The sequence below is a fragment of the Ambystoma mexicanum genome, chromosome 2p (assembly GCF_040938575.1).
Source record: "Ambystoma mexicanum isolate Mex_15411 chromosome 2p, UKY_AmexF1_1, whole genome shotgun sequence".
NCBI lineage: Eukaryota > Metazoa > Chordata > Amphibia > Caudata > Ambystomatidae > Ambystoma > Ambystoma mexicanum.
In genome coordinates, this window is record NC_090923.1 from 1,060,087,694 (window position 1) to 1,061,241,126 (window position 1,153,433).

A 1,153,433-nucleotide genomic window follows, 5' to 3' on the forward strand; every position below is an offset into this window, starting at 1 on the left:
AGTTTGCATACATGGTTTTCCTTCCATATTAGTCTCGGATCGTGGAAGTCAATTTATCTCCCATTTTTGGAAGAAATGTTGCCAACTAGCACAAATAGATGTGCGGTTATCCACCAGCCACCACCCCCAGACCGACGGACAAACCGAGAGAACCAATCAGACTCTCGAGCAATATCTTCGGTGCATGTTACACCAATCCGCGTTAAATTGGAAAGACATCCTTTGGATCGCAGAATATGCATACAACAATTCAGTGCATTCTGGAACCGGACAAACTCCTTTTTATACTTTGTATGGTCACCATCCTCGGACCTCTGACCTAGATCCACCTCTGACCCTGGAAATGCCTGCAGAAAATCATCTGCATTCCACAATAACCCGAGCCTTCAAAGAAGCTGCAACTCATTTACAGCAAGCCAAGAAAAAGTATAAAGAAAATGCTGATTTGCACCGAAGTGAAACTCCTCCTTACCAAGTAGGAGACCAGGTATGGCTAGCAACGAAACATTTACCCCTCAAGGGCCCGCGAACCTTCAATCCCAGATTCATAGGACCTTATCCCATCAAGGCTATAATCAATCCTGTGGCCTTTAAACTGGATTTACCGTCTAACATGCGTATTCATCCAGTTTTTCATGCATCACTTTTGAAGCCAGTACAACCAGGGACCCGACTGTCCAAGCCTCCAGACCCAGTTCAAATAGAAGGGGAATTAGAATTCGAAGTTAAAGACATTTTAGACTCCAAGGTGTTAAAGTCAAAACTCTTCTATCTTGTTGACTGGAAGGGATATGGACATCAGGAGAGATCGTGGGAGCCTAATAACCATGTTCACGCACCTCGATTAATACAAAGGTTCCACCGGAGATTTCCGAACAAGCCAAAACCCCCGGAGGGAACAACCTTGGGAGGGGCCTTGAGGGGGGGTACTGTCATGATGCTTACCTCCAAGGAGCCAGATCCGACCCAGCAACCCCAGAGGCAGGCATCATTCCCCCCAGGGAAGTGCCAGCGGGCCCAAGCTGGGGCCCTTTGGACACAGTCCTGGCGCCTTAGGCGCCAGGCTCATGTTGGACCCCTGTCCTGGCGCCTTAGGCGCCAGGCTCATAAAGCTAGACATGTGTTCAAGTGTTTTAATGTGCACTTACCTGATGCAGACCATGCTGCTACATCCAGGCCCTCTTGAGACCTGAATGGAACTACTTTACCTGTGGGACTACTTTCCACCTGGGTGTGGTCGGGGAAGGATACATACCTGATCGGTGGAAGGATACATGCCTGGAACTTCTTCCAAAGCTATTTAAACCACGCCCGATCAGCAACTCACGCTTCGCGTTGTTCTACTCCTCGCAGCTGGACGCTCACCGTGTCAGCTCCTGCATCTGGACTTCAGCCACGCCTGTCAGCATCATGGGTCGCCTGCAAAGGGAGATAAGAGAGAATTGGTGAGAAAGAAGACCTTACCTGCTAAAGCTGCATCACGGGGACATCACACCGACGATCCTGAAAGGGAAGACATCATTTTAAAAGCATTTCGCTTCGATCGCTGCAGCGCTGCATTTCACTAACCTTTCCTGGGCGCCTCCATCTTCAGCAGCGATCATCCGGATCCGCACCCACTTCCCAGAGCCTAGAGAGAAAAGACAAGAAAACAAGGTGAGAGAAGGAAGGGAAATAGGAAAAGCTCAGTTTCCTTCTAAGACTTACCTGTTGGGTCATTCCCATTTCATTTCGGGTCCTGCCGCTTCCTGGCATTCCGGACCCCGGCCCCAATGGGGAAAAAAGACAAAGACATTGAATGAGCGAATGCAAAGACATTACCTGAACGCTCATCCAGAAATTACACTTTGGGTCGGCGCCATATCTCCGGCATTCCGAACCCCGGCCCCTAAGGGGAAAAAGACATAAGCATTAGCGCTTGCTGCAATAAGACAATGAACATTATTATTAAGCTTGAACTTTTCAACTTGCACCAGAACTCTTACAGCGCCTCACCTGAATAGTCAAGCTTATTTTGAACTCCCATCAAACCTCAATCCAGTGAAGTAACTGGGTTTCAATGCGCCCCTGCATCAGAAGCAGGATGGAGAACTCATCCTTCCAGACCCTAAGGTGAGACTTCACGGGGAATTGTGGAAGGGTATCGAGGAGGGTTGGAAGGGAGTGGGAGGCTTGAGCATTATTCCGTAAGTAGGTAATACTCCCTTTTCACGCACAGGGGAATATTCCTGCGAGCCAGAAAAGCCAGAGTAGAGGGGCTCTTCCTGTCCATCATCAGAGTCCTGCGCTTCACCATTGAATCAGGTGAGCGTGACAGTTGAGCGTAAGCATCCTAAACCAGCCCCTCTGGCTGTTGGACATCATCTTTGTGGTGCCTACACCCCACACCATTGGAAAATTAACTCAAGAGGATAGTGATCACTCTGTCCAATCAGAAATGCAAACTTTAATAACATTCCTGGAAAATAAACAGTCCATAATACAGCAATCAATGACTGAGGAAACAGTAATACTGGTCTTGTATGCTTAGGAATGCACCATTTGCCACTAAAGATCCAGAAAATCCCTGGGCAGAATCCCAAAGTACACCCAAAGAGTTGAGGATTTCTGAAGAAGTGTGTAAGGTGAGCTATTACTTGGTGAGTGGCACGAGAATCACCCAAAGCCTCAGAGGCAGATTAAGGGTTTTACTGATGTTTGTGTGGCCATTGGGGCCATTCCTATTGCCCCTGTCTTATATTGCACCTCCACCCCATGGGTCTCTGGCCCCAACTTATTTGGTACAGAGGATTGACCCCCTACTATCTGAGTCTGTCTTTAGCGAGTTGTGAGGACCTCAGGGAAGTATGCCTTATCTCTCTAAACACCCTGAGGGACTTCCTAACTTTCCCTACCATAGCAGTTGTTAATGTTCTACTGGGATTTGTGAATTGTGCCTTATAAATATCCTACAGGATTTAATCCTCAGTATAGCATGGTCACCTCTCCCTTTCCTACTCTTTCCTCTTATCCCCTTCAGCTCACTCCTCCCACCAATCTTCTATGCTTCTGATGTGTCTCACTCCTTCTAGGTCAAATTATTCCACGACTCTACTACTTCCTACTCCACCCTACTACTCTCTGCTCTATTCCACTCCATTACTCTAACTACTCAAACACCTCCCTGTCACTCAGTAACACTCACTTTTTATTCACTCCTTATGCTACCTATCCTACAAACGTTTGCCACACAAACACTCACGTAACATTTTCACTCACTAACCAATACCTCACCTTCAAAAATTGCTTGCACACTCTGCCGCAACTTCCTTCCTCCATCCTGGTGGTCTCTTGATTGTTCACCTCCTCCACCTCTGACCCTCGTGTGATAGTATTCAGCGTTATTGTCAGTTGCAGTATTTTCTGCTCATTACGCACATGATTTGCTGCTGTAAAAGAATACTATTCCATATATGGTAGCAGACACAGAAAGTATTGGAATATTTATGCCATGTAAGCAACTAAGACACATTTTGACTAGCTCACCATATGCCCCCTGGAGAGAGGTTGGCTTTGTCACATACTTGCAGCTGGTCTTTGCAACCCACCAATCTCAATGTTCACCAGCCAGTAGTGGAGAGAGAGGCACAACTTCACATCAGTGTGGATGACAAGGGCAATCAATGGTGGTAGTAAAGTGAATACTGACACAGATAATGGTAATTTCCAAACTGCGATAATGCAGCAAAAACCTTTAATGCTAACCAAGAAATTGTCTTGGCAATGCGAACTTTTAATAATGGGGAGGATGAGGGAGGGTGTCGGTGTAGATCCTTACATGGCGGCTATGACCAACTTGTCTGACTGGAATTATGAACCTGAAAAGTCAGAATTGTAATAAGTAATCGTCAATAATCCTAGCGCACAGATAAGCACCGTTGGCAACCACTGAATTCTTCTGATAGGATGACAGATTGAGCAGAGCGCTTTGGTATTTGTAAAGGACCCCTCTCCGTCTTCACCCAGGAGCGTCATATTATTGGCAGCACCCTGGAATATTTTAGCAGAACCCTATAACAGTAATCGCATGGGGGTGTGGCTAAAGAGCCATGTAGGTGGACGTGTCCTCGCAGAGGTTCCTGCTGATCCAGACACTATCCTGGCACGAACCGTGTGTAAACTGACACATTTGTACCACAAACATAGGATCGTGCAGCTGAAGCCCTGGGGCACAACTGACGGCAGTTCGGCAAAATCCGAATAGACCGCTACACTAGTAACTTGGAGGAGTTCGGGGTTCCGACCACTGGGAATAAGGAAGATGGCCGCCATCCAACAACAAAGGGAAGAGCCGTGTTACAGCGAATCGGGTGCCACGCAGCAGACTGGACTTCAACTTGCGGCTTGGTGCGGAGTGTGCCCCGCAGGCGGGAGCCTTGCCCGGGGATAAGCACTGCAGCGGATTGACCGCGGGGACGGCGACATCAGCGCCCCAAACAACAAGGGCAGGCCGAAGCAGTGAGCATAGAGCGAGGAGCGGAGGTAGGACGCGCACACAGGGACCGGGCGACACAGCCCCACATGATCCAAGCCAGCGCCAACTTCGCAGCAGGCGGGCAGGTCATCAGCGCCCAGGGAGAGGTTTGTGTCCCATGTGCTAAAGCGGGCGCAAGATAACACATTTAAATTCAATAAACAAAGGAATTGTGTCCCGCAGCTGGGAGTTGCCCAAACACGGAGAACTGGCATCCTGCGGGTGATGGGCCAGAGAGACGTATCACGGACCATCAAATACGGATGATGCGTCCCAACCAAGGAACTGATCTACGGACCCCAACAGACAACACTCAGCCAGAGAAAGTGAGACCCCCCATGCAGACGAGAACGGTTGCGTGGGGCCAGGCACCAGGTCAGAGTGGGGGCATACCTTACATGTTGGAACAATGGGCGCTGAGCTGCTCCCACTGCACCTGGATACTAACGCCAACAGGAGCAGGGCACACCTGGGGGGACTGGTGTGTGGGCTTCACTGGGCGGACCAGGGTCCGCAATTGAATGGAGACACAGTACAGACAGAGCCCACTGAAAGACCCTCTAGGTGACAAGCGCTGGGCAACCCGCTGAAACACTGAGCACACATCCTGATGATTGAAAGAGCCACGGCGTGATCCGCCCCCCCCCCTCTGGGGAAGGCCCCAAAGGCAGGAGGAAATGGCCTAATGCACAACAAGCACCTCGAACGATTGGCCAAATGCACCTGTGGAGCGAAAGGCCAGGTCAAAAACTGTAACGCTCACCCGGTATCCACAGGGACGTCACTCAGCCTGTTCTGACCTCTTATGACCTCAAACCCTTCCCTGGAGGCTATTTGATTGGAGACTGGGCCTGAAACACAGGATTGGTAGAGTTTAACTCCCTATTGTCTCTGTGTGCTTGAACCCCTTCTTCCCCGGGATCCAACCATTCTCTTTGATCCACAGCTCACCTTGTTTTCTTGGATAGTGTGCTCTCCGTCCTGCTTTCAGCGCAGGGGCGCGTTGATTGATGCGGGCTCGTTGCTGCTTAATTACTTCACTGGCAAGAGTCTGACAGGTAAGTATAATGAGTCTTTTGAACAGTTCTCTACCTTCGTTCCTTTCCTTCCTTAGATGATGCCGGGGATGGCAGCATGCTGCTGAGATGAGTAGCGCTGAAGGTGAGTGAGAGCGTGATGCGCGATGCACCCTTTTCATATTTGTATTGAACTGAGTTCTTTTTCTGTGTCTTTTAGGTGCTGCGACGTTTTCAGCGTGGATGCCGGTTATGAAGAACAAATGCGGTAAGTAAGCGCGGTATGCGGCGCCTCTAGATATTTCCACGCTAACCTGGAGTGTCTTTTCCCTCTTGCAGATGGATGAGAAGTTCCGGAGACAGAGTTCCCCCAGAGCGGCTGGGATTCAGGTAAGCGTTTGAAGCTTGTACAGTATTTAAAAATAAGCAAAGATTTGCAGAATGCTTACTAATGCCTTTTTTCTGTTCTTTTCCCTTTTCCTTAGGAAGCGTTGTGCCGGGATGGGAATGACACCGCCGAAGATGCCCGCAGAACAGAAGGAGCGATGAATGAGGGGCAGAAGCGCTGCAAGGTAAGGCTGTTCCTAACAGTGTTCTTGTTCTTGCAGGATCTGAGCGCAGAAGAAAGATGCAGGCCCACTGGAGACCGATCCGAACATGGTGAGTGTCACGCTGCAGGTGCAGAAAACGCAAAGCATGTTTCTCAGCCTGGGCGTGGCTTAAATAGTCTCTGGGTATCCCAGATGTCTCTGGGCTGAACCACACCCAAAAGACTAGACTGCACATGCAGTTCTGGGAACCGAAATATGTGGGGTCATTCATCTTGTCCCCATCAATGCACTACAAGTCCAATCCCCAATGTTATCCTATAGGAGTGAGTGAGTCTTGTGCCACAAGCGCCAAGTCTGACTCCGAGTGGGTCTTTGGAGGGATGGAGAGGCCCTTGAGGGCCATGTAGGTGATCGTGGGCCGGCTCAAGCCTGACATCTTGGAGGGCTGGGGACATGAGGGGCAGGAATCATGACAAAAACTTACAAAAAGTAATTAAGGGGTGCAGGAGGCCATACTATAACAGGGGAAGAGCTAATCAGGGCAAGATTGAAGGGGGAGCCCATTAACAGGCCTCCCCAGAAGTTATGACTAACCCCGAGCAAACATAACCTAATTGGCAGAAAGGAAGAGCCAGCATCCTGCTGAGGTGCAGAGGACCGCCTCACTATGCCGAAGGGGCTCTTTCCGGACAGAGATTCGGTACTGTACTAGTGCAGCCTCCAGGCCTGTGGCACTAAGCCGTCAGGCACCGAGCCGAGGTAGCACGCAAATAAGACATCCAGCCACACCAGACCGGAGGAGAACACGTCTGCAGTTACAAAATGGCGTCCAAACTTCCCAAAACGAAAGGGAAGCAACCCACCATGGACGAATACACCAGGTCGTCCCAGTCAGCGGAGGGCACCAGCAATAAAGAGAGGAGCCCACAGACTGACACCGGGCCGTCGAGGAGTGAAAGGCAGATCCTAGAGGCAATAGCGAACTTAAAGATCACTTAGGAAACGAAACTGGAAGCTGCTATGGCTAATCTCAAAACCTCACTCGAATTCAAGATTGACGTAGCGCAGGTGGACCTCAACCTATTGCGAAAAGACGTCAGAGCTATAGCTGAACGTACAAGTGTGCTGGAGAAAGAAGTCCAGTCCAACACCACCACCTCCAAGGTGAAGGCCTCAGAGATCCACATGCTGCGCCAGCAAATGGGGAACCTGGAAAGTAGGGCAGAGGAGGCCGAGGGAACAATGTACGTATCATAGGGCTCCCGGAAGGCGAAGAAGGCTCTAACCCCACAGACTACGTAGAGACCATGTTGCTGCAAGAAATCGAAGGTGGGGTGCTCTCCCAAGGGTTCACGGTAGAAAGAGCCCACCTGGCACTGTCAAGAAGACAGGCCCCGGGTGCACCACTGAGGCCGATAATCGCCAAAATATTGAATTACAGTGACAGGGAACGAATCCTGGAATATTTCCGCAAAGGGGGCACCATAAGAAGGGCTTCTGCGGTAATATTAGCATACCCAGACTACACCCTCCAAGTACAAAGATGCCGACTAAATTTCGGAGCAGCCAAGAGGAGGCTGCGAGATGCAGGCCTCAGATACATGCTAATGTACCCGGCGAAACTGAAAGTCTTTCACAAAAACAAGGCGCTGTTCTTCGGGAGCCCAGAGGAAGCTATGTACTGGCTGGATGCACAGAATGGCCCACAGAAGGCGGAGGAACAACGCGAGAACCGAGATGAGAAGTGAAGAATCAGCCTGGAACACTGAGGTGCTGTATACACTAGGACAATGGGACTTGAATATAGCTTTGTACACATTTGGGGGAAACAGGTAGATGTATACACGGCGTGCAGGCATACTGAAGCTATTTGCAGGGGGCACAGAGGACCCACCTTATACCCCACTAGACAGACTAGTTAGGTTGCCAGTAGTACAGCAACCTCCTGCTGGGTTCCTGGCACCGATACACAGGGCAGGACCGGATGCGGGCAGGCCTGAGATCCAGGGATGGAGCTGGGCTACAGTTGGGGAATGGGAGGGAGGCGGGAGGGAGAATGTTGGGGGGTTTGTAGTGTGTATGGTTTTAGTGGAAGGGGTAGTTGTTAGGAAACGAGCTTGCACCCAAGGGCCCCCGCGCATGGTATACCCCAAGTACAACTGGAGTAAAGGTCGAGGGAGGAGGGATGGGACTTGGAAGATGATGGGAGACCTTATAATAGTAACCTGGAACGTCAGAGGTCTTAACAGCTACCTGAAGAGAAATAAAGTCATGATGTACCTTAGAAAGCAAAGGATAGATATAGCCCTTCTTCAAGAAACCCACCTCACTAAAGAGAAGCAGGAGGCGGTGAAGAAAAAGTGGAGAGGGACCACACTGGGAGCAGCGTACTCAGCATACGCCAGGGGAGTAATCATATGGGTGGCGCCACATGTGCCCTTCCAGATGCTACAGGTCACTGCAGAGTCGGATGGGAGGATGATAGCGATCCGGGGACTGCTAGAGAATAGAGAATTGTGGATTATAAACACATATGCACCCAACCAGGATACAGTGGCCTACTTCAAGGCACTATATAATAAGATCAGCCCCACGTGGGAGGATCGGTCATATGGGGGGGATTGCAATTGTACGCTAAACCCCAAAATGGACAGATCAGACACAAAACTAGATAAGCCATCCCCCCCGCAGCGAAGACGCTACAAACCCTGTTGGGAGACCTCGGGCTTGAAGACATATGGAGGCAGCAGCACCTGATGGACAGGCAGTACTCGCATTATTCCACCCCACACAATTTGTACACAAGGCTGGATTACATGTTCACGGCTCTGGAACTGGTGGGGGAAATGACAAGCTCGGAATATAAGGCGAGAATACTATCGGATAATTCCCCCCTGGTTCTGATGTGGCAGCATCAACCCCTCAGAGCTAGGATCCCCACTTGGAGGCTTAGAGCCAAAGCACTGAAAGATACCACTTTCCGGGAGGATTTGAGGGAGGAGATACTTGGCTATTTGGAAAATAACACGGGGAGCATGGACTCTGAGGGTACCCTGTGGGAGGCCTTTAAGGTGGTGGTGAGGGGGGGCGGCCATATCCAAATCCAGAGGGCTTTATGGGGGATAGAGCGAGAGTTACAGGAAACAGAAAAGACACTATAAGCCTTTCAGAAAAAAGCAGGTACCTCACAGGAGGACGCCAAGTGGGTGGGCCAGCTACAACAGGCATGCGCTGGGCTTTGGGAGAGACTATGCAACCTAAGCTATAAAAAATACGTTGAGAGAAAACATGCGGGGGGAGACAAACAGGGAGGTTGCTGGCATGGCTATACAAGAACGAAACACCAAGGACAGCAATTGGGGAGATAACGGGAGGAGAGGGCCAGGTCTGGAACACCCAGGAAGGCGTAAACAAGGGATTCCTTAGATTCTATGAACACCTATAAGAAGATACAGGGGAGAAGGCAGAACAGGAAACTTGGGAGACGCTAGAAGATATTGGACTTCCCCAATTGAATGAGGTGGATAGGGAGAACCCTGATGCCCCTATTACAATAGAGAAATTAGAAACAGTAGTAACACAACTGCCCACAAGCAAAGACCCTGGCGCGGACGGACTCCCCAGTGAATTCTACAAAACATATAGACAGGAAGTGCTCCCCCCACTACTTGCAATGTTAAACAAGGCCATTTGACAATGGGAAACTTCCGGAATCTTTGAGGGAAGCAGTAATCGTGCCTCTCCTAAAGCCCAACAAGCCAAGCACGGACTGCGGTTCGTACAGAGCACTGTCCATGTTAAATCAGGACAGCAAAATCCTTACGTCAGTGTTGGCGAATAGACTTAAACGGGTAATAAATAAACTCATACACCCTGACCAGACCGGATATGTCACAGGTAAGAGCATATCGGATAACCACAGAAGGCTCCACCATATTATAGAACAGGTAGAGGGAGATACAAGTGAAATAGCGGTAGTTTTGCTAGACGCAGTGAAAGCCTTCGATTCTGTAAAATGGCCTTGGATGATGGTGGCCCTGAAAGAGTACGGGATGGGACCAGGGTACCTGAGGTGCGTGAAAATGGTGTATAGCGCCCCAATAGCCAGAGTCAAAACCGGAGCGATAATATCAGACAAATGGAAAATCAGCAGAGGCACGAGACATGGATGCCCATGGTCTCCAATGCTGTATATCCTCGCCTTAGAACCACTAGCGATATGCTTGAGACAGGAGCACGAAGAAATAGGGGTCCACGCTAAGAGGGGACTGCATTTGATATCATTCTATGCAGATGATATGCTGTTGTACCTGCGTTACCCAGAGGAAAATTTACAATACGTCTTGGTGGTGATGAAGCGCTACGTGACCCTCTCAGGCATAGCGGTAAACCCCAAAAAATCATGCATGTTCCCCCTGGGGAGGTATAGAGGAGTCCCGCAAGAAAAACTACCTGTCTTGCAGATAGCCTGGCATACCCGAATATTTACATACTTGGGGATCAACATATACCATACAATACAAGACGAGTACAAATATACAAATATAAAACAGAAAGAGCAGTGGAAGGTATCGAGAACAGTATGCGATTCTGGGCCAAGCTCCCCCTGGCCATGGTAGGAAGGGCCGCCCTGCTCAAGATGGTGGTCCTGCCTAGGTAACTACACTTTTTTGTGAATATCCCATACATGCCGCCCAGGCGATTCTTTATGAAACTCCAGAGCTTGTGTAGAGGCTTCCTGTGGCACAATTCCAGAAATAGGGTGGCCCTATGGAAACTACAAAACTCGTCTGACAGAGGTGGTATAAACCTGCCGAATTTTGAAGTATACCATATGGCGGCGCAGCTGCAATATATCATCAGGTGGCTATCCGAAGATGAGACGTCAGATTCCAGATTGCCGAGGGGTGAAAGTGAACCTTATTCCTAAAAGAACTGATATAGCTACCCAAACAAGAGATGCAAGAGCGATCGAGATTGTTGCAAATGGGATGGAAGACGTGGCAAAAGATGTGTCGAGTAATAGGAAATCCGACCCCATACTCCCAGCAGGCGCCACTTGTGGCTCTCCACGGGGTGGAAGAGCAATTTAGGAAAGGGATCTGTAAATACTGGGAGCCGGTAGGTCGAGCGATTTTGGGCGACATATGGTGGGATGGGGAGGCACTGGACTTCCAAACGCTAGTTGATGAAACCGGAATACACAGTGGGCAATACATTACATATACCAGAATAATTAGACGGATGAAGGAAACGTGGCCTGGAATAGCATTAGCAGAGGAACCAGATGTAGCCATAGAAACCATGTATGATATTTCGGAGGGAGGGCCTGAGACATCCCGGATCTACGAACTGGTAATGCGTAGAGTGGGCAGGGAGCTGCTCCAATTGAGACAGAAATGGGAGGAGGAAGTGGGAGAACCCATGCACGACAGACAGTGGGAAAGAGCACAAAGATACCACAAAAAGGTGTCCAGAAACGAGAGGTTACAGCAGATACAGTTATATGTCACCCATAGGGCATACATGACCCCCCGAAAGATTGCCGGATTTGTAACCGCAGATGTACAAAAATGTCCCAAGTGCAGGGAGATGGATGCCGGAATGCTCCATATGTTCTGGGCATGCCCGCAGGTGGGAAAAGTTTGGCACGAGATCAAGGTGCGTACGACTCTCTGAGAAGGGGATCAACTTAGATGTGGAGTTTGTGTGGGCTTGACCACGCAATTTGAAACATGTATGGAAACTTAAAGATCTGGCTTAAATCCTGGCCAAAAGAAGAATAGCTATGAGCTGGAAAGCAGCTGGCAGACTCAGATTAGAGGCATGGTGGAATGATCTCCTGAAATGGGCAGACGCCGAGACAGTGGCATGGTACGAGGCAGCTAACGGGGGAGGATAGCGAAGTTGGACCTCTGATAGCATGGAGACAAATGGTAGCCACGTTGTCAGGTGTACCAGACCAATTCTAGCGATTGTGACATGGCCGATAGCAGCGAAGGGGAATAACCCCGTGGGAGGGGAAGCCCGGGATTGAAGTGGAAGTTCAAGTTAAAAGGGGGGGGGAATGGATGGCAGCAGAAACGGGTGCATGGGAAAACACGCAAAGAGAACAGAGACTGGACATAGGTGAGGACCTACAACAATGGGTGGTGCTTACGGTGTCGCTATTTCATCCAACAGAACCTGCTTCTGCCTCTGACGGTCCCGGCAGCCCTTAGGGCCTCCCGGAACGGGATAACTTGTTTAGGAACTGTGGTCTTGAGAAAGTTGGGAGGAGTGAGAGGGGGCTGGGGGGGACGCATAGATCCTTAAATGATGCAATAATGATAACTGTTGTGTTGTTACAAAAGCAATAAAAACGTTTACAAAAAAAAGGGGGGAGACAGCATTAAATAACATGCAACACGCCAAAAACTTGTAACTGAAGATGTCGGGTGTAATGTGTTTATGTTTTGTTTGGTTGAAACTAATAAAAATTGTTTTTTAAAAAAAACAGTAATCACATTGTAAATGCACTTGCATAGCCCTGCCATGAGCCATGTATATAACGAGAGCTTGCGTTTTATGACCCCCTTCCCTGCCTTCTACTAAAACGCTTTTGCACAGTATGTTTCAATAAATGACTAATAAATCATTGCCTCCTCATTACTCTTGCCTAATGTAGAAGCTAGAGACAGAAACATGTCCTGTTCAAACAAATTCAAGAACAGGTACCTCACTTCTACAAGATTTGATGTTTTTAATTTCGTTTAAAATTTAGCGCTAATACCAGACCGGAATTGTTACTGTGGACTTGCTGAAAGTATTCCTTGAGAAAGTCCACAACACATTTTGTCAGCATGGTTCTTTTAAATAGGAGTCCCCCTTGCAATGTGCATATATATGGGATACATTACTCACCGTACTCGTATTTCTGATGCTTGTATCTGCTTAGATTCACATGCTGGTCATAGGCCGACATCTAGTGGAAGCTGCAGAGTATTACAGTTTGTTTTTCGAAACTCGAAAATGGCCGTCGACATAGGGCGTGCCAGTAATACTATCCCTAGTATGACGTCCACTGTACCCATGGACCATACAGGCCTCATGTTTTCTTTAAGCAATAGTAGAAATGTGTTTTACAATGACAATGCTGCCATGTATTAGAACTAGCCTCATTACATTCTTCATACACAACCAGCATGAAAGAGGGACAGCACCTATAATCTGATATGGACAAAACCTTTGTCAAAGCGAGGCAGTGGTGGCATACATTGTTGAGAAAGACCTTGTATTTTTCTGTGAGGGTAGCCAGCATCAAAACGTGTTGCAAAATGCTTCTATGTACGTGAACTGGCAAGTATTGCAGTGTTTCATGACCAATGCAGATCACAGTGCAATTTCTATGGACTGCTACCCAATTTTTCAGAAATGTGTGCTGTAAAATGCATCATTTTGTATCCACTATTTAAAATAATTGCTAAAACCTTGCTAAATTAGTTAAGGCATGCACACTCGGTCCGTTTCAGAGAAAACCCTAACACCACTCCACAAATTCTCCAACTGCCACCGTTGCATACTGTAGTGGTAGTGTCGGAATAGGACATGGAAGCACAAGAAGATGGTTGATTAGGTCTTGCTAAAAAAAAGTAGCAAAAGTGTGAGGCGCACAAGCGAGTTCTTTGAAAAATGTGACAATATCAAATCATAGGTACCCACTGTTTTGATTATTACAGATATTTCAGGTGCAGCAGTGTATATAATTCCCTGGCCAAGGAGAACACAGGATGGACAAACAAAGAATTGCCTGCTGTTGCCAAATGCACTCCTATGGGAAGGACTCCCTTCAATTTAGTAACTCCTTTGAAAAAAAACCCTTCCATTTATATATCAATAAAACTTCAGATAGCCAGCTTTCAACACTAAGTGTTTATTATTTCACTTTCAAAAAGATTTTATAAAAAACAAAAAAGAATCTTGTTTAAATTGTCTAAAAAAACATTTTACAATTATCAGGACTCCGTTTTCACAGCCACACCAGCGGTGTTTGGCCTGCACTTTCCTCAAGCATATAACAACTCAACAGTAAGAGTTAATAATTTGATTTATAGCTCATAAGCTCTTAATAATGCAGACGCATTTTGGATTATATATCCATCCTTAGTGCTTGTTAGCTGCTTTTCTAATATGTATTCTAATTTCAATTGTTCCAAGAACCTACTATATATATATATATATATATATATATATATATATATATATATATATATATATAGGATTATATTATAATCTTAAATTATCATTGTTATCCATATATAATGACATGTTAACATCTTACACTAACCTCTTGTGAATTCTTATAGCAGCGTGTGCCTAAAATCAAAACAAAATACTGTCATCAGTCTGATATCTGCCCCAAGTGTATACACAGAAGACTCGTCTCAGTGACAAGACATTTCAGAACCCTACAAGTAGTAAAAAATATAGTAAATAAAATGGATGGATTGTACAGTCACCTGAGAGGCTAGGGCACAATGTTATCTTATCTCCAGTCTGTCAGGAATCCCTCTGTAGCAATGCAATAATGCATAGTGTTGGTGTCATGGTTAACTAGGCTCAGAGTCCCCTCCCTCCATGGCAATACTTATAACAGCAGAGACTTCACTCCTACAGACACAGCAGTAATGATTGGTTAAAATCGGTCATGTGCTCTATGTCTGGCTAATAAAGCTTTGTCTGAATTCCAGCGTGCCATTTGTCTGGGTGCCGAAGCGTGCCACCAGTCTCTGGACTGGCTGATGTAAACTTTACTGTTTAAATTACTTCAAAAACATTAAACAAATGAGTAAATAGCCTCACAATCATTGTGAGATGTTATAAATCAAATTCTTTAAAAAAGATATTAAATCCCGGACACCTCCCTAGAACTCACAACCTCTTGCACTGTAGTCGGGAGTTCTACCATTGCACTAATACTTTGTGGTAAAATCAGTGGAGCTAGTTATTATGACCTTTTCAGACAGCAAGGTCTGCAAGTCCCTTTTCAATGTCAATGGGCCTCATTACGAGTCTGGCGGTAAAACCGCCTGGTTACCGCCAGACTCGTATTACCATTCCGCCTCCGTGATTCCCGGAATTACCGGGGCATTACAACCCCGGTTTTCCGGGAATCACGGAGGCGGAATGGTGTAATCCCCATTCCCATTGAGTCCTATGGGACTCAATGGGAATCGGGATCATGGAAACACCGGCAGCATCTTGTAATGCTGCCAGTGTTTCCTCGTCCGCCTGCATGCGGGAGGTGTTAAACCCGCCAAGTCAGACCTGGCGGGAACATCACCTCCCGCCTGCAGGGGTCGGGATCAGGCGGTCCGGAAACAACGGTGGCGGCGGGTTTACCGCCACCGTTATTTCCGGACCGCCAGGGTCGTAATGAGGCCCAATGTATTCCAAATGTGGCATGCCACCTAGATATTTCATCATATCTCCTTCAAATCAGTCTTTTCCTTGGTTCAAAAGTACTGCAGGCATCTCTCCTCTTAGCCTCTTGTCTTATATTAAACAACTTTCAGCAATTGAATGGTTGAAAGCGCTTGGAACTCCAGCATGTCACCAATCTCGGGACTAGCTGATGTAAAATGCACTGTTTAAATGACTTCAAAGACGTTAAACAAGTGAATAAATAGCCTCACAACCATTGTGACATGTTATAAATCAAATTTAATAATAAAATAATTCTGTCAACACAACTCAAAGAAAACCACAATTTTCTGTGACAATGTAGTCTTTGCAGTTTGAAACTATTGCCCTCATGCATGACACGTCTCCTAGTCCGCCAATGATGATGTTACGGTCCGATCCCCTCAGGTGTCCTCCTCCCCACCTCTCCTTTATTTTCTGCTGGAGTAGCACATAAGTACTATTTTGATTGTCTTGTGTGTGACTGATTGACTGGCTTACAGTGTTACCTTAGAGCGCAGGGTACACATAGTTAGGATTGCGGTGTACCTTTTCTTGTTCTTGGTTAGTGGTTTGTTTACAGGAGGCAGCACATAAATGTGGAACAACGACTAATGGGGAAGTTAAAGGGTTATGCGTTCGGAACTCTTGACAGTTCCGGATGTCGCAGTTTTGTCTTCTTGCGTTCAGTAAGGCAGCCGGTTGATTGCTATGTACAGCGGACCATCTGCGTTAAAGGTATCCAGCAACGGCCCCAATGGAAGGGAACTCCGCAGCCCTGTGACAATGCCACCTACTGGCAGCAAAAACATACCGCACTGGCAGTGCCGATTGTGCTGAGGTGACTGATAGGCAGTTCCAAGTTTGCTTACAGTGCTCCACACAGTAAGCGCTGCATTCGCACTGCCCCTAGCGAACAATGAGAGAGCACGTCACTAAGTGGAATGTGGCAGACTCAAGAATTCCTCAACACAGGCCTATAATATATTATACATAGCTCTCCACGTTTTATGGCCTCAGGGTGGGTGAAAACGCCCGACTTTGTTTTTGGTGTGTGAAAACCATTGACTTTTAAGAGCAGGTAAGGAGCTTTGCGGGTGAGAGAGCTGCCTGCAGGCCGGGTGTAGATTATATTAATACAGGTGGAAGCCCAAGGCTAACTTTGCATGGGTAGAGGCCCCAATTAAGCCTGTGTGTCACCTTGCGGCAGCTATTTGTCTGTCTCCTGTGCATTACACAATATGGCCTGGGTGGGAGGAGAATCCTCTGACAGCGAGTAAAGCAGAGAAGGGCCTTCAAACATTCTGCAGGACCCCTCTCTGGGACAGCTGATGGAGAAAGCAGCATGGGCAGGCCTAGGGTCGTTATCCCATAAGCTGGACTTTCTCCTGGCCTGGATCGCCTTTTCGCAAAGGCCGCGAACTGTGAGGCCCAGAGCCTGCAAGAAACAATGGCAGGAGGAAAATAAGTACCAGAAAAAAAAAGGAAAAAAAAGGGGGGGGGGGGAACACAGACTACCTCCTACTCCTGCATCTTTTAGGGAATAATTGCCATAACCAAACTTTCACCCAGAAGTTTGCAAGGAACCTCTTAAAAGACGAGACCTTATTCAAACAATAATTTTGGACCAAACAGAATGAAGTATTTTATTCCCTGTTCATCTTTAGTTCCTGTTTTTCTCACTATTTTTTCATACAAACGTTATTCTCTGTATAAAAAATATATACACATATCTTCATAAAAGACAGATATAACATACAGCACAATTGCGTTGAACACTTTTCTAAATATATACATTTGCATCGTATCACAGCAGTAGTTGGTGTAGAACACAGTGCCACATCATTCAGTTTCCACAATTGCATCAGATTATTTTTGACACATTTTCACATTCAAAGCCTTAACATAAGGCTCCTCCCCCGCCTTATCCACTTCCCTCTGCCTTCTGCACCAGCTCCTTCGGCAGACCTAGGTCCCATGCCAGCTGTGCCCACCTTGACTCCCTTGCTGCCTCCTAACCACCTTTCAACCCTCGCCATGGCTTTCTTGCCACCACCCGACACATTGACAACCCCGCCTCCCTTCTCCTCTTGAGTGAACCAGTCTCCCACTAACACCATATCTGTGGCTCCCTAGCCCTCTGTGGCCCCTCCCTTACCGGCCTTGGCTCCTCTGCCCCTTTCTACCTCTGTCCCCAGGCATCTCGTCACTTAGGGGGGCCCACTGTCCCCTGCCTCCCCGTAAGTCTTTCACTGATTGCAATCTGCTCCACATTGCCATGCTAAATACTCGCTCAGCTGTCAAACACTCCCCTGACATCTGCAATCTCCTTGAACTCCTGGATTGTGATGTTTTTGCCATGACTGAAACCTGGTTCAAGGATAGCTCTATCACAAGTTTTGACACACTTCTCCCAGAAGGCTACACAATACTCTCTCTTCCTAGAGCAAACAGACCAGGTGGGGGAGTAGCATTGATCTTCCCTGAGTGTATCTCTGTGTCTGTCATTCCCACTCAGGCCTACTCATCCTTTGAGTGCCTGATCTGCAGGCTGTCCCTCTCGCGTAGCTCTTCACTGCTGCTGTCCACCTTCTATAGGCCACCTGGTCAGACCTGCCTCTTCCTTTCAGAATGGTCTGCCCTGGCATCCTCTCTCCTTTCCTCCTCTTCTCATCTCCTCCTACTGGGTGATTCCCAACATCCATCTTGACTCACCTGATTCCTTAAGAACTTTACGCAACCTTTGCAACTCTCCCTTTCTTTCCATCTTATCGTCTGACCCAATGCACAGTGCTGGCCACACCTTGGATGCTCTTTTCTCAACTGACATTCCGCTATCTATCCCCTCACTACTTCTCTCTCCTGAACTGATCATTTTCTCTTCTCTTCTCAATTGAAGCTCTCTTTTCCTCTTGCATGGGTAAACCCGGCACTGCCTCCCATCTACAAGGTCATCCGACCCATGAAAAGAGTCTCAGTAGCTGCCTATTATGCTCCTTCCACTCCTGCGGCTGACTCCCACCCTGACACAGCCCTCTCAAACTTTAACCTGTCTGTTTCCAACACTCTTTATATTCTTGCCCCTGTCATGAGGGTATGACTGAAGCCTACCAAAAAGTGCAACTCTTGGTATGACTCCAAATTGGCTTCCCTTAAACGCAAGTGCAGGGCAGCCAAATAGAAATGGGATTCCTTGGGCTCACCCTCTGACAACCTGGCCTGCCGCCTCCTGCATCTGCTCCCAGAGAAGTCTTTTTACAAGCCCGCATCTCTGCGGCATCCAATAACACGGACACACTTTTCAAAGTATGCAAGGAATTAGCCAACCCAACCGCAGCCTCCTCCAAAATTGCACCCAGCCAGGCAATTTGCTCGGCCCTGGCTGCGCACTTCACCTCAAAAACACTGGATATCCTATCCTCCCTCTCTTCCTCACCACCTCATGTAACTCTTGTACCACCCTTGGCCACCTCCATCTCTCCCCTCCCCTGTCACACCTGAGGAGGTTACTAGAGAAGTTGGTCTATGAAAGCCTCCTCCAAACAGGTGGACCCGATATGGTGAACCACAACACACTGATCGCACGTCCCCGTGATACCCTAGGCATCACTGATCAGGCCCTGGCAAGGCTAACCTCCTTTTTCTCTGACAGCTCATCCGAGGTGGAACTGGGGTCTTTCCCCTATCACTCCCTCTACTTGCATTGTCCCCCAGGGATCTGCCCTACCCACCTGGATTTTCAATGGCTACATGACCCCCCTGACCCATATGATAGCCACCTTCACCTCCAACTTTCAGTGTTACACGGATGACACACAGGCTACCCTCGGCCTCTTCCTCTTCCTCATTAATACCCGACTGTCTGGCCACAATTCAGTCGTGGTGTTCTCCAAATGACCTCTTCCTCAATGGCAGTAAGACAGAGATTGTCCTCATCGGGACCCCCGCTCCCACCTTACTTCTTTCTCTATGGCCAGCCTCCCTTGGCCCTGCTCCTCCACCTACCAATGAGGCAAAAACCCTGGGGGCCATCTTCACTCCGCTCTCACCTTCTCATCTCACATCACGGACATCTCTAAAAAATCCCACTACCAACTGCACCTTCTCAGAGGTATTCTACCTTTTCTCAGCTTCTTTCTCAACCTGCCCTCTTCTACCCTCCATCCTCTTCAACTCATCCAGAACAGAACTGCAAGACTTATTCTTGGCCTCAAGCTCAGGGACCACATCTCTCCGGCGCTGAATTCCCTTCACCTGCTCCCCATGGCTGCACGGATTAAGTTCAATACTCTTTGCATTGTCCACAAAGCTTTCAGGGGCCTGGGCCCACTCCATTTGCAACACTCTCTTCCTAAATACTCACCTTCCCGAGCCCTCCGCATGTCTTCCTCCAACTCTCTGCGGGTGAGCCACTTCTCCAAGCAGAGACTTGGGGGGAGATCTTTATGCTCTGCAGGTGCCTCCCTCTGGAACAGCCTCCCTGCCTATCACCGTCTTGAGCTGTACCTCCTTAAATTCTGGAAACTCCTCAAGACTTTCATCTTCACCTCCTCCTTCTCTCTCCCCCTCCCCTGCTAACCAACCCTCTCTGCTCTCTCGCTCTCTCTCCTCTACTTCTGCTCTGTTTCACTGAGTTGCTGCCTGGTGTACCTTCAGAGCCTCACAGGTCCCAAGCTTTCCTCGCCATTCTCCTGCACTTGCCCTAAGACTTTGCACTTGCCTGCACGTCGGTTACGACCCATGAGATTGGTATCTCCTTGCACTTAACCCATGTTCTGACCGGACTGGGCACACTTGTCCCAATTGCCCCTCCCCCACGCACTTCCTTTTCTGTTCACCTGCATAATCCGAATGTACCATGCCTAGTAAGATCATTTATCTTGTCTTCCCCTCCCATGGATGGTTGCGCTGTGAAACACTTTGTATAATGCATAATAAATAAACAATCAATCGATCAATCATCTTTGCAAGACATTGCAGAAGCCACCCTTCAGCATCGAGGCATGCAGATGGTCGTAGAACAGTTTAGGGGTTAGTGAAAACGCGTATTGGCGGATATTACTCATGATATAGAAGATACACAGGTAATCATGCAGGGCCTATTGAAGGTCCGTACTGAATAGTGTATGGACATTGAGGGTGTCCCACTTAGGGGTATCCAAATTGTATTTCCTCCCATCACTAATCCAAACAATAACCAGCATTGCACTCACAGGGCACCAAGGGGCTGGAACACAAAGTCTGTTTCCCTGAGAAGTATGTCCTGCTGGCCAGCTGCCAGGAGACTGGTGAAATTCAGAGCCCCCCATTTGAATTGTCCGTGCAGCCATCTGAGCCCTTGTAAGCCATAAGAATGGACTTCAGAACTATACAGCAGAACACACAGTTGGGGTAGATGAGTTCTCCTGATAGCCTGTTGGTGTTAGAGGACATTTTTGTATATCAAAGGCTCCCACAGATGGTGAGAACACATGATAGACCCCCACTTCAAGGTGCAGAGAGATCCATCTAGTTACACATCTACCACACATGGAATTGCCAATGGCTGTAAATTAAGAATACCACCCCCTGACTACATGAAACCAATCCATGTATGTATAAAATGAAGTCCCTGTATTATTATCCCACAATAAAATTACATTTGGTTTTAGGACATGTTGGGCCTCATTACGACCCAGGCGGTAAGTTACCGCCTGGGTCGTACCCTTACCACCATGGTGTAAACTATGTTTACACCATGGTGGATGGCGGATTTACCGCCCCATTCCAAGGTGAGTGGGGCGGTAAATCCCCATTTCCCATCTTACCCTTCCCCATTCCCATTTTTGCCCCATAGGGCATAATGGGAGTGGGGAAGGGGCTAATTACACCACCGTAAATTACGGTGGCGTAATTAGCACCATGGTCCCTTAGCGCCATGGATTTTAACGCCTGCAAAAAGCAGGTGTTAAACTCCCCATGGCGCAAAGGGACCTCGGAATCAGGCGTTAAGGGTCGGCGCCGTTTACGGCGCCGTTAGCCCCTTAATGCCTGATTCGTAATGAGGCCTGTTGTATCTGTCTCTTTTAATCTTATAGTCCGTTGTCCTTCCAGTGTGCTTATTGCTGCAGTGTCTTGGATGACTGCCATCACTGCCCTCATTCTCGTCAGCTGTTCTGCCTACTGTGGCTTTTTAAGCCAGGAGATGTCAGCATCTTTGCTCTTGCCCATCATCTTATACAAGCAACGTTGGTCTGACTCAGAAAACAGGTACATATCCTATCGCCCCTTGCATAGGGTGAGATGGACATCAAAATGATCTGACAACCATTGTCTGATTGAAACTATTTTTCAAATGTCCTGCACAACAAAACCACAACCCTGGCAACATTCCCCAAACTCCTTTGAAAAGGATACACTCCCTTTAACGACCAAGTATCGATGCAGTTTTCTTCAACTACATAGTTCATTCTTTTTCAATATTTAAAAATGTTTCTTTTAATTAACCCTTTAAGTGCCATGGGTCCCCACTCCCACCCAGTCCCAAGGCCTTTTTTGTTGATTTCGGTATGTCGCCATTCAATGCCTTGTAACTTTTTTGTTACATGAGATATCTTGGCCAAATTTGGCCCCTTTCTTCCCCACGTGTAGGCGGTCGTAACGCCTTCCGGGAATCGAAGGTTGCTGTAGGGGGTGAGCAAAAATAACGAAAAATGGCGAACATTTTTATTTTTTCAAGAAGTGCCAATAAAATGATGTGCAAACAAGCCTGTGTTTTTTTCTTTGTAAGAGTCAGGAACAAATGGGTTGCTGTGCTGAATTCCCCAATTTCCTGGCTTTCAAGAACAGGTTGAGAGGAAACGAAAAAAAAAAAAATTTGATGTGGTAATGAACCGTTTTGTGAGAGGTAGGCAATTTTGGCAATTTTTGCCAATTGGACATGCATAGACGGAATGGAAGAAAAGGGTAGGAAGGCCGAATTGGAGGACAGAAAGGCATACATTTCTGAAAAGTAGACAAAATTCCAAGTTTAAAATTCCATAGTTTGGGGAAAAAGCAGGAAACTGCCTGCAAAAAAAGGTATTTGGTGGACATGGTTGGCTGGTACGGCAATGGCTTCTATGAATTTTGAGAAAAACAATGCTCCGCTACATTCCCCTGACTCTTGCCGTTAGGAAATCACACATTTTTTGTAGTGTTTCACAAAACAAACAATACCACAAGCCAAACACTGAGCCATGGTACACAGGAGTTTTATGCTTACGGCCTGAACAGATGTACTTAGCATGTGTAAATCAGGAAAACCAATGTGGTGAGGAACGGCAAGCATACATTTCTTGAAAGAGCACAGGCAGACCTTTTCGAGGGTAGGTGGCTTGTGCAGGTTACAAAAGTGTATGGTGCCTAAAGCAGCGACTAAATGTAGGGCACATTTGGGAAATGAAAGGGTTGTGTGAGAAAGGGCACCAGTAAATGGGTCACAACGTTATGAAAACCACGTAACACAACAAATGTCATACCTTCCCACGTTCCCCAATGGGTCGCGATGAAAACGGTACCTCACATGTGTGGGTGCAGCTACCTGGGTGCCAAAGGGAAGATGAAAACGCAGCCAACCCAAGTCTTTTCGGACAGCACAATTTGTGGAATTCTGTTCAAGCGCACACCATACAGATATGGGCCTAGGGTGTCCAGGTCACCAAGGAAAACAGGGAACCCCATGCATTTACGAAAGGAGGACACCTGTGGGAATCCACAGAGGTATGAATTCCGCAAATCAGCCCAAATGTATTACCCAGAAACCCAGGCAAAGTCCAAAATATTTGGCTTTATTATTTGTTAAGCTTGTTAACGCACCACTGTATTTTTAACTTATTCTATGCTTCTTCTTGGTGAACGGTTGTGATTGTGTCGATGTTATTTCCACCCATGTGTCACAATGCACTTTTGTCCTGCTTATGTTTTCCTCCCTGTGGTCCCACAGCCATTTGGTCCTATGGCTCCCCAATCAATTAGTGCTCTGCTGTCTTTTATGTCTTCAGTGCTCAATTTAATTATTTTGCCACTGGCTCCTGCATATTCCAAATTCACCTTGTAGTAAGCTGAGTTGGTCCTATGGACGCCACCAGGAATATCCCCCCCCCGGCTGACTCTCACCCTGACACAGCCCTCTCCATGCTCCACTCTTCTATATCTGATACTCTCGATATCCTTGCCCCTGTCATGAGATCCGCCTGAAGCCCAAAGCCAAGTGTAACTCCTGGTATGACTCAGACCTCGTCACCCTAAAACGCAAGTGTAGGGTTGCCGAGAGGAAATGGCGTGCTTCAAGTTCATCCTCTGACAAACTGGCCTGCCGCCTGCTGCAAAGGCAATACCGGCTCTCTGTCCTCACCAAGAAGAGAGCTCATATCCAAGCCTGTGTCTCTGTTGCTTCTAACTGAAAGGGGCCCCTAGGGGTCCCTCGTGCTATGGAAACAAGACAATAACCATACACAAAAAGATGCGCCAGACACGAAGTTCAAATTCCCAATGCTAGGGTTCATTGCAAGCAAAAATAGTATCAATTGGCCAATTCTGATCTCACGCCCTACCACGTGAGTTTCCTAGACCTCAAGGGACGCAAGAGAGCGAATTGCGTACATCAGTTACATATATACAAAATGCATATCATACAATCAGCATTGTCATGTTCAACACCCCTCTTTATTAAGTTCCTTTGAACTCCGGATGCCGATGGACATATCCAACGAGTATGACGATTATGACACTTTCAATGTCTATTCTATTAACAATGTGCAATTAGAAAGAGCGGAGGCATCTTTTAGTTGTTTAACAGAACACGGTGGTTCTGTTCTTGGAAGCAAGCTGCACACAGGGGAAGAGCCACATTCCAAGCTTTGCTATCTCTGAGGTACTATTCGTGTCCTGGGAGCCGACACGTTCTAAAGGGTTTTGCGAAGGGGGGCCGTAGGAAGAGCATAATTCAAGCCTTTAGCTGTTTTATTCTAACATATTCTACCATCGTACGAGACTGGCTGGCAGCTGTGAAGTGATTAAATGCCCTGCAGCTCTCTCCCAAGGCTACAGAGAGGGAGCGTGGGCATTCCTCTCTGGGCTACTCATGAGGAGTTTCAACGAACTCTTCAGTCCCGCGACCTTGTCCTTTCATATTCAGACAACAATGTTAACAGTTGAGCAGAGTAAGCAGAATCCGCAAGATTGTAAGCTGCAAAGCAGTTTTAGACAGAAAGCAATGAGCAATGGTTAACAAGCAAAATGGCGATTCTTGCTACATTTAAAATGGCCGCTTGTTGGTCAAGCATAGCAGTTTATATTTCTATAATTCGGTGCATAAGACGGTTGGCCTACGGCCATCAAGTTACGTCTGTCACTCAAATGAAGGGTATTCATTTTTCCAGATTGACAAACTCTCCTTTTGGCCGTATGCCAAACGTCTTATTCATTCATTGTATCCTCCTCCAATGAGGATAAGTCTGGGGTATCTATGTCTGAACCATCTTCATCATTAATGTCTATAGTCATGAATTGTTTTACTATTTTTGTTTCCTCAGTGTCTCTGTTATTTCGGCCATGCGTTTGTTTTCCTCTCGACACCATGTGCATACATCCCTTAGTACATCCATCAGTTATTTCAGTGCAAACTATTGGTAAGCATTGTATGCAACAGCAGCATGTTAATAATATCCCAAGTACCATCATTAGTATCGAAATTAACTTCCATCCCCAAGACCGCAATAATCCCCAAAACCAGGATCCTGTCCCCCAACCCCGTTCTTCAGTAGAGAGTGTGGAATTTATGACATGTAATTTCCGGATCGCTTTAAATATCGTAGGGGAGTAGTCATCTATATACACACAGCATGCAGTTTTTACGAGTTTGCAAACTCCCCCACAATCAACTAATATTATATCGAGAGCCATCCTGTTTTGAAGTGCCATTAGTCTTATTCCTTTTTCTTCTAACGTCATATTCAATAAAATATCCATTGTGGAATCTATTGTTTTTTTCTAATATTCCAGACAGTTTTCTTATATTGTAAGAATTTTTTATTTGGGACAAGAATGGTATAAATGATTTGGCTATATCCATTGCTATCATTCCATCCTCGCTACTCCTTTGAGTTCTACCTTTTGTTCGCCTGGCTACTTCTGCTGTCTCCAAGAGGAACACTCCTGGAAACAGTAGACCTAGGTAGCATGTACCTCCCCAGTTCCTAGGTAACCATGGATATGCTTTTTCTCCACATATAAAGTAAACAGGGTCTCCTACGTACACAGGTTTTATTTCGTGTTTTAAAACCACTGTGTTCAGGCAGTTGCTAAACGTTCCTACTTTATAGGAACCCTTTTTCTGTAGACATAGGGGAGCAGTTTTGGGGCTGTGATCCACTGTATAGGCAGGGGGCACAGCATCTTTATTCCATTCATCCCTCATTCGAAATGTCATTACTGATATTTTTTCTGCTGGTGGGGTTGGTCTATTTTGCCTATGTAATCTATCTAGTCTTGTTATCTTTCGTGTGTTCTTTCTCATGGGTTCTAGTCCAAACACGCGAGCTTTTTGGAATATGGAACAACCCACAGGTCTCATGATCACTTTCTCAAATTCATTCATATTGGTTTCATCTAGCTGACCGGTATTACTCTTGTTCCATTTCCCAAAGAACATTGCACTTAATGTTACCTCACATGAATAAATCAATGGCAACGGTTGTACATACCAGCCTATCCCTTTCCCATCGTGCTGTGGTAATGGGCGCAAACCCAGCAATCTTTTTTCTTTAAAACCGCATGGGTCATGTTCATGATGAGCAACAATGTATTGTTGCCGTATCCTTCTCTATGTCTCTCTTCCATTGGGGGAAAAGTACCAGTGATAACATGAACCGGGCTTTCAGTAGCTGCTTTTGGCAAAAGGGTTTCTAATGGGTGCACGTACTCCAGGAACCATAGTGTAATAGCTGTTATTGTTGGTACTACCATACTTAAGAAACACAGGACCAATGTCCAAATCAGTACCTTATTCCTTTTACCATGCTTTTTCCCTAAATTTACAGTCTCTAAATCTATTATCTTTTCAGCAGGGGTGCAGGAGGAGGCTGAAACCGGTCTTGACATGTTCTTCATCGTCCTTCTTCTTGCTGGCAAAGTTTGTCACAAATGTCTCTCGTTCTTGATGCCAGAAAAGTTCAACGAAAAATGTCACAGTTCAATTCTGCCAGCCTTTTCACAGCCTGGATCACTTATCCACTCCGAGCAAGATTAGTTGTTCTTTCTCCCACTGCTCAGACGATTTCTGAACAGTTCTTTATTGATAGAGTACTATGTGCATCCAGCTTGTCCCGCTCTGGCTTAGGACACATGTACTCTATCAGCCTTAGTACTTATGTGCGTCCAGCTTGTCCTGCTCTGGCTCCTGACACATACTTTTATAAGCACACCGAGGAGCCGTGAGTCTTGAATTTTCCGACTTGCACAATTCTCACACTTCTCTCCTCTACGCCCCTGGCTCCTACTCCGTCCGTGAGTGGAACCAAAGGCAAAAGAAAAGCACCAAAGATCTGTGGATCACTTTGCCTGTCAAGGCCACAAATTATACCGATTCACTCCTGGTATTGTATGATCCGTGAAGAGTGCCGTTGCATTTTCAGTACCAGGCTCAGTGTCAGCCTGTGGCACAATGATGGGTAGCGATGAGTGCCGTGGCAATGATGTAGTTTCTTTCTTTGGTTTTGGTGCATTTGCAGAATCTGGTGGGCGCCAAAGTGGTACACGCGTTGTTTCTGCTCGTGTTTGCAATGCAGGGTTTGTGTCGCTCGGCAGTGATGTTGTTTCTGTTGAGCAACTTTGGGGCACTTTTCGCCCTCTCCCCTTACTGGTAGCATTCTCAGGCTCTGTTTCGAGTTTCACTTCTCGCTTGCGCTTTGTTTCAACTTTCACTTCTCGCTCAAGCTGATGCTGTGGCAATGGACTGGCAACAGTTTCTTTCATTTCCGAGACCGTTTCCTTTCTCTGGTCGTCGGAAGTTGTCAGCAGTCCTGGGAATCTTTTTGCATGTGTTGCATGGATCCATGCCTTCCGTCCGTCTACTCGGATGGCTGTTTGCGTCGCCAAAAGTACTTGGTAGGGGCCGCGCAACGGGTGCTAATGCTGTCTTCCGTTCAAAGTTTTTTATTAAGACCCAGCTTCCAGGCTCCAGCGAGTGTCCCGGTCCGGTATATCGCACTGGTAACCCTCCTGCACCTGCTGATGAATCAAACGCAACTTCTGTATTAAAAGTCCAAGGTACGTGCTTAACATAGGATGCTCAACCTCACATAATCTTTTGGGCTGCGGTGCGCACCATACATTTGCTGGTCTCCCCATTATAATCTCATAGGGGGAGAGCCCAGTCTTAGCCTGCACAGACGTGCGCATACACAACAGCGCTTGGGGTAATGCATCCACCCAACTCAACTTGCTCCCAGCGCAGATTTTTGCTATCTTTGACTTCAAGATTCCGTTACTCTCTCCACAAGCCCGGCAGAACTGGGATGCCTGGAACTGTGGAATCTCTTCTCTATCTGCAGACCTGCACAGATCTGTAGCACTACTGCGCCCACAAAGTGGGGGCCGTTGTCTGACCACAGGACACGGGGCAACCCAAACCGGGAGAAATACTCCTTTAACATTACTTTTGCTGTTGACATGGCAGTACAGTCTTTTAAAGGATATGCCTCCACCCACTTGCTGAATGCACAAATCACCACTAACACATATTTGTAGTTCTGGCACCTTTCCATTTCTATGAAATCAAAATGGAACACCTCAAATGGCATAGAGGGCGGGCCGAAACCACCTGCTGGAGTCACGGTTCCCTTCCCTACATTGTGTTGCAGGCACGTAATACAATTCTGCACTAGCCTTTCTGCATTCTTTTTTATGTGCTCGTTTTTCCATACTGTGGATAAATGCTGTACCATCTTCTTTGCGTAAATGTGGGTAGGGCTATGCGCCATTGTAACCATTGCAGTCACGTAACAATTTGGCAACATCCAGTTCTTTGTTTCCTTGTCCACCCAACATCCTTCCAAATCTAACTCAGCAGAGCCCTCAGCCCACCCCTGAATCTCTTCGGTCGTGGCCTCAGCCTGCATTTCTTTGACTGTGGCAACTCCATTCTCTAACATACAAGGTACTTCGTCAGTCTGTACTGTCATCATTTTATTTCCCAAATCTGTGGCTGTTTGCTTCGCAATCCTGTCTGCAAATGCGTTTCCCTCTCCCACTCTACATGTTACTTTCTTATGCGCCTCGCAATTCACTATAGCTAGGCGCTTTGGAAACGTGAGTGCAGACAACAATCGCACAATCAAAGGGCCATGCTGAATCCTGGCCCCATATGATGTCAAGAAACCCCTCTCAGCCCAAAGTCGGCCAAAGTTATGAACCACGCCAAAGGCGTACTGGCTGTCAGTATAAATATTCACGTTCAATTTCTCAGAGAGTTCACAGGCTCGGGTCAGTGCTATTATTTCTGAGGCTTGCGCCGAATTGTAGGGGATTCTTCTGCTTTCTACAACACTCTCTAGGGTAGTAATTGCATATGCTGCTGTTGATGTGCCATCAGGTAATTTAAAACAAGAGCCATCACAAAATAACTCCCCATCTGGCTCTTTCTGTGGGATATCGCTCAAGTCAATTCTTCCCTTTGTTTCTTCTTCAGTGACCATTAAACAATCATGGGGTGGTGATTCGTTGTCACCAATTTCTGCTATGGGCAGTGACATTAATTATGCAGGATTCAATGCGCTACACCTCATAATTTGGATGTGGGGTGCAAACAAGATGAGCTCATATCTTGTCAGTCTAGCTGAGGTGAGGTGTTGCGTCTGTGTCCTATTTAATAGAATGTCTATAGCATGTGGCACCATCAGAATTAAAGTGCGCCCCAATACCATTCCTTCCGTTTGTTTCACTGACGCAGCAGCCGCTGCGACAGATCGCAAACATCGTGGTAGTGCGAGCGCTACAGGGTCCAACGCGCAAGAAAAATAGCCGCACGGCCTATTTCTTCCACCTTGTTCCTGTGTCAAAACCGCCAATGCACATCCTTCACTCTCACTCACAAATAGTCTAAAGATCTTTTTATAGTTAGTGCCTAAAACTGGCGCAGCACACAGTGCAGCTTTCAATTGCTCAAACGCTTTCTGACATTCCTCATCCCACTGTAAAGGCATCTCTGCATCCTTTTTAGTCGACTTTATCATCGGCTTCACAATCAACGCAAAATTACTGATCCACTGCCGACAATAAGAGGCCATTCCTATTACAGCTCTCACTCCTTTTTGAGTTTTTGGAATAGGCATACTAGAAATACTTTCTATGCGTTCTGGTGTTAATCTTCTCCCTTCTTTCGAAAGTAGGTAACCCAAATAAGACACTTCCTTCTGATTATACTGGAATTTCTTCAAACTTGCCTTATGACCATGGGTCGCTAAGTGTGTCAATAGTAATATAGTACTTTCTTTACAGATCTCTTTCGTGTCAGCAGCTAATAACAAGTCATCTATGTACTGCAAGAGTACGCAACCTTCGGGTAATTCTAGCATGTCTACCTGCTCTTTTAGCGCTCTGCTGTAAATGCTCGGGCTTTCTGTGTATCCTTGCGGAATGCGTGTGAATGTGAATGATCGACCTCCTAGAGTGAACGCGAACAGATATCTACTGCTTTTATCCACTGGTATGCTAAAGAACGCGTTCTTAAAATCAACTACACTAAAGTATTCTGCAGTAGCCGGTATCATTGTCAGTATTGTTGTGACATCTGGGACCAAAGCGAATTGTGAGTCTAACACTTTGTTTAATGCGCGCAGATCAATTATGAAATGATAGGGTACCTCATTGCCTCCTTTCTTGTAAACTGGAAGAATCGGGCTGTTGCACATGCTACCTGCAATTTCCTCAACCACCCCCAATCTCACCAGGTCAGTAACAATGCTTTTCAATCCCTTCTCACCTTCAACAGAAATCTTATACTGGGGAATTCGTGGTAGTGTGACACCTTCTTTCAAAGTTATTTTTGCTGGCTCTATTTTCAAGCATCCTACATCGTTATCATGCATTGCCCACAGACAGGTTGGTACTCTACTTAGCTCTTCTGGCAACTCTTTGACATAAATTCCGTCACCGGTGCATCGTGAGGCCACATTGTGAGGAACACCCCATCTGCCGTACAATGTATGACTGCCTCCAATTTTCTCACCAAATTTAATCCTAGCAAGTTCTCTCCACAATTTTCTGTCAAAAGAAATGGACACTGTTCCGTAAATGGTCCTATTGTAATTGGGACAACTTCGGACATGGGGTTAATTACTGGTGTACCTGCGAACCCTACAGAAACATTCTTCTGCCCCGACAGTGGTATCTCCGGAACCAAGTGGTGGTCTATCGAGCACTTCTGTGCCCCTGTATCTACAAGGAAACGGTGCTCCTTATTCCTGACTCTCATTTCTACATGGGGTCCTCTCTGATTCACGGGAATAGACACTGGTTCCGACCCCTGCCATGGGCTGTCCTATCGCGAAAATAACACATTGTCCGATGTGTAGTCACCGCTACTGCTATAATACGTGTTTGGTTGTGTATCAAAAATATTCCCATTTCCCCCTCGATGTCCTCCACTCTGATCATTTCTCTGTTGGCCCTGCCGCCCTGATTTTGGTTCGAAACACTTTGGTTCAATGCCTGGTTCTGTTGTGCTTGGTTTTGACCATAGGATTGGGTTTGAGTACCTCCATTGGTATATCCCTGCTGCTGCTGCATGCTATTTCTGCTTGGGCTGTTTGACTCCTGATGTCCTCTATGAGGCCTTCTCTGACCAAACCCACCTCTATTCTGTAGGTGCGGGCATTGCGCTCGCCAGTGTCCTTCCTCCTTACAATACGCACATTGATTTAATCCCAATGACACCCCATGCATATTATTCAAATTTCCTCTGCCTTGTGCATTTCCTCTACCTCTATTGTATCCAATGACCTGCTGCCGTAACATCCCTACTATCGTTCGCATCGCTTCTTTTCTCATCTCCAATGGGTACCCATTACATATCTCACTTACTTCCTTTACTGACGTTCTTTTGTTCGACATCCATCGCATTGTTTCCCCTACCCATACCTGCAATCTTTGTTTATCACCTATTTGTCCCGGTACCGGCAAATGCTTTGTACCACCTGGAAAAACTCTTGGCCATGATTTTTGCATATACAACCTTGACGCCTCCTTCCTACCTTTCTTAATATACTCACTACCATATTCAGGTGTAGCAAACATCTCAGCATATCTGTCTTCCATTTCATTTTTTACTTCAATGAGTTTGTGCACATGTTTTCTTACATCCTCATCTCTTTGCTCACTGCGTGCTAACTTATTCAAATCTAACAATCGCTGTGGCGGTAAATTCCCGAGTATCTTTTTCCATTCTTCCACCAAAATTTCTCCCATGCATTCCAACACTATCTGTCTCTCGTCGCTTCTTTGGTACCCATACAATGAGGCCAATGCTGCCGTCCCATCATTTCCTTCTATGTACATTTCTGCCTCTTGCCGTAATTCAATCTTTCTTTCTTTGCTGATCGCGCTTCGAGTTACCCGTCCAAATCCTGTTCCTTCAACCCCGCCTCTAGCCTCCCCGGTCTCAATTTCGACTTCGGGAGGGGCGGATGGTGCTGAATCTGTCTCTGGAGCGGGAGGTGCGGATGGGATAAGTGACACAGGTGGCATCTGTGAAGGGCCTTCCTGGATGCTGGGAAATTGTGTGTCCGCGGTCTGCACTTGTGGGAGTGCTCGCGCTGTGGGTGGGGCTTGGGTTAATGCTTGCGTGAGGGGAAGTGCTTGGGCTACGGGAGGGGGTATGAGAGCTACTGGTTGGGCCTGCGTAGTCACTGCTGGCGTGTTTGGTTTCGATTCTGGTTTTGGGCCTCGACCCGCGTTAGTTAACAAATGTTCCATTAATTTGTCCGCTATGTGTAGTTCCCGCTGTGGGTATATTCTTTCTATGTTCATCTGGTCATGCCTCCCTTCCCGTCTTAGACTTGCCGTCCACTCCTCTTCTTCCTTTTCTTCTGCTCCCTCAAGCTTGTTTTGTGCCTATGCGCATGCTTCTCTCTACTCCTAAGTCGGAGCATTGCTTCCCTCCTCCAATCTTTGACAGTCTCAAAAGCTGCAGGTCGCGCTTTCTTTCTAATTAGCACCCTATCTAGGTTATTTATCCTCCCAATCTCAAAACTACCATTAATCGGCCACTGATGGTCGGGTTGCTTTCTAGTTTGCCTATGCCAAATTTCACAAAATATTATCGCACCCACACCATATTTTGCATATATATCATAAGCCGGCGTTCCCCCAGGCGGTGCACTTTGGCCATATTCCAAGGACTGTCTACCGCAGCTGAAAAGCCCCGCTAAAGTGGACAGTACTCCAGGCATGTTTCTTTAACCTTCCCCTTTGGTTAGCTAACTTTTACCTGGACGTTTGAATTTGCAAAATCAACACTGTACCAAAAATCAGGTTTTTCTTTGAATCGGGGAATGACTCACCTGATAAAACAAGTCGCCTGTCCTAACGCAACCTCAACGTTGTGTCTGCGCTTCTCTGGCTTCTGCCTCGTCTCGGGACCCTCGCCTCCTTTGCCCTCTGGCCCGGTATGTCGATCAGGGATCAGATGTGTGCAGATCTGCGGAAGGAATCTCTCCTCACTTCTACAGGGCGCCCTGTACACTTCTTGATCCCGGCTCGACCGTCCCGTCCTCGCCGTTCTTCCGCCTTTACTCCATTACAACGTATACGATGGGGCACGTGGGGGAGGGTCCCTATTCAGGCGCCATCTTGAAAGGGGCCCCTAGGGGTCCCTCGTGCTATGGAAACAAGGCAATCACCATACACGAAAAGATGCGCCAGACACGAGGTTCACATTCCCAATGCTAGGGTTTATTGCAAGCAAAAATAGTATCAATTGGCCAATTCTGATCTCACGCCCTGCGAAGTGAGTTTCCTAGACTTCGAGGGACGCAAGAGAGCGAATTACATACATCAGTTACATATATACAAAATGCATATCATACAATCAGCAATGTCATGTTTAACACCCCTCTTTATTAAGTTCCTTTGAACTCGGGATGACGATGGACATATCCGACGAGTATGACGATTATGACACTTTCGATGTCTATTCTAGTAACAATGTGCAATTAGAAAGTGCGGAGGCATCTTTTAGTTGTTGAACAGAACACAGTGGTTCTGTTCTTGGAAGCAAGCTGCACACGGGGGAAGAGCCACATTCCAAGCTTTGCTATCTATGAGGTACCATTCGTGTCCTGGGAGCCGACGAGTTCTAAAGGGTTTTGAGAAGGGGGGGGCGTAGGAAGAGCATAATTCAAGCCTTTAGCTGTTTTATTCTAACATATTCTACCATCGTACGAGACTGGGTGGCAGCTGTGAAGTGATTAAATGCCCTGCAGCTCTCTCCCAAGGCTACAGAGAGGGAGCGTGGCCATTCCTCTCTGGGCTACTCATGAGGAGTTTCAACAAACTCTTCAGTCCCGCGACCTTGTCCTTTCATATTCAGACAACAATGTTAACAGTTGAGCAGAGTAAGCAGAATCTGCAAGAATTGCAAGCTGCAAAGCAGTTTTAGACAGAAAGCAAATGAGCAATGGTTAACAAGCAAAATGGCGATTCTTGCTACATTTAAAATGGCCGCTTGTTGATCAAGCATAGCAGTTTATATTTCTATAATTCGGTGCATAAGACGGTTGGCCTACGGCCATCAAGTTACGTCTGTCACTCAAATGAAGGGTATTCATTTTTCCAGATTGACATAACAACTCGGCCAAACTCTTTACAATCTGCAAGGAACTGGCCAATCCCGCCGCAGTCTCTACCTCTCCTGTCCCTTCCCAGGCCCTCTGGACGGCACAGGCTTCTCACTTAATTTTAAAAACTCAGGACATCCTGTCCTCACTCTCTTCCTCTCACCCCCCTCCAGCTACTCTCTGCCCTTCCTCTGGCCCTTCTGCAGCCACCCCTCCTCCCTCCTTCTCGGCCTTTCCCCTTTTCTCTCCAGACGAGGTTTCCAGACAAGTCCGATCTATGAAAGTCTCGTCGAAACAGGTACACCCCTGTTCCTCCAAAACTATCAAGGATCACATCGACTGCCTGGCTCCTGCCCTGGCGGATTTCTGCAATCACTCCTTCGTCACTGGAGTCTTCCCCTCCCCCCTGAAGCACTTCCTTGTGCACCCTCTTCTTAAGAAACCCTCTGCCGACTCCTCCTGCCCGGCTAACTATCGCCCAATCTCCATCACTCCCTTCCTGGGCAAGCACCTGGAGAAACTGGCCATCTCCCAGCTCAATCTCCCCACTGAATCTCGTGGTTGTCTTCATGACCATCAGTCTGGATTCAGAGCTGCCAGAAGCACGGAAACTGCTCTCCTGAACATCTGTGAAGACCTGCTTACTAACCTCGACTCTAACACCCCCTGCGTTCTTATCTTGCTTGATCTCTCTTCTGCCTTTGACACTGTCAACCATGCCATCCTGCTCAACAGTCTCCGTGATAACCTGGGTATCACTGGTCAGGCTCTGGCATGGCTGACTTCTTTCCTCTCCAACCGTCCCTCCCAGGTCCAACTTGGGTCCTTCCTCTCCGACATCTTTTTCTCTACCTGTGGTGTCCCTAAGGGATCTAACCTCTCTCCCTGGCTGTTCAACCAATACCTGGCACTCCTTGCCCACCGCATTGCCGCTCTCTTTCCCAACTTTTAGTGCTATGCATATGATACCCAGCTCATTTTCAGGCTACCCTCAGCCTCCTCCTCTCCTTCCCTCATCTCTGACTGCCTGTCTGCCATCCAGGAATGGTGTGCCACCAACGACCTCTGCCTTAATGCCAGTAAAACTGAGATTATACTCATCGGCACACCCACTCCCGCCTTCCCTGCAGCACTCTGGCCGGCCTCTCTTGGCCCTCCTCCCACTCCCACCTGCAAGGCAAAAAACATTGGGGTCATCTTCGACTCTGCACTCTTCTTCTCCCCTCACATCTCTGACGTCTCTAAGAAGTCACACTACCAGCTGCACCTCCTTAGAGGTATCATTCCTTTCCTCTCCTTCCCCCCAGAAGCTCACTGTCTACAAGCAGGACTACTGTAACAGCCTATATCTAAACCTGCCTGCCTCCACTCTCCGTCCTCTGCAACTCATCCAGAAAAGGATTGCGAGACTTGTCCTTGGCCTCAAGCCCAGGGATCGTATCTCTCCAGGACTGAAATCTCTGCATTGGCTCCCAGTGGCTGCGAGGATTAAGTTCAAAACCCTCTGCATTGTACACAAGGCCTTCTGGGATCTGGGGCCGCAATACCTTCAACTCTCTCTTCCTAAATACCTTCCTTCTCGAGCTCTTCGCTCATCTGCCTCCAACTCCCTTAGGGTCAGTCGCTTCTCCAAGCAACGAGTTGGTGGCAGATCACTCTCTTCGGCAGGGGCCTCTCTCTGGAACAGCCTTCCTGCCTCCCTGAAACTCGAGGAGAACCATCTCTGGTTCCGGAAACACCTCAAAACCTTCCTCTTTGCTTCTGCTTTCTCCCCTTCCCTCTCTTGCTGAACTCCTGACTGCAATTGCACTGGTTACCTGACCACCCTTCTGATCTCTGGTCCAGCCCCCGTCAATTACCCGCCTGCACTGCCTCCCTGGCAACCCCTGCACTTGGGGACTGTTTTCTGTATCCCTTCAGTCCCCCTACCAGCACTTACGTCTGCACTTCCTTTGCATTTACCACTAGCTGGCTGTTTTATGTGTCTTATATATTCCACTTCCCATGTACTGTACTTTCCCCTCTCCCCTCCTTCCGCGCACTTTCCTTTCCCCCCCTTCCCATGCACTTGCGCAATCTGAATGACACCTGGGCTAGTAGGATTGTTGTCTGTCCTCCCTTTTGTACCCCCCTTTCCTCGTCGCGCCTTGAAACATCTGTGTGTAAGCACGTTATAAATGCCATATCATATCATATCATATCAATAATTTGTTTCCTACAGTAATGTACTTTGGGCAGAGTCACATAAAATGCAACTCTATCTCTCTGATATTTGTGCATTAAGGATATGCATCTGTCATTTTCAATCCCCAGCGGTGAGTACTCAAAGCCAGTGGTACATTTCCACCTATTAATCTAACCAAGAGGGCCCTTGCTAACTCAGGACCATGTCAGTCCAGATACTGTTCATAACCATTGGACAATTTGAGTGCCAGTACAAATGTAGTGAGTGGAATCCCTTTCCCATGGCAATAACATCCTCCTGTGTCTTCTGGTGGATTTCATGTGTCATTGTTCGTCTATCCCTCCCGAATGATGTTATGTGGGTTTGACCAAAGCTGCTGGCAGCCTAGTTCAATTAAGCAGCTTTTCAACTGCTTGCAGCAAGGGAAACACTTTTTCCCTCTGGCCCCAGTATATCCTTCAGGGTATCTCTGCATTTTCCCCAGGGAGGGGAACTTCAGATTCCAATCCAGTGGAGCAGAGGTCAGGAGGCCAACATCTGTGTAATATGTCTAATGCATGTCTCTTTGATGGTGTACCCTCAGGGAGTTTAGGACATTTGTTTAAAATAATTCTCAGAAATGTGTCATGTTTTAGCTCTTGCAAGTCCTTATTTCTAAGTTTCATAATTTACAGGTTGGGACACTTGGAGCTTATAGATATCAATTACAGGCCTAAGGGCTGCAACCCAAAACCCTTTCTATGGTTTAGCAGTATCTGCCTAAAAATAGCTTTATCAGTCTGACCGAACTAATTTCCAGTGTGTGAGCCTCAGGCAGAAACATTTAAAGGATGTGACCTGGTTGATTGTATTTCTCTCGATCTGAATGGTTTGCTTCACGTATTTGCTTCTTGGTGGTCTAAACACCATGCACTTTGTTTTTGAACGATTCAGCATCAGTCCATGGCCATCAAATGCAAATGGAAATGTTCTCGTAGTACTGATGGAGTCAAGGAGATGAGCATTACATTTCTGGCATACATCATTACAGGGAACTTATCTTTGCCAAAGGATTGTGCATCAGTCTTGGCAGGTACCAGTAACTCAATAGTTGAAATAGGCTCTCCTAGGCACCTGAATGGAATTGGGCGAGGCAACTCCTCCCTCGGCTGGGATAAAACAATACAGCAGGCAACTGCACACACGCGGCTCCGCCCCAATCATTCTAGGCATTTTTTAAGAAAGCTTTGACAGTTTTGTTAATACAAAGCTGTGGTTAATTATGTTATATTCATGTATCATTTTACCTCAGGTATTAACACATCGATCATGAGTGATGTATTTTTACTGAACAATGAACATTTCAGAGCGTTTTTAATTGCTTCGTTCAAACTTCTTGTCTATAATAAAATATAGTACCTGTAATTAATTCTCAGTTAGGTTTTATTATAACAATTACAAGACAAAGGGTGTTTGAAAACAATAACCTTTTTACTCGCATCACTTTCGCTGAATATAGTAATCCTCATTTTCAGTTCCTGTTTTAATTTTGGCATATATGTTGGATTTGAGAAGAGAAACATTTGGTTTGATTTCTTTTTACCTTTGATAATATTGGATGCATGTTCCTGTTTAAGATAAAAGAACATACATTTTTTTTTAGGTTTCACATTTGTTACCAGTTATCATTCACACTCTACACCCCCATCATTTGTCATCACATTAAGAGGTGGTCTACCTCAGTTTGCAATTTAAATATACCTCTCTTCTTCATAAACAGTCATTAACAAAACAGACTGTGGTTTTCACAACCAGCAATTTTCCGATACAAATGATACTACAGTGTATTAGAAAATCATATTTTGTCCATGTGTAATACTATGTAGTTTACATTTCAGAACACTTATCATTGCGAAAATCTATAATTAAAATAGAAGACACTTTAGGGGGCGTGGTCAAGCGCCGAAGCAGATGGCCACTTAAATCTGAGTTCCGACTTGGCTTTCATTTCTTAACATTCTGTGCGCTTAATTTCTCATTATATCAAATAAAGAAACGTCTTTGCCGCTTACTTGGTGTACCCAGCAGCTGGTTATGAGGTGAAGTACGCGTCATTTGGAGGTCCGCTCGAGTGCCTGAAGGCAGCGTTATGAGAAGGGCGCGGCCTGCCAAGCAGCGTTATTGCGCGAAGCGAGAGCCGAAGAGACACGTCAGCTGACCGCTGTGGAAAGCAAAGAGACTCTGCTACTATAGGGAAGCATGTTTGATGTACAACACGTGCAGCAGGCTCCCCATACAAACAACTTAAGCCCATAATAAGCTTTAAACCATAAAACTACGTATAGGAAGTAATATATATCTGAAGTTTCCAGCTACACACATTATGGGCATCTGGATATAATTAACAAGGAAAATAAGGAATAGATATATTTAATAAGAATGGACACTTGTGAAGGGTAACTGAGCATGAAATGGCATATTGTTCTGACTTGATGGTCGTGTAGATAAATAATACCTCTGTCCCCAAGTACCACACGAGTATGAGCAAAAGCACTACTCGAGCAATCTTTGAGGCCAGGTGTATAGTGTCGTCAGCCTGAAACCGGGAACGCCGGAAGAACCCCCTGACCACTGTAAGGCAATGAAGGGTTATGTTAAGCAGTGATAATTGACAACAATGGTAAGGACAGTAGTGACAATGTAACAGCAGCTTACCTATAGTGGGCAGGTAGGAGGTAGTAGGCGTAGGCAGGTGGTATGCTGACAGCAGCGGCAGGCTGAGGTGTTCTGATGGCACTCTGGTAGACACCTGAGTTAGGTATGGAACAAGAATGTAATCCGTGATCAATCCAAAACACAATCCGAAGTCAGGTGCCAAAAGACAAAACTGGAGACAGGGAAATCCAAGTACCAAGTCCAGTAATCAAGCCAGTGGTCAAAAGTCCAGATGATCAGAGAGCATGCCAAAATCCAGGTAGGGAAAATCCAAAAGACAGTCCAAACAAACGTTCCGTGATCAAGGTAGTACGTGAATAACAAGAGTAATCCAAACGCCAAGCAGTTCTCCGTGAAGAAGCTGTGAAGCAATGTTTCTGCGTTTGCTCACCCTTTTTCAATACGAGCACGGTCATGTGACGCGGTCACGTGACCGCAGCTGCATGTCACGTTGAAACGCAACGCAGATAGGGATTGGTGTTGCGGGCGTCTTCTGGGCATGTGACGCGTGGGTTTCCCCACGCCCTTGTTTCGCCGTGGAGCGTGAAGGAGTCGCCATGGCAACCGCCAGCGTGGAAAGGGGCAAAAAGACACTGGTCCACCAGCCGGGAAACCCCTGTAGCTGTGCCGCTGCTGATGTCGCTGCCGTTGGGAGTGCATGTGGGAACTGGGAACAGTAGCAGGTGAGCGATTGGACATGACAGAGGACATGACACAAATTCCGGAATATAGTGAGCTCAGCTAACTTGAATAAGCACTGCAGAGTGTGATAGTAATACTGCTACCTGTGGTGGAGTTTAAGTACATGGAATTATTTTGTAGGAGCATAATATGCAATGTCTGGATTGTCTGAATTAAGCAAAGTCACACACATATTACAAATAAAGTATTGAACAAGTCATAACCACCTTGCAATAACATACAAAGTAAGAAGTTAATGTGACTGCTATGCTTTCTAGTTCAACTCATATTGCTTATCCTGTGAACTAAAGCTACGCATTAAATAGAACTCGATCAAGAACCAGGTGAAGGAAGATTAGGACTGTGGTAATTAAGAACTCTCCTGGGCTAATTGGCTTAATCGGATATAAATAACCTCCCCAATAACCCACAGAAAAAGCTGCTGCTTTAAGTAATACATGTAGTGGTGCAACATGGCCTCAAAAAAAGGGGCAACTTAAGGAAAATGCATTGTTGCCCAACAGTAAATCCCCCAAAAGACAGAAGAGTGATTCTTCTACACCAAAGGAAGACTTACAGGATCCAGTTATTGAAGCCATTCTAATGGAGGTTAAATCTCTCAAACCCTTCATGGAAGCCACTACGGCCAAATTACAAATGCTAGATGATAAATGGTCTACTTTTTAAACCAAGATCAATGAAGTGGAAAGAAGGGTGAGCAATACCGAAGATGTTGCAGGAAGAGTGCAGTCCCTAGAAAAAACAGTACTAACCCTGCAGAAGCAAACAGAGAACCTAGAATACAGGAACAGAAGGAACAACATACAGATAGTAGGTCTTCCAGAAAATATCGAAAATGATAATTCGACCCAGTTCCTTTACCATATACTTCCTATCCTTCTGGACCTTCCCACACCTCCTCAGTTCAATATCCAGAGAGTGCATCGTATTAGTCCAAGAAGCTCATCTCGAAATACTCCAAGAACTATGATTTTCGCTGTACTCGACTATAACCATGTCATGCTTATTCTGGAGAAAGCCAAAAAGAAGAAATCTTTGGCATGGGAAAGTAACAAGATTTTTATAACTCAAGATGTCTCTAATATTACAGCAGCAAGACAAAAAGATCTTTTGACGTCCAGACCAGCGCTATGACAGCTTAACGCCAGATATGGGATGATACACCCAGCATCCCTAAAAGTTACACTGAATGGCCATTCGTATACCTTTCAAAATTCAGTAGACATACGTAATTTTATTCAAGGTCATAGAAGAGAAGAGATGGATACTACCAGACCGCACACATAAGATGATAGTGTACACAGAATGTTTTGTTCTATAAAATGTGTAATCTGCCGGAACAGGGCATGGAGTGGCCCATATGCACCTGGCTCCCCTCCCCCCACCTTTAATAGACTTCATAGGAACATGGTTTGGAGTAACTGTATCCAGTTAGCCACTACGTTTACATATTTAGTAAGACATTATGCAAATTGAAAAACTCTGTGTTCCTTGTGTTTGTCAACCTCTCACCCTTCTGTTTCACTCCCCTATCTGCGCTTTTTCATATACCCATTATCATAAATACAATATTATTGATATATTGCTTTATAACTCATTGCACTTAATATCATAACATGGAATGTTAAAGAATTACATTATCCTGTTAAGAGGCAAAAAATATTATCACACCTCAATAGATCCAAACCGTCTATTGCAGGCCTAGAGGAATCTCACCTCTCACAGAATGTGGCGGCAAAATTGAAATGATTGTGGGTGGGTCACGTTTTATCTAGTGCAGCTGACGGGGAAAAAGAATGGGGTTATCATCCTTATTAGTAAGCATCTCAAATGTAAAATATTATCTACAGAAACAGATGATATTGGCAGATGGGTTTTGGTGAAACTGTTGATTGACACCATTGAATATTCCATTCTAAATGTATATGGCCCCACTAATGTAGATTCAAAAATAAGGGTACCTGTATCACCGGCTGTCAAGGAGTTCCCCCCTTCTCACCTGGATCTGTTCCTTGTTGGGGTCCCTGGTCGCTGTCTTCTTGCGGACGGATCTGGCTTTTACTAAGGCTGCTTGAGTCTCTTCCAACTCCAGGTTGCATTCAGTTCCGGGATCGTGGAATCCAGGAATCCAGGAGTCTTGAATGGGACCGACTTGCACAGGAAGAAAGGGAAAGGGCTAGGAAACAAAGCCGCGAACTAGGTACACACGTCTGGTAGCCACTTGCGATAGCATTGAGAAGCGCGGAGCCACGGAAGGCGTGGTCTATAAATAGAATAGGCTACGTCCAGCGCGTGGAGCGGAAAGAGGTGTTTACACTGGACGGCCATGTTGGGAGAACTAGGGAGTGCAAGCCCCGTTGAGACAGGGGCCAGGAAGTCCAAAAGGGGCACGCTCTGCGGTTCATGACAGCACCGGTCCTCCAGGTAAGTAACATGAGACAATAATACAATGGATCTCGGCAGATGAGTTTGGAGATGTTCTTACACAAAACAACTTCAACGTGACTTATATCACAAAATATATTTATTTATACAAATATCACAAAACTTCAAAATTTTTGTTCATACAACACACCTCTTTCTTTATAGTCATTAAACATCCACTCATCTATTCCACCATTCATACCACTATTGTTAAAGCTCCCCGATACCTTAGAGGAAGAGTATAGAATTCATTCAGTGTTTCGTCAACAGTAAGACAAATTCGGTTCCTACCTTGTCTTCTTCGGAAAAGAAGTGAATGAGAAATCACCTGTCTCACCCTCCCCTCACCTCCAACCCGGCGATTAGTCGGTGCGACAGGGAAACCCTCGTGCGGGAGAAAAACCCTGAGCAGGCTGGAAGAGAAGCGGCAACCCGGAAACAGATTGGACTCCGGTCGTCTTCCGATGTAGGATTTCCTGAATGACCGGCAGCGAGCACCTTCGCGGGTCAGGAATGGAGCGGAGCGTTATCAGCAACTAGCTGGACCTTGGGGAGGAGACGAAAGGTAAGTAAATTTCTAAAATGAAAGGTAGAGATATGGAAAGAAATGAGAGAGAGGTAAATGGTCTAGCAACCTGTTATCGACGCGGATTGGAAAGAAGGGGAGTTTTCTTGAATTGAATTCTGGGAATGGTAGTTCGGAAGTCTGATGGTCCCTAGATAGAGGCAAATAGTACAGTGAGAGAAAAGTACTGTAGGGATTAGAAGAATGTGTGATAGACGAAGTGCGACCTACAAGACCGGGGTACTCAAGTGGTCGAATCAGCTGTAAGAAATATCGTCTGCTCGGAGGAGCGTTCTTCTTTGCAGGGAAAGCGTCTAGGGAAAAGAGGCAATGTAGAAAAGGGAAAGTGTTAGGGGAAAGATGCCTTTGATGAGGAGTTCGCAGACAGCTAAAGATGAGTTTCCTAAGCGGGAACTTACGGAGCGTAACCACCATAAGCAGTAGCAACGCGCTGTGTTCTCTCTTCCGGTTCCTTATATAATGTCACCTGGTCCGAGGGAGGAGATTCCTCAGGAGACCGTGCGCACACTAGAACGGCAGTTTGTGCGCACCGCACCATCTTGGGAGAAATGGAGTGAATAGAAGGCTTAAAGCGGCAGCGGCGCAGCACGGACCATCTTTGTGCGGTGTTCGTAACAGTATGCCCCCTCCCAAGGCAGGTGCAACCCGGTTTACGCGGGTGGCGAGGGTAAAAGGCTCGAATAAGTCTAGGGGCATGAACCGCAGATGCCGGTTCCCACGACCTGTCGGCCGGGGAATAACCCTTCCAATCGATCAAAAATTGGAGCACCCCTCTATGAAAGCGTGCATCACAGATGCCAGAAACCTCATATTCCGGCCCTTCTCCCCTAGGGATAGGGGTAAGTGCCTTAGTAGTGCTCCGATGAAAATGGTTCCAAACATCAGGTTTTAGCTGGGAAACGTGGAAAGTGGGATGGATGCGATTCCACGATCGTGGGAGTTCCAATTTAAAGGCTGCACTGCACCTTGGTTCCAACACCTTGAAAGGACCAAAGTACTTGGGTGACAGTTTAGACGGAATAAGCCGTCTGGGGAGGAATTTACTAGCTAACCATACATCATCCCCAACCTGTATGAGAGGGGCTGTAGATCAGTGTTTATCTGCCTGAATTTTACTTCTTTCTTGTGCCATCTTCAAAGCTTCCAGCGCCTTCCCATGGCCTTGTTGGATAGAGCCTATCAAGGTCTCGAGACTAGGGAAGATCGAAGAAGGAGGTATAGATGACGGACACACCGAAGGGTGGAATCCATAAGAGCAGTAAAATGGACTAACCCGGGTGGCGGAATGGGTGGCGTTGTTATACGCGAACTCCGCCAGCGGTAGTAGGTCCTTCCAATTGTCTTGGGCAGCAGAAATATAGCACCTGAGATACCCTTCCATGGTCTGATTGAGGTGCTCCGTTTGTCCGTTTGATTGCGGATGAAAGACCGAACTCAAGGCCCGAGAAATACCCAGTGTCTTGCATAAATGTGACCAAAACCGGGATGTAAATTGAGGCCCACGGTCTGATATGATCGTATCTGAAAGACCGTGCAATGGAAAGATACGATCCAAAAAAACTCGGATCATCTGCATAGCTGACGGAACCGCGGGAAGAGGGATGAAATGTGCCAGTTTGGTAAGCGAGTCGATAGTGACCATTATGGTGGTGCACTGGTCTGAAGGGGGAAGGTCCACAATAAAATCGGTGGAAATGATCTGCCAGGGTTTATTCGGTAAAGGCATTTGTACAATTTTCCTAGAGGAGGTCTTCGGGGCATCTTCGTTTGAAGGCATACAGCACAGGAGGCGATATAGTCATGTACGTCCTTCTTCAATGTGGACCACCAAAAGTGTCGGAGGATCAAATCTACTCTGTTGGCGACTCCCCGATGTCCGGCAGCAACAGAGTCATGACACATTCTCATTACTTCTCTGCGTAGGGCTGCAGTTGGTATGAATAGGCTATCTCCCTTAAGGAGTAGTCCTCCACTATAAAGCAAGTCTTGGTGAACCGGGAGATTAGGAGTGAGGGCCAATAATTCCTTTACTTGATTTTCTATCTTAGATAGGAAATGATGGATGACCGGTACGAATATCGCCTTTAGGAACATGGGTTCAGGGTGAAAGGTATTAGGGTCTCGACCTTCTCTGCGAGACAGAGCATCGGCCTTCAGATTCACTCTTCCCGGGATGAATGTAAAGACAATTCGAAAAGGTGAAAAAAAATGGGCCCATCTTGCTTGCTGACTGTTGCACGTTTGTGCATACTGCAGGGTTTGTAGGTTTTGATGATCAGTCCTGATTTCTATGTGGTGTTGGGCTTCCAGTAGCAGGTGGCACCATTCTTCAAAGGCCTGTTTTATGGCAAGAAGTTCTTTTTCCAATACCGTGTAGTTGACCTCAGCAGGTGTTAACGTTTTGGACATGTAGGCCACCGGTCTCTCAGTGCCATGCGCGTCTGCTTGCAAAAGGATGGCGCCGATAGCAAACTGAGAGGCATCGGATTCCACGATGAAAGGCATATTTTGATCTGGAACAGCTAGAATCGGGGCCTTAATTGATACAGCTTTCAAAGTCTCAAAGGAATCTTGTGTTATGGTGTTCCATAAAAAAGGGACTCCTTTCTTAAGAAGATGAGTGAGAGGTTGTGTCAAAAAAGAAAAACGTGGGATGAAACGTCTGTAAAAATTGGCGAATCCCAGAAATCGTTGAATATCCTTGATGGATTTGGGAGATGGCCAGTCACAGATAGCGGAAATCTTCGTTGGATCCATTGAAATACCGTGGGAAGATAGGGCGTAACTAAATAAGTGACTGAGGTTTTATGGAATTTGCATTTTTCAAGCTTGCATAGCAGATGATTTTCTTGGAGGCGAGTAAGGACATTGCGGACATGCTGGATGTGAGTGGATAAATTGGGAGAAAAAACCAAAATGTCATCTAAGTAAATGACCACATAATGTAAAGAAATGTCTGCGAATAAATGGTCCATGAACCTCTGAAAAACTGCAGGAGCGTTGGAGAGCCCAAAGGGCATAACCTGGTATTGATAGTGGCCGAACGGAGTGCGGAATGCCGTTTTCCATTCGTCTCCCGATCTTATGCGAATCAGGTGGTAGGCCCCCCGGAGGTCAAGCTTAGTGTATACCTGAGCTCCTCTGACGGCCTCCAAGATGTTTGGTATCAGGGGCATGGAGTATCTGTCGGGAACAGTAATCTTGTTTAGGCCCCTGTAATCGATACATGGGTGCAATTCCGTCGTGTTCTTCTTGGGAATAAAAAACAAAGAGGCCGCTGCAGGGGAGTTGGATTCTGTGATTAACCCATTTTGCAGATGAGAATGGAGGTATTCCTTTAGAGCTTCTTTTTCCTTAGCTGACAGTATATACATTCTACCAAACGGTAGAGGACTGTCAGGTATCAGTTCGATAGCGCAATCATCTCTGCGATGAGGAGGCAGGGCTGAGTATTCGGTCTGTGAAAAGACATTCTAGAATTGATGGTATACTGGGGGAAGGCTAGATACCTGGTGAAGCCCTTGGCAGATGGGAGCACTGTTCAAAAGAGAAGCACTAGTTCCTAAACATTGTTGCACACAATGTTCAGAGCCTAGAAATAAGGTGCCGGCGGCCCAGTTGATGAAAGGATTATGTTTCCTTAGCCATGGCAATCCTAAGATAATAGGGTAATGTGCAGTTTTGATGATATCTAGCACTAGGGGTTCTTGGTGAGACAAAATGGTCATCGTTAAGGGGCAGGTGTGATCCTTGATAGGACCGGACGTTAAGGAACTACCATCGACGCTTTCGACAGGTATAGCGATGGTCTTTGCCTTTCTGGGGATTTGGTGATGACGAGCCCATGTATCATCGATAAAGTTTCCTGCCGCTCCACTGTCGATTAATGCTGACACCCTTTGTAGTTGGATGTTATCCCAGGCTAAGGATACCTCTAGCACTATCATAGTACCTTCGGTCGTCTTGGATGAGTCAGAGTTAACTGTAAGTAGGGAACCTGTAACCTTCTTCGAGCCCTGAACCGCTGCTCCCTTTACGGCCGGGCGTTGGCGTTTCCCGACTTCTTGAGGGGAAGAAGGGACACTCCTGGACCGTATGTAAACTGGCTCCACAATACATGCATAATCCTAAAGATTTGCGTCTGGATCTTTCTTCAGAAGATAAGGGACCTCTTGTGGAACCTAATTGCATAGTATGTCTTTTGGGGACGACCCTTTTTACGTTCTCTGTGTCTTTCTTGTAGACGATAGTCTAACTGCATTATCAAGGCTATGAATTCTGACACGTTTTGTGGGCGAGGGACTCGAGAGACCTCGTCTTTCAATTCTTCCGACAGACCCCGTCGGAGTATTGTTACAAGAGCATCGTCAGCCCATGATGTGTCAGCTGACATCTGTTTGAACTTGGTAATATAGGTTAAAATATCCTGACTGCCTTGTTTAAGGTCCAACAGTTGCAAAGCCTGATAAGAATTTAATATCGGATTGTCACCAGTCACCAATGGTGTAGCCCAAGCTAATGCGGCTCCCTTCATTTGGGAGATCATGTGACCGACTTTGTCGCGATCAGTAGGGAAAAAGGCTGCCTGGAAGGCAAACTGAACTGTGCATGCCTCTAAAAATTCTTTTACGGTATGTGGGTTACCATCAAATCTACCAAAGGGTAAGGGACCAGGGGGTACCTCGGAGCTATGAGCCGAGCGACCGACCTGTTGACGACCTGACCTGTTGACGTAACATGGCATTTTCCAGTTTCAGTTGTCGGACTTCCCCAGAGAGGGCTTGCATAGAGGTAACTAACTGTTGGATCATTTGCTCCATGTGTATCTCCTTTTTGTGTTGCTGTTGAACAGGAAACACTGAGTGATGCTTATATAAGCTAAAATGGGCGTTGCTATCTGTTAAAGCTCCCAGATACCTTAGAGGAAGAGTATAGAATTCACTCATTGTTTCGTCAACAGTAAGACAAATTCGGTTCCTACCTTGTCTTCTTCGGAAAAGAAGTGAATGAGAAGTCACCTGTCTCACCCTCTCCTCACCTCCAACCCAGCGATTAGTGGGTGCGAAAGGGAAAACCTTGTGCGGGAGAAAAACCCTGAGCAGGCTGGAAGAGAAGCGGCAACCCGGAAGCAGATTGGACTCCGGTCGTCTTCCGATGTATGATTTCCTGAATGACCGGCAGCGAGCACCTTCGCGGGCCGGGAATGCAGCAGAGCGTTATCAGCAACTAGCTGGACCTTGGGGAGGAGACGAAAGGTAAGTAAATTTCTAAAATGAAAGGTAGAGATATGGAAAAAAATGAGAGAGAGGTAAATGGTCTAGCAACCTGTTATCGACGCGGATTGGAAAGAAGGGGAGTTTTCTTGAATTGAATTCTGGGAATGGTAGTTCGAAAGTCTGATGGTCCCTAGATAGAGGCAAATAGTAGAGTGAGAGAAAAGTACTGTAGGGATTAGTAGAATGTGTGTGATAGACGAAGTGCGACCTACAAGACCGGGGTACTCAAGTGGTCAAATCAGCTATAAGAAACATTGTCCGTTCGGAGGAGCGTTCTTCTTTGCAGGGAAAGCATCTAGGGAAAAGACGCAATGTAGAAAAGGGAAAGTGTTAGGGGAAAGATGCCTTTGATGAGGAGTTCGCAGACAGCTAAAGATGAGTTTCCTAAGCGGGAACTTACGGATCGTAACCACCATAAGCAGTTGCAACACGCTGTGTTCTCTCTTCCGGTTCCTTATATACTGTCACCTCGACCAAGGGAGGAGATTCCTCAGGAGACCGTGCGCACACTAGAACGGCAGTTTGTGCGCACCGCGCCATCTTGGGAGAAATGGAGTGAATAGAAGGCTTAAATGCCAGCGGCGCAGCACGGACTATCTTTGTGCGGTGTTCGTAACAACTATTCAATCGTACACTCATCAGTACACAGCTGTACAAAATGTGGATTATTTGAGAACCCTGCAGCACTCATTCAATAAACCATTTCCTCACACCTATATCCACTCTAAATGGGTGCTCAAAACAAATCAAATAGGAATCTGCTTATTTAATGGCATCAACATATGTTTCGGTCATCTAGTGGCCACTGCTTGGGTCAAAGGTTTGGGCGACCTTCTTCAGGATGAGGGTAGGTTATAGATAAGACCTAACCCCAACGTGTCATCTGGCGGGGGATGTCATCCAGCACACATCACCAATTGGAAATAGTGGAGGTAGTGTTATCACTGGAATGTATCCTCAATGCTCCTGGGGATAATTTTCAGAAGCCTGATCACAAGGTCATATGGAGCCCTGGAGATCACAAATTGCCGTAAAAGGCTTCCGGCTCGAAGTCCGAAGAACATGGGCTGTTGCCTACAGGCACTTTTCCACTTTCATGTCTTGTCTGAAAAAAATCATGACATTCATGCATTTGTATCTGATCCTGCGTATCTAGGTTTCAACAAATCCACTCATAACGGGCAAAACAGACTCATTCCCCTCCTCCCATACTTAATTAAGAACGATCAGGTAGGGTATGTTAAAGGCAGAATGTCCTCACCGAACACTAGATTACTTACAAATATCATCAATGTTATTCATAACTCCCCTAATCCCTATGCAGCTGTAGCACTTGACACTGAGAAACCGTTTGACATTGTGGAATGGGAATGTATGTTTCAAACTCTGGTGTGGCATGGAATACCTGATATGTTTATCTCAATGGCCAGGGTATTATACTCCAACCCCTCAACATCAATCTTTATCAATAACCTGATGTCCCCACTATTTCCTCTTCATAGAGGAACTCGTTAGGGATGCCACTTATCCCCTCTTTTATTCATACTAGCAATAGAACCCGTTTTTAGAAGCAATTAGACAAAATAATGACATAAAAGGTATTCAGTTTAAAGACATTAAGATCAAAACAATTGCCTATGCAGATGATGTACTACTCTTACTGAAAATAACGGATACCTGCCTACAACATCTAAAACATATTATAATACAGTTTTCTAAAGGTTCAGGGTACAAACTCAACACAAATTAGTAATTCGAGTAATAAAGTTCCAATTTATCTATGCTGCTGCTAAAATGGCGATCACGTCTTTATAAGTAATGTGAGCAAAATGTTTTCAACAGATATACAGGACCAGAGAGAGAAAAACCTATACAAGACGCGCACAACTTATAACACAGACAGCACACGAAGGTATTTACACTGTGTCTTTTTGGATTTAAATGGCTATTTTTCTTCACAACTCAAGAAGAAATTTATATCTATCAACTCAAAGAAACAAAATATATACGCAGCATAAACTATTGCTAAAATTAACAACGTAATATTCTCGAATTAAATTACAAGTAACGTATAATACAATGATGATATGTTTGTTCACACAAACAAAATAACAGGAAATAACCATTTGGTTTTTTACTGAAAGACAAGAAAAACTAATTAAAGAATATTAACAAAGTACACTTCCTAATTAAAGAAAAACCATTCAGAAGCAATCGCAGTTACTCAGTGTAAACGGAAGCCTTGCAAACTACACAAGGGTTTACTCTCTCTCAGAACCTACAGAAAAATAATGGAAATGACCCCTAACAGCTAAATTAAAACCACATAAGAACCTCCTGAAGAACCGTCCTATATCAAGAAGGGGAAACACGTGTCGAGGATTCTTTAAGAAAGAGGAACTTCATAGAAGGAGCAAAAATAGTATCTAAAAAGGATTCTTTAAGTATGACCTAAACTGAATGAAAACGCTAAGTCAGTGCATGTGTTGTATCAATTTAAGAGGAATACAGTTAAAAAATATACTCAGCAAACCAACTGAATGAAAATGACAATTCAGTGAATATGTTGTATCTATCTAAAAGGTACGTAAACCTATGGACATAAATTGAAGCACAAAGAGTAAAACAAGGAATTTGGAGAATAACTACAAGTACATAAGGCAAAGCAATTGGATGAAAATGTTAATTCAATGACTATGCTTATTTTTTGAAATTTGGACAATACAAATAACGCATGCCATCAATCAACCAAAAATAGTTTTTTCCTTTTCCATTTTTCACAATAAAGGCACAATTCAAAATATTACAGCAGTTTTTTCTTCTTTTTTCAAACTCAACACAGACAAGTCTGAGGTTTTACCGCTAAATATACACTGTACAAGTCATCATTGCTTGAAACTTGGTATGAAATGGTACCCAAATAACATGAAATATCTAGGAGTCCAAATCTCATCTTCAATAAAATAAAAGTGAAGGAACTACCAAACACATGGACACCCCTCTATCTTTCATGGTGGGAAAGATTAGAGACTATTAAAATGATGATTCCATCTATTATTTATACTATATTTTCTTTACATGTTCCCCATTCCTCTCCCAGCATCTTTTTTCAATTCTGTATGGGAGGAAAGGTCTTTCAGGCCCCCTCCCCTCCATTCCTACCCGCTTGCACATTATGTTCGTCTGACGGCTACCCATGCGCCTGTGGTCAGAGATGCCGGATAGTCATGGGCCGACCCATATGGATGCCAACCCCCGCTAGGAGGCTGATTTTCGACTCCATTTTGTACCAAACTCCGACTCCATTTTGTACATGTTAAAGTAGGACTCATAAGCAAAAGCAGCCTGCAGGGCTGCAGCTCTCCCATCGAGATCGCACACAGTGAGCCATTTATTTCCCTCACCCTCCTCCCCTCTGTGTCCCTGCAGCAGTTCTGTTCTCACGGGAGACTAGGCGCAAACAAGCTACAAGACAGACACTGGGCCTCATCATGACTTGGGCGGTATCCCTTAAAATCGGCGGTAACGCTCTTAGCGCCGATTCTAAGGGTCCGTCGGATCACGATTCCAAATACCGCCGGCGCAATAACAGCCGGGGCAAGGACAGCGGGCTGTACAAGCGTCGGCCATAACAGCGCCAGTTACCATTCGCGCTAAAACATCATCAATCACGAATCCGGCGTAAGCGCTATTAGCGCCAGAAAAGCGGCGGATAATCCGCCGAAAAAATACCTCCAGCAAAAAGCTGGAGGTAACAGAACACAGGCCACAGCAATAAGGGCCCAGGTGGAAGCAATGCAAATCAGAGGCCTACAAAGGACCCACCCATGCACAACACACCCTCCCCAACCCCATTACACCAGCAGGAGCAGGGAGGAGACAGCAATGAGGGCCCAGGTGGAAGCAATGCAAATCAGAGGCCTACAAAGGACCCACCCATGCACAACACACCCTCCCCAACTCCATTACACCAGCAGGAGCAGGGAGGAGAAAGCAATGAGGGTCCAGGTGGAAGCAATGCAAATCAGAGGCCTACAAAGGACCCACCCATGCAAAACACACCCTCCCCAACCCCATTACACCAGCAGGAGCAGGGAGGAGACAGCAATGAGGGCCCAGGTGGAAACAATGCAAATCAGAGGCCTACAAAGGACCCACCCATGCACAACACACCCTCCCCAACACCATGCTGCCATTTGGAGCAGGGAGCCTTGATGTCGACTTCTACCAGCTGCATCTGGAGCTACAGAGGCCAGTCAACCAGGCCAGGTCCCTGGGAGTGCAGGGGGCAGTGGGGATGAGGAGAAGGAGGAGGAGAGCAGCACCAGTAAGGAGGCCAGCCATCCCCAGGGTCAGGCCAACACCCTGGGCCCTAACTGATGGTCAGTTGGTGACAGAATATCGGCTGGACAGGGCAACCATCACCCAGTTGCTGGACACAATCCAGGGTGACATATGCAGCCACATAGCCACCAGCACGGCAGTACCTCCCCTAGTGAAGCTCGTGTATGTGCTTCAATTACTTGGGACTGGCAGCTACCAACATACCGTTGCCATGATGCATGGAATGGCCCAGTCCACATTCAGTGCCATGCTGGGACAGGTGCCTGATGCACTGTTGAATCATGTGAACGAACACATTGCATTGCCAGCCACACAGTCACAGGTGCACCAGCTTAAGGGTCAATTCTATGCCATTGCCTAAGTCCCGAATGTAATAGCAGCCCTGGACTGCACACATGTGGCACTTGTACCACCCCAGGCACATGAGGCTGCCTACAGAAACCGTAAACAGTACCATTCCCTCAAAGTGCAGATGACATGTGGCCCTGACCTCACCTTCAGCCACTGCTGTGCCCGCTACCCAGGATCCACCCACGACTCCATGGTCCTACGCAACAGTACCCTGCCAGCGTACATGGAAAGGCACCGAGGCCAAAACACATGGCCACTGGGTGAGTACAAATGTATCCCACAAAGCATGTCAATCCACAACTGATGGTGCCTGTCACAGAATCCATCATTCCCAATAGTCAGCAGCATCACAGCAGCAAACACATTGAAGCACCTTGCACGATGAACCTTGGACATGTCCTACACAGCAGAACACACCCATGCAGGATGTAAGACATGTGGCGGCACAGTGACATATGGAATCCCCACTACAACAAAGCCTCCTGTGTGAGTAGCACCATGGCTCACAACACTGACACAGTCCAGATATCCCACCCTGGCCATCCGACAGTAATGTAATTCCAAACCATGAGCTGGCACATCCACGAATGCTCCACACATAAGTAGGCCGAGTAATGACAATGCACATCCCACAGACACTGTCCCCAAAATGGCCATGGAAATGCATGGAGAACAATACAGAATAGTGAAGAGCAGCAAATGCAACTGCAATGACACATGAGGCAGCCACTTCTGTCAAGCAGAAGTAGATGGAAGGGCCCCCTCATCCTGCGACAAGTGAATGAGTACTGTTACATACAGAAACATAGGCGTACCAAGTGGAGAGTACCCCATTGATTCAATCGTGCCCGTAGGACAGCACACTCCACAATGTTATAGGCTACATGCCAAATATGGCAAAATCACACTGATGACAGGGCTCTGTACACCCATTGGACTTACCTTGTCCCCATACCGGCTTCCTCTCCCCTGCAGGTGATTCTGGATATCCCCAGTACACGTGGCTCATGACCCCTGTGTCTCACCCACACACGGCGGCGGTGTGGGCATACAACCTTGGCCATGCCCGTACACGGATCTGCGTGGAGAGGGCATTTGGACTGCTGAAGGCATGCTTCCGGTGACTCGACCGCACGGGAGGGGCAATGATGTATGCACCAGAAAAAGCTGGAAAAATTGTACTGACAGCAGGAGTTGTCGCAGAAATGTGCCACTGCCCCCTGATGCACATGTGCAGCCACCTGATGATGGTAGTGAGGGCGATGAAGTGCCAGAAGGTGTTGCACATGCACAAAGGGTTGGGCAGAGGGAAGGGAGGTCGGCCAGACAGGGATTGATTGATGGATTCCATTAGAAATGGGTAATAGGTAAAATGTGAACATGTCACTTCAACATCAAATTGCATTTGTTACAATCACTACTGTCCATGTATTGTGTTTTTTGTAATTTGATTTATTTTCCCTCCAACAATTCCCCCTCCCCCAGTGAACACCCAACAATCCCCCCTGCCCCCAGTGAACACCCAAAAATCCCCCCTCCCCCCAGTGTACAACCCCCAACTGTGCAGTTGCCTCATCAGGCCAACAACAATGTTGCCATGCACCACTAGGATGGGCACGGGCGCTTCCCTCTCCCAGGACCCTCCGGTGTGCTTGCCCTCAGGTGGCGCATGGACCGGCGACTCGGAGATGGGTCTAGTGAACCCTCTGTGGGTGTTGTGGAAGTGGAGGGTATGGAAGCGCTGGGCATCATGTGCTGGCGCATGAGGTTATTGGCCTCTTGTTGCTGTTCTGCCAGTGCTGACACTGCCTCCGTGAATTCGCTGACTCGTTGCCCAAAGCCTGTCAGGGCAGCGTGCATTGTTGCACAACTTGCCGTGTGCGCGCATTGTCCCGCGCAATGTACCTGCACCCATGCCGGATGGATTTACTCACGGCCTTTATGTGCCGGCTCTGGACCCTTGCCATTCCTTCCACCCGGGCCTGTTTTGCCTCAATGATATCCAGTCGGCCCATGACTGCTGCCCCAGTGACAAAGGGCTCTCCTGGTGTGTCAGATGGTGGACCGCAAATTGGGCGCTGTAGGGGGGGCTGCATGGCGACATGCCACCAGACTGGACTGGGCTGCCTGGCTCAGATCGCTGGCCCTCTGGACTCCCATAGGACGGAGTGTCCACATCGGGCTGCGGTGTGCTGCAGCGACGCACAGGCACATGGCGACTCCCTGCCTGGTGTCTGCGTGGGCTTGGGCTTCCATGGGGCGTTGACACCCCTTCTCCATCACTACTGCTTTGCGAGTGTTGTGCAGCGGCATGATGCCCACTTGGAGGTGTTGCTCCCACGTCGGGCTCCACTTCAGGTCTCTCTCCCTCGGCATCGGGGCTGTGGATGGTGGCTTCTGGTGAGCTGCGGGTTGCCTCCCTGCAGCCATGTGGCTGCCGCTGCTGTCTGGCGGGGCTGCGTTGGGGTGAGGTGGGTGTTCCCCTGTGTTGTCTCCCATGGGTGCGGCGTCTTTGGGGGGTGCTGGAATGGTGTTGTGGGCGCATTGTCGGTGTGACCTCATTGCCATCATCACCAGGCTGTTGGGATCGATGTGTGCCTGTGGGTTACATAGGGGGTGGTTTGAGTACAATGCTGCATACATTTGTGTGATGCAGGACATGCAAACAAGTGTGAATGAAGACAGAGACAATGACGCAGTCAACTTGCATTCCGTTCAGTCACCATGTGGTGCTTGTTGTGGATGTGCATGGAGGTACACTGCATGGGAACGCGTGGTTGGGGTGGACTGCGCTCAGGCTTTTGTGGTTGTTGTGATGCACAGTACCACTCTACGTAGCTGTCCTATGGGTTTTGGAGTCTATCCCCTGCCCCTGTCATTCATGCACTGCACGTACAGGGTCGTCTAGGCAGCACTACCGTTCTAGGGATGTGGCCCTCACTTACGGTTTATGCAGTGCCTCAGACACATGTCTTCACTCTCATTCAGATGCATGTATTTGGGGATGGGACTCACCTGCCGTTGGATTTATGCCAGTCCCTGCCTCCGCTTCACCAATGCCCTCAATGGTTCCGAGGTCGATGAGGCCCGTCAATTTCTCCTCCCATGGTTTGAGGTCGGGTGGGGGGGTGGCCCTCCTCCTGTGCCCCTGCTTGCACTCCTGTGCTGGGACAGGATGCCTCGCACTCGTAGGTCATTCAGCTGCTTGCGGCAGTCCTCCCCATCCCGGGGCACGCGCCCGACTGCACTGACCCTTTGTGCGACGGATCTCCATATTTGGCCTCTGCGCTGGGCGCTGGTTTTACGCGGCTGCAGCTCATTGTGGTACATCAGTGCCTCCTCCACAAGTACCTCAAGCTCCTGGTCACTGAACTTGGGTTTTCTGACCCTGTCCAGTGCAGACTTGCCCCTAGTGCGCTCCTGACTCATTTTCAGGGTTCAGATCGCGTGGATGGCTTCCAGTTGCTGTGATATCCGACGGATTGTGATTTCCAAGATGGCCGCCGCTTTATTTCCCGTTCCGGCGGTGACACGTTTCGCGCGTGCTATAAGCGCGAGGTGGCGGTAGCGCACGATGCGCCGGATTTAAGGGTTCGCGCTAATCGTGCTAACGCCTTGGACCAGGGCGCGTGCACGATGACTCGTGATCTGGCGGATGGGAAAAAAAAATCCATCTCCACAAACATGTCCCATCACTTGCAGACCCCACACTTAAGATATATGCTGTGGATAACCCTCCAACCTCACTCCTCTTTTGAAGTAACAGATGCATACCCCATGCCTGTGTGCCACCCGGTCTCACCCCCCATGTTAATCCCCTCTGTAAAGTCTGTAAATCCCCATTCTGCGGTTATGTGCTAAAGGGCTGAATCTATGAGATGTAACAGAACGATCCTTTATTATCATGTTTGAATTAATTGCACTAAGCACAAAGTTATGATCCGTATGCCTGGGTCTCATATTGTTGGTTACTCATATTTCCTCACCAAAGACCTACGTTAATGTGTGAAATGCCAAGTAGCTCGCTCGATATGATGCAAAAATATATAATCCACATGCTCACTGGATTTTAATACTATGTATATTTGCACAATGTGTTCAGATGGTATAAGATTTTCATGTGCACAGTATAAACGACAAAGTCACGAGGCCAATGTAAGTAGAGTAATTTTGCTGCACGATGATCATGGTAAATGCGAAGAGATAGCTTAAAATGTAATCAGAACTTGTTTATTATTTGTCGTACATGCAGTGACAATATCTTGGCTTTACCTCATTCCAATAATTCACATGTACTCCAACAAATCAAACGAGACCAAGTTTAATAGGCCTCAAGGCCTTCTCTCCCCTCTCTTGCAGCGCCGCACATTCAACTCCCATCATTCCCCCCTCATGATGGGCTGATGGCTTAAGGCCCTTGTTTTATAGATCTTTGAATACAACAAATGTAACCTCTCACCCTTCCACTGAGCCCGCACCGAGTATCAACCCCCCTGCCCCCTGACACACAATATCTCCATGAACCTGCCTTACACCCACAGACTCTGGTTAAAGACATGTAGATTACAAGCCCCTTCACCCCAAAGCCTTTAAATGTAACAGTTGCATGCCCCTTATTTGTGTGTTACCTAGCTCACCTCAAACTACTAATCCCATTTGTGACAATATGTTCTCTTCACACTAACAAACAATAAACCATCCTCTTGTGGGATCTAAGAGAATGTTTGATAAATATGTCAATGAAATATTGTGAATAGTTTAGGCACCTCGACCCATGTAGTCTTACGTTTATCGTCTAGGTCAAATGACTAGTATTATAATTCTTACATGTCAAAAAGTATAAATAATGTTCAGGGTATGTGTGGCCATAAGAGCAAAATGTCAGAGAGTTTATATCTTCATGATTTAGACATCACCTGACCCTGCACCTCACCCAGATGAGCCCAGGTGAGCCATGTGCTCAACAAAATAACCAGTTCCATGCCAGCCAATCCGGCAGCACCACCCCTACAGCATGGATACTGTCCTGTCCCCTTTGTCCAATGACCACACTTTTATGTATCCCCTATAGAACATGTCATAGACAGCGTGATTTTGTAATATAATTTGCATTTTCTGATGTTTTGGCAGAGCGCTCTCGCAGTTTGCAGAGCACAGGCCGCCTCAGACAACGGGGACACTGTTTCCCCCGCGCTGGAGACAGAACACTAGGACCGTTCAAATAGGACGAGGAGCAGTAGCGTGCAGGCGGGCAGGCTCAAAAAGTCATGATAAGAGTCAAGGGGAAGCGGTGCGTGAAACTGCCTACCTCCTCGCTGGTGTCGGCTGACGGCCTCCGCCTCCCTCTTCGCGACCTGCAGCGGACTGCTGCAGACTGGACTCTGCTCACGGACTCTGCGCGCTGCGCTTTCCAAGGGTTTTTAAGGAAAATTGTGCTTATTTCCTTACAGGCACACTGAACAAGAAGCAAAGTTTGTGGGTCGTAGCTGCAGGTCCTCACTCCTTCTCTCACTGCTGCAGACTGGACTCTGCTCACGGACTCCGCGCGCGCTCCGCGCTTTCCAAGGGTTTTTAAGGAAAATTGTGCTTATTTCCTTAAAGGCACACTGAACAAGAAGCAAAGTTCGTGGGTCGTAGCTGCAGCTCCTCACTCCTTCTCTCACTGCTGCAGACTGGACTCTGCTCACAGACTGCCTACTATTTACTTTTCCAACATTGCTGTTCAGGTTGCTAGACATACAAACAACGGAACACAGCAAGACTTCTTCCAGCCTAATGATGGAAGACTTTGTGAACCAACTGAGACAAATATTAAGAAAGCTGCAGAAAAGACTCTCAATATTGAAATCCTGTGGCTAAAGGATCTAAAATCTAACAATCCTATGCCATGCAGGCAGAGTTCTAAAAGGAAACAGTGCTAGAAACATCATCCTATATCTGGCACAAATGAAAGATTATCTTTATATGATCGTTTTCATGAAACGAAACAGACAAGACCATGGAAAAAGTTACGTAGCATCATGTTAATTTCTGACTTGTTGGGATTTGTAAATACTGCAGAAGCTGAACAAATGAATAGAGTGCTTGCATCCAACCGATACTTTGTCTGTGACATGAAAGACTTACATTTTGTGTTTTCAATTCGCCTTTGATTTCATTTCCACAATGAAAAAATAAATTGCACGTTTGAAAACCGAATGAAAAAAATTACATCAGCTAATTTTACTTTGCTTCTCAATGGAAGGATTGCACTTCAGAGAACAGGTCAATGGAAATATATATTACATTATTATCCAGTTTTAAATTCTGATTGCCTTTCCTGTCTTCATGTTTTGTTCTTAGCCATTTGCAAAGTATTATTTTATGAAATAGCATATGTAGAGCCTCCATGTGTGTGTGTAAATTCAGTCCTATATGTAACTTGATATGATTTATATAGAGCTATGGTTATTTATTCAATGATTAAAGATGCCATTTTTCTTGTTAGATGAAAAAATTATTCAAAAAGCATTTTAAAAAGATCACGCTGAAACTGAAATGGAAGCTTTTTTGGCTGATATATTTCCAATAAATTCAAAAAATGAGGTGAGCAGAAAAATAAATGTACTCTTATTATGTACAAACGAAACATCTATTAATACAGAATAGTAACACTGTTTGAGTAATCGACGATAAATGTAATAACCAATAGGGCCAATTCATAAAGATCAGTGGGGACAGATATGTGATTACAACTTGCATCATTCTGTGATACAGATGCCTCCACTGAGGACCTCAGTCCAAGAAGAGAACGTATGACGCAAAGAAGGATCTCACAGTTGGTACATGGCACCTTCAGCCAGATGATCTAGGCAAATCCACTTTGAAGATTCCTGTTTATTTATGCTTCACTTGTTAGATGTGAGTGGTATCATAGGGTTAGCAGTAAAGGACCTATCAATAGAAATGCATTTTTAACATTTCCCCTGGCATCAGGGAGCTGAAAAGGTTAGGGAGTGGACACAAAAAATGCAAATGTTCATACAGCACATGAGTGCTTGTATTTTCAACAGATAATTGCTGTCAGGTGTCTTTTCAGATTATTGTTAGCTGGGCACTTACACCCCAACATGCCAAGGAAATTCTACTAGACATGAAATTAATTGAACATGAGCACTAGGTAGAATTATTGCACAGGTGCAGAGTGCATGCTTGGATATGAATGTGTGACCCTGATGAACATGGACATTGAATCAACAAATGCAAACCATAATAAAAGCAATGTTGAAAAAACGTAACATAATTATTTTAAAAGAACATAGCCAGAAAAGCAAATGTTTCAATAGTTTCAATAAGAATCTTGCATATTGAAGATAGCCCTGTAAGGCACAGTGATGAACATGCATTGCTGATCATTTTTATTGAACGTGTCTTCTATTTTTTTTTCATCTTTTTTTTTTAAACTTATATTTATTAGTTTTACATAAATATTACATGAAGAAGTTAACATTGAATCTTATAACATTCCCTCCCCCCCCCCCTCCCTCCCCACGGGACGGATGGAGTCATTTTGTCCAGGGATCCTGTTATGCGTTGAATATGTCTGAGATTTTTATGTTATGGGGGCACCATTGCTCCATAAAGTCTGACTGGAGGTATTGCAGGGTCCCTTCCCATTCCTTTACAAATTTGTCTCCTGTTCCTTGGAGTTTGTGGGTAATTTTCTCCATTGTTATATGGACCCAAACTTTCTGTAGCCAGGTGTAGGTCAGTGGGGTATTTTTATTTTTCCAGTTCTGTGCAATGGTGGTCCACGCTGCAATGAGTAGTCCCATGAATGATCTCCATTGCGTTTTGCTGTATTGCCTTGCTGTGTCGTCTTTGATTCCACAGAGCCACACCTCCTCCCCCATCAGCCCCACATCCGGGAATATTTTGCCCATCTCGTTTTTCACTTCTTCCCAAAAGGGTTTTATGCCTTTACAGTCATGCCATATGTGTCTCCAAGTTCCCACTTTGTCACATCCTCTCCAGCAGTGGCTGGACGTGTTGGGGTACATTGTGTGGAGCCTCTCTGGAGTGTAGTGCCACTGTGTCATTATTTTGACCCACATCTCCCTAGTTTGTGCCGAGCGGGTCATTCTGGGGATCTGTTTCCATAGGTCCTCCCATTGTTTATCCGTTGGTTCCTCCCCCAATGTTCTGCCCCATTTTATTCTGTATGACCATTTAATGCTTTCCCCTTGTGAGTTTATGTATTTGTATAACGTTGATACCCACTTTCTCTCCCCCGTGTTGGTTATGATGTATGTTTCGAACCCTGTAAGGTCCCTGGTTGCTGCCTCAGTGATTATTGGAGAGTTGAGCCAGTGTTTTAGCTGTTCATATCTGTATCTATCGCTTTTAGGGATTCTCGTGGTTGCCACGCACGACTCCAGGGGGATGATTTCCTTGTCCATAAACATCTCTCTTATTTTAGTAATGCCCGCATTCTCCCAGGTGTCATATGCCCCTTGTTCCATCCCCGGTGGAAATAGTGGGTTTCTACAGATGGGTGTAAAGGGTCCTTTATTAGATGGGTGCTTTATTAGCACAAGCATTAAGATTGCCATTAGGTACTTGCGCTCATACCTATTCCCATCTCATAGAGGCAGCTCAAAGTTTATCTCAAAGTATATTTGGATAAACCCCCTAATTAAAATTAATGGGAGAACAATTTGTTGGAGACCATGGCTATCTCTCGGCATTAAGTATATAGAATAGTTGTTTTTACAAGGTATTCCATTAACCTTCAGAAATATATGAATTTTATTAGTGCAATTATGGAAAACTATGCAGTATTAGTATCTAACTCTAATTACTATCATACTCAAAGACTATGGGCCTCATTACGAGTTTGGAGGTAGCCTCCAAACTCGTGTCCGGGTTCCTTGAATGAGGAATTACCGGGCCATAACAACCTTGGAGGACCCGGTAATTCCTCATTCAAAATACCCATCCCCATTCCCATTCGAGCTCCCATAGGGCTCAATGGACTGGGGAGGGAGCTAATAACGGGCCCGTTATTAGCTCTCTGGTCCTTTAGCGGCTCCCACTAAGGGACCTCATAATGCGGCGGTACGGGGTTAACAGCACCGTGGTTCGTACCAGCGACGTTAACCCCTTACCACTGACATCATAATGAGGCCCTATGTCACTTATCCAATTCTAATGTAACAGCAACCATATTTTACAAAGTCTTTTCCGATTCCTCATCAGATGAAGTTATGCTCAAATGCCAAGAAGAATGGAACCGAGATTGCTCCCCTACCATTATACAACTCAGATGGCCTCGTTTATGGACAAATATTTCTAAAGTAATTGTCTCTGCCAGTCTACTTCAAACTTTATATTTTTTCCACCACAGGCCTTTCATTACCACTCTCATGCTTTTTAAAATTGGAAAATCTCAAGATGACAGATGTTGGAGTTGCCTAAACCATCAAGGATCTCTTAAGCATATGACTTTTGAGTGTCATTATCTTAAAGATTATTGGGAAAAGATTAAGGAAATACTAGGAGGTATCTTCCAAATGCAAGTAATTACTACCGTTGATGTTCTATTTCAAGGCAGCAAAAGGATCCACCCCGCTATTGATAAAAAATGATGGTTATTTGTTTGATTTACTTCTTGCTATAGCCATTAAGACCATTACATCAAACTGGAAAAATCTTAAAGATGTACATTTTAAAGTGTCGTGGAATTCAGTTTATAAAATTCACAGGATGGAAAAATGTAATGCTGTCTCTCCACTCTTATTACAAAGATACATGTCAAAATGGCATTCTTTCCAAAACTAAACAATGGATTACCTAGTTAAGAATAGAAGAATATGATTAGCTTCATTAGTTTCGACTCTTATATGATATTACTCCCTCTCACCCTCCCTCATGTGTATTTTAGTCTGGTAAGTCTTGTATTGTCCATATGTTTAGTATTATCAATTTCTTATATAACTATTAGATTATTTAAACCTCATTTCATGCATTAGAATAGAATACTATACTAAATATATAACATTTCTACTATTACTCTATGACATGTTAAATATCATTTCATATATTAGCCATGTGTGGCATTACAATATTACATGTTATTTAAATTGTTATATAAATCTTATATATCTAATGAATTCAATAAAATATGTTTTAAAAAAAATAGAAGACACTTTCAATAAAAATGATCAGCAATGCATGTTCATCACTGTGCCTTACAGGGCTATCTTCAATATACAAGATTCTTATTGAAACTATTGAAACATTTGCTTTTCTGGCTATGTTCTTTTAAAATAATTATGTTACGTTTTTCCAACATTGCTTTTAATATGGTTTGCATTTGTTGATTCAATGTCCATGTTCATCAGGGTCACACATTCATATCCAAGAATGCACTCTGCACATGTGCAATAATTCTACTTAGTGCTCATGTTCAATTAATTTCATGTCTAGTAGAATTTCCTTGGCATTTTGGGGTGTAAGTGCCCAGCTAACAATAATCTGAAAAGACACCTGACAGCAATTATCTGTTGAAAATACAAGCACTCATGTGCTGTATGAACATTTGCATTTTTTGTGTCCACTCCCTAACCTTTTCAGCTCCCTGATGCCAGGGGAAATGTTAAAAATGCATTTTTATTGATAGGTCCTTCACTGCTAACCCTATGATACTACTCACATCTAACAAGTGAAGCATAAATAAACAGGAATCTTCAAAGTGGATTTGCCTAGATCATCTGGCTGAAGGTGCCATGTACCAACTGTGAGATCCTTCTTTGCGTCATACGTTCTCTTCTTGGACTGAGGTCCTCAGTGGAGGCATCTGTATCACAGAATGATGCAACTTGTAATCACATATCTGTCCCCACTGATCTTTATGAGTTGGCCCTATTGGTTATTACATTTATCGTCTATTACTCAAACAGTGTTACTATTCTGTATTAATAGATGTTTCGTTTGTACATAATAAGAGTACATTTATTTTTCTGCTCACCTCATTTTTTGAATTTATTGGAAATATATCAGCCAAAAAAGCTTCCATTTCAGTTTCAGCGTGATCTTTTTCAAATGCTTTTTGAATAATTTTTTCATCTAACAAAAAAAATGGCATCTTTAATCATTGAATAACTAACCATAGCTCTATATAAATCATATCAAGTTACATATAGGACTGAATTTACACACACACATGGAGGCTCTACATATGCTATTTCATAAAATAATACTTTGCAAATGGCTAAGAACAAAACATGAAGACAGGAAAGGCAATCAGAATTTAAAACTGGATAATAATGTAATATATATTTCCATTGACCTGTTCTCTGAAGTGCAATCCTTCCATTGAGAAGCAAAGTAAAATTAGCTGATGTAATTTTTTTCATTCGGTTTTCAAACGTGCAATTTATCTTTTCATTGTGTAAATGAAATCAAAGGTGAATTGAAAACACAAAATGTAAGTCTTTCATGACACACAGACAAAGTATCGGTTGGATGCAAGCACTCTATTCATTTGTTCAGCTTCTGCAGTATTTACAAATCCCAACAAGTCAGAAATTAACATGATGCTACGTAACTTTTTCCCTGGTCTTGTCTGTTTCGTTTCATGAAAACGATCATATAAAGATAATCTTTCATTTGTGCCAGATATAGGATGATGTTTCTAGCACTGTTTCCTTTTAGAACTCTGCCTGCATGGCATAGGATTGTTAGATTTTAGATCCTTTAGCCACAGGATTTCAATATTGAGAGTCTTTTCTGCAGCTTTCTTAATATTTGTCTCAGTTGGTTCACAAAGTCTTCCATCATTAGGCTGGAAGAAGTCTTGCTGTGTTCCGTTGTTTGTATGTCTAGCAACCTGAACAGCAATGTTGGAAAAGTAAATAGTAGGCAGTCCGTGAGCAGAGTCCAGTCTGCAGCAGTGAGAGAAGGAGTGGGGAGCTGCAGCTACGACCCACAAACTTTGCTTCTTGTTCAGTGTGCCTTTAAGGAAATAAGCACAATTTTCCTTAAAAACCCTTGGAAAGCGCAGAGCGCGCGCAGAGTCCGTGAGCAGAGTCCAGTCTGCAGCAGTCCGCTGCAGGTCGCGAAGAGGGAGGCGGAGGCCGTCAGCCGACACCAGCGAGGAGGTAGGCAGTTTCACGCACCGCTTCCCCTTGACTCTTAGCATGACTTTTTGAGCCTGCCCGCCTGCACGCCACTGCTCCTCGTCCTATTTGAACGGTCCTTGTGTTCTGTCACCAGCGCGGGGGAAACAGTGTCCCCCTTGTCTGAGGCGGCCCGTGCTCATCTGCTCCCTCCCCTTCCTTCCCCTCCCTTCCCCGTTCTCCCGCCTCCGTTCACCTTCACTCATCGCCGCTTCCTGCAGCACTCTTCCTTCCCTCGACCCTCTCCCCCCCCCACTTCCCTCGCCCATCCTTACCTTTCGTTTCTCTTTGGCGCCCTCCGGAGAAGGAAGAAGACCCGGAAAAGCGCCTTCTCCGAAGTGATGCAAAAGAAAATCGAATCCTAACGCAGGCTGGTCCATCCACGTTTCCTACTACAGATATGCCGGTGGCCGTTTTGACTACTTCACTGTCTAACCCAGGCCAAGAGATAAACAGCTCGATCATTAACCCGCTCAAGGGGCAAATCGGCCTCAGTGGAACAAATGCGGCTAACTTGATGATGCTTTCCGGAGGAGTTTCCTCTACATTAAATTCTACAGCATCCAAATGTGTCTTCGATGGGCCTTTGTCACAGGCCACTGCTACAGGCCCCAGAGACCATTTAATCTGCTCCGCTGTCAACCGTGGTCAACACATTTTGCCGTTAGCCAGGGCCACATGCCTCGACACCACCTCGGCGAGTGGTCTAACCTCCGTGAGGGTCGGAGGACCCCTGGAGGAAGACCTGAGGGAAGTGGCCCTGGCAGGCGGCTCTGTAGGACCAATACCTCAGTCGGCTTCGACCTGTGCCAAGCCGGATGCGCTAAACCCTCCGGAATTGCATCCCCAGATGCAGCTGCAGTTACAGGTTGGAACCTCCCCTGGGAGGTGCGCCCAACCAACAGCATGTTTAGAAGTTCCACCCACACAAACCATCACAGCCATGATCCACGTTTCTGTGGAGGCCTCGTCCATAGAAGACAATGACTTAAGGAAAACTCTACCTCGGCTGTCCTCTGCAGTTCCGGCAACTTTGCCCTCGCCTTTTGAGGAACTAACACATCTGCCTACGGTGGATACACCCATGGTCTCGCCTTCTTCTAGGATCAACGAGCAGGACAGGGTGGTCCACCCGTTCCCTCAAATGATGAGAGGCTCTGCAGAAGCCTCCTCTGATTCAGACTCTATCTCGGACCTCTCTGCTTCATCCAGGGGGAGTCCTAAGTTGCCCCTACAGTCTAACATAAAGAGACCTCTATACAAAAAAAAGGGAAGGCAATCCAGAGAAATGTCCTGTCTCAAGGCCTTATTAGCAAAAGCTTCCCGGCCAGCAAACCACAACAAAATCAGGCGGTTCCTAAAAGAAAGAACGCTAAACAGATGAAGCAAATGGGTTCTCCTATAGCCCAGAAAAAAAATCCCTCGGGAAAAGTTTCCTCTCTACCCCTATGTTGTCAAACGCCCTTTTGAACTTCTTCAAGACACAGGGGAAAAGAAAAGTATTTATCGACTCTGAACCATCGGATGCTGAGATTCTCGAAGCCTTGGTGCAAACCCCTCCAGCCCCTAAGTGCAGGAAAACAGCAGGGGCGACAGCACCGAGCTCATTGATAGCTGAGCCAGAGGCTGCCCAGGCGCCGGACACTCTGCTTCCTACAATAGCGGTCCAACTGACGGCCACACCGCTGCCACAAACCTCAACGACCTCCACTTCAGTTCAATCCACATCTCTGCAACCGGGTTTAGTGGCTCCCAACTTTACCATCCCGCCGTCTATAGGGCCGCACTCCCCTTCACCGGAAGATAGACCTCTTTGGAATGGAGTTTCAGAGATCTTGGATCTTCTACAGCCCAAAGTCTACCCATCTCAAAGAGGGATGTCTGCACAAGCGTGGGCCTCAGCCCATTTGAACACACCAAAATCAGCCTCTTCCTCACAGGAACCTACTTTGAGACGCAGACACTCAATCGCCAACTCAACATCGACAGAACTGAAATCCACACCAGTCAGAAACGGAAGACCTTCTGAAGTCGAATCCACGAGCCACAAAGAATCACCCACCGTGAGGAAGGACATGACAACCATCATGTCTGCCATTACAATAGCATTGGCACCGTTCTGCAAACTCTATGAGGCCCTTGGGGACACATTAAAAGACAACACTGCCGCCCTAGCTATTATTCAATCCAAGCTGACCTTCCTGGAGGGCTTCATCACCGCCATTGATTTAAAATATGATATTCAATATCAAAAAAGGGGCCACGGACACCCGGGCCTTGTTCCTCGTGGGACGCGGTGGGCCACAAATCTACACAGACCTCTGTATTTACAGACAGGAAGGACCTTGCACCTCTGTTCCGTAGCAAATCCTCAACTACAACCCTGTCAAACAGAGCCATGGCGAAAGAAGCAAAAGAGCTGAAAAAAGTATTGACGGGGGGATCAGGTTTGGGTCAGAGGCTCCCTCTGCCTGAGGGGAAAAAAACATTAGAAAAAAAAACACTAAAAATAAACAGGAAAGAAGAGACAATACGGTCGAATGCTCAGCCCCTTTCCAAACAACCAGAGACAAACGGGACAGCCTCTCAGGCTCTTCCAGAAGGAAGCACACCGTCTGCCAGGGGTAATTTGGCTCTCGCCATTACTGACCTAACTCAGTCGCCTAAATCAGCAGAAGACTTCTTGGACTCAAGCTTTTTAGTAAACATCGATGTTGATCCTGACGAATCTCCAGCAGCCCCAGACTTCAAGTCTATAGAAGCTCAGAAACGGCCTAGCGTCTTAACTACCCCGCCACGGAAAGCTCACTCTAGAAGTATTTTAACATCCGAGAGAGCGTCCTCACAGGAAATCGTGTCTCATTCACCGGTCCCAAGGGACACCTCAGCAAAGACAAATCGTCAAAACAGATCTCCGGAAGTTCATCAGAACATCCCACACAACCATGTGCAATCTCGAGAGGCAGACGTGAACAGGAAACTTCAGATCCGCATGTTCAAAATCGAACAAATTTCGAGTAAAGACAATTACATGATCCTACATAGAAGAACAATTTTGAAAATTACATCTTCGACAGACTGTTTAAAGAAATTGAAATCCGCTGACTTCAAATGGATTCAGCCTTACCATTCCGACAACAAGGCCAAGGCCTATCTGTTCATACACGCTGCACCATTACAGGACCTTTCCAAAAAGGCAGGAGACGAATTAATATTCATGGGGTTTTTGCTAACAGAAATAATAGAGCCGGAAAACACCACTGCCAAGACAGAAGACAGGGTCGCTACTAGCAGTCACAAACCCCGAACTCCGGCCCATAACCTTTCGGCACGGAGAGAAGTCCTAAAGCGCGCATTTCTTCGACTCAGCGGTCAAAACCAAACCATCTAGGGGCCAAAATCAACATACACGCCGTTCACCGGAAGTAACTCGCTGGACAGATAAGTATGCCTGCTCTCCGGAACCATCTCGACAAACAGATCATCATGCTCGAACATATGCGGCAGTAGCATCGGACTTCTCCAATAGAAGAGACCATTATGAGAAGAACAGGAATACCCTGCCCGAACGACGTATGGACAAATTGCGACCATACGGCTCGAGACACTCCACCAGAGCCTATTCACCGGCTACAAGAAACGACACCCAAAGAAAACATTGGCAAGTCTCACCAACCAGGCACAGCAAAGATACATCTGAGATCCTGGAAAAACCATCGCTATCAGGGGGTCCTTGGAATTGGATCAAGGGCGCCCTGAGTGTTAAACGTCCAAGATAGCAACCATCTTCCGAGACCAGCGATTTGTGTGTCCAAAAGACTTTGACGTTGGCATCTTGGAATACGAGAGGACACTCCCATTTAGTGGAACCCAGTTCTGTAGTTCTATCATCATTTGACATTTTCTGTCTTCAAGAGACCTGGCTCCAAGAAAAACCATCAATGGACGGCTACGAAATCAAGATCTCGCCAGCTATTAAGGGCATGCTGGGCCGCCCGTCCGCCGGTCTTTTAATTGCGGTCCGTTCAGGGCAGAACCTGAGAATCATCAAGACCATGAAAAAGTCGTATGGGGTTCTGGCAGTCCTTATAGAGTGGAACTATGAAGGTGATACTACACGTCAAAACAGTAAAAGCCGTACCAACCACCCTTTAGCCTTAATAACTACCTACTGGAATCCGCAAAGAACAACAGTAACAGACTTCTGCCAAACCATGGCAGAAACCATGGATGAAATCATGCTGGAATGGAACTCCCCCTTTGCAATAATTTGTGGAGACCTTCATGCGAACTGCATCCACCCTAACCAACAAGCTCTTGCGGATGCTCCCACGACCCAAGCAGAACACAGAGGCAAAGCATGGATGAACCTTACGGCTGCCAGAGGGCTCCACAATGCGGCTTGGATTCTGGGCAAAGACATTCATATCCCAACTTGGGAAAGAGGCCAGTCGATGGCCACTGTAGACTACATCTTTGTCTCGCAGGCCTTAATCGCTGAAACTCGCCAATACCAGGTGGTGAAAACCGAGGCAAGTGATCATAATATGCTCACTATGGAATGGTCAGCAGACATCAAGATGTGTAACCAGTATTCCCCATCAATCGAGACAAATTTTCAACAGACCAGGCTTCGCCTCACCGCGGCTAATGTGCAGTCTTTTACGCAGCACTATGCGGAGACAGTAAATATTTCTAACACTTCCGCAAAGGTACAGAGGCCGAATTACCTTCCTCTTCTGATTGAACATAGAACCAAGTCGGTGCCCGGGAAGACCATCGCTCCAGCCTTCACTCATAACTATGATAAATTCGTAGCAGCGAAAAAGAAGGAGTTAAGAAAACAAAAACGCAGAGCAACTTCTGAAAATACACGGGCAGCGTGGGACGTCTGGAATCACCACAAGGAAATCTATAAAGCTTGGATAAGATCAAGGAGAGCAGCCATTTATCAAAACGACGCAGAAAAAATGCTAAGAGTTATCATTTAAAAAAAAACTGCTGACTTTTGGAATTTGATAAATCACTCGCAGAGCAACACAGATAACAACATGATTAATGCAGTGGCGGAAACAGCCTGGGTTCAATTCTTTACAGCACTGTTTGCGTCCCCTCACTCTACAAGAAACCTGCGAGTAGAGCCGACGCAGTCACCTTGGGCCGATCTATCCGACAAAGCAGACATATCCAGGGCCATTCAGAAGTTGAAATCCTCTAGAGCCCTGGGCCCCCATGGCCTTTCAAACTTGGATCTTAAAACTCATATCAAGGAATGGGTTCCCTTCGTTAGCCTTCTGTTCAAACACTGTGCTGACAGCAAGAAAATCCCGCTATCCTGGACCAAAGCCATAGTAATACCTATCTACAAAAAAGGAAGCCGAGAAGTTGCTGGATATTCTGGGAAAACTCTTTGCCTCCCTACTGCTGGACCGTTTCCGTCGCTGGGCGCTTTCGGCTCCCTGCAGAGATCCCTTTCAATTCAGTTTCAAGAAGAACGGAAGCACGACGGTTAACATCTTTATACTAAACATCATGAAGGCAAAAATTAAACAAGGGGCTCCGATGGTATACGCAGCTTTCATCGACCTATCGCAGGCTTTCGATAAAGTAGATAGAAAGCTTCTGTGGAATAAGCTGAAACATTGGAATTGCCCTGAGGCCATCCTGAATCCAATAATGGCGCTGCATTCGAACACCACGCTTATGGTTCGTCTGAACAAACAAGGGTCGCTGTCAAAGGAAATCGCAGCCAAAAGAGGAGTCAAGCAGGGCTGTCCCTTGGCCCCGGCCCCGGCTCTGTTTTTAGCCTTTTTAGGCGATTTCAAAGAATCAGAACCTATGGTGCGTTCCTTTCCCCCGAATTTTGGTGGCTCCAAGCTATCCCGCATTTTATATGCGGATGACATGATTCTGCTTGATCAGACGCCCATTGGCCTCCAACGCCAGCTGGAAAACTTAGCCCAATATATGGAATCCAACAACTTGTCCATAAACAAGCTAAAAACTAAAATCATGATCTTCTCAAAAAACCGCCCGTCGACGAAAATCATCAGGCCCTGGTCGGTCCACCAAACAAAAATTGAAGTGGTTTCCCAATTCAAATATCTGGGAGTAATTTTTGATGGCAGCACTCATGACGCCAAAATGCAGGACCATCTGAGGGCAAAAGCAAAATCTTTAACTTCGCAATTAAGAATGGTGGACCGCAAGTATGGCAAATTCTCTTTGATTCCGGCCATTAATTTCTACAAAGGAAAAACGGCATTGACTTACGGTATGGATGCCACACTTTCCATACCTACTTCTTTTTGGCAGAAACTGGAAGGTTTCATCTGGAAATCTGTTCTCGGCCTTCCTAACCCTGTTCCTATAGCGGCCGTAAGAAGAGAGCTGGGCCTTCTATCACTAAGTGCCACGGTGAATGCTTTGTCTTTAGCTCTATTTAGAAAGTCTCTTATAACAGCCGGTCTCCCCATCTTCAACATCATCGCCCAAGAGATGGCTACCTCAGAGTGCAAGACTCTTGTGAACTGGGCTGAACGCCAAAAAAATAAACTGCAGGAGATCATGTGCTCTGTGGACGATCTGATCACCAACCCAGTTAGAGTCGCCAAGAAACTGAAGGATCTGGATTGGATAACAACCAACGACCAAGTACAAGCATGTAAGCTGCTGACAGATCTTCCTCCTACGTTCAATAGACTGCACACTCCGCTAGCCTATTGTTTGAAATTTCCAGACAGAAAACTAAGATCTACCTTTTTAAGAGCACGTTTGAATTTACTCCACAATAAGACAACAAACAGCCACAAAAAGCTGTAGGCTATGCAAAGTCTCAGACTCTATTGAGACAGTTTGTCACCTTTTTTTGCATTGTCCCTCCTTAACGAAGGAGCGCACCGCTTTCCTATCACCTTGCTGGCTCGACCCCCGTCTGATAGAAGAAAATACTTGGTGGTGTCGTCTCATTTCAGGGGAGAAAACCCGCTGGGTGATAGCCTCAGCCAAACTGTTGGAAGCAGCGTTTATTAAAACCAACGCCGTGGGATGTAGCGAAATTTAACAAGTTGCTTCACGCTACCTGATTCCGCACGATGTAAGGTGCCTCAAGGAAATTTTCTTTGTTACACACAGGTCAAGCGTAGTCTACCTGTTATCTGACTTGAATTCTGCATTCTGCTAACTTGACTAGTTCGCTTGATATTGCTGTTTGATGTTCAGCCTTGTAAAAATCATATATTTTGATTATACACAAGTAAATGAATAAATAAATAGTAGGCAGGTATAAAAAACTCAATTGCCCATCAGAATGATCTCTTGCTGATTCTTGCCACCATAACAGGGAACTATAATATATCACTGAATGAATGCAACCCGTGTGAAGAACGCCTCCTGCAACAACATAAAATGCACACATGATTGGATGTCATGCCGCCGACTCGTAGAGGCCACTGGCGGCTTTGGAAGGCTTGACACTGGCGGCGCATTAGGTTGATCCATCTTGGTTTTTCATTTCCTGGGTTTGCGGTCTAGTCTTTTAGTTCTGTCTCTTTCGTTTCCGTATTTAGCTCCGCCTCTTTTCCGGCTCAGCGCATTGCAACTTTGTTTACCGCTCCGTTGCTGTGCTCTTCCCGCTCGTACACCTTGCCCTTTTTCAAGTGTACCGCTGTTTCCCTCTTCCTGCCTGCCTTTTCCTGTGGATTTTGAGTATCTCGCTACTCGTCCTTTCCAGCCCTGTCTTTCCCCTTTCCCTTCCTTCTTACTTTTCCCCTTTGCTTGTTTTCCTTTTTTCAGCCCCGCTGCCTTTTGCTTTCGCTCTCTCTCTTTCGGTGTTTATTCCTTTTCTTGCGCAACCCCTTTTCCTCGAGTTGCTGCTTCCAGTCCTCCGGAGATTCTCCTTTTGCTACGAAGCATCTGCTACGTTCCACTTACCTGTATCCTCTCTTCTGCCACGTTACATCTTCGACGTGCAACTTACCTGAGAACTGCCCTCCCCTACAACGCCACTGTGTGCTTACCATTCAGGACTTCTGTTCCAACACGGAATCCGAGGCATCTTCCATCCGGTCCTGGACTATTCGAGTCAAATCATCAATCCGCTGCAACAACTTACACGGAGAGGTTTTTTTTAAGCGGCTGCTTTTTTTTTCTCTCCAATTGGTCTCTGCGGAAGGGGGGTCCCCTGCTTCCCTTTTTAGCACGGAATCGGGGTGGCTTCTTACCACGGAAGACCGTTTCTCTTCTCTAAAAAGAAACAGTCTAAGAAGAAGCTCCACAGGCACGAGATCTCATCGGAAGAAACAGGTGAGGAGGAAGGGGAGGTGGACACAGATATTGCTGATACACAACCTTTCACTGCAGATCGTGACATTGGAGAACATGATCTCATAATTTTATTCAGCTGATTATGTATGCCCCTTTTTTGTAAAGTATCCTGTCGAAACTTCAAATAGGATAGAACTTTAAATATTGTAAACTAAAAGGTAAACATTGAAGACATGTCAAAAATATCACCATTTATAATTATTATATTTAATTTGAACATGCCATAAAAAGTGCCATACACAATACTAAAGATATGTAGGGAGGCATAATTTGTGAGACTAAAACAGATTTCTTATATAATGTTACCACATATTTGACATACTTTTTTGCCTTTCGATATGTCTAAAATGTTTATAAAATCTAAATAGTAAAGCATTTTATTTCATTTTAAGTCACACCTCTGGTTTTCTGAAGTTTAGAAAACATTTTGGGGTAAATTTCTTTGTAGAGAACAAGCTCTTGAAGTCGATTTATAACTTCTGTTCTGGATCACATCCCCGATACACCCAAGGTTTGGCAAGCACTTACCAATTCCTCTTTTGATGCCTGAGAACATTTTTTATTGAAGCATATTATACCATATTTAGTGTAATGAGAGCTTGCATTTAATATAAAACCATTTTAAAAACAATTATATTAATACATAAAACACATGAATGATGGGAGATTTTAAATAACTGGATTTAAATATACATGTGCTGTTTAAAAAATAGGAACAGATTATTGTTAAAAAAGCAGAGCGTGTTTCACAACCTAATCCCCGGGATCCCGTACTCAGGTGGCCTGGGAAAGGCCATAGATTTTGGATCCTGACGCTGGGGTTGGACATGCGAGGGAGGATCACCTGGGGAGGGTGTGCTCGGGAGTGGGGGAGAAGCACCCAATGGTGAGACATGGTATGCTCCTTTTTCCACAACCCATCTAACCCCTATCCCTGCTTATTGTATCGGTAAGCTAGAGCTCCCATAATTTCTCCCCACTTTACATTGACAACATTACTGAGCCAAGGAAGATGAGTAATGAAGTCAGAAAGATTACCTCCACTGACTTGCATTGGCTCTGTCCCTGCAATGGGGCCAGACAGAGTCAGGCACATAGTACTACCAATACACACCTGCCACTTGTTAACACTCCCTGTGAGAATAAAAGGTGGCGCGCACCGGCACACTCTGAGCGAGGCTGGGTACGAGAAGGAACAGCTATTTTGGTGTGGATGTGAACCAGGCTGTGAAATTTGGAAGGCCAACGGGCTGATCGGCAGTTGCATGGATTAAGAGAGAGCCAGGCGAGAAATCCACACTTTCAGGAAGCCATCAGCTTTCCAAGACTGAAACCGAGTGAGTGGAAGTAAGAAACCTTCAAGTTGCCTGAACGCAGCCCGCAACCTTCCCAGGTGAACACCAGGGTTGTGGAGGAGCAGAGGAGGCATTGGTAACGTTCTTGACGGCTGCCTGAATAAGATGAAAGGAGACCAATTAACATGACTTGTGAGTTATTGAAGGCAACACCAGCCTGGTTTGTGTTAAAAGCAAAAGTGACTGTAATCCAAAAGTTGAAGGTTGCGTGTGTGCCCATAAAACGCAAATAGAAAGGACAATTGCTGAATTGTAAAAAAGGAAAGGATACAGAGTAACAGAGTGGTCCTATCACGGACCTGGGAGATTGGCAGGTATGGAGGAAATGGAAGCTCAATCGCAATTAGAGTGTGCCGTCACGCTTGTCTGCAACGTTCCGCAGCGGTCTAGTCCTTTTCAACATGGCCACCGCCGAGTTCTATTTCCTGTGCAGTACTCGGCGGCTCGACGCGTTGCAATTTACTGGATTTCTCCTTATTGCCTACGCTCCTAATAACTTCCCTTGGCAGTGATCCGCCCACTCTATTGCTGACAGTTCGTATTCCTCTCTGTTATCCTTTCAGGATCTCTGCATCGCTGTTTGCCTGTTGCCCTTCTCCCTCTTGGTTACCTTCCTCTTTTTCTGTTTCCCCTGTTCTGTCTGTATTTGACTATTCGTGTGCTTCCCTCCTGTCGGTAGATCCTCTTGTTCTGTTTTCTTACCATTTCGTTTTTGGCTGTTTGTTTATTCCGGATTCCTCTCGATCTCCTGCAGGGAGATTTCCTTCCCGACCACCATTTGTCCTGGATTCTACGTTCATTTGGTACATACCATCTTGACCGGCTGCGGTACTTTACTCGTGAAGATCTTTTTTTTTTTTTTACGCCTGTGGCTTTTTCCCTCCACCGCTCCGGCTGTTGCAGAGAGGAGTCACCGGAGATTCACAGGACTGGAATCAGGGTGGCTTCCTTCCGAGGCAGACCATATCTGCACAAAAAAAAGAAGGCTGAACGCTGACGACCTCGAAGGAAGAAATTGGACTATTCTTCTACCACATCAGGTAAGGAGGAAGGGGGAGAGGGAGAACTCCATTTTCTGAGTGAAAAGAAAGATATTACCGATTTACCAGATAACATTACCACCAAACCTGCGAGGTAAATTCACACATTCCAAAGTCTCTGTGAAATGTTATGAGCGTTGAAAGATATTATAGCGGGAACCAAAGTAAAGAAAGTAATCGCGATAAAGATGTAAAGTTGGATAAGAGGAAAGCGAAGTATGTGAACTCTGAATATGCCAAGAGGGCAAAGGATATGTACTTTAAACAAGGCCAAGAGGGCATTGGTGAAAAAGAAATACCAGGAAGTATTGGTGTTGTAAGAAGAAGGGAACATGAAATTACTAATAACAAGAAGCATTGGTCTTGATGAAGTTTGAAAAAGGCCAAGAAGACAAACTAAGAAGGCAAACTAAGAAGAATAAGAACTGCAAATATCAAGAGGCACTGGTGTTGCAAGATGAAAGTACAAAGAAGCATTGCTATTGCAAAATGAGGAAAAATGTCAATTGTAGAATTGTTGAAATAGAGGTCGAAGTGGTCATGCAGAGGTCTATGTAAAATTCTTGCAGTTTCGAAAGTCTTCAACAGTGAACCGATACCTAAGATAAAGCACGGGTAAGCAAACCCCCACGAAGAAAAGACAGGCTAAAGCCCGGCAGAGGGAAGCCTGTCCAGAACTGTGAGAAATTAAGAAAGTGAACGTGAACAGAGTATTGATGACAAGGCGCACGAAGCCTAACGAAGTGATTGAACTACCAGAAGTTTGAGGCCCACGACTGAACTGTTGAATCGTGCCATAAGCCAAAGTGTGCAAGACTGATAGAACTGTGCCATCCACGTACCCTATTTAATAAACTCTCTAGACCCAGTGGGGGTGAAAGTGGTGAAGGGAGTTGTTACTTAAGCCATTCTGACATTTATTTTGAGACACTATTTTACTTTTGTATTCCCTTAACACATTTGTCATTTTGCAAAGGAGGGAAATGTATGTTTTATTAGTATAGGCCTTTTTATTTTGACTAGACTGACTTGGACTTCTTTATTATTTGTTTAATGGTAGGGACTACTCCCATTTTAGAGTTAGGGCCAGTTATAAATTCTACCAACCCAACCAAAATACTAAATAAAGATTTTCAAAACTTGTATCCATTGTGTCTGTGTATACTGCGCGATACCATGCTTTCCTAACATTATGAAAAGTGCCATCATTTAAGTATTTTTTAAAGTATTTGTTGAAAACCAACACTTTAAAATATTGCATTCAAAGTTAAAAATGTAACTGGGCCTCATTATGAGTCCAGTGTAAAGATACCATATTTAATTACCACAATTTCAAAATTATCTCCTAAGTTATTGTTCTTTGCATGCAATATTTGTAGCTTTGGGGTATAGAGAAAGTACTGCATTGAGTTAATGGCCCATATTTACACCATGCAGTAATGTCTATATACACAGTGCTGTAAAAAGCCCACGCAATAACACATCCTAATTTCGTGGTATTTAAAATAATGTGTATTTTTGACATTAACACCATACTCCCAGTGAGTGCTTTAGTTGGGTACATTTGGACACATATACCCACTTGGTACTTCAAATATTAAAAAAAAAATAAAAACGTGTTTGTAATATGAAATGTGTGAAGAAAGGTGGGGGTGGGTGTTGATAGTGAAATAGATTCATGAAATGATTATATGGTCATTCTTTAACAAAACTGATGAACGGTTCTTAGACTAACCTTACAAAGGCAATTGAAATAATTACAATTATTCAATATAATTTTTAATGGGACTTGTTCAAGATTCTTTGTTGCACTTTATTTTGTCGGAATTCAAATATTCTTAATTCATTCACTTTTTATATGCCTGTTGGCACACCCCGGGGTCCCCAATGGCTCTGGGTAGACTCACAGGTGATTTGCATCGTCCAGGGGTCAAGTCCTAAAAATTAAAGTGGGGGGACTCATCAACAAACGCAATGGGTTATGAAATTAGCATATCAAGGTAAAATATGCGCATTTCATTAAACTGGCTTTGCATAACCACCCAAATTGAACAGGGCGAATGGCATTTGCCTTTCATAAAATCATCACACACACAAAACCAAGACAGGATATTTTCTTCTAATAGTGTTTTTAAAAACGTTTACATTTGTGCATGCTTGAAACTACAAGAACCAATACAAATGTTTTTTCCTGGGACTTGCAGTTCTGAATTCACCTTTAGTTGTTTTTGTTCAGGTTATATAGTGCAGCGGTGAAGTGTCTAACCTACAAACCTCACGACTGTGGTTTGATCCCATAGGTCTGCTTTAATTCATAAATTCAAAGAGGACATCCAATGTGTCTCTTTTAGCTGGGGGGGCCTGAGTCCACCCTCTGAATAAAGTGGGGGGACTCTGTCCCCACGTGTGTACCCTCGACTTGAGCCCTGGCATCGTTCCTGACCTGTGGCGTGTCTCTGCAATGAAGCTTACTCTGTGGGACAGCCTCATTCACGCTGTAGACCTTCTTCCAGTGTGTCTTTCAGCTCCACGCTCACCCCCGGCTTCTCTTGCTGGCCTGGACCGGAGAATGCTGCATTCCAGGATGGCTGTATCTCTGGGGGCCCTGTTGCTGCTCCCTGTGCTCCGATGGTCCTCCAAAGGTCCCTTCTCCATCTCTTCGTCCCTAGCACCAAGCCGGTATGTGACTCTTGCGTTTGCAAGCTGCCGCATGGACGTGCCTGTTCACTCGATTTACGCTGGCAGGGTCCTCTGCCGTCTGTCTGCATTTTGAGTGCAGATGCCATTTTTAAAGGTCCGGCACACTCGTGATTCAATCAAACAACTAGACTGCATATTCAGTTTTGTGTTTCTTTCAATCCGCATGAACTCCTTCCTCCTCTTCCTAGTCTCAGTACTTGAGGTTTTAATGGAGTTGAAGTCCATAGAGATCATGGGATTTCTAAACTGATGTTGTTTAGAATGTCTTATTTAGAAGAACATTGGAAATAGGAGATATTGTAGTTGTGTTATGTATGTTTGAGGCATCAATGGAACTATGTCTAGAGTGACTTAAAGGAATGGGATTTCTGGGTTCTACAATGAGGATTTGTGAGGTGGCAACAAGCCATCAGAAACTTGGGCATTATAAGATCTTCTTCAGTGGGAGGTGGAGATTACCGTCTCTCATCCAATGGAGTCACCACCTTCCCCCGATAGCCGCCCCCCGTGATCCTCCCTCATATTACCATACCCAGAGTCAGGATCAGGTAGCGACTGCCGTCCCTTGGTCACATGGGAAGAGATCATCACCGGGGAATCTCTGATGACTCCAAAGGATTCATCACAGTTCTTAACCCCTTAAGTGCCAAGGATGAGCTATCTAGTCCTTGACATTACCTCCGTAGTGCCAAGGACGAGATAGCTTGTCCTTTTTGGCACCCTGTTTTGAGCGATCCCTGCAAAGCAGGGATCGCTCAAAACTGTAATCCAACCTCCGGGCTATGTGAGAGGGAGGTGGGGCTGGATTACCTTCAGTTTCATGTCGGCGTGCGTAAAGCACGTCGGCGTGAAAATGAAAGTAAATTCACTGCAGCAGCCATTTTTGGCTGCTGCGGTGAAGAGAGAAGGTGAGTGCCCTTCTTCGTCTGCCTCAGTCTCCGGCTCTATTTCAAGCCGGAGATCGAGGCAGATATCGTAAGGGGAGATTCTCCCCTTTCCAGCGATACCCTATGTGTGGTATTGCTGCTCACGGATCGGGCGCAGGGCGCGCGATCCGTGAGCAGCTGTGTCACTGGATCAACAAGGATCAGTTTGTGACGCAGAGGGAGAGGGGGCTGTTTACTAGGTAAGCCGCCCTCTTCCCCCGTGGCCCCAAAGCATGGGGCCACTTTTATGGAGACCCCTGGGGGCGGATGGGTGAACATTCGCCCCCGGGGGCGGGGGGAGAAATAAAATGTAAAAAAGAAAAAAAAAATGTTTAGAAAGGGGCTAGGGGGTTGGGGACCACTAGGTCACCAGGGATTTTTTTGGTAGAGGTGTCATTGGGAAGGGGAGATTCTCCCCTTTCCAGCGACACCCTGTTTGTAAGCATTGCTGCTCCTCGATTGGGTGCAGGGCACTCGATCCAGGGCCAGCAATGGCCCCTAAACACCAGAGATGTGTTACAGAGGAGGTGTGGGGGGGCAGCTTACTGGGTAAGCGCCCCCCTACTCCCTGTGGCTCCATAGCATGGGGCCACATGTATCAAGACCCCTGGGGGCGGATGGGTAACCGACCTGCCCCCATGGGTGGGAAATAAACAATTAGCATGGCTGGTGTGGGGCCACAATTTATTACCCAGAATCCCAGACAAAGTGAAAATTGTGTTTTTTCCACACCAAACATCACACTTAGTCGGGATTGTGGCTAATAAATTCTGGGCTGCTTCATGCAAGTCAGACCTCAGTGAATTCCCACGGGTGTCCTCTTTTCAGAAATGCATGGTGTTCCGAGTTTTCCTTGGTGGCTTGGACACCCTAGGCCCAAATCTGTATGGTGTGCACATTAGTGAAAATCCTGCAATCCTGCTGTGCGAAAAGAGTTGGGGTTACCAGTGTTTTAGGCTTTCCCCTTGGCGCCCAGGTAGGTGCACCCACACATGTGAGGTACTGTTTTCATCGGGACACCTGTGGGAATGTAGGACGGTAGGCCATGTGTTGTTTGCGGCGTGTTTCGGTGGGTGAGCCGAGTGAAATGTGCGGAAAATGCATATTTTCCCCACATCTCTGACTTTGCAGGGGTGTCTGGGTAATAACTTCTGGGCTGATTTGCGCAAATCAGACCTCTGCGGATTTCCACGGGTGTCCTCTTTTCGGAAATGCATGGGGTTCCCTGTTTTCCTTGGTGGCTTGGACACCCGAGGCCCATATCTGTATTGTGTGCCCGTCTGGACAAAGTGTAAAATTCAGCTGTCAGAACAGACTTTGGGTTACCTGTGTTTTAGGCTTTTCCCTTGGTGCCCAGGTAGGTGCACCCACACATGTGAGGTACCGTTTTCATTGGGACACCTGTGGGAACATGGGACTGTAGGCCATGTGTTGTTGGCGGTGTGTTTCGTTGGGTGAACCGAGTGAAATGTGCGGAAAATGCGTTTTTTTGCCCACATTTCGGACTTTGCGGGGGTGTCTGGGTAATAACTTCTGCTGAGCCGATTTGCGCACGTCAAACCTCTGCGGATTCCCACGGGTGTCCTCTTTTCAGAAATCCATGGGGTTCCCTGTTTTCCTTGGTGGCTTGGACACCTGAGGCCCATATCTGTATGGTGTGCCCATCTGGAAAAAGTGTGAAATTCAGCTGTCATAACAGACTTGGGTTTACCTGTGTTTTAGGTTTTCCCCATGGCGCCCAGGTAGGTGCACCCACACATGTGAGGTACCGTTTTCATCGGGACACCTGTGGGAACGTGGGACGGTAGGCCATGTGTTGTTGGCAGCGTGTTTTGATGGGTGAGCCGAGTCAAATGTGCGGAAAATGTGTTTTTTTCCCACATTTCGGACTTGCGGGGGTGTCTGGGTAATAAATTCTGGGCCGATTTGCGTAAATCATACTTCTGCGGATTCCCACGGGTGTCTTCTTTTCGGAAATGCATGGGGTTCCCTGTTTTCCTTGGTGGCTTGGACACCTGAGGCCCATATCTGTATGGTGCGTCTGTCTGGAAAAATTGTGAAATCCAGATGTCTGAAAAGACTTGGGGTTAGGGGTGTGTTCAGCTTTCCCCTTTGCGCCCAGGTAGGTGCACACACACATGTGAGGTACCGTTTTCATCGGGACACGTGTGGGAACGTGGGAAGGTATAACATCTATTGTGTTTGTGTGTTTTTCGTAACGTTTTGACCCATTTGCTGGTGCCCTTTGCACACAACCCTTTAATTTCCCAAATGTACCCTACATTTAGTCGCTGCTTCAGGCACCATACACTTTTGTAACCTGCACAAGTCACCTACCCTTGAAAAGATCTGCCTGTGCATGGGGTTCCTTGTTTTCCTTGGTGGCCTGGACACCCGAGGCCCATATCTGTATGGGGTGCCCATGTGGAAAAAGTGTGAAATTCAGCTGTCATAACAGACTTGGGTTTACCTGTGTTTTAGGCTTTCCCCTTGGCGCCCAGGTAGGTGCACCCACACATGTGAGGTACCATTTCCATCGGGACACCTGTGGGAATGCGGGACGGTAGGCCATGTGTTGTTGGGGGCGTGTTTCGATGGGTGAGCCGAGGGAAATGTGCAGAAAATGCGTTTTTTCCCCCCACATTTCGGACTTTCCAGGGGTGTCAGGGTAATAAATTCTGGGCCGATTTGCGCAAATAAATACCTCTGCAAATTCCCACGGGTGTCCTCTTTTTAGAAATCCATGGGGTTCCCTGTTTTCCTTGGTGGCTTGGACCCTTGAGGCCCATATCTGTATGGTGTGCCCGTCTGGACAAACTGTGAAATGCAGCTGTCATAACAGACTTGGGGTTAACTGTGTTTTGGGCTTTCCCCTTGGCGCCCAGGTAGGTGCATCCACACATGTGAGGTACTGTTTTCAGCGGGACACTTGTGGGAATGCGGGACGGTAGGCCATGTGTTGTTGGCAGCGTGTTTGGATAGGTGAGCCAAGTGAAATTTGGGAAAATGCGTTTTTTTCCCACATTTCGGACTTTGCGGGGGTGTCTGGGTAATAAATTCTGGGCCGATTTGAGTAAATCATACCTCTGCAGATTTCCACGGGTGTCCTCGTTTCAGAAATGCTTGGTGGCTTGGACACCCGAGGCCCATATCTGTATGGTGCACCTGTCTGGAAAAATCGCGAAATTCAGATGTCTGAAAAGACTTGGGGTTAGGTGAGGTACCGTTTCCATCGGGACACGTGTGGGAACGTGGGAAGGTATAACATTTATTGTGTTTGTGTGGTTTTCGTAAAGTTTTGACCCATTTGCTGGTGCCCTTTGTCACACAACCCTTTAATTTCCCAAATGTGCCCTACATTTAGTAACTGCTTTAGGCACCACACACTTTTGTAACCTGCACAAGTCACCTACCCTTGAAAAGGTCTGCCTGTGCTCTTTCAAAGAATGTATGCTTGCCGTTCCTCACCACATTGGTTTTCCTGATTTACACATGCTAAGTATGTCTGTTCAGGCCGTAAGCATAAAACTCCTGTGTACCATGGCTCAGTGTTTGGCTTGTGATATTGCTTTTTTTGTGAAACACTACAAAAATGTGTGCTTTCTTAACGGCAAGAGTCGGGGGGAATCTAGCGGAGCATTGTTTTTCTCCAAATTCATAGAAACCATTGCCATACCAAGCCAACCATGTCCACCACATACCTTTTTTTCGGTCATTTTCCTGCTTTTCTCCCATCTATGGCATTTCCCCCTACCTAGTTGTTGCCCGACCTACGCAAATCACCGCTTCCTAAACTTGGAATTTTGTCTACTTTTCAGAAATATATGTCCTCCAATTCGGCTTTCATACCCTTTTCTTCCATTCCGTCCATGCATGTCCAATTGGCAAAAATGGCCAAAATCGCCTGCCTCTCACAAAACGGTTGATAATGTCATGCCTGCTAGGCCCTCTCACGTCCGAGTTCAGCACCCTACATCTACAGCCCAGAGATCAGCCAGACCATTTTATACTCGGTGGCGACTCTGGGGAAAGATTCCTGGTAAACGCCTTCATTTCCGCTAAAACATGGCGAACTTCTTTGTCAAACACGCTGCACACATTATCAGTCCATTCGATAAGTATGCGTGAGTATCACATGACTGGACGTCAACGCACTACTCACGCATTTTACGTCAGCTGACTCTTATTTAAACGGAAGTCTCCCGCTATTCGGCGCTTCTGATCGTTGTTTCTTGGATCTCCGTTCCGGAGCCTGGTTCTACTTTGCTTCTAGCAGCTTCCAACCTGCCTACCCTTTGCTAGCCGGATCTGCGCTGCTATTTCTGGTGGTTCCTAAACTGCCTCTCCTTTCTGCTAGCTGGATCCGCGCTGTTGTTCCTCTGGTCTCCAGTTTCATTCCGAAGGTCCCAGCCAGTCTCAGTCAATTGTGGACATTCATGTTCTAGGATTACCTCTCTTCCAATTAATCTACTTTCAAGAACTGTGCACTGAACTTTATGGACGCTATCCGGTGTGCACCGACCCGTCCCTAGTGCGGCCCTCGTTCCGTTCGGGTTAGTCTCCTTACTAACCTCCCCTTTTCCTTCGTTGGTTTTTATTTTTGATATTCTTCCTGGAACTCAAATTCATCCTCCAGTCCACATAACTACAGGTTAGTGCATATCCTCAATCTGACACATACATTGAATTAGGTTAAAATTGAATAGTGAATTAAAACATATTATTCTCATCCTACAGACTGGTGAATCCATCCAATATCTGGACCTTTCCACTAATTACTCTTTCAGGCTGCGTTTGTTAATTATAGTCTGAGAGTGGCATTGGTTGGAAGGTTTCAATCATCAAATTTTCTCCTTAGAAGACACTCAGAATAGTAAATCGGGAGAAGCTCTACAGGAACTCAATTTGTATCCTTTATATCAGAGTATCCTTTTTTGGTGTCGTTCTAATTATATTCAGTAACCACAATATATTCTGTATCTGAATCTTAACAGATAACCACATCAAAATAATGTTTTTCGTTTCCACTCAACCTGTCCTTGAAAGTCAGGAAATTAGGGAATTCAACGCAGCAAACCATTTGTTCCTAGCTCTTACAAGGAAAAACCCACAGGCTTCTTTGTACATCATTTTATTTAAATTCTTTGAAAAAACACAAAATGTTCGCCCTTTTTGGTTATTGTCTCTCACCCCCCTACAGCAACCTAGGATTCCTGGGTGGCGTTACGACAGCCTACATGTGGGAAAGAAAGGGGCCACATTTGGCTCAGATATCTTATGTAACAAATATGATACAAGCCATTGAATGGCCACATACTGAAATCACTAAAAAAGGCCTTGGCACAGGGGGGAATTACCCATGGCACTTAAAGGGTTAAAGCCATCTGTGACAGGCTTCAAACTGAAATGTGATGGGATTACATCTAGTTCAAGCAGAATTGGTTGCTAAACTTTGAAGAAGCAATATGATTTGAATAGCCAAATAAATAATGAATAGCACTGAACAGTGTTGGGCATGTGGATGATGAAATGTAATAGTTACATTTTAAGCAATATTTAATCGAGTTTATTGTAAAGTTTCTGATTGCTGGGGAGAAACAAAACCATTGACATAGGATTTGTAATCCTTAATTAAGATATGCATGTGTGTTACATTTAAATATGTGGCGTCAACAAACAATGTATAGCATGTATCTGATAAATACCATTCGGTCAGAATTCGTCTGCTGCAAAGATCAATTTGAAGGTGCATTGCTGTTCACAAGAAGTCATATAGGCAAACAAACAAAAATGTGGGTGTGTCACAAGTTATATCCCCAAACCATTGCTTAAATAAAATGTAAGTCAATGCACAGGCACATTTCAGAGTAATGAAAACACGGTTGTGGTGATTTTAAATTAAATGGTAATTGTACTGAGTGGGATGGCAAGATTACCACTTAAACAGTGTTGGGTACCCTGCATGCAAACCTTTACTTTTTCAAGGCACAGTCCAAAAGTTTTGAAGGATATGTAAATGCTGCCTGCAGTTACACTTTGCAGGCACCATTTACAATGCATTGGGGGTCATTACGACCCAGGCGCTAAGTACGCCAACTTGACCACCATGGTGTAAACTATGTTTACACCATGGTGGATGGCGGATTTACCACCCCATTCCAAGGTGAGTGGGGCGGTAAATCCCCATTTCCCATTTTCCCTTCCCCATTCCCATTTTTGCCCCATAGGGCATAATGGGAGTGGGGAAGGCGCTAATTACGCCACCGTAAATTACAGTGGCGTAATTAGCATCATGGCGGGTTAGCGCCATGGATTATAACGGCTGCTAAAAGCAGCCGTTAAAATCAGAATCAGGCATTAAGGGTTAACGACGGCGTTAACCCTTAACGCCTGGGTCGTAATGAGGCCCATTCTTATGAAATCCACCTTCTACGGGCAGGTGCTAAATGGAAGAGGATTCCATAGAAATCCATTGGTTAATCACATGCATGAAATTGTGTTATGCAGGAAAACAAAAGTGTACTTTCGAGACGTGAGAGAAAGCACAGAGGTGATATTGATTGTGCTCAATGCTTTTTCTCCACACTGGGGCCAAGGCAGTAAATGAAAGCATAAAAACATTAAGAATTGCTTTCATGCCTTGATTTAAAAAACACATATAAAAATGGCAACCAGTATGTAATAAAAAGAATCCAGAATTCAAATAGCTAATTAGTCCGTGAAAGTGGTGTAAAACATAACCCCTTCAAGAAAAATGATTTAAAAAAAAGAAATATTGATGAAGCACAATTGTATCTGTTAAAGGTTTGACTTGTATTAGCTACCTGAACAAGTTTGGCATTGTTTGGGTGAATAAAGTTGCACCTTTGCCAAACACAAACAGATGCTCAGATTTTGCACATGCAAAATGGGGAATTCCCATTTTTCTGCATTCTTTTAGCCTCTATTTTGGAATTATGAAAAAGGGCGAATAGCATTGCAGGAGCATGGAAATTTGACCGAATTACCCCGTCCTATGCAAACTACATTGGCTTACAATTCAAGCCAGCATACTGTTGAAGACTAAGTGTATCATCTACAAAGCAGTCATTAGCCGCACACCAGTGTGACTGGCATTTAAGCTCCACATATCTGGTGGCACACGCTTCTCACGCAGCAAATCAACCAACCGGCTTGAATCACAACTCGTCCACAAACAGAGGACCTGCAAACAATCCTTCTCACAATCCCACACTCTGGAACTTAATCCAGGTGTCAGCTCTGAATGACCACACAATTCTACAATTTCACAAATCTATCAAAACATGGTTCTTTCAACAACACCTGACCAAGGACTAATTCCAATGGACGCACATACCGACACAGAGACCTCACAGTAATGAGCTACTGTTACAAACTGGCAGCCCAAAGGCCAGCTACCCACACTCTGTACAGCGCAGCCCTGCTCTCAGGGTAAGTTAGCGCTTTAAACAATAACATTAAAAAAATAGAACCTTTCGGTGAATCAGTAGCAAATTGAGCAAGGTGAATTTTGTTCCTTTCAAGAAAGGGACATATATTTGGGGATGCAAAAACTGCTTTCTCACTTGTCATCGATGGCTTTCAGAAATGCAGATGCGGTATAGTATGGAACTTATTGCAATCTGAGATAACATATTGATAATGTTAGCAGAAAAAAAACATGTAATAAAGTGAGTGTTACGCTTGAACAATAACAGTTGATTACATTTGTTGAATCCATTTGATAGAATCTCATGTAATAAATGAAGCAGTATTTTTTATTATTCCATTCTGCTTAGTATATCTAAAAAAAGTACCATGTTTTGTTTGCAAATGGTTTCTAAAGTTGAATGAACAGGTTTTTAGGATAAAGCTAATGGGACAGTGCCAATGGTTTCGATTTTTTTGTCTGTAGCTATAATTGTGGACAATTGCAAGCAATTATGTATCCATCTGTAGAATTTAAAATAATACATGTTGAATTACGAAAACAACAGAAACCCAGGAAGACATAGTTCAATTAAGTTGATGAAACTGAAAAATTGCTTTTCAATTATGTGATTTGAAAAAAAAGATGAATAGGTATAATGGTTCAGTGCTTGTTGATACTCATCCATGCCATAGTCCTTCTGTAACTCCCGAAAAAATAGAAGGAGGATTTAGTCTTTTAATACACAATACTGGATGTGGTTGTGTATGATAAATATAGCGCAGCTGTTAATGCGGTGCCACCATGACACGAGAAAGGATACACTTACACAAGCAGTGGACAAATATGAAGCTTAAAAGAGGCTGGCGGATTTAAAAGGACCAAGAGCTACTGAACACCGCCAAACGGGTAACAGCCACCACCTGGACAGCAGAGGAGGAAAAAGTGCAGCCAATTATTGAAATGGAGCGGTTGACTGGCTTAGAGAGGGGTTGTGATACTTGTAGTGCGACAAATGCAGTTGACAAGCCCATGACAAAAAAGGCAGCATATATGTCACACAGCCAAAAGTGTCTACTAAATGCAGGCACAAAATGTGAGTACATACAGAAAGGAGTCATTCATCAATGACTATGGAAACAGGAACAATCAGGTAGGCATACACCAGATGTGTACCACTGTGACTGTACACACCATGTACAACATGTAAACACACACACAACAAAAGCAAAGAGAGCACCTGCTGTGACGAATGTGAACTATTCGTCCATTCTCTCCAGAGGGGAGCCACCACCTTTAAGGCTAATGATGTAAGCAGAATAAGCAAGACCCACTTTAGGAGTTCAGGGAAAGTGGGCCCACACTGAGAGTGACTCCCCTTTTGGGGACAAGCAATCCCATTCATGTAAGTAATTCCCTGTACAGAGTACAATGTCTGCCTACATGTGAATTGGAAATACTGTTGTTACTTCTGTTTTGTACTCTACAAATAGTTACCTTTCTTCAATCGCTTTGGCTTCGGGTAATGCTGCATTACACAAGTCTAAGAGCAGCAACAATCCCCTTTTAATTGTCATGATGTACTGTGAGAAACCTGACGGTCTTCTCCCAGAAAGACCCAGGGAATCCCTTATTCAGGTGGCCAGGACATGGCCATCGTTGTTGGATCCAGTTCCTGGGGATGGACCAGTGGGGGAGGATCATCTAGGTAGGGGAGCCCAGGGTTGTACTCTGGGAAATGCCCCAGGTGAGATGTGGTATTATACCGGAGAAAGGGATGAGGAGGACAAGGTCCCCAAGGCTTTTATGGGCTGTAGTAAATTGACCTCCCTTTCACCCGATAAACTTCCCTTTTGAGAATCCACCATCCCCTCCACCTCTGCTGAATATATTACACACCCCGTTGTATTCAGAAACAATCTTTCTCAGAATCCTTGCTTTCCTGTTCCATATTCAAATGCTCCCCATCATTTACCTTCACATCCCTCTAATTATTCTTTCCCGAAACCCCAGTCTAATGCATTGACAAAACACTACGATTCCCACAATCCCCTTTGTCCATTTCCCAATCCCAGCCAATCCCGTCCTTCTGATTATTGTTTCCCAAAAATCCCAATCTACTGGGACAGAGTACTATCATTTCCCCAATTTCCTATGTGCTGTTCTACATCCCGGTCATTTTCATCCAATTTGCAAACCTTCTCCGTCATACCCCGTGGAACACCCAGCAACTCTACCACCTTCCTTTTCCACTCTAAACCTTTCATCCCAGTGTGACAGACAACTGACTTGTAATGTTAAACCTGTGTACCTGGCAGGTCCCAATCAAAGGGTCAGGTAAAGTCAGGCAATTAACTTGAACCACACACACCTGACGGCCCTTCCTTTTCCCCACAGGGATGAAAAGTGGAGCAGAAGAGTGCAGTACGAGCAAGGCGAAACAGGCAAGCGTAGAAGACATGACAACGAGACAGCTAACAGGCGGCAGTTCAAATGAAGGAGAAAGGTGGCAGAAAGCGAGAGTGTGTTGAGGCCGAAAGTAAACTTGCCCTTTTTGTCCCAGACCCGCGGAATCTTCATTGACAAGAGCCTAAAACTGCGAACAATAGCGCCACTGTCCTGCAACAGATGTGAACGGTACACAGGGCAAGCTTATGCCAAAAAGCAGGAGTGAGGGAAGCTCCCGCGCCCGTGGTACCGGCCTTGACTCAAGGAAAGGCGAAAGCCAAGCGGTGCAACACAGCCGGTGAGTCAAGGGGAGAATCGATAAGCACTGGACTGTGTTAAGTGAAAAGCGCCAAATGGCAAGTTTAAGCATATTACATTGAATTGTGATTGAACTGTAAAAGGTGGTTAAGGGGAGATCAGCTGAAGAGGGAAACATGGTGAACATGGAGGAGGGGTGCCGGAGGAGAGGGAAAAAGTATAAAAGTCCGAGAAACAGAGTGTTAAAGTGAACCCAAAAAAGGGAGGTCCACTGAACTGTTTGACAAAGATTAAGAAACTAAGAAGAGTCTGAGCCCGGACGAGGGAGATCCGTGGTGAAGCTAAACTCAACAATGGAAGTCGAGAGACTGTGTTAAGTGAAAAGCGCCAAATGGCAAGTTTAAGCATATTACATTGAATTGTGATTGAACTGTAAAAGGTGGTTAAGGGGAGATCAGCTGAAGAGGGAAACGAGCACCACGTGGATGCTAACTCGAGAAGTGCTGTTTACTCCCTGCTAGAATAGAGCTACAGAAACCAGAAGGCCATAGGAAGGCAACCAATAGAAAGTGGTCATATGTGAGGGTTGAGCAAAAGCCCTGTACAATCGAAAGACTTTGATTCTGAAATTAGCTAAAAGCAAGGGAAGTGAGTACCGAATTGTGAATAAAGGAAAGGGACGTGAATGCCGCAAATATTTGAAACCAGTAGAAAGTTTTGAAAAGGCAATAGTGACCATGGAGGAGGGGTGCCGGAGGAGAGGGAAAAAGTATAAAAGTCCGAGAAACAGAGTGTTAAAGTGAACCCAAAAAAGGGAGGTCCACTGAACTGTTTGACAAAGATTAAGAAACTAAGAAGAGTCTGAGCCCGGACGAGGGAGATCCGTGGTGAAGCTAAACTCAACAATGGAAGTCGAGAGAGGTCCGAGTCCGAACTAGCCAGATCCAAAGAGTGAACCTATCAACCAAAGTTCAATGAGAAAAGAATAAGAGATACAAAGAAATACAATTGAGAAAGGGTCAGCCCAGAAGAGGGGTACCCAGGGGTGAAGTCGCCACCCTATCTGAACCTTGGATTACAACTGAGAAGGGTCAGCACACAAGTGGGAGACCAAGGGGTGAGCCCACCACCCAGCGAATATAGGGAACAAACTTTTATTTGTTAAACAAACTTTCATTTGTTAAAGCAACTTTTGTTTTTGTTGTTTGAATACATCAGGCCCTGAAGGCAGGAGACTTTCAGAGGAAATGAGACTTAACTGTACTGTGTTCCAAGCTCCCCTCTTATCCTGTGTCTAAAATGTGGGAAAGGAAGACCCAAGCCACTGCATCCTGACTTATCATTTTGAGAACACTTGGTTCTTTTCATGAGAAGTATCCCACACCCCCCTTTGGTATTAGTTGTGAGGTTTGGCAATAGGTTTCTTAGTATAGGCCCCTTTGATTTGACACAACACCACTAGGACTGTCTTATTTTTCATTTGATGGTCGACGCTTGTCCCCATCTTAGATTTGGGTTTAGATTAGGCATTCTTCCAACCCGCACACCACTTTTATTGTTCAATAAACACCCTTGAACTGTGATCACTTGTGTCTGTCTTACTTGTTGTCACCATAAGTTCTTCACAGTGCATAACACAAATAGGAACTTGGAAAGAGAGAAAGAGAGAGAGAGAGAGAGAGAGAGAGAGAGAGAGAGAGAGAGAGAGAGAGAGAGAGAGAGAGAAAAAGAGAGAGAGAGAGGGAGAGAGAGAGAGAGAGAGAGAGAGAGAGAGCGAGAGAATCCTATGCAGAGGTGATCCTCCGACGAGAGGATGTGATGGAGGGGCAGAGCCAAACTAGAGGCGGTGCCGGCTTTAGCGTGGCACGTGAGATGATCACTAGCAAGATACCAGAAGACTGATGTCCAGAATGGAAATTAGGCCAAAGTAGAGAGAGTGAGACAGAGATGGTAAAGCAGCTGTCTTGCTGTGTGCGGCAACCACACAGAAGCAGTGGTGGCCCTGGGGCCCGTTACAGAAACGGAGTCCAGACCGCAGCAGAGATCGGTTCCCCTATCGGCGCATGAAAGGCGCATCAGTTGACGAGCAGGGTAGAAAAAGAAGAGAAGATTCTCCAGAAGAGCTAATGCCGCTGAGAGGGCCGAACAGATGTATTCAAGTCTGTGAGAACCTAAAAAGGTATGGGAAGACATGAAAAAATTGAGCGGACAGACATCCACCAGAGACCACGATAAAGCAGGCCTTTTGGAGAAAAAAAAGGGCTTTGGGGAAAACCGGGAAAGAAAGACATTGGGCCTCATTACGACCCTGGCCTCATTACGACATAGGACTCAATGGGTATGGGGATTTACACCATTCCGCCTCCGTGATTCCCGGAAAACCGGGGTTGTAATGCCCCGGTAATTCCGGGAATCACGGAGGCAGAATAGTAATACAAGTCCAGCGGTAACCAGGTGGTTTTACCGCCGCGGTTACCGCCGGACTCATAATGAGGCCCACAGTTTAGTACTATCGGGCATAGATGTATGATTGTCCCAAAAAACTGTCTTTGGGAGATGGGTGGCCTATTATGCATGTATGGTATGACTATTTTGGACAGTTGTATCACAAAGGTGCTGAGAAAGTTGCTGTCATACCAATAAGGCAGAATCTATTAAGGGTGCAGGGTAGTGGTGGGTTAGGGCATTAAATACACCACACAACTCTTCCATGCTAAGTATCCATAGCGGGAGTGGTCACTTGGCACCTGTGGCCACCTCACAATATCCCCCTAGACTTACCAGTGGACTTCATGACATAGTGAAGAGCATATTTTGATATAAAACTACACAAACAGCAATAATGAAGAAAACACCTTGATGTGCTATGCTATTTATAGAGTTTTGTTACTTATGTGATAAATATGGTAAGGGCTGCTTCGGGAATGGCGTAATGCGACTAAGTGTGGAATCTACAGTTTCCCCCGGGAAACGCCTGCCCTAATCTCTCTGTAGATATGTATATTGCTGCATGCCTTGAATACTATGTACTGTTATGTTTTCAATATATTTAATTGTATGCCTATGTAACTATGGCCCTCATTACGACCCTGGCGGATTTTTACCGCCATCGACGGACTTTCCGGCCATGGCGTAAAGTCCGTTTACGCCATGGCGGATGGTGGACTTACCGCCCCATTCCGAGGTCGGCGGGGCGGTAAGTCCCCATTGACCCATTTACCCTTCCCCATTCCCATTTCGGCCCCATAGGGTATAATGGGAGTGGGGAAGGAGTTAATTACGCCACCGTAAATTACGGTGGCGTAATTAACACCAAGGTCCCATAGCGCCATGGATATTTACGCCCGCAAAAAGCGGGCGGAAAAATGACCATGGCGCTATGGGAACTCGTAGTTGGCGGTAAGGGGTCGGCGCAGCTAACGCTGGCGCAAACCCCTTACCGCCAGGGTCCTAATGAGGCCCTATGTCTGAATTGCGCCCTGATGTCTCCGGGTCTGATGGTGCGCGTTACAAATAAAAGAAATACAAAAAAAATAAAAATACAGACCGTAGTCTCCAAGGGGGTGGAAAAGTAGAAGGAGCAGAGGAGGGTTAAAGGTGGACCTGTTTTATAAAAACAAATGACAGAGAGAGTGAATACATTTTGATGTCATAACAGACCCACAATACACGTTATGAAAATGTAATCTGTTGCAACACTATACCTTCTGAACCATTGGTAAAGAGGACTGCTAATTTCCAATGTTGAGTAATAAGATGTTGCTTAGTACATTGTACTTTCTTCTTGCAAAATGTGCAGATGTCGCTTTTGCTGCAGATGAAGATGAAATGATGTTGGTCTGAAAATCCAAACTTCATGTTTCTTTTTATATCTGTTGATCTGTGAATGACATGCAATATTTCAAATATAATTAAATAACAAACAAACAAAAAAACACCATGAATTAAAATCTAGATAAAATTAAAACTATAATTCATGTGGATTGCCGATGCAGCATTTCCTTTAACTTTGGAAAAGCACATGTATAGGGCCTAAAAGGAACACACTAGAACCATTTCCTTATTAACAACAATCAGCCTTCTGCCTGGTAGAGGCATTGATGGTGTTTTAGACCTCTGGCATGCAAAGAAAGAAAAAAGGTAGTAAATATAGCATGACATATTTAGTGGCATCTATCCTCCCATGAGAGTCCTTCTTTAATAATTACTTTTGGACAAATAATTAAGCCTGGTATCCAATTCTCAGCTTAGCCTTGAAAAACTATGTGGCTCTTCCTCTATAATCTTAACAACACATTTGTAATGAGTTATGTAAAGTTATCCTTTCTTTCAGATGCACTACAGAAATACTCTAGTCACATATGTTGCGTATAACAAATAGATGATTTAGGAAAAAATGAGCAAGGCATGCGTAATAATGGAACCTGTAGTTCTCTGTATCCACAACACCTGCTTGGATGGGATTAGCATTTTCTAAGAAAGAGGGAGAGTACCTTTTTCCTTTTGGTAGTGTTTCTTTGTCACGCGGTTGCACCACTACGTTGCATCCGCACAGAGACCGGACAATGGGTTGAATCTTGAATACAAATGGATTGTGTCATAAAAACTGTTTTTGTAATTTAATAATTGTTGTACTATGTGCCCAAAAAAAGTGTACCATATTGGTACTTGCCTACGTTTCTAGCCATTTAGCCTTGTGGACAAATGCTAGTTAAAATTAGGAGTAAATACTACAAAGAACACTTCAGCCAGAGCAAAATATATTTGTAGCCCTAGAAACCATTTTGTTAAAATATGATAATGTTTCAAATCATACAGAATGCAATGTGTGCCATCTAGTACAGCAGTGTATTATATTTTAGAACTAAAAGACTGTTTTGTTTTCATCCGTGAAGACCTGCTCTCCAACCTTGATTCCAACACCCCCTGTGTCCTCATCTTACTTGATCTCTCTTCTGCCTTTGACACGGTCAACCATGCCATCCTGCTCAATCGTCTCCATGATAACCTGGGTATCACCGGTCAGGCCCTGGCTTGGCTGACTTCTTTCCTCTCTGATCGACCCTCCCAGGTCCAACTTGGGTCCTTCCTCTCCTCTATCTCTACCTGTGGTGTCCCCCAGGGGTCTAACCTCTCTCCCTGGCTGTTCAACCAACACCTGGCACTTCTTGCCTACCGCATTGCCGCTCTCTGCCCCAACATTCGGTGCTATGCATATGACACTGTGAAGGGTGGAATTATAGTCGGAGACAGACTAGTGCTGAAATAATATTTATTTTGGCTTAAGGTAGCATATGCTGAAAGAAAAGCTGTTAAGTCCTCCCGGTTATCTTCACCGGTATCTTGTCCTCCTGTAATACAACGGCGTTGGGCCTGGCTTGGTCCTATCTCGAGCTGCTGTCCGGATAGGCCCACCACTCTGGTTCGCTCTCCTCTCTCCTCCCTGTGTCCTGTGTAATGAGAACCACCCATTAGTCATCCTGGTCGCTCTTTTATCACAGCCGGAGGTATCAAGCCCCCACCAATCCCTGAGGGTTTGAGTTAGCCCCCTTTTTATTGGTTCCTGGGACATAGACCCACCTCTCTTAAGGGTTGCCATCCCAGTGTGTTGCTCTTCCCGATCCCCTGGTGGTGGAGGGCGGTGGTGTAGGCCTCGTTCCCCTACTGGTGGAGGGCGGTGGTGTTGGCCATGCGGTTGTGGCCGCGACGCGTAGGGACGCGTCCTGAGGCTGGGCCCTCCCCCCCTGCAACGTGCAGCTCCAGCAGCGTCATGAGCAGCACGGGTCCAGCGAGCCGGGCGCTGCTCCCCCGTGTCCCGGCGCCGGCGCCGTGGTGAACACTGCTCCCCACCCCCCGGACTGGGGCGAACAGGTGAGTGACGAGCGGCCCCGCCGCGGCTGCACATAGCGGCTTCCACCGCGGCCCCGCCGGGTCCACCCGTAGCGGTTTTAGCCGCGCGGCTAGCCTCTGCGGGTTTTCCTTTCCCCTCACTGGCCGCGGACTCGGCAGCGCCTCCTGACTCGTGTGGGCCGGCTTCACGCCGCGGCTGCCGCGGCACCCTCCGAGGTGCTGCTGCTTCACACATCCCCACCCCAATCCCAGGCCGATCGGGCCAGGGTGAACACCTAGACAGATAGTCAGCCACCAGCTGAAACCTGGCAGGTCTGTGCAATGTGACGAAATCAAATGGCTGAAGGGAGAGAAACCAGCGGAGGACCCTCTGGTTCGTGTCCTTATGTTGGGCCAGCCACTGGAGGGGTGCATGGTCGGTGTATAGAGTGAACCGGCGACCCAACAGATAGTACCGGAGCGAGTCAACAGCCCACTTGATGGCCAAACACTCCTTCTCAATGGTTGAGTAAGCCGCTTCATGGGGTAACAATTTCCGACTGATGAAGCACACCGGTTGCAGGCCCTCCCCATTCTTCTGCGATAACACAGCTCCCAGACCCTGGTTTGAGGCGTCCGTTTGTAAAAAGAAATGTTTCTGGAAGTCCGGGCAACAGAGGACCGGGTTGGACGTGATCCTTTGTTTTAGGTGTGTTATGGCGTTCAAGGCCTTCGGGTCGTTGGTCAGGTTGGGATTCCCCTTGAGTCTCAATGCGTCCGTTAAGGGAGCGGCTATCGAGGAGAAGTCAGGGATAAATCTTCTGTAATACCCGATCAATCCCAGGAAAGCTCGTATTTGTTTCCTGTTGGTGGGAGTCGGTATATCTTGGATAGCCTGTGTTTTGGACAACTGCGGTTTCAGCACTCCCCCACCCACTATGTGGCCCAGATATTTGGTTTTGTTAGTTCCCATCGTGGTCTTCCTGGGGTTGATATGTAGGCCTGCCTTTTGTAAATCAGCCACTACTTGTTCCAGATGGTCCAGATGCGATTCCCAGGATTGGCTGTATACCACAATATCGTCCAGGTAGGCAGCGGCGTATCCAGCATGTGGTCTCAGTATGATGTCCATCAATCTCTGGAATGTGGCGGGAGCCCCGTGGAGACCAAAGGGTAGGACTTTATACTGATATAAGCCTCGAGGGGTGGAAAAGGCTGTTTTCTCCCTGTCCTGGGAGCGAAGGGGTATTTGCCAATAGCCCTTGGTTAAATCGAGAGTGCTTAAGAAACTGGCTGCTCCAAGGCCCTCCAGGAGTTCGTCCATCCGAGGCATCGGATAGGCTTCGTATCGGGACACCGCGTTCAGTTGTCTGTAGTCCATACAGAAACGAACCGAGCCATCCGGCTTAGGGACAAGCACTATGGGTGATGACCAAACGCTGACCGAAGGCTCGATGATGTCCATCCTTAGCATCTCGTCCACTTCGGAGTTGATGATGGTTCGCCTGGCTTCGGGTATCCGGTAGGGTCTGAGCCTCACAGGCGGTCCGGGATCTGTTTTGATGACATGCTCGAGCACATCTGTTCTTCCAGGTAATGTGGAAAAGGCGTCAGCAAAAGGGGACAACCGTTTCCTGATGTCCGTCTTCATTTCGAGGGTAAGGGCGTCTCCCCAATTGACTGAATCTAGGGTATCAGGAACGGTGTTCGGGATCTCGTCCGGTTTGGCTTCCTCTATGCATACAAAGGCGCCCAGAAGAGGCTCATTCCATTTTTTTAGAAGGTTGATATGATAGACCTTTTCAGGGGTGTTACGATCAGGCTGGTGTACTCGGTAGGTTACTGGGCTTAGTACTTCCGTGACCTTGTACGGCCCTCTCCATCTAGCCAACAGTTTATTGGTGCTGGTGGGTAGGAGTACCAATACCTGGTCCCCTGGGTTAAATGTTCTCATACGGCTCCCCTTGTTATAGTTTCTTTCTTGTGTTGTCTGTGCACGTCCAAGGTTATCTTGGGCCAGGGTACGAAGTGCGGTTAGGTGTTCCTTTAATTCCTCTGTATACTCGGTTAAAGACACTTCTTCTGTGGTTTCCCATTCCTCTTTAACCAGGTCTAGTATTGTTCGAGGTTGTCTCCCAAACAAGAGCTCGAAGGGAGAAAAACCGGTGGACGACTGGGGGGTGTCTCTTAACACCATTAACACTAGGGGAATCACCCGATCCCAGTTTTTTCCGTCTGGTCCCGTCACCCTTCTTAACATCTTCTTGATTGTTTGATTATAACGTTCTACCAGCCCATCAGTCTGGGGATGATATACTGAGGTTCTCAACTGGTTGATCTGGAACTGTCCACATACCTGTTTTAATAGGGTCGACATAAAATTGGTCCCCTGGTCGGTGATTATCTCGGAGGGAATCCCTACTCGGGCAAAGAATGGAATCAGCTGGTCGCATAACAACCGGGCCGATGTTCCCTTTAGGGGAAAGGCCTCGGGGTATCGAGTGGCGTAGTCGACTACGACCAGTAAGTATCTATAACCACGGCTGGCTGGTTCCAGGGGCCCCACTATGTCCATGCCGATCCTCTGGAATGGGACTGAAATGAGGGGCATTTTCTGTAGGGGTGCCCTTGCGGGTAGAACCCCGCTAGTCAATTGGCAGGTGGGGCAGTTCTTGCAGTGTTGGGCGACCTCCCCATATATGCCGGGCCAGTAAAACCTCTTTAGTAGGTTTTGTTGGGTTTTAAGAGAGGCCATGTGACCTCCACAGGGATGGTTGTGAGCCAATTGTATCACTATAAGTCGATGGCTCTTTGGTAGCACCAGTTGTTCCTTCATGGCGTCGTCGTCACCCTTATACCTTCGGTATAGGAGACCTTGTCGCAGTAGAAACCCTGGGCCTCTGGCGATGTCGGGTTCCCCTTCCCGGGCGGCCCTTTCTCTGGCCACTCGTAGGGTGGGGTCAGTTAGGGTCTCCCCCCTTATGGTGTCCTCGTTGTCTTCTAGCTTCCAGTCGATAGGCCGGGTCATATAACTGGCCTGACACCATGCCATCCGGGTTCTCCTCTTTCGCCCGGGTGGGGGTTCCTGTGAGACGGGGTCGGTTCCTGTAATATCGGATTTGGACGGGGACCGCCCCTCCCTGGCATCCCTTAATGTCTGACCGAAACCGGGGAGGTCGGTCCCAATTACCACCGGGGTTGGGAGACAAGGTAGGACGGCAACCCTCAAGGGAGAGGAGGTTTCATTCAAGTCAATTACTACATCCTTCATCGGATAACATTTGGTGTCCCCATGAATGCATCGGATAGGTACGGTTACATTAGGTAAGCAGGGAGCGTTACTCACAGTTGGTGATATGGCGGTCTGCCTGCTGCCGCTGTCCAGAAGGGCACGTGATGGTCGGCCGTCGACTCGAACGTCCACCACATATGGTCCCGGGACACCATTCTCGTCTATCGGGGTCAGATAGCCGATGTCCATGGGTTCGGCTGTTCTTCTCCTGGGACAAAACCGGGCTATGTGACCCCACTCATTGCACTCATAGCACTGTGGTTGCTTGTAACCAGAGGTCGGTGCTGGGGCCTTCTCCTCGTTTCCTGGTCTCTTGTCTTCGGGTCGCCTGTTGTTCTCTTCGGGTGGTCTCCATCTTATGGGTAAGGCTCGGTTACCCCTAATCATATGGGGGTCGGATATCGGGATGGCGGTGCGGGCCGATACCCCTGTAGCTGGTAGTCGGAAGAGGCCTGCCTTCTGGTATGCCGATGCAATATCCACGGCTTCGGTCAGGGTGGGTTGATGGTGTTGCCTAACCCATTTCTGCATCTGGCCGGGCAGGGCTTCGATGAATTGTTCCAGAATAATTTTATCGAGTAGGGGTTGGTTAGCGGGGTTTGGAGCCGACAACCACTTCTCTGCTAGGTCCTTTATCCTATAGTACAGCTGGCGTGGATTCTCCCCGGTCCTGAGCCTGGTTTCCCTCAGTCGGATCCGGTAGGCCTCGTCGTCCAGGCCCAAGCGGTCTAGCACGGCAGCCTTGATCTCCCCGTACGGCGTGTTGCCGTTGGGGTTTACCGCCTGATAGGCGCCCTGCATCACCCCGGACAGTAGGGGGGCGACGTACTGACCCCACCGGTCAGGAGGCCACTGTGCGTTTCTGGCTATACGTTCAAAGCTCGTGAAGAAGAAGGCGGGATCCTCTCCGTCCTTATACTTTTGTAGGAGGGCCGAGGGCACCAGTGGTTGGTTTCTAGTGCTGGCCACTGCATCGGTGAGACGGGACATGGCCTCATGCTGGTTGTCCTGTGCGGTGGTCAATATAGAGCCTTGCAGCTGTATGGCTTGTTGAAAGGCTTGCCGATCCGCAGCTGCTTGTTGGGACTGCAGCTGTAGCATCTGTTGCAATTGTTGTTGGCCCTCAGACAAGGTCTTTATCAATGACTCCATCGCGCTGTCTAGTATCCCACCTTCGTCGCCAGTGTGAAGGGTGGAATTATAGTCGGAGACAGACTAGTGCTGAAATAATATTTATTTTGGCTTAAGGTAGCATATGCTGAAAGAAAAGCTGTTAAGTCCTCCCGGTTATCTTCACCGGTATCTTGTCCTCCTGTAATACAACGGCGTTGGGCCTGGCTTGGTCCTATCTCGAGCTGCTGTCCGGATAGGCCCACCACTCTGGTTCGCTCTCCTCTCTCCTCCCTGTGTCCTGTGTAATGAGAACCACCCATTAGTCATCCTGGTCGCTCTTTTATCACAGCCGGAGGTATCAAGCCCCCACCAATCCCTGAGGGTTTGAGTTAGCCCCCTTTTTATTGGTTCCTGGGACATAGACCCACCTCTCTTAAGGGTTGCCATCCCAGTGTGTTGCTCTTCCCGATCCCCTGGTGGTGGAGGGCGGTGGTGTAGGCCTCGTTCCCCTACTGGTGGAGGGCGGTGGTGTTGGCCATGCGGTTGTGGCCGCGACGCGTAGGGACGCGTCCTGAGGCTGGGCCCTCCCCCCCTGCAACGTGCAGCTCCAGCAGCGTCATGAGCAGCACGGGTCCAGCGAGCCGGGCGCTGCTCCCCCGTGTCCCGGCGCCGGCGCCGTGGTGAACACTGCTCCCCACCCCCCGGACTGGGGCGAACAGGTGAGTGACGAGCGGCCCCGCCGCGGCTGCACATAGCGGCTTCCACCGCGGCCCCGCCGGGTCCACCCGTAGCGGTTTTAGCCGCGCGGCTAGCCTCCGCGGGTTTTCCTTTCCCCTCACTGGCCGCGGACTCGGCAGCGCCTCCTGACTCGTGTGGGCCGGCTTCACGCCGCGGCTGCCGCGGCACCCTCCGAGGTGCTGCTGCTTCACAGACACTCAGCCCATTTTCAGGCTACCTTCGGCCTCCTCTTCTCTGGCTCTCATCACTGACTGTCTGTCTGCTATCCAGGAGTGGTGTGCCACCAATGATCTCTGCCTTAATGCCAGTAAGACTGAGATTCTCCTCATCGGCACACCCGCTCGCTCCTTTCCTGTCACTTTCTGGCCGGCCTCTCTTGGCCCTTTTCCTGCTCCTTCCTGCGTGGCCAAAAACCTCGGGGTCATCTTCGACTCTAAAACTCTCCTTCTCTCCTCACATCTCTGACGTCTCTAAGAAGTCACACTACCAGCTGCACCTCCTCAGAGGTATTCTTCCCTTCCTCTCCTTCCACCAGACGCTCACTGTCTACAGAGCTCTGGTTCTCTCTAGGCTGGACTATTGCACCAGCCTCTTTCTAAATATGCCTGCCTCTAAACTCTGCCCTCTGAAACTCATCCAGAACAGGACTGCAAGACTTGTCCTCAGCCTCAAGCCCAGGGATCATATCTCTCCAGGACTGAAATCTCTGCACTGGCTCCCAGTGGCTGCGAGGATTAAGTTCAAACCCTCTGCATTGTTCACAATGCCTTCTGGGATCTGGGGCCTCAATACCTGTAACTTTCTCTTCCTAAATATCTTCCTTCTCAACCTCTTCGCTCATCCGCCTCCACTGCCTCAGGGTCAGTCGCTTCTCCAAACAACAAGTTGGTGGTAGATCTCTTTCTTAGGCTGGGGCCTCCCTCTGGAACAGCCTCCCTGAAACTTGAGGAGAACCATCTCTGGTTCCGGAAGCACCTCAAAACCTTCCTCTATGCTTCTGCTTTCTCTCCTCCTCTCCCCTGCTGAACTCCTGGCTGTAACTGTACTGGTTACCTGGCCACCCTCTGATCTCGGGCCCAGGTTCCCTGCCAGTTACACACCCGCACTGCCTCCGTGGTAACCCCTGCACTTGGGGACTGTTCTCTGTATCCCTATAGTCCTCCAGCAGCGCTTGACAACTGATGTCTGCACTTACCCTTGCACTTTCCACCAGCTGGCCCTACTTCTCTCATTGTTTATTATTCTTTTACCCCATGTACTGCACTGTCCCCACCCCCTCCCACTCTGCACTTTCCCTCTCCCCCTCCTCCCCTGCAATTGCGCGATTTGAATGACACCTGGCCTAGTAGGATCGTTTCTCTGTCTTCCCTCTGTTTCCCCTCCCATGCTGTGTCGCGCCTTGAAACACTTGTGTATAGGCGCGTTATAAATGCCTTATCATATCATATCATGCTTCACATTGGGTTAGTCAACCACCTCTGAGGTAGGCCAGGGCAGCAATGACGTGGACCCCTTGCTCACTATTCTTAGAGAGGCACAGAGCCACCCTACTGATGAGGTCCAACCAGACCGAAACACGTGTCTGGGGTTTCTGTTGGTACTCTTTTTCAGAGGAGAATTGCCTAGCATTTCGGTGCTGGACTGCCCCAGGGCAGGACAAAGACTGATATGTTTGGAATATTTCTTCTCTGTGAAAGATAGTGAGCTAAAGACTCTGGGTAAGTCTCTCGTAACCAGGACTAATGTCTGGCAGAGGGACTCCCAGGACCCCCCCTTGTTAATTTGCATATTTAAGTAACTTTGGTTGTCACCCTAGGTTACTAGGGGAATACAGACGTGGACCCCTTGCTGACTATTCTTAGAGAGGCACAGATCCACCCTACTGATGAGGTCCAACCAGACCGAAACATGTGTCTGGGGTTTCTGTTGGTACTCTTGTTCAGAGGAGAATTGCCTAGCATTTCGGTGCTGGACTGCCCCAGGGCAGGACAAAGACTGATATGTTTGGGATATTTCTTCTCTGTGAAAGATAGTGAGCTAAAGACTCTGGGTAAGTCTCTAGTAACCAGGACTAATGTCTGGCAGAGGGACTCCCAGGACCCCCCCTTGTTAACAGGGCAGCAATGAACCTGCAAATAAATTGCAATGGGTGACAGAATAAATAAAGTTCAGCAGAAAACAGGACAAAATGCACTCAACATCTATGAAACCAAGAAAACAGCTGAAACACAGGGGTACGTATGACATTCCATGCTCATGGAAAATAACCGATGGCAATACCACCAACCCTCACACATCTGCCAACACACAACACTCTTAAGACACATCACACAACATATCTGCCATATAAATGCAGCTATCCCTAACGACAAAAATTCAGTCTAGATGGACACATAATGAATCTGCTGCGCCTGCATACTATACCGATGATCTTACATCACCCATCCACATGCCAGTTCGATATTGGTAGGTTGGAGGGACGTCACTACCCCTACTGTTAGGGAGAATTCGCAGACATGTGCTAATTCCTCTCTTTTTTAGAGACCCCAGCACTTTTGCTGGACTCTAGGACTTTTTCATGTTTTACCTGGAGAGAGTACAATCCTTTTTCCCCACTCTCCCATGTATTTTATGTGATTTAAAGTCTGACAAACTCCATAGGCATCTTTTTACATAGCGACACACAGCACCTTCAGTGCAGTGGCACAGGGAAGTCTTTCAGATTTCCCCAAGGTTTAAAATACCTTTTCTTGGATAAACTACTGTTTCCAAGAGCAGTAAAGTGAAATTGACTTTACTTACATTTTGTAACTTTCTAGACCCAGCACAGACTATCTTACAATAGGGTGCTGGAGGGGTTACTTAGTATCCCCTTTGGCTTGCTTCTCATGTAACATTTTTATGTTACCCTTTCTCTGATTAATGGCTGGTGGCAGTGGTTTACTTTTTACTACCGTGGTGGGTCTTTACTATGGGCTGCGTTCGCAGCTGCAGTAAAGCACCCTTGGGTGCTATTTTTGTCAAAATGGCCCCGGTCTTCTTTTTTTGCAATTTTTCTGTGGAAAGGTCCTTCTTGAGATTTACTCTCCACGCCAAACCAGGTTTGGTCCCTTTGTTCATTTTGTCTTTGGCTGGATTCACGAGTGAAACCCGCCTTTGGCTACAGGGTGTCTGGCGGGGCAGGAAGTGAGGAAGGTACCCGAAACTCCCTGTGCTTAGTCACCTAGCAGACAGGAATGCACTCCTAGGCAATTGGCCGGCTAGCTGTCCAGCAAGGACAGCCTCCCTGCTGTTTGACTGGCAGCTAGGCTGGAATGAATGGGAGAAACCGGCATAAAAGGCAAGGCTGTTTGTCTTGGAAGGCAGAGTAGACCACTGGACGAAGGATTCCAGAGAAGAACTTGGAAGAGACACCTGCTGCAACTCCTGGACTGTTGGTTTGCCCGGTGAAGCCCTGCTGCTATGCTGAAGCTCTGAATTCGCCTCGACTAGAGAAGCCCTGCAAGGACGACTTCTCTCCTTGAGTTGGTGGGACCAATGAACTCCAAAGTAAGCCACCTGGACATCCTCTCGAAGCTGGTTGTATTTCCACAGCAGTTGCTGCTGGAACCGAAGAGCCAGGGAGAGGAGCACTCTTTTTGAGAGGAGCACTCAGAGTTTTTGTGCGTTGCTTTTAAGTTGGCCAAGAGCTCCAGGAAGATCCTCCCGACTCCCAGGAAGCAGGACTGACCAAGCCTGAGCCACCTCAACCGAGTGCTGTACCCCAGATGCAAGAAAAGCCCATCTCGACAGCCAGAAACTGCAGTGGTGCTATTTGCGGTAGACGCGAGAAGCTGAAACAATGAAGTGCCACTTGTTTGAAGATTGCTGGTTGCTGTCGGTGACCATCCTATTGCAGTGCAGGAGTCCCCAGAAGTCCTTCCTCTTGTCCCCATGACTGAGGCCCAGGAACACCAGGATCTGCAGAGCTGCACCGCAAAAGAAGTCATCTGCTGCATGTTTCTTCTCACTAAAGGTACTGTACAGTCTAAGAGAATTTACCTCTTGTTGTAGAGTTGCTTGCATCTTCTACTACTCACAAGTCTAACAGCTTGTGGCCCTACATTGATTCTTATTTTTCTTCAAAGACTTCTAAAACATTGTGCAAATACTTTTCTTACTTACCTACCAGAAGTGCTTCAACTCACATAGACTTTTGCCCAATTGACATTGGCCCAGCCTGGTTCCCTGAATGACTCTTCTCCCCTCTGACATTGTGTTGCACCTATCCTTCCAGGAAGGGGTTCACTTACTCTACATTGGGGGGGTCCAAATGTATTTACCTGCTTAAGCATATTTGTGATCTCTTGTTTGTTCTATTAACCATTTTCTTTGACACTCATCTCAGTATTATTTTAAATGCCAACAGTTATATATTAATGTCCACAGTGTCCTAGCTATTTAAGTCACCTGAGGGTGTAGGAAGTGTCTCTGTGCCATCACCAATGGGTAGTTGCTGATTTAGAAACTAAGAGTGTGTATTATTCGAGGTATTTGTGTGTTGCTGTATATTGCTCCCGTCTGAGGAAGGCTTCTTCAAATGACTGATACATAAATTAATAATTGTTTAATCAAGATACCTTGAGTGTAAGAATTTTTTGAACACTTGTCACTGTAAATCTTTGTGTAACTACCCTACAGCTCACATTGACCCCTCTTGAGATAAGCCTGGCTGCTCAACCACACTACCAACCTGTGTAGTACAAACTTATACCAAAGGTTTGGTTCCTATCACCAGAAAGCTAAGGTTGTTGTAGTGCACCCAAAGGGTACTACCCTAAGTCTTTACCTAACAGCTACCCTCCTTCGTATTGGCCATAATACACAAACACATTCTAAAATCATCTGAACAACTGTCTCATACCTTGGACTCTGGTTCACCAGGGGCGTTCACCTACAACACTTTCAGGCCACAACAATGGGATAAGGCAGAGCTATACAAATGACAAATTACATTACATTCTATGACCTTGCAGAGGTTCTGAAAACTTTCATGGCGCAAGCCTGAATGTGTTATATGTAAGTGATGTTTAAACTAAATCTGAAGATTTAGCAACATCTGTAAAGGTTTTCATGATCGTGCATATACTCCGATATATAAGTCATATATATTATCAATAGGATATGGTTGTACAGTATTTATCACAGTTCGTACAGTCAAGTGTGAAACGCATGAATTAATGTATAAACACACACACTTTAATATTGCTACCATACTGTTTTGGTAAACATGTACACAATACAATTGACATTTAAAGCATTACACATTAACAGATTTTTTAAATTTAGTATTATGCAAGAAAAGCACAAGATTCAAATACTTACAGTAAATTGTTTCTATCCTGCAAACTTTCAGATCGTACATGCTGTTTGTTTTAAGATGTGGGGGAACCACCAGGGGGCGCAGAGATGGTTTAACGCATCTCCGTCGGTCTCCTCCACGAGATGGGGTCAACGGGATCTGAGCCCCCCCTAGACCCTCCAGGAAAGTGAATCGGACCCCCCCATGTGCTGCTTCATTGTTTGGTGCCCCGATTGATCCAAGTCCGGCATTGCTGCGCTGCCGGTGACCGAAGATCCAGCAACGTCATAGAGGAGGCGGAGTTCCTGTGCTTGTACGGCCACGCTAAGGCCCTGGGGATGCCTTCCCTGGTGCATTGGTGTTTGGAAAGGGAACCCTGCCTTAGCTGCCTCGACCAGGGGATCCTGCCTTAGCCCCCCCACGCCGAGGGGTCAGAGTGGGGGCTGCGCCTGATCAAGGGGCCTGAGCCACAGCCCCTGAACTGCGAAGACCCGGTGAAGACACAGTGGTGAATTGCCTTTCCGGGTGGCCGGCTGGACCCAGCCTCCCCTCACGACAGCATTAGCGGAGAGAGGAGGGGCGCCCCGGCACCAGGATCGGGGGAGACTGTCCCCGAGTGCCCCTCCTGAGGTGCGCAGTTCAGGGGCTTGCCGGCGGCCGAAGTCTCCACCCACCCTGGACTGTGTCGTAGAGCGGCCAGCACGTCGCAGAACTCCCCGCATCCGCGGGTGTTCCACGTCTAGAAGCAGCGTCCTCCATTAAGTTAAGTGCCGGCAGTGGGAGGAGAGTTGCGGGGGGCACGAGCGGTGGGGGGAGCCCCGTTACAATGCCCCCTCTAAGCAGATTACCCCTGGATGATCGTGTCCCCAAGTGTCCCCGCTCCCCACATGGGAAGATTCTGATTTGATGCAAGGTGTCCCCCGGTAGCCCTGCCTGGCTTCCACCTGTAGTTTTCTCTCGAGACGTGGGGTCTCCCTGCACACCTGCCCCTGCGGGGCTCACCCACGCATTGAGGCTGGCAGGCCCTCCGGCAGCGATCCCTTGCCGCCATCATGGTCCGGATTAATCATCTTCAGCCACACACCCTCCCATGACCTGGCTTTCGCACCCTCAGCTTGCTTTTCAGGACTGAATCCTCACGTCTGCTGAGCCCGGTACCCCGCACCCCTCCTTTGAGCTGTCCAACCCCCTGGTTGCCCTAGGCAGGATCGCACTCCTGTGTCAGATTGCAGGGGTCCCGCTGTTGTGAATGGTCTTGCCGCCCTCCGGCTCCTGGACAAGAGCTGTTCCCCGGACCTAGTGTTGCACTCCGCCCCAGCCTGTGCGCTCTGCTTTCTCGTGGTCGGATAGGCCTGAGGTCTCCTATCCATGTGTGTGACAGGATCGCAACCCTTGATTCCCCAAACTGTTGTTCCTCGTCTACCATACCAGCAGATTGACCATCTCATCTGGAATCAGGGGGGCGACCAGACTCCTTTCCTCCCCTCCTCCTCACGGAAGGGGACGAGGCTCTTCCGGATATCTCCTCAGATGGACTGGGCCCTCTCCTTTCAGAAGTTCCGTCACACCCCGTCCCCCAACATAGAAGGGAATAGCATGCCATCTTCAGTTCAATCTGAAACAATGGATGCCCAGGCAGTGAACAGGAACATGACGGCGCTGTTGGAGGAGATCGGGGCTTTAGGGCTGATATCAGCAAGCGCTTGGACTCCCCAGATAAAAAAGTGGACGCCGTAGACAACCGGGTCCAAGGCCTGGAGGCCAACCAGTCCTCAGTCGACCTCCTGGAGACCCAGTTGGACATGCGCTTATCAGAACTGGAGAGGAGGGAGGAAAAATGTGCCCTGAAGCTTGATGACTTGGAGAATAGGGAGCGTTGCGGCAACCTGAGGTTCCTTGTGTTCCGGACAGGGAAGGAGAAACGCAAGTGGATATTCTAAGAACCATTAAGGGGTGGTCAGCAAGCTATTTGACGGATCCAATACCAACGAGCCCACCATACACAGAGCCCACAGAGTGGGGGCTCCCAACAGAGGTCCTTGATCAATCCTTGTGAGATTTCCCTACTTTTCGGAAAAGAGCTAAATTCTGGAGTTAGCACGGAAGAAGGGCCCAATAGACTGGGAAGGTGCGTAAGTCACAATTTATCAGGACCTTTCAGCCTTTACCCTGGCTAGTCGTCGGATATGTGGTCCCCTAACAAAATGGCTCCTGTCCAAAGGTGTCGGATACAGATGGGGTCACACTTTTTCGCTCTCCTTTGTGTACGATGGCTACAAATACTCCTTGTGAAGCAGGAGACCAGGTAAAATACCAAGTCACACAGCCGCTCTCCGTTGGACCCAACCTGGGTTGTGAAGTTTACACAGGATCTTCAAACCTGTGGTTATTCAATGTGTAAATAGAGTATCCTAAATAATACAAATCTTCGAATAAGTCTTTGTTGTATTTCAAAAGTGATGATTTATCGAAGAAACAATCTCAAAAAGAACAGTCATTAATATATTCTTAGTGAGGAAGCGGCTGCCACAACTTTTAAATAAAACAGACTTAATGTGCCAATGCATTTCGGAAAACAATTCCTTCGTCAGGGCTAGTCTACTGCATTACAGATCCATTAAATACAATAACAGCATAAGGTATAGCAGCACAAAATGTAAAACATCAGTGTTATACATGGTTGAAACAGAAACCAAAAACATACAATTCGGTGGAAGTTTAAATAATGTGTGGAGTGCCAAAAAGAAAGGAAAAAAGAGAAAACATAAATAAATAAATAAAGGTGTAAGAGATCAATTCAATGCTTATCGTTTTTCAATAAAGGAGGAAAAGTATGTGCATTTTTTGATCATCACACATAAGCTCTTTACTCTTATTGACAGCCCTTTTTGATCTTACATTTAGCTGCAGAGTGGCGGGATCTGTTCGCCCTAATTTGCATCGGGGGTTCACTACGAACGCCACTAATCGCTCCAAGCATTATTCCGATGACGCACTGTTTCACAATAAGGCTTCCCACACTATGCAGGTAAAAGACACATACTTTTCCTCCTTTATTGAAAAATGATAACCATTGAATTGATCTCTTACACCTTTATTTATTTATTCTCTTTTTTTCCTTTCTTTTCGGCACTCCACACATTATTGAAACTTCCACCGAATTGTATGATTTTGGTTTCTGTTTCTACCATGCATAACACTGATGTGTTACATTTTGTGCTGCTATACTTTATGCTGTTATTGTATTTAATGGATCTGTGATGCAATAGACTAGCCCTGACGAAGTAATTTTTTTCTGAAATGCATTGGCACATTAAGTCTGTTTTATTTAAAAGTTGTGGCAGCCGCTTCCTCACTAAGAATATATTATTGACTGTACTTTTTGAGACTGTTTCGTCGATAAATCACCATTTTTGAAATACAACAAAGACTCACTTATTCAAAGATTTGTATTATTTTGGATACTCTATTTACACATTGAATAACCACAGGTTTGAAGATCCTGTGTAAACTTCACAACCCAGGTTGGGTCCAACGGAGAGCGGTTGTGTGACTTGGTATTTTACCCAGTCTCCTGCGTCACATGTTTTTCGAGTCAGGGTGTCTCCAGACTCTTCACAGCCAGCTCCTGTATATTTTCTTTAACAAGTCGAAACTACAACAATTTTGTACTATTGAACTTAAACAGATTTTTACCAAGTGGTATCCACTCAACTTCATGCTTTACAAATACTCCTTGGTCATGGAAGACGACATCCGAAAGGTGTCCCTGGAACTGCTGGGGGACCCCCCTTCGAGGGCGGACGAGATGGCTCTGGGGGAGAAGCCTCAGAGGTCTGTAAACCCACTGGTTTCTCAGAAAGGTGCTGTGTCCGTGGCAACAGGAAATTGGGGCACCTGCCTTCCCCAGACCTTCAGCTGACTGATTCTTTTCTTGCGGCACTTTAAAACATATTCTGTGGTGGCAGTTCTTAGCTGTTGGGTTGTGCTTCAAGATTCTGATGTCTGTCTTGGGTCTCGGAACCCAGGTAGGTTGCCCCAGTCTGGGGAGTTGTCTGGTTGCCTTGGTGCCGGGTCTGGGGGGTGGGGAGGGGGTTGTCTGTACTGGTGTTCACTGTGTTGGGGGGGCCTCAGTGATGGGGTGTGTATCGTAATCTCTATCCCGGTGGAGGGAGACACTGGTGGCCTGGTTAGGCGCCATCTCCTAGGTCGCAGGCTTTCCTGGAGCACAGCGGGAGTCAGGGGTTGGGGGTATGGTGTTGGGTTAGGTTGTGGGTTTGGTTCTGGTGTTTTAGGGGAGGTTGCTGTTACTTGTTGAGGTCCCTACCGAGTTGGGACCCTGCCCCTTTGAGGGTCATTTTTATGGAAAGGGATCTGGCTAGCTTAAATTGCCAGGGGGTCGAGGATAACATGAGCTTGTAAGTGATTTCAATCCGGTACACACCCAAGTCACTCCCAGCATACAGTGCACAAATGAAACCCTTATTTATTTTATCTATAAGTTCAATATTCTGAACGATATACCACTCATATCACACCCTTCTCCTGAGACCCCCCCCCCGGTCACACTGAACCAGGAATCAGGCAGGTTTGCAAAGGTAAATATTTATTTATGTATTTAAAATGTAATCACAATGGGCCTCATTCCAAGTTACCGACTCCGCCATGGAGAAAGGGGGAATTACCACCCCATTACAAGGTTGGTGGGCGGTAATTTCCCCTTCCTCCATGGCCCTTCCCCATTCCCATTTCTGCCCCATAGGGCTCAATGGGAGTGGGGAAGGCGCTAAGTCCGGTGCCGCAAATTGCGGCACCAAGGTCCCTTTGCGGGTCCCTACTTTAAGGGCTGGTCTACACCAGCCCTTAAGGTCGGGTCCCGCAAAGGGACCTCTTAATTAGGCGCTAATAGGTTAACGGCGCTGCAGCCTTTTACGGCGCCATTAACCCATTAGTGCCTGGGTCGTAATGAAGCCCAATATATTTTAATAGGTAAACAACAATCACCAATGGGGTGACCGAACACTGAATAATATCTTTAATACACTAGGAATCATAAAATGAGCACATAAGTAAATGCAGCGCAGACAAGAATACTTTTGGTTTGGTTTGAACAGATGGCACTATGGTTAGGGGTTCCCCCTGCAACACCCCTCAACCCCCAATAGGCAATTAAATAGATGTGAAGAGAGAGCAGGCATTCAGGAATAGCACAAATCAAACAGAATATCACTACCACCCTTGACCTTCAAACACAAGAGAAAAACGGAATTGACTTTTCAGCTGTCAGGATGGCTTTGAAATTGTCTTTGGAATTGACTGAGCAAAAACACCAAATATGGTAAAACATGCTTAAATTAGTATACATTCCTATGGGAGCCGCTTTGAACAGTTGCACACATCACAAACAATGATTTAGTCAAAAGAAAACATTTGAAATCTCAAAGTCCAAGTCGGAAACAATTTACAGCTAATTCACACGTGTAAAACCTTTCAGAATTGCAATTCGCGGCAAACTTTTCCTTGCGCGATTTTCGCTATAACGGGCCAATCGCAAAAGTTGTTTTTGTAAAATAGGCGCGAAAATGGAAAACAGAAATTCGGGTTTAAAGATGGCAGACAGGTTTTCTTATGCTTTATCAAGGACTACAAAAAAGAAAATGCCACACAGGAATCAGTCATTCACGGCCGCTCATACCCATTCATGTGTGATGCTCTAGTTTCAGTTGGTTTGGGAATTACTTTTCTTAATCAAATCAATAAAAAGTTAGGATTTAGTAACACAGATGAGAGAAAAGTCAGCGCAAGGATAGTTCTAGCAAAACGATGGTTCTGAATTAAAGAGGGGATGGGTTTGAGATTGGGATCATGCAATGCATATATATTATGGGTCACTGTTCTTCCTATTAATACTCACAGAATAAGTAATTAAATTGGACCGTCAGTTCTGGTCATGGATTGGATCTGTCAAGGAAGGACAGCACATCAGCTAGGATCAGCTAGGCCGGTCTCCGAATTTGCACAGGATCTGCCCTTCTTGTTTGTGGGTATTTCAATCAGCTGGATAGCGAGTTCCTCAGGCAAGCCTTGTGGTAGCAAGCCAGAGAATTTCAGGATACTAGTTCAAAAGACCTTCTCACACCACAGCCCTTCACTGGGTTGCAAGAATAAGTTTGAGGATTTAAGCCTTGCAGAAAGTCAATAGTTCTCTACTGCTTGCAAGAGTCTTGGCATCTGGATCTGGAAAAATGTTAAAGCTGGATGTAGAATGCTGGATCAGAGTGCTTCGCCAGAATCAGGAAAGTGAGTGTATCAGTGAGTTCCTATGTGTTGTCAGCTGTCTCTATTTATCCTTTCTAATGACATCACAAAAGGGGTGTCTGGGCCAGCTTAACTAAACTTGTCCCTGTGAGCTGGGATTGGATGAAAACCTCATCTCCGCCTTGCATCTGAGTGATTGTCTCAAGGCCGGATGATGTCACATTTTATGGTCTGCTTTACAGTCCTTACAGACCTCCCTTTAGCCACTAGTCCAAGAATCGGATTTTATCCTAAATACATATTTCTACATTGGTCACCTCTACACAAATCACACACAAGGATTCCATATTTTATGTAGTAGTTGTTCCTCAAAATCCTGCAGCTGTGGGATCTTGTTTCATCTTTCTACAGAATTTTGTCCTTTTCACCATGAACACATTTTCCAATCTTTCTGGAAATTTCCACAAACGTTTGTGTTTACCATAGGGATGTGTGTGTAAAGTTTCACAATTTTAACACAGTTCACATAAAACCACATATATTGCCATTCCTGTCCACAATAAGTTACACAGTTCTGCCACCTCTTAAAACGTGCAGCAAAAAATTAGATGAACAACTCTTTCCTTTTTATATTTTTCATCACTTTGAATAACAAGTTATGAGTCTCTCAAAATTGTTCATTGTTCATGCTTAACAGCAAATGGTCCTCCTATTTGTCTCTCCTTGGGGTCCAGGAGCAGCCCCCTCCCTTAGGAGATCCTTCCAGGAGCAGTTTACGATCCATTTCACACCTCCATTTCCTAGGCTGAAGGGTCTGCTATTGTACATTCTCTTTCTGTAGACAACAGTCTGGGCTAACCCACAATTATCATCTCCCAGTGAGTTTCTGCGGAGAGAATTTCCCCTCCCCTTGGAAGAAACCTGTTTTTTAACTTCCAAAGGCGTGTAGCTCAGCCAGGCTAATTTATTCTTAATTAATTCCAGCAAAACCAAACTTATTCCATCAAATCACATAACTACATTACTTTCTTAGCTTTCAATCTGCGGGATCAAAAACACAACTAAGATCTGTATTCATTTTAGCAACAATCCTTTTATGTTTGCTACCTCGGCAGACTTTTAGCTTAATACTTTGCAGTTTCATCAGGGGCTCCTCTGACAGCTGTCATCCACAGGTAGCCCAAGGTACTGCACACAGATTTTGACAGGGGTTGTCAGTTTACAGACAATCAGGTTTTTCTGAAGAAATGTTTTGCTCCTCACATTTAGGACTTTGTAGGTTCGCAATGCTTCATAAGATTACATGAATTCTAGCGCCAAGCAAGATTTTGAATGTTGAGAAGTGTTGTGTTATAGGCATTTTGGAGTTTTTAGCACCAAAGCAAATGTCATTTGTAGGCACATTTTTGAATTTCAATTACAAAGTGCTGCTTCTCTTTCTGCGCTCTGTTTGCTGGTCATGGAGCCCACTGGCACATTTTCTGCAGTGTGTGCTCTATCCCACCACACATACACCATGGGTGGCAGGTTGTGCATACATTCTTTTGTGTGTTGCAGGATGCGGTTTTGTAGGTTTCTGGCGCACACAAGGGTTTTGCCGCCATTGTTGCAGTTTCTTTCACCATAACTGGGAGGATGATGCCGCATAGTACAGCGGAGTGGGTCAATACATCCCACAAGCTCCCCTGGAGGGAATGGGAGAACGCTCTGTCGCCCTGATGGCTGACTCACTTCAAGCTCTGACGCTGGGTTCTTTGAATGTCCGAGGTTAGAATTCCCCCCCATAAGAGGTCTCTAGTGCTTAAGGAATTCAACTGGTTGAAGCTTCACTTCCTATTCCTCCAAGAAACGCACAGGGCAAGGGGTAGGGAACTGACTCGCAGGTCCAAAGCTATACAGGAGGTGTTCCAGTCCTCATGTCAGGTCAAGAAGAAGGGATTAGCGATAGTAGTGTCTCCAAAAGCTCACTTCTTAGCCTGTGCCCAGCGAAAGGACCCAGAGGGCTGTTTTATTATGCTCAAGGGGGAGATTAGGCGCTCCAAAATTACATTGGTATCTATCGATCTATGGCCCTAACGAGACACAAGACCTCAATTGGGAGGAGACAAAACCAAAAATCATGGCATTCATGGAGGGGGTCCTCGTAGTGGGTGGAGACTTTAATATGGTTCTCTTTCCTGACCAAGATAGGAAATCTGATCGCCCTTACACTGATAAGCAAACCCAGAGGAGGATGGCTGCCTCCTTTCGTAGTACAAATGAAGCACTGGGCCTTTTTGATTCCCACTCTACACGGCAGGGATGTAACCCCTTATTCACCTTTTTTTCTAGCCCTCACTCCTTGTTTTACAGGATCGATTATGTCTTAGTCGATAGTTTGCTCCATGAGAGTATATCCCACTTCGGGGGAGAATTCATCCCGTGATCAGACCACAACCTTGTGAGAGTCCAGATAGGGCTCCCTCGGTTCACTGGGGGGTTCGGGATGGACAAGCAACAACCTCTTATTGCGCGACCAGGAGCTATCGCAAGACTTGTTGGCAGCCATAAAAGAGTATTTTGCAATCAATGACAACGGGGAAGTGGGGGAGGCCAGGGTCTGGGAAGACTTTTAAGCCACTATTAGGGAGGACCTTATCGAGATGGGGCAAGAAGGAAGCGTGACAGAGATAGGGAGGAGAAGCTCCTCGGGGGTAAAATAGAGGCCATCCAGCTCGGGGGCAAAATAAGGTCCCAAATGCTCTTGGGTAAATGGGCGGAACTCCAACAGCTTAAGGCGAAATTGTCTGTGCTTGTGGTGGGTCAAACCGAGAGGAAACTAGCTTTCCTAAAGCAAAAGTATATGGAGAAGGAGGAAAAGGAGGACACACACCAATAAACCATGCAACCATACAGGCCCGAACCCCCCACCCCCCAACTCAGCATACAAACTCACAAGCATACACCAATACATCATGCACCCATACAGGCCCGAACCCCCCACCCCAGCACACAAACTCACAAGCGTACACCATGCACCCATACAGGACCGAACCCCCCAACCCCCAACTCAGCATACAAACTCACAAGCATACACCAATACACCATGCACCCATACAGGCCCGAACCCCCCACCCCAGCACACAAACTTGCAAGTGTACACCATGCACCCATAGAGGCCCAAACCCCACACCCCCAACCCAGCACACAAACTCAGAAGCATACACCATGCACCCATACATACCCGAACCCCGACCCCCCAACTCAGCATACAAACTCACAAGCATACACCAATACACCATGCACCCATTCAGGCCCGAACCCCCCATCCCAGCACACAAACTCACAAGCATACACCATGCACCCATACAGGCCCAAACCCCGCACCCCCTAACTCAGCATACAAACTCACAAGCATGATACACCATGCAACCATACAGGCCCGAAACCCCCACACACCATGCAACCATACAGGCCCGAAACCCCCACACCCAACTCAGCATACAAACTCACAAGCATACACCATGCACCCATACAGACCCCCACCCCCCAACTCAGCATACAATCTCACAAGCATACACCATGCACCCATACAGACCCAAACCCCCACCCCGCATCTCCACATACACTGCACTTTCAAACAAAAACAAACACTCAGGCAGACACGACACCCCCCCCCCAACCTCAGAATCACAACATACATTACACTATCACTCAAAAACAAACACTCAGGCAGACCTGACACTTCCCCCCACCCCCGCATCACAACATACACTGCACTTTCACACAAAAACAAACACTCAAGCAGACACGACACCCCCCCACCCCTGCATCACAACATACATTGCACTTTCACAAAAACAAAAAAAACACTCAGGCAGACCCGACACCCCTCCCCCCCCACTGCATCACAACATACATTGCACTAGCACCCAAAAACACACACTCAGGCAGACCCGACACCCTCCCACCCCTGCATCACAAAATACATTGCACTATCACTCAAAAAGTGTCATGATGCCTACCCCCGGGCATCAGGACCAAGCCCATCAGCTCCGGGAGCAGGCATCCAGATACTTATTAAAACCCCAACAGCCCCGGCTGGGGGCTGTTTGGGTTCAGTCCTGGCGCCTTAGGCACCAGGCTCATCATGTAAATCATAAACTTTACTTACCTGATGCAGACCATGCTGCTAGTGAGTCCAAGCCAACGTGAGGCCTGGATGGGACTATTTTTCTACAGGGACTATTTTTTACTCGGGCGTGGTTCTAGGGAACTTCTTACCTGGAACTACTTTGGAGGCTATTTAAACCACGCCCGAACAACAGCACACGCTTCGCGTTATTCTGCATCCAGCAGCGTAACACTCACCGTGCCTGCAGTCTGCATCCAGTCTTCTGCCACGCCCGCCTCGAATCTGGAGCTCCTAAAACCAAGAGAAAAGAAAAGGACAAGATTAGAAAACGAACTATTTCGAATTCCTCACCTGATTTCGGATCCATCTCACCTCCGGACCTGGAAAGAACATCATTTCTGTACGCGTCGCATCTCCAGCTGTAGCGCCGCGCCATACTCACCAGTCCTCGCAGCATCTTTCGATTCGGCGCTGCCTCCATCATTTCTTCGCCGAACTCCGGCACCTGAGGGACAAAAGAAAACAACAAGGTGAGCCGGGAAAACCAACAAATAAAACACTTATCATCATTGACTTACCTGATTACCACCGGAGGCATTATTCTATAACTCTCCACATCTTCATGTGCCGCACCTGCAAAGGGAGAGAAAACAGCACGTTAAACACTGGCAACATTTACCGGACGGCGTCGGGTCATACAGACCCTTACCTGAGCGCCACCAACTGCCACGAGAGGTATCTTCTCAGGATCTTAGTTGCAAGACATGGAAGGAAGGGGGGAACAAGAGTGAATCATCGGACATATTGAACTCTATGAACTTGATACTTACCGAACCTTGCCAGGAACCTCAGAGTCAATACTCTCCAGAACTCTCCCACGCCTTCAAACCAGTGAAGTAACTGGCATCAACGCGCCCCTGCAATCCACGCAGGATGGAGAGCTCATCATTTAAAAACATAAGGTGAGGTTCCTAAAAGGGGATATCGGAGGTGACAAGAAGGGAGAACGAGAACAGTGGGAGGGGGCTATCACTCATATCCACGGGTGGCTAAATCCCTTACTCCACTTGCAGGAGAATACTTCTACGGATCAAGCAGACGAGATTAGGCGGGCCAGTCCAGACAGTCATCTCGGCACTACACATTACGTTGGTGGAGACCGCAGCTGTCAAGGAGTTCCCCCCTTCTCACCTGCGTCCGATGTTTGCCCTTGACTTCGATCGCTGCCTTCTTGCGAACGCTCCTGGTCTTGAACAGCGCTGCTTGAGATTCGTCTGGTTCCAGGTTGCGTTTCGTTCCGGGATCAAGGAGTCCAGGAATCTGGGAGACTGGAAAAGGCTAGAAAAGCTCGGAACCAGAAAGGGGGAAAGGAAAAGGAATGGGTAATAGCACTGGGACAAGGGAAATAATACCGCGAGCTTCGAACACACGTCTGGGCTACTCTGCAATAGCACTGAGATGCGCAGAGACGCGGAAGGCGTGGTCTATCCATAGACCACACTGCGTTCAGCGCATGGAGCGAGCAAGGGCTTCAGCTCTGGACGGCCATGTTGGAAGTAGTACGGAATGCAAGCCCCGTTGAGACAAGGACCAGGAGGTCCAAAAGGGGCGTGAGCTGAAGTTCATGACAGCATGCCTCCTCTGAAGGCCTTTCCCTCCAGGTTTGCCCGGGTGTATTAGGTGAAATCTTCTGAGCAACCGAGGAGCCTTGATATTTGAAATAGGTTCCCAGGTCCTTTCGCTAGGAGGATATCCTTTCCACTCCACTAGATATTGAAGATGGCCCCGCTTATACCTGGAGTCACAAATCCGGGACACCTCATATTCCAGTTGGTTGTCAACCAGTAGAGGAGGTGGTCTACTGGGATTTCGAGAGGACTGGATGTAGGGTTTCAATAGGGATGTGTGAAAGACTGGATGAATTCTTTTCCAGGAGTTAGGTAGCTTGATTGGATATGAGACAGGATTGATAATCTCCTTGATGGGCAATGGACCATAGTAGCGGGGAGCCAGCTTGTTTGGTCCTAAGTGTCGGGGGAGTAGTTTTGATGACAACCACACTCGGTCACCGACCGTATAGGACGGTCCTGGTCTTCTCTTGGAATCTGCATACCTCTTGGTCTGTAATCTGGCTTTCTCTAAGTGTTCTTTAGCCTCCCGGTGAATGTTGATAAGAGTTTCAATCCAGGAGTCAACAGTAGGTACTGGTGTAGGGTCAGGAAGAACCGAAGGTAAGACCGATGGATGGAACCCCTGACTACAATAAAAGGGGCTGGTCTGTAACACTGAGTGTTCGGAGTTGTTGTAAGCGAATTCCGCAATGGGTATCAGGAGAGACCAGTCATCCAGGACCTTGATAGCGAAACATCGGAGATATTGTTCCAGGGTCTGATTTGCACGTTCTGTGGCTCCGTTGGTTTGGGGGTGATATCCTGAAGAGAGGGCATGTTGGATTCCTAATACCCAACAGAGGTGTTTCCAGAATTGTGAAATGTATTGGGGACCCCGGTCAGATATGATCTTGGAAGGAAGCCCATGTAGTCGGAATATGTGTTCCAGAAATATTCCAGCTAGTTCTGAAGAGGAGGGTAGTTTCATCAGTGGCGTAAAATGGGCCACATGGGTAAACAAATCTATGGTGACCATGATGGTAGTATATCCTCGGGAAGGGGGTAATTCCACTATGAAGTCTGTAGCAATGATTTCCCATGGTTTAGAGGGTAGAGTGGGCTGCAGAAGAAGACCCGCCGGTCTCTTGTTATCATGTTTATTTTGGGCACAGGTTATACAAGTCTGGATGTATTGCTGCACGTCAGACTTCATTTTAGGCCACCAGAACTGTCTCTGTATAAGACGGAGGGTGTTGTTGATACCTCGGTGCCCGGAATGGAGTGTGCCATGACAAAGGTTTATTATCTTTTGCTGTAGCTTCCGTGTAGGAATGAATAGTGCGTTGTCCTTGAATAAGTAGCCTTCCTTGGCTCTTAATTTCCAGAGATTTCGTGTTGAAATGTTCTTCCATAATTCCGAGGATTGGGTTTGCGATCTGACTTCTTCCAGGAGATTAACTGCTTGGGCTACGAATATTGTGGGAGAGAACATTTTAGGAAATGCTTTATCTTCAGTGGTCACGTAGTCAGGACGGTGAGACAAGGCGTCAGGGATCAGGTTCTGTGATCCAGGGACATGGGTAATGTGGAACTGATACTGGGCAAAAAAGTAGGCCCAACGTGCCTGACGACTGTTCCTGCAGTCCAGTAACTGTAGAATCTGTAGGTTTCGATGATCAGTACGGACTTGGACAGGATGTCCGGTTCCTAGAAGTAGGTGTCGCCATTCAGTGAAAGCTTGGCGAATGGCTAAGAGTTCCTTTTCCAGGACGTAGTAGTGTGTTTCACTAGGAGTTAAGGTTCTTGACAGATAAGCAACGGGGTGTTCCAAATCGTCCTCCATCTTCTGCTTCAACACTGCTCCTATGGCGTAATTAGAGGCATCCGTTTCCACTAAAAAGGGCCGACTTGTATCGGGTTGAGCCAATATGGGAGCTTGTGTGAACTCAGTCTTTAAACGCTGGAATGCAGTTTCTTGTAAAGTTGACCAGACAAATGGGGTGTCCTTCTTTAGCAGAGCCACAATGGGTTGTACAATCTCGGAAAAGGTGGCTATGAACTTCCGGTAGAAATTGGCTAGTCCTAGGAAGGATTAGATTTGTTTCACGGACGTGGGAGTAGGCCAGGCGAGAATGGCCTTTACTTTTGAAGGGTCCATGCCAATCCCCTCTGGACTAAGGATAAATCCCAGATAGTGCACAGAGGAACGTGAAACAAGACATTTTCAGGCTTGGCTAAAAGGTGATGTTCCCGGAGTCTTTGTAGAACTGCCTTGACATGTCCTTCATGCTTCTGAGGGTCCTTGGAAAAAATCAATATGTCGTCCAGATAGACAATGACGAAGAGAAACAACATTTCAGAGAACACCCTATCCATAAAACGTTGGAAAAATGCTGGGGCATTGGCTAGTCCAAAGGGCATGACCAGGTACTCGTAGTGGCCAAAGGGTGTTCTGAAGGCGGTCTTCCACTCGTCTCCTTCCCGGATACGGATCAAATGGTAGGCACCCCTGAGATCCAATTTGGTGAATATTACGCTCCTCTCACAGCTTCCAGGATATCCGAGATCAGGGGCAGTGGGTACCGATCCTTGAGAGTGCATTGATTTAAGCCTCTATAGTCGAGGCAAGGTCTGAGTTCCTTGGTATCCTTCTTGGGAACGAAGAACAATGAAGCACCCGCTGGAGATTTCGAGGGTCTTATGGTGCCATTTTCAAGATTAGTGTCTAGGTATTCCCGAAGGGCCTTTTTCTCGGGTTCGGAAAGAATGAACATTCTGCTGAAAGGAATTACAGCTGAGGGATCAGTATCTATGGCACAGTCTTCGGGCCTGTGAGGGGCTAAGGCCTGGACTATGGCAGTAGAGAATACATCAGCATATTCCTGATAGGCCTCTGGAACTTGTATGATATTGGAAACCATGAGTGGTGTTTCTTGGTCTTTTGGTGGTTCTTTAGGAGTTACCGAGGAGGGATCCAGGGACAGACAGTGGGACATTCAGAACTCTGAGCCCAGGAATAATGATCCTGCTGTCCAATTGATATACGGATTGTGCTTTTGTAACCAGGGCATTCCCAAAACCATGGGGTAATGGGCTGACTTAATGATGTCGAATGTAATCCGCTCTTGATGATGGTTTATGGAAAGTTGGATCTCTTTAGTCTGCAGGCTTATGGGCCCTGAAGAGAGTGGTCTTCCGTCTATTGCTTCCACCGGCTGCATGGTCGGGTCTCGTACGGAATATGATGACTAACCACCCAGTCTTGATCAATGAAGATTCCCATAGCTCCGCAGTCCACCAAGGCCAGAATGGGATAGGTCTTGTCTTTGGTGGGCAAGAGGAAGGCCTGTAGTATCACCAAACTGTTTTGTCCAGAAGAGTTCAAGGATGGAATTTGTCATGATCTCTGCTTCCAAAAGATCAGGACTTGCCCGACTCCCTTGGAAGCAGACCCATAACCCCGGTTCCGAGTGCCAGCCAGTCCCAATTGGGACCTTTTGGACCCTGTCCTGGCGCCAGTGGCACCAGGCTCATAAAGATGCCCAGTCCCAGCGCTGGAAGCGCCGGGCTCATAATGCTTGGGTGGACTTACCTGCAGCAGACCATGCTGCTTACTTACCTGCCAGTTGAACCCCTGATCCTCTTCTGTTTGGGACTACTTTTCCTGTTGGGCGGGGCAGGAGCCACTCCCTAGGTTCAGAACACTGGAACTCTTCTGGGAAGCAGGAACTCTTTTCTTAGGCGTGGCTGTGGAAGGAGACACCTAAGCACTACAGGAGGCTATTTAAACCACACCCGATGGATGAATCTTGCTTTGCGTTATTCTGCATTCTCTGCAGCAGAACGCTCATCGTGTCTTCTGCTTCTGATCCTGGGCCTAAGGGAACAAAGGCTTACCATCCTGGAATCCAGTCTTCAGCAGCACCTGTAAAGACAAAGAAAGAACAGGTTAGCACTACGGTCTTCAGTGGTAGCGCATCTCTTACCTGGTCCATCGGCTGTCACCAACGCCTCGCGCTGCATTCCGGCATCTGAAAGACAAAGGCTTACCTACTCTTCGCATGCTCCGGAGGTCTTCGCACTGCATTCCGGCATCTGAAAGACAAAAGCTTACCAGCTCTTTGCACGCTCCGGCGGCCTTCGGCGCTGCATCCCGCATCTGAAAGACAAAAGAAGGTGCGTTTAAAGACATTGGGCAACTTTATTACTCACGTGCCATTAGTCCTTCCCACGCCGAATCCAGTGGGTATTCCAGCACCCTTCAGCTTCTCTAAAGCTCCGAACTTGTACCTGCAAGATAAAAGGGACAGTTAGTGCGCATCGTGAAGCAGGCTACAAGCGCTTACTTATGTGCTTCCAGGCGCTTCTATTCCTCATGCGGGTTCGATCCTCAACTCTCATCAGCTCGCCATCCGCCATCGCCGGAACCTTGCAAAACAAGAGATATCATTACAAAAGACTTTTAAGACATTTGAAGTGCCCAGACTTACCGTTCGTGCAGTTAACGACGGACAGCAGTCCTCTGAGGTCAAGAGGCCTGCACCCTTATCCAGTGAAGAAACTGGTTACGGCACCCTGCCCCGAGGTAGATGGAGAGCTCGGCGTTCACTTACCTAAGGTGAGGGCGTTAACCTTTGGGGTTCTAGAGGAGAAGAGAAAGGGAAGAGGAGAGAGGCAACCAATAACCCCAGTTCATTAATCCCATATTTTCTATCTGCAGACATCTTACTCTTCGAGTCAGACATACAGTGCACAGAGGTCCAGCCCAAAGAGCCAACTGTGTGTTATACATCACCTTTGAAGATACGGCATTCACCCAGTCAAGACCGGCGCCTCTGCGGGAATCAGGTGAGCGTTACAGAACGCAAAGCCTACCGCAAAACTCCCACCCAGGCGCTATGGAAACCTCGGATACCGACCAGCTAGCCCAGTTACTTGGGGAACTAAGAGCAGAAGTGCATGCAGCCCGTCAGGAAATGAATGCTCTAAGAAGGGAACTGATTATTTCCAAGGAGCGAACAGACGATCTCGCTAGACAATTGCTACAGTCACAAGCCGGACAAACTCCGTTACCCGCATCAGGGGCAAATCTTCCTTCAACACCCTCTACGAACCCAGTGCAGATAAACGTACCTGGGAATGTACCTCTGGCTCCGCCCGAACGATTTTCTGGTGACCCAAAGAGGTTTGCAGTATTTATTAATCAGTGCCGGTTGCGCTTCTTATGCCGGCCAGCAGCCTTTCCAACTGATCAAGCTAAGGTAGCTTTCGTGCTTTCGCACCTTAGTGGCAATGCGTCAGACTGGTCGATCCCTCTAGTTAATCAAGATGATCCGGTTATCCATGATTTTCAAGCTTTTCAGCTCAGTATGGAAAAACTGTTTGCAAGACATTCACAGGGGCAGGCCTTGGACAATGAGCTCCTTTCATTGTGACAGGGTAATCAAGACCTTTTGGCTTATATTGCGTCTTTCAACAGACTGATAGTGGAAACTCGATGGCCTGAGGACAAAAGGATTACGCTGTTTTATAGAGGTCTACGTGGAGAGCTCAAAGATGTGTTAGCCCAAGTAGTGAATCCCCCGCAAGACTGTTCGGACTATATTGACTTAGTCGTTCAAATTGACCACAGACTGCAGAACAGGAAGGCCGATCGTTCCAAGTTTGATGCTCGAGTATTTTCCAAACCACCAACTCCTACCAAAAGAGTAGACTCCGGGGAACACATGCAAATAGGGGGCCTGAAAGGACCACTAACACAAAAGGAGCGGGAAAGGAGAAAACAGCTGCAATTATGCCTCTATTGCGGAAACTCGGGGCACTTTCTTCGAGACTGTCCGGTGAAACCAGCCAAGAAGGCAGTAGGAGCTGCAGTTACCAGGGTCACAAACTCTGAGCAGGGAAACGACCTCGCCCGACAAGAATAGAGGTCCTCTTGCCGAGCGTTAAAACCAGTTCCGTGACCTCGCATTTCGTGATACCTTTGGTCCTCATTAGCCGTGAACATCCGGATCGATTACATGCGATTGAAGCTTACGTCGACAGCGGTGCCATCGGCAATTATGTGGATCATGAAATGGTTTTGAGGATGAATCTGACTCTTTGTCCAAAGGCTGTAAAGGACGTCATTACTACGGTGGATGGTACGGAGATAGCCTCCGGACCAGTAACGCATACCACCCAAGAAGTGACGCTAGTAAGTCAAGATGGACACCATGAGAAGATCGTGTTCGATGTGATCAAGGCCCCTCAGTTCCAGGTTATTCTAGGAATTCCTTGGTTAGAGAAGCACAATCCTCAGATCGATTGGCGAGCAAGAATGGTTCAGTTTCCAGAATGTGTCTCTACTTGTCACCCTCGACCTGGTGTTGCACTGGCAGCAATTTCCTCGGAGGTACCTCCTGAATACCTAGAATTCCAAGATGTTTTCCGGAAGGATCAGGCTAACTCTCTAGCTCCTCATAGGTCTTATGACTGCCAGATAGACCTGATACCTGGATCTACTCCTCCTTGTAGTAGAATGTATGACCTCACCGAGCCTGAGAATCTTCACCTCCGACAATACCTGGATCAATACCTAGCGAATGGGTTTATTCGTCCTTCCAAGTCCCCTGCTTCCTCAGCTTTGTTCTTCGTTCCAAAAAAGGAAGGGGACCTTAGAACTTGTATAGATTATCGCGCCCTGAACCAGATCACTGTTAAGAATAGATATCCGTTACCTTTGATCCCTGAACTCCTGGACCAAGTCAGAAAAGCATGCATATATACAAAGCTGGATCTTAGAGGAGCCTGCCACTTGGTACGAGTAAAAGAGGATGATGAATGGAAGACGGCCTTCCGCACCAAGTATGGGCTATTTGAATATCAGGTCATGCCCTTCGGACTTTGCAATGCCCCGGCCGCCTTTCAATATTTTATGAACGATGTCCTCAGAGAGCTCATAGATGTGTGTGTTGTTGTTTACATTGACGACAACCTCGTTTATTCTTCATCGGAAACTGAACATCGGAAACACGTGAAAATGGTCCTCGAGAGACTGCGTCAACACAAACTTTTCGCTAAGTTGGAAAAATGTGTTTTCAACGTGACTGAAGTTGAATTCTTGGGATTCATATTATCACCTAGCGGAGTGCGTATGGATTCAAAGAAGGTCGATGCAATTCTCAAATGGCCATCGCCATCCTCCGTAAAAGGTGTTCAAAGCATGTTAGGCTTCGCTAACTTTTACCGCAGGTTTATCCCCGAATTCTCTCGAATAGTCCAGCCCATCACCGCCATGTTAAAGAAAAACAAACGTTTTGAATGGTCTACCGAGGCGGAACAAGCTTTCCAGAATTTGAAGACTAGATTTATCTCTGCACCGATCTTAAAACATCCTCGCCCAGAACTCCCCTACATCGTTGAAACTGATGCTTCGAGCCTTGCCATGGGGGCAGTTCTATCACAAAAGGCCCCAGTAACCAATCAGTTGCATCCCGTGGCATTTTGGTCCCGCAAATTCTCGCCTCCTGAAATCAATTACACTATTACTGATAAGGAACTTCTAGCTATCAAGTCCGCCTTTAAGGCTTGGCGGCATTATCTTCTGGGGGCCCGACACACCGTTACTGTGATTACAGATCACCGAAACCTGCAATATTTGAAAACCGCAAAAGCTCAATCCTCTAGGCAACTCCGTTGGGCACTATTCTTTGCCGAGTTTGACTTCATAATTACCTATCGACCTGGTACAAAAAACGGTAAAGCTGATGCCCTTTCTCGGATGGAAGTGGAAGAACATTTGATCAACCCTAAACCTGTACCTATCATTCCCGAACAAAGAATTCTAGGTGTAATCGCCACACAATCCATAGAGGAAGTTAAGGATAAAGCCAGGCTACTGGTAACTCCAGCAGACATACAGAATTGGCATCTGCAGGGAAAGGACTTTACGGTGAAGGACAACCTATTATATTTCCAAGAACGGTTATACCTGCCCAGCACAGATTTACAGAAAAAGGTAATCTCTTGTTATCACGATTCTTTAATGGAAGGACATCCTGGTATGACCAAGACCTCGGAAAAGATCAAGCGCTACTTCTGGTGGCCGTCTTGGAAAAAAGATATCACAGACTTTATAATGTCCTGTGGAGTATGCGCCCAAAACAAGAGTCAAAAGGAAAAACCAGCCGGCCTCTTACGCCCTACTGACATCCCGCCTCGCCCTTGGCATACGCTTTCTATGGACTTCATCACCGATCTACCTCCATGCTCCGGATACAATACGATCCTAGTAATCGTGGACCTATTCTCCAAGATGGCGCATTTCATTCCACTCAAAGGCTTACTAACAGCAGCAACTCTGGCCCGAGAATTTCTCAAAAACATCGTCCGACTGCACGGTTTTCCTTCAGTTCTAATTTCGGATCGAGGTAGTCAATTTATTTCTCATTTTTGGCGAAGTTGCTGTCGGTCGGCTCAAATTGATGTGAGACTTTCGACCAGCCACCACCCTCAAACCGACGGACAAACCGAGAGGACCAATCAAACTCTGGAACAGTATTTGCGCTGCATGCTACAACAAACTGAAAAAACTTGGAAAGATATCCTTTGGACAGCCAAATATGCCTACAATAACTCTGTCCACTCGGGAACTGGGAAGACCCCGTTTTTTCTTTTATACGGTAGTCCTCGAACCTCGGAGTTGGATCCACTCCAAGATCTTGGAACACCAGCCGTAGACCACCTGCATTCTACAATCACCCAAGCCTTTAAGGAAACCGTTTCTCACCTTCAAAGGGCTAAAGAACAATACAAGAAAGGAGCAGACCACCATCGGATGGAAGCCCCCCAATATCAAGTAGGAGATCAAGTCTGGTTATCCACCAAATATCTACCTCTAAAAGGACCACGCACATTCAACCCAAGATACCTTGGTCCCTATTCCATCACTACCATAGTAAATCCAGTAGCGGTCAAGTTGGACTTGCCCCCTCACATGAAGATACATCTGGTCTTCCACGTCTCTCTATTAAAACCCGTGCAACCTCAAACCCGACTAACTACATCTCCAAAACCTATTCTAGTTGATGGAGAACTCGAGTTTGAAGTCAAAAGCATCCTGGATTCCAAGATCTCCAAATCTAAACTATTTTACCTGATTGACTGGAAAGGCTACGGTCCCCAAGAAAGATCCTGGGAACCTGCAGAATATGTCCACGCGCCTCGTCTAATCAAAAGATTTCATCGAACATTTCCTAACAAGCCCAAACCCCCGGAGAAGCCCGGTTTGGGAGGGGCCTTGAGGGGGGGTGCTGTCATGATCTCTGCTTCCAAAAGATCAGGACTTGCCCGACTCCCTTGGAAGCAGACCCATAACCCCGGTTCTGAGTGCCAGCCAGTCCCAATTGGGACCTTTTGGACCCTGTCCTGGCGCCAGTGGCACCAGGCTCATAAAGATGCCCAGTCCCAGCGCTGGAAGCGCCGGGCTCATAATGCTTGGGCGGACTTACCTGCAGCAGACCATGCTGCTTACTTACCTGCCAGTTGAACCCCTGATCCTCTTCTGTTTGGGACTACTTTTCCTGTTGGGTGGGGCAGGAGCCACTCCCTAGGTTCAGAACACTGGAACTCTTCTGGAAAGCAGGAACTCTTTTCTTAGGCGTGGCTGTGGAAGGAGACACCTAAGCACTACAGGAGGCTATTTAAACCACACCCGATGGATGAATCTTGCTTTGCGTTATTCTGCATTCTCTGCAGCAGAACGCTCATCGTGTCTTCTGCTTCTGATCCTGGGCCTAAGGGAACAAAGGCTTACCATCCTGGAATCCAGTCTTCAGCAGCACCTGTAAAGACAAAGAAAGAACAGGTTAGCACTACGGTCTTCAGTGGCAGCGCATCTCTTACCTGGTCCATCGGCTGTCACCAACGCCTCGCGCTGCATTCCGGCATCTGAAAGACAAAAGCTTACCTACTCTTCGCATGCTCCGGAGGTCTTCGCACTGCATTCCGGCATCTGAAAGACAAAAGCTTACCAGCTCTTCGCACGCTCCGGCGGCCTTCGGCTCTGCATCCCGCATCTGAAAGACAAAAGAAGGTGCGTTTAAAGACATTGGGCAACTTTATTACTCACGTGCCATTACTCCTTCCCATGCCGAATCCAGTGGGTAATCCAGCACCCTTCAGCTTCTCTAAAGCTCCGAACTTGTACCTGCAAGATAAAAGGGACAGTTAGTGCGCATCGTGAAGCAGGCTACAAGCGCTTACTTACGTGCTTCCAGGCGCTTCTATTCCTCACGCGGGTTCGATCCTCAACTCTCATCAGCCCGCCATCCGCCAACCCTGCAAAACAAGAGATATCATTACAAAAGACTTTTAAGACATTTGAAGTGCCCAGAACTTACCGTTCGTGCAGTTAACGACGGACAGCAGTCCTCTGAGGTCAAGAGGCCTGCACCCTTATCCAGTGAAGAAACTGGTTACAGCACCCTGCCCCGAGGCAGATGGAGAGCTCGGCGTTCACTTACCTAAGGTGAGGGCGTTAACTTTTGGGGTTCTACAGGAGAAGAGAAAGGGAAGAGAAGAGAGGCACCCAATAACCCCAGTTCATTAATCCCATATTTTCTATCTGCAGACATCTTACTCTTCGAGTCAGACATACAGTGCACAGAGGTCCAGCCCAAAGAGCCAACTGTGTGTTATACATCACCTTTGAAGATACGGCATTCACCCAGTCAAGACCGGCGCCTCTGCGGGAATCAGGTGAGCGTTACAGAATTGAAGTGGAGCAAACATCACTCTCCCAAATCTCTGCTACATTTAAGATCGGGAGCTGGCGTTTCCCGAACGCCGCGGAGGTGCCAGAGGACATTCCCTGACTAAATGTTTGTCTGAAGCACAATACATACACAAATCCGTATGGATCTTTCTCAATCTTTCTTGAGGCGATATGGGTCCACGAAAGGCTCCAATTTGCATAGGTTCAGGTTCTGGGGCTGGACTTGGTTTTGCGTCTGATCTGGCTGTGCTCTCAAAGGATGTCTTGGGTGGGTTTCCCTTGGATTTCTTTCTTTCAGCCTTCCTTTCCTGGATGCGAAAGTCCATTTGCAAGGCCAGGTCCATTAGTGCTTGGAATGAATTTGGTCTGGCCACCCTGGCCAGTTCATCCTTGATCTCTTCGTTTAGGCCTCTCCTGAACAGGGTAAAACTAGCCTCAGGGGACCAGTCTGCTTCCTTGGCCAATTGTTTAAATTTGGTCACATAAGTGAGCATATCTTGGGAGCCTTGTTGAAAGTCCAGCAAGCGTTCTTGGGCAGTATAGACCTGCTCTGGACGGTCAAACATGCCTTTAAAGGCCTGTATGAACCCATCGTAGTCGTCTAGGAGGGCATCGCCGGAGTTGACAAGGGGTGTTGCCCAAGTTAAGGCGTTGCCGGAAAGGTGTGATATGATGAAACCCACCTTAGCCCTAGGAGTCGAATAATAATAAGGCTTGAAGGTAAAGTGGACCAGGCATGAATCCAGGAATCCGCGAAGTGTTTTTGCCGAACCATCATACTTGTCAACAATACCGCCCAACAGGGCACCCTCCTTTGTAGCAGAATCCCGGGATAAGACCAATTGTTTGAGCGCAGCGTTTTCCGCCTTAAGATTTGGAACCTCGGTTGATAGTTCTTGCATGCGTAGCATTAAGTCCTGCACGGCGGCTTCCATCTCGTTTTTAGGTTCGGTCGGGTGGCGTCTCAAACTGTCAAGGAGTTCCCCCCTTCTCACCTGGGTCCGATGTTTGCCGGTGACTTCGATCGCTGCCTTCTTGCGAACGCTCCTGGCCTTGAAAAGCGCTGCTCGAGATTCGTCTGGTTCCAGGTTGCGTTTAGTTCCGGGATCAAGGAGTCCAGGAATCCGGGAGACTGGAAAAAGCTAGAAAACCTCGGAACCAGGAAGGGGGAAAGGAAAAGGAATGGGTAATAGCACTGGTACAAGGGAAACAATACCGCAAGCTACAAACACACGTCTGGGCTACTCTGCAATAGCATTGAGACGCGCTGAGCCGCGGAAGGCGTGGTCTATAAATAGACCACGCCGCGTTCAGCGCATGGAGCGAGCAAGGGCTTCAGCTCTGGACGGCCATGTTGGAAGTAGTACGGAATGCAAGCCCCGTTGAGACAAGGACCAGGAGGTCCAAAAGAGGCGTGATCTGAAGTTCATGACAGCAGCTGTCCGGGTCCGATCGACGCCCCTGTGGGAACCAGGTGAGCGTAACAAAAAGAAACACTCAAGCAGACTCGACACCCCCACCCACATTACAACATACATTGCTCTATCACTCAAAAACAAACACTCAGGCAGACCCGACACCCCACCCCCTGCATCTCAACATACATTGCACTTTCACACAAAAACAAACACTTAGGCAGACCCGACACCCCCACCCCCGCATTATAACATACACTGCTCTATCACTCAAAAACAAACATTCAGGATGCAGGAGCAGACACAGTGAGCGTCCAGCTGCTAGATGCAGAACAACGCGAAGCACGTGTGGCTGTTCGGGTGGGGTTTAAATAGCCTTGGAAGAAGTTCCAGATATGTATCCTTCCTCCAATCAGGTATGTATCCTTCCCCGACCACGCCCGGATGGTAAATTAGTCCCACAGGTAAAGTAGTTCCTTTCAGGCCTCAAGGAGGCCGGGATCCTGCAGCATGGTCTGCATCAGGTAAGTGCACCCAAGCACTCCCATAATGAGCCTGGCGCCTGTGGCGCCAGGACTGATGTCTTTTATGAGCCTGGCGCCATAGGCGCCAGGACACTGTCCAAAGGGCCCCTATATGGGGTTGCTGGGTCCTTCCTTGGGGACTGGGGTCCGCTTTCGGGGACGCAGGGCTTGAACTGGCTCCCCGGGAGCGGGCATCATGACACTTCTTTAAGGAAGCCAACCCTAGTAAATATGCCAAGTAAAGCTTTTGCAACTATCTTGGCAGTCAGTCTTCAATGGGATGGCCTCAGGATACCTGGTGGCATGGTCGACCAGCACCAGGATAAACCTATTGTCTGAGGATATTTGAGGGTCAAGGGGACCAACAATGTCAATCCCGACCCTCTTAAATGGTACCCCCACAACTGGGAGTAGTACCAATGGAGCTTGGATTGTTGTGCCACTTTTCACAGATAACTAGCATGTGGTACAACTCCTGCAGTGACTTTCTACTTGCACCCCCATCTTGGGCCAGTAGAAATGCATGATTGCCAAGGTGACCAGCAAGAGGGGACTTCATGCGCCAACTGAAAGGGGAACCACCAACCTACTATGGTCTCCTTCTGTAGACTCTGTGGGCTCACTGTAGAGGAGCCCAACATCTCAAAAAATCCTGTGCTTCCCAGGAGGTTCACCCTCAAGCTGTGAGCAGGCCTGTCTCCTTAGGCCTTCCAAGGATGGGCACTCACCTTGGCCCTTACTGAACCCAACCCTATCAGGACCACCTTCCACCAACTAACTCTGGAGTTCTGGATGGTCATGTGGATTGAGAATTTCAGGCAACACCTCTTCCTCATCAGGTTCAGGTGTTTGACCAACTACATCCACCTCAGTGGTAGGTGAGTTAGGGGGAATGTTCTCTTTCCCTCTTCTGTCTTTTGACTCCTTTAGCCTTGGGTTTCCCCTTTAGCTTGGGCTTTGCATTGGACTTGGCTGGTGCAGCCCTTGTTTGTGACCTTGTGCATGGTCTCTCTGCTGTGCCACCCATAAGACTTAAGTCTATGAGATCATTCCCCAGCAGGACCTTACCTGCAAACTGAATGCTCACTGGAATCCTGACCATAGTACCATTGATGGTAAGATTTACAAGCATTACTGGGAACTTGAGAGGGGGGCATCAGCTAACTTGGTGGGCATCAAAGGAGCTCTGGCAAGTTCCTCTGGGTCAAACACGGTAGAATCCACCACTGTTCTGCTGGCCCCACTATCCCTAAGGGCAGGAGTGTCAACTCCGTTGATCAGCACACTGTCCTTAAAGTAGTGCTTGGGGTTATCTGGAATGCTAGCATAAGCCTTTGAGACGTTAGGCTCACAGGAACCCAGGGAAACTGGGACTACCTCAGATTCTACCCACTGGGGAAGGAATCTGAGGAGAAGGATGCCCCATTGAGCTCTTCCTCCTCACAGGAGGGGAAGGCCAGACTCACAGAGTGGACCCCCAAGGTGTTGAGCTTACATCTGGGGCCCCCCTACACTTGGTGACTTGCTCCACAAGCCACACAAGAGCCACTGGGTCTTGGGACATAGGGAGGCTTATTGTAACCAGAGTTCTGCTTGGAAGGATAACTTCCACTTCCCTGTACATTATCCTGGGACTTACCCTTGAATTTCCTTTTGTGGGGCTTTTGGGGGGAAGTTTTATCAGATCCCAGCCCTCTTTATCTTTGGACTTTTCGCCTCCTCCTGCTTGCCAGGAGTAGTCTTGTCCTTATGGGATACTCTGTGTCACACCCATGAATGTGCTGCCATGGCTAACTTCTTAGGATCTAACTCCTTTGAAACAGCCAAATGCTTCTTAAACTCAGGGGAACAAGGTGCAGACCTATGTTCAATCATGACAAATGAAATCATACCCTCAAAGGTAGAGACCTTATAGCATTCAACCCAGCCAGTCATGTTTTTCAGAGAATCAGTAACATATGTAACCCAAGTGTTACCTTCTTTCTTTTTGTTCTCTCTAAATCTTTTTAAGTGTTGGGCAGGAGTCTTCCCAAACTTTAATATGAGAGTTTGCTGTCATTTTGCAAAGTCTACACTCTCAGCTTTTGACATTTCCATAATAGCACTGCAGCTAGAATGGGGTAGTCTACTGAGCAACCATGCAATCCTATCAGCATCCACAACCTCTTGGACTTCACATGCATACTCAAATGCAATCAACCAGTCCATAATGTGATCCTTCTCATCATACACACTGAGGAAATCTTGGATGAGAGAAGGACCCAGACCCATGTCCAGACCCCTTGGATGAGCCATTGGAAACCTGAAGCTTGGCGAGTTCCAACTTGTTATCCCTGTCCTTTTGTTTTTTTGCCTGCTCCACCTTCAGCGTAGCCATGTTGAATTCAAGCTCCTTCTACTTAAACAGCAGCTCTTGCTTCTTAAATTCTAACATGCCATCAGCATCAGAGCTGGCACAGGAAACTTGGGACAATGCATCTTCTCTATCCTTAAGGTCCCCATGGACAAGTGCAGCAACAGATCTGTCAGTGAGAGAAGCCCCACTTCCTTCTGCACTGTCATCTGTGGTAATGGCATTGATTTGCCATTCAATGATTCTCTGTATCATTTCACTTTTTGTGCATTGAGCAGGCAAGCCTCTTTCAGCACACATCATTCTTGGTGTTTCAGACTTTGAAGCATTTTTGTGTTGGTTAATGTTGCCATACTTAATGATAGGTTGATGGCTTTTACAGTTAGTCTACTACTAAGGTCACTATGTGTCCTGGGTCAGAATAATCTGAGTACCTTCAGCAGTGTGCAACACTGGGTACCTTCAATCCTATCTCAGTGCTGTATACCAATTTGTTAAAATGGATTTCTGAACTCTGACCTGGTGGGCAGAGGTTCAGAAGGCCAGCCTAGTTTCTTGGAACAGGCTAACCTTCTGGACAAGCCAGACAAATCAAGGTAGCATTGGCGGCGGCGAAGACTGTGTCTCAGGAGGGGTGAGGGTGATCGATAGCCCACACTGAGCACACACAGTAAACGACACTACAAATTACTCCCAGTCAGGTGTGTATATATCAAAAATGCATGTAGATTTTTATTAGAGGCCTTCTAAATCAAACACAGAAGTAAAACACAGTAGTAACAATCAAAGCAACGCAACACTATTATACAATATGTATACAGTAACCAGTCCTAAAAGAGATGGCACACAGTAAGGGTCCACAGCCTGTAAAGAAAGGGATCATACAGTGTCAATACTTTTAGGCAGTCCTTCACTTTATCAACCCTAACTGAGAGGCAGTCCAAGCCCTAAACAGAGTGGAGCCTTGCGGTAAAAAGTACAGTTTGGTGCTGGTGCACAAGATTGTGCGGTAGAGGCAAAACAGGGGCTGTGGCAGCTCAGGAAGGTGGGTGAGGCATTGAAGAATAAGTTCCCACTATTCAAGAAGGGTCTCCGCAAGAGGGCAGACCAGGTTCCAAGAGATGGGAATTGGATGGTAGCACAGGCTACCTCGTGAAAGGAAGAGTGGCCCTCAGGGGATGTAAAAATGGATGGATATGCTAGGGGCCACCGGTAAGGGTTGCAAGTACTCACCAACCCCAGGTGCACTACGGACCAAACTTCACCATTTGAGTCCACTTCGGTTGTGGGTTCAAATGTTGCAATTGTGTGACTTTCAGCAGCTGAGTTCCAGGAATGTTTCTGTAGTGGGACAGTGATGATTTCTCCTCTTCTGTTGAAGGAATCGACTCTGTTTCACTGCAGCACGTCTCAGGGCAAAGGGGGGAGGCACAGCAGCAGTGCACCCATGAAGTTTGTCACCCGGGCTAAGCGGTTACAGCGACTGTGTGTACTCAGGTTCTGGCTCTCTCTCTTTATTACAGACCTGGAAGTGCCAAGTGTACAAAATTCGGTGTGAGAGTGCCGTGAACACAGAGCTAGCGATCTGCAGTCTCAAATGTCTACTCCAGATGGCAGCGGTTCCAGAACTATGGTCCCGTGCAAGCTGGTCAGTTCGCTGGTTGGCCCAGCAACACTTCCGAGAAGGGTCCTGCGAGACGACAGTGGGCTCAGGGTGCCAAACCTACCAGCGGGTCACCAGCGTTTCCTCGACTCTGCTTCGTAGTTTCAGGAGACTTGGCTCCTATCCATGGGTCGATGAGAACTCAGGAGATCGACCTGGCATGGGTGTGTGTAGCCTTCTCTTATCCAGAATCTCCTTCCCGCCAAAACTAAGAGAAATGGGAGATCTGCTCACACACAGGCATGCCAGACGTTGACCAATCACGGACCACGGTGGTCCCAGTCATTCCCATAACACCAGACTCTCTGGCACCCAGGATATGTATTGGAACTAGACAGTCCAGCCCACATCATGGAGGCACACACACAAGGCATGCAGAAGCCCGCGAAAACTTGGTATTTCGCAGGAAAATGCATGACCAAATAAGGACTGACCCGGGTCTGCTCGACCTAGGGAAGGCAAAGGGACAAGATGGCCAAAGGACAGGACAAATAACCTTGTGGCATGACCATTTTGGAGCCAGGCCACCTTCTTGTACCAACCGCGGTAACCGTGGTTTGCATGGCAAGAATATGCGAAAAGATAAGCTGCCACCAGCCCCCTCCAAGGCACATTTGCACTTCTACCGAAAATATCCTTTGAGGGAGTCTAGGACCTTTGAAAACGAAACGAAGACCCCAGGGCACTGTACTGTAAGGTACTTTGTGCAATGGTAACATGTTGCAGAAAAGTTGCAACGTTGGAAAGGACTAAGGGAAACAAAGTCTCCCAGTACTGACTGTCTTTAAGGGCATGTCAGTTTCCCCATAACAAAGTGAGCGAAAACCCTGCTGAGTGCAGCAGGAGGCTGTGCTCCACTGGCAAAAGTCAGGCTAGGCTTGTCAGACAACAGCAAAATGTTGGGGTGTACACAGCTGGAGGGAAAATTACACATGAATGGGAATCTTTCCTAACACCACCCACAAGGGCAGTCTAGCACCGAAAAGCTTTGAACAACAGTACCAACAGCAACCCCAGACATGTGTTTCAGCCTTGTTGGGCCTCATCAGTGAGGTGGAGCAGTGCCTCTCTGAGTACAGTGAGCAGGGTCCACGTCTGGGTTCCCCCAGGTAACTAGGGTGACCAACCCCAAGTTCCTTGCAAAAATACAAAAAAAGGTAGCAGGCGCCCCTCTCTAGAAAGAACATGGCATGATAACCTGTTCTGTGTTTTTGCCCCCACTTTGAGAGTCTGGAGCCATCGCTTTTTGCTCACTGCACTTTTCACAAAGGAATACCCATTTGCAAATCAGCCTTTGTCCCGTTGTAAGGAACTCATGGTCGCAACATTAAAGACAGACACAAGTGATCACAGTTCAAGGGTGTTTAATAAACTGTATGCAGGTTGGAAAAACACCTAATCTAAACCTAAATCTAAGATGGGAGCAAGCGTCGACCATCAAATGATAATAAGGCAGTCCTAATGGCATTGTGTCAAATGAAACGGGCCTATAGTCGTGCCTATACGAAGGAACCTATTGCCAAACCTTACAACTAATACAAGAAAAGAAAGAAGTGTTCACAAATAACATGTCAGGATGCAGTAGCGTGGGTCTCCCTTCCCAACGTTTTGAGCACAGGGTAAGGTGGGATCTTGGAGCACAGTACACTCTCGAGCTTCCCCAGCATGAGAAGACAGTTCCACTTGCAGCTATCATGGCTGTCGATGGCCAAGTCTTGTTTCTCTTGAAAGTCTCTTGCCTTCAAGGACCTGACGTATTTAAGTAACAAAAACAAAAGTTCCTTCAACAAAATGAAAGTTAGTTTCCTGGTTTCACTTAGGGTGAGGGTTCTTCACCCCTTCATCCCCCTCTTCCGGGCACTGACCCCTTTTTACTTTCAGCTCCCTCCACTGGGTTCACTATGGCTTTTCCTTCCTTCACAAATCTTAATGTCTCTTTTAAGCAGTTCCAGTGGACATCCCTCAGCCAGGTTCACTCTTGTCAACACACTGTTTCATGGGACTTTAGACTTGCCACCATCTCGTCAGCATCCCTATTCCGGGTTCACTCTTGCCTACTTCATATTCACATTTACTTGCAATGTTCATGGAATTCACTTTCCTTGCTTCCCTTATAGTTCTTAGGTCAAAGGCTTTCGACTGTACAGTGATTTTGCTTGATCTCCTGTATGACCACTTTGACCTATCTTGGCAGCTCTCCTACGGCCTCCTGGTATCTGTAGTTTCTCTCAGATGGGGATCAACCAGAGTTTCTCAGAGCAGCACCCACGTGGTGCCGGTCCCCTTCTGCCGCTGGTCTCCCCTTTACAATTTTATAATTCTTTGAACTTCTCTCACTTTGCCACTCTGTGACTTTCATTCACCACATCCCGGATCTTATCGGCTCTCCCCTCGACTCACCGGCCGTGATGAACCGCTTTGCTTTCCTCTTTACTGGAGTCAAGGCCGGTACCACGGAAGCAGGAGTCTCCCTCGCTCCGGCTTATCAGCGTTAATATGCTCCGTGTACCATTGACATGTACTGCAGCACACTTGGGCTATTGTCCTCGGTCTTATGATTCCTTCAGCAGAGGGTTTGCAGGGTTTTGTCATAAAGGGCAAGGTCGTGTTTCTCCTCGTCAGCATTTGGTGCCTTTCTCCTTCTCTTGAACTGCCAGATCTGGATAGCTGTCTCGTTGTGAGGTCTGCCTTGCTCGTATTGTGCTCGCTTGCTCCACCTTTTATCCCTGTGGGGAAGGGAAAGGGCAGTCAGGTGTGTGACATTCTCATCAATTGCCAGACTTTACCTAACTTTTGTATTGGGGCATGTCAGGTAAACTGTCCTGGTGTTAGTCTGTTGTGCAAAAGTGTTTGTGTTAGGAAAGGGGGGGCTAGTGTTTTTGAATGTACTACGTTGTAGGATGGGGAAGAGGTATTGAAGGAATGGGGATACTACGTCTCACCCATTTGTCTCTCCACTGCCCGAGAACCCCCCATCTAGGTGATTCTCCCTCATTGGTCCACCCCCAGGAAGTAGATCCAATAGCGATGGCCATGTCCTAGCCACCTGGATGACAGATCCCTGGAGACTAGCTAGGCAGACACCTTCATCTCACACCGCCCACAAGGGCAGTCAAGTGCCGAAATGCCAGGCAAACCTCCTTTGAACAAGAGTACCAACAACAACCCCAGACACGTGTTTCAGCCTTGTTGGGCCTCATCAGTGAGGTGGAGCTGTGCCTTTTTCTAGAGAGGGGCACCTGCTACCTTTTTTGTATTTTTGCAAGGATCTTGGGGTTGGTCACCCTAAGTTACCTGGGGGAGCCCAGACGTGGAGCCCTTGCTCACTGTGCTGAGAGAAACACAGCTCCACCTCACTGATGAGGCCCAACAAGGCTGAAACATGTATCTCAGGTTGCTGTTGGTACTCTTGTTCAAAGGAGGTTTGCCTGGCATTTCGGTGCTGGACTGCCCTTGTGGGTGGGACAAAGACTGATATACACCTGGATATTCCTCCTTTGTAAAAAGTACAGTAGCAAAAAGCAATGGCTGTGGACTCTCAAAGAGGGGAAAAAACACAGAACAGGTTATTATGCCATGCTCTTTCTAGAGAGGGGCACCTGCTACCTTATATATTCACTGAAAAAACTTTGTTAAAGAGCTTTAATGGTTAGGCTGCACTAATAAAAACCTCAGAAATTCAATGAAAAAATGCTGTTAATGGGATGTTATGGTTACAAGTAAAACCTCAGAAATTTGCCAGTTATGGTAAGATAAGCAACCATAACTCGCGCCACCACCGTGCACTGCTAAGACTAACACCCAGGACATCAAAGATGACATCACAAATGGACTGGATAACGAGGGCTCCGGACCGTTATCCCTTGTTCCAGCCCCTGCAATGGGGGATGAAGGCCATTAGCACACCGTGTTGACTAAGTGGTAACACGGAGTGCTAAGAAAATTGATTTTTCTTCCTACAGTGGGACGCGTGTGGCGTCCCACTGTAGGAAGGAAAATCCTTTTCCAAGATGGCCACTATGGAAAGGGAAGGCGGAGTACCATACAGAGCCCCTCTTCCCTTTCCATGGTGGCCTGCAGAAGGCGAAGAGAGAACCCTATGACCATATTACCACAAGCACATTTTTTCCCTTTCAAACCTATCCCAATTTTGAAATACTTTACCACATAGCCGGTCCCTGGTGGACATGGCCACTTTATCCCATTGGTCGTACCTCGTGGTCATGGCCAGTAGCCAGATTGTCTGGGTCATGACCTTATGCCATGACCCAGACAATAGGCCACTGCCCATGGCCACAGGCTATACTTCAGACACCAAAGGTATATCTCTATTTTTTGTACCTACATTATGACACTTGTCAAAAAATAAAACAAGGACACATTTGCTAAACCATGCTTTCAGGTCCTTGCCAATGCTCCTTACATGAGTTTGCTGGAAATTTGCCCATGTTTCAAAAGTGTAAAAATGTATGTACATACAGTAGCCCCATTCAGACTTTGCATTCAAGGTTGGGTCTCTAATCTTTTTGAAAACCTTTGTCCACACTAGTCAAACGGCAAAAAAGTTATAAGCCATCTAAAAATGTTGAGACCCCCCTCTTATTTAGCCCCCTCGTGACAAAATCCCACCGAACTTTGCAAAAACATTCATAACTAGATCTGCAGATTTGTCGAATGGCACCACATTTACAATATTCTGAGACCCCCGCTTCTAATTGTGTTCCCTCTTGACAAAACCGCAACACACTTTCCAAATCCATTCAGAAACAGGTCGAAAATGAAATTCCAAAACTTCATGCAGTTTCATTGAGTGGTACCAAAGTTATAAGCCATCCAAAAACTACTTTTCACCAACCGTATAATGCTCAAATAAGCATAGATGCCCCCGAACATCTAAGATGTTCGCAGACATCACAGGACTGCCCCGGACTGTTCGCGGACATCGGAGAAGAAAAACGCCTGTTTTTTGGCTTTTTAAAAGCATATCCCATCCCATCCTCATCACCCCTCACCTCCCCAGAGATTGTTTTATTAGTTTAACAAGTGCAATGTTGTGTTCTTTAATATGTTTTTACTGTGATGTCCACGGACTACGGGTGCTGTCTGTGCATCCATCATGGTGGGTATATCCAAAAATCTATTCACCTCAAAAGAAATTTATCAATGGGCGTGTCTGATGTCTGCTGACATCGTGTCGCCCTCTAGACCAATCGGGTTCCCCTCCGCGAACCGAACAGGGAAGTGAGTCAGCGGACCGAACCCAGATATCACTAAAATGATTTACCTACTTTTTGGTCATTTTAAAAAAACTACTGGACGGATTTACACCAAATGTACAAAAGCATGCTTTTGGGATCAAGACAAAATTTGTGAAATTCCGTCCAGTGGTTTGGGCTGTAGGCGTGAGCAGAATTTCTTTTCCATTGGGTCTATGGGAAAAACCACACGTTTTGGGACCCCTTATAACTTTGCCATCCGCCCCCAACCCCTTGGAAGAAACCTCACCAAACTTTGCAGGATCGATCTGATGGGCCATATACTGTTTTTGCAGGATTCTTCCAGGGGGAGCGGAGTTATAAGCTGCCCAAAAAGTGCTCTTCCTATGGGTTGAGCAACTTAACCATAACCACAGGGCCACAACCGCAGGCCCTGTTATATATATATATATATTTGGGGAATAAAGTTCAGTTAAGAGAAAAAAGGCAAGTAGAGGCAACAAGTATTGTATGCAGCGGTACGGAGGGAGAGGAAAATGAGGAAGCAAAGGTATACCAGACGAAATAAACAGGAGCGTTCCGCTGTGAGGACAACAGAACAAAAAGATATAGAAAGGAAGGGAAATTAAAACAAAACGGAATACAGTTAAGAAGACTGTAACAGAAGAGGTAGACGCTAGAAGGCTAAATAGAGGCGAGATCTGATAGAGGATAAATACAAGGAAACAGATTAATCCTAATAAAGTAGAAGGGAGAAAACAGAACGAGAAGGGTGGAGGGCAGATGCGCCGGAGCGAAGCGACCAAGAAACAAGATGAAGGCAGGGAAAGCGCTGGAGCGCAGTGACAAAGATACAAGATGAAGGCAGGGAAAGCGCCGGAGAGCAGCGATAAAGAAACAGGGAAAAAGCAGGAAAAATCCGCAAGCAGGGATGTACGACTCAGCACAGTGTACGAGCGAGGTCCAACGCAAGGAAGTATCCGGAAATGGCTACACAAATAACATTAGGCGGCCATCTTGGGGGAACACTAGACCGCTACATGCGGTTCACGTGAACAGGATAGCCCAATCTCCATCTGTGCCAATGCTTCCACAAACGGAACGTGACACATATACAATACTACAAACCTGTTCCATGAAGTTACAAAAAGTCCAAAGCATAAGTCCCCAATACCCATATTAAAAAATGACAATCGAAAAAAGTCTAAAAATATTTAAATATATTGCTTGTTTTCCTTGTGTTGGAGGTATATGTAAACCCACAAATAAATGATATAAGATGTTACTTTGTTAAAAAAGATAAAGGGCCTCATCACAAGTTGGGTGGTATCACTGCGCTGATTGCGCTGGGATACCTCTTAACGCAATTTGCGTTACCGCAACTCAGTCTGGCACAATTTGCGCCGGATCCCGAGTTGCCGGGTGGGCTAAGTCCCCATTTCCAGTGGGCCCATTTTACACCATTTTACACCAGACTCATGATTGGGCCAGCCCTTAAATGCAACAGTAATTGCGATACCGCTGCATTTAAAGGCTAACGCCCAACTCATGATGGGGATAGTGAATAAAATACTGTTTTAGCTTTATTTAAAGTAAGTGAGTGCAGAGGTAAGCGTTCTAACCTACCAGCCTTAGCTGCTCTACGGTATGTTCAGTGGACTTGGCATGATAAGGTCGGACCTTCTGGGCCTCCACAATGCTTCAGTTGTGAAATAGAACACCCTGCAAAAACCTCCAATTCTCCAAGTAGAATACTAAAGGACTGTATGCCAGAGACGACATCAGGAAGGCACAGAACAACAGATTTCACAGGATAAAGGACCAGGAAGACGAACCAGATAAAACTGTAAGGAACAGGGAAGGTTTGATGAGAGGCAAAGAAAAACTATAAAGAAGAGGTGTTCAGGGTGTGTAGAAATAGTTTCAAGGAGAGACAAAAGAACAGGGGAGATATGGATCAACTTACTAGGCTAGTCTTATCTTGGGAGGTAGTCAAATTGCCAGTAGACAGGGTGCAGTGTTGACTTCAATGTACCAACCCAAGAAACAGTGTACCCACGGACCAATTAATATAGGGATTGTGTCTCCTAAGCCATGGGATTCCTAACATGAGTGGAAAGTAAGCAGTAGTTATTAGGTTGAATGACTGTGTTTCTTTATGGGCTGCAATCACGCATTTCAAACTGGTCTTGATGTTCTGCCATCTATGCCTTCCACTGTGATGTATATTCCTTTTGGTTTCCTTGGCACTCAATGTTTCTGTGTCCAAGTTGAGTCCATGAAAATCCCTGCTGTTCCTAAGTCGACTAATGCTGGTACTGTCCAATTGTCAGTGGCGGAACTGGTTCATTGAATAAGAAGAACCAACAAACAGGTATAGTATTGCGTTGGTCTGGTCATAGTAGAAACATGGCCTCTTACTTGATTCCCTTCTAGCGGCCTAGCTATGAACTGGAGCTGACGTTTCTCGATCATCAAGGAGGAGCAATGGGAGATTCCTTTACCAGATGAGTATTAAACGAACACAGTACATTGTGAGGGGTCAATAAATGCCATTTTATTAAATCATAGGTTTCAATAAACACCTCACTATCCATACCCTGCCTAAATCAAACTAAAGGAAACTCTCTAACAAAGGATATATGCCCGCACACTTATACATAAAATAAACAAGAACATTTATAGAAATTCACAACTGCAATAATTGCATTTGCAATATTCACATTCTCTCTTTATAATCAATTGCATTTGTAATATTCACAATCTCCCTTTATAAACTGGATGAACTCCTCTTCCCCAGGTTTTAACTTGGTTTCAGTTCCAATGTTCAACAAAAAGAAATAAGGAAATCTGGGTTTTTAACACAGTTCAAACACAGTTCTTTTCTCCTTCAATATGTCAAAAGAATGTTCCAATAACCCAAGGTTCAACAACAGAAAGATTCCTCTTCCTCCCTGAATAGGTATTCTCAGTCCATCAAATAGCATCAATGATATTCCTGGTCAGGATGATTCGCCACAACTTTACCACAACTTATAAGATTCAAAGAAACACAGCTTCTTGATATCAGTTTTCTTAGCTCTCCTTTCAGCACCATACATCGCAGTTTAAATCTTTGTCAGGATAACTGAACAGCATTTCCACTTCTGCCAGGTTTACTCTCATATCAGGGCTACTTCGACAAGGATTCACCATGCGGGTCTACTCGCCTGCCAATAGCTTTACACAATCAAAAGTGCTTTTGAAGTTCTATATCTATTGTCAAACTAATAGGTTCAGAACAGCGTCAGCAGTTTGCAGTTTTATGACTTCCAGCAACTTCTCAGAAAAGACAAGATTCACATTAGTACTCACATTAGTACTCTTTAACATTTCCATGCAGGCAAGGCACTCTTCTTCTGAACGTTCACCTTCCAGAAGGGCAGCCTCTTTTCCACTCTTGTCTTTATGCCAAAACAGTTTCAAAATACCTTATAGGATGTAATTCTAACTTTCCCCTTTTTGGCTTTGGACAAGTGAGTTTTAATACCAGCTTTAATTCTATGGAACAATCACAATCAACAAGCTTCACCTTTGAAAACATTGCATCTGCCCCTTCTCTTCCTGTTAGCCACAGTAGCTTAACTGCATGCCTTGGTGTTGGTTACTTTTGGCAATGAGTGTACAACTCTTGCCTTTAGACAATGTTTGCAGCACTCTTGGCTATTGGCAATGCGTGTTTGTTCCCTGGAACTCACAATCATTAAAGTTCACTCATTTAAATTCGTTGCTATTTTTTTTTTTTTTTTTTTATTAGTCTCTTTACAAACTTTTAAAAAGAATTACAAAAGGTTAAAAAGGATGAAAGGCGGAATTACAGCGGACGAGGAAGCCACAGCAAAGAGAAGACAGAAGGAGGCAAAAAGGCTGTATTCCTTCCATCAGGCTCGTAACAACACAGGGAACTTTGACACTGTTCAGTGTTTGTCCATCAAAGTATTTTAGGAAGTATCGAGTACTTTAATCTACCTTGTGACTTAGTAGTCTCTTTTCTAATGCTTTCAAAAAGAAAACCAAGGCATAGACTAGCTTCCTGTCTGCTCCGTCTGACATCCTCTTCCACCAATCCTCCGTGTTTAGACACGGAATGGCCTCCAATAGTTTCCCCATCGTGATCCACTAATTTGGGGCAAAAAAGAGTCAGATGTTTCAATGTGTCATTTTCACGAGTGCAAAATCTACAGGGATAGATCAGCTTCGGAGGATGTAGGCATAAATTCAAAACATCCTTGCCTAAAAAAAGATTTCAACAAAATGTAATGTAAGTTCTTCGTTTCGTTGCACAAGGGAATAATTCCAAGTATTTCGGAATCGATCAGCGGGCTCTGGCTTCAGGTGCTGCAAGATTCATACAACGGTGGGCAGTTCGGATGCCGCAGGTTTCAAACCAATCAGCGTCCCACAAAATCTTTTTAACTTTATTAGGGTTTTGTACCAAGGTTTTTTTGTCTACATTCAGTTGGCCTAAAAGAATTGTACATCTGCTCTCCCATTCGTCCTGGACTGAATCCAAAGGTGAGTTTCCTTCCCTTTTTTTTAAGATTTTAAATTGGGGAAGGTCTTCAGTGCCAATGATCTTTCTATATAGAGACAAAGAGTTCCATATTACTATGACATTGATGGATGTCAGCCCTAATTCGTAGCAAGTACATGCGGTAGGATAACCTTTCGGAAAGTGCAGGATTCCATTCCAGTAAGTGTTCTCACACCACGACCAAGTCTTGTGGGCGCAACCAACCATTTATTCCGCGCCAAAAGTTAGTGACGATACCACCTTGGCTTTATAGTATTCAAGTGCAGGTTTTATCGAAAATTTTTCATATTTCTTGTTGATTATGGCACCTTGGACTGACATAAATTTACATTTTCTTTTGATCCTTTGGACCATAGGATCATCATTTATGTTGGAACTGAGCACGGCACCCAGATAAGGTACCTGGCTGACACAATTGATCAATTTACCAACGACATCCCATTTAAATTTCTTTCTTCTTAAAGAGGTTGAACTGGTTAGACTTTGGAGAATGAGGATCTCAGTTTTTGAAGCGTTGATCTCGAGACCGTTTTTCATGGTGTAATGCTCCAATGCCCTAGTTTTCTTTGAAGGCCAACCAGCGTTGCGTCGATAAGGACTGTGTCGCCAGCATATAGGATGTGTCCTATGTGAAGTCCATTTATCTTGGGTGGGAAGGATCTAACTTTGCCTAAGTCTTTCTAGGTGTCATGTATGAAAAAGTTGAATAGGGTTGCTCCCAGGGGGCAACCCTGTTGCACGCCTCTTGAAGTCTTTATAGCTGGGGAAAGTGAGCCCTCCTGGTCTAATCTAATTTTCACTGTCATTTCAGAATACAATTCTTGTACAGCTTACATAAGACTCGGTGGACATTTATGGTGTGTCATCTTTGTCCAGAGCAAATCTCGATCAACGCTATCAAAGGCGTGAGCCAAGTCCACAAAAGCTTGATACTATATGTTGTCTGCTGCTTTACAATTGATTCTTCAGTTAACCTTCACGTTAGAATCACTTTCAAATATACACAATTCAATGAGTGTTATTCAAGCAGTTTCCCAATACACGAGTGCTACTTTTGTTACAGTCATTGTCCGGCAATCAACGGTCAGGTTTACAGCAATTTCACTCGTAGGCGAGTGATTCTTCTTTGCTAATGTTGCCTGCCTTTGTTAGGCGCAAGGGATTAGAACGCTCGGTAACACTCACTGGCTTCTGTCTTCGATCCCTTTGCATGATGCAGGAACACTTTCAAATGGACACACTTCCTCGCTGAAGTTGCCTTCGTTCCTGCCAACTTGATCCTGAGGCCTTCTGATGCATACCGGCCCCCAGCCACGGTCTCCAACACGTTTCCTGCTGCACAGTCTCTGCAATTCGGTTCCCATGCGGGCAAGCCTTCTTCCTTCACACTACTGCGCAACCTCTGAACTTCAGATTTATGGGGAAAAGGACCCTCTCAGGATCGGTAGCTGAAATCTGCCCTGCAGTGGTGCCGGCGCCCTCTCTTTCCTCCAACATCTGCTTTGACTGCCAACAACGAGCCTGCTGCTGCACTCTCCTTCTGCTGCTGCTGCTACTCCATCTTCAACTCCACCTAATGGCCTGCACCTGAGGGGGCCTTTTCGGCCTCCTTGCCTCCCTCAGGTGTGGATCATTTGCCTTAACAAGCTGGCCACTCCTGTTGTATAACTCTTGAGCCCTCTTCCTCGTCCCAGTATTTGGGGAATTATGGGACTTGATGTCCCCAACAACATAATTTGGTTTTCTAGTCAGCTTTCTACTTTTAAACTCATGTTAATTTCTTCCAAGTGTATTTAAAGAAACATTACATGAATTTACTAGAGAAGGGGAAGGCAGTTCATTTAAGCCATTATTCATAGATTTCCTCTCACTGTACCTTTGGGAGTTAGGATTTTCTAACTTTATAAGGTTCAGACAGGCTTTCCTTTCCTAAGATATTAAGGGATTTTACATTAGCTTTATCCACATCAAGATGTTCAATTTGTGGATCAGACAAATCATAATGACAATAAGCCATTACATGCCTTGGTACTTTTAAAAGGTTCTCCCCCTTTAGAAACAAATACTGCATCTGCAGGATCTCCTCACCACCCAGAGCGTTGTCTCCTCGCAGGTGATCTTCCTGCAGAACACCACAGCCAAGGTCAGGATCAGGAAGCATCTGCCTTTCCCTGGCCACCTCAGAGGAGACTTTAAGCAGGAGTTTAGGGAGGGATCCGCAGGATTCATCACAACATAGAGAGGCCTGATTGACATCGCCATTGTCTTTCTTCGTGCTGTAAGAGGGCATCTCGTGGTTCCTACAAGGCGGCGTATACATATTTATTGTGAAAACTTCTTACCATGTGAGCATGGTAAGCAGTGTTCACAATTGCAAATAAATGCTGTCACACATAAAACCATGTCAGACAGTGTTTAATTGCGTGATCCCTTTGGGACCAGCTGCTTTATGCTACTGCAAAAAGCAGACTGCCCCCATAGGGATCTCTAGCATTTCTGTCAGCATGAAAATCCATGCCGGCGCAAACGCTGGAGAATTTGTACGGTGTAGAGGAAGGAAGAAGGCAGAAATGCAAGTTGAGTTGTGCCCCTACTCCCCACTATACATCTGATGAAAATGTAGAGTGGTGTGAATGGAGGGAGTTAAAATCTTATTCAAGGCTTTTATGACTGCCATTTACTTTTTGACACAAAAGACCATGAGTCACTTCGTACAGCTGCTATTTGAGCTCCCAGGGAGTTTGCAGTGGAACAATTGTCGCCAGCAGCAGACACAACTGGCTGCCGCCAAAATCTTCCTGGAGAAGTTAGAACAACTTGGATATTTTAAGGGGGACTGTACCTTTGTGGGGATTGGGGGAGGTCCTATTTGTGGGGTGGGGCTAGATCTCCTTCTTGATGCCCGCTACAGATATTCTATACAGGGTGATCAAATGATGTGGTCAAATGAGAACAGCCTCCTATTGGTCTGATATTTTCAGGACCTTTATGTTTGATGATCCTTTTTTACTTCTCATCCTTCTTATCTTCCCTGCTCACTACTTTGCCCTTTTTCACTTTCCCTTGGTTCTACAGGACATAAGAGTGTGTAGGTTAGAGTTAATCTTCTCTGGGAATACACAGAATGTATAATACAACCTACTTGAGTCTGGGGCAACTAGTTTTCCTTGAATGGGGGATATCGATTGCATGGTGAACAGTATTTCGTTGGTAATGTTTATATCCCTCAATAAAATAATTTCATTAAAACAAATCCTGTGAATATAACCAGAAGGATATATAACTAAATAGTAAAGCTAGAAAATGGTGCAAGAGCACCATTTAGAGTACTGCCAAATAACAACAATTGTAATGTGGCTGAAACTGTGACCCGATTGGAAGAACTGCAGACTGAACTATGGGCTGAAACTAATGGCTGGGATTAAGGAAACTACAGACAGAAACTATGGATTGAATCCAGGAACCAACAGACTAATAATAAAAGATTGCAGGCAAAGGTGCAAAGGGAATGCAAGGCAGAGAATGCATGGGCATTGGAACTGGACCAGGTTCTGGTAACAGCAGTTAGCATTAGGGTTCAGGAGGAAGCAACTATTCAAAGCAAGCAGGCCTACAAACACGCTAGTGCAAGAGCAGAGAGTATCTGGAGCCAGCTGGTGAAATTCTGAAATGTTGTGGGTTTAAACTGGTTAACTGGCAGTGATTGGAGCTCTACAAATGATAGCAATATTTTTCCTCCCTCCACGAACCTTTAAAAAAGTGAAGGAAAGGCAAACCCTTTGGACTTCCTAGTATTAAAGTTTGCAATATGTTATACAGTAAGAGCCAGATTTTCCAGACCACCAACAGGTGCGCTATGGGACATGTAGTTTGTGCAATCAAATATGTAATTTCCAAAAATTGTGAGACATCATGAATTTACATAAACCACTTTTATTAACTTAAAGGACTCTATGGGAATGGGGACTGACAATTTGCTGGCAGCTGACTTCCCGGGCTGCCGGACACGTAATGAGCCGGTGGCACTGAGAAGTCAGGCGCCGGAAAGTTATTACGTGTCCGGCGGCAACCGCACCAGCAGGCTTACCGCCAGACCCGTAATGAGGCCCAGTGTGTAGGGATGTCAGCAAACAAAAGAAACAGCAAGGAACAAAATTGTGATTTGTTGACCATGAGCAAAAAGCAGCTTTTGAGTATCAGTCATCATCCCTTCTGAAGGAGCTACCTTTTGGGACACAGTAGCTAGTACATAGCATGCAGCAAATCTAAATTGTGAGCAAGATGCAAACTCTAACTTTGTGTCTATTATATATTATCTAATGCTATTTAATAATAATTTAAATGTCCCTTAGGTGAGCCCTTTATTCTCTTTTATAAACATTGCCAAACCAATGCAGTTAATATCAGATAGCTATGTTTGTGATGCCCAACTGACTGGAGAGTCAAAAGCTAACCAGGCTCCCTTTGGCTATAACCAGGAGCTAAATAGCTCTCAGATCCTGGCCATTCCGAACCCTGAACAGTGTCCAACATAAAGTTCTGAGCCTCTTCCAGCTCGCAGCCTCCTTTCAGCTCCCTTCCCCAAGTATAAAGCAGTCCAACAAAAAGTCTCAAAATGATCTCTCTTGAGTTCAGGATAATACAGTTTTAACCAGTACTCGAGGTACCCTTCCCCAAGTTGCAAGTAGCACCGTTCCAAGCATAAAACAAGGACTAAAAAAAACAAACAATAAAAGAACCTTGGTCTCAAGTCAATAAATGGTTCAAGTCTCAGGGATCCCTTCCCCAAGACTTCATTTCAGTAGCAAGTCTCAGGGCTTCCTTCCACAAGACTTAATTTCAGCACAAAAATATCCTTTGTTTCTTTAAAGTTTGTTGTCACTCTTGTGCCTTCTTTGTATGTAGAAATTGTGTTGAAATAATCTTCAAGATTTAGTAATGTCTGCTGTAGTTTTCATGTAGTCTGGTATTGAATATGCCTTTCTTTGTTTCAATATTTAAAGTTCTTTTCACTTTAGGATACAGCACAATTGATTTCAGTTGGATGTAAAGTATCGTTCATTTTAGTATGCAGCATTTATTGGTTTTACTTCTGAACATAGTATCTAACAGTTCTGCTCTTTTGTGAGGTTTTCACTAAGTTTGGTATTCAAGAAACATAGATTGTGCTCAGTTTGGTCCTCAATAGGGACAGGTTGCCCTTGTTAAGATTTTCATTCAGTTCGATATTCATTACATATAATTTGTGCAGATTGTGGTCTTTAATATTCACGAGTTGCACTTGTTAAAGATTTTCATTCAGTTCGATATTCTAAAAGAACATGGTTTGTATTCAGAACCCCTTTTGTTCAACCTGTGGTATAATAGTTCTCCCACACGCGACCACTCTGATACAAAGTATTCTTAGTTATTCAATATTTGACAATGGATTGAATAGGAGACAATCAAAAACATGTTTCCTCAAACACGCTACGACTCCAATACAAAGTATTTGTCAAACAACCAAGTTTAATGCTCACGCACCGTGTTTCTCAATGGACAGAAACTCACTGGTTGCGTTCAAAGGCTTCACAGCAGTATGGATCATGCAGCCTTCTGCTCCTCACGTCAGGGGTCTCACAATTGCCCCTCAGTCAACCATGTGTTCACGTCTCAGCAGAGGGAAGCGAGCATCTTGAACGCACATAAAAGGGACAGCTTCTCCACACGGCTCCCTTCTTAACGTCCGGTTTGCTACATGGTGCCCCAACTCCCAACTCATACTTGCACCGCCCTTCCTGCTGCTGCTCCTGGTGCTTCTCCACGCATAGGCTTCCCCTTTCTCCCTCATACTGCTGGGCTGGTCTGCTTTTATACAACTACAGCCCCTTGACAGGCTGCAGGTGTGGATGTCCAATCATCCCTGCCTGACCACAATCAATGGAACATGCCTGACCTTTACAGTTCCTAGCAGGCATCTTCCTCGTCCCAGTACCAGAGTGGTAAATGAGTGTGGTCTTTGTTGTTCCTAGTTGCCTCTTCTTCGTCCCAGTACTGTCAAGGGTCATATGTGGAGAAATGCGGGGAGCTGGCTCATAACACCCCATGAAGATGGAGGAAGGGTTGGATTGGTCACTAACAGGAAAGGGGGGATACCATATCTCGCCCAAGGGCACCCCACTTCTATTCCACAAGAACCCTTCACCCAGGTGATCCTCCCTCACTTCTCCGCCCCAGGGTCGGGATCCAATAGCAATGGCCTTTTCCTGGCCACCTGTCTGGAGGATCCAATGGGTTTAGAAGTGAGAAAACCCTTACGTTTCTCACAGAATGCAAAGTCAGAAATATGCATGACAATAGTTCAGAAGGCATGTCATTCTAAGCCTGAGAAAGTCCACAGAGGGCTCCTCTGCATGTAGGCACAGCCAGCTAGGGAGGGGAGATGGAGGACATTACAAACATGCTAAGCCTAGAACATTCAAGGTCGTGCAGATAGAAGTGCAAAGTGTGCCCCGTCCAGCAGGGGCCATGATTAAGTGCAGAGTGGGTGCCACTCTCATGGAACGTATTCCGAGTGCAGTAGTGCAAGGCAGAGTGCGGAGACCCAGAGGCAAGTGCAGGACTGGCGGGGGAGCCTGGGACCTGCGAGGCTCTGGAGGTGCACCAGGCGACCAGTCAGCTGACTGAACAGGTTGGGGATGAGACCGAAGGAGGGAAGCAGGAGAGAGGAGGAAAAAGGTTAGCAAGGGAGAGAGAGAGAGAAAGAGTTAGAGAAGAAGAATGTCTTGAGGAGTTTCCAGGATTTAAGGAGGTCCCGCTCAAGATGGAGAGAGGCAGGTAGGCTGTTCCAGAGGGAGGCACCTGCAGAGGATTAGGATCTACCCCCAAATCTTTGTTTGGAAAAATGGCTCACCTGCAGAGAGAGATGAAGTGCATAATGTGGTAAGTACTATTGGGTAGAAAGTGTAATTCTACTGAAGTGACGCTGGTGGGTGCCAGGGCGAGTGCTGAGAGGTAGGCAGAGGCTGAGGTAATTGGGTATGGTATGCCAGGTCCCTGGGGTATACATAAGGGTCCTGGCAACCAGCCAATCACAGCCACTGTGAGATTAGCAGAGGAGGGACGAAGGGAAGGAAGAGGTGAAGAGGAAAGTCTTGAGGAGGTTCCAGAATTTGAGGAGGTCCTGCTGAAGGTGAAGAGGGAGGGTGAGGCTGTTCCATAAGAGGGAGCCAGCTGAAGAAAGTGATCGACCTCTGGCCTGCTGTTTAGCGAAATGCTTTACACACAGAGAGTTGGTGCCAGAGGACTGCAGAGGTCTAGAGGGAGTGTATTTAGTAAGAGAAAGTTGCAGATAGCTTGGTCCCAGGCCCCAGACAACCTTGTGGATGATGCAGAGGCATTTGAATGTAACCTGTGCCGCAACCGGGAGCCAGTGAAGAGTTTTTAGGGCAGGTGAGATGCGGTCTTTGGGATTAAGGCCAAGGCTAAGTCTTGCTGCACTATTCTGGATTAGTTGGAGGTGTCGTAAAGTGGAGGAAGGTAGATTTAGGAGATGGCTATTGCAGTAGTTAAGCCTAGAGAGAACCAGGGCTCGGGTAACATTGAGCTTCTTGGGGAAAGTGAGAAAAGGGAGAATTCCTTTGAGAAGCAAGAGTTGAAAGTGGCACTTCTTAGCAATGTCCTGGGTGTGAGGGAGGAAGAAGAGAGAGGAGTCGAAGATGACTCTAAGGTTTCTGGCTTCAGAAGAAGGAGCAGGGGGAGAGCCCATAGCGGATGGCCAGAGTGAGGGGAAAAAAGAGGAGACAGGGGTCCCAATGGGAATGATCCCAGTCTTGCTGGCATTGAGGCAGAGATTGTTAGAAGTACACCAGGACTGGATGGCAGATAGGCAGTCAGGGATGATGTAAAATGCAAGGGGGTCAGCAGGAAGTTTAAAAAAGAGTTGTGCGTCATCTGCGTAGCACTGGAAGTTGTCTGAGAAGGAGGAAATGAGGAGTGCCAGCTGAAGTGTTGAAGAGCCACGGGGAGAGGTTTGAGCGCTGGGGGACACCACAGGTGGAGAAGGAAGTAGGTGTCAGCACCAACTTCTAATACAGTTGTAGTACCCTTTTTTATCTCTTCAACCTCCTCACCTGTGGAGTCGTAATCCTCCTCAACTGGGCTGAGCGCTGGATGTGCCGTGTAGTCCTTTTCCTTTTTTCGAGGCTGAGCGTGTCTCCCACAAGAGGAAGCCACAGTGAGAGCGTGTAGATGCGCCCTGACCGTGTCCCCCTCCCGGGAGGGACAAAAAGGGGGAAAAAAGCCAGAATAGGCAAAAAACCCCTTGAACCTGCAGGTATCCTGATGGCAGCTGGGCGTGTAAGCAGATGATCAATGGGAGAAGGCAGCAACAGGACCCTCCAGGATAAGTAAACTCCAGCAAACACCGGAAGAGAAAGTAAACAAACTAAAGGCAGAAAGCCGGGCACGAAGGAGTGAAAGTACGGAGGAGGGAGAGAACAGAAGGCGGGGACCGGAGAAGGACCGGGAAGAGAAAATAAGGTGCAAGAGGGGAAGGCTCGAGGAGCAAGAGGAAAAACAGCATGTAGCAAGACCGCGGCAGCGAGGAAAAGCAGCTGACCGTGGAAGGTTGCAACGCGCTGGACCCATGGAGAGGAGTGGTTAAATAACGCTACGGTCACCGTAGCGGAAAAAAGACTAGACCGCTTAGTGAACGTAGCGTCAAGCGTGACGGAAATCAGGAAGCCCGTAAGCAGCAGCGGGGTCAAAGACGCCAGGTGAGAAAGCGGCTCATGGCAGTAGGTGAGAAGAAGGTGCCCAGAATTACTTGGGACGAACGGTCAGTTAGGAAGAAGGTAAGCCAGTCCAGTTCCCGCTCTGAGATACCAAGGGTATCATGGAGCCATTTTATGAGGATGGAATGGTTAACTGTATTGAAGGCAGAGGATAGATCGAGTAGCATGAGGACCGCTGGGAGTTTGAATCCAGAGATGCAAGCAGTTCTTCACAGGTGTTCAGAAGAGCAGTTTCTGTGCCTCTGGATGCTCGGAATCCAGATTGATGTCATGGAGACCACAACAAGTTCAGTGTGTGAGGTAAGTTGTGGAAAAGCCAGCTTCTCCAGCAGTTTCCCAAGGAAGGGGGTGATAGAAATAGGGTGGTAGTTGGCTGGACAGGTAGGGTATGCTGAATGTTTTTTCAGGAGGGGGCGCACAAGGGAGTGAGTGCTTGAGGGAGGATGGGAAAGATCCAGTGGCAACAAATTGGTTGAGGCGATCAGCGAGTGCAGGGGAAAGAGAGCCAATGTCGTCCTTGATGGTTCTGGAGGAGCAAGGGGAAACCTGTTTGGAAGAGACCTTCATGTGGCGTACAACACTGGTGACTTCTTCAGATGAGACAGAGGAGAAGGAGGAGAGAGAGGAAGAAGGAGGGTGTGAAGCCATAGGAGGCAAGGGAGTGCTGGAGGGGTTGGGCGGGAGGGTATCAAGAGTGCTCAGGATGTCCAGAGTTTTAGTGTTGAAGTGTGTGGCCAGTTCGTTGCAGAGGGTCTGGGACAGAGGAGGGGAGGAGGAGACTGCAGAAGGGTTGGCTAGTTCCATGCAGATTTTAAAGAGTTCAGCCGAGTTGTTGGATGCACCCGATACCCGTGCCTGGATGTGGACCCTCCTCTTGGCACAGATGGAGAGTCTGTATTGCCTTTGGAGCAGGCGGCAGGCCAGTTTGTCAGAGGGTGAGCCTGAGGTTTGCCACTTACTCTAGTCCAATATTGTCACACACTTACAATAAAGCAGATACATTCATTCACAATTTGAAGAAAGAAAGCATATACTTCAATAACCAGTGAACTCTTGTAAAAACCACAGAATAACCCCTCATTCACTTGATGAGCCCAACCCTGAGATGGTTTGGGGTCTTGTGCCATAAAGTCACCAGTTCCAAAGTTGTTTTTCACAGGTAGTTTATGTTTGGGCAATGCCAGTCGTTATGATCATAGAGTAAAAAAGGTTAGAAAAGTTCAGGTAAATAAACCTACTCAATCCCATTATGTTTGGGCAATGCCAGTCGTTATGATCACAGAGTAAAAAAGGTAAGAAAAGTTCAAGTAAATAAACCTACTCAATCCCAGTCACTAGGATAGGCATAGGGAGGGATCAATGACCTGGCCTCCGCCAACCAAAGTCAAGAAAGATTAGTTTAGGGGCAGATCTTTATGTCCATGTAATCCTATGGAAACATATTGTGCCTTTACAGCTTTCTGCAGACCTCCAAGTTGCATACGTTTTCTGTGTCGGTACGATTTCCGACACGACTGTGAATGCTCAGCATTTTGTCAAACATACCCGCTTGTGGTCGTGAAAATCACTTTTAATCGGTGTGCAGAGCATCCGTTAATGATGTCAGAAAAGGGGATATGTTTTTGCACTAGGGAATGAGACTGCCAAAGAACACCCTTCCAGCCTATTGCTCGACATAAATGACAATCCCCTTATCTTTCGTCATTGATAAATGTGCGACAGTTAATGTGATGGTCTTTTCCTCCTATCGTGACATGTCTCATCCTCCGTGCCTACAAGCTTCTGACAAAGACATATTTCCAAATGGGACACAAACACTGCTTCCATGACGAGGCATGTTCATGGCTATCTCTTCATATAAGATGCACTCTGCTCAAATAGAACTTGATGTCATAGCCACAAAAGCTCACTCCAGGTTGTATCCTCTGCTTCAGGACATCACTCGAAATGGGCCTTGTACACATTCTATATAACATCATGCTGAACAAATACCTAGTGACTGATCTGCCAAATTCTGTCCAGTTACCTATATGGGACACGCACCGGTGTTCACGTTTGCAGCTCAAGCTTCTATTATCAGCAAATAGTTTTCGGCGTGGTGAAGACTGCCAGTCTGTTTCCCCTAGGAAACTACAGTTCCCAGAAGACCCAGCAGTAGAAGAGTAAGCAAGCAGCCAGACCAGGAAAGAAAGTGTAAGAGAGAGAGACGGCAGAACAGCCTATATACAACAAGGCAGTCCCAGCGTCCCACACAACTCGCACATCAACAGCATTTCACCGAGCACCAGACTGCAGACCACTCAGTGCAGCATGTCAACCTGCTTACCCACAGAGACAGTGCATTTACCTCCTACATCGCTACTTGAGTGGTCCTGCTGTCAATACGACATCCCACTCATGATGGAAAGTACTTACACAAACTGGCGCATTGAAACGATTCTTGCTGCTGTAGGCCTTTGCCTAGAGCCGGTGGACTTGTATACAAGAAAGGTGTGGAGATTAAGACCTCTTACTCTTTTGCTCACCTGTACCACCTCCTGTGGAAAGGAAAGCCACTTATTGGCTCAGGGAACCAGTTGAGGGAGAGAGAGCCAATGGACAGGGAAGGAAGAGGATAAGAAGGGGATAGGAAACAGGAAGGTGTGCGTTATTCAGGTGAGGTCTGTTACCCTCGTGGAAGGGCCATTAAGGAGGACGCGCACACGGAGTGGAGATAACAACTTCTTTATTCGTCCAATCTCTAACAGGAACTGGCGCCTTTGCGCCTTACCCAGAACTCCCCACTTTCCTTCCCGCTCCCCAATACAATAGCTCCACCTACCCAACGGCGGGGGCTGCACTCGTTAACCCTCGAGTGCCTGGCAACACCACCCCCGGACAATATGTCCAAACATCAGAGTCAACACTCTTCAACTAATCTCACCGGCTTCTTGACGACTCTCCGAGGTCTCTCGTCAAGGGTGCTTGGCCCCGGAGGTTCCGGAGCACCTTCTTCCTGGCTCAATCTGTCCGGGTCTCTTCCCGGGGGAATCCACGGGTCATCCCGCGGCTCTCGCGGTTCTGGAGAGACCGACCTCTGTGGCAATTCTGATCCCTCGCGTCTGTTGTAATGTCTAAAATGTTGACAGTTCCTGGTGACAGCTCTATGCTGGTCCTCCGCTGTCACCATAGTGCCTTTGACTGCAGTTACTCTCCTGGGGCTTGGGGCAAACCGCGGATCTATCTTCTTGAGTGTTGGTTGCTGCACGAGCACTTCGTCCCCTATGTGAAAGTCTGGCAACGTCGCATGGCGGCGTGAGTCGGTGTCCCATCTCGCTTTTTCTTTTGCCTCTGCATCCTTTTGAAGCACCTCCAAGTCAGGCGGCTCCTCATGTGACAGGTTGTGAGGTATGCGGGTTCTTACGTTGTAACAGAGCATTAATTCTGCGGGCGTCTTGTTTGTGGCTTCGTGGGGGGTATTCCTGTAATCTCGTAGGAGTCGGCATAACGCCTGGTGAGGGTCGACTGCCTCCACTCTGGCTCTTTGCCTTGTTTTCTTAATTGACGCCATGAAGCGTTCGGCCATGCCATTTGCTTGTGGGTGGCGAGGAGTCACCTTCATGTGTTTGAACCCTAGGTGTTCCGCTAGTGTCCTGAATTCGTGGCCACAGAACGGTGGTCCATTATCAGATTTGACCGTTTTCGGGATCCCCCACTCGCTGAATACTTCTTCTATCACTGCCGCTACTTGTGGGAATGCGGTGGAGGTGACAGTCTTGACTATTGGGAACCTTGAGTGCTCATCTATGAGGAGCAAGAGGTAGTCGCCAACTTCCGTCGGCCCGTAAAAGTCCATTGCCACGCGCTCCCACGGACGTTCTGGAATCTGTGTGTGTTGTAATGGGGGAGGGTGTTCTGGAGGGGCTGTGCACTGGCATGCATGGCAGTTCCTCACCCAATCCTCCACTGCTGTGTCCAGAAAGGGGAACCAGACATGGCACCTCAGCTGTTTCTTTGTGTTGTCAGCGCCCCTGTGGCCTTCATGGGCTATGTGAACAATCTCGTTCCTTAGCGTGGCAGGGATGACGATTTTGCACCCTCTGAGGAGGATGTCGTTGTCTTTCACAGCCAGTTCCCTGTGTATCCTGGCCAGCCGCTCAATTTCCTGTTTGCACACCCCCGGGTGCGCCAGCATAGCTCTGCGGTGTTCGTTCCACTTGTTGGCGGACGTGAGGCTGATGGCGAGGGCCATGGTCGGGTCGGCTGCCGACGCGGCGGCAAATCTCTCGAGGGACATGGCGGGAGGTAGCGAGTTGGCGGATATGTACTGTATATAGGCGACGTCACCCTCTCGGGTCAGTGGCGCCCCGACGGGATGTCGTGATAAGTAGTCAGCGGGGTTGAGGTCACCCCCGGGGCGGTGTATGATATCATAGTTGTATTCCTGCAGGCGGATGCCCCACCTCTCGATCCTTGGGGGCATTTTGGTGTGTGGGTTCCCGAACAGGGACAGCAGGGCCTGATGATCTGTGATTAGCGTGAACTTTTTTCCTATGATGAAATTATGGAAGTGTTCGCAGGCCCAGACGGCTGCCAAACTCTCCTTTTCCGCCTGGGAGTAGGCGAGTTCCGGGGTGGACAGCGCCCTGCTCGCATAGGCGATCACGTGTCTTGGGTGGATGTCCTCCCCATTGGTCTGGGCCAGGATGGCGCCGAGGCCCACCGGGCTTGCGTCTACGACAATTTCAGTGTGCCACGACGGGTTGAAGTATGCCAGGCGGTGTGCCTCCGCCAGGGCACGCTTAATGTCTGAGAACGCTGCACGGCACGCAGGGGTCCACTCGAAGGTTGCCTCCTTTTGCAGAAGTTTCCGTAGCGGGTCTGTGAGGGACGCATAATGGGGTATGTATCTCGCACAATAACCCGCCATGCCGAGGAACGAGCGGACTTCGGCCACTTGTCGCGGCTCGCTCAGGTTGGTAATGGTGTCAACCTTGTCAGGGTCCGGGAGCATCCCGTCGCGGGAGAAAATGTGTCCGAAGAATTTCAGCTTCGATTTGCTGAACCGACACTTGGAGATGTTAAGGGTGAGACCCGCCTTTTGGAGTGCCGTGCACGTGGCAAGGAGGGCTTGGTCATGGGACTCTTTCGTCGATCCGAACACGAGGATATCGTAGCTGTAGTTAAGAGTGCCTTTGATGGGTCTGATTACCTGCCGAATGGCCTCCTGAAAAATTTCCGCGGCGGACGAGATCCCGAAGTTCAGTCGCCGGTACCTGTAGAGGCCATCGTGGGTGGCGAATGTTGTAATGGGCCTGGACTCCCGGTGTAGCTCCAACTGATGGTAACCTTGATTGAGGTCGAGCTTGGAGAACATCTGTGCGTTGTTTAGTTGGACGATCATGTCTTCAATGCACGGTCCCGGATGTCTCTCCCGCTGGATGGCGGTGTTTGCCACTCTCATGTCAACACACAGACGTATCTTGCCCCCTTCCTTGGGCACAATCACAAGGGGTGATACCCATGGCGTCGGTCCGGTAGCGGGTTCGATGATGCCGTCGGACAGTAGTTGATGGAGTGCCTCCGATACTGCCGTCTGCAGGTGAAATCCAACTCTCCGAGGATGTTGCGGAACTGGGGTCACCGCGGGGTCAATGTGTAGCCGGATGGGGGGGGCCTTGAGCTTGCCTAGGCCTTTGCACAGCTTCGGGAAACCACTTGCAATGTCAGCTTGTGTGATCACGTTTTGTGGATGATGGCACGTGACAGTGCCGACTGAGTCCCTCAGATTCTGGCCGGCCGAGGTTGCGGCGATGATGTCTCCCGATTTCACATGGATTTCAATTAGTCCCAGACGAGATGCCGTGTGGTAACTGAGGAGGCACTGGCTCTTGGCGAGCGACCGGATGACATGGATAGTCGTGTCAATCTGCCGGCCGTTCAGGAAAAAGCGTTGTGTGAAGCATCCCACTGTCTGTAGGGGCGTTGCGGCACCCCACTGGAAGATTCTGGAGTGGGGGACTTCCAGTGCTGGTGGGTTTAATATCCTGGCATATTCCTGCTCACCCATGATGTTAACAGTGGCGCCTGAATCAATCATGAAAAGGAACTGGTGATTGCCCATTTTGACAGGGATTTTGGGGGCCTCTCTGGCCTCTTCAGTGTCATGTATCAGGTTGACGAATTCGTCTTGGTCGTACAAGTCATAAGGCAGATCGTATGTTGCTTCTCGTTCATCGTGGTAAGCGGTCCCGTATCCGAAATCTATCGGTGGATGGTCATATTCGTCGGTGAGAACCTTTGGTTGCTCCGTTAGTTCAGGCTGCATCGGGTAACCCTGGGGTTGATACTCATCGATGGCCCTGATGTACCGCCTCTGTCCCACTCCTGGTTGGCTGTATCTGGGGTGGTTGTATTGTGGGAACGGCGGACGGAAGGGCGTCCTGGTTTGTGTTGGGGGCCTCACCGGCGGGAATGGTATGCCCTCCCGGCATACGGAGTGAAAGTGGCCCTCTCTTCCGCAATTTGAGCATCGTTGGGTTAGCGCTGGGCACGCTCCGGCATGGGGAAATGACATCCCACAACGATAACACTGCCGCTGTAGGCGGGGAACTTGCGTGGGCTGCGTTCTTTATGGCTGCGAGCCTCTGTCCCCTGGGCGGGATGGCTGCAACATCGCAACAGTCTCATCAGTGTCCAGTTTGGGGTGGGCCGGACTGCACATGGATGTGGCTTGGGCGTCCACCCTTTCGTGTATGCGGGCGAGTTCGCTCACCTCTTGGATGGTGAGAGGTTTCTTCAGGAGTTGTTTCTTGAGGGCCGGAGACAGGCACCCTTCGATGACCCTCAGTCTTATGGCTTCTTCTAGTGAATACGCATCAAATTGACAGTTCGCGCCTTTTACCCGTAGGCGGGTGATAAACTCATCTACCGTCTCTTGCGGCATTTCGGTGCACTTGTTGAACAGGTAGCGTTCATAGTCGCGGTTGACTTCTATTATGAGGAGCTTATCCAGCGCCTTGATCAAGTTTTTGAACGTATTTTGTTCCGCAGCAGGAATCGTTTTCACAACGGTTTTGATCTCTCCCCCCACCAGGATGAGAAAAATGTCCCTGATGTTGGGAGATTCGCCATCGCCAGACCCCCTTACATAATGTTGAAAATCCTCCATCCAGTCAGTCCATCTCGGTCCCTTTGTGGACTGCGGGGTCATGGTGAAAGGTGGGGGCAGGCGTGGTTGAATTGGTTGTGTGGCGCGGGGTAGTTGAGGTGAACTGGGCCCGGACCCAGAGGTGGAGCCCCTTCTGCTCATAACGGCTGATGATGGTAGCTCGTCGGGAGAAAACCCAGGCAGGCTGTGGCGTACTTCGGGTGCCGGAGGGCCAGTGGTCTACTCTCGGTGTGGCGGAAGGAGGAATGCGGTGGCGCGGATGCGCATGGCGGCAGTGAGCAGCCGTCGTCAGGGCAGGAGGATGTGCGTGCGGCGGAGGAGCCGGTGGGCCTGCCGAGCACGAGTGTGGCGGATTGCCACGGACGGAGTATGGAGGCACGGAGATGGCGGATTGCCAAGGAGGAGGAGGACTCCGTGGTGCGCACTGGAAGGCCTCGTCGCCAGTGTTACCCTCGTGGAAGGGCCATTAAGGAGGACGCGCACACGGAGTGGAGATAACAACTTCTTTATTCGTCCAATCTCTAACAGGAACTGGCGCCTTTGCGCCTTACCCAGAACTCCCCACTTTCCTTCCCGCTCCCCAATACAATAGCTCCACCTACCCAACGGCGGGGGCTGCACTCGTTAACCCTCGAGTGCCTGGCAACAAGGTCAAGGGAGGAGGGGGCCCGACCAAGAGACCAACAGGGTAATTCATAGATTTCAGCGCACGTGAGCAGCGCAGAGAGCTAGCGTGCCCCAGCCGTGTGCGCTAAACAGCATTCTGGCGCACCACGTATTCATGGAATATCAAAGCCATTTTGAGCGCTGGCGCAGAGAACATCCCGCAGCGCCAGTTACGCCCCCAGGAACGCCCCTTGCGCAAGGATAAGGCATTGAAATCCCCAATACAGCGCAAAGGGCCGCGCTAACCCTGCACCAGTTCACAGGGCCGGGACAGTGCATTTGGGGGGTGCACGGGAAGTTTCGCGAGCGGGGTATGTGTATTCCGAGGGGTGCGCATGGAGAATCACACGCGATAGGCCCTGGGGAGCGGAGTATGTGTATTCCGAGGGGTGCGTGTGGAGAATCACACGCGATAGGCCTTGGGGAGTGGGGTACGTGTATTCCGAGGGGTGCGCATGGAAAATCACACGCGATAGGCCTTGGGGAGCGGGGTACGTGTATTCCGAGGGGTGCGCGTGGAGAATCACACGCGATACGCCTTGGGGAGCGGGGTATGTGTATTCCGAGGGGTGCGCGTGGAGAATCACACGCGATAGGCCTTAGGGAGCGGGGTACGTGTATTTCGAGGGGTGCACGTGGAGAATCACGCGCGATAGGCCTTGGGGAGCGTAGTATGTGTATTCCGAGGGGTGCGCATGGAGAATCACACGCGATAGGGCTTGGGGAGCGGGGTACGTGTATTCCGAGGGGTGCGCGTGGAGAATCACACGCGATAGGCCTTGGGGAGCGGGGTACGTGTATTCCGAGGGGTGCGCGTGTAGAATCACACACGGTAGGCCTTGGGGAACGGGGTACATGTATTTCGGGGGTGCGCTGGGAGGTTTACATGCGTTTTCGCTGCCATGGGAGGGGTACGTGTACTCCTGGTGCGCCCCAACGCGAATTGGCAGTGTGTGTCCTCCCAGGTGTGCCCTCTCACCCCTCCCCAGGCCCTGCAGGCAGCCAACAAACCAGGGGACTACCTTGCACCCCTGGCCATGCCCCGCAGGCAGCCCATCCACCCTGGCCATGCCCCCCAGCCACCCCACATGTCACCATGCACAAGTGAGCACCGACACATGTCCCCCTGCACACCCACCCAGCAGTGACAGGCACCTGCCAGCAGGCCCTGACTCATGTCCCCCCACCCACTCACCCATCCAGCAGTGACAGTCACCTGCCAGCAGGCCCAGACTCATGTCCCCCTGCACCCCCACCCACCCAGCAGAGACAGTCACCGCCAGCAGGCCCCGACTCATGTCCCCCCACCCACACACCCACCCAGCAGTGACAGTCACATGCCAGTAGGCCCCGACTCATGTCCTCCTGCACCCCCACCCACCCAGCAGTGACAGGCACCTGCCAGCAGGCCCCGACACATGTCCCCCCACCCACTCACCCACCCAGCAGTGACAGGCACCTGCCAGCAGGCCCCGACTCATGTCCCCCCACCCACTCACCCATCCAGCAGTGACAGTCACCTGCCAGCAGGCCCCGACTCATGTCCCCCTGCACCCACACCGACCCAGCAGAGACAGTCACCTGCCAGCAGGCCCCGACTCATGTCCCCCCACCCACTCACCCACCCAGCATTGACAGTCACCTGCCAGCAGGCCCCGACTCATGTCCCCCTGCACACCCACCCACCCAGCAGTGACAGGCACCTTCCAGCAGGCCCCGACTCATGTCCCCCCCACCCACTCACCCACCCAGCAGTGTCAGGCACCTGCCAGCAGACCATGACTCATGTCCCCCTGCACCTCCACCCACCCAGCAGTGACAGTCCCCTGCCAGCAGGCCACGACTCATGTCCCCCTGCACCTCCACCCACCCAGCAGTGACAGTCACCTGCCAGCAGGCCCCAACTCATGTCCCCCCACTCACTCACCCACCCAGCAGTGACAGTCACCTGCCAGCAGGCCCGACTCATGTCCCCCTCCCAACACCTCATGACGATCCACAATCATGGGCCTTATGGCCACCCAAATCACACCCCACGCCACCCCAGTCCAAACACACAACCAGGTATGACATCCACCCCACAATGAAATCCCCATCACATGATACATCCCAAATGGCAAGTATGCCCATCAACATATTTCCGTCGCATCCACACAATGGGTGCATGTGATTGAGAAAACACACATTGTGACATGCATGAAACCAAAGAGAGAATATCACACATTGAAGTAGGAAATAAAAATATATTAAACACAAAAGCAAGGGAATGAAATGAAATACGCAAAAATGGAACTAAATAATGAAAAGATGCATGTCCAAAATATAAACCAAAAATGCATGATAGCAAAATCCAAAGCAATCCAAAAGCACAAGTCCAAAGTGGCAGTCCGGCAAAACAAATCCAAAGTGCAAAAACAATAAAAAACCATTGATCCATGGAAAAAAAAATAATAAGGAGCCAAATCCATTGTCAAACTATTTACAAAGTACAAATCCAGGGTCCATGTGCCCAATCATTGAAATGAAATCTATAAAAAAAAAACTACCTAATGAAGAACTATATACAAAAACGTGGGGCATTGTCCAAGCGTCCCAAAACAGAAAGGAAACCTACCACTAACTATATACAATGGCGGCGGGCAAGTCCTACGGCTCACTCTGTGATGTCCCGGGCCAGGGCATCATCGAACTCCATGTCAATGTCCTGGAGGCGGGCCTCTGCCCTGGCCGCGGGTTCTCGCAGGGATGCAGTCATGGCCTGTTCCAACTCCCTGCGAGTTGCCTCGAGGCACTCAGCCCGCCTCAACGTATGGCGCATGGAGAACTCCACCCTGACCATGGTGAGCCGCGCCTCTTCCGCCTGCCGCCACTCCTCATCTATCGCTGGCCCAACTGCCGCCACACGGAAGACACTCCCATTCCAGGGTCCTCCTGCCCTCCAGCCGATGCCTGCCCCTCTGATGTTGATGGCCCCGAGCCATCATCGCTCCCACCTTGAGCCTGCTGCTGCTGTCCATGTGCCCTGGCCGATGATGCTGGCACATCCTCCATCTGCTGGTCTCCAGTTGCTGGGGTGTCCACCCCTGCTGGACCTCCGACTCCCGACTGTGGCAGGGATGGGAGCTCCACCAAGGTGGCTGCATTGGTCGGGCCAGGTCCACAGGGGGCCCTGGTGGAATCTGGGCCGGAAGACGGCAGGGAGAACGACTGGCGCATAGTCTCCACAGAGGAGGAGAGGTCCGCCAGAGTGCTCGACACATGTAGGAACCCTCCGACCAGGGCCCCTGCCAACTGTGCCACGTTGCCACGCAGCTCTTCGTGATGGCGTGTGTGGACCCCCAGGAAGCACGCACGTCATCACAAATAACACGCGTGCGCAATGCAACACCAATCAGGACGGAACCCATACGGTCAGGGGTCTCCTCGTCCGCAGGTAGTGGAGTGCCAGATGACGTGGGCCTCCCCCCTACCTGCGGACGGGCCTGGGACGGGGCATCCCTACTGGTGCATGGTGGTGCAGTCACAGGGTCAGGGACAGTGACATGCACAGGCCCCTCCGCGGTAACCTGTGCTGCCTCCTGCCCCTGGCCCTGGACTGCACCACTTGCACCACTGGTAGTACCCCCACTAGGCCCCATGTGCGGCTCAGTAGCGGCCTCCTCCTCCTCTGTGCTGACCACCAACCTGGATGTCTCCGCACTGTCTTACGCTATCGCAAGCCCCTGTGGGGGCTCACCCGGCCCTTCCACTTTAGCCGTAGTGGCAGTCGCGGCACCAGTCCCCTCGCTCCCGGATGATGGCAATTCCTGGGAGGGTGGCTGGGCCTTGCGTCGCCGCCCGGTGGAGGCATCCCCGCCGCTTTGCTCCACAGCGCCGTCTCCGCCCTCTTCTTCAACGCTGCGTAGAGGGAGACATAGAACACAAGCATCAGGGTACTCTACAATAGTCCCCTAGACAGGAAGCAATAACACATGTGTGGCACTGCAGAAACAGGCATGCCGCATGCAATCAACATCAGCATCCATGTACAAGGGCCTCTATTGACAGAAATGTTGGCTTCAAACTGACATGTATCATGGCTCATACTGATCCCATGCACACACATCACCGGAGGGCCATGCATCAGGGCTCGTACACCACAGACACAGTGGATACAAGGATGACTAGACTGCATAAGTGAATCAACACATCTTCACAGACATGTGTCATGCATCCATGGCGTTTCAAAGTCACACACACGCTTCTCAGACACACAGACATGTACACCATGCATGTACATGAGAGCAGCACCCATCTCTCACACCCCATCCATGTCCAAGAACAGAGACAGGCATGCATTCATGTGTGCATTCCACATGCTGCTCCCCATGTTGCATTCAAACACATGCACCATCCATGTGGTTCACGCAGGACTGGTCACACATGCATTACCATGATGTCCCTGCACACACACATCCATACATGGCCTATGTCACACATACAGGCAAGTAGCTGACTACCAGCACACTGCAACATGCCCTGTTTCACACAGCAATGCATGGCCACTTACCGCTCGGCTCCAGATGGGCCTGCATCCTGAGGATCTGGTGGCAAAGCACTGGGCGAATGCGCTCCAGGACCCTCATCTGCTGGTTGGTAAGCTGGCCCCACTGTATCCTCTGCCTCTAAGAGGCGCCGGGTCTTCTTGAGGGTCCTGGACTTGTAGTCCTCCCAGCGCTTATGGACGTGTTTGATGTTGCGGGATGCCACCCTCTCCGCATTGATGTCACCCACTATGTCCGTCCAGATCCTCCTCCGTCCTTCCTTGTCGGCGCGCGATGGTGTGAAGAGGGCATCATAATGACCCAGAACTTGCTCCACCAGGATACCAACTTCCTTATCGCTGAAGCTGATAGCCCTCTGCCTCTCTGGCTGGGAATCGCCAGTGGTCTTGGATGGTGTTTGCCCCGACATGGCGACCCCCGAGGCAGGTGTGGGTGGGCAACTGGGTCCTGGGGCTGGGCTGTGGAGCGATGGTATCCCAGTCTGGAGTCTTCTGTTCCAGCAGGGGTGGACAGAGCAACTGGACCCCTGCAGATGGCTGACGTGCAGGCACCAAATAGCAGGGCACGTGGGCAGCAGGCAGGCAGGCAGGCAGGCAGGCAGCAGCAGATGGCAGGTGGGAGCGTGCTCGGGGCTCTAGGGGGGGCAGGAAAATGGCCTTTTGTGTTGTCGCGTGGCCAGCTTGATAGGGAGTGATTTTGCACATGAAAACACTGCACGTCACCGTGTAATTCGAGGAAAGGCCCTTAGTACGTAAGCACGTCTGTGACATAACGCGCACGGCGTTTCCCTCAACATGGGTGCACAGTGAATCAGCACGTGAAAAAAACAACACGTCAGCGTGCAATTGGAGGAAAGGGCCTTAGCGTGTATGCGCGTAAGTGACGTTGCACATGTGGGCTGGCTCAAAAGGCACACCTATGACGCCATTTTCTCGTATGTGCTTTTTGTGGAGAGCGAGCGAGTGATTCTTGTACTTCTTGTCGGTCCACACGCGATTACTTCACTACGGTTCCAGTTCGTACTCCCTGTTTACTCAGACAGCGTTCAATTCTTCTTTTGGCGGGGGTGGTTATGCCAACGCGCACACGTGCGTCTTTCTCACGTTCTTTTTCCAGGCAGACGGTGAGTCACGCACGTATTTTCCAACTGTGGTTGCCCCCGTGTGTCGCGTACCCCTTCAGAAGTCATTGTAGGCGTACACTTATTTTTGTGTTTCTGGGTGCCACAGCGTAGTGCGGGTTCATGTTTCCACGCACGTGGTCTACCAGGGGTTTCGTGCACGTTTAATATTGTTTTCGGGATGCCTGTGCGTTGTGTGACCCGTCATCTTCCCCCATGGGTCACAGACAGCCTTGCTAGAGCACTAGGGTACGAATTCCATCTAGTACCCTACCACTTTCACCCCAATTGCCTAGGACAATTGTTTACTGCAACTCCTATACGCACAACAACATCAGTGCCATGGTTGGGAGGCGACCAAGCAGTAAGGGAGGCAAAGGTGGCCGAGCTCAAAGAGGTGGTTCCCCATGGTTGGGGGAAATGTAGCTGACACCATCCCAGTTCAGCCCTTGTTAAACCGGCCCATATTGTAAACTGAACCGGCAAAGGATGACTCCCAGGCTGACTTCCGTGTCACCAAGTCTAAGCCACATGTGGTGGTGAAAGTTGCTGTCACCAGGCCATGTGGATCTGGGGCAGCAATGTCATCTGCTGCCCCAAGTAGCCAGGGTGAGGAGGCTGCAGGGGCAGCTGCAGCTCAATCCACCCCAGCTCTGAGTCTCCTACCCGGGACAATGTTGGTCCAAGTCCATCACACCGAGGGTGGTCCTGCCAATATCACCCTGCAGCCAATGCCTGCAGTGAGACCTTTGGTCATTGTGCCTTTGGAAACGTCCAGTGCCCAGTCCACCTGCGCTTCCGCCCCTACCAACCAGAGCGGCGTAAGCCACTCAGGATCCGCACCACCTTCCAAGAAGAAGGGTGCTCTTGCACTACAGACACAGCTACACACTCCGGCACGTCAAGGAAGCCTAGTTTCAATGACGCCGAACTAGATGCGCTTGTGGCCTATTTGTTGTCACATAGCCGCAAAATGGTGGTGACTGCAGGGTGCAAGACTACGCCTGCTCAACGTAGGGCCCACTGGCAGACCATCACGACCCGCATTAGTTCCCTTGGATTCGTGAAGCGCACAGCTGATGATTGCTATAAGCGGTGGAATGACCTGAAACGCAGAGCAAAGAACAAGCTGGCTTCCAATCATGCCTCTACTCTGGTGACCGGCGGTGGGTCTCCACCAGAGGACGACCAACTCACTGAACATGAGTCTGTCGCTGGAGGCTTCATCACAGAGGATCAGATCTGAGGCGTGGGAGACCTACCAGATCTTGAAGCATTGGCCAGTGAGTGCCCATGCATGTGTGTGCAATCCATGTGTATGTTGCTTGGGTGATGTGTTCTGATTGAGTGCCAGGTGAGGCTGTGTAGTCATGAGTGGTATGGGTCACCCATGTGGTCCCTCCAAACCATTCCCCGGCCTTGGGTTTGGGTATGACAGTATCCCTTCTGACCACAGTTGCCAATTTGCACCAGATTACTGCAGTTGCCCTTCAACTGTCATCTTGAAACAACATTGTTCAAAATGTTTTCCTGTTCATTCAGCCTGATTTTTTCAATCCTTGCCATTTTTAGCATGCATTTTTTTGCTGTACTGCCACAAATGTAACATACTTCTGTCATAGATTACACCCCACAATGGCCCACATGTATTACCTTGTTATGGGAATGATTTAACCATTTAGGCTGATTTGGTAATGGCCTGCACACAATCATTTTTGGGCCCTGATTGAATGTTGAACATGACTGTTGTCTTCTGTCATGTTGAAGTAACCAACCATTGATGTATCCATCTGCCTGCCATCACTGCATCAGTGAACACTGGATTTGTTGCAGCGTGTGGCACATGCGTGTTTTGTCACACTATTTTGCATGTTTTATCTCATGATGTCCATCTCACATGGATGGGTGACAGTACTTATTTCCTACCATATGGCTGTACTTGTCAAATGTACCATGGCTATGCTACGGGCCATCTGTGTGCTGGCATGTGTCATGTATGTGTATTGCACATGCCACTCACAGGCTAATGTGTGATGCCAGTGCTATCCAGCATGCAGCATATATGTTGCTTTTCCATCTTGGAGTCCTCAGTGTCTGCTTTTTGCCTTCCCGTTCCAACTCATTGACAGTGCATGCATGCCAGGGTTATTGTCATGTGGGACATGTGTAATTTATGTACTGGATCTCTGCCTCGTCAGGCCTATGTGTGTGCTATGGTGCTCATGCCTATTTCCATTTGTTATCCTTCATGTTTTTGCAGGTGATGAGGAGGAGCAGACCCAGGAGGAATCACAGCCACAACCGGGCATCAATGGAGGACGTGGGGTGGTGGTGGGTGAAAACCCATTTGTCCTAGAGACCATGCTGTCCACGGGTGTCTCTGGGTACACCTCCGCAGACCTCTATGAATCAGGTGCTGAATCGGACATTGAGACATATGTGCCGTCGCAGGTGAGTGTTTCTGGCAGGGATGCTGTTCTGTCCAACCCACCTGCACCGGGGGTAGACCCCTCTATGGGGATTTCAGTGATGGAAAGTCCGTCTTTGGTGGTTACGGATGCAGGGTCACACTTCACAATATTTGCTCCTGTTCCTGGGCCAGCAGATCAAAGGTGGAATGCAGTCCTGCAGCCTCAGGCAGTGCCAGCTCAGCAAGGTGCAGATCGCCTTGCCCCAAACAGGTGTGGTGCCCACCAACGTGGTGGCCGTGCGCCACCAGGCAATACTGTGTGGGAGAACTCCATGTACAGTATAGCAGCACAACAGGGGGCATTGTGTGAAATGATGGCTCAGGCAATGGATAGGGTGGCCACTTCCATTCTCCCCCCTGAAAGGCAGATGGAGCTCCAGCAGCAGTCAACAGACTGCATTTGCCACTCACACAGGGAGGACATGTTGGCGTCCAACAGGGACCGACGGGCTGGACTGGAGACTCTGCGCACAGCCATATCTGCAGAGTCCCAGGCCCACAGGGAAGCCCTGAGGTTAGAACACAGGTCCCTCAGAGATACTCTGGGTGAACTTGAGGTTTTCCGGAATTTTAGGTCAGAACAGCAGCTGGAGCAGCTCACACGTTCACTCTCAGCTGAGCTCCAGGCATCCCGTGCGGAGATCCGGGCATCACGCGAGGCCATGCAGGCAGAAATGCATGCTACCCGTGAGGTGCTGCATGGGGATCTCCGTACCATCATCCTGCAGAACCAAACCTTCCAGACCCGCATGCTTGCTGCCATGGAGGACCATACCAGGGCTTTGCGTGGGCTGCCTCCCATATCACGGCCACCTCCTGATGTAGCAGCAGAGGGTGATGACAGCGACGGAAGTTTTCCCACTGTAGCGTAGCCGTGCAGGCCATGAGCCCATGGAGGTATTTTTTTTTCTCAACATCCACGCATGTGGGTGTTGGGGTGCACCCTGTACCTCGTCCCTCCTGGGTGGCCTCCCCCCGTCCCCGGTCCACACATGGCCATTTTTTATTTTTATTTTTTTTATATATTTTTTTATAGTGTGTTGCTTTGTGTGGCTCCCGTGGGCATCCACTGTGTATTACAGCTGGGCACATGCAGGCTTGTCCTGTCTTTGGGTTAGATGCTTGGGTTTCGGGGACACACACACCCCTCCTGCTTCCCCTTTCCATGGGCTTGCAAAGGGTGTGACCAACTGACAGTAACTTACACAGTGACATGAGTTGTGTGGGCAGTCTGTAGTCAAAACTGTGTGTACATCCCTAGTGGGGATTGTTGTTGGATTCTACACTGCATGGTGTATTGATATATGCTTGTGCATCCATGTCTTTCTCCTTATATACATGTAGCTTCTTCATGTCTTCACAAGCCCGTCTCCTTTGCAGATGCAGTTCATGTTGTATGCAGTACACTGACACATTTGCCTGATAGCAACACTCTGCAGTTGGAAGGGGTCGATGTGCTGCCTTGGTCAAGTTGTGAGACTGGCACTACTTTAATTTTATACTGTCATATATTGCCACTGTTTCATCCTGTGCTGCTGTTTTGTGTTTGTGGTAAGTATTTGTTCATGTGTGCTGTTTTTGATTATTTACTGGGAGCATATTGTCTGTGGCCTGTTTCCATTTGGGACAGTGCACTTTGTGACACTTGTGTCATGTGTTATGCATTCATTTGGTTGCTTTCACATTGCATGCCATGCCATGGTGCGTTGGGTAGCTGAGATGGGGAGGAGTTGGGTGACATGTCACTATTTTGATGTAGTACTTTGCAAGGGGGTAGTCGTTCATGCTGCATGAATGTGTGGCTTTTTGTGACACAGCATTGGGTGTCTTTAAGTAGCTAGGGATGCACACAATGTAACACTTCCAGGTGAACAATATCAGGCTGGTATGGTTGTGACAGTTGACTGTCCCTTTTGTCATCATCATTGATTGTCAGTTGGTGTATGCCAGGGCTGTGTGCACTCCGCAGGGGTGGGATTTTAGGTGAAGTAATTTGCCACTAGCTGGTTACGGGCTGCCTCACCACGTGCCCTTTCACCTCCTATGCGAAGCGGCCGTGCATGTGGTTGGGGATGCGGGGGCACCACCATGTCCACCGCCATACCCCGCCGGGTTTCAACATTGTGCAGGACATATGCTGCCACTATGATCATGCACACTACTGGGGGCGCATATAGCAGCTGCCCACCAGAGCGGTCAAGAGAGCGAAAGCGTGACTTGAGCACTCCGAATGTGCGCTCCACTATGCCCCGGGTTGCAATATGGGCTGTGTTGTATCTTACCTCGTGTGGTGTGGTGGGGTTCCGAATTGGCGTCATCATGTAGGTGCTCAGAGGGTAGGCACTGTCCCCTGGGGAGGTGATGATGGCTATCATTAGTGGGGTTTTCACATTACTCAGTATCTGACATGCATGCAGGCATTTATACTCACCAATCAGCCATGTATCGCCATGCCACCCAGCTTCCAGGTCCCGGTTTAGGGGTGACATTCTGAAAATGAAACTATCATGGCTTGACCCTGGATAGTTGGCATAAACTGAAGTGATGATTCCCTTGGCATCACATACTACCTGCACGTTGATTGAATGCCAGTGCTTGCGGTTTCGATATATGTGCTCAGTGGCCCTGGGAGGACGTAGAGCCACATGGGTGCAATCAATGGCACCTAGCACTTTGGGGAAGTGTGCCACCCCGTAAAAGTCCTGGACCATGGCCTGCCTTTCTGCAGGTGTTCTGGGCATGTATATGTGCCTGCGGACTGAGGGGTGTGCAGTCATGATGGCCATCATGGTCAGAACATCTGGTGTAGGCAGCGTGACTGCGTGGCCTGTGACACCCCCCCCCACTATGGCACTTCTCTGCTGAAATGAACCAGTAGCCAAGAAGTGCAGTACATTGAACACCTTTTCCAAGAGGCTCAGTGCTTGCGAGCACAGGGTGGGTGATGTGAGGTCATCCTCCCACTCATTCACCAGGTCGAGGATTATGTGTGGTGGAAACCTGTACCTCCCATACACCTGGTCATCAGGTATCCCAAAAAGGCTGGTCCTGGGTAAAGAAAATGCGGGGCCTGGCTACCCTCCTCCTCCTGCGGTGTCCCACGACCACTGCTGCGATGAACGGTATATTCATCGTAGCGTCTGAGCTTGTTTGTTGTTTGCGCGCACTTTTATGCTGCGCGGGGCCGCTTACGCCTGCTTCCTGCTGGCGTACGTGTTTCCGGATTAGCGCATCTTTTTTGGCGCACGCCTTTCCCCTGTTCGATTCCATGAATACATGTTGTTGGCGCGCGTGTGGGCGTTGCGAGCATTTACCTCCTGTACTTCCCCCGTAACGCCCACATTTTCACGCCTTGTTCCCCATTCTGCGTGTTACGCCCCGTGTTACGCCCACTTTTGTTTTGTGCGCTGTGCTATGTGCGCTTTCCCTGTGCACGTAGCGCATGCCGTTTAATGACGTGTGCACCCGGGTGCGCCACCCACTATTTTTGCGCACATCCCATGATTTACACGCGCACTGAATTCCATGAATCGATGTGCGCTGTGATTTTCACGCTTGCGCTGCGATTTTTCCGCTTGTGCTCCCCTTTTCGGTGCACATTTATTCCATTAATCGGCCCGCAAGTGGTGGAAGGAAGGTGGAGAGGAGTGTGGAGTGGAATTGCTGAAGTGTGCAAGGTGGGGTATTCAGGGCTTGCAAAATCTACCAGCCCGCTCGCATTGGGGAGATTTTCTGAAGGGTGCTTGGTACTCACCCTTGCTGGAGAGTATGGGGATATTTGAAACTTTACAGTAAATGGCAAATAAAAGTGTCAATGTGCATGGCTGACCTTTTGGTGGCAGCATTGCACCGGGTTTGAAGTATACTTTGGTGACATGCACTATTTTCACTTCCCTCACCTCGCCAGCAGGCCCCTATGTCCACGAGCTGCCGGTAAGTGCAGACTTTCAGGTCTGTACATGCCCCAAAAGCCACCCTCACTTTAAAGTTAACTTTACCCTAACCCTACCCTTAATTTTCCCCCGTCCACCTGGTTGGAGCACCTTGTTTGTAAGGACTTCATGGCCACTAAGTCCACTTATCTTTGTGAACCCAGGTCTTCCAACATGGCCGCCGGGTCTGTGGACACCATCTGAGGCTTTCCCTCCCTCCGCGATGCAACCTGATTGGTGAAAGGGTATACTAAACCCTGATTGGCCCGGGAGCCGGCAGGCGAGGTCCGGCCCCCATCAAAGGGCCTCAACCTAAGGGCTGCGTCCCACCCTGTCTGGCCCTGTCCGGGCCTGGCAGAGTCCTGGAGGGGTCCCCTGCCTAGATCACAATGCCTGGAGTTCTTCCTGGACTGCTGCCTGCGTGAGCCGTCCGCAACCCCCATTCTTCACGCGCATTACTGCCTTTCACCTAGGTTCCGAGGGGGCTACGCAATTATTCTCTGCCTATGCTTAAGGCTCCTATCTTCGAATGCAAACTGCACCCACTCCATCTACTGTGCCTCTTTGATTTCTCTCACCCCCCCGTACCGCCCAGACTGTGTGCACATTTATCTCTGTGAAAAACACTTCTCCTGCAGTTGTGCCTTTTTGCTAGAAAGAACAAAGCCACTAACAGACCTCCAACTTCAGCACTGACTCTCCTCACCTCAGCAGACTACTGTTTCCTAGCCCACTCCTCTCTAGCTGCCCAACACTAGTTGTACTTCGTATGCCTCTACCCTTCTAGAGTAATTACTGCCTCATTATCATTGCTGGCCATGGTATCAATGTATATTCATTCCCATCTGTGCGAACGCTAGTTATTATGAATGACAAAATTATTCTTTCATAAGAGTTATTACAATGGACTAACCTCTTCAGATGCAGCAGACTGATGTTAATAAGAATCTCCCTGAAACCCTTTCCGTGCCCCACAATGTTACTCAGGGTCATAAGGGCTCAAGGGAAACCCTCTGGGGAAGAAAACCCTGTAGCTTGCAGTGTTGGATGAAAGAGAAGAGTGTTGCGGGTACGGGATGTGTCTTATAGGTGTGTTCAATAAGGATAACCCTCTGTGGCTTGTCCATGTATGCAGGCCTCAGGGTATGCAGTCAAGAGAGCTGCAAGTTCAAAGATAGTACATGTGTGGAAAAGCGGCTAAATCCAATAACAAATATTCTATAATCATTAAGGAAGATTACAGTAACAGTGTGTCAGCTGGCTATGAGCATGGGACTTAGGCGGGCAAGTTCGATCTAAGTAGGTGAGGGAGAATCACTAGAGAAACAACAAAACAGAAAGGAAATAGAGAAAGGAAATAGAGAAAGGAAATAGAGAAAGGTTAACAGAGATCACATATGCAAGGAGCATGGAAAGTAAGGTTTTCTCAGATCTGAACTTACGAGCGTTCTGCTGGAGAGTAGTAACACGCCAGGGCTCCCGACTCCACAGTCTTTGAACTCTTCCTGGAACGACACAGGTTGCCAGGAAAACGGCGCCGGCAGAATCACACATCTTCCCTAGAGAGACTGGAATGGCACACAGCACTTTGGTGGCCATGTTGGATGTAGTCAATCTTAATGAATGAATCCTTCGCAATCTAGACCACACGGCATGCTGCCGAAAACAAGATATGACAGTATGCCCCCTCCCAAAAGGGGAAAACCCCAGCTTACCCAGATGCATACACCCACATCTGATACGCCAGGGAATAACCTTTCCTATCCACCAGATATTGCAAACGGCCATGGAAGTACTGAGAGTCACAAATACTGGACACTTCATACTCTGGACCTGTCACAGTAGACACCGGTGGAGGACATGAAATGGCCGTCCTATGGAAGCGATCAGGCCAATCTGGCTTCAGTTGAGAGACATGAAATACAGGATGCAAGCGGGACCATGACAGAGGGAGACGTAATAAAAAGGCGGCAGTTCCCTTAGCACCAGAAAAGGGAAGACAACCATACCTTGTTTCCCGGATACAAAGTCGGTACCCTAGTCCTATGGCGATCATAGAAACATTTACACCGCTCCTAGGCATCCGTAAGTGCACCCAGGGCCTTATTGTGTCCCTGTTGAATTTCAAACAGGGTGGCATCAACATATAGAAACTTCGTAGATGAAGAAGTGATCGATGGAAAACATTCCGGATGACACCCATAGGAACAATAGAATGGACTGCTGTTTGATGATGCGTGTTTGGCATTAATGTATGCAAATTCCACAAACTGCAAAATGTCAGACCAAATGTCTTGAGGAGCTGATATAAAACAAAGTAAATACCCTTCTAAGGTCTGATTAAGATGCTCAGTCTGCCCATTTGTCTGTGGATGAAATCCTACACTGAGAGCCTGCTTAATATTGAGTGCAGTACAAACTAACTTCCAGTACTGGGACATGTATTGGGATCCCTTGTCAGAAACGATAGTGTCAGGTAAACCATGTAGAACAAAGATGGAAGTAATAAAAATCCTATCCATCTGAGCCACTGTAGAAACACGACTCAATGCCTGAAAATGTGCCATCTCAGTGAAGTAATCAACAGTCACCATCATGGTGTTGTTCCCCTGAGAGATTGGTAGATACACTATAAAATCAGTTGAAATCATTTGCCAGGGTTTGTTTGGGATGTCAAACACAACAAGGTGCCCCAGAGGTGGTTTTCTAGGAATTTTAGTCTGGAGACAAATGGTACAAGAGGAGATATAGAGCCTCATTACACGGTAGGCGGAGGACCAAGGTGCTATTAGCACCTTGGTCCATGCCGGTAAAATACCCGCACCGCCTTGGAGGAAAGGGGAATTACCGCCCTATTCCAAGGTTGGCGGGGCGGTAATTCCCCCTTCCCCCTTTGCCCTTCCCCATTCCCATTTTTGCTCCATAGTGCTCTATGGGAATGGGGAAGGCGCTAATTACGGTGCCGCAAATTGCGGTACTGTAATTAGCACCATGGTCCCTTTGCGGGTTGGTTTTTAACGCCTGCTAAACAGCAGGCGTTAAAGTACCAATCCGCAAAGGGACCTCGTAGTAATGCGGTATGGGTTTACCGGTACCGGTGCCCTTACCGATACCGGTAAACCCTTACCGCACTACGTGTAATGAGGCCCATAGTCTTGTACATCAGACTCCATAGCCGGCCACCAAAAAATATCTCTGAATTAGGTCCTTGGTGCCCACTATTCCTCGATGATCCGCCACTACTAAGTCATGAAACATATGTAAAACATCCTTTTGTAGTGCAAAAGTCAGGATAGGAACTTCATAATCATGAAAGAAAAGGTCTTTATCATAAATCAAAGAATGTCCCTCAGCGATTTCTTTGCATTGGCGTTCATGGGAGTCAGTGGGCCTCATTACGACCCAGGCGCTAAGTGAAAAACGATGGCGGTAAATGATTACCGCCATCGTTTTCCGCCAGGTCCGATCATGAGCCGTGACCGTTAACTACGATGCCATTAGCGGCATCGTAGTTAACGCTGCCGCTAACTGCACCAAGGACGCGCACACGCGAGATCCCACACCGTAATTACCGGCATGGCGCAAAGGTACGCGAATGCCGACCCAAGCGGACATGCACCTAACGCCAGCACCCAGCCCGTTAAGTACCTTACCGCCATGGTGCTAATTACGCCATTGCGAACCAACCGTAAAGGGCCATGTAAAGTGAATCCAGCTGCCACAGGTGCACGGAATCAGCACAGGTGGAGGCAATACAGACTCAGGAAGTACAAAAAGAGCAGACCCAACCCCTTCCCACACCCAGTCACACTCCACAATGATACCAATAGGACTAGCAATGTTGGGGCTGGAGGACCTGATAGCAATGCAAGTGCTACAACTGTAAATACAACAACAACAACAACAAGAGGCTGCACAGAGGAGACGCAGGAGGAGAAGGAGGGCAAGGCAGGGCCAGCAAGCCCCACCGGCACAGCCAGTGGCACCACGCAGGCATTCCCCAATCCCACGCATCAGAGCCAGTCCATTCACCCTCACCGCTGAGCAGATCCACACCCTGTACCGACTGGACCGGGACACCATCACCACCATTGTGGACATGACACACAACGACATCGTCAGCATGATTGAAACACCCACCGCCATCCCCCCCCTACTGAAGGTAGTGTCCGTGCTCCACTTCCTGGCCACAGGCACCTACCAGCACACAGTGGGGCACTTGCATGGCATATCACAACCATTATTCTCACGTACACTGATCCAAGTGCTGGATGCCCTCCTCAAGCACACAGATGACCACATCTCATTGCCACGGTCTGCCCAGGAGATTGCTAACACCAAAGTGGGTTTCCATGCACTTGCTGGCATACCTGGTTGCATTGGTGCCATCGACTGCACCCATGTGGAATTGACAGTCCCACGTGCCATTGAGGTACCGTACCGCAACCGTAAACTATTTCACGCAATCAACGTGCAAATGGTCTGTGACTCCAACAGGATCTTCACACATTGTTGTGCCCGATTCCCCGGATCAACCCATGATTCAATGGTCCTGCGTAACTCCACAATACCATGCTACTTGGAGCGACATGCAGGGCCAAGATCCTGGCTACTCGGTGAGTCTCATGTCATGAGCATGGAAATGAGAAGTGGGTAGGTGATCGACGTACCAATGCATACTTCACCTGGCAGAAAGGGGGAGAGGGGATGATGCATACTTCACCTGGCAGAAAGGGGGGGGGGGATGATGCATACTTCACCTGGCAGAAAGGGGGGTGGGGAATGATGCATACTTCACCTGGCAGAAAGGGGGGGGGAATGATGCATACTTCACACATTGACTCCAACGAAATGCACCTACATGCACGTCACCAAACACCATCTACTGAAAGGCCTGTCCCCCATAACTGTGCCCAAAGGAGGCACATGATGGACTGGAACATCAATGCACCACAACACAGACAGCAAGGCCCACAAACTGTCCCTATTGACATCAGTATTGTTCACTGGGGTCATAATGAGGCAGACAGCAATGTTGTGATCATGTGAGCGTTAACCTCACAGGACACGTGCCAGGTCACCTAAAGATACGGCCTGAACGTACACAGTGGATGGGCACTCACAAGGCACTTGCCCCCCCTGTATGCATTATGTTTTTGCATGCAAAACAGTACATGAGAGCCATGAACATATACCGGTTGCATAGTGTGAATCCATTAGCGCAACTAAAAGTGGTGCAAAGTAACAGTTGAATGCAAGGCATGGTGGCACGTCATGTTCATAAATCAATTCCATCCCTGACACATACATTGTCGCCCACATACAGGTGATGCAGGCTATCCCCTGAAGAGGTGGCTTCTTACACCAGTCCGGAACCCACAGAACCAGCATGAGGAGGACTACAACCGTGCCCATGCACGTACCCGTGTGGTGATTGAGCAGACTTTCGGCCTACTGAAGGCACGTTTCCGCTGCATCAGCAGGTCTGGCGGGGCACTCCTGTACCGCCATGAGAAGGTTGCGAAGATCGTCATGGCATGTGTCATGCTACACAATATGTGCGTCAGACGAAATGTGCCCCTGCCCCCTGACACAGAACTGCAACCACCTGACGATGAGGATGAGGAGGGTGGGGATGTGGCAGCACCTAAAGGAGGCAGCGATGCACAGGAGGGGCGTGAAATGCGTCAGAATCTCATTGACCAATGCTTCTAGCACACACGGCGGGTGTGTGCAACATGGAGACGGCACTTGGGGCACTGTGTGTGTCTGGGACATGCACACTGTGGACTGTACAACAATAAAGCACACATACGCAATGAGCAATGTCCACACATTGGATTTGTGCTAAACGATAAAGTGTATTATAATAGTGAAAAGGTATGACACACCAACTCCTCCCTCCCCCCTCCCCCCTGAACACACCCACTCCCCCCTCCCCCCTCCCCCCTGAACACCCCAACACACCCACTCTCCCCTCCGCCCTCCCCCTGAACACCCCAACACACCCACTCCCCCCTCCCCCTGAACACCCCAACACACCCACTCCCCCCTCCCCCCTGGAATCCCTATGAAGGTGTGGTTTAGTCTGTGCAGCAGTGTGTGATGTAGTTCTTCTCCACTGTCCGGGCACTAATGACAGTCCCCTCCCCTGGCCCCCGGGGCACCCCTGCCCGTGCTGCGCAGGTTCCTCCCTGATCTGCAGATGGGGCTGCTCTGTGCAGAGCTGGCAGACGAGGAGGGTCCTGGCTGCACATTTGGACGGCTCTCCAGTTCTGAGAGGACGTGCCGCACAGCGGCGAGTTCTGTGCAGATGTCCTTCGTGGAGGACTCAATGGCAGCCGTGACTCTGTCTGCGCATTTCTCCATGGCATCCCTTGCCCCCACACACTCTGCAACGTGTTCATTGAGGAGGGTGGATAGCTGCTGCTGCCGGGTGACAATATCATCCAGGGTCTGCTGGTTCCTCTGGCTCATGGCCAATGGCATTGGCATGCCCATTGGGCTGCTCACCTCCGGCAGCGGGGATGAGGTAGCTGGCCAATCCTCGTCCTCCATCTGCCCCTGTGTGGCATCCGCCTGCAGGGGGCTTAGGGATGTGTAGGGGGAATGTGGGTGGGCAGTGGGGCTTCCATCATCAATCTCCTCGATGCTCCGTGCCTCACTGTCGGATGATGCTGCTATGGCAGCAATTTCACCAAGGGTGCTGCTTGCAGCAGAGCCTGTCCCTTCGGTGGGCACGATGTGTGTCATGTGTGCTGCTGCTGCTGGTTCTGTGGTGACAGTTGTGGTGGCTGTCAGTGCCCTGTCCTCTTCCCCTGGCAGGGTTTGTGGCTGCTGGGGTGTCATGCTCGGGGCGGCATAGGTGGAGGCTTGCGGCCTAGGCACAGTTGTCCTGGCCCTCCTGGTGGCTGTGGTGGCAGTGGTGTCTTCATCCTGGAGGTCTGAATCAGAGCCTGTGGTGGAGCAAAGGAGGGAGAGTGTTATTGATGGGTCTGCAGACATTGTGCGTGCATTGTGACGAATGACATTTTAGCAGTAGGTACATGCTGCACATTTGAGGCAGGGGCATACAGGTTGTCTGCCTTTTGTGTGGAAGTAGCATGGTGGTATGTGGGGGCCGGCAGTTAGGGTGTGCATGCTGCATGTGTACAGGGTGGATTTCGGATGTGTCTGTGGCCAGTCTCCTGCTGATGTGTTGCATTTGCACTATGGGGCAACATAGTACCTCACATGATTGGACTTTGGTGATTTTTGCAAGGCTTGATTGGAGCCACGTACCTGCATCTCCTGATGTCGCGACTCCTCTCTCCATCCCTCCGACTCCTTGTATGCTCTCCATTCCAATGGTGGATGCACATATTTCCTCCCATGCTTGCAATTTGATGGGGGAATCACATCCACCCCCGGTTGCCGTGCCCAGGTTCCTATTCACTGAGAGGATGCTCCTGACGCGGAGCCCCAGGTCGTCCCAGCGCTTTCTGCACTGCTGTGCGTTGCGGGGTACACTCCCCAACGCACTGACACGCTGTGCCACCAGGGACCATATGGCCTTCTTTTTGGCTATTGCCGGCCTGGACATTTGCGTAGAGAAGACCACCGCAGCATTGTCCTGGAGGGTCTCGGCAAGCATGGTTAGTTCCTCCCAGGAGAAGCGGTCCTGGCGCTGCCGGTCGCATGCTTTCTTAACAACTTTGGGCATTTTCAGATTGGTAATTGGGTGGGTTATGGGTTTGGACAGGTCTCAGGGTCGGATGTGGAATGGTTGGGGAGGATGGCAATGGATTGTGTTTTTAAAGATGGCCGCCTTGCTCTTTCCCGTTCTGCCGCGATGACGCTACTTCCGGTTCCGCTTATTTACGGTCACCGCTAACTGCGGTGACCGCTAATTACGGTGACCGCTCACTACGGTCGCCACTATGATGGGTGGCGGTAGTGCACCTTGCCGGTAGGGGCCGTTTTAGGGTCATTTGCGCCATGGCGTAATTTACATTACCGGCATGGCGTAATGCTCGTGCGCGATGGGTCGGAACGTGCCACTCTTTACGCCATTGGGCCACGGCGCAAACGTTCATTACGCCATGCCGGTAATGTTCAATACTTACCGCCTGGGTCGTAATGAGGCCCAGTGTCTCGATGACCTATAGAAAATCCATCACTGAATTAATACATTTTGCTTTCGGAAAGAGTTGTTGTGATTGAAAATCGGAAAAGAAGCAGCTTGTTTTTCTGGATAATGCGCCCGCCATCAAATTGATTCTCCCTGGGATTACCGTGAATGTGATGTTGAATGGGCAAATGAAATGTGCCCAGCGAGCTTGACCATGGTTTTGTGTTTCTGCATACTGCAGACTTCTCATGTTTTGGTGATCAGTTCCCACCTCAATAGAGTGTTCATAACCCAGAAGGAGATGCCTCCATACTTGGAAGGCTCTTTTAGAACCCAGCAATTCTTTTTCTAGTACCATATAGTTTACTTCTGCAGGAGACAAGGTCTTGGAATTTAAGCTATAGGGCATTCGTCTCCTTGTACCAACAATTGTTTAAGCACAGCTCCAATAGCATTGTGTGAGGCATTAGTCTCAACTATGAAACCTTTCTTCTGATCCAGAGTTTTCAATGTGGGAGCAGAAGAAAAAGTAGTCTTTAAGGTGTTGAAAGCATATTCTGCTGCTGTTGATCAGGAAAATCTCACGCCTTTCTTTAAGAAAGCAGTAAAAGGAAGTCTGAAATTAATTTCCTGTAGAAATGAGAAAATCCTAAGAATCGCTGGAGTTCTTTGACAGACTTAGGAGGAGGCCACTCTAGGAAGGCTGATCCTTTACTGGGATCCATTGAGATCCCATGGGAAAATAGTACATCACTTAGGTAGGTAACTTCTTCTCTATCGAATTTGCATTTCTCTTGTTTACAATAAAAATGGCTGTCTTGTAAACGTTTCAACACCAACTGTACTTGAGCACTATGCTTAGATGGATCATGTAAGAAAAAATAATGTCATTGAGGTAGAGGACTACTGAATGAAGTAAAAAGTCAGTGAAACTATGACCCATGAACCTTTGCAAGACAGTTGGAGCATTGGACAATCCAAAGGGCATCACCTAATATTTTGTTAAAAACCTATTGCCAATCCTTACAACTAAATACAGAAAGTGTTGGGGATAAGGTTCACAAAAAAGAAATAAGTGATCATAAATGATAAGTCAGGATTTCGTAGCCGTACATCTCCTTTCCCCACTTTTTGAGCAAAGGACAAGGTGGGACTCCTGAGCACAGCACACGCTCGAGCTTTCCCAGCACGAGACAATAGTTCCGCTATAAGGACCTTCGGTGGTTAAGTCTCTTTGCTACAAAAAATCTCTTGCCTCCAAGGACCGGATGAGTTCAAAATAATAAACAAAAATTCCTTTCTGCTTTCATATTGGGTGATGTTTCACCCCTGCATCCCCATCTTCCGGGCTCAGATCCACAAAAAGGTTCTTAGTGACATCAGGAACTTCGGTAGCTAAGTTTCTTGTGCCCGAGGTTCGAAAAAAATAAATAAAAGTTCTTTTCTGATTGTACTGGGGTGATGATTCTTTACTCATGGGTACCCCTCTTCCGGGTTCAGACCCCTCTCGAATATCAGCCTCCCTCTGTCGGGTTCACTCTGGCTTGTATTCAAAAGATTTCTCGGTTGCATTCATTTGTAGGTGGGGTGATAGCTTCTTGTCATGAATCAAGCACGTCCCACAAGCTTACCTCGGCCCAAGCACACTCCGGCTTGCTCCCCTGCATGGATGGCTTGTCGAGGACCCCATGGTGGAACCCTGTGCATTGTACACGCTGAAACAAAGGCTCTGTGATTCCTCGAAGCCAAAGTTGTCGGCGGTTACGCCCGCTTTGGCACTGGAAGTTGCCATGGCGCTTGGTCGACTGACACGGTGCGCGCACCATAGGTTACGTGACACGTTCCAAGTCACGTGAGCAGTTTCCTTGGAAACAGCCTTAAAGGAACGCTGGGCGCTGTGCACACCGCTTCTCAGCTGTGTTTCTCACCGCCGACTAGCGTTCCTTGCTGTTACTGTTTCCACGCTTCTTGAAATCAGAATTTCCAAACCCTCGTTACCTGGATTACTTGGCATTCAAACCCGGAACTGTTTACCTCTGACTGCTTTTGGATTTCCCCATTTGACTTTGTTGAACTGCTTACCTGGATTACTTGTGCATCAAAACTCGGAACTGTTAACTGGACTGCCTTGGTTTTTCCTTCATCTGTACCATGCACTAAAGCCATTGTGGTGTATTGCTAGCAGCATCCACCACCTCAGGTGCTGGACCCCTCCTGTACACCTCACTGCACCTCTTCTAGCAGGGAATTTTCTCCTCCTACATCCTGGGAAGAACACATCCTCTCCTTCTACAAGGCCGGTCTCCTGTTTCCGACTTGGTAGGTCACTTTCCCCTTTTGGTCATTGTCTGCTTACACCTCAGAATTGCCTATAACTGTGTTGTTTTCCTTTGCAGTTACCTGGGGACCCGGTGCTGTTGATCCAGCCTCATGTGGCCTCAATAACCGGTCAGTGAGTTAGATTTCTGTCTCCCTGACTGCTTCGGGACAGAGGTACTATAGTCTTCGTGGCATTCAGGTCTTGAAACTTCTCACCCCTGGATCCCCCTCTTCGGGGTCAGACCCTCTCAAATATCAGTCTCCCACCATCGGGTTCACTACTGCTTTTCAAAGCAATCTCACCTTTGACATTCATGAGTTTTAATGTCTTTTTAAACAGTTCACTGTGGACAACCCTCTGCCAGGTTCACTCTTGTCAACAAATTGTTAATCGGGACTACAGGCTTCGCTGTCATGGCCACTGGGCAAGGGCCCATGTCTTTATCGCTTACAGGGTCCAAATGGACGCAGTCCTGGCGCCTCTGGCACCAGGCTCATAATAAAATGTGCTTTGCACATATTGTGCCTAAGGCCGTGCATCAGGGTGGCAAGGTGGAGCCACAAGGTGGGTCCAAAGGGAGGGTCCGTAGCCAGCCTATTTAAGGCCTTCTGCAGCGTAATGCTTACCGCCGTTCTTACCTCTTTTCCTGCTCATCATCTTGTCGCGCATCTTCCAGACTCCAGCTATCCCATCGCTGAAGGCGCATCTTACCTGACCCCAGCTACACCACCGCTGAAGGCACATCTTACCTGACTCCAGCTACACCATCGATGAAGGCGCACCTTACCTGACTCCAGTTATACCACCGCTGTATGCGCACCTTACCTGTCTCCTGCACTCCACAGTCTGCAGGGCATCTTACCTGATTCCCATAGTCATCGGAGTTGGAGCACTTTCTCAGCTGATCCGGATATCCAGCTATGCGGGAGCTTATCTTCCATTCTTCATCTTCGCGGAACCCTCCATCCTGCAGCCGCGGACTGGCCTCCGAACAGTCATCCTCCGCTCGACATCGCCAGACTTCTCCTGCAAGAGAAAAGAACACAACAGGTTAGAAGTTGCATAAATAACAAACGCTCGGCCGCGCCATACCAGAGCCTAGCATTCTACCCTGACAGCCAACTTACCATCCAATTCTAAGGCTTCATCATCCACTGGGGAATCACTGGACTCGCTCCAAACACCGCGACTCCAGGCAGCCATCTTCACACCTATAGTGAAAAAAGACATTGCAAGAATTACGAACTATAATCATGGCAAAAGACATTATAATAAGAATACGAACAATAGTCATTGCTAAGAACACTCACCTTCTAAGTGGTCGGTCACAGCCAGTCTGGGTCGCCACTTCCACGGGCCAGTGAAGCATCTAGGTCCACCTAAAGCACCCCTGCTACAAGAAGCAGGACGGAGAGCCCATCATTACGAAAAAACAGGTGAGCTTGCATGGGCAAACTCTTGCTCGCTTCATTCTGGCACGAAAGGTTAGAGGGGAATCACGACACCACCACGCCATTCTCATTGCCTCTCATCTTCTCTCAGGGGCAGTACCAGCATCCAGAGCAGTTGACTTTGCAGCAGCTGGGGGAGAGAGCCGATCCAAGGGAGCCAAGTCCAGGGAGGGCTCCAACTGTGCCCTCAGATCCCTGAAGAGACTAGGTGAGCGTAACAGAACGCAAAGCCTCTCTGAATCTCTGCCTGGGCGTTATGGACCCCTCTGAAACTGATCAGTTGGCCCAATTACTGGGGGAGCTGCGGGCTGAAGTGCATGCCTCTAGATAAGAGACCAATGCCTTGAGGAGAGACCTTATTGTAGCCCGGGAACGGACGGATGATTTGGCAAAGCAAATACTACAGACACACGCAGGACAGGTTCCGTTACCTGGGATTGCACTAACTCCTTTGCCATAACCATTACCACCAGTGCAAGTAGTACTTCCAGGGGCAGTTCCACTGGCCCCACCAGAGCATTTCACCGGCGACCCTAACAAATATGCCATATTCATGAACCAGTGCCGCCTCCACTTTTCGTGTCGACCTGGGGCTTTCCCTAACGATAGCACAAGAGTTGCCTTGTACTTTCTTATTTGGGAGGCAGTGCAGCTGACTGGTCCATACCACTTGTAACCCAGGATGATCCAATACTTCGAGATTTTGGGGAATTCCAACAGGAATTGGATTTTTTTTGCCAGACACACCCAAGGACAAGCCTTAGATAACGAATGACAAGGAAGCTACGATTTGTTGACTTATTTTGCCACATTCAACCGTCTCTTAGCACAGACTAATTGGCATGAGGAGAAAAGGACCACACTTTTTACCGGGGGCTACGTGGTGAGTTAAAAGATGTCCTAGCTCAAGTGGTCAACCCACCCGAGTGTTGTGCGGAATATATCAATCTGATGGTGCAATTGGACCATAGGTTACAGGACCGAAAAATGGACCGCACGAGAGCTGAAGGGAGGTCAGTTTACATGCGACCTCGGGACAACCAAACCAGAACTCATGAATCCACTGATCCCATGCAAATTGGGGGATTACGAGCCCCTATTTCCAAGGCTGAAAGGGAAAAAAGGAGACAACAACAACTCTGTTTATATTGTGGACAGGCTGGACATTTCCTCCGAGATTGCCCTATAAAACCCCCTAAGAAAATAGTAGGTGCCACGGACAACAGCAAAAAAGGAAAGGAACAGCAGTCGGAAAACTCTGACGCCCGGCAAGTTTACGGGTCCACTTGTCGAGCGGAATAAAGAAAGTTGTACAAACCTCACACCTGGTCATCCTGGTACTATTAATCCGCCACCAATAACCATCAAAAGTACATGCTCTAGAAGCCTACATTGATAGTGGAGAAGTGGGAAATTACATCGATCAGAATTTGGCTGCACGGATAGGCCTTCTGCTTCTGCAAAAACCACAATCGGAAAACGTCACTGCTGTAGATGGCTCTCAGTTGTCTTCCGGTCCAGTAACACAACATATCGATAAGGTGATGCTGATGCGTCAGCATGGTCATCGGGAAGACATTTCTTTTGATCTTATAGGGGTCCCCCAATTCGAAATGATGCTAGGAATGCCGTGGCTTGAAACCCATAACCCAAAGATTGACTGGCGCACAAGGGAGCTGACCTTCTCTCAAGAATGTGCAAAGAGTAGCTACCACAGGGACGTGAGGAATCTACAACTCAAGGTGAAACCCATCCTAGGAATTTCTGGTTCATTACCCTCCGAATATCAGGACTTTTTGGATGTGTTCCAAAAGTGACAAGCAAACACCCTGCCTACACACAGACCTTACGACTGCCAAATCGACCTGGTCCCAGGAGCAAAGATCCCTTGCAGTCGAATTTACGCTCTAACTGAGCAAGGGAATCAGCATCCGAGAACATACCTAGATCAGTACCTAGCCAACGGATTCATCTGCCCATCCACGTCTCCAGCCTCCTCAGCTCGCTTCTTCGTGCCAAAGAAGGCAGGGGACCTCAGAACTTGTATAGATTATAGGGCATTGAACCAGATTACCAATCCAGCGCCAGGAGCATCGTCAGGCAGCAGGAAGACCATCTAGAGCGACCACCAGATCAGCGCAGTGATCCAGCATCTCCTTTTGCTCCAGCCAATCAACACATACTGTTCATAACTAACCTGCCTTTCTTTCCTATTCAATGCTGGTTACACTTTGAGAATTTGCCTGCCATTTAAAACTGTCTGCAGTTAGTGCAGTTCTGATTGAATTTAAGTAGTGTATGGTACCACATAGAGTGTATATATTTGATATTCTCTGAAAAAGTAGTCCATGTACAAAGTGTTATTATTTATATGTATATATTTGGTAGCATAGTAGCAACCTTCTTTTATATAAAGCTGTTATCACCTAACATAGTGTTTGGACATTCCTTTGTGGGGGCTTTGGGGAAACACTGTACCTGTCTGCATCACCTCCTGAAAGCTTAAGTCTGGCTGCTCGCCACGTTATACCAAATTGAGAGCCTTGCTGGGGTTGTTCTGTGCCTTTACCATTCCACATAGGGGGCAGAAGTACAGATACCCTCCTCCAGTTTTTCCAGTTACAAACATTTTAATGTTAGGGTGAGTATACATCGGTTATGAATTTAGAGATTCACACATACAATCCTTTTAGCGCAGACTTGTTTATCAAATGTACAGATCTCTATTCACTCTTCTAGTCCTGAAATGCTTTGGCATTTAATGCAAAGCAGGGAGAAGAGAGAGTCATACGCTATCCCTATTTCACCGTGTTAACTACGGTAGGTTTCCAAAAGGCAGGAAGCTAGTTTGTAATTGCTAGCTATCGAAAGTCACCAAAAAATATATATATAAGAATGGAAAGACATTTTTGGTTTATTCAGACATACATATAGAGTATAGAATTCATAGTAAAGAAAAAACAGTTTAAAATGAAAGATCACATGCAAGCCTAGTTTGGCTTGTAACAAAAGCACACGAAAAAGTAATAAATACAAAACCGTTGTTACATCACAGTTTGGTAGGTGAGGGTTAGTAACATATATTGTGGATTTCAAATACTACAGTCAGATTGGTAGTATATCATAGTGGTCTACATCACCTCCTGAAAGCTTAAGCCTGGCTGCTCGCCACGTTATACCAAATTGAGATCCTTGCTGGGGTTGTTCTGTGCCTTTACCATTCCACATAGGGGGCAGAAGTGCAGATACCCTCCTACAGTTTTTACAGTTACAAACATTTTAATGTTAGGGTGAGTATACATTGGTTATGAATTTAGAGATTCACACATACAATCCTTTTAGCGCAGACTTGTTTATCAAATGTAGAGATCTCTGATCACTGTTATAGTCCTGAAATGCTCTGGCATTCAATGCAAAGCATACATGAACCCTCATTGGTGCGATTTTTTTGTCCCCTTTCCTACTCTCATAGTGTTACACTTCGCCCTCAGCCGCACCACGTTCCCCGGGTTCTTCCTCGTTCCTCCCATGTACACAATGAAAATTGGGGAGTTCCAGGTAACGCCAGAATAAGGGACAGGAAAGTGATCGCCCTTCATAAAGGGTTACGGTGCCGGCATGCGCCCTTCTTATCGCGCTGGCAGCTGCCGTGGAAAATTGCTACACGAACTACATTACCCAGAAAACCTGTCAAGGGTTGTAGTTCCTGGTGTTGATACGGGAGCCTCATTTTCAAACGGTACGCCTCCTTGTTGTTACTTATTCCACAGCGGCGTGCAGAACGCTGCTTCTGTTTAAAGTTACAACCGGCATACTTTCCGAAGTGCTCTCTCTGTACCTTGATTTTGGAAGTTCCTGTTTTCCCGTGTACCGACCCTGCCTGCACACGGACTCCTTCTTCTTAAACCTTATTTTGATTTGTTTGCTGACCGCCCGTGTACCAGACCTCTTGCCTGCTTCCTGGACTCTTGGATAGTGATTTTGCTGTGTTAATTGACCGCCCGTGTACCAGAACCCTTGCCTGCTTCCTGGACTCTTGGATAATTGATTCTGCTGTTTTTTGATCGCCCGTGTACCAGAACCCTTGCCTGCTTCCTGGACTCTTGGATAGTGATTACTCTGGTAAGAACAACTCTATAATTGGAATCCCTCTTTCATCAGACTGTCATCACGTCTGTGGATTTTGGCTTCATTTCTAAAGTGCATTTTGGAACGCTTTGCTGTGGTGCACCATCCCGAAACCAGTGCGACCCTTGTTCCGCTCGGGGATAGCTGCCTTACTAAACTTCCTTTTTTTTTATTTTATACTTTCGTTGTTACCCAGGATTCTTTACACCAATCTTACTTCCACCAGTGGTAAAGTATAGTTTTCTTGGTTTTCAATATTGGAGAGTTACACATTTATCTATATACTAAAGCCTCTTTGCTTTATAGGTTGTTCCAGTTCTTTTGGCTTAAGGGGAGTTAAACCAGGTACTACTTAAGGGCTATAGTATTGGGGAAACCAGATTTAGAATTGACATATAGTTTAACTTGTTATCCTTTCCTTTACAGCCTGGGTTCGAGGCGGTGTGTTCTCCCCGCTCTTTTGATCGATCGGTCCCCTTGTCTGTACAGTTCAGCAGGTGGTCATATCGGTTTAAAGAGTTCTTTCCCTCACAGAGAGGAGGCTTGGGTGGAGGCTCCAACCCTTGCTCCTTCAAGCAACTCCCCAGCACTAGAGGTCCGGCCTGTTTTACGTACTCCCCATTCTGGTGAGTAACAAAAACAGAAGCCATGGAAGAAGTCGATCCTTTAACCACCTTGGTTCGCTTGGTATCTGAACTTCGTTCTGATATGACAGCCGCACATAGTGCTATCCATCAAAGGATCGACACTTTGCAGAGTTTTCCAAGCCCCCACACCCTGGGGGTGGATACGTCTGCTGCTACTGCATCAGGTTCGACCGGTCCTACAGCCTCTGCCTCTGGCTTTACGGCTACCCCGGTGCTTATGGCTACTCAGTTCCCACTGGCCCCCCCAGAACGTTTCTCTGGGGATCCTAAACATTATCGCACGTTTATCAACCAGTGTAAATTACATTTCCTCTGTCGGCCCACTGCTTTTCCTAATTCTACTACTAAGGCAGCCTTTGTTCTCTCTCATCTTGGGGGTACAGCAGCCGCTTGGGCTAATCCGTTACTTGAATCCAATAGCTACGTCCTTTACGACTGTGATGCTCTCATCACTGCCATGAACAGAGTATTTGACACCCGCTATAAATCTCGGGCTACTGACCTGGAGTTCCTCAATCTGCGTCAAGGCACATCCTCTTTGTTTTCATACCTTACTAAATTTAACCAACTGGCGGCTGAAACCGATTGGCCGGAAGAGAAAAAATCAGCCGTGTTTTACAAAGGGTTGTCGGAAGAATTAAAGGACGTTTTGGCCACAGTACCAGTGGTTCCTACCACCTTTGGTGAATTGCTAGACCTGGTTTTACAAATAGACGCTAGAAGAACCGAAAGAAGGGGAGAACGCAAGTCGCCAGTCCCTGTTACTCCTCAGGTGGACCAGTCTTCTCCTTCTACTTCGCTTCCGGAACCTATGCAAATCGGGGCAGTAAGAGGTCCTTTGACTCCTGCACAACGTGATTATCGCAGATCACATAATTTATGTATGTATTGTGGATCTGCTGAACCCACTTGAAGGATTGCCCTAAGAGACCTGTCAAAAAGCCGGGAAACGCCAGAACCCGGCGATAGACAGGGTCCCTACGCCAGGGGTGCTTTCCTTGGACTCTCATGGTGCTGTTTCTGCTCCTGTTAGCCTTCCTGTGGTGTTCACCACTGAGGGTAGTACTTTTTCTTCTTTGGCGATCATTGATTCTGGGGCCACCGGGAATTACATGGATTACGATTACGCCACAAGTAAGAATGTTTCAATTGTCTCTAAAGCCCAACCCGAGGCTGTTCACGCTGTGGACGGTACATCCTTGATCTCTGGCCTAGTTACACAAAATACCTCCTTAATTCATATGCAAACAGAGGAAGGACATGCTGAGTCAATTTCCTTCGATCTAATTAAAGCCCCTCAATTCCAGGTCATCTTGGGCATCCCTTGGTTGCAACATCATAATCCAGCCATCGATTGGACAAGGAAAACCGTTCAGTTTCCTTCCACTGAGTGTAACGAAAAGTGTTTCCTAGACACTAGTGTGTCCCCTGAGTCTTCTTGTCGAGCCTTGGTAGCATCTATGTCTATAATTGGAGCCATCACTAAGTCTCCCGAAACCGAAATCCCTCCTGAATACAAGTCTTTTTGTGATGTGTTTGACAAAGGAGGGGTAGACCTATTGCCACCTCATAGGCCTTACGACTGCCCCATCGACTTACTGCCAGGTGCTAAGGTCCCGGCGGGTAGGGTCTATTCTCTTACGGTTCCAGAAGATAAGGTATTGAAGGAGTACATTGACAAGGCATTGGCCATTGGGTTCATTAGGCCTTCCAGGTCCCCTGCGGCCTCTCTGCTCTTTTTCGTCCCTAAGAAGGAGGGCGACCTCCGTCCCTGTATCGATTATAGGGCATTAAACGCGGTGACGGTAAAAAACCAATATCCCCTCCCGCTTATTTCAGTGCTCTTAGACCAACTCGGTTCTTCTGTAGTCTTTACTAAGCTGGATCTTAGGGGTGCATATAACCTCGTTTGAATCCGGAAAGGGGATGAGTGGAAAACCGCCTTCAAAACACGCTATGGATTGTATGAATATTTGGTCATGCCATTTGGTCTCTGTAACGCCCCGGCCACTTTCCAGGCGTTCATGAATGATATATTCCATGACTGTTTGGATCAATTTGTGGTAGTATATTTGGACGATATCCTCATATATTCACCCTCCAGAGAGGAACACACGAGACACGTGCAAATTGTCTTGCAAAGGTTGAGGGAAAACCACCTATTTGTCAAAGCTGAAAAGTGTGTCTTCAACTCCACTGAGGTGGAGTTTCTTGTTTATGATCTAACTAGTCGGGTTATACGAATGAGTCGCTCCAAGGTTAAGGCTGTTTTGGATTGGCCCGTTCCTACATCGATTAAAGCCTTGCAATCCTTTTTGGGGTTCTCGAACTTCTATAGGCGCTTCATCCGTTCTTTTTCTTCTATATCTGCGCCGCTGACGGCTTTGACCAGTTCTAAGAAATCATATCAATGGAACCAGGAGGCACAACGAGCCTTTGATGCCCTTAAGGCAGCATTCACTTCTGCTCCAGTGTTACACCATCCTAATCCCTTACTCCCATTTTTGGTGGAGGCCGATGCTTCTGGCTCGGCTATTGGGGCAGTTCTATCCCAGAGATGTCCAGACTCGGGGGAAATCCATCCGATTGCATTCTTTTCAAGGAAATTGACGCCTTATGAGCGCAACTATCCAATCACAGAACGAGAACTCCTAGCCATAAAAGACGCTTTTTCCGAATGGCGGCATCATCTTTTGGGGGCTCGACATCAGGTCACAGTCTTTTCGGATCATCGGAGCCTTTTGGCATTTAAATCAATGAAATGTCTTACTGCCCGACAGGCTCGTTGGCATCTTTTCTTTTCTCAGTTTTATTTCACTATCACGTATCGACCGGCCCGATTGAATTCTTGTGCAGACGCTTTGTCACGCATTGCCTTCCATTCTGACAACAATGTCTCTGGCAAACCTCTCTTGTTACCTTGTAACGTTGTTTGTGCCTGCACCCCTCAACCTAGCCTGCGGAACTTGATTTCGGATTGGGTCTCCGCACATAAGGAAGAGTGTGAAACTCTCAATCTTGATGTGGTTCAAGGCCTACCCTACATTCAAGGACGCTTGTTTGTGCCTCCAGGTCAGGCACGCTTACGTGCTCTGGCTTGGTCTCATGACTCCCTAAGTGCGGCTCATCCGGGTCAGCAAAAGACGCTGGAGGCATTACGCCGTTGGTCCTGGTGGCCTACTATGTCAAGGGATGTGATTGACTATCTGGCATCCTGTTCAGTATGTTCTCAATGCAAAGTCTCCCGTTCTAAACCTGTGGGTCTGTTACGCCCTCTCCCTGTGCCCCACAAACCATGGTACATGGTTTCTATGGACTTTATTGTGGATTTACCTCCTGTGAAAGGCCTTGATACCATATGGGTAGTCATTGATTATTTCACCAAGATGGCACTGTTCATTCCCTGTTCAGGCCTGCCTTCTGCTCCTGTCTTGGCTTCCCTTTTTCTCCAGAATGTTTTCCAGTTCTTTGGATTGCCTGCTATCCTGATTTCGGATCGTGGCTCTCAATTTACATCACGTTTCTGGAGGACTTTGACTGCTTCATTGGGTATTGACGACCGGTTCAGTTCTGCTTATCATCCTCAGACGGACGGGCAAACTGAAAGAGTAAATGCCACCCTTGAACAATTTCTCCGGTGTCTCTGCCTTCGTTTTCAAGCATCCTGGTTGACGATGCTTCCTTCTGCTGAATTCGCTTACAATAATTCTATGCATACTGCCTCAGGGGTCTCGCCATTTTTTGCCCTATATGGTTGCCATCCACGGTCTTTGCCTTTTGATCCTACACTTCCCATTGACAACCCGGCGGCTCGGGATTGTGTCAGGGAACTGGTGACGACCCGTAGAACGGTTCGCTCACATCTACTTCAAGCTCAAGCAAGGGCAAAGAAAAATGCTGATCGTCACAGAAAACCGGCGCCTAATTATAAGGTGGGCATGAAAGTCTGGTTGTCCACCCGTAATTTGCGAATTCCTGGCAAACGCTTGTTGTTGCCTAGATTCGTGGGTCCTTTTCCCATTACTGAGATTATAAATCCGGTGGCTGTACGCCTTTCTTTACCTACCTCTTGGAATCAACATCCTGTATTTCACGTCTGTCTCCTGAAACCTTGTCCACCCTCTGTTCGGTTGCCCGATCGCCCTCCTCCTGTTCAGGTGGACGGGGATGATGAATATGAAGTGGCGGACATCCTGGATTTTCGTCTCCGTAGGGGGCGCCCCTTTTATTTGGTTGATTGGAAGGGGTACGGTCCCGAAGACAGGTCCTGGGAGCCTTTCTGCAATATACATTCTCTGGCTCTCTTACTCCGTTTCCATGCTCGGAGGGGGTCTGCGCCGCCTTTGGGGGTGGATACTGTTACACTTCGCCCTCAGCCGCACCACATTCCCCGGGTTCTTCCTCGTTCCTCCCGTGTACACAAGGACAATTGGGGAGTTCCAGGTAACGCCAGAATAAGGGACAGGAAAGTGATCGCCCTTCATAAAGGGTTACGGCGCCGGCATGCGCCCTTCTTATCGCGCTGGCAGCTGCCGTGGAAAATTGCTACACGAACTACATTACCCAGAAAACCTGTCAAGGGTTGTAGTTCCCGGTGTTGATACGGGAGCCTCATTTTCAAACGGTACGCCTCCTTGTTGTTACTTATTCCACAGCGGCGTGCAGAACGCTGCTTCTGTTTAAAGTTACAACCGGCATACTTTCCGAAGTGCTCTCTCTGTACCTTGATTTTGGAAGTTCCTGTTTTCCCGTGTACCGACCCTGCCTGCACACGGACTCCTTCTTCTTAAACCTTATTTTGATTTGTTTGCTGACCGCCCGTGTACCAGACCTCTTGCCTGCTTCCTGGACTCTTGGATAGTGATTTTGCTGTGTTAATTGACCGCCCGTGTACCAGAACCCTTGCCTGCTTCCTGGACTCTTGGATAATTGATTCTGCTGTTTTTTTATTACTCTGGTAAGAACAACTCTATAATTGGAATCACTCTTTCATCAGACTGTCATCACGTCTGTGGATTTTGGCTTCATTTCTAAAGTGCATTTTGGAACGCTTTGCTGTGGTGCACCATCCCGAAACCAGTGCGACCCTCGTTCCGCTCGGGGATAGCTGCCTTACTAACCTTCCTTTTTTTTATTTTATACTTTCGTTGTTACCCAGGATTCTTTACACTAATCTTACTTCCACCAGTGGTAAAGTATAGTTTTCTTGGTTTTCAATATTGGAGAGTTACACATTTAGCTATATACTAAAGCCTCTTTGCTTTATAGGTTGTTCCAGTTCTTTTGGCTTAAGGGGAGTTAAACCAGGTACTACTTAAGGGCTGTAGTATTGGGGAAACCAGATTTAGAATTGACATATAGTTTAACTTGTTATCCTTTCCTTTACAGCCTGGGTTCGAGGCAGTGTGTTCTCCCCGCTCTTTTGATCGATCGGTCCCCTTGTCTATACAGTTCAGCAGGTGGTCATATCGGTTTAAAGAGTTCTTTCCCTCACAGAGAGGAGGCTTGGGTGGAGGCTCCAACCCTTGCTCCTTCAAGCAACTCACCAGCACTAGAGGTCCGGCCTGTTTTACGTACTCCCCATTCTGGTGAGTAACACATAGGAGGTACTTTGAAAGAGTACAATAAGAGTGTAGCAGACTGACCATCTTGGAATGCTAACCTTCTATCAGAAAATAATTCATATGGCAATCTAGTATTGTCCCTTGCAAAATACAAGTGAGGTGGTACAAACAGAACACCTGCAACACAGGGCCAGTCGTCAGTGAGCCCTCAGACCGATAGGCTGATCACACAGCAGTCTGCCAGTGCAGACAGTTTGAAACTGCTTTTAGGCAAGTCCTTCCCTAAGAGTAGGTGATAGAAAAACCATTTACTTGGACAGCAACAGCTGTGTTTACACATTAGAGTTCTTCTGTAAAGTAGTTGCATTTGTCAGGAACCCATCAACCATACGACCTGGTTCGCTATTACATCCTTCCATGAAGGGCCATTGGTTACTGACCTGGCGTCTGTACCAAAGAACACACTGTCATCAGAGGACCATGTTTCCTAGGTCAACCCATGCCCGGTGCTCGCCAGGCCTGCCACGTAGCCAACGGGACCCAAAAGTGGCAGAATATAGCTTTGTTGCGGATGCCGGGTGACGCTTCTTAACCGTTGCGTTCGCCCGGCAAGGTTGCTCCGTTCCACGTATCTCTGTGTGTTTCCTTGTTTTGCTCCTGAAGATTTCCTGGTATTACTGAACCCTTGGCTTTCGTACCCAGAACTCTCTTCATCGCGTCCCTGGTCTGTTTTCCCCAGCTTATGGTTTCCCTTCCCCAGGACTGATCACCTGCATCTCTGACCCTCGCCACCCGTACCTCAGACTACGGCCTGCTCATTGAATCTCCATGTCTGGCGTAAGGACCCGCCGCTGCTTACCCGGTCAGTGCTGCTGTCTACTTACTAAGCAGCTATTTGCTCGCTGACTTTTCGTTGCTTCTCTCCGCTCAGCAACAAGCTTTCCACTGCCTGCCTCTGCAAAACATCTCACAGGCTGCCACTCAAAGCTATCAACTCATCCTCTCTTGCTTGCCTTCTGTCTTGAGGCTTTTCTCCAACGAACTTCTCTTTCTCTGCAGTAACACGGCTGACCTCCTTCCTGGAACTCTCTACACTCCGCCCAGCACCCTCAGGAATGGGACACTTTGAACACTCCCACGGCTTCTTGGACTCTGCTCATGGATTGTGGACATTGTTTAACAGATTGTGGACATTGCCTATGGATTTTTGGGAAACTGTTTTGAACAAACCACTGCCTCGGAAAGAGGTGAAATAGTTGCATCCTCGTTCCACCCGGGTCAGACTGCCTCCCTGCTCCACGCTTCTGCCTTTCAAGTCTCTCTTGGTGGATTTACAATTCCTGCCTTCAGTGGCCACCCGAGGTCTTCATACAGCAGTCCACTCGGCTGGTGCAGTGCAAGTAGGTTCTGAGCTTGCACTTTAACAACTACAGGTAGGAGTTGGGAAGTGCACACGGGGGAGGGAGGTTATTGTGCATTCCAGCGGAGTTCTGATCGTTTGCTGTGTATCTTCTCTCCCTCTACCTCTGTTGCTGCCCAGCCTTTTCACCTGAGCCCCTGGCCTGACAGTAGTTATTTGGCACCCTGCAGGCCACACTCTCTCATAAATGCCAACATCCAGAGGCACCTGGGAGGGAGATTTTTTCCACGAAATCCGGAGACATAAAGTTTCCCTTTGGAATGAATTGGGGCTGGGATTATTTTAGGCGGGAGAACGTGAAAAATAGCAACATTTTTCAGCGAAAAATCAGGAGTCTCCCGCCTAAATTGGGAGGGTTGGCATGTATGCTCTCTGGAGAAAAGTCTCTCCCTGACGGAGACCCCTGGTGTTTCCGGATACCAGGGAACCAATGTTGGATCATGATCTTGACAGAATTACGATGTAATGAAACCAGCTTCATTTATACAGCAATTATTTCTTCATATTAAGGAGGGGTTTTGTTGCACAACACAGAGGTGTAGTTTGGGAGTGACGTGCCAGTCGAAGAGTGGAGCGCATTCTGATGTTTCGTCCAGGGCACCAAGTTGGCTAGAAACTGCCCCGACAAATTGTTTTTTTTTTTTTACCTTACAGTCATACATGCCAACAGGCATACATGCCAACCCTCCTGATTTAGGCGTGAGACTACCGATTATTAAGTGAAAAATATTGCAACTTGTCACGTTCTCCCGCCTAATATAAATCTAGCCCCAATTCATTCCTATGGAAAACTTTATATCTCCCTATTTCTCGGATGAAATCTCCCTCCCATGTGCCTCGAATGTTGGCATGTATGTTACAGGGTCTCAGCCTGGCCCACTTAAATCATTGACTGATGAGCACCTGGACTTCTTTTTTCCTTTTAAAGCACTGTGTTAAGAATTTGATGCCAGAGATTAAAGTACCTTTAAAACAGTTTATTGAGTAAGAGACTCAGTGACAGCAGGCACCCCCTTTCGAGGCAGGCTCCAACTGACTACACAAAGAACAGAAAAAATAAAAACATTCCATAGCAGAACAGAACATTGCAACATCACAATGCGTGGAATAGAAGCAACACCAGAATAGGATTCCAATGCTCCTGGAACTGCTATGTAAATATAAAGAAAACAGGTAAATGAATAAACAAAACCTAACACACTGGTTAGTGATTATATATCTATTGTTTCTATAAATAGCACATCATAAAGTACTGATTATCAACTCCCCCAAACTAACCTTTTCAGTTGGGTACACCACATAGCTTGTTGGGAAACTCTTACCATTCTCCATTCGGATTATTGACTAAACTATGCTCCTGGTCAATCTCGGAGAAATTACTGTCTGTCACGATGCTCACTTCGGTTGTTTCCTTCCCGCTCTTGCCAACGGCGTAGACTCCCGTGTTAGCGTAGGACTTACGTGTCCTGGATTTAACGTGCAACCTAGGCGACGGGGAGTAGGCGGAGAAGCATTGCTAGGGTCCTCTTCTCAGATGGGAACTGCTACCCTTCGCAATACCCTCCCCTCCCTTGCCGCGCGCCTGCGTAGTGGCTGCAAGGGAGGAAAGTCAACAAGATGGCGGCAGTGGTGGAGAATGTGGTGAAACTGTAAGTATTTATTTGATGGGGCAGTACGAAGGATGTTAAGGCGGATTAGGGTACAGGGTACTGAAGAATCTTGCCATGGGAAGCCGAGGTGTCCTTCTTTGGGAAAGTGGGCATGGAAGGTCCTGTCATTGACGTTCTGATGATTCTACTCTTTGCTCCTGGCAAAAGGGGCGGCGGTTGGATACTCAAGTTGTCAAATTGGGTTGACTGGAGTGGTAGTTTATTCCTATCAAAAGTTTGGTTGAGAGTATAGAAAGATGCCTCATGTTTGTGGTGTAAGGTTTGCCTTTTGCGGGGGATTCTTTGTCGGTGTGCGTAAAGTGTTCGGGGTAATTATATTTGGGCAGTGGGCTTGTACTTTTTTGGTAGACTTAAGTTGGGAGCATCACCGGGAGAATGCCAGCATACCCCGTTGCAAATTGATTTTTTGTTTCCACTCAACAGTTTGGGGAAACATCTCGTAGTGTAGAGAGCACTTATTCAATAGTATATGCGAAACGCTTTTGCTGTAAAAGGTTTGCACATCAATAATTATTGAAGGCCACTCAATCCGTTCAATTTAAACTTCGTTATCACCGATGAGTGGGCAATATTGTGGTGATGTATATCCATTTCTTTGATACATGCTTGTGATACCCTGATAAACTATCCTTGGGAGCTGTGGTTTATCGGGGGCTGATTGAGACGTTCTTTTTGGTGCAACGATGGCGAGCACAGTGGTTGTTTGTTCTCTATTCACATGGTAGAGTTAATCTATCCTTTATCTGCCAGGATAGCAAAGTCGTGCCAATGGTTAAGGACATTATATCTCGGGGATGTAGTTCGAACTTTGATAGTTCGTGCCGTGGAGTTGTCGTTTTTTTCGTTCATGGAGGAGTGGACAGGTGTTTAAAATACAATTTTATAATGTGCTTATGGTTTCTAAGCACGGCATTCGAACATATTGTGCACTGCGTTATCTTGCTTCCAAGACAAACACGTTGCCCCTGAACTATCCTTCCTCCCCTGTAAACGGAGTGCGCATGTATCTATTCAGCGTGAAGGTGCATTCAAGCTTGCTGTGATGGTTGAAACCTGGTGATGATTGAAGCAGCATCTGTCATGCTGGAGTTGTGTTCAGAGGCGCTGCGTATGTTTTTGGTGCAGTGTGCGCTCTTGCGGAAGTTGGGTAGCTAAGTAACTCTGCGCATCACATACGTGTGTGCGGTGGTTACTTTGTGTGTGCTAAACTTGTGCGAATGGAAGAGGAAGAGTGTTTATACTGTACCAATCGTAGTTGTCTCAAAGCCCGTAGTCTTTGGAGAAAAAGGGAAGGGTGATGGGTGGGAGAAAGAGGGCACAGCTATTTGTGGCTCTAAATGAGCTACTGGTGTAGCAATGTCTTACCCAAGTTTTATACACAATGCGTATGTCCTCGCATCTGTTGCCTGCCCTGAAGTCCTGTTAACCGTGTATTAGTCATGTGGCCTCACATGCCCTGGTACTCTCAGCTATTGTCCTACTATGGCCATGTGGCAGTACTAGACTGATATGGTTGGACCCCTTTTGCAATGGCGCAGACGGGCTAAAACACAGTTGCGTGGAAGGTTGCCCAGAGCAATGCTAGTGGTTCAGATATATTCAAAAACTTCCACCCATCACTTTGTGGTTATAGTTTCTCACTATGTGAGAGAGTGTATGCCCAGATGTGGGTCCCTTGCTCGCTGTGCCATAGGGAACCAAGCTGCACCTCACAGAGGAGGCCCAAGCCCGAAAACACGTCTGGGGTTGCTTGTGTTTTTAAGCTAAGCAGAGGGGACCTGGCCTAGCAGCTCGGGCTGGGCTACAACCATTGGTTGGTGGCAGTACCTGCCTGATTTGGATATGGTTGGACCGCTTTTGCAAGGGCGCAGACTAGCTAAAAACACAGTGGTGTGGAAGGTTGCCCAGAGCAATGCCAGTGGTTCATATTCATTCAAAACCTTCCACCCACCACTTTAGTGGTTACAGGTTGTACTAGTGCCCTGTTACTGCATTTCCCACGATTACTGAAAAGCCAAAACTGTGACTTTGACAATTTTTATACATGGTGTAGGTACGCAGCGTTTTGGGCTGTCCTCTTTTTTTTATTTATTTTTTTTTAAACGTAGCGCATTACTGTGGGTTGTGGACTGTGCATCCATTGGGATTAGTCCTTGGTTAGGTGTTGAAATGGCAACATTTTGAGCGATTTGCAAAATTGATTGGAGAATTGGGGGGTGGGGGGAATTCCAAGCCAATACAGCAATAGAATTTTGGAGGGGTGGGTGTGTGACCAGAGAAGGATTGTTTTATATAGTGAGACTCTATGGTGGCGAATTCCCAAATTCTTTAGAAACCCCTGCATATAGTAGGATACAAATTGTGCCCCGTTGTCAGGAACAATACCAGCAGGCACACCCTCTCTGTCAAATACTGTGGCAAGGAACTCCACAACCTTCTCAGCCGTAACTGTGGACAAAGCAGTAGCTTCCACCCTTCTGGATGTATAGTCCACCATGACCACTATGAACCTGAGACCACCACCCTCCAAGGCGTCCATGGGACCCATTCTATCGACTGCCAGCGATTTGCAAAATTGATTGGAGAATTGGGGGGTGGGGGGAATTCCAAGCCAATACAGCAATAGAATTTTGGAGGGGTGGGTGTGTGACCAGAGAAGGATTGTTTTATATAGTGAGACTCTATGGTGGCGAATTCCCAAATTCTTTAGAAACCCCTGCATATAGTAGGATACAAATTGTGCCCCGTTGTCAGGAACAATACCAGCAGGCACACCCTCTCTGTCAAATACTGTGGCAAGGAACTCCACAACCTTCTCAGCCGTAACTGTGGACAAAGCAGTAGCTTCCACCCTTCTGGATGTATAGTCCACCATGACCACTATGAACCTGAGACCACCACCCTCCAAGGCGTCCATGGGACCCATTCTATCGACTGCCACCTTCAACCACACATCTTTGGGGATCACAACCGGATAGACAGGCTGAGGAGCTGGAATTTTACTCTTATCGCTGGCCGCACAATCCTTAACCACGTCCTCTACGTCACCATCCATTCTCGGCCACCAGTACACCTCCCTCAGCCTTCTCTTGGTCATGGATCTTCCCAGGTTGCCTCGTGAGCTAAAGCTACAAGCCTCCCTTTAAGCGACTCCGGTGGAACCAACCTCAAGCCCCTGGCGACACCCCAAGGACCCTCAGACAACTCCTGCCACACATGGCCAAAGAGCTTGGACAGATTTCCACTCAGGATCCCACTTCTAAGAGCAGCCCTGATCTCAATCAACGCAGGGTCCCGCGAACATTCCTCACTCCACACCTGTTCACAAACAGCAGGAGCAACACTTGCAACCAAAGTGCACTCGTCCCCCACCACTTCCTGAACCTCATCAACACCTCCAGAACATGGAAATCGCGACAATCAATCTGTGACAGCGTTCTTTACACCGGGAACATACTCAATCCTGAAGTTGAATTCACTCATGTCAGCCATCCATCTCATAATTCTGGATGAGGCAAGTGACAACCCTTTCGTAGTCAAAACATGAACCGAGGGTTTATGGCCTGTGCGAAGAGTGTATTCGACACCCCAAAGGAAGGTTCTAAAATGTTTTGAGGCCCATACGGCTGCTAATGCCTCCCTTTCTATCACAGCGCATCTTTGTTCCGCATCTCTGAGGATCCTGGACGCAAAAGCAGTGGGGCGGAACACGCCAGCCACCCTCTTTCTGTTCTAACGCAGCCCCAATTCCATATTCACTAGCATCAACCGTCAGAACAGTTTTTCTGCACGGGGAGAAGGAACTCAATGAAGGAGCCTGATCAACTTCCCTTTTTAAATGAACAAATTCATTTTGGCATTCATCGGACCACTCAAAGTGAACACCCGTCCTCAGTAAGACTCTCATGCTGACAGTTTTGTCTGCATAGGAAGACACAAATCTGCTGTAATACTCAGCAAGGCCCATGAAAGATCTCAATTGTTCTTTGTTCACAGGAGTGGGGGCATCCCTCAACACCTTCACCAAATCCTCCATGGGATGGATACCTTCGGCATCTAGCGTATGTCCGAGGTAAGTTACACTGGGTACACCTACCTTACACTTGCTAATCTTAACGGTAAGGACACTCCCTTTAAGCACCTCCATCACCTGCAATACCCTTCTGTCATGTTCAGCACGAGACTTGCCCCAGACCAAAATGTCATCCTGGAAACATTCCACTACTTGGATGCCTGCAAATAGCTTCTGCATAACTCTCTGAAACACCGCGGAAGCGGATGCCAGGGCATCCTACAAAAACGGAATGCACCAAAAAGGGTAATAAGAGGTGAGTGGGCGAGACTCCACATGCAGGTCTGTCTGGTGGTAAGCGGATGAGAGGTCTCAGGTGGAGAAACACAAGGCCCCACCCACCAAAGAGAGCATCTCGTTGATATTCGGCAGTGGATGTCTGTCAACCCAGATGCAAGAATTCAGATCCCTAAGATCCACGCACATCCTCATGTTACCATCTGCCTTACGTGCCAACACCACCGGGGCCAACCATTCTGAACACTCCACCTCCTCAATGACCCCCGCCTCCATGAGCTTGGTCAGTTCCCCTTTCAGCGCATCCTGAGCCACTACAGGAACCCTTCTGACCCTATGAATGCTGGTTATGGCACCTCTCTTCAGAACTATCTTGTGGGTGAACCCCTTTAGTTTACCCAAATTGGAGGTAAAAACAGTGGGAAACTTACTTTCGAGTTCCCCTGCCGCCAGTGGTAAGGCCAGCTTAGTACTCCCATTATCCTCACTCGACACAGGAATGGCCTTGCCAGGGCGTATCTCGATGTCTAAGGCAGCCTGTTCGTCCCATCCAGCAACAGGATCTCCCTTGTGTGCCACATAAAGTTTCCCCCGGGTCTTGCGTCCCTCGAATTCGATGGTGACCCACTCGAAACCTAGAACTTTAATGGGAACATGACCATAGGCACCATAGGCCGAAGGAAACAACTCAGACACCCTCTTCTGGAATTTGGCAACATATAGTTCGGGAGAGATCATCGTATAGGTGGATCCGGTGTCCATCATATCTATGGGCATGTCATTAACTGTCAGTGGCCCAAGTATTTTTCCTTCCAAGTCCCACGCTCAACAATTACCCTTCTCACACCACCCGCAGGTTCAGAACACCCAACATAGCCTACCACAGTCACGTCCTCGGTTTTCATTGTTAGCATCCACCATCCTCACAGCTTCTCTATTAGGAGCAGCACTCCTGCACATACAAGCATAGTGCCCCTTCCCTTTGCACCTCCTACAATCCACGGTGGAGGCGGGACACTCTTTCGACCCTGCCAAGTGTCCTCGCCAACCACACTTTTTACACACATCCCTCGACCCAGACGTCCCTTTGACGTCCCTGTATTTGCCCCTAGAGTCATCGCCCTTCCGGGGCATCACCGCATTTATCACCTCTCCCTTGTCTGTCATTTCCTTAACGCTCTTCCTGGACTCTTCCATAGCCCGGGATATCTCGATAACCTTCTCAAAGGGTGGATCCTTCTCTATCCACAGTCTTTCTCTAACTCTGGAGTCGCTTGACCGCATCATGACTTGATCGCAGATGTATTCATCCATCAAACCTGTGAACTTGCACATGGCTATCAGGGTACGAAGAGCTGTTAAATGTGAGTCCATCCCCTCGCCAGATCCTTGTGCTCTGGAGAAGTAATGGTATAGTTCTAGTACCACGTTGGCCCTTTTTCTGAAATGCGCCTCCAACTTGCCAAGGGCAGTTTAATAGGCAAGTACCTCCTGAGCAGTGTCACCCCTGCCCGCCCCCCGCACCCCTCGCCACACTGGGGGCGCTGAGCATAAACATTAGGCCCTGGAAGATGTCTGAAAATTCGGAGCCCCTCGGTGCCCAAGCAATTTAGTAGGGCAGCCTCCTTATCGGTGAGCTTTGCTCCCCAGGCAGCCCTAAGGTACACTCTGAACGTATCAACCCACAACTCCCATGCAATGGCTGGTTCACCAGGAATGGGCAGGAATGCAGGAGGGGGCGCATTGCTGTGCTGCATTGTGACAGGTACCCAAAACCAGAGCTTTATTCAGATCTGGAATGGGCCACTCCCTATTATAGCCTTCTTCCAGAGTGCCGTTTGTATTCACGATGCTTGAAAGGTGTCAGCAGGGCACTTTGAGTCAGTAAGGGGCCGTCTGCTTCACTGCCCCCCCCCTACCTGACGAACAGAATCACCAGGCACTCCGCCACAAGACCACTTAGATCTCTCTATGCCAACACCATTGTCAGGCCTACCTCGCGGAAAGTGCGTGCTGGTGGCTCCAGTTTCCCCACCCTAGCAGCCACACACTGGAATGCCCTGCCACCTCACCTCAGACTCATCGAGTCACACCTAGCCTTCCGCAAGGCTATCAAAACCAGACTCTTTGTTTGACCTTAACCTGTTTCTGCATATATTCCTGCTAACCTGTAACTAAGAGCCTCCTGCACCCGAATGTAATCTTAAATCTGTGTATCCTCTGTAACAGCGCCTCGATGCCTCATGGGCTGCAAGTGCGCTTAACAAATGCAAATAAATAAATACTGTGCCCCTTTAAATGTCACGATTCAGTTCTCCCGGCCCTGCAAGGTTTAATCCTTCACTGAAGCGTCCGAAACCGCTTGCGCAGTCAAAGCAACGAAGAGCCGCCTTCATTATTGGCCCCCCACTCCCCTTAGGCTGCCGGATAGTTGGTCGCAGGGGAAAAGCGCTATTGGCTACGACTCCACCCCTTCTTGTTACGTCCGACTTGCGACAGTTCCCCTCCCTCACCTGATGCGCGTTGCTGTAGACACCGGCACTGCGCTCGACCCGGACTGGGGAGCGCAGGCCAGCAGGCACACTGGCCTCCGGACTTGTCCACACACAAGGAACTGCAGCCGTGTGCACGTATAGGGCTGGGTGGCCGCGGACACTTCATTCTTCAACGTCCACGGAAGGGAGAGATCCGCACAATGCAAGCTGCGCAGGCAGGGAGCCGCTTTCTCACAGGGGCTCTGGGTGCGTTGGCAGGAAGGACCTCACACCATCGAGTTTCCGCTTCAGCAACGTTGGTGTTCCCTCAACCAGACAAAGGGATCTGTGTAACTCCAGGCGAGCAGGCAGGACCGCTGGGCCTTTTGGATCGTCAAGGTGCGCGAGTTGCACAGGCTGATTTTTCTCGTCGCCAGTGTAATAATGCAGGCACAGACTGGTGACTGAAGTGTCTTCTTTATTGAAATCAGCCTTCAACTTTTTGTCCACTGTAGATCAACCATCAGCGGTAACACATTTCAAGTTGCAAAGCATTGAAAGTCACTTGCCACCTCAGTTTTCCCCATGGCACACAATTGCTTATTCGCCAAGCGTCAAATATCGCCTCCTAGTGGTGAGTGCACATTTTGAACCATGACAGCCGTAATTGTTTCAATGTTCTCTAGAGGAATCCTTTATTTCATTTCGTGGGCCAACCCTGTGTCGTGGTGTTTGCATCCCTCTTTTGACCCCTCTTGTGGTAGGTGAGAATCGGGAGACTGGCGTGGAGGCATGTTCTCTGAACACTACTTTATTCTTTAACGAAAACATTACCTGAGCTGTTCTGCCCTATTCTACAAACAAATTCGTAATGTGGTGCTCTTCAGGAGGCCTTAAATAAATCCTTAATGCAGAAACCTATTCTAACCTGAGTTCTCTCCGTGCCACTGCACACAGTGACATACTTTAGGCTTGTTCCCGAATCAAGGGTGGTTGGCTGGTGTCTCTTTACTATAGGCTCCTCTCCTAGACGTGAAAAGAAAACCTGTGTATATAGTACATACATAATATGAATCCACCATAAGTTTGATTGTTCATAAAAGTCAATGAATGGGCCAAACAGTCATGGGCCTCATTACGGGACCGGTGGTAACCTGCCGGTGCTACCGTCGGGTTGCTGCCAGACTAATTAAAAAAATTACTGGTGCTTGACTTCCCTGTGCCACCGGGCTATTGGAAGTCAGGTGCCAGCAATTTCGTTAGTACCCGTTCGGGCACACAAGAACACCATTGCTAATGGTGCTGGTGCTCCGGTGCAAACTCTGCAGGTGCCGTCCCGCCCGGCAGGTCTGACTCGCAGAGTTGTAGGTGAATGGGTCAAAAATAACTCTCTCTGCACAATTGTTCATAATTATCAAGTTGTATGATCTATCGTCACAAACAATATATAGGTTTACAGCGATATTTACACAATCGCACCATAAATCTTTCTAGTAAAGAAAAAATGCAATAACATTGTTGATTGTCAAAATTTTGGTCAAGTGAAATAATATTATAGAGTCCACTTTTTCGATAATTTTAAGGCAGACTAAACCCTAGCTTGACATTTTTCGATCCCATAATGATTGCAGGGTCTTCCTCAGGGGGTCCAAATGAATACATTGGTGTACAGGTGACAAACCTGTGGATGAATGACGAGAGCAAGAATGTGAGAATTATTTTCCAGCGTTCGGGCATGTGGTTCTAAGCAAACCGGAACAATCATAAAAACATTTCCTATGCACCTTACCTTAGTTTTCCGCACTTCTGCACGTGCAAAATCAGGCAGCGGGGCGTGGCCATCTTGGCTAAACTGATCCGTTGCCTCATTGCCCTAAGTTGAACTGCCCTTGCGGCACTAAATCATATTCCCCCGTCCCTAAAGTGGACATCACTATTACTAGCAATTTTCTCCTCCTATTTTCATGACGTTAGTGGGCAGGGTAGCCAAACGCGCCCAGTCATCATCTACGTCTTAACGTTAGTTGACGCAGAACCCGCAATATCAACACACGCTTCCTCTCGCAGCACAGCGCGTCCCAAAATCGGAATAGAAAACACTATTTTTTTTAAAGGAAACACTAATACTCTGCAATTTATAATGTGCTTTTATTTCAAATGTTCTGAGAACACTCCACCAATTTTCATATTCAACCACATTTTTTATTTCTTAGTTTTCGAACATCAAATCTTTATCATGAGGCACAAAGTGTTTCTTTCGGTAGAAGAAGCGCATTGGACGCACCTGGAATCACAAGGCTTCGGCATTACCTTCTTGCTAGACCACCGTAAACTGTCGGGTTGCTTCTTGTTGCTGGTACCGCGAAAGGGCATATCGGTCCGGGACGATCGTTCCACATCAGCGTAATTGTAAGCTAGCCATGCCAACCATTTAGGTGTATCTGCCACTGCCTGCTGAAGAACCCGTCACTGGGTATCTGGAATCGATGACATTCGCAGAAAGGAAGGATGTAGCTGTGTAGAAAACATAACAGAAATATCTCAGTAGCCTTTCTTTATTCTAATTTATCCATTTACCCTTTAATTCTGCACCGGGTGAAACCTAATAATGAACAGAAACCATGGAAACACAGAGAAAACATTGTGGAAAGTTTGAGTCTACGATGAGCTTGAGAGGTTAGTGCTGTGGAGTATATTTAGCTCGCAATAGGATGCGGAAGCTGACGGAAGAATTCAAACAGCACATAGACAGCATTATAACAGAATATTAGCAACGTACCTGGCGGTGTTGGAACCTGCGGGAACACAGACGTGGACTCCATGCATTTCGGTGCTGGACTGCCCATGTGCCCGGGACAAAGACAAATACATATAGGTTGTGTTTGCGTGTCGTCACAATATGCCCCAACCAACAACCCATTACAAACTAAGCCGGCAATACCGGTGAGAAAATGAAACCTTGACTCGTTAGTCTATGAACTCATCTACAGTAAAACTTAACATTATATTTGGTATTTCCATTCTATTGGCATTAAGCAGAGTGTCTGCTTAGATCAACGTTTTTCATAAAATGAAATTACATGTTCCTTTGTCCAGTTTTGAAATGGTGAACCTTATCATTTTTGTGGGTATTACACACCTCCCGTCATTCAATCCATAGCGAACACTCCCTTTCTTCCAAGGACGAACAACAATTGAACCTTCTTAGGAGCTTGTATGCTAAGTTTCATTTTGGTGAAGGAAAGCCACAAATCAAAAACATACTGTACAGGATGCGTCGGTGTGAACAGCCCACAAGCAACATCAAACGCAATGACCTTCACTCCTATGGGAGCGATTAGGCCGACCAACGTGGCATTTGAAATATGTACGAAAAACAAACTAATTGTTTGCTGGATCCACCAATGCTGCGCTATCGTGAATATTTTTTAACTCTTCTGTATTGATAGTGATTTAGTTATTTTATGACAACAGTTCCAGTTAGTGTCCTCCCCATTGTCACATCTGCATGTACCCTGTTTTTGTGGAGGAATGTGCTCTGCGGATGGTTCCATGTGATATAATCGCGGCAAAAATTGCCGTGATAACAAAATATCGTGGCAAAAATGCCACCGTTTTTGCACCGCAATGTAAAACATGCGGGGGACACCCCCGCACCCATTATACCATTTAAGGGGAGCGGGGGGCAACTCCGGCTCCCCTTAATTGGTATAATGGGGCACACTTTTACCGGGCCAAACAGCAGCATTTTTGCCGCGATTATATTACCTGATAACCTGCTGATTACGTGAGACACTGACCAGTCATAAATCCAAGTGCCCTTCCAACTTCCAGTGCACTAACAAATGTTTGAGGTATATTCACCTCCCCTGCACCATTCTTGTACCGGGCAAATTACATGGAAGCGAAGGTGGGAGACAGCTCCACCCCTCCTGCACCTATCTGCATCACCCATGTTTCATATAAGTGTACTAATGTGTATTCTTTGAACTCTATTTTGTTTCCTTCAAAATGCCTTCTTTTTCGAGGCCCTATGGCCCTCTGGCGAACTGTTCACTATCCCTCTCCCTGCACCGCGCACAGCCAACCCCCACCACCTCTGTCAGCTCAGCGCGTCTCCTGTTTTCACAGAAATGCAGCTATTCATTTTTGCAAATAGAGAGTATCGAGCCCTGACAAAATGTGCTCATCCAAGAATGTGAGACCAAGGCCTGCTCCAACCCCTCCCTGCAAGGCCACGGTCCCCTGAACCCATGACCCCTATTGCCTTTGAACGCATCGGGTCATGAGACCCTACCCCTGCACCACCTCAAATTCACTTACCAGATACCTAATCTAGAGTGGTCATATATTTTGGTAACACTACCACCTATCCCCACTGTTTTTGACATCGTAAAACTCCAAAGGCCGCAAATCAAAGATCAGCCCTTCTGATGTTGCATCTGAAAGCAACGACCCCTAACACATGCCCCCATAAAAATATAGGTCAGAATGCACTTATTTCACACCAACAGCCACCTTTCATGCTGTGGTTTGCTTAGTCATTTGTTTTTGCATGCCAAGTTTATTTAGCTTGGGTCTTATTCCTTAGTGGACGCATATTTATTGTGTCCATTTGTGTCTATTTGGACACGTGCATGCTAAGGCAACTGCAGATCCCTCAGTTGCTTTCATGCTGATATCCATCCGACCCTCCCATTCACTGATCAGTGAAGGACCCACAAGAGCTGGCCGAAAGCGGGAAGGAGGAAAACAGAGTTAAACTCTTGTCATCATCTAACATGCACTTCTTGCGAAAGAAAAAACACATATATTTGAAAAGACAATTTGGACGCGTAATACTTTTAATAGCTTTGAAATTCAAGTTGCATAGATTTCCATTGGTCATGTACAATATACAAACATTGTGGAACCTTCACACCACTGCTAATCATTTATACCGGGAAGTCAACTGTTCAACGAGGTCCACTTTTGGTGGACAGGGTACGTTTGCAATGTTTTGTGCCAATGTATGTGTCCTAGGAACACAATTGTGATCGATTCCATGAGTATGCATGTCCACCACAGTCAAAGTGAGATCTTTCACAAAATCTAATTCCATTTCCAGGTATATCGGCTTGACCACTCATTTTTTTTGTGTCGCTTCTTTTGCAAAGGCCATTGTGTAACGAAGCATCCCAAAGTTTCCTGCGGTTCTCGATTGTTCTCGTTATGCGCTAGTACCGCTGGTAATCTTCGATCATGCATCCCGTTTATGCTGAAATGCAACCTCTTGGGCCTGTACTTTAGGCACATATTGTGGAACACCTCCAAATCTCCGGTGTGACAGAATTCTGTGAGTCCCTTCAGGTCTCTTGAAAGAGTTTTATCAAACACAATCTTCTCAAGAGCTTTGTGTGGAGGTGAAAATGGAACCAACTCCTTTTTCTTGCGTTCCTGTTCGTCCGGTAAAGGTACATGTGCACATTGGTGATAATGTAGGTTTTCATGCCACGAGTGAACTTTGGAACAGTGGTGCATCAATGAGCGCCATTTTTCAAGTAGAATTTCCACAGACCTATCACAAGTTTTGGAGGTCCACCAAAGATGGTTGCTGAAAGACTGGGACCACTCTAAAATATTTAGAGAATTTTTTTACCTACGGCTGTGATTTATTTATTTTTAATTGATTTGCCATACCTCAAATTGATGGCGAATGTTTGGAAATTGCTCTTGCATGGCCTTGGCTATTGAAACATGTCTGTCAGTGGCAATGAGGTCCATTTGCATTCCCCTCGATTGAAGATGTTTGAGGGATTTTATCAAACTGTTTCTCCATGGCCCCTGAGGATTTACATTCGGACACCTGCACAACCTCCGAACTCAATTCTTTTTTTCTTTTTTTTTTTTTTGAGTTTCCATGTCCTGAAAGTGGTATGTGCAGTATTTTGCTGAAAATCCAGGGCTATAGCACTGTCCATCACCAGCTAGCCTGAAACGTTTGACAGAGAATGTCCTTTAATTGACATTTGTTCAATTTTCCAGGCTTGACTAATAGCGGGGAATAAAAATTCTTTGATATTTGTAGTACTGTGTTTTAGCAAGGAACTGAAGTCCCACAAATTGACAAACTGCACAACTTACGTATAGCCACTGAAAAGTAGAGCTGCTGAACAGATTTCCAGCTGGCACTTTGCCCAGCATCGAAATCATGGAGGTGGGCACAGGTGGCTTGGATGTTCAGTTTAGTGCCTTTTTAATACACAAGTCACAATCACCAATGGCTCCCCGCATATTTTCCCCCTCACTGGATGCACACATTGCAGCATCAGTATAATCTCTACCAGGCAGCTGTCGAATACAATGTATTTCTATTAGCCAATCGTCCTGCATGATTGTGGTTTGTGACTCAACTGTGATGGACAATTCGCCCAAACTAGGCAAACTGTAGTCGATATCTTTGGCAAGTTCCTCAGTCCATTGCATTGAAGTTTCAGTCTGTTCAGCTTGTGTTATTTGCACACGAATTGGAGAAACCGTCAACAACAAATGTTTATTGGGTGGACTTTTTTTGCGGGTGTAGCTTGTGTCAAGTGGTCTTCGAGGAATTTCAATGCCAATGCATCTTCATTGTATTCAGTTTCATCTTCATCTTGCCTAGTTCTCAAATTGTAGCAATGGTCCAACAAGTGCTGGCTTCGCCGGTCACATTCAATTAATTTTCTTGCCATTGGACATGAGCATCTCCAGTCTGCTTATTGACTGGACCACGCTGCGCCTCAAATAGTAGTTGCTCCATGGTGAAATCTGGAAAGCAGCATCTTTCATTTAATTTGTTCTGTGTCTTTATACTTCTTTTCCTTCTGGGCATCTAGGAGATGAGTTGTAAAAACATGTTCAATGTAAATCACACATACAGTAGATAGCACTGTAAAGAAAAAACATGTTGTGAAGAAAGCACCAGCCCAAAACACTTTGAGAAAAGTGTTTTTTTTAATTTACCCTTGTTTTCTTGATTTTCTGTGAAACCGTGGTCTTCTCTGTAACGACCGCACCAGCAAGTTGGTCCACCACCTCTGATCCATCTTCTTCCTCCTCCTCTTCTAATTCCTGACCTTGTATACATTCCTTTGTCTAGAATATTGATTAAAAAAAAAAGAATCAAACATTTTAGTCAAATATACATTTCGAATTTCACCTGATTGATGGCAAGTGTACTCTTTCAGAGATCACTGTGCCAAACATACTGGTTGTAGTGTTGCCCTCAAACATTTTGCAATGTATTCTGCATTAGGGAGAAATTGTAACGTTAGAACTGAAATGATGAATGTCACTGTCTAATAGTATCCTATGTAGGATTTACTTTCTTTCATTCAAGGGACCTGTTAGTACGCATACCTCATACTCTGGACCAGCTCCAAAGGATGATGTAATTGTAGTCTTGTACCAGCATCCCCATGTAACACAGTATGGATGAAAACAGTGAAATAAAACGGTGAAATGGAACAGAGATAATGGGATGCAGACATGGTCCATATAAAGAGAAACCCTTAAATGACACATAATGTAAACAACTGACAACTGAAAGGGTACATAAACAATTTCATATTATTTGAAATTCCAAGCATGATACATTCTCGTATTGAAAAGTGAAATAAAATTACCTGATGGGCGCTAGAAGTTGTTGACTCCGGAAAAGAAATGAATGCAGAATCTTGCTCCATCATTCTCAGTGCATTGTCACAAAGTGGTGAAAGGGAAAAGTAGATTTGCATTAGATATGTGGGAAGATCCAACTCTTGATAATATGAACTTCTGCAAGTTTGTAGGGCTCACCATTGCTAAACACTGGACGTGTCGGTGGTGTTGTCACTTGTGAGCGTCTGTGCTCCAGTCAGTATGCTCTCCTAAACAAATGGACATGTCAAGCACGCAATTACGAAAAGGTTATATTTCTTTTGAAGGGCACTATGGCATTGTTTTCTATGGTCATAATTACTTTCTATGATGTGCCATAAACCAGGGACAGATGTGTATTAAAATGTGGTATAGTTAAAGTAATACAATCTGGTAATCATCCGGTCCTCGCCTGAGGCAGCGTGTGCACGAATAGAGTTGGAATTACATTTGGAAGCAGTTTACGAGACGTTCTGAGTCGATGCTTTTTTGTGTACTGCGATTGGTTGTAGATATCTGGGGTAAAGTTCAGTCTGCAGATGCGGAATCGATTGTCTCTCGAGTCTTCCAAGACATCCTCGACTCTTTCAAGCTCGTCCACCGGAAATCCACAACGTCCAACCCATTCTCTTATGAAATCAATATTTGTCGGGAATTTATGCATGATGGTGGGCATACTTTGAACTGGCTTCTAGAATGGCATCTGAAAACCATACAAGCGGGCATTCTCGAAAAAATGCTGTATTAAAAAAAAAAGTATACATTCTACTGAATGGATGAGATTATAAATTTTCTATGCAATCTTTATTTTGGTCAAAGAAGCAAAACCTGTGTAGTGTATGTCACGTTATGGTACTTGGCATTTATATAGCGTTCTATATCTTTGGTATGGTCTCAAAGTGCTGGTAGATTGAATGCCCTTGGGAACCGCAGTGGGGAGGAGGAGGAGAGGGAGAGGGAGAGGGGGGGAGGGAGAGGGAGGAGAGGGAGGGTAGGGGGAGAGAGATATATAGAGAGATATATATATATATAGATAGATGTGTGTCTTTGGATAGCTGCGTTTTATTAGGGTGATGAGGTGGTCATGGCGTAGTATTCGTATGTGAACAGCTAGGCTGAATTTGTCAGGGGTATACATGTATTCTAGTTGTGTGATCGAGTATAGTAGAGAGTAAGCGTAGTGATGTGATATGATGGTTTATCTTTAAAGTGCCAGAGACAAGGCACGTGAACAGGATGGCAGGGACCAGAGTGACACACGGACACAGTGACAGGGTGCTGGTCTTACAGCGACAGGAGGGGTAACTTTCATACAGAATTGATTGTTGCAACATAAATCGTAACATGTTACTCGTCCTTTGAATGTACTTTCATGCATCAAAAGGAAACCTGCTTATTGACATGGTTCAAGAAAGATGCAATTCTATCACAGTTGACACTGATGAAATTTTCTATATATCGGGATCAGAACACTTTAAACAGTAGACAATGGTGAAGTCATTGAGATGAATGAACGTTACACTACTAGGTACATTCGTTCAAAATAGATAGAAATTTTGAGATCAGAAAGAGATGATTAGGTGACCTGCCCTTACCTTGACTAACAAACAATTGGATTCAGCAAGCAGGGTAGTTGGTAGCAGGAGAACAGATGGCACGATCACGAGTCGAGTTCCAGCGCTCACAGATGTTCTCAGGATAACTGTCACGGCTATAGCCCAGGCCCTGGTACTCAGGGCCTCTGGGCCGCATCAGTGCCCCTGCATGGCCTCTAGGGCCCAATCATGCCCCCCAAGACTCTCCTGGAGTCAGTCCTGGCGCCTTTGGGACCAGGCTCATTAGGCAGAAGGAGCTGGATCTCTCAATGGGAATGGAACAACATGGCTGCCCCCACATGGTTCAGTTCAGAACTGAACCATGCGGTCTAGCATCCAGGGTGTGGTCAGGCCTGAAGGTACCTGGGATTCCTGGGCACTATTTAAGTCACGCCCAAGCTGCAGCACACGCTTCACGTTGCTCTGCACTCGCAGCGTGATGTTCACCGCGATCTGTCCTCAGCATTCCTGGCCTGCCCCTGCAAGGAAGAGAAGAACACCATTATCCATCCTTACCTGCTTGTCAATCTAGCTCCAGTGTCACCTCGGAAGCTCGTCCACGTTTGAAAGTAGCAACCTGGAGGAGGAAATAGACCATATTAGTAAGCCTTTGCATCCTTCATTCAAGCATCATTCGGAAGCACGCTTACCTGAGCGAATCTCGCTGCCGAGTTATTCCGCGCCAGCCTTCATCAACCTACAAGAGAAAACCAAGGCGAGTGGCTCTCATACTTACTCGACGGTGGTCCGGAAAACATCCACTCTTCGCTCAGCATCCATCCGGCCGCTCACCATCCAGAACACCTCGGCGGGCTGCAAGAGAAGAATAAATAGGTTAACAAAGCAACAAAAGCGCACATAGCGCCGCGCTCTGCGCATTCACTCACCATCTCGAGCACCACCCTACCAACCGGCTTGATGTCTTCATCATCCTTACTGCACCTAAGAGAGAAGGAGGACATTAACGAGGGCAATTACCTTTACGGACAATAATTAAAAAGAATAGACTTGCTTAACTAAGAAACTGAGTCGCAGCAGGTCTGGACTCTCCGGCCGCGCCAGTGAAGTAACTTGGCAGCGAAGCGCCCCCATTCACGACGCACCCCTGCACAGAATTGTAGGATGGAGAGCGCATCTTGCCGAAGTCCAAGGTGAGGAAAACTCTAAAGGGGTTGTTGGGGTTCACAAGGGAGGTGGGCCCAAAGAGAGAGAGATTTTGGGCTAAACCAGAACTCCTGTATTCCAGAATAGATCCTCGGCGGAATGAGAACCCGGGGCAGGCGAGTCCAGATCGGTAGCGGTCCAACCAAGTCTGGAGGCGTCCCTGTGGATACCTGGTTCCTGCTGAACAGGCGGTGGTTGGAGGGCGCAGAACCCAGGGAGGGAGTTTGTTTTAGGAGTGGGTCAAATCGATTTGCTGTTGAAATCGTAAATCAACTTTGTATCTCACCACCGGGAATTACCCTTCCCTCTCCAGAGGGGAAACAACGAGAGCCACCTCGGAATTCCACTAGAGCAGTATTGGAACTGATTTTAGGTGTGTCTTTAGGTGCGTGTCCGGGCCTGCTTAAAGCAGTGTATTTGTCATGTATTTCAATTATATCCACCCCTTTGGAACGCAATGATGTGAAATAATATTTGATGTGGAAAACATAATCTTTGCCATCCTCTTGCCTCGGGAGATGTGAAACTTCAAATGGGGCCAACAAATCCATTTCTTTTTTCTGCAGTCCTTTTTGAGTAACCAGAGTGGTTCTGTTTTGAAATTGGATCGATATTGCAGAATCTGTTAGATCTGCGTTCTCGGGCAGGACAACAGTTAGATCTTAACATTCAGGGAACCCTTTTCAACTGCACACACTGAATGAATGTGCCCTTGCTCTACTGTTCAACTCATCACTTTTTGAGCAATCGCCTACTTCAAGGACTTCTCAGAAAACCCTTGATCTTGGGGATCTCACTAAATGGTTCCAACATTTTGGATATTTTATTTCCTGTGACACTTTCGGGGAATGATCCCTCTGCTTTCCTTTTCACCATTGTACAAGCAGAAATAAAAAAGATATATGGAATAAGTTGAGGGACTCTCTGGGCCTATGCTATAACTGGGAACCAAATGAATCACTAGATACTATAGGGCCTCTGCAGATGTGTGAAAACCATGCCTCATAGTGTAAACTTAAGTAAATTGTGCAAAGATAAATTGAGCCACATACAAACTGGTCAACCTCCTCCAGTCAAATGACCAGCTATTGTGCAAACTGTATCTACTAGTTGCTTAAAAATAGCTACAAATATTACATAAAATGTTAGTACAAAGTTGCTAAAAAAATATTAGTACACAATTAAAATATTAGCAGACCATGATACGAATGTGCAAAAAATATAAGTCTGCGCAGCCGAATGGGATCAATTAAAAACTTGTTTTAAACAGAAGAGTCGCTGTGCAGGCGTAAGTAGGTCCAAGAATCATGTGGGCAACCCTACCATACAACTGAGTAATATCTCTGCATATCCAAACCTTTGTCCCTCCCTTTTAAGAAACTTCTGTAAAAGCTACACGGCGCACACTTGGCTTACCATTGTTGCTTCTAGATTGAAGTTCGCTTTGCTTCGTTTGTAGACTTTGCTGCCTCTGTGGGACTTACTTCAGCAGACTCGCGAGGGAAGTGGGCCGGTGATGTCCTGGCCTCAGCACTTTCCTTGCAGTGCAAACACCAAGCGGCACCAACACTGCCCTTATGCTGCATCTGGCTTTTGCTACTCCGGGTGGATTCAAGCTGTTTTAAAGAGGGGATATGGGAGGGGGGACAGGGAGTGGTCCAGTGTGTAGAGCGCAAAGAAATCCTCTCCTGGTCCCTCCAAGCAGCGCCAACTCCTCCCTTACACTGCACCAGGCACATAAGTAGTCTTGTAGTTCCAAACCACAGTTGAATCTTCTTATATGGGCCAGAAGGGATGAGTTGTGGTCCTATGTAATGTCTGCTCATCAATGCAATTATACCTCATGGGAATGTCCACTGGCTTTGTTCATCTTTCATATGTCTCACTACAGCGCTATGCAGCGATTTCTTAACGAATGAAAAATAACCTGGTCTACTCATTGCATGGGTTACTTCTCAGAAAATCTCACCGGCAAAAATGAAGGGAAGCTCTCTTAGGAGGATGTTAATGATTAGTTTCATTATTCAAAGTCCCAAACTGAATCCAAACAAATGGTCTTATCTGGATGGTATGAAATTGTCACCATCATAGCAGTGATGATCCACCAGAAGTAAGGACATGTGCAGATGTGAACTCTGCTGGTGACCGAAGAAAAAAAAACAAAAGACAGGCCTTCTCTGTGTATGTGTTACAATTCGTTAAGTACTCACAAATGTCTGGAACAGCAGATGTGTAGAATTGGTTCCGAAGCAAGTAGGTACTACCCCCCCCCCCCCCCCAAGTGTTCAGAGGCCAGAAAACTGGACTCGGTGCACCCCGGGGGCAGCACCCTTGGGAAACCCTCTTGGGGAAGAAACCCCAAATCTGGTTCTTGGAGGATGGTGTCTCCAGTCCAATGGAAGTTGCTGCGGAAGAACGCTAAGTGCTGCAGGCTGAGGAGGAATGGTTCCAAGTATCCGCGTATGCAGGAAATCCCGCTAGTAGAAGAGGAGTTAGCAACTCTCAGGATCGAGCACCGACACTGGAAGAAGCCCGGCCGTGCTCAAGGCTGTAATAGAAAAAGGAGAGGAGAGAGAGAAACGAGTTAAGAATAAGCAGCGTAAGGAAAGGAATCCGAACACGAGTGCACGGATCAGGAAGCAAGACTAAGAGGAGGGAAATAAGCAAGGTAAGGAAAGGTAGAATAAGTGGAGGCAGAACACAACAGAAGTGCGGAGGGCGCAGAAAAAGGAGAGGAAGGCTTGGAGAAGTCTCAACAGGCTAGGCAGCAGAACGCTGGAAAAAACACTGGCACGAAACGACACAGTGCAGCGAACAGAAGCGACGCGTCTTTCCCAACCATAGCGAGGAAGTTATAGAATGGGAAGACGCGGTCGCCATGTTGGAAAAGACTAGAATGGCAATTGTTTAGTGGAAATGACGCTGATAAGGCACCATCTTGAGTTCCATTGTTGGTAACGAGAATGCATCATTCCCCATTTCCTCCAAGAATGTTGAGCCGAATTCCTGACACTACGCCCCCGAGACTCTGAAACATCCCATCAACATCCACCTCAAGACCCTCCTCTTCAAGGAATGGCTTCTCCCTAACGCCTAGGTCCAAACACTCCCTACCATACCTGAGACTGGATGATGCTGATTGCCCTACTGTTTCCTCACCTGGTTAATTGTAGACGGATTGCTGACAGTTGCCATTTCTGCCCTGTTAGATCCCAACTCCCATGTTTCTCTGCCCCCTAACTTTGTTCTTCAACCCATGATTGTAAAGTGCTCTGTTGCTCCGCAAAGCTAGATCTGCACTCGATGAATACCATAATCGTAATCCCTTAAAATTCTGCAATATCTAAAGGTGAGATAATTATAGTGATTATAAATCTGTCCAAGGGAAAGGTTAGTGGCCTAGGTTCCCAATACTCCAGTGCCATGTATGTTGAGGAATAGGCACCCAAACTGAGGCGGTTATTGCTAGACAAAGGGACCCTACTGACCACTACGTACGAGGCAACAATCGTTCTGTTCTTGGAGCCTGTGAAAGACCTTGCTGAATGCAGGTCATGTAAGCTACTTTCCCTCATGAGTATCGGCGCTAAAACATTGGCTAAATGTCTGGCACTTTTGGATTGCCTAAATATAGTCCGGACCAGAAGACGTGTAGAAGGGGATGCAGTAGTGTAGGTTGGTTTGCTGTATATGGAGCAGAAGGCAATGACTGTGGTGTTATCGCTTGAAACAGAAAAGGTCTTTGAGAAGGTTGTGGGATTACCCATTCAAAGTCCTAGACGGGTTTGGCCTATGCAGAGAATTCTGGAAATGATTGATGCACTTCACAACTCCCCACAAGCTACAGTGCTGAACAGTAGTCTGGTATTGTAACAGTTTTCCTTGGCATCTGGCACCTTGCAGGGCTGTCCCCTACATTGCCTATTATATACTTCATCTATTGAGCCTTCGGCCGTTGAGACGTAGTGTTCCATAAACAAGAACGTGAATATATATTAAATAGTTCATGGAGGGGGGGGGGGGAAGTAATGTATCCTTGTTTGCAGAGGGCGTTCTCCTCGAGTTGTCTGGTATTGCACACTATTCATAGTTTCCTTGATATCCTTCAGTTCTCTGCAGCACTATCTCATTGGGTTATTGGCGCCAGGCTCATGAACAGAAGTAAACAAGAACATCCATTTAACATTAAAAAGCTTTTATTATGGACATAGCACTTGAGATGCATTACCCTTGAACGTTCCATCCATTAAGCAGCCCCAAGTGTATTCTTGGGTGTGGCTGCTAATGGATTCACAGCTATATAAGCTGCCCTGATCCTCAAGACAGACGCTTCGCATTATTCTGCACTTACCAGGAGCGTAACGCTCACCTTCGCCTAAGGTCAGACCTGATTACCTTTTGAAGGCCCTGCTTCCTGGACATTCTGCCTCCTGCCAGCATATTTACCAACTGGGGGAAGCTGTTCTTACCTGTACATCTGTTCGGCGAACTGAGCATTCATCTTTGCACTTTCCGGAATGCCGAAATCTTCATCTTGGCACCGCAGCACGACACGCTCCATCGTCGACAGCAGCGCCTGCAAGCAAAAACAGAAGACAAGGTTGGACCTCGAAATAACAGTCAGTTTAAGGTTGCGCTTCGCCATACTTTGCACTTTTCCTTAAACCATCACGTACCTGCTGTCGAAAGTTGCGGTAGCATCAATCTTCCATCCGGCCGCGTCTCGATTCTCACAGCTGCATTGAGGCCGCATTTTCATCTAAGGGAGGAAAACAGAAGAGGGACATTATTGCGAGCATAAACAGGAGCAACATATAAAGACATTAAACAGAACGAACAGCATCACAAGAGCTCAAAGACTTACCAATCATAAGGAGGAACATAGTCGCGACTGGACTAATCCTTATCAGGCATCAATGAAGGAACTAGATCCCATTCAACGCGCCCCTGCCAGAAGTAGCAGGATGGAGAGCTTACCCTCCATAATTCACAGGTGAGCTTTATGGGCCGGCATATGCTCACAGAAACTTTACTTTGGGGTGTAAAGGATTCAAGAGGTACCACAATCACAGATTGGCACACTCTTAACTCCACGCAGGAGCAGAATCACCATGTTCCGCCGCTCACAACTTTTCTACCGAGGGAGAGGCCTGAAGGGGGTGATTCCAGTTCAGGGAGGGCTGCAACCATGCCTCAACCCCCCCCCCCCGCAGAGACCAGGTGAGCGTAACCGAACACAAAGCATCAAAAACCCTCTGCCTGGGCGTTATGGAAACTTCAGAAACAGATCAGTTAGCCCTCTTATTAGGTGAATTACGGGCTGAAGTATATGCCTCAAGACAGGAAACCAATGCATTAAGGAGGGATCTTATTGTAACCCGAGAAAGAACGGACGAATGATACAAGCAGGCCAGGTTCCACTGCCTGGAGTAACCCATTCTTCTCATTCTTCCACACCACAGCAGTCAACACGGGTTCAGGTGGTTCTTCCTGGAGCAGTGCCTCTAGCCCCTCCCGAACACTTCATCGGCGACCCAAGCAAGTTTGCTATATTTATGAACCAATGTCTTCATTTCTTGTGCAGACCAGGAGCCTTTCCTAATGACCAGGCCAAAGTGGCATTTGTACTCTCGTATTTAGGAGGTAGTGCAGCGGACTGGTCTATACCTTTGGTAAACCAAGATGACCCTTTACTCCGGAACTTTGGGAATTTCCAACATGAGATGGAGAAATTGTTTGCCCGTCATACTCCAGGACAAGCTCTGGATAACGAGTTGTCACTCAGACAAGGGAGTCAAGATCTATTAACCTATATAGCATCCTTAAATCGTCTCGCAGCCTAGACCAACTGGCCAGAGGAGAAGAGGACTACACTCTTTTTATCGAGAGTTACGTGGAGAATTTAAGGATATGCTGGCGCAAGTGGTGAATTCCCCCTGAGAGGTGTGCGGACTACATAGACCTGATGTTGCAACTCGATCATAGGTTGCAGAATTGGAAAATGGATCGAGCTAGATCAGAGGGATGGTCAGTTTACGTACCACCTTGTGAGAATCGGACTAAACCACATGAACAGTCTGAGCCAATGCAAATTGGTGGATTACGAAGTCCCCTTACCAAAGCAGAAAGGGAAAAAAGAAAACAGCCTTGCTTATATTGTGGACAAACGGGTCATTTCCTCCGTGACTGCCCGGTAAAACCACCCAAGAAAAACGTTGGGGCAACTGACAAAACCGATGAAGTACAGAACTCTGGAAACTCCAATGCCCGGCAAGTGTAGGGGTTTGCTTGTCGAGCATGAAAAAGGAATCTGTGCAGACCTCACATCTAGTCCTTCCAGTGCTTTTGGTGAATCACAAGCAACTATCAAAAATACATGCCTTGGAGTCCTATATTGATTGTGGAGCTGTGGGTAACTACATTGACCAAGATTTGGCTCTCCAAATAGGCCTTCCTCTCCGACAGAAGCAGAAATCGGAAAATGTCACTGCTGTGGGTGGTTCTCAGCTATCATCCGGCCTGGTGACGCAATACAGAGAAAGTTGAGCTTCTGTGTCAGGACAAGCATCAAGAGGACATCACTTTCGATCTCATCGGTGCTCCTCAGTTCCAGATGATATTGGGAATGCCCTGGTTGGAGACCCACAATCCTAGGATCGACTGGCGGAAGCGAGTTCTGACATTTCCTCATGATTGTGCCGACACATGTTACAAAAAAAGATGACGCCAATCTGAAACCGAAGAAGGGAATAGTGTTGGGCCTCTTCAGCTCCTTACCGGCTGAATACCAAGATTACCAGGATGTATTCAAAAAAGAGCAAGCCAACGTTCTGCCCCGGCACAGATCCTACTGTTGTCAAATACATCTTATACCCGGAGCCCTAGATCCATTGCCTCTGAATTTACACTCTAACAGAACAGGAAAGCCAACATCTTAGAACTTATCTGGATCAGTTCCTGGCGAATGGTTTCATTCACCCGTCCAAGTCACCTGCCTCCTCGCCCTTATTCTTCGTGCCTAAAAAGTAGAGGGACTTAAGAACTTGCATCGACTATAGAGCCATCAATCAGACCACAGTAAAAAGTCGATATCCCTTACCACTTATACCAGAGCTCCTGGATCAAGTGAAACATGCTCAAATCTACACAAAACTGGATATAAGAGGAGTGCACCATCTTGTAAGAGTAAAAGGAGACGAGTGGAAAACAGCCTTTCGTGTGAAGTACGGCCTCTTTGAACACTAGGTAATGCCCTTTGGGCTATGTAATGCCCCTGCGGAGTTCAAATTCTTTATGAATGATGTACTCCGTGAACTATTGGATGTTTGCGCTCTTGTTTACATTCTTATCTACTCAAATTCCATATTTCATGGAAGAACATGTAGGCCATGTCCGGGCAGTCTTAGAGAAGCTTTGACAACACCAATTGTATGCCAAGTTGGAAAAATGTTTTTTTCCATGTAACCCAGTTCGAGTTTCTCGGTTTCATGCTCGCACCACAAGGCGTACATATGGACACACGAAAGGTGAATGCAATCCTCCAATGGCCCTCACCAACCTCCACGAAATGAGTTCAAAGCGTACCCTGATTCGTCAACTTTTACTGTCGATACCTGGGTTTTCACAAATTGTGCATCCAATTACTGCCTTGTTCAAGAAAAATCAAAAGTTCTGTTGGTCAATAGAAGCTGAAGAAGCCTTCCAGAAGTTGAAACTAGCATTCACTACAGCACCAGTCCTTCGACACCCACGACCAGACCTACCGTACATAGTTGAGACAGATGCTTCAAAAATAGCCATGGGAGCAGTATTGTCACGACAAGACCCTGAAACAGGACACTTGCACCCTGTCGCATTCTGGTCCCGCAAATTTTCAGCCCCCGAGTTGAACTATGCAGTCACAGATAAGGAATTACTGGTAATTAAAGCAGCAATTCAAGGCCTGGAAACATTACCTTCTTGGGGCGAGATATACGGTCACTGTCATCAGGGACCACCGTAACTTGCAATACTTGAAAACCGCCAAGGCACAATCCTCGTGTCATTTTCGTTGGGCCCTCTTTTTCGCAGAATACGATTTCATTATCGCTTATAGTCCTGGAGTAGGCAATGGGAAGTCAGACGCTCTTATCACGTATGAGTGAAGAAAGAGGCTTTTATAGCATCCGACCCTCTGGCCATAATTCCTGAGGAAAAAAGGGCTCAAACCAGAATAACTGCCACCATGTGAGTAGATGACCAAAGAACCAGTTTGCAATCCCCGATGGATCAATCAACACAACAGGTATGGCTGTTAAAAGGTGACCAGTATACCATCTAAGACAATCTACCGTATTTACAAGGACGATTGTATGTCCAAGAACTGCAAAAGCAAATTATCACGAATCGTTAGTGGAAGGACACCCAGGAGTAACCAAAACTCAGGCTAGGGTAAAACAAAACTACTGGTGGCCAACCTGACGAAAAGACATTGCTCAATTTATTGAAACCTGCAGAGTCTGTGCACAACACAAGTCTCAGAAACAGAACCCTGCAGGCTTACTACATCCCTTAACAGTACCACCAGCACATTGGCATACCTTATTGATGGACTTCATCACAGATCTTCCACCGTGCAATAGATAAAACACCATATTAGTCGTTTGTTTATTCTCCAAAATGGTCCATTTCATCCCTCTGAAGGGACTCCAAACTATCTCAACTCTAACTTCTGTGTTCCTAGAGCAAATTGTTCGATTGCATGGATTTCCATCAATATTAGTATCTCATCGCGGAACTCAATTTGTTTCTGCCTTTTGGAGAAAGTGTTGTACAATTGCCAGAATCGACCTCCGGTTGTCCACAAGCCATCACCCTCAAACTGATGGGCAAACTGAACGAACCAACCAAACTTGAGAGCAATATCGCAGGTGTATGTTGCAACAGTCTGAGGATTCTTGGAAAAAATATTCTATGGATAGCCGAGTATGCATACAACAACTAGGTTCACACAAGCACAGGACAAACTCCATTCTGCACTGTGCACGGAAGACCTCCGAGGACATCCGTATTTGATACACACGATACCCTGGAAATGCCAGCCATAAAAAACTTGTATAAAACCATCACTCAGGTTCTTAAGGAGGCGACAGAGCATCTGACCAAGGCTAAGGAAAGACAAAAACAGTTTGCTGATCGACATCGGAAGGAAGCTCCCGCTTACCAGATTGGAGAAAAGGTGAGGTTAGCATCCAAATATATTCCCCTGAAGGGGCCAAGAGCTTTTCGCCCAAGATACCTGGGCCCCTATACTATAAAGTCCATAGTCCATCCTGTCGCCATGAAATTGGAGTTACCATCTCCCATGAAAATTCACCATGTATTTCATGTGTCTCTCCTCAAACCAATGAAATCCAATACACGGCTTAGTTCTCCGCCAGAGCCCGAAGTAATAGATGGAGAACCAGAATATGAAGTTAAATCCATCCTGGACTCCAAGGTGATTCGATCAAAATTGTATTACCTAATTGACTGGAAAGGGTACGGACTTCAGGACCGAACATGGGAACCCAGTGAACACGTTCATGCTCTGCGTTTAATCGGACAGTTCGTCGCAATAATCCCACCAAACCAGGACTGGGAGGAGAACCACCCTTGAGAGGGGCCTTGAGGGGGAATGCTGTCATGGTCATGAAGTCAGGGGTACAGGCATGCAGGGGTCGCATGCACAGGAGACCTGGGTGGACACTGTCCTGGCGCCTCTGGCGCCAGGCTCATGAACAAAAGTAAACAAGAACATCCATTTAACACTAAAAAGCTTTTATTATGGACACAGCACTTCAGATGCATTAACCTTGAACATTCCATCCATGAAGCAGCCCAAGTGTATTCTTCAGTGTGGCTGCTAATGGATTCACATCTATAGAAGCTGCCCTGATCCTCAAGACGGACGCTTTGTGTTATTCTGCACTTACCAGCAGCGTAACGCTCACCTTCGCCTGAGGTCAGACCTGCTTACCTTTTTGAAATCCCTGCTTCCTGGACATCCTGCTTCCTGCCAGCATACTTACCAACTGAGGGAAGCTGTTCTTACCTGTACATCTCTTGGGCGAACCAAGCATTCATCTTTGCACTTTCAGAACGCCAAAATCTTCATCTTGGCACCACAGCACGACACCCTCCATCGTTGACAGCAGTGTCTGCAAGGAAACGCAGAAGATAAGGTTAGACATCGAATAAACAGTCAGTTTAAGGTCGCGCTTCGCCATACTTTGTGCTTTTCCTTAAGCCGTCACTTACCTGCTGTTGAACGTTGCGGTAGCATCAATCTTCGCGCCGCGTCTCGAGTCTCACAGCTGCATTGAGGCCGCGTTTCCATCTAAAGGAAGAAAACGGAAGAGAGACAGTATTGCGGGCATTAATAGGAGCAACTTTTAAAGGCATTAAACAGAATGAACAGCATCACAAGAGCTCAAGAAAGACTTACCAATCATAAGGAGAAGCATAGTCTCAGCTGGACTGGACTAATCCTTATCAGGGATCAGTTAAGGAACAAGATCCCATTCAACGCGCCCCTGCCAGAAGTAGCAGGACGGACAGCTTACCTTCCATAATTCACAAGTGAGCTTTATGGGGCGTCGTATGCTCACAGAAACCGTACTTTGGGGAGAAGGGTTCGAGAGGTACAACAATCAGATTGGCGCACTCTCAGACTCTTATCTACATGAAGGAGCAGTATCGCCACGTATTACCGCTCGCAGCCTTTCTACCGAGTTAGAGGCCTGAATGGGGAGTGGGGGGGGGATTCCAGTTCAGGGAGGGCTGCAACCGTGCCCCAACGCCTCGTAGAGACCAGGTGAGCTTAACATGCACACACGCATCCACCAATCGCATCAAAGCAACCATCATCCAACACGGTCACTCCTGTACAACACTGCAAATGTACCGTTAAACATTTACAGTACAGGTGTCGTGCCATTCCAAAGCACGTGTAATCCCGAAAGAACTGCGGCATCCGCTAACTAGGAAGCTAGGAAGGGTTGGGAGTTCCGGGTTGGGGGGGGGCGTTGTAAGAAATATCAAGCTGAGTAGGGGATTGGTTCTTCCATCGTAGATGTATGGAGGTTTTCATTTTTTTTTGTTTTTTGTTTTTTTCTCTGTATATGCATTTCTCTTTTTCCTCACATTTTTCCACATTCTGGTCATTGCTTCTTGCACAGTGTAAAAGAAAACTGCATTGCAAATGGCTCTCAAATGCATTTTCTACAGAACCACTGTATATTTTATGACCTCATGATCTCATAGTAGGTGGAGAACATGCCAGCAGTCTGCATAAATTCACGCATAATTCTGTTTATAACACACCTTCCGACCTCAGGCTGGGGACAAATTACTCATGGTCCCATACTCCTCTTGGTGTTATGCATGAGAAAATGACCTTGGTAGTAGGAAAAATCTTCAGCACTGCGTTCAGCAACCTCTTCAGATGACGGGTTAAACGTCCACATGACATGTAACCCAAATGTTTAACTTCCATAGTGCACCACGACAAAGTCCACGTTCGTGATGGACACCACATATCTGCAAAAGCAAACCATCCTACCGAAACTGCAGTCACCCTGACAGCCAGAGAAAGCGTCCACTCCTTCCAACCCGAAATTACCAGCAGCGCCTCTTTGTACACATCACCTGTGCAGATGGCGCACAAAGGTATCGCCAACGATGAGCACTGTGCGTCTCTCCATCTCCACCAACCTCACTACGCAGTATTGGGATGAAATGGTACCGCCCCTTCCGGTCAACCACACCCTAAACACCTAATTGCTGATTTCCCACATTTCCATGTCCCACATTTCCATGTCCACCATGCTCGTGGTGGCAGAATGTGGCACGTGCGCTTTCCCATCTACACTGAGGGGCACGGCCCAGTAAAGCACACACACTACTTCCCTTTGCACAGGCATTTTTGCAGCACTCCTCCATTGAGTGCTGTCAAATTTTCAAACACTCATGCAGCAATCCCATGCAAAACCTCTGCATTGCACACTATCATTTCTGTACACCATTACTTTCAGTACACGTTCCGTTTGATTCCAAAGCCCCTTCACCAGAAACGTCTGCTAAAGAATGCATGATTACAGCATCCACAAAGATCCTGAGGCGCACCCAGCACACCTTTGGCCATGCAGACAACAATGCACGCTTTCCACACCCACCACAACACTATGGATCCATGCATTCAACCATGGGCGCACCCAACATGCACAAATGTACCATACGTAGCAGCACTTCTACCCAACTCCCCCACATCATAAAACACCCATTCACGAAAATGTGTCACAATTAGCAGCATCCACAAACATACCACTGCCTGCTCCACGGTATCAGTTTTGAATGCCAAATGTTTCGACAAAAATGCATCGAAAAATGAATTTTTAGTAGGTAAAGGTGTTTTTTTAATAAAATGTTGTTGTTTTTTTACTAAAATGGGTGTTAGGGGGTAAAAAAGGGTGGGGCGACCCATTAAAAAAAATCCTTTTTTTGACGCATTTGTTGTCGCAACTTTGCTATTCAAAACTATTGCTGTTGAAATAATCACTATAAACCTTGCACCACCCCTCCCCACTACTATTCACAAAGTATTGTCACTGGCAACCTATGCACAACAGCTTCACAACATTGAGCCTGCTTCAATAAATCTGCACACAGCAGAGTAACCAAGCACATATAAACTGCACTTAAACTATACCCTCTTCCGTATTCACATTATGTAAACACTGCACCCTGTGGCCACACTACACCACTTCTCACTTCACCATCTCCTACCGTACACCAAATACTGTAGCATGTTGCAACTATCACCACAACCATGGAACGCACAGTACACGCTTTGCAATTCAGTTGTGCTGCTGTAGCACGTCTACAATGTACTCCACACCCATTCCCCAAAGATCACCACCCTGCGCCTGATGCACTATCAAATCTGCATTGCTGCAGTTGGCGTGCTATTTGCACACATTCCCTGCACCGTAATGCAACCATGCATGCCACCAACTACCACTATGCACATACGCACCACTGGCACAAGCACTCTTACCAACCTCCACACCGCAAGGGATATGCACAGCGTTTAATGCAACAGTTACCTTAATGTACACACATTACACTGTCTCCGACACTCGTACGCCCTTTCATTCACATACTATTGTCTTACCCACTTCGACTCAAAGTATTGTCACTGCCAACTTAACCACAAAATGGTCACAATGTTGCCCATACTCCAAGCAATCTGCACACAACCCACTATCCAAGCACACACAAGCTGCCCTGTAACAGACCCGCTACCATACTAACACTATGCAAACACTTCACCCAGTGCCCACACTGCGTGTCTTTTCACTCGTCGATCTCCAACCACCCATGGAAAACTTGACCACATTCTAAGTCACCTGACCTGCAAAACCAAACATACACGCATGGCAGCTCACTTCTGCTGCTCTGTTGCGTCGGAAATATGCTCCACACCCTTTGGTACAAGTCACCACCGTCTAACTGATGCAAAGTCCAAAATGCATTACTGCCGTGGGTGTGCTCGAGCCCTAGGCTCTTGAGTGCATGGCTTATGGCCATGCATCAAATAGTCTAGGCCATGCACACACACTGCAACGTAATGCCACCAGGCATGTCACCAACTACGGCATTCCACATACACAACACCGCCACTAGCACTCCTACCCAACCTGCGCACCCCCATAGAGTTATGCAGGAAAAAATTGCAGCAGTTACCATAATGTACAAATCAAACACTGTCTCCTGCACCCCTGTGTACTTTCATTCACATACTATGGCCGTACCCACTTCCATTCACGAAGTGTTGCCACTGCCAACCTACCCACATACTGTTTGCAACATTGGCCTTACTCCAACCAATGTGCATCCAGCACACTATGCAAGCACCACCCTCTACCGGATGCATAGTCAGACATGCATTGTTGTGGTGGGTGTGCTCAAGCCAAAGGCTCTTGAGTGCATGCCCTACGGTCTACAGCCTTCAACAAACCCACTGCAACTTCATGCACCCATGCATGCCACCATGTCCCCAACTACCGCTATCCATCCACAGAGCACAGCCACCCACGCTCCCTCCCAACATATGTCATGTGTTCACTCCCCTTCTGAAATCACCTGCCACCACTCACCACTGAAATATCGCTGCAAACAAGTTGTAGCAAAAGCTATCGGGCCGTTACGACAGCTGCCTCCAATCACCACACAAAGTAGTCTTCTGTCTAGATACCCACGAATTGGCGCAATTCGCACAATACTGCAGACACTCGGTTTTCTTCCACCTATTTACATATGTCACATGAACCACTTCTCCCTCCCTTCTTTCCGCCAACACATGGCATACGGTATATTTTGCTGCCCATTCCGCGGCGCACTGTCCTCCGATACACTATGGCGGCGTTTGCCAAAAAATGTTGACGCAGAGCACCCTTCCTTCCAGCCAACCACCAGCTGCGTCCAAAGTTCTCTGACAGCACGTCGTACTGCAAGCCAATGACACTTCTGTCCACGGAGCGAACAGGGAAATGGGTCTGTGGAGAGGATCCAGATATCGCACATTTTTTGGGATGTACACTTCAGTCCTTTGCACCAAAAGTACTGGTCCGATTTCCACCAAACACCCACAAGCATGATTTCTGACCCATGCTTTTTGGTACAAATCTGTTCTGCCTGTAGATGTGTGCAGTTTTTCCCCATTCAGTCTATGGGAGGCGGGGGGTGAAAAATGTTTGGGCCCCCTGCACGAAACCCCATCAAAGTTGGCGAAAAAAAATTCAGAGTGGGCCATATACCTTTTTTTGCTAAGTTTTGTGAGGATTCGTCCAGGAGGAGCGAAGTTATAAACTGCCAAAAAAGTGCTCTTCCAATGAGTTTAGCAACTTCTATATTTTGTGAAAAGATGCAAGTCTAAAATTGCGCTGGCTTGGTTGAAAAAAGAATAAAGAATCCACACAGGTACAAATTTGAATTGATCAGTTTAATTAACTGATTATTTGAGTGTCAACCAGTATTTTTTTTCATTTTTATTTGTTTACTTAGAAACTCGAACTTCAGTTGATTTCACGGAAGATTCCTAATTGGTCCATTATTTTGAATGTTTAAACTTCATGCCAAAACCTAAACATGTGTTTCCCCACCTGTCGTGTGAGGTGGTTCTTCAGGAGGTACAGTAAAAAGGTGGTTATACATACATTTCCATTGACTGTGTGGGTCAATTGGAGAATTGAAAATGATCAAGATGATCATATTTCAGTGTATGCTAATTTTCATATGAAGGCCAGGACCAGGTGTAAACCAATATATTCACAAATTCAATTCCCTTGAAAGAAGGATGCTGCCCTCCGTGTGGAACACGATGGTACGATTACATATATATTTGTCCACAAATCAATTGTGGTGGGCAGGCTGCCCTCCCAATGAAGGCGACACCATGTCATAGAGGATGTACTGAACAATCCCATTACCCGCAGCGGTATTGAGAAGCCAAACGGGAGACAGAAACGCGAACATCACAGAAAGCAACCAAGAAGCAAACCGATGAAATTACAAGATCCTAAGTACCTACGGGCACTGGAGATGTTCCCCTTTGCAGTACTGAAGGTAACTGGGAGAACAGGAATACTGTGAAGACAAAAGGGACTAGTTGTAGCGGGAACAAAACTTGTCCCAGTACAAATAACAGTGTGGAAAACTAGTTGATAATGGTTTTTTTTTATAAACCCTTTTTATTGGCATTTTAATAACAATTCCCCAACTCTCCCTCCCCAACCTCAAAAACCATCCCCCCGATAAATAGTTCATAATGTTGAATTCTATTAATGTGATAATGAGAAATACAGAAAGCACCAAGAGTCAAAGGAATAGAATTAGAGTGTTGATACCTTGGGAAAAGGGGACGATCACCCAATATTTGAGAGACAGAGTGAAAGACGATAGAAATACACTGGAGAACTAAAGATCAGAGAGGTCCCGAAGATGAATATTATGCAAGAAAGACCATTTTGGGTACAGAGGAACCATAAGCATCTGGACAACAAAACCACCAGAGAAAGGAACCCGATACAAATGCATTTAGAATCCAAAAATAAAGGGAGAAGGATTCTGACAAGAGCAAAGAAAAGCAGAAGTCCCATTAGGGGGATTTGAAGGAACTAATACAGAGAATAACAAAAGACTATTTAAGCATTGTATATTGATAAGATTTCTGGAAAGAAGAGAACACAAGTTGAAAAGCGCAACTACCGGGAGAAGGGAGTCATTATCCTGACTATAGTTGTTTAAAATGGTGGTAGTGTCAGTTAGGTTCGTTTTGGACAGCGGACTGATTCTTTTGGATGTTAATTCATAACCGAATAGCGCCTTAGTAAAGTAGGCGGGGGACACCCCATAGTGATAGAGAAAGATAGGCCTTCTTTTTATTCTTTAATAAAAGCATGGCAAAAATGTCCCCAGAGCCTGTGTCGTTCTGACCAGTACACAAACAGAAAATGCAACCAAGGACTCTGACCCGATGAGGAGGGATCTGCGAAAGTGCAAAGTGGACCGGGCAGGGTGCGGAACTATCTGCAACTGCGCCATCATGGAATAATCTTTCCATCATGTAATTTCTCCATCTATAGCTCACTGCAACAGTGCTGTTCCAGTGGTGGTTTACTGGTACCTGTTTGGTGGGTCCTCGCTAAACACAGATCTGTCCGACTCCAACTCTTCCCCTTCTAGCATTATTTTTTTGTTGACATAGCTCTGAAAAGTGGCAAAGTTGGTCCCAATTATTAAAAGTCACAGTAGGTTCGGCATTGGCAATCTCATTGCACCCTAAATATGTCATGGGAATTTGTGTTTTGGTCCTATAGCCTCACCTCCATTGTGTAATGTCTGTTATAGCTGGAGCCAAAGTTCCATTCTTACTGGTAGTGGTCCACTTTCTTGAATGTACCCAAATCGGAATTGATTGTGTGATAAAGAACCCTACACCAGCCAGTGTGATAAGACCCTCAATATGAGCTCTTATGCATGTCCCCACCCGACTGTTTCATCTGAATCAGCTTGAAACCTTCAGAAAGCTGCTTATAACCGTGAATACATTTTACTTCCATCGGCTTGTGGGCAGTGGTAGAAGAAAGAGGGTCTGTATCGCTACACGAATAGCAGTGTTGTACTCTTTGGAAGCCTCTTTATTGAATTATGATCCCTGCTCTCCTGGTATTATTGCTAATTTCACTGGCTGAACTAAAGTTCAGAGAGACTGACGGGTTGTCCCTGGATGCGTATCTGGTAGTCTGGTTGTATGTGGGCACAGCCAGTTAGCATACAGTGTTCAACATTTATAGCTTTTTCAAGAGTTTGGTAATATGTTGCCTGACCTGTTGTTGAATGTGGCAAGGGCTCCAGCAGTGGTCCTAATGAATGCTATTGTTTTGGATGCATCAGAGCTAGGCAGTTTTTTCATTACAAGTTTGCAGCACCATTAACACGTCTGCCTGGGTGTTTTACCAGCGTTAATCATTGTAAGTTGCTATCCACTAGCCAGCCATAAAGTCACTTGCCACCTCAATTCTATGCATTCAGACAGCACACCATGTCTTACTCACCAGGAGTCCATTATCACTAGCCAGTGGCGAGTGCAGGTGTTGCTCTCTGGTTTTACTAAATAAGAATTGTTTTTTGACTTCATCCTTCCCCAGTCTCTCCAAGGTGTCCTTTTTCTTAAAAATGTGTATTTATACATATGCCCTATCTATAATCAGTTTGTGATATGCCAGTTGTAATTCTTCTGGTACTAGAGGAGCAATATATATACATTGACTCAACCTCTCTTAGATCTTGGTCACCAAGCTATGCTCTTGATGTTCACGAAGTAAATCTTGGGGCTTTAGCCTTTTGGAGTATCTTTGCAAGATGGGATCTGACATTTGAGCTTTCGTGAGTTTTGTCAGAAGCACGGGAGGATAGTCTCTATAGCTGGGTGAAACCTTTCAAGTTGATAACCATTAGCCAGGCATGTGTCAGATGCCTCTTGGCATGAATGCCAATTATTCACTGTACAGAAAATTCACCACTTTTGACAAGTATACCATGGTGTGTCGTCACTCGCCAATGGCTAGCAGCGAGTGCACATTTTGTGGTCTGTATAGACTAGCAACCGAGGCAGCAAAGATCACGGAAAGGAAAACATGTTTGGTTCCCATAGGGTGCACATAGAATGTTTTCAGGGTTTCCGTGTTGTTAAGGGCAACTTGATCCATCTGAGAAAGTTACTATAATGGTGCCGATTTCTGAAAGATCATATTGGAGAGCAGCTGGAGTGCTTCTCTGTTCTTTCAAGCAATAACAATGAAAACACACCCAAGGACTCTATTTTGTATGAGTGCAGCAGGGTAGGACTGGGGCATAATATTGGCTGGAGCACCAATAAACTGAACGACCCACAGTTGCAAAGGGCTATTCGTTCCTTTTGTGACCGACCGAAGTAGTGCGTGGGGGAGCTTTTGGTAAAATGTTGGAAATTGTGCATTTTAATGAATATTTCTTCCGTAATACTGGGGTAAACTTTTAGCTGCACAGTTAAGTAATTCAAAGTGGACCACTTTGGCCAGAAATCTGTCCCATTTTGATGGGGATAATGCAGGCCCACGTTAGCCTGCTGGGCGGGCCCCATGCACTGCAGGCCAGTCGCAACCTGGAGTCCAGCAGGAACAGAACAGCAACTGCCTTTTGAACAGGGGCAGCCTACTAATAACAAATATGTCACAATGGACAATACTGAGACTTGACAAAGATTGGAGAATACAGAAGCCAAACTCTGGGAAACTAATACCAGAGCAGTTCTCAACAATTCACACCCAAGGAGAAATGTTGCACATTCCAAAAGGGCACCGCTCTAGGTGGGCATTCTGGGGATAAAATACAGTTCGAGAGGAAAGACAAATCCAGTTCCAGAAAATGGAGATCCAACTAAAAGTCCAAATACAGACCAAGGTTAAATAACCTGGCAGTCAGTACAGCAAGAAAATAGGGCGGGCCGACAAAGCCTTCACCAGCAAGTACCAGGGTCAGTAACCAAATTTCAGATCTGGTTGTCTGACAAGACCAGGTGAGAAATAATGTTAGACTGAGGCGTAGCAGAGACTGGAGGACCATCTGGGCCAGGAAGTGTAGAAAAAGACAGAAGTTGGCAGAAAAACTATGCTGTATTTGACAGTGCTGCGTATCCTGTCCTAAAAGATGTATTGCGGCTGCTGGGGGACGTGGTCCATTCCAGGATTGCTGTGGCGGTATGCACACTCCTACAAGGCGGGTCTTGTGCCATACATGGGATACAAGCTGGCTGGGAGGGGCATCCTAGCAGTAGTTCTTGATAGGAGTTTGGAATCAAGGACTCTGCAGACTGAACTGTGGATTAAACCACAAGACCTGGACTCCTCAGGAAAGCCATGGATCTTTTCCTTTGGGCCTGGAAACATGCTGAGTGCAAAATCCAAGATCTCTTGAACTCAGCTGGTTAAGTACTCTTAAGGAGGGAACTCTATGAGCTGAAAATCTCACTGGCTGCACCAGTAGCATTACACACAGGTAATATACCTCTCCCCTTCTCTATATCTTGGAGATTGAAAGACCAGCAGACCCTTTTGGACTTTTGGGGATTTTTCTTTGCAAGATGTTCTACATGGGTATACAGGTTTCCCCAACCACCAGTAAGTGCTGTTGTGTGCCTGTAGTTTGCAGAGTCTAAAAGGGAATTTCCAATCCTTTCCAACGGGAATGCAAAGACAGAAATGAGCAAGAAGATAATTCACAATGGACGATATTCTGAGCTCCAGTTAGACCACAATACGCTCCTCCCTATAAAGTTTTGAAGTAGATGATGCAGTAGCTTCCTTTTAGTGGAGTTAGTGGCTAGCTGTTGACTCTCCTGTGGTGCTTTGGTCTTTCTCCTTGGGTTCTCAGCAACTAGGGTCATTGTTTTTACCCTTCGACCAATGTTTGCATAGGCTTTATCGGAATTGTTTTGTGCATTAGCTTGAGAAGATGGCATCCAGAATTCCCTTTAGTCCTTTATGAAACTAGTTTTTTGCCATGCCCTTGTTCTCAAATGGGATTGTGATAGATGGAAGGATCATCATGGGGAAGAGTCCTAGCTCTTAAGACCTTAGGTTTCCTCTTCCTTGTGGTCACTCCCTTCCTCACTTTCCATTTTCTTTTTAGTGCAGCAATGTGGAAATACAGGGTTTCTCCTCCTGTGAATGCTCAAGAGGCCGAGTCTGACAACCTTTTGCTTTTGGCACACCTCAGTTATTCTTTAAGCAGCGTTCTGGGGTATTTGATAGCCTCTGCCTCACTGCTGCTCACCAGTTCCGTGTTTGATATCAGGCACTCCTTGTAAGGAATATCTGCTCCATCAGGACTTCTCCCCATTATGCATATTTCATCTACGGATAGTCAAAATGTTGAAATAATCAGCTAGTGGCTGTTTTCCTAGTCCTTCAGGTGGTAATTTCACTGCATTGACTTTGTACCCAGGCCTGAGGTTTCTATCTTGGACGCTGAGGTTCCTCCTTGTGAGCATCAAATGTACTGCCATTGCACGTTAAGGTTGGTAAACAAAATTTGTTTTTACCTGATATTTCCATATCATATGCAACATATGTAGACTTGATGCATTTTAGTCTATCCTTCCTTTTGAGGTCATTAGCCTTAACTTACTAAAAACCAGTGTTACGGTTATCTGTGGAATACATTATATTTAACTACGGTTAGAAATGGAGCCCATCGCCCTCAGACAATTTACCAACTATTGTCGAAGTGGTGGACATGACATGCTTGGTTTAATTGTTACTATTTTCCATAGATTTTATTTTTGGGAATTAATATATAGGAATCTAAATACAATTTGATGAGCAGAAGATAAATGCAGTTCCCAGGTGTCCAGCATCGCACAATAAGCAGGAGCTACTGCTGGTTTAGGTGGAGGTACTGCATAGCTCGCCTTAAATTGCGACTTTCTTCCATATTACCCAGATCTACGTTGAAAAACCCAATCCCAAAGATGGTTACAAAATTGCAAAGCCCACTTGTTTGGATTTTGTAACTCGAGCTTTTGGGATGTTGTTTTGCCCCCCGCTGTGCATTTAATGTATCCGGGGGACACCCCCGCAACACCTACAGCCCATAACTGCCAACTGCACCTCCTCAGAGGTATTTTTCCTTTCCTCTCACTCCCCAGAAGCTCACGGTCTCCAGAACCCTGGCTCACTCTAGGCTGGACTATTGCAACAACCTCTTTCTAAATCTGCCTGCAATTGCTCTCTGTGCGTCTCAGCCAGAACAAGACTGCGAGACTTGTCCTTGGCCTCAAGCCCTCAGATCATATCTCTCCTGCCCTGGAAATCCATTCATTGGCTCCCAGTGGCTGCAAGGATTAAATTCAAGACCCTTTGCACTGTCTCAAGGCTTTCTGGGGCATGGGTCCACAATACCTTCAACTCACCCTCCATAAATACATTCCTACTCAAGCTCTTTGCTCCTTCATCTCCAACTCCCTCAGGGCCAGTCGCTTCTCTAAGCAACAAGTTGGGGTAGATCCCTTTCCTCTGCTGAGGCCTCCCTCTGGAACAGCCTCCCTACCTCTCTGAAACCTGAGGAGAACCATCTTCGGTTCCGGAAGTACCTCAAGACCTTCCTCTTTGCTTCTGCCTTCGCTCTTCCTCTCCCCTGATAGTCTGCTTTGGCCCTGGGGACCTGGTTCTCCTGTGATTTCGGGCCCAGAACACTGCCTCCTGGCAACCACTGCACTTGGGTTTGTATCTGCAACCCTACAGTCCCCTTCCAGCACTTATCAGAAACCTGTTGTCTACACCTTTTCTTGCACTTACCACCTGCTGGCCTCACTACCTTCTGTTGTTCTATCTTCAGCACTTTCCACTCCCCGCCCCTCGCACGTTCCCCCTGCCTTCTTCCCTGTACTTGCACATTCTCAGTGTCACTGGACCTATTAAGAGAGTTGTTTTCTCCTCCCTCGTTTCCTCCTCCCTTGCCGCGTGGCGTTTTGAAACACTTGTGTATGGGCGCGATACAAGTAAAATAACTTCTCCTGCATTGGATCTTTCGTGGATTCACATGCTGTGAATATTTCCCCGTCGTCGGGTTGGGAAACCTCGGTAACTTTAACTTGGCGTTTTCCTATGGAAAACTTTGACACTTTGGTGTCCTATCGTCATTCTTTTTGGGTGTTTTAGGCCCCACAATAGGACGTCTGGTATAAACAGCCCGCCCCCGCAGCTTTCCTTCAGATTTCATCCGTCTCCAAACTGTTAGGATTTCTTCGTGTTTTTGCATGTGCGTTTAGTTCGTCGGCTAGGGTGTCATTGGTAGCGCAGAAGTCTTTGTTTCAGCCTTGAGCTACCTGTGGCATGAAGGTGTACGAAGGAGATTGTCATATGGACTGTCTTTAGTGTCTCTACCCCAATCACTCGGCGGATGCCTGCGAGATATGCTAGGGGTTTTCGCAGAAAGCCTTGAAAGACCGTAATCGACGGCTCATATGCTGGCTTAACAAGGACACTCGTCCAGCTTCTGAGGTGGGTTCGGCACGGGAGAGCCAGTTTTCAGGGAGAGCGTACAAGACCTCAGAGCATTGCCGAGTGGCGTCGGCGGAACTTCCTGCTAAGAAGCATCGGGCAACATTGCCTGCGTCTGAGGTGGGAAAGGCAGCAAGTCTTCGTCTAGGCCACATCATTCGAAGGCGAGTAGCTCTTCGTTGGCCAAGCATGGTCGACCGGACAAATCCGAAGTCTGCAGTGTTGAATAAAGACCTGGTGAAGCCAAAGGAATCTTTGTCGAAGCACTCGTCCAGGGACCATCACAAGTCTTCGTCCAGCCGGGAGTCTTCGAAGCACCGTTCCGGTTCTTCTTCCAAAATATCCGGGTCTCCTGTGAAATCGAAGCCAGGGGACGTGGTTCCGACGACAAGCTCGTCGACGGTGGTGTTGTTGGTGCCGTCCACGACTCTGAATGAAAGTGGTCCACTACTGTTGTCATCGCAGATGGAATCGGAAGGGTTGTTGACGACGGGTGGGGCGTGGCAGTACGCCGCCTTTTGAGTCCATTCTTCCTGAGAACATTTAGCAGCAGGATCCAGCTATGTTTTCTGTTTCTTTGGGGATGGAGGAGGAACAGGAGCCTGTGTTTGACCTGTCTGCTCTGGGGCTACAGAGTGTGAGGCTTTCGACGTTGAGTGGGGTGGGGGGTTGGCCGCCCCTTTACCTGTTGGTTAACCAGCAATTTCTGCTGTCGTTGCAGCTGCTCTCTATGCTTCAGCCTTTGTTGGGGCAACTAGATGTGAGGTTGCCACCTCCTCAGAGTCCTGGGTGAGGGGTTGCCTGTTGAGGCGCCTAGGTGGTCTGGTCCGGCACGGTTGCCATTGCTGGTGGGGTTGGGCCGTCCACGGTCTCATCCGGAAGAGGGAGAGTTACCTGAATCGGACCCTGAGAGTGTTCCCCGGGACACCCTATAAACGGTGTCTTCGTCGCAGACGAGGGATGACGTGTGGGACACGGACCCTGAGGTGGAGCAGCCCCATAGTCCGGCACAACCATTGTCTCTGGATGATATTGGGGCGCTTCACGCCATGATGTCGAAAGCGTGTCTGGAGTTTGGGCTGGCGCCTGAAGAGGAACGTAAGGTCTGCTTCCTCTTCGACCACATGGGCAAGCGAAGGAAGGCAGTCTTCTCGGTGCCAATTCTCGACCACGTGTGGCAGGAGGGCCTGCACACGATGTGCCACCAGTTTTCAGAACCGGCGGTGAAGGGTCGCCTTGAAAAGAAATGTAAGGCTCCGAAGTCTAGCCCTAGATGCCTGGTGTCGCAGCATATGACTGAGTCTGTGGTTTCGGCGGCGGCCAGCCGTAAGGCCAGGAACCAACATAAATGTGTTACACCTCCAGACAGTGAGGCCAGGAAATAGGACACCTTTGGAAAGAAGGTCTTGACCGAAGGGGCTACGACTGTGAAGGCTGCAGTTTCCTTGGCAATTATGGCCAGATATTATCGGTAAATGTGGCATCGGCTGGTCCTGATTGTTGAACATCTGCCGGAGCAACACTGAAAGGAAGCAATGCTGTTGGTTCGAGAGGGGGAGGAGGCCCCCAACCACAGTATCAATATTGCTGTGGACCTGGTGAAGTCCAGTTTTAAACAAATTAATAATGGGGTGGTGCGTCAACGGCAGGCCTGGCTGAAGTGCATAGACTTTCGTCCTGAGGTCCAATAGAAGGTCATCAACATGCCCTGTGAGGGTGAACACTGTTCGGTAAGAACATTGAGGCCCTGAAAGGAATGAAAGCGGATACAGAGACCGTAAAATCCTTAAGTTCCTTGCAAAGTGGTAGCTCTTTTCGCCCCTTTCAAGCTTTTTGTGGAGCCTCTGGTAATGCCCGGCTTTCCTCCGCCAGAGATCGAGGTTATGGGCACTCCAGCTACTCGTCTCAAGGTTATCGGCGATCAGTCCAGTCGGCTCAGAAGGGGAGGGACTTTCAGGCTCAACGAAAGAAAGGTTTGCACTCCCTGGTGGCTAAGGGAGGGCAATCAAAAGCTCAACAATGATTGCCATATGGACAATCTGCTGGAGGGGCAGGGTCGCAATCCATGTTGACGAGTGGCAAAAGGTAACGTCAGATGGCTGGGTGCTAGACACATGCGTCTCGTTGGAGTTCCGGCGTCTTCGGTCCCTATTCCTCCAGTACATGTGGTGCAACCCCATCTTCCAATCCTGAGGCAGGAGGTGGTTCTCATTCTAGAAAAAGGGGCGATGGAACCAGTTGTGGAGCCGGGGCCATTCGGTCTACTCCCAGTACTTCGTCGTGAAAAAACCCAATGGCAAGTAGAGGCCTATTCTAGATCTTTGGGCGTTGAACAATAATCTGCAATGCCTGAAGTTCAAGATGCTCACCCTTCAAGATGTCATTCGCTCGGTGCAACCGGGCGAGTTCCTGGCGTGATTAGATCTGCAGGATGCCTATTTTCACATCCCTGTGAGGCGGAAACACTGCAAGTTCCTGTGTTTTGTGGTCGGAGAAGATCACTTTCAGTTTTGGGTCCTCCTGTCTGGCCTGAAGTCTTCCCACAGGATGTTCACGAAGTGTCTGGCCTGGTGGCAGCCTTCCTCTAGAGGGAGGGTCATCATGTGTACCCCTACCTGGACGATTGGTTGGTGAGGGGTTAGTCGCGGGTAAAGGCACACGAGTCTCTCATGGCAACCATGCAGCTTTTGCAACGGCTGGGATTCGCCGTCAACTTTGACAAATCCTATTTGAGGCTGTCCAGAGTTGGTGTTTCCCGGGGCGCAGTTTCTTACCCGGGACAATCTGGTAATGCCCTCCATTGAGCGAGTGGAAAAGTTGCGGTCCAAGGCAAGCTAGTGGAGAGGGGGCGCAGTGATCTCGTCCGAGGTTACATGTCACGGTTGGGGGCCATGGCATCATGTATCCCTCTACTTCCCAATTGCTGCCTGTTCATGAGGCCGGTACAGGAGTTCCTTGCAGACAGGTGGTCGCAAAGTCGAGGATTATGGTCTGACAAGCTGGTGGTCGACGAGGGCTTGGTGGACGCCCTTCAATGGTGGACGTGCACAACCAATCCTCTGAAGGGCATGCCCTTGCTGGAGCCGGTGTTCCAATTCACGATCTTGGCAGACGCCTCCCAGATAGGGTGGGGGACGCACCTTGACAGATCCCAGGTTTGGGGCCTATGGTCTTGGGAGGAGGCTGCGTTGCAGATCAATGTGCTCGAGTTGAGGGCGGTGCACTGGGCCTAGAAGTTGTTTCTTCCGCGGATCAGTGGTGAGGGTGTTGACAGACAATGCCACCACAATGTTCTATTTAAGGATGTTTGAGTCTTGTCAAAGGAGTCGCAGGAGGTTTGGCATTGGTGTCCAGCTCAGGGGATCAACATTGTCGCTTTCCATTTGCCCGGGGTTCTGAATGTTCAAGTGGATGTGCTCAGCAGGGACGCCATTCAGCTGCACGAGTGGAGGCTGAAGGCGCAGCAGGTGGCAAGAATCTTCCGGCGATGGGGACTTCCTCCGTTAGTTCTGTTTGCTACGAGGGAAAACAAGCAGTGTCTGGAGTTTGCCAGGAGAGGGGCTCATCCGGAGTCCCTGGGGGGAACCTTTGGGGGACCCGTGTTTTCGTTCCCGTGGACGGGCCACTTCGCATATGCGTTTCCACTGCAGTGGATTCAGAAGTACCGCTGCAGGGTGATTCTGGTTGCCCTGTTCTGGCCCAGGCAGATGTGGTTTTCAGATTTCATTCATCTGGCTATGGAAGAGCCAGTTTGGTTGGGAGCGGATCCGGATCTCCTGTCTCAGGACGACGGCAGAGTGTGGCATCACAATCCGGCATCTCGCTGCCTGGCAGCGTGGCTCCTGATCACTCAGAGTTCGGTCATCTAGGTATATCCATGGAGTGTCGACGGATCTTGGAGGCAGCAAGGCCTCCTTCCACAAATGTCTAGTATGGTCATAAATGGGCGAGATCCTGTACCTGGTGTAGGGGTCATCCTAAGATTGAGCCTTTGGACGTTTCCCCGGCTCAGGTTTTGCCATACTTGTACCTGGCCGATAGGGACCTGGCGTTGTCGCTCCATTGAGCTGCATTTGGCGGCGATTTCTAGGTTCACAAAGCGCCATACTGCTACTCTGTTTAGTGATTGCTTAGTGAAACATTTTCTGAAAGGGTTGTTTCAGACATTTCTGCCGGTGAAGAGGTTTGCACCAGTGAGGAGCCTCAATGTAGTCCTTTCAGCTTTGATGAAACCTTCTTTCGAACCCATGTCGACTGCTTCCTTGAAGTTCCTATTGTTGAAAGTGGCTTTTCTAGTGGTTATTTATTTTCAAATTTGTTTATTGGCATTTATCATAACATAGTGACATATGGCAGATCAAATGTGCGATCCAATGCGAGATCTTTGATATTATCTAATAGGTAACAAAGACAAAGAAAAGAGGAAAGAACATTTTCAAACGGTAACATAATAACATTAACTGTCTCCTTATCTAGTCTTCATCACTCAGTTTCTGGGTCCTCAGCAGGGCGTGATGTAGGGAAGGGGGGGAATTCTTGATTTCAGCAGTTTCGTTAGGTATTTGGGGGCCTCTGGTTTTCTGTGTTCCTGTAGTTCTGTGTAGTCCAGACTATATTTGCTCATGGGGGTTTATCATCTGAGGGATAGATTATAGTTCTGATTATCTCCCTCCTCTGCTTCTAGTGGTACTTGATGCGGTTTTCCTGGCAACATTATCTTCCCATGCCCTTGTTTCTGCATTAACCCATCTTACAAGTTCATTGTGCCAAGCATTATGTCTGGGCCCGCTGGCTTTTTCCAGGACAAGTCGATATGTCTTTTCACCACTATGCACAGTAAGTACATTAGCTTTTGGCCGGTCTGGGATATGTTCCCAAGAGGCATTCCTCGGTGGACCATCTGTAATTGGAGGTGCTGCTTTCTCATATGTCTGCTTGACTTTTGCCCATAGGGATTGTAGTGTGTTGCATTCCCAAAACAAATGTATGAAGTCTGCCTTGTCCGCTTTGCACCATGGGCAGTTAGGGCTTGCATGCTTGTTAAATGTCATTGGCCTGTATGGAGTGAGGTATGTCCGATGCAGGAAGTTTAGTTGTATAAAGCAGAATCTGTGGTTTCTGGACACGGCCTTGGGAAATGCTAGCGCCCTGTTCCATTCCCCTTCCAATATTTCTCGGCCAGTATCCGTCTCCCACTTGCTTTTCAATGGGTCTCCTTTTGGATTGAGGTTATCGTTGAGGTGTCTGTATATTTGGGAGACCGGTTTCTGTCCCTCGCCTAAATTGTATAATAGAGTTGAGAGGATCCGACTCTGGTTCTTCTCGCCAGGTGTCCCATTTATGTCGTGCTATTTCGCGTATCTTTCGATACCACAAAGATTGACCAGTGGGTATCCCATCTGTGCTCTGCAGTGAACTGAACTCCTTGAAGGAGCCCTCTTTGTATAGATCTCCCCATGTGTAAACCCCTTTCTTCTCCCAGACCCTGAGGTGTAGCAAGTCCGAGTCTGTTTTACACAGGGCCCAGACCATTGATATTTCTGGGGAGTACAGGTGTGTTAGGTGTCTTAGTGACTTCACTCTTTGCCAAATTTGTTTTCCCAGGGTGGCTATGAAGGGTGTGTTTCTCAGTAGGTGATGTGGCGCCCAAATAAATTCTTTTAGGTGCAGTGGAGAGATCAGGGACTGTAGCAGGGGCGTCTCAGATGTGGTCTCGTCGGCCAACCATTTGGACACAAAGCTGAGTTGGGCTGCTAAATAGTATTTTTCGAAATTCGGGAGTTGGATTCCGCCTTGGGCGTATTGCAGGACTAGTGTGGAGTGGGCTATTTTGTGCCTGCCCTGCCCCCAGATGAATTCTCGGATTATCGACTCCAGTAAGCGGAAGAACGGGTTCTTGATGTAATATTGTACATTTTGGAATCTATATAGGAGTCTAGGGAGGACAATCATTTTAGTTATCGAAATTCTCCCCATTGCTAACAGTGGGTGTTTTGCCCAGAAGGTCATTGATCTGCGCAATGTGGGTATTACTGCTTTTGTGTTGTGTTCATGCATCAGTTGCGGGGTGTGCATGATCTGGATACCTTGGTCCGCCACTGTATCCCTAGAGTTGGAAGCTCCTTTGCGCTTCTGTCTTTAATGCCTGCTAGTGGGAATAAGTGGGACTTTGCCCTATTGAATTGTATGCCTGAGACTTTTGAAAAATTGTCGAACTTCCAGCATAGTTGGGACATTGAGATGCAGGTCTCTGACATATAGTAGGACATCGTCCGCATAAAGTGAAATGATGTGATCTATCTTTCCTAGCCTTATTCAGGCATCAAAAAATTGCTTTCTAAAATAAATAGAAATGGGTTCTAGTCCCAGTATATAAAGCATGGGGGATAGCGGGCAGCCTTGCCGGGTGCCTCTGCATATGTAGCAAACTTCTGATGCGTGTCTCCCAGTTTTCACTCGTGCTCTTGGCTCGGTGTAGAGTATTCAAATCTACCTGATAAATCTTGGGCCAAATCCAAATTCCTTTAGGACCGCTAGTAGCCACTCCCAAAATATGGAGTCGAACGCCTTAATGGCATCGAGCGATAGCAGGGCATAGGGTTCAGTGCTTGTCTGTTTAATGATGTGTTGAAGTCTGCGTAAGTTCATGGTCGTATTCCGGCCTGGGACAAACCCGCTGTCACGAAGTCCAGAAACCAAGGCGCAGGAGCGACGTAGTACCAACCACCCCCACTTTGGTCGTGGAGCCCGCAAGTCAGAGCTTACACGGGCTTCCTGGACCAGAGCAGGGAAGGAGGGTTAGGGTCTCGATGGTTGGATAGGTAGGGGGGAATTGGGTAAACCGGATTGAGGGTGAGGTAGAGGTTATGGGTGGGAATGGGGTACTTTGCAGGGAAAGATTGGTTGCTGCGCACTTTTGTTCTAGTGTCCTCAGCCCTTACTAACTACTTATACATAAGCACCAATTTGCACATAAGAACATTCTGACACTGCCTATCCCTAAGTCATCGGATCTGTACAGGTGTTAGCATGCAACTTAGCTCTGGTCTTCTGTGTCTTGTCCATGTAGAGCGGTCACGTCCTTGGCACGTCTGGAGGGTTGTTTTCAAAAGGTCCACGCTAAAAGAAATGAACAAGCATTAAAACATGCCCTCTGTCATAATCTGCATTCACCTCATGCAGCCTCACTCACACTGACACACTCTGAAATGCCCCTGCAGACCCCTACTAATGTGACAAAATGCACAAGCGGTCTTCCTGCAGACCCTCATGAGCAATATGTGCTTTAAACTGTGGTAGGATCTCCGGTGCTGCGTTTTCGCCTCACGGGTCTGCTAAGGTCTCCAATAGGCGGAAACACTCCAAATGACAAAATCACCCGTGCACAGGTTAATTTATTCCCAAAGAATGCCGCCGGCGGATCGAGCGCCGGAGTTAAGCCACTTCGTAATTCGTAGCGGTGCTGGGGCTCTGGGGTGGCAAACTGACGCCCCCTGCACCTCCCCCTCGATCCCCTTGGGCCCCTTAGCAAGAGAAATACTTCTCGTGTGGGCGAGGGGCCGGGCTGCTGCTCGGGTGGGGCTGGGCCCCTCGCGTGTAGTTTTGCTGGAGCTCCGGTCCAGACGTCTTGTCGGCATGGAGTCTCAAGCGCAAGCCCCGTGCTCGGGGCTCTGCGCATGCGCGATGGGGCGGCCGCGCCCTTCCTGGTCCCTGATTGGCCCAAAACGTCCCTGGGCATGCTGGGGATTGTAGTCCTTTGGCGCCGGCTGCTGGGAAACGCAGTCTTTAGTCCCTTTCTCCTGCACATGGGGCAAAGCAGCCTTTTGTATGGTGGCATCTTTGTCTCTCCCCTCCAGTGCCCACAACAGTACCCACAACACCCCTGCGCCTAGCCTGTCCTTGTCTCTGCCTACCTGAGTCCCTGACACCCGCATTGATCCACGTGTACAATATCCCCCATCAGCCTGGACAGCCTCTGAGCTAGGATTGTAGTTAGCAGTTTGACATCGTAATTGAGCATAGCTAGCGGACGATACGAATCGCAATGCTCAGCCGTCTTGCTTGGTTTAAGAACTGGGATCACTAGGGTTTTTCTCATGCTATCAGGTAGGATACCTTGTTCGTATATTTCTTGGAAGACCTCATGTAAGAGTGGTATCAGGGAGGAGCCATAGGTTTTGTAAAATTCCGAGGGTAGCCCGTCGTTCCCGGGGGCCTTGCACGTAGCTTGTCTTTATCGCTTCAGTGATGTCTTCTGTTGTAATGTCTGCCTCTAGGGCTTCGGTCTGTGCCTTTAGAGAGCCTGGGCAACCCCATCTCTTCTAAGGTGTCTGCTATCTGGTCTGCATGTACTCCGATTTTGTGAGAGTATAAGTGTGTGTAGTAGTACTTAAAAGTATCATTTATGTCTTGTTGGGTCTGGTGTGTTGCTCTGCGCGTCTTGTATCATGGTGACGTTGTGCCTGAGATGTTCCTTTCTGCAGAGCCAGGCCAAGAGCCTACTGGGTCTATCCGCTTCTGTGTGCGCCCTGTTCGTTTTGGTAACGTAATCGAACTTAGCAAGTGTTTGAGCATTCATCTCGGAGTGTTCTAAGCCTGTCTTCGTGTCGCTGTGGGTCTGTGGGATCAGTACTAAGCCTCTCAATCCCCGCTTCTCCTTGAGCTAGTTCAACGTGTAGCAATCCTCTGATGCCACCTGCTTTTGCCATGATCACTCCCCTGGTCAATAGCTTTAGGGCCTCCCATACTGTGCTCATATGGTCTACGCTTCCCTTATTCAGTTCTATGTAGTCATCAATCGAGTCCTGCAATTCATCCCTGAATGCTTGGTCCTTCAGGGCCTCTATTGGCATTCGCCACATGGGGATGGGAGGTCTGGGGCCAGTGTGGTTCCATTCTATTAAGGGGGAGTGATCCAAGATCATTCTCCCCAGGTATTCTGCTCCTTCCATCTGGGGTAGGTGTTCTCTGCCTACAAAGACGTAATCTAGCCTCGTATGGAGGCCATGTGGGGATGAGAAGTACCAGTAATTTCAGGTCTGGGGGTGGAGCTCCCTCCATATATCAGCCAAGTCTAATCTGTCTATCAGCGTGTTTAGCGTTGTCGTGGCAGCCATTGTGGTGGTAGGTGGTGGTAATGATCTATCTAGTGTTGGATCGTGCACGCAATTGAAATCCCTGCCCCAGATGAACTGACTATTTCTATGTTGTGTGGTTTTAGTATACATCGAGGCCAAGTGGGCCGAGATGTTGTTGTTAGGTAAGTAAGAGTTCATTATGCATAGCTCTTGTTGTTCGATATGTTCCCAAAGTATCACATACCTGCCCTCTGGGCCACTTACAAATTTAGATAGTCGGAAAGGGAGTTGGGGGGGGGGGGGGGGGGGGGAGGGAGGGGGTATATTCCCCCTATAGCGTATTTTGAATCGGCAGTTCCTAATCCCTGCCCGCCCCGGTGTTCCCAGAGTTTGGCCACGGATTCCGCAGTACAGTGTGTTTCTTGTAAAAGCGCTATTCCCACCTTTTTCCTGTGCAAGTATGACTTGATTCTGTTCCTTCGGAGATGGGTACCAAGGCCCCTCACATTCCATGTCATTATTTTTCCCGCCATGTTTCTTTAGGGTGGGTGTTGCTGGTTTCGCTGTCCCGGAGGGAGGTTACCCACAATATATCTTCCTCTCCTGCCCTCACCCCCGCTCCCATTTCAATGTATTCTGGAGACTTTGTAACTTTCATTCGGATGAATGAATAAACCAAAATGTTTAACTGCAAACTGCCCCCAGCAGTTGCTTCCAACTTGCAGCGCTCGGGGGCTCCCGAGCCTTCTGGGCCACTCCATGCCTTTCGGTGTGGGTAGTGTGTAGGCATTTGACCTGCACTTTCCTTGTGGGGGTAGGTCAGTGATGTATTTGCTCGTGGTTCTTTGTGCTCCTGCCCGATGTTGCTGTTTTCTTGGTGCAGTCCCTTGCGCTATCTAATTAACCGTCTTATCTCCAGCTTAGGGACCTTCCATTGGTGTTCGTGTTAATAGCGCTTGTTTCTCTATCTGCTTTTCTGTGGTTCCTCTGTTCTCCGCTAAGTTATTGTGCTCAAGCCACATGTTTGCTGCAGCAGGGGTCTCTAGAAAAATTGCCTTTCCTTTATACAAAACTTTGAGGTGAGATGGGTAGAGCAACATGTATTTGAGGTTAAGTGTTCGCAGCCTGGCTTTCACTGTTATGAAGGAATTCCTGGCTCGCTGGACCATGGGAGTATAGTCTGGATATATGACTATTCTGGAGTCTTGTCTTCTAATCTCCTCGCCTTCTATGGAATGTCATAGTATCGTTTCTCTGTCGCGGACATTTAGAATTTTCGCTGTTATCGGACGTGGGTGTGAGCCTGGCGGGGGCACTTTTGGAGAGATCTGTGGGCGCGTTCCACTGAAAACCCTTAAGAGTTTTCCCACCCCTATTTCTTGTAGGAGCAATGTATCTACAAAGTCTGTTGGGTCCGGGCCCTCCATGTCTTCGGGGACCTCCAAAATCCTAATGTTGTTGCGCCGTGTGCGCCCCTCCGCATCCTCAGGTCTCGCTACTTTCAGCTCCAAGTCCAGTACCTTTGCCTTCAGGTCTGAGGTATTTGCGACATAGTCCTGCAGGGTAGCTTCGTTCGTATTTACTCTTTTAGATTGCGAGCACCCTGGCGCATGAGCTGCATGTCCGCCCTCATTTCTTCTATCTTGGTTTCAATAGAAGTGCGTAGTGCTGCAATAGCTTGGAGGGCTAGTGTGTCTTTGGGTTCTGTTTCCAATTGTGATGGCACTCCATTGACTGTGGGCTCTTGCTGCGGCAACTGCTTGGGCCTGACAGTCGTGTAGGAGTCCATTGTCGTTGTTAATTTTATCTTGGATGGGGACATCTGCCTTTAAGTCCAGTGTGCTGCCGCTTCCACGCAGCAGGTGGTTTTGTGGTTCTGTTCAGTGAATGCCGCTGGCTGGGCAGCTTTAGTCCTCCAGATGATCTAATATGTTCAGTTAGATCGTAGTCCTTAAGCCGCCTCCTAGCGTCGAGCTATGCGCGTGTCAGGGTTTTTATGTGTGTTGTGCCTCAAGTCGGTGTACCTGTGCAGGCAGGCTTGGCGTTGTGCAGGATCCGGGGGACCTCCAGTGAAGCTCGCAGGTCACCAGGCCTCACTCGAAATTAATAGCACCTGGGGTCTCACACGGGGTGCACAGTCGTCCTTTTATTTGGCGTTGCGATGTAATATCCCTGGCTTGGGCAGATTCAGTAGGGCCCCTTGTGCGTGTACTTAATCTACTGGTTGCGCCGGGGACGAGTCTCACTTTAGGTGTATCAAATCGCCCCCGACCTGCATCAGTCGGGGGGGCGGGGGGTTCCCTATGTGGTTCTCAGGACCACGTCCTCATGTGGCGCTATGCCAGTTTATCTGTTGCATGGGCTGTTCGCTCTCAGAGCTATGTTGGGCCTTGGTGCAGTGGACCGATCAGGCGTTTTAACCCGTCCCGCGCACTGGTTGACTAACCCAGCCTTCCCCCGGGTCTGTTGGCGGGATGTCTGCGCGCGTGTCACAGCCTAGGTATGGTATCCCAGTTGCCGCAGATACTACTCTCCCAGTTATGGAAAAGTATCCTTCTGTCTTTGAACACGAAAGTCTCTAACGTGATATGCCAAAGACTTCCCCCCCAAGAGCTCAGCCTACAATGAATCTATTCCACCTGTCAGGCTGAGTGCTTGAGTGAAAAGGCCGGAGCAGACTCAGCAGAGCTAAAGGAGGGAAGAACAGAGCAGACGTTCAGAATGCAGCCAGGTATTGCCGAATTAACAGCAAACAACACCCACCAAGCACCCACTCTTACCTGTTCCGTAGCAAAAATGTACCAGTAACCTACTAGTAATGGACAAAGAGGGGAAATCTTATATCAACGGTGAAGGAGGAGTGCGCCAGTGCCTCCGGACCTCAGTGCTGCAAAGCGTCCCAAGAAGATATCCACAGTGTTCCAAAGTAGAATCGGCAAAGCGTCCCAAAGAATATCCCAAAGTGATACAAATCGATTTCAGCAAAGCGTCCCAATATGTCCAAAGCAATCCAATTGTAGATTCAGCAAAGCGTCCAAATTAAACAGTGTCAAAAAATGATTGTTGAAGTAAACAAAATTAAGGGCAAAGGTAATAAGCGTTACTTCACGCTAGTTCCTTTATTATCGTGCTCGAGTGAAAAAGGCGTCACAGCCAGAGGACTTTAACAAGTGATGGTCGAGATGCAAGCCGAGTTCAAGGATTCCGGGGAAATCGGTCGAAGAGGGGCGGGCGTCGGAAACAGGAAGGAAAAGGCAGGGGCGAAGGCTTGGATTCAGCACAGGATTCAAGATCACACAGGAGTCAGGATACAACGCTCGAAACTAATACAGTTTAGGAGAGCTGGGCACTCGAACAGACAGTATTAAATACGGTCTTCAGAAGACACGGCAACGTGGTGCGTGCGTGTCACGTGACTAACATAGCAGGAAGATGGGAATTGTAGTTTAGTGGGTTCTGTGTGTTGAAGAGCGCTCATATAAATGCCATGGCAATTTCCAACAAGAACGGGATGTGACAGTACCCCTCCACAAAGGGCGATTTCTCCAGTGCCCACGCAAGCGATGCAACCAGAAAGCACGCAACAAACGGGGTGCATTCAGATTAGAGGCTGGTTCCCAGGACCTGTCCTCTGGGCCATACCCCACCCAGTCAATCAAATAGGACCGAACCCCACGGCAGAGGCGGGTGTCTAGAATGGCACACACCTCGTATTCATCCTCGCCACGGACGGTAAGTGGGGCTGGGATGGGAGGCAATCGGGTGCCAGGTACAAAAGGCCGAAGCAAGGAGACATGAAAGACCGGGTGCACCCTCCAATGTGCTGGTATGTCCAGACGTACAGCAACGGGGTTGAGACACCGCAAAACATGGTAAAAGTTTCCGTTTACCCCGAATGGCCAGGTGCTTTGTTGAGAGCCATACACGGTCCCCACAGGAATAAGGAGGAGCCGGAGCACGCCGCTTGTCCGCCTGTATCTTGGTGCGATGTTGTGCAGCTTGTAGATGTGCCAATACGGATTTACGGATGGCAATCAATGAATCCCTAACTGCATTGACTGCAGGAACTTGCCGTAGGGAAGGCAAAACAGGTGGAAGGGTCCTTGGATGCAACCCATATAACGCATAGAACGGAGAACAGCCAACCGATGAGTGCAGGGAGTTGTTATAGGCAAATTCCGCGGCACCTAAGACCGACAGCCAATTTGATTGATGTTGTAGACCCAGACATCGAAGAAACTGTTCCATGGTGCCATTGATACGTTCGGTCTGGCCATCCGTTTGGGGGTGGTAGGCCGAGGACAAGCTGGCATCAACACCCAATGAGGAAGTGAGAACGCGCCAAAAGCGCGAGGTAAACTGAGACCCCCGGTCGGAAATCAGAATCGTAGGTAGACCAAAAAAGCGTACCACATGGTCAAAGAATAAGTTTGCTAATGTGGGAGCAGTTGGTGTTCCCGAACATGGTATGAACCGAGCCATCTTGGTAAAGACATCCACTACCAAAAGAATTGTGGACATACCCCCGATACAGGGGAGTTCTACCACAAAATCCAGGGTCACCGTGTGCCATGGGTGCGGTGGCAAAGGCATACACATTAGAAGACCAACGGGTTTACCAGGTTGTCTTTTGCATTGTGTACATACGGCACACCTACGGACGTATTGTTCGGTATCTTTCTTCATTCCAGGCCACCAGCACCAACGGTGCAAAAGATCGTAGGTTTTTGCCTGGCCAGGATGGGCTGCTAACGGGAGGTCATGGGACCATTCAAGAGCCTTCCGTCTGGTTTGGTTGTCAGGTAGGTATAGTAGACCTTTAACGTAGGGAAGTCCGGAGATCAGTTCAGCGTCCATTTCCTTCAGGACAGAAACATGATCACTGGCCCATCTCCGTAAACTGACTACAATTGACGGAGAGACCGAACAAACACATATAACAGCCCCTGATGGTAATACCGGGGTGGATTGTTTGACAGTTTCCGTGTCAGTACCAATGCGGGATAAGGCATCTGCCTTTCCATGTAATAGACCAGGGCGATACGTCACCGTGAAATCAAACATGGTAATAAACAAATGCCAACGTATCTGTCTGGCGTTGGTGCATTTCACGTGCGACAAGGCCTGAAGGTTTCGATGATCTGTATACACAGTTATCGGGTGTCTTGCACCTAAGAGATGATGCCTCCACTCCTTGAACGCCACCTTGATTGCAAGGAGTTCTCTTTCCATAATCGTATAATTACGTTCAGCTTGGGTAAGTTTTCGAGAGTGGAAAGCCACTGGATGTAGGCGTTGAGTAGCGAGGCAAACCTGCGAAAGGATGGCCCCTACTGCAATAGCAATAGCAGTGGCATCTGCTTCCACGATGAATGGGAGAGCTGGATTGGGGTGCTGTAATACAGGAGCGGTGGTAAAAGCGTCCTTCAGGTTCTGGAATGCTGTCTGCGCTTCTTCATCCCACAAAAAAGGAACATTAGGACTAGTCAACCGAGTTAATGGGGCTACTATTTCAGAAAATGAGGCGATGAAACGCCTATAAAAATTGGCAAAACCCAAGAAGGATTGAAGAGCTTTTACTGAGCTCGGAACGGGCCAATCCAAAACTGCCCGAACCTTGGAGGTACACATGAGTACTCCTTTTTGGGAAATCTGAAACCCCAAAAACTCTACAGATGATGCATGGAACACACACTTCTCCAGTTTTGCAAAGAGAGAGTATTCCCTTAGACGAAGTAGAACAGAGCACACATGCTGTATATGTTGGGGCAAAGTGTCTGAATATATTAGAATGTCATCCAAATAGATAACAACATAGCAATCCAGCATATCCCTGAAGATGTCGTTTACAAAATGCTGAAATGTCGCCGGGGCATTACAAAGCCCAAAGGGCATCACACAATATTCATAAAGCCCATATTTTATCTTAAAGGCAGTCTTCCACTCATCTCCCTTTCGCATCCTCACCAAATTTTATGCCCCCCGCAAGTCCAACTTGGTGAAGATAGTGGAGGTCATTTTATTGAGGAGCTCAGTAATAAGTGGCAACGGATACTGGTTCTTCACCGTGACTTTATTAAGGGCGCGGTAGTCCACACAGGGGCGCAGATCCCCTTCTTTCTTTGGCACAAAAAATATTGGGGAGGCCGCTGGTGAACGGGACGGACGTATGTGTCCGAAACGTAAGGCGTTGTCAATATAGCTCCGTAGATGTTCTTCCTCCTTCTGTGTAAGGGAGTAAATTCGACCATGGGGAATTGTTGCTCCAGGTATTAGGTCGATGGGGCAGTCATAGCATCTGTGTGGGGGCAGTCTTTCTGAAAGTCCTTTGTTAAACACATCAGAAAATTCCTGGTATTCCAAAGGGAGGACCGAAACGGGGTTAGATGACGTGGCGTTGATAGATGGAGGGCAATCTACCATCGCCAGACAAGGGGACAATACCGCTACATTACGGGACGTAAAGCACCTCTGTATACAAAAAGAGGAGGAGAACCGTACAGTTTGTTCAACCCAGTCAACTACAGGATTGTGTCTTTGCAACCAAGAAAGCCCCAGAATGATGACAAATTGAGGGGCCGTGATAAGGTCGAAAGTGATGGATTCCGAATGTCCTTGTAATGTGGACATTTGTAGTGGACCTGTTTGATCCGTCACATGTCCAGATATTAAACGCGAACCATCTACCGCACGTATTTCCTCAGGTCTTGTTTTAGGAAATATAGGTAGTCCGTAACGTTTGGCCAACTTAAGGTCCATATAATTCCCGCTAGCCCCTGAGTCTATCATTACCGGATTGGAAAAGGTAATGACGCCGGGAGCCGTAAAGGACATAGCAAGGTAAACATGCGAAGACGGAAAACACTCACCCGGGCCTGGGATCATTTGACTCGTCCGGAAGGCCCGGTTCAAGGGCGAGTCCTGGCGTTTCCCGACGACTTAGCGGGTCTTTTAGGACACAGACGGATGTAATGACCTGACTGTTCACAATAGAAACCTAGATTATTCACCAACCGCCTTTCTCGTTCAGTCTTGGACAATGGACCCCTATTTGCCCCGATTTGCATAGGTTCAGCTTCTCCCTGAGAAACAGGTGTGCTTCCATCTGGTCGAGGGGTGTTGCGAATATCGGGATAGCGACGTTCGCCACGTCTTTGCCGGAGTCGAGCATTGACTTGTAAGACTAAGTCTAGCAATTCGGGGAAGCCGGATGGAAGAGCAGGTACCACTGATGGGGCATCTTTCAGGTCGTCTGACAAACCTTTATAAAACACAGCCGATTTCTTCTGTTCTGGCCATGTGGTTTCAGCCGCTAATTGATTAAAACGGGCAAGATACGTCAAGAGATCCGACTTGCCTTGACTAATAGCCAAGAATTCCAGATCCTAGGACTGTGCTTTATATCTCATATCAAAAACACTGTTCATGGCTTGGATTAATCTATCGAAATCATACAGAGCAATGGATTAGCCCATGCTGCAGCAGTGCCACCCAGATGGGAAAGAACAAATGCCGCCTTTGTAGTAGCATCAGGAAATGCCAAGGGACGACAAAGAAAATGAAGGCGACATTGGTTCACAAAGGTCCGATACATTTTGGGATCACCCAAAAAGCGTTCTGGTGGGGCCAAAGGGAATGGCCCAGGGAGGACTACTGGAGCCGGAGCCGGAGGTGGTACAAGTGGTACAGGAGGAGGCGCTGCAGCCGCGGCGTCACCGAATTCCTCGTCATGGGGTAAGGGCTGCACAAAGCTCTGTAAAACATCCATGCGTTGATGTAATGTCGCATGTGCTGATGCCATATCAGTACGAAGAGCAGAAAAAGCCTGCATGAGGGCTTCCAATGGGTCCGATGCAGCCTCCATAACCGAGAGACCGTTAAAATTGAGGCTCCTAAATCTGTCACAGCCTAGGTATGGTATCCCAGTTGCCGCAGATACTACTCTCCCAGTTATGAAAGGTATCCTTCTGTCTTCGAACACGAAAGTCTCTAACGTGATATGCCAAAGACTTCCCCCCCAAGAGCTCAGCCTACAATGAATCTATTCCACCTGTCAGGCTGAGGGCTTGAGTGAAAAGGCCGGAGCAGACTCAGCAGAGCTAAAGGAGGGAAGAACAGAGCAGACGTTCAGAATGCAGCCAGGTATTGCCGAATTAACAGCAAACACCCCCCAAGTACCCACTCTTACCTGTTCCGTAGCAAAAATGTACCAGTAACCTACTAGTAATGGACAAAGAGGGGAATTCTTATATCAACGGTGAAGGAGGAGTGCACCAGTGCCTCCGGACCTCAGTGCTGCAAAGCGTCCCAAGAAGATATCCACAGTGTTCCAAAGTAGAATCAGCAAAGCGTCCCAAAGAATATCCCAAAGTGATCCAAATCGATTTCAGCAAAGCGTCCCAATATGTCCAAAGCAATCCAATTGTAGATTCAGCAAAGCGTCCAAATTAAACAGTGTCAAAAAATGATTGTTGAAGTAAACAAAATTAAGGGCAAAGGTAATAAGCGTTACTTCACGCTAGTTCCTTTATTATCGTGCTCGAGTGAAAAAGGCGTCACAGCCAGAGGACTTTAACAAGTGATGGTCGAGATGCAAGCCGAGTTCAAGGATTCCGGGGAAATCAGTCGAAGAGGGGCGGGCGTCGGAAACAGGAAGGAAAAGGCAGGGGCGAAGGCTTGGATTCAGCACAGGATTCAAGATCAAACAGGAGTCGGGAAACAACGCTCGAAACTAACACAGTTTAGGAGCGCTGGGCACTCGAACAGACAGTATTAAATACGGTCTTCAGAAGACACGGCAACGTGGTGCGTGCGTGTCACGTGACTAACATAGCAAGAAGATGGGAATTGTAGTTTATTGGGTTCTGTGTGTTGAAGAGCGCTCATATAAACGCCATGGCAATTTCCAACAAGAACGGGATGGGACAGCGCGGGAGGAGGGCTTGGTCCAGGGACTCACCGCTCGCCGTGACGGGCCCCTGTGAAAATCCCAGGCCGTGCCTCCCTCTCTCCTCGGCCGGGCGCCTTTTCTTTCGCGGATCCCGTTGAGCGGGACCACGCAGCTGTGCCTCCTGTCCCTCGCCGGTAGCTCTGCTGCCTCCTTCCCCGACCGGGGTCTCCCTCAGGCGGCGCAGAGAAAGGGAGAAGTCCTCATCTGCGATCTGCTGTCCGCTCGTTCCGGGGGCCCGCCTCCTCTCCCGCCGCAGGCCGCCTCCCGGTTCTGACTCTTCTGGGACCTCGGGGTGTCGCCGCTAGGTTGTGTGGGGTAGGGGTAAGCCAGCGCTCCACTGCAGGTTGCATGAGGAAGGGGCAAGCGTGGGTGGCTCCCCACTGGCTCGTCAGATCACGTTGTTCAGGAGCGCCAGGTCCCAAAACCTGAGAGCACAGTGGGCACCGCCATCTTGGGAGTAGGAGGGGCGCCGCCTCTTCGATCCCATTCATGGCTTGCTGGCTCCGATTTCTTTTGGGAGTGGCGTCCAGTCGCAGGGGAGAGGTTCCCCTTTCTGCAGATGTTATTTCTGATAGGAGTTAAGCTATTTTGACAGCGCAATTCCATCTGTTGCAGGATCTCGGGCAGGAGCTCCTCTGGTACGTGTCTTTACGGCATGCGTGCTGGCCACGCCCCCCCCTTTCTAGTGGCGATTACCTTGGCGGCTGTCAGAATTGCCAGCACTGGTAATTGACCCACCTTATCTAAGGTTTATGAAGGACACGGTTCTCCTGGCTACTAACCCGCACTTTATCCCGAAAGTGCCGTCAGCATTTCACAACCCTGCCTGTATTGCATTACCCTCGTTCTTTGCTAATGCATCCATGCCAGTGGAAAACGCACTGCATTCTCTGGACGTTAGGAGGGCACTAAAGTTTTATCTGAATCGTACACAGGACTTCAGGCAGTCAAAGCAGTGGTTTGTGGCGTTTGGGCCCTCCAACAAGGGGCAGTCCATCTCCAAACAAGGACTTTCCCGCTGGATTTACTCTCCAATTTAGTTTTGTCACACAAAAGCTGGCAAGCCTTTGAGGGGTGCTCCAAAGGCTCATTCTCCGCGATCCACAGCGTTGTCGGCGGATACCGCTGGTGGACATTTGCAGGCAGCCTCCTGGGCGGTGCTGCATACCTTCATCAGGCATTACTGCCTAGGGCAGCAACATGTGAAAGATGTGCAGGTGGGGAGTGCGGTCCTCCCAACGCCTGTTTCGGCAAGGTAGGCCCCACCGCATCAGGGTTTTTTCTATTTGGCTATATCACTTTCTGGGTTTGTTGTCTCATGTGTGTGATAAAATGCTATTTGTTGGATTGCCTGTGATACACCGCCACACATTGGTTGTACTGCTATGTAATCTATTCACTGCATGTGAATCCATGAAAGATCAAATGCTGGAGAAGGGAGTAGTTTCTTTCCTGTAACTCCATTTCTCCAGCATTGGTATCTTTCATGGATTCGCATGCGCCCGCCGGCCGACCCTGCAGGCTAATCTGGGTTCGGATTCCCTCTACTTTAAAGGTTAACATCTGAAGGGAAGCCGTGGGGCGGGGCTATTTATACAAGACGTCCTATTGGTGGGGCGTAATGCACCCCAAAAGAACGTCGATAGGACACTAAAGTGTCGGAAAACGCTAAGTTAAAGTTAGGTTTCCCAGCCTGACGACGGGGAAATATTAACAGCATGTAAATCCATGAAAGATACCAACGCTGGAGAAATGGAGTTACAGGTTAGAAACTACTCGCATATCATATAATACCAAACTAGGGGAGCGGGGAAATTCCTCTGCCACCCGCCATGCCAAATGTGCTTTTTTTTAATTCAACCTTTACACCATTATACTTTGATGCCTTCTAGTTGTGTCCTAATGTGATCCTATGCTCATGTCCAAACACTTAGAATGAATGTCCTATAGGTATGTATGAAGGTGGCCTTTGGGTTTCCTAAGTGTCCCAAGTGATTCCCGTTGTCTGTTGGGTAAGCTAAGCAGGCTTTTCCACACTACAAGCAGGTGCTAAATGGTCCCCAACAATTGTGATCTGTGTAGGAGTGTCTCGGAACACCAAAGTATAACGAGCATAATCGATCACAATCTGCATATACCACTGCATTATGCTTCAAATATATTCCTCTTAAACCAGTAAATTATGTGCCACTGTCGAAGGCATAAAATAAGCAGTGTCGCATAGCAATTTGCTATGCAATTCTGTAGGTTTGCTAATCAAATGGACACTTGTGTAGCAAAGTTAGCTATTTAAGTTGACCTCTTCAAAGAACGCACAGCTCGCCCTGAATTCCACTCTTGCCCATGGTGCTCCATTCACCCTCTTTTCTCTGTTCACTTGTGTCCGATTGCTAGCCAAGAATTTTTTTTTCTTTTTCAAATAATTGCAAACCTGAAGTAATCGGGATAGCTTTATTAAGGTTTCTATATCCTGTCTAGCAAAGACAAGTACGTATCAACTTTATATTTATATAAAGAGTCACAAATTCCATTTCTGAATGTAAGTTGTTAAATAATGAATGTATTGATACTGTAACACTGCATCATCTCCATGCATTACCGTAAAATTTTGGTTCATGAATCTAATTTTCATGTTGTCCACTGTATTTAATTTTGTTGGCAAAGTTGCATCATATTGACAAGTGAACAATTTTGAAAATGTACATGATCAAATGCTATTGATGGCAAACCTAGTTCTGTAACCTGCAGGTTGCATACATCTTACAATCTTACAACTGGTGCTCGACCCATGAGCAAACCCATATTCCTTGAAATTTTGTATCATCATTGCTTTATACCAGGTACCCTGAAAGTTAGATGACTACAGACTACAATATTCCACCTAGTCTGCCCAGTTCTATGGCTGCTAGACCATCCACTCTGCTTAGTCTTTCTTACCTTTTACATAATGAATACACAAAGCGAACTAGATGGTTATGCAAAGTAGTGATCAATAGTTCCATCCAGTCTGTACAGCTACAGATCTACTGCAATACCAAACACTGTAGTTGGCCTCCAGAGCAAAGCTTTGCTTTATGATTGTATTATATATTACCATCTGCAGAAGACACTTGGCCAAACTGTTTTCAGAGCCTTTTTTATCATATCTATTCATTTTTGTCCATTCATGCAGCTAACCTTTTACATTTTACAGACACTCATCTATGGCTCGTAAAGTCTTTTCGCCCACTCGCATAGTCAAGTAGATTTTTGAAAGGGCGAGTAGCATTTGCAAGAGATAATTTGAAACTTTGATTTAACGTTTACTTTGCAGAAAAATGTCAAATGTTTCACTGTGCATGTCTGGCCTCTGGGTGGCAGCAGTGTGCCAAACATAGTGGGTTTGTAGGGACATGCACCATTTTAAGAAAATCAAATTATACATTTGTTGTCCTCAGTTGCTATGGGTCGAGTGCATTTCTCTTAGGTAGAATAGGTAAACTAAGTTACCTGACCTGCAGATCTAGTTGAAGTTTAAAGAATTTGCAAGGCCTAACTCCTCTCACTAATGTCTTATTTCAGCTGTATGCAAAACTGCTGTATTGTTGCTCATTTCATGTCTTGGGTACAAATAACTTCCGGTGACATTAACAATATTAATACAAAATTGCTAATCAAATGAGCTTGTTTGCTAATCAAAAATAATTTTATTGGCAAACTCAGCTAATCAATTTTTGAAATCTAATTTATGCCTTGCTGTCTAGGTTTCGGCTGATCTTCACTATTCATACAGTCTCTATACCACATCTGTGATACTCTGTGCAAATCACTTCATTATGGAGTTTATATTATTGGCCCTGTGATTCTGTATCTGTAAAACGCTTCGGTAGACTGTTTAGTTTACATGACCTCGGGCTCTCTGTGTGAAGCTCTTCAGGATTTCTATTTATGCATCCTCTTTGGAACCCCTTTCTCTGCAGGCAGTTCTTGACTCCTCTCTCTTTCCCCAGGCTAGGTGAACAGTACTACAAAGATGCAATGGAGCAGTGCCATAACTACAATGCCAGACTATGTGCTGAAAGGAGTGTGCGCCTCCCTTTCCTCGACTCTCAGACCGGCGTTGCACAGAGCAACTGCTACATCTGGATGGAGAAGAGACACCGGGGGCCAGGTGGGATAAATCTTTCTTTCCACCAACTAAGCATTTTCCTGTTGCTTGCTAGAGTGTTAAAAACGGCAGCATTGTTGGACTTGGTTGCTTGGTCCAGTGATTCGGCAGTGATTTCCGTATGCTGCACTATTGTCGTCTAATGGAACGAACATGCATTTTTTTCAGTCTTTCAATAGTTTTTCACTAGCTCATAGTCCTTGAGTACCATCTATTTGGTTAATTGTAACAAACGTAGCTTAAAGCATTCAGAAAGAGCAAGCATTGTGGTAACGAACACTATTTGAAAATCTTATTTTTAATTGACTACACTACACTGATTTTCTATTTCTGAAACTCTTGGACCTGGTATTAGACTATTCAAGATGACTGCAAAAATGCCACATCAATCATGCAAATTTAGCATTCCTTCTCTGCGAGTGTAGAGACACTGACAATAAAAAGGCAACACATTCTTTTGTTGAGATGTTTGAGCACTAACTGTCGCTTTGCTGCTACTTCAGGCTAGTTTTCTGCTAGGTCAGCGTTGTAAAAATGCAAGTTTGGATAGTTGGGTGCCCCAGCACGGTGATGGTCTGATTAACCGATGGTTATATGAGAAGTAGGGTGGAGGAAAGTTACCAATGGACTGTCCTCTGGTTGGGTCTTAATAGCTCAGCACAGGGGGTGGGGCTGGACCACTTTGAAACAAAGTCTGTTCCCCATTCTGCAGAAAACAATGAAATTCTTAGCCTATGCCAAACGGCCAATAGTAAGAGGTATATAAAAATGAATAGTCTACCAGTGCTTTCTCGCGAGAAGGTGTTGGGCAGGCGGTTCCTTGGGACTAGAGGTGAGGATGGGTGGTGAGCGACAGTGTTAGATTCTTTTAAGCTTGACTTTTGTCCTGGCACAGTGGATGCCTAGATAGTGGATTGACTTTAGAGTCTCACCTGTGGCAGCAGTGCAATTGAAGAGCAAAAGTAATATTGTTTTAACTCTGTAATATGTATTTATCAATCAAATCTGATTGCCCCCCCCCCCCCACACACACACACACACACACCCTTTAGAGTCTCAGGTTAAAGAGTCAGCAACTTCTTCCTTCTGTCTGAAGTGTTGGGTCATTTGGCTTCCTACCCTTAGTTTGAGACTCAGTTTACAGCATCGGTTCCTCAGGACTGCTGTAGATGCAACTTTAACTCTAGGGATCTGGGCAAATTATTGGACACATAGGTGCCCGTTTTTCTCACAGGGACAGATACACCTGCCTTTCCGACATCCAGTGGTAACGGCAGAGTATTGATTCTTGTCTTTCGAGAATCGAAAGGGGACATCGACATGGGCGTGCCTGTAACACTATCCCTAACGTGACGTAAGTGTACTTAAAAGCCCTCATGCGTCGAAAGTCGCTCAGATTGTTTTTTTCCACCCAGTATACTGGTTGCCTTATGCGGTGCTCTTCCAGAGACATTGCTTTATTGTTATATTTATCTACCTTTGGTCGTTTTATATTCTCTTACCGTCACTTCCCTCGATGGCTGTTTCCTGACCTACGCCGAAGCCTGTTCTACGGACCTTCGACAGCAGTTGATATGGTTGGCGCTGTCGACCATGTGGCCGGCCCCTCTGGCTGGCTTACACAGTAGGGAGAGTGGGGTCGGGTGGTCATTTCCTTTTAAGAATGCCTTTCCCTTTCCTCTTTGTTCCCTTGGTCTTGTTTTCATTGTGATTCCTGCGCCATGGACAGGACTCCATTTAGATTTTGTCCTTCATGCAAGGCAAAATTCCTGTGCAAAGACAAACGTCTTAAGTGTAATAGGTGTCTTCCCCTTAAACGCAATAATGCGGTTTGTAAGCTCCTGCATCCCAAAACCCTAAAGGAGTGCCGTGTTAAGTGGTGGGCGGCCTACGGAATGTCGCAGGCTGAGAGTAGTTGCAAAACCGGTTATTTTCACACCCAAAAGGCCTCGAGAGGAGAGCCTTTTTTTTCTCCTGTGCCAATATTTGAAAAGACTGTTCATTCCTTTCAGGAGGAAGAGTCTTATGACCTCACTTCGCCCATGGTTACTGCATTGAATTATGCCAGATCCCCCAATTCAGACCTCCACGATGAAGACGCCTGTCGCCGGAACGCCTGCAGGGAAAGGGCACCATAGAAATTGTACCTCTTCTGTAGGTAAACAAGGGTATTAATTCAGTGTACTTCCTTGTACCCAAGAAGGATCTCACCATGTACCCTGTACTAGATTTGCGCCCAGCGAACTCATTTTTCAAAACCTCAAAAGTTTTGTATGATCACTCTGCAGGCAGTAATTCCCCTGCTCACACAGATGGAGACTACATGGCAACATTGGACATGAACGATGCATACTTTAATTTTTCAATGTTGCCAGCGCACAAAACATACCTCAGATTCATGATAGAAGATAAACACTATCAGTTCAAAGTGCTACCCTTCGGCATTGCTTCAGCACTGGGGGTATTTACAAAGGTACTGGCAGTGGCAACGGCACACCTGCGAATTCTGTCCATCCCTACATCTATTACATCTATTGCCCTTCTTACATTGTCCTGTGTGAGTCTGCCTGCAATGAAACCTGCCTGATCTTCGTGGATCATGCTCGGAAGGATCCTCATCAGTCTTGTTGCCAAGATTTTGGTGTATATTTTCGCATCGGTAGTTAGCAATGCGATTGGCCGATAACTGGAGCACTCACGGGGGTCTCTCCCTGGCTTTAATAGCAGTATGGTTGTGGATCGCCCCATGTCTGGAGTCACTCGACCCTCTTCCCTGATCGTGTTGTAGAGCTTGGTCAATGGGGCCAGAAGTTGCGAGTGAAATGTTTTGTAGAAGCCATTGCTGAAGCCGACCGGGCCAGGAGCTTTCCTCGTCGGAAGTGCTGTAATTGCATCACTGATCTCCTGTGCTGTGATCGGGCTTCCCGGTCACTCCTTTCTTGCTCAGTGATTCGTGGCCACATGGTTGAGTGAATGTAGGAGTATTGTTTTGCCCTGTCAAGGTTCTCTCTACACAGGAGGTCTCCATGGAACTTCAATATTATTTCCATCTTTTTGGATTCTGCTGTGTGGGGGGTGCCATGCTTATCGTACAGTTGCATAATGTAGTTTTGGGCCTTCCTTTTCCTCAATTTAGCGGCCAAGAATCTGTTTGCCTTGCCCCCATGTGTATAATAGGACTGTTTCGCATTTAATAGTGTCTGGGCCACGCGCTCTGCCATGTGGTTCTCGAGCTGGGCTCGGATTTTCCTGAGTATGCGTAGTGACTTCCTTGTTTGCCGGGCCTTGTGTTGAACTTCAGCATTCTTCACCTCCCTCTCTAGTTGTTGTGTTATGAGGGACCTGTTCCTATAATACGTTGCTGCCTGAGATATGAACTCCCCTCTAATCACTGCCTTCCCCGCATCCCATATTCCTCCCCTACCCACTTCCCCGTTATTTTCTTTAAAGTAATTATTGATGGTGCTTTCTATATGGGCCCGTAGCGCTATATCCTTCAGGAAGAGTTCATTTAGTTTCCAAGGTGGCTTGTGTTTCTGCGCTCCTTCTCCCCAGTCCACCCCCACCATGACAGGAGCATGATCCGAACAGTATTCCACTCCTATTTCTACTGACGTTATTTGGGGGATTAGCGTAGCTGATACTAGGATCATATCGATCCTGGAATAACCCAAGTGAACCGCAGAGTAGTCGGTGTACTCCCTGGTTTCCTCATGAAAGAGTCCCCACGTCTCTATGACCCCTAGTTCTCTAAAGAGACGTCCCAGTGCCTGCCTATCTGCCTATTCTTTTGGTCCACCGCTGTGGGGGGGGGGGGGGGGGGGAGAGGAAGGGTTTTATCTAGCACCGGGTCCATGACACAGTTGAAGTCCCTGCCTATTATCAGCTGGCCTTCACACCAGCTGCCCAACTGGTTTAGTAGGTTCAAGAGGAATTCGTCCTGCCGTTCATTGGGGGCATAAATAGCTAGGATTATATACAGACAGCCCTTTATTCTCCCCTTGACCCCAAGGTATCTTCCCCCACTATCCTTTCAGAGTTGTAGCTTTTTGAACTTGAAGTCCCGTCCTATCAGGATAGCCACTCCCCTCCTCTTTTCCCCGCTGGAGGCGTAAAACTGCTGTGGGAAAGCTTGGTGGGAATCCTCCTCTCATCTTTCGGGAGGAGGTGGGTCTCCTGCAGGATCCCAATAGACGCCCTCATAGCCCTCAACCTTTCCAGTATGGCTCCCCTCTTTGTCGGAGAGTTTAGTCCCTGTGCGTTCAGGGAAACTACATTAGATTCTGCCATCCTTCCTCTATGGGGGGTTCCCTCTCTGTGGCCCGCTCCCAATTCACTTCAATGACGCCCGTCCCTGCTCTTTGCATTTTTATTCTATTTGTTTCATACTGCCGCTATTTGCACTGTTTTATTTCTCTACTGCCCCCAAAACCCCCCCCCCCCCTCCCCACCCCCTCCTATGTGGCCCTTGTGACCGGGATTTCCCATAACCCCCCCCCCCCTTCCGAAAAAACTGGGGCTTAGGGTCACTATATAGGGCTTTACTCCCGAGCAGTCTCTGAGATCCCCGTCTCGGTTTGGATTCCAAGGTTCGGTATCTCCCCGCTCCGCCCCTGCAGGCTTGTAAATACGTGTGCTGTGGTTTTATTTTAGGATGTTGCTGTAGGCATCTTTGGCCGCAGACCCCGGAGCTTCCTGGGTTATTCACCTTAAGCTTCCTGACGTGGCAAGGTGTTTGTTGGGCCTCTTAAGGTGCGGTTCTGTCCTAGGTCTGCACCTGCGAGGTCTAGACCATTCCTGTCAGAATCCAGTTGCCCACGTCTTGTAGCCGAAGAATTCTTCCACCTGATGGAACCCTCTGGCTCCAGAAATGGACAGCCAGAGCGATCAATCAGAGGAATGAAAGGATACCTGATGAGATCCAGATGACCCAGAAGTAGACACGTGCCGCAGGAGTTGAAAATGCAGAGTATGGGTGGTACGGGTAGTCGAGGACAGGCGTTGGATCTGCAAGTGAGGAGTTAACACAATACAGAAAGTATAACCAACCGCCCTTCTGAACAAGACCCGAAAAATAGTGACAAATTGCAATACGTTCCACAAATTCTGATAACCACCCCCTTTCCCCTATGAGACTATGGCTTACCGTGTTTTATGCGGATCAACACCGGGGAGAACCAGATGGGACAGGGAAGGGAAGGAACTCCGAAGTCCACGATGCCCAGTCCAAGAAGAACCCAACCACCTATCCCGCCGGCACGAGGACGCCTAAGGCACACTTGTTAGAGTGCGTCGCAAGTTCGAAAAGTTCCACAATCCAAAACTCCAAGTGTTCCAAGTTCAAGAATCCAAATTTCGAAGTTTCCAAAAGTTCCACAATATTGACCACACGCAGTCCAGGTGAGTGAGGATCCAGAAGACAAAAACGAAGAGCAACCACAACAGAAGGGCGAAGGCAAGAAGTCCGTATGCAGTCCGAGGTCGATGAACGATGCAGGCAGTGGACGAGAACCAATCAGTCCAAAATCAAGGCCAGGTAACGGTCCGGGTCGAGGAAACGAGGCAATCAGGTATACAGGAGGAAGCGGGGGGGGGGGGAAAGGGTTACAGAGACCGGATTTCAAGGGAGCAGGATACAATGAGCTAGGTACGAGGGTCCACCACTCGCAATCAGAAGCACCGATACGAAGTGAAGGCGGAGACTAAGAAGGAGAGGTCACATGACAGCGTTCCGCGGCTCCCAGCGTCGACCGTGGGAAACGCCAAGAGGACGCCAGCGTTGCCATGCCAACTTCCAAGCACCTGGTCGTAGTGTTCTTAAAGGGCCATGCATCCGTTGCTTAGCCCTGCTTGCACGCCTGTACATGACAATTCCCATGCGTTGGCCCTGGTCTGCTGTTTGTTTTGAATCCAACCACTCTCCTCTCTGCTTTGGTTCTCTTCCACTCCCAGCAACTCGAGGCCCTCATCACAGGTGCTGATTTTCTTCTGTCTACCCTCCCAACTGAAGGTAAGGCCAAACGGGTGCGACCATCCATATGGGATTTGTTTATACCGCAGAATTCTCGTCACTGGGTGCATCAGGCGCCGCTTATGTAAGGTAGAGAGTGCCAGATCCTGCAACAGCTGGATCGAACTCGCATTGATTCAGATCTGTGGTGGCTCTGGCTGATTTCAGGATAGTTTCTTTTATGGCGTAGGATGTTGGTGCCACCAGCACGTTCCTGGGGCGAGCTCCTGGTTCCGTTCTGCGGGGCCCAACTCGGTGGATACTATCAAACTCTATTGATTCCGGCTTAATGTCTAGTAGCAGACTACCAAAGGCCTGCTGCAATGTGTCGGGCAGATCTCCGTCTGGAACCGATTCTGGTAGGCTCTTAACTCGAATGTTGGATCAGCGTGATCTGTTTTCCAGATCCTCCACTTGCAGCTCGAGGTTGTTCGTAGCTACCGCTATCTGGTCCAGCAACTGGCTGGCTTGTTTAGCTTCTTCTGATAGGTTGGAGAAGCCATTCTCCGTTGTGTCCACTCTCTCTCCCAGCTCATTGATCTCCTTACGGACTTCCTGTAGTGAAGTTCTAAGGTCGTCTAGTTGCCCTATTTGAGTCTGGAATGCATTCGTCATTCTTAACTCCATTCTCATCAAGCAGGTCCTCCTTATTCGGGTCTGTGGCGCTAGGGGATGTATCCGACATTGTCTCTGCAGGGCGTTGTGGCAGTGACGGTGTGTTTAGGTCCTGTGGTTGTTGACAACTCCAGCACTTGACCAGATGGTTATCCTGGATTTGGGGGGGACCTTTTCGCCTTTGGGGGGACCTGTTCGCCTTTGGGGGGGTGCACTTTTCGTCCTGGCGCCAGGCATCTAGGCTAATCACAGATATCTCTACTCTTTTGTGTCCTCCGCCAATGCATTGCTGCTGCTGAGGCGGGTCTTGGCTGGCTGTGCGTCCCGGCTACTGGGGTTGTGTACAGTGCAGCGCGAGCCCCCGGTGCATCTGTATTCGGCTGCAGCCTCTCCTCCCACTTTTATTATTTGGGGTTGCTGCTATTGAAGCGTTATCCCCCGAGGGGGATTGTCCTTTAAGTCCCCTTTAACTTCCCGGAGTCCAGCCAGCCCCGAAGGAGCGTCTGCTAGGCCTCCGCCCCGCTCCTCCTCACCCCCGTCGGGCCTTTTCTGGACCAGTGCCTGCTTTTGGGCCTCCCTCCCTGGTTGTGTGTTAGTTAAGGGACGCGAGCGAGCCTCCTACCTTGCTCTGGCGGCTGCCACTGATGCTGATTCCATTTGCTCTGCTTGGGCCAGGGTTTATTAAGTCCACCCTCTGTTCACTTTCTTGTATTGCGGCAGGGCTTGACGTGGCCCCGATGGAGTGCGTCTGCCGACAGTTTGTGTTCACCTTTCCCCGACGGGCCCCTAAGGGGTGCGTCTGCTGTCAGATGGTGGTCACCTTTCCCCGTTGGGTAATGCGCTAAGCTTCTCCAATATCTACTACAGCCCATGAACCGCTTCTGGTAACCCGGCCATGTGGCCTGCGTTGCTCTGTTTAATGGTGGAATCAGGCTGTGTAATGTAATGTCCCTTCGGTCCTTCCCCAGCTGCCGTTGTCACCTCCTCTGATTCCTCGTCATCCACCTCGCTGCACGGGTCTTTGCCTGGGCCCCGTGTGCACCGTTGCGTGGCCGTCGCCGTTGCAGGGCTCACTCTCGGCTGAGGGACCTGCCGAGGCCCTGCCGCACAAGGAGGCACCGGCAGTACCCCCGAACCCGGCACCTAAAGCTCTGTTGTGTGGGATCTCAGGCGGAGCCAGCCACGCTCCCCACCCTCGCTGAGGGCTCTCCCTTCGCTGCTCCTGCTGTTCCCTCTGCGTCTGGTCCCCCGGGCCGACTCCCTCGAAGGTCCGGGCAGCACTGCGGGCTCACCGCTTGTTTCCAGCCCCTTCTCCCACCTCCACATGGCCGCGCCTGTGCTGCTCCGACTGGGAGCTGCTTCTCTGCTCCTGATCCGCCCACCGATGCCGGCGAACGACCTTCTTGTGCTTTCTTCTCCGGGCGCTGGGGGCGGGGAGGGGCCTTTGGATCCCCCCCCAGGCGGTACGGGCCGTGGCTCAGGCCTTCCACCTGCCCAGCTGGAAGTCCATTCGGCGGACAGGCTCTCTCCCTCGGCGGGGCCTCCACCGTCCCTCCCACGCAGGACGCCGCACCAGCCCCCCGGCAGTAACCGCCACCAGAACAATCGGCAGGGGGGGGGCTATTCGCGCCCCGGATGGGGCTCTCTCTCACTTCTCCCGGGGGCTCAGACAGCGGGGCACTTCACCCACCCATCCCTCTCACCTCGAGGCTCCTGCCCGATTCACACCATTGGGGCACCGCTGTCCGTTGGAGCTCTTCCTCCTCCGCGCTGAGGTAGCCTCCCCCGGTCCGCAGTCGGATGTTATTAGTGCCTGTATCCCATGCGCTTTCTGCGTCTTTTCTTTTAGCTCTTGCTTTCTGCTTTATACACCTTTTTGAATCCTGCAGGCGCGGAGCCCAAAGACGTGCGTCTTCACCTGCGGGCGGCCATCTTGGAATCTCTCTAAAGAGATTTTTTACTAAAAAAATGTTTTTCAAATCCATATATTATATCAAATGTTCAAATTTACAGTTCATCACTTTGTTAATCATTTCACAATTAGAATAGACAGTCTTGATGTGCATGTCATTAAACTTTCAATAACTCAACGGAGCAATTTCTTATGGAATGTTCAATCCTTGACTTGTGTCTCTACGTGTTTCGGGGTGTATTTGCCCCCCTTCTTTAAGTGTTCCCTTCAACAGGTCTGGTATCCAATCTACATTGGGTAATTAACATTTTCAATAATGTTTTGTTGATCTTGGAATAGTCGTCCATTATTACTGTATTAATTTCTGTCACTCTTTTCTAAATCTCATAATAACCTGAATACTTTATATTCAGTAACTTATTCTTCTGTGGATTAGACCTGGCTTCCTGTGGAAACCAAAAACATAGTCACTCAACTAGCTTCCAGTAATCTCCAGTTAAACCAATCCATCAGTGGGTGTGTAAAATCAATGTGTATCTCATCCCTTTTCCTGTTCAATATTCACCTGTGGTTCACTTTTCTCAGATTCCTCTGATTGTGGACCTTCCCTCATCGATGTAAAATCGCTATGTTGTCCGTGCTAGTTTAGGACAATATAAATTGTTTGTCTTGACCGTTAAAGGACCTCCTTACTCAGCCTGCTGTCCCTTCAGCTTCCTGTAAAGTCAATATGGAAGCCATTGTTGTATTTTGCTAGGTGCTATAATATAGTGATACATATGGTAGTGCATCCATGTTAAAACCCAGTTGATCACCAACAAATCTTTTTACTGTTATAACTCCAGGACATTTATAAACAATTGGTGTGCCACATCCCTTACCAGGCCTTGAATCTTTTGACCTTCCCTGACCCTTTTATATGTCCATTCACTTTAAGTTCTTGCTCTTGTAGTTTAGAATTGGCCTTTTACTAAGGAAACAATCTTTCATTTTGTAGGTCCTTGAAGACCCAGCTGTATATGAAATCTTTTTGCTATGTGTTTTTTATTTATTTATTTATTTTTACCATAAGTACACTTCCTATACCATAATTAATGGGATTATCAAGAGAAATTGTAATGTTTGATGCGCTAGAGTCTGATTTGGAGTTGGACATTTCAGTGATAGTAATCGGGGACAAGAGCTATTTATAAATCTGCAAGGAGGGCTATGTGAGTGAGTTGCTATGACCTTGCAGGTTATGATCAGGGTAGCTAGTGACTGTGCGGTTTTCCACTCACAAAAATCCACAAACGGGCCCTTCAAACTGCATCCCTCTTTCTAATATATATTTAAGAGTTGCTCCCTGCAGCTTCCGGGCAATATGGGGTCATAAGAGCCTATATTGTCTGAATCTGTGGTTAAGGACCCGATTGGCACCCAGGGTTGGGTGAGCAGTGGTCCCCCAAGCCCCTTTGTGTACTCCTTCTCCCTGACTCCACCTGTGGCTCCACCTCCGTGCCATGGAAATTAAGAACCGACTACATTTCCTTCGAGGAAGTGAAATCAGTATCTAGATAGTTGGCAGACTGAGCAGGTCAAGCACGAGGACACAGAAGTGGCCATTGACTGGTTGTTGGCGCTTCCAAAAGGTACGTTTTCACAATGGGGCTGGAGGAGCCTGGAGTACCAGGAAGACCATTGAAATCCTGATGGCTGTCAGGATCCAGGGCTACCCCATCAAATAGTGCCTTAAAGCCCTGGATTCCGATTTGCTGTCCAACAATCTACCCCTGGTGCCAATTCATTTTGGGGCCATTTTAGGGCCAGAATGAAGATGGGTATCGGATAAATGAAACTCCCTCATATTGATGAGCTGACTATCGGGGCAAAATGGTAGAGGTTTATAGAGCTGAGGGCCACGGTTTTGCCCAACAAAAACATTGTTGTTTTTGTAGTTGAGCTACATGATTATTGGGTGCCAGTTAAGGGCTGTAGAGAGAGCTTGAATATCTATAGTGATTGTGGAAGCCTTAATAACATTGAACAGATATTTGTTAAACATGAATAACCTTGGAAGACGAGCAATGTCTGAGACCATTCTTTTACTGTGTTCTCATAGTACCAATGTCAAGTGAGCTTTCTATAACATCGTCACGATGCCCGAAGGCAGTTGTGTGCTTTAGAAATGCAAATACATAAAATAAATAAATGCATATCATGTTCTTCTCAGCAACTCAAAGCTAGACCCCAGCCTTTTCCATCCTGGGATTGAAACCTTAGATGTGTCAATAGTATAGACACATTAAAGAAATGGTTTGTGTGTATATTGTGCCGATGTGATATATCAACCTCTTGAAAAAACAGCCCTGAACCTGATGACCTGACCAACTACCAGCTTATTATGAACCTCCCGTTAATTGGCAAAATCTTGGAAAATGTAGTTGAACAGCTACACCTCCTCCACGACTATAGGTCTGAGTTCCGCCCCAAGTTTTGGACCGGAGCAACCATCCTGGTGGTAGAAGATGGCCTCTAAATCATGGATAAGAGGCACCTCCTGCCACTTGGTACTCATTGACTACATTAGACACCATAGACCACTGCATCCTCCTCACCGACAGGATGGGATTCTATCTTAAGACTGGAGGCGAGCATTATGCTTCACTTTATTTGCCACTCTCCAGCAGCTTTCAAAACATATAAAGTTTTCCTTCTGTTTTACAACTGTATACCAGAGTACTCAGAACACTGATAGAACAAAGGAACTACCCCTTTCCAGAAGTCATTTCTTTTCAGTAGTTTGATTTTACAGCTTTGCCAATCAGGACCCTCTCCATCCCCATATATCATGTCCTGCCTGGATCCTTTCCTCTTCTTTTATCTGCTCTTCAAGCAGTGAAGTGTTTCTTCCCATGGCTCGTGTGATTCAATTTGAAATCTTATGATGGGCCTTTGGCTCTCTATATTATTGTGGTGCGCATATCATTTGCTTGGCTTATATCGGCGTTGCTTGGCATACCATTATTGGTCATTAAGGTACCTCACTGCATCACAGCGAAGTCCGATTCAGTTTGATTGGCTTTCCAGCCACCCAGTGCAGAGAGGTAGCTGGGTCTGTAATCTAACTCGCCAACAGCAGGACTCCGGCTCCTTTCTGCTCGACAGACGACAGAGCGGTGTAGATTAGCCATGCAGCAAACGTATACTAGAGTACGCACGCCATTAAAGGAAAGATGCCAGAGCTTGCCAGCACTGTTTCCTGAGGCGCAGAGTGTGCGCCGAGAAAAGTCGCACTTGGTTCTGCTAATCAAGCTCAATACTGCTTTGGAAGGCAGCTGGATACAGCTGCGTGTTTGACGGCACACAGCAGAAGTGACAGCAATATGCTGTTAATATTTGAAGTACACACGGCGCTCGTGCATCTAAGAGCATAGAGCAGTGTAACAGCTGTTGAGATCTCAAAGAGGCAACACTGTGTATACAACGGTGCCCAGCATAAACAACATAGTATCCAATTACCAAAGAGGTGTTACATACTGAAGGAGCGCTCATGGCCTGCAATAAGAGCCATGAAGATTGCAGCAGGTGGAGTGAAGAGAGTGAGGAGGAGCGAATGCCGAAGGATAGAGACGTCACTTCAGGTTTTCAAAAAGTGTAAGCAGTCTCTCTCATTCAAGCCGTGTCTTGGGGTGTGAAGCCCCTACGGGACAGATTAGAAGTCCTGGAGAACCTGCTGGGCGATAATAGAAAGAATAAAAGTGATGGTCAAGGGAAAAAGGCAGCCAGTCCAAGCAAGGAAAGGTCTACAAGACACCCTGAAGCAGGGGTTGATGAAGAGGGGGGCCACACTACTCACCCGGGCACAAGTACATGGACCATAAGGAAGCCCCAAGAGGCAGCTGATGCTTTCAATAGATTGAAGAATGCATTCCTCCTCAAATATGCTATACCCAACCTCTTACCCCGAATAACACTGGGGATATAAGACCCGTTACCCAATGATGATGATGATGACGATGACGAGATTGGGATCGATACCCAAGACGGGTTCGATGTAGATTCCCAGAAAACAAAATCCAGCACTGTGGACATCTCGCAGGCAAGTGCAGAAGATGTGTCAGACATGTTTGAGCCTGACATCATCAGACAGCCTACGTCCGCAGACTGGCTGCCCTCCCCCAGGGTAACTGTATATGACACAGAAGATCTGCAACACCTTGAAAAATACTAGGTTTTGCATGAGAGCAGAGTGCCCGAGGCCTGAGCTGCCGGGAAAAGTAGCACAGACTCTGGGATTGGATCTTAAGATGGTCACGTCAGTGACCAAAGAATCGATGGATGTTCTAAAGGGAATGGATGCAGCATGGAAGGGCTGCCAGGATAAGGTGTTCTACCTGACTGCACCCAACTAATGGACCTTGCAAAAAGGGCCAAGTACACCAGGGAGCCGGTAGACCCTCATGTGCTGGCTAAATGGGTGCAGCGAGCACTAGGCATGCTCAAGAACACTAACTGCGCTCTGACGTTGGAGAGGAGTTTGCCTCTTAAAACTGGGCAGCCTGGCTTCTTACAAGGCAGGTGAAGGGGTGCAAGTTCTGCTCATTTGTCTAAGAAATTAACAGATTTGTAGGCACCTTTACAGCACTCAAAAAAGTGCATGCCTCAATAAGGAAGATTTTCCCCAAGGTTTTTGCAGGGACCGGTCAATACTGAGGTCTGTCAACCAGTCGCTACAATTTCCAGAGTACTGGGAGACTAGACAACAGGATGCTTTCTTCCCAAGTCGAGGCAGAGCCTCCAGATGTCGCAGAGGCTTCCACAGGCACCGAGGAGCAAGCGCTGGTAAGCCAAAAGGTTGTATGTTATCCTCCAGTGAGGTGCAGTTCAGTGCAATTTATAGTCTGGCGCGAGTTATCAAGCAATGCATGGCTGCTACAGGCAATAGTGGGATTGCGGCTAAAGTTTGTGGCACATCCCATACAGGCGCAGTTGCCTAATCAAGTATGGGCTTTGTAAGCAGAGGGAAGATTACTAGATGCAGAATTAGAAATGCTGCAACCAGCCCGTATATAAGGGGTATATCGACCACTTTTACTCTGTAAAAAATAGACAAATTCGCTCAAAAGAAAATGAAAATGGGGTGTAAAAAAAATACTCTTGACAAAATGGGGAACGCGCGTAGAACCCTCTGCCCCGGCTTTCATCCACACAGCTCCATAGATATGTATAGACCCAGTAGTGTAGGTAGTACCACAGGAAGAAATTATTAAATAGAATTACCTGATCGGAAGAAGGAAACATGTATCTTTTTAAAGTCCATGAATTACTATGTGCAAAGAAATCATTATTCATGAAACATTTCCATTTTCTAGTTAACATTTTTCACTCGCTTATAAAATACTCTTGTTGGGAATTCAACTCGCATTTTTACTCCCTAAAAATAATTTTACTCCAACTATAGAAAAATAGGAAGTAAAATACTCCGACTTCAAAATCTTATCTGGAGCACTGGCTGCAACAGAAAGGAGTCCTAAAGAGAGGGTATCCTCTGGTTCAGGGATTTCATAGCAATATGTTTTTGGTGCAATGGAAAGACGAGGTAAGTCCGTTCATAAATCTCAAGGAGCTGAATGTGGCTACTACACCGACATTTCAAGATGGAGGGTGGGGCGTGGATACACCTCTTAAGGAATATCCTCAGGAAGGTGTAGCGCTCGCCCGGTCTCTGCGGAGGCATTGGGGCATGTTTGCAGCCCTCCCTGAACTTCAATCACCCACTTCAGGGCTCTCCCTCAGTAGAAAAGCTGAGAGCGGTGGTACCTGGTGATACTGCTCCTGTGAATTATGGAAGATAAGCTCTCCGTCCTGCAACTTCGGGCAGGGGCGCATCGAATGGGATATAGTTCCGTCACTGATCCCTGATGAGGATTAGTCCAGTCCAGCTGCGACTATGCTTCTCCTTATGATTGGTAAGTCTTTCTTGAGCTCTTGTGATGCTGTTTGTTCTATTTATATGTTGCTCCTATTTATGCCCGCAATAATGTCTCTCTTCTGTTTTCTTCCCTTAGATGGAAATGCGGCCTCCATGCAGCTGTGAGACGCGAGATGCGGCCGGATGGCAGATGGATGCTACCGCAATATTCAACAGCAGGTAAGTGATAGTTTAAGGAAAAGAGCGAAGTATGGCGAAGCGCAACCTTAAACTGACAGTTTTTTCGATGTCTAACCTTGTCTTCTGTTTTTCCTTGCAGGCGCTGCTGTTGACAATGGAGCGTCTCATGCTGCGGTGTCAATATGAAGATTTCGGCGATCCGAAAAGTGTAAAGATGAATACTTGGTTCGCTGGAGAGATGTACAGGTAAGAACAGCTTCCCCCAGTTGGTAAGTATGCTGGCAGGAAGCAGGATCTTCAAAGGTAAGTCTGACCTCAGGCGACGGTGAGTGTTACGCTGCTTGCAAGTTTAGAATAACGCAAAGCATCTGTCTTGAGTATCGGGGCAGCTTGTATAGCTGAGATCATGGGCACGCCCATTAGGGCTGGCTTACCAGCCACACCCTGCCACTCCTAGAGAGTGAGCACATGCAAAGGAAATCCATTAGCAGCCACACCCAAGAATACCCTTGGGGCTGTTTAATGGATGGAATGTTCAAGGTTAATACATCCTGCTTAATGGATGGAATGTTAAAGGTTAATGCATCTAAAGTGGTATGTCCATAATAAAAGCTTTTTGGTGTTAAATGGATATTCTTGTTTACTTTTGTTCATGAGCCTTGCCTCAAAGGCGCCACGACAGTGTCCACCCAGGTTTCCTGTGCATGCAACCCCTGCATGCCTGTGCCCCTGACTTCATGACCATGACAGAAGGATTATTGGTTAGCAAGGCTAGACCTAAAAGATTCATACCTCACCATTCCAGTGGCCTCAGAGCACTGTCCTCATTTACCCAGAGAGGACAGTCCTGGCAATCCAAGAGCCTGACGGTTGGACTCTACTCGGCGCCCTGGGCGTTTACAAAAGTTGAGACCCGAAGCGGCCACGCTAGGAGAGGGAGTGATAAGAATGCTCATGATAAATGCTCATAACTTGCATCCGGTTTCTAGTGAACAAAGAGAAGCCTGCTCTAATGTCCAGCAGAGTTCCTAGGTTTCGTTATGGACACCAGGAATGCATCATTGCTTATTGGTCTAATTTTCTAAGCTGGTAACTCCAAAGAGCTGAGAGTAGTGCTCAGACTGTTATATCGCTTCGGAGTCTAGCGAGAGTAGTGACATTTCTTCCATTCGGGCAATCTTTCCAGGGCTGCTACATTACAGGGCACTGTGTAGGGTGAAGATCAATCATCTGCAAGAGGGTGTGCAATGCCCTAAACTGGTCCCTCTAGACTTGGACAGCCGATCAGAGGTGCAGTGGTGGCTGCACAACATCAAAGCATGGAACGGGCAATTTATATACTCCTACATCCTGTCTCCTTTCCACCATCCTTGTGGGCGTTCCCAGGAGTGGGGATGTTACCGGAACCATTGGCAGCCAAAGAAAGAGCTTCCCCATTAAATATAGTATCAGGCCCTCCCCTGCGTGTGGGACCTCCCAGTATCCCCGCCCTCCAGCTCCTCGCCACAGTGCTTTTTTTTCACACAGACATTATCGGACCTGGCAGTTTGCACGGTCACTTTTCTTGGGTGAAACATGTGCCACCTTGTTTTTTTCTTTTTCAATTCCTTCACCTCCCTTTGCCGCTTTGCCTCCCCCTGTGCATGTCAGCCGCAGGGGGCTTCACAAGATGCACATTGCACGATCGTTCCCTTCTGGCATCGGACCCTCATGCACTCTGCTTTGAGTACTTGGGTCCAAATCACCGCTGAGATGTGTGCATGGCATACAGATCCCTCGCTCATCAATCGTGGAAGAATCGGCTGTCCTGGTGGCAGATCTTCCACACTTCATCTCCAGGCCACCTGAATGACTTTGTGGCAAAGGCCTTGCACCACGTGAAGGTAGCACCCCAGCCCAATGACTCCTTCCCAGGGTCGCCGGTTGGGCGGGGTCTTCAAAACCCTAACACTGGTGCAAGGTCTGAGGCCATTAATGCTACCCGCCCCCACGCCGATACATTTAGAACTACAGAATTTTGGTGATCCTAAATCCTATTCAATTAATTTTCAGGCCTTCCTCGTGCAGCAATGTGCTCCTGGGTAAACTGCAGCGCATGCCTCCCCAGGTCAGGGCTTTTTAGGATTGTTTAACAATGCAACACCACAAATAACGAGTACTTCTGTGTCCATTGATCTATAGATGTTTCATACAATAGATGTAGCCTGCTTTAGAGATTTCGGGTACCCTGTTAAAAGTACTGCATTATGTATGTTTTATACCTCATGTCAAATATGGAAAATGACATTCCCCAAATGTGTGATCATGGAGAATCACGCCTTGCTCTGTGTCTTGGTTTTTCTATCTGGCTGAAATGAGAGCGCCTGGAAACACTGGTGCTTGACTCATATGAAAAATCTGAAGGTTGCTTGCCATCACTTCCCGTGATGTCACTTGGGGACAGGGTCAACTTACATCACTTCATGTGATGTCATTCGGGAGTCAAGGGTCGTGTCATGTCACTTCCGCTACCACTGGTATTTTAGTGAAATGACGTCCCTGCATGAGGAGAGGTCAGACCTCAAGGTGTATCGCAGCTGTTAATTGTGTGTAGGAAGCGTGTGCGTGCAGTGACTACAGCAACCATAGCTAGATGGATGAGAGATTGTTCTCGGTAGCATGTCGATGCGTTGGTGTTTGGAGCACATTTAGTAAGAGGAGCGATGGCACCCAAAGCATTTACAGCAGGCATTTAGTTGTAGGATATTCCAAAAGCTGCAGGCTGGTCTAGTGAGACTACTTTTAAAACATTTTATTTGAAACCAATATGTAACATTGCAGCTGCATTGGTAGGGCGCTTTGACAAGCATAATGTTCACCTCCAGTTGTGACACAGAATGAAGATTACATAATTTTACAGCTCAGGGAGTCTTGATTCTATTAAAGACACAGAGGCGAACATTATCCTTCCCAGAATACGCATATCAGCATTTTCTAACTATCTGATGAATGACTATGCAGACCGCGTTTCTTCCCCTCCCCCAACTATGCATTGTCTTTTTTCCGACAGGTGAGGAACAAAAGACCAGCTGAGCAGCAGGTCGTATAGACTCCACACCTTCAAGGAGGCCTAGCCCAGCGTTGGTGCCGAACCAATGGCACAGAGTCGAGTGGCGACAGAGCAGTGTTTCAGTTGGACCGTTGCGGTTAGTTGTAAAGTTCTTAAGGGAAAGTGTCTGTTTCAGGACACCCAAAAAGAAGAGCAAAGGACCTAGGCAGGACGTGAAGTATGGAGAAGGAGAGGGTAAAGTTGATCAAAGTTGTAAACTCAAACTACTGTAAAGAAAAAGGGTAGTTCATTTCTTGAGTATGTTGGTATACAGTTGAGAAGAAAAATGTATATGTTTTGAAAGCTGCCAGAGTGTGGCAAATGAAGTTAAGCATAATGCTTGTCTCTTTACTAGAATGAAGACTCCCTGAGCTGTAAGCCTGGGTAATCTTCATTCTCTGGTAGTAAACCTGAATTGGTTTACCTCCTGCCTCTTCTCACCAGTCCTGAAGGCTCTGGGCACACTCCTCAACGATACCAATATAGTCCTCCATCAATACGCGGGTGATGCGCAGTTTTACACGTTAGAGTACAAAGCCCTCGGGGCATTGGTCACCTCTGAGATTACCTAGGCGGCATATACGATCGGATGACTGCCTAATTCAAAGTTAACCAATTCTACACTGCTTTCATCCTCGTCGGTTTCCTGGCTAAAGAAGAAATTGCCCAACAGTGGCTCCAGGCCTCCAGATAAGCATTATACTAGGCCTGTTTAGACATTTAAATCTTGCAAATACGACTCCTTTTAACTTTGTTTGCATATTATTTATGCACTATTGGAGAGCAGGGGTATAGTGATTTGACAGACACCAGCGCATCTTAATAAAATTATCTGCCTGGGTGAAATCGCAGGCCAATAGGGGAGCAGTCTAAAAATAAAAACTTTGCTCCCTTAGCTGTGTGCAACAAGCTTTTCTGAAAGAGACAGTAAACTATGAGATAACAAATGGTTCCTTATTGTTCTGCTATTTTTTGTGTTGAGGTGCTAATGGAGAGAAATATGCATGCATATTTTGCTTGCATTTTTGGGTCTGGTCAATAATGAGATATAAAAAGTAGTTGCAATGGGGTATCCTTTGTAATAAAGAAATTACTTGTTTTAGTGAATACTCGCATTGCACAAAAGTATTTTTCTGAGTTGCTGCTTTGTGTGATTTATCATCGGGCTGCATCTCTATGGTGTGTTCATATTTGAAGGAGAAGACTTTCCACAAATATAAAGCATTGTTCGAAGCCAGACTTCTTTGCTACACAACTGTTTTCTTTATAATGTGTTCTATTTATTTTCAAGTTAATTCATGTTTTGGTTGCCTGTCGAATACATGTTTGCACTTGCAGGCAAATCACTTTTACTCTTACAATTTAAATCTCTATATACAATGGGGGCATTTTTGGATGTCTGTTGAAATGTTCAGCATGCTTCCCAACATGCTAAAAACTTGACATTTGGCATGTGAGTAGGTTTCATGGTGTAGACAGTGTAACGCATATGAAATATACCCTTTTTAAAGCTGTCTGCAATGCTTATCCCTGCCATATGTCTTTTTGCTGTAGTTCTACGTTCATTGTTCCTAAACTTTCCACACTGCCCGCGTTCTAGCTGTCATCAGCGGCACTCACTTTTGAAGTCATGCGGGTGACAGGAAACGGTGTATGCCTCTTGGATGTCTGTCACATTGTGGCCAATCTCTCATGATAATTACAGAAACTTCATTTCACGCGGAAGTTGATGAATGTAGGCCATTTTAACAGTACGGAGTTCAGCCGTACGGGTACAGCACTTCAAGCTTAAATGCTTCAGCCCTACACATTCAGCAGTCGTGTTGAAGTTGCTGCTGCCTCGGCTGTAGAGCTGGACATCAATAATGTTTGTGTGAAACTCAACGCTCCAACTCAAAGTAGCTGGAACCAATTTACAGGATTTATGCTTTTCACCATGAGGTCTGCTTTATGTGGATTGCTCCAGAGGTTGATACTGGCTCCTACAGGACAGCCCTCCAGATAAGGGATGTATCAGCCATTTAAAAATTAATAGGGAGAAAAAATACTCGCAACAAAAATGCAAAACGGACACTGAGAGCCTTGTGCCCCTGCTTTCAGCCACACAGCTCCATGGATTTGTTTGGACCAGTAGTAAACATAATATAACAGGATGACATTATTATACCTGCCTGATAGGAAGAAGTTAACATGCAACTTTTAGTGTGCATGAATAATTAGGTGAAAAGAGATTATTAGTACAAAAAGGTGAAAAGAGATAATTAGTACAAAAAAAGTTTCCGTTGTCGAGTTAAACACTTGTACGTGCTTGCTTGTAAAATACTTCTATTGTCTACAAAGAAGTATTGGTTTAGTTCATTAAATAAACTTCAAACTAGGACTGAAGTAGGAGTTACTGTGCAAAGCATGGGCACACCTGCTAGTAGTACTATAAATGGTCAGCGGCAGGAAGGCCCTTGCTCAAGTTTGAGTGATTGCCATTATAGAAATCACAGGTTTAATAGCCTTTCAGAACTTCAAGACGACAATTCAAACCCTAACCTTCCAACCTGTGAAAGTGCTGTGACAAAACAAACTTATGCTTGGTTTTATTCCAGTTCCAGTTACAAATGTAACCAAGTCATGTCTCAGCAAAGGTAATCCTGACAGGAATTTAACTTTATGTAGTGGTTCATGCAGTCTTTCTTCAAATTCTAAGCACTGTTCTTATTGCCTCAGTCAATAATTTACAGACCTCTGAAGGGTGCAAGGTTTACTTCCTGTTCTTTGTTTTTGGATATATTTAAGATTTGCACCTTGTTCTCTGGTATTCTTTTATAATGTGGCTTTCTACTTTGACTATGCTTTCCTTGTCTTTATTGATACAAAGTTGGTTACTCCGGAATACTTCTCATTCACTCCTCTTTGTGATGATGTTAAAATGTCTTTCTCTTGACTGAGCCGAGTAGGGGCATTACAATACTGATACTCATTCACTCTCCTTTCTGGTATTGTTGTGTTATCTTTCTCTTGACTGTAACGAGTATGAACATTCCACTAATGATTTTAATTCACTCTCCCAGGTCTCCCATTTTTCCCTATTACCTGTTCTTGGGGATAATGTCACTGGGTTTTCCAGCTGTTCAGGATCGATTTGTGCTCTCTCCAACTTGGTCTCTTGGCCTTTCTGTCTCAGAGGGGTGTTCAGTATTTCATATAACGGCTTGTTCCGTGTCTGCCGTTGCAGAATTGTTTTGGCGCCTCCACTGTCTCTTGCTCTCTCTGATCTAGGACACCATGCCCCAGATAGTTAACTGATTGGGCAAGAGGACATTTCTGAGGGTTGGGAGTGGAGCATATCTCTTCAAAGCTCTTGTAATCTTATATAGTTGCTGTACATGGTCTGGCTAGCTATGGCTGTGTATCACAATGTCATCTATATAAGTTCCACAGAATGCTCCATAAGGCTTTAATACATTATCCATAAGGCGTTGGAAGGTGGCGGGTGCTCCATGAAGACCAAAAGGTAAAACCGGACCTTAAGATGATAAGAAGGCTGTTTTCTCTCGGTCTGACGGATTCAGTGCGACCTGCCAGTAGCCTTTGGTTAAATCTATTGTGGATATGTATCTAGCCGAGCCCAGTTTTTCAATTGGATTATCTATTTGTGGCATTGGGTAATTGTCAAATACTGATAGAGTTGAGCTTCAAAAAATCAATACAACACTACCACGATTGAGTTGGCTTAGCAACCAAAACAATGGGTGGGGATCGGGGACTCTATATTGGCCCTAAGCGTTTCTTAGATTTTTTTTTATTTTTTAAATGTTTCTATTTTCTTCCTAGCTTCTGGGATTCGATAATGTTTCAAATTAATAGTTTTACCTGCTGGGTTTCTGATAGGTTTGCTAATTCTTTTCATCTTATCGACTTGTTCTACAAATACTTCTGAGAAATGGGCCAACAAATCGTTAATATCTGCTTGTTGGGAGGGTGACTGATGTTGGGAGGGTGACGGATCGGGTGAAACTAGGGAATTTTCTTTCTCCCGAGTCGGTAAGCAGAGTGGCCATAGTAACCGTGGTGTCTTCCCTCGTGTCACCTCTCCACTCTTTTGTTAAGAAAGGAAGAAGGCCTTGCCTATGGCAAGAGGTAAAGTGCACAGAATTGCACAGGGAACAACTTAGGATCTAATAACGTGCATAAAATACCCAAGGCTTGTGTATGTATAACCCAGGAGTGCAAATAAAGTATTACCAATATACAATAAAGGAATGTAGGGTAAACACTTAAGACCTCCTTATAACTGAAAGGAAAGTCTGCAAACTCTTTACCCACTATGCTCTTACAGATACCGACAGCGCTAAACCCACGTAGCGGGCAAGCAAGTACAGATTCTGTGAACTGACACTGTAAAATACTGAATAAGGAACATTCAAACAGTACTCACGAGGACCGGAAAGACCACTAGAATGTCAGTAATATCACGAACCCTGTAGATCAAACAGGAACCCAGAAGGCTGTAAAAGCAAAGGGTTAAAGATAACAAAATACATAAAACCTTAGTCAGGGGAAAGTATGAATTGTGATAACTTGTGAGGAAAACAAAAGGGGATACACACTGGAACATGTTACAACAACACCCACACCTAATATTCGATGGAAAGTAAATGCAGAGGTGCAATGGAAAATATGGAATGGACTCTGAATGAAGTAGGATCAGGAGCAGGGGAAACGCTATTACAAAAGGAAACCTATCCCACCCAACCAAGGGAAAAGGTAGTAAATAAATACTACTAAGGTAAGATTAATGCATCGGGCTTTTCAGTAACCAGGACAGCATAAAGAGACAGAACGCACCGGAAACCTGGGCTGCAACTCAGAGTTAAGCACAGAGAAAGGCTGTCTGCAGACAGAGGAAGACAGAAAGGGAAATTCAGAAAGCATAAATCAATTGGCACATAATCCGAAATCCAGGGCAGAGGAACAAGATACAGGAGCTAAGGAACTGGGCACAAAAGCTAGGGACTGGAACTAGGTACAAGGCACAGAAACCAGGAACAAGGAACAAGGAACAGGAGACTAGTCACAACAGGAACACTGCTACAATGACCAGCGCCGGACTGAAGCAAACTGAGGCTTTTAAAGCTGCTAAACGAGCACACCCCTCAGGCGTGCCGCCTGCTGCACCTGCAGCTACAGGTGTTGCCTATCCTCCACCCAGCCTTGTGCTGCAAGGGAGGAGACGAAGCAGTGAGCCAGGCATTCTGGGAAGCAGGAGGTGAAGCAGTGAGCCAAGGCATTCTGGGAAACCTAGTCATTTGATTTAAGTAACATGCTGGCTGCCAGAGAGGAGATGAAGCAGTGAGCCAGGCATTCTGGGAAGCAGGAGGTGAAGCAGTGAGCCAAAGCATTCCGGGAAACATAGTCATTTGATTTAAGTAACATGCTGGCTGCCAAAAACCTGGAATGGATCCGGAAGGGAAGTAACTTGGATTAGAAGGGTTTAACGTTCCCAATTCATCAGAACACTGTAGCATAGGGTTCGAAGGAAATGTCCAGTAGGGAATAAACCCCAAAACATGCCCCCAAGTGGCGGGAACGGGAGCGAGCCGTGACATCTTTAAGTAAATTTAATGTGGTAAACTTGGGTTGTATCCTGTCTGGTTGTGCTACAAGATAGTTCGAAGTGTATTTTCTTTCTAATATCTTGAATGTTCCAAACCATTTAGATACGTTCTCGGACATTGGCAAAAGAACTCGTACTGATTGTCCTGCTGAGAATTTACAGGGAATTGTTTTCTTTTATAGCCTGCTGATACTCTTGGGCTTGTCCCAGATGTTTCTGCACAATTTCTTGCACCCTTGCCATATGAGATCGTAGTTTCTGGGCGCTTCGAGAAATTGATAGAAGGGCGTCTTCTCTCTTTCATATCTGACTCCACATATCCAATACATCAGAGTTCCTTCCCATATAGGAGTTCAAACAGGGAATATCCGAGAGAAGATTGGGGAGTCTTTCTTGCTGTGAATGGGGCCATCGCATTCCAGTTTTTACCATCCGCTTCAACCAACTTTCGTAACCTTTTTTTCAGTGTTGGGTTGAAATGCTCCACTAATACATCGTTTTGAGGGTGGTATACTAAGGTTCTTAGCGGTTTGATGTTAAGCATTTCTTTCACTTCGGGCATAAAACAGGATATGAAGGTGATGCCTTAATCAGTGAGGGTCTCTTTTGGAAACCCTACCCTAGAGAGGAAAGGTAGTACATGCTTCAATATCTATTGCACCTTCTTATTCTGTAACAAGAAGGCTTCAGGATAATGTGTGGCGTAGTCCACTATTTCGAGGGGATTTGGTCCTCCGACGCATTCCATATCTATGACAGTAATCACCACAGCTGTGCTGCTTCGGAAAATCTTTCGGGCTCCTGCGTCGATGTCGATGCGCCACCCTCCAGGACCTCCTCCGACGGCCGATCCCACTAGATGTTATAAGTAGGACGCACGACGCCCGTAGCCTCAGTTCCGTTTTTTCCGCGAACGTGTTTGCTTCGGAGATCTCGGTGCGCCTCGACTCTTTGGAGTTTCTGTTCACCGGTTCTTCAAACCTGTTCGTTTGTGAAGTATATTCTTCGTGAGATGTCCATCTCGTCTTCCACCCCGCGTCCGGGCTTTAAGAAGTGTGGGGACTGTGGGTCCAAGATGTCGGTGACGGACTCGCACAACGCCTGCCTCTGGTGCCTCGGGGAGGCCCATGACAAGGATGACTGTGTCGACTGCCAGTCACTTACGTCCAAAGCCTTGCGGGAGCGCAAGAAGTTGTTGTCGGTAGGTAAGGTGTCCAAGCCACGGAAGTCTAGGTCTGCGGGTCTTTCGACGGACGATTTGAGGGGCGACTCTCCGCATCGTCGTCGGAAGTCCAGTGGGTCTCAGTCCCAGAGTAGGTCCCGCCACTCCTCTGCCTCTTCGAGGCACTCCCGGAAGCGCCGTCATCGGTCGCCTTCACCCTTCCTCATCCGAGGACTCCGCCCGTTGGCGGGTCGCTTATCCCACCAAGCATGCAACGCTGGAGGAATGGGCTTCCTTCGGGAAGAAAATGTTGGCGATTCTCGAATTGCCTCCAAGTGGGGTCGGTCGTGATCGGTCGAGAGACATCGCTCGGGTGGTCGGCACGATCCGCGGGAAAGGTCCCGCTAGGACAAGGGGAATCGTTCTCGTCATGCCCGTTCCAGGTCCCGGTCCTCGACGCGTCGAGGCCGTGTGCACATGTGGTGTCTTCGAGGAAGACGTCGATGCCGGTGGCGCCCAGGCTGTCGAGGGTCATGCTCGGGGCTCCACCCTCGAAGCCTGTGTCGATGCTGTCGGCGCCGCTTTCGGCGTTGACGCCGGTTCATTCGACGCCTTTCGAGGCTGTTTCGACGGGGGTACCCCGGGGCTCGGTGGAACCCCCCTAGAAAGGCTCTGGCGAAGGTCAAGCATGGCTTTGTTCCACGTTCTGTGCCTTCATACCGCCATCGTGAGTTTATTTCAGAGGTGGATGAGGGCTCTGATGATGGCATGGTTCCTGATACGGTGCCAGACGAGATTCTCTTGTGCCATAGCCAAATTAAGGATCTGCGTCGGTCCTTGCGCGACGCCAGTGGGCCGGACACCTCTCCAGAGGTGGAGTTTTGTAGGCCTGAGCCTGGCACTCATGCCGACTCATCGTACCGGCGCCTTATGTCCAGGGTCACCGAGAACTTGGGGTGGTCTGCTCCCCCAGGGGATTTTCTTCAGGATGTCCTTACGGATATCCTCGACCAAGGTCCACCAACTGACCCGTTACTGCTGTTTCATATGGCTCTACAGAGGAGGAGGGTGGCGGTGGCTTGGACTGCTCCGGAGAGTCTCCCGGCAGTGGGCAAGTCTTTGCTGCGAAAATACCGCCCAGCCAGTAGCGACCCCTGCTACTTGACCAAGCACCCCACTCCGGAGAGTTTGGTGGTGCAGGCGGCTACGGCCCCGGCAAAGCAGGCATCATATCCTACTATCCCTCCTGATAGGGACGACGAGCGTCTTGACGGCTGGGCAAAGTAAGTGTTTTCTTCAGGGGCTATGGTGCTTCAGGCACCCAACTCCGTATGTGCCTTGTCACGTTTCACGCACACTCTATGGAACTGTTTCCTTAGCGGTTGAACATGTTCCCGAAGGGGACGAACAGGATGGTTTCCATGCCATGGTTCAGGATGGCAAGGATGCCATGTGTGAGGCCGTTCAGTCAGGTTTGGACATGGCAGATTGCGTCAGCCAGTCCACGGCGGCGAGCACAGTAATACGCAGGTTTGCGTGGTTGCGGAAGTCAGGGTTTGCGTCTGATGTGCAGGCCCAGCTCCTCAACATGCGCTTGACGGTGAACATCTTTTTGGGAGCAAGGCTGATGAGAGCCTTGAGAGGTTGCAGACCTCCAAAGCTGCAGCGAAGTCTTTGGGAGCTGCAGTTCGTCAACCTCTGCCTTTTCGTCCTAGGGGACAGCAATCGAGGGAAGGTTCCTTTCGTTATTACTCATCCTTTGGTAAAGCGAGAGGAGCTGGCAGTCAAAGGGGCCACCGAGTGCCAGAGGTGGAAAACAAGGTACTCGAGGTGCCAAGGCCGCTCGGGCAGTTGCCTCTTTTCCCTCAGGCAACGCCGCAGCCACTTCAGCTCAGTCATGAGGCCATGTCCCATGGTTCGCCGGTTGGGGGAAGCCTGGCGCAGCATCTTGTAGCGTGGCGTGCCATTACTTCAGATGTGTGGGTTCTGGAGATCATAGCCCACGGCTACTGTCTTCCCTTCCAGCAGAGGCCTTGAGCAATCCACCAGTAAATCTCTTTGAAGAGTCTGGATCCGCTCCTTGCGCAGGAAATCCAATCCCTGCTGGAGAAAAGCGCCATAGAACTGGTGCCTGTAGCGGAGAGTAACAAGGGATGGTATTCCCCTTATTTCTTGATTTCCAAGAAAGACTGGGATTGAGACCCATCATGGACTTGCGCGGTTTGAACAAACTCCTCAGGAAGGACAAGTTCCAGATGGATACTCTTTCTCAAGTCCTCCAGGCCCTTCAACTTCAGGACTGGTTGGTGTCTCTCGACCTCAAGGACGCTTATTTTCATGTGCCGATACATCCAAAGCACAAGAAGTACCTGAGGTTCGCGGTCGGCGACTCGCACTTTCAGTTTCGGGTCCTGCCATTCGGATTGACCTCCGCCTGAGGGTCTTCACCAAGCTCATGGTAGTGGTAGCAGCGCACCTCAGGAAAGGGGGGGGGACTCGCGTCTACCCCTACCTGGACGATTGGTTGATCAGGGCGCGCTCTTCCGAGCAAGTCCTGGATCATCTGTCGGTCACCTGCCACTCCCTCCACAAGCTGGGCTTCTCCCTCAACTTAAAGACGTCCCATTTGACACCAACTCAGAGGCTCCAGTACATCGGAGCAGTGCTCGACACGTCCCTGGGGACAGCGTTTTCCTCCCCAGGTGAGGGCTTGTCACATACAGCAGATGGTGAAGAAGTTTCAGCTTGCCCAGAGTCTCCCAGCGTTCGAGTTATTGAGATTGCTCGGCCTCATGGCATCCTGCATTCTTCTGGTGCCAGAGGCCAGGTTGCGGATGAGATCTTTGCAATGGGCACTGAAGCTCCAGTGATCTCAGTCCGCCGGCAGGATGTCGGACCGTGTTCAGGTGCCGTCCTTGGTCGCCCAGGACCTTCTGTGGTGGGGCGTCGAAGAAAATCTGATGAAGGGAGCTCCATTTTGGCTACCCTGGCCAGAGGTGACGGATCGTGACGGACGCATCCCTCATGGGATGCGGAGCTCATGCCAACGAGTTGACAGTCAGCGGTCGTTGGTCTCCGTCGGAGTCCAGACTCCATATCAATCTGTTGGAGCTGAGGGCTGTCAGGCTAGCCCTGAAGGCTTTTCTGCCGACTGTGCGAGGGAAGACTATCCTGATCCTGACTGACAACACGGTGGTCATGCACAACCTCAACAAAAAGGGGGGGGCGGGGTCACTTCCTCTGTGCAGGGAGGCGATGCAGCTCTGGTTCTGGGCAATCCAGCAGTTCATCTGGCCAGAGACGAAAACGAGATGGCGGACGCTCTGAGCATGCAGAGCGCGATCTCTCACGAGTGGGAGTTGGCTCAGGAGATTCTCCTGGAGATCTTTGCCCTTTGGGGGACCCCTCAAGTGGATCTCTTCAACTCCAGTGTCAACTGGAAGTGCGAATGGTTCTGCTCGCGGGAATTTCCTCCTAAAGGAGCCTTAGGAGACGCGTTCGTGGTGGAGTGGTCATTCCCACTGTTGTACGCGTTTCCTCCAGTCCCCGTCATCCCGCAGGTGCTGCGGAGGTTACGAAGGTTCGGTTCCCAGATGATCCTCATTACTCCGGCGTGGGCCCGGAGGACGTGGTACCCGGACCTTCTCGACTTGTCCATCTGCCCTCCACGTCCTCTTCCCTACCGAGACGATCTGCTCTCACGGGAGGGGGGTCAGGTTCTCCATCCAGAGGTCAGATCCCTCAACCTTGGTTTCTGAAAGGTTGAGGTATAAGGATTGGGACCTCCCTGAAGACGTGATGGAGGTGTTGCTTTCGGCCAGAAGGCCCGCAACCAAGTCCTTATACCGTTGCTGTTGGCGTAAGTTCTGCGACTGGTGCAGGGTTAAGAATGTTGATCCTTTTGCATGTGACATTCCCATGGTTCTGTCTTTTTTTGCTTTCTTTGGACCACAGGGGCTTGCAAGTGGGAACTGTTAAAGGTTACCTGGCGGCGCTGTCCATATTAAGTGCTCGTCTGAAGAGCGTTCCTATTTCAAAATTCCTTTAATTTCTCAGTTTCTAAAAGGGCTCACTAATGTGTTCCCTCCCTCACCTTTCCTGGTGCCGGTTGGGATTTGAACCTTGTTCTCAAGTTTCTGATGGGTGCCCCGTTTGAGCCTTTGCATTTATGCCCTTTGAGACTGTTAACTCTAAAAACTGTATTTTTGGTTGCGGTCACTTCCGCTCGCAGAGTGAGTGAGTTACAGGCACTTTCAGTTAAGCCACCCTTCACTGTATTTCAGAAGGACAGGGTTGTCCTTAGAGTTCGTCCTTTTCTTCTGAAGGTGGTGTCGGAATTTCATTTAGGCCAGAAGGTTGTTCTTCCAGCGTTTTTTTCTTCCTCCACATCCTGGTAAGGAAGAGGAGAGTCTCCATGGGCTCGATCCTAGGAGAGCTTTAAGCTTTTATGTTTCACGCATGTCCCGGGTCCGAGTGGACAATCAACTCTTCATTGGTTACGCTGGAAAGCATTTGGGACAAGCTGTGACGAAACAGACTTTGTCTCGCTGGATTATTTTGGCTATCTGAGTGTTACCGCTTGGCGGGTAAGGACCCACCGGTCGGCTTGCAGGCCCATTCTACCAGGGGTATGGCTGCCTCTACTGCCCTGCAGAGCGGTGTTCCTATTCGTAACATCTGTGATGCAGCCACCTGGGCTTCGGTCCATACTTTTGTACAACACTACTCCCTCGATTCCATCCGATCACAGCATCTGGCCTTTGGCAAGGCGGTCCTTTACTCCACAATTTGATTGGGCATTCTAAATTTCTGTATTCTAAATTCTTTTCCCTCCTCCTTGCATTGGTACTGCCTTGGGAGTCTGTCATAGATATGGAATACTTCGGAGGACCCAATCCCCTCGAAGAACAAGTTACTCACTTACCTGGTAACGTTCTTTCGATGGGATGGTCTGACGACGTATTCCATTTCGCTCCCACCCTGCCTTCCCACTATAGAATTTATTATGCGATTGCAGCTTACGTTTCCGCAAGGCTTTGTGTGGTCTGACTGGCAGGAGACTGGTGCCACACGTTCTGGGGAAAAAACTACAACTGAGGCTACAGGCGTCGTGCATCCTACTTATAACATCCAGTGACGTCAGCCGTCGGAGGAGTTCCTCGAGGGTGGCGTATCGACGTCATCGATGCAGGACGCAGACGCCGAAAGATTTTCCGAAGCAGCACAGCTGTGGTGATTACTGTCATAGATATGGAATAAGTTGTCGGACCATCCCATCGAAAGAACGTTACCAGGTAAGAGTAACTTGTTCTACTAAGATAAAACGATAACCCAGTTTGGATGTTTCTAGTGGTCCTACTATATGCATGGTTATCGTTACAAACGGGACCTCAACAATAGGTAGTGGCTGAAAGGGAGCTGAAAGAACCTGGGTGGTAGCGGTCTTCTGACTGATCTAGCTTGTTAGTACTAAGTTTTAAACATCCAAAAAATACCCTTGGCCAGTAGAATGTTGTTGCTATCTGGCTTTGTTTTACCGACTCCTTGATGGGCTTTAGTCAAATGAAAGTGAGCGAACTCTAATAGCACCTTTCTAGGACTATGTGGAACCACCAGTTTGATACGAGGCACTCCCTTCGAGGTTGCATTGCCCCTATATAAGGAGCCTTTTGAATGGATTGTCCCTCACGTATTCCTCATCTTTGATATACTACGATATCCTGCTTGCAGCTCTAGATATCCGAGTATATCAAAGATGAGGAAAACGTGGGCGGAACATCCAGTCGAAAGAACATTAGCTGGGGTAAGAAATGTGTTCATTTAGCAGAATGTCAGTCCCTAGGACAAGGACACACTAGACTTGGCTCTTTCCAAAGGGTTTCGTCATTGCTCAATCTTTCTGGGAAAGACAGAGATGATCAAAGATGAAGAGAGGCAATCAATGGTACAATTAAAAACAAATCTGCATTGTAAATGTGGCGATAGGTGGAATAAGCGAAATAAGGCCCAATCAAAACATGATTCATATGTAAACTAAAATGGAGGCAAAAATGGGCCAGGCCAAATAATACACAATTATGAAAAAGTGCACCTGGTAAATGTGAGGCACAACCTCAGAGTGGTACTGGTGATCTGAGATGCAGCTATCAAGAGATTGTTACTAATGAGCTACTGCATTTAAAAAAAAAAAGAAAATAATTCTCCCCCGCCACTCAATGATGTAGATCAGTGTTGTCCTGTGTAGTTTAAAGGATGTCCCTCGTTAATATTCATGAGACCAAATTTGCATACATTCAGAATCATTGTATGAGCATTTGTCATTAATATTAATGAGGTGTATCCAGTTCTCCAGATAAGATTTTGAGGTGGCAGTATTTTACTCCCTATTTTTGAACTTTGAGAGTAAATGTGATTTTAAGAGAGTAAAAATGACTCTTCTCCTTTGCAAGAACGTGACATATATGCGACACCCTGCTGACGACAAGACTGAGCTACTGATCATTGGCTCAGCGTTGGCTATCAAAAAACTTGACCCTAACTATGCCTCATTTAACATCGACAATAACGTCATCAAAGTGATGCCTGCAGTCAAAACCCTCGGGGTTTATCTTGACTCAACGCTCACCTTCAAAAAACAAACAAACTCTCTAGCATCCTCCACGGCATATACTTGCAAATTGATCCGAGCATGTAGACCTTTTCTAACTGAGACTAGCTGCATCACATTAGCCAATGCTCTCCTCATATCCAAGCTGGATTGCTGCAATGCCCTCTATGCAGGCTCTAACAAGTATATCCTTGACAAACTACAAACTCTCCAAAATAACGCCATCAGAGTAGCTTTAAATATTCCTAACAGAGCCCACATCTCCACCTTTAGGAAAAATATCCATTGGCTAAAAATCAAAGACAAGATCACCCTCAAAATACTCTCCCTCACATCCAAATGTCTTAACAACATTGCCCCCCCCTATCTGGCCAATAGAATCCACAGGAGAACCTCAAACCGTCCCACTAGACTGACCAACGCCTTCACCTTAGTGATGCCTAGATACAAAAAGAGTACAGCCGGCGGCTCTAGTTTCCCAATCATAGCTGCGCAAACTTGGAACAAACTCCCTTTGGATCTCAGAATGGACCAACCTTACTCTAGTTTCAGGCGAAAAGTCCTCACTTGGATCCATGCCAATGACACTTAGCTTGACCTTCCCCTCCCACATAGACACTAGACGTCTGCAACCAGCTGAATGACATCCGATCAACTAGACTGAACCGTAGTTCCGCATTTTTTCTTCTTTTCCTTCTGCTTTCCTTCTATACTTACCTTTGATCTAACGTGAACTGTATAAACTGCACTTTTCTTGATTTAACTGCAAACTGCATAAATTGTATTTCTCCTGTAACTAAGTTCTTAAGTAATCTTGTACTGTTTGCGCCCAGCTACCCCTTCGGGTTTGGTTCTGCGCTATACCAAATAAACAAACAAACGTGTGCAAAAACTGTATGGAAATCATTACTAGGAGGCAGCTTTCTGCATTGTGACGGAATACACCTTTCATTATTTGTCTACGGTCTGGTCATTTTACCTCCTGTATATATTTAAATGTTGAAAACACAAAAACCTAGCCAATTACACAGTAAAGCAAGCATGAATTGTGTTGTATGTTTTGAGGTTGGATAGCAAAATTGTCTTTTGATTAATGAAAGTCCTCATTTCCTCAAGCTATTACTACCTGATGGTATGCCAATGTTATGCTACAACAGTGTAGAGAGGCAAGCACTCCATGCTAAATTCGATACCTAATGTCATGGTCAAGTGGTTATTTATGTAGCGCTTTTGGCAAATTGCTGTACATTGAACAAACATATTCATAACAATTGTCACCAAACTGAAGTCTGTACTCCTTTATTGACCTCGAAAGGAGGAAAGGCTGAGTTAGCCTTGTCGGTATTCGATCCTGCAACCCACAGATTGCAGCAACAAGTGCTGAACCGGCTGAGCTATCTTATTGGCTTACATCCTTCAGAGGTCAGTAAACTGTGTATTGACTGAGGTATAATAATCACAGTGCCTAGATGTTGGATGAACCACGTATTAAGTGCTACATAAAGTTAAATACCTATCTGAATTATCACAGGGCTAGGTTTAGCTGAGTTTCTATTTCAATTACAAATGTAATTTCTTGGTTTTTTAACAGACCTTGCACTTCCTGGAGAGTCAGGTTTTGGATGTTTTTATTGTCTTGAAAATTTGAGAGGCTAGAACACCTGTGATTGGTGTAATGACGCTCACCCTTGAGCAAAGAATCTGCTGCCACTGGCCATTTATTATAATATACCTCATTGACTGCAATGTTGAATGGATGTAAATTAGACTGTGCATAGTCATTTTACACAGTTTTTATAATTGGTGTAAATTAATTTATAAGCGTAAAAATGATGTCCCCGCATGATTATGCACACAGCACCAGAACTCTGAAAAATACAATTGTGTAATACTGGTTTGCTTTCACTACAAAATATAAATTCTCAATTGCATCTTAGTTTTACATCTTATTAATTATACAATCCTAAAATGCTAGGAAAATAAATATGCACAGTGCTTCTGTTTGCTCCACACACACCACAGCAGAAGCTGAATGGAAAGAAACCATTCCTTTTATCACAATGTGCACTTTATTTTTTTGAAAGGCTTCAGAGAAATACATTCTGTTTCAGAGACTTTTCTCCATGCCTTGAATAAATCCATGTAGATAAAAATCAAAAGGCGTTCTTGTTTCTGTCAAGTTACCTGACCTTTGCACTTCTCTCTACTCTAAACTTGTGTGTAAATGTACACAGGAAAATAATAAAGCTGCCGTATTTCCAAGATTTTCATGCATAAAAAGGTCTTGTACGCACCTTATCTGGAGGCCTGGCGGTATCCTGAAAATCCAACATGTTTCTGTCCCTTGAGGCCTGGAGTTGGACAACCCTTAGTAGATCATGCTGTCAGGCTGCAGAATTTCACCCTGCGCTAGATAGTGATATTTGACTCTTGGCGAACAAGAAATGGTGTGCTGTGTGTGTATAGTCCCGGGAGGATAGCACAGCGGCAGCGTGCGCGTCTTGGAAGCAAGACGACACAAAGCAACAACAGGTTCGATCCCCGGGTCCGCGCTTAGAAACCTCTGAGTGTTTAAGCGCGTTATAAATACGTAACTAAGACAAAGAAAAAACACAATTGCACAACTAAGAAAAACTAACAATTCCTGTAACAGCGCCTCGATGCCTGCGGGCTGTGTGAGCGCTTTATAAATGTAAATAAATAAAATAAATAAATATAGTATTGAAGTAGCAAGTGACTTTATTATGGCTGGCTAGTAGCTTGCAACTTCAATTGTTTGCCCCCTGCTTCTATGGATGGACAAATATCCACAGGTAAACCACAATATTGACTTTTTCTCTCATCCAGCCTTTTCATTGAGTTTTTGCAAAACACTTGAAATCCCTTTTGTAATTCATAACTGTACTGTCTGCTTTAACAGGTCAACATCCCCTCCCATCACTTGTGATATCCCCCAGTTTAACAATGGTTTGTACTGTAAGAGCTGGTCACTGTCCCATTGTGTTGAAGGCCAACAGATATCCGGAGTAGAGTACAACAATATTGTCTGTGGTCTGTCCTGGCATGTTGGTTCTGTTGTATTTGGTCATATTCCAAAAGGGGTACCCAGGTGCTGCGGTACAATCTGTCATTTATTGCTCATGTCAGATCTTAGTTTGGGCTATGTCCGCCACTTAAAGGCCCAAAATATTGCTTTGGAATACAACTCAGAGGGAGGCTGCATATGAGGGAAGGACACACAGCTTGTAGGTGTTTGGCTATTTACCCACCCATTGACTGCACATGGCCATACAAATTACTTTGTTGCGTTGTCTTATACCGCATACTGTTTCCATTGGCTGGCCCAGCTCCCTTTTCTCTCTCCCTCTAGCCATCAGGCTAGTCGGGCCAACATCATACATGCCAACAATATTGCTTCCCTCCAGGCAGCTTTAGATCGACCAATTCCAGTATTGGTCCTATTCCTCCTGGATGGAGGCAATGGCCTCTCGTCGTCCTCGCTTGTGCCCCTGAGATGTCATACAAGCGCCTGTATGCCTCATCAAGGGTATATGCAGATGGGACCACATTATCCTAGCCCTCATCGACCTTCGCTGGCTCCAACTGCACATACAAATCACCTTCAAGTCTTGCTGCATTTATAAGGAAGTCTCCCTTAAGTCACCAAGCTACGTTGCTGAGAAACTCTGCATCCCCGGCAGACAGCACACCACCAGAAGCCAGGACACATGCAGACTTGAAATCTGCCCCTCCAGAAAGGAAAGCACCAGAAAACCAGCATTCTCTGCCTTCGCCCCAAGACATGGAACCTCCTCCCCATCTGCATCAGACCTGCCCCCACGCTCCTACAATTCAGAAAAGAACTCGAAATGCACCTCTTCAAGGAGTCTCTACTCCTCAAAACGTATGTCCTCACGTGGCGCCCCTGACCCTATGGGCCGCCTGACTCGCTAGACGCTGCCTGCCGCTCTCCTCCCCTCCACCCTGTACAGCTGTACCTCCTCCTTTGAGACCCTCTGTATCCTACCCCCGGCTGTATATCTGTTCTTTTGTTACCTCTGAAAAAGCACTCCGTTCTGCATCTGTACTGTTGTATACCTCTGTAAAGCTCTGTTGCTTCTCGAAGCTAGGTCTGCACTCAATAAATGCCATCATCATACCATAATATTTGGTATACTCTCCAGGCGCTCATGTGGGTCTAAGAAAGAGGGCAGCGTGTGTTAGTGAGGAAGAGGGATAGGATATAGAAGTTGTGATCTTCTATTGATGCTTGAGGAGCCAGGAGAAACTGGCGTCCTGTGCGGGTCAGTTTTCCAAGTGTCAGGGATTGGTTGTGTGTTTGCTATGTTGGTGAGTATTTGTGTGTTTTGTGTGTAATTGGACTAGCCCATAGGACGTGTGTGGTACTTAAGATGTATGAGGGAGAAGAGTAGGAGCGGTTACTACATTGGCTACTGTCTGTGTTTTTTTTTTTAACCAACTTTATTTTCATTTTTGTTTTTAACGCAAGACAAGTTGGCCTTCGATTACAGGATTATTACAACCATTATCTGTATAAACAAATTATTTAACCTACTTGAACTTTGACATTGAGACTATTATTGTCTTCCAACTCTCCCACGCCCTTCCCTTAGTAATCTGAACCAAACTGAACCAAGGTTATAACCAAAGCCAAGCCGTTTCCTGAGCTCATACCTCCTCCTTGTCTTCTGCTGTCTTTATCTGATATGAATGTTTCTTAGAATCCTGGGTTTAAAGAATTGAGCCTCCCTCTCCCCCACATAGTCCTGAAGTGGATCCCATATGGCTAAGAATTTCAGGTATGTCGGCTACTGTCCGTGTTTAAGTGCATCTATATGTAATGCTTTATCTACCCCCCTTTTCCAAAGTGCGATAAATTGCCCACCCTTAGATGCATCTAAGTGCAATATGTTGCCCACCTTCCAAAGCCACTGGGTGCAAGACACTGGCCGTCCTCAGTGTGCTTCTAGGTGCAGCCCATTGGCTAACTTTACAATGCTTGGAAGTGATGTAGATGGCCTACTCTAAGTCCCTCCGAGAGCAATACATTGGCTTCCTTTGCAATCCTTCCAAATTCCATGCATTAATTAACTAGAGCGATCACAGTGTAAATGAACATCATATTCCAAGAAGGCAGTAGTAATGTAGGTGGTAGGGTTTTACTAGAGCAGAGTTATGGCCATGCACCTTGCCCATAACACCTTATCTGTGGAGCCTCTGAAGAAGGTTGCAGTCACTTGGGCCTGAGAAATAGCCATTCAGAGTACGGAGTGTGGGACAGGGAGGGAGCCAGGCCAAGAAAGTCAAGACCGATGTGGGAATCCCAGTCTGTAAGTTAAACCTGGAAAGCACAATGCAGGTGACAACATGAATGAAAAACAAACCTTCCACAGCGGGGATAAGAGCCCTTGACAAGAAGTTTGGTGTTTTAGGGAGAAGCCTAGAGTATGTCCTAAGCTAGAGGACTGAGGGGTTAGTTGAGAGGGCCTGCCATTCATGTGTCCCCCACCTGTCCCAGCATGTTTCGTTGCAGACCACCGTTAACTCCAGCTTCATCTTGATTGTCAGATACTTGCACTTGGAAGCGATTTGTAGAGCAGGTGAGGTATTGGTAGAGGGTGGAAGTAGGTGTGGGTGTTCACGATTTGTATGTAGAGTGTAGAAAGATTGAAGTGGATACAACTGAGTGAAAGAAAGGGGTTTGAGTAGTTTTGGAGGGAGGAGTGGTGTAGGAAGGAGGACCAGTGGTTTGGAGCGAGGAGTATTTGGAGGGAGTGTAACATCAAAGGGTGGAAGCAATAGCTTGGAGGAGTGAAAACATTGAAGGGACAGAAGACTGATGGGGAGGAGTGCGGCACAGTGGAGAAGGGGAAAGACTAGAACATGGAGAGGCTAGAGTGAGCATTGGTAGACCGATCATAAGAGGGTATTTGTAAAGCACCATGCCAAATCACAAGTAGAATCCTATCCGCTGGGGGGGGAGGGGAGGGAGGAAGGGGAGGAGGGAGGGCGGGAGGGAGGGAGAGAAAAAAAAGGCTTTCATCCTTTAGGTCCTCACCACTAGCAGAAGACGGAACTACACAGTAGCAAGTCTAACTTGTGTCAGTAACGCCTTGGTTAGGGTGCAGGTTTTACACCATAGGGACCACAAAATCGTTAATAAAAAACCTTAAACAGCTAGGTATTCTTGTGCTAATTGTGACTTGCAGCAAACCTATTATTTACTGCATAATGGGGTGGTTTGGGCTCCTTTCCGTCAGTATTGGTACCATCCTTTACATCTCTAATCCACATACAATGGCTGCTATGGTCTCCAAATCGTCCATTCTTAATTATTGTCCGCCTCCTTATTCTGAATTGAACAAAAACATTCAGAGCTTGCAGTTCGGTCTGCTCTACCCAACTTGAAAATAGACCTCTGTGCTGTACACCAATGCCTAATGGAAATTGATACATTATACTAGAGAGAATATTGTTAACTTGCACGATAGGAAGAACTCCTGTGGGGTGGTGCATGTGTGGTGGTGAGATCTGATTCATTCCTATGACGCATAACACACCTATGTCCTTGTTTATATCACATATTGGGAAGTGATCAATTGATAAAATTACATGTTCTGCTTCAGTGCATCACTGTCAAGCCTAGGTCTCCAGTTGCATACCACATTGTGCAGAGGGTGTTGCATTCCCCACAGGCTGAGGTGCGATCATATGTGAACCTTTATTCTCCTCGGCAGTGCCCCAGATAGGATTCTGGAGTGAGTATTTTACTCCCAATTTTTAGAATTGGAGAGTAAATAATGACTTTCCTCCTTTGGCAAGACAGTAAAAAGTGCCTGACAATTATCCAATTTGTGCGTAAAATTAGAACTTTGTTCAAAAACATTAGTGACAAAACAGCTGTATCTCAAAGTGCTTCTAAATAATGTATTGCACCTGTGGAAAACCTTTTCCCCCACACAAGAACCTTGTCCTACTACCCAGCTTCATCTTCATGATACTTGGGCAAAAACGAGCTACTACAGATGCCAGCTAGTTACACCAGGTGATTCATAAATCAAGTAACTCACTCTACCAGCTTCACTTTTCTGCCCTTCGGGCCTACTGTTGCTGCCCAACACTACCTGCTTGACAGCCACTCCATGTTTTTGCTCCATGTCTCCTTCTCGTTGCTACTGTTTCCCCAGTCTCACTTTCTGACGCTCTGCCTCTCATTTGTGTTGCAATACCATGTTTTGCAGTCTGTTTCCGTCACTCTTCCTCTCCCATCTCAGCATTCTATTATTGCTGTTTCCCCTCCTATCTCTCGCTGTATCGGTTGATATAACTCCTCTTCCTCTCTCATGTCATCACTCCGGCTAAGTTTTTTCATGTTGTGGTTACTACTATTCTTATCTTTCTTGCACTGTCTCTTATGTTATTGGCCTGCCCTTCTCTAGTCTTGCTTTTCTATTTCCATCTCAACCCACCAGCTGTTAATCTGTGTGTAGAGAGTAAAATCAAATGTCTCTTTTGCTCTGCTTCTATCCCTCACTCCTATTGTGTAATTGTCCTATTATTGTCCTATTATTAACTGTTGCCCTATCATGTAGCTCATTGCTCTCTTCCTGTTGCTCGAATTCCTGTTTTGAATTGTCTAGTATGTTCTCTGCCCCTTCGCCCCTCCCCCTTCAAACACATACCCTGCCCCCCCCCCCACCCCCACACAAAACAGGGTCGGTAAAACAAACCTCTAACTCTATAATTATTACATACTGCATACGCATAACCATACAAAAGAGAAAAAACAATAGGGTGTATCTGTGCCTCTCTAAGAATAGTGAGCAAGGAGTCCACGTCTGGATTCCCCTAGTAACTTAGGGTGAGATCCAAAGTTACTTAAAAATGAAAATTAACAAGGGGATATTTCTTCTCTGTGAAAGATAGTGAGCTAAAGACTCTGGGTAAGTCTCTCGTAACCAGGACTAATGTCTGGCAGAGAGACTCCCAGGACCCCCCTTATTAATTTGAAAAAAACAGGAGTCGTGAGTCCTCGACCTCGGCTGGGAAACTTAAGGGCGTGAAAAACCATTGTCAAGAGAAGGCCTCTGTGACGCACAAGAAGTAGTCACTATCGACCCATACCGCAAAGCCTAAGAGTGCGTGATCAACTCCTTCGGCGCCCTCATCGAAGGAGAAGCCATCGATGCCTCGCGTGTCGACCTCCTCGACGCCATACAAGACAATAACTACGACGCTTTTGTCAAAAATGTCGACATTACTGTTGATTCCATCGACGACTTCGAAGCCTTTGACGTCATCGTCGCCAATTTCTGCTCCAATTATGACATCTATAGCGCTGCCTTCTACATTTTAGAAAAATGACACACCACAGCCTTGTTCAGAATATTTCAAAACCCTCTCTTCAATCTGTGGATACAGAATCGTCTGAAGAAGAAAGACCTTTTGGTCTTAAATATGGGACACCTTCTGTTCCAGAAGAACTGGTGTCCGAAGAATCTAGAATGAAACATCAGCAGGACTCTTCTGCATGAGGGAAGTGGAATTGACACTTCCCCAGGAGTTGATTTCGGTAGACTTGACCCAGGAGATCATGCTGAAAACAATTATAGAATGCTTATGCCTAGACTGATGGAGTACATGGGGAGGTCTAGACCCACACTTGTTTTCGAGCAGGATGACCTAACGGATATACTCGACAAAAGACCACAGGAAGACCCTATTGTCCCATTTCACAAAGCTTTACATAAAAGGGTATCTTTCAACTGGGAAACACCTGAGGTTATCCCTGCAGTTAACAAAAGATTAACAGCTAAATATAGAGCATCAGCTTCGGATCATCTATATCTTTCAAAGCACCCAACACCGGAAAGCCTGGTAGTACAGGCTGCAACAACTTCTGGCAAGCAAAATGCATATCCCATAATCCTGCAAGATCGCGATGACAAGAAATATGATGCCATGGCCAAGTAGGTTTTCTTGGCCGGTAGCATGGGGTTAAAGTCTGCTAATGCCACATGCACACTCGCGATGTTTAATCACTCTATTTGGGATTGTATTTCGATGGAGGCTGACAGTATCCCCGAGGGGGAGGAAAGGGACAGTTTCTTGAACCTTATCAAGAAAGGAAAGGACGCTATCTGCAAATCCCTCTAGACCGGTCTCGACTGACGGCATCAGCAGAGCCATGGCAGCTAGTACAGTAATCCGCAGATTTGCGTGGTTGCGGAAGTCGGGATTTGCCCCAGACGTACAGTCCAGACTTCTCAACATGCCCTTTGATGGCACACATCTATTTGGGAGTAAAGCTGATGAGAGTTTGGAGAAGCTGCAAACTTCCAAGGCAGCAGCCAAATCCCTAGGAGATGTGATAAGGCAAACTCCAAACCGCACCACAGTTGCGCTCTGGATGGGTATGTCCTTTTGCTATTTTTCTGCATTAGGAAAAGGCAGAGGACAGCCAGCTCAGAAGTCGGGCGAGCTGTCTATCCCCTCCTAGACGATTGGTTGATTGGGTCCAGTTCCCCGGAACAAGCCCAAGCTCATCCAAGTTACAAGTGCCACTCCCTCCACAGACTGGGCTTCTTGAAGTTGAGGGAGAAGTCCCACATGATACCATCACAAAGACTCCAATTTATCGGAGCAGTCCTGGATGCATCCCTGGGAAAAGCCTCGCCACCAGAGGTGAGGGCTGAAGACATGCTACAGATGGTGACAAAATTCTGGAATGCCCAGCATCTCCCAGCCTTCGATTTTCTGAGATTGCTCGGCCTCATGGCATCCTGCATTCTTCTGGTGCCAGAGGCTCGCATGAGAATGAGATCTCTCCAATGGGCTCTCAGGACCCAGTGGTCACAGTTCTCGGGAAGGATGTCAGATCTTCTACAAATCCCAAACAGTCTCACTGGACCTTCAGTAGTTGGGGGCCTGTCGGGAAAACCTCTTGAAAGGAGAACCTTTTTGGCCACCATGACCGGAGATAACAGTAGTGACGGACGCCTCACTCATGGGGTGGGTAGCTCATACCAACGATTTGACCATCAGCAGTTATTGGTCTCCATCTGAGTCCAAACTACATAACCTTTTAGAGTGGCGGGCAATCAAAATAGCACTGAAGGCCTTCCGGCTGTCTGTACGGGGAAAGAATGTCCTGATAATGACGGACAACACTGTGCTGCAACAACTACTACCTCAACAAGTGAGCTGGTGTAAGGTCACTACGACTGTGCAGAGAGGCAATGCAGCTCTGGTTTTGGGCAATACAAGAAGGAATCTGTCAGCAGTGCATCTAGCCGGAGAGAAGAACATGACAGCGGACACTCAGAGCAGGCAGAGTGCAGTCTACCACGAGTTGGAACTAGCTCAGGAAGTCCTTCAAGAGATCTTCGCCCTTTGGGGAACCCCTGAAGTGGATCGGTTTATGATCAATACCAACAGGAAGTGTGAACTGTACTGCTCCAGGGAATTTGCCCCGAGAGGAGCTCTAGGGGACGCGTTCGTGGTGGACTCTGAATTTCCACTCCCCTACGGGTTTCCTCCAGTCCCCGTCATTACTCTTGTAATAAGAAGGTTGAGGTTCAGGAAAACCATGGTCCTAATTACCCCGGATGGGGCCAGGAGAACATGGTACCTGGACCTTCTAGTCGTGTCCATCTGTCTTCCGATTCATCTTTCACAAAGAGAGGATCTTCTCTCGCAAGAGGAAGGCCAGGTTCTCCATCCGGATATTTGGACTCTCAGCCTTCACGCATGGTTTCTGGAAGGCTGAGATGCAAGGATTGGGACCTCCCAGAAGGCCAACAACCAAATCCTTATACCGCTGCCGTTGGAAAAAGCTCTGCAGCTGGTGTAGAGATAAGAATGTTGACCCTTTTTCATGCAATACACCAATGGTGTTGCATTTAGCAAATGTAGGTCTCCAGATTGGTACGATCAAAGGTTACCTAGCAGCGCTTTCCATCTTCAAGTGCACTGCTGAGGAAGTCTCCTACTTTAAAATACCTCCCTGGTAATACAGTTCTTGAAGGGGTTAACTAATGTTTATCCCCCAACTCCTTTTCAAGTCCCCCTGTGGGATCTAAATTTGGTCTTAAACTTTTTAACGGGTACTCGGTGCCAGGAGGATAGCTCAGCGGCAGCGTGCTCGACTTGGAAACAAGACGACACGGAGCAACACAGGATCGATCCCTGGGTCCGCGCTTAGAAACCACTGGGTATTAAGCGCGTGATAAATAACCTATCATATCGTATATATCATATATACTCCCTTTGAGCCTCTTCATTCGTGCCTATTAAGACTTCTTACCCTCAAGTCTTTTTTTTAAACTTTAAATTTTTATTCACGTTTTACAAAAAAATTATCAAACATTCCCAAACCCCCATTAACCTCCTACCCCACCACCCCAACTTGTGCCCACCCCCCCAACCTCCTGTCCAAACCAAATCTGTTGTCCCGGGAGACTTCTAACGTTCTCTCCCTCTCTTAGGATGTGATGCGACTAGTGCCCGTTACTCCGATAGGCTTGAAGCCGTCTTGCCCCGGGTCGTGGGTCCTCCATTCCTTTGTTGCACATCTCCCAGTCATATTCGCCCCGTTTGGTGCAGGATCCCTACCCAGGATTCAATGGAGCTCCCATCCACAGGATCGTTGTACACCGTACCAGTTCGTGAGGAATGAGCCAGTGTCATTGTTTGGGAAAGAGGTATGGGGTGGGAGGCACAACAGAAAGTAAAAGTAATACTTCATATGATAAATGCAAACATGGATACTCGTTCCAACAGATTCAGTTCAATAATTAGTTAGATTTCAGGTGCAGCAGGGTAGACTCTTCAGGTGCAGCAGGGTAGACCTCGAGGCCACTCGAGATCCAAATATAGAAGAACAAAAACAAACATCGGGTGTTACTAGCCGATAGCCCTGTGCTGTACTCCTGATGGGATAGACTCCCCAATGTGTTTTAATAGCCAGTTGTGAAATGGGATCTCCAAGCAAGGGGAAGACACCTTTCACAATGGTATGTTAGACTCTTCGAGAGAAATGGTAATCTAGTACTCATATGTGTTCATAATATATATTAGCTGTGTTTTCAAATGAAGGGATGTTCACCTGATAGTGTAGTCAAGAGCCATCAAGACCATTCCCAGTACAGGTGCACAATATATATATTTTATATGACAAAATGTATTCAAACACAATACAAAAAATAATACATGAATGGTAAGTCAATTCAAATCCAAGTCTCATAAATACAGTTGGATAAAGTGTCAGACTCAAAATTATCAGATCACATCAAAAAACAATGCAATAATTGAAATCATATGTGCAGCAAAACTCTTAGTTTGATGTAAGTGTACAAAACATACACATTGTTAACTCCGAATCTGAACTATTGTATGTGCTCCAGCAGTATGGGTAGTCGGATCCCTACTGCTGTCTTTTATCCTAAACACTCCTAGATGTAATATAGTGCCAACGCCTTTCGGATTCCGATGAATCCATCTTCAGGGCAGGATATGTGAAGTTCCTTAGAGCAATTGTGGGTTTTCCTTGAAGTTATAGGTCATTCGCTTCAACCCAGTCCAGAGGCGAAAGGGAATCACCCCGGGTGTGAGTAGACTGTTGGGAGGTTGGGCGCACTGTGTGCGTGCTGTGAACTTTTCTCACAGATCAGACGCAGCTCACGAGACGCCCAGTGTCATTGTTTACCAAAGCAGTCAATTTGTCCATCACAAACATATTTCTCACCTTTTTCATCCAATCTTCCTTGGAAGGGGGCTCCAGGCTTTTCCATTTTTGTGCGAGAGCCACTCTACCCGCCCACAACATTCTCCCACATCCTTGGGTATCGGTGCACTTCCGTTTCCTCCGGGGGGAGGCCCAGCAGCATCGTCAGAGGGTTTAGTGGTAGGAGTTCCTCTATCACTTCCGCCATCCAGCCCCTCACTAGCCCCCAGAACTCTTGGGCTTTCGGACAGTGCCACCACATATGGCTCCTGGAGCCAGCCTGTCCGCACCCCCTCTGGCACATAGGGGACCCCGCCGGGAACATCTTGGATAGTTTCACTGGGTCTCTATGCCACCCTTGCAATACCTTGAAGTTATGCTCCATGTCCGTGGTGAATAGGTTCCCGTGGAAGGCACTTTTGAATGTTCTGGCCCAGGAGTCCTCTGCAATATCCTCTCCCGCCAGTTCATTCCAGTACTTGCGGAAGCTTCTCCTTCCCTGGAGGTCATACGTGTTAAGGATTTTATATATGCACAATACCGCCCCCTTCCACGGTCACCGTATCTGAGCTTCTCAAAGGGAGTTAACTGTCTGCTCAGGTTGGGACCCCATGAATGGTCGCATAGAATGCCCTTTAGGCGGAGATTCTCAAAGATGGAAAGGGATCCCTGGCCGAGTGCGTCCCTTAGTTCCTCGTAAGGCAGGAATTCACCCTCCCCGAACATCTGCCCTGCCCATTCCATTCCCTTATCCGACCAGGCCTGGGAGTGCCTGAATCCTTTACTACCCAGATTGAGGGGATGGCCCCAGAGGGAGGCCAACGGGGACGGCCATGTAGTGAGGTACGCCGTCTGGGGCCCTTCTTTCCAAATGTCCCAGAGAACCCCCAAGGTCGGGTGGGTTTTCAGATGGCTCGGGATTACTCTACGTGGAGCCCACAAGAGGTCACAGACTTTCAGGGGGTGAGTGTCCATATGCTCCAGGTATGACCAGTACGTCCCCATTCCTTCTTTCATGTGTTCCAGGAGGACCCGCAGCTGGGTGGCACAGAAATACAAGTGGAAGTCCGGCAACCCAAATCCTCCCTCCTCCCTTAGCAATGTCAGCGTGGCCTTCCCGTTCCTCTGGGTCTTCCCCTGCCATATAAAGTCCCGAATTGCGTTCCGTAGAACTCTAAAAGTCTGATCTGGGACGTTGGCTGGAAGAGCTGTGAAGAGGTATAGGAGCCGTGGCAATATGTTCATCTTAACAGCCGTCATCCTGCCATACCAAGAAAGGATCATCCTCCCCCACCTCCTCGGGTCAGATGTGATCCCTGCCATTATGGGGTCATAGTTAGTGGTGGCCAATTAAGTTAGGTCCCGTGTGAGGAGAACACCCAGGTATCGTATTTCGGCTTTCCCCATTACAATCCTGTGACGTCTGTCTAGGAGGTCTAGCACCGGGTCCCGGGACCTCATAGGTAGCAGGATTGACTTCGAGGCGTTGACTTTCAGGCCCGAGAAGCTACCAAACTCAGCCACCAGGTCCAACAGAGGGGGGAGCGAGGTGCCAGGGTCTACCAGGTAGACCAGGATGTCATCTGCAAATAGGGAGAGTTTAAATTCCACATCCCCTCTTCTAATCCCCTTAATTCCTGGATGTGCTCTGATCGCTATAGCTAAAGCTTCTATCGTGAGGACGTCTATCGTGAGGACGTATATCGGAGGGGAAAGAGGGCACCCCTGCCTTGTCCCACGGGAGAGGGGGAAAGTATCGGTCAACTCCCCATTCACTTGGACCCTGGCCGTGGGTGCTCTGTAAAGGGCAGTTACCCAGCTCATGATGTGGGTCCCGAAGCCCATCTTCCTTAGGAGGAGTTCCATATACCGCCATTTCGACCCTATCGAACGCTTTCTCTGAGTCCAAGGAGAGGACACTCGCGTTAAGCTCCGGCTGTTGGGCGAAGTAGAATAGGTCTATGGTTTTACGTATGTTATCCGACCCCTGCCTCCCCCTGATGAAGCCCACCTGATCTCCATGGACTAGCTTCGGCATTATTCCCTCCATCCGCTTCCCCACCCCCTTGGCCAGAATCTTAACCTCGATATTTAGCAACGATATAGGGCGGTAGGAGGCACATTCTGCTGGGCCTTCCCTTCTTTGGGTAGCACCGCAATAATAGCCCCATCATGGAATCGGGGAGAGCGTCCCCCTCTAGCACAGAGTTGAAAACCCTCACCAGATAGGGGATCAGGGAGGATCGTAATCTTTTGTAAAAATAGACGGAAAAACAGTCTTCCCCGGGGGAAGTACCCTCCTTCATCCCGCCCATCACCCTGTCCACTTCCTCCTCGGTCACCGGACCCTCCAGTCCCTCCGCCATCTCCCTAGACAAGGCAGGGAGTTGGATTGAGTTCAGAAAATCTTCTATCGGGGCAGTCCCCCCACCATATTCAGACGAATACAGAGTCGCGTAATATTGGCGAAAGGCCTCCCCAATATGGGAAGATTCGCAAACCAAGGGTCCCTTGGGCGTCCCTCACTTCTCTTACCATTCTGCTCCTCTGGACCTCCCTCAGCTTCCAGGCTAGGATCCTGTCCGCTTTGTCCCCCTTATCATAATATTTTTGCTTGACCATTTGGAGACTTCTCTCCGTTTTGTGGAGGAGTAAGTCTTTTAGCTGGAGCCTGTAATCCTCCAGGGCGGCCACCCGGTTGCGCTCCTGGGCCCGATCCGGGGAGCCCCCCTTGCTGGAGTCAATTCTTTCTCGCAGGGTCTTCTCCTGTGCCTCTCTCACCCTTTTTACCTGAGCTCCTTTTTGAATGAGGACACCTCGTAAAGTCGCCTTAAAGGATTCTCAGAGCGTGTGTGCCCACTTCCCCATTGTCGTTAAGCTCAAAGAATTCTGTTATGGCGTCTACAATTTCCTGGGCGTGAACCTCGTCCTTCAATAAGGCGTTGTTGCATTTCCAACGGCCTCTGTGCTTTTTGCGCCACACCCCCCCCCCCCGATATTGTGACCCCCATCATATCCTGGTCCGACCAGGGGACGGGATCAACCCTATAGCCTGAGACATACGGACGAAGGGTTTCGTCCACCAGGATGTAATCTATCCTCAAACGAGGCGTGGGTGGCCGAGTAGTATGAAAAAGAGGGGACGGGATTGAGTCTACCAAGCCCAGCTCCTCATTCACCCTCTGGAAGGTTCGCGCCATGGCCTCGTCCGCGGTCTGGAGCTCTGGGGGCCCACCTGCTTCCTGTCTATGGATGGGTCCAGCACCATGTTGAAATTTCCCCCTACCACCAACATGCCTTGTACAAATAGCTTGAGTCTCTCCCTTACCTCTTCCCAAAATTGGGCTTGGCCGTCATGTGGGCCGTACACCACTGCCAGGGTCAGGGGGGAGCCTTGTAAGGAGCCCCTCACCAACAAATAACAGCCCTCGGGGTCCTGCAGAGTGGCTTCACTATTGAAACGGACACCCCTGGCGACCAGGATGACCACCCCTCTTTTCTTCCCCTTGTGGGGTGCATGGAAAACCTCTCCTATTCCACCCCCTCATTTTGGGTTCCTTCCCCCGCGCCCAGTGTCTCTCTTGTAAAAACAGCAGGTCCAGCTTTGCCTTGCTGAATTCTCGGCAGACCAGGGACCTCTTGGTGGGGGTGTTTAAGCCCTGTACATTCAGGGTGCCCACTCCCAGGGCCGGTTGGCAATCGGCCATAGTCTAGGTCTCCTGAACTATTGGACACCAGCTTAGCATCACTACTCCCTTCTCGCTCTTCTTGTCTCCCTGTTTGGACATTATTTGGACCTTTCCCCAACTTTTCCCCAAACCCCTTCCCCAACAGAAAACCCCCAACTAACTCTGTAACCCCCTACCCAGCGTCCAGCCAATTAGTTCCTCCATTCCTGACATTGGGCTGGACCACCAGACTTCCCCTCTCGACCGGGCACTCGTTTCCAAGCCTGTTATTGTGAGCCCCCCCTCTTTTTCTTCCCCTCCATCGCCCCCACCTTGCTGAACTGGGGGAATCTTTATTCATCCGAACCTTCATTGCGTCGGGTCCCGCCCTTCAAGTGGACTGGTCACCCCGATCATCCATCCTCCGAGTCATTGCGCTCCCCCTCCCTCACTGACGGTGGGGTGTTCAGCTTCCTATATTTCCTCGAGCTGGTTTTCCTTCTCTTGGTCCCCGGGTGGTCTGAGGCCCCCTCCCTGATCGCTGCCGGGCCCACCAGACCTCTCCTGGGGGTTGGCTCCGTCACGTAATCCTGAATGGCCCCCTTGATATCGTCTTCTGTGATTAGTGTCGCCCGTTGGCCCATATATTCGAAAGTCAGGGAGAATGGGTATCCCCATCTGTAGCGCATGACTTTATCCTTCAATAGTGCGTTAGTGAGCGGCACTTTCTCCGCTTCGCCAAGGTGTAGGCGGAGAGGTCTTGAAAGATTGAGATCTCTGCATTGTTGTAGGAAATCACTCCCGCTATCCTTGCCTCCTCCAGGACCTTTGCCTTGTCTGTGTAATAGTGAAATCGCACGAGGACCGAACGGGGGCCCCCCGTCCTTCCGCCCGCTCTGTGCACCCAGTCAAATGTAAGCTCCGTGGTCATCTCTTCAGCGAAGAGGAGGGTGATTAGGTCTTGCGCCACACAAACTAAGTCTCTCTCCGTTTCTCCCTCGGCCTCGGAGACCCCGAAAAATCTCAGATTGTTCCTCTCCCTATTTTCATAGTCGTCCATCTGTCTGGCCCTCTCCGCATCCCTCTATTCCAGGGCCGCCAGTCGCATATCCATTTGCACCTCCCGAGTAGCTGAAGTTGACCGATTGGTCTCCACCTGCAAAAGCCTGTCTTCCACCTTATCCACCCAGTGATCCATTTTTTCCAGTTTCTGCGCTATATCAGATCGCATGTCCCGGGATCTCCTGGAGTATGGATGCAAAGCCCCTCTCCATAGCTGTTGAAGATTGCGTCGGGGCTTCCGAATGGGCCATGTTCCCGGAGTGTGTAGGGACCTCTATGTTGTCTCCAGCCCCCTTGTAACGAAAGGTTTGCAAGGTCTCCCGCCAGTTGATTCTGGCATTTCGTGTACCTGCTTCGCTGGCCACCACTGGCCCGTGGCCTAAGTGATTGCCCCCCGGGAGCAAGTGGCGGAGACCGGAGTAAGTTCTGCAGATGAGCCCGTTAAGTGGGAGGGGACCTTCAGGCGGGCACACGCCCCACCGGGTCCAGGTGGGGGCCACACTCCCGGGTCTGTCTCCCTGGCCAGCTAAATCCTGGCAGACTGCAGGCGGGCACACGCCCTGCGAGCTAGCGCGGGGGCCTCCACCTGACAAAAGCGGACGCCAGATTCTTCTAGGTTGGCGTGGCGATGCTGCTCCTCAGTTTCTTGGGAGGGGGCGGGCCCTGCCGGATCACTGACCTTTGCCACCGGTGTCTGACCTTCCCCCTGGCCACGGGCCACGATAGTCCTGAGGACCCTTCGCAGGAGGGGAGGGGGGCCGCTCTCCCTCCTCGAGTGCCGCTGCGTCTCTGGCCCAGCTGCGCTGCAATGGCCCTGGGCGAGCTCTCTGCGGCGTGCCCCGGGACCGCTCAAGGTGCGGGGGCTGCGGTCGCTGGGCCGCCCTGGGTTTGTCTCCGCTGGGTGGTGGGCTCCGCTCCGCCGCCACCAGTTCCCCTCACCGGGGGGTGTGGGGTACCAGCGCCCGGGCCCTCCCGCTCCGGGAGCCCCGGCCCGCCACCGCGCAGTGTTTACGTCCTGCGCCAGGGGGCGGGGCGGTCCGTGTCCTCGTCCTGTTCCGGGACCGTTGTCCCCTGTCCTCGTGTCTGCGGGAACCTGACACTCTGGTGCGAGTCCCCCGCCTCGCCGGGCAGCGCCTTCTCTTCCGGGGCCGCGGCCGAGGGATCTCCCCTCCAGGCCTTCCCCTCGCTCTGTCACCTTCGGCCGTGAAGCCCGTTCTCTGTCGTTCCGTTGCCCTCAGACCACTCTTTCGAGCAAAGGCGGCACGGGGGGGGGGGGTTCTAACAGCCGATCCGGCACTGTGTTGTCACCGGGGGGGCTCAATCCCCTTCAATGGCCCGATTTCGGCGGGAGAGCTACGCTCAGGCTGCCATCACCTGCGCACCCCCTGGTGGCCCCCTCTCAAGTCTCTTTAATGGCAATACCATCTGCCCGAAGGGAGCCTGAGCTACAGGCTTGGTCTTGCAAGCCTCCTCAGGCTGTCTTTCACAAGGACGGAGTATTAGGGATGAAGCCTAATTTCCTTCCCAAGGTGGTATCTGTGTTCCACATCACTCAGAAAATAACATCGCCTTTTTTTTACCCTCCTCCACATCTGGGGAAAGCGGAAGAAAGGCTGTACAGACTCGATCCAAAGCGTGCCTTGGGTTTTTACATTAGCAGACTTGCTAAGCTAAGACAAACTGATGAATTTATTTGTGGGTTACACAGGGCATAGGTTGGGCCTAGCCATCACCAAACAAACCATCTCCAGGTGGATTATTTTAACAATTGTAGAATGTTACAAATTAACCGTTAAAGAGCCTCCAGAACACATAAGGGCCCATTCAACCAGGGGTAGTGCAGCTTCGTCAGCTCATCAAAGGGGAGTTCCAATAAAGGATATTTGTGCGGCTGCCACATGGTCGTCTGCACACACCTTTACAAAATACTATAGTCTGTATCAAAGATAAGGAATACGTGGGAGGACCCAATCTATTGGAAGAACAAGTTACTTACCCATGGTAACATTCTTTCGACTGGCTGTTCCTCCCATATATTCCTTATCGCCCTCCCATCCTTCCCCCGCAGTAAAACTTCCCTTGTGGTTACAGTCTGTGCTTCCTCAAGGTAGTAACTGTCTAACTCGAGACATTGCTTTGCTTCAAAACTGTACTGAGCAAGGGACGCTGCAAGATGCTACTTATACTTGTGATGACATCGGCATAGAGGCCTCCGAGGGACATCGACTCAACAGGCATCGACGTACAGCGCCCTCAACCGGGAAATTTCTTTTTCCGAAGCAGCAAGCGGGATATTAGGAAATATCAAAGATAAGGAATGTGTGAGAGGAACATCCAGTCGAAAGAACGTTACCATGGGTAAGTAACTTGTTCATCTTGTGCATTGAAGAAGAAACTCTGTTTATTTTTTATTTTTGCCACTAACTGCGTGCCATTGGGAGGAATGTGCTGCGTGCGAAGAACACATACATTACTTTCGATCTGTACACCCTTACTACTGGCCTGGGATTGCCCTGTTTAGAGTACGCACCTTGCATTACAAGCAGGCCAGAGAGTGTTTATGTAAATACATGTTTGCAATGTGAGCTGTGGGCATATTGCGCCCTGGTGCAAGACTGTGGTATTGTGAATAGAGGAGCCCTGTAAAAGCAGTAGGTTTCTGATGTACGTACGCATTTCTTTGTAACTTGCTGTAATGTATGGGGGTGCTCCAACAGTGACCTTATGGTGTACCCATGAAACATTTGGGTAATGTACGCCTTGTACGATTAATACACTGAGAGATACTTATCAACCTTGGTGCACTAGAGGGATTTGCAAGCTCTTCCTTCCCCTGCACTTTGCAGGCACTGGACTTTGGGTTGGAGCCAAGGGGTTTGTCTACTAGCCTAATCGATAGCTGCTAGAGCATGGAAAACTGAAGGGCATCCTGCTTCATTCAAGCACAGGATAATCTGTTGCATTTGGACAATGTAGAGCCCCGGATGGAAGCTATCACACGTATCATGCTCTTGGGATGTCCTGCTCACCGATTTAAAAATAATTTTAAAAATGCCTTGGGGTTTCAGGAGTGTGTAGGAGTTCGGAGTCGTAGAGATCTGGAAAGTGCTTGACAAACTGGCAAGGTTGTTAGTGGCAGAGATGAGTGTTGGAGAGAGGTGCTATTAAGATGGTCAGAGAAACCAAGGAGAGGAGAGAGACTGAAGGGGTGGTGTTGAAAGAAACAATGGAGGAGAGGGATACAAAAAAAACAGCCAGAGCAGTTGCAGTAAAAGGAGGCAGCGAGAGAAACATTGGAGGAGTTTGAAAGACTGAAGTCATTTTGGGCATCCTCCTTCAAAGGGTGTTGACTTTTAAGGCAGCTCACGCTCCTATTTGTGAGCGGGAGACCAAGACAGAGGGAGACCGACTTGTGGCAACCATGCGCAGCTCAGGGTGCCAGCATTGCTCACCTGGAAGCAAGGAGAAGGAAACTGCTACGGGCCAGAGCGGGATAGACGTAGGGGCCCTAACAACGGACCAGACAACCCGAGACGGAGCACCTGTCTTGACCATCCTAAACCCACTAACCCACCAGAGATAGAAAAAGGGGAAATCGCTCGTGCCCCATGCTTACTGGGGAGGATGCCAGGAATGCAAATCGAGCATTGGAACTGTCACTAGTGCTGTGGTCCTTCTGCGAAAAGCCCATGTGTAGAAAGTGGATGGGACAGAGCCGCCTTTTAAATCCCCTTTCGCATACATGGCGTAGTGAGGTGGAAAGCTGGAACAGATTTAGCTAGTGGAAGCTGACCCATCCGGGCAGAGGAGGGATATTTAAGAAGCAGGCTGGCGACCGGCGGTATGTGTTATTTGGGTGAGGTGCGCAGTGGAGGTGGGCTGAGAGAACAGCAGTAGGAAAGGAGAGACTGCCTATGGCAAATTCATGGAGAAGGTGAGGAATTGGTTTTGGAGTGAAGGGGACTCTGCAGTGTATGGCCTGTGAGATGAGTGTGTGGTGTAAGCAGGCTGGGATAGGGTTAAAGGAGGGTGGCTGCGCAGCAGCAGCAATAGGAAACTCTGCTGGCGTCAGAGAACCTAGCCGAATGTGAGTAAGTGTAATGCACAATCCCAACTCTTAATCCGAATACTAACCCTGGGTGAGAGTTGGGAAACATAGGCCCTCCCTGTTGGAATCAGTGCGCTAGCATTCAGGGAATCGACATTATTCTCAGATAGACCTTGGACATTAGAGGTTACTGAAATAATAAATTTTTATTTCGAAGCAGATGGACTTCATAAAAGAGAACATACTAATGCTATACAAAGGCTAAACAAATTAAAAGAAATATATCATTGTAAAACATGGTAAAATAAAAAAATGCGGTAAAAAGAACTTCAATTTGAGACCTTACAGCCGCATTCTTTCGAGCAGATGTTCCACAATCAGCTGTAATGTAGCCTATAAAAACATATACACAGCCGCTGCAACCTCTCTTGATGGCAGTGACAGTATGTATCTTAATTGCGTCTACAAATTGTAGATACAATTGTATGGTATTACAAATCTTAGTGGGTTGGTGGAAAATTGGACCAAAAAAGCATGAGATAAACCAACTCTTGGGATAGAATGAAATTGCATGGCCTTTGATTTCTCGTTCTGAGCCCATAACATATTTTTTTGCTGTCATGGTCCCGGATTAACAACATCAAACGGCCTCTCCTCAGATGGAGCACAACACTCGTTTGCAATGGAACCAGCAAATCTACTATGCATTTAGCCCACTTCAGCCATAATCTTGGTACCTGAGGACGGACTGAATTTTGATCTTGAGACAGCTGTGCAAATCCTTTCTGTGCTCATATATTTTTGCTGTACCAAATGGCAACGGCTCTGGAAACACTATCCCGGACGACATAAAGATCTGACCAGTTCAGACTCGCAAATACTTTTTCCAGTGTGTTTGGCCAAGTAATATTCCTACGGATATCTGTGTACTTTAGATCTGTAGGATCTCATGTGTTAAATGTTGCCGAGTTTGCAACCATAATCTAATCCAGAATAGCAGGGGTTTTGAGTTTATAAAATCATTTATATAATCTCTCTAGATTCTTGATGGTGCAGATAGGTTGAGGTACTCTTTGTGGCCCCTAGAACATTCAGAAAGAATCTATTTTCTTTAACCTGAATCGATTGTATTGTGAACAGACCCATGATTCAACGGGCTTGGCCTGGTAGATGTTAGGTGTTGGATAAGTGGTTAATCTATTCCAAATCTATGTAACGCACCACATGTCTGGGTACATTTCTGCGTTGTCTTAGAGATATTCTCAGACTAGTTTGATCTGCTTTAAGTCACCCCTAATTAGGTACATTTATCCACCCAGTCGAGTTTGTGTCCAGATGCAAAAATGTGGGGTAGATTTTTAGTCTGCCTTACAGATTTGTTTAGTGTTTACTGACAAGTCTCTGCAACCCATATATTTGACATGAGCATTTGAGTTTCTGTACTGCTGACACAGTTCCTGCCAACATAACTGCATTGTCCGCATATGAAAGAGTAATTTTCTCCCCGCAACTCTGGGTGTGTTTTTTGAGTGTGTTTAATTGCTTGACCAGGCTGCAAACATAAAGGTTGATGTCAAAAGATGGAGATAGTTTGCCTTTGTTTTTCAACCTCGCTGACACTTTCAGACCTGTATGTAGAGAAATTAATTTGTTTAATATGGGCTGCGGTAGACCCCAAATTTGGAGCAGATGCCATAACTTTGGACGGTTTAACCTGTCAAATGCTTGACTAAGGTCCATGAACCCCAAGTACACTGGACAGTCATAGCCTTTGACATACTTGTCCAGAATCAAGCTGAGGTTCTGGACCTTCTCCACCATGCCAACTCCTTTCCTAAACCCTTCTTGTTCCTCTGTCAAAATGTTTTATTTCGCCCATTTCACTACATCAGTATGGATCTCCCTGCCCAGCCATTTTGCAATGGTATCAATCGTGGATATTGGCCGGTAACAGCTAGGGTCCATTGTGTCTCCTTTTTTGAAGATCGGGAATTATTCCCAATGGGAGTATTTTAGAACCGTGGAGAAAAAATGTTTAGTAATAAATATTTCTTTGCACCTAGTTATTCATGCACATTAAACAATACAGGTTTACTTCTTCAGATCCGGCATTATAATAGTAGTTTTGTCCCATGGTACAACGTGCATTACTGGTCCAAACATATCCATGGAGCTGTGTGGGTTAATGTAGGAGCACAAGGTTCTATGTGTCTGTTTCCGATTTGTTTTTGTTTTTTTTGCAAGTATTTTTACTCCCTATTTAAATTATTGGGGAGTATGTGCCTATTTTTTAGAGGGTGCCTATTTTTTAGAGGGTAAAAGTGGCTGATTACACCTCTTATCTGTAGGGCTGCTTCCAGCTATCTGGAAATGCGCATGTAGCCACAAACACATTGAACATTTTGGTAAACACAGGGACCCATATTTGGTGGCCCTGCTTAAATATATCCGTCACCACTTGATCGGGGCTTTGGGCCTTACCGGAAGGGATGGAGTGCAAGGGTTCCACTGTTTTAGTCTCACTTCCTCCTACGTCTGCTCCCCTGGTTTGTCGACCCAGCTAGGGGGGTGTGGAGGGGGCATCTTGGCAACCTGCCTCAATGCAGTATTGGGAATATGCCCCTCCAGAGCGGCCTCCACCCACTCCTCTGCTCGGACCTTCCTCAGAGGACACGTTCTTTGCAGATTCCAGGCCCTCATGCTCTCGGATCCGATGAAGGCTTACTTTAAGGATCTGTTCAAAGATATATAGCCTAAGCCTCTCCAACCGCAGTCTGCTCCCCCTCCTCAGCAGGTTCTGGTAGTGCCGCCTCCGCTTCCAGTGGAGCCTCCTCCTACATTGCCACCATTGCCTCTGCTTTCACTGGTTCTTTCGGCGCCACTGGTACAAATGGCTAGACCCAAGGTGTCTGAGGTGTCACGTGTTGCGGATCTGTGGACTTAACTTAAAATTTCATGTACAAATTGTCCAATTGGTGGAGAATTGTGAAACTTGGGGAGCGGAACTAATAGAACTGGCAATGATTGGCTAAGCATGTTTAAAAACAATAACTATTGAAAGAGGAACGCTGATGTAGAATAAAGGCATTTAATTTAGTCTTATTACTGTTAATGAAGGTTTTTCATCTCTTGTCTTGTTCTTCAATTACATTGCTTTATCAATATCCGTTTCAGCAAACAATTTTGTTGGCAAACTGTATTTGTTTCAAAAATTGAGAAACATGCTGTTATTGGCATGATTTCTAATGCCAAATGCTTTTGTTTTAAACTTTATTCATATTTATTTTGACCTTGTACCAAATGTCATGGATATGACCACAATGTTATAAATATGGTTTTGTGAATAATCATGTAATATGAAATTTGATTATAATTATTATGCAGTTGTAAAGCCTTAAACGACCAGTGATTGAAACACGTGTCAGCTATGTGCAACTAATGAGAAAATACAACTAATAAAATCTCAGAAGGGATTAAGAATGAGATTTTGTGCTCATATGGGATTAAAGCGAAGCGCACAACCCCGAAAGCACTAATATTTTAGTTCAATTTAAAGAGGCTAGGGGGTAAGTCTCTGCTTCTGACGGTTTGCAGGTATCTAATTGCTAAGAACTACAGTTATGTAATTGATACCCATGAGCGTCAGTGATCCGGTCCGCCCCCAACTTGCTTATCACTGTCCCACTGATAGTCAGGCATTTACTAATCACTCTCACCTGACTCCACTTGACTATTTTCACAACTATAAAAGTTGTGGTCTTTCCAAAGAATTATGGCGCTGGGGATGTTGTCTGGACCAGAGAGGCCAAGGAGCAGAGAACAGCAGAACCTGAAGCCTTGAGGAGAACGGCATGCCGAGACGCTGGCCCGGTGTTGGGGGCTGCAGCGTGGCTAGGGAACAGTGTCTCCAAGGAGCCGGTGCGAGGCATCCTGCTTTTTTGTGCCTGCCCCAAGGGTGTCTGAGGGGCAGGCGGTGAGACCCTGACCTCAGCCATGTGTATCCACATGAACCGCTCGTCAGCGCGACACTGCACAGTGAGTTTTATGTCCGTGTTGGAGAAAACTCTAGAGCATGTGAATTACTGGAGCCGAGCGGGAAGAAGACAGTCGGCACGGAGCGGAAAGGTGAAAGGAAATATGGCAAAGTCCGATAGATATAAATAAGGAAAGCGACAAAAGGAAAAGGTGCTAGCGGCGCAGACGGAAAAGTAAAGGCATTGAAGGCATGGTCTAGTAAAAATGTTTGTCCCTACGGGTCGGCCATGTTTTTTTAAGCCTAAGTGGCTCGATTTTAGAAAACTTTCCTATGGACCTTACCCGAGTTTTCGTCCATTAAACGCATGCGAAAACGAGCACCAGGGAGCCGCCATTTTCTGATAATCCTATCTTTTCCCCCATCGCCTTTGCTGACCTGCTTTTGCGGCACTAAATCAATTCCCCCGCCCCTGAGCCTGACATTATCAAAAATTCATATTCCCCGCCTCTCTACGTGACGTTACTGTGCTGCGTAGGCAAACGCACCCAGTCGTCTTCTGCGCGACTCCACACAGAACCCGGAAACCAACACAGATCAACTCACAACACAGCGCGCCACAATTCGGAATATGAAACTGTACTTTAAAATGAAACAGCAACACGGTACATTTGGTAAAGTACATTTATTTGACATTCAATGTTTGGAGAATATTCAGCAATTGCCATATGAACTCCGGAAGCCATTTATTTTCTTTTATCTGTATCCGCAATAACTGTTCCGTTTCATCTTGAGTCACACGCTGTTCCTTTATGGTACACAGGTTGTTCATTTTCGTAAAAAGAATCACTTTGGAAGCACGGTGAACCGCAAGGCTGTTCCATCAACTAGGCACTAGTCCAGCCTAAAGGTTGATATGTTGCTTCTAGCCACTAGTACAGCGTAAGGGCATGTGGGCCCTTGGCGATCGTCCCATAATATGGTGATCGTGTTCCAGTTGTTGACACGAAGCTGCAGATGTCTGCTGAAGAATCCATCCGCCGGTGTCTCAAACAGTTGGCAGTGGGAGAATGGGATCAAATACCTGTTATGAAAACAAAAAAATGATTAGTCTCGCTAGCCGAACTTCATTAATATTACTCATTTTATTTATTACGGCCGATCAGAAACTATTTGCTTGCAAGGATAGTTCAATGGATTATGTTCGTCTCTAAAATCAATGCGAAAAGTAACGAGATAAATCGAGGAAAACACACAATGATAAACGACAGTTAATCTACATGCGTGAGGAATGATATAGCATTTGTAACGCGCCTATACTCAAGTGTTTCTAGGCGTGACTAGGCAGGTGGGGAACAAGGGCAGACAGACAACGATCCTACTAGGCCAGGTGTCTTTCTGATCGCACATGGGGAAGGGCTGTACATGGTTAGTTGAATACAAATTAAATAATAGGGCCAGCTGGTGGCAAGTGCAAGGTAAATGCCGGGAGAAGGGGCTGAAGGATACAGAGACAGTCCCGTAGTGCAGGTAGGCAGTGCAGGGAAAAGTGGCTGGGCCAAGGACCGAGATCGGTGAGACCAGTGGACCTGCATGCCTATGTGCCCACTACAAACACGTTTTACTTGCTTTTCCTAGCTCTTCATTCATTCATTTATTCATGCATCCATTCATTAAATCTTCATTCCGGTATAAAAGCGTGTAAAGATTTACTTACATTATATTTGAAATTTCCATTGTGTCTAGTTTCTGAATTTTCTGCCTTATCGTCTCTTACGTTATTGCGCACTCCCTTCAAATGTAGTTCTTTCGGCATGGTCCCTGTCTCAAGGTCAAAAAACAATAGACCCTTATACTTCCAGTGCGACTTGTGGGCCTCATCTGGGCGCTGTCATTCGCATTCGTTATTTGCAACATCACGTAGTATAGGCATCTGTGAGAACTTGAAGTTTAGAATCCGTCTATGTAGTGCGCCTCAATGTGCAAATGCGGACTGGCTTCTCTCCCAAATGCCACGGCCCGCTTGGCTGGCGCGTTCTAAGTGCCCCAATTTTGTCCCCGTTGTCTGCGAGCTTTGCAGCCCAAATTGAGACATTACATTTTTTGCGGAAGGTCAGGGAAAGTATAAAGTAACACAGGAGTTGAGTTACAAGTGAGATTTATTGTTTGTTTGTTTTTATTATTTGCAATACGCAAGCCTCCCCTCCGTTAACAGTGCGCAGCATTTACATTTACATGAGATGAGACATGAGAAAAATATATACATACACATATGTGAGGTGAATAGAGAGAATTCAAAGATGACACCCAGCTTGTTCGCCACCCATGATGGTGAAGGTAGGGGTTAGGTTTACAGGTACACTGTACAATAACATTTATTTACAAAAAGACAATCGTATTGCAATTATTTAAACGGGGATTTGTACTTCACAATCAGCTGTTCTTCGGGTGGGCATGGCACAGTCGCAATGTTCGGTGGCAATGGATCACTGCTCTGCACAGAAATGTCCAAAATTCCATATCTGTGCTTCTCTAACACAGCAACAATAAGGCCTTTCACAAAGTCGAACTGCATTTCATCATAGACTGGTTTGATCGCCCATTGCTTACTTCGTTTTGAAAACACCTTAGTGTAGCGAGGCATCCTTACTTTACCCCTAGTCCTAGATTGTTCACGTCCGACATTGCTGTTATGTGCCAAGACCGCTAGTAGAGTGTGACGTTTCATGCCCCGAAAGCTAAAATGCAAGCGCTTTGGCCTGTACTTTAGGCACATATTGTGGAACACCTCCAAATCTCCTGTGTGACAGAATTCTGTCAGTCCTCTCAAATCTTTTGATAGAGTTTTATCAAACAATCTTCTCAATGGCTTTGTGTGTCGGTGAAGATGGAATCAACCACTTCTTCTTCCGTGCCTCCTCTGGGGACAAAGGGCCATGTTCATATTGGTAGAAATGTTCATTTGCTGTCCAGCGGTGAACGTTGGTACAGTGGTGCATCAGTGACCGCCATTTTTCAAGTAGTATTTCCACTGACCCCTCAAAAGTTTTTGAGCTCCACCAAAGATGGTTGGTGATAGAATGTGACCACTGCAAAATACTTTCAAAACCTTTTTTTTCCCTGCAGCCGAGATTTTCTTATTGATTGATTTAGCAAGATGCCATACGTCAAATTGATGTTTAATATGTGGGAACTGCTCTCTCATTGTCTTGGCAATTGAAACGTGTCTATCCGTGGCTATGAGGTCGATGTGCATTCCCCTTGATTGTAGATATTCCACTGATTTTATAAATCCTAGTTTCGAGGGGATTGGGTCCTCCGACGTATTCCATATCTATGACATGTAATCACCACAGCTGTGCTGCTTCGGAAACTTTTCGGCGTCTGCGTCCTGCGTCGAGGACCTCCTCCGACGTCATCCGATGTGATAAGTAGGACGCACGACGCCCATAGCCTCAGTTCCGTTTTTTCCGCGAACGTGCTGCTTCGTGTTTCTCGGTTTAAACGCCTCGACTCTTTGGAGTTCTGTTCTTCTCGTTTCTTCGAACCTGTTCGTTTGTGAAAATCCTTCTGAAGATGTCTACTTCGTCTTCGACCCCGCGTCCGGGTTTCAAGAAGTGCGGGGAGTGTGGGTCCAAGATGTCGGTGACGGACTCGCACGACGCCTGCCTCTGGTGCCTCGGGGAGGCCCACGACACGGATGACTGTATCGACTGCCAGTCGCTCACGTCCAAAGCCTTACGCGAACGGAAGACGTTGTTGTCGGTAGGTCGGGTGTCCAAGCCCCGGAAGTCGAAGTCTGCGGGGCTTTCGACGGATGATTCGAGGGGTGACTCTCTGTGTCATCGTCGGAAGTCTTGTGGGTCTCCTTCTAGGAGTCGGTCTCGTCACTCCTCAGCCTCTTCGAGGCATTCTCGGAAGCGCCGACACCGGTCGTCTTCCAGGTCCTCTTCGGAGGGCTCTGCCCGGCGCGTCGCTTACCCCTCCAGCCGTGCAACGCCGGAGGAATGGGCTTCCTTCGGGAAGAAGATGCTGGCGATTCTTGAGTCGCAGGGTACTCAGCCGTCCCGCCCCCGAGTGGGGTCGGTCGTGTGAGGTCGAGAGACACCGCTCGCAAGAGTGGTCAGCACGAGTCACGGGAGAGGTCCCGTTCGGACAAGGGGACTCGTTCTCGACGTACCCGTTCCAGGTCCCGGTCCTCGACGCGTTCGAGACCGTGTGCACCTGTGAGGCCTTCGAAGAAGGCATCGACGTCTGTGGCGTCGACAGGCTTTCTCGAGGCTCTGGCTCCGAGGAAGTCGTCGATGCCGTCGACGCTCAGGTCGTCGAGGGACACGCTCGGGGCTCCGGCCTCGAGGGCTGTGTCGACGCCGCCGATTCTGGAGGCGCTGCATCTGACATCGACGCCGATTTCCTCGACGCCGATCCTCTCGGCGCCGATGCCGGTTCTCTCGACGCTGGCGCCGATTCGCTCAACGCCATCGACGCCTTTCGTGCACGGGTGGACCCCCTAGGAAGGCTCTGGTTAAGAGCAAGCACTCTCGAGTGCCTTCTTTTCGCCACCTGGACTATATTTCAGAGGCGGATGAGGATTCTGATGGCCTGGTTCCTAGTAAGGTTCCGGACGAAATTGTCTCGGGCCATAGTCAGTTTGACGAGTTGAGACAGTCACTGCATGATGCCAGTGGACTGGACACCTCTCCGGAGGTGGAGTTTTGTAGGCCTGAGCCTGGCTCTCATGCTGATTCCTCGTACCGGCGCCTTATGGCTAGGGTTTCTGAGTACTTCGGATGGTCTGCTCCCCCCAGGGGAATTTGTGCAGGATGATCTGACAGACATCCTTGATGTTGGTCCCCCAACTGACCCGGTTCTGCCGTTCCATATGGCTTTACAGAGAAGGGTGGCGGCGGCTTGGACTGCTCCGGAGAGTCTCCCGGCGGTGGGCAGATCCTTGTCGCGAAAATACCGTCCAGCCAGTGGTGACCCCTGCTACTTGACCAGGCACCCCACTCCGGAGAGTTTGGTGGTGCAGGCGGCCACGGCCCCGGCGAAGCAGGCGTCGTACCCTACCATCCCTCCTGATGGGGACGACAAACGTTTTGATGGCTGGGCGAAGAATGTGTTTTCTTCTGGTGGTATGGCGCTTGAGGCGGCCAACTCCATTTGTGCCTTGTCGCGTTTCACGCACACTCTGTGGAACTGTGTTGCGTTAGCGGCTGAACATATTCCCGAAGGGGACGAACGGGATGGTTTCCTTGCTATGGTCCAGGATGGTAAGGATGCCATGTGTGAGTCCGTTCAGTCGGGTTTGGACTTAGCTGAATGCGTCAGTAGGTCCATGGCGGCGAGCACGGTGATACGCAGGTTTGCGTGGTTGCGGAAGTCGGGGTTTGCTCCTGATGTGCAGTCCCGGCTCCTCAACATGCCCTTTGACGGTGAACACCTTTTTGGCAGCAAGGCTGACGAGAGCCTTGAGAGGTTGCAGACCTCAAAAGCTGCAGCGAAGTCGTTGGGCGCTGCAGTTCGCCAACCTCCGCCTTTGCGTCCTAGGGGACAGCAGTGGAGGGGTGGTTCCTTTCGCTATTACTCATCCTTCAGTAAAGCGAGAGGAGCTGGCAGTCAAAGAGGCCAATGCAGGGGTACCAGAGGTGGACGACAGGGTACCCGTGGTGCCAAGGCCGCTCGGGCAGTTGCCTCTTTGCCCTCAGGTAACGCCGCAGCCGCTCCCACTCAGTCGTAAGGCCATGTCCCATGGTTCGCCGGTTGGGGGAAGGCTGGCGCAGCATCTTGTAGAGTGGCAAGCCATTACTTCAGATGTGTGGGTTCTGGAGATCATAACCCACGGCTACTGTCTTCCCTTTCGGCACAGGCCTCGCGACAATCCACCGGGGAACCTCTCTTTGCAGAGTCCGGATCCGCTCCTTGCGCAGGAAATTCAAGCCCTGCTGGAGAAAGGCGCCATAGAACTGGTGCCTGTAGCGGAGAGGAACAAGGGATGGTATTCCCCTTATTTTTTGGTTTCGAAGAAAGACGGGGGATTGAGACCCATCATGGACTTGCGCGGTTTGAACAAACTCCTCAGGAAGGACAAGTTCAAGATGGTTACTCTCTCTCTCAAGTCCTCCAGGCCCTTCAGCTTCAGGACTGGTTGGTGTCACTCGACCTCAAGGATGCTTACTTCCATGTGCCGATCCATCCAAAGCACAAGAAGTACCTGAGGTTCGCGGTTGGCGACTCGCACTTTCGGTTTCGGGTCCTGCCGTTCGGATTGACCTCCGCCCCGAGGGTTTTCACCAAGCTCATGGTGGTGGTGGCAGCGCATCTCAGGCAAGGGGGGATTCACGTCTACCCCTACCTGGACGATTGGATGATCAGGGGGAGCTCTCCCGAGCAAGTCCTGGATCATCTGTCGGTCACCTGTCGCTCCCTTCACAGGCTGGGCTTCTCCCTCAATTTAAAGAAGTCCCATTTGACGCCAACACAGCGGCTCCAGTACATCGGAGCAGTGCTCGACACTTCCCTGGGGCTGTGTTTTCCTCCCCAGGTGAGGGCTCTTCACATTCAGCAGATGGTGCACAAGTTTCAGCATGCCCAGACGCTCCCAGCGTTCGAGTTCTTGAGGTTGCTCGGCCTCATGGCATCCTGCATTCTTCTGGTGCCAGAGGCTCGCCTGCGGATGAGATCTTTGCAGTGGGCACTCAAGACGCAATGGTCGCAGTCCTCCGGCAGGATGTCTGACTCGATTCAGGTGCCGTCCTCGGTCGCCCGGTACCTTCTGTGGTGGGCCGTCGAAGGCAACTTGATGAGGGGGGCTCCATTTTGGCTTCCCTGGCCGGAGGTGACGATCGTGACGGATGCATCCCTCACGGGATGGGGAGCTCATGCCAACGGGCTGACAGTCAGCGGTCGTTGGTCTCCGTCGGAGTCCAGACTCCATATCAATCTGTTGGAGCTGAGGGCCGTCAGGCTAGCCCTGAAAGCTTTTCTGCCGTCTGTGCGAGGGAAGAATGTCCTGATCCTGACGGACAACACAGTGGCCATGCACTACCTCAACAAAAAGGGGGGGGGCAGGGTCACTCCCTCTGTGCAGGGAGGCGATGCAGCTCGAGTTCTGGGCCATCCAGCAGGAAGTTTCGATCTCGGCAGTTCATCTGGCCGGAGCCGAAAACGTGACGGCGGACGCTCTGAGCAGGCAGAGCGCGATCTCTCACGAGTGGGAGTTGGCTCAGGAGATTCTCCTGGAGATCTTCGCCCTTTGGGGGACCCCTCAAGTGGATCTCTTCGCCTCCAGTATCAACCGGAAGTGCGAAAGGTTTTGCTCGTGGGAATTTCCTCCAAAAGGAGCCGTAGGAGACGCGTTCGTGGTGGAGTGGTCCTTCCCGCTGCTGTACGCGTTTCCTCCAGTCCCCGTCATCCCGCAAGTGCTGCGGAGGTTACGGAAGTTCGGTTCCCGGATGATCCTCATTGCCCCGGCGTGGGCTCGGAGGACATGGTACCCGGACCTTCTCGACTTATCCATCTGCCCTCCACGTCGTCTTCCCTACCGAGACGATCTGCTCTCACGGGAGGGGGGTCAGGTTCTCCATCCAGAGGTCAGATCCCTCAACCTTCACGCTTGGCTTCTGAAAGGTTGAGGTTTAAGGATTGGGACCTCCCTGAGGACGTGATGGAGGTGTTGCTTTCGGCCCGAAGGCCAGCAACAAAGTCTCTGTACCGTTGCTGTTGGCGTAAGTTCTGTGACTGGTGCAGAGTTCAGAATGTGGATCCTTTTGCATGTGACATCCCCATGGTTCTGTCCTTTTTACTTTCTGGCGGCGCTGTCCATCTTCAAGCGCTCGCCTGAAGAGTGTTCTTACTTTAAAATCCCTTTGATTTCACAGTTCCTGAAAGGGCTCACTAATGTGTTCCCTCCGTCACCTTTCCTGGTGCCCGGTTGGGATTTAAACCTTGTTCTTAAGTTTCTTATGGGTGCTCCGTTTGAGCCTTTACATTCTTGCCCTTTGAGGCTGTTAACTCTGAAAACTGTGTTTTTAGTTGTGGTTACTTCCGCTCGCAGAGTGAGTGAGTTACAGGCACTTTCAGTTAAGCCTCCCTTCACTGTATTTCACAAGGACAGGGTTGTCCTTCGAGTTCGTCCTTCTTTTCTTCCGAAGGTAGTGACGGAATTTCATTTGGCCCAGAAGGTTGTTCTTCCGGCATTCTATCCTCCTCCGCATCCTGGTAAGCAAGAGGAGAGGCTCCATAGGCTTGATCCTAGGAGAGCTTTAAGCTTTTATGTTTCACGCATGTCCCGGGTCAGAGTGGATGATCAACTCTTTATTGGTTACGCTGGAAAGCGTTTGGGGCAAGCTGTGACGAAACAGACTTTGTCTCGCTGGATTATTTTGGCCATCTTGGAGTGCTACCGCTTGGTGGGTAAGGATCCACCGGCTGGCTTGCGGGCCCATTCTACCAGGGGTATGGCTGCGTCTACTGCCCTGCAGAGGGGTGTTCCTATTCGCAACATCTGTGATGCAGCCACCTGGGCTTCAGTACATACATTTGTACGTCACTATTCCCTCGATTCCATCCGAGCACAGGATCTGGCCTTTGGCAAGGCGGTCCTTTGGTCTGCTATTTGATTGGCTATTCTAAATTTTGATTCTAAATTCTTTCCCTCCTCCTTGCTTTGGTACTGCTTTGGGAGTCTGTCATAGATATGGAATACGTCGGAGGACCCAATCCCCTCGAAGAACAAGTTACTTTCTTACCTGGTAACGTTCTTTCGATGGGATGGTCCGACGACGTATTCCATATCGCTCCCGCCCTGCCTTCCCCGCTGCAGAATTTCTTTTGCGATTGCAGCTTACGTTCCGCAAGGCTTTGTGTCTGACTGGCAGTTGACTTATGTCACACGTTCTGGGGGAAAAAACTACAACTGAGGCTATGGGCGTCGTGCGTCCTACTTATCACATCGGATGACGTCGGACGTCGGAGGAGGTCCTCGACGACGGCGCATCGACGTCATCGACGCAGGACGCAGACGCCGAAAAGTTTCCAAAGCAGCACAGCTGTGGTGATTACATGTCATAGATATGGAATACGTCGTCGGACCATCCCATCGAAAGAACGTTACCAGGTAAGAAAGTAACTTGTTCTTCTCCATGGCCACTGACGATGTACATTGTGTTACCTGCACGACCACCAAACTCACAATTTTCTTACTACCCATGTCCTGAAAGTGGTAGGTGCAGTACTTGGCAGAAAATCCAGGGCTGTCGCACTGTCCATCGCCGGCTAGCCTGAATCGTTTGCCTTCGAATGTACTTGCTAGAGACAATTGTTCAATTTTCCAAGCATCATTAATGGCCGGAAACAGATAATCAAGTTGGTATATGTAGTACAGCGCTTTAGAAATGAAATGGAGTCCCACAAACTGAAAGAAAGCCTCTAACTTTCTAAAACTGGAGCCACTAAAGTGATGCAGCTGCACACAGTAGATTGCCTGCTGGCAGTTTCCCCAGCATCGGTTGTGCAGACCATGAGAACCTATGATTTAATCTACAGGCGGCATTTATTTTGACGTTACTGCCTTTTATTTGACAAGTCACATTAATCAATGGCTTCCCACATACTTTCCCTCTAATGGAATGCACACATTTCAGCATACTTATAATTTCCATCAAACAACTGTCGAATACAATGTATTTGCTCTCTTTCATTAGACTGTCATCCTGCGTCAACGTTGTTTTGGCCTGTGACGTTGTGGAGATTTCAACACATTGGAAAGTAATATCGCTGATATCAAGTTCTGATGCGTCTATGGATGCTGCGGCTTGTTCATTCTGTCATTTCGACATCTATTACTTCAACATTGATGGGAGAACACAACAATGTTGACAGGTTTTTTGGCGGCAAATTTTTGGCGGGTGTAGATTGTGTAAATTGATCTGCAACTACTTCAGAGCTATCTTCAATACATTCAATAACATCATCTTGTGGTGGTGCGGTCGCACTGTAGCTATGGTCCAATGCAACTTTTCTGTAGTCTCCAAACACAGTTAATTCATGTTCTGGCCATTGGACATGAGCATCTTGAGCCTGAACACGCCTCGCCTCAATTAATAGTTCCTCCATAGTGTACACGGTCTGGCAAGCCACATCTCTCATTCGCTTCACTGTCTATGTGTGTGTGTATAGTTCTGACACCCACGGGTAACTGGAGGAGAGATTGGAAAAGGGATGTTCAGTTTAAACACAAGATGGAGTGTAGTAGAATTGACTGGAAAATAACATAAAATAGTCCCCAGCACAAACATTTTTTTTAAAGTTATAAATTGTAACTAACCTTTTTTTGTTTTTTTTTCTTTGCAACTTTTTTGACTTGACCTTCAACATCTGCACGCTGTAGCTCTGATTCGTTTCCGCATGTCCTCCCTTCCTCTTGCGCTGCAACGACTATATTTTCTGTATCCGCATAAACAGCACGGAATGAGGCTCCATCGTCTCCCTGAAACATAGTACTTTCATTACTATGTATCAAAATATTGTTAGATAAAACACACGTGAGGACGACCACACAGGTACATCTCAATAGCCAAACACGATTTAAACATTGTGTGCAACAATCAAACGACAACTATTCAACCAGTGATGATCTATTTCGATGGAACTGTCAGTATCCATACCTCTGGCTCTGCATGGACTGCCATGAATGGTTGTATTGGAGAGGAGGCATCCGCATCTCCCTGAAACACAGTACTTGCATTAGTATGCTTTTCAATATTGGAAACACAACACACACTTGGGGTCGACGGCACAGGGACATATAAAGAGATAACCACAAATGATGCATTGTCCAAAAGAATCAAGGCAAATCCAAATATGATCACATTTCATCGACTTATTTCAACGATTCCTTTACATCTGCATCATCTAAATGAGACGTTGTGATTGTGGTGGAAGCTCCGTCGTCTCCCTGAAACACAGTACTTGGATTAGTATGGTTTTCAATATTGGAAACAACACACACTTGGGGTCGAACGCACAGGTACATATATAAAGAGATAACCGCTAATGATGCATTGTCCAAAAGAATCAAGGAAAATCTAAATATGATCACATTTCATCGACTTATTTCTCTGATTTATTTACATCTGCATCATCTAAATTGGATGTTGTGATTGTAGTGGAAGCTTCGTCGTCTCCCTGAAACACAGCACTTGCGTTAATAGGGAAGAAAGTATAGCAAATGGAATCACGTTATATGATCACGCATGATGTAGCTGTCATTATCCATACCTCGTGCTGCTGAAGAATATCTATGGATGTCGCAAATGTAGTGCGCACTTCCAAAAGCTCTTGCGCCGATTCGTATACGCATGGTCCCGCTTCCACTTCCCCTGGAATTACTTGAATGTCAGGCTCTGCATCAAGTGCAGGGGTTGACGCTCCAACTGCCTGAAACATAGTACTTACATTAGTGAGGATTACAATAGTGAAAACATAACACACACCTGGGGTCGACAGCACAGGTACATATCAACGGCTAACCACGAATGAAACCTTGTGTAGAACAATCAAACAACAAGAATTCCAGCTCTGATGATGACGCTCGATGGAGCTGTCAGTATCCATACCTCCTGCTGTTGAAGAACATCTAGAAATGTTGTAGATGTGGCGGACGCTTCAGCATCTCCCTGAAAGACAGTACTTGCATTAGTATGGATAACACTAATTATAACCGAAAACAAACACCAGTGGACGATAACTAAGGTGTATATCAATTGGAAAGCACTAACCAAACATTTGGTAAAATGATTACACGATAAAATAAAAAATATTACTTGACATGCATAAAACAGGTCTGTAGCGGATTACCCTAGTAAGATTACCTGATACACGCTAGAAGTGGTTGATAACTGCGACCACGTCAAGGATGTAGAATGTTTTTGCTTCAGATTCAAGGGATAGTCAAGAAGTTGTAAAGGTAAATTAATGATTGATAATGAAATGCCAATATTAAATATAGCCATGTAAGGCGACAGAACACTTGTAAAATGCTCAATACAGCACAGTTCCCTGTTCCCATATATATACATTGCTTTTGTGGGTTATGAAATCGAAAAAGAATATATTGGTAAATGTCATTATTCAAAAAACTATACAATCATATCAATATCGAAATTATTACAAGGGATGGAACGCCTACAATATCAATTAATCCGTTCGGATACCTACACACTACCGCAAGGCCTAAAGCTAAATCCAGACACTTGACTCACCGGTAGCGGAATGTGGAGGAATAGAGTGGGAATAGCGTTTTCGAGCAATTTCCGTGTCGTTCGCCGTTTATTCTTCTTTGTTACCCAAGATGTTGTGTACATGTCCAAGGAAAAGTGCCGGCTGCAGATGCGGTATCGATCACCCCTCTTGTCCTGTAAGACTTGTTGGACTCTACTTTCCAGCTCATCCAGTGGATATCCACAATGTCTGACCCATTCTCTTATTCGATCAACAGTTTTCGGGAAAACGTGCATTGTAGTGCCTTCAGATTTCGCATGGGGCTTCGAAGGGCAACCGCTAATCGAACAGGCAGACATTGTTGATAAATCTGAAAAGTAAATATCGACATTATTATACAATCTTCAAGAATAAAGATTTGATAGAAAAGTAAATGAATCATACAATGATCGATGCAAGGTTTGTTTTGGTCGCAGGAACTATACCAGTTCATTATGTGCGGCTTAGTATTTGCATAAGTTGCAGAAATGTATAAATGATGTGACTAAAAACTGAACATGTGACTCATCCCTTGGATGTTCTGTATTGCATGAGAAGGAAACATGCTTACATCATAGACTGGACCCCCGAAGGATGCTATTCGATGACAATTGGCACAGATGAAAATAAATAGATCTATTGTTAGCATAGCAATGGAAATTCAAGTCAATAGCAATGAGACCAATGAACCTAGCACTATTGGGTACTCTCCTCGCAAATAGATAGAAATTTAAAAATCTGCGAAATACGACCAGGATACATGGCCTTACCTTGACCAACAAACAGTTGGATTCAGCAAGCAGAGCAGTATGTTGCGGGAGAAAAGGTGGATGGCCACAGGTAGCGCATTGATGAGTATGCTCGAAGCGGTCACAGAAGTTCACGGATAGCACGACGACGAGCAGATTAGCATAGATCTCAGTGGTTCCTAGGTAGCACGTTCAGGAGTTGACTTGCAAAGCACAAAGATGTTCTCATGAGACATATCGAGTGGTTTTTAAAGTATTAGAAACTGGGGTGTGTTTGTGAATGAATGACGTATGTATGTCGTGGTATTAGGGGGGCGGCCTGCTTCAAGGGGAGGCCTGGCTGGAGACATGGGGTCTGTGGAGGCCATGTGACCGATGGCCCCTTGGCGTGGGACACCTTTTGAAGTGTACATGCTATTTGGCACCTTGGCCGTTTGCGCCTGTGACAGCCCCCAATGCCAGCGCTCATCCCCGGGTGCGAACCGCCTTTGATAGAGGGGGTGGGATGGATGGGCCTGGGGCGTGCAGATAAGGCACAGGAAGACTGCTGAATGGAGACACACTTATGTGGATTGCAGGGGGGCGGCTTGCCTCAGGGGAGGCCTGCCTGGAGACACTGGGTCTGAGGAGACCATGTGAATAATGGCCCCTTGGCGTGGGACACCTTTTGAAGTGTACATGTAGTTTGGCACCTTGGCTTTTCGCGCCCCTGACAGCCCCCCATGCCAGCGCGCATCCACCGGCGCGAACCGCCTTTGATACAGGGGGGTGGGATGGATGGGCCTGGGGCGTGCAGATAAGGCACAGGAAGACTGCTGAATGGAGACACACTTATGTGGATTGCAGGAGGGCCGCCTTCTTCAAGGGGAGGCCTGGCTGGAGACACAAGGTCTGAGGAGGCCATGTGACAGATGGCCCCTTGGCGTGGGACACCTTTTGAAGTGTACATGTAGTTTGGCACCTTGGCCTTTCGCGCCCCTGACAGCCCCCCATGCCAGCGCTCATCCACCGGCGCGAACCGCCTTTATATCAATATATAGTATATCTCCTTTATATCAATGATAGTATATCGTTGCTTATCAATAACAAATGCCACATACCGGAGATTCTTGTGAGCACAGACCCACACTTCAACCAGTGTATTATAGTGGTCAAGACCCTAAGGCCTGTATAATCCAATGGTAATTGTTAGTATATATATATGTGTGACTTTTATAGAGACATAACCTACTGAAAGACTTTGAACAAGTGTTATTTAGTGCATGCATTATTGAGAATATGTTATGTTCGCTTAGATAGATAGTGACCACCCTGCTTCACAGCGACCAGACCTTCACCCATTCGGAGCACAGATGTCTGTCGTCCATCCTTGAATGGAGACACACTTGATTCATTTAAAAAATCCAAACAAACGTTGTTAAAATATATGTGGTGTTTTATTTTGTATCTTATTTTCATGAAACAAAAATACAAGACTTTAAAGATTATACAGGTCAGGTTGCAGCACAGCGAGAGAAAATCCCCTGTACTGACGGCTGTCACTCGGGAACGTTTCTCTAATGGCACGAACGGCACAGGCGGGCATCACTCTTCGAACGCGGTGTCCAAGCCTCCCGTGGAACCACCATGTAAAGGAACGATAGGCCACCAGCCTGTACCACCTGTGAAAAGGAATGAAACAAACTGTTTTTAAATGACCAAGATAAGTTTAATAAACGTTTGTTGTCAATGACAATTCTTGTAACTAATGGCATTCTGCACGGACAAATGCTATCTAGACAATGCACACTATTGAACGACTTAAATGCGTTACAATGATATGTAGATGTAATTTTGGATACAGTAGAAGATCATGAAATAGAACTGGCATGACAAGCAGAGTATACTTACTCGGATTACGAGGACGAACAGTTGCGCGAAGTTCGTGCAGAAGTACCATCATTATTCTCAACACGGCCCGTGTGAGGCAGGCTGCCCTGAAGTCTGGCAGCTCGGTGATGCATTGCGGTCGTGGCTCGCCTTCCGAAATGTAGGCCAGGCATCCCGAGTTTTCTCGGCAGCAGCAGTTCTCGTCCTGAGTTGGCATTAGCTCGCACCGATTGCATGTGCACCAGGTGGAGACGCCGTCAATTCGACTAGGCCCAGGCTCTTCATCTGTTGATTCGTCCTGCCAACTGCCGTCCGAATCCCCATCGTTTTCGCGTGCTTCCCTTTCCAGTAGTTCCTCCTCGGTATACTCGGGCTCATACATGTAGGGCATTATTGTAGCCATTGTGTGGTAAACGGAGTAAAATAATTTACCGAGATGGTACAGGTGTTCACACGGGCTACAAGCGGTGAAGGTAGCTGACCAGAGCACTGAAACGAGTCACAGAATACTCAAAGTAACACAGAGAGGAATGGAATCGAAAATCTGCTGCTGTGTCTTGTGAAACGGTCTGTTTATACTTATTGAGCAAAGAGGTGTCCTGCCATTTCCATGGCGACACGTCATTAGCTGAAGCGCAGCGAATGTTGACACGAGACGTGCTTTGGCGTTGGGAAATGGGCGCTAAGAGTCTGCTGATGACGGACTCGGGGGCGGGGGAATTGATTTAGTGCCGCAAAAGCAGGTCAGCCAGGGCGATGGGGGGAAAAGATAGGATTATCAGAAAATGGCGGCTCCCTGGTGCTTGTTTTCGCGTGCGTTTAATGGACGAAAACTCGGGTAAGGTCCATACGAAAGTTTTCTAAAATCGAGCCACTTAGGCTTAAAAAAACATGGCCGACCCGTAGGGACAATAACATTTTTTACTAGACCATGCCTTTAAGAAGGTGCACAAGAAAGAAGCAGAGGAAACAAAGTAGAATAATAAGGGGTGCAGGTAGCACCTGAAAGTGAAAGGTTAATAAAAGAAGAGCAAGGAATAAAGAGTGGCTAAAGATCAGAGTGGCCGTGCTTAGGAGGAGCAAAGAATTTGGTGTTTTCTACAGTCTCTAATGCTACTCCCTGAATGGATTGTATGTGAAAGAACTGTATATCCTGACAAGCTGAACTTGTGTTTAAAACTAAAAGGGGCCTAAGCTCTGGGCAAGCGAACCCTCCGAGGCCTAACAAAGTGGCATTCCTATTTTGTGGTACTGAAGGAACGGAATCTTTGAGAAGACAGGCCAAAGCTTGGGGAAGGGAACCCCAAGAAGCTTGAGGAGGAACTGTCTATTTCTTTTGGTTGTGTTTTGAACTTGGAAGAGTTAGTTTGGGGAAGGGAATCCCAAGAAACAAAATAGTGTTTGAGACTACTGCAAGAACTATGGAGAAGGTCTTATGAACAGCCCTTTTTGATTGAACTAATTTTTCTGAAACTGACCAACCTACACTTGGTGAGAAGACCACCTGAAACCAACCTTGGGTAGCTATTTTCTGTTGAGCCACTATTTTACTTTTAAGAGACTTCCTAACACTTTTTCTCAAACGGTGAGGGCAAGCATAGGTTTGGATACAGACCGATTTTTACTTTGGGCTTTCAGACCTAGACGGCCTTTAGAAACAGTAAAGGGAGCCATCCCTTTAGTGTTGGGGCCGTTAGGCATTACACTAACCAACTAACCTTAGTAAATAAAGGTTTTGAAACGAACATCTTTGAGTCGGTGTCTCTCTTGATACCATGCCTGTCTCGCAGTGCATACGTTTCTTTTACGCACCATACTATTCTCTCTCATGTTCACGGACAAACAATTATAGCAGTTATTGATAATACATTTCAACCGCCTCTTTCCGACTTTTGTTCGTCAAGGCGTACCTGAGGTTCTTTGATGCTGTTGATATGCGACTCCCAGCAGGGCCGATTCCGGCTGCCTCAAATTCCCCTACTTAAGCATCCAATGTTACCCCCAAAAGAGACAATCAATACTCTGGAATATCTGCATGCTGCCACGCAGCGGCTCACTGCAGACTGACAGTTCTGCACCACTTTGTGTCCGCTTTGCGGGAGAATGGGTTTTTAAATGTTGGTGGGCAGCAGAGCTTCCTTTCCACAAATGCCAATCGGGGGGAAAAGCACTCAGCAGCTCAGCACAACACCACCTTGACTGCAGACTGTCACTTCCGCACCAATTTGCACCTGAGTATTTAAGGACCAACCTAAAAAATGGTCTATAACTGAATAAATTTCTCTAGGAGGAGCATCCTTGTTTTTAATCCCCAAGAAAGACCCCTCTGAACTACGACCAGGCATAGACTTAACTAGGTGACAGTAAAGGACAACTACCCATTGCTTTTTATAATCAGAGACTTTGCAAGCACTCCAGGGGGCTCAAGTCTATACCAAACGATCTATGAGGTGCATACCACCTGATTAGTTTTAAATCTGGTGACGAGTGGAAGACTGCTTTGTGTATGCTTTTCAGGCATTTCAAGTATTGCGTCATGCTATTCGGGCTTACCAATGTCCCAGCTGTCTTTCAAAGGTTTAACAATCATGTATTTGCTAATCTATTACACAATTCAATGGTGGCATATTTGGATGATTCTTTGATTTACTTGAAAGATCATGCCACGTACGTGAGGTTCTGAATCTGCTGCAAGAACATGGATTACTCGTCAAGCCGGAAAAATGTATTTGTGACCCCTCTTGGGTACCTTTTTTTGGATTAACTGCTGAGTTGCATGCTGTCTGCAAGAGGCATTGAAATGGACCCCCCAAGAATCAAGCCCATCTTTCAGTGTCCATCCCGTAGAACAATCAAAGAGGTGCAGCAGTTTATAGGACTGGCAATTTTTACTGGAAATTCATTGTTGGGTTTTCTCACCGGTGCTGCCTGACACTTTCGTTGAAGAAAGCAGGTTGGAGCCGACAGTGAACATCCTATCCTGCTCTTTCCAAGACCTTGTCTGACAGGAACACTTAGCAAGCCAGATGGGCCAATTTTATTGCCCCTCCCCCCCCGGCTCCCCGCATATAAGTAAATGGAAAAGGTTTGTCATATGGTCTCAAAAATCAAACCTCAATCCCTTTTAATTGCTCGCCATCACTTATTCTTTTATACCTTCTTCAGTCACTCAACTATCATTTAATTTTGAATTCCTTGCTGGTTCTTCTGGCACCACTGTTAGCTGGCGCAACGTCTCAAAATAGTCTCCTGGTGGAGAATCTATCATCAAGGCTCGATGGAAGGAGTTCAACGTTTACACACACCGGTAACTAATCTGCCATGAAGTTGGAATCTTAACGTTGTGTTAAGTGAACTTATGTGTCCACCTTTCTAACGGATACATAAAGCTTCCTTAAACCACCTTACTTATTAAGTGGCTTTCCTTCTAGCCATTACATCTATTTGCAGAATTAGTAAGGTTCCAGCTTTCAGTGTTGGAGCCTTTCGTCACAGTACATAAGAAACTATGGAGTCTTAAGAACACATCCACGTTTTTCACCAGGGGGTTGCTTACTTTGGGGAACTGGCCCCCCTAACACTGACTTGGACTTTTAGCTCCCTGGGCCGCCATTCCTGTTTCAAAGAGGGCCCGTGCAGAGAAAGAACTCTGCTACTTTTGACACCTTTCAAGGTGGGGAAGATGGGTTGGCCAGGGACAGAGATTTCAATGGAAGTAGGAAGGTGAGAATAAAAAGGAATGTCAGGAAACGGGAGGTTGTGGGTAATTTGGGTGTGGTCCGAGGCAGAGTAGGTGGCAGACCACTTTTAAGATCTAAGACAGTGCGTAACTGTCTGAACCAACAAGACTGGGCAACAACGAAGCTGAGTTATGTATCTTGAAGACAGAAAAAGACATGCCGAACGAGCATGCGCCAAAGTCCAGAACGCTGATAACAGAAATAAGTGGGAATTCTTAGAAAAAATATATATAAATACAAAATCCTTGCTGCAAAAACCTTTTGTAAAGAACAAATTGAGAATGCAAGTTCTAGAAAACTGTTCGAAGTATAGGAAATGCGGGTTTGGGGGGGCCAAACCCACAGCCTTAGCCCATTAATTTATACTAGTGAAAATAGATTGTCCTGAAATACTTTTTGTACATTTTCCCAAAGTGGAATTGCCCATAACAAATTTCAAAGATGGCATTCTGACATTAACAGGAGCGTGATTAGGGGGAATCCAGTTCAACACCAGACCTCTCCTTTAAACACATCTCCAGTGAAGAAATTGTTAAAAATATTAGCTAATACCAGGCCAAGGTCATGCCTAGGTGATCTGTTACCAGCTAAAATCATACCAAAAAAAAAAAAAAGCAAGATCTTCACCCTGTTTCTTACTAGATTTACCAACGCATCCTTCACACACAGAGATGTGCTATCTGCCATTAAGGAAGTAGTAGTAACCACCCCCCCCCCCTTCTAAAAAGCCTGGCCTTGGCCCTGAGCAAATTTCAGACCAATCACTCCTTTCCTGCTAAAGATCTTCGATAAGGTGGCCACATTACAGCTAGAGACCCACTTTGAGGTGGCTATGGCCTTCCACCCAAAGCATTCGGGGTATAGATGTAATTCTGGGACAGAAAGTGCCCTGTTGGACTTAACAGTCCCAAATGCTGTAGAGGCTGAACAAAAGCAAGACCGGGCTGCTGATTTTATTGGACCTCTCGGCAGCCTTTGACTTGCTAGATCACTTGCGCATTTTCAAAATGCTGGCCACCACAAGGAACTGCTCTGGTCACACCATTGAGTGGATACACTGAGTGGAAGAAGTTTTAAGTTCTGCTGGGGTAATGCATGTTCTGACTCAGTTCATACTGAGTGCGGAGTTCCGCAGGGGTCTGCATCTCTCAGCACTCTTTAATATATATATATATATATCCTATGTAATATATATATATCCTATGTAAACTACTGGAGACAAAGGGCCTCCACTTCACTAACTTTGCAGATGATTTCCAACTCATAATGCACCTAAGTGTTGACTATACAGCCACTCTCAACACATCTATTCATCAGGGAATAGATCATTACCAACTGGATGTCTCAATAGCTCAACAACCTAGTTCATGATATTTGGCTCCATTGTAGGAAGAAACAGTTTAAACGAGGCTTACGCAAGCTTCAAAGTAGATGACTGTCTTATCACTGTGGCCAAAAAAGTAAAAACTTTAGGCACCATATTTGAGGCTTCACTTTTCTACGAAGCTCATGTCAACCATGTAGTCAGCAACTCACACGATCATCTCAGAGTTTTACATCAAATCAACCCTCTTGTCTCATTCAAGAACAGTGAAACCCCGGTAAGAGCCACAATAAAGCCTCAGCTGGACTACTGTAAAGCCCTATTTAACAGAACTAACAAGGAAAGTGTATGCAAGCTACAGGTCATCCAAAACAATGCTGTGAGGATAGTTTGTGATGTCTCTAGAAAATAACACATCACTAACTTCCGGAAAGAGCTTCACTGGCTGCCAGTGGAGAAGAGGATCCAATGTAAGATCCTGTCACTGACTCACAAATGCCTATTTGGTAATGCCACTGACTACCTGAAGCAATCTGATGCGATGTAGCCCCAGCAGGACGTTGCGATTTTGCTCCACTCAACGCCTTACTATTCCCTGCGTTAAACACTCGAGAGGAAAGGGCAGATCTTCCCTTTTTAGAGCTGCCAAACCATGGAACTCTCTACCGGTGAGCCTGTGCACGGAAGAAAAACGTATTGTTCTATTGTTCGAATAGACCCCCCCCCCCCCCCACTAGGACCTCCCTCCCCTTCCGTCCTCTTCCTGCTGAATGTCAGTGTGTGTATGTGCGCCCTGATGCCCTTGTGCTATGGCGCATTATAAATAAAATTAAATGGGAGACCAGCAGGATGAAGGAAGGAGCAACATACTGTGAAGGCAATTTCTTGAGAAGGTTAGGAATTGTTTAAAGATTGCAAGTGGTACTGTGTTGTGAGAGAGGGTAACAAGTGTGGCTAGGAGAGAAGGTGTAGGGTGTTTGTGAGTGAAACGAAGGGTATTTTAGTAGAAAGGTGGATGGATTGGTAGTTGTAGTGTGCCGGAGGGAGTTGGTAGTCTGGAGAAGGGAGTAGTAACATCAAAGGGTGGAGATGATGCTTGGAAGAAGTGGGAGGAAGGCAAAGGGAATAGATGGAGTAAGGTGGGTGGAGTTGGAAGGAATCGTGCAGAAAGGCGAAATGAAGGAACAGGGGGTGGGGGAGCATAGGGGCTGTGGAGGTGGGCATGGAAGGAAGTGGACCAAATCGGGCAGTGTCTATATGGCACATCCCAGTAACCCCTTTAGAACACCTAAACTCTGGATAGTTTAGGTAGAGTTAGAAAGCCCCTGAGGAAGTTCAGGTAGAGGCGGCAAAGCGCCTTTAGGTCTCCAATCCTAGCATAAGTAAAAACCTAGGGTGGAATCTGTTGTCTATACTAACCTGGGCTGTAGGAACTTCTGGGTTCGGGAGGACTGTGCTTTTTAAACGAGAAAGAGGAATGGCCCTAGGTCCCTTCAAGAATTTTATTTAAAAGCCTTTTACAGTATCTGAGCATTACGGTAATCTTTAAACCATCTGTGAATTGTATACAGCAAAACCATATTTTCATTGCTTTGGAATGTTAGAAGATTGGAAGCATTTACAGATTATAACAAATGGTGATATGTTAAAAACATTCTTTCCTCTGCGGTGTTTAAATTAAAATGTAGTCCTATGAGTTAATGTCCTGATGTTTATGTGGAATTATTCATGGTAAAAAGATTTTTATTTCTTTTGCATACATAATTTGCATTGCTTTTTTTCAAAACATTTTATTCAGCATTTTTGTTTCAGATTTACAGTGACAACATATCAGCATTTTCAACACAAACGGATCACAATACAAGTTCATTAAGTTTGGTAATGGGGTTAGTTCTGTTCATACTCACGGATTGCTTTGACTGTGGCTTGCTCATCCCCTTTTGATCAACTTCTCATTGGAGCCAAGGTGTTAGTGGGGGCCTTCTGGTAATTCCTGGATATTTCTTTGCATAGTCCATAAAGGTTGCCCAAGTGTTCAGGAAGGTATTCAGATTCCCTGAGTGTATTGCTGTTATCTTTTCCGCTACCACAATTTCCCAACATTTTGACCACCATATCGGGATTGAGGGGCACTCTGCATTCTACCAGATCCGAGCCATTGCTATTTTGGCCGCTGTCAGGAGGTGTTCATAAGCACGCTATCTAACCCGTGAGTGGGAATTCCCCTCCCCCAGTTCCTCCCAAGATTATTATTCCTGGATCACACAGGATTGTCAGCCCAGTGATCGCTTTAATCTGCTCTACCACCCCTCTCCAGTAGATATCTGCTTTTGGACAAGTCATAGTAGGTCGTACATGGATACCCGAGCTGTGCAGCCCCTCCAATATCCCGGTGGAATGTCCGGGTTGGATTTGTTTAGTTGTTCTGGGGGTGATGTAGTACCTATAGCAGACTTTATATCCCCCCCTCTGTTTGTGATGCACTGAGTGCTGTTATGTAGCCTTGTCCAGATCCTCCCCCATTCTTCCGTGTCTATTGTACGTCCCATGTCTCTTTCCCAATTAAGCATGTACTTTTTTTTTGTAGGGTCTGTTTTGTCAAGCAGGCGGTATAGTGAAGAGATTTTCTCCCTTGGAGTTGCCGAAGTTGGGGACAGTTCTAATGCCGTCAGGTCCCTAGCTCCCCCTTCCCTGACTATTTTCTGCGACGGCCAGTGTCACAGCTGGACATAGTGGAACCTCTGTCTCCTTGATCTTGAATTTTTCTTTGCATTGTTCAAATGTTATTGGGGTGCCCTCATCTAGAAAATCTGAGATCTGCTGAAGTCCTCCCTCCCTCCATGTTGCGAAACTTTGTGGGTGAGTTCCCAGTGAAAACTCTGGGTTGTTCCAGATTGGTGTGAGTGGGCCAAGAGTGCTTTTACAGCCCCATTTGTGGGCTGCTATTTTTCAATGCAACAGTATTTTTTTGTTGTTGCTGTGAGGGGACCTTGGTTCATCTGGGTTTTCAGGGTCGGCATGTGTGTAAGGTCTGCCAACTGAGATGAGCACCATGCTTCCATCTGTTTCCAGTACGGCTGGTCTGTTTTTTGGACCCATGTGAATGCGTGTGATGATTGTGCGGCCTGGGTATACCTGGACACATCAGGGACTCCCAGTCTTCCCACGAAGCATAATCTTCCTTGCAATCCGGTGTTTCTCCGTCCCCCCCCCCCCCGTTCCCCACCCCCTATATGCTTTTTTATTTTTAACATAATACTGAATATCCGTGTCATCTCTGAGAGCCTTGATAATTGGCAAATCTGACCAATTTCAATCTTGACATGTATAATCAAGATGACACTCTAGACTGCAACATGTGGATGGATACACTAGAAATCTGTCTTGATCTGTGTACTGTAATGGATTTCATTCTGTTGGTGGAGCACCACAAACGCTTCATGTAACCCGTTTTGCTGCAAAGCCTTTTGCGTGAGCTGTGACTCCACTGATGATTAGGTGACAGGAAATCAGGAAATGTTGTCTGGGCTGAAAGAAGTTATGCCAGTAGCAATTCCAAGTTTTATGATGGAGTAATATGAGAATTACAAATGCACTGGCAAAAAAGTCAACACTTTATTAATTCCTTTGGTTATGAATTCTGCCTTCCAGCGCCAAGTCCCAAGGGAGACTGGGCGGAGAACTGTGTTCTAGGAGTGGTCTCTGCCTTCGCTACTACTTTATTTGCATTTCTAAAGTGCCTAAGGGGATCAAGGCGCTGTTGCAAACCAGTTTCAGTGTACATATACTTGAGGAGGAAAACGGTTAACAATCAAGTGTGGAGCAGAAAGCCAAGCCACCTTGCTCCCAGTGTGGCAAGTCGGGGCAATGTTTAGGCAAAGAGCCAGGTTTTTAGTGATTGCCTGATGGCCCAAAGAGTTTTCTGCTCTTAGCGAGGGCGGAAGAGCAGTTCAGCGAGAGACTGCTACTGAGGGGAAGCTAGCACCTCCACCTCTTGAAAGTTCGAATTTTAGTGGTGCAGTGGTCATGGGTTGATCAGACAGGTCTGGTAGAGTTGGCTCTGACTATTGTTTTGGGACAAGTACTCTGGTGCTGTGATCAGGAGGCATTTGTGGATGGTGGTAAGGATTTTGAAGTTAATCTTTTCCTGAATGGGCAGCCAATGCGCCTTCTTTCTTGCTGATGATGTATGGTCTCTTTTGGTGATATTGTGTGCTGAGCGTAGTGCATTGTTTTGGATTACCTGCATTTTACAGATATTATTCTTGGATGTGCCTGCAAAAAGGGCATTGCAATTGTCTAGTCTTGCCCCAGTAACTGATCATGTGGTGGTGAGGCCGTGCAACAGTGAGGCATCTTGTTGGAGTAAGCAGTTGTCTGGTTGCGTTAAGTTTGGGCATGTATGCTGCTGACGAGGCGATTGCGCTGACTTGATTTGTGAGGGAGAGAGTGGTTTTCAGACTTTGAGACTGGGATTTTGATGCTGTCAATCAGGAAAGATTAATATAGAGAGGAGAGTTTCTTTAGCATTGCAGGTGACCCCACTACAAGGATCTTCGTTGTCCTTGTTTAGGTAAAGAGGGTTTGTTGCCATCCATCTCTGGATGGTTAGGTCGATTTATGTTCATCATAGTATCCTCTTCATGGGACCCTGACGGGGAGGAAAATTGGCGTGTCGCTGAGGTCAAAGAGGGGTTTGGTAAATATATTCTAGAGGGAGGGGGAGACACAGGACCTTGCAAGAAACCACAGGGAATGGGTTTGAGGGGGAGGGGCGCACTTGCCGAATCTGAGAACATTCTCATGGATCTCCCTTCAAGGAATGATGCGACCCAGGTCATAGATTCTTGGTAGAAGTTGGCGGCAGCTATGTGGTGGTGGCACAAGATTTTGTGGTCTACAAAGTCAAAAGCGGCTGAAAGGTCAAGGAGAAGGAAGAGGGCTATCTTTCCTTCAACTCTGAAATTATCAAGCTGATTTTTCAAGTCTAGCAGTGCTGACTCTGTTGCATGTCCTGGTTGGAAACCAGATTGGCGCTTTCCTAACATAGGTTTGGCTTCCAGGAAGGGTTGAATTTGGTTGTAGGCTGACCTATCTAAAATCTTCAGTAAGAATGGAACTGATAATCGGGCGGTATTTATTGGGAGCTGATGGGTCTAGGCTTGGTTTTAAGTAGGTGGAGGAACCATGATTCTTTTAGACTGGTAGGTACATGGTTGGCTGATCAGGAGGCGTGTTTATGAATCTGGTAAGGAACGGGGCTAGGACGTTGTTGCAGTCCTTGATAATAGATGCAGGGCACATATCACCTTTTGCAACTGCAAGGTTTCAGCTTTCTGATGATATTCATGGTCTCTACTTCCGAGAACCTTCTAAAATGAAAGGTTGGGGTAGTTGGGCTAGGGGAAGGGGGAGACCCAGGAAGTGGTGAGATTTTCTCCTGTAGGCAGTGTAATTAGCTCTCCTGGCCATTTGAATGCTTGAACACCACAGCTCATCTTTCTTAATAGTAGGTGAGGGGGGGGGGGGGTTGGGTGAGCTGGTGTCTAATTCTCAAAGAATGCAGAAGATTTCCTGTGAGTTAGAGCTGGCATTTGGGATTCTAGTATTGTAGGCAGTCGATTTGGCTGTGATAATGGCCGACTTGTATTCTCTGGCAATGTTATTAAATGCAGTTTTGGGTGTATTGGCTGGTGCCTTTTTCCAGGCAGCTTCAGTATGATATTTTTTAGTTCGTAGGGCCTTAAGGTCTAAGGTGAACCGGGCGATGATGTGGGCAACCGGCTTAGCTTTTCGTACAGCTAGTGGGGCAACATCGTTCACTGCCTTAGTTAAGGTGTTGGAGTAGATGTCTGCTAATACACTAGGGGTCTGTAGACAATGTGCTCCCGCAGGAAGGGGATGAGGTAGGGAGAGATGGTTTCTTAAGATATCTTTTGGGCACTACAAGTCCACTTTGGGAGAAGGCCCGGAGGTGCGTGCTGAGACTTGAAGGGTAGGAGTGTGAAGGAAAGGATGTGGTGATCTGAACAAGGGCATGGGGTGTTAGCCGCGATGGTAATCTGACTATTAAGGTCAGCCACCCAATCCAAAGTCCTAGCTTTAGTCTGCGTTGGTGCTCTGACACAAGTATAAGGCCCAGGTCAGAGAGCGCATTTGCAAGGGAAGTGGCATTTTGGTCCAGCGGGTCGTCGAGTCAAAGGTTTGAGTCCCCTAGGAATATCGATCTGGTAGTGGGCTCAATGTTACCTCCTACTAGTTGAAGGTCTTCAAAAGAACCAATAAGACCAGGTGGATGGTAGAAGTGGATAGAGATGGAGTCTGTAGGCGTGGATGAGAGTTTGGGGGTGGGGGAAGGGGTGGTAATAAAATGGTGGTTTCAGGGTTGTGTTATATATGATTTCAGGAGGTTGGGGGTGTCGGTGCTGGATGCACAACTTTATCTGCCTGTATGGGGATGGCTCCAAGATTGTGTGCATTGCGGTTAGGCGCATGGGTGAGACTAGTGGCATAGCGGCATGTGAAGGCAGATCGCACGGTGCTGTAGGCTGCCAGTCGCGTGTCCCTGTGAGGACATATTAGCAGAGTTCTGGGGCCTCGTGCGACAGGAGGGACATCGCTTTGAGGAAGTGAGTGTGTGCTGGTAGGGAGATTTTGTGAGCACACTACAGTGTGATAGATCAGGGTGTCAAACGAACAGCACAGCCATTAGTATCATGCACTACTACTGGCTTACCTTCACGTATATGGACATCGGGGGGGGGGGGCTTAAAGTCAGCGGTCCACAGCTGGGTATGGGCGGCGAGCAGCAGAGGGCTCCTGCAGCCTTTTGCCACGGCCGGCTCCACCATGTGGCGGGCTGGGGTCTTGGCATTTGGTTTGTGTGCTGGCAAAGTGGCTTCTTCTGGCTATGTGAGCCCTATGGAGGCTGTTCTTTTCAGCAGCTGCTATCTTATCAGGTGCAGGGGCATCCATTAGAAGTACCATGTTGCTTCGATCACAAAGGGGCTGTTGCAGAGACACTGGAGCAGTGTCTGTCCGCTCACCATGCCACACCCTCTTCCCCATATCTGCTGAAATTGACAGCAATACTGGGGTTGCAGGCGGTGTAGGGGTGGGAACGGAAGCCATGACCCCCTTCAACTGCTTTTATCAAGAAAGGCAAGCTCTCTGCACTCACTGCTTGGCTAGCAGTTGTAACACAGATATGGTTAGAAATGGTGCACTATGTATATAGTTCTACAGCACGTTGAGAAGAATGGGTTTGCGCTCACACTGCACACACACGTCATAGCAGACACAATTGCTGGTTAAATTGTTTGGTTTAAATCGACACCGTTGCAGCCTGACACGTGTTTCGAGCTTCCTGCTCTTCTACTGAGGCTGCATTAAACAAAATTGTATGACATGTTAAAGTAGAACCAATTATCAAATCAAAGTCAATAGTACGTCAAACGAATGGCCCAGAACCAAGGCAGGCAGGGCAGTTCGTGCGTGTCAACCAAAGTGCAACCAAAGATTGCATTGTATAGTAAATTATAACAATGCCCCTGCCCGAGCAAACATTTTCATGCACAATTACGAACAACAAACTTGTCTTTTCGAATCAACTATTCAAGCCACATATTTATATGTGGAAGAGATATATTAACAATGTGCTTTTGGTTTGGCAAGGTTCTATTGATTGTTTGAATGAATTTGTTGATTACCTAAATTCTAACAACTTGGGCATTCAATTTACACACACGTATAGGTTCACGAGTGTGATTTTTTTTTTTAGATCTCACAATCAGTATCTCAGATAATAAGTTTGTTACCAAAACAATTAGAAAGTCAACATCTGTGAACGCAGTTTTACATGCAACGAGTTGCCACAGGAAAACTGTAGTTTCCAACATCCCTAAGGGTGAATTCATCCAGGCAAGACGTAACTGTTTGTTGGCCAAAGATTTTGATGAGGAATGCTCAGTGATACGCCAAAGGTTTTTGGCTAGAGGTTATGACTCACGATCTGTAGCAAAAGCAGAACAAGAAGTACGAGTCATGAAGAGATGCGATCTACTCACACCGAAAATACTAAATGAGACCGTACACTCTCTCAGAAATTGAAATTTATTACTAGATTCAATGCAGACAGTTCAGTGGTCTACAATACTATCAAAAGGCATTGGCACATCTTACAACTTGATCGAGATATTACCCCATGGGTAGACTACTCGCCAAGCTTTATCTACACCAAGGCAAATAACATTAAGAATATCCCTTCTCCCTCATTTATGGCAATTCCATCACAGCAACATACTTGGTTACATCAACCTCCACGCCCTGGCTTTCATAAATGTGGGGGTTGCTCTATGTGCTCCCATGCATTAGAGACCACGTTTATTGACTTTGGACACTTGGGCATACACAAGATCAACTCTTCTATTAACTGTAACTCTAAATTTTGTATCTATTGTATTAAATGTGTTTGTGGTCTCCATTACATAGGCAGTACTATTCGTCCTTTGAAAATATGTATCAGGGAACACTTGTATTCCATTGCACAACCTGATTCTAAATATCCCTTGGCCATGCATTGGCAACGAGTACACCAAATGGATAACAAGGCAATGATCATATTTGCTGGAATCATGAATGTTTCCCTCGCACAACGTGGAGGAAACCTGATACTGAAACTCAGGCAATTAGAAGCTTGTTTGATTTGCCAATACCGTACTGTAGACTTTGGCCTAAACACAGACCATGAACTTTCTGTCTTCTTGTGATTCTATGGTATTCAGAGTTACCCTATTTGTGTATCTCAAGGATCTTCGTCAAATGTCTTTACAAATTGATATGTTATTTACAACTGCTGTGGTGATCAGCCAATTGCTACATGTGTTTAGATGATGTTTAGATAATACCCATTATGGCTTCTGTATAGTACCTATCATATATTAACAGACCTCCGAGTCACTGTCCAGTCCTATGGCTATGCTCCTGCATGCCCTACCGGCCCCTGCCTCCACAATTGCATTACCTGGTGATGACCCAACTTGTCAACTATGTTTCACTATAGTTGACATGGCCTCCTCTAATTTTATTTTGTGCGGTACGCGCGATTTTCACAGTCAATTTATTTTGGGTTTGGAACGCATCCATAAATCGGCATGCACAAATTTTAGTTAATTTATACAAAAATGTGTATAGTTTTCGATTTTCACACAATTAATATTGCGAACGGTATGCATCCATATACCGGCATGCGCGAATTTCAGAAATGCCTTGTGCTTACAGTGCACAATGGGTTTACATGAACATAATTTTAGATTTCTAATCTGACATTTAATTGCACACCTAACTTCGCTTTCTACTATTTTTCAGATCTTTTCCGTACTCGCTGCGTTCTCACAACACTAGGACAACATGGCGGCCGTATTTTTGTTGTCATTCCACCGGCACGCGGGCGTTTCTATTTTGCCTCTTCCCCTCTGTTTCAAGTCAAGTACGGACACAGAGGCCACGCGTTTGGCTCCATTCACTTTGACAGGCAGCGAACGCGTTGGTGAGTTACTCGTGACACTTTGCACATGAACCCTGCCCTCAAGCAGGGGTTCACATCAGTACTTATTATGCCTAGACGACCGCTGGAGGTAGTCCAGATTATTGGATAATTGATTTGTTCCTTTTGATTTCTTTCCCTTCTCTGCGCAATTACTACCTTTTGAACATCGCGCTACAGCCACTTAATAATTTACAGATATGCTGGCCGTGCAACTGCAAGATATTGGTTTACTAATTCAATTCTCAATAAGTGTTAATTCGGCATTCTTTGATTTTTCTTCTAATATTGGCATCCCCTTTTCTGTGTTTTAAGGAGCCCCCGATTTAATTCCACAAAAATTATAGCTCGAACCCTTGGTAAGCGGGCAACATTTTTATTTTCAATTTTAATTCCACTGTAGCAGTCTGGGTACTCATGAATTCCCGTCTAGCCACTGGTTAACTTTTTCTTCAGCTCCTATTACGCAATTGTAAAAATGTTTAAATTTCTTTAGTACACAGATTATACAAGCCAAGTTCAAGGTAAAACTATATTACCCTTTGATTTACACACGTGATTTTGGTTGATCACCATTGGCGTCCTTCTCACTAAATAATTGCCATTTTTTCTTTTCTTTTCTCTGTTTCCCTGAATGTGATATCCTTTTTCACCAAATGGCGTTCTGAATTGCAAATTACATTTTTTTTTTTGTACTGTATTGTTCTTATACATGCATTCGGTGTACCTGATTGTTATCATTTATTATACAATGCAATCTTTGGTTGCTCTTTGGTTGACACACCTTAACTGCCCTGCCTGCCTTGGGTCTGGGCCATTCGTTTGACATACTTTTGACTTTGATTTGATAATTGGTTCTACTTTAACAAACATTTCATACAATTTTGTTTAATGCAGCCTCAGTAGAAGAGCAGGAAGCTCGAAACACGTGTCAGGCTGCAACGGTGTCGATTAAAACCAAACAATTTAACCAGCAATTGTGTCTATTACATGTGAGAGCAAACCCATTCTTCTCATAGTTCTATTCCCTAGTGGGTAATATGGCAGGTTCCCACGCAAGCTCTCAGCCGCAGCCCATTCACACCCACCAAATTTGCCGTCTATGCGCTGTACCCTGCATGGGCCTTCTTCTGCCACTCTCTTCCTACAGTACGTTTCTCAGCATTATTTTGGTGGTGCAAGTGTCTATAAAAAGCCCAACATAAAAATGAGTGAAACAGAGCTAGCATTACAAACGGAAAAGTAAACAACACATTGCCTAATCTAAGAAACTAAATATTAGCAGTGTCCACTGAATGACTCTTATAATGTAGTCTGTTTTGTGTCTATTAAAAAGCATAATTGCTTTGGCTTTTTCGCATTTAGAGTGACGTGGTTTGGCGGGGCGGGTTCTGGATTTTTGCACGGCATTACTTTCTTTCATGCTTATTTCATATTTCTACCACTATTTAATTCCTTGTGGACTACCTTTATTGTTCCCTTATTTGGTGATGACCCCAATGTGGCAGAATAGTGACATGTGATTTCATGCAAGGGTATTGTTCGCACAATTCAGCAGAACAAAAATACGAATGCCGATCACTAGCAGGGTAGGCGGTAGGGAAGAGAAGGTTCATTTTGTTAAATGTGAATGTTTTGAAGGTTCTGAATGTGAAAATAAGATTTGATCACCTCTGGATTAACCTTTTTTGACAGTGAATAGAGGAAAGCTTTGAACCATCTCTGAAAAACAGCCACAAATGTGTGTTTTAAAAAACATTTCATCTTTTAAACAGGCATGTCAGCTGGGCAACTCTACTCCTATCCATCCCGACGTTGGAGGAAGAAACGTCGTGCGCATCCTCCTGAGGACCCCAGACTTATCTTCCCTCCCATAAAACCAGGTACAGAGCATCCATAGTCAATGTGCTGAACCACACTAACCTCTAACTGAAAGAAAAGTACTGTATTGTTCATGGTCTGTGGTGCTCCGTGTGCTCGTCCCCGGATGCTCGAGGTATTGGAGGGATGGCCCATGCTGATTAGGTGTTTCACTGGCTATGAATACGGCCAAAATGTCTTTTTTTATATTTTTGGGGTTAGTCTCTGACTGCTGTAATGGTGATTTAAGAGGTATGCTTCATTTTTTTATCATCCAGTCAATTTTGTCTGATTCCTCGCACCTTATGGAGCAGTGTTTTTCCATCATCACTACAGAGTAGTCATGCTCATCACAAACACAAATTATGAATAAGAGTGGAGGAACTAGTATTGCAGATATACTGACAGTGGTGATGCCATTATATATCTACATCAATAATAAGGAAAGCAGAGACAACCGTGGAATAATGCAATAATCAATACATTAAATCAGTTGTCGGGATTTCCCGTATGAAGGTGCACAGTTTTATATGTTGACTTGTTTTTAAAAAACTGTTCAGACTTTTCTGTTATAGGATATGTCTTTTTAAGGGAGAGGGCTTTGTATATAAATCATTTGACTCAAACGCCTTCTTCCAAATGAGAATCCAAGAGTGTGAAGCCTTATTTGTATAATGTTTCCAAATTCAATTCAGTTGGTTTTTATTGATTTTTTTGTCACATCTCAATCTGTTTCTTCTCTAGTTGGCCTTTAGGAGACGAGCTATGTAAAGGTTTTGGTGCCAGTGCCTCTGGTGTGGGGGCGGTTTGATCATGCAAGGCATCTTGCAAAGAGTGCTTTAAAACAAAGGTCTTGTCCAGAAGACTAAAAAGGAAGAGGGGTAAGCGAGTGATGTTATCCCTGTACCCAAAGGGAAAAAAACAAAACAATTTAGATAGATTGTAAGGGTATGTTACATGAGGCTGTCGGCTAACTAAAACCTTTTTAGAACAGCTTTCTGGATTTAGTTCCATAACTGAAAGTCATCACCCTGCGGTCAAAGTTACTACACAGCTGAACATGACACCCACCCATCGAACCCCCAGTCTCTGCTCTGCACCAATTGCGGCTGTGGCGAATGTAATGTTATGTTTTTTGTTTTTTTTATACTGCTCTAAATCACCAAGTCAGAATGCGGACTATTAAGCAAGGCTCTCACTGTCCCAGGGACCTACATTTACACCTCCTCATTCCACACATAGCTGAGGTCTCTTATCTTGACCTGGTAGGCAGGATGGTCGGTAAAAAAAGATCGACTTGTCGAATCTGAGAAATGTACCTTTAACAGTAAATGTTACCTTGCCACGCTAAGCTACATTTGCTGGACATTTTTGCTCAGCTCTAGGGAATCTGAAGTGTGGACTTCTGGACAAATGACCAGCTTTAGAGGTTAGAAGTTTTAAAGTTCTTTTTGGAGGTATGGCTTTTGAAACTGTGTTGGAGAAACTTCCACTAGCAGCCATTCACGCCATGGAATCTCTGTAATGGGGTCTGCCTTTGGCAGGTCCAGGATGCTTTGAGGAATACTCTTTGAAACTAGCTGCTTCAATTGCCTCTGCCCATCTGTGTCCAACAAACCTAGCCTCCCCAAGGGCAAACTGGCCATTATTTGACTTCACTGTAAGGCCATAGTCACAAATCGTCCCCAAATCCTTCCCATCCCCCCACCCCCCCTCCCATCATGACCTCAATGTGATGGTCCATACTAGACTCAACAATATTATCTAATCAGCAAAGTGGTCCATTTTTCTTGAGTATTTGGTTCATTGTGTACCGGAGTTCCCAGGGAAGTTGTGCCCCTTCCAGGCACATCAAGACCCCAAGGCTGCCTGCTGCAACTTTCCGATCCTCCTCAAAAGAAGGTAAGCCCCCCCTGGGCTATTTGCGGGCTGACCGCTGCACCAAAGCAGAAGCGCTACATAAATCTGCTGCTGCCACAATATCTCTCTTCACACATACAGCATTTTCCTACCAGCCGATGCTCGTATTGCTGTGATTGATGATCTGTTTGTGTGGAGATTCTGAAATAATTTGGCATGGAAAGCCATCTGAAAATGGCCGCCGTGATAGCACCTTGGTGCTAGTTTCCTGCTTGCTCCACTACGCCATGCTGATTTGCTAAACCAAACTTTATCTGAGCCTATCCGGGAGCTGGCAGGCGAACGCGGGCCCCCACCAAAGGCCCACGATCAAGGCCCCTGTCCTGAGCCTGTTGGAGCCGGGAGAAACGGGGAAACGCTCAGTGTTCTTGGGTGACATTTTCATTTGAAGCCGTGACTAATCACTCGTTATTTCCTACGTGAATGCTTAAACACTCAGATTGTCTCATTGCCCTTTCATCCCTCTGTTCTGAACACTGGAAGCTCCTTCTGTTAACATAAAGTTCCCATTACTATGTTCCCTGTGTTTAGCCCCTGTATTCTTTCTATTGCGATTACCTCAGCTATGCTTGTATTGATTCTATGCTATCGTTAGTCTGGCCGTGTTATCGAATAGAACTGTGCATGCTTTGCCTGCTATAAAGTGCGCGGTTTCTCTGATATCAACCCAGACCCCCACGTGCTACTACGTTGATCCTCATTGCACTGCTGCGCCTAGACTATTGAAAGCTTTTTACCATAAGATCTATTGGACCAGTCGTCTCTGAGACCCGCCTTTTAGAACTAAAAGTGCTTTCGCATGCTAACACTTATTTTTAGGACTGTGTAGAAACCCTAACTCGTGCTCCTTGCAAAGTTGGTGTACATGGTATCTGTTTTAGAAATCTAATCACCACCATGCTGCTAGCCCCCCCTTATACCACTATACCTTATTGTGGAACAATGTATGATGCGTTATTACACTAGCCAGAAAATGCGCACTCTTGGTTTTTTGCTCTGTTGCCCAACCCAATGCCCATTGCTAGTAAATGGTTATCTGCATTCGAGAACTAGTACACTGCCCTCCCATGTTAATTGTATAATTAGTATGTTCACAAGTGACGGACCATGACACATTACCTAGTTGCCCACGACATCTGCTTAATATTGGCCTTTTCCATCCACTTGCTGGTAGTGAGCAGGGTTAACCAGCCTTTATCGCTGCATACCACTGCCACTGTTCCAACCCTATGAATTGCCCTGAGGACATCCTAAAGGAATCTAGGAAACCAAACACAAGGCACTGTTACTTTGACAAGTGGAAGAGGTTCGTTATCTGGTGCCAGAGTAGACAAATCAACCCGGTTGATTGCACTCCTTCCACTATTGTTACATACATGCTCCACCTGCTAGATGCAGGATTGGTTTTTAACTCACTGAAAGTACACCTGGCAGCCCTGTCGGCTTACACCACTTCCCATAGCAAGGTTTTGTGCTGGAAAGTACCAGTAGTAAGCCTTCATGGAAGGAGTAAAGAGACTTCACCCTCCTATTTCAAACCCACCACCAGGGTGGGACCTTAATGTGGTGCTAGCCAAGCTCATGGGCCCCCCTTTCGAACCCATGCATAAAAGCAGTCTCAAACACCTGACTTATAAAACGGCCTTCTTAGTAGCTATTACGTCTATAAGAAGGGTCCGTGAAATTCAGGCTCTGTCAGTGCAGGATCCCTTCTTTACTGTCCATAAAGACAAACTGGTTTTACGCACACACCCTAGGTTCTCACCTAAATTTATATCAAAATTCCATGTAAACCAGCCCATCGAGCTTCCGGCTTTCTTTCAGGACCTGCAAAGCTCGGCTGAGGTGAAACTACACACCCTAGATGTGCGTAGGGCGGTCCTCTACTATGTAAATAAAACCAGACCGCTAAGAAAAACAGATCAACTGTTTGTCTCCGTAGCTACAGGCAGAGAGGGGGGATCGCGTCTCTAAAGGTGCCATCTCGAAGTGGATTATTAACTGTATCCAGCTGTGTTACTCACTCTCTGAAAGAACTCTGCCTTTCACGCCAAGAGCCCACTCTACTAGAGGCATTGGGGCCACTCTGGCTTTCATTGCAAATGTACCCCTTGAAACCATTTGCAAAGCAGCTACTTGGAGCTCTATTCACACTTTTACTCAGCATTCCTGCATTGACACCCATTCCAAGGCAGATACACAAGTGGGACAAGCGGTTCTAAGACACTTATTTGCTCATGACCCTTCTCACATCCCACCTCCTTCTTCAGGTACTGCTCGCTAATCTATGCACAGCATGTGATCTAAGCAGATTCCACAAGCCTCAGAAGGGATACATTACTCACCGTAATCGTATTTCTGATGCTTGTATCTGCTTAGATTTGCATGCGACCCACCCTTCCTCCCCACTGAGAGAAGGCGCATGATTGCTTGTAGTCTTACCTTTCTGTCTATCTGCTTGGATTATCTGTACTCACGCTACTCCTCATGCTACCTCATGTCAGAAAAAATACAATCTGTGGATCCTAGATGCCTGAGGGATCTTTGGTACAGTGGACGTCACACTAGGGATAGTATTACTGGCGCGCCCTGTGTCGACGCCCATTTTCGAGTTTCGAAAATCAAACTGTAATACTCCGCAGCTTCCACTAGATGTCGGCCTATGCACAGCATGTGAATCTAAGCAGATGCAAGCATCAGAAATACGATTACGGTGAGTAATGTATCATATATATATTTCTGATGTTTGTTAATCTGCTTAGAATCACATGCTGTGCATAGGTCCGACATCCAGTGGTCACTGCGGAGTATTGCATTTTGTTTTTCGTAGTCGAAAAGGGGACGTCGACAAGGCGTGTCTGTAACACTATCCCTATAGTGACGTGCGTTGTACCCACAATCCCTCACGCGTCGAGGTCCCTCAGATTGTTTTTTTCCGCCCAGTTTCTGGTCGCCTTTCGCGGAGCTCCTAGAGAGACATTGCTATACTTACCACGGACCTCGGTCCTTTGTCATAACTTAATATACTGGCAACGATCCCTCCCCCTCGACGTTGGCTGTGAAGCTGTTTCTCCGCCGAACTATTTTCGACGGAGAGGAAGAGCGGAGGATCCTTCGGCGCTGCCGAACACGTGGCCTGGCCTCGACGGCCAACTTACAGTAGGGAGAGTGGGGGTTAGAACTTTGTCTCTTCTCTTTGAGAATGTCTTTCTTTCTCCCTTTTCTTTCCCTTGGGGTTGTTATCGCCAGCTATTATTGCCTCAGCTATGGAGAGGACACCATTTAAGTTTTGCCCACGCTGCAGGGGCAAATATACTTGGAAAGATAAGCACAAGCTCTGTAATCGTTGCTTACCCCTCGATCACATAGAGAACAGCTGCGCAGCCTGCAAGCTCTTAAAACCCAGGACTCTTAAAGAACGTAGGGTTAAGAGGTGGGCGGACTACGCGATGTCGAAGTCAGTTTCCTCACCCGCTGCCGCTGTTACTGAAAGTGACGAGGAGTGCGATAACTCGACGTCCGTTACGGAAGTCATGAACCCCCAGAAGGAGCGCTCACGCTCCTCCTCGTCCGTCCCCGGCCCCGACGGGCTCGGCTCACGCCCCGCTTATGGGGATGAACACCCCGGCGACAAGGACGCACACAAACCCCATAAGGCTAAACACACTACCCACGGCTCTTCTTCGTCGAGAACGAAGGATCCATCAGCGCCGAAGGGGACGCAGGGCACTCCGGCGTCTACCGCAGACCGTAAAGGTCACAAGCCCCACCCGCAAACGCAGCCGCGACCAGCGATTGGGCTTCCATCTAACACGGGCGCTACCCCAAAAACATCCGACGCAACGCTCCATAGAGCGACCGTCGAGGTACAACGCGCAACGCACACAACGTCGACACCAAAGCCCTCGACGGACAAAATCGTGGCCGAGAGCCTAGCGAGAATTGTCGCCGAAGACGAACGTACGCAAACGACGAAACAAACGTCGAATACCGCGTCGAAAAAACACAAAAGTAGCCAGGATCTGCCCCTTTCTCCAAAGGACGCTTCCGAACTACCTGAAGGCTTTTCAGAAGGAGACGGGAACCTCTCGTCGACGTTGTGGGAGCGTTCGAAACGATTCGAAGGCGAAAACACTAATTTCCCCCCTCTAGACTATTCAGGGGTACCCCATGAGACCCTTGAAAGACTCCATTCTTGCATGGAGAAAATGGAAAGGTTTCTAGGAAACCAAGACCCACCCACTCACAAAAGACAAAGAGAATGGCCACAGGATGACCCTAGAGTCAAGATTCCTAGGCTGGTTGACCTCACTGAGGAGGAGCAATACCTCCAAGAAGATGAGGAGTGTTTGGGTGGAGAAGAAGAGGTAGAACTTGAGGAAGAGGGGTTCGAAGAAGATCCTTACATCACTCCTACAGGGTTTGAAGAGGATACAGCTACCTCGCAGCCCTGGCATTCACCGTCAGTGCAGCCTTGGCAATCCCCATCAGTACAGTCAGACCCTGATGCCTTTCTCCCTTCTCCTCTCAAGGATTCACATGGGAACTCCTCTCCCATAGATGACCAACCTTCCCTCAATGCACTATTGCGCAAGGCAGCAGCGCATTTTGAGATTGATACAGGGGAAACTCTTCCAGACATTGACTTTGTAGAAAAAGTCATCAAAGAAAAAGCCCCTGTTAGCCAATCTATTCCACTCCTGGCTTCTATTAAAAGAAGAATTTCTCCTTCCCTTACTAACCCAGCTTTAGTAAGAGGGGTCAACCCTAGAATAGAAAAGCTCTTCAGCCCTTCATCCTCTGACCCTTTATACATCAGAGGACACTCTATTCCGGACTCCCTTGTGGTTACCAACACAAGAAAAAGAGCAGGGGTGCCACTATCTACTAGTGAAGCACCTCCAGACAAAGAAGGCAAAAAACTCTACGCACTGGGGAAGAGAATCACGACCTCCGCCGCCTTCTCTACTAGAATTGCTAATAACAACTCACTTTTAGCTAGCTACGCAGATGCACAGTGGAACAAGCTGCGCAGCGAAGCAGAGGAAGCACCTGAACCTCTGCGTTCTCGCCTGCTAGCTATAATATCAGAGGGCACACTGGTAAACCAGGGCATCGTTAAAAACTCCCTAGATGCCGCTGAGACGGCTGGCCGCTCCCTAGTGCAGGGAATACTTCTCAAGCGCCACGTTTGGCTACGCAATTCAGGTTTTAAGCCCGAAACCCAAGCCTCCCTCATAAATAAACCCATTGAACAGACGCATCTGTTTGGAAAAGCAGTAGATGAGGCCCTAGAACATGCTAAAAAAGAGTTTGATACCATCAAGACTCTTGATCAAATTTCTAGGCCCCCTAACAGGCGAGGCTATGGTAATAAACGCTCCTTTCGTGGCCAAAGACAGCAGCAGAACCAACAACAACAATATTACTCTGGCTCCAACTGGCCCACCAACCAGGGTAACACCCAGTTCAGTCAAAGAGGCCAACGCCGTGGCAAAGGAAGAGGTCGTGGCTCCAGCCCCAGAGGTTCCACGCCCAATACCAGCAAATGACCCGAAAATTCGGGTCCCCTCCCATGCATCACCGGTCGGGGGCCGGCTAACATCGTTCCTTTCAGCATGGGAGGGAATCACGTCAGACCGTTGGGTATTATCCACCATAGCCCACGGATACTGCATCGAGTTCAACGGTTCCCCGAAGTACAAACCCCCACGGAACCGGCGCATGACACCGCAACACCTCTCCATTCTTCTTCAAGAGGTGGAAGAACTACTGAAGAAAGAAGCTATAGAGCCCGTCCCCCTATCACAGGTAACAGAAGGTATTTATTCAGTGTACTTCCTTGTACCCAAAAAGGACTTAACCATGCGCCCTGTATTAGATCTGCGCCCAGCGAACATTTTTGTCAAACCCCAAAAGTTTCGTATGGTGACCTTACAGGAGGTAATCCCACTGTTATCACAAGGGGATTACATGACAACACTGGACATGAAAGATGCATACTTTCATATTTTAATGTTGACATCGCACAGAAAATACCTCGGGTTCAAAATAGAGGACAAACACTACCAGTTCAGAGTACTACCCTTCGGGATAGCATCTGCACCAAGGGTATTCACAAAAGTACTGGCAGTGGCAGCGGCCCACCTGCGCAGATTATCCATCCCGGTATACCCTTACCTCGACGACTGGCTCATAACAGGGGATTCTTACGAAACATGCTTCTCCAATACCCAAAAGACCGTAGACCTTTTGTCCCAACTGGGCTTCTCCATCAACGAAAAGAAGTCCAGCTTAGACCCCAGCCAAACCAAACAATTCCTAGGGGCTCTAATTCGAACAAGGGACGGCCTCGTATTCCCCTCCAACGAGAGGGTCCTAAACATGCTGTTTCAAATTCCCCATTATGTAGCAGGCCGAGAGGTGACGGTACGCAAAGCAATGCGCTTGCTAGGGATGATGGCGTCATGTATTTATTTGGTACCTCACGCGCGCCTGCGCCCAATGCAAGAGTGGCTCTACAGCCAGTGGTGTCAGGCCAGCGGACAATGGGACGATCTAGTGGTGGTCTCGCAGGCCTTGGTTCTCTCGCTACGGTGGTGGACAAAAGAAAACCTGTTATTAGGGAAAACTTTTGCCACACCCGCAGTGGAAGCCACTCTAACCACAGACGCATCCCTTACAGGATGGGGGGCTCACCTATCCCATCAAACGGCACACGGAGTGTGGACTCCGAATTTAGCATCCAAGCATATAAACCTGCTGGAACTACTAGCGGTGTTCAAAGCACTGAAAGCCTTTCAGGAACACTTACAAGGAAAGACAGTGATGGTCCTCACAGACAGCACCACAGCCATGTACTACCTCAACAAGCAAGGGGGCACTCACTCTCCAGGACTGTCCAAGCTGTCCCAGAATATATGGAAGTGGGCTCTCAAACACAACATGTTCCTACTAGCACAACATGTACCAGGGGAACTCAATCTGCTAGCAGACAAACTCAGCAGAGACTTCCCCCTGCCCGAAGAGTACGAATGGCAATTGCACGAAGACATCGTCTTAGACATCTTCACGCAATGGGGATTCCCGGATATAGACCTGTTCGCAACCCTGGAGAACTCACAATGCCAAAGTTACGCCTCCAGGTACCCCCAGAACCAGTCCAAGGGGAACGGTCTGTCGATTCAATGGTCAGGGAAATTTGTTTACGCCTTTCCCCCGACTCCCCTTCTCAACAAAGTGGTGCACAAGATGCACCAGGAGCAGGTTACCATGATACTAGTGGCCCCAATGTGGGCACGGCAACCTTGGTTCGCTCACTTGAGGGAGATGTCCCTATCTCCCCCAGTGAAACTTCCCTGCCCGTACAACATGCTGTCACAAGACAAGGGCAGGACACTGCATCCATGCCCTCAGACCATGAACTTAGCAGCCTGGCTCCTGAGATCATAGAATTTGGACATTTACAACTCCCACAGAGATGTATGGACATCCTCAGGGAAGCCAGAAAACCTAATACTCGACACTGCTATTCTAGCAAATGGAAAAGATTCGTTATCTGGTGTAGAGGTACTAGCATCAACCCAGTTGACTGCTCTCCTACTGACATTATTCTATACTTGACCCATTTACTGGACTCAGGTTTAGTGTTCAATTCCATTAAAGTCCACCTAGCGGCACTTTCTGCATACACCACTTCCCAACTTAAAGTGTCGTGGTGGAAGATACCAGTTATCAAAGCCTTCATGGAGGGGGTAAAGAGGATACACCCTCCGATAGCTAACCCAGCTCCCGGATGGGACTTAAATGTGGTACTTTCCAGACTCATGGGCCCTCCCTTCGAACCCATGCACAAGGCAACTCTTAAAGATATCACCCTTAAGACTGCTTTCCTAATAGCTATCACCTCCATTAGGAGAGTAAGTGAACTACAGGCTCTTTCTGTACTAGACCCCTTCGTAACAGTTCACAAAAATAAAGTGGTTCTACGCACACACCCAAGGTTTGCACCTAAATTCATCTCGAAATTTCATGTAAACCAAACTATAGAACTACCAACGTTCTTTCAAAACCCTTCCAGCTCGGGAGAAAAAAGTCTGCATACACTAGATGTACGCAGAGCTGTCATGTTCTACATGGAAAGAACCAGACCACTGAGAAAGACTAATCAGTTCTTTGTCTCGGTGGCAGCAGGAAGAGAAGGAGATGCGGTCTCAAAATCCACTATATCTAGATGGATTGTTCAATGCATCACTCTCTGTTACACTCTTGCTAAGAGAGAACTACCCTTCAAGCCAAGAGCACATTCCACTCGAGGCACTGGGGCTTCCATAGCATTCATTGCAAATGTTCCCCTTGAGTCCATCTGCAAAGCGGCTACCTGGAGTTCTGTGCACACCTTTACAAAACACTACTGTCTAGATGCACACTCTAGATCTGACTCCCAGGTGGGACAGGCAGTATTAAGACATCTTTTCTCTACTGTTCCTTCTCATAACCCACCGCCAACTCCGGGTACTGCTCGCTAGTCTATGCACAGCATGTGATTCTAAGCAGATTAACAAACATCAGAAGACAATGCATTACTTACCGTAAAAGCATTTCTGATGGTTGTATCTGCTTAGATTCACATGCGCCCACCCTTCCTCCCCGCTCGGATGGAAGGAACATAGACTTCCTTTATATCTCTCTTTTCTGTACTCACTCACGTCTATAAGGCTCCCTCAGGGCAGAAAAATACAAACAGAGGGACCTCGACGCGTGAGGGATTGTGGGTACAACGCACGTCACTATAGGGATAGTGTTACAGACACGCCTTGTCGACGTCCCCTTTTCGACTACGAAAAACAAAATGCAATACTCCGCAGTGACCACTGGATGTCGGACCTATGCACAGCATGTGAATCTAAGCAGATACAACCATCAGAAATGCTTTTACGGTAAGTAATGCATTGTCATATATATATATATATATATATATATATATATATATATATATATATATATATCAGTAGTACATTGCACATGTGCACAGCATAGGAAGGATTTTAACTTGGCCTATCAACCTCCTTTTGGTTATTTTTATCTGGACCAATTGGGGAGGGCTAGTCTTTAGCTCCACTCAAAGCAGACGTCTTCCAATTCTTCACCCCAAGTCTGGTGACTGGAATCTTCAATTCAGAGCTTTTGAAAATATTTCCATATCACGTTTTGCTTTTCTCAGAAAGGTTTCTTCATAAATATGCCCTGCGCGGTTGCCACTATCACAGCCAGGTTTTTAGAGCACCTTCCAACTTTCCTCCTTGCATAAATCTGCTGGATATGGCTGAGGAAGCTAGGACAGTTGAACCTGTAAAAGTTAATTTTTTTTTTAGTCCTGAAACCGTGGGTGAGCATTTTTCTCAAGGATCCTCATAAAGGCTACATTTGTTGCCCTCATCCTCCAACAACTGAATTCTGCAAATGCTTTTCTCAAGACTGTTCTTGACCGGCACAGAAGACTTCTAGTGCTTTTGGTGGAAAATGGAGGGGCATCGTCAGAAAGGAGTCTGCTAGAATAATCCCTGCATGCTATTACTCCAGCAAAGCCTGCCCTTTTAAGAGGAGAGCGGTTTCTTTAGAGGAAAGTGCACTTGCACCCACAAAGTGGAAAACCTCAGAGGGACACCCTTATCTGCACCAAGGGGGTCCCCCAGTGGTATGAAACATCACGAGTCTAGGCCTCATTCTGACCATCCCTCATTGACTGAGTGGTCTATTGGATGCTTGTCCACAGAAGACACTACAAAACAGTCAAAAGTCAAAAAAACATTGCTCCACGAGTGCGCCGCTGTGGACTTCGTTGACTGGAAAAGAACAGTCAACTGGGATTTCTGTCCACATAGGCAGGCAAACCAAAGTAGTGAACGGTTAAGTTGTAAATGGAGATAAACACCTGGTCGACAGAGAAGCATATAGCTATGACAATGCGAAAGACGTATGATGCCGCATCATCAGGGCTTCCAAACCGTTCCATCGATGAGCCGGTTGAAAACTCTTGTCGATGGGCTTGCACATCATTGCGTTGTCATCTGTCAAGGAGATGTCTGATTTTCCAGACCTGATTTTACAGGAGGATTTAAAGCCCTCTAGAAAGAAATACATTTTATTGGAACCTTCACCCCTCGTGCCATTGAGTGTAAAGGTGTACCACGCTTACCATTGCATACTCTGGATGATCCCTTGCAATATGCATTACTGCAAAGCCTGTGTTACACTGGGCACACAGAGTACAACCAGTTACAATAATCAGTGACATAACAGTACTTCTACTCTTGTCCTGGTTAGATTGCTGGGCCCTGAAGTGATGGGAGGTCCTATGACTGCCAGGAAGGGCTCAAGGTTTCAAATCTACTCAACTGGCTGGATAGAACCAAAAGCCAGTGCAGCGGATCACTGGAAAGGGTGGAGCGTTCCCTTTTACGGGGAGAGCCCAGATATGGAAGTCGCGGATTCAGTGGAATTGTAGATTCTCCTAAAAGAGAAGGACCAAATTAGTAAGGCCGAGCTAAGCCAGCTAACCCACAACCTTCCTTTAAACATTAACCACCAAGGAAATGTTCCCTACCTTAACTGCAAGTACCTGAAGTTCAACATCTGTGAGAAATCCAAGGAAACTAATGGGGAATGGAGGTTAGTATGGTACTATAACCCGCATGACACGAGGGACGCACTAGAGTCAGGTTGGTGAACCGATTCTTCTGAAAAGCGTTTTTTAAGAAAACACAAACAGTTCCAATAAAGTAACACCCCAAAGTTCTGTGGTTTCAGGTAAAGCAGAATCCAGTTGAAGAAGAGAAGCAGAGGCCGATGAGATATGGAGAATAAACGGGGAATTAAATGTTAGTGCTGTCAATACTAGGAAAGCTACCAGGACTGTAGCAAACCAGGCATTCCGCAATATGATTGGGTACTCGATCTTTTCCCTCCTCCATTCACTGGTATTGCTTTGGGAGTATGTCAAAGATGTGGAATACGTTGGAGGACACAATCCATTCGAAGAACAAGTTACTTACCAACTGGTAACGTTCTTTTGACTGGATGTCCCTCCAACGTATTCCACATCGCCCTCCCAGCCTGCCCCTCTGTAGAATTTCCTATGCGATTGCAGCTTCCGTTTCCTCAAGGCTATGTGTAGTTAAGCAGGCACGAGACTGGTGCCACACATTCTGAGGGAAGAAACTTAAACTGAGGCTACGGTGGCAGTGCGTCCTATTTTATAACATCTGGTGATGTCGCCCTCGACGGAGGCCTTTGAGGGATATCGACCCGTCTCATCGACACAGGACGCCCTCTGCTGAAAAAGTTTCCGAAGTGCACAGCTGTGGACATTGCATGTCAAAAGTATGCAATACGTTGGAGGAACATCCAGTCGAAAGAACGTTACCAGTTGGTAAGTAACTTGATCAACACCAGCATCATTAATCTCTCTGACCATGTACTGACTAAAGAACCAGTCAAAGTCCTCAAATATAGCTTGAATTTTCTGTCCCACTACATATGACTATGCACAAACAAGAAAAGACTTTGACAGTTATATGCACAAGATCAGATTGTAGAAGTTTTTCATGCTCAATCCCTCTGCGAAAAGACCTACTCCCAAACCTTCGGGTAAAACTGAGGTAGTCATTGAAGATTTAAGTAATACAACCTGGCCTATAATTCGGGAACAAATCCAAATGTAATCCTTTGGTACAACCTGGAGGACACATCAAAGCCTTTCAGTATTTGGTCATCCATGACCTAAAAAAAGCCATGGTGGAGAAAAATGAACAGCCTAATTTTCACCAAAGGAAAGTCCATCTTGGAGGAAATTCAAAACCTGCGTAATTGTATCATCAAGGCCTCTGATAAAGGTACCTATATTGTCATTTTAAACCAAAAAGATTACATTGAGGAAGCCGTCCGACAACTTTCAGATGCCCAATGCTATGAGATTAGAGTCTGATCCGTCAGCAGAAATAAGTACCACCTTTCTCCCAAAATGGGCAGAAGCTGGCATCTTTGACTGGAGCTTTCTGTGTTAAGTTTCCAGTTATGCCAACCATGCATTTCCTCCTCAAGCTCCACAAGAGTAGGACTGAACCTCTGGGGCGACCCATTGTGACTCTAGTTGGAGCCTCCTTCTAGAATGTCTCTAAATATGTGGATGTAACTCTTACCACTAGTTTTTATTCTAGTCTCCTTTTTCCGATATATAAAGGATTTCTTGGGTAAAATCCACAGTATACCATGGGAAGCCACTTTTATGTTGGCTACACTGGACGTGGTGTCTTTATACACCTCGATCCAACATACCGATGGAAAGTGAGCATGCAAATACTTTCTTTAATACTAGGTCTTTGAATTGCATATCCCATGGAAAAATGATCATTGAGATGATTGACCTAGTTCTTATGAACCATATTTTTCTTTTCAACAGTGACTATTATATCCAACTCCTAAGGAACTGCAATGGGCACAACATTTGCCACACATCATATGCCAACATTGTATGGACAGACCAAAACACCAGATACACTGAGAAAATCATATTACGGTTACGCTATATTTGATTTATTTATCTTGTGGAATGGCACTAAAATCGAATGGAACGAATTTGTCCAAATTTTGAATGACCAAGTACTTAATCTTAAATTAAATTAGCAGAAACGCACAGTAAAGAATCCATCATCTTCCTGGAAGTGTTGGTAAAATCTTAACAAGGAGAAATCCTCAAAGAGCTTTTTCGTAAACCAACCAGTTATATTTCACCACTTGTGGCCAGTAGCAATCATGCACCTACGCTTAAGTGGAGTACACCACATGGTGAATTCATACGTATAAAGAGAAATTGCAGCACAATGGAACATTTTGATAGAGAATGTAGAGTCACTGCTCAGAATGATCTACTGACAGTCAGACCTATGCTGACCTCTGGTGCACACTCTAAAGTCATTTGTCAAATATTACGTCGCCACGTTTTGAATTTAGACACTAACCTCTCTACCAATATTGGTGAAAGAGTCAATATAGCATTCAGGAATTTTCCCAAAAATGTATTGATATCAAGCTACATGCCTCCCGAAAGTCCTAGGGGATTTGACGCTTGGCTAAACCAGCTACCTACAGGTTTCTATAAATGCACCAAATATCAAACCTGTCTGTACGCACTAAAAAATAATTAGCTATGTTTATCCAGTTCTGTAGAAGAAAGTATTGATCAGTCCAGAATCTGCTGCAACACAGAATTTGTAGTTTACGTTTTGACATGCGCATGTAATCTTTGGTATGCTGGTAGCACCATTGGCAAATTAAAACTACAAATTTTGCAACACATGCGAGTAATCGAGAACTGTGATCCCTCTTATCCCATGGCTCTTCATTTTAAAGAAAAACGTGGTAGCATACATGTATTTTTGCAATACATACCGTACAAAGACCATGCTTAGGTGAAAACTGTGAATTTATGTTGCCACAATTGGAAACTAAGCATCCTGGACTTGGAAACGAAAAAGCCAAAAGGACATAATCTCGATGAAGAACTTTACACTTTTCTTTGACTATAAGACGTCCTTTATTGCTTGTAGTGCCGTTTGTCCAGTCTACAATACTTTGACACCTCTCTACTACCTATTTCTTCCCGTTCTTCCATTCCATTTCATCCCTTGTACTCTATAAATACATTACTTTTTTTGCACTATGCACTTTAAACAACTGGCTTTTTTTTGGAAGGCAGGGTAATGGGGGTCGGGGGGAAGAAGAAAGATTAAAACTTTTTTCATGAGATTATAACCAAGTACTCAGTCATTTTATGCCCCAAGGATCCCTTTACCTTTTGTCTGTATCAGGACCATCACTATATCATCACTCTATTTCCCCTCCTCTGTTCTGCTGTTTTAGTTTTTTGCTGTTTTTACTGCTATTGTTTGTTGAGATTACATTGGGTATTTAGAGATCAGCTATCGTGCACTTAAGTAATGGTTTTTATCTTACCCAATGGTGGTTACTGTTCTCTTGATTGTCCAATGGTAACTGTTTTACAAGCACTATGCATCTAAACTGTATGCACCATGCACTTTAGAAACAAGTTACATACTTTTGTTCATGGTGTATTCACATACAGGGCTTCACATGTAAATAATTGTATCGCTATCATGAATTCCATACTATTGCTGCTATTAACATTTCATATATTTGCTGATATGCACCTTAAGGCTAAGCACGGTTGCACTTTAATTACTGGTTTCAATATTGGTAGTTACACATGTTTTGATTCATGAGAAGGCTTACCAGATAGTTATGTGAAGCCCTAAACTGTTTCTATGCACTTCAGTTTGCAAGTTCAATTTCATGTTTTAAGCCATTACCAGTTTGTGTGTTGGGATAAGCGTTTGACTAGTACCTTCGACTCAATATTGATAAGAGAAGTCATTCTATAGGATGCACATTCCTCTAGCGGTTTACCCTTTTTTGGGAGGACCAGAATATGAGTGACGCAAATCAGAGGGTAATTCGTCCCTCTCCTGGCAATCTGAAGCATAGATAGCATTGGCTTTTGAGACCTTATCATATAGTTTTTTTTCCACAGTTCCACATGTAATCCATTAGGTCCTGGGGGCTTACCAGACTAAAAAGGCATAATTATTGCAGCCACTTCAACTTGCGTAATTTCTGCATCCAACTCTCTCTCCTCTTCTCCTTCGGGAGCTCATCCAGTAAATCTGCATGTAATGGAGCGGGACGGCCAGGGGGCATCCCGTACAACCAAGAACACAAATCTGCAAAGGCCTCACAGATGGCTGCATCCTCCTCCTCCACCACTTCGCGACCCCCGTGATTTTGCTAACCCGTCCTGTAGCGGCCTCCCTTTTTCCTAGTTATGTCATCAATTTCCCAGCCTTACCCCTAGTCCAGTCAGGCCAGGAACTTTTGTCTTGGTGTGTCTGTGGCACAACTATGGTACTTAACCCTTGTCTGTGGCAGTAGCCTCTGCATCTCCGGGGAGCAGTCCCAAATGAAATCTCTCTCCAATCCAACCAACTCTAGCTCTAGACGCACAAGAGCACCCACCCACCCACTCACTCCCTGGCGGGCAGCACCGAGATAGATTCCCCCGCATCACTGCCTTATACCCCTCCCAGAGAATCCCTGGGTCCTCAACCAAAGAGGAATTGAGCTTGAAATACTCCAGTTTTAGTCTCGCACTGCCTCACATCTGGGGCACCCAAATAATATGGGTTCAACCTTCAGGAGGCCCCATCCGGCACCCGAGAGCAACCCACCGACAGCAATAGAGAATGGTCCGATATCCAGCGAGGCAGATGAAACAGATAGGAAACATGGGATGCATCTGTTTTTGCCAGTAAAATAATCCGTGACAATCTTGATAATTGAGTTTGGCAATGATGGCACAGGGGTGGGAAGAGCCCCAACTGGAGTTTTCTTCCCAGGGACTGTGGGGGCCTGCTGGACCATTTGGAGAGGCCCTTGATCCTGAGCATGGCCAGCACAAACTTTTCCAGAAACAGTTCTACACTCTGTCCCTCTTCCCAACCTCCCTTTGGAATCCCCTCGAGCGGCCTTCCGTATCCCCCGCTCTATCTTCCAGTATCCTCTTCACTGCCGCCAGGGCCTCTATTCTGGCACGCAGCTTAGATGCTGTATACTCCAAGTGACTGGCCCGCTGCTTCACCTCTGTAAGACTTTCACCTTCTTAGTCTGCCTGAATCGGGGATGCCTCCATTCCCGCAGTTTGTGATTTGTTCTCCAAGGAGGTGTCCATCAGCTGCTCCATTGTGATGGAGCCAAGTCCTGGCCATGCCACGCCCTCCCCAATCATCGATTTGCTGCCAAGGCATCTTGGGCTGCCGGCCCTTTACTATCCACACAATTTTCCATCTTTTGCTGCTGGCCTTTATCCATAGTGATGCAGCTGTTTCTCCCCGGATTGTTTGCCAGGTAGAGCCAACAGCTAGGCACGCAACACCAATGGCAGAGTGCTCCACTTAGCCCTTCTACAAGGCCCCACCTGCTCAGGCACACTTCCTACCCAATCCAGCATCCTATTCTTCTTCTGCACCGGCCCGGGGCCCTCCCAGGTCTGCTGGCCCCACGGCAGTGGATCACTTCATACACTGCAGCGCTCCCCAGGCTTGGTCCCCAGTGCTCCTTTCCTCCTGCGCCCACGGTGGTCTCTGGGTCCAATCAGCGGCCTCTGTTCTGCTGCAGTTTCTCCTTCCCCACGGGCCGCCAAAACTCTCTGGCACCCCATAGAGCCATGGGGACCCAGACCAGGCATTCACTGCTGTCTGTACTGCTCTACCCGGCGTCTGCTCCCACTTCCTCAGAGCCTGGTGTGGTCGCTGGCAGCAGGCCACCTCAAGCATCCTATACTACTACTGCGGCGGCACTGCTCTCCAGCTGAGGGGCCGCAGATGGAACAATGCTCTTTTGATCACAAAAGAACGTTCAATAGAGAAGAAATCAGATTTGATGGGGAAACAGTGAGCTTTTTACAATGGGGCGAGTTTGAGGGACATTCCGACCAGTTTGTGGAGGGGAGTAAATGGAACAGTAACTAGGGACAATACATAAGTGGACATACATTGATTAAAGGCAACCAACGTTGGATATTGGGTTGAGGTAGGTGGTACAGCCAGCTGTGTTTGGGACGTGACCATGATGGGTGGGTGCTAGAATGGAGGCAGAGGAAGAGACGGACAGGCAGGTTAGCGGTGTGGAAAAAGTGCTAGCTAGCTAGCAGGCAGATGAGAGATAAGTTAACTCGTGAGGCGAGGAGGTAGGCTTTTAGTTTGTTTTTGAGCAAATCTGTGTGGATTGTGGACTGTTTCTCGGATGTCCAGGGCAACAAAATATCATGCAAGTTGAGCGAGAAGAGGGGAAGCGAGAGGAAGCACACGGAGGGTTAAGGAGCCGCAAGGGTAGTGGAGGAGGCAGAGAGGAGATTACGAAAAGGGTTCGAGTTTGATAGATGAGGATAAATACAGTGGTGCCTTACCGTGGATAGATTGTGAACCAGGAGAAGACCTTTAAATCCTGCACTGTTTGCATCATCAGCCATCTAGCCTGGTGACGGTATGAGGAAGTAAGTCTGAAATGAGGGGTTCAAAGTCCTGGTAGCGAAGTTAATGATCTTGTCGAGAGGATAAAGCATTGTTGGGGAGACCAAAGGGGATGCTGGCACAGAAGTCCAGTTTAGAGAAGACGAGTGGTTAAGACGAGTGGTTAAGAGATGCATGGCTGTGTTGAAAGGAAGGTCTGATTTTCCTAATGTTTAGTAGTTTGGGGCGAGCTGCTGTTCCAGTTTTGGAGATGAAAGAAGGTGTGAGAATGGTCATAAATGACATGTTTCTAGCTGAAGAAGAGTAGGCGGGAGTGTCCAGTGGGAACTGGATAGGCAGAGGAAGAGATGGGAGAGCATTTGGCAGGGAAGAAGAGTACCTCTGTTTTGGTAGAGTTTAACACCCGAGAGTGCAATGCCATCCAATATAGAGAGACGGTTGGAAAGTTTGATAGAGAGATCAGAGTAGAGTTCAGGAAAGGAGCTGATGATTTGGGTGTCTGTGAAGAGTTGGTACGAGAACCCAAATGAGGAAATTAGTGCCGCTAGAGTGTAGAGAGGAGTGGACCCAAGACTGAACTTTGTGGAACATCAACAGTTAGATGAGTGAGTTGAGCGGTGTTGTTGCTCCAGGAGACTGAATTGGCGAGGTGTAAGGTAGGATTCAATCCAGGCAAGGGCTTCATCGCGACTCCCAAGAAGAAAGCTGGTATTAAGATCAGAGTGTTCCACAGTGTCAAAGGCAACAGACCGGTCAAGGAGAATTCGGATCGAAGTTAGTTTTGAGTGCTTAGCAGAGGCAGTGAAATTGGACCAGTTCATGAGATGTTCCGTGGAGTGACTGGAGCAGAAACCTGCTTGTATGGGTTCTTGAAGGTTGTGGATGCAAAAGAAATTGGTAAAACGGTTGAACACAACCCCTTTGATCACTTTAGAATAGTGTGGAAGGAGAGACTGAGCGAAAGTTAGCCGGTAGGTTTGGGTCAGACCTTTTGATTTTTCAGTAGAGGGATGACTGTGCCTGTTTTGAAAGCCAGCGAAGTCAAAGGACAGGTTGAAGAGTTCAGTGAGGTAAGAGGCCACTATATGGGCAATAGGCTTGACTAGCTGAGGACCAAGAGCATCTGATAGGGCACAAGAGGGGATAGCCTTAATCAATAGACAGCACTTCGTCAGTGTTAGTATTAACAGTATTAGTGTGACTAACGTGGGAGATGGAGGCAGCGGATTGCGATAGGGAGAGTGTAAAATTTAGGAAGAGGGAATGTGGGGAAGGTCTGGCGAGAGTCTCTAATTTTGCTGATTTTTGCAGCAAAGTATTCAACTAGATCATTAGCTGTGACAGTGGAGTTGATGGGCATAGAGTTTGGGGTGCTCCATAGCCGGCGAGGATGGTTGGAGTGAATCCATGAGAGCTGGGTAAAAGTCCCTTTTTAACTCTATCAAGAGTGGACTTGAGAGAGTCCTACAAGAAGGTACGCCTCCATTTGCGCAGCAGACGCATATCCGTGCAGAGAGAGCTTTTGAATGGGGCAACCCATGGTTGAGGATGCTGAGACTTGGGGGTGAAAGTAAGCAGTGGGAAGTGAGAGGAGAAAGAGCCCTATAGTAGGGATTTGAAGCTGGAGAAGGCAGTATTGGTGGAAGAGGTATTGGGTGTGAAGGAGAGTGAGTGAGAACTGTTGGTTGGAGAGAAAGGGGGGGGAATAGCAGAAGGTCTACATTTCCTTTTAGTAATTGGTGAAGCAAGTGGTGAGGAAAGGTCAGAGGGTGGAAAGGAGATGGTGGTGGAAACAATTGAGTGATCAGATATGGATGGTGTGACATAACATTGGTGGCTGAGAGAGGTAGAGATCCAAAGAGTTACCCCATTTGTGGATCAGTACGTTATGGATAGAGTGGGTGAGCGTGGCCACTAATAGAAAACCGAAGTTAGGATTTCTGAGAAGTGGTTGGCAAGGGAAGGTTAGTCACCTAAGAAAATGGGGTGATGTTTAGTGGAAAGAGAATCCATGAGTTGTCCAAGGTCATCAAAGAATGGTCCAGTGGGACCAGGAGAGCGATAGATGGAGATGATGTGAAGCGAGAGAGGCAGGACAATAGTAGAGATGGTGAATTCAAAATTCGGAGGAGAGGACGTGGCAGTGGAGATTTGTGAGGTTTTGAGGCGGGAAGTGAGTAGGTGCCGATGCCTCCACCTCGAAGAAAGTAGACTAAGGATAGTTTGATGTCATTTAGGGCTGCCAGAGTGGCAGTGGCAGATGGAGAAATCCAGGTTTCAGTGATGGTAAGAAGGTCTGGCGGAGGAGAGCTGGAGTGAAAGTAGTCAATGAAAAGGAAGGTTTGTTGCATACATACGGAGCATTCAAGAGTGCATTGTTCAGTTGATGAGGTAAGTGTCATGATTCCTGCCCCTCATGTCCCCAGCCCTCCAAGATGTCAGGCTGGAGCCAGGCCACAATCATATACATGGCCCTAAAGGGCCTCTCCATCCCTCCAAAGACCCACTTGGAGTCAGACTTGGCGCTTGTGGCACCTGACTCACTCAATCCCATAGGATTACATTGGGGATTGGACTTGTAGTGTATTGATGGGGACAAGATGGATGCCCCCGCATATTTCGGTTCCCAGAACTGCATGTGCAGTCTAGTCTTTTGAGTGTGGTTCAGCCCAGAGACACCTGGGATACCCATAGGCTATTTAAGCCATGCCCAGGCTGAGAAACATGCTTTGCGTTTTCTGCACCTGCAGCGTGACACTCACCGTGTTCGGATCGGTCTCCAGTAGGCCTGCATCTTTCTTCTGCGCTCAGCTCTTGCAAGAACATGAACACCGTTAGGAACAGCCTTACCTTGCAGCGCTTCTGCCCATCATTCATCTCTCCTTCTGTTCTGCGGGCATCTTCGGCGGTGTCATTCCCATCCCGGCACGCCGCTTCGTAAGGAAAAGGGAAAATAACAGAAAAAAGGCATTAGTAAGCATTCAGCAAACCTTCGCTTATTTTTAAAGACTGTACGAGCTTCAAACGCTTACCTGAATCCCAGCCGCTCTGGGGGAACTCTGTCTCCGGAACTTCTCATCCATCTGCAAGAGGGAAAAGACACTCCAGGTTAGCGTGAAACCTCTAGAGGTGCCGCATACCCCGCTTACTCACCGCATTTCTTCATAACCGGCATCCATGCTGAAAATGTTGCAGCACCTAAAAGACACAGATAAATAACTCAGTTCAATACAAATACAAAGGGGTCGCATGGCGCATCGTGCTCTCACTCACCTTCAGCGCTACTCATCTCAGCAGCATGTCGCCATCCCTGGACGCCGGCCATCATCTAAGGAAGGAAAGGAACGAAGTTAGAGAACTGTTCAAAAGACTCATTTTACTTACCTGTCAGACTCTTGCCAGTGAAGTAACTGGGCAGCAACGAGCCCGCATCAATCAATGCTCCCCTGCGCTGAAAGCAGGATGGAGAGCACACTTTCCAAGAAAACAAGGTGAGCTGTGGATCAAAGGGAAGGGTTGGACCCTGGGGAAGAAGGGGTTCAAGCACACAGAGAAAATAGGGAGTTAAACTCTACCAATCCTATGTTTCAGGCCCAGTCTCCAGTCGAGTAGACTCCAGGGAAGGGTTTGAGGTCGCAAGAGGTCAGAACAGGCTGAGTGACGTCCCCGTGGATACCAGGTGAGCGTTACAGTAAGGAAGAGAAGCAAAGTTTGAGTCTCGGAGGAAGAGGGGCAAGGTGTATAGGTGTTAGAGGAGGTATGATTAGCTTGTCGGCTTAGTTTTTTTCAAGAGAAATGGAATAGTGGGAATTTCGAGTTTTAGAATAGTGATAGGAAAGGAAGAAGTTATAGCGTAGGGAGAGTTGAGTAGGAGGAGCAGCAGTTGTGAATGCGTTATAGGTTAGTAGCACAGTAATTGGGAAGCTTCAGGTACTCGTGTGCAACGGGCAAAGGCTGATAAGTTAAGAGGCTGGTCAAGGGCTGGTGTTCACCCTTTACTGCTCCGCCCTTCACTGAGACGCCCCTGGCTGGATGCCCCAAGGAAGTTGGAAAGGAATGACACTCTTGTCACCTGATCGCCTAGCCCATCAGTGGTTGGTAAATCTTATTGCCCCAGCTGTTGCTGGGATGGGCGATTTCATCCTGGTTGGTGTTGCCAGAGGAGCCTCTTGTGGCTTTTGGCTGGAGATGGGTTTGGTCCAAGATGGCCTCAGGAAGTGATGTCATAGCTGTCGTTTGCATGTGATTTTTCTCTTTTTTTTTCCCCTGTTGATTGTAGTTTTTCCTCCATTAGGGTTTGTTTCCTATGCTCTGAAGTGTGCCGTGAACCATCTTGCCATTCTGAAGGGGTGAATGGTTTTTCCGGTGCAGTGTCATCTAGTGTTTTCATGATCGCTTTTTGGATTATCTCAGTTCTTTCTTTAATGTTTGTTGAGTCCAAGAAAGTGATTGATGGTTTCTTGGATTCCAGTCTGATGTTTAGCTCTGCAATGTTTATGGATTTCCAATTTCTTTTCTGAATTGGAGGAGTTTTTGGGAGTTTAGTTGGTATTCGTTTGGTGGGTGGCTCACAAACTGTATTATGAGGTGTTTGTTCCAGCGGATCTGCATTGGTGGTGAGTTGTGACCAGGTTGCTTTTGCAAACGTTTGCATCTAGGGAGTGCCCTGCTGTGTGTTCTTCCTTTGAAAGAACGTTGGGACCATAATTATGGTGAAAGGCGCTATAACAAATGACTGAATGAATGACCAGTTACTGTAGATGCATCGTTGCTAGTTGGTTTAATGTTTTTGATGAGTTGGTGTTTTCTTCAAACCAGAGGGTGGAATCTCCTAGTATAGTCAGGTGATCATATTTTATTTTTGTGTTGGTGTTCACAAGTGTCCGTGAAAGTAGGGGTTGTATGTCGTCAGTCTGTAGATGAGTAAGAGTGACAGGTTGGTTTGGTGGTCTAAAGCGAAGTGCAGAAGTAGTGATTCACAGTTTGGTATGTTTAGTGGTCGTTCTGTTATCCTTGGGTGGCCTTTGTATGCAACGGCGAGGCCACCTCCTCTTTTTCCTTCTGTGTTGGCTTGTTTCAATTTGAAGTTAGGTAGTGATTTGTATGCGACTACCTTGAAGTTTAAAGTTGGCCAGTTTTCAGTGAGGAAAAGGATGTCTGTTTCTTCATCACTTAGGAGTTTGCATATCTCTGTGTCTTGACATTGATCTAGCATTGACTAGGTTGCTGTGTATCTTTTTGTTTTCTGTGTTTTGTTTGCCTTTTGTGGGTGGCATTGGTAAATTGAGTTGGTATTGATCAATTTTTCCTTTAGATTCTGCATTCCGTTTTGTAGCTTCTGTTTCTTTGTTGAGAGTATTTAGAAGGCTGCATTTTGGGTTGATTTCTTTGGGGTCCTCTGCCTGCTCAACTTGATGATTAGGTCTAGACAATTGTTTGTCATGAACGGTGTGTTGAGTTCATTTTGTTGTGCTTCTATGGATTTCATGTCTGTTGTATTTCCAGTTTTTTTTCTTATTTGTTTAGAGTGTTTGTGGGCAATTGGTTGCTCAAGTGGGTTGTAAGTTGATGAGTAGTGCGATAAGTAGTGATTTTGGTCTTGTTCCAGCAAAGGAACTCTCTTCCTATGGGCAGTTAGGTGTGCCGTTTATTGGTGTTGGCTGACGTTCAGGTGTGGTGTTTGAGATGGTGGTTCTTCGGTTCTTCGGTTCTTCTTCTGTTGGTTTTGTTCTATTTTGGCTCCTTCTTGTGCGTCAGTCCTTCCTGGTCGGATGCTTCGAATCAATTGTGTCCTCCCACGTATTCCTCATCTTGTGATAATTCATTATCGCCCGCTTCGCTGCTTTGGAAAAAAAATGTCGGCAGAGGGCGCTGTGCTCGAGGTCATGGCGTCGATTGTCCCTCGAAAGGCTCTGTTCCGTGTCAACGTCACTGTTGGTATAAGTAGCTCGAGCCACGCCCGTTGGCTTCAGTTGCATTATTCCGATAGCTTCGCTCTCGTGAACAGCACGCTTCGAGATCTTCTGTCAGAAAATGTCTTCATCAAGTGTTTCTCCGATCCCTCATAAAAAGCAGAAGTTGTCGAAGTCGAGTGCAACTTCGTCGATGCCATCGGCGCCGACAGCTTCAACAACGAAGCCTATACTATTTTCGACGCCCTTATCGAAGACTTCGTCGAGTGTGTCAAAGGTTCCTTCGACCCCTTCGAAGAAAACAACTATTCCTTCGACAAAATATCAGGAAGAGAGGAGGTTTACACCTTTACCCAAATCAGATTTTCTTAGGTACATGTCTTCAATTTTTGAAGAATCTGGCTTGGAGGATGAAGATGTCACTCCTTTTGGAGTAAAATATGGCACTAGACAAGTTCCAGAGGAACTCATAAACCCTGAAACTAAAATGAGAGACCTATGCGAAACTCTACATTCTGCTAGTGGTGTTGACACATCACCTGAATTGGGGTTTGCTGCACCTGTTCCTGCAGAACATGCAGACTCAGGGTACAGGAATTTGATGAGAAGGGTGATGGAATATATGGGTTGGGGAGAGCCTCACATACTTTTGAGCAAGATTATATGACATAATAGCCTGAGGACCCTAGAAAGATCCAGTTCTCCCTTTCCATAGGGCGCTTCAAAGGACACTTGAAAGGAACTGGGAAAAACCTGATAACATTGCTGCAGTAGACCATCTTCCAAAAAAGTACAGAACTTCTACTTCTGATCCAGAATATCTTATTAGACACCCTACTCAAAGCCTGGTTATTCAGGCTGCTACTACTTCGAGACAGAAAGCATACCCACCATACCTCCGGATAGGGAGGATAAGAAGGTTGATGCTTGGGCTTGTAAAGTTTTTACTTCAGGTAGCATGGCTTTGAAATCAACCATTGTCACCTGTACCCTGGCCAGGTTCACACATACCCTGTGGGAATGTATTTCGGCGGCGGCCGAACATATTCCGGAAGGCGAGGAAAGGGAAGGCTTCCTGAATATGGTCAAAGACGGGAAGGAGGCAATGGGGGAATGTCTCCAGTCTGGACTGGATACTGCTGATAGTATTAGCAGATCCATGGCATCGAGCACCGTGCTACACAGTTTTGCGTGGTTGAGAAAGTTGGGGTTTGCACCAGATGTGCAGACCAGACTTCTCAACATGCCCTTTGATGGCTCAAGGCTGTTTGGTAGTAAGGCTGATGAGAGCCTAGAAAAACTACAAACCTCAAAAGTGGCAGCTAAATCCCGTCGTGCTTCCATGCGACAGCCTCAGAAACCCTATTCAGGATCATTTTCCTGGAGGGGTCGCCCTTTTCGATGTTGGTAGAGGAAGAGGACAGGCTTTTCAAAGGGGCAAAAGGAATGTCGCTCTTGGTGGACGAGGAAAGACTACAAAGCTATATTCAGGAATGGCATCTATGCCCTCAGCCGCTCCTGTATCCGCCTCCAAATCACTCTGAGGTCTTATCATGCAAAACACCAGTGGGAGGCAGAATTTCTTGGCATCAGAAAGAATGGCGGGGAATTACTTCAGATGCTTGAGCACTGGAAACAGTAGCTCAAGGTTACTGCCTTCCCTTCCTAAAAAGACCTCCCGATCATCCACCGGGAGCCAGCTCTACCAAAATTCCAGACACGCTCCTTTTAACCCTGCTAGAGAAAGATGCAATAGAACATATACTTGTAGCGGAGAGGAACAAAGGTTGGTACTCCCCTTATTTTCTCATCCCAAAGAAGGACGGAGGACTGAGACCCATCTTGGACTTAAGAAAATTGAACAAGTTCCTCAGGAAGGACAAGTTCAAGATGGTAACCCTTTCTCAGATCCTTCGGACTCTCCAACTCCAAGACTGGTTGGTATCACTGGACTTTCAGGATGCTTATTTTCATGTGCCAATCCATCCTAAGCACAGAAAATACCGGAGGTTCGCAGTTGGCGGTTCTCATTATTAGTTTCGAGTTCTGCCTTTCGGGCAGACCTCTGCTCTGAGGGTTTTCACCAAGCTGATGGCGGTAGTGGCATCGAGTCTCAGGAGGGGTGGGGGAGGGATTTGCGTCTACCCCTACCTGGACGACTGGTTGATCAGAGCATGTTCTCCAGAACAAGCTCAGGAACATCTGTCAATCACCTGCCACTTCCTCCACAACCTGGGCTTCTCCCTCAATTTCAAGATATCCCATATACCACCATCCCAACAACTCCAGTTTATTGGAGCAGTCTTGGACATTTCCTCGGGCAAAGCCTCGCGGCCCGAGGTAAGAACTCTCCACATCCAGCAGATGGTAACAAAATTCCTGAAAGCCCAGTATCTGCCGGCCTTCAATTTTCTGAGGTTGCTCGGCCTCATGGCATCCTGGATTTTTCTGGTGCCAGAGGCCAGACTGAGAATGAGATCTCTCCAATGGGCACTCAGAACTCAGTGGTCCCAATTCTCAGGGAATATGTCAGATCTTCTGCAAATCCTGAGCGTAGTTGCTCAGGATCTATTCTGGTGGGCTTGCAACGACAACATCCTCAAGGGAGAATCTTTTTGGCAACCATGGCCGTAGAGAACAGTAGTAACTGATGCCTCACTCGCAGGGTGGGGAGCTCACACCAGCGAGCTGACAATCAGCGACGTTGGTCTCCATCGGAGTCCAAACTACACATCAACCTGTTGGAGCTGAGGGCAATCAGACTAGCGCTGAAGGCCTTCCTGCCCTCTGTACTGGGAAAGAATGTCCTGATAATGACGGGCAATACAGTGGCCATGTACTACCTCAACAAAAGAGGAGGCGTAGGATCACTAACTCTGTGCAGAGAGGCGATGCAGCTCTGGTTCTGGGCAATACGAGAAGGAATCTCTCTATCGGCAGTTCACCTAGCCAGAGAGCAGAACACAGCGGCAGACACTCTGAGCAGGCAGAGCAGTCTCCCACGAGTGGGAGTTGGCTTAGGAAGTCCTTCTGGAGTTCTTCGCCCTTTGAGGAACCCCTCAAGTGGATCTGTTCGCACCCACGGTAAACCGGAAGTGCGATCAGTCTTGCTCAGGGGAATTTCCCCCGAGAGGAACTCTAGGAGAAGATTTCGTGGTAGATTGGGATTTTCCCCTGCTGTACGTGTTTCCTCCAGTCCCCGTGGTTCCTCAAGTAATCAGGAGGTTGAGAAAGTTCAGGAAAACCATGATCCCAATTGCCCCGGACTGGGCCAGGAGGACGTGGTACCCGGACCTTGTGGACATGTCCATCTGCCCTCCAGTACGTCTTCCACAAAGAGATGATCTTCTCTCGCAAGAGGAAGGTCGGGTTCTCCATCCAAAGGTCAAGACACTCAACCTACATGCATGGTTTCTGAGAGGTTGAGATACAAGGATTGGGATCTTCCGGATGATGTAATGGAGATTTTGCTTTCGGCCAGAAGGCCAGCAACAAAATCCTTGTACCGGTCTCGCTGGAACAAGTTCATTAACTGGTGCAAAGATAGGGATGTGGCACCCCAGTGGTGCTTTCTTTCCTGTTACATCTAGCCAATCTGGGGCTCCAGATCGGACCAATCAAAGGATATCTTGCTGTGCAGTCCATTTTTAAGCGCTCCTCGGAAGAGTGTTCTTACTTTAAAATTCAATTAATCATTCAGTACCAATGTATATCCACCAATACCGTTTCATGTTCCAATTTGGGATTTAACTAACTTGTATATCATTTGAGCCTCTGCACCCCTGTCCATTGAGGCTTTTAACACTAAAAACTGTCCTTCTTGTGGCATTAACATCAGCCTGCAGGGTTAGTGAACTACAGGCTCTCTCATGTAAACCTCCATATACCATCTTTTACAAGGATAAGGTAGTCTTAAGGTTAAACCATATTTCTTACCGAAAGTAGTTTCCGACTTCCATGTGTCACAGAAAATTATTTTACCAACATTCTATCCTCCATTTGGGAAAGGAGGAGAGATTACATAGACTGGGCCCCAAGAGGGCCCTCAGCTTTTACATTTCAAGAATGACAAAATTGTGTCAAGATGACCAACTCTTTGTGGGTTACACAGGTCGCAAATTGGGGTTAGCGGTGACAAAACAAACTATATCCCGCTGGATCATTCTGGCTATATTGGAATGCTACTGATTAGCAGGAAAAGACCCATCGATGGGCTACATGCTCACTCCACTAGGGGAATGGCTACTTCTGCGGCTTTGCAGAGGGGAGTCCCTGCAAAAGACATTTGCTCGGCTGCAACATGGGCATCAATGCATACCTTTATCAAGCATTACTGCTTAGATGCCTCCTCCTCCAATGAGGTGTTATTTGCCAGAGCGGTACTTCACTCCGTCCATGAAAACAAAGACTAGTACTCCCCCCAACCTCCCCCAAATTGATCACTGCTATGGGAGTCTATCACAAGATGAGGAATATGTGGGAGGGCACAATCCATTCAAAGAACAAGTTACTTACCAACTGTAACGTTCTTTCGACTGGATGTTCCTCCCACGTATTCCTCATCGACCCTCCCAGCCTACCCCGCAGTACAGTTTACGTTTTCTTACACTTTCCTCTCACGATGGGCCTATCAGTCACAGCATACGCCTGGATGTTCCATGAGTAATTCCTCGAAAAAACAGAACTGAAGCCAACTGGCCGTGGCTCGAGCTACTTATACCAACAGTGATGTTGACAAGGAACGTAGCCCGTCGAGGGACAATCGACGCCACGACCTCGAGCACAGCGCCCTCTGATGATTTTTTTTTTCCTGAAGCTGCCGATAACGAATTATCACAAGATGAGGAATACGTCGAATGAACGTTACAGTTGGTAAGTAACTTGTTCTTTTTTGCCGGTATTGGCTTGTGGTTTAGAGGCTAGGTTTGTTAGATTCTGGATCCGTTTTTCCAGTTAGGTTGGTATTTTGGGTACTTTCCTGGTGGATTGTCTGCTTGTCTACGGGTTTTCCTCCTTGCTGATTTTGTGGTTCGTGGCAACTTTTTTCCTTTTGCCAGTGTTCTTTGTTTGTTGCTGTTTCAGTGGCAATATTGTCTGTGCTATTGCAGCATAGATTAGGGGGGTTAGTGCGTAGGATGATGCTAAAGGGTGGAATAGCCCAGGTGCCAGACCTATCCCAGGGACATGTGTATCCCAGAGCTAAACTTAATTGGGGGTCTAACTTGTGCCCTTATCCCAGGTAGTTGTTTTGTGTGGTTTTCCTGTGGTGGGGTGGCGTGTTAGGAGGTTGTGATGGAGAGGTCTTGCTATGGCAAGTTCTGTGTGGTAAGTCCTCACCGTGATAGGGCCTCATAGGCATAAGACCCCGTAACGATGGTGCCTTGCAGTGGCGAGTGGCTCAATGTGGCGTTGGATTTCTAATGTTTGTGACCCACTTTGTTAGGGCCTAGTGGTGGTAGCGGGTTCATAGTGGCGAAGGCCTCTCTGTGGTGGTAGTCTCTCAGTAGCCAAGTGTTTTGGCGTGGGTGAAGTTCTAAGTTGCCAGAATTAATAGTGGGAGTTTCAGAGTGATAAACATCAAAGTGGCTGGGAGGCAACGTGGCGAAGTTCAGAGGTGACGACCTCAGGGAGGCATGCCCTAAGAAAGTGGGGATCTCACAGTGGTTGAGTGGCAGGGTCCAACCATTGCATAATAAAAGTGCATCAAACCTCACAGCGGCATAATTCAGAGATGCAGAATCCACTAACTCAAAATTCAAAGTGAGAAAGTCCCACAGTGGTAAATTGAATGTTATTGCTGCGAGTTTTATAACTTTTGAGAGTGCCAGAATTTTGCAGTGGTAATATTCAAAGTTAAAATTGACAGCAGCTAAGTTCAAAATGACAGTTACACAGTGGCAAGGTTCAGATTTAAGAATGGTCCACTTTGGCCAGATTCTTTGTTGGGAAGCTCACAATAGCTAAATTTAAAGTGACATGATCCCACAGCTTCAAAAATTAGTTACGTTAAGGAAGTCCTACCGTGGAAGGATTCAAAATTCAAACTTGCAGCAGCTGAATTTACAATTAAGAAAACTCCCTGCAGCAAGGGTCAAAATGACAGTTAAGCAATGGCAACATTCTAACGGGGGGAGGGGCCTTTGTGGTGAAGATGGAAAGTGGCAGGAAACAAATTGAGCATATTACTTTGTCCCTTACCTTCTTTTCACTGATCCGCTGGGTTGGTGGGGGCTGGTGTTGTAGTGCAGGGCTGTGTGTTAGGCGAACAGGGACTTGCACTTACCCACTCCCATTGCCAGCATTCAGGCAAGGCTGCTCCAGGCAAACTGTCGAAATAGAAAAATAAAGGTCTGAGAGCCCATCTACCGAGAATGAACACGGCCATGTAACCTGTTCTCTGGGAAGGTGCCGACTCGAGAGGATCTACAACCACATTTTAGCTCAGAGCGGCTCCCAGACCTTTTCTTTTTTTAAACTGTAGAAATAGGACTGGGGGGTGCTTCTGGGACTTCCTATTGGGATGTAAGACTCGGGCAGGTATTGATTGCCTAGTGGTAATGAAAAAAGGAGAATTCAAACTCGCCATGAATGGCAGTGAAGAATTATGCACCAGGAACCCATCCTATATCCTGAAGACTCTTTTCCCATTGCTTACAGGACAGGTACTTTTTGCCCCTCTTTGGCCCTCTTTTGCTCTCTCGTCAAATATCGAACCGCCTCCTCGCTTAGACATCCGTAACCCCCATAGTGCTACTGAAGGTTGTCACTGATTGTGTGAAATTGACTTGAACTGAAGGTGGTGATCTAAAAGATGGCTGTCTAGGCTCCCTCAAGAACTTCGTCACTGTCCCGACTCTATCCAGATGTTAGTCATCTAATGGGAGTTTGGATGGTGCCTTACAAGTACTCTGCTTGATTCAGGCTTCCTCTAACATGTTCACTCGCCTTTCCCTTGACTGTTCTTCCTGGCTCCTGTTAATATTCCCCTGTCCCTCCCAAGATTGGGTAGCTCTCCCTGGCTAACCCATACCCATTTTCTCCACACTGGTTTGCCCCTGCACCAGAGATGGCGGCCCCAGAGGGCCAGTATTTATGTTGGTGTTCCGGGACCCCGTTCCCACTGGGGACGGGACGGGCAGAAAGTCTGTTACATCCTGCTGGTTTTTCTCACGTTCTGGTACAAGCTTACTTAAAGAAAAAAGAGTAGACTGGCAAGCAACTTGCAGAGGCATGGTGACATTGAGTTAGCAGTGGTCCGCCCACAAACATTTCGGCAAAAGGGTGGAGGGGAACAGGGATTTGGTTCCTCTTTGCTGTGCTTCCTCTAAGGGCTATGGCGCGCTCTCGATTCCTCCCTTCCCGGCCAACCTACAAAATGCTGTTTCCAACCCCTTTGACAAGGCTAGGTTACAGGCCTCGTCACACATGCCTGGGATTTTTGCCCAAGACCCTTAGGAATCGCTGGGCAGCATACTCCATTAAAACCAAATCGGCTGAGGGCATGACCAGCCCTCCAGTGCAGGCTCTTGACATAGAGGTTTATATTGCTGGGGTGGATAGTCACCCTAACAAGAAATGTATAGAGGCCCCAGCAGACAAGGCCTTGCAGCTGGCCCCCAGCTCTGATTGTTGTAGTACTGCCAAGCAATGGAGAAGTCTCCTTGAGAAAGAGGGGCTTCTAGTTAAAATAAATTTGAACTTCGACTTCTCACAAGCGCAGCTGCTCGAAGAGCACCAAAAGATTGAAGCTGACCACTAAGCACAAGGAGTCATACCAGGCTCAAGGGTTGGCTGCAGTAGGTGCCAATATCTGCAAACCAAAACACACCCGACAGAAAAGGGTGTTTCAAACTAAACTGCATCCACCCCACAGACAAAAGGGAACACACTGAGAGGGGGCCCGCACTTTCCCTAACCATGCAAGAAAGACTTACTTTAATTCTCTGAGTCCGAAGAGAATTTGAGAGGATGAGACGGAAGGAGAAGGCATGGAAGTCAAAAAGGGACTAAAAAAACATGCATGGAAGTGTGTTTTTAGGGGTAGGGCACTAGAACAAAAACATGCCAGACATTTTATCTGATACCTAGGAGGGCCCATATCTTCACACAGGAGATATAGGGGAGGATGTTTCACAGCAGGAGGAATACCCACCAGGTGGGGATGAATACGTCGACCAAGATGATTATATTGTGGTCTCTCCAGACAAGGAATATCCTTCAGTAGAGGACTATTACCAATACATGGGCCACTTTAAAAGGGCAGGTGAATGTTTGGCATAAAAAGCCTAGAAGTCAGATGATAACATAGATTTTATAGAAGATATATTTGTAGAGAAGGAGCAGATGTGCCTCTGCATCCCAATATTAAATTCAGTAAAAAAACACATTGCTTCATTAACGAAGGCTTTTGCTACTAAGCCGGTTAATCTCTGGATGGAGAAAAAATTAGACTTTTAATGACAGAATGTATACTCTGGGCCACCCGGCTCCAGACTCACTGGTAGTCTCAAGAGCCAGAAAAAGAAAGGACCAACTAATGCACCTCTTTGAAATATGGAACATCCTCTTGATAAAGTAGGTGCATTTATTCTTTTGGATGAAAAATCCACACCTCAGCAGTGTAAAATATGCATATAGCTAATGATAATGTGTTATTTATATAGCGCCTTTATCCAAAGCGCTAATGCTACAGCGCTTCTGGACAGATACATCAGAGCCCAGTGAATGACCTAAAACTCTAGGGAAAGATATTCCAGTAGAGCTTCAACTCACCGTTCAGAAGATTCAAGAGGGGTAAGCAAACTGCAAATGAAGTTATAAAGAGCTCCATATGTGCATCAGAGACATCGGGCCATCTGCTATCTGGGGCAGTTCTCAAATGACATGCCTGGCTGACAGGGTCCGGTGTTAAGGTAAGCCACCCCACTAGACAAGCCAGTTGAAGTTTCAATACTTTTCAGTAAAGCTGTAGACGATGCTCTAGTGTTAGGGAGAATTCTCTGTTTAGGCTGAATTTCCCTCCCTAGTGAGTCCCCCAGCAGCTTTGCTGGATTTCTGGGGTTTAATTTTTTCTCCTGCCAAGAGTGGGACTCTTTTACCCTCACTCTTGGACATGTTGAACTGTGTTATCTTGGACAAACCTTGTGTTGAATGGGCTATGGGGTCTTTTACTCCATAGGGCCTCATGTATTTTTGTGATGTGGGTTACACAGCACCCTCTGTGCCGTGACCCAGGGGTGTCCTAGGGACTCCCCAGCATAGACTCCATACCCTGGGACTGACTACTGTCTCCCAGGGCATGTAAAGTCACCAAAGACTTTGCTAGTCTTGAATCCTGAACAGAACCAGTACAAACCATCATATTGTGGACGTACTGGCTGGGGCAATTCGATTGCCCCAGGGTCTGTTAGTCGAGGGGGCACGTCTCCGTCCCCCCTGATCGAGTTTTGGCTGGTGGCAGTGGAAACTACGTTTTATATCCGACCGCGAATATTTTCCTATGGGATTTCCCATTGTTTTAGGCTAACACATTTAATTATTTATTTACGGTAGCCTTAAACATACCACCGGTTTATATATTTATTTTTATAACTCCGGTTGGGACTTTTTGCCAAAACTTGATTCTAAAATGGCGTTGGTGTTCGCCTCTGTAACTCTGACCCAAAGTGGAGCCCTTTGTTCCACTTTTGGCGGGCTTCTCCACAGAAGCCCTCCAAAGTGGTGCCACTCTGTCTGGGGTACTTAGGAGGGGTGGAGGGGGGTTTAGGCACCCTGGACTGAGTTACCTAGGTAACTCAAGTCGCACTCCGTCCTGATTGGCCCAAGTGGTGAGCCGGCCGGCTCACCACTTAGCATGTTTGAGTGACAGCTAGGCTGGGTGAATGGGGGTTTGCTGCATAAAAGCAGGGCTTTGGGGACTGGAACTTCAGAAGTCGCCACAGGACCAAGAATCCGACGAGGGAAGAGCTGAGCCGACCTGCTTCGACGACACCACCCGGTGGAGCCCTGCTGAACCGTCTCACCACTTTTCCCGACGACCGAGGAGAACTCTTAACGGAGTGGCTCCTTCCCTTGACTGGTGGGGACAACCAGTTTTCGCCTTCTTTTCGCTTCCCGAGGTATCTCGTGGCCGCCTTGCCAGTGCCAAGCACCCCGGCAACCGGAACCCCACCACTTTTACCTCAAACCACGAAAGTCGGTACAACCCTTTACCCGGAGGACTCCGCGGCTGGTTTCTTCCCGGGCAGTGCAACGACCTTCTTCTTCTGCTCTTCAGCGAGAACTTCTCTCTCCCCTGACCGACGTCGAGCCCAGCTGCCACTGCCTGGAACAACTGCCACCGCTGGAGGATCCTTTCCGCTTAAGGTACCGTGTTCCGCCTGGCTTCCCTTGCTACCGACTGTACGGGGTAGATTTAGCCCCCGGCTTTCGAACCTGGGAGTGCCTGGGACACCCTGGCTAAACTTTCTAAGCCACTCTAAACTCTTTCTAACTCTTTGCAAGACTTTGAATCCTTAACAACAGTGTGATCTTGGGCACATTTTCGCTCCGACTACTCTAAGAGTGGGCCCTGCCTAGTGACTTTTGTTCACCTGTGACTTTGTGCTTCTGTGAGTCTATTGCCAGTGTTCTGGACCTTAGAGTGGTGTGTTTAACCCATTCCTGTTTCTTTTTACCCCTTTCTTGAACCTACTAGAGTGTCATCTAACGTTAAGCGCTCACCTCTGTTTTAATTATGTGGTGTTAACTTAGAGTTGTCTAGATAGGAGTAAGGGTTGGAACTGCTTGCATTATAACTGTGTGTGAAGTGTTTTTACTATATTTTGCTAGAGTGTTTTTATCTTATGTGTATTTTAAATAAATAACTATATACTTTTGAAACCAAGCTCTGGTCAGTGTTTGCTTGTGCTATTGTGTCTGAGTACATATTGTGTATACTTTGCATACTGCCTAACTCTTCTTGAGAGAAGTCTGACTGCTCAGCCACAGCTACCAGGTAAATCTGGGTGGTACGGACTGCTACCAAAGGGGTTTACTGCTCTACCTGTAGTCTTAAATCTTTTGCAGTGTTCCCCAAGGGAACTGCACAGGTTTCTGCCTAACATCTAGAGAGAACGAAAAAAGAGCATGATACTCCTAAAACACCAGGGAAGATTTCAGGTACAATCTACCAACAGAGGCGCCTCAACAAACCGGTTATCCTTTTGGAGCATCAGTCCTCAGCCACCAAAGACAATTACCTAGCTTCAGGTGGTTCTCAAGGCAGCAGTTTCAATATTTTACCTTCTCAGCATTACGTAAGCATTGCTGACGCTGGTTAAAAGTTGTCGATTAAACCTGAAGCCGGGCAACCTCTACCTCCCAAAAGTGACATAAAGGTCCAGGCCCCCTACCTGGTTTCCCAATAATGATTGGCGGGGGAATGGGGATGGGGTGGGTAACATAGTTCCCCGATTTATGGGAGGGGATTACGGCCGACAAGTGGGTGTTTGATACAGTGGCCGGAGTTTACTGCATGGAGCTCATGGACAAATTATGTACCCTCCCACCATGAAAAGTTTAATGCTCCGCAGGCATCTGCAACACCTACAAAGGGAAGTTGAGGCACTATTGCTAAAGAAAGCCATCAAACCTGTTCAACGACCACAGGTAAACATGGGAATTTATTTGCTTTGTTTCCTAATGCCCAAAAAAGGACAAAACAAAGAGGCTGGTCTTCGATATGTCAAGCCACGGCAATCTCGACTAGCCACCCTTCAGGCAGTTATTTTTGCTTGCTTTAAACACGGAGCAAGCACTCAAAGCTTATCCCTCACAAGAAGAACGCAGGCATTATTTGCCCTTTTACCAAGTTTGAACTCTGATAATGGCTATAAATCACAAAGCTGTTAAAGCATGCCTGACTATGTGCTCTCTAAAACAGCGGCTCTCGGGCCACTAGTGACTGGTGTCTGGCAGGTGAGACGATTTGGTGGTGGAATTGCAAAGGATGGTATACGTGCTTCATTACTGGGCTGAACCTTCACCAATCTGCCAGTACTAATATCAGTTTCCACAGATGTATCTGGTCGTCTGAGGAGTGCTTGGACACAGCAACTCTACATATAAATGTGCTGGAACTCCTGGTAATCAAAATGGCCCTATATTCGTTAAAAGCATGACTTTCGATCAAATAGCAGTGTTCTAATCAACACAGACTATACCAAAGCCATGTTCTATAAAATCAAACAGGACGGCACCCACTCATGGCCCTGTTACTCCTCGCTCACCTGATTTAACAATGGTGTGTCAGAAGACGCATCTTCAAGCACAACACGTACAAGAGATCATATCCTCCAGGCAGACGCTCCAAGCAGAGTGCTCCTATGCGAGTGAGAAATCCATTTAAACACACTCAGATTGTTGAGGTGAGGGGGTTGGGGCCGGGGGGCGGTCTGCCTTCTGTGGATCAGTTTGCATCAGGCCAGGAGGAGGATCTGCGTACACCTCCCCCAATAAGCATAATCCTCAAATAGTACACAAGCATTGAACTTTTCTCCTTGCACCAATGTCAGCAAGATAAATGTGGTATCCTACCTCGTGAGGATGGCAGTCCAACCACCAGTCAAGCTCCATCCAATTAAAAACTTACTGAACCAACGACAATCTCAGGTAACACACCCAATGCTGCCAGCCTCTCCCTGCAGTACTTTACGTGGGTGGGTAAGTAGCTACCATGAGCAGCTGTGTTCATTATTCTATGCACCTTAAACATTTAATTAGCTGTGAAGGCATCATGGGGTAGACGGACAACGGCTTAGAGTTTTGTTCTCAAATTTTTTATTAAAGTCAAAATGCAAGATGCAGTAAGGCCTAACTTGCCCCAAGTCAAAGTGGGATTTCCCTACCTAAAGAAAACTAAGGATAGTCTGTGTAGGGATGTCGGCATCAACATGAATAGTGTTTCAAATGAAGTTCAGCGCTTCTTCCAGCTCTTGGCTTGTAATCGGCTTTCCCTTCTCCAAATTAATAACAGTTCTCAAGGTATCAGGGTTACCCTTCACCAAGAGTTCAAATCTTCCAGCTTCTCAACAAAAATAGCTTTCTTTGGGACACTTCCCAGCTCTTTGGATATCACTAATTCACATAGACAGTTTTTTCTTTGGTTGTTGCCAAACCTAGTCGTCTTTCCATCACCAATATTTCTATAGAGGGGCACTCTGTCTAGGTGCAGTTATTGGACCACACAATCCACCCATTACAGGTCACGCAACAGATGCCTTTCTTGACTGCTTTCCATCAACAATTGGCCACTGTTTACTTGTCAGTTATGGTTGGTTGATTCCCCAGTGTAACTCTTCTGACACTGTATCGTGGCGTGGTTGGCCAATATGTCTTCATTACACTTTCTTGTACGTCATTGGATCTGGCCAACATAGGATTCTTAGTAATATGCAATACTTTGAATTCTTCTGGTTGTTACCAGTATCCTTTTGCTTGTATCATTTTGTATTTGTAAGCCAATGTGCAGTACATAGGATCATAAAAACAGTACAATAAAAATGGGAAATGCAAGTAACATTAAGCAATCCGCATTGTCAATCAGAATGGGGATTTCAGTGTTGAAATAAAGAATATAGAGAAATGAAAAGCAAGAGGATATGGGAGGGGATTCCAGTGCAAGGGAGCCAACAAAGAAAAGGAACGAAAACGTGACAGAGCACAAGGACAAGAGGCAAGGAGAAATTGAGAACAGGAGCGGAGAGAACGGGAAGGGGTATAGAATGAAAAATGGCAGAAAAGATAGACCAGGGCAATGTCGCAGAGCGATTTAAAGACAGTTAAATTTAAGTCGGGACTGAGCTGGTCGCCAGCTAAGAGTAAGACGAGGCAATAGTCACAAGGGGGCAAAAAGATAGAGAAGACAAATGGTGCAATTGAAAACAGATTTCAAAGTGGCATGGCGAGTAAGAGGAAGACCAAAGAGGGAGATGGAGCAATAGAAGTTGCAAGAAAAATTAGTGAAGAAATCAGCAGTTTAGTGGCATCAAAAGTCGATAAAGGATGAGCTTTACAAATGTTATACAAGTGAAAATGACAGGCACGCAAGGCTACAGAAATGTGATACTTAACAAAATAGACTGGTCTGTCTTTTTAATTATTGTATTTGTTGATAGCGCCCAGATCCGGAGGTATCCCAGCGCCAGTCTAGATAGTCCCAGGTTGCGAGCCGTGGGAGAAATGGGAAACTGAGAGGGTGAAAAAATTATGAAAGAAATAAAAGGAGGAAGAGGAGACAGGATTGTATGAGCTGGAAAGAAAAGTACCTCAGTTTTCGTGGCATTGGGTAAAAGAAAATGTTCCGACATCCAGGAGTTGGTGGCGGATAGGCTTGTTGAGATTGTGATGGACCTCAGAAGTAAAAGATGAGACAGGAAGAGCTGAGTGTTGTCTGCGTAGAAGTGAAGGAGGAGATCATTTCAGTCAGGGGAGCGGTATAGAGGGAGAAGAGAAAAGGACCAAGAACTAAGCCTTAAGTAACCCTGCGGACAAGTGGGAGTGTGTCAGATGATGACCTTGCCCAGGAGACTGAGAATGTCCTTTTGGACAGCCATGACCTGAACCACGAAAAAACCTACCCAGAGAACCCAAACGAGGAAAGCAAAGTCAGTAATAGAGGGTGGTCAACAGTGTCGAAAGCTGCAGACAAGTTGAGAAGAATAAGAAGAGATGAATGTTTAGAGTAGCATGCATAAAATAAAGAATTAAGGACAGAAATAGCAGCAGTTTTAGTGTAGTGGCAAGGCCAAAATCCTGACTGACGGCAAGGGAGAATAGAATTAACAAACAAAGGTCGCGACTTGAAAGTAAACAAGGCACTCAAGTTGCTTAGAAAGATATGGGAGACGGGAGAGAGGGCGAAAATTAGAAGCAAGCGAGGAATCGGCAGAGGGTTTCTTTAGAATAGGAATGATGGATGCATGCTTAAAAGCAGAAGGGGAAAACCGAGGTTGAGAGACAGATATTGAAAAAGGAATTAAGATGGGGAAACTAGAGAAGGATGGGTTTTGGGACTAAGTGACTAGGGAATAGGGTCAAGCAGGGAAAGCAGTAAGGTGCACCCGGGATAGCATAAGATAAGTTTTGTCAACGGAAATGGGGGAGAAGCAAGAAATCGTAGTACTAGGAGGCTAAGTAGGAGAAGTAATGGGTGAAAGCTAGATGACTTAATGGCGGAACAAAGAGAAGCTACTTTTGAGGAGAAAAACAGCAAAATCAGAGGCAGATAAAGTAGAACTGGCAGAGTGATCAGGAGTAGGAGGAGAAAGAAAATGTGAGAGGGTCTGAATTCGACGTTTAGGATGAGTGGACTGAGCGTGTAGAAGGTCAGAGAAGTAGGAACGTTTGGCTGAGAGAAGACGGTCCTAAAGAGCGTGATAAGAGGAATAAGAAATGTAGTCTCACTAAGACCTGGACTTAAGCCAGAGAGAGAGAAACAGGGAGTGATGACACGGAAGAAGCAGAAAAGGAAGAAGTAAACATCAGATCTAGGCAAGAGCCTGAGGTAGAGGGAGGAGGGAGAAGAGGAGAGGGGAAATGAGAATCAAGAACAGCGAGGAAAGAGAAGAATTTACAGAGGAAAGATGGAGATTGAAATCTCCAAAAGAATAAATGGTGTAGTAGAGGGAAGAACAGAAGAAAGGAGTAAATCTGTAGTCACAGAATGATCCAACTGAACCAGGAGGACGATAAGTAGAAACTAAATAGGATAAGGCTTAGAAAAGGAGGTAAATGAATATTCCAATAAAGAAGAGACTGAGTCAGAATAGTTGGGGTAAGAACAAAGGAAGAACGATAAAGAATGCCAATACCACCGCTACTAGCAGTTGGACACGGGTTATGATAAAGATGTGGAGAGGGCAGCAGGGGTGGCAGTATTCAAAGATGAGATCCATGTTTCTGTAATGCGGAGAAAATGTAGGTTTAATTGCTGAAATGGGTCCAAGACACAGGTAGATTTATTAATGATCTGGCATGCCATAGACCGGGCTCAAAAGAACTAGTATGAGTGGTACAAGGAGGATAAATGAGATTTGCATGGTTCCGAGGAGAAAAAGGAACACATTGCAGAAGGCACAGCATTATTGTAGTGAGGAATGGTATAAACTGCAGATGGGAAGAACAATGGATCAAGCAGTAGAATGGTGCAAAGATGATGACCAGCAAATAAAGGTGCTGGATGTGCCGTCAATGGGAGAACAGGCAGGGGGTACCAAGCTTTGCATGTGTACAGATATTGGACAGGTACACAGCTGGGAATAACTGTTGGGCTGCTCCCATCCGCGGACAGCCACAGACAGCAGAGACGGACTTTGCCTGGGCTTCGCCCAAGCCCGATGTTAAGAGGAAGTTCAGGCCAATGGATTGACCAAAGCAGGGGCTGTGGCAGCAAGCGTCACTCGATGCTATCCCAGGAACAGGAACGCTGGTTAATGCACGGGAGGAACGGGCATGTACACGTAAACTGTACAACGGTACAGAGTATATTATGCCCTTCTTGGCATTCACTTGACTTTTCTAATACTTGAGTCTCGAAGAATACAAAACCCACTTGTGTATGCTGTACTGTGGCTTATTTGGCCACCATGCATTTTTGTTATGCTTTTCTGTAGTCTCTTGCAAACACAGGTTTCCTGTTTAACCTGCAGCCCCTTGGACTCAGTTAGCTTTAATCATTAATTGGCTACTTATACCCTTCTTCGTATGCTTTGACTTTGCCAATACTTGTATTTCATCCAATATGTATTACCTGGTATCTGCCACATGCACCACCTTTCTTTCATGGCATTCATGACTGCTCAACACTTACTCTGTTCGGCATTAAAAAATGCTTAGTCTAACTTTCAGTTCATTCGACATTCAATTATTTTCAGTTTGTTGGGTATGCACAAGCACTTGTTTCAGCATTCAAAATACTTGTAATTACTTTCAGTTTAATCAGTATTCAGAAGTAAGTTTTCGGCATTTAAAAGTAGTTTGAATACCTTTCAGTTTGTTCGGTATCCAAAACACTTTTCAATCCTCATTCGCCTGCCAGCCTGGTGCTTTCCATTCATTCACCGGTCGGAGCTTATGGCGTTGCAAGGTCAGTGTCAGTCCTGGTTCTCGCCTGCTCGAGCGGGACCTCACTCCTATCCCAGGTGCTCTGTGACGTTGGTCCCCAGCCAATACTCTGCCGTCAGCCCAGGACTTCTGTGACCACTTCACTGGGTCACACCAGTCTTCCGCACGCAATATGCTAACCGCCTCCCACTTTCCTTAGTGTTGCTTCAAGCTGCATAAACTCTGCATTGGCTACCTGTTCTCGAGCTCTCCACTTGGCACACCGCTTCTCGAGATTTGCTTCCCCAGCTGCTGCCTCAGCCTCCTCGGCTTACACTGCCTCCATAGCGGACTACATTCCCAAACAGAGGTCGGAATTTAAAGTGACTGCCGCCGTAACCATTCCAGGAAATACTAGACTGTTCATCATCAGAACAGTTGTTCTGCCTTATTCGTGTTGTCATCCTCTCCCCCAGTTTCCCCCCAGTACACAGCTGAGGCTGAAACATGTTTGTATTCCCAAAATAAGGCTGACTTGTGTCTGTATGAATAAAGGAGGACTGATAATGTTTGTCTCCTTCAAATGAGAATATTTCTTCCTAGTTGGTCTCTTCCTCGTCCCAGTTTTAAAGTAATGTTTCTGAGGGACAGTTTGAAGGTAAGAAAAGGGACAGGAGCCTACAAAGGTTTGAGGGATAGAGGGAGGGTTCAGTGTGAAAAGGGAAATGGGGATACCATGTGTAAAGACTGGAGGTGGGTATCTGTACTTCTGCCCCGTATAAGGTAGGGTTAAGAACATCCCAGCCAAGTCTCTCAATTTGGTAGAATGGGCGAGTAGCCAGGCTTAAGCTTTCAGGAGGTGATGCAACCTGGTTCTTAGGTACAGTGTTGCTCCAAAGCCCCCACAAAGGAATGGCCACACACTGTTGGGTGATAATGTGGCTTCTTTATATAAAATAAGGTTGCTACCAATATATATAAATAACTTTGTACTCATATATATCTATATCTGATGCTTGTTAAACTGCTTAGAATCATATGCTGTGCATAATCCGACATCCAGTGGTCACTGCTGAGCATTGCATTTTGTTTTTCGTAGTCGGAAAGGGGACCTCGACATAGGCGTGTCTGTAATACTATCACTATAGTGACGTGTAGTGTACCCAAAATCCCTCACGCGTCGAGGTCCCTCAGATTGTTTTTTTACGCCCAGAAACTGGTCACCTTAATGCAGAGCTCGTAAGAGACATTGCAATACCGTTATTGGACCCTTGGTCGTTTCTTGTTAGTTATCACTAAATCCAAACGCCTCCGGTCCTCCTTCGACGGTCTAGCTGTTTCCCTTGCCGAGTCAAGATCTTCGGCGGTGGTTTTGACGGAGGCGCACCAATCGGCGCTGCCGAACACATGGCCTGGCCTCGCCGGCCTTTACAGTAGGGAGAGTGGGGGTTGTGGGACACTTCTATTTCCTTTATAGAATGCCTTATCTCTCTCACCCACCTTTCCTTCGGGGTCGTTATCACTTTTCCCTGTATCCTCCGCTATGGAGAGGACTCCCTTTAGATTTTGCCCACGTTGCAACAGCAAATTCACGTGGAAAGATAAGCATAAGTGGTGTAAGGACCACAGGGTCAAGAGGTGGGCAGCCTACGCTATGTCAAAGGCTGATTCCTCACCCGCAACCGCCGCTGCCAAATGTGATGAGGGGGGACAGTGATAACGCTACCTCCGTATCGGAGGTGGTTGACCTCTCGAAGGAGCGTTCCCTCTCCTCCGTGTCTGTACCCGGCCCCGACAGGTTCGGCAAACGCCCTACTTATGGGGATGTACACCCCGGCGACGCCGACGCACATGGAAAACATAAAAATAAACACACAACCTACGGCCCTCCTTCGACTAAGTCGAAGAAAGCCCTAGCGCCAACAGAGACGCCGGATCGACTGACAGCCTCCGCCGACAGTAAGGGTCGCAAGCCCTCCTCACAACCGCAGGCGCAGCTAGCGTCTGGGCCATCCACAAATAAGGGCGTGATCATTAAAACGCCAGACGCCACGCCTCGTAAGAGCGGCCGTCGACAAAAAGTCCCACAAACGCCAAAGACTGTCCAAGACGAGCCCTCGACGGAGAGTTTAGTTGTCGAGAGGTTGGCTAGAATAGTCTCCTCTGACGCTCAGAGACTGACGCAAGGGAGTCGCCGAGTCCCGCTCACAAGGCCAGGGAGACGCCGAAACAGACGGAAGGTACGCCGGACCTCCACCACTGTCGAAAGAAAGACCTAGCCCACGAGAAGCGTTCTCAGAGGGGAGTATATCCTCCACGCTTTGGGAGAGATCTCAACAGCTACAGGCGGAAGAGCACCCCTTCCCGCCTCCAGACGGCTTGGTGTTACCCCACTGGACTTTGGAAAGATTTCAATCTTGTATGGACAAACTGGATAGGTTCATGTCCACCCCTGAACACGTTACACCCAAACGACCAAGGGAGATACTTCATGAAGATCCCAGGGCCAAATATCGAAGTCTCTTTGACCCATTTGAGGAGGAAATTAATGCATATGTCTCACTGAAGAGGACACTCACTTTCAAGAGGATGAAGAATTCATAAATAATGAGGATCTACAAGACCCTGCAGAAGGTTTTGAAGAATACCCAGACATGGGTGGTAAGGGCTTCGAAGAAGACCCGGACATAGATGGCTCACAGCCTTGGCAGTCTCCAGGGGCATCAACAGACCCAGACATCCTGGATCTGTCCTCTCCTCAGACCACACCAGTCAGAAACCCGTCACCTATGGATGACCAGCCCACTTTCAATGCTCTGCTACGTAAGGCAGCAGCACATTCTGAAATTGATGCAGGGGAAGTTACTCCAGATATAGACTTTGTGGAGAAAATAATTAAGGAGAAACCTCCTACTAGTCGGGCCATTCCCCTTCTTGCCTCAGTCAAGACGACTCACACCATCTTTATCAACACTGGCATTGGTTGGAGGGGTCAATCCAGCAGCACTATGCCAGGGAACCCACTTTTCTGGACTGTAGACAGAAATGGCTTCCAGCGGTCCCAAAACACACCTGTAGACCGTGGTTGACACCAATGGACTGCATCACTCACAAAGACCCCTTCTCCAGATGGCAGGCACACAGGACTGGCTTCCAGGACACTTCGGATGAAGAGTAGCAGGTTGCACGAAGGTCCCTCGTAGCTGGTGGAGAGGTCTCCTTTGCAGGTTCTCTCTTGATCAGTCCTAAGAACAACACAGCAGTTTTTGAATTACATGACAAAAATGCAGCAGCAGACTTCTCCAACTGGGCTTCAAGGAACAGCTTCTTCAGCTTCAGCTTCGGCTGCAGCTTCTGAACAAATTGAGTGAGAGCTCCAGTTATACACATTGGTTCCCATTCACCCAGGCTAAGCCGTGCTCAGTCAATCAGTCGCGCAGAAGAGCATTCATGCAGACAGCCAATCAGGCTTACATGCATTCAGGCCATTCACTCCACCCAGACACCCATAACAGAGAATGTGGATTGCGGTAAGTAGCCAGCCTTTCAGCACACTACATTGCATTCGTGTCAGTTTCAGTCGGGGCTGTCTCAGTCATTGTGTCACACAGAAACCAGACACTGATGACCCAGAATGTGAGTTCACTTCAGACTCCATTCAAACAGGTCCCACCCCTAGGTTGTACCCACAACAGACAGCCCCTGGTAACGCTCCATACACTCTGGCAGGAGGTAGACCCAGAGCCATGTATGGCATTGCAAACCAACAGCCAGTCGGGAGGAAGGGACTTTGGGAAACAAGGTAAAAGGCAATAGAAACCAAGAGGCCACAGTGGCCATCTTGCCTTCATGCAGGAATCCATAGATTCCTTGGCAGGGCCTGGGTGTCCCAAAAATGGAGGACACTCTGAGCCACTCCAAGTAAGCATGGCGCTACCACCTGCCCGTACACTGCTCTGTGGGCAACACACAGGTGCCCAAAAACACCCATAAAGGGTACAAGGATGTACCCCCACCCAGGTTTGCCATATGAGTAGCTATCCCATGGGTGTTGCTCACCAAGGCAAAACATGAAGAGCTGCACTGCCAGAAGAGGTCCAAGCTGGACCTCAGTGGCAGAAAACGCATACAGAGAAGCGTTAGGACAAGGACTTGGAGGCCCTGTCCCTCCATAAGGCATTTTCAGCATCACACCATGTTTCACCCAAGCATGTCCTCTACCCACTCCCCAAGTTCCCTCCATCCAGGTGATCCTCCCTCTCATATCCACCCTCAGGGTCGGGGATCCAAGAGTGATGGCCTTTCCCTGGGCACCTGAGAGGAGGAACCTGGGGAAGAAGTGAGGACGCCCTCAGGTTCCTCACCTAGCGCATCGTCCCTCGCATCTACCAGCAGGCTCTTACAGATGTCGATCCACACTTTGTCCTCAGTGCTTGAAGCCTAACATGTTTTCCCTAATTGTGCACTGTGCAACATTTTTCACCTCTGGACCCTGCTTTCCTGCTTTAAGTGCTGTGAGTGCCTTTACCATTGCCGGCCTCTTCAGGACTACCTCAATTTTAATAATGAGAAAGTAAGTGCTTTTTTTTTCACACTGCCAGCTCGGCAAGTTGACTTGTTCACGACTCCCTGGACTATGAATACTATTCTATGCATTTTTACATTTGTCCACCAGTGGGACAACTGAGAAAGAACCTTTCTACTATGGTAAGCTTTCAGGTACTGCTCCAGCAGTCTAAGACTAGCCCAGGCAATTGTCCAGACCTCCTTACAGCTTACACCAGAGTCTTCCTCTGACTGGCCACAGCCCTCAGGGAGGCCAGAGGTTGCATCCTCATGGCAGCAGAGGCTACACCAGTAACAAGTCACTCCTCAAGTGCGACAGAGCCACATACAGATCGAGTCCCATTACCACATTAATTAGCAGGCCAGTCAGTTGCTGCTGCCAGTAAGCCACGCTCCATGAATTCACATGTGCGTGCAAAGAATAGAATGCTTCAAGCCACCTCTGAGCTTATCAGCCTGGCTCCAGAAGAGAAGACATAGCCTGGGAAGACCTTAGGTTCTCCCTTGGTAAAATTGTCATAAAGGCAGGCAGCAAATAATCCATTTTTTTTGTGGTTTCTACAAAAAAAAGCTACACTCGTAGGTTGGTCTCAGCAAGAGTGTCGGCTTCATTGCATACCTTTTGCAAACCTGGCCTCAATCTGGAATCTTATTCCACTAATTTAAGGGTTATAAGGTTCAAATAATAAATCTTGGTGTTCTCCATTATTTCCTTGTTACCTGGACGAGTATCATTGTTTTCATATGACTTCCCATTAACTTTAGGTCTTCACTGGGACAAATATGATTCTTACACTCGTTATATTCGGGTATCCCTTGCAGGGTTTCCCGCCTTCCCTGTTACCGCTTTCTCTTGGGGTTAGCGTCACCAGGCCTGCCTTCAGGATGGGATCTTTTCCTTGGTTCGTTAGGTTGGCTTCTGGCTGCTTCTTTCTCTCTTGGTCTGTACCCACTCTCTACTGTGTACTGGGCTGTGGTCTGTGTTGTTGCTGGACTCTGCGAACCACCCACTTTGGGTCATGCCACCACCTAGGCTTCAGTAACTCGTCTGAGGTTTCCTTCCCTCAGCCCCTCTCGCTTCATTGCTTCTCTCGTGTCGTTTTTGCATGCCAGCTCTCTGCCACACTTGAAAGCTACACGTCACAATCTCACTCTTCTCCTCGCACAGCTGATTCGAAGCTCCCAGGCTTCTCTCTGTGACAGTACTCCTCCTTCATTTATGATGCGTTGCTGGGGCTTCCCCAGTGGATCATCGAAGTTGCCTCAGTGCGCCGTATTACTTGCACAATCTCGGTATGCCAGAGTGCGGACTGAGTGTTCACTGTGTTCACTGTGTTCACTGGGTGTTGCTGAGCTACAAAACGCTGACCGTTTACTGTCTTATTTGCTTTAGACCTGCTTAAAGAAACTCCTTCCTGTGGTGCAGAGTTGATTGTTTACTGTGTTTAGCTGCGATCGGCTGCAGCAGCTTTTAGATTTGCCCCTGATGGCGAGTGGAGCAGCTGGTCTGGGTACAGCTGGGCGCAATTTAGCCGCGCCTACCCGCCGGAGCCTCCCTATCATTTAATACTAGATATGTGAATCTAAAGTACTACGAATTTTACCGGTACCTAAAATGCTGGGCAAAGAGCTAACCACTACGATTTTAAGGAAAAAAGCGCAACAATCAAAATTCACGTGCAGTATGAGCACGCAATAAAGGGAATCGTTTAGGCAATGCTAGCATTCTAGGTACCAGCTCTTCTACTTATTTTCCGTCAAAGTCTATTCCCCCCTCCTGTGTCAGTCCCGTTGGAGAGGGCAGATGTAATTCTACTCCCAGACATGGGCGAAACCAATATGAACCATTCAGAACCCTCTTTTTCTGCAATTGACAATAACAATTCCTTATTAACTATGTGCTATTCCTAGAAAGACTTGTTGTCCCCTGAAATGTTCCCTACTGAGCCTATGAGAGAGGTGGTTTTACCTGTCCCGAAAGAACCCCATATTGTCACTGCTAATAGCAATTATGGTCCAAACACCAGACTTAGTCAAGGGTTGTCGGCCTTACCTAACATTTACCCTTTGGAGGATGATGGGGACACGGTTATAAAGAAGCCTGACCAGTGATTCCCACCATTATGAGACCCAGGCAAAGCTATCTGGTCTCAATTTGCCATGACGGTACTCATGAAAATGTGTGGGAAACTACTAAATCAGCTTTGAATAAAAACAACCTATTCAGATCGGCTAGTGACAACCATTTGAATGAGCTGATTCCTGCTGCGGCGGAACAGGCTGTTGGTGGTAACTCACACGAGATGAATATCCATCAAGATGCCAACTTAGAGACACGGAATGTAGGACAGCAGAAGATTCTGGAGAGCATGGAACTAATTATTGACTCGTCAACAATTTATTTGACAGGCAAGCAGCGCCAAACAAAAAAAACCGCTTAATCGCCTAAAACCGACTGGACACAATGTGTCTGCATTGGAACAACATGTCGGGAAAGGACCAAAGATGAGATTGGCCAAAAATTAAAAACGACACAAGAAAGTTAATGAGGGTGAAGGCAAACTTACCAGCTGGCTCTTGAATGATGGGCCTGTGGACATCTGTGATCAGTCCATAACTAGTGCCTTGGCAATACCTGAACCTAATCCCTGTGCTGCTTTGCCAGTTACTTTGAACCCAGCTATACTGCCATTGCCTATTGTAAGTGCTGAAGTACCTACACTACCAGGGAATGCTCAACATATTGTATCTGATAAAACTTTGGAGGAGGTCTGTTTTGAAAATCCCTTGATGTTTACTATTAAACTTTCCCAGGGAAATCCGAACAGCCTATGACACATCAACCGGTCTCATTTCCTCCAGATCACCTGGAATATTCTGTCTTTGAGGATACTGGACAGCAAAGACTTTGATTTTTTCGATCCTGGTAAGAGTTCGACATCTATCCATAGCAGGGTTCACTGCTGTATATGTGATACGGCGGCTCTGATCAGACATCGAGCGAGGTATCTGGAACTGGGTTATGGGCTGGATGTGGTGGAGGAAACAATCTGCCCTAACCCAGAGCCGCTTCCTGTCCCGCAGCATTTGAATTAACTCCTTAACTTTTAAGAAATAAGGGCCCTATTAACCTCAACTCGCCTAATAGCTTACCGGAAACTATACTGGGCATATTAAACTGGGCTATCCAGAACAACGATCAGGGTTCTGGTATGGCCAAATGATCATTAAGGATTGCTTCCTGGAATACCCGGGGGTTTATGCATTTGTCGAACGACCATGGGTCACTTGGGATGTAGTGTGGTCACTTCTTTTACAGGAATGTTGGTTGATGGATGGGTTGACTGTTGATGGATTCCATATTTTTAAAAACTCTTGTAACTAAGGGGCCCAAAGGCCGGCCTTCAGGTGGCTTGATAGTGGGGGTGAAAAACCACATGAAAGCAGAAAGGTGAATGCCCCATAATGAATGTGATTCTATCTTGGCAGTTAGAATTGGAGGAACCAACACAGAGACCAGCTTTGTCATTAATCTGTGACCCCCTTCTTCCGCCCCGAGAAGAACAAAATCGGATGAAATTATGGACACAGTAGGTGATCTGTTGTGTAATGCCAAAATGTCATTCCTTCAGGACTTGGTTTTTGTGGTGGGAGACTTAAATGCCAGGTGCATTTGTCCTTATGAAATTGGCAGTACTGACTGTTTTCAGTAAGTCTTATTTGGCGTATACCCACGCGAGCCTGAAGGTCATTGAGGGACTGGGAATGCTACCTGTTGAATGGCCGTGTTAGGGGAGATACGCCAGGCAAACATGCATTGAAAAGTGGTCCTAATGTTTCTACAATGGAGTACTTTTTCTGTGACTTAGCTGCCATTACAAGTGTCAGGAGGCTGGCAGTTAATGAGACGTCCTTTAGTGATCGCGCCATACTCCCTCTCGAGATTGAACATTGCCGGATGAGGCGGATGGAGTTGTAGGGTTGGGGATTTTAGGATAAACACTGGAGGTAACGGACTCAAATGGACTGAGAGAAGTATCAAATGGGCGCATAACTTTTTAAGCACTTATTTGGAGGAATTATCATCCAATGCTCACTTATTATCAGCAACGGTCATCGAAGGATGGATCACGGGGTGCATGTCCTCGATGAATGTACAAAACGCCCAATATGCCATACAGGACAATGTAACTACGCCTCACCCTCTTGATAAAACAATCTGACTTCAGTGAGAAGCTGGTCGCCAGGAATTTGGCTAAAAATAGATATCGGAATTGGGTCAAAGCTTGGCTAAATTCTGGTCGTAAAGCACAATGCCAACATACGATAGCCATTGCAAGTAACAAAGACACCCGCAAATTGTGGAGGATGTTCAGTAATTTTAATTCTGCTCCAAAAGACTGCGTGATCTGCCGTATCGGAGACCAGATTTGGTCTCACTTCATAACCAAAAACTTAATGCCTGATATAAACAAAACCCAGGGACTTGGTGTAAATCCATCTTAGTGCCCATCTACAAATGTGGAGAAAGATCAAAGCCAGAAAATTATAGGCTACTTGCTATATCTGGCACGACAGGAAAAACATGTGTCTCTTTGCTGCATGATAGGCTTGAAGCCTGGGTAGCTGCTCATAACATACTTGGGAAGTTTACAGTGGGCTTCAGAGCGGTCTCGGGTACCGCCAACTGTTTATGGCTTACCAACATGCTTATTAAATCAGCTAATGTACTGGGGCAATCCAACTTGCATTTGGCCATTATCGATTTTTAAAGCCGCATTTGACACGGTAAACGGGAATCAACTCTGTGCTAAGATGGAAGCATTGGGTTGTCCCGGGACATTATTGGCGGCCATACAGGGCCTTCATGAAAACCATTCTGGACAGGTAAAACTGGACAATGGTGGAACAGTAACCTCGCACATAGATACAGGGCAGGGTCTGAAACAAGGGTGCGCATTGGCTCCATTGTCTAACATTTACATTGCAGATGTGGTAAGGAAGATTGCCAGGCTAATACCTGCCCGCCTAAAATCTCAGGTGAAAAGGTTTGAGTGCCTATTCAATGCAGATGATTTAGTGCTCTATGAGCACACCTTTTCGGGACTCAAAAGATCACTGCAGGTATTATATAAATGTGCCTGTGATCATGATTTGGTACTCCATTTTGGTGGCATGAGCCCCTAGCATGTCTATTGAAGGCCATCACATAGTGGATATTGCATGTCAAATATCTGGGTCTGGAAATATCTTTTAAAGTAAGCTACCAAAATATAATAGACACCCAAGAAGGTGGCTTTAACAAATATAATCTATCGGTGTGTCAAGGCAGCCTCTGGATATAGTTACTGGGGCATGTTGGCCCTGTACAAACTGAGCTTTTGTGAAACGGTACATATGGATTGAAGTCAATAAGCATGGATGATTTTAGTTGGTTAAAGGGCAAATTCTGGTGAAAAATGTTGTCTAGGTCCCAGTGTTTCTGTTGAACTTATAAAACCGGAACTGGGCTGACACTGTTGGCCACTATGACCCGCACAAGAAAAGCATTACTGTATATAAAGAGCCCCCCATTTGCCCTTTGTTGCAACTCCTGAGAAGTCAAGCTGGTCCACCCTATAACCAAAATATGGCTAAATTGTTAGTGAAATCATTCCAGGTGATTGGGTGGCAACCACATTGGGAGGACAGCCTAGTTCAACTCAAGTCTCTAGCTTGATAAGCACAATGGATGAATTGGCTTGGATTTTAAATTATGTACACTTATCAAAACTAAGCGAAGGTCTACTTGAAAATCTGCCCAACTCAAGATTTGCACAGATCTTGCTACTCTTATGTATGAATAAACTACCAGTGTTGGCAGCTATAGGTCCTGAATTGGGCATTAATAAAGTAGATATTGTCGATTGTATGGGTTAACTGGTAAAATGGAGACGCACACCATGTCCTTAGTGTCGTGAAAATGGAGACGTGTACATGAGATGGTTGGGCCCTTATGTTCATAATGTCAACACGATCTGAAGCAATGGCTTTTGGATGATCTGCTTGAACTCGCCACTGAAGGCGTTGCAAATGCACTTCATAATGCATGGAAAGCATTTATTGCGACCAGGAAACTTGTATATTAATCGTAGGTGAGTACTATGTGAAATAGAATTATGAATAATTAGATGGCATTTGGTTGAGCTGTCGCTAATTCATTTTTATGAATATGATGATTTACATAAGTCTACCAAGGTATCGGCACTGCTTTTAATTAAAGTTGATTATTTTGTACATTATTCCTGTATTGCATTGTTATTTTTATTTCTTTTAAAATGTTTGCATTTTTCATGTTTCTTTTTTTATATATGTAAAAGTTCTTCAGAACTATAAACCTAATTAAACATATATATATATATATATATATATATATATATATATATATATATATATATATATATATCTCTGAGGCTTGTGGAATCTGCTTAGATCAAATGCTGTGCATAGGCTGACATCTAGTGGAAGCTGCAGAGTATTACAGTTGTTGTTTTCGAAACTCGAAATGGGACGTCGACAGGGCGTACCAGTAATACTATCCCTAGTGTGACGTCCACTGTACCCATGATCCTTCATGCATCCATGTCCCTCAGATTGTTTTTTTCCGCCATTCTAGACAGACGCTTATAGCGGAATTCTCTTTCGGCTGATAGCCATTTACTATTATCAAATTACCAATAGTTTCTTCTTACTATCCTTTTTTTCACTGACTACTGAAATACCAGACGCCGGTGAAAGGCAAGAAAAACTGTCAAAACTCCTGCAACGGATCCTTTCGGCCTTGAAAGGCTACTACAGGCTTTGGCCCACACAGTAGGGAGAGATGGAGGAGGTCATTTTAGAATGTATATTCCCCTTTTCTTACACTACATTTGCCTAGCTGCCGTGTCATTTCGTTATGGACAAGACTCCCTTTAAATGTTGCCCCAAGTGCAAAAGGAAATTCCTGTGGGTCTACCTTGTGTGTAGCCTGTATTTCCCGCGAGACCACGTCTAGAGTTCTTGTTGAGCGTGCAGGCTCTTAAAGCCCAAGACTTTGAAGGCCCGATCTACTAAACGCTGGGCCCACTACGCCAGGCAGCTCGAGGCCATGGAAGTAGAGGGTGCCTTTACCGACGGCAGCAACGCTGCGGTATCCTCCACTAAACACACAACCCACGGCTGAGACTCGACACTCGTGTTGAGCAGATGGCAACACACAACGTCCACGGAGAGGTCCGTGGAATCTGTCCTCTGGGCACTCTCGATCGGCACATGACAGGCCCGGGCGTCGAAGAACTGTACAGACGTTGCGTGAAAAACTACCTCCGGCGGCCGATCGTCCGCGGATGCGGTTCAGGTTCAGACCGCATTCAAAATTCGACGTTCTGCGTCGAGTCAGGTACATGACCCCATACCCTCGGGGAAACACGTTTCAGGGGGGCCGGGGTAAAGAGAGGGAGTCCAAGAAAAAGTCCTAAAACCCCTCATAGGGAGAAATCTCGGGATGTTGGGCCCAAAGAACCTGTATCTCATGATTCTGTCTTCCACCCTGAAAAAGAAGGCTCCTCCTCCTACCTTACTTCCTCCCACTGATGAAGATTTATGGCTCCCTTCTAAACCATTGGTCATCCCTAGTTCTGCCCAACGGTCGGCTGGGGATATAGACACGGTCATGAGAAGGATGTCCTTCATGGCCAACTTCTATGAAAAGAAACCTGACTATTTCAAAAGATTCCACCCCACCCCTCCCCCGCCCCCCACTACAGCACCCTCTGGCTCGCAGATCCCTGCTGAACCGCCTGCTAAGTAAGAGGTCTGGCCCTGAGAATCCAGTGCAAGGCAGTCATTGACCACTATGACCCGGACTCCGCTCATGTAGACCTCTCTATTCAAGAGGCAGCAGACCCTTATTACGGGGATGATGCAGCAGACCCTTATTATGGGGATGAGGACCCTGAGGTTGACCCCGAGACAAATATGTATGTCATGGAGTCACCTGTTAATCAGGACCACTCGGTCATGGATTCACCCATTGACAATCAACCCCTGCTAATTTCAGTGCTTGTCAAGGCAGCAGAGCATTTTCAGATAGCTACCCAGGAAGAACTACAAGATAAGATTTTGTGGGGAGGAGGGGGGTGGCTTGATGGCTCCGTGAGAGGACGTGCTCTTGGGGAGCTCCCGATGATCCGACATAGATCCTGGGAGAATATGGATATGCGCGGAGAAAAAGCTTTACTGCAACACTTCCCTGGACGGGGGAAGGTCCGGAGTGCATGATGAGCGATCCTTGAGGCGGATCCACACACAATTGAGGGAATCGCGGCTGCCGAGGCGCAACTGGGCTCCCGCGACCTTGACAGTGAAAAGATGGCGGCCACTGAACAAAGGGTTGTAAAATGACCGAGGTGCCCCAGAGTGAGCGCGAGCTGGCACGGTGCTGCTGAGCCTGCCGAGGCCCCTCTGCGGGCGGCGTGGAGACCCGACAGCAAGGAGCCCGCTGGGGTGTGAGGCAGTACCCCTGGGCTAGGACGTGAGGAGAGGCGGCAGGAGCCCCGGCATACCCGGGCTCCCGGACACAGCAGTGGACCGCTCAGACCTGCGCCAGACGACACTGCGCTCGCAAGACCTTGCAGGTCTACATCACTGTAACGGTGGTCGCCGAGCACCAGACTGCGGACGCACGCCACCCGGCGGAGCGGGGGTGTGCGTGGTGTCCGGCCCAAGGGGGCTGAGGAAGCAGAGAAGCGCGGCTGCAGGCCAGAACAGGGCTGGGACATCCCCGGCGTGGGCCCTGACTCGCTGGAGCGAGGTCCGGGAACTGCTGCCCGAGCATCGGGACACCAATGACGTACGGACACATCCCAGGAGGGGTGCCTGGCGGACCCTCTCGGCAGCACTGCGTGGGCCTGAAGATACGGACGCTGTCCGAGTAGGGGCCCCGGGAGGTGTAGCGGACCACCTGCAGCGCACGGGCTGATCTGAGTGACTGGTGTGGGGCCCGCGGACTCGCTGGAGCGTGCCAGAGGCCCTGAAGTGGAGTGCGGGAGCGGCTGGGAACTGCCCCCTCGAGCACAGGGGCACCACGAGGAGTTGGACTCACCCAGAGGGGGGTGTTTGGCTGCCTCCCTGGGCAGCGTGAATGGAACCCGAGAGGGCACAATTGAGGCCCTGGGAGAGGCTGAGAAGTGCGGAGGGGCGCCCACTGCACACGTGCTGGCGGCTGTGAACAGAGGAGCCAGTAAGGGGCTCAAATAGCGCAACCTGGCCTGCGGATGGAGCGGGGCTGTGCCCAAGCTGGGCCACAAAGCAGCCCAAACTGAGTGCAAGAACACACTGAGTTGTACGAACAAAGTCTGAGTCTGGTGGGACCTTACTACGGGCTGCAGGAGTAAGACCGTAAAGGAGGCTAACTCCAGAGCACTTGCTGGTCCCCAGATACAGTATAAGGCAGCCGCCTTAGTCAAGGAACGTGAGGAAAGCACCTAAGGCAAGACTGTGGGCTGGATAGCCTTGAGGCCAACAGAGTGCCGGAGAGGGAGAGCGCTGGGTCAGTGGATGCACATGACCACTGGCTACTGAAGGAAATATAGCAGGAGCCAGTGGAGCGACACTGCATGAGCGCAGGTACGTGGGAGGACACAGCCCATTCTAGGTGGGGGGAGAGCAATAAGGACACACCTGAATAGGCCCCTAAAACGTCAGGAGTGGCCTGACGCACCGTGGACTTTCGCACGTGGGGTGGCGCTGCTGGCTTACGCCCAGACAGTATAGCATGATGTCTAACAAAATTGTCAGACCCCGGAACAAACAGCCCACGCTGGATGCCTATGCCAAGACGCCTCCAGGTGCAGAAGGGGGCAAAAGCAAAGAAACTACTGCGGCAGAAGCGGACACACCGGGCACGATCCAGGAAGTGCTGGCAGCGATTGCAGACTTGAAAGTTGCCTGGGAGACCAAACTGGGCCTGGCAATGAACAAACTGAAAGTGGGACTGGACCTTAAGATCGGAGTGGTCCAGGAGGAAGTTAATTTGTTGAGACAGGGTGTGAGTGCGCTTGCAGAGCGCACTGGAAACTTGGAAAAGGAGATGGCCCCGAACACGGTGGCATGTGGCGCCCACGGATCGGAACTCCATGCCCCTGTGCAGCGTGTGGGCAACCTGGAGAACAGGGCGGAGGAGGCAGAAGGGCGCTCGAGACGCAATAACATTCGTATTGTTGGACTGCCAGAAGGGATAGAGGGGCCTAACCCAACAGAATATGTTGAATCCGTGCTTCTACAAGAGATAACTGGCGGAGCACTGACCCAGGGGTTTGCAGTTGAGGGGGCGCACAGGGCCTTGACAAGGAGACCGCCCCCAGGAACCCCCCCACGGCCGCTGATCGCAAAGATTCTAAACTACCGGGATCGGGAGAAGATACTCAAATTCTTCCGGAAGGGAGGAACGATCGAAAGGGGGCCGGCGAAAATCACGGCGTACCCAGACTATACTTTGAACGTACAGCGCAGCAGGATGAACTTCGGGGCAGTGAAAAGGAGGTTGAGAGAGGACAGCCACAGATAGGTTGCTTTACCCGGACAAACAAAGTGTTTTTACAAGAACAAAACTGCTTTTTGAGACGCCGGAGGATGCTATGGAATGGCTGGACATGCAGGGTCGCCCTCAAGAACCAGATATCCAGACGAGAGCCGTAGAAGATAAGTAGCACGCAGCTGGGTCCTCTCTGGTGACATAAGACTTTGGGACTAGAATATAGTATTAAATAAAGCCTGTGGGGAATGTGTTGCAGCAAATGCATGCTGTCAAGATCCGCTAGAAGCAACAATCCTAATCAGATGAGTGGGAGCTCCAGGGAGACAATCCTTGAACCCCATAGTATTACACTTAGTTAGGTCACTGTTAGTTCGGTGACGCCCTGCGGGGTCCTAGCGCTCGGTTCACGAGATAGGACCAGACGCGGGTGGGCTTGAGATTCAGGGATGGAGCTGGGCATTTGTTGGGGTTGGGTAGGGAGGGGGAGGGGAAGGGTTGTGTGCAGTGGGGCAGAGTTGGGGAATGGGGGGGAGTTGTTGAGGTTGGGGGGGATAAGAGTCGGAAAACGGGCCATCAAGGAAGACATCAGAGGGGGAGGTGGATGGGGAGAAAATCAAGACGATGGCATCGGGTAAACTCAGATTGGTGACCTGGAACGTGCGGGGGCCTCAATAGTTATCTAAAACGTAATAAAGTGAGGATGTACCTAAAGAGGATGCGGATTGACATAGCTTTGCTACAGGAGACCCACCCTACCAAGGAGAAGTTGGAGGTGGACAGGAGAAAATGGAAGGGTAACGTCATAGGAGCCACATACTCGGCCTATGCAAGAGGGCTGATCACATGGGTGGCACCGCATGTGCCGTTTCAGCTGCGCCAATCGACAGACCCGGAAGGTAGAATGGTGGTGGGACTCCTGGAGAACAGGGAAGTGGACATTATAAATTTGTACGCCCCTAACCATAATACAGCGGCATATTATTGGTCCCTATATAGTAAAATGTGCCCCTTGTAGGGTGGCGCAATAGTGTGGGGAGGGGACTTCAATTGTACCCTGAACTGATAGACGGGTCAGATGACAAGTCAGATAAGCCGGCGCCGGCAGCTAAAGCATTGAGGACACTGTTGACAGACCTTGGTCTAGAGGATGTATGGAGACGGCTGCACCCAATGGACAGGCAATATCCGTACTACGCAGCGCCACACGACCTGCATACGAGGCTGGATTGTGTTTGCTGCCGCCGAGATAGTGGGAGAGATGGTGGGCGCAGAATATAAGGCCAGGGTGCTTTCCAACCATTCGCCTTTGGTCGTAGAGTGGCGACATCAACTCCCCACGGCGCGAATCCCGACGTGGAGGATGCAGGATTTCGAGAGGATTTGAGGGGGGCCATCGAAGAATATTTTGATATCAACACGGGCAGTGTACGATCCACGGGAACAGTATGGGAGGCATTTAAGGTGGTGGTGCGCGGGGTAGCCATATAAAAATCCAAAGGGCTCCAAGGGGGTACAGAATGGGAACTGCAGGAAGCAGAAAGAGTTGGAGAGCCTGATATAGAGTGGGGGGACCACCTAGGAGGACAGCGCTATGATAAGGGACTTACAGATGACCTGTAGAGAACTCTGCGACAGATTATGCAAGCTAAATTAAAAGAAATATACAGAGAGGCAACATGCGGGGGGGGGGGGAGATAAGCCGGGCAGACTACTGGCCTGGTTATACAAAAACGAGACCCCCCGCCCGGTGATCGGAGAGGTCGCGGAAGGCCGAATCTGTAATACCCAGGAGGGAGTAAACAAGGAGTTCCTCAAGTATTATAAACCATTATATGAGGACGCAGGAGGGTATATGGGTCAAGAAATACTGGAAACAATAGAGGACATAGGGCTGCTCACCTTGGTTGACTTAGAACGTGCAGACCTAGATGCCCCCATAACTTCGGAAGAACTGGAGGCAGTGATTCAACACCTGCCCACATGTAAAGCGCCCGGGTCGGATGGGTTACCCAGTGAGTTTTATAAAACATATAACCAGGAGCTACTCCAGCCGTTGCTGGCCATGTTCAATGAAGCCTATGAGCAAGGAGAACTGGCGGAGTCCCTTCGTGAGGCAGTGATCATCCCGCTCCTGAACCGGGCAAGCCGTACGTGGAGTGTGGGGTCTTATAGGCCCTTGTCTATGCTTAATCAGGATAGTAAAATACAGCAGTGCTGGCCAACAGAAGTAAAAGGCAAGTTGATACACCCGGATCAAACAGGATATGTCCCCGGTAGAAATATCACAACCACCATAGGAGGCTGCATCACATCATTGATCAAGCCGAGAAAGACCGGGGCGAGTTGGCCATTGTGTCGCTGGATGCGGTGAAAGCCTTTGATTCTTTCAGGTGGCCATGGTTGATGGCGACCCTGAAAGGATACGGGATGGGACCAGGATACATTACATGGGCCCAGATGCTATATAGCTCCCTGATTGCGAGAGTCAAAACAGGAACTATAATCTCAGATAAATGGCAACTCAGTAGGGGTACCAGACAGGGTTGCCCCTGGTCGCCCATGTTGTATATCCTGGCATTAGAGCCGTTGGCAATTTGCCTGAGGCAACAATACGGGGAGGTGGGGATTCGTACAACGGGAGGCTCACACCTGATATCACTGTATGCAGATGATCTGCTCCTCTACTTGCGCTTCCCGGAAGAGAATCTGCAATATGTGCTGGAGTTGATGGATCGCTATGCCACCCTCTCGGGCATATCGGTGAACCCCGCGAAGTCTAGTGTTTCCCCTGGGAAGGTATAAAAGTATCCCACTGGAAAAGCTGCCCATCTTGCAGATACCCTGGCAAACCGAGACGTTCAGATATCTGGGCGTCAATATTTACCATAAGATAGAGACTGAGCACAAACATAACACGGAGAAAGCAATTGAAGGAATTAAAAATAGCATGTGTTCTGGTCTAGATTACCCCTTGCTATGATGGGAAGAGCAGCACTGCTCAAAATAGTGGTTTTGCCCAGACTCTTGCATTTTTTTGTGAATGTTCCGTACCTGATCCCCCAGACGCTTTTTTGTGAGACTTCATGGCCTGTGTAGGGGCTTCCTGTGGAACAACTCCAGGAATAGGGTGGCCCTGTGGAAACTACAGAATACGTGTGATAAGGGGGGCATAAACCTGCCGAATTTTGAATTGTATTACTTGGCGGGACAGTTGTTGTATGTGACTAGGTTGTTGTCTGCAGAGGACTCAGCTGAAGCTAGGCTCTTGCAGGGGGATTCAGCCCCATATTTCCTTAGAGAAACGGGGCGGCTGCAAATAATTAAAATAGCGGGGGTGGGGAGACTATTGGTGCTGGGCTGTGAAGTCTGGCGCAGAGCATGGAGAACTGTGGGCGACCCAGACCCGCTCTCTCAGCAGGTCCTGCTGGTGGTGTTATGCGGGGAAGACCCCCAACTGTTCAAAGGGGTCCGCAGATACTGGGAACCGGTGGGCCTAGCCACCCTAGGAGATATATGGCAGGAGGGGGAGGCACTGGAATTCCAGAGGCTGCAGGAGGAGACAGGGGTGCATAGGGGCCAATATATTACTTATACCAGGCTCATGAAACGGGTGAGGGCTAGGTGGTCTGAGACGGTATTAGCGGAAGAACCTGATGCCACCCTGGAAATGGTTTGTCGTCTCGGAGGGTGTGCACAAAATATCTGATATACGAGCTCCTGAGTGCGAAGGAGCTGCTCCAACTGAGGCTTGACTGGCAGGAGGAGGTGGGCGAACCCATGACAGAGGGAGTGTGGGATAGAGCCCAAAGGTATCATAAAAAGGTGTCCAGGAACGCGAGACTCCAGCAAATCCAGCTGTATGTCACCCACAGAGCTTATCTGACCCCAGGAAGAGTAGCCAGGTTTGGAGGCTTGGCTATACAGAAATGCCCCAGGTGTGGGGAGGAGGAGGCAGGGCTGCTGCACATGTTCTCGGCCTGCCAGAGTTGCAGAGATTCTGGGAAGAATTAAAGACGAGAATGGCCAGTGGGGGAGTGGTGCTTGATGTGAGGTCTGCTTGGGCATGCATGCTTGGGAGTTTTCCCAGGCCATGTAATTTAAAACCCATCAGCAAGATGAAGGACCTGGCCTATATTCTATCCTGGCCAAGCGCATAATCGCAACGTGCTGGAAAGCGCAGACCTCTTGAAATGGGCAGAAGCAGAAACTGAGGTATGGTATGAAGCAGTCACTAGGGGGGGGAGGTGGAAGTGGGCCCTTTATAGCCTGGAGGCAACTGGTGACCTCAATGGCAAACCCCCACCAGGTCAATCATGAAACGGAAGACTCGGATGACTTGACAAGCATCGAGATACCTGAAAATGCTCATGCAGATGGCACGGATAAGATGGCTCGTGTTTGTGGGGAGGGAGGTGGAAGGGGGGAGGACGGAGGATAACACTGAATAATGTGATGGCTTGAAATTGGTTATGAACGTCCTAAATGGTTGTAATGTTTGGTGTTTGTTTAAAATAATTGTTTTAAAAAAATAAGATTTTGTAGAGGAAATCTTAAGAGATAAAAAGGCTGTTACTTAGTTTATCCCTTTCCTCCAGTCCATTCAGTGAAAAATAGTCATCGCTGTAGACCCCTAATCTTACGCGTGCAGTAAACCCCACATAGAGAAACTGTTTAGACCTGCCCCTTCTGACCTGCTGTATATCAGAGGGCAACTAAAGCCTGATTCATTAGTTGTTACCACAACAAGGAAAGGGGCTGGTACTCCCCTAGCTTCCTCTGAGGCCCCACCTGACAAGGAAAGCAAGAGACTTTACACAATGGGCAGAAAGGTGGCCTCCTCGCGGCATTCCAGACGATTGCTAACAATTCTACCCTGTTGGCCCGCTACATCTGCCACAAATGGAATGAGGTCTCGGCATTACTATCAGCAGCCCCGGAACCACTTAAGTCTCAGATTGCCCAGGGGGCCGCAGAAGGCAGGACAGAGTCAATCTGCTTATCTTATTAAAATCCAATCTTGATGCCGCAGACAACACAGGCAGGATAATAGCAGAAGGGACAACTAACGCGTGTCGCGCTTGGTTGCGCCAATCAGGTTTTAAACCAGAGACGCAAGCTGCCCTTAACATGCCCCTTGAGCCCAATGTGCTCTTTGGCAAGGCTGTTGAGGACTCCTTAAAGACAGCCAAAGAAGAATACGATACTCAAGTCATTGGGCCAACTGACAAACCTAGTGGCCAGAGGGGAAACATGAATTTTCGTCGCTCACGCGGCCAGAATTCACAGAGGGGTTCCACCTATACCCAGAGCCAACGTACTGCCTGGGGAAACAATCTGGGGTCAGTCCTGCCAGAATTACTGTAGAGGAGCACGCAGATCCTGCTGCCATGGTAGGAGCCACTCCTCCCGAGGTGGCACCCCACCTCAAATGCGGTGACTATCCGCTCCAGGTGCCCTCCATGTCTCTCCAGTTGGAGGGCGCATATCCAGCTTCTCCAGCATGGGGTCTGGCATGGATTCACATGCTCATGAATATTCCCCGTCGTCAGGCCGGGAATCCTCAGTATAGAAAAAAAATCAGTATCAGTTTCGTTTCTGATCTGTCTTTCTTAGTAACCAATCACTGGTCTCTGGGTCATACTGCCCCCAGCCAATGACTGCCCTCTCCCTAAGCCCCGCCTCTGGCAGCCATCCTCAGATTTTTACCGCACGATCAAGTTTTGGGAGTCCTCGTGCTGTAGCTCTCGAGCTTTTGCTGCGTTTTCGTGTTTTTTCAGGAGATTTTTCTCATTTTTCGGTTAAATAGAGCCTCAAGCTCCACCGTTTCTACATCCGATCAACGGGGGATCCGTTTCTGAGTTTTCTACTCCCCTCAAGGGTGAAGATTTCATCGAGTTACGCTTTTGGAGGATTCCAGAAGTTCCGAGGCCTACCCCGGACATGGCCCAGGAGAAAGGAAGCTCGACGCCCGGGAAGCTGTTCAGGACCTGCCCTGGGTGCCAGCTTCAGAATGTTTTCAAGGAGGACGAGCATTCGTTATGCCTCTGTCTCCATGAGGACAAGACGCACAAGGAGAAGGACTGTGCGTTTTGTGGGTACATGTCGGAGCGGACCATGAAGGATCTCCACCTCCGTCTCTCCAACTGGCTGGAAGGGAAGAGCCCGTCGGGCGAGAAGAAGAAAAAGAAGTCTGAGCGGTCTTCTAAGTCCTGTGAGGGTGCCCCGGCGATGAGGGCCCAACAAAAGGCTAAGCACCGCGAGTCCGCGGGCACCGGGACCGCCGAACGGTCGGGCTCCTTGGCTGCCAGGCAGGGCGCATCCTCCCCGGCGCCATCAACCACGAGCCAACGCCCTGGCTCGGGTAAGAAGAAGTCCGAGAACCCGGCAAAGCTTCTGGAGAGGCCCCGGTCGATCTCGAAGATTCCGGCAGAGGGGGGAGCGAGGCGCGGACTCTCCCCCCAAGGTGAAGGCCCTAGGCGTCCAAAAGGTGACGATGGCCTTAATTCACCCTGCTAAGACCTCGATTGAGGATGTCGCTGCGGCCCTGGCTCAGCCTGTGCAGGCTACACCAGTGGAGGCGCCCTCAGGACCCAGAGTCTCCCTGCCACCGCGGAGGGAGTCGTCTTTCAGGCCCATTGAGAAGACCCCCACGAAGTCCGCGTTGGAAAAGGTGGGGGAGGGGCTGGTGGCCATCGTGGATACGGACAAGACCTCTGAAGAAGAGCTCATCGAAGTCATGGAAGGAGGCCCAGCCCATCGGGAGGGATCCCGACGAGAGCGACGGTGTCGCCGACAAGGCTCCTCAAGAGCCCTCGCGCCCGTCGTTTCTGGCGCCGCAGGACACCTCGGCGGCCATTTTGTCAGCGATTCAGTCCTTATGCTTCATGATAAGGACAAGGTTGCCCCTTCCACCGACGGAGGTACCTCAGCCAGACCCGACGGGGGAACCGGAGCCAGGACCTTCGGAGAGTCCACCGCATAAGAGGAGGAGGACGCATCCTACTCCACCTCTCCCACCTCTGCGGGCCTGCTCTGCTTTCCCCCCGGTCTACTACCCACAGGGATGATACAGGCACGGACACGGCTATGACGGGTACAGATGACAACGGAGGCGACTATGGGATGTGTCCCCCGTCGCCCCCTGCTCGGGCGTCCCCGCCCGATGAGTTTGGATCCTTTCATGCCATGATTTCCAGGGCATCCAAGCTTTTTCAGCTCTGCCCAGAAGAAAAGAAGAAAGAAGGGTTCCTTTACCAATGGTGCGTCCTCGCCGTACTGCTTCTTGATGACATTTGGGATGAGGGGCTCGCCCTCCTCAAGAACCCTGCCACGGCGCCGGCAAAGAGGGACCGGTACGAGAAGAAGTACCGGGTCCCCGACACTGCCCCCTGGTGCCTTCAGGCACAACCTACCCCGGATTCGGTCGTCTCGTCGGCAGTGGCAAAGAAGAAATCTGGGGGGGCATCGGCCTCGACATCAACTTCCCCGCCGGACGGCGAGGGCAGGAAGTTGGACACGATGGGACGACGGATCATCTTATCCGCAGCGACGACTATCAAGGCGGCCAACGCCCTGGCTATCGTAGCCCGCTACGAGAGGGAGTTGTGGTTCAACATGGCCCCTCTGTTAGACTTCCTTCCGGACGCCAAAAGGGCTGAGGCCCTTGAAATCCTACAGGAGGGGGAGATTGCTTCGGACCACGCCGTCACGTTGGCAACGGACATCGCCGACACCGGTTTCCGTTAGTTGGGCAACAGCCTTTGCTTGAGACGACGAGGATGGCTCAAGGCCACAGATTTCGGCCAGGACGTACAAACGAAGGTTTTGGACATGCCCTTCGACGGGAACAACCGGTTTGGGAAGGCGGTTGATGAGTCCCTTCAGGCCATCAAGACAGACGCAGAGACTGCCGTCCTTTCGGAGCTCCGGAGGCAGACAAGGTGCCTCCAAGGGATCCGGCAGTGGCTCCTCCACTTACCGCCAAGCAGCAAGATCTTCGTCCCAGGAAGCCTACAGGGGACGCGGCAAGTCAGGTGGTGCCCGTCGTCGACAAGGAGGTCAAGGAGGCAAGGCGGCCTCCAAAAAAGATTGAACCGACTGTGGGGTCGGGCCCCCGCTGAAGCACCCCGGTGGGAGGCCGGCTGGCGAGGTTCGTCAGCGTGTGGGAGTCCATCTCCACCGGCCGTTGGGTGCTGGATGCCCTGGCCCAAGGGCACACCCTCGAGTTTCAGAAGTGCCCTTGCGTTCCACCCATGGCCAGGAAGGAAAATCCCGTCCCTCAACTACTGTTGGAAGTAAGGGGGATGCTCAAGAAGGGTGCCATCGAGCTCTTCCCAAAGAGGCTTCGGGGCTCTGGGGTTTATTCAAGGTACTTCCTCGTAAAAAAGAAGACAGGAGGATGGCGCCCCATCCTGGACCTACGACGACTGAACAAGTACATCAAGGCACAGAAGTTCCGTATGGTCACCCTCTAGCATGTGCTGGGACAGCTGCAGGAGGGCGATATCCTCTCAACTTTGGACTTGGAGGATGCGTACTTCCACATCTCCATTCTAAAAAGACACCAATAGTTCCTCAGGTTCGTCGTCCAAGGGCGGCACTACCAGTTCAAGGCCCTCCCGGTCGGATTGAAGTCGGCACCCAGGGTGTTCACCAAGTGCCTCGCACCGGTGGCGGCGCGGCTGCGCCTACAGGGGATCCACGTCTACCCCTACCTGGACGACTGGCTCATCCGGGCAAGGACAAGGGAGCTCGCCGTGGAGCACACTGCGAAGACCGTCCAGCTGCTCACGGACCTGGGATTCTCCAACTTTCCAAAATCCCACCTGGTTCCGTTGCAAGTCGCCCTGTTTCTGGGAGCAAGCTTGACACAGTGGCGCGGCTGGCCTCGCCGTCGGAGGAAAGGACCAGGACCATTCTGGGCAAGGTGCAGCGTCTGCTGGCCACGGACATGGCCAGGGTAAGATCTATCAAGTCCCTCCTCGGGATGATGTCCTCCTGCATTTATCTGGTGCGCCTTTGCAGGCTTCGGATGAGAGCCTTACAGGAGATCCTTGACGCCCGCTGGATCCAGTCGACGGCCAGCTTCGAGGACAGGATCCCTCTCAACGAGACGTTCCGTCAGGCGATCCGGTGGTGTGGCACCCGCTCCCATCTGTCGGCGGGCACGGACTTTCAGACCCCAGCTCACCAGGTGACGGTGACGACGGACGCCTCCCTGCAAGGTTGGGGAGCACACTCCAGAGATCTTCACGCGAGAGGCCTTTGGCTCCCCGAGGAGAAGTCTCTCCACATCAACATCTTGGTGCTCTGCGCGGTGTTCTGGGCCCTCAAGTCATTTCTTCCATCCCTCAAGGGCAAGGTGGTGAGGATCTTCACCGACAACACCACCACGATGTTCTACATCCGGAAGCAGGGCGGAACCAGGTCCCCGGCCCTATCCAAGGAAGCCCAGGATCTGTGGCATTGGGCTGTCGCCCAAGGGATGTTTCTGGTGCCTCTTCATCTGGCAGGAATAAAAAACACGATCGCCGACTCACTCAGCAGGGAGCTGCGCTCGTGCTACGAGTGGGGAACTACGCCAGGATCAAGTGGATCGACTCTTCCGACGATGGGGCGAACCCCAAATCGATCTGTTTGTGACGGCGACGAATTCCAAGTGCCGGAGGTTCGCCAGCAGGTTCCCCCAGCCGAGGAGCATGGGCGATGCTTTCTCGTTCCCCTGGGACGGCCTATTTCTTTATGCGTTCCCTCCGCTGCCATTGCTGCTCCGGCTCATCAACCAGCTCAAGAGGTCCCGGTGCAGGATGATCCTCGTCGCACCGGCGTGGCCGAGGCAGATCTGGTTCCCGGACCTTCTGGACTTGTCAACGTCCCCACCAATCAAGCTGCCACAGACGCAGACCTTCTCTCCAGAGAAGGAGGCACCATTCTTCACCACGACCCAGAGTTGCTGAACTTGCAGGCCTGGCTCCTGCAGCACTAGAGTTTGGAGGGTACGACATCCCGGCCGACTGCAGAGAGATTCTTGCAAAGACCAGGGCGTCCTCAACTCTTAAGTGCTACGGACATAAATGGAAGAGGTTCTCTGTCTGGTGCCGTGCACAGAAGATTAACCCTCTGCGGATTACGGCCCCTCAAGTACTGCCGTACCTACTGTCGCTGGCCAAAGCTGGACTGGCTCACGCCTCCATCAAAATACATCTGGCTGCAATCTCCCGATATACCAGGACGACGGGACGGGCGTCCTTGAATTCATGAAGGGACTATTCCGATCATTCCCGCCGGTGAAGGCTCCTGCCCCGGCGTGGGATCTTAATGTGGTGCTGACCAAGCTCATGGGGGGGGGGCCCCATTCGAGCCTATGCATTCGGCGCCTTTGAAGTTCCTGTCATGGAAGACAGCTTTCCTCGTGGCCATCACCTCCGCACGACGAGTGGGAGAGATCTAGGCCCTATCTTGCAAGCCTCCATACATACTTAACTTTTCATGATACAAGGGTGGTGCTGAGGACACACCCATCCTTTATGCCCAAGGTGCCGTCCGACTTCCACCTCAACGAGCCCTTGGTGTTGCCAGTTTTCTTCCCGTCGCCTTCGTCGCCGGCTGAGAGGACTTTGCACTCGCTGGATGTAGCTAGAGCGCTGAAGTTCTACGTGGACCGCACGAAGACTTTTCGGAAGACGTCACAACTGTTTGTGAACTTTGGGACTGTGAATCAAGGGAAGGCTCTCTCGAAGACTTCCATTTCCAGATGGCTCTCCGGCTGCATCATGTACTGTCACCGGTTGGCAAACCGACAGCTGCCCGGCCGTCCAAGAGCCCATTCGACCAGAGCGATCGCTGCTACCACGGCGTTCCTGTCTGGTGTGCCCCTGCTGGACATCTGCAGGGCTGCGACGTGGAGGTCGACGCACACCTTCACAAGATTCTACTGCGTCGATCGGGACTCCAGGGAGGAGTCCAGGGTCGGCCAAGCAGTACTGCGCAACCTTTTCGCCTAAAGTGAGCCTGGTGAGGAGGTAAGAGTTGCTTAATGTTGAGTTGTTGTATTGCTTAATGTTGAGCCTGTTGCCACCTCCCGTGGTGCATGTGTGTGCTGCTATTTCTCCAGCATGGGGTCTGGCATGGATTCACATGCTCATGAATATTCCCCGTCGTCAGGCTGGGAATCCTCGGTAAAGAAAAAACCAGTATCAGTTTCGTTTCTGATCTGTCTTTCGTAGTAATAACCAATCACTGGTCTCTGCGTCATACTGACCACAGCCAATGACTGCCCTCTACCTAAGCACCGCCTCTGGCAGCCATCTTCAGATTTTTACCGCACGTTCATGTGTTGGGATCCTCGTGCTATTGCTCTCGAGCGTTAGTGCTATTTTTTTCGCGCTTTTTCACAAAAAACTTCGATTCTTTCGGTCAAAAGAGCCTCAAGCTCCACCGATCCTACATCCGATCAACGGGGACCCGTGTCGGATTCATCTGTGCCCCTCAAGGGTGAAGATTTCGTCGAGCTACGCTTCGGAGGACTCCAGAAGCTTCTCAGGCCCGGTCTCGGAGATGGCCCAGGAGAAGGGAAGCTCGACGCCCGGAAAGCTGTTCAGGGTCTGCCCTGGATGCCAGCTGCAGAACGTCTTCAAGGAGGACGAACACTCTTTCTGCCTTTACTGCCTTCATGAGGACAAGACGCACGTGGAGAAGGACTGTGCGTTTTGCGGCAACATGTCGGAACGGACCATGAAGGACCGCCATCAACGTCTCGACAACTGGCTGGAGGGTAAGAGCCCGTCTGGCGAGAAGAAGAAATCCGAGCGGTCTTCTAAGACCTTTGAGGGCGCCCCGGCGACGGGGGCCCAACATAAGGCCAAGCACCGCGAGTCCGCTGGCACCGGGAGCGCCGAACGGTCGGGCTCTACGGGCGCCAGGCAGGGCGCACCCTCCCCGGCACCATCAACCACGAGCCAACGCTCTGGGTCGGGTAAGAGGAAGGCCGAGCACCCGGCGAAGCTCCTGGAGAGGCCCCGGTCGAGCTCTAAGGCAGAGGAGGAGCGTGGCAGTGCCCCCTCCCTCAAGGATAAGGCGGTGAGCGCACCTAAGGTGGTGAAGGCCTTGATCCATCCGACCAAGCCCTCTATCGAAACGGTCGCGGGGGCCCTGGCTCAGCCTGTGGTGGCTACACCAGTGGTGGCGACCTCAGGGCCCAGAATCTCCCTGCCTCCGCGGAGGGAGTCTTCCTTTGTGCCCATCGATAGGACCCCCGTGAAACCCTCCGTGGGGAAGAAGGGGGGGGCAGGGCGTCGTCGTAGATTCGGCCTCAACCTCAGAAGAGGAGCTGATCGAGGTCTTAAGCCACGGCCTAGGCGTGGAAGAAGGCCAGCCCGTCGGAATGGACCCCGACGCAGGTGACGACGACGACATCGTCGAGGATACCGACGGGGCCCCTGCTCGCCCGTCGGATTCCCCTCTGCCAGCGCCGCAAGACAACTCGGCGGCCATTTTGTTGGCCATACAGTCCTTATGCTCCGAGATAAGGACGAGGCTACCGTTACCGACGGAGGAACCTCTCCCGTCGGGGGATCCAGAACCGGGTCCTTCTGGTGTTTCCCCCACCAAGAGAAGAAGGATCCATCCACCACCTTTTCAACCGTCGCGCCCCGTCCAGCCCTCCTCCCCGTCCACCCGAGGGGATGATACGGGGACTGACACGGCAGCGACGGGTACGGACGACGAGGCATACGACGAGGATTTTCCGTCGTCGCCTCCCACCAGGGCTTCTCCGCCCGACGAGATCGGATCTTTCCACTCCATGATCTCCAGGGCTTCCGAGCTTTTCCAACTCTGCCCTGAGGAGAAGAAAAAGGAAGGCTTCCTTTATCAGCGGCGCGAGGCCAAGAGGAAGACGGTCCTCGCAGTGCCTCTGTTGGACGACATTTGGGATGAGGGCCTTTCCCTCCTCAAGAACCCTTCCACGACGCCAGCTAGAAGAGACCGGTACGAGAAAAAGTACCGGGTCCCGGACACGGCCCCCCTATGCCTCCGGGCGCAGCCTACCCCGGACTCCGTCGTCTCCGCGGCAGCCAGGAAGAAAGCGGGGGGGGGTGCGGCCTCCACATCAACTTCCCCGCCGGACGGCGAGGGAAAGAAATTGGATGCTATGGGACGTAGAGTCATCTCGTCGGCAGCGACGACGATTAAAGCGGCCAACGCCTTGGCTATCGTGGCCCGCTACGACAGGGAGCTCTGGTACAAGATAGCTCCCCTGCTGGATTTTCTGCCGGACGACAAGAGGGCGGAGGCCCTTGAGATCCTGCAGGAAGGTGAGGTGGCGTCGGACCACGCCATCACCGTGGCGACGGACATCGCCGACACTGGGTTCCGCCAGCTGGGCAACGGCGTTTGCCTTCGACGTCGTGGATGGCTCAAAGCTACAGACTTTCGGCAGGACGTCCAGACCAGAGTCCTGGACATGCCCTTCGACGGGAACAACCTGTTTGGGAAGACAGTGGACGATTCCCTTCAGGCCATCAAGGCGGATACTGAGACGGCCAGGGCCCTTGGAGTCCTGCAGCAACGACGAACGCCCTTTCGGAGCGGCGGAGGCAAGGGCGCCTCCAAAGGTTCCGGCGGCGGTTTCGCTTCCTACCGTCAAGCGGCCCGCTCGTCGTCGCAAGAGGCCTACAGAGGACGAGGCAAGTCTAGCGGACCCCGCCGTCGTCGCCAAGGAGGTCAAGGCGGCAAGGCCGCGTCCAAGCAGGATTGAACCGGCCGTGGGGTCGGGCCCCCACCGAAGCACCCCGGTGGGAGGCCGGCTGGCGGGCTTCGTCAGCGTGTGGGAGTCCATCTCAACCGACCGTTGGGTGCTGGACGCCCTGGCCCGGGGCCACGCGCTCGAGTTTCAAAGAAGGTGCCCGCGCGTCCCCCCCGTGGCCAAGAAAGAACTTCACGTCCCTCAACTTCTCCTGGAGGTAAAGGCGATGCTCAGAAAGGGCGCCATCGAACTCGTCCCAAAGAGGCTTCGTGGCTCCGGAGTCTACTCGCGATACTTCCTCGTGAAGAAGAAGACGGGAGGATGGCGCCCCATCCTAGACCTGCGACGTCTGAACAAGTTCATCAAGGCGCAGAAGTTCCGGATGGTCACCCTCCAGCACGTCCTGGGTCAGCTGGAGGAAGGAGACTTCCTATCGTCGTTGGATTTGGAGGATGCCTACTTCCACATTCCCATCCTAAAGGGGCACCGAAAATTCCTCAGATTCGTGGTCCAAGGGCGTCATTACCAGTTCAAAGCCCTTCCCTTCGGACTGCGGTCGGCACCCAGGGTATTCACCAAGTGCCTTGCACCGGTGGCGGCGCAGCTGCGCCGCGAGGGGATTCACGTCTACCCCTACCTGGACGACTGGCTCATCCGCGCCAAGACGAGGGAGCTCACCGTGGTCCACACGGCAAGGACCGTCCAACTCCTCACGGACCTGGGATTCTCCGTGAACTACGCCAAATCCCACCTGGTGCCCGCGCAAGTCGCTCTGTTTCTGGGAGCGAGGCTCGACACCGTGTCCCTTCTGGCCTCCCCGTCGGAGGAGAGGACCAGGACCATCTTGGGCAAGGTGCAACGGATGTTAGTGGCCGACGCGGCCAAGGTGAGGTCCATCAAGTCCCTCCTCGGGATGATGTCTTCCTGCATCTACCTCATTCCCATGTGCAGGCTCCGGATGCGCCCGTTGCAAGAATTCCTGGATGCGCGCTGGATCCAGACGACGGGCAGCTTCGAGGAAAGGATCAAGCTCGACGAGAGCTTCCGACGAGCGATACGGTGGTGGGGCACCCGCGCGCATCTGACGGCGGGCATGGACTTCCAGACCCCAGCCCACCAGGAGACTGTGACCACGGATGCCTCCCTGGAAGGGTGGGGAGCGCACACCGAAAATCTGCACGCAAGGGGACTCTGGCTCCCGACGGAGAAGTCCCTGCATATCAACGTCCTGGAGCTCCGTGCAGTGTTTTGGGCCCTCAGGTCCTTCCTTCCGTCCCTCAAGGGCAAGGTGGTGAGGATCTTCACCGACAACACCACCACCATGTTTTACATCAGGAAACAGGGCGGAACCAGGTCCCCAGCGCTGTCCAAGGAGGCGCAGGACCTGTGGCATTGGGCCGTCGCCCAAGGGATTTTTCTGGTGCCGTTTCATCTGGCAGGGATAAAAAACACCATCGCCGACTCACTCAGCAGGGAGCTGCGCTCGTGCCACGAGTGGGAGCTACGGCAGGATCTGGTGGATCGCCTCTTCCGACGGTGGGGCACACCCCAGATCGACCTGTTCGCGACGGCGACGAACACCAAGTGCCGGAGGTTCGCCAGCAGGTTTCCCCAGACGAGGAGCATGGGCGATGCTTTCTCGTTCCCCTGGGAGGGCCTGTTCCTCTACGCGTTCCCTCCCTTGCCTCTGCTAATCCGGCTCGTCAACCAGCTCGAGGTCACGGTGCAGGATGATCCTCGTCGCACCTGCGTGGCCGAGGCAGATATGGTTCCCGGACCTTCTGGACTTGTCAGCGTCCCCGCCGATCAAGCTGCCGGCGGACGCGGATCTACTCTCCAGGGAAGGAGGCGCCATCCTCCACCACGACCCGAAGTCGCTGAACTTGCAGGCCTGGCTCCTGCAGCGCTAGAGTTTGGAGGATACGACATACCGGCCGATTGCAGAGAGGTTCTTGCAAAGGCCAGGGCGTCCTCGACTCTTAAATGCTACGGACACAAATGGAAGAGGTTCTCTGTCTGGTGCCACGCACAGAAGATTAACCCTCTACGGATTACGGCTCCCCAAGTACTGCCGTACCTGCTGACGCTGGCCAAAGCTGGTCTGGCACACGCGTCCATCAAGATTCATCTTGCTGCGATCTCCCGATACACCAGAACCACGGGGCGGACGTCCTTGTGGTCTCATCGTCTGGTGAAAGAGTTCATGAAGGGACTGTTCAGATCGTTCCCGCCGGTGAAGGCTCCGGCCCCGGCGTGGGAGCTCAACGTGGTGCTGACCAAGCTCATGGGACCTCCGTTCGAGCCTCTACACTCGGCCCCGTTGAAGTTTCTATCGTGGAAAACAGCTTTTCTTGTGGCCATCACCTCCGCACGACGAGTGGGAGAGATCCAGGCCCTTTCCTGCAAGGCCCCGTACTTGACTTTCCACGACACGAGGGTAGTGCTCAGGACGCACCCCTCCTTCATGCCCAAGGTGCCGTCGGACTTCCATCTCAACGAACCCTTGGTGTTGCCTGTGTTCTTCCCGTCGCCTTCGTCGCCAGCTGAGAGGACTTTGCACTCGCTGGATGTGGCTAGAGCGCTGAAGTTCTACGTAGACCGCACGAAGTGTTTTCGGAAGACGTCACAACTTTTTGTGAACTTTGGACCTGTCAATCAGGGGAAGGCTCTCTCGAAGGCTTCCATTTCCAGATGGCTCTCCGGCTGTATCATGTACTGTCATCGGTTGGCAAACCGACCGCTGCCTGGCCGTCCGAGAGCCCATTCCACCAGAGCGATCGCAGCTACCACGGCGTTCCTATCTGGTGTGCCCCTGCTGGACATATGCAGGGCTGCTACGTGGAGGTCGACGCACACCTTCACGAAATTCTACTGCGTCGACCGGGATTCCAGGGAGGAGTCCAGGGTCGGCCAAGCAGTGCTGCGCAACCTGTTCGCCTGAGGTGAGCCTGGTGAGGAGGTAAGATGCTTAATGTTGAGTTTATGTGATGCTTAATGTTGAGCCTTTGCCACCTCCCGTGGTTGTGCATGTGTGTACTGCTATGTATTCTTTATTCATGAGCATGTGAATCCATGCCAGACCCCATGCTGGAGAAGGAACAAGTTACTTACCTGTAACTGTTGTTCTCCAGCATGGGTCTGGCATGGATTCACATGCGAACCCTCCCGCCTACCCCTCTGCGGCTCTTCACTTGGTCATACTGCCACTTCACGTGCTTCCAAATCTGAAGATGGCTGCCAGAGGCGGTGCTTAGGTAGAGGGCAGTCATTGGCTGTGGTCAGTATGACGCAGAGACCAGTGATTGGTTATTACTACGAAAGACAGATCAGAAACGAAACTGATACTGGTTTTTTCTTTACCGAGGATTCCCAGCCTGACGACGGGGAATATTCATGAGCATGTGAATCCATGCCAGACCCATGCTGGAGAACAACAGTTACAGGTAAGTAACTTGTTCCGTATTCTCTTATTCATGAGCATGTGAATCCATGCCAGACCCCATGCTGGAGAAGGAACAAGTTACTTACCTGTAACTGTTGTTCTCCGGCATGGGTCTGGCATGGATTCACATGCGAACCCTCCCGCCTACCCCTCTTCACTTGGTCATACTGCCACTTTACGTGCTACCAAATCTGAGGATGGCTGCCGCAGGCGGGGCTTAGGGAGAGGGCAGTCATTGGCTGGGGGCAGTATGACCCAGAGACCAATGATTGGTTACTACTAAGAAATACAGATCAGATACAAAAATGATACTGATTTTTTTTCTATACAGAGTATTCCCGGCCTGACGACGGGGAATATTCATGAGCATGTGAATCCATGCCAGACCCATGCTGGAGAACAACAGTTACAGGTAAGTAACTTGTTCCTTCACCCATGCATGGGAGGATATCACCACAGACAGATGGGTGCTGTCCACCGTAACAGGCGGATATTGCATAGAGCTGCTCGACCAACCCCAGAACCACCCCCCACGACTAAAGACCCATTCCAAGTAACACCAGCGCATACTCCTCAAGGAACTTGCCACACTTCTACTGAAGGACGCCATCAAAGTCGTCATGGCCAACCAGGTAAACAAGGGTATCCAGCTTACTTCCTTTGTACCAAAGAAAGATCTAATAATGCTCCCAGTGTTAGATTTGCGCCCTGCAAACAAATATGTCAAGCCACAAAAGTTCTGCATGACTACACTACAAAAGCTAACCCCTCTACTAAAAAGGGGGGTTGCATGGCAACACTGGATATGAAAGATGCCCATTTTCATATTTAAATGTTCCCAGTGCGCAGAAGATTCTTGCGTTTCAAGGTAGCGAACCAGCACTAACAATTCAAAGTGCTACCCTTCGGAATAGCATCTGCTCCAAGGGTATTTACGAAGGTACTGGCCGTGGTGGCAGCACACCTGCGCAGGGAGGCAATCCCAGTGTACCCTTATTTGGACGACTGGCTGATTACGGGGGAATCTCCCCTAATTTGCAGGAAAAACATTCAGAGAACTATCAACCTACTCTTCCAATTGGGCTTTTCCATCAAAGAGAAACAATCAAGCCTAGTTCTAAGCAAAACCAAGCAGTTCCTAGGAGCCGTCATAGACGCACGAGGGGTTGGTCTTTCCGTTAGAGGATAGAGTCCAAAACTTGTTACTGCAAATACCACGTTATCAGGCTAGCTGCCAGGGAACGGTGCACAAAGCAAAGCGTTTGCTAGGAATGATGGCACCTTGCATTTACCTGGTACCTCACACGCGCCTGCGACCCATGCAGGAGTGGTTGGCGAAACAGTGGTCTGAGTCGAGTGGTCAGTGGGATGATCTAGTGGTCGTTTAGCCAACACTAGTACAAAATCTTTGCTGGTGGACGAGAAAATCTGTTGAAGGGGAAACCCTTCTACGATCCGAAAGTACAAGCGACTGTCACGACGGATGCCTCACTTGCTGGGTGGGGGCTCATTACCTTCACCACACAGCTCAGGGTCTGTGGTCTCATGCAGCAGCACAGAACCACATCAATCTACTAGAACTACTGGCAGTATGCAAAGCCCTTTAGGTGTTCGAGTCTCACCTAGCGAACCAATCTGTGCAAATCTTAACAGACAGCACTACAGCAATGTTTTACATCAACAAACAGGGGGGCGGACTTTCTCCAAATCTATCCTGGCTTGCGCAACTAATATGGAAATGGGCACTCAAACGGAAAATATTCCTATTGTCACTGCATGTTCCCTCGTAGACCCATTGAGCAGCGATCACCTACCAGAAGAACACGAGTGGCAACTACATGCAAGGGTCGTAGAACACCTTCTCTCAATGGGGTTTCCCCACAATAGACTTGTTCTCTAAAAGCGAAAACAGGCAATGCCCAGACTTCGCATCCAGCTTCCCCCAGCCAGGCTCCCCCAGCCAGGCTCCAAGGTGAACGCCCTATGGTTGAACTGTTTAGGGAAATTTGCTTACGCTTCCGGCCCCCCCCCCCCCCCCCCAAAACCTCTAATGAGGAAGCTGGTGGACAAGATCCACAAGGAACAGGTGAAGCTCATCCTAGATGCTCCTATGTGGGCAAGACAACCCTAGTATCCACATCTGCTCAAACTGGTGATTTGTGATCCCATCAAGCTCCCGTTCCCATACAATCTGTTCACTCAGCACGGGGGACTAACAGTGCATCCTCAATCTCACTCAATGAACTTGGCAGCATAGCTCCTGAGGTCATAGAGGTCGGGCATCTTAATCTGCCACAGAGATGTATGGATAACTTGAAAGAATCAACAAAGCCTAACAGTAGGCACTGTTAATTTGACAAGTGGAGGAGATTTATAATTTGGTGCCAGTCTAAACTAACCCCATAGAATGTACTCCTTCCCACATTCTAACTTATATGCTCCACTTGCTAGATGCAGGGTTATTATTCAACTCTTTAAGGGTCACATGGCAGCTTTGTCAGTCTATATCACTTACCACAATAAAGTCTCATGGTGGAAGGTACCTGTCATCAAAGCATTCATGGAGGGAGTAAAAAGACTCCACCCTCCAATTTCAAACCCGCCGCCAGGATGGGGTCTCCATGTTGTATTCGCTAAGCTCATGGGACCCCCTTTCGAGCCAATTCACAACTCTAGTCTCAAACACCTGACTTACAAAACTGCCTTCTTAGTGGCTATTACTTCCATAAGAAGTGTTAGTGCATTACAAGCATTGTCAGTGCATGATCTTTTCTTTGTTGTACACAAAGACCAGCTGATTTTACATACTCACCCTAGGTTCTTCCCTAAGTGCATCTCTAAATTTCACGTAGACCAGTCTATTGAGCTACTGGCTTTCCTTCAGGAACCCACCAGCTCAGCGGAGGTAAAACTCCACACACTAGATGTGAGGAGGGCGGTCCTCTACTATGTAGACAAGACCAGACCGCCAAGAAAAACAGATGAACTGTTTGTCTTCATAGCACCAGACAGAGAAGGTGACCGTATTTCGAAGGATGCCATCTCCAGGAGGATAGTCAGATGTATACAATTATGCTATACCCTATCAAACAAGACACTGCCTTTTACGCCCAGAGCTCATTCCACGAGGAGCACAGGAGCCACTCTGGCTTTCATTGCAAATGTCCCTCTAGACATCATTTGCAAAGTAGCTACCTGGAACTCAATATAAACTTTCACACGGCATTACTGCATTGACACTCATTCCAAGACAGATAAACTGATGGGACAAGCGGTTCTAAGACATCTGTTCGCCCATGAATCTTCTCATGTCCACCTTCTTCTAACACTGCTCGCTAATCTATGCACAGCATGTGATCTAAACAGATTCCACAAGCCTCAGAAAGTATACATTACTCACCGTAATCGTATTTCGAGGGGATTGGGTCCTCCGACGTATTCTATATCTGACAGGTAATCACCACAGCTGTGCTGCTTCGGAAACTTTTTTCTGCGTCCTGCGTCGATGATGTCGATGCGCCGTCGTCGAGGACGTCATCCGATGTGATAAGTAGGACGCACGACGCCCGTAGCCTCAGTTCCGTTTTTTCCGTGAAAGTGTTGCTTCGTGAATCTCGGTTCGCCTCGTCTCTTGGAGTTCTGTTCTTCTTGGTTCTTCGAACCTGTTCGTTTTTGTGAGAAAATCCTTCGTGTGGAGATGTCTTCTACTTCGTCTTCGACCCCGTGTCCGGGCTTCAAGAAGTGCGGGGAGTGTGGGTACAAGATGTCGGTGACTGACTCACACGACGCCTGCCTCTGGTGCCTCGGGGAGGCCCACGACACGGATGACTGTCGACTGCCAGTCGCTCACGTCCAAAGCCTTACGGGAACGTAAGAAGTTGTCGGTAGGTCGGGTGTCCAAGCCCCGGAAGTCGAAGTCTGCGGGGCTTTCGACGGATGATTCGAGAGGTGACTCTCCGCGTCGTCGTCGGAAGTCTAGTGGGTCTCCTTCTAGGAGTCGGTCTCGCCACTCCTCGGCCTCTGAGGCATTCTCGGAAGCGCCGACAGTGGTCGTCTTCCAGGTCCTCTTCTGAGGACTCTGCCCGGCACGCCGCTTACCCCACCAGCCGTGCGACACCAGAGGAATGGGCTTCCTTCGGGAAGAAAATGCTGATGATTCTCGAGTCGCAGGGTACTAAGCCGTCCGCGCCCCCGAGTGGGGTCGGCCGTGAGAGGTCGAGAGACACCGCTCGCAAGAGTGGTCGGCACGAGTCACGGGAGAGGTCCCATTCGGACAAGGGGACTTGTTCTCGACGTACCTGTTCCAGGTCCCGGTCCTCGACGCGTTTGAGACCGTGTGCACTTGTGATGTCTTCGAAGAAGACATCGACGCCGAGGCATCGAGGGTGTCGGCAGGCTTTCTCGAGGCTCCGGCTCCGAGGAAGTCGTCGAAGCCGTCGATGCTCAGGTCGTCGAAGGACACACTCGGAGCTCCGGCTTCGAGGACTGTGTTGAGGCTGTCGAAGCTGGCGGCGCTGCATCTGACGTCGACGCCGATATACTCGACGTCGGCGCCGATGCCTGTTCTCTCGACGCCGGCGCCGATTCATTCGACGCCTTCGACGCCTTTCGAGGCCGGTTGTCAGAGGTACCCTGTGGCACGGGGGAACCCCCTAGAAAGGCTCTGGTTAAGAGCAAGCACTCTCGGGTGCCTTCTTTTCACCACCTGGAATATATTTCGGAGGTGGATGAGGATTCTGATGGCCTGGTTCCTAGTCAGGTTCCAGATGAGATGGTCTTGGGCCATAGCCAATTTGACGATTTGAGGCAGTCACTGCATGATGCCAGTGGACTGGACACCTCTCCGGAGGTGGAGTTTTGTAGGCCTGAGGCTGGCTCTCATGCTGATTCCTCGTACCGGCGCCTTATGGCTAGGGTCTCCGAGTACTTGGGCTGGTCAGTTCCCCCAGGGAAGTTTGTGCAGGATGATCTCACGGACATCCTTGATGTTGGTCCCCCAACTGACCCAGTACTGCCGTTTCATATGGCTCTACAGAGAAGGGTGGCGGCGGCTTGGACTGCTCCGGAGAGTCTCCCGGCGGTGGGCAGGTCCTTGTCGCGAAAATACCGTCCAGCCAGTAGCGACCCCTGCTACTTGACCAGGCACCCCACTCCGGAGAGTTTGGTGGTGCAGGCTGCCACGGTCCCGGCAAAGCAGGCGTCGTACCCTACCATCCCTCCTGATAGGGACGACAAACGTTTTGATGGCTGGGCGAAGAAAGTGTTTTCTTCGGGGGGGTATGGCGCTTCAGGCAGCCAACTCCATATGTGCCTTGTCTCATTTCACACACACTCTGTGGAACTGCGTTGCGTTAGCGGCTTAACATATTCCCAATGGGGACGAACGGGATGGTTTCCTTGCTATGGTCCAGGATGGTAAGGATGCCATGTGTGAGTCCGTTCAGTCGGGTTTGGACATGGCTGAATGCGTCAGCAGGTCCATGGCGGCGAGCACCGTGATATGCAGGTTTGCGTGGTTGCAGAAGTCGGGGTTTGCTCCTGATGTGCAGTCCCGGCTCCTCAACATGCCCTTTGACGGTGAACACCTTTTTGGTAGCAAGGCTGACGAGAGCCTTGAGAGGTTGCAGACCTCCAAAGCAGCAGCAAAGTCGTTGGGCGCTGCAGTTCGCCAACCTCCGCCTTTTCGTCCTAGGGGACAGCAATGGAGGGGTGGTTCCTTTCGCTATTTACTCGTCCTTCAGTAAAGCGAGAGGAGCTGGCAGTCAAAGAGGCCAACGCAGGGGTACCAGAGGTGGACGACAGGGTACCCGTGGTGCCAAGGCCGCTCGGGCAGTTGCCTCTTTGCCCTCAGGTAACGCCGCAGCCGCTACCACTCAGTCATGAGGCCATGTCCCATGGTTCGCCGGTTGGGGGAAGGCTGGCACAGCATCTTGTAGAGTGGCGTGCCATTACTTCAGATATGTGGGTTCTGGAGATCATAACCCACGGCTACTGTCTTCCCTTTCGGCAGAGGCCTCACGACAATCCACCGGGGAACCTCTCTTTGCAGAGTCCGGATCCGCTCCTTGCGCAGGAAATTCAAGCCCTGCTGGTGAAAGGCGCCATAGAACTGGTGCCTGTAGCGGAGAGGAACAAGGGATGGTATTCCCCTTATTTTTTGATTTCAAAGAAAGACGGGGGATTGAGACCGATCATGGACTTGCGCGGTTTGAACAAACTCCTCAGGAAGGACAAGTTCAAGATGGTTACTCTCTCTCAAGTCCTCCAGGCCCTTCAGCTTCAGGACTGGTTGGTGTCTCTCGACCTCAAGGATGCTTACTTCCATGTGCCGATCCATCCCAAGCACAAGAAGTACCTGAGGTTCGCGGTTGCGACTCGCACTTTCAGTTCCTGCCGTTCTGATTGACCTCCACCCCGAGGGTTTTCACCAAGCTCATGGTGGTGGTGGTGGCAGCGCATCTCGGGCAAGGGGGGGGATTCACGTCTACCCCTACCTGGACGATTGGTTGATCAGGGGGAGCTCTCCCGAGCAAGTCCTGGATCATCTGTCTGTCACCTGCCACTCCCTTCACAGGCTGGGCTTCTCCCTCAATTTAAAGAAGTCCCATTTGACGCCAACACAGTGGCTCCAGTACATCGGAGCAGTGCTCGACACTTCCCCGGGGCAGGGTTTTCCTCCCCAGGTTGAGGGCTCTTCACATTCAGCAGATGGTACACAAGTTTCAGGATGCCCAGACGCTCCTAGCGTTCGAGTTCTTGAGGTTGCTCGGCCTCATGGCAACCTGCATTCTTCTGGTGCCAGAGGGCTCGCCTGCGGATCAGATCTTTGCAGTGGGCACTAAAGATGCATTGGTCGGCAGGATGTCGGATCCGGTTCAGGTGCCGTCCTCGGTCGCCCAGGACCTTCTGTGGTGGGCCGTCGAAAGCAATTTGATGAAGGGGGCTCCGTTTTGGCTTCCCTGGCCGGAGGTGACGATCGTGACGGATGCATCCCTCAAGGGATGGGGAGCTCATGCCAACGAGCTGACAGTCAGCGGTCGTTGGTCTCCGTCGGAGTCCAGACTCCATATCAATCTGTTGCTGCTAAGGGCCGTCAGGCTAGCCCTGAAGGCTTTTCTGCGGACTGTGCGAGGAAAGAATGTCCTGATCCTGACGGACAACACAGTGGCCATGCACTACCTCAACAAAAAGGGGGGGGGGGCAGGGTCACTTGCTCTGTGCAGGGAGGTGATGCAGCTCGAGTTCTGGGCCATCCAGCAGGAAGTTCCGATCTCGGCAGTTCATCTGGCCGGAGACACAAACGTGACGGCGGACGCTCTGAGCAGGCAGAGCACGATCTCTCACTAGTGGGAGTTGGCTCAGGAGATTCTCCTGGAGATCTTCGCCTTTTGGGGGACCCCTCAAGTGGATCTCTTCGCCTCCAGTGTCAACCGGAAGTGCGAGAGGTTCTGCTCGTGGGAATTTCCTCCAAAAGGAGCCTTAGGAGACGCGTTCGTGGTGGAGTGGTCATTCCCACTGCTGTACGCGTTTCCGTCAGTCCCCGTCATCCCGCAAGTACTGCAGAGGTTAAGGAAGTTCGGTTCCCGGATGATCCTCATTGCTCCGGCGTGGGCTCGGAGGACGTGGTACCTTGACCTTCTCGACTTGTCCATCTGTCCTCCACGTCGTCTTCCCCACCGAGACGATCTGCTCCCACGGGAGGGGGGTCAGGTTCTCCATCCAGCGGTCAGATCCCTCAACCTTCACGCTTGGCTTCTGAAAGGTTGAGGTATAAGGATTGGGACCTCCCTGAAGACATGATGGAGGTGTTGCTCTTGGCCAGACGGCCAGCAACAAAGTCTCTGTACCGTTGCCGTTGGCGTACATTCTGCGACTGGTGCAGAGTTCAGAATGTGGATCCTTTTGCATGTGACATCCCCATGGTTCTGTCCTTTTTACTTGCTTTGGCCCACAGGGGCTTGCAAGTGGGTACCATTAAAGGTTACCTGACGGCGCTGTTTATCTTTAAGCGCTCGTCTGAAGAGTGTTCCTAATTCAAAATCCCTTTAATTTCACAGTTTCTGAAAGGGCTCACTAATGTGTTCCCTCGTCGCCTTTCCTGGTGCCCGGTTGGGATTTAAACCTTGTTCTTAAGTTTCTCATGGGTGCTCCGTTTGAGCCTTTACATTCTTGCCCTTTGAGGCTGTTGACTCTGAAAACTGTGTTTTTAGTTGCGGTTACTTCCGCTCGCAGAGTGAGTGAGTTACAGGCACTTTCAGTTAAGCCACCCTTCACTGTTTTCCATAAGGACAGGGTTGTCCTTAGAGTTCGTCCTTCTTTTCTTCCGAAGGTAATGACGGAATTTCATTTGGCCCAGAAGGTTGTTCTTCCGGCATTCTATCCTCCTCCGCATCCTGGTAAGGAAGAGGAGAGGCTCCATAGGCTTGAACCTAGGAGAGCTTTAAGCTTTTATGTTTCACGCATGTCCCGGGTCAGAGTGGACGATCAACTCTTTATTGGTTACGCTGGAAAGCGTTTGGGAGAGGCTGTGACGAAACAGACTTTGTCTCGCTGGATTATTTTGGCCATCTCGGAGTGTTACCGCTTGCCGGGTAAGGACCCACCGGCTGGCTTGCGGGCCCATTCTTCCAGGGGTATGGCTGCATCTACTGCCCTGCAGAGGGGTGTTCCTTATTCGCAACATCTGTGATGCAGCCACCTGGGCTTCAGTTCATACATTTGTACATCACTATTCCCTCGATTCCATCCGAGGACAGGATCTGGCATTTGGCAAGGCGGTCCTTTGTTCTGCTATTTGATTGCAATTCTAAATTTCGAAGGGATTGTGTCCTCCGACGTATTCCTCATCTTAGATATCTCCTTCCAGCTCTGCTGGCCTCGGAAAATTTTTTCTCTCTAGAGGGCGCTGCGCGTCGACGTCCTCCGAGTCGATGTTCCTCGACAGCCGCCGTATCGACGTAGACGTCATCCTGCCTATAAAGGCTGCGCGCAGCGTCCGTTGCTCAGTTCCGTTTTTCCGCGCTTACTCAGTGCCTTCAAATACCGTTGCTCAGTTCTTGTCAGATTAATCCTATTTACCTCGAGTCATTCGATCCGTACTCGATGGCTTCCTCGTCGGAACCGACAACTCCTCGATCAGGCTTCAAAAAATTTCGAGATTGTGGGAAAAAGATGTCGTTGACTGACCCTCACAGAGTTTGCCTGTGGTGTTTTGGAGCTGAACACCATTGTTCGGAATGCGAGGACTGTATGTCCATGACAGATAAGGCCCTGAAGGAGCGTAGGGGGAAGCTGGAGAAAAGCTTCTTCGTCGACGAAGTCGAGACACTCGTCTCCTCGTCACCATTCGCGCTCCAGGTCTCGGAGTGGGTCTCATCACTCCTCAAGATCGAAGCACTCGAAGAGGAGACGGCGAAGATCCCCTTCTCCGTCTTCCTCTTCCTCTTGTTTCACCAAAAAGAATCCCTTGCCCCACGAAACATAGTTCCCGGGCTGAATGGGAGGAATTCCGCAAAAATATGATGAGCGTCTTCGAGAAAGCGGCCTCGACCCCCTCTAAGACTGCCGAGAGCAATGCTCTGGTCGAAAGACCCGAAGGTCAAAAACGCCGCGAGTCGCAGTACCCGGCGAAGGAAACCTCTCGAGCGCGTCTCGAACCCTCGATTAGGACTATGATCTCCAAACCTTCCTCGAAGGTTCCGTCGACGCCGAGGTCGATGTCTTTGACGCCGTTGTCGAAGGGACCTTCGACACACGGGTCTGTCGACTCGACCCCAGCTTCGACACCGGCGTCGACGCCAAGAAAAGTCACGGTTACGACACACCCAGTGACTATCCCCAGGTCCTCGACGTCGATGGCTTCGAGATTGTCGAGTAGGATTCCAATTCTGTCGAGGTCTTCGAGGCCTCCGCCTTTGTTTTCTACTCCACGCTCGAAGCCTTCGGCGTCGACGACATCGACGTTTTCGAGGCCGATAATGACAAGTTCGGCACCCTCTGCCTTGGAAATGGGATTTACTCCCTTTATGAGTTCAGAACAATTGAGAACTATGTCCTCAGTTTTGGAAGAGGGTGAATTGTCTGAACAGGAAGACACATTTGAGTTGCAGGGACCTGTAACCCCAATTAGAGAGGAATTTTCCTCTGAAGAATGCAGGTTAAAGGATCTTCATGATTCCTTACATGAGGCAAGTGGGTTAGACACTTCCCCTGAGGTGGAGTTTGCTAGGCCAGACCCGGGGGAGCATGCTGATACCCCCTATAGAGCCTTAATGGCCAGGATCACAGAGTTCATGGGGTGGTCTGCACCTTCACAATCTTTCCAACAAGATGACCTCACAGATATTCTTGACAAAGGCCCACAGGAGGATCCTGTGGTGCCTTTTCATAAAGCTCTTCAGAGGAAGATCATGACAAACTGGGAAACCCCAGATGTCGTACCAGCAGTAAATAAAAAACTGTCTACAAAGTACAGGGTATCTTCTACAGACCCAGAGTTTTTGTCTAAACACCCATCCCCAGAAAGTCTGGTGGTACAGGCAGCATCCTCTACCGATGTCAAGACGGCTTATCCTACCGTCCCACAGGACAGGGACGATAAAAAATATGATGCTATGGCAAAGAAAGTCTTTTCAGCATGTAGCATGGCGTTAAAATCTGTTAATGCTACTTGCACCCTTGCTAGGTTCAGCCATACACTTTGGGAGTGTGCTTCTACAGCGGCTGACTGCATCCCGGAGGGAGAAGAAAGGGATGCGTTCCTGAATATTATACAGGACGGTAAAGACGCTATGTGCGAATCCCTCCAGACGGGCATTGATTCGGCTGACAGTATCAGCAGAGCAATGGCGGCAAGTACATCAACCAGGAGATTCGCTTGGTTGAGAAAGTCTGGTTTTGCCCCAGATGTGCAAGCCAGGCTCTTGAACATGCCATTCGATGGCTCTTCTTTGTTCGGGAAAAAGGCGGATGACAGTTTAGAGAAACTGCAAACTTCAAAAGCAGCAGCAAAATCCCTAGGAGCTGCAATCCGTCAGACTCCCTTTTGTCCCACAGGAACCTCTGCGAGGGGCAAGTCCTTTCGCTTCTACTCCGCATTCGGAAGAGGTAGAGGACAACCGGCTCAAAGGGGACAAAGAAGAACTACCCGAGGTGGACGGGGTAGATATTCAAAAGCCGCAGCAACAGCAGGTGCCTCTTTACCATCGGCATCTGCATCAGCCGCCCCAAAACCACTCTGAGGACTTCCCTCACAAGACACCTGTAGGAGGCAGGTTGACTCAACATCTGGCGGTATGGCAGGCTATCACGTCAGATGCTTGGGCATTGGAAACAGTTGCCCAAGGTTACTGCCTGCCTTTCCTACGTATACCTGAGTCATCCACCGGGGATCAGCTCTCAGAAAGCTCCAGATCCGCTCCTCTTGCAGGAAATTTTGGACCTGCTAGAGAAAGGTGCCATAGAACCGGTACCTGTAGCGGAGAGAAACAAGGGCTGGTACTCCCCTTACTTTCTCATTCCAAAGAAAGACGGAGGACTGAGACCCATCTTGGACTTGCGAGAATTGAACAAATTCCTCAGAAAAGACAAATTCAAGATGGTCACTCTTTCTCAGATCCTCCAGGCCCTTCAGTTCCAGGACTGGTTGGTATCTCTGGACCTTCAGGACGCTTATTTCCATGTGCCTATCCATCTCAAACACAGGAAATACCTGAGGTTCGCAATTGGCAACTCTCACTATCAATTTTGAGTGCTGCCATTTGGGCTGACCTCCGCCCCGAGGGTCTTCACCAAGTTAATGTCGGTAGTGGCTGCAAGTCTAAGGAGGGAAGGGATTCACGTCTACCCCTACCTGGACGATTGGTTGATCAGGGCTGTTTCTTCGGAACAAGCTCAGATCCAGCTAAATCATGTGTGCCACTTCCTTCAGACTGGGCTTCTCCCTCAATTTAAAGAAGTCACAAATGATACCATCGCAGAGACTCCAGTTCATAGGAGCGATCCTGGACACTTCCCTGGGAAAAGCCTCGCCACCAGAGGTGAGGGCTCAAGATATTCTACAGATGGTTACCAAGTTCCAACATGCCCAACGTCTCCCAGCCTTCGACTTTTTGAGGTTGCTAGGCCTCATGGCATCCTGCATTTTCCTAGTGCCAGAGGCTCGCCTGAGAATGAGATCCCTCCAGTGGGCAATGAGGACTCAGTGGTCACAATTCTCAGGGAGAATGACAGATCTTCTTCAGGTTCCCGGCAGGGTGGCTCGAGACCTTCAGTGGTGGGCCTGTCAGGAGAACATTCTGAAAGGAGAACAGTTTTAGCAACCCTGGCCGGAGATAACAGTAGTCACGGATGCCTCACTCACGGGGTGGGGAGCCCACGCCAACGACTTGACCATCAGCGGTCGTTGGTCTCCATCGGAGTCCAGACTACATATCAACCTGTTAGAGCTGAGAGCCATCAGACTTGCGCTGAAGGCGTTCCTGCCAGCTGTACAAGGGAAGAACGTCCTGATAATGACGGTCAACACGGTGGCCATGCATTACCTCAACAAAAGAGGAGGCGTAGGATCACTACCCCTGTGCAGAGAGGCGATGCAGCTCTGGTTTTGGGCAATCCAAGAAGGAATCTCTCTATCGGCAGTTCACCTAGCCGGAGAGAAGAACTTGACAGCGGACGCTCTGAGCAGGCAGAACACAGTCTCCCACGAGTGGGAGCTAGCTCAGGAAGTCCTTCAAGAGATCTTCGCCCTTTGGGGAACCCCTCAGGTAGATCTGTTCGCCACCAGCCTAAACAGGAAATGCGACCTGTTCTCAAGGGAATTTCCCCCGAGAGGAGCTCTGGGAGACGCGTTCATAGTGGACTGGGAGTTTCCGCTTCTGTACGCGTTCCCACCGGTCCCTGTCATTCCTCAAATGATCAGGAGGTTGCGAAGATTCCGGGCGAACCATGATCCTAATTGCCCTGGATTGGGTCAGGAGAACGTGGTACCCGGACCTTCTAGACTTGTCCATCTGCCCTCCAATTCGACTTCCACTCAGAGAGAACCTACTCTCACAGAAGGGAGGTCAGGTTCTCCATCCAGACATCAAAACCCTCAACCTTCACGCTTGGCTTCTGAAAGGCTGAGGTACAAGGATTGGGACCTCCCTGATGATGTTATGGAGGTGTTGCTTTCGGCAAGGAGGCCAGCAACAAAGTCTTTATACTGCTGCCGTTGGAACAGATTTTGCAGCTGGTGTAGAGAACAGAATATCGACCCTTTTTCATGTGGTACACCAATGGTTTTGTCCTTCCTACTATATTTGGCAAATTCAGGCCTTCAAGTTGGCACCATTAAGGGCTATCTCGCAGCGCTATCCATCTTTAAGCGTACTGCGGAAGAACCATCCTATTTCAAATTACCCTTGGTAATACAGTTTCTAAAGGGGTTAACCAATGTTTATCCCCCAAGACCATTCCAAGTTCCCTTATGGGATTTAAACTTAGTACTAACTTTCCTGATGGGCACACCTTTCGAACCTCTCCATTCTTGTTCGTTAAGATTCCTTACCCTTAAAACTGTTTTATTAATAGCACTTACATCTGCTAGAAGGGTGAGCGAATTACAAGCTCTTTCTTGTAAACCCCCTCACACAATATTTCACAAAGACAAAGTTGTCCTGCAAGTGAAGCCTAATTTCCTCCCAAAGTTGGTTTCTGAATTCCATATCACTCAGAAGATTACCCTACCATCTTTCTATCCTCCTCCTCACCCGGGGAAAGAGGAAGAGAGATTACACAGGCTAGACCCTAGGAGGGCTTTAAGTTTTTACATCAGTAGACTAGCCAGGATAAGACAAGCAGACCAGCTGTTTGTAGGTTACGCAGGTCACAAGCTGGGGTTACCAATAACTAAGCAGACCATTTCCAGATGGATCATTCTAGCCATTCTGGAATGTTATAAACTGGCAGGGAAAGAGCCCCCTCAAAACCTTAGGGCTCATTCGACCAGAGGTATTGCAGCGTCATCGGCCCTCAAAAGAGGCGTGCCGGTTAAAGACATCTGTGCGGCCGCTACATGGTCGTCTGTCCATACCTTTACACGTTTTTACAATTTGGATTCCTCCTCCAGTCAAGAGACTAGGTTTGGAAGGGCTGTACTGCATTCTATTCATCAATAGAAGACAGCATGAAGTCAGTACTCCCTCCTCCGATAATAGAATACTGCTATGGGAGCCTATCTAAGATGAGGAATACGTCGGAGGACACAATCCCTTCGAAGAACAAGTTACTTCTTACCTTGTAATGTTCTTTCGACGGGATGTTCCTCCGACGTATTCCTCATCGACCCTCCCATCCATCCCCGCAGGTCTACTTCCCTTGTTGTTGCAGCTTACGCTCCTTCAGGGTGATTAGTTTAGTCCAGAAAGTATTATTGTGGGCTACAAAACGGAACTGAGCAACGGACGCTGCGCGCGGCCTTTATAGGCAGGATGACATCGATACGGCGGCTGTCGAGGGACATCGACTCGGAGGACGTCGACGCGCAGCGCCCTCTACAGAGAAAAATTTTCCGAGGCCAGCAGAGCTGGAAGGAAATATCTAAGATGAGGAATACGTCGGAGGAACATCCCGTCGAAAGAATGTTACAAGGTAAGAAGTAACTTGTTCTTTGATTCTAAATTCTTTCCCTCCTCCTTGCTCTGGTACTGCTTTGGGAGTCTGTCATAGATATGGAATACGTCGGAGGACCCAATCCCCTCGAAGAACAAGTTACTTTCTTACCTGGTAACGTTCTTTCGATGGGATGGTCCGACGTATTCCATATCGCCCCCTCCCTACCTTCCCCGCTGCAGAATTTCTTTTGCGATTGCAGCTTACGTTCCGCAAGGCTTCGTGTCTGACTGGCAGTTGACTAATGTCACACGTTCTGGGGGAAAAAACTACAACTGAGGCTACGGTCGTCGTGCATCCTACTTATCACATCGGATGACGTCAGAGGAGGTCCTCGACGACGGCGCATCGACGTCATCGACGCAGGACGCAGACGCCGAAAAAAGTTTCCGAAGCAGCACAGCTGTGGTGATTACATGTCATAGATATGGAATACGTCGTCGGACCATCCCATCGAAAGAACGTTACCAGGTAAGAAAGTAACTTGTTCTACTAGTAAGATATAAAAGGACTTCTACACGACACCAGGGAAGTCCTGGTGCAGCGTCATAAATGTGCGAATGAGAGCTAGAGATAGAAGCCTGGGAGTTCCAAATCAGCTGTTGGAACAGCACTGAATGACAGAGAAACGCTGCATCCCACGCTGAAAGGAATTTGACGTATGCAGGACATAAAGAGAAGCAGTGGTCTCACCGTAGAAACTGGGAAGTGTCTTGCAGCCGCTGGGACTGCTTACGGAGAGGCACATTGTAGGGTGCTGAAAGGAGGAGTTGCAAGTAATTAACACACATGAGAATGCTGGCCTGGTGACACAGCCCCTTCACAAAGAATTTTTGAAAAACTGTGGCTTTGAAAAACCTTGCTCCACCAGGGCGACTCCTTACAATCCCGATGGTTATACGTACAAGATTAAAAGTCGCAGGTCAACTGTATAAGGACGGTAAAAAGCCTAACCGTCCCATAACATGTTATCAATTATGGGCTCAATGGTCATTGATGATCAATAAATCATAATCTAAGATTTAAACTCAACTTTAGTTGTTGGTGCAGAGTCCTGTATTTTCATTAATTAATGTCTTCAACGTATGGGACGGTTAGGCTTTTTACCGTCCTTATACAGTTGACCTGCGACTTCATTGACCGGATTTTGAAACTTTTAATCTTGTACGTATAACCATCGGGATTGTAAGGAGTCGCCCTGGTGGAGCAAGGTTTTTCAAAGCCAGTTTTTCAAAACTTTAGTTAACTTGCAAATTGGGCTGAACCGTTACCTTTATTAACATTCTTCTATGATGGCAGCATATATGAAGAACCGTGAAGAAGAAACTAAAAACCTGTTTACCCCCCGAGGGGATATGTCACATGCATTTTCAAGTATGGCTACGAAACGAGAAGATTTACGTTCGAAATTTATAAAACTGGAAAGAATATCGAAAAAGGAAATTGACAAGTACTGGGAAAAAGTATCACTTGAGAATTATGTCGCCAATGACAGAGTACCTAGGGGTTTGAGGATTCTTATATTTCCAAATTTCAACAATGAGTTTGATAAAGATTTAGCAGAAGGCTGGGAAGCTAACTTGAGCAACAGCTCCATGAAGATGATTGACCTATTGATTGAACATGCCACCAGGGAGCATAAAAGGGCATTAGATGGTATAGAAGGCATACGCAAAGAAATTGCTGAGATGAAATCTAATGAGGATACTAAAGCCAAAAACTATGAGAAGATGTATGAACTGTTGCAAATATATCAAGATGAAGTAAAAATAAGGAAATTACGGAAAAGCTATAGAGATGAACGTGATTACAGGGAAGATCGTGTATATACATTCCAAACCAAATATGACTTAAGTTCAAAACCAATGTCTAAAAACTCAACCCCCAACACATCATCGGCCAGTTCTGATGCAGACTCAGACCAAGACAACCAAGCTAGTGCAAGTTCCAAATCAATTGAACAAAGAGGATACTTGAATCAGATCAAAAGATACAAGAAAGGGAATCGTAATTCCACTCAGAAAACAGTCCGTTTTCAGCTACCACCAACTATGGGTATTTTGACACCTGTGCTAGGAGAAGAGGAAGGAGGGGGTGTAGAAAACGACGGCAACATAGGAAGCTCACAAGCAAACAAGAGACAAACCAGGGCCAGCTCCAAGGAGATGAGCACCAACAAATAACAGATGATCTTGTTCTCAATTTGTCTAAAAAAACTATATCTCAAGAGGAAAGACTTCTTCGTAACAAGGGTTTATCCTTTGCACCCACATGTAACTTCAGTCCATTGGACGTACAAATAGATTTATTTAAATTTACTAGAAAATTGAAGTTAAAAAAATTTTTTGCAACCAAAGCACCGGGTGATTTCCAACCTGAAGAGGCTAGCATACTGATCAGTGATAAGTCGATTCAGGATATTAAAGATACATATACATTGCGTTCATTGACCGAAGATGATCAATATCATGTATTTCACTTATTAGATGAACTTAAGATAAAATCTGATACCCTTACCACAAAGGAACTTAAAGTACGTTCAAAATTTATGCCACAGTTGGCATCTGACAACGTCATTGACACTTTTCAACAAGCAGTTTCACGAGATCTATATAATCTTAATTGTAAAAAACATAAGAATTGGATCACTCAGAACAATTTAACCAAATCGGAAAGGAAAGCACTTGTTTCGCTTAAAATGGACTCACGGACAGTAATTAAAGAGGCTGACAAGGGAGGCAATATTGTGCTAATGGATCGGGAGGATTATTTGGAAATGGCATCCAGACATTTAAATACTCCTGGGTGCTATGAATTAAGAACGGATGATTTTCGAAAATCAGCATTGGAGCAAGTTGAAGCGCATATACTCAATTGGCATAGAAAAGGATTGATAACGGATGATGAACGCACTTATTTATGGATAAAAGAACCGGTAACTCCAACAATGTACTTTTTACCGAAAATACATAAACCTTATGAAAGGATACCAGAGGGCCGCCCGATCATGAGTGGGATTGGGTGGGTCACAGAGAATATCTCGGAATATCTGGATCTATTACTCAAACCAAGGGCTATGTCACTTCATTCATATTTGCAAGATTCCACCAGCCTTATACGGAAACTAAAAAACTTTACTTGGCAGAGTACCTTCCTTCTAGCGACTCTAGATGTGAAGGCACTGTACACGTCTATTCAGCATAAATGGGCCATGATTGCAGTTGACTATACTTTCAGGCATGAGTCAGCTTCGTATTACAACCATTTGAACATGATTAAAGAAATGTTACATCTCACGTTTGATCTCAATGTCTTTACCTTTGACAACAAGGTATACCAACAGACCAAGGGGGTAGCTATGGGTACTAAATATGCCCCAGCATTGGCGAATATCTTCATGGGGATGTTGGAAGACAAAGCAATATACACTGAATCATTTTTCATTGAGAAAATCCAATTTTGGACAAGGTACATCGACGATGTTTTCTGCATCGTCGATAGTAGCACAGAGGAATTTTACGCATTTGTGGACAAGTTAAATCTTAATTGTTTTGATATTCAATTTACTGGAGAATGTAACAAACAGCGGATACATTTTTTGGACTTGACAATATATTTGGAAGGCCAAGTACTACAAACAACTACATTCAGAAAACCAACTGAAGTCAACTCAATATTACATGCTAAGAGTTGTCATTTTCGACCAACTATTACCAATATACCATTGGGTGAATATATCAGAGCGAGACGAAATTGTAATAGTAACTTAAAATTTGAAGAGGAATGTAATTTGTTATAACGACGTTTTAGAAGAAGGGGATATGCCCAAAAAGACATAAGTAAAGCATATAAGAGAACCAAATTGATGCAGCAGCAGGATACTTTGAGACAGAGACAAGGGAATAATTTGGAAGCTAACATGCCGATTAGCTTTATCACTCAATATTGTTCAGACCACCAGAGATTACGAAAAATTTTGAACAAACATTGGTACTTACTTAAATTGGACAGTCATATTGGTGAGTTTGTGAGTGATCATCCACGCATTACCTTCAGAAGAGCAAATGCACTTAAATCTATCCTTAGTCCATCATTATTACCGGACATTGAGAGCACTACTCAAGGTACATGGTTACACAAGAAAGATTCTGGCTTCAGGAAATGTGGTGTCTGTCCACAATGTAAATATGCATATCAAAGAACAACGGAATTCGAAGACAAAAATGGAAAATGTTGGATCATTAAACAAGGAATCAACTGCAAAACAACTTTTGTAGTATATGGCATCATCTGTGTCTGCCACAAACTATATATTGGTAGCACCAAGAGACAGTTGAGAATCCGTATCCGTGAACATTTAGCCAAAATTGGCAGTCAAGACCCATCACTTCCGTTAGCTGAACATTGGCAAAAAACACATCAGCTACATCTTAAATCGGAAATCAGATTCATTGGTCTTAAACAAGTATCCTTGAACAAAAGAGGTGGTGACAGAGTGAAGGCGTTACGACAAGCGGAAGCAAGAGCAATTTGTTACTTCAATTCGACAAATACAGGACTTAATACAGATAATGAAATGGTTTCATTCTTGTGAGATGTAGTACATTGCAATCTGGCTTCTCAAGCTCGAATAATTTTCATTGCTATTCTTGATTTAGAACAGGGCACATCGTTTATTAGGAGGTTACATGTACTTCAGGGTGTTTTTTAAAGGGATACCCCATCGTAATTGGTAGCTCAGTATGTTATTTGAATGTTGCGTTTAATGTTTACCAACCTTTTGTAGTTAGGTGCATTAGTGCCCGTGATTATGAACAATCAGTATTGTGATAGCAACCATTTAAGTATTTAACAAATTTAAATTGGGTCAGGAGAAGCGTATACATGCTTTGTTAGTTTTTCAGGCTTTATTAAATACATTGAATTATATAGCATATGTAACTTGCAGAATGCCGGGGGATAGAATGCGATTTTCAATGACGACGCTTATCCTTGCGTCGCCGTGGTAACCGCGCACAGTGATGACGCCTAGTATAAGAAGGCATACCTGGTAAGCGTTCGGCTTACCTGCCGACGCGTGTGACTGTTTGTGTTCCAGGAACTGGTAAGAGAGGACCGCTTATGTTATGGTTTACTTTTCAATGGGATCTAGCTTTAATGGCACTTGACGAGTAGCAACAAAATAAGTTATATGTTGTGCTTTCCGTACTTGAAATACGTGTTCTATATTTGAAATGCGTCATCATTTCACGTAGTTGATCATTTATCTGGATACATAATGATGGTTAATTACAATTGTCTTCACTACGGAACTTACAATGGCTCATAAAATTAATTGAATAAGGCAAAAATGGCCTGCGACCTTTAAGTAGAGTTGTTTTGCCCGTTTGGTGAAGGGCGGGATTTATTCATATAAGTGAAAATGCCTAGTTGCCATTGGCAACCTTGACATACACAATTAATGTATATTCTAAATTGGACAATCAGTCTTATTTACCTTCGCTATTCACATTTTTTGTTTAGATTGATATTGGGGATCTTACCCCGTTACTACTACATGGACAAATAGTCATAAGAATTGGTTACATCAAATTTCGGGTAAGGACATGCACCAAGTTGTCAGCTTGTCTCAAGGGACCATTGCAGAATTTGGTTATATTATTCAATGAATTGAAGAATAATGATTACTAATGGGTTCTTCTTTCTTTTTGTTTGTGTTTTTGTTTCTGTTTTTTGTGCTCTTGTTCTGTTTATCTAAACATAATAATGTATTATGATATGTTTGCCTATTTTTCTACACCCATGAACCCTTCCCTTTTGCCCATCCTTGTTTTTCTGACTAATTTCTTTCATGTTATTATGCACATTTTGTGGTCACGATATTTGAAAACTGGAATTATGTTATACTTTATGATGCCGTTCATACAAATTGTTCTTTGACTATGATATATTGTATGTCCTATATTATAATTATGGGTAGCCCGGATTTGAAAAAGGCTCAGTGGAGCCGAAACATGTTATCAATTATGGGCTCAATGGTCATTGATGATCAATAAATCATAATCTAAGATTTAAACTCAACTTTAGTTGTTGGCGCAGAGTCCTGTATTTTCAGTAATTAATCCCTTCACAAAGAAGGTAACTAAGAGAGCAGGAGACCTGGGAGAGTATTGACTAAAACTATTGGAGTATTCATACTCGTCCTAGTTGGACAAGTTTTCAAGCAGAGTGAGAAACATCACTGGACAACGCATACCTGAACCAGTGAGCTAGAAGTTGAGAAAAGAGTAAGAATCAATATTGGGTACATCATCCTCATCCCAGAAAAAATATAAACTAATAAGAATAGTGAGACTTCTCACTGGAGAACTCCTACTCGTCCTAGTGAGACAACGGGTGAGAAGAAGAGTGAAAATCATTACTGGCTAGTCCTTACTTTTCCAAGTAATGTTCAAGTTATCAAGTAGAGTAAGAACCATGAACAAGTATTGATAGTCTAAAGAGGTTGACACTGGTAATTGGAAGACTAAAATTGGCACTAAACAGGATAAAGATTGATAATTGAAACAAGATTTATTTAGGTTGGGTGAAAAAGCAAAGTATAGAGGAGCCACACCTAAGAAGAGAAAGTCAAGCGCATAAGGTTGCAAGAGGCCAAGAGAAGAGGGAGAGAGAAGGAAAAGCGGAAAACCCAGCTGAGCGCTCTCTAACTTGATAAGTCATCACCAAGAATTATTTAAGAATCCGATGATGGATTTTGCTGAGAAAGCAGCCCAAAGGAGAATGGTGTCGTTCTCCTGTGCATTCGTTTTGTTAGTGGTAGGGTCGGGTTAATTTAATTTGGGACAGTAGACCGACTTTTCTTTTGTACTCTCATAGGACTGACCATATCTCTAAAATCCGAAATGCTGTTGAGACTGGGAATTTGCTGGACAAAGCCCAGCTCGGTTTTAGCCCTATGCACGGTACACTGTCAATCATAGGCCATCTTGGGTTTAAGGCTGATGAGAATGAAACCGGGGGCTTACTCCTGCTTGATCTGTCAGGGGCCTTTGAACGGTTTAGCCCAGAATATTAAAACAAAAAGCTGAATGCAAGTTCACTGCGCATTCGGCATTGACCCAAAAATCCGAGTGCCATAATGCTGAACAGGGAGAGCAGAGGTCGCAGGGGTGTTCCCCGCTTCCATGACTTTGGAAGCAGGGGGCAGTAAAAAAAAACGCAAAAATAGAAAAAAGCACCCTGTGGCGCCATCTCCAACCCATGTTGGTTGGAGGGAACTGGTGTCACGGGTACAGGAGAGTAGGCGGCACACTTCTGTGTGCCGTTGAAAAAGGTAAGTGGGGGCTTACGGGGGATGCAGAATGACTGATGGTGATCTACGTGATCACTGGGATTTTGCGATCCTATCTTTTCGGTTTTGTTATTTCCTGCTGCGCCGTAATCGTGTAGATCCGCCTTTCACACAGTCTACCATCAGATGTTGTTGGCGAGAGTTCATAACATGGGCATCCAGGGCACACAAACTGGATAAAGTCCTTTTTACATAACTGTTTCCAGCAGATCAGGATTGGTCATTTCTCTTCTACACTGGATTATGGAGTGCTGCAGGGATCTGCTCTATACCTCCAACCCTTAATGCAATTTCTTCAGCAGGCCGAGGTAATCTATTTTAATTGTGCAGATGACCCCAGATCCTGGTGGATCTTCGAGAGAACAATGTGCTCCTATCAAGTAGGATCAAAAACTGTCTTGTGTCAATCAAACCTTGAGTGGACTTTTTTTTTTAATTAAAATGTTTTAGTTTACAAAATAAACTTTCATTTATGCTGTCATGATCTTTCTCATTACAAAAAGAAGAGTAAATCGCATACAAAAAAGGTAAAACAATAGCAAATTAGAATGTTCTTTCCCAGGAGTTGTTTAAAGTTTGAGGGCGTTTGCCAGGAATTGTGATATTGTGTAGATCTTTTGTCTTGATCGCTCAGCATTAATGATCACATTTGTTCCACCGAAGATTGCATGGATGATTTGAAGAAGCTACCATAAAGTGTCTTTTTTTTTATCTGAGAATGGCCAGACCATTATCAAATGGTAGTGTTTCAGGAGACTTGGGGTCCTTTCAGAACCGACAGCAGCTATCTTTCATCGGAATCTGTCTGATTTCAGCGAGTCTTGCTCTCGTCCGAAGTGTATTCAATCGTATTCTTGGGACTATTTGACGGGTCAGGGAAAAACTGCAGATACTTCGGAAATTCATTAGGAGCATGTATATCACCATCAGTGTATATTCATGGAGTATTTTTCTTTTGTCTTCAATAGTCTTTTGCCAATCATTCCGTTAGACCTTTTTCTTGGCATGTTGGGGTCATTGAACCAACATTTCCAGAGATATCCTCTTCAGCTTTTGTTTTAATGTTCCAATCCACTTTAGCAATATCGTTTTGTTCATGGTGTTGTCAGTGCATCGCAGTATTTGTATAGCTTGTGTTGATTCATCGGCAAGCAGCTTCCGGAGGATATCAAACTGTTTCCAAAGAACTATTGAAGCAATCAACTCCATGGCGATCTCATGCCTTATTCGGGGCATTGGGTAGCTGGAAGGTAGATGTAGGACTTTCTGCCAAAAGATGGCTTCTATTTTTTGCCAGTTGACGGATCCTGCATTAATCATAGCTTCGCTTCGGTACGGTGTACTGGGGATCACCTTTTGTCTAAAGAACGCCATTATTGGTTTCAAGGAAAATTTCCCTTATTTTTGGTGTAATAGGCATCCTTGTCTTGCTAATACCTGCATTTTTCCTTCGACTGCAACCACCCATTCCTTTTCATTTTTCGATTGGTTGATTACTAGACCAAGATACTTGAATGTGGTGACTTGTTCCCGCAATTTGTCATTCACCAATAGGTTATGGCATGTTTTCTTTGTTCCTCGTATCGTTAAGGTCATATATTTTGTTTTGGTTGCATTGATCTGTAATTCATTTTTGTCCATATACTAGCTCATTTTTCTCAAGCTGATTATTAACCCTTGGGATTACCTCCCCAGTGCCAAGGACGAGATAGCTCGTCCTTGGCACTTAAAGGGTTCATGAAGGAGAAAATGTTAGAAGGCTATGCATGGTGAAATACTGAAATCACCAAAAAAGGCCTTGTCACTGGGGGGGGGGGGGAGATGGCAGTTAAAAGGTTATGCCAGTTAGCGTTTTATCTAACAGAATGTCAGCATACATCGAAATAATGGGTGTTGAATTGAGTTTTGTCAGATTTAATGCAATATCCTAGTCATGTTCTTCAAAATCAACTGTATATAGGTTAGAGAGTTGCGGCCAATGGGCAGCCTTGTTGAGTCCGTTCCATGTTGGAATTGTTTTGGTAGTGGTGCCATCTTTTCTAAGCCGAACGTTGATGGACGTATTACAATACAAGAGTATAATTGGTTCAATTATATTTGTCGGGCAGTTCCAAGACCTTAATTTCTGCCATAATTTTGCTCTATTAATAGTCAAATGCCATTGTGAGATCGATGAATGTCATATGGACTGTAGCGTTGGTCCTTTGGGCTTCATGTTTAAGTAAATTCAAGATTAGGAGGTTGATATTTGTGCATATATTGGCTGTGAAGGCGGTTTGTCTAACAGCAAATCGATTGTTTTGTATTGCCCACTCTTTCAGCTGTTTCAGTAGAAAAGTAGTAAATATTTTGCCTAAAGGATCAAGAAGGGCGATGGGACGGAAATTCGAGGGATCCTCTCGGGGACCCTTCTTATATATGGGTATCATAGTGGCCCTTCTCCATGAAGTAGGAATCTGATTTTAGGTTGTTTATCAAACTGACTAGTTGGTCTAGTAGATTTGCCCATATTTCTGGTGATTGTTTAATGATGGCGTTGAACTATTTAAAAATGAATCCAGACAAAACTGAGATCCCAATTGTAAATGATATAAACCTAATTATTGGACTCCAGCCTGCTGGCCTGACACCTTTGGCCATTAGCCAAACCCAAATTCAGAGGTGACTAATCTGGGCCTTGTCATCCAAGAGAACTTCTCATTGAATGCTCAGATTATAGCAGTAACACAATCCTGCTACTTTATTATCTGGAAATTAAATTAACTTTCCCTATTTGGTGTTCTCATTGTTAGGAAGGATTTCCATTTTATGTGTAATTTTCCCTCCAGTTGTGTACCCCCCAACTTTTTGCTGATGTCTAAACACCATACGGAGGAGCCCAGCCTTCTGCTGCACTCCTCCTGGGCTTTTTTCGCCTACTTCTTATGGGGAAACTGACATGCCCTTAAGACCAGTGTTCCAGATAAGATTTTGAGGTGGGAGTATTTAACTCCCTGTTTTTAAACTTTGAGAGTAAATGTGATTTTAAGAGAGTAAAAATGACTTTTCTCTTTTGCAAGAGTAAAATATATGTGACATCCAGCCAACGCATGCACAAACTGTATGGAAATCACTACCGTACGGCAACTTTCTGCATTGTGACAGAATACACCTATCATTATTTCTTTAAGGTCTGGCCGTTTGATCTCGCCTGTATATATTTAAATGCTCAAATCACAAAAACCTAACCGATTACATAGTAAAGCAAACATGAATTGTATTGTGTGTTTTGAGGTTCGATAGCAGAATTGTCATTTGATGTTTAATGAGTCCTCATTTTCTGGAGGTATTACTATCCAATAGTATGCCAATCTTATGATACAACAGTGCAGGGAGGAAATTACTTGACCTTTGCTGTGCCCTCTGCTCTAAACCTGTGTATAAATGTACACAGGAAAAAATAAAGCTGTCATATTTGCAAGATTTTCATGCGTAAAAATGCCTGGTAACCACCTTATCTGGAGGCCTGCTTAAGACAGTCAGCACTGGGAGACTTTGTTTCCTTTAGTCCTTTCCAATGTTGCAACTTTTCTGCAAAATCTAACAAGTGTACAATGTACCTTACAGTACAGTGCACTTGGGTCTAATAGTAATTTCCAAAGGCCCTGGATGCACTCGAAGGATTTTTTAGGAGATGTGCAGATGTGCCTTGGGATAGGGCTGGTGGCATCTTATCTCGTTTATTTTTAACCCTTTGCTTGCAGGTAAACGCGCGTTTGGCACGAACAGGCGGCCTGGCTCCAAAGTGGCCATGCCACAAGGTTCTTTGTCCTGTCCTTTGCCCATATTGCCCCTCCACCTTCCCCAGGTCGGGCTGACTCAGGTCAGTCCTTATTTGGGCATGCATTCTCCCACGAAGCGCCAAGCTTTCGCGGGCTTCTGCATGCCTTGTGTGTGTCTCGAGGATGTGGGCTGGAATATCTGGTTCTCACTGAATGAAGGATAGGCTCCAAGTATCCTGAAACCAAGAAGCCGAGTCGAGGAACCGCTGGTGACCCGCTGGAAGGTTTGACACCCTGAGCCCGCTGTCGTCCAGAGGGACCCCTGTGCATCTGGTTGTCCTAGAAGGTCCAACTATTCTCGGCACCTTTATCAAACCCTGCAAGTAAGCCTTCTCTGAATTGTCCCTGGGCCAACCAGTGGGCTGACCAGCTTATGCAGACTTTGTCCTGATAACACTGTCGTTTCGAGGAGACACTTGAAACTTGGGACGTCGCTAGCTCTGTGTTCACGGCACTCTTACACCGAATTTCGTTCACTTGGCGTTCCCAGGTCTGGAATAAAGTGAGTGTGCCCGAACCAGAGTATACACAATTACTGTCGCCCAGCCACGGTGACGAACTTTGCAGGTGCGCTGTATTTGTGCCCCTCTTGCCATGAAGCCTGCTGCAGTGAAACTGGTCTGATTTATCCAGCAAGAGCGGAGTAATCACCACTGTCCCATTTGGGAATCAACGCTGTATCCTCGTCGCTGAAAGCCACAGAGCCACCAAATTGCCGCACTTGAACCTGCAACTGAAGTGGACTCGACTGCCGAAGTTTGGTCTAGAGTGCGCCTGAGGGTCGGTGAGTAATCGCAACCCTAACCCGTAGCCTCTAGCGCCTAAATCCATTTTCTACACACGAGTGGCCCCTAGAGGCCCCTCTCCTTTCCACTACTAGTGTGAACTATTCCCAACTCTTGAAATCAACTCTGCCCTCAAGTGGAGGCCCTCCTCAAATAGCGGGCACCTATTCACCTCACCCACATTCCTGAGCTGCTAAAGACCCTTGAAGAGACCCCGATTTGCCCATCTGCATTACCGCGTGCGCCAGCATTGCAAGTACATTTGAGCAATAGGCTCCACTCTTAGGGATTGGACTGCCTCCTAGTAAAGAGTGTTGGATGCAGAAGGGACTAAAGACTATTAGCACTGCCTGTTTCCTTCCCCTTTTAGGTTGTCGACCCATTTCGTGCATTGACCCTTTAGACCCCATTGGTCTTGTATTGTATTTAGATAGGATTGTGTTGGCTTAAAAGTATTACTGTGATTTGATGTGTGTTGAAACTCAAAGGCCTTGAAATAAATGTATTTGTAGTTTTAATATATATATATTTCTGATGTTTGTTAATCTGCTTAGAATCACATGCTGTGCATAGGTCTGACATCCAGTGGTCACTGCGGAGTATTGCATTTTGTTTTTCGTAGTCGAAAAGGGGAGGTCGACAAGGTGTGTCTGTAAAACTATCCCTATAGTGACGTGCGTTGTACCCACAATCCCTCACGCGCGTCGAGGTCCCTCAGATTGTTTTTTTCCGCCCAGCTACTGGGCGCCTTTATGCGGAGCTCCTCGAGAGACATTGCCAAATAGTTTCTTCGACCTTTGGTCGTTTGTTATTAATATCAATAACGTAGATCCCCCCCTCGACGCAGAGCCGTTTCTCCGCCGAGCAAGATCTTCGACGGAAAGACGAGCGGAGGAGATCCTTCGGGGCTGCCGAACACGTGGCATGGCCTCGCCGGCCATACACAGTAGGGAGAGTGGGGCTTTGTGGTCTTTCTTTTTTTCTTTAAGAATGCCTTTCTCTTTACCCTCCCTCTTTCGAGGTCGTAGTCACACTTATTACCCTCAGCTATGGAGAGGACGCCATTTAGGTTTTGCCCGCTTTGCAAGGGTAAATATACCTGGAAGGATAAGCACAAACGGTGCAACCGTTGCTTACCCCTCGATCACCAGGAGGACGGCTGTGCGGCCTGTAAATTACTAAAGCCCAAAACTCTAAAGGACCGCAGGGTCAAAAGGTGGGCGGCCTACGCCATGTCTAGGCCTGACTCCTCGCCCGCTGCCGCCGCCGAGTGTGACGAGGACAGTGACTACACGGCCCCCTTAACGGAGACTGTAGACCTCTCAAAGGAGCGGTCACGCTCGTCCGTCCCCGGCCCCGACAAGCCCGGCTCACGCCCATCTTATGGGGATGAACACCCCGGCGACAAGGACGCACACAGAAAAACACCAAAGCACATACCCCCAGGCACACATTCGTCGAAGACGAACACAGCCATAGCGCCAGTGGGGACGCCGGGCCCACCAACGTCTTCCACCGACCGTAAGGGTCGTCAGCCCTCCCCGCCACCGCTTCCGCGACAGGCGACCGGACACTCTAAAAATAAGGGCGCTAACACCAAAATTTCCGGCGACGCGCATCGCAAGAGCGCTCACGTTGCGACCAAGGACTCGACGACCAAGGACTCGACGGCGACCGATCCCTCGGAAGAGAGTATGATCGGCGAAAGCCTTGCGCGCATAGCATCGAAGGACGGCCAAAGACGTACGGCGAGTGCAACGCCGAAAACCGCGCACAAGGCCAAAGATACGCCGAAGGCGCCGGAAAACGGATCAGGCCCGTTCCCGACACTGACAGAAGGCCCTAGCCAGCAAGAAGGATACTCAGAAGGCGAAGGCTCTCTTTCTTTGACGTTATGGGACATAACCAGACTATTACAGGAGAAAGAAACCCCTTTTTTTTCCCCAGACCGTCCTGGACGACCTCAGTGGACCTTTGAAAGGTTCCAGAACTGTATGGACAAACTAGATAGGTTCATGTCCGTCCCAGAAGACAGGGCACCCAAGAGACCAAGGGAGGCACCCCTGGAGAGTCCAAGGGCTAAATACCAGAAGTTTTATAGCCCCATACAGGAGGACATAAACTCTTACAATCCCACTGAGGAAGACACCTTCCAAGAGGAAGATGAGTTCACCTATGTTGAGGACCAACAAGAAGAGTAAGGTTTTCACAAGGAAACTAACCTATGTGAGGAAGGATTCCAGGAAGACACAGGCGAGGTCGCCCAAATCCCTGGCAGTCACCGACTAGGTCGACTGACACAGGCAGTAGCAGTATAGTCATCGGGTCTACTGAAACTACACCAGTCAGGAACCCTTTGCCTGTCGATCAACCCACCTTCAATGCACTGCTGAAGAAGGCAGCAGCACATTTCGAGATCGAAACTGGGGAGGTCACCCCAGACACCGATTTAGTGGAGAGGATTATCAAAGAAAAACCCCCCACTAGCCAGGTTATACCCATCCTCGCCTCAGTTAAGAGACGTATTACACCTTCTCTTTCCACTCCGGCATTGGTGAGAGGGGTCAATCCAAGGATTGAGAAACTGTTCTCTCCCTCTCAATCAGACCCATTATATATTAAGGGTCACTCAATCCCCGACTCCCTGGTTGTGACCAACACCAGGAAAAGGGCAGGAGTCCCACTATCTACTAGCGAGGCACCCCCAGACAAAGAGGGGAAGAAGCTGTATGCCCTAGCCAAGAGAATCACCACCTCTGCAGCATTCTCTACCAGAATCGCCAATAATAATACCCTATTGGCAAGCTACGCTGATGCTCAATGGGCTAAGCTCAGACAGGACATCGAAGAAGCTCCTGAACCCCTAAGGACTCGTTTAATGGCTACAGTTAACGAGGGCTCTCTGGTCAATCAAAGCATCGTCAAGAATACCCTCGATGCAGCAGAGACGGCTGGCCGCACTTTGGTACAAGGAATTTTACTGAAGCGTCACATCTGGCTTTGCAATTCCGGATTTAAGGCGGAAACACAAGCGTCCCTTATTAATAAACCCATAGAGGAGTCCAACCTCTTTGGGAGAGCAGTGGATGACGCACTGGAGAACGCAAAGAAAGAATTTGATACAATAAAGACCTTAGACCAAATTTCAAGATACAGACCCCCGAGGGGACGCCGCATGACACCAGAACACCTTGCCATCCTTCTCCAAGAAGTGGACCAACTGCTGGAAAAAGGAGCCATGGAGGTCGTGCCTCTATCTCTGGTAATGGAAGGTATTTATTCAGTGTACTTCCTTGTACCCAAAAAGGATCTAACCATGCGCCCTGTATTAGATCTGCGCCCAGCGAACAAGTTTGTCAAACCCCAAAAGGTTTGTATGGTGACCTTACAGGAAGTGATCCCACTGCTATCACAGGTAGATTACATGACAACACTGGGCATGAAAGATGCATACTTTCATATTTTAATGTTGCCAGCGCACAGAAAATACCTCCGGTTCATGATAGAGGGCAAACACTAGCTACCCTTCGGCATAGCATCTGCACCAAGGGTATTCACGAAAGTACTGGCAGTGGCAGCGGCCCACCTGCACAGGTTATCCATCCCAGTATACCCTTACCTCGACGACTGGCTCATATCAGGGGAGTCCTACGAGACATGCTTCTCAAACACCCAGCAGACTTTAGACCTTTTGTTCCAACTGGGCTTCTCCATCAACGAGAAGAAGTCCAGCTTAGACCCCAGCCAAGTCAAACAATTCCTAGGGGCTCTAATTCGAACAAAGGACGGCCTCGTCTTCCCCTCCAACGAGAGGGTCCAAAACATGCTGTTTCAGATCCCCCAATATGTGGCAGGTCGAGAGGTGACGGTGCGCAAAGCGATGCGATTGCTAGGAATGATGGCGTTGTGTATTTATTTGGTACCTCACGCGCGCCTGCGCATGCGCCCAATGCAAGAGTGGCTCAACAGCCAGTGGTGTCAGGCCAGCGAACAATGGGACGATCTAGTGGTGGTCTCGCAAGCCTTGGTTCTCTCGCTAGGGTGGTGGACAAAGGAAAACCTGATAATAGGGAAACCCTTTGCCACACCCGCGGTGGAGGCCACTCTAACCACGGACGCATCCCTCACAGGATGCACCTATCCCATCAAACTACGCTCACCTCACCTATCCCATCAAACTGCTCACGGAGTGTGGACTCCGAACGTAGCATCCAAGCACATAAACCTACTGGAGCTACTGGCGGTGGTCAAAGCACTAAAAGCCTTCCAGGAACACCTACAAGGGAAGACAGTGATGGTCCTTACAGACAGCACCACAGCCATGTACTACATCAACAAGCAGGGGGGGCACCCACTCTCCAGGACTGTCCAAGCTGTCCCAGAATATATGGAAGTGGGCTCTCAGACACATGTTCCTACTGTCACAACACGTACCAGGGGAACTCAATCTGCTAGCAGACGAACTCAGCAGAGACTTCCCCCTGCCCGAAGAGTACGAATTGAAATTGCACGAAGACATCGTCTTAGATGTCTTCACGCAATGGGGATTCCCGGAAATAGACCTGTTCGCAACTCTGGAGAACTCACAATGCCAAAGTTACGCCTCCAGGTACCCACAGAACCAGTCCAAGGGGAACGGTCTGTCGATTCAATGGTCAGGGAAATTTGTTTACGCCTTTCCCGCCCGACTCCCGACTCAACAGAGTGGTGCACAAGATGCACCAGGAGCAGGTTACCATGATACTAGTGGCCCCTATGTGGGCCAGGCAGCCATGGTTCGCTCACTTGATGGAGATGTCCCTATCTCCCTCAGTGAAACTTCCCTGCCCGTACAACATGCTGTCACAGGACAAGGGCAGGACACTGCATCCATGCCCTCAGACCATGAACTTAGCAGCCTGGCTCCTGAGATCATAGAATTTGGACATCTACAACTCCCGCAGAGATGTATGGGCATCCTCAGGGAAGCCAGAAAACCTAATACTCGCCACTGCTATTCTAGCAAGTGGAAAAGATTTGTCATCTGGTGTAGAGGTAAGAGCATCAACCCGGTTGACTGCTCTCCCACAAACATTGTTCTGTACTTGACCCATTTACTGGATTCAGGTCTAGTGTTCAATTCCATCAAAGTCCACCTGGCGGCACTTTCTGCATACACCACTTCCCAACTTAGTGTTGTGGTGGAAGATACCAGTTATCAAGGCCTTCATGGAGGGGGTAAAGAGAATACACCCTCCGATAGCTAACCCAGCTCCCGGATGGGACTTAAATGTGGTACTTTCTAGACTCATGGGCCCTCCTTTTGAACCCATGCACAAGGCAACTCTTAAAGACCTCACTCTTAAGACTGCTTTCCTAATAGCTATCACCTCCATTAGGAGAGTAAGTGAACTACAGGCTCTTTCTGTTCTAGACCCCTTCGTAACAGTTCACAAGGATAAGGTGGTTCTACGCACACACCCAAGGTTTGCAACAAAATTCATCTTGAAATTCCATGTAAACCAGTCAATAGAACTACCAATGTTCTTTCAAAACCCTTCCAGCTTGGGAGAAAAAAGTCTGCATAGACTAGATGTACGCAGAGCTGTCATGTTCTACATGGAAAGAACCAGGCCACTGACAAATCAGTTTTGTCTCGGTGGCAGCAGGAAGAAAAGGAAATGCAGTCTCAAAGTCCACTATATCTAGATGGATTGTTCAATGCATCACTCTCTGTTACACTCTTGCTAAGAGGGAACTACCCTTCAAGCCAAGAGCACATTCCACTCGAGGCACTGGGGCTTCCATAGCGTTCATTGCAAATGTTCCCCTTGAGTCCATCTGCAAAGCGGCTACCTGGAGTTCTGTGCACACCTTTACAAAACACTACTGTCTAGATGCACACTCTAGATCTGACTCCCAGGTGGGACAGGCAGTATTAAGACATGTTTTCTCTACTGTTCCTTCTCATAACCCACCGCCAACTCCGGGTACTGCTCGCTAGTCTATGCACAGCATGTGATTCTAAGCAGATTAACAAACATCAGAAGACAATGCATTACTTACCGTAAAAGCATTTCTGATGGTTGTATCTGCTTAGATTCACATGCGCCCACTCTTCCTCCCCGCTCGGATGGAAGGAACATAGACATCTTTCTACATCTCTCTCTTTTCTGTACTCACTCACGTATAGGAGGCTCCCTCAGGGCAGAAAAAATACAAACAGAGGGACCTCGACGCGTGAGGGATTGTGGGTACAACGCACGTCACTATAGGGATAGTGTTACAGACACGCCTTGTCGACGTCCCCTTTTCGACTACGAAAAACAAAATAAAATACTCTGCAGTGACCACTGGATGTCAAACCTATGCACAGCATGTGAATCTAAGCCGATACAACCATCGGAAATGCTTTTACGGTAAGTAATGCATTGTCATATTTCTGAGGCTTGTGGAATCTGCTTCGATCATATGCTGTGCATAGGCCGACATCTAGTAGAAGCTGCAGAGTATTAGTTTGTTTTTCGAAACTCGAAAATGGGCGACGATACAGGGCGTGCCAGTAATACTATCCCTAGTGTGACGTCCACTGTACCCAAGATCCCTCATGCGTCTAGGATCCTCAGATTGTTTTTTTCCGCCAAACTGGTCGGAAGCATTTTGCGGAGTCCCCTGGCCTTAGCCATACTTTTGCTAAAATATTAATTTATTTACATCCTTCCCCATCCCAACGTCGAACTTTGACAGTCAACGCCGGCTGGAGAAGAAATCGACCGTCGGCTGCTGCACGACGGATTTGGGCCTCGGAAGGCCTCTGGCCTCGGCCTTGGAAGGCCTCTGGCCTCGGCCCTGCAAGTAGGGAGAGTGGGGTGTTGGACATACTCTACACTCTTGGTATGTAGGTACACCTTATACATTTCCTACACTTAACAGCCCGCTGCCTCAAGGTGCGTATGGAGGGTACCCCTTTTCAATTCTGCCCCAAGTGCAATCGCAAATACCCTTGGGTCAACAGGCACGCCACGTGCAATCTCTGCTTGCCGAGGGACCACCCCGAAGCGAACTGCAGAGCGTGTAGTAGGTTTAAACCTAAGACACTTAAGGACCGTTTGACGAAGCGTTGGGCCCACCACGCCAGGCAGGCGGCCATGGCAGCGGAGGGCGCCTTCAGCGACGGCAGCGACGCCGTACTTTCGGACGGCGAGGGCATTCCGGCGTCGAAAGACAGCCGAGCGCAGGTCCCCGACCTCGGAAGGTTGTCCGGCAGGGCGGCTATGGGGAAGACCCCCGGCGACACAAGCGCTTCACACACCACACACACCACACACACTAAACACACGAAGTCCAACCGAGACTCGACGACGTCGAGTTCTCGGAAAGAGGCACAATCAGAATGGTCCGATTCGGTGTCCTCTGGGCGTTCTCGATCGAGATCGCCGCATGACTCCAGGCAATCATCCACTCTTGTCAAGAGTGCCTTGCTCCCTAGGCTAACAGAAGTTCGATCGTCGGAGGACGAAGACGACTTCCACCCCCAGGCCGCGCTCCAGGAGTCGGAGCCTGCAGACAAGATCAGCGCGGCCCCACGCTCGAAGGAAAGGGACCCTACCCCCGATCCTCGATGCCAAGCGTCGAAAACCTCCGGAGCCACAAAAGGACAGGGAAATCACTTTTCCACTCACGGGGAGGGGGGAAAACAGCAGAAGAAGCAGCCTTTGCACTCTTCCACACCTGTGAAACACGCCACTCCCCCTAAACAGACAGACAGACAAGACCAGGTCTGCTGATATGTCTAAAACCAGCAAATCTACTCAAGATAAATCTCCGAGACTTGCTGAGAGAGTCATTCCCAGTTCCAAAAAATGGTTGAGTGAAGACATAGATAGGGTCATGTCAAGGATGTCTTCTTTGGCTGACTTTAACGATAAAAATCCAGACCATTTCCTTTCGTATGATCCACAAGGGGCGACACCCTCAGGCTCTAATGATCCTATCCCCCCCCCCCCCCCCGAGTAAGAAGCCCCGGTTTGAGACACCGATGAGGTCTACAGACCCCTTCGAGGTACAACCATACTCACGACCATACTCACTGTATCAAGGAGAGGCTTCCTTTGGTGAGGACCAAGAATTTGGCATGGTAGAAGAGCAAACCGGGACGGGCTACTATGGGGATGAGGACCAAGAAGAGGAAGACCCTGAAACCTACAGAGTAGATTCCCCGGTAGAAAACGAAGCCCCGGTTACCGACTCCCCTGTCGATAACCAACCCCTCCTAAACGAGGTTCTCGCACGTGCATCAGAACATTTCCATATTAATCCCCACGGTGTCCAGGAGGAGAGGGACTTCGCTGAGGAGTTAGTGGGAGAAAGGAGGCCTGTTGCCCAGACCATCCCTATCCTTAAGTCCATTCAGCGAAGAATAGACCCATCCCTGGTGAACCCGAACCTCATCAGAGCAGTCAATCCCAGGGTTGAAAAACTTTTCAGGGCAGCCCAGTCTGACCCTCTCTATATAGGAGGACATCTGAAGTCAGACTCCCTAGTTGTCACTAACACTCGTAGGAGGGCTGGAACACCCTCGTCATCGTCCGAAGCTCCTCCAGACAAGGAGAGCAAAAAACTATATGGTTCCGGCAGGAAAGTAGCCTCAACGTCCGCCTATCGGGCAAGGAATGCAAACTCCACCACCCTGTTGGCCAGCTACAACTGCCATCAGTGGGAAGAAGTCGCGGCACTCATAGCCACTGCTCCGGAACCTTTAAAGGGCTAGTTAGCTCGGATTTCCGCAGGGGGTAGAGCCGTGTCTGGTTGCATTTTGAAAGCAACCTTTGACGCCGCGGACAACGCAGGCAGATTGATAGCGGAAGGCACTGTTATCAAGAGACATGCGTGGTTACGGCAGTCTGGTTTTAAGGCAGAAACCCAGGCATCATTGTTGGACAAACAGGTGGAAGCCGATCTGTTTGGTAAGGCGGTTGAGGACGCACTGAAGAATGCCAAGGATGAATACAAGACACTCCAATCCCTTGGCCAGTTAACCAATAAAACCCTAACCAGAGAGGGAATAGTAATTTTCGTCGCCCACGCGGCCAAAATTCCCAGAGAGGATCTAACTATTCCCAGGGGCAGGGTACACAGTGGAACAACAGCCAACAGTCTACCCAGGGTTACGGCAGGGGTAATAGGAGAGGTTGTGGTAAAGGCAGAGGCAGCCCCAGCAAAGGAGGCGGCACGCCTCCACCAAAGCAGTGACCTCCGTTCAGGGTCCCTTCTCACGCAACCCCAGTAGGGGGACGCATTTCAAACTTCACCCAGGCTTGGGAAAGGATCACATCAGACAGATGGGTGCTGTCAACAGTATCCACAGGGTACTGTATAGAACTATTGCAGCGTCCCCGGAACCATCCTCCACGACAAAGAGTACACTCTTTAGAACATCAGAAGATTCTCCTGAAGGAGATCGCCATTCTGCTAGAAAAGGACGCGATAGAACTCGTCCCGGGACACCAGGTAAACAAGGGTATTTATTCAACTTACTTCCTTGTGCCAAAGAAAGATTTAACAATGCGCCCAGTATTGGACTTACGGCCTGACAACAAGTATGTCGAGCCCCAAAGGTTTCGTATGACCACGCTACAAGAGGTAATCCCCCTCCTAAAAAAAAGGGGGATTACATGGCAACCTTGGATATGAAAGATGCTTATTTTCATATTTCCGTGTTCCCAGCGCACAAAGTACTTGCGCTTCAAGGTAGACAGTCGCCACTGCCAATTCAAGGTACTGCCCTTCGGGATAGCTTCAGCACCAAGGGTATTCACCAAGGTACTGGCGGTGGCGGCTGCACACCTACGCAGGGAGGCAATCCCAGTGTACCCTTATCTGGATGACTGGCTCATAACGGGGGAAACCCCAGGAATTTGCAGGACAAACATTCAAAGGACTATCGACCTCCTCCACGAATTAGGCTTCTCAATCAACGAGAAGAAGTCAAGCCTGGTGCCAAGCACCTCAAAACAGTTCCTAGGAGCAATCCTAGATACTCAAGAGGGGTTGACATTTCCTTCAGAGGAAAGAATTCGGAATATACTACTGCAAATTCCGCAATATCAGTCCGGTCACCAAATAACGGTACGCAAAGCAATGCGTTTACTGGGCATGATGGCGTCATGTATTTACCTGGTCCCCCACGCGCGCCTGCCCATGCGTCCCATGCAGGAATGGTTGGCGAAACAGTGGTCTCAGGCAAGTGGTCAGTGGGACGATCTAGTGGTCGTTTCGCCAACACTAGTACAAAGCCTTCACTGGTGGACAAGAGAGAATCTTGCACAGGGAAAACCCTTTTACGATCCCAAAGTACAGGCAGTAGTCACTACCGATGCATGTCTGACGGGGTGGGGAGCTCACCATCTCCACCACACAGCTCAGGGTCTCTGGTCTCCCTCAGTGGCCAAGAACCACATCAACCTGCTAGAGCTTCTGGCAGTATTCAGAGCGCTTCAAGCGTTCGAGCCCCACCTACTAAACCGGTCAGTGCAAATCCGGACGGACAGCACAACTGCCATGTTCTACCTGAACAAGCAAGGAGGGACTCGTTTGCCAAATCTGTCCAAGCTTGCCCAGAAAATCTGGATATGGGCACTCAGACAGAACATCTTCCTGTCATCACAACATGTTCCAGGGGAGCTCAATTCCCTAGCGGATGCTCTGAGCAGAGACTCCCTCCCAGAGGAACACGAATGGGTTCTACACAGAGAGGTCGTAGAAAATATCTTCTCTCAGTGGGGTTTCCCCACTATAGACTTATTCGCCACAAGCGAAAACAGACAATGCCCAGGATTTGCATCCAGGTTCCCCCAACCAGACTCCCAAGGGAACAGCCTGTGGATGAACTGGTCAGGGATTTTTGCGTACGCTTTTCCACCAACTCCTCATCAGGAAGGTGGTGAACAAGATGAACAGAGTCGATGACGCGCGTACTAGTTGCTCCCATGTGGGCAAGACAACCGTGGTTCCCACACCTACGCAGGATGGCGGTGTGCGAGCCCATCAAACTTCCAGCCTGGTACAACCTACTGTCCCAGCACCAAGGTCAAACAGTGCATCAGCAACCCAACTCATTGAACCTGGCAGCATGGCTCCTGAGGTCATAGTTTGGACATCTCAATTTACCACAGAGGTGTATGGACATCCTAAAGGAATCTAGGAAACCAAACACAAGGCACTGTTACTTTGACAAGTGGAAGAGATTCGTTATCTGGTGCCAGAGTAGACAAGTCAACCCAGTTGATTGCACTCCTTCAACTATTGTTACATACATGCTCCACCTGCTAGACGCAGGATTGGTTTTTAACTCACAAAGTACACCTGGCAGCCCTGTCTGCATACACCACTTCCCATAACAAGGTCTCGTGGTGGAAAGTACCAGTAGTTAAAGCATTCATGGAAGGAGTAAAGAGACTTCACCCTCCTATTTCAAACCCACCACCAGGGTGGGACCTTAATGTGGTGCTATGTAAGCTCATGGGACCCCCTTTCGAGCCCATGCATAAAAGCAGTCTCAAACACCTGACTTATAAAACGGCCGCCTTAGTAGCTATTACTTCTATAAGAAGGGTCAGTGAAATTCAGGCTCTGTCAGTGCAGGATCCCTTTTTTACTGTCCATAAAGACAAACTGGTTTTACGCACACACCCTAGGTTCTCACCTAAGTTTATATCTAAATTCCACGTAAACCAGTCCATCGAGCTTCCGGCTTTCTCCCAGGACCCTCAAAGCTCGGCTGAGGTGAAACTACACACCCTAGATGTGCGTAGGGTGGTCCTCTACTATGTAAATAAGACCAGACCGCTAAGAAAAACAGATCAACTGTTTGTCTCCGTAGCTACAGACAGAGAGGGGGATCGCGTCTCTAAAGGTGCCATCTCGAAGTGGATTATTAACTGTATCCAGCTGTGTTACTCACTCTCTGAAAGAACTCTGCCTTTCACGCCAAGAGCCCACTCTACTAGAGGCATTGGGGCCACTCTGGCTTTCATTGCAAATGTACCCCTTGACACCATTTGCAAAGCAGCTACTTGGAGCTCTATTCACACTTTTACTCAGCATTACTGCATTGACACCCATTCAAAGGCAGATATACAAGTGGGACAAGCGGTTCTAAGACACTTATTTGCTCATGACCCTTCTCACATCCCACCTCCTTCTTCAGGTACTGCTCGCTAATCTATGCACAGCATGTGATCGAAGCAGATTCCACAAGCCTCAGAAGGGATACATTACTCACCGTAATCGTATTTCTGATGCTTGTATCTGCTTAGATTCACATGCGACCCACCCTTCCTCCCCTCTGAGAGAAGGCGCATGGTTGCTTGTAGTCTTACCTTTCTATCTGCTTGGATTATCTGTACTCAAGCTACTCCTCATGCTACCTCATGTCAGAAAAAATACAATCTGAGGATCCTAGACACGTGAGGGATCTTGGGTACAGTGGACGTCACACTAGGGATAGTATTACTGGCACGCCCTGTGTCGACGCCCATTTTTGAGTTTCGAAAAACCAACTGTAATACTCCGCAGCTTCCACTAGATGTCGGCCTATGCACACCATGTGAATCTAAGCAGATACAAGCATCAGAAATACGATTACGGTGAGTAATGTATCCCATATATATATATATATATATATTGCTGATGTTTGTTAATCTGCTTAGAATCACATGCTGTGCATAGGTCCGACATCCAGTGGTCACTGCGGAGTATTGCATTTTGTTTTTCGTAGTCGAAAAGGGGACGTCGACAAGGCGTGTCTGTAACACTATCCCTATAGTGACGTGTGTAGAACCCACAATCCCTCACGCGTCGAGGTCCCTCAGATTGTTTTTTTCCGCCCAGCTAATGGTCGCCTTTACGCGGAGCTCCTCGAGAGACATTGCAGATTTCATCTCCTCGACCTTTGGTCGTTTTCCTATATTAATATAGAACATATCGATCCCCCCCTCGACGCTGTTGTGAAGCTGTCTCCGCCGAGCAAGATCTTCGACAGAGGGGACGAGCGGAGGAGATCCTTCGGCGTTGCCGAACACGTGGCCTGGCCTCGCAGGCCAAACACAGTAGGGAGAGTGGGGGTCGTGGGACATCTCTAATCTTTTCTGAGAATGCCTTTCCTTTTCCCCTTCCTTTCCCTTGGGGTGGTTATCACGTTTTATTGCCTCGGCTATGGAGAGGACACCCTTTAGGTTTTGCCCGCTTTGCAAGGGCAAGTTTACTTGGAAGGACAAGCATTCACGGTGTAACCGCTGCTTGCCCCTCGATCACAATGAGGAAGGTTGCACGGCTTGTCGGCTTCTGAAGCCGAAGACTCTAAAAGACCGTAGGGTCAAAAGGTGGGCAGCCTACGCTATGTCGAAGGCCGATGCCCCACCCACCGTCAATACCTCCGACAGAGGTATTGGAACGTGATACCACGACCTCCGCTACGGAAGTCGTAAACCCCTCTAGGGAGCGCACAAGCGCTTCGTCGTCTGTCCCCCTCCCCGACGGGCTCGGCTCACGCCCTGCTTATGGGGATGAACACCCCGGCGACACTGACGCACATAAGACCACACATAAGCACACAACCCATGGCTCTTCTTTGCCAAGGGCAAAGAGAGCATCAGCGCCCAAGGAGACGCAGGTTTCACCGGCGGCCTCCTCGGACCGTTCGGGTTCGAAGCCCCTCTCGCAACCGCAGCCGCGACCAGCGACTGGGCTTTCGGCAAATAAGGGCGCCGCCCCCAAATCATCGGCCGGTGCGCATCAGCAGAAAGCGCATACCGCCGTAGAGCGTTCGACACCCATAACGTCGAAACCACAGCTCTCCGCTGACAAACGAGTCGCTGAGAGCTTGGCGAGGATCGTGGTAGCCGACGCCCACAAGCGTACGCCGAAAGACGCGTCGAGCGTTACGCAAAGTTCTAAAGACACGCCGAGAACACAGGGACAATCTCCTTCAGTCGAAGGGATTTCCAGCACACCTGAAGGCTTTTCGGAGGGCGACGGGACACTTTCCTCGACGTTATGGGAGAGGTCGAGCCGTTTTCAGCTACAAGACACCAATTTTCCCCCGCTAGACCGCTCAGGGGTACCCCATGAAACCATGGAGAGGCTCGATCTATGCATGGAAAGAATGGAGAGGTTTATGAACGCCCAAAACCCTCCCACTCCAAAGAGAATGAGAGAAGGGCCTCAGGAGGACCCCAGGGCCATAATTCCAAGATTAGGCAATCCCCACCAGGACACAGCCTCAGACTTCCACAGTGTGTACGACCTCACTGGGGAAGAACATTACTTTGAGGAAGAGGTAGAGGATGAGTTTATGGACGAGGTCCAGGAGGAAGGTCTAGAAGGCAGCCCAGACTTGGTAGGGGAAGGCTTCGGTGAAAATCCAGAAGAAGGACCTTCTCACCCCTGGCAATCACCATCAATATATTCCGACACTGATGGCCTGAACCTAAATCCTCCTGACATCTCACCTGGTAGAAACACGTCTCCCATTGACGATCAACCCACATTTAATGCCCTATTGCGTAAAGCAGCAGCACACTTCGAACTAGACACTGGGGAGCTCTCCCCTGAATTAGACTTTGTAGAAAGGGTAATTAAGGAGAAACCCCCAGTTAGTCAGACAATTCCCCTCCTTGCTTCTGTGAGGAGAAGAATCATCCCTTCGCTGTCCACACCCGCACTAATCAGAGGGGTCAATCCCAGAATTGAAAAACTTTTCACTCCTTCACCCTCAGACCCGCTGTACATCAGGGGACATTCCATTCCAGATTACCTGGTAGTAACCAACACAAGAAAGAGGGCAGGGGTACCACTTTCCACCAGTGAGGCACCACCTGACAAGGATGGCAAACGGTTATATGCCCTTGCAAAAAGGGTTACATCCTCGGCCGCCTTTTCGGCAAGAATTGCCAACAACAATTCTTTGCTCGCTAGCTATGCAGACGCGCAGTGGGCCAAACTGCGCAAAGACGCCGAAGAAGCGCCGGAACCTTTACGTACACGCCTGCTTTCAACTATTGCCGAAGGAACCCAGATCAGCCAGAGTATTGTAAAAAGATCTCTGGATGCGGCAGAGACTGCGGGACGTTCCCTTGTTCAGGGAATAGTCCTAAAACGACACGTATGGCTGCGCAACTCAGGGTTCAAACCGGAGACACAGGCGTCTTTAATAAACAAACCTGTTGAAGACTCTAACCTCTTCGGAAAAGCGGTGGATGAGGCTTTAGAGATGGCTAAAAAAGAGTTCGATACTATCAAAACTCTGGACCAAATCTCTAAGCCCTCTACCAGGCGCGGCTATGGCAACAAACGCTTTTTTCGTGGCCAACGCCAACAACAAAACCAGCAGCAACAGTACCCTGCCACCAATTTCCAGACCAATAGTGGCCAGTACAGCCAAAGAGGACAGCGCCGGGGCAAAGGAAGAGGGAGAGGGTCCACCCCCAGAGGTTCCCAAGCCCCTAACAACACCAAGTGACGCGAAGATTCGCGTCCCCTCCCATGCAACACCGGTCGGGGGCCGGATAACATCCTTTCTTCCAGCATGGGAGGGTATAACGTCAGACCGCTGGGTACTTTCCACCGTAGCCCACGGATACTGCATCGAATTCAACAGTTCCACAACATACAAACCCCCGAGGGGACGACGCATGTCACCGGAACATCTTGCCATCCTTCTACAAGAAGTACAACTACTGCTGGAAAAAGGAGCCATAGAGGACGTGCCGCTAGCTCAGGTAACGGAAGGTATTTATTCAGTGTACTTCCTTGTACCCAAAAAGGATCTAACCATGCGCCCTGTATTAGATCTGCGCCCAGCGAACAAGTTCATCAAACCCCAAAAGTTTCGTATGGTGACCTTACAGGAAGTGATCCCACTGCTTTCACAGGGAGATTACATGACAACATTGGACATGAAAGATGCATACTTTCATATTTTAATGTTGCCAGCGCACAGAAAATACCTCCGGTTCATGATAGAGGGCAAACACTACCAGTTCAGAGTGCTACCCTTCGGCATAGCATCAGCACCGAGGGTATTCACGAAGGTAGTGGCAGCGGCCCACCTGCGCAGGTTGTCCATCCCAGTTTACCCTTACCTCGACGACTGGCTCATAACAGGGGATTCTTACGAAACATGCTTTTCCAATACCCAAAAGACGGTAGACCTTTTGTTCCAGTTGGGCTTCTCCATCAACGAGAAGAAGTCCAGCCTAGACCCCAGCCAAATCAAACAATTCCTAGGGGCTCTAATTCAAACAAAGGACGGCCTCGTCTTCCCCTCCAAAGAGAGGGTCCAAAACATGTTGTTTCAGATCCCTCAATATGTGACCGGTCGAGAGGTGACGGTACGCAAAGCAATGCGCTTGCTAGGCATGATGGCGTCGTGTATTTATTTGGTACCTCACGCGCGCCTGCGCATGCGCCCAATGCAAGAGTGGCTCAACAGCCAGTGGTGTCAGGCCAGCGGACTATGGGACGACCTGGTGGTGGTCTCGCAGGCCTTAGTTCTCTCGCTACGGTGGTGGACAAGGGAAAACCTGGAAAAAGGGAAACCCTTTGCCACACCCGCGGCGGAAGCCACTCTAACCAGACGCATCCCTCACAGGATGGGGGGCTCACCTATCCCATCAAACTGCTCACGGCGAGTGGACTCCGAACGTAGCATCCAAACACATCAATCTTCTGGAGCTACTAGCGGTGTTCAAGGCGCTAAAAGCCTTCAAGGAACACCTACAAGGCAGGACAGTGATGGTCCTTACAGACAGCACCACAGCCATGTATTACATCAACAAACAGGGGGGAACCCACTCTCCAGGACTGTCCAAACTGGCCCAGAACATATGGAAGTGGGCTCTCAAACAGAATATGTTCCTTCTGTCACAACATGTACCAGGGGAACTCAATCTGCTGGCAGACAAACTCAGCAGAGATTTCCCCCTGCCCGAAGAGTACGAATGGCGACTGCACGAAGACACCGTCTTCGACGTCTTCACGCAATGGGGGTTCCCAGAAATAGACCTGTTCGCAACCCTGGAGAACTCACAATGCCAAAGTTACGCCTCCAGGTACCCCCAGAACCAATCCAAGGGGGAACGGTCTGTCGATTCAATGGTCAGGGAGATTTGTTTACGCTTTTCCCCCGACTCCCCTTCTCAACAGGGTAGTACACAAGATGCACCAGGAACAAGTAACCATGATACTGGTGGCCCCAATGTGGGCCCGACAGCCATGGTTCGCTCACTTGATGGAGATGTCTCTATCTCCCCCAGTGAAACTCCCCTGCCCGTACAACATGCTGTCACAAGACAGGGGCAGGACTCTGCATCCATGCCCCCAGAACATGAACTTAGCAGCCTGGCTCCTGAGATCATAGAATTTGGTCATCTACAGCTCCCGCAGAGATGCATGGACATCCTCAGGGAAGCCAGAAAACCTAACACTCGCCACTGCTATTCTAGCAAATGGAAGAGATTTGTCATTTGGTGCAGAGGAAAGGGCATCAACCCAATTGACTGCTCTCCCACACATATTATTCTATACCTGACCCACTTATTGGATTCATGTCTGGTGTTCAATTCCATTAAAGTCCACCTAGCGGCACTTTCTGCATACACCACTTCCCAACTCAAAGTGTCGTGGTGGAAGATCCCTGTTATAAAGGCCTTCATGGAGGGAGTAAAGAGAATACACCCCCCGATAGCTGACCCAGCTCCCGGATGGGACCTTAACGTGGTACTTACCAAACTCATGGGCGCACCATTTGAACCCATGCACAAAGCATCTCTTAAAGACCTCACCCTTAAGACTGCTTTTCTGATAGCTATCACCTCCATCAGGAGAGTAAGTGAACTACAGGCTCTTTCTGTTCTAGACCCCTTTGTTACAGTTCACAAAGATAAAGTGGTTCTACGCACTCACCCTAGGTTTGCTCCAAAATTCATCTCTAAATTCCACGTGAACCAGTCTATAGAACTACCAGCGTTCTTTCAAAATCCTTCCAACTTGGGAGAGAGGACTCTGCACACACTAGATGTCCGCAGAGCGGTCATGTTCTACATGGAAAGAACCAGACCACTGAGGAAGACTAATCAGTTCTTCGTCTCGGTGGCAGCAGGAAGAGAAGGGGATGCAGTTTCTAAGTCCACTATTTCTAGATGGATTGTTCAATGCATCACTCTCTGCTATACTCTTGCTAAGGGAGAACTGCCCTTTAGGCCAAGAGCACATTCTACTCGAGGCACGGGGGCGTCCATAGCATTCATTGCAAATGTTCCCCTTGAGTCCATCTGCAAAGCGGCTACCTGGAGTTCTGTGCACACCTTTACAAAACACTACTGTCTAGATGCACACTCTAGATCTGACTCCCAGGTGGGACAGGCAGTATTAAGACATATTTTCTCTACTGTTCCTTCTCATAACCCACCGCCAACTCCGGGTACTGCTCGCTAGTCTATGCCCAGCATGTGATTCTAAGCAGATTAACAAACATCAGAAGACAATGCATTACTTACCGTAAAAGCATTCCTGATGGTTGTATCTGCTTAGATTCACATGCGCCCACCCTGCCTCCCCGCTTGGATGGAAGGAACATAGACGTCTTCTATAATTCTCTCTTTTCCGTACTCACTCACGTCTAGAAGGCTCCCTCAGGGCAGAAAAATACAAACAGAGGGACCTCGACGCGTGAGGGATTGTGGGTACTACACACGTCACTATAGGGATAGTGTTACAGACACGCCTTGTCGACGTCCCCTTTTCGACTACGAAAAACAAAATGCAATACTCCGCAGTGACCACTGGATGTCGGACCTATGCACAGCATGTGAATCTAAGCAGATACAACCATCAGAAATGCTTTTACGGTAAGTAATGCATTGTCATATCTATATCTATATCTGAGTGGGAGTGATGTGTAAGTGTCCTTTGCTCTGTGTGTTCATTGAGGTCTTTCAGTCATCCTCACCCCTCCTGATACCTAGTCTTGACCACCACAAAGCTACCTTGATTGGTCTGGCTTGTCCAGAAGGTTACCCTGTTCCAAGAAACTAGGCAGGCCTTCTGAACCTCTGCCCACCAGGTCCGAGTTCAGAAATCCGTCTTAACACTCATCAGGTATTGGTATGTAATGCCCTGTTCTCTTTGCACGTGGACTTCAATAATGCCATTTATCTGGGTTTACCAGACTATGTCATTGGTATGGTTAAAGAAATTACAGAACATGGCGGCAAGGCTTTTAATGAAGTGCAAGAAGTACCAACACATTTCTTCTGCGATTCGCTCCCTACACTGGGTGACAGTAAAAAATCTAATCATTTTAAAAAGCGTGTGCATAGTCTTCAAATATCTGCAATACCCAAGAGCAACTCCACTGGCTATAAAGGTCAATGCCTATGTTATGGTACATTCTGCCAGTTTACGGCTGGCCCGAAGACTGAGCATGCCAATGTTGAGGAGAGGGAGCAGGCGGTCGCTCTTTCCAGGTGCAGGCTATTCGCTTTTGGAAATCCTTAACCTCCAAGTTATGGAGGGAGTTTAACCTACTTTATTGCAGGAAAAGATTGAAAACTTACCTCTTTAATCTATAATCAAGTTTACAGTACCTTGGCTGTCTCTGGTCCTCTAATTCAACTTCTGTATAGCGACTGGATACACACTGGGTGATTGTCATGCTTGACAAAAGTTCCCCATAACCACAGAGTAACCATCACACGTGCATTTAACTCTTCCTGTCTCTACCGCACAGTGATTTGACTTGGTGTAATCCACTCTGTAGGCATCTTTGTTTCCGAAAGGCAACAGCCTGCCTCTTCCTTGCGCTACAATGAACGACAATCGGAAAACCTCAATTGGCTGCACTTTCTGCATACTATGGAAAATGTTGTAATTTTAATGTGGCGAACACATGATTAAGAAAACGTTTCACAATGAACGAAGGATATCCCTAGATATGGCAAAAAGACTAAAACCTGTATAGTGGAGGAGGATAGAGACAACAAATGTATATTATTTTTACAAATGTATATTCCTGGTTGAACAGATAAAAACCTAAAACAAAATTTGAGACAAATCAAGCAACCTCAAAATAAATGAAGATCAGCAAGTATAGTGCATAAATAAAAATGACCTGTCGACCATATATGGGGGTTTTGGCTACATGGGCCTGTATCTTGTCTGGTAGGCCCTGCCTTCTTGGACAAAAGATGTGACTGTAGAGGATGATTTGTGAAAGGATCAAGATTCTGCAATGTTTTGAACCTGCTTCAGAAAACCGTGGCTAGCCTGGCCTGTTAAATCATTTGTAAAGACCAACTGCACGCCACAAATAAGTGAAAACACTCACTGTGCTCTTCAAAGTTCAATATTGTACCTTGGTCAAATGAACCAAGCAATCGCTATCTACAGTGTGTTGCCTGCCTCACTGAAATATAAGACCGAAAAGGTAGAACTGAGCCAAAGCCAGTATCGGGAGGAGCAGAGCGAAACAAGAGAAGGAAAAGACCAAAACAAGAGGGAAAAGGCAGGAAAAGAGGAAAGACCAAAAAGATTGTTTCGGTCGCTCCCTGTTCAATAGAATTTGCATCTTGTGTGTAATTGTCCCCACTTGGGGAGCATCCCAGCGCTTTTTGCTGGACTTTCAGCTTCTTGTCTGAGTGGGAACCTTTTTCCTCACATACCTATTGTCTGTGACTCTGGGATCCCTTTTTGGTTATTCTTGATGGTGTCTGCATTTCTCCATCTGTTTGTGGCATCTGTACTTTACTATTGCAGCACACAGCACCTTCTGTGCAGTGTTGCTGATAGCTCCTTGTTACCAGGATAGGGGTATACATTTTATCCTACCTATACTTTTATTTGTTGAGATCACCACACCCTAAATTATGGGGAGTGCCGAGAGGACAAAAAGTATCCATTGTCTCACTTCTCATTTAGCTTTCTTGTTGGCAACAAATTTGACTGGCTTGTGGCAGTGGATGATATTCTAACGATTTTGTGATACGTACATCGCAGGATGTATTCTCGGCTGCAGCAAGGGTGACATGGGCCCACCATTGAGCGCACAATGACTTGTCCTTACTTGATCCTTCTGCCGACCTGAGTGGAGAAGCTCCTGATCTGTCCTTTGTCTTCGACCGGTTTCCACGGGAAAGCTTGCCAGAGCCACCAGTGTGTCGGAGGACAGGAAGCAGGGAGGACATTGAAACTCCATTTCATTATCCTCCAGTATGTCTTCTTAGGAGCCTGGAGTTCCCTTTGGGACAGCCACCACCCCATGTTTGAATGTAGCATGCATGCTCAGTTGCTGTCTTCCAGTATATAAGGCAAGGGTTTTGACGCCGAAGCCACAGTCTACCTTGGAAGGATGCATGCAGCCACCTCCAGCGATCACCAGAGCGGACTGAGTGACCGCTGAAGCTCCGGCCCTCTTTTGTGTGACAGGAAAGATCAAGTCAGGACAACTTCCTCCCTTGGACTGGTGGGCATAATCAGTCTCGAGACCACCTACAGTTTGAGCCCTCCCACGACGAGCTATGACCTTCTGTGTCTGCCATCTCTGAATAACCTGGGGCCTCTGGCTCTGCTGTTGTGCATCATCTTGGCAAGTGCGGTTCTGGCTGCAAACTCGTGGGCATTTGTCTGGGCCTACAGAGACTCCATCCCGATTGTAGAAGTCCGCTTAGCTGATTTGTGGACCGAGTAAAGGAAGAAAGTCTGCTGGGTGACAACTGTTGTTGCGAAGCTTGCGTCAATCCTTCACAACCTGGTGCTGTGAATCCCTGTGACCGAGTATGACCGTCTGCTTCTGCAAAAAAGTTCTTCCTCCAGTCGCCAAGGTCTCGAGTGAGCCTTTTGCGTTTGGGTGTAAATCTTGAGAGTTGTGTAGCAAGCGCTTATGGGATAGGTAGAAGACATCTTTTGTGAATGAAGAGGGCATTCCTATCTATATGCCAGACGTGTTTAGCTGTTCTCGTCAAAGGTTTCCTCGTGTAATGAACTGTGAGATCATGTTGTTGCTGTGCTCAGAGTAATGGTGGTAGAGCGCAGAAATTGACTAAATGGGAAATTGGCAGGTTTTTATGGTGTTGTCATGTAGTGTAAAATAGTGTTCCTATTGGTAGGAATTTTGTAAGTTGTAGTGTACAATTTGAAGTCCTTACACTTGAGAATGTCCAGGTTACTGGAGTGCATGGACAATTTCAAATTTGGATTGAGGCCATTCAACCATTTCGCTAAAGTGGTCAGGTCATCAATCGTACCTTCCCATATGAGAAAGATATAATCTATATTTCTCCTCTATTGTTTTATACTGGACGTTTAGGTGTGTTCAGAGAACATAAATGAATACTCAAATGAGGCCATGTAAAGATTGGCTATACTTGGAGCAAAGGCTGCTCCCATAGCGGTCCCTTTTATTTGTAGGTAGCGCCTATTGCTTTGTGTGGGTATGACCACACCTACATCAGCATGTACTAAGATTTTGGAACATAGATCCCAAATCCAAAATGGCAACACACAAGCACATTTGGTGAAACGCTTTGAGTAAGGCCACAATGAAGATGACCTAAGATGGGTAATTGTGGACCCTATACAACCAGAATTACACAATTACAGCGCCCTTGCACGTCTAGTGAGACTTGAACAAACATTGATCTTTAGGTTAGGCACACATCGTACAGTGCTTAATTAAGAAATCCAGTGGGAGCACCTATTTTGATAAAGCTCACCTAATCTACAATGCCTTCCTATTTTTTTTCACATTTTACTATAAATATGAGGGCTTCCCTTTCATGATGGCAGCACTGCATATTATTTTGTACACACATTACATTTCCTGCCTATGTCTTCTGTTCATAAACAGAACGTACACGGGCGAGTCTCTTGCCATGGAGAATCGAACGGCATGGAGCGTGAACTCTTCCACTCAGTGTATATTTGTACATGGAATAGCTTGGCAGTATATGCCGTACTTCACCAAGATCAGCCTACGGTCACGCTTTGTATTAATTCACTGCTGCCCTTTGGTTGCTTCCAACGTGGAACATTAAATAGTAAAGAGCAGCATCGATAGTGTTGTGCCTACACGCTGACCAACTCGGTAAGCTTTCATTCTTGCCTTTATCCCACTAGTGTGTCGTGGCTGAGATTTCAGCACTTGGTACAAATGAATTGCTTACATATATGCTTTTTACAGCGGGCAAAATGGATTGCCATTTGCCCAAACCTGTGTCCTGATTGACAATGCACAAATGCTCTTACTATAATCAGTGAAGCGTAAATATAAAGATAAAGTGCCTGACATTTATATATTTGTGCTATTGGGGAGTAATTAACCAAACAATCTTTTTGGTCGCTTTCCATTTTTTAAAAACCTTTAGCCTTTTCCTTCTCGGGTGTCACCTTGCTCCTCTTGATCCTGTCTTTGGCTCTGTTCTATCTTTTCTGTCTTATGTTTCAGTGAGGCAGGCAACATACTGTGGGCAGTGATAGCTTGTTCGTACGACCAGGTACCCATTTGGGATCATCTTGAACTTTGAAGACCACAGTAAGTGCTTTCACTTGTTTTTTGGCTTTCACTTGGGTTTTACAACTGATTTAACAGGCCAGTCTAGCAACTGTTTTTTGAAACTTTTTCAAAACATTTTAACATGCAGAATCATGATCCTTTCACGGCTCACAATCTGCTACAGTCAAATCTTCTGTTCGGAAGACGACTGGGCCCATGTAGCCGAAACTTCTGTATACGGGTCGACAGTTTTAATTTGTTCATTTTTATCTATGCACTCTACTTGCTGTTCATTTATTTTGAGGTTGATTTTTCTCAGATTGTGTTAAGTTTTTGTGTTCAACTGTGAATATCTTGATACATTTGTTCAAATCATACACATTTATTTGTTGTCTATCGTCCTGCACTGTACATGTTTTATTGAGGTCTATTGTTTCAGTCTATTTGCCATATCTATGGCTATATTTTGTTCATTGTGGAAGGTGTTTGTTATTCATGTGTTCTCCACATAAAAAATTACTACATTATTCCGAGTCCTGCTTTTCCTTATAATTTACTCTTGAAAATGTACTGCAAGGGTGCAGAGGGAGGAGACTGACACACAGGTGGTGTAGTTGTTTGCTTACACCTTTATTATACCAGAAATAAAGAGAACACGTACCTCACCCTAACTCTAACAGGGTTTTCCCTACCTCAACTAACAATGCAAAGGATTCGGTTACTTGAGTGTCAACTGTACTGTCAAAAACCTACTTCTGTCCCTTCCACTAACACTTTCAGTTTAGTTGGAAGTGTATCTTTTTGGTCCAGAAGAATGTCTCCCTTCTGGACAACAGAACACACTTTATCTGAGGGAATGACTCCCTTTCACAGGTCTCGATCTCTTGCCAAGGCATGAAACAAAGTTCCACGTGGTAATGCTAAAAAGCAGTACAATTCTCAGTTCACTCTCAAAAGGTAAAGTTACAGTTCAAACATCAACATTTCTTATTGCCCATAGTTGTTTCTTCACTATTGGGTTTCTGAAGAATGCCCATCATCTCCTGATGTATGTGTGTTTCTCCCACACAAATCCAGAAGGAATGACTCCCTTCCCCTGCCCTTCCTTGGCTTTGTTCGCACACTCCCTTGGCTGTTACTTTCACAGTTAACATCAGGGGGACTGTCTCCAATCCCCTGCTCTTTCCAAGCTTTTTATCACAGTTCACAATACTAGCTGGAACGACTCCCTTCCCCTGGCCTCTTTCTACGATTTGTATATTTCTCAACGTAGATTGAATTACATTCTTATAGGTGTGGCTCCCAGACCCGAAGGATTCTCTTCTGGTATTGTGGCAGACCTGGTTCATTAACCTGCAAAGTACTGTGACTATCAAGATGACAGAGGATCCTTCCTTCTTGTTGGTGCGGGTTCCAGACCCGTATTTATTACATGTGTACAGTAGTTCAGAAGAACCATTTCACAAATACAAATCAAACTTATAAAACATCATTTTAATTCAATTATCATAACTAAACATCTCATTATTAAAATATAAATAAAAGCCTAAAACTACCACAGCCCACAGTTGCCTAAATAGACCTGTATTGCTTTACAGATTACTTTGCCACAATCTTTTTCCCAGGCTCTTTTCTCAGCCCTTCTGCCCAGGGTATGTCCACCCTTCTTATCAGGACCACTAACCTCTCTACTGTACCCACCGGCCAGGCCGCATTGGCCCCTACTTTCAGGGAGCATTGCTGTGGGCTTGGTCGGTCCTGGGACTCCCCTTTGGTCCTGGCGTGCCTGCCACGCTACAGCGGTTTCGCAGCTGCTGGTTCCCTCCCTTCTGCTCTACAAACACGGACCGCACGGTCCCTCTTCTGTCAGTTAAATCGGCTGCTTTCCAGTAGTGATAATTTCTTTTCACTTCCGACCCTCGAGCGATACTGTGTCTGCTCGCCTTGCATCCCGGTCCGCCTTGCTTCTCTCCCCTGACTTGCTTTGCTTGCGCCTCCTCCAGGGAGGGCTGAACTTCCTCTCCTATTTTCCCACTTCAGTTTTGAATGTGACTTCACCAATAGGAGTTGGGGAACCACTAGAATGTTCACTGCTGGTTCCAGGAGTGCTCTTCATGCTTTCTCATTGCATCCTTGTCTTAGTACCTGTTCTATAGTCCTCCCTTGGGTAGACTAGACTCTTCCTTGTCCCAGTGCTTATGATTTTGGCTACATGACTCATGTTCATGTGCTAACAAGGCAAGGCAAGGGTGGTGTGGGTGAGGGGGATTGGAGTGGAGTATACAGCGTTCTCCTTGGGTAGTCGTGCCTGCTCCCAGATCCATTTCCATGAGATCCTCCCACTGAGTACCAACCCCAGGGGGGACTATCAGGTAGGGGCATCACCTCCCTGGCCTCATTGGAAGGAGCTGCCTCTCGGGTAGAAGTGACTGCATGTAAAAAAGGATTGGGAATAGTTGGTGATGCAGGGTGGGGAATAAGGCCATGGACTGGTTTGTTATGGGTCTTACTGCTTACATTAGAATGTCAGCAATAAGTGTTAGCGACAGTCCCTTTTACCACCACTCGCAGCATGCAGGGCAAGGCCAGCAATATAGATGGGTTGGTAGGGTAGAGTAATGTTATTTGGGGGGGGGGGAGGCCGCCAGAAAATAACTCTTCCACACAGGTGTTTTTACCGCTGACATTTTAAACCTGCCATGTTCATATGGAATCAGACCGTGTATAAAGTGAATCTCCAAGAAATTCAGAAATCTTAGAAGTGTTTGTTACTTGAATTCAGGTATTATTTTTCTGGGTCAAGTAGAAACATGAGTATGTGATTGTGATTGAAGTGGGATCTTTCCATAGCTTGTACCTCTTCTGTTTGTGTATTGGAAGCTTGCACTGCTGTGGTTTAGGCTTCTGATCAGATTTATTTGCTTCCGCAGAGATTGACCAGACCTTGAAGAAGGAAAGCCTAACCCCACAGGATGGCAGCAGCCTGGAGGCCCTACTGCGCACTGAACCCCAGGAAAAACGTGAGATCCCCAGGGACGAGGACAGTCTGGGCGAGTTTCCCATCATGCCCAGCCGTGCGCGCAAGGTACATCTGCGCCGGGGTGTTCAGGCGTATGTTGCGCAAGGGAGCTTTATGGTAAAAACTCAATGATCTATTAACCATTCCCTCCTTTCATAACTTCTTAACTATATTCATTCTGTATCTGCAACATCCACGTTTTGTAAATATACATCCAAAAAAACACTTCTGGCAAATATGGGACCTCAGTAAATTTTCGTTGATGGCTCCCGTTAAGCGCAACTTCTTGGTTGATTAAAATGTTCATTTTTACATGTTACTCCTACACTTCTACGATGTATGTAAAATAAACTCTTCTTTATATTCCCTTTACTTTTGTGATTCTACAAATCAGAAAATCGAAATAGTTCATCCTTGGCGGTTTTTGCTCCCAAGTTATACAATCTACATTGTTGCAGCCTTATAACCGGTAGGCAGTACCTGCTGAAATTCTGCATTCCCCCTAACTCCCCCATCCATCCACCAGCCCTTCCCACCGTTTTTAGGGGAGGGGTGCAGTACTGCTACATTCATGATAACTCCTGCTGTTCAAAGAGCTCTACTCCACTGTAACATTAGAGTACCTACAATGTTCATGGCCGCCATCTTGAGTTCGTTCTATGCTGGTTTGCTTATGGGTCAATTGTGTCTGTAGAGACTTTCCATAGGTTCCACTGCAACCTCACAGTATGAATGTTGTACAGTCCTTTTGTAGGTTTTACTGGTCTATGCAGCTATTGTAGATCCTTATTGCATTTAGGGTGCTCTGAGCTATGGTTCTGCTCAGTTTCGTGTTAAATTAGAAGCACATTGCTCTACTACAAGACACAGTGCATGTTTCTACTCCTAGTTGTATTTATTTGGCTTATTAAGCGTTTTCAAACAAAGGGCTCAACATACATATACGGTACAACAATAACTGTATGAAGATTACGTGATACAAATCAAAACAAGGACACCAAAATAAGATCTTTTAAATGAGAGCCAAAGAGCGGGAACAAAGAAAGTAATCTGACAGCAAGTGGGAGTTTATTTCAATACGTAGGGACTAAGAGAGAATGGAATCTGAGCACAAGGGGGGCTGGGGACAGGCAAGATATTCTGAGAGTGCAACAGGGAAAGTAGAAAGTGAATAAAGCATAAAGATGGGCGGGTGATGGGGCAGACCATGTATGCACTTGGACTATACAAAATAAGTGAAATAAGAACGATTCAAAAGGCAGCCATCAAATGGAGAACAACTCCGGGTGTACAGGTTAACAAGCTAAAAAAATCCAATAGATTTGCAGAGAGACCAAGTAGAAAAGAGCAATATTCTAGATGAGAACAAGAACAGTAATCAGAAGTTTCGTATTGTGAAAGGAAAGAATAGAACACTCTTTCCAAATATTAAGCAGGTGAATTTGGCACAACCAAGCAACAAGATATGTAAAGAGAACGAAGCGTCAAAGATGACCCTAGATTACAGCCAGAAGACCTTAATGAAGGAAGTGAATGTGGGAAAGAAATCGAGACTGAACTCAAAGGTTGGAGGATAGCTGACCAAGGGAATAAATAACCTCTTTGATTTGGAGAGATTAAATGTTAAAGGTATTTGTACCGCGCACCGTCGCCAACGGAATTGGTCCACAGGCGCTCTGGCGGATCTGTTAGTGATAAGGGGGGGGATTGGTTAGTAGGGTAAAAAGGGAGTAGGATAGTGAGATTAGTAGTGCGGTGTACACCGGGTGCTGAGCTTTGGTGCCGGTATTGGTTCGGTGTCAGTCTGCGTGTGCTGGTGCTCCGGCTTATGTGTTGTTGCAGTGTTGTGAAGTGCGTGCGGCTTGTTGTGCGAGAGATGGTTGTGAGTTTTTTGAGTGAGATAAGTATGCAGAGTTTGAGCTTATATTGGTTAGTGGGTTACATGACCTTTAGCCTGCTAACATTCAGTTTTGTCTAGGTGTGGCACTTGTTGGCCTTCACATGTGGGCATGCCAACATTCATAGACTTTTCTAGGTGCGGCGCAGGCTAGTGTTTAGAAATCTGTCTAGGTGTGGGCATGCTAACATTCATAACTTAATCTGGATGCTACTCAGGCTGGCGTTCACAGTTCTAAGTGTGGCACCTGCTAGCATTCAAGATTCATCTAGGCCCGGGCATGTTGTCCTTCAATCCTATCCCGTTTAGCGTAGGTACGGGCATGCCAACATTCAAGGTCCCATCTAGATGTGATGCAGGCCAGTATTCACAACTCCATCTAAGTGTGGCCGTGCTAATATTTACACTTCTATCTAAATGCGTTTGCCGGTCTGGGTATGGTCCGTCTGGTACGTACGAGTGGGTGAGTCGCTTGAGGGCTTTCGTCTGGGTCCAAGTATGTGATCAGTCTCTGGAGCCTTGGAGTGTTTGTCCAATTTGAGAGTGGCCGAGGTCGGAGTTATTTTCACTGTTGTTTTAATGTCTGCGTATTCTAGTCCGTCTCCGTTATGGTTACGCTGTGAAGAGCCATGATTTGAGGAGTTTCCTGAATGCTAGGTGGATTGTTGTGTTCCGTATATTCTTAGGTAGGTCGTTCCAGGTTTTGGGTGCCTGGTGAGAAAAGGAGGATCCTCCGAGTTTTTTTCTGTTGTAGGGTTTTGGTTCCAGGCGTATGTCGGTGCTTGATCTTAGTGTTCTTGTCTGTTTATGTAGGCGTAGTTTGTCGCCTAGGAATTGCGCGCCTTGTTTGTGTATTGCTCTGTGCGTGATGCACATGGACTTGAACTTTATTCGCTGTTTTAGTGGTAGCCAGTGTAGTATTTTTAGCGCGGGTGTGATGTGTTCTCTTCTGGGTAGCTTGAGGAGGAGTCTGGCTGCTGCATTTTGTATGCGTTGCAGTTTCTTTAGAAGTCGTGCAGGCATGCCCAGGTATAGGCTATTGGCATAGTCTACTCTGGACATGATCAGAGCGATGATAAGTGTTTTGTTGGCGAACGACAGGAACGGTAGGATCCTTTTTTCTGCTCGCAGGAGGAAGAAACATTTCTTGATTACCGAGTTTACTTGTGGCTCTAGAGTGAGGTTGTTATCCATCAGGACCCCTAGGTTTTTTACAGTTGATGATGGTTCTGGTGTGGTGCCGAGCTCTCTTGGCCAGGGGATGTAGTTGTCTCCTCCTTTTTTTTTTAAACAATCATCTCCGTTTTGCCTGGGTTGATTTTGAGATGGTTGAGTTTCATCCAGTTGAATGTCGCGAAGGCAATTCTCTAGTTTGGTCTTTCGGGTATCTTGTATGTTGAAGATTATTTGAGTATCGTCAGCGTAGTTGTATCATGTGAGGCCGTGTTTTTTGATGAGTTTGATTAATAGGTACATGTAGATGTTGAATAGAAGCGGTGAGAAGGATGATCCTTGTGGTACTCCGCACGTGGAGTCTCTGGGTTTGGATTTTAAAGGTTTCATCCATACTGTTTCTGTTCTGTTTGTTAGGAAGGATTTGATCCATAGTAGTTTTCTATTGTAGTTTTGATCCATATTCTAGTTTTCGTTTTTTTCTTTTCATGGCGTTGAGTAGTGGGGTGAACCATTTTGCTGTAGTTTTCTTACGTGATGGGGTGAAGGGCTTTTCTTTGGTGATGTCGTCTAGGGTTGTTGTGATCCGGGTATGAAGCAGGGCAACTTTTTTGTCTAGGCCTGCTTCTTCCATGGTTGATGCTTGTGGTTTGCTGAGTTCTAGGAGCTCGGTTAGGTTGGATTTTTGTTATGGTTCTCCAATTTCTTTTCATCATGATGGGTCGTTTTTCTTGTTGCTTTTTTGTTGCAGCGGCCGTTGTGATTATGAATGGAATGATGAGGTGGTCGCTTCATAGTATTTGAATTGGGGGTGCTGTGGTGATGAGTTCCTTGTTGGCAAAGATTGCGTCAAGTGTGTGCCCTGCTGAGTGGGTTGCTCCTTTGACTAGTTGTTGTAGGTTCATGGTTGCTAGTTGGGCGGTTAAGGATTTTTGTGTAGTTGTGGTTTCTTCGTCAAACCAAATGTTGAAATCTCGGAGGATGATCAGATGGTTGCATTTGATGGCTAGGATGTTAAATTTGAGAGGCCTATCAGTGCGATCTAAACGTGAAGAAAGTTGTCTGATATCAAGGACTGAATGGCAAGTAGAGAAGCAGAGACATTGCAGTGAAGAGAATTGTTAAGAGGAAAATAAGAACAAGATTTGAGATTCATCTGTGTAGCAATGTTGGGAAAGACCACATGAAAAAAGAATGGATGATAAGTGGATTGTGTGAAGGGAAAAGGGAAGAGGGCCAAGGACCCAACCTATGGTAACAGAAGAGGTGCGTTGGATGAGGAAAGAACAAAACCATTGAGGGACTAGTCCCAGGAAGGAGAGACAGGAAAGAGTAAAGCAAAAACAGTATCTAGAAGAAGCAACAGCAACAGTGTTAAGCCCAGGGTGCAGATAGAAGAGAAAAAGGTACATAGAGTAAAGCTGTTTTAGTGGAGTAAGAAGGTTGAAAGCCAGATTGATGTAAGGCCAGGATTTAAAAATTATTTAGCGGAGTATAAACATGGAAGTAGGACATACATTAAAAACATTCAGAAATAAAACTTTTTTTCCTTCCTCTTCTTCCAGTCATTGATTCCGATACAGGCAGTGATAAGAGGTGTTCCCTTAGTCAGCACTCCGTCCAGCTCTCTTCTTTTGGGTAGCTGTATTAGTTGATTATGTTGAGCAATTCATGACTTCCCCTTTGAAGCCTAACTCTCCCCGGGGTAGAGATTACACAGCAGTCAAGGCTGCACTCTTAGGACGGGTTTGGTGGGTGGCAACAGTGAAAAAGCTACAGCATAATATACAATAGAAAATGTTCAGAGTAGGGATGCTTACCACTGCTCATTCAATAAATCTGTGGAATGACAATTTGAATCTAGAAACAACAAAAGGTATAGAAAAATATAATAGAATCTTCATTCAATTCTATATTTCCTGCCATTAATTCACGTGGCTATTTGAGATACCTGCCTGTTTGAAATTCCACATCAGTCTGCTTTGGCCAACTGCATCTTTAGACCACTAACGACTTGGTTAGCCGTGGCAGATGCCGATTGCAGCAGGGAACAATTCCCCCACCACTCTCGCCAATGCCATAAACTCTCTAGCCCCACTTGAAAGCAAGAAGGAAAAAAAAAATAATTTCACTGCAACTCTTGGTTCTCGGAAGAACTCCAAACCCTCCGAGCTCAAAAGTGCCAGTCGCTTAAAAACTGGCAAATGGATCCGAGTGATCAAAATAAGAGCCTCTTCAAACAAATAGCCCTCCAATATAACAAAGCCATCTTAGCAGCAAAATCCAACTCCTTCAATGATAGGATCTCAAAGGCCAACTCCCAAGCTAAAGAACTATTCGCAATCTTTAATGAATTAGTCACTCGTCCGGCTACTGCTGACAAGATAACTAAAGACAAAGCCTGGTGTGCCAGCATTCAGTCCGCCATGTTCAACAAAATAAAACTCCTCCAGAACAAAATCCCAAACCCCTGCAAAGCCCTCCCAAACCAAGGTGCATCAACAAAACCGCTCCAGCATACCTATCTGAAGCAATATCAAGGACCACATCCACTCGTCCCACCAGAGCTCAGTACACTAACCAGCTACACATACCACACGTAAAGAGAGCCACAGCGGGAGGTCTAGGCTTCTCCTATATTACACCGAAACTCTGGAACTCACTCCCTGCCACCCTTAGAGCTGAAACTTCCATCTCTGTCTTCCGCAACAACCTCAAGGCCACTCTCCTCAACTAGCAAGTGGAGGACTGCCTCCTCAACTTCTGCCATGTATATTGTGATATAACACAAATGTAATATAACTAAATTGTAACCTGTATATATATACTGCTAATGACTATGTAACTATATTGCAACCTGTGTGTGTGTGTATATATGTATGTATGTATGTATGTATATGTGTGTATATATATATATATATATATCAGGAAAACTAGAGGAAACAGGGCGGACCGCACTCGCCGTGAATCTAGGAAGGGTCCTACAATCCCGTGGCAGGAGAGGACCCAGGTAATGAATGCAAGCTCACACGTGAAGGATTAAATAGTAATTTTAATGATTAAAATAGTGGACAAAGCCTGCACAAAGTGTACAGGACAAAATAGGGGGGGGGGGGAAACAGCAGGACAGACAAAAGCAGGACGCCTGGTAAACGGCCCAACCACAACGCGTTTCGCGCTCAACTGAGCGCTTGATCACGTGGCACCACAGAATGGAGAGACACAAATAGCAGTTGCATGTAGTCCATCATCTATGTTAATTGGAGGAAGGTACTCTGGAAGACCGTAATGATGGCGGCCATATTTGAACGGAAAATCAACATGGGCCTGCAATGAAATGAATATAGTGTCCTGAGAAAAACTGGGAAACACAATAAAAAATAAAGTGCCATACAGTCTTCCAATGAACCTAAAGATCCAATATGAGATTCCAATGGATAAAACTGATTATTGTATAAGAAAAATAATTTAAAAATTTGCCAGACAACAATATATAAAAGATAGCATACATTGCAGCTCATTGGTCTAGATAGACAATTCAAAAGGCTCAGTGCCAGAATACAAAGCCAGAAGCAGCTTAAAAGCTATGATAGTAACATGTAAAGCAGCAATAAATATATCATATTAATACATAAATATTGTACATTTTGACCAAAATCAACATAAAGTGCAAATGCAAGTTAATCAAGAGCAGCATGTAAGGATGTGCAAAAAGGCAAGATCACATAGGCCCTGATGGTATAAAGTGCAAGTGCAAGTCAGTTAATAAGCAACATAAAAATTATACATATAGGCAGATAAAAATACCATAATAAAAGCTAGTCAGCATTGGGGCTATGTTATAAAACTTTGGTGCAACAAGCAATATACCATATTGATGTAAGCAAAAATGTGCATTTGGGCCCAAGATGACATAAAGTGCAAGTTGGTCAGAGATGGCATGAATACATGTGCAAAGAGGCAAGATCACAGAAGCATTGGCAACAGAAAGTGCAAGTGCTGATCAATTAGTAGGCAGCATAAACATTATGCAAGCCAACTAGATTATGTAAGCACATATGATTAAGAGCAATTTAAGACATTTAACTGGAAAATGATATCACAGCTGAGGCAATGTGCATTTATATAAGGCTGGCATGACACCCAAATTAGAGCGGGTGAGGTTGAAATAATAATAATCTTAACAAAACCAGATAGCCACAATGGAAAAGGTGTTGAAGAACACCAAAAGTTGGACATGCAGGACTACAGCAAAGAATATATAGACATGAGAAGTGTCAAATGTGCAATAAGGTCACAAAAATAATAACAAGAATAACAGCCAGGAAAATACAAGAGTGGGGATAGCCTATCTTATTGGTGAAAATCTAAAATTCAAAGAGAAAAAAAGAGAATCCACAGAGAGAAGTAGGGGGGAGGAAAAGAACACTGTTAGTAAATATAAGGAGTATAATCAACTAATCATAGTAGACGCGGAAATACATCAGTGATATAGGAAACAATCTTAAATAGATAAATCGCACATGATGGGACCTACGTACCTATAAATGTATGAAGCTCCTCGTCAAGATTATGGCGAATGGGAAACTTAGTGTCGAAATCCAGAATATATCTGGTTTCTAGCTGTCTCAGTTTAAGTACACGATTCCCACCTCTGGGGTGAATCGGAATGTGCGCCACTGCAAAAAATTTGAGAAGGGAGTGATCATTATTGTGCTTTTCTTTGAAGTGCTTGGCCATAGGATATGCGGGATCAGAGTTTTTGATGGCCCTAAGATGCTGTAATATTCTAAGCTTGAGCTTGCATGTAGTACTCCCGACATACCATCTCATGCAAGGACATGAGAGCACATAGACCACAAAAGTGGTATCACAATTCATTGAGTATCTAATGGGCTGATGACATTGGGTGACCGGATGCAAGAAGGATTTGCATGAAATAGCATGAATGCAGGCCTTGCATTTGCAACATTTAGAAAATCCTATTGGGGATTCCATCAACGATTTCATATAAGGTGGCTTGGTATTAATGGGTGACAAGAAGCTGGAAACCAATTTGTCCCTAAGTGAGGGTACACGTTTATATGTGATGGTAGGGCGTTTAGAGAGAAGAGGACCAAGATCCTTGTCAATGATGAGAATTCGCCAATGACGTTCTATAATTTTACGAACCTGATTAGATGCATTGTCAAACGTGACAATCAGGCGGGGGTCATCATTGACGGTAGTTTTGACAGGCTTGATACTGTATAGTAGGTAATCCCTAGAAAGTCCACGTACCTTGGTATAAGCCTGTTCTATAATTCTGCGCTCATAACCTTGCTTGATAAAATCCTTAGCCGCCTGGGCACAATGATAATCAAAAGATACCAGATCTGTGCAGTTCCTGCAATATCTAATGAATTCCCCATACGAAATACTGCGTTTGCATGATGTAGGATGACAGCTGGTGGCATGTAAGGGCAGGCCAGTATTAGTAGGTTTTTTGTGTAATGCTGTGCATAAACCGGTTCTCTCAAGGGTCACCACTACATCGAGGTAGACAATTTTGGTCGTACTGTTGCATTCTGTGAAACTCAAATTGGACTTGTTGGTATTTAATAATTTCACAAATGAAAGCCATTCAACCTTAGTGCCCTTCCATATAACGAAAATATCGTCGATATATCTCCACCATGCAACAATATGTGTGGCAAAACTCGATGTAAGTAGATCGCTTAAGAAAGTGGCCTCCCACCATCCCATTGTTAAGTTGGCATAAGACGGGGCAAAAGTACTACCCATGGCGGTGCCTCTTACTTGGCGAAAGAAAGAACCCTCAAATAAGAAAATATTGTTATTGAGGCAGAAAGAGAGCATTTCAAGGATCATGGAACTATGGCTGTAGAAATTCAATGAGCGAGTATCAAGAAAATATTTACAAGCATCCATACCAACTTGATGGTCAATGGAGGTGTAAAGAGAGACAACATCAAGGGTTGCTAACAGTAAGCCCTCCTCCCAGGGTATATTAGAGATGTGTTGTAAAAAATCTTTGGTGTCCCGTAGATACGAGGGTAGAACTGAGACAAGAGGAGATAAGGTTTCATCAATGAATTGAGCCAGATGTTCAAGGAGAGAACCGCACAAGGTAACAATAGGCCTGCCTGGTGGATGTACAAGAGATTTATGTGTTTTTGGTAAAAAGTAGATTGTCGGTATGGTAAAACAAGATGGAGCTAAAAATTTAGCAAGATCATCATCAATTAGACCAATTTCAACCCACTTAACACATAGATCCTTAAGTTCAGACTGTATGTCATCGAAAGGATTTTTCGAGAGTTGGGCATAGCACAGTCGATCTTTGAGTTGGCGATTGGCCTCCAATACATAATGTACACGATCCTGGATTACAATGTTTGAACCCTTGTCAGCCGGTTTAATAATAATATTCGGCAGGTTTTGTAATTCGCTGATGGCCGTAAGCTGAGCAGAGGTGAGATTATATTTGCTCTTGCTGGTACTGTCACGTAATTTCCTAAGGTCACTGATACAAAGATCATAGAATGCTTCAATACATCCACCGACGGAAAATTGTGGATTGAACCTAGATTTCTCCTTAAGTTTGGTTCGTACATCCCAGTCAGGGTCAATGCCGAACTCGGTAAGATAAGTATTTGAAGGATCAAAGTCAGAGTCTTCAAGGGAAGCCAAGTCCATGAGGGATGGAAGATCAGAAATCAGAAGATCAGTATGCCCGGTGCGAGGTGTTGATAATTTTGGCATAGTGGGATTGAGGGAGAAGAATTTCTTGAGTCTGATCTTTCGAATAAATTTATCCAAATCAATACGTGACTGGACATAGTCAAAAGTTTTAGTAGGACAAAAGTTAAGCCCAAGAGAAAGGACAGAGGCTTGGGCTTTAGTGAGGATATGCGAAGATAAATTGATGATTTGGCACAGCTTCATATTGTCACTGGTTATTTTTTGGTTCCAGAGCGCGTTGCTCTTCTCTCTTGGCATGCTTCTGGCCCGTTTCCCACGCTGGCCTCGCTATATATAGCTAATGACCATGTAACTAAGTAACTAAGCTTTGTACTGTAACAAGTGCCACTATGTCCTCGGGCTGTTGTGCGCTATATAAATACGAATAAAACTAACAAAACAAACCACTTAAAAGTGGACACAATTAACGTACAGACTCCTAATAAGCTGTACGCTTCTCATCTGCAATGTACAGGTGACCTAAGAGAAAGTGATATTGAATAACGAAAACGATGATACTAAAGTTAAGAAGCACAGACAGCAAATGGAATTATAGGCTCTCTGATAAACAGCATAATTGCTTAAATAATCAAGTCAATAAGAGATAAAGGAATGCATTCAGAATCTATATCCAAATTGCTTTTGTAATTGCATATCAGGGGAGCACTTAAGTTATTTTGCCTTGATAAAGACCAGATGGTCGAAGCACGTGTTGGTAGGAATTTCAAATAGGCAGGAATCTCAAATAACCATGTGAATTACTGGCAAGCAAATCTATAATTGAATCAAGAATCTATTATATTTTTCTAAACCAGTTTCTTGGGTCGAATTGTGATCCCACCAATTTATTGAATGAGCCATAGCACACACCCCCGCCTAGAATAACATACAATTAGAGAATTACCACATAGTATATCAGTACACATATTTTTTTTTTCTTTTAGGAGACTGCGTCACACCGGGCGGGCTCACTGCTGCTATGTCGGCGCTATCCTCCTCTCTGGCGTCAACCGTGTGGGGACCTTCCCCAAAATAAAGCCGCACATCGGGGCTCCAGTTTATCCGCACGCTGGGGCTTCTACCTGCATGTCGGGGCTCTTCTGTACCCGCACGCTGGGTGTCTGTATGGCCGCTCCATGGGGTGCCCTAATAGACCCACAGCAGCCGCGAACCCGGGATCCAGCATTATATTATTTATATAGATTTTAAATAGAGATGTAAATGCCTTGTGCAATTGTAGGTATGATAGTTTTACTGCAATGACTTGCTCAGACTGACTCCATGTTAAGGGATTCTGTTCTGAGCCCCAAATCCAGTCTTAGATTGAGGGTTGTTATAAAAGAGGCAAACCCCAATGTTAATGAATGCTGTAAACAGGAGAGGTTTGTGGTTTTGGCAAAGTGGATCTGTGCAAAAATTGCCAGTCCTCACAAGTTGTGTGTCACAGATGCAGGGTTTGAAATTGAGGGGAACTAATTGGCTAACTAATGCTAAAGAAACACAACCATATCAATTTAAAGCATAGTGAGTCATAAATAATGGACAGAATGGCTCCTCGTAACCCAGTGGTAGCCCTGGTCACTGGTTAATGCTGAATACCCAGAAGCAGCTTTTAGCTCCTACTTAGCCAATATTAATTTCGAGCTCTGCTGATGGCACAACAATCACTCCAATTCTCAGAGAGGTTTTAAGTGTTTTTATTGAAATTTTGGTGGGCCATTGGATCGCCCATCTCTCTAGTCTCAAGAACGTCCCCCTCGAATAAATGTCCCTAGCTCCAGGTGAGTATTTATCGATTGTTTTTCCCTCAGTTTCCTAATCTCTAAATGAATTGCAATTTTGCAGATAACCTTTGTTCAGTATTTTTTCCACGCTTTCTCTCTCCATGCTAGAGAGAGAGCGCACGCGCGCTCACTTTCTCGCACGCACCATCTCTCCCTCGTTTGTTGGCTTGTTTGTTAGTCCCTCTTGTTTGTTCGCACCCTCCTTCCACACCCCTTGCATTCTGGTCTCTCACCACACCCCTCCTTCGCTCCTGGCCCGGCTCTTACACTTCTTAATATCAGGATCAAAGTTCCATTGGAATGTCTCTATACAGTGCCCAGTCCTTGTGTGAAGTTCATAAATTAAAATTATTAATGTCTTCTAGACAGTTCTTTTCTCCCTTTGGGGGTGGGGGGGGGAAAGACAGATTGTTCTTCCTGTAAACCTCAGCTTTTACCAGTAGTAAAATCCCTCCAGAATTACTTGCTTTATACTTTTCAGTATATCACCTTTGTAGCCCTGAGACTCCCCAAAGTCCTGTGGCTTTTTTGTAGGATTATTGGTTATTCTGATTACTCATACATTTGTCTTCCCCAGCATTGATACAAAACGCACATATTCCTTTCACTACATGGTTCACAGGATGTGCCATATAATTCTCTCACTTTCTGATATTCTGAACGGCTTCCCCAGCCATCATAGATTATGTTCGTGTTTACTTAATTCTTTTACTTGAGTTGCATGTCTGTTCCACTCTTTCAGGCTTTCACGCTCAGTGACTTCTCCAACCTAGGTATGCAATATTCACATCCCTCTCTATTACCTGTGTCTTGTGCCAGTTCCGGTTTCCAAGCTTCTCGTACCGTGAATGTCTTTGACAGTTTTTGACCCCATACTTTAAAGCCCTCGCTGTTGTCTTTAGGGTGGAAGCGTTAGTTTCCCCTTTTTGTGCTCGTTTAGTATGGCACTCGCCATGTGGAGTTCAGAAACTCTGCCTACTTACTTTCTCCTGATATCGTCAACGGTTGCTGGGGGCCCGGCCCACCACTGGTTTTAGTGGTGGTGCTACCAGCAAAGGCTGGCTGCTTCCCATCTATGCTACTTTCCTGACCGGAGACTCTTGCTTGGTCAGCGTACCTGCTTCATAGCCTTCAGCTAGCAGGCTTTGCTTGTGCTATGCTACATCCGGCTCCGCATAGCTCTGCCCGTCCAGGACGTGTTCAGAGGCTCACCTCTCTGCATCATGCATTCTCCAGCCGTAGGCGTCGAGCACAGCATCGTTCCAAGTGTCTCTCCATTCACAGTTCTTACTGTGTGTACGTACGTCATCACATAAAAAAGGTGTCCTCCTTCCTTTTTCTAATGGATTGTGTCCTCCCGCGTATTCCTCATCTGATATTTGTGTCCAGCTTCAGCTGCTTTAGAAACACAATTTCTTCTCGGCAGAGGGCGCTGTATGTCGACACTGTCGATCCGATGTCCCCCGAGGGCCTCTGTCTCGGTTGATGTAATTGTCGAGTACATATAACTTGTGCAGTGCCCCTTGGCTTCAGTTCAGTTTTTCCACAAATGCGATTACTTCGAGAATTGTGGCGCGCTTCATTTTTCTACAGAAAACTGTTTCAAAATGGCCTTGTTTTATACTACTAGTACTCCGAAGACTGGCTTCAAAAAGTGCCTGAAATGCAGCGCCAAGATGTCTATTACGGACCTGCATAAAATATGTATTCGGTGCCTGGGCGTTGAACATGAAACCTCTGACTGTCTATTGTGTCACTCAATGACGGGTAAGGACCAAAAGAGCATATAGCTAAATGGTTCTAAAATCCCCTTCCACGCTTTTGAAAATTGTCTTCTCATGAGTTGTGAGATTAAACTCCCCTTTAAAAAAAATCGAAGAAACAATCTCACTCCAGGCAATCCTTCTCATCCTCTAAACAGTTGAATAAAAGGCGTCGTAGATCACCCTATTCTTTTTCCTCTGACTCTTCGCAGGAAAGAAGCATAACCTGCCTAACTAAATTCTCAACGAAGGATGAGTGGGAACATTTCCATAAGCAAATGCTTAAAATCTTTGAGAATGAGGTTGGTCCATCCTCAAAGCATAAAGGAAGTAGCCATGCTCCAGTCGAAGACTAGCATAAAGCCAAGGCAAAAACCCTCGACCCTGGGTCATAAGCCTCAAACACCTCAAGATACTTTGAGTACTCGACGAGAACTAGTCTAAAACTTTGTCGGGTTGAGTCCCTCGAAGCACACATCGAAGACTAAATCATCGATTCCATCGATGCCTTCGACGCTGAAATAGTTAATAGCCAAGTCGAAAAACATTAGCGCCATCAGTCGGGGTGTCGATGACCTTACCTCAAAAACCTATGGAAAGGGAAAATATCTATAAATCCTTACCGAAAAAGGACATTTTCACACCTCTAACCTCTATTTATGGGGATGTGAAACATCAGATGAAATGTACCGCGCTCCGAAGCAAGTAGCGCTTGGCCACGTTACTTTCCTAAGTCTGCCTGGATCTGCGATAAGGATTGCCTTGCTCATTATATTTTGGACTGCATTATCCAGAAGGTGAACATTGTTTGACAACTACGTTCAAATCATCTGATACTGGACTTAAATACTCTTACAATTGTTTTGTTCATTTAGGCTTAATTACAAGCCCACGTTGCTTGCAACGCCCGTTTGGAGGTGCGACTATAAATATCTGAACACACGCGCGCAGCATAGCAAATACCATTTAAGTACCGCTTGCCCGCTTAGCAGCGGCTCTGTGGTACTGCAATATGGAGAAACGTTAAGTAAAAACTACCTTTGCTTGTCACATTGTCTATTGCTGAATAATATTTGATTGCCTTGAGATTGCAAGTGGTTAAAAGTCTGAGCAGTTGCTTTGAGCAGCTAGTAACACTCCCGTTCAGTGAGAGTCTAGAGGTAAATGCGATTATACACTCTAAAATCTAACATGCCTGATATGCTTGAAATGCCCTTATATGCCCAAAACAGCAGACAAGCCGAAGTGTCTGTCTTGCATCTCGCGAAAAGCTATTACACTGACACCAGTCACGCGCTCCCCTATCCTTAATAAAGACATCCAAATGTTTTGTGGCAAATGCAAAGAAATAACGGCAGCGACCGGCTTGCGCAAAGCTAACATTAAATTGACCATAGAAGGTAAATCTTTGAAAGATCTTCAAGTGCCCACATCACACGTGGTATCTGACAACACAATTTTACACATAACTAAGTCGCCCAATCAAGACTTGGAGACGCGCACACACGATCATGGTTGAAGAAGCTACAAAAAGTGACGAGGTGTTCTCCGATATTTCGATTCACTTGAGTATTGGTGCGGAATCGATATTGAACCATGCTGAGTCACCTGATTATCATGCTTGTTGCTCTATGGATACTTAGTCCCTCCATGGTAGCCTCATATATCCAGCTGACTCCCAGGCGGCGCCTACCTTCGACTGATGCAAGCAATTCCCCAGTCAATAATGCTCTGATCGAAATCACACTGGCAGCAGTCAACACAACAATAGCTAGCTTATTTAAACTATTTGAGTCGCTTGACTCAAAGATTGCTCATCAATCCAACAAATAGTTGACTGGATTGCCAAAACTCCACACACAAGTACAACAGAAATGCGTCCCAAAAAAACAGACAATTGATTTAGTGGATGATCAAAATGGCACGGTACATGTGGTATCGGAGAATCCGCTGGCTTCAGTGCTGCCCACATTCATGCAGATAATTCGACCTGCAGTGTGGGGCGATGCAATAACCTCAGAAGCCAGTACCTCATGGATTAGTGTGGACACACAACCCGAACATCAACAGAATTCCAGACGAGAACCCTACGATGTTTTTAGCCAACAGCCTCGCAATAGAGGACGGGCAAGACTCCTAACAAAACCCTATCAAATAACTTGCACATCCAACAAAGTTTTTTTTAATTTCCAGACACAACCACTCACTGCAGACACCACCAAGGGTCGTACAGAACAACTGCAGTCCGTCCCTGTAACAGACGTGAAATTATTGGGAAAAACTAATGCCCAAGGGTCCAGAATGCAGACAGAAACGAGACCAAGTTGTGCTGCATCAGTTCAAACTCAAGTGCCTGCATGCCAGCCAGTTAATCACCCCCCTTTAAATGAGCTGATATCTCTGACGCCCTAGCCAGAGCGGTTAGAGCAGCACCAGTCCAGTCCTCTATTGCAAAATGTGTACAAGCGCTAGTGGCAAATCCCAACATGGCTAACACAAAAAACAGCACAAGCGCAGAGCCTAGATGAAAGAACTTCTGCAATAAAAGAATCAGCTGATGCTTACCTGCTCCAGCGCATCAGAGGCAACTAAGTTCACTACCAGTGGGTCCAACAACAAAGGTGACTCGGTTGATGGAGAGAGATGATTATAACCCATGTGTGAACAATAGCAAAACAACAAAAGCAGCACAATACATTAATGAATACAAATGTGAGAATGACACTGTGAAAGCACGATCTGCCCCTGACCATTTATCTACCGAGACTAAAATAAATAGATCAAATAGTATTAGAAACCAACAAGTGGAGCACAAAAAAATGCTTTCAAGAACTGTTGAACACTAATATTGAAATGTCATGATGCCCTATTTGAAAAGTATGACCTGTGTCGGTCGAGTATTCTGAACATCTTTGGTGATGTACAAGCCCTAGAAGACATCTCAACGGGCGACATTGATCGGGTAGAATTCCAATGTGATCAGAATCTATCAATTGTTCGCCTCTGGATTAAATCGGGGCTAGTCCTGAATACACTATGGCAAGCGAAAATGGACTTGTTCAAAATGGGCTTTCTTCTAGCGCAGGATCCGGAGCGAGTGGAAAGAGGAATTCATGCACAAAAAACAATAAATGAACAAATACATGCTGCCAATACAGTTAATATGCCTTGCCAATGTAAATTTTGTGATACTACTACTAATAAACCTACTGAACCTGTAAACAGACAAGCATAACCACTAACAGATGAGAGTACCAAATAAACATCATTAGTTAGTTGGAACTCAAGGGCCAACACGCATTTGCAATGGGGACACAATGAAGGCATTAACGAGTTTGATATTGTCACGTTGCAGGAAACGTGGATGTGTACGCCACCTATTTGGGATGATCATGAGATTTTACTACCAGCCATTCCAGCCCTCAAAGGGAGACCTACTGCAGGATTGATGGTAGCGGTTAAAACCAGTAGGGGATTGCGAATACAATCATGGGCATCGCCCAACATTTTTCGATGAAACCCTCTATAAAAATCTGTCCAATTTGTTAGAAACCATAGCTAAGACGACTCACATCATGGCTACCATCTTGGTTGGAGACCTTAATCTTGTCTGTATTGAATTGAATAAACTCAACAAATTGGTTGAAGTTATTATCTCTCATGAATAGTTTCATGAGAGATAAAAACTTAAGGATGGCTAATGGCTCATTGCCAGGGGATGTTCCCTCTCAACATACTTGGCAGAGGGGGGGTTTTCAAAGAGTACCATTGATTATGTATACTTGAATGAGGAATTGTTCATGAAAGCAACTAAATTCGAAATTGTCCATCAGTCAGTGATCATCACTTGCTCACACTGTACTGGCAGTTGGATGAGTATAAGGTCGGAAATAATCCGCAATGGATGAATCGGAGTCATTCAATTAATAACGCAAAATCTAGATTTAAATGGACCTCAGACAATCTTGTCTTGTTGAATAAAGTGCTCAACGACAACAATCCTGGCATCAAATTGAATCATACGTAGGAGCCTTATCCTCATTCAGGAATATATACATCAACAATGGCACTCGAGCGAAAAATCATACAACATGACTTGCTCCTCCAACAGAGAAAAGCCACCTATAGAAGAGAACTTGGGTACATCAATAAACTCCCTATCAATGTCAGGGAGCAAGCGCATCGAACTACCAAATGTAGATATTGCAATTGGACATGGGCACGAAAAGCCAAATTGTTCCAGCATGATGGCGAATCCTTCATGCTATCATTACACAATAAAAATCCAGCACAAATCTGGACTTTATTAAATGAAGGTACAAATCGGACAAGTCGATGCCCTACTTGAATGGTGTCACAGAAGGGCAATGGATGACCCATTTCTCGCAGTTATATGCTGACAAGGGCTTTAAGCAATATAAATATGAAATTCAAAGCAAATGGTCTTGGACGCTTGAATGCTCGGAGGAGATAGTAGAGAAATTAATATGCAAGTCCTCTGCCTCACGTGCAGGAGGCTCTGATGGTCTAACCAATGTTATGCTTAAGCAACATCCTAGGCACTGGGCCTTCATTCTTAATAACATCTTCCAACGTATTTTATATACACAAAGACTTCCAGCCTCATGGCGCTCGTCCCCGATCGTCCCAATTTTTAAAAAGGGTGATCGCAAAGTACCTACAAATTATCACCCCATCGCCTTGCTCGATGCCCCAGGCAAAATCTTTTCGAGACTAGTCCGGAGGGATTTTAGCTGGTGGACTCAAACTCCCGAACAACGTGACCCGAATCAAATGTGCTTTGTGGCAGGCATGGTTACGCCTGTACATTTGTTGACTCTTAATGCCCTAAAAGCACAGGCTCATAACAGTCCCCACTTTATTTTGTTTGATTTACACTTTGCTTTTGATTCTATTTCGAGAGTGAAATTAATGACAAATATTGCATGCTGGATGCCCTGCAACGATATGTGATATCAGATTTGCTTTGCATTCGGCCACGCCAATACAGATCAGACTTTCTCTAATGGGTCTCCTATCGTCAGCTGTCATGACAGCAAGAGGGCTGAAGCAGGGTTGTATCCTGGCTTCAGCCCTCTTTAACTTCTTCATCCATGATGTCAGGGAGGCTTTTATCAATATACATGCAGATTCGTCAAAGATGAATAATTTTGCAATTAAGGCACTCTGGTACGCAGATGATTTGGTGCTAATGTGAAACGCCCATAGGGCTACAGAAACTAATGGCTCTCAATGTCTATCTTGATGAGAATTAATTGATTATTAATTTACAGAAATCAGATTGTAATGTATGCTCCTAAACATACTCACAGAAATAGAATAGAATGGAGTGGAAGATCATAAGTGTCAGTTTAGAGATTGTGCCAAATTGTGTACCTAGGCCTTCTTTTTGATGGTACCCCATTAATGGAGTCACAACTGAAAACAATTGAACACAGTGATCTGAGCTATATCTCAGATAAAGTTGTTTCTCCATAAATTTGACATTCACCATTAATGCAGCTATTATGTATTGGTGCCAAGAAATTACTCCTACACTCTTATACGGATTGGAAACTAAGAAAATTATAATGGCGCAATACTTTAACAAATTGGAGGCCAAATCCTGGAGACAGACCCTTCATCTCCCACAATGTACACCAGGACCATGGCTTCGGTATGAGCTGGGACTCGCGTCGCTTATAGAGAAATAACTGTTTACTGTATACGAAAGAGGATAAGGTTCTTGCAACTTTGTCGAAATATGTTATCATCGCAACACGACTTCGTGCACATGTGGAGAAAACACACATTTGACATTCTGGCCAAAGCCGATGTAACAGTGGACACCCTCATCATGAATCCAGATAGAGCTAAAACAAAGATATATCTGAAGGATTGGATTGACACGAGCAGTATGTACTTCATACAAACATTTTAATAGTTTCTGGTTCGGTGAAAAGAAACTGGGAGTCACTGAACCATACTTGTGCAAGGCCCCATGGCCACAGATTAGAAGCGCAATTCTGCGATTGCTTTTTAAATTTATGGCCCATCCGAGATATCCTGGCACAGCAGAAACACATTAAGCCTGAGGACAACTTTTGTCGTTTCTGATTCAACAAGACAATTCAAGAAACACTAGAACATTTGATTGTAGACTGTCCGGTGCTTATGGATTTGAGAAAGAAGTATTTTGATAGACCTATGCACCAGATTGGAAATATGATGCCGATAAAAAGGTGGCCCATGATTATAGCCTCTACAAATATGAGTATTCGAATAGCAACATCAAATTTTCTTAATGATCTGAATCTGAACAATGATAGTAAAGCAGTGCATACCTAGATCTAATGAAACGAATCCATATATATTCTATATTGTAATGGTATTTGCTATAAGAGTATCACATTCCACATGGTATGTATGGTGGTATACTTGTGTCTCCTGTCCCTACATTACCTATTAGTGAGGAAAGAGCAGATGATTGGGTCAGAAACCAAGGATAATCACCATAGACAGACACAAGTTAACTGTTTGTGTTATTTTACTTATTTTAAAGTCTGTCTCATTGCGGATGATTTTACTCACGGTTTTAATCAGCTCTATGCTGAATGTTTTGTTATACGAAGATCAATATGTCAATAATGGAGTTTGATTTATTTCTTTTATCAGAATTGTAAATTGTTTTGTAAATTGCTTGATTGAAAAGTTGAGTAACATCAGTCAATAAATAAAAAAATTCAGATGAGACTGCACCTTTTGGCCTTCAATTAGATCCTCTTAATTCACAGGGAAATATCCCTAATGTTCCAGACTGTTTTATCCCAGATGAAACAAGGATCAGGGAACTGCATGATTCTTTACAAACAGCTAGTGGGGTCAACACCTCTCTTGAATTATATTTTGGGAAGCCTGATCCTGCTGAACATGCTGATGCTTCCTACAGAAGTCTGATGACTAAGGCTGTAGACTTATTAGGTTGCACTTGACCTGCTCTACCATTTGAGCAGGATGATCTCATCGCTCTTGGACAAGAGTCCACAAAATGACCGGATAGTGCCTTTTGATTCATGTAGCACTACAGAGAAAGGTAATGACGCACTGGGAGATTCCAGAGTCCAGTCCTGCATTAAAATACAGGCCATCCGGTAGCAACCCAAGTTACCTATCTAACATCCAACACCTGAAAGCTTAGTGGTTCAGGCAGCTACATCCGCCTCTGAGCAAGCTGCATACCCTACTTTACCTCCAGATAGGGATGATAAACGGGTTGATAGCTGGGCAAAAAAGGTCTTTTCTGCGGGTAGCATGTCCTTGAAATCTGGTAACTCGACCTGTGCATTAGCAACATTTATATTCACCGGTGGAACTGCATACCAATGGCGGCTGATCACTTCCCTGAAGGTGAGCAAAGAGACGGCTTCTTCAACCTGATAAGTGATGATAAGGAAACCATGTGTGAGTCTCTGCAATCAGTTCTCAGCACTGCTGACAGCATCAGCAGGGCCATGGTGGCAAGCACTGTCATACGCAGATTTTCATGGTTGAGGAAGTCAGGGTGTGCACTCTATGTACAGTCTAGACTCCTCAACATGCCCTTTGACGGCTCACGATTATTTGGTTATAAGGCTGACGAAAGTCTTGAAGCTGCACACCTCAAAGGCGGCAGCCAAGTCCCTAGGTGCTGCCATTAGGCAGCCACAGCCTTTCCACCCCAGCGGATCATCTTGGAGAGGTAACTAATTTCGCTACTACTCAGTTGGAAGAGCGAGAAGACAGGCTGGTCAAAGAAGATTCCCTTTTGGTGGTTCTCTGAGGTCTTCACACATGACATCCCGGTAGGAGGCAGACTGGTCACAGCATCTTAAAGAAAGGCCAGCTATTACTTCGGATGCATGGGCACTGGGAAGAGTAGGCCAAGGTTACTGCCTCCCCTTTATACAGAGACCTCAGGATCATCCACCGGTAAGCCATTCGCTAAATGTTCCAGACCCATTCCTGTTGCAGGATAATTGTGACCCTGCTAGCGAAAGGTGCTATAGAACCAGTACCTGTGATGAAGAGGAACAAAGGATGGTGTTCGCCCCATTTCCTAATCCCCAAGGAGGGCGGCGGACAGAGACCCATTTTGGACTTTAGGTACTTGAACAAGTTCCCCAGGAAGAACAAGTTCAAGATGGTCACACTTCCTCAGATCCTTCAGGTTCTCCAGCTCCAGGATTGGATGGCATCATTGGACCTTAGGATGCTTAATTTCATGTGCCAATCCATTACAAGCACAGGAAGTACCTGTGGTTCGCCGTTGGCGGTTCTCATTATCGGGTTCGAATTCTGCCGTTTGGGCTGACCTCCGCCCCAAGGGTTTTCGCCAAGTTAATGGCGATGGCAGCAGTGAGTCTCAGGAGAGGGGAGATTCCCGTCTACCCCCACCTGGACGATTAGTTGATCAGGGTTCCCCGAAGAAGCCCTGGATCATCTCAGCATAACCTGCCACTCCTTTCACAGACTGGGCTTCTCCCTCGATTACAAGAAGTCCCACATGATCCATCTCAAAGACTCAAATTCATCGGAGCAGTCCTGCCTACATCCCCGGGTAAAGCCTCACCACCAGAGGTGAGGGCTCAGCACATTCTGCAGATGATAACTAAATTCCAGAATGCCATGGGTCTTCCGGCCTTTGACTTTTTGAGGTTGCTCCGCCTCATGGCATCCTGCATTTTCCTGGTGCCAGAGGCTCGTCTGAGAATGACATCCCTTCAGGGGCCTCTCAGGACACAGTGGTCTCAATTCTCAGACAGGATGTCAGATCTACTTCAGGTTCTGATCAGGGTCGCACACGATCTCCTTTTGGCAACCATGGCCATGGAAAACAGTAGTAACAGACGCCTCACTGTGGGAGCACATGCCAACTATTTGACAATGAACGGTTGTTCGTCTCAATCTGATTCCAAACTACATATCAACCTTTTCGAGCGAAGGGCAATCAGACTAGCGCTGAAGGCCTTTCTTGGCTCTGTATGGGGAAAGACTTTCCTGATGATTACTGGCAACACAGTGGCCATGTGGTGTAGGGTCTCTACCGCTGTGCAGAGGGGCAATTCAGCTCTGGTTCTGGCCAATTCAAGAAGGAATCTCCCTATCGACTGCTCACCTAGTTGGAGAGGAGAACATGGTGGTGGATGCTCTGAGCAAGCAGATCAGTCTCCCACGAGTGGAAACTAACTCGAAGTTTTTTGCAATCTTCACCCTTTGGGGAACCCCACAAGTGGATCTGTTCGTGACCAGTTTCAACCAGAAGTGCGAACGGTACTGCTAGAGGACATTTCCCCCAAGAGGGGCCCTAGGAGACGGCGTTCGTAGTGGACTGGGAGTTTCCACTCCTGTATGCGTTTCTTCCAGTCCCGTCATTCCTCATGTGATCAGGAGGTGTGGAAGTTTGGGAAATCCATGATCTTAATTGCCCCGGATTGGGACAGGAGGACATGGTACCCAGACTTTCTGGACGTGCCCATCTGCCCTCCAATAAGTCTTCCACAAAGAGAGGAACTTCTCTCGCAAGAGGAGGGTCAGGTTCTCCATCCAGAGGTCAAGACACTCAACCTTCACTCATGGTTTCTGAAAGGTTAAGATAAAAGGATTGGGACCTCCCGGATGACGTAATGGAGAATTTGCTTTTGGCCAGAAGGCCAGCAACGAAGTCCTTATATCATTGCCGTTGGAACAAGTTCTGCAACTGATGTAAGGAAAATGATGTAGATCCTCTTCAATGTGTGATACACCTAAGGTGTTATATTTTTTTAAAAAATTATATTTGGCAACTCTGGGGCTCCAAATTGGAACAATTAAAGGTTACCTTGCAGTGCTTTCCATATTCAAGCGCACCTTGGAGGAGGATTCATATTTCAAAATACCCTTAATTCAGTTTCTAAAGGAACTCACTAACGTGTTTCCAAGTCCCCATCTGGTACCTTAATTTAGTCTCAACATGTTTGGAACTGCTACATTCCTGTCCATTAAGGTTACTAACACTCAAAACAATTTTGTTGTTGGCCATAACTTCAGCCCGCAGGGTGAGTGAGTTGCAGTCCTTATCCTGTAAACCTCTGTTTATCATGTTTTGTAAGGATCAGATTGTTCTAAAGGTCAAACCATCCTTCCTACTGAAAATTGTTTCCGATTACCATTTAGCACAGAAGATTGTGCTTCCGACTTTGCAACACCTCACCCCCAGCAAGGAAGAGGTAAGACTTCAGGGGCTCGATCCTAAGAGAGCTCCAAGTTTCTATATTTCTAGAATGTCAAAATTGCAACATGACCAATTTATTGGATACGCAGGACATAAAAATTGTTTTTTCTGTTATCAAACAAACTCTATTGAGATGGATAATACTGGCTATTTCAGAACGTTACAGGCCAGCTGGAAAAGATCCCAGAGAAAGCTTAAGGGCTCATTCCACTAGGGGCATGGCAACTTAATCTGCCCTTCAGAGGGGAGTTCTGATAAAGGATCTGAGGCAGCCACCTGGCAATGCTCCCGAAAAGATTTTGAGGTAGGAGTATTATGCTCCCCATTTTTAAACTTTGAGAGTAAATGTGATTTTAAGAGTAAAAATGACTTTTCTCCTTTGCAAGTGAGTAAAATGTATGTGACATTTAGCCAACGTGTGCAAAAACTGTATGGAAACAATTACCTTGCGGCAGCTTTCTGCATTATGACAGAATGCACCTTTCATTATTTCTCTAAGGTCTGGCCATTTGATCTCTCTTGTATATATTTAATGTGTGAAAACACAGAAACCTAGACAATTGCATAGTAAAGCAAGCATGAATTGTATTGTATGTGTTGAGGTCCGATAGCAGAATTGTCTTCAGATGTTTAATGAAAGGCTTCATTTCCTGGAGCTATTACTACCTAATGGTATGCCAATGTTATGATACAACAGTGCAGAGAGTAAAGACTCCATGCTAAATTCTATATCTAATATCATGGTTCAATGGTTATTTATATGGTGCTTTTGGCAAAGTGCTGTACATTGAACATATTTATCACAATTCTCACCAAACCCAAGTTGGTACTCCTTTATCGACCTTGAAAGCATGAAAAGCTGAGTTGGCCTTGCCGGGATTTGAACCTGCAACCTACAGATCAAAACAAAGAGCGCTCAACCGGCTGAGCTATATTATTGGCTAACATCCTTCAGAGGTCGGTTAACTGAGTATCGACTGAGGTATAATAATCAGTGCCTAGATGTTGGACGAACCATGTATGAAGCGCTACATAAAGTTAAACACCTATCTGGATTAACACAGGTACTGGTTTTGCTGAGTTTCTATTTCAATTACAAATGTAACTTCATTTTTAACAGCACTTGCACTTCCTGGATAGTCAGGTTTTGGATGTTTTAAATGTCTTGTAAGCTTTGAGAGGCTAGAACACCTGTGATTGGTGTAATGACAATCACTCACCTTTGAACAAAGCCTCTGCTTCCACTGACCATTTATAGTAATGTACCCCATTGATTGCAAAGTTGAATGGATGTAAACTAGACTGTGCATAGTCATCATTTTACACACTTATTATAATTGGAATGTAAATTAAATTAGAAGTGTAAAAAGTATCTGCCTCTGCATGATTATGCACACAGCACAGGAAGGCAGTTCTATGCAACGAGTAATAAAATTCAAGCACCCTCCTTCAAAAATGTAATACTGCTTTGGGAGTTTATCATAAAATGAACATATAGGAGGACACAATCCATTTGAAGAACAAGTTACTTACCCCCTAGTAATGTTCTTTCGAGTTGATGTTTGATGTATAACTCATCGACCATCCCAACCTACCATGCTGTACAGTTTCCGCACAGTAAATTGTAAGCTCTTTTAGAGTCTGATAAATAAGGGTGGTAATTCTGCATATGGATGGAGTAAAAACAGAACTGAAGCAACCGGGCGCTGCACGGTATATTTACTCAATGACGTCAACCAAGACGGAGGCCCCCGAGGGACATCAGGTCCGCAGTATCAGCGAACAGTGCCCTCTACCGAAAAGAAACATTTTCCAAAGTAGCTGAAGCTGTATATGAATATCATAAGATGAGGAATACGTGGGAGGAACAGCCAATGCAAATGTTACCAGGGGAAAGTAACTTGCTCTACAGATGCCTTCAAATGAAAGTCTGCATTACCTTAAGCAAACATGGTGGGCAGAGGATTGCTGGTATTTGTAGTTAAAATCTGAGAACCAGTTCTTTCAAGTCCCCTGTAGGTGGACAATGTGGTCCATTCAGGTGGGTCCTCATTGGACTTGGGAGTACTTGTCCCCGAGAGGGTAGTCTCAAACCTTCTTCATTCACTTAAAAGGGCTTGTAAGCCCTGGCCCCTTTTCCATGCGGTCTTGCCATAGAGAATGACATTGTTAGCAAGGGACTGGTTGCCCCTCATAACCTGGCTCTCTTGTGGCCATTCTTTAATATTGTAATCCCTGGTGGGATAGTGGGTGGTCTGTTGGAGCCGCACTGGTGGTGTGAATGATTCTGAATCCTTTGGCTTTGGGGGTCTGCCTCCTTCTGCATCTGGGACAAAGGCGTTCACCCTTGTTGCATCCTGCAGCGTTGTGCTGACTCGTCCTGCAGTCCCATCGTTTGGCGTCTCCTTCGAGGCCTCATCCTGCCACCACACCAGCAGGTAAATGGTGTTTGGGACGGGGCCTGCCCTCGCTTATGCACCTTAGAAGGGTGTTGGCGTGTGTGCCTCCTCCTTTCCTCCCCTTTCAGAATATCAATTTTAGATCAGACGCTGGTCTCTGTTTTGAATGAGTTGCAAGAATACTGAGTTGGTATATTATAAAAGCCTTCTTAAAGCTCTATTATCTGGTGTGAATCCAGGGCGTAATCCATCTTGCCAAAGGAAATGGCCATGTGGGAGAACCGGCAATGTGTCTATGTATGAACCTCTGGCAAAAAGAAATTAAATAAAAAGGTCACGTTCACCAAGAACGGGACACTTGGAGTGACTCCAGGACGGGGGAGGGATACGGGGGAGGGAAATCACTAACTTCTGCCTCCTTTTTTAAACATCTTGTGCCCTCAAATACGCCCTTGCTAGTTTCTGAGAAAAGCACCCCCCGTCCAACTGGTCAGTGCTTGGGGATGCTAGTCTGGACTTACTGCTGCCTGACTCTAATCCGGTTGCTCAATTTCTTCAAACCAGCCAAACTAGGGTAACTATCAAGGATATTACTACCAACACTAGCTTAGCAGTCAAAGCTACTCCTACAAACGTGAAATTTGTTTTCTCCGGTTTAGCCAAGCCCTCCTCGGATGTTGTGTGCGCTACTATGAAAACGCTGACCAAGGTAGCTGCCTTTGCCCCATCTTCTATTGAGGGTGGTCTGTCCACTATCTGTAACATCAGCCCCTCTGGCTTCTTTTATGGGGGGCCGCCTCTAATTAGTTTGCACCTTCTTCCGCCAGGGTTCAGGGTGACCTCTCACAATCAGCTGATTAGTAACATTAAATCCAAGGCTTTGTTTCAGTGTGTATTTGGTGAGGACAAGGACAAGGAACACTTTCTAAATCTATCATGGATACTCAACTTGTTCGACTGCATTATCCCTCTTCGCTTCATACAAAGCGACGATAACAGGACGGTAGATATTTGTGACAATTGACCCAAGCAACAGCTGTGGTCCACTTTTACCCTCCTGAAAGTTTGGACTATGTTCTTGAGCATTTAGCTTCATTCAATCAGCTTGGATATGAATGTGTGCCTATTGACTGTGAACTGTGCTGTGTAATCGAATGCCGGTTTCTCGACCCTCTGCTCCCCGTCTGCCTCTGTACCCACCTTGCGTGCTGGGGTGGTAAGGTCGTGGGAAGAGTGTCATTGAGCATGGCTGACTAGGTTGGCAGCTCTGAGGGGGGGGTTCCAGCACTTTAGCTCCTGCTATACCCAGTGCTGTGCAGTTTATTAGTTGGAATACTCGTTGACATGCACATCTTTTTGAAGAGGGTGGGCTTTTGGACGATTTGGAGTGTTTCTCATTAGTGGCCCTCCAGAAAACCTGGTTGATTGAATCTGTTGTCGTGGATGGGAGGCAATTTGTGCACAAACCAGCTGTTGGGTCTCTGTGGGCAGCCCAATGGCAGCCTCTTATTGGGTGCCCGGAACATCTACAAATTGGTGGAAGCCCAAGCTTTCAGACCCAATGTTTTAATGGCCATGGTCACAACCCCACCACGGGTGGAATCTAGGGAGATTGTCATTATTAACATCTATGACCCTCTTTACAGACAGCTGCATAGTTCTGTTTTGTCAGAGTTGGAAACTATTCTGAGTAATGTTGGTCGCCACCTAGCCTGTTATGGTTTGCAGTGATTTTAACTCCTGCATCCAGGCCTCTACCAACCCTTTTAAGCAAGGTGCACCTCATTTGTCGTCCCCTGTCCACGACAGTCAGCTTGCCCATGCCTGCAGTAGGGGGTTTGGAATGGGCGACCCTCCTCTATTCTCAGACTTCCCATGATTAATAATGCCACCTGCTTGGATGAGCCTCCTAATGTCACCCGTTTTGGCCCTAATTCTAGCAGCATTTTGGACTATGGCTTCCAGTCCTATGGTGTAGTGTTGGTGGTCGACTTGGAGATTCGTCCACGGCTCGAGAGTGATCACTCCTGTCTTGCCATGTTCCCGAATTTTGCCGAACCACTGCTGGCGCTTGTGCCTACAGGAAATCTAATGGTGAACTCCCCTTTCACTAGTATTTCTTGGAATGAAAAGAGTTTGGCTGCAGCCTCAGTTTTTACGAGCTTCACTTGATGCTTTAATCAGCAGTTCCGATAATGAGGTTCTTGATGGTGGTGGCCTCAGTCTTCCCAAGGTGATTTGTGACTTTGGTGAAGTGATTGGTTCCTTGGTTGATGTTTTCAGAAAGAACGCTAGTCGGAGAATTAGATCCTCTACTCTCCGATGTAACCACTGCTATCAGTACGATGGCACAGTAGTCTCAGATGACGGACTTGCGCATGGTGCTGCGTAGCATCGCGAAATTTCAAGTTGAGCCCAATATCCGTGCGCTACGTCTAAACAAAGCCAAGCACGTATATCGGAAATGGCTAATGTTACATAGATATAATCAGGAGTGCTCCCACTGGTAAGGTATGGTGGAGGCTGCTTTATATAACGATGGTTGCAGATTTTGGGAGTTGGTAAATGGTGAATCTGTGTGAGTTGAACATGTGGAGAAAATCCTGGGTGGATCACTGAAAAGCGAAAACGGGGAGGCATTGATGCCCGCCAAATGGCATTACTGTACTAATTTGGCAACCATCTTTAGGATTATTACCAGCTTTAATCATTTGTGTGCTCCTGGCCCTGATGGCATCTGTAGCAAAGTGGTTAAGAATGATGCGGGAACTTGGCCCGTGGCACTAGATTGCCTGTTTAGGAGCCTTGGGGATTCTCAATTTATCCCTCGTTCTTGGAGAGACAGTATCATAGTCCCCATTTGGAAGAAAGGCGATCAATCTCTCCCTAGTAACTACCGGCTTCTGCTGATGCTCGATTCATCTTCTAAGATCTTTGCTTGGCTGCTTCTCGACGACTTGCGCCTCTGGGCCACTGAGGCTTACCATATCCCACTTAAAAAGGGTTCCAATGTGGCTCAAGCATGTCGACTGATTGCCTTGCTTTGCATGTTGTAATCCAACAGGCATGGTCGACCTGCCCTTGCCCAATATATGCTGCTTTAATCGGGATAAACTTTGGCAGAAATTGTCGGCTTGGAATGTTCCAGCAGGGCTCTTGTCCATGATAATCCAGCTCCATACGGACACTCTGGTTAAGATCCGACTGGATCAAACTGGTCTTTCTCTACCTGGATTCCAACGATGCAGGGCCTAAAACAGGGCAGTAATCTCGCCCCTTTTTTGTTTATTCTATACCTTGCAGACATGGGGCCTGCCCTTGCTAATTCCAAGTCGGTTCCTCCTAAACTGGGTGATTTTCCCTTACAGTGGCTTGGCTATGCCAACGACGACATCCTTTTAAACCTAACCCCAGCGGGATTGCAGGCATCACTTTACTCCCTAAAGACGCCTTGGACCTTACGGTAAAACATTCTGAAAACCAAGTTTCTGGTCTTCCATCCTCCTAGTCGTCGCAGGATTACTATTACTATTCCCTGGAATCTTGATGGGTGTTCCCCTTGAGGTGTTTAGGGAACATATGTACCTGGGGATGAACATTGAGGAAGGTCTGCGGGCTAATTCTCATCTTGTCCATGTCATGGTCAGATGTGCCCAGATAATTGGATCAGTTGGGAGACTAGCATGCATCGCGGGGGGGTAGCAGGGGGAGGAGAGAGCTACTCAGCTGGAATTCTGACTCTATATTCGGCGAAGGTTAGCCCCATCCTGTTGTACGTTGATTGAATGCTGGAACTCAGGGGTGGGATCACAAGTTGCTGTGCTTGAATCTATGATGCTAAAGAGATTATTTTGCTTGCCTCTGTGCACCCCTGTACAGACCATCTTCCTCGAGCTTGAGATATTCTCTTGCAAAGCGAGACTGTAGATGTCGCTGCTGAATTTCTTCTGGCGCCTGGCCCAATGCAGCAGAGGGAACGCTTAACTCCAGTATCTTTAAGGCAGCATCTAGCACATTTTTGCTCACGAGGCCAACGCTTTGCATCGCATTGTGCAATCTGTGCACCAGTGGTTGGCAGTGGCCCCTGAGTTATCCATTTGTTGGTCTTATCCACGTTTTAAAATGGCCATGACAAAGATGGTTCAAGCGCACTTTCGTTAACTATACGTTTATAGAGGAGGTCCCAGATACGGCCTGCACTCCATCCCCCCATTTTGAGATACCAGAAGCATACTTGCTAAGATATGTGACGTATAAGGAACAAATAAACCAACAGAGAGCCACAATGGGGCTCTGTCCAGTACCAATTAGAAGAGCAATACCTAATGAGGCACCAATAACCATACAACCATGGGCTGCACGGTGCCCATTAAGACAACCGTACCAACAGCTGACGCGAAATGAAGATTACTTACCAACTGTCCCTGTAGAGTCCCAAAGGGCCCTAATTGTAGGCAAATGGTGACAACACAATGGCCTGGACAGACGTTCAGATGAGCAAAATGACAATCCAAAGATGACACAACGATGAAATGATATGAATAAGGATGTAATGGACATAGAAGAAGACGATATTGAATTATAAAGAAATGTAACCATACAGCAGGATGGAAATATGAAACTGGCTAAATGCCTGAAAATAGGCTTGGAACGCAAGAAGCTAAGGAAACTGTACTGCTTGCAATGCTTAGTATATTCATATAATCTACCTCAAGAAGCACACTATACAAGTGCGACTCCATTTTATAAAAGCAGAATTAAGCCCTGGATGGTGGAGGACAAACATGCCAGGATTCTTATACTAGCTAAAGCCAGACGAAAAGAGCAGAATCGAAACTCAGTAAGAAGCAGCTCATGCCTGGGGAATCGAGGTCAACTCCAGGAAGGGAGGAGAGCGGCAACTCCGAAGAAACAAAACTTAAGAGCATAGCAGCCAGCCAGCAAAGGTCGAGATAAGGAGGCCCAGCCAAGTGGCAAGGCTAAAGGAAGAATCAAATACACAAATAGAGGGAGAATGAAGCAGATTCACAGTGAACTGACACGTGACCATCCAAACACCAAGAGGTACCCAGGTCTGATGTCATCCAAACCCAGAGGATGCCATAACTTCTCCTGATAAGCTACAGTTTCAAGGCCATCCTCTGCCAACTTATTGACACATAGCCCTAAAGCGCTGGAAGGGGGGTAGGGTGAATCTTGGGGCACACTGCATCTAGGTGTCCATTCAGCATGCTGCTAATTAAAATGGAGATTTATGCCTAGGGGTGTAACCCACCCAATCAGAATGGACCAAATAATCTAGGGTCCTATAGCTAGTAGAACCAATGAGGAGACATACTTTTAGTGAAGTTGATCACAAGTGATGTAGAGGGATGGGCGTAGATGCCCACCCGATAAGAATGATCCAATCCTCACACTGTTACCATATACAGATACAGATATAGTACCTATAGTACCTATACTTAAGTTGCCTTTTCCGACGCATAGAATTGCATGACAACTTTAGAGTTTTACACGTCAATGATGACGAGAATGTACTATAACTATTGCTGCTTGAATGAAGAAGGGGGAAGTTGAAGCGAGATGGGCGATCGCATCACTGTTGATTTCCATTTGTTTCCCTGTTTTTTGCACTTGTCATTAAACAGACTTCCCTTTGCCAAACCATTGACTTGTCCTTATTGATTGATGTTGGAGTAAGAGAATCCTGCACCCCATCCTCCTCAAGGTGCAGCTATCTCGTCTTAAGGTACTTGAGGGGTGAGCTCTGATCCCATGGGCCCGTCAGAGGTTGCTCCGCCCTCCTGTACACATTGAACAGCTGCTTCTAAAACATAATAGCTGACTGTGCATCGAGTACATCTTGGCAAGGACTAACACCCCGAAGTGTATAGAGCAATTTGTGGGCAACTCACTGATATGGGGCTATCTGAAAACTGTTTAAAACCTTGGAGGTAACGGGGGCGTGTGAACATATCCCTTTATCTTTACGGCTATGCAGGTTATGTGGTAGTGGAAGATTGGAAACTGTGCAGCACTTGATGCTTCAGTGTGATTTGACGACAGCCCAACGAGCAGGGGTGAAGTTTATTTCCGAAGAGGCACTTTGGGATCTTTTCATGGAGGGGAACCATGAGCAATGTATTTCTTTTTTTTTTAACCATTTTATGGAAAAAAGTTGCCTTTCTTTTGGCCACCCATGGCTAGTAGGCCGGATAACCTGTTTAACTTTGTTTTATTTCTAATTGCTGTTTCCTTCCCCTATGCATGTGTTTTCCCTTCTTTTCCTCTCATGTGTTTAAAGAGTTGTTTTTTAATAAGTTCTGTATAGCATGGTAATAAAAAAAACAATCTCTAGAATTCTGAAGACATGTCAATCAAACAGCTGTGAGGAAGCTGCTGGTCACGTGCCAAGCTCCACCCACCAACTATTTCAGCAGTCATCCTTGGGTGTCCTCATCGTTAACATGCTCAACAGAGAATGGACAAAGACCACGGCCTACCTCCCATGTTTGTGCCTGTTGAAGCCTGATGGGGGGGCAAGGGCCAGAACCGCCATTCTGTATTTCACCTACAATGTAGTCGCTGCTACCATGTCTCCTCCCTCCACAGCCTATCCCCACCCTCACAAGGGTTTGAATAGCCAAGTGCCATGGGCAGCCCTAGCAAGCTACCCCAGTGAACCTTATCAATATCCCTTTTTGTCCCCATCCAAAAACCACATGCATTCTCATGCTGATCAGTGCTTGCTTGGCGTTGCTCACACTGCAGAGATTGCTGTCCTCATCTCGTAAAACAACCTAGACTCCCTGTTCATCACTGAAATATGGTTTACCTCATTCTCCAACCCGCTGCCCCATGTTCTCAACCTCATCCTACCACAAGGCTACTGCATGCAACATGCAGACCAGCCTGCAAGGGCGAAGGCTGGGTGGAAATAATCCACTGGAGCGATTGAGCATGCTCCATCATCCCATCTCCCAGAACAACCTCAATCGAATCTCTCGCCTGCCGTTTCCCTTTATCTCACAAGGAATCGATCACCTTCCACCTCATCTACAGACTACCTTTCAGAAGTGACTTTCATTGTTGACATCTCAAACATACTCTGCTCTGCCAAATTAGCACATTCTTTGTCTGAGATTTTGACGTCCATGAGCCTTAAGCCGACAACCACACTTGGAAGTATGCTTTCTGCTCCGACTGGACCGATAGGTCTTAAGCAAACTGTGCTCTCCCCTGCGCACAACAAAGGCAACACTAAGTCTTCCTATAATCCCCCGTTATCACCTGTGCAGACCCTATCCCACTCAACTGGTCTGACCACACCACTATCCCACTATCAGTCATCCACTGAACTATGACACACAAAGATGAGTCTAAAAGCCCCGCACTCAGTACCGCTCATTCAAAACCTTCCCGGTCAGTGGACTAGAAGCAAACTTTGCAGACTTCCACACCACAGATAATGCCTCGGGGGTCCTCCTAAAATTATTCAAAAACTCTGTTATGAAACTGGACACGTGTGCCCCCCTCAATCTGATCCACTAAAACCAAACTATCCACCCCGTGGTACACCCCTGAGCACCCCTTCAACGAACACTGAGCCCTAAAGAAACAGTGGTGCAAAAGCCATACCATGCCCTCCCCCGATCCCGAGTTACCAACAAATCGAAGACAAATGGGACGAATCGACAGCTTTTTTTTTTAATAAAAAAAAGGACAATCTGAGAGGTCAACAATTACCCAGCATTGGATCTTTCATAGATTCACATGCTGTGAATATTCCCTGTCGTCAGGCTGGGAATCCTTGGTTAATTTTTTTTATTCCCCTTGCCGCATGCAAGAAGAAACTACATTTTGTAGCCCAACACCCTTGTTATTGGTGCTTTTGGTCCCAACCAATGGGACCTCGAGTTACTGTAGACTAGATCTTCCTCTTACCTTCACATTCCAACCACGTGTTCAGCTGAAGAGTCCTCTGGTTCAACACTGTTAGTAAAACAACGTTTTCTTCAACAAATCAACTAAAAGACTTTCTTTTCAAGGTAAACTATTTTCCCCAGGAGGGGAAATATTTCACAAGGTGAGGAGCTTCGTTCTACGGGGATAGAGGGCAAAAGGAGACTCCTCTTCAGACCCTGTGCCACCGGTGGCCTTAAGAGGGAGACAAACACACCAACTGTATTTACTGTCTCTACCCACATCACACCGTGGAGGGCTGCACTATCTGCAGAGGTCTTGGCTCCAAGACCCTCAAAGACGGAAATAGACAGCTAGTATGCTGGTTAAACAAGGGGAATTATCCAGAGTAACCCGCAGATGTCAAGTTGACCAAAAGCATGGCCATTCCCGCGGAGAAGCGCCCATGGTTGGAGTGGGCCTGGTCGGAGGAGTGGCCGGGTAAGAAGCATAAAAACACATGGCAACAAGCTGTTGGCAGGAGACCGTCCGGGAGGTCCAGGTGACTTGGCATTGCCGTGAAAGACAAACCGTCACCAGCGAGGAAGTCGTCTACAGTAACGGAGCATATTGCCATAACTCAAGGTCAGTGAGCGAGGGGGAAACCCCTTTCTCGGGGCCTAAGGTAATGTCGACAGCCGCTTCGAAGACGCATATACACAGCTCTAAAGAAGCAAGCGAGGAGCAAAGGGCGCGCAAACCACCACTGTCCTGCTCACAAAAATCAGGAACGGCGACGCAGAAACATGCTCAGCCCAGAAAAGGAGCAAGGAGACGCCGTCAACTGCACCCTCGACAAAGGCCCAGCCAGAGCCATCGCCTTTGGCAGCTCCGTCGACAGAGGAGCAACAGCAGCAACCTCCAGAGGAGTGGCAACAGACTGTCTTGGAGGAAAGCTCACAACCACAGGTCACCCAGGTGTCTCCAATTCAATATACATAGATCATGCCAGAAGATATCTTGCAACATCAGGTGGCTACTGATTTTGAGGTACAACCCCAACAATCGGACTCGGTCATATGGCATGAAGACATTTCAGCCAAACCATCGAGCCAGGGAGGTTATTCAGCAAGGGGGGACCCCCTCACAAAAGGGGAAGTCCCCACCACACCAACCACAGCAGGAAGTGGCCCCGGGACCATCAGGGGGACACTCTTACCTACACATACAGTTCCAACAAGTGGGCTAATCTGCAGGCCCTACTGTCTAGCCAGGTCCTTACATCCCTACACAGGATCACCCAGCTTGACGCAGCACTTATAAAACCAGGAGCTCCATCCCTGCTGCCCCAACCTTACCTTCCGCAGCCTCCTCCCAGACCCAGGTCTGCATCAAATGAAAGATCTGCAAGGTCCTCTGCCTCCAGGGCTAGGTCCACTTCAGGGTTGAGGTCAATGCACTCCTCCAAAGGGCGATCACAGCCACGGTCCACCTCTCCCTCTCTGATGCTACGACCAATTGGAAACCAAAGTGATTCTCTGGCACCACTTTCTTCGTCCCGCAAAAGGACACCTACACCGACCCAATCGGTGTTGGAGGAAGGAAAACTAACTTGTACAGATACAGATCAGCCCCAGGACACCACGTCCACTTCAACCACCCCAAGACACGACGACTGGGACACAGATTCCCCCCAGGAATCGGTGAAACTATCCCGCCCAGGATGACGACATGGGATTCCACTCAACGTCGTGAAGGCATTCAAGGAGTTTGGCCGCCTTCCCTTGGAGGAAGACCAATAATACTTTTTATTTGACCACATGGACAAAAGGAGAAAGACGGTGGTTCTGATCCCAATCTTTGACCATGTTATGGCAGGAGGGGTGTAAAAGCAATGAAACGAACATTCACAATCCCGGGCGTCAAAGGTTGCCTAGATGAAGAAGTATAACCCTTCAGACAATGCCTCTCCTATCAACAGTCACCCGAGTCGCATGTTTCGGCAGCAGCAGGCCATAAAGCAAAGTCAGACAAGCAAGTGTGCTGTCCCACCCGACAATGAAGCTTGTAAACGGGGCGCTTTTGGGAAGAAGGGATTAGCTGTTGGCGCCAAAGCAGTGAAAGCAGCTAACTCCCTAGCCATCATAGCTAGGTACGACAGAGAAATGTGGCATAAATTTGCACCAATCCTAGACCATCTCCCAGAGAAAAAGCGGAAGGAGGCAAAGGCAATACTGAAAGAGGGTGAAGATGCCTCCAACATAGGGATAACCATATATAATGGTTGTGTTGAGCTATCCCTTGATAGTGCGCCGAAAAATAATGGAATGGCAAGTAGTGATGATTAATAAATTCCTTTTATTTTTGTGATGTTGGAGCCTTTGTGGATGACACGTGTTTCGGCAGAGCTGCCTTTATCGAATCCAGGCTATATAGATAGCTCATAAGTCACTGCATAATGCATAAAGGTGCTGAAGTTCACAGGGATGAATCCCTCCTGGTACAAAGAAGTCCTCCGTATGTACGAGTGTCCTGGAACTGGTGTGAACTTCAGCACCTTTATGCATTATGCAGTGACTTATGAGCTATCTATATAGCCTGGATTCGATAAAGGCAGCTCTGCCGAAACACGTGTCATCCACAAAGGCTCTAACATCACAAAAATAAAAGGAATTTATTAATCATCACTACTTGCCATTCCATTATTTTTCGGCACACTATCAAGGGATAGCTCAACACAACCATTATATATTGTCACAAACGGAGTGGAGGGACTCTAAGTCTCCGTAGTAGCTAAACCTGGTGCGACGCAAGATCTTTAACATCACCTCAACTTTCATGGACAAACCCTTTTAATTTAACGGGGCGCGTAGGTACTGCAGCAGGTGTCATCACAAACAGTCCCTCACCAAGAATGCAATAGGGATAACCATGGCAGAGGACCTGGCAGACAGGTTTTTTAAGCAAGTGGCAAACAAAGTAATCCTGAGAAAGCAGGCTTGGCTCCGCTGTACAGACCAGCAGATGTCCAACACAGGGTCGTAGATATGCCATTCGAGGGGGAGGAGCTATTCAGTCCTAAAATCAACAAGGCCCTCAAGGCAATCAAAACGGACACCAACACAGTCAGGTCTCCAACATCTCAGCAGAACAGACGCAATTGTCAGTTCAGGGCAGCATCTGACAGAACATCAACGGCCTCCTCCTCCAACAAGGGGCATCAGTTTTCTAGAGGTTCAACATAATACTTACAGGAGTACAAAAGGGCATACATGGGGTATCCAAATTCAAAGGACTTCAGCCAGACACATTGCCGCAAGCAACCATCCGGATCCCAAAGGGGATGGCAGGGTAAACCTCAACAATGACAATCATACACATGGCGCACTGGGGGGCAGAATCTCCAGATTCGCCAGGCTCTTTTTCGCAATAACAACGGACAAGTGGGTGCTCAATGTTATCCGCTACAGACACCTGTTAAAATTCAAGCAAGTGCCCCCATATGACCAAACACCCCACCCCCGCAACCGCAGGTGCACAAACCGCTCTCTTGCAAGAAGTCCAGCTCATGCTACAGAAAAGAGTCGTAGGAAAAAGAAAAAAAACATCAAAGGGGAAAGGGAGTGTTCTCCCGAAACTTTATAGTCTGCAAACCAGACGGGAAGTGGAGGCCCATTTTAGACCTCATAAGGTTAAACAAGTTCATAAAACGGCAAACGTTTATCATGATCACTTAACAGATTGTAGAAGCTATGTAGCACCACAACTTCCTCGTGCCCCTGGACCTCCAGGTCACGTATTTTCACATTCCATCCGGGCCACTGAAAGATCCTCTGGTTCATCTTTGGAAACCATCATCATCAGAACTGGGTCCTACCGTTCGGACTAAAGTTAGCACCACACACCTTCACGAAGTGCCTTGCACCGGTGGTGGCCATCCTGCGAAAACAAATGCACCACGTCTACCCTTACTTAGATGACTGGCTTGTACGGTCGCTAGAGGCAACGGTGGACCGGCTGCAAGCACTGGGTTTCACCATCATTTACAAAAAATCTTCCTTGCAGCCGTCCAAGAGGCTCATATCTATAGGGGCGGAATCCTCTGCACGCCAGCCAGGAGTGCACCCATCCAGCATCAGGATAAACACCCTCCACGCTCAGCTGCAATCCTTTACACTGAACAAGGTCAAAACGGTGCAGCAATGCATGCAACTGCTCGGAACAATGGCATTGTGCATACCACTAATCCCACACTGCCCGCTCCACATGAGATGAGGCCGCTGCAGGAGTTCTTGCTGTCCAACTGGTCGCAAACCACGGAGTCATTGGGAGACAAGGTTCAGATCACTGTGACTGCACTCGCAGCTTCAGTGGTGGGTGGCCAAACCCAGCATCAGCAAGGGAAAGACGTTTGAAGATCCTACACCCTCCAAGACACTGGTGACTGACGCCTCCCTAGGGTGGGTGCCCTCACTTGTACCAACTATACATCAGGGCAAGGGGCTAGGTACGCCCCAGGAGACATCCTTACACATAAACGTGCTCAAACTAAAAGCGGTTCTTTGGGCACTCAAGTCCTTCCTCCTGGTACTACGAAATGAAACTGTCAAGGTCCTCCAGACAATACCACCACAATGTATATTATCTTTGAAAGGAGGGGGTCAGGGGTTGGTACCAGGCCCAAGACATTGTCCAGGGCGGCACAGCTGACATGGCACTGGGCCATAGCCCATAATATCAGCATCCAAGTGTTTCACCTGCCAGGGGATCTACAACCAAACGGCGGACAGCCTCAGCAGTCATCTATCCTAGAACCACGAATGGGAGCTCAATCAGATCTCGCTCCAATCTCTCTTTTGCTGCTGTGGTGGGCCGACAATAGGTTGATTTGCCATGGCCCAGAACAAGAAATGTGCCAGGTACACCCGCAGGAGGGATCCATGGGAAATGCGTTCTTTTCCAATGCACGGCCTCTTCACATACGCATTCCCACCATTACTGATCATACGCAGAACGCTGATGACAATCGAGCAATACTCCTGCAAAGTGATTATGATGGCTCCATACTGGCCTCTCCAGACCTGGTTCTCTGAAGTAATCTAATTGGCTGTGAATAATCCCATCCGACTCTGCAATCAGTCAGACTGGATTGCACAGGGCCAGGGGAAGATTCTACACCACAACTTGCAATCACTACGCCTCACAGCGTGGCTTCTGACTTTGTGGAGTTCGGAGGCCTAAACCTCCCCCATGACTTTAGAGGTGCTGGAGGCAGCTAGTGCTCCCTCTACCAACAAATTGTTCTGCCTAAAGTGGAAGCGTTTCTGCAAGTGGTGGGAAGCACCGGACCAACACCAACCGGGGATCCTGAACCCATTTCCTAAAACGCTGGAGCAGGTCCACTCATCTGCTAGGTCTAGCCAAGCCGGGCCTATCTCACAACTCCATTAAGGTGCACTTGGCGGCCATCTCAAGATACAACGGAAAGGACAAGGGCGTGTACCTGTGTGCGCAAAGGCTTGTAAAACATTTCCTCAAGGGCCTCTTCAGAATATTCCCACAACTAAAACCTCTCTCTTCGCCGTCTGGCACCTCATATACCTGTGTACTGCTACGTAATCTATTCACAGCATGTGAACTATGAAAGATCCAATGCTGGAGAAGGAGTATGTTTCTTACCTGTAAATCCTGTTCTCCACCATGGGTATCTTTCATAGATTCACATGTGCTCTCCTTGCACCCCATCGGGGGAAAAAATCCCTCGCACCCCAGGGACTTCTGGTTCCATGGGGTTAGAATGTGAAGGGAAGAGGAAGAGGGTCTAGTTTACAGCTACTCATTGGTTGGGACCAAAAGCACCCATAACAAGGGTGTTAGGCTACAAAATGTAGTTTCTTCTTGCTTAGGGAAAGGGGAATAAAAATGTCACTGAGTATTCCCAGCCTGACTGGGAATATCCACAGCATGTGAATTTATGAAAGATACCAATGCTGGAGAACAGAAGTTACTGGTAAGAAACTTACTCCAGAAACCTCACACAGCATTAGTGCCCCTGCACATCAGCAGGCACACTGCCCCTCTGGACCGACTTCTCTCCTCTCTCCCGGGGTCTCCTGAATGTTTGGCGTATGCAAACCTACTTCCTTCTCTGGCAATATCATCCTGGCCTCCTCATTAAACATTTGATGGCCCCAGCGCTCAACGCACTCCTCAGCATCATTAATGATTTAACACCATTGTTGTACATAAGGAAAAAGCCCACAGGAAATTGGTAGTCTCTGCCGTAACCTACCCGTTATCCAGTCCTGGATGTCTCTGCCTTCCTCAAACTTACCCCATCCAAGACTGAATTCATCCTCCTGGGTAGTGCCACTAAAAAACTTGTGCAACAATGGCTCAATTAAATGCACCTAGAAGGCTTTGATCCGCAACTCTCGGATTCAGCAAAATCCTGAGGCTTCACCATTGGCAGCAGCCTGTTATTTTAGAAACGTATAGCCAAGAAGGCCCAAATGGCCTGGTTCCAAATCTTTACCCTTTGCAAAATCAAACCCTTCATCCCACTGAAGAACTTCAGCCCATAGTGCAGGCCCTTGTGGCCACGCACATCGAGGGAGGGGGGGACATGCCCTCCTGAATGTGCTCCCAGTTGCTCACTTGGCTCCCCTAAAAGCAGTCCATCACGCTGTAGCACATCTTATTACTGGTGCACCGAGCATCACTCACGTCCTATGCAACCTACATTGGCTTCATCTGCAGGCCAGGATTCTGTTCAAGACTGAGTGTATCATCTACAAAGCAGTCACAAGTTGCACATCAGCGAGCCTGGTGGCTAAGCTCCACATATCTGGTGGCACACTCTCCTGGTGCAGCAAATTGACAAGGTTTGAATCACAACTTGTGTGGAAAGAGAAGACCCACAAACAATTCACCTTTTTTATGCGCCCACCCTCTCGAGCTCTATCACAAATCGGCTCGAAATTCCCTCATTCTCCAATTTTGCACATCTCTCAAATTTGCTTTTTCAGCACGTAATCAATCAATGATTAATCCCAATGTACGGACATACCAACACACAGACCTAGATGTGAACCCACACTCTGTACAGTGCCCCGCTGCTCTCGAGCTAGCTCCGTGCTTAAACATTCAAAATAAAAAATCCTAGAGCAAAACACATTTTAGGTTGATTCACCTTCTTACAGTAAACATTCTATATAATGGTTTGGAATTATATCTTACTCTTCTCTGCAACATTTCTTTCGGTTTGAATTTGGAATACTTAAAAATGTAGTACTGTACAAAAATGTGCTGTCAGGTGTTTTCTCCACACAGCTAGATCTAACCTGAATCTCATGCTTGGTGCTAAAATCATGTTTTACCTTAGTGTTGGAGGATGTTGTCTTGCAATGTGTTGTCCGATCTGTCCCCTGTGCAGGCACCGTGACTCAGAGGGTGAAGACTGGTTCCCACAGAGCTAGAATGCGGGAAAAAAATCTTTAAAGGGGAATGAAAACACTTGCCATTGACTAGAAGATCCAGTCTGGTACTTGAAGCGATGTGAAAGCCACGAGTAAGGAGCAGTAGCATCAAGATGGAACTTGAACACGAAAATTAAGAACTTTGTGAGAACAAACTCACAAACATGAATGTCATGATCCCAATCAGTGAGCATAGTACTCTTTCAGGCATTCGGGTTAGGTAGGGAATATGAAATCGATTAGCAGGTCAAAGGTGGGTGTCAGCCTGGCACATATGGCATTTACATCCTTCACAGCATTCACTTCCATAGACTCCCATGATCAACAGTAATTTCATACACTTAACATGGCTACCGCAAAACCCATTTACAAGTAGCAGCACTTTTCTATTCCTATTTGCAGAGGGAGCTACTTGAGCTCCGCCTCTGCTGGAACGAGCGCTTCGCGTCTGCTCCACTGACAGCGGATAACGCTAGTAGTGTTTCTCCTCACAGAACCTGTCAAAGGAGGAGAAATTAGAGACATTAGTTTACAAATAGTTAGAGTACCATAGTTCCATAGAATAGACTTATCTGATAGAAGTTATTCTCTGGCACGTTTTTCGTGAGTAAGAACATTTATTTGCTCGTAGTCGCAGCATCTTCCGTCAGAAGTTTGATTCACAGCCACAGAATCTTCAGTCGGCAGTTTTTCGCTCGCAGCCACAGAATCTTCAGTCAGAAGTTTCTTCCGCATCCACCAGATCTTCCAAAGGTTTTCTTTTCCTAACCTTCCCGAAAACATGCAGACAACACAAGAGGTATTAACAGTTTAAGAGAGAAGACGTTTTAAAAGCGTTTACGTACCTGAAAGTTATTCAAGTTTTCACCTCACAGTTGTACCGCGCTTCACCTTGAAGACTGCAGTTAATCTGTATTGGCGAACTTGTGTTTTTTAAAGGTGTTTTCTTATCCGGAGTCACTCTGCAGCCATCCGCAGCCCTAATTCTTTCCTGAATTCCTAGAACCTGCGAAAAAGAGAAAGAAGACATGAGTAATTAAGGGAGATCTCTCCAACGTAGGAATCAATTAAACCCCTTAAGGATTCGTATTTTTACCCGTTTACTTACCCAAAGACATTTCAAGGCAAAGAAGCTACAGTGTTCATGAGCAACCCAAGTTACCATTGTTTCTCTATCTCAACGCGCCCCTGTAGAAAAGCAGGATGGAGAGCTCCATAATAATAAAACACAGGTGAGAAGGGAATTCAGCCATAGAGTTGGAAGGGAGTGATTTAAGGGAATACACATCTCACGTAGTATTAACTCAGTTAATAGATGTTATAGCATTTCTATATAGAAAAACAATCCTAAAGCCTCCAAGGTATCGGGTCCACAGGCTGTGAAGGTATTACGCTCCCGAGTAGTCCAGGTAAGCATTACAACGGAAGGGTACACGGCACAGGGAGTAGGAGACAGGAGCCAGAACGGGGAAACGGGGAGAACATAGTTGCAATACAGGAACTATTGTGACGCAAAATCTATCAGGAGTGCCGTACTGAAATAATGTCTGGCCCCTTCTGGGTTTCCGGAAAGGATGTCATCCCGCCGTGTAGTGTGGTGATATGACGCGACACTCCATGATGGAGTGGGCAACGTCGGCATTGTATCCATAGAGACCTGGCAGCAAACCTGGCGTTGCGACGGTGCTTCATGACACTTGGTGTATTGATCCAAACCAAAAATGAAATGTAGACCTCTGTTGGTTTGCCTGCATTGTATATTTATGGATTTCAAACTAACACGCTTGAAATTTCTTCATCTATCTCTACACTTAGTGTATTGTGTAATCGCAAATATAACTTTTCAAATAGCTAACAATGCTCCCTTGTATTCTCACTATGAACTCTAAAAATGCTTTCCGTTGAATGCCTTTCCTAGCACCACTTTCAATAATTTTAATTTCAATAACACGCGTGTGCTTCTAAAAAAATAAAAAAAATGCTATTCTATTTGGGCATGGCTTCCTCATACCCATGTCTTCGGTTGCTGGCTTGACCGCTTCCCCTTCCTTCCAATCTTCTATGGTTCTTAACATCTCCTGGATATATCTCTGCTCTGCATGCCTGGCTGGCTGTGGGGCAGCACCTCGCCGTCCTTGGGTTCTTCTGAGGCTGCTCTCCTAAGATGATTTTGTCTCCCCTTTATATACTGTGTTTGGAGCTCATTAAATGTTCTCCCCAGTGCCAATTGCTGAGGCTTACATTCCGTCTTCGTACACTGATGTAGTTGTCATATCTTGTTTACCTATTGGTTATTTTTGTTTAAAAAAAGAAAAATACTCTCCATTAATTGGGTTTTGTATTAATTGTTCAGGCTGATTTTTCTCGCTGCAAAGTCACCATCATTCACGCACTGTGTAATACGATACATCCGGTTTGCTAACAGCAAGCAAATCGGACTGAATGCCTCAGTGGTGACAGACGGAGAAATAAAGTAAGGAGGGGGACTGGGATAAGGTGGGGGTGGCTGGGTGTGTGTGTGTGTGTGTTTGAGAGAGAGAGAGAAAGGGAGGGAGGGATGGTAAAAGGGAGGGAGGGGTACAAGGGAGGGGGAGGGAGGGAGGGAGGGAGGGAGTGAGGGGGAGAGAGAGAGAGAGAAAGAAGGGTGGGGAGGAGAGAATACTGGACAAAAAGCAGCCCATGTATGTTCCGTGCAGAACACAGGGTGAGTAGTGGGGGGGGTGGAAGGGCTGGGAAGACTGGGGGTTTCAGGGCTGTCCCCTGCATACGTGGAAAGGAGAGCGCGGGAAGCGCAATTTTCACTGTAGCCCCTTGATTGGACCCAGTGAACTGGGATTCGATCTAGTTGGCATGCGGGGAAACACAGAACCCTACTTTGTCAGACACTTCATGTTACTCCAGTGTACTGTCTCCTGTTAGTCATCTTATTTGATCAAAAAATGTCTCTATCTATTTGAGCCTTGGCCTTCACTTTATCTAGATCCTTGTCATATGTTCCATCTTGCTTGGCTTAATAGGTCCATGAGGTTAGAGAAAGTACTTTTGAAAATGTGTGTTTTTCCTGGCTGTGCTTCAGCAAAATTAACCCATCGGACCTTTAAATTGGATAAAGTAGAAAAAGATGCCTTTTTAGTTTCCCCGTTAGGCATTTCTCCATAAATCAAACTTTTAATACATGTATCTAATCTAAATAAGCAAGCTCTTCCTAAGTGCTTAAAGGTGTATGTGTGCATCGAAGGCATAGCTTTTTGGTGCCTTGTGTTGCCTCTTCAGTAATTACAATATGTACCTGTAGTGAATGCATAAGCTTGGCACATTACCATCTATATAAACTACTGTTGTGAGCTATTGCTTACCAGTATATACGTGAAAGTATGCATACCAGATGTCACATGGATGCTGTACTCGATTCTAATCACCCAGTTGTTCGAATATACTGTTGCTTTGGTCCAAATGCGGAATGTTTCAAATCTTAGGTCTGCCCCCAGAAATTGTTGAATATGTGACACTTGTTTTTGTGTGCATGTTAGTTTGCAGAGCAGAATATGCAGGAGATGCTGGCTTGCTTGTCCTGTTTGTGTGGGTGAGGTGTTTGAGTTTTTTGGGAAGGTAAGATGGGGTTTTGTGGTGGATGGCTTTTGAAAACCATGCAAAGTCCTTTAAGGGCAATTCCTTTGTGTATGGAGGGCCAGTGGAGCTGGACGGAAGTTGGGGTGATGTGTGAATGCTTGGGTAGGTGGAAGATGAGTCTGCCTGCTTTGTAGTTGGCAAGTGTGCTGCTGGTTGGGGTTGGGGGGGATGGCGGTAGCGATGGAGAACTTTGCCGTAAACCAGCTTGGAGAGAACTAGTGCTTGGACTGCAGTGTGCAAGCCATCTGGGAGGATGGGTCGGATCTTACCTGGGCGGTGTAGTTGTAGATTGAATGTTATGCTGACAGCAGTTACGGTGTGTGAAGGAAAGGTGGGTTGATGGTAATGCCAAGTAATTTGACATGTGTGAAGAGGGATATTCGTGGGTTGTCTGTGAAAAGATCTTTAATCTAGGAGGTGAGTTCAGGTTTTTTTCTGGGGCGGGAGAGGGGAATGGAGGGGGAGAAGAGTATATTCCCTTTTGGAAGGGTTCAGCTTGAGGAAGCGGATGACCATCCTGGTGGTGATGGTGGAGGGACTGCTTTTGAGGATGTGGCGTTGTGAGGGGAATGAGCTTTGGAAGTAGATTTGTGTGCTGTATGCTTATTGGTGGAAATTAATGTTTGCTAAGAATCTGTCCAAGGGCTACAACATATAGGTTGAAGAGTTGAGAAAGGGAGGAGACTTGTGGGACCCTCTACTAGACTTTGATGGGTTCAGAGCAAAAAGGGGGCCTGGCGACTGTGTCTCCGGTCAGTAAGGAATGAGGATAACCAGTAGAGGACTGTACCGGAGCGTTTCATCCTGTGGGATAGGATATTGAATAGAATGGTGAGGTTGATGGGGTCGAAGGCTGCAAAAAGGGTAACTAGTAAGAGTAGTGTTATGTGTCCTTTGTCTGTGATGATGTGAATTGTGGTGGTCACCATGCTGTGTCCACGTTGAAATTCAGATTGGAAGGGTTGAGTAAGTTGGTTTGTGGTGATAAGTTTTTGCATTAACTGATCACTCCGGGCTACAACTGGGGAACGAGGATCTAGTACATGGCGTTACGCAAATCTAACTTCCACCTAAAATGCAAACCTATAATTGTACCATTATTCATGGCCCCTTATGCTTTAAATGTCAGATGTGTCCGAATGTTTATCGGTGGTCCCAAATGCATAAAGTTAAATTCACATTGTTTTGTTCAGCATCCGTTGGCCAGGGGAGCCAAAAGTGGCTCCTGGTCACTGTTTTTAAGTTAACCAGGCTCTTCAAAGGGATTGTCCTCCCACGTATTCCTCATCTTTAATATATCTACATTTCTGAGGCTTGTGGAATCTGCTTAGATCACATGCTGTAAATATGCCAACATCTAGCGGAAGCTGCAGAGTATTACAGTTTTTGAAACTCGAGAAAAAGGGTCGTAGACAGGGCGTTCCAGTAATACTATCCCTAGTGTGGCATCCACTGTACCCATGATCCTTCACGCGTAGACTTCCGTCATAGTTTTTTTTTCTGCCATTCTCGGTGGACACTTGGAGCAGAGTTCCTCTTTCGGTTTATAGCCATTTACTATCAAATTAGCAACAGTTTCTTCTTACTATCCTTTATATCTGACTATCGAAACACCAGATGCCGATGAAGGACCAGAAATACAACAGTTGAAAGACTCCCGCAACGGATCCATTTCGGCCTTGGAAGACCTTTACAGGCTTCGGCCCACACTGTAGGGAGAGAGGGGGGGGGATGTCATTTTAGAATGTATATGCCCCTTTTCTTACTCTACATTCGACTAGCTGCTGTCTCATTCCATTATGGACAAGATCCCCTTTAAATTTTGCGTCAAGTGCAATTGGAAATTTCCGAGGTCGATAAACACCTTGTGTGTAACCTGTGTCTCCCACGAGACTACGTCGATGGTACTTGTCGTGCGTGCAGACTCTTCAAACCCAAGACTTTGAAGGACCTATCTACTAAACCCTGGGCCCACTAGAACAGGCAGCTTGAGGCCATGGAAGTAGAGGGTGCCTTCAGCGACGGCAGCAACGCTGCGGTATCCGAAGGCGACAGCGTTACTCCGGTTACCCAAGCGCAGGCCCCTGACCCCAGAAGACAGGCCGGCAGCCTTGTTATGGGGACAACACCCGGCGGTGGAAGCACTTTCACTTCATCCTCCACTAAACACACAACCCACGGCCGAGACTCGACACACGCGTCGAGCAGACGGCAGCACACGGCGTCTAGGGAGAGGTTGGTTGAATCTCTGGCTCAGGGCACTCTTGATCCAGATCACCACGTGACAGGCTCCGGCTGTCGAAGGACGGTACAAACGGCGCGTGAAAAACTTCCACCAGGGGCCGATTGTCCGCGGACGAGGCTCTGGTCCAGCCCGCACCCGGAATTCGTCATTCTGCGTAGATTCAGCTACAAAACCCCATACAGTCGCGATTGGCCCACTTAGTTAAACACGCTTCAGGGGGGGCCAGGGTAAAGGGAGAGAGTCCAAGAAAGTCCTTCAAGACCCCTCATAGGCAGAAATCTCAGGATGTTAGGCCCACTCATAAGAGTAAAGAACCTGTGTCTCATGATTCGGTCTTCCACCCTGAAAAGAAGGCTCCTCTTTCTACCTTACTTCCTCGCACAAATGAAGATTTAGGGCTCCTCTCTCAACCATTGGTCACCCCTAGTTCGGCCCAATGATCGGCTGAGGATATAGACAGGGTCATGAGGAGGATGGCCATCATGGCCAACTTCTATGAAAAGGACCCTGACTATTTCAATAGCTTCCACTCTACCCTCCCTCCCCCCACTACAGCACCCACTGGGTCGCTGATCCCTGCACAACCCCCTGCTAAGAGGTCTCGCCCTGAGAATCCAGTGCAAGGCAGTCATTGGCCTCCCTGAACCAGACTCCAATCACGAAGACCTCTATTCAGGAGGCAGCAGATCCTTATTACTGGGATGATGCAGCAAACCCTTATTACGGGGATGATGAGGACCCTGAGGTTGACCCCGAGACAAATATGTATGTCATGGACTCCTGTTAATCAGGATCCCCCCTCCCCCGATCATGGACTCACCCATTGACAATCAAGCCCTACTAAATGAAGTGCTCGTCAAGGCGGCAGATAGCTACTCAGGAAGAACAAGAGATAAAGATTTTGGAGATGAAATCTTAGGAGATAAGAAGGTTGTTACTCAGTTTATCCCTCTCCAAGTCCATTCAGCGACAGCCATCGCTGGAGATGCCTGATTTTACGCGGGCAGTGAACCCCCGCATAGCGAAACTGTTTAGATTTGCCCCTTCCAACCCGCTTTATATCAGAGGGCAACTGAAGCCTGATTCATTAGTTGTTACTACAATAAGGAAAAGGGCTGGTACTCCCCTTGCTTCCTCTGAGGCCCCTGCCTGACAAGGAAAGCAAGAAACTTTACACAATGGGCAGAAAGGTGGCCTCCTCCGCGGCATTCCAGACCAGGATTGCTAACAGTTCTACCCTGTTGGCCAGCTACAACTGCCACAAATGGGATGAGGTCTCTGGCTTACTATCATCGGCCCCAGAACCACTTAAGCCTCATAGTGCCCAGGTGGCCGCAGAAGGCAGGACAGAGTAAAGCTGCTTATTAAAAACCAATCTTGACGATGTGGTCAACGCAGGCAGGATAATAGCAGAAGGGACAATTATCATGCTTGGCTGCGCCAATCTGATTTTAAACCAGAGACGCAAGATACCCTTATTAACATTCCTGTTAAGCCCAATATGTTCTTTGGCAAGGCTGTCGAGCACGCCTTAAGACGGCCAAAGAAGAATACGTTACTCAAGTCATTGGGCCAACTGACCAATAAACCTACTGGCCAGAGGGGAAACAGGAATTTTCATCGCTCACGCGGCTAAAATTCACAGAGGGGGTTCCACCTATAACCGGAGCTAAGGTACTGCCTGGGAAAACAATCTGGGTCAGTCCTCCCAGAATTATCCTAGAGGAGTGCACAGATCCTGCGTTCGTGGTAGGGGCAACTCCTCTCAAGGTGGCACCCCACCTCAAAAGCAGTGACTACCAGCTCCAGGTGCCCTCCTATGCCTCTCCAGTAGGAGGGCACATATCCAGCTTCACCCATGCATGGGAGGAAATCACCACAGACCGATGGGTGCCGGCCACTGTAACGGGCGGATATTGTATAGAGCTCCTCGAGCAACCCCAGAACCACCCCCACGACAAAAGACCCATTCCAAGGAACACCAGTGCATCCTCCTCGAGGAAATCGCCATGCTTCTACTAAAGGACGCGATTGGAAATGGGCACTCAAACGGAAAATATTCCTATCATCACAGCATGTTCCAGGGGAACTCAACTCTCTTGCAAACTCATTGAGCAGAGATCCCCTACCAGAAGAACACGGGAGGCAACTACACACAGGGGTGGTAGAACACCTCTTCTCTCAATGGGGATTCCCCAGAATAGACTTGTTCGCTACAAATGAAAACAGGCAATGTCCAGACTTCGCGTCCAGGTTCCCCCAGCCAGGCTCCAAGGCGGAAAACCCTTTGGATGAACTGGTCAGGGAAATTTATTCACGCTCCCCTCCCCCCCACCCCAACATCACAGGAAGGCATTGAACAAGATCCACACAAAACAGGTGACGCTCATCCTAGTTGCTCCTATGTGGGCAAGATAACCCTGGTATCCACCTCTGCCCAAACTGCCAATGTGCAATCCCCTCAAACTCCCGTGCCCGTACGATCTGTTTACTCAAGCACGGGAGACTAACAGTGTGTACCCTCAACCTCACTCAATGAACTTGGCAGCATGGCACCTGAAGTCAGAGTTCTGACATCTTAATCTGCCACAGAGATGTATGGATATCTTGAAAGAGTCAAGGAGGCCTAACACTAGGCACTGTTATTTTGACAAATTGAGGAGGTTTGTAATTTGGTGCCAGTCTAAACAAATGAACCCCATAGAATGTACTCCTTCCCACATTCTAAATTGTATGCTCCACTTGCTAGATGCAGGGTTGGTATTCAACTCTTTAATGGTCCACCTGGCAGCTTTGTCAGCCTATACCACTTCCCACATTAAAGTCTCATGGTGGAAGGTACCCGTCATCAAAGCATTTATGGAGGGAGTAAAGAGACTCCACCCTCCAATTTCAAACCTGCCACCAGGATGGGATCTCAATGTTGTACTTGCTAAGCTCATGGGACCTCCTTTCGAGCCAATGCACAAGTCTAGTCTCGAACACCTGACTTACAAAACTGCCTTCTTGGTGGCTATCACTTCCATAAGGATAGTTAGTGAAATACAAGCATTGTCAATTCAGGATCCTTTCTTTGTTGTACACAAAGACAAGCTGGTTTTACATACTTACCCTAGGTTCTCCCCCAGGTTAATCTCTAAATTTTACGTAAACCAGTCTATTGAGCTACCGGCTTTCTTTCAGGAACCCACCAGCGCAGCTGAGGTAAAACTCCACACACTAGATGTGAGGAGGGCAATCCTCTATTACGTAGACAAGACCAGACCGCTAAGAAAAACAGATCAACTGTTTGTCTCCATAGCACCAGACAGAGAAGGTGACTGCATTTCAAAGAATGCCATCTCCAGGTGGATAGTCAGATGTATACAATTATGCTATACCCTATCAAACGAGACACTGCCTTTTATGCCCAGATCTCACTCCACAAGGAGCACAGGAGCCACTCTGGCTTTCATTGCAAATGTCCCTCTAGACAGCATTTGCAAAGCAGCTACATGGAGCTCAATACACACTTTCACTCAGCATTACTGCACTGACACTCTTTCCAAGACCGATACACAGGTGAGACAAGAGGTTGTAAGACATCTGTTTGCCTATGACCATTCTCACATGCCACCACCTTCTAACACTGCTCGCTAATCTATGCACAGCATGTGATCTAAGCAGATTCCACAAGCCTCAGAAGGGATACATTACTCACCGTAATTGTATTTCTGAAGCTTGTATCTGCTTAGATTCACATGCGCCCACCCTTCCTCCCATCGGAGAGAAGGCGTATTGGATGCTTATGAGCATGTCCGATACATACCTGCTTGCATACAACTGTACTCGCACTCCATTTCATGCTACCTCATGTGAGAAAAAATAACAATCTGAGGGACCTCGACGCCTGAAGGATCATGGGTACAGTGGACATCACACTAGGGGTGCTATTACTGGCACGTCCTGTGAACGGCCCTTTTCGAGTTTTGAAAACAATAACTGTAATACCCTGCAACTGCCTCTAGATGTTTGCCTATGTACACGATGTGAATCTAAGCAGATACAAGCATCAGAAATAAGATTACGGTGAGTAATGTATCCCATATGCTTCAGGTTTTTTTTTCTCCATAGGGTTGATTGTCGTGCAGCGTCGAGTCATCGATAGCGTTGACACTGGTATATTAAGAACGCGCGTTGACAGTTTCCTCAGTTCTTTTTTTTCCCCCCGATTACTGCGCGCTTCAGAGCTATTGCATCAGTGTGATTTCAATTGTTTTCACTTCAAGTTTGATTCCATTCGACATGTCCTTGATACCAAAGACTGGTTTTAAACAGTGTACAGACTGTGGGGCAAAAATGTCTAGAACAGACCCTCACCGTGTGGCTCATGTCAATCCATAACAGTAAAGGCCTTGCAGGACAGGAAGGGGAAACTTGATGCAGGTAAGCCCTCTCCCGAATACCCATCCATTACCCCGTCTACAAGAAAGTCCTCTGATTCGAGGGATGTATCCCCCGAGAGAAGGCATGCGAAACATCAGAGACGCTCAATCACAACGCTCGTCTTCTCACAAGAACAATAAGAAATTACATCGCAGATCCTAGTCTTCTTACTCCTACGTCACGTCCACTTTCCTCCATACTTGTGGGACATTTCGTCCATCGGGACGGGACCAGAGCACTTTGAAAGCATCAAGAAATAAACATTTTTGTCTTTTTCATTTTTGTGCGGCACCACTGCACAAGACCGCAGCCCCACCTTCTTGAGCTCTGCGCCTCTCATCGCCCTTCAGTCCTTTTCTGTGTGGTCGGACGCAATTGCATTTTATGGAATTTTTCTTTTTGTTCCCTTGTCCTTCGTTGTCCTTCTCCGGTTCCACAGTCGTCTTTCTTCTGTCTGCACAGCAGCGTCTGGGATTTGTGTTCTTTGCTTCGTGTGAACGGCGTTTCACGAGGGCAGATCCCCACTCTGTCTAGAATGCTTTGGCCCCGAACACCGGTGGGACTCTTGTTTCTACTGCGACTGTCTCCGTCCGGGCACTGCCATGTCGACTTGTGAGGTGGGAGGAGGCATTCTAGTGAATTCCTCCTTCACATTTGCAGCAGTTCATTGAAGAAAAAAGGAAGAGGCTGGTCAGTTCCTTCCTTTTCAGGGCACCCCGGCCAGGGGCCTCAAGTGGCTCAGGTACCAGGGTTCTCCCTGAGGTGTCCTGAAAGTGATCTTATCTGGACTCCGGAGCTTCCTCCGAGGTTCCCTATAAGGGGGCTACCAGGAGAGGATCTTCATACGATTTTCATACAATGTTCCCCATTCAGGGGCGAAGGCTAACTCCAGTACTTCTGGGGCTGTTTTCACCAGGGTAGCTCCTGAAATGTCCAAATCTGGAACAAAGTTCACAGACTCTTCTCAAGGTTCCCGTTACTGCAACTAAATGCACCGGGGTTACCCCCGAGGATCCCTGACTTACGGCTATATCTAAGACTGGCAAGATCGAGGGGCGTCCTCCGAGGCTCTGGCTATCAGGGGTGACGCTAAGCCTTCCCACACACAAGCCTGTGGTCGAACTGGTTATGCTAAGGGGACAAAGAAGGCAGTTAAACATCCTAAGTCTTGAAGTACCGGCGCTGCTCAGGTTCCCTGACTGAGGGCTAATTCTTCAGCAGATTCTAAGGGGTCGCAGAAGCGCTCTACGTCTGCTATCACCGGCTCTGCAGAGGTTCCCTGACACAGGGCTAAAATGGAACATAAGTTTCCTGATACCCCTGTGTTGACAACAGCCTTACTGACTCCTGTGATGCAGTTCACCTCAGGCACTAACAAAATGGTGGTCCAACCCCAGCGCGCTATGGTGGCAATTTTGACTACCTCTCACACTAACAGCTGGTTTCGAGGGGCCTGTTTTTGGGGTGGAGCTGCATTTTCCACGTAATGTGGATAATACGTTCCGCCCTCCGATGGATTGGCATGCTAGTTTTCCTCTGTCTCTCTGTCTCTCCTACATCCGCTCCCTTTGTTTACGTGGATTCAGTTGGCAGAGGGCCTTCCTGGCAACTATCCTCTTTGCAATCCTGGGTGTATACCCCTTCCGAGCAGCCTCTACCCACTCCAGTGCCTACGCCTTATGATCCAATGAAGGCATACGTTAAGCAGCTTTTCAAGGAAATGTATCCTAAGCCACATAAACCGCAATCTGCTCCGGTTACTCCTCCGCAGGTCACGGTAGTGCCACCTTCTCCCCCACTTCCATTTGGGTGGCTACCTCCACTGCCTCCATTTTTCACCTGGTAAAGGCTCCCGTTGCACAGTCAAGTCTGCCTATGGGGTCTGAGGTGCCAAGTGCTGCGGATCAGGGTTGCACTGGATGAAGATCAAGCAGATCAGGATAGGGACGACCCGCCCTGCTCTGTTAGCCTTTCACGACTGGGTAGTGGACATGATGGCATTTCTAGAGTTTCCAATACCGGAACCTCCGGCTCCACAAGGTGATATACTTTTGGGGGCCTTTACTCTGTCGACACAGGAGCGCACCGGCCTGTTGCTTCAAAAATGTTTTGTCCGAAGCCTGCAAGTTCTGGGAAAAACCTCATTCTGGGCAGCACCTAAACCAGAAAATGGACGCTTGCTACAAGCTACACGTGTCTGAAGACCTATCCATGACTGTATGTGCACACCTCATCGACGGTGGTGCCAGGAGCCCCGTTTCAGTCCAAGCTGTCCTCGTCATCATCCACTACCTAAATTCAGGAGTTTCAGGAATGTATTCTTCCCGACAAGCTCAAAGACTTTAAGGGCATCTTATCCGATGCCAAACTTCTGGCGCAGGTACTGCTGGAGGCCGCAGCCCATCATGTTGACACTTCCACTCGGGGCCTTCTGGTTGGAGTAGACCTCTCCCCTTAAGCGTGGCTGCATGCTACAAACTTCTGGAAGGAGGTTCAAGACAAAGTTCTTGATCTTCCCTTCAAAGGTAAGGAACTATTCCACTCCTCCACGGATGAGGAACTAGCCAAAACTAAGGCAAGCGCGTAAACTGCTAAGTCTTTGTCGGTCCTTGCCAAAACCCCAGCTAAGGCGGCTTATACTCAGATGTCAGGGTCTCAAATGAGGAGGTTCTCTGGTTTCAGAGGGTTCAGGACTGCCATGCGCACTAGGCAAATGCTCCCGCTGCCGGCCCCCGTCACAAGCTGTAAAGGCAAGGTGACCGGTTTTTCTCTTGGTCAGCAAACTCCTCTTAAGCAACGGGTGGCCTCCCTGCCGATAAACCATCTAAATGATGTTTTCCATAGGTCGCACAAGAATCCGGTGGAGGACGAATATCGTCTCATCTAGAGGCGTGGCAGACCATCAGAGAAGACAGATGGGGTTTTGTCTGTCGCCCGGGTGGGCTTCCGCTTGCCCCTCAACCCTACCTCACCCTCCTTCAACAGACTGGTTCGCCCTCCCTACAGAAACTTCTAGAACTCAGAGCCGTGGAGCTCGTTCCTTTGCGAGAGCAAGGGGAGGGCTATTACTCCTGTCTGTTTACAGTGCCCTAATCCAACCAGGCTGGCCTGTGCACTATCCTCTACCTCTCCAATTTCAGTCTTTCTACCCAAAGAGAAATTCAAGATAATTATGCCCAGCCAGATAAAGTCCTCTCTGCAGAAGGGCGATTGGATCATCGTGGTAGATCTTCAGAACAGTTACATGCATATCCTGATCTGGAGCCCACATCGAAAATATCTGTGATTCTCTGTGGGAGTGGAACACTTCCATTATCCAGTGATTGGTCTCAGCGTGTCTTTACCAAAATTATGGCGGCAATCACAGCATTCCTCAGACTGCAGGGAGTTCATGTATATTCCTACTTGGCTGATTGGCTCCTGCACAGTCCTCACAGGCTGCAACTGCCAATCTTCAGTCACTCCTGCAACTCCTGTCCATCTGACGGTTGCTCAAAACCTGATTTTTCTAGGTTTCCGTTGGGATACTGTCGGTGCCAGAGTGTTCCTGGTGGAGGACAGAATTGCAGACCTTTCAACCATGTGGCCGCTCTTCCTGCAGTCCTCCTACATGTCTCCCTGGTTGTTCCAGAGACGCCTGGGCCTTATGGCCTCTTGCGTGTTATATCTACCTCTTGCACGACTGAAGATGAGGCACACTCAGCTTGCTCTTTGGAGCTGCTGGTCTTAGGCTTGGGAACCGGACTCCAAGATGATTCCAGTTCCATCCTCCATGACGGCAGATCTTATATGGTGTTCGTCCGCCAGCAACCTTTCAGTGGGGACCTCCTACCAGGAGCCCTGCCCACAAGTAATAGTTACTACAGACTCCTCCCTTTTAGTGTGGGGAGCTACACTACGTCACCTCGATTTGTTTACGCCCCAGGACATGTGGTCCCATATCAATTACCTAGAGTTTCTAGCAGTTTTTCTGGCACTCAGGCTTTTTACCCTTTATCACCAACAGTGTGGTTCGAATTTGCGCGGGCAATTCCGTAGCGATGTTCTACATCAACAAGCATGGGGACACCTGGTCTCCCCCTCCGGTGGATCTAGCTTTCCAAATTTGGAATTTGGCTATCCAACACAATGTCTGGCTTCACATCAATGTGGCTACAGACTCCCTCCGCCACCAGTCTGCTGCAAGTTACGATTGGGAGATGGAACACCAATGTTCCCAACAAGATCTTCCAGCAATGGGGTTCTCCAGCGGTGGACATCTTTGCAACCTCAACAAACAGGAAACTTCCTCTTTATGCTTCCAGGGATGGTCTTGTTTTGTTTGTCTTGGGGGACGCTCTCAAGCCCTCGGGACAACACGAAGGCTTATGCCTTCCCTCCTTTGCCGCTGATTCATCGGTCGCTCTGGAACCTGCCCTCTCCTCTTCATAGCTCCTTGGCGGCCAGCCAGATTCTGGTTTTTGGAACTGCAGCACCTGTCGGTGTGTTCCCCAATGAGGTTGCCACAGATTCCCGACCTTCACCAGAGCCATTACCAGTTGTTGCACCTCTCCCCACAATGTCAGCTTGGCGGCCTGGTACCCGAGTTCCGATCATTAGCGCAGTTCATCCTCTTTGCGAATAACATGCGCTTAATTCAGGCGGCATGTAAGCCTTCTACGAGGGCTCAGTACAGGAGCAAATGGCTCCGATTTTGTCATTGGTGTCTAGCTAAATCGCTTGATCCCGACAGGCTTCTATTGATGGCTCGTCTTTTGTATCAGACCTTGCAGCCTCTGGCATCCATGTCCTCCATGTCTTCTCATGCAGGATATATTTATCCGCCATTGCGGCTGATCTGTGCACGGATAGTTCTTGTTCACTGGCAAACCCAGTCATCAAGATGCATTTTGCAAGTCGTCATCTTTCTCAGCTGGTTCGGGCCCCTCATCCCAAATGGGATCGGAATGTGGTCCTCACCGCCTTGTCAGAAGCCTTTTAAACCTATGGCCACTACCAAGCTCAAGTACCTTTCTTGGAAGGTGGCCTTCTTGATTGCGGTAACATCTGTGAGACGAATAAGTGAGCTTCAAGCTCTGTCGAACACGAATTCCACTTAAACCAGTCTATGGGCCTCATTAAGACTCCGGGGGCAGCTGGCTGCTGCCAGAGCAATTTTGTTTCTGCTGCCTGGGAATGGGCATTACAACCCTGGCGGACCCGGTATTTGCTCATTCCTGGGCGCTGGAAAATATTACTCCCCATTCCCATTTCAGTCCCATTGGACTCAATGGGAATGGGGAAGTCGGATGCACTGGCACCATTCGTGAATGGTGTCGGTGCATCCGACATGATCTGCTCGCAGGTGCCGGTCTGCCTGCCAGCTCAGACCTGACGGGCGAAAAGGCACCCGCGAGCAGACCTCGTAGTTTACAAGTCCAGTAACCACGGTACCGGCAAGCTTACTGGTACCGTTGTTAGCGGACCGGCAAGCTTATAATAAGGCCCTATATCTTTACTGGTTTTCTTTTCAAACCCAGTCTCCGATACTGAGACGGTTTTACACAACCTAGACGTCAGATGAGCTCAAGTTTTACCTCGACAGAACAAGTGAACTTAAGTCCTTCATACCTCTGTTACGTTTGGTGACCCCCAAATGGAAACTAGCCTCAAAAGCATCCATCTCTCGTTGGATAGCTTCATGTATTTCTGAGGCCTACAAAATTGAAGTCCTTCATTCCCAAAAGGGCATTCATGCGCATTTGGTCTGTGGCAAAACGGCTGCTGTTGCCTTCCAAAAATGCGTCCCTTGGGACTCCATAGCCAAGGCTACTACGTGGGCCTCCCCTTTGGCTTTTTGCAGACGTTGTCTTGACCTGACCTCCCGGGCTGATGCCCAGTTTGGCCAGGCAGTTCTTAAGAATTTGTTCCAATAAGGGACATTTCCATCCACTCGTTTTTCCTTGGTCAGTGCTTGGGAATCTCCCACAAGTATAGAGGAAAGGGGACGGCATGTAGGAGTATGACAAAGTTACTGTAGTGACTACCTTGCTCCTAGTCTATAGTCCCCTTTCCTCCATATGCCCGCCCGTCGTCCCCTCTAATAAGTATCCTCTATTGTTGCTAAATGGTCCAGGACCTGGCGATAGAAAAGGACTGAAGGGTGATGTGTGGGGCGGAGCTCAGGAAGGCAGGCTGCAGTCTGGTCCAGTGGCCCCGCGTAAAAATAAAAGGACAACATGTTTTATGCTTTAAAAGTGCTCTGTTCCCATCCCGATAGACTGAATGTCTCACAAGAATGGAGGTAAGGGGACTGTGGACGTGGAGTAAGGTAGTCACTACGGTGAGTAACTTTTTCGTCATCCTCTCCCGAATAGGGATGTAACGGTATAACGTTACAGATACCATGAACCACTTAATTGAACAATAATAACCGTCACATTGTTTATACCGTTATACCGTTCATACCGTTAAGTGTGCTTTTCAATCTGATTTGGAAAGGCTGCAGTAAGCAATTGCTGCGCAGTCTTGGTTTTGCACTGTTGGATGTGCCATCTGTCAAGTAGTTTCAGTTGGAGCAGTTTTTAATGCCATTCCATAAACCAAACGTGCCTTACACAAAATCAATATGTTAGCAATAGGAAGAATAGATACAGTGCCAAGAAGGAAAAGGGTTTACTTTCGGGTGGCGGCTTTGGGGTTTATATATTTATAATGGATAATGTTCTCTAAACATATGACAATGGGGGATTTCCCTGGTTCTATCATTGAATTTACATATAAGGTACACTGCGAAATTCACTCATCTCTGTGGGTATTCCCTGCTGCCATACCAAAGGGTAACATGTCAGTGATTACTGAACACCTTTTGGCCCGCAAGTAAACTAAAGGCTGTAACGTAAAGAGAAAGTGTGTGTGTGTGTGTGCACAAGCGTATACTACCATCAGCCTCCATTGATCTGTGGCATGCAGGTTATCAAGATGGCAACATGTTCATCTTCACCAGTAGCCAGTGGGGAAGCAAAAAGCCTAAATGACCACTTAAGAAAAGCTATTCAGTTTGCTTTGCCAATTGCAGCAGGCCTCCACCCCACCCCCTCCTCTCCACACGTGTGTTTGTGTTTGGTTGAAGCAAGGAATTTCAGTGGAAATTATGTTGAAAAGCCCAATTCTGGCCCTGGGTGCCTGGTTTTGTTTGTGATGATACATCTGTCAATTTATGACCTTTTAGAAAATATTTGTTAAGATCAGTTAACTCCACCTGCCATACCGCGATAACCATGATATACCGTCATTTGGCAAGAAGGTTATCGTACCGTCATAAAACGAATACTGTGACACCCCTACTCCCGAAAGTGCCTTTCCCAAAGTAAACTTCGACTACTGCGGAATAGGAACATTTATGCATACATTTTTTTCAGAGGCAAGCTTTTCCGAGTAACCCTCTCAAGGAGTCTGGGAAACCAAGTCATCTCAGACGCGGAGAGAAGACCAGAAGGGAGTCTCATGTGTCTCCTTGCGCGCCTAAGAGCCTGGGAAGAGCGGCTGTTCGACGCAAGTCGAAGGCGTCTTCGACACATGAAAAAGCCAGTATCTAGCCCCTCGCGGCCTTTATCTCCTGTCTTGAAGCCTTCACCAAAGGTATTGAAACAATCGGTTCATTTGCCGACCGCTTCGGGAAAGTCGTTGAAACCATGGGCGCCTTTGCCATCTGATCATTCTGTGCCTCCGATGGCTCTAAAACCAGTTGTAGACCCGAACAAGTCGTACAAACCCCTGCCTCAACCTGATTTCTTCATGTCTATCTGTTTGATATTTGATATAGATTAGAAGGATCAAGATCCTTTTGGATACAAGTTTGGAACACTATGTTCCAGAAGAGGTTATTTTTAATGGATTGTGTCCTCCCATGTATTCCTCATCTTTGATATACTCGGATATCCAGCCTGAAGCTCGGAAACTTTTCTCACCGCGGGGTGCCATGCATTTTTGTTGACTGTGTCCTTCGAGGTCCTCTGTCCTAGAGTATGACGCTGACGTTGGTATATAAGGCGCGCACTGCACCCGTTGCCTCAGTTATGTTTTTCCGTATAGCTGCTCGAAATGGCTCTTCACCTCGGCGTGTTTGAAAACTTCATAGTTTGCTTGTTTTATCTGACAAGCTCAACCCAGACCCCGACAACAGGCTTCAAGAGATGTGCAGTGTTCGGCTAAAATGTCTATAACCGATCCTCATCGGGTATGTCTCTAGTGCATGGTGCCAGGCCACATAGTAGAAGATAGTGGCTCGTGCCAATCTATGACTGGATGGAAAAGCTTTAAAAGAGAGGAAGGGGAAACCTGCTTTGGGCAAACCATCCCCTAAATAGTCTTTGGTAACTCCCACAAACAAATTGTCCAGAGATAAGAGCCCAAGAGAGATCTCCCCACCGGATCAAGAGGCACAACAAGCTTACAAAGTGTTCAAGATCTCGTCATTCCTCTTCGTCTTAAAGGAGATCTATGCAACAAATGTATTATTTTCTTAAAACAAAATACAATTTATCCAAAACAGTGGAACCTGCATATGCATCTCATCATAACTTATGAGCAAAACATATTAACCCAACCTCCCAGACGCCCCCACCCACAAGCTTTCTTAAAGAACACAACTGCAAAAGTGTAGGCGAAACAAAAAATAAAAAAGGTGGATCTTTTAACACATCTCAATGACATTTATTAATTGCAAAAATTACTTATCTGTCTTGCAGCACTCAAATCAAACACCCTCTACGACAGATTTAAATCCAAGAAAGGCCCCCAGATCCTCTTGAAACCTTCTTGTGTAGCATATAATTTACTCGCTCAATATTGCAAACTTTGTACATTTCTTCTAACCATTTGCACCTGTTCAGATAGTCTGTTGACTTGCATGCACTTAATATCAATCTCTTTGGCACTGCTGCTCCTCTTATAATCCAGATGATTTGGATATTATTCGTCCCAACAGGATGGTTTCACCTAGGACGAGTGTTTCAAAGGTGTATTCCACCACTTCACCTAGGACAGCATTCATTACCGCCATGGTCCCGTTCCAGAAATCCTTCAATTTAATACAGTCCCATAACATATGCGCTAATGTTCCTTGCCCCAGGGAACAACACCAGCAAGTGTCTGAGTTCAATAAACCATGTTTAAAAAGACAAACGGGAGTCCAGAATGTTCTGTTGGGTATCTTCACTTGTCGATCTTGATCCCCATTGTTTAGGGAAACTCTTTTAATGTTTGCACAGATATTCACCCATCTTTGTGAAGTCATTTCCTCTTTCAGAATTGTTGACAATGTCAACAGGATTCCTTGGTCTGGCTCAGAGAAGTCACTTAACATAGTGTACATTTTAGATGCTAAGTGTGCCTTCCCGGAGAAACTCTTAATACTAGAGATCAACGGAAAATCCTTTCCAGATAGTAGACTCACTGCTCTCCTCAACTTCCTGTAATCGCCATATAAAAATAGTCAGCTAGGTTGTATTCTGCCTTGAGCTCCCTGAATGTTTTCCAGTTCTCACCCTTGAATAAGTGTCCAATTTTCTTAACACCTGCTGTGAACCAATTTCTCCAGAAAATCCCCTTTTTCCAAATTTTACTTTTTGGATTCAGCCAAATTGATGAATCTGCATTTGTACCAGAATCTATTCCGGCTGCTTGTTCATAGGCCCGCCAAGTTGTTCTCAAGAAATCTGCCAAAGCTGAGCTGTGGATACTCTTGTAATTGGCGGTAGACGAATGGCCCACACATCCAACAGCCCTGCCCTCTCTGCCTCAGCACAAACCCATTCATCATCTGATGTCAGGAACGTAAGGATGTGCCTCAAGGTGACCGCCTGGTGGTATCTCTCAAAATATGGAATGTTCAGGCCCCCTTTTTCTTTTTTGAGCTGTAATTTCCAGAGTTTTAACCTCAGAATTCTCCCGTTCCAAACAAATGTCTGAAGCATGCAATCCATTTTTCTCCATTCTGATTTTCATACTTGCATTGGGACCATTCCTAAAATGTAGGTAACTTTCGGCGCCAAAGTCCTTTTTTATTGCATTTACCCTACCCCCTATGGACAGCTGAAGTGCAGACCAACGATCAATGTCCTGTTTTATCTTCTGCATACATAAGTTCATGTTAGTTTTCATAAGGACACTCAAATCCTTAGTTATCCAGATACCTAGATATTTCTTTTTATAAGCACACCATCTGAACCCAAAACTTTGTATGACCTCACAAGTTGTGTTTGAGCATGGTAAAGTCTCTGATTTCTGTCAATTGATCTTGTAGTTTCAGATCGCGCCAACATCATCCATGACCCTCAACAGTTCTGCAATTGAGTTCGATGGATCTTGCACCATCACCAATAAATCATCCCCATACAACCAGAGCTTTTGGCAAGTTGTTCCATAGCAAACCCCTCTGATTCTTGAATCGCATCTGATTGCTTGTGCCAAGGGTTCAATCGAAATCACAAACAACAATGGAGACAGCGGGCAACCCTGGCAAGTCCCCTGCTGTAATTCAAATATTCCAGACAGCCTGCCATTGGTGTTAACCGCTGCCAAAGGTCTGTTATAGAAAACCTTCACCCAGCTCAAAAACTCCATACCAAAATTAATTCGCTCCATTGTGTACTGCTAAAGCATCCAGATGACCCTTTTTGGCATCAAGGGAGATAGCAACTGACTCAAATTTTGACTTTTGAAATTCCTCCCTGGTTAGCAATAACCACCTCATGCTCGTAGCTGATACTCTCCCTTTAATAAAGCCAGGATGGATCAGTCCAGGGAGGGTTTTCTCGAGTCGGGCTGCCAGAACATTAGACGAGAATTTACTATCCGTATTCATCAGGCTGATCGGTCTGTAACTCCCTGGATCCAACTCTGGCTGGTCAGGTTTGAGCAATAATGAAATCGATGCATTGCGTAGAGTGGGATGCAGAATACCTGTTGCCTTGCTTTCATGGAACATATCCCTCATTAAATTCAGGACCCCATTAGGCATCACACAATAAAATTCTGATGGCAACCCATCTGGCCCAGGACATTTTCCGACATTCAGAGACCAAACTGCTTTCTTAACTTCCTCAAGTGAGATATCTGCACCCAGAAATGATTTTTCTTCTTCATTCAGTGTTTTTAAAGTAATTCTGTCAAGGAATTCTGAAGTCTTTTCTACGTCCAATGTGTGCTCCTCACTGTATAAACCCTTGTAAAAGTTTTTAAACACTTTTTTTTATTTCAACTTGATTCCTGGTCACCCCAGTTTTTTCTTATTGCACCTATTGCCCTATTAGATTCTCTCTTTCTTAATCTATGGGCTAGCAGTCTACCACATTTTTCCCACCTTCATAGTACTTGCATTTCAATCTAAATGGTGCAAATTCTGCTTTCTAGCTAAGCATCTTAAGTTTATACCAAATATTCATTCATTCCAAATGTTTCTCACTATCAAATTGTCTCATGAGCCCTTTTTCTAAAACTGTCACTGGGGAACCCATTTCCCTAAACTCTGCATCTCTTTTCTTTTACTTAATCCCTGACACTTTCATAGCCACTCCATGCATCCCCCCCTTGAACGCTTCCCAGCTGGTCTCCACCTCCACTTCCCCATTTAAGTTGGTTTTCAAATAGTCTGATGCTTCATCAACTAACCTTTTCCCAACTCTTTATCTTTCAAAATTCCTGTGTTAAACCTCCATACTTTGGCCTTTTCTGACGCATATTCCAATGAAACTACCATACTCATTGGAGCATGGTCTGAAATAATTATACTCCCTATTTCACAATTCTCAACACTACCCGTGATCAACCCAGATGTTAAAACTAGTCAATTCGAGAGTATATATGGCGTGTATTTGAATAAAATGTGTACTCCCTACCAGTTGGATTCTCCAACCTCCATGCGTCAAGACAGCGCAAAATCATCCATCAGCAATCTCAAAGCTTCTCTGTTGTCCTTTTTCCTACCATCTCTGACAGTCTGACTATTCCTATCCAGATAGAGGTCCACCGTTAGGTTGAAATCTCTACCTAACAATATGTTTGCATTTCCTAAATCCAAAAGTTGTCACCCTAAATCATTAAAGAAAGCATCTCCATTAACGTTTGGTGCATAGATATTGCACAAAGTCATCTCCAGGTTCTGTATTTGAACCTTAACCAATAACCACCGTCCCACCTTGTCTGCCTTGTAATTCGAAACATTCCCTTGAACATTTTTCTTAAACAGAATAGTCCCCTCTAGAGCTCGATGTGTATGAAGAATGCAATGCGAAACCTAGCCAAATTTTCTCAAATGCAACAGCCTCAAGCTCTGTAAAATTGAGTCTCCTGTAAAAAAAAATATCTGCCTTGTAAGGTTTTAGGTGCGTCGTAGCTTTTTTCCTCTTAATATTGTCCTTCAACCCATTTACATTCCACGAGACCACTCGCAGAGAATCTCTAACAGGACTACTAGGGTTCATTCTATCCATTGCAAAATCCTTGTTCAATTCACCATCCACAATAACTTCTCTAAAAAAATTTTTTTTAAAAATACCAAAACGAGGCATCTAGAAAGATCTAAATAAAACTAATTATTAAAAAAAATTAAACAAACTATAACCCCATACGGGGCCGCACTGACACTGATGGGTAGAATGAAATAAAACCTTACTGACCTATCCCTGGCAGAGCTTGCCCCTCATATATCTATTTAATGTATCCAACCAAATTCTCAAAGGAAACTCCCTTCCAAGTTCCTGCGTCCCTAACTCATCTAAATAAGACACATCCGATGTTGTGGAACTAAAACCAATGGCTATCCAATTTCTCATATGCCCAACACTCCTGATTAAATTCCTTTTTAATTAACTTTTGCTTAATATTAGCTACAAACCCCCTATAAGTTGAAATGATTTAAGTTGCTTTTAATGCACTCAATCAAGTATAATGTAAACGTAGATCTATCCAAATCTACAAACCAACTAGCCAATGTTCATGTGATTTCCAGATAGGTACTCCACCCTACCCAACCACCCTGTTAAAACATATTTATGGTCGGAGCCATGAAACATAAATCAATCCAGAAACGTCAGGATTCACACTGAGCCACATTTAAACTAAATGGGCCCCCCGTCTCTTCCACACCACCTGTAAACAAGAATAACCCCGAATCCTACACTTCCTGCCGCTTCATTTAAGAGAACCAACTGAACATGTGTGCTTTCTTTCTCAGGCCAAATCCTATCCCTGCTAAAGTCAGGCAAGAATGCTGCCCTCATGCCAAGGTCCATCTCCTCTCGTAACCACCTCTACAACTGGTAAAGGAGAATAACCCAGGATGAGACTGCGCCCAATTTTCCAAAGAGTGGTTTAATGTATAGATATTTCACAAAGTGCCCTTTCAGATGAGACGTGTTTCTGTCCCCTTTGAGACCTTTTTCAAATCAGGGCTATTTGAGTATATCACAAAAATTATATATCCAAACATATTCCAACATCAACATAAAATGGTGTGTTAAGTCACATGTTTTTACCAATTTCCCAAATGAGTGGGAAAATAGGCACACATTTATGTACATAGTTACCAAATCAAAACAAAGATGAGAAATACAAATAATACAAATTAAAATGATTTTGACAATAAAAACTAAAAAAGCCAGACAAAAATAGGGTTGGGGATTGGGAGGGATGTGGAGGGTCAAGAGATAGACAGAGCTACCCTAATTAGGAAGTGCTTAGTGTAGGGTCACATAATTTCAAAAATGTAATAAATGTTTTAATTTTACCTTGTTTTCTCTAGTGCCCCCTATTAAGTTTAGCAGAAAATATCCGCTCTTCAAATTTCGGGTTAGATCCCTTCAAAAACATAAATGGATCATAGTATCACCTTTAGAATCAATACGGGATCATGTATGAGCCTAGTATTTCTTTAATTCAAAATGTTCCATCCTCAGCAAAAATTGCATTTATTAATTACAAATGTAATGCTGTCTCTAATGCGTGTTGTTAAACTTGCATTGTGGACCATGGTACTCATTTTAATTTAAGACGTTCCATCCTCAGCAAAATTTGCATTTATTCATTACAATTGTAACGCCGTCTCTGATGCGCATTGTGAACTTGCATCATGGTTCAAAATACGGGTGCTCAATCCTATTTTAGAAGAATATAGGCATTCGTCTGTTACAGTTACACGCGATCCTTTCTCTATGATGTATTTTCAAGTTCATAATGAACCGTCTGGTAAGAAATGTTTTAAAGGGATAAACATTGTGTGCGCGCATGAACGGCACCTTAAGCAGAAGCAAGGTATCGTGTGAGCTATTTCCATGCGTGCACACGAACGTGTGGCATTAAATTAAAAATAAGTGTTCTGCACTTCTTAGACGGACTCTTACCTAGAGTCAGTGGTCTCGCGTTCGATCGCGTGCTTCCTATTGTCCGGAGGGTGCGTCAGTAGGCGTCCTCTCCCTAGTTATTCTATTCCTCGGTTTCCATGACAACGGACCATTGGAGAAGTCTGTTTTCCATGGCAAATGTAGCTAATCTACTGTGTATCATGGCGGCCATGTTACGGTGGTGACTTCAACCATTCTTTGTCCTGCAAGGTCCTATATCATTGTCGGTTAGTCTTCATTACAAGATATTATAAGTTAATGATTAATATTAATGTCAGTCTGCAAGGAGATGTAGAGATGAAGGACATTTATTTGCATATTTGGCAGCCTAAGAATATATGTGATTAGAACTCATCGGGTGGGTGCCAGATGGCATCCTCTCTATGTGCATTAGCAATTACGGTTACCTGAGACCAAAAGGGGTAGTGATGCCAAATGGTGTGCCCAACTGATGTCAGTCATAGTTATAATGTGGTGATACACACTTTCAGCCGTGCTGTCTTCAATGTGCCAATCAGATGCCCCTGAGTATTATACTCTCAAATGCAGGAAATATGTTGCATCCCAAATAAAGATGCAGAATTGCTATATTGGTATTCACAGATTTCAAAAAGCAAATAATTTTGCCGCAATACCATGATAAATGTAGGAAAGTAAAAGGATGATGAGCACCCAAATCATTACAAATAAATTGTTACAATTAGCTTATTAGGTTATGGTGCATCCTGTAACCTATCCAGAAATAAATAATGCGTTTTATTAAGAAACACATGGTGGTGGTAATTCGGTTGCCTGACTGCACACACTCATTCCCTTATTTTTAGACTAGCCACACTGTAATCAAATCAGTGTGAGGTCCCTTTAAAGAAAAGATGCCATTTCATTGTCCGTGTTCAAGCCGAGGACTGTAGAATTTAGTTTGCAGATTATTCTCGCCTCGGCTTGTCTCAATTTCTTTTGTTTCCCCCCTCGTCTGCCTAGTGTGACTCCCTGGAGGCCAATTAATTTTATGTCCGCCTTATTGTCCATTTGATGCTTCTCTTGCCAATGGCATGCAAGTGGTAGTCTTGGGTCTTGACTCCCGATTTCTCCGACACGAATCCTTAATTCTATAATCATGCTGCCAATATAGACCAAGTTGCAAACACGTATAATTCCATAGACTAAATGCTTTGACCTGCAGTTGATAGATTGTAACATTTTTACTGTGTTTTTATTGGCGCCAGCAAATGAGTCAGTTTTCTTATGTGCATATTAGCACATTGTGCACGACCCACATTTTCTGAATCCATTTGTTGTTGCTTTTAACCAGTTTGATGGCTCCTCCATGATTGTGTCTGGTAGGTTTGACGGACTTAATTTGTTCTTCAAAGTTTGTGCCTTTCTGAAAATGATTCTAAGTTTATTATCCACATTGTTCGCAATGTTCTCATCCAGTTTGAGAAGGTACCAATGTTTGGCTAAGATTTTGTGCAGGGTTCTATAATCACTACTATATTTAGTGATAAAACCAATCGTGTGGTGTTCCGTCACTTTGTTCTTAGGTGTTAGTTCTTGTGTCGTTGCTAAGCTTTTATCCAAGGCTCTTTGGACACATTGCTCTGAGTAGCCTCTTGCCAGAACCTTGATGTTAGTAGCGTGCGTTCCTTTTCAAAATGGTCCATTGTCTGACAATTTCTCCTGGCTCTTAGAAATTCCTCTGAAGGTATATTGAGGATGGTGGGTCTGTAGTGGCAGCTTTCTGCGTGTAAAGTAGAGTTCACCTCTGTGTGTTTGCAGTATGTACAAGTTCTGATTTGGTTATGCTCAATATATATTGTGAGTTCCAGAAAGTCTATGCTTGTCTCATCGCAGATGCCTGTGAATTGTATGCCCATTTCATTGTGATTGATCCTATTCTTGAATTCCATAAAGTCTGAGTCTGTACCTTTCCATATTATTAGCACATCATCTATGTATCTCATCCAGTGCACAAGTTCTTTCTGGTATGCTTTGTCTTGATTGATGACTGTGTCTTCAAACAGACCCATAAAAATGTTCGCTAAGGCCGGGGCGTATTTGGTGCCCATTGCAACGTCCTTGGTCTGTCTATAGTAACAGTTGTTAAAGTTGAAGATGTTGCACTCGAATGTTAATTCCAACATCTCCTTTACCATTTGGATCTGATGATACATTGATGCCGAGTCTTCCTTAAATGTGTGATCTATTGCTTTCAGAGCCCATGCATGGTGAATAGATGTATGTAATGCCCTTACATCTAATGTTGCAAGTCGATGGTCTCTTTCCCAATTCAAAGGTTTTAGCTTGAGAATGACGTTGGTAGTGTCCTTTAGGTATGCTTTCAATTTCATTGCTCTGGGTCTTAGGATGTTATCCAGGTATTGGGAGATATTCTCAGTTGCCCAATCTATTCCACTAAGGATTGGTCGGCCTTCTGGTATCTGGTCATATTCCTTGTGTACCTTTGGCAGAAAGTACATGTTCGGTGTTATGGGTTCCTTGATGATAAGGAAACTTTTCTCGTTGTCTGTAAGGAGACCCTTGTGGTGCCCGTTCTTGATTTGTTGTTCAAATTTCAGTACTATTTGTTTGTTTGGGTTGGTAGACAATGTTTCGTAGCAGCCTGGGGTGTTCAGATGTTTTCTGGCCATCTCTAGGTAATCCTCTCTATTCATAATAACAATGTTCCCTCCCTTATCCGCCTCTTTTTATTACACCTCTACAACTGCCCTAGAGTTACCTCCTGGGGTGGAAGGCAGCCTTCCACCGACTCTTGGAAGTCCAACACTTTATTCATGTAAACTACACTCAATCGGACTGAGTCTATTTCAATCTCTGAGAAACTCTGCAAAGTCTGCAGACCTCCCGGACATTCTCTCAACCAAAATCCAAAAACCAAGAGAAAGCCCTACAGCCTTTAGCCAAGCTCCATAAACTTTAGGTTATTCATCAGTGTGGGAAAATAGCCACCCTTTCGTGCAGTGGTCTTCCCTCCTCCCTTTTTATTTATGCTCTAATTGCTTTAAATTGGAAGAGTACCATGCTCCATGCTGTGGCTGTGTGAAGTGCCAGGAAAACTTTCAGAGGACTAGGGTATTTTTGAACTAGAGAGGCTCAAGACGGTGCCCTATACAAAAACTTAAGTCGAAACAGAATAGTCTCAACACCTCTCAGAGAATTACCCTTAAGGATCTATATTCATCCCTGGGGAAACACTATGAACTAGGCTCCTCTATGGCAAAAACTGATGCTGAGAACAAATTGGAAAAATATATTTATCTTTTTATTTAGTGCATGTAAATAGGTTAAAAAACAGTTTATTAAGAAACAACATTCTTTTTGTTAAAAAGATTATTTTAAAAAGGACAGTAGAAAAGCCGTCAGACCTTCTAATATATAGACAAAACACAAGAATACACCAACCAAAGAAAAACATTTCTTTGGGTGTGCAGTAACAATTGAAAAACAACCAAATCTACAAAAACAAATAAGTGGCAATGAAAACTAATAAAAAGAAAAAACAAAACTCAACAATGCATACCAAAACAACTGTGTGACATGAAAACAATATGTGCAATTGTAAGAAAAACGTTTCTACACTGAAACACTTATTTAGGTTCTCAGTATGACATAGCTGTAAATGCCTTGGTCAATTTGTGACAACAATCTCAATTAAAACAAAAGCCCGACATGTTTCATTCCCATTAATCTTAAAGAAGACAGGTGGTGGGAAATTCTTCAGGGGACGATGTAAAAAACATCAAATAGCATGTCAATGACTAGATAATGTGTAGTATACAATCAGCAACACTTGGAGCCAAACGAGGAGAGCAGTTCATAACAGGTGCCTTCTTTTTATTATGAAGGAACAACCTAATGGACGGAAACAAAAACAGGCCAAATCAGTTGAATCCCTCCTAACCAACACTGTGAATAGTATCAGGTTTCTAACTTGCCGCTAAAATGAGGGCTTACCTTACTGCTCACTTATCAGTAGTAGCAGGGGTAGTTTACGCGAACTATTTCAGTGGAAGAACTTTTCTTTCTAAAAAGAAAGGTATGGAACAAGGGGCAATATTTAGAGCATGATCAGCAAATGGCTAATACTGAATGTACTTGTGAGCCTAGCAAAACACTAATAAGGGGCTAAGATAGTGGCTGGGTGCCCAACTATAGCCTTAAATGAAATGTCCTCGAGCAGCATCAATCCATAGAGTGAAAGAACCACTAGACAGGGAATAAGACTTTTGAACTGGTGACAAACGGCTGTAGGAAGTAGAAAACACCCTGTGCTAGTGATCCTGCCCCAAAGTGGTTGACCAATTCACTGCAGAGAAATCGACCACGTCTGATTCAAACGGCGCTTGCCTCACCACCACCCGAGTGGGCTAATGTGCAGAGCAACGTGCGAAACTGACCTTTATTTTAAGAGCGGTCTTCTATGTGATTTGGGCTCGCACGAAGGATAAAGCATGCCGTCCGCGGCTCCACTGTGCTACGCGATACTGGACTGCCGGCTTCTTCACAACGGCCGGGTTAGCGTTCCTTGCTCCGCCTGTGAATAGGGAACAAAACACGCGTAGACAACGTGTTAAGTGTCACTCGACTTGGAAACTCCTACGGTGCGCGAAAATTATCCGTAAGGACAATTACGGTCACCATGGGACATTGACACGCACCCTCTCGCCTTACCGTGTTAATCGTGGTGCTCCTCAGATCAGCTCCTACGCTCGTCTGGCTACTGCGCAACTCCAAAGCTGTATGCAGCCGCCGTGTATCTCTAACTAGCTGCATCAGTATATAGAAACTGACGAGGTAGTGGGAAAACCTCACTCACTGCAGTGTAAGCCGGCGGCCATCTTAAGAGGGAAAACTTCTTATCCCGATATGATAGCCTGCCTATTATGGACTGCGTCCTAGGAACTAAAGATTTGTGGAAATCTTAAATGGAAAAGCTACTCCGATGCAAAAAAAAAAGCTTGCAACACGAATAAGGTGCCGCCTGATCAGACAGTACATAACTCATTTTAATGCAGTTAGGTTACAAGTGCAGCCCCTGCATTAGATACATGCAACTGCTCGAAAGGCGAGCTCAAAAAGGGGGGAGGCGCGCCCCTTGAAAGGAAAGGGAAATGTACAAAACCCTAACTCAAGCGGTCCCACTCGATAGTCTCATTAAGACCTAACTCTACCGAATTACACAAAAATATCAATCTTTGTTCTTTGTCAAACAATTATTTCTTATTAACCGATGTATTCTCTTTAGTGGACATCTGTGACACAACACTCCATGTGAAAGACTCCAGTGAATGATCCATTGACAGAAAATGGCCAACCATTGGGGCTGTGATGTTCTTATTTCGAATGCAGATGATCCTTGTTTTGATTTTACGTTTGGTCATCCCGATGTAGATTTTGGGGCAAGGACACCAAATCACATAGACCACCATACGTGAGTTGCAGTTGGTGGACTGCCTCTGTTGCCAAGGTTTTAACAGGCGTAGATCAATCTCTTTGGTACGTTTTGTACTTGAACAGCAGCTGCACCGACCACAAGGTGTATGTCCCATAGGTTTTGGTAGCCCCCTTGACTCAGTCAAAGTTAGTTGCGGTGACTGGACTGAGATATCGTTCTGTGTGAAGTGCCAACCAAGGATTAGGTTCCATCTACCTGCATATACATATGCTGCAAGTCCCAAATGCACTCTCAATATTAGTGCAACACAGTGCACATGTGTAGTGCCTGTAGGATACGCTATTAAAATGCAAATTAAAACAATAGCAATGTAGACCCAGCTTTATACGTCTTGAAACAATATCATCCCGGCTCCAATTACTAACACCTTTTTGTATGTATGTCCCTAGTAGCATGGAGGATGACGATTTGTATATAGTTGGCATAAAAAAACCTCGTAAAGCCTATGTTACTCAACACCGCACTGCAATATGCACACTCATCATTGCCCCCTTCCCTTAACTCCATATGTAGTCTTGTGTACACCCCCCAATCCCTCCGTAGGCAGCTTTGACGCAATAGGAATGGATAATGGCTAGATCCTTTAATCACTGGCTCCGCTGCATCATGTGCATCCGGGCCCTCCATACCGGCACTCGTCCATATACAAATGCCCCCACTCTGCCATTACGGCTCCTTCCGCCGAGACAGACGCTCGTCCCGGAGGACGTCACCTAAATGCGATGCTACTGTACTGTTAGAGAAAGGCACCTTACTGGCTTACAAGCCTCGGATGAATGAAAGCATGCTCTAAACCATGAATTCAAACAGCTCACATTCTAAGGCAGACGTTATAGACCACCATTTTGTTTACATTAAAGTCAATGCAATTACAAAAACGAAACTTGAGAAAATCGAATTAAAAACTAAAACATCTTAAAACTTAATCACACATACCCTATACAACATTCATACCTAAATTCTAATTAGTGTACCTAGGCTGCATATATAGTTTATATTTTATAATTAAGGATCCAGCTCCTAGCCTCTTCTGGATCTTCAGGAACTCTTAATTCATCCTGCTGCCTGCTCAGACAGCATTCCGGAATTGTTTTCAAGAAGATATAAGAAAGGCAGTCATCGCTCCAGATCGTGCCCTATGGATTACTCTCCCGAAGGGAAATGGGTAAGCTTTCCAAAGAAGGGGGTTAGTAGGACAGACCTGTAGCAATTCAGTCTGAAGATGTTGGAGGTGTTTGAGAAGGCAGCGGCGTCAGCCCCTTCGAAGAAGTCGTTGGAGACTCGCTGCCCCATTGCCCCGAAGGCCGACATGCGGTCGATGAAAACCACTGACTGCGCTCCCAGGAGTCCGGACAGCAGGTAGACAAAGGATACGTAGGCATCTTGTGCGCCACTCATGTCTTCGCCTCAAAGAGATACACCTCCTCCGACCCAGTTGAGTTAGATGTTGGAGTCTAAGCCCTCAACGTCCTTTTCGGAAACCGACAAAGGTTTACAAACCACAAGACAAGAGAGATATGCCTATGGCCTCTATGAGTAGGAAGTAGGGGAAGGCTCGAAGTATGGTTTTGGCCTGGAGTACGGCACTCCTGGTGTTCCACTGGAGCTTATATCCCAGAATTCAAGAATGAAGGACCTTGTGGACATCCTAAAGGATGTTGGTGCTCTGGATACTTCTGGAGAAGTTGATTATGGCACTGCTTCTTAATGGCAAAGATAATGGAATACCTGAGCCGGGACAGGTCATCTGTTTATGAACAGGCAAAGATAAATTTTACCCAAAGACCAGAACATAGTCCTAATTCAGCCTTAGGATACAAGAGGATAACTTCTGAAATCCTCATACAAATAGCAAATACTTCAGACATTGGGATAGTTTTGCTAATTTTTTGATGCAAAATTAGGATTTTCTGTTATTCACTTAGCAAATAATAGATACTCGGTGACACTTGTTACATTGAACGACACTTGAATCAAGGTGTGCAATTAGAAACTGAAGTGTTACCTAATTGGTTTTCTTTTAGTTGCACGGTGTTCATTATTATATTTGATGTATGATGATTTAATTTGTTCCTTATACTTTTGAGATTGCTCACTGATATTATTCTGTGATTTTGTATTAAGTCAAACAGTATTCTTTGTTTTCAGCACATGTGAATTGAAATACCATTTGAATTTTTACTGTACATGTGTTTTAGTTGTCACAGTTTTGATACATTATAACTGAGTTAACTTCTCACTGAGCATGTTTTGCCTCCATCAGCTTCAACTGTCCATAGATATTTCCAAATAAGTAGTATGGACTTTTGAAGATATAACTGGATACCCGCAAAGAAAAGTGGGGCAGCTTTATAATTAGTTTCACTTTTTGTTTCTACGGTCGGGATACATCAATATTAGTATGAGTATGAAAAGGATTACTTTGCTGATATTTTGGATAAGGGGTCACCTAAGGACCCAATCCTTCCTTTTGATACTGCAGTTAAGAATAGGGTCTTGTAGAATTGGAAAAGGCTGGATACCACTCCTGCAGTCCACAAGGACTTCACAAAGAAATACAGACCTTGATCAATGGATCCAGACTCTTTCGAAACATCAAGTCCGCAAAGCCTTGTTGTTCATGCAGCCACTCTGCTTCTATGTGAGCAGCCTAGCCCATGGTTCCTCCAAACAGGGAGGATAAAAGGCTTGATGCTATGGGGAAACAACGTTTTTTTCCGCTGGGAGTATGGTGCTGAAGGCAGCCGATGCAACCTGTGCACTAGCAAAGTTCACCTTAACTTTGTGGTAGGTGGTTGCCATGGCATCTAAGCACATCCCAGAGGGTGAAGAAAGGGATGGTTGTATAAGCATTATTCAGGACAGTAAAGACGATGTGTGTCAATCCTTAGTCTGGTCTGGACACTGCAGACTGTATTAACCGCTCTTTGGCTGCTGGTACGGTGCTTAGACGATGCGCATGGCTACGAAAATCAGGGTTTGCTTCTGACGTGCAATCCAGACTATTGGATATGCCGTTTGCAGTTCTTATTTGTTTGGAACAAAAGCAGATGATAGCCTGGAGAAATTGCAGCCCCGTAAGGCAGCAGTAATATCGGAGTATGGCCATTAGGCAGCTCCAACAGAGTCGATGGACTCAGTCTTCTAATCAGGGATGTAGAAACCATTCATTTCAGTACTAGTCCTCTGTCCGGTGAGCAAGAGGTCAGTTTACGCAAAGGGGACAGAGAAGGCAACCACGAGGCGCCTGAGGTTGTACGGGCAGAGGAGCTGCTACAGCATCCGCTTCCTTGCCTTCCGCACCGACCGGTGCCCCAAAACCGCTTTGAAGATATTTGTCTGTTGTGGGAGGCAGGATAACCCTGCATCTGAAGGAATGACAAAGCATTACAACTGATGCTTGGGCTCTGCAAACTGTTGCCCACGGCCACTGCCTCCCCTTTCCAAAGAAACCACCGAACTGTCCCCCACGAGGCCAGTCCTTTAAAGTACCAGATCTGCTCCTCCTACAGGAAGTTCAGACACTGTTGGAGAAGGGTGCAATCGAACGGGTACCTGTAGTGGAAAGACATCCAGACTGGTACTTTCCTTATTTTCTGATCCGAAAAAAGGACGGAAGGTGTCATTGAAACTTCAGGATGCTTATTTTCATGTGTCAATTCTGCTCCAGCACAGAAAATACCTGAGATTCGCTGTTGACAGTTCTCACTATCAGTTGCGGGTACTGCCTTTCAGGCTAACCTCTGCCCAAGGGTCTTCACCAAGCTTGTGCTGGTGGTGGTAGCAAATCTACGAAGGGGTGGATTCACATCTACCCCTACCTGGGGGACGCGCTGATCAGAGCCCGATCACCCGAGCAGGCTCTGGAACATCTGGACAGCACCTGCCACTTTCTCCACAGGCTGGGCTCCTCCCTCAACTTCAAGACGTCCCACATGACACCTTCCCAAAAGCTGCAATTCATTGGAGCAGTCCTGGACTCTTCCTCTGGGAAATCTTAGCCAGCCGAGTTAAGGGCTGCCCACAAATCCCAAATGGTAAATACATTTCAGAGTGCCCCAAATCTTTTGGCCTTCGATTTTCTGAGGTTGCTCATTCTCATGGCATCCTACATCTTTCTTGTGCCAGAGGCCCACCGAAGAATGTGGTCCATTCAGTGGGCTCAGAGTTCTCCGGCAGGATGACGGATCTGGTACGGATCTCGAGCAGGGTTGTGCAGGATCTCCTCTGTGGGCTGTCAAGGAGAATGTGTTAAAGGGGGAACCCTTTTGGCAGTCATGGCCGGAGATTACAGTTGTGACTGACACCTCCCTTTCAGGTTTGGGAGTCACACCAATGATTTGACTATCCGCGGATGCTGGTGTCTGTCAGAGTCCAAACTACATATCCACCTTTTAGAGCTGCGGGCAATCAGACTAGCGCTGATGTCCTTCCTGCCCTATGTACGGGGAAAGCGTGTCCTGATAATGACGGACAACACAGTGGCTGTGCATTACAAAAGAGGGGTTGTGTGGGGTGTGTGGTCACTACCACTGTGCAGAGAGGTGATGCAGCTCTTGTTTTGCGTACTGCAAGAAATATGTCTGCAGTTCCTCTGGCTGGAGAAGAAAACACAGTGGCAGAGGCTCTGAGCTGGCAGAGCACAGTCTCCCATGAGTGGGAGCTAGCTCAGGAAGTCCTTCTGGATATCTTCACCCTTTGGGAAATCCCTCAAGTGGATCTGTTGGCTACCAGTGTCAACCGAACCTGCAAGCTGTTCTGCTCCAGGGAATTTCCCAAAAGAGGAGCTCTAGGGGATGCATTAGTGAACTGGGGGTTTCCACTGCTGTACGTGTTTCCTCCAGTCCCCGTCATTCCACATGCCATTTGGAGGTTGAGGACATTTGGGAAAATTATGATCCTTATTTCTCTGGATTGGGCCAGGAGAATGTGGTACCTGAACCTTCTATAGATGGCCATCTGCCTTCCTGTTTATCTTCCCCAAAGAGAGGACCTACCCTCGCAAGAGGGAGGTCACATTCTTCACCCAGAGATCGGACTCTCAATCTTCACGCCTTGTGTCTGAAAAGGTGAGATATAAGAATTGGGACCTTCCAGAAGACATGGTGGATGTGTTGCTTTCGGCTAGAAGACCAGCAACTAAATACCTATAACGCTGCCGTTGGAATACGTTTTGCAGCTGGTGCAGGGAAAAGAAACTTCATCCTTTTTCCATGTAAACTTCCACATGTTCTAGCTTTCTTGCTCCATTTGACCCATTCTGGGTTACAAGTGGCGACACCATCTATTTTCAAGAGATCTCCGGATGAGGGATCGTACTTTAAAGTGTCGCTTGTAGTACAATTTCTTATGGGCCTAACAGTTCTTTCTGCCTACTCCCTTCATCGTGCCACCATGGGACTTCAATCTAGTATTGAAATGTCTTATGGGAGCTCTCTTCAAGGCCTTGTGTTCGTGTCCATTGAGAATGCTCACTATAAAAATTGCCTTTTTTTAGTAGCCATCGCACCTGCCCGCAGGGTAAGTGACCTACAAGCCCCATCTACTAAACCTCCTTTCACGTCCTTTTTCAAGTAGAAGGTAGTTTTGAGAATTTGATTATCCTTTCTTTCGAAAGTTGTCCGTTTCACCCTGCACAACGTATAGTATTACCAACTTTATATCCTCCTCATGCGTCGAGGAGGAGAGATTCCATTGTCTGGACCCTAAAGGTATGAAGGTACTACATTACGCAGACAGCAAATGTTCGCCAGGACGACCAGCTCGTCATTGGATATGCTGGCCAAAGATTAGGTTTAGCAGTCAAAAACAATTTCTAGATGGATTGTCATGTGTAGAACAGTATGCTACTCTCTGGAAGGCAAGGTTTCGCCCAAAGGTTTGAGGGAGCATTCCGCTAGAGGGGTGGCTGCTTCCTCGCCTCTAGGAAGCGGTGTGGCAGTGCAGGGCATCTGCAGAGCGGCAACCTGGTCGTCCCTTCATACTTCCAGTACATTTTACTGTATAAAGAAATTGGATGCCAACACGTAGTCGGCGGCAGTTACAAAATGACATTTTATTCACTGGTCTAGTTTCCAATTGGAAGTATTAAGTCACTGGTAGTGTCCAGTACACAAAACGTGTTTCGGCCTTTGGCCTTCTTCAGAGCTGGACAAATACTATTCGAAAGGTAATGTGACCTACCTTGACCGTGCAGATTCGGGTATGTGCTACTGTATAGACTCCATCAGGAGAGCAGACCAAATTTGGCAAAGCTGTCCTCCATAATATCACAAATAAGATATTTGGCACCCACCTAAGTCAAACTGCTTTGGGAGTCTATCAAAGATGAGTAATATGTGGGAGGACACAATCCATTTGAAGAACAAGTTACTTACCCATGGTAACATTCTTTCTCCAGCATGGAGTCTGGCATGTATTCACATGTTCATGAATATTCCCAGTCAGGCCAGGAATCTTTGGTAAAAGGGGAACAAAAAGTTTCACTTTCAAACTGTATTTCTCCTCTAAACCAATCAGAGCTCTGGGCCATTTATTTATTTAATTTTATCGTGCAATAGCCAACATTTGACTTTTAACACATTTACAGAGTTAGAAAAAGTGAATAAAACTAAAATTCTTCAAACAATTTACAAAATCCACATCAATAAAATCTTCATCGTAAAAATAAAATGAAAGAAAAAAACAACTCAGAAAAAGCAAACTTTTCTCCCAGAGAAATTAATCAATCAATAGATCCAAATTTCACACAAGAAAAATCCCCCAAATAAAAAAGCAGTTTAATTACACAAAGCCCATTAAAGACCCTCCACAGCAGATTTGACCAGGATGACACTAGTTACTAAGAACTTAATCCATACGTAGCAGAAACTGGATCACGGATTAAATTGATTTCTCTCAAAGGTCTAACAAGTTCCATTGAGAGAGCAGATTCATGGCAGGAGGCTAATCTCCCCCCAAAGGCATCAGAATCAAGCCAGGATAACTGATGAACATGGTAAATCTTCTGACACTCATATTCCAGGTACCCTGACAGTTGTATCTAGGTTTTCCAGTCCTCAAAACATCTACTATCCAACACTTATCACAATATGGATCAATTTTCCCTTCTCTAGAGGCCAAAATCTCTTAAGTGGGAAGTAGATTTAGACGAAATCTAAGAGGAGATAATCCAGAACTCAGATCAGGGTTTTTTTTAGATAAGCGGGAACCAGAGAGAGAGGCTTATCAACCACAGAAAACGAGGCAGATCTTTTCATCCTCTTCATTCTGTCAGTCGTATCAATCCAGTCTTTGTTTCAGCTTTTGTTTGACTCTATCTGGATTTTGGAGCAGTAGGGTCGAATCACAGTCCGCTCTCTAAAATTTCCATGCACCTTTGCTTGAACTTAGCCAGGAATAGGTTTTTACCATGATTCAGCTCACCTGCAATTTCCTCAAAAAGTGAATTCTTAGGATCATCCAATGCTGATCTATATAGAATCAGCCACTTCCATTGGAGCCATAATCTAAGGGACAGCAAGCACAATTCATAACGAAGAGAGACTATTGGAACACAATCCGGCAGTCCCAGTGTTCGTTTCCATAACTTGGCTTCCCTGGAATCCCACTCGAGGTCCATTGCTAAGTTCTTATAGTCAAAACCAAACAGAAAAATCGGGATTACTTTCCCTAAATAGAATTTCACCAAGGGGAGAATAGAAAATGTGCAAAACTGGGATTTGATTTTTTTTCATTTGTGCTCCCAATTTTACAACTTTTAACTCCAACAAGCGCACCAAGTTGCCCTTCGTTGGAAAGGAGCTAATCGAAGCTCCCAAGTATGTCATCTCCAAGACTACCTACTGGGTCATACTGCCCCCAGCCAATGACTGCTCTCTCCCCAAGCCCCTCTACTGGCAGCCATCTTCAGATTATTACTGCACGTTCAAGTTTTGGGAGTTCTCATGTTTTGCTCATTGAGGTATTTCACGTTTTTGTGCTTTTTTAAAAAAAAGTTTTTTTTGTTCAAACATAGCCCATGTGCTTTTTTGCTCATTCGGCCGACAATCGGGGATCAGTTTGTCGATGAATTTCAGTGCCCGTCAAGGGCATGAATCTGAAGTTTCATCAAAGATTCCAGAAGGCCCTCGGGCCTACGCCAATGTGTTTGTAGAGTATAAACACCTCCAGTGCCTTTACTGTCTCCATCCGGATCACAGGGAAGCAGATTGTGACGAATGCCTCAAGAACCAACCACAATCCGCTTCCCTGTGATCTGGATGAAGAGAGTAGATGCACTGGAAGTGTTTGTAGAGGACAAACACATTTCGCAGTCTGCAGCTGGAGCAGAGCTTGAAGAGGTAACTTCCCTCCTCCTTCTCTTCCGACATGATCCAGAGTGTTGCGTAGACCTGAGGACCTTCTGGAATCTTTGATGAAACTTCAGATTCTTGCCCTTGAGGGGTGCTGAAATTCTCAACAAACTGATCCCTGCTTGTCGGTAGAAGGAGCAACAAAGTACATGGGCTCAGTTTGACCCAAAAAACTTTTTTCAAAAAAAGCGCCAAAACGTGAAATAGCTCATGCTGTGGCTGTGATTCTATTTTGTCCAAGCAAACCGTGAAGGATCATCACAGTAGGTTGGCAGCGTGGCTCAGCGCCAAGTCCTCTGCCCCGTGTGGCTAGCAGGGGCATACCCCACCGAGGACCATCCAGTCTGATGAGCGGGCTTCTAAGTCCTTTGAGTGCGCTTCATCCTTGGGGGAGGTGGAGGTGGAGGGGGGGGGGGGCAAGACAAGGCCAAGCACTGCAAGTCTGTTTCCGTCTGGGTCGCCACGCAAGCGGGTCCCGCGATGGGCAGGATGTGCTCATCTTGACCATCTACTTCCATCTCCAGCCATTGCTCCAGCTCATCCTCGAAGAGGAAATCTGCTAACCGGTGAAGCTGCGGGAAAAGCCAGAGAAGACGTAGGCGCAAGAAAAGGCAACCAACCTGTCCCAGAATGCATAGGCGGCCCGACCTGTCCCAGAATGCACAGGCGGACCAGGTGAAGTTGTTGACGATCGAGTTGGTGGCGGCTGCCCTCTTGAAGGCCAAGGGGGCTGACCCAGTCAAGGTAGCACCGGCAGTAACCAGAGTATCCCTGCCCCTGATGCGGGAGGCCCCGGTCAAGCCGGTGGAGAGGACACCAGAGAAGGATGCCATCCCTTTGCCCGAAACAGACCCCTCAGGATGCATATAAGTGGGGTGGGGGGGAGGCCTCAACCGTACTGCAAGGTACAGATATTTCTTCCTCGGACTAGGAGGACCAGGTGTCCATACATGCAATCCAGGAGGTCGTGGGTGATGCTGATGGCAGAAACGCAGAGGGGGACGCTGGCAACGGCGGAAATGCCAGTGCGAGCCCAGTAGGCCTACCGCCCGACCCCTCAGAGGGATGTATCGCTGGACATCCTTTCGACCCTACACACCCTGGTGTCGGAGATTCAGAAAAGGATGCAGATAACACCACCGGTACCGACCCCAGTGGCCCTAGACCAGCCGATGTTGAAAAAGAGGAAGCAGCACCCTACCCCACTGTATCAACCTCCACACGTGCCCATCCCCCTAGGGACACGGACTATGGACACAGACAATGACATGGCCAAAGTGGGCGGTTTGCCGCAGCCAAGGGCTTCTCTCCCATACGAGGTGAGGTCCTTCAATGCCATGGTTGCCAGAGCATCCAAACTCTTCCAAAGGACGCCAGAAGAGACCAAGAAGGAAGGTTTGCTATATCAACGGTGTGAGGCCAAGAGGAAGACCATCTTGGCGTTGCCTCTCCTGGACGACGTTTGGGAGGAGGGACTAGCATTGATGAGAAATCCAGTTAAGAGGTATAGGCTGGAGAAAGAATACTGGGTGCCAGAGTCCCAAGTGGCTACGTTTGCAGCCTTTCCTGGACTCAGTGGTGTAGGCGGCAGTGAGAAAGAAGTCTTGTAACCCCTCATCTTCATTCTCAGTTACTCCGGATAGCGAGGGGAAGAAGTTAGATGCCATGGGAAGAAAGGTGATCTACTCAGCAGCATCAACAGTTAAGGCGGGCAACGCACTTGCAATCCTGGCCAGGTACGACAGGGAGCTGTGGTATAAGATGGCCTCGCTGCTGGAGTTCCTACCTGACAAGTGGCTCCATCCACCAGGAGGAGGAGGTTGCCTCGGATCATGCCATCAGTGGACACAGGGTTCCGTCGACGAGTCGTTGCAGGCCATTAAGACTGACACAGAAACGGCCCGTGCCCTGGGCACTCTTCAACAACACTGCCCTTCCTTTTGTGGATCCGGAGGGAAGTCTGAAAGATTGGCAAAAGTTTTCGGTGGAGGGTCTTCTTCGTACCGTCAACCCTCCCGGGCAACGACTCAGGAGGCCTAAAGAGGCCATTACAAGGCTTTCGGTGGAGATGGCAGATGTTGTTGCTCCCAGGGCAGGCCCCGAAGCAAGATTGAACCTGCCAGGACATCCGGCCCCCACCCATGCACCCTGGTGGGGTCCGGCTGGCGGGCTTAGTCAGAGTGGAAGAAGATCTCCACTGACCAATGGGTGCTGGACGCTCTCGCATACAGACACGCTCTAGAGTTCTAGCAGGAGTGTCCACGGATACCGCTGGTGGCCAGACAGGAACAGTACGGGCCATTATAAGAAAAGAGGCAATAGAGCTGGTTCCAAAGCAGTTCCAGAGTCCACTCAAGATACTTCTTGGTAAAGAAGACCAGGGGCTGGAGGCCCATTCTAGACCTGAGGTGCCTCAACAAATACCTCCAGTCCCAAAAATTCAGGATGGTCTCGCTGCAGCATATGCTCGGCCAATTGGAGGAAGACAACTTCTTGAAGTCGCTGGATCTGGAGGACGCACACTTCCAATGCTTCACGTGAATGGGGATGTGGAAGTTCCTGCACTTTGTGGTACAGGGATGGCACTACCAATTCAAGGCCCTCCCCTTTGAACTGAAGTCGGCTCCCTGGGTGTTTACGAAGTGCCTGGCACCAGTGGTGCCCATCTGCATCTACAGGGGTTAGACATGTACCCGTACCTCGACGACTGGCTAATACATGCCAAGTCAAGGGAAGTAGCCGTCGAACACACAGAGGACTGTTTGGCTGCTGAAGAATCTGGGGTCCTCCGTAAACTATACAGTCCTTCTTGATACCTTTGCAGAACACGCTGTTTTTGGGGGCCAGTCTCAATAATGTCTCCTGCCTGGCGGCTCCCTCAGAGTACAGTGTAGCAACCCTGCTGGGCAAGGTACAACGGCTGTTGGCACTGAAGAGAGCCACAGCGTGGACCATCCAGCTGCTGCTCGGCATGTCGTCGTGCATCTACCTGATAGGCTCTGCAGGTTGCGGATGGAACCCCTTCAGGAATTCCTGGACGCTCTGTGGGTCCAGATGTCTGCAAGCTTCGCAGACGAGATTGCTCTTGAGAAGTTCCTTAAAGCGTTAAGGTGGTGGGGCGTGCGCTCCAACATTGCCGGGGGCACAGGATTTCAGAGCCTCCCCCCGACAGCAGACAGTCACCACGGACACTTACCTTGGAGGGCTGGGGAGCCCACACCAGATTACTCTGTCAGAGGCCTGTGGCTGCCAGAGGAGAGGATCTCCACATCAGTATCCTGCAGCAGCGGGCAGTGTTCTGGGCCCTCAAGTCGTTCTTCCGTCCCTCAAGGGCAGAGTGGTGAGAGTTTTCACGGACAAGACCACAATGTTCTACATCAGGAAACAGGGGGGCACCAGATCCCCAGCTCTCTAGAGAGGTGCAGGATTTGTGGTACTGGGCCGTCGCTCAAGAGCTGTTTCTCATCCCCTTTCACCTGGCAGGAGTCAAGAACACCATTGCAGACTTCCTCAGCACGGAGCTGCGCTCCTGTCACGAATGGGAACTTTCACAGGATCAGGTGGACCACCTCTTCCTCACGTGGGGCAGACCCCAGATCGATCTGTTTGCGAGGGTGACTAATTTCAAATGGTAGCAATTTGCTAGCAAGTTCCACCAGCCAGGGAGCATGGGGGGATGTGTTTTTCCTTCCTGTGGGAAGGCTTGTTCCTGTACGCATTCATCAGACAACTCAAACGTTGCTGATGCAGGATGATCCTTGAAGCCCCGGCGTGGCCGAGGCGGTACCTGGACCTTCTCGGGGTCACCCCTGCTCAGGCTGCCGATCGTTGCCAATCTGCTCACCAGAGAAGGAGGCGTAATCCTGCATCACGACCTAGGGCTTGGCGCCTGCATCATTTGAGGGCACGAGTTGCCGGCGGACTGCAGGGAGGTCCTTGCAAGGGCCAGAGCGTCGACTCAAGTGCTACGGGCACAAGTGGAAGTGTTTCGCTATCTGGTGCCAGGCGCATAAGATCAATCCTCTGAGGGTCACAGCCCCGCAGATTCTTCCATGCTTGTTATCCTTGGCCAAGGCAGGGCTGGCGCCTGCTTCTATCAAGGTGCATCTGGTGGTCCCTCTACAAGTCTCCAGGACAATCTTCTCTTTGGTCCGCCGTCTCGTCAAGGAGTTACTCAAAAGACTGTTTCAATCGTTCCCGCTGGTGATGGCACCTGCCCCAGCGTGGGAACTCAACGTGGTACTGACAAGGCTCATGGGCCCTTTGAGCCTATGCATCAGGCCCCTCCCAAGTTCCTCTCATGGCTCATGGAAAATGGCTTTCCTCTTGGCCATCACCTCTGCCAGGAGGGAAGGGGAGATCCAGGCCCTGTCCTGCAAACAGCCTTTTATGACTTTTCCCCGCACAAGGGTGGTGCTACGGACGCACCCCTACTTCATGCCACGGTTCACTTGGAATTATACCTCAACAAGCCTTTGGTGTTGGTTTTCTTTCCGAAACCTTCATCGCCGGCTGAAAGGACTTTGCACTCGCTGGATGTGGCTCGTGCTCTGAAGTTCTATGTGACACGTACAAAGTGTTTCTGGAAGACGTCTCAACTATTAGGGAACTTTGGTCCTGTGAACCATGGGAAGGCCTTGTCTAGGAATTGCATCTCCAGGTGGCTCTCTGGCTCTATATAATCACACTGTCATCAGTTGGCAAACTGACCGCTGCCCGGTCGTCCGAGAGCCCATTCCACCAGCGATCGCTGCGACAATGACGTTCCTGTCTGGTGTGCCCCTGCTGGACATTTGCAGGCCTACTACCTTCGAGGGCCACGCACAGCTTCACAAGGTTCTACTGCGTCGACAGGGATTCCAGAGAGGTGTCCTGTTCGCTTTAAGGTGAGCCTGCTCCGGAGGTAAGAGTAATTAATTTTCTGGTGAGCCTTGCCACCTCCCGTGGTTGTGTAATGTTGTACTGCTATGTACTCTTTATTCATGAGCATGTGAATCCATGCCAGACCCCATGCTGGAGAAGGAACCAGTTACTTACCTGTAACTATTGTTCTCCAGCATGAGTCTGGTATGGTTCACATGCAAACCGTTCCACCGTTCACTCTGCGGCTCTTCTTGATCATACTGCCACTTTACGTGCTTACCAAATATGAAGATGGCTGCCAGAGGAGGGGCCTGGGGAGAGGGCAGTCATGGGTTGGGGGCAGTATGAACCAGAGCTCAGTGATTGGTTTAGAGGAGAAATACAGTTTGTAAGTGAAAGTGAAACTGTTTTTTCTTTCACTGAGGATTCCCGGCCTGACCGGGAATATTCATGAGCATGTGAATCCATGCCAGACCCATGCTGGTTAGCTGTAGTTACAGCTAAGTAACTTGTTCCTTCGACTGGATGTTCCTCCCACGTATTCCTTGTCGCCCTTTTACTTGCCTAGAATTTCTGTCTTACACCTTCCTTTCTCGCAATGCCAAGGTTGTTTCCTCCTATGATGCAGCCTGCCATTAAAGGAGGAAAAAACTAGAACTGAGGTAACGGTCAGCGTGCGTGCTTCATATAACCAGCGTCAAGGTCATGGCGAGGGACACTACGGAGGCCGTCTAAGACCATGACACGACGACGCTTGACTCTATGAAAAATCGAACAAAGCAAGCAGACTTGGCTGTATCAAAGATGAGGAATACTTGGGAGGAACATCGAGTCGAAAAAACATTACCATGGGTAAGCTCCCAGCTCCCCTCAATATCTATACCTGTGATTGGGCAGTAATTTACAGGGAGTATGTGGTAAGATTTTTTTTTTTTTTGTTGAGCGTAGAGCTTTTCTCCAGTTTTTTTTTTGTAAATTTGATTTAATTAATTTTTACAAATGTGAGTCATGCGACAACAAAAAAGAAATCCAGTACACATCTTAGGATAATAGAACAAATCCATGAAACTCCATGTATTCCGTGGTTGTCCAGCAGACACGATCTCCATACATAGGGTTCGGGTGTAAACAAGACTAACCCCCCCCCCCCCCCCCCCCCCCCCCCCCCCCCGCCCCCGTTACCCACCGCCCTTCCTCTCCGTGGTCAGGCAGCTTTTAGTTCAGTTCTTGCAGTGTTCATCGTGTGATGATCAGAGTTAGTAAGTGTTGTTGGGATCTTCCTCGATCGTGGAAGTGCATATTGGTGGGACAGACTCAGTTTATTTTATTTATTTATTTTTTCACGTCTCGTTTGCTCTTACGTTCCTGGGGTAGTAGGTTGATGGTGAAGGAGTCCATTGGGTAGGTATATGGTCTTGTATTCCATCCACAAGGCTTCGATCTGCGATGACCTTTCGTGTAGTGACGCTGTAATGTGTTCCATTATGCAAATATTGGTGCCAACGTTGATCTATTCGCTTTTTGTAGGAATTATGGGGGCTTTCCATTTCATTACCAATGTTGCTCTTGCCGCTAATAGCAGTTGTGGGGCTATATCCTTTATTTTGACCCAGTTATCCTCATCCTTTTCAAGGCCGAACAGTATGAGGTAGGGATTAGCTGTTCTGGTGATGCCGTCGACCTCTTTAATCCAGCCCAAAACTTCGGACCAGAAGACTTTTATTCGGGGACATCCCCACCACATGTGCCAATGGTCTGCTTTCTCCCCACACCCCCGCCAACATTCTGGCCTGGCTGTTTGGAACATTTTGGATAGCCTGACTGGATCGTATTGCCATCTATGCAGCATCTTTATTGCATGGAGCTTGTATTGGTTTGAGATGGATATTTGTGTGGCTGCTTGGATATGGTGTCCCATAGATCCGGTGTGATCTGTTCAGCAAAATATTTTTCCCATCTACCTTTCAGTGCGTCAGTGTTCACTCCCTCCACTCCGATCAGTGCTCTGTACATCTCAGATATTAGGCCCTTCATTTCAGTTATTGAGTCCAATATTTTCTCAAAGGGGGTGAGATCTCTCATTAATTTGGGCTTCCACATAGGTCTCGTCAGAACGCCTTTAATTTGTATATATTGAAAAGTGGATAATGGGTCTATTCCGAGGGCTTCTGTTAATTCTGGGAGAGGGATAAAGGAGTCTTTTCTTTGTAGTTACCCACCTCTTTCCAATCCTGCCTCATACCATGCTTGGAATCGGCCTACGTTTGGAATGTGATTGTTGATTCCAGGGGACCATAAATGGCTTAAGGGGGCTGGCCAGGTGGTAATGTTTTGCATGTTCTTAACATGTGTCCGGATGTCCCAGATGGTATTTAGTATGGGATGATCTTTGAGTTTTCTACCAATTCTTTTCTTGGAAGCCCAGAGCCGTTCAGAAACCGTAGCTTGTGAGAAATAATGATTGTCCATATTAACCCAATGAATGTTTGTATGATTACGTAGATGTGGGATTAGTACTCTGAGTTGGGATGCCTCGTAGTATTTTTGTAGGTTAGGGAGTCCGACCCCCTCCCTTGTCTTTGGGGAGTGTTAAGGTCTTATATGGGATCCTCGCTTTCTTCCCTTGCCATAGAAATCTGAGCATGGCCCTTTTGGTCTCAATAAAGAAACTGTTTGGGATCTTAATGGGTAACATTTGGAAGGGGTATAGGAACCAAGGGAGGGATACCATCTTTATTGCATTAAGTCGACCCAGCCAGGATATTGTAAGGTTATCCCATCTTGCCAGATCTAACCGGAACTGATTTAGCAGGATGGGAAAGTTAGCTTCGTAAAGGTCACTCAGCTTTTTCGTAATTTGTATCCCCAGGTACTGTAATTTTGCGTGTTCAAGACCCAGTGGGGAGAATTTGGTGACATTTTCGTCTTCTGGGCCTTGAAGGGGAAAGAGCGTTGACTTGGTTTTGTTTACTTTAAACCCTGATAGTCTACCGTATTCTTCCAACAGACAGAGAGCTCGAGGGATGGAAGAAAGGGGGTTAGTAATGTGGAGGAGGATGTCATCCGCATAGAGGGCAATTTTGTATTCCGTCGACCCTAATCGGATACCCTCTAGGATTGGGTCGGCTCTCATCGTTATTGCCAGGGGCTCTAGTGAGAGCGCAGAGAGAATTGACGAGAGGGGACACCCCTGTCCAGTCCCACGCTGTAAATTGAACCACCTAGAATATTCACCATTCACGAATATTGAGGCTTTAGGGTCCGAGTATACTGCATGTATTGCTTTCCTAAACCTAGTTCCCATTCGCACTTTACATAATACTGCTTTTAGGAATCCCCATTCCACCCTGTCAAAGGCCTTGTCTGCGTCGATGGAGAGTAGGACCGGGTCATTATCCAGGGTCTGGGACGTATGGATAAGGTGCAGGGTTTTGCGCATCCTGTCGGCCCCTTGTCTCCCGAGTATAAACCCAACATGATCCGGGTATAGGAGTTGCGGGATTAGTGATCCCAACCTCTCAGCCAGGACTCTGGTATAGATTTTTGCATCAAGGTTAAGCAGGGAGATGGGGCGGTACAAGGCGCATTTAGTGGGATCCCTCCCTGCCTTGGGGATCACTGTAATCGGTGCTCTGGTAAAGGAGTCCGGGGGTTTCCCTGTGTCCATTATTTCATTGAAAAGGGTCGTTTGGAAGGGAGACATTATTGCAATGAAGGTTTTATAAAATCCGCTGTGTAGCCGTCTTCTCCCGGGGATTTGCTTACAGTTAGTCTCTTTATGGCAGCTTGGACTTCCGATTCTGTAATAGCTGACTCCAACAGTTCGGCATCTTGGTGTGGTATGCGGGGGACTTTTATTGAGGACAGGTAAGTTTCTGTATCTGTTTATTCGGGGTTCACTTCAGAGGAGTATAGTGCCTCGTAAAAGTTGGCGAAGAATTCTGGGATAGTGGTGTGAGCGTGTGATGTTGGGGTGGTATCCTCAGAGATTTCCTAACTCTTCGTTCAGCTCTCTTCTCTCGAAGCCTGGCAGCGAGAAGCGCATCTGCCTTATCCCCCTTTTCGTAAAAACTTTGTTTCAAAAACCTTAATTTGCGCACAACCTGTTCGTGTTCTAATAGTTTCAGTTCGTTTCTTTTCTCTCTAGCCCTACTCATTTGTGTGGGGTCCAATTCTGCGTCTGGTTTGGTTTTGCTCTCAAGTTGGTGGATTTCAGTTTGTAGCCTCTGTTCAATAAGATTACGCTCCCTCTTCTTTGATGAGCCTTCTCTTATTAGAATTCCCCTCCAGGTGGCCTTTCCTGCCTCCCAAATGGTCTGTTTGGACACTTGACCATTGTCATTTGTTTCGAAGAATTGGGACATTTCGGTCTCCATTTCGGCTCTGAAAACAGCGTCTTTCCAGAGGCTCTCATGACAGCTCATTATTTCCCACCCCTGGTCGGCAGATTCGCCCATTGAATGTCCGTGATGACCATGTCGTGGTCAGACCATGTGATCGGGGTTATGTCTGCTTTTGATACAACCTCGGTGAGCTCTCTGGACAGATATATGTAATCGATTCGGGTATACGTATTGTGTGGGGCGGAATAGAAGGTGTAGCCTTGTTCTTCGGGATGATGTGACCTCCATGCGTCTATCATATTATACATTTCCATCATTCGCGCCAGCTCAGTTAGCTCGAGTCTGTTCTGGTGACTCATATTGGGATTCCCAGGTTTTCGATCTTTGGCCAGGTTCGCCCATTGATTAAAGTCTCCGCCTAAAATAATGTGCCCAGTGGCTTCTAATAATAGCTTGGGGATCTTTCTGGAGAGGAATCTCGATTGACCCCGTGTTCGGGGAATACAGGGTCGCAATTGTTACGTTCACCTTACCTATTTGCCCATTTACTAGCAGAGCTCGTCCTTCTACATCGGACCATGTCTTGGTAGGAGTAAATTCTATGCCTTTTCTGAAAAGGATTCCCACCCCTCCTTTTCTAAGTGGGCCAGAGCCCCAGTATTCAGTCCCAACTCGTTTCCCAAGGATCCGTCTCTCTTCTCCTTTTATATATTTCGTTTCCTGCAGAAAGAGGATATCTATTTCAGTTCTACGGAATTCTCTGGCCACAAGGGACCGTTTTGTTGGCGAGTTGAGTCCTTGTACATCGAGTGTCCAGACTCTTAAGGAGACATTCTTCCTTGTGTTAATGTTTGTTGTCATTGCTCCTTCTCAAGGGAAATGGTCTCTTCATGTATAATCGATACTGCTTTTTACTCATGGGTTGCTCGCTGCTTTGGTTGTTTTGGATCACTATGTTCACTGCCTTGACCCTCCTCGGCCCGTTGGCCTTTCCCTCCCCCTCCCCCCACCCCTCTCCCCAATCCTGATTGAAGGCGTCCGAACGAACCCAGCATGTTGCTCCAGGTCGGCATCGGACCACTTTCGGGGGCCGTTACTTCACGCCCCTTGACCAAATAAGTCAACTTTGTCCAGAGTGAGCCCCTCCGTGATTCCCCCCTAATTTTCTTAATTAGTCAGGGAAATGTGCATGTGCTCGTATCTCCTCATTACATCATTTACATATTTAATTGGAACTGTCTTACCTGTATCGCTTGGATTCAGTTATCCGCCTCTGGAGAGAGATTGCCTCTCTGGAATTTTCGTGACCCCCTTTACTTTCTTTCTCCGGGGGCCTTGGATTCGCCATTCTCGTCCTTCTCCATGTGTCTCTTCCCGGCCAGCCTCTTCGCCCCGAGTGCCTAGGAGGTCAGAAATGCATATCTGTTTCTTTTTCGGATCTTGGCCTGAATCTGGTCCCCTCATATTCAAAAGAAAGCGAGAAGGGGTAGCCCCATCTGTATCGAACATTCTTTTCTTTAAGTTTCTTGAGTGGGCCGCACATTTTCCTGAGAGCCAGGGTCAGGGAGGAAAGGTCTTTGTAAATTGAGATTTGTGCTCCCCCCTAGCGTGATCATGTCGCTCCTCCTGGCTTTTTTGAGAATTCTAGCTTTGTCCCTGAAGCGGTGAAATCAGGCAAGAACCGATCGTGGTCGTCCCGTGGGACCACCCGCCCTGTGTATTCGTTCCGTTATTGGTTCATCCACTTCATCATCTTCTGTGAGGAGTTTAATAATGTGGAGTGTTTCTCTGAGGTCCGCCTCCGTTTGCCCCTCTTTCTCAGGAATTCCAAAGATGCGTATGTTTCTCCTTTCTCTAGTTTCCAAATCATCCAACTTGAGTCTGAACTCTTCTCCTCTTCGTTCCAGGTCCGTCATTCTCTGATCGAGTTAGGTCTCTAGCGTGTCGATTGAGGCCTGATTTTTTTCAACCCCTTCAAGCCTGTCCTCCATAATGTTGTCTTTGGGTGATTCTATTTTGCCACCTATGTTGGTGCCCAGATTCTTGATCCCCCCCCCCCCATAGAGCTGCTGTATCTCCTTTCGTGGCTGCAACAAGGTCCTTTCCCGTGGTAATGTTGTTACCCATCGTGGATTCAGGGGGTGTTAGCGAGATGGGGTGTAGGCGAAGGAAGCTAGCTTGTGTCTAATATTCAGACAGTTCTCTCTATGTACCGCTTGTGCTGGAGCTTGCTGGTCGCAATGCGTTCTTTAGTTGGGCAGGTTGTCTCTCCCTGAGTTAGACGTGCATTCTTCTAGCTCCGCTGTTGTACCGCGGTCAGGGGGTGACTCGAGAGTTGTCTGATGTTTCCTGCGGGCTCGGGAGTCTGCACTGGGGTGGGCGCCGGGCACGGGGTAATGATTACGTACTTGATATGCTCCGCTGCTCTCGGCGCGGGTAGGCCTCCGGAGAAGTGGTGGAGGATCCGTACGGAGTGCAGGAGGCCCTGGTGAGTGGGTGACGCGCTATGCAGGGGAGCCGTCCCTCGGATGGTTTTGGTGCCGTCGCACGTTGGGTCCCGTCGTGAAGTGCGCCCTCAAAGGGGCTTGCGCGTATGAAGTAGGCCGCGCGGGTCAGGCAGAGGGCCTGCCTGGCGGCTGCGCATCCGGGGGAACTCCGCTCGGATTATCCTCTGATGCTGTTCCGTCGGGAGTTATATTTCCTGCACTCTGCGGCCCACACTCGGGGCTATACAGACCCGCGATCGGGCGGTGTGTCTTTTCCCCGGACGGGGTAGGTTGTTGCGCCTCGGGATCTGCACGAGGGCCTGGACGTCTACCTTGGCACGGGTGATGACTTGCTGCTACTTTCGATTTTGCCACGGCTCGCAGGGCCGCACTTTCCTCTTCGCTTTTCAGGGTTGTGGAGGACAGATTTTCTCCAGAATTTTCCCCAGCGGTGGGGGGGCGATGTTTCCACAGCAGGGTTCCGTCTTAGTTTCACGGGGGGTACCAAAAAATGGGGGCTCATTCCATCTTTCGATGTGCTGGGTACGGAGCTCACAGAGAGCATGCTAGTCTCTGTGTCCCCTGGTGGCCGGATTTCTCCAGTTTTAAGTAGGGCGTGTATAGTACTATATAAGAGACAAGTGTTGATTTTGAGTCTTTTGGGAGTAACATTGGTGATGTAGTTAGATGCTGCTTGAGGGGGGTATGCATCATCCAGCAAGTGTACAAGTTTTGTTTTGGTAGCAAGGGTGATGTGGTTGTCTGTGTTGATGGGGTGGAAGATGGATGTATTGGAATGTTTGGGAGTTGGAAGTACAGAGGGGAGGGTATGTATTTTGTAGTTAAAGTAGTCCATGAGGTTGTTGCATATTACAGTGGATGGAGGTGTGGATGGTGGTTTGGAGATGGGTTTGACTACGTTGAATAGTTTCTGTGTACGATTGGTGGCGGATTATAGTTCTTGAAGGCAGTGCTACAGATACATTTTGGAAGTGGGAATATTTTACTCGCGTTCTTTTTCTTTTTTAAAGTTTGGAGTAAAATAAATTTTTTTTGGGGATAAAAATATGTCTAATTACCAATGGGATTTATTATAAGCATGGAAACATGTTTTAACTGGAAAATGGAAATGTTTTGGTAATCATTTATTTGCACCTAGTTATTCATGTACATTAAAAGATACATGTTTACTTCTTTCGATCAGGCAGTTATAATAGTTTCTTCGTGTGGTGGTACGTGTACTACTGGTCCAAACATATGCAAGTGAAAACAGGAATTTGCTGTTGCTGTCTGGATGGGAACTACAATGTTTAAAGTCGCCAAGGTAGATTTTGATACATGGGGACCTATGGTGGTTAGTTTTGGAGTAGGTCCAGTCAGTGTGCAAGTTGGTATTGTGTTTGGGGGTGCTAAATGATGTAAAGTAAGGTGGGGTGTGTGTGATGTGGGGGGGAGGGGGGTGGGGGAGTGAGAGTGCTTCAAATTATGTGTATGGGTTTGCTAAGTGTGAGTAACTCTGTGTGTGATTGTAATGCCACCAGTGGTGTTGCAAAGTGGGATGGCTTTTGTGACAAATGCTGGGAATTCATCCCTTCTCCCCAAAGGGAGAGCCACCCCCTTTGGGGCTAAGGAGGTGAGATCGCTATGCAATACACTCCCTAGGGGACAGGGAAAACTGGATTTCGCTGGAGGGAATCCTTCCCCTCCCGTTAGAGGATAAGGACTTCCCAAGTGAAGATTTTGTAACATCTCCCTTAAACAAGTATCCCAATTGTTTGTGGGTTACATGGGGACTGGCAACTATAATAATGTACAAGGGCCTTTAACTGGGAATGGCTGATAACCAACCCCACTCTTGTCGGTCTCGATTCTGGCAACGCAGAACCAATGGAGTTTTCCCTCACTTCAGAGAGGTTACGTAAAAGGACAGAGACCCATACCTAGAAGGAGGGAGGAGCCATCCTGAGAGAGCCCACACACAACAGATTCCTACCCTGTAGCATAGTGGCTTGATTCTGGAAGCAGGGGCCAGAGGAATCCTGGAGCACTTTTGAATGCTGCTGATCCCAGGAGAGCAGAGAGGCCCAGGTACTCGGGTCCCCTGAAGCGTGAGACTGAACCGCTGCGGCACACCTGCATCCAGGAGCAACTATGCCCAGCAGAGAAACTGTTGTGAGAGTGTGATGAAGAGCAGTTTCAGAGCCGCTGCTTCTCCCGACGAGCAACACAGCAGAGATCAAGGAATGCATCAGGCCCACAGGAGGGTGTTAAGCACCCCATGAGGGGGATGAGAACATTACATCACACCCATGGCTAGTGGGGTCAGATAGCCCATGCTGGTCTGCTACCCATCACCCCACGAGGGTGGGAAAATATATATATATATTAGAGCGAATCCTATTTCTGACGCCATTGGCGTCGAAGGAGCCTGCAGGGTTGGCGCTTAGAAAGACTGTGCCGCCTCTGGTGCATCTTCGGCATTGGTTCCCTCCGATGTGCTCTCAGCGTCAAACCTTGTCAGCGCTGACCCGCTGTCGAGCAGCCTTTCGCTCCAAAATAAAGGTCCATACTTTTCAGATCCATGACCGATATCTTCGCCACAGACTACCAGTGCTTCAACCCTACATTCTCTGGGGCTGGCGGAACCAACTATGTTGTCGACCAAGCGGACCTTGTAGTCTTGGATAAGGGTTTGCATGACGCCAGCCGACTTGGCATCTACCCGTATGAAGAGATGCAACAAGCCCACCATTTCAGCCAAATCAATGCCAAGTTCAGGGCTTTAGTTGACTGGGTGGTGGATACCCTGGGGTGGAATGCTCCAGTCAAGCCAGGTACAGGTTGTGACAAAGACCATACTGGTACTCTGAGAGGATTCGATTTTCTGTGACCCAGTCCATGATCCTTCTGTGCAGAACCCATCCAAACCTTTTTGCTAAGGTGTCAATTGGGGAGATTGGCCGGTAGCATGCTGGGTCACTTCTGTTGGCCTTCTTAATGATCAGTACTATGCTCGCCTTTCTCCAAGAATCCGGTTTGGCCTTCTGATTTAATATATCATTAAAGATCAGAGTCGCTACTGGGACCCACATCGCCATCTGATCTTTGAAAACGTGCTCGTGATTGAATCTGGTCCAGCTGATTTGCCATTGGCCAGCCCGTAAAGGGCTTTGGCGACTTCATTTTTTTTTTTTTTTTTTAAAATATATTTTATTTTATAAATGTAAACCACACAACATTACAACTTGAACATAAATAAACACGTTTAACAACAAACAACACTGCAATCCCCATCCCTCCCCCCTATGAGCCTGTATGGTGTTCGCCTTTGGTATCCGCTGTGGGCGAGGGGGCGTCATCACTCTGAGTCAATTGAAGCTGACCCCGTTCCAAACAGTTCAGCTATCAACAGTTTCCATGCCGCAAGAGAGCACATTTCCTCGTCCTCCCCTGCGATACTGGCATCTCGCCACACAGCCGTCTCGGCCTCCGCCCATTTTTGGAGATCCCTCCACCAGACCTCCGTTCGTGGCTTATGATACTCCTTCCAACCCATGGCAATCCTACGTTTAGCAAGCACATAAGCCAGATCTTTCAATTTATCGACATGTCTAAGTTTACGCGCTCTGGGATATCCCCCCAGTAAGCAGGCCCAAGCTGAATCCACTTTGAGCGTAACACCCTTTCCTGCCAGCTTCTGCGCCACTTCACCCCAATAGCTTGCAATTACTGGGCACGCCCAAAACATGTGTATCATGTCTGCATTCTCCTCGTCGCACTTGGGGCACGCCTGGCGTCCAACACCCCGAAATTTGGATATTCTCAAAGGGGTCAGGTATGCTCTGTGCGTTATATAAAGCTGTATTTGCTTAAACCTGGCATTTCTCGATACTTTTTTATGATACCCGAGGGCTCGCTCCCACAACCCATCTGTCATCGGGGCCCCCATCTCCGTTTCCCATTCCAGTCTCAAGTGCCCTAAATCGCTCCCAGCCTTCGTCATCAACATCTCATACAACCTAGAGACCTCGTGCCCGCCCTCCGATGTGTCATATAGTATCTCCACCGGGGCATCCGGTTCATCGGCCAGGGTAGTTTCGGGCCACCTATTCCGGATCTCCTGCACTATCCTGTGATATGTCATATATTGACCCCTGTGCAGTCCCGACCCTGCCTCTAATTCTTCGAACTCCAAGATGGTCCCATCCTGCCAAATATCTCCCATGGTGACCAACCCCACTGACTCCCAGTATATCCGAATGGTTGCCCTGAGCTGCCCATCTCCCTTCGCCAGTGCGACCAATGGGAACTGCAACACGCACGGCAAAGGGTTGCCCATCATCCGGCAGGCCCGTTTCCACATGTTCCGTCCCAAAGCTAGCATACTAGGCCGCTCCCTCATGCATGCATTAGCCACCCAGATCACCTCTCGCAAGTAAAAAGGGGAGCAATCCCTCCCAAACAGCCTGTGTTCAGGGGTCTCTTCATCAGAAAGCCACCTGGACACATATTGTAGCTGCGCTGGGCTTTGGCGACTTCATTCATCGACACCACCAGGCTGGGGCTAGTAGTCTGGCAGGTATTACAAGCAACAATGTCTTGGTCAGTTATGTCTCAGATGCTCTCTCCATTCTCGTCACTTGTGTTATCATATAGTGTACAGAAATGTTTCCATTTGGAAAGATCTCTGCTAGTAGAAATTGTATATTTGACCTGCTTTCGAAAGGCAGCAAGAGAGCCAAGATGTTTGTGACACAGCAGGCTATTCCAGTGCTTGGCAGCCTTCACTCCAAAATGACAAGTTCCAATAGAGGAACGTTTAAACTAGTGCGAACATAGTAATATATGGACGATCTTGTCATGGGGCACGTAGGAACGTGCCAGGTCAGGCAATTGCTCAAAGGTAATGGAGCCAGTTTATGAAAGCTTTTAAAGGTGGACAAACCAATTTAAACTTGATTCTATTTAAAACTTTATGCCAGTGTGATGACAACCAGGCTTCCGTAATGTGATTCCTTTTAGTAACTTCACAGGTTACAGCTGGTTTCTGGACCCTCTGTAGTTGATCAATAGAGAATAAGAGACCTGCAAAAAGAGTTGGCATATAATTAAGTCTCCCACTACAATAACTCTGTGATGAAGGGACAAAAAGGGCAACACTTTCTTTAGTTGGTTTAATTGGAAAAAGGTGTTGTAGACCACTGATCTGTGGTTTGGAAGACATTTCCAGGTCCTATTTTAAAAAAAAAAAGTGTTTACCTTCTTGCTTAAAGGGAGAGCGAGGCCAATCAAAGGTGAGACTTTAAAGTTTTTCAGATGGTTCTTTTTCCCTGTTCCAAATGCAATTCGCTGTGTCTTGGCCTCGTTCAGTTGAAAATTATGTTCCCTTGTCTGCTTCTGGACAATATCCACACAATTCGATAGAGCCAATGTTCCCTCCTCTCATCAGGAATCTCTTCAAGGTTACTAAAGTGGTTAAGTTGTTAAGATTCCCATCCACTTGCTCGTACAATTTTATGAATGGGCAATCGAGATGGATAGTGATGACATCAAAATGGGTTGTATCTTGTTCATTAAGCATCCCACTAACTCCGTACAGAGCTCCTGGTTCCTGGAGTATGATTTAGTTTGATGTCCCATTTTGGAGCGCCTTATTTTAGGGTCATTTCGATCCATAATTGACGAGTCAGTGGAAGAGGATCCAGATGTAGTTGATTTACTGTCATTATATACATCTTTGTGTTTTAGACAAAGTTGATCGTCTTTGTAACAAGTCATATGTTTTGGTGCCTTTTCTCTGAGAGCAAATCAGTTTTGGAGATTCGCTATTTTCAATGCATCTTCGTTTGCCATAAACATTTTTCCAGATCGATAAAGGCGAGGGACAGCGTTTTTCTCAGGACTTCGGCTATGTTTTCCGTGGCTTCTTGAGTCATGGGCTTTTGACTTGCAGCCATTACTTTGTCCTTGCGGATAAAGTTGCATGACTTATTTGAGAGATGTCCTTAAGTATTTTGTTCACCGCTTCTAACAAGTTTCTTCTATTGGTTCCATTAGGGTTAAACTCTCTGCTGCAGAGGTTCTCTATGGCAGGATGAGATACGTGATGAAACACTTATTCATTTGCCATGTCATCACAATTGGAATGCCTATTCGGAAGAGAAGGAGAACTTGGGGCTGTTTCTCGTCTGGCAGATTTTGACGTTGGCGTTACAACTGGCTCCTCAATCAGTTGAGGCGTTTCTAGCCGACCTTTGGCACCTACGCCCACATCGTTTGGTATTTTACACTCCACACCACATTCAGGAAGCCTCAGGGGGATTTTAGGTGAGTCTTTCTCCAATTGTAATGTGCCCTCGCTTAAGCTCTTCTCCCCAGTTATTTGGAGGCATAATTTCACACACAGCAGCACCTGACATCACTCCCTGTCCGACTAAGAAGGAAGACCGGCAGGGGGAGTTAAGGGGACGTGACTCGTGACTAGAGTCGACGCTGCTCAAGTCGTCATGAGGTGACTCTCCTTCAGGATCTTGTGTAGCAGGACATAGATCTGCGGGACAGCTCGCCAGCCGACTTAGTCGCAGAGTGTGAGTGGTTATTGCCGTAATAGTTGTTTCTTACCAGAGAGCGTGACTCCTATTCGTGTATTTGAGAGTTAACATTTATTTTAGATTTGTGTGCCTGACTTCTCCCGTGACCTAAGCTTGCTGCATGGTTGCAAGCTTGTTCCAGGTTTATCATGTTTGTCGCACACTGTATCTGTGTTTGAGGATCCCATAAAGCCGCTTGTGGGTTTGCTAGAGGCTAGGGAGTTCCAGCGCTGCAATTGTCTTGTCTGGGGATGATTCTGCGACTCCAGACAGGCTTCGACATTTGGCAACTGTTTTGCGCACAGCAAGTGTTCAGCATTAGATTTCCTAGACATCCCTTCCTTAGGATGTCGGTACGGGAGTACAATTAACTCAGCAAGAAACGACAGAACACAAGACGCCCTGCACTCTCCGGGATCAAAAGAATACTTCCTGCAGTCTACCTACAGATTCCCGGAGACCACATATATCAACTGTGTTTAAGTTGTAGCGTTGTATTTCGCGGGTATTATTCCACACAAACTTAGATTAATGTCTATGCATATACAGTGTTAGTGTAGGATAACTGGGATGTTTGTTTGCAACCCTAACACTGAAAATAGGTGAATTCAGTCAAATGCCGTAGCGTAGTGAATACTCAAAACGCATACCTTTTAAGATCTTTAGAAGAACCAGGAGATTTTGACATAAGAAATGTGTTCCAAGAATTACATATTAGACCACGAAATCTAGATATGGAGGAGTTAAAACCTAGATCAAAATGTATCCTCCAATTGCCAGTGGACAACTTGATTGACATTTTTCAGAGAGCAGTAGTGTCCGATATTAATCAAGTAATCGAAATACAAAATTCAAGGAAGTACAAATATGATGACAATCTTATCAATTAATTAATTTAAAGCTTTGAGAAGCTTGGCCCAAGATAAGACTATTGTGAATAAAGAAGCAGACAAAGGAGGGGGGCATTGTAGTTGTGAACAGACAGGATTATATTGAGATGGCAATGATTCATTTAGAAACCCCTAATTGCTACAGGGTCTTACACTGAGACCCTAGAAATCAAGTGACAGAGGACTTAGCCGAACTGATTCTTAAGTGGTATAGACGAAGGTCTAATATCTGACTCGGAGAAAAGTTATCGAACTGCGAAGGAGCCAGTACCTCCCATTATGCATTTTCTCCCCAAAATTCATAAGCAATATGAATGCATACCGAAGTGGGATTGGGTGGGCTACAGAAATGTCTGAATACCTAGACAAGATTATCCGTCCACTTGTCATTAAACTACCAGCGTATCTAAAAGACACTACTAGTGTTCTGAATATCGTTAAGGATATAACATGGCTAACTCGCTACCACCTGGCCACATTATATGTTCGGGCATTTGACAAATCAATACAACATAATTTGGCAATCAAAACAATAGAATATACATTTAGAGACAGCTCTGCCTCTTATCAACATGTGCAAATGTTAAAGGAGATGTTACAAGCTACATTGGAGCAAAATACATGTATCTTATTTACTTTATAACCAAAGTATGCGCCAGCTCTCTTAAATTTGTTCATGGGACTCTTCGAGGACAACTTCGTATATACAGATCAGGCATTTGAAGAGAAGTTGACTATATGGTCGAGATATATTGTTGTTTTTGTATGGAAAGGAACCCAACATGAATTAGATGCATTCATATTGAAATTGAATCTCAATGACTTTGGTATTTCGTTTACGGGAACCTCTGAATGGAGTGACATTGATTTTATTGGACCTAACGATATGTGTCGGGTGTCTTTCTTAATACACAGACTTGTAGAAAAGCAACGGAAGTAAACTCCACCCTTTGTGCCAGCAATTTCCATGATCCGAGTGTAATACAGAACTTGACAACTGGGGAGTTTATAAGGGCACAGCGCAAATGCGTAGGAACACAGAACTTTGAGGAAGAGTGTAACCTTCTAACCAATAAGTTTCGGGAAAGCGGGTACTTGTCGCAATGTATAAACAAAGCCCAAAAGAAAGCAAGAGGAATTGAACGAGTTGAAATCTTACAACAGAGGGCAAGACAAATTGATACAGATAATGCAAAAGTTGGTTGAAAAATTGATTGTGTAAGGATCACTATAAGATTAACAATATACTCCAAACGCATTGGCACTTATTGCATCTTGATAAGGATATTACGAAATATATAAAAGACCCACTTTGGTTTTCAGAAGGGCTTTAACCTTGACTAAATTAAGCCCTTCATATTTACCAACTGTTAACCAAGAACGGTTACTGACATGCTACAACCGGCGAGAAATGGTTTTCAACAATGTGGCATGCTCACTATTTGCAAGTATGCACGTTTAAGCACTCAGGAAGTTACTGATTCAAGAGGAACTAAAATTTGAATTCAAGGTAATTTAAACTGTAAATCCAGATATGTTATCTATGCTGTAATGTGTATGCAAGAGAATATATATATAGGTAGCATAATTCGAGAACTGAGAACCAGAGTTGGAGAGATTATATTGCTAGCATTGGAAGCCAGGATCCCACATTTCCATTGGCACAGCATTGGCCATTCGAACACCAGCTGCAGAATAAGAAGAACCAGAGATTCATTGGTTGAAGGAAGATTACCTTGGGAAAAAGAGGAGGAAACGAGGAACGCCTTTTGAGACAGATGGAGGCAAGGACAATCTGTAAAATGAGAGCCACTGAATTTGGTCTAAATAAGGATAATGAGATGGGTGTAACGCTCACCTGATTCCCGTAGAGGCGCCGGTCTTGACTGGGCGTATACCGTATCTTCAAAGGTGATGTGTGACACACGGCTGGCTCTTTGGGCTGGACCTCTGTGCACTGTATGTCTGACTCGAAGGGTAAGATGTCTGCAGATAGAAAATATGGGATTAAGGAACTGGGTTATTGAATGTCTCTCTCTTCTTCCCTTTCTCTTCTCCTGTAGAACCCCAAAGGTTAACGCTCTCACCTTAGGTAAGTGAACGCCGTGCTCTCCATCTGCCTCGGGGCAGGGTGCTGTAACCAGTTTCTTCACTGGATAAGGGGAGCAGGCCTCTTGACTTCAGAGGACTGCTGTCCGTCGTTTACTGCACGAACGGTAAGTTTCGAGTAATTCTAATGTCTTTAAAGTCTTTAGTAATGATGTTTCTTGTTTTGCAGGGTTCCGGCGATGGCGGATGACGGGCTGAAGTGAGTTGAAGATGGAGCCCGTGTGATGAATAGAAGCGCCTGGAAGCACGTAAGTAAGTGCTTGTTGCCTGCTTCACGATGCGCTCTAACTGTCTTTTTATTTTGCAGGTACAAGTTCGGAGCGGCTGCAGGGTGCCGGAATACCCACTGGGTTAGATGTGGAAAGGAGTAATGGCATGTGAGTATTAAAGTTCCCCAATGTCTTTAAACGCACCTTGTTTTGTCTTTCAGATGCAGGATGCAGCGCCGAAGGCCTCCCGAGCGTGCGAAGAGTTGGTAAGCTTTTGTCTTTCAGATGCCGGAATGCAGTGTGAAGACCTCCGGAGCGCACGAAGAGTAGGTAAGCCTTTGTCTTTCAGATGCCGGAATGCAGCGCGAGGCGTTGGTGACAGCCGATGGACCAGGTAAGTGAAGAGCTGTCACTGAAGACCGTAATGCTAACCTGTTCTTTCTTGTCTTTATAGGTGTTGCTGAAGACTGGATTCAGGATGGTAAGCCTTTTTCCTTAGGCCCAGGATCAGATGCAGAAGACACGATGAGCGTTCTGCTGCAGAGGATGCAGAATAACGCAAAGCAAGATTCATCCATCGGGTGTGGTTTAAATAGCCTCCTGTAGTGCTTAGGTGTCTCCTTCCACAGCCACGCCTAGGTAAGAAAAGAGTTCCTGCTTTCCAGAAGAGTTCCAGTGTTCTGAGTCTAGGGAGTGGCTCCTGCCCCACCCAACAGGAAAAGTAGTTCCAAACAGAAGAGGATCAGAGGCTCAACTGGCAGGCAAGTAAGCAGCATGGTCTGCTGCAGGTAAGTCCATCCAAGCATTATGAGCCCGGCGCTTCCAGCGCTGGGACTGGGCACATTTATGAGCCTGGTGCCACTGGCGCCAGGACTAGGTCCAAAAGGTCCCAATTGGGACTGGTTGGCACTCGGAACCTGGGTTATGGATCTGCTTCCAAGGGAGTTGGGAAAACCCTGACCTTTTGGAAGCAGAGATCATGACAATGGGATCTTTTTTTTTTTTTAACTTTATTTTAAATGAAGGCAGGATGACAATTACAAACATTATAAGCAGTGATTATTTAGGCATGTTGATCCCCAGTCCTTTATCCCCCTCTGAGTTTCCTCCCTCCCTCCCTCCTCTCTTTGGTCCCTCTGTCCCTTAGGTATTGTAGGTGCAATCTTCCCTCCTGGGCTGTCCAGTTTGCGCCTCAGCGTCTATGTATCTTCCTCAGGGATCTCTTGATTTTTCAGGATCCAGCGGGCCCTGGTAGGTTTATAGGTCAGGGCGGGGAAGTGCTGGTCGAATTCCAGCACTGGGGCCCAAATATTCTGGAACCGATGGAGAGTTCCCGCTTGTGCTGCCGTCACCTTCTCCGCTACCAGAATGTCCCAAAGTTTGGTCCACCATTGGGCTATGTGAGGGCCTTCCGGGGTTTTCCAAGCTCGGGCCACCACCGTTTTCCCTGCTAGTAGGCAGTGGGTTAGTAGTTTCGCTCTGTTCCCGGAGCGCGGGTAGGTCCCGGGGATTGGAGCTCCCAGCAAAACTGGTTCTGGTTCCAGGGGAATCGTTGTTCCGGTAATTTGTGTGATGGACCCCAGGCATGATTTCCAGAATTGTTGGACCTTTGGGCAAGCCCACCACATGTGGAAGAAGGAACCTGGGTGGCCGCATCCTCTCCAACAAGAATGATCGACCTGGTGGTTCATATGGTGAAGTCTGAGGGGCGGGTAGTACCACCGCAGCGTGATCTTGTAGGCACATTCCCTATTGGTAATGCAGGTGGACGAGATGTGTGTTCTGGTCCATATGTCCACCCAGGTTTGATCCTCTATTGGGTGACCCAGGTCCGCCTCCCATTGGGCCATGCAGCGGGTTTTTGTGGTCAGGAAGTCACTCAGGAAGCGCCTGTATAGGGTGGATACTCTGCCGCGGGTTGGAAGGTCTCCCAGAGTGAGTTCTAGGGCAGTAGGATGGCGTGTCGCTGCTTGCAGAGTTTGGGGATGTGAGCACCAGTGGCGTAATTGAATGTAGGTGAATCTATCCCTTTCCTGGAGTTGGAATTTCTCCTTGCATTAGGCGAATGTGAGAGGTCTCCCCCCCCCCCCCCCATATACAGCTGGTCTATGGTCTCCAGCCCGCCCTTAATCCAGTTACGAAAATTGTGAGGATTCGTTCCCGGTGCGAACATTGGATTATGGAAGACCGGGGAGCGTGGGCTCAGTCCTCTTGGCACGCCCTTTGGTTTTAGCGCCCAGTCCCAGGAGCTAAGGGTGTGTTTAGTTGATAGCAGGAGATCTCCCCATTGAGTCCTGAAGGGGGGCGGGATGTGTGGTAGAAATCGTAAGGATAGGGGCACTCGTGATTGTTCCAACTCTACCCATCTAGGGCGGTTTGTTGTATTTTGCCATGCATGGACCTGTGCCAATTGAGCTGCCACTCTTTAGGCCTGCAAGTCTGGGACCCCCAGTCCTCCCAGTTTGGAACTCCCCAGCATAGTTCTGAGAGGGATTCTCGCTTTCATAGCTTTCAAGATAAAGTTCAGCATTTTTCTCTGGATCCCTCGAAGAGTTGGTGTGGGGATCGCTACTAGTAGGGAGGCACAGGCGTATAGGAACCTCGGAAGGAGGTTCATCTTGCATGCAGTGATGCGCCCAAGCAGTGAGACTTCTTGGGCCTCCCAGCGCTTCGTCGCCTTCCAGTTCTTTAAAGAGTCGGGGGAAATTGGCTTTGTATGTGTCTCTTGGGTCAGCTGGGATGTGGACCCCTAGATAGGGGATGGCTCTTTTTTCCCATGTTATCGGGCACATCTTGGTCAGTGGTTCCCGTTCTGTTGGGGTGAGGCCGATACCCAGGGCGGATGATTTATCGAAGTTTATGTTGAGGCCAGAGACCTCGCCATAGCTGGAGATTTCCCGTATCACGTGTTTTAGAGATGAGTGGGCCTCCGAGATCGTGAGCAGAATGTCGTCCGCGTATAGGGTGATTTTGTGATGCGATTTTGTATGCCCTTGATTTGGTCGTTTCGCCTGATCTTTTGTGCACAGGTAAAATCCCTGGCCTCCACCACAGCCTACACCTGCAAGCTGATCAGAGCTGGCAAGCCATTCCTCTCTGACAGCTGCTTGATCCTGGCCAGAGCCTTAATACTATCCAGAACTGACTACTGTAATGCCCTATACAGTGGGGCTAATAAAAATACCATCAAGCGGCTCCAAACATTACAAAATAATGCCTTGAGAGCAGCACTTGGCATAAACATAAGAACCCATATCTCCTCCATTAGACGCCAACATAAATAGCTGTCTACTGGTAACAAAATACAGCTCAAGACGCTATCACTGACTCACAAAGCTCTAAATAACGCTGCCCCTAGCTACCTCTCAGATAAACTTCATAGAAGAACCTCTCTCAGACCTACCAGAGCTGGCAATGCCAATTGCTTGGCCATACCTAGATACAGACTCACCACTATTGGTGGTAATAGCTTCCCAGTGAACGCTGCTAAATCTTGGAACCTACTGCCACCAGATCTAAGAGTAGACCAACCTTTCCCACTTTTCCGAAAAAATGTCATCAAATACCTCATCTCCACCGACCCCTAGTCTCCTACCTTTAGGTCTATTTCGTACCTTGATCAATTGAGTGTCACTCGCCTTTATATTCTCATTTAAACTTTGTGCCTCTCTGTAACCTGTATTTCGAAGGGATTGTGTCCTCCGACGTATTCCTCATCTTAGATATCTCCTTCCAGCTCTGCTGGCCTCGGAAAAATGTTTCTCTCTAGAGGGCGCTGCGCGCCGACTTCCTCCGAGTCGATGTCCCTCGACAGCCGCTGTGTCAACGTCATCCTGCCTATAAAGGCCGCGCGCAGCGTCCGTTGCTCAGTTCCGTTTTTCTGCGCTTACTCAGTGCCTCGGAATACCGTTGCTCAGTTCTTGTCAGATTAATCCTATTTACCTCGAGTCATTCGATCCATACTCGATGGCTTCCTCGTCCGGAACCGACAACTCCTCGATCCGGCTTCAAAAAATGCCGAGATTGTGGGAAAAAGATGTCGTTGACTGACCCTCACAGAGTTTGTCTGTGGTGTTTGGGAGCTGAACACCATTGTTCGGAATGCGAGGACTGTATGTCCATGACAGCTAAGGCCCTGAAGGAGCGTAGGGGGAAGCTGGAGAAAGGTAAGACTTTTAAAGCTTCTTCTTCGTCGACGAAGTCGAGACACTCGTCTCCTCGTCACCATTCGCGCTCCAGGTCTCGGAGTGGGTCTCATCCCTCCTCGAGATCGAAGCACTCGAAGAGGAGACGGCGAAGATCCCCTTCTCAGTCTTCCTCTTCCTCTGTTTCACCAAAAAGAATCCCTTGCCCCACGGAACATAGTTCTCGGGCTGAATGGGAGGAATTCCGCAAAAATATGATGAGCGTCTTCGAGAAAGCGGCCTCGACCCCCTCGAAGACTGCCGAGAGCGATGCTCTGGTCGAAAGACCCGAAGGTCAAAAACGCCGCGAGTCGCAGTACCCGGCGAAGGAAACCTCTCGAGCGCGTCTCGAACCCTCGAGTAGGATTATGACCTCCAAACCTTCCTCGAAGGTTGTCGACGCCGTCGACGAGGGTTCCGTCGACGCCGAGGTCGATTTCTTCGACGCCGTTGTCGAAGGGACCTTCGACACACGGGTCTGTCGACTCGACGCCAGCTTCGACACCGTTGTCGACGCCAAGAAAAGTCACGGTTACGACACACCCAGTGACTATCCCCAGGTCCTCGACGTCGATGGCTTCGAGATTGTCGAGTAGAATTCCAATTCTGTCGATGTCTTCGAGGCCTCCGCCTTTGTTTTCGACGCCACGCTCGAAGCCTTCGGCGTCGACGACATCGACGTTTTCGAGGCCGATAATGACAAGTTTGGCACCCTCTGCCTTGGAAATGGGGTTTACACCCTTTATGAGTTCAGAACAATTGAGAACTATGTCCTCAATTATGGAAGAGGGTGAATTGTCTGAACAGTAAGACACATTTGAGTTGCAGGGACCTATAACCCCAATTAGAGAGGAATTTTCCTCTGAAGAACGCAGGTTAAAGGATCTTCATGATTCCTTACATGAGGCAAGTGGGTTAGACACTTCCCCTGAGGTGGAGTTTGCTAGGCCAGACCCGGGGGAGCATGCTGAAACCCCCTATAGAGCCTTGATGGCCAGGATCACAGAGTTCATGGGGTGGTCTGCACCTTCACAATCTTTCCACAAGATAACCTCACGGATATTCTTGACAAAGGCCCACAGGAGGATCCTGTGGTGCCTTTTCATAAAGCTCTTCAGAGGAAGATCATGACAAACTGGGAAACCCCAGATGTCGTACCAGCAGTAAATAAAAAACTGTCTACAAAGTACAGGGTATCTTCTACAGACCCAGAGTTTTTGTCTAAACACCCATCCCCAGAAAGTCTGGTGGTACAGGCAGCATCCTCTACCGATGTCAAGACGGCTTATCCTACCGTCCCACAGGACAGGGACGATAAAAAATATGATGCTATGGCAAAGAAAGTCTTTTCAGCATGTAGCATGGCGTTAAAATCTGTTAATGCTACTTGCACCCTTGCTAGATTCAGCCATACACTTTGGGAGTGTGCTTCTACAGCGGCTGACTGCATCCCGGAGGGAGAAGAAAGGGATGCGTTCCTGAATATTATACAGGACGGTAAAGACGCTATGTGCGAATCCCTCCAGACGGGCATTGATTCGGCTGACAGTATCAGCAGAGCAATGGCGGCAAGTACATCAACCAGGAGATTCGCTTGGTTGAGAAAGTCTGGTTTTGCCCCAGATGTGCAAGCCAGGCTCTTGAACATGCCATTCGATGGCTCTTCTTTGTTCGGGAAAAAGGCGGATGACAGTTTAGAGAAACTGCAAACTTCAAAAGCAGCAGCAAAATCCCTAGGAGCTGCAATCAGTCAGACTCCCTTTCGTCCCACAGGAACCTCTGCGAGGGGCAAGTCCTTTCGCTTCTACTCCGCATTCGGAAGAGGTAGAGGACGACCGGCTCAAAGGGGACAAAGAAGAACTACCCGAGGTGGACGGGGTAGATATTCAAAAGCCGCAGCAACAGCAGGTGCCTCTTTACCATCGGCATCTGCATCAGCCGCCCCAAAACCACTCTGAGGACTTCCCTCACAGGACACCTGTAGGAGGCAGGTTGACTCAACATCTGGCGGTATGGCAGGCTATCACGTCAGATGCTTGGGCATTGGAAACAGTTGCCCAAGGTTACTGCCTGCCTTTCCTACGTATACCTCAGAGTCATCCACCGGGGATCAGCTCTCAGAAAGCTCCAGATCCGCTCCTCTTGCAGGAAATTTTGGACCTGCTAGAGAAAGGTGCCATAGAACCGGTACCTGTAGCGGAGAGGAACAAGGGCTGGTACTCCCCTTACTTTCTCATTCCAAAGAAAGACGGAGGACTGAGACCCATCTTGGACTTGCGAGAATTGAACAAATTCCTCAGAAAAGACAAATTCAAGATGGTCACTCTTTCTCAGATCCTCCAGGCCCTTCAGTTCCAGGACTGGTTGGTATCTCTGGACCTTCAGGACGCTTATTTCCATGTGCCTATCCATCTCAAACACAGGAAATACCTGAGGTTCGCAATTGGCAACTCTCACTATCAATTTCGAGTGCTGCCATTTGGGCTGACCTCCGCCCCGAGGGTCTTCACCAAGTTAATGTCGGTAGTGGCTGCAAGTCTAAGGAGGGAAGGGATTCACGTCTACCCCTACCTGGACGATTGGTTGATCAGGGCTGTTTCTTCGGAACAAGCTCAGATCCAGCTAAATTACGTGTGCCACTTCCTTCACAGACTGGGCTTCTCCCTCAATTTAAAGAAGTCACAAATGATACCATCGCAGAGACTCCTATTCATAGGAGCAATCCTGGACACTTCGCTGGGAAAAGCCTTGCCACCAGAGGTGAGGGCTCAAGATATTCTACAGATGGTTACCAAGTTCCAACGTCTCCCAGCCTTCGACTTTTTGAGGTTGCTAGGCCTCATGGCATCCTGCATTTTCCTAGTGCCAGAGGCTCGCCTGAGAATGAGATCCCTCCAGTGGGCACTGAGGACTCAGTGGTCACAATTCTCAGGGAGAATGACAGATCATCTTCAGGTTCCCGGCAGGGTGGCTCGAGACCTTCAGTGGTGGGCCTGTCAGGAGAACATTCTGAAAGGAGAACAGTTTTGGCAACCCTGGCCGGAGATAACAGTAGTCACGGATGCCTCACTCACGGGGTGGGAAGCCCACGCCAACGACTTGACCATCAGCGGTCGTTGGTCTCCATCGGAGTCCAGACTACATATCAACCTGTTAGAGCTGAGAGCCATCAGACTTGCGCTGAAGGCGCTCCTGCCAGCTGTACAAGGGAAGAACGTCCTGATAATGACGGACAACACGGTGGCCATGCATTACCTCAACAAAAGAGGAGGCGTAGGATCACTACCCCTGTGCTGAGAGGCGATGCAGCTCTGGTTTTGGGCAATCCAAGAAGGAATCTCTCTATCGGCAGTTCACCTAGCCAGAGAGAAGAACTTGACAGCGGACGTTCTGAGCAGGCAGAACAGTGTCTCCCACGAGTGGGAGCTAGCTCAGGAAGTCCTTCAAGAGATCTTCTCCCTTTGGGGAACCCCTCAGGTAGATCTGTTCGCCACCAGCCTAAACAGGAAATGCGACCTGTTCTGCTCAAGGGAATTTCCCCCGAAAGGAGCTCTGGGAGACGCGTTCATAGTGGACTGGGAGTTTCCGCTTCTGTACGCGTTCCCACCGGTCCCTGTCATTCCTCAAATGATCAGGAGGTTGAGAAGATTCCGGCGAACCATGATCCTAATTGCCCCGGATTGGGCCAGGAGAATGTGGTACCCGGACCTTCTAGACTTGTCCATCTGCCCTCCAATTCGACTTCCACTCAGAGAGAACCTACTCTCACAGAAGGGAGGTCAGGTTCTCCATCCAGACATCAAAACCCTCAACCTTCACGCTTGGCTTCTGAAAGGCTGAGGTACAAGGATTGGGACCTCCCTGATGATGTTATGGAGGTGTTGCTTTCGACAAGGAGGCCAGCAACAAAGTCTTTATACCGCTGCCGTTGGAACAGATTTTGCAGCTGGTGTAGAGAACAGAATATCGACCCTTTTTCATGTGGTACACCAATGGTTTTGTCCTTCCTACTATATTTGGCAAATTCAGGCCTTCAAGTTGGCACCATTAAGGGCTATCTCGCAGCGCTATCCATCTTTAAGCGTACTGCGGAAGAACCATCCTATTTCAAATTACCCTTGGTAATACAGTTTCTAAAGGGGTTAACCAATGTTTATCCCCCAAGACCATTCCAAGTTCCCCTATGGGATTTAAACTTAGTACTAACTTTCCTGATGGGCACACCTTTCGAACCTCTCCATTCTTGTTCGTTAAGATTCCTTACCCTTAAAACTGTTTTATTAATAGCACTTACATCTGCTAGAAGGGTGAGCGAATTACAAGCTCTTTCTTGTAAACCCCCTCACACAATATTTCACAAAGACAAAGTTGTCCTGCAAGTGAAGCCTAATTTCCTCCCAAAGGTGGTTTCTGAATTCCATATCACTCAGAAGATTACTCTACCATCTTTCTATCCTCCTCCTCACCCGGGGAAAGAGGAAGAGAGGTTACACAGGCTAGACCCTAGGAGGGCTTTAAGGTTTTACATCAGTAGACTAGCCAGGATAAGACAGGCAGACCAGCTGTTTGTAGGTTACGCAGGTCACAAGCTGGGGTTACCAATAACTAAGCAGACCATTTCCAGATGGATCATTCTAGCCATTCTGGAATGTTATAAACTGGCAGGGAAAGAGCCCCCTCAAAACCTTAGGGCTCATTCGACCAGAGGTATTGCAGCTTCATCGGCCCTCAAAAGAGGCGTGCCGGTTAAAGACATCTGTGCGGCCGCTACATGGTCGTCTGTCCATACCTTTACACGTTTTTACAATTTGGATTCCTCCTCCAGTCAAGAGACTAGGTTTGGAAGGGCTGTACTGCATTCTATTCATCAATAGAAGACAGCATGAAGTCAGTACTCCCTCCTCCGATAATAGAATACTGCTATGGGAGCCTATCTAAGATGAGGAATACGTCGGAGGACACAATCCCTTCGAAGAACAAGTTACTTCTTACCTTGTAACGTTCTTTCGACGGGATGTTCCTCTGACGTATTCCTCATCGACCCTCCCATCCATCCCCGCAGTTCTACTTCCCTTGTTGTTGCAGCTTACGCTCCTTCAGGGTGATTAGTCTAGTCCAGAAAGTATTATTGTGGGCTACAAAACGGAACTGAGCAACGGACGCTGCGCGCGGCCTTTATAGGCAGGATGACGTTGACGTCGATACGGCGGCTGTAGAGGGACATCGACTCGTAGGACGTCGACGCGCAGCGCCCTCTAGAGAGAAAACATTTTCTGAGGCCAGCAGAGCTGGAAGGAGATATCTAAGATGAGGAATACGTCGGAGGAAAATCCCGTCGAAAGAACGTTACAAGGTAAGAAGTAACTTGTTCATTTGTACATTGCATATTTTTGTAACCACATAAGTCTTTATTGTAGATTGTGTATATTTTATAACTACGGATACTATGTAAGCCTTTATTGTATATATTGTATCTCTTGTAACTATGTAAGCTTTGCATTTTCTTACTGCGCCCTGTTACTTACGGGTCTGGTGCGCAATAAAAGTGAATAAACAAACAAACAAACGGCTCCATGGTGAGTGCGAAAAGCAAGGGTGACAGTGAACAGCCTTGCCGGGTTCCGCATTATAGGGGGATTGGAGCCGAGCTGTGTCCGTTGATTCTCAGGCTAGTTTTAGGGCTATTATAGTTGGCTAGAACCATCGTTTGGAAAGTTGACCCGAAGCCGGAGGCCCCTAGGGTGTCTCATGAATGTCCAATCCACCCTATCAAATGCCTTAGCTGCGTCGAGAGCCACTAAGACTAGTTTTTGGGAGTTCCGGGAGGCAATGTCCACCAGGTTCAGTGTTCTCCGGATGTTGTCACCTGCTGTCCGGTGTAGGATGAAACCTGCCTGGTCGGGGTGAATGATCTTCGGCAAGATGCGATTTAAGCGGGTTGCTAGAATTTTTGAGTATATGTTCGCATCGATGTTTAAAAGTGCGATCGGTCTGTAGGACGTTATGCTTCTTGGATCTTTTCCAGGTTTGGGCAGGAGGATGGTGGTTGATTCCTGCATCGATGGGGTCACTGCTCCCGTTTCCCTGAAGGAGTTGAATAGGGTAACCAAGTGGGGGGTCAGTTGTGCTCTGAATAGTTTGTAAAACCTGGTTGAAAAAAAAGCCGTCTGGGCTGGGGCCCGTGTTTTAAGTGATTTGATGGCTTCCTCAACTTCCTCCCCTGTAATGAGCTCCTCCAGTTCGTCTCTCGCTGCGTCGGAGAGACTGGGCACTGCTGCCTGCTGCAGGTATTCCTTCTGTTGTGATAAGTTTCGTGGGGTTGCCTTCATGATTTGGGTCAGATAATCTATTGCGAGTCGTTGCTTTTCGGGCTCGGAGTATAGTGTGACCCCGTTGGGATCACGCAGACCAGTGATCGCGTTGACGCGTCTCTGCTTGGCTAGCTTGGCCACCAGGAACTTGTTCGCCTTGTTACCCTTCGTGTAATATGACTGTTTGGCCTTCGCCATTAGTTGGGCGGTTTGTTCCGCATAGTAGGCTTCCAGTTTTTTCCTTGCCGTACGAATGATCCGTTGGGTTTTGGGGGACCAGCGTTTCTCCTTGTGGAGTGCCTCTGCCTCTTAGTTCGTTCTCTAGAGCCGTCCGGGTCGGACGCCTGTCTCGGTGGTAGGCCGCACCTTGGGCAATTAGGGAGCCCCTGATTACTGCCTTCATGGAGTCCCAGTTGTTCGCTAACGAGGTGTCCGAGGCTGGATTTTCGTTAAAGAAATTTATTATTTCTGTTGCGATCTTGTCTCTGGTAGCCATGTCGTTAAGGATCGGGTCGTACAACGTCCATTTACGTGGGTTATTGAGGTTAGGGTTCTGAACCCGGAGTTCCAAGAGCACTGGGGCGTGGTCGGCTATCGCTCTTGTGCCGATGGAGACGACTTTGACTGAGGGGAAAGTTTGCGGGGAGATCAGGAACAGGTCGATCCTTGAAAAGGTGCGATGGACGAATGAGTAAAAAGAGAAATCTTTTTCGTCAGGGTGGAACACCCGCCATGAGTCTATTATCTCCAGGGTCCTGAAGAGTCGGAGGAGGCTAAGTGCTTGGGTGAAGTCGCTTGGAGTCGGGGGGGTGTGACCGGTCTTTGGTGGGGTCGGGAACCCCATTGAAGTCCCCACCGACTATTGTTTGGCCCTCCACAAAGCTAGCGATAGATGTGCCCAAGGAGTCATAGAAGTGTGATTTTCCAGTGTTAGGGGCGTACACCGAGATGAGAGTATATAGATCTCCCATTAGGAGGCATTTGACCGCTGTAAATCGGCCTTCTGGGCAGATTTTCATTTCCAGAATCTGTGGGTTCAAGTCTTTCCTGAAGAGGATCGCCGTACCTCCTTTTTTGTTTGTGCCAGAGGCAAAGAATTGGAGCGGGAATAACCGGGAACGAAGCCGGGTCACATCTACCGACAGCAAGTGAGTTTCTTGGAGCATGGCTATCGCTGCGTCTTCGTCCCGGAGTTTCAGTAGAATTGCCTTTCGCTTGTTAGGGGAGTTCAGGCCATTAACATTCAGGGAGAGGACCCGAAGCGTCTGGAGGTCCGCTGAAGTCTCACTCTCCTTTCCTTGGGTTAGGGGGGGTCGTGGGGCGGTGATACAGCTGCCATGTCTGTTGGGGAATCTCTTGATATCATCCTGCACTTGAGGTTTTAACGCGGGGCCCCAACGGGGGGCCGCAACTTTAACTGGAGGGTAGACCGACATTGTAAGTACGGGCGTACCCTCGGCCAACAGGGCCAACAGTGTACTGTGGGTTTCCAAGGAACAAAGGTTGGAAAGTATCCTTGGAGAGGGTATGAACCATGGGTATGGCCCGTCGCCACCGCCTTCAAGGTTCCTTAGTTCGAGACAAAGGTGGCGGGTCCTAATTTAGGTAAGGGCACCTGCGTCCAGTCCAAATTGCTGACAGAACCTGGGACCCTGGAAGCGTCCTCGTTCATCTCTTTCTGTTGATCCGCTGGGTTGACGACCATGACGTGCGTTTGGGCTTTGGGGAGGGAGGCGGTCCAGAGTCCTCGGTCCTCTCCGGGTTTGGCGTGGAAGGATCTCGGGCGAGGCTGGATGCAAGATTTTCTCTGTGTCTTCCAGGTGGCTGATTCGGCATACGGGTGCCTTTATATGTAAACAGGAGAGCTGTCGGAAACAGCCACCTGTAACGGATCTGTTGCTCCTGAAGGAACACTGCCAGAGGCCGGAGTGCTCTTCTTTTCTCAAGAGTACGTGGTGAGAGGTCCTGGTATATTTGAAGTGGGATGCTCTGAAAAGTGATCTCTTCTCCTTGGCGACTGATCCCTGATATTGCCTCTTTGGTTGTGAAGAAGTGGACCCTGGTAATAACATCTGGGGGGGGGGGTCCGAATCTGTCCCTCGGCGCGGGCGGAGTCTGTGGGTCCGGTCCAGCAGGAGCTGAGATTTGTCATGATCTGGGAGTAGGGCCTCGAAGAAGCTTCCCACGTAATCTGCTAACTTTCTGTCGGGGACAGAGGTTGGGACGCCCCGAATGCAGAGGTTGTTGCGACGTGCCCTATTTTCAAGGTCTTCATGTTTGAACTCCAGGATCTCGCATTTGCGGTGCAGGGAATCGATGGATCTTTGCACTTCCCCCAGCGTGGTAGTGTGGTCCTGAGAATGGTCCTCGATTTCTCCGAGCCTCTGTTCGATTTCTGTGACCCTTTGGTCCGTCTATTCAACTTTAGCGGTGAGTTCCGAGAGGCAGGCACGAAACTCCGATTTAATATCCGCCATGAAGGCTATCAGGTCTCCTTTGGTAGCGAGGGCGCCCCTGTCCTCTTGTGGCTTCTGTGGGGTCAGTTTAGGAGGATCTTGTTTCTTGGGTTTCTCCGGTGCAGTAAACATGGCAGAGATATCTGTGCCTTTGCTCACCTTTGTTTGCCTAGACATGCTGCTCGTATTGAAGCGGTCTTGATTGAAAGAGTAGCAGCGGGGCCCAGGGCAGTGGGAGGCTGCACTCGGGGTGTGTATCGCTCTCAACCCCCTCTCTGGTCCAGATCTGGGCGAGTGGGCAGGGGCGCCCCAGGAAGCGTTGGTGTGGGGGGTCTCAGTGAGTCGGGAACGCTGCAGGATGGCCGACTGTTGCGTGAGGGGGGGTATGTCGCTGCGATGAGGCCCACGGGCTCGAGGCCTCTCTGGATGAAAGCAGATCTCTCGTTGTTTCCCCGCCCCTCCTCAAGTCTCCATCGGTGGTACTTCGCTGAAGGAGGTCCGAGGTCCCTCTGTGAATCTCCCGTGTGTGGTTCTGTAATTATGTCGGCTGTCGCTGAGCGGAGGTCCCGACTCGTTCCGCGTAGCGGGGAGAGGGGTGGAAGCATGCTCTCCCCGTCCCTCGGAGTGTGCGTCGGGTACTCAGGCCCCAGCAGCCGAGGATGCGCTTGTGTGCCTTCCGGGCAGCTTTGGTGTGAATCGGATGGCTCTGTGCTGGAGTCCGCTCCCCCTCTCCAACTCCCCGGCGCTCTAAGGCCCCGTTACCACCAGGTGCGGAGTGTGCTGCTGGGTTCCGGCTTGGCGGCCATCTTGGTTTCTTCGGCTGGAGACGGGGGAGAAGTTCGGCCGCTGAATTCTGGTAGAACGCCGCCTCGGTCGAAGGCTATGTTTGGCCAGGTTGTGCCATGTCGGTTCCGGTCACCTTAGATGGCATTGGCGACACGGAAACCCGCTTAGAACCGCCGGGAATTGGCGGCGGCGGGCATCCCACGGGAGGCCTCAGAGGAGCGACCACATCGATGGCGCTCCAAGCCACGCCGAGATGGGATCTTTTTTTTTGTGACTGAAGATCTTCTCAGGATCGTAATGGCTTACTTTGCAAGGTGGAGGTTACTAACTATGTACTTGTAATAAATGTGACAAACCTTGAGTAGCTGATGAATTCTATGTCAATGTGTGTGAAGCCCGCTACTGTTGAAATGTGCTGTTAGGTTAAATATTGGGTTGATGATTCATTTGGAACTTTTGTTATATTCATCAGTAGGGGCATTATAAGTTAAAAAGAGATAATTCAAAACTAATGGCAATATTTAGGAACTATTTACTGTAGTGGCCCAAAGATGTTTTAGTTTGGTTGATGTTTTAGTTTGGTTGTTTTCAACATTTACATTTCTAAGCAATAAGGAGTAGTCTAATAGCACGCGTTTTGAAAATGGATATTTAATGTTGTTGGTTCAAATATGGGGTTTGCTAACTAATGACACTTTTGTGATATACATAGCAGTAGGGATATTTAAGTCAAAAAGGAGATATAAAGATTTTAATTAACTTTAGCATTTAGGAATGATTTGCCTAATGTAGTGACGTAAGGATACATTCTAGTTTGGAATTTCGTTTGGATTCTATGTAATTTCTATTTTGAAAACAGCAAGGAAAAGTAGTTGACAGCATTGTAGCATGTGAGAGCTAATTACTGAATCTGTTGATGCAAAGATATGATCTAGATCGAGGTTGTAGGTTCACTACAACTCGTAATGAGGATGAAGGTAGACCAGTGGGCAGCATAGAGTTTGGGAACAGTGAGCTTGCCCAAGACATGGCCCCGGATACACAGGGACGTGATGACGTTGCATGTAAATACGCGTGACATCACTATTTGTTGACAGACATTTAAGCCATCTGGAATGGCATCCGCATCACTGATTGGCACGTGGGACGCTGAAGGAGCTTCGTCAGAGGGGAATCGGGTAAGCAGTGAGAGGAGTTTGATAAAGGGTTGAGGAAATTGTTTCTTTTGAGGGTGGGGGTGGGATTTACTATCCCCTTAGAGGAACTCTAATTATAAACAAAAATAAATATAACTATTTAACTACACAAAGTAGTTTTTAAGTAACCTGGCCAGCCTATTTTTTTCGGAAAAGCTAAGGATAATATGAATAGGACCTTTTTAGGTCAGTTTAAGTGCCTAAGTAATATACAGATAGAGATTCTACTAAGGGAATGGGTAGAGAAATCTAAAAAATATATTTTACAGGACCTAGGGAACTATCCCTGATGATAAATAATCATCTTTTCGAAACCATATTTCGTATAAGGAATTGTGTGAAACGTTTCAAGGATGCGAGTGGTGAGTAGTAATCCCAACAGAGACATTGATAATATCTTCACATTGGTGATGAAGACTAGTTGGAAAAGGAAAATGTCACTAAGGGTGCAATACTTGGAGTGCATGAATAATCCTAATGAATGTTAAAGCAATCTGTAATTTTGTTTAATTTGTTGGACTTAAGTGATATGGGTTGATCCATTTGGGGGAATCACCTGGTGAATGTTATGTCGGAACAAATATTAATCAGTAAGAATGTTGAGTCAAAATGTGTTGCCGCAATAAAATACTTTAGAAATCTTTAAATTCAAACTGCCTTGTAATCGGAGAACTAGTGTAACTAATGGTGTATGCTACGGTCTCTCTTTCCCTACCCATTGATATTTTATTTGTATCGTGCTCGTACGTGTTTCAGAGCACAACGAGGCAAGGGAACAAGGGAGAACAGAACGATCTTACTCGGCCCAGTGACATTGAGAACACGAAAGTACATGGGAGAGGGAGAGGGGAAAGTGCAAGTGAGGAGGGCAGAGATGGGAAGTGCTGAATAAAGCAAAATAAGTAAAAATAAAACATGAATAAATAACAAAAGCAACAAACCGTGATAGTGCAGCCAGCAAGTGCTAGGAATAAGGAAACGGACAGGGTATGTCTGAATAAGTGCAGAAAAGAAAAAGGGGATGGGGGGTGACTGTAGGATTAGATACAGACCCCAGTGCAAGGAATTGCCCAGAGGCAGTGTGGATGAGTGGCAGGGTGAGCAGGAACCTTGGCCATAAAGACAGAGGGAGACCAGGTGCACAGTGCAGAGAACAGAACAGATCAACAGGGGGAGAGAAGGCAGAAGCAAAGGGGGAGGTCTTGAGGTGCTTCCGGAACCGGAGATGGTTCTCAAGTTTCAGAGTGGTAGGGATGCTGTTCCAGAGGGACGCCCCAGCCGAAGACAGATCTACCCCAAGGTCTTTTCTTAAAAGAACGACTGACCCTGTGGGAGTTGGAGGTGGAGGAGCAAAGGGCTCGGGAGGGAAGGTGTTAATGGAGGGACAGCTGAAGGTATTTTGGACCCAGGCCCCAGAAAGCCTTGTGGACAATGCACAGGGTCTTGAATTTAATCCTTGCAGCCACAGGGTGCCGCTGAAGAGATTTCAGGCATGGAGAGATACGATCCCAGGGCTTGAGGCCAAGGACAAGTCTTGTCCTGAATAAGTTGAAAAGGGTGTAGAGTATAAGCTGGTAGATTTAGAAAGAGGCTGTTGCAGTAGTCCAACCGTGAGAGAACCAGGGTTTGAGAGACAGTGAGCTTATAGAGGAAGGAGAGGAAAGGCAGAAATCATCTGAGGAGGTGCAGTAGGAAGTTATACTTTTTGAGACATCAGAGATGTGGGCAGAGAAGGAAAGCGTGGAGTCAAAGATTACCCTGAAGTTCTTGGCCTCGCAGGTGGGGGTTGCAGGAGGGCAAGGGACTCCGACCAGAGATTGACAGGGAAGGAGGGTGCAGGTGTGCCGATGAGGAGGATGTCCATTTTTGTGGCATCCAGGCAGAGATTATTGGCGGCACACCAATCCTGAATGGCAGATAGGCAGTCGGAGATAAGAAGAGGTGGCTGAGGGAAGCTTGAATATGAGTTGGCAGCATAGCACTGGAATTCTGAGCAGAAAATGGCAATGCAGTGGGCGAGAGTTGCCAGGTATTGGTTGAAGAGCCACGGTGAGAGGTTGATCCCCTGGGGAACACCGCAGGTAGAGAGGGAGATAGAGGAAAGGAAGGACCCAAGTTGGACCTGGGAGCTCGATCAGAGGAAAGAGGTCAGCCAGGATGTCCCGACAGTTGAGCAGGATGGTATGGTTGACTGTGTTGAAGGCAGAAGAGAGATCGAGTAGGGTGAGGACAGAGGGAATGTTAGAGTCAAGGTTGGAGAGCAAGTCTTCACAGATGTTCAGAAGAGCAGTTTCCATGCTTCTGGCAGCTCTAAAGCCAGACTGATGGTCGTGAAGGCGGCCAACAGAATCAGAATGGAGGTTAAGCTGAAAGATGGCCAGCTTTTCCAGGAGTTTGCCCAGGAAAGGAGCAATGGAAATTGGGCAATAGTTAGCATGGCAAGAAGGATCAGCTGTAGGTTTCTTGAGAAGATGACACAAGAGAGTGCTTCAGAGGGGGGAAAGGCTCCTGTGGCAAAGAAGAGGTTGCAGAAATTGGCCAGGAGCCAGGGTGTCTATGTGGTCCTTTATGGCTTTAGAAGAACACGGATGAACCTGTTTTGATGAGACCTTCATAGATCAGACTTGTCTAGGGACCTCATCAGGGGAGAAAAGAGGAAAGGAGGAGGAAGAGGGTGGGGGTGGCTAAAGGAGGGCCTGAGTTAACAGAAGGAGGGGGCAGTGGAGGGTGGACAGGATGTCCAGTTTTTTCTTTTTAGATGAAGTATCGTATTTGTTATTTAAATAGCGCTTTTTCCTTGGTTGAACGACCTTGGTGACCATAGTTGATGAGGTTAGAGGTTCTAGAGGATTAGCTTAGATGCGTGTGTGCATGTTTGCCATTCTAAGACTTGTGTGGCTGGCAAGGCTCAAACTAAGCAGCCTAGTGGTATTCAGACAGGTGGGTGGGTGCTCTTGAGGTTAGCGATAGATTGCTGTTGTTGGGAGAGTCTGTGTGAGGCCAGCTATACTGGGTGGTGGTCGCTGTATGCTAGTGGCAGAGATGTTGTTGTACGTCGGGTGTTTCAGTCTGGATGGCTATGTGTGAACTAGGCCGGATGTGCTTAGCCGTAGTGGTGTGAGCAATACATACCGTAGGCTGTGAGAATTGCTGGTTTGTCCGGGGCTAGAATTGAGAGTCCATCGGCTAGACTAAATACAGAGACGTGAAAATGTAAGTTGTGTACGGGTCTAAACGCAACTAGATTTGAGAATCCTGTATAGTGGGAGAGAGGCTTACACCGAACAGAACCCTTCCGACTACAATTCTATACACTGCTAGACGAGAGTCCCTTATAGTCCGACATCTAGAGGTAAATGTGCAGTGTAGAATTGAGGTGGCAAGTGACTTACTGCTAACTAGTAGCTTGCAACGTCAATGTTTGCTCTGTGTTCTACAATAATTATTTAATAACCAACATCCCTCAGACCATAACAGGGTATTTCATGTTTTAAGTATTTGATGTGTACAAATAAGTCTGCAGAGCCACATTTTTCTTAACATACAATACTGGTGATTTGAATATCTTGGTAGAAGCACTGCAAGGTTTTCACTTAAGGTATGTGCAGTGGTCAAGAACACCTTCTTTTGCAGATTGAATATGAAACCAAAAAAAAATCTTTGCCCTTGGTTAGCGTGTTACCCGCACTGCAAAACTGCCATGGTGAATGAGACATCTGTAAGCTGTTCATAGCAACAGTGAGAGGCAAGGGCCGTGCGAAGGTACTGGGAGGCGACAGGAGGGGCGATTGCAGAAGGATTGGCCAGCTCCTTTCAGATTTTAAAGAGTTCGGCCGAGTTGTTAGATGCCGCAGAGACACAGGTTAATGTGGGCTCTCTTCTTGGTGTGGACAGAGTCAGTATTGCCTTTGGAGCAGGCGACATGGCAGTTTGTCAGAGGATGAACAGGCAGCTCTTCATTTCTGCTCTGCTGCCCTACGCTTATGTTGAAGTGTAGTTTGGCCAGTGTCGTACAAGAATTGCACTTGGCTTTGGGCTTCAAACGGATCCTCATGACAGGGGCAAGTCGGAAATAGAAGAGTAGAGTGTAGACAGGGCTGTTTCCGGATGTGAGTCAGCCAGACCTGCCTGGAGGTAGGGGGGGGTGGGGAGGGAGAGAAGGTAGCAGTGAAAGCCGCTAATGACACACGCTTAATGGGCCGGATGACCGAGAATGTCGGTGGCAGTGTTGGGGTGGACTTGGCCTGGGGGTCAGAGAGGGAGAGATGAGAGGAGGAAGTGATCGGTCCAGGAGAGAGCAGGGATCAGAGGGATGGAGAGGGGAGATCAGAAGAGATAAAGACATCAAGTGTGTGCCCTGCAGTGAGTCGGGCCAGAGGGGAGGATAGACAGCGAGAGGGAGTCGCAGAGGTCGCGGAAGAGTACAGAGGAGGAACAAGGAGTGTCGCGATGGATATTGCGGTCACTGAGAAGGAGTTTAGTGGTTGAGGCCAGGAGGGAGGAGGAGAGGTCCGCCCACTCAGAGAAAAGCTGTAGATGGTAGCCACAGTAAGAGAGTGGCTAGGAGAGAGAGAGCCTGCCTACTAGGCATTCTAAAGAGGAGTAGGTCTGCGTGGGAATGATGGGGGCAGGAATCCACTCAGAAAAGGTCAGGGCTACACCCCCACCGGACCAGGTGGATCTGGGTGTGGAGAGGATCTTGTTGCCAACGGGAGGAGAGTGTCAAAGCTTGTGATAGAGCTGGCCGTGAACCATGTCTCGGTAAGACTGAGGACCTCGAGGTCAAGTTCTTCCAGATGGTGCCAGATGTCAGATGAGTGTTTGACAGCAGAGCGAGAGTTGAGTGGCAAGATGGTTGCCAGCCTTAAAGGCCTTCCAGGTAGGGGGTACAAATCAGCTTTATGCACTGCGGAGGTGAAGGAGCCCAAGGTGGTGTAGAGGAGGGAAGAGAGGGCAAGGTTGTCTAGGGGGAGGGGACAGCGGGAGATGAAAGGAAATTGAGGCGAGGGAATCATCTGTCAAAGAGGAGAAGATTGGCCTGAGGGCCTTGGACCATGACAGGTCCATTAAAGTAGACATTAATGATCACTTTTATTTTTTTATTTAATTGCATTGCAATTTTTACAAAGAGAAAAACACAAACCGTGTAGACCACTACACGGTGTACCTGTTTCATATTTCATAATTCCAGGCATTCTCACGTTTGATTCCACAGTTACTGTACTTTCTAGACCTGCAGTTCAGGTAGTCGGTTAAATCAAAGGGAAAATGTTCCTGATAAACAGGACCATCGCAATGACCCAAGATGTTTTCTGTCCACTCATCAGGGCCATCTATCTGTGTTCACTGTCCCAAGTTTGAGCAGTACGAAAAAGGGGTGTGAGGAACGGACTGCGTGGTTTAATCAAGCCGGGGCATCCAATCACCACATGTTTAATAGATTCCACTGTGGCTGTGCTTACACAGAATCTGCAACTGTTCGTCTGACTAAGCCCTCTAATTGCGAGTATTTCATTTGTTGGGATTAAGTTGAAGCGTATTCTCATGAATGTGGCCCTGAAAAGACTGTTAAGAACATTTCTGCAGGTAGGGCTGGGGCTCATTGAGTTTTAGCGGAATCAGAGACTTGTCTTTAATCAGTCTAGAAGCATTAGCCTTATCCAAGGTCTTAATTCAGTCGAGGAGGAACAGTTTGTTCTTGACATTCAGCGGCTTTGCGATTAGGTCTTCTACCAGAACAACAAAGTTCGTCTAAAAGAGTCTTGATGTTGCTTACCCATTTAGCTAGTCTCAGAGATGTTTCTTTCTTTATTTCACTATTAATTATCTTCAAGAGCAACAGTCTATTTGGGATGATTGTTTTCTGGAAGAAAGCAAGCCTTTTCCGGTTGACGGTCGCATGGAGTGATACTAAAGTTAATTCTCTCTGGATCACGTCTATTTGGGTTGAGTCGCGAAGGTTTAGGATTTTTTTCCACACAGTGGCTTCTAGTTTTCCCCAAATCTCTGAAGGGATATCCAAGATGCCTTCTACTCCGTATGTTAGGGAAGGGGCAATTTTCCCCTTGTAGAATTTTAGGGCTTCAATCAGTGAGAATCGACCAAATTTGTTTTCCAAGAGCTTCGCTTGACTTGCAAACAACTTAGCCTATGCTACTAGGTCTTCAAGAAGTGGGGTCTCTACTAAGCTGTTGTGTTTGGTAATACCCAAGTATTTGAATGTCTCAACTTTTTCTATTGGGTTTGAGTCTACAGTCCAGACAAATGGTTCTTTTCTTTGGTTTCCTCGTAGGAAGCTCATTATTTCTGTCTTTAGTTGGTTTATCTCCAGGTGATTCTGGGTGGTATATCTGTGTAGGCTGTCTTTGCAGACCTATTTTTGTTTGGTTGTTCAGTATAAGGTTGTCCACGTAAACCAGACGTGTCACTTTCACCCCTCCAATTGATGGTGGGAAGGATCTTGGGGGAGGCTCAAATTGTTTGATATCTGAGGTGAAAAAGTTGTAAATTGCGGGGGCCATGGGACAACCCTGCTTGAACCTCTGTGGGTTGCAATAGGAGAGGATAGGAGCCCTGCACAGTTTAGCTAGACTTTAATCTGGGTTCCTGTGTGGAGTGCTTTCAAGGACCCATTATTTCATCAGGGCATCCGCGGTTGTCCAGCTTAGACCAGAGTAGTTTACGGTCAACTTGATCGAAAGCTTGGACAAGATCCACAAATACTTCAAATATCTTGCTTCTGCTTATGTGAGGCTTTTCAGTATGCTCAGCAGAATGATGTTTGATTTATTTAATTTTCTTATCTTCTCCAAGAGGACTGTAGTCTCGTACTCGCAAGCCCATGTTGTGGCAACCTCGCTCTTTGTCCTTGCCGGCGATGTCTGTGTCGGCTCCGCATAGAGGGCGGAAAAGTGTTTTTTCTCAGGTTTGCTCACTCACACCATTGAGTTGTCTCCTTATGCACAAAACCCAAGGTGGGAACCTAAGTAGTCACTGGCACCTTGAGGTAGAGACATGTTGTATCCTTATTATGCGACATGTTTTTTTAAAAATCCAGGCCCAAAAGGCTTTGGTTTTTTTCCCACTGTGAACTCTTAGCATTTGCTCTGCGTCCTGCTGCTGAAGTTTATGCCTGTGTGTGACTATCCAAGATTTATATTCCTTTATGGCTTTGGCGGCCTTGGATTTTAAACCCAAGTCGTTGGACTTTGCAGCTTGACGCTTTAAACGTCTCATCACCTTTCGTTTCTCCACCAAGATAGTCCTAGATGTGGCTTCTCAGATTTTGGTTATTGTGGCGAGCGGTCTTGCTTCTGAAAGGGACTAACAATTGTAGCCGATTTTACTGAACCGTTTTCCTGTCGCTCTTCCAGTATTGTAATTATTTGTGACTGAAGTTATGTCTTCTGATTTCAGTCTGTCTGTTCCCTGCGTTTTGTTTTGACTTCTGCCGTCATTGCGGAGGCCCAAGTGGTGGTTTCATGTTTAAACGTCAATTCCAGGAGGTTGTGATCAGTTTTCGCAGTCTTTATGACATCGTAAGCTTTGATACGGTGGAACAAGTCGTTGGAAACGTAGATGTAGTCCAAATCAGCAGCTTGGTCTTCACGTTCCCATGTTGGAATATTGATCAGGTCTGTAGTTGCGTCTTTTTTCAATTGGTGAAGGTCTCTGTCCTTCATCAAACAAGACCATTTTTTCTACCCTTCTGAGCGCTTATATGTTTAATTTTTAACCGTTACTGCTCCACTTTGAGAGACCATAAATCGCGTTCAGGTCTCCGCAGATTAATGTGTGGGCGATCTCGTGGTTTGGGATGGCGTTGTCTAAAGTTGAGGTGACTAACTCAATGAATTTTTCATCTGAGATTGCTCGCGGGTTCCAGTAGCACGTTAATATTTTGTAACATTGTTTACTTGCCTCTTTCGGTTTCTGACGTTCAGGCCAGTCGACGAGGATTGCCAAACAGAATAAGTCCTGCTGCAAGGTTTTTATTAGCTTTATCCCCTTTAGCACCCTTGGCTGTCGGAGCTGTGATCACTTCATATCCGCTCATATGTGGGGAGTTCATGAGCCATGTTTCTTGCAAACACAGTACGTCATAGGCTCCCAGATTGACGTCACTTGGGATCATTAGGTGTTACAATCCTCTGGTGTTCCAGCAGGCCGCTTTCAATGGTTGTTTGCGTCTCTGATCTGATTGGTAACAGGCGGATCTGTGAGCTTCTTGATCTTGAAGGGGGGAGTCCTTAGCCACCTTTGACAGTGACCTGGGTGGCTATTTGCTTTGTTTACAAAGCGCTTCTTGTACCAAGACCAGTCCTCAGCAGGTTGCTCTTTTGTTTTCTGCCTCCACGTCTCCTCTAATGTCGTTGGATCATCATTCCTGTTCTCAGGTGTCAGTGTAATTTTTAGACCCTGCCTCGGTCTGTTTGGTTTCCTTCCTATCCCCAGTGGGTCTAGGTATGCAGAGTCTTCAGGGTTTTTTCACGCTTCATTTTCATTGGTAGGACAGAGTGTCAGCTCTTTACTTGATTGTTTCGCCTTAGGGTCCTCGGCCGATGTCTGTTTTTTTTTTTCTTTTCTTTTTCTCTTTGAAGCGACAAGCTCCTCATGTTCGACTGGCGTTGGGTCAAAGCCTAAAACTCGTAGGCTTTCCATTTCCTCAGTCAGCATTCCTTTTACCACCCGGGAGGGAATGTGTAGAAACACACAAGCAGTCTGGTGTTTCATGCCAAATTTAACTATTTTTAGGTTGTCCGTGGTAACTTGTCGCTTATTTGGTATACTTTCTAGGATCTGGATCAGTTCTTCTGTTCAAAATGATATTACTGCTTTTGTCCAACATGCTTTCCAGTTTAAATGATCGATTTCCTCTTCCGTCGTGTCTGATGAGAAATGCTTTTATTGTATCTGTATTTGTCATTTTGGGTTCTAGATGTGGAGCATCTTGTTGACGACTCTCGTGGCACGCTGTGCATAGGGTCTTTGCTGGGCCTGTCTCTGTTATAGGACAGGTTGTGATTTTTCAAAGCTGAATTTAGTTTGGGGAGGTTAATTTGAACATCCGTTGCCCTCCTGGAATCACAATCCTTTGTTTTGAGCTCTTGGTCTTGGATGTTATGTTTAGATTTTGCTGTTGCTTAAGACAAGAGGGGGGAGACCTGGCCTTGTCTGTTGTTCTCCTTCTCTTCTCTGATAGTGTTAGGAAGGGCATCGAGCCAGGTTCGGTTGGACTTCTCAGCTCGTTGACCAGCAAGTCCACATTTTCTGCCTGGCCCTGCTTGCTGGATTCCAGGGCGTCGAAGCTACAGGTTCCATCTCCCAGTCCTCAGTTGGGTATTGTGATAACTATATCAAGTCTGTGACAGTTTTGGAGGACTTGCTAGTATTCCTGACAGGTGGGCTGTTCGGGTCTGTGTTTTCTTTGGGAGGGGCCATATTGAACCTTCGGAAAGAGGCCGAGGCATTCACGTTCAATGTTTTCAATTTGTTGTCTTTAGTGGTGGGCTTGTTGATTGCCTCTATATTTATTCGTCCTGCTGTGGGTACCTCCTCACCATGAGTGATACTGCACTTACCAGATGTTTCTGTAGGCCTGGAGTTTCTTTTCTCGAAGATCCAGTAGTCCTTGTTGCTACTGCCTTTGTTACAGTCTCCGATTGTGACCTTCCTAGTATTTTGGGAGAGAGCCTGGATTTTCCCCAGGCCGGCTGGTTTCAAAAGGGCACAGCCATTTACCGATCTTTTTTCACATTCACTAACTGATTTAGTGGGAGTCTCAGCCATGAATCTCTGCTGTTTGTCTCCCTAAACCCTCCAAAGGTTTTGGGGGGGGGGCGGATGTTTGCATTGATCTCTGGTGAGTATCTCTAGTGAGGTCAATTTGGGCGGGCAAAGCTGTCTTCAGAGGGCCACCATTGGGGCCCGACTCTGTTTAGTTTTCCCTTGTAGTTTGGCATCCCTTTTTTCAAAAGCACACTTCTTATTACAGGTGCTTGGGCTCTTGGTTTCTCCATTGCAGTAATGTAGCCTTCTAACAGAATTAACTTTGTGTGCATCATACAAATAAGAGGTGTATGCTCCTTCATCTTGTAATTTGTTGCTTCATATAGTTTTGAGAAAGGCGCCAATGCAATAGTGACAGTGGACATGAGGTAGAGCAAGTCAGGTTTTCTGGGGGCGTCATTCATACTTGGATTCTGGGGGCCCTCTGATCTTCTATCGCCCCAATTCGGAGACAACGCTCAAAGTTTGTTGCAATCCGAATGGGAGGAGGTTCGAGGCAAGGGGTGGGATGCTCTACTGTTCCATCTCGGAGTAGTTGGAAGCTGAACTCGGGAGGGAGTTTTAAAGCACAGACTTGTGTCCCCAGACCTCTCGTACAGACGGTCTCGCTTCCGAAAGTCTCCTCTCAGGGTCTTGAGGCCAGAAGGCTGAGTTCTGTGATTTCAATGGTGATGCCCTTTTTTTCCGCTGCTATTTGCAATGGGGTTGAGGATCCCGTTTCCATCAACCTCCCTGCTTCAGGTGTTTTTTTTATTTTTTGTGCTTTTTTTTTTTAAGCTCTGCACTTGCCATGTCTAGGTTTGAGGGATTAGGAGCGCGGGTCTGGGTGCTGAGAGCTGCTTTGTATCGCAGCTGGGGGGTTTATTACCTGGCTCTCTGAGGGTTGCTCAGGCGGGCTGGCTTGTATCTCGTCCTCCAGAACGGGCCTGGCACCCTCCCAGTAGTTATGCATTGGAAAGTGTGTGTGTGTGTGCTGATTCAACGGTTGCATCATCCCCAATCAGCTTCTGTTTTAAAAAGTAATTCTTCAAGCTTTCTGAAAATAGCGTGCCTTTCCCTTTGATTCTTCTGTAGATGCCTTTATGGAGCTTTGAAGTGTTTGTTTTATTAGTGGTTGATTTTTAAATGCTCACCAACTTTTCCTTTCTCATTGTCATTCGAGGGGTTTTCTGAGGGTCTCAGTCTTTTTGGTGGGTGATTTTTAAAATGTCTTGTCACAAGTTTGGAACCTCCCGGGGCTACAAAGACTGGTTCAGCTTTCTCAGGTGAATTAAAGCCTGGTGATTCCAAATCCTCGTTTCCCACGACGGGGCCTGGGGTCAGACCTCCCCTCACATCTGAAGGACACCCCACGGCAGCCTCACCAGTCTTTGTTGCCAATCCAGGGCTCTCCGTTTCATTCACTGGGGGTGCTCTTCCCGTAAATGGTCTGGGTCGATTCGGCATTTCTAAGGAAAGCAGTTCTTGTGTCCCAGCCTTGTTAGAGTTTATACTTCCTTGTTTTGCGGGGCTGAGGGGGTTACTTTCGGACTCCGCATTGCATGGATTTGTGCCAGGACTACAGTGGCCGGGCACGGAATGTTATGGTGAGGGGTCCAGGATCAGGCCCACCTTGCTGCTTGTCGTAGCTTGAACAGAGGGGTTCTGTGAGCCCTTGTTAGCTGATGGCGGCAGGTCAACCGGAGCGGCCAGTTTTACCACGGCAGTTCCACCCACTGCCCGCGGTAGCCCAGAAACTCTTGGTGACAGAGGGATGCGGCCGCATGGCTCCTTGAGCTCGGTGAGTACTTGTGGGGCGCCATCCAAGTTCGAGTCCAACCGAATGGGTTCCATGAGATTGCAGACCCTACAATGAGTACTTTTATTTTGAGGGGATTGGGTCCTCCGACATGTTCCATATCTATGACAGTAATCGCCACAGCTGTGCTGCTTCGCAAAACCGTTCGGCGTCTTCGATACGCCGCCCTCGAGGACCTCCTCCGACGGCCGACATCACTGGATGTTATAAGTAGGACGCACGACGCCCGTAGCCTCAGTTCTGTTTTTTCCATGAACGTGTTTGCTTCGTAGATCTCAGCGCGCCTCGACTCTTTGGAGTTCTTTCTCGGTTCTTCGAACCTGTTTCGTTTTGTGAAGTCTTTCTTTGTGAAGATGTCTACCTCGTCTTCCACACCGCGTCCGGGCTTTAAGAAGTGCAGGGACTGTGGGTCCAAGGTGTCGGTTACGGACTTGCACGACGCCTGTCTCTGGTGCCTCGGGGAGGCCCATGACACTGATGACTGTGTCGACTGCCAGTCGCTCACGTCTAAAGCCTTGCTGGAGCGCAAGAAGTTATCGGTAGGTAAGGTGTCTAAGCCACGGAAATCGAGGTCTGCTGGGCTTTCGACAGACTATTCGAGAGGCGACTCGGAAGTGCGAGAGGTTCTGCTTGCGGGAATTTCCTCCAAAAGGATCCTTGGGAGACGCGTTCGTGGTGGAGTGGTCATTCCCACTGCTGTATGCGTTTCCTCCAGTCCCCGTCATCCCGCAAGTACTGCGGTGGTTCGGTTCCCGGATGATCCTCATTGGTCCGGTGGGGCCCGGAGAACGTAGTACCCGGACCTTCTCGACTTGTCCATCTGCCCTCCACGTCATCTTCCCTACCGAGACGATCTGCTCTCACGGGAGGAGGGTCGGGTTCTCCATTCAGAGGTCCGATCCCTCAACCTTCACGCTTGGTTTCTGAAAGGTTGAGGTATAAGGATTGGGACCTCCCTCAAGACGTGATGGAGGGGTTGCTCTCGGCCAGACAGCCCGCAGCAAAGTCCCTGTACCGTTGCCGTAATTTCTGCGACTGGTGCAGGGTTAAGAATGTGGATCCTTTCGCATGTGACATTCCCATGGTTCTATCTTTTTTTGCTTTCTTTGGCCCACAGTGGCCTTCAAGTGGGTACCATTAAAGGTTACCTGGCGGCGCTGTCCATATTTAAGCGCTCGTCTGAAGAGTGTTCCGATTTTAAAATTCCTTTCATTTCTTAGTTTCTGAAAGGGCTCACTAATGTGTTCCCTCCGTCACCTTTCCAGGCGCCCGGTTGGGATTTGAACCTTGTTCTCAAGTTTCTGATGGGTGCGCCGTTTGAGCCTTTGCATTCATGCCCTTTGAGACTGTTAACTCTTAACTGTATTTTTGGTTGCGGTCACTTCCGCTCGCTGAGTGAGTGAGTTACAGGCACTTTCAGTTAAGCCACCCTTCACTGTATTTCATAAGGACAGGGTTGTCCTTAGAGTTCGTCCTTCCTTTCTTCCGAAGGTGGTGTCGGAATTTCATTCAGGCCAGAAGTGTGTTCTTCTGGCGTTTTATCCTCCTCCACATCCTAGTAAGGAAGAGGAGAGGCTCCATAGGCTTCATCCTAGGAGAGCGTTAAGCTTTTATATTTCACGCATGTCCCGGGTCAGAGTGGACGATCAACTCTTCCTTGGTTACGCTGGAAAGCGTTTGGGACAAGCTATGACGAAACAAACTTTGTCTCGCTGGATTATTTTTACTATCTCTGTGTGTTACCGCTTGGCGGGTAAGGACCCACCGGTCGGCTTACGGGCCCATTCTACCAGAGGTATGGCTGCCTCTACTTCCCTACAGAGGGGTGTTCCTATTCGTAACATCTGTGATGCAGCCACCTGGGCTTCGGTACATACTTTTGTACGTCACTACTCCCTTGATTCCATCCTGGGGCAGGATCTGGCCTTTGGCAAGGCGGTCCTTTACTCCGTAATTTGATTGGGCATTCTAAATCTGTTTTCTAAAATCTTTTCCCACCTCCTTGTCCTTAAAATGTAATGCGGGCTGGCCGTTCGAGACCTAAGCTGCTGAAGTTGGCTGAGGCCGGGCCCCCTCCAGACGTTGGCGGTGATGCCAAGGCCTCAAGTACGGGGGCAGATTCTAATTCCCGATCTAGGCTGACAGTGCACGGGGGGTTGGTGATGGAGGCAGTGGCTGCTCTTTCCTTGCCCTGCCTACTGGAGCTCCGCAGTAGCAGACCTTCATCCATCATGGTCTCAATATGCTGCCGTGATTTCTGAAACTTTGTCAGCACATGGAAGCCTGACAGCCCTAGCAGGACTGTAGCTCTCTAACTCTGCTGCCGCTCTGCGGCAGGAAGAGGCTTTTGAGTAGTGGGTCCACCCACTGGAATAGAAGCTGTAGAAAGACTCAGAGCCACAGGGTACAGTCAGTGTCCACTGCAGGACTGTAACTCTCTGTAACTGATGACTTTAGAGTAGTCGAAGGGAGCCATGAGAGCTTCCCATCGGGTGCCATCATTAATGGGAGAGGAGGAGAAAGGACAGAGCACAGAGATCATATGAAGAGTCCATAGATCTGGCAAAGGAACAACAAAGAGGATGTTGATGAGTGTCGGGCGGAAGGCCTGGAATAGGTGTCAGCAATAGAGACCAGGGTTGGAGGCCAAGATATCCTCCTTATACCAGACTTTGTGAGAAGGGAAGGCTAGTCGATGGAGAAGCAGTTGGGGAAGATAGGAGAAACCGAAAGTGCCATGGGAGTGATAGCTTGAGAACGAGGGAGAGCCAAGGGGGGACGGGGAGAAGCAGGTAGGAGTGGAACAAGGAGAGCAGTAAAGTCACTGGGCTGGCAAGTTACAGAAAGGCAACAGTTATAAGCAAAGTGCAGAGCAGGTTAGCAGAGTATAGTAGGATTTGACTTTTAAACCAAAAGCAGAAACAACACGGTTTGAGTTTACAATTGCGTTTAGATGCAAGCAAAGTGTCAAAACCGCAATGCAATAGTGTGAAAATTGGACTATTCGAGGGAGACTAAAAGTAAAAAAGGGGGGTAGGATGGTTAAGGAGGTTTGAATGTCAGGCAGACCGGATTTCTTAGAGGAGTATGGTGGCATCATTATTGAAAGACCTGGTGCCATGGTACAGAGAGAATCGCCAAGTTGTGGTCTGGTTGTGGACAGGGAGCAGACGGGGGCCTTTGTTGTGGGCCTTGGTATCCCTGGGTTGCTTCTGCCTCCCGGTTGCTGTGGTACCAATCCTACCCAACACCAATTCCCTTTTTTATCTGGCTACAAAAACAATAACTTGTATATACATGTTATGAATGTAATGGATGCAGATTATGATTTATTTGCATGTGCAATTAAAATTTATAATATTGAGCCCAGCTTTGAGAAAGTCTAGATGGTTGAAAGACATATTAGCACATATGGGAACTTGTTGCGAATTCCCTTCATCTTAGACAGACCCTCCAGCTTATAGCGATTTTGCGATCTCGCAAAATGCCGCAAAAACGGCCGTTTTGCGCAAAATGCCGCAAAAACTGCAGTTTTGTGCAAAAACAGCATCTTTTTTTAAAAAAAACTTTTTTTTACTTTTTTTTTTTTTAGTAATCTGCAAAAACTACTGTTTAAAAAAATAGTACTCAGGGTACCAGGTTCTCAACTTTTTTTTTTACACAAGAAATTAAATGCGCTAACACATCTCATCACTTGCGCCCCAAAAAAGTGCAGCCCAATCCACAAGGGACACATGAATGGGCACATTTTATATGCGCGCCCATTCAGATGGCCTTTTTCACATCCTTGATCAAATAAAGTGGCGTGTCTGTCAATTTAAAAGCGCATCCCTCATTTCCAAGCAAGATGCACTTTTAAATGTGCAGAAATTGTAGGCATTCCTATGCGCACGGGATGTGGGGCTGCCACTGCATGACAGGGTCTTTCCTGACCCTGTAATGCATTTCTTTTAAGGTATGAACAGCTGCTGTGTCGCTTGCATTTCTGTTCCTCACACAGGATAAAAATGCATTTTTTGGGTCGCATTTTACAGCGGCAGGCACCTGGAGGGCCTGTCCCTGTGAAAGGCGCTGGGAGCTTGCAGAACACTGTCGGGAGAGCGATTCTATTAAAAGTACTGCCCATTTTGATGACAAAAATCTATCGAATGTCACAATTTTACCTATTTCGTCCAGTACTATTCAATCGATTTTTATAAATACTGAACATGTGTTGCGGTGGTGTCGCCCGCTCCCCATGTTCATTATTTTTGGTCTAGGGTGGTTGCAGAAGTGTTATCCCCTTTTCCTCAAAATTGGAGGCGGGGACAGAAAAAAAAGAATGATGAAAAAGGGACCTTGCGGAGTCGGATCGGACCCGCGTTACAAATTCAGAGCGAAATGGACTATTGTCAATTCCGCCGCAAATAATTACACTTCGGTCAAACAACCCAGAACACCATTTAAAGCAGCTGGCCAGCGCACAATTTGCGCTACTGCTCAAGCCTGTGGAAATGCGCCGGTCACCTTTGAGAATAAAGTGATCTGCTCATTTCCAAATATGGGTTGTCTAAAAATAGCATATCCTCTGTTCTTTTTTTAAATGCCCCATTAATTGAGGAACTGGGTCAAAATCTACATTTAAAAAAAAAATAAAGAAATGGTTACACTCTGAGAGAGAGGGAGAGTGATGGGTGACATGTGAAGTGATAGGCAAGAAAGCAGAGGGAGAGCAGTGGGTCAGAGGAGGAAGCCCTGCACAAGAGAGCAAAGGAAGCAGTAATGCGGTGGGCCAGAAATCTGAGAGCAAGCAGAGGTACAGAAAGCAGAGGAGCGTGGGGTCAGTGAGCCAGCAAGCAGAGAGGAAGCGGTTGGCCAGAAAGAGGCAGTGAGCTGCACATTGGGAAAAAGGATGAGGGAAGAGTGCGATAGAATGGGAGAAAGGATGCAAGATGCAGAAGCAGCACAAAAGAATGAAGGACTGTATATTGCGGGAGGAATTGTAGAGTGTAAGGTGTGATTTGGGAGTATGATTTGGAGTATAGCAGGGGCTGGGCACTGCAAATTGTGACTTGAGACTTGACGGTGTGACATAGCATGTGAGTATTTGTATAACAGAGTGAGAGGTTAAGGAATGTAAGTTGTGATGGAGAGTTGGTGAGATGTTTGTTGGTGAGAGAGGTGTGTGGGTGTTTGGGAGATTGGAGAACATAGAAGGGGAATATTTTCAGCATTACAATTGATAATGATCAATATAGTTAATACTATTAAATAGGCATGAACATTAAACCAGAAATGTAGCCAAATCAAACACTGTTCTGCCAAGCCAGAGACATCTGGGACTCTTCCTATTAAATTAATACAAAAGATACATAATGATACCCTGGCTCTCTTGTAGCCTTGCACTCTTCCTATTTCCTGCAATGTGGCAATCTTACACCCTCCAGTTAATACAAAATGTCCTGCAAAAATGCCTCAATAAATAAAGGTTTGTGCCGCAAAATTTGCCATTTCATGCCGCAAAATTTGCCATTTCATGCCGCAAAATCATGGAAGATCTGCTTGGAGATCCCCAGCAACTTTGTTGGATTTTGAGGACTTGCTTTTTTTTTACCTGGGAAGAGTGTGAGCCCTTTTTTCCCGCACTCTTTCATGTATTTTGATGTGTGTTTTACATTTGTGTTTTTTGACTTTGGATTTTTAATTAACTCCATAGGCTTCTTTTCATGTGTGTTACACAGCACCCTCAGTGCAGTGACACAGGGATGTCTTTTTAGTCTTCCCAAGGGTTTAAATACCTTCTCTGGGATAAACTGTTTCCCAAAGAATGTAAAGTGAAATTGACTTTACTAGTCTTTTCTAAATTTATAGACCCAGGACACACCATCTTACAATGGAGTGCTGAAGGGGTTACATAGTATCCCCTGTGTCTAAACACTCTAGCAGCAGTCAAATGCTACCCTTTACTATTGAAATGGATGGTGGCAGTGGTTTTATAATGAAAACCTTAATTGAACATAAGGAAAGGGTGTGCCTTATAGTAGTCGGTGGATGCAACGACTTCACCCATTCTCTTGATTAAAGAATCGTTGGCGCAGGGAGATGCCCCTTATACCTAACTTTTGCAGTGAATTTTGAATACCTGAACTAAATTGAAACTAATTCAATATCCAGAATACCAAATTCTACCGAAAGTGTTATTTGAACACTATATTGAATACTGAACTGAAACTGAAAATTAAGCATTTAAAACACTGAGCTGGATAAAAAGTGTGATTCAGAGATGCTCACGGCACAATGAATGCTAACTGAACATTTGGAGTTAAACAGACAATACTGAATGTTAGTTTGTACAGGAGCATCCCTGTGGCCAAAATAAAAGCACATGGAATATTGAACGATCATGTAAGTATTCGAACCATCATTGTGAGAAAGGCCCACACGCCTATGGTAAAGCTAAAGACTGATAAAATAGTTACATTAACAGAAGTGTGTCACAATAAGCAAAGTGAATACACGTGTGTGAAATCGGAAGCCAGAGGCAGAGGAGCCTAAAAGGTAGCCAAACAAGGTTAAGGAACTTATGATGGCTCAACCTGTGATGGGTGGACTGTTTCGTCTAAAAACGGCGCCTAGACCAGGCAGTCTAGGAGAAGATCAGACATAACAAATTAAGTCAAGGAGAAGCTTGGGGTTCCTGGTTGCGTGACCTGTAATGGGTGGACCGTGTAGTCTGACAACTGTTCCTAGGCCCCGAGAGCCCCAAATAATATCAAGCAAAGGACATTAGAAATGATTCCTGATCAACTGTGAAACCTTTGGCAAAGCACGTCAGAAGGTTGGTCAAGTAGACCTATTGTTTTCTTGTATTAAACATTAAATGGACAAACCCCAGTATAAGTGCTGCAGTGAAATCTTGGGAAAGGGACCTCCTGATATCCTTTTGTGTGAACTTTGGGAAAGGGAACCCTCAAAGTTGAAAGGACTAAGAAACACTATCTTGTGTAAGGGAACCTTAAGACCTTATTTGTGTATGCACTTTACTGTATTGAACTTGGAGAAGGGATCCCCAAACACCCAAGAAGAACATTATTCTGTTGGTTAAAATCCCACACCATGTTTTCTTTAAAAGTGAAGATAAGCATAGGTTTTTGACGCACATACTTTATGATTTGGACACAGTCTTTCCTTGGTTTTCTTGAGGTAGGAGAAATCCCTACCTTAGTTATAGGGAAAATTAGGTTTTACACCATCCTTATATTTAAATGAAACATTCTTTGAAACCTGTTGTCGTCATCGCTTGATAGCATGCCTGTCTCAGTGTGAATATGGATTTCCAACATCAACCCTTGGGTATGTGCAAAGATATACAATGATGTTATTAGGCCTTTAATATACACACTAAGAAAGAAAACTGTAAGGCAAGTATTGTCACACAACTACTATCAAACATGGGTTCTGACTAGAACCCCTGCACGTAATCTTAAGAACGTTACAAACAATAGAGCATAGCAAAAGCAAGACTTTCAATAACTGTGTAAAGTGAGAGCAGAGAGAAAAAACTGTTGATTCAAAGCCGCTAAAACTCAGGAGGTAAGAATCAATTTAGCAGATTTTTGAGCAAACCCAGAATTGGTTCCCTTACTCTTAGTAATTCCAAACCTGAGATAGAATGGGGCATAGTGCCTTAAAGTCACCATTTCCACAAGATATTCTGTTTAGGTAGGTGGACTACTGGACTTAGCAATGCCCGTGGTTGTGATTTAAGTGTTGCACAAGTTCAGAAAGGTTCAGGTTTCTCTCTCAATCCCACCACCTTAGGGAATGCCCAGGGTTGAGTCAAGACCACGACTGATCTACGTTTGGGAAAGAGATGGGGACAGGACTTGATGCCCATGTAAGCCTATGGAGGAGAGGGTGGGGACTAAATCATTATGTAAACTGCGCCCCTCCCCCCATATCTAACACTCCGATTTTCCCATAGACCACCTCAGGGGTTCTGGAATCTGTTGGTGCCATGTACATCTGTGCTTGGTCCTGTCAAGGGTGGACCTGGGGTCGCAGGTGCAGAGGTTGATTTCGGATGCAGGATTTAGTTTTGGTCGGTCGCGGTACCTGTAATTCAGTTCTGGCGATTGTTCAGTTGATCACCCTTGCCACGAAAGGAAGAAGACTGAGTAGGCTACCTCACTAGACCTCTATCCAGCGAATAAGACTGTAGTCCTCACGGTCAGGCAGTGACAGGCAATTTTTGGTAGGTGAACAATGGAGCCGACTCTGCACTGCTTTAATTAGAACTAGAAGTCTGAAATTGCAGGAGCAGGCATCTTGTTAGCACAAGTTGAAGATCCACCAAGTTCCAAGTATGCACTCTGTAAGGCGATGACTGCAGTAAGGTAGCCCAGGAGTAGCTTGCAAGTCCACCGGGTGGTCCAGGGTCTCTTCTGAAGGCTCAGCAGGCATGGATACTTGTGCAAGGGTTGAGACTGGTTGTTCCCACCGACCCCACTAGTGCAGTGCAGGTGAGTAGTGTGATGCAGAAAACACAGCAGAAACACTTAGGCAACACAAAAACTGTTCTCTCTTAACTTCATAAGTTCAACCCTGAGATTGTTTTGGGCCTAGTGCCCTTATGCCATCAGTCCCAAAGGAGATACCTTTCAGGTAGGTTTATTATAAGATTGGATGACACGAGCGGTTGAGTGCCACAAAAATAAGGAAAGTTCAGGTAAATAACTCAATTATACTACACTATGGGCTAGGCTCAGGAAAGGGGTGGGGGGGATCCTTGGCCACCATCCATCGAAGTCAGGAAAGGGAGAGATTGGATGGGTGAGTGTTGGGGAGAGACGGGGCTTTATGCCCATGTGAAGCCAATATGGAGGATATGGTTGGAAAGAAACAGGTGTATCTTGCCTCCCTTTCTCCAGAGACCAACTGCTGAGGTTCCGGATTCCGTTTTGCACACGTTCTTCTGTGTGTGGTCCATTTGAGAGGGGGATGCAGAGGTCCAGTACCTTTTTATTTAATTCCAGGCACTGTCTGACTGAACACGCTTGTGGGGAAGTTAAGTCTTCTGCGGAGTAGGCGACCTCCGGATACCTCCACGAAGCAAAAACTGGTTGCAACGGGAGTCACCAGTCAGGTGGTGACAGGCGATCCTTAGTGGATGAACAAAGGAGCAGGCCCTGCACTGCATCCTTTGAGACTAGATGGCTGTAAATTCAGGAGCAGGCATAACGTAGCACAGGTTGAAGATCCTCCAAGTTGAAAGGTTGCACTCGGAAAAGCAACAACTGCTGCGAGGTACCCCTGCAGCTCAGGAGAAACTTGTCTGTTCCCTGGGAGGTCTAGGGACACCTTCGAAGACTCGGCAGGCACGGATCCTTGCGCACAGTTCAAGACTATTTGTTACTACGTTCGCGGGTTGATGCACCAAAAAGGGCCTTCTTCAGATCAAAAGGACAAAAAGAGCCAAGCTTCTTTGGGACTGCACTGGAGTTGATACAGGTCGGCTGTAGCGGCCGTCCTTGGGTCTTCAGGCTGCATTTCTTTGTAGGGGTTTTGGCTTGAACAAGCTACACAATTTCTGAAAGAGACATCACTTTATCCAGGAGTTGAACTGGCTTCACCACCAGTTGCACGAATGGTATGGATCCGCACACTTCATACTGGCAGTGGCTCTCCAGTCATGGGTTGCCACTGACAAAACATTCTGACCAGCAACAGACACTCAGGGACAGGTATGTGGACTGGGATAGCAGAGGATTTGCCTGGCAAAGGCCTTTCCATTTTTGGCAATGTTACAACCCAAGAGGACTAGTCTCAGAAAGAAAATCCAGAGGATACAGTTTTGCAATTCTCGTATTCAGGAATTTATTAAACCTAATACATTTTTTATTTTGTGAGTTTAATCACAATATAATTTGCACTCAAACAATTATTTATTTAACATAACAGGAAAGGTATTTAAAAACACATCATGATTCCATAAAATTCATACTAATAAATCATTCACACATTTATACTCAACCATACACCATACATCAACCCATTTGTACACCACATCAGTAAATACAAGGTAATAATACATAATCAATATCACAATTCATTAACACTACAAATATTATACAGAAAATATTTTGTATAAAGCACACAGCCTGGCCACAGTAGTTTCTGAAAATGGTCAGCGATTTAGGATAGGCAAAGGATGGTAGGTCTTCACAAATAGCCTTATCCACAATTTCTCTACCGGTTTCGACGTGTAAGCGTTATTTTTGTTACGTCTTCATCAGGAGATAACAATATATTTTCTAAAAAATAAAACAAAACATAAATATTCCCGACGGGAATATATGGACAATAGTGAGAGAGACTCACAGAAAGTGCAAATGCATGGCTTCACCCTGCTCAAATTCAAAGTAGATAAAACTACTACTATCCTGCTCATAACTCCAAATATATATATATATCCGGGGTAGACAGAAGGCGTCATGTGAGGAGTGCTACCAACAACAAAATGGTGTCCCCAGGTTAGATGAAAATGGACTAGGACTCAAGAAACCGAATTTTGATACCAATTAAGATGCAAATACTAAAGATAAAGGGTAATCTCCACCCATGCATAGAGTCGCAACCCAGATGGTGGAGTCTATACAATTGGAGTTAAGGGACAGCCTCATGTACTGACCTTCAGTGCACCATCCAGAGTAAATCCGTGGTGTGTATTTGTACAAGACTGAAACAACTGTCATGGGAATTGGCAGTGTTCAGAAAGAAGATCCTGCTGTTCAGAATTTTATTGCTCCGATCTATAAGGTGAAAGTACAAATGAGGGAGTCAACAGTCTTAAACAAAAAATCCCAGACCCTGGCCTACAAAAGAAATTCAAAAAATGGCTAGAATGACAAAAATGTATGGGGCAGCAATATTCTTACCCCGCAAAGTCGGGTCACAGCGAATGTGTGGGAAGTGCTGATGACGCCTCACAAGATGTTATTGGAGGGAATTGCTGCAATGGCCGGGAGAATGGTACCTGCATTGGAATGGAATAGAACTAGTAAATAATTATATAAAACGAATTGTATGCCACTTAAAGAAAGAAAACAAGAAGAGAAAAGAAAAGAAAAAAGAGAGAAAAAGAAACCGAAAAGGAAAAGACTCTTGCTCTTAATTAGGAGTCATAATTTAGCATATTATTGTGAAATGGGCGAAAAAGGAAAGAAAAAAGCAAAAGCCCCAATTGGAGTTTAGAATGCTCAGATGCACGAAGTAACCCATTAGGCTGACTGAGTAATGCCACAGAAAAAGGTTAACCATTAAGCAAGGAGTTCAAAAAGTGAACCCAGCTTACCTAACACTGGCAACAGCTAATGTCCTGGAGTTATCCTCAGATGGAAAAACAGGTGGAGAAATGCACTCGAACTGTCCCAGAACTCCACCATAGACCGGAGACTCGCGTCTGAGACTCGGCACTGTTTGAGCCGTTAAATATCCAAACCAGTATTCTACGTAATCCCACGTGTTCTTATTAGGCGTCTTGCTGTGTTCTATTAAGCGTCCTCACGCTGAATAGCAGTTGACGGACGCTTGCTCCTTGCTCATCAAGGGAAGCAGTAAAATTACTGAGCACTCAGGAGCGTGTCATATTACACACGTTAGCCTCCAGAGCCTACTGCTCTCACCTATGCGGCTTGGAGGAAACACAATATTTTTACCTCGGCCCCTATTGTATACACGGGCTTCACTGTCCAATTAGGACTCTCACTGAGTCGCAGCTGGCAGTCGCTTATGGCTACAACTTGGAGGGAGCACAGTAGTTTTTTTCAGCCCCTATTGCCTACACGGGCTTCGCAATCCGATTAGTCAGGCGACCACATGTTACATCGTAGCAAACGGCGCGGCCATGGCAATTTCATGCATAATGGCCTGTCAATTTCTGGGACTGGATTTTAAAGCAACCCTCGCCCTACAAACGTGCAAACTGCATCTGGGAAAAGGCAAATTATGTATAGTGCCCTTAAAGAGTTACAAGATGATGAAAAGATGTATTCGTACCAAAGGGCCATGGTATACCAACAGTCTCCTAAATGGGATATCCCCAGTGGGTGTATCAGCCATATTAGGTGCCTGTGTGCCATGGTTCTAAAGTATTAAGTCCCTCTATCAGTGCTTTTAAATTAAAAATCCATAATTCCTCTTTGTAGGCTAGATTTTTTGAAAGTTGTGTCGAATTTTGACCGAATACCTTCTCCACACAAAACCATTCCATCTGTTCTGCTTTATGGCCCATCTCCACATAGTGAATAACCATTGGGGCATTTAAGTTCCGGGCTTTTATCTTTGAGCGGTGCTCATTGATACAGACACTTAACTCCCGAGTGGTTTTACCTATGTAGATCCTTTTACACGGGCAAACAATGGCGTAAATTACGTTTTTACTCTTACATGTTGTGAAAGTACGAAGATCCCAGCTTTTATTTTGCATAAAAAAGGAGGTAGTCTTTCTCGAGAATTTACGTGCTATACATGTGGTGCACGGGAAATGACCAATAACTGGTTTTTGATTGAGATCTCGAACCATGGATGGTTTCGAGTGACGTCTACTGGCCCGAGTAATTTGTTGTTTTAAGTTCTTGCTTTTCTTGAATGCAAAAAGAGGTTTATTCAATGTTGTTCCAGATGCATTTAAAATGCGCCATTTTTTAATATGATGCCCTTGATGGTTTCACTGTGCTGGCAAAAAGTCGATACAAGAACTAAGTCCTCCTTTTTCTTTACTTGGGTTTTAGGTAGCAATAATGCCTCTCGATTTGTAAAACGTGCTCTTTTTCTAGATTGCTTTATAAGTCTTCTAGGGTATCCCCGCTCCAAGAGTCTTTGCTCCAAAATCAAGGCATGTTTGGTAAAATTATCGATATCTGTACAATTGCGGCAAAGCCGCAAGAACATACCATACAGTAAATTCCGTAAGAGACTAGCTGGATGTTGGCTCTCATATTTCAGGGTAGTATTTCTTTCTGTAGCCTTTCTGTGTAATTCCGTATGGAGGACACCTCCTTCGGAAAAGATGGACAAATCCAGAAAGGCAATTCTAGAAGTGGAGTATTCAAAGGTGAAATGAATGTCCACGTCTACTGAATTGAGCCATGCTATGAATGCCAACAGTGACTCCAAAGATCCCTCCCAAATCATAAATATATCGTCGATATATCTACGGTATATCAAGATTTTTTCTTTATATGGGTTAGAAATATGTAGAATCTTTTCTTCTTCGAGTAGGGCCATAAAAATTATAGCCAGATTGGGAGCAAAAGTGCACCCCATGGCCGTGCCCTTGCTTTGTAGGAAGAAATCTTCCTTAAATTTGAAGAAGCTATTGTTCAAAACCAATTGGGCCGCTATGCACTGAAATTCTGTTGGAACATATTGTGGATGAGGTCGCCTATCTAGAATAGTCTTTAGGCTCAGAATAGCTCTATCTTGTGGTATATTAGTATATAAGGCCTCTATGTCCAAAGAGACCAATATTTGTGTGGATGGGTCAAAAGGTCTTAATTCAACCAGGTTAATTACATCTCGTGAATTCAATAGAAATGTGGGAGTAGCCATGGCCAAAGGTTTTATGAAGAAATCAATGTATTTGGATATAGGCTCCAGTAAGGAACCACAGCCAGAAACTATTGGCCACCCCGGAGGATTTTCTGCATCTTTATGTATTTTTGGCATAATGTAGAAAAGGGGCGTCCGTTCTTCTGTAAAATTAATATATTCAGTTTCTTTTGTTGAGAGGAACCCTAAACGGTTGCCTTCATCAGTGAGAGCCAAAATCTTTTCCTTCAATAAATCCTTAAGTGTTTACATTTATTTTACAGTTTTTAGCTGCAAACCTATTTCTCCCCCCAGCCCGTTTCTCTTCAACTTCAGCAATCGTACTGCACACAAAAGCGAAGGCTCCAAGAATTTAGAAGCCGCTGGCCAATAGCTGCGATTTTCCGTCACAATCTCACCCCTTGGGCTAACATTTTCCTTTATTTTCCTCTTTCCCTCTCACCAGCGTATATTGGAGCCAGATGATTTCCTAGACGACTTGGATGATGAAGACTATGAAGAGGACACACCAAAGAGGAAAGCGAAGGCCAAATCGAAGGTGAGACTGACCCCAGAGGGCTGGTAAGCCCAATAGCAGACATTTGCTTCAAATATAGAACCATGCCCTGGCATGTTTATTGGAACGGATGTAATTCAAGTGACTGGAGTGATCTATTCTGACAGTTGGAGTCTGCAACTTGAGAGCCAGTGATACACTTCGAGAGGATTGGGTCCTCCAACGTATTCCAGATCTATGACAGGTAATGTCCACAGCTGTGCTGCTTCGGAAAGTCTTCGGCGTCCTGCTTCGATGACGTTGATGCGCCGTCCCCGAGGACCTTCTCCGACGGCCGACGTCACCCCATGTGATAAGTAGGACGCACAACGACCATAGCCTCAGTTCCGTTTTTTCCGCGAACGTGTTCACTTCATGAATCTCGGTACGCCTCGACTCTTTGGAGTTTGCTGTTTTCTTCTCGGTTTGTTGAACCTGTTCGGTTTTTTGTGAAGACCTGTTCGTGGCGATGTCTACTTCGTCTCCAACCCTGCGTCTGGGCTTCAAGAAATGCGGGGACTGTGGGTCCAAGATGTCGGTCACGGACTCGCACGACGCCTGCCTCTGGTGCCTCGGGGAGGCCCACGATACGGACGACTGTGTCGACTGCCAGTCGCTCACGGCCAAGGCCTTGCGAGAAAGCAAGAAGAAGCTGTCGGTAGGTCGGGTGTCTAAGCCCCGTAAGTCGAGGTCTGCAGGGCTTTCTACGTGTGACTCGAGAGGCGACTCTCCGCGTCATCATCGGAAGTCCAGTGGGTCTCCTTCCAGGAGTCGGTCTCGCCACTCCTCTGTCTCTTCAAGGCATTCCCGGAAGCGCTGGCATCGGTCGCCTTCCCCGTCCTCTTCCGAGGACTCCACCTGTCGGCGGGTCGCTTATCCCACCATGCAAGCGACACCGGAGGAATGGGCTTCCTTCGGGAAGCAGATGCTAGAGATTCTTGAATCGCAGGCCACCGGTCCGTCCGCGCCTCCCGAGTGGTGTCGGTCAGCACCGGTCGAGAGACACCGCTCGTACGCCTTCAGGCTCGGGTGGTCGGCATGGCTCGCGAGAGAGGTCCCGCTCGGACAAGGGAAGCCTTCTCACTATGCCCGTTCCAGGTCCCGGTCCTCGATGCGCTCGAGACCGCGTGATCCTGTGCCGTCTTTGAAGAAAACGTCGACTCCTGTGGCGCCGAGGTCAACTATTTCTCTCGAGGCTCCGCCTCCGAGGGGGCCGTCGACGCTGTAGGCACCTAGGTCGTCGAGAGACACGCTTGGCGCTCTGGCTTCGAGGCCTGTGTCGACGCCGTCTATGCTGGTGGCGCTGCAGCTGACGTCAATGCCGATTTGCTCGACGCCGTTTCTGCCGGCGCCGACTCGTTCGGCACCCTCGACGCCTTTCGAGTCGGTGGTGTCGGAGGGGCCACGTGGCACGGGGTTAGCCCCTAGAAAGGCTCTGGCTAAGGTCCGGCACAGTATTGGTCCCCAGATGTCTTCCTCTCACCACCTGGAGTACATTTCAGAGGGTGATGAAGGCTCTGATGAAGGCTGGGTTCCGGTTACGGTACCAGATGAGCTTATCTCGGGCCATAGCCGGTTTGATGACCTGAGGCAGTCACTGCATGATGCCAGTGGACTGGACACCTCTCCGGAGGTGGAGTTTTGTAGGCCGGAGCCTTGCACTCATGCCGATTCTTCATATCGGCGCTTTGTCTCGCGTCACCGAGTACTTGGGTTGGTTGGCTCCTCCAGGGGAGTTTGTTCAGGATGATCTCACGGACATCCTTGATCTTGCCCCCCCCCCCCACTGACCCGGTATTGACATTTCATATGGCTCTGCAGAGAAGGGTGTCGGCGGCTTGGACTGCTCCGGAGAGTCTCCCGGCAGTGGGCAAGTCTTTGTCGCGAAAATACCGCCCAGCCAGTAGCGACTCCTGCTACTTGTCCAGGCACCCCACTCCGGAGAGTTTGGTGGTGCAGGCGGCTACGGCCTCGGCAAAGCAGGTGTCGTATCCTACCATCCCTCCGGATGGGGACGACAAACGTTTTGACGGCTGGGCGAATAAAGTGTTTTCTTCAGGGGGTATGGCACTTCAGGCAGCCAACTCCGTATGTGCCTTGTCACGTTTCATGCACACTCTGTGGAACTGTTTCCTTAGTGGCTGAACATATTCCCGAAGGGGATGAACGGGATGGTTTCCTTGCTATGGTTCAGGATGGCAAGGATGCCATGTGTGAGGCCGTTCAGTCGGGTTTGGACATGGCAGATTGTGTCAACCGGTCCATGGCGGTGAGCACTGTAATACGCAGGTTTGCATGGGTGCGGAAGTCTCGGTTCGGTCCTGATATGCAGTCCCGGCTCCTCAACATGCCCTTTGACAGTGAACATCTTTTTGGCAGCAAGGCTGACGAGAGCCTTGAGAGGTTGTAGACCTCCAAAGCTGCAGCAAAGTCGTTGGGCACTGCAGTTCGACAACCTCTGCCTTTTCGTCCTAGGGGACTGCAATGGAGGGGAGGTTCCTTTCGCTATTACTTGTCCTTCAGGAAAGCGAGAGGAGCTAGCAGTCAAAGAGGCCACCGTAAGAGTGCCAGAGGTGGAAACAAGGGTACTCAAGGTGCCAAGGCCGCTCGGACAGTTGCCGCTTTACCCTCAGGCAACACCGCAGCCGCTACCACTCAGTCATGAGGCCAAGTCCCATGGTTCGCCGGTTGGGGAAAGGCTGGCACAGCATCTTGTAGAGTGGCAAGCCATTACTTCAGATTTGTGGGTTCTGGAGATCATAACCCACGGCTACTGTCTTCCCTTACGGCAGAGGCCTCACGACAATCCACCTGGGAACCTCTCTTTGAAGAGTCCGGATCCGCTCCTTGCGCAGGAAATTCAAGCCCTGCTGGAGAAAGGCACCATAGAACTGGCGCCTGTAGCGGAGAGGAACAAGGGATGGTATTCCCCTTATTTTTTGATTTCGAAGAAAGACGGGGATTGAGACCCATCATGGACTTGCGCGGTTTGAAAAAACTCCTCAGGAAGGACAAGTTCAAGATGGTTACTCAAGTCCTCCAGGCCCTTCAACTTCAGGACTGGTTGGTGTTTCTTGACCTCAAGGACGCGTACGTCCATGTGCCGATCCATCCCAAGCACAAGAAGTACCTGAGGTTCGCGGTTGGCGACTCGCACTTTCAGTTTCGGGTCCTGCCGTTCGGATTGACCTCCGCCCGAGAGTTTTCACCAAGCTCATGCTGGTGGTGGAAGCGCATCTCAGGGAAGGGGGGGATTCACGTCTACCCCTACCTGGACGATTGGTTGATCAGGGGGAGTTCTCCCAAGCAAGTCCTGGATCATCTGTCAGTCACCTGCCACTCCCTTCATAAGCTGGGCTTCTCCCTCAATTTAAAGAAGTCCCATTTGACACCGACACAGCAGCTCCAGTACATCGGAGCAGTACTCGATAACGTCCCTGGGGCAGTGTTTTCCTCCCCAGGTGAGGGCTCTTCACATTCAGCAGATGGTGCACAAGTTTCAACTAGCCCAGAATCTCCCAGCATCCGAGTTCTTGGGACTGTTCGGCCTCATGGCATCCTGCATTCTTCTGGTACCAGAGGCTCGTCTGCGGATGAGATCTTTGCAGTGGGCACTCAAGCTCCAGTGGTCTCAGTCCTCCGGCAGGCTGTCGGACCCTGTTCAGGTGCCGCCCTCGGTCGCCCAGGACCACCTCTGGTAGGCCGTCGAAGGCAATCTGATGAAGCGGGGCCCCATTTTGGCTGCCTTGGCCGGAAGTGACGATCGTGACGGACGCATCTCTCACGGGATGGGGAGCTCATGCCAACGAGTTGACAGTCAGCGGTCGTTGGTCTCCGTCGGAGTCCAGACTCCATATCAATCTGTTGGAGCCGAGGGCTGTCAGGCTTGCCCTGAAGGCTTTTCTGCCGACTGTGAGAGGAAAGAGTGTCCTGATTCTGACGGACAACACGGTGGCCATGCACTACCTCAACAAAAAGTGGGGGCAGGGTCACTTCCTCTGTGCAGGGAGGCGATGCAGCTCGAGTTCTGGGCCATCCAGCAGGAAGTTTCGATCTTGGCCGTTCATCTGGCCGGAGACGACAACGAGACGGCGGACGCTCTGAGCAGGCAGAGCACGATCTCTCACGAGTGGTAGCTGGCTCAGGAGATTCTCCTGGAGATCTTCTCCCTTTGGGGGACCCCTCAAGTGGATCTCTTCGCCTCCAGTGTCAACCGGAAGTGCGAAAGGTTCTGCTCGTGGGAATTTCCTCCAAAAGGTACCTTATGAGACACGTTCGTGGTGGAGTGGTCATTCCCGCTGCTGTATGCGTTTCCTCCAGTCCCCGTCATACTGCAAGTACTGCGGAGTTTAGGGAGGATCGGTTCCTGGATGATCCTCATTGCTCCGGCGTGGGCCAAGAGGACGTGGTACCCGGACCTTCTCGACTTGTCCATCTGCCCTCCACGTAATCTTCCCTACCGAGACGATCTGCTCTCACGGGTGGGGGGGTCAGGTTCTCCATTCAGAGGTCAGATCCCTCAACCTTCACGCTTGGCTTCTGAAAGGTTGAGGTATAAGGATTGGGACCTCCCTGAAGACGTGATGGAGGTGTTGCTCTCGGCCAGGCGGCCGGCAACAAAGTCTCTGTACCGTTGGAGAAAGTTCTGCGACTGGTGCAGAGTTAAGAATGTGGATCCTTTTGAATGTGACATTCCCATGGTTCTGTCTTTTTTGCTTTCCTTGGCCCACAGGGGCTTGCAAGTGGGGACCATTAAAGGTTACCTGGCGGCGCTGTCCATATTTAAGCGCTCGTCTGAAGAATTTTCTTATTTTAAGATTCCTTTAATTTCTCAGTTTTTGAAAGGGCTCACTAATGTGTTCCCTCCGTCACCTTTTCTGGTGCCCGGTTGGGATTTGAACCTTGTTAAGTTTCTTATGGGTGCTCCGTTTGAGCCTTTGCATTCTTGCCCTTTGAGACTGTTAACTCTGAAAATTGTGTTTTTGGTTGCGGTTACTTCCGCTCGCACTGTGAGTGAGTTACAGGCACTTTCAGTTAAGCCACCCTTCACTGTGTTTCATAAGGACAGGGTTGTCCTTATAGTTCGTCCTTCTTTCCTTTCTCAGGTGGTTTCGGAATTTCATTTGAGCCATAAGATTGTTCTTCCGGCGTTCTATCCTCCTCCACATCCTGGTAAGGAAGAGGAGAGGCTCCATAAGCTTGATCCTAGGAGAGCGTTGAGCTTTTATATTTCGCGCATGTCCCGGGTCAGAGTGGACGATCAACTTTTCATTGGTTACGCTAGAAAGCGTTTGGGACAAGCTGTGATGAAACAGACTTTCTCGTTGGATTATTTTAGCTATCACTGAGTATTACCGCTTGGCGGGTAAGAACCCTCCGGCTGGCTTGCGGGCCCATTCTACCAAGGGAGTGGCTGCGTCTACTGCCCTGCAGAGGGGTGTTCCTATTCGTCACATCTGTGATGCAGCCACCTGGGCGTCAGTGCATACTTTTTTACGGCACTACTCCCTTGATTCCATCCGAGGGCAGGATCTGACCTTTGGCAAGGCAGTCCTATATTCCGCAATTTGATTGGGCATGCTAAATTTGCGTTCTAAATTATTTTCCCACCTCCTTGCTTGGTACTGCTTTGGGAGTCTGTCATAGATATGGAATACGTCGGAGGACCCAATCCCCTCGAAGATCAAGTTACTTTCTTACCTGGTAACATTCTTTCGATGGGATGGTCCGACGACGTATTCCATATCGCTCCCTCCCTACCTTCCCCGCTGCAGAATTTCTTTTGCGATTGCAGCTTGCGGTCCGCAAGGCCTTGTGTGTCTGACTGGCAGAAAACTGGTGGCACACGTTCTGGGGGAAAAAACTACAACTGAGGCTATGGGCGTTGTGCGTCCTACTGATCACATCGGGTGACGTCGGCCGTCGGAGGAGGTCCTTGGGGGCAGCGCATCAACGTCATCGACGCAGACGCCGAAGATTTTCCGAAACAGAACAGCTGTGGACATTACCTGTCATAAATATGGAATACGTCGTCAGACCATCCCATCGAAAGAATGTTACCAGGTAAGAAAGTAACTTGTTCTTCTCATGTTCAAAATCCTTGCTGAGCAGATTTTTGTATTCACACAAGGGTTTTCTTTTCTCAAATTCTTTCATTTTGTCTTGGATTTTCTTCAGTTCTACAATTTACTCCTACATCCTGTCCCCTTTCCTCATACTTGTGGGACATCTCTCCGTCCTGTGGGACGGGACCGGAGCACTATGTAAAAAGCATCCACATTTTTTTCTAAAATTTGTCCCTCTTTCCTGTGCGGGGCCTGGCACGCGGCCGTAATCCCGCTCACCTTGGCTCCGCACCGCCCATCAGTCCTTTTCTCTGCTCGATCGGGGGCAGATGCACTTGCATCCTCTGAAGATTTTCTTCCCTTTTTTCCTTCTCTGGCTCTCGCTAGCGTTCGTTTACTAGTCTGTCTTTCAAATTAGACTTTCCAGATTGTTCATCGTGTCACCGTCGCTTCGCGAGGGCGGATCCCCATCCTCTTTGTTTAGAGTGTTTGGGTCTGGAACACCGTTGGGACTCCTGTTTTTAATGTGACTCCCTTTCGGTCCAGGCACTTCAACGTCTGTTGGAGCAGTGGGAGGAGTTGTTCCGACAAACTACTCCTTTGCCTTGTCAGGCGTTCGTCGACGAGAAGAAAAAACGCCCGGTAAGTTTTATACTTTTCAGAGCACCCCGACCGAGGGATACCTTCCCGGGTTCCTCTCGGTCCGGGAGGGGCATTGATCGCTCTGTTACCGGGTTTCGCCCTGAGGTGCCCGTTGGGCCTAATAATTCTACCAGAGTTTTCTCCGAGGGTCTCCGTAAGGGTCCTGTGAACACCGGAGTACGCTCCGAGGGCCCCTCTTGTGGGGGCTGTTTGTAGACCCAGTTCTGAGTCGTGGGGTACCGGAGTTCGCTCTGAGGCCTCTGTCGGCTTCCCTCAAAAACAAAACCCGGGTGCGCCCCGAGGCCTTGGCTGGGCTTGCAGTTACCGAACATATGTTCGAGGCCCGCGCAGAAAAGGCTTTTACCGGGCCTGGGTCCGAGGTCCCTCGTACAGAGGCTAAAGCTACCAACAGTACTGAGAAGTCGGTCAAAGCTTTGTCGGTGACAGAGCACCATTCCCGCTCTTGTGGTGACACCAGATCTGTTGAGGGGGGCAAAGAAGCAAAGTTCTTCTTTTACCGGCAGTGCCGAGGTCCTTCCTTCGAAGGCTCAGTTGGCGGTTGGTATGTCACAAAAACATTCCAGGCCTCATAGTACCGGCTTGGCCGAAGTTCCTTATGTTAAGGATAAGATTAAGACCCCTGATCCATCGATGGGGACCCCTGCCTCACTTCCTCACGTGTCGCAGTTCCCCTCAGATGAGGACAAAATGGTGCCCGTTCCCGCCACGACCACGGCGGCCATTTTAGGTGCTACCCCTACAACTACGCCATCGGCTTCTGGTGTAGGGCTCGGTCTCTTGGGTGAACCGAAGGTCCCTTGTGCGCATCCTTACCGGCAGGTTTATGATTGGAATGCCCGAATGCCTCTTCCGCACAATGTTTCATTGCCCGTGGGGGCGGCTCCTTTGATTTATGTGGATACGTCGGTGGAGGGGGCGGTATGGCACCTTTCCCCGTTACGTCGCTGGATTTGTCCACCTCACAAGAGGCCTCCTCGGGTCCCGAAACAATCTCCTGAGGATGCCTTTTTCGGTAAATTTCAAGCGCTTATTCGCACCGACCCCATGAGGGAATATTTCAAAGGGCTTTTCAAGGAGATATGTCCACCGGCTCCATCTGTTCCTCCGGTGGTTCTGCTGGTGCCTCCCTTGCCCGTGGTGCCCCCCCCCTGCTCTCCCGCCTTTGCCTACATTGTCCCCATTGGACAAGGCAGTGCCTGACACGGCTCAGCAGGATCCTGACCTGTCAGATGACCCTCAAGGCGATCAGGACAACTAGGACCTTCCCCACTCTTATCAGAGCCTTTCATGATCGGGTACTGGACATGATGAGTTTCTTAGATGTTCCGGTGCCCGAGGGACCCGCTCCGCAGGAAGGCGTGCTTTCTGCTGGGGCGTTCACCCTGTCTCCTGCAGTAACAGGGCGGTACGCTCCAAAGAAGGACGTTCTGGCCGAGGTCCGAAGAGTCTGGGAAAAGCCACACTCGGGACTTTTTGTTAATAAAGATTGACGCGAGGTACAGGGTGCATTCTTCGGAAGAGGTGGCCCTGTCGTCTTGTCCGCCTCCCTCCTCCACAGTGGTGGCTGCTGCCACTTTGCAGTCCAGGCCTGCAGCATCCTCTTCCACGACGGCTACTCAGGTTCTGGAAAAGGAGGACAAGCGCCTCGACTCCCTCGGGAGGAAAATCTTCGCCAACTCGGCCTTGCAGCCTTGTCCGTTGGCAGCAGCGGGCAACCTCCAGTCTCTCCTTCAGCTCCTGTTCCATCTTGGGCTGTCAGTGAACTGGTGGAAATCTTCCATGACGGTCTCGCAGGACCTGATCTTCCTGGGTTTTCGTTGGAACACGATCGACTGCAGACTGCAGAGTGTATCTGACCGAGGACAGAATGGCGGATCTGTTGGCCACATGTCAGATGTTTGCGCAGTCGGAGAGCATGTCAGCCTGGTGGTTCCAGAGGCTTCTGGGCCTCATAGCCTCGTTTGTACTGGCTCTTCCTCTTGCTCGTCTCAAAATGAGACGGACCCAGATGGCTCTTCGGAATTCATGGTGTCAGGCAGTGGATCCGGATTCCATGCGGATAATGATTCTGGATTCAATGAGTGGACCTGGATTGGTGGTCATCTCTCAGCAATCTGTCGGGAGGCATGTGGTTTCAGGACCCGGTCCCCACGGTGACGATCACGACGGACTCCTCCCTCCTCGGGTGGGGTGCGACGTTCGATCTTCTTCAGGGCTCGGACCTCTGGTCGCCTCAGGACAAGCTCCTGCACATAAATCATTTGGAGCTTCTGGCGATCTTCCTAGCGCTCAGGGCATTCAGAACGCTCATTGTCAACAAGGTGGTCCGCATAAGAACGGACAATGTGGTATCAATGTATTACATAAACGAGCAAGGGGGAACAAAGTCTCCCACCCCCCCTCGTGGACCTGTCCATCCAGATTTGGGAGTGGCCGTGCTTTATTGTGTCTGGCTGCTTGCAGTGCACATCCCAGGCCAGCTGAATGTCACAGCGGATGCCCTCAGCCGGCGGACAGTGGTGAGCTACGAGTGGGAGTTGAAGGCGGAGGTCCTATCATGGATTTTCTCGCGTTGGGGCACACCGGAGGTGGACCTCTTCGCCACGGTGGTGAACAAGAAACTTCCTCAGTATGCCTCCAGAGGGGGGCTGGGAGCCTCCTCTCTGGGGGATGCTCTCGAGATTCCATAGCACAACATGAGAGCTTACGCCTTCCCGCCTCTGCCTCTAGTTCACTGTGCAATTTGGAAGTTGAACTCTGTGAACTGTTCCCTTCTACTGATAGCCCCGTGGTGGCCGGCCAGGTTTTGGTTCTCAGAACTTCAACACCTGTCAGTGTCTCCGCCGATCAGGTTACCAGTAACTCCCGATCTTCTTCACCGGGGGAACAACAGATGTGGCACCCCTCCCCACAATCGCTCAGCTTGGCGGCATGGTTCCTGAGTTCAAGTCTTTAGAGCATCTGAGTTTGTCTGCGGATAACATGTGCATTATCCAGGCAGCCAGGAATCCCTCGACCAGATCTCAATACAGGAGTAAATGGCTCAGGTTCTGTCATTGGTGTTTGAAGAAGAAGTTGGATCCGAGGGTGGCCACGATTGACACGGTGCTGTTCTTCGTGTCCTCCCTAGCACAGTCATGGGTTCATGTTCTGTCATGCAGGACTTATCTCTCAGTGGTTTCCGCTTACCTTTCTACAGACCTTTGTTCTTATTCTCTAACTAACCCAGTGGTGAAGAGGCATTTTGCTGGCTTGACACGCCTCTACCCTCCGGTTCGTAATCCGCACCCGCCATGGGGCCTAAATGTAGTCCTGACGGCGCTCTGCCATAAACCCTTTGAACCAATGGCTACGGTAGACCTCAAGTACTTGTCTTGGAAAGTGTCCTTTCTGGTTGCCGTTACGTCAGCAAGGAGAGTTTGTGAGCTCCAGGCATTGTCGGTGGAGCATCCTTGGTCTTCCACAGTCCTTCGGACAAACCCGGCTTTCCTACCGAAGGTAGTGACCAAATTCCATCTGAATCAGTCGATATCCCTTCCGGTCTTTTTTCCGAACCCGGCCTCAGAGGCTGAAAGAGTTCTAGACTGTCTTGATGTCCGAAGAGCTCTTAAATTCTACCTGGACAGGACTTCCGAGCTTAGGAGTTCTTAACTTTTTGTGACCTTCGGTAACCCTCAGGGCAAGCCGGCGTCTAAGGCAACTATTTCCAGGTGGATTGCCGCCTGCATCACAGAGTCTTTCACCGTCCAAGGTCTGAAACCACCTAAAGGTATCCATGCACACCTGGTGCGGGGCAAGGCAGTCGCAGTTGCTTTTCAGAAATATGTTCCCTGGGAGTCCATCGCTAGAGCAGCTACTTGGGCCTCCCCATCTGCTTTCTGTAAACATTACTGTCTCGACATGAGCTCTAGAGCTGACGCTCAGTTTGGTCAGGCTGTGCTGAAGAACCTGTTTCAGTAAATGGTATTTCCATCCACCCGTAGTTCCTGTAAGGAGTGCTTGGGAATCTCCCACAAGTATGGAGGAAAGGGGACGGGATGTAGGAGTATTACCAGGTTACTCACCGTAGTGACCACCTTACTCCTAGTTCATAGCCCCCTTTCCTCCATACGCCTGCCCGCCGTCCCCTCTAATAAGGTTCCTCTGTTATTGCTACTGGTTCTTTGACCCGGCGATAGAAAAGGACTGATGGGCGATGCGCGGGGTGGAGCCAAGGTGGGCGGGGTTACAGCCGCGTGCCGGGCCCTGCGCAGGAAAGAGAGGAGGGACACATTTTTCAAAAAAATGTGGATGCTTTTTACAAAGTGCTCCGGTCCCGTCCCACAAGTATGGGAGAAAGGGGACTATGGACTAGGAGTAAGGTGGTCACTACGATGAGTAACCTGGTAATCTGACCATTCATTTGAAGTGACTTTCCAGATAATGCCTGGATCAAGAAGTCATTTAGCAGTCATTGTTTCCTTCAACTTTTATTGCAGTTGCTAACAGAAAACAATGTCCAATTTGTCTGCAGTGACATATGATATGGCATCTATAACGAGCCTGTACACAAGTGTTTCTAGGCGCGACATGACATGGAGGGGGGAAACCAGGTAGGACAACATAACAATCTTACTAGGCCTTGTGTCCTTATGATTGCTCAAGTGCGGGGAAGAGGAAAGGAAGAGGTGCCTGGGGATGGTGGGGTGGGGGGAGTGCAGTTATCTCTCACGTGCAGCCAGCGGGTGGCTCATAAGTGCAGAGAGAAGGGACTGTAGGGTTGGAGATACAGGCCCTTAAGTGTTGGGGAACCTGGAGGCAATGCAAGGGCAACTGGGCATACAGGAGCCTGGGCCCGAGTTCAGAGGGTGACCAGGTGACCAGTGCGCGGAGCAGTCAGGTGCATCAGCAGGGTAGAGGAAGAGAAAGCAGAAGCGTAAAGGAAGGTCTTGAATTGCTTGCGGAATCAGAGATGGTTCTGCTCTTGTTTGAGAGAGGCAGGGAGGTTGTCCCAGAGGGAGTCCCCAGCCGAGGAGATAGATCTGCCCCCCAATCAATTCTCTGTTTGGAGAAGCGTCTGACCCTCAGTGAGTTGAAGGTGGATGAGAGCAGAGCTCGAGAAGGAAGATGTTTTGGAAGAGAAAGTTGGAGGTAGTGGTCCCAGGCCCCCGAAAACCTTATGGACAATGCTGAGGGTCTTGAAGTGGATCCTTGCAGCCACGGGGAGCCAGTGAAGAGATTTCAGAGCTGCTGACATGATGCCTACCCCCAGGCATCCGGACCAAGCCCATCAGCCCCGGGAGCAGGCATCTAGACATTTAATAAAACCTCAGCAGCCCCGGCGAGGGGCTATCTGGGTTCAGTCCTGGCGCCTTAGGCACCAGGCTCATAGTAGGAATCAGTCCTGGCGCCTAAGGCGCCAGGCTCATAGTCATTACTTACCTCAGGCAGACCATGCTGAAAATGACTCCAATCCAACATGAAGGACTATTTTTCTACAGGGACTATTTTTTATTCGGGTGTGGTTCTAGGGACTTCTTATCTGGGACTACTTTTGAGGCTATTTAAACCACACCCGACCAGCAACACACGCTTCGCGTTATTCTGCATCCAGCAGCGTAACACTCACCGTGCCTGCAGCCTGCATCCAGTCTTCTGCCACGCCCGCCTCGAATCCGGAGCTCCTAAAACAGAGGGGAAAGAAAGGGACAAGGTTAGAAAACGAACTTATTTCTATTCCACACCTGATTCTGGATCCATCTTGTCTCCGGACCTATAAGGAACCTCATTTCTGCACGCGTCGCACCTCCAGCTGCAGCGCCACGCCATACTCTCCAGTCTTCACAGCATCCTTCGGGTCGGCGCTGCCTCCATCATTTCTTCGCCGAACTTTGTCTCCTAGGAGACAAAAGAAAACCACAAGGTGAGCCGAGGGAACCAACAAATATAATTCTTACCACCATAGACTTACCTGATTTGCCACCTGAGGCATCCTTTTGTGACTCCGTATTTTCACGTGCCGCATCTGTAAAGAGAGACAAAACACCACGTTTTCCTCGTGCAACATTTACCGGACAGCGCCGGGTAATAGACTCTTACCTGAGCGCCACCAGCTGCCACAAAAGCATCTTTTCACGAGCCAGCTGCAAGAGAAGAAAGGAAGGGGGGGAACAAGAGTGAACATCGGACATATTTAACTCTATGAACTTAATACTTACTGGTCCTCACCAGGAACCTCAGAGTCAATACTCTCGGGAACTCTCCCGAGCCTTCAAACCAGTGAAGTAACTGGAATCGTCGCGCCCCTGCAAATCCACGCAGGATGGAGAGCTCATCTTTCAAGAATATAAGGTGGGATTGCTGTGAGGGCATTTCGGAGGTGAGTAGTTGGGGAAGACTGTGGGGGTGCCATCACTTGACTCCACAAGTGGCTAAATCCATCTCTCCACTTGCAGGAGAATATGTCTACGGGTTAAGCAGACAAGATTAGGAGGGCAGATCCAGTCAGTCATCGCTGCACTACGCATCACGTGGGTGGAGACTGCAGCTGTCCGGGTCTGACCGACGCCCCTGTTGGAGCCAGGTGAGCGTAACAGCTGGAGAGATATGATCCCTGAGCGTGAAGCCAAGGACAAGTCTTGCACTCCTGTTGTGGATAAGTTGTAAAGGTCGAAGAGTAGAGGCAGGAAGATTTAGAAAGAGACTGTTGGAATAGTCCAGCCTATAGAGGACCAGAGGTCTGGAGATGGTAAGCTTCTGGGCGAAAGATGAGGTAAGGAAGAATACCCCTGAGGAGGTGCAGCTGATAGTTTGACTTCTTAGAGACGTCAGAGATCTGAGAAGAGAAGGAGAGGGTGGAGTCGGAAGGTTCTTAGTCTCACAGGAAGGAGCAAGAAGAGGACCCAGAGTTGGCAGCCGGAGAGAGAGGCATGGAGGGAGCGGGTGTCCCAATGATTATCTCAGTCTTAGTGGCATTAAGGCAGAGATCATTGGTGGCACACCATTCCTGAATTGCGACCAGACAGTCTGGTATTAGAGGAGAAGCAGAGGTGGCGTGGTGAGCTGGAATGAGTTGGGTGTCATCCACATAACAATGAAAATTGGAGCAGAAAGTAGCGATGAAGTGGGCAAGAGGTGCCAGGTAGTGGTTGAAGAGCCAGGGAGAGAGGTTAGACCCCTGTGGAACAAGTAGAGAGAGATATGGAAGAGAGGAAAGACCCGAGAGGGTCGGTGAGAAAGGAGGTCAACCAGGCCAGGGCCTGATCAGTAATACCATGGTTGTCCCGGAGACGATTGAGCAGGATGGCATATTTGACCGTGTCAAAAGAAAATGAGGACCGAAGGAAGGCTACAGTAAAGATTGTAAGGCAAGTCTTCATGGGTGTTCAGGCAAGCAGTTTCCGTGCTTCTGTCAGCTCTGAAGCCAGACTGGTGGTCATGGAGGCAACCACCAGATTCAGTATGTAGGTTAAGCTGGAAGATGGCCATCTTTTTCAAGAGTTTGCTGTTGAGTGATGGAGATTGGGTGATAGTTAGCCCGGAGAGGATCGGCCGAGAGCTTCTTTAGAAGGGGTGCACAAGAGAGTGCTTAAGTGGGGGAGGGGAAAGTTCCAGTGAAAAAGGAGTGATTGCCGAAATCGGCCAAGGCTGGAGCAAGGGCGTTGATGTGGTCCTTTATAGTTTTGGATGAGCAGGGCAGAACCTGCTTTGATGAGACTTTCAAAGATCAGACTTGTCTGGAAACATAGTCGGGTGAACAGGGGAAAGGAGGAGAGACTGCCTCAGACGGGCCACGAGCGGTAGCGCAGGAGGTAGAGGAAGAGAGGGTGGACAGGATGTCTGAGGCCGTGCAACAGGCCTTGGAGTTAACAGGAGAGGTAGAGACTGCAGCTGGATTGGCCAGCTCCTTGCAGATTCTGAAAAGTTCGTCTGAGTTCTTAGATTCTGCAGAGATGCGGGCTTGGTTGTTGGCTCTACTTAGAGGATAGAGAGCCTGTACTGCCCTTGGAGCAGGCGGCAGGCCGGTTTGTCAGGTGGTACGCCCAAGACCCTCCACTTCCTCTCTGCTGCCCTACACTTGAGTTTAAGGGCAGCAAGTCAGATTCATACCAAGAGTTGCGCTTGGATTTGGGCTTCAAGCGGATCCTCATGATGGGGGCAAGCACATCCAGAGTGTTAGAGAGATGAAGGTTAGAGAGGGCTGTGTCAAGGTGTGAGTCAGCCAAAGGTGCAGGAGGAATAGAGAAAGTAGCGGCAAAAGCCTCAACTGACACACGCCTCATGGGTCGGATGACCGAGAAGGTAGGTGGCAGTGCTGGAGTCGAATTGACCTGTGGGCAAGAGAGAAGTGGGAACAAAGGAGAAAGTCATCACTCCGAGAGAGGAGTGGTGAGAAGGTTGGAGAAGGGTAGGTCTGAAGAGATCGGAACATCCAGGGTGTGCCCTGCAGTGTGAGTCGGGCCAGAGGGAATAATGGAGAGAGAGAGAATTGCAGAGGTTGTGAAAGAGTCCTGAAGGTGGGCTGGTAGCATCAAGGTGGATTTTCAAGCCTCAGAGGAGAAGTTGGGAGGTAGAGGCAAAGAGCGAGGCGGAGAGGTCAGCCCACTCAGACGAAGAGGGCGACCTGGCCAGGCGGCCTGTAGATAGTGCCCGCAGTGAGAGAGGCCAGGAGAGATGGAGAGCCTGCAGACCAGGCATTCAAAGAAATAGTGCTGCATTGGTATGATAGAAGCAGGGATCCACTCTGGGAAAATCACGGCTACACCCCCACGAGGACGGCTGGTTCTGGGTTCAGAGATAATCTTGTAGCCATCGGGAAAGAGAGTCTCAAAACTCGTGACAGAGCAGGCTTTGAATCAAGTCTCGGTGAGACAGAGTACATCCAAATCAAGCTCTTCCAGGAAGTAGACATTAATGATGGTTTTAGAGGAGTGGAAGGGGGGGGGGGGACAGGAGGGTCTCCCACCAGGTGCCACCATTAATGAGAGAAGAGGAAAAAGGAGAGGGAACAGAGACCATAGGGGGGCGGTCCATAGGCTTGGAGAGGGAACGACCGAGTATGTCGGTAAGGGTCTGTCTGGAGGAAACACTGTTATAGGTATCAGCGATAGGGAGGCCTGGTTTGGAGACCAGGATGTCCCTTTTGAACTTCTTCCTGCCAGACGTAGTGAGAGGGCTAGGATAGTCGATAGAAAAGCTGTTTGAAAAAGATAGGCATAGGGGGTGCGGAGAGGAAGGAGCCGGGGGGTAGGGGAAGGGGAGCCCAGGCAGGAGCAGTGGGTAGGGGAGTTCATGCAGGGGGGGGAGGGGCAGACAGGAGAGAGGAACCGGGGTGGACGTGAAAAGGAGGGGGGCACAACAAGGAACAAGAAGAGACCTACAAATAAATAAAATGCATTAAAGAAAGAAAAGAGCACAACAGGGAACCTAGAAGTAGAGAATGCAGATGCAATACAGGACCAAAAGCAAAACCGATGTCAGCAGGGAAACTAGAAGTAAAGAATGCAGGCTATTGCCATGTGTTGGCACAAACCATGGATAGTAACACAATTTCAAGAACCGTAGAGAGAAAACACCATTCAATACAAACAACATAGTCAACGAACAAGGCCCAGAACACAACAGGAACCTAGAAGAAGAATGCAGGCACTTGCCACCTTGCTGGCTGCACTACCAGTTGTTGTTTTTATCCCTTACTCAGCACTTTCCACTTCTCCCCTCTCCCTTGCACTTCCCCTTCCCTCTTCCCTACACTTGTGCGTTCTCAATGTCACTGGGCCTAGTAAGATCGTTGTTTTGTCCCCCCCCGTTGTTCCCCTCCCTTGCCTCGTTGTGCTCTGAAACACTTTTTTCTGATGCTTGTTAATCTGCTTAGAATCACATGCTGTGCATATAGTCCGACATCCAGTGGTCACTGCAGAGTATTGCATCTTGTCTTTTGAGAATCGAAAGGGAACGTCGACATTGGCGTGCCTGTAACACTATCCCTAACGTGACGTGTAGTGTACCCAACATCCCTTACGTGTCGAGGCCCCTCAGATTTGTTTTTGTCTGCCCAGTATACTGGTTGCCCTATGCGGAGCTCGTCCAGAGACGTTTCAAATTGTTCCATCGACCTTTGGTTGAATATATTATTATTCAAGATCAACCTGACTTTCCTTCCTATCGATGACTGTTCCGGATCTCCGCCAAAACCTCCAGACGGACATTCGACGGACGGTGATCCAGTCGGCGTTGCCGACCACGTGACAGGGCCTTCCAGCCGGCCTACACAGTAGGGAGAGTGGGGCTCGGGCTGGACATTTCTGTAAAATCTGAGAATGCCTTTCCCTTTCTTCCCTCTTTCCTCTCTGGCCTCGTCATTTTCCCTATGCTCAGCTATGGAGAGGACTCTGCTTAGGTTTTGCCCCATTTGAAAGGGCGAAATTCCTGGGAGAGATTTGCATCGACAGTGTAACCATTGCTTGCCCCTCGATCACGATGAAAAACGTTGTGCGGCTTGCAAGCTTGTCCGTCCGAAGACATTGAAGGAGTGCCGTGTCAAGCAGTTGGCGGCCTACAGGATGTCGAAGGCAGAGTCAAGTTCTGCCGCAACCGCCGAGTGCGACGAGGACATAAGTGACGAGCAACCCTCTGACTTGGTGGTCGTTGACCTTTCGGCAGAGCGCTCCCTCTCTGCGTCGTCTGTCCCCAGTCCTGCCAGGCACGGCTCAGGCACTGCTATGGGGACTATACACCCCGGTGACAAAGACGAACACTTTCAACTCACTAACACACACAACCCCCGGCCAGTCTTCGACAAAGTCCAATCGGTCCACAGCGACAACGGGCACACTGGAAGTTTTGGCTGTGCCCGCTGACCGTCGGGATCGGCAGCCCCGCCCGCAGATGCGCCTAGCGACTGGGCACTCTAAATTGAAGGGTGCTACCCCCATTATTCCAAGAACCATCGAGGTATCGTAAGAAGGCGTCCGCCGACAAGGCCCCGGTTCCACCGAAGTTTACACAACCGGAGGCCCAAGCTACGTGTCTCCGTACTGTGGAGGACGTTACCGGAAGCATTGCGAGAATTGTTTCGGCGGACGCTCAAAGTCAGTCAAAGGATTCGATGACGCCCACGGGGAAGCCCAAGGATTCGTCGGAATCCAAAGATAGGCTGAAGGAAATACCGGAACCCTCCACCAAGCCTAAGGAGAAGCACAGAGGCACGCAGCCTCTGTCGGTCCCCTGGGAAGAGTTTTCGGAAGGCGAAGAAGGTATTTCTTCAGCGTTGAGACAAACATCTCAACGTTTGGCGTCAGAGGATCGTATACAAGAGCCCTTCCCACCTCTAGACCCCTCTAGGTCTTCTGTTTGGACTAGGGAAAAATGTGAGAGTTGTATGGAGAGGCTTGACAGGTTTGTAACCCTCTCAGAGCAATCCACCCACCAAAAGACCACGGGAAGAAGACCTTTTGACCCCTGTGACAAAATTTCTAAGACTCTTTGATCCCTCTCAGGAGGAGGATGTGTAAACTTGCAACCTCACTGAGGAGGAGGTTCCTGCAGACACTGAGGATGAGGATCCTTTCATTGACCCTGAGGACATGCATGATCCCACAGAGGGGTGGGGGGAAAAATCCAGATATGGGTGACCCTCAGCCTTGGCAGTCTCCAAATCCTTCACCAGATCCTGATGCCCAGTGTTTAGATTCCCCACAGACCACTCCCACTAAACAGCCCTTTCAGTGGGCGTTTAACGCCATGTTGCGCAAAGCAGCAGAACATTTCAAGATCGTCACCGTTTGAGGCTGACTTTGTAGAAGACATTGTTAAAGAGAAACCGCCGGCCAGCCAGGCTATCCCTCTTCTAAACTCAATTAAAAAGCGTCTGGTTCCCTCGTTATCAACACCTGCCCTCACAAGAGCAGTTAATCCAAGGATTGAAAAGCTATTTCGGCCTTCCCCCTCTGATCCCATTTACATCAGAGGTCACTCCACCACAAACTCACTGGTGGTGACCACTACAAGGGAAAGGGCAGGGGTTCCCCTGTCAACCAGTTAGGCAAAGGGTGCAAAAGACTCTACACCCTGGGAAAGCGCGCATTGCTAGCAATACTTCTTTATTAGCCAGCTACGTGGACGCTCAATGGGCCGTGTTCAGGAAGACATGTAGGAGGTTCTTGAATTGCTACAGACTCGTCTTCTGTCCACGATTACCGAGAGCAGACAAGCAAACCAAAGTATACTCAAAAACACTTGCGTTCCGCTGAGACAGCGGGTCTATCTTTGGCTCAGGGCACCCTCCTAAAGAGATAAGCGTGGCTAAGAAACTTTGGGTTCAAACCAGAAACTCAAGCGCCCCTTATTAATAAACAGTTGGAAGAATCCAACCTATATGGAAGAGCAGTCGACAAAGCGCTCAAAACTGCAAAAAAGGAGCACGACTCCCTTAAGACGCTAGATCAAATCACACAAAGGCCCTCCACAAGGTGAGGAACTTGGTCCAGGTGCCTTTTTCATGGCCAACGCTTCCCTCAAAACCAGTACACCTCGGGAAATAATTGGTCTTCTCCTCAAGGAACCAGCACATACACCACCCCGTATCCCCAAAAGGGTCCGCGTCGTGGGAAAGGAAGGGGCTTCAACTCTGCACTCAGAGGCTCCCCTGTCTCGGGTTCAAAATAACCCAAAGATCCGGGTCCCTTCCCATGCCTCCCCGGTTGGGGCCGGCTAACCTCTTTCCTTCAGGCATGGGAGGGAATAACTACAGATCAGTGGGTAGTGAAGACCGTGGTCCACGGGTACTGTATTAGAGTTCTGCCGGTCCCCAAAGTTCAGACCTCCACAAGCAAGACTTACGCATACCATCTGCGCATCCTTCAAGAAGTCGAGACACTACAAGAAAAGGGAGCCATAGGGGTTGTACCGCTTTCACAGATAAACACAGGTATTTATTCAGTGTACTTCCTTGTACCCAAAAAGGATCTCACCATGCCCCCTGTATTAGATCTGTGCCCAGCGAACACATTTGTAAAGCCACAAATGTTCTGCAGGAACTAGTTCCCCCTGCTCTCACAGGGGATTACATGGCAACTCTGGACATGAAAGATGCATACTTTCATTTTTCAATGCTGCCGGCGCACAAAAAATACCTCAAATTCATGTTACAAGACAAACACTATCAATTCAAGGTACTACCCTGCGGCATAGCCTCTGCACCAAGGGTATTTACAAAGGTACTTCCAGTGGCAGCCGCACACCTTCGCAGGCAATCAATCCCGATTTATCCTTAGCTCGACAACTGGCTCATAACAGAGGACTCCTACGAAACCTGTCTGTCAAATACCCAAAAAACAATAGATCTTTTATATAGTCTGGGACTCCATCAACGAGAAGAAATCCAGCATAGACCCCCAGTCAGGTCAAGCAGTTCCTACGGGCTCTAATTCGAACAAAGAGAGCCTTGTCTTCCTCTCCAGCAAGAGGGTCCAAAACATGTTGTTTCAAATCCCTCAATATGTAGCCAGTCGAGAGGTGACGGTACGCAAATCTATATGACTATTGGAATGATGGCATCATGTATTTATTTGGTTCCTCACGCACGCCTGCGTTCAATGCAGGAGTGGCTCAACTGCCAGTGGTGTCAGGCCAGCGGACAATGGGATGATCTAGTGGTTATCTCGCCAGCCCTCGTTCTCTCGCTATGCTAGTAGTTGAGGGAGGACCTCTTGATCGGGAAATCCTTCACCACCCCCACAGTGGAGACCACTCTAACTACAGACTCATCTCTCACAGGGTGGGGAGCTCACCTGCTTCAACAAACGGTGCACAGAGATTGGTTATCAGACATAGCATCCAACCCCATAAACCTGTTGGAACTGTTAGCGGTATTCAAAGCGCAAAAAGCTTTTCAAACTGAAATGCAGGGAAAGAAGGTCCTGATCGTCACAGACTGCACCACAGCCATGTACTATTGGAACAAACAAGGGGCACTCGCTCTCCAGGGCTCTCCAAACTGTCCCAGAAAGTTTCTGCTGTCTCAACATGTTCCAGGGGAAGTTCATCTTCTGGCAGATGTACTCAGCAGAGATTTCCCACTACCAACAGAGTATGAATGGCTGTTACAAGAAGACATCGCCTCCAACGTTTTTGCAGAATGTGGTTTTCCAGAGATCGACTTGTTCGCAACTCTGGAGAACGCTCAATGTCAAGATTACACCTCCAGGTACCCCCAGATCTGTTCCAAGGGGAAGGGACGCTGGATAACATGGTCAGGGAAATTTGTTGGCACCCTCTCTCCCACCCCTCCCCCCACCCGATTGCCCTACTCTACAAGATAGTGCACAAGATGCATCAGGAACCAGTCACCATGATATTGGTGACCCCATGTGGGCCCGCCAACCCTGGTTCGCTCATCTGATGGAGATGTCTCCATCTCCTCCGATAAAATTGCCTTGCCCGTACAACATGTTGTCGCAAGGCAAAGGGGAGACACTTCACCCATGCCTACAGACATTGAATTTAGCGGCCTGGCTCCTGGAGTCAGAGTTTGAGCACCTGCAACTCCCTCAGAGATGTATGGACATACCCAGGGAGGCAATAAAACCAAACACTCGATATATTGCTATTCCAGTAAGTGAAAGCGTTTTGTTATCTGGTGCAACTCTAAGAGCATCAACCCCATTGGTTGCTCTCCTACTCATATTGGTTTGTACCCGACTCATTTACCTGACTCCGGACCTGGTTTTCAACTCTCTAAAGGTTCACTTAGCTGCTATTTCAGCCTACACTACATCACAACAGAAGGTGTTGTGGTGGAAGATACCAGTTATTAAGGCTTTCATGGAAGGAGTAAAAAGAATTCACCCTCCCATTTCTAACCCAGCTACCAGATGGGAACTGAACGTGGCGTTGACTAGACTTATGGGGTCTCCTTTCGAGCCCATGCATATAAAGCAAGTCTCAAAGATCTCACCTACAAGACTGTCTTTTTAATAGCTATTACTTCCATTAGGAGAGTAAGTGAACTACAAGCACTCTGTTCTAGACCCCTTTGAACAGTTCAGAGATTAGGTGGTTCTGCGCACTCACCCTAGGTTTGCGCCTAAATTCATTTCAAAGTTCCATGTGAACCAATTCATAGAACTATCAACTTTCTTTCAGAACCCCTCCAACATGGGAGAAAGAAGCCTGCACACACTTGATGTACGCAGAGCAGCCATGTTCTGCATGGAAAGAACTCGACAACTAAATGACAAATCAGTTTTTCATTTCAGTTGCAGCATGTAGAGGAGGAGACCCGGTCTCTAGGTGGATTGTCCAATGCATCACACTCTGTTACACTCTTGCTAAGCGAGAACTGCCCTTCAAGCCTAGAGCGCATTCTACTCTAGGCACTGGGGCTTCCATAGCATTCATTGCAAATGTTCCCCTAGAGTCCATTTGCAAAGCGGCAACCTGGAGTTCTGTACACACCTTTACAAAACACTATTGCCTAGATACTCATTCTAGGTCTGATTCTCAAGTGGGACAAGCAGTACTAAGATATCTTTTCAATACAGTTCCTTCTCTCATCCCACCTCCAAGTCTGGGTACTGCTCACTAATCTATGCACAGCATGTGATTCTAAGCATATTAACAAGCATCAGAAGACATGCATTACTTACCGTAAAAGCATTTCTGAGAATTGTATCTCCTTAGATTCAACCTTCCTCCCCGCTCAGATGGAAGGAACATAGACGTTGTACTACTTTCTCTCTTTTCTGTACTCCCTCACGATGGTCATAGGCTCCCTCAAGGCAGAAAAAATACAATCGGATGGACCTCGACGCGTGAGGGATTTTGGGTAAACTAGACGTCACGTTAGGGATAGTGTTACAGGCACGCCCAGGTCTACGTCCTCTTTCAATTCTTGAAAAAGACAAGATGCAATACTCTGCAGTGACCACTGGATGTCGGACTGTATGCACAGCATGTGAATCTAAGCAGATACAATCATCAGAAATGCTTTTACGGTAAGTAATGCATGTCGTATGAGCGTGATATAAATAAAATAGATAATAATAATTTGGCATGTATATAGCGCTACGAACCCTTAGGTATCTGAGCGCTGCTTATTATTACCCACGGTGTGTGGTGCTCATACCAGGCAATGCAAAATAAATCCAGAAAAAACAGTGGGGCATGAGGCAATGTCAGAATACTACAACATAGATCAAAGAGGGGAGGGCTGAGATGCAAGAGAAAGGAAGAGAAACACAGGAGGGGGGTGCAGGGACCTACTGTTCGAGGGAGCACACACAGCCAAGTTGTTGGCTAAGTATTTGAGCACAGCACAATACAACGCACCCAGATTCCACTTACCTGATCAGTTGCAGCAGGTTGACGGCTGCAAGGCTACGTGCTATCATGGCAGACACCATTGGTGCTGTCCTTAGCCTCTGGTCCTTTGCCGAGGGGGCTGCCACGGCAGGGGGTGACTTGGGTGGCCTATTAAAAGGACCTGTCAACCAATGGTAGCATGGTGGGATGGATGGATGGATGGATGGATGGATGGATGGATGGATGGGCAAGGGCCAACAAACAAGGAAGCAACCGGTACAAAGCGAGGGGGAGCGGGTACACACTCGCTGCGGTGCGAGAATCCAACTTTGACAAATGTACAACTTACTGTGCCACTGAGCACCTGTCCTCGTACCGGAGAAATTGATGTTGCCTGATGGTGGGCATGGCCAGTGGGGACGGCCTGTGAGGGACAGAGGGCGAAAACACATGTTGGTGCATGCTTACCTGCTGTCTGAGCAGGGGTTTGGGCCCTCTGTCCCCCAGGTCCAAAAAGGAATTGCACTTTTCTTAGTCTGCCCTTCGCTTTGGATGCCTGGGCAAGAGATGCCCTTGATCTAAGAGTTAAGAGCAGAAAGGACTAATGTGGGGTGGTGCTTAGGCCAGGTGACCTAGATCCACTTACACCTGCTCCTTGTCTGCAAAGTAAGAGGCTAGAGGGCTGCTTAATTAGGAAAAGGTGTCAACAATTGTGATAAATTAAGTGGCTGCGACTGCTGTGCTGCCTGCCTTCATGCTATTCTGGGGTCTCCCTTCCTGTTTCCAATGCTTGAAAGTTTGCCCGATATTGCTGCTTGGTGCATTCCACTCAATATTGTCCATCTTACTTTCAGGGCAAAGGTTTGGCGAGTGCCAGGAAAAAGCTTGATGCAGCAGCAGCAGCATTGGAAGACAGAGACAAGCCCTATGCCTGTGACAGTAAGTGGTTGTTTCTTTTTTTTGTTCTGAACCTCTATTGGCCTGTTAATAACTTGGTCCCTTTATCACCCGCCCCCATTTGGTGGCTTTCCCAGTAATTCTGTTGGCAAACTGTGGTGTTATGTTCCCATATAAGATCTTATAACATGAGTTGAACGCCATTGCACCAGTTTGTACTAACTCAATGTACAGCTGGGTACCAAGTTCTCCGCACACATCTCCAATAGGAGGATCTCGACATATGAAGGATCATGCCATCAGCAGATGTAGGCACCTGTGTAATTGGTATTGTGCCTGCCAGGTGAAAACATTTTTAAGAAATAATCCAGATTACCTGTAGTCTGCCACTGAGCCACAGACACCGATTCCCTTGGTATCTTATTAGCTGGTGGGGGGAGGGGGTTCCTTCTCGGGTCTGTCTCTTGTTCTTATTGGACTGATGTCTCATATCGGGATGAGGCAAAACCTGAACATTTGGTTCAGAGAGGGGGCTTCCTTCTCAATCCCTTATTGAAGAGTCACAACTGACCAGCATGCACTAAATCCTTCTATTACAATTGGAAAAAAAACTTCTCCAGCATGGGGTCTGGCATGGATTCACATGCTCATGAATATATCCCATCCGGCTGGGAATCCTCGGTAAAAGAAAAAATCAGTTTTTCATTTCTGAACTGTCTTTCTCCTAACAACCAATCACTGAGCTCTGGGTCGTACTGCCCCCGGCCAATGACTGCCCTCTACCTAAGCCCCTCCCCTGGCAGCCATCTGCAGATTTTGTTATGCACGCTTCAGTGTGGAAGTCCTCGAGTTGCTCTCTGAGCTATTTGTATTTTATTTACAAGTTTTTTTCTCAGAAAAGTTCGATTTTTGTTTCCACCTGAGCCCGTGTGCTATTTCCTCATCAGCCGGCAACGGGAATTTGTTGTCGCTGAAGCTTTGCGTCGATCAAGGGCGAAGATTGCTACAAGGCCATCTTGGGCCTACTTCGCGTCCTCCGACCATGACAGAGGAGAAATAGGAGGGAAGGACACTCTTCAGGCCCTACACCAAATGCGTGCTACACAACGTCTTCATGGAGGAAAAGCATCTACAATGTCTTTACTGCCTGTACCCGGACCACAACGAGGATAGGTGCAAGATATACTTGGGCATTTGAAGACAAAGAAAGACAGGCATAGCAGGCTGCGGCATGACTACATTCCAGCAAGGCCTCTGCCGCGTTCTCCGAGCAGGGTCATGCCTTGCCCAGGACCGGCCGGTCCAAAGAGTGGTCTCCCTCTGGGAAGAGATCAGTCCTTTTGCGCTTGCCCCATCTGTGGGGGTCCAATATAAGGCCAAGAACCGCAATTCAAATTCCCCTGGTTTCGCTGCTTATGTGGGTTCCAGGTTGGATAGGCTGCAATCACGATTGCCGTCCACCTCCATAGCCAGCCTGCCATCGAGCTCCTCAAAGAGAAAGTCATCCAAGGTGCGGGAGAAATCCAATCAAGCCTAGTCCGGAGGAAGAGAAGGCCGTGCAGCCCAAGCAGGCTTAACTGGCGTAGTCAGTCCTCATCGGCCACTTTGTTGACACCTGCTGTGATGACCATGGTATCAGTAGGTGCCGATCCAACGAGTGTGGCTCCTACGGCACAAAGGGTATCCCTGCCTCCAAGGTGACACAGCCTCCAGAGGCAGCAGCGAAGTCTGTAAGCACCCTTGGGGGTGAAGACACCGTTCCAGATCCTGGATCAAAGCCCTCGGGGACGAAAAGGGGTGGGGAGGACAAGAAGGCCCCAAAACAGCCCTCCAAAGTTTGCATTCAACCGATGGACATTTCACCCACGCACAACGACCAATCGTCTGTCCATATGGTCCACGAGAAGGATGATGGCGGCTCAGGGCCTAGTGCTCCATCGTTCCCTCCGCAGCCGAGGGACATATCCATGGACATCCTGTCAACTCGTCTCACCTTGGCGACAATTAATCATTGCACCTGGATGCCCCTCATTGAGTCTCTCCACCAGATGGGTTGGGATCCTACCAAAAGATCTCCAGGGCCTCCAAGCTGTGCCAGCTTGTGCCTGAGAAAACCGTGAAAGAGGGCTTCCTTTATCCGCGACGGTAGTCCAAGTGGAAGACTATTGGGCCGGTTACCTTTCTGGGTGACATTTGGAGGAAGGCATACCCCTCATGAAGAACCCATGCATGGCTCCAACCAAACGAGACAGGTTGGAGAAGAAATACAGGGTGCCGGAGTCTGCGCCCAAGTGCTTGAGGTCACAACCATCGCCGGACTCGCTAGTGTCTGCTGCCGCAAGGAAACGTTTGGCTAACCCGGTTTCATCAGTTCCCCGGGATACTCAGGAGAATGTTAGGGAGAATTCTCAAAAATGTGCCAATTACCTCTACCTTAGAGACCCCAGCAACTTGGCTGGATTTTAAGGACTTGATTATTTTACCTGGAGAGTGACCCTTTTTTCACACTCTCTCATGTATTTTGATGCGAGTTTATACAATGTTTCTTTGTGGTTATGGAGTCTAACCAACTACATAGGCATCATCTTTTACAATTGTCGCAAAGCACCCTCAGTGCAGTGGCACAGGGAAGTCTTTCAGATTTCCCAAGGTTTAAATACCTTCTCTGGGATCAACTACTGTTTCCCAGAACAGTGGAGTGAAATTGACTTCACTTAGTCCTGTAAAATTCTAGACCCAGCACACCCTAACTTACAATAGAGTGTTGGAGGGGTTACTTAGTATCGCCTATGTCTAGTTACTCATGTAGCTTTCACATGTTACACTTTCCTCTCAGAATGGCTGGTGGCAGTGGTTTTGCAATGAACTACCATGATTTACCCTGATCGCAAACTGTTCGCAGCTCTGCTAACGTTAAGTCGCAGGTGTTAGGCTAGGTTTGTATGCAGTAACTTTTGGGACCACTTCACACAACTATGACTACAGGTGTAAGCAAAACCAACCTTTGGTGTACATCTGTACTACAGTTTTTGGTAGCGGAGCTGAGCAGCCAGGCTCATCTCAAGCGGGAATGTGAGCTCCAATGATGTTACACAGAGGTCTACAATCACAGGTGTTCAAATAAACTCTTAAACTCAAGGTTTCGTTGTTAAATGCTTATTAATTTATTTGTCAGTTATAAAACATTCATAAGAAGGAGGCAATATAATCACACACAAATATACTTCAGTACTTTGAAGGAGGAGCAAAAAGGCATAGGTTATGAGAACATAGAAAGAATACAGTTATTTCTTAGGCAGTGTAGATATTTTGAGTTCATCAGAAGAGTCAATTCAGTAGGCTAGGCCAAAGTCAATGGGCTAAAGTCTTGGATAGGATAAAGCAGTTCTGGTAGATAAACTGAAAAGTCTCTTCCAAAGTGCTCAGGAAAAGTTTGTAAAAAGAATCATCATATGTTGGGTCACAAGCTGATTAGGCCTGTGAGTTAGGAAAGTTTCAAGCACTTTCACCGCGAGAGGTAAGTACTCTGTATGGTTTTACAGTACCTTTACAAATGAAGAAAAAGATGCAGCTGGTGACCTCTGTTCCTGACAGTTCCTGCAGATTTCGCTGTTCCTGGGCCTCAGTTGTGGGGGCAAGAGGGAGGACGTCGGGGGGGGGGGGGGGGGGGGGTTGGGGGGACTCCTGCGCTGGGACTGGTCAAAAAGCTGGCAACTGGCAAATCTTCATTTCCGGTAGCTGTAGTCGGGCACACAAGCTGGTGTGCCTCTCCCTGGTTATTCGATTTGCTGCAGCACTCTGAGAAAAATACAACCAGCTCTGAGAATGGTATCCAGGTGGCTTAGTGTCGAGTTGATTGGTCCCACCAACTCAAAGGGAGAAGTCGTACTCGCAGGGCTTCTCTGTCGTGATGAAATTAGCAATTCGGACCTGCAAAAGTGCTTCACCGGGCAAACCAACGGTCCAGGAGTTGCAGCAGCCGTCCTCTTCAAGCTCGTCTTCGGTTCTTTCGTTCCAGTGGTCGACTCTGCCTTCCAAGCCAAGAGACTCACCTTTTATTCAGTTTTCTCCCATTCATTCCAGCCTAGCTGTCACTCACCCAGCAGGGTGGCTGTCTTTGCCGGACAGTCAGCCAGCCAATCACCACAGAGTGCATTCAGGTCTCCTAGGAGACTAAGCACAGGTATTTTCGGGCACCTGCCTCACTTCCTGCCCACCCAGACACTCGGGCGCCAGTGGCGGTCTTCACTCCTGAAGCCCGCCAAAGGCGAATGAATAAAGGAGCCAAACCTGGTTTGGAGTGCAGAGCAAAACTCTAGAAGGACTTTTCCACAAAGAAATGGCGAAAAAAGACCGGAACCTATTTTTACAGAGGGGGCTCCCGAGATTTACTGCTACCCGGTGTTCGTGGTTAGGAAAAATCATGGTAGTTCGTTGTAAAAACAATGCCACCAGCCATTTCGAGAGGAAAGGGTAGAGGAAAGGGTAGCATTTGACTGCTACATGAGTATCTAGACACAGGGGATACAAAGTAACCCCTCCAGCACTCTATTTTGATATTTGATATGTTATTTGTAACGCGCCTATACACAAGTGTTTCAAGGCGCGACGAGGCAGGGAGGGGGGAACAAAGGGGAGACAGACAACGATCCTACTAGGCCAGGTGTCATTCAGATTGTGCAAGTGCTGGGGGGAAGGGAAAAGTGCAAGGGGGAAGGGAGAGGGGAAAGTGCAGTACAGGGTTGGTAGAATACAGGATAAATAAGGGCCCACTGGTGGCAAGTGCAAGGTAAGTGCAGACAAGTGCTGGGAAGGGGGGGCTGTAGGGATACAGAGACAATCCCGCAGTGCAGGGGTTGCCAGGGAGGCAGTGCAGGGGAGAGTGGCTGGGCCAAGGCCCGAGAACAGTGGGTAGCCCAGTTGCAGATTCAGTGCAGTTTCAGTAATTAGCAGGGGAGCGGGGGGGGGGGAAGAAAGCAGAAGCGAAGAGGAAGGTTTTGAGGTGCTTCTGGAACCGGAGATGGTTCTCCTCAAGTTTCAGGGAGGCAGGAAGGCTGTTCCAGAGGGAGGCCCCTGCTGCGGAGAGAGATCTACCGCCAACTCGTTGCTTGGAGAAGTGGCTGACCCTGAGGGAGTTGGAGGCGGATGAGCGAAGAGCTCGAGAAGGAAGATATTTAGGAAGAGAGTTGAAGGTATTTTGGCCCCCAGCCCCAGAAGGCCTTGTGGACAATGCAGAGGGCTTTGAACTTAATCCTCGCAGCCACTGGGAGCCAGTGTAACAATTTCAGTCCTGGAGAGATACGGTCCCTGGGCTTGAGGCCAAGGACGAGTCTCCCAGTCCTGTTCTGGATGAGTTGCAGAGGGTGGAGTGTAGAGGCAGGCAGATTTAGAGGGAACCAGGGCTCTGGAGACATTTGGGTCTCCTAGGAGACGATCGGGTGTGCTGGGTCTAGGAATTTAAAAAGACTAGTAAAGGCAATTTCACTTTACATACGCTGGGGAACAGTAGTTGATCCCAAAGAAGGTATTTAAACCTTGGGAACGCCTGAAAAGGTTTCCCTGTGCCACTGCACTGAGTGTTCTGTGTGACACAAATGAAAAGATGACTATGGAGTTGTTTAAACTCCATAACCAAAGAAAATAAAATAAATACAGAAAACAAAGAATTAAAAAGTTCAAAGTCCCAAAGTTTGGCAAAAGAGCTGGAGGACTCCAAGGTGGGAGGAAGCACATGTATGAAAATTCTCCCCAACAGCGGGAGCCATCCCCGGTCTTCAAGTTTGGTCTCTTTGTTTATTCGCCTTTGGCAGGCTTCAGGAGTGAAACCCGCCTCTGGCTCCAGAGTGTCTGGGGTAGGCAGGAAGTGAGGGAGGTGCCCAAAACTACCTGTGCTTGGTCTCCTCGGAGACCCAAATGCACTAAGTGATGATTGGCTGGATGACTAACCGGCAAGGGCAGCCACCCTGCTGGGTGAGTGGCAGCTAGGCTAGAATGAATGGGAGAGAACTGAATAAAAGGCGAGTCTCTTGGCTTGGAAGGCAGTCGACCACTGGACGAAGGAACCAAAGAAGAGCTTGAAGAGGACGGCTGTTGCAGCTCCTGGACCGTTGGTTTGCCTGGTGAAGCCCTGCTGCAGGACCGAATCGCCAATTTCGCATCGACAGAGAAGCCCTGCAAGGATGACTTCTCCCTTTTGAGTTGGTGGGACCAATCAACTCCCATGTAAGCCACCTGAACACCCATCCCTGAGCTGGTTGAATTTCCTCAGAGTAGCTGCAGGAAACCGTAGAGCCAGGGAGAGGGACACCCGATTGTGTGCATTGCTTGTAAGCTGGCCGAAAGCTTTTGAAAGATCCTCCGGACTCCCATGAAGCAGGACTGACCAAGTCTGACCCCCCCTCAGTTGAGTGCGGGACTTCAGATGTGAGGACAGTCCACCTTGACAGCCAGGAACCGCACTTATTGCTATTTTCTGTACGGTTTATAGTGATAAAATCGAATGACATTATGTCGAAAGTCATAATGTCGAAAAAAAAAGTTGAAAAAGAAAATTTGAATTTTTTTAAAAATTGATTTTTGTTCGAAATGGGGGTACCCTTCCCCCACCCCCTTTTTTAATTTTTTTGTGTTTTACCCTTTTTCTTTATACCAAAAATAAACATATAATTAAAAAAATAAAACATTCAATTTTTTTTTTTTCGACATAATGTTTTCGACTTTTTGAATGCACACCTTGCTGTACCACAAGGAGCTGAAACGGAAAACAGCAACTGAAAGTAAAGTTTGCTGTTGGCCAGCTTTGACTGTGCTAGTACAGTGCAGTAGTACCCAGACATCCTCCCTCTTGTCCCCACGACTGAGGCCCAGGAACAGTGAGATCTGCAGAGCTGTACACAGACCGAAGTCTTCAGCTGCAGCTTTTTCTTCTTTACTAAGGTACTGTAAACCAGCCTAAGAAAACTTACCTCTTACTGTGGAAATGCTTGTAACTTCTGCAACTCAAGTCTAATCAGCTTGTGGCCCTACATTTGATTGTTGTTCTCTAAGACTCCTAAGAACTTGTGCAAATACTTTTCCATTTCTCCAGCATGGGGTCTGGCATGGATTCACATGCTCATGAATATTCCCCGTCATCAAGCTGGGAATCCTTGGTAAAGAAAAAATCAGTTTCAGTTTTGTCTCTGAACCGTCTTTCTACTATTAACCAATCACTGGTCTCTGAATCATACTGCCCTCTACCTAAGCCCCTCCTCTGGCAGCCGTCTTCAGATTTTTACTGCACGTTCAAGTGTTGGGAGTCCTTGTGATGTAGCTCTCAAGATTTTACTGCGTATTTTCGAAGAGTTTACTCTTATTATTTTGGTCAATTCGAGCCTCAAGCTCCACCGATTCTTCTTCGGATCAACGGGGATCCGTTTTGGAAATTTCTACACCCCTCAAGGTTGGATTTTCGTCGAATAACACTTCTTGGAGGATTCCGGAAGACCTTTGAGGCCTACCCAGTTTTGTACATGGCCCAGGACAAAGATTCAACGCCTACTGGATTCAAACTGTTCAGGAACTGCGCAGGATGTGGACTGCAAAACGTCTTTGAGAACGAGCACTTCCGGTGCCTGTACTGCCTACAAGCCGACAAGTGTCATGTGGAGGACGACTGTGCATTCTGCAAGAACATGTCCGTCCGGACCATGAAGGACCATCGTAAACAAATCGCTAACTGGATGGAGGCGAAGAGCCACGCAGCAGGTGAGAAGAAGTCAGAGCGATCTTCTAAGACCTTTTGAGGGCGCTCCGGCGACGGGGGCCCAACAAAAGGCAAAGAACCTCGAGTCCGCGGGCACCGGGAGCGATGTTGGTTTGGGTTCCTCGGCTGCCAGGCAGGGCGCAATGTCCCCCACGCAATCATCCACGAACCAACGCTCTGGCTCAGTGAAACGGAAGTCGGAGAACCCGGGTAAGCTTCGGGAGAAGCCCTGGTCGATCTGGATGGAGAAAGCCAGGGGGTGGGGGGTGAGGCGGTGACCCTCCCCCTAAGGTGAAGGCCTCATTCGCGCCCAAGGTCGTGAAGGCCCTGATTCACCCGGCTAAGGCGTCAAAGGAGTCGTGGTGGCCCTGGCGAAGCCGGCAGAGGCTACCCCAGTGGAGACTATCTCCGGGCCTATAGTTTCCCTGCCACCCCAGAGGGAATCATATTTCCTGCCTATCGAGAAAACCCCCATGAAACTCTGGGTCTAGAAAGAGTGGGGGAGGCACAGTAGCCCTAACAGACTCAGATACCTCCTCCGAGGATGAGCTGCCTGGCGTCAAAGCTATCCTGGACAAGAAGTTCGAGGAGGCCAGGACCTAGGGGAAGGATCCCGACGAGGTGGACATAGAGAGCGACGGTGGAGCCGACGAGGAGCCGCAGGCAGTGGAGGAAACGGAGGACCCCACTCCCCAACCGTTGCTCCCGTTGCAACTGATGCCTATGCCACAGGACAACTCGGGAGCAATCTTAATGGCTCTCTGACCCTGTGTACAGAGATGAGGACAAGGTTGCCCTTACCCGCAGCGGACGATCCAGTGGCACCTGGACTGTCGCGGAGCCCGCCGAACAAGCAGAGGCGAGTCCATCCTCCCCCTCCCTACCAGCCTTCACCCCCATCCCCTCCGCCGAGGAGACGGTGACGAATGGGACTGACGACGGTGTCGACGACAGAATGGATCTCCCGTCACCTCCTCCCCAGGCTTCTCTCCCCTCCAACCCCCCCCAAAATTGTCTCCTTTCACGCCATGATCGCCAGGGCCTCAGAGCTTTTCCAGCTGTGCCCCGAGGAACAGAAGAAAGAGGGATTTCTTTACCAACGGCGGGAAGCCAAGAGGAAGACGGTACTCTCAGTCCCGCTGTAGGATGACATATGGGATGAAGGACTGTCCCCTTTGAAGAACCCGTCCACGGCCCCTGCTAAGAGACCGGTACAAGAAGTAGTACCGGGTCCCGGGCCAACCGACCCCGGATTCCGTAGTCTCTGCGGCAGCCAAGAAGGCGGCGGCAGGGGCGACTGTGTCATCCTCTACTTCCCCGCCGGCCAGCGGGATCCATGTATACCCCTACCTGGACGATTGGCTCATCCGAGCAAAGTCAAGAGAACTCGCCGTCGGTCAACTTTGCGAAGTCCCACTTGGTACCGTCGCAGGACGCCCTGTTCCTGGGAGCCAGGCTCGACACAGTGGCGTGGTTGGCCTCGCCATCGGAGGAAAGGACGAGGGCCATCCTAGGCCAAGGTACAACTGCTGTTGACCATGGAATTGGCTAGGGTGAGGTCCATAAAATCCCTGCTCGGCATGATGTCATCTTGCATCTACCTCGTGCGTCTGTGCAGGTTGCGGATGCGGCCACTGCAGGAGTTCCTCGACGCCTGTAGGATGCAAGCGACGGGAGGCTTCGCAGACAAGATCCCACTCAATGAGACTTTCCGTCAAGCAATCCGGTGGTGGGACAGCCACACGCATCTTGCGGTGGGCATGGACTTCCAGACCCCAGCGCACCAGGAGAAAGTGACGACGGATGCCTCCCTGGAAGGATAGGCAGCACACACCGGAGATCTCAACACAAGAGGCCTTTGGCTCCCGGAGGAGAGGTCCCTGCACATCAACGTCCTGGAGCTTCGGCCGTGTTCTTGGCCCTCAGGTCTTTCCTCCCGTCCCTCAAGGGCAAAGTGGTACGGGTCTTCACTGACAACACCACCACGATGTTCTACATCCGGAAGCAGGGAGGTACCAGATCCCCAGCCCTATCCAAGGAAGCGCAGCATCTGTGGCACTGGGCCATCACCCAGGGGATGTTCTTGGTACCCTTTCATCTGGCAGGAGTGAAAAACACTGTTGCCGACTCTCTCATCAGGGAGCTGCACTCTTGCCACGAGTGGGAACTTTGGCAGGATCAAGTGGATCTCCTATTCCGACGGCGGGGCAATCCCCAGCTTGACCTGTTCTCGCCGGCGACGAACACCAAGTGCCGGAGGTTCTCTAGCAGGTTGCTCCACCTGGGGAGCATGGCCGATGCATTCTCCTTCCCCTAGGATGGCCTGTTCCTGTATGCGTTGCCTCTGCTTCAGCGACTCATCAGTCAACTCAGACGGTCCTGGTGCAGGATGGTCCTCGTCGCACCGGCGTGGCCGAGGCAGATATTGCGCCAAACCTTCTGGACATGTCGGCGTCTCCCCCGGTCAAACTGCCGATGGACGCGGATCTTCTCGCCAGGGAAGGAGGCGCCATCCTACATCACGACCTGGGATCGCTGAACCTGCAAGCCTCGCTCCTGCAACACTAGAGTTCGGAGGTTACGACACCCCGGCGGACTGCAAGGAGGTTCTTGCAAAGGCCAGGGCTTCCTCCACTCTTAAGTGCTGCGGACATAAGTGGAAGAGGTTCTCTGTCTGGTGCCATGCACAGAAGATCAACCCTCTGCGGATCACGGCCCCTCAAGTGCTGCCGTACTTGCTGTCGCTGGCCAAGGCGGGGCTGGCACATTCCTCCATCAAAATCCATCTGGCGGCTATCTCCCGCTACACCAGAACTCTGCGGCGGTCGTCGCTGTGGTCTCACCACCTGGTAAAGGAGTTCATGAAGGGCCTGTTCCGCTCGTTCCCGCCAGTGAAAGCCCCAGCCCCGGCGTGGGAACTTGCGTAGTGCTGACCAGGCTCATAGGTCCGCCATTCGAGCCCTTGCATTCGGCGCCGCTGAAGTTCCTATCGTGGAAGACAGCTTTTCTTGTGGCCATCACCTCCGCACCAGTGGGAGAGATCCAGGCCCTCTCCTGTAAGCCTCCATATCTGACATTTCACGAGATGAGGGTTGTGCTGAGGATGCACCCCTCCTTCATGCCCAAGGTGCCGTCGGACTTCCATCTCAACAAGCCCTTGGTGTTACCAGTTTTCTTCCCGTCGCCGGCTGAGAGGACTTGCAATCGCTGGATGTGGCTAGAGCTTTGAAGTTTTACGTGCACTGCACGAAGAGTTTTCGGAGGACATCACAGCTGTTTGTAAACTTTGGCTCTGTGAACCAAGGGAAGGCCCTCTCGAAGGCTTCCATTTCCAGATGGCTCTCCGGCTGCATCATGCACTGTCACCGGTTGGCGAACCGACCGTTGCCCGGCCGTTCGAGCCCATTTGACCAGAGCGATCGCTGCTACTACGGCATTCCTATCTGGTGTGCCCCTGCTCAACATCTGCAGGGCTGCTACGTGGAGGTTGACGCACAACTTCATGAGATTCTACTGCGTTGACCGGATTTCCAGGGAGGAGTCTAGAGTCGGCCAGGCAGTGCTGCACAACCTATTCGCTTAAAGGTGAGGCTGGTGAGGAGGTAAGAGATGCTTAATGTTGAGTTGTTGTAATGCTTAATGTTAAGCCTTGCCACCTCTCGTGGTTGTGCATGTGTGTACTGCTATGTATTCTTGTCTTCATGAGCATGTGAATGCAATGCAGACCCCATGCTGGAGAAGGAACAAGTTACTTACCTCCTAACTGTTGTTCTCCAGCATGGGTCTGGAATGGATTCACATGCAAAACCTCCCTCCTACCCCTCTGCGGCTCTCGTCCTACTGCCACTTTACATGCTACCAAATCTGAAGATGGCTGCCACAGGAGGGGCTTAGGTAGAGGGCAGTCATTGGCTGGGGGCAGTATGACCCAGTGACCAGTGATTGGTTAATAGTAGAAAGACCGTTCAGAAACAAAACTGAAACTGATTTTTTTCTTTACTGAGGATTCCCAGCCTGACGACTGGGAATATTCATGAGCATGTGAATCCATGCCAGACCCATGCTGGAGAACAAGTTACAGGTAAGTAACTTGTTCCTTACTTACCTGAAGTGCTGCATCCTACACAAAGACTTTGCCCTATTGACTTTGGCTTAGCCTATTGAATGACTGTGTGCTATCTAGTATTTGCCCTGCTTAGGACTATTTGTAATTTCTTGTGTTCTAAAAACTTTTGCTTTTTACTTATTTTTTTAAGATTGTTCTGAATGCCAACAGTAAGGTATTTATGTCCCCAGCTCCCTTGTTATTGACATCACCTGTGGGTGTAGGTTGTGTCTGTGGGCCATCCCAAAAGAGCCTTGTCTGATTCAGATACTCGGAGTGTACAGTATTGAAGTTTATTTGTATGTTACTATTCTATTGCTCCCTTCTGAAGAAGGCTTTATAACTGACTGATAAATAAATACATTGTTTATGCAAGAAACCTTGAGTGTAAGAGTTTATTTGAATACCTGTAACTGTGAATCTTTGTAACTCCACTACAGCTCACATTTTCCCTTTTGAGATGAGCCTGGCTGCTGAACACGCTGCCAAAACTGTGTAGTACAAGTTTATACCAAAGGTTGGGTTGCCTATACCTGTAGTCATAGTTGTGTGTAGTGTTCCCAGAGGGTACTGCATTCAAACTTTGCCTAACAGGGAAGAAGATGGAGGCCATGGGGAAGTCATTTACACAGCGGCATCCACGATCAAGGTGGCTAATGCGCTGGCTTTCTTGGCCCGATAAGCCTGGGAGCATGTGTAGAAGCTGGGCCTGATCCTGGAATTTCTCCCTGACGACAAGAAAATGGAAGCTCTCTTTCAGGAAGGGGAGGTGGCGTCGGACCATGCCATTACGGTGACCGTGCCGACACAGGTTTCTGGTAGATGGGAAACTGAGTCTGCCTTTGTCGGCAGGGATGGTTGAAGGCCATAAACGTACGTCAGGACGTTCATGCAAAGGTGCTGGACATGCCCTTAAAAAATCTGTTCGGGATGGCGGTCGACCCCTTAAGCCATGAAGATGGATACGGCTCGTTCCCTTGGCACTCTTCAGCATCATCGCTCCTCTTTGTGATCCTCCAGGGGAAAGTCAAGCCGATCATCCAAGGGATTCTCCACATCATACAGGCAACCTCCCCGATCCTCCATGCAGGAAGCCTACAGAGGTTGCTCCCAGGTCTGTTAGAGGTCAGTGGCGCCGTCGCCCGCAGGGTAGGGCTCTGGCGCTCAAGCAAGCCTGAACCGCCCAAGACATCGGGCCCCCACTTGTGCAAGCCGGTGGGAGGTTGGCTGACGAGGTGCATCAGCGAGTGGAAGATGATCACCACCGACAGATGGGTGCTGGACGCTGTCGCCCAGAGACATCCAACGCAGGTGCCCGGTATTGCACCGGTTCCCTGTCGGGAGTTTCAAATCTCTAAATTCCTGCAAGAAGTGCAAGCCATGTTAAGGGGCTCTGAAGTCTATTTTTGATACTTTCTGGTAAGAAAGAAGACAAGGGGGATGGAGGTCCATCCTGGATCAGCGCCATCTGAACAAGTTCCTGAAGTCCCAAAAATTCAGGATGGTCACGTTGCAGCATGTGCTCGGCCAACTGGAGAAAGGGGATTTCTTGACCTTGTTGGACCCAGAGGATGCATACGTCCATGTCCCCATCCACAGGGAACATCGAAAGTTCCTACGGTTCGTGGTCCAAGGCCAATACTACAAGTTCAAGGCGCTACCATTCGGCTTGAAATCGGCCCCAAGAGTGTTCACACAATGCTTGTCCCCAATGGCGGCCCATCTGCGTATAGGGGGCATGCACGTATAGCCGTACCGGGACGATTGGCTGATAAGCGCCCGCTCTCGGGATCTGGCCGGCGAGCACACAAAGGAGATCGTCCAACTACTAACGGAACTGGGATTCTCTGTAAACTATCAAGTCCTGCTTGATGCCATCGCAAAACGCACTGGTTCTCTGTGCCAGACTCAACACAGCAGCTTACCTGGCGTCACCCTCGGAGGAGAGGTGAACAGCCATTCAAGGGAAGGTGCAGCGACTTGTTGGCATAGACAGCCATGGTGCCGGCCATCAAGTCATTGCTGGGCATGTTGTCATCCTGCATCAAACTCGTCCATCTCTTCAGATTGCCGATGCAACCCCTACAGGAATTCCTGGATGCGCTTTGGATACAACTGGGAGTTTTGCAGATAAGATTAGTCTCAAGGAGGAGTTCCGATGGGCGATAGTGGTGGGGGGTGCACTCTCACATCACCCAGAGGACGGGGATTTCAAACCCCGCCACACCAGACCACAGACACCTTCTGGGGGCTCACGCCAGACATCTACACACCAGAGGTCTGTGGCTTCCAGAGGAGAAAGATTTGCATATCATCATCCTGGCGCTACGGGCAGCGTTCTGGGCCCTCAAGTTTTTCCTACCGTCCCTGGAGGGCAAGGTGGTGAAGATCTTCACGGACAACACCACCATGTTCTACATCGGGAAGCAAGGGGGGGGGACTCGATCCCCATCGCTCTCCAAGGAAGCTCAGGACCTGTGGCACTAGGCCTTTGGACAGCGGATGTTCCTTGTCCCTCTCGACCTGGCAGACGTTAACACCATCGCAGACTCCCTCAGCAGGGAACTGCGCTCCTGCCACAAGTGGAAACTTGTCGGGATCAGGTGGACTGACTGTTCGTCAAATGGGGCAGCCCCCCGATTGATCTTTTTGCAACAGAGCAGCTTGGGGGGCACATTATTCCCATGGAGGGTCTGTTTCTGTATGCTTTTCCCCAGTTTCCTCTACTGCTACGTGTCATCAACATACAGACTGTGTCAATGCAAGATGATACTCGTCACCCCGGCATGACCAAGGCAGATTTGGTATCCAGACCATCTCAGCATGTCAGCGTCGCCTCTAGTCAAGTTGCTGATACTGCCTGATCTGCTCATCAGAGAGGGAGGCGCAACCCTTCATCATGACTCGGGATTGTTGAGCCTGAGGGCATGGCTCCTGCAGCCTTCGAGTTTGGAGGTTGAGTTGCCAACGGACTGAAGGGAACTCCCCTTAAACCCCCCCCCTCCAAAGCCAAGGTATTGACTGGCTCACACATCCAACAAGGTTCCCCTGGCGGCCATCTCACGATCCACCAGATCCCAGTTAGATCCTCACTGTGGTTTCAGAGACTCATCACGGAATTCCTCAAGGTGATTTTCCAGTCTTTCCCACTGGTGAAGTCTTCTGCCCTGGTATGGGAACTTAATGTCCGACGAGACACATGGGGGCACCTTTAAGACCTATACATCAAGCACCACTTAAGTTTCTCTTGTGGGAAACTGCTTTCCTTGTGGCCATCACCTATGGCAGATGTGTGGGTGAGATACAGGCCCTATCCCGCAAGCAATCGTATCTGACTTTCCACATATCGAAGGTGGTACTGCGTAAGGGACTGTCGGAATGCCACCACAATGAGCCCTTGGTGTTGCCTGTTTTCTTCCCGAAACCTTTGTCACCGGCTGAGAGGGCTTTGCATTTTCTGGACGTTGCTCGTGCCTTGAAGTTCTATGTAACATGCGCAAAAAGGTTTCAGCAGACTACTCAATTGTTTGTGAACTTTGGTCCTGTGAAAAATGGCAAGGCCTTATCCAAGGCTTCCATTTCAATATAGCTCTCCTGCTGAATCATGTACTTTCATCGGCTAGCACACCGGCCTCTGCTGGCTGTCCCCGGAGCCCATTCCACCACAGCTATCGCTGTGACGACGGCGTTCCTTTCTGGTGTGCCCCTGCTTGACATCTGCAGGACTGCAACGTGTAGGTCCACGCTTACCTTTAAAAAGTTCTACTGCGGGGACAGTGATTCCAGGGAGGAGTCCAGAATTGGCCAGGAAAAGCCACACAACCTGTTTGCTTGAGGTGTCTTTTCCAGAGTTAATTGTTAATTGCTTCTGTTGAGCCTTTCCACTTCCTGTGGTTTTGTAATGTGGTACTGCTGTGTATTCGTTATTCATGAGCATGTGAATCCATGCCAGACCTGATGCTGGAGAAGGTTTGTTACTTACCTGTAACTATTGTTCTCCAGCATGGGTCTGGCATTGATTCACATGCAAACCCTCCCTCCGACCCCTCTGTGACTCTTCTTGGCCATACTGCCACTTCACATGCTTACCAAATCCGAAGATGGCTGCCAGAGGCGGGGCTTAGTGAGAGGACTGTCATTTGATGGCGGCAGTATGACCCAGAGGGCAGTGATTGGTTTAGAGGACAAATGCAGTTTTAAAGTGAACGTTTTTTCTTCTACTGAGGATTCCCAGCCTGACAATGGGGAATATTCATGAGCATGGGAATCAATGCCAGACCTATGCTGGAGAACAATAGTTACAGGTAAGTAACTTAAACCATACATGTCACAATAGGTTTGGCAGTGACAAAACAATCCCTATCCAAATAGATTATTTTGGCCATTGGGGAATGTTAGACTAGCTGGTAAAGATTCTCCGGAAGGTCTGAGGGCCCATTTTACAAGGGACATGGCAACATCTTCTGCCCTTCAGAGAGGGATGCCAATTAAGGACATCTGTGCGGTCTACTATTCACACTTTTGTGAAAATTGTCTGGACGCAACTTCCACTCAGGAAGGAGGATTTATAAAGGCTGTCTTTCATTCTGTCCATGATATCCTTTAAAGAGGTCTAAATTCTTACTCCCACCGCCAACACTGATACTGCTTTGGGAGTCCAGATGAGGAATATGTGGAAGGACACAATCCATGCGAAGCACTAGTTAGTTACCCGTGGTAACGTTCTTTCGATTGGATGTTCCTCCCACATATTCATCATCGCCCCTCCCAGCCTACCCCACTGTAGAATTTACGTGTTTTTACACTTTATGCTGTTCTAGAGTCTTCTACAGTCTAAGGAGGTTGCTAGTAATTCCTCTGAGAAAGGGGAAAACCAAAACTGAAGCCAATGGGCTCTGTGCGTGCTACATATACTGGTGATGACGTCACACAGAGGCCCTCGAGGGACATTGAATCGACGAGACCAGCACACAGAGCCCTCTGTCGAACATTTTTTTTCGAAGCAGCTGGAAAGGAAATATCAAAAGATGAGTAATACATGGGAGGAACATCCAGTCGAAAGACAATTACCACGGGCAACTAACTAGTTCCTCTCCCCTCACCAGTACTACTCTCCTCCCAAACCTTCTTTGCCACCCTCCTTTCATCCTTCGGTCACCTTCTCCTTCACTCCCTACTCTAGTAGTCTTAACACTTTCACTCACACATGTATCACTTCATCTCAACAACTGATGCATTGCACACGCCCTCAGGAATCCTTCTCCATGCAGTTTCGCACTGTCCTTCTCCCATTTGGTCTGTTGGTCCTCCTTTGCCTCATTTGACCTAACCTGGACAACCCAAACCTTCCTGTTTACGGTCTCCCTGTTATCCTCCCTTATCCATTGGCACTCTCCACCTGGTTCCCCGGGCCAACCGCAGACTCCTTTCCTGACGGGAGGTATTACAGGTACTCCAGCAAATACAGGGAGTCACAAGCCGCCCCCCCTTCTTGTACACAAGTCCACCTGCATTTGGAATTGGTGACCTGCTATCTTTATCCATAATCGATGCACAAAGTGCATAAAATGTTTGCGCATTTAAGAATTCATGCACTGCAACCACTGAATAGAAACCATGTTCATTAGATTTTCTGCTACAAAAGATTGAACGTTTTGGGAAGTTTAATGTATGTTTCTTTTCTAACACTGTTGCAGTACTCTGTGCTGTTTTTCCGCCCATTTTTACTAGCAGGTTGTAGCCTTGTGGCATCTGTACGGTTGGTGCCACCTGGTAAAGTTCTTATACTTTTCCCTGCACACATTGCACACACATGTGGGTGGGACCCTTTGTCTCCCTGTTTTTGGTAACGCTTTGTTTACTTGGATGTGTCCGGGGTTGGCTGGTGGCAGCAGCTTCCTTTTGTAGCGTTTTTTTGTATAGTCTTGTGCACTTTTGCATTTTACTGCTTAATGCCAGTTAGGGTACCACATATTCTATAATGGTTGTGCCGCAAGCTTTTCGCCTGTCTTTTGGCAGTCTCATAGTTTGATCATCTTCCATATATTCCCACAGAAATCTGCAGCTTTCACCAGAAAAGTGGCGGTTTGTGTGTGTGACCGGGTGTTGGGGGCTGGGTCAGTCTGGACTCGGTCCACATCCAAGCCAGGTGTCTGTTGCTGGCAGATGCAGTGGCCATAGGCTGTCAAGGATTGGACACCCCTTGACAGTTTGAATGGTGTAGATCCTTGCCTTTGCTGGGATGGTGGCAACTCCTGCTCAGATAATCATTGGAGCCAAGACCGCTATGAAGGAGAGCAGCTGGCTGAAGAACCGGAATTCGCAGTTGGAAGATTGCCAGCAGTCTTTTCCTTACCCTGTCAACGCCCTGTCTCTCTGTAGATATCCTGAAGACCTTCATTGGTGCTTCGCACACCTGGACTGGTGGAAAAAAAACAGCCCTGTACTATATTGGAAGATCCAGCCTCTGGAAACGCTTGCAACGGTCCCGGAACCCCTCTGTGGGATAGCCAGATGTCGTTCTGGGCTAATTTGCTGCAACGGTTGCCATCCCGAGTTGAACCTTGGGACTCTGCAGACCCTGCACATATGGAAGAAGAAGCTGTACCAGTTGCTTTGTTTCCACCACCAGGGTGGACTTCTGCCATGTCCTTCAAGTGACCATCACTGTTCACCACTTGCATCAAGTTCCTGTGAGTCCTCTGAGGTTGTTTCCAGAGTGGTGGCCCCGTAATCAGTGTGTCTTGGATATCCAGCTGTCCAGAATCTAGGCTGTCGAAGCCCAGAACTGAGAACTAGGCGGACCGAAGAACCTGATGCCTGAGTGACCTCCGCACCCGGCACACCGGAGTTCCCCTAACGGAACTAAGGCACAAATTCATCGTGCCTTCTATAAAGAGGGAGCGGAATATCTCCAGTAAAACTTCTCCCAATACTTTCCCTCACGCGCTCTCCGGTCTGTTTGCTCTCCTGCTCTTGGTCCCACATTTCAGGCTGTCTCGGATCAGAGGACGTGTTTTCCCTGTGGCAGCTGCAAGCTCCTGGAATAAACTTTTGCTTACTTTTGCTCGCTTTTGCGAGCCATTGCTGACCATCTTTCTTTCCGACACTCGCTGAAAATATTGCTTTTAGGTACTCTGTTACCGTCGCTGATCCTCCTTTGCCTGAGCGCCAAGATGCCCTTGGGTGATGGTGCGCTGTATAAATATAACATAACAGATGGCCCGCGGTTTTAGGGACCCTGAGGTGAATCGGAGTACATGGGGTGGATAAACATGCCTGTTTTGCCCTCTTCCACCACCACCCCTCATTCTACATAGTGTTGTATTGGCATAAAGTCGCAGCCCCATCTCTCCCTTGCTTAGCCTTCAATGGGGTATTACCCAAATTGTTCAAACACAATTGTTCGAATGAACAATTGACCTAATTTCAAGGGTCCGAATTGACCTTTTCACAATTGATCGAATATGTATGTGTGTATGTGCCCCGTACATATTTAACAATTGACCTTCACAATTTGGTCAATTGTCATTCAAGCAATTGTGACTCGAACAATTTGTATACAACCGTTCTAGTCTGGCATCCTCCTGCCCCAGGTCTTCCATAAGGTAGTTGGATTGGGAGAGGGTCTGTTAAAGACTTTTCTCTTGTTGGAACACAGCTCCTTGTTGGCTCTAGTCTCACTTGTTCAATCTTCATAAAGAGGCTCCTAGTCTCCTGAAAAGACGTCTATTGGCAGCTGTGACTAGGGAATTAGGCCCCTTCCTTTCTAGCCAGAGGCCTGACTTTTTAAGATTGTAACTCTAATTCTAGGGTTTTGTATAGTGTTTGTAACTTTTGTTCTCATCCCATTAGTTCTCAGTGTACCCGGTTCTATTTCTTTATTTACTTTGCTACATTTACAGTATATTCAACACTGAGTCTAACTGTATTAAAATGTGAAGTGTTAATTCTCTTAAAGAGCACATCAAGGTGAATGTGTATAGGTTTGTAGTGAATGTTTTAGTCTTATCTGTGGTTTCTCATTGATGAGCGGTCTAAGGCCTGTATAAATAACTATTTTAATACATTCTGTGTAACATGTATTAAGAGTGCTTGATGTGTGCCTACCTGAACCCTTCACCTCTCTTACACCTTCTGAAATGTAAACCTTGCTTTTCTTTGCTTTGGTTGTGACGCCTGTTTCTTGATGCAAAGTCTGCCAGCAGAGTCCCTGGAGATTGCTGGATGATGGAAGCTATGTGCACGAGGTTGGAGGTCCCCACGAGATGACCTACAGAGAGCTGAAAAACGTCGATACTAAGGAAGCAACACAATTGGCGCTTCAAAATAGGTTAGAAGGTGGTCCAATCGACACCATGAACTACAGCTCTGGTCAAATGAGGGTTCCTTGAAGGAAGAACAGCTATAGAGGTTCCAGTCCAAGGCATCTCAGGGTGAAGCAAGCACTTTTGAATAGCAGCAAAAGCTTACATTTGTATGCCAATCGAGAACACCGTTCATGAGCTTCTAGATGGCAGGCAGGGCTGCAGTGCAGCAGGATCCAGCTGTTCTTGCTTTTTGTGAGACTGGGGGACTGCTTGAAGCAATATTCCCTTGAATGGAAATAAGCAGAGCTTTGCCTTGGGAGCAGCACAGCTTCCACCAACGAATGTTTACACCTCTGCTTCTCTCCACCAACATGGAGAATGGAGTCCTCGGATTTGAACACAGCCTGTGGGTGACCCCGGCCCTCTGATCAGCATCTGGACACCATTTAGAGTTGTGGACACTCACGCACCCACCTACACAAACTTCTCTCGCCGCCCTTCTCGCCTTCTCTCGCCGCCTGTCTTTGTGAGCAAATCGTGGATAGCAGGACTTCCTTTCCTGGTCTCCTCTGTTTGCTTACAGGTAGCTATGGAAACAGCCCTGCCTGCACAAAATGGTGGAAACGAGTGTGAAAGTTGTATGTTTTCCTGACTGAGCACTGTGTGTGCAGGGACAGAAGTATCTGAAAAGATGAGACTGGAATGTCTGCAGTTTTGTGGCTTTGACTACAGTACATATCTCCCACCCCAAAGCCTGGCAACAGACCTGCCAAGTTTGAAAATCTCTAAATGATAGCGTGGCTGGCAGAAATGTGCGATACACAGAACCTGCCTTTGGATGCTTGGAATCCCTTTCAGTCCTGTTCCCTATAACTAGTGAAGGTATGCATCATTGCTTTATCCATCTCCTTGGATGCATCCGTAAAGACTCTCCTGGCAATGGTCATGTTCTCAGAGGACTGCTTAAAGGGTTTGGCATGCTATGTGAAGCTTTCTGCGAACTCTACTTTTGCCTATGTCCACTTGTGGGTTGTTTGGCAGCGCAGATACTGTCAAGCTCCCCCACAACCTTTGTTGGCCTACTTAGCCTCCATAGCACTTAAGAATCCTATCTGGTTTTAGACCTGCACATTACCATCTCAGGATGGCCCTCAACATTTAGTACATAATTGCTTCCTCGGAGCAAGCCCTAGAACTATTAAAAGAAAATTGCTCTGTGCGTCCCACAAAGCAATGATTACAAAAATGGAAGGGGGGGATAAGCAGATATGCCAACCCTCCCAATTTAGGCGGGAAACTCACGATTTTGAACTGAAAGATATTGCAAAATATTGCTGTTTTTCACAATCTCCCACCTAAAATAATTTTAGCTCCAATGCATGCCTATGGGGAAATTAATTTCTCCCAAATTCTCTCGTGAAATCTCCCTCCTAGGTGACTCGGAATGTTGATATGTATGGGTGAGCGAACAACCTTTTAGGAAACTATATGGACATTTGATCCCGAATGTCTTATGGATCCCAGTGGTGGTGCGACACGTAGCAATGAAGATGGAAATCGTGGCAGTTTTCTTCAGAAAACTCGGAATGACACCAAAAGTATCAATTCAAGTCAATCCTCAAACATAAGCGATGGCCGATTCTGGAATCTGGCTGTACACATCAGTGGTTGAGGACCATTCATAAAAAAGGGTAACTAAGATATGCTACAAAGGTTCAGTTGCAGGAAGCAAAAGAAAAGATGTGGGATCTCGTCAATGCTTAGAAGGGCCCTCTGTTAGGGAGAATTCTAATTTCTGTGCTAATTCCCTTCAACCTTAGATACCCCCTGATCTTTTGCTGGACGGTAGGACTTTTTCTTTTAATCCAGGAGTTAGTGAGACCTTTTCTCACTCATGTATTTTGATCTGATTTCGATTCTGTTTTTTCCTTTGTTTTGGAGTCTGACAAACTCCATAGGCATCTACTTTCTGTATGGTGACACACAGCACCTTCAGTGGTGTGTCACAGAGAAGTCCTTTGGATTTCTCATAAGGTTTAAATACCTCTTCTTGGGTGAACTACTGTTCCGAAGAATTGTAAAGTGAAAATGACTTATCTTTTTCCTATGTAGGTCCAGCACACCCCATGTGGAGTGCTGGGGGGTTACTTAGTAGCCCCTTTTCCTACTGTCATGATCTCTGCTTCCAAAAGGTCAGGGTTTTCCCGACTCCCTTGGAAGCAGATCCATAACCCAGGTTCCGAGTGCCAACCAGTCCCAATTGGGACCTTTTGGACCCAGTCCTGGCGCCAGTGGCACCAGGCTCATAAATATGCCCAGTCCCAGCGCTGGAAGCGCCAGGCTCATAATGCTTGGGTGGACTTACCTGCAGCAGACCATGCTGCTTACTTGCCTGCCAGTTGAGCCTCTGATCCTCTTCTGTTTGGAACTACTTTTCCTGTTGGGTGGGGCAGGAGCCACTCCCTAGATTCAGAACACTGGAACTCTTCTGGAAAGCAGGAACTCTTTTCTTCCTAGGCGTGGCTGTGGAAGGAGACACCTAAGCACTACAGGAGGCTATTTAAACCACACCCGATGGATGAATCTTGCTTTGCGTTATTCTGCATCCTCTGCAGCAGAACGCTCATCGTGTCTCCTGCATCTGATCCTGGGCCTAAGGAAAAAGGCTTACCATCCTGAATCCAGTCTTCAGCAACACCTATAAAGACAAGAAAGAACAGGTTAGCATTACGGTCTTCAGTGACAGCTCTTCACTTACCTGGTCCATCGGCTGTCACCAACGCCTCGCGCTGCATTCCGGCATCTGAAAGACAAAGGCTTACCTACTCTTCGTGCGCTCCGGAGGTCTTCACACTGCCTTCCGGCATCTGAAAGACAAAAGCTTACCAACTCTTCGCACGCTCCAGAGGCCATCGGCGCTGCATCCCGCATCTGAAAGACAAAACAAGGTGCGTTTAAAGACATTGGGGAACTTTAATACTCACGTGCCATTACTCCTTTCCACATCTAACCCAGTGGGTATTCCGGCACCCTGCAGCCGCTCCGAACTTGTACCTGCAAAATAAAAAGACAGTTAGAGCGCATCGTGAAGCAGGCAACAAGCGCTTACTTACGTGCTTCCAGGCGCTTCTATTCATCACACGGGCTCCATCTTCAACTCACTTCAGCCCGTCATCCGCCATCGCCGGAACCCTGCAAAACAAGAAACATCATTACTAAAGACTTTAAAGACATTAGAATTACTCGAAACTTACCGTTCGTGCAGTAAACGACGGACAGCAGTCCTCTGAAGTCAAGAGGCCTGCTCCCCTTATCCAGTGAAGAAACTGGTTACAGCACCCTGCCCCGAGGCAGATGGAGAGCACGGCGTTCACTTACCTAAGGTGAGAGCGTTAACCTTTGGGGTTCTACAGGAGAAGAGAAAGGGAAGAAGAGAGAGACATTCAATAACCCAGTTCCTTAATCCCATATTTTCTATCTGCAGACATCTTACCCTTCAAGTCAGACATACAGTGCACAGAGGTCCAGCCCAAAGAGCCAGCCGTGTGTTACACATCACCTTTGAAGATACGGTATACGCCCAGTCAAGACCGGCGCCTCTACGGGAATCAGGTGAGCGTTACACCTACTTACTCATGTAACATTTTTAATGTTACCCTCGCTACTTTACATGGCTGGTGGCAGTGGTTTAATTTTCCTATCATTGTACATTTCTACCGCAGGCTGAATCCTCTGCTGCAGTATAGCACCCATGGGCAGGAAGTGAGGGAGGTGCCCTTAGTCTTTTAGTGACCTTAGTCCCATAGTGTCCTTGGTCTCCAGGGCAACCCGAATGCACCCAGTCCTGATAGGCTGGCTGACTGGCTGTCCTTGTAGGACAGCCACCTTGCTGTGGGCGACAGCTAGGCTGTGCATGAATGGGAGAAACCTGCATAAAAGGCGAGGTTTCTTGGACTGAAGACAAGAGTTGACCACTGGATAAAACCTCAGACGACGGAATAGTGAAGCAAAGCTTCCTGCATCCTCCTGGACAGTTGAACTACCTGGTGAAGCCCTGCTGCTGTGCTGAAGCTCCAATTCCTAATCGACCAGAGAAGCTCCGGAAAGGACCATGTCATCCCTTGGGTTAGTGGGACTAACTAACCCCAAGACTAACTTTGCTGGAAGACCTTCCCCAACTGGCTGTAGTTCTTTGCTGCTTCTGGAACCGAGTGCCAGGGGTCGAGAAATCCATAGTCCAGTACGTTTTTAAGCCAGACCGAAGCTCCAGGAAGATCATGGAGACCCTCCCGAAATAGGACGACCCAAGCTCAAGTCACCTCACCAGAGTGCTGGATTCAAGGAGTGAAGGAAGCCCATCCAGTGTCCAAGATCCGCGGTGCTGCTATGTGCTGGTAGCTGAAACCGCAAAGTGCCGCTGAAATGAAAAGATCCCGTATCTGCCACCGACCTCAACTTCTGTGCAGGAATCCTCCAGATGTCCTCCCTCTTGTCCCTACTACTGAGGCCCAGGAACACAGGATCTGCAACCAGGACAGAAGCCAGCTGGATCCTCTCTTCTAACCTAAGGTACTGTTCTGACTAAGGGGTTCATTCTAGCTGCAACCTTTCACAAGTGTAACAGCTTGTGTCCCAACAGTGGTTTTTTACAACAAACTCTCTAACTTTGTGCAAGGCATTTGTGCTATCTAAGAAGTGACTCGGTCCCATAGACATCGTTCAAATTGACTTTGGATGTCCTGGCTCCCTGCAGACTCATCTAACCCATTGGCTTTGATTCGAACTGTCCCTCATAGGTGGTATTGCTGGGAAAGGTTTTATCTAGACTTCTTTGGGGTATTTAAAAGTGCTCACATGCTTTGAGAACCTGTTCCTTTTTCTCCAGAATTGGATCTTTCATGGATTCACATGCTTAGAATATTCCCCGTCGTCGGACTGGGAACCCTTGGTACACTTATAAAGCCGTTTTTCATAGGAAAAACTTTGACACTTTTGTGTCCTATCCACGTTGTTTTGGGCTGCTTACTCATGCCCCAATAGGACGTAGCGGTATAAATGCCCAGCCCATGCGGCTCCCTTCAGATTTCAAACGTCTTCCAAAGTAGTGGGATCACCTTGCGTCTTGTACTATTTTGACTAGGTTGTTCGTTGTGTTGTTTCCTAATGTCTGGAAAAGCTCTTTTCCGCCCGTGTGCTACTTGCGGGCTAAAGAAAGTGTATGAGGGGGATGGGCCATATGGACTGCATATATTGTTTACACCCTCGCCACTCGGCAGACAAGTGCGACATAAGTAAGGGCTTCTCCCAGAAGATTCTTAAAGACCGAAGTGGGCGGTTGGTGGCCTGGTTGAACGACAGAGCGGGTGTGTACCCGCCTTCAGAGGTGGGCTCCATGCGCAGCGTGGACACGACAACAAAGTCCTTGGAGGGGGGGGGGCGCCGCCAATCAGCATCTGCTGAACCTCCGGTGAAGAAACCACGGCCTGCAGAGAAGGGGTCTGCGGAAAGCCATTCCGCAAGAGAATTGTCACTGAAGAAAACCTCATCGTCGTCGAAAAAGGAGAGGAAAGAGAAGTAGAAATCCTCCTCAGGTGATCATCATAGATCATCCTCGAGTCAAGAGTCTGAGAAACACAGGTCAAGTTCAAAAAAGGCGGGAACACCTCCAGGAGCTGCGTAGATACCACCACCACCACCGTCGTTGACGGGAGGACGGTCGTCGACTCCCTCACTACCTATGACGCAGTTGGTTTCGTCTGCGATTATGCCGCAGGTGGCAGCTGCGACGACGGCTGGCCCAAATTTAGCCTCGTCGACGGAGATCCTGCAGGAGGCCTGGCGGCCAGAAGTGTACGACCTGGTTTTGCCGGAATCCTTGCTGCAGCAGGCGGCGGCATTGTCTATATCCTCCATGGATGACTAGTGTGAGCGGGTAGCTGGGCCTGCAGAGCTTGGGTTACAAGGGGTTAGCAAGCGGACTCTTTCCAGCGGGACAAATATCACGGTTACTACCCCTCTTCTTAACCCTCAGACTGTTCTATCACTGGAGGTTCTATCCACGTTGCAGACCTTATTAAGGAAATTGGATGAGAAGTTACCTCAAGTGGCAGTTGCGACGCTATCGAACGTCGACGAACCCGGTCCTTCCCATCGATCAGCTCCAACGGTGTCAGCAGCACTACCGACCCGCGAGGGCCTCCCATGTACACGCCCGGAGGAAGGAGAGCTGCTGGACTCAGAATCAGACAGAAGGTCCTTATCGGATATTTCGTTATCCCCCTGTAGGGATCCAACCTGGGAATCGGAGGCAGAGTTCGAAGCCCCTAGGAGCCCAACTCAACCGTCGCCCCTGGACGACATTGGGTCTTTCCATGCCATGATGAGCAAGGCTTGTACAGAGTTCGGATTGGCTGAGGAGGAAGAGAAAAAAGACTGTTTTCTGTTTGACCATATGGGGAAGAGGAGGAGGTCTAGATACAGTATCCATCCTGGATCATATGTGGCAGGAGGGTTTACAGACGATGCGTCATCCCTTCTCGGAGCCAGCAATGAAAGGTAGGCTGGAGAAGAAATTTAAGGCTCCAGAATCCACGCCCAAATGTTTGTCCTCCCAACCAACCCCAGAGTCGGTGGTGTCAACGGCTGCGGCGAGAAAAGCAAGGTCCCAGCACAAATGCACGACTCCTCCGGAGAACGAGGCCAGAAGACAAGATGCCTTTGGCAAGAAGGTGTTGTCGGTGGGTGCAACGACGTTGAAGGCGGCTAACTCTCTGGCTATAATGGCCTGGTATGATAGAGAGATGTGGCACCGGTTGGCACCCATACTAGAACATCTCCCAGAAGAACACAGGAAGGTGGCGATGTTACTCGTCCGAGAGGGGGAAGGGGCCTCAAATCATTCTATAAACATCGCGGTGGACCTCGCAGAATCGGGATTTAAGCAAGTCAACAACAGGGTGGTCCTACGGAGACAGGCGTGGCTTAAATGCACCAACTTTAGACCCGAGGTGCAACGCAAGGTGCTGGATATGCCTTTTGAGGGAGACCTTCTGTTAGGCGAAAAGGTGGACGAGGCCTTGAAGGGCATGAAGGAGGACTCTGACACGGTTCGTTCTTTGGTTGCCCTCCAAAGTGGAAGGAATTTTTGCTCTTTTCGTCCCTTTAGAGGAGCATCAGGGAACTCCCGATTCTCAACATCAAGGGACCAGGCGTTCAATAGACCAGCGTACTCCTCGCGGGGCTACAGGTGGGCTTCTCAGACCACGAAAAGACGCCGAGACTACCAAGCCGACAGGAAGAGGACAGGCTACTCCTCGTCGAAAGATAAGCAGGCCAAAGACCAGCAATGACGGGCGTCAGAACGTCCTGGGGGGCAGGGTATCGCATTGTGTTGACGAATGAGATCAAATAACCACGGACCAGTGGGTGTTGGACACTGTAAAGTTCGGGCATTCCCTGCAATTCAAAAGCAACCCTCTGCATGTTCCACCAGCGTTTTCGGCTCAACCCCACCTGAGCGTGCTGAAACTGGAGGTTGTGCTTATGCTACAAAAAGGGGCTATAGAATTGGTACCTGCGTCGCAGAGGGGTCAAGGTGTTTATTCCCGATACTTCGTAGTGAAAAAGCTCAACAGAAAATGGCGTCCCATTCTCGACCTTCGAGACCTCAACAAAACGTTGAAAAACCTAAAATTCAAGATGCTCACACTTCAGGAAGTGATCCGATCTGTTCAAGAAGGGGACTTTCTGGCATCGCTGGACCTTCAAGACGCGTAATTCCACATTCCAATGCGTCGACGACAGAGTTCCTAAGGTTTGTGGTGGGGCGGACTCACTACCAGTTCACAGTGCTTCCTTTTGGACTAAATTCCTCCCCCAGGACGTTCACGAAATGTTTAGCTCCAGTTGCAGCATGGTTGAGAAAGCAAGGCCATCACGTATACCCGTATCTGGATGACTGGTTGGTGAGGGGATCCTCCCCTATGACAACTTAAGCAAGTTTACAGGCCACCATGCAGCTTTTACGACGGCTGGGATTTGCAGTAAACTTCGAGAAGTCCTCGTTGACTCCATCGAGAAGCTTAGTGTTCTTAGGTGCGCAGTTCGAAACCCAGTCAGGGTTGGTAAGACCATCCGTCGACAGAATTCAGACTCAACCAGCTGGCAAGTCAGTGGAGGATCAAATACCAAAGTATCGGTGAGGAGATATATGTCGATACTGAGTGCTATGGCGTCGTGCATCTCTTTTAGTGAACAACTGCCGCCTTTTCATGAGGCCAATTCAAGAGTTCCTGGCGGACCGATGGACCCAGACCCAGGGACTCTGGCAGGACAAACTGGTTGTCAACGACGAGCTCCTACAAGCTCTTCGATGGTGGCAGGACTTTCAGAACCTATGCAGGGGAGTACCCCTGCAAGAACCGGAGTTCCGCGTGACCATAGTGACGGACGCGTCGCTGACGGGTTGGGGAGCACATATGGGCACTCATCAAACGCAAGGCCGTTGGTCGCCGAGGGAGTCGCTCCTGCATATCAACATACTGGAGTTGAGGGCAGTGCGCTGGGCCCTGAAAGCCTTTCTACCGCACAGAAAGGGCTCGATAGTGAGAATATTGACAGACAACACGACAACAATGTTTTACTTGAGAAAGCAGGGAGGCTATCGGTCCAGAACCCTTCCACCGAGGCCCAGAAAGTATGGCTATGGGCTCGGACGCACGATATAACCATCGTAGCTCACCATCTCCCTGGAGTAAGTAAAACAGAAAAACCCTTGAAATTCGCCAGTTATGGTAAGCTAAGCAACCATAACTCGCGCCACCACCGTGCACTGCTAAGACTAACACCCACAACATCAAAGATGACATCACAAATGTCATTGATGACATCACTGATGACATCACATGTGTATGTACTTTTCATGAAATATGTGTACAAGGGATTCTTATTATAATGTTGTGAAAAAAGTGTCAAGGATCATTGCAATAAATATCATACCCTAATTAGTGCATTGAATGATGCATTGATATAAATAGCATTCTATTATGGTGTTCTATCTAGTATACTAAGCTACTCATGCAGAAACATAGCATTGTGTGCAGCATACAAGATGAAGGTATAATATTCGTAATGTTAATATGTTGAATAATGAAATTGTTTTCTTAATAGATTTTTGTGTACTGTGAAATATGTATAATATGTAGCTAATAAAACCCATGTATTACATAATTGCATTACTATAGACAAAACTCAAAGACAAGAACACATACCAATATGGGTATATACAGGGAAAGTGAAGTTAGCAAAAAAGCACAAGTAGTAGCAGAAACAATTCATAACCTAACTGATTATTTTCATGCAAATAAATGATTGCTCTGTTTCAAAGCTGCTATTTACCCTATGTTTATGTATCCCTTGATGTGATTGGACCCTAAGGAAAGTAGTGCGAGTACAATGTATACAAATATGACCATATACAGCCATAAAAAAAACAGAACTATCAGAGTGCTGATAAGTCTATTGATTATCTTTATGCACAAAAAGGATTGCTGTCTTTCAAGCTTGTGTCTTCCCCTATGTATATGTTTCATATGATGTGACTGGACTCTAAGGGAATTACTGTAAGAACCTACTTGAAGGATACGTCTACAAATAAAATAAACATTTTTGTTTCTCACTGTTACTGAAGCAACCCAGGCCTAGATACTAGCATCTTAGGTCCTCAAAGTGGGAACCCCGTGTGGTAAAAAAAAAAATTATTTCTTCCCAAAGTGTAGGAAGCAAAATCTTTTACCAAGATGGTCACCATGGAAGGGAGACGCGGGGCATGAGCGGGGGGTGGAGGGGAACAAGGAGAGACACGCGGGGCATGAGCGGGGGGTTGAGGGGAACAGGGGAGACACGGGGCATGAGCGGGGGGGAACGAGAGGGAGACACGGGGGTGGGGGGAACAGGAGGAACACACAGAGCTTACTGTGCAACGCTCTGATGAACCGATGAACAAAGATGGCGAAATACCCTTGGGTCGACAGGCACGCCACGTGCAATCTCTGCTTGCCGAGGGACCACCCCGAAGCGAACTGCAGAGCGTGTAGTAGGTTTAAACCTAAGACACTTAAGGACCGTTCGACGAAGCGTTGGGCCCACCACGCCAGGCAGGCGGCCATGGCAGCGGAGGGCGCCTTCAGCGATGGCAGCCACGCCGTACTTTCGGACGGCGAGGGCATTACGGCGTCGAAAGACAGCCGAGCGCAGGTCCCCGACCTCGGAAGGTCGTCCGGCAGGGCGGCTATGGGGAATACCCCCGGCGACACAAGCGCTTCACATACTACACACACTAAACACACTAAGTCCAACCGAGACTCGACGACATCGAGTTCTCGGAAAGAGGCACAGACAGAACGGTCCGATTCGGTGTCCTCTGGGCGCTCTCGATCGCCGCATGACTCCAGGCAATCATCCACTCTTGCCAAGAGTGCCTCGCTCCCTAGGCTAACAGAAGTTCGATCGTCGGAAGACGATGACGACTTCCACCCCCAGGCCGCGCTCCAGGAGTCGGCGCCCGCAATTAAAGCCAGCGAGGCCCCACGCTCGAAGGACAGGGACACCTCTCCCGATCCTCGACGCCAGGCGTCGAAAAACTCAGAAGCCACTAAGGGACAGGGAAAACATTTTTCTACGCACAGGGAGGGGGGAAAACAGCAGAAGAAACTACCTGTACATTCTTCCACACCTGTGAAACACTCCACCCCCCCCTAAACAGACAGACAAGCCCAGGTCTGCTGATAGGTCCACAACCAGCAAAGCTACTCAAAAAAAAAATACCAAAATCCCAGTTCCAAAAAATGGTCCAGTGAAGACATAGATAGGGTCATGTCAAGAATGTCTTCTTTGGCTGATTTTTATGATAAAAATCCAGAACATTTCCTCTCGTATGATCCACAAGGGGCCACCCCCTCAGGCTCTACTGATCCTATCCCCCCGAGTAAGAAGGCCCGGTTTGAAACCCTGATGAGGTCTGAACCCTTCGAGGTACAACCTTACGCAACTCCATACTCACGGTATCAAGGAGAGGCTTCCTTTTGTGAAGACCAAGAATTTGGTATGATAGAAGAGCAAACCGGGACGGGCTACTATGGGGATGATGAGGACCAGGAAGAAGGAGAGGATGACCCGGAAACATACAGAGTAGATTCCCCGGTAGAGAACGAAGCCCCGGTTACCGACTCCCCGGTCGATAACTAACCCCTCCTAAATGAGGTTCTCGCTCGCGCAGCAGAACATTTCCACATTGACACCCACGGTGTACAGGAGGAAAGGGACTTCGCAGAAGAGTTAGTGGGAGAAAGGAGGCCTGTTGCCCAGACCATCCCTATCCTTAAATCCATTCAGCGGAGAATAGATCCGTCCCTGGTGAACCCAAACCTCACCAGAGCAGTCAATCCCAGGGTTGAAAAACTTTTCAGGGCGGCACAGTCTGACCCTCTCTATATAAGAGGACATATGAAGCCAGACTCCCTAGTTGTCACCAACACTCGTAAGAGGCCTGGGACACCTTTGTCTTCGTCAGAAGCTCCTCCCGACAAGGAGAGCAAAAACTATATGGTTTCGGCAGGAAGGTAGCCTCAACGTCCGCCTATCAAGCAATGATTACTAACTCCACCACCCTGTTGGCCAGCTACAACTGCCATCAGTGGGAAGAAGTCGCGGCTCTCATAGCCTCTGCTCCTGAACTGTTAAAGGGCCAATTAGCTCGGATTTCCGCAGAGGGTAGAGCCGTGTCTGGTTGCATTTTGAAAGCAACCTTCAACACCGCGGACAACGCAGGCCGATTGATAGCAGAAGGTACTGTTATCAAGAGACATGCGTGGTTACGGCAGTCTGGGTTTAAGGAGACACTCAAATCCCTTGGCCAGTTAACCAATAAAACCCTAACCAGAGAGGGAATAGTAATTTTCGTCGCCCACACGGCCAAAATTCCCAGAGAGGATCTAACTATTCCCAGGGTCAGGGTACACAGTGGAACAACCAACAGTCTACCCAGGGTTACGGCAGAGGTAATAGGAGAGGTTGTGGTAAAGGCAGAGGCAGCCCCAGCAAGGGAGGCGGCACGCCTCCACCAAAGCAGTGACGCTCAGTTCAGGGTCCCTTCTCACGCAACCCCAGTAGGGGGACGCATTTCAAACTTCACCCAGGCTTGGGAAGGGATCACATCAGACAGATGCGTGGTTACGGCAGTCTGGGTTTAAGGAGACACTCCAATCCCTTGGCCAGTTAACCAATAAAACCCTAACCAGAGAGGGAATAGTAATTTTCGTCGCCCACACGGCCAAAATTCCCAGAGAGGATCTAACTATTCCCAGGGTACACAGTGGAACAACCAACAGTCTACCCAGGGTTACGGCAGAGGTAATAGGAGAGGTTGTGGTAAAGGCAGAGGCAGCCCCAGCAAGGGAGGCGGCACGCCTCCACCAAAGCAGTGACGCTCAGTTCAGGGTCCCTTCTCACGCAACCCCAGTAGGGGGACGCATTTCAAACTTCACCCAGGCTTGGGAAGGGATCACATCAGACAGATGGGTGCTGTCAACAGTATCCACAGGATATTGTATAGAGCTACTGCAGCGTCCCCGGAACCATCCTCCACGACAAAGAGTACACTTCTTAGAACATCAGAAGATTCTCCTCGAGGAGATCGCCATTCTTCTACAAAAGGACGCGATAGAACTCGTCCCGGGACACCAGGTAAACCAGGGTATTTATTCAACTTACTTCCTTGTGTCAAAGAAAGACTTGACAATGCGCCCAGTATTGGACTTACGGCCTGCCAACAAGTATGTCAAGCCCCAAAAAGTTTGTATGACCACGCTACAAGAGGTAATCCCCCTCCTAAAAAAGGGGGATTACATGGCAACCTTGGATATGAAAGATGCTTATTTTCATATTTCCATGTTCCCAGCGCACAGAAAGTACTTGCGCTTCAAGGTAGACAGTCGCCACTACCAATTCAAGGTACTGCCCTTCGGGATACCTTCAGCACGGTTGCCAGACATTTCGTCGAAAAAAATTGGTCGACCAGACAAATGGTCGAACCAATTTGGTCGAAAACCAAATGATCGAAAACATTTTTTTTTTTATTTTAACCCTTTTTTTTTTTTTGAGGGGTCCCCCCCAAGCCCCTTTTTTTCTCTAAAAACCCCTTTTTTAACTAAACGAAAACCCGAAAAATAAACATATAAATAAAAAAAAATTCGACCATTTGGTTTTCGACCAAATTGCGTCGACCAAATTGCAGTCGACCAGTTTTTTTTCGACGAGTTGACTGGACACCCTTCAGCACCAATGGTATTCACCAAGGTACTGGCGGTGGCGGCTGCACACCTACGCAGGGAGGCAATCCCAGTGTACCCTTATCTGGACGACTGGCTCATAACGGGGGAAACCCCAGGAATTTGCAGGACAAACATTCAAAGGACTATCGACCTCCTCCACAATTTAGGCTTCTCAATCAATGAGAAGAAGTCAAGCCTGGTGCCAAGCACCTCAAAACAATTCCTAGGAGCAATCCTGGATACCCAGGAGGGGTTGACCTTTCCTTCAGAAGAAAGAATTCCGAATATACTGCTGCAAATTCCGCATTATCAGTCCGGTCAACTAATAACGGTACGCAAAGCAATGCGTTTACTGGGCATGATGGCGTCATGCATTTACCTGGTCCCCCACGCGCGCCTGCGCATGCGTCCCATGCAGGAATGGTTGGCGAAACGGTGGTCTCAGTCAAGTGGTCAGTGGGACGATCAAGTGGTCGTTTCGCCAACACTGGTACAAAGCCTTCACTGGTGGACAAGAGAGAATCTCGCAAAGGGGAAACCCTTTTACGATCCCGAAGTACAGGCAGTAGTCACTACAGATGCATGTCTGACGGGGTGGGGAGCTCACCATCTCAGGGTCTCTGGTCTCACTCAGTGGCCAAGAACCACATCAACCTGCTAGAGCTTCTGGTAGTATTCAGAGCGCTTTGGGCGTTCGAGCCCCATCTACTAAACCTGTCAGTGCAAATCCGGACGGACAGCACTACAGCCATGTTCTACCTGAACAAGCAAGGAGGGACTCGCTCGCCAAATCTGTCCAAGCTTGCCCAGAAAATCTGGATATGGGCACTCAGACGGAACATCTTCCTGTCATCACAACATGTTCCAGGGGAGCTCAATTCCCTAGAGGATGCTCTGAGCAGAGACTCCCTCCCAGAGGAACACGAATGGGTTCTTCACAGAGAGGTCGTAGAAGATCTCTTCTCTCAGTAGGGTTTCCCCACTATAGACTTATTCGCCACAAGCGAAAACAAACAATGCCCAGGATTTGCATCCAGGTTCCCCCAACCAGACTCCCAGGGGAACGCCCTGTGGATGAACTGGAAAGGGATGTTTGCGTACGCTTTTCCACCAACTCCTCATCAGGAAAGTGGTGAACAAGATGAACAGGGAATCGATGACGCTCGTCCTAGTTGCTCCCATGTGGGCAAGACAACCGTGGTTCCCACACCTACGCAGGATGGCGGTGTGCGAGCCCATCAAACTTCCAGCCTGGTACAACCTACTGTCCCAGCACCAAGGTCAAACAGTGCACCAGCAACCCAGTTGAATGAACCTGGCAGCCTGGCTCCTGAGGTCATAGAGTTTGGACACCTCAAATTGCCACAGAGGTGTATGGACATCCTAAAGGAATCTAGGAAGCCAAACACAAGGCACTGTTACTTTGACAAGTGGAAGAGGTTCGTTTTCTGGTGCCAGAGTAGACAAATCAACCCAGTTGATTGCACTCCTTCCACTATTGTTACATGCATGCTCCACCTGCTAGATGCAGGATTGGATTTTAACTCACTGAAAGTACACCTGGCAGCTCTCTCGGCTTACACCACTTCCCATAGCAAAGTCTCGTGGTGGAAAGTACCAGTAGTTAAAGCCTTCATGGAAGGAGTAAAGAGACTTCACCCTCCTATTTCAAACCCACCGCCAGGGTGGGACCTTAATGTGGTGCTACTAAAGCTCATGGGCCCCCCTTTCGAACCCATGCATAAAAGCAGTCTCAAACACCCGACTTATAAATCGGCCTTCTTAGTAGCTATTACTTCTATAAGAAGGGTCAGTGAAATTCAGGCTCCGTCAGTGCAGGATCCCTTCTTTACTATCCATAAGGACAAACTGGTTTTACACACACACCCAAGGTTCTCACCTAAATGTATATCAAAATTCCATGTAAACCAGTCCATCGAGCTTCCGGCTTTCTTCCAGAACCTGCAAAGCTCGGCTGAGGTGAAACTACACACCCTAGATGTGCGTAGGGCGGTCCTCTACTATGTAAATAAAACAAGACCGCTAAGGAAAACAGATCAACTGTTTGTCTCCGTAGGTACAGGCAGAGAGGGGGATCGCGTCTCTAAAGGAGCCATCTCGAAGTGGATTTTTAACTGTATCCAGCTGTGTTACTCACTCTCTGAAAAAACTCTGCCTTTTACGCCAAGGGCCCACTCTACTAGAGGCATTGAGGCCACTCTGGCTTTCATTGCAAATGTTCCCCTCGACACCATTTGCAAAGCAGCTACTTGGAGCTCTATTCACACTTTTACTCAGCATTACTGCATTGACACCCATTCCAAGACAGATACACAAGTGGGACAAGCGGTTCTAAGACATTTATTTGCTCATGACCCTTCTCACATCCCACCTCCTTCTTCCGGTACTGCTCGCTAATCTATGCACAGCATGTGATCTAAGCAGATTCCACAAGCCTCAGAAGGGATGCATTACTCACCATAATCGTATTTCTGATGCTTGTATCTGCTTAGATTCACATGCGACCCACCCTTCCTCCCCTCCGAGAGAAGGCGCATGATTGCTTGTAGTCTTACCTTTCTAACTGCTTGGATTATCTGTACTCACGCTACTCCTCATGCTACCTCATGTCAGAAAAATACAATCTGAGGATCCTACACGCGTGAGGGATCTTGGGTACAGTGGACGTCACACTAGGGATAGTATTACTGGCACGCCCTGTGTCGACGCCCATTTTCGAGTTTCGAAAAAACAAACTGTAATACTCCGCAGCTTCCACTAGATGTCGGCCTATGCACAGCATGTGAATCTAAGCAGATACAAGCATCAGAAATACGATTACGGTGAGTAATGTATCATATATATATATTGCATTCACACTGCCATATCAGAGTACTGCTGTGCAATCTATTCTAAGCATGTGAATCCATGAAAGATCCAACTCCATTTCTCCAGCATTGGTATCTTTCATGGATTCACATGCGGCCACTGGCCTCCCCTGAATGCAATGCAATGTACATGTTTTTCCCCTCATGCTACTTTGGAGGGGTTAAAATCTGAAGGGAGCCGCGGGGGCAGTGCATTTACACTGCTACATCCTATTGGGGCAAGACGACGTGGATAGGGCACCCAAGTGTCAACGTTTTTCCTATGAAAAACGCCTTTATAAGTGTACTGAGGGTTCCCAGTCTGACGACAAGGAATATTCTAAGCATGTGAATCCATGAAAGATACCAATGCTGGAGAAATGGAGTTACAGGTAAGAAACTATTCCCTTCCTTCCATTAACCTTTCCTTTTAACCAACCTCAGAATTTTACCAAGTACAAAAGTGATATATAAATGCCAATGCTGTCCTAGTAATTGAAGTCCCCTCAGGGTGTAGGAAGTGTGTAAGAAGCATCTCTAAAGAACATCTACTTGATTACCTTAATTTTGAGGAAGTATTTTGAAGTGTATTTTTATTATTGCACAGTGCCCTTTTTAAAGAATACTTATTTGAAACTGACCGTTAAATCATTTTTACTAGAAAAACTTGAGTGCGAGTGTTATTTGGATACTTGTATTTGTGGATTTCAATGCTACATCTCCATGGCTCACATTTACCCCTCTTGAGGCAAGTCTGGCTGCTCAGTCACTCTACCAACTTGTGTAGTACAGACCTATACCAATAGGTGGGTAACCTAATACCAAGAGGGCAATACTGATGTAGTCCCCCACAGGGTTACTGCATCAAATCTTGCCTAACACCCTGTTTGGGTGTCTCACTCCCTTTTTGCCTCTTAACTCCTATCCTGCTATCAAGGAGTCTGGTTGAGAAACTGCGTCTTGTACTTCTCATGTAGTGTCAACAATGGCTGTTTTGGCATGGCTTACCATGACATGCTGGAACCCACATGCCCCCACACTGCGACCCAGGATTTCTTTTAGCCAGCACTTACAAATGTTTACATTTGCAGAGAGTGAAAAGACATACCACTGATATTTGAAGCATCAAAAAAGAGCTGTCATAAGAATGATTGAGATGTTCCATTATCAATGGGCAACTCCTTTAGTGAACGCACAGTTTATGATTTACTCTTGTGGTGTTCACTTGCCTATATAATTATCAAACCTTTTTTTTTCCAATTTTGCTTTGGGAGTAATTTTACTGTATTTTGCCTTGCTGTCAGAAAATCACAGAAGTCTAAAGGAAAGGCAGCTGTAACTTATGGTTTTTGGTCACTTGCATGCTGTATGTTCAACCTGTGTTGGTACTGCTAGAATACAGTAAAGAGGATGTTGCACCTTAGGGGCAGATAAGTTAGATCGGAGGTCATGGAGGTGGACTAAAAGGGGCAAGGAAGTTTGGAGATTTCTCAGTCATGGATTCATCCTTATGAAGGCACCTCATGTTAGTACAACACAGTGTAATGAAGATTGCAGGTCAGTAATAATCAGCATGCTATATGCGTTAGCATCTGACACCCAGTCAAGAATTTGCACCATGCTATTTAAGGTTCCAGAAGGGTTACATTTATCCTGATATGGTTAATCTTAGTAGGAGCGAAGTTTGGGATAAGCCATTGTGATGCCACTAGTGCGACTTTGCATTTGTTGCCAATGTTTCATACATCCCTGACTTGGGAATTCAGTTGGTGGAATCCAGCTGAAACTCACCACTGGGGGTGATTGTTTTCTGGTAAGTTATTTCTTTCAAACTGTATATGCTTGATCAATGTATAATCCTTCTGCCCCATTAAGTGGCATGCCCTCCTGTTTTGAATGTTTCCTGTTGCGTTAGTTGAAGGGTTGGTGATGGCGAACACTTGTATTGCATTCCCCGTTGCACAAACCTTTACCATATTGTTGTGGACCTTGGTACCCGATATGCATGCATCGGACAGATTGGGTAATTTTGGGATGATAATATTGTTTAGGGCAGTCATCTATGTGAATTGATACCCTATTTGGTACCATACTGGAACAGGCTATAAGGCTGTCGTATTGAGAGTATGGAGCTTGGGTGTATTATGTGGATAGCAGTTATTACTACTAGTTAGGCCCTTGGAGCCATAGAATGCATTAGTCTTTGCTTTTGCGGAGGCCTTCACTTCAGCCCTCACCACACCTACCTAAGATGAACACTTTTGGTTCCTTCATAAGCCCACTGCATTTCTCCAAGGGGGAAATAATACATTAGTCTATGAATGGTGCTGACACTCCTTCCCGTACCTGTGAGTAGTTTATTAAAGAGTGAATTCTAACAGGCACATTGGGTTAAGTGGGTAAAATCCTCACAAATTAGACATGCCACATTGACTTGTCCCATTGGGGCATAATGCAAATGCCATGTGTGCTCATAGGCCATTTTATATATATAGGCAGAGGTGATAAATGAAGTTGTAATGGTTGGCTTGTTAACTGTCTTTGAGTTTTATGCAGCTTAGTTGTTGTTCCCCATGGGATATACTGAGTTGCTGTGGGGGTTAATTGCTCCCAAACCTATGAATCATAAATCCCATCTGCTTCCCTCCCAACTTTTCTGAGCCTCTCACTTGTCTGTGGTGGATCCACAAGATAACTGCTTAACTGCAGCATTTCCTTTTTCTTCAAAATTACTCGGCCCTCTCTTGCTTACCATGTGTGTGATCTGTACACTTGTGTTCACCTTTTTTCTCACTCTTCTCTCTCTCTATTTCAGATAGTAACAAACAAAAGCATATCTTGAAACCTTCTGAGCGAGGTAGTCCGCTCCACTGCATGTTTCTTTTCCTCCCCCCGGCTTGCTCTGTGGCTACTCTGAGATGTTAGTTTCAGAATGCCTCTGAATGGGTGACATGTGTGGAATAACCTGAGCTAGAGCAGCAGCTTGTTAGATGGAACTCTCCATTTCCGGTCCTTTTCTTCTGCATTCCTTCTGTCCTCTTTCAGTTCATATTCGATTTTTCGTCTTTCATGTCCTGTTGCTCCACCTTTCCCTGGGGCAACTTCTCATTTTTGCCTGTCATGTCTCTCCTTGTATTTTTTTCGTGTCATTTTCTTCTTTTTTCTGTTTACATTGGCGTTCTCAATGTCCTTTTGCTTCTCTTGTATCTGTTAATTGCTTTTCATTTTGTTCAGTGATCACTTTCCAAGTTGGTCTTCCTCTTTGCTCTTCTGTATCCTTTCCCATTTCCAAGTCTCGTCCTACTCATGTTTGTTTTCTTTTACACTCCTTCTTTCCTCTTTCTTAGTGTTCTATTCCTCAATGTAGCCAATATACCTTTGCTCCATGTTTGCCTACACTTTTCTGTTACATATTTTTCCCTTTGTGGCCGTGCCCTCCTCCTTTCTACTACTACCACATAATATAAATTCCTTTTTGATCAATCGTGTCCCTTGTCTTGAAAGGAATTGTCTTGGCTGGGTGCCCATTTTCTGTACATAAGCTAGACTGTTGTGGGACGGTTTTGTGTCACTTAAAAATGTATGTCTTCCCCCATGCTCCATGTCCGCAAACTGCTACAGCCTCGCACACATGATAACTCGTATGTATTTTGGTGTTTCTCTTCTCTACAACATTTAAATACCTGCTCCCTGGCAAGTGATGCAATTTCACAAAGGCTTATACAAGCTAATTAATGGCAAACAACGTATTAATATTTGCTATATTGTCTTAAAAGGTGCCTGGTCTGTGTGAGGGGCCAGAAATGAAAGCCGGACCCAAAGTTGTCATGTTTTGGTTAAAGACTTTTATTTAAATGAAAATGGGTTGGGAAAATGTCCCTCTGGCCCTATTCTCAAGAGGAGTTTTTCCTACCTAACAACCAAAATTATGGATCTGTCTGTCAGAACGTCAATAACTGAAAAGATGTTTTTGTGTCCAAAACGTCCTATTCTAGCACTCGCACTACAAACAAAACAAGTGTGAAAGGAAATGTCTTTAACATGATATTGGCAAAAAAAGTGTTCACATCAGAAAATGAGTATAGCTCCAACGAAAATGTTCTCCACAGTGAAAGACCTTGGACCTAAATGGTAGTTCCAGTTCCCTGGATTCTGAAATGGGATGGCAATGTCTCTTTTACTAACAGTTCCTTTATGCCTCTCCTTGATTTACAAGTTCTCCAGCATGGGGTCTGGCATGGATTCACATGCTCATGAATATTCCCCGTCAGGCTGGGAATCCTCGGTAAAGAAAAAATCAGTATCAGTTTCGTTTCTGATCTCCTTCTAAGTAACCAATCACTGATCTCTGGGTCATACTGCCCCCAGCCAATGACTGCCCTCTCCCTAAGCCCCGCCTCTGGCAGCCATCCTCAGATTTTTACCGCACGCTCAAGTGTTGGGAGTGCTTGTGTTTAGCTCTCAAGATTTTTTTTTACTCCCTTTTCACGTTTTTTTCAGGAGAATTTCTCATTTTTTTGGTTTAATCAAGCCTCAAGCTCCACTGTTTCTACTTCCGATAACGGGGACCCGTTTCGGAATTCTTCTACGCCCCTCAAGGGTGAAGTTTTCGTCGAGTTTATACTTCTTGGAGGATTCCGGAAGATCTGCGGCCTACCTCAACGGACATGGCCCAGGACAAAGGGAGCTCGACGCCCGGATCCAAGCTGTTCAGGAACTGCCCTGGATGCAGATTATATAACGTTTCAAGGAGGACGAGCATTCACGATGTCTCTACTGCCTCCATGGGGACAAGACGCACATGGAGAAGGTCTGTGCATTCTGCAAGAAACCTTCGGAACGGACCAAACAAGATCGTCGTTCCCGCCTCGCCACCTGGCTGGAGAAGTGCACAGCAAGTGAGATGGCGAAGAAGTAGTCTGAGCGGGCTTCTAAGTCCTTTGAGGGCGCCCCGGTGACGGGGGCCCAACAGAAGGCCAAGCACCGCAAGTCCGCGGGCTCCGGGAGCGCCGAGAGGACAGGCTCTTCGGTTGCCAAGCAGGGCGCTACTTCCCCGGCACGTTCGACCATGAGACAGCGCTCTGGTTTGGGGAAGAGGAAGTCTGGGAACCCGGGTAGGCCGCTGGAGCGGACCCGGTCGATCTCGAAGGGGGAGCGAGGCGTTGACCCTCCCCCAAGGCGAAGGCCCAGGACGCACCTAAGGTGGTGAGGGCCTTGATCCACCCGGCTAAGGCCTCTACCGAAGTGGTCGCTGCGACCCTGGCGGAGCTGGCTGAGACTACGCCAATGGAAACGGCCTCTGGGCCCAGAGTATCCCTGCCGCTGCGGAGGGAATCCTCTTTCCAGCCCATTGCTAAGACCCCCGTGAAGCCCCCCGGCTGAAAAGGAGGGGGGAGGGCCGGTGGCCGTTACAGACTCGTAATCAGCCTCTGAGGAGGAACTGGTGGAGACCGAGAAGGGCCTCAACGAAAGGTCCATAGGCCTCAACGAAAGGTCCATAGGCCTCAACGAGAGGTTCATGAACCTCAACGAGCGGTTCGAGAAGGTTCGATCCCAGCGGACGGTCCCTGCTGACGTGATCGAAGATAGCAACGACGACGAGCAGGGCCCAGTGGAGCGGCCATCCCGTCCGTCGCAGCCATTGCCCGAGCCCCAGGATAGCTCGGCGGCCATTTTGTTGGCAATCCAATCCTTATCTACCGAGATAAGGACGAGATTACCACGCACCCCGACAGAGCAGCCAGAACCAGGCCCGTCGGGAAGCCCTCCGGACAAGCGGAGGCGAGTGAACCCCGCTCCGCCCTTCGTGCCTGCGAGACCGGTGGACTCCTCATCCCCCTCGCCGGGAGAGGATACGGCGACGGATATGGCGACGGACGATGATGATGGCGGCGATGACACAGCAGACATCTCGTCGTCACCTCCCCCCCGCGGGCGTCCCCAGCCGACGAGGTTGGCTCTTTCCACACCATGATAACCAGGGCATCCCAGCTCTTCCAGCTCTGTCCTGAAGAACAGAAAAAGGGAGGGGTTTCTGTACCAACGACGAGAGGCTAAGAGGAAGACGGTCCTTGAGGTGCCTTTACTCGACGACATCTGGGAGGAGGGGCTTGCTGTCCTCAAGAACCCTGCCAAGACACCCGCCAAGAGGGACAGGTACGAGAAGAGGTACAGAGTCCCTGATGCCACCCCCTTGTGCCTCAGGGCCCAGCCCACGCCGGACTTGGTCGTCTCGGCAGCGGCTAAGAAGGCAGCGGGCGCGGCAGCTTCAACTTCCACTTCCCCGCCGGACAGCGAGGGTAAGAAGTGGACTCTATGGGACGAGTCATCTCGTCGGCGGCAACGACGATTAAGGCGGCCAATGCCTTAGCGATCGTGGCCCGCTACGACAGGGAGCTCTGGTTCAAGATAGCTCCCCTGCTAGATTTCCTGCCTGATGACAAAAGGGCAGAGGCCCTAGAAATTCTGCAGGAGGGCGAGGTGGCGTCGGATCACGCCATTACGGTGGCAACGGACATTGCCGATACCGGATTTCGCCAACTGGGCAACAGAGTTTGCCTCCGACGACGACGAGGATGGCTCAAGGCGACAGACATTCGCAAGGACGTCCAGACCAGAGTGTTAGACATGCCGTTCAATGGCAACAACCTCTTTGGTAAGGCGGTGGATGAGTCTCTGCAGGCCATCAAGACCGACTCGGAGTCGGCCTGGGCCCTTGGGGTGCTTCAGCAGCGACGGCCCTTTCGGAGCCCTGGAGGCAGACAGGGTGCCTCCAAAGGATCCAGCGGTGGCTCCTCCACCTACCGCCAGGCGGCCCGCTCCTCTTCCCAGGAGGCCTACAGAGGTCGCGGCAAGCAAGGGGTTTCCCGCCGTCATCGCCAAGGCGGCAAGGCCGCTTGCAAGCAAGACTGACCCGGCCAGGTTGTCGGGCCCCCACCGAAGCACCCCTGTGGAAGGCCGGCTGACGAAGTTCGTCAGGGTGTGGGAGTCCATCTCCACCGATCGTTGGGTGTTGGACACCCTGACCAACGGGCACTCGCTGGAATTCCTAAAGAAGTGCCCTCGCATTCCTCCCGTGGCCAGGAAGTAGAATCACGTCCCTCAACTGCTGTTGGAAGTAAAGGCGATGCTCAAGAAAGGTGCCATCGAGCTAGTCCCCAGGAGACTCCGGGGCTCCGGAGTATACGAAAGGTACTTCCTCGTCAGAAAGAAGACAGGCGGTTGGCGCTCCATCCTAGACCTGCGTCGGTTAAACAAATGCATGAAGGCGCAGAAATTCAGGATGGTCCCCTTCCAGCACGTGCTGGGACAGCTGGAGGAAGGCAACTTCCTATCGTCGTTGGACCTGGAGGATGCTTACTTCCACATCCTCATTCTAAAAAGGCACAGGAAGTTCCTCGGGTTCGTGGTTCAAGGACGCCACTACCAATTCAGAGCCCTACCGTTCGGATTAAAGTCGGTACCCAGGGTTTTCACCAAGTGCCTGGCACCAGTGGCGGTGCGGCTGCGCCTGCAGGGGATCCACGTCTACCCCTACCTGGACGACTGGCTAATCCGGGCAAGGTCAAGGGAACTCGCCGTCGATCATACGGCGAGAACCGTCCGGTTGCTCACGGAGCTGGGGTTCTCCATCAACTACCCCAAATCCCACCTGGTTCCATCGCAAGTGGCACTGTTTTTGGTGGCGAAGCTCGATACAGTCGAGCAATTGGCCTCCCTTTCAGAGGAGAAGACCAAGACCATCCTGGGCAAGGTACGGCGCCTGTTAGCCACGGACGTGGCCAGGGTGAGGTCCATCAAGTCCCTTCTCGGGATGAGTTCCTCATGCATCTACCTTGTACCCCTTTGCAGACTTCGGATGCGTCCTCGACGCCCGCTGGTTTCAAGCGAGTGGCTGCTTCGAGGACAGGATCCCCCTCGACGAGGAGTTCCGTCGGGCGATCCTATGGTGGGGCACCCGGGCTCACCTCACGACGGGCACGGACTTTCAAACCCTGGCGTTTCAGGAGACTGTGACTACGGACGCCTCTCTGGAAGGTTGGGGGGGGGGGGCCCACACCGGAGATCTCCACGCAAGAGGCCTTTGGCTCCCGGAGGAGAGGTCTCTTCACATCAACATCTTGGAGCTCCGTGCAGTGTTCTGGGCGCTCAAGTCGTTCCTCCCATCCCTCAAGGACAAAGTGGTGAGGGTCTTCACCGACAACACCACCACGATGTTCTACCTAAGGAAGCCGGGGGGCACCAGATCCCCAGCCCTATCCATGGAGGCCCAGGATCTGTGGCACTGGGCTGTCGCCCAGGGGATGTTTCTGGTTCCCTTCCACCTGGCAGGAATAAAAAACACCATCGCCAACTCACTCAGCAGGGAGCTCTGCTCGTGCCACGATGGGAACTGTACCAGGATCAAGTGGATCGACTCTTCCAACAATGGGGCAAACCCCAGATCGACCTGTTTGCGACGAACTCCAAGTGCCAGAGGTTCGCCAGCAGGTCCCCACAGCCGAGGAGCATGGGCGATGCTTTCTCGTTCCCTTGGGATGGCCTGTTTCTATACACGTTCCCTCCATTGCTGTTGCTGCTCCGCCTCATCAGCCAGCTCAAGAAGTCCAGGTGCAGGATGATCCTCGTCGCACCGGCGTGGCCGAGGCAGGTTTGGTTCCCGGACCTTTTGGACTTGTCAACGTCCCCGCGAGTCAGGCTGAGAGAAGGAGGCGCCATTCTACATCACGACCCACAGTCGCTGAACTTGCAGGCCTGGGTCCTGCAGCACTAGAGTTTGGAGGGTACGATATCCCGGCTGATTGCAGAGAGGTTCTTGCAAAGGCCAGGGCGTCCTCAACTCTCGTGTTACGGTCATAAGTGGAAGAGGTTCTCTGTCTGGTGCCGTGCACAGAAGATTAACCCTCTGCGGATTACGGCCCCTCAAGTGCTGGTGTATCTACTGTCGCTGGCCAAAGCTGGACTGGCTCACGCCTCCATAAAAATACATCTGGCTGCCATCTCCGATATACCAGGACTACGGGATGGGCGTCCTTGTGGTCTCATCGCCTGGTAAAGGAATTTATGAAGGGACTATTCCGATCATTCCCGCCGGTGAAGACCCCTAGCCCGGCGTGGGAGCTTAATGTGGTGCTGACCAGGCTCATGGGAGCCCCATTCGAGCCTTTGCATTCGGCGCCTTTGAAGTTCCTGTCATGGAAGACCGCGTTCCTCGTGGCCATCACCTCTGCACGACGAGTGGGAGAGATTCAGGCCCTATCTTGCAAGCCTCCATACTTGACTTTTCATGACACGAGGGTAGTGCTGAGGACGCACCCCTCCTTCATGCCCAAGGTGCCGTCGGACTTCCACCTCAACGAGCCCTTGGTGTTACCAGTTTTCTTCCCGTCGACGCCGGCCGAGAGGAGTTTGCACTCGCTGGATGTGGCTAGAGCGCTGAAGTTCTACGTGGACCGCACAAAGAGTTTTCGGAAGACGTCGCAACTATTTGTGAACTTTGGGTCTGTTAATCAAGGGAAGGCTCTCTCGAAGACTTCCATTTCCAGATGGCTCTCCGGCTGCATCATGCATTGTCACTGGTTGGCAAACCGACCGCTGCCCGGCCGTCCGAGAGCCCATTCGACCAGAGCGATCGCTGCTACCACGGCGTTCCTGTCTGGTGTGCCCCTGCTGGACATCTGCAGGGCTGCTACGTGGAGGCCGACTCACACCTTCACAAGATTCTACTGCGTCGATCGGGACTCCAGGGAGGAGTCCAGGGTCGGCCAAGCAGTGCTGCGCAACCTGTTCGCTTAAGGTGAGCCTGGTGAGGAGGTAATTCATGCTCAATGTTGAGTTGTTGTATTGCTTAATGTTGAGCCTGTTGCCACCTCCCGTGGTTGTGCATGTGTATACTGCTATGTATTCTTTTATTCATGAGCATGTGAATCCATGCCAGACCCCTTGCTGGAGAAGGAACAAGTTACTTACCTGTAACTGTTGTTCTCGAGCAGGGGTCTGGCATGGATTCACATGAAAACCCTCCCACCTACCCCTCTGCGGCTCTTCACTTGGTCATACTGCCACTTGGCGTGCAACCAAATCTGAGGATGGCTGCCAGAGGCGGGGCTTAGGGAGAGGGCTGTCATTAGCTGGGGGCAGTATGACCCAGAGATCAGTGATTGGTTACTAAGAAAGACAGATCAGAAACGAAACTGATACGGATTATTTTCTTTACCAAGGATTCTCAGCCTGACGGGGAATATTCATGAGCATGTGAATCCATGCCAGACCCATGCTGGAGAACAGTTACAGGTAAGTAACTTGTTCCTTCTGTAACAGTCGTTCGAATGGAATGTGTCCTCCCACGTATTCCTCATCTTTGATATATATGAGTCTGCTTGCACCTTGCTTCAGATTTATTTTCTCCATAGGGTTGAGCCTTGTGCAACGTTGAGTCATGGCTCTTCGGCCTCCGTAGTGTCCCTCGCTGTGGCGTCTATGCCGGTTTATGAACCATTTTATTTTTGCATTGCTGCGTGCTTCAGAGCCATCGCCTGCATTTTCACTTTGATCTAGTTAGTTTCCATTTGACATGTTCTCTACACCGAAGACTAGTTTTAATGGGTATACAGACTGTGGACCAAAAAAGCGAGTAAAATCGAAGTAAATACATGGCTGCCAGTACTGTGCTCAGGCATGTACCATGGCTCAAAGTCGGGTTTTTCGGCAGATGTCCAGTTACGTTTGCTGAGCATGCCTTTTGATGTAACTTTTCTTTTTGGCAAAAAGGCTGACCACAACTTGGAGAAGCTGCAGGCTTCAAGGACAGCAGCTAAATCATTAGGGGCAGCAATCGGATTAACCACAATCCTCAGGTCAAGGGTGGAGAGGACGTCCTTGTTTCTATTCTTCCATCTCTAGAGGAAGAGGACAATTCTCACAGAGGGGTCAGAGGAAAACTCCTGGTGGATGCAGAGGAGCTAGAACTCAGTGTGCAACACCCGCAGAGTTACCCTCGGCTGAAGGTGGAGCAGCAAAATGACTCCCTCACCAACAAGTCTTGTAGGAGACACTAACGCATCATCTCCGGAGTTGGCAAAGCTTAACTTCGGATGCATGAGTGCAACAAACAGTAGCAGGCGGTACTGCCTTTCAATCCTAAAGAAACCCCCAGATTGCCCACCGAAAGCCAGATCTACCTTGGTTCCAGATTCGCTCCTTCAAACGGAGATTCTTATATTGTTGAACGGTGCAGTAGAACAGCTACCTGTGGCGAAGAGAACCCAGGGTTGGTAGTCTCCCTATTTCCCAAGAAGAACAAAGGAGTGCGACCCATCTTGTACTTGTGATGCTTGAAAAAGTTTCTCAGGAAGAACAAGTTCAAGATGGTAACTCTTTTGCAGATCCTTCAGGTCCTTCGACTCCAGGATTGGTTGTTGTCATTGGACCTTCAGGATACTTAATTTCATGTGCCCATACATGAGAAGCACAGAAGATACCCGAGGTTCGCAGTTGGCGGTTCTCTATCAGTTTTGGGTTCTTCCATTAGTACTCACCACAGCCCAAAGGGTCTTCACCAAGCTTGCAGCCGTGTTGGCAGCAAGTCCAAGGAGAGAGGGGATTCACATCTACCCCTACCTGGATGACTGGTTGATCAGGGCTTGTTCTCAGGAACAGTCCCACAGTCATTCATTCGTTCCTGCCGCTTCCTGCACTAGCCGATCTTCTCCCTGAACTTCAAGAAGTCCCACTTGACACCTTCATAGAAGCTTCAATTTATTGGAGTTGTCCTGGATTCAGCCTCGGGAAAATCTTTTCTACCCGAATTTAAGGGCTCGACATCTCTTGCAGATGGTCCAAAAATTGCAGAGTGCCAAACATCTCCTGGCCTACGACTTCCTAAAGGTGCTTGACCTCATGGCAGCCTGCATTTTTCTGGTGGTAAAAGCCTGTCTGAGAATGAGATCCCTTAAGTGGGCTCTCCGATCCCAGTGGTCTCAATTATCCAGCAGATTTACAGACCTACTCCAGGTCCCAACAAAGGTCGCTCAGGATCTCCTGTGGTGGGCCAGCCGAGAGAATGTCCATGGCCAGGGATGACAGTTGTGACAGACCCCACCCTCACAGGAGGGTTGGGTCACACAAGAAATATCTTTCAGTAAGTGGTCACTGGTCTGTCTTAATCCAGACTCGTTATCAACCTTTTGGAACGGAGGGGAATCAGACTAGCGCTGATGGCCTTCTGCTCTCAATGCGAGGGACAAGTGTCCTGATAATGACATAAACAATCGCCATGAACTACCTCAACCAGAGGGGGCATATGGTCACTGCCTCTGTACAGAGGGGCGCAATGCAGCTCTGGTTCTGGGCACTCAGAGAAGGAATCTCTTCTAGCAGTTCATCTAGCCGGAGAATAATACACAGCGGCGGATGCTCTGAGCAGGCAGAGCACAAGCTTCCACGAGTGGGAGCTAGCTCAGGAAGTTCTTCTGGAGATCTTTGCCCTTTGGGGGAACCCCTCGCGTGGATCTGTCGTGACCAGTGTCAACCGGAGGTGCAAGCTGTTCTGCTTCAGGGAATTACCTAAAGACGAGCTCTAAGGGACGATTTGGTAGTGGACTCGGACTTCCCTCTGGTGTACGCGTTTCCTCCAGTTCCCGTTATTCCTCCTGTCATCAGTAGGTTGAGGAAGTTTGGGAAAACTATAATCCTGATTTGCTCCGGATTGGGCCAGGAGAACGTGGTACCTGGACCTTCTAGATGGCCATCTGCCCTCCAATTCGTCTTCCCCAAACAGAGGAGCTACTCTTGCAAGAGGTAGGTCTCATTCTCAACAGGAGATCAGGACTCTCAATCGTCATGCCTGGTGTCTGAAAGGGTGAGAAATAAGGATTGGGAGTTTACTGAAGACATGATGGATGTGTTGCTTTCGGCTAGAAGACCAGCAACTAAATCCCTGTACCGCTGCCGTTGGTATATGTTTCGCAGCTGGTGCAGGGAAAAGAAACTTGATACTTTCACGTGTTAACTTCCCCCATATTCTAGCTTTCTTGCTCCACTTGACCCATTCCGGGGTTACAAGTGGCCACAGTGAAGGGCTACTTGGCAGCATTGTCAATTTTTAAGATCTCTCCAGACGCGGGATCGTACTTTAAAGTGCTGATTGTAGTACAATTTATTGAGGGCCTAACAAATTTGTTTCAGCCTACTCCCTTCATCGTGCCAACATGGGACTTTAATCTAGAACTGCAATGTCTAATGGGAGCTTCTTTTGAGCCCATGCATTTGTTTTCATTGAGAATGCTTGTTAGGAAAGATTTCTGTTTACTGCACCTTTCCTTCCATTTTTATGGACCCCCAAACTTTTTTCTTTTATTTTTGATCCTGACCTGTACTTTTTACAGTGCAGTGAAGCATTAAGCTTGACTACATGGTCTTTTGCACATCTGTTATGGGGAAACTGACATGTCTTTCAGTACTGGCAAAAATTGCTTACCTCAGTCTAGTTACTTTACTACTTTTAGTAACTTGTTATCACTAGTGATAACTTTAATCATTGTACAAGGCACCTTACAATGCAGTACAATGGGGTGCACTTGTGTTTTTGCCCTAGACTAACACTCAAAGGATTTTTGATTATTCTTGGTGTGCTCAATGGACAAGGTGATGGCAGCAGTGACTTTGTACCATTTGTTGGTGCTTTTCGTTTTAGCCTTACTATGTTTACAGCATTTGGCTACTAACTGTAGCTAGTGACTAAACATGGCCATGCCACGACGTCTTTTGCTTGTCCGTTAACCATCATGTTGTTTAGCCTTTACCTGGCATTTCAGGCCAGGAACATCCTTGTGGACTTCCTTTTGGCCAGCTACTGGAGGGCTATGTGTGTTTGCTGGCAGGATGTGGGCTGGTATCAATCCTCAAGCTGGTTTGTGTCTCAGTGGTATGCATGAGTGTTCCTGCCAGTGGGCCTAATCTGACCACTGCTGGGGGGTGCGTTGGGCTAGTTCTGCTATTGGCCAGTGGGAGTTTCTGCTTTTGGTTTTTGGGATAAGAAGAGGACCCCTGCACCCACTCTAGAGAGATCCGGGAGTAACCTGAAGGAGCCAAGACTCCTGTCCAGCTGTGAGACCCGTGAAAAGACTGGAGGCCCATCTGATGGAGGCCTGGTGATCAACTTCTGCCGCTGTCCTGGAGGAGTCCCGTCTAGCTGTCGATCTTCAGCAGTCCTGCGAGGGAGCTGCGACCCATTGCTGACGTCTGCTCGGTACCCTGCAAAGAAGAGTCTTCGGAAGTGTCAGACTGCCCTGTGGCTTACAAGCTCAGAGTTTGGGCTACTGTGCCGCTGACGTCGCAGTTCTGCATTGAGGCCTGGAACTTGGAGGATCCTCAGCTTGTCGCACAAGACTTACCGCCGCGAAATTACAGAGTCCTAGCATCCAGGGGACCCGAGATAGGAGGGAAAGTCTGACCACGACAAGTGAGTTCCTTTGCGTCACTGTGCTGCAGAGATCTGCTTGAACCTGCAACCCCTGCAAATCAAGGACTGAGGCCGACGGCTTGGAAAGCAACCTCAGCTCTTCTTCCATTGACCTATTTGGAGTACGGGTGGGGGCTGTTAGTGGTTCTTACCTGCCCCTAAACTCCCTTTAAAAGTTATGCTAACTTTTATAAAACATTTACTATAATTTGGCTTTGTCATTGCTTGTTTGCGCAATCCTTCCGAAAGTTGGGGACACTTTTGATAGAATAAATGGCCCTCTAACCCTTGGAATCATTCACTGGACCCCAGAGACCCTACCTTCATTTTTTCCAGCTTCACAAACTATGTCAGAACTTTTTTTCTGAACTTTTGGGCATAAGGCCCCAGACAATTTAGGGGAGGACCTTTGAAGTTGGGGTTGATTTTCTGTGGATCTGTAGTGCATAAACTAATCTGTACTTTCTTTTACAGGGGGTTTGATTTGTATTCTGCCCTACTCTAGTAACGGTATTTCTGATGTTTGTTAATCTGCTTAGAATCACATGCTGTGCATAGGTCCGACATCCAGTGGTCACTGCGGAGTATTGCATTTTGTTTTTCGTAGTCGAAAAGGGGACGTCGACAAGGCGTGTCTGTAACACTATCCCTATAGTGACGTGTGTTGTACCCACAATCCCTCATGCGTCGAGGTCCCTCAGATTGTTTTTTTCCGCCCAGATACTGGTCGCCTTTACGCGGAGCTCCTCGAGAGACATTGCAGATTTCATCTCCTCGACCTTTGGTCGTTTTCCTATATTAATATAGAACATATAGATCCTCCCCTCGACGCTGTTGTGAAGCTTCTCCGCCGAGCAAGATCTTCGACGGAGGGGACGAGCGGAGGAGATCCTTCGGCGTTGCCGAACACGTGGCCTGGCCTCGCATGCCAAATACAGTAGGGAGAGTGGGGGTCGTGGGACATCTCTAATTCTTTCCTGAGAATGCCTTTCCTTTTCCCCTTCCTTTCCCTTGGGGTGGTTATCACGTTTTATTGCCTCAGCTATGGAGAGGACACCCTTTAGGTTTTGCCCGCTTTGCAAGGGCAAGTTTACTTGGAAGGACAAGCATTCACGGTGTAACCGCTGCTTGCCCCTCGATCACAAGGAGGAAGGTTGCACGGCTTGTCGGCTTCTCAAGCCGAAGACTCTAAAAGACCGTAGGGTCAAAAGGTGGGCGGCCTACGCTATGTCGAAGGCCGACGCTCCACCCACCGTCGCTACCTCTGACAGTGACGAGGAACGTGATACCACGACCTCCGCTACGGAAGTCGTAAACCCCCCTAGAGAGCGCACACGCACTTCGTCGTCTGTCCCCGGCCCCGACGGGCTCGGCTCACGCCCTGCTTATGGGGATGAACACCCCGGCGACACTGACGCACACAAGACCACACATAAGCACACAACCCATGGCTCTTCTTTGCCAAAGGCAAAGAGAGCATCAGCGCCCAAGGAGACGCAGGTTTCACCGGCGGCCTCCTCGGACCGTTCGGGTTCGAAGCCCCTCTCGCAACCGCAGCCGCGACCAGCGACTGGGCTTTCGGCAAATAAGGGCGCCGCCCCAAATCATCGGCCGGAGCGCATCAGCTGAAAGCGCATGCCGCCGTAGAGCGTTCGACACCCATAACGTCGAAACCACAGCTCCCCGCTGACAAACGAGTCGCTGAGAGCTTGGCGAGGATCGTGGTAGCCGACGCCCAAAAGTGTACGCCGAAAGACACGTTGAGCGTTACGCAAAGGTCGAAAGACACACCTGAAGGCTTTTCGGAAGGCGACGGGACACTTTCCTCGAAGTTATGGGAGAGGTCGAGCCGTGTTCAGCTACAAGACACCAATTTTCCCCCGCTAGACCGCTCAGGGGTACCCCATGAAACCATGGAAAGGCTCTATCTCTGCATGGAAAGGATGGAGAGGTTTATGAATGCCCAAAACCCTCCCACTCCAAAGAGAATAAGAGAAGGGCCTCAGGAGGACCCCAGGGCCAAAATTCCAAGATTAGTCAATCCCCACCAGGACACAGCCTCAGACTTCCACAGTGTGTATGACCTCACTGGGGAAGAACATTATTTTGAGGAAGAGGATGATTTTATGGACGAGGAAGACGGACGGAACCAGGAGGAAGGTCTGGAGGACAGCCCAGACTCGGTAGGAGAAGGCTTCGGAGAAAATCCAGAAGAAGGACCTTCTCACCCCTGGCAATCACCATCAATATATTCCGACACTGATGTCCTGAATCTAAATCCTCCTGACATTTCACCGGTTAGAAACACGTCTCCTATTGACGATCAACCCACATTTAATGCCCTGTTGCGCAGAGCAGCAGCACACTTCGAACTAGACACTGGGGAGCTCTCTCCTGAATTAGACTTTGTTGAAAGGGTAATTAAGGAGAAACCCCCGGTCAGTCAGACAATTCCCCTCCTCGCTTCGGTGAGGAGAAGAATCATCCCTTCGCTGTCCACACCCGCACTAATCAGAGGGGTCAATCCTAGAATTGAAAAACTTTTCACTCCTTCACCCTCAGACCCGCTGTACATCAGGGGACATTCCATTCCGGATTCCCTGGTAGTAACCAACACAAGAAAGAGGGCAGGGGTACCACTTTCCACCAGTGAGGCACCACCTGACAAGGAGGGCAAGCGGTTATATGCCCTTGCTAAAAGAATTACATCTTCGGCCGCCTTTTCGGCAAGAATTGCCAACAACAATTCTTTGCTCGCTAGCTATGCGGACGCGCAGTGGGCCAAACTGCGCAAAGACGCCGAAGAAGCGCCGGAACCATTACGTACACGCCTGCTTTCAACTATTGGCGAAGGAACCCAGGTCAACCAGAGTATTGTGAAGAGCTCTCTGGATGCGGCAGAAACTGTGGGAAGTTCCCTAGTTCAGGGAATAGTCCTAAAACGACACGTATGGCTGCGCAACTCAGGGTTCAAACCGGAGACACAGGCGTCTTTAATAAATAAACCTGTTGAAGACTCCAACCTCTTCGGGAAGGCGGTGGATGAGGCTCTGGAGATGGCTAAGAAAGAGTTGGATACAATCAAAACTCTTGACCAAATCTCTAAGCCCGCTACCAGGCGCGGATATGGCAATAAACGCTTTTTTCGTGGCCAACGCCAACAACAAAACCAGCAGCAACAGTACCCTGCCACCAATTTCCAGACCAGTAGTGGCCAGTACAGTCAAAGAGGACAGCGTCGGGGCAAAGGAAGAGGGCGAGGTTCCACCCCCAGAGGTTCCCAAGCCCCTAACAACACCAAGTGACGCGAAGATTTGCGTCCCCTCCCATGCAAGGCCGGTCGGGGGCCGGTTAACATCCTTTCTTCCAGCATGGGAGGGTATAACGTCAGACCGCTGGGTACTTTCCACCGTAGCCCACGGATACTGCATCGAATTCAACAGTTCCCCAAAATACAAACCCCCGAGGGGACGACGCATGTCACCCGAACATCTTGCCATCCTTCTACAAGAAGTACAGCAACTGCTGGAAAAGGGAGCCATAGAGGTCGTGCCTCTATCTCAGGTAACGGAAGGTATTTATTCAGTGTACTTCCTTGTACCCAAAAAGGATCTAACCATGCGCCCTGTATTAGATCTGCGCCCAGCGAACAAGTTTATCAAACCCCAAAAGTTTCGTATGGTGACCTTACAGGAAGTGATCCCACTGCTATCACAGGGAGATTACATGACAACATTGGACATGAAAGATGCATACTTTCATATTTTAATGTTGCCAGCGCACAGAAAATACCTCCGGTTCATGATAGAGGGCAAACACTACCAGTTCAGAGTGCTACCCTTCGGCGTAGCATCAGCACCGAGGGTATTCACGAAGGTACTGGCAGTGGCAGCGGCCCACCTGCGCAGGTTGTCCATCCCAGTTTACCCTTACCTCTACGACTGGCTCATAACCGGGGATTCTTACGAAACGTGCTTCTACAATACCCAAAAGACTGTAGACCTTTTGTTCCAGTTGGGCTTCTCCATCAACGAAAAGAAGTCCAGCCTAGACCCCAGCCAAATCAAACAATTCCTAGGGGCTCTAATTCAAACAAAGGACGGCCTTGTCTTCCCCTCCAAAGAGAGGGTTCAAAACATGTTGTTTCAGATCCCTCAATATGTGGCCGGTCGAGAGGTGACGGTACGCAAAGCAATGCGCTTGCTAGGCATGATGGCGTCGTGTATTTATTTGGTACCTCACGCGTGCCTGCGCATGCGCCCTATGCAAGAGTGGCTCAACAGCCAGTGGTGTCAGGCCAGCGGACTATGGGACGATCTAGTAGTGGTCTCGCATCCCTTAGTTCTCTCGCTACGGTGGTGGACAAAAGAAAACCTAGAAAAAGGGAAACCTTTTGCCACACCCGCGGCGGAAGCCACTCTAACCACAGACGCATCCCTCACAGGATGGGGGGCTCACCTATCCCATCAGACTGCTCACGGAGAGTGGACTCCGAGCGTAGAATCCAAACACATCAATCTTCTGGAGCTACTAGCGGTGTTCAAGGCGCTAAAAGCCTTCCAGGAACACCTACAAGGCAGGACAGTGGTGGTCCTTACAGACAGCCCCACAGCCATGTATTACATCAACAAGCAGGGGGGAACCCACTCTCCAGGTCTGTCCAAACTGGCCCAAAACATATGGAAGTGGGCTCTCAAACAGAATATGTTCCTCCTGTCACAACATGTACCAGGGGAACTCAATCTGCTGGCAGACAAACTCAGCAGAGATTTCCCCCTGCCCGAAGAGTACGAATGGCGACTGCACAAAGACATCGTCTTTGACGTCTTCACGCAATGGGGATTCCCAGAAATAGACCTGTTCGCAACCCTGGAGAACTCACAATGCCAAAGCTACGCCTCCAGGTACCCCCAAAACCAATCCAAGGGGAACGGTCTGTCGATTCGATGGTCAGGGAAATTTGTTTACGCTTTTCCCCCCAACTCCCCTTCTCAACAAGGTGGTGCACAAGATGCACCATGAACAAGTAACCATGATACTGGTGGCCCCAATGTGGGCCCGACAGCCATGGTTCGCTCACTTGATGGAGATGTCTCTATCTCCCCCAGTGAAACTCCCCTGCCCGTACAACATGCTGTCACAAGACAGGGGCAGGACGCTGCATCCATGCCCCCAGAACATGAACTTAGCAGCCTGGCTCCTGAGGTCGTAGAATTTGGACACCTACAGCTCCCGCAGAGATGCATGGACATCCTCAGGGAAGCCGAAATCCTAACACTCGCCACTGCTATTCTAGCAAATGGAAGAGATTTGTCATCTGGTGCAGAGGAAAGAGCATCAACCCAATTGACTGCTCTCCCACACATATTGTTCTATACCTGACCCATTTATTGGATTCAGGTCTAGTGTTCAATTCCATTAAAGTCCACCTAGCGGCACTTTCTGCATACACCACTTCCCAACTCAAAGTGTCGTGGTGGAAGATCCCTGTTATAAAGGCCTTCATGGAGGGAGTAAAGAGAATACACCCCCCGATAGCTAACCCAGCTCCCGGATGGGACCTTAACGTGGTACTTACAAAACTCATGGGATCGCCTTTTGAACCCATGCACAAAGCAACTCTTAAAGACCTCACTCTTAAGACTGCTTTTCTAATAGCTATCACCTCCATCAGGAGAGTAAGTGAACTACAGGCTCTTTCTGTTCTAGACCCCTTCGTTACAGTTCACAAAGATAAAGTGGTTCTACGCACTCACCCAAGGTTTGCTCCAAAATTCATCTCAAAATTCCATGTAAACCAGTCTATAGAACTACCAGCGTTCTTTCAAAATCCTTCCAACTTGGGAGAAAGGACTCTGCACACACTAGATGTGCGCAGAGCGGTCATGTTCTACATGGAAAGAACCAGACCACTGAGGAAGACTAATCAGTTCTTCGTCTCGGTGGCAGCAGGAAGAGAAGGGGATGCAGTTTCAAAGTCCACTATTTCTAGATGGATTGTCCAATGCATCACTCTCTGCTATACTCTTGCTAAGAGAGAACTGCCCTTTAGGCCAAGAGCACATTCTACTCGAGGCACGGGGGCGTCCATAGCATTCATTGCAAATGTTCCCCTTGAGTCCATCGGCAAAGCGGCTACCTGGAGTTCTGTGCACACCTTTACAAAACACTACTGTCTAGATGCACACTCTAGATCTGACTCCCAGGTGGGACAGGCAGTATTAAGACATCTTTTCTCTACTGTTCCTTCTCATAACCCACCGCCAACTCCGGGTACTGCTCGCTAGTCTATGCACAGCATGTGATTCTAAGCAGATTAACAGACATCAGAAGACAATGCATTACTTACCGTAAAAGCATTTCTGATGGTTGTATCTGCTTAGATTCACATGCGCCCACCCTTCCTCCCCGCTCGGATGGAAGGAACATAGACATCTTTCTATATTTCTCTCTTTTCTGTACTCACTCACGTCTAGAAGGCTCCCTCAGGGCAGAAAAATACAAACAGAGGGACCTCGACGCGTGAGGGATTGTGGGTACAACACACGTCACTATAGGGATAGTGTTACAGACACGCCTTGTCGACGTCCCCTTTTCGACTACGAAAAACAAAATGCAATACTCCGCAGTGACCACTGGATGTCGGTCCTATGCACAGCATGTGAATCTAAGCAGATACAACCATCAGAAATGCTTTTACGGTAAGTAATGCATTGTCATATGTAATCTCTTATTGGTGTTGTGTGATACTTCTACCTGATGGTAGTCATTTTTCATAGTGCTATTTGGTCATAAATAACAGTATTTTTATATATACCAAGTGTAATTTGTGATTCCCATTGTGTTTACTCATTGTGGACCCTTTACAAGTTCACCACCTCTTGCGACTTAGCCTACTGCTAACTTGAACTGGTGTGTGTCCGCTCGCAGAGTGGTCTCTGTCACAAGATAGGTTGGCCTTCTATACATCTGTCCACCAGACCAGAGTATAGAAAATCAGTCCTAAAAATGCTCACTATAAAAAAGACCTTTTTAGTAGCTATCGCGCCTGTCTGCAGGGTAAGTAAGCTACAAGCCATGTCTTCGAAACCTCCTTTCACGTCCTTCAATGACAAGGTAGTTTTGAGAGTGCGATCATCGTTTCTTCCAAAAGTTTTTGTAGAGTTTCACCTTGCACAAAGTATAGTATTAACCACTTTTTATCCTCCTCACCCATCAAAAGAGGAGGAGAGACTCTATCGTCTGGGCGGGGAAGAAGGATGCCATGGGAAGAAAGGTGATTTACACTGCAGCGTCCACCATCAAGGCGGCCAACGCACTGGCGATCCTGGCCAGGTATGACTGGGAGCTGTGGTACAAGCTGGGTCAGATTTTGGACTTCCTCACAGACAAGAGGATGGAGGCAATCGCTCTCTTCCAGAAAGGGGAGCTATAGTCTGATCACGCCCTCACAGTGGCAATGGACATTGCCGACACATGGTTCCGGCAGATGGGGTTGCCTAAGCTGGATTTCTGGCAGGAGGTCCAGGCGAAGGTACTGCACAAACTTTTCGAAGGAGATAACCTTTTTGGGAAGGTTGTTAATGAGTCCCTACTGGCCATCAAAGCGTATACGGAGACAGCCCGTTCCCTGGGCACACTCCAGCAGCACCACTCTTTTTTTCGCTCCTCCAGAGGGAAGGTGAACAGGTCGTCAAGGTTTTTCCTCATTGTACCATCAGCCTTCCAGATTGACTCAGGAAGGCCTACGGTGGAAGACAGCGTTGCAGTCGCCCGCAAGGCAAAAACTGGGCCCGGAATCAAGCCTGAACCAGCCAGGACGTTGTGCCCCCATCCATGCACCACGGTGGGAGGCTGGCTGACCAGCTTCGTCAGTGAGTGAGAAAAGATCACCGACAGATGGGTGCTGGATGCTCTCGTCCAAGGACATACCTTGGAGTTTCAGCACAGGTGCCGACGGATCCCTCTGGGGACCTGGCAGGAGCAGTACATCCCTCAGCTCTTAGAGATGTGGGCCATGCTGCAAAAGGGGGCGATAGATCTAGTTCCCAGTGACTCTGGGGCTCGAGTCTATTCCAGATACTTTTTAGTCAAAAAGACCAGGGGCTGGCGGCCTATTCTAGACCTGCAACGTCTGAACAAGTATCTCAAGTCCCAAAAGTTCAGGATGGCCCCGTTGGAGCATGTGCTCGACCAACTGGAAAAAGGAGACTTCTTGACGTCACTGGTCCTGGAGGACGCCTACTTCCATGTTCCCATTCACAAGAAACACAAAGTTTCTACGCTTCGTGCTGCAGGGACAGCACTACCAGTTCAAGGCCCTTCCTTTTGGTTTGAAGTCGGCCCCCAGGGTGTTTACGAAGTGCCTGGCACTGGTGGCAGAGCCTCTGCGTCTACAGGGTATAGACATGTATCTGTACCTCGACGACTGGCTCATCTGGGGCCCGCTTGTTAGTTGGCCGCCAGACACACACAGACGACCGAACTGCTGATGGATTGGGGTTCTCCAACTATCGAAAGTCCTGCTTGACACTATCGCAGAACGTGCTGTTCCTAGGAGCCATATTCAATACGGTCTCCTGCCTGGCGTCGCCCTCGGAGGAGAGAGTAGTGGCCATTCAGTGGAAAGTGCAGCGACTGTTGTCGATGAAGACTGCCACGGTGCGAACCATCAAGTTGTTGCTTGAAATGTCAGCTTGCATCTACCTATCCGACTCTGCAGGTTACAGATGTGGTCTTCAGGAGTTCCTGGACGCTTGCTGGATACAGCTGTTGGGAAGCTGCGGACAAGATCCTGCTTGATGAGTTCCATTGGGCGATCAGGTGGTGCGGTGCCACTCCAACATCACTTGGGGCAAAGGGTTTCAACCCCCCAGGGCTCCCATACCAGGAGATGGTCACCACGGATGCTTCCCTGCAAGGCTGGGGAGCCCACACCGGACGTCTGCACTCCAGAGGCCTGTGACTGCCGGAGGAGAAGGATCTCCACATCAACATCCTAGAGCTACGGGCAGTGTTCTCGGCCCTCATGTCATTCCTTCCATCTCTGAAGGGCAAGGTGGTGAGGATCTTTACAGACAGCACCACAAGGTTCTGCATCAGGATACAGGGGGGCACTCGATCCCCAGCGCTCTCCAAGGAAGAGCAGGACTTGTGGCACTGGGCCGTCAGATAAGAGATGTTCCTCTTCACCTGGCGGGTGTCAAGAACACCATCGCAGACTCCCTCAGCAAGGAATTGTGCTCCTGCCACGAGTGGGAACTTTGGCAGGACCAGGCAGACTGCATCTTCGTCAAGTGGGGCAGGCCCGATCAATCTGTTTGCGATGGCAGCAAACTCCAAATGCCAGACGTTTGCCAGCAGATTCCACCAACCGAGGAGCCTTGGGGGGTGCAGGGGCTTGTTCGCCTTCCTGTGGGAAGGCCTGTTTCTGTACGTGTTTCCTCCATTGCCTTTCCTGCTACGAGTCATCAACACACTCAGATAGTGACAATGCAGGGTGATATTCATCACCCCGGCGTGGCCGAGGCAGATTTGTTACCCGGACCTTCTCAGCCTGTCGGCGTTGCCTCCGGTCAAGCTGCCGGTGGTTCTAGATTTCCTCTCCAGGGAAGGAGGCGCAATTCTTCACCCGACCGAGAATCGCAGAACCTGAGGGCTTGTCTCCTGCAGCCCTAGAGTTTGGAGTATAGGAGTCGACTTTGAAGCACTACGGTCACAAGTGGAAGCGTTTCACTACGTGGTGCCATTTTAAAAGGATTACGCCTTGTCTTGGCCCTGCAGATTCTTCCATACTTGCTATCCTTGACCAAGGCCGGACTGCGCACGCCTCTATTAAGTTACATCTGGCTGCTATCTCCTGCTACACCAGGTCTCCAGGAAGATCTTCGCTTTAGTCTCCTTCATCAAGGAGTTCCTAAAAGGACTGTATCGATCTTTCCTGCCGGTGAAGGCTCCTGCCCTGGTGTGGGAACGCAATGTGGTGCTGATGAGGCTCATGGGGGGGGGGGGGGGGCCCTTCGAGTCTATGCATCAAGCCCCTCAAGTTCCTCTCATGTAAAACTGCTTACCTTGTGGCCATCACCTCTACCACGTGAGATCCAGGCACTATTCTGCAAGCAGCCATACCTGGCTTTCCACGAATAGAGGGTGATTCTGCTGACGCTCCCCTCTTTTATGCTGAAGGTTCCGTTGGAATTTCACCTCAACAAGCCTTTGGTGTTACCTGTTTTTTTCCTGAAGCCTTAGTCACCGGCTGAAAGGGCCTTGCACTTGTTGCATGTTGCTCATGCCCTGAAGTTCTACGTGACACGCACAAAGAGTTTTCAGAAGAATTTACAACTTCTTGTGAACTTTGGTCCTGTGAACCATGGTAAGACCTTGTCCAAGGCTTCTATTTCAAGGTGGCTCTGCGGCTGCATCACGCACTACCAACCGCTGCCTGGCTGTCCGAGAGCCCACTCCACCAGAACGATTGCTGCATCGACGGCTTTACTGTCTGGTGTGCCCCGGCTGGACATCTACAGGGCCGCTACGTGGAGATCCATGTACACTTTCACAAGATTCTACTGCATCTACCAGGATTCCCGGGCGGAGTCCAGAGTCGGCCAAGCAGTGCTATGCAGCCTGTACGCTTGAGGTGAGTCCGTTCCAGGGGTAAGATTTGATTGGTTCTGTTGAGCCTTGCCACCTCCCGTGGTTGTGTAATTTTGTACTGCTATGTATTTATTATTCATGAGCATGTGAATCCATACCAGACCCCACGCTGAAGAAGGAACAAGTTACTTACCTGTAACTATTGCTCTCCAGCATGGGTCTGGCATGGATTCACATGCGAAGTCTGCCGCCACTTTACGCACTTGCCAAATCTTAAGATGGCTTAGGGAGAGGACCGTCATTGGATGGGGGCCGTATTACCCAGAGGACAGTGATTGGTTAACTTTACTTTTATTAATGTATACCGCGCAGTCCATGGACCCGAAAGGTAAGGGTGCCAGTACAGAGAAACAAAGAAAAACATAAACAAAAGATGGTATCGCCAGGAGGGGGTGATTAAAAAGAAATTGAAAACATGGCTTTTTAATTAAATTTTCAACACTTCAGTTGATTTAATGCCCCTTAATTCAGGGGGTAGTCCATTCCAGGCTTTGGGAGCCACATTTATTTATTTGCATTTATAAAGCGCACAGAGCTGCCCTGAGGCATCGTGGCGCTGTTACAGAAGGCTTCAGTTTAACATAGGTAGGATGTAACAGTCGGTAGCAGTAGTAAAATGACAAGTGTTAAGAGGCATAGGTTATACTTTACTTTGGTTACAGTGCAGGCATAACCGTGCATGTTGGTAAGCAAAAACATTAGCGGAATAGAAAGGTTTTTAGGTTTTTGCGAAAGGTAGTGTATGATTCTTCATTCCTTAGTGAGGTTGGCAGGGCATTCCAATTTTTGCACCTTTGCTAGCTTTGACGGTATTACATTAGGGTAAAACGAGCTGGTCAGTGTTGTTGGACCTTTAGTAGCACCAGAAAACAAATCCCTACTCGCAAGCCATCACCTTCCAGCCTCCTGAGGCCACAGAAGTTTCATCTAAATTTACCACAGCAGTGTATGTACGTATATCGAGAATCAAGGAAACCTAACACAGGTGTTATTTCAATACATGGAAAATAATACATCGATTTGTTATATGGAGCAACAAAAGGTGTTAGTCAGTAGACTGCCCTCTCACCCCCACTGATGAAGTATCCTGCTTTCTCTACTTTATAGACTCTGGCTTAGTATACAGTTTGCTCAAAGTTCACTGGTAGCATACACTGCCTTTCAACACAAGGTTTCTTGGTGTAAAGTACCAATAGGGAAGACTTTCATGGAAGGTGTTAAAAGCATGTACATGTCAGTTGCAATCCCAGCCCCACGGTGTGATTTTAACCCAGTGTTTCATAAATGCATGGGTCCTCCATTTGAACCCATGCACAAGGCTTTTCTTCAATTGCTTACTCATAATTTGGCCTTTCTGGTAGCAAGGAGAGTTGGTTAACTGCAGGTGCACTCAGTGGGCATGCCTTTCGTCAGACAATCAGAGGATTGCGATTTGTTGGTCAGGATTACCTGCACAAGCAGCAGAGATGGTGCAAACTGAACACCCAGTCAAATCCCTTTTTACTTTGGAAGTAAACTTGCAGTACTCCAGACAAACCAATACATGGCGGAATATGCAAAGCATGCGACGGATGCAAGCCACAAACTCTAGAACTGTGTAAGTAATGACTGTCATAGGGAGAGCCTAAGTAATTCAAGAAATGCATTTCTGAGGATCCTTGTGGATGGGTGGACTGCTGTACTCGTGAGCTTTCCGACATTGACACTATGCCTTTTGGTGCTGTGCAATCTTTCTTCAAGCTCTTCCTTATCTTCCTTCAAATGGGAATCGCTGAACTTGTTGTACCTGCAGCAGTCTGGTGCTCCCTGAAGCGTCCTAGCCCCATGGTACTCCTCAGATGTGAGGTGGGACCCCTTCTGCCTGGCTGGTATCTGAGTGGTGTAATCCTGCTGCTCAAATATTCCTGCTCCTTCGTTGGGACAACTTGGTTCAAACTCCTGGTATGGCTCCTCAACATGAGACCATCCACCGAAGTCCTCATTTACATCAGTGGTGTGCTTCCTGGCTGCTGCCATGTCAGTCGTGTCCAGTAGTCCATGGGTTGCTTTAAGATGGAGTTATCCAATGTCAACAGTGGTGTTATTTTCCCAGCCATCTTTCTACCTCTTCATGCAGACCCTACAACAGGAACTGCAACCAAACTTAAACCTGACATCTAATCTAACCTCTCACCTGCCGCTCCTGGGGTTCCTTGACTGTTTTCTTCACCCTTTGTCACCTTCTCTGTCTTATGCCCTTCAATCTGTCTCTGGTCCCCTTCTCCATGGTCTTTGGGCTCTATATGCAGTCCTTCAAGCCTCCCTGACATCAACAGTTTCTTTTTAGTGTGTCTGCTCTTCCTCTCAGCAATTAATCCCTGGATCTCTTCTGAGAGGGTCCTTCAGACTGATGGCTGTGGCATCTTCAGCACCTGTGGTGAGCAGTTAATACCTATATTTTCACTATAACACAAGCCTGCTGTAAGGGATCAAGAGTAAGACTTGGACACCGTGGCATGTTAAGTGTGGTTTAAAGACTTTTATTCACCACAAAAGGAAAGGGGGGATGTCGTTTGGATAAATCCTACCTGTCACTAGGTCTAAGGGATTTCCCTACCTCAAAAAAATGAATGAACATCTGTGTCTGATGTGTGAAACCAAATAGGGTCATGTGTCCAAAAACTCACTGACTCTTACACTCAATATAATGTGTAAACATTGATTTCTGTAACTTACGTACTTGTAGATTTTCAAAGTTCCAAACATAAAGTTTAAAGGTGCAGAAAAGAAATGGAATAAAGTTCCTCTAGGAAAGGAATCTTCCCTTCCCCTAGATTTCTTCTAGTGGTTCAAATATCCCTTTATCACAGTTTGTTTGTTCAAGTGGGAAGACTCTTCGCTTGAATCTCCTTTAAAGAACACAGTTCGCTTGAATATTCGATGTTTCCTTAAAGGGATGTGGTTCTTCCCGTTTCCATTCTGTTTCATGATTTCAGAGGCTTTCTCCATTCTTTTCTTATCCCTGTTGTACTCTCCTGCCAGGGCATTGTAACTTTGTAACTCATCCTTAAAAAGGGTTATGGGTCTTCCCTTTTTCACAGTTCCACAATTTCAGGGTGGGGTTTTAACCCTTGTTTTATCTTCTCTTCTGACCCCTGGTTTACTCTCCTGCCAGGGTGTTGACTTTCTTACTTGGGTGCAGATCCCAGACTCGCACATTACCTGGTTCACTATCCTGCCATTGCTGTTCCACTCTGTTTGCTCTCCTGTATCGAGCAAGCAATCGCTCCCAAGTATTGGATCACCAACCCTTTATTAACAGTGTTCGTATCAATTACACTGCCTTTATTTGGGCTCTCTTGCTGTGTACAGTATGCAGTATTCTCCCTAAAGCACCCTGGTAACCCATTTGCTCTCTCTGACCCTTACCAGTCTTCAGTGGCACCTTCAGCATGCCTCGCGTCTCATTGTCTCTTTCACTTTAGGCCCGCTGACTGGCAGTGCGTTACCTGAGCCTCTTGGATCCTGCTTTGCTGCCTTCTGCATTTGGCAGCTCCGGCTGCCCATGACGAGCATGTGGCAAACTTCTCCCGGCTTGGCTTCTCGGCACGATGTATTAGTCGGCCACTGTACTGCATTCTGCAATCCCCTCGCCTCCGGTGTCCTAAATAGCTGTCTGATGCAGCTGCTCGAAATGTCCCGGTCTAATTTAGCATTTTCCAATGACTAGTACGCTACGCTGGTTTACCGCTCCAGGTCTACCATCCCTCTTCCTCCTCTCAGTACTCTAAGGTGGGTGTGGGTGGTAAATAATATTGTTGGTTAGAAAAACCTGAGAATTCACTACTTTACAATAAGCCATATAGGAATGTTGCAACGGCGCATGGTAGTCACTACGAATTACAGCTGAAGGATTATTTTTAGCTAGTCTTTTTCTGCCTACCTGGAGTGTGTCTTCCCCTACGTGATCCTCCCGCATATAGCCACCCCCAGGGTCCGAGTCGGGTAGTTTCTGCCTTACCATGGCCACGTAAAATGAGCTTTCCCTCCAGGGAATCTGTGACGAGGTTGCTAGATTAATCACACTGCCTACACATTTTGTCCCATTGCACTCTATAGGAAACATTTTCCTAACTAGCTAAACTTACTAGAAGTAGGTAAAGAAGTTACTTACCAGGTAAATTGTACTTCATTTATGTTTGGATATATATATACCATTTTAGGAGCATTGTCTGTAATATTGCCACTTTCCACTTGTGATTTTAAGGCTTCGCTTTTTGAACACATTTAAAGTCTCCCTAAATAACTTTCCAAACATTAAAAATGTGTACTAGTGATTTTAAATGTTTGGGTCCATTTTAGATCCTTTGGTGTTTTTATTCTACTATTTCTTATTTTAGCGTGCTTTCCTCTTTGGATGTGTCTTAATACATAACTGTATTGTAAATAGTATATGTTGTGTGCTTATGTGGTATCTTGGTACCAAATTGACAAGAGGGGTCCTGGGAGTCTCTCTGCCAGACATTTGTCCTGGTTATGAGAGACTTACCCAGAGTCTTTAGCTCACTATCTTTCACAGAGAAGAAATATCCCAAACATATCAGTCTTTGTCCTGCCCTGGGGCAGTCCAGCACCGAAATGCTAGGCAATTCTCCTCTGAACAAGAGTACCAACAGCATCCCCAGACACGTGTTTCGGTCTGGTTGGACCTCATCAGTGGTGAGGAGCTGTGCCTCTCTAAGAATAGTGAGCAAGGGGTCCATGTCTGGATTCCCCTAGTAACTTAGGGTGAGACCCAAAGTTACTTGAATATGCAAATTGACAAGAGGGGTCCTGGGAGTCTCTCTGCCAGACATTTGTCCTGGTTATGAGAGACTTACCCAGAGTCTTTAGCTCACTATCTTTCACAGAGAAGAAATATCCCAAACATATCAGTCTTTGTCATGCCCTTTGCATATGGTCTTTCCCCTTCTGTAATGGCCTGGCAGGCGAAGAACAATGGTCTGGAGGGTTTCCCAGAGCAATGCCAGTGGTTAAGATTCATTCTAAACCTTCCTGCCATCACCTCTTTGTTTTTGCTTTGTCACCCCGAGTATGACAGGTATGCCCAGACGTGGGTCCCGTGCCTGCTGGGCCTAGAGACCCAAGCTACTCCTCACTGATGAGCCCCAACAAGGACGAAACATGTTTGGGGATGCTTGTGGTCTCGTGCAGAAGGGATGTGGCCTAGCAGTTCGGGCTTGACTGCCCCTTTTGGGGTGGGGCCAAGCCTGATTTGCATATGGTCTTTCCCCTTCTGTAATGGCTTGGCAGGCGAAGAACGATGGTCTGGAGGGTTTCCCAGAGCAATGCCAGTGGTTAAGATTCATTCTAAACCTTCCTGCCATCACCTCTTTGTTTTTGCTTTGTCACCCCGGGTGGGACGGGTATGCCCAGACGTGGGTCCCGTGCCTGCTGGGCCTAGAGACCCAAGCTACTCCTCACTGATGAGCTCCAACAAGGGCGAAACATGTTTGGGGATGCTTGTGGTCTCGTGCAGAAGGGATGTGGCCTAGCAGTTCGGGCTTGACTGCCCCTTTTGGGGTGGGGCCAAGCCTGATTTGCATATGGTCTTTCCCCTTCTGTAATGGCTTGGCAGGCGAAGAACGATGGTCTGGAGGGTTTCCCAGAGCAATGCCAGTGGTTAAGATTCATTCTAAACCTTCCTGCCATCACCTCTTTGTTTTTGCTTTGTCACCCCGAGTATGACGGGTATGCCCAGACGTGGGTCCCGTGCCTGCCGGGCCTAGAGACCCAAGCTACTCCTCACTGATGAGCCCCAACAAGGGCGAAACATGTTTGGGGATGCTTGTGGTCTCGTGCAGAAGGGATGTGGCCTAGCAGTTCGGGCTTGACTGCCCCTTTTGGGGTGGGTACAAGCCTGATTTGCATATGGTCTTTCCCCTTCTGTAATGGCTTGGCAGGCGAAGAACGATGGTCTGGAGGGTTTCCCAGAGTAATGCCAGTGGTTAAGATACATTCTAAACCTTCCTGCCATCACCTCTTTGTTTTTGCTGTATCTTGGTACCACCCATTACCCCGAGAGAAGCCAGATTGCCCACCCCATTACCATTTTCCGATTGATCCTGTTGGAAAGTCCTGCCTAGCACCACAGGTTGTTTTTTATAACCTTACTAAGGGGCACGTGAAATATGTTCCTTACCCCCTGCCCTGGAACTTAATGTTGTTCTGCCATATCATTTGAGTCCTCCCATTCAAAGCCCATGCATAAGGTAGACAGTGTCCGACATGGAAAGTGGCCTTTTTTGTAGCCGCATCAGCTAGAAAGATTAGTGAGATACAGGCTTTATGCACTAATAAATAAGTCACTTAACCAACATTATATGCACTTTAAATGGTGGACCTTCCTTTCTTACCCAAGGCGATGTCTGATTTACACATTTTATTTAATGAAAATTACAAGGAAAAAAAAAATTACGCTGATTTACAGAGCGGAGGACCAGTCTCTTTAGCATTGGTTGAGAAGACGTGGATACACCAGATGATGATGTAGAAATGTGAAACTGACAGAGCATGATATAGGAACGGGATAGTGGAGGAAGTGCTACATTTTACAGTGAAGGGGTGAGGGATAAGTGCTGTGGGATTGTCGTAAAGAGGTAGGTGAGAGAACAAGGAGATGTGGTGGCGTTGGATGCTATGTAAGTGATTCTTGAGAAAGGTGAGCTAGGAGGTTGGATTTAAACAGTGGGAGTAATGTGGATAGAGGAAGAGCATTGCAGACTAAGGGAGCGAGTAATGAAAGAGCAGAAACGAGAGGGAGAACTCAGGGGGCATGTGAGGTGGCAAGGATGTAAGTCGAGGATCATAGAAAGGAAGAGTATTGAGTGAGGCAGCCCGATTGATAGGGTCGGACAAGTCCACATATAGTTTTATAGACGAGAATGAGTTTATACTTTGCCCTCCGTCTCATAGATAACCAGCATAACTAATGACAGGCTGGGGAGGTGGAGGTAAAGCGGGAAAGGTTGAAGTGTATGGACAGCAAAGTTAGGAACTTTGTCGTGAGGTGAAAAAGCATAGTTAGGAAGGCCACAGCGTAAATGGCACAATAGTCCGATCGAGAGAGAGCACTAAAGACGATATTGGGTGCTTAGCAGTGTTGATGGGAAGAAGAAGTTTTTTTTTTTTGATTTTGAGATTAATTATGGCCACAGTGGTAGATTTGGGGATGAAGAACGAGAAGTTGAGAAGGGTCGAAGTAGGGAAGGTAGTCGGGAGAGAAGAATGGAGGGGGAGAGGAACAGATGGCCTGTTTGGATGGAAAGTAGAGAACATCAGCCCTAATGGAATTGAGCTGCATGAGAGAGGGAGATGCCATCCAGTATTTGATGGCATAGAGACAGACAATTCTGACCATAGCTAGTCGGATAAGGTGGGAAAGGAAAAGATCGTAGTGTCAACAGCAAAGAGTTGATGGAAGAAGCCGTAGGACAAGATCAAGACGCCAAGAGTAGAGGTATAGAGTGAATAGAAGTGCACCCAGGACTGCCTCTTGGGGGGAACGCCAACAGTAAGGGTGGGGAGATAAGGCGGCTCCTGATACCTAGAAGTTTCGGAGGCAAGATAGGAAGCAACCCAAGTGAGTGCCTTGTCCCTGATGCCTTGAAGGTCCGAATGTTTGATGGTATTGAAGAAAGCAGAGGTCAAGAAAAATAAGAATAGATGAATGGTTAGCATGACGAGCGGAAGAGATGTAGTTGCTGACATTGAGAGCTGACTGCGTAGAGTGCAGAGGATCCGAGAGTTTGTGTGAAAGAACTCGGTGATTCGGTTGAAGAAAAAGGGGGGCAGCATGAAGGTTTCCAGGACAGTTTGGATCTAAACCATGTTTCGAAGGGATTGTATCTTAGATATCTCTTTCCAGCTTTGCTGGCCTCGGAAATTTTTTCTCTCTAGAGGGCGCTGCGCGTCGACGTCCGCCGAGTCGACGTCATCCTGCCTATAAAGGCCGCGCGCAGCGTCCGTTGCTCAGTTCCGTTTTTCCGCGCTTAATCAGTGCCTCGGAATATCGTTTCTCAGTTTCGTAGATATTATTCCATTTTCCTTGAGATATTCGAGCCATACTCGATGGCTTCCTCGTCTGAACCGACGACCCCTCGGTCCGGCTTTAAAAAATGCAGAGACTGTGGAAAAAAGATGTCGCTGACGGACCCTCACAGGGTCTGTCTGTGGTGTTTGGGAGCTGAACACCATTGTTCGGAGTGCGAGGACTTGTATGTCGATGACAGCTAAGGCCCTGAAGGAGCGTAGGGGGAAGATGGAAAAAGGTAAGACTTCTAAAGCTTCTTCTTCGACGAAGTCGAGACATTCGTCTCCTCGTCACCATTCGCGCTCCAGGTCTCGAAGCAGGTCCCATCACTCCTCGAGATCGAAGCACTCGAAAAGGAGATGCCGAAGATCCCCTTCTTCGTCCTCCTCTTCCTCTGTTTCACCTAAGAGAATCCCTTGCCCCACGAAACATAGTTCCCGGGCTGAATGGGAGGAATTCCGAAAAAATATGAGCGTCTTCGAGAAAGCGGCCTCGACCCCCTCGAAGACTGCCGAGAGCGATGCTCTGGTCGAAAGACCCAAAGGTCCAAAACGCTACGAGTCGCAGCACCCGGCGAAGGAAGCTTCTCGAGCGCGTCACAAACCCTCGAGTAAAGCAAAGACCTCGAATCCTTCTTCGAAGGTTCCGTCGACGCCGAGGTCGGTGTCTTTGACGCCGTTGTCGAAGGGACCTTCGACACACGGGTCTGTCGACTCGACGCCATCCTCAACACCGGCGTCGACGCCAAGGAAAGTCACGGTTGCGGCACACCCAGTGGCTATTCCCAGGTCTTCGATAACGATGTCGTCGAGATTGTCGATATCCTCAAGCAGAATTCCGATTCTATAGAGGACCTCGAGACCTCCACCTTTGTTTTCGACGCCACGTTCGAAGCCTTCGACATCGATGACATTGACATTTTCGAGGCCGATTACGACAAGTTTGGCACCCTCTGCCTTGGAGATGGGTTTCACACCCTTTGTGAGTTCAGACCAATTGAGAACAATGTCCTCAATTATGGAAGTGGGAGAACTGTCTGACCAAGAAGAGACATTTGAGTTGCAGGGATCTGCAACCCCAGTTCAAGAGGAGTTATCCTCAGAGGAACGCAGATTAAAGGAACTCCATGGTTCTTACATGAGGCAAGTGGTTTAGACACTTCCCCAGGAAAGTGGAGTTCGCTAGGCCAGACCCGGGGGAGCATGCTGAAACCCCTTATAGAGCCTTAATGGCCAGGATTACAGAATTTATGGGGTGGTCAACACCTTCACAGGCTTTCCAACAGGATGACCTCACGGATATTCTTGATAAAGGTCCACAGGAGGATCCTGTAGTACCTTTTCATAAAGCTCTTCAAAGAAAAATAATGTCGAACTGGGAAACCCCAGATGTCGTCCCGGCAGTAAATAAAAAACGTCTACTAAATACAGGGCATCTTCTGCAGACCCTGAGTTTTTGTCCAAACACCCATCCCCCGAAAGGCTGGTGGTACAGGCAGCATCTTCTACTGACATCCAGACTACTTACCCTACCGTCCCACAGGACAGGGACGATAAAAAATACGATGCTATGGCTAAGAAAGTCTTTTCGGCATGTAGCATGGTGTTAAATTCTATTAATGCTTGCACCCTTGCTAGATTTAGCCATACACTTTGGGAGTGTGCTTCTACAGCGGCTGACTGCATCCCGGAGGGAGAAGAAAGGGAGGCGTTCCTAAATATCATAAAGGACGGTAAAGACGCTATCTGCGAATCCCTCCAGACGGGCATTGATTCGGCTGACTGTATCAGCAGAGCAATGGCGGCAAGTACAACAACCAGGAGATTTGCTTGGTTGAGAAAGTCTGGTTTTGCCCCAGATGTGCAAGCCAGGCTCTTGAAAATGCCATTTGATGGCTCTTCTTTGTTTGGGAAAAAGGCGGATGACAGTTTAGAAAAACTGCAAACATCAAAGGCAGCAGCAAAATCCCTAGGCCCTGCAATCCGTCAGGCACCTTTTCATCCCACAGGAACCTCTGCGAGAGGCAAGTCCTTTCGCTTCTACTCCGCATTCGGAAGCGGTAGAGGATGACCGGCTCAAAGGGGACAAAGAAGAACTACCCGAGGTGGACTGGGTAGATATTCAAAAGCCGCAACAGCATGTGCCTCTTTACCATCGGCATCTGCATCAGCCGCCCCAAAACCACTCTGAGGACTTCCCTCACAAGACACCTGTAGGAGGCAGGTTAACTCAACATCTGGCGGAATGGCAGGCTATCACGTCAGATGCTTGGGCATTGGAGACAGTTGCACAAGGTTACTGCCTGCCTCTCCTACGCATACCTCAGAGTCATCCACCGGGGATCAGCTCTCACAAAGCTCCAGATCCGCTCCTCTTGCAGGAAATTTTAGACCTGCTAGAGAAAGGTGCCATAGAACCGGTACCTGTAGCGGAGAGGTACAAGGGCTGGTACTCCCCTTACTTTCTCATACCAAAGAAAGGCGGACTGAGACCCATCTTGGACTTGCGAGAATTGAACAAATTCCTCAGGAAAGACCCATTCAAGATGGTAACTCTCTCTCAGATCCTTCAGGCCCTTCAGTTCTAGGACTGGTTGGTATCTCTGGACCTTCGGGATGCTTATTTCCATGTGCCAATCCATCTCAAACACAGGAAATACCTGAGGTTCGCAATTGGCAACTCTCATTATCAATTTCGAGTGCTGCCATTTGGGCTGACCTCCGCCCCAAGGGTCTTCACCAAGTTAATGTCGCTAGTGGCTGCAAGTCTAAGGAGGGAAGGGGTTCACGTCTACCCCTACCTGGACGATTGGTTGATCAGAGCTGTATCTTCGGAACAAGCTCAGATTCAGCTAGATCATGTTTGCCACTCCCTTCACAGACTGGGCTTCTCCCTCAATTTAAAGAAGTCACAAATTATACCATTGCAGAGACTCCAGTTCATCGGAGCGATCCTGGACACTTCCCTGGGAAAAGCCTCACCACCAGAGGTGAGGGCTCAAGATATTCTACAGATGGTCACCAAGTTTCAAAATGCCTAACGTCTCCCAGCCTTCGACTTTTTGAGGTTGCTAGGCCTCATGGCATCCTGCATTTTCCTAGTGCCAGAGGCTCGCCTGAGAATGAGATCTCTCCAGTGGGCACTGAGAACTCAGTGGTCACAATTCTCAGGGAGAATGACAGATCTTCTTCAGGTTCCCGACAGGGTGGCTCGAGACCTTCAGTGGTGGGCCTGTCAGAACATTCTGAAAGGAGAGCAGTTTTGGCAACGTTGGCCGGAGATAACAGTAGTCACGGATGCCTCACTCGCGGGGTGGGGGTCCCACGCCAACGACTTGACCATCAGCGGTCGTTGGTCTCCATCTGAGTCCAGACTACATATCAACCTGTTAGAGCTGAGGGCCATCAGACTTGCGCTGAAGGCTTTTCTGCCATCTGTACAAGGAAAGAATGTCCTGATAATGACGGACAACACAGTGGCCATGAATTACCTCAACAAAAGAGGAGGCGTAGGATCGCTACTTCTGTGCAGAGAGGCGATGCAGCTCTGGTTTTGGGCAATCCAAGAAGGAATCTCTATCGGCAGTTCACCTAGCCAGAGAGAAGAACTTGACAGCGGACGCTCTGAGCAGGCAGAGCACAGTCTCCCACGAGTGGGAACTAGCTCAGGAAGTCCTTCAAGAGATCTTCGCCCTTTGGGGAACCCCTCAGGTGGATCTGTTCGCCACCAGTGTCAACAGGAAGTGCGATCTGTTCTGTTCAAGGGAATTTCCCCCGAGAGGAGCTCTGGGAGACGCGTTCATAGTGGACTGGGAGTTTCCACTCCTGTACGCGTTTCCACCGGTCCCTGTTATTCCTCAAATGATCAGGAGGTTGAGAAGATTCCGGAAAACCATGATCCTAATTGCCCCGGATTGGGCCAGGAGAACGTGTTACCCGGACCTTCTAGACTTGTCCATCTGCCCTCCAATTCGACTTCCACTCAGAGAGAATCTGCTCTCACAGAAGGGAGGTCAGGTTCTCCATCCAGACATCAAAACCCACAACCTTCACGCTTGGCTTCTGAAAGGCTGAGGTACAAGGATTGGGACCTCCCTGATGACGTTATGGAGGTGTTGCTTTCGGCAAGAAGGCCAGCAACAAAATCTTTATACCGCTGCCGTTGGAACAGATTTTGCAGCTGGTGTAGGGAAAAGAATATCGATCCCTTTTCATGTGGTACACCAATGGTTTTGTCCTTCCTACTTTATTTAGCGAATTCAGGCCTTCAAGTTGGCACCATCGAGGGCTATCTCGCAGCGCTATCCATCTTTAAGCGCACTGTGGAAGAACCATCCTATTTCAAGTTACACTTGGTAATACAGTTTCTAAAGTGGTTAACTAACGTTTATCCCCCAAGACAATTCCAGGTTCCCCTATGGGATTTAAATTTAGTCCTAACTTTCCTGATGGGCACACCTTTCGAACCACTCCACTCTTGTTCGTTAAGATTTCTTACCCTTAAGACTGTTTTATTAGTAGCACTTACATCTGCTAGAAGGGTGAGCGAGTTACAAGCTCTTTCTTGTAAACCCCCTCATACAATCTTTCACAAAGACAAAGTTGTTCTGCAAGTATAGCCTAATTTCCTCCCAAAGGTGGTTTCTGAATTTCATATCTCAGAAGATTACCCTTCCATCTTTCTATCCTCCTCCCCATCCGGGGAAAGAGGAAGAGAGGTTACACAGGCTGGACCCAAGAAGGGCTTTAAGTTTTTACATTAGTAGACTGGCTAGGATAAGACAAGCAGACCAGATGTTTGTAGGCTACGCAGGTCACAAGCTGGGGCTACCGATAACTAAGCAGACCATTTCCAGATGGATTATTTTAGCCATTTTGGAATGTTATAAACTGGCAGGAAAAGAGCCCCCTCAAAATCTTAGGGCTCATTCGACCAGAGGTATCGCAGCTTCATCGGCCCTCAAAAGAGGAGTGCCGGTTCGAGACATTTGTGCGGCTGCCACGTGGTCATCCGTCCATACCTTTACACGGTTTTACAACTTGCATTCCTCCTCCAGTCAGGAAACTAGGTTTGGAAGGGCAGTATTGCACTCTATTCATCAATAAGAGGAAGCATGAAGTCAGTACTCCCACCTCCAATAACAGAATACTGCTATGGGAGCCTATCTAAGATAAGGAATACGTCGGAGGACACAATCCCTTCGAAGAACAAGTTACTCCTTACCATGTAACGTTCTTTCGATGGGATGTTCCTCCGACGTATTCCTTATCGACCCTTCCATCCATCCCCGCAGTACTACTTCCCTTGTTGTTGCAGCTTAAGCTCCTTCAGGGTGATTAGTTGAGTCCAGAAAGAATTATTGTGGCCTACAAAACGGACGCTGCGCGCGGCCTTTATAGGCAGGATGACGTCGACGTCGATACGGCGGCTGTCGAGGGACATCGACTCGGCGGACGTCGACGCGCAGCGCCCTCTAGAGAGAACATTTCCGAGGTCAGCAAAGCTGGAGATAAGGAATACGTCGGAGGATCATCCCATCGAAAGAACGTTACAAGGTAAGAAGTAACTTGTTCTTCTAAAGGTTAGGGATGACAGCAGCCAACTTGTAAGCTGATGGAAAAGTGCCATTGTCTAGAGAGGAGTTGAAGAGTGAAGTAAGATATGGAGCAACACCCGGAGCTATGACCTTTCCTTTGTGTGGGGATAGGCGGTCAATCAGGGCACATTAAGGCTTAGCACAGAAAAGAAGGTCAAGAATCTCATCCAGGTTAGTGGGGCAAAGGCAGACTTTGCCGCATGAGAGGAGAGTAGAGGTAATGGAGAAAGGTGAGCAGCTGGGGCATAGAATGTAATTTGCTAGGATATTTTGAATGTTGGAAATTTGCAAAGCAAATTAGAAAGCTAGATCGTTAGCAGAAAGAGTAGAGGAGATGGAGGAGGCTTTAGCCTGAGAATTTTGGAGGCACCGCAGTTGAGAGGATTGAGACAGAGCGAGAACGAAGTCTGGTTTGGTAGGTTCAAGAGCAGAGGGGTAGCTTTGAAAGGCAGTCAGGTAGAGTTGGAGATCCACATTGTTCTTTTCAAGGTGTAGGATGGTAGGTTTTATCCAGGGTCACGGAGGGGAGGGTTTAGGAGTGATTGGAGTAGGGAGCTTTTAGTGCACCATTGAAGTTAGAGAAGGCTTTATCAGTCGATGGAACAGTACTTTTTGCATTGGAGGAGTGTGGTGCAGGTCATAAAGGTGGATCAGGAATTTGGAGGAGGGAAACTTGTGCTTGGTAATATGGAGAGTGGAAGTAGGAGTGGAGATTGAGGCAAAGACAATGGAATGATCAGAGGGAGCAAGAGCTGTGGAGATATTCTAGGTAGAGAGATGAGAAGAAGGTTGAGGGAGTTACCTTGTGAATGGGTAGCGTGGAGGCATGGAATGAGGAGTCTTATCAAACGGAGGCATGGTTTTGGCTAACTAATTATATTGAATTATAAAATAACCATGACTAGAGGGGTTTTCCAGTCAGAAGGCGGTGTAAACGAAATTAAATGTTCCGTCCAAGTGAAACTTGTATCCTATCCCTACCACTAAAACACAAAATGACTAAGTAAATGTCTCTTCACAACCCAGGAGAATGACTCCCTTCTCCTGGGTATAAGTCTCTCAAGTTCCTGAGCTTTGTTTTAAAGTTCAGTAGAAAAGAAAATACCTCTTCCTGCTTCCAGAGCCGTCAAAGGCCTAGGAGAATGTCTCCCTTTTCCTATTTGACAGGTCACTTTTTTCAAGCTTTTCTTCAGGTTACTTTCGGCTTTCTAATTTGTTCGCTCAGTTTCCTACAAGGGTTGTTCATTCCCTCTATCTCCACAATGTTCTTTAATTTGCCTCAGCTGGGATGAGTTAGAGGCTCCCCTAGCCCTCCCGGGTTCAACTCAACCAGTTTGTGAAGCAGTCCTGGTAGCTATCTCACAAAATGGTTCACTACGCTTGCAACTTCTGCTGCCACTTGCCCAAGGTTTCCCTGTTCTGATCTCGGATAATTCCTTTAGAGTTCCTTGGTGAATGATGGATTCTTTCCCTTCTGATGGAACGGGGAGCTGACTCTTTTGATAATCCAGTATTGATAGGGAAACAAAGGATAGACGGAAGAAAGAAGAATGGTACTTTGAGGAGAAATAGACCAGCGCCTGTGTTCGTTGGTGTCCTTTGGGGTTAAGGGGAGTTCCCATTGGGTGGGGAAACCTTTTGTGCCAGCAATTCTTGGCGGATTTTTCCTGACTCCACCGAAGACCACTTCTCAGAGGTGTTGTGCAATTTCAAAGGAAGACTCAATGATGCGTCCGAAGACCACGTCCAAGAGGGGTTTTGCAATCTCAAAGGTGCAACCGAAGACAACCACGAAGGCTGCTGGCAACCTCATGGAAGGACATCTTGAGGTTGCCGAAAGCCACCTCCCAAAGGTATTGTACTCTGTCCCTGGGGTTTTATATTTTCTGAAGACTTCAAGTTCATAGGTTTGTTTTTCAATACCAGCCCGACCCCTTCCGGACTTCATACTGTTCCCGTTATCTTCTTCATAGGAACTCTTTACCGGTTTCGCCAGGGGTTGCGGGATCACTCTTTTCAGCTTCTCTTCCCCTTCTCTTAGGTCCGCTTAAGTTTGCGACCTATGACTGTTGGTGATCTCGGCGCAGTTGTAGGACCGCACAGTCTACCCACGACGGGTCACGCCACTGCCATAATGTCTCTCACTTTCAGTTGTACTGACTCCAAGCCGACTTACAAGATGCTTTCTACACACTGGTCTTTTCGCTCCAATGACTTCATGCAGCTGCCTCATTGCAGCCTCCAATGTCCAGTTTCTGACTCCAATACTGGTTCAAAACTAAACCAGCCTTCCTTCTACCTCACCTCTCGACTTCCTACAGCTACTGCTTCTCTGGTTATTGTCAGCCTCCTGCCGTATTGCCAACCTCCCTTGTATGGTCCTCCACACCACTTTCCTTAATCTCTTGCGGCTCCATTTTCTTTCTCCGCCTTTGCTCAGGTTCACGAAGACCAGTTTCAACCTCATGGGATCTAGTTGGCTTTCAAGCTTGCTGACTGCTCTTTCCGGATGTCACTCTCCTTCTCTTCTCTCTAGTCTTTTCTCGCTGTTTGGTTTAAGTAGCCAGGTTTTCCAATTTCCAATCGTCCGAAGAGGTTGTCTGAGGTGATGGGGAGGAAGGGAATCAATTAGTTGTGAGAGGTGGCCAATAAATGGACCAGCTAGAGCATGTGTCCATTAGAGAGATGACATGAATGTCATGGGGAGCAGTCTAAGGAACTCATGGTGGCAACAGTAAAGACGGACACAAGTGATCACAGTTAAAGGATGTTTATTAAACTGTATAGGTAGTTGGAAAAACACCTAATCTAAACCTAACTGTAAGATGGTAGCAAGCTACGACAATCAAATAAGGCAGTCCTAGTGGCGTCTTGTCAAGTAAGAAGGGCTATATAAAAAAAGATTGACAATCCTTACGCTAAGTGTGAGATAATGTTTTTAAGAAAGAAGCAAGTGTTAACAAATAATAAGTCAGGCTGTGGTACTTGGGATCTCCCTTCCTCACGTTTTCCCATGGGATAAGGTAGGACTTTAGAGCACAGCACACGCTCAAGCTTCCCCAGCATGAGCTAACAGTTCTGCTCTCAGCAATCGGGGGCCTTTGGTGGTTAAGTCTTTTATACAAAGTCTTTTGCTGCCATGGGCCTTATGTATTCAAAATTATAAACAAAAAGTTCTTCTCTGCTTGCATGTTGGGGGATGTCTTTGACCCCTGGGTTGCCTTTGTCCAGGCTCGGACCCTTCTCATATGTTAGCCTCCCTCCGCCAGGTTCACTATTGCTTTCAACACAATCTTCTTTGTCATTCACAAATCTTAATGTTTTTTTTTTAACAGTTCTCTGTAGACATCCCTTGGCCAGGTTCACTCTTGTCAACACACTGTATTTCGGGACTTTAGACGTCACCCCCTTTTTATCGGCATCCCGCTTTCATTTTCACTCTCGTCAATCGTGTCTTTCTCATTCAACTCTTACGATCCAGGATTCACTTCCCTTAGCTTCACAATCATCTGTCGTTCAAAGACTTTCGTCTGTTGATATGATTTTTACAAGACCCCTGTATGACCACTTTGACCCCCTTGTCGCCTTTCCCAAGGCCTTCTGGTTATTGTAGTTAGAACAATCAGGTAATTGCCCTAGTCTCTTGAGTGAACACCCACGTGGTGCCGGACTGCTGTTGCTGCTGTTCCCCTTTTTCTGAACAATAGCTCTTTTAATGGTTCAAAGTTAAATTCGACGTTTGCTACTTTTCGTTCAATGCAGTTTGGTTTCTTATGGACTCTCCCCTTGACTCACCGGCTGTGATAAACCGCTTGGCTTTCTTTCTCCTTTGAGTCAAGGTTGGTACTACGGAGACGAGCGTCTCTCCCCGGCTTGGTTATGAGCAGAGGAGGGTCTTGTGTACCGTAGACATCTGCTGCAACACACGCTGGCTATTCGCAATCTTAAGATTCCTTCTGTGGACTCTCATCGGCCTTGGTCAGAAAGGGCAGTTTGCGCTGTCTTTCTCCTCCTCCTTGAACTTCAATGCTAAGTTAGCTCTCACATTGTGCGGTCGGCATTGCTTGTATTACGCTTTTGTGCTCCACCTTTTATCCGTGTGGGGAAGGGAAAGGGCCGTCGGGTGTGTGCAGTTCTCGTCAAGTGCCTGACTTTGCCTGGGACTTTTTACCTTTGGGACAAGTCAGGTAAATGGCTCGAGTGTTAGTCTATCGTCCTTCATAATGTGCGAAAGTGTTCGCGTCGGAAAGGGGTGGTGGGGGGGGGGGGGTTCTAAAGTGTTGGTGTATCCTTTGTGGAAGGTTGGGGAAAAGTTGTCATGAGAACGTGGATACTGCATCTCACCTGTCTGTGTCCCACTTCCACTCCCCAAGCAGCCCCCATCCAGGTGATCCTCCCTCACTGGTCCATCCCAAGGAACTGGATCCAATAGCGATGGCCATGTCCTGGCCACCTGGATGACAGACCCCCGGGGACTAGTTACGGAAACTCCTTCAGGTTTCTCACAGCAGTGATTGTGGTGATGGCGTATTTAAAAGAGGGATCAAATGGCAGGCGGTAGGGAAGGTGGGGGAGAGAGGAATTCTGGAAGATGCACAGTCCCACACCACTACCCCCTGTCCAGCTGGGTGGGAAGAGCGAGCGAAGGTGTAGGCACGGTCTTGAAGGGCAGCAAGGATTATTGCGTCTGAGGGAGATTCCAGGTTTCTATAAGGATCATAAGGTCAAGAGAGAGGGAATGGGAAAGAAGAAAGTCTAAGGGAAAAAAGTCTTGTTACAGACAGATTGTGTATTCCAAAGCAATATAAAGAGTATGATGTTGGAGCATGCTGATGTTGAGTCTGCGAAGTAGAGATGCTCTTGCATATATGTGAGAAGAGGAAGTGAGATGAAAGTTAGTGTTAGAGGTTTTGTGAATAGAGCGAGTAGGTGAGCGAGAAGGGGGGTGGTGTTGAGGATAAGATGGTAGGGATACGAAGAGTGTTCATATGGTTTTGAGCAGAGAAGAATGAAGAAAGAAGTAGAAAAGATAGTATCAGCAGTGCATGGTGAAGGGTGAGGCTAAACAAAGATGCAATTGGTACTTGCAAGTAGCAGGACACAGCAAAGCAATAACTCGGAGGCTGGATGAGAAGGCTGGCTGTTCGCTCATTGTTGTTGGCCCAGGGCTTGGTCGCCCCAAAGCAAGGAGTCCAGTACTGGAAGCGGTGAGGAGCTTCAAGATGAAGCAGGACCACCAGCCTGTGGGTACAGAGCTGGGCAGGCTGGGAGATGGAGTCCTAGCCCGGCTGCCCTGTTAATTGCTTGATGTTGTGCAAGTGGCAGAGGGGACCAGGTTGGATGGAGGATGCTGCACTCAGATTATCCGCAGGAGCCGTCTGGGGAGCCAGGCCACCTCACAGGCAGCCTCGGGTATATGGAATGAGCGCCTCTGGTGCTGCTGTGATGCGCTCTGTGTTGCTTTAAGCACATCAGAGAATTGCGTTAACTTGTTTTGTTCCTTCCTCTTGCCCTCCATTGGAACCTTTTTTACACACTGTTTATACACCTTTTACGTGAAAACAGCTCTGTTACTGCATTGACAAGACCAACGTTTTTTGTCAATTGGAGTGGCGTTCACCATGGGTTTCCTGCCTCTAAGCAGTCTGTAGCTCAATTCATGTTTTCATGCATACAGTTGTGCGATCAGAAAGCCAACAAAAACCATCTTGGGGTACAGACCACATTCCAAGTGGAAAGGCAGCTACTGGGACATTCCTATATCAAAAATCTGTAAAGTAGCCACCTCGAAACGAGGATACCCTAAATTGTGCCATTGCCTGTCTGCAATGCAAGAGTAGATGAGAGACACATTCTTAAACTTGCTTGACTTTAAGGTTAGGGCATCCTTCTATTGTCTTTCCCTGCTTACATTAAACTGTTTAAAAAAACTTTTTCTCTCACTCCCTTTTGTTGCCTTACTTGTTTCCCTCAACTCTTTATTATGCATGTGCTGGCTAATCTATTAATTCCTTGCGAATAGCAATGAAGATCATATGATTTGGAATAAATCGCGTGAGGGATCATGGGTACAGGGGACGTCACACTAGGGATAGTATTACTGGCACGCCCTGTGTCGACGCCCATTTTTCGACTTCGAAAAACAAACTGTAATACTCCGCAGCTTCCACTAGATGTCGGCCTATGCACAGCATGTGAATCTAAGCAGATACAAGCATCAGAAATACGATTACGGTGAGTAATGTATCCCATATGTGTATATATATGTATGTATATATATTTCTGAGGCTTGTGGAATCTGCTTAGATCACATGCTGTGCATAGGCCGACATCTAGTGGAAGCTGCGGAGTATTAGTTTGTTTTTCGAAACTCGAAAATGGGCGTCGACACAGGCGTGCCAGTAATACTATCCCTAGTGTGACGTCCACTGTACCCAAGATCCCTCACGCGTCTAGGATCCTCAGATTGTTTTTTTCCGCCATACTGGTCGGAAGCATCTTGCGGAGTCCCCTGGCTTTAGCCATACTTTTGCTTATTATTGAAGTTTAAAATTATTTATTAACATCCTTCCCCACCCCAACGTCGACCCTCGACGACGGCTGGAGAAGACATCGACCGTCGGCTGCTGCACGACGGATCTGGGCCTCGGAAGGCCGCTGGCCTCGGCCCGGGCCTAGTAGGCCGCTGGCCTCGGCCCTGCAAGTAGGGAGAGTGGGGGGTGGTACATACTCTTCAGTCTTGGTATATCGGTACACCCTATAGGTACACCTTATATATTTACTACACTTACCAGCCCGCTGCCTCAAGGTGCGTATGGAGGGTACCCCTTTCCAATTCTGCCCCAAGTGCAACCGCAAATACCCTTGGGTCGACAGGCACGCCACGTGCAATCTCTGCTTGCCGAGGGACCACCCCGAAGCGAACTGCAGAGCGTGTAGTAGGTTTAAGCCTAAGACACTTAAGGACCGTTCGACAAAGCGTTGGGCCCACCACGCCAGGCAGGCGGCCATGGCAGCGGAGGGCGCCTTCAGCGATGGCAGCGACGCCGTACTTTCGGACGGCGAGGGCATTACGGCGTCGAAAGACTGCCGAGCGCTGGTCCCCGACCTCGGAAGGTTGTCCGGCAGGGCGGCTATGGGGAAGACCCCCGGCGACGCAAGCGCTACACACCCTACACACACTAAGCACACTAAGTCCAACCGAACTTCGTCGACTTCTCGGAAAGAGGCACAGATAGAACGGTCCGACTCGGTGTCCTCTGGGCGCTCTCGATCGAGATCGCCTCATGACGCAAGGCAATCATCCACTCTTGCCAAGAGTGCCTCGCTCCCTAGATTAACAGAAGTTTGATCGTCGGAAGACGAAGACGACTTCCACCCCCAGGCCGCGCTCCAGGAGACCGAGGCCGCAGTTAACACCAGCGAGGCCCCACGCTCGAAACACACAGATACCTCCCCAGACCATCGACGCCAGCCGTCAAAAGTCTCTGGGGCCTCCAAGGGGCAGGGAAAACATTTTTCCACGCATGGGGAGGGGGGGAAACAGCGGAAAGCACAGCCTTCCACTCCTATAAGACCATCCTTCCACCCATCAACATCCAGCAAGGGTACCCTTGATAAGTCCTCTAAGTTGCCTACTAAAGTCATACCCTGTTCCAAAGAATGGTCCAGTGAAGACATAGACAGGGTCATGTCAAGGATGTCTTCCTTAGCTGATTTTTATGACAAAAACCCAGAACATTTCCTTTCGTATGACCCTCAAGGGGCCACACCCTCAGGCTCCTCTGATCCTATCCCCCTAAGTAAAAAGGCCCGGTTCGAAAGACCTAAACCCTTCGAGGTGCAGCCTTACTCTACTCCATACTCTACTCCACTCCAGGAGTTTGAAATTATGGAGGAACAAGCCGGGACTGAATACTATGCGGATGATGAGGACCTGGAGGAGGTAGAAGATGAGCAGGAAATTTACAGAGTAGATTCCCCGGTAGAGAGCGAAGCCCCAGTTACCGACTCGCCAGTTGATAACCAGCCCCTCCTTAATGAAGTTCTCGCTCGCGCAGCAGAACATTTTCACATCGACACCCACGGTGTACAGGAGGAAAGGGACTTCGCAGAAGAGTTGGTGGGAGAGAGGAGGCCGGTCGCTCAGACCATCCCTATCCTTAAATCCATCCAACGTAGAATAGATCCATCCCTGGTGAATCCTAACCTCACCAGAGCCGTCAACCCCAGAGTCGAAAAACTTTTTCGGGCAGCCCAGTCTGACCCTCTTTATATAAGAGGACATCTTAAACCAGACTCCCTAGTGGTTACCTACACTCGGAAGAGGGCTGGGACACCCTTATCGTCGTCAGAAGCTCCTCGCGACAAGGAGAGCAAAAAACTGTACGGGTTTGGCAGGAAGGTAGCCTCAACGTCCGCCTACCAAGCAAGGATTGCAAACTCCACCACCCTGTTGTCAAGTTACAACTGCCATCAATGGGAAGAGGTCGCGGCGCTCATAGCCTCTGCTCCTGAACCGTTAAAGGGCCAGTTGGCTCGGATCTCGGCAGAAGGAAGAGCCGTGTCTGCTTGCATATTAAAAGCAACTTTCGACGCCGCGGACAACGCAGGAAGATTGATAGCAGAAGGCACTGTTATCAAGAGACATGCGTGGTTACGGCAGTCGGGGTTCAAAACAGAAACCCAGGCTTCACTAATAGACAAGCCGGTAGAACCCGATCTATTGTTTGGGAAAGCGGTCGAAGGCGCACTTAAGAATGCCAAGGACGAATGCGAGACTCTCAAATCCCTTGGCCAGCTTACCAACAAACCCCCTAACCAGAGGGGGAACAGTAATTTTCGTCGCCCACGCGGCCAAAATTCACAAAGAGGCAACTATGCCCAAGGACAGGGTACACAATGGAACAACAACCAGCAGTCTACCCAAAGTTACGGCAGGGGTAACAAGAGAGGTCGTGGAAGAGGCAGAGGCAGCCCCAACAAGGGAGGTGGCACGCCTCCACCAAAGCAGTGACGCTCAGTTCAGGGTCCCTTCTCACGCAACCCCAGTAGGGGGACGCATTTCCAACTTCACCCAGGCTTGGGAAGGGATCACCTCAGACAGATGGGTGCTGTCAACAGTGTCCACAGGATATTGTATAGAATTACTACAGCGTCCCCGGAACCACCCTCCACGACAAAGAATACACTCCTTAGAACATCAGAAGATCCTTCTCGAGGAGATCGCCATTCTGCTAGAAAAGGACGCGATAGAACTCGTCCCAGGACACCAGGTAAACAAGGGTATCTATTCAACCTACTTCCTTGTGCCAAAGAAAGATTTGACAATGCGCCCAGTATTGGACTTACGGCCTGCCAACAAGTATGTCAAGCCCCAAAAATTCCGTATGACCACGTTACAAGAGGTAATCCCCCTCCTAAAAAAGGGGGATTACATGGCAACCTTGGATATGAAAGATGCTTATTTTCATATTTCCATGCTCCCAGCGCACAGAAAATACTTGCGCTTCAAGGTGGACAGTCGCCACTACCAATTCAAGGTACTGCCCTTCGGGATAGCTTCAGCACCAAGGGTATTCACCAAGGTACTGGCGGTGGCAGCTGCACACCTACGCAGGGAGGCAATCCCAGTGTACCCTTATCTGGACGACTGGTCATAACGGGGGAAACCCCAGGAATTTGCAGGTCAAACATTCAGAGGACTATCGACCTCCTCCACGAATTAGGCTTCTCTATCAACGAGAAGAAGTCAAGTCTGGTGCCAAGCACCTCCAAACAGTTCCTAGGAGCAATCCTAGATACTCAGAAAGGGTTGACCTTCCCTTCGGAAGAAAGAATTCGGAATATACTACTGCAAATTCCGCTTTATCAGTCAGGTCAACAAATAACGGTACGCAAAGCAATGCGGTTACTGGGCATGATGGCGTCATGCATTTACCTGGTCCCCCACGCGCGTCTGCGCATGCGTCCCATGCAGGAATGGTTGGCGAAACAGTGGTCTCAGGCAAGTGGTCAGTGGGACGATCTAGTGGTCGTTTCGCCAACACTCGTACAGAGCTTACACTGGTGGACAAGAGAGAATCTCGCAAGGGGAAAACCCTTTTACGATCCAGAGGTACAGGCAGTGGTGACTACAGATGCATGCCTGACTGGGTGGGGAGCTCACCATCTCCACCACACAGCTCAGGGTCTCTGGTCTCACTCAGTAGCCAAGAACCACATCAATCTGCTAGAGCTTCTGGCAGTATTCCGAGCGCTTCGGGCGTTCGAGCCCCATCTGCTAAACTTGTCGGTGCAGATCCGGACGGACAGCACGACAGCCATGTTCTATCTGAACAAACAAGGAGGGACTCGTTCGCCAAATCTGTCCAAGCTTGCCCAGAAAATCTGGATATGGGCACTCAGACGGAACATCTTCCTGTCATCACAACATGTTCCAGGGGAGCTCAATTCCCTAGCGGATGCCCTAAGCAGAGACTCCCTCCCAGAAGAACATGAATGGGTCCTTCACAGAGATATCGTAGAAGATCTCTTCTCTCTGTGGGGTTTCCCCACTATAGACCTATTCGCCACAAGCGAAAACAATCAATGCCCAGGATTTGCATCCAGGTTCCCCCAGCCAGACACCCAAGGGAACGCCCTGTGGATGAACTGGTCAGGGATGTTTGCGTACGCTTTTCCACCAACTCCTCTCATCAGGAATGTGGTGTACAAGATGAACAAGGAATCGATGACGCTCATCCTAGTTGCTCCCATGTGGGCGAGACAACCATGGTTTCCACACCTACGCAGGATGGCGGTGTGCGAGCCCATCAAACTCCCAGCCTGGTACAACCTACTGTCACAGCAACAAGGTCAAACAGTGCACCAGGAACCCAACTCAATGAACCTGGCAGCATGGCTCCTGAGGTCATAGAGTTTGGCCATCTCAATTTACCACAGAGGTGTATGGACATCCTAAAAGAATCCAGGAAACCAAACACAAGGCACTGTTACTTTGACAAGTGGAAGAGATTCGTTATTTGGTGCCAGAATAAACAAATCAACCCAGTTGATTGCACTCCTTCCAACGTTGTAACATACATGCTCCACCTGCTGGACGCAGGTTTGGTTTTTAACTCTCTGAAAGTACACCTGGCAGCCCTCTCGGCTTACACCACATCCCATAACAAAGTATTGTGGTGGAAAGTACCAGTAGTTAAAGCCTTCATGGAAGGAGTAAAGAGACTTCACCCTCCTATTTCGAACCCACCGCCAGGATGGGACCTCAATGTGGTGCTAGCTAAGCTCATGGGCCCCCCTTTCGAACCCATGCATAAAAGTAGTCTCAAACACCTGACTTATAAAACGGCCTTCTTAGTAGCCATTACCTCTATAAGAAGGGTCAGTGAAATTCAGGCTCTGTCAGTGCAGGATCCTTTCTTTACTATCCACAAAGACAAACTGGTTTTACGCACACACCCTAGGTTCTCACCTAAATTTATATCTAAGTTCCATGTAAACCGGTCCATCGAGCTTCCGGCTTTCTTCCAGAACCCGCAAAGCTCAGCTGAGGTGAAACTACACACCCTTGATGTGCGTAGGGCGGTCCTCTACTATGTAAATAAAACCAGACCGCTAAGGAAAACAGATCAACTGTTTGTCTCCGTAGCTACAGGCAGAGAAGGGGATCGCGTCTCTAAAGGCGCGATCTCGAAGTGGATTATCAACTGTATACAGCTGTGTTACTCTCTTTCTGGGAAAACTCTGCCTTTTACACCAAGGGCCCATTCTACTAGAGGCATTGGGGCCACTCTGGCTTTCATTGCAAATGTTCCCCTCGACACCATTTGCAAAGCAGCTACTTGGAGCGCTATTCACACTTTTACTCAGCATTACTGCATTGACACTCATTCCAAGACAGATACACAAGTGGGACAAGCGGTTCTAAGACACCTGTTTGCTCATGACCCTTCTCACATCCCACCTCCTTCTTCTGGTACTGCTCGCTAATCTATGCACAGCATGTGATCTAAGCAGATTCCATAAGCCTCAGAAGGGATACATTACTCACCGTAATCGTATTTCTGATGCTTGTATCTGCTTAGATTCACATGCGACCCACCCTTCCTCCCCTCCGAGAGAAGGCGCATGATTGCTTGTAGTCTTACCTTCTGTCTATCTGCTTGGATTATCTGTACTCTCGCTACTCCTCATGCTTCCTCATGTCAGTAAAAATACAATCTGAGGATCCTAGACGCGTGAGGGATCTTGGGTACAGTGGACGTCACACTAGGGATAGTATTACTGGCACGCCTGTGTCGACGCCCATTTTCGAGTTTCGAAAAACAAACTGTAATACTACGCAGCTTCCACTAGATGTCGGCCTATGCACAGCATGTGAATCTAAGCAGATACAAGCATCAGAAATACGATTACGGTGAGTAATGTATCCCATATATATATATATATACTTCTGAGGCTTGTGGAATCTGCTTAGATCACATGCTGTGCATAGGCCGACATCTAGTGGAAGCTGCGGAGTATTACAGTTTGTTTTTCGAAGTCGAAAAATGGGCGTCGACACAGGGCGTGCCAGTAATACTATCCCTAGTGTGACGTCCCCTGTACCCATGATCCCTCACGCGTCTAGGATCCCCAGATTGTTTTTTTCCGCCATTCTGGTCGGAAGCACTTCATCGGAGTTCCCTGGCTTTGCCATATTTTCACTCTAATCTAATTCTAATTTGCCCCGTTTGGCCAACCTTTCGTCGATCAACATCTCGACGCCGAACCGGGGAGGAGATCAACGTCGAATACCCGACGGATTGGGCCTTGAGGCTTCCGCCTCGGCTCGGGCCTGGGCCGCTGGCCTCGGCCCTACAAGTAGGGAGAGTGGGGGTGGTACACTTCCACACTCGACACCTTATTACCTACACACACTTGCCCGCTGCCCACAGGCGCGTATAGAGGGTACGCCCTTTCAGTTTTGCCCCAAGTGTAATAAGAAATACCCTTGGGTAGATAAGCACGCTACGTGCAACCTTTGCCTACCCAGAGACCACCCCGAGACGGGTTGCAGGGCCTGTAGCAGGTTTAAGGCAAAAACTCTTAAGGACCGCTCCACCAAGCGTTGGGCCCACCACGCCAAGCTAGCAGCTATGGAGGCGGAGGGTACCTTCAGCGACGGCAGCGACGCCGAACTTTCGGACGGCGAGGGCACCAAGGCGTCGAAGGACAGCCGAACGCACGTCCCCGGCCTCGGAAGGTCGTCCGTCCCGGCGACTATGGGGAAGTCCCCCGGCGACAAAAGCGTTACACATACACACGCTAAACACAAAAAATCCACCCGAGATTCGACGTCGTCGAAACCTCGGAAAGAGGCACAGAAGGAGCGGTCCGAAAGGACGTCCTCTGGGCGGTCCCGGTCGAGGTCGCCGCACGACGTCAGGCAAGCCTCCACACTTGCACAGAGTGCCTCGACAATTAATATCCCGGAAGATCAATCGTCCGGAGACGAACACGACTTCCACCCCCAGACTGCACCCCAGGAAAAGGGTACATCACTTGGGAGTAAAGAGGGGCCAGTTTCGAAGGCTAGTTCGAAAGACAGGGATTCCACCTCCGATCCTCGACGCCAGGCGTCGAAAGATAAGGGAAAGGGGAAACACACTTCCACCCACGGGGAAGGGGGTAAACAGCAAAGGAAACAACCCTTGCAGTCCTCCACTACAAAAGAACTGACCAAGTCTTCTCAGGGCCAATCCATAGAAAGTCCCAGCAAGGTCACCCCAAGCTCAAAACTCTGGTCATGCGAGGACATTGACAGAGTAATGTCAAGGATGTCTTCCTTGGCGAATTTTTTCGAAAGACACCCTGAACAACTCCTAGCTTTAAACCCTCAGGAAGATTCTCCCTCAGGGTCAAGGGACCCTATCCCCTCAAATAAAAGACCCCGGGTCGAGACACCATTTAGGCCTTTAGACCCCATCGAGGTCCAACCCTATTCTTACCTCTTCCCTACAGACCAAGGAAACTCTTCCCTTATAGAAGGTCAGGAAATTGACACGCCAGAAGATCCTGCAGGATCAGATTATTACGGCGAAGACGAAGACGAGGATGAGCCAGAAAATAGCCCAGATATTTTCAGAATGGACTCACCAGTCGAAAGGGAAGCCCCAGTGTCTGACTCCCCAATAGATAATCAGCCCCTCCTGAATGAACTGCTCTTTCGGGCAGCTAACCACTTCCACATAGACACACAAGGTGTCCAGGAAGAAAGGGACTTTGCGGAAGAACTAATAGGGGAAAGGAAGCCAGTAGCCCAGACCATTCCCATCCTAAAATCTGTTCAACGCAGAATAACACCATCCCTTGTCAACCCAAACCTGACAAGACCTGTAAATCCGAGAGTGGAGAAGCTGTTTAAAGCAGCCCAGTCGGACCCCCTATATATTAGAGGTCAACTTAAGCCAGACTCTCTAGTAGTAACCAACACCCGCAAAAGAGCTGGTACACCATTATCTTCCTCTGAGGCTCCCCCCGACAAAGAAAGTAAAAAACTTTATGGTTTTGGCAGGAAAGTAGCTTCCACGGCAGCCTACCAAGCCAGAATCGCGAATTCCACCACACTGTTGGCTAGCTACAACTGTCACCAGTGGGAAGAAGTGGCAGCACTAATAGACTCTGCTCCCGAACCCCTTAAAAGCCAGCTAGCTCGCATTTGTGCGGAAGGAAGGAACGTGTCAGGCTGCACTGTAAAAGCAACTCTGGACGCCGCTGACAATGCGGGTAGACTTATAGCAGAGGGGACTGTCATCAAAAGGCATGCTTGGTTGAGGCAGTCGGGATTCAAAGCAGAAACACAAGCTGCGCTCTTAGACAAACCAGTGGAAAGTGATCTCCTGTTTGGGAAGGCAGTCGAGGACGCTCTAAAAAACGCTAAGGAAGAATTCGACACCCTCAAATCCCTTGGCCAGTTAACTACCAAACCACCTAACCAAAGAGGGAATGGCAATTTTCGTCGCCCCCGCGGCCAAAATTCCAATAGAGGAAATAGCTACTCCCACACCCAGGGTACACAGTGGAACACCAGCTCACAACAGTCTACCCAGGCGTATGGTAGGGGTAGTAAAAGAGGACGTGGTAGAGGCAGAGGCAGCCCCAGTAAAGGAGGAGGCACGCCTCCACCAAAGCAGTGACGCTCAGTTCAGGGTCCCTTCCCATGCAACCCCAGTAGGGGGGACGAATATCAAGTTTCACCCAGGCATGGGAAGGGATAACATCCGACAGATGGGTGCTGTCAACAGTATCCAATGGGTACTGCATAGAACTACTGCAACGTCCCCTAAACCATCCTCCAAGACAAAAAGTCCACTCTTTACAACATCAGAAGATCCTCCTCGAGGAGATCGCCATTCTGCTAGAAAAGGACGCGATAGAACTCGTCCCGGGACACCAGGTAAACAAGGGTATCTATTCAACTTACTTCCTTGTGCCAAAGAAAGATTTAACAATGCGCCCAGTTTTAGACTTACGGCCTGCCAACAAGTATGTCAAGCCCCAAAAATTCCGTATGACCACACTACAAGAGGTAATCCCACTCCTAAAAAAGGGGGATTACATGGCAACCTTGGATATGAAAGATGCCTATTTTCATATTTCCATGCTCCCGGCGCACAGAAAATACTTGCGCTTCAAGGTGGACAGTCGCCACTACCAATTCAAGGTACTGCCCTTCGGGATAGCTTCTGCACCAAGGGTATTCACCAAGGTACTGGCGGTGGCAGCTGCACACCTACGCAGGGAGGCAATCCCAGTGTACCCTTATCTGGACGACTGGCTCATAACGGGGGAAACCCCAGGAATCTGCAGGTCAAACATTCAGAGGACCATCGACCTCCTCCACGAATTAGGCTTCTCCATCAACGAGAAAAAGTCAAGTCTGGTGCCAAGCACCTCAAAACAGTTTCTAGGAGCTATCCTAGATACTCAGAAAGGATTGACCTTCCCTTCGGAAGAAAGAATTCGGAACATACTTCTGCAAATTCCGCATTATCAGTCAGGTCAACAGATAACAGTACGCAAAGCTATGCGGTTACTCGGCATGATGGCGTCATGCATTTACCTGGTCCCCCACGCGCGTCTGCGCATGCGTCCCATGCAGGAATGGTTGGCGAAACAGTGGTCTCAGGCAAGTGGTCAGTGGGACGATCTAGTGGTCGTTTCGCCAACACTCGTACAGAACCTACACTGGTGGACAAGAGAGAATCTCGCAAAGGGGAAACCCTTTTACGATCCCGAAGTACAGGCAGTGGTAACTACAGATGCATGCCTGACGGGGTGGGGAGCTCACCATCTCCACCACACAGCTCAGGGTCTCTGGTCTCACTCAGTAGCCAAGAACCACATCAATCTGCTAGAGCTTCTGGCAGTATTCCGAGCGCTGCAGGCGTTCGAGCCCCATCTACTAAACTTGTCGGTGCAGATCAGGACGGACAGCACGACAGCCATGTTCTATCTGAACAAGCAAGGAGGGACTCGTTCGCCAAATCTGTCCAAACTTGCCCAGAAAATATGGAGATGGGCACTCAGACGGAACATCTTCCTGTCATCGCAACATGTTCCAGGGGAGCTCAATTCCCTAGCGGATGCTCTAAGCAGAGACTCCCTCCCAGAAGAACACGAATGGGTCCTTCACAAAGACGTAGTAGAAGATCTCTTCTCTCAGTGGGGTTTCCCCACTATAGACCTATTCGCCACAAGCGAAAACAAACAATGCCCAGGATTTGCATCCAGGTTCCCACAACCGGACTCCCAGGGGAATGCCCTGTGGATGAACTGGTCAGGGATGTTTGCGTACGCTTTCCCACCAACTCCTCTCATCAGGAAGGTGGTGTACAAGATGAACAAGGAATCGATGACGCTCATCCTAGTTGCTCCCATGTGGGCGAGACAACCATGGTTTCCACACCTACGCAGGATGGCGGTATGCGAGCCCATCAGACTCCCAGCCTGGTACAACCTTCTGTCCCAGCAACAAGGTCAAACAGTGCATCAGGAACCCAACTCTATGAACCTAGCAGCATGGCTCCTGAAGTCATAGAGTTTGGACATCTCAAATTACCACAGAGGTGTATGGACATTCTAAAAGAGTCTAGGAAACCAAATACAAGGCACTGTTACTTTGACAAGTGGAAAAGATTCGTTATCTGGTGCCAGAGTAAACAAATCAACCCGGTTGATTGCACTCCTTCCAACGTTGTAACATACATGCTCCACCTGCTGGATGCAGGGTTGGTTTTTAACTCTCTGAAAGTACACCTGGCAGCCCTCTCAGCCTACACCACATCCCATAACAAGGTTTCGTGGTGGAAAGTACCAGTGGTTAAAGCCTTCATGGAAGGAGTAAAGAGACTTCACCCTCCTATCTCGAACCCACCGCCAGGATGGGATCTCAATGTGGTGCTATCTAAGCTCATGGGGCCCCCCTTCGAACCCATGCATAAAAGTAGTCTCAAACACCTGACTTATAAAACGGCCTTCTTAGTAGCCATTACCTCCATAAGAAGGGTCAGTGAAATTCAGGCTCTGTCAGTGCAAGATCCTTTCTTTACTATCCACAAGGACAAACTGGTTTTACGCACACACCCTAGATTCTCACCAAAATTCATATCCAAGTTCCATGTAAACCAGTCCATCGAGCTTCCGGCTTTCTTCCAAAACCCACAAAGCTCAGCTGAGGTGAAACTACACACCCTAGATGTGCGTAGGGCGGTCTTATACTATGTAAATAAAACCAGACCGCTAAGGAAAACAGATCAACTGTTTGTCTCCGTAGCTACAGGCAGAGAGGGGGATCGCGTCTCTAAGGGCGCTATCTCAAAGTGGATTATCAACTGTATACAGCTGTGTTACTCTCTTTCTGAAAAAACTCTGCCTTTTACGCCAAGGGCCCACTCTACCAGAGGCATTGGGGCCACTCTGGCTTTCATTGCAAATGTTCCCCTTGACACCATTTGCAAAGCAGCTACTTGGAGCTCTATTCACACTTTTACTCAGCATTACTGCATTGACACTCATTCCAAGGCAGATACACAAGTGGGACAAGCGGTTCTAAGACACCTGTTTGCTCATGACCCTTCTCACATCCCACCTCCTTCTTCTGGTACTGCTCGCTAATCTATGCACAGCATGTGATCTAAGCAGATTCCACAAGCCTCAGAAGGGATACATTACTCACCGTAATCGTATTTCTGATGCTTGTATCTGCTTAGATTCACATGCGACCCACCCTTCCTCCCCTCCGAGAGAAGGCGCATGGTTGCTTGTAGTCTTACCTTTCTGTCTATCTGCTTGGACTATCTGTACTCACGCTACTCCTCATGCTACCTCATGTCAGGAAAAACACAATCTGGGGATCCTAGACGCGTGAGGGATCATGGGTACAGGGGACGTCACACTAGGGATAGTATTACTGGCACGCCCTGTGTCGACGCCCATTTTTCGACTTCGAAAAACAAACTGTAATACTCCGCAGCTTCCACTAGATGTCGGCCTATGCACAGCATGTGAATCTAAGCAGATACAAGCATCAGAAATACGATTACGGTGAGTAATGTATCCCATATATATATATATATATATATATATATATATATATATATATATATATATATATATATATATATATATATATATATATATATATATATATATAGCGCTTGGGTATGTTTCTGTGCTCCGCTGACGCAATTTATCAGTGTTGGGTTGCCCTCTGCTGTGCAAATGGCAAAGTGCTGCACCTCTTTGTGCCCTTCCACTTCAACAACAGCTATCATTTCAACCAATAGTATGAGCACGGTTCTACACGATCACTTTCACTTTCCACTGTTGCAAACATTCAGAATAATTTCAAGTTACTACTTTCAACCCCACCACCCCCACTTCTCTTCACACATGGCACAGCGGTTCCAGTGTCAGTGAACAGTTAATTACAGGGTCTAAATTTCAGTCTTGAAACTCTGTAGGACGACCTCACGAGCTAAAACGGAAAGGAGGTGCTGTAATTATGCTACTATGCAATCTTCTGCCATCATGGTTCTCTGCAGTTGAACAAGGTTGACTATTACGCATCTACAGAGACATCATAGAGGCCAGTGTAATTGATGGATTAAACTTAGAAACTGTTCTTATACCGTGCATGCCTCTCATTCCATCTGATACAAATATGCCTTTAAAATTCAAAAGAAGAGTTTCCTACACGTTTAGCCTTTTCAAGGACCATTAATAAGTCACACAGACCTATGCCCCATTCCTGGAAGTGATTGGTGGTAATTCTGATGTTTAATAAGGGGACAGAAGTGACCCTATTGACCTTAAAGATATGGTGGAACGGCATACACCGGGAATAGCTAGTATTCATGGATTTTGTGAACCACCCACCCTCCCAATACAATAGGCTAAATTGGAAGTGATTTGAGGAGTTTGGGAACCTCAAGAAGTCCCATAGTACATATAAAATCACAGGCAGCAACTTTTAATACAGTGCATTTTGGGAGACCACACTCTCCACTGCCTTAGTGTTTTTTCTCTTTGTATGAGGCTTCCAATGTATTGTTACTAGTGTGATTTGTATGAATAATTGGAAAACCTAGAAAGGGAGACTGATGAGTAGTATTTATTTTAGTAATTAAATCGGGGGTGAAAATTAAGTTTTATGCTAATAACCAACCCTAAAAAGTCACTCCCTCAGTCCTCCACATGCACACAACACAATTTCTTCTCCAGGTGTCAATTATCACTAGCAAATGGCTAGTGGCAAGTGCACATTTGGAGGCTTGATTAAATTATTTGAGTGAGTTTTCCTACAGTAGTGTTGTGCACAAGGGCAGAGATTCATTAAAGATACCCATGATGGAATTGGCTAACAACTAAAACTTCTCCTTGTATCCCTTGAGATCTGTTGACTCCAAGCCCCATTAGGCTTTCAAAAGGTGCCCTCTGGTTACATTTCACCCCCCTGCTCCGGCTCCTTGCCTAACTAACTTCCTGAGGACAACTCTTTGTATTTTTAATAGGCTGCAAAATGCTGAAATCATTTTAGCTTTTGTGAACAAATTTCCCTGCAGGTCCCCATTAAAATGATGACACAGAAGTCCCATGAGATGCAGCAATGTGGCCGTTTTTACCTTGTAAACATGGAAATAGTGTGCAGTTTTGGTTCATGGCCTTTCTGAGACTTCTGGTTCAGAGCTGAGTAGCCATGACTGGATCTTGCTGGCTGAATGACTAGGTCTCTGGGATTTTCTGCTGAATACATATCATGTTTGTTTGCTTGTGGGGGGAAGTCCAGGAAGATTTGAATGTGCTGAACAAACCTGATTGACCTACAAATGTGTTGATTTAGTGTACCGGATTAAAGATGGATGTACATCCAGCCTTCAAGTGTGCTATAAAGTTAGGGTTTCTGCACCATACCTTTATGCCAATTACTTGCTGAAGAAGACTAAGACTCTGCTGAAGTATCTGCTCTGTATCTGCAATGTGTAGGGAAGTATTGCTGGTCTCTGCAAAATTCTTGACGACTTTCCAAATGACCAGAGGGAATCCTGCCAGTGTCACCTTCCTCTCTCACTGCAGGGAAAGCTGGTTACTCGCCTTCTGGTACTCCTTTTTCCTTGAAAATGTACCTGCTGGACTATGCGCAGCTATGAGTACTCTGCTTGGATTTAGCAGTAGGTAGGATATGTATTTCACCTCCTGTATTACTTTAGAAGCTGGGATTGCAGTCTCAGAAACCAAAGTAGCTCCACTGTTCAGGATTTGATTAATCTCTGCACTCCAGCAAGGTTGTGCAGAGTCTGAGATGAACTCCTTTTCCAGTGACACTGCCTGCATAACCTACACCTTTTTTTGAGGAACTGCACTGACCGATCTGTTTCCCCTATAACCATCGCATTTTCCATGTTAATTTGGTCATGTGACAATAGGGCACTTGCATTTGGTCTTTGACCAATAGAAAAGCCTTGGGTGCAAACTGTCGAATACTGCAAATTGTGCCCACTCTACAAACCGTGACCACTACGTTAGAGTTGGACTGCAGAGCTTTCCTTTTGGCTTTATCCCATTGGATAATGTTGACCTTGCCTCTATTCTAAAACCCCTCTTTACAACGTTGTATTTGGACTCAAAAACTGATGGTACAATTTGTGACTTCTGTGGAAGCCACTTCCCTAAAACTCCTTACCTTCCTGTAAAATCCTGCATTTTCTTTGTTACACATCTGTATAAAGATTATATTTTGCTAATATATTGTGTGCAGATTTGCCTATTGTATTCTGTATGTTACACTGTACCTTTCTGCCACCTGCTCCCTGCCTAAGGCTTCTTCCTCAGACTGCTCTGCTGCGTTACCCTTGAGTCATGAATTTAAGGAGAAGCTCTGGAAACTGTCTGAATTACTCTTCCTCACATACATGCACGAGCTAGGAAAATCCTCTAACACCTAGATTAGTGTTGGATCATCTTCTGATGTTTGTGGCGTGTGGCTTTGTATGAAATGTGCTTAACAAACAAACACTGTAAAAAAGGCATAGTCCCCTTGCCCGGTGCTTTACATTTCTTTACAAAGTCTTTTGATATGGGTTGATCTATTTTACGCATGGTAGTAGCTAGAAACAGTAAGGGGGGACAGCCCAAGACAAACTATGTATTCAGTCTTTAAAGATCTATGCAGATTCACAAGCCATTGACAGTGGTTGGGGATGATGGAGTGTGCTGACTAGTATTTGACTATGGAACTCCCTCCTAAGAGTGATCTTGAAGCCAATCGCTGTTGTAATGGCTTTAATTTCTGGAGGTAAACTGTGCCAGTCATGAGAAGCCAGTAGGCTGAAGATACACAATCTTTGCTGAGTTATTCATCTCTGTTCCAATAACTGAGGGGAGTTTGTGCAGGGCAACTTACCAGAGGCAAGCTTGCACCATCTCCATGTAAGGGTGAATTCTCATCCTGAACATGGATGATATCATTACTCCAACAGCCTTACCATCTATTAATTAAAGAGAAGACACATTGCCACATATTCTATCACAGTTCTTTTGCCTTCTTTTCATGCTTCACCTGCTGCACATAAGCCATGTATACCATCTTTAAACAAGGGAGCATTCTTTCCAGCCCACGAGAATTGTCCATATCTCCGCAGTCTGAAAAACCATGGATAAAAGCAATTTTAAACATAAAAACATAGTGCTAGCTGTAGTAGCTACAATATATTAATCATTCCTGACGCAGTCAGCCATTGCATGTTTCCCAGAGTAACACTACTGTGCACATTCTTTTTGAACCAATGAGCCAACTAGAAATATGCCTGTCTTGATGGGTCAGTTTTATTTTATTTTGCAAGTGATGAGCCAATTTGAGAGATTTCTGAACGATGAAGTAAGTTCAAATATCCCTGTAGCAATATGCTGGTTTTACAGATTTGAGGTCGGGACAGTTGAAAGCAATAGCCCCTTAAGCAGAAATATAGTGCAGCAGCTTGTAGGGAATGTTAAATTGACCGTAGTTTTTAAAGTAACAATAGACTTGTATGATTCGTAGGGATAATTAAACTGATTAATGGAGAATATGACCAACCTTGTTGATGTAAGTGGACTTCAACCATTGTTTATACTCCTGTGAGCTTAGTTCAAATGCGCTACATTAGGCTCATTTGCGTGATCATGTTTAATGTTGGCCCATAAAATTATATACCACTTAGTGGAAGAAATTCTCCTTCACCTGATTGAAGAGCGTCCTTCAACTTGGTGAATGGATAAAGCAATGTTTGTGGGCGGGATCACCATTACAAACTTGCATGCTAGCAACCTTCACATTATAAATGTTAATGAACCTTCACAGAATCCAAATATCCATCACATAATGGAGATTTGCTTAGCATTTTCTTCACTGAAAGAATGTAACTTCACATCACATAAAGGATTAATTTTTGACAGAATTGACCTTAATGCCACGACCCTTCTTTCATGTGTGTGATTGTCGTCCTTTTGTACGTGGTCGGATGTCCTCTTTGGCAGTGGGTTGATGATAATTTCCTTTAAGTTAAATTCTTGTTATAGTTTCCTTTTACTGACTTTAAGTCCCTTAAATATTTTGCTGGCTTTTTGCGAATGTGACCCCACCACATCATATAACATATACAATACTGATACAAAATGCATGTAAATTTGAACATGTATCCTTCTGTACCGTCTCTATCCTGTCAAATTCTGAGATGTCCCAATCTAGACAAATGTACACATAAAATAAAAATGTCCAAATAAGGAAATAAATCCATTGCACCAACTTACTGATCAACTTCTTTCATGAGAAGAATATATAGCAATACCAAAAGCCATACCTTTTGTTTTATGTCTAATAACTCTTGCAATATGAGTTACAAAAGACATAACATACAATAAAATTAATGCTAAAACAAATACCCAAAAATCCATATAGTGGCAACATTCATTTGCATCTAAACCCTAATGCTACTACTTATATCGTTATTAGACCGCTGCAGCACTGCCGTATGTGACAAGCTAGGATAAAGTGCCTGACTCGTGTAGTGAAACAAGCTTATATTTAAGGCAGTAACATGGTAAGCCACCTTGTCAGCCATGTGCCTGCTTGTAACGTTTATTGTATGCATGCATCCATCCTGTACTGTATATCTCATGTAACTAAGTTGTTTAAAAGTAAGTGCCTCGATGCCCAATGGCTGTTTGAGCGCTATACAAATATAAATAAAAATAAACGTCACTATGCATGTGCCTCATAAAAATAATACAACATATCCTACTGACGGAAAAGCAAACACAACTGTGGAAAAAAATTGGATAATATAAATATTGTAGAACAAATATTAAGGATCATATGAAACAATGATTATTGAAAATGGTGAAAAAATAATTAAATAAGAAAACAAATTGGAATTTAGTGTGCGTGCTTAACGTCCCAGCGCACATGCCACATTCCAGCATTATGCTGTTCTTAAAAGGTTCCAGAAACAAAAATATTAAATGTGAAAAATTAACATACAGTATTTCAAAAGTAGTAAAATTAAAGCTAACATGCAGAGATTTGATCAAATATGAATGAGAGAGAACATACATTACTTCATCAAAACAATGTGTATGGCAACAAAACTGTCATGGTTAATCTTGTAGTATTTCAACTGATCCTTTACAGAAGTGTGTAAACTGTCCACAAAGGATTACAAAAAAACATGTACAATTCTGTTTATTCATGTGAATAGTGTCTCTAATTTATCAATCTATAAAGCTTCTTACTCTTACGTCCCGTCCCCTTTCCTCCATACTGCATGGGGCTTCCCTTTTAAGGGACGGGAGACAGAACCTTTTTCAACATGAAAAAACCTTTTTCCCCTTTAAATTTAGAGGCGTGCGGGGGTGCGTCCCAGGGAGCATGCGCTGCCCTGACTCCGCCCTCCGGCGCTACACCCCAGTACCCTTTTCTGCATCGACTGGAACGGACCGAATTCACCAGCGCTCCTGGGTTTGGCTTCGGCCATGTAAATCCACGCGCTGAAACTTCTTCTCTTTTGTATTTGTCTTTATCATTCAGGTACTCGGTCCTCAGGTGTCGCGCTCCTCCCCGGTGCATGTTGACTTCCACAGGATTCAGCAGGTGTCCATCCTGCAACGGACTCTTCCCAACTTCAGACCCCCACGCTCTGTTGCCATGGCCCAGACCATGGTTGGCAAGCTTGTACAGCGTGTGGCTCGCTGTCCTTGAAAGCGCTGAAGAACAGACTAGCCAGGTGGAGGGAGCTCTTCCAGAAGTTGTCTCCAGAAAACCTCAAAAACTTCGTGAAACATCGAGCCAAGACCAAGGTAGGGCCGATATTCTCCATTGCACCCCGCAAAGGAGACTCCTTCCCAGGGACTCTCCCATGCGGGAGGGCCCGGTCAGGTCCTTGTACCAGCACGTGCACCGAGGCCGCTGCAGCTACTGGCCTTCGGGCCGAGCATCCTTCGATCCTCCCGGTGGTAGTGTTGAGGGAACGGAAGGTCCTTGTACCAGATTGTCATCCGAGGGGCTCCGCCCTTGTACCAGCAATATGGCCGAGGGGCTACACACTAGTACCGGCAATACGTCTGAGGGAGCGCCCGAGGAGCAGGGTAGGCCTCGTGATCCACACGCAACAGTTTTGGAGGTGCTGGGCTGAGCAACACGTCGCAGGCACGTGCCAGGCAGCTCGACAAGATGGCTGCCGCGCCAGACAGAGGCACCCGTCCGCCATTCCAGTAATTTGGTGAAGAATGAGTGTCCAGTTGGGACTGGCCTCAACCAGGTACGTGGCCTACAGCCTATCCCTCTTTTGCGCAGGGTACGTTCCCACTGCGTCCATATGGGCAGGGTACGCAGTGGCTTCCAGCTACCCCGTCAGCACCCCCTGCCGCCTCTTCGGCCAGTGAAGAGTGATTCTTCGAGAGGTTCCTCTGACTCATCTAGTCACCTCGGATGGGGGTTGTCCTCAAAGACGCCATCAGGGAAGTCCTCACTGCAATGCTAGCGGCACCATAAGCGCCGGCGCAGCTGCTGCCTCCGGGCCCCCAGCCGATACTTCAGGCGGTTCCGTACCAGCCTCTGCCGCCTCCTCCGGCTGCGGGCCCTGTACCCCAGCCTCCGGCACCAACTACTACTACTCCTCCTCCTCCATAGGATCCTCCTGACCCACAGGATACAGATGAGGAGGAGGACCTGGATTTGCCGTCCTCAGCCAGGGCCTTCCTCTAACGTCTTGCTGGGCTGGCACAGTACCTGGGCCTCCCCCAACCTGAGGTCGAGCAGCCGGCAGAAAGGGGGTCCTGGCTGAAGTCCTCATGCGACACCCCTTTGCCAAAACGGGGATTCCTTTGCAGACCGATGTAGTCTCCCTGGCCAAGAAGGGTTGGCTCAAGCCCCACTCGGCCCACCCAGTCAATCGATGCCTGTACACCAAGTACAGGCAGATGGAGGTTGGGGATACTCTTGCTCTCGGCCCATCCTCAGCCACACTCCTCGGTGATCGCTGCAGCATCACTATACTGCAAGCCTCAGTCGGCCTCAGCCGCCTCCTCTTCGGTGCTGCTAGGCAAGGAGGAGAAGATCTTGGAGCCGTACGGGAAGAAGCTCTATTCCAACGCGTCCTTGCATCTTCGTCAGGCCAATGCAGATGCCATGCTGGCTGCCGCAATGGCAGGAAATGCGGAAATTGCGGACTTGCTCCCGGAACTCCCTATTTAGAGCCAATCACACTTTAAGGCTGGGCTGTCCGAGGCCAAGCTGGTGGTGCATGATTTCATGGATTCCACTGCACATATCGACACCTCTGGCCGTGCCATCTGTATCGCCATGGACATGAGAAGGACAGCCTGGCTCCGGGCAACAAAATTCAAACCGGATGTCCAGGAACACATATTAGATCTTCCATTCGAGGGGGGAGGCTCTCCACTCCTCCACGGACGACGAGCTGGACAAAAAGAAAAACAGCTCACAAATGGCCAAGTCTTTATCCATCCTAACAAAGACCATGCCCAAATCATACACCCAATCTCAGCAGTGCTCCGACAGGGGTCGTACGTACGGAGGGTTCTGCGGCTTCCAGGAACGGAGATCCAGACGGTGCAAGCAACAAAAAGGGGGCAGGGGCGTAAGGGCTTTTTCCAGTCCCCCCGCCCCTCCTCTGCAACAGCCTCCGAGGGAAAGAGGCGTGACACGCCTCTTCGGGTCCACGTGTCTCCAGTGGGGGGGCAGGCTAGCTCTCCACGCACATTTCAGGTGCCAGAATTTCACGGACCCCCGAATCCTCTCTGTAGTATCCACAGGGTACTGCTTCCCTATCTCAGCCTCTCCTCCCTCCTCACTCCCACAGGTTGGGACAGCAACTCTTTTGGTGGAGATGCGGTCACTTGTAGAGAGCCAGGCAGTGGAGGAAGTCCCAGCCTCCCAGCGAAGCTTGGGCTTTTACTCCAGGATTTTCGCCATTCAGAAGAAGAACCAGACGGTCCTGAGAGTTGTGCTGGAACTTTCCATCCTCAACCTCTCCTTACCCCTGCAAAAATTCAAGATGGTTACGCCAGCTTTTATAGCAGAGACATTGTGCAAGGGAGACTGGATGTGGTCCGTGGATCTGAAGGACGCATTCCTTCACGTCCCGATTTGGCAGCCCCATCGTTCTTTCCTACAGTTCAGGATCATGGTCTACCATTTTCAATACAAGGTCATTCCGTTTGGCCTCAACTCTGCCCCCAAGGTCTTTACCAGGCTCATGAATACGGTGGCGGCCCTCCTCAGAGCGCAGGGTCTCCACATCTACCCATACCTCGACGACTGGCTCGTCAGGGCTACATCTCCAGAAGCGGTTTACCACTCTTCCCATGCTCTTATGAACACACTGCACGGTCTGGGCTTCTCGCTCAATCTCAAGAAGTCGCAGCTGGATCCCACACAGACTGACATTTTTGGGCCTCATGTGGGACACTTGCTTCGAGACGGTATTTCTGTCGGAGGACAAGATCTCGGCCATCAAGAGGGCCACCACCGACTTCCTCAGCAGAGAGGTGACTTCAGCATGGTGGTACCAGCACCTCCTGGGTCTCTTGGTGGCGGTCCTATTAGCTGTCCCACACACAAGATTGAGGAGGATGATTCAGCTGCAATTCGCGGCCTCATGGAACCAGGAGCGGGGCTCTCAATCCGAGATCAATGTTCCTCCATCCGGACCTAACGTGGTGGTCCAGGGACTACAACCTACGGACGGGCAAGACTCCTCCCTTGAGGGCTGGGAAGCCACCTTGGACGATCTCTCGGTCCACCGCACCTGGACTCGACAGGAACAGGAATACCACATCAATTGGCTAGAGCTGAACGCCATCTGGTTAGCGCTCAGGGCATTCCTACCACTTCTCAGGTGTAGGGTTGTCCTCATCCAGACAGACGACTCGACCAGCATGTTCTATGTCAACAAGCGGGGAGGCACCAGATCCCCCTCTGTGCAGACTGACAATCAGCATGTGGGAGTGGGCCCTGGAAAACATCTACCTCACAGCAGTCCATCTCCCAGCGGAATCCAACCTGGAGGCGGACAGGCTCAGCAGGCTGGGAGCGGACAATTACGAGTGGCAGCTAAACAACCTTGTTATTCAGGAGATCTTTAACAAGTGGGGTCATCCACAGGTGGATCTCTTTGCCTCAGGGCACAGCAAAAAGTGCTCTCAGTTCGCTGCCTAGCAGGGACAGGGTTCCGGCTCCTTGGGCGACACGTTTCAGCTTCAGTGGAACGGCATGAGGGGGTTACGCCTTTCCGTTCACTCTGCTGATTCATAGAGTAAGTAATTTGCAAGATCAAGGATTCTCGCAAACTCATCCTTATAGCTCCATGGTGGCTGGCCAGGCCATGGTTTTCGGAGCTGCTCAGCCTCCCGGAGATGCCCTCGATTCATCTCCCGACGGGCCCAGCACATCATCTGGCATAGAAAAGGGGGGGGGGGCAACGTCATCCACCCCATGCTACAGAAACTAGCCCTCACAGCGTGGTTCCTGTACAGGTAACGCTGCAGCACCTCAGCCTCTCACAGGCTAATCTGGAAATCATTCAGGGTGCGAGGAGCAAGGCTACCAGGGCCCAGTGTAAAAGCAAATGGACCGGATTCTGCCACTAGGCAGACTCCAAAGACATAGATCCAGTGGCATGTACTTTGGACGACATGCTCTCATTCTCGGCGCTCCTTGCCCACTCTGGCGTGCAGGTTGACACTTGCCGTACATATCTCGCACCCATCGGAGCTTACAGGAACTTGGAGGAGGGGATCTTCTCCTCCTCCAATCCTATCGTCAAACATTTGACAGGGCTTGCGAGGCTCTACCCGACCGTCAAGAGGCCGCACCCGGTCTGGGACCTCAACATTGTCTTGGGCGCCCTGGTTACAAAAACTGTTTGCGCCAATGGCGTCCCCTGACATCAGGCTGGTCACCATCAAGACGTCCTTGCTAGTCGGACTCGCCTCGGCTCGTAGAGTCAGTGAAATCCAGGCGCTGGTCGCCTCAGGAACCATATACTACCTTTAACAAGGACAAAGTAGTCTTGCGGACCCACTCGGCATTCCTGCCCAAGGTGCAGTCTGCTTTCCATTTGAACGAGGAAATAGTCCTTCATACGTTTTTTGCTGATCCCAAGGACGCAGCACAGAGAGTGCTGCACTACCTGGATGTCGGGTGTGCCCTGAAATTTTACTTGGACAGGACCACAGGCTTCTGCAAATCGGACGCCCTGTTTATCACTTTCGGAAACTCAAGACCAGACTATCAGGCCTCTAAGGCTTCCATATCCCGCTGGATGGTCTCGGCTATCAAAGAGGTATAGGAGGGCCAGCACAAACCGCTTCCGACGAACATGCACGCCCACGCAGTCTGGGCCAAGGCACCTGCCATTGCATTCTAGCGCCATGTCCCGTGGCACGTCATAAGCAGGGCGGCCACTTGGGACTCTCACTCTGCTTTCTGCAAGCATTACTGTTTGGGTGCCGGCTCTAGATCTGACGTGGCTTTGGGACAGGCGGTTCTCAGGAACCAGTTTGCTTAAAAGGCCGGTTTCCTCTCCACCCTGGGGCTATATTTAGTTGTAATCGCCCATGCAGTATGGAGGAAAGGGGACGGAACCTGAGAGTAATTAGAAGTTACTCACTGTAGTGACTAACGTACTTAGTCCATAGTCCCCTTTCCTCCATACGTCCCACCAACCTCCCCCCTAATAATACTGGTGTCATTAGGCAATGTCAAATCTTTTGTCGATGCGTCAATTGGGCCTGAGGGGTGGCGTCGGAGGGTGGAGTCAGGGCAGCGCATACGCCCTAGGACGCACCCCCGCGTGCCTCTAAATTTAAAGGGGAAGGTGTTTTTTTCTGGCAAAAGGTTCCATCTCCCGTCCCTTGGAAGTGACGCCCCATGCAGTATACAGGAAAGGGGACTATGCACTAAGAGTACGTTAGTCACTACGGTGAGTAACTTATAATTTTTTGTTTCAAGATTCCATCAACATCAACACAACCCTTGAGTCCATCTTAACAAAATCCCAAATTTGGAACCTCATGTATGTAACATTGTCACATTTAGACTTAAATGTCTAGCAACTGGTGATTTAACATTGTGTTCTCATTTGATCAATGCTCTTCCCATCGGAATTTAACTTTCCTGCTAGTTTTGGCCACATAATAAATGCCACAAGGGCATCTCATAGAATAAACAATATTTTTAGAATTGCATGTAGCCGAGGGTATCAAAAATAATTTCTTGCCTGTTATTGTATGAAACTCCCTATTCTCTTTTGGTATATAATTACAATTTGTTTTAACCAGCATATCCCTCAAGTTATTGGCCCTCTGGTAAGCAAAAACTGTATATTCTTTAAAAAGATCTTTGATTTTGCCACCCTTTTATGGTATTGTTTGTTTATATAGCGTCTGTACACGGGCAGGTGTTTCAAAGCGCCCAAGGAGGGTGGGAACACAGGGAAAATACAACAGTCACTCGGAGCCCTTCTAAAACTGAGACGATAATAGTCTGCACAGGCAGAGTAAGTGCATTCAATACATTTAACAGTGTGGAATAAAGCAAATGGCCAGTTTACAATTTTAACAGTACAATTAACGGTGAAGACAGGGGAGAAACCATTATCTTCAGGCGTGGTGCATACGGATCGAGCAAGTGCACAGACGGTCTCAGAGAGGGGGCCGGTCAAGTGCACCCGGTCGGCTCAGACAGGGGGCGGGGGGTAAGTGCAGAGAGATCCACTCTCTTGGTTTTATTTCTCAGTGTGTTGAGTGTGGTTGGGTTGTAGGGCCCTGAGGCAAGTGCGAGAGTGGAACTAGCGGGGGTGTCAGGGACCAGTGAGACTCGGAGGTACACCAGGCGGCCAGTCAACATGCTATAAGGGAGGGAGGGAGGGAAAGGCAGAACTAGGTTGGCAGTGTAGAGGGAAGGAAGAGGAAGGTCTTGAGGAGTTTCAGGAATTTCAGGAGATCCGGCTCAAGACTTAGGGCGGCAGGGGTCTATTCCAGAGGGACGCACCTGCTGAGGATCGGGATCTCCCACCAAATCTCTGCTTGGAGAACCGGCTCACTCGCAGAAGTTTGGAGGTAGATGAGTGGAGGGGTCGTGAGGGACCGTATTTAGGTAGGCAGCATTGAAGGTTGGTGGGGTCCAAAGCCCCAGAAAGCCTTGTGGACAATGCAAAGGGTCTTGAATTTGATCCTTGCTACCACAGAGAGCCATTGGAGGAATTTAAGCGCTGGAGAGATGCGGTACCTGGATTGAGGCCAAGACTGAGTCGTGCGGTTCTGTTTTGGATGAGTTGCAGAGGGTGCAGGGCAGAAGAGGGGAGGTTGAGGAAGAGGCTGTTGCAATAGTACAGCCTGGAGAAAACCAGGACTCTGGAGACAGTGAGCCTCTGGGGGAAAGTGAGAAACAGTAGAGTACCCCCGAGGAGGAGTAGTTGATAAACTTTTTACAGATGTCTGAAATGTGAGAGAAGGATAGAGTGGAATCCAAGATGACCCCAATGTTTTTTGCTTTGCAGGTGGGTGCAGGTGCAGGGCCAAGGGAGGCAGGCCAGAGAAAGTGGGACAGCGGGAGCAGTGGTCCCAATGCAAACAATCTGTCTGCATTGAGGCAAAGGTTGTTTGCAGCATACCATGACTGAATGGCGGACCAACAATCGTATATGAGCGTGGGGGAGGAGGCGGGGGAGGGTAGCCTGAAAGATGGTCCTGTGTCATCCGCACAGCACTGAACGTTAGAGCGGAGGTTAGCAGGGTAGAGGTAGAGAGGAGGCAGAGGAGAAAAGGAAAGTCTTGAGGGTTTTCCAGAATTTAAGGAGATCTGGCTCGATTTGGAGAGAGGCAGGGAGACTATTCCATGGGGTGGCCCCTGAAGAGGATAAGGATCTACCCCCAAGTCTCTGTTTGGAGAAACAGCTCACACTCTCAGAACATTCTCAAAACAATCTGTGTTCAAGATGATATGGTGTTTTTATTTTATCTTCTTTCTATTACATTTTTTATCTATATTTAGATTATGCAGTGTTTAGGTTTTTATATGGCATGGGGGTTTTATGGACTGCGGATTCTGAAATAAACATATTTGAACCAATAACAAGATAGTTAAAAAAAAAAAAAAAAAAAGACATAGGCTACGGCCATTTTGTAGTTTGTTTTGTAGTTGGTCTTTGGGTCACGAGGGATGAACCCAAATGGGTGATCTCCCCATGTCACACTTGTGTGACTGGCATCTGGTTTAAATTGAATGATGGTCTTCCAGACACCTCAATCCATTTGTGTGCGTGTTCGCGCGCGCGCGTGAGTGCACCGCTGCGCTTTGGTGGGCAGGCCTAATCCTCTGAACCCCTACATACATATATACATATATATATATATATATATGTACATAGATATGTGTATTTCTGAGGCATGTCAAGTTTCTAGATTCATATGCTGTGCATAGACCGCTATCTAATGGTTGGTGCGAAGTGGTACAACTTGTCTGTTTTTTAATTCAAAAAGTGGGTGTCAACAGGGGCGTTGCGGTCCTTCTTATCCCTACACTTTGTCCATTTTTCCTCACAGTTGTACATCTCGAGATTTTTTTGTCCGCCATCGTGTTGGATCCTAAACGCAGAGTTCTTGAAAGTTATTAATCATCATAGTTAACTTGATCGAATTTGAACGTGAAGCATTGACTTCGACACCAAACACAGTGCATTGACAGCATTGAAAGATGGTTCGAGGATAGGAATGGAACCACAAAAGGCTAACGGTAGGGAAAGTGTGGGGAAATATTTAACATTTGCCAGGCAATCTTAGAATGCCTTCTTGTTCTTCCATTTCCTTAAAATGTGTTCTCTCGGATCCAAGATGGCCACCAGAGGGAGAGCACCTTGAACGATGCTCTCCTGAGTTCCCCGACAACAATCCTACAGCTAAGGTGTTTCCCTCCCCGGACACAAGGCGCAGAAAAGGCGATCAAGAGGATCAGCCCAAGAAAGAGAAGAGCTTCAACTGAGAACAGGTACCCATTGAACCACTGACTGTGTGAGAATCTAAGGACAGGCTAAGAGATCTGTGGTGGTGGCCCCACGCCGGCCCCGTACTTTAAAGGGCTTGGCGGCGAAGACTGTGGCCAGGAGGCACGGAGTGATCTGCAGGACTGGAAGACAGCCGTGAAGCGGAGCCTTCAGGGACACCAATGGCACCCGTAAAAGAACAGGGAGCGGGGCGACCACCCCACATAAGCAGGAGGTGAAGGTCCTCTTTCTCCCCCCCACCCCACTCCAACAAGGAAAAGGTGAGACCTGCAGCAGGGTCTAGGGTCCAACAACAGGACGGTGCATCTCCCCCACCCCCACATACAAGGCAGAGGTGCGATTCTGGAGCGAAAGGGGCTGGCGAGCCGCAAGGCTACACGGACACACCAACTTCACTGGTACGGAGCAGCCGCTTGCCCAGCACGCCCAGGCAGGAGGGTAGTTCCCAAGAGGGCTGTGCAAGGCGTAGAGGAGAGTGGCGCCTGGGGTACCGGAATAGCGACTCCCCATAACGAGCAAGGACGCTGAGGGAACAGGCGGGCCCTGGCTCCTCCAAGCCACGCAGCAACAGCTTGAGGGAGTCCAGACTGGAGCAGTGGGCCCCAGAAGGTGGAGAAGGCTCCTAGATTAGCAACAGAGACTGCCCAAAGGAAGAGGCCCACAGTCTGGACAGAGGAGGGACCCGCAAATCGTACAAAGAAGCAGTTAACTATGCACCCCAGAGAAGAAAGGTGGAGCCCACCATTGAACGGAAGCCATAACTCCTCTGCAGCAAGGCAACACACAGCACGGTGGGCATACATACCTCCTGCAAGAGCAACAGGAACCATCAGAGAAACCAGCAAGCATACAATCCTCAGAAACCCACTAGTAAGTCCAAACCCGAGAGGGGTAAAGCCTAACATTCAACACTGGGAGTGGACGATATAGAGGAGCGACCCAGGCCCTGGGAACTGACAACCAAGTATGGGAAAGAAGAGGAGTAGGAGAGACCCCTGACCTGGATGACGAGACCCCTCCACCGGGTAAAGGCTGGTGGGGCCTGGGGTACAGGGAACCAGGACTGTCCGTTGGACCGAAGACCCACCGGAAGGAAAGGAATACATTCTAACTGCGGGAGAGAGGAGCTCACTAAGATCAAGATAACCCCTGCTGACTCGTGAGCCATCCCTAAGAACAAGGTAAAGGAACCTTGGGCCGCCCTGAAGACCCCAAAAGAACCCCTGCGGTACCACCCAGAAGCTCTGGAGGAAGGATGCTGACGCCCAACCTGAGGAGGAAGGGAACCCGGAATGCGAAGCCAGTCACCTCGTAAAGGAAGGGGAAGGGTCGGGAATCCAATAACCAAAGAGATACTCAGAAAATACTTCCAGGACTTTGGGGATAAAATTGCAGGCACAGTGAAAAGCCAACTGGACAAGATTAGAGTGGAATTGTCGCCCCCCACTGTCCCCCCCCCCCCCTCATCCCCCCTTTCGACTAAGTGAAAAAAGACCACAACCTTGTGGAAAGGACAGACGCCAACTAAACAGCCATGCAGGAACTTGCTGAGGACACACGGAAGACAGATCTACTCGAAAAGCTGGCTACTGCTACCTACTACACTACTCAAAAGTATGAGGATGGGCCCCGTAGTGAAGTTCCTGACGGAAAAGGACGTCTGATATCTATGGACCTTACCGTCCGGCCCAGTGTTCGAATTGGAGGGAAGACAACATTGTGTCACAACCTGCAACGAGGGGCTGTCAATACTAGACATAGAAATGGAGGAACCAGGGCCTGATGAATCGGGAACAAAAGCCCAGGGGACAAATAAACGTGTGAATGGACAAAAGTGAAGTGCAGGAACACAGAGGGCTGAAGGGCCCAGATCCAATTTAAAATCCAAGTAGGGCTGGGTCATCCTGGAACAAAGCCCGGGGAGGGCAAACGCCATGCAAAGTTTCTAGGGGGAGGGGGAAAGTGGGACTAGGGATCTAAATCTGGGCTGGGGAAAGCCTGCAGGGGCCAGATCTGGGGTAAGGAAAGGGCTCAATACCTGTGACACCACAGTAGGGCGGGGCTAGAGGCTGATTGAGCCCACCCAGAGGGGGAGGGGAGGAGTGGGAGGGAGGGGAGGAAAGAGAGGGAGTGGGAGGAAAGTGATGGGGGGAGGGAACCCATCCGATCTAGAAAGGGAGAACCAAACAAATGGTTATGTTTGAATAACACTAAGACCAAACTAATGATTTTCGGAACACGGCAGGCAAGATGTAAACTTGGTGAAGAATATAAATCCGTTTTTATTATTAAAGAGGCCTACATTCTGGTAATTTTCCAAGTTAAAACACTTGGGATGATGGTCGAAGCATCAGTAGGATCACAAGTACAGGTTAACTACCTGCACAAAAATAACACCTACTACCTGCGCCTACTGAGAGCCATTAGACCATTCATCAACGAGGAAAATACAGCTACTGTTGCTAGAGTGCTCATATTGTCACGATTAGTTTATGGCAACACCTTCTTACTTGGAGCCACCAAGAGAGGTGCCAAGTAATGGAAAACGATGCAATTTGTATAGTAAAGGGATTTCAAAATAGAGGGCACAGAACGACAGGGAGAAAATCTTTACATTGGCTCAGAGTTGAAGAGTCATTTAAAGCCATGACAATAGTCCACAGGTGTTTGTTTGGCGATGCACCAACTTATTTTAAACAATTCTCAATCTATACTCCTCTGAGACTTAAGATCCGCCGACTCAGGCCTGCTCAAGGTACCATGCGTTGATCGTGCTTCAGGTCGAGGTAGATCCTTCCCTGTGAGGGCAGCACAACACTGGAACAAGCTGTCCACCGCACTCCGGCAAGAGGAAAATTATCACGGTGCAGGAAATTACTGAAAACTCATCTGTTTCAATAAATTACCCTATCAGAGATAAGTCACTATCTCCACTCTTTGTTAGCTGGGATTATGATGTTTTGACCTTTTCTGGTTTCTCTGCGCCCTGATGCCCGTGGGCTATCGGGCATTACAAGCACACCTAAACCTATAGCTTAGAAACTCAACCTGAGGATTTGGAAAATGGATCCAAGAGATCGAACGTCCATATAAAAGGCCTGTCGGAGAACGTTCCAGATAAAGACCTGAAGATGGTGGTCCGGCAGATCTTTGCAGATCTAATCGAGCTGGAGGGATGATCCAACTTAAATTGGACAGGGTCCACAGGGTGGGCCTGCTGAGGAAAGCGGCAGGGGCAAGACCTAGGGATACATTGGCGGCCCTTCATGAATATGGCTAGAAAGAAGAGATACTCCGAGCAGCAAGAAGGGTGAAAAAACGGACCTACAATGGCTCGGAGATCCAGCTCTACCAGGACCTCTCCTTTACTGCACTGCTCAAACGGAGGAGGATGGGCCCTGTAGTGAAGTTACTGACCGAAAAGGACGTCTATTAATGGACCTTACCATTTGGCCTAGTGTTAGGGAAGGGGGGAGGGAACCCATCCGATCCATAAAGGGAGAACCAAACAAACCCAGAAGCCAACATGGGGACAGACAAGACTAGGAAAATGTTCATTATGTCATTGAACGTTAGGGGCCTGAACTCCCCTCTAAAAAGGAAAAAACTTGATAGGCTCCTACAGAGGGAGAAACCGGACATCCTGGCACTCCAAGAAACACATATACATGTAGGGGACTCATACAAGCTCAAACTACAGGGATACTCCAGGCTAACGAGGGCAGGAAGAAAGGGGGTGTCTTGCTCGCATTCAGTTCCTCCCTCGATCTGAGGCCAGCGGAATGGGATAAGGACAAAACTGGGAGGTACCTAGCTGCACGACTGGAAATGTGGGGTGGGGGGGAGTATACACTATAGCCACCATTTATGCCCCAATACTGGACAAGATAAATGTATTCAACACAAACTGATGAAGCTGGAAGGCTTTGCCAAAGGCCCAATAATTCTAAATGGAGATCTTAACATGGCCTGGGACCCAGGAGTAGATGGGAGCATGGGCAGGGGGAACCCCCAGGGCAGACCTTCCAAAGTATTGAAGGACAGGATGGAGGGGTTAGCACTGGTGGATGCCTGGAGGGAAATGAACGGGGTCGCAAAGGATGCACATTTTTCTCCCACTTCCACAGATCCTCATCACGGATAGACTATAGCCCTCTCTGGTCATGCTCCCATAACAATTACAATAAAGAGAAGATCCCACGCGCATGGGATCTGGAGGTGGATATTCCCTTAACATATCAAAGAGGAACCAATAAGGGACGAGATATGAAAGGACATTGACGAGTGGGGCTTAAACGAGGCAGGGGCCCAGACTGCATCCTTTCAAGGGTCTAAGTATCTCTACTCTGTGATCGGATGGGAAAAGGGGGAGATGGTATAGGGTTGAATTTTGTTCAGTTTTTACTGTTAAACTCAATATAAATCTGAGTGAAAAAAGGTGTACTCTCCTGGTTTATTTTTGGTTCCTAGAGGGAATACTCCATTTAAGATGTGCTTCGTGTAAATGTTTCCCTGTGTGTTAACTGTCTACCTCTGGTTCATAGGGAGGAGAGCTGCTGAACCTGTAAGTGTTTTGGGCCTAAACCTTTAAAGGAACTTCTTACTAAATACTGGGCTGCATACACTATGCAGCAAGCGAAGTTCCAGGGCGAATCCACCACTACGCCAAACCCATTGAAAAAAAGTGTCTACTCCATACAAAGGTGCAACATTTGAGGGAGAGGGTTCCCTTTTTATACACCATGAAGAAGAAAGGTATCATTCAGAATCTGAGGAAAAGATTGAACATAATCCATCAGTATTAGCTGAACCAAAATTAACAAAAGAGCAGTTCAATTTAACTATGAATAGCATCACCCCCTTTGTGGATTCTGTACAGATACCCACTTAAAAGAAAATCAGGATTTTAGTCACAATAAAGAACCCATGACAAAAAGTCCAACGTTTGAAGATCTGTTAGAAGAGTATGTTTATTCAGAAGAACCTAGCCCAGATGAACCACAGGTTATTGGGCCTGATGTTTACCCTATGCCTTTCCCAGATGAGGTGGAGCCATCCATAACATAACCAACAGATGATCCAATCCCTTTACAGTGATCTTTTAAGGAGGGCAGAAAACACTTTGGTATAGAGACAAAGGAATAGGATGAAGATACTGATTTTGTTGAATGCATTTTGCAGGAGAAAAGGCATTTGGCTCAGTGCATACGTTTATTGCAGTTCATTAAAATGAGCACTCCTTCACTAGTGAATCCAGCTCTAACGAAGGCTGTCAACGCTGGAATAGAAAAAAAGTATAAACCTGCAACCAGTAACCCAGTATACAACAAGGGTCATCTTACCCCAGATTCTATTGCCGTCAAAACATGAAAAGGGGAGGAGCTTCTTTATACACATTAATATGCCTCTCACAAGAAGAGCAAAATAAACTCTCTGCCTGAAAGTTTCCATGTCGGATGATGTGATCGCTTTAATGCCTAGGTACAACTGTGCACAATGGGATCAATTTGATAACCACCTATGGGAAGTCCCAGAGCCATTTTCCTCAGCCTTTTATAAGGTTTTAGCTGAAGGGGGAAACATTAAGCAATTGCATTAATCAAAAACATAGGAGATTCTGTGAAAACTGCAGGTTGGCTGTTCACAGTATGTATTAAGTGACCTGCATGGCTCGGGTGTTCTGGCTTTTGTCAGGATTCGTCCGTGGCGCTTATGGACGAGGTGGCGCTGCCATTGACAAAGCCGTAACTTTGATGCATACATCCGTATCAGCGGTTCAGCTAATTTCCAAGATGGCCGCCGCCGTATGAAAACATCCTCTGCAGAAGGTTCCGAGCGTTGCAACCGTGCTTGCTGACGGTACGCTCGCTCGTGTGTTTTCTTCTCTTACCTATTAATCTCCACCCGCTCTGTTTCCTGCTTATGCTTTGCTCCTCTACTCTTCCTCCATTTTCCGTGATTCTCGCTACTGCTTCCTGCATTTCTGCCACTTTAGACTTGCTCCCTTCTCGTGTGAACTCCGACTGTGGATCGTGTCATCTGAAGGCGTTCCGTTCAACGATCCTCTTCACACTTGCATCAGCTGATGAGGACCATCAGCGCCTACAGGGTTGCCCCCTTTTCCTTCAGTATTACGTTCACTAAGGCAAGGTGGCCTCAGAGGGAGTCCGCCCATATCTTCATGATTGAAAGGGAAAGAAGAAGAAACCTGTTGAGAGAGGAAGGAAGAAGGACAAGGAGGATCCCTCAGACGACCCTTCTACGGATCCAGGTGAGGAGGAAATACTAGAAGGGGGTACAAGTCTTGACAGCTTTAGACCCAAGACACACGCAACTATACTAGACATGCCTGTTGATGACTTGCACCTCTTTGGGAAAGCAATAGATGATGCCCTTACAAAGACAAAACAATCCAGTTTATTGGGCAGATTAGCAATAAGCCTTCTGTGCACAGTGGTTCTACCAACAAGGGCATTTTTCGTCCCCAACCCTTCCCTCAAATGGCTGCACAGTGCTCCTACCCATCTAGCTCTAGTACATGGCTCACAGCTTGCTCTGGACCACAACATCCATGCATGTGTAGCATGAGGCAGTGTATAGGGCAAACTCCAAGTGGGGCTGCCGCCTCCAACAAATGATGCACAGGTAGAAGTCCCCGGCCATGTCACCGCCGTAGGGGGGCGAATTACATCATACACCCACGCATGGGAGGTCACATCAGACAAGTGGGTGCTGTCAAGGGTCAGGGAAGGCTACTGTGGAGTTCATACAGAAACTGTGCAACCTGCCTCCAAGATATCAGATACAGAACAATTCAACTGCAAGTTTCTCCAAGAGAAAATGGAGCCCTTTTAATCACAGGTGCCATCAAGGCAGTGCTGCAAAATCAGGTAAACAAGGGAATTTACTTTTTAGTTTCCAAAAAAGGATAAATAAAGAGACCCGTGTTAGACCGAAGGCCAGCAAAGTATGTTGAATGCCAAAAAATCAGAATTACTGCACTTCAAGATGTCATTCCCCTTTTGAGAAAAGGAAATTATATGGCAACACTGGATCTAAAAGATACATACTTTTTATGTTTCAGTCTTCCCAAGTCACTGCAAATATCTAGTTTCAAATTAGACATTTGCATATCAAGGTACTTCCTTTTGGGATTGCATCTGCACTTTGTGTTCACCATGGTGCTCACAGTGGTACAGGTACAATTTCGCCGTAAAGGAATCTGTGTACCCTTGTCTGGACGACTGGTTAATAACCAGTATGAGCGCAAAACATTTCTTGCTGCACACACCGGAGACAAACCTTTTAAACAAATTGGGTTTTTCAATCAACAAAAAGGTTGAGCCTAAATCCAAGCCCGAACGAACAATTCTTAGGGTCCATACTAGATACAAGTGTGGGCATTGTTTACCCCTCACAAAATAATAGCTCTACTTGCACCAAGTCTAAATGATGATCTCCATCTTCAGATAAGTCGGAAACGTCATGAAACTCTTGGGCATGATGACGTCATGCATTTTCATAGTTCTACATGCAAGATTCAACATGCCCCCACCCAAAATGGCTAGCTCACCAGTGGTCTCGGAGATTCCTTAGTGGTGGTCTCACAAAAAATAAACAAAGCACTAACATGGTGGACAAAAGAAAACCTGAGAAAGGGTAAACTTTTTGTCAACCGTTCAAATCGGATTACTAGAACAGTGGACGGCAGACATGACCGGATGGGAGGCACATTGTCAACTCCTCACCACACAGGGGAGGTGGACACAACAAGTAAAACATAACAAATAAATGTGCTAGAGCTCCAAGCAGTTTCGATGAGACAGAGCTCATTGGAAAGAATGTTGATTGCGGCGGGTGGTGGGGGGAGGGCATTCTTATCAGTTGAAACAATACAACAGCCATGTTTTACATCAACACAATCTGAACGCACTCAGTGCAGTTGTTCCCAATACCTCAGGATATATGGCAGTGGTGTAAAAAGAATATCCACATTCAAGCACAATGTCCCATGGGAACACAACTGCCTATTGGGAAGCAGTCATCCTACAAAAACACAAGTGGGAAATAAAGACCAGTACACTCAAGCTGATTTTTACTTGATGGGGTCAGCCAACAGTAAGCCTCTTCAACACCAGAAACCGCAAAATGCCGAAGTAGCCTTTAGGCTACTTGGGTGTTTATACGCTTACCCCCTATACACGCTGAACACAAACGGTTCACATTAACAACCCCCCCCCCCCATGCTTTTACTCCAGAGGTTGCTATTCAACAGAGCCACCACTTAGGATCCCACAATTCAACATACCTACACCTAATTGCTCTCAACACATGGTAAGATACCATGTCTAATTCTATCATCTCCCATTGGCTTCACCGTAGCCTGGTTGCCATACCCCAATGACATAACTTCTAACTATTCTCTCCCCCCCCCCACCCCCTTTTCCTTAGGGTTTTAATCTTTTTCCTTGACGTGAATTGTTTTACAATGTGTACTCTTACCTCCTTCCATGTGACCAACCACTGTCTGAATGAAATGTCTAACAATCCCACTCACTCAAACCACAACACTTCTCACACCTGCGTACCATTCGCACAATAATTCGACCACTAACTATGAAACATGCTTCACTACTCACCTGGCTTCCAACTACACTGGGTTATGGTCACTAACCACGATGCACACTACACCATGTACATACTCCTACATCCCGTCCACTTTCCGTCATACTTACGGGACATTCCTCTGTCCTGTGGGACGGGGCCGGAGCACTTTGTAAAGCATCAAAAAATCTTTGCAAACATTTTTTGTCCTTCCTCTCTTTCTACGTGGGGTACTGCATGCAGCCGTAACCCCGGCCATCCCTGCTCTGCGGAACGCCCATCAGTCCTTTTCTCCGCTCGTTCGGGACTGGACGCACTTGCATCTGCGGAAGAATTTCTTCCTTTTTTCCTCCTCTCTGGCTCTCGCTAGCGATTGCGTAGTTGTCTGTCTGTCGTTTAAGCTAGACTTCCTGACTTGTTGTTCGTGTCAACGGCGCTTCGCGAGGGCGGATCCCCATCCTCTTTGTTTAGTGTTTGGGTCCCGATCACCGTTGGGACTCCTGTTTCTATTGCGATTCCCTTTCGGTCCGGGCGCTTCAACGTCTATTGGAGCGGTGGGAGGAGGTGTTCCAACGCGCTCCCATATTGCATTTTCTTACGTTCATCGAAGAAAGAAACACCTAGTGAGTTCTTTACTTTTTAGTGCACCCCGGCCGGGAGACTCCTTCCCGGGGTTTTCCCGGTCCGGGAGGAGCATCGCCCGCTCTGTCACTGGGGCTTGGCCTGAGGTGCCTTCTGGGCCTAAAAAGTGTACCAGAGTTTTCTCCTGTCCACAGGTCCCTTAATCCGAGGCCCCTCCTGTGGGGGGGGGGGCTGCTTGTAGACCTAGTTCTACTAAATTGTGGGTTACCGAAGCTCAGCTGGGCTTGGTGATACCGAACGTATGTTTGAGGCCCGCCGTGAAGAAGCTTCTACCGGACTCTGGTCCGATGTCCCTCGTACAGAGGCTAAGGCAACCAACAGTTCTGAGAGGCCTGAGAAGGCCTCATCGGTGAAAGGTGTTTCTCACCGTTCCCGCTCTTGTGGCAATGCCAGAACAGTTGAGGGGGCAAGGAGTGAGTTTTCGAACCGTAGTTCCTCCTTTGCCGGCAGTGCCGAGGTCCTTCCTGTGAAAGCTAGTTTGGCTATTGTTATGTTGCAGAAACATCCCAGGCCGCATAGTACCGGCTTGGCCGAGATTCCTTGTGTAAAGGCTAAAATGAAGACCCCTGATCCACCGGCGGGGACCACTGCCTCACTTTCACACGTGCCGCAGTTCCCCTCAGGTGACGACAAAATGGTGGCCGTTCCCGCCAAGACCACGGCGGCCATTTTGGGCGCTTCCCCTACAACTACGCCATCGGCCTCCGGTGTAGGGATTGGTTCTGTTGGTGAACATAAGGTTCCTTGGGCACATCAGTTTCGTCCGGTTTACGACTGGAACGCTCGGATGCCCCTTCCGCACAACATCTCGCTGCCTGTGGATTCGGCACCCTTGATTTATGTGGACACCTCTGGGGGTGGGCCTGCTTGGCAACCCTCCCCTCTGTGTCCCTGGAATTATCCCCCTCATGTGAGGCCTTCTCCGGCAGCTCCAAAGCTTTCTCCGGATGATGCTTTTTTGGGCAAATTTCAGGTACTCATGCGTATTTCAAGGGTCTTTTTAGGGAGATATGCCCGCCTGCGTCAACGGTTCCTCCGGTGGTTCCGGCGCCGCCTTTGCCTGCGGGGCCTCCCCCTACCCTTCTGCCCTTGCCTCAGTTGTCCCCGGTGGACAAGGCGGTGCCTGACGTGGTTCAGCAGGATCCTGACCTGTCGGATGATGCGCAGGGCGATCAGGACAGCGACGACCAACCGCGCTCTATGAGAGACTTTCACGAACGGGTGCTGGACATGTCTATTGGATGTCCCAGTGCCCGAGGCACCCGCTCCGCGGGAGGGTGTGCTTTTGGGGGCGTTCACCTTGTCTCTTTCAGAGCGTACCGGCCTGTTCTTGCAGAAGGACGTTTTGGCTGAGGTCTGTAGAGTCTGGGAGAAACCACACTCTGGACTTTTCGTCAATAAGAAAATTGATGCGCGCTACAGGCTGCATTCTTCGGAAAAAGTGGCCCTAGCATCTGGTCAGCCCCCCTCCTCCATGGTAGTGGCTGCGGCCACTTTACAGTCCAGGCCTGCAGCATCCTCTTCTATGACGGCTACTCAGGTCCTGGGGAAAGAGGAAAAGCTCCTAGACTCCCTTGGGAGGAAGATTTTCGCTAACACGGCCCTGCAGCTACGGCAGCCCAATGTAGATCTGCTGTTAGTGGAGGCGAATATGAAGATGTGGAAAGGTCTGTCGGAGTTTGAGGAGTTCATTCTGGTCGAGAAGCTGGAGGACTTTAAGGCGGGATTGTCGAATGTCACGGTCTTGGCCCAGGATCTGCTGGAGGCCGCGGCTCATCACGTTGACACTTCGGCTCGGGGCCTTATGCTTGGAGTTGATACCTCTCGGCAGGCTTGGTTGCACGCCACCAAGTTCTCAAAGGAGGTGCAGGACAAAGTGTTGGACCTGCCGTTTGACGGTAAGGAGCTTTTTCATTCCTCAACGGATGTGGAGCTGACCAAAACGAAGGACAGCACCCAGACAGCCAAGTCCTTGTCCGTCCTGGTTAAAACCCCTTTTAGGACCCAGAGACTGTTGTCACAAAGCCGGCCCTCCTCTGGTTTCAGGGGGTTTCTAGAACGGAAATCCTGCAGAGTGGATACCCCTTCAGGGAATTTTCACCAGAGGCAGCAACAGACTTGATTTGTCTCCCTTTCCTCCGCCTCCTCCTCAGGTTCAGGTGGTAACACCACCGAAAAACCTGCCAAATGAGGTTTCTCCGTGCTTGCACGAGACCCCGGTGGGAGGACGCTTTGCGTCTCATTGGGAGGCGTGGCAGACCATCACCGACGACAGGTGGGTCTTGTCAGTCGCTCGGGCGGTCTTCTGCCTACTTCTACCCCCTACCCCACCTTTCAACCCTCCTTTCCAGCAGTCTGGGGGGGCCTTCCCTCAGAACCGAGTTTCAGAAGTTGCTGGACCTCAGAGCAGTGGAACCCATTCCCCTTGGGGAGCGAGGGGAGGGCTTCTACTCCTGACTGTTTACAGTGCCCAAACCCAACCAGGCTGGCCTGCGCACCATCCTAGACCTTTCCCAGTTCAATCTTTCCCTACCCCAAGAGAAATTCAAGATGATCACGCCCGGCCAGATACAGTCTTCTTTACAGATGGGCGATTGGCTCAGCGTGGTGGACCTTCAGGATGCATACATGCATATACTGATCTGGAATCCACACAGGAGATGCCTCCGTTTCTCTGTGGGAGAGGAGCATTTCCAGTTTCGAGTGCTTCCTTTTGGCCTCAGCTCGGCACCACGTGTCTTCACGAAGATGTTGGTGATTGCAGCTTATCTACGTCTGCAGGGTATCCATGTGTATCCATATTTGGACGATTGGCTATTACCTTGCCCAGTGAAGACCGCATGCAATCTGCAGTCTCTCCTCCAGCTCCTGTTCCATCTCGGGCTGTCGGTGAACTGGCGGAAATCCTCCATGACGGTCTCTCAGGACTTGATTTTCCTGGGTTTTCGCTGGAACACGATCGACTACAGAGTTTACATGACCGGGGACAGAATGGCAGATCTGTTGGTCAAGTGTCAGATTTTTGCGCAGTCGGAGAGCATGTCGGCATGGTGGTTCCAAAGGCTTCTGGGATTCATGGCTTCCTGTGTCTTGGCCTTACCACTCGCTCGTCTCAAGATTAGGTGGACTCGAATGGCTCTTCGGAGTTCTTGGTGTCAGGCGGTGGATCCGGACTCCAAGTTGATATTGATTCCGGCTTCCATGAGAGCGGACCTGGAGTGTGGTCGTCTCTCAGCAACCTGTTGGTGGGTGCAGGCTTTCAGGACCCACCCCCGATGGTGACGGTTACAACGGACTCCTCCTGTCATGATGCATACCCCCGGGCATCCAGACCACGTCCATCAGCCCCGGGAACAGGCATCATGTTGCCTTGAGAAAACCCAGCAACCCCTGGTAGGGGCTGTCTGGGTTCAGTCCTGGCACCTATGGCGCTAGGCTCATATGGGACTTCAGTCCTGGCGCCATAGGCGCCAGGCTCATAGGTGCACACTTACCTGATGCAGACCATGCTGCAAGAAGATCCAAGCCCATGTGAGGCCTGGAAGGGACTACTTTACCTTAGGGACGATTTTGTTACTCTGGTGTGGTCGGGGAGGAATACCTACCTGGGACTACTTTGGAGGCTATTTAAACCACGCCCGAAGAGCAGCACACGCTTCGCGTTATTCTGCATCCATCAGCGTAACGTTCACCGTGCCAGCAGCAGCCTTCTGCCACGCCCGCCTCGAACCTGGAGCACCTAGAAAGAAGGAAAGAAGCAAAGGTTAGGACAAGAGTATTACCTGATTTCTTACCTGATTCCGGATTCATCGCATCTTAAAACCAGAGGAAAGACTTTGTTTCAAACGCATCACCAGCAGCAGCGCCGCGCCATACTCACCGTTCCACGCAGCATCTCTTCGATCCGGCGCTGTCTCCATCTTTACATCGCCGAATCCCGACACCTAAGGGGGGGACAAGAAACAACAAGGTGAGCAGAGAACAGACAGACAATCTCTTTAGCCGCCATATGCTTACCTGATTTTACCGCCGGAGGTATTATTCATCAGCACGCCACATCTTCTAATGCCGCACCTGTAAGAAAAGGAGAAAGCAGCAAGTTTAACCCTTGGCATTATTTACCAGACAGTGTTGGGTCAAAGCTGCAAGATAAAAAGAGGAATTGGACAGGCGTGAATTCCAGACATTTTGATCTGTTACGAACTATATACTTAAGGCTCTTCGCCAGGACCTTTAGGAGTCAAGATTCGTCTACAACTCTTCCACTATCTTCAGGCCAGTGAAGTAACTGGTCATCAACGTGCCCCTGCGTGCTTCGCAGGATGGAGGGCTCATCCTTTAAGAATATAAGGTGAGATTGCTGAGAGGGCACTTCAGAGGTGATTAGTGGGGAGGACAGTGGGGGTGCCTTCACTTGAATCCACAAGTGGCTAAATCCATCTCTCCACTTGTAGGAGAATATTTCTACGGGTCAAGCAGACAAGATTAGGAGGGCAGATCTAGTCACTCATCGCTGCACTAGTCATGTGGGTGGAGGCCGTAGCAGTCTGGGTCCGACCGACGCCCCTGTGGGAGCCAGGTGAGCGTAACACCTCCTTACTGGGGTGGGGTGCGACGTTGGATCATCTTCAGGTCTCAGACCTTTGGTCACCTCAGGACAAGTTCCTTCATATAAATCATCTGGCTCTCCTAGCGCTCAAAGTGTTCAGACTGGTCATTGCCAAGAAATTGGTCTGTATCCGCACGGACAATGTGGTATCGATGTATTACATCAACAAGCAAGGAGGCACCAAATCTTCCCTGCTCGTGGACCTGTCCATCCAGATTTGGCAGTGGGCGGTTCGTCATGTTGTCTGGCTAATAGCAGTACACATCCCGGGCCAGCTGAATGTTATGGCAGATGCCCTCAGTTGGCAGATAATGGTCAGCTACGAATGGGAGCTGAAGGCGGAGATCCTCTCAAGGAATTTCCTGCGTTGGGGCACGCCGGAGGTGGACCTCTTTGCGACGTCGGCAAACAAACTTCCTCTGTATGCCTCCAGGAATGGCCTGGGAGCCTCCTTTCTGGGGGATGCTCTCAAGATTCCTTGGCACAACATGAGGGCCTATGCTTTCCCACCTCTGCCTCTAATTCATCGGACGATTTGCAAGCTAAAGAACACAGTGAACTGTTCGCTTCTGCTCATAGCCCCGTGGTAGCCGGCCAGGTTCGGGTTCTCAGAACTTCAACACCTGTTGGTGTGTGCACCGATCAGGCTACCTGTGACTCCCGATCTGCTTCACCAGGGCGATCAGCAGCTGTGGCACCCCTCCCCACAATCGTTCAGCTTGGCTGCATGGTGCCTGAGTTCAGGTCCTTAGACATCTCAGCCTGTCTGCTGATAACATGCGCATTATTCAGGCAGCCAGGAAACCCTCGACCACGTCTCGGTATACGAGCAAATGGCTTAGGTTCTGTCATTGCATTGGTGCTTAGACAAACAGCTAGACCCAAGGGCGGCTACAATTGACGCTGTGCTGTCCTTCGTAGCCCACGTAGCCGTGTCGGGCATTCACATTTTGTCATGCAGAACGTATCTTTCGGCGGTATCCGCCTACCTATCCACGGACCAATGCTCTTATTCGCCGTCTAATCCAGTGATTAGGAGACATTTTGCAGGTTTGACGCGCCTTTATCCCCCGTTCGCAAACCGCACCCGACGTGCGATCTGAACGTGATCCTTACGGCGTTGTGCCATAAACCCTTCGAACCAATGGCCATGGTGGACCTTAAGCTCCTTTCGTGGAAGTTGTCTTTTTTGGTTGCCGTTAGTTCAGCTAGGCGCGTGAGTGAGCTCCATGCTTTGTCAGTGGAGCATCCCTTTTTGGTTTTCCACAAGGATAAGGTGGTCCTACGGACAGATCCTTCCTTCTTGTCGAAGGTGGTCTGATTTCATCTGAATTAATCTCCCTGCCGGTCTTCTTTCTGAACCCTGCTTCAGACGCGGAAAGGGTTCTACATTGTTTGGATGTTAGGACTCTTAAGTTCTATTTAAACAGAACATCGGAATTTAGAAGCTCTTAACTATTGGTGACCTTTGGTAATCCACAAGGTAGACAGGCCTCTAAGGCGACTATCTCCAGATGGACAGAGTCTTGCACTGTACAAGGGTTGCAGCCTCCCAAAGGTATTCATGCACACCTGGTGCGGGGCAAGGCAGCTGCTGTTGCCTTTCAGAAATGTGTCCCCTGGGAGACCATTGCAAAAGTGGCTACATGGGCCTCCCCATCGGCTTTTTGTAAGCATTGTCTCAAACTGAGCTCCAGATCTGATGCTCAGTTTGTCCAGGCTGTGTTGAAGAACCTTTTTCAGTAGGGGTTTTTCCATCCACCCGTAGTTCCTGTAAGGAGTGCTTGGGAATCTCCCATAAGTATGGAGGAAAGGGCACGGGACATAGGAGTATAACCAGCTTAATCACCGTAGTGACCACCATACTCGGTGTCCATAGTCCCCTGTCCTCCATACGCCCGCCTGCCGTCCCCTCTAATGTCCCTCTGTTATTGCTTAAAGGTCTCTGAGCTGGCGATAGAAAAAGACTGATGGGTGATGTGCGGGGTGGAGCTGAGATGGGCGGGGTTACGGCCGCGTACAGTACCCTGTGTAGAAAGAGAGGAAGGACACAAAATTTTTGCAAAGATTTTTTTATGCTTTACAAAGTGCTCCGATCCTGTCCCACAGGCCAGAGTATGTCCCATAAGTATGGAGGAAAGGGGACTATGGACTAGGAGTAAGGTGGTCACTATGGTGAGTAACCTGGCTAATTGTGATAGCCTTGAAAAAGGCTTTTGTCTGGCTGAAACACGTGTCTGCTTGTGTTTAAATCACCAGATTACTTGAAATGACTAGATTTCTCATTACTTGCTCAAAGGCACAATTGAGCAAATCGATAATATCAAGATCTCTGATCTAGCACCTTGTTGAAACGGTTCTTACCCAAAACCTACTCTTAACTCGCCTAGATGGAAGGGCAATGTCTCGTAAGAACCACCCACTGGCAGCAGGATCCACAACTATTTAACCTGATTAAGATTTATGATCTGCCTTTTCTAGTGCTCTACCCTTTTCGCAATTAGATACATTTGCTGATCATATCTTTGTAAATTGGTTTAAATGGAGAGTTCCCAAACTTAATTTTATATACAGGGATCTCTCCACTGGTCTTGTAATCGAGGTAAGATATTGTTCTAAGCCAAGAGTAGGGTTATTGCGCAGATATGTATGAAAAAGGCTTTTTGAGTCATTACTGCGCAACTGATCCAGCAATGCCCATTCCCAATAAGTGTCTTTAATGTCTGCAGATTTTATATACAGGGATCTCTCCACTGGTCTTGTAATCGAGGTAAGATATTGTTCTAAGCCAAGAGTAGGGTTATTGCGCAGATATGTATGAAAAAGGCTTTTTGAGTCATTACTGCGCAACTGATCCAGCAATGCCCATTCCCAATAAGTGTCTTTAATGTCTGCAGATGGTCTTCAACTAACATTTCTGGAGTCAGCCAAAAAGGCTCAGCCTAATCTTCAATAATACCAATTTGACATGTTTAAACCAGACCCCAAGGTTTTTAACGTTTTTTTAAGACATCCTTCATTGCCCTCCTAAACACCCCCAGTTCCATACGGGTCTATAGTTTTGTCCAGAACAAGACTGTAATTGGGCATGATAAGCAATGCATGACTTTCCCAACTCCAGGTTAACTGCCACACTCGGAATGCCAGTTGGTAAACCAAACAGTCCTTTAAAAATGTATTTTCACCTGTTTTCCAATCAGGAGGCTGGAAATGCGGGCTGATACCAGATACCTTTGGCTACATTACCACATTTTTTGGGAGAAACCTAGAAATGCACCAGCACGTCTATTCAGTGTTAAATTACTTTTGGAGCTGAGAGTTCCAGTGGACCCTTAAGTAGTCATAACATTCTACGTTTTCAATCCTGACACCATCCAGTTAACTATTTTTGTTTTAGAGGCATTAATAATTCGCATTTTCTCGCTACATAATGATACAAATTAATGAAAAGTTACTTTTTGGACTGGGAAGATGTCGACAAAAAATGACATCACCGGAAAATAGCAACATGTTAATGCATTCATTTCCGACCAGGGGGTGTCTGTTTTATTTCCCAAGCGGTATCTAACAATACCATCTATAAAAAGAGTGAATAGGTAAGGGGCCATTATGCACCCCTGTCTCACTCCTTTTGTGACACAAAATAAAAGTTTGTTAATTTGCCGTGGTGTCCCCATCTAGCTGTAGCAGAATTATGGGTAGGTATAATGACTTGACGCAAGTGACTAACTGGGCTGGAAGACCTGAATCATATCAGATGTCCCATAAAAGATGGCATCTGACATTATCATACACTGCCTTTAAATCAATGAATGCCATTTAAAGAGGCATAGCTTTTTGGGGAACATATTCTTGGACAAAGATAATAGACTTTTTCAACATTTTCCAGGCCCCTACAGAAGCCTACTTGTGTATGATGAAGTTTAAGATCATCAATATGTAGAAATATCCGCGTAGCAAGAATGTTAGCATAGACCACAGTCTTAAGTGAGGTGGGCCTATAATTTGATGGGTCATTTCTATCTCGTTTTTAAATATTGGTAGTGTTGTGGCCAACTGGCAAGAGATTGGTGGTTTGTGAAATTCAATCATCAAATAATAATAATAAACATGGGACCCAAAAGGATAGATCTGCTTTAGAGATCAATTGGAATGCCATCCCACCCTGCTGCTTTATTATTCATTTGTGCATTAAGAGCTAAAAGCACCTCTTCTGATGAAAACAAGGGTGGATCACTGGCATTTCACTGATCATCGCAAATAGCTAATGTGGGGTTTTGGGCTAAATTTGACTTGTACAATTGCTCAAAATGGTCATGCCATACAAACACAGGGATAGTCCTACTGGTACTAAGATTTATATTTAAGTCACCATGCATGACAATCTTCCAAAACCTTTTTTGTCATGGTCTTGAGTAGCTTATTTTACGCTTTCCCATCTACTTGCAATTTCTGCCTCTTTTTTGCCTTAATTATGGCCTTGTAATCAAACCTCATTTGCTTTAACCTTATCCATTTAACACTATTTTAACATTTAATTGCTGATTATAGTTTACTTTTTGCAATTTTACGGACCTTATTGAACCAACTGTGCCGTTTCCTCTTCATAAGGCCTCCGGACTCAATCGTAGGTCGGGGGGACAAAGAGGGTGTATAATCCATACAAGTTCTTCATAGAAACTAAGCACAGCTGGCTCATATAAAGATCTTTCATTAACAAATGCAGACGATATCAAGTTCACTGACCCAAGGATCTCTCAATTGGTCATGGAGTGGGTCCCATTTAATATTATGGCCATACTCCTACGTCCTGTCCCCTTTCCTCCATACTGTATGGGCGTGCCTTGCTAGGGACGGCAAGCAGAAACATTTTTACCAGAACAAATCCTCCCCTTTAAATTTAGAGGCGCGCAGGGGTGTGGCTCTGGGAGCATGCGCTGCCCTGACTCTGCCCACTGGTACCACTCCCCAGTCCTCTTCTCCGCATCGACAGGAGCAGACCGCTTTCACCAGTGCTCCTGAGTTTGGGTTTGGCTTTGGCCTTGTAATTCCATGCGCTCTTCCCCGGATACTATCTTCTGTCTTTCGTTTTTTGGTCTTAATCAGGCCCTCTGTCCTCTGGTGCCACGGTTCAACCCGGTGCATATCGACGTCCTCTGGCTTCAACAGGTGTCCAGCCTGCTAAGGGCTCTTTCCTATGTCTGACCCCCACGCTCTTCGCCTACGCTGCCTTGGCCCCGAACACGGTGGGGAGGGTTGTACTGCGTGTGACTTGCTTACACCGCACGCTCTGAAGAAAAGGTTAGCTCTGGGGAGGGAGCTCTTCAAGAAGTCACCTTCAAAGGACTTGAAGAACTTCGTCAGACACAAGTCAAGGCCCAAGGTAGGGCTGCTTTTTTCCATCGCATCCCGCTAGGGTGACTCCTTCCCAAGGAAACATCCAACCCAGAGGGACCGTCCAGGTTCTCACATCAGCGCAGGTAACGAGACTACTTCAGCTACCGGCCGCTAGGTCGAGGGGCCGCTAGATCCTTCCGGAGACGGTGCTGAGGGACCGCAAGGTTGTTTTTACCAGGTGTACACCTGAGGGTCTGCACCCTACTACCGGACAAATGTCTAAGGGAGCGCCTGTACGCAGCACTACCGACGACCTAGCCGAGGGCACTATGCCTACCAGGCCTCATCCTGAGGTGCATGGTAGACTTCAAGCTCCACAGGCAAGAGTTCTAGAGGAGGATGGACCCAGCGAAGGAATCACCACGATGCAGGCATGTGGCATGCAGCCCAACAAAATGGCCGCTGTTCCAGACAAATGGCAGCTTGTCCGACACCACCCCCGTTCGGTGCGCAGGTAGGTGATCGAGCGTCCAGGTGGGACTGGTCTTCGCCAGGTACGTGACCTACAGCTTATCCTTTAGCGTTGCAGGGCAGGTACACCCCGCAACCAGCAAGTCAAAGTACGCAAAGGCCCCACCAGCCGCACGCTACTCTATCAATACCAGCCTGTGAGGACAGGTTTTTTGGAAGTTCCTCACACTTACGAGGTCCCCTCAGATTAGTGCCATCCTTTGGGATGTGATCAGGGACATGCTGCCTCCAGTCCTGCTTATAGTCCTACCTCCTATAGCCCCCGCGCAGCCCCAGCTGCCCACGACGGGTTCTTCGAATCTGGCTTCCCTGCCTCCTACAGTTCAGGTGGTTCCACACCAGCCTCCACAAAAGCCTCTGGCTATGGTTTCCTCGCCTCATTCTTCGGCGTCCAAAACTCCTCCACCTGCTCAGGACCAGCCAGACACCCTAGTGGACACAAATAAGGAGGACGGCCCGACATGCCATATTCAGCCAAGACCTTTCATGAACGTCTCACAGGTCTGGCTGAATACTTGGGGCTTCCGCAACCCGAGGTTGAACAACCGGAGGCGGGCGTCCTGGCTGAGGTCCTCACGCGGCGAGAACAGGGATTCTGATGCAGAAGGACGTTGTCTTGTTGTCCAAAAAGGGATGGCTTAAACCCAGCCCATCAATCGGTGCCTCGACGCCAAGTGCAGGCAATTGGAGGGGGATCCTCTATTGCTGTCCACACGCCATCACCCACACTCTTCAGTGATTGCCGCGGCCTCACTCTACTCAAAGCCTGTCATGCTCGGCCACCTCGTCTTCGGCTCTTTTACGCAAGGAGAAGATCTTGGAGGACTATGGAACCTCGCTGCACCTTTCAGTCTAATGCAGACACCATGCTCGCAGCCATTAATAAGAGGTTTTGGCGGGAAATGGCCGACTTCCTCACGGAACCTCCGGTGCACCCTAAGGCACGTTTCAAGGTGGGGGCTGGCAGAAGATAAAATGGTCCCCAGGACATAGAGTCCACTGTGGCGCACTTGGACACCTCAGGCTGTGCCATCTGCATCGCCACAGACACGAGAAGGACGGCCTGGTTACGGGCTACGAAGTTCAACCTGGACGTCCAGGAACGCATATTGGACCTTTCATTCGAGGGTGGCAATCTTTTTCACTCCACCACTGATGAGGAACGTGATACGAAGAACTGTTCCCAGACTGCAAAATCCTTATCTATACTCAAAGGCCACGCCCAAAGTGTACAGCCGACGCATCAGCATTCTGACAAGGGTTGTTCCTTTGGCGGGTTCCGAAGCTTCCAGGAACGGAGGTCAAGAAAGCCGGACAGGACTCCCATGTCAGCAATGGCGTAAACAGCATAAGGCGGTGAGCAAGGGCTTCTTTCAGTCCCCCTCCTCAGCCCCACCCTCACAGGGAAAGAAGGCATGATATGCCCCTCCGGGTCCACGTGTCTCCGGTGGGGTGCAGGCTTGCCTTTCACACACATTATTGACGCACAATGTTCGCTGACCCTTGGTTACTCTGTGATCTCCACAGGCTACCGTTAACAGTTCCTCCCACACCCCCTCTGCTCCCCTCCACTCCCACAGATTGTGACAACAACTCTGTTGGCAGAAATTTGATCGCTCATAGAGAGTCAGTCAGTCAGTGGAAGAAGTTCCTGCCTCCCAACAGGGCTTGGGCTTCTACTCTAGGATTTTCACAATACACAAGAACCACCAGGCTGGCCTTAGAGTTGTTGGACCTTTCCACCTTGAATCTTTCCCTTCCTCTTCAATAATTCAAGATGGTTACTCCAGCGCTTATTGCAGAGACACTGTGCAGGGGAGACTGGATGTGCTCCCAGGATCTGAAGGATGCATACCTTCATGTCCTGATTTGGCAGCCTCACAGGTCCTTTCTGAGGTTCAAGATCATGGGCTTCCATTTCCAATACAAGGTTCTACTCTTTGGCCTCAATTCAGCCCCCAGTGTCTTCAGTCTTATGCGGTTGCAGCCCTTCTCAGGGCCCAGGGGCATCATGTTTATCCATACCTAGACAACTGGCTCGTCAGGGCGAGATCCCCGGAGGCGGTCCATCACACCTCCTCCGCCCTCATGAATACACTACACGAGCTGGGATTTACCATCAATCTCAAGAAGTCACAGCTGGAGCCTACCCAGAATCTAACGCTCCTAGGCCTCACCTGGGATACGAGCGCTGAGATAATGTTCCCCTCTGAGGACAAGGTCGCAGCCATGAGTCATTTTCTCAGCAGAGCAGTGACCTCTGCATGGTGGTACCAGCACCTCTTGGGTATCATGTCTACTGACAGTGCCCTACACGAGGCTCAGCATGAGACGATTGCAGCTGCACTTCCCAGCCTCATGGAGTCGGGAACGGGGTTAGCGGGCAGAAATCGTCAGCATCCCTCTGCTTCTCCACCAGGACCGTGTCTGGTGGAGCACGGACTGCAACTTGAGGATAGGCAGACCCTTCAGGCATCCAGCACCGTGGGTTACCATCACCACAGACTCTTCCTTGGAGGGCTGGGGAGCCACCCTGGACAACCACAGCGTCCATGTAGTCTAGTCTCCTCAGGAGTAGGAGGCACATATCAACTGGCTAGAGCTGAAGGCCATCTGGCTTGCCCCCAAAGCCTTCCTGCCGATAATCAGTGACAAGACGATCCTCATCCAGATGGACAGCTCCACCAGCATTTGGCACCAGGTCCCCTCCCCTGTGCACCTTGGCAGTCAACATTTGGGAGTGGGCTCTGGAGAACAACCTGCACCTGAGGGCTATAAACCTTCCGTGGGAGTCCAACCTGGAGGCATACAGGCTCAGCAGACTGGGTGTGGACAACTACGAATGGCAGTTGAACAAGCAAGTCCTCATGGGATCTTCAACAGATGGGTCATCCGCAGGCGGATCGCTTTGCCACCTGGTTGAACAGGAGGTGCCCCCAGTTCGCGTCCTGGCAGGGAAAGGGCTGGAGCTCTCTAGGAGATGCAATACAGATACAATGGGACATGAACGCGTGTGCCTTCCCTCCCACTCCCCTGGTCCACAGGGTATTCTGCAAGATCAAGGAGACCCGCACCTCCGTGTCATCCGGGTAGCTCTGTGGTGGCCCGCGAGGCCATGGTTCGCGGAACTACTCAGCCTGCCAGAACAGGCCCTGGTGCACCTTCTGCTGGGTCCAGCTCACCTACTCTTGTTATCATATCCTGTAAAGTGCACTGTCGCCCAAAGGCAGCATGGCGCTGTGGAGAGCAAGAACAGAGGCATAGCAAAATCAAAACAAATGTGCTTTAACCTTCTTTCTAAACTCCAAGTAATTCGTTTTTTTGATGACAAGCGGAAGGCTCTTCCACAAGGCAGCTACAGTGACGGAAAACGCCCGTCCACCCACCCTGTCAGTGTTGTATTTAGGCACTAAGAGCTGTTCCATAGTGGCAGAGCGGGCGGGATGGTAGCGGGTAAATTTGGCTCCGAGATATTCAGTTCCTTGACCATGAAGGGCCCGGTGAACAGTACACAAGGCCTTAAACTCCACCCTGTGGGCCACCGGGAGCCAGTGAAGAGACCGCAACACTGGGGAGTTGTGAGCACCATAAGGAGTATCAGTGGCTACCCGGGCAGCCAGATTTTGGAGGCGTTGCAGCCGTTTAATCAGGCTCTTGGGTTGGGCTAAATATAGGGAATTACAATAGTCTATCCGTGATAGTACTAAAGCTGCTACTACCGGGGGGCGCTGTGGAGCCGGGATCAGAGGCAGTACCTTCCTCAGCATTTTAAGTTGCAAATGACCAGCCTGGTATACAGCAGAGACTTGTTGGTCCATAGACAGTGAGGCCGATAACACGACACCCAGATGTTTAACCTTTTTAACCGGGGACAGCAGGGGTCCCAAGAGGGAGGCCAGAAGGAGGACATCCAAAGAGTAGGATCGGGAGGATAGCCCACCACCATCACCTCCGTCCTATCAATGTTCAGCTTGAGCCAATTGTGGTTCATCCAATCTCCAACCGCTATCAGACACCCCGGCATGCACAACGACACTTCAGACTGATCAAGGTCTACTCGAATCAGTAACTGAGTAGTCGGCAAACGAGTAGCATCTGATGCCGAAGGAGCGGATGAGACACACAAGGGCCCAGTTGTAAATATTGAACAGAATCCGTGATGAGGAGGAGCCTTGGGGCCCCCCACAACTGAGGTGACAAGAGGGGGGATAGAAAGGGAGGCATTGAGAGGGTCCGTGTACGATCCGCAAGGAACGACTGAAACCATGCTGGCACCTGGTCTGAGATACCAAATTGGGCAAGGTGGGATAACCGGATGGAGTGGTCGACCATATCGTAAGCCGCTGAGAGATCCAGCAGAATCAGGGCTCCCACTCCACCAGTATCCACTAGCCTGGTCATGTCATCCAAAACAGCAACCAGATCACTCTCCGCCTCGACCATGACGAAACCCAGATTGAACAGGGTCTTGAAGATTAGTAGATTCAAGAAAAGTAGATAGCTGGGGGACACCAGTGACTCTAAAAGTTTAGCCAAGAAAGGGAGAAGAGAAATAGGACGAAAGTTAGATGGAATAGCAGGATCTAGGGTCGGTTTCTTCAGGAGGGGGATTACCCTGGCTTGGCTGACTTCAATTCCCGTGGGATAGAACCTGCCTGGAGGGAGTCGATAATAGCTTTCATAATCTCAGATAGTAGGGTAGCGGCGAGCTCTTTCATGACCCGTAGGGGGATGGCATCCGAGGGGGATCATGACTTAATTTTCTCAATAGCCGACAGTACAGTTTCCTCTGAAAAGACTGGAAAGATCGCCCGGGTGTTGAATGTGTTGGAATCAGCCTTGACCGGAGAAGAAAAAGGGCCATCTACTAATAGTCCCTGTCGTGGTGGTAGAGATCTTTTGCCTGATAGTATCAGTCTTCATAATAAAAAAGTGGGATAGTGTATCACAAAGTTCCTGAGTGGGCGTGACAGTGAGGGTGAGTCTCTCTACCGAGACCAGGGCCTTAACTGCAGAGAAAAGAGCCCTTGGCTGAGATAGAGGACTCAATGTTAGTAGTGGAAAAAAAGCCTTTTAGCGGGGGGCACGGTCATCCACCCGCCACCCCAGAGGTTAGCCCTCACAGCGTGGTTCCTGAACAGGTCACTTTAAAGCAGCTTCGTCTGTCACAGGCTAACCTAGACATCATACAGGGCGCTAGAAGTGACGCTACTAGGAGCCAGTACAAGAGCAAGTGGACTAGGTTTCGTCACTGGGCAGAATCGAAGGAAGCCGATCCTTTGACTTGCACGTTGGGAAACGTACTATCCTTCTCGGCCACCTCACACACTCGGGGGTGCGAGAAGACACATACCGCACCCATCTGGCGGCCATCAGAGCCTATAGGAGCTCGAGGAGTAGGTCTTCATCTTTCAACCCGATAGTCAAGGGGCTTATGGTGGGCCTCTCCAGGCTCTACCCGCCTATCAGGAAGCCACACCCGGTGTGGAACCTAAATGTAGTTTTAGATGCCTTGGCGCATAAACCATTCGAGACAGTGGTGTCTGCGGACATCAGGCTGGTCACCATCTAAATTTAAAGGGGAAGAGATTTTATTCAGGTGAAAAGGGTTCAGTCTCCCGTCTCTAGCGAGGGGCGCCCACACAGTATGGAGGAAAGGGGACTGTGGACTAGGAGTATGTTGGTCACTACAGTGAGTAAATTACAATTTATTTGAGCTAGTTATTGCTGGAGCATAGGTTGCAGATTGTCTATTCTCTGTCATAATTCATGGTAATCGCAAGAGCTTTATGGTAGTTCGCTGGGCATTCCATGACATGTAAGGTTTTGAATAAATGGCAAAAACAAATACTTACTAAACTATAATCGATCAAACTGGCAGCATTTTCTGCCTAAATGTAGTCTTAGCTGGAATATCCCCCTCTAAACGCCCATTTAGTGCTCTTAGATCTCTTTCTGCAAAAATAGATGCCAGCTCCTGTGCATGGCTATAACGTGTTCTTGTACCTCATCCTGGTCTTCATCCTGGTCTTCCAATATATCCAGAATATCCAATGGGCTACTCCCAAATTTTTTTTAACGGGTGAAGTCTGTTTGAACGGGAGAATGTATACTGTATTAAAGCAAAAAGACAACTACCCCTCTCTAGAGATCCTTTATGGACACCAGGGTAGGAGAAATCGGTCTACCTTATTATTGAGTAGAAATGTCACCTGGGAATTTAAAGCCAACTGCTTTTATTGCAAAACGAAAATTCTTCTTTAATTGTTTATCATAAAAGCATATTAAAAATACAATTGATCTTTTGATCATTGATCACTTTCATTCAACATGAACTAATACAATCATGGGGTATTTCAACTAAATTATTACTGGTACATAAGTCAGTGAATTATGCATATAAAACATTGGATAATGACCGCTAATAAGGAAGTCTATCGCAGCCCACATTAGCAATTTATTACGCAAGTTCCTTAACAGTGGTCTTTGAACCATCCCGTGGCATAGTATTTGTCAGACATGCTATAGCCCCACGGCATTAATACAAAGAATACTCTTGGGCAATTTAACAATTTAAACATTTCATAACGAAGGGCTCAAAACCTATCGCATATGTAATTTTTAACATGCAACAGTTTGCGCGAGTATAAAGATTATGATGTAGCATTCAAATTCACAATGAAGGGCTCAAAATACCCTTATTTATGTCAGATATTCACCAGATTCACTTCTCAAGAATCAACGGACAGACATTTCCGGCTTCTACACTAACAAGTCGCCAATAATAGAATACACGGCTCGACACGTGAAGCTGTGTAATTTCTCCCTTTTTTTTACTAAGGACACATTTATAGTATGGATAAATGACGGAACCTTTACTAGTTCCCCTTTTCCTCATTGTTGATAGACAATACTACAGAAGTATTCCTGAAGTGCCGCACCAAATCATCGGATCGCCATCTTTGACTCCAGCATTACTGAGTCGCTATGATAAGAACATACAACCTGACAAGTGAACCTTGTAAGTTCCATTTCAATCTGTAATAATGGATACATCCATGGAAAAAATAAATGCTGGAATACCTACAAGTTCCTTTTCTCCTATTTTTTTCAGAAAACTGCATACTGGCTGAAAAATTCCAAGTATATAAACTCAGAAGTCCTACATTACACTATATGGACAGCAGGTGGGTTAAGTGGGTGATTCGTGCAGTATTCTATGAGTCCTCACCTGTAAAACCAGCAGTGTAGGAGTAGCTCTATTTCTAAACTATTTTTTGTTTTATGTATTTCTGTAGATCACTAAAGTCCACAATTGGGGAATGAAACTGATCTTTCAGCAAAAATAATATATGTCCTGAAGATGGCCCTATATTTACACAAGTGATCACCCCAGACAAGGGTGGTATACATCCAAGGGCCGAAACATGTCAACCTCTAAAGGGAATTCAATGCAATTTTCCTATGTCTTATATGCATAATTCACTGACTGTTATGTACCAGTAATAATTCAGTTGAAATACCCCATGATTGTATTAGTTCATGTTGAATGAAAGTGATGAATGATGATCAAATGATCAAGTGTCAATTGTTTTTTTATATGCTTTTATGATAAACAATTAAAGAAGAATTTTCGTTTTGCAATAAAAGCAGTTGGCTTTAAATTCAAACCTACCCAGGTGACATTTCTACTCAATCAGCTTGACCACTTTCTCTTACCCTGGTGTCCATAAAGGATCTCTAGAGAGGGGTAGTTAGTCTGTCTTCTTCCTTTATATCCTCCAGCCATGTATGTGGTTTAGCTTGGCATTAAGGTTACCAGTTACCTTAATTATATAATCCCTGTCCCCAGTACCAGTGGCTGACAAGATAGCCAACCAGTGCGAAAGTGAAGCTATTGTATCAAGAGCTGAAGTCACACCACAGGACCAAATATAAACATTAAGTAATAAGATCTGATGGCCATCTGCGGGGCAAATTTTCAAGATTGGTATAGCTGGGCATTTTGAGTCAATAGCCTCCACTCAAGCGTTGATGTAAATTTGTATTCATGTGAACAGTCCTCCTTTAGGTCTTCCCCGATTTGACCCCCACACCCCAGTCTGGAACAGCACAAGTTGCATATACATGCTTTGCAGGTGCCCCATCCACCCGTTTCCTGCAGAATGACATGAGCCCCTCAAAGGCTAATGCCATTTGGGATCTTCAGATTTAGATTGAAAACCAGCTATATTCCAGGAAAGGAGGGGGCAGTCTTTACATTTTCTTCCATATATGAAACCTGGGCAGACCAGGAAACCTGCTGTGGGGAGGTACATCATAATGTTCTGACCGTTTTCTATAAAGAACCACTACTGTTTGCCATATTAGTGCCCCGCTGTTGTCCTGGCAGTTGTTCCTTCACAAGAGGGTTAGATCTTCTCATCTGTATGGAGAACAAAGCAGGAGGTACACTTCTGGAGTCCATTATTGATACTGTTCTGCGAATAAACTAGGAAGTAGAAGTTCAATGGTGTCTGAGCAGTTAATAATGGGATCTTTAGGTCTTACTACTTTTCTGATGTCCGATCTTACAACAAATAAGCAGCCCCTTGCATGTCTTTACCAGTGGCTGCATTTATTCCATAATTAATCCTTTACTTTCAAAGGCATTGCTAACAAGTTTGGGGACACCACTTAAGAATACTCTGCCTTGAGCCATCAATCAAATTAAAGGGATTGTCCAGACTGCGATTCGTAGGAGATTAGTCTGTTCGAAGTACCATAATCCCTTTGTGTTATCGGTAAAAGTGGCCTATTTCCTTAATTAAATCACCTAGCTTAGAGCGTAGGACCTATAGTTTTTTGTGCTTGTTTTTCAATCAAAGCTAGTAGGGGTACAGTGTTCTTCCCTGTGGTGTTTTTACAGGAATTAGAGAAAGAAAGGGTTTGCTCTCAAACTGCGCACACACATAGAATAATAAGCAATTGCAAATTAAATGAGTGGTTTTAATCAGAATTGGTGCAGCCTGACACGTGTTTCGAGCTTCCCGCTCTTCTACTGAGGCTGCTTGTGCAAAATTATAAAACATTGATGTACAACGAAAACATTTGTTAAGCATGATTCAATAGCAAAACAAACCAGTCCCCAGACCCAGGGCAAGGAGGCAGTTAGGGTTTGCCAAACCAACACATTGAGTATATGGTTTAAAGTAACAGACAGTTGCAACAAATGCACATATCAAATCAACCCAATTCAAAGAAAGAAAATGAAAACACAAAAAGTGCGTAATTCGGTGGAAAAAACATAACACATTATAAAACAATGAAAAGAGGGAGGAGAGAGAAAAAAGACAAAAGAACAACAAAATTATTCAGTGAGAGAAGATGCTCATGGTAATCAGCCAGAAATACATGTATAAGGCCACTGACTGTTAAAATTGTACCTTAATCTTGGCTAGTGTGTATTTTGAATACTAGAGAAAAATGCAAAATTAAAAAATGTTTTATCAAGTGGCAACTTAATGAATCGAATACGATAAAAAGAGGGGTTGCAAATATGTTGCGTCATAGAAAATTGTTTTAATATTATATATATAGTTTTATCCCACTTACCAAAGGTAGAAGTTGAGTAATCTGACAAAGTTAGGCGTGGGCTCCCTATAAAGCAAAAGACGGGATGGCTATTTATGTAGGAATCTGACTGACTAGATTACCACCTAGCAGTCATTTGAAAATAAAGAAATGACATACCATTATTTTGCAGTTGCACGAATGAATTTTCAGTAAATTATTATCTTGCTGCAGCACGGGCAGGAAACGAAGAATGCAGGTGCGGCAAGAGCCAAAGAAAACAAAGCAACAAGAGGTCAATTAGCTAATTGAGTGGTTTATCTCTGTGGACATCTGAAGCAGCAAGAATTCTTGCTGGAAGGGTCCGTGTACAAATTGTCAACGTTGACTCACCAGTACTTTCACTGCTATGTGGGGAACTGGAGCCAAACGGGAACCCTCTGTGTGCCGAGTATAACTCGGAGATGTGAGGGAAGCAACAGTGAAAACGCCCGTGCACAGGCGAGTCACCACAGAGTTAATGGGAAAACAAAAGCGCCATGATGGACTAGTGTAGATATCATGTAAAGGAAATCATTAAGGCTACTCCATATAGACAAGGATATGTTTGAGGTGTGCGTATGCCGGAAATAAATTGCGCATGGTAAATGCACAAATAGAATTGGAATTACAAAAAAATAACACTAGTCCATCATGGCGCTTTTGTTTTCCCATTAACTCTGTGGTGACTCGCCTGTGCACGGGCGTTTTCACTGTTGCTTCCCTCACATCTCCGAGTTATACTCGGCACACAGAGGGTTCCCGTTTGGCTCCAGTTCCCCACATAGCAGTGAAAGTACTGGTGAGTCAACGTTGACAATTTGTACACGGACCCTTCCAGCAAGAATTCTTGCTGCTTCAGATGTCCACAGAGATAAACCACTCAATTAGCTAATTGACCTCTTGTTGCTTTGTTTTCTTTGGCTCTTGCCGCACCTGCATTCTTCGTTTCCTGCCCGTGCTGCAGCAAGATAATAATTTACTGAAAATTCATTCGTGCAACTGCAAAATAATGGTATGTCATTTCTTTATTTTCAAATGACTGCTAGGTGGTAATCTAGTCAGTCAGATTCCTACATAAATAGCCATCCCGTCTTTTGCTTTATAGGGAGCCCACGCCTGACTTTGTCAGATTACTCAACTTCTACCTTTGGTAAGTGGGATAAAACTATATATATAATATTAAAACAATTTTCTATGACGCAACATATTTGCAACCCCTCTTTTTATCGTATTCGATTCATTAAGTTGCCACTTGATAAAACATTTTTTAATTTTGCATTTTTCTCTAGTATTCAAAATACACACTAGCCAAGATTAAGGTACAATTTTAACAGTCAGTGGCCTTATACATGTATTTCTGGCTGATTACCATGAGCATCTTCTCTCACTGAATAATTTTGTTGTTCTTTTGTCTTTTTTCTCTCTCCTCCCTCTTTTCATTGTTTTATAATGTGTTATGTTTTTTCCACCGAATTACGCACTTTTTGTGTTTTCATTTTCTTTCTTTGAATTGGGTTGATTTGATATGTGCATTCGTTGCAACTGTCTGTTACTTTAAACCATATACTCAATGTGTTGGTTTGGCAAACCCTAACTGCCTCCTTGCCCTGGGTCTGGGGACTGGTTTGTTTTGCTATTGAATCATGCTTAACAAATGTTTTCGTTGTACATCATTGTTTTATAATTTTGCACAAGCAGCCTCAGTAGAAGAGCGGGAAGCTCGAAACACGTGTCAGGCTGCACCAATTCTGATTAAAACCACTCATTTAATTTGCAATTGCTTATTATTCTATGTGTGTGCGCAGTTTGAGAGCAAACCCTTTCTTTCTCTAATTCCAATTTCCAGTGGGAATTTGGCAGGCTCCTACTCAAGCTCTCAGCCGCAGCCCTATCACAGCCACATAAGTTACCGTTCTATGCGCTGTATCCTGCTGGCCTTTTCTGCCACGTGTTTTTACAGGATTTTGATTCTTATGCTTCACAGCGTCCTGACTTTGAGATTCTGGTATTAACAACATGGGCCCTTTATTTTTAACAGATTGGCCAGTATGTTTTAGTAACTGATTTGCTCTATGAATTTCTTTGTTCGAAGGGATTGTGTCCTCCGACGTATTCCTCATCTTAGATATCTCCTTCCAGCTCTGCTGGCCTCGGAAATTTTTTTCTCTCTAGAGGGCGCTGCGCGTCGACGTCCTCAGTCGATGTCCCTCGACAGCCGCCGTATCGACGTTGACGTCATCCTGCCTATAAAGGCCGCGCGCAGCGTCCATTGCTCAGTTCAGTTTTTCCGTGCTTACTCAGTGCCTCGGAATACCGTTGCTCAGTTTTGTCACGTTAAACCTATTTACCTCGAGTTATTCGATCCGTACTCGATGGCTTCTTCGGAACCGACAACTCCTCGATCCGGCTTCAAAAAATGCCGAGATTGTGGGAAAAAGATGTCGCTGACTGACCCTCACAGAGTTTGTGGTGTTTGGGAGCTGAATACCATTGTTCGGAGTGTGAGGACTGTATGTCCATGACAGCTAAGGCCCTGAAGGAGTGTAGGGGGAAGCTGGAGAAAGGTAAGACTTCTAAAGCTTCTTCTTCCTCGACAAAGTCGAGACATTCGTCTCCTCGTCACCATTCGCGCTCCAGGTCTCGGAGTGGGTCCCATCACTCCTCGAGATCGAAGCACTGGAAGAGGAGACGTCGAAGATCCCCTTCTCCGTCTTCCTCTTCCTCTGTTTCGCCAAAGAGAATCCCTTGCCCCACAAAACATAGTTCCCGGGCTGAATGGGAGGAATTCCGCAAAAATATGAGTGTCTTCGAGAAAGCGGCCTCGACCCCCTCGAAGACTGCCGAGAGCGATGCTCTGGTCGAAAGACCCGAAGGTCAAAAACGCTGCGAGTCGCAGTACCCGGCGAAGGAAACCTCTCGAGCGCGTCTCAAACCCTCGAGTAGGACTATGACCTCCAAACCTTCCTCGAAGGTTCTGTCGACGCCGCCGAGGTTGGCGTCTTCGACACCGTTGTCGAAGGGACCTTCGACACACGGGTCTGTCGACTCAACGCCAGCTTCGACACCGGCGTCGACGCCAAGAAAAGTCCCAGTTACGACACAACCAGTGACTATCCCCAGGTCCTCGATGACGATGGCTTCGAGATTGTCGAGCAGAATCCCAATTCTGTCGAGGTCATCGAGGCCTCCGCCTTTGTTTTTCACGCCACGCTCGAAGCCTTTCGCGTCAACATTGACGTTTTCGAGGCCGATTATGACAAGTTCGGCACCCTCTGCCTTGGAAATGGGGTTTACACCCTTTATGAGTTCAGAACAATTGAGAACTATGTCCTCAATTATGGAAGAGGGTGAATTGTCTGAACAGGAAGACACATTTGAGTTGCAGGGACCTGTAACCCCAATTAGAGAGGAATTTTCCTCTGAAGAATGCAGGTTAAAGGATCTTCATGATTCCTTACATGAGGCAAGTGGGTTAGACACTTCCCCTGAGATGGATTTTGCTAGGCCAGACCCGGGGGAGCATGCTGAAACCCCCTATAGAGCCTTAATGGCCAGGATCACAGAATTTATGGGGTGGTCAACACCTTCACAATCTTTCCAACAAGATGACCTCACGGATATTCTTGACAAAGGCCCACAGGAGGATCCTGTGGTGCCTTTTCATAATAATCTTCAGAGGAAGATTATGACGAACTGGGAAACCGCAGATGTCGTCCCGGCAGTAAACAAAAAACTGTCTACAAAATACAGGGTATCCTCTACAGACCCAGAGTTTTTGTCAAAACACCCATCCCCAGAAAGTCTGGTGGTACAGGCAGCATCTTCTACCGATGTCAAGACGGCTTATCCTACCGTCCCACAGGACAGGGACGATAAAAAATATGATGCTATGGCAAAGAAAGTCTTTTCAGCATGTAGCATGGCATTAAAATCTGTTAATGCTACTTGCACCCTTGCTAGATTCAGCCATACACTTTGGGAGTGTGCTTCTAAAGCGGCTGACTGCATTCCGGAGGGAGAAGAAAGGGATGCGTTCCTGAATATCATACAGGACGGTAAAGACGCTATGTGCGAATCCCTCCAGACGGGCATTGATTCGGCTGACAGTATCAGCAGAGCAATGGCGGCAAGTACAACAACCAGGAGATTCACTTGGTTGAGAAAGTCTGGTTTTGCCACAGATGTGCAAGCCAGGCTCTTGAACATGCCATTCGATGGCTCTTCTTTGTTCGGGAAAAAGGCGGATGACAGTTTAGAGAAACTGCAAACTTCAAAAGCAGCAGCAAAATCCCTAGGCGCTGCAATCCGTCAGACACCTTTTCGTCCCACAGGAACCTCTGCGAGGGGCAAGTCCTTTCGCTTCTACTTCACATTCGGAAGAGGTAGAGGACGACCGGCTCAAAGGGGACAAAGAAGAACTACCCGAGGTGGACGGGGTAGATATTCAAAAGCCGCAGCAACAGCAGGTGCCTCTTTACCATCTGCATCAGCCGCCCCAAAACCACTCTGAGGACTTCCCTCACAGGACACCTGTAGGAGGCAGGTTGACTCAACATCTGGCGGTATGACAGGCTATCACGTCAGATGCTTGGGCATTGGAAACAGTTGCCCAAGGTTACTGCCTGCCTTTCCTACGCATACCTCAGAGTCATCCATCGGGGATCAGCTCTCAGAAAGCTCCAGATCCGCTCCTCTTGCAGGAAATTTTGGACCTGCTAGAGAAAGGTGCCATAGAACCGGTACCTGTAGCGGAGAGGAACAAAGGCTGGTACTTCCCTTACTTTCTCATTCCAAAGAAAGACGACGGACTGAGACCCATCTTGGACTTGCGAGAATTGAACAAATTCCTCAGGAAAAACAAATCCAAGATGGTCACTCTTTCTCAGATCCTCCAGGCCCTTCAGTTCCAGGACTGGTTGGTATCTCTGGACCTTCAGGACGCTCATTTCCATGTGCCTATCCATCTCAAACACAGGAAATACCTGAGGTTCGCAATTGGCAACTCTCACTATCAATTTCGAGTGATGCCATTTGGGCTCACCTCCGCCCCGAGGGTCTTCACCAAGTTATTGTCGGTAGTAGCGGCAAGTCTAAGGAGGGAAGGGATTCACGTCTACCCCTACCTGGATGATTGGTTGATCAGGGCTGTTTCTTCGGAGCAAGCTCAGATCCAGCTAAATCACGTGTGCCACTCCCTTCACAGACTGGGCTTCTCCCTCAATTTAAAGAAGTCACAAATGATACCATCGCAGAGACTCCTGTTCATAGGAGCGGTCCTGGACACTTCCTTGGGAAAAGCCTTGCCACCAGAGGTGAGGGCTCAAGATATTCTACAGATGGTTACCAAGTTCCAAGATGCCCAACGTCTCCCAGCCTTCGACTTTTTGAGGTTGCTAGGCCTCATGGCATCCTGCATTTTCCTAGTGCCAGAGGCTCGCCTGAGAATGAGATCCCTCCACTGGGCACTGAGGACTCGGTGGTCACAATTCTCAGGGAGAATGACAGATCTTCTTCAGGTTCCCGACAGGGTGGCTCGAGACCTTCAGTGGTGGGCCTGTCAGGAGAACATTCTGAAAGGAGAACATTTTTGGCAACCCTGGCCGGAGATAACAGTAGTCACGGATGCCTCACTCACGGGGTGGAGAGCCCACGCCAACGACTTGACCATCAGCGGTCGTTGGTCTCCATCGGAGTCCAGACTACATATCAACCTGTTAGAGCTGAGGGCCATCAGACTTGCGCTGAAGGCGTTCCTGCCAGCTGTTCAAGGGAAAAACGTCCTGATAATGACGGACAACACGGTGGCCATGCATTACCTCAACAAAAGAGGAGGCGTAGGATCACTACCCCTGTGCAGAGAGGCGATGCAGCTCTGGTTTTGGGCAATCCAAGAAGGAATCTCTCTATCGGCAGTTCACCTAGCCGGAGAGAAGAACTTGACAGCGGACGCTCTGAGCAGGCAGAGCACAGTCTCCCACGAGTGGGAGCTAGCTCAGGAAGTCCTTCAAGAGATCTTCGCCCTTTGGGAACCCCTCAGGTGGATCTGTTCACCACCAGCCTCAACAGGAAATGCGATCTGTTCTGCTCAAGGGAATTTCCCCCGAGAGGAGCTGCGTTCATAGTGGACTGGGAGTTTCCGCTTCTGTACGCGTTCCCACCGGTCCCTGTCATTCCTCAAATTTTTTTATTTATTTATTTATTTATTTGTGTTTGACTCTCCTAATAAGTAGGAGAGTCTTTACAAAAGGAAGAAAAATACACTCAGATATATTGAGAGAGTTATTACATAAAGTATCTTCAGACATGAAACATTACAGGATATAATCATAAAAGGGAATGAAAAAGAGACCGTCCTTCGAGTAAAATTACAGACCAAGGTTTCCTATGACGTATTGCTAAAAGAGGAAGTAAAGAAAAGAAAAAAGGGAAAAAGAAGGAAATAGACAATAAAAATATCTACTCATTAAAATGGGCATGCATCATCAATCTTATACAGATTTGCAGAGGGTAGAGAAAAGGGAATGGATAATTCATGAAATATTCATGTAACAGTCTTTTTCCGATTCTCTTACAATTACATTACATAATTTCGTTAGAGCATAAATGAGCGGTTTGTGGTTGCCTTGCATCATTCTAGCCCAAAGGAAAGGCAGGCAATCAGTAAAATTAATATTTACAAATTCAGTGAATAAAATTTTTCTTTGATTCTTAAAATGCGGACAGTATAAAACCAGATGTTTTAATGTTTCAATGGTTGCGGTGCACATAGGAAATCTGCAGTGAGGGCTAGACGCATACAACTTATGACCAACCCATTTTACTACTCTTTCTTTGGTATGGAACAAATTAAATTTAAACCAAAGGAACATCTTCCGGGTAGAATTACAGGGAAAAAGCACAATATAATTGTATCTGGGGATACGTTTGCGTGTAAATAAGTGATATTCCTTGTAAAGTTTGTATGATCTCATTCTATCGAGAGAGGTACACCAATCGAGTTCAAATAGTTTTTTTTTGGCATATCCTGGTCTGTAGTGAACATCATCCACAGTAATGTTGGCCATCTTAAGTATAGCAGCCATTTTTGTCACATAGAGAGCCATAGAAGACGTGGGCGTAAGGTTAATGGTACGATTCAACTCCGCATATAGGGAGTTCGCTATAGGATGTCATATCTTAGCGAAATTGGTTAGAAGTCGCCATTTCCAACGAGTGGATAGAGCGACTAAACCTAATTCATGCCTCAAGATTACGTTGGGTAGGGACATCGGAAGCGACATGGCAAGTTTCAGGGCAGTTCCTTGCAATTGATCCAGAATTGGGCCCAACTCACCCATACATATGTCGAGAGAGTACAGAATTACACTCTCAATTTTTAACGTTAAGAACTCGATGAGGGCAGTTAGTGAAAACTTACAATATTTCGCATAAATTACCTTTAATTGTGATATCAGGGGTCTGATCTTTTTGTTGAGTAGGTCAGTCCACATTAGGGTAGAATTTTCCTCTGTTAAATGATAGCCCAGATAAATCGTTTCCGTAATGAGAGGGATGGGAGTCTGCATGATGTGCCATTGCGACGTGCCAGTTCGCTTCCGAACACCAAAATGCATTACTGCTGTTTTAGCAGGGTTAGGTGTCAAATTATGTGCTAATGCAAATTCCTCAAATAGCCGTAGTTTGAGTTGGAGGCCTGAAGGGGTAGGATCGAATAAAATATCATCTGCAAAGGCGAGCCATTTGAGACGGATCAAGCCAATTTTAACAGAAAAGAGGTTTTTTGCATCCCAACCTTTATTAAGATCAGAGAGGTATAGATTGAAAAGAGTGGCGGCAAGGTTACAACCTTGCTTTAGGCCTACCTCTGTGCTGATAGCTTTAGTAATACGTCCCTCTGAAGTGAGCTTAATTCTGTAAGAGGTGTTAGTATGTAGGGCTTTGAGCCAGTAAATAAGGACAGATGGAATACCCATATTGATAAGTTTGGCCCATAATAAGTTACGAATCACTGTATCGAAGGCCGAGGACATGTCGATGAGAGCAATGTAAACCGGGTTAGATGTTGGTTTCTTAGCTTCTGCGATGATAAATGCCATCATGGCATTAAGCGAGGTGGACATACCTTTCCTAAAGCCAGTTTGGAATTTGGAATATAGTCCTAGTACTTCAATGTGATTCTCCAGGTCATGAAGAAGGAGAGAAGCGAATAATTTGGCCGCAGTGTCAATTAAGGCAATAGGTTGATAATTCTGCGGTAACGCAGCGTCTCCTTTTTTAAAGATCGGGATGATATTGGCAGTTAGCCATGAGACAGGAATAACTCCTGTATTCAAGATAGACTGAAACTTGATGTTTAAGATATATGCCCACAAATCCGGGTCATCTTTGTATAGAAAGGGAGGCAAACCATCGGGGCCGGATGATTTAGAATAATTGAGTTTATATATCGCCCACTTAATGTCAGCGATAGTCCAAACCAACCGCAGCAGGTCATGATATCTTAGAGCAGGAGTCGTTATATTCAAAAATCGCACGGGAGTCTTGAATTTGTGTCTGATATACTCGTACCAGGTAGATTCGGATATAACATTCGGCATAGAAAGCGATACTCGAGAGGTATGGCTCTTGATCGTTCGCCATATAGTTCGAGTATCATGAGATACAATGGCTCTAACAAGTTTACAATTTATTTCATTGTGTCTTATTAGTCTTATCTGCCTCAAGCTGCGTTTATATGCTGACACGATAGAATTACGCCGCGCGAGATACCGTTCCCGCGAAAGATCAATGGATTTTTTCAAAGCTCTAAGAGCCTTGTTTTTCTCCCGCTTCTGTATTTTACAAAGAGGATCAAAGAGGTGACGATTTTTAATATCGTTTTTTTTCTTTTTGCTAAAATATGTTAGTGCTGCATGCGTTATTTCGGCATATCGCTGCTCAAGGACAGTCGTGGGCATTCGTTCCGAGGTGTTCCAAAGTGCTGTAGCTGACTTTACAAATTGAGTAAATTGCTTGCACAGTGTCATAGACCATCTGATAGAAGTCATAGAACGATCTACTTCACACAATGCAATAGCATGATCAACTCCAGTAATGGAAATGTCGAATTTCAAGTTGCCTGATAGGACAGCGTGGTCACCGAAAGGCAACATGGAGATTCTTAGAGGAGATGATCGTAGAAGCAAATTGTGACTAACAAAAATAAAGTCAATTGTTGACCTTTTTTCATCCCTTGACCATGTGATCCAATTTGACGGGTCAACGGGGGGAATAAGATCCAAATCCCAATCTTTCAAAAAGGTCCTCCATATGTTACCTCTAGTTTTCGAAAGTAAGTTTCTAGGAGATCCACCAGTTTCATTGGGGGTTCTGCAATCGCAGTTAAAATCACCGCCAAGGATGATTTCAATATTATCGTATTCATGGGTTGCAAATTCTAAGCAATTCTCAACTGCCTCAATCATCTCATCAATGGGGGTAGTAGACGGATTCCAATAAATGGTCATGACAATTAAATGACGATAATTGTAGCTGTTAGTTTCCAGTAATATTGCTAGAAGATTATTAGCATGCCAGACAATTTTTGAATTAAACATGAGAGAGTTGTCTATAGCTATCATAATACCACCAGATGGACGACCGGCAGGAGCTTGCGTAGCAGGAATATAATACGTTGAGTAATCAGGCAAGGAAAAGGAGGTGGTTTTCATAGTCTCCTGAAACATAAGTATTGATGGACGACTAAGGCAATCAAGAGTTGAGTGCCATTTCATAAGGTTAAGGTAGCCACAAGAGTTCCACGATTGAAAAGAGAGTAGAGTTCTAGAGGACGGCTATGAAATGGAGGAGCGGTCCGTAGTTTTTAGAAGAGAATTAAGCATGGGGACAAGCCATGGTAGGTCATGAGAGATGCCTACTTTAAGGAGAAGCTCGGTGATTACGTCATTGGCAGCCCCATGATTTTGAGATTGCGATGAAGCATGTGATTGGGGGCTCAAAGCCTGGGGACATTTAAATTTAATAAATTTGGTGGCCTCTTGTTCGTTTTCCAGTAAATTCAAGGTGAGACCTTCTTCATAGATACCTTCCTTATTAAACCATAGGTATTTTTCTACAGCCTCTGAAGCTAGTTGGATTACAGCACGATAATTATTGTCCGTGGCTAATGACACTCTCAGAATGTCTGCCGATTTAAACATCCGTAGTTGAGGGATGCGATTTAATAGTGCCAGGATAAAGCCCGATTAATCCGGTTCTTACCAAGTAGATCGCTTTTCCCCTCAAATCCTAATAATTGGTGCTTTTCTGGGATGATTTGTGCATTAGTGTCAGATGACTGGCCAAATGATTTTGGGAGGGGATCAGGGGCGATTTCACTGGAGGGGACATGGTGAGAGATCATAGATCTTGATGGAAAGTTACATTGGAAGAATTAAGTTTCAATGGTCTTTCATTAAGTTCCTTCCTAAGAATGTCTAAAATTTCATGATGGGATAACATAGTAGTAGCTCGAGGATCAAAGTTGCAGTTACCTGTTAAAGAGCCCTGTTTCGGGGTGCAGGTCTGGACATGAGATGGAGGAATGGTGCATTGTGGCTGATCGTTAGGAGGCAGACTAGAAGGTTCCATAACAGGTTGGGGAGCCAACGATGTCACCTTTCCTAGTCCGTTACCGAACATCTCAGGGCTAGTTCTACTGGAGAGATCGACCTTGTCGTGCAAGATAGGACAGTAATTAGAATCATTGCCCGATTGAGAAAGTGCAGGTAGTGTCACCTTATTACTGCTAGATTGTAAATCCGTCGAGCGTGCAGGTACTAATTGCACAGATGGTGAACCGGAGGTGTTTGGTGCATTGTCCCAAGCCTTTACATCTTTCATTGGATTACTAGTGGTGACATTTCCGTTAGTTCCAGAGAATGAAGTACATACTTCACTATATGTTCTGGAAATGGAACTAGATGGACAATCGATTTCATTATGCCGAGTAGTGCGATTTCTCCCACAGACCGGGAAGTAGGTGGCCAGATTAGATTTAGCTCCTACTAATGGTGATGATACTTGTCCTTTGAGCACTGAATTGATTGGTATTACGTTATTATTTTTCGTTTTACGTTTTAAGGTAGATGTTTCAGTAGAATCAATTTGCTGTTTTTCGACTCGATTGATATCAGGAGTGGTCAATCTAGACTCATCAGTTGTGGGTATTCTGGCGGGTAACCCAGTCATCTCACAAGAGTGAGCTGCAACATAACTTGCAGACATATCTGATGTTATGAGTGGAAGTAGGACATCTTGGCTTTCTTTCGAAAGTTGATTAAGGTCAATATGATCCTCATCTATTAGTGGTTCAACAGAGATCTTAATATTCGAATCAATTGCAGGATTTGGGTCTTTTATGTCAGTATTCTTCTTTCTTTTAGCATTTCTTTTGACAGCTCTTTGGTGAAGTTTCTTAGCTCTCCGCGACATGAAACCAGCATCATTACCACTGGGAGCAGGAACCGGAGGTTCAGATTGCATATGTTCAAGAGCTGACAGGAGAACAGAAGGGCTGTCAGAACCATTCAATGAGGTTGGAACTACAGATGAATATAGAGCTATTAGAGTGTTCATTTTTTCTATGGCAGATTTCAAGTCGCAGGAAGAATTGTGACATTTGTGCGAGGCAGAATCTATTGGTGTTTGCGAGGGCGTAGCAGGCGGAACGGGAGTCACGTCTAGACAGCACTGAATACTTTTATTTTTCATAAGCGAGTTAATAACAGGTGGATGGGTCGTGGGGCATACATTGTGAAAATTTTTTAGCGTTTCGGCTGCAACAATGAAGCCTCCGATCCATCTTTGAAGTTATCAGTGATTGCGTTGACTTGATCTCCCTCAGTGCAAGACGGGTCAAATCTTGACCTTTATCCAAAAGATCTAGGATACGGATGATCACCGGAAACAAATTAGGAGAGTATTGGGATTGATTCCCCTCACAGGAGTGCTGGGTTTGACAATCAGCAGGCGGTACTAAGGAAGGGCCCGCTTTGTTATCTAAAAAAGTGGGTTCAGGTGAAAGCAATATGCGCGGAAAAGAGTTTTTTATTAATAGCATCGGCCGAACCAACACTCATATCCAGAAAGGCTTTGGAATCATGAGGCGCATGAGATTGGGAAACCATGCGGTTTTTTACACAATTAAAGACTAAAGGTGTTAGGGTGCCAATCGAACGACAAACAGCCTTGTCCAAAGCCTCCATTTTCGCCATGGTTAGATCGAATTGGCATTGATCAGTCCCGGAAACCAGGGGGGACTCCGAACAGCTTTTGAAATCATCGATAGCCTTACGAACTTCAGGACTGATTAAAGGAGAAGAAATTGGAGGCACCGGAGGAACCGGAGGCGAAGCAAGTAGGGGAAGTAGTGAATTATTTTGAGCATTTATTTGCACAACATGTTCTGCAGAGCAGAGAGAGTTCGGCACCTCTTGGGTAGATGTAGTCGCTAGAGCTTGCAGGGCTGGTAATTCAATGTAAGAGGTCGTTCCCGGGCATACCAGTGAATCAATGGAGGTTACTGAGAGCGGAAGGGGGGCGGTGAGTTTGCCCTTGATGCTTCTTAGTCCATTTGCCATTTTCACGGAAATAACCTTACAGGAGGTAGAAATCAAAGTAGTCTAAGATAAGCAAATAACTTTCTCTTTTGGTATTTGATGCAATCAGTCATAAAAGGGACAAAGCCAACCAAAAATAAGTTAGCACATTAGATAGAAGGATGTTAGGCTACACATGCATCGCAAAACTGGTAAAGAACCTAAAGAGTGATGTGGACCATTAGGGGTAGCCGCACCCCGCAACAAAGCAGCGAACAGCAAACCGCGCTACTTAGAGCGCGTACTTAATGCGCGCACGCAAATGCGCGCAGGAAGGTAATTAAGTACACTTCCGGTGGCGGGGGGCGGGACCAACTAGAATAATAAGAAAAGAAACATATATAAGTAAAATATACTTATAGTAAAAAGTGGAATGACAATGGAGAGGGGAGATAGGATATATACCAAAGTCCAGGCAGGGTCAGGCAATCCAGGCGAATCTTGAACTCGTAGAGCAGCAAGGATGGCCAGCAAACAGCGCTACTTAGAGCGCGTACTTAATGCGCGCGCGCAAATGTGCGCAGGAAGGGAATTAAGTACACTTCCGGTGGCGGGGGGCGGGACCAACAAAGTCCAGGCAGGGTCAGGCAATCCAGGCGAATCTTGAACTCGTAGAGCAGCAAGGATGGCCAGCAAACAGCGCTACTTAGAGCTCGTACTTAATGCGCGCGCGCAAATGCGCGCAGGAAGGGAATTAAGTACACTTCCGGTGGTGGGGGGCGGGACCAACAAAGTCCAGGCAGGGTCAGGCAATCCAGGCGAATCTTGAACTCGTAGAGCAGCAAGGATGGCCAGCAAACAGCGCTACTTAGAGCGCGTACTTAATGCGCCTCAATGCGCCTCAAATGATCAGGAGGTTGAGAAGATTCCGGAGAACCATGATCCTAATTGCCCCGGATTGGGCCAGGAGAACGTGGTACCCGGACCTTCTAGACTTGTCCATCTGTCCTCCAATTCGACTTCCACTCAGAGAGAACCTACTCTCACAGAAGGGAGGTCAGGTTCTCCATCCAGACATCAAAACCCTCAACCTTCACGCTTGGCTTTTGAAAGGCTGAGGTACAAGGATTGGGACCTCCCTGATGATGTGATGGAGGTGTTGCTTTCGGCAAGGAGGCCAGCAACAAAGTCTTTATACCGCTGCTGTTGGAACAGATTTTGCAGCTGGTGTAGAGAACAGAATATCGACCCTTTTTCATGTGATACACCAATGGTTTTGTCCTTCCTACTATATTTGGCGAATTCAGGCCTTCAAGTGGGCACCATTAAGGGCTATCTCGCAGCGCTATCCATCTTAAAGAGCACTACGGAAGAACCATCCTATTTCAAGTTACCCTTGGTAATACAGTTTCTAAAGGGGTTAACCAATGTTTATCCCCCAAGACCATTCCAAGTTCCCCTATGGGATCTAAACTTAGTCCTAACTTTCCTGATGGGCACACCTTTCGAACCACTCCATTCTTGTTCGTTAAGATTCCTTACCCTTAAAAACTGTTTTATTAATAGCACTTGCATCTGCTAGAAGGGTGAGCGAATTACAAGCTTTCTTGTAAACCCCCTCACACAATCTTTCACAAAGACAAAGTTGTCCTGCAAGTGAAGCCTAATTTCCTCCCAAAGGTGGTTTCTGAATTCCATATCACTCAGAAGATGACCCTACCATCTTTCTATCCTCCTCCTCATCCGGGGAAAGAGGAAGAGAGGTTACACAGGCTAGACCCTAGAAGGGCTTTAAGTTTTTACATCAGTAGACTAGCCAGGATAAGACAGGCAGACCAGCTGTTTGTAGGTTATACAGGCCACAAGCTGGGGTTACCAATAACTAAGCAGACCATTTCCAGATGGATCATTCGAGCCATTCTGGAATGTTATAAACTGGCAGGGAAAGAGCCCCCTCAAAACCTTAGGGCTCATTCGACCAGAGGTATTGCAGCTTCATCGGCCCTCAAAAGAGGTGTGCTACTTAAAGGCATCTGTGCGGCCGCTACATGGTCGTCTGTCCATTCCTTTACACGATTTTACAACTTGGATTCCTCCTCCAGTCAAGAGACTAGGTTTGGAAGGGCTGTACTGCATTCTATTCATCAATAGAAGACAGCGTGAAGTCAGTACTCCCTCCTCCAATAATAGAATACTGCTATGGGAGCCTATCTAAGATGAGGAATACGTCGGAGGACACAATCCCTTCGAAGAACAAGTTACTTCTTACCTTGTAACGTTCTTTCGACGGGATGTTCCTCCGACGTATTCCTCATCGACCCTCCCATCCATCCCCGCAGTTCTACTTCCCTTGTTGTTGCAGCTTACGCTCCTTCAGGGTGATTAGTCTAGTCCAGAAAGAATTATTGTGGGCTACAAAACGGAACTGAGCAACGGACGCTGCGTGCGGCCTTTATAGGCAGGATGACGTCGACGTCGATAAGCGGCTGTCGAGGGACATTGACTCGGACGACGTCGACGCGCAGCGCCCTCTAGAGAGAGAACACATTTTCCGAGGCCAGCAGAGCTGGAAGGAGATATCTAAGATGAGGAATACGTCGGAGGAACATCCCGTCGAAAGAACGTTACAAGGTAAGAAGTAACTTGTTCTTCTATGGGAGCAGCCAGTCCCCGCAAATCAATTTCCTTATGCAAAAGCCGACTTGCCTCTCTAGCTCCAAATATCCTGTAGAGTAAGGAAAACCCTTTTTTATTTTTTATTTTTTATTTTTTAAAACTTATTTCAGTAGGCATTTTATTAACAAACCAATCTCACACATTGGAGCTTTGCGCTAACATTTGTTGCATTTACGTTTGTTCAAACAGTACAAGCCCTTAACCCTCTAACCCCCAGGATGAGACAAGACAAACAATTGTCAAGTTCGGGTTTCTCGACGGTCAGCGAGTGGCCTTATCCGGAGCATCCACGTGGGCTACTTTATAGGTGTTCAGGAAGGGGGCCCATTCCATTTCTCTGTTTGGGGAGAGTTCATGGAGAGCCCCTGTAATGTTCACTATCTCATACATTTCTCTTGCTTTCTGAGCCCAAGTTCTTTCTGACGGGAGGGTCTGTGATTTCCAGTTTATCACGAGGCAGACCCTGATCGCCAGCAACAGAAAGTGCATCAGGTGTGGGAGTCTCGCCCATCGACCCTCTAGTTCTTCTAGGCCAAATAGTACCAGTCTTGGGTCACACTCGTGCTCCACCCCGTCCAATTTCTTGATCCAGGTCGGAACATCCTTCCAATACGCCTGTACGTTTGGGCAGGACGACCACATGTGCCAGTAGTCTGCTTTGTTGCTGCATCCCCTCCAACATCTGGGGCTCCATTGACTGAACATTTTGGAGAGGTGGTTGGGGGGGGGTCATAGTGGCATCTGTGCAGGAGTTTTAAGCCATGCAGTTTGTATTGTGCTGAGATGGAGGTTTGTGGGCCAATTTGAAGATGTTTCCAGAGGTCTTCGTTCATCGGGTGGCCCATGTCTCTCTCCCACCTCTTTTTAATGGTCTTGTCTGACTTCCTTTGATTGGCTAGAAGGATCTTGTACAACTGTGGTAGTGGATTCACTGAGGGTCTTCTCTAGTGGTGTTAGATCTCTCTGCAGTTTCTCGTTCAATTTCGGGGCCGTCAGGCCTCCCTTCATTAGTAGGAAGAGGAAGGTTCCCAGGGGTTTGAGCTGTAGACCCTCCTCCAGTTCCTGGAGAGAAATGGATGCGTTTCCTTTTAGCATCCGGCCCACCCTCTCCAGACCCACCTCAAACCATCCCTGGAAGCGCTGAAGGTCCTGGATTTCGTTTCTTATGGGCAGAGCCCATATATGGCTCAAGGGCAATGGCCAGTTTGTGATGCCTTTCATTTCACCTCTGTCCCACCTGAGCTTCAGGAGCTGGCCCGCCACTGGCTGGTTGATCGTTTTGTTGGTAAATGTTGATTTCTGGGCCCATAGCCATTCCCCTTAGAGTAACTGGCCGCAGAAGATGGTTTTTGATGGCCACCCATTGCTTGTTCCCGTCACCCCTCAGGTGGGGTACCAAAGCTCTGAATTGGGCAGGCCAGTGATCTGTAGCAATCTGGAAGGCCTGCACCCCCCCCCCCCCCCTCCTCGTTGTCTGGCGTTAAAATGTCTTAGGCTATATGTTGTTTCTTTCCCTGCCACAAAAACTTTGTGAGGTTGGCTTTAAGTTCTGAGAAATGATTCCTTGGAATGTCTATTGGGAGCATCTGATATTGGTATAGGACCTTGGGGAGGATTGCTATCTTAATTGCATTGAGGCGGCCTAGCCAGGATATTGTCAAATTTGCCCATCTTTTGAGGTCTGCTGTGAGTTCCCCCATCAGGGGTGGAAAGTTGGCTTTGTAGAGGTCTTTTATTTCACTAGTGAGGTTGATGCACCAGTATTTTAATGTTTTCTGGGCGACCGGGATTCCCCCTGTGGTGCGGTGTGGTTTGGTTTGCTTCAGTGGCGGTGGGGGTAATGGGAAACAAGTGGATTTCTCTGTTTACTTTTAGGCCTGCTCATTTTCCAAATTCTCTTCTAGTTCGTAATACCCTGGGTATGGAGGCCTCTGGATTAGCCAGATATAGGAGGATGTAATTGGCGAACACACCCAGTTTATATTCAGTCCCCTACATTAATCCCTTCAATGCTTGTATCTTCTCGAAGTATGTTCCCCGGGGTTCTGTGGATAGGCCATAAAAGGGGGGGGGAGGGGAATGGGCATCCCTGCCTGGTTCCCCTCGACAGTGTGAATTCCCCCGAGGCCTTACCGTTGACTATCACCCTTCCCTGGGGGCCTCATTTAGAGCTCAGATACCTTTTTATGAAGCGCTCTTCAAAGCACATGTTCCTGAGGAAGGTCCAAAGGAACTCCCACTCCACCCAATCGAAGGCCTTTTCCGAGTTCAAGCTAAGCAGAGCCTGTCCCCTTTCACCTCCCACGAGTGTTCCATTATGTCCAGTGTCTTGCGCATGGCGTCTGCCCCTTTTCTCCCTTTAATCAAACCCACCTGACCAGGTGGTTCAGGAAGGGCCTTGCATGTGTGTGGCTAGGACCCTTCTGTATATCTTAATGTCCATGTTCAGGAGCGATATTGGGGCGATAAGACTTGCAGGAGGTGGGGTCTTTCGGTGCTTTGGGAATGACTATGAGCGCTTTTGTGAAGGATGGGGATGAAGGATGGATGCCTCGTAGTTCTGAGATGGAAGTTTGTATGTCTGCGCGCAGGGCTCTGATTCCGGCCATTATCCCCGCTACGTCCTCTTTGGTGGATGCGCCGTTCATCGTGGGGGCTATTCTGGGGGGGGGGGTGCTTGGTCTGTGGGCTTCCTCCCTCCTATATTGTTGCTGGCGGTCCAGACCCCTCGAGGGGGTGCCCCTGGGTTGGGTGCTCTTCCCCTTCTTTCGACCCTATGGTGTCTGATCTTGCACTGTCCCCAGTGCTTGTTGCTCTCCACCTGGGGCTTTGCCCTGGGGGCCCACCTGCTCCCGTAATGCTGTGGGTCTGCCCCCGGATGCGAAACTCAGTGTTCTCCCTGGGGTCCCTCGTACAGGGACCGATTGTTGGGCCCCTTTTATCTGGGGGGTTGCTCCTTGTATGCCCGATGGGTGTCTTCTGTCTAGGTGCCTCTTTGTGGTCTGCTTTGGGAGTAGGGTAGGAGCGTAGCCCCTTTCGTTGCACCCCATCGCTTTAGCCTAGGGCAGGCTTATTGTTAGAGTATGTCCTCTTTACTTCGAGGGTAAGAGGACAGGGTGTAGTGGCTAGTTTTAGTTTTGTCCGAGTTACAGAGAAAGAGATTACCTCAGTACTGGAAAATATTAAACCAACGTCATGTGCGGAAAATATCTTGCCGGCCAAAGTCATCTTGGATAATAAGGACGTATTCTCTCTGGTACTTACAAAAATAGTAAGGCTTAGTACCTGGGGATATTAAAAAGGCGACCATCACGCCATTGGTAAAAAAAGGCAGACTTAGACTCCAAAGACCCTGGAAACCTACACCCCATCACAAATTCAAACTTTATCCTAAAAATCATGGATAAGATTGCAACCAATCAACTGCAAAAGCATGTAAAAGCCCAGGGAACTCTATAGCACCGAAACTGCTGTTATATCTGCAAACATACATGCTTGAAATTGTGTAAGGGGGCAAGGCGGGGACCCTGATGCTCTTAGATCTCAGTGCAGCATTTGACTTGGTTGATCACCAACTTCTGCAAAGGGCACTGGATAAAATGCTTGCGAGCCGCAATGGCATGGTTGATTTCTTTCTTGACAGATCGGAGTGCACGGGTGCATTGGGGGGAAACATTCTCAGAGCCAACTCTAATAAATTTGCTCCCTGTGGTACTCCAAAGTTTAGCTCCATTGCTTTTCAACCTATACACGAGATGCCTCTGATCTTTTGGAAAGCATCGGCGTGTTCTTTACGAACTATGCCAATGATACCCAACTGCTCTTTGAGCTAGCGGGGGACCATCTCGTAGATAGTGCTAAAGTATCAGAAGTCTATAACATTATAGACAAAAGGATGAGACAAAACTGGATGTGCCTGAACACCAAAACTGAATTGATGATTTTCGGCACCCGTCAGGCCAGAGTCAAATTGGGTGTAGAATATAAAGCATCTGACATTAAGGATGTAAACATCCCAGTTATGCCCCAGGTTAAAACGCTAGGGATTAATGTTGGAAGCATCAGCAGGCTGAGTTACAGGTGAAATACCTTCAAAAGAACAATGCCTACTACCTACGTCTCCCTGAGAGCTATCCGTCCGTTCCTGAATGGGGGAAAACACGGCTACCATTTCCAGGGCTATTATTCTGTCGCAATTGGATTATGGCAACGCACTGCTGTTAGGGGCATCCAAGAAAGAAATAGAAAGATGTCAAGTTATGGAGAATAACGCTGTTCGCATCATCAAAGAGATTAAGAACAGAGAGCATATCACGGAAGGAAGGAAATCACTACACTGATTGCGAATAGAGGACAGAATCATCTTTACATCTATGACTATAGTCCATACGTGCCTCCACGGTACAGCCCTTGTTTGTTTTTATTATTTGTAATGTGCGAGCATACCCTTAGGTGGCAGGGCGCAACTTTTACATGAATATGCAAAGCTTAGTTGCAGGAATCATAAAATATACATGAACATAAAGAAGATATACAAGGTTTTATACATATAAACAAGTGGGCACATGTGGTGCGAAGCTTAATTACAGCAGTCCTGAAATATACATAAACATAAAGAAGATATGCAAGATTATGCACATGAACAAGTAGGCACATGTAGTTGGTGTGCGCAATGTGTGCCTGTGGTATGAGTAGGACAGGCTTAGCACCTAAGTGTATTTGATGGCCTATGTTTTTAGCCACAGATCTACCTGGGAGCGGAAGTTTTGGTAGGGCAAGTCTATTCTGAGAGTTGGGGGCAGGGAGTTCCATAATTTAGCTGCTTTAACAGGAAAACTGTTGACACCAATAGTGGAGAGTTTGAAGTTAGGGACAGAGAGGCAATCTTTGTAGGCTGTTCTTGTGGGTCTGAGGGAGGACTGTCTATGAAATCTATTGATCAAATAGGTCGGGGCAGCATTATGAAGGGATTTGTGGGTGAGTGACGCAGTTTTTAGCAGAATTTCGTCTTTGATGGAGAGCCAGTTGTACTGTAGGCTGTAGCCTGTAATATGCCCTCTTCTGGAGATGCCCAGAGCTGCTCGAAAAGCGTTATTCTGGAGAGTTTGTAGTTTGTTGGTGGAGGCTTTAGAGGCTCCCAGATAGAGGGCATTGCAATAGTCTAGACGGGACAGTATGAGAGCTCTAGCGAGGGTAATGCAGCTAGTGTCGGATAGGAATGGTTTGGCTGTACAGATCAATTTGCACGTGTATGCCGTGGAGGAAGCTAGGGAGCTCACCTGTTGAAGGAGAAGTTGGAGTCCAGGTAAAAGCCTAGGGTTTTTACCTCTTGTCCCTCTTTAATGTTGTTACCATCAATCATAAAGGAGCAATAGGCAGGGCCCAGTTTCTTCGGACCAGTAGAAGTGCCCAGGATAACAAGTTCAGTTTTATCATCATCCAGGCATAGTCCGTGTGTGGCCATCCATGCCTGGATGATGATGTACACTCTATTTACTAAGGCCAAATCCATTCCATAATCCCCAGAAAGTGGAAGGAGATTCTGGGTATCATCCTTAAGTATGTAAAGAAACCATTCTCTTGATACATTCCTTCACAATCGTTACGATCAGGGTTGGCTAAATGTACCGCATTTTGGCCGGGCATCTGATAAAGGCAAAGCCTTCCCTGTGCAGGCAGCGCAATATTGGAGAAAGTTTCCCAATCTCTGAAATCCCACTTGTTTAAATGAGTTGGCTTCTGGCTAGTTGAATCCTCCCGTTTATAACCAGCTGAAATGATTGTGTTTTGGTGTTCCAGGCTTCCGGCGCACTACAAACATAAATAAATAAAATAGGGTGACCCTTGTGCACAGATCTGTTGACAGCCCTCCAGGGCTGCCTCCTTGGGGTCGCTCGGCTGAGTGTGCAGCATTTATAGACCATGCCCCCCCTATCCTCAGATTCCTTTTGTGGGCTGAGCCTTGTACGGTGGTCTGCGCTGTGATGGTTTGGGTGCGGTTGTTTAAGCTTGGTACCAGCCTTGGGTGAAGCCGGTCTGGCAGCCTCCCTCCCCGGCCAGTATTTTTTATAGGCGCATTAGGGATCTTCAACTTTCCTTCTGTGGCTTATGTCATGGGGGGGGGGGTAGGGGTGGCCAGGCCGCCCCCTCTGCTCGTCTCCCGGGGGGGCGGATCGTGTGTTGTAGGCTATGGGAGTGCCCCGTGGGGTCTCGTGCTCTTCCCCCTTATTGCAATGTTCTCCTCTGGGTGCCATTAGTGCGTGGGGGGCTGGTGTGGGAGAGGGTGCCTCACTTCCTCTCCTTTTGTGGGCTTTGGCATGATTGTGGGGTGCGGGCGTGCTCCTCACCTGTTCCGCTTCCCTTCTTCCCCTTAGGGTCTCGCCTGGGCTTCCTACCTGAGTCGGGATCCTGCTCCTGTCTGCCGGGTCTTTATGGGCTCCTTGGCTGCACTTCCTCTGCTCCTCACACTGTGGGGGTGTTAACTCTGCAGGTCCGCTCGCCTCCTCTTCACTTGGATGTTTGTGGCTGGGAGTGTGCCCCCCCCCCCTACCATTCCGCTCCGGGTGCCGGACTCAGCGGGGGTGTTGCTCCCAACCTCCGATTCTGCCCCCGGGGCTCGCCTCAGGCATGGGACCCCTTCGTGGCAGTCGCTGCCTGTTGTTTGTGGAGGTCTGGCACTTGGGGCTGAGCAGAATGTCTAGTGTCTCTGTCTTCCGACATCAACAGGTACCATCCCCACAACAGAGCGGTTTGCCGCCTGCTGTCTCCTGCCATACCCAGAGGGGTTGTGGGGGGGGGGGGGGCACTTCGTAGTTGTGCCGGCTCTTGCCTGCTCCCACGTTTCGCTCTAGGCTCCTTTCTTTCCTTGAGCCTTTTACCGACCTTTCAGTCGTTTTTCCATTCTTCGGTGGGTTTGGGATTAGCTCGTATTCATCTCATTTTTCCCATCCCTGCCCGTGCCCCCTAGTGGTCCAGGAAATTTTCATTTAAAAAAAAAGTTTTATTGGTTTTACAACAAGTCTGCCATAGATACAGGTTAGCTTCACAGTAGTGGTTTCAAAGTTAAGTGCGTAGAAGACACATGGCAGTGATGAGACCAAACTTGTTTTTCACCCCCCTTGAACTCGCCACCTGATTTCGGTGATACAGGACAGTGCTAATCTGTTAGTTTGAGGGAGTCCCAACATGCGGAGTAGTTTTCTTTGAAGGGCAGCCTAATCGGATCTATTTGCGTCCAGGATTCCAGTAGCGTGGCCCTGAGGAGCTCCATTTCATAGATTGAGTGCGCCTTAGTTAACCATTCTCTTTTCGAGGGGGGTGTGGCAAACTTCCATTTAATCGTTAGGCACACTCTTGCTGCCAAAAGCAGGTTTCGGGGCATATGCGTGAGCGATGTGAGTCTTCTCCATTCAGTTCAACCCCAAACACTAGTAGTGGCGTAAGTGCTCTATTAATGGCATCTATTGCATGCATCCACCCCAAGACGACCTTCCAATATAACTGGACTTTCTCGCATTCCCACTACTGGTGCCAGTAATCCCAAATATCACCGAAATCTCTCCAGCAGTATGGGGGGGGTTCCCCTGGAAACATTTTGGATAGCCTTAGTGGTATGTAGTGCCATCTCAACAAAAGGAGTGCGTTATGCAATTTATACTGCACAGAAACCGATGACCTCTACACAGCCCTATGATTGACTTTCCAGGCGTCTGGCTGATCTGTAAGCCCCAGGGCTGTATCCCATTTGGTTTCGGAAGGGGGGCGCGCGCTACGTGGCCCCTGACGATCAGTGCCTTATACATACGTGCCATCAGGCCTCTAGTGGTTTGGGGAACGCTAAAGATTTGTTCAAAAGGCATAAGAGGGCGTTGGAGGGAGGGGCCCCAGCCCAGATCTCTAAGGACGCTTCTCAATTGGAGGAATAGCAGTGGGGGGATTGAGGTGCTGTGCAGGGCTTCCTCTAGTTCATCTTTGGTAATAGAAGTGCCCTTCTTCCACATTTGCCCAGCTCTTAAAAGTCCTGCTTCGTACCAAGGTTGAAAAAGGGTTCACGTGGTGGGAGGGATGCCACAGTGACCAGAGCACTGTTAGGGCAGGGTGTTCTCTCATATTCTTTCGGGCATTGCTGAGAGTGGGACCCATAACCATTCACCAAGTGTGACCAGCGCAAAAGAAGTGTTTTCCAGGGAGACCCATTGCTTTTCGGGATTTTCCCAGAGGTGGTCCGAGAGGCTCCGAAGTTGGGAAGCTCTATAATGATCAGTTCGATCCGGGTATCCCATGCCTCCCATATCCTTTGGCAGATTGAGTTGCATACGGGACTCTAGGTTTCTTATTTGCCCAAAGGAATGCTAAGAGTGTTCGCTTGACCTCTGTGAGGACGGCATCGGGGACGATAACTGAGACAGATTGAAAGAGGAATAGGAATCTGGGTAGGATGTTCATTTTTACGGAAGTGAACCACGCCGCCCAATAGTGGCAATTTGGCCCATCTGTTGAGATCGTCTTTTAATAGTATTCCACAGGGGGGTGAAGTTCGCATCAGAGGTTTGCTTGTGGGACTGTGATCTCTACCCCCAAGTATCTGATGTGCGTTTCCACCTGAAAGCCCCATTCTTTTATAATCTGGGGTGGGATTCAAGAGCCCATTTTCAAGGGGACCGCTATTGTTTTTTGCAGGTTCGCTCAGAATCCTGATAAGACTCTGTATTTCTTCAAGTCCTCAAAGAGGGCGGGAACTAAGTCTAACGGACGAGTAAGGTACAATAGAATATCATCTGCGAACATTGCAAGTTTATATTCTTTCTCTCCTCATGTTATCCTGTGAATTAAGGAGTTGGATCGAACCACCTGAACAAAGGGTTCCACAACTAGGGCATACAAAAAGGGGGATAGTGGGCAGCCCTGCCTTGTACCTTGTGTCAGTGTGAAGGGACTCGAGGCAATGCCATTAACTGAGACTGTGGCAGAGGAATTGCGATACAATGCTTTGGCCCCTCGGGTCTGCGCCTCCCCCAAGCACGCCCAGTTCATTACAGCCTGTAGGAAGGGCCACTCAACACGCCTTTTCAGCGTCTATCGATAATAGAATGGGGCAATCTTCTGTTTCATTGGGAGTCGCCATAAGATCTAAGGTCTTTCTGATGTTGTCGGCCCTCTGCCTACCTCTCACATATCCGAACTGGTTGGTGTGGACCTGCTGGGGGAGGACCTGGGCCAAGCGGGCCGTCAAGATACTAGAGTAGTCCTCATTGAGTGAGATCGGACGGTATGAAGAGTATTCAGAGGCGTCCTTACCATCTTTGGGGATCACTATTATTGTTGATTCAGTAAATGACCGAGGGGCTTGCCCGGTCATCAAGATCGAATTGAAAAGTTTGGTGAGAAAGGGGGTGAGGGTGGTGGTACTATTTGTTTTGTAGAAGGCTGGCGTATAGTCATTTTACCCTTGTGTTGAGCCCGCTTTTAGGTTGGAAATGGCTCTCTGGACCTCTGTTGATCGGGTTATTTAGCATCTCCAAGTTGTCTCAGGTTATTGGGGGTTGTGGCAGTCGTGCTAGGTAGTTATCAATTTCTGGGCCTGTGCTTTCCCCCTCTGCTGTGTACAGTTTTGTGTAGAATTCTGTGAAGCGTTTAGCGATTTCACAGGGGTCGATGAGCACTGTGCCCTGTACGTTTTTTTTATCTTGTAAGCCGCTCTATCGGCTCTCAGTTTGCAAAGGCGGTTGGCTGACATTGTATGAGCCTTATCTCCTTTTTCGTAGAATTTTAAAGATATTTTAAGTGTTAGTGCTTTACAATTCCAGATGTCTTTTGGTTCTTCTCTGAGCTCTTTAATCTTATCTAGAATGGTGTCTGTGCGTGTTGGGTGTTCACGGAGGGCACGTTCCTGCCACTAAATTTCATGCTTGAGTTCCTCTTCTCTCCTAAGCCTAAGTTTCTTCTTGTGTGTCCCTTCAGCTATCAGGATACCCTTGATCGTGGCTTTCCCTGCCTCAAAAACCGTGTTCAATGACATCCCATCTACATCATTTGTTATAAAATAGTCTCTTATGGAGTCTGAGGGGGCGTCCTTGAATACTGGATCTCTGCACAGGTAATCGTTGCAAACCCCCCTCTGTTCTACTGCAGGGGCAGGTCCCAGCTCCAGGTCTAATGTGCAAAGTTTGTGATCAGACCAGGCGACAATATCTATGGAAACGCTGAGCCTGGTGCATTCACATTGCGCTCCTATTAATAGTTAATCTATGCGAGAATGTGTGGTGGCGGGTGGGGGGGGGGGATAAAAAGTGAAAGCCCTCTCCTCTGAATGCGCTGCTTTCCTGGAGTCCAGGTGATGTTCCCTCAGGTGGCTGAGGAATCTCTCCCCCTGTAGGTTACTTGGGTGATGGGAGTCTGGGTTCATTGAGCACCAATCCGGATTGGGAATGGGCACGACATTAAAATCTCACCCACACACAAGCATCCCCTCCCGCCAACTTCTGAGGAATTTGAATAAAGACTCGAAGTAGTGCGATTGATTTTGGTTGGGGGCGTAAGCAAAGAGTGACTGTACGCGATTTGAGCCTTCCCTTCAGAGCCACATATCTACCATGGGTGTCTCTTTGTACTGATTCTATCTGGAGGCCCAAGGACCTTCTGCATAATATGCCGACTTCCCCTTTTTTCTGGGACCCAGCGGCCTATGGCCCATGTCCCTGATTTCCCTGCTGATAATCCTGTTACCCTCCCAGAGCATATTTGGTTTCCTGTACGAATTTTCGAGAACTTAAATTGACATGCCAGCATGGAGCGTTTTTGTGGCGAGATGAGCTCCTTCACATTGAGGGACCCAAAAATCGGTCTATCGTGTGTTGCCATGTTGGTGTGTGCAGTAAGCGTGGGGGCCAAGCGGTGCCTGCCACCTGTAGCTGACTGGTAGAGGTTTGTGCAGTACAATGTCGTACAAATGTTGTAGTTGCATTAAATTGTGAGGGAGTATAGTAGTAAAGTCGAGGCTTCATTAATATCGGATGAGTGAGTCCCCTACCCCCCCCCCAACACCCCCCTCCTATCGGAAAAGAACGGAGATTAGGAACCAACTGCTTGCTCCCACGTTTCGCTGTAGGCTTCTTTCCTTCCATGAGACTTTTACCGACCTTTCAGTCGATTTTTCCGTTCTTTGGTGGGGATGGGATTAGCTCATATTCATCTAATTTTTCCCTTCTGTGGAGGGAGCCACGCTTCAGACGGCCATCCCTGCCTGTGCCCCCTAGTGGTCCAGGAAACTTTTTTTTTAATGTCCATTATTATCTTATTTAAATTAATAAAGCGCCTAGTGGCCCAGAGTCGTTATGGCGCTGTTACAGACGGCTTTGCATAAACGCACATGGTACAGTCAGGTGTACATACATTTGTCATTTGCACAAGTACCGATAGATGTCTTTATATTTACAGAGGACATATATATTTACAGAGGGAGTACAGAAGGTACATGTTCCCGTGTTGCAGAGGAGGATGTCACTTCTTAGATAAATTTGAGACAGGGTTAGTTGAAAAGCTTGGTTTTGATCCCTCTACGGAATGCTGTGAGAGGTCTCCTTAAGTGATAGCAGTAGCGCGTTCCAATTCTTTGATCCAGGAAGGGAAAGATTGCACCACCTGCTTTGGTTCTTTTAAAGGTGGGGATTGAAAGCTGGTGGGACTGCTTAGCCCGCTTGGGCCTGTTTTGACGTGTGTGATGGACAGTGTCTTGAAGGGTATCCACTCTCTGAGAGCCAGTGGGCGTCCCTTTTCGCTTGGGAGATGTGTTCCCTTTTTGGTATGTTTAGTGCCGCTCTAAGGGCGTTATTTTGTGTGATTTGCAGTTTGTTCAAGTTTTTTGGACGAAGTACCTAGAAGCAGGGTGTTGCAGTATTCCAGCTGGGCTCCTATGGTCGCTCTAGCTATGTTAAGATAGTTTTTGGAGAAGAGGTAGGGTTTGACAGCATTTATGATCTTGGTGGCAAGTGCCGCTGATGACGATATGGCGCTCACTTGCCTATTCATAGAGAGGGTGGCATCAAGGAAAACTCCCAAGTGTTTTGACTGCTGCTGAAGCAGTGATTACAGAGTTCTCATTGTTGAAGGAGCTGTATTTGCGGTCTAGTTTGTTCAGAATTTCTTTGGGGCCTAATAGAAGTTCTGTTTCATCCCTGTTTAGACAGAAGTCATTAGCTGCCATCCAAGCCTGGATAAGGGCATATATGTCATTCAGTATGGCTGAGTCCTGTTCATAGGAGCCTGAGAGGGGGAGGAGAACCTGAGTATCAGCATAATTGGTATATATTATTCTGTGATCGTCAACTACGTTGAAGAGTGGTAGGGTGAAGATGTACAGTGTGGGTGAAGAACCCTGAGGGACTCTGTAGTGGATGGGAGTGGAGGGTAGCACTGGCCTCGACAGATAACACTCATCAGCCTTCCTACAAGGAAAGAGGTGATGCATGCTGTGGCTTCCTGGGAGAAATGGGCAGCATCCCGGAGGTGTCTGCAGAGGGTCTTGTGATCAACCAGATCAAAAGCTGCAGACAGATCCAGGAGCAGCAGCAGCACTGGCCTTCCTTTGTCCATAGTATACCCTATTTTGTTTTTCAGGTCAAGTGGGCAGTCTCTGTACCGTGGCAGAGCCGGAAACCTCCTTGCCTAGTATGTTTATTACTTTCCAGGAAGGGTTGGATCTGCAAGTAAGCAGCTTTGTCTAGTATCTTTAGCAGAAAAGGAACCGTGGTTATGGGTCTGTAGTTATTCAGTGAGTCAGGGTCAAGTGAGGGTTTAAGTTGCGGTCAAACCCACGAGGGGGTTCCTTCATGAGGGCGCAAACAAAGCAACTTCTTGCATCTGCCCTTTGTGGATCACTACCCAGGGATACAACACTCCCTGTTGGTGCAGGCAGGGTTAGTGGTAATACTGGCTCTTGAATTTTGTTTACATATTTGGGGGGACTGCAGGATGGACATCTCAGCAGGTTGGCACAGGGAATCAACAAACAGCTCAAATTTATTAATACAAGGCATAGATGGAATATGAATAACATCCCCATTTAAAAGAGCCTGATCCATATCACCACCCAACTGAATCTCAGGTGAATAAGAGCATCAGAAGATGTAGGGGCCTCAGTTATCTAGAGGCGGATCTGGTTAGGCCTGCAGAAGGAGCAGAGAATTGTCTTTATTTGACCTACAACAGTTCAGTGTTTCTCTTGAAGTGGGTGGCAGGGGATCTCCCATAACCTATGGCCTGGGGGCAGAAAAACAGAGTTTGCATTTGTTATAGTTTTGAATGGTAGTGTAGTCTGGGTACCCGTGGTCGTATCTTTAGCCAACTTAAGATTACTGTGGTGGGGTCTGGGGAGGATCTTTACAGGTTGTTTTTTTGCTTAGTCTTTATTAGATCTGGATGAAAAGATTTTGTCAATTTCATCACTATACAGATCAACTAGGAGGGCTTATATTTAATTAATTAGCAAATTTGCATCCTCTGTTGGGGCCTTAAGCTTTGCTGTTTTCCTGCTCTTCCCATCGGGGATAAGGGGAGTAGAGTTAATTGCCTTCCTTTTAGACATAAAGTCCAGCAATTATGAAAGGCAATAACATTAACTTGTTAAAAAGCAAGTCTAGTTGGGAAAACAAATGTATAAACCACAAGAGATTTTTAAAAAAATGGCCAGATTAAAAACACCATATATAACCTAATCGGGAGAAAAAGCGTATTGTTTCATACAAAAACTGCCACTTATAAAACCATGTAAAATAAAATGAGTGGATTAGAATATTTTCACACTATACCAAAAGCCCTTCTTGCAGCTCGGCACCGGCTCAGAGCTCCTGTGCCTTACAGTTAATAAAGGAACACCCGCCTGGCTTGGAGGGCTGCCCGAGTCAGACTCCCTCCCCTTTTTGCTGAGCCTATATTCGATGGTCCACAATTCATTCTGGTTGTGAAAACCAAATTGTGAATGAGGAACACCCTACTGGCTTGGAGTTCCTTCTTGGTCTGCCTCACTCCCCTTATAACTACTCCAGGGGCAACTTCAGGAGTAGTCAAGAGAACAAGCTGGAACTATCAATACTTGGCCAGAAAGGCTATCTGATAGGCTAATTTCTTCACAGCTCCCTCGGATTTCCAGCCCTCAGACAATCCACATGATAATATACACGCAGATGCTTTTTAACCAAAGTTCAAGATGCGCACTGTACCTCTTAGTGTAGCGACTTGTCCTTGAACTTGTTGGTTTGGAGACGTAGCATGCAGGGGACCACCATTCACCCGCAGCGAGAGGACAACTTAAAGAGCAAGCTCTTCCTTCCTTCCTTATGGCCTCGGGTCTTCGATACGAGTGTGCCAGTACATTCCAAGCGTTGGACAGCCTGTCTGCCCTAGCCTGCTGAAGACTGTGCTTACTTACACTTTTGCCGGTGCAGCTTTTGCTGTCTAGGCTGCTTTTACAAAGTGAGCCTGGTGCAGGGGATCAGGGCCCCTCATTCTGCCTACCAGCAGCCTCTCCCACTGAAGACTGCACTTTCTTGCTTTTTAGCCAAAGTATGCATATCTGAGCTGATTCACAGCCTCAGAAGATGAACATTATCTTTTTGTGGCTTGTATCAGCTTCGAATCACATGCACCAAACCATTCTTGGTTGAAGCGAAGGCACACAATTCCAAAATAGAATAAAAATAAACTCAAGCATTCACCTCGGAGCAGAAAATGAAGCAATTTGAGGACATTTTTGGCGTGTGAGGAATCATTGGTATCTGGACACCTAGTGTCGGGATAGTATGAAAGATGTGCCCCTGCTGAGGCCCACTTTTTGAATTTGAAAACAAAGAAAAGATGTAAAACTGCACCAACCACTAGATGGCGGTCTATGCCAAACATGTGATTCTTAACCGATAAAAGCCACAGAAAGACTATTACTGAGTAAGTTATGTTTGGTATATGCATATTGTGAGGATTCAGGAGAGAGACACAGAGAAGACATGTTTGTTGCTTCAAATTTTTATTAAAGCTCAGGTTTGAAAATGCCACTCGTATACCTAATCTAGGAGTTATTTTCCCTACCTCAACCAAAGAGAATGGGTCTGTCCTTCGTCAAGATGTTCAAACAAAAATACGTTTGTCCTGTATCCGTAATCCTATTCTGGCCCTCACACGCTAAAACTAACTTAAAGGCGTAAAGGGTACTGTCTCTTGATTTCTCAAAGTGCTCAAATGTTCAGTTCCAACACAAAAGTTAAAATCGAACGAAAAGGTTTCAAATAGACAATTTTCACAGTTCCAGGCCGGAAGGATAGCTCAGCAGCAACGTGCCCACCTTGGAAGCAAGACGGCGCAGGTCAATGCTGGTTCGATCCTAGGTTCCATGCTTAGAAACCTCTGGCTATTAAGAACGTTATAAATAACCAATTACAATTGCATTTACAGTTAAAGGGCATGGCTCCTTTCCCCAGATTCCTTTTACCAATGCAATAAATAAAATAAAGAATAATCCAGTTCTTCAGAATCCAAGAGGATCTCTCGCCACCTCAGTGTATTTACAGTTCTTGGTGAAACGGCTCCCTTCCCCAGGTTTTCTATTCACCTTTAATATTGTGCACCTTTTTAAAGTGCAGGTTCCAAGTTATCTGTCATCTTCCTTGCCAGACTTTTCTCACACACGTTTAATAGTTCATAATCTTAAGTGCATGGGTCCTCCTTGAGATTCTCTTTACATTATAATTTGCACACACACTTGTCTTCACCTGGTGTACTCTCCTGCTTGGACTTTATTAAACAAAATACGTTCCCTTTAACATCAGCCCATTGCTGGTTCATGAAACCTTATTCCATATTCTCTTCATTACATATTTCCCTTTTCCTAAAACGCTGTTAAAACTTTGCAAAGTTCTCACGGTGAGTGGTTATGCTTCTCTCCCCTTGATCTCACTCTAGCTTTGCTTCCCTTTGAAAAGACACTGACCTTCCCTTGTCCAAGCACCTTCAACTTTAGTTTGCTTTCTTCTTTAAAATCGGGATTCAATACCCTGTTCGTAGTCTGCGTTATAATTACTTTCACTGCTTTGAAGGCCTCCCTTTTGGTCTCACGCAGCGTTTTCGTGAAGTGACACACTGTCATAAATCAGACCGTACTGCAATAGTACACCAAACAAAGGATACAGGTTGTGTAACACCTTAAAGGATACCGTGTGAGGGCCGTTTCCTGGATATTGAGATACGGTCTGATGCCTGGAAGGTGTCCAATCAAATCAGACCTTCGAACTATTGTCACTCTCTGGCTTTAAAACCTGACAGCCAGAGAGAGGAATCAATGGAAATGGCGTGGAAGAAACCACTCGCCAGACTGTAAAATAAACACTACATTAATGACTAATCTAATGCCTATTTTAAAGATTATGAGCGATTCAACAACACACTTAACCGGTTGATATAGACAGTCTCAGATAAATCTTCATGAAACACCAGGTAATCCAAATAGAAACAACATCAGGGAAAGGGTAGTTAGTAGGGGACCTAATCCCGAACGGCACGAGGGCCGCACTAGTTTTGGGTTGGTGCACCCAGGATAGCGTCCAAGTAGTCCAGTGCACGTATCCAGAAGTATAGGGAGATTCCTAAAGGGTGTTCTGAAAGAAGATGTCAGTACTAGATGTTGTTCAAAGCCTTTGTTGTTAAATGCCCTTGTACCAGATAATGGATGTAACAAAAGTCTTAGGGTGGTCTTTTATGAGGAGAATAGCAGGAAGAGGAATCTGGTTTCTGCTAGCACTATGCCAGAGAGCACAGCTGGAGTTTTATCCAAAAATAGAAGAGTACAACCACCTCTGAGCTATAGCAGGAACGCCGCTATAAAGGCAAGCTGTAAACCTAAATGCTGTGCTGATAGGACGCCAAGTCGCAGGGAAGCGGGAATGCGGAATCTGCTCCGGAACGCCAGAATAGTGAACAACGATCAGAAGCAGCGAGCGGAATCACGCGCACTGCTGAATACGCTCACAGATCACGTGGTCGCTCATGTACCACGTGACATTACTGACATGATTGTAGTTGATAGCGCTTCCCGGGCATGGTACTGAACAGTCTCCACCGAGTGTAGAATGGTCTGGCTGTTCTGTTGGCAGTGTGGGAAGGCAGCGTCATAGTCCGAGGGGGGAGTCCGTGTAGATGAAGTTAAGCAAGGACTGCTACGCATGACACACACTTTGTTAAACAACCCCTTAACCCACTTGTATTCTTTGGGTTTACCGTTAGTTTCAGGCCTCCCCTTGCTTCGGTTCCCTTTTCTCTGTTGCTTCTATGGAGTGGCATACGCTTGTAGGCAACACAGTAACCCAATTCTTTTTCCTGTTACATTCAGCGTTTCTTTGCTTCAGTCTGCTTCAACTTGTTGGCTCCGCCTGTAGCCATTTAGCGCTGCACTGTCACTGCATTCCCCCTCACATTCCCGTTGCTCTTTCCCCGAGCAGTGAACCGCCTGCACCTGGGCTTTTCTCTGGGGCGGGTTTGCTTCCACGCAGTCTGCCACAACGTGCTGCCCCTCAGCGTAGGGTTCGGAATCTGTGCAGGTTGCAATGCAGCCCGGCATCTGCAGCTCTCTTCTCCTTCTCACCATCAGCTGTGTCATGTGCATTTAAACTTCTCGGCCTGATGATACATTTTCCAACAACTAGAACGTTGCGTTAGTCATCCTGTCTTGGTGATCTTCATTGCTCTGTTTTTTACTCATCTTGGTGGCGAGGGGACCATTTCTTGAATGTGGTTGAAGGGGATATTGAAATTCATTGCGAGTGATCATCACTGCTCCTGTCCTCGTCGCCATTGTCAATTCACTATTAGTGGGAGGTTGCAGAGTATCCACAGTAGATCTACCAAGAGGTTGGGGAAGAGTGTGACAATATGCCATTAAAGCATGTGGCATAGAGGAACTATCCCTGAAAGGGGGGTGGGAGGGGTTAATGTGGTGTCTTCCAATGATGCCCTGTAATCTCCCAGAGGTTCACCATATCCCTCCCTAGGTGGTCCTCCCACATATATCCACTCCCAGGGTCAGGCTTAGGTAGTGGCTTCTGCCCCCCCCGGCCACATAGGAGAAGGCTGCCTTAGGGAAAGAAGTGAGGACATCACCAGATTCATCACACTGTATTATGTATGTATGTACGTATGTATGTATGTATTTGGTTGATTCGTCCAAAAGTGGGGACCAAAAATACAACCAACTAAAGGTTTTTGTAAACGCAGCATACTGCCTTGAGTATACTCTTAAATTATGTGCATTAAGTACTTGGGAATATAACATGTTTTCTACAGTTATCTTATGGCTGCTTGAAATGCCATTTTACGTTCATTATAATGAATGCTATCACATTTTTTAATGAAATGCTGAATATGTATTGTTGAGCTGATTTAAAATAGTAATTGAGGGGAGGGTTGGTGTATAGGTCATGATTTTCTATTTGTGGTACCATTATATCGTTCTACAGAATGTATTTTCTTCTGTTCTTTTTTGTGATGCATTTGAATGTGTTTTCTTGTGAGACTTATTTTGCATTTTTAAAGCGCTCACACAGCCCACGGGCATTGAGGCGCTGTTACAGGAATTTTGTTTTTTAGTTGCGTAATTGTTTCTTTTTTTTGGTCTTAGTTGCGTATTTATAATGTGCTTAAATACCCAGAGGTTTCTGAGCGCAGACCTGGGGATTGTACCTGCGTTGCTTCGTGTCGTCTTGCTTCCAAGGCGAGCACGTTGCTGCTGAGCTATCCTCCGTCACTTGTATGTGTTCTGTTGAAATAAAAGATTGTACTACCTACCTTTGATATTCTTTCTTTTCGTATGATAGATCACTGCAATTCGTTCCTTTTTAAATTTTGTAAAGTAGTCAGTTGTTCTAACCAGCACCATTTTCCCTACTGGTATTAAATGTAAAGTCTTCTCTATACCCTTTTAGTTTTCTTAATACCTTTTGTGTCGATATGTTCCAATATTTGACCTTATAAAAAATGTAATTCTTCATAAAATTTACTGTGTGGACTAGCTTCGTGTACTCAGCAGATGGTACGCCTACTGAAATTCCAAATGAGAAGGCAAAAACGGAGATGTCTGTGAAGTGGCAAAAGTCAAGATCGATTCACTTTGTTACAGATTCTTTCAAGCAAGAGTTGGTGATCTTTTCATGTGGCTGTTATTTGAGCAAAGATGTACATGTTTGAATACATTTAATGATCGATTTCTCTTGAGAAATAATGGGCATATGTGAAGGCATGGTGGTCATGGGCTTTCCCAGAATTAAAAGGTTGCTTCTAGATGAGCTCTCCTTCCAACTGTAAGCTTACAGTAAATTAGGTATTTCATTTTCGTGATCCTGCTGGCATTTGGTATTAATGCACTAGTGTATCAAATGATCTACTAAGATCCACTATGAACTTTTAAATTGAATAAAGATGCTTTGAAATAAAGCCATACAATATGCCAGTTTTCTATTTTTTTGTTCAAGTGGAGCGAGGCGAGTAGGTATGGGAGTGAAAAGGTAAACTTTGTTGCAGTTCATTGGTTGGATAGACCTTAGTGATGCTGTCAAAGATTAGTCTGGTCAGCTAAAATGGGGTGAGGGAGTATGAACATTGTTGTCAATAGGTCAGCTCATCCTTTTGAATAAAATTTGCATTTTATTGTGGGCTTTCTCAGTGGCACATGCCACGATTGTTTTTACTTTTTACCCGTTTGAAACCTTGATTACTATTTTTGTGTTTGTCTATTCTCGATGGATGTTTGAGTTGTAAATTATCCCAAACGTTTCACCACTATTTGAAACAATTTTTTTCTCCTTGGTGATATGAACATTTGTGGTCTTCATTACTTCAATTTTAGTACACTTTATGAAGAAAAGCTTTAATGTTTGAAGTGCTGGACTGTACTTGTAGCAATGCATATAAAGGGATCATATGCCCATGGGGGCCATGGCAAGGGAGTCAGTGGCATCTGCATTAGTGTTTCTTTAATTCTCGTCCCACTTACATCCACTGAATTTCTGGTGCTAGATTCAGAGATTTTAACCAAGTTAACTGGACCTTTCGGGCGATATTTTGTTTTTATTAGGCAGGCTGGGAAGACGCACTACTAGAAAGCAGTTTAAATGGAATACTTCCTTCATTTCATGGTGAGGACGACTTTGGGAACTCTTAAGTGGATCATTTTTTTTTTCGTTTTGATGTGTATTTTGCCAGATTGAGCCTTACCTTTTTAACATGGTGAACATTCATGTGCGTGTAATTTGTACAAATAGATCAGAGAGTGGGCTGTATTTTGCTTTTGTGTAGGAGTTTCTGAAATGTATAAAACACTTCTCTTCCAATCAAGTTTTTTTTCTTACAGTTTGACGCATGCCTCAGTTCTGTTAAGCTTCCCTTCTACCCTTATTAAACATCATTTTATGAACTGTTTATTTTTAAATGTTTTGCTTGCCATTACTTGTACAGTAAATGGCAGTGAGAACCACATTTCTACTTTTGTTGCTTAGTTATCTCCCCTGAATATACTCTCTCCTCAACTCCTCGTAACGTTCCAGCTTTTTGATCGTATCTATTCCACTCTTTTCCCCTATTCGCACCTTTTTCAGGCTTTTTCCACTCAGACATCAATGTTTGCCCCTGCGCAGGGCTTAATACGCCACTATCTATTAAGCCTCAGTATTGTCAAACCAGTACAGCGGTTACTGGTGCAGTATAAAAGCTGACTGGCATGACACACATTCAACTAGGATAAGGTGGTCCTGCGCAATGGCTCCCATCCTATGTAAGGTGCTGTTTAACTTCCACCACAACCATCTGTTTCTTTGGTGTTTTTCCGAAGACTCATGCTTCCCATTGATTTATGAAAGGATACTAAACAATAGAAGAGAGAAAGTGGGTGGGGATGGAAAACTTATCTGTGATGTTTTTTTTTTTTTTTTTTAAAGTATATTTGTGCATAGTAACTTGTCGGGCGGCACGAGTTAAGGCTGCTCAAATCTGTGTCCAACGGACCGCTCACATGTTTGAATCTCGGCAGCAGAAATTCAGTCTGCCATCCTTCTAATGCTGATAAATTGAGCAACATTTAATTGGTTCATAGTTCTCTTTTTTTACAGTTCTAGGAAAAAATAACTCCTAAGGTAACAAGCACTGAATTATGTTGGTTGCCATTTCTGGTGTGTATTTTTTTGCCGAAATTGAATTGTCTAGTTGCTTGGTCATAGGTGCACTCTTGTATTGAGATGAGGCTAAAATGTGGCAATGCACCCCCTTTCAATTCTGTTTCAGAATCTTTTCTGAAGCAGTGACATTATTGAAAAGATTGGCAACGGTCTTAATGCTTTCCAGTGACTTAGTTTGGGGATGCAATTCCTGTGAATATTCTTTGCTGTGACATCCTTGGTGTCCAGCATCCTGTGAAAACATAGGACTAAAATGGCACCTAGCCATTGCAGTGCTTGTGCGGAAGCTCTTGCTTAACTTGCTTGGGGAACTGGTGTCCCAAATCAAAGCTTTAGAAAATAAGTTTAAGGAATGTATTTAACAGTTACAAGATCTGTCAGTGTGATCTTGCTGGCCACATGCAGAAAGCCTGTAAATACTATTTGTGAAGAAATGTCATGCCTGATTGTATTTGTCTTTTGCCCTTTTACGTTGATGTTCACACTAACTTACAGTATAGTATACCCATTGCCTTCAGCTCCAGCTGAAGGCAATGGGTATTGAAAACTACATCTTTTGTATCAGCTGAGTCATTACTAGGGCAATCCTAGTCTCCTCTTTTGTGTCTTGGTAGTTGAGCTACACAATGATTGTCATTTACCCATACTCCAACCAGTGCCTGATCTAGTCTTTAGGGACCTCTCCTCATAGGGAAAAAAGGTAGTTGCCCCATTTTAGGTGCCTGGAACCGAACAGATCAACAAGACATAACCTCATACTATCACTCTTTTACATCTGCAATTAATTCTTGACCAGGTCTCCATTTCCGATTTAGAAATTCTGCTTCAATGTTGGGCTTTTCAACATGTCACGACATTTGTGTTTCCAGCTTTAACAAGGGTCAAGCATCGGTGGAAGATAGAGCTGCTCTTCTGAAACCAACAGTCACACAGAGTTGCTGCTGCATTGGTGTGGCGATTGCTTGTTACAGCTTTTGTCCGATTGGTTGCCTGCTCTGGTGTCTGCTGTGCCAATTACTAACCGGGCTTATGCTCCTGATCCCATCTTTCCTGAAAAATTATTGTGTGCTTTTATTTATTGACTGAGCTTGCATGCTTGTTCAAGTTTGACAATGCCTTTTAGCTTTTGCCTTCTTTGATTGGCTGAAAGTGAAGTATTCCCTTGTGTTTACTTGAACCTGAGCTGTGCACTCGCTGACCTGAAGCTTGACCTTGGCTTTAAGCTGGCTGCTTTCTGATTTGGCCAATGTTAAACCCGCACTTTACTTGAGCTTGCTGTCTTCGGATTGGCTGAGCTTTTACATTTATCTGTCCATGTGGGTCAGTGATCGAGCCTTTTGATTAATCATGCAATTCTTTTGGTGTAATGAGCTTTTTTGTTTTTCTCCTCTGCATTTGTAGTACGTTTTGCCATAAGTAGTTATTTCTTCCATTTTTTCTGCAGTCTGTGGGAAGCGGTACAAGAACCGGCCTGGCCTCAGTTACCATTATGCCCACTCTCACCTGGCAGACGAAGAAGGGGAGGACAAGGAGGACTCTCATTCGCCAATGCCAATGCCACACCGGTCAGAAGAGCAGAAATGTAAGTCCCCCGCCACGTCTGCTAGGCATCTGACCAGGTGGGAGCATGTCCAAGGGGATCTGACTCTTAAAACATCGGCACTTGCGTGCAGAGGTAACGTTGCATTCCCCTTGTCACTGCCTGAATGAGTTTTCATTTTTTGTTCTTAAATAAAACTGCTGTTAAATGTGTTAACCGTTTTAATGGAACTTCTGTCGATGGCCATTGCCACAGAAAGTAATCTCCACTCCTTTTTCCCTTTAGCTAAGAAGGGTCCCGATGGCATTGCCCTACCCAATAACTACTGCGATTTCTGCCTCGGAGACTCCAAAATAAACAAGAAAACTGGGCAGGCAGAGGAGCTTGTGTCCTGTTCAGACTGTGGACGTTCAGGTAATGTAAGGCAATGTGCTGTGGGCCTTGATATATATGATATGATTAGAATGTTTTGGGCTTGTATCCAGCATTTCTTTTCTTTGTTCTGCCACTTTGTGATACATGCCAAATGATTGCAGTTTGAACCATCCAGTGGAATGTTTAGTGTTTATCTACAGTGAGCACTTGTCTGCATGTTGAATTAGCCTCATACTGTTTTAATTCTGCAAAAAATATTTGTGAATGGTGAAATGATAGCCATCGAGTCCACAAGGGAATATAAATGGCAATCACACAAGCAAGGGGTTGTTTCTCTAGGGCTGGGTTGCCCTCGGGCAAGATTTCCCTGGAGTGAAGGTGGTGTGCTGCTACCCGCGCACCTTAAAATATGATGTGGACTTCCATGTCAGTGACTGGCCTTCCTTCCTTCTGAAAGGTCCTACGAGGGGTGAAGATCTCTTTTTCAATCGCCACCTTGCCACCCCTCCAATGGAGCAATATGCTATACAGGTGAGACTGGAAGAGGAAACCTCTTGGTGATGTACTGGAAGTGTCCATGGTAGTTTGTACATGGTTGTGGCTACTTCAGATAGGATGGAGTTCACAGAAGGATTAGCAGCTGTTAAGCTCTCAAAGGGGTGAATCCGAGTGCAGGAAGATGAACAAACTGGTCTGGATTAAGAGCGAGATAGAGAAGGTGGGGGAATGGAGCAGCAAGTCAAATCTGATCGGTTTCAAAGAATTAGTTAATGATCAGCTGTTTTTTTTAAATATCCAGAGTGTCTGATTCGTAATGGAAGGTAAAAGAGAATTAGTGCTGGTCAGACGTCCTTGGTGGACATCTTGGAGGGGAAGCACTATGCTTTGCGGTTTTAAGGATGAAGAGAAATACCACTTGTGCCAGAGCTCCTGACGTAGCACGCCACCTCCTTAGGCCTGCGCCTCCAGTCTTCCAATCTGAAGACTACAGCAGGTACATGAGCAGCATGTACCCAGTTGTAAACTAGGTACACCATAGCCAGTTGTAAACTATGTACACCATAGGACCGAGGTTCATGCTACACAATCACCGTTCAGCAGAGTACCCAGGGCCAAGCAAACCCTTCCCCGGTAAATGACGGACTCAGCCAAGGGCAAGTTAGAACTGTCCTTTATTTTCCATAAGACATTGATCACACGGGAAAACAATTCACCAGCAATCACAGCTCCTGAACCTGTGTCAGGCGTTTTTGTTAGCAAATGTCGTCACAACTTAGAACCATTCCCCAAAAACCTACGAGCCCATACTATTGGGTGCCTGGGGTAGTAGTGCTTATAGACTGCACCTATAGATATTAGCTTACTGGTCCTTGCATATCAGGTGGTCTCGCCTGGGACTTCCACAAAAATGATGTATTACATTGTTGCAGGAATAATATTGGCCCTTGACCTTTGCCATCCACTCCTGGATCTGGTCTCAGCACTCCATGTACCTTTTCAAGGTGAGGAGAAGGACTGTGTCCCCATTGTTGCCACTGGTATATCCACCTAGACTGAGAGAGTGCCTGCAGGTTGCAACGTTGTTGAACACATGTATCAGTTCTTTTCTCCAGCATTGGGTCTTTCATGGATTCACATGCTTGGGATATTCCCCGTCGTCAGGCTGGGAACCCTCGGTATATTTATTAAGACATTTTCCATAGGAAACAATTTCGACACTTGTGTGTCCTATATACGTCGTTTTGGGCTGCTTACACATGACCCAATAGGGCATAGGGTATAGATAGCCCCGCCCCCGCGGCTCCCTTCAGATTTCAACCGTCTCCAAAGTAGCAGGAGCACCTCGTGTTTTTATACTCTGTACAAGGTTGAATTCTACTCTTACAAGTCTTTCTTTTACAATGTCTGGAAAGGGGTTGTCCCACCCGTTTGCCACGTGCGGACTGAAGAAAGTCTGTGAAGGAGATGGGCACATGGATTGCCTGTACTGTCTACACCCGCATCACTCTGCGGACAATTGAGATTTGTAAGGGTGTCTCACAGAATACGCTGAAAGATCGTAATAGGTGTCTGGTGACGTGGCTAAATGAAGGGACCTATCCTTCATCGGAGGTAGGATCGGCACACAGTTTGGTATCGAGGCCCAAATCGTCAGTAGTCTATCGCCGATCGGTGTCTGCAGAGCCTCCGGCGAAGAAGCCACGTTCTACGGTGAAGCATTCCTCAGAGAAACACCCGGCGAAAGAATCCTCTTCGAAACATGGACAAAATCGCCATCAAGGGAAGTCGTCTTCTTCATCTTCGTCGAAAAAAGGGAAAGATCCCTTAAAGACCTCCTCCTCAGGAGACCATCACAGGTCTTCCTCGAGTAGAGATTCGATGAAACATAGGCCTAGCTCAAAAAAGGCGGGATCGCCTAAGGAACCTGTCACAGCCTCCACCATCGTCGTTGGGGGATCCGTCGTTGACGGGATCATTACCACCAGCGCAGGCAATACCTGGAGGGGCGTTGTCGACTCCAGCAGCGACGATTGAAAAGGCGTCCACATTGCCGTCGTTGACAGTGGATCCCCCAAGGCCTTGGCAACCGGAGGTGTACGGTGCTGTTTTGCCAGGGACCCTATTGCAGCAGGAGGCAGCTTTCTCGATATCATCAGTGGAGGAAGACCGTGAACAAATTGTTGGTCCAGCGGATCTGGGATTGCAGGGCATTGGCCCGTCGGTGTCCCCATTGCATCTACTTTGGTAAACCCTCAGTCACTATTACCCTTACTGGTATAGACCACGCTGCAGGCTCTTTTGAGCCAATTGGATGCAAGGCTACCCCCCGCAAGTGCACCTACAGGGATACCGGCGATGCCGACGATGAACCAACCTCCCGTCCAGTTAGCGAGGAGCCTCCTCATTCACACCCGGAAGAAGGGGAATTGCAAGATTCAGAGTCAGAACAAGGGTCTAGAGACTTTTTCTTTTTTGGGATTTTTCATCGTCCCCTTTGAGAGATCCTACATTGGAGTCGGAGCCAGAAGTGGAAGTGCCTAGAAGCCCGGCTCAGCCGTTGCCACCAGATGACATCGGCTCTTTTCACGCGATGATGGGCAAAGCCTGTATTGAATTTGGTCTGACCCCTGAAGAAGAAAAGGAGTGCTTCTTATTCGGCCATATGGGGAAGAGGAGGAAATCAGTGTTTTCTGTTCCCTTTCTAGACCGCGTCTGGCAGGAAGTCTTGCAAACCATGCGCCATCCATTTTCGGAAGCAGCAATCAAGGGCAGATTAGAAAAGAAGTTCAAGGCCCCGGACTCTACTCCTAAATGTCTGACTGCACAGCCCTCTCCGGAGTCCGTAGTGTTGGCAGCAGCTGCTAGAAAAGCCAGATCACAGCATAAGTGTACAACACCTCCAGACATTGAGGCTAGAAGGCAAGACGCTTTTTGTAAGAAGTTTTTGTCGGTAGGAGAAACAATGGTTAAGGGAGCTAACTCGCCGGCTATCATGGCAAGGTACGACCGGGAGATGTGGCATCCTTTGGCCCCAATCCTGGAACACCTCCCTGAGGAGCACAGAAAATCAGCCATGTTGCAGTCCGTGAGGGGGGGGGAGAGTCATCAAACCATTCGATCAACATCGCCGTGGACTTGGCGCAATCTGGGTTCAAGCAAATAAACGGAGTGGTTTTCAGAAGGCAAGCCTGGCGGAAATGTAGTAACTTTAGAACGGAGGTGCAGTATAAGGTGCTCGATATGTCAAGTGAGAGTGAGCAGTTGTTAGGGGAGAAGGTGGACAAGGCCCTAAAAGGTATGAAAGAGGATACGGACACGGCAAGGTCTCTAGGAGCCCTACAAAGCAGGAGAGCATGTTGGTCTTTTCACCCCTTCCGCGGAGCATCAGGGAATTCCCTATTTACCGCATCCAGAGACCAGAGTTTCAGCAGGCCATCATACTCCTCCCAATGCTATAGGTTTGCTGTCCAAGCAACGCGAAGAGGCTGAGACTACCAGGCTTTGAGGAGAAGAGGAGGATATTCGTCCACATAAAGCAAGCAGTCAAAGTCCCAACAATGATGAGCTTCAGGACGTCCTGGGAGGCAGAGTGTCCCGTCGCTTCGACGAGTGGGAAAGAATAACATCAGACAGTTGGGTGTTGGACATTTTAAAACTAGGCCACTCTTTGCAGTTCAAGGTGGCGCCGTCACAAATTCCACCTGTGTATTCAGCACAACCCCATCTTCACATATTGCAACAGGAAGTGGTGCTTATGCTGCAATAAGGGGCTATAGAATTTGTTCCGGTGGCCGAGAGGGTTCAGGGAGTTCACTCCCGTTACTTCGTGGTCAAGAAACCCAATGGCAAGTGGCGACCCATTCTGGACCTTCGGGATCTCAACAAGACTCTGAAAAGCCTGAAGTTCAAAATGCTTAAGCTTCATGAGGTCATCCGATCCATACAGCCGGGAGATTTTCTGGTGTCGTTAGACCTACAAGAAGCATACTTCCACATACCCATGCGTTTACGACAGTTTCTAAGGTTCGTAGTCGGTCAGAGTCATTACCAATTCAAAGTACTCCCATTCGGACTAGTCATCTCCCAGGACGTTCACAAAATGCTGGGCTCAATGGCAGCATGGCTACGAAGAGAAGGTCATCATGTTTACCCTTACGTGGACAAGTGGCTGGTAAGGGGCTCGTCGCCGAGAATAACTCGAGCAAGCCTAGAGGCCACAATGCAACTTCTACAGCGGTTAGGCTTTGCAATCAACTTTGAGAAATCCTCCTTGGCTCCCTCAAGAAGATTGATATATCTGGGCGCGTTATTCCAAACTCAATCCGGGCTAGTGAAGCCGTCCTTGGCGAGAAATCAAAAACTCAAACAAAAAGCAAAGGAGTGGAAAACTGGCACCAGAGTGTCAGTCAGAAAGTACATGTCACTACTAGGGGCCATGGCGTTGTGTATCCCATTGGTGAACTGTCGCCTCTTCATTAGACCAATACAGGAATTTCTGGCAGGCCGATGGTCCCAAAGTCGCGGCTTGTGGTCCGACAAGTTGAGCATCAGCAGCAAGCTTCTACGAGCCACTTCACTGGTGGCAGCTCTCGGACAATCTGACGAGAGGGATGCCCCTGCAGGAACCAGATTTTCAATCGACTGTGGTAACTGATGCATCACTGAAGGGATGGGAAACTCATCTGGGATCCCTGCAAGTTCAAGGTCAATGGTCATCAGAGTCGACCCTTCACATCAACGTGCTGGAGTTAAGAGCGGTAGGTTGGGCTCTGAAATCTTTTTACTACGCATACAGGGATCAGTCATAAGAATATTAACGGACAATACAACAATTTTCTACCTCAGGAAGCAAGGGGGCACTCGCTGCAGGACAATCTTGAGCAAAGCTCAGGAAATATGGCCTTGGGCCCTCGAACAGGATATAAGCATAATGGCTTACCATCTTCCGGGGGTAAACCATGAACAAGCAGACTCTCTCAGCAGGGAGATGAATCAACTGCATGAGTGGGAGTTAAACGATCAACAATCGGCAAGCATCTTCAAGAAGTGGGGTCATCCTCCCCTGGATCTTTTCGCAACCTGAATGAACAAAAAGTGCAAACATTACGCGAGCAGATGGCCACAACCAGGCTCTCTAGGGGAGGAATTCTCCTTCACGTGGACGGGCAGGTTCGCGTATGCGTTCCCTCCGTTTCCACTCATCCGACGGACCCTCCAGTGGATTCACAAATACCCATGTCGTGTAATTGTATTGGCTCCTTATTGGGCGAGACAGTCGTTGTTTTCGGACCTACTCCAGCTGTCGATAACAGAACCAGCGAGGTTCCAGAAGATTCCAAACCTTCTATCTCAAGACAAGGGAGCAGTTTGGCATCACGACCCGGACTCCCTCGGCCTGACAGCCTGGCTCCTGACTTCTGAGTTTGGGACCCTGAACATTTCCTCGGAGTGTTGACGAATTTTACAGGCAGCGCAAGCTCCGTCCACGAACACTTCATATGCATGTAAGTGGAAAAGATTCTGTGTGGTGCAGGGATCAACCGGGTATGGATCCCCTAAACATCGTGTCAGAACAGATTCTTCCATATTTGCTACACTTAGCGGAAATAGGGTTATCTTTCTTCTCCATAAAAGTTCATTTGGCAGCCATTTCAAGGTTTACTCATAAAAGACATTCTACTCCATTGTTCAGCAATCGACTAGTTAAGCATTTCCTGAAAGGCTTATTTCGGACTTTTCCTCCAGCCAAAAAGTTTCCTCCCAACTGGAGTCTCAACCTGGTACTGTCAGCACTAATGAAGGCTCCTTTTGAGCCTATGGCATCGTCATCGTTGAAGTTTTTGTCATGGAAAATGGCCTTTTTAGTGGCTATTACTTCAGCAAGAAGACTTTCGCAACTGCAAGCACTGGTCATTGATCCCCCATACTTGCGGTTTTTCAAGGACAAAGTGGTATTGGCAACTGATCCTCATTTCATACCAAAAGTTCCAACTACATTCCACAAGCATTCTTCAATTGTGCTGCCAACATTCTTCGCGACAGCCTCTTCATTCACGGAAAAAGTTCTCCACACGTTGGATGTCAAAAGAGCTCTGAAGTATTACCTGAGTTGTACTCAAGAGTTTAGGCGTACGAGACCACTGTTTGTGGTTTATGGGCCTTCAGTGAAGGGAAGACCGATCTCGAAACCAGGACTAGCTCGCTGGGTGTCGTCGACTATTGCCTTCTGCCACTCTAAAGCAGGGAAGCCTCTGGAGAGACGTCCGAAGGCTCATTCAACAAGATCCACCTAGTCATCGGCGGCATTGTGGTCTGGAATCGCACTGGTGGACATCTGTCAAGCGGCATCCTGGTTGGTGCCGCATACTTTTACTCTGCATCATTGCCTAGAGCAACAGCATGCAGCGGATGTGCAGATGGGACGAGCAGTCCTGCGATATCTGTTTCAGTAAGGTAAGCCCCACAGAGGGGTCTATTATCTTGTTAATATACCATGATTGGGACTACTGTCAATGTACCATGATTGGGGGTTTGGCATTGCTAACTGCATGTGTGGCTCTGATAACATTGGTTTGCATTGCACACCTCCAAATTAGGAGTACTGCTATATAATCTATTATAAGCATGTGAATCCATGAAAGATCCAATGCTGAAGAAGGGAGTAGTTTCTTATCTGTAACTCCATTTCTCCAGCGTTGGTATCTTTCATGGATTCACATGCGCCCGCCGGCCTCCCCTGAATGCAAACTTGCCCCTACTACTTTGGGGGTTAAAATCTGAAGGGAGCCGCAGGGGCGGGGATATTTATACCATACGTCCTACTGGGTCATGCGTAAGCAGCCCAAAACGACGTACATAGGACACACAAGTGTCAATTTTTTTCCTATGGAAAACGTCTTAATAAATATACCGAGGGTTCCCAGCCTGACAACGGGGAATATTCTAAGCATGTGAATCCATGAAAGATACCAACGATGGAGAAATAGAGTTACAGGTAAGAAACTACTCAGTCTTCTTCGCTCAGAACTGCTCCTCTTCCCACTGCAAGTAAATGCCTATTGGTCGGCTCAGCCGCATTATGTGGGCGAGGACTGCAAAACTGAGCTTTTTGGTCCGCAATTAATGAGTATTTATTGTGCTATTTTGCAGGTGGCTCCCTGCCCTTGGAGCCAGGAATGTTCTGCTTGCCACTGACCTTGGCTGTGAGCACCAGTTCTGAGCTGCATGCTGTAAATTCTGTTTTCCTTCATCCCTTATGAGGCTTCATGTAACTCTACTATAGTTATGCTATGATTTCTATATGTCTATATTGTACTGTTTTCCTCATGCGTTAGTGGTGCTTGGCTCTTCCATCCTCCTTATACGATCCTGTATTTCCATATGGTTAGTTGCAATAATCGGCTGCAAGCTTGCTGTACATCTCTTGGTTTCTGCGTTTGGCCAATGAAAGAAAATAAAGACTTTAGACAGTATGTGCATGTATCTGTCCTCTTTATGGAACTGTGCATGCATGTTAGAGTGTGCATGTGTCTGTCCGTGTAACTTTGTGCAGGGATGGGAGTTTGCTTTGTGGCTAACGTTACTATGTCGTGTCTCTAATGACATCAGCACAGCTGGATATTTTAGTCAACCAGGTCCAGTGTTGAGGCACCCGTATCCGCAAAGACTTCAGCTGGATAGGATTTGAACGGTTGTCGAAGAGTATCTGCTCACATGTGTAGACTAGCATCTCTCGTTTCTTAGTCTTCGTGCTGTCATGTGTAAAAGGGTTACTAGGGGCATTCCAGGGACCCTCTCTCCAGTCCCCCCTCTGGTCGACCTGTCGACCACCGCTCCAAGGCTATTCACTGTAGCTCTTGACAGCCATATCTTAGTTACTCTTCCAAGATGTCTATAGTAATTTGCATGGTCATCCAAACTCCATGTCATGTAACAGCAGTCTCTGTCTGGGTTACACCACACCCACTTCGACCCAGTATTTCTTGTAGTGATTGGGAACAAATATTATGATCTTGGTCGGGAACAATGGACACTCCTTTACCTGTGTCCTTATTTTATTTCTCTTCCACCCTCTTTTCTTCTTCACCATTTGTATCTACTAACACTTTCATCCCTATTGGCCTCTGTTATTTTACGACATTGCATGATGCATATCTTATTCACACATAGTGCTACTAGTGCCAATATGAGTGCTGCTAGTACTACCTTTAGTCTGTCTCCCATCCATGTTGGCATGCATGAAAATTGTCTATGCCTGTACTGTGTTTACTGGAACTGTTGGGAGCGTGTATGCTTTGCTCCCTACTACACCTTCTTTCCACCCTTCAGTTGTGTATACCTGGCCGTACACGACCATCTGGTCTTTTCCAACATTCTGATTCTCCTATTTCTTTGGGTCCCTTCTTAGAACATGGTAATTCCTTCAGTCTTACTATTTTTGTGTCTCCTTTTTGTGGGCCGTTAGTTATGTATTGTATAGTCTCGTCTTTTTTCCAATAATTTTCCAGCATGTCCAATGTTTTGATGTAGCAGCTATCTTCATATGGGAATGTTGTCTTCGACATCATCTCAATTTTGCCGTCCTTCCTTGGAATCTTCCTTGGGTAGTAAACATGGACGGGTACATAACGTTTTGCTCTTGCTGCTGTTATTTCAGTTGCCACAAACGTTCTGTAGGCACTCACGCATAGGGGATCACAGAGCAGACAAAGCAGCTCTCCCCTGTGGTTTGTTTGCCTACTTACATATGAGCTTGTACCACATGTTATTGGATACTCTAGCAGGATCAGAGAGAAAGGGATCCACCCCTCCCATGTCTACATCATCACGCTCTACCTCTCCTTACTGTACTTGCAGTGCTTACCTCTCCACCTGACATGGTCGTTTATCCTGCCGATGTTGGGGTTGTTAGTAAGTGTTACAGCGATATTCGCCACAAGATGAGGGCAAAAATACCACACAAAAATAATGCACAGGACATAAGCATTTATTTTAAGAATATCACCCATTGCTTACTCCTTTTTGGAATCTTGTGTAGTCTTGAAAATGTCAATTGGCTGCCTGCAATGAGCTAAAGTTATTTTTATTAGTATTTTTTATTAATTCAAGCCCCGTGAAGTTGATGTTTGGTAATTGCAAGGAAATATAATTGTTTCCAAACGGCGTATTCTGGGATTATAAAGTACTGCAAGCACAGAAGGGTTACCTCTATTTAATTGAGGGTACGTTTCTGCTAAATAGACCAGGAAAACACAGAACGACGCATTAGGATGGTGTGTTCTATTGCTGTTGGATCCCCTAACAAATTGGCCTTGGAAGATCTCTGGATGAGGACCAAGGGGAAGCATCAGACAATGCAATAATAAGTAGAAACTTTCATGATGAATGCTGTCCATGTCCGGAAAGAAAAATAATAAACTGTGTGCCCTCACTCTGGATGTGTAGGAAGTCCTTTCCCCATCTCTCTTGCTCTGGAGCAAGTAATGATAGGTTGGCCCCTGCTGGGCTGAGAAGGTACAAGGTGATCGTTTTGCTCTTCCGTTTGTGGATCGTTGGCCCTTTCGTTGCTGATGCTAGGAGAGGCTACCACTTGACAGGGCTTGATATTTCCCAGGTAATTCCAGGCCTCCTTATCTTGCAATTTGACTGCATGTTCTGTGACCTGGTCCTCTGTATATTATCCTGTAAACCGGGGCTTGTACAAATGACGCTTCGTCCTTCAAAAGCACTTGATCTCTGTGATACAACTGTGGAGGTTTCAGAAGTTCTTTGTTTGCTTCTGGGTTGTTGTTTTCTTCTCTTGCTTCAGGCCTGTCAGAGCCACCCTGCACATGTACATCACTCCACCTTTAGGGGTTAGCCTGCCCCCTCATTCACACGCGAAGGGCATTCTGAGTTTGGAGAACTGGGACAGGGGCCAGTGGGACCCGACCATCAGGCCAGGGAAATCATTGGAAACTGCACACGTAGTTAATGGGTGTGGCTCCCTATAAAAGCCACACCCAGGCATGCAGCTTTGTTGCTCTGCAAAAGCAGCTGAAAGCTTACTGGCGATTTCCAGCAACCAGCTTGAAGAGAAGACTCATGAGAAGCAGACCGCAGTAACTGAAGCCTTTATAGGACTTTTTACTTGGCATTGCACAACTCCATGCAGATCCTCCTGCAGCTCCGGTATCCATTCTGCATTCAACTCTGGTATTCTTATCCCTGATTTGGCTCCGGTATTCATCCCTCCTTCAGCGAGTCGGCTTTCACAGTGCCGGCTTCATCCCTCATTCCAGCACGTTATTTCTCACTGCTCCAGCGCTCCTCATAGGCCAGTACCTGCAGGAGAGAAGAGAACGTTGGGACACCGACTCAGGCAAGCACAAACGCATTCTTACAGCAAAGAGCTGTTACCCATTATTACTACATTCTGTGAAGCACGTCGTGTGTTGCTGCAGTGACGGTTATAACCGAGAGACACGCGGCACCTTTCATACAGCAAGCCGCTGCGATTAGCATCTTGAAGTGCTGGGATTACAGAAAAGTAGAATTTGTCAATCTAGGAAACGGTATAATCCCAAACTACAAGAACTCTCCTCAGGCCTAGGAGAGCAACCTCAGGACTAAAGGCCACCAGACTCTTAACAGAACCCTATATACAGCACAAACTGGCCACAGCCAAACTGTGCCAGAAAAAACTGGCAGTGCACACCAAAGACAGCGTCCCTGCTACTGACAGCAGGACGGAGGGCCCAGCAATACTTATACACAGGTGAGCTCAGCACCCATAGGGGATACACCACTGGTATTGGGAGATTTGGAGCGGGGGGTCTGGGCAACCACACAGAGCTTAATTTGGTGATACCGGTATCCACTCCTTAGGAGAAGCCCTAGCAGCCACACCCTGCAGCCCAGACAACTCCACCACCCAGAGGGTCCAGACGTTCCCGTACAGATCAGGCCATAAGGTAAGCGTTAGACGGCCTCTCCTGTTGTCCCTGCAGTTGGTGAGAAATAAGGGCGCTAGTCATCAAGGAAGCAGTATATTCGTACATTTCTCTACCCAATATATCAGACATTTTTTCTGCATCTATCAAAGCCCTAGTGGGAGGTGCCGGAGGGGTGGGGGAAGAGTCCCATGTGCCGTCCTGTCGGCACCTCATGTGGTTGGACCTTGGTTTGTTGCACAATGTGAATAGTGCTAATGGAAGATAGTGTAGCCAGCTCTTGTTAAGGGTCTTTTTAATTTTGGCGATGCCTTTTTTGAACAGCCCGTTGAGGTGTTCACACCTACCGTTTGCTTGTGTATGATAGGCACAAGAGAATGTGTGTTGTATTCCCAACGAGGTTGTGATGTGGTGAAACATCTCATTGGCGAAGTGAGGACCATTGTCAGACCACAGGACCTCACACATGCCCCATGGGAAAATCTCACAAACCAGGAATTTCGCTGCTCTAAGGGCATCAGGATGGGAACAGAGATCAACTTCGATCCATTGGTAAAACCAGCATATGACTACTATTATGTAGTGGTAACCCTTGCATACTTGGAGCAATGTTAACCTAGTCCACATAAAGGTGTTGGAATAGACCCATTGGGCGAGGTATGGCTCCTCACTACCCTTAGTGTATGACCTGCTGTACATTTTATTACACACTAGACAATTAGGCATGCATTCTGCCACTTGTTCTGCCAAATTAGGACAGAACCAATCTTCTCCAATATAAGCTGCAAGCACCTCCTTCCCCATATGGGTTGGATTGTGTAACTGTCATCTGTCGGACACTGTACATCCCCTCTTTATCCATAATTCCTTTTGTACCCTGTATGCAGCTACCTGAAATGCCATAATCTGTCTCACTGGTAATGTGTTATACCCTTCTTTTAATATCATTGTTCTTACATAGTTGCCCGCTGAGGACTGAGCATCCATCTGTAAAATGTCCCCAAAATAAGTGGCACATTTTTGCTTCTGCCTCTGCTGCCTCGTTGCCCCTAGAGACTGGGTCCTCCCCCTCGTGTGTGCCTGGTACTTAATCACTGCATGCGCAGTGGGAATTGGAGTGGCTCCATCAGTCTGCCCAATAGGAGTGTGCTGCACCAGTGATCCATCAGCACGCCTGAAGCCCCACCTCAGCCAATGTGACAGCCCAGAATGCACTGTGGATGTCACGTAGACTCAATCTTAATACACTGTCACTTCCTTGTTTTTGTTGTGTTCCAGTGCCAATATTAAAGCTACTATCTCCAAAACCTGTGTAGAAAAATGTGATGGTAAATGTGCACTTGTCGCCATCTCGCTCGTCCGATCCTCTCTTAATTTCACTACTGCTGTCCCATTATGTCTTACCCTGTCTGTTAAATTGTTGAAGACCCATCAATATAAAGTACATCTGCTGTGCACCACCCCCCCACCCCCCCCAGTGCGTTCGCCTGTATTTTCGGATGTTGCTGTGGATTTCTATGTTGGTCGTGCAGTCGTGCACATAGTTTTCATCCTCTATGGACTCAGCAACGAAAAGCACTGGGTTGACAAGTCAGCACCTCACCATCTTGAGGGCTGGATTTGACAGTAACACCTCCTAGCCCGAAGCTCTGTGTTGTCAATGTACTTTTGGACCTTTCCAGTATTGCAAAGAGAGCATGCTCCGCATAAAGTGGTGTTGCATTCCATGGTAATGCTTGCTGACTTCTCTACCGCGAATTCCGCAGCAGACAGTGCATGTTTGCACGCATAGTGTCTTCTCATCACTGGATCTAGCGTCCCAGTGTAATATGCTAGAGGTTTGTACCCCATCCTTGTCTTTTGTGTCATTACAGCACTCATAACCACTCCATTGGAGTGCGTGAATAAGAATAATTTGTTTTGATAGTCTCGGATCCCTAACCCGGGAGCTGTGCCTATTGCTTCTTTCGGCTCCTCAAATGCCTTGGTAATTTCTTTTGTCAATAGTAAAGTACCCTCTCCTCTTTGTGCTTCTTCCAGTGCGCTTAACCCTTGTCTAGTGTAAGTGCTGTAGTCGAATAACCATGCCCTGTAGTAATTATATAGTCCTAGGAACTCCTAGTCCTGCATTTGTTTTATGATTGTCGGCTTCGCAGTCTTGCATATCGCCTCTGCTCTTTCTGGTGTCACTTTTCGCTCGTCTTGTGATATCAGTTGTCCAATGTACAACCCTTCTTTCTGGCAATATTGTAGTTTGGGTTGTTTACCTTGTACCCTTTTTCTGCTAGTACAGTCAACATGTGCACAGTCATCTCTACATTGTCTGTCTTGCTGCAAATGTCATGATCTCCGCTTCCAAAAGGTCAGGACTTACCCAACTCCCTTGGAAGCAGACCCATAACCCAGGTTCCGAGTGCCAACCAGTCCCAATTGGGACCTTTTGGACCCTGTCCTGGCGGCAGTGGCACCAGGCTCATAAATATGCCCAGTCCCAGCGCTGGAAGCGCCGGGCTCATAATGCTTGGGTGGACTTACCTGCAGCAGACCATGCTGCTTACTTACCTGCCAGTTGAGCCTCTAATCCTCTTCTGTTTGGGACTACTTTTCCTGTTGGGTGGGGCAGGAGCCACTCCCTAGGTTCAGAACACTGGAACTCTTCTGGAAAGCAGGAACTCTTTTCTTACCTAGAGGAGGCTGTGGAAGGAGACACCTAAGCACTACAGGAGGCTATTTAAACCACACCCGATGGATGAATCTTGCTTTGCGTTATTCTGCATCCTCTGCAGCAGAACGCTCATTGTGTCTTCTGCATCTGATCCTGGGCCTAAGGGAAAAAGGCTTACCATCCTGAATCCAGTCTTCAGCAACCCCTATAAAGACAAGAAAGAACAGGTTAGCATTACGGTCTTCAGTGACAGCGCTTCTCTTACCTGGTCCATCGGCTGTCACCAACGCCTCGCGCTACATTCCGGCATCTGAAAGACAAAGGCTTACCTACTCTTCACGTGCTCCGGAGGTCTTCGCACTGCATTCCGGCATCTGAAAGACAAAAGCTTACCAACTCTTCGCACGCTCCGGAGGCCTTCGGCGCTGCATCCCGCATCTGAAAGACAAAAGAAGGTGCGTTTAAAGACATTGGGTAACTTTATTACTCACGTGCTAGTACTCCTTCCCACGCCGAACCCAGTGGGTATTCCGGCACCCTTCAGCAGCTCCGAACTTGTACCTGCAAGATAAAAGGACAGTTAGTGCGCATCGTGAAGCAGGCAACAAGCGCTTACTTACGTGCTTCCAGGCGCTTCTATTCCTCACACGGGTTCCATCCTCAACTCACTTCAGCCCGTCATCCGCCATCGCCGGAACCCTGCAAAACAAGAGACATCATTACAAAAGACTTTTAAAGACATTTGAAATACTCGGAACTTACCGTTCGTGCAGTAAACGACGGACAGCAGTCCTCTGAGGTCAAGAGGCCTGCACCCTTATCCAGTGAAGAAACTGGCTACGGCACCCTGCCCCGAGGCAGATGGAGAGCTCGGCGTTCACTTACCTAAGGTGAGAGCGTTAACCTTTGGGGTTCTACAGGAGAAGAGAAGGGGAAGAAGAGAGAGACACCCAATAACCCCAGTTCATTAATCCCATATTTTCTATCTGCAGACACCTTACTCTTCGAGTCAGACATACAGTCCACAGAGGTCCAGCCCAAAGAGCCAACCGTGTGTTACACATCACCTTTGAAGATACGGTATTCGCCCAGTCAAGACCGGCGCCTCTGCGGGAATCAGGTGAGCGTTACAGAACGCAAAGCCTACCGCAAAACTCCCGCCCAGGCGCTATGGAAACCTCGAATACCGACCAGCTAGCCCAGTTACTTGGGGAACTAAGAGCAGAAGTGCATGCTGCCCGTCAGGAAACAAACGCTCTAAGAAGGGAACTGATTATTTCCAAGGAGCGAACAGATGATCTCGCTAGACAATTGCTACAGTCACAAGCCGGACAGACCCCATTACCCGCATTAGGGGCAAATCTTCCTTCAACATCCTCTATGAATCCAGTGCAAATCAACCTACCTGGGAATGTACCTCTGGCTCCGCCCGAGCGATTTTCTGGTGACCTAAAGAGGTTTGCAGTATTTATTAATCGGTGCCGGTTGCATTTCTTATGCCGGCCAGCAGCCTTTCCAACTGATCAAGCTAAAGTAGCTTTCGTGCTTTCGTACCTTAGTGGCAATGCGGCAGACTGGTCGATCCCTCTAGTTAATCAAGATGATCCGGTTCTCCATGATTTTCAAGCTTTTCAGCTCAGTATGGAAAAACTGTTCACAAGACATTCACAGGGGCAGGCCTTGGACAATGAGCTTCTTTCGTTGCGACAGGGTAATCGACCTTTTGGCTTATATTGCGTCTTTCAACAGACTGATAGTGGAAACTCAATGGCCTGAGGACAAAAGGATTACGCTGTTTTATAGAGGTCTACGTGGAGAGCTCAAAGATGTGTTAGCCCAAGTAGTGAATCCCCCGCAAGACTGTTCGGACAATATAGACTTAGTCGTTCAAATAGATCACAGACTGCAGAACAGGAAGGCCGATCGTTCCAAGTTTGATGCTCGAGTATTTTCCAAACCACCAACTCCTTCCAAAGGAGTAGACTCTGGGGAACCCATGCAAATAGGGGGCCTGAAAGGACCACTAACACAAAAGGAGCGGGAAAGGAGAAAACAGTTGCAATTATGCCTCTATTGCGGAAACTCCGGGCACTCTCTTCGAGACTGTCCGGTGAAACCAGCCAAGAAGGCAGTAGGAGCTGCAGTTACCAAGGTCACAAACTCTGAGCAGGGAAACAACCTCGCCCGACAAGAATAGAGGTCCTCTTGCCGAGCGTTAAAACCAGTTCCGTGACCTCGCATTTCGTGATACCTATGGTCCTCATTAACCCTGATCATCCGGATCGATTACATGCGATTGAAGCTTACGTCGACAGCGGTGCCATCGGCAATTATGTGGATCATGAAATGGTTTTGAGGATGAATCTAACTCTTTGTCCCAAGGCTGTAAAGGACGTCATTACTACGGTGGATGGTACGGAGATAGCCTCCGGACCAGTAACGCATACCACTCAAGAAGTGACGCTAGTAAGTCAAGATGGACACCATGAGAAGATCGTGTTCGATGTGATCAAGGCCCCTCAGTTCCAGATTATTCTAGGAATACCTTGGTTAGAGAAACACAATCCTCAGATCGATTGGCGAGCAAGAACGGTTCAGTTTCCAGAATGTGTCTCTACTTGTCACCCTCCACCTGTTGTTGCACTGGCAGCAATTTCTTCGGAGACTCCCCAGTTACCTCCCGAATACCTAGAATTCCAAGATGTTTTCCGGAAGGATCAGGCTAACTCTCTACCTGCTCATAGGACTTATGACTGCCAGATAGACCTGATACCTGGATCTACTCCTCCTTGTAGTAGAATTTATGCCCTCACCGAGCCTGAGAACCTTCACCTCTGACAATACCTGGATCAATACCTAGCGAATGGGTTTATTCGTCCTTCCAAGTCCCCTGCTTCTTCAGCTTTGTTCTTCGTTCCAAAAAAAGAAGGGGACCTTAGAACTTGTATAGATTATCGTGCCCTGAACCAGATCACCGTTAAGAATAGATATCCGTTACCTTTGATCCCTGAACTCCTGGACCAAGTCAGAAAAGCATGCATATATACAAAGCTGGATCTTAGAGGAGCCTACCACTTGGTACGAGTAAAAGAGGGCGATGAATGGAAGACGGCATTCCGCACCAAGTATGGGCTATTTGAATATCAGGTCATGCCCTTCGGACTTTGCAATGCCCCGGCCGCCTTTCAATATTTTATGAACGATGTCCTCAGAGAGCTCATAGATGTGTGTGTTGTTGTTTACATTGACAACCTCCTCGTTTGTTCTTCATCGGAATCTGAACATCGGAAACACGTGAAAATGGTCCTCAAGAGATTGCGTCAACACAAACTTTTCGCCAAGTTGGAAAAATGTGTTTTCAACGTGACTGAAGTTGAGTTCTTGGGATTCATATTATCACCTAGCGGAGTGGGATGGATTCAAAGAAGGTCGATGCAATTCTCAAATGGCCATCACCATCCTCCGTAAAAGGTGTTCAAAGCATGTTAGGCTTCGCTAACTTTTACCGTAGGTTTATCCCCGAATTCTCTCGAATAGTCCAGCCCATCACCACCTTGTTAAAGAAAAACAAACGTTTTGAATGGTCTACCGAGGCGGAGCAAGCTTTCCAGAATTTGAAGACTAAATTTATCTCTGCACCAATTTTAAAACATCCTCGCCCCGAACTCCCCTACATCGTTGAAACTGATGCTTCGAGCCTTGCCGTGGGGGCAGTTCTATCACAAAAGGACCCAGTAACCAATCAGTTGCATCCCGTGGCATTTTGGTCCCGCAAATTCTCGCCTCCTGAAATCAATTACACTATTACTGATAAGGAACTTCTGGCTATCAAGTCTGCCTTTAAGGCTTGGCGGCATTATCTTCTGGGGGCCCGACACACCGTTACTGTGATTAAAGATCACCGAAACCTGCAATATTTGAAAACCGCAAAAGCCCAATCCTCTAGACAACTCCGTTGGGCACTATTCTTTGCCGAGTTTGACTTCATAATTACCTATCGACCTGGTACAAAAAACGGTAAAGCTGATGCCCTTTCCTGGATGGGAGTGGAAGAACACTTGATCAACCCTAAACATGTACCTATCATTCTTGAACAAAGAATTCTGGGTGTAATCGCCACACAATCCATAGAGGAAGTTAAGGATAAAGCCAGGCAACTTGTAAATCCAGCAGACATACAGAATTGGCATCTGCAGGGAAAGGACTTTGCAGTGAAGGACAACTTATTGTATTTCCAAGAACGATTATACCTGTCCAGCACAGATTTACAGAAAAGGGTAATCTCTTGTTATCACGATTCCTTAATGGAAGGACATCCCGGTATGGCCAAAACCTTCGAAAAGATCAAGCGCTACTTCTGGTGGCCGTCTTGGAAAAAAGATATCAGAGACTTTATAATGTCCTGTGGAGTATGCGCCCAAAACAAGAGTCAAAAGGAAAAACCAGCCGGGCTCTTACGCCCTATTGACATCCCACCTCGCCCTTGGCATACGCTTTCTATGGACTTCATCACCAATCTACCTCCATGCTCCGGATACAATACGATCCTAGTAATCGTGGACTTATTCTCCAAGATGGCGCATTTCATTCCACTCAAAGGCTTGCCAACAGCAACAACTCTGGCCCGAGAATTTCTCGAAAACATCGTCCGACTGCATGGTTTTCCTTCAGTTCTAATTTCGGATCGAGGTAGTCAATTCATTTCTCATTTTTGGCGAAGTTGCTGTCGGTCGGCTCAAATTGATGTGAGACTATCGACCAGTCACCACCCTCAAACCGACGGACAAACCGAGAGGACCAATCAAACTCTGGAACAGTATTTACGCTGCATGCTGCAACAAACTGAAAAAACTTGGAAAGATATCCTTTGGATAGCCGAATATGCCTACAATAACTCTGTCCACTCGGGAACTAGGAAAACCCCGTTTTTTCTTCTATACGGCAGTCACCCTCGAACCTCGGAGTTGGATCCACTCCAAGATCTTGGAACACCAGCAGTGTAGACCACCTGCATTCTACAATCATCCAAGCCTTTAAGGAAGCCGTTTCTCACCTTCAAAGGGCTAAGGAACAGTACAAGAAAGGAGCAGATCAACATCGGAAGGAAGCCCCCCCAATATCAAGTAGGAGATAAAGTCTGGTTATCCACCAAATATCTACCTCTAAAAGGACCACGCACATTCAACCCAAGATACCTTGGTCCCTATTCCATCACTACCATAGTAAACCCAGTAGCGGTCAAGTTGGACTTACCCCCTCACATGAAGATACATCCGGTCTTCCATGTCTCTCTATTAAAACCCGTGCAACCTCAAACCCGACTAACTAAATCTCCAAAACCTATCCTAGTTGATGGAGAACTCGAGTTTGAAGTCAAAAGCATTCTGGACTCCAAGATCTCCAAATCTAAACTATTTTACCTAATTGACTGGAAAGGCTACGGCCCCCAAGAAAGATCCTGGGAACCTGCAGAATATGTCCACGCCCCTCGTCTAATCAAAAGATTCCATCGAACATTTCCTGACAAACCCACACCCCCGGAGAAGCCCGGTTTGGGAGGGGCCTTGAGGGGGGGGTCCTGTCATGATCTCTGCTTCCAAAAGGTCAGGACTTAGCCAACTCCCTTGGAAGCAGACCCATAACCCAGGTTCCGAGTGCCAACCAGTCCCATTTGGGACCTTTTGGACCCTGTCCTGGCGCCAGTGGCACCAGGCTCATATATATATATGCCCAGTCCCAACGCTGGAAGCGCCGGGCTCATAATGCTTGGGTGGACTTACCTGCAGCAGACCATGCTGCTTACTTACCTGCCAGTTGAGCCTCTAATCCTCTTCTGTTTGGGACTACTTTTCCTGTTGGGTGGGGCAGGAGCCACTCCCTAGGTTCAGAACACTGGAACTCTTCTGGAAAGCAGGAACTCTTTTCTTACCTAGGCGGGGCTGTGGAAGGAGACACCTAAGCACTACAGGAGGCTATTTAAACCACACCCGATGGATGAATCTTGCTTTGCGTTATTCTGCATCTTCTGCAGCAGAACGCTCATCGTGTCTTCTGCATCTGATCCTGGGCCTAAGGGAAAAAGGCTTACCATCCTGAATCCAGTCTTCAGCAACACCTATAAAGACAAGAAAGAACAGGTTAGCATTACGGTCTTCAGTGACAGCGCTTCTCTTACCTGGTCCATCGGCTGTCACCAACGCCTCGCGCTACATTCCGGCATCTGAAAGACAAAGGCTTACCTACTCTTCACGTGCTCCGGAGGTCTTCGCACTGCATCCCGCATCTGAAAGACAAAAGAAGGTGCGTTTAAAGACATTGGGTAACTTTATTACTGACGTGCCAGTACTCCTTCCCACGCCGAACCCAGTGGGTATTCCGGCACCCTTCAGCAGCTCCGAACTTGTACCTGCAAGATAAAAGGACATTTAGTGCGCATCGTGAAGCAGGCAACAAGCGCTTACTTACGTGCTTCCAGGCGCTTCTATTCCTCACACGGGTTCCATCCTCAACTCACTTCAGCCCGTCATCCGCCATCGCCGGAACCCTGCAAAACAAGAGACATCATTACAAAAGACTTTTAAAGACATTTGAAATAACCGGAACTTACCGTTCGTGCAGTAAACGACGGACAGCAGTCCTCTGAGGTCAAGAGACCTGCACCCTTATCCAGTGAAGAAACTGGCTACGGCACCCTGCCCCGAGGCAGATGGAGAGCTCGGCGTGCACTTACCTAAGGTGAGAGCGTTAACCTTTGGGGTTCTACAGGAGAAGAGAAGGGGAAGAAGAGAGAGACACCCAATAACCCCACTTCATTAATCCCATATTTTCTATCTGCAGACATCTTACTCTTCGAGTCAGACATACAGTGCACAGAGGTCCAGCCCAAAGAGCCAACCGTGTGTTACACATCACCTTTGAAGATACGGTATTCGCCCAGTCAAGACCGGCGCCTCTGCGGGAATCAGGTGAGCGTTACAGCAAATCAATATGTCTATGTACTATAGAACGACGCTCTCCAACTGTACATTTGAAGGACCCTGTTGAATATTGAAGGTGATTCACAGTACCCTTGAGGAAGTCTAGTGTGTTTCCACTTCTTATTTCTATATAGAAACAAAGTTAAATCTTGTGAGTCCGGGTGTAGTGGTATAGAGAAGAAAGCATTCTTCAAATCTATAACTGTGAAGCGGGTAGCTTCTCTAGGAATGCTACATAGAATCGTAGTTGGATTCGGAACTAAAGAAAATTGTGCTTCAACAATATGATCCAGAGGGCACAAGTCCTGTATAAAACTCCATGACCCCCCTTTGACTTTTTGATAGCATGCACTGCTGTTACACAGATTCTGATGGTATCAATATACCTTGCTTTACCAGTGCGTCTATTGTCACATAAATACCTTTGTCTGCCTCACTTGACAGGGGATATTGCCTAGCTTGTGGTAAAATTGCTCCTGGCTTCAGTTTTATTTTCACTGCTCCTTTTCCTTTCAGAAGCCCCACGTCATAGGGACTGGCGGTCCATAAGATCCTGGGGACCATTGCCAAGTCTTCCTCAATAAATGTTGTCAGTGCTTGTAGAATCATCGCCATCCTCTGTGGTACCTCCCTGTAGTGTATCTTCACCCAGTATGTAGTGCTACTGTCAAACACTACCTCATGATCTGATCGGTTGTCTTTGAACAGTTCTTCGTCTGTCATGGCAATTAGCCTATACGCTACTGCCATCGCAATCACTTACCTCCATGCCCGTCCTCTGTCCCGTGTGCTGTTATGTTATCTCCCACTATTACCTCCTCCAATTATATTGGTATTGTTGTCCCTTCCTTCTCGTCAAGTGGTAGTTCTGGTCTAAACATAAATTCATTTGGAAGGCACCACAATTTTTCCTGAATCCATAGGAGCCATGCTATTATTACTTCAGCCCCATATCGAAATAGTTCATCTGCTGGCATCCTCCTCTGTACCATACGCCCACACTAGCCCTTTGTCAGTGAAAGAGATGGTCATGTTAAGTTTGCTTATAATGTCCTTTCCCATTATGTCCACAGCGGTCTGTTGGCAATACAGTAAGGGTAGAGCTAAATCATGCTCACCTATAGAAAGTGTAAGATCGTCTGTAAAAGGAACCACGTCCGTCGCCCCTTAAAATCACTGAGCATTCATGACGTTGCCTGACGTTATATACCTCACCTCCCGGATGCAGGCTCTAGTTGCCCCTGTGTCTACAAGAAAGGAAAAAGTCTTGTCACCTGGATGCGTGGTTCCTCTGCCGGATTGGGGATTTGTATTTTGTTTTTGTATAGCGCTCCAAGCCCAGGTGCATCTGGACGCATTACTCCAAAGGTTACAGAGAACACAATTATAGTTTACAAGTTTACAATAGCAAGGTTACATATTTACATGGGAACAATTCTTACAAATGATGATACAAACATTTAGTGGGATGCTGTAGGTTTGTCTGAAGATTTGACTTTTGGGCCAGGAACCACATTTTTACATTTCTGCTGAATGGATGGTAGGAAGGTTCAGATCTTAAAGGTATAGGTAGTTTGTTCCACAATTTCGCTGCTAGGACAGGAAAGCTACTGCCTACTGAAGCATGAGATGTTGAGGCAGCGTGCCTGTGTAGATCTGGTTGGGCAATCTGAGGTATAGGAAGCAAAGTTGTTGGAAAGGTATCTCGCTGATAGTTTCGCAAGACATTTAGGAGTAAGTGACAAGGATTTGAAAGCGATCCTTTGCTTGACCGATCTCCAATTCTAGACGTAACCTGAATTGGCTATGTGTTGGGATCTGGGGATATTAAGAGCAGGCCTAATAGCGTTGTTTTGATTAACTTGCATTTTCTTTAAGTTTTGTTGACTGGTTCCAAGGTAGAGTGTGTTGCAGTAGTCTAATTTTGAAAGTACTAGAGCTCTGGCCATGGGGGTGCAGTTGGATGTAGAAAGAAATGGTCTGCAGGCTGTGATTAATTTGCATGTGTATGCTGTTGATGAGGCCATCGCATTGACTTGTCTTGATAGTATTAGTGGAGTCGATGTAGATGCCAAGTGTTTTCACATCCTGTGAGACCCTGTAGGAGTTACCATCCATATTGAAAGAGTCAAATTGTTTCTACAGCATGGGGTCTGGCATGGATTCACATGCTCATGAATATTCCCCGTCGTCGGGCAAAGAAAAAATCAGTATCAGTTTCATTTCTGATCTGTCTTTCTTAGTAGTTACCAATCACTGATCTCTGGGTCATACTGCCCCCAGCCAATGACTGCCCTCTCCCTAAGCCCCTCCCCTGGCAGCCATCCTCAGATTTTTACCGCACGTTCAAGTGTTGGGAGTCCTCGTGCTTTAGCTCTCAAGCTTTTACTGCGTTTTCACACTTTTTCAGGTGATTTTCTCATTTTTTCGGTTTAATCGAGCCTCAAGCTCCACCGTTTCTACTTCCGATAACGGGGACCCGTTTCGGAGTTCTCCTACGCCCCTCAAGGGTGAAGTTTTCATCGAGTTATGCTTCTTGGAGGATTCCAGAAGATCTGAGGCCTACATCAATGGAAATGGCCCAGGACAAGGGAAGCTCGACACCTGGATCCAAGTTGTTCAGGAGCTGCCCGGGATGCGGATTGCAAAATGTTTTCAAGGAGGACGAGCATTCGAGATGTCTCTACATGAGGACAAGACGCACGTGGAGAAGGGCTGTGCGTTCTGCAAGAACCTGTCAGAACGGACCAAGCAAGATCGCCGTTCCCGCCTCGCCGCCTGGCTGGAGAAGGGCACAGCAGGTGAGAAGGCGAAGAAAAAGTCTGAGCAGTCTTCTAAGTCCTGTGAGGGCACCCCGGCGACGGGGGCTCAACAGAATGACAAGCACCGCGGGCACCGGGAGCGCCGAAAGGTCGGGCTCTTCGGCTGCCAAGCAGGGCGCGACTTCCCCGGCACAATCGACCATGAGCCAGCGCTCTGGTTCGGGGAAGAGGAAGTCCGAGAACCCGGATAAGCTTCTGGAGAGGCCCCGGTCGATCTCGAAGGGAGCCGAGGGGGAGCGAGGCGATGACCCTCCCCCCAAAGCGAAGGCCCAGGACGCACCTAAGGTGGTGAGGGCCTTGATCCAACCGGCAAAGGCCTCTATCAAGGTTGTCGCAGTGGCCCTGGCGAAGCCGGCAGAGACTACGCCAGTGGAGGCGGCCTCGGGCACAGAGTTTCCCTGCCACCGCAGAGGGAATCCTCTTTCCAGCCCATCGTTAAGACCCCCGTGAAGACCCTGTTGGAAAAAGAGGGGGTGGCCGGTGGCCATTACGGACTCAGATTCAGCCTCCGAGGAGGATCTGGTGGAAACCGTGAACGGCTTCAACGAGAGGTTCGAGAAGGTTCGATCCCAGGGGAAGGATCCTGCTGATGTGATCGAAGATAGAGACGATGGCGACGACAAGGGCCCAGTGGAGCAGCCATCCCGCCCGTCGCAGCCATTGCCCCAGCCCCAGGATAGCTCGGCGGCCATTTTGTTGGTGATCCAATCCTTGTGTACTGAGATAAGGATGAGGTTACCACGGACCCTGACGGAGGATCCAGAACCTGGAACGTCGGGAAGACCTCTGAAAAAGCAGAGGAGAGTCCACCCTGCACCGCCCTTCGTGCCCACAAGGCCTGTGGACCCCTCATCCCCCTCGCCGGACCCTCGGGATGATACGGCGATCGATACGGGACGGACGACGGTGGCAATGATGCAACGGACATTCCTTCATCACCCCACCCCTCGGGCCTCTCCGCCCGACGAAATTGGCTCTTTCCACGCCATGATAGCCAGGGCATCCGAGCTCTTCCAGCTCTGCCCTGAGGAACAGAAAAGGGAAGGCTTTCCTTACCAACGACGGGAGGCCAAGAGGAAGACGGTCCTCGCGGTACCGTTGCTCAACGACATCTGGGACGAAGGGCTGGCTATCCTGAAGAACCCTTCCACGACGCCCGCCAAAAGGGACAGGTACGAGAAGAAGTACTGGTCCCCGACGCTGGCCCCTTGTACCTCGGGGCCCAGCCTACGCCATATTCGGTCATCTGGGCAGTGGCCAAGAAGAAAGCGGCGGGTGCGGCGGCTTCAACTTCCACTTCCCCGCCGGACAGCGAGGGCAAGAAGTTGGACTCCATGGGACGACAAGTCATCTCGGCGGCGACGACGATTAAGGCGGCCAATGCCTTAGCGATTGTGGCCCGTTACGACAGGGAGCTCTGGTTCAAGATAGCTCCCCTGCTAGACCTTCTAGACGACAAGAGGGCGGTGGCCCTACAGATTCTGCAGGAAGGCGAGTTGGCGTCGGATCACGCCATAACGGTGGCAACAGACATTGCCGATACCGGATTTCGCCAGCTGGGCAACGGGGTTTGCATTCGACGACGAGGATGGCTCAAGGCGATGGACTTTCGCCAGGACATCCAGACCAGAGTGTTGGATATGCCGTTCGACGGCAACAGCCTGTTTGGGAAGACGGTGGATGAGTCCCTCCAGGCCATCAAGACCGACACAGAGGCAGCCCGAGCCCTTGGAGTCCTTCAGCAACGGCGGCCCTTTCGGAGCTCCGGAGGCAGACGGGGAGCCTCCAAGGGATCCAGCGGTGGCTCTTCTACGTACCGCCAGGCGGCCTGCTCCTCGTCCCAGGAGGCCTACAGGGGTCGCGGCAAGCAAGGAGGGTCTCGCCGCCGTCAAGGAGGCCAAGGCGGCAAGGCCTCTTCCAAGCAGGACTGAACCGGCCGTAGCGTCGGGCCCCCACCGAAGCACCCCGGTGGGAGGCCGGCTGACGAAGTTCGTCAGCGTGTGGGAGTCCATCTCCACCGACTGTTGGGTGCTGGACACCCTGGCCCTCGGACACTAGCTAGAATTTCAAAAGAAGTGTCCTCCTCGCATTCCTCCTGTGGCCAGGAAGGAGAGTCGCGTCCCTCAACTGCTGTTGGAGGTAAGGGCGATGCTCAAGAAAGGTGCCATCGAGCTTGTCCCCAAGAGGCTCCGGAGTATACTCAAGGTACTTCCTTGTCAGAGAGAAGACAGGCGGTTGGCGCCCCATCCTGGACCTGCGTCGGTTAAACAAGTACATCAAGGCACAGAAATTCAGGATGGTCACCCTCCAGCACGTGCTGGGACAGCTGGAGGAGGGCGACTTCCTATCGTCGTTGGACCTGGAGGATGCTTACTTCCACATCCCCATTCTAAAAGAACAGAGTTCCTCAGATTCGTAGTCCAGGGGCGTCACTACCAATTCAGAGCCCTGCCATTCGGATTAAAGTCGGCACCCAGGGTGTTCACCAAGTGCCTCGCACTAGTGGCGGCGCGGCTGCGCCTGCAGGGGATCCACGCTTACCCCTACCTGGACGACTGGCTAATCCGTGCAAGGTCAAGAGAACTCGCCGTCGAACACACAGCGAGGACCGTCCGCCTGCTCACGGAACTGGGAATCACCAATAACTACCCAAAATCTCACCTCCGTCGCAGTTGGCACTGTTTCTGGGAGTGAATCTCGATATAGTGGCGCGATTGGCATCTCCGTCGGAAGAAAGGGCGAAGGCCATTTTGGGCAAGGTGCAGCGCCGGTTGGCCATGGAGGTGGCCAGGGTGAGGTCCATCAAGTCCCTCCTCGGGATGATGTCTCATGCATCTAGCTTGTGCCGATTTGCAGACTTCGTATGCGTCCGCTACAAGAGTTCCTCGACGCCCACTGGATTCAAGCGGCGGGCAGCTTCGAAGACAGGATCCCGCTCGACGAGGAGTTCCGTCGGGCGATTCTATGGTGGGGTACCCGTGCACACCTCACGGTAGGCACAGACTTTCAGACCCCGGCGTATCGGGAGACGAAGAGGGATGGTGGGCCCACACCGGAGATCTCCACGCAAGAGGTCTCTGGCTCCTGGAGGAGCGGTCTCTCCACATAAACATCCTGGAGCTACGAGCCGTGTTCTGGGCGCTCAAATTGTTCCTTCCGTCCCTCGAGGACAAAGTGGTGAGGATCTTCACCGACAACACCACCACGATGTTCTACATCCGGAAGCAGGGAGGCACCTGATCCCCAGCCCTATCCAAGGAGGCCCAGGATCTGTGGCCCTGGGCCGGTTCCCAGGGGATGTTTCTGGTTCCCTTCCACTTGGCAGGAATAAAAAACACCATTGCCGACTCACTCAGCAGGGAGCTGCGCTTGTGCCACGAGTGGGGAACTACGCCAGGACCAGGTGGATCGGCTTTTTCAACGATGGGGCAAACCCCAGATCGACCTGTTCGCGACGGCGACGAACTCCAAGTGCCAGAGGTTCGCCAGCAGGTTCACACAGCCGAGGAGCATGGGCAATGCTTTCTCGTTCCCTTGGGACGGCCTGTTCCTGTACACGTTCCCTCTGTTGCCGTTGCTGCTCTGTCTCATCAACCAGCTGAAGAGGTCCAGGTGCAGGATGATCCTCGCCGCACTGGCGTGGCCGAGACAGATCTGGTTCCCGGACCTTCTGGACTTGTCAACGTCCCCACCTATCAAGCTGGCGACGGACGCGGATCTTCTCTCCAGAGAAGGAGGCGCCATTCTTCATCACGACCCGGAGTCGCTGAACTTGCAGGCTTGGCTCCTGCAGCACTAGAGTTTGGAGGATACGATATCCCGGCTGACTGCAGAGAGGTTCTTGCAAAAGCCAGGGCGTCCTCAACTCTCAAGTGCTATGGACATAAGTGGAAGAGGTTCTCTGTCTGGTGCCGTGCACAGAAGATTAACGCTCTGCGTATTACGGCCCCTCAAGTATTTCCGTACCTACTGTCGCTGGCCTAAGCTGGACTGGCTCACGCCTCCATCAAGATACATCTGCCTGCCATCTCCCGATACACCAGAACTACAGGACGGGCGTCCTTATGGTCTCATCGCATGGTGAAGGACTTTATGAAGGGACTATACCGATCGTTCCCGCCGGTGAAGGCCCCTGCCCCGGCGTGGGAGCTTAACGTGGTGATGACCAGGCTCATGGGGGGCCCCATTCGAGCCTATGCATTCGGCGCCGTTGAAGTTCCTGTCGTGGAAGACAGCATTTCTCGTGGCCATCACCTCCACACGACGAGTGGGAGAGATCCAGGCCCCATCTTGCAAGCCTCCATACTTGACTTTTCACAACACGAGGGTGGTGCTGAGGACACACCCCTCCTTTATGCCCAAGGTGCCGTCGGACTTCCACCTCAACAAGCCCTTAGTGTTGCCAGTTTTCTTCCCGTCGCCTTTGTCGCGGGCCGAGAGGACTCTGCACTCGCTGGACGTAGCTAGAGCGCTGAAGTTCTACGTGGACCGAAGAGTTTTCGGAAGACATCACAGCTGTTTGTGAACTTTGGACCTGTGAATCAAGGGAAGGCTCTCTCGAAGGCTTCCATTTCCAGATGGCTCTCCGGCTGCATCATGCACTGTCACCGGTTGGCAAACCGACCCCTGCCCGGCTGTCCGAGAGCCCATTCGACCAGAGCGATCACTGCTACCACTGCGTTCCTGTCTGGTGTGCCCCTGCTGGACATCTGCAGGGCTGCTACGTGAAGGTCGACGCACACCTTCACAAGATTCTACTGCGTCGATCGGGACTCCAGGGAGGAGTCCAGGGTCGGCCAAGCAGTGCTGCGCAACCTGTTCGCTTAAGGTGAGCCTGGTGAGGAGGTAAGAGATGCTTAATGTTGAGTTGTATTGCTTAATGTTGAGCCTGTTGCCACCTCCCGTGGTTGTGCATGTGTATACTGCTATGTATTATATTCATGAGCATGTGAATCCATGCCAGAGCCCATGCTGGAGAAGGAACAAGTTACTTACCTGTAGCTGTTGTTCTCCAGCATTTATTTATTTATTTATTTATTTGCATTTATAAAGCGCACAGAACTGCCCTGGGGCATCGTGGCGCTGTTACAGCAGACTTAGTCATGAACACAAGCATAGGAATGTGTTTACAGATGTAAACCGAGTTACCGAGTACATTTCACATTGGTAATAAACATTGAGCTTAGAGGTTATGCTATGCTGTGGTTACAATGCAAGCATGAGAGTGCATGTGGAAGACTTTAGCGGAATAGGAGGGTTTTGAGGTTTTTACGGAAGGTATGGTATGATTTTTCGTTCTGGGTCTGGCATGGGTTCACATGCAAACCCTCGCTCTTCCCCCCCTGCGGCTCTTCACTTGGTCATACTGCCACTTTACGTGCTACCAAATCTGTGGATGGCTGCCAGGGGAGGGGCTTAGGGAGAGGGCAGTCATTGGTTGGGGGCAGTATGACCCAGAGATCAGTGATGGGGTTACTACTAAGAAAGACAGATCAGAAACAAAACTGATACTGATTTCTTTTCTTTACCGAGGTTTCCCAGCCTGATGACGGGGAATATTCATGAGCATGTGAATTCATGCTGGAGAACAGTTACAGGTAAGTAACTTGTTCCTCATCTAGTCTGTTGAGTTTTAGTTTGGAGCCTAAGCAGAGTAGCTCTGTTTTATCGTCATTTAGACAGTTCATGCTTAGCCATCCAAGCTGTATAATGCTGTAGATGTCATTGAGTACTTAAGTGTCAGTTTTGTAGTCTCCGGTGATGGGTATGAGTATCTGGGTGTCATCTGCGTAGTTAGTGTAGGTGACACCCAGACAGTCAAAATCATCGAACAAGGGCTTTGTGAAGACATTGTATGAGGTAGGAGCCACACATGCTCTTTGGGGGATTCTGCACGCGACTGGTGCAGGCTCGGTGGAGGCCGAAGGTGAGAAGACTCTCATTGATCTATTATTGAGGAAGGACTGGATCCAGGTAGTGGCTTTAGCAGAGATGGGTGCTGCTGAGGTTAGGTGCTTGCAGAGGACTTTGTGGTCTACTAAGTAAAAAGCAGCCGACAAATCTAGTAATAGGAGAAGGGAAAGTTTGCCTTTCTTTCAATTCTTCAATTTGAATTTTAAGGTCAATGAGGGCCTTTTCCCTGCCATGTCTAGGCCTAAAGCCTGATTGCCTAAGGCCAGGGGGGTTATTTATTTCTAGGTACTCTTGACTCTGCAGATTGCTTTATCAATACTTTCCAGTAAAAATTGAACCGTGGTGATTGGTCTATAAATCGTGGGAATGTTGGCTTCTAGAGTCGGCTTTTTTAGGAGTGGGAGGACCCACGTGTCTTTTAGGTTGTTGGTGACTATGCTAGTTTCAAATCAGGAGTTGATTATGGACGTGATGAAAGGAATCAGTTCCTTGGCTGCCTCTTTAATGATGGGAGCAGGACAGATATCTCCATGACATCTTGAAGGTTTTAACTTGATTGTCACCTCTTTAGTGGTGAGGGGAGAGAAGTTAAATAGGTTGTGAGCTTTTATGAAGGGAGCTGAGGTAGTAGGTTGGATGTGACATCAGAAAGCGTAGGTTTTTTGGATTCTATTTTTTTTGTAGCATTGTTATTTTGTTCAATATTGCTCACTGAATGTTATTGCACCAAGTGGTGTCTTTGATGCAGGTGGCTGGCTGTAGTATCGGGGATTCCCACTCTCGAAGTATGTTGAAGTGTTATTTGATACTTTATTTAGCTTGAATGATACAGTTGTTGCAGGTTTCTTTTTTGGTCTGTAGAATTGCCTCTTTGTAGTGTAGTTCAGGGAGGCTTTTAGAAATGTATCTTTGGGGGCTGTTGGAAGACACATTTAAATGCATGATTGGTTTGGCCTTGTGTAGTTTAAGAGGTGCAATTGTGTTGATAACATTAAATAGGGTATGGTTGAATAGGTCCACTAAGACCGTTGGGTCTGAGTGTTTAGTGGGAGAGAAGTTGATAATCGGTAGTAGTAGAGGTAGCACGTTCTCCACTGTAATGTTAAGATTATTCCTAGTGAGAGTAGGTGGGGCAAGTTTGTGCAGGTTACTCTGGTTACATTCTTCCTTTATCACGAAAGATATCAGGTGATGGTCTGACCAAGCACAAGGAGTGTTAGACAGAATGTTGATGTTGCAGTTGTGGGCTATCCAATCAAGAGTCCTGCCTTTGTTGTGGGTAGGTTCAGCAATGCAGTGTAGAAAGCCTAAATCTGTAATAGTATTGGCAACTGCTGCTGCCTTGATGTCCTTTACATCATTAAGTCTATGGTTCAAATCCCCTAGTAGAATAATTTGTGATCCTGGCTTAGTATTGTTAGTGACGATGCAATTAGGTGGTCTGTATACGAGGTGGATGGTGATGGTTCGGGAGGCAAAGATTGGTAGCTTGACGGACAATACTGATGGGAATGATTGGTTGGGTATGAGTCTAAGGCCTAAGATAGTTTAAGAGATGAAGGCGACATCCCTCCCAGTCACCCCTTTGGCTTGATTAGTTTCTCTGTCAAGTCGGATGATGGAGTGCTTGTCTGGGATAGCACGTGAGAGAGAGGGCCCTGCCGCAGCATCAAACCACGTCTCTGTGATGGCTAGAAAGTCAAGGTTGTGGGTTGTTATAACATCAGCAATATCTATGGCGTGGGCTGGCAAGGATATGGCATGATCAGAGCACCCTTGATCGAGGTAGAGGTGTTTTTAGTGCAAGTGGTATTTTTCCTAGGCAGTGTAGTGAGGTTCACTACGTTCTTCATTGTGTCAACTATCTTTGTTTTAATAGAGGAGTCTTTAGTCGTAGTTATGGTTTTGAGGTTAGGTAAGGAAATGCACTGGCAAGAATCTGGAGCCTAGTCTTTCATTTCTTTTTTTCAATGAGCAGGTTTGGTTTGGAGTGGGTCTTCTCGTAAATGGTTTGATCCACTGGGCTGGTGAATTGAGATGAAGATTGATGGGGGATTTATGTGTGATGGGAGTAGGCTTAGTAACTCCTTGAAGGCAAGAGGGTAGGAAGGTGGTAGGTGATATGCTATTGGATGACGGATGTCTCAATGTCATAGCTAGTAGAATACTCAAGACTCTGGTCATAATGCTTGTGTTATTAGGCAGCGAGGGGTGATTCCTATTATCACAGGAGGCCATAGTGGGCTGGAGCAGTGAACTGAACAGAGTGGGAAGTTAGGAAGTGGTAAGGAAGAGCATGAGCATGACTTGATGCAGGCCGAGTTGATCTTTGGCCTTAAATACAGATGCCAAAGTTCACATGCAAAGGGTTGCAGAGGGCTCTGGCAAGATAGATTTTGGTAAAATAGCGGTCTGCCTAGTGCATAGGCTTGATGCTAGGCTGAAAGCATGGGTAAAAGACTGCAATCAACATTTAAGTAGATGGGCAGGATGTAGCAATCAGGTTATCACAAGAGTGGGTAAGATGCAACAATCCTAGTTATCATACAGGTGTAATCTATAGGATGGAACACATCAGATCTGTGGGCTGTCCTGTTGAGGGTATGACATTCCGTTCCCTGCAAATGGGTTACCACCCACCATAGTAACCCCCCCTTCCCCCCAAATGTTCGAATGGGAGTCACTGACAAGGAGTCCATGCATGCCATCCTCCCGTCGTTTTGCTGTGCCGAGTATGATGGTTGCGTGGTGTTCTGTATCTGTGGTATATGCGAATACTGTTTGTGGTGTCTGTCATGGACTGCTGCATCTGTGAGTATGTGTTTGATGTCTGTCCTTGTCGTTGCTTCTTGTCTTGGGCATAGTATTCAGTCTGCTCCCCCCCGATATGTTGGCTGATATTGCATTCCCCCCTCTGCTCCTGCACACTCTGGAAATGTGCCCTACCTGTCTGCACACCTAGCACTGGGTTGGTTCCCTCATTTGCCTCTGGTACCCCCCAGAGTACCCCTGTGTGCCCTTCTGCATTAGTTACCCGTATCCGCGATGCCCTCCCGAAAATCCCTTTTGGCTCTGTTGCATTTGATGCCCATACCCGCGTCCCCTAGTAGGCCCCCTCTTCTCCAGAACCCATGCTGCTCACCCCCCCCCACGCCATGAACCCTCCTCCTGCGGGAGGCACTGTCTGTGGTGCGCTTTGTCCTCCTGTGCTCGTTAACGCTGCCCCTTCCATAGCGTATCTAGACCGTTTCTTCTGCATTAACTTTGCCTCCTCCTGCTTTCTTTCCTCGGGCTTTCTTGCATTAACCTGCAGTAATCTACTGTTGTTGAATTTCTGATCGTGGGTTTCCCTCCATCCCCACCAACTTCTTCAGTTGCTTTTGCACCTGCTCTAGTAACCCATGACACAGTATATGATAAAATAATGCCACTGTTTTGGCTCGCGGATCTCGCGTTTCAATTCTCCATTACTCTTGAGTAGCCTAAATATATTGCAGGGGGGTCTTCGTCTTCCCCCATTTTGCGTGCCATGATGGCGCTAATGTCTGTGTTTGGGTACTGCACCCATAGAGCTTGCCATATAGCCTCTCAGCAGTTGTTAAACGGCGAACCACTGTGCGCCATGTTCTGGGTGGTTACTCCTGGGTATCATGCCCTTTTCCATATGTCATCGGCAGCCTCTCTGAGATCACTGCTAATGAACCTTTAATTTTCCCTACTGCCGTGTCTGTCCTGCTATTCTTTCCATTCCATTTTGTATATCAATTTACTTGCATCTGTGATCAATGAGGATAGCTTTCACCTCATATTTTCCTTGTCGATCTGTTGCCATGGTATATATTGAGGTTGCCCTTCACTAAGGGGAACTGTCAACCAGATATCCTCGTCCATTCTCCCCGTCAACCCGATCTCCCAACCTATCTCTCGGTGTGTTTGGTGGTGTATGCTCTTGCCAATTCTCCCCTCCTCCGTGTTGAGAGGTCTAGAATTCTGTGTGTACGGGGTCACATTATCCATGCTACGCGATGTAGCCCTAGACCGACGCAGTCTTTCATCCTCAGCGTCCACTGGTCCCCTTACTCTCTACCAGGGCATTGTCTGACTCGGTGTCTCCCAAGTCGCTGTCGATATTGTCCTGGAAGATTAGTCTCCTCAGTACCGTGCCTCCCTGGGGTTCTCATTCTGTCATTCAAGTTCTCCCAGTCCCCCCTCATGGAGCACCCGGTATTCGGCTTGTCTGGCGGCAGCATAGCTGCCCTATCATTTATCCTGCTGCCATTTCGCCCTACTTGCTCTTCTCTTCCTTTGGTGTTAAAACTTGCTAATCCAGATCTCAATCTTATGTCTCTCTGTGTGTTCCTCCTCATTGCGTTTGCGCTCTTACGAGCTGTTCCATTTCTAACTTCCTCCTCTCCCTCTTTATCAAAACCCACTTTTCCTTCTCTTCTTCTGCCCTTCTCTCCATCTCCTCGCGCTCCCTCTTTCTCCTCATCTCCCGCTGCTCCCGCTCTCCTGCCTTTTGCTTTTCTCTTTCCATTCTCGTGCGTTCCTCCCTTTCCTGTTTTTTTGCCTCTCCACTACTTCAGTTATCTCTGCACATTCTCGTGCTTCACTATTCTTCTTATCGTGCAGTCCCATAGCAAAAGCTACTTTGGAGTTCATACCTCTTTCTTACTGATTACATTCCACGCATTTTCTCAACGGCTGACCTTCGGAATCATCTCAACGCCTATTTTTCAGAGACTGAGACAGACGTTTGTTCCGACAACGGGCTTTGGCATTCACCTGGTTTTGGCCTTCCAGTAGGGAGAGCGGGGGAGACTGATCCTGCCTGCCCCCATTCCCAGTCTCTACTGTTCTTGTCTCGCTGCCTTTTTCTCAACATTTCTCCCTTGTGGGCACTCAGTTTTAAATTTTCCCTGAAGTGCAATAGAAAATTCCTGTGGAAACATGCACATAGTGTGTTACCTCTGTCTTGCCCGCTATCACCTAGCGTCCGGCTGCATCTTGCAAGCTCCTTAGACCTAAAAACCCTTAGAGAGCGCTGAACAAAGTGGTGGGTGGCACACGCCATGATGGCGCATTTGGAGACCACTGTGGGACTCTTCTAGTCAGATCAGGAAGGCCAGGACAGCAGAGGCTCTAATTTGGAGCCAGAAGACACCACGAGGGAACCTTCCAGCTCCAGCGCCTGTCGCCAACCTCTGAAGGCAGTCGCAACATAATGCTTTAGGGAAAGCTTTTGGCAACAACTGGGCACACATGCCTACACCCAGGCACACACCCCCAGGGCCGCTCCTCAACAGAAGTGTCAAAGGAAGTCTGCACGCCGGCAGTAGGCGTATCTCGATCTACTGATCCACCGCCAAAAACGCTTGCTGTGGTTTTCACAACCGCGGTTACCACAATGTGATAAGATTCCGGCAATTTGTGTGCACAAACCTCATTCGATTGAACAAGGCAGAGGCCGAAATAGCTGCCGAAGAAGCATAAAACACACTTTTTAAATGGAAAAGCACTGCTGGTGCCTCCCGAGACTTTGAAGCTCATTCTCCTCTTTCTTCATCCTGTGGAAAAAACGTCCAAGGGAAAGCCCAGTAAATGCCCCTAGAGCTGACCCATACTTGTGTTCCCATTGACTGAAACACCAAAAACTGGAACATGAATTTCATGTAGAAGTTGCCTATCAGACAAGACCGTAGATCTGTTTTGTGAAACCCAGGTGCCTACTGCGCCCCAGCACCTTCCGTCACCCACTCCTAACCCTATCATCACATCAATAGATGTCTCTCGGGGCTCTCAGCATGAAGACATCCAATCTGATCAGGTAGATGAGGACATTTGGTATGTGGATCAGGATGACCCTGATTAGGATCCTGACAATACTTACAGAACCAAGATGACCCTGATTTCGGTATTATCGACCCAACTGGTCATACATCCCAAATAGATGACCAGCTACTGTATAATGACATACAAACGGAGGAAACAGACCCTGAAGGAACTGATTTTGTAGAAGACATTCTCACTCAATTAGTCAAGTTATTCCCTTTATCTATTTATTGGGCATTTGTATGGCGCCTATACACAAGTATTCCCAGGCGCCACAAGACAATTGGGGCGTGGGAGGGGTGAGACATAGGAAAGAAGTAGAACAGAAGGGTTATTTTGGCCTTGTGACAATCCTACCGTGCAAGACAAGGTGATAAGTGCGGGGTGAAGGGAAAGAGGGAGAAGTACAAGAGTTTGGTCCCCAAGGGAAGGGGTGAGCAAGTGCTGTGGGGGCCAAGAAGGCAAGTGCCAGGGGAAGGTGAGGGGGAGGGAGAATAAGTGCAGTGGACAGAGTGGATCAGGTTAGGGCTAGTCTGGAGAAGGGTGCTCACAGGCAAGTGCTGGAAGGGATTCTAGGGGGACTGGTTGGGGGGGTGGTCTGACCCCTGTGTTTTTCTGAAGTGACCAGGCCCCAGTCGCAGAGTGAATGTTGGCATGAGAGGGGGAGCGGCAAGGAAGAAGAGTCTTGAGGAGTTTCCAGAATTTAAGAAGACCAGGCTCAAGTCTGAGGAGTGTGGGGAGACTGTTCCAGAGGGAGGAACCAGCAGAGGAAATGATCTACCTCACACACACTGCTTGGAGAATCATTTGATCTGCAGAGAATTGGTGCCAGAGGACTGAAGGACTCTAGCAGGGAGGTATTTAGGGAGGCAAAGCTGGTTGTGGAAAGGTCCCAGACCACCTTGTGCATGATTCAAAGGGTCTTGAATTTGATCCTTGCGGCCCCCGGGAGCCTGTGGAGATATTTTAGGGCTGGAGAGATACAGTCCCTGGGCTTGGGGCCAAGGTTAAGTCCCAGTACTATTCTGGATTAGTTGAATGGGGCGAAGGGAGGAAAGGGGCAGATTGATAAAGAGGCTGTTGCAATAGCCCAGCCTGGAGAGAAACAAGGCTCTGGGGGATGGTGAGAAAGGTAGAATTCCTCTGAGGAGCGGGAGCTGAAAGTTGGACGACTTGGCAAGGTCTGTGATATGAGGAGAGAAGTTAGAGTCAAAGATGATCCCACAGTTTTCATCCTCTAAGGTGGGTGAGGGGCGGGGGACCAAGGAGGGTGGCCAGAGAGTGGTAGTGAAACGAGGACCAGGCGTCCCATTGAGAAGGATCTCCTCTTAATGGCATTAAGGCACAGATCATTGGCAGAGCCCCATGTAACAGGGCTGCTCAGGTCCTAGGCGCAGGAGCGACGCAGTACCAACCACCCCCTCAATGGTTTCAGTGCCTGCAAGACAGAGCTTTACACAGATCTCCTTAACCAGAGCGGGGAAGGAGGGTTAGGGTCTCGATGAGTGGATAGGTAGAGGGATTTTAGGATAACCGGATCGAGGGCTAGGAAGAGGTTATGGATAGGACTGGGGATTTTAGGGTAAACGATGTCTGCACACCTTCCTCAAACTGGCTGATGGAACTGCCGTAACACCTCTACATGTAAAGGTGCTGCCACCCTCACCAGACCCCTTGAACAAACATGAAGGTGCTCTTTTGAGCTCTACAGCAGCATACCAGGATTAGCAACAAACAATTGTTGACATTAGCCCATTTACATTTTCATGAACACAGTCACATGCGCACTAGCACACTTAGCTTGGCTTTAGTCTTTGAAGTCCTGTCCTGCAAAGGCTGTCAAGTCCTGTGCCACGTCCTTGCAGTCCGAGATTCCGGTTCGAATCACCGGTTCGAATCAGGTTCAAACTAAAAGAAAACAAAGGACAAGCATTAGCGTATGTCTTACGTTCTGCTGGTCTCACACACTCTCACAAACTCTCTCAACACGCATTCAGCGTTTTTCATATAATTATTCCAGGAATCTTAGGGTGCGCTGCCGCACATGGCTTATCAAGCCCCCAATGTACTATTTGCCCAAAAACACGGTCTTCCCTCAGACCGGGTGTCAGGACGCGGCCTTTCCTCAGACCGGGTTCCCCAAGCTAGTGCTCCTTCATCTCACGGGCCCTTCTGGCGCTTTTCCCATGAGACGAATGCACTCGAAACCATGCACACTTCCTTCAGTTAGCAAACACGACTTTCCCCGTGAATCCGCCCACTTAGCTTTTGCGTGATGCGCAGGGGCTCTGGAAGGGGTTGGGCTATGCCCCCTGCGCTTCCCCTAGGATCCCAGACTCCGCCTGGGCTGAGCGGTACTTATCTTGTGTCAGCGAGGGGCCGGATCGTTGATCCTGTGGCTCTTGGCCCCTCGCGTATGGATTCCGGGGAGCTGCTGGGCTTACGTCCTCTCTCCTCGGCGTCTCGAGCACAAGCCCCGTGCCTTGGAGCTTGCACATGCGCATTCGTCGCGCGCCACACCCAGCGCGGCTTCCCATTGGCTCGCGGGCCCGTGAAGCCTGCTGGGAATTGTAGTTCCGGCGGGCTGAACGCTGGATCAGTCTGCAGAAAGGGCACAACAGCCCTTTAAAGTACGGAAATCCTCTGGATCCGGGTTTCTTCATGGTCCCTGGCCCCACAGTCCCAATAGTACTGGGTCTAAGGCCAGTCTTACCCCTGACACCATGCCTGAATAGCCAGTCGGGTATGCGAGAGGAGAGGAGATGATGACCACTTAAAGGAGAGCTTTGTGTCATCTGCATAACACTGGAAATGAGGGGAGAAGGTGGAGCTCAAGTGGGCCAGAGGGGCCAGGTAGATGTTGAAGAGCCATGGCAATAGAATATAGCCCTGAGGGATGCCACAGGTAGGTAGGTGGGGGAGAGAAAGGGACCTATTTGCACTTCGGAGTTTCAGTTTGAAAGGAAGGTGGTCAGCCATACCGGTGCCCGATCCGATGCCATGGGTATCGTGGAGACGATTTGAGGATGGAGTGGTTGACTGTCAAAGGCAGAAGAAAGATGGAGGATTAGAACAGACGGAGTGTTTGAGTCCAGGTTTGAAAGCAGGTCTTAGCGGGTTTTCAGGAGAGCAGTTTCCGTTTCTCTGGATGCCCTGAATCCAGACTGGTGGTCATGGAGGCAGCTAGCCATTTCCGAGTGGAGGGTCAGTTGGGGGATGACCAGCTTCACCATAAGTTTGCCCAAGAAGTGGGTGATGGAGATAGGATGATAGTTAGCCAGGCAAGAAGGGTCAGCAGATGGCTTTTTAGGAGCGGATGCGCAAGAGAGCGCTTGAGGGGCTGCGCGAAGGAGCCGGTGGCAAAGGAAGGTTTGCAGAGGTCAGCCAAGTCTGGGGCGAGAGTCGATGTTGTCCTTGATGGGTCTGGAGGAGCAGGGGAGCACCTATTATTTAGAGGGGACTTTCATAGAGCACACAACTCTAGAGATCTCGTCTGGTGCAATGGGAGATGACGACAAGAGTGTGTTGAAGAGGTGGAGGGAGGGGGGGGGCGCCAAGGGAGCAGATGACCGTGCAGACAGGATGGCCAGAGTTTTGGAGAAGTAGGCAGCCGGTGCAGTGCAGAGGGCCTGAGAGGGAGGACGAGATGAGGAGACTGCAGTAGGATTGGCAAGTTCCTTGTTGATTTGAAATTTCAGCCGTTTTATTGGTGGCTTCAGAGATGGAGACTTGGACATGAGCCCTCTTCATGGAGCAGATGGCGAGACGATATTGCCTAGTAGGCAGCAGGCCAATTTGTCAGAGAATGAGCTAGATGCCTGCCACTTACTCTGCAGCTTTGCACTTGCGTTTCAAAGCTGCCAAGTCAGTCATAGCAAGAATTGCATTTAGAGGTAGGCTTCATGCAGATCCTCATGATGGGGGCAAGGATGTCCAGGTTGTTGGAGATAGTGATGGAGGTTAGCTAGAGCAGAATCAGAAGGAGAGTACAATGGAGGGGGCGGAGGAGGGATGAAGAAAGAGGCAAATGCAGCGACTGACACACGCTTCATTGGTCGAATGATGGAGAAGGAGACTGGCAGTGCGGGTGGGGTAATCGCGGTCAAGGATGGGAGGTCAAGGTGGGTAGAGAGGAGAGTGTGGTCAGAGCAGGAGGGAGGGGTGGTTAGAGGGTTGGAGAGTGGGATGTCTGAAATGAGAGCATCCAAGGTGTGTCCGATATTGGGTTGGGAAAGAGGGGCTTATTGTGAGGCCTAGAGTCGCAGAAGTTGCAAAAGCAAACAGTAGCTGCATCTGGAGAGTCGAGATGGATGTTGAAGTCCCTAAGGAAAATACTTTGGGGTGAGCGGCAAGAAGAGCAGAAGAGAGGTCCATCCATTCCGAGAGGATGAGGGGGTGGGTACAGGGAGCCTATAAATGGTAGTGAGAGAAGGTAGGCGAGCAAACCTGCAAACAAGGCTTTCAAAGGAAGAGTAGGTTTGGGTGGGGATGATGCAGGCAGGAACCCATTCAGGGACGATCAGTGTCGCTCTGCCACCAGGACAGGATCTTGTAGCCCTCTGGGAGAAGTGTCAAAAGCAGTGACGCAGCTGGCCTTGAACCACGTCTCCGTGAGAGCAAGGACATCAAGGTCTTAAATGAGTAGATAGATGTCAGAGGAGTGTTTGATAGCAGAACGAGAATTCAAGGTAGCTAAGTGAAGCTGGTTGCCCACTTTAAATGTGTTTCGTGGTGGCGCACTGTGGTGGGGTGCCGCTACTGGGGAGGGGGATGAGGGTTGGGAGGGGAGGGGAGGTGACAAGAAATGGAATATGCCTGTCGAGGAGGAGGAGGTTGGGCTGAGAGCCCGGGGCCATTAGAGTGCTGTTGTGATGGACATTAATAGTGGACTTGGAGGATGTGAAGTGAGCCAAGAGCACTAACCAACAGGTGCCACCAGTAATGGGTGAGGAAGAAAGTTGTGTTTGTGGTCAGAATGTGCAGGGGTCATTGGCAGTGTGTTCATTGGGGCCTTTGTCAAGACTCGGAGGGTCATGGAGTGGCGGGATAGAGGGGGCGCTCACGGCCTACACTGCCGGACAGGGCCAGACAGGGGTCAATATGTGGACCTTGGATGGGGCCAGCTCAATCCATCAAGAGTTTCTCCATCTCTTTAGACTCCTTCTCTCACTAGGGCAGTGAAACCGACGGTGGAAAAAATTATTTAAACCATCGCCATCTGATCCTCTATATCGGAGGACATGTGAAGCCAGATTCCCTTGTTATTACTACCAGGAAGAGAGCTGGTGTTCCACACTCTACCTCAGAGGTGCCCCCTAATAAGGAATGTAAATGGCTTTACACATTTGGCAAGCGTATTACCACTTCTGGCACCTATATGACCAGAATAGCAAATAATACTACGTTGCTTGCCAGCTACAACAGCACCCAGTGGGAAGACGCTCATGGCACCGGGACCCAGGTTTTAAGCCGTAGCCGCAAACAGCCCTTATTAATATGCTTATTGAAGAGGCAGTCCCATTGGGAAAGGCTGCGGATGACCTGCTGGAAAGTACCAAAAAGGAACATGAAACCATCAAAACACTGGGTCAAATGTCAAACAAGACTTTTGTACAAAGAGAAGCGGTCAATACACGCCAGACATTTCGTGCACTAGGTTTCAACAGACCTAACCAATCTGGTTCTGGAGCATCTTGTACCTCCTTTTATAGCCCCCACGGTCAATCTACCTCCTACCAATATAAGCAGAGGGGTTTTTGATGTGGAAAAGGGCAAGGCATGGTTGAAACCTCTAGAGCCAGAGCAACCATTGCCACCAAACGACGGGCCGATTCACAACTCCCTTCATGCATCCCCAGTCGGGGGTCGCATAAAAAAACTCTGCCAAGCAATGGGAGGGAACAACTTCAGATTGCTGGGTACTAGTCACAGTGGCCAAAGGATACTCCTGAGTTCCTGGAAAAACTGCACCACCATCCACCTCGTGCCTGGAAAATGTCCTCAGAACATTGTGATTCAAGCCATACCAATTCATAGTACTACCATTCGGCATTGCATCAACACCCAGGGTGTTTACAAAGATCCTAGCAGTGGTGGCCGTCAACTTGCAAAGACAGTCAATGCAGTGTCCTCTACTTGGGCGACTGCCTAATTACGGGAGACACGCCTCAAAGGTGCCTACAGAACACACAACAATCAATCAGCCTGTTGTTCCAATGAGGCTTCTCCATAAACGAAAATAAATCCAGTCCAGTGCCAAACCAAGTAAAACAGTTTCTAGAGGCACTAATCAAAACAAACAACAGTTTAGTTTTACCCTCCGAAGAGAGGGTGCAAAACCTGCCGTTCTAAACATCTCATTATGTAGCCGGTTGTCAAGAAACTGTACGAAAGGCAATGCGCCTGCAATTAATGATTGCTTCCTGCATCTACCTAGTGCCACACGCCGGACTGCGCATGCGTCCAATGCCAGAGTGATTAGCGAAACAATGGTCACAAGCAAGCAGTATGTGGGACGATCCAGTGGTAGTTGTGCAACCTCTGGTTCAATCGCTACAGTGGTGGTCCAGAAAACAATCTGTTAAAGGGAAAACCTTTCAACACCCCAACAATTGAAGCCACTCTTACACATTCGTCAATGACCGGGTGGGGTGCTCACTTCGTTCATCACACTGCTCATAGTATGGTCACTGACAATGACCAAGGAAAATCTGAACCTTATGGAACTGCTAGCAGTCCTCAGTTAGCACACAAAACAGTCCTAGTCTTAACAGACGGCACCACAGCCATTTTCAAAGTAAACAAATGGGGACACATTCTCCCGGGCTGTCCAAACTAGCACAGGACATTTGTATATGGGCACTAAAACGCATTTTCTAGTAGCACAACATGTTCCAGGGAACACTCATTTCACTGCCGAATGTGCTTAGCAGAAGTACAATGCTGCCCTCATGGTAACTAAACACAGATGTGCTAGACGTCTTCTCAAACTGGTGGTTCCCAGCAATAGACCTCTTTGCTACACAGGAGAATACACAATGCCTAGATCACGCGTCCAGGTTTCACCACAAAGGTTCTAAAGGGAACACGCTACTTATGAATTGGTCATGGAAATTTGTGTAGCCACCCCCACGCCCATCAACACCTTTTCTAAACAAAATAGTCCACAAGCTACACCGGGAGCAATTAACACTTATCCCAATGGCACCTATGTGGGTACAACAAACCTGGTTCTCCCACCTTCATGTCCCTGTGTTCTCCCATAAAACTACTCTCTCCGGACAATCTTTTGACACAGGATCAAGGGACAACACTTGATGCCCTCAGACATTGAACTTAGTAGCTTGGCACCTGAGGTCATAGAACTTGCTCACCTAAACCTGGACCAAAGGTGCATGGAAATCCTTAGAGGCGCGTAAACCTAACTCGCAGCATTGCTATTTTAACAAATGGAGGAGATTTGTGGTATGGTGCAAGAGACGGTCTCTCAATCCAGTTGAGTGTTCACTGTCAAACGTAGTCATCTACCTTCTATATCTTAGACTGAGGATTAGTCTTTAACTCTCTGAAAGTGCACCTTTCGGCTCTCTCGGCTTACACCACATCTCAAAGCAAGGTTTTGCGGTCGAAAGGGCCAATAGTTAAAGCCTTCATGGAAGGTGTTAAAAAATGTTTTTAAAAAAAAGATATCCTCCAGTTTTTAATCATACGCCTGACTGGGACCTCAATATTGTACTTGCACGGTTCATGGGTGTCACTTCAAACCTATGTACAAGGCCAGCCTTAACCATCTGACATATAAAACAGCTTTTCTTATCGCCATTATTTATATCAGAAGGGTCAGTGAACTGCATGCGCTATCAGTACAAGACCCCTTTGTGATTATCCACAAAGTAGAGCTACGCACTCAGCTTTGATTTTCACTGAAATGTACCTAAATTGAATGTAAACCAGAGGGTAGAACTTCCAAAATCCAACAAATGCAGCAGAAAAAGCCTTCAGACACTAGATGCACGTAGAGCTGTCATGTTATACCTTCAAAAGGCTAAACCTATCAGAAAAACTGATCTGTTTTTTTTTTGTATCTGTAGCCACAGGAAAAGAAGGGGATCCTATCTCTGAGGCAGCAATTTCTAAATGTATTGTCAACTGCTATTCTCTTGCTAAGAGAACCTTGCCATTCAAGCCTAGAGCAGACGCAACGCTGTGCACAGAGGCAACGCTAGCCTTCATATCAAATGAGTCCCTAGATGACATCTGCAAAGCTCCCACTTGGGGTTCAGTACATAATTTCACCAACATTACTGTCAAGACACACATTCTGAGGGTGATGCACAGGTGTGGGACAAGCAGCGTTGAAACCTCTTTTTGCAGCGCTACCACAAACAACCCACCTACTTCTGCAAGTACTGCTTGCTTATCTTTGCAAAGCAAGTGATTCTAAGCAGATCCACAAGCCTCAGAAGGGATACATTACTCACTATAATCGTATATCTGAGGTTTGTATCTGCTTAGATTCACATGCGTCGCCTCTTGGAGTTGAATGTTCTTGCGAAAAACATATCTTTCACACCTAATGGTCTCTACCTACACGCCACGCTTACACCTTATACTCGCGCTTGTCGGAAACAAATAATCGGAGGGACCTCGATCCATGAGGGATCATGGGTACAGTGGACGTCACATTAGGTATACAATTACACACCCTGTCAACGTCCTTTTTCGAACTTTGAAAACTTCATGTGCAATACTCTGCAGCTTTCACTAGGTGTCGGCCTATGCAAAGCATGTGAATCTAAGTGGATACAAGCATCAGAAATACGATTACGGTGAGTAATGTATCCCATATGGGTGGTGTTCTCTTTTGCGTAATATATTGGTCCTAGCTTCTGAGCTGCCAACCCATTCCCTACTAAGAGTCAAGCCATATTGCTCTGCTATATTACTAATTGAGTGTTTTGGTGTAACTTGCTGGACACCTTGTTTCTCTCATACAATAGATCTCTACACACCCCTCCCTAGAGTGCTGTCAAAAGACTGCCTTATACTCTCCCCTCCTCCCCCCAATTACACGCAAACTACTGTATTCCCAAAAATATATCCATTTCGAATGGATTGTTTCCTCCAACGTATTCCTCATCTTTGACCTGTAATGGCAAGCTTCAGCTGCTGCTTCGGAAAACAAATTCGGCAGAGCGCGTCGTGGGTCGGTGGTGTTGAGTCGATGTCCCTCGAAGGCCTCCGTCAAGGTTGACGTCATCGGATGGTATATGAAGCACGTGCGGCGCCCATTGGCCTTAGTTGTTTTTCCGCAAATGCGTTTGCTTCGTGAGAACCCCGGCAAGCCTCATAACTTGTGAGAGTTATTGCTCGATTGTTTTCCCCGACATGCTGGGCCTTCGACTGATGAGTTGAGAGGCGACTCTCCTCGGAGGAAGAAGGCCAAGCGTTCAAGGTCAAGGAGTGGTTCCCACCACTTGTCTTCTTCGAAAACGTCGAAAAAGAAGGCACAGCCTGTAGCCTTAATCACCGTCTTCTTCTGACGGTTCCCCCCATGGGATTGCACGCCCGTCTAAAAAGCCTTCACCCGCAGAATGAGAAGCTTTCCATGTGGAAATGCTGAAAATCTTTGAAAACAAGGTCATGCTCAGACCGAGCCTTCTAAGGAAGCTGGAAAGGAGAGGTCTCGGCCTAAAACTTGCACGCCCTCAAGCCCGAGTAAAAGGCGTGATCTGCATCGAGAGGCCTCGATCTGAAAAACCTAATGATCACTCGAGACATGGGAAAAGATTGAGATCGTCAACACCTTTGGTGCCTATGACACCCATCAGACCCTCGACCCCGACTAAACCGTCAATGCCATCGATGCCGAAAAAGTAGACCCCAATTTTGCGAACAAAACCATTAGAACCTAGTGACCTTTCAAAAAAGGCACTTTCTAAGAAAACATCAACGACTTCAACAACGTTGAAGCCTTTGGTTTCAAAACCAGAAAAAATGTATACTCCTCTCCCGAAGAAAGACTTCAAGTCCCTAACTTCCATTTTTGAGAAAGAGCGTTCAAATGAGGTAGATGCCCCTTTTGGGCTTCTGTATGGTACATCTTATGTGCCTGAATACCTTATTTCAGAGGAAAGCAGAATGCAAGATCTATATGACAATTTGCACAATGTAAGTGGAATTGATACCTCTCCAGAGCTGGAGTTCGCAAGACCATAACCAAGAGAGCATGCTGACTCTTCTTACAGGCAACTCATGTCTAACGTTGAGTATTTGGGTTGGTCTAGACCTCCAGCCCCCTATGATCAAGATTATCTAACTGATATTCTCGACAAGGGTCCACCTACTGATCCAGTTTGACCTTTCCATGTGGCATTACAAATAAGGGTGGCCAGGAATTGGGAGACTCCGGAAACTAATCCGGCAGTTGACAAGATACTCGCTACAAAATACAGTCCCTGCAGTAACGACCCTGGCTACCTATCAAAGCACCCCACTCCGGAGAGTCTGGTGGTCCAGGCAGCTACGACTACTTCGAAGCAAGTAGTGTACCCTACCATCCCTCCTGATATGGACAACAAGCGTGTAGATGGATGGGCAAGAAAGGTATTTTCCCCAGAGAGCATGTCATTAAAATCTGCCTACTCCACTTGTGCCCTTGCAAAGTTTTCGTATACTCTATGGGAGTGTAATTCTATGGCGACAGAGCATATTCCCAAAGGTGATGAAAGGGACGGCTTCCTAGCTATTAAGAACGGCAAAGAAGCAGTGTGTGACTCCCTTCAATCTGGATTGAATTCTGCAGATAGCATCAGCAGGGCCATGACTATCGGCACCATGATGCACAGATTTCCATGGTTGCGAAAGTCAGGTTTTGCACCGGATGTGCAGGCTAGACTTCTCAACATGCCACTTGATGGGTCACAACTTTTTGGCACCAAGTCTCACGAGAGCCTTGAGAAGTTGCAGACCTCGAAGGCGGCCGTCAAATCTTTAGTCGCCGCTGTTAGGCATCCTCAGCCTTTTCATCCTAGTGGACAACCTTGGAGGTGTAGATCTTTTCGCTACTACTCCTCATTTGGAAGGGAGAGAAATGGCCAGTCAAATGGGGCCAAAGAAAATGTCCTCGTTGTGGTCGAGGTGCCAAGCGTTGTCAAGCAGCAACCTCTTTACCCTCGGCCTCTGCAACAGCTGCTACAAAACCACTCTGAGGTCTTGAGTCACAGCTCACCAGTGGGGGGCAGACAATCTTAGCATCTAGTAGAATGGCGAGACATTACTTCAGATGCCTGGGCTCTGGAAACAATAGTCGAAGGTTACTGCCTTCCTTTTATACAGTAGCCTCAGATCAATCCACCAGGGAAACACTCTTTGAGGATTCCGGACCCGCTCCTTCTGCAGGAGATTTCAACCCTGCTATAGAAAGGCGCTATAGAACGGGTGCCTGTTGCGCAGAGGAACAAGGGTTGGTATTCCCCATATTTTTTGATTCCCCTAAAAGGATGGAGGACTGAGAACCATCTTGGACTTGAGATACTTGAAACAAGTTCCTCAGGAAGGCAAGTTCAAGATTGGTCACTTTCTCAGATCCTTCAGGCCCTCCAACTTCAGGTTTGGTTGGTGTCATTGGACCTTCAGGATGCTTATTTTCATGTGCCTATCCAAATACCGGAGGTTCACAGTTGGCGGTTTGCACTATCAATTTCGAGTCCTGCCATTCAGACTGACCTCAGCCCTGAGGGTTTTCACCAAACTGATGGCAGTAGTGGCAGCAAGTCTCAGGAAACGTGGGATTCACATCTACCCCTACCTGGACGATTGGCTGATCAGGGCTCGTTCTCCTGAACAACCCCGGGATCATCTCAACGTTACCTGCCACTCTCTTCACAGACTGGGCTTTGCCCTCAATTACAAGTCGTCCCATATGAAACCTTCCCAAAAGCTCCAATACATCGGAGCTGTGATGGATACAGCCTTGGGGAAAGAGCTTGCCACCCGAGGTGAGGGCTCAAGACATTATTCAGATGATAACCAAATTTCAGAGTGCCCAAAGTCTTCCGGCTTTTGATTCTTTGAGGTTGCCCGGCCTCATGGCATCCTACATTTTTCTGCTGCCAGTTGCCTGCCTGAGAATGGGATCCCTTCAATGGGCTCTCAGAACTCAATGGTCCCAATTCTCAGGAAAGATGTCGGACCGACTTCAGATTCCAACCAGAGTCTTGCAGGATCGTTTGTGGTGGGCTCGCGAGGAAAATATTCTGAAGGGAGAACCTTTTTGTCAACCATGGCTGGAGATTATATTAGTGACGGACGCTACACTTACGGGATGGGGAGCCCATGCCAGTGATTTGGCAATCAGCGGTTGTTGGTCTCCATCGGAGTCCAAACTACACATGAATCTTTTGGAGCTTAGAGCAATCAGACTGGCGCTGAAGGCTTTGCTGTCCTCTGTACGGGGAAAGAATGTCCTGATAATGACTGACAACACAGTGGCCATGCACTACCTCAACAAGAGGAGACATAGGGGTCACTACTACTGTGCAGAGGCGCAATGCAGCTCTGTACTGGGCAATTCAAGAAGGAATCTCCATATCAGCAGTTCACCTAGCCGGGGAGCAGAACACAGCGGCGGATGCTCTGAGTAGGCAGAGCAGAGTCTCCCACAAGTGGGAACTAGCTCAGGAAGTCCTTCAAAAGATCTTCGCCCTTTGCAGAACCCCTCAGGTGGATCTGTTTTTTGCGACCGGGGTGAACCGGAAGTGCGAGTAGTACTGTTCAAAGGAATTTCTCCCAAGAGGAGCTCTAGGAGACTCGTTCGTAGTGGACTGGGAGTTTCCACTCCTGTTCATGTTTCCTCCAGTCCTAGTCATTCCTCATGTAATCAGGAGGTTGAAAAGATTCAGGAAACACATGATCCTAAATGCCCCGGATTTGGCCAGGAGAACGTGGTACCCGGATCTTCTGGACATGTCAATCTGTCCTCCGATGCCTCTTCCACAAAGAGAGGACCTTCTTTTGCGAGAGGAGGGATGGGTTCTCCATCCAGAGGTCATGACTCTCATACTTCATGCTTGTTTTCTGAAAGGCTCCGAGTCAAGGATATGGACCTCCCGGATGACGTAATGGAGGTGTTGCTTTCGGCCAGGAGGCCAGAAACAATGTTGCTGTACTGTTGCTGTTGGAAGAAGTTTTTCAACTGGTGCAGAGAAAAGAATGTTGATCCTTTTCAGTGTAAAATTCTGGATGTTTTATCCTTTTTGCTGACTTTAGCAAATAAGGGCCTTCAGGTTGGCACCATTAAGGGATACTTGGCAGCGCTGTCAATCTTTAAGCACTAGTCAGAATAATATTATTATTTTAAGATACCACTGGTAACTCAATTTCTCCTTTTCAGGTTCCGATTAGGGACCTTAACCTGTTTTTGAAATTCCTGATGTGTGATCCATTTGAACCTTTGCACAAGTGTCCGTTTAAGGTTGTTAACCTTTAAGACAATCCTATTGGTTGCTATAACATCAGCCCATCGAGTGAGTGAGTTGCAGGCACTTTCATCCAAGCCACCCTTTACCATATTCCACAAGGATGGGGTTGTTTTAAGGGTAAAACCCTCCTTGCCAAAGGTAGTTTCAGACTGTCATTTAAGTCTGAAAATTATTCTGCCTTCCTTCAATCCTCCACCTCATCCTGGTAAGGATGAGGAAAGACTTCATAGGCTGGACCCTAAGAGAGCGTTAAGCGTGGACAATCAACTTTTTATAGGGTACACAGGACACAAACTAGGCCAGGTTGTTTCCAAACAAGCCTTTTCTAGGTGGATCATTCTTACTATCTCTGAATGTTACTGAAGGTTTGCATGCTCATCTACAGCCCTTCAACGGGGACGTCCTATTAAGAATATCTGTGATGCTGCAACGTGGTCATCAATACACATTTACAAATTATTATTCTTTGGATGCTTCCCATTCTCAAGACAAGACGTTGCCTTGCCTTTGGTAAGGTAGTACTTTAGTCTGCCCTGGAAAATCTTTGATATATAAATTCTACACCCTCCTCCCATCATAAATACTGCTTTGGGAGTCTGTCAAAGATGAGGAATACGTTGGAGGACACAATCCATTCGAAGAACAAGTTACTTACCCCTGGTAACGTTCTTTCGACTGGATGTTCCTGCAACTTATTCCTCCTCGCAATCCCAACCTAACCTTCTATAGAATTTGCCATGCTATTACAGCTTTCATTCCACCAAGGCTGAGTACTGTCATGCCCGTATTTATGGACATATGGCATGCACGAGGAGGTGAACAGAAGAACTGAGGCCAACAGGCGTCACGCATGCTACATATACCCTTTGATGACATCAACCTCGACAGAGGCCTTCGAGGGACATCGACTCAACGCCATCAACGCATGGCGCCCTCGGCTGAAATTGGTATGAGTAATACGTCAAAAATGAGGAATACGTTGGAGGAACATCCAGTCGAAAGAACATTACCAGGTTAAGTAACTTGTTCTACTATTGAAGATTGCGTCTGCCTCTCTACTGAGCTGGTTAAGTATGTTGGCATGTGTATCTTTCTATTTAGTTAATCTTCATTCTTCAAACATGTGTGTCTGCATATGTAAAGGGAGACCTGCTCTAAATCCTGCCCCGTAAGCTTCAATGTGTACTTCTGTTCAGGGAGAATTTTCCATATTCTGCATCTTTTTAATCTGTCAGCAGTTTGTATCCTGCCACCGCTCCCCCGCCACCTTCCCAATGCATTAGTGTACATGGGCCTGTATTTCACAAATCTGTAACCTTGCCTCTTAAGGGATTCTGTGAGACATTGAGTACTGTTTCTAATTTGAAAATGTAGCACATTAGTCACTCTGGCTTTTTTTCAAAACTGGCTTATCAAAGATTCTATGTTTGTGCCTTGCCCTCCATTGATTTCTATGGGGCCTTTGACGAATCTGGAGCTTTCGTCCCTTCTTCTTTAGGATAGGGAGATTAACCCACTAAGTAAAACCCTTCATAGGGGTTTGGGAAAGCGGAACCACACTGGGAATGACTTCCCACCAGCGAACAGGCACTTACATTCTGGTAGGAAACTCCCTACAACTGAGACATTGTCTGCAAGTATGGGAATACCAGAAGTGGGTCTGTCAGCTGCTGAACTCCAAATATAGAAAGTGCATTTGAGCAGTTTGCTCAAGGCAATACTGTCCCCTCAATGGGCGTGACCATTAAAAACCACCCTTTTGGTTCTGGTAGCAAGAATAAAGAGACTTCACTTTTGAATGGAGGAGAAGCAATCAGCAGAGGTGAGCCTCCAACGTCATTGCAAGGCGGAGCCGCGCTGCTGAGCAGAACCGGCTGTGGCGCGGAGAAGGAGCCAGGAGGAGTTCTGGAGAGCAGCCTGAGATAACAAGAAATGTGGCCGATGAGGCACAGGGCTGTGTGGAGTCAGTGGGGCCGGTCCAGAGGGAAAGCATGACCACGTGGAGCCCAAGGAACAAAACCAAACCCAGTGAGCAAGTGAGTCCCCCCACTTGCACTATGTGAAACCAGAGAGAGCAAGCATAGCGGTGAGGGAGAAACGCAGGAGCTGGGGAGAACACCTGCATCACTGGGTTGAATCAAACTCACTGCAGCAGGACCTGCTACAGAGAAGGTATGGGGGTTGCTCACAGTAGAGGGGGCACAGAGAACAAACTGTGAGAATGGGAGGCATACCGAACACTCTAGATCCGTATTAGTGGCAACCAGGTCCACAGGGGGAGGCGGACATAAATAAGAGTGGTTACGGGAGCCCTATAAACCAGATCCTTGGAAACAGCCAAACGGCTCAAAGCCACACACCAAAACTAACAAAGATATACTAGGAGGGGGGATACACAAACGTCTGCAAACCAAGTGAGAAACTGGGAACATGAGAAGCCAGGAGGGCGATATAAAGCAAGTAAGGAATCATCCCAAGGGGAAACCAGAATCTGGCAAGAGGGGAATCGCGTAGGGAGAGATCCACATAGTTTGTAGAGGAGGATTAAAGACACATCCCTTCATGTACGACCACTGAGAGAATTGACTATTTTTTTATCTTGATAGTTTATGCTAAGTTCCTGTGGAAAACCTTTTCTTTAGTTGGAAATCTAGCAGAATGGACACAAACTTAGTCTGGGCACCTGCCTCCTATTAAATAATTGTGGGAGGTGAAACTGAGGGATTCCTGGAAACACTGGGAGACAGAAGAGTAAATAATAGTGGGGGCAACTTAGATTGCCCGCTTTCACTTTTAAGTTGTTTTTCAATGTTGGGGTCAATTTAGAAGTTAGGATTTGGACAGAGGAAAAGGTTTATTTTTTTTGGAAAAATTTTGGCAAGCACCCTTAGTGTAGTTTGCTAGGTAGGGAGCTTCCCTTTTAGCAGTAGGGTTTTTTTTTATAAGTTTAATATAACTCCTGTAGTAAAAATATGTCTTCATGTCGGGGTCTTTCTTCTAGTATGCCACAGAGCCCATTCTGTTTGTTTTTAGTTTGAACCCTCTACTGTTTTCTTGGAGGCAAGCGTAGTGCCTTCTGATTTACTTCCCGTGCCTGTGCTGCTCATTCTTATGTTGTAACAAACTATTCGTAAGACTGCCAGCACTGAGAGACTGTCTCTCCTGATACATTTTTGTATTGTTACAATTGCACACATCACCTTACAGTGAAGTGCAGTTATGATACTTTGATCCTTGTATTATGTTAGAATGTTTTTTTGGTTCGTTTTCTTATGTGCCTTGGACAAGCCCAATGGCAGCTGTGATATTTCTACTGTTTTAGTGTTAATTTACTTGTGAATTTTTGTATTTACCGTGAATGGCTACTAAAGTTGGCTAGCACACAAGATTGTTTGCTGGTTCTGCGCCATGTTGTTCTTTGGCCTTTTTCTTGCCTCCCCGGTCAGGAAATGCCTTATATGGAAATCACTTTCCCAGCTAAAGCTGTGGATTTCGCCAGCTAAGGTGCATTGAGAGAGACAGAGAGAGACAGAGACAGAGAGAGAGAGACAGAGAGAGAGACAGAGAGAGAGACAGACAGTCTAGACCCAATCTACAAACTCTGGTGCCATAAAGTCTGTTGCTGGGCAGACATGATCACCAGTGATTGGACAACCCCTGGCTGTTAGACGTGTGCAGATTTTTACCATTGGTGGGCTTGCTCTCTGCCTGAATCATGGATAAAAGGAGTATTTCTTTAACTGTTTGGCGGATCATCGTTGGAACCAAGACTTCTACAAAGAAGAGCAGCCCACGCATGACCCCATAAACTACCCCTGCAGATGACCAGCATCGACTTCTGTATTTTCCCAGTGAAGCCCTATTACTCTTTCCTAACCCCAAGTCGGTCCTTTGTTGGTGCTTCGACCCCTGGACCAGTTGGAACAACCAGTCTCAACCCCTGTTTGAGGATCTGGGCCGGCTGACCCTTCAGAAGTGTCCCTGGATCAACCGGTTGGCTGACCAGCTTTCTCCTGGATTATCTTGCTGCAGCCTTCACTGTTCTGAGCAGAGCCTATTCAGCCATCTCACTCCAAGGGAAGCTGTGCTCGGCTGGCTCCTGTATTCACTGCCTGATCGTGGTGATGCCTGTTGCAATAATTCTTCAATCTGGTGAGTTGTCCCGTGGGGGGTCTGTACCGCAGAAGTCTTAATCTTTCATAGTTTTGGGTTTTCTACTGGCAGCTGATTGGAACCAATTCCTGAAATGAAATCCTGATGCCAAAAGTGACCTCTCCACCTGCGAGCACCGGTCCTTCCCAGTTCCAGACCAAGCGCAGAAGATGGTGTCCTCAACTGATAACAGAACACCTACAGTGGTCTCTGGAAGAATTGGAGTCAGGGGTTAAGTTACTAACCCGTTTCTGTCCCGTCCTGTCCTCCGTAGGGTTAGATTGGGCATAAAGTGCTGACCCTAATCTCGCTCTGACCTGTGGTGGTGTAACCTGTGCTAAAGATCCTTTCCTAGGTCTATGATAGTATGTTGGATTGAGTCAACTCCTTACTTTAACTTTACTAAACTTTGATCTAACTTCAGAACTTCTTGATAATTACCACCACTGCCTTTTGTGCACATGGCCCCAGAACTTGTGAGGGTAGGACTTTATAAGATTCAGGAAACTGTTTGCGTTGATTCTATAGAGTTCTGCGATTATTCTAGTCATCTGACCACTCACCTGTACTATACAGCTAACCGATTCATATGTAATTCTAATTCTTCTAATGGTGAATGTGTTTGTTTTATAAGGAATTGTGGGGCAACACCCATTTTATTCTATGCTTAGTGTGTAAACTAAAAGCCTAATAAAGAATTGTATTTTTATATACTGTCTTACTGGAATCACTAGTGTTGCTCTGTGTAGCCCTAGACCACTCTCCTTTTCCTGACAGTAAGCATTGAATGATTAGCTACCGTACCATGATTGTGTCTTGGCTAACCTCTGTGTCTTTCCTGTTCATCATAATTGGGTTGCGTCCCAAAATCCTTTCATTAGGACTAATTCTGGAAGTTAATCTCAACACTGGCAATGTGTTGCTATTGTGATGTCAGATTTGACGTTACAATGGCATGAAAGAGAGCACATTTTCTATTCCCATCGCTGCAGATGTCTGCTCCATCTAATTAAAGTAGGCAACAAAATGTGAACATGCCACTAATCATTGGCTATTGATAATTGACTCTTGGCAAGTTAACATTGTGTGTTGTGTGTATGTGGAGAGGGTGAGTGACTTTTAATGCCTGGCTAGTAGTTGAAGGCAGTGGTGTTTATAATACATGATAACTTTAAAGGCAAAACAACACCATTAACAGAGTGGAGACAAAACCATGAAAAGAGCATGTTGGGATGCAAGACCTAATCTGGGGGAACACAGCGAGTCGCCAGTCATTTTGTTTTTCGATGTCTCTGTTAAACTGCCTTTTTCTCCGAATGTCCTCCTCCTCCCTCTTCCAGGGCCTCACCGGTGATGTTACTAGGTTAGTGTGTCCCTGAGATTTCTTAAGTCTCAAGGTCAGAGTGCCCGAAATATAACCAGTATGCGGTTTTCTGAAGCAGGTGTACCTGATTGATAGCTCGTTTGTACTCACTGGCTTATATATTTGTGAGGCTTGTGGATCTGCTTCGTAGACTTGCATGTGTTGCCTAGGCCGACATCTAGTGGTTGATGCTGAGTATTGCATTACTTGTTTTCAAATTTTGAAAAGGTACATCGACAGGGCGTATGTGTCATACTATCCCTAGTGTGACGTGCACTGTACCCATGGTCGTTCACGCGTCTAAGTCCTCTTTGTTTTTTTCCGCCATCAGAGTGGTTGCATTATGAAGTAAGAATATCCGAACGGAAACAAAGAGTGGTGTTTTCTAAGTACTGATGGCTACAAATGAGAGGACACATGTTTAATATATCACTGAGGAGAGGATAAAAACAGTAACTATTTGGACCAGCTGATACAGCCGTCATTGTCCAAAAGAGCATTAAGAGACATTGCTTCTGTTTGTTCATCAGAACCACCAGGCCAAGAGCTGGAAGAGACTCTGTTGTAAAGATCGTTTTGTTAGTTTCTTGGGCCTGCCAAAACAGGAGTCTGAAGGGACCTTTTGAGAACTCTTTAGTGGGGGGTAAGAAAACCAACCACCACTGAGTGAACCCAAGGACAGAGCAACCATATTCTAAGTAAAAACTTAGATTGTATGGCTTTCTTTTCATAGTAGCAGGACAGGTGTTAGGGTAGCTTGGGTTTAGACAGAGGACTGAGTTTATTTGTTTGTCCTGACAAGCACACGTTTGTTTGTTTTTCAGAGCAGGGAACTCGTAGTGGCTTTGAGAGGGTTTTCTTCATTTCAAATAAAGGTTGTGTTAAATGATGTCCTCTCGTCCGTCTCCTATAATTGACTTGCCACACTCTGTGACATTTATGCAGTAAATAGCCTTTTGCCTAGCCTGGTGGCCGGAATTCCTGTTGCTCATTGTTTAAGCCTGCTCTGTTGTCGTCTGGTTATGTGACTCTTCCTCCCTTGGCCAGTAGGAAATGGCCATATATGATGTATACCTTTCACAGGACTCTTGTTTCGGGGAGCAGTAAGTGGTGTGAGACAGGCACGGTATCAAGAGTTGACGCAGACAACAGAACACCAGTTTCAAAGAACTTAATTAAAATGTCAGGATGGTGAAAGGCCTAACTTGCCATATAACGTATGAATTTCTCCTGCCTAAAGAAAGCTAAGGGAAGTCTCGTTCTAAGTCCAAATCAAAGTTCTATCTGTGTCCAAAACCTGTGCTTCCACTCACATCTAGAATTAAACCAAGTGTGGGGTTCTTCTTAACCCAAATAGTGTTCAAAAGTAAAGTCTCAGCTGATCTCAAGTTAAGGCCTTGCACCTTTCTGTTTAAAACTCAATCCAGTTCCAATAACTGTTTTTCACCAATGTTCAAACAGGCCTTGAGGTTCCCTTGCCCAAGTTCAATATGGTACAGTTCACACAAAAAGATCTTGAGGTTCCCTTCCCCAAGACAACGCTTCTAAATTCCTTCGATTCTCAGGGTTCCCTTCCCCAAGATTTCAGTTACGTACTTATTCTGAAGTTACTTGTTCAATTCAAGAAGACAGGCTCACTTGGTCTGCATTCTGGCAGCTTGCTTTATCAATTAGTTTGCAGTTCTCTGTGGCTTACTTACAATGTCCTTTGTTGGTCATCATTTAGGACTCCCTGGTCTAGCCGCAGTTATCAGACCACATGGTCCACCCATCAGTTTACGCGACCAGGAACCCTATGCTTTTGCTTGGCTTGCTTCAGGATGACTGTGATCTTCAAAGCAGAGTGCTCCTTGGTCCAGACTGCGTTGCTTTTGATCATTCGCTGTGCATGTCCTCGCACATGCCGGCTTCCCAGTGCCTGACCATGAAGGCAGACTGTGTTCTCTCTACTCCAAGCTCTTTTCTGCTGCAGGTCATCTGTTTGGCTGCTGCATCTGCCCGTCTTCTGCTTTGAAGGCTCCCGGTCCAGCGAACGTCACGTGAACTGTTCTCCTCGGGTCCTGCAGGTCTTCCGGGAGCATTGCCGGACTTCAGACTGCCTAGTCTCGCTCCAACCCAGCAGTTCTCCTTCTTCCTGCACACAGTTGCCTCTTCTTCCTTTATGCACTTGGGCCCTATTAAGGGGCCTCAGGTGTGTATTGTTGACTGGAATTTCCTGGCTATAATGAGCCCAATTAATGGGACAATGCCAGACCCTTCAGTACTACATGCTCTTAAACCTCTCTTCTTTGTCTCAGTACTAGTGGTATTTGTTATAGGAGGTGCGCATTGTTCCTAGTTGCCTCTTCAGTTTCTCGGTACTTGATGGGCATTTACAAGGAGAGATGGGGCCCAAGTGAACATAGCCCATGAAGGTTGAGGGAAGGAAGGGTGTCTATATTAGGAATGGGGAGATAGCATCGGCTCTCTCGCCCCAATCCCCAAGGACCCTCCACCCAGATGATTTTCCCTACCCCCCATCGCTTGTCCACCCGCAGGGTCAGAATCCAAGAGCAACAGCCTTTCCCTGACCATCTGCGCAGAGGATTCATGAGGAATAGGAGAGAGAATACCCTCTGGTTTTTCACTGTAGTTTAGCTGCCTTGAACTAGGTGTTACGGCCAGACTGCCACAATAAACAAACCACCCATAGTAAGGTCCCGGTTTATTGGGGCGATGGTACTGCAGGATTGGATAGCCACTCTTATTTGAATGGTGCAGGTCCCTCTATTGGCGGATCAGAGTCACTCACATTCCAGGATTTCACATCTTAGGAGTGGGTCTGGAGCCAATCTACAGTCAACCACCGGAACCAAGAATACAAAGAAGAAAGCATCGTAGAAAGATGCTGGAGCCACAATCTGCCAAGACATCCAATACATGACTGGAGAAACCTGTACGTGTTTACTCCCCATTCCCAAGACTAGTGGTCCTAACTAGTCTGTACTCTGCTGTCCTTGTCCTCTGGAGCACAGAATAGTGGAAGAGGCTGTATGTGGGGTTTAAGCCTCTAAAACAGGGACACCTCCATTGCATGGACTTCATCAAGTTGTGCAGCTAGAAATCTCCAAGGAATCTTCGGCGTGGAAGTGGAATGTAGTTACTGTGTTTGTCAAAGAGACTTCTTGGAATTCACTGGTCATGCTTCTCTATACCTGCTGACCCTTTGCGGAGTCGCTCCAAATACTTGCCATGCTTGAGGTGTCCTGTGGTCCTTCAACATCATGAAAGTCATTGCAGAGTCCTTCCTGCAGCTTCAGCCAGCTGGTAATCCATTCCTGGAAGGTTGCTGATGGCGACTGCAACCCCCATATTGCTGCACCCAACTGTCAGTTTTCATCCAACTGAGACTCTGCACCTATGACCCCTATGCCTTCCAACAACAAAACCAACAGCATTGGCAGTTGTCCCCAACAGTCCTAAATCTCCTGAGGTTGTTTTGCTAGATGATGTCCAGGTTGCATACTTGTTCTAAAGTCCCCCATTTCTTTATTCTTCTCCAGCATGGGGTCTGGCATGGATTCACATGCTCATGAATATTCCCCGTCGTCAGGCTAGGAATCCTTGGTAAAGAAAAAACCAGTATCAGTTTCGTTTCTGATCTGTCTTTCGTAGTAATAACCAATCACTGGTCTCTGCGTCATACTGACCACAGCCAATCACTGCCCTCTACCTAAGCACCGCCTCTGGCAGCCATCTTCAGATTTTTACCGCACGTTCATGTGTTGGGATCCTCGTGCTATTGCTCTCGAGCGTTAGTGCTATTTTTTCACGTTTTTTCTCAAAAACTTCGTTTTTTCGGTCAAAAGAGCCTCAAGCTCCACCGACTCTCCATCCAATCAACGGGGACCCGTTTCGGATTCGTCTGCGTCCCTCAAGGGTGAAGATTTCGTCGAGCTACGCTTTTGGAGGACTCCAGAAGTTTCTCAGGCCCGGTCATGGCCCAGGAGAAGGGAAGCTCGACGCCCGGAAAGCTGTTCAGGGTCTGCCCTGGATGCCAGCTGCAGAACGTCTTCAAGGAGGACGAACACTCTTTTTGTCTTTACTGCCTACATGAGGACAAGACGCACGTGGAGAAGGACTGTGCGTTTTGCGGCAACATGTCGGAGCGGACCATGAAGGACCGCCATCAACGTCTCGCCAACTGGCTAGAAGGGAAGAGCCCGTCCGGCGAGAAGAAGAGGAAGAAATCCGAGCGGTCTTCTAAGACCTTTGAGGACGCCCCGGCGACGGGGGTCCAAAATAAGGCCAAGCACCACGAGTCCGCTGGCACCGGGAGCGCCGAACGGTCGGGCTCTACGGGCGCCAGGCAGGGCGCACCCTCCCCGGCACCATCAACCACGAGCCAACGCTCTGGGGCGGGTAAGAGGAAGGCCGAGCACCCGGCGAAGCTCCTGGAGAGGCCCCGGTCGAGCTCGAAGGCGGAGGGGGAGCGAGGCAGTGCCCCCCCCCCCTCAAGGATAAGGCTATGAGCGCACCTAAGGTGGTGAAGGCCTTAATCCATCCGGCCAAGCCCTCTATCGAAACTGTCGCGGCGGCCCTGGCTCAGCCTGTGGAGGCTACACCAGTGGTGGCGACCTCGGGGCTCAGAGTCTCCCTGCCACCTCGGAGGGAGTCCTCTTTTGTGCCCATCGATAGGACCCCCGTGAAATCCCCCGTGGGGAAGAAAAAGGGGGGGGGCAGGGCGTCGTCGTAGATTCGGCCTCAACCTCGGAGGAGGAGCTGGTCGAGGTCTTAAGCCACGGCCGAGGCGTGGAAGAAGACCGGCCCGTCGGGATGGATCCCGACGCAGGTGACGACGACATCGTCGAGGGTACCGATGGGGCCCCTGATCGCCCGTCGGATTTCCCTCTGCCAGCGCCGCGAGACAACTCGGCGGCCATTTTGTTGGCTATACAGTCCTTATGCTCAGAGATAAGGACGAGACTACCGTTGCCGACGGAACCTCTCCCGTCGGGGGACCCAGAACCGGGACCTTCTGGTGTTCCCCCTACCAAGAAAAGAAGGATCCACCCTCCACCTCCTTTTCAGCCGTCGCGCCCCTTCCAGCCCTCCTCCCCGTCCACCCGAGGGGATGATACGGGGACTGACACGGCAGCGACGGGTACGGACGACGAGGTTTACGACGAGGATGTACTGTCGTCGCCTCCCACCAGGGCTTCTCCGCCCGACGAGATTGGATCGTTCCACTCAATGATCGCCAGGGCATCCGAGCTTTTCCAACTCTGCCCTGAGGAGAAGAAGAAGGAAGGTTTCCTTTATCAGCGGCGCGAGGCCAAGAGGAAGACGGTCCTCGCGGTGCCTCTATTGGACGACATTTGGGATGAGGGCCTCACCCTCCTCAAGAACCCTTCCATGACGCCAGCTAGAAGAGACCGGTACCAGAAAAAGTACCGGGTCCCGGACACGGCCCCCCTGTGCCTCCGGGCGCAGCCTACCCCGGACTCCGTCGTCTCTGCGGCGGCCAGGAAAAAAGCGGGGGGGGGGGTGCGGCCTCCACATCGACTTCCCCACCGGACGGCGAGGGAAAGAAATTAGACGCTATGGGACGCAGAGTCATCTCGTCTGCAGCGACGACGATTAAAGCTGCCAACGCCTTGGCTATCGTGGCCCGATACGACAGGGAGCTCTGGTACAAACTGGCTCCCCTGCTGGACTTCTTGCCGGACGACAAGAGGGCAGAGGCCCTGGAGATCCTGCAGGAAGGTGAGGTGGCTTCGGACCACGCCATTACCGTTGCGACGGACATCGCCGACTCTGGGTTCCGCCATTTGGGCAACAGCGTTTGCCTTAGGCGGCGTGGATGGCTCAAGGCTATGGACTTCCGTCAAGACGTTCAGGCCAGAGTCCTGGACATGCCCTTCGATGGGAACAACCTGTTTGGGAAAACAGTGGACGATTCCCTTCAGGCCATTAAAGCGGACACCGAGACGGCCCGGGCCCTTGGAGTTCTGCAACCACGACGGACGCCCTTTCGGAGCAGCGGAGGCAAGGGCGCCTCCAAAGGTTCCGGCGGCGGTTTCTCCTCCTACCGTCAAGCAGCCCGCTCGTCGTCTCAGGAGGCCTACAGAGGAACGAGGCAAGTCTGGCGGACCCCACCGTCGTCGCCAAGGACAAGGCGCTAAAGCCTCGTCGAAGCAGGATTGAACCGGCCGGGGGGTCGGGCCCCCACCGAAGCACCCCGGTGGGAGGCCGGCTGGTGAGCTTCGTCAGCGTGTGGGAGTCCATCTCCACCGACCGTTGGGTGCTGGACGCCTTGGCCTGGGGCCACGCGCTCAAGTTTCAAAGAAAGTGTCCGCGCGTCCCCCCCGTGGCCAGGAAAGAACTTCACGTCCCTCAACTTCTCAACTTCTCCTGGAGGTGAAGGCGATGCTCAAGAAGGGCGCCATCAAACTCGTCCCAAAGAGGCTTCGGGGCTCCGGAGTCTACTCGAGATACTTCCTCGTGAAGAAGAAGACGGGGGGATGGCGCCCCATCCTGGACCTGCGACGTCTGAACAAGTTCATCAAGGCGCAAAAGTTCCGGATGGTCACCCTCCAGCACGTCCTGGGTCAGCTGGAGGAAGGAGACTTCCTGTCGTCGTTGGATTTGGAGGATGCCTACTTCCATATTCCCATCTTGAAGGGGCACCGAAAATTCCTCAGGTTTGTGGTCCAAGGGCGTCATTACCAGTTCAAAGCCCTCCCCTTCGGTCTACGGTCGGCACCCAGGGTGGCTCAGCTGCGCCGCAAAGGGATCCACGTCTACCCCTACCTGGATGACTGGCTCATCCGAGCCAAGACCAGGGAGCTCGCCGTGGTTCACACGGCAAGGACCGTCCAACTTCTCACGGACCTGGGATTCTCCGTGAACTACGTCAAATCCCACCTGGTGCCCGTGCAAGACGCTCTGTTTCTGGGAGCGAGGCTCAACACAGTGTCCCTTCTGGCCTCCCCGTCGGAGGAGAGGACCAGGACCAACCTGGGCAAGGTGCAGCGGATGTTGGTGGCCGACGCGGCCAAGGTGAGGTCCATCAAGTCCCTCCTCGGAATGATGTCTTCCTGCATCTACCTCATTCCCATGTGCAGGCTCCGGATGCGCCCGTTGCAGGAGTTCCTGGACGCGCGCTGGATCCAAACGACGGGCAGCTTAGAGGAAAGGATCACACTCGACGAAAGTTTCCGACGTGCGATCCGGTGGTGGGGCACCCGCGCGCATCTGACGGCGGGCATGGACTTCCAGACCCCAGCCCACCAGGAGACAGTGACCACGGATGCCTCCCTGGAAGGGTGGGGAGCGCACACCGAAAATCTGCACGCAAGAGGCCTTTGGCTCCCGACGGAGAAATCCCTACATATCAACGTCCTGGAGCTCCGTGCAGTGTTTTGGGCCCTCAGGTCCTTCCTTCCGTCCCTCAAGGGCAAGGTGGTGAGGATCTTCACCGACAACACCACCACCATGTTTTACATCAGGAAACGGGGCGGAACCAGGTCCCCAGCACTGTCCAAGGAGGCGCAGGACCTGTGGCATTGGGCAGTCGCCCAAGGGATGTTTCTGGTGCCGTTTCATCTGGCAGGGATAAAAAACACCATCGCCGACTCACTCAGCAGGGAGCTGCGCTCGTGCCACGAGTGGGAACTACGGCAGGATCTAGTGGATCGCGTCTTCCGACGGTGGGGCACACCCCAGATCGACCTGTTCGCGACGGCGACGAACTCCAAGTGCCGGAGGTTCGCCAGCAGGTTTCCCCAGGTGAGGAGCATGGGCGATGCTTTCTCGTTCCCCTGGGAGGGCCTGTTCCTCTACGCGTTCCCTCCTTTGCCACTGCTAATCCGGCTCGTCAACCAGCTCAAGAGGTCACGGTGCAGGATGATCCTCGTCGCACCTGCGTGGCCGAGGCAGATATGGTTCCCGGACCTTCTGGACTTGTCAGCGTCCCCGCCAATCAAGCTGCCGGTGGACGCGGATCTGCTCTCCAGGGAAGGAGGCGCCATCCTCCACCACGACCCGAAATCGCTGAACTTGCAGGCCTGGCTCCTGCAGCGCTAGAGTTTGGAGGATACGACATACCGGCCGACTGGAGAGAGGTTCTTGCAAAGGCCAGGGCGTCCTCGACTCTTAAATGCTACGGACACAAATGGAAGAGGTTCTCTGTCTGGTGCCACGCACAGAAGATTAACCCTCTACGGATTACGGCTCCCCAAGTACTGCCGTACCTGCTGACGCTGGCCAAAGCTGGACTGGCACACGCGTCCATCAAGATTCATCTTGCTGCGATCTCCCGATACACCAGAACCACGGGGCGGACGTCCTTGTGGTCTCATCGTCTGGTGAAAGAGTTCATGAAGGGACTGTTCAGATCGTTCCCGCCGGTGAAGGCTCCGGCCCCGGCGTGGGAGCTCAACGTGGTGCTGACCAAGCTCATGGGACCTCAGTTCGAGCCTCTGCACTCGGCCCCGTTGAAGTTTCTGTCGTGGAAAACAGCGTTTCTTGTGGCCATCACCTCCGCACGACGGGTGGGAGAGATCCAGGCCCTTTCCTGCAAGGCCCCGTACTTGACTTTTCACGACACGAGGGTAGTGCTCAGGACGCACCCCTCCTTCATGCCCAAGGTACCGTCGGACTTCCACCTCAACGAACCCTTGGTGTTGCCTGTATTCTTCCCGTCGCCTTCGTTGCCGGCTGAGAGGACTTTGCACTCGCTGGATGTGGCTAGAGCGCTGAAGTTCTACGTGGACCGCACGAAGTGTTTTCGGAAGACGTCACAACTCTTTGTGAACTTTGGACCTGTCAATCAGGGGAAGGCTCTCTCGAAGGCTTCCATTTCCAGATGGCTCTCCGGCTGTATCATGTACTGTCATCGGTTGGCAAACCGACCGCTGCCTGGCCGTCCGAGAGCCCATTCCACCAGAGCGATCGCAGCTAGCACGGCGTTCCTTTCTGGTGTGCCCCTGCTGGACATATGCAGGGCTGCTACGTTAGAGGTCGACGCACACCTTCACGAAGTTCTACTGCGTCGATCGGGATTCCAGGGAGGAGTCCAGGGTCGGCCAAGCAGTGCTGCGCAACCTGTTCGCCTGAGGTGAGCCTGGTGAGGAGGTAAGATGCTTAATGTTGAGTTTGATGCAATGCTTAATGTTGAGCCTTTGCCACCTCCCGTTGTTGTGCATGTGTGTACTGCTATGTATTCTTTATTCATGAGCATGTGAATCCATGCCAGACCCCATGCTGGAGAAGGAACAAGTTACTTACCTGTAACTGTTGTTCTCCAGCATGGGTCTGGCATGGATTCACATGCGAACCCTCCCGCCTACCCCTCTGCGGCTCTTCACTTGGTCATACTGCCACTTCACGTGCTTCCAAATCTGAAGATGGCTGCCAGAGGCGGTGCTTAGGTAGAGGGCAGTCATTGGCTGTGGTCAGTATGACGCAGAGACCAGTGATTGGTTATTACTACGAAAGACAGATCAGAAACGAAACTGATACTGGTTTTTTCTTTACCGAGGATTCCCAGCCTGACGACGGGGAATATTCATGAGCATGTGAATCCATGCCAGACCCATGCTGGAGAACAACAGTTACAGGTAAGTAACTTGTTCCATTCCTATGGTTGTGAAGCCCTAAACCGGCAGGTACCTGCGTCTTAATTTTGATGGTGGAGCCGGAGTCTGGGAATCATTTCTGTGGTCCTCAAGGATGACTAGGTTAGATAGCTGCTCCATCCCTACTCGAGAAACCTATACTACGATAGTTTTTCACTGACTCATGCCTAAAGCTTCTTCAAACCCATTGTCCCAAATGTGGAACTGTAAGCAACATTACAAAGTATCTTCAATCAGAACTGAGTTATTTATCTTAAACATTACAAGTGCTTGGACGTCACCGTAGCTGCCTTTGTCGGATTCACCCACCACGTCGATGGAGGCCTCGGACTGCATGGCGTTGGCGACCCAACGCTTTGTGCAATGATCCTTTAAAGTTTTGGGCTTGGAAAGCTTGCAAGATTTGCAATGCTTTTCGACGTGGTCTCATGGAAGACATCGGTTGCACACAGTCGTCTTTCCAGGGATATTTTCAACCGCGAGCAGGGCAACATTTTTTCCATATTGGAAGGGAAAGGCAGCACAACGATAAACTGGAAGTGATGTGAGGGAAATAGGCATTCTCTAAAGACCGTAGATATTCACCCCCCACTCCCTACTGTGATGGGCCAAAGCTGTGAGAATCCTGAAGGTGTCTCACCCGCTAGTCCCTGGAGATCTGTTGTCCAGGTGGCCAGGACATGGCCATTGCTATTGGATCCAGTTCCTGGGATGGACCAGTGGGGGAGGATCACCTGGGCGAGGGGTCTTCAGGGAGTGGAAGTGGGACACCAAGGGTTGAGGTGCGGTAGCCCCTTCCTTGTGACACCTTTCCCCTTTCCTACCCTGCTACTCTTCCCTGCCCGCCTTCGTACACAAACACTCTTACACTGTAACAGACAATGGACTAACACCAGACCTGTTTACCTGACATGTCCCAACACACTGGGCAGGCAGAATCGGGCATTTGTCAATAACCAGGCAGACCCGACAGCCCTTTAACTTCCCCACAGGGATAAAAGGCAAAGCCCAAAAGCACACTTTGAGCAATGCCGAAAGCACGAGGAGTCAGCTACACCAAAACGGCAGTTCAAGCGAAGGAGAAAAGGGGCGAGACCTGGAGGGACGTCGAAGGGGGAACTGCCCTTGCCCTTTTCAACTCAGACCTATGAAGTCTCTGAAAAGGAAATCATAATACTGGGAGTTACAGCTGGCGTGCAGAGCAGGAGATGTCAACGTTGCACGGGGGCCTCCCGCAGTGATAAAGCGGGCGATGAGGCAAGCTAGCTACCATGGTACTAACCTTGACTCCAGAGATCAGAGAAGCCAACGGGTTCAGCACATCCGGAGAGTCGGAGTAAGCTGATAGCAAATCGAACTGTGTTGAGCCTGAGGTTGCGAGTAGCAACATTTTGAACACAAGAAAAAAAAACTTGTGCGTATGTTTGAACTGTTAAAGCCCACACACGGGCCAGCTGCAGAGTGGTCAGGCGCCGTAGGAGTGCTTATTCGAAGGACTCTCGCTGGCCCCTCTTGTGTTGTTTTTGGAACTGCGAAGACCAGAAGGCCCCAGGAAAGGGGGATGTGAAGAGTCAGTGGTCCTACAAGGATCAGGTCAAATCCCTTGTATAATCGAAAGTCTGACCCATTATGAGAAATATAGGGGAAGGGAACCCTGCTTTCTGACAAGGTTGTGTACTGTAGAGAAAGGCAAGTGTGAACCCAACAGAGGGATGCCGAAAGAAAGCTAGGAGAAGGAAAACCCTGCTTTCTGATCAACTGAGCAATACATGAACTGTGTTAGAAGACGTAGGGATGCCCGAGTTAAAAGGAGGATCCGAGCCTGGCGGAGGGAGATCCTAGGGGCGAAGAGCAATCGGCCAAAGTGCAAAGCTACCAAAGAATAATCTTGGTTTGTCATTGTGAATTGGCAGACCTTCCAGGGCTGGAGATTTTTGCAGGAACGACACTTGCCCTCTGAATGTTTTGATATTGTTGAACTGAACTGTGAACCTCGTGCTGTCGAGGCCCAGGAGTGTGCTGTGCTCAGAAGTCCCTCCTTGTCCCTTGCTGAAAACCTGGGGAAGGGAGACCCAGCCATAGCAGCCTGACCTATCATTTTGTGCAAACTTCTTTCTTTTCTGGTGAACATTATCCCACACTTTCTGTAACTTAGTATTAGGGATTGAGTTTCTTTTTTAGTATAGACCCTTTTTATTTGACAAGACGCTACTATGACTGCCTGATTATTATTTGATGGTCGTAGCTTGCCCCATCTTAGATTTAGGTTTAGATTAGGTGTGTATCTCGCCCATTACAAGGTTCAGTAAACACCCTTGAACTGTGACCACTTGTCTGTCTTTACTGTTGCCACCATGTGTTCCTTACAAAGCCCACTGTAGGCCGAATTCATTGTTAGTCGATGATTTCTCTTTGACGCAGGTAACCGGAGCTGCCATCGAGCGTTGCCGAAGGTTGCTTGAAAGCGAGCGGTGAGTAAGGGGCGGAACGGCGAGAGGTGAGGGGCGGAACAGCAAATGTAATATTAAACTTTATAATACAGATGCATAGCAAAGAATCTCTGCAGCACGCGACAGACTATTATGGTGGAAAAAACAATCCGAGGGACCTCGACATGTGAAGGACCATGGGTAAAGTAGACGTCACACTAGGAATAGTATTAAAAGCGCGCCCAGTTGACGTTCTTTTTTGAGTTTTGAAAACAAGTCCTGTAATAATCTGCGACTACCACTAAATGTGGGCCTATGCATAGTATGTGAATTTATGAAGCAGATAAAAGCTTCATAAATACGATTACAGTGAGTAATGTATCCCATATAAAGACTAAGCACTTTACTAAAATGAATGGTTACATGAAGCAATGAATGGAAAAACACACTGAACGGCTGCTTCTGCAAAATGAGGCTTATGAAGGCCAATACAGGCATCTACTGCTTTGAGGACTTGAGTGATGCTTGCTGTTTTTTAAAGTACTATATTGCTATTGCAATGTAGATTACTCTCCAAGTGTGTAGCGCTTCACTATTCTTCAAGCACTACATTCTACTAACACACCTTATCTGGCCTATGCTAGTTATTTATATGAGGGGAATTCTGGCATGCCATGCTATCTCGTATGCTGCTTTTCTACCGCCTTAGGGCAGAATGGGTGCCCACACGTGACAGAATAGGCACATTTCATTCCATGCTGGAATTGTGCCCAGGAACTTCCTGAGCAGAGACCTCTGCGGCACTATGAATATGTACCGACCCTCGCTATCAACTTCAGAAAGCGTTGCTACCTGTTGCCAGTGACATCCAAGAACTTTTGGCAACAGGTGTACAGATGAAAGAGGACAATGGGCCATGTGGTGTTTTGTGCGTCACACTGACTTCCTGCCAGGAAAAGCGAAGCCCATTTAGGGTGTGTTCCATAATCAGCAGGTACAGCTTTAAGATTTAACTGTTGGGAGAGTGACCGCCCCACCAACCAACATAGGCGGCCCTGTTGGACGGTAAGAGCCCCTCGAATGCACTCCCGGCAGAACGGTTATTAGTTGAAGTAGGGCAAAGAACTCAAGCCGGCTACAGTTGAAGGATGGAAAAGAGCTCATGCAGGCTGCAGGACAAACATGGACAAAGTAGTACATATAAGTGAGCTTGCAAGTTACTGCGGTTTTGTTTAGGGCCTCGTTAGTTCTTGTAATTATTATATTAAAGTGGCAGACTGCAGCCGCCACTGAAAGAAGTTCAGTTAGGGTTCCAGTCCGTGTTAGGGAGATGTTTTGCTCCATTGGCACCATCTGCAGCACTCTACTATGAGACTTGGGCAAGAGTGAATGAATCATTCCTATACCACTACTCCCTATGTTGTTGTGATTTTATGATTTGATGTCAGTTGTTGTGTCGCTAAGATGCTGATAAGGGTGGGTGTGGTCTACAATATGGTCTTTGCGACAATGGGTCTGTTTAGCTAAGATATCGTGTAAATTAATGGATTGGGTGAAGCCGCAAAATAAAGTTACCAAAATAGATTCCCTGGGTTTAACTCCTGAGTCTGCTCTCTTTAAAGGGCTCTTTGTGCCCACCCAAATATACATGGCTTTAGTGGGTATTCCCGGCTTGTGGTGAACACCCTGTGTCGTTAAAGAATTGCCCCTTTGATAACAGGCACCAGGATCAGTAAGGTACATTCCTGAATTAGGACTCTTGATGATCAGTGCTGGTTCTAAATGGTCCAATGTAAAAGAACGAAGTCCCTCGTGTACTGAATGTTCTCAATGTGTCGATGCATTAATTAATTACTGGTAGACACTAACCCTTTGCATTCAATAGGTGGTGTGGCATATTATGGTGTCAGACCCAGGAGCAGGGTAACAAATATTCCCATGTTTGATGGTAGAACCTCCGAGATACAGCCAACTCCTGTGCATGCCTTTCTTTTGCTGGTTGCTCCAACCAACAGATCGGCAGAGTTTCTGCTGTACTTGATGGGGCCTACATGTCTTTGTTTTCTGAAACTTCTCATGGTGAATTCACCAAGCACCATAGGAGACTTTCTGTAAAGGCTAACACTGGCTACACTTAGTTTTGCATTTACAATTCTAAAGTATAGTTTTAAAGACTGTTTTAGACTTTTAAGTCTAGAAATGGGGAAACATTGGTCTTTTGCATTTTCTTTCTTTGCGGTGCCACGCTAAACTTTTTTTTTTCTCATTTAGGGCATCCCTCGTGCCTGCAGTTCACACCAGTCATGATGGCAGCTGTGAAGACATACCGCTGGCAATGCATTGAGTGCAAATGTTGCAACATTTGTGGAACATCTGAAAACGATGTATGTGCACCTCACATTTACAAGTCTTTTTCTCTCATTGTTTCTCTTTATAAATGTGCAGAACACAGGGCTAAGTCTTGTAAGCTAATTGATATGCATGCTGCAATATAAGCTTTTAAAACTATTCACCTGTTATATGTAATTTAGAATGCACTTTTTGTTGATTGACATCACTTTACTTCGAAGTGGAGCCCACTCTCATTGTCTAAGGGCTACATATGTCTGAGGAATCTACCATCACAGGCCTCATTAGTTGCTGGCCTAGTCACTTGAATCCAAAATCCAACGTTACATATAGGGTTTACCTAACTGAGGAAAAACCCATTCATACCCAGTAGGCTAAATTCCAAAAGAACGCTCTGAAGTTAAAGGCAGTCGGAGCTGTGAAATGTTCTAGTGTCCGCACAAGCAGTGGTGTGTACCTCTTGGACCCAATGTTATCCTCTGGGCAAGGGTTATCCCATTGGCCAAATGCAAGCAGAACGGCTCAGTTATAGGGTTATAAAGTGCTGTCAAATTTGTGGTTCAAGAAGAAAGATGCAGTGAATGCAGATACTCCCCCATAGCCAAGCTAGCTGACTTTGATCTGACTTTAATAAGTTGATTGTAAGCTCTCTCAACCTGGGACAATATGCCTACCAGGCTAAACCAGTGCCAGTCCTCCCGCAGAGGCGGTTTGTATGAATTGGGAGGGTCTAAATGATCAAAGTACCTCTTCTTCATGCCCTTTAACTGGTGTGCATAAAGCTGGCCAGTATTTTTCTTTTGATCCCAAAGGACTACACTACCCAGAACTTCTGGCGTTAAAGGGAAAACGTGAACAACCCAGCCGTGAGATCTGGCGGGGAACAGGACAGCAGAACTGAACAGGACCACTCTGCAAACTGGCTATGAGGAAGACCCACTTTATGCGCTGGAGAGCTTAAGAAGTAAATGCGGTTGTCACTGTCCATATGTCCAGAACGACGGCGGACCAGTATTTGAAGATCACACATTGAAGAACTTTAAAAGCGACTGTATCTTGTGCTGACTGCCATTTCAAAACTTAGGTGGACCCACACCTAGATATCCAAGGCCTAGGACCCAGACCCAAGGATGAGGCGGCAGCGGGACTACAAATGCTTTCTAAAGTCTCACACCTGTACAAAACCATTACAAGCAAGTAAAGTCTAGTGATTGGCCTAGGGATCCAGGTGGGTGTCTGGACCAACGCGAAGGGAAGTAGTAGCATAAAAAGGGACCGTAGGTTGTTCAGTGATGTCAAAGGAGGAGAAGACTGGCCTAGAGACCAGGCTGGGGAAGGGCGTTGCAGCAGAGCATGGAAAGAATATTGATATCATCTGCGAGGTGAGGTATTGGTTGGTGAAAGAAAGTGATATACAAGTGCATACATGGTGGAGAGAGTGAGATTAAGCGAAAGTGTAGCGGAGTAAGTGAGGCTGAGTGAGAGAGTGAAATGAGAGTGACTGGAAGGAGGGTGGAAAGCAGTAGGAGGAGAGTAGTGGGAATAATGCTGTTGAAATAGCAGATGGTAGAGAGGAAGAGCGTATTGGAAGGACAAAATAGGCTTGGTGGCCAAGCTGTGTAGCGGAGGCCCAACATTTCATCACCAAGTAAGCTGGGGATTCCTCTGAAGCCATCCCAGAAGATGATAGAAAATGCCTTGAACAGTTGTACATTTATGTTCCTAGATATACCAATCCTTTCAGGAGAGTGATTGTTCAAGCTATAGGAATGTAGGCTGTAGCAGGTACTTTTAAGGGAAGAAAGACTCGTATTTACCTATTTGGTCCCGATGGTCCAGAAGGGAGCATGGAGTGGTTTCTTCTGGTCATGTGAAAGAAGTCGGTTATCACAGAGCCCAACAGATGCAGAACGGCTGCTTTATGAGTGCCTTTATCTTCCTCTGGAAAACACTTCAGCTGCTTTGGGTTGAATCCCAATTGTATGGTGCAGAGACCATAGCACACTATCTCGAGCTGGTTTTACATCTACCTTCTAATAGGTCTATGTACCATTCAAACATTTGACGTTCACCCAGTCAGGGATGGTCCCCACATTGAAACCTTCTGGGGCAAACACATCAATTGTAGATTAAGCATTGAATTCTCAACACCCATTCATGCATATGGCAACATCTGGTCATTGTAACTCTGAGCTTCCAATCTGATGTTGCAGCAAGGGCATGACCTTTTATGGCCATGCATTAGTTTCCATGTTTGCAAGCTTAAATGGTTTTGTTGTGGAGTGCCACTGGATTTCTAAAACCAGGCCACCATTTTGAGGGGATATGCAGGGAACATGCCTTTGCTCCTTAAAGGTAAAATAGCTGCATAAGCGTGTGGCCTTCTAAAAATACCTAGTGCAGCTGCCAATCAATAAATTATGCAACAAGTTAGCAGGGAAACTTGCTTGGGGAAATTGACTACAGGGTTCCTTTGAGTCACCCTGACCTGGGAGTTGCATGGACTCCCAGTGGCACGGTGCACATAATTATAACGTCAGTGGTGTCATGGATGGCGACTCACTGGAGAAGAATTAGACCTGTGATCAATAGAGCAAGCAAAAATGTCTTGCATAAAGTCAAAGAAAAATATTTTCAACTCAACAGCTACAACATGCATTGTAGGGTTAAATGTCTGTTATTTTAGGTTCATCTGTTTAACCCTTTAACTGCTTTAACCCCCCCCCCCCCCCCAGTGCCAAGGCCTTTTTTGGCGATTACGGTATGTTGCCATTCAATGCCTTGTAACTTTTTTGTTACATGAGATCTCTGACAAATTTGGCCCTTTTTTTTCCCCCACATGTAGGCGGTCATAACGCCACCCAGGAATCCTAGTTTGCTTTAGGGGGAGTGAGAGAAAATAACCAAAAAGGGCAAAAAGTAAAAAGTTTGGGGTTTTTCAAGAAATGCCAATAAAATGATGTACAAAGAAGCCTGTGGTTTTTCCCTTGTAAGAGCTAGGAACAAATGGTTTGCTGTACTGAATTCCCTGACATCTGTAACGTAGCACAGCCAGAGATGCAGCCTGGGCTTGCAGACGGACAACCCACATGGGATACAGCCGCTCCCAGGGAAACGCCAATATTCTGCTGGCATGGGGGGCAATTTGTGGCCTGCCCCTACAATTGTGTCCCAGCCCACCAGAATATCTGCCCAGGCGGCCCATTCCCCACCCACACCACCATCAATCCAGCCCTAGTCTCACCCACCCCACTGACAGTGGGCCCTAGCCATAGAATAATAAAAAACAGTACTCGCATAACATTGCAGCTGCTCAAGTAGAAAAAGCTGTAAACGAAACAAAAAACATGTGTTACCTACGATCACCCCAGCAAAAACAAATCTACACTCACCCCCCCCCAGTAAAACACATTTGCCCCTTCCTAGGGTCAGAAATCTGCCCCCAGGGAGGGCTGCATGAGGAGCCCCCCACACTCCATTTTGGGTGTGGGGAGAGGCTTACCCCAAAACGTCAGACAGGCCCCCCAATGGATAAGGCAGTAGGGTTTGGGCACCCCGGGGGCAGAATGGCACACAAATGTGCCCATCTGCGCCAAGGGAAGTTTGGTAAACAAAGAAACATTGAAAATGGTAGGCTACACTTTAGGGGGGTTGAGGGACACCCTAAACCACTGGGGAATTTTGTAATGTAAAGAGGGGTGCACCTCTCCACCCCACCCCAAATGGAGGGACGGGCCATCTCATGTAGCCTTCCCTGGAGGCAGATAATGGGGGGGGGGTGGGAGGGGGCCTGTCATGCACTCCTCCCTGGGGTCAGGTGTCCCTTCCTAGGAGCAGATATCCCCCAGCGGTTTGGGGTACCCCACAGCCCCCCCTCAAAATGCTGCCTACCATTTTCAATGTTTTTCTTTGTTTACCCAACTCCCCTTGGCGGAGATGGGCACAATAGTGTGCCATTCTGCCCCCGGGGTGCCCAAAACCTACTGCCCTACCCATTGGGGTGCCTGTCCGACATTTTGTGGTGGCCCTCTCCCCCCACCCCAAATGGGTCGGGGGCACCTCATGCAGGCCTCCCTAGGCCTCCTACGAACTGCTTTGTGATGTACACCCCCTCCATTTGGGATGGGGTGGGAGAGGGCCACCAAAAAATGTGGGACAGGCTCCCCAGTGGGTGGGCCAGTAAGGTTCAGGCACCCTGAGGGCAGATTGGCACACCAATGTGCCCATCTGCGCCAAGGCAAGTTTGGTAAACAAAGAAAAAAATTGAAAATGGCAGGCTGCACTTAAAGGGAACTTGGGGGCACCCTAAACCGCCGGGGAATTTTGTAATGTAAAGGGGGGTGTACCCCCCCCCCCCCATTGGAGGGGCGGGGCATCTCATGTAGCCCTTCTTGGGGGCAGATAAGGGGGGGTGCTGTCATTTATTTCTCCCTTGGGTCAGGTGTCCCTTCCAAGGAGCAGATATCTTCCCCCAGGGAGGGTTGCATGACATTGTTAGGCACAATCGCATGCAGTACCCTTTCCGACCACTACATACAATTAAGACTAAGTGTCAGTACAATTTCACCTTTGGTACAAGCCCTGTACTACACAGTATTGTGGTAGCAGTGGCTGAGCAGCCAGACATATCGCAAGAGTAAAGTGAACAGTGGAAGGGGTTACATAAGGAATCAACAATTACAGTGATTCAAATAACCAGTTACTCAGGGTTTCTTGGTAAAAGAAAATAAATTTATTTACACAGTCATTTGGAAAACATTGCACTAGCAAGAGCAGCTCAATATCATATACCAATATACTACAAATACACAATCAGTAAGTTATTGAACAAATTCAGCTCCCCTGAAGAGGGAGCAAAATGGCACTTCAATTACTTTTTAAAAGGTGTAAAAAGACAAGGTTAAACGAAATCAAGGCACACATACTTTCATAGGCAGGGCAAAGGGTTTCAGTTCACTAAAACCAGCAATCAATTCAATAGGTCTGGTTCAAAGTCTTGTATAGGATACCACAGTTCTGGTAGTAAACGTTTAAGTCTTTGCCGCGTATTTTAGAAGAATTTGGTCAGACGAAAAGTTAGATGTTAGTTTAGGGAAGAACAAGCCTTCAAAGTCGGAAAGTTTCGAAAGCTTTCACTGTGGCCGAAAAGATTTCCTGACTGTATTTGCACAGTAACTTTTTAAAGTGAAGAAGAGCTGTAGCTGAGGCAGTTGTTCCTGGCAGTACCTGCAGATCCCGCTGTTGCTGAGCTTCAGTCGTGGGGACAAGGATGACATCGGGAGGTCCCTGCACTGCCCAGGGAAGAGGCCACAAGCTTGGCAAAACATCGGTTTAAGGTGCGAGTGCCTTAAAGAACACAAACCGGTATCCTTCCCACTGGCTATCTGGTTTTTACTGCAGAAAATTCGACCAGTATGGGGACGGTGTCCAGGCGGCTTACAAGTTGGTTATTCCCACCAAAGTCGAGGGAAGAATCTAACCTTGAAGGGCTTCTCTGTGGATGGAGTTTCAGGCAATTCGGACCTGCAGCAGAGCTTCACCGGTGGACCAGGAGTTGCAGCAGTCGTCTTCCTTCAGCTTGTCTTCGGTTCTTTCGTTCCAGTGGTCGACTCTGCTTTACAAGTCCCAGAAGCCTGCTTTTAAACAGTTTTCACCCTTTTCGTTCCAGCCTGGCTGTCACTCACACAGCAGGGTGGCTGTCCTTGCCGGACAGCCAACCGGCCAATCATGCCAGAGTGCATTCAGGTCTCCTAGGAGACTAAACACAGGGAGTTTCGGGCACCTCCCTCACATCCTGCCTACCCCAGACACTCAGGCGCCAGAGGAGGGCTTCAGCACTGAAGCCCGCCATGGGCCAACGAACAAAAGGACCAAACCTGGTTTGGCGTGCAGAGTTGGACACTAGAAGGACCTTTGCTAAAAGAAACTGCAAAAAAGATGCCCGGAGTCTGTTTTTACAGATAGGTCTGGGGCGCCATATTGGAAAACGTGACTGACCCAGTTTTTAGCTACCTGTGTTCGCGGTTGGAAAAAAATCATGGTAGTTTGTTCAAAACCACTACCACCAGCCATTTACAGTAGGAAAGGGTAACATCCGACTGCTACAAGACTCAGGGGATGCTAGGCAACCCCTCCAGCACTCTATAGTAAGATAGTGTGTGCTGGGTCTGTAAATTTGAAAAGACTAGTAAAGTCAATTTAACTTTACAGGCTCTGAGAGACGGTAGTCAGTCCCAGAGAAGGTACTTAAACCTTGGGGAGTTTTAAGACACCCCTGTGCCACTGCACTTAAGGTGCTGTGTGACACACAAGAAAAAGATGATGCCTATGGAGTTTGTTTAAAAACCCCATAACCAAAGAACACAAAAGTAAAACGCACATTAAAATACATCGAAGAGTGTGAAAAAAGTAAAATCCTAGAAATCCAGCAAAGTTGCTGGGGGCCTCAAAAGGTAAGGGAAATTAGCAAATGTTGAGAATTCTCCCTAACGGACATGGCCCCCACTCCATTGTGGGTGGGGGGCAGCACCCCTTCCCATTAGAAAATTCCCTGGCAGTTTGGTGTGCCCCACAGCCCCCCCCTAAAATGCTGTCTGCCATTTTCACTTTTTTCCTTTGTTTACCCAACTCCCCTTAGCGCTGGCGGGTACAATAGTGTGGCATTCTGCCCCCAGGGTGCCCAAAACCTACTACCCCACACATTGGGGGCCTGTCCAACATTTTGTGGTGGTCCTCTCCCCCTCCACCCCAAATGGAGGGGGGGCACCTCATGCAGGCCTCCCTGGGGCTCTGTTGAATGGCTGCATGAGGTGCCCCCTCTCCATTTGGGGTGGAGGGGGAGAGGGCCACCAGAAAACATGGGACAGGCCCCCCAGTGGGTGGGGCAGTAAGGTTTGGGCACCTTGGGGCCAGATTGGCACACCAATGTGCCCATTTGCGCCAAGGGAAGTTTGGTAAACAAAGAAAAAAACTGAAAATGCTACACTACACTTTAGGGTGGGCTGAGCGGCACACTAAACCTCTGGGGAATTTTCTAATGTAAAGGGGGCCCACCCCCCACACCAAATTACAAGAGGGCATCTCGATCAACCCTCCCTGCGGGCGGATAAGGGGGGCATCTCATGCAGCCCTCCCTGGGGTCAGATGCCCCTTCCTAGGAGCAGATAACTGCCCCCAGGGAGGGCTGCATAACATGACCCCAAGTCCATTTTGCGGGGGGGGCAACCCCTTCCATAAAACAATTGCCTGGTGGTCTAGTGGGGGACTCCCCCTAACACATCCATGTTTTTCCCTTATTCTTTTTTCTTTCTAAGGCCCATTCCCTAGGGGCAAATGGGCACCCATCTGCCCCATGGGGGCCCTAAACTGCAGGCCCCATCCTTTGGGGGGCCTACCCACACTTTCTGGTGCCCCACCCTCCAATTGGATGGGGGGGCCACCTTATGTACTCCTGCGCGGGGGCAGAAATGTACAAGGGGTGCCCCCTTTCCATTTGGGGTGGGAGGGAGAGGGCCACCACCCTTTCATATAAAAAAATACCTGCTGGCTAGTGGGCCCCCCACCCCACCCCCGTTTGGTTCGCTTTTTTTTTCTTTTTTCATTTGTCCCCTTCTCCAGCATTGGATCTTTCATGGATTCACATGCTTAGAATATTCCCCGTCGTCAGACTGGGATCCTCGGTACACATATATAGCCTTTTCTTATAGGAAAACTTCCGACACTTTTGTGTCCTATCTACGTCCTTTTAGGACCCGCCTGCGCATGCTCCGTAGGCCGTCCCAGTATAAGAGGCCCGCCCCCACGGCACCCCTTCAGATTTCAACTGTCTCCAAAGTAGTGGGATCTCCTCGCGTCGTCTTATTATTTTGTACAAGGTTATGTACCTGGAGTTGGAGTTCGAGGACATTTTTCCTCCATGTCAGGAAAAGCGCTGTTCCGTCCATGCGCAACGTGCGGCTTGAAAAAAGTTTACGAGGGGGACGGACATATGGATTGTATATACTGCCTCCACCCTCATCATTCGGCTGATAACTGCGACATATGCAAAGGGTTTTCTCAAAAGACCCTCAAAGACCGAAATCGTCGGCTGGTGGCATGGCTGAATGATGGAGCGGGGGCATACCCCCCTTCAGAGGTAGGCTCCACACAATCGGCGAAAACATCACACCGCACTGCCTCGTCGGAACCACCGGCGAAGAAATCTCGAACGACGGAAAAAGAATCATCTCGGAGCCATTCAGCTAGAGAGTCCTCGTCGAACAAAATCGTCATCTTCATCAAAAAAAGTATGACAAGGAAAGGCCGAAATCCTCCTCGGGCGATCACCATAGATCGACTTCGAGTTGAGTAAAGGCAGGGCAAGTGTGGAAAAGGCGGGACTGCCTAAACCACCTGCTAAGTCACCGTCGTCGACGGCAGTCCAGTCATCGGCTTCCACCCTGCAACTGACGCATGTGGTATCCACCGTCCCATCGACAACGACTGTGACGGATACTTTACTGCAAGAACAGGCTGTGTCGCTGTCCTCGGGGGGGGGGGGGGGGGGACGAGAGCGGGAGAATAGCTGGCCCGGCAGACCTAGGGCTACGAGTGGTTGACAAGTCGTCGACGAGGGGATCCGGTATACCGGTATCTGCCCCTCTTCTCAATCCTCAATCTGTTTTGTCATTGGAAATTCTGTCCACGCTTCAGTCTTTGGTACAGTCGTTGGACCAGAGACTACCTCAGGCAAACCTGCCACAGTAACCCGTCGACGAGTCGGGCCCGTCCTGTCCACCGACGCACTTACGCACGCCAATCTCAGCACTGGCACCACAAGAGGAAGGTGAGCTGCCAGATTCGGAGTCTGACAGGGGAGCCATGTCGGATATATCATCATCCCCCTCCAGGGATCCAACCTGGGAGTCAGAGTTGGAGTTAGAAACCCTAAGAAGCCCAGCTCACCCGTCCCCTCCGGACGACATTGCATCATTCCATTCTATGATGGAGAAGGCGTGTAAAGAATTTGGTTTGTCCCAGGAAGAACAGAAAAAGGACTGTTTTTTGTTCGACCACATGGGTAAGAGAAGGAGGTCTGTGTTCTCAATACCAATACTAGACCACGTGTGGAAGGAGGGATTGCAGACAATGCGTCACCCCTTTTCGGAGCCGGCAGTGAAAGGACGCCTCGAGAAAAAGTTTAAGGCTCCAGAGTCTACCCCCAAGTGCTTATCCTCCCAACCAATGCCAGAATCGGTGGTGTCGGCGGCAGCGGCGAGGAAGGCGAAGGCCCAGCACAAGTGCACGACTCCGCCTGAAAACGAAGCAAGACGCCAGGATGCCTTTGGCAAAAAAGTGCTATCCGTGGGAGCAACCATGGTAAAGGCCGCAAACTCTCTGGCTATTGTAGCCAGATACGACAGAGAGATGTGGCACAGGCTAGCGCCGTTGCTGGATCATCTCCCAGAAGAGCATAGGAAGGCAGCGATGTTACTTGTCCGAGAGGGTGAGGAAGCCTCCAATCACGCAATAAACATCGCGGTGGACCTCGCTGAGTCAGGCTTCAAGCAAGTCAATAATGGGGTCGTATTACGGCGACAGTCATGGCTTAAGTGTACCTACTTCAGACCAGAGGTACAATACAAAGTATTAGATATGCCTTTGGAGGGTGACCATCTATTCGGAGAGAAGGTAGACGAGGCCCTAAAGGGAATGAAAGAGGACTCGGACACGGCACGTTCATTGGGTGCCCTCCAGAGTGGCCGAAGCTACAAGTCTTTTCGTCCCTTTAGAGGGGCTTCAGGTAATTCCAGATTCTCTGCGTCTGGAGACAGATCCTTTGGCAGGTCGGCTTACCCCTCCCAGGAATACAGGCGTGCTTCCCAAACGGCAAACCGACGACGGAACTTCCAGATGTCCAGGAAGAGACCATCCTATCCGTCGTCGAGAGACGAGCAAAATAACGATCAGCAGTGACAGCCAACACACCGTTCTGGGGGGAAGAGTGTCAGCATATGTCGAAAAATGGGAACGAATAACGACGGATCAATGGGTGCTGGACACTATAAGGAACGGGAACTCTCTACAATTCAAGCACAGCCCAACGCACATTCCACCTGCGTTCACCGCTCATTCCCATCTGAGGATATTGCAACAAGAGGTAACTCTCATGTTAGCAAAGGGCGTGATAGAATTAGTTCCAACATCACAGAGGGGTCAAGGAGTCTACTCAAGATACTTTGTCGTAAAAAAGCCGAACGGCAAATGGCGTCCCATTTTAGACTTACGCGATCTCAACAAGTCTTTAAATAGCCTAAAATTCAAAATGCTCACGCTGAAGGAAGTGATCCGTGCCGTTCAAGAAGGGGATTTTCTAGCGTCCCTGGATTTACAGGACGCGTACTTCCATACTCCAATGTGTCGGAAACACAGGAAATTCCTGAGATTTGTAATAGGGCGGACTCACTACCAATTCACGGTTCTCCCCTTTGGGCTCAAGACCTCCCCAGAACGTTCACAAAATGCCTGGCCCCAGTAGGGGCCTGGCTAAGGAAGCAAGGCCACCACGTATACCCATACCTCGACGACTGGCTGGTAAGGGGATCCTCCTCAGCGTCGACCAACACAAGTTTGCAAGCCACCATGCGGCTTCTACAACAACTGGGATTTGCCATAAACTTCGAAAAATCCTCTGCGGCCATCGAGAAAGTTGGTGTTCCTGGGGGCACAGTCCGAGACCCAGTTAGGGCTAGTGAAGCCTTCTCTCGACAGAACCTCAAAACTCAATCAGCTGGCGAGCCGACTACGACAAACCACCAGGCTCTCAGTGAGGAAATTCGTTTCGGTCCTAGGGGCCATGGCATCCTGCATCCATCTGGTGGAAAACTGTCGCCTATTCATGAGGCCAGTCCAGGAATTCCTTGCGGACCGATGGACGCAGGCCCAAGGATCGTGGTCAGACAAGATAACCATCGACGACGACAAGCTGCTTCGGACCCTTCAGAGGTGGCAGAGTTTCCACAATCTGAACAGTGTACCCCTACAGGAACCGGAGTTTCAGCGAACCATAGTCACAGATGCGTCCCTAACCGGATGGGGAGCTCACATGGGTACTCTTCAAACGCAAGGTCGCTGGTCTCCAACGGAGTCACTCCTACACATAAAAGTGTTAGAGCTCAGAGCAGTACGATGGGCCTCGAAGGCATTCCTACCACACATCAAGGGATCGTGAGTATGAGTACTGACCGACAATACGACGGTCATGTTTTATTTGAGAAAACAAGGAGGGACGCGATCAAGAACTCTTTCCATAGAGGCCCAGAAAACTTGGCATTGGGCATTAAAGTACAAGATTTCCATCGTGGCTCACCATCTCTCGGGAGTGAGGAATTCACAAGCAGATTCCCTCAGCAGAAGCATGGCCCAGATACACGAATGGGAAATGGACACAGTTCAGCTGATGAAAGTGTTCGAGAAATGGGGTCACCCCCCTCTGGACGCTTTCGCGACCAAGGACAAGAAATGCAAGCAATTCGCAAGCAGATGGCCTCAGGAGGGTTCCATGAGGGAGGCATTCTCCTTCCCATGGACGGACATGTTCCTTTATGCTTTTCCTCCGTTCCCACTCATACGGAGGACAGTACAGTGGATACGCAGATACAGTTGCCGGGTAATTCTAGTGGCACTGTACTGGCCGCGGCAACCGTGGTTCTCCGACCTGCTTCACCTGTCGCTGGAACATCCAATAGCGTTTCCGAGAGTCCCGAACCTATTATCCCGGGACAAAGGCACGGTGTGGCATCACGACCCGGACAGTCTCAACCTTGCAGCCTGGCTCCTGACTTTTCAGAGTTCGGTGAGTTAGAGTTTTCAGAGGATTTTCAAAAAATTCTGCAGGCGGCTCGAGCCCCTTCTACCAACAAATCTTACACCTATAAGTGGCGGAGGTTCTGTGAATGGTGTTGAGGACAGCAAGGCCTACAACCGTTGACGGTGACCCCGGAACAAGTTCTACCTTACCTGCTTCTCTTGGTTGGAGAGGGGTTTATCCTTCACATCGATAAAGGTGCACCTGCCGGCCATATCGAGGTTCACGAGGAAGAGACAGTCGTCTCCTCTATTCAGCGACAGACTTGTGAAACACTTCATGAGGGGTTTATTTCAAACTTTTCCCCCGGTAAAACATTTCCCTCCAACTTGGAGTCTCAACAGTGTTGGCAGGGTTAGTGAAACCGCCTTTTGAGCCTATGGCCACGTCGGACATGAAATTCATATCGTGGAAGTTGGCATTCTTAATTGCTATCACATCAGCTAGGAGAATCTCGGAACTGCAAGCGCTGGTCGTAGACCCGCCATACTTAAGATTCTTTAAGGACAAGGTGGTCCTGGCAACTAATCCTACTTTCGTCCCAAAAGTTCCGACAGTGTATCACAAACACTCGTCCATTGTTCTCCCTACTTTCTTCGCGACCCCATCATCGGCAGCAGAAAAAGCTCTTCATACCTTGGACATTAAGAGGGCTCTGAAATTTTACCTACATCGTACACAGGAACTCAGTTCTACTCGACAACTGTTCATCGCATATGGTCCGTCGACGAGGGGAAAAGCAATCTCTAAACAAGGATTGGCTCGATGGGTCTCATCGACGATTGCGTTTTGCCACTCCAAGGCCGGAAGGCCGCTGCAAGGGCATTCTAGAGCCCATTCTACCAGATCAACGTCCTCCTCAGCAGCATTATGGGCAGGAATTCCGCTAACGGACATATGCCAGGCTGCGGCATGGTCAGTGCCCCACACGTTTACCCGCCACTACTGACTTGCCAGGCAGCATGCGGACGAAGTGCAGATGGGAAGAGCTGTCCTGCGCAATCTGTTTCAGTAAGGTAAGCTCCACGCTGTGGAGTCTGTTTTCTAACTTTTGATGACGGTATACTTTGTGGGTAAGGTTATATGCGTAAACTTATTCCTGATGTACATATGCATTGTGTATTATGGTGAGGGTATATTACATTACATTCTCACCGCCGTTTCAGGTGTTACTGCTATACAATCTATTCTAAGCATGTGAATCCATGAAAGATCCAATGCTGGAGAAGGGAATAGTTTTCTTACCTGTAACTCCATTTCTCCAGCATTGGATCTTTCATAGATTCACATGCGCCCGCCAGCCTCCCCGGAATGCAATGTATTTGCTGGATAAGTTCAACCCTTCCTACTTTGGAGGGGCCGAAATCTGAAGGGGAGCCGCGGGGGCAGGCCTCTTATACTGGGACGGCCTACAGAGCATGCGTAGGCGGGTCCTAAAAGGACATAGATAGGACACAAAAGTGTCGGAAGTTTTCCTATAGGGAAAGGCTATATATGTTTACCGAGGATCCCAGTCTGACGATGGGGAATATTCTAAGCATGTGAATCCATGAAAGATACCAATGCTGGAGAAATGGAGTTACAGGTAAGAAACTATTCCCTTCCCTGTGGGCAGATCACCCATCTGCCCCAGGGGTCTTCATACCTGTGGCCCCATGCTTTGGGGCCTCGGGGGAGGGGGCCACTGACCTAGTAAGCACCCCCCCACTTCTAAAAAGGATCCCTAGTGGGCATTGCTGGCCCACGGATTGAGTCTTCTGCGCCCGATCCGTGACCAGCAATGCTTTCACACAAGGTGTCGTTGGAAAGGCAAGAATCTCCCCTTTCCAACAACGCCTGCCTTGATCTCTGGCTTGAAATACAGCCTGAGATCAAGGCAGAGCAAGGTGGACACTCACCTTGTGTTTTCACCGCGGCAGCCAAAAATGGCTGTCGCAGTGAAAACACTTTGTTTCATGTCGGCTTGCGTTATGCACACAGACGTGAAACTGAAGGTAATCCAGCCCCTGGGCAGTGAGGAGGGACCTCCCCCTCACATAGCCCGGGGGTTGGATTACAGTTTTGTGTGAATCCTGCTTTGCAGGGATCACACAAAACAAAGTGCCCAAAAGGATGAGGTATTTCATCCTTGGCAACAAGGAGGTAATCCCAAGGACGAGATACCTCGTCCTTGGCACTTAAGGGGGTAATTGCTGTACCAGTTGCCTCACTCTTTGGCTTTAACCACTCCCCAAGACTTGTTAATTATAGAAACAATCTGGCTGGCACCATCTGCGAATCAGTCCTGCAAGATAATAGTTTGCACATGCAGCATTTACATAGTTGTGGGAAAAGCATTGGTTCGCTAACTAAGAGCTATTTCAGATTACACCAAATTAACTATGTGTGGAATAGATTGTTGATTAAAAGTGACTGAATGGCTGGTGTAAAATAGCATTTTTCCTTGTTCTTTTATATCCATCGCATTTTAGATCCACACATTTAGTTTCATGATTCTCGGAGGGAACTGTCTATGGATAATCTTGCCACAATGGTGGCTTTGCTTGTATGCAGAGATTGGGATTTTGCAGTTTAAAAATTAAATGTAGAGTTAGATGGAGGCAGTGTAAAAGAATAAGTCCATTCCCAATGGGCATATTTTTCCAAGAGTAAAAATATGTATTAACTGTGAAAAAGAAATGCATTTGCAATGAGTACTTCGAAGGGATTGTGTCCTCCGACGTATTCCTTATCTTGATAGATCTCCAGCTTGCTGGCCTCGGAATTTTTTTTTCAGTAGAGGGCGCTGTGCGTCGACGTCCCTCGAGCCGATGTCCCTCGACAGCCTCTGCATCGGCGCCGACGCCATCATGCGTATAAATAGACTCGCGCAGCGTCCGTTGCTCAGTTCTGTTTTTCCGCGCTTCGTGGGCCTCGGAATCGCGTTGCTCAGTTTGTTAGTCAGATATATTCTTCATTACTCCCTGAGAATACCAACTCTTACTCGATGGCTTCCTGATCCAAACCTACGACTCCACGGTCCGGCTTCAAAAAATGTCGAGACTGTGGAAAGAAAATGTCGTTGACAGATCCTCACAGGATCTGTTTGTGTTGCCTGGGATCGGAGCACCAATGTTCAGAGTGCGAGGACTGCATGTCCATGATGGCGAAAGCCTTGAAGGAGCGTAAGGGGAAGCTTGAGAGAGGTAAGACAGTTAAAACTCCTTCGAAAGTTTCTTCGGCAGAGTCGAGACATTTGTCTCCTCGCCGACACAGGAAACATTCTCGTTCTAGGTCTCGAAGCAGTTCCCACCACCCTTCGAGATCCAAGCATTCAAGTAAGAGACGTCGAAGATCCCCCTTCCTCGTCTTCTTCTGTTTCTCTGGAAAGAGTCACCTGCCCCACAAAACATAGCTCTCAGGCTTAGTGGGAGGAATTCCGTAAAAGGATGCTTAGCGTCTTCGAGAAAGCGGCCTCGACCCCCCTCGAAGACAGCTGAGGGTGATACCCTGGGTGAAAGACCCGAAAAATTAACGCTGCGAGTCGTTGCACCCGGCGAAAGAAATTACTCGAGAGCGTCACGAACCCTCGAGCAAAGGCACTGTGCCATCGACGCCATCGTCAAAAATCCCTTCAACGCATAAATCTGCGTCATCGACGCCATTATCGAAGGGCTCATCAACGCATAGGTGGATCGTCTTCGACGCTGAAAAAGAACAAACCCACGGCGGTCACTACCTCACAGCCAGTGGTCATACCCAGGTCCTCTAACATGACTTCGAGAATGTCATCGACAACCTCGAGTAGTATTCCGATCCTCTCGAGCTCTTCGAGGCCTCTTCCCATCTTCTCAATGCCTTTTTTGGTGTTTTCGAAGCCTTTAACGTCCGTGTCGACGTTTTCTCAACCAATTATGACAAATTTAGCCCCTTCTGCTCTGGAAATGGGATTTAAGCCATTTCCAAGGTCTGATCATTTCAGACCTTTGTCTTCAATTTATGAAGAAGGTTAGGATTCAGATCAAGAAAGACCCTTTGGGTTGCAGAGCTCTGCAACACCTGAACCAGAGGAATTTACCTCTGAGGAAAATAGGTTAAAGGATCTTCGAGAATCCTTACATGAGGCAAGTGGGCTAGATACTTCCCCAGAAATAGAATTTGCCAAACCAGACCCAGGGGAACATGCCGAGACCCCTTACAGAATTTTAATGGCAAGGATTATAGAATTCATGGGTTGGTCTACACCTTCACCTGCATTCCAACAGGATGACCTTACAGACATTCTAGTTAAAGGCCCACAGGAGGATCCTGTGGTTCCATTTCACGCTGCATTACAAAGAAAAATATTGGCTAACTGGGAAACTCCTGAGGTTATCCCGGCGGTTAACAAGAAGTTATCAGCCAAATATAGGGTATCTGCTACTGAACCTGAATTTTTGTCTAAACATCCAAATCCAGAGAGTCTGGTTGTTCAAGCAGCAACTGCATCAGGCAGTAGATCGGCACACCCTACTGTTCCACAGGACAGGGATGACAAAAGATACGGCTAAGAAAGTCTTTGCTGCGTGTAGCATGGCGTTGAAATCTATTAATGCTACTTGTATGCTCGCAAGGTTCAGCCATACACTTTGGGAGTGTGCTTCATCAGCGGCTGACTGCCTCCCAGAGGGAGAAGAAAGGGAAGCGTTTCTAAACATCATTAAGGATGGTAAAGACGCAATGTGCGAATCCCTTCAAACTGGCATTGATTCTGCAGACAGTATCAGTAGGGCCATGGCGGCAAGTACTACAACCCGCAGATATGCGTGGTTGCAAAAGTCTGGGTTTGCTTCAGATGTACAAGCCAGACTTTTAAATATGCCCTTTGACGGCTCTTTGTTTGGTGAGAAGGCGGATGACAGCCTAGAAAAGTTAGACATCCAAAGCAGCAGCAAAATCACTGGGAGCTGCAATCCGTCAAACGCCATATTGCCCCTCGGGAACCTCTTAGAGAGGTAAGTCCTTTCGCTTTTATTCCGCATTCGGAAAAGGCAGAGGCCAGTCGGTTCGGAGAGGTCAAAAAAGATTCACCCGAGGTGGACGGGGTAAAAATACAAAAGCCGCAGCAGCAGGTGCCTCTTTACCCTCGGCATCTGCATCAGCCACCTCTAAATCACTCTGAGGACTCTCCTCACAAGACACCAGTAGGGGGCAGGCTAACTCAACATCTGACGGAATGGCAGGCTATTACGTCAGATGTTTGGGCATTGGAGACAGTTGCCCAAGGTTACTGCCTGCCTTTTCTACGCAATCCTCAGTCATCCACCGGGGAACAGCTCTCGGAAAGTTCCAGATCTGCTCCTCTTGCAGGAAATTGTAGACCTGCTGGAGAAAGGTGCCATAGAACCGGTACCTGTAGCGGAGAGGAACAAGGGCTGGTACTCCCCCTACTTCCTAATACCGAAGAAGGACGGAGGACTGAGGCCTATCTTGGATTTACGAGAATTGAACAAGTTCCTGTCATGATGCCTATCTCTGGGGAACCAGACCAGGTCCAGCAACCCCGGAAACAGGCATCCAGTGATTTTGAGCAAGCCCAAAAACCCCTGCTAGGGGCAGTTTGGGTGCGTTCCTGGCGCCTATGGCGCCAGGCTCATATGGAGAGTCAGTCCTGGCACCAGGCTCATAGAGTAGAACTTACCTGATGCAGACCATGCTGCAAGCTTACCTGATGCAGACCATGCTGCAGAGCTCCAAGCCAAATGAGGCTTGGAAGGGACTATTTTACCTAAGGACTATTTTTTACTCTGGTGGGGGTGGGGAGGAATACTTACCTGGGACTACTTTGGAGGCTATTTAAACCACGCCCGAAGAGCAGCACACGCTTCGCGTTATTCTGCATCCAGCAGCGTAACGCTCACCGTGTCTGCAACTCCTAGAAAAAGGGAGGAACAGAAGAAGAGGTTAGAATTAGAGCAAAACCTTCGATCCTTACCTGAATTCCGGATCCACCACGCCTTCGAACTGGAAGAAAGAAGCATTTTACACGCGTCTCCTCACCTGCTGCAGCGCGGCGCTGGACTCACCGGCCTTCGCAGCATCCTCGCGATCCACTGCATCCTTCTGCACGTTCCCGCCGCACTCTGGCACCTAAGGGGAACACAAGAACAGCAAAGGTGAGCCAAGGGAATAAACGGGCAATAGTAACTACCCCCATAGACTTACCTGATTACCGCCGGGGGTACTATTCCTCTTCATGGGTCGGCGCAGTCTCCATTGCATCCTCACCGTACCCCGGCCCCTAAGGGGAACAAAAGGACAACAAGGTGAGACTAAGGGACAAACAAGGGGAACTCTTCTCACCACAATAGACTTACCTAATTTTTACCGCCGGAGGCATTATTCCCCGAACTTCATATATTCTCGCCACACCTGAATAAGGGAGCAAGGCACAGGTTACATTCTGGCCTTATTTTATTGAACTGTGTAGGATAAGCCAAATCCTTACCTGAACTTCGTCAGCTACCACGAGGAACTCTTCGCTGGGATCAAGCTGCAAACTGCAAGGAATCGGACAAGAGTGAAAGTCAGACATGTGAACTCTTACGAACTACATACTTTTCGGAATCAATGTTGTTCTGGAACTCACAAATTCCTTCGAGCCAGTGAAGCAACTGGTTATCAACTGCCCCTGCGCTCAATGCAGGATGGAGAGCTCATCTTTTCAAACAATCAGGTGAGACTATAAGAGGGGACATCAAAGGTGATCTGTGGGGAGAACAACGGGGGTGGGGGGGATTTACGCTCAACCCCACGGGTGGTTAATTCACTTTCTCCATTTACAGAAGAATATTCCTATGGGCCAAGCAAACGAAGCTAGGTGGGCCAGTCCAGTCCGTCATCTCGGCCCTACGCGTCACATTGGTGGAGACCGCAGCTGTCCAGTTCCGATAGACGCCTCTGTGGGAGCCAGGTGAGTGTAACAGTTCCTCAGGAAGGACAAGTTCAAGATGGTAACTCTCTCTCAGATCCTTCAGGCCCTCCAGCTCCAGGACTGGCTGGTATCTCTGGACCTTCAGGATGCTTATTTCCATGTGCCAATCCATCTCAAACACAGGAAATACCTGAGGTTCGCAATTGGCGGCTCTCATTATGAATTTCGAGTTCTGCCATTTGGGCTGACCTGCGCCGCGAGGATCTTCACCAAGCTAATGTCGGTAGTGGCTGCAAGTCTGAGGGAAGGGATTCACGTCTACCCCTACCTGGACGATTGGCTGATCAGAGCTGTATCTCCGGAACAAGCTCAGATCCAGCTAGATTGTCTGCCACTTCCTTCACAAACTCTGCTTCTCCCTCAATTTAAAGAAGCCACAGATGATACCATCACAGAGACTCCAGTTCATTGGAGCGGTCCTGGACACTTCCCTGGGAAAAGCCTTGCCACCAGAGGTGAGGGCTCAAGATATTCTGCAGATGGACACCAAGTTTCAAAATGCCCAACGTCTCCCAGCCTTCGACTTTTTGAGGTTGCAAGGCCTCATGGCATCCTGCATCTTCCTTGTGCCAGAGGCTCGCCTGAGAATGAGATCTGTTCAGTGTGCACTAAGAACTCAGTGGTCGAAATTCTCAGGGAGAATGACGGATCCCCTTCAGGTTCCGGACAAGATGGCTCGAGACCTTCAGTGGTGGGCCTGTCAGGAGAACATTTTGAAAGGAGAACTGTTTTGGCAACCATGGCCGGAAATAACAGTAGTCACAGATGCCTCACTCACGGGGTGGGGGAGCCCATGCCAACGACTTGACCATCAGCGGTTGTTCGTCTCCATCGGAGTCCAGACTACATATCAACCTGTTAGAGTTGAGAGCAATCAGACTAGTGCTGAAGGCTTTTCTGCCATCTGTACAGGGGAAAAATGTCCTGATAATGACGGACAACACAGTGGCCATGCACTACCTCAACAAAAGAGGAGGCGTAGGATCACTGCCTCTGTGCAGAGAGGCGATGCAGCTCTGGTTTTGGGCAATCCAAGAAGGAATCTCTCGATCAGCAGTTCGCTTAGCCGGAGAGAGAAACTTGACGGCGGACGCTCTGAGCAGGCAGAGTATAGTCTCCCACGAGTGGGAACTAGCTCAGGAAGTCCTTCAACAGATCTTCACCCTCTGGGGAACCCCTCAAGTGGATCCGTTCGCCACCAGCATCAACAGGAAGTGCGATCAGTTTTGTTCAAGGGAATTTCCCACGAGAGGAGCTCTAGGGGACGCGTTCGTAGTGGACTGGGAGTTTCCACTTCTGTACGTGTTTCCTCCAGCCCCTGTCATTCCTCAAATGATCAGGAGGTTGAGAAGGTTCCGGAAAGCCATGATCCTAATTGCCCCGGGCTGGGCCAGGAGGACGTGGTACTCGGACCTTCTGGACATGTCCATCTGCCCTCCAATTCGTCTTCCACTCAAGGAGAATCTTCTCTCGCAGAAGGGAGGTCAGGTTCTCCATCCAGACATCAGAACCCTCAACCTTCACGCTTGGTATCTGAAAGGTTGAGATACAAGGATTGGGACCTCCCAGATGACGACATGGAGGTGTTGCTTTCGGCAAGAAGGCCAGCAACAAAGACTTTATACCGCTGCCGTTGGAACAAATTTTGCAGCTGGTGTAGAGAAAAGAATATCGACCCCTTTTCATGTGGTACACCAACGGTGTTATCTTTTCTACTCTATTTGACAAATTCGGGCCTTCAGGTTGGCACTATCAAGGGCTATCTCGCAGCTCTATCGATCTTCAAGCGCACTGCAGAGGAACCATCGCATTTCAAGTTACCCTTAGTAATACAATTTCTGAAGGGATTAACCAATGTCTATCCTCCAAGACCATTCCAAATTCCCTTATGGGACTTGAATTTAGTCTTAGATTTCCTGATGGGTACTCCTTTTGAACCACTCCACTCTTGTTCGCTAAGGTTTCTCACCCTTAAAACTGTCTTATTAGTGGCATTGAAATCTGCTAGGAGGGTGAGCGAATTACAAGCTCTATCTTGTAAACCCCCTCATACAATTTTTCATAAAGACAAAGTTGTCCTACAAGTGAAGCCTAATTTCCTCCCAAAGTTGGTTTCTGAATTCCACATCACTCAGAAGATTACCTTATCTTCATTCTATCCCCCTCCCCATCCGGGGAAAGAGGAAGAAAGGCTACATAGGCTGGAGCCAAGGCGGGCTTTGAGCTTTTACATCAGCAGACTTGCTAGGATTAGGCAAGCAGACCAACTGGTCGTAGGTTACTCGGGGCACAAATTGGGATTACCGATAACAAAACAGACCATTTCCAGATGGATTATTTTGGCCATTCTGGAATGTTACAAACTGGCTGGGAAAGAGCCTCCTCAAAATCTTGGGGCTCATTCAACCAGGGGTATCGGAGCCTCTTCGGCCCTCCAAAGAGGGGTACCGATTCGAGACATATGTGCGGCTGCCACATGTTCGTCTGCACATACCTTCACAAGATTTTACAACCTGGATTCCTCCTCTAGCCAAGAGACTAGATTTGGCAAGGCCGTGTTGCACTCTGTTCATTCTTGAAGGGAAACATGGCAATTTTACTCCCACCTCCAGTTACACACCACTATGTGAGTCTATCAAGATGAGGAATACGTCGGAGGACACAATCCCCTCGAAGAACAGGTTACTTCTTACCTGGTAACGTTCTTTTGATGGGATGTTCCTCCGACGTATTTCTTATCGCCCCTCCCATCCATCCCCTCAGTAAAACTTACCTTGTGGTTACAGCTTACGCTCCTTCAGGGTCAATAACCAATTCATGTAAAGCAACTCTTAACGTCAAAACGGAACTGAGCAACGGACGCTGCGTGAGTATTTATACGCATGATGACGTCAGCGCCGATAAGGAGGCTGTCGAGGGATATCGGCTCGAGGGATGTCGACATGCAGCGCCCTCTACTGAAAAAAAAATACTGAGGCCAGCAAGCTGGAGATGATCTATCAAAATAAGGAATACGTCGGAGGAACATCCCATCGAAAGAACGTTACCAGGTAAGAAGTAACTTGTTCTTCTTTGCAACTATTTCTTCATGCATTTTAAAAGATGCATTGTTACCTTTTCAAGTCAGGCAATGATAGTAGTGTCTTGAGTGTGGGGACAGTTTTTCTGAAGTCCAACTAAGGGCTGAGTAAAACCATTTAACTGAGACTGTACCAGACTCCACTCTTAGTATAAGGATGTACCGCCTGATATCTAATAGCATAGACTGAGCAACAAGGCTTATCTTAGGTGGGAGAGAGAGCGAGCCTGCACTTTAAAGTGAGCTACTTACTTGTTTGAACAGTCTTCCACACAAACTGACTTTTGCCTGCAATAGAACCCTATCTCACCCTGTCTACAGCTGGCTCCTAGACCATTAGGGTCCCTCTTCTGCCTCTGAGTGAACTTGTGCAATAAAATGGGGAAGAACTGGATAAGTAAAGGATTCTGTCTTGAAAGGTTTGTGTTTAAAAGTACTTACTTGTGAAAGAATTAGTTGGTAACTGTAACTCAGAGTGAACAGTCACAAAAGTTCTTACCTTGAATGTGTGTTGTGCCATTTTAAAAGGTATATGGGATACATTGCTCACCAAAATCCTATTTATGATGCTTGTATCTGCTTAGATTCACATGCATTTCATAGGCCGACATCTAGTGGAAGTGGCCTAGTATTGCACATGAAGTTTTCGAAGTTCGAAAAGGGACGTCGACAGGGCGTGACTTGTAATACTATCCCTGGTGTGACGTACCCTGTTGCAATGATCCCTCATGCGTCAAGGTCCCTCAGATTATTTGTTTCTGACAAGAGGGAGTGTAAATTGTAAGCGTGCAGTGTAGGTAGAGACCATGAGGTGTGAAAGATCCATGCTTCTTTATAGGCACCTTCTAATCAAAGAGGGGAGGAAGGGTGGGTGCATGTGAATCTAAGCAGATACAAGCATTGGAAATACGATTACGGTGAGTAATGTATCCCTTCTGAGGCTTGTGGATCTGTTTAGGATCACAAGCTTTGCATATATTAGTGAGAAGTACTAGTAGAAGGAGGTGGGTTATTAGAAGGTAGTGTTGCAAAGAGATGCTTCAGCACCGCTTGTCCCACCCGTGTATCACCCCTAGAATGTGTCCAGACAGTAATGTTGGGTGAAGGTGTGTACTGAACTCAAGTGACAGCCTCGCAAAGGGTATCTCGGGGCATGTTTGGAATGAAGGCTAAGGTTGCCCCAGTGCCTCGAGTTGAGTGTGCTCTGGGCTTAAAGGGCAATATTCTCTTGGCAAGAGATTAACAGAGTTGAATGCAGTTGACAATCCATTTAGAAATGGCTGCCTCAGAGATAGGGTTCCCTTTTCTTCCAGCAGCTACAGATACAAAGAACCTATCTGTCTCTCTGATCAACTGTCTTGAAGGTAGAACATGAACAGGATGTTTTGGGAGACTTGCTTTCCCTCATGAATCCAGATGTCATGAGACCGCATCCCATTGGGTGCTGCTGTAGCTGGCAAGCAAAGTAGTATTATTTGCTATCCTGCTAAGGAACACAACTGTGGTCCTGATGCTTTTCCCCAGCATGTATAATCTTTTGCACTCCTTGTTGGGGGGAGAGGGTGTTGAGAGGGTGACACCAGCTCTCTTCCATGTAATGATCACCACCAAGGAGTCCGGCTTGACATGGCCCCTGATGTAAAGGGGATCTGAAGGAGAGGCCCTGACGGATTTTTCTACTTGTGGGTTGACCGCCCTAGTAAGAGAGGGGGTAGACCGTGATGGAGAGACACTCTTTTTAATGGACTCCAGAAGGGGAACGGATTGGCTAACTGGCTTTCTCTCTTTGAGAATATCCTCAACCAAGTCAGTTCCGGTGGGACTGGTTTCATCCGTGTTTGTCAAAGTGGTGGGCAGCTTTCTTTAGCAGCTCGTTGTAGAGGGCCTTGTCTGCAATGGGAGAAGAGTGACTGCCTGAAGTACCTTTGAGTGATGACTTTTTGATTACCTTCAAACTTGCCATCAACAACTTACAACCTTTTACGAGAGACGCTTCCAACCCTATAATGGTTAGAAATACCCACAAACTCACTCTAGTCTCAAGCTCATGGTGACAGCGTCACTTTTAAACCATGATCACACCAATAGCGATATTGCCAACCTCTACCACTCATGCCTTCAGAACACTCTAGATACACATGCTCCTGTTATTGTTAAAATCCCTAAAGTACATAAACCTGCTAACCCATGGTGTGATGAGGAACTTATCGACTTGCGTTGTAAGATACGAGCCTTGGAACACGTGCACAACAAGAACCCTTCTGTGATTAATAGTTTGGCACTAGCCACAGCTACCACAAATTACAAATTGGCAGTAGTGTCACACAATCCAAACTCTTACAATTCCTGCATCGCCTCGCAAATGAAGGGTCTAACACTAAAGAGCTTTTCTCAATACTCAAGAGAATTGGAATCACCTATTGCCACCGACTTAGATAAAACATGGTGTACGACCATTCAAAGTGCTCCGACGCACACAATTCACTCCCTCCAGGAGAAAATTAAAGCCAAAAGAAACGCCCTTGCTTCCAAACCTACTACACTGATCTCAGTAGACACTGCCAACCCCATCCCTTCACATAATCTGCCCCCGAGAGCAGACATAATCGACCATATTGGCACTAAAACCAAGACAATCTACTTTCGCCCAAAAAACTGATCAAAACCTGGCCCGGACAGCTTGCTCAAAGTCCACGAAGAAAGATCTTTCCCATAGTGTTCTCAAACTGTGACACTGTCTATAGTGTGGAAGACAGAATCGAGGGTGGTGCTACAGGGGTGACCTCTGCCGCAGGAGTTTCTTTCTGACAAGGGATACTGGGTATGTCCTTGGGACTCTCCCTAGGGCTCTTCTTGTTGAGGGTAGAGTCTAGAGGGGAGGCTTCTTCTAAATATTCTTCAGTGGTCTGAGAGACTGGCTTCTGGGGTTCTCACAAGTGAGGTAGATTTAGCACTAACATTAAAATGTTACGTAACTCTGAGGAAGGTAAATCTGTGTGCGCCTACATTCGGGGATGACACACTATCATTTTTGGGGTTGGACAGGTCAAACCAAACTAGGTGGCACATAAACACCCAAGTCCATATCCTAATGAGTATGTGCCTAGTGCTAAAACTACTAATCAACACACTTTTCTTTTTTTTTTCTAACACATGGGGCAGCTGCATGCGAACAATGCCTCTCAGGACTCCTGCATGCATCCCGCTGAGTAATTACCCTTCAGGACTTTTCTCCACATTCAACAGGACTGGACGCCCACAGCAGCTGCTCCTCTGTTTGGTGGCAGAGGGGTGATTGACCTTTTTGGTTGAACCTCTTTAGCACCCACATTTTGTTTTGTGCAGTGCCACAACCAATTGAATACACTGATGATATGGACAGCCCCTTTCTGGGTTGTTAAATGATTCAATCTTTACATTTTCCTCCCATGTCAGTTGTCAAAGGTCTTTTTAAACCACGGATTTCGAATGGATTGTGTCCTCCCATGTATTCCTCATCAGATATATCCTTCAGCTGCTTCACAAGATTTTTCGTTGGCTTCAGTTCTGTTTTTCAGCCTTCCTCCAGCATTACCAGCATCAGTCAATCCTGGACAGTACTAGACTCTGAAAGAGCGTAAAGTGTAATAACTGGAAACACTACAGCGTGGTAGGCTGGGTGGGGCGATGAGGAGAATGTGGGAGGAACATCCAGTTGAAAGAAAGTTACAAGGAGTTAATAACTTGTTCTTCGAATGGATTGTGCCCTCCCACATATTCCTCACCTTATGATACACTCCCAAAGCACTGTTAGGTTTTGGAGGAGAGAGTAAGTATTTTCAATAGATTTTACATGGATCTAGTATGACTGCTTTCCCAAATCCTTCTTCCTGACTAGAGGAGACAGTAATGCTTTGTAAAATTGTGGATGGTAGACCAATTGGCTGCTGTACAAATGTCTTTTATAGGCACCCCTCTTTGCAGAGCAGATGATGTTGCCATGCCCCTTCTCGGGGGGTGGGAGGCAGTTTCCTATACCAATCTGTAGTATTCTCTAATCGCAAATATTATCCAGCTGGGCAAAACTTATTTAGTAACTGGAAGACCAACTTTGTGGCCAATATAGCCAATGAAAAGGTGGTCATACTGAAAGCGCTATATAAACCTAATAAACACAAATACATTTGAGAAATGTAAAAGCTCACTACTCTTCTTAGTCTACATAGCCTTTCCTCTTCCTTGCTAGGGTGAGGTGGCGGATTGAATGTTGGAAGCACAATCTTCTGAGCCAAATGGAAATGTGACACCATTTTTGGTAAAAATAAAAAAAGTTTAACCCTGAGGACAATCTTATACTTGTAAATAAAATTTTAAATCGCTGCTTACTAGATGGGGCCTGCAGTTCACTCACCCTGATGTTAACACCACTAATAAAATGTTTTTAAATTATCATAGATTTCCTGAACTTTCTCAACCTCCTGATCACGTGAGGATTGACGTGGACTGGAGAAAACGCATACAGCAGTGGAAACTCCCTGTCCATTTTCGAACACGTCTCTAAGAGTTCCTCTTGGGGGAAATTCCCTGGAGCGGAACAGTTCGTACTTCGGTTGACACTGGTCACAAGCAGGTCCGCTTCATGGGTTCCACAAAGGGTGAAGATCTCTTGAAGGACTTCCTGAGCTAGTTCCCACTCGTGGGAGACTGAGCTCTTCCTGCTCAGAGAGTCCGCTGCCGTTTTCTTCTCTCGGGCTAGGTGAACTGCCGCTAGAGAGATTCCTTCTTGTATTGCCCAGCACCAGAGTGGCATTGCTTTTCTGCAAATTCTTAGTGACCCTACACCTCGTCTCTTCCTCTTTTGTTGAGGTAGTACATGGCCACTGTGTTGTCTGTCATTTATCAGGTTTTAAATGCCCCCACTTGGGACCTGCATTTGCTCTATCGCGGATGCCATGGGTCGGATTATTTGTAGAAGCTTGGATCCTTTGATACTCTTTCGGTTGCTCTCTAGGGGACAGACTGCAACACTGGGAGGTGATTGTTCACCGACCTCTCTCTCTCAATGCCTGAGTGGCTTTTTCGTAAACAAATCTGGAAGGTCGGTGTTAAGGAGATTGTTGCCACACCCTCTGGTGAGCACTTTATAGCCATCTAACCTAAAGATAAAGCAGTGTTTCTAACCAAAAGGAAAGATGAGGCACTCTAAAGGGGTAACTGTAGCTGAGCAGTCAGGCTTTACTCAAGAGAGGGAGAAGGGGTGGTAGTAAAGGAGAATTCTCAAAAATGTGCTAATTCCCTTCACCTTAGAGAGCCCCAGCAATTTTGCTGGATTTTGAGGACTTGATATCTTTACCTAGAGAGAGTGTGAGCCTTTTTCCCACGCTCTCATGTATTTTGATGTGTTTTACCTCTGGATATTTTTTGGTTATGGAGCCTAAACGACTCCATAGGCATCATCTTGTCATTTGTGTCACGCAGCACCCTCAGTGCAGTGGCACAGGGAAGCCATTCAGGCTTTCCCAAGGTTTAAATACCTTCTCTGGGATGATCTGTTTCCCAGAGTAAGTAAAGTGAAATTGACTTTACTAGTCATTTAAATTCCTAGACCCAGCACACCTTATCCTACAATAGAGTGCTGGAGGGGTTACTTGGTATCCCCTATGTCTAGATACTCATGTAGTAGTCGAATGATACACTTTCCTCTCAGAATGGCTGGTGGCAGTGGTTTTACAACAAACTACCATGCTTTTTTCCCGACCACAAACTATTCGTAGCTCCGGTAATGTTAAATCGGGGGAGCCATGTTTTTCAAGATGGCGTCTGAGCCCCCTTTGTTTAAACAGGTCCCGGTCTTCTTTTTTCGCCATTTCTTTTTGGAAAGGTCTTTCTAAAGTTTGTCTCTGCACGCCAAACCAGGTTTGTTCCCTTTGTTCATACGCCTTTGCTGGGCTTCAGGAGAGAAGACTGCCTCTGGCTCCAGAGTGTCTAGGGTGAGCAGGAAGTGAGGGAGGTGCCCGAAACTCTGTGCGTTTTCTCCCAGGAGACCCAAATGCACTCTGGTGATTGGATGGCTGACTGTCCGGCAAGGACAGCCACCCTGCTGGGTGAGTGACAGCTAGGCTGGAATGAATGGGAGAGAACTGAATAAAAGGCGAGTCTCTTGGCTTGGAAAGCCGAGTCGACTACTGGAACGAAAGAACCGAAGACGAGCTTGAAGAGAACGGCTGCTGCAACTCCTGGACCGTTGGTTTGCCCGGTAAAGCCCTGCTGCAAGTCCGAATCACCAAGTTCACCTCGACAGAGAAGCCCTGCAAGGACGACTTCTCCCTTTGAGTTGGTGGGACCAATCAACTCGACAGTAAGCCACCTGGATACCTATCTTGGAGCTTGTTGCATTTTCCTCAGAGTGCTGCAAGAAAACGTATAACCAGGGAGTGGGACACCAGCTTGTGTGCACTACTTACAGACACCGGAGTTGGTTTGCCAGTTGCAAGCTTTTTGACCAGTCCAGTGCAGTGCAGTGCAGGAGTCCTCCGACGTCCTCACTTTTGTCCCCACGACTGAGGCACAGGAACAACGAGATCTGCAGGCACTGCCAGGAACAGAAGTCTTTAGCTGCATCTTTACCTTCATTGTAAGGTACTGTGAAATCGGACTGAGAGTACGTACCTCTCGCTGTGAAAGTGCTTGAAACCTTTGCAACTTGCAAGCCTAATCAGCTTGTGACCCAACATATGATTCTTCTTTTTACAAACTACTTCTGAGAACTTGTGCAGAGACATTTCCGTTTATCTACCAGAACCGCTTTATCCTATCTAAGACTTTAGCCCATTGACTTTGGCCTAGCCTATTGAATTAACTCTCCTGGTGAACTCAAACTATCTGCGCTGTCTTAAGAACAATTGTAACCTTTCATGTTCTAATAATCTTTGCCTTTAACTCCTCTTGAAAAGTATTCTGAAATAGTATTGAAGTATATTAGTGTTTTATATAATTACCTCCTTCTTATCATTTTATAACTGACAGATAAATTAATAAGTATTTATCAAAGAAACCTTGAGTGTAAGAATTTATTTGAACACCTGTGATTGTAGACCTCTGTGTAACATCATTTCTCCAGCATTGTCTGGCATGGATTCACATGAATATTCCCCGTCGTCAGGCTGGGAATCCTCGGTAAAGAAAATATCAGTATCAGTTTCGTTTCTGATCTCTTTCTTAGTAACCAATCACTGATCTCTGGGTCATACTGCCCCCAGCCAATGACTGCCCTCTCCCTAAGCCCTGCCTCTGGCAGCCATCCTCAGATTTTTACCGCACGCTCAAGTGTTGGGAGTCCTCGTGTTTAGCTCTCGAGTTTTTTTTCTGTGTTTTCACGTTTTTTCAGGAGAATTTCTCATTTTTTCGGTTTAATCGAGCCTCAATCCACCGTTTCTACTTCCGATAACGGGGACCCGTTTCGGAATTCTTCTACGCCCCTCAAGGGTGAAGTTTTCGTCGCGTTTACACTTCTTGGAGGATTCCAGAAGATCTGCAGCCTACCTCAACGGACATGGCCCAGGACAAAGGGAGCTAGACGCCCGGATCCAAGCTGTTCAGGAACTGCCCTGGATGCGGATTATGTAACGTTTTCAAGGAGGACGAGCATTTGCGATGTCTCTACTGCCTCCATGGGGACAAGATGCACGTGGAGAAGGACTGTGTGTTCTGTAAGAACCTTTCGGAACGGACCAATCAAGATCGTCGTTCCCGCCTCGCCACCTGGCTGGAGAAGGGCACAGCAAGTGAGAAGGCGAAGAAGTCTGGGCAGGCTTCTAAGTCCTTTGAGGGCGCCCCGGCGACGGGGGCCCAACAGAAGGCCAAGCATCGCGAGTCCGCGGGCTCCGGGAGCGCCGAAAGGTCGGGCTCTTCGGTTGCCAAGCAGGGCGCTACTTCCCCGGCACGTTCGACCACGAGCCAGCACTCTGGTTCTGGGAAGAGGAAGTCCGAGATCGACCGGGTCTGCTCCAGCGGCCTATCCGGGTTCTCGAAGAGGGAGCGAGGTGTTGACCCTCCCCCCAAGGCGAAGGCCCAGGACGCACCTAAGGTGGTGAGGGCCTTGATCCACCCGGCTAAGGCCTCTACCGAAGTGGTCGCTGCGACCCTGGCGGAGCCGGCTGAGACTACGCCAATGGAAACGGCCTCTGGGCCCAGAGTATCCCTGCCGCCGCGGAGGGAATCCTCTTTCCAGCCCATCACTAAGACCCCCGTGAAGCCCCCGGCTGAAAAAAAGGGGGGGGGGGCGGTGGCCGTTACAGACTCGGAATCAGCCTCTGAGGAGTAACTGGTGGAGACCGAGAAGGGCCTCAACGAAAGGTCCATAGGCCTCAACGAGAGGCTCATAAACCTCAACGAGAGGTTTGAGAAGGTTCGATCCCAGGGGACGGTCTCTGCTGACGTGATCGAAGATGGCAACGGCGACGACGAACAGGGCCCAGTGGAGCGGCCATCCCATCCGTCGCAGCCATTGCCCGAGCCCCAGGATAGCTCGGCTGCCATTTTGTTGGCAATGCAATCCTTATGTACCGAGATAAGGACGAGATTACCACGCACCCCGACTGAGGAGCCAGAACCAGGTCCGTCGGGAAGCCCTCCGAACAAGCAGAGGAGAGTCCACCCCGCTCCACCCTTCATGCCTGCGAGACGGGTAGACCCTTCATCCCCCTCGCCGGGAGAGCACACGGCGACGGACGATGACAGCGGCGATGACACAGCTGACATCCAGTCGTCAACCCCCCCATCCCCCGGGGGCGTCCCCAGCCGACGAGGTTGGCTCTTTCCACGCCATGATAACCAGGGCATCCGAGCTCTTCCAGCTCTGCCCTGAAGAACAGAAAAAGGAGGGGTTTCTGTACCAACGACGAGAGGCTAAGAGAAGACGGTCCTTGCGGTGCCTTTACTCAACATCATCTGGGATGAGGGGCTTGCTGTCCTCAAGAACCCTGCCTCGACACCCGCCAAGAGGGACAGGTACGAGAAGAAGTACCGAGTCCCCGATGCCGCCCCCTTGTGCCTCGGGGCCCAGCCCACGCCGGACTCTGTTGTCTCGCCAGTGGCTAAGAAGGCAGCGGGCGCGGCGGCTTCAACTTCCACTTCCCCGCCGGACAGCGAGGGTAAGAAGTTAGACTCTATGGGACGACAAGTCATCTCGTCGGCGGCGACGACGATTAAGGCGGCCAATGCCTTGGCGATCGTGGCCCGCTACGACAGGGAGCTCTGGTTCAAGATAGCTCCCCTGCTAGATTTCCTGCCTGATGACAAAAGGGCAGAGGCCCTAGAAATACTGCAGGAGGGCGAGGTGGCGTTGGATCACGGCATTATGGTGGCAACGGACATAGCCGATACCGGATTTCGCTAACTGGGCAATGGAGTTTGCCTCCGACGAGGATGGCTCAAGGCGACAGACTTTCGCCAGGACGTCCAGTCCAGAGTGTTGGACATGCCGTTCGACTGCAACAACCTCTTTGGTAAGGCGGTGGATGAGTCTCTGCAGGCCATCAAGACCGACTCGGAGACGGCCCGGGCCCTTGGGGGCTTCAGCAGCGACGGCCCTTTCGGAGCCCTGGAGGCAGACAGGGTGCCTCCAAAGGATCCAGCGGTGGCTCCTCCACCTACCGCCAGGCGGCCCGCTCCTCTTCCAGGAGGCCCGCTCCTCTTCCAGGAGGCCTGCTCCTCTTCCCAGGAGGCCTACAGAGGTTGCGGCAAGCAAGGGGGTCCCCGCCGTCGTCGCCAAGGCGGCAACGCCGCTTCCAAGCAAGACTGACCCAGCCGGGTTGTCAGGCCCCCACCGAAGCACTCCAGTGGGAGGCCGGCTGACGAAGTTCGTCAGGGTGTGGGAGTCCATCTCCACCGATCGTTGGGTGTTGGACACCCTGGCCAACAGGCACTCGCTGGAATTCCTAAGGAAGTGCCCTCGCATCCCTCCCGTGGCCAGGAAGGAGAATCACGTCTCTCAACTGCTGTTGGAGGTAAAGGCGATGCTCAAGAAAGGTGCCATCGAGCTCGTCCCCAGGAGGCTCCGGGGCTCCGGAGTATACTCAAGGTACTTCCTCGTCAGAAAAAAGACAGGCGGTTGGTGCCCCATCCTAGACCTGCGTCGGTTAAACAAATGCATCAAGGCACAGAAATTCAGGATGGTCACCCTCCAGCACGTGCTGGGACAGCTAGAGGAAGGCAACTTCCTATCGTCGTTGGACCTGGAGGATGCTTACTTCCACATCCCCTTTCTAAAAAGGCACAGGAAGTTCCTCAGGTTCGTGGTTCAAGGACGCCACTACAGAGCCCTACCGTTCGGATTAAAGTCGGCACCCAGCGTTTTCACCAAGTGCCTGGCACCAGTGGCGGCGCGGCTGCGCCTGCAGGGCATCCACGTCTACCCCTACCTGGACGACTGGCTAATCCGGGCAAGATCAAGGGAACTCGCCGTCGATCATACGGCGAGGACCGTCCGGTTGCTCACGGAGCTGGGGTTCTCCATCAACTACCCCAAATCCCACCTGGTTTCTTCGCAAGTAGCACTGTTTTTGGGGCCGGAGCTCGATACAGTGGAGCAATTGGCCTCCCCTTCAGAGGAGAGGACCAGGACCATCCTGGGCAAGGTACAGCGCCTGTTAGCCACGGACGTGGCCAGGGTGAGGTCCATCAAGTCCCTTCTCGGGATGATGTCCTCATGCATCTACCTTGTACCCCTTTGCAGTCTTCGGATGCGTACGCTAGAGGAGTTCCTCGACTCCCGCTGGTTTCAGGCGAGGCGCTGCTTCGAGGACAGGATCCCCCTCGACGAGGAGTTCCGTTGGGCAATCCTATGGTGGGGCACCCGGGCTCACCTCACGACAGGCACAGACTTTCAAACCCCGGCGTTTCAGGAGACGGTGACTACGGACGCCTCTCTGGAGGGTTGGGGAGCCCACACCGGAGATCTCCACGCAAGAGGCCTTTGGCTCCCGGAGGAGAGGTCTCTTCACATCAACATCTTGGAGCTCCGTGCAGTGCTCTTGGCGCTGAAGTCGTTCCTCCCGTCCCTCAAGGACAAAGTGGTGAGGATCTTCACCGACACCACCACCACGATGTTCTACATACGGAAGCAGGGGGGCACCAGATCCCCAGCCCTATCCAAGGAGGCTCAGGATCTGTGGCACTGGGCCGTCGCCCAGGGGATGTTTCTGGTTCCCTTCCACCTGTCAGGAATAAAAAACACCATAGCTGACTCACTCAGCCGGGAGCTGCGCTCGTGCCACGTGTGGGAACTGCGCCAGGATCAAGTGGATCGACTCTTCCAACGATGGGGCAAACCACAGATCGACCTGTTCGCGACGGCGATGAACTCCAAGTGCCAGAGGTTCACCAGCAGGTTCCCACAGCCGAGGAGCATGGGCGATGCTTTCTCGTTCCCTTGGGACGGCCTGTTTCTATACGCGTTCCCTCCATTGCCGTTGCTGCTCCGCCTCATCAGCCAGCTCAAGAAGTCCAGGTGCAGGATGATCCTCGTCGCACCGGCGCGGCCGAGACAGGTTTGGTTCCTGGACCTTCTGGACTTGTCAACGTCCCCGCCAGTCAGGCTGCCGGCGGACGCGGATCTTCTCTCCAGAGAAGGAGGCGCCATTCTACACCACGACCCACAGTCGCTGAACTTGCAGGCCTGGCTCCTGCAGCACTAGAGTTTGGAGGGTACGATATCCTGGCTGATTGCAGAGAGGTTCTTACAAAGGCCAGGGCGTCCTCAACTCTCAAGTGTTACGGTCATAAATGGAAGAGGTTCTCTGTCTGGTGCCGTGCACAGAAGATTAACCCTCTGCGGATTACGGCCCCTCAAGTGCTGCTGTATCTGCTGTCGCTGGCCAAAGCTTGACTGGCTCACGCCTCCATAAAAATACATCTGGCTGCCGATATACCAGGACTGCGGGACAGGCGTCCTTGTGGTCTCATCGCCTGGTGAAGGACTTTATGAAGGACTATTCCGATCATTCCCACTGGTGAAGGCCCCTGCCCCTTCGTGGGAGCTTAATGTGGTGCTGACCAGGCTCATGGGAGCCCCATTCGAGCCTATGCATTTGGCGCCTTTGAAGTTCCTGTCATGGAAGACAGCGTTCCTCGTGGCCACCACCTCTGCACGACGAGTGGGAGCGATTCAGGCCCTATCTTGCAAGCCTCCATACTTGACTTTTCATGACACGAGGGTAGTGCTGAGGACGCACCCCTCCTTCATGCCCAAGGTGCCGTCGGATTTCCACCTCAACAAGCCCTTGGTGTTACCAGTTTTCTTCCCTTCGCCTTCGACGCCGGCCGAGAGGACTTTGCACTCGCTGGATGTAGCTAGAGCGCTGAAGTTCTACGTGGACCGCACAAAGAGTTTTCGGAAGACGTCACAGCTATTTGTGAACTTTGGGTCTGTGAATCAAGGGAAGGCTTTCTCGAAGACTTCCATTTCCAGATGGCTCTCCGGCTGCATCATGCATTGTCACCGGTTGACAAACCGATCGCTGCCCGGCTGTCCGAGAGCCCATTCGACCAGAGCGATCGCTGCTACCACCACGTTCGTGTCTGGTGTGCCCCTGCTGGACATCTGCAGGGCTGCTACGTGGAGGTCGACGCACACCTTCACAAGATTCTACTGCGTCGATCGGGACTCCAGGGAGGAGTCCAGAGTCGGCCAAGCAGTGCTGCGCAACCTGTTCGCTTAAGGTGAGCCTGGTGAGGAGGTAAGAGTTGCTTAATGTTGAGTTGTTGTATTGCTTAATGTTGAGCTTGTTGCCACCTCCCGTGGTTGTGCATGTGTATACTGCTATGTATTTTTTTATTCATGAGCATGTGAATCCATGCCAGACCCAATGCTGGAGAAGGAACAAGTTACTTACCTGTAACTGTTGTTCTCCAGCATGGGTCTGGCATGGATTCACATGCGAACCCCCCACCTACTCCTCTGCGGCTCTTCACTTGGTCATACTGCCACTTGGCGTGCTACCAAATCTGAGGATGGCTCCAGAGGCGGGGCTTATGGAGAGGGCAGTCATTGGCTGGGGGCAGTATGACCCAGAGATCAGCGATTGGTTACTACTAAGAAAGACAGATCAGAAACAAAACTGATACTGATTTTTTTCTTTACTGAGGATACCCAGCCTGACGTCGGGGAATATTCATGAGCATGTGAATCCATGCCAGACCCATGCTGGAGAACAACAGTTACAGGTAAGTAACTTGTTCGTACTGCTCACATTTCCCCTCTTGAGATAAGCCTGGCTGTTCAGCTCCGCTACCAAAACTGTGTAGTACAGACTTATACCATGTAGTCATGGTTGATTGTAGTGGTCCCAGTGGGTACTGCATTGAGACTTTGCCTAACAGTAGTGAAGTAAAATTACTCCACACAGTTAACCAAAGAAAACACCCCACAATTGTGTTCTGAAAAATATACATCTTATTTAAAATTGCACACAGAATCTCTATCAGGTCCGATTAACTGAGACCGGTTAACCCCTCAAGGTCCAAATTCGTCGAGTGTTTCTTCTTGGATGTTTCCAGAAGTCCATCAGGCATACACCGTGCCGGATCATGTCGGAGGAGAAAGAAGTAGCTTCTGTCTTCAAGCTGTGCACCAGCTGCGGTTTGCAGAATATTTTCACGGACGACAAGCATTCCCAGTGCCTGTATTGTCTACACCCGATGCACTAGGAAGAGGATTGTGAGATCTGCCATGGCTTCTCCAACCGCACGATGAAGGATTGACACGTTTAGCTGGCGATGTGGCTCAAGGCCAGGGCCTCTACCCCAGGTGGTTCACAGGGGGCATGCCTCATCCAGCCAACCAGAGCAAGCTTCTAAGTCCTTTGAGGACGCTCCATCCGTGGGGGGCAAGACAAGGCCAAGCACTGCAAGTCTGCTTTCGTCAGGGTCACCGCACAAGTGGGTCACGCGACGGTCAGGGCGCGTTCATCTCAGTCTGCCTCGATATCTAGCCACCGCTCCAGCTTTTCGTTCAAGAGGAAGTCAGCTACCCCAGAGAAGCAGCTGGAGAAACCAGAGAAGGCCAAGCAGGACAGGTGTCTGACCTACCCGTGAAGGCCCAGGTGATCCAGGCAAAAACCTCCTCTTCCATTGAGATGGTCGCTGCCGCCCTCTCAAAAGCAGAACGGGCTGACCCAGTCCAGAGTGCCCCGGGCATGGCCAGAGTGGCTCTTCCTCCCAGGTGGGAGGCTTTGGCCAAGCCAGTAGAAAAGACTCTGGAGAAGAGGATACCGGACCTTAGCCCGAGACTGACCCCCCAGGACCCGAAGTGGGGGAGGAGGGGGTGTCGAAGATCTCCAGGCCACAGACATTTCTTGGTCTGCGGAGGAAGAGATTGTTTTTTCCGTCCACGCCATCCTGGAGGAGGGTGGTGACTACTTCGAGGAGATGCCCACCAGAGGTTATGACTACGATGACGACGACATGGGCACTGGGCCCAGCGACCCTGTCCCCCAGGTACCTCCTAGAGGCCTGTTGCAGGATTTTCTCTCGACCCTCCACACGCTGGTGTCGGAGATTCAAAAGAGGATGCTGACAGCGCTTCCAGCAGTACCACCGGCAGTGGCCCAGTTTACACTGGGGCAACCACCGTAGAAGAAAAGAAGGCGGCACCCTATGCCGCCATTCCAACAGTCACTGCCCTCCCCTACCGCCCTCCTAGGGGGACAGGGACGGACACAGCGACAACTGACACTGATGACTGACGGATGGCGGGATGTCCCCACCACCAAGGGCTTCTCTGCCGGACCAAGTGGGATCTTTCCACTCCATGATCGCCCATGCGGTCAGAGCTTTTCCATCTTACTCCAGAAGAGGAGGAGGAGGAGGGCTTCCTATACCAGTGCCCGGGAGGCAAAAAGGAAGACCATTCTGTCGGTACCGCTCGTAGACGACGTCTAGAATGAGGGGCTGCCGAGAAACCCTGTCTCGGCCCCACCGAGGAGAGACTGCCTTGAAAAGAAATACTTGGTGCCAGTCTTCGCCCAAGTGTCTGCGGTCTCAGCCATCACCAGACTCGCTGGTCTCGGCGGCCGCCAGGAAGAAGTCGTCAAACTAGTAGTCTTCATCTGCACCCCCGGTCAACGACGGGAAGAATATGGATTCCATGTGCAGAAAGGTCATCTACTCTGCGGCAACGACAGTCAAGGAGGCCAACGCCCTAGCGATGGTGGCCAGATAAGACCGGGAGCTTTGGTACAAGATGGCTCCACTCCTGGATTTCCTCCCCAATGACAAACGGGTCGAGGCTTTGGAGATTCTTCAGGAAGGAGAGGTGGCGTCGGACCATGCCGTCACAGTGGCCCTTGACATTGCGGACACAGGTTTCTGCCAGATGGGATACAGGGGTTGCCTTAGTCGTCGTGGCTGGCTCAAGGCCACCAACTTTAGACAGGAGGTCCAGATGAGGGTCCTGGACATGCCGTTCGATGGGGACAACCTTTTCAGGAAGGCTGTCGAATCCCTCCAGGCCATTAAGACCGACACAGAGATGGCCCGTGCCTTCAGCACACTGCAACAGCACTTTCGTCCCTCTGGAGGGAAGTCTAGCAGGTCTTGAAAGGGTTTTCGTTGGGGCTCATCCTCTTACCGCCAACCCTCCTGTTCCACGACCCAGGAAGCCAACAGGGGTTGCTTCAAGGCCTTCTGGCGCGCCGGCCTCGAAGCAGGCTTGAACCGGCCAAGACGGCGGGCCCCCTGCACCATGGTGGGAGGCTGGCTGGCGAACTTCGTCTGCATGTAGGAGACCATCTCCACCGATCGATGGGTGCTGGATGCTCTTGCCCACGGACACACTTTGTCCGCGAATACCACCGGTGGTCCGACATGAGCAACACATCCCTCAGCTGCTGCTGAGTTTGGGCCATGTTAACAAAAGGGGAGATTGAGCTGGTTCCAGGGGCTCCGGAATTTACTCCAAGATACTTTCTTGGAAGCAAGAAGAACGGGGGCTAGAGGCCCATTCTCGATCTACGACTGCTCCATGAGTACATACAGTCCCAGAAGTTGAGGATGGTCATGCTGCCGCATGTGCTCAGCCAGGTGGAGGAGGTAGACTTTGTCATCGTTGGATCTAGAGGACACGTACTTCCACGTCCTGATATACAAAAAGCATCGCAAGTTTCTGTGCTTCGTACAAGGAAGTCAGCGCCCAGAGTCTTCACCAAGTCCCTGGCCCCAATGGCAGCCCATCTACAACTACAGGGATTCATGTTTATCCTTACCTCGACGACTGGCTCATCTTGGCCACGTCAAGGGACTATGCCGTCGATCACACAGCGAGGACCGCCTGGCTGCTGACAGACTTGGGGTTCTCTGTGAATTATGCCAAGTCCTGCTTAACTCAATCGCCGGACGCGCTGTTCCTGGGATTCAAGCTCAAAACGGTGTCCTGCCTAGCGGCGCCATCGGAAGAGAGGATAGCGGCAATCTTGGGCAAGGTGCGACGGCTGTTAGCACTAAAGATCGCCACAGTGAGGACCATCAAATCGCTGCTCTGCATGATATCGTCATGCATATACCTCTGCAGATTGCGGATGCGCCCACTGCAGGAATTCCTGGACACCTGTTGGATCCAGATGTCTGGAGACTTCCAGGACAGAATCACGCTCGACTAAGAGTTCCGTTGAGCGATTTTGTGGTGGGCGTGTGCTCCAAAATCACTGGTGGCACAGACTTCCATAGCCCCCTATACCAGGAGACGGTCACGGCAGACGCTTCCCTGGAAGGATGGGGAGCCCACACCGGCCATCTTCACGCCAAAGGTCTGGCTGCCGGAGGAGAAGACGCTACACATCAGCGTACTGGAACTACGGGCAGTGTTCTGGGCCCTCAAGTCGTCTGTCATCCCTCAAGGGCAAAGTGGTGAGGGTCTTCACAGACCATACCACCACCATGTTTTACATATGGAAGCGGGGGGGGGTAGGGAGGCACAAAGATCCCCAGCATTCTACATAGATACGCAGAACTTGTGGCACTGGGCTGTAGGCCAGGGGATGTTCCTCGTTCCATTTCACCTGGCGGGAGCAAAGAAAACAGTCGCCGACTCTCTCAGCAGGGAGCTGCGCTCTTGCCACAAGTGGGAGCTTCGGCAGGATCAAGTGGACAGACATTTCTGTCAGTGGGGCAGTCTCCAGATCGATCTGTTTGCAACGGCGACAAACACCAAGTGCCGGAGGTTCGCCAGCAGGTTTTCCCAGCTGGGGGCCATGGGGGACGCATTCTCCTTCCATTGGGAAGGCCTGTTTCTATACATGTAACCCCCCCGTTGCCTTAACTGCTATGAGTCATCCATCAACTCAGACGGTACAGGTGCAGGATGATCCTCGTCACACCAGCGTGGCCGATGCAGATCTGGTAAGTGGACCTTCTCAGCATGTCAGCGTCCCCACCAGTCAAGTCAACAGTGGTCGTGGATCTGCTCGCCAGGAAAGGAGGCACAATTCTGCACCACGACCGAGGATAGCTGAACCTGAATGCCTGGCTCCTGCAGTGTTAGAGTTTGGTGGTTAAGAGCTGCTGGCGGACTGCAGGGAGGTCCTTGCAAGGGCGTTGTCGACTCTTAAATGCTAAAGACACAAATGGAAGTGTTTTGTGACTTTCTGTCGGTCGCAGAAGATTAACCTGCTGAGGGTCACGGCCCCCCAAGTTCTTCCATACTTGTCATTGGCTAAATCGGGGCTGGCAGTCATTGACTGGGGCACCCTAAGTTACTAGGGGAATCCAGACGTGGACCCCTTGCTCACTATTCTTAGAGAGGCACAGATCCACCCTACTGATGAGGTCCAACCAGACCGAAACACGTGTCTGGGGTTTCTGTTGGTACTCTTGTTCAGTGGAGAATTGCCTCGCATTTCGGTGCTGGACTGCCCCAGGGCAGGACAAAGACTGATATGTTTGGGATATTTCTTCTCTGTGAAAAGATAGTGAGCTAAAGACTCTGGGTAAGTCTCTCGTAACCAGGACTAATGTCTGGCAGAGAGACTCCCAGGACCCCCCCTTGTTAAATCTGCATATTTAAGTAACTTTGGGTCTCACCCTAAGTTACTAGGGGAATCCAGACGTGGAACCCTTGCTCACTATTCTTAGAGAGGCACAGATCCACCCTACTGATGAGGTCCAACCAGACCGAAACACGTGTCTGGGGTTTCTGTTGGTACTCTTGTTCAGAGGAGAATTGCCTCGCATTTCGGTGCTGGACTGCCCCAGGGCAGGACAAAGACTGATATGTTTGGGATATTTCTTCTCTGTGAAAAGATAGTGAGCTAAAGACTCTGGGTAAGTCTCTCGTAACCAGGACTAATGTCTGGCAGAGAGACTCCCAGGACCCCCCTTGTTAAATCTGCATATTTAAGTAACTTTGGGTCTCACCCTAAGTTACTAGGGGAATCCAGACGTGGACCCCTTGCTCACTATTCTTAGAGAGGCACAGATCCACCCTACTGATGAGGTCCAACCAGACCGAAACACGTGTCTGGGGTTTCTGTTGGTACTCTTGTTCAGAGGAGAATTGCCTCGCATTTCGGTGCTGGACTGCCCCAGGGCAGGACAAAGACTGATATGTTTGGGATATTTCTTCTCTGTGAAAAGATAGTGAGCTAAAGACTCTGGGTAAGTCTCTCGTAACCAGGACTAATGTCTGGCAGAGAGACTCCCAGGACCCCCCTTGTTAAATCTGCAGTATGACCCAGAGCTCAGTGATTGGTTTATAGGAGAAAGACAGTTTATAAATGAAAGCTAAACAGTTTTTTCTTTTACCAAGGATTCCAAGCCTGACGGTGAATATTCATGAGCCTGTGAATCCATGAAAGATACCAATGCCGGCGAAATGGAGTTACAGATAAGAAACTACTCCCTTACAGGTAAGTAACTTGTTCCTCCTCCCTAGGCACAGCTACAATTATGAGAAAAACAAAGAGAAGTCCCAGTTATACCCCAAAAGTGCAGACAAGACATCAACTGGCCTTTGGGGATGCCAGAGGAGACACTCTTGAAGTGTTCCAGTGCCAAGTTCGAGACTCAGCAGCCCAGGAAGCGCTGCAGCTGTATCGGGATTCGGGCCAGGGAAAACAAATGGTAAAATGCAGTAACAGGGGACCTGCAGAGACCTTTGACCATGGACCAAAGTGATCCCTGAGAGGTAGGAATATGAATATCCTACCAACACAGATCCCAGAGTACTCATGGTCATGGTTCCAGAAACGTCAGTTCATTATTGTCTGTGAGTACAGCTCTTCTTTCACTGGTGCGATTTAGAGGATGCAGTCAGTTCATGAATGTCCGTGAGTACAGCTCTTCTTTCACAGGTGCGATTTAGAGGATCCAGTCACCCAAGGACTTGAACCCCAAACCAGCGGTGACCCAGACGGCCATGAGAAGACCGCCCTGTTTTCCCAGGAGTGGTACCCAAGTAAGAAAACAGCGAAAATAGCTCCTGGAAGACTGAGGAACCCAGACAAGCAGATTCTGATGGCTCGATGGGCCAAGACTGGCAGCCAGCCAGCAGAAAACGGTCATACGATGAAGACTGCGGTAGATGCAATCCAGGATGGCTGAAATAAACTCGAGAGGCGTGGTATGGGTGTCACAGCATTCTGGGCAATAGCAGCTTCTTACACCAAGGCGCACGACCGAGGTGTTGAAACTGGAAAGTAGCTGTAAACAGGCCCAGAGACGGCTCAGGCATGGATGTTCCAGCCCGTCCAGTGCTGTGGACCAGGAGATGACAGCCCAAGGATGATTTGCTGCAGCCAAAAATCCAAACTGGAGCTAAGGTAATGGCACAATCCCAGCCTGTATGGTCAGACTTTATCTCACTATTGCAGCATCAGTTTTTTGGCTCCAAATCATCCAGCAGGTAAGTAAATGTGTAAAATTAATCAATCCAGCGGTGCGAGACAGGGTTAGGGTCTGATCTAGAAATACCCTTCCATAAATGGGCTGGCAGAAGTCAGCCCTTCAATCACACACTAGGGCTCCTAATAAATGTTGTGGATGTCAGCCTATTTGGTTGGACATAAATACCACCACACTTTCAGGTTGTGTGTGTGTGTCTATGAGAGCAAGGCTTTGGTACCCCATATCTACCCTCAATCTGTAAATTGTGTTGTACCCTTTAAGACCAAACTAAATTACAGATGCCACTAACCTAATGAATTAGGTTCTAGGTGCCTTATGGGCTACCATACGACTATATACTAAGTGTTGCAACGGGGGGGGGGGGGGGGGGCTGGAGAAGTGTGTCTGATCATGGAAAGAAGCCGGAAATCCTTAAAATCAAAGAGGGGTGGGGGTGGGCAAGCTGAAAGTTTAGGCATCTCATAAAAGGGACAGAAGAACCGCCAAAAATTAAATTCTGCCTCAAGTCAATCTGGCTTTTTCCACAGCACCCAGTCCCAGGGGCTTGTTCCCTTGGTTCGACTGCACTGAGAAGAATGCAGCTGTCCCGAAAGTAATGGAACTCAGTCCGATCATCCCCGTTCAGGAAATAAACTTTCCTCCAGGCCATAGTCTGGGGATTCCCATTCTGGCGCCAAGCCAGTCACTGGACCATGGACTGAGGTTTCCCCTTAGGGGCTTAGGCATCTGCAGTTCTGTGTCAGTGGCTTAAGACTTGTTCAAAAAGGTCTAAGACTGAGGCATTTTTACACAAGGGCAACCAGAATTCTTCTAGGTGCACATCTGAGATTCCCTTTAAGCCGCTGGTTTCACCTTCAGGTAGATGGTCTGGTGCCTGTGCAGGAAAATCTCTGAAGGCAAGCTTCGGTTCTCATTTTTTTCTTTGTTGACTCACATCAACATTGTCTGTGCAATGGGTGTCCCGGCAGAAGCTGGCAATATCCTGAATGGCACCTGTCGCCCCCATTATTCTACATGTGTTTGGGAGAGCTCCATCAGCAGTGGTTTGTGCGGTTTCCTACAGAGACAATTTTACTGCCAGTTTCCAAATTCTGCTGCAGGAAAAATCTCCTGAATGACCAAAGGAACACTTGTAGAGACAGTCTCCTGTTCTACATTGCTCTGTCAAACGATCATTGAAGCTGTGGTGACTGCTGGGCATTTTTGGCAGTTGCTTTTATATTAAGCATTAATGGCTGGTGAATTGGCTGGTAAGCCTTTAGCTTGTGGGTAGGACTGTATCGCATAGACCACCTAAAGCAGCTGCCTTTAGTTTACCTTAGAGTTTGTGTTCCGGGGTGAGCTGTAGTCCACACCCTTACTCAAACCCTGCAGCCCCAGTTGCTGGACCTTGGTGTGAAAATTAGCTAATGAGTTCAGACATAAAATTAAACAATGTGGCTAGGGCCGCTTTAAGGGAACAATAACATACTAAAGACAATCGGCCCAGAAATTCTCTACCTTGAAACACAAACCTGCTCTGAAAGTTCCCAGAGGTAGCCTCTCCTCAGGTGGCCAGGGGACAGCTAATCCTCCCTCGCATAGCCAACCCCAGAGCCATGATCACATGAGGGGAGGCAACCCTCAGAGGGATGGACAGGCATCATCAGGTGAGACATGGTATCCTCCCTTTCCTGTTGGGGATACGCGTCCATCCCCATGCCTTGATGGCATATTGTGACAACCCCCTTCAACATCCTGCAAAAGCTGCTGACAGAATTTACTAACATTTTACACCTAGTAAAAGATATACAGAGACGAGGAAGAGAACTGCCATGAGAGTGTGTGTGAACCATAATGCGCAGTCTAGTGTTGTGAAGAATGTGATTGGTCAAAGACATTTCCCAGCGTGGAGGCAGGAGTTGAAATCTGCTGCTGCGAGTAAAATGGAGAGAGCTTCCTTTTTCGAAGTGTCAGCTTGGAGACTGACGTGAGACACAGGTTGCAGTGCAGCGCAGACAGTACACCAATCCGGTAGCGAACCCTGGAGGCAGCGAGAGAGGGAGCCGACCCAAGAACTTGTAGACTGTCAGGCAGACCAGGAAGCAGACAGGACCGAGAGTTGTGGCCGCAGAGCACTGCCGGCAAGAGAAGAGGTGAAGAGGTTAGCTCCAGACTGGCTCCGTAGTGAAGTGGGGTTCTGGTTGACCTTGGAATCGCCAGACTAAGAAGGAAGTTGCTGTGGGAACTGGAAGCCAGGACGGACTTGGTTCTGACGCAAGGCGCGAGAATGCTCTGTGCCAGTGACTGGGAAAAGATGCTCGAGACCTGCACTTACCGAGGCGAGTAACCAAAAGTATACTATTGGAGCGAGAGAAAGCGTATGTTGTCGGTGAACCCAGAGGGGAGAAGGGGATGCCATAACTGAGGTAAAGAGAACCTGAAAGAGTGAATTGGTTGCCACGAGTGGGGAAGAGAGTAATCCTCATTGGAATTAGTGTCATCTTCATTGTCGCAGTACTTTGCAATAAAGTAACTGGGGAAATCCCATGCCCCCTTGGTACTGAATGAGAAAGATAGATTGCAACATAAAGTCCTGGCAGGATAGTATACCAGGTGAATTGCTGATCTGGGATTTGCACCCATAAGGAATTGTACAAGAGAACCTGGCAGGAGAGTATACCAGGTTTTTTGCGGGTCTGCGACCTGCACCCAAGTTGTTTTATCTTGGAAAGAGAATACCAAGGAAGATGTATGCCCTTGGGATTTCAATGCTATTGAATGTGGAGAGAAAGGCATGGGAAGGGGGGGGTGGAGTCCTTCCCCTGGAGTGTATTGCAACACAGCAGGAGGGAGTTATCCACTTAGGCTATAAAGAACTTGTATATTCTTTGTACTTTTGCTATGGTGGAGAGAATCCTGGGGAAGAGTAATTTCCTTTGGAACTGTGAAAAATATTAATTTATAACTTTGGTTTGAGTTATACCTTTTGTTGAACTTGATCGTTTCCTCACTTTCTAAGCCAAAGACAACCTTAATACTTTACAGTTAGTTTTAGAATGCGAGGGCTAGGATAGAATTTCAGACACAGGAAATATTTGCTTGACACAACCTTAGTTTTGGTTCATATAGGGAAATTCCTCCTAGAATAGGGCTAGTGAGGCATTTTCCAACCCCTTCATTATTTAGTAAAGGTTTATACCAATCACCATGAGTCCCCTGTGTCCGTGTCTCATTCCTGGTTCACACTAGAAATGAAAGGCAGTATGTTACAGGGTAGTAGCTATTCAGAAAGTGTTTTGAAGGTGATGACTTTTGCAGAAGTTACTTTGAAAGTTCAAGGGTTCAGTCCCCAAAATAGAATATAGTCATTGTTTATAGACAAGAACACCCCAATGTTTTCCTTTGATGCAAAGTCTATAGTAAAGTGCTGTGGCTATGATACAACGCAGCTGTCAAACTAAAACAAGTCTTGCCACAAGAAGCACCATTCAATGGTTTCCTCCGCGCAGTGTTATACAATGCGGCAAAGCCCAACAGCAAATCCCCAACTGCAGCTTGAGTGTGATTGGCAGCTCCTTTTCGCTCCAAAGGTGCAGGGGGCATCCCTGGTCCAACTAGAACATGATTACTGGACTGTAAGTAGAATAACCTGATCCTGGGGATTGCTGCTACTACTTGCATAGAACATGTTGCTGCCTCAATGGACAAAGCAGTGCAGGTGTTGACCCAGCAGTTCAAACACGGGTAGGATGGGTCTTGGGCAGTAGCAGTCAGACACTGCCAACGTCTGGGCATTTTCAGGAGAGTTGCGCCCCACACATGAGGTTAGCTGGTTAATTGGCTAGCAAGTACTATTTACATGAGACCCATAGTCCCGGAGATGGGTAACTTGACTGTATTAATCAAATCAAGGGAAGAGTGCACTGGTGTGGTTGCCTCTGGTCCTGGAGTGAAAGTCTGGATTGTGCAGGTTCACTCAACACTTCTAGATCCAGCACTGGAAAGGAAGGTGGCCTTGCTTTGGGTAAGTCCTTCTTTCAGCTGCTTAGGGTCTAGTCCCAGCATTTGACAAAAGTATGTTCAAACACCCCTGATCATCTTCGGACCATTTGGGCTGGATGCACCAGCCACCAATTGTATACGCTGCACCATTCAAACATGTGGCACCCACCCATTCAGGAGTGGTCCCCAAATTTGAACTTTACTGGCCTTCTTCCCATTGGCAGTGTTGTTTCAGGAGTGAATTCCAAACATCCAGCCAGATATTTTCATGGCAGCACTGAGCCCCAAGTCTGGAGTCTCAGGAAGCCAACAGATGTGCATGGCATACACTTGTTATGCCTATCATGTAAACACAGCCTTGTTGTTGAGTCAAAACATACCATTCTTTGTGAGTCTTGCCAATTAAATGGGGGTGTGAGAGAAAAGTCACTACTGCAACTCAGTGGAGTTTTTCTGTATCCTTGAGGCTACACCATGTTATCCTGGTGTTGTCCCTTTTCTGGTTGGCTAGAATCCACTATCCTTATGAGCCAGTGCTTGGTTTGCAGTGTTTTACCCATGTAAGAAAATAGCAGATAGCAGGGATGCCCTCCTTGGACCCACTTGTGTGTTTTTGGTAGCCAGGGAGACATCCATGCTAAGAGAAGATTGTTGATATGAATGTGAGCCTATATCTGTTATTTCCTGACTGATGTACTGCGACAATGAAGATGCCACTGACTGACCCTGAGCAGAGACAGCATAGGATCTCACTGGAACACATTGGGTCAGGGCTCTGGCCGGAATGCACATCCCAACCCAAAGTCTGAAAAAAAGACTGGCTAATTTTGAAAGTGGCAACCCTCAAGTGATTGGGCGGCCACCAAATCTTGAATGGATGCATGACTTCTATTGGAGGCTGGGGATTCCCTCTTGCCTTCTGCTGCCCTGCAACTAGTGAGGGTCTGCTTCATTGCTTCTTTCATTCTCCGGGATGTGTCCCTGAAGACTAAGGAGAAGACCTTGACACCTGATGACCGTGAGAAGCCCTGCTGATGTGCAGTCCTGTTTAAGACCCTTCTTAAAACCGACCTCTTCTTGGAAGTTGCGACACCCACCGCTGGAACCCGACAATGACCCTGCAGTCACTCCTTTTCCCCTTAAAAGGATACATTTTGACTGCTTACTACCCTCTGAGACTGCAGTATTTCCGAGTTGAGGGCATTACAAAACTGAAGAAAATGCACCCGGACAGACCATGGTACTGGTGTTGGTGCAACTAAAGAAAAGGCAAAGGTAAGAACCAAGAAGGCATCAATGGTACCTGCAGAGGCATGTCTTCCTACCTGCTGCTTTGACTTCCCCACAGCACTGACTCCAGCACTTGTTCTGGACTGGTCCCGTGCTCTTCAGCAGATGCAGACTCTGTTTTGCCTTTTTATCATGTCTTCATGTATTCATTTCTGTGCACTTTCTACCCATTGTGATGATCTCTCTTCCTTTCAGGCAGCTGTCCATTGCTGAAAAGTTCTCCAGCTTTCTGTAGTGTCCCTGTAGTGGTTTCGCTGTTGGTACCTTTGACTTCTGAGTACCTATTTCATTTTGATTAGTGGGGAGGTGGGATTGAGTTGGATACCATACTCCTGGCCTGTTGTTTTAGCAGTTATGTATGGTCTGTTTTGTTCGAAAAGAATGATCATTTTGATCAAAGAATACTCTCGGCACCTGGAGCCACCAGACTTTGTCCTTGAACAACCAGAGACTAATAGAATGCTGGAAACGGACAACACCCCTCCTAAAGTAGCTGGTACCCCTGACAAGAGGTTACTCCAAGACACCCCCCAGCCCAAGGGATAAAATTGGGCCATTGACTCGCATTTGTGGCCGTCTGATCAGTCTGAAGCGATCAAGTCTGACGGAAGTTCCTGGAACTGTACAATAGGACAGAATTGTCCCATAGATACCATCGGGTGCTAGAAATAATTGCTAAGCACGAAAAACTGGCACTTACCAGTGGTTGGCCCAAAGTTACAAGGACTCTTGCAGGCGTTTCAGAAATAACTCTGTTCCATGAACAGCCTTTTTTATTTAAAGTGTTTGACTTGCTTGCAATGTGCCAGTAAAATTACCTTATTTAAGTTAAATGGGTAATACAGTGACTTGAAACTAATAGTCTTGTGCGCCTAGCCCTTTATTGAATACAATACATTGTTGCACTTTATTTCTGTTGTCCCACTTTCCTACTGAAAGGTGTGCCTTGGCTGCTCGACCACATTTTCCTAAGTTAGCTGTCGGCCACCTGAGAGACTCCAGAGCTTAGTACATAAAAGTGGTGGTTTTGTGGCTTGAAAATTGTTAATGGCCACAAAGTATTACAAACCGCTGCTACCAGTCCACCCCCTTGCTCTCCTCCTTCTCTCCCCTTGCACCAGATGAGTTCTCTAGAGTTCTCTGCTCTATGAAAGTCTTCTCCGAACAGGCGCTCCCCTGCTCCTCCAGAACCATCAAGGAGAACATTGCCGCTCTCGCCCCAGCCTTGACTGACCTCTGCAACCACTCATTTCCCACTGGCTCCTTCCCTCAACCCCTTAAGCACTCATGTGCACCCTCTCCTAAAAAAGCTATCTGCTGACCCTTCTTGCCCGGCTAGCCAACACCCTTTCTCGATCACCCCTTTTTTGGGGAAACTCATGGTAAAGCTGGTCATCCCCAACAGACCCTCCACACTGAAACGCCTGGCTGCCTCCATGACCACCAGTCCGGTTTCAGGGCAGCCAGAGGCATGGAAACAGTTCTCCTGAACATCCATTAAGACCTACTCTCAAAACTGGACTCTTAACTCCCCTCACTGTTCTGATCCTCCTCAATCTTTCTTCTGCCTTTGACACAGTCAACCACTCCATCCACATAAACACTCTCCATGATACCCTAGGCATCACAGACAGGGCACTGGCGTGGCTTACCTCCTTCCTTTCAGACAGACCATCACAAGTGCGATTGAGTCCTTTTCTCTTCTCCAGCGCACTCTTTATCTGTGGCGTCCATCAGGGCTCTATCCTGTCGCTGTGGCTCTTCAACATCTACCTGGCCCCTTTGGCCCACCTGATCTCCACCTTCTCCTCCAACTTCCAGTGTTATGCATATGACACACAGCTCTTTCAAACTGCCATCCTCTACCTCCTCTGCCTCCTCCCTCATACCTCTCCGCTGCGAGCGAGCAATCGGCTGTTCCACCATCAGACATCGGGATCAGCCTTTGCAGCGCCAGTCTGCACAGATGGATCCCCTGAAGCCTATTGGGCCCAGATGTAAAAGAGCACAGGGGCACATGTTGATGCCTCCTGCACGCACTGCCCCCACCGGCAACCACGAGGGCCATGGAGCCGAGATAGGGAATCCTAATATGGCCGCTGCACTCGCTCCCATGGCAACCCCCAAACAACCTGCTAACGCCACCCGTGATTGGCGCACCACCATGCCTCGTCCCTCCCCTTCCCCCTTTATACAACGGGAGGCTCACCGACAGGCGATGCCGCAGGGGAGCGAAGGCCAGGAGCTAAGGCTGAGCACACTCTCTGCAGCTCAATGCCTTGCCCAACTCTCAGTGCTAGGTCAGCCCACCTTGGGGCTAGGATCCCGTGCAATTCCTCCCTCTATCTGCCCAACTCCAGAACCCCTCCCCGCTCTCACCACCTCCCTGGCGCACCTCGCTAACCAGAGTAGTGAAGCTGCAGGCACCCATGCACACGTTGCGTGCAAGCCTCTCTCTGCCCACAGCCCATCGCGAGTCAGGAGTCCGCCTATCCCACGAGTGCATCCTTGGCCACACTCAGCGCTTGCTAAGGCACCGTTCACACCTGCCCCCCCTCCTAATGACACACGTGGCTGGCTGGACCCGAGCCTGGTGGCACCACCCCAGACTATCTGAAACATTGCATGCCTCTCCCACTTTGCATCCTCCTTGCGCTACCACCCATGGTAGCAACCTATGCACTGTCATGCCAGCCATAGGGCGTACCATGCCTAACACTGCCTTAAATGTGAATGCACCCTGTGCCACTGCTGCCTTAAATGTGAATGCACCCTGTGCCACTGCTGCCTTAAATGTGAATGCACCCTGTGCCACTGCTGCCTTAAATGTGAATGCACCCTGTGCCACTGCTGCCTTAAATGTGAATGCACCCTGTGGTGCCACTGATGCCTTAAATGTGATTGCACCCTGTGCCACTGCTGCCTTAAATGTGATTGCACCCTGTGCCACTGCTGCCTTAAATGTGACTGCACCATGTGCCATTGTTGCCTTAAATGTGAACGCACCTTGTACTGCCACTGCTGCCTTAAATGTGACTGCACCCTGTACTGCCTCCGTGGCTACATTGCCTAGCATCACTAATATTGGTGATAATCTGCGGATTACTGACTCCCCACTGCTATGTGCCCTAGTCAACTCCCGCTCCCTACCAGCACATGCCTTGGATGTGCATGACCTAATCATCAAAAGCAGATTGGATATTCTCTCCCTTAGTGAAACCTGGCTAAATGAAGCATCAGGCCCTGCCTTATCCCTTGCCATTCCTGAGGGATTCTCTATCTATAGACAGGATCGTACCTCCCACAGAGATGGTGGAGTTGCTGCCATCGCAAGGGAGACACGCTCGATGAGGAGAGTCCAAGGGGACTTGGGCTCGAGCTCTGATTACCTCCTGCTCAAGCTCAATCTCTCACCTAACTGCACTATTGCCTTCCACATTGTCTCCCGGGCCCAGCTCCGACTTCCAAGAAGCCCTAATCCACTCACTTTCGGACAACCTAAAGAAGACCTCTAAAGTCATCCTCCTAGCAGACCTCAACCTTGGCCTAAATGACCCCAGTGACCCTAACGCCACTGCCTTACACAAGGCTCTCTCCACACTTGGATTCTCTCCAGGCTATTACTACCCCATCCACGCTAAAGGCCGCACATTAGATTGGGTCTCCCACCACAACTGCTCACTAAATGTCAGAGATCGCTCCCATTCCCTGGTCTGACCACCACAGCATTAAATTTGACATTAACACCTCCAAAGGAAACCCCATGTTGGGTGCTCCTCTTCCTGCCGCATTCTCCAAGTTCCAAAATGCTCACTAGGGAGAACCTCACTCAACACCTTCTGGTGCCTGCACTGCTCCCCCCTTTAACAATGACCCCACTGTACTTGCTAATGGCTTTAAAAAGAGCATCACTGAAGCCATAGACATTGTAGGTCCACTCACCCTCCAAAAAAACAAAGAAAGTTAAACATGCGAACGCCTGGTTTACCCAGGAGCTCCTACAGTTGCGCTCCAAAAAGAGAGCTGCGCATACTTTCTGGAAGAACTACCCCAAAGATTCCACTAAAGCTGCTTTCAAGGTCTCGTCTACTGAATATAAGACCGCCATTATCAAGGCCAAAGCCTTGTCCTTCAACACAAGGATAGCTAATGCCAAATCCGCTACCAAAGACATTTTTGCCATTTTCAGAGAGCTTGAGAACCCCACCTCCCCTCCTCCCGCTCTTGTTAAAAATGAGGCTTGGTGCAACAAAATTCAATCGGCCATGCTCGAGAAACTGGACACCTTGCACTCCAAGATCCTGGCCCACCAAAGGGCTCTTACCAATATCACAGCCACCGACACCAACCAACCCCCACTTTTTGAATTTAAGGACATGACTGAATCTGAGGTCTTTGCCCTCCTTGGGTCATTCAAACCGTCTAACTGCAAAGGGGATGCCTGCCCTTCACAGGTCATCAAGGACTGTGCAACCCCCCTTGCCCCTTTTATCACCGCCTTCATCAACGCCTCTTTCCACTCTGGCCACGTCCCAGCTGGACTTAAGGAAGCGTGGGTTTGACCACTCCTTTAAAAACCCGCCCTAGACCCATCGGTCCCAGGGAATTAGACCCATCACCACTGTTCCATTCTTATTAAAACATTTTGATCTAGGCAGCTTACCTGCAAGTGCAAACGTTCCTGGAGGACAACCACCTCCTTGGGTTCGGCATTCCAGCTTCCGGCCGCGACATGGTACCGAAACGGCCCTACTTGACCTCAAAAATCAGATGGACGGCCTTAGAGATGCAGGCAAACCTGCACTACTTCTGCTTCTGGACCTCTCTGCTGCCTTTGACCTTGTTGACCATAAGACCCTTTGCCACCATCTCGCCACCGCAGCCAATTTCTCCCCCAGGGCCTGTAAATGGATAACCTCTTTTCTGCAGGAAAGAGTACTGAAGGATTTTTCCGACACAGCCTCTGCCAATCCCAGCCTCCTCCAGTAAAGCATCCCACAGGGGTCCTGCATTGCCCCCACCCTCTACAATCTCTTCACGAGGCCCCTTTTCAAAATCCTGGACGCCCTGGGCATCTCATATACCAACTATGCTGATGACACTCAGGTGCTCATCCCCCTCTCGGGTGATTACATGTCTGACCTTAACACCCTTAACTCTATATACACCACAATCCAATCCTGGATGGCAGAAAACTGGTTATGCCTCAACACTGAGAAAACCGAACTTCTGCTTGACAGGCTGGGGAGCATACATGGGCACTCTATAAATGCCAGGTTGATGGTCCCGGAGGGAGTCACTCCTGCACATCAACCTTCTGGAACTGAGAGCAGTGCGCTGGGCCTTGAAGTCTTTCCTGCCGCACATCAGAGGGTCAATAGTGAGAATATTGACAGACAACATAACAGCGATGTTTTACTTAAGGAAGCAAGGGGGCACGCGGTCCAGAACCCTTTCCATCGAGGCTCAGGTGGTGTGGCATTGGGCTCTGAAACATGGTATATCCATCGTAGCTCATCCTCTCCCTGGATTAAGGAACGAGCAAGCGGACTCACTCAGCAGAAAAATGGACCAAATACACGAATGGGAGATAGACAGCGTTGAGTTGTCGAAGGTCTTCGAGAAATGGGGGCAGCCTCCGTTGGATCTCTTCGCAACGAAGGGGAACAAGAAGTGCGAGCTGTACGCCAGCAGGTGGCCACAGAAAGGTTCTCTGGGGGAAGCGTTCTCCTTTCCGTGGACGGACCAGTTCCTCTACGCCTTCCCCCCGTTCCCTCTTATAAGGAGAACTCTGCAGTGGATACGCAGGTACAGGTGCCCGGGTCATCCTAGTGGCACCGTGTTGGCCGAGGCAGCCGTGGTTTTCCGACCTGCTTCACCTGTCAATAGTACCGATCTCGTTTCCGAAGGTTCCATATCTCCTGTCCCGGGACGAAGGGACAGTGTGGCATCACAATCCAGACAGTCTCAATCTCACAGCTTGGCTCCTGACTTTTCGGAATTTGGTGCCTTGAGCATTTCGTCAGATTGTCAGAGAATCCTGCAGGCAGCACAGGCCCCTTCCACCAACAAGTCGTACGCATGTAAGCGGAGAAGGTTCTGTATGTGGTGTCAATTCAGCCAGGAGTGCAACCTCTAAGGGTAACTCTGGAGCAACTTCTACCGTATCTGCTACACCTGGCGAAGAGCGGGTTATCTTTTTCATCAATAAAAGTACACCTGGCGGCCATCTCTAGGTTCACGAGGAAGAGCCCGTCGTCTCCCTTGTTTAGTGACAGGCTGGTGAAACACTTCACGAGGTGTCTGTTCCGAACATTCCCGCAGATTAAACGCTTTCCACCAACGTGGAGTCTTAATGTGGTGCTAGCAGGGTTAATTAAAGCACCCTTTGAACCAATGGCCACATTGTCGATGAAGTTCTTATCATGGAAGTTGGCTTTTCTAATAGCTATAACATCAGCTAGGCGGCTCTCAGAATTGCAAGCATTGGTCGTAGACCCGCCGTACCTAAGGTTCTTTCAAGACAAAGTGGTTCTGTCAACTAATCCTTGTTTCATCCCAAAGGTTCCTACTGCTTATCATAAACACTCGTCCATTGTCCTGCCTACCTTTTTCACAACCCCCTCATCGGCTGCGGAAAAAGCCCTCCATACCCTGGACGTGAAGAGAGCTCTAAAATGTTATCTTCATCGGACTCAACTTAGATCTATGCAGCAACTCTTCATTGCATATGGTCCGTCGACGAGAGGAAAAGCAATTTCAAAGCAGGGACTGGCTCTATGGGTCTCGACGATTGCCTTTTGTCATTCCAAAGTGGGAAAACCGCTACAAGGGCTCATTCCACGAGGTCAACTTCGACGGCGTTGTGGGCAGGAATCCCGCTGGCAGACATTTGCCAGGTGGCAGAGTGGTCAGTGCCTCAGGTTTACCCGCCTCGAACGGCAGCATGCGGATGATGTACAAATGGGAATAGCAGTCTTGTGCCACCTGTTTCAATAAGGTAAGCCCTTTTCATGAAGGGTCTGTACTTATTTTAGTTTATGTATATATAGATGTGTGTGTGTGTGTGTGTATATAGATATATAAATATAGAGATGGATAGATATAGAGAGATATAGAGAGATGGATAAAGAGATGGATGGATGGATAGATATAGAGAGATGGGGGAGAGAGATGGGGGAGAGAGATGGGAGATTGTGTCAGCCGGTCCATGGCGGCGAGCACCGTAATACGCAGGTTTGCATGGTTGCGGAAGTCTGGGTTTGCTCCTGATGTGCAGTCCCGGCTCCTCAACATGCCCTTTGACGGTGAAAATCTTTTTGGCAGCAAGGCTGATGAGAGCCTTGAGAGGTTGCAGACCTCCAAAGCTGCAGCAAAGTCGTTGGCGCTGCAGTTTGCCAACCTCCGCCTTTTCATCCTAGGGGACAGCAATGGAGGGGAGGTTGCTTTCGCTATTACTCGTCCTTCAGTAAAGCGAGAGGAGCTTGCAGTCAGAGGCCACCGTAAGAGTGCCAGAGGTGGAAACAAGGTTACTCGAGGTGCCAAGGCCGCTCAGGCAGTTGCCTCTGCCCTCAGGCAACGCTGCAGCCGCTACCCCATAGTCATGAGGCCAGGTCCCATGGTTCGCCGGTTGGGGGAAGGCTGGCGTAGTATCTTGTAGAGTGGCAAGCCATTACTTCAGATGTGTGGGTTCTGGCGATCATAACCCACGGCTACTGTCTTCCTTTACGGCAGAGGCCTCGCGACAATCCACCTGGGAACCTCTCTTTGAAGAGTCCAGATCCGCTCCTTGCCTAGGAAATTCAAGCCCTGCTGGAGAAAGGCGCCATAGAACTGGTGCCTGTGGCGGAGAGGAACAAGGGATGGTATTCCCCTTATTTTTTGATTTTTCGAAGAAAGACGGGGGATTGAGACCCATGGTGGACTTGCGCGGTTTGAACAAACTCCTCAGGAAGGACAAGTTCAAGATGGTTACTCTCAAGTCCTCCAGGCCCTTCAACTTCAGGACTGGTTGGTGTCTCTCAACCTCAAGGATGTTTACTTCCATGTGCCGATCCATCCCAAGCACAAGAAGTACCTGAGGTTCGCGGTTGGCGACTCGCACTTTCAGTTTCGGGTCCTGCCGTTCAGATTGACCTCCGCCCGAGGGTTTTCACCAAGCTCATGGTGGTGGTGGCAGCGCATCTCAGGAAAGTGGGGGATTCACGTCTACCCCTGCCTGGACGATTGGTTGATCAGGGGGAGCTCTCCCGAGCAATTCCTGGATCATCTGTCTGTCACCTGCCACTCCCTTCACAAGCTGGGCTTCTCCCTCAATTTAAAGAAGTCTCATTTGACACCAACGCAGCGGCTCCAGTACATCGGAGCAGTACTCGATAACGTCCCTGGGGCAGTGTTTTCCTCCCCAGGTGAGGGCTCTTCATATTCAGCAGATGGTGCACAAGTTTCAACTTGCCCAGAATCTCCCAGCATCCGAGTTCTTGAGACTGCTCGGCCTCATGGCATCCTGCATTCTTCTGGTGCCAGAGGCTCGTCTGCGGATGAGATCTTTGCAGTGGGCACTCAAGCTCCAGTGGTCTGTCCTCCAGCAGGCTGTCGGACCCTGTTCAGGTGCCGCCCTTCGTCGCCCAGAACCTTCTGTGGTGGGCCGTCGAAGGCAATCTGATGAAGGGGGCTCCATTTTGGCGGCCCTGGCCGGAGGTGACGATTGTGACGGACGCATCCCTCACGGGATGGGGAGCTCATGCCAACGAGTTGACAGTCAGCAGTCGTTGGTCTCCGTCGGAGTCCAGACTCCATATCAATCTGTTGGAGCTGAGGGCCGTCAGGCTTGCCCTGAAGGCTTTTCTGCCGACTATGCGAGGAAAGAGTGTCCTGATTCTAATGGACAACACGGTGGCCATGCACTACCTCAACAAAAACGGGGGGCAGGGTCACTTCCTCTGTGCAGGGAGGCGCTGCAGCTCGAGTTCTGAGCCATCCAGCAGGAAGTTTTGATCTCGGCTGTTCATCTGGCTGGAGACAACGAGACGGCGGACGCTCTGAGCAGGCAGAGCACAATCTCTCACGAGTGGGAGCTGGCTCAGGAGATTCTCCTGGAGATCTTTGCCTTTTGGGGGACCCCTCAAGTAGATCTTTGCCTCCAGTGTCAACCGGAAGTGCGAAAGGTTTTGCTTGCGGGAATTAGGAGACTTAGGAGATGCGTTTGTGGTGGAGTGGTCACTCCCGCAGCTGTATGCGTTTCCTCCAGTCCCCGTCATCCCTCAAGTAATGCGGCGGTTACGGAGGTTTCGGTTCCCGGATGATCCTCATTGCACCGGCGTGGGCCCGGAGGATATGGTACCCGGACCTTCTCGACTTGTCCATCTGCCCTCCACGTCGTCTTCCCTACTGAGGTGATCTGCTCTCACGGGAGGGGGGTCAGGTTTTCCATCCAGAGGTCAGATCCCTCAACCTTCACGCTTGGCTTCTGAAAGGTTGAGGTATAAAGATTGGGACCTCCCTGAAGACATGATGGAGGTGTTGCTCTCGACCAGGCGGCCGGCAACAAAGTCTCTGTACCGTTGCCGTTGGAGAAAGTTCTGCGACTGGTGCAGAGTTAAGAATGTGGATCCTTTTGAATGTGACATTCCCATGGTTCTGTCTTTTTTGCTTTCTTTGGCCCACAGGGGCATGCAAGTGGGGACCATTAAAGGTTACCTGGCGGCGCTGTCCATATTTAAGCGCTCGTCTGAAGTGTTCCTATTTTAAGATTCCTTTAATTTCTCAGTTTTTGAAAGGGCTCACTAATGTGTTCCCTCCGTCACCTTTTCTGGTGCCCGGTTGCGATTTGAACCTTGTTCTTAAGTTTCTTATGGGTGCTCCGTTTGAGCCTTTATATTCTTGCCCTTTGAGACTGCTAACTCTCTTAAAACTGCGTTGTTGGTTGCGGTTACTTCCGCTCGCAGAGTGAGTGAGTTACAGGCACTTTCAGTTAAGCCACCCTTCATTCACTGTGTTTCATAAGGACCGGGTTGTCCTTAGAGTTCGTCCTTCTTTTCTTCCGAAGGTGGTTTCGGAATTTCATTTGAGCCAGAAGGTTGTTCTTCCGGTGTTCTATCCTCCTCCACATCCTGGTAAGGAAGAGATGAGGCTCCATAGGCTTGATCCTAGGAGAGCATTGAGCTTTTATATTTCGCGCATGTCCCGGGTCAGAGTGGACGATCAACTTATCATTGGTTACGCTGGAAAGCGTTTGGGACAAGCTGTGACGAAACAGACTTTGTCTCGTTGGATTATTTTAGATATCTCCGAGTGTTACCGCTTGGCGGGTAAGGTCCCTCCGGCTGGCTTGCGGGCCCATTCTACCAGGGGAGTGGCTGCGTCTACTGCCCTGCAGAGGGGTGTTCTTATTCGTCACATCTGTGATGCAGCCACCTGGGCTTCAGGTCATACTTTTGTACGTCACTACTCCCTCGATTCCATTAGAGGGCAGGATCTGGCCTTTGGCAAGGCAGTCCTATATTCCGCAATTTGATTGGGCATTCTAAATTTGTGTTCTAAATTCTTTTCCCACCTCATTGCTAGGTACTGCTTTGGGAGTCTGTCATAGATATGGAATACGTCGGAGGACCCAATCCCCTCGAAGAACAAGTTACTTTCTTACCTGGTAACGTTCTTTCGATGGGATGGTCCGACGACGTATTCCATATCGCTCCCTCCCTACCTTCCCCGCTGCAGAATATCTTTTGCGATTGCAGCTTGCATTCCGCAAGGCCTTGTGTGTCTGACTGGCAGAAAACTGGTGGCACACGTTCTGGGGGAAAAAACTATAACTGAGGCTATGGGCGTCGTGCGTCCTACTGATCACATCGGGTGACGTCGGCCGTCGGAGGAGGTCCTCTGGGACGGCGCATCGACGTCATCGACGCAGGACGCAGACGCCAAAGATTTTCCGAAGCAGCACAGCTGTGGACATTACCTGTCATAGATATGGAATACATCGTCGGACCATCCCATCGAAAGAACGTTACCAGGTAAGAAAGTAACTTGTTCTTTGGATGAGCCCTGCCCCAGGTAAATCCTTGTGATCCAAATTTCTACTGTTAGAACCATTTCACTTTTTGCAGGTACTAGATCATATTTACTGCATTTCTTTGTTGTGCTGATTGACCACCACTAATCACAGTTAAACTGCTACTTTTATCAGATTGATGACTTTGGTAATTGAGTGATTTGATTGACCATGTTTGCGTCACCCATGGGGACTGCAGAGTCTCCCCAGTCCATGTGAGTGAAGTGAACAGAGAGGTTGTCTGGTATCTACCAACAATAGAAGTCGCCTATCGTCCCCAAGCACCTTGAACAAATCCACCTGTCCTTATCAGCCTATTTTCCAATCTAGTATAGAGGAGAGAGCCTCTTGGTCGGAATTGACCAAGCCAAGCCACCTCCAGCCGATCTCTGGGGGCTAGGGTCAATTCCGACCCTAGCCCCCAAAGATCGGCTGGAGGTGCTTCTTCGTTCCTGCCGAAGTCTGTCGTTGATGGCCCTTATCAGTATGAGCACACTGAGAAGCCACCATGTCATCCTGGTGCTAAACCAGTCCCCATCTCATCCCGCAATGTCCTTTATCTGTTTCCTCATTGGATTATGACACTAGTTTTGTTACAAGATGCCATCCTGCTACCGGGAACCAAAGCCTGTGGACATGTGCCTAGTAAAAATAGACATTTGGTTCCTTGCACCTTTTCTGCCCACCTGTATCCATCTCCCACTATGAAGACGCAAACTGGAAGCAACTGCTGGTTTTGGGATAGATCTCTCACCCCCAATCATTTCCTGCCCCAGTCACCTCCCCCTTAGAAGAGGTGATTGCAACCCCTGCTTGCCTACTAGCCGCTCTGCGTTTTTCACAACTTTGCTTTGATACTGTCTTGCCCACTACTATTTATGAACCTGTGTGTGTAGTGTCTATTAGCCAAACTCTAGAAATGTCACCTGCCCCCAGGCACATTTTTCTCAAGCAAATTATCTCAATGTTAGCTGTAATACCATTTAGCCTTAATAGGATCTTTTCTGACCATTGTATATCCTTAGCCAGACTAGACCGTTTTTTATTAAAATTAATAAATATTATTTTTTTAAATAATTTGTTTCTAAGTGAAATTACAGGTTAAACGTTCTGTTGCTCCGCCTTCACCCCTTCTGCCCCCTCTTTACATTCAGCTGGCTGGGCCACAACTAATAGTTGGGTGAAAATAGGCAATGGTAAAGTAAGAGCTTCATACTGCACTATAAACTGTTGAGTCCCCAACAGGGTGGCGAACTTTGATAAGCCTTCCCAAGAATATGCCTTATATACCCACTCAAAATCAAACTTAATCTAAAAAATAGAACTCGTGAGATAAACCTGTCCTGTGTTGGCTCCCATTGGGGTTTCCTTCCATGTTACCTAAATTTAGTGTGGCAATGCTGTACCATACTTGCGCAGGATAGGAACTCAAAACTAGCTTCATGCAAAATCCCTGCCAAAATACCTGGACCTTATTGAGCTGTTTTTGAACCCTACCAGTATAAACACTAGTATTAAGGACAAGGTCAAATGAGAGGTATGCCACTAGGGTATTGAGGGGTCAGCTATGCGAGGCGGACATCTTTTGGATGATAGTTCAAAATATGCCGTTTTATTAAATTATAAATGTTATCAAACGCCTCAGCATCCATACTCTGACGAGGATTTCCCTACCCATCAAAACTAAAGGGTAACACTCGAGCACAGAATGTCTGGCCCTTACACGTAAACATCAAATAGACAAAGAAAATATATGGCAATTCAAATAACATTAACAGCGATATTCGCAGTCTCTTTTGGTGACCTCTTAATAATCTTGGTGAACTCCCCTTCCCCGGGATTCAAGGTAAACTCAACTCCAATGTTCAATAAAAAGGAACAAGCAAATCCATATATGTAATATTCTCAATTCAGTTCTTGATGTCTTCAATGTCAAAGTAAGATTTTGTTAACCAAAGTTCCAATAACAGAAAAGCTTCTCTTGTTGACAAGACTTTCCACTTTACCAAAACAGCATCAGTGTTATTCCCCGTCTCGATGCTTTGCCACACTTGAATTATCACAATACAAAGGAAATACAGCTTCTGTAAAACGTTGTGAAACACAGTTCTTCGTCAACAGTTATGTCTCTCTTTACAAGATTAGGAGTCACAGTAGGTATCTTTGTCAGGATGAGTTCACAGCACTTCTACTTCCACTTCATCACCTTCAAGGAGTTTACCATGAAGGCCTGCTTCCTTGCCTCATAGTATACCACTTCATTTGTGCTACTGAAGTCTTGCATCTACTGAGAACCAAATACACCACCACAGCTTCAGTACTTTGTGAGGCCAAACAGATTATGACCAGATTTACTTCCAGGTACTTCAACACTTTAAAGTAGGCAAGACACTCGTCCTCTGAACAGAAGGGCGGCCTCTTTGCCTTTGCCTGCCGCAATGCACCACCACAACTCCAGTGTGTACTTTGGAACAGTTTTCAGATAGAACAATTTACTCTGCTGGCAGTAGCCTGACCTGCCCGTGTGTATTGTTTCTTGTGGATGACTGTGAATTTGCTGGATTGGTCTGCCAAATGCCTCATCAAGCACTACAAATCCACGTGCACACGCGCAACGCGCGCGCTCATTGTGGGAGTGCTTAAGGATTGCTGTTTGGCTGAGGGAAGCTGATTTACTCTGCTGGCAATAGCCTGACCTGCCCCTGTGTATTGCTGCTTGTGGATTCACTGGATTTGTAAACCTACCATTCATACCAAACGTCTGGCATTAGGAGCATCTAGCTGGGTGTTTGAACATTTTTTTTCTCTCTTGGCATAGGTATGCCAAGCTCCGCCTTATCCCCCCATCAAGCACTACAAATCCATGTGCACATGCTCAACGTGCGTGTGCTTCAGGAGTGCTGTTCAGCTGAGCAGCGGACAGCCTCCTGTATCTTACTCCGCTTGGCAGACAGTCCCTACATTTCACGCATTAAGATTTTGTTGTCCAAACAGCTCTATGGTGGTGTTTTATACTCTGAAATCTGGAATGCCAGCAACTATAATCCCCGAACACAGTGAAGCCTGTGCCGCCGCCTGAACACAGCAAGTCCCCTCCCCCACCCGTTAAATAGTGCATGCGCGGGCACTGGCACGGCACCGCTCACGAAACCAAAGAGGCTGAAACCTCTATCCATGGACATTAGGTCCTATTACGCGCCAACTTCTATTCTCAAGGACCACCATGCAAACGAGGTGCTCGAGATTGCGAACATCAGCTGCACATGTGAAGCCTCAACAACGATCACAGACGCGATCACAGACGCGGATATGCTTGCACAATACCCTAATTCAGCAGCTTTATCGACTGGCTCCTCTTCCACTCCGGAGCAGTTACTTGGCAACATAAAACCTGTTAAACAGCCGGAAAAAGCTCACACTGTATTAATACATGCTTGGCAATCCCAGAAGGCTTTTTTGCTTTACTCTCAAGTAATGAAAGTGCAGGCTATGGAAATGACGACCGGCGGACGCAAGAAATGTTCTGAACTCCCGTTAACTGGAACTGTGCCCAGTATATTCCCAGTTTCTTCAGAACCTGATACTGCAGTTGAGAAAGTTGTGCCGGAAACTCAACCAGAGGAATTTTTGTCGGCTCATAGTTTAAACCTGTCACAATCACCTGTACTTTACCCTGATAGATCTGCATCTTTAGCTAACTTATCACATGTAACTAAATTGTCGTTTGCACAACCCACTCCCCGTCCATAATTGGGCTGGCAGCCTTGCATCCCAAAAATAACAGCCCTGCTCTTGTGTGCTGAACAGTGTATACACACTTATAATGCTCTGAGTCTTTGCATAAAACAACTAATTTCCATCATGAATTATTGGCAAAGATCGACTCCAAATTGGAATTGTTACTCGGAACTGCAGAGAAGAGACAAATTCATACCAATTTGGACTATCCACTAGTTGCAGTGACTCACTGGAACTCGTCCTCGTCTCGTGAAGCCACACTTACAAATAATCTGCTGATTTCAGAGGCTGAATGATTGACAGAAGTTACGGTCCAAATTAACACAACCCACGCTACTTCGCCAGCCCCAGTGGAGGAGCGGGGAGTAGATGAGGTATTATTCATTTCCTCTGCTGCATGTATGAATAACGATGACATTCTAGACTACAACATTACATCTGAGCTGCTGGAGGTAGATGGTATTCAGGCAATTGGTGCTGCTGACAACCTATATGAAGTATTTCAAAGGCCCCGTAGGGAAAAAAGGGGAAATTACAGTTAACTGATGCCAAAAACCTGCAAATGAGGGCCCCACAACACACAAAATAAAAAAATATTTAAATGCCAATAATAAAATTCCTAAAAGTCCTATCAAGACCTTTGTTAATGCCTTGTATATCCCTCTTAATGCTAAGGCTGTGAACCTCCATGATAATTACCAAAAGTCCCTCGCACAACAAACATTACATGCTTCAGCTAGTAAAGCTTTGGCAGCTTCTCCCATGGCTGAATGTTTGAATTGTTAAACATACTCCATATCAACGTTACCGGAATTAGAGCGGGAGACCGAGCCTTCCACACTAGTGGTAGCTCAAAGTGTCGCTGACTAAATTGAAGATCTACTTGTGATCAGCAAAACTTTCCAAACTGTGGAACAAAAAAGAAACATGCTTTCAAACAAACTAAAAGGGAGCCCTTCATGTTCCATCATGTTAAACAGGACATTGCACAAGATCTCGATGAGGAAGTAGCTTGGTGACTAAGACTGTGAAGACTCAACCTAGCTGCCCTGAGCCTCCTTTTGATAAGTCACCGGCTGTGGTCTCAATTACTGGAAAAGTTATAATGGAAAATGACACTAAACTGTTGCGTACGCCTAAAAGCTACTCCATAGAATATCCAAACTTAATTACTCTCCAAATGTTAGACATAAAGCAAAGAGATCCATACCCAAACCGAACAACATTATTAACAATATTCAGCGAAATAAACATGCAGAACAAAGTAAAATCTCATGATATACAAACTATCCAATTTTTTTAAAACTCGTAAATTAGCCACGTTAAACATCAAAGTACCTTTGAAAATAGTAAGACAATGTATATGGAGGGAGAGACTGATATTAGCCAAAAAGGGCCTAAAATTGTCTATGTCAAATTCAATTCAAACATCTAAACTCGCCATTGTTAGATGCGCCAAGGAAAATTAATGTAACACTAACCTTAGAATGGTGAGTTTTGTGAACGTGCCACCTCACCTAGAAGGCAGGAAAATCAGGATGTGTACAACTGAAGTGCCGACACAGGCGAAGGAAAGGAATAGGAGCCCACAACGGAGTCTCAGGTATCATGGGCTTGGCTTCGGAAAGCCTTAGAGAAGCAAACATCCGCAAATCTTTAGAGTTAAGCTGGAAGAAAAAAAAAACCTGAGTACAGAATTGCAATCTGCAATATGCAGAGTTTTGCGAATCCCTTAGATCCATAAAAAGCTCATCACCTGTTACAGTACAACATTATAATCTTACAAGAAACCTGGTTATGTGATCAACCAGTTTGGCTCAATCATGAAATCGCATGGATGCCTGCGATTAAACAGCGAAAAGGCCAGCCCATGTCAGGTCTGCTAATTGCAACCAAAAATCCCACAAATGCTAACCTCACGCTGTGGATATCTCCTCATTCGTGTTTACAACTGGTGAAGCTAGTGTTGGAGAATGTAAGGCCTGAAATGCCGAAAGCGTTTGCAATTGTGAACATAAATCGTAATTCGGAAACAATAGAGGAAGATGCATTTTTTATGCTATTACTCTAATGCTTGATACTATAGCATGTGCCACAGAGAATTACATCACCCTATTAGTAGGGTACTTAAATATGTCATGCTTTACTTATAAAGAGGTTAAAGATGGGCTTTTAGCAAGAAGATGGACAACCTTGATGCAAGAACACAATATGGTTATGCTAAATGCTTCGTATATTGCTGATAGTCCACCTAGACCTACATGGAAAAGGGGTATTGCTACGGCCATATTAGATTATGCTTTCCTCACAGCTACTGCACTGCCTCTGGTGACACTTTAAAATTGTCTAATCAAACCTTACTGACCACAACATTCTACAAATTGAGCTTGCTAGAATTGGATGCCCCTTTCGCCAAACCTACAGCCCACAATTATCAATCACACGGGGTCAGAATAGAATAAAATGGCATCCGACAATGCTTGACAATTTTGCTGCCAAATTGAAAAGCCTCGAAAGCATGCTGCAAACTGATGGTATGCGAGATTACACTCATGAGCTACACATTTTTTATGCAGCGCAAAAAACAGGCGTTGATCCCAATATAAACATCCTTTTGACCCGACGCTTGCAAAGGTGAAAAAAAAAACTACAAAAAGACATTAGGCTTCAAAAAGCACTTCCACTTGTAACATCACGTAGTGCTATTGCTAATTTCCATACCAAACAGAAACTTCGTTCAACAGCACAAAGCATTAAAAATCCAAAAAGTGAATGTGAAACCATGTTGTCTGCTTTGGCCTCCAAATCAAGCAGTGCAGTGTGGGGCCTTCTAAACGGTCAGATAAAGTCCTGCGCAGGGTTATTGTTAAATTCAGTCTTTGAAGCAGACTGGAGGTCTTATTATATTACCATCTATGCAGACCATGATGATCGATTTTCCGCTACACCCCTCATAGAAGGCCAGACTGAACCAAAATTTGATCCATTAGATATAAAAATCCTAATAAAAAACTGAGCTAGTTCCAAGCTCCTGGCCCGGACAGGCTCATAGCCGTGGGCCAGCATATTATGCATGGTGTTCAACAGGATTAAAATCACAGGTTTCATCCCACACTCCTGGAAACGCTCGATAATAGTCCCAGTATGTAAGAAAGGTGACAGGCAGCTTCTGGTGAACTACCGCCCACTGGCCCTCCTTGAAGTACCTGGAAACTTTATGCTAGGATCATACTTAAAGACCTGAATAGGGGGTTGATAGCTGCAAATCAAATTGATCCTCATCACTCAGGATTTGTTCCGGGTCTAGGCACTTCAGTAAATCTCATAATACTATCAGCATTGAAAAAACAAACCTAAAATGCAAACCACCCTTTATACCTTGCGTTCATAGATTTTAGAGTTGCATTCGACTCAATATCTCAAAAAATATTATGGTCAAAACTAACTTGAGCTGGTTGCCAGAGTTACATACTGCAAACTATACAGCCATTTTACTCAAACTTCAATTCAGATTAAATTAACTCAACAAGGCTTATTATACTTACCCATCCCTACCAACCATGGGCTCAAACAGGGCTGCATATTTGCAGCTTCACTTTTCAACTTTTATATTCAGGATATGAATTGTTTCAGGCTTCCCATTCCTTCCACCCCACCCTCCGAAATTAGGGCCCAACACTCTTGCGCATCTGTTCTATGCAGATGACTTCGTCATTGACTGCACTCCCATCGGCCTCCAAAGGCAACTGCAAAATCTTTCCAGCTATGCTGATACACTTAAGCTCTCAATGTGTCCAAGTCGAACATCATGAAATGGAACTGTAAACCCACAACATTAAATGCGCATTTAATTGGACGGTGAATGGCATCAGTTTAGCGCCCACTTAAGAGTATAAATATCTAGGCCAGATAGTTAGCGACTGTAAAAATTAAATCCCTTATCACAATAATATGATGCAAACGGCAAAATCTTTAGCATCTCAAGCCAAGCTGCTCCATGTCAAGTACAGGAAATACTCCTACCTCCCTGTGATTAACTACTATAAAGGAAAGGTAGTGCCTGTACTGATCTATGGGGCTCATACCAAGTCACCTGAGATACAACCTGATTGGCACTTATTGGAAGGCTATTTTTGGAAAACCTAGTAGCCATTCCCAAAATCATTTCCCACACAGGTGCTGAGATAGGAGCTGGGGCTCCTATCATTAGTACTATGGTTAACTGGAATGCTATAACCTTGTATGCAAAGTGTAAAACGAATGAGAGATACCAGGCCCCTCTGCATATTGCAGTAGAAGCTGTGTTGGAAGCAGGTAGACCCTTAGACACCTGGAGTAAAGCTTGCGAAGACCATTTGCAATCAGCAGACCTACAATTAGATCTATTAATCAGTAACCCGGCGAAAGCAAAATGGTGGGCCTATGATTGGTTTAACACCAAAGCCCACTGTGTGAAATACAAGGTCTTTGAGAATGGACATTTTGCACATAAAAAGCTCAGTGATGTACCCATGTATCTGACCAGGTTCCCGGATCAGGCCTTTATAGCGGACATCATGAGAATTAGATTCAATCTATGTCCGACTAGGTCCTTTCTAGCAACTCGTTCTTCAACTTATATTGATGCATCTTGCAGATTTTGTCTGAAGCAAGAACAGAGGGAGATGCTGAAACATATAGTTGTAGAATGCTCTGCGCTGAAGGAAATGCGAACAGAATACTGTCACAAACATCTGTGACTTCTGTAACCTTTCTCGGAGCGAGCTGTGGTTATACATACTTGATACTAAGAAGATCTCTCTGAACTTGGACGTGGTCGTATATTTGAGGAAACTTGAATTCTTAACTAAGTAGACTCTAGACGATATAATTCATGTTTAATATGAATTTAATGTTTTGTTATAAGAGCTGTTGCTGAGTGTGAATGTGGAATAAAATGATTGTAAATCATAGAGATTGTGACACATTGTAAAACAAATGTTTTGTTTAACTGTAAAAGAATTTTGAAAAGTTGCATTGCCACTAAAACAAAAGAAAAAAGATAACAAAATGTTTGTTTATGTTTAACATTTATATAGCGCAACCAGGTACCTTACGGTTTAAGGGCACTGAAAAGTAAAACAAACAAATCAACGACATGAAATAGAGCAAGGTTAACTTTTGGATACTTCAACACATTCAAGTAGTCCTGGCACTCTTCCTCTGAACCGTCCCTTTTCAGAGAGGCAGCCTCTTTACCTCTCGTCTGTCTGCAAGCAATAACCTAGAATTGCCTTTAGGAGACACTTCTCGTTTTCTACAATCTTTGGCAGTATAGGTTGTATCAACTTCAAATAATTTGTGGACTTAACACATTTCCCTACCCCAACCTTGCCTTTATCGCTTTGGTGCCACTCTCTTGGCTTTAGGTAATGCTTGCACACTTGTATCTTAGGCAGTGCTGAAGTTCCGTTTGGCTCACAGTGCTGTTAAACTGTTCTCCAGCATTGGATCTTTCATGGATTCACGTTCTTAGAATATTCCCCGTCATCAGGCCGGGAGCCCTCGGTCTCTTTTTAAAAAACGTTTTCCATTGGAAAACTCGACACTTTTGTGTCCTACTGACGTCCGTTTGGGACGCATACGCATCACCCAATAGGACATAGGGTATAAATAAACCCGCCCCGGCGGCTCCCTCTCAGATTTCAACCGTCTCCAAAGTGTCGGGATCACTTCGTGTTTTCTACACTTTGTTGGGTTGTACTTTCTTTCCTAAAATCTGGGAAATCGTCTTTTCGCCCGTGTGCTACGTGTAGAATGAAGAAAGTTTATGAAGGGGATGGGCACATGGACTGCCTCTGTCTCTACCCTCATCACTCTTTGGATACCTGTGACATCTGCAAAGGTTTCTCGAAAAAAACGTTGAAGGACCATAATCGGCGTCTGATATCGTGGCTGAATGAAGGGGCCTACTCTCCATCTGAGGTAGGATCGGTGCGCAGTCTGGCATCAGACAGGCATAAGTCCCCCGCAGTTCCTCACCGGTCGGTGTCGGCTGAGCCTCTGGCAAAGAAGTCACGGCCTACGGAAAAGGGTCGTTCCTCTTCAGGGAAACATCTAACGAAAGGCGCTCCTTCATTGTCAAAACATGGTCATTCGGACCAGGCCTGAAAGCCAGAAAAGTCTTCTTCGACTTCAAAAAAGGATGGAAAAGATCCTTTGAGGCGCTCATCAGGAGACCATCATACATCTTCCTCAAATAGGGAATCTTCAAAACACCGGTCCAGAGACTCAAAAGGTGGGATCGCCTAACAAGTCTGCGCCACACCTGCCAGCGCCGTCAACTGGAGTCCCGTCGTCAACTGCTTCTCTACCATCTGCACTGTCGATCTCTACAGTGGTGTCGTCGGCCCCAGTGGCGTGGACCCAGGTTTTCATCGTCGACGGTTGATGGTCTGGGGTCCCGGCAATCTGCGGTGTAGTTCTACCGGACACCTTATTGCAGCAAGAGTACGCTCTCTGTGTCGTCGATGGAGGAGGAACGAGAACCTGTGGTGCATCAAACAGATCTCGGCTCTCTCCAATTTCAAATAACAAGATTCAAACACTTTTTTCTTTATGAGCAATTGTCTGTGAATAATGGTTCAGAGGTCACTTTTCCTCCGAGAATCGTAATTCGGCACACACAACCACTTAATCGGTTTTACAAAGTTTATAAAGATTTGCAATTTCTTTTCGTTGCGTTTGCTCTTCACGTGAGTGATGGAGAAAATACCCGATCACAAACTAGTGCTACATTTCAAGTGTCCCGTTAAAGGCTCAACGAACATCTTCACCTCGCTTTTACTTTTACGTGATTCATTATTAAGCTGGATACTGTTGCCGGCATTGCTCGCGTACGGAATCAGAATGCCAGGTTTAACTCGCCGGCTTCCTCGTCCTGGTACTTATGGGATTGTGGGACTTTTAGTCCCCCAACAGCAAAGTCAGTTCCTTTTAGTAACTTCTTGGTTTTAAGGATAGATTTATTTCCCTTGGTCATTTAAGGACGGACCATTAGAATTTGTTATAGAAGAAGTCACTTTAAGGCAATATTTCTAAAGTCCTTTCCATTATACATTTCGGAGTAAGGAAGATTTTTTTCCTGAATTACCTTGATTGGTCTTTCTGTTAAGGTTTGTTCAGGTTTTATGGTATTTGTGTCCAGAGCCACAGATCGTATATATGTGGTTCAGGAACATTATAATGACGATAGGACATTACCTGTTCTGGTAACTTTAAAAGGTTCTCCCTTTAAAAGAACGTACTGCATTTCATCCCACGGTATCTCCTCACCCCCCTGGGCCTTGTCTCCTCCCAGGTGTTTCTCCCACAGTACACTACCCCCAAGGTCAAGATCAGGAAGCGCCTGCCTTTCCCTAACCACCTGGGAGAAGACTTTAGGCAGGGGTTTAGTGAGGGATCCATAGGATTTGTCGGAGTTTATTCATCAAATTGAGAACTGCCAAAAATCCATGTTACTGTGTGAATACTGGTTGTGTAAAAATGCACTGTGGTTGAAGTTCTACCTGGACTTGGTTCATCCACAACTTGCCAAATCGCTTTACATCAAGTTTAGGTTTGGTATTCTTCAGCTTGCAGTCTTAAAAAAAGAAATGGATTGTGTCTGAATCGGATTTCTGTAATTCATGCACATCATTGAAAGAGATACTGCAGAACTTTTTACTTTTTCGTACGGCGTGTAGTTACTTGAGACTTTATTACTTGAAAACCTTACTAATAACATGAGATTAGAACGGTTTTCAGACTTAATCTTTGTAAATGTACTGCAAACCACACCGTGGCTATAGCCATTTCAAGTTTCATCCATAGAGCCTGGTTAAAAAGTAATCTGTTAGTGAAGGACATGTGTAACTTATGCTACCAGTACCTTGTGTGACATTCATTTGGTTTATACTTTGCTGCACTGCGTATCAGTTTTTTGCGTTTTGTTTTTTGTGTGCATCGAAATTGAATGCTAAGATTTATTCCATGTATATTATGACATTGATTAGGCTATTTTGATCTATTGCCGAAAGACTTGTTGATTAAAGCATTGTGTGGTTGTGATGATCATGATGATGATTATTGAGCATTGTAAACCCTGGTTTGTGAAATCCTCATACCCCAGTAAGACCTAAAGACATGAGGTAAAAATAATGATTTATGTAGCTGTTGTGAAGACCGGACTGAGCGAAGACTGATCTGAATCACTGGATTGCTCGTTGGCTAATTCCCCTCTCGCTTGCTATTTAGGACCAGCTCCTGTTCTGTGACGATTGTGACCGTGGCTACCACATGTACTGCCTAAACCCACCTATGTCCGAGCCCCCAGAAGGTAAGTCTTGTTCATGTACAATGTACCTTCTCACTAATCTGCTGCCGTGTGCCCTTTGGGTTAGTTCTTTTGGACACTCAGAGTAGATGTGTTAACTGTGTTTAATCCATCGAGGGGAAGAAACCTATATGAGAGCAGCACAATGTGCTCACATTTAGTCCAAATTGGAGGGTGGTGCCATCTCTGTCCGGTTCTGCCCTTTTTGTCCCTTGTTCCAGACCACTCCCACCTTTTAGATTATAAAGTATATGTATCTGGAGTATTGGGTGCAACCTAGCATTTATTGTTCGATAGTCAGACCCTTTCTTGCACTGTTTTCTCTGTTGAAATGTAATTCCTTTAGCTTGACCTCACAGTTGGATAGCAGTAATTGTCTAGAGCAAAAGTAAATAAAACACTTACAAGCGGTTTCTGAATGAGTCTGAATAAATAAATCTGATCTTTCTTCCTTTGCAGGGAGCTGGAGCTGCCACCTCTGCCTGGATCTGTTGAAAGACAAGGCGTCTATCTACCAGAACTCATGATGGGGCTTTCAAATGCGGGAGAGGGGGTCGTTTCAGGAATGCCTGGGTTCATTTGGAGGCAAGGGTGGCCCAGGGCAGGACCCAGGAGGGAAGTCATCTATGCCCTGCGGCACATGGGCTGCTCACTTTCGTTTCATGTGCGAGAGTAGACTGGGGTGGAGTTATTTTTGTTTTAAGGGTATTTTTTCAAGCAACTGATAACTTTGCAAGACGCCGCTTCATTGCTCACAAGGAATATTTGTTTTGAAAGTTTGGATGAAATGTGTTTTCTGCGTGTGCATCTAAAGAATAGGTGGACATGTAAACATAGAATTATCTGTTTTTCCTCTAACGCAAAGGATGTATGATTTATCCAGGACTGTAACTGCCTTCAGATTCCATTTTCCCATTGTCCAAATTTGGATTCCTTGCAAGGCAGTCTCCAGTTTACTTTAAAACCTCTTTGTCTGGAACTGCTCAGACACATTTATTTGGAGAGGCTTTCTATTTGAAAGCTTTGCTAGCTGTCATCTAACATTATTATTTGCTAAATTTATTTTTTGTTATCGTAACCTGACTTGCTTGCAGTAATCCGATGCCCTGACTTGCTTGCAGTAATCAAAGGTAATGCGCATGGCTGTCGCCCCACAGCCTGCTTAGTGGTTCTGGTAATATGCTGTTTGTGGAAATTTTGCTGATTGGTAGACTGTATACATGGAGAAGAATGTGTGCACTCTGTACACACACAAAATCGAGTTTGGAAGTTTTATATTACTGCAGCTACGAAGTAATTTGCAAGTGAATTGAGCAGAAGAAAACCTTTCTAAAGTATTTTACAATTGTTGGTCACCATCATAGGCTTAACTGGAATACTGTACTGTAGTTGACTCCTGCTCTTCACATATATATATCGATCTATTGATACTAATGATTGGTAAATCTTTAGAGCTGGGCAACACACTCTAGATGATGTTGATGCATGTTTCATTGGTTGATTGAGGTCACCTGTTTCTTATCCCATCACCTCTAGCACGGTTGTGTAATAGTAGATGAGCAGTAGCTATGCTTGTAAGATTCAATGCCCTGAAAGCCAACACACACTCAACTGATTGGCATAATTGGGCACTCCATCAGGTGCAAAACTTGGGTTTTAAATAATTGCTCAAAGATTTAACTCAACCACTGCACACATCCCAACTGAAAGGGGGCCATAACTATGAAAGGAAGTGTAGCAAATTATTGACATCCAGTGCGTTTTAAGCACTAAATTAAGGGCAGGTATGGGGTCCGAGAGCATGGAAATACCATGATTTACATTGGGTTCTCTAGATGCAGCAGTGCATGTAAACGTGAATTCTCCAATCTGATCTAAAGCGCTTAAAAGGGATTTGGGGAGTCCACTAACATTTCTCTCATTCATGCAATGTACTCCTAGCTGGGAAGATGGAATTGGCATGCGGCTGTCTGTTGGCCTCGAGTCCGGGTTCTGAGCATTTGGTAGGACTGATTGATACCCATAAACACAGAAGTTGATTTGGCCTTTTTTCCTCAACCAAAAAAAGAAATGCATGAGTTTTGCATTTTTTCTTGGTGTGCCTCGTGAGTAGTGGTGAAAGGTTTCAATCTACTCACTAAACTACCCCCATTTCCTTATGAAGCTTCATCTCACCATAGTCGATAAAGAAGTCTCTTCACTGTAGTCTGAAGATGACATGTGATCGTACTACTGCTCTTGAGCAGTAGCTCTGCCCATGTCAGTTATGATTACTATGAGAGATTGTGATGGACTTTGACAGCAAATTTGTGCCACAGGGCTTGTTGTGTCTACTTGTGGCACTGCATGCTCAAACTGTCGTGATTGCTAGAAAGGGAAAACATGAACTTCCTTACAACTTTTGACATCGTATTTTTGTAAAACTGTGTTCAAGTTCATTCATTTAGTATTTCATGATGTGTTCACAATGAATGTATCAGGCTTGTATGCATTCTTTATATCGTAGAAGGGCACTCTCCAGGCCCCCCGTCCAAGGCCCCTCACCAGTGTAGTCTCTCAACCAGAAATGGTTGCAGTGATTCAGCTGAAGCACTTTTTTTTCTTTCATACTTAAGTTCCCTTAAGAATGCACTCGCTTTTCTAGAAAATAAGGTTGATGGTCCTTTTATCTGGCACCCTTTTGACAGATTTTAACCTGGTTGTGCTGCAGTTTTGAACAGGGCATGGCTGGTAGTATGGCATACCTCTTGAATAGGTAGCTGTGAGAGCCAGTGCATTCCACCTGTATAGACATGCTATGATGCTCAAATAGGTGTTTGTAATCTCCCAGCTCCAAAAATGAATTGCAGAGCTTTTCAGTGCTGAATCATACGAAGCAAGCTAGTATAGCATGCACAGCTTTCCTGCTTTCCACACTTTCCCCTTAGTCTCCAACATATTACGCAATCAGTCTAGGATGTCCCTGTTTGCCTGAAGGTCTGGCAAACCACATTTGGAATGATTAGCAATTGCCTCATGGCCACCTGTACCTATTGTTTGTTTTTTTATTTTATCTTTTATTTTTTTACAAGCCCTTCAGTGTTTGAGTTTCTCAACTCTAGACCTGGCTGACAGTGAGAGGGCGTTGTACCCCTTGAGATGTCTCTGGCCCTTGCGACAGTCGACATGCCATTGCATCTAAATCTGTTGTCCTTTTCTGGCTCTTTCCACTGAAGGATTATCCCCACTACCAAAGGCATACAGCGGAGCTTGCAGGCCACTATCTTTGACATAACTTGTCAGAGACGGGACCGATCACTTTTTACACTACTCTTCAGTTTTGCAAGCTAGAGTGTTATTTTAATTCTGAATAGCCAACTATATATTTCTGCATGTGCAGTGTTGCTTTAAGTATGTGCTCTCTTTTACACAAACTGCTGTAATCTCTGAACCTGTAGAGGACTTAAATATGGCATACAATGCAGCTGATTAAGTAGGCCTTTATCTGACTCCACACAGGGCCAGAGAGCAACAGGTTGGCGAGTGCTCCTAATAGAGGCAGAAATGGCCACCTTCACGTAAAATCACCTGCTTTCTCTGGTGATACACCTCATTTGAGTTGTGGGCATGAGCTATTGTTTCGATTCTCTAGCATGGGTTGCTCTTAAAATCCTAGGTATAACATTTGCACCTTTATGCACCATTTCCCACAAATGCCCTTGTGACCATGGACAATTCAGTCTTATTGGCATTTGAAATGCCTCATATTTGTACCTCTAAAATTGTGGGTCATTATTGCTAAACATATTTACTAGCAGATCCTACATCCTACCCACAATGAAAGAAGCACCTTTTAGTTCAAGTGGCCCCAAGTGTGTCTGCCACACAAACCACTCCGTGCCTGGGAAATGTTCCTATTTCTGAAGCGCCAAGTTCTCATCAGTTCCAGGAATTAAGTAGATGTGTCCACCCTGCACGCTTTAGCCATCCTATGCAGGGGCTTTGGCTTACCTTGCTCCAGCTTTGAGTTCCTTGACTGTTCCACTCCATTGTTTAACTGTTCATTTAAACTTGTGCCATGCTGAATAGTTTACTTTTTCTATGGGTACTTCCTATATGTTAAGCAAGATACAACTGAGCAGCCACAGTGAATTATTTCTTGCCCTTCTCACTACGATATTATGAAGCGTTATTCGTCTACAGATAACCAAGTTGGAACCACAATACAGATGCACATTTGCAGTTTTTTGGTCAGAAATGCATGTTTTTAGGGCAGAAAGTTAGAATTTGGAAGGTTTTCAAAGTGATATAAGAAAAGATATAAGACAAGATCACCCAACAAGTTGTGTTTGTAGCGTGTCATCCCTATAAAGACATGACTGTACTAGGTTTTATTTAACCAGGGCAATTAAATTCCTTTTCACAACTGTTGAGGTTTCCGGTCTCGTCAACGGAAGGATGTGCCCTTCTCTGTAATTTCCACATGGCAGCTAATTTTATATACTGTGACGTCAGATAAATCTTCATTGTCTTCTACGGAGGCTTTTTATAATTTGGAAAAATGTATTGTGTATAATAAGAAAAAAACACAAAAAATGAAAGTACAAAATATCGTATCTGTTAGCCACAAATATTTTTGATTTATCTTGAACACAGTTTTAGGAATCTCTGATCGAGAGGATTATAGACAGCCTCACTATGGCCAAAAGAAACAATTCATAGAGGTCCAATTGACAAGTCAAATCTCATTAGAACGAAATCACTTCAGGAAATTGTCATGGCCAAGTACACTTGACTTTGTCCCTTTTAGGATACTCCTTTTGGCCAATGTTGTGATTTTATTTTTAATATTGTGTACCCGGCAGCCACAGTTTTTCTTTTTTTATGGTACTGTATATTTACATTAGTAAAAAAATAAAACTCTTTTTGCACAACTGTTTCTTGGGAGTGTCATTTATTACAAGTTTCCATGTACACAACATGCATGTATGCAAAAACTTCATAGGTTCTTAATGTGCACAGGTTGTAAGTGCCACAAAATATCTTACTGGAAATACACCCAATAAAAAGTAATTGGGTACAGTATTACTGTTGTCCTTTGAAAGTAGGCGTACATTTACATATAAGCACATGCTGCAAGCCTGTGTCTTTCTCACCCCCACCGCCCACAAATTGTATGGGATTGATGACACACATGCAACTCCTCTGTCCCAGCCAGCAATCCCTGTGTACAATTTAACCCTGCTACAATGACCAGGTTCCAATTACGGAAGATTTCCAAGACATGCTGCATATCCCCTTTTACATGGACAAATCCCCAATTTATAGTTATACCCTTGCTATGGACAAGCTTGACTACTCAAATAGCCTTACAGTAGGTCTTCCACAATGCTATTTTTCTCCCTTCAACTGCCATTAAAGTTGCTACCCATATCCTTTTCAACTTCTCAGTTTACCTAGTTACCATCAACAAGTGTTACTTTCTGCAAATCATAAAGGATGTTATATTCTTCGTTTCAGAATACACTTTTGTTCCTTCCCTGTGCTGCAATCACATCTGTTATGACCCAACATGCACACTTCTCTGCATACCACCTTGCCTTTCTGTTTGAGTCACTTTAGTCCTGGGATATGCTGTCCCACTCCTGCCACAACCTTAGCTTCTGGCCAGTTAACTTGATCAATTTTACATGTGTAAAAGTGTGAAATCAAGGTTTCCCCAGCATTGGATCTTTTTTTTTTTAGTCTCATGCTGTTGAATATTCCCTATTGTCCATCTGGACAATAAAACCATTCCAGTTGTGCACAATAAGACACTGCACTCACTTTAGTGGTCTATCTACAGTGTAGAGGAGTCAAATACCTTTACCAGAAGCTTTGTCTATGTTGGGAACCAGAAATTCCGTCACAAGCAGTGCCAGTGAGAATGCCAATACCGCAAAGAATTCTTGAGACACGGTATCCATTGAGGAAACCCTATATGCATTCACGAAGAAGTAATGGTCTACTGGACAGAGTCCCAGAAGTGTGAAAATGGATGGGAAAAAGCATTGGTGACGTCTTGCGAAGTGGAACTGACGCATCCAGGAAAGGACAGAAGACGAAAAAAATGTGAACATTCTATAGGATCTGAAGAGGAGGTGTCGAAGCTAAGCAACATTTCGGGATCGAAATGAAGATGCTCGTGCGAAGAAACATTGAAGAAAATGTAAAGTAATTTTACACTTGAACAGATGCTGTAATGCAAGTAGATGAAGTAATCCTAGGACTGGCTGCGTAGTGAATAGATTGCAGCGATGCACCAGTGTATATGCATAGGAATGTATAGAATCTGGATTTTCCACAATGCACTTTAGCAACTTAAACCCTGTGAATGACGAGTGCTCGAGGGTGGCGCGGTCGGAAAATAACTGATGGCGAAGGAGAATTCAAGAAAGGCTTGGCTGGCACCGCACCAAGAGTTGAGGCCACCGTGAACCTAGTTGTCTGTCGAAGACGTTACATGAACGTGAGAAAGAAGCAAACTTAAGTTTGAAGCGGAATAGAGAAACACTGAAGGCGTAAAGAGTTAATCATTTAATAGTATTATATGCAATAAAGAGCTCAAACGTGGTCTCCAGTCATGTGATCCGATCGAAATAGCCTTTGGGCCGAGCTACACCAAAACCAGAAGACAAGACCATGCCGCACTCCCTTTTATTCTCAGGCACAGAGAGCTTCTGCAAGACCAAGTTCAAAGCCTAATTGAATGGCAGACCGAAGGAGTGATGAGATTTTAAGCTAATTTTCTTTTTTTCTTTTTTTTCTTTTTTTTTTTTTTTAAACGTTTGATTTGCATTCAAACCTTTCATCTTACTTTACTTATGATCTTTACTCAATTTACCAAGCGAGTGCTATGGGAGCTTTGTCCTTTTTCTTCTTGTTTTCTTTCCTCGTGTATCTGTGTTGTCATACTCATCTATTATTCATGATGTTTTGCCAGAATGATATTAGGGCAAACACCAGTTTTTTCTCATTCCCAGATATCATCTTCGCCCAGCGATCCTCGGGTGTCAGTACAGTCTCGGTGTTCATGAACCATTCTCTCGATTGTTGTCTTTTTTCATTCAATGCCGGGCATATCATGATTATGTGATGTAAATTCTCGGTCATCTTGGGATTCTTGCAAAATCGGCAGTGTTTTTTGCTTATAGGAATTTGTTTTCTGGCTGCCATTATTTCTCGGGTCGGGAGGATGTTCAATCGAAGTCTCATAAATGTATCTCTGATTTTTAAAGACGAAATATTTGCAGGTATGAAGGTAGTTTGGTAATTCTTCTGTTTTCAAATGGGTTGTGTATGTTATGCCGGTATTTGTTTTTCTCTTGGTTAGTCTTGATCCAGTCATTCCCTTTTAGTTTTATTTCTGCTTTTTGAGGTCTCTCTAATAACATTTCCATCGAAATATCTTGCTCTTCTCTTTTCTCTTCTGTCGCTGTTTTCCATTTTTCTAAGGCATGTTCTCTGTTGCAATTTTTCCCTGTTCTGAGTATTTCCAGGGGTGGGGTATTGGTTTTGGTCATAATTTCCTATATAAATCAAGTTGTTTCCATGAGGCAATGGATTTGAGCGATTGAAGTTCTGCTCTAATTCGTGTGATGGGTAGTGAATTCGTCAGGTTTAGTACTTTTTTCCAGAAGCACCCTTCTAGTCTGTCCCAGATGTTGGGGTTGATATTTATCATGGTTTCTACTCCGTATGTTAGTATGGCCGTTAATTTTTGTTTGTAGAATGTAACTACTGGGGTCATTGAGAATTTTCCGTACTTCGGTGGATTATTTTCGCTTGCCGGGCTAAGGATAAGGTTTTTTCTTTGAGTTGTACCACCCATTCTTCTTCTGTTGGTGATTGGGAGATCCATATTCCAAGATATTTTATGGTTTTTACTGTTTCCATTTTTTCCATTCCTATATGGAAAGACGGGAGCTGGCGACTGATCTTATTTTCTTTCTTTAGAGACATGACTTTAGTTTTCTTCGTATTTATTTCCAGTTTATTCTTTGTCATGTATGTTTCTAGTTTTTCTAGTGCAATCTGCAATCCCCTTGGTGTTTTTGCGAGAAGCACTATATCATCAGCATACATAATGCAGGCTATGGCTGTATTGTTTATTTTTGGAGGATTTATTTGCGGTGTGTAAATGTTTGTTTACAGATCGGCCATGTAGAGATGGAATAGTGTAGCTGCTAATGGGCATCCCTGTTTTAGGCCATTCCATATTTTGATTTGTTCCGTGAGTGAGCCGTCTCTCGATAGTCTGACTCACGCTGGTGTCCCCATATAAGAGTTTAATCGGTTCGATGTCAGTTGGGCATTCCCATGCAATCAGTTTTTTCCATAGAATGTCTCTGCTCAGAGTCAAAAGCTAGTCATAGATCTACAAAAGCGGCGTACATTTCTATTTTGTTTCTTATGGCTTCATGTTTCAATACATTTAGTAGAAATAGATTGATATTAGTGCCCAGTGTTTTGATGAATCCGGTTTGTTTTGTTGCGTATTTCTTTTCTTTATTTGCCCATCTGTCCAGTTTTCCTAGTAGTATTTTTGCGAAAATCTTGCCCAAAGGGTCTAAAAGTGCCAGAGGTCGATAGTTTCGTGGTTCTTTTGTGTCTCCATGCTTGAATATGGGTATTATAACAGCTTCTATCCATGTGTTTGGAATTTTTTGCATGTTTTGTATCATCTTGAAGGTGCACTCGCATATCGCTGTCCAGACTACTGCGCTCTGGAGGTGTTTAGGGTACTTATTGCCTTTTCTAGATCTTCATGGTCCCATTCCCATTGCCATGCTTTTTGTTGTTATTTTCTTCTTCCATTGAATCATTGTTTCCATAAATCTCTTTAAAATATTCCGTCCATCTTGCTTCTGGTACATCAGTGACCATGCTGTTCTGTGTTTGTTTGATCGTGCAATAACGACCATAGTGGTCTCATGTTTCTGTTCTTTAGAGTCAGGAGCATTTTCTCCATGTTATCTTGTATTATCATAGCTTTGTTGTTCTTTATCCAATTTCTGTATTATTTTGCTGTTTTAATTTCTTTGTCTTTAGCCAGTGGATTTTGTTTCTTTATCCTCTTCATTTTTGCTCTCAATTCTCTTTTCTTTATTATTATTTTCTCGTTATATGCATGGGTGTGTTTCTTTGTTATTTGCTTTCCATTTGTTGTATTTTGGCGTCTGTATGGTAAAAGTAGCATTCCATAATTGATTTTTTCTAATTCATCTAGTGTTTAGTTATGCATTATTTTTGGCAGTTCCATTTTTTTTTCCAATTCTTAATCTGTTTTGTCCATTGTTTATTTTGATTTTTATTGGGTCCAGTTTGTTTTTTTGCCATTTTTCCAGTATTCCACAATCTTTTTATTATGTAGTGGTCGCTTGCTTCTGTTTTGATATTTCTGGATTCCCTCAGTTCTTCATGTATATTTTCAGTCATATAGATGTAATCAATTATGGCAATGGACTTGCCTCTTGCCCAGGTATCCTTTTTTCTTCCAGTTATTGTATCGATGCTTTCCGATCTTCTTAAGTTCCTGCATAATAGTAGTTTGGTCCAGCATTTGGCTCGGGGTGACAGATGAGATTTTTCTATTTCTTCTCCTTTTTCATTAAATATGTGGATATTTAGATCTCCACATAATATAAATTCTGTCTCATTATATTTACCTTTGGTGTTGTCTATTGCTGATGTTACCATATCTATAAATTTCTCATCCGTTATTCCTGCCGGGTTCCAATATAGGTTCATTATCGCCCATATGCGGTCCTTTTTGTGATTCACAGTTGGAGGTTTTTTCTTTGTTTCCCGTTTTGTGCTTGAGTATTGTAATTTGTATCCACAGGTTTGTTTTCATATTCTAATATGTCGATGTTTCGTCCATTTTTGATTATAGTTAGAAGTCCAGAGGACGGTCTGCCTTTTTGCTTTTGGATTGCAGGGTTCATTCGTATGGTGTAGCCGTCAGCTATCGGTTGTTGCGTAATCCATGTTTCTTGGATGCAGATTATGTCAGCCGATATGAGATTCAAGTTTGTTGTGTTGAATAAATGGCTATGTCCCCAGGTGTTCCATGAGCATAATGTGGTGGTTTGCAGATTGTCTTCTTTTAATTATATTTCTTCTGTATTTATTGGTGAATCGTCTTGTTGCCTCCATATTCCGTATTTTCTTTAGAGGTCGTGACAGTCTTGATAGTCTTTCTTGTTTGTTTTATTCTCATACTTGTCATCTTTTCTCTTATGTTCAGATAATGTCTTCTCATTGGCGTCATCTTGTTTTTTCCTCCGCTCTATATTTTGCAATTCTTCGATCAAGGTCACTTCGAAGCCTATCTGCTTGCAGATATGTTTATTATCTAGCATTCTGTTCAGTGTTTTTTCAGATTCAAAGGTAATCTTCACTTGGTCCGTTATTTCATCACAAAATTCCACTGTTCGTATATCTTCGTTGTAATTTCCGTCATATTTGGGATAGCTTGTATCAGTCTTAGCACATTGGAGCGGTTCATGATTAAGTTGCTGCTTTTTGTTGTTGTTCTCTTTATTTTGATTTTCTTGTCTATTTTTTCTGTCTGCTGATTTTGTGGGAGTACAAAGATTGGTAATGTTATTACTTTTCCTGTTTGGTCTTCAGTTGTTTCATCCTTGTCATTGTTATTTTTGTATTCCCTTGTTGGTGTGAATTGATTATTTGCATCCGCTGTTGTTTCGTTGCCATCTTCCCATTCAATTTTTGATATTTCATCAAGTGACATTTCATATCCGGATTCTTCCAGGTTTTGGTCTTCTTCATATTCATCTATCGTAATCAAAGATGTCTCTGCCATTTCTATTTGGGCTTCTTCAGATTGATCAATTTCATCTTCCGTATAAGTTGATAGGTTGATTAGTTCATCTATTTGTATGGCTTCATTGTTGTGGTTTAGACCTATCTTGTTCTCTTTGGGTTCGATGTTTTTTTGTTTGTTCTGCTGTGATAATTTGTTCATTTTTGGGTGCAGTTCTTTTGGGGGATTTGTCAGGTTTCTTAAAGCGCATGATCCTTTTTGCCTTTTTATTATTGGGTGTTATTCCTTTTTTATCTTGTTCACTCTTGAGTTGAGTCTTGTTTCCTTTCGCAGAGATTTCATACGTTACGTTTCTTTTCCTCTCCGATCGATTATAGGTTTCTTGTCATCGATGGGTTTGCTTTCCTTTTTTCCTTTCTCTGTCTATGTGGTTGTTTGTATTCATCACTTTAGGGGGGTCCCCAGTAAGGTCGATTAGATTTATTTCTACAGAGGTGAAATTGCTTTTTGCTTCTTGTCTTTCTGCAGTCTTTGGGGGATCGCTGTTATCTACCCCTTTTTGCCATGTCGACAAGTTGCTTAAACTGTGGGGATTTAAAGAAGGCATCTGCTTTGGTTTTTCTTGGTTTCCTTGTGTCATCATTGTAATTAGTGCGCAAGTCAGATCTGTTTTTTTGGCTAGTTTGGCATAGGTGGCTGTTTTGTGCTTCGATATCTAGTCGCTCCAGTATTTTAATAATACATTGTTCTAAGTAGCTTTGTTTTGAATGGATCAATGCAATGAGTGTTTGGTCTTTTATTGAATCTACTAGTGCCTCTTGCAGCTTCATGTATGGCAATAATGATTGTGTTGTAGTTGTGATCAGCATATTTTGTAGGTCTAGCATTGAAGTCGGTATAGATGCTAATTCTTGTTCAGTATGTTGATCATATGTGCATTTGTCTGATAATTCTTGGTTTGGATTTTGTGTTTCTTCGCATTCGATTTGCCAATCATTTTTGTTTTGTGATCTTCTGTCATTGTTGTGGGTTTCTTGTTCTTTTGGTGTTAGTACTTTTCCTTTTTCTTGCTTTTGTATCCAAGTGTCTGTCTCTTTTTTCTTTGCGAGTAATGGAGGGCTGCCGAAGACCTCTTTTCTTTCATGATTCTTCATAGGTTTTCAATTTCTGTTATATCAAGGCATAATCTTGCGGTTTTAGGATTTGTCTGCTCGTTTTTCTTTGAGTCCAGTTGTTGCGAGTGTCTATGGCTTTCGTATAAGGCTTGCCATTTCTTTTGTGTTTTGGCAGCCTTTTCCTGCTGGGTGATTTTTCTTTCTTTTTCCTCCTTTCCTTGTACGGCCGACAGCTTTGGGATCTTCTCAATTTCCTTTATCACATCCTCCTTCTTTATTATGATTTGGTTCTTTTGAGCAGGGGTAGTATTGTCACTTCGTTCCACATTCATTTTTTTTTTTCCAATTTCATGTCTCCTGTTACTAAGTGCTCGTTTTCACTTTTTGTTACAGGCTTCTCTTTTAGTGCGAGTGTGTTTTGTATCTTTTTAATTGGGGAGATCAACTTCATATCTGCTTTCGAGATTGGAGGAGAAGGTGCTCTGGTGTTTCCGTCGCATTCATTTGTTGGTGCTATTATTTGAATTCTTTCTATTGCTCCGCTTGTATTGGTGCGCTTTCGGTAATTGTTGGTGATTCTCCGGTATTACATTCTCTAGGGCTACCGCAGTGTTTGGTCATTACATGTTGTAGTTCTGGCGTCTCCATTGTCTTTCTTCTGAGATTCATGTCCGTTAGTTCAACGGGTTTCCCGCGCTTTGTTGTTTGTGTCATTCGAAGAGTGAGTTTTTAGAGATGCACACTTTTTGCCCGTTCGGGCACTGTAGGGTATGTTTTTCTCTTTTATGTAGTTTTTAGTTACTGTTTTGTAGCTTCTATTTTACTTGTCGTAGGCGTTCGTTTTGTGTTTTTTTTTATTTTTTTTATTTTTATTATATAAAACGAAGCATTGAGTTCTTGAATGCCAATTTCCGGGGCTTTCCCCTGTGTGTGCCTCCCGGATCGTTATTGCGTATAGTGGATCAAAGGCTAATTGCCCGCAGTCTCCACTATATATTTTCTGTCTTCCCTTCTAGAATTGGGGGTAGTTCGATATGGCTCAGACTGTATTGATGTCAGCGTCTTAGTCTTGCCAACGCTGCAAACAGCCGCATAAGTCACTGGCCTTTACCCATGTCGGGCTTAACGCCGCAAGGGTGGCGGCCTCGGTGTTATGAGGGCATTGGGAAACACGTGATTGGTCACGTGTCACAGTGGCTCTGCCTCCTCCAGGAAGCGAGCGGGTGCCGGCAGGAGCACAGAGGCAGCTCGCAATGTCAGTTCCTAAAACATGGATCATTCGAGTAAGTAAAATCGGTTCTTCAATTCAGGCAGCACACACTGCTCGACAGGCAACCCAGTGCTATGAGGGCGTTGGGAAACACGTGATTGGTCACGTGTCAGTGGCTCCGCCTCCTTCAGGAAGCGAGCGGGTGCCGGGTGCCGGCAGGAGCACAGAGGCAGCTCGCAATGCGGGTTCCTAAAATGTGATTCTTTCGAGTAAGTAAAATCAGTTCTTCAATTCAGGCAGCTAATTGGGTGGGGGGCATGACCAAAGCCAAACCCCCCAGCACCTGGGGTCCAGCTTGCATGCTGCCAGCGAGGTGGAATATTCCAGAAGGTTACAAGTGTACCAACCAATGATAGATGGCCACGTACCAAAGAGCCCTATAGTTTTTGTAACCAATGAATTGTGTATTTTATGAAGATGACTTTCACTAGAGGAGGGCTTAGTTGTCCACCTGATCTTAGAAACCCAATCACAACTCCTGTCAGAATGGAACATATACTTAGATGTTCCCTTTAAGCCCATCACATCCCCAAGTAGGTTTTTGTAGTTTGCCACATAGTATGACATCAATGACTAATTTTCACTATACAAGACTGCTTCTTTATGAAATGCGTTGAAATTGCTTGTAACACGTCGGATGATGGCCATTGTACTGCCTGTTTTACATAATTGCAAATAAAACCGTATTGAGTTTTGCCCACTTCCTGTGTCCATTTCATTATTGATGTATGTGTAAGTTCTGCATCCCCGACCATCTCCAAGTATTGCAACCTTTTCTTAAAGGGCCTTAGGTCACGGGGTTCATATGGTAGCAGAGGTAGGATGGTTAAAGATCGGTCGATCTAGTAGGCTTTTAAGGGTCTTGGCGTATCAGGTGTCCTCTGCCATTTAGCTGGAGGACCGCGAAGCTTCCTATGGCAAGCGGCCAAAGAAAAAGCTCTTGCAAGACCTATAGAAATAGGTGGGACGGGTCCCTCTTTCACAAAATCCGCTGCTGGTTTCCACAAGGAGCAGAGTGGACCGAAGGCTACAGTGTCCGATTGAGGAGGAGACGATCCCGAGGGTCTGGAGCAAAAAGTAGATGAATGAGTAGATTGAGGGAGGTGGCAAAAATTATGAATGCATATTAATTGGGGAAAGTCATAAAGGGAAGACAGTAACAGTGGGTTGGGGGGTATTTAAGTAGAAGATGAAGAGCGTCACATAGGTGTAATGACAAGGAGCGTCATGAAGTAAGCCCATAATGCTACGTTCTAGTAATGTGTAGAAGTTATTTCAAAATCAAAGTGGATACTTGGGCTACGACCAGACAAGGTTTTGCTAAAGGATATAACTTACACGCCCATCGGGGTATTTTTAGGGGCAGGAATAGCAGCGAAGAGCGCTGAGAAGAGATTTATGTTGGGGCCGACCAGTCTGTTTATTGTATGTATTTTGTGTGTAGAGGAAACGAGATGTCGAAGAGCGACACATTATAGATTGTGTAAAGAGTTGAGAGGTAAATTATTTATTTAGTCATTGAGAGTATTAACTGAGTAGGTAGATTGAAGTAAAGTGAGACGATTGGTGTGCTCATATTTTTGTTTGTCTGAAAAGTATTTTCTTTATAAAGAACGGTAAGTATTGACAGTCGATTTGAAACTTCTCACAATGGAGGATGTTGCGCCGCTCATACACCTATGCAAACAACTGCCAAAACACGCACCTAACCTTAAGCAGTATAGTGCAGAATGGGTTAAGGGCACAGCAGCTAAAATGTTCATGTCATGGCCACAAGGGGATCACTATCAAAAGCAGTTTTGCAACACATGACCACATACATACGCTGCGTACACGGGAAATAAATTGGAGAAAAGGCTAGCTAACCTAGAGCTTTTGAAAATGTATCGGGAGGAAAGGGAAGACCCGCCTCCTGAAGACTGGATGCTTAACCAGTGTAAAGAGGGGGCTGTTCAGCCTTCTGCTCCCCTTACCGCGCCTGAAGTAAATGGTGATAGTACTAAAGATGGAGTGTATCCATTAAGGGAGCTTAAAGCAGCGGCAGGATATAGTACTCTGACACATGAACTGCCTGCTTACAGCAGTGACGAGAGTCCAGAAAGGACTCCAGAGAAGGACGTGATCTCTAAAGTCTTATGGGAAAAAGAGAAAAACAAACAGCTGAATGTGACTTTGGCTACTCTAGACATAGAGTGAGAAATTAGATGGAAAGGCAAAAAAGACAGAGCTGACGAAATAGCACTCATACAGAACGAATGGATGGGTGGTCAGATACTGCTCAAACTTGATGGGAAGAGCATCGAGGAAGTAAGGCAAGGAGAAGATCAAGAGGAGCATGATAAAAAAAGACAGGGAACGAGAAGCGATTGAAAGACCAGAGTAAAAGAGTAGACAGAGACAAGAACAGATGTATCGGGAAGAACAGTTAAGAAAGGAGGAAAGAGCAAAGAAAATATGACCATAGGCAAAGAGCAATTGAACGAGATAGGTGAGAAGAGGAGGAAGAACAAATTAACAGAAAATAATTCAAAGGCGAAAAAGTGTGTAGGGCAAAAGAGGAGAGAAGCGAAAAGACAGGAAGAAGAATGGGTTGGAGAAGAAACGGAGGGCATTTGATGAGGAAATTGAACGAAAGAGTAGACGGGGGGCACACGACATAGATTGCATCTAGAAAGAGCTAATGGGACCGAGTCCAATAGTACTATGGGAAGATATGGAGGAGTTTCCTCCGTCGCAACAGGCGATGCCAGGACCCTCCATGGAAAACCTAGAGGAGAATTTTGAGAAAGGAAGCATTGGAGACAGAATCGAAAGAGCTCATCGGGAGATGAGGACAAAAAGTGAATCAAGAAACAGAGTGAAAGACGATAGATCTGAAATTGCCCAGTCACGAGGCAAAGAGGGAGGCCCGTTTTTAGTCTCTAGCCTAGAGCCTTGTCTTTTGACAGACTGACTCTAAACAGAAACGAGAAAGAGGACAGCCATACTAGTTGGGGACAAGATATGTCGGACGAAGACAGGGAAAACTTCTGTGAGGAGGACGTTAGTGCATGCAGCCCTGAGGGATGTTTTCTGACGGACCAGGAAGTAAGGAGGTCAGATTTAGACCAACCTAAAGAAAGAATGCCAGAGCCTACGGCGTGCCTAGAGCGATCAAAAAGGCGATCTCCTAGTGAGAGGGGGGGAATCGCCCCCATATGTGAGCAGACTGAGGTATTTGCCAGGAAGAAGGTGATCGGGAACCATTGTCCCTACTATGGATAGACAGACGATGGGAGACAATTGCGTATTTGGGATTTTACAATTCTCTTTGTTAGAAAAAGGAGGGGCAGTATATCCCGTGGCCCCAGATGGATAAAGACAATTTAAGATGCAAATTGCCCAGCTTAACGGTGGGGGTGGGGAAATGGATCTATGAATTAGAGAAAATGACAGGAGGAAATACGTTAGCTATAGGGGACATTGACCATTTTCTAACAGCTATCCTTGGGGAAAGGGCTGAATACATTTTGACGAGAGCAGGATACTCAAGTGTCACAGCACAGAACACAGTGCATGATGGAGCGCTGTTTAATAACTGCAGAGTGGCAGTCTGGAAAGAGCTTAGAGTACAATATCTTATGTCAGATAAGGGTGTAATTATGGCTCGTAAGATGCAAGAAGGTGAAGATCCGCTTGCTCACATTCAGAATTTTCAGGAACAGTGGTATTTGGAAACTCGAAAGCTTGGAGGGGGGGCGAATCAATACCCGTATTCGATCATATTTTATGTTGGGGATTGCCAGAACAGGTACAGAGACAGCTTAAGAAGCTGATGAGTATGGAAGCAAAGCCATGGCCAGAAATACATATGACCATTTCACATCATTGCTGATTGTTGCAAGAGAAAAATCGGAAGAGGGAAGATGCTAGGAGGCTCGAGGAAGCTAAACTATTTCAGAAGAAACTGTCGAAAACATGCTATAGAGTGGTCGATGTTAACCAGCGGAGAGGTTCTGGGGGACACAGAAGGGAAGCTGCAGGTGAATAATCAGCAGCAGTCAGATCAAGGAGGGAACGGACTCATGCCGAGAGGCAGGGGAACAGGTTTCTGAGGAAGGGGAAGCTTTCAGAATAATCAGGGAAGCTTTCAGAATGTATAGAATGATAATGAAGGCATGCAGTGAGGGCAAATCAGAAGATTCCCGCCTGTGTGTTGGACATGTGGAATGACAGGACATATTGCGCGAGCATGTGGAAGCCAATGGTATGTACAGAATGGGCATTTCTCAAGAGCTGGGACAGCTTATCCTCCAGCATATAGCCCACAAAATAGGGATGGGTTCATCCAAGATCAGACCGTGTATCAAGCACAAGTACCGCAAACACAACAGGCCATTTGCAATCACAGCAAGCACCATTGAATCCGCCACAAGGGCAGTCACAGCACGCACCCATGCAGATACAGTAGAGTGCAAACACAGCACAGTTATTGACTCCTAGAGTAGGGGGTGTTACGATCACAGGAGGGAGTCCTTTTTCAGGTACAGGAATAAGCATGTACCCACAATAGGACAGCTCACAGGGTGACTTGATGAGTTAAGTACTATTGGTGTTGCCAAATCCTCAAGAAGAACCAAGGGTTGATGTTACCATAGGAGGCACATTTTTTCTTTTTTAGTAGATACTGGGGCAACTCGCTATGTGGGTGAATTTATCATGGCATTTAAACTAGCGTTGCGAGGAACGCAGTTAGAGCCAGATGTTTTTCACTACAGGGTATGCATTTTGTTAAAGTGGTTACCTGGTTTAGTGGGTAAGATTATGAGAATACCTGATGAATTTCTGTTCAGGCCACAGATACCTATGGATGAAGAGGGGGAGACAGATTTTTGCCTTAGAATTTCAGGCAGCTATAGTGCGAGGGGAATTGGCCGTACTTGAAGGATTTGATGACGCGGCAGACCATGGACAGCATTGAATGCTATTGGGGAAGGGTACAGATTGACTAATGTCACTGACGGGGATATGTTTAAGGGCGCCCCGTTAGATGTTGTATTCGAGATGAGCATTACTTATTAGATCACGATAGAGCGATCCCACAGCGAATGGTGATAGTGCGGCAGCGCCCCACATTTTATGATGAGAACATGCAAAAAGTGCCATCCTCTTTATGGACTACGGGCCCTTTTGACATAGGCCTATTGAAGTGGGTGGGAGAGGTCAAGATAAAGTTGAAACTAGGAGCAATTTTACCTCAGGCCAGGGAGTAGTCTGTTTCGAGAGGCAGATGAGGGTATTTTTAAGACTATATCAGCCATGATGGAAAAAGGTATCTTAGTGTCATCGGAGTCATGATGTAATACTGCGGTGTATCCGATCAAGAAATCGAAGGATGGATCATGCCGTTTAATTCCAGACATAAGGCAAATCAACCAAATTGTAGAAGCAGTTTCCTTTAGTACCGAATCCGGTGACTATTTTATGCAGTATTCCTCCAGAAGCATGATCTTTCACGATGATTGACTTGAAAAATGTGTGTTTCTCAATCCCGTTTCTCAAAGATTATCAAGATGTTACATCATTTACGTTCCGTCAGACCTAGCTGCAAAGTACAAGTTTACCCCAGGGGTACTGTGAATCGCCATCAATCTTTAAGAGGGTCCTGCAGATGGACCTAAGCAATATTGATTTACCAAGCGTTGTGCTGCAATACGTAGATGATATGTTAGTCTGTAGCACAGTAGAAGAAGAGTGCAGACAAGACTCAATTCAGCTGATGATTATTTCATCAGAGAAAGGATAAAAAGTAGATAAAGAGAAATTGCAGTACTGTTAGGAAGAGGTGTTATACATACGACCGTTTATTTCAAATGAAGGAAAGAAAGTTACACCTAAAAGAGCTAAGGCAATAATGAAAACGTCAAAACCGCACACAATAAAGCAAATGCAACAATTTTTCGGATTGTGCAATTATGTCAGAGCATGGGTATTTGATTACAGTTCATATACAAGACCTCTTTTGTTGGCTTTGAAGAAAAAGCACAGGTGAATAAGGAAAAGATTGAATGGACCGAGGAGATGGAGGAAGGATTTGATGAATTGAAGAAAGCAATTTGCACAGCTCCAGTTTTAGGGATTCCCAATTATTCTGAGGAGTTATTTTTATTCTCGCACACAAATGGAACTGTTATGACAGCAGTACTTGCACAGAGAACTACATCAGGGTACAAACCCTTTGCATACTATAGTGGGATTTTGGTCCCAGTTATGAGGGGTCACTTCCCATGCAAACAATTGCTGGCTGCAGCTGCATTCGCTATTGAGAAGTCTGCGAGCATAGTGTTTGGGTGTTCCATGACTTAATTTGTTCAGCATGCTTTATTTGCTGTATTGGAGAAACCTAAGGGTACATTGACGTCTTAAAGAGCTTTTGCTTATGAGGTGGTTATATAAAATCCAGCAATCAAAATAGTCAGGTGTACAATGGTGAATCCTGTCATGTATGTACTCGAACCACTAGCAGTGGATGAGCAAGTGCACAATTGCTGAAACTACGATGAGTTTTATGATTAGATACCAAGGGTAAAAGAGAATGCTTTGGCAGCAGGGGAAGTCCTCTTCATTGATGGTTCTTTGAAAATTGATCAAACTGATGGAAAAAGGCATTCAGGTTCAGCTGTGGTAAGGCACAGAGCTAATTGGGAATTTGAAGTGGTAGCAAGTGCAAGACTACCGTCTCACTTTTTGGCACAGGCTGCAGAATTGGTGCTGCTTATTGTTGCGCTCCAGAAACGCAGAGCAGGAAGTAATGATGTACAGTGACTCCGCCTATGCGACGTCAACCGTGCACGCAGGGTTAGCACATTGGAAAAGGAGGGGCTACCGCCAAGTGGACGGCACTCCAGTGCAGCATGCAGCATATTTGGATAGACTCATTAAGCACTAAAACTCCCAGTAGCCGTTGCAGTAGTTCAATGCGCAGCACATACTAAGAGGACTGACTTTCTCACACGGAAAACCAAGCTGCAAATGAAGAGGCCAAAAGGGTTGCATATTCATCTTATATTTTTAATTATGATTCTCCTGATGTGAAAGATAAAATGGTTGTGATAATGGTTTTGAATGAAGGGTTAAACCATTTATCACAAGCACAATCAATGTAAGTTCAAGGTGGAGCTCAACAGGAAAAGAAAGAGTTGTGGACACAGATAGGGTGTTCTTTATTCCCTTCCGAAGCACTGACAAGACAGCACTGGTGAACCGGGGATGCCTGTAGCCTTATTAAGGGTGGCGTTAGAACAGCTACACTACCCTGCGCATGTCACTAGGGAGAGCCTTGCAGCAACCATTGTGGAAGAATGGTCAATAACGAACCCGTTGGAACACGTTGCTTTTTATGTAGTGAATTGCATTGTGTGTCAAATGTTTACTGCTAGGCACACATTACGAACAATCAGAGGTAATTTCTTGACCAAATGGTCCTTTTCAGCATTTACATATTGACTATGTTGATATGCTGCATGTTTGTAATGGATATAGGTATATGATGGTGGTAGTGTGCCCCTTTTCAAGATGGATTGAGGCTGGTCCATGCACACATCCAGATGCCACTTGTGCTGTAAAGTTTTTAGTTTGAGAAGTATTTCCTAGATGGGGAGTATCTGAGGTGCTGAGATCAGATAACTGACTCCATTTTGTACATTTGATATTTGAACAGATGAGCTTATTGCTTAGCATTAAACAAGTTTTCTTCTGCTTATCACCCGCAAGCAAACGGGATATGTGAGAGAACAGTCTCAACAAAGAGAGAATAGCAAGTTAAGAAGACAGTGAAGAAGGGGTGCTACATGGCCTGCCCCTTGCATTATATGCATTGAGAAATCAGCCCGGTTCTGGCCACCACCTCACACCCCACAAACTAGTTACAGTGAGACGAACAAGAACGCCTCTGACTCCTCCATCGAGGACTAGAAGTGATGCCCAGACAACTGCAGAATTGTTAGGAAATTAGCAATGTGAGTACTTAACATGTATGAGGGCTATGTTTTCTGTCATTGCAGATCAATTCAAGCGGAAGGGGTGTCGGTCTCAGGACACAGATGTAGACAATACAGCAACCGGACTGAAGAAGCTGTCTTCCTAAATTGTTTGCTGGAGAGATGGTTCTAGTAAGGAACTTTACAAGAAAGTGGCACAAGCCCAGATTTAGTTGCCCTTTCGTTGTAGAAGACATTACTCCCTCAGCAGTCAAGGTCCAAGGGAGGCGAGCTTGGATACACCTAGGAGATGTGAAAGTCTATGCTGGAGACGCCGACAAAAGCCCAACCCATTCGGAAACAAGTCAAGAAGTAGCAGTTCAACATGTGCAAACTCGATCGATGACGAGGAAGGAGGGCGCAAAGACTATCCAGTAGATAGATGAAATGGTGCATTTGGACTGTGGCTCCCCTGAAACACTTCCTGTACATATTATAGCACAAATTGAAAAAGCTACTGTTATTGAGCCACAGGAGTTTGTTGACATTGGACTTTGGATTGCAGAAGTAAACGAAAAATCCTGATTTGTACTTTCTGTTAGACCTAAAGAGGGAACAGATCCCCGACTCTTTTCTCACTGATTTTCTCTTTAGAGGTACCGATGGTACTGTCTGATGTTGACCTACACAGACTACTTCTTGCTGTCTTCATATTTATACTCTTGAGATTACCCTGCTCTTGGAGGGAGGAGCACTGATGTATGTACTTTTTACCAAGATCCTAAAAATGGCCTGCCGATTAGACTTCTATTGGCAGCAATTATAGAACAAATTCGACAACTACTGGGGCATTTAACGAGATTGGCTGTTTAAAATTAGTTTTTCCTTCCTTAAAAGTAATTACAGGTAATCATGTGGTCTATTGAGCACATTGCTATTCCACAGAATGAGCAAAGTCAACGACGTGTGGAGAAACACTGATGGTGGAGCCTAATGTATTGGTGCATAATATATGCTTGTTCAGCATTGATTATCGTTTTTGTTTCTATTGATCCATGCTGTTTACTTCAATGGTTCCAGAAGGGAAGGAGTTCTGTTAATCCTTCCCACTCAAGGCACCTTTGCAGAACTAGACACTGTAAGAAGGCCAAGGCCTTATGTGATTGTTCCTACTCCTGTAGCCCATATGAAGGCACCTATTTCTGTGACAAATGTTCCTATAATTCCTATTGTAGGAAGGACACTTTTAGATATTAATGAGCACCAACTACAGGCTGAGAGAAGTGCAAGGGAGGATGATCATGAATTAAATGATTATTTAGACAGGACATTTGGGGAATAACGTGGTATCAACACATGAAAGGTGGGAAACTTCCAAGGAGGATTACTATGTATGTGCACTCCTGCTTTATGCTATGGGACGGAAAGATATTCATAGCTATTGAGATAGATGTCCAAACAGCTCATTGCCTGACTCACCTTGCACTCTGTCATACAAGAGGTCAGTTTCAGGGTCGAACGGCATCCTTGGTCTGGGTGACTGACTGGTCAGCACCTGAAGAAGATGATTAAATCCAAGATTTGAAGACAAAAGAAAGAGCAAACACCAGAGACCATGTGATAAGATGTGAACAGCCTGGCATGAAGGGAGCAGCAATCAGATGGGAAATAAACAGGAAGCCCAATTGCCATGGAAAGACTGATGAAGTTCAAAGTTGCAAGGAAAGTCAAATGTGAATCTGGGGTACAGTACTTTCTCCAGATGGCTGGGAAGAAGGCATAGTCTTTATGCAGAGATGTGGCAGTAACGTCATCACAAGCCAGTGATTGAACAAGTGGAAAATGGATGCAAACCTCTATGGCCGAGACTTGCAAAACTTGTGAACTGGGTCGAAGACAAAGGAGGCCCTTTGTAGATAGTGCCTTTTGGCTAGAGCAAAACTATGCTTTGAATGGATTGTGTCCTCCCACGTATTCCTCATCTTTGATATTCGAAAAAAATGTTTACTCGCCAGAGGGCGCTGCACTCGATGTCGATGCGTCGATGTCCCTCGAAGTCCTCCGTTGGACGTCGACGTCATTGCCAGTACAAGTAGCTTGTGCAGTACCCGTTGGCTTCAGTAACGTTTTTCCAAAAGCTTTCGCTTCGTGTGACTAAAGGCATACTTCGGTTTTATTCATAGAAACTATCTTCATCATAGACTCCTTTCACCCGAAAGTCTAGTTTTAAGAAATGATACAACTGCGGGTTGAAGATGTCTATAACGGATCCTCACTGCGTCTGCCTATGGTGTTTGGGCTCTGGGCACTGTAGCGATGACTGCGGGTCCTGTCAATCCATGACAGAAAAAGCTCTTGGAGAACGCATAGATAAACTGGCGTTGGGGAGGAAGGCTTTGAAGCCTTCTTCGAAGAGTCAGTTGAGTCTAGAGACTCCTCCCGGTGTAAAAAGTCAGAGGTTCCAGTTGAGTCGATTGAAGCAGTCTTCGTTGTCTTCTAAGAAGGCAGAGAAGAGACGCCATAGCCTCATCATCCGATTCCTCTGAGGTAATAAGGTGCCCATCAAAATCAGATTCCCCACTTAAATGGGATGTCTTAAAAACAGATGTGATGCATATTATCTAAGATGCAGCCTCGACCCCCTCGAAAGAATCACGCAAAAACCATGCGCTGGTTGCTCCTTCGAACGACTCGGGGAAGTCGAAAGCTACTACTTTGAAGTTGAGCATGTATCCGGCTGTACGTCGAGAGGGTACTCGACCCGACGAAAAGTGGTTGAGAGTAATTCGAGAACACAGTCCTCCTTCGATAACTTTGAAGAAACACAAATCGTCGAAGAACTCAACAATTTTGTTGACGCCATTCGCGTTAAACTTCTCGATGCCGTAGGCGAAGCCGAGTAAATCGGCCCCTTTTTCGAAGCCGTCTTCGACACCGTCAACGGAAACTTCAATTTCATTGAAGCCTTTGTCCATTCAGGAGAGGATTTACAAACCAGTTTTGAAAAAAGACTTTAAGTCTATGTCCTTAATATATGAGAAGGAACTGCCTTCTGAGGAGGAGGCCTCTCCATTTGGGGTACAGTTTGGCACTCGGAATGTGCCTGAAGAACTCATTGATCCAGAATCTAAAATGAGACCTTTATGATCCTCTCCAGTCGGCTAGTGGTCTTGACACTTAGCCAGAACTGGAGTTTGGTAAGACTGACCCCTCGGAACATGCAGATTCTTCTTATAGAAATCTCATGAATAGGGTCACAGAATATATGGGTTGGAGCAGAGCTTCCCCTGCGTATGAACAGGATGATATGACAGACATCCTAGACCAAGGACCCTATTTTGCTCTTCCACAAAGCCCTTCAGAGGAAGGTTACTGCAAATTGGGAAGCTCCAGCGTCTGGTCCTGCAGTCAACAGAAACCTCTCAAGGAAGTACAGGACATCCAGCAGCGACCCAGACTACCTCACCAAACACCCAACTCCTGAGAGCTTTGTCGTTCAGGCTGCCACATCAATCATGCATTCTGTTTATCCCTCTATCCCCCAGATAGAGATGACAGAAAGGTAGATGCCTGTGCTTGCGAGGTGTGCACATCAGGCAGCATAGCCTTGAAGTCTACTAATGTCACCTGTACTCTGTCGAGATGTTCCTATACCCTGTGGGACTGTTGCCATGGTGGCTGATCACATCCCGGAAGGCGAAGAAAGGGATGGCTTCCTGGCTCTAGTTAAGGATGGAAAGGAAAGGAGGTAATGGGGGAGTATTTCCAGTTGGGTTTGGATACAGCTGACAGCATCAGCAGATCCATGGCTGCAATCACTGTACTACGCAGATTTGCATGATTGAGGAAGTCAGGGTTTCCACCGGATGTGCAGGCCAGACTGCTCAACATGCTCTTTGATGGCTCGAGGTTGTTGGGCAGCAAGGTGGATTAGTCTGGCAGACCTCCAAGGCAGCAGCTAAATCCCTTAGCGCATTAATTTTACAACCTCAACAAGCAGCCTATACAGGATAATCTTCCTGGAAGGGTTGTCCTTTTTTATTTCTATTCCTCATTTGGAAGGGGAAGAGGACAGGCCGCACAAAGGGACAAAGAAGATTCCCTCACGTTGGACGAGGAAGGGGTGCTAAATCAATCCAAGCAGCAGCATCTTTGCCCTCAGCTGCTGTTGCAGCCGCCTCTAAGCCACTCTGAGACCTTGACCCACAAGACCCCGATGGGAGGCAGAATTACTCAGCGTCTGGAATGGCAGGGCATTACTTCAGATGCTTGGGCACTGGAAACGGTGGCCCGTGGTTACTGCCTTCCTTTTTTTTTTTTAAGGGCTTTGGGATCCTCCACCGGGATACAACTGTCAAAATTCCGGTTCTGCTCCTTGTGCAGGAAATGTTAACCCTGCTAGAGAGAGGTGCAATAGAAAATGTACCTGGAGCAGGGGTTGGTATTCCCCCTTCTTTCTCATTCCCAAGAAGGACGGAGGATTGAGACCCATCTTGGACCTAATAAAACTGAATAAGTTCTTCAGGAAGGACAAGTTCAAGATGGTTACCCTCTCTCAGATCCTTCAGGCTCTGCAACTCCAAGACTAGTTGGTATCATTGGACCTTCAGGATACTTACTTTCATGTGCCAATTCATCTCAAGCGCAGAAAGTACCTGAGGTTTGCGGTTTTCATGACCAGTTTCGAGTTCTGCCATTCGGGTTCACCTCCACCCAAGGGTTTTCACCAAAGTGATGGCAGTAGTGGCAGCAACTCTCAAGAGAGGGGGGATTCACGTCTACCCCTACCTAGACGATTGGCTGATCAGGGCTTGTTCACCCAAACCAGCCCAGGAACATCTCCGTATCACCTGCCACTCCCTTCACAGACAGGGCTTCTCAATAACAAGAAGTCCCATATGATACCATTCCAAAGACTACAATTCATCAGAGCAGTCCTGGATACTTCCTCGGGAAAAGCCTCGCCTCCCGAGGTGAGAGCTCATAACATTCTGCAGATGGTAAAAAAAAAAATCAGAATGCCCAGCATCTGCCAGCCTTCCATTTTTTTTGAGGTTGCTCGGTCTCATGGCATACTGCATTTTTGTGGTGCCAGATGCCCGGTTGAGAATGAGATCCCTTCAATGGGCCCTCAGGATTCAGTGGCCCCAATTCTCAGGGAGGGTGTCAGATCAACTGTAAGTTCCGGGCAGAGTGGCTTGCAAAGGCAACATTCTCAAGGGAGAATCTTTTTGGCAACAATGGCCAGAGATAACGGTAGTGACGGACGCCTCACTCATGTGGTGGGGTGCCCATGCCAACAATCTGACAAACCAAACAGCGGTCGTTGGTCTCCATCGGAGTCCAAACTACACATCAACCTTTTGGAGCTAAGGGCAATCAGACTAGCGCTGAAGGCCTTTCTGCCCTCTGTACAGGGAAATAATGTCCTGATAATGACAGACAACACCGTAGCCATGACTTCCTCAACAAGAGAGGTGATGTAGGGTGACTACCACTGTGCAGAGAAGCAATGAAGCTCTCGTTCTGAGCAATACAAGAAGGAATCTCTCTGTCAGCAGTAAACCTTGCCAGAGAGCAGAACACAGCGGCGGATGCTCTGAGCAGGCAGAGCAGTCTCCCACGAGTGGGAACTAGCTGAGGAAGTTCTTCAAGAGATCTTCATCCTTTGGGGAACCCCTCAAGTGGATTTGTTTGTGACCGGTGTCAACAGCAAGTGCAAAATGTACTGCTCCAGGGAATTTCCCCCAAGAGGAGTTCTAGGGGAATTTCCGCTTCTGTACGCGTTTCTGTAACGCTCACCTGATTCCCGCAGAGGCGCCGGTCTTGACTGGGCGAATGCCGTATCTTCAAAGGTGATGTGTAACACACGGTTGGCTCTTTGGGCTGGACCTCTGTGCACTGTATGTCTGACTCGAAGAGTAAGATTTCTTAGGTAAGTGAACGCCAAGCTCTCCATCTGCCTCGGGGCAGGGTGCCGTAACCAGTTTCTTCACTGGATAAGGGCGCAGGCCTCTTGACCTCAGAGGACTGCTGTCCGTCGTTAACTGCACGAACGGTAAGTTCTGGGCACTTCAAATGTCTTAAAAGTCTTTTGTAATGATATCTCTTGTTTTGCAGGGTTCCGGCGAAGGCGGATGGCGGGCTGATGAGAGTTGAGGATCGAACCCGCGTGAGGAATAGAAGCGCCTGGAAGCACGTAAGTAAGCGCTTGTAGCCTGCTTCACGATGCGCACTAACTGTCCCTTTTATCTTGCAGGTACAAGTTCGGAGCTTTAGAGAAGCTGAAGGGTGCTGGAATACCCACTGAATTCGGCGTGGGAAGGAGTAATGGCACGTGAGTAATAAAGTTGCCCAATGTCTTTAAACGCACCTTCTTTTGTCTTTCAGATGCGGGATGCAGCGCCGAAGGCCTCCGGAGCGTGCGAAGAGCTGGTAAGCTTTTGTCTTTCAGATGCCGGAATGCAGTGCGAAGACCTCCGGAGCATGCGAAGAGTAGGTAAGACTTTGTCTTTCAGATGCCGGAATGCAGCGCGAGGCGTTGGTGACAGCCGATGGACCAGGTAAGAGATGCGCTGCCACTGAAGACCGTAGTGCTAACCTGTTTCTTTGTCTTTACAGGTGCTGCTGAAGACTGGATTCCAGGATGGTAAGCCTTTGTTCCCTTAGGCCCAGGATCAGAAGCAGAAGACACGATGAGCGTTCTGCTGCAGAGAATGCAGAATAATGCAAAGCAAGATTCATCCATCGGGTGTGGTTTAAATAGCCTCCTGTAGTGCTTAGGTGTCTCCTTCCACAGCCACGCCTAGGTAAGAAAAGAGTTCCTGCTTTCCAGAAGAGTTCCAGTGTTCTGAACCTAGGGAGTGGCTCCTGCCCCACCCAACAGGAAAAGTAGTCCCAAACAGAAGAGGATCAGGGGTTCAACTGGCAGGTAAGTAAGCAGCATGGTCTGCTGCAGGTAAGTCCACCCAAGCATTATGAGCCTGACGCTTCCAGCGCTGGGACTGGGCATCTTTATGAGCCTGGTGCCACTGGCGCCAGGACAGGGTCCAAAAGGTCCCAATTGGGACTGGCTGGCACTTGGAACCAGGGTTATGGGTCTGCTTCCAAGGGAGTCGGGCAAGTCCTGATCTTTTGGAAGCAGAGATCATGACAGTTTCCCCCCCAATCCCGGTCATTCCTCATGTGATCAGTAGATTGAGAAAGTTTGGATAATCCATGATCCTAATTGCTCTGGATTGGGCCTGGAGGACGTGGTACCTGGACCTTCTGGTCATGTCCATCTGCCCTCCAATACGTCTTCCATAAAGAGAGGATCTTCTCTCCCCAGAGGAAGGTCCGGCTCTCCATCCAGAGGTTAAAACACTCTGCCTTCATTCATGGTTTCTGAAAGGCTGAGCTGCAAGGATTGGGACCTCCCAGACGATGTAATGGAGATTTTGCAACCAAATCCTTGTACCTGTGTCTAAATAAATTCAGTAACTGGTGTAAGGATAAGAATGTGGATCCATTCCAATGTGATACACCTTTGGTGCTTTCATTCTTTTTACTTGGCCAATCTGGGGCTCCAGTTTGGAACCATAAAAGGATACCTGGCAGCGCTTTTCATTTTTATGCGCTCCTCTGAAGAGGTTTCTTATTTCAAAATACCCCTAGTTGTACAATTTCTGAAGGGTCTTACTAATGTGTACCCTCCAGTCCCATTTAATGTACCTACTTGGGATTTAAATATTTTATTAAAATTTCTTTAATCTATCCCATTTTAGCCTTTACATTCCTGCCCTTTTAAGGCTCCTAACTTTGAAAACAGTCCTACTTATTGCATTACCATCAGCCCGCAGGGTAAGTGAGTTGCAGGCTCTTTCTTGTAAGCCGCCTCCTACGACTTTCTTGTCCTCAGGTTAACACCATCATTCCTACTGAAGGTAGTCTCTGACTTCCATCTGTTGCAGAAGGTAACGCTACCAACTTTCTACCCTCCTTCTTATTTTGGGAAATATCCTTTTTTTGGGCAAAGGGGAAGAGAGGCTACATAGGCTGGACCCCAAAAGGGCTCTAAGCTTTTATTTTTGTAAGAATGGCTAAATTCCGCCATGATGATCAACTTTTTATCGGGTATACCGTCCCCAAATTGGGCCTGGCAGTCACTAAGTAAACTATATCCAGGTGGATCACACTGGCCATTGGAGAATGTTATAAACTTGCAGGAAAGGACCCGCCATGGCAACCTGCGCGGCTCTCCAAAGGGGTGTCCCAATAAATAACATCTGTTCAGCGGCCACTTGGTCGTCCATTCACATATTTGTCAAGCATTACTGTTTGGACGACTCCTCCTACTCAAGGAGGAATCTTTGCTAAGGCTGTTCTCCATTCGGTTCATGATTGAATACATTGATACTCCCTCCTCCAAATTGTCATTGCTTTGGGAGTCTATCAAAGATGAGGAATACGTGGGAGGACACTATTCCTTTGAAGAACAAGTTACTTACCCCTGGTAATGTTCTTTCAATTGGATGTTCCTCCCACGTCTTCCTCATCGCCCCTCTCAGCCTACCCCACCATACAATTTACATGCATTGCACTCTGCGTTTTCTGAGCATTTGTGGTTGTGGGTACGCCTGGTTAGTTCCTCAATAAAGGGGATCAGAAAAACAGAACTGAAGCCAACGGCTGCTGCACAAGCTATTTGTACTTGAGATGATGTCGACGTTTGTTGGAGGCCTTCGAGGGATATCGACGCTTCAACATCCAGTGCAGCGTCCTCTGCCGAGTAAAAACATTCCGAAGCAGCAAAGCTGGTGAGATCTGAATATCAAAGATGAGGAATATGTGGGAGGAACATCCAATCGAAAGAACGTTACCAGGGGTAAGTAACTTGTTCTTCAGAAACAATGGCACGAGAAAAGTTGGAGAGTATCAACAGTGTGGCCTAGTCTTCGATGTGTCAGGAATGAAGGATGGGACAGTGGTGATAATGGATCACTACTGGGCCTGTGGATCCAGAGCTTACATGAAGCTGCCAAGATATTGGGGAGGACTATGTTCTAAAGTGATTGTTCATGTTCCAGCACTGGTGATTCCAAAGAGTGACTTGAACCTGGGTGAGTTTCCAAAAGCAGATGCTCACCTGAGGAAGAAGAAATCTGCTGAACTCCTTAATCGAATGAAGAGCACTATTTCTCAGCCAAATCAATAGAAGCCTTTGATGCTATTCCATATGAACACAGATTGTTCAGCAAGACTGCTTCAGTTTTTACTGTTATCTTTATGCTTGTAATCCAGACGATGGCTAATGCCAAGTGGTTACAGATAACCAGATGGGAACTCCTGCAGACGATCAATACTACTATAAAGGGATTTAATGCCATCAAGGAAGAGCTAAGAGCCATTCGACTGATGACTCTTCAGAACAGATATGCCTCATACATGATTGCAGCTATGGATGGAGTTTGTGCCAAAATCCGAGAATCATGTTGCACATTCATACCTTCTCATGATGATGAGAATGGCACCTTGACAGAGGACATAACTATGCTGACAAACTTACACGTCAAGATGGAAGATGAAGTGGAAGACATTGCTGATGACAGCTGGTTCGTGTCAATTTTCTCATGGGTTCCACTATGGATGGCGAACATTTTCAAGTTCCTGGGAGCCCTGTTGCTGGTGATCATGTTTGGATTCTGTGTGATCAGGATAATAATCACACAAGGCAAGAAGAATGCAAAGAAAGCGGTAGGAATGAAGATCGTGATTGATGCCGAATCAGGCTTCAATCCTAAAGAGCTGACAGATGAAGAAATCAGACTATGTAAAGGCCAGTATTCATGCACCTGAGGGAACAAAGTTCCTGTATCCGAAGAACCACAAGAAGTATGTGGGAAGATGGATTTACTGTAGTCCCAATGGACAATGTATGCTTTTGACCAGGTGTATTGATGAGCATGTGAAATCAGCAGGATACCTGAAAGAAGTCATAAAGATATGGACTCCAAAGCAGCATTTATTCAGACGAGGATGTCTGAATGTGAAGATTGATGAGAGAGTGGTCGATGAATCGCCCAGAGGGGGGAGTGTAGAGGAGGAGTCAAATACCTGTACCAGAAGCTTCACCCCCATATTGCCTATGTGTTCGGAAAAAGGAAATTGCGACACAAGCAGTCCCAGTGATAATGCCAATACCGCAAAGAATTCTTGAGACAATGTATCCATTGAGGAAAACCTATATGAATTCACGAAGAAGTAATGGTCTTCTGGACAGAGTCCTGGAAGAAGTGTGAAAATGGATGAGAAAAAGGGTTTGTGACGTCATGCGAAGTGGAAATGACGCACCCTGAAAAGTACAGAAGATGAAAAGAATACGAACATTCTATAGGATCTGAAGAGGAGGTGTCGAACTTGAGCAACATTTTGGGATCAAAATGACTATGCTCATCCGAAGAAACATTGAAGAAAATGTAAAGTCATTTTACACTTGTACAGATGCTGTAATGGAAGTAGACGAAGTAATCCTAAGGCTGGCTACATAATGAATAGATTGTGGCTATGTGCCACGTATATACATAGGAATGTATAGAATCTGGATGTTCCACAATGCACTTTAGCAACTTAAACCTTGTGAATGACAAGGGCTTGAGTGTGGCGCAGGTGGAAAATAACTAATGGCAAAGGAGAATTCAAGAAAGGATTGTCTGGCCCAGCACCAAGAGTTGAGGTCACCGTGAGCCTGGTTTTCAAAGAAGTTACATGAATGTGAAAAAGAAGCAAACATCTGTTTGAAGCGGAATGGAAAAAGACTGAAGGCATCAAGAGTTAATCATTTTATAGTATTATATGCAACAAAGAGCTCGAAAATGTGGTCTTCAGTCACATGATCAGATCGAAATAGCCTTTTTGGTTCGAGCTACACTGAAACCAGAAGATAAGACCATGCCACACTCCCTTTTATTCCCAGGCGCAGAGAGCTTCTGCAAAGCCAAGTTCAAAGCCTAATTGAATGGCAGACCGAAGGAGTGATGATAGATATTGGGCTAATTGGGTGGGGGAGGCATAACCAAAGCCAACCCCCCCAGCACCTGGTGTCCAGCTTGCATGCTGCTAGCGAGTGCAATATTCCAGAAGGTTACAAGTGTGCCAATCAATGATAGAGGGCCACGTACCAAAGAGCCTTAGTTTGTGTAACCAATGAATTGTGTATTTTATTACAATAATGATGACTTGCACTAGTTGTCCACCTGATCTTACAGACCCAATCACAACTCCCGTCAGTATGGAACGTATATTTAGATGTTGCTTTTAAGGATATCAAATGCCCAAGTAGGTTTTTTTTAGTATTGCTAGGCTCTGAAGACCCTTTGCGTATGGAAACAAGGCGCAATCACCATATACTATTGATACGACAGACACAAGGTTCGATTTCCAAGTACTAGGGTTTATTGCAAAGCACATATATCCTCAGTCGGCCGACTGGGTCGAACATCTCGCAATGTGTGTCACCCAGACCTCGTGAGACGCAAGAGAGCAAGCATTCTACAACAGTAACATATACGTATAAACATGCAGTCATACAATCTTTTTGTGACACATCAACACCCCCCATAATGTATCTTCTCGAGCTAGGGTTCGGGAATTGACAATTATGACACACTATGACACGTTTCTTACTCAATCTATTATACTCATTTTAGCAACATTTGCAATTTGCAGCTTGCAGACATAGTTCTTTGTTATGAAGAACATAAGGCACTTGTTTGGCAAAGATACTGTGTTTGTGGGAGAGACACATTCCAAAGCGTGTTATCTACTGGTTTCTATTTGTGAACTACGGATCAGCCTGCTCTAAGAACAGCCCCAAAGGGGGGCTGCTGGAAAAGTATAATTAATGTTTAACGGCCTGTTCCTTCAGTTTTAGCGAGACCAGACGGCACCTGGGCCACTGATTAAATGCCTCTCTGCTCGCCTTCAAGGACTTGTGAGGGAGGAAAACAATGCATTTCTGCACTGCTTGTCCTTTCTGTCTTGGCCGATCTCTCAACATGTAGACTGTGGCCTTGCACAGTGTACAAGCTTTCAGAATGAAATACATTTAGCAAAGCGTTTAACAGAAGGGAAGAGAAAGCAAATGGCGGATATTACACAAGATGGACGCCCTATGGTTGTACTGATGATGCTCTGTTAGCGATGTAGGGCATATGATGCGATTTGTTTTCGGCCAACATAATATACCTTCTATACTTGGTTAGGGTAGTTTCTAGACTTACAAACCCTCCTTTTGTCCGTAAGATAAGCGCATCATCCATACATTGCATCTTCATCTGACCATGTATCTAGTTCTGAACTATGCATGCTACTGTAATCGTCATCAACATTAATTGACATGAATTCTTTCATTGTTTCTATTTCGTTCTTTGCGTTCGTATTCAATTTGGGAGTTCTTTTTTCTGTTACCATGTGTACACATTAATTTGTTATTTCAGAGCAAAAGATTGGCAGGCAGTGTATGCAACAACAGCATGTCATGAGGATTCCATGTAATGTTACTAGAATTGCAATTACTTTCCATCGCCATGAGTGCAGGAACTCCAAAAACCATGAACTTATATTCAGCTCCCAACCGCCTGTCGGGGTATGAATGTCAGAGCTCAGAATGTGCAATTTCTTGATTGCCTCAAAAATCATAGTGGAGGAGTCACTCACAAATACACAGCATGCTGACCCCACAATTTTACACACACCTCCATATATCAAGAGCCATTCTGTTTGGAAGTGTCATTAATCTAACTGCCTTTTCTTCTAATGTCATAATATATAATATATCGGTTGTTCCATTTATCATTTTTTCTAATACCCTGGACAGTCTTCTTATATTCCAAGAATGTATGGCTTGCCGCCAGAATGGGATAAATGATTTTGCCATGTCCTCTGCAATTAATCATGTGTCATCCCGCCGTGGCTTGGATATATCTGATGTTTTTGAAAGGAATACACCAGGAAAAAGGATCCCTAAGTAACACGTCCCTCCCCAATTTCTAGGCAACCAAGGATAAGCTTTTTCTCTGCAAATAAAATAAACAGGATCACCTACATATATTGTTATCCTTCTTTCTCAAGTACTGCAATATTCATGCATCTAGTGAATGTCCCTACTGAATAGGAACCTTTCTTTCGTTAGCAAAATGGGACAGTGCGTGAGTTGTAATTAATGGTATAGGAGGGGGACACAACGTCCTTGTTCCCTTCTGGATTCATGTGAAAAGTGATTACAGATGATTTATAAGGCACATAAAGTCTATCTGCTGGTCTCACCACTGGTTTGATTACCCTTGCTCTATTAAATATGGAACAACCCACCGGTTCCATTATCTCTCTTTCAAACTCATCTGTTTGTTCCATCTAATTGACCCGTATCACTCTTGTTCCATTACCCATAAAATAGTGCACTCAATGATGCATAACACGCCGTATTAAGGGGTAATGCTGTACATACCAACCCATTCCTTTCCCGCCATGCTAGTGTAAATAGGAGCAGACTCAACAATTTGTTCTATTCAGGATAGAGCGAGTCATGTTCATGAACAAAAGCAATGTGTTATTGTACCATCTTCTGTGTCTTTCTTCTAGTGGAGGGAGAGTAAAAGAGAGTACATGGACTGGACTGTCTGGCAGGAGCATTGGTAGCAGGCAAAAGAGAACTTAATGGATGCACACTCTCCAGATACCATAATACTGGGATCAGTGTACTCAGAATGCAAAGCAGTGTTATAATCATTAGCATGAAGTTCCTACAGGAAATCCTTCTAGACATTTTTTAGTCTCTATATCTATAATATCAGCGTTGGTGCAGGAGGGAACAGAAGTAAGTATAGGCATTGTCTGCAATTCTTCTCTCGGCAATGTTCGTCGTGAATAATTGCTTCACAGCAGCACCCATTTAAGCAGCAAAGCATCTAGGCCAGTTCTCGTTAGCCTGCTTGATAAAGGAATAGCAAGCTTTCTGTGGCTCTGCAGAGTGCTCTGAGACGTTGGAGCAAGTGTCAGTTGTGTCGGTCCCATATGCGCCCCGCTCGTTCGCACAGGGTGATCACATTGGTCCTTCACTTTCCAAAAGTAGCACCAGGAAGCCGCGTTTCAGAGCTTTCAATTTGACACAGATTGATACAGCCCCCACGCTCCACTTCCCTAGTCCTCTGATTCCCAATTCATTTGTGTCGGGAATAGAGGCAAAACAAAACATGTAGATCAGATAATTTCCGATTTTGAGGACATAGGTTGTACCTTATCGCTCCAGGTACTGTGTGATCCAAGAATAATGCATTTTCACTTCCAGATGCACGCTTAGTGTCAGCCTGTGATGCAATGAGTGATGATGCAGCCACAGCTGGGCAAGGTTGAGGAGGCACCTCTGGCCCTCTTTCCCTCGTTGCAATTTCCCCAGGCCCTTTCTCGTGTTTAGGCAGCACTTTTGGCAGAGAACTGGGGATGGTATTTTTCTGATCAAGTGCAGCTTTTTCTTTTTAGACGTCTGGATCAGGCAGTTCTTTCAACGGGAATGGAATTCTTTTTGTGTGAGTGGCATGGATCCATGCCTTTCGACCATCCACTCTGACTGCAATCTGTGTTGCCAGAGGATCTGGTATGGGCCCTCCCAACACGGTGCAAGCAAAGACTTTCTTTCAAAATTCTTCACCAGAACCCATTCTCCTGGCTGCAGACAATGCCCTGGGCCAGTGTATTTGACAGGAAGAGCCTCCTGCACCTGCTGATGAATCAAACACAGTTTTTGAATTAACACATTACAATAAGTGCTGAGCAAAGGGTGTTCAATGTCATTCAACCGTCTAGGCTGCGGGGCGCTCCAAACATTTGCGGGTCTCCCCATCACGATTTCGTATGGGGAGAGTCCAGTCCTTGCCTGTACAGACGTGCGCATGCAGAGCAAAGCTAATGGCAGCGCATCAGGCCACTTCAATTGACTTCCTGAACAGATTTTACTAATTTTGTTCTTCAAAATACCATTTTGGCGTTCAACAAGAGGGGCACTCATTGGATGCCTGGCTGAATGGAATTGTTTATCAATCTTGAGGCCTGCACAAATTTGTAGTATCACGGCCGCAACAAAATGCGGGCCGTTATCCGACCATATGACTCGTGGCAGGCCAAATCTGGAAAAGTACTCCTTCAGCATCACTTTTGCTGTGCTCATTGCTGTGCAGTCCTTAAGCGGGTATGCTTCCACCCATTTACTGAATGCACAGACTACCACAAGGACGTACTTGAGGTTCTGACACCTTTCCAGTTCTATGAAATCAAAATGTACCACTTCAAATGGTATAGAGGGGGGGGGACCAAAACTACCTACTGGAGTAGTTGTTCCTTTTCCACTGTTGTGTTGTAAACATGTCATACAGTTCTGGACCAGTCTTTCCCCAGTTTTCCTAATGTGTGGATTCTGCCATACTGTGTCTAAATGGCGAATCATTTTCCTAGCGCATGTGTGTGGGACTGTGGGCCATAATGACCATTGCTGTTACATAGGAGTTGGGCAGCATCCACTTTTTACTCTTTGTCTACCCAGCAACCCTCTGTCTAATTCTGCTGTACCCTCAGCCCAAGCTTTTATTTCATCTGTAGTTGCTTCTGTTTGCATCTCCTTAACTGTAGCAATCGCATTTTCTATCATGCAGGGTACTTCTTCTGACCTCTCAATAAACATTTTTGTATGTAGATCAGTGGCAGTTTGTTTCGCAATTTTGTCTGCAAATGTGTTTCCTTTTCCAATGTTACATGTTATTTTCTTATGCGCTTCGCATTTTATTATTGCTAATCGTTTAGGATGTGCAAGTGCAGACAACAATCTTGCTATCAAAGAGCCATGCTGAATCTTGGTTCCATGTGATGTTAGAAAACCCCTCTCAGGCCAGAGTCAACCAAAATTGTGTACCACCCCAAATGCATACTGACTGTCAATATATATGTTTACATTCAGGTTTTCAGAAATTTCACATGCTCTGGTTAACGCTATTATCTCTGCAGCCTGTGCTGAATTATATGGGATCCTTTTCTCTCTACAATACTCTTTAGTATTGTGATGGCATATGCAGCAGTTGATGTACCATTGGGTAATTCGAAACAGGAACCATCACAAAACAGTTCTCCATCTGGCTCTTTCTGTGGGGCATCTGTTAGGTCAATTCTTCCTTTGGTTTCTTGTTCAGTAATCATTATACAATCATGGGGTGTCGGTTCCTTTTCACTCGTTCTTTCATTGGGAGGGGGTGTTAACTCTGCAGGATTCAAAGCGCAACATCTCAAAATTTGAATATTCGATGCAAATAGGACAATTTCATATCTCGTCAGTCTAGCTGATGTAAGATGTTGCGTCTGCGTTCTATTTAAAAGAACGTCTACTGTGTGAGGCACCATTAAGGTTAAGGCATGACCCAAAACCATTCCCTCGGTTTGTTTTAGTGACGCAGCAGCCGTAGCAACAGCTCGCAAACAGTGTGGCAAAGTGCATGCAACAGGATCCAGCGCAGAAGGAAAATAACCGCATGGTCTATTTCTCCCTCTTTGTTCCTGAGTCAAAACAGCCAAACCACAACCATTACTCTCATGCACAAATAACTTGAAATCCTTTTCATAATTTGGTGTGCCCAAAACTGGAGCTGAGCACAATGCAACTTTGAGCAGATCAAATGCAACCTGACATTCCACGCTCCATGGCAAAGGCAAAGCAACATCTTTCTTTGTCCATGCCATCATTGGTTTCACAATCATGGCGAAGTTAGCAATCCACTGCCTACAATATGAAGCCATGCCTATTATAGCTGTGTCTTCCTTCTGTGTCTTTGGAATAGCCATACCAGAGATGCTTTCTATTCTTTCTGGTGTCAGTCCTTCCCTCCTTCGAAAGTAGGTAGCCCAAATAGGCCACCTCCTTTCGACAATACTGGATTTTTTTTATGGAGCTTTATGCCCATGTTCTGCCAAATGTGTCAACAATTTAGTGGTACTCTTTGCAAATGTCTTCTGTGTCAGCAGCAATCAATAGGTCATCGATGGATTGCAATAGTACACAACCCGTTGGTAACCCTAGCATGTCTAGTTGTTCTTTTAATGCTCTGCTATAAATACTCGGGCTCTCAGTGTAACCTTGTGGGATTCGTGTGAATGTGAAAGAACATCCTCCTAATGTAAAAGCAAATAAATATCTGCTATCTGGATGTACCGGAATGCTAAAAAATGTGTTCTTCATAGTTAAAATGGTAGTGACATCTGGGGCCAGTGGAAATTGGGGATCAACTACTTTATACAATCCGCGCAAATCAATTATGAAACAATATGGTATTTCATTTCCTCCTTTCTTGTAAACTGGAAGAATTGGACTATTGCAAGTGTTAGCAGTAATTTCTTCAATCACGTTTCGTTTAATCAAATCAGAAACAATGCATTTCAATGCTTTTTCACTTTCTACCGAAATTTTTTATACTGTGGAATGTGTGGCAATGTAATTTCCTCCTTCAAAACAATTATTACCGGCTCTATTTTCAAACAACCAACATCATTGTCATTCATCGCCCATATAAAAATTGGTACACTACTTAATTCAGTTGGTAATGGTTTTGACAAAAATTGTGACACTTGCATCTTTTGTGGTGATATTGTCAAATACAATCCATCAGGAAAACAATGAGTACCCCGCTACCCCCTGTGTGCATGATTGCTCCCCCCTTTCCCCTGTATGCATGTTAACCCTCTACGCCTTTCGCAGTAAGTAGGTGTATTTGCCCACAATACCCGAGGAAACCCGCAGCATGCCACTGCCTGTAGTTTTTGAAACTAAATAATAGCATGCACTTGCCTTTCCGCATAAGGCGGCCGGCCCCATGGTATTCTGTATAAATCTCTGCCGTGCACACCTGCGTGCCGAGCCTCCTCTGTACTATATTTCGGGCACCACACACTTACCCTTGATGACGACTCTACATATATGGGTCGCTGTTGCCATGGAACCTATGGCTGACACCCTGTATATGTTCACTATCATGAACTCACAAATGCTTGTAGCTGCCTCCATACATGGCAGGCACCATGCTTTTGCCTACTTACCTTGACAATGTAAACTATATGATGCTACCATGTAAGATATGCTTGTACCATACAGTCTACCCATATAACCTTGTATTCCATGTTATGCACTTCTCTACCTTCACGAAATAACATTGTTGTATGCCTTCATATGCACTTCTGTAACCAAATAAGCCTTCTTAACAGCACCACGAAGCCCCAGGGCAGCTAGGTGCTATGCAAATAAATAAGTAAAAATAAATAAATGAATAACCGCACTCAATTTTTTCAACAAATTTAAACCCAATACATTTTTGCCGCAATTTTGTGTCAAAAGAAATGGGCAAGACTCAGTGAATGGGCCTAATGTTCTAGGTACTGACTGTGACACTGGGCTAATTACTGGTGTACCTGCAAACCCTACTGAAACATTTTTCTGCCCTGACAGTGGTATTTCTGGAACCAAGTGATGGTAATTTGAGCACTTCTGTGCACCTGTATCCACTAGAAAAGTGTGCGCTTTATTCCCAACTTTCATCTCTATGTAGGGCCCTTTCTGATCAACAGGAATAGATACTGGTTCTGATCCCTGTCTTGGGCTGTCCTAGTTGAACAATACATCATCGGATGTAAAGTCGCCAGAGTAGTATGAATTGGACTGAGTATCAAAAACATTTCCTTCTCCTGCACTATTCTGCTGATGTTGATTTTGGTTCCGATTCTGGTTGTGATTTCCCTGGTTATTCTGATTTTGTGGCATCCTTGAGTTTCTATTTTGTCCTTGTTTTCCTGGGCGACCTCTATTCTGCCTTCCCGCGGTATTTCCATTCGTATTCTGTAAATGTGGCACTGTGCTCGCCAATGACCTTCTTCCTTTGAATATGCACATTGATTCAGTCCAATTGGACCTCCGTGCATGTTCGAAAAATTCCTCTTATTTGTGCATTTACCCTCCCCTATTATTTGCTACGTGCTGCATCAACACTCTCATTTTTAAATTAACTCTGTCCCTTGTTTCCTTCTCTTTCTCTGCTTTTACTCTATTTTCATAGTATTGTGCAATGTGTAATACTTCACTCTGTGACTTTGTTTGCCACGCGCTTTCAGATGACATTATTAAATTTTGAATTTTCCGTAGCAACCCTCACATATTTGTCAACAAATAATTTCTTCCCGGGTTCAATACTCAAATCTTGGCCACTAAAATCTGCGAATACTTCTTCAAATCTATTGAAATAGTCAGTAGCCAGTTCATCTTTACCTTGCACACATGCCGTTAATTTATCCCAGACAATTCTTTTTTCAGGTACTAACATTTTTAATTTCTGTACTATTTGCGCTGGTAATGCTAACAGAACCGGTGGCAGCTTCTCAACATCTTTTCTGTCTGTATCCTATTTAATCAAATGTTCCCATGTCTCATACAAAATATCAACATAATCTACATTTCTAATTTGCTCCCATATATCTATTGGGAGAATCGCAGGAAATAATAGATCAATATCACTCATTGTAAAAATAGACAATTTCAAATAGGACTCAATCTCCTTATAAAATCCTGCCGGATTCTTCCTTAAATCAGGGATTGTCTGTTTTATATTATTTACCTCCTGTCTGGAAAAAGGGACATTCACAAACTGTGCTGTATAATGGGCTTCTAATACCTGCAGTGGATTTCCATCCGTGGCAGCAATTTCTACTTTCGGTACAAAGGTGGGAGGGACTTCTCTCATGGGCAATTGCAAACCAGGCGTTTCCTCATTTATTAGTTTATTAAGCAATATAGCTGAATCGAGGGAGAGAGCAGACCTTCCAGTTTCAGGTAAAAATGCTTTTTTGTATATTGTCATTAAATCTGGGGGGCAACAAATATTCTTTTCAAAACACTCATCTTACAAATACTCAACCATCACCTGCAATACCTTCCTCTGCATCTCTAGAGTATACTGATCAAACGTATCGTGCACCTCCATTGGCGTAATGGTAGCATCTGTAATCCATCTAATCGCCTCTCGTGTACAAATTTTGATCTCTTCACTAACAGGTATTAACAGTGTAAAAAATCGCTGCTGGACATATGGTACCACCTGTTTCCATTTTTTCATCTCTTCATGCAATTGATCAAGCTCACTTTTAAACTCAAATAGCCGGCCTGCGTGTTCTTGTACTTCCGCCGCGCTTTCTCTCATACGAGAAAAAACATTCAGATCCCCCAACTTCTGTGGTGCCAACATACCAGTCGATTCCTTCCTTCTATCTATAAAATATTCCCCCATGCATTCTAACAATACCTGTTGTTCACCAAACTTCTTATAGTCATACATTGAACTCTGTGTGGATCCCTCATCATTGTCTTCAATGTACGTTTCTGCCCACTCTTTCAGCTGTTCTTTTCTCTCCCTGCTAACCGTACTACGAGTTACTCTAGTGCCCTCTCTGCCCTCTTTTTGTGCAGGCCCCGCCTCTGTAGAACTGCCTCCTGTGGCAGCTCCTAATTCATGCTCTATCGGTAGTTTGGGAAATTGTGTCACATGCACAGGGGGAGATGGTGCAGATGGAACAATAGGAATGGGGTGGCAATTGAGGTGGCGCAATGCGTATTGGTGCAATAGTGTCAACATTATTTTGGGGATGTTCTTGTCTCTCTTTGTTCAGAATTTTATTTATTCATCTAATGCATGCAACTCTTTTTGTGGATATATTTTTTGTATGCCTAATTGAAAACTCCTATCCCCTCTTCTGATATCCTCTGTCACTTTGAGCTCCTCTAGTTCTAGCGCTTTTTCTGTGTTTAATTTGTGTCTCTGCGCATGTTTCTCCCTACTTTTTAAATGGAGATTAGCTTCCTTCCTCTTATGTCAAATGTCGCGGGCGTACTTTCTTGCGCAGCAGTACTGATGCTAAGTGTTCTATACGTGCCAATTCAAAAGTACCATCTTTCGGCCACTGCAAATCTGCTACATGTCTGGTCGGCCTATGCCAAATTTCATTAAACATTATTGCCCCTATTCCATACTTCATACACTTCAAACGCCGGCAACCCAACGGGTGGCGCAACCTGGTCAGTTTCCAAAGATTGTCTACTGCAGTGAAAAAATCCCACTAGACAGACAATTTTCCAGGGATATTAATCTTATTCGTACCTTACCCTGGGCATTTGATCTTGCAAGAGCAACACTCAATATCAGGGCTGTTATGAATTCACCTGATCAATCAGTTTGTCACTCAAGACGCAATTCGTCCGTATACAGACGCAACCAAGAATCGTCGTGACTGCATATCTGGCTCAATCTGCCTTGTTTCGGGACCCTCGCCTCGATGCTCTCTGGACGCTGCTCGTCGATCAGGGATCGGCTGTGTACAGATCTGCAAAGGAGTCTCATCACTTTCACAGGGGCGCCCGGAACACCTTTTGATCCTGGCTCGACGTCCTCGATTCGTTTTCGCCTTCTTCAAATTCAACGTACACAATGGAGCAAAAGGGGGAGGGTCCCTATTCGGGCGCCATTTTTTGCTAGGCCCTGAAGACCCTTTGCATATGGAAGCAAGGCACAATCACCATATACTAGTGATACGACAGACACGAGGTTCAATTTCCAAATACTAGGGTTTATTGCAAAGCAAATATATCCTCAGTCAGCCGACTGGATCTAACGTCTCGCAACGTGCGTCACCCAGACCTTGTGAGACGCAAGAGAGCAAGCACTCTACAACAGTAACATATATATAAACATGCAGTCATACAATCTTTTTGTGACACATCAAAACCGCCCATAATGTATCTTCTCGAGCCAGGGTTCGGTAATTGACAATTATGACACATTATGACATGTTTCTTAATCAATCTATTACACTCATTTTAGCAACAATTGCAATTTGCAGCTTGCAGACATAGTTCTTTGTTATGAAGAACATAAGGCACTTGTTCGGCAAGGATACTGTGTTTGTGGGAGAGACACATTCCAAAGCGTTTTACCTACTGGTTTCTATTCGTGAACTGGGGGTCAGCCTGCTCTAAGAAGAGCCCCGAAGGGGGGCCGCTGGAAAAGTATAATTCATGTTTAATGGCCTGTTTCTTCAGTTTTAGCGAGACCAGCCGGCACCTGAGCCGCTGATTAAATGCCTCTCTGCTCGCCTTCAAGGACTTGCGAGGGAGGAAAACAATGTATTTCTGTACTGCTTGTCCTTTCTGTCTGGGCCGATCTCTCAAGATGTAGACTGTGGCCTCGCACTGTGTATAAGCTTTCAACAGAAGGAAAGAGAAAGCAAATGGCGGATGTTACACAAGATGGACGTCCTATGGTTATACTGACGATTTTCTGTTGGCGATGTAGGGCATATGATGCGATTGGTTTTCGGCCAACATAATATACCTTCTATACTTGGTTAGGGTAGTTTCTAGACTTACAGTATGAAGTCAATGAGGATATATGACTGCTTTTTATCAAATGCGTTGAGATTGCTTGTGCGACGTTGGATGTTGCAGTATTTAGTTTTGCCAACTTCCTGAGTCAGTTTGATTATTGTTGTATGAGTAAGTTCTGCATCCCCATTCATCTCAAAGTATTGCTACCTCGTCTTAAAGGCCCCTAGGTTACGGAGTTCAACGTCATTGTGGGTAGTTTGCCACTCGACACTGCCTTCCTTAACTCTGCCCCTGGAGGCCATTTTTAGATTAATTACCACATGTTTAGAGTTGGGAGATCTCTTCCGAGTTTCTCACTTTAATGTTTTTTGGAGATTCGTTGCAGCGAAGACTTCAAGATTCTACCTATTTTGTAGACCGACATAAGCGTTCTTATATTTGAGGGCTAGGGAGCATTTGGCACTCAGTGGGATGTCCCCTGGAGTTGGGGATGGGCATTGGAACCACTGTCCTCTGAGCTGCTCTCATATATCCCAACCTCGCTGATGCCAAAGTCAATAAAAGCATATTTAAAGTTGTTCCATCTGCAGTTTAAAGAACATTTAGACACACATTTTTATACTGCCCTGTTCCCTAACTATGACATGAACCCCCCCCCCCCCACCCCCCCCACCTCCGTACAATCGGTCATTCTTCAGCAAAACCTTGAGGGACAAATATCATTGATTAGTTGAAGGTACCATTGCTTCTGATTCAGCCCCAAGCAGAAGCTTCGCCTCCGCCCACCCCAGTAGATCACCAGAGAGGTATACACCTAAGAGGGCAAGACCCCATGAAGATGCTGCAAGGAAAAAAGGAGGGCAGACCCTACCTGAACTCGTGAAAAGTCCTATAACTTCCCCGCTCACCCAGAGAAATCCATGGTAGAAGGCACACAAGTTATCTAAGCCATTGAAAAAAAAAAAGACTCCACTAAGCAGTGGATGATCAGCATTCTATTGATGAATCTGGCGGCTTTGCATAAGCCCACAATGCCATTGTCTAGCAAAACCTCATTGGCGCTGGTGAAGCAGAAACCAAAGGCATCCAATGCATCATCTTTGACTGTCTCATAGACTGCAGTGGCAAGAATGGGTGCCTTGTCGACAACCGCAACATTAGTGAGAACTTATCGACAACCATACAGTCTGTGTCAGCAACAGGAATACCAGCATTGTCGATTATCATCCTGTCAACTGCATGTAAAGATGCATTCCCGAAGATATACAGCTGTTGCAATATGTAACTTTCTCATGGGTATCTCACCATGGATTCTGCCATTCCCCGCAAAGGAAGAAGCTGGAGATATTGACACTGCCTCCAAACGTCCCTTCTACCCTCTCTGAGCTGATGGACATTCCTCTGAACGACATTCTGGTGCATGAGCTGGACACAAACTGGCCTGCAAGGAATTTTCTCAGAGGAAGAGTCGGAGTTGGAAGAGGGAGGCTATCACCACAGCGTAAGGAACCACTGGCCTTATTTAAGCCACCAGGGCAACCAATAAGCTAACAAGGTCATCAAAGCCGCTTTGCATTCTGACGCAGATCTGTATTTAGGCGTTTTGAACACGTTTAGTGACAGAACAGCAGATAAGGGCGCTGAGCATCAATCTAGGAGCTGAGCCCCCCTCAATGTATTCAATTCCAGGTTCTGGAGTTTCCAATGCATCCTATGCCACGGGCTCCAGTCCGGCAAAGGTGTGGCGGAGGCCACACTCACGCTCCACCTTCACAGATTCACTAGCTGGTACCGATCCCGATACGGCCTCTATGCACTCTGTCCACAGATGAGTTTGACCTCTTTGTGATGGGGAATTGGAGGAACACTATCCTAGAGACTCTTCCCCAGACGAGAGTGGGGCATTCCACTCCACAAGGCAAAGGCAGCCAATACGCTTTGTTTGCTCCCTACAGAGCAAAGGAAGGAGGGTTCTTGTACCAACGCAGAGAAGGGTCCAGGAAAAAAGTCCATTTCCATCCTTGTCATCTGGTACAGCCCCTGGACAATGCCCCTAAACTAAATGCTTAAGCGCTCATCCCAGTACAGATACAGTAGTCTTTGTGGCAGCATTAATGGGTTCAGCCAACCAGCCTTCCCATAGATTAGTACCTCTGGACAGGGAGGGCAAGCAGCTGAGTCTGTTTGGGAAGCAAATCATTCAGTGGTGACCACTATCAAGGCTGAACATTCATTGGCCATATATGATGGGGAGTTGTGGTATAAGTTTGGTCCAATTTGGGAGTTCTTGTCTGAGGATAAGAAGCCTTATCACCCCTCAGATGGAGTGTTGGCATCTGACCACACAAAATCAGTCAATGGATGTCGCTGACACAGGATTTAGGCAGATGGGGAAAGAAGCAATGCTTCTCTGCCATGGCTGGCTGTAAGTCACTTATTTTAGACCTGAGGTGTAGGCTAAGGTGGTAGACATTCCCTTAGATGGGGAGGACGTTTTGGAAAGAAAGTGAATCTTGCTGATTAAGACACACACACATGTCCTGCTCGATGGGCAAACTTCAGCATATTTGCCAGCATCAGCTATTTCACTCCAAGGGCTGTTTCACAAGGTGCATAGATTCCCGTTTATCCTATCACTCTTACAGACAAGCTTTCTACCAAATGGGAATCCAGTTCAGAGCTATGTTTCAGTCTTATAGAGGTGGCAGAAAATGAAGCACATTGCAGTCCAAAAGCCGGTTGGGCAAGCAGGCTTGTCGAATTCCACCGACCAGCCCTACACTTCCTCATCCCAGTGGGGGTAGGGAACCTGACCGCTTTTGTGGCTCCATGGAGAAAGACATCAGACAATGGATGCATTCCATAGTAGCGTATGGCTACACTTTGGCATTTCTTTGAAAGCAACCCATTATTGCCCACCACCTGGTAAGTGGAGAATCATTTGGAGGTTCTGCAGAGGGATGTAGAAGCACTCCCACTCAAAAAGCCATCAAGCGTTTCCTTCGGCTGCAGTAGAATCATGGAGTCTACGCCCATTATGACCTGGTTTGGAAGAAGGCTGAGGTTGTGGGTGAGGGAATTTGGGACCTATTCTGGACCTCCGAGTCATCAACAAATTCCTCTGGTCACATTTGTTCCAGATGGTCACTTTACTGAAAAATCCTGAGTTAAATTCAGAGCGGAGACCTTGTCGCCCCCAAAGCACTGAAGATACCAACGCTTTGTGGTGGCAGGGCAGCATTACCAATTGAAAGTGCTCTCATTAAGTCTCAGGTCTGCCCTCAGAGTGCTCACAGAATGTATTGCTGTGGTAATGGCCCGTTTCAGACAGTAAGGTCTTCATGTCTAACCCTATCTGGAAAACATGCACCAACATTGGACAAAGTCCGGCGGGACGTGTAGTGCACAGAGAGGTCTGACATTGGTTGTCTCATCTCTGAATTACAATCCACCCAGAGTTCCATCGAAGTGCTGTGTTCTGGAGGGAGCATCCTTGGACCCCAAAACTCTTGAGGCAAGGCCTTAGGAAGAACCCATTCAGAGCATACAGTTCAAAGTATGGGTAATTACTTCAAAGGATGTGATCACAGTCTGGCATTGCAGGATTTTCATGCTCACACTGCCTATATTCAAGGTGGTGTCATGTCTCTGAGATGGGACGACAGAATGGGACAAGAGGCCTTCTCTGGTGGCAGGAGTAGAACAACTTGAAGGGAGAAACCTTGACAGAACTGCACCCCGTACTTACTATGACAATGGATGTGTCAATGGCGGGGGGGGGGGGAAGAGGGCAGACTGGTGTCCCTATCAGGGAGACATTCATACCAAAGGAGTATGGTTGCTGATGGACATGCTGGAGCCCAGAACCGTGTTTTAGGCACTGATACCTTTCTTACCTTAGTTGAAAGTGGAAACCTTGAGTTCTCACAGAAGACATAGCAACTGTGTTCTACATCTGGAAACACGGAGGAACGAGGTCACAAACCCTGTCCACTGAATCACAAACTGTATGTAAATAGTAGCTGCTGCAGGGATTGTTTCTTATGCCTGCCCTTCCATCTACCAGGAGCTAGCAACTCGGTGGCCGATTTGCTAAGCAGGGAAAGGCAGGCCAGCCACGAGTGGGCGTTGAAACAAGACCCGACTGGACTACATATTTCCAACGTTGGTGTGTTGGGGGGGCAGGGGGTCAGGTATAGATCTGTTAACTCTGGGAGGTAAGGGCGTGGGGACCAAATGTTAGTGGTTATCCTGCAGGTTCCCATAACCCTACAGCCTTTGATGCAGTGTGGGGTATGGGGGAGGGCTGTTCATGATTCCTTGGGATGACAAGTTCCCATCTTTTCTACTAATTTCCAAGGTACTGCAAGCAGTAAGACTGCAGCGGTGCAAACTGATCATTGCATCATCATAGACTATGCAGTATTGGTACTCAGATCGGTCGTCCCTCACCCAGACAAAGCCCATCACACTTCGAGCAGCCTTCGACTTGTTGTCCTGAGAGAAAGGCAGGGTTCCTTTACCACAATCTTTTATCCCTCGGGCACAGGATCCATGGACTTCGAACATTTAGACATACCTCAATACTGTAGAGATAATTTTGACACCGCAAGAGCTCCTTATTTGTAGCACCTGATGGTGGATGAAGTGGAAAAGGTTCAATATATGGTGCGGTGCCCAGGAAATTTATCAGTTTTGAACCTCACCCAATACTTCTGTATCTGGCCAAGGAGGGCTTAGCATTCTCCTCCATAAAGGTCCATTTAGCAGCCATTTCTTGATACAACCAAACACTAGACACATTTTATTTGTGGCCGCGAAGACTGATTAACAAATTCATGAGGGCTGATTCAGGGCATTCCCCCCAGTATAGGTCGCTTCTTGGTGGCCAGTGAATATGGTCCTAGCCGAATGGATGAGGCAGCTCTTTAAACCCATGCATACAGCAGACAATACATTTGTTACATGCAGGACAGCATTTTTATTTGCTGCTATCTTGGCTAGAAGAGTAGGTGAGCTGCCGGCCCTCTCTGTAAGCAAACATAGTTGACATTCATTAATGACAAGGTTTTTCTTAAGGCTAATCCAAAATTCATGCCCAAAGTTCCTTATTAATTCCACATGAATGAGCCCCTAGTGCTTTCAGCTTTCTTCAACGTCCATTCCTCACCTGCAGAAAGTTATATGCATTCACTGGACACTAGGACGCTAAAATACGAGGTGGACCGCACCAAATGTTTTCACCTCTCCACTTAGCTGTTCATAGCCTTTGGACCTAGTTATACGGACAAGGCAGTCAGGATGGCCATAATTGCTAGGTGGCCATCTGCCTGTATCTTTTTACTCTATTAAGGCTACTTCCTGGAAAACGGAGGGTGCACTTGACGAGGGCAGTGCCTTCCACGACTGCCCTTTCGGCGTGGGTGCTGCTTCAGGGCATTTCCAGAATGATGACATGGAGAGTCCCACACACAATCCTTCACAAGGTTTTTCTGTATTGATAAAGATGGCAGATATTTCCAGAGTCAGACAGGCGTTCCTGTGCAGCCTGTTTGTCTAAGGTGAGCCTGTTCCTTTTGATCTTCATCCTTCTTATCTGCAGTATTGACTACTTTGTAATCTATTTAACAGCATTTGAATCTATGAAAGATCCAACGCTAGATATGGAAAACATTACTTAACTGTAGCTACTGTTATCCAGCATTCTATCGTTGATAGATTCACATGCAACCCTCTGCCTACTTCCACATTAGGCTTATGTTGTGTTCCTCTAAGAATCTGAAAATGGACTCCATGGGTGGTGCTAAGGAAGGGGGAGTGCCCATTGTCTGAGTGATAAATTACCACAAAATCAAGTGCATTTTCTTATTGTGTACAATTGGAACTGCTTTATTAATATACCCAGGATTCCCAGATTAATAACTGAATATTCAAATGCATGTGAATCTATGAAAGATACCAATTTTGGTGTACAGTAGTTACAGGTAAATAACATTTTCCTTTCAATATGTTAGCACCTAATTGGCACACTTGCCACTTACTATATCCGAAATTGTTGTGATGCAAGGTTCTTGCATTGATCGCACATTGTTTTCTGTTGCTATGTACAGTGTTTTTTTTAAATGCTTTGTTAATCCCTATACAATACAAATATCTCTGAATTATGGTCCTTGATTCCGACCTTGTAACCACTGTTACAGGGGTGGGGGCTTGCCCCTGACGAGGGCGAGGGTGGTGGACAGGGACACCCTCACAGCCTGTTACACACACCCAGGCTGTATGCCAGAATGAACCTACCTCATAGGTGGGGTGAGAAAGTTGGCAAGTCCCTAGTCTGTGAACCCTCCTGAGTGTATCTTGCTTGTGCATGGGAATACTACTGTTAATCACATGATAGCTGCCAGCTTCTTTTCCGCCAATGTAGTCTTTCCATATTGAGGACCGCAAGATCCGCAATCCAGTGCAGCACTGAATGAGCAGAGAAACTGTTGTGATCTCATCTGCGTGTAAGGTCAATGGAATGGAATCTCATGAGTTTGGGTCTGGGAAGATGGTTAGTAAGAGAAAAGAGTTGGTTGAGGAGGTGGCTGTGGTTGTCATACATTGTAATTCAATCAATAAGCCTACAACTTTAAGGATACCAACTACTCTGAACTCATTGGAGAAGCTGTACTCGTATGTGGCGATAAGAATGGGATTACTCTGGCAACCATGACCTGATCAGTAGATCCAACGGTATCTAGCATCAAGACCACCGTGCCTCCAAGAATTAGCTGCATGCAATACAGGCAAGACACTAAACCAAACTCTCTCATTCATTTCAACTTTCAGCGTACAGGCACAGAACGCAATGACCTAACTCCTAAAGAAAGAGAGGGAACTGACCTAATGCAAACTTGACCTGGCGGCTACGAATGTAAAACCACTGGTGAACGAAAAGAGGGCTGGCCTAACTGGGATTTTTAACATGTGTACTGCAATGGCTCCTGGTAAGAGCTCAGAGCTAGTTTGGCCCTAGAGGTCAGGTGAAACAGGGAACCAAGGGGAAGAGAGAGGAACCAGAAACATGGGAGACCACTGACATAAAAGCCTGCCTGCATACAACAGAGTGAATGGTGTTCGAGTAAGATCAGGTAGTGTGGTGGTGAACTAAGAGACCAGGAGAAAGGCTGGAGTGGAGTGCTAAGTCTGTGCAGGTGAGGTATTTGTTGGAGAGAGTGGGGTTCTTACTATGTTGTAGTGTATAAGTATGGAGAGGGTGTGGGAGTTAAAGTGAGACTATTTAGTCGAATATGAGAGTGATGGAGAGCGTGAAAGAGAAAGTGGGAGTGAAAATTGTGTTGGGGATATTAGGGGAGGTTGGAGATAGGAGAGAGTAATGGGAGGAGTGTGGATTGTAGTGAGAGAGGAGGGGTGTAAGACAACCAGCGGGACCGAGGAGGAGAGGCGGGAGAGAGCAGTGTAACTGGAGTGTAGAGAGAGTGAAGGGAATATACTGTGATGATCCTACAGATAGCGTCACTTCTCCACAGAGGGATACCCCTCCTTCAAAAGACCAGGGCAGTGCAGCTGCTACTCTATAATCCCCCTGAGGGCAGTCCACAGCAAGTCTATCTCCGGGATGGCTACATCCCTCCCAGAGAGAGTGGCGTGGGTCTGGGATATGGGTCCTGTAACATCCAAGCCCAAGAGTCAACCTCCTTAACCCAGCCATCTACTTCTAACCATGTAATGGAAACTGTGTTTTTGTAATACATCTGAAAGGTCTGTCTTGTCCAAGACAAAGAAGCGGCAAAGAAACACCTTTCCACCGAGGCAGGTGACTGAGATCACGCAGGGTGTAGACTTTGTACATAAGGTGGAAAGCAAAGAAGGACTTTGTTCTTGGCCTGCAAAAGGATGAGATCTAAAGTTAGCCAGCTGGGAGAGAGGACAAGCCAGCGTGAAAGGACCAAAGGTGCTGTCCTCCAATGCCAACGAGAGGCGCTTGAAGAACGCATGTCTGCCGACGAACCAGGTAAGCCCTGTGAGCATGGAACCTGGTGTGCAGGCGAGCTGCCGTAGGTAGCTGCAGACGAGCATCTGGCGTGGGGAAGCCCAAACTCCATCTCCACCAAGCAGAGCAGAAGTAAGCAGAAGAAGGAACAGTTGCAGGATCCATCAGGGTTGGACCTTTTGGTCTAGTAACTTTGCATGTTCTGTTCCTCCCCGGCTGATGCACAGCATAAGCACAGTGAAGACAAACCCTGGTGTAGGTGGCCTGATGGGGTCAAAGAGAATGAAAGACCTGCATGGAGATGTTTACTTCGAGGCGAAGCAAGACAACCAAAAGGAGGATAAACAGAGCGGTGCTCAAGGGACCCTGAGCGACCAGTGAAGAACTCCCTGAGTGCAGGTACCAGGGATCCAGTCAAGTCTGGGAGGGGCCTGGGTCCGGACTATTGAATATCGCTAACTTGATCACTTTGTACCATAAGTCCCCTGACAATATCATACAATTGTGGTGATTGACGAACCCAGATGAACTGTGTTTGAATCTTAGTCCCATTCGGGGAACAACAGACCCTTTTGTTAAACCTTCCAACTTTAATTTGACTTTGCTTTTGTCCACAAGGAATACACTAGGAGAAGTGAGGCATTCTTCTAGCCCTACTGGAAATTTGGTTGAACTGTTTCTTGATACAAATGACTTTTACTTACAGGAGAAGGGGGTCATTTTCCTGGGCTCGGATAGAGCTGGGGATTTTAGTTGGTTTTCTTGTAGCGATGGGGAAAGTAGATCGGTTTTGACCAGGACTCTTTAAGTGGACTTGACTGACATCATGACTGCCCCAGTTATAGTTTTGTTAGGTAGGGAAACCACTGTAGTATAGGGAAAGATAGGTATTTTGTTTCTGTTAAATAAGTCTGTTTAATAATGGTACCACATGGTCAGTCTCCTACTTCCTTAATGCCACAATACTTGGAGAGAAGTGTAGGAAGATCAGAGGGACACTGGAGGAGGGAGGAATATATATATATCTCAACACTAGTAACCTTCCCCTCCTGACATCTGTATACGTTAAATCCCAATAGGTAGGTATTGAAACACAAAACAAGGGCACTCGATCTGCACAAAAAAAAAAAAAGATTCGACTAAGCACTGATGTAAGGGCGTAACGTGTGTTGACTTTAGGAGTGCTGACTCCTGGACCCCCTTTTCTCTCAGCAAGTCCATGTCTGTAACTACAGAACTTTTTTTTTTTTACTGAAAATGAATACGTTTTGAATGGTTTTGCAGATCGAGTGCCCTGGTTGTGTTTCAATATCTACCTATTTTGATTTAATTTATATAGATGTCGGGAGGTGATTTTTACTAGTGTGTTGGTTTTTCAGTGGCTAGTTTCTGAAGCCACCCAGGAGGCACCGACTTAGAGGCTGAGCCTGTTTTGTTCAGAAACTGGTGTTATATATTTCTGAGGCTTGTGGAATCTGCTTAGATCACATGCTATGCATAGGCTGACATCTAGTGGAAGCTGCGGAGTGTTAGTTGTTTTCGAAATTCGAAAAGGGACGTAGACAAGGCGTGCCAGTAATACGATCCCTAGTGTGACATCCACTGTACCCATGGTCCTTCACGTGTCGAGGTCCCTCAGATTATTTCTTTCTGCCATCGTAAGCGGTCGTTTATCGCGGAGTGCAATTTCGGCTAACGCCATTTACTTTATCAAAGTTTAAAGATAGTTACTCTTCCTGTCCTTTTTCAACCACCATGCCTCGACGCTGTGAAAAATCAAAGATCGAAGGACAAGACGAACCGTCGGACGAAGAAACTTTGACGGATTCCTATCGGCCTTGGAAGGCCCAATGGGCCTAGGCCCTTAAAGTGGGGAGAGTGGGGAGCGGTCATATCACAATGTATTTCTCCACCCCTTCCCTTTGTCGCCCTGCTGCCTGCCCCAACCATGGATAGGACACCTTTTAAATTTTGCCCATCCTGTGATAAAAAATGTCTGTGGATCGATGAACACAAGGTGTGTAACCTGTGTCTTAATCGGGACCACGACAAAGGGCGCTGTCGGGCTTGCAAGCTCTTTCGAACCAAGACCCTTAAAGATCATAGGACGAAACGCTGGGCCCATCACGCCATGCAGGCCAAGGCTGCCATGTAAGTGGAGGGTGCCTCCAGCGACGTCCTTTCGGACGGCAAGATTGATGGGGAACTTCCACGTTCCCCAGTGCTAGCCCCTGACGCTGGAAGACAGGCCGGCGGCTCTGTTGTGGGAACTACACCTGGCGGCAAAAGCACCCCATCTCCCCACACTAAACACATAACCTGCAGCGTTGTGTCAATCACACGCCAAGATTCGGCGTCTAGGGGCTGATCTGCGGATTCGCTGTCCTCTGGGCACTCCAAAAGTCGGTCGCCTCATGACGGGCCCCATAAGACTAAAGACGCCACCCATAAATCCTCGTCTACCGAAACGTCGAAAGACTCGGTGGTAGCACCTCCCGACCGCCAAACGTCATAGGACGTGGCGAAGGCCCTTCCCAGTGCCGAAACTCGACCTTGTCATCAAAGACTACTCCTAGTTCAAAGAAATCCTCCTCTAACAGCTATGATCATAGAGAGAAACAAAAAGACAAGGATAAGTCCCTTAAGGACAAACCTCATAGTGAAAGTCATACCCCTGCCACAGACACTGTACAGCAGATTGATGAATCCCTCCAGGGAGATAGTGAGGGCCTTTTAAGTGAAGCCCTACATAATAAGGGGCTGCCTACACCTGCTGTTCCTTACCCTGGCAGTATCCCCAGCTCAGCCAAATGGTCAGCTCAGGACAAAGAGTAATGTCCAGAATGACTTTCTTTCCCAACTTCTTTGAAGAGCACCCTCAAGCTTACAAAATAAACCCCCCACGATCATACCAGCCATCAGCAAAGAGATCTCTCATCTCTTGTGATCCTTATGATACGTCTACTGCCAAAAAATCTCACACCCCTGCAGATCCTTATGATATTCATGCAGACAGAGAAGAATATCGAGAGGATAATCAGTAGTACGACGAAGAGGATGAGAGGTATAATGATGATGACAATGAGGCAGAGCTTTATGCTACGGACTCGCCAGTTCCAAAGGGTTCACCGTACCCGATTCCCCAGTGGATAATCAACCCATGTTTAATTACATTTTGGTCAAAGCATCTGAGCACTTTGGCTTTGAGACTCTAGACTCAACAGGACACGGGCTTTGTCGAGGACATCCTGGGGGACAAGAAAGCTGCCACCCAGTTTATACCCATGTTAAAGTCGTTCAAAGATGGATCCAACCTTCTCTTGAAACGCCTAATCAAACAAGGGCAGTTAACCCAAGAATAGAGACACTATTCCACCCGGCCCATCTGATCCCTTCTGTATAAGAAGACAGCTTAGGCCAGATTCACTGGTGGTCACAACTACCCAGAAGAGAGCTGGAACACCCTTGGCCTCCTCCGAAGCTCCACCAGACAGAGAGCAAGAAGGTCTACACCATGGGTAGAAAAGTGGCTACGTCTGCAGCCTACCAAGCAAGAATCGCCAACAATTCCACACTGTTGGCAAGCTACGACTGTACTAAATGGGACGAGGTTGCTGCCTTAGCTGACTCTGCTCCTGAACCTCTTAAATCCAAACTTGCCCTAGTCGCAGCCGAAGGCAGGGCCACTGCCAGCAGTCTGCTTAAAAGCAACCTTGATGCTTCGGATAATGCCATACGCGTTCTCACAGAAGGCACTATCCTCAAGCCCGGCTTCAACAGTGAGGCTTTAAACTAGAGACTCCGGCAACCTTGCTCAATATGCCAATAGAACCTAATGTGTTATTTGGCAAAGCAATGGAGGATCTTCTCAAGTCAGCCAAGGATGAGTATGAAACACTCAAGTCCCTTGGTCAACTCACTAATAAACAGACCGGACAAAGGGGAGGAAACCATTTTTGCTGTTTTCGCAGCCAAAATCAAAGTTGCTCTGGTTACGGCCAAAACCAGAATACATCTTGGAATTACAACCAAGGTCAAGCGTCCCAAGGTTATCCTAGAGGCCAGCACAGAGGTTGCGGCCGGGGGAGACCCTCCACTGGCAGAGGTGGAGGAACGCCTCCCAAACAATGATGCCCCGCTTCAGGTCCCCTCCCTTGCCTCCCCAGTTGGGGGACTGATTTCAAACTTCACCCTCACATGGGAGGGCATAACCACAGACAAATGGGTGTTATCAACAGTAGCAGGAGGTTATCGTTTGGCGCTCCCTAGAATCACCATCAAACCTCCCCCTGTGCCAGAGGAAAACATCCAGGGAGGAACAAATGATCTTGATATAAGAGATAAATGTGCTACTCCTCAGACGCCATCGACATTGTGCCTTCCAACGAAGTAAACAAGGGTATCTATTCAACACACTTCCTTGTACCAAAGAAAGATCTGACAATACTCCCAGTATTAGACTTGCACCCTGCGAACAAATATGTAAAGCCACAAAAGTTCTGCATGACCACGCTACAAGAAGTAATCCCTCTGCTAACGCGGTTGGATTACATGGCAAAACTGGATATGAAAGATGCTTATTTTCATATTTCAATGCTCCCAGTGCATAGAAGACTCTTGCGGTTCAAGGTACCGAACCAGCACTACCAATTGAAGGTGCTACCCTTCGAAATAACCTTGGTTCCAAGGGTATTCACCAAAGTACTGGAGGTGGTGGCAGCACACCTGCGCAGGGAGGCAATCCCAGTGTACCCCTACCTGAGCAACTGGCTGATCACAGGAGAAATGCCCTTTCGAAGGGATTGTGACCTCCGACGTATTCCTTATCTTTGATGTTATCCATTCCAGCTTGCTAGCCTCTGAAATTTTTTTCAGTACAGGGCACTGCACGTCAACGTCCTTCGAGTTGGTGTCCCTCAACAGCCTCCGTATTGGTGCTGACATCATCATGAGTATAAATAGACTTGCACAGCGTCCGTTGCTCAGTTCCGTTTTTCTGCGCTTCGTGGGCTTCGGAAACGTAACGCTCGGTTCCTTTCTTCAGAAAAACCTTCTTATTCTTCGAAGATTATTACCATTACACGATGGCTTCTTCATCCGAACCATCGACTCCACGGACCGGTTTCAAAAAATGTCGTGACTGTGGGAAGAAAATGTCATTAACGGATCCTCACAGGATCTGTTTGTGGTGCCTGGGATCGGAGCATCACTGTTCGGAATGCGAGGACTGCATGTCCATGACGGCAAACGCCTTGAAGGAGCGTAAGGAGAGGTTAGAAAGAGGTAAGGACTTTAAAACTTCTACTTCCTCGAAAGTTTCTTCGGCTGAGTCGAGACATTCGTCTCCTCATTGACAAAAGAAACCTTCTCCTTCAAGATCTCGAAGCGGTTCTCACCAGTCTTTGAGATCAAAACACTCGTCATAGATCTCCCTCTTCTTCTTCCTCTACTTCCCCAGAAAGAGTCACCTGTCCCACGAAACACAGCTCTCCGGCCAAGTGGAAGGAATTCCATAAAAAATGCTTAGCGTCTTCGAGAAAGCGGCCTCGACCCCCTCGGAGACGTCTAAAGGTGATACCCTGGGTGAAAGACCCGAAAAATCAATACGCCGCGAGTCGTTGAACCCGGCGAGAGAAAGTACTTGAGCGTCATGAACCCTTAGGTAAAAGCAATAAGACTGCGTCATCGAAGCCATCGTCGAAGATTCCTTCGACTCACAAATCTACGTCATCGACGCCTTTGTCGAAGGGCCCTTCGATGCATAAATCGGTTTCATCGACGCGTCTTCGACGCCACTGTCGACCCCGATAAAGGACAAACCTACAACTGTCACTACGTCACAGGCAGTAGAGGTGTCAAAAGCTCCGACAATGATGTCGAGGATGCCACCGACAATCTCGACGACGCCGAGTAGGATTCTGATCCTCTCGAGTGCATCAAGGTCTTTTCAAACTTTTTCGACGCCTTTTTCGGGATTGTCGAAGCCTACGACGTCCACATCGACAACCTCAACGCTTTTTCAGGCAGTGACAACAAATTTAGCTCCTTCTGCCCTAGAAATGGGTTTTAAACCATATCCCAGGTCTGACTACTTAAGAACCTTGTCCTCTATATATGAGGAAGGGGAGGGTTCCGACAATGAGAGACCCTTTGGTTTGCAAAAGACTACAATACCCATGCCATAGGAATTAATCTCTGAGGACAACAGGTTAAAAGACCTTCAAGAGTCTCTAAATGAGGCAAGTGGTTTAGATACTTCTCCAGAAGTAGAGTTTGCTGAGCCAGACCCTGGAGAGCATGCTGAGACTCCTTATAGGATTCTGATGGCCAGAATAATCAAATTCATGGGGTGGACTACACCTTTTCAGCAGGATGACCTTGCTGATATTTTAGATAAAGGTTCACAGGAGGAACCTGTTGTTCCTTTTCATACTGCTTTGCAAAGAAAGATATCTGCTAATTGGGAAACTCCTGAAGTTATCCCTGCAGTAAATAAAAAACTTTCTGCTAAATACAGAGTATCGGCTTCAGATTCTGAATATCTGAGCAAACATCCAACTGCAGAGAGTTTAGTTGTACAAGCAGCGACTTCATCTAACAATAAGTTGGCATACCCTACTATTCCACAGGACAGGGATGATAAAAGATTTGATTCCATGTCAAAAAAAGTATTTTCGGCATGTAGCATGGAGCTTAAGTCGATTAACTCCACTTGCACGCAAAGCAAGATTCAGCCACACACTTTGGGAGTGTGCGTCATCTGTGGCTGACTGTCTCCCAGAAGGAGAAGAAAGGGATGCATTCTTAAACATCAGGGATGGAAATGATGCAATGTGCGAGTCCCTCCAAACAGGCATTGATTCTGCTGGCAGCATCAGCAGGGCCATGTCAGCAAGTACCACAATCTGCAGATTTGCATGGTTGCGGAAGTCTGGTTTTGCTCCAGATGTACAAGCCAGACTTCTGAACATGCCCTTTGACAGCACTTCTTTATTTGGAAAGAAGGCTGATGACAGCCTGGAGAGATTACAAACATCAAAGGCAGCAGCGGAATTCCTTGGGGCTGCAATCCGGCAGACTCCAAATCGCCCCTCAGGATCTTCCTGGAGGGGTCGGTCCTTTCGCTTTTTCTCCGCATTCGGAAGAGGCAGAGGACAGCATGCACAAAGGGGCCAGAAACGATTCACCCGTGGTGGACGGGTCAAAGGTACAAAAGCCGCAGCAGCAGGTGCCATTTTACACTCTGTCTCTGCATCAGCCGCTTCTGAACCCCTCTGTGGTCTCCCCTTACAAGACACCAGTAGGGGGCAGGTTAACTCAACATCTGGCAGAATGGCAGACTATTACATCAGATGCTTGGGCATTGGAGACAGTTGGCCAAGGTTACTGCCTGCACTTCCTACACACTCCTCAGTCATCCACCGGGGAACAACCCTTTGAAGATTCCAGACCCGCTCATTATGCAGGAGATTTTAGACCTGCTAGAGAAGAGTGCCATAGAACCGGTACCTGTAGCGGAGAGGAACAAGGGTTGGTATTCCCCCTACTTCCTAGTGAAAGGGGCCCCAAGGGGTCCCTCGTGATATGGAAACAAGGCAATAACCGAAAGGATGCGCCAGACACGAGGTTCAAATTCCCAATGCTAGGGTTTATTGCAAGCAAACATAGTCCCAATTGCCCAACTGTGGTCTCACGCCCCGCGACGTGTGTTTTCTAGACCTCGAGGGACGCAAGAGAGTGAATTACTTACATCAGTTACATATATACAAAATGCATATCATACAATCAGCTATGTCATGTTTAACACCCCCCTTTATTAAGTTTCTTTTAACTCGGGATGACGATGACACACTTTCGATGTCTATTCTAGTAACAATGTGCAATTAGAAAGTGCGGAGGCATCTTCTAGTTGTTGAACAGAACACGGTGGTTCTGTTCTTGGAAGCAAGCTGCACACGGGGGAAGAGCCACATTCCAAGTTTTGCTATCTATGAGGTACTATTCGTGTCCTGGGAGCCGACACGCTCTAAAGGGTTTTGCGAAGGGGGGCCGTAAGAAGAGCATAATTCAAGCCTTTAGCTGCTTTATTCTAACATATTCTACCACAGTACGAGACTGGCTGGCAGCTGTGAAATGATTAAATGCCCTGCAGCTCTCCCTCAAGGCTACAGAGAGGGAGCGTGGGCATTCCTTTCTGGGCTACTCATGAGGAGTTTCAACAAACTCCTCAGTCCCGCGACCTTGCCCTTTCATATTCAGACAACAATGTTAACAGTTGAGCAGAGTAAGCAGAATTCGCAAGAATTGCAAGCTGCAAAGCAGTTTAGACAGAAAGCAATGAGCAATGGTTAACAAGCAAAATGACAATTCCTGCTACGTTTAAAATGGCCGCTTGTTGGTCAAGCATAGCAGTCTGTATTTCTATAATTCCGTGCATAAGACGGTTGGCCTTCGGCCATCAAGTTACGTCTGTCATTCAAATGAAGGGTATTCACTTTTCCAGATTGACACTAGTACCAAAGAAGGACGGAGGATTGAGACCCATCTTGGACTTGCGAGAATTGAACAAATTCCTCAGGAAAGACAAGTTCAAGATGGTAACCCTTTTTCAGATCCTTCAGGCCCTCCAGCTTCAGGACTGGTTGGAATCTCTAGACCTTCATGATGCTTATTTCTATGTGCCAATCCATCTCAAACACAGGAAATACCTGAGGTTCGCAATTGGCAACTCTCACTATCAATTTCGAGTTCTGCCATTTGGGCTGACCTCCGCCCGAGGATCTTTACCAAGCTAATGTCAGTAGTGGCTGCAAGTCTAAGGAGGGAAGGGATCCACGTTTCCCCCTACCTGGACGATTGGTTGATCAGAGAAGTATCTCTGGAACAAGCTCCGATCGAGCTAGGTTGCCACTTCCTTCACAAGCTGGGCTTCTCCCTCAACTTAAAGAAGTCACAGATGATACCATCACAGAGACTCCAGTTCATTGGAGCAGTCCTGGACACTTCCCTGGGAAAAGCCTCGCCACCAGAGGGGAGGGCTCAAGATATTCTACAGATGGTCACCAAGTTTCAAAATGCCCAACGTCTACCAGCCTTCGACTTTTTGAGGTTGTTAGGCCTCATGTCATCCTGCATCTTCCTTGTACCATAGGCTCACCTGAGAATGGGATCCCTCCAATGGGCACTAAGAACCCAGTGGTTGCAATTCTCAGGAAGAATGTCAGATCTCCTACAAGTCCCGGACAGAGTAGCTCGAGACCTTCAGTGGTGGGCCTGTCGGGAGAACATCTTGAAAGAACAGTTTTGGCAACCATGGCCGGAGATAACAGTAGTCACGGATGCCTCACACATGGCGTGGGGAGCCCATGCCAACGACTTGACCATCAGCGGTCGTTGGTCTCCATCAGAGTCCAGACTACACATCAACCTGTTGGAGCTGAGAGCAATCAGACTAGCCTGAAAGCTTTTTTGCCATCAATACAGGGAAAGAATGTCCTGATAATGACGGACAACACAGTGGCCATGCGCTACCTCAACAAAAGAGGTGTAGGGTCACTGCCACTGTCCAGAGAGGCAATACAGCTCTGGTTTTGGGCAATTCAAGAAGGAATCTCTCTATCAGCAGTTCACATAGCCGGAGAGAAAAACTTGATGGCGGACACTCTGAGCAGGCATAGCACAGTCTCCCACGAGTGGGTGCTAGGAAGTCTTTCAAGAGATCTTCACCCTTTGGGGAACCCCTCAAGTGGATCTGTTCGCCACCAGCATCAACAGGAAGTGCGATCAGTTTTGTTCAAGGGAATTTCCCCGAGAGGAGCTCTAGGGGACGCGTTTGTAGTGGACTAGGAGTTTCTTTTCTGTACACATTTCGTCCAGTCCCCGTCATTCCTCAAATGATCAGGAGGTTGAAGATTCCGGAAAGCCATGATCCTAATTGCCCCGGATTGGGTCAGGAGAACGTGGTACCTGGACCTTCTAGACATGTCCATCTGTCCTCCGATTCGTCTTCCGCAAAGGGAGGATCTTCTCTCACAGAAGGGAGGTTAGGTTCTCCATCCAGACCTCAGAACCCTCAAACTTCACGCTTGGTTTCTGAAAGGTTCAGATACAAGGATTGGGATCTCCCGGATGACATCATGGAGGTGTTGCTTTCAGCTAGAAGGCCAGCAACAAAGACTTTATACCGCTGCCGTTGGAACATATTTTGCAGCTGGTGTAGAGAAAAGAATATTGAACCCTTTTCATGCAATACACCAATGGTATTATCTTTCTTGCTTTACTTAGCAAATTCAGGTCTTCAAATTGGTATGATCAAGGGCTACCTCGCAGCGCTGTCAATCTTTAAGCGTACTGCTGAGGAGCCTTCATATTTCAAAATGCCCTTGGTAATCCAATTTCTGAAAGGATTAACTAATGTTTATCCCCCAAAGCCTTTTTAAGTTCCATTATGGGACCTAAATCTAGTCTTAAGATTTCTGATGGGTACTCCTTTTGAACCATTTCATTCCTGCTCATTAAGATTTCTCACTCTTAAAACAGTTTTTATATTAGTAGACTTGCTAGGATAAGGCAAGCAGACCAACTGTTTGTAGGATACGGAGGACACACATTAGGATTGCCAATCACAAAACAGACCATTTCAAGATGGATAATTTTAACAATTCTAGAATGCTACAAATTGGCAGGAAAAGAACCCCCTGAACATCTTAGGGCTCATTCAACCAGGGGTATCGCAGCCTCTTCGGCCCTCCAGAGAGGGGTCCCAATTAAAGATATATGTGCGGCTGCCACATCGTCCGCACATACTTTTACCAAATTCTACAGCCTGGATTCCTCCTCTAGCCAGGAGACCGGATTTGGGAAAGCTGTGTTGCATTCTGTACATCTTTAAAGGGAAATATTTCATCTTTACTCCCACCTCCTCTTTACACTACTGCTATGGGAGTCTATCAAAGATAAGGAATACGTTAGAGGACACAATCCCTTGCGAAGAACAAGTTACTTACCAAACTGGTAACGTTCGTTCGATGGGATGTTCCTCCGACGTATTCCTTATCGCCCCTCCCAGCCATCCCCGCAGTAAATCTTCCCTTGTAGTTGCAGCTTACGCTCCTTCAAGATTACTAACCAATTAATGCAAGGCAAATCTGAACTTCAAAATGGAACTGAGCAACGGATGCTGCACGAGTCTATTTATACTCATGAGGATGTCGACGCGCAGCGCCCTCTACTGAAAACATTTTCCGAGGCCAGCAAGCTGGAATGGATAACATCACAGATAAGCAATACGTCGGAGGAACATCCCGTCGAAATAATGTTACCAGTTTGGTAAGTAACTTGTTCTTCTTTGCATATTAAACTGTAAGTCTTCTCCACCAATTGGGCTTCTCAATAAACGAGAAAAAGTCAAATCTTTTACCAAATGCATCAAAACAGTTCCTTGGAGCTGTATTAGATACCCAAACAGACTTAGCCTTTCCGTCCATGGAAAGAGTGCAAAACATGCTTTGGCAAATACACCAGTATCAAGCTGGTCTCCAGATAAGCGTACGCAAAGCAATGCGATTAGTAGGCATGATGGCATCAAACTTTTATCTAGTCCCACACGCACTTCTGCATATGCAACAAAAGCAGGCTCAGACAAGTGGTCAGTGGGACGATCTAGTGGTAGTTTCGCCAACACTGATACAAAACCTACGCTGGTGGTCGAGAGAAAATCTGTTAAGGGGAAAACCCTTCCACGATCAGGAGGCACAAGCGGTTGTCACAACAGACGCGTCACTTTCTGGGTGTGGGCTTCATTAACTTCAGTGCACGGTCTGTGGACACAGGTCACTGCACAGAGCCATATTAACTTACTGGAACTACTCAAAGCACTTCAGGCATTCAAGACGCAACTGATGAACCAGTCATGGGCGTAGGACATATGGGGGACAAATCCCCCCCACAATTTTAAGTGGGGGGATATAATAGCTTTTATCCCCCCCAGAATTTGTTTCTCTAGTGCAGCTGTCTATACCCTAAAATAAACACATTCTGATGTGTTTTGTGGCTATTTTCCATATTCAGGATAGAACCCTGGTTGTCCCAACTGTGGGCGGGAAGCTTAGCTGCAGTGCCATGTAGAGCTGCTTGTATATATGCTGGCAGATGTCGGTATCCCGTTCTGCTTCTGCAGGCCGCTTGTAGTACCACAGTTGGCCTTGTGCGCCCCCACGACACTGTCTTGCTTAAGCAAGCTGATCTTGTTTGTCAGAGATGTCGGATGGGCTGGGGCAGGATCAGGATCATTGTGACCACGCAATGAAAATATCACACTAGCACTGCCGGTCGCCTGGAAATGTTCAAAATAAGATTTAAAAAAGGGTGCAATTTCTTTCATGTGGCTTCTTTCCAAACTCCACACTGCACATTTCCACTTTAAATCACTTCCATGACACAGGTACACCCACTTTTAGTACATTAAGCGATCCATAGACACGCTGTAACATAGAAGCCTGCCAGGGTAGCTCAGCAGGTTGACAGACGGATGCTGAGATGTTATATATTCAAAACTACAGGTTGTTAATCGTATGACTTTTTGCAATGCCTCATAAAAAAAGTGTTATAAAATGTGTTTGGCCAGGCCATGGGTTGGGCTGGTCGCTTGCTTATATTCAGGGCGGAGGTAGGGATATTTCGGCCCCTGTAGTGAAAATCAAAAGTTGGCACCCATGAACCCACTGTTTAATTTCCTAAAAACTGCTGTCAGCACAACAGACACATTTATTTGTGATTAACCAGTTTGACAAGCATATACCATCTTTATAAATATAACCTGTGCTAAAACACAGCGGGACACACAAAATAACAGTATGTGTGGTGTCTGACAAAAAGAAAACTAGTGAAATCAAGCAGCATTTTTCAATCTGGAAATTACTTTTTTTTTTATGGAAGTGTGAAATGCACATTTGGAAAACAATAGTGTGCCTAGCATGTAGAAAGCCTGCATAAAACGCAAAGAAAGGGGCACAAAAATTACAGCACATTTGTGTGGTAGTCCAACAAATATGTCTTTTTGAGACAGCTACTACTAAATAATAATAAAACAAAGAGGTTTTTGAAGTTTTTAATATAATTGTGAACGCATATGTTATTCCATCTTTTTATAGAGGGAAAATAATCGGGCCAAAAAAAATTGGTAAAAATTCAGAGGTTTATAAATATCTCCACCCCGATAACACCCGCTAGTAGCTCTCCACTGTTGGCCTCCGCTACAAGTAGCTCTAGCTAACGTAAAGTTTGAAGACGCCTGCTCTAGCGCCTTCACCTCAATTTCACATTTGTGTGTCTCATTCCTGTGGTGCCATAAAACACCTCACTGGGTCCAGGACCAGAACGCCCCCGCCCTTTGCCCACAATAACAGAGCACCCCGGGTGTTCTCCCTGCTGCCCAGTACACACAGTGCCAGAACAGACACACACCTTTTCATCCAGTGTCTTTGTCGCTGTAGTCGTGGGTCAAGGGCTGTGGCGAGGAAGTGGGTGCATTGTTGACTGCCCCCCATTCACATTCGCTCTATCTTCCTTCCTCGCATGCAGTGGCAGACCACACCATGTTTTTACCACTGCATTCAGTGCCCCAGCAAAACCTATCTTTCTTTCCACAATGCAAACAGTGCCAGCACACACCATATAACGTTCTTCCCCCAAGGCATGCAGTGCTAGAGCACCCACACTCCCCAACATAATGCATACAACGCCTAAAGAAAGCACTCCCAGAACCCACACACCCTAGCTCACTTTAACACTTGCATGCAGTGACGAAACACAGCCCATCTATTTCACTGCACCCCACTACACGCACTGTGTGAAGACACACCCTTTCTCCCCCCATCAAGCGCATGTAATGCCAGAACACACACCCCTCTGACTCTTTTCATCCTAATGCCCCATTGCGGGCCATGCCTCCTCCCTTTACCCATTGGCAACAATGTATGCACTGCCACAGAAGGTGACGTGCCCACCGCTCCCCTCTGTATGCAGTGCCACAGGGACACCTGTGGGCCCTCCACCCCCCTTCCACTACAGTGGTGCCATTCTTGCCCCTCCCCGGTGTTAGGGAGAATTCTCTCTTTAGGCTGAATTTCCTAACCTAGTGAGTCCCCCAGCAGCTTTGCTGGATTTCTGCAGTTTGTTTTTTTCCTCCTGCCAAGAGTGAGACTCTTTTCCTCCCACTCTTGGACATGATTAATGGTATTCCTTTGACCGGTAAGGTGTTTTATGGGCTATGGGGTCCTTTACTCCATAGGGTCTCATGTGTTTTTCCTATGTGTGTTACACAGCACCCTCCGTGCAGTAACACAGGGGTGTCGTCGTGACACCCCACCATAGACTCCATACCCTGGGACTGACTGTCTCCCAGGGCATGTAAAGTCACCATTGACTTTGCTAGTCCCAAATTATTCACAGAAACCAGTACAAACCATCATATTGTGGATGTCCTAGTAGGGGCAATTCGATTGCCCCGGGGTCTGTTAGTCGAGGGGGCACGTCTCCGTCCCCCCTGATCGAGTTTTGGCTGGTGGCAGTGGAAACTACTTTTTATATTCGACCGCAAATATTTTCCTATGGGATTTTCCCATTGTTCGAGGCTACCAACTTTAATTATTTAATTCTCATAGCCTCGAACATACCGCCGGTTTATTTAATATTAATTCTCTGGTTGGTATTTTTTGCCAAGACTCGATTTTAAAATGGCGTTTGTGTTCTCTTCTGTGACTCCAACCCAAGTCGAGCCCTTTGTTCCACTTTTTTGGCGGGCTTCTCCACAGAAGCCTCCAAATGTGGTGCCACTCTGTCTGGGTACCACAGGGTGTGTGGGAGGGGGTTTAGGCACCCTGGTAACTCAGGTCGCACTCTTGTGTGATTGGCCCAAGTGGTGAGCCGGCCGGCTCACCACTTAGCATGTTTGAGTGACAGCTGGGCTGAGTGAATGGGGGTTTTCTGCATAAAGCAGCGCTTTGGGGACTGGAACTTCAGAAGTTGCCACAGGACCTGAGAATCCAACGAGGGAGAAGCTGAGCCGACCTACCACGACAACACCACCACCGGTGGAGCCCTGCAGAACCGACTCGCCACTTCCCGACAACAGAGAAGATCTCCCGGCTGGAGAAGCTTCTTCCCCTGACTGGTGGGCACAACCAGTTTTCCTTTTTCTTCGCACCCCAGCCCAGTTTGTGGTCGAACTGGCCGTGCCAAGCACCCCGGCGGCCGGATAGCCACTCGCCACTGAACCGCGAATCAATGGACCGCTCCTTGTACCTGAGAAACTCTGTGGCTGGTTTCTTCCCTGGCAGTGCAACGGACCCCTGTCTTCCTCCACGGTGAGATCCTCTCTTCCCCCGGACGAAGCACCGACTTGCACCCGCTGCCAGGAACAACTGCCCCCGCTGAAACGTTCTCACCACTTTAAGGTACCGTGTCCGCCAGGCCTCCCTTTCTAAAGATTGCTACAAGGTAATAATAACTCCTTAACCTTCTGGACTGGGCTGGCCGCCTTGACCCTCTAATTGGTCCCTTTCTGTGGTCCAACCACCTTTTTGAACCTTTTCAAGACTTTTGTGCACTGCAGCCGTGTGATGTTGGACACATTTCGTTTGGATCCTCTGAAAGTGGATCCGGCCTCTTGAACTCTAACTTCACGGTTTTACTTTGCCTTCCTCTCTTGTTGTGTTCTTGAAAAAGTGTTGGGATCTGTTTCAATTTGTTCTCTGCTTTTCTCTCCCTTTTTAAAAACGAACCATTAGAGTGCCATCTACGTTAAGCGCTCACCGCTGTCTGAAAATAAGTGGGGCTTTACTTAAGACTGGTCTAATATTCTTTTAAGGGAGTGTATATCTTTTAGTGACCATGTTTTTGAATTGCTTAATATTAGTGCCTGTGTGTTTTTTTAGATGTGGTTTCAAATAAATAATTATATCTCTTTTACACCAAGCCCTGTTCAGTGTTTACTTGTTCTATTGTGTGCTCTTGACCTATTGTGAATACTCTGTATACTGCCTAACTCTTCTTGAGGGAAGTCTGACTGCTCAGCCACAGCTACCAAGTGAATCTGTGTGGTGCAGACTGCTACCAAGTGGGTTTACTGCCAAACACCTTTAGTCCTAGATCTTTTGCAGTGGTCCCAGAGGGAACTGCACAGGTTTCTGCCTAACACCCGGCACTCCATCGCCTCTGCATAGAGAGCTGCATGTGCCATTGCCACGGATGTCTCCACTCCCTCAGCCGGTCAATGCCAGGGTACGCTCTTTATTTCCAGTCCGCTGTGTCAGTGTTGCTGTCCCTTCTTGGCCACATCAGTCACTATGCCGACACTCTGTGTCACCTCCTATGAGATATTTTTGGAAGCTTTTTGATAACAAATTATTTACCTTGAAAGATGAGCCTAGTCCCAAAAGAAAATAATCTTCCCCTCGTGGTGATATTTTAGCGCTTTTGTATATTCCTGGCACTATACAATACTCAGTCCAATAATTGGAGAACCAGCATACGCTTCCTCGTACAAACTGGGGGCGATACACGGCCGGGAGAGAGAAGGAGGGGGGGGGGGGTAATGGAACTACAGCAAAGCGCTGATAGGTGGAGGGGGTGTCGCATAAAATTGAAATGCGTGCATTTCTCATGCTGTCGTTGAAAGGCACAGCTGGGGGAGTAGAGGCAGTCACATGTCAGGTGGGTCGGGTGTGTCCATGTGTCATTCTGCGGGCAGTAAAAGAAAAACTGATTTATAATATTCCAGAAGTATTATAGATGCTGGTACTTCAGAGACTGTGCTAGGGCTGAGGCAGTTGCATGTTGGGTGCGCCTACATAACTTTCTGTTCCTCTGACCGCGTTCAAATGTCTGCCACGAAATTTTGTAATGTATGAATTCATGGGTATTATAAAGCGTAAACCTATGTGGAAAGAAGCCCCTGTACAGAGGCAATGTACCCAGGTGGCCATTATTAAGCAATGGTCCCTCTTAAAGACCAGTAGAGAAGAGGAGTCAATATGTGTCACATGTGCCCAACGGAGCCCTTTATCTCACTTAGAACAGTAAAATGAGAGACATTGAAATGGGGAAGATTAACATCTGCAGGCTTCCTACAAGGTAGTAGTTAAGGCCATTCTCAAATGGTGCCGACTAGAATGGCTTCATTGAGCCCCTGACAAACTGGTCCAAATATAATAAAGATTTCTGCAAAATGTATTTACGCAAAGCGCCAAAAGTAAGCCCCACACCTCTCACATCAACCTCGTTTGAGGGGTGCCACCCTCCTTGCGATCAGCTTCACCCTCACGAAAAACCAAAGGTTTTTCAAAATCTAGAATAGGGTGGGCGGACTAGTAATCCCTCATTACCTCCAGAATATATGTGATCTAATTTGCTTTTAATGGGATCACCACTACCAAAATCTGAATTCGGCCATCTTGAAGGGTCAGGTGGTTTAGCTGTCCCTGGAACACCAGGTAAGTATCTGCAGCGTGTAAAATACGATGTCAGCTTGCAAACGTTAAAGTAGACTGTCTGTACACTTCTGCTGCGGTGCCCCGTGCCTGCGCATAATGAACGTTCCCAGGCCGGGGGACAAACTGCACGTGCCCTGCCTGCGCAGTGCACTGCTGCGCAGCCTCAGCCTTTGTTTTTCCTGAACGAAGGAGAAGCCAGGCAGCGACATGTGCTCCAGTGACTCTGTGACGGCGTGTGTTATTGAGGGAGACAGAGTGAGACAGGCTCCTAGTCCGACTGCGACTCGACCTCCACCTGAGTCCTCAGCTACTTTAAGGTAAGTCAAGTGGCGTGGCCCCCCTCTCCCAGGTGCAGGGTTGCATGGGGAGGATTTATTAGAGGGAATGTGCCATTGCCAACATCAGGTATACAGTTTCTAAGCACGCATGGTGCATTGAAAAACTGATCAGGAATCCTGGCCTCTTAATGTTTCATTATGAAACATTAAGAGGCCAGGATCCCTGATCAGTTTGCAACGCATCGCGCGTGTTTTGAAACTGTACATCTGATGTTGGCACACTTTCATGAATTGAAAAACCTGAGGCTCTGCCGCCCTCAGGTGTTTCAATTTATGAAAGTGTGCCCCTGCCAAAGAGGAACATCACATTGGAATGGCTCTTTCTTAATGATGGGCAGCCAGGGCTCATATTTAAGCTCCAAACATTGGCCAACACAGGCTTGCAAGGCTGCACAAACAAAATACGGAGGCCATTCACTGATACAGCAGAGGATCAAGGGTGCACAATGGGAGCCGGTATTGACATGTACATGCAGTTTCTATACAAATGCCAGGCACAACACTGTTTAATATATTATGTATGGCCTTTTTTAAGGAGAAGGGCATGATGTTTATTTTTGCTGCTTACACTAGTGCCCCTAAACCGTCAGGTTACTTCTAGTTTATTTCCTTAGAGTTGGATCAAGCTGACCGCACCGGACACGTTTCTCTGCAAAAAACATTACTAATTCTATGAATGTATCTATAACTGCTTCCCAAAATGAGACCCGGTCCCCCTGCTGGAGGTGACATCTACTGCTGTGACACTTTGTCCCTCTTCGCACTCACTCAACATGCTTAGCATACATGGAGCAACAAGAAACTCTGTTAGAACATTTACGATTGAGGCATTCCGTTATAGTGTACACTGCCAACGCAGCCACTTCTAGGTGATCCCAAGTAAACATATAGAGAAACGAAATGCACAGTGGGGAGGTCACATGATTCGCCCAAGATCACACTGGCAAAGACTGGATTTTCTCCAAGATGTCCCTGTACCCCAGGCCTGGCTTGCAAAGTGCAGACACTGCCTGAGATATCAGCCTGACATAGCATACAAAATCCTCATGAAACCATATAAAGTAAAATGAGGATGAGCCAATCTCAAGAAGGTCTGCTACATGAGATGTGTGCTCTTTTCCATTGTAATGTCTACGGTAGGCAAGGGAAAACACTTGATGTATACTCTAATATAAGTAGGCCTCACTTAAGGCACACCCCTCCACCTCTTCCCACCAACTCACACCTGCTTGAAGTTTGGATTGTATCTCACCCAAAGCTTGATCTCTGACATGAGGGCAACCTGCATTTCTCTAGTTCACTTAACCTTTCATAAATTCAGTACCTTTCAAATGAGGGTAATAATACCTGCTACTGCATTGCCTAGAAGCTGAAAGCATCTAGCATGAAGCACTATGACCAAAGTGTTATATTCCATAATACAAACTATTACCAGCACAGACCAGATTAAAGGTTGCAGTCACGAATGCGTCTTCTTCTAACGCTTGACCATGCTCATGAGGCCTGCACAAGGACGATTAGAAGTGGTTTGTTGAAATAATTGCAGATATATACACTACAGCATACCTGTCTGCGCATTGATTGGGCTTGATAAATCACACAGTAGCCCCCCTCTCTCAGATGCAGGCCGTCATGGGGAGGATTTATTAGAGGGAACGTGGGAGAACGGGCTTGACGCTCTCCCACTGCCCCAGTGTCATCTGCACTCCTGTCTTGTTCCTCTCCAGGAAGCGACCGTCACAGCAGACTGTTCCTGCATCAACTCCCTTTTCACTCAATCCTACCTGCAGCCTAGGTATATATTCACCTCTGACCTGTCCTGTAGTGGGAGCTGGTGCCAGGGTGCATGACATCTTGCCTTGCGACACAGCATCATATTATTTGGGCTATTTTAGCAACTTTCATGGGTTTTTGGTGGATGGATGCCACATGGGCTGCAGACTCCTTTTACGCCATAACCTATTCCTTTTAAAAAAACACTAGAATGTTCTATGAAGGGCACGCAAAGTGCCAGTTCTGGTTTAGATAAAGCCGCTGACTTAGGGATGTTTACTACAAAGCCCTGTGTAGTTAATAACCTAATTAGAGCTGGGAACATACATAATACAAATGTCTTAGCCAGGGATGCCTTCATCCACTCTATTAGCACTATGCATTTCCTTCACTGAAGTCCTGCTAATAACCAGCAATGGCAAGTGTTTGCTTGTCTATACGTATTGGGCATTTGCCAGGCACTGCTATTAAATGTCCAGGTACTTGCACCATTTTGCAGCTGCTATTGCAGCTGCTACCATCAGTGGGTACCTAATACCACTTTGGCAGTGCTTGGCAAGTGCCTTTTCCATTCCTACATTAAAGCCCAAATGGTTGGCGTTGCCAATGCTAGTTTTACAACTGCATGTTTGGTAACCACCACCAGCTGACTAATGCATTGTAGACAAGTTTTAATAGCGGCTACCATAAGCCATCTTGGTGACCCAGAAAAAAAATAAAGCAGAGCCTCGATATTCAAAACAGCACTTGTTCCGCTATCCATGTAAATCCAATGAATACCCTGGTGCAGAGGTATGATTTCAGCCCATACACTGCTGTAAAGGGACTCAAGTTGGATAGGATAGGATAGGATAGGATGGGATGGGGAAAACTCCATCAAGCATCTGCATTTAAAGCGCAGGTGAGAGTATTATAAAAGATCTCTCTAAATGTCCATTGCTGAGAGGATTTTATACTCTGAACTGCTTTTCTTTTTCTTAATTTTCTTCGGTTTTCTTTTCTTCTTTTCTATTGTTTTATATGTTGTGAAAAGTCGAGTTCTTTGACTAAAACACAATACATAAATTAAAAAAGCAAAGTCTCTAAGGTGTCCCCTGTGCCCCCCAGATTTGAAGGGTCTCCTACGCCCCTGGAACCAGTCGGTTCTAACTCTAACAGACAGCACAACTGCCATGTTTTATATCAACAAACGGGGGCATACACTCTCCAAGTCTATCCAAGTTGGCGCAAGAAATATGGAGGTGGGCACTCAAATGGGGGACAGCCCTATCCTCCCAACATGTTCCAGGGGTACTCGACACTCTAGCAGACTCTCTGAACAGAGATCCCCTACCAGAGGAACACGAGTGGCAACTACACTCAAGCTTAGTAGACCACATCTTCTTTCAATGGGGTTATCCCACAATAGACTTGTTTGCTACAAAAGAAAACAAGCAAGACTCCAAGGGGAATGCCCTATGGATGAACTGGCCAGGGAAATTTGCTTACGCTCACCCCCGCCCCCTGACACCATTAATGAGCATGATTGTGAACAAGATGCACAGAGAACAGATGACGCTCATCCTACTTGCTCCTATGTGGGCGAGACAACCATGGTATCCGCATCTGCGCAAGCTGCAATTCCCATCAAGCTCTTGTACCTAACCAACCTGTTAACCCAACAGTAAACCCTCAGCCACACTCGAACTTGGCAGCATGGCTACTGAAGTCATAGAGTTCAGACATCTTAATCTACCACAGTGGTGTATGGATATCCTCAAGGAGGCAAGAAAACCTTACACTAGACACTGTTATTTCGACAAGTGGAAGAGATTTGCAGTTTGGTGCCAGTCCAAACAAACCCCATAGAATGTACTTCTTCTCACATTCTCAACTACATGCTCCACTTGTTAGACTCAGGTTTAGTATTCAACTCTAAAGTTCCACCTGGCGGCTTTATCAGCTTTTACCAACTCTCAAAGCAAGGTATCTTGGTGGAAGATTCCAGTCATTAAAGCATTCATGGAGGGAGTCAAGAGACTCCACCCTCCTATTGCAAACCCACCACCACGATGGGAGCTAGCAAAGCTCATGGGGCCCCCATTCAAGCCTATGCATAGGTCAAGCTTTAAACATCTGACATACAAGACTGCCTTCTTAGTGGCTATTACTTCCATAAGAAGAGTTAGTGAATTGCAAACATTGTCAGTGCAGGACCCTTTCTTTATCATACATAAAGATAAATCGGTTTTATGTACTCATCCTAGGTTCTTCCCTAAATTCATTTAAAATTCCACGTGAACCAATCTATTGAGCTTCCAGCTTTCTTTCAGAGACCAACTAGCTCAGCTGAGGTAAAAATCCACACACTGGATGTGAGGAGGGCGGTCCTTTACTATGTAAACAAGACCAGACCTTCTTAGGAAAACCGATCAATTGTCTCCATAGCACCAGGCAGAGAAGGAGACCGCGTTTCAAAAAATGCCATCTCCAGATGGATAGTAAGATGTATCCAATTGTGCTATTCATTATCGAACAAAACCCTGCCTTTTACACCAAGAGCTCACTCCACAAGGAGCACTGGAGCTACTCTGGCCTTTATCGCAAATGTCCCCTTAGACAGCATTTGCAAAGCAGCTACATGGAGCTCAGTACATACTTTAACTCTGCATTACTGCATTGACACACATTCCAAAGCAGATACACAGGTGGGACAAGCGGTTCTAAAACATCTATTTGCGGCTGCTCCTTCTCACAACCCACCACCTTCTCATAACACTGCTCGCTAATCTATGCATAGCATGTGATCTAAGCAGATTCTACAAGCCTCAGAATGGATACATTACTCACCGTTTTCGTATTTCTGATGCTTGTATCTGCTTTGATTCACATGCACCCACCCTTCCTCCCCTGGGAGAAGGTGCATAGATGTAATGAGTTTTCTGTCTATATCTGCTTGGATACAACTGTACTCACATCACACTTCATGCAACCTCATGTCAGAACAAAACAATCTGATGGACCTCAACACGTGAAGGACCATGGGTACAGTGGACGTCACACTAGGGATAGTATAACTGGCACGCCCTGTCGACATCCCTTTTTCGAATTTCGAAAACAACTATAATACTCTGCAGCCTCCACTAGACCTATGCATAGCATGTGCATTTAAGCAGATACAAGCATCAGAAATACGTTTACGGTAAGTAATGTATCCCATATACTAACAAAAAACACTGTTAAAGGGACGTTATGGTTAAGTTGCACTACTTAAAAGACGTATGAAAATGAAATTCAATGGAAAAACATTGCTACAGGGACGTTATGGTTACAGGTAAAACCTAAAACCCTCAGAAATTTGCAAGTTATGGTAAGGTACGCAACCATAACTCGTGCTACCACTGTGCACTGCAAGCCCTAACACCTATGCCATCAAAGATGACATCACAAATGTCATTGATGACATCATCGATGACATCACATTTGCATTTAGTTGTCATGAAAAGCCTCCAGAAGGCATTGTCATTGTAATGTTGGCAAAAAACTATCAGATCATGGGGAGAACTATCATTACATAAGCAGGTCATTAGACAAGGCATTGCTATAAACAGTATTTCATTACACATTTCTTTCCATTACATGACCAAACTCATGTACAAACGTAAGCAGTGTGTGCAGCATGCATCATACAGGTGCAATATCCAAATTCTTCAGATGTTGCATAGTGAAATGATGCATGCTTTCCTTTTAGACTTGTGTGGACTGTTAAACATGTAAGTAGCTACCAATCCCTCACTTACTACATAAATGTACTACTGCACACAATCCATAAAGAGACCACAACGCACACAAATATGTGTATATACTGGGAAAGTAAAGTAAGCAAAAAAGCAGCATTATTACCAGAAAGTGTTAATAACCTAACAGATTATCTTAATGCACAGAAATGATTGCTGTATTTCAGACTTTCTTTTTCCTGTATGTATATGTACCATATGATGTGACTGAACCCTAAGGAAAGCAGAGTAAGAACATATGAGAAGTATAAGGTGTACAAATATAGTACCTTTTCACTTTATAGTTCCTCACTGTTAGTGAGGAAAAGCACTTAGTGTAGATATGTCACTAAACGTAAAAAGAGGTAGCCCGACCTGTGATATCATCAATGACATGTGTGATGTCATCTTTGAGTCCTTGCAGTGCAGTGATAGCGTGAGTTATGGTTGGGTACCTTACCATAACTTGCACATTTCTGGGGGTGTTAGGTTTTACCTTTAACCATAACGTCCCTGTAGAACATCCCTGTAGAAACGTTTTTCCATTGAATTTCATAGGTTTTTTAGTAGTGCAACTTAACCATAACGTCTCTTTAACAACGTTTTTTGTTAGTGAATTTCATAGGTTTTTACTAGGGCACTTTAACCATAACGTCCGTATATTAGTTTTTTGATGAAAGGGGATAGGGTTTGAGTTGCTCAAGTGAATCATAGCGTCCCTGTAATAATGTGTCTTTCAGTGAATTGCATTAGTTTTTTACAGGATAAGCTTAGTTTGTAAAGATGTACTGTACAACGTACTGAAGCCGGTAACTCTATAGTAATAGGCACGAAGGTTTGGAACACATCGTCCATTTCTGGAGATCGGATGGAGTCCAACGTGCCCAGAAAGGGAGGGGCGTCATAAAAAGTAGTAACATGCAGCAACGACAAAAAACATATACAAACATCAGCAAGTGTGTGAATAGGAAGGGAAAATGTTGTAGCTGTACAAAATCTGTACTTTCACAACAAAGTGCACAAAGGCGTAGGGTATGCAGCATAATGGAAAGCACCAACAAGAGAAGTGACGTTTGCCTTCATCAATGTTACCGCACACCTGCTCCACAATCAAAGAATGAAGAGGCAGAGGAGCAGACGACAACTACCGAGAACAGAACGTCAGAGCAACGTGGTAAGTACACAAAAGGTTGTTGTAATTACACAGGTCTGGTAGTCTACAATAGTAGGAAAGCATGATGTTTTCTGTTTGTGCGCAGCAATGGCTTCCACCCTAGAATGGCTGGAGGAGAATTTTCTGCATGAAGAAATGAGTGATGATGATAGGCCCATTGTTACCCGCTGCACTGTGAAAAGGGAAAGAAAGAGTTGCTCCAAGGGCAAGCACCCTGGAATGGCTGGAGGGGAATTTCTTGCATGACCAAATGAGTGGGCATAGTAACCCTTTAGGTAGGGAACGGGGTAGCAGCATGAACACAATCACAATGTAATACTTCATGTGAATTAACCACATTTGTTGTCTTTTCACAGAACATACCAGAATGCAAAGCAATACACCAGAAGCAGCACCTTTTCCACAGGAACATACGGCCACCGAAATTGAAGTGAACGATGGGCATATACAAGTTGACCATCTGGACGACAAAATCGATCAGTTGCTCCTCCAGTTTGCCTCCTTGAGAAAGTTTGTAGAAGAACATATAATGAGGAAAATAAGATATCACTGCTCAACTTGCACATGCCCACCTTCTCCATTTCCCAGCCCCCCTTCCCCGCAAATTGAGTGTCATGAGAGACGCTTCAATGATAGCTCAATCCCTTCTTCCCCTTACCAGCAGCTTGTTGAAATGGGAAAATCCCCAATATATGCATCTGTTTCTTGTCCCCCTTCCATTATCGAACAGTCACTATGAATGTGTGCTAATAAAGATTGATATGTTAATTTGTACTGATTGTGTATGTCCCTTTTTTAATTTAACAAGGCCAATGTAAGTGTGAAGGGCACAGTACTAGTGATGATGATAGCAAATAAGAAAAATGGAGGAGGCGACCGCCGCACCTGGGTTCCCTATGAGCAATCAAAATTAAACCATCGGTAGAACGCCACTACAGGCCGCATGTTTGCATACACTCAACCGCCTGGAAATAGTTGCATGACCGTCCGTTTATCTGTAGCACAACTGCGCACATGCATATATCGTCCTGTGGCGCCTGGTAACACTGTCCCTGGTGAACATATGCAAATAAACGTGTGATGTAGTTGTACTAGCTGGAAGCGTGCACCCACGTGCTGCGAGTATCTTTGCACGTAAACAATCCACCTACTGTATCGTGCTCACAGCAAGCATAGGTAGAAATGTGCACTGTGCGTGTGCCAGATGTTTAAGTAGTCCGGGATGGCAAGAGTATAGATAAAACTATGCACGTGGCCACAAAGCATAACAGGCAATGTACGTCCGACAGACAAGCTTGCAAATGGAGAACAATGGAGACGTTACCATGGTAATGAATCAATGATGCGCATGGTCCCTTATTTGGCGGACACGACCCAGATCCGTACACATTGAAAGAGGACATTTTTCAGTGATAATGCACCCTTACAGATATCCTCCACTCTTCCTTCTACATGTAGATATTGTAGGGAAAATGTTAGTGCCACTTTGCAGTGTCACATGCTCCACATCAACCCTATAAAAGGGCACACCCCACAAGTGCTCTGTTTGGCTTTCTAGAGAAGAGCCCCAGTGCACATTGTTTGGGGCAGAAATTGCTTGCACACCAATTGTGTGCCTGCACACTACTTCTGCAAGGAATGGCCACTAGAGCTTCTGCTACTACCTCTGACTCAGGATCACCCACACCCTCACAACCAACACCTCCTTCTGAAAGTCCTGAGCAAGGGGGCAGGTGTCATAATATGAAGGGACATCGGAAAGGAAACGAGAATAAAGTGGAAGGAATCCACATTGCCTACAGCCAGCATCAATCCTGGGTGTGGAAACTATTTAGGACAATTGGAGATGTGCCAAAATCTCATGCAAACCAGGTGCAGTTCACGGAGTGCAACTCAGTCGCGGGAAACCTGGCTTGTACAGCTATGGCACCACCTCCACGTGGCGGCACCTGAAAGCTAACCACCAGGCACTTCTCGGAGGGTAGTCCCCTTCCAAGCAGGCAGTAGATTGTCATCTACAGCATCCTCTGCATCTGCTCCTGCCATCCCTAGGGACACTACAGTGGGCCACCGCATTCCGCAAGCATCCTTGAATGACATATGCAGTGCAACAGATCCCTACCTTTCAAAGGTCACTGTATTGTGCATATACAGCGACGCGGACTATGTAGGGGAGAACATTTACAAAGCGCTTTTGAGGCTTCTGTCCGGGAGCATGGCAAACACTGCCCCCTACCCAAGTAAGGTACACCCCACATCTTCTGCTCTCCATGTACGATTTCACATCCCTGTGGTTGATACCCTTTGCCAAACCTCCCTTCCAATGCTGGCTTTTCTGGCGTGTCTTATAACAGGAAAAATGCTACACAGCCAGAAGGTGGGGGGAACAAAGAGGCTCTTTTCAGAGCCATCTTCCACTGTTCGAAAATAGAAGTTGAATGCAAGCATGCAGACAGTGACGCTGCCTATAAGCGCCGTGTACAGAGATGGCAACAATGGGCGGTGCAACACCATCAAAAGCATTGTACGCATTTGCTAAAAGAATTTTTGGCTCTTAAAAGAGCCTTTTTGTACAGGTTATATTTTCAACGGTAAAAGTAGTGAACAACCACAGGGAAAATGCTTCCTACACTTGCAGTAAGCGCTGCACAGCATTTTGGATACTACGCAGAAAGATCTCATTGCCAGCATCAGTCAGATAAACTCCATCTGAACTAAAAATGTTCCTATTACTAAACGTGATGTTTTCATTGTGGAATGAGAATATGCCAACATCGCGCAAAAAAGTGGAAGCAGCCTTGTTCACATTGCGCCACGCTTTCTCCATTTGTGGGCCACAGAAGGAAGAACGCAGCCAAATCTGTCTCTGGGCAATGCGAGAAAAGAAAGTGTGATTTTGGAAACATTTCCATGAGTTGCTGAAATGTCTCCTTCATTGCAAACTGCAGTGAAATGCCAGTAACATGCCCTAAAGGGATTCCTCCACAATGAACAATGTCTGAATGAGCAAGCGTCACCAAACTGGCACAAAGAGAACCGACATGGAACCACAGCATCCGACATATTCCGTACCAGTGCACATCGACATTATGGAAACCAAGGTGTGCTGCTAGTGCACAACGTTCTGCGTAAACTTGTACCCAAGGTATCCTCCAGTCGCCCAACAGCCATATGGTTCGCCTACTTAACGGCACACCCCCTCCCTGTATCCATGTCCACTCCATTGGCAAACAGACGTTCTGGCACAATGTGTTGCTACACACCACACCCACAAATTCACTTTGACCAATCCCAACTCCTGCACAGTCTAATTTCCGTTGCAACCACCATCAAAAGACCGGGTTTTAGCACGTGTGCACCCCCAAAAGGTGTGGCTTTCGCCAACATATTGCCCTTTATACAGGGCTGCACAAACACATTTTAAGTGTCATAGAAAGTGGGCGTTTTCGTAGAAGTTGTGCAGTGTTTTTCTTCTAATTTTGCTAAAGGGACGTGTATATAAAAACCTTTTTGTGTGCTCCTTGTTAAGGGTTGCTCTTGGCTTGTCCTCCGTACATTACTACACGTGTGTCTGCAGCATACATTGCACATCGTGCAACAGATTACTAATTGAAATAGGGTGGAAAAAATCCACCGCCACTGCCAAACGTCACACTACAAACACTAACTTTGTTATGGGCACAAAAGAACATCCTACCATGGAACACAAAAGCAAGCAGACACGTGAATCGCTAAACCGTAGTCCCATTTCCATAGCAAGCACATTACGAGGGACAGCATGTAGCACGTGCGATTTCCCCAACTACTGTGAGGGCTGCGGGCTAGTAAATCAGGGCCAGTCCTTATTTCCTTTTAAGTACTCTTTCACCAGCATTCCCTGAATGGCTACTGTTAAATCATTACATACGCATCCACCAATTACATCCAAGAACTTTGCATGTAATGCTATCACATCTATTGAACAGTGCGTAACATCTGTTAAGCACGCAGCAGTGAAATATCCTGTAAATCAAAAGGACCTGCACGAGAAAGTACTGTACAACGATCTACGCGTTCTGCACCCCCAAACATCAGCATCACTACCCATCACCACACCCAGTAGGCATTACTACTTGTAGGTCATATAGTTTGCAAATGATAACTAATATAAGAAAAAGTATCACAGCAAGGGTTACAAAAAGATTGCTAGTTGACTCAGCAAACAGTTTAACTGACTTTAAACAAGAGATCCATCCAGGTGAGGATTAACTTCTCCTGTTCCTTAGTCTGCGGGCGAGGGAACGAGTGTTAGGTAAGATTTCCACAGAACTGGTAAATCTTCCTTTCCTGTTTCAACTCCAGAATTTTTAGCTTTTCTAGTGGGATATTTTTCATTAATACCTCAGTGAGTGGGAACCTTTTTCCACACTCGCCTATCTTTAACTCTTTTTATGGGTGTAATTTTTAAGAGACTCTATAGTGTCTTTTTAAAGTTATCATGTTTAACAACCTATAGGCAATAAGTGCCTGTTGTTGCTGGGTTGCCGTAGGGGCTCCACCTTTAACTTTCTTGTGCTAACCTTGAGCGAACTGCAGTTCTCAAGGGTAGAAAGGATCTTTGGATACCTTTTACACTTTATTCTGTGAAACCAGCACACCCCACATTATGTGGAGTGCTGGGGAGATACAATGTATCCCCTTTCACATTAAAACTGTAACAATTCTGTTACATTGACAAGCTTACCTTTAATGGCTGGTGGCAGTGATACAATTTGGTGCACCTTTACCGCGGGGTGTGATCACAGCTGCAGTAAAGGCACCTTAGGGTGTTCATTTTACCAAAATGGTCCCGGTCTTCTTTTTCTGCCATTTTTGTGTTTCTTGTTCCTTCCCCTGACATCCAGGTTGGGAAATTCCTTTGTGTGAGTTTTGTCTTCGGCGGAAGTCCCCTGGACACCCCGCCCAGGTTCCAGCCAGTCTGTAAGCACAAGAAATGGGGGAGGAGTCCAAAACCTCCCCATCCTTTGTCTTATGCCTTGCTTCAACTGGGACAAATCCCAGTGGGGGGCTGGCTGTCCTGACGCCCCTTTCTTGTAAAATGCAGGGAGAGAATGCAGAGGTTGTGCTGTAGTTCCTGATAAATACTGGAAACCTGGAAGCTGAAGTCATGTCGACCACTGGAACAGAAATCCAAAGAGGATGACGAAGGAAAAGCTGTGGAGATGATTTCCAGCAACCGGAGAGCCTGCTGTGTAACCCGAGCCTGCTGCAGCCCTTCCTTCCAATCGACCTAGGGAGTCCGAAAACGACAACCTGAACCCAGAGCCTAGTGAGACCCACTAGACTCAAGAAGGCCTGCATTTTGAGCCATCCCATGGGTAGCTGTAACCTTGCGTTCTTGCAATACCCTAATACCCTGGGAACTCCTGCCACTGTGTGGTGCACAGTCTTCCGAATGCCGAATCGCGCTGAAACTTCGTGGGCATCTTGGTGTATCTCCAGAGACATGAATCAAGTCCAAAAGGTCCCCTCACAAGAGTGCTGGACCTTCAAAATGACGAGAATTCAACTGCAATTTTCTGTCTTCTGTGCTCCTTGAAAAGGCGCCAAATCCACAGAACCACATTTAGCTGCGAGAGAAATCTTGCCTAGAGCCTTCATCGATCCCCGCTGCAAAGTCCCTTCTGAGGTCTATTGTTCAGTCCCCAGGACAAGGAATCCACTGACCGGGGATTTTGCTGCAGTTCCTGAAGTTGTCCTGCTGCAATCTCTTCTTCATTGCTGAGGTACTGTGTTGGCTTGGGTATATACTTATCTTAAGCCTGTTGGGACTTCTGTGTCGCTTTGGGGTTTTTTCTGTGATTGGGAGGTCCCTTGTCCAGTGCACCCAGTCCCCACAGCTAGAATCCTGCTGGGGTGTCTTCTGTGAAGCCCCTGGACCCTCTTCTAACTCTGAAAGTAAAGTACTCACTTGCTTGCCCAGTGTTTCTAAGCAACTCTGACTTTTGCTACTAAAGAACTTATTCTAACACTGCCTGTTGGTCACTAGTCCCAGTGACACCCCTTCTGCCACTGCCACTGAGAACACGAGTTGGTTGGTAACTGTAATTCTAAGAGTGAACAGTTACAACTGATCTTGAATGTGCGATGCACTATTCTTAAAAGTATGATTATCATATTTTCTTGCTTAGCCACTGTGTTCCCAGTCTAATAGAAAATAGATGTGAAGGTATTTTACTCTCCTGTGATTAGGTTGTGCCTCTTTACAAAAGTAATGTGTTGGTATCACCAGGTTAGTCCTGTTAGGATAACTGTATAAGTGTCTCCCAACTGGGTCTCGCTTCCCCCGACTTGCTGCTAGCCTGCCCTTAATAAGTCTACATTAGGTTGTTGCCTACCTAGAATAACTATTCAGTAAAGTGTGACATTGGGTTTTACTTTCCCCCATCATTGTGAAGTTAAAGTATGTGGGTTTTACTTACCTTGGGTTAGCTGTGTGCCATACAGAATAAGTTACCAGTCATTGCTTACCTCAATCTGGGGTTCCCTGATTTCAAAAGCATCTGTAATGTTATATTACATCCTTAGGTTTTACTCACCTGGTATAACTGTGTGTTATGACAAAAGTATTTATAGGTTTTTACTGCACCTATGATAAGTGTTTCACTATTTAACAAAAGTATATTGCCCTGTTGACTGTTTATGTGATTTGTTCCAAGAGTCACTGTACAACTGGAAGGGCCTACTGCCCTTGTATTACTGAATGTAATCTGGAAGTAACCATTGTCTTTTACCCCCAGAGAATAGGCTTGACCTATACTAAATGTGTATAACAAGGTTTTGACTTCCCTAGATCTACTGTTAGGTGTTCCAAATAAGGTGTATACTTGCGTCTGTGTGCTTTCAACTATAGTGTTTTTTTTATACTGTTATATCTCATAATGCTTTAGTACTTACTTACCCGTAGATTTATCTGGGCCTAACTGTATTTAAATAAATCCTTTCTTTTTACAATGCATAGTGTTTCAGTGTTTCTTTGGATCATTTGTATTACAATGTCACTTGTACTGCGTCTACTCCCCCCTCTTCCTCCTAAAATAATCCTGGCTGCTCTGTCTACGCTACCCTATACTCAGGTGGTACAGCCTTATACTAAGAGCAGTTGAATGGTTTTACTAAGCCCTTAGTTTGACTTCAGAAAAACTGTCCTAACAATAGAGTGCATGGAGTGGATGGAACGGATGGAACGGATGGAACGGATGGAACGGATGGAACGGATGGAACGGATGGAACGGATGGAACGCATTGGAACGGATGGAACGCATTGGAACGGGTGAAGTGGGTGGAATGGATGAAGTGGGTGGATCGGCTGAAGTGGATGGACAGAATGGATGGAGTGGTTGGATCGGACTGAGTGGATGGATCAAATGGAAAGCATGTAGCGGATAGAACGCATGGGACGGATGGAGTGCATGGGACGGATGGAGTAGATGGAACAGGTGAAGTGGATGGATCGGATGAAGTGGATGGATCAAAAGGAGTGGACGGATCGGATCAAACGGATAGAGTGTATGGAACAGATAGAGTGTACGGAACGGACGGAACAGATGGAGTGGACAGAACAGACGGAGTGGATGGAACGGACCAAGTGCTTGGATCAGGTGGAGTGCATGGAACGGGTAGAGCGCATGGAATGATGGGAACGAATGGAGTGGATGGAACAGATGGAGTAGATGTTACAGATGGAGTAGATGTTACAGATGGAGTAGATGTTACGGATTGAACAGACGGATTGCATGTTACGGACAGAGTGCATGGAACGGACGGAGTGGGCGGAACGGATGGTGTGGACTGAACAGATGGACTTGATGGAATTAATGGAGTGAATAGAATAGATGCAGCGGATGTAACTGATGCAGTGTGTAAAACACATGGAACAGATCGAATGAATAAAAAGGATAGAACAGACGGAACACACTAAACAGATGCGAAGGATGAAACAGATCAATAGATTGGAGTGAGCAGTTTATGTAGATGAACGATCGAATGACGGAATCAATGGAAAGACTAGTAAACCAAATGATGAACCAGACGAATTGTATGAACAGACGAAGCTGATTGAACAGAGTGAATAAAACAGATAGAATACATGGTTCAGATGTGCGCTCGATCTCAAGCACCTTACTGAAAACCACCATATCACATCACCACGCTTACTCTCTCCTATACACCACCACTCAACTAGAACACAGCGATACTATGACACATTCGGTATAGCTGTTCTCATACTAACACACTCCACATCATCCTAATTAAACACAGCTGGCTCAGCATCCCCGCCAGCCTATGCGTCTTCTCAGGACTAACGCAGCCAGAAATCAGTCTGGATATCAACCCACCAGAATAAACACATATTCCTGACCTCCCAACCACCACACCTACCGCTATGAAGCAGCTATCAGGCAAATGCCACAACAGCTGCACACATATCCGGTGCACCCATGCACCTTATGACTCTCTCTCTCTACTGACTTGAACTACGGTTCCCGAGGGCGTTCAACCTACCAGTGCCTTGAGATCATACCAATGATGCATAAGGCGCTATATAAATGCAAAGTAACATAACATAAAATACGTGCGTAGCAGCAGTGTACCTAGGAGTAAATCAACATGCTCAAAATTTGTACTGTTAAGTCTCCCATCACCTACCAATAAATCGCACCTACATTGGTCGGGGGTTCCAAAGGTTCCATTTGTCCACAACAGGCATTGGTATACGAAAAGGGTTACTCTGTTCTTTTGTTCCATCATGTTTACAATGTTTTCCCCCATTAAAACCCCTCCTAGCAAATTTGTACAAATCGAACACAAAAGTATCAGGCAGCCTTTCCAACCAAACTATGCAAAGTGCATACATTTCAAGCATAACAACAGTTTCCACCCACACGTTATACATAACAGCAGTTAAGCAATAAAAAAAGTTCTTGTGCATTCACAACAGTAACAGTCGTAAATGGGCATGACATTAAAACCCCAAAAGTAATGCCTGCACTCATGTACTAAGCATACATATGCAAAGAACTGCATGCAAATGGACGCCCGAAAAAATGGTGCTTTGCACATCTTTCTGCACCTTTTGTCTCATCCTTCCACAATACGCACTACTGCATTTGTGAAGTTAATAGGCCTACACTAATACACACACGTTTTTCATAACAAGTGATACACTAAACTCCCAAATAGCCTGCCTTCTCCCTTAACAAACATGCTTATGCTCCCAAGTGCCCTCCATATTGTACACCTTCCATTCATACACACACACTTGGTCTTCCTGCTAAGACATCCCCTATAGTTTTGAAAAATGTAATTTACAAATGGAAGCACTATGTCATTAGCCAACATATTTTCTTACTATCTTATGCAGCAGCAGTACCCACCTGTCTCTTCAAAGTCACTGGAGTGTGCACTTCAAAATACACCCTACAATAAACCTACTCTCTGCAATCAACAAAGTAAGTACAATACCAGCATACTCTTGTATGTCATACTAAACGAGTGCACAATTGCTGTACTGAAGCATATAAATGTGTGCCCATCCAGCAGTATGTACTTTATTGTTACTTATCACACCTCTTCATGTACTGTTTATGTCGCCCACCATTAGAGTAATGCCCACATACTAGCATAGTGTCCCTAACCTTACACACCACTGCACAGCCACCCACTTGCAATTAAATAGCACTGACTCACATTACACACATATACATGTGAAAATACACACTTCCCTTTCTTCACCTACAGCTACTACACAACGCCTACCAAATGGCAATTCCGTAGACAGTAATGCAGAAAGAGAGCCACACAACCTACAAACACAGAAAGTAGCCATCCACTTCAAGTTCAACGTGAACAGAAAGGTGAAGGAAAAGAGGTAATATAGTAATTAAGGAAAACTGATGCATCTACCAGTAAAGACAGTGTAGGTGATCTGGCAAAATGTGAGCATGTAAAGAAAAGCAAACTATACAAAGTGCATACATTTCAAGCATAACGACAGTTTCCACCCGCACAAAACCTAGGCAACACCTAGCGGACTTAACCAAAGTTAGAGAGGCGTTGCAGTACCTTAATGAAAACAATGAATACTACAAGGAAATAAAAGTTCAAGAAAACCTGAGAGAAACAACCAAAATAATTCAGGATTCCTCAACAAGTGGCCAATTTGAGCATCTATATCCTAGTGCAGCCTCCAGTATTTTAGACCACTATACAATTCATCCACTGCACATACAGTGGGACACACACTACTGCTAAGAGAGCACGTACAAATGGTACCGTAATCGCAAGCATTCTAAAAAAGTAATTTTTCAAAAAATTTTCCACCAGAGTTCTTCAGAACCTTACAAGTAAAGGGCAGAAATTGTGCTCAACCCTCAAAACCTACCGCAGAAAGGTCATCCTAGAAGCTCTTGTAGACGGTGCTATAAGCGTGAAGCGGAAATTTTTATAGTAATTTTGAAGAGAAATGAAACCACTAACAAGATTAGTCAATTGCAAGCACAACTTCGAAACAAATGTGGGCTTAGATACCTTTGGCCACATCTGTACAGGTGAGTGGAGTCACACCACACCACCAACACAGATCGATACTTCAATGAAGAATCTTACAAACTAACCAAATTGCCTTACATCGGAGTGGACGAGGGTATGAAAAGATACACAATACCATAATGGAAGAGGAAAAACTGCTTTCAGAAATATCCCCATCAAACTTAGATGTCACTCTCCAATCCACCAAACGAACACGCCTCACCTACAAATGGTCTTGCACATCAATGTGCAATGTTCGCCAAAGCCTAATCAAAAATGTGCAGCACTTCCTCAATCAGTATGTCAAAGGCAACGATAAAAGAAAAATGAAAATACTGCAAACTATGGACTCGTGTCCAGTGCGCAACTACACTGGAATACGAGGACATTCCTTCGCCTGTTGTCGTGTCTCCCAACATTCGCCACCATCAAGACTCACGTGGCCTACGTGTCCCTGCAGGCGAGCGGCGAGGGTCTCCTGCCAAACAGAGGCGACCCGTACATCACGGCCCGAGGGATCTTCGCCATTTCCTTCACTGGCACCTCCCATGGAGGTTTTCACACAACTGGCGCTGCCGATTGGGCACACACAGAACCGCACGTCACGTGTGAAGGCATCCACAACGGCCTTCGTCATCATCACGGGTCACGTGACACAGACTACTCACGTTCCCCTCCCGTGATGTGATCACGTGACCTTCCACACAAGCTAAAGGGAGCAGAGAAACACGGAAGCACCGCTTCACAGCTGCTTCCTTCACGGACTGCTTTGGCGTTTTTTGGATTTTGCTACCACGACTACTTGATCACGGAACTGTACACGGATTGCCTCATTCTTTATCCCGGATATCACGCTGTTTGTTTGCTACTGGTTTCTTGACTCGGAATTGCTCACTGGACTGCCTACGGATATTCCCTTGAACACTGAACTTTGGTTATTGACCCCGGAACTGCCTATTGGACTGCTCACGGATTGTCCCACGTATTTGCCTCAGAGTTTTACATCACGAGTCCTGTCAGAGACACAATCGACCAGTGCCTGCTGTACCCCCACTACTCCACCACACATCTCAGGCCACCCTCTCCTTCACTTTCGGGTAAGCCCCTTTTCTGCTATTCCATCATAAAGGCTTTGTTGTCCATTCCCTGTGTTGATTAACCCTCCGTTGCCTTACAGTGGTCAGGGGGTCTTTGGCGTTTCTGGCTCCTGATAAGACGACGTTCTCCACCTGTGGTTTCAAGCGCTGCACGGGCTGTGTTGTTATCTCCTGCCTGGGTGGTGCTTGGGGTCGGAGGTGGTAGGACTAATCTGTACGACCACCAAGGGCTAGACACCTGTATTTCTGGACCAGCTTGCAAAAGCACCTTCCACCGTATTAAAATGTTAGCAACCCACCATTCAATAGTCAGAAATCTAGTGTAAAAACTCTACTATGCAAAAACTCAAGCTTTAGCACTCCAACATTTAAATGATATGCTCCTGCACGGTACAGCCAAACAAGTGCTCAATGAAATTCAGCACGTCCAAAGGAGGAACTGAAGAGCAGTTACTCCAGCATTTTCAGACAACAGTACTGACAACAGTGCAGCTATCAACTTTTTATATCACACATACACAAAGAAATACAAAAGTTCCAAAGCACTTCTGCTGAAATGCCAAACCAAGTATGTGTGTGTTGTCGTAGAACTTTCTATAAAAAGAGCACCAAAACTGTAGATATAATGCAGAAAATTGATGGCAATGAAGAATCCCAATGGTTTCAATTAGCTCTGTACCTTCTAGCAGAAAACCAGTACGACATTACCAACACCTCCATACTGTGCACATACTGCACTGCAAAACTTGACAATAACCAAAGGCCTTCACGGGCAATTAGTAATAATTTGGAACTATTTCCACTGCCAAACGTGTTGCAGCAGCTTAATTTGTATGACAGCATTATAATACAAACAGTGCACCCATTTCAAGCAATAATACGTCTTCAACCAAAAACTGCAAAATTACCTTACACCGAATTACTGAAAGGCAATTGTGGTAAAGTAATCTATTTACCGTTAAATCTCAAAGAAAATGTAGATCCTCCACGAGTGCAAAGGCCTTCAAAAGGTGCGAGATAAGGACAAAGTTTTACAGTCAAGTGTTACAAATCTCTTGGCAAACATGCATGGTACAAAAGAGTACTGGTTCCGACGGCACGCAGATGTATGGTGTATGCTACGCTACCTTGGCCCTCCGACATGGTTTGTCACTTTAAGTTGTGCTGAGTGTGTATGGGAATCCTTGCACATTTTCCTACGCGTAGCAAACAAAACCAAAACAGGTATAGACATGAAAACACCAGGAGAGTTGCGCTCTCTCTATCCAGTAAATGTTTCACGCTACTTTCAGCATCGCTTCCTTGCCATGCTGCACTTCATTTGCAATAAAGCACTTCCTCCCCTCGAGAAGTGGAACACTTCTTTTGGAGAAAAGAATATCAAGCCAGAGGAGCACCACACAGCCACATGCTTTTGTGGATTACAAATGCTCCTAAATTTGGTGAGGAAAGTGATGAAACTGTTTTGCATTTCATTCACTAATATGTCACTTGTGAAATCCCTTCGGAAAGTTCCCATTGTGACCTACGAGCACACATTTTGCAATTCCAAAGACACAAGTGTGGCAAGTATTGTCGATGCAAATATAAGAACAGAGGCAAATGCTACACTAAATGTCGCTTTGGTTTCCCTATACCAGTTTCAACAACAGGCCAAGTAAACAGATTCATGTCTTCTGTTTGACACAGTGTGAAAGGAAAATCTCCTAAAAACACATACTGCATAAAAAGGAGTGAAGCATCAAAGTACATCAATGATTACAATGCAATTATTGCCCTCTTATGGAATGCCAAAGTTGATGTACAATACATTGCAGACAATTCCACTACTGTTGCACGATATGTCCCTACCTACTTAACCAAAGCAGAGAAAACAGAGTTGAAAGACCTCTGGGATGACATATCCTCTGACAAAATGCTGGCACAAAAATTGTACAGCTTTTGGCATTAAAATGCTGTGCCATAGAGAATGTGGTAGCTGTGAAGCCGCTGACTGCTTAACCGCATAGCCTTATATAGGAAATCAGACAACACAGTATGGCTAAGCCTTGGGCCTGCTGCATCCAGAAGAAGAGTACTTAAACCATACAAAGACATACAAACAATAGCCAAAAGCAATCCCAACAGCCAGGGCATTTTGAAGAACAACTTATTGGATACATACCACCCAAACAGAAGTAGAACTTTAGAAGCCTTGTGCTTGTACCAGGTAGCCCAAAACTTCTCATACAAAAACATTACACCAAATGAGGAAAAAGGTAGATACAGAGTGGAAAGTTGTGAAGGCAGCCTGGTGAGCCTTACCAAATGCAGCCTAATTAATCATATGAAGCTGTCCTTAAAAACTCAACACAAAGAACTGTACTACATGGCTCTACTGCAACTTTTCAAACCATGTAGAAAAGCAGATGATGTATTGGCCACCTACACCTCCTATGAAGATACTTTCAAAGCCACTAAAGTACAATTACAGATGAAAATTTTACACTGTACAAAACCATATTGGACAGTAAACGCCAACAAGAAGAAGAACTTCTAGTACAACTAACTATAGACACTTCTGAGAGCAGTGAACCTTCACAAATAGGCAGCCAAGAACCACTTGGAGATAGCAAATGAGGCAGAATTAGCCATGACAGAGGTAACCACCACTATGCTTCAGTATGAGCACTCTACAGAAGAGTTGGAAGTACTTAAATCACAACTAAACGATGAGCAGCATAGCATTTTTGTAGAAGTAAGTAAAACCATTGAACATGGTACACATGTAAACATGTATACCATGAACATGGAAAGTAAAACTTGCACCCGTGTCAACTACAAACCTGTACTGCTGCATGTAAGTGGTGGAGCTGGGTCAGGTAAAACATTTGTAATAAAAAATATTAGTGAGTACCTCCAACAATTAACAAACAGCAACCTTTCTGCGATTATAACCGCCCCTATGGGTTTGGCTGCCTACAACATAGGTGTAGTCACTGTACACCGATTGCTACTCTTTCCAGTAGAACACCAAAACAAATTAGAGTACTATAAACTTTCAGCAGAATCTGCTATGGAGCTACGCAGAGTTTTGAAACAAATGAAAATGCTCCTAATCGATGAGGTTAGCGTGGTCTCCAACCTAATGTTGGCTTTGATTCACCTCAGATTGCAAGAGGTACTCAAAACCGACTATGATGAACTCTTTGGATGAAAACATGTAATTGTTTTCAGAGATCTCCTTCAATTGACGCCAGTTAAAGGTGAACCTATCTTCAAAACCTTTGGACACAAACAGTGCCCTAGAAGTCTTGGAAGCATTGGGAATGTAAATCTTTGGCAACATTTCCAATACAGAGAACTAAAAACATGCATCAGTCTGCAGACCTCACCTATGCCAACATTTAAAAAAATATGCAGATTGGTGTACTATCAAAAGAGGCGCAGTTTACCCTCAATAGTAGACGCATCCATGAGCTGTACAGGCGTAACACATATGCTACAGATGTCATGGAACAATTAGCTAAGAAAAATGTCAGCTGTATGGCCTTAATGCCAACTCTAGCAAGTGGTGCGCTGCACAATTTAATGCAACAATGATGCAAAAAGAAAAATAAACACTAGTGTAAATTCATGCCAGAGACAAACTGGACATACAGCCCTATCTTTAGTACCTGTAGTAGCGACAGGCCTACATCACTTGCCTTATCAATCAGTATGCATCCCTTGTTCACAAGTGTGCTCGCCTGCGTCCTGTACCTTATAAATATTTCAGTTCTGCTGAGGTTGATACTGTTCCCACTGACCATAATGCATCCGACTATGCTTAACATGCAACATGCAACTACCTAGTAACGCACATCTAGCTTTAAACGACCTACAGCCAGTGATACCCACCAGCCTCCCTTGTTCTACTACTGATGGGAATCTCGGACTCAGAGCCAGACTAGCCAAAATTTATGAGCCCCTTGCCCGCTCACTGCCCACCATACTGAAACCCAAAACTACACCGCTCCAACCGAGACTATCCACAAGAAAATCTAACTCCCCTCGGAACCCAAACCTGGCACCCCCACTTAACCCCACTAACCTGGACCCCCTTTGTGACATAACTCAGGACCATTGCCACACTACTTCTACTAAAACCATAGCAAGCCCCCAAATCAAGGGAGCTCTGATCAACGCCAGATCGTTAGTAGCTCATGCAACAGAAATTTCTGACTTGATCCTCAAAGAAGACCTCGACTTCCTTGCTATCACTGAGACCTGGCTGCACCCAGCAGCATGTCCCATGCTCATGCTGGAAATCCCAGATAATTACTCCATCCTGAGACAAGATCGACCCAACTCCAGAGGAGGTGGTGTCGCTATTATCCACAAATGCAGTTTTACCATGAGATTAGCAACAACAATCAACGTCCCTTCCTGCGAAACACTCTGTTAAAGTCCCCCTCACTAATGCTCAGACTCTCAACCTCCACCTGATTTATTGCCCGCCAGGCCCTATAGGCACTTTTGACGAGGACATTACCACTATCTTAACTAGCAACCTCAAAAGTTCGACCCAAGTACTTACCCTTGGGGACTTCAACCTGGGCTATAATGACCTGGAAGATTTATTTGCCAGTACCATAGTAAATACCCTCTCTGAATTAGGTTTTATACAAAGAAGCATGGAACCTACACATGCCCAAGGCAGAATACTCGATTGGATAGCCGACCACAACTATCTTGCGAACATCACCAATAGTTCACCACTCGCTTGGACCGATCACTACCTGGTATCGTTTATGCTTTCCACCACCCGACCCTCACCGACTCCGATTATCAGGGCCCCCCCACACTCACAAGAAACAAGAGGAATATTACAGTCGAGAGACTTATCCCAAACCTACTCTGAACTCACTCCCCAAGAACTCGGATCCAGAGACTCTGGTCGAAGAATATAACAAAATCATGTCCACTTCGCTGGATCTAATTGACCCCGTCAAACTCAGATCAAGCAAGCCTAAATCGCACCTAAACAAATGGTACACACCTCTCCTCAAAAATTTAAGGCTCCAAAAAAGAAATTGCGAGGCCAACTGGAAAAAAGTCCCTTCAGTATTCAATAAACTCAAACTCTCTAAACTAACCACCCTCTACAAAAAAGAAATCTACCTGGCTAAACGTACCTCCTTTGACTCCCAAATATCCCAAGCAATATCAAACACAAAGGAATTATTTTCCATCCTTAAAGAAGTGGAAACCCCCATAGCTCCACTAGATACTTGCACCAAAGCTAAAACTTGGAGTTCTGAAATCCAAAATGCCTTGGCTAACAAGATTGCCACCCTACAAAACAAAATTAGTCGCAAAAAAGCTTCCTTAAATGATCCTCTCCCATCCAAACCACCCGAGAAGCCCACTCGAAGTGAAACCCCTCGCTTCAACTTTTCTAAAGTGAATAGAATAGAAGTAGAAAAAATCATCATGTCATTGAAACCTTCAAACTGTCAGGGAGATCTGTGCCCGGCACAGCTCATTAAAGATGCCGCCCGAGACCTCTCCCCCCCCCCCCTTCATTACAAAATTAATTAATGCCTCCTTTTCCACTGGCTCCATCTCTTCGAATCTAAAACAATCCTGGGTGCTCCCCTTACTAAAAAAACCCACACTTGACCCTGCCACGCCTACTAATTACAGACCCATAACAACCGTACCCTTCCTTCTAAAAATCTTGGGCAAGTTCGCCTATGCAAAAATACAGAGGCACCCTGAAGAACACCACCTTTTAGGTGCGAAACAATCAGGCTTCTGTCCTCAACACGGGACTGAAACGTCTCTCATCGACTTGAAAGCACAAATCGATAAGCTCGGAGACAATGGCCAAGCAGCCCTACTGCTCCTCCTTAACCTCTCTGTAGCTTTCGACTTGGTTGATCACTCCGTCCTGTGCACACACCTCCACACATCAGCCCATTTCTCTGCCGACGCCATCACCTGGATCAGATCATTCCTCAACGGCAGAACCATGAGTGTCTTCTCACCTACAGCGGCAGCACACCCCATACCCATCACTTGTGGTGTGCCACAGGGTTCCTGCATCTCCCCTACACTGTACAATATATTCACCAAGCCCCTTTTCAATGATTTGGATCATCTCGGTATCACCTACACTAACTACACAGATGATACCCAGATCCTCCTCCTGCTTTCTGGAGATTATGAAAAGGATTTGGCCTTGGTGAATAGAGTGTACATTATCATCCAGGCATGGATGGCCATACATGGGCTATGCCTGAATGATGATAAAACAGAACTCATCATCCTAGGCACCACCGCTAGTCTAAAGAAACTAAGCCTTGCCTATAGCTCTTTCTTGATCGATGGGAACAGCATCAAAGTGGGACAAGAAGTTAAAACACTGGGCTTTTACCTGGACTCTAATTTTTCCTTCAACAGACAGGTAAACTCCCTAGCTTCCTCCACGGCGTACACGTGCAAATTGATCCGTACAGCCAAACCTTTCCTGTCCGACACTAGCTGCCTTACCATCGCTAGAGCCCTCATTCTGTCCCGCTTGGACTACTGTAATGCCCTCTACTTAGGATCCTCTAAAGCCACCACTAGCAAACTACAAACTCCTCAGAACAGCGCTCTTAGAGCGGCCCTGGGCATTTCTAGAAGAGAGCACATCACAGGACATAGCCAACAGAACAATTGGCTCTCTATTAAAGACAAAATTACCCTAAAAACGGCGTCCCTCACTTACAAATCCCTTAACGCTACCCCGACCCACCTAATATACAGATTTCATACACAGTCCTCTGAGAGACTGATAAGAACAGCTTACAAGGACTGCCTTTCTATCCCCAACTTTAAACTTTCTACAATAGGGGGCAACAGTTTCCCAGTGAAAGCAGCTAAGCTGTGGAACTCACTACCGCCAACCCTCAGAAGGGACTTGCCCTTTCAAAGCTTCCGATCGAAGGTAGTTTTATGGATGAAAAAGTAAGCCTTCAAACACACGCCGGTGCCTAGTTTGTCCTACCTATGCCTGTCGCACACACTGTAACCAATTGTGTCTATTTGTATATATGTATATAATCCTGTGTTTTACTTTCATTGGGTTTATGTATATTTATGATTGTTGTAACTAAGCTTCGCATATCCATGTAAAGGCTGCCCCTGTTACCTTAGGGTATGCTCGTGCATTACAAATAACAAACAAACATCAGAAATCAAAAATATAGGACGCATACCTGCGAGATTCCTTCTTTTCAAAGACCTGTATATACGCAGAGAAAGTTTTCACTCTTGCTAGCTTATGCAGTAACTATTCATCAATCACAAGGTCTAACCTTAGATGAAGCATTGAATGATATAGGCAACGCAGTCTTCAAAGAAGGTATGTGTTATGTAGCACTGTCACGGCTACATACACTGGAAGGTCTGTATCTAGTTAATTTTGCTGCAACTGCAGTGAGTGCAGAAATTCCTTGCATCATAGAGTACAATAGACTACGTGCACTGTACACACCCCATCTAAAAATGTACCCTATTCCTCAACCAAAAGGTTTGAAAATAAGGCTCATTCTATCAGAAGTACTAAATGATTTTGCCACACTACCTTCAAAGAAATTGAAAGAAACTCATACTACAGCAACAACCAAAAGCACATACAAAAGGATTAAAATAGACAACCCATACCCACCTCCACCCACAAAAAAATGCCTCTGCAAAGAAACCACATACCCTTCCATCAAAGGACTCAGACACAGAAGAACCTGGTCCATTAAAATTTCCCAATGCAAGAGATGTTAATTGCTATGCAAATGTAACAATCAAAACATTTATTTAAATGGTGCAGACCAGTTGTGTTTGCAAATGCTCGTCCTTCACAGAAATGCAGTAAGTAATCCTGACACCATTTACAGTGTGTCAGGAATAAGGCAAGAATTGGACTAAAGTGCTGGAAAGGTGAAATTAACTTTAAACTGACAAGATCCACAGGAATTACTACTGCAAAGAAAACACATACTTATAAATGAAATCTTTCACATTCCTACATGTGGAAACATACATGCATTCTTTGCAACCATGCCATTGAGGAGCAAGCCCCTAACAAATTCTTTGTGTATGTATCAATACCTAACTGTGACTCCATTCCATTTCAGCAACTTGTGCAAAATGCAAACCATAGCATGTGGTATATGTTGTGCAATTCTGATATTCATTTGACACTACATATACACTCACATAGTCAATATGTCATATTAATGCTCTTCAGATACAATGCCGACGGTACCAAAAACTGCAAACTTATTGCCTTCACACACACAGGTATCACTTGGCAAAAAAACCTTCACAACTGTAGCCATAATCTACCACACAGGGGACTCGCCCAATGGAGGCCACTATACTGCATACAGTAGAAAGCATTCAACATGGTGGGAATGCAATGATACTTCCATCAGTCCAAAGCACAGGCTACTTGCAAATCTTGCAAATGCCTATTTAATATTCTTGAAGCCAAAATGTACTCATTGATGTAGAAACGTATGATACCTTACTCCCCAGCACTAACTAGTACCTTCGTACATGGACAAAAATGTTTTTTTCCTTCCACACTATCGACCTAAAGCAATGTACCATACTTGAAGCATTACCGAAATGCACTACAGTGTGTGTTGGGCAATTTTATCCCCAATGCACCCAAGGAGTAGTCACACAAACAGTATGTGTACACAAAGCACAGTACCAGTATTTTCCACTGGATACGTGCAAGGGAAAGTGCTAAGTTTGAGGGTTCAAAACTATCCTCAGTAACATCTAAAATCACCACTTACGCAAATGAGTCACCAGCTTTCCAAGAATATTCATACAACGCCAATACATATGGACGTACCACCACGTTACTCCGTAATTGTACAGTACCACTTCAAAATGTACACAAATGTCAAAGTAACCACAGGAATGCACACGCTTCTCTACATACCATTTACAAACAGGACACTGTAAACAGTTAGATTATGCCACCTGGTATCTAACTGCAACCTTAATACGACAATGTTATTTGCAGCATCACAACTACCCACCTCAACCTTCAACAACTACTGTGCTACAAACGTCCAAACTATGAGCAGTTAAAGTATGCCAACAGGTACGTAACTACAGTCAGAATTCTGCATTAGCACAGAACAATGAGATAATACTTGCAAACCACCAGCAGCAACCAAACACATAACAATGCCACCCATCCTACCAACATGTACAGTCCAGATATTGTACACCCTTACATTGCCTCCTACTTGAACACTACACCTTACAAAGTGCTCTAACCCCTTCAAACGTCACTATCATTCATTGTGAACCATAGTAGCAATGAAATGTTGAAGTTTTTTTTAATCCAACGTGGATTATTTTTACCCACAGACCCAATGATTATGCAAAGAACCACAGCAACTGCGCTGATTGCACAGTACACTGGGTCAAAACATAGTACTAATGACGTACTAGTTATGAGGGTCCACAAAATAAAGAAATGTATGCTATGTAGTGGACTGCAAACTAACAAATACTTGTGCTAACATATTCTGTTCTCTTTTCCCACAGATAATGGAGCAACCAGTACCACATTTTACACTCCATACACAAAACACAGTGCAGGCCTTCCTCAATCCCAACAGTAAGTCTGAAACGATTGTTATTACACTTCTTTGCAATATCCACAGTGCAATAAGTGCACTTATTTCTGCTATACACATATCAATACCACCATTTACAATGCATGCCTATATTACACTATGAAGCTTGTGCCTACGCCCTACACGCTTCACTACACCCTGTACATTCTAGGGCCTCCAGCCATACACTAAACATTGTACATCTTGCCCACTATTGCTGCTGCACTGCAGATTTATACATACAAACATCTAGCCACGTACCACTAACCCCACACATAACACAGCCACCTACCCCTTAACCACTACAGTTGACATTGGCTGCTATTTCTTCCACAAAATACATAACCTGTTTCCTACGTACGCTGGTCACCTAAGCCTATCATACGTGCACGCACTGAATAAACAATCCTACAGTAACCTACCCTACAATATGCACAATAACAACAATGCAACTTCATGCATGCCACAATACATCTTACATAACTGTCCTAACTGCTGCAACATTTGGCTCCTTGCTTTCCACTGGCACCGTGTAGGCCATAAGGTCATTTTCATTGTTATGAACACCATTTCCAAGAAACATATCCAGCCCATATTTTACTGCAGCTCATACAGCATAGCTCCCCAGCCATATTGCAAACACTGCCTTACTGCTTAACTTTTAAAACTTCTGTTTCCTTTTTTCATTGTGCAAAGGAAACACCATTTAAAGCCTATAACCGCCTTACCTTTTAGACAAACATTCACACTAACTGCTTTCCTTTCCTGAACAGTAGCCCCCAACAAGGTCATGCAGCATGACACCAAACTGAATACGATGGACCACCCACGTCTTCTGAAACAGTGAACACAGTCTGACATTATCCACTGTGGCCTGTTACCACACTGCACATATAACTGGTACTTATCCACTGTAGAAGCACATTTTATGTATGTTGCCATCTGCGCATTAACAGGACCATTTGTACGGCACCATCATTTCAACTTCTACTTTGCACTACCTTCACTGTAATGACACTACCAATATTCGTAAATACATACTACAATCGAAACACGTTGCCGGCTGATTCCTTCTTTTTATTTTTCTGCATCATCTCTGGAAATCGAAACCCAACATACCTCTCCTTCAACAGAACACACTCTCATTATAAAACAGCCTTGAGGGGGAAGCATGTTTAGCTCCAAGGTCAGATATTATATAGAAGTCTAGCAAAAAAAGATACAGAACTTACGCTGCAGTTCCTCTGTCCATGTGCAAATCCATACAGCGTACACTGCAATTTCACGCCTACCCAATAGAAGCATGGAATTTGCCGAAATTATGTAAGTACTCCTTTACATCACACGTGTATTACCATTAACATTTATAAACATGCTCCTCAGTATGCATATTTAACAATTTACTGCACTGCTCACTTCCTCTCTCTACCTTAAACGGACCTTTGAGATGGCAATAAAAAAACGCTCTTACACTGCCATGTCTCTACCATTCCCAGTAAATTGCAACTTTCATTGTACTTTCTTTTGCTGTCATTCATCCCCAACCCCTCCAAATGCACACATACAGTGCAAGATGAACATGGAGCGCAAGTCGTACAGTAAAGCACCACACCTTCTGCGCCGTCGTACACTGCTGCAGTCCCTGTTCTGCCCTTTGTATGCCCTATCACACAATTACTACGTCTACGCACCCTCGGTGTACTGTACGTTATAACGGCCACAGGTGCACACAGCAGTCAACCGGCACAAAAATATCTACAGCTCACATTTCATTGACGCACTTCTTACCAAAGCTGCTCCTCCATTCTCCAGCAATTCAAGGTGACCCCCGTTACGTTTCTTATTGTATTACTATCTTTGCAGACACACAGACACATTGTGCCGTGGGTCCAACTACATTTGCTACCACTGTCAACTTTTGTAAAAAGGAAACGCATGAAAACAGCATCTAGTCCCAATGGTTCGAAGACATTTTCTTGTTTGCAGCCGTACAATCACAGTATTACCTACAAACCAGAGACTAAGGCTGTGGGTTAACATAAGACGCTACGCACTAACACAGTTCATGGTCCATCAGGCATACAGCTATTACTACATTATCCTTCCCGCAAAGTTTTGTCCTGTACGCTACAACTAATACCCCCTGCTTATATATACTCTTATTCCTCTTTCTACTCGGATATCTTGCACCTTACTGCGTGTGCTACACCTGCCTTTTCCAATAGACGGCTGGTGGACCAACCATTGGAAGATTACCATAAGCAATTTCTTTTCCTTCGTTATTATCTGGGCCGAACGATATGGCGCGGTATGTCCACTTGCGGTTCCTGCTATACGAACCAACCTGCAAACCTTTACTCTTTAAGCCATCCCAGAGGCACCAGATGCTACCTTTCAATATGCACCCAATAGCCTACGCCTTCAACACACCCAGTAAAATGCAATTGTCACGGTACTTGCCCCCGGACAGAGGAAGCAGACCAACCTGCCCCAGGTAGTAGCACCTATGGGGACCTTTGAGGCCAAAGGCCTGCCCGAGGGCTTCCTGGACTCAGTCCTGGCGCTGTTGGTGCCATGCTCATACTGCCCTCTCAAGCAAAACAGTCTGCAGGAGAAGAGGGACCATGTGCAGCCTAGTCTGAGGCATACTGGAGGGACTACTTTACCTGGAACTACTTTGAAAGGGTGTGGTTGGAGGGACTACTTTTTAGGCTTTTTAAACCACACCCTTGGAACAGAACACGCTTCTCGTGTCTGCAAGGTCCAGTCCTGTCTTCAGCCACGCCCGTCCTGGTCATCGCGATCCATGCCTGCAAAGGAAGAGAGAGTAGAGAACAGAACAAGACCCTTACCTGATTCTCCATCTCGATCATCCGGGAGTCTGTGCATCTGCAGAAAAGGAACATCAGGTTAACCGCACAGACTAAAGAACCACTTTAAAGACATTGAGCATTGCGCAGCTTGATACTCACCTGAATGCTGCTCTTTCTTGTGATCCAATGAGGCACATGCACGCGATCGCTGCTCCGGAGCTGCCGCACCTACTGAATAGAAAAGAAAACATCAGGTGAGCTACGCCTCTCTAAAGACATCCAATCTCACGCAGCATAAATACTCACCTGAAGCTGCATTCGCTTGCGGTTCCACAAGTCACCATCACACGATCTTCACTCCGGAGGCACCGCACCTGCAGAATAGAAAAGGGACAGCAGATTAGTTGCACAGAAGAATAATATCGCATATTAGACATTATCGCATTGTGCAAGTATAGAAACTTACCTTGGCATTCAACTCACCATTTCCGGAGAGGAGTCGCTTTTCATCTGGTGCATCCCAAAAGGGAATCTCCAAAGAAAAGGCCCAGGAGTGAACTTTTTCCAACTTGAACTCTAAAGCAATCCATACTATCGAGTATTGGCATAAAGACTTACCTCAGAGTCATCGTTGTCTGGAACTCTGCAATAAATCTACAGGATCAGTGAAGTTAACTGGATCCCTGAACCTTGACGCACCCCTGCATACAGTCGCAGGATGGAGAGCCCGCCATTCATAACATTAAGGTGAGACATAGTAAAAGAGTGCATTAAAAGGTCAGGGGAGGTGGAAGTCGGTCCTCCTCCTTACGGCTAGTTAACATATCATTTCAACATTTTAGGCAAATCTTCCTTCGTGCCAGAAAGATGAAACTGAGTGGGCAGTTGCAGTCATTCATCACTTTGCTACGAGTGACGCTGGTGGAGACTGCTGCAGTCCAGCTTTGTTCAGCGCCCCTGTGGATACCAGGTGAGCGTAACAGCAATAGAGGCATGCTTGGTACCATGTGGCTACGTACCTTTCCTGACTACCGGTATGTATGGGTACACTAACGAACTCGCGCAACGCTACATTCTCCAACCTAGTTCCAACCAGTGGCCAGCATGGAAACATGTGACCACTTATCTTTTCTTTCCACAAGTACATATCGGTACAGTAATGAACCCAAGCAAGGCACCTTTCTGTTACTTACGTCCAACCAGTGCCCACCCTGTTATGTCCAAGGGCCCCAGCCATGCACACAAGCCGGTATGGGTTTCTCAGGCACAATACAACATAGCACTCCGGCTGCAAATATCCTCATTGTCTCTAATGCACTCCCCAACCCCAATGGAGTCTTCCCTGCACTCACCAAAAAAGGATAGTCTCCTCCACAACTGCCCACCAATAAAGTATATGTGAGTACCTGCGTACAAATTCCTTCCATGTGCCAATTTCTGACAGCCCTCCCTAAATCAAGGCTGTGCCCAAGCCCTAGGCTCTTCGGTACATCCACCCAATTGCCTAGCCCTACTACACACCCACTGGAAGGCAATAGAGACATGCGTGGTAACATTTCTCACAGTGCTTTCCTGCCTACAAATACGTATAGCTACACTAACGGACCCAAACAAGGCAACATTCTCACACCTACTTCCAACCAGTGCCCACACTGTTATGGCCAAGGGCCGTAGCCATGCACACAAGGCAGTAGGGCCTTTGCAGGCTATTCTCATATTATCTTCAATGCACTCCCCATGCCTTATACAGTCTGCCTACACTGACCAACATATGATAGTCCCCTGTGCACCTAACCACCAATGCAGTGTATGTCAGCATCTGCGCGAATACTCCACATCGCAACAGTGTGCTGCCACACAATCCTATTGTTATGACCTCCCTTGCAGCAACGGTGTGCCCAGACTCGTCCACATACCTAACCGCTAAGTGCCTCACTGCTCTCCCATGCATGGAGACATTACATTGCGAGGGTGGTACCCAAGCCCTAGACTCTTTCTACATGCCATGCCCATGCAGTAAAAAGGCTATGCCTTACCCACAACCACTACAAGCCAAGTCAGACAAGCAAGCGAACATTTCACCACAAACTCACCGCCGCAAAACAACGCAAATGCACTAAGTCAACATAACCACCGTCAGCCGTGTGCTACAGCAGAAAACATTGCCAATATCTTCGCTTCGCCCTCTTTCACCCAGCCTCTCCTGCAAATCGTGTTTTCCAATGCCTTTTGGCACACCACTATCCTCCGATACACCATGGCAGTGTTTCCCCAAAACCTTCACGCACAACATGCTTCCATCCAGCCAACCACTGGCCATGTCCAATGTTTGCTGGCATCATGGCGTCCTGCAGGCCAATGAGACTTTGGTCCGTGGAGCAGACCCAGATAGCACACATTTTTTGGCCCATACATTTCTGTGTTTTGCAAAAACAGTACACGTCCGATTTCCACCAAACACACCAAAGCCCGCTTTCTGACCGCAGCCCCCCCGCTCCTGCTGCAAACTTGGTGAAAATCCGTCCAGCGGTTCAGGCTGTAGCTGTGCGCAAAGTTTTTCCCCATTCAGTCTATGGACCCCCCTATAACTTTGCCCCCCCCTGCACAAAACTTCACCCAATTTGGCGACACAATTCAGAGCTGGCCATATACTTTATTTGCAAAGTTTGGTGAGGATTCCTACAGGGGGAGCAAAGTTTAATAAGCCACCGAAACAGTGCTCTTCCTATGAGTTTAGCAACTTAACCATATGTCACATCTCACTATTCCCGGTGGTTGTGGTGGCGCCGTGGCCGGCTTTCTTTATGCTGGCGCCCTGACATCCCGCTGGTCTATTACACGGGCCTCCCCCAAAATGTCTTCTGAGCAGTGCCATTCTGATACTGTTAGTTTAACAGGTTTAGCGTGCAGAGTATCTCTGCCCTCTCACGGTCATGTGACTGCTCTTAAGCAGCTGAAGCCAGTGCTCCTGTGCGTCGCTACTCCAGAGGCAGACGCTCCGTAAGTTCGCAATCTAGGAGACCTCTCTTACCGACTTTGTATACACCTCTTTTACCTTTTCTCTCTTCCTCTTGCAGAACTGTGCCACCCGTGGTCACGCCCACTCCAAGATTTTGCCTTCTCCCGCTACACTCTATAGGGCTTCTCTTTCGTTCTGTGATCTCGATTTCTTGACTAGTGATACCATAGACTCACAGTAGGAATTATACTTACTTTTGTAACTCTCCAACTTTTAAAGAGGACGGTTGAGTTAAATTACACGTCTCTTCTGTTCATCAAGGGAAGATACGCCCCCGTTCGGAGACGTTCAACTGTTTCCATGCGCATCACTTGTGGGTCCAAAACACCCTCGAGGACAAGTAGGTTCTATGGGAAGAGGGAATTGTTATTGGCGAATCAGGGAACCCAGTCTTTATTGTTCTTTACTACCTGAGTAGGATACACGCCACGATCTGGGAAACACGTCTTCACGACCGTGCTCGTTTTCCACAGAGGTCTGATCCCAAGTGCCCCCGTTCCAGGTGCAGATACCTACTTTCTATCTATCTATCTCTCTTTTCCTTCTTCCTTTTGGCAATTCTACTTACCCAGTCTCTTGTATTTGGTAGACAACTTCCGAGACAACACTGCAGAAGAGTAGCAGTTTTTTCATCCGAAGACCCAGGTTCCGCTGCTGTCATCCCGCTCCAGTCCAGCACAGGGTTTTCTACCCCAGAGGCTTTCCCTGGCGATTTTGCTTCTCTCTGTTACCGGTTCCAGTCAGGCGGAGGGTGGTAAGGTTCGAAGGTTCGCAGGGGAGTTTCTCCACACGTCCAGGGATTGTAATGTGCTCAGGTTAGTGGTTTCTGCAAATTCTTGTACCTAGTTGATAATAGTAATACCATGACTATTACCGTGGGCCGGGTAATATATATATATATATATATTTATTTATTTCGGAGGCTTGTGGAATCTGCTTAAATCGCATGCTGTGCACAGACCGGCATCTAGTGGAAGCTGCAGAGTATTACAGTTGTTGTTTTCGAAAATCGAAATGGGACGTCGACAGGGCGTGCCAGTAATACTATCCCTAGTCTAGTGACGTCCACTGTACCCATGGTCCTTTACGCGTCGAGGTCCCTCAGATTGTTTTTTTTCCACCATCGTGATGGACGCTTAATCGCAGAGTTCATTTCAGCTAACTTCATTTACTATTAGAAAAATTAAGATTAGTTACTCTTCCTCTCTTTTCTCTAACCAACTTCGACTGCTTAGTCAGCGCGGTGGAGAGGATGACCGTCTAACGAAATCCCAGACTCAACCCTTTCCGCCTTGGACGGCCGCACCGGGCCTAGGCCCCAACGTTAGGGAAAGTGGCGGATGGTCATTGTAGAATGCATTTTCCCCTTCATCCTCTCCTTTCTCGCCTGGCTGCCATTTCACACAAACATGGAGAACACTCCATTTAAGTTTTGCCCTATGTACACTCAAAAATTCCCCTGGATAGACAAGCACCGGGTGTGCAATTTGTGCTTAGGACGGGAACACGACAAGGGGCATTGTCGAGCCTGCAAGCTCTTCAAGCCAAAAACACTCAGTTACCGGAGGAGAACAAAGCACTGGTGTAGACACATCGCGAGAGCCCGCGCTCTCGCGAGATCTCGCTGCAGGCTCAAGCTCCGCCCCCGCGCGCTTCGCACGCATTACGGGACGAGAGGAGGACGCGATAAGGAGCGTCCTGCTTAGCCCTCCTGCTACGGGGCCCGCTCCTTATAGATCTTGGACAGAGACTCCAGCAATACATTCCCCCAGCCACCTTAGGCCCGTTGGCCCTTAGCATCAAGGCACACACGTTGTGTGCACACTGCATAAAGCTTGTGAGTTAATAAATACCACGTCACAAGATCAGAGGCTCCTGTCTTCATTGAAAGCATTATACTACATAAATTGGCGACGAGGATCACCACCAGGACCTACAGAGGAACATGCAAGGAGCAACGCCACCGCCACCATTTCTCCAAACTCCAGGTAGGCCTGCCATTCCATCGCCACAATGGCAGCCCCTATTCACGACATATGTGGAGGCCCTAGGTGGGGCGGGGTTTTCAGCGGCGAGGCGCAGGGCCATGCTATTAAATGCCCTGGGAGTGGAAGGACAGAGAATATTCGAGAGTCTCACCCCGATACCGGTGGCTGGCGACAATGACGATGTTTTCAAGGAGGCTGTCAGGAGAATCATAAAAAGGTTTGCCAGTAAAGAGAACACAGTGCTCCACCGCATACGCTTCTACACACAAAGGCAAGAAATATCTGAACCAGTTGACGATTACGTCACCAAGCTGAGGGAATTAGCGGCGCTGTGTAATTTTGGCAACAACGCGGAGAGTCTCATATGTGACATGTTGGTCGTCCACACTAACAGCCGGAAAGTCCAAGATAAGTTTATTGTCGAAAAGGAACTGCAGTTGGAGAAAGCGATTGAGATCGCCAGGGCAGTCGAGGAAACGGCAGGAAGACGTAAGGAGCTTTCTGGGGCCCAGAGTTCTGCAGAAATACAAGCAGTGGGTTTCCATGCAAGAAAAGAGAGGCTGGCTGCTGACACGAAAGAAGGGAGAGGGAACAGAAAAGAACCCCTAAAGTGTCACAGGTGCACCAGCACGAAACACCTGGCGTTTGACAGGGAGTGCCCGGCCAGAGACAAGGAGTGCTCCATTTGCAAAAGCATTGGCCATTTCTCCATTGTGTGTCGGTGGAGGAACAAGAAAGTCTCCAGCCTCAATGCAGATCGCAATACGGAGAAAGAGTCATCCTCAGAAGATGAAGGTAGACCCACTGTCATCATGGTTAACAGCACAAGAGCGAGGAGAGAGAAGCCTCATTGCGTGATCAAGATTGATGGCATGGAAACAAAGGTCATGGCAGATTCAGGGTCCGATCTAACGATCATTCCCCTTTGCACGTATAAGGACATGGTGGGGAAGGAAAAGGTGCAAGTGCTATCAACGAAGCACAAACCCACGGTGTTTGGAGGGGCGTCAGTCGAACTGCTAGGATATATCAAAGCCAAAGTGGAATTCAAAGGAAGGGAAACCACAACCAGGGTCTATTTCAGTCACGAAGGCCCAGCAGTGCTAGGGTGGGACGACCAAGACAAGCTGAAAATCAGACTGGATCCCAGCACCGAAGAACAAGTCCTGTCGGTCAGGGTGACGGGAGGACCTGTTGTCAAAAGCGACTACCCAACACTTTTCTCCGAGGAGCCGGGGCACATCAAGGGTTTTCTTCACAAAATAATACTCAAAAGGAATGCGGTCCCTGTAAAGCACCGAGTGAGGCCAGTAACAGCCACGGCAAGGGACATCCTTAGAAGTCAGTTGGAAAAGATGAAAATGGAGGGCGTCATAGAAGAAATCGAAGCATCTGAATGGCCGAGCCATGTCGTGCTCATAAAGAAACCCCAATCACAGGAACTCAGGGTATGCATAGACCTACGCAGCTTAAACTTGGAAGTCATCACAGATAACTACCCCCTTCCAAGCATAAACGAACTCATTCTGTTAATGAAAGAAGCCAGGATATTTTCAAAACTGGACATGAGGAATGCATATCACCAAATACAGCTACATGACTAATCGAAACCCCTCACGGCATTCATCACTCCATTTGGCACATACCAATTCACCAAAATGCCATTTGGGTTGTCATCAGCAGCGTCGGCGTTCCAACGCATGATGGATGTCTTGCTGAAGAAAGTTAAAAACGTGGTGTACTTCCAGGATGACATCCTCGTGTATGCGGAGGATGAACAAACGCACAACGCCACGTTAAGGATTGTCCTAAACAAGCTACAAGAAGCAGGGGTGCGGGTACGCTATGAGAAATGCCTGTTCAGAGTGAAAGAAGTTGAATACTTAGGATATAAGATTTCAGAAAAAGGGATCAGTCCCAAACAGAATCTCATGCAAGCAATCATTAAAGCACCGGAACCAATCAGCAAAGAGGAAGTAAGGTCATTTCTGGGGCTGGCTGAGTACTATGCAAAGTTCATACCGAAGTTTTCCGAAACCACGGCACCCCTCCGCGATGTACTCAAAAAGGGCTCGGAATTTGTATGGCAAGAACCCCAAAAGACAGCGATGGTGAAGATAAAACAGCATATCATAGATGCACCATGCCTTCAACCGTTTAATCCGACGTGGGTAACAGTCGTCACCACCGACGCCAGTGCTTATGGACTGGGAGCAGTGCTAACACAAAAGAAAGGCGACACTGAACACGTTGTGGCCTTTGCATCAAAGGCATTATCAGAGGCGGAACAGAACTATTCCACCATTGAAAAAGAAATGTTGGCCTGCTCATGGGCGGTGGAACATTTCAGGACCTATGTATGGGGCACCAAATTCAAGTTGATGACTGATCATAAGCCCCTTATCCATATGCTTAGCCCGGGAGGCACAAAAGTATCCATGCCCAGATTGGCACGCATTGCAGCCAAGCTGCAAGAGTACACGTTTGAGATCCAGCATATCTCAGGCTGGAAAAATTCACAAGCCGACTGCATGTCGAGACTGCCGGAGGGTAAGGATAAAGCCACCACGTTCCTCCACAGAGAATGCATAGTTGCATCCATTATGGACTTGAGAGCGCAAGATTACCTGGAACTCAGTGAGAGACACTGGGAAGAGGAAGATGGGAAAGACCCCACCATGGCCATGATCCGCAAATGGACCAAGGAAGGTTGGCCAAGTGAAAAGGCGTTACCCGAGGGCATGAGACCCTACTGGAAGGTGTCGGACGAACTATCGGAAACGGAGGGGATAATCATGAAGTCAGACCAGATTATTCCTCCCACAGGAATGAGAAGAATCATCCTAGGTAGAGCCCACGCGGGCCACTTGGGAAACACCATGACCCGTCGCAGAGTGAGAGAAGCCTACTGGTGGCCATCCATGGGCCAAGAAATTCGATCCATGATAGAACGTTGCCATGAATGCCTCAACAGCGACAAGAGACTCAAGGTCCGCCAAGCACCCCTAATACCCACAGAAATTCCAGAAGCTGTGTGGTCGAAGGTCGGCATTGACTTCATAGGGCCTTTGGAAGCAATGGCACCCGAACACCGGTACGGCATAGTACTGGTCGATTACCTATCCAAGTGGGTGGAGGCCGCGTTCATCCCGAACATAACCACGGCAACCGTTATAGAAGTACTTACAGACATTTTTCAAAGGGAAGGCCTCCCCAAGGAGGTAGTAACAGACAACGGGGTGCAACTAGTCTCAAAAGACATGGAGGAATTCTTAAAAAGGAATCACATAAAACAAAAGAAAGCGGCCCTGTATCACCCCCAAGCAAATGGGCTTGTTGAGAGGGCCAACAGGTTCATAAAAGGCGCCATCCGATTGGCAACAGCTTCGGGCATGGACCCGCTAAAAACCCCCAAGGAGGCCATAGCAGCCCACAGACTCACACCAAATGGGATCACCCAAATATCCCCGTTCAAAATGTTGAGAGGGAGGAGTGCGCCATCCACGCTGATCCCACCATGGTTGTCGAAAATACGAGAAGATGAAGCGGTGGACATGGCAGAAGTAGTCTGGAGAATCGAAAGCGATAAGACACGCATGAAATCATGGAGTGATCGGAGAAGAAGAACCAAGCAGAAGTCAGACATCGGAAAGGGAGACTTGGTTAAAATCCAGTTACCGAAGAAAGATCAAAGCACAGGGTCTCGGTTTAGCTGACCCATCAAAGTGATTCACAAAGGAGCAAACCACATCAACACGGAAGACGGGCGAGCGTGGAATCTTGAAAGAGTGGCACTATACCAGAAGAATCGAGGAAGAGCGAAGACCCCAGAGAGATCACAAACGGAAACCGAAAGAGTCTATGGAGCAGGCGAAGAAAGAGAACCAGAAAGAGACAACAGAGAGAGGGTTGAAACCGAGGTTGAACCGGAAGCACTGGGTGCAGATCCCGATCAGGAGCAACAAGAGAATTGCACCCAAACTGATGATCATCCCAGAAGGGAACACAGAAGACCGGTGAGATATAATGACTATGTTTTACAATGAGTTCGGTGTGCGTTGAAAAAGGGAGATGTGTAGAGACATTGCGAGAGCCCGCGCTGCAGGCTCAAGCTACGCCCCCGCGCGCATTACGGGACGGGAGGAGGACGCGATAAGGAGCGTCCTGCTTAGCCCTCCTGCTACGGGGCCCGCTCCTTACAGATCTTAGACAGAGACTCCAGCAATACATTCCCCCAGCCACCTTAGGCCCGTTGGCCCTTAGCATCAAGGCACACACGTTGTGTGCACACTGCATAAAGCTTGTGAGTTAATAAATACCACGTCACAAGATCAGAGGCTCCTGTCTTCATTGAAAGCATTATACTACAACTGGGCCCATTACGCTATGCAGGCCGGGGTTGCCATGGATGTGGAGGGAGCCTCCAGTGATGGCAGCGTTGTGATCTTTACGGACAGCAAAGGAGACGGGGAACCGTCAGGTTCTCAAGTTCAAGCTCTCAACCCAAAAGGTAGGCCTGCGGCTCTGTTACCGGGATGATATCTGGCTGCGGAAGCACTCTCACGACCCCCAGCAGCAAACACATAGCCCGGGGCAAGGAATCGACAGCATCATCGACAAAATGCCCACACACAATGTTAAGGTCCACAGAATCCCTGTCCTCTGAGCACTCGAGGTCCCGATCACCTCACAACAGGCCCCGCAAGTCGAAAGACAGGCAAAATGATGTGCCCAAAACATCTACCGAACGTCAGAAGATGAGGCTTCGGTCTGCCCCACCTCTGAATGTCGACACTCGACGTCAAAAACGGCTGGTAGCCCTCAAAGCACTAGTTTATCCCACCTAGTGAAGAAGCATGTCCCTGAGAGCCTGCTGAAGTCTAAACACTCAAAGAAACACTCCTCCAAGAGCCCCAATCAAAGGGAGAAGTCTAACAAAGACAAGTCTACCTCTACTCACAGGGAGAAACTCGCTGTTCCCCAGGAGGAAGAGTCCTTCGCAGAAGCCTTAAAGAACAAAGACCAGCTTCAAGCTCAGGGTCAGCTTACACCCCTAGGACAGGCCACTACTGCTCGGTTCCCTGGTCATTGCAAGATCAACCACATGGACTGCTGAAGACATAGACAGGGTCATGACTAGGATGACCTGTATGGCCGACTTCTTTGAGAAGAACCCACAGGCATACCAGAACTTTCAAACCACACCTCCAACAGCTGAGGCTTCGACTTCCCAGCCCCCAGCTGAGATAACACGACCAAATACTCTTCCTATTTCGACTCCAGTCGAACCAGCCCAGAGCGATCTGTATGATGTACACACAGACACTGACCACAATGAAACCCTACACGAGACAGATCATTATTATGATGATGAGGAAGAGGAGGTGTATAACCTACCCTCACCAATTCAATAGGACTCCCCAGTGGCCGAATCGCCAGTTGACAACCAGCCACTGCATAACGATATGCTTATAAAGGCAGCTGAACACTTTGGATCCAAACCCAGGAGACTCTGCTCAATAAAGATTTTGTGGAAGACATATTGGGGGACACAAAAGCTGCCACCTAATTGATTCCTATTCTGCAATCTGTCCAAAGAAGGATCCAACCTTCTCTGGAAAACCCAAACCAGACACGGGCAGTAAACCCGCGGGTTGAAAAACATTTCCGTCCAGCGCCATCTGACCCACTTTACATCAGGGCCTGCTTAAGCTAGATTTTCTTGTGGTTACCACGACTCGAAAGAGGGCCGGAACACCATTAGCCTCGTCAGAGGCGCCCCTCCGATAAGGAGAGAAAACATCCCTACACTTTGGGGGAAAAACATAGCCACTTTGGCAGCTTTCCAGACAAGGATCGCTAATAACTCGACACTTCTGGCAAGCTACAACTGCCACATATAGGACAAGATAACACTGATAGCCTCTGCTCCCGGACCTTTAAAGTCACAACTGGCCCTTGTATCAGTAGATGGCAAGGCAACATCCAGCTGCATCTTGAAAAACAACCTAGATGCCGCAGACAATGCGGGCAGGATTATTGCAGAAGGGACCATCATCAAATGCCACGCATGGCTATGCCATTCTGGCTTCAAACTTGAGACACAAGCTACACTCCTTCATATGCCGGTGGAACCTAACGTCTTATTCGGGAATGCCGTAGAAGACGTGTTAAAGTCCACCAAGGAGGAATATGATACCGTTAAGTCTCTAGGCCAGCTGATGAAGAAACCACCAGGCCAAAGAGGCAGATGCAATTTTCGTCGGTTTCATAGGCCAAAACTCCCCAAGAGGCTTAGATTATGGACAAGGTCAGGGCTCTTCCTGGGGTAACAACCAGAATCAAGCCTTGCAGGGATTCCAGAGAGGCCAGTGCAAATCTTGTGGCCAGGTGAGGTTCTCCACATCCAGAGGTGAATGTACACCTCCTAAACAATGACAGCCTGCTTCAGCCCCCCCCCATGCCTCTCCAGTAGGACGGCGTATTTTACACTTCACCCATGCATGGGAGGGAATCACCACAGACAAGTGGGTGGTATCAACGTGGCTGGAGGTTATTGCATGGAGCTCATCCAAAAACCATCAAACCATCCCCTGCGACAAAGGAATTCAACAAAGGAAGAACTCATCTTCTCGAGGAGGTCACTGCGCTGCTACTCAAGGACGCCATAGAGGTCGTACAAGCGAACGAGGTAAACAAGGGTATTTATTCAACTTGCTTCCTTGTGCCAAAGAAAGATGTATCTATGTGCCCAGTGTTAGACTTATGCCCTGCAATCACTTATGTAAAGCCACACAAATTCTGCATGACCATGCTACATGAGGTAATAAATTTGCTAAAGCAAGGAGACTAAATGGCAACACTGGATATGAAAGATGCCTATTTTCATATTTCAGTGTTCCAGGCGCACAGAAAACTCTTGCGTTTCAAGATAGTAAACCAGCACTACCAATTCAAGGTGCTGCCCTTCGGAATAGCGTCTGCTCCAAGGGTGTTCACCAAGGTACTGGCAGTAGTGGTAGCGCACCTGGACAGGCAGGCAATCCCAGTGTACCCCTATCTGGACTGGCTGATTACAGGGGAATTTCCTCATCTTTGCAAACAAAACATGCAAAGAACCATAAACCTTATCTTCCAATTGGGCTTCTCAATAAACGAGAAAAAGTCAAGCCTTGTGCCAAACACAACAAAACAGTTCCTAGGAACTGTCTTAGACACGGAAGCAGGGTTAGTTTTTTCAGCTATGGAAAGGGTTCACAACATGCTACAGCAAGTACCTCTGTATCAAGCCGGTCGCCAGATAAGCATACACAAAGCAATGTGTTTACTGGGCATGATGGCATTGTGCATATACCAGGTCCCACGTGCACGCCTGCGCATGCACCCCGTGGAGGAGTGGTTGGCGAAACAATGGTCTCAGGCCATGGTCAGTGGGACGATCTAGAGGTCATTTCGCCAACACTAGTACAAAACCTATGCGGGTGGACAAAGGAAAACATGTTACAGGGAAAACCCTTCCACGACCCGGCAGTGCAAGCAATCGTTACAACAGACACATCACTCTCCGGGTAGGGAGCACATAACCTTCACCACACAGCACATGGTCTGTGGACTCATACCACAGCACAGAACCACATCAACCTGCTGGAACTCCATGCAGTATTCAAAGCACTTCAAGCATTTGAAGCACAGCTGTCGAACCAATTGGTACAAATCCTAACCGACAGCACCACTGCAAAGTTCTATATCAACAAGAGGGGGGGTGGGGCACACACTCTCCAAATCTGTCCAAGCTGACACAGGAAAGTATGGAGATGGGCACTCAAACGGGGGATGGTTCTATCCTCCCAACATGTTCCAGGGGTACTCAACATTGTAGCAGACTCTCTGAGCAGAGAACCCCTATCAGACTATCAGAAGCGCATGAGTGGCACCCCACGCTAGACTTGTTCGCTACAAGAGAAACCAGGCAATGCCCAGACTTCGCGTCCAGGTTCCCCCAAACAGACTCCAAAGGGAACACCGTATGGATGAGCTGGTCAGGGAAATTTGCTTACTCTTTTGCCCCAATTCCTTTGAGCAGTGTAGTGAACAAGATTCATAGAGAACAGATCACGCTCATCTTAGATGCTCCCATGTGGGCAAGACAGCCATGGTATCCACATCAGCGCAAACTGGTGATGTGCGATCCCATCAAACTTCCGTGCCAGACCAATCTGCCTAAACACAAGGAATAACAGTGCAACCTCAACCACAGTCAATGAACTTGGCAGCATGGCTCCTGAGATCATAGAGTTCATGTTACGCTCACCTGGCTCCCACAGGGGCGTCGATCTGAACTGGACAGCTGCTGCCTCCACCAATGTGACGCGTAGTGCCGAGATGACGGACTGGACTGGCCCACCTAGCTTTGTTTGCTTGGCCCGTAGGAATATTCTTCTGCAAATGGAGAAAGGGAATTAACCACCCATGGAGTTGAGCGTTAACTCTCCCCACTGATCACCTTTGATGTCCCCTCTTATCTTACCTGATGGTTTGGAAAGATGAGCTCTCCATCCTGCATTGAGCACAGGGGCGCGTTGATGACCAGTTGCTTCACTGGCTCGAAGGAATTGGTGAGTTCCATAACAATATTGACTGAGAGTCCCGGCAAGACGCTGTAAGTATGTAGTTCGTAAGAGTTCAAATGTCTGACTTTCACTCTTGTCCGATTCCTTGCAGGTTGCAGCTTGACCTTAGCGAAGAGTTCCTCGTGGCAACCGGTAATATTCAGGTAAGGATTTGTATTATCCAACACAGTTCGATAAAATAATGTAAATATGTAACCTGTTGCTTTCTCCCTTATTCAGGCGCTGAGAGAAAATATGAAGTCTCGGGGAATAATGCCTCCGGCGGTAAAATCAGCTAAGTCTATTGTGGTGAGGAGGTTTCCCCTTGTTTGTCCCTTTGTTTCACCTTGCTGTCCTTTTGTTTCCCCATAGGGGCTGGGGTTCGGCGAGGATGCAGTGGAAGCTGCGCCAACCAGTGAAGAGGAATAGAACCCCCGGTGGTAAAATCAAGTAAGTCTATGGGGGGGTATTCCTCTGCGTATTCCCTTTGCTCACCTTGCTGTTCTTGTCTTCTCCTTAGGTGGCGTTAACATGCAGGAGGATGCGGTGAAATGTGAAGATGCTGCGAAGGCCGGTGAGTTCAGCGCGGCGCTGCTGCAGACGAGGCGACGCGCATAAAATAACTTCTTTCTTCCAGCTCGAAGGCACGATGGATCGGGAATTCAGGTAAGGATCAAAGGTATTGCTCTTGTTCTAACCTTTTCTCCTTCTCTCCCCTTTTTCTAGGAGCTCCGGACTCGAAGAGGGCGTGGCAGAAGACTGGATGCAGACTTGCAGGCACAGTGAGCGTTAAGCTGCTGGATGCAGAATAACGCAAAGCGTGTGCTGCTCTTCGGGCGTGGCTTAAATAGCCTCCAAAGTATTCCCAGGTAAGTATTCCTCCCCAGCCCCACCCGAGTAAAAAAAATAGTCCCTTAGGTAAAGTCCCTTCCAAGCCTCCTTTGGCTTGGAGCTCTTGCAGCATGGTCTGCATCGGGTGAGTTTGCAGCATGGTCTGCATCAGGGAAGTTTAAATCTATGAGCCTGGCGCCAGGACTGACTCTCCATATGAGCCTGGCGCCATAGGCGCCAGGACTGCACCCAAATAGCCCCTAGCAGGAGTTGTTGGGTTTGCTTAGTATAACTTGATGCCTGCTTCCGGGGTTGCTGGACTTGGTCTGGGTCCCCGGGGCTAGGCATCATGACAGCTCGGACATCTTAATCTACCACAACGGTTATAGATATCCTCAAGGAGGCACGTAAACCAAACACCAGACACTGTTATTTCGACAAGTGGAGAAGGTTTGTAATTTGGTGCCAGTCTAAATAAATAAACCCCATAGAATGTACTCCTTCCCACATTCTAAATTATATGCTCCACTTGCTAGACTCTGGGTTAGTCTTCAACTCTATAAAGGTCCACCTGGTGGCTTTATCAGCTTACACCACCTCCCAAAGTAAAGTATCGTGGTGGAAGGTGCCAGTCATTAAGGCATTCATGGAGGGAGTAAAAATACTCCAACCCTCCAATTTCTAACCATCCGCCAGGCTGGGATCTCAATGTAGTACTCGCAAAGCTCATGGGACCCTCCACCCCACTTGGAGCATATGCATAAGTCAAGTTTTAAACACCTGACATACAAGACTGCCTTCTTAGTGGCCATTACTTCCATAAGAAGAATTAGTGAATTGCAAGCATTGTCAGTGCAGCACCCTTTCTTTGTCATGCACAAGGAAAAATTGGTTTTATGTACACACCCTAGATTTTCCCCTAAATTCATTTCAAAATTCCATGTGAACCAATCCATTGAGCTGCCGGTGTTCTTTCAGAATCCAACTAGCTCAGCTGAGGTAAAACTCCATACACTGGATGTAAGGAGGGTGGTCCTTTACTATGTAAACAAAACCAGACCTTCTTAGGAAAACAGACCAACTGTTTGTCTCCGTAGCACCAGGCAGAAGAGACCAAATTCCAAGAATGCCATCTCCAGATGGATAGTCAGATGCATACAGTTATGCTATTCATTATCAAACAAGACACTGCCTTTGACACCAAGAGCTCACTCCACAAGGAGCACAGGTGCTACTCTGGCATTTATCGCAAATGTCCCCTTGGACAGCATTTGAAAAGCAGCTACACAGAGCTCAGTACACACTTTCACTCAGCACTACTGCATTGACACTCATTCCAAAGCAGATACACAGGTGGGACAAGCGGTTCTAAAACATCTATTTAATGCTGAACCTTCTCACAGCCTACCGCCTTCTCCTATCACTGCTCGCTAATCTATGTGGAGCATGTGATCTAAGCAGATTCCACAAGCCTCAGAAAGGATACATGATTCACCGTAATCGTATTTTTGGTACTTGTATCTGCTTAGATTCACATGTGCCCACCCTTCCTCCCATGAGAGAAGGTGCATAGATGGTATATGAGCTTCTCTGGTACATATCTGCTTGGATACACCCGTACTCCTGTTACACTTCATGCTACATCATGTCAGAAACTAAACTATTTTAGGGACCTAGACGCGTGAAGTATCAATGGGTACAGTGGACGTCACACATAGCATGTGAATCTAAGCAGATACATCCATCAGAAATACGATTACAGTGATTAATGTATCATATATATTTCTGAGGCTTGTGGAATCTGCTTGGATCACATGCAGTGCATAGGCCTATATCTAGTGGAAGCTGCAGAGTATTACAGTTGTTTTAACTGGGACTCGAAAAGGGACTTCAACAGGGCATGCCAGTAATACTATCCCTAGTGTGACATCCACTGTACCCATGGTCCTTCACGCATCGAGGTCCCTCAGATAGTTTTTTCCTGCCATCGTAGAAGGACGCTATTTTGCAGAGTTCTGATTTCGGCATAACTCCATTGATTTATCAAATTGGAGTTAGTCGGTGAAAGATAGATACAAAAGATAGCAAGAGTAACTATCGATAACATCTCTAACAGCGGTTCAGATGACCGTCGAAGACTCCCATTGATGGATCCTTCGGCCTTGGAGGACCGCTTCGGCCCACACAGTAGGCAGAGAGGGGGGAGGACATTGAGAATGTATTTACCCCTTTTCACACATTATCTTCGCCTTGCTGCTATTTCATTTAATTATGCATAGAACCCCTTTCAAGTTCTGCCCAAAGTGCAACAAAAAATTCCCCTGCGTCGACAAACACCTTGTGTGCAACCTTTATCTCCCCCGGGATCACATCATGTCGAAGGGACCTGTCGAGACTGTAAGCTCTTTAAACCCAGGGACCGTTTAAATAAACGCTGGGCCCAGCACGCCGTGCATGATGAGGCCACCATGGATGTTGAAGGGACATACAGCCTGCCTATTAGAAGTGCCTATTGGAAGTGTACCCAGCCAAAGCTGAACTTGCCTATTTGTGTGTACTTAGCCAAAATCGAACTTGCCTATTAGAAGTGCCTATTAGAAGTGTACCCAGCCAAAGTTTAATCTACATATTTGTGTGTATCTAGCCAAAATCGAACCTGCCTATTAAAAATGCCTGTTAGAAGTGTACCCAGCCAAAGCTGAACTTGCCTATTTGTGTGTACTTAGCCAAAATCGAACCTGCCTATTAGAAGTGCCTATTAGAAGTGTACCCAGCCAAAGCTGAACTTGCCTATTTGTGTGTACTTAGCCAAAATCGAACCTGTCTATTAGAAGCGTACCCAGCCAAAGTTTAACCTACACATTTGTGTGTACCTAGCCAAAATTGAACCTGCCTATTAGAAGTGCCTATAAGAAGTGTACCCAGTCAAAGCTGAACTTGCCTATTTGTGTGTACTTAGCCAAAATCGAACCTGCCTATTAGAAGTGCCTATTAGAAGTGTACCCAGCCAAAGTTGAATCTACATATTTGTGTGTATCTAGCCAAAATCGAACCTGCCTATTAGAAGCGTACCCAGCCAAAGTTTAACCTACATATTTGTGTGTACCTAGCCAAAATCGAATCTGCCTTTTAGAAGTGCCTATAAGAAGTGTACCCAGTCAAAGCTGAACTTGCCTATTTGTGTGTACCTAGCCAAAATCGAACCTGCCTTTTAGAAGTGCCTATTAGAAGTGTACCCAGCCAAAGCTGAACTTGCCTGTTTGTGTGTACTTAGCCAAAATCGAACCTGCCTATTAGAAGCGTACCCAGCCAAAGTTTAACCTACATATTTATGTGTACCTAGCCAAAATCGAACCTGCCTTTTAGAAGTGCCTATAAGAAGTGTACCCAGCCAAAGCTGAACTTGCCTATTTGTGTGTACTTAGCCAAAATCGAACCTGCCTATTAGAAGTGCCTATTAGAAGTGTACCCAGCCAAAGTTTAATCTACATATTTGTATGTATCTAGCCAAAATCGAACCTGCCTATTAGAAGTGTACCCAGCCAAAGTTAAAACTGCATATTTGTGTGTACCTAGCCAAAATCAAACCTGCCTATTACAAATGCCTATTAGAAGTGTACCCAGCCAAAGCTGAACTTGCCTATTTGTGTGTACTTAGCCAAAATCGAACCTGCCTATTAGAAGTGTACCCAGCCAAAGCTGAACTTGCCTATTTGTGTGTACTTAGCCAAAATCGAACCTGTCTATTAGAAGTGCCTATTAGAAACGTACCCAGCCAAAGTTTAACCTACATATTTGTGTGTACCTAGCCAAAACTGAACCTGCCTATTAGAAGTGCCTATAAGAAGTGTACCCAGTCAAAGCTGAACTTGCCTATTTGTGTGTACTTAGCCAAAATCGAACCTGCCTATTAGAAGTGCCTATTAGAAGTGTACCCAGCCAAAGTTGAATCTACATATTTGTGTGTATCTAGCCAAAATCGAACCTGCCTATTAGAAGTGTACCCAGCCAAAGTTAAAACTGCATATTTGTGTGTACCTAGCCAAAATCGAACCTGCCTATTACAAATGCCTATTAGAAGTGTACCCAGCCAAAGCTGAACTTGCCTATTTGTGTGTACTTAGCCAAAATCGAACCTGCCTATTAGAAGTGCCTATTAGAAGCGCCTATTAGAAGCGTACCCAGCCAAAGTTTAACCTACATATTTGTGTGTACCTAGCCAAAATCGAACTTGCCTTTTAGAAGTGCCTATTAGAAGTGTACCCAGCCAAAGCTGAACTTGCCTGTTTGTGTGTACTTAGCCAAAATCGAACCTGCCTATTAGAAGTGCCTATAAGTGTACCCAGCCAAAGCTGAACTTGCCTATTTGTGTGTACTTAGCCAAAATCGAACCTGTCTATTAGAAGTGCCTATTAGAAACGTACCCAGCCAAAGTTTAACCTACATATTTGTGTGTACCTAGCCAAAACTGAACCTGCCTATTAGAAGTGCCTATAAGAAGTGTACCCAGTCAAAGCTGAACTTGCCTATTTGTGTGTACTTAGCCAAAATCGAACCTGCCTATTACAAGTGCCTATTAGAAGTGTACCCAGCCAAAGTTGAATCTACATATTTGTGTGTATCTAGCCAAAATCGAACCTGCCTATTAGAAGTGTACCCAGCCAAAGTTAAAACTGCATATTTGTGTGTACCTAGCCAAAATCGAACCTGCCTATTACAAATGCCTATTAGAAGTGTACCCAGCCAAAGCTGAACTTGCCTATTTGTGTGTACTTAGCCAAAATCGAACCTGCCTATTAGAAGTGCCTATTAGAAGCGCACCCAGCCAAAGTTTAACCTACATATTTGTGTGTACCTAGCCAAAATCGAACTTGCCTTTTAGAAGTGCCTATTAGAAGTGTACCCAGCCAAAGCTGAACTTGCCTGTTTGTGTGTACTTAGCCAAAATCGAACCTGCCTATTAGAAGTGCCTATTAGAAGCGCCTATTAGAAGCGTACCCAGCCAAAGTTTAACCTACATATTTGTGTGTACCTAGCCAAAATCGAACTTGCCTTTTAGAAGTGCCTATTAGAAGTGTACCCAGCCAAAGCTGAACTTGCCTGTTTGTGTGTACTTAGCCAAAATCGAACCTGCCTATTAGAAGTGCCTATAAGTGTACCCAGCCAAAGCTGAACTTGCCTATTTGTGTGTACTTAGCCAAAATCGAACCTGTCTATTAGAAGTGCCTATTAGAAACGTACCCAGCCAAAGTTTAACCTACATATTTGTGTGTACCTAGCCAAAACTGAACCTGCCTATTAGAAGTGCCTATAAGAAGTGTACCCAGTCAAAGCTGAACTTGCCTATTTGTGTGTACTTAGCCAAAATCGAACCTGCCTATTAGAAGTGCCTATTAGAAGTGTACCCAGCCAAAGTTGAATCTACATATTTGTGTGTATCTAGCCAAAATCGAACCTGCCTATTAGAAGTGCCTATAAGTGTACCCAGCCAAAGCTGAACTTGCCTATTTGTGTGTACTTAGCCAAAATCGAACCTGCCTATTAGAAGCGTACCCAGCCAAAGTTTAACCTACATATTTGTGTGTACCTAGCCAAGATTGAACCTGCCTATTAGAAGTGCCTATAAGAAGTGTACCCAGCCAAAGCTGAACTTGCCTATTTGAGTGTACTTAGCCAAAATCGAACCTGCCTATTAGAAGTGCCTATTAGAAGTGTACCCAGCCAAAGTTTAATCTACATATTTGTGTGTATCTAGCCAAAATCGAACCTGCCTATTAGAAGTGTACCCAGCCAAAGTTAAAACTGCCTATTTGTGTGTACTTAGCCAAAATCGAACCTGCCTATTAGAAGTGTACCCAGCCAAAGTTAAAACTGCATATTTGTGTGCACCTAGCCAAAATCGAACCTGCCTATTAGAAGTGTACCTAGCCAAAGCTGAACTTGCCTATTTGTGTGTACTTATCCAAAATCGAACCTGCCTATTAGAAGTGTACCCAGCCAAAGCTGAACTTGCCTATTTGTGTGTACCTAGCCAAAATCGAACCTGCCTATTAGAAGTGTACCTAGCCAAAGCTGAACCTGCCTAGTGGTGGGCATCTTCAGCCCTTATTGATCTAGCCTACCCAGCCTTAGACCTCACCTTAAACCAAGACCATGCTCACCTGGTTTACATGCATCATGTTCCCTTTCTGTGTCATGCAAGATAGTGTACCCTGCAGTGGTAATAACTATACAGCTTTCAGCAATGGCCTTGCCAAACTCGGTTGCCTGAGACACTCCCCTATCCCTTTCCCCACACCCTTCCTGCCCTCTAGGTCACCCTTCCCACCTAGCTTCTTCCAAAACCATTCCACCAAAGACAGTGACCATCCAGCTAACATACCAACCAACACTATCTCCGATAGTAGACCGTGTCACCCTAAACCTAGCATTTCTTGCTTGATGGAGGGCACCTTTCCTAGTATTAAGCCTAACCACACCAAAGAGTACCAAACCATTCATAGCTAAGCTGCCAGGAAGCACACTCACAGTCAACCCTAACCTCACAGCCAGGAACAATAGACTAGGCACCAGATTCCCCCTCATGACCAGTAAGCCTCTTGCCAAACCCCACACCAAGACTAAAACAAATGATACAGCCTCTAACAAGCCTAAATTACTCCCCCTAAAAGGAGCACTTCTACATGTCAGGTTCCTCGTTGCCCATCCCACAGAAATCGCTGACCCCATCTTGACCAACAATCGTGACTTCCTCGCCATAACAGAAACTTGGCTACATGAGGCAGCAGGACCGCACTTAACCTTAGCTATTCCCAACAAATACTCCATCCTCAGAGTCAACAGACCTAATGCTCGGGGAGGAGGTGTAGCTATCATCTTTAAATCCTCTTTAGACCTAAGAGCAGTCACTTCCTCTCCACTAAAATCCTGTGAGCACCTTACAATCAAGTTGCAAACCTCTCCCAATAGCACTATCTCCATTCACTTAATATACAGACCCCCAGGTCATCCTGGAGCCTTTGCGGAAGACATCTCCTCTCTAATAGCTGAGAACTCTAAGCAAGCCATCAGCACAAACTATTAATTTTCGGAGACTTTAACCTTGGTTTCAATGACCCCAATGACTCCCCAGCCTCCTCCTCAGCTAACGCTCTAGCTGAGCATACCTTCACACAACTCAGCGCTCAACCCACTCACCAGAAAGGTAGAATCATCGACTGGGTAGCTGCTCTCATTTGCAATATGACTTGCAAAACTCCCCAACCCCTTGCATGGTCTGACCACCATCTCATCCCTTTAGATATTAATATCAACAACTCATACAAAAAAATGCCCCACTGCTCCAGCCTGTCCGACCAGGAATAAGCGTAACATCACTGCAGAAGCCCTAATACCTTTGGTCCTCCCCACGCTCAATGCACTCCCGGCCATGGCTGACCTCAACCTATTGGTCAATACCTACAATGAGTCCATGGCCAACGCCATCGACACCATCGCCCCTCTGAAATTACGCAAAGGAAAACCCAGAGCTCATTTGAACTCATGGTACACCCCCGAACTCAAACTAATGAGAAAAAAAGCTAAGCTAGAAACACTTTGGAAAGCGCCACCCTCGGCTGAAAACAAAACCAATCTTACGAATTTCTCCTCTGTATATAAAAATGAGATAATTCGCACTAAGAAAGAAGCCTACAACGTTAGGATAAACCAGGCAGGATCCTGCACTAAGGAACTTTTCAATATACTAAAGGAATTAGAAAATCCGAACCCACCCACAGATACCTGCACGAAAGACAAACCCTGGTGCACCAGTATCCAGAACGCCCTCGCCAATAAAATCACAGGGCTCTAAACCAAAATAGAGTGTAAATGACAACAACTTACCAGAAGCAAATCCACCAGCTCAAGCACACCACCTTTAATGCAACTGACACTAATCTAGGCTTTACATTCAAAAAGGTTACTATACTAGAAGTACAAAAAAAATCATAGCCTCTCTAAAACCTTCCAATTGCAAATGGGGAAGTTGCCCTGCCCAGATTATAAAAGACGGAGCCAAAGACCTATTCCCCGTTCATCACCAAACTAATAAACCTGTCTTTGTCCAATAATTCAATCCCTAACAATTTAAAACAATCTTGGGTTCTCCCACTTCTAAAAAAACAATCTCTAGATCCGGCCATACCCACCAATTATAGACCCATCACCACGGTCCCATTCTTGCTAAGAATCCTTGACAGAGTTGCCTACCTGCAAATTCAGGACCACCTAGAGACAAATCAATTATTGGGAATACGTCAATCTGGCTTTAGACCTCAACATGGAACAGAAACTGCCCTTGTTGACCTCAAAAGTCAAATTGATGAAATCAAAGACCAAGGTAACGCCTCCATTTTACTCCTTTTAGACTTGTCAGCAGCCTTCGACTTAGTCGACCACAATATCCTCTGTAGCCACCTATCCTCCGCTGCTCACGTCTCTGCTTCTGCTGTCATGTGGATTCAATCCTTCCTGACTAACAGAACCATGAGGGTCTTCTCACCAGTAGCGGCAGCTGACCGTATTCCTATTACATGTGGTGTCCCACAAGGCTCATGTGTTTTGCCCACTTTGTACAATATATTTACAAAGCCACTCTTTGACAAACTGGACCATCTGGGTGTCACCTACATCAATTATGCAGATGACACCCAGATACTCCTGACCCTCTCAGGCAACTATAATGCTGACGTTATCCGGATTAACGAAATGTATACCATCATTCAGGCATGGATGGCCACCCATGGCCTCTGCCTGAATTATGAGAAACTGAACTTCTTCTGGTCGGCTCACCCAATAACCTACTGAAACTCAGCCCCAACTACAGCAGCATTATCATCGATGGTAACACTATTCCAATTGTTAAAAGTGTGAAAACCCTTGGCTTTTATCTTGATTCCAACACTAACCTTTCCAAACAAATCAACATGACTGCCTCAGCCACTGCCTACACTGGTAAACTGATCAAGGCCTGCAGACCGTTCCTGTCCTCAAACAGCTGCCTCATCTTGGCCAGGGCTCTTATACAGTCCAAACTGGACTATTGCAACAATCTATACCTAGGCACTAACCAATCCATAACTAATACACTACAGGTGCTCCAAAATAACGTGCTACGAGCAGCACTAAACATCCCCAGGCGAGAGCACATCTCCTCCACCAGAAAATCGTGTAAATGGCTCTCCATACAACAAAAAATCGACCTAAAAACCATCTGTCTCATATACAAAGCCCTTAACCATCTAGCCCCTCCTTATCTCACCAACAAATTCACCTTAAAATCTGTCACCAGTATCACTTGATCTTCCAACACACTATGCCTAACGGTGCCCAGATTTACTTTAAAAAGAGCTGGAGGATCTAGTTTCACAGTCCTTGCCGCCCAACTTTGGAACACCCTCCCTCTCGACATCAAATCTATCGAGTCCTTTCAGTCATTTAGGAAACCGGTCATCAGTTGGTTGCTGAACAAAACCTAGCATTTACCATCCTATCTCTACCACGGCTGATGATACTATCTATACCTAACTATGTTTCTATGTACAAACTGTATAAATGTATAATTGTAAACTGTATATAATGTAACCTTGTACCAAGCGCCCTTTTACCTCCGGGTCCGGAAGCGCTATAAAAAAAATAATAAACAAACAAACCACGATGGCAGCAACTCTGCATTTTCAGATGGCAAAGGCGATGGGGAGGCTTCGGTTTCCCAAGCGCAAGGCCCCGAGCCCAGCAGACAGGCCGGCGGGCCTATTACGGGGACGACCCCCGGCGGCATCAGCGCTCCCACAGCACCTTGCATTAAACACACAGCCAAGGGCCGTGACTCTGCGCGTTTGTTGTCCAAGGGCCCACACACAATGTCTAGGGAGAGGTCAGTAGAGTCCCTGTCCTCTAAGCACTCGAGGTCATGATCACGACATGACATGCGCCGACTGTCGAAAGACAGAACAGACGTCGTGGCTCAATCCGGACCTGAACATCGCACGTCGGCAGATGAGACATCGGGTCACGCCACAACCGAAGTTCGACATGTCTTGTGAAAGAAAGCTAAAAACTCTCTACAGTCAGGATTAGCCCACCTGGTAAACAAACACGTCCTGAAGAGCCTATTTCAGGGTAAAGAGTCTAAGAAACACTCTTCTAAAACCCCCCACAGGGGAAAGTCCCACTCTACGCCAAAAGAAAAGGATTCCCATCAACACAAGGAAAGGGATTCACTTCCCCGGGAAGAGGAATCCTTGTCATCAGCCCTAAAGAATAAGGGTCAGCCCTCGCCTCTAGCCCCAGTCACACCTCAGGCTGTCCCACTAGGCCCTATGCCCATTCTAAGCTCGGCTCAATGGACATGTGAGGACATTGACAGAGTCATGAGAAGGATGGCTCTCAAACCCTTGTAGTTGACCCTATGCCATAACCCCTCCTAAAAGGGCTTGTCCCCAACCATCCAACCCCAGGTGGACCCACTCTTCATTGACCTCTGACCCAGACTCTGACACTGAAGATACCTATACAGCTCAGGAGGCGGAGAACAGGTCTATGATGATGAAGAGGCAGATATGTATAACATAGACTCTCCCGTCACCCTACATCCCCCAGTAGCTGATTCGCCTATAGACAACCAGCCACTTCAAAATGACATGCTCATCAAGGCAGCTGAGCATTTTCAGATAAAAACTCAGGAGACTCAACATGACAAGGTCTTTGTTGAGGACATTTTAGGGGATAAGAAGGCGGTCACGCAGTTCATTATCATCCTGCAGTCTATCCAACCATCCCTGGAGACACCTAACCAGATGTAGGCAGTTAATCCACGCATAGAGAAGCTCTTCCACTCTGCTCCCACAGATCCCCTTTATATCAGGGGACAGCTCAAGCCTGACTCTCTGGTAGTTAAAACAACAAGAAAGAGAGCAGGGACACCATTAGCCTCTTTGGAGGCACCACCAGACAAGGAAAGTAAGATGATGTATACTATGGGGCGGAAAGTAGCCTCTTCGGTAGCCTTTCAGGCTAGAATAGCTAACATCAATCCTCTGGCGAGTTATAACTGCCATAAATAGGATGAGGTATCCGCATTATTGTCTTCAGCTCCTGAACCCCTTAACTCAATTGGCCCTGGTAGGGGCGGAAGGCAGAGAAGTTTCTAGCTGCATTCTGAAGAGTACCCTAGACGCAGCTGACAACGCAGGCAAAATTATCGTGGCGGGAACCATTATTAAGACACATGCTTGGTTATGCCAATCCGGCTTCAAGAAAGAATCTCAAGATACACTTCTCAATATGCTTATTGAGCTAAACGCCCTCTTCGGCAAGGCTGTTGAAGACTGCCTCAAATCTGCAAAGGAGGAATACGACACCTTAAAATCCTTGGGCCAATTTACCAATAAACCCAGAGGGCAAAGCTGTAGTAATAGTAACATTCGCCGCTTTCACTCACAAATTTCACAGAGGTTCAAACTACAATAAGACCCAAACTACAGTAAGAACCAAGGATCGTCCTGGGGTAACAATCAAGACCAAGCCTCACAAGGGTACCAAAGGGGACAGTGCAGGTCTCGCGGCCGGGGGAGGTCCTCCACTTCTAGAGATGGAGCCACAAAACAGTGACTACCTGCTTCAGGTGCCCTCCCATGGCTCTTCAGTAGGAGGGCGTATGTCCAACTTCACCCAGGCATGGGGAGTGAATCACCTCATACAAATGGGTGCTATCCACTATGGCGGGGATTGTGTGGAACGAATCCAGTGACCCCAGAACCATCCCCGTGTCAAGACTCACTCGAAAGAAGAACAGCGCATCCTTCTCGAGGAAATCGCAATGCAGTTCCAAAAGGACGCCATAGAAGTCGTCCCGGCGAACCAGATAAACAAGGGTATTTATTCAACCTACTTCCTTGTGCCAAAGAAAGATCAAACTATGTGCCCAGTATTACACCTATGCCCTGCAAACACCTATGTCAAGCCACAAAAATGTATCATGACTATGTTACAAGAAGTGATCCCCCTGCTAAAGCAGGGAGACTACATGGGAACATTGGATATGAAAGATGCTTATTTTCATATTTCAATCTTCTCAGCGCACAGAAGATTCTTGTGATACAAGATAGCTAACCAGCACTACCAATTCAAAGTGCTACCCTTCGGAATAGCATCCGCCCCAAGGGTATTCACAAAGGTGCTGGCGGTGGTCGCAGCGCACCTGCACAGGGAAGCAATCCCAGTGTACCCTTACCTGGATGACTGGCTGATTATAGGGGAGACTCCCCATATTTGCAGGCGAAAGATTCAAAGAACTATCAACCTTCTCTTTCAATTGGGCTTTTCAATAAATGAGAAAAAAACAAGTCTAGTGCCAAGCACAACCAAGCAGTTCCTAGGAGCTGTAATAGACTCAAGAGAGAGGTTGGTCTTTCCGTCAGAGGGAAGAGTCCAAAATATGTTACTGCAAATACCCCATTATCAGGCCGCTGCCGGATAAGCGTACGCAAAGCTAAGCGTTTGCTAGGAATGATGGCATCTTGCATTTACCTGGTCCCACTAGCACGCCTGCACATGCGACTCATGCAGGAGTGGTTGGCAAAATAGTGGTTTCAGGCAAGCGGTCAGTGGGACGATCTAGTGGTCGTTTCACCAACACTGGTTAAATGCCCTCGCCGGTGGACAAGAGAAAATCTGTTGAAGGGGAAACCCTTCCACGATCCAGAAGTGCAGGCAATAGTTACGACAGACGCGTCTCTCGCCGGGTGGGGGGGCTCATCACCTTCATCACACAGCACAGGGTCTGTGATCTCATGCAACGGCGCAGTACCACATCAATCTGCTAGAACTACTGGCGGTGTTCAAGGCCCTTCAGGCATTTGAGATACAACTAGCGAACCAGTCCGTGCAAGTCTTCACTGACAGCACTACTGCAGTGTTTTACATCAACAAACGGGGGCACACGCTCTCCAAATCTATCCAAACTAGCACAACAAATTTGGAAATGGGCATTCAAACTGGAAATATTCCTATCCTCACAACACGTTCCAGGGGAACTCCACTCTCTAGCCGACTCGCTGAGCAGAGATCCCCTACCAGAGAATCCATGTTCCCCCCAACCAGGCTCCAAGGGGAACGCCCTATGGATGAACTGGTCAGGGAGATTTGCTTATGCTTTTCCCCGATTCCTCTCATGAACAAAGTGGTGAACAAGATCCACAAGGAACAAGTGATGCTCATCCTAGTTGCTCCTATGCGAGCAAGACAGCCATGGTATCCACACCTGCGCAAACTGGTCATGTGCGACCCTATCAAGCTCCCGTGTCAGACCAACTTTCTCACTGAGCACGGGGGATTAACAGTGCACCCGCAACCTCACTCAATGAACTCGGCAGCGTGACTCCTGAAGTCATAGAGTCCGGACATCTTAACCTACCACAAAGGTTTATGGATATCCTCAATGAGTCACGAAAGCCAAACACTAAACACTGTTATTTCAACAAGTGGAGGAGATTTGTGATTTGGTGCCAGTCTAAACATATTAACCCCATAGAATGTACCCCATCCCACATTCTAAGCTATACGCTCCACTTGCTAGACTCAGGGTTAGTATTCAACTCTATGAAGGTCCACCTGGCAGCCCTGTCGGCTTACACCACCTCCCACAATAAAGTATTGTGGTGGAAGGTACCGGTCATCAAGGCATTCATGGAGGGAGTAAAGAGATTCCACCCCCCAATTTCAAACCCACCGCCAGGATGGGATCTCAATGTAGTACTTGCTAAGCTCATGGCACCCCCTTTTGAGCCGATGCATAAGTCAAGTCTTAAACACCTGACTTACAAGACTGCCTTCTTAGTGGCTATTACTTCCATAAGAAGAGTTACTGAAGTGCAAGCATTGTCGGTGCAGGATCCTTTCTTTGTCATACACAAAGACAAACTGGTTTTACGTACTCCATCCTAGGTTCTCTCCTAAATTCATCTCAAAATTTCATGTGAACCAGTCCATTGAGCTTCTGGCTTTCTTCCAGAACCCAAAAAGCTCAGCTGAGGTTAAACTCCACACACTACATGTGAGGAGGGCAGTCCTTTACTATGTAAACAAGACCAGACCGCTAAGAAAAACAGACAAACTGTTTGTCTCCGAAGCCCCAGGCAGAGAAGGAGACCGCATTTCCAAGAATGCCATCTCCAGATGGATAGTCAGATGCATACAATTATGCTATTCTGTCAGACAAGACACTGCCTTTCACGCCATGAGCTCACTCCACAAGGAGCTCATGAGCTACTTTGGCATTCATTGCAAATGTCCCCTTAGACAGCATTTGCAAAGCAGCTACATGGAGCTCAGTACAAACTTTCACTCAGCACTACTGCATTGACAGATTCCAAGACAGATGCACAGGTGGGACAGCGGTTCCAGAACATCTGTTTGCCCATGAACCTTCTCACTACCCACCACCTTCTCCTAACACTGCTTGCTAATCTATGCACAGCATATGATCTAAGCAGATTCCACAAGCCTCAGAATTGATACTTTACTCACCGTAATCATATTTCGGATGCTTGTATCTGCTTAGATTCACATGCGTCCACCCTTCCTCCCCTTAGAGAGATGGTGCATGGATGATTATGAGCTTGTTTAATGCATAGCTGCTTGGATACACCTATACTCGCGCTACACTTCATGCTACCTCATGTTGCTACCTCATGTCAGAAACAAAACAATCTGAGGGACCTCAACGCGTGAAGGACCATGGGTACAGTGGATGTCACACTGGGGATAGTGTTACTGGCACGCCCTGTTGACGTCCCTCTTCAAATTTTGAAAATAACTGTAATACTCTGCAGCTTCCACTAGATATTGGCCTATGCACATCATGTGAATCTAAGTAGATGCAAGCATCAGAAAAACGATTATGGTGAGTGTGTGTGTATGTTGTACATATATATATATATATGTATATATATATATGTATATGTATATATATATATATATGAAAATCCATTGGAGCCAAGTCTCGCACTCCACCCGCTGTCCTCCCTTCTGTTTTTCTGCGACAGCATTTTCTTCGACTACGAAATTCGGCGTGCCCCATTGTCTATTTCATTTGTGAAAATCCTTTGTTATGTCTTCATCATCGACACCGAAGACTGGCTTTAAAAAATGTCGAGACTGCAGGGTCCAAGATGACTCTTACGGAGCCGCACTGTCTGCTTATGGTGCCTCGGCGAGGGCCACGACACGTCCAGTTGTACCAAGTGCCATTCCATGACAGGAAAGGCCTTGAGGGAACAGAAGGGGAAACTCCAGGTAGGGAAAATATCCAAATCCCTTAAGCCCTGACCTGCTGCACCTTCGACTGACGAGTCGAGTAGAGACTCTCCTCGAAGGAAGAAGGCAAAACGCTCTAGGTCTAGGAGTGGCTCTCACCACTCATTGTCTTCTTTGCGAAGAAAAGGCACCAAAGGTCGCCTTCGTCGACTTCTCTCCCGGAAGGGTTGCCTGTCCCACAACGAAATCTACCCCAGCTGAATGGGAAGCTTTTTGAAAGAAAATGTTGAAAATCATAGAAAAAGGTCATGCCCCTACCAAACCTTCTAAGCAAGCCGGTAAGCATAGGTCTTGCTTGAAATCTTGTGCACCCTCGAGCCCGGGAAAACAGCCGTACAAACATCGGGAGCCATTGAGGCCTTCATCCGATGACCAGCACATAGAGAGATCGAGGTCCTCCACTCCATCGAGAACTCCGAAGCTGACGGTGTCTTCGCCTGCCAGGCCCTTGACGACAAAAGTATCTTCGATGCCCGTCGGGCTCTCTACATCAACGTTGAAGAATTCGAAGCCACATACACCGGCCGACCCACCAAAGTCTAGCGCCTCTCCTTTATCGACGCCTATGAAGCCTTTGACGTTATTGAAACCTGTATCTTCGGTCCTGAGAAAAACTATGCTCCTCTTCCCAGAAAGGAGCTTTTCAAATCACTATCTTCAATTTGTGAAGATGAGGAACGCTCTGATGAGGAAGATACTCTCTTTGGGTTGCAATAGGGGACACCCAATGTTCCAGAGTGTCTAATATCAGATGAGTCCAGAATTAAGGACTTATTTGATAATTTACAGCCGGCAAGTGGAGCTGATACTTCACCCGAACTGGAGTTTGAAAGACCTGAGCCTGGCGAACACGCTGACGCTCCATACAGAAAACTCATGTCCAAAGTTGTTGAGTACATTGGATGGAGCAGACCACCATTCTCTTATGAACAAGATTACCTAAACTATGTTTTGGATAAGGGTCTCCAGACAGACTGGCCCTGTTTTGCCCTTTCATATGGCATTACAAAAAAGGGTAGCTAGAAATTGGGAAACTCCGGAGACCAGTCCGGCAGTTAATAAGAATCTGACAAAAAAATACTGCCCCTCCAGTAGTGACCCTGACTACCTGTCGAAAAACCCTACTCTGGAGAGTTTGGTGGTGCAGCCAGCTACAGCTTCTTCGAAACAGGCAGCATACCCTACCATCCTTCCTGATAGGGACGATAAGCGTGTAGATGGATGGGCAAGAAAGGTATTTTCAGCAGGGAGCATGGAATTAAAATCTGCCAACTCCACTTGTGTCCTGGCAAAATTTTCGTACACTCTGTGGGATTGTATATCTATGGCGGCAGAGCATATTCCTGAGGGGGAAGAAAGGGATGGCTTCTTAGCTATAATTAAGGATGGCAAAGAAGTTAGTTGTGAATCCCTTCAGTCAGGATCCATGGCTACCAGCACCGTAGTGCGCAGATATGCGTGGTTGAGGAAGTCTGGTGTTGCACCGGATGTGCAGTCTAGGCTTCTCAACATGCCTTTTGACGGGTCTCATCTTTTTGGCAGCAAGGCTGAGAGCCTTGAGAAGTTGCAGACCTCGAAGGCGGTAGCCAAGTCTTTAGGCGCCGCTATTAGGCAACCTCAGCCTTTTCGTACTAGTGGACAACCTTGGAGGGGTAGATCTTTTCGCTACTACTCTTCAGTTGGAAGGGCTAGAGGAATGGCTGGTCAAAGAAGCCAGAGAAAATGTCCTTGTGGTGGACGAGGTAGAGGTGCAAAGCCAGCTCAAGCAGCAGCCTCCCTACCATTAGCCTCTGCAGCAGCTACCACAAAACCACTCTGAGGTCTTGAGTCACAGTTCACCTGTGGGGGGCAGATTGACTCTGCATCTAGAAGAATCCTGAGATATTACTTTGGATGCTTGGGCTCTGGAAACCATAGCCCACGGTTAATGCCTTCCCTTTATAAGAAGACCTTAGAACAATCTACTGGAGAACCACTGTGTGATGGTTCCAGATTCGCTCCTTGCATGGGACGTTTTAACCCTGCTTGAGAGAGGTGCTATAGAACCGGTAACTGTAGTGGAGAGGAACGGGATGGTACTCCCCATATTTTTTGATCCCCAAAAAGGACAGAGGACTGAGACCCATCTTGGACTTGAGATACTTATGCAAGTTCCCTTAGGAAGGACAAGTTCAAGATGGTCACACTTTCCCAGATCCTTGAGGCCCCCCAACTTCAGGATTGGTTGGTGTCATAGGACCTCCAGGATGCTTATTTTCATGTGCCAATCCATCTCAAGCACAGAAAATACCTGAGGTTTGCATTTGGCGGTTCTCACTATCAGTTTTGAGTTTTTCCTTTCGGGCTAACCTCCGCCCCAGGGTTTTCACCAAACTGATGGCAGTAGTGGCAGTTAAGAGACAGGAGAGGGGTAGATTCACATCTACCCATACCTGGACGATTGGTTGATCAGGGCACGTTCTCCCAAGCAAGCCCGGGATCATCTCAGTCACTTGCAACTCTCTTCACAGATTGGGCTTCTCCCTCAATTACAAGAAGTCCCATATGACACTTTCTCAACAGCTCCAGTACATCAGGCTGTGTTAGACATATCCTTGAGAAAGAGCTCGCCACCCAAGGGGAGGGCTCAAGACATTCTTCAGATGGTTACCAAATTTCAGAGTGCCCAGAATCTTCCAGCCTTCGATTTCTTAGGGTTGCTCGGCCTGATGGCATCCTGTATTGTTCTGGTGCCAGAAGCCCGCCTGAGAATGAGATCCCTTCAATGGGCTCTAAGAACACAGTGGTCCCAGTTCTCAGTAAATATGTTAGACTGACTTCAGATTCCAGCCAGGGTCTCACAGGATCTTTTGTGGTGGGCCTGCAAGTAAAATATTCTGAAGGTAGAACCCTTTTGGCAGCCATGGCCGGAGATTACAATAGTGACGGATGCCTCGCTCATGGGGTGAGGAGCCCATGCCAACGATCTGACAGTCAGCGGTCGTTGGTCTCCATCGGAGTACAAACTACACATCAATCTTTTGGAGCTGAGGGCAACCAGACTAGCTCTGAAGGCCTTCCTGCCCTCTGTATGGGGAAAGAATGTCCTGATAATGACAGACAACACAGTGGCCATGTACTACCTCAACAAGAGAGGAGGTGTAGGGTTACTACCACTGTGCAGAGAGGTAATGCAGCTCTGGTAATGGGCAATTCAAGAAGGAATATATCTATCGCCAGTTCATCTAGCTGGAGAGGAGAACACGGTGGCGGACGCTCTGAGCAGGCAGAACACAGTCTCCCACGAGTGGGAACTAGCTCAGGAAGTCCTTCAAGAGATCTTCACACTTTGGGAAACCCCTCAAGTGGATCTGTTTGCGACCAGTGTCAACCGGAAGTGCGAACTGTACTGGTCGAGGGAATTTCCCCCAAGAGGAGCTCTGGGAGTTTCCGCTCCTATACGCGTTTCCTCCAGGCCCTGTCATTCCTCATGTGATCAGGAGGCTGAGAAAGTTCTGGAAGCACATACTCCTAATTTCCCCAGATTTGGCCCAGAGGACGTGGTACCCAGACCTTCTAGGCATGTCCACCTGTCTTCTGATACGTCTTCCACAGAGAGAGGATATTCTCTCGCAAGAGGAAGGTCGGGTTCGCCATCCAGAGATAAACATTCTCAATCTTCACGCTTGGTTTCTGAAAGGTTGAGGATTGGGACCTACCAGATGACGTTATAGAGGTGTTGCTTTCGGCTAGAAGACCATCAACAAAATCTCTGTGCCATTGGAACAAGTTTTACAACTGATGCAAGAAAAATGATGTAGATCCTTTTCTGTTTAAAACACTAGACGTATTGTCTTTTCTTCTGTCTTTAGCCCATTTGGGGCTCCAGATTGGTACCATTAAAGGCTATCTGGAGGCGCTGTCCATTTTTAAGCACTCATCAGAGGACTGCTCTTATTTCAAAATCCCTCTAGTGCAGTGGTCTTCAAACTTTTTTGGCCTGGGCCCCCCCAAGCCAAGTTTGGGCAGGCCGGGCCCACCTAAAAGTGCCAGATGGACAGTATGTAGAATCCCCCTCTATATCAAGGGGAAGAGGGCAACCTGCACCACAGTGGAAGGGCAAGAAAAGCCGAGAAGCCACAGCACTAACATGCACTACAGCCCCCACCACAGCACCCACAACAGCCATTAACACACTGGAGCCAGTGGCAGAAGGCACTATATCGGCTGCCAGTAGTACTGTGGGGGAGACAGCTGCCACAGCAGCCGTGTCCGATGACGAGGCAGATGTACTGCCACAAGGCACAACCACCACTACAGGCCCCCCGCATTCACCACAACTCTCCTCATCCAGCATACACGACAGCAACAACCATGAGCTGTCTCCTGGGGACTCATGGCCCATAGTTTCAGCCCCACGGCAACCGTGCATGATGAACCTACCATGTCGGTGGCACCTCATACATCCCCCAGTGTCGTGAATAGCCAAGACGGGATCAGGGCTATCCAGAAGTGGCAGAAGGAGTTAACGGGGCTGTTGACACAGCACATTACGGAATGTGGCCAGGCATGGGATGAGATGAGGGAATGTGCCCCATCCCTCAAATCTGCAATTAAGACCTCCTCAAAAGACATCTGTAGTGAATTGGCAGCAGTGCGGCAGGTCCTGTCCCAAATGGTGGCAGCAATGGAGGCCATGCGTCCGGCACAGGTGGCAGACCAACCTGGGACATCCTCCAATGCCATCTCCACTAAGTCCAGCCCCCTGCGTAGGTCTGGCCGGAACCTGCTGCCGGAAGAGGAGAAGGGCTGTAGGTTCAGCCGGGCATTCTGGTCACATGTGGACTTATGGTGCATGCCAGTGCACAGCATGTGTGGGGAAGTTGAGGGGGGAGGGGGAGTGGGTGTGTTGGGTGGAGGGCTTGTGCACCTGTTAGTTATATATTCTGAATACACCTGTTATAAAATCTGAATTCACATGTGAGGACATTGCTTATTGTGTACTTGTGCTTTATTGGTGAACAGTCTACAGTGTCCATGTCCCTGACATACCCATTGCCCTGAGTTCCACCTCCATGTCACACTCCCCATCCATGTGTGCTAGAAACATTGGTCAATCAGAGTCTGACGCATGGCACGTCGCTCCTGTGCATCGCTGCCTCCCTGAAGTGCAGCCACAGCTCCACCCTCCTCATCGTCAGGTGGTTGCAGTTCAGCGTCAGGGGGCAGGGGCACATTCCGTCTGATGCACATATTGTGTAGCATGACACATGTCATGACGATCTTGCCCACCTTTTCATGGCCGCAAAACCATGCCTTCAAGAGGCCAAAGGTCTGCTCAATCATCACACGGGTACATGTATGCGCACTATTGTAGTCCTCCTCGTGCCTGTTCCGCGGGTTCCGGACTGGGGTAAGGAGCCACCTGTTCAAGGGATAGCCTGCATCACCTGCATGTGGACAACAATGATTATGTATAAGCCTCACATCACATGGGACCTGTATCAATGACACCATAGCATGCATTAATTTCCTGTATGCACCCACAGATCCATGCATGAATAGAGACACATGATGTGACTGCTATGTGTGTATTCCTCATATAGGCAGGTGTGCGTGCCATCGTCTATTGGGCGCAGGGGGGGGAATTACTTGTGGTTGCTCATGCACTGTGGTAGTCCACAATGGTTGTTCCCATGATCTGGTGACATGCTGTTTTGGTGGACCTTTGTGTTGGTGTAGGGGTGTGTTCTTGTATCTTGCCCTCATGTGGCTCCATTGTACGCAGTAATGGAGACCTGTACTTTTTGATGATGGTATTTGGCGCTGTGCATTGGCCATCCTCATTGCTTGTTGCTGCATATGCTGTGGGGTCTACGGTCTGATTATGTGCAGTGTACATGTTGATGGCTATGTAATGGTTGTTGCACTGCATCATTTTCGTGGTAGTGCAGCTTACGTCTTGTATTTTGTGGTCAGGTGTCGGGTCAAGTCTGGCCTGCTTTGGTGTATGAGCATGGTACATCCTCTCAGCCAGGTGAAGTATGCATCTCACCCCCATATCAGCCAGGTGAAGTATGCATCTCTCCCCCCACTCACCTACCCACATCTCATTTCCATGAGCCTGACATGCAACTCACCGAGAAGCCTGGATCTCTGCCCTGCATGTCGCTCCATGTAGCGTGGTATCATTCCACAAGACCATTGAATCATGGGTTGATCCGGGGAATCGGGTACAACAATGTGTGATGATCTTGTTTGCGTCACATACCATTTGCACGTTGATGGAGTGGTATAACTTACGGTTGTGGTACACCACCTCCATGGCATGTGGGACCACCAATTCGACATGGGTGCAGTCGATGGCGCCAATGCAACCAGGGATGCCGGCCAGTGAATGGAAACCAACTTTGGTGTTGGAGATCTCCTGGGCTGTTCGTGGTAGGAAAATGTGGTTGCCTGTGTGCTTCAGGAGGGCATCAAGCACTTGGTTCAGCGTACGTGAGAATAATGGTTGGGATATGCCATGCATGTGCCCCACTGTGTGCTGGTAGGTGCCTGTGGCCAGGAAGTGGAGCACTGACACTACCTTCAGTAGAGGTGGGATTGCGGTACGTATTTCAATCAGGCTGACAATGTCCTTATGTATCATGTCCACAATGGTGGTGATGGTGTTCCGGTTCAGACGGTACAGGGTGTGGATCTGCTCAGGTGTTAGGTTGAATGGACTGGCTCGGATGCGAGGGATTGGGGGATGCCTGCGTGGTACCACTGGCTGCACTGATGGGCATGCTGGGCCTGCCTCACCCTCCTTCTCCTCCTGCATCTCCTCTGTGCTGCCTGTTGTTGTTGCAGCAGTTCTACTGCAATCATGTCCTCCAGCCCCGGCATTGCTAGTAGTATTGGAATCATTTTGGTGTGTGCCTGGGTGTGGGAAGGGGTGGGGTGTGCTACTTTTGTGCTGGCCCAGTCTATATTTCCTCCACCTGTGCTGATTGTGTGCACCTGTGGCAGTTGGGAACTCTGCACATGGCCGTTTACGGGTGGTCTCGATGCCGGCATTTACTCCATGCCGGTAAGGTACTTTTCGGGCTTCATTAGGCCGTTATTTGCATGTCCGCCTGACTTGTGATGGCCTCCTGTTTACGCCATGGCGGTATTTCCAGCATGAAGGGTCGCGTGCCCATGCCGCTATTTGAGGCAGCGTTAGTTACGGTGCCGCTAATAGCGGGTTGGTGGGTCGTAATGGCCCGGAGCGGTAAATGATGCCAGTAATCCTTTACCGGCATCGTTTATCCCTTACCGCCCAACTCGTAATGACCCCCAATTTGTTTTCTGAAACACACAGTCATAGCTAACTGTTCTTCTCTCAGGAAAAAGACCTTCTGACAAACTGTCTTCTTGCACAGCACACCCACCAAACTTTACTGACCAATCAATTCCTCTGCTCCTCTGCTCATTCTCATTTGCATGCCTCTCCACCCCAAAACCCCTGTATGTAATTTGCGGTGTCCGCGGACTTCCGTTATGTCTGCTGACATATCGTAACCTAGACAGTCCTTCTACCATTTCCACTTCACTCTCTGTGCCATTCCCTCATTGGATACAGGTAAACAGTCTCACAACCATCCACCAATCACATTGAAGACTTCCACATCTAACTGCATCATCAGAGTTCAGCACTTCAAATGTACTGTAGATTACTCCGAGTACAAGTCTCATATCAATTGAAAGCACCTACTACAAAAACTACTGTACAAGTCTCCAAGATTTCTACTTGCAGCTGCATGCATATCCACATGCATGAATACAAACTACAGGTATGCATTTTTTCTGCAGAGTACAAATACAAATCTTATGAATGCATATAAACAGAGTAATTGTCACTTAATCTGTATAACCTATAAAGTAAATGTACTGTCATTTTTCCCATCTACTATAATCAACTGTCACTTCCAAACTTGTCTGCTATCTAAACAAATGTTTACACACACAGCTATCGAAAAAATTACACACAGTCAGTATAAGGTCAAGCACCTTCAAACACTCACACAGATAAACGCTAACATTGAAAAACTCCCTACTGCAATAACACCACTACCTGTACATCATATCCTTCTGATTTATTACCCACACCTTCACAAATGCATACATTCCATGCTTTTCTATAAAGTATCTGCCATTTACCTTATAAAAATTGCAAAATAAGTATATCATTATTTCTTCTGTCTCCTAACATCCAATAACACAGCCTTAAGAAACCAAGCATGTTTCATGCACTTTCTATTCTATTTATTTGCATTGCATGTTGAACTAACATAATGTAAATAAAATATGAAGGCTGCACATAATCAAAGGAAACTACATACTATATACACACAAAATTACTAACTTCTTTCCTTTACAATTAAAGTGAAGAGCACTCTCCTGAAAAACAGCAGGATCCGAAGTACAAACAACAACTCAGAAGAAACCTAATCTTTCCACACAAAAAAAATAAGTACAATACTACCATAATATTCTTACTGTTACTCAAACACACTGTGCGGTTGATTCATGGTATTTGTGCACAAAAAAAAAAAGATTAGTGCACCATTCTGCCCACAAATACCCATTTGTTAAACAGGAATTTGCAAGCAGAATGCTGCACAAATCCCTGTTTTTCAGCACACAAATGACATAACTCGGCCTCTAGAATGTTATTATTGCAGAACAAAGAACTGTTTAATTCTGTACCATTAGATTTAGTATTTGTGCTTCTCCTCACCACTAGCTTACTTTCTACTGTCATCTGAACCCCAGTATAGTAACAGAGAAATAGAACAATAGCCTCCACACACCATCACATACATCTCTATCATCATACTCGGACACTCAGGCACACAGCATAGAAGCATCACATAACAACCCAACCCATACCTTGTTTATTTTTTTCAACAGACCCCAAAGAATGCCTACCAAAAAGCAAGTCTGTAGAAAACAACGTAGAAGTAGAGCAAATGAAAAAAGAAGTATCCAAAATAAGCATCCATCTCTAGCAGAATGTGTACAAAAAGTTCAAACAAAACAGCTAATACAGTCATTTAGCAAAACTAAACATTTTTCAAGTACAGAAACTTTGCCTCCTCTTTCGAAATGTAAAACGAAACAGAAAACGATTATCAAGAATTCAGCTACCACTACTGCTAAAACTACTCCTATAAATCTTGATATAATGGCAAGTAAAAATACCCGAAAAAATATTTTAGCAAAAATGTTCCACCACAGAGTCCTTCAAAATCTTATAAAAACAGGAGAGAAATCATACACAACCCTTAAAACCTACCGTAGAAAATGTATATTAAAAGCATTGATAGACAGTGCAATCCTACTCAAAAGAAAATATTTTTTGTGTTAAAAAGAATGAAACCACTAACAAAACTAATTAGTAAATTACAAAAAAGACTCCTCAATAAATGGAATGTCAACAAAAATAACTTCTTAAATATCTGTGGAGGTGAATGGAGTCACACCACAAACACAGAACCATATTTTAATGAAGAAGCATACAAACAAAAACAAACAAATACGATTGCTATACATATCAGGGGACGAGGTTATGAAAACATTAATAATACCATAATGGAACAAGAAATACTGCTTACAAAAATATCCCCTGAAAACTCAGAATTACCTCTCCATTCGACCGGACAAAATCATCCAGTATACAAATGGTCCTGCACGTCAATGTGTAACATTCCCAAAAAATCTTTCAAATCTTTACGCCAATTTCTCAATCAATTTGTGAAAGGCAAATACAAAATCAAAATGAAACTGCTGCAAAATATGGATACCTGTCCAGTGTGTAAATACACAGGGCTACAAGGACATTCATTAGCCTGCATTTCAGGACCAATTTGCAAAAGCACCTTCCATCATATCAAAATGATATCAACTCATCACCCAACTATAAGAAATCTAGTCTATAAACTGTACTATGCTAAACGTCCTGCATTAGCACTAGCCAATTTAAATAACAATCTTCTAGATGGTACAGCCAAAGAACTACTTGAAGAAATTGACCATATCCAGAAAAATATTTTGGAAGTGAAAGCCACTTACAAAACGCAATACCTTTACAAAAAACTAGAAACAATTATACACATGGCAAACTTCTACTACACACATACAAAAAAGAAATACTAAAATTTAAAAGTACATCCGTGGAAATACCAAACCATGTGTTGCCGCAGAACATTTTATAAAACTAACACAAAAACTATAGACATAACATACAAAATAGACGACAATGAAGATTCTAAATGGTTTGAATTAGCTCTCTACCTTATAGCAGAAAACAAATATGAAATAACTGACGATTTAATACTTTGCAGTTACTGCACTACAAAACCTGACAACAACCAAACTCCTTCACGTGCTATCACAAATAATTTGGAATTATTTCCACTACCAAAACCCCTGCAACAACTCAATTTATATGAGAGCATCATAATTCAAACAGTACACCCATTCCAAGCAATAATACGTCTTCAACCAAAAACACCAAAATTACCTCCCTCTGAATTGGTGAAAGGTATTTGCGGCAAAGTAGTTTATTTACCATTAAATCTGACAGAAAATGTACAAACTCTAGGAGTGCAACGTCCAATAGAACAATCTTTAATTATCTTAGTAAATGATGTACCAACAAAAGACAACAATTTGGCAACAACTCGTCGACTTACATAAAGTTAGACAAGCCTTGCAATATTTAAAAGACAATAATGAGTAGTACAAACAAATAAATATTGAAGAAAACTTAAGGGGAACAACTGAAATAATTCAAGAGTCACGAGAAACTGGTCAATTTGAACTTCTGGATACAGATTCAGTATCTAATATTTTAGACCATTATACAATTCATCCATTGCACTCTAAAGACAGCATAGATGATGCACTAGAAACGTACCAAATGCGACAAACCAAAGGATCACCAATGAGCATATGGGAAAAAAGTATAGAAGCACATGCTTTTCCTCTACTATTTCCTACTGGCAAAGGAGGAAGATACGATGACAGACCCACTCAAATAACAACTTCAGAATACCGTTCATTACGAATGTATTCTGAAGATCCCAGATTTAGACAAAATGTGGAATACATATTCCACCTACTCTTTGAAAGTGAACTAGCAACTCTATGTTACGGAGTTGCACACATATTGAAATCGGGAACACAGTTTCAAAATATGTCGGCTACACAATTAATACAAAAACTGCAAGAAAAAGATGAGGTTTTACAATCAAGTATTACAACTCTATTTGAAAAAACATGCCTGGTACAAAAGAATACTGGTTCCGGCGTCACGGAGATGTACGTTGTATGATCAGAAACCTTGGACCACCCACTTGGTTTGTTACATTAAGTTGTGCAGAATATGCATGGGAAGATTTACATGATTTCCTACGCATATCAAACAAAAACAAAACAAACATAGATATACTAACACCTGGAGAACTTTGCTCTCTAGATCATGTTAATGTTTCAAGATATTTCCATCATCGTTTCATTGCTATGCTACACTTTATTTGTAATAAAACTGTTCCTCCACTCGGAGAAAAGAATATCAAGCCAGAGGAGCACCACATATCCACATGCTTTTATGGATTAAAGATGCTCCTAAATTTGGTCAGGACAGTGATGCCACTGTTTTGCAGTTCATCCAAAAATATGTCACTTGTGAAATCCCTTCACAAATGACAAATAGTGACCTTCACGCACAAATTGTACATTTTTAAAGACACAAATGTGGCCAATATTGTCGTCGCAAATACAAAAAGAAAGGGAAATACTGCACCAAATGCCGGTTTGGTTTCCCTAGACCAGTTACAGAAACAGGTGAAGTAAACAACTTCATGTCTTCAGTTAGACATAATGTTAAAGGTAAATCACCTAAGAACACATATTACATAAAAAGAACAGAAGAATCAAAATATATCAATGGTTACAATGCAATCATTGCCACTTATGGAATGCAAACATAGATGTGCAGTACATTGCAGACAATTCCACTGCAGTTGCACGATATGTTACAGCATACTTAACAAAAGCAGAAAAAATAGAGCCTCAAGACCTCTGGAATGACCTATCATCAGACAAAACACTATCACAGAAATTGTACAGCTTAGGCATAAAAATTCTCTCTCATAGAGAATGTGGCACCTACGAAACTGCAGATCGTTTAACCAGTACTGCTTTGTATGGAAAATCTGAAAATATAGTATGGCTAAGTCTTGGTCCTGCTAAATCTAGAAAAAGAGTTCTAAAATCATATTATGACATAGAAACAATAGCCAAAAATGATCCAAACAGCCAAGACATTTTGAAAAACAATTTACTAGACACATACTACCCGAACAGGAGTACCACTTTGGAAAACATGTGTCTATACCACATAGCCCAAAATTTTGCATACAAAAATAATATAAAACCTGATGAAAGCAAAGGTAGATATACAGTGACAGATTGTGAAGGCAGCCTGGTAAAACTTACCAAACCAAGTTTAATTAATCATATCAAATTGTCATTAAAAACTCCTCAACAGAAAGAACTATATTACATGTCCCGCCTACAACTTTTGAAACCATGGCGAAATGAAGAAGAGTTACTAGATAACTATGACTGCTACGAAGATGCTTTCAAAGCAAATGAAAGCACTATCACTGATGTGAATTTTATGCAGTACAAAACAATGTTGCAAAATGAACAGCAACATGAAGAAGAACTCCAGGCCCAACTAGATAAGGACACTCCCGACAGTAGTCAACCTTCTATAACAGGAAGCCAAGAACCACTGGGACAGCCACTAATAGCAAATGAGGCAGAATTAGCTATGACAGAAGTAGAAAACACCATGTTTCACTTTGAAGAAGATACAGAAGACTTAACTGCACTACAATCAAAACTAAACAAAGAGCATCGGACCATTTTTGAAGAAGTAACAAAACAAATTGCACATGGTGTACAACATGAAAATAAAGAATGTACCTGCAAAAATTACAAACCTATACTACTATATGTCAGTGGTGAAGCTGGTTCAGGTACAACATTCTTAATCAAAACCATCAGCAAGTTCCTTCAACAATTGACAAACAACAAACTGTCAGCTGTTGTAACTGCCCCCACAGGTTTAACTGCCTACAACATAGGTGGTGTCACTTTACACCAATTACTACTCCTTCCAGTAGAACACCAAAACAAATTAGATTATTACAAACTTTCTACAGAAGATGCAATGGTACTACGCAGAGTTTTGAAACAAATGAAAATGGTACTAATAGATGAAGTGAGCATGGTCTCCAACCTAATGTTGGCTTTGATTCATCTCAGATTGCAAGAAGTACTTAAAACAAACTATGAAGAACTCTTTGGAGGAAAACACATTATTGTTTTCGGAGATCTTCTTCAATTGACACCAGTGAAAGGTGAACCTATTTTTAAAACCTTAGGACACAAATTCTGCCGTAAAACTATTGGCAGCATAGGAAATGTCAACCTTTGGCAACATTTCCAATATACAGAATTAACAGAAAACATGCGCCAATCTACAGACCCTCACCTATGCCAACATTTTAAAAAGTATTAGAGTTGGTGTACTATCTCAAGAAGCACAAACAATATTAAAAACCCAGCAAGTCCACGCACTTTATGGCGATAAGTCATGTGCTACTGATGATATGGAACAATTAGCACAAAAAAATATCAATTGTATGGCCTTAATGCCAACTCTTGCAACCTGTTCCAAATTCAATGAAACAATGTTAAAAAAAGAGATGCAACCAATAATTGAAATTTGCTCCACAGACAAACTGGACGTAAATGGTATTACACTACTCATGTGTCAACAAGCCACAACAAGACTAAATACCTTAGAAAATTCAATCTCCAACACAGCTGGCTTAGAAAATATATTAAAATTATCCTTAAAATTGTAGAGCAATGCTTAAACGTAACCTGGACGTGGAGCAAGGACTAGTTAATGGAGCACTGGGTACAGTTTTTGGCTTTCAAACATACCCACGTGACAACCACATTCAGTTTGTCAATATACTCTTTGACAAACTTTCAGAAGTAAAAAGGATAGGGTGCTCAACAGCTCAATTCCTTCTCTTCAAATACATGTATGTACGTAGAGAACAATTTTCTCTAACTCTTGCATATGCAGTCACCATTCATAAATCCCAAGGTCTTACCCTAGACAAAGCATTGATAGATATTGGTAATACAGTCTTTAAAGAAGGCATGAGCTACGTAGCACTATCACGCTTATGTACACTTGAAGTTCTATTTCTAATCAACTTTGATGCAAGTAAAGTCAACGCTGATATTCCTTGCATTCTAGAATACAATAGACTACCTTCATTATACACCCCCAATCTAAAAGCATATCCCGTTCCACAAAAATAAAACGTTGTAAAAGAAAACTAATTCAAACAGAAATGCAACAGAATCTGCCTGCAAATCCTCCAAAGAGAGTAAAAGAAGCTAATACTTCATCATTCACAATAAGTAAAGAAGAACCTATTAGTGAAAGTAATGTAGGTACTTCTTCAGAGAGGCAACATACACTGCGAAAAAATGACTTGGACACATAACTACCTGGTCCATTCAAATTTTCAAATGTAACTGGTGTAAGTTGTTACGCAAATGTAGCAATTAATATTCTATTTCAATTGCCACCAATCGTTGACAACATTTACTTACACAGTACAGACCAATTGTGTTTGCAAATGTTAGTCCTTCATAGAAACGCAAAAAACAATCCTGACAACAGGTATAGTGTTCACGTAATAAGACAAAAATTGGACTACTGTGCTGGAATGGTAAAATTCACTATAAACTCACAAGAAGATCCACAAGAATTTCTAATGTACTTACTACAAGTATTGGAAAACAAAAACATACCTATAAATGAAATCTTCTAGATTTCATACATGGGGAAACATACCTGCACTCTCTGCAACAATGTCACACAAGAAGTAATCCCTAATGAGCGCTTTGTGTATGTATCCATACCAAATTGTGAATCCATTCCATTTCAGCAACTTGTACAACATGCAAACCATGGCAGATTATGTACTAACTGCAATTTAGATAATCACTCCACTTTAATAATACAAACACATAGTAAATACTTAATACTAATGCTTCTATGTTATAATGCAGATGGTACCAAAAACAACTGCAGCACTGGAGTCACACATTGTCAAGTATCACTTGGTAGAAAAACCTTCACAACAATAGGTATAATCTACCACACATGAGCCACAACCAATGCAGGTCACTACACTGCATATATAAAAAAGAAATGTGGATGGTTTCAATGTAATGATAGTACCATTACTCTAAAGCAGAGATTACCAGCAAATCTTAAAAACGCTTACTTAATATTTTTAAAGCCAAAATGTAATAACTAATCTGAATTTAAACATTAACAAACTGTTAGAATACGCCAACAGCTATCCTAATATCCAAATATTATATAACAACCAAACAGATAAATGAATACCACTAAATTATAACAAGAAAAAAACAGTTAGAATACGCCAACAGGTATCTAACTGCTTCAGAAATCTGCAACAAAAATATGGATGGTTAATCTAAAGGAGAGATTACCAGCAAATCTCACAAACGCTTTTTTAATCTTCTTAAAACCAAAATTTAATAACTAATCTGTACTACAACATCAAAAAAATTCAATGAAAAAACTACAAACTGTTAGAATACTCCAATAGGTATCTAACTAGCCCAAGATTGTATAACAACCAAAAAGATAAACGAATACCAATAAATTGTAACAAAAAATAGACAGTTACAATATGCCATCAGGTATGTAACTGCTTCAGAAATCTGCAACAATCCAACAGATAGAACATTAACCAGAAACAAGAAGTAAACACTGAAAGGAAACAAACAAATAGACTGTAGCAAAACAAAAAAGGGTTTATTAATCCCACAAGGATTTTTTTTCCCCACAGACCCAATGATTTAAAAAAAAAAACACAGAAACTGAACAAAATGCACAGTACACTGGTTTGTAAACCAAATATGAGGGTAAAAAAAAAAGCAGAAATATCTATTATGATATGTAATAAGTCTTTATAGAATACATACACTAACATGCTATTTTCTTTTATCACAGAACTTGAAAAAGAATACTTCCTCCAGGTACCAAACTCATGTAAAAAATGTAATCGAATGTCAACAAATCATGCAGTAAGTATACTTGAAACCATGTGAAAGATAATCAAATCTATAGGTATGATCTATGGGTGTGATATGGTGCAGTGGTTGTGGTCAGGACCTAGAGTATTGAGTCTACAGCCTACAGCCTTCACCCATGCACCCTGCCACAACCACCACAACATATCACACCCATAGTAGCTTATAACTTCAGTATTTATAACTTCGGTCTTCGGTACAGTCTGGCCACAACTCCAAAACATATCACACCCATACATCACACCCATGTTTGATTCTATGGGTGTGATTGATAGGTGTGATATGCTGCAGTGGTTGCCTCCAGGGCCTAGAGTCTTGGGTGCATGGCCTTCAACCATGCACCCAAGACTCTAGGCCCTGGCAGCAACCACTGCAGCATATCACACCCATAGAATCAAACATTTTTAACTATGATCACACCCATAGAATCAAACATTTTTAACTTGGCCTCATGGCATTTTTAATGTCCGCGGACACCTTGGATGTCCTTAGAACAGTTTCTACTTGCCTGCGAACAATACGGACAGGTATAGTGTCCTTAGGACACCTCCATTTTGATTAAGGCGGACATCCCGAACACCAGGTGTGTTCTTAGAACAGTTTAAACTTGCCTGCGAACAGTACTGACAGGTATAGTGTCCTCAGGACACCTCCATTTTCATTTATTTGCAGACATCCCAGACAGGGCCTGTGTTCTTAGAACAGTTTCAACTTGCCTGCGAACCGTACGGACAGGGACTTAGGACATTCCCATATGGAACGATTATGGACATCAAGGACAGCGGTACTGTCCGCGGACACAACAAACACAACAGCGGTGCCTACCACCTAAATAGATACAATATTCGAACCATCTCTTACCCCCCCACCATCCCCAAACAGTCTTACAGACCAACACACTTGCCAAAATTGTATTTCCCACAATTTGACACTGCGTTGTCCGCAGACGTCCGCGAATACAAGATGGCGGGCGTTTCCAAAAATCTGACGCACTTCACGCTCTTCACCATCCAATCAGCGAACACGTTGCATGTCCACGGACATGATGCAAGCCGATTAGCCAATCAGCACACTGTCCGCGGACCGAACAGGGAAGTGTGTCCACAGACCAGACATAGATATCACACATTTTTGGTGACCTACTTTTTGGTCATTTTAAAAAAAACTACTGGACGGATTTTCACCAAATTAACAAAAGCATGCTTTCGGGACCAGGCTGCTGCTCCTGGTCCAAATTTGGTGAAAATCCATCCAGTGGTTTGGGCTGTAGGTCGAGGGGAAAAAAAGACATTTTGGGACCCCCCTATAACTTTGCCCCCCCTGGACCAAACCTCACCGAACTTTGCAAAACAATTCAGAGTGGGCTATATACTTTTTTTTGCAAAGTTTGGTGAGGATTCGTCCAGGGAGAGCGAAGATATAAGCCGCCCAAAAAGTGCTCTTCCTATGGAAACAGCAACTTAACCATAACTACACGGCCACTACTGTGGCCCGTGTAATGTGTATATATATATATGTATATTACAAAAACTTTGTAAAAAAGGCCGTTATGATTACAAGTAAAATCTAAAACCCCCTGAAATTCAGCAGTTATGGTAGGCTAATCACCCATTTTACCCATCAGCACTCTCCACTGCTACCACTACCACCCCGACCATAACAGATGCCACCACTCATGTCATTGATGCCATCACTGACGCCATCACTTCTTCAGCCCCTTTCTTTTATGTCAGCTAAGCAACCATAACTCGCGTCACCACCGTGCACTGCTAAGACTAACACCCAGGATATCAAAGATGACATGATAAATGTCAAATCTGACAACATAGCGTCTTCATGCAGAACTGATCTCGGTAATTGGGGCATCTGGGTTTCAGAAAGTACCCTAACGGCACGAAAGCATAATAGATGGCCCTGAGCCTAACGTTGCCAAAGCAAGTGCTGTTCAGTAGCGCTCTGTATAATGTACCTTGGCAGCGTAAAGAAATGATTCCATAAAGGCTTACGTAGGCTTGTGTATAAATCACACATTTATATGTCTTTACAATATTTTGGGACCCCCCTCTAATTTTGCCCCCTCTTGACAGAGTCCCACAAAACTTTTCAAAACCATTCAGGATTAGTTCTAGAATAAAATTGCAAAATTACAAGCAGTTTCATTGAGTGGCGCAAAAGTTATAAGCCATCCAAAAACTGCTTTTCCCCAAACCTGTAATGCAGAAATAGGTACAGATGTCCTAGGACATCTGAAGTGTTGGTGAACACCACAGGACTGCCCCAGGACAGTGATAGTTTGACAAGTGCAATCCTGCTTTTTTAAAAATGTTTTTACTGCGCTGTCCTCGGACCCCAAAAAAGTCTGCGAATCCAAGATGGCGGGCATTTCAGGAAAACCATTTTACGTTTCATGATGTCCGCGGACCTCGCAAAGTCCGCAAATTTTCCTGCCCAATCAGAGGCCAGTCTGCAGACCAAACAGCCACTCAGAGGCCAGGCGCGGACCGAACAGGATGTGAGTCTAGAAATTAACCTCCATAACATAGGCGGTATATTTTGTTGGCCAAAAACCAACCGCATCATATGTTCAGCATTATTGGTACCGACTCATGAGCATAACCAGAGAGCATCCATTTTGTAGGAATAGAATTCGCCATTTTAGTAATTTTTACTTTCTTCCTTTTATGTTCAAACTGCTTTGCTGTAAGTGAATTCTATTTTGTTCTTGCTCATGCATAGAGCAAGGCCACAAGTTACGTGTTGAAATGCAGCCCAGACAACCCAGACAGTAATTCCCTGGTCTCCTACCTCACAAGTCCTTGGAAGTAAGCAACAAGGCATTTAATCACTAAGCAGGTGCCAGCTAGTCTCGCTGGTGCGGCAGAAACTGTAGAAATTAACAGTTAAAGGCTGAATTATACTCTCTTCTGCGGCCTCCCTTCATTTAGCCCATGTAGATCGGGCTGACCTCTAGCCCACGAATAGAAACTTGAAGATAGTGAGGCCTGGAATGTGTCTCTCCCCTGCACGTAGCTTGCTGGTAAGAACAAGAGCATTATGTTCCCTAAAACTAAGAATGGTGTTTGCACCTTTGCAAATTACAAACTGTTGCTGAATAAATGTCTGAAGGGTGTCATACTCGTCATAATTGTCATTCATCGAAACCATTGCAAAGAAAGATACATTATGGGCAGTTTTGAATGTGTCACTACTGATAATAAGATGATCATTTTGTATATATGTAACTGATGTAGAATGCTCGCTCTCTTGCGTCCCACGAGGTCTGGGTGACACACGTTGCGGGACGTGAGACCCTGTCGGCCGACTGAGACTATTTGCTTTGCAATAAACCCTAGATTTTAGGAATTGAACCTCATGTCTGGCGTATCAGTTCGTGTGTGGTGATTGTGCCTTGTTTCCATACGCTAGGGTCCCCTTGGGCCCCCATCAAGGGAAGTGAGTCCATGGAGCGGACATAGATAGCACTAATTTTTTTTGCCCTAGGTTTTGGTCGTTTAAAAAAAAAAACTACTGGACGGATTTACACCAAATTAACAAAAGCACACTTTTGGGACCAATCTGCTGCTCCTGCTGCACATTTGCTGAAAATCCGCCCAGCGGTTTGGGCTGTAGGCGCAACAGAAATTATTTCCCATTATGTCTATGGGAAAAAAGAACTGTTAGGACCCCCCTATAACTTTGCCCCCCCCAACCAAACCTCAGCAAACTTTGCAAACATATTCAGAATGGGCCATGTAGCTTATTCTGCTCAGTTTATTTAGGATTCGTCCAGGGGGAGCAAAGTTATAAGCCACCCAAAAAGTGCTCTTCCTATGGGTTTAGCAACTTAACCATAACTACATGGCCGCTACCGCAGGCCATGAAATATTCTGAGATTCTGAGCAGATCCCCAAGCCTATATATACTTATATATATATAGACTTGAGGATCTGCTCGGAATTGCATGCTGTGCATAGACCAACATCTAGTGGTAGGTGCAGAGTATTGCATTCTTGGTTTTGAACTTCGAAAGGAGACGTTGACTGCCTGTGTTCATAATACGATCCCTGTGCGATGTTTATTGTACCCATGAGCCTTCACGTGTCGAGGTCTCACAACTTATTTTCCACCCTTGTGGTCATTTTTAAGAATGCAGACTTTGTTTCTTTGCTACTAGATATATATTGCAGTTTACCTTTATTAATATTAAATGCAGTCGCCTTTCAACAGCCGTCTCGATGAATTACTCTTAAACGTCTGGTGACTACCCTCTGAAGTTTTGCCGGATGTCGCCTTCTCAGCGGCTGGTGGCAGCCCTCAACAGGCTTTGCAGTAAGGTGAGCGGGGGCGGGTCTTTCAGATTTACATTCCTTTTATAGAATACCTTTTTCCGCTTTTCTTTCTATTAGTATTTGTCTAGATGCTGCTAAAATGACACAAAATTATGGAATGGATGCCTTTTAGATTCTGTCCTGCCTGCAATAAAACCTGTCCCTGGAAAGTTACACACAGTGTGTAACAGTTACCTTCCACGCGATCACGTCGAACGGCATTGCGAATCCGGCAAGCTTTTTAAGCCAAAAACGCTTAATGACAGGTGTGCTGAATGGTGGGCGGTCTACGCCATGCAGGTTGAATCCCATTGCCCCACCGGCACTGTTGGTTTGGACGAGGAACAGCTTGGCAGCTGTGGCTCCGTTTTGGAAACCAAAGTCATACAGGAGGAGTCTGTAGACTCCTGTGTGTCTGTCTCCAACCCCACTAGGCAGGCCAAAAGCTCTGCTACAGGGAAGTCCTCAGGCAAAAAAGAGAAGCACATACATTCACTAAAACACACAACCTCAAGCCAATGTTTGACTGGATCATCAAAAGGGGCTTCCACAGCAACTATGCTTTTGTCGAATGTCGTCAAAGCCCACTGCGCTTTTGCATTTGCGCTTGCCGCATGGCTCTAGAGTAAAAGAAAAACAAGTTCCTGCTCATAAACACCCATTGACTGCCGATTCGGATACGTCAAGACATATTTCAAAGCATAAACATGGGGGGAAAACATGCCAAATCAACACCACAGTTATCTACACAGCCATCTAGGTCCCATGTTACTACACCTGTAACCTCCTCTATGTATACTAAGGCTACTGACACTGTCTACATCCGTGAATGATAAAATACCTGCAGATCCAGATGAGATTGGGTTTCCCCTTCCTGAAGCCCCAAGAACAGGTACATGGACAAAGGACACATTTGAGAAAAGAATGGATAAGGTGTCTTGAGTTTTTAACTGTAATGGAATCATGCCAATTAAACAGATGATTCTATATCAGCTGAATATCTCAGGGGCAATGTGCTCGCCTTGGATGCAAGAAGATGCAGAGCAACACAGGTTCGATCCCCGGGTCCTCACTGAGAAACCTCTGGGTATTAAGCGATTTATAGATAGGCAACTAACATTTCTGGATAAGGGGGAATCACCTCCAAAATCGCCCAGACTCAATCACTCTCCGGCACATAATGTCTTTGAGGACACTTCTAAAAATGTTCAAGATGTCCAAGACCATCAGGGTGATCTATATTACCACCAAGACCAAGGTGATAAAGTTCAGAGTATTTGGCAAGGGGACACTGATCAGGGTACTTAGCCAGCAACTCCCACTCAAGATACAGTTGTTATATTTGGTGTTGATCACCAGAGACTCATCCCCCATTGATGACCAACTCCTTTTTAATAATTTGCTGAAAAGAGCAGCAGACATTTTCAGATCCAAACTCAGGAAACTGTTTCGGGTCCTGAATTTGTAGAAGACATTTTAAAAGAGAAAAAGACTGTCAGCCAGTCTATTCCCTTATTAAACTCCATTAGGAAACGCATCGTACCTTCCCTTCTCACACCATCTCTCGTGCAGTTAACCCATAAGTGGAAAAGATCTTTAGACCTGCACCAACTGACCGTCTATATATTCGGGGGGCCATGTAACGCCTGACTCACTGGTAGTTTCTACCACTAGAAAGTGTGCTGGGGTGCCCCTATCTAATGCCGAGGCGCCTCCAGATCTTTAGACCTGCACCAACTGACCGTCTATATATTCGGGGGGCCATGTAACGCCTGACTCACTGGTAGTTTCTACCACTAGAAAGCATGCTGGAGTGCCCCTATCTAATGTCGAGGCGCCTCCAGATAAAGACTCCAAGAAGCTTTATGCTTTAGGCAAAAAAGGTCCCTGCATGAGCTGCCTACTCAGCATGCTTTGCCAATAACACCACTCTATTGGCAAGCTACAGCGATGTCCAGTGGGGGCTACTCCAAAATAACTTAACTGACATCCCTGAGCCAACTAAGTCCCAATTACTAAACATCATAAAGAAGGGTAGACCAGTTACACCGAAATGCTGCCGAAATGTCGGAGTCATTGCACAGGGTACCTTATTAAAGAGACACTCTTGGCTTTGTAATTCTGGTTTCAAACCAGAAACACCAACCACCCTGTTAACAAACCTATTGAGGAATCTGTTTTGTTTGGTAAGGCTGTGGGTGAGGCCTTGGAGACAGCAAAAAGGAGCACAACACACTGAAGACCTTAAACCAAATGCTTCTAAGCCATATGCCCAACTTTGCAGAACGTCCATTCCAGTGTATCCTTATCTAGCCGACTGACTAATTACCGGAGACACACCCCAAGCGTGTCTACAGAAAACCCAAAAATAATCAACCTACCTTTCCAATTAGGGTACTCAATCAACGAGACTAAGGGCCTCATTAGGACCCAGGCGGTAAGGGGTTTACGGCGGCGTAAACAGCGCCGACCCTTACCGCCTGATTTCGAGGTCCCTTAGCGCCATGGCGGATTTAACACCTGCTTTTAGCAGGTGTTAAAATCCATTGCGCTAAGGGACCATGTTGTTAATTACACCACCGTAATTTACGGTGGCGTAATTAACGCCTTCCCCACTCCCATTATGCCCTATGGGGCAAAAATGGGAATGGGGAAGGGTAAATGGGGATTGGGGACTTACCGCCCTGCCGACCTCGGAATGGGGCGGTAAGTCCACCAACCAACATGGCGTAAACTTAGTTTACGCCATGGTGGTAAAGGTACGACCCAGGCGGTAACTTACCGCCTGGGTCGTAATGAGGCCCTAAATCAAGTCTCGTTCCCAGCAAAGTAAAACCGTTCCTTGGAGCCTTAATTTGGACAAAGGATGGTTTAGTCTTCCCGTCCAATGAGATGGCACAAAACATGCTTTTCCAAATTCCACAATACCTAGCCAGTCGTCTGATAACCATACGTAAGGCAATGTGCCTGATTGCAATGATGGCTTCCTGCATCTGCCTAGTTCCTCACGCCCGCCTGCCATGCGTCTGATGCAAGAGTGGCTCGCAAGACAACGGTCGCAGGCAAGCATTCAGTGAGACGATCTAGTGGCTATCTCGCAGTCTCTGGTTCTGTCTTGGCGGTGGTGGTCAAGGGAAAACCTTCTGAAAGGGAAATCACTCACCACACCAGCAATAAAGGACACTCTTACCAAAGACACTTCCCTATCGGGATGGGGAGCTTATTATCTCCATCGTACAGCACACGGTGTGTGGACTCCTTCGCTAGCAAGTAAGCGCATCAATCTGTTAGAACTTCAAAGCCTTTCAAAACCAGCTGCAAGGGAAAACTATTCTAGTTGCATGGCACATCAACCATGTTTTATATACACAAACAAGGTTGGACACATTTAGGGAATGTCTCCCTCTACCTGGGTCTAGCCATACACTACAACTCCCATAGTGCAACATTCCCTGTGATGCTCCAATTACTGGGCGCTTCATGCTTTCCGCCATCCAAACGTACATGGCTCTACTGTATTGGACTCACTCCCTACTCATGGATGGGCGTGAAGGGGCAATCCCGGTCCTGTGCATGGCCACCTGCGGAAAACACAACAGTCCTGATCCCATGGAGGTCAGGTGCCGTGCCGGGCTGGAGCTTGGCTTTGACAGGGTTGCGCAACCAGTAGGTTACCAGCCAAGGGGGTGGGGTGGAATCAGCTGCGAGATGCAACACAGCGCTGCGTCTATGAAGCCCACCAATTGTTTTATGGTCGGAAATAGCAGGACTCAGGAGAAGAGCGCAGACATTTGTTTTCGTTCCTTCTTTTCTTTTCCTATGGATCACAGATGGAACGAGGACGACAAGAGTTTTTGCTGGGCGTTTTGAAGTACCGTTCAGGAAAACCACCCAAAGGCATCCATATTCCAGGACGTACCTTTTTCTTTTTGACTTTGACAGACATTGGGCCTCATTACACGGTAGGCGGTAAGGGTTTACCGGTACCGGTAAAACCTTACCGCCTTACTACGAGGTCCCTTTGCGGGACCCAACCTTAACGACTGGCAATTTGCGGTACCGTAATTAGCTCCTTCCCCATTGCCATTGAGCCCTATGGGGCAAAAATGGGAATGGGGAAGGGCCAAGGAGAAAGGGGGAATTACCTCCCCGCCAACTTGGAATGGGGTGCTAATTCCCCTTTTCTCCATGGTGGTACCGGTATGGTACCGGCGGCAACCATGGTGCTAACAGCACCATGGTTTACCGCATAACGTGTAATGAGGCCCATTGAGTCACCAATACTGTTACGTGTGACTTGTATACATACCTGAACAAGGGATATTTACATTCAGGCAAACTGTCTTCAGTCTGATCACTTTACAGACGCACTCTCCACGTCTGTCCAAACTAGCCCAGAACATTGGGTGCTGAAACACCTCATGTTCTTCCTGTCCCAACGTGTTAGAGGGGAACACAATCTTCTAGCAGATGTCCTCAGCAGAAACATGCAACTTCCCGAATTTTACAAATGACAGTTGCACGCCGACTTTTTACACATCTTCACAGAATGGGGTCATCCACATATCAACCTCTTCCCAACACTGGAGAATGCGCAATGCCTAGGCTTCTCATACAGGTATTCCCAGACAAGATCTAAGGGGAACGCCCTGTAGATGAATTGGTCAGGGAGATTTGCTTACGCTGTCTCCCCACTCTCCACCAACGACTCACCTCAATAGGATAGTCCACAAGATGCACCGGAACTTGTAAAACGTATCCTAATAGCTCTAATGTGTGTCCGGCAGACATGGTTCTCACACCTAATCAAAATCTCTTTGTCCTCCAGTCAAATTTCCATGCCTCAGAGATGTATGGACATTCTTGAGGCATGTAAACCTAATACCAGACAATGTTTCAATAAATGGAAACACTGTCATTTGGTATAGATCACGGAGTGTTGGGATGCATGTCCAGACAAACCACCACCCCTCCTAGATGATATAGATCATGAAAATATATATTAGATTGTGGGAATGAACATGGGACGGTGTAGGGTGGCAGGGACTTATGTTATGAAGAGGGGTAATTGGTGGGAATAGGAAAACCATAGAAGGGGAAAAGTTGATTCAGCAATGTCACAATTCAATTATGTAGGCTATAGTATGCTTAGACACATGATAATCCTAGCAGAAACTAACATTGCATTTACAAGTAGGCCTGAATCCTTGCAGGCTGTGTTTGCACAAACAGAACAATGAGGCCTCTTTTCTCATCTCACCATTGCATCCCCATTCCCAGGCGTGGCAAACACCACACAAGCACCCACATCAGTTGAGGTCTTAGAAGTAATTAGGCAGTAATGTGTGTAGCTGAAGGAGTCAAGGGTGCAGCCTAGCATCAAGGTCATATTTCTGAGAATGAAGCAGCCCCAAAACCCCAGAATGATGGTCACTCTGTTTGAACTACCAGATGTGCAGGAAAATGGGGCCTAAATCCTTCGTAAACTGGATTGATTAGTGGGACACGAAGTTTACTCTTCGGGAGGGTTATTGATAAAGAGGAAAACAGAGAACGATATGATCTACTTTTTGTGCCAGGGAGAGCTAACAAGTGATGCCCATACAGTGGGGAGGGCATGATGAGGGCGCCAACGTGTCTGGGATGAGAAAGGGCTTCTTTGCCTGCAAAGACCAGGCTGACCTCGAAGAGTCAGACTGAGTTCATATTGATAAACAGGTGCATGTCATGTGGTTAGGATAAAAGGTAGGGTGGTGCCAGTTGATGCTAACCAATTGCTTTGCAGCATTCCATGATTGACGCCGATGTCACCCACATGTGGTGAAGGTGAGTGAACAACCACCGGAAACAATTGGAGAATGGTCTATACGTAATCATCATGTAAATAGGCAGCAGCCATTAAGGGAGGGGTATTAAACTGTGTATCGATTACCTCATGAGTGACGATTTGTGTTTTAAACTCTAATCTTGTACGAAAGACGTCGGAGAGCTCTGTGGCATGGGATTCATAATACCCTGTCGCCTTTTCCTTTTTGTATATAAAATAACTCTAGTCTTTCTCAAAAGCGGGTGCACAGAGTCTTTTTCCCTAATGGGTTGTATTTTTTTGGTCTGATCATTGGGAGTTGCCCCACATTTCTGATGACCATGATCCCATGATCCCAGTGGACCCTGTGAAGACACGCCCACCTGCACCGACCAGTCCCCCTAGTGTACAACCTTTTGAGAGGTTTGTAGGAGCCGTGTTATCAGAATTCCTGTCCGTTCTTTGGAACGGGCGCTGTCCCTGGATTCTGCAAGCCATTGACGGCACCCCGTGACGGAGGACTTCGGGTGAGTATGCAGACGTAAGTGCTCCCCCTTTTGGAGAAAATACGTGGGGTATGAGGAGAGTGTGTGGATGTTGGAGAGTGGATATGTATGTGTGGAGAGGAGAGAGTGAATTGATGAAAAAAACCATGTGCTGTTATATTTATGTTCAAGGCCTTTTTATTACTTTTTGTGGAGTAACTGGATCCTTTCCTTAGATAATAGGGGAGAAGACAGTGCTGTATAATGGAAGAAAAGAGGATATGGATAGAGGCTCTGTATAGTTTGTGAGCCTGAAATCTCTACATCCCGTATATAGGGAGGGTGTGGGAACAAAAAAGTAGTTGTGGTAGAGGCCCTAGTGGCCTGGGATCTCACCCGATATATTTGTGGTATTGGAATGAAAATGTGGAATTTGTTGTGATTTTATTGTTAGTGAGCTTAGTTTGTTTGTGGTATGGTTAGTGTTGTGTAAAGTAGAGTGTATTGAGGTGTGATGTGGGAAGGGTAAGGGACCTTATGTGTTTTTGTGTGTGTGAGCGAAGAGGGTTGAGTGCGGGTGTGAGAAGGTGGTAGGGGGAAGGGTTGCAGGTTTGTTTGGGTGGGACAAGGATTGGTAACATTGTAAAAATATTGATGTGAAAGAGTAATTACCATGGAGCCAATAACTCTGTTGGAGTATGCTTAGGGCCCTCCCGTTGTATTGAGATAAGATTCTTAAATATCAACTATTCTAAGGCAGTATTTGAGGTGACTACCCCTGGTAGTATTAACACTACTGCAGCCACCATCCAGAGCACCTCTGGAGCCCCTCCGGAAACAGATTGGTGGCCCGCCACTAGGCTGCTACCCTAAGTGTGCTGCGTCAGGCTAAACAATGCCCGATTGCCCACTACGACACCCCCGCCATCTACATCGGCACCCTATTGGAATATTCCTAACCCCACAGCGTCAGCTGCTGGGAGGGGTTTAGGGCGAGAGGGAGACGATGCAAAACCACAAAAAGAGATTGTAGATGCATTAAGGAAAGTGGAAGGGGAATTGGCATGATTAAAATTAGAACGAGAGGGACAACGAACGCTGGTAAAGGTGGATGAATGGAGAGCAGGGGATATTTTGTCCCGCATAGACAGTACAGCTATCAAAGATTTGCACATAGAAAAGGAACATGAAGATAGGAGGCGAGAAGGGGGTGTGGATTATGCGATGGCATGGGTGGAGGAGCACTATGACTATACACACGAAGGGTAAGAGGAGTAATATACAGTAGATGAACTGAAACAAGCAACCACCTGTAATATCCCCACAAGCAGAAAGCTTGTGGGGACCCAGGTTACGTAACTGGTTTGCGCGAATGACAGTAGCTAAGAGATCCGTGTTGGGAAAGAAGGAAGTTGGGAAGGCAGTAGGGGCACAGTTTCCGCTGCTGCATAAGGGCCCAGGGAGGGCACAGTACATCCCTTGGGCACACATGAACAAAACCCACCTCATGAAGACACTCCTGTCCCTCACGGCTAGGGCGGATGCATGGATATACCCATTTGAAAAGCACACAGCTGAGACTAGTTCACCTGTAGGTGACTTGAAATGTTTGTTTGTGTCGATACTGCAAGACCAGGCTGATGACATATGGATTAAAGCAGGGTTTCTGGGTGTAAAATTGGGCCATGATAGCCATGACAGAGCATATTTCAACGACATCCGGCCCAAGGTATGGGTGGCTTTGGGGTGTACGTATCCAGGCACACCCGATCTTCAGTCGATCATGCAATGAACAATGCGTGACGAGGATCTGGCCTGGCCCAATACATATTACATATACAAGAAATGTGGCAGGCAGAGACAGGGATTCATGGGTTCGAGCGATTCCTTTTTTCTGTTTTGTGGTTGAGAGGGCTCCTGAAAGAAATACAAAAGGCACTTGACAAGATAGTGGTGACAGAGGCAAAGGGTTGGGCGGAAACTCAGTCTATTATTATCCACCATTGCAAACGGTTAAAAGAAAAGGAGAAGGAAACTGCAGCGATTGCAAGCAGGGGAAGTGAAACTGGTCCAAAACAAGTTAGCTAAGGTCACAGTGGAGGCGGCCGCGGCAGGAGTGCAGACGGAAGTCTCGGCAGACCTTAGGGCGATTCAGGCAGACATACATGCAGCACCCTGGTGGGGAGGAGAGAATGGGTGGACAGGTTGGTACCAACCTCAGCATCAGGGTGGTCAATGGGAAAGATGGGGACTTCTGGGTGCCCGCGTAGGCAGAGGGGGTTTTGGAGGAATGGGACTGCCACAAGGAGCAGGTCAGTGTTGGACATGCAGACGCATTGGTTATTTTTCAAGTGAATGTGGAAGTAGACGGATGTATGCATATCACCACAACAGATGTATCCCTATCTGCAGGGAGGACCAAGTCCATATTCTCAGTCATACAGACAGATGCGTCTGACAGCCCCTTATGGTGTACCAATGCCTGTGGCCCCACCCGTTCCCCCACCATCTTTTCCGCAGTTACCCACCCCGGGAGATAGTAATGTGCCATCATGCAATGTACATCAGGTACAACAACAGGGACCCCCTATTCCATACAACAACACTGCTCCAAATGGTATGGTGACTCACTATCAGGGAGCCACTGTTGTCGGAGGAAACCGGTTTGTCTTTCCGGGGACACAAATGTATCGAATAAGGACAGCCCACAGAGATCCTTAGCATATCCAGTTTGATCAGTCACTGCCAACCCAGAAGAGGAACCCTTGGTAGGTGTGGAGATAGCAAATAAACCATTCTTTTTTTTATTATTATTGTATTTTATTTTTTTATTTTGCATTTAGTCACAAGCGAAAGAAACTGACTTTTTACAAAATTACATCATATTTATAAGCTATAAAAGAATTCACAGTGATAAAATTATTGTACATCAAACAAAATCATGTACAATTAACCATTGTGAATTAATAAAAAGAATTTAAGAAAAAGTTCTCATTATATAACGGAGGAGTTGAAGCAGATACAACATAAAATTGATCAAAGGCAACCACATGACTCCAGTTAGAAAAACAAGCTCAGGACACATCATCAACATTTCAAAGCAATTGTCATAAATGTATCTTAATGAAATTCAACACATTTAGCAATTTTAACAGTGCAATTGACAGTGCAATTTCTTTGCCAGCAGATAACCTTTGCCAAATAACTTGTGTGGTAATGCGTGATATGTCATGACATGATATGATAGTTTATTTATGTAGCGCCTATACACAATGTGTTCCAAAGCGCTTCAAGGCAAGGAAGGGAACAAGGGAAAATACGACAACATTCTTACAGGCCATGAACAGTAAGGATGTGAAATTAATTATCCTACTCGGCCTGACGACATTTCAGATAGTGCAAGTGCTAAGACATAGATAAGGAAGGGAGTGTGAGAGTGGGAAGAAAATGGAAACAGACTGGCGACTACCGTACTAGGCCTGACGACATTTCTGGTAGAGCCGGAGGAAAACAAAAGGTGAGGGAGAGGGGTGCAGGAAGGGAGGAACAAAACAAGTGACTATCGTACTAGGCCTGACAACGTTTCAGATAGTGCTGGAGGAAGGGGGGCAACAGTAAGGGGATAGGGGAGCGACAGACGAGGTTGCTATCATAGAAGGTCCAGGGACAATTCTGATAGAGTAAGTGCATAGAAGAAAGTAAGGGGAGGAGGGCAGGAGATAGGAAAAGGGAGAGGGGAGGAGAGAACAGAGAGTAAGCAGTCAAAATGAGTGGAGAAGCAAGAGAGGAGAGCGAATACAATTGCAGAAGTCAGTAGTAACACATAATGTTGCAAGCCAGGATACAAGATGAAGATGGAACAACATGATACAGGGCCGCCATGAGTACAAGATGCGAAGGAAGTCCAGCATGAGAGCTGAGAAAGGGTGACGTACCGTGAATCAATGAAGTCCATAAAAGTAACATCCAGCATTGACCACAAGATGGTGATGGTGAAACCAGAATGTATCAGGACAGACTCCTGTGTGCAGGAAGGGGGGGAGCACAAGGGAACAACACGGGGGGACCAGAGAGGGTGGGGATGGCCTGTTGGGACAGAGCGTGTAAACACATGTTGGTGCATGCTTACCTGCTGTTTTAGCAGGGGGTCGGACCCTGGATCCTCCTGGTCCGAACAGGTCCAAACAGCAATAGCCCTTTTCTTTGACTTCCCTTTACTTTGGTCGCCCGGGCGAGAGACGCCCTTCATCTAAGAGTTAAGAGCAGGAAGGAAGAGGCATGGCTAAGAAGGTGGGTGGGGCTTAGGCCAGGTGACCTAGATCTACTTACACCTGCTCCCCAGCTGCAAAGGAAAAGAGGCTGGTGGGCTCCTTAAGTAGGGAAAAGAGCGGCAAGCAGGAAGGCACCAGGTGGGCGGAGTTTGCTAAGTGGTGAAAAGGAGTGGCAAGCAGGAAGGCACTAGGTGGGCGGGGCTTAGGCCAGGTGACCTAGATCCACTTACACCTGCTCCCCAGCTGCAAAGGAAAAGAGGCTGGTGGGCTCCTTAAGTAGGGAAAAGAGCGGCAAGCAGGAAGGCACCAGGTGGGCGGAGCTTGCTAAGTGGTGAAAAGGAGTGGCAAGCAGGAAGGCACTAGGTGGGCGGGGCTTAGGCCAGGTGACCTAGATCCACTTACACCTGCTCCCCAGCTGCAAAGGAAAAGAGGCTGGAGGGCTCATTAAGTAGGGAAAAGAGTGGCAAGCAGGAAGGCACCAGGTGGGCGGGGCTTTCTAAGTGGTGAAAAGGAGTGGCAAGCAGGGGGGCACCAGGTGGGCAGGGCTTGCTAAGTGGTGAAAAGGAGCTGCAACCAGGAAGGCACCAGGTGGGTGGGGTTTATGCCAGGTGACCTAAATCCACTTACACCTGCTCCCTAGCATGCACAAAGCTTGCAAAATGTTTTTGCCTCAGAGGTAGAGTGGAGGGACAGACTACTAATAAATGTTTCAAATCTTGCGTGAGGCCTTCTCCACAAAGGTTACAATTCCTAGCAGAAGGGTTTAATTCATTCCGTATATGATTTGTTTGATTGGTGTTTATTAAATTTAAACAAAACCGTAACAACTCTTGTCGCCAAGATTGATTCGGAAACCGCCTAGGATATGGGAGAATATATGAACAGGGCTTTTCACACAAGGGAAATTATATAGTACTTTTTAAATTGGTTACAGATAATCTGGTTTTAATCTAGTCATGCCTCATCAATAATAGCTTAGCTTTATTAGGATTCTCAATAGGAGTCTGTTGTGTACAATCACATTGTGCAAGCATGGTTTCTGCATCTTCACGAAGAGCAAGTAGAAAGGAATTGGAACCTCTGTTGGTAAGATCAAAAAGGTCTAAATAGACTGACCGGTCCAAGGGGACAAGAATTGATCTATAAAGTGGTAACACTTTCCAGCAATAGTGAGATCGTAAAGAGTGTAGACAAGTTCGTATCTTAGACGGCAAACAGGGAGCGACTGGGGAAGAGTTTGTTTGCTACCACAAACACCCTTCAAGGCAGTCCCAGTTAACTTTGCGTGCACGATGAGTACATTCCATTCCACACAAGAGAGATGGTATAATTTTACTCTTGTATAGCTTTATTAATGGCATCAGTGAAAAACGGCAATACGAACATAGCAATTTTTTGAATTGACACATATATTGATGTGTTTTACAATCTAGTTCTGCTCTTAGAGCTTGTAATGATGTCTTTGCTCGAAGGGTGAAACCCAAGTATTTCACTTTTTTTTTACTATTTGAATTTCTTATCGATTTTCCACAAATAATGTATTTGCTTGTTTAACAGGGACCCATAAATAATATTGTTAGGTTTGATCGGATTAATTTTCCAATCATTCATTTTGGCATATTGGCATAGGCTTCTAACGTTGTGATAAGATGACTTAGCCCTATGGGGGTGTTGTCGATAAGGGTTAAATCATCCGCGTATGCCAACATATGAATTGATTTCCCAAATACAGGTGAAGCAAAAGTGTTTTTTAATAGTCGGGGCGAGATCAGCGAGATATAGATTGAATAATCGCGCTGCTAATATGCACCCTTGTCTAACACCGGTGTTCCCATGTATAGCGGAAGAAAGATCACCCAGTACATTTAATCTGACTTGCATGGAAGTATGTTCGTGAAGAGCGATTATGATTTGCAAGAAGCCCTATAAAATATTTCAGGATTGTAATTTGTTCCATAATTTTGCTCTGTTAACTAATTCAAAAGCCTTAGATCAACTAAATCTATATAGGTGGGAAGGGCAGACATTTTTTTACTATGAGCTTGCTACGCACTAAGAATTGTACCATTCAGAATTAATGAAAGACCTTTGCAAAATCCTACTTGATGTTTGGATAAGATCTGGAGGTTATCAACCCATTTTTCCAGGTCCTGTAAAACCAACCATCTTAGAGTTACAATCCATTAATCCGGTTGATAGTTCGCAAGATCGAGTTTATCGCCTTTTTTATGGATGGGTATGATTATGGCTCATTTTCAGGACATGGGCATTTTTTTAGTTTCCATTTCTTTGAAAAGGGTGGTAAAAATTGTGTCTCAGGTCAAATGGTTGGATCTAAACATCTTGTTGGTTAGACCATTTGCTCCAGCTGCTTGTGACTTTGAGGAGGACAAAATGAGGCTTAAGATGTTGCTTTCTTCAGTATGTAATGACCACTCAGTATAATTTTTTGTTAAGGAATCAGTGGGCATATACGTTGTCTGTTGGTTGTTAAAGTATACTTCACATATGGCGGCAGACAAAACATTTTTTTGGCGGATGGTTTGGGAGGAATGTTGATTATTTATTAATGCCCAAAGGTTTTTTGTTTGTATTGGTACAAGTTTCTGTAACATATTTTGCCCATTGTTAATATGTCGCAATTGTCTATGTCCTCGTGACCAGTGTTTGTAGGCATTTTGCAATTTGCGCTTTTCAGCAGTGAAAATGGTGTATTCAATGTGCTGGGATTTTAGCTCGCGAATAGTTTTTTAAGATGCTTTTTGTGCAGATGAGTTGTGGTGTTTGAATGAGATTTTCTGGAAACAGTTTTTTAGATTGAGTGAGATTTAGCTCCCATATGAATTCTGTGAAGCTGCCAGGGCAGCTAAGCCTTTCAAACTGTTGGTCGAACCCATAGTTAACCAGGAGTGTTAGTTTTGTTTTTAGCATATGTCCTCTTTTTTGAAAGCGCAATATGCAAGTTTTTTGTCTGTTTGTCAGTACTCTATGATCATATGTGTCCATAGTTTCATACTTGTCTATGTAAAAGGAAACTTGAAGTGAGTTGTGATCACTGTGGGCAAGGTGAACAACTTTGAATCTGACATATGTGAAACAAGTCTGAAGATAGTGCGATGTAGCCTATCGTGAATGAACTTTTACCATTAGTCCAAGTCACTGCAGGAGGACAGTCAGCATTAACATTGTTGGTCAGGGTAGTAAGGTTCCAGAACTGAAATAGCTGTTCACATAGTTCAACATTGGTATTATTAATCACTGATTGAGAGAATCGCTTAGCTTCTGATGTACAAGTGGCATTTAGATCTCCACCAATTAAGATGAAATTTTCTGGATGTTTCATATTACAATCACTGAGAATGGTGGTTAACTGTTGAAGAAACATTGGGAGATCGCTAACAGCTGGATTACAATAAACATTTAACAACAACCCTCTTGTCACCTCACCCCATTTTAAGCTACAATGAGACCCTAGGATTCCTTGTATGTCATCACTTAGGCATTGTACATCTCACAATATTGAGTTGCTCACAGCTTTTAAAAGGCCGCCAGAAGCGCATCCTCTCCTCTGACTAATTGCATGTTGATGAAGTACAGTAAAACCGTCAAGAGAGAATGAGGAGGTAAGCCAGGTTTCTTGCAACAAAAAAGTCACTTTTTTAAAGAGAATGTTAGTGTTCGTCTTATGATGAAATTATAAAGGACCATGAGATTTCCAGCTCACGATATTGAAAATAGCATCAGTCTACAGTCTACAGCTGGTGATCAGGGACAGTTAACCGCTGAAATACTTGGGTTATAATGTCTGGCAGAAGGGAAAGGTAGATGGGAATTGTCCTTGTCTGCAGGTACTTTACTGATTCCTTGGGATCGAATAGCTGCAAGAGCTGAAAGCTGTTGACCTGAAGAGGTAATTGTTTTAGCGATAGGGACGATGTCCACTGTTGGTCCTTGCTGGTCAATAGTTGTTAACTTTGGGTTTTAAGCAAAGATAGTAATCCCAAGATTTGTAAAGTCTGTAGCACATGAAAGTAAGGCCTGAGCGCCTTCAGAGGATCTCAGAATAAGTTTGATAATGTGTGTAATTTTGTCATAAGGGAATGAAAGCCGGTCTATGTCACAAATGAAAAAAGATGAAGATCGGGTTTTCTTTTCAAGTATGACAAGATGTTGCTTCTATCCAAATCTACATCGGTTACAGACTGAGAAATTGCTGGTAGTGTCTCTGGTGTGGATGTTAATTCACACAAATTGGAGGAAGAGCTTTTCTCTGCAGTTAGTTTCGGAATGACATCTAACAGTTTGTTTTGGGTCTTTTTGCCAAAAACTGGCACTCATTTCAAGACTTTAGTCATAGGAGTTTTCACCTTTGGTGGTTCGGCTGTTTAGGATGCATTATGAATTTTTAATGAAACGATCTGTGAAGGTAGTACATTGTCAGTTGAAGGGATGGGAATCGTTGGTAGTGGGAATTGTGAGGTGACTTTTGATGGCACTTCTCATTATACATTTTTGTTTCCTTTTGATTTTTTAAGACTTGTTTTTGTCACCTTGTCCAAAGCTTTGACGAAATTCCTTTTGCCCGCTTTGTTATGCTCTTTAGTTTGTGTACTACCAGCAGAATGATCCGCAATGTTGGTTTCCATTGACCTTTTATGCAGAGGGTCTTTTACTTTCTTTTAATTTTTTTTGCAGAGGCTTTATTTGGCAGGTTTTGCACAGCTGCATCTGAATCTGTAATTTGTGGAATCACAGACATGATATGTCGTCCCGATTATTGGTCTTTGTAGCTTTCTTTTTAGGTTGAAGCATAGAGTTTTGATCCTGGTAATCTGTGTCAGGTATTGTTATTGGTTCACGATCTTCCACGATCTATGCAAGTTGCATGTATTCCTCTAAGGTTGATGCTGAAAGAGGAGTATCATTGGGATCAGACGATGCTATCTAGGCAACTGGTAATAAGTCACTGGGTAAAGGGCCCTGAGAGTGTAAGGTCGATATCATCATTTTTATATCTGACCCCATGGCATCATTGTGAGTTTTCAGCTGAGTAAATTCTTTATTTAGATCGTTGAGGGAAGTCGTGTGGTTTTTATCATTCTGGTCTAGGTGAGATACAGATCTTTTAATTGAGTATGGAGAGCATTGTTCATACCTATTATGCTGGACTCGCAATTAGACCTCTTTGGTCAGCTCCATGACGATCCGGACGCAGGTGTGGACTTCATCCTTTAAAGATTCAAACACGTTGACCAACGAATTTAAGACAAAGGTCAAAGCTGAAAGAGTAGGATCTTTTCAATATTTGCACTTATAGTTTTTTCAATAGGTTTGTCAGTGGTAGAAGTGTTATTACAACCACTTTTATGAATAGCTCTCGGAGGTTGATTAGGCTGAGGGCTTGTAGTTGAAATGAATTCACAATGAGATCTTATCTCATTATTATGGCACTGAGAAGGTCATCTTCCATTAAATCAAGTGTGTGAATTGAATTATTCTGGCAATTATTTGACAGAATAGAACTTGATTGTAGTGTATTTGTTTCTTTGTTGCATTGTGGATTTTGGTATATCAGGCTAGGAGCCCATCCAAAGTTCTCCATAGCATTTACACTGAGATGTAGGTCTAGATTTTTGTGCAAGACTGTCTGTGGCGTTTCATGGTAGATGTAGAAACAGTATATTCAAGATTAGAGATGAGCATATTTTTTACCAGTTGAAACAGTGTAGTTGATGGTCATGAATGATCCATAATTGGAGATGTAATACAAGGCAGTACACACAGTGATGCTGAATTTTTTGCATATTAATACATATTAGAAACAGCAATGTGTTCGGGATTTGTGAGTCCAATATCAATCGGAGGAGTGATGTCATTACTTGATATTATAGATGAATAATGATGTAACGCCAGAGCTTTTAAATAATCCTTGAGGGTTGCCCTGCGTAAATTATACATTTTGTGTTGCATTGAATCTAGACAAATGAGAAAGGTTTAGCACCGTTCGTGAGAGTAAGCTTCTTTAGCTCAAAATATTGTGTATGGCTTGGAGAGCTATATTCAATCAAGCGCCTGGTGCTCCTGTGTAAAGTGAAACGTAGTAAGTTGAATGACTCAGATTTTAGTACCGTAGTCACAGGCTCAAAGGCGAAATGCCAACAGTCACCCGAGATTGCAGAAACGAAATCTACATAGACGTTTACTCAGGAAGTACAGAGCTCAAAGGCTATACACATGCAAGCAGCCCGAGAAAAGAGCAGATGGTCTGAGGCAGTAGTTATAGTAGATATCACGTTGGACAGGTCATTTCTTTGCTGCATGCACATAGGGGCTCAAAGGCTATCAGCCAACCGTCACCCTGCGCGTGATGGAGAAATCAGCAGTAATCACAGCTGTTATTGCATGAATGGGTCTTGTGCTGAGGTTCAAAAAGCAGGAAGTATTTCCTGCATCACACACATAAAGGCTCAAAGACTGGAGTCCTCATTAGGATCCTGGCGGTACGGAGTGAACGGTGCCGTAAAAGGTGCCGGCGCCGTTCACTCCGTACCGCCGCATTACGAGTTCCCCTCGCGGGACACGGTAAGCATGCCTGGGAATACCAGGCGTGCATACCGGGTCCCATGAGGGGAAGAGGGAGCAAACAATGGGCCATCTCGTAATGGCCCGTTGTTTGCTCCCTCTCCCATTCCCATTCAGCCCTATGGGGGCTGAATGGGGAAGGACCGTGTCCGGGTCCTTGGAGGGAGGAATTACCGGGCCTTCCGAACTCAGAATGGCCCGGTAAGTCCTCATTCCGAGGACCCGGACCCCGACGCGATTTCGGCGGCAGCCATGCCGCCGAAATCGCGGCATGGTTACGCCGAACTCGTAATGAGGGCCTGGGAGTCCATAGTCACCCTTAGCGCGGTGATAAGGTCAGCAGCAACAGGAGCAGATATAATTCAAACATAGTTTTTAACGAAAGCTTCAAAAGGGCAGAAACGTATTTTCCTATGTCGCACGCGTGAGGGTTTGACGGCTGTCGGCCTACAATCACCTGAGATGCGGTTGTAAAAATCGGTAATGCTTGCAACGCTTACATCAGTAATGAAAATTATTAAAAAGGAGTTTTGGGTATTAAAGAAAGCATTTCCTTACGTCATTTACAAATGTATTCAAAGACGAAATGTGGCCAACACTCAGCCCCAGAAGTGCGGAACGACGTGGAATAGAGTTACTTCAAAAATGTAATTTAGGTTTTATTCTGCTGAAGCTTTTCAATTACATTCACATAAGTGCATCGTTATTGATTTTTTTAGCTCACCTTGCAGGATGTTGACGGGAACCAGGCAATACAGTGATTTAGTTGACTGGTGGAGAGCACGTCCATTGCCGAACACGACAGAGCACTTCCCAAAACACTTCCCAAACGCTTTGCTTGGGAAGTGGCTTGAGTAAGCTCAACATGACTATCTCGTTCACTGAATGAGGGGTGGTGTGTTCCATGCCCGATATGTGTGCCGTGAGGGTAATGTTGACCTTGCACTCATTTATTTTTTATTTATTTATTTTTTACATTTGTAAAGCGCACTGCAGCACGAAGGCATAGAGGCGCTGATAAGCGGCGCGTAAGAAGGCTTGATTAAGGGTTACAAAAAAGCCGCCCCAGAAGAGTTCTTAGTATATACATACAGTGTTACAGATACGTAGGTCCAGGGTAGCGAACAAAAAACAGGCACATTATTTGAAGAGACTAGTCTTGATGGCCTTGCGAAAGGCAGTGTGAGAGTCGAGTCATCTGATGTGCGGTGGAAGGGAGTTCCAGAGGGTGGCTGCCATGGTGGGAAAACTCGTGCCACCAGCACGCACTCTGCGGGTTTTTGGCACAGTTAGTAAATTGGAGTAGGCGACTCTGGAGGGCCTGGAAGCACAGGGTTTAGAAAATCTCTGGACGAGATATTTAGGGGCCTGATCGTGAAGACATTTGTGCATGAGGGCAAGGGTTTTGAACAAGATTCTTTCCTTGACTGGTAGCCAGTGGACCTGACGCCTGAGGTCAGAGATGTGGTCCCTGCGTGACAGTCCAGTGGCGGCCCTTACGGCATTGTTTTGGACTAGTTGGAGTTTAGCAATGTTTTTTCCTGACGTCCCTATTAGAAGGGCGTTGCAATAGTCCACTCTTGAGCCAATGATTGCCCTGGCGATAGTTAGGCAATTCTGTTGGGAGAGGTACAGTCTGATTGCGTTGAGCAGTTTGGAGTAGTAGGCTGAGGAGGATGCAATGGCATTGACCTGCCTGTTCATGTTCAAGTTCGGGTCCAGGTAGACACCCAAGGTCTTGACTGTTTGGGAGACAGGGATTGGAATGTTATCTTTGATGAAGGAGTTGTATTGCTTGTCCAGCTTACCCAGGGTGGACGGGGAGCCAATCAGCAGAAGCTTGGTTTTCTCGCTGCTGAGGCATAACCAGTTTTCTGCCATCCAAGATTGGATCGTGGTGTAAATGGAGTTGAGCGTGTTCAGGTCAGACAGGTAGTCCCCGGAGAGGGGGATAAGCACCTGAGTGTCATCAGCATAGTTCGTGTATGTGATGCCCAGGGCATCAAGGATCTTGAACAGCAGCCTCGTGAAGAGGTTGTAGAGGGTTGGGCGATGCATGATCCCTGTGGGACGCCACATTGGATGATGCTCGGGTCAGCGCAGGAAGAGTCGGAGAAGACCTTCATTGTTCTGTCCTGCAGGAAGGAGGTTATCCAGTTGCAGGCAGTCGGGGAGAAGTTGGCTGCGGTGGCAAGATGGTGGCAGAGGGTCTTGTGATCCACCAGATCGAATGCAGCTGATAGGTCCAGAAGGAGGAGTAGAGCAGGTTTGCCTGCATCTCTGAGGTCGTCCGTCTGGTTTTTGAGGTCAAGAAGTGCCGTTTCGGTGCCATGTCTTGGCCTGAAGCCTGACTGCCGAAGACCAAGAAGATGGTTATCTTCGAGGAATTTTTGAACTTGCAGGTATGCTGGATTGTCCAAGATTTTTAGTAAAAATGGGACAGTGGTAATGGGCCTATAATTCCCTGGGACCGAAGGGTCTAGGGAGGTTTTTTTGATGAGCGGACGAACCCATGCTTCCTTGAGCTCAGCTGGAACATGGCCAGACTTGAATGAGGCATTAATGAAGGCAGTGATGAGGGAGACAAGGGCGGGGACACAGTCCTTGATCACCTGGGCTGGGCAGACGTCCCCTTCACAATTGGAGGGCTTGATGGATCTAAGGAGGGGAGCGACTTCGGTTTCAGTCATGTCCTTAAACTCAAACAGAGGGGTTTGGCTGGTGTCAGCTAATGGAGCAGGGGAGCCAATGTGTTTGGCTAGAAGGTTGTTGAGTGCCTTTTGGTGTGCAAGGATCTTGGCGTGAAGAGTGTCCAATTTATCCAGCATGGCGGATTGAATTTTGTAACACCAGGCTTCATCTTTTAGGAGAGTGGGAGGGGGGGGAGGCAGGGGTCTCAAGCTCTCTAAAGATGGAGAAGATTTCTTTGGTCCCTGATTTGGCTTCTGTAATCCTAGCGTTGAAGGAGGACGCCTTAGCCTTGATTATGGCGTTTTTGTATTCAGTGGATAGGGCCTTAAAAGCTGCTTTGGTGGTGTCTTTGGGGTTATTCTTCCAGGCAGCGAGTGCAGCTCTTTTTTTTTTTACGTAGCTGTGAGAGCTCCTGGGTGAACCAGGCATTAGTATGTTTGACCTTGTTTGCTTTTTTGAGGGTAAGTGGGGCTACAGTGTCCACGGCCTTGGTGATGATCCTTTTGAAGTCTTTAGCAAGTACTGATGGATCATTAGAGAAGGGTGGAGCTTCTGGTGAGTGCGGCAGGGAGCGAAATCGCTGGCCTAGGCGGCCCTTTTGATGTGGTGATGTCAAATTTAATGCAATGGTGGTCAGACCAAGGGATAGGCGAGATGTCTTTGACCTCAAGGGTGCAGTTGTGGTGGGCAACCCAGTCTAGCGTCCGCCCTTTAGAGTGGGTGGGCCTGGAGATAGATTGGGAGAACCCAAGGTTGGAGAGAGCTTTATTGAGGTCAGTGGCGTGGGAGTCCTTAGAGTCATTGAGACCGAGGTTAAAGTCACCTAGGAGGATAACTTTAGATGAGCTTTTTAGATTGTCTGAGAACGAGTGCATTAAGGCTTCCTGGAAGTCAGTGCTCGGCCCAGGCGGGCGGTAGACAGCATGGAAAGCAATGGTACAGGTGGCTGAGAGCTGGAGTTTGAGCAGGAGGTAGTCAGAGCTCTGACCCAAGTCTGCTTGAATCCTTCTGAATTGTAGATTCTCCTTGGCAATGACAGCCACGCCCCCACCTCTATGAGTGGAGCGATCTTGTCTATGGATGGAATACCATTCCGGGATGGAAAGTGAGAGGGCAGTGCCAGATGTATCGTTTAGCCAGGTTTCACTAATGAAGAGTAAGTCAAGTTTATTAGAGGTGATAAGGTTGTGAATATCGAGAGGGTGCGCCGGCAGGGACCGGGCGTTAACTAAGGCACAATATAATGTGGTGTCCTTAGGTTGCAGGGTGTGGTCAGTGGTGGCAGGAGTTGCCACAGTGCGAGTTAGCAATACAGGGCAAGGCGCAGCACTATTACCAGGGGCAGCAATCATAGAAACAGGCAGCAGAGTACAGGGCACATCAGTATTAGCAGGGGCAGCAGTCATATAAGCAGGCACCAAGGTACAGGGCGCAACACTATTACCAGGGGCAGCAGTCATAGAAACAGGCAGCAGAGTGCAGGGCGCATCAGTAATAGCAAGGGCAGTAGTCATAGAAACAGGCAACAGAGTACAAGGCGCATCAGTATTAGTAGGGGCAACAGGCCTTGATACTGGCAGAATATTGCCAGACACTTTATCAGTAGCGGGGTCAAGGAATTGCTGGACGTGGTCAGGAGTGGTACCAAGGTTGTATGTGACACGTGAAGGGTCCAATAGGGTCCGCTTGGCTGACAAGGATGGGTGGTCCCAGGTGAAGAGGTGAGTCGGCAAGTATCTTGATGCGAGCCGATGGGCAAGAGGCACCACACCAGAGTGCCGTTGGGAGCGTGGACGCAGGTTCTGCTGCTGGATGGATGGAGGCAGGCGAGTAGCGTGGTTGGCCTTCCATGGAGTGGTAGTGCAGGAGCAAGCCCCTACATCAGTGGCTGGAAAGGAGGTAGGAGCCGTGCAAAGTGCAGGAGCATGGCAGTGGGGGGTGACGCTACCGCGGCGCCAGAGGGAGCGGGAGATCGTAGCCCCAAGGCGGGCTAATCTGGAGGCAGCCCCAGGGGAGGAAGTAGGCGGGGGGTAGGCAGATATGCGTGACCCGAGCCGCAGGTTCCTGGTTGCGAGCGTGCAAGGTAGCATGGCATGAGGGTAGTGAGCAAGGTCATGACCCTTACCTTGAGGGGAAGATCTGGATGCTGCGGTCTGCGCGGTCGAGCAGCGGAGAGCCGCTGAGAGCGAGCTAGGCCTTTGCTCCTGGCCTTCGCTCTGCTGCGGCTTCGCCTGTCGGTGTCCCTCCAGCCCATATAACGCAGGGGTGGAGGGGCGGGCCTGGTGGGTGGACCAATGGCCATTGGCTTCCTCTTGTTGCCGGATGATCGTCATGGCAACGGCCGTGGCGGCCATTTTTTATTTCTGGAGTCTCGGCTCCTCGTGGTTGGCGGTGGGGGCAGTGGGGGCCAAAGGCAGCTTCGGGAGTCCTGGAGATCCGGATGGCTTCAGTGAGGCGTGGGTGGGATAAGAGCGGTGGGTGGCTCTGTCGGCGGCTGTTCTCGCGCGCTCCTGCGCTACGAGGTGCAGGGCAGGGGATGCACGGCGTGTCAGCTGGTGCAAGTCACCCTCATTGGGTGTTGAGTCCGTGGCAAGAGGAATACCGGTGGTGTATGGTATTACCCTACTGCTAATTGCTGTGCCACAAGTGGTGAACAATTATTGTCGAGTACCCACTGAGTTTTTGTTCAGGCCCGCCCAGCCTCAAGAACTAGTTACAGGCACCAACATTGAACTGGTTATAGAAGGAGTTCTAGTGGCAGAAGACTGGATCATTTTGATAGCAGTCGATTTAAACAGGGAGTGGTACACGGTTCTGTGCATTGACCACACAAAACCAATGGACAATGTCTCAGATGAGGAGTAGTTTGAGAACCGAGAAAAGGAGGGAGAAATAATATTGAAAGTGTGTGTTCCATGTGAAATCATGATTCAGTACAGACATGTAGTATGTCCCATGCTGTTGGTAGGGACCGGCCCTTAATTTGCCTCTGCAGATTTGGCCAAATTTCCTGACAAGTTGTGGATGAATAATCCACATGATGTGGGGCACAGAAGCGTCACGCCAATACACATCACTCTGAAACCTGGTGATGTGTTGCTGAGAGTAATACAGTATCCCCTGTCAAAGGCAGCAGAAGAGGGGATTTATGACACCATCATGGCTCTTTTACATTGGGGCCTTATTTTTTAAATTTTTTTTATTTACTTGTTTATAATCACATTAGTAATTTTTACAAGAAATGACAAATGTTCCTTAGGAGCTAAGAGATTGCAGGAAACAGAGAAGTAGGAGCAAAAAGGAAAGAGTCGAAGGAAGAAAATGTCGAGGAGATAAGACCAAAAAAGTAAAGATTTAAGTAGACAAAGCCAGACACGCACAAGAAGCAAAGAATCATTTTGCGGTCCAGGAGTGGAAAACGAGAGTTAGTTTAAACAGAAATTAAACCAGACCCCCTCTTGAAGGGGTAGAGTCTGTTTCCACCGCAATCATTCAGCTAGTTCTCCGATTGATTGCGTTGGAGGTGCAGCCATTTGTGCGTTTATCTTGTGAAAAGCGATTTCCAGAATTTTCGCCGTTGCTATCGACCAGTTCGTCTTTTCTCCTGACATTAGTCTATTCCACCGTTGTGATTCTTCTTCTCCTTGGAATCTCACAAAGTCTGTGCACAGGTTATTCAAATAGCTTGCCCCTACTTCTCTTAGCTTCGAGTACTGCATTAGTAAATGTCTTACTGTTTCTGGTCGGCTGGACTCGCCACATAGTCTACATTCTTTAATGGCTGTTTTTTGTCTGATGGCCTGAATTACTCGTGTTGGGAGGAGATTCAAGCGTGCTCGCATTTAGGTTTTTCTTAGTTGTTTGTCTGGGAACTTTGTGCAGTACGGAAGTGGAGCCTTCAATCTGTTGAAGGTGGGCGGAAGATGTTTTGTGAGTTTGTTACTCTGTGCTTTTTCAAGAGTATTGATCCAATCTTGAGCTTCCATTTTGGATTTTACTCTTACTGGGTTCGTTCGCAGGTCTTCTTCTGTACATGCGATCTCCATCAGCTTTCCCCTTAACTTGTCTACCCAAACGTTTAAGGTGGTTAGGTTACGGTTAGATATCTCTCTTTCAATGATCTTGTATATCGGCGGGGACTCAGGTACTGAGGTGTATCTAAGGAGTTGCATAGCACTGAGTGTTACTGTGACTTCTAGGGAAAGCAAGCCTAGCTCTCGCCTAATAAGGTCCATTGAGACCGAATTTGGAAGACCTAGTAGAGATTTCCAGAGGTAGCCTTCTAGTTTTCGCCAGATGGTATTTGGCATGTTCAAAGTTGCACCCATTCCGTACGTGATAGTGGGGACTACTTTCCCGTTGTAGAATTATATGACTGGTAGTACTGAGAATTTCCCATATTTTCTATCCACTGTCTTCATTTGGGCTGCTAGGTTTTTAGCTTTTTCTACAGTGTTGCTTGCATTGTAGCTTCATTGGCAGATGAATTGATAAACACTCCTAGGTGTTCATAAGTTGACACCACCTCGATGTTCACGTTATCCAGGGACCATTTGTTATTTGTCTTTTTTTTGTTTGAGGAAGTCTTTTCAAGTATCAGAATCTTTGTTTTTGTTTTGTTTATTTGCAAATTGTTTAAAATGGGACCTTATAGTGCCTTCAAACGCACCCTGTAACACTATCTTTCCAGTTAAGAAATCAAAAGGTGCTAGTTGGAGAATGAATCAGGATGTAGGCCCTCCTAATGACATTGTACAGGCGGAGTTCCCAGTAGTTCCGAACCCCGCTACAATATAGTGTAATATACCTGTGGAGGCTACCGATTCCACTGTGGTGGCCTTGAAAAGAGCTTTTTTCTCAGTGTCCTCTCTCAGTGTCCTTGCATCCTGATTTGCAGTATCTTGCTGTGTTTACATTTGCCGGGAGCCGATTGCAACATACTAGGCTTCTTCAAGGGTACTGTGAGTCCCCGAGTATTTTTAATAGGATGTAGCATGAAGATTCGGCTAACATTTCTGTCCCTAGTACTATAATACAATGTGTGGATGACTTATTGGTGTGTAGCAGCACAGAGTATCAATGCAGGGAAGACCCCATAGTGTTACTATTGTTGGCTGATAAAGTGTACAAAGTGGATTGAACAAAATTGCAATATTCTTAGCAGGAAGTGTACTTGTGGCAGTTAATTTCTGTGAATGGCAAAAGTGTGTGCCCCACTCCAGCCAGTGACAGTAAAAGATATGCAAACATTTCTGGGCCTTTGTAATTACTGTAAAGCATGCATTTGTGATTACATGTCATACACCAAACATTGCTTCAGGCCCTCAAGGAAGCACAGGATGCAAAAAATACAGTTATTTGGACTGATGAGATGATCACTACACTTCAGGAACTTAAAGATGTTATTTCTACCACCCCAGTGGCTACCCTTGATTACATGCAAGCCAGTCTATTCACATTGTTTGTTGCAAGACAGTAAACCCAGCTACCTTTTCGACTGAAACCGTTACTGACGACGAGATACACGATTGTGTCACCTATGAAGGCCCATAGAAGGGTATTCCTAGGGCCCGTGACTACAGGTTGTTCTGCAGCAGAGGCTGTCGGGTCATTATTCAGCGCAGGCAGAAGAAATGGTTGCCCTCATTGAAGCGCTTGAGGTAGGACAGGGATGGTGAGTAACAATATATTCGGACTCAGCATCCGTCACCGCGACTGTTCACTCAGGGTTGTCGGGATGGATGAGGAGAGGGTTTCGTAGAGCAGATGGATCACCTGTACAGCACAGAGCTTTGTTGGACAGATTGATTGCTGCGCTAGGATAATCTTCGCTTGCTGCAATTGGAAAGTGCGCCACCCACACAAGTGGCATAGACTTTGTCTCCCTCAGTAACAAAGCAGGCCGCTTATTTGGCAGTACCAGAGATACCTGAGCATCCAGCGTTTGTAAACATGCAGCTCCAGTTGCACGTGCCATACACAGCTCTCCCTGTTACAGAAATTGAGATACAAGGCCAGGCCCCACAAAGTGATAAGTTAGTGTGGCAAAACCGAGGGTGTGCACAATTCCCAACTGCTTTTGTGTGGAGGCAAATGAGTACAGGAACATTTGTAATACCTCAAGCACTGGCATTGGTGGCCTTTGGCCAGCTCTATTACCCCGCCCATGTATCTTATTGGTATGTGCCTAATAATCAGGAATTGTTCTCTTGGTTTACATCCAATTGTGTGGTGTGCCAGACCTATAGCACAGAGCAAACTTCAAAAACTTTAAAAAGCACCTTGCCGCACCCTATTGACTCGTTTCATTATTTACACATAGATTTTGCTGACATGGGAGAGAGGTGTAACTCATTTCGGTGCTTGATAGTGGTTGGTTGTCCCTTCTCCCATTGGATTGAGGCTGGTCCTTGTGCACATCTTGATGCCAAATTGGCTGCCAAGTTTTTGGTGAAAGAAGCATTTTCCCGAGGGGGGGAGTGTGCGATAACTTAAGCGATAATGGCACCCACTTTAATGAGCTGTGTAAGGAGATTGCAGCTCTTTTAGGAATGAAACACAAGTTGTGTTCTATTTATCATCCTCAGGGTTATGGAGAGGATGAACGATTTACTCAACAAACCTGTCCAAGCTGTGTGTGACTGTTAAGATGTGCGTCACGTGGACGCTGCGTACCTGTGTTTCCTGGAGATGTTCGCGCTGTAGAAGCCAGACTGGTTGATCCGTGGGCAGGGAGAAGAAAAGATGACGCAAAAATCAATCCTGACTCAGCCCTAATGGTACAGGGATGAATGGGGACCAACTCCTGACGCCACGGATAACACTTCCCTGTGGATTAACGTGACGTCAGAACAGTGCAAGCACTGACAGGGAAGTTTGATGGTTGTTGGTACTTCAGGAAGAGAAGTGAAGGCAAGTCTGAGGTAGTTGACTTGAAGGTAGAAGAATTCACATACTCTGTAATCCAGGTAGGCAATAGGTAGGTAGCAGGACTTCATAATGTAGATCCAGAAGGGCGTACAGAGTCAATGTAGCAAGAAGTCCCAGGGAGCTGGTACCCAGGTAAGGCAGGTGAAGGAGCCACAAGCAGAGGAGACGAACCAGGACCAAGGAGGGAAATCCAACAAAGGGGAAGCAGTGGTAACCCCAAGGGGAAGACCAGAGAACCCAAGGGAGAAAAACCAGGAAACAAACAGTGAACCCAGACCCGGGAAAAAACCAAGCAGGACCCAGGGAAGCGAGGAAAAGGCAGAAACTGGAAACAAGGGAGAAAAACCAGGAAACAAACAGTGAACCCAGACCCGGGAAAAAACCAAGCAGGACCCAGGGAAGCGAGGAAAAGGCAGAAACTGGAAACAGGGCAGGCCAGGGAAGTCCAAGGACAAGGAACAGGAAGCAGATCAAAGATCCAAGCGCAGCGGACAGTCGGGAACAAACCGCGTTAAGACGCAGTTTGTTTCCAGACTTGAGCGCTATTTAGGGCACTCGCCATGAAACCGAGGTTTGAAGCACAAACCAGCCCACACATGCGCAGTGGGCGAGTGGGGACGAGAACGAGGCTTGAAGCACAAGCTCTTCTCATTGCTCCTGGCAACCCGCAAGGCCCACGCGTGCATACGCTTCTGCGTACGAGTCGGAAGCAAGTCCGCCCGTCGGAAGATGCCCTCCCTTGCAAGCCGAACCCGTGGGTACAGTCGCCAGGCCCAGAAGCATCCTGTGGAGGTAGCCCAGGTAGGTGCCCTAACACCATGATCCCCCTTGGGAAGGCCAGGAGCACCCGGCCTCCACGGATGACGGGAATAAAACTCCTGCACTAAACGGGGTGCATGAACATTTCCCACTGGTTCCCAGGTGCGATCAAAGGCAGGATAACCCTTCCAATCCACCAAAAATTGCAATTTCCCCCGATAATAACGTGAATCGCATATTTCCTGGACCTAAAATACAGGTGTACCCTCGATATCAATGGCAGCAGGTCAGGAGCAGGATCGACCATAGGGATCAGGATGGTAAGCCTTCAACAAGGAAACATGGAAAACGGGATGAACCCGCCAAGATTCAGGCAAGGCCAGCTTAAAGGTTACCGGGGACACCTGTTTAGTTATGCGGAAAGGACCAAGAAACCTGGGAGCTAGTTTCAAAGGCAGGTTCCGGGCTGGCAAATATTTGGAGGATAGCCATACCAAATCCCCCACCTGAATCAGAGGCCCAAGACTCCTATGTTTGTCAGCCTGATCCTCATGCTCTCACGTGCCTTAACCAGGGTACCAACGGCTCAATGTTGAAGATCTTGGATATTGGAGACCAGACGATCAGCCGAAGGGACAATGCTGGGTTGGATAGGAGGAAGAGGCAACAACTTGGGGTGACAACCAGAGGAACAGAAAAAGAGACTCAGCCCAGTTGCAAAGTGAACAGAATTGTTATAAGCCACTTACGCCAAGTCCACATGCGGCATCCAGTTAGATTGAGAGGCATTGGTGAAACAGCGCAGATACTGCTCCAAGGTCTGATTGGTTCTTTCTGTCTGTCCATTGGTTTGTGGATGATGACCAGAACTGAGTGCCCGATGGATGCCTAGGTGCGGACAAAGCTTATTCCAAAAAAGATGAGACAAATTGAGACCCACGATCAGTTATTATCTTTTTAGGTAACCCATATAAGCGGAAGATGTTATGCAAGAAAGCTTGTGCCATCTGAACCGCTGTAGGGATCTTCTTAAAGGGGATGAAGTGAGCCAATTTGTTAAAACAGTCAACAATAACCATGATACAGGTGTGACTTTCGGAGGGCGGAAGGTCAACAATGAAGTCAGCGGCAATCGTGTGCCAAGGATATTGTGGTATTTCTGTAGGGTGCAGCAGGCCTAAAGGTCTCTTGCGCGGGGTCTTGACCTGAGCACAGATGGGGCAGCATTCAACATAACGCTTGACTTCGGTAGCCCATCCTGGCCGCCAAAATTGTCGAACAATGAGTTCTTGTGTCGACCGGATGCCACGGTGACCACCTATCTTGGAATCATGAAAACCCTGCAGTATGGTTTTGCAGAGGTCCTCTGTAGGAAGACAGAGTCTATTCCAAAAAAAAGAGCAAGCCATCATTTTCTCTTACTTGGGGACATCTCACCAAAGCAGTCCGACTAGGGGGCAAACACAGGCTGATTCCGACCTTCTTGTTTGATATCATGGTCTAAGGAACAAGATAATGTATCCGCTTTCAGATTTTGTGTGTTGGGAACATAGGTGATGTTGAAATCATAATGCGAAAAGAAGAAGGCCCACCGAGCCTGACTAGAGGTTCGACACTGAAGGGAACGCAGAAATTGCAAATTACGATGGTCCATGCGTACTTCCACAGGAAACCGGTCCCCCAAAAGATGATGTCGCCATTCTTCAAAGGCAGTCTTAATGGCCAAGAGTTCCTTTTCAATGACCGGATAATTTTGTTCACTTACTGTAAGTTTCCTGGAATAGTACGCCACAGGGAACTCCACCCCCAATTCTGGGTCATTCTGTAGTAGTACAGCACCCACCGCAAAATCTGAGGCATCCGCTTCTACAATGAATGGCCTGTCATCCTGAGGATGGTGCAAACTTGGGGAAGTACTGAAGGCCTCTTTTAGTTGTTCAAAAGCGGTTGAAGTTTCCGAGCCCCAGAAAAAGGATCTCTTGGTATTGGTCAGACTAGACAGAGGGGTGGTCAGCTGAGAAAAGCATGGGATAAAGCGTCTGTAAAAATTGACGAATCCAAGGAAACGCTGAAGAGATCGCAGATCACTGGGAGGTCTCCATTCCATAATGGCACGTATCTTGGCAGGATCCATATGTATGCCTGAAGCACTGATTATATAACCAAGGAATACAATATGGTCTTGGTGGAAAAGACATTTCTCTGTCTTGGCATATAAATTGTTCTGCTGTAGCCGTCTGAGAACCTCCTTCACGTGAGATATGTGTTCCTTGGGATCTCTAGAAAACACCAAAATGTCGTCCAAATACACCCAGAGAGATATCCCAATCAAATCAGCAAATATATGGTCCAAGAGACGCTGGAAGACTGCAGGGGCATTGCACAACCCAAACGGCATGACTCGATATTCGTAGTGCCCTGATGGTGCCTTGAATGCTGTCTTCCATTCATCGCCTGGTTTTATCCGCACCAAATGATAGGCCCCTCGAAGATCAAATTTGGAAAATACTCGTGCAGTATGCAATGATTCCATAATGCTCTGTATCAGGGGTAGCGGATACCGGTCCTTCCTTGTGATGTCGTTCAGCTGCCTGTAATCGACGCATGGACGCAAGGTGCTTTTCTTCTTCTTGACAAAGAAAAATGGAAATCCCGCCAGTGAATTGGAAGGTGTAATATACCCTTTCCGGATGCATTCCTCTAGGTACTCCTGTAACACCTCCTTCTCATGGGAAGTTAGGGAATACACCTTACCATGAGGTATCACAGCATCTGGTAACAAATCAATGGCTCAATCAAAGGGTCTGTGAGGAGATAATGGAATATCCTTTGGTTCAGAAAAGACCTCTTGAAATTCTAAATACTCAAGTGGTATAGTTGAGACTGAGTGTAGGCGAGAAACGCCATTTCCCTCGGTCTGAGTAGAGATATACAGTGTCGTCGGAGAGGACTCAGTACCACAGCACTCTTGTACACAACGGTCAGAACAAAAAACTAGAGTCCAAGTTACCCAATTGATGTTGGGATTGTGATATAACTACCAAGGTAAGCCCAAGATTATAGGGTATGAGGGTGTCTTGATAACATCCAGAGAAATCTGTTCATGATGTCCCTCAATCTGTAATCTTAGAGTCCCAGTGTGTTGACCAACAGGACCAGAAGACAGAGGAGTCCCATCAATGGCACAGTTCTTCTCCAGCAGGGCCATTTCATTTCTGGTGGCAAAATCAGCATCAATATAATTGCCAGAAGCACCACAATCCAACAACCCCAAGACCTCAATAGTCTCTTTTCCTGGCCAGGTGACCTTGATGCACAATGCCATGAGTTCCAACGGCTGCATGGGTTGCAGCACTTGCTTGGAATCAGGAAGGACTGGAAGAGGTGAAAGGCCCATCGTTGCCTTCCCCGTACACAACAGGCCATTTAGTTTTCCGATTTCCGAAGTGGTTGTAGAGGGCAGGTACTGAGGTAGTGTCCAGATGCTCCACAATACAGACACAATCAGAGATCTCTTCTACGTTTTCTCTCAGCGCCAGTTAGAGGGCCTCTGACTGCTCCCAATTGCATAGGTTCAGAAGTGGGTTCAGGGGAACCAGATGCTTTGACTGGTAATGGCAAATACCTTGGAACTCTCGATGAGACGCCTCTCGCTTCGTCTTTCTGCCAGTCTATGGTCAATCCGTAGTACTTGTTCCTGAAGGGACTGCAGAGTGTCTGGTTCGGAATATGAAGCAACTCATCCTTGTATTCTTCCCTCAATCCTCGTCGAAAAAGGGTCTTCTGAGTAACTTCGGGCCATTGGGAATCGGTGGCCAATTGACGGAAGCGACTAATGTATGTAATGATGTCACTTGACCCTTCTCTTAGATCCATTAGCTGATTCTGAGCAGTAGCAGCCAGTTTGGGAGAATGAAACAGTTCCAAAAAAAGCCTTTTCAAAGGCCACAAAATCCTCTAAAATAGGACTCTTGGCTACCACCAAGGGAGTAGCCCAGGCCAAAGCGTTTCCAGTTAGGTTTCCCAGGATATATCCGATCTTGGCCTTGTCCTGATTGAAATGCGCTGGGTGACACAAGAAATGGATCCTACAATGATTACAAAACTCAGCCACCCGCCGAGGATCACCATCAAACTTTACCAGAGTGGTTTGAGCCATAACAGACTCAGCTGAGGTACTAGTACTGGCACCTTGAGCAACCATCTGACGTAAAGCTAGGTTTTCTTGATGCAAAGCTGTCATCTCGGTACGTAGAGCCCTGATTTCATTCCTTAACTCCTGGGAATCATCCATCTCAGAATCAGAGCTGGTGGTAAGGCGTCTTAATCTGTTAAGATGTGCGTCACGTGGCCGCTGCGTACCTGTGTTTCCAGGAGATGTTCGCACTGGAGAAGCCAGACTGGTTGATCTGTGGGCAGGGTGAAGAAAAGATGACGCAAGGATTCAATCCCGTCTCACCCCTAATGGTACAGGGATGAATGGGGACCAACTCCTGACGCCACGGATAACACTTCCGTGCAGATTAACGTGACATCAGAACAGTGCAAGCACTGACAGGGAAGGTTGATGGTTGTTGGTACTTCAGAAAGAGAAGTGAAGTCAAGTCCGAGGTAGTTGACTTGAAGGTAGAAGAATTCACATACTTTGTAATCCAGGTAGGCAATAGGCAGGTATCAGGACTTCACAATGTAGATCCAGAAGAGCGTAGAGAGTCATTGCAGGAAGAAGTCCCAGTGAGCTGGTACCCAGGTAAGGCAGGTGAACGACCCACAATAACAGGAGACAAACCAGGACCAAGGAGGGAAATCCAACCAAAGGGGAAGCAGGGATAACACCACGGGGAAGAACAGAGAACCCAAGTGATAAAAACCAGGAAACAAACAGTGAACCCAGACCCGGGAAAAAACCAAGCAGGACCCAGGGAACCGAGGAATAGGAAGAAACTGGAAACAGGGCAGAACAGGGAAGTCCAAGGAAAGGAACAGGAAGCAGATCAAAGATCCAAGCACAGCGGAGAGTCAGGAACAAACCGCGTTAAGACGCAGTTTGTTTCCAGACTTGAGCGCTATTTGGGGCACTCAGCATGAAACCGAGGTGTGAAGCGCAAACCAGCCCACGCATGCGCAGTGGAAGAGGGGGGACGAGAATGAGGCTTGAAGCACAAGCTTGTCTTGCTGCTCATGGCAACCCGCGAGGCCCGCGCATGAGTACACTTCTATGTACGAGTCGGAAGCAAGTCCGCCTGTCGGAAGATGCCCTCCCTTGCAAGCCGAACCTGTGTGTACAGTCAGCAGGCCTGGAAGCGTCCTGTGGAGGTAGCCCAGGTAGGTGCCCTAACAGTGACCCAGAAAAGGAATTTGGTGCATTGTCTCCCCTTGGCCTTGTTCAGTTTAAGGACCCAGCCCTTTAAGGATAATCACCTCTCTCCTCATAAGATCGTGATGGGAAGACGTATACACACACACCTCTAACTTCTGTGCAGAGTGCTTCGGATGCTCACAGGGCTGCGTCGATCCTGGGGGATGAATTTCATTCAGAGTTGACTCAGTTAACCAAGTGTATTAAATACCTTTGTCAACAGATTGCTCCACGAAGATCTGAAGATATTGATAACAACCCTGCACTGGAATCTGTGAGTTTGCCACCATTACAATTGTTCCCAAATGACAAGGTGTATATCAATAACTTTGTGAGGAGATGGAGTGATCCCATTATAATGGCTCATACACTGTAGTATATGCTACTCCCCTTGCTGTTAAAGTAAAGGAATTGTGGTATTGGGTACATTTATCTGATGTTTATAAAGCACCACAATCCGTGTCCTCACCTGCAAGCATTTTGACCGACTGTTTCAGAATTATTGTCAATGTTTGATGATTGCAGGTTTTTTATTGACTACAGTATTGATTTAATTATTTGTTTTTTTCTTTTTTGATAGCTTTTTTAAGCATTTTTGGGTATTTTTCTTGCATCATGTTTTTTAACTATGGAGATTGGCACAAGATTAAAAATGTGTTTTTTGATCATACTTGCAGTGTCATGTTAGATCCATGTATGCATGGGTTTGTCTTCATAATGTGTGTGTAGTATATATATATATATATATATATATACATATATATATATATATATATATATATATATATATATATATTCAATGTTATGTGGGTTGGCCATATAAAGGGGGGGTGGGAATGCAGTAGTAGCATTGAAATGTATATATGTTCAATATTTGGATAGATTTTTTGAAGCTACAACACCAAATGATGAATATCTAACCACCGTGGTACATTTTAAGCGGATAAAGATACAGGACACTTTATTATGGGATCTCAAGATACGACTAAAAAGAGGTTTAGAAGAGGAAAAAGAATATGATCAGTACAAAGGAATAGTGCTTGACACAATGTCCAAAGTGCACCACCCAGAGTTTAACAATGTATGGTACTGTTGTATGAACTCAGTGGGGAAACAGAGGTACAACGGGAGTTATGTCTGCTCCCTCATCCCCCATGCATTGGGAGCACCCAAATTGTTAATACCTCAGGAGATATTGCCCTTAGAGGCTCTGTGTTCGGTGCACTTAGTGCTGTATCGGGTTCAAAGTCTGTACAGGGGCACAAAGTACAAGTTGTACTAATGGGACAAAGATTAAGAGAAATGTGCAAAAGACAACAGGGTCCCCAATGCAATACCTGGCCTATGCTGAAATTGGATGGAGTATTGTTTATATCGAACAGATGGTAGAAGGCAGTGATGAGATGTGCAGCAGGGGGTTGGAAGGGTTCAGAGAAGTTATATGGAGTATCAATAAGAACTGTTTTGAGATCTGGTCTGCAAACATATCGAAGCTGATATGGGTTGAAGCACGCAAAACACAGGCAAAAGTGCAAGCAAGGAATGAATACCAGTTTTGCTTTCGAGGGTATGGAACTGTTCCAGTAGGCAGTAACACAAAGTGCAATAAGATATTTTTTTTTTTTTTTTTTTAATTTGTTTAATTGTATAAAACAATTTTTACAAAATTGAAGAGGGGCAAGAGGAAAGGAGAGATAGGGTGGTCCCCCCATTAACTGATCCAGATTCCCTGTAAAACTAAGACAATCTTTGTCCAGAGCCCCGTGCATCTCAAAGTTCCCCGAAAGGCTCTGTCAGATAAATTCTTTTTCGAATCTAATTCAACTTCAAAATTCGAGATCTAGAATTCATAGTCAGATACTGAGTCTGTGTCCCCCTCAGAGCAGTTAATGTGAGGGCACCCAACTGATAACCCTGCTTACATACTCCCGTCAGGACAACAGTTTAATCTCTCGAAAGAAGCCCACCACCGCAATCACCCAGGTGGTCTTCACCCCACTAAGGAGCCGAGCCCACCATTCTTCTTCTTCGTAGACATGTAGGTTTTTAAACAAATGCCCCAAATGTCTCAAACGAGGGCCTGTGAGACCTAAACAGTTAAGGAGGAGATGTCTTATGGTTTCTGCCATCTCTAGCTTCCTGCAGAATCTACAAACTTCATCCGATGCCAACTTTCTTCGGAATAAGACTTCCCTTGTGTGTAGGATGTTCAAACGGATTCTTAAAAAGTGTACCCTGAAGCTGGGATCCGGCCCTTTTATCAAGTAAGGCTTAAGTTTGTTCACTTTCGTCAACTGTGGAGGCAAATCTGTGAACAATTTTGAAGCGGCTGCTTTTTCTAAGGTGTCGATCCAGTCTTGCTGTAATAGACGCAGTTTGAACTTGGAAGGGTTGTGTATTAATTCGTTTTTACAACTTCCAGCACCCTCTAGGATTGCGTCAATCTTTGCCGCCCATTTTGTTAACATTTTGCATGTTCCCGACTGAATTTCTTGCTGAATTTCTTGCATAATCAATGGGGGGCTTGGAAGTAAAGACTTTCGGAATAGCATGACTTCATTACGGGTCACAATGGAGGTCAAGGATTGTAGAGAAAGTTCCCTTCTTAATAGCACAATTGGTAGTGGATCGGGGAGGTTTAGAACCTTTCTCCAATAAAATCCTTCCAGTTTAGGCCAAAAGGAGGTTGGAAGGTTCGGTAAAGCTTCTACCCCGTAAGTGAGTGTTGGAATTACTTTAGATTTATAGAAAGTCACCACTGGTGCCAAAGTAAATTTTCCATATTTTTTCAGTATTGCTCGGGATTGTGAAACGAGCAGTCTTGCTTTGGACATGATGTTTTCCTGCATCGCTGTTTCCTTACTATTCATGTTGATGATAACGCCCAGGTATTTGAAGCTGTCCACCAGTTCAATTTTAGTGTTGTTTATCACCCATGTGAATTTCTCCAATTTCCTTTCCTTTCTACCCAGAATCATGATCTTAGTTTTTTCCAAGTTCATCAAAAGATTATTTTCCTTCAGATAGGAGTTGAGGTTGTTTATCTGCCTCTGGAGGCCAATTGGGGTTACGTCGAAGAGTATTATGTCGTCCGATATTGTCCATACCAGACCTTGCAAAAGGAACAGCGGCATTGATGAATATGTACTGGGTATCAACAAGTATACCTACACCTTCCACCATTTTGGCGAGGCACATGTGCATTGACACCCCTGTATTCGGCTATCCTGGTGGTACCAGACGTACACTTAACACTAGCATCTGACCAAGAGGTGGTACAGTCAATTTTACCTCCTATCCAACCCCACCCAGGTGAAAAAGAGCAGGCTGTTGGTGAAGGTGAGAAGAAAGAGAACAAACTATCTGTTGGAGGAATCGTCCAAACTGCTTAAGGCAATTCCAGATAAATACCGGCTGTACACTAGAGCTGAAGTATTCTTTTCCTCCCTCTTGACTCCAGGAATCCAGGCTGCAGCGAATGCCAAGTGGCTGCAGATCGTTCAATGGGATCCAGTTGGCGAATGACACAACGAACAAGGTGTTAATGCTATCTAAAGTGAACTGAGGGCAATTAGGCTGATCACTCTTCAAAATAGATCTGTTTTAGATTGCCTAACAGCGATACATGGGGTTGTGTGCAAGATGATCAGGTTGTCATGTGGTACGTACATATCCCCAAATGATGTGGAGAATGGGTTCCTGACACATTATAGGGGCCTTACACAAGTTGGAATGGAAAAAGAAGCACGAGTGCACCCTGAAGATTGGTTTGACTCATTGTTCTCATTGGCACCGTCCTGGATTGGGGTACTGGTGACGTTGCTGCTTGAATTGTGGTGTTCCTGTTGGTGTGTTGCACGTGCCAGATGATGCTTCGATGCTGTGCCAAGAGTATCCCGAACGGCGCAAAAAAGATTGGTCACTATAGGGACAAGAGTGGCTCTCCCAGGCACAAACTGAGGATTTGAATACACCATGCATGGTCAGGGTTGAACAGCCCCTCCACCCTCCGGGAACACTAACATCACCCCCACCAGACTCTGAGACCTACACAGAGCACTGGGTAGATTTAGCCGGTGAGGGGGATTGTATATATTTCACATGTACTCCAGAAAATGATGCGCAAAATGGTGGTAGCGTGCGCCATCTCTGCAGGGCATGGGTTCCCAAGAATGAAGCTGATCGACAAAGAGGTAAGTTAGTTAATGAAGGATTAATTGAAGTCGGGAATGTTGGGAATGCATGTCCAGACCACCACCCCTCCTAGACGATTTAGATTGCGAAAAATATATTCATCACTGCCTTTATCAATTCCTCATTCCATTCGGGCATTGTTCCTGATAACCTCAAGGACGTATGGGTCATCCCACTGCTAAAAAAACCACGTTGGACCCCAGTATTCCCACCAATTACAGGCCTATCACCACAGTCCCATTCTTATTGAAAATCCTCGACAGGGCAGCGTACATACAGATTCAGAAGTATCTAGAAATCAACAATCTTCTTGGCACCAGACAATCTGGTTTCCGACCTAAGCACAGGACGGAAACAGCCTTATTAGATCTTAAAACTCAAATTGAGGACCTAAAAGATAATGGTAAAATGGCCTTATTATTAATCCTCGATTTATCGGCAGCATTCGATTTGGTCAACCATCAAATCCTCTGTCGCCACTTGAAATCAGCGGCCCACTTCTCTGAAAAAGCCGCCAAATGGATCAGTTCCTTCCTGGATAACAGACAGATCAGGGTATTCTTGCATACTGCCTCAGCAGAGCCTACACCGGTGCCTTGCAGGGTGCCTCAAGGTTCATGCGTCTCACCAACGCTCTATAACGTTTTTACTAAACCTCTGTTTGAAGTACTTGATTATCTGGGTGTCACCTACACTAACTACGCTGATGACACCCAGATACTCATTCCCATCGCAGGTGACTACATAGTGGACTTAAAAGCCCAGAACGACATCTATCAAGTCATCCAAGCCTGGATGGCCCAGTATGAGCTCTGTCTCAACGATGACAAGACAGAGCTCCTCATCCTGGGCTCCCAACACCGATTGAATAGACTTGACCCCTCTTTCAAAACCTTCAACATTAATGGCAACTCTGTTAAAGTCTCCACTGACACCAAAGCATTAGGAATCTACATTGACTCCACTTTATCACTTAATAGACAAACTAACGCTGTCGTCTCAGCATCCGCCTAGACATGTAAGCTTATCACAGCATGCCGCCCCTTCCTAACCACACAGAACTGTACTATCTTGGCCAAGACATTGGTTATGTCCAAACTTGACTACTGTAATGCCTTATATCTAGGGACCAACCAACGTAACCTTAACAAACTACAGGTTACCCAAAATAACGCTGTGAGAGCTGCCCTCAACATCGCCAGATCCTCACACATCTCCGAAACAAGGAGACACCTACACTGGCTCTCAGTAACACACATAATTTCTCTGAAATCTCTTACCCTCACACACAAATGTCTTAACGATCAGGCCCCCATCTATCTTGCCTCCCGCTTCTCTCATTACTCGCCTACCCGGCTACTCAGATCGGCACAAGCACACTGCCTGACCATCCCTATATACAAACTGCAGAAAGCCGGGGGTGCAAGCTTCCCAGTCCTCGCCTCCAAATTATCGAACTCGATTCCATTAACTATCAGATCCGAACACTCTCTGTCCCTTTCCAGACAAAAAAAACAAACTGTGGTTATATACTACACAAGCCTAACACCTTCACCACCTCCACCTTAGGACCTTTCGGTTTGCTACCTGTCTAGCATTTGTATTTAAGTTCATGCTAACTGTAGATACTGCTGCATATCATATTGAATACTATGTATAATGCCACTGTATTTATAGTGCTCACCTTACATTGTTAATTTACTTTTTTTGTATTTCCTGTACACTGTGTTTTGTTCCTGCTAACTGTAACTATTACTGTGTTGTTCCTTTATTATGCCAAGATATGCGCCCGGATGCCCTTGGGCCTGGTGCGCTATACAAATAAATTAAATACAAATAAAATACAAATACAAATACAAATATTCAATTATTGAAATTAACATGGGGAGGGGTGGGTGTTATGGGTTGGGGTTAATTGGTGGGAATAGGAAAACCATAGAAGGAGAAAGTTGATTAAGCAATGTCACGTTTCAATGATGTAGACTATCGTATGATTATACACATGATAATAATAGCACAAACTAACATCACATTTATGTGTAGGCCTGAATCCTCACAGGCCGTGTTCGCACAGACAACACAGAACAATGAGATATTTTCTCTTGTCTCACCAATGCATCCCCACATATAGGCCCCCACATCAGTTAAGGTCTGTGAACTAATTGAGTAGGAATGTGTGTAGCTGAAGCAGTGAAGGGCTGCGACCTAGCACCAAGGTCATATTCCTGAGAACGAAGGCAGAGGTCTCGAGATGACAAAACATGCACCAACATTTAATACATTAGCGCCCCCCAGAATAATGGTCACTCCATTTGAACTACCAGATGTGCAGGGAAATGAGCCCTAAATCCTTTGTGAACTGGATTGATCAGTGGGACACTAAGTACACTCTTGGGGAGGGAGAACTAATAAATAGGAAAACAGAGAAAGACATGATCTACTTTTTGTGCCATGGAAAGCTAACAAATGATGCCCATAGAGTGGGGAGAGGATGATGTGGTCACCAATGTGTCAGGGATGAGAAAATGGCTGCTTTGTCTGCAAAGACCAGGCTGACCTCGAAGATTTCCACTGAGTTCATATTGATAACCAGGTGTATGTCACTTGGGTAGGATAAAAGGTAGGGTGGTGCCAGTTGATGCTAGCCAATTGCTTTTCAGCATTCCATGATGGGCACCGATGTCACCCACATGTAGTGAAAATGAGTGAAAACCAGCTAAACCAATTGGAGAATGGGCTATATGTAATCATTTGCATGTAAATAGACAGCATCCAATGAGGGTGGGGGATTAATACTGTATGTTGATTGTCATGAGTGACGATTTGTGTGTTTAAAACTTGAATCTTGTACGAAAGACGTTTGAGAGTTCTGTGGCAGTGGATTCATAATACCGGGTTGCCTTTTCCTTTTTGTATTTTCTTGGTCTGATCATTGGGAGTTGCCCCACCGTAGCATCAATCCTATTGACTCCACACCTTCTCACATTGTTCTGTACTTTACCTTTTAAATTCCGGACTTGTCTTTAAATCACTGAGTGCATCTAGCTGCTCGTTCTGCTTACACCACCTCTCAGAATAAAGTTTACTGGTGGAAAGTCCCCATCATTGATGCCTTTATGGAAGGAGCCAAAAGATTACACCCTCCAATTTCAAATCCAACTCCTGAATGGGACTTGAATGTAGTCCATGGGCCCTCCTTTTGAGCCAATGCATAACACCAGCCTTAGGTGCCTCACTTATAAGAATGTTTTCCTCATGGCCATTACATCTATAAGAAGGGTGAGTGAAATGCAGGCACTCTCAGTTCAGAATCCATTTTTTACAATTCACAAGGACAAAGAGGTTTTGCACACATATCCACGCTTCTCTCCTAAATTCATCTCCAAATTGCATGTCAATCAGTCTATAGAACTTCTGTCTTTCTTCCAAAACACTACAAACTCTTTGGAGAGGAGCCTCCATACATTAGATGTCAGAAGATCTGTAATGTATTACCTAAATAAAACAAAACCACTGCGGTAAACAGAACAATTCTTTGGTTCACTGGGAGAGAAGGGGGTTCTGCCCGTAAGTCGGATTGTGAAATGCATATAGATATGTTATTCTCTTTCAAAGATAACTTGACCTTTTATGCCCAGAGCACACTCTACTTGAGGCACAGGGGTTACTTTAGCTTCTATTGCAAATTTACCTCTAGATGCTATTTGGAAAGCAGCTACCTGGAGTTCTATTCATACCTTAATGAAACATTACTGCTTAAATACACATTCGAAGAGTGATTCACAGTTGGCTCAGGGCAGTGTTAAAAAAAAAAGGTGAGGTCCAAAGTTAGGACCCTCCCATCCCCTACACACTTTAGAGTGCTGAATAATCAGTCAATTCTTTGAGCTTGAATTCACAATAGTGTAAAGAGAAATTAAACAAGTAGATATGCAGCTTTAAGGAAAGTAGTTGTTTAATAACTTCAATGTCTTCTAAAGATCAGGCAGTCTGAAAGAAGCCGATGCATTTGGAGATAAAACGCCCTTCAAGAGCAATTCAAACTGAAAAAGAACAGAAACAACCTTACAGAGTCTGTATATCTCAAAATGATCAAGTAAGTGTACTATGGTGTGGCATAAGGGCCTGTAACTATTGTGATATTAAACATAAAATTCATGTTCCAAATGTGAATACTAACAGAGGCAATCACCACAAAGTCCAATGAGCCAACTGGATGTGACTGGGAGATCAAACAGTAAAGGGTGAGTAAGGTGCTTTGAAATGAACACCCTTGTGTCGCATGCTTACACTATGTATAAGGTGAAAGATCAAGAATATTAAACAAAACTACACCAATGAACGGCCTACCGGGCCGACAGTTGATCCAGCTCAATAGATCAAATTAAAAAGAATATTCTAGGAATAAAAACCTGTTAACCCAAAAAAGGATTGAGTAAGATCAGGTACAGGTCTTATATCTAAACCACCCCCAAACCAAGAATATGTAAAGGAGGGGAGCTACAGACCTGGTTTTAGTGGAAAAACAATCCATATAGAGGTGAGTCGAAAAGGCATGAAAACATTCCCAAGCTAACTCAAACGCTGCAGAAGTAGCAAGGCTCTTCAAATGTATTCAGTAAGCTCTGTAAAAGGCACAATGACAACCCATTAATTAATGTGTACTTCAGTAATGTAGTACAAGCTCTCTCTCCTGGACAGGTTAAGTCATTGTGCCTTTTGCAGAGCTTACTGAATACATTTGAAGAGCCTTGCCTACTTGGTTTGCTTTGTAGTGCCTGATAAAGTGCTTCACTGAAGCCATGCAAGCTTGTATTCAGTGATTGTTCGCTTAAGTAAGATTTTCATGGTACACCCAGGACATAGGCGCATTCATCTATGTGTCCACGCAAGCAGAAAATGCACACACACCTTTACCCATCAGACCTATCACTACTCCTCCCCCCTTCAGTTGCCTGTCTACGTTTACCCTTTGGTTTCCTCAGATTCTGTACCTGAATTCTTAGGCTAATGCTGAAGATGGAATGCTACAAAGGATCCTGGTATGGCCATACTGGCTGGGGCCTTGCTCATCTGCCACTTCTACATTACCACCATCATATTATAACACTGTGTAGATTACCTGCTACACCCCCTAGATAGCCAACAGATTTATTGGGTGTTATCTGTGTGTCACTGTAGCAGTATTTTGGGGGTCGGAAATTGCGCACTTAGCTGAAGTTTGTGGGTGGGAAAATGTCACCCTTCACTGTAGTTTTGGGGTAAGAAATGTGTCACACTTAGCTGTAGTTTGGGAGTAGGAAATGTCACCCTTAGCTGTAGTTTGGGAGTAGGAAATGTCACCCTTAGCTGTAGTTTGTGGTCTGAAAATATTACACTTAGATGGACTTTGGGAGTAGGAAATGTGCCGCAATTTGCTGTATTTTGGGGTAGGAAATGTCACCCTTAGCTGTAATTTGGGGGTAGGAACTGTGTTGCACTTGGATGTATTTTGGGGATGGCCAATGTATTGCACTTTGATTTTGGGGGGTGGGCAATGATCGCACTGGAGGTATTTCTGAGGGGGGCCAACGTGTCAAACCACATCATTAGAAAGGTGGCCATTGCTTCAACTCTTAGATGATTTAGAAGTGTTGCCAAGGGTTTTACCTTGTGAATATCCATTAGGCTATGTAACTTGTTACACTTAGAAGACTTGTGCGCTTGGCCATTGTGCTGCACTTTGAATAATTCAGGAGGGCGACCTGGGTGTTGCTCTTGGAAGATTTTGCGAGGGTAGCCTTTGTATTGCACAGATTGTAGCCTTTGCAACAGAGGTTCTCTTGTGATAACCATTGTATAGAACGTGTGCAGGTGGCCAGGGTGCTGCACTTAGTGACGTCCATGAGGGAGTCCATGTTATAGATTCTAGGAGATTGTAGAATGTGTTCCACTACAGGGAATGCAGGTGTTGGCAGTATGCTGCCTTTACGGTTAAGTGGGTTCTTGAATGAGCCACTCAAGGATAGCTGGAAGCCTCCAGAATATATCCACCATAATTCATGAACCCAGATGTTTTAGAATTTTGATGAATGCAACAATTCCTCGCTTTCATTTGATTATAACCAATGCATTTTTCCTCGCACTCCACATTTTTGGAATTAGCAAACTATGCGGCCACAACTCGAATTACGCTTTGCTCAACACTTCTCCCATAAGAATGTAGCTACCTTTCACCACAAATTCGAACTGTAGCTACACACATAACTAGCTATCCTCTTACACACACCCTCCGGCTTATTTCCCAAGTGTACATCTCTCCACCCATACCAATTGGACATGGGTGGCTAGCAGAGACTCTGCCAAGCCCTCATAACCTTTGATGGCCATTGTGCACACATGCATACTAGCAACTCCTGACTTGACTATACTTGGGCCCCTCCGAGGGCGTTCAACCGACAGCACGTTGGGCCATAGCCATGGTGAAAAGCGCTATACAAATGACGAAATGAAATTTGTCCTTGCTCGTTCCCTCTACTTCCTAACATCCTCTAACAGACGGCACTAACTAGTTCTTTGTGGGACATCTTCCTGCTCTGCTGTGCGGTCTCCCTGGCAAATCCTTCTGGTGCAAGTGCCTTAAGGTGGGGAGAGTTTTGCTGGCCTGGAAGTAGAGTGGCTGGCTTACACTCTGCTTCAGCTGTTTCTGGTACGTTTCAGGTTGTTGCCTTCTGGTTAAGAAACAAAATCAATTTAAAAACCCTCTGCATTGCCCATAAATCACTACACCGGCAAGGAGCCGAATTCTTCCAAGCAAAAATCACCAGATGCATACCAAGAAGAACCGTAGCATCTAGCACCGACCTCCAAATAGAAACAAGACACTATGAGAAATCTAAATTTGAAGGAACAAAGTTCTCTACTCTTCTAGCCAAATAATGGAATTCAATCCCGAAGGAAATCAGGATGACGGAAGACCCACCTAACATTTGGAAAACAGCTAAAAACCTGGTTATTCAACTCATCAGGATAAAAACGGTTCAACAACTACTAGACAACGATCAGCCATAATGGGAGACCACCTCCCCTACAATGCCTGAACCACACCCTAAATCAGCATTCCTATGTAAAGTTGTTCTCCCTTCTAAATGGAAACAGTTGCATAGCTATACAATAGCCAGAGACCACCCAAACAAATCTATCAAACTATCTCTTCTCTACCTCACTCAACCCACTACACACTCCAAAGCTAATGTTAAAGAATATTTATACTGCGCACTATCACCACCGGAGTGGTCCCCTGGTGCTCTGGCAGATCTGAAAAAGAAAGAGGGTGGGATGGGTTAGTAAGTTTGAGCAGGAAAAAGAGCTAGAGAGCTGTGATGTGCTGTTGGCAGCCTCAGTTCGGTTAACACTGTTCGCTGAGCTTAGGTGTGCTTTTCGGTTGGTAGCCGTCATGTGTTGTTGTGCGAGGTTATGTGTGTTATGTTTTCTTGTTGCGATGTAGTGAAGTGTGTGCGGTTTGTAGTGCTTTAGAGGTGTGTTTGTGTACAGTGTGAGAAGTGTATGCAGAGGGGTGAGATTGTTTATTGGGATTGCTTGGTGGCATCGCTATTTAGAAGCGACTCATTCTAATCTTCACAATCCTGTCTGTATGTCGTGCAATGCTAATCTTTATAATTCTGTCTAGATGTGACGCAAGATGATCCTCAGAATTCTATCTGGATGTGGCGCAAGCTAGTATTACAGTTCTGTCTAGATATAATGCAATGCTAATCTTCACAATTCTGTCTAGATATGACGCAAGCTAGTATTACAATTTTCTCTAGATGTGACGCAAAGCTAATCTTCACGATTCTGTCTAGATGTGACGCAATGCTGGTCTTCACGATTCTGTCTAGATGTGACGCAATGCTAATCATCACCATTCTGTCTATGTGTGATGCAGTGCTAATCTCCACAATTCTGTCTAGATATGATGCAAGCTAGCAATACAATTCTGTCTAGATGTGATGCAATGCTAGTCTTCAAAATTCTGTCTAGATGTGACGCAATTCTAATCTTCACGATTCTGTCTAGATATGATGCAATACAAATCTTCACACCTCTATCTCAATGTGGTGCAGACTAATATTCACAGTTCTATCTCAATGTGGCACTCTAGATGTGATTCAAGGCAAAATTAACAATTCTCTCTGAGTGTGACACACGCTAATATTCACAGTTCTATCTCAAAGTGATGCAGGCCAATATTCACAGTTCTATCTCAAAGTGACGCAGGCTAATATTCACACCTCTATCTCAATGTGGCGCAGGTTAATATTCACAGTTCTATCTCAAAGTGACGCAGGCTAATATTCACAGTTCTAGCTCAAAATGACGCAGGCTAATATTCACAGTTCTATCGCAAAGTGACGCAAGCCAATATTCACAGTTCTATCTCAAAGTGAAGCAGGCTAATATTCACAGATCTATCTCAATGTGGGGCAGGCTAATATTCACACCTCTATCTCAATGTGGCGCATGCTAATATTCACAGTTCTATCTCAAAGTGAAGCAGTCTAATATTCACAATTCTATCGCAAAGTGACACAGGCTAATATTCACAGTTCTATCTCAAAGTGACGCAGACTAATATTCACAGTTCTATCTTGAAGGGGCGCAGGCCAATATTCACAATTCTATCGCAAAGTGAATAGTGAACCTAACTGCCGAACTGCACACACCTCTCAAACCAACACACAAACCCAAATAGCCTCCAACACAACCACTGCATGCTGCCCTTCTGGAAACAGACATCCAGCGCACAAAACAGAGCACACACAGAAAGCACAATCAAAGACACCAGTTACTCCTGGTTCTACATGCATCAACAGATGAGCATAACACCTGCCTTTTCCCTATCTTACTCATTAACGCAGTAAAAATCAACTTA

At 47.2% G+C, this 1,153,433-nt stretch overlaps 1 protein-coding gene across 8 annotated transcripts; it reads left to right on the forward strand.

The window, feature by feature from the left end:
* The first annotated feature begins 198,188 nt into the window (after nucleotides 1–198,188).
* Nucleotides 198,189–961,745, forward strand: DPF2 (double PHD fingers 2). 8 transcript variants are annotated; one of them, XM_069644977.1, is made up of 12 exons: nucleotides 198,189–198,316; nucleotides 260,174–260,334; nucleotides 348,186–348,293; nucleotides 475,666–475,871; nucleotides 617,700–617,792; nucleotides 641,653–641,737; nucleotides 680,864–680,905; nucleotides 817,158–817,388; nucleotides 817,539–817,667; nucleotides 886,586–886,698; nucleotides 956,754–956,835; nucleotides 957,292–961,745. In XM_069644977.1, exons 1-12 carry the CDS (start codon nucleotides 198,285–198,287, stop codon nucleotides 957,357–957,359), a joined length of 1,350 nt encoding a protein of 449 aa, XP_069501078.1. In that variant the 5' UTR covers nucleotides 198,189–198,284; the 3' UTR covers nucleotides 957,360–961,745. The 8 variants fall into 8 exon arrangements, with proteins under 8 accessions (XP_069501078.1, XP_069501082.1, XP_069501080.1 ...); XM_069644981.1 differs by having other exon boundaries at nucleotides 817,158–817,295; XM_069644979.1 differs by having other exon boundaries at nucleotides 475,666–475,820.
* The last annotated feature ends 191,688 nt before the right edge of the window (nucleotides 961,746–1,153,433 follow it).

What these genes read in the sequence shown, in the direction of transcription:
- DPF2 (XM_069644977.1), top strand. Translation starts at nt 198,285, where the DNA reads ATGGCGGCAGTGGTGGAGAATGTGGTGAAACT. An exon ending in CTTCCCTCCCATAAAACCAG is followed by an intron (nt 348,294 to 475,665) that starts GTACAGAGCATC and finishes TTGCTTCCGCAG; the next exon opens with AGATTGACCAGACCTTGAAG. An exon ending in AAGCGAAGGCCAAATCGAAG is followed by an intron (nt 617,793 to 641,652) that starts GTGAGACTGACC and finishes TCTTACTTTCAG; the next exon opens with GGCAAAGGTTTGGCGAGTGC.